Raw genomic sequence first — 1,153,433 nt, forward strand, 5'->3', positions numbered from 1 at the left:
ACCAGCGATGCCTTTGTCCTCTCGGATTCTGTTGCATCTACCCCGACGACCGCAGTTACCGAGCCAGACTTCAACATAAATCCAAGTCTCCCCGTGATTAAGCAGTAACAGCTCAGAAGTCTGCTTCGACAATACAAAGACTGCTTTTCGACGTCATCAAGGATTCGACAAACACCAGTCGCAAAGCATCGCATAATCACCGAAGAGAGGGCTCGACCACTACGCCAGAGCCCTTACCGAGTTTCGACGCGAGAACGCGAAGCTATAAGACAGCAAGTCGACGAAATGCTGCGCGACGACATCATCCAGCCGTCGAAAAGCCCGTGGGCGTCTCCAGTTGTTTTAGTGAAGAAAAAGGACGGAACCCTATGTTTCTGCGTCGATTATCGTCGACTGAACAAAATCACGAAGAAAGACATATACCCCCTCCCACGGATAGACGACGCATTAGATCGGCTCTGCAATGCTAAATACTTCTCATCGATGGACCTCAAGTCTGGCTACTGGCAAATAGAAGTCGACGAAACGGATCGCGAAAAGACCGCCTTCATCACGCCAGACGGCCTCTATGAATTCAAGGTTATGCCATTTGGACTGTGTTCGGCGCCGGCAACGTTCCAGCGCGTGATGGACACGGTTTTAGCAGGACTGAAGTGGCAGACCTGTCTTGTTTACTTGGATGACGTCGTCGTCTTCGCCGGAAATTTCGACGATCACCTTAAGCGGCTTGCGACAGTATTAGAGGCCATCAAGTCATCAGGGCTCACCCTGAAGCCGGAAAAGTGTCGCTTCGCTTACGATGAGCTTCTATTCCTAGGCCATGTCATCAGCAAATCTGGAGTACGCCCCGACCCGCAGAAGACAGCTGCCATCGCAAAGTTCCCGCAGCCAATCGACAAGAAGCCAGTGCGCAGATTCCTTGTCATGTGTGCCTACTATAGGCGCTTTGTCAAGGACTTTTCGTGCATCGCGGAGCCGCTAACACATCTAACGCAATCTGATGTCGAGTTCAATTGGGAAACGCCGCAGGCCGACGCATTTCAAGAACTGAAACGACGCATGCAGTCGCCGCCGGTACTTGCACATTTCGACGAGGACGCCGATACTGAAATCCACACTGACGCCAGTGGCCTAGGCCACGGCGCCGTCCTAGTCCAGAGGAAAGAAGGACTCGAACGGGTGATATCGTATGCTAGCCGGTCGCTGTCAAAAGCGGAAAGCGATTATTCTACGACTGAAAAGGAATGCCTCGCCATCATTTGGGCTACAGCTAAATTCCGCCCTTACCTCTATGGCAGGCCATTCAAAGTCGTCAGCGACCACCACGCGTTGTGTTGGCTAGCTAACTTAAAGGACCCTTCAGGACGGCTGGCGCAGTGGAGCCTCAGACTACAAGAATATGACGTAACGGTAGTATACAAGTCCGAAAGAAAACACTCCGACGCCGACTGCTTATCACGCGCCCCAATCGATCCCACGCCGCAAGACGACGTGGACGACGACGCCTTCCTTGGGATAATAAGCGCGGAAGACTTCACTAAACAGCAACGAGCAGACCCGGAGCTAAAAGGCCTCGTCGAGTATTTGAAAGGGAACACCGACGTTGTCCCTAGGGCATTTAAGCGCGTGTTGTCTTCGTTCACGCTACGAAACAACCTGCTCGTGAAGAAGAACTTCTCACCAGTCCACGCCAGCTACCTTCTTGCGGTGCCATCAGCGCTCCGTCCAGAAATACTGCACGCCCTACACGACGATCCAACCGCTGGCCAGCTCGGATTCTCCCGGACGCTGTCGAGGATACAGGAAAAGTATTACTGGCCGCGTCTGACCGCCGACGTTGCCCGTTACGTCAAGACATGCAGAGACTGTCAACGACGCAAGACACCACCGACAAGGCCAGCAGGATTACTACAGCCGATCGAACCTCCTCGTCGACCATTCCAGCAGATTGGGATGAATTTGTTGGGGCCGTTTCCGATGTCAACATCCAGGAATAAGTGGATCATCGTGGCGACGGACTATCTCACCCGCTTTGCTGAAACCAAAGCTCTACCAAAAGGCAGCGCAGCCGAAGTGGCGAAATTTTTCGTCGAGAACATCCTGCTGCGACATGGTGCCGCAGAAGTCCTCATCACCGACAGAGGAACGGCTTTTACAGCAGAGCTGGCCCAAGCCATTCTGCAGTACAGCCAGACAAGCCACAGGAGGACAACTGCCTACCATCCGCAGACGAATGGTCTCACGGAGCGCCTGAACAAGACCCTTGCTGACATGCTAGCAATGTACGTCGACGTCGAGCACAAGACGTGGGACGCGGTCCTGCCGTATGTCACCTTCGCCTACAACACGGCGGTGCAAGAAACAACACAGATCACGCCATTCAAGTTGGTTTACGGCAGGAACCCGACGACGACGTTCGACGCCATGCTGCCGCACGTCACTGACGAGGAGAATATTGACGTCGCTACCTATATCCAGCGCGCCGAAGAAGCCCGACAGCTCGCCCGCCTACGGATCAAGACCCAGCAGCGTACCGACAGCCGACACTACAACCTCCGACGACGTTTCGTCGAGTACCAGCCCGGCGACCGTGTTTGGGTATGGACCCCGATACGCCGGCGAGGACTCAGTGAGAAGCTGCTGCGACGCTATTTCGGACCCTACAAGGTCATCCGACGTATTGGCGCACTAGACTATGAGGTCGTGCCAGACGGCATTTCGCACTCACAGCGGCGCCGCGCACGATCTGAAGTGGTCCACGTGGTGCGCCTTAAACCATTTTACGGACGCTGATGAACTTCCTTAGTTTGTTGTTTTCTTTGCTACGAGTGCTTTTCTTTGTTACTTTCGTTTGTTTGCAGCATCGAGTCGATGCTTTTTAAGAGGGGGGTAATGACACGTCTACTTATCTTTATCGGGCAACCACGTTTCGCCGCTTAACTACTGTAATCGCAGAGCAAGGGACGCGCCTGCATGTATCCGACGTTTCTGGAAAGTTATCGACGCTTCTATCCGCGTGTCTGTTGTCGCCGAACCTTGTGTTATCAGATTTCATCGCGTGACACGAATGGTGTAGAACTTTGTGGAAGACACGCGGGTCCCATCAGTTAATCTTGAACATTCGACGACTGATCTATAAAAGCCGACGCGCTTGACCCGCTGATCAGTTTTTCGACGATCGCCGAGCGTGTTCGCCGCTATCGTTGTGCTATAAGTGTAGCCTGTTTTGTGGGCACAGGTTCGCCCAATAAAGGTTAGATTTGTCGTTCACAGTATTGCTACTGTGTTATTCAACGTCACCACCACGTGACAATATGAATAGGCCGCGTCGAAGTTGGGCCCGAGCTAAAGCTTCCTCTTAAGCTCACGAAGTTGATTTGCGCCAAGCTAACTTGCCCATACTTTCATAGTTACTTTATAAGAAGCCTACCGCACCACCAATATGCCGGCTGCTTCTAACTGCACCAAACAAAACTATTAAGCCAATACAAGCAATGGAGACATCATTTTATCATGTGAGTGTTCAGATTGGTAACCTTCGGATGCGGAATAAGTTGAGAAATTGTGTGCATGATTAACAAAGCTACGTTAATTATCTTGTCAGTAATTGATCTTACATGGCTAAAGAAAAATAAGCAGCTTGAAGCCTGTCCTCGAGATTATGCAGCCAAGCGAAGAAATTTCGATTAAACATGCTTCTGTAAGAGGCATGCGAACAAATATTTTCCAAGTAAATGCTCCTAGAAGGCGTAAGCGACGCAGAAAAAGAGCATATGTAAAGTTACAAAACAGCACTTCCAGACGGGAGAGAATGGAGGAACCACACACAAACTGCGCTAACTTCTAGCGCTGTTCTTTCTGGGATAATGAAGCAACTAGCCCGTCAGTAAACGTAAAGTAAACCTGACCGCACCTAGCCTTTTGGGATGCTGTCATCAATAGTACGGCCCCGTGAGCATGTTCTTTGTGGCCGGCCAGTCCGCTTTCGATTTAATGCGAAGCATATTACCAGAGCTCAACCCAGCTCCTCAGGCGCGGCGGTGTCGCCTTCAATACCACGTGACACTGTGACTTCACGACAGAGGAGAAACGGGGCTCCAACTCGCGCCGTCGCTCGCGGCACCGCCTTCAAGGCTGACCACGTGACACCGTGTCGTCACGACAGAGGAGAAACGGGGCTCCAACTCGCGCCGTCGCTCACGGCGTCGCGGCGGTATATAAGCAGCTGCGCTTGCCTCTGCTAGACACTCACGAGGTGAGATGCCTCCTGGAGACAGAGCTGCTCATTGGAATGAGAAGCGAAGGTTGCGGCGTGCTACAGAGACTGCTTCTAGGTCGCTTTGCTACGGCGCAGCGACTACGCGCCCCGCATCGGACGCGGTCAGCGTCGAGCAACGCAGCGTTCGGCGCGCCAACGAAATGTGCGCCTGAGCCGACGCCGACGACACCGGCTTTTCTGCTACACGAGCTCCTTAACGCTGTGGCGTTAAAATAAAGGCTAGTATGCTTCGCATCCTGGGCTTAACCTTAGCTAAGCCACAGCCAGTTTTTATGCGAAGCATATTACTAGAGCTCAACCCAGCTCCTCAAGCGCGGCGGTGTCGCCTTCAATACCACGTGACACCGTGACGTCACGACAGAGGAGAAACGGAGCTCCAACTCGCGCCGTCGCTCGCGGTGTCGCGGCGGTATAGATGGGCTGGGTGGGAATCGAACCAGGGTCTCCGGAGTGTGAGACTGAGACGCTACCACTGAGGCACGAGTACGATGCTTCAAAGCGGTACAAAAGCGCCTCTAGTGAATGCGGTGTTGCCTTAAAAACTAGCTGTTTCTAAGGCTCAGGCGTGCGTCGCTTGCTCAGGCGCACATTTCGTTGCCGCGCCGAACGCTGCGTTGTTCGACGCTCACCGCGTCCAATGCGGGGCGCGTAGTCGCTGCGCCGTAGCCCATTGTCTTACACCCCTTGGCGGGTCGACGGGAACGCTGTCGCGTTCCACTCTTGAAGGCGAAGCAGAGTAACGCATGAGTTGTTCCTTCGTCTAGCCGAACCAAATATAGCCAAGCAACAGCAGTTCACCAGGCTAAACAGTGGTTCAACAACTAAAATAAAGGCTAGTATGCTTCGCATCCTGGGCTTAACCTTAGCTAAGCCACAGCCATTTTTTATTCACGCTGTTGCTTCGGATGGAAGACGTTTAAATTCCTATTGTCAATATAGCAGTGAACGTGTGCAGCCGAAAGTTTGCTTGGTCGCAGAAGCGATGCTGACGCAATGATCGTGCAGATATAGCGCGTCGCTGGCATCCAGACAATACGCTACCGCCGAGTAAACGAAGATAACAAAAGTGAACAGCTTGGTAGGTTCTCACGGAGCCGTGCGGATGGTGACGGTGCCATCGTGACGAAATATGGGGCGGCAGTATTGACCGCTGAGGCATTTATTTGCGTTATTTCTTTATATATATATATATATATATATATATATATATATATATATATATATATATATATATATATATATATATATATATATATACATATATATACATATATATATATATATATATATATATATATATATATATATATATATATATATATGTGTGTGTGTGTGTGTGTGTGTGTGTGTGTGTGTGTGTGTGTGTGTGTGTGTGTGATGTATGTACAGCCAAGCCATTAAGAGGACGTTCTAACTCGGGCATTTAAATGCGGCCGCCATGGCCGGGATTCGATCTCGCGACCTCGTGCTCAGCACCCTAACGCTTTAGCCACTGAGCAACCACGGCGGGTCCCGATATATGCGAGAGCGATATGTACAAGCTATACAAGTCTTTTGGAGCCACCCTTCAACACAAGTTGTGGGGATGTGAAATAAATCAAGATAAAATGGCAATCTCCCTGAAAAGTCTACGGGCGTGGTGGTCGGTTGCGCTGCTCAGCTCAGAACTCCAAGACCAACTTCGAGCCATCCAGTGAGCCATGGAGGCCACACGGGACCAGCAGCTCCCAGTGGTCATCTAGGCAGCCCCAGGCTTGCGCCTCCCACTCACCGGATTCCAAATAATGTTATCTCACTCGCTCACTAACAAATGGTGAACGTTATCGCTTGGCGCAGGACGCGCCTGCATGAAGCGGAAGGTTCTCGAATATTATCGGTAGTTCATTCCGTTGTCTGTTGCCACTGGAACTTCTGTAACCTGATGGTGTGAGCGACGAGAATTGCGCAGTAGTTTCTGGAAAGTACTCGGACACCAGCGAATACGCTGTGCCTTCGACTAGTCATGTGTAAAAGCCGACGAGCTGGACCCGCTGGTCAGAAGTCGAAGGTCGTCGACGGCGTTCGCTATTATCGTTGTGCTTTGAGTGTCATTTCCTTTGTGGCCACAAATTCGCCCATTAAAATGTATCTTCCATAATTCAGCTTCGCTGTTGTGTTATTCACCGTCTCTACAACATGACATCTGGTGGAGGTGCTTGTTTCTTCATGTGTCGGAGGCGTCCACAAAGCCGTGATCCAAGCCTGAATTGTAAAAGCAACATTAACGCCGCCCCGGACAATCGAGCAAGCCGCAGACTACAAAAATGGTCTCCGGAGTACGAACTTCCTCCCGAGCAGAGTGAAAAAGATTAACACCAAATCAGCAGCAACGATGACACCACCAGCGTCACCATCAACCATTGTGCTTAAGGAACCCAGCGAGCCACCTTTCTTCCGTGGACCTTCATAGGGAGAACCGGACAGCGGGCTCGAGACGTTCGAGACAGCGTCAACTTACAACAAGTGGAACCCTGGAGTGAAGCTGCGTCACGTCTAGCTTTCATAGGAATACCGCCAGGGCAGGGCTCGAAAATTGAGAGTCCTCGTTAACCGCATGACACCTGTGCTGCAGCGAGTTCATTAAGATTTTCACCAGTGTCCTCAAGAGAGAAAGAGCCACACTTCTGCTGCAAGCCCGAGTACAACTTCCTAACGACAACATCGCTGCATTAAAGAGCATCAAGAGAGTAACGAGAGCATCGCTGCAGATCGCAGAAGAGATGATTCGCCTTTTCCGTCACGCCGACAAGGAATATCTGAGAAGAAACTGGCTCTTCTGATGCGCTGTACAAAGCAACAACTGATGCGCTACCCGCCCAAGCCCGTAGCACAATTTCCGTGACATGCCACGACGATCCACAAGACGCCGGAAATGCGGACCAGACAATTGAATCGCCGCTCCATACCAGACTGTGCGGAAATTCAAGCCCTCTGCTTCAACGTCTCGCGAGAGACAATAAGTTATGCGTGAAGAACTACGAAAGATGCTCCCTGCGAGTCAGCCCCAGGTGGATTCAGTTTCTGACATCGTCCGCCGAGAGCTGCATCTATCACTACGAGTTCCCGAACAACCGCCATCGACTGCCGTCATGTTACCCCTCCGGGCCCACACCACGGCACAGTAAAAGCAAAGCTCCGTCGTCCCCCGCCGCTGCCAGCATGTACACCCGTCCCCAGCGCAGCATTCCAAGGAAGACTAACGTTTGGCGTGCCCCCCACCACCACCCGCTCTTCCACCACTGCGAAGAAGCGGGCAACGTCTATTACCGGTGCCCATACCGCGAAATGTGAGTACGAGGGTTTCATCATCATCATCACCATCCCGGTTGCGCCCACTGCAGGGCAAAGGCCTCTTCCATACATCTCCAACTACCCCGGTCATGTACTAATTGTGGCCATGTTGTCCCTGCAAACTTCTTAATCTCATCCGCCCACTTAACTTTCTGCCGCCCCCTGCTACGCTTCCGTTCCCTTGGAATCCAGTCCGCAACCCTTAATGACCTTCGGTTATCTTCCCTCCTCATTACTTGTCCTGCCCATGCCCATTTCTTTTTCTTGATTTCAGCTAAGATGTCGTTAACTCGCATTTGTTCCCTCACCCAATCTGCTCTTTTCTTATCCCTTAGCGTTACACCTATCAATCTTCGTTCCATAGCTCGTTGCGTTGTCCTCAATTTAAGTAGAACCCTTTTCGTAAGCCTACAGGTTTCTCCCCGTACGTGAGTACCGGTAAGACACAGTCCTTATACACTTTTCTCTTGAGGGATAATGGCAACCTGCTGTTCATGACCTGAGAATGCCTGCCAAACGCACCCCAGCCCATTCTTAGTCTTCTGGTTATTTCAGTCTCATGAACCGGATCCGCGGTCACTACCTGTTATAAGTAGATGTAGTCCCTTACCACTTCCAGCGCCTCGCTACCTATCGTAAACTGCTGTTCTCTTCCGAGACTGTTAAGCATTACGTTAGTTTTCTGCAGATTAAGTTTTAGATCCACCCTTCTGCTTTGCCTCTACAGGTCAATGAGCATGCATTGCAATTGGTCCCCTGAGCTACTAACCAAGGCAATATCATCAGCGAATCGTAAGTTACTAAGGTATTCTCCATTAACTATTATCCCCAATTCTTCCCAATCCAGGTCTCTGAATACCTCCTGTAAACACGCTGTCTATAGCATTGGAGTGATCGTATCTGCCTGCCAAACGCCTTTCTTTATTGGGATTTTGTTGCTTTCTTTATGGAGGATTACGGTGGCTGTGGAGCCTCTATAGATATTTTTGAGTATTTTTACATACGGCTCGTCTACACCCTGATTCCGTAATGCCTCCATGACTGCTAAAGTTTCGATTGAATCAAACGCTTTCTCGTAATCAATGAAAGCAATTTGTAAGGGTTGGTTATATTCCGCACATTTCTCTATCACCTGATTGGTAGTATGAATATGGTATATTGTTGAGTAGCCTTTACGCAATCCTGCATGGTCCTTTGCTTGACAGAAGTCTAAGGTGTTCGTGATTCTATTCGTGATTACCTTAGTAAATGCTTTGTAGGTAACTTACAGTAAGCTGATCGGTCTATAATTTCTCAAATCTTCGGCGACCCCGTTCTTATGGATTAGGATTATGTTAGCGTTCTTCCAAAATTCCGGTACGCTCCAAGTCATGAGGCATTGCGCATGCATTGTGGCTAGTTTTTCTAGAACGATCTGCCCACCATCCTGCAACAAATCTGCTGTTACCTGATCCTCCCCAGCTGCCTTCCCCCTTTGCATAGCTCCCAAGGCTTTCTTTACTTCTTTACGAAGGTTTACGCGCACTATAATTCAATTAATATTTTATAGTAATCAAGCACACGTAACCAGCAAATTTATTGACGACAAAAGCTGTAAAAAGTGGCGCAGGAGCTTTATGAATTTCGTGGAAACTGCAGTGAAGCAACGCCTGCGCCCACGCTTGCGCCACGCAGCGTCTTGGTGAATGCACATGTTCAGGCACTGAAGGTTCAGTATTTGACTCATTGTAATCTAACAGCGCAGTGTGTGTTGGTAGTTCTTCCCTTGTGTTCTGTCTTGATGCGCTGTTTTTTCTCTCATCTCACAACGCCCGGCAAGATGGTGGCCGATAGATTGAGCCGGCACTGGTGTGTCTGGATAGCTATGACCATTTCACACGTTAAGGCGAGGAAGTCACAGGAGGAGCGCATTTTCAGCTTCTCACCGGGAGCGCCTTCTCCGGGCCCTAGAAATAATGAATCAGGGCGCTTCGCGAAAGAGGGTCCAAACCGCGAGCATTGAGGAATTGCCATCTCGCGCGCATGTGTAGCGTTCGCGCACTAGGGCACCTCCCTTCCCTCCATGGTGCACGTCGAACGACTTTCCTGTGCTGGTGTCGTCCCCGGAAAATGAGGGAAGATCATCTACAAAAATTTTGAAAAGTAATTGCTAGTAAAGACAAACTATGTGTAAAAGGCATGCAAAGGACGTGCCAGGCCAGTTCGTTACGTGAGCCTCATTCAGTGTTAATAAAGGTTCGGAGCAAAACAACGTAGAAGCAATTGATTCTTTTTGAGTAATTGTTAAACTCATTTCGTAGGGCAGCAATTAGATACTGTGCTCAATAGCGTTGTTGAATGAAGTAATTTAATTTGTAATCGGTTACTTTTTTTCAGTAACGTCAAGAAGTCTGGTTTACAGGGAGCTCGTACGCGAGCGGTCAGTTCCCATCGCACACGGGGTTGCTCGCCGTGCTCGCGCACGAGCTTTCCTTTTTGCTTTTTTTTTACACAATAATAGTTCCCGTGTACAACTCTGTACATACAACATTTGCTCCAGCTGGTGAAAGCCCAGGTGTGCTGCTAAACCATTACTTCCTCGCAAATAATATAACACATTAAAACGAAATAAATAACCAAATTGTATCCCGTTTGAAGTGATTGGCGTAATGCAAATTTTCGTTTCTGATGACAGAAAAATATTTATGGTAGTCAATGCGTTACAGAAACTATATAGGTGGCGTCATTGCCCAGGATACATGCACTTGCACTGCTTTGCATATTATATATATATATATGTACGCAATGCTCGATTCCAGAGTTTTGTGTGTGAAAGAAGAACAGATGGCCGAAATTGATCCTATGGGCGCCCCTATAGCATCTCTTGTGGCCCTAGGGTTGTATAGGGGCTAGTTAGCGCCCTGCACAGAAGTTAGTTGCAATCTCTTCGGTATCATCCGATAAAAGACGAAAATCATGATGCAAATAACAATACCTCCGAACTCATTCGACTTGGCTTAATTCTGGGCAAATTTTTGTATGATGAACTTGTGCAAAGACCAGCAAGAAGAACAGATGCTCTATATATAAAGTGTACGAAGGACGAATGCGTGGCTGACAATTGAGCTGTAAATATAGTACACGCGTAAGCTGGCGAGGTAAGAAGCATTGCATGCGCCAGCACGAAGCATTCGGCTGCGGACTGGAACTCACTCGTCACCGTCCTACAGAAATTCCTTAAAGCTAAGTAACCGCGCTCTGAGAAGCAATGGGTAAGGACTATTCGCACCGGAATTGTTGTCAGTCACGTCGTTAGCATAGAGGAGTGTGTAATTTGGGTGCCCAGCTAGAGTTGAGGTTGCTCTTAAGTTTTGTCGTATACTGGTATTGCGGGCAAACCATGCCACGCCGGTTGTCGGCACTCTTGCGCCGTTCAGTCGCGCTCATATGCGAGGGCTCACCATCTGGGCACGTTTGCGCAAGGCAGCAGTCACGAAGCATGCACCGCATGCGTCGGCGGGGCAACATCCCGCGCCTTTCCGTAGCGAAATGCATGTCCTGCAGCGACCAAGTGACACAGAATTAAGCGCTCTTTGCCGCCGGCTTCGTGTCGCTGCACGCATTTCCTGGGGCGTTCCTTGGCGCCGACATAGATCTCCATATGTGGTGGCTCGACGGTCTCTCGCCGCGGGAGCGGGCTTGCCGAGCAGTCAGACAGCAACCAAATCTGGGCAATTTGTCTTGCTCGAAAATCACTCCTCTATAGATTCGGATGGCGGCGGCCGAGGGAGGTCCGCCGATGTTCGTGGTCCCCGAGGATGCGCGCAAAGCAAGAACAAAAGGCGGAATCAAGAGAGCATTTCCAGGAGGGACTTGATCCCCAGCCGCCCTCTCTTTTCGTGGCGCGGGAGTCGTTTAAAAATGATGCTCTTTCATCCTCGCCTCCCATGCACAAATGCTGCCGGGAGAGGAGGAGGAGGCCGACAGCCGGCGAAGATGTAGCCCCCCTCGCGAAGCCTTCTTGCGCCGGCTTCTCTCGCTGCAGCGCCCAGGCAGCAGCCGCGCCGATTCTCAGGCGCGAGGTGGCGACAGATTGCGGTGAACTCTCCTCTGCGCACCGACTAAGCGCACGCCCTCCGATCGGGTTTCTTTGCTTTTTTTTTCCTCGGTTCATACTTTCTCGTGGAAAAGTCAGCTCGCCTATGTACGACGATACAAGACGCTTCGGTGCGACCTTTAACGGGAGAAGTTTGAATTTCGAGCAATTCTGCTTCGCATTCCAGCAGCTTCGCGTATTCTGCATGTGAACGCCCCTTGACGTCTTCGCCCCTTTTGCAGCTGCAATGCGTGCGCGTAAGAATTCTATGAAATAGTCTAATACAGTCGCTAGGAAATAAGATATCCTTTCATTTCGGGTTTACAATAAGCGCTTTCCTACAGGCTGCAGTGCCTAGAACTCAGTATGAACGAAGAGAAAGGGGGTTAAACGAGGGGCCCGATTTTTACTAGTCATATCATAAGCAGCCAACAAACAACGACACCAAGGACAACATAAGGGAAATCACTTCAACTTGATAAGTCAAATTAAGAAATGACAAATTGATGGCAATGAGAGTGGATGAAAAACAATTTGCCACAGATAGGTAACTTTCCCAAGTCTTCGCATTACGCATTATTAAAATATAAATACCCAAGAATGTAGACTGGCAATCGGCGCTGTGGTAGCTCAATCGCTTAGGGCATCGTAGGCGTAATGCGAAGACGTGGGATCATTCTCCACCTGCGGTAACTTGTTTTTTTTTTATCCACTTCCATTGCCATAAATTTATCATTTGTTTATTTCAATTATTAGGACAAGTAATCTCACATATGTTGCCCTTGGTGTCTGTTTGTTAGCTCGTTATGATAGAACTAAATATTTAATTTCGTTCCTCGATAGGGGGGCTGTTCCTCGATAGGGAGGCTGTTCGAAAATCCAAAGCATGCCATTTTAGCATCTTTCGGTGTCTGTTAGATCAATATTGTTACGGGGTCATACAACAGACGTTGTATGTTGTTGCAAAGTTACAGATTTACTAAGAAACACTGTAGTGAAGAATTCTAGATTCACTCGGAACACGTGGGGCTGTTTAGAGTGTATGCAGAATGAAAGTGCAGCGAATATTTTTCCATCCTGTGCCAATTGAAGTTTGGGCCTGCGATTCGAATGAAGCTGCTACCAGGTTCGTTCCAGCGATATCAGTGCGCCGCACGTTGTCAGGTATGGCGGCGGATAACGTTCAGTCTATTTCTTAGGGAGACTAGTTTCAGAATCTGGGTAAATACGAAGGTTCCAACGGAAAGCACAAGTGAATGAGCGTGGTATAAGAAAACTGGCCTTGGCCTGTTCACTCATAAACCGGCATGACAGGGACAACAAGGTCTGTAAAGCACGCGCTCTTTGTGTAATGCGCCATATAGTCGCTAACGAAGCATTATTCCGAGGGCTGTAGTAAAGCAAAAAACAATATATAAGGTTACTGTGCTCATGACTAAAAAGTGGCAACTCTTTAATTTATAGAAGCACGAAGGTGATGACTAGGCCACGTTTTTTAAGCGAAAGCAGGAGCCTGCTAGCAGCCAACATTCGTACAAACGCGTCACATGGTGTCCTACTCTTAAAAATCACTATTGAAATGTTGTTGGTCCATTGTTGATGACTTGCTGACTCAATATTTCTTCAACAATGGCGCAACAGTTATAGAAAGCTTGCAGTAATAACTCAACAATAAAGTTTTTGAGAAGTTTACAACAATAAAGGCATTGACTGAACGTTGACTGTTGAATAATACTGAGTAATATTGAGACTTATTCTACAATATTGAGTTTCAATATATATGAGAAAAAACACACAAACACATATACCTCTGCGTGTTTTGCTAATATATATTGTTTTACTGATCATTAACCACCACTAGATATATACAGATATATACCTTACTTGAACCATACATGCATCTCCCGAGTGGGCAGCGATGCAAGTGCCCCACCAGGTAGGTACACCTATGGGCCTATTTACCTGACTTGCCCCTCCATCACCTCTGAGAGGGTGTAAGTACCCCCTTCACTCAACTACCAGTTGGGTGCCCCCTTGTCCACCCAGTAGATAAGTCTGTGGATCAAATTACCTAAAACGCCCTGCACACACACACACACACACACACACACATATATATATATATATATATATATATATATATATATATATATATATATATATATATATTTGCGGCCATGGCGGCCGCATTGCGATGGGGGCGACATGCGAAAACAAACACCCGTGTACATAGATTTACGTGCGCGTTAAAGACCCACGGGTGGTCAAAATTTCCGGAGTCCTCCACTATGGTCTGCCTCATAATGAGAAAGTGGTTTTGGCACGTAAAACCCCATAACTTAATCTACACTTAAAGGATGGCGACAATGGCGAACACAATCGACGATCGTCAAAATCTAATCAGCGAGTCAAGTGCGTCGGCTTTTATACAGCAGTCGTCGAATGTTCCAGACTAATCGCTGAAACCAGCGTGTCTTCCACAAAGTTCTACACTATTCGCGTCACGCGATGAAATCAGATAACACAAGGCTCAGCGACAACAGACGGCGCATAGAATCATCGATAACATTCCAGAAACTTCCGATGCATGCAGTAGCGTCCCGCGCTGTGCGATGACATTTGTTAGGCGGCGAAGCGTGGCCACCCGATAAAGGTAGGCACGTACACGTGTCAATATATATATATATATATATATATATATATATTGCTCAGAGATTTATTAGCAACGGGCGCGAACGGGTAGCCGTCACAAGCGTTCGGCGAAAGACATCAACCACGAGCTCATGCCGGTAGCGATGGTGCTGTGGCGCAGGCGGCTACTCTTCTTCGTTACAATCGCCCTCCGCAGAAAAAGGCGCCATCCTGGCGGCTTAAGGCGAAGAGACTACTGTTGGGTCGTAGTACGGCTTAATGCGAGAGACGTGGACAAGTTTGCGGCCGCGATGGCGTAGGTCCGTCGATGGCGTGAGGAGCTCTACAATGTAATTGACGGAGGACGTTTGCTCGAGAACGCGGTAGGGTCCTAGGTACTTTGCGACAAGTTTTGAGGAGAGGCCGAGTGTAGTAGCGGGTACCCGAAGCCATACGAGAGAGCCAGGCAAAAAAGTTGGTGCAGAACGGCCGGCAGGTTGACGGGATTGCTGCTGCCACTGGTCCTCGGTGGAAAAAGAGCGGGCCAGCTGGCGGCATTCCTCGGGCATAACGAGCAGCTTCAGATAGCGGAGTACTTTCGGACGCGTCAGATGTATATGACAGAATGGTATCGAGAGTAGTAGAAGGTTCTCGTCGGTATAGGAGAAAGTAAGGGGAAAAACCAGTAGTTGCTTGGGTCGCAGTATTGTACGCATAAGTCACGAAAGGGAGAACTTGGTCCCAGTTTGAATGATCAGAGGCGACGTACATGGAGAGCATATTGACACGTGTACTTATCTTTATCGGGCGACCAGGTTTGGCCGCCTTACAAATGTTATCGTGCAGCGCAGGACGCGCCTGCGTGTAAAAGAAGTTTCTGGAAAGTTATCGATGCTTCTATCCGCTGTTTGTTGTCGCCGAACTTTGTGTTGTCTGATTTCATCGCTTGACACGAATGGTGTAGAACTTTGTAGAAGGCATGCGGGTCCCAACGATTAATCTGGAACATTCGATGACTGCTGTATAAAAGCCGACGCGCTTGACCCGCTGATCAGATTTTCGACGATCGCCGACTGTGTTTGTTTGTCTGTTCGTTTGTTTGTTTATTTATTTGTTTATTCAGACATACATTGCCTGGGTTCAAAGGACTAAAAGGCAGATGAGCTCTGCCTGACTAAGGTCCCTCCACCCATGCATTTGCTCAGAAGCAGTGAGAATAAAAAAAAGGAACAACAATGGCTTTGTACAATAAAGCGCCACAAAAAGATTTTCATGAACAGAGGTAATATCGTGATTAGGCATTTTAAATTGGGTAACGGAATCACACAATAATGCAACAGCAACAACCATAAGAAGCACAAACGCGTACATAAATGGCAACATATTAAAAAGTACAAAGTTTGTGCAAGCGTTATACAAAAATGTAACATAATTCCTAACAATGTATAACTGTTAGAAAACGCAGCAGAACACAGAGGTTATAGAGCAATAAAAAGGTTTTTTTTTTTTTAAACTCAAGAATTTATTTAGGACAGAGCACCAGACAGTAAGTAAATTTTAACATTTTTCTTTAAACTGTGGATAGAAGTACAGTTTTCAATAAGTTCGTGGATATGGCTATTGTTGCGGAGAAAGTTAGGTATAAGGTAGAGCAATGTTTGATTACCGTAAATGGTTCTAAATAACGGTATTCTAAATCGCTCGTGTCGGAGATCATAGGGAACATTAGTAGGGTAGCAATGAGCCATATAACTAGTCCATTTATTTCCAATTTCCTTGCGAATATACAAGGCGAGCTTCAGATTAAAAAGTTGGTTAACAGTAAGCAATTTAAGCTTGATAAAATATGGCGCAGTGTGTTCAGTTGGTTCCAGATTTTCTAGGCAGCGAACAGCTTTCTTTTGTATAATTTTTAACCTTTCAAGGTTCGTTCCTGAAATCGTACCCCATATTAAGAGACAGTAATTGAGATGGGAATGAACTAGTGAATAATATAACTGGAGCTTTAGCCAGTTTGGTACTAGAGACCTAAGTGTATATAAGACAGAAATTGATCTAGACATACTGGCATGTACTTTGTTGATTTGCGGTGTCCAACTGAGATTTTCATGAAAAAGTACACCTAAGAATTTAAACAATGGGACACGCTCGATGTCATTATTTTTAAATCTAACAGAAATGGTGTAATCTTCGCGTTTATTTCTGCCTATGAATAAAATATATTTACTTTTACTAACATTTAATTCTAGCTGGTTACACTCAAGCCAGTAAGAAAGCGATACCAACCATTCGTTCGCCGCGATTTCTAAATCTCTTAAGCGGCTTCCAGAGAAAAACGAGCTGGTATCATCCGCATACAGAACTATAGAGGAAGATTGTGGTACCGGCACGATATCATTTATGTAGATAGTAAAAAAGAGTGGACCGAGTATAGAACCTTGTGGTACACCGAATTTCAAAGGCTGTAGCTGAGATTCATACCCATGAAGAAACGTATACTGTAGCCTGTCTGTGAAGTAACTGCGCACTAATTGTAGAGCTACCCCTCGAATGCCGTAATGTGGTAATTTTTCGAACAGTATATTATGCTTGACCGAGTCAAATGCTTTTCGGAAGTCTAAAAAAATTCCCAGGGTGAACACCTTGCTATCAATATTCTTTGCTAATTTTTCTTTGATACTAAGTAAAGCTGTTTCAGTAGATTTTTTCTCGCGAAAGCCGAATTGTTCCTTGATAAGCAATTCATGTTCATCAAGAAACTTGGTTATTCTTGTTTTTATTATGTGCTCTAAAACCTTTGAGAATAAAGGTAACACCGAAATCGGTCGATAATTGTTAAGATTATTCAAAGGACCACCTTTGTGCAAGACCGCAACCCTAGCTATTTTCATATTAACTGGAAGAATGCCTGTTGATAATGCTCTGTTGCAAATATGCTGCAAAGGTGCTGATAAAAGGTTAGCAACGAAAATAATTGGAGTAGCTTTAATGTCGTCATTACCGGCAGCAGTATTTTTATTTAGCTTCTTAAGAAAAGAGTTTATCTCTAATTCACTGCAAGGAGACATAAATATAGAATTCGTAATGCAAGAGGATACATATTTCTGTGCATCTAGCTGAGTGCTGGAAGATGGATATGCGCCTGAAGATAAAAAGTGGGAATTGAATTTATCTGACAAAGTCTCTTTACTGTATTCGACACCATCAGTAATTAGTGTACCAGGGATGCTGTTTTGTTGTTGACCAATAAGCAATCGTAATGTGTTCCAAATTTTTTTAGGGTCATGAGAAACAGCAATAAACCTATTCTTGTAATATTCACATCGAGCTTTCTTGAGATCAGAGTTTAACTTGTTTCGAATTTTCTTATACTCAATTAGAAGAGAGATATCTTTTAGATTAATAAATTGACGGTACATCATATCACGGGCTTTTATTCTTTGAAGTAACTCTTTTGTTACCCATGGTTTTCTACATTTTTTATGTGCTTTTTTCGCATAACGCAAAGGAAAAGCTTCTTCATAGCAACATTTAACTTTTTGCAGAAAAATGTCGTATGAAATGCTTGCGTTTTCTTCCTCATAAACATCCGACCAGTCAACACACTCGATCATCGAGTGAAAAGCAGAGAGACTCATTTGATTAAAACTACGATAAGGTACTGGGGGAATGCGAGCAGGATGTATTTTGTTTTTTGGAACAGGAAAGATACAAAACTCAGGTAAGTGATCACTCAAATCGACTGAAAAAATGCCAGGTATAACATCACTTTCATCATGACTAACTACACACAGATCAATAAAAGTTTGTCTTAATCCTGTTATTCTTGTCGGCGAGCGTATAACATTTGTACAAGAGAATGACTCAATTATGTCTAAAAATTGTCCAGACGGTGAACTGTCTATTAGTAAGTCAATGTTAAAATCACCAACCAGGACAATGGGAAGCATTGCAGAGGACACATATTCAAAAACAGACGTAATATATTCAAAGAATGCTGTAGCTTCACCAGAAGGCGGGCGATAAATTGAAGCAATGACTGTTCCAGCACTCTTAACAACGATTGATTCATAATGCGCAGTAATACCAGAAAACTGCGACAAGACATCATAGGCAATGTCATCTTTAATATACAATGAAGTTCCTCCACCTCTACGACCTGATCTATAAACACCTTCAGACCTATAGCCGGAAAAGTGTACAACATCTTGAACATTCTGAAACCAAGTTTCCGTAAATGCTATAAAATTAAAATTGTAATCAAGGGATTCAAAAAATGCCTCTGTTTCAAGTTGCTTGTTCCTCAAGCTTCTTATATTTGCGTGGAAAACTGACATGTTATCGATTTTTCTGCGCAGGGTATGTACTAGGGATTTAAAAGAAGAAACATCGTGATACATAACCTTAGTGAAGTCAGTCATCGAAAGCAGAAATCACAACAACGAAAATTATAAGCAGTGCAATCTTGTGGCCGCTCAACGAATCCTATCAAGATCAGCTTCGCAATTGATGCGCACTGCCCGCTGGCCAGATGCCTTACGCATGAAAAGCTTTCCATCCTTTTGCCATGCGAACTCGTAGTGCATTTCCCGCGCCTTTGCCTTCATCATCCACAAAAGTTTCTTATTCTGCGGTGTCAAATTGTCTCTGAAATGTATCGCCAATTGAGCAGCTGTAAGTTCGTTTTTCTTTGCCATCCATTCATCGCGCATGACACGTGATGTGAAACGAACTAATATTACCGAGGCCTCGCCAGGCTTGGCAGGCAGCCTGTGTAAGGCCTCAAAGTCGGTACGGGTCAACTGAGGAAGGTGAAGTTTATTTGCCAGTTCATTCACCCTAGCGAACAGATTCTCGTTTTCAACATCTGGCAGTCCCTGAATTTCTAGGTTCTGTCTTCTACTGTACTGTTCGAGGGCGGCGACCTGTTTTTTTAATTCAGACACTTCCTGATTGTTGTGAGAGGATTCCACCACATCGATTCTTTTCCCAAGGCTTAGGATTTCTGCAGATTATTTTTTTAATTCTGCAAGTACCATGTCGTACTGTTCAGACAGATGCTCAATGGAGTGTTCCATTTTGTCGACCGTTTCCTTAATTGAAAAAAGAGCATCCACCCTACTCTGAATTACAGGTAACTCAGTCAATTTTCGATTAATTTCAATGAGCACCTTCTCCAGTGCTTTTTCATCCCGAAATTTACCACTTGCGCATTGAGTCCCACGGGCAGCTAAGACTAGACATGTTTGGCATTTCCATGCTCTTTTTGACGTATCATCTTTAGCTTTGAAGGCAGTTTTGCTTATGCCCGAGCATGTTCCCAAATGGTAACTGTAGTTACATTCAGAACACGTTGGATTCACACAATTATCTGGGAGCAGCTCATTACAGACCAAACACAACTCCGACATTTCGGTTCAAAAGAACAGAAGTTACAAAGCACTTGTAAAGGAAGTATACGCAGCAGTGGTGGTGGCAGAAGCAATATAGTACGTTAAAGTAGTCAGAAATTAAACCAACCTGCAAAAGCAGAGGATAGCGATCACTGTAGAGCCGTTCCGTCCGTTGCCACCACCACTGAGCAAATGGGCTCGTCGAAGGCTTGCCGTCGTCTTTAAGTCAGCACGGCGGTGACGTGGCTCATGACGTAGAGCTGTAGCTAACACGTGGTAGCGGCCGCTATCGGGAAGCTGCAGCAGGCAAGCGGTGATATTGAAGACAGTGAAGTGTTCCAACGCAGTAACTGCAAAAGCAGAGGATAGCGATCACTGCAGAGCCGTTCCGTCCGTTGCCACCACCACTGAGCAAATGTTCGCCGCTTTCGTTGTGCTATAAGTGTAGCCTGTTTTGTGGGCACAGGTTCGCCCAATAAAAGCTAGTTTTGTATTCCACCGTACTGCTTCTCTCTTCGCCGTCACTACCACGTGACATCTGGTGGAGGTGCTTTACGTCCATGTACCGGACGCCCCCGACAAGCCGTAATACAAGCCCGGACCGCAAAGACAACACCAGCGCCGTCCCGGAACATCGAGCAAGCCGCCGTCTTCAACAGCTGCCCCCGGAGCACGGACTTCTACCTGAGAAGACCAAGAAGATTGTGGACAAGGCAACCCCAATGGCAGCCCCAGCATCCCCCATCGTGCGGCAGCAGCCCAGGGAACCTCCGACGTTCCGCGGATCAACATTCGAGGACCCGGAAACCTGGCTCGAAACGTATGAGAGGGTCGCTAAGTTTAACAGTTGGGACAGTGACGACAAGCTGCGGCATGTCTATTTCGCATTGGAAGGCGCCGCCAAGACGTGGTTCGAGAATCGGGAAGCCACCTTAACGACGTGGGACCTTTTCCGAAGCGGCTTCTTGCACACGTTTACAAGCGTCGTGCGAAAAGAGCGAGCCCAAGCTCTACTAGAAACCAGAGTGCAGCTGCCAAACGAGACGATCGCGATCTTCACGGAGGAGATGGCTCGTCTTTTCCGGCACGCCGACCCGGAAATGTCGGAGGAGAAAAAAGTTCGCTTCCTGATGCGGGGCGTCAAGCAGGAACTTTTCGCCGTACTTATTCGTAACCCACCGAAGACTGTGGCTGAGTTTTCTGCAGAGGCATCGGTGATCGAGAAAACTCTGGAGATGCGCACCCGGCAATATAACCGCCAGGGGCACACGCCGCAGTATGCCATCCAAGGACTGGGTTCGGACGACCTTCAAGAGACCATCAGGGCCATTGTGCGCGAAGAACTGCGCAAGGTCCTGCCTTCGTCGCAGCCTCAAGTAGCTTACATCGCTGACATCGTGAAAGATGAGGTTCAGCGATCGCTTGGGGTTCCTGAGGTGCAACCTCAATTACCGCAGCCCCAGCCAGAAGCGATCACCTACGCCGCCGTCGGACGCCGTCAAGGTCCCCCTCCGCGACCACGCCAGGGCCCTGCAACGACGCAATTCCGTCGTCCGCCGCCGCCGCCGCCAGCACGCCCACCCGTCGCCCAGCGCACCTACGCGAGGAAGACGGACATTTGGCGAGCACCCGACCACCGCCCGCTCTGCTATCACTGCGGAGAAGCCGGACATGTGTACCGCCGATGCCCATACCGCGACTTGGGACTGAGAGGGTTGGCCGTGAATGCGCCGCGTCCACAGCTTGGCGAGCGCCCACGTGACATCGCCGATTACCTCGCCGCCACTCAGTGGAGCGCTCGACGACCGTCCCGTTCGCCATCACCAGGCCTCTACCTGTCGCCGCAGCGCCGACCATACACTGGCCCAGCCCGGAGCCGGTCAGCGAGCCCATATCCGGAAAAATAAAAGCAGCAACCGATGGAGGTGCGGTTTCTGTTCGTCGAACTGACGAAGATCTTACGCCGCCGACGAAGACGACGAAGAAACGATCTCGACGACATGACAACGACACGCCGCCGTCCAGACGAAGTCAGGAAGGCAAGACTACACAGACGAACGACGACTTGACGTCGCGACGTTCCAACTTCAGTTCAACACGACGCAGCCGTGATCCGACGCCACGACCTAACTGCAATGCCAGACAAAGAACCACCGACCTCGACGTGCTTCTCGACGGCCACGCAGTCACTGCCTTAGTCGACACAGGGGCCGATTACTCCGTAATGAGTGGACACATCGCCGCCTAGTTGAAGAAGGTTAAGACTGCATGGGAGGGCCCCCAAATTCGAACCGCTGGAGGACACCTCATTACACCGACTGGAATCTGCACGGCAAGAATTACCGTTCATGACCGGACTTACCCTGCCACCTTCGTTGTCCTCCAACAGTGTTCACGAGACGTCATTCTCGGCATGGACTTCTTGAATCAACATGGCGCAGTCATCGACCTGAAGTCGAAATCGATAACGCTGTCACAAGATCAAGCGATACCGCCGGAGAGCTGTCGTAGTCACCACGCCTTGAGTGTGCTTGAAGATGAAGTGAGCATCCCGCCGCGCTCCAGCATTATTATTTCCGTCGGCACGGAAACACCCGCTGACGTAAAAGGCGTCATCGAGGGCGACCAACATCTACTGCTCGACCGTGAAATTTGCGTCGCAAGAGGGATCGCTCGACTCCACAGAGGGCAAGTGGAAGTTATGCTAACCAACTTCAGCCAAGAGTTTAAGCACATCAACAAGGGCACGACGATCGCGTACATCGAGGAAATTTTGGAAACCAGTAATGCGTTTGTCCTCTCGGATTCCGCAGCATCTACCCCGACGACGACGGTTCCCGAACCAGACTACGACATTAATCCAAGTCTCCCCGTGATTAAGCAACAGCAGCTCAGAAGTCTGCTGCGACGATACAAAAGCTTGTTTTCGACGTCATCAAGGATTCGACAAACACCAGTCGCAAAGCATCGCATAATCACCGAAGAGAGGGCTCGACCGCTACGCCAGAGCCCTTACCGAGTTTCGACGCGAGAACGCGAAGCTATAAGACAGCAAGTCGACGAAATGCTGCGCGACGACATCATCCAGCCGTCGAAAAGCCCGTGGGCGTCTCCAGTTGTTTTAGTGAAGAAAAAGGACGGAACCCTACGTTTCTGCGTCGATTATCGTCGACTGAACAAAATCACGAAGAAAGACGTATACCCCCTCCCACGGATAGACGACGCATTAGATCGGCTCTGCAATGCTAAATACTTCTCATCGATGGACCTCAAGTCTGGCTACTGGCAAATAGAAGTCGACGAAAGGGATCGCGAAAAGACCGCCTTCATCACGCCAGACGGCCTCTATGAAATCAAGGTTATGCCATTTGGACTGTGCTCGGCGCCTGCAACGTTCCAGCGCGTGATGGACACGGTTTTAGCAGGACTGAAGTGGCAGACCTGTCTTGTTTACTTGGATGACGTCGTCGTCTTCGCCGGAAATTTCGACGATCACCTTAAGCGGCTTGCGACAGTGTTAGAAGCCATCAAGTCATCAGGGCTCACTCTGAAGCCGGAAAAGTGCCGTTTCGCTTACGGTGAGCTTTTGTTCCTAGGCCACGTGATCAGCATATCAGGAGTACGCCCTGACCCACAGAAGACAGCTGCCATCGCAATGTTCCCGCAGCCAACCGACAAGAAGGCAGTGCGCAGATTCCTTGGCATGTGTGCCTACTATAGGCGCTTTGTCAAGGACTTTTCACGCATCGCGGAGCCGCTAACACATCTAACCAAATGTGATGTCGCGTTCAAGTGGGAAACGCCGCTGGCCAAGGCGTTTCAAGAACTCAAACGACGCATGCAGCCGCCGCCGGTACTTGCACACTTCGACGAGGACGCCGATACAGAAATCCACACTGACGCCAGTAGCCTAGGCCTCGGTGCCGTCCTAGTCCAGAGGAAAGAAGGACTTGAAAGGGTGATATCGTATGCTAGCCGGTCGCTGTCAAAAGCGGAAAGCAACTATTCTACGACTGAAAAGGAATGCCTCGTCATCATTTGGGCTAAAGCTAAATTCCGCCCTTACCTCTATGGCAGGCCATTCAAAGTCGTCAGTGACCATCACGCATTGTGTTGGCTAGCTAACTTAAAGGACCCTTCAGGACGGCTGGCACGGTGGAGCCTCAGACTACAAGAATATGACGTCACGGTAGTATACAAGTCCGGAAGAAAACACTCCGACGCCGACTGCTTATCGCGCGCTCCCATCGATCCCCCGCCGCAAGACGACGAGGACGACGACGCCTTCCTTGGGATAATAAGCGCTGGAAGACTTCACTAAACAGCAACGAGCCGACCCGGAGCTGAAAGGCCTCGTCGAGTATTTGGAAGGGAACACCGACGTTGTCCCTAGGGCATTTAAGCGCGCGTTGTCTTCGTTCACGCTACAAAACAACCTGCTCGTGAAGAAGAACTTCTCACCAGTCCGCGCCAGCTACCTTCTTGTTGTACCGTCAGCGCTCCGTCCAGAAATACTGCACGCCCTACACGACGATCCAACCGCTGGGCACCTCGGATTCTCCCGGACGCTGTCGAGAATACAGGAAAGGTATTACTGGCCGCGTCTGACCGCCGACGTCGCCCGTTACGTCAAGACATGCCGAGACTGTCAACCACGCAAGACACCACCGACAAGGCCAGCAGGATTGCTACAGCCGATCGAACCTCCTCGCCAACCATTCCAGCAAATTGGGATGGATTTGTTGGGGCCATTTCCGATATCAACATCCGGGAATAAGTGGATCGTCGTGGCGACGGACTATCTCACCCGTTTTGCTGAAACTAAAGCTCTACCAAAAGGCAGCGCAGCCGAAGTGGCGAAATTTTTCGTGGAGAACATCCTGCTGCGACATGGTGCCCCAGAAGTCCTCATCCCCGACAGAGGAACAGCTTTTACAGCAGAGCTCACCCAAGCCATTCTGCAGTATAGCCAGACAAGCCACAGGAGGACAACTGCCTACCATCCGCAGACGAATGGTCTCACGGAGCGCCTCAACAAGACCCTCGCCGACATGCTAGCAATGTACGTCGACGTCGAACACAAGACGTGGGACGCCGTCCTGCCGTACGTAACCTTTGCGTACAACACGGTGGTGCAAGAAACAACACAGATCACGCCGTTTAAGCTGGTTTACGGCAGGAACCCGACGACGACGCTTGACGCCATGCTGCCGCACGTAGCTGACGAAGAGAATGTTGACATCGCTAGCTATCTCCAGCGCGCCGAAGAAGCCCGACAGCTCGCGCGCCTGCGAATCAAGAGCCAGCAGAGGACCGACAGCCGACACTACAACCTCCGACGACGCTTTGTTGAGTACCAGCCCGGCGACCATGTTTGGCTTTGGACACCGATACGCCGACGAGGACTCAGGGAGAAACTACTCCGACGCTATTTCGGACCCTACAAGTTCATCCGACGTATTGGCGCTCTGGACTATGAGGTCGTGCCAGACGGCATTTCGCATTCACAGCGGCGCCGCGCACGATCTGAAGTGGTCCACGTGGTGCGCCTTAAACCCTTTTACGGACGCTGACGAAATTCCTTATTTTTTGTTGTTGTTTTCTTTGCTACGGGTGTTTTTATTTCGCTTGTATGTAGCATCGGGTCGATGCTTTTTAAGAGGGGGGTAATGACACGTGTACTTATCTTTATCGGGTGACCAGGTTTGGCCGCCTTACAAATGTTATCGTGCAGCGCAGGAAGCGCCTGCATGTAAAAGAAGTTTCTGGAAAGTTATCGATCCTTCTATCCGCTGTTTGTTGTCGCCGAACTTTGTGTTATCCGATTTCATCGCTTGACACGAATGGTGTAGAACTTTGTAGAAGGCATGCGGGTCCCGACGATTAATCTGGAACATTCGATGACTGCTGTATAAAAGCCGACGCGCTTGACCCGCTGATCAGATTTTCGACAATCGCCGACTGTGTTCGCTGCTTTCGTTGTGCTATAAGTGTAGCCTGCTTTGTGGGCACAGGTTCGCCCAATAAAAGCTAGTTTTGTATTCCACCGTACTGCTTCTTTCTTCGCCGTCACTACCACGTGACAATATCGCCAAGAGTACGGTTGAAGCGCTTGGTCATGCCGTTAGTTTGCGAATGGTACGCTGTACTAGTGCGGTGAACGATTCGGCATTCGTCGAGTAGTGCCGTCAAAGCATCGGAAAGAAAGGCGCGGCCTCTATCGCTCAGAAGTTCGCGAGGGGCACAGTGGCGAAGAACGAAATGTCGTAACAGAAACGAGGCAACGTCGCGGGCGGTGGCAGTCGTCAGTGATCCACTGCAAGTGATCCACTGCAACAATAATCCAGCGGTTACCTGCTGGTGTGGAGGGTAGCGGTCCGTAGATGTCTATGCCAACACGATCAAAAGGCAGACGAGGGCAGGGAAGGGGTTGTGACGGGTAGACTTGTCCGGGAGGTAATTTTCGGCGTTGGCACTGAGCGCAGGAGCGAATGAACTTTCTGACGTAGTTATACATGCCGCGCCAATAAAATCGGATTCGTAGTCGAACATAGGTCTTGAAGAGGCCGGCATGTGCGCACTGAGGGTCTGCGTGGAAAGCGTCGCAGATAAGATCACGGAGATGGCGGGGTATCACGAGAAGCCACTTGCGACCGTCAGAGAGGTAATTACGACGATAAAGAAGGGCGTCGCGAATGCAGAAGTGGGTAGCCTGGCGGCGAAGAGCGCGAGATGGGGAAGAGGTGGGTGGATCAGAAAGGATGCTGATGCGAGCACTGATCCAGGGATCCTTGCGCTGCTCCGACGGCATGTTGCGCAGTGCATGAGATGGAACTTTGGGCTCAAGGGCGGATAGGCAAGCGCAATCAGCGGAGACTGGTGAGCGAGAAAGGGCGTCAGCGCCCGTGTGTTTGCGGCCGGAACGGTAGAGGACGCGGATGTCGTACTCCTGTAGCTTAAGGGCCCAGCGAGCAAGTCGGCCAGATGGGTCCTTAAGGGTAGACAGCCAACAAAGGGCGTGATGGTCAGTGACGACATCGAAAGGGTGACCATATAAATAAGGACGGAATTTTCCAAGGGCCCAAATAATGGCTAAACACTCTTTCTCTGTAACAGAGTAATTAGCCTCGGCCTTTGTCAGAGTTCGGCTCGCGTAGGCAACGACATATTCATCAACGCCCGCTTTTCGTTGTGCGAGTACGGCGCCAAGTCCGACGCCGTTGACATCGGTGTGGACCTCTGTGGGCGCTGCAGGATCGAAGTGGCGGAGGATAGGTGGCGAGGTTAGCAGGCGGCGTAATTTTGTGAAGGCGTCATCACAGGCGGGCGACCAAGCGGAAAGTTCTTTGTCGCCACTTAGGAGGGCTGTCAGGGGTGCATTTATGGAAGCGAAATTTCGAATGAAACATCCGAAGTGTGAGCATAAACCGAGGAAACTTTGAAGCTCCTTTAACGTCTTTGGTTGCGGAAAGTCGGTGACAGCGCGGAGCTTGGCTGGATCCGGAAGGACGCCGTCTCGTGATACAACATGGCCAAGAATAGTGAGCTTTCGGGCGCCGAAACGACATTTCTTTAAATTAAGTTGAAGTCCCGCGTCAGTAAGGCATTTGAGAACTTGCTCGAGACGGCTGAGGTCGGTTCGGAAATCAGCGTAAAAGACAACTACGTCATCCAGGTAGCATAAACATGTGTTCCATTTGAGGCCGCGTAAAATATTATCCATCATTCTCTCAAAAGTGGCTGGAGCATTGCACAGGCCGAAAGGCATTACGATGAATTCGTACAATCCGTCAGGTGTTACAAATGCTGTGTTAGGTCGATCAGATGGTGCCAAGGGGACTTGCCAGTATCCGGAACGTAAATCCAGCGAAGAAAAGTATTCAGCTCCCTGCAAACAGTCGAGGGCATCGTCAATGCGCGGTAACGGGTAAACGTCCTTGCGCGTTATCTTGTTCAGACGTCGGTAGTCGACGCAGAATCGAATAGAGCCATCCTTTTTCTTAACGAGGACGACCGGTGATGCCCAGGGACTGTTCGAAGACTGCACAACGCCACGCTTGAGCATGTCAGCAACCTGGTAGTCAATGACACGGCGCTCAGAGGCGGAAACTCGGTAAGGGCGCTGCCGTAAAGGTGCGTGACTGCCGGTATCTATTTGGTGAAAAACGATCGATGTGCGGCCCAAACCGGAAGCATGGCTGTCGAAAGAAGCGCTGAACCTCTGCAGGAGAGCAATAAGCTGGCTTCGTTCTGAAGATGACGTGCCATCGTCGATGGAGCAGTGGAAAGCGTCGAGGAGTGACTGATCAACCGTAGAGTCACAAGTAAGTGCGCTAAGGCCCGCAGAAGTAGAAACGGCAGGAGTGTCAAAGATGCAAAAGGTGTCGACCGGTTGAACAAGGCCTAGGCATTCACCATGAGATAAAGCTAAAGGGCAGGCTGTGGGATTGTCGACGACCATTTTCGTGACGCCTTTTCGAAGAGTAAGGAGAGCAAAGGGCAGCGGAGAACATCGGCGGCGAATGAACAGCTCAGAGGGCGTAAAGAGAACAGTGGCATCAGAAATAGCGGCGCACGACACAGGCACAAGCAGGGAAGAGCGTGGAGGGACGGAATTGTCTTCGGAAACAAACAGTTTAACACTGGAAGGGTCGTTTTCGATAGGCTCGACGTTGGGAAGTGCAGAACGTTTGAGTTCGGCGTGACAACAGTCAATAACGGCGTTATTATTTGCAAGGAAGTCCCAGCCTAATATGATGTCATGTGAACAAGTGGGCAGCACGACGAATTCGACGGTATACAGTAGACCTTGAATGAAGACGCGAGCAGTAGAGGCAGCGAGAGGCGTTATATTTTGAGCGTTCGCGGTTCGAAGGGAGAAGTCGGAGAGAGGCGTCAAAACCTTTCGTAGTGTGCGGCAGAGTTCGGAGGAAATTACGGATACGGCGGCTCCTGTATCTACAAGTGCAACGACGGCGATTCCTTCGACAGAGACTTCGATGACGTTGGCTGGAGAGGGACGAGGACTTCGGCATTGCGACGTGGACGCAGTTCGTGCCTCGGGAACTGCGGCGATCAGTTTTCCTGCTCGGTGGACACGGGACGACGCCGCATCGGAGAAAGCGAGCGACGACGGGGAGATGGTGAGCGGCGAGTAGAGGCGGTTGGGCGGTCAGGGGAAAAGGAAGAGGTAGGAAGGCTGGAAGGCGACGACGAAAACGGAGCGGGGAAAGGTAGCGCTCGCCGGATGTTCTGAAGAGGAAGCATGCCACGACGACAATGGCGCGCCACGTGACCAGCACCACCGCAAGCAAAACATATTGGGCGGTCATCGAAGGTGCGCCACTGGTGGGGGTAAGGTCCGAGTCGCGGTTGAGGATTCGGAAAATGCTGTCGGTCGTGAAGCGGCATAGATGGCGGCAAAAATGTCGGTGGTCGATGCATAGAGGGCGGCAGGGGCGCTTGTGGACTAGATCGGGAAACTGCTTCAGCGTAAGTGAGAGGAGCCGTGACTGGTGGCTGCTCAACGGCTGGAGGAATGGCTTGAGAGACTTGTTCTTGAATGAAGTCGCGGATCGTACGATGCAAAGCAGGGGGTGGTTCCTGGACAGAAGATATCAACGATAGCTGGCGGGCGACCTCTGCGCGAACGAATTCCTGGATTTTTACGAAGAGAGCAGCATGGTTGTCGTCGACTCCAAGGCTTGATAGAGAGTCGCCGGGCGGGGTGGGACGTCGGGTGTGAAGCCGTTGCCTGCGCAACTCATCGTAACTCTGGCACAATTCGATCACTTCAGCGACAGTGTGAGGACTCTTCGACAATAACATTTGAAATGCGTCGTCCTGAATACCCTTCATTATATGTTTGATCTTCTCCTCCTCTGACATCGACGCATTCACCCGTTTGCAAAGGTCGACAATGTCCTCAATGTAGCTGGTGAAGTTTTCTCCGGTCTCTTGGGATCGTGTGCGCAAACGTTGTTCTGCAGGAAGCTTTCTTACTACAGGCCGACCGAAAACTTGGGTAAAGTTGGTCTTGAAAACCAAGCACGAAGTGAGGTCGGCTTCATGGTTGAGAAACCATAGTTTCGCAACGTCCGTAAGATAAAATGCGACGTTTCTCAACTTGGTAACGTCGTCCCACTGGTTATGGGCACTCACTCGGTCATAAGACGAGATCCAATCTTCAACGTCTTTGTCATCTGTGCCGGAGAAGATAGGGGGATCTCGCTGACGCAAGGCACCGGCACAAACCAAAGGTGCCGGTGCTGTTGGAGGAGCTGGAGGAGTGCGTGCGTCGTCGGGCATGATGGGAGGTAGAGTGCGACTCCGAAGTTCCAGGGTGGTCGAAACCCAGCACCTCCACCACTTGCTAAGAGATTGATTAGCAACGGGCGCGAACGGGTAGCCATCACAAGCGTTCGGCGAAAGACAGCAACCACGAGCTCATGCCGGTAGCGATGGTGCTGTGGCGCAGGCGGCTACTCTTCTTCATTACTATATATATATATATATATATATATATATATATATATATATATATATATATATCACGCAATAAGCAAGGCATTTGACAGTGTCTGCAATGTCTTGTTGTTACCAAAGCTTTCTATGATGGGATTCCGTGGTTTGTTTCTGTCACTTCTCGATAATTTTCTCCGGGACCGGTTTCAGTATGTCTCAGTTCGAAACTTTCACAGCAGCCTTTCTCCAATCAAAGCCGGTGTTCCACAAGGTTCGGTATTAAGTGTGGTGTTCATCCAGGCAGGCAGGAACCAGGCGGTTGCAGGGACAGTACGCAAAGGGAATTGCTTTATTCCATTGACAATGTGAATGGCGAGCACCAGCACAGTTGGGCCGCCGACTGTGATAAGCTCTTATCAAAGGGGCGTGTCGCAGTAGCGCGCGTGTAGGTTATCGGTAGACGTGCAGCCACTACACTCCCCCGTTCTTATTGTAGTTCGGGCGCATGCACTGAAACAAAAAGTAGTTCATGGCACATAGCAGTCTGGAGGGCGCCTCTGCCTTGCAGGATAACGCCGCTCTGCCGTGGCTGGAAGAGAAGACGAAGCTGGCTGTACCGAGTCGGAGCTGGCGGGTCGCGGCTGCTCGCGGTCGTCTCGCTGTTCAGGGATGTACGGAAAGGCCATATCCCTGGCTTGAATTATGTGGTTCTGGTGGCGCTTCCAGGCAAACACACCTCGACCGGTTTCCACACGAACTCTGTATGAAACAAGTCCAGTCCGCCCTAACACAATCCCAGGCAACCACTTTGCACCGCGTCTGAAATTTCGCACAAGAACACTTTCACCCACAGCGAATCCACGTGCGCGCTGCTTGCGACGCACTGTCTGGACGAACTGCCACGTCGAAACCTTCTGCTGCAGCGAGGGCTTGACGGCATCTAGACGGGTGCGGAGTCTACGCTGTGGCAGGAGAGTGGCTGGCGCCTCGCCCGTGGTGGCATGTGGAGTGTTCCTGTAAGACAACAAAAACTCTCCCAATGTGGTGCTTAAGCTCGCGGCAGTACTTTTCCGCAGTGCCGCTTTCAAAGTTTGGACAAATCGTTCAGCTTGTCCATTACTGCTCGGATGATAGGCTGACGTCCTTACATGGCGCGTGCCAATGCTCTTAAGGTAGTTTGAAAACACAGCTGAGATGAACTGCGGTCCATTGTCAGATACCACAACTTCAGGGTAACCAAACCTGCAGAAGATTCCGTGGAGACGGTTTACTGTGTTTTCCGCGGACGTGTCTCGCATTTGGCACACCTCCGGCCACTTGGAGTGAGCGTCGACCACAACCAGGAACATGGCGCCCTTGAAAGGTCCTGCAAAATCGATATGCAGACGTTCCCATGGTCTGGTTGGCCATGCCCACGGGTGCAAAGGAGCCGGGCAAGGCATCGCGCGTTGAGTTAAACAGGGGTTGCAAGAACGCACTTGGGTCTCAATGTCGCGATCGATGCCTGGCCACCACACGTAACTACGTGCTAGTTCTTTCATCCGAACAATTCCAGGATGTCCCTGGTGCAATTCTTCGAGCATCTGCGACTGGTGTTTCCGAGGAATAACGACACGCATTCCGAGAAGAAGACACCCTAGCTGTGCAGAAAGTTCACAGCGTCTGTGAAAAAACGGCTTCATTTCTTCACTCACGATGGTCTCAGGCCAACCGTTCATTACGTGCTGCATGACTATCTTTAGAATTGGATCTCGGGCCGTTTCGCGTGCCACATCGCGACAGTTAATTGGCAAGGACTGCATGCGTAGGAGATAAAACTGGTCATCCGAGCATTCTTCACTTTCACTTGGCAGAGGCAATCGAGATAAGCAATCTGCTTCGGCGTTTTGACTCGATGGCTTATACTTCAAAGCAAAATTGTAAGCAGACAGAACTAAAGCCCAGCGTTGCAGTCTAGCTGCGGCAACAGTTGGTATTCCCGTCTTGGGACCGAAAATTGTCTGCAAGGGTTTGTGGTCAGTAACGAGAACAAATGAATGCCCGAAAAGATAGTAGTGGAAACGTTTGACGCCGAAAACTAGAGCGAGCGCCTCTTTTTCCAGTTGACTATAGTTGACCTCCGCTGAAGATAAGGTACGTGATGCGTACCCAACCGGATGGCACTGACCATTTGGCTCCACATGAGAGATGACAGCTCCTATACCGTATGCCGATGCATCACAGTTGCAGGGGCGCACTGGGGTCGTAGTGAGCGAGAACCGGTGGCTGCGACAGCAGCTGCTTGATATGCGAGAAGGCTGCTTCGCAGTCGTCACTCCAGGCCCAGGGAACATCGAGTCGCAGCAATCTGTTTAGGGGTAAAACGACGTTTGACAGGTTAGGAACAAACATGCCATAGTAGTTTATCAAGCCCAACAGTGAATGCAATTGTTGCTTGTCCGTGGGACGCGGAGCCTTTGCGATGACTTCTAGCTTGTCAGTTGCCGGTTCAATTCCGTGCGTGCTAATGACATGTCCCAAGTACTGCAACTTGTCTTTGAAAAACTCACATTTTTCTTTCTTTACCCGGATGCCTCTGTCTGATAACCGTCTCAATACCGCCTCCAAATTCTTTAGGTGCTCCTGTTCAGTCTTTCCGGTGACCATGATGTCATCGATGTAACAAGTAACTCCGTCAAGGCCCTTCAGAATATTATCCATGATCTTCTGAAAGATCGCCGGCGCTGAGGGATGCCAAAAGGCAAACGGTTAACAACATATAAGCCCTTGGACGTGTTCAAGGTCAGGTAGGCTTTGGATTCCTCGTCCATCTCGACTTGCTGATAAGCCCGACTTAAATCAATTTTGGAGAATTTCTGACCGCCAGCTAATGCTGCCGAAAGCTCATCCAGCTTTGGAAGCGGGTACGTTTCTACATCTAGGATTGGGTTCAGCGTGAGTTTGTAATCTCCACAGATTCTAATCGACCCGTGGCTCTTTACTACGGGAACAATTGGCGTAGCATACTTGCTACTGGCGACACGAGAAATGATTCTCAACTTCTCGAGCTCTTCCAATTCAGCCTCTACCCTTTTCACAAGAGCGAAAGGCACAGTCCATGCTTTTAGAAAACGAGGCACTTGGTCATCCTTAAACTTGAGGATTGCCTGCTCTCCTTGTATGCTCCCTAACTCATCCTTAAACAGGTCTTCGTTTTTTCGTAGCAGCGTTTCTAGTGCTGCAGGTGGGCTGCCTGACGCAGTGGACACCTTGCAAAGACCTCGAATGCCACCGCAGTCTAGCCTGATATGATGTAGCCAGTTGCGACCTAAGAGCGGTATGCCGCCTTGCGGAACAATGTAAAGCGGCAATCGTGCCTCTTGGTTATTGTGGCGGACCAGCACATCCATTACTCCTATAGGCTTTACAGTTTCCCCTGTGTACGTCTTCAGTTGCATCTTTGTTGGTTGCAAACGAACACCAGGAAAGTACACTTTAGCCTGATGGTGCGACATGACCGATACTGCTGCTCCAGTGTCGAGCTCGATGTTTACGGTAGTTCCTTCTACATTTACGCTTAACATTATGGGTGCCGTTCGTGACACGTCGACACTGTTGAGCTTAGTGAAGTCGTGCTGGGTCTTGCACTCAAGCGACTCAAGCGTGCGCATACACTGCTTCTGGTTTTTTGGTTCCGGTCTTGCTCTGCACATTCTGCGTATGTGCCCCTGCCGGTTACATTCGAAGCAAGTAGCTCGTACGTGCGGACACGCTTGCGCATCGTGCTTAAAAGAACCACAGTGATAACACTGCTGGGATTTGGCACGTTTACTCGCGTACTTATTCTTCTGCTTTCCGCTCTGCATTCGGTGAACTAGGCCACCGCTATCTGATAAATCACGGGCTGTCACTGCATTGTTCATTGCGGCCTCGGACGCCAGAACACGGTCAACTGCCTTCTGGAAAGTTAAGTGCTTGTCCTCGACGAACAGCTGTCTCTGAATATCTATTCGCCGCATGCCACACACAAACTTGTCGCGAAGCGCATCGTCGAGAAAAGAACCGAAATCGTAGGTTTGAGCTAGCCTGCGTATCTCTTCTACAAACTGAGCTATCGTCTGCGTTTCGCCCTGCACGGCGCGGTAAAACTTGGCTCTCTCGGCAATAACGGATGGCTTTGGCGACAGGTGTTTACTCAAAACTTCCCTCAACTCGCTTAACGACTTCGATGTTGGCGTATCGGGAGCAGTCAAAGATTTAACAGTTGGTAGGTTTTCGGACCGATGAGACTCACGAAAACGTCGACTTGAAGGTCGGCTGGAACCTTGTTTGCCCTCAGATACGATGAGAGTCGCTCGTCGTACGACGTCCAGTCACTGGTCGAGTTGTCAAAAGGTTCCATCTGTCCCAGCTGCGAGGCCATTTCGCAGTATTGTCGGTTCCGAAGAAGAGACTGTCAACTTAGCTGCAGGGTCCCGCTGTCGATGCGTTGATCCTCGTCGCCATTATGTGGTGTTCTTCCAGGCAGGCAGGAACCAGGCGGTTGTAGGGACAGTACGCAAATGGAATTGCTTTACTCCATTGACAAGGTGAATGGCGAGCACCAGCACAGCTGGGCCGCCGACTGTGATAAGCTGGGAAGAAGTGCGCCGGCTGCACTCGGCGCCGCGGTACATAAGCTCTTATCAAAGGGGCGTGTCACAGTAGCGCACATGTAGGTTACCGGTAGACGTGCAGCCACTACATTAGGCCCTCTCCTATTTAACATTTACGGTGATAATCTGTCTAAGGCAGTCCCCATTAAGATATTTCAATATGCAGAATACAATGTTAGTTTCTCATGCAAATCAATATTCTGATGCAGCTTCTCATTTACAAGAAGCAGGAAAGAAGGCGATGGACTGGTTCGCCTCAAATTTAATCTACATTAACGTATTAAAAACACAACTTGTCTGCTTTCGAAGTACATTAAAGAGAGTACACTTCACTAGAGAAGTAACGTTAGGTAATTCACATTGCAATCCATGTTCTTGCGCCCCTATCGACTAAACATCATCCGTAAAATATGTCGGTTTGCGTTTTGACAGCAATCTGTCAGGAATTCGCATGTTTCTTATGTCTGTCTTACTTTATATGTCTTACTTTATATGTCTTACTCTGCTTACTTTATAAAATCTGTCGCCTCATGCCCATATCAGTCAGGAAAACCACCGGGCATGCGTTGTGCTACAGTGTTGTCCGATACGGCATTACTGCCTACGGACATTGCATTCTTCGTTATAAAAAAAGAATTAACTCACTAATACACTCCCTTTTAAGAGTTATAGGTTATGAATCGTGTTTTGAAGGCAACACCGACATTTTTAAGGCATTCCCCATGGCAGATTTTTCTTCGGTTCTACTGCACACAATAGCCCTGAGACATTTCTGGGACAATCGTACCATATATATGTAAATCCCCGTAGCCTTATACCAAAATGGCGTTATCAAATACCTCCTTGTGCAACAAAATACGGCAAGAGAATGCGCGAATACTATGTTCCTGCGTTGTTTAATTGTTTACCCCGTAACGTGCTGCAGTCAACATCAAAATACAAGCTCAAGAAAGCACTTAAACGTGCGGATTTTAGCGGCTATAACATGTAAAGAAATAGACCTCACTTAACTCCTTCTGTATTACGCCTACAGTGTGGCTTTGATTAAAAATGTGATCAGAATTTGTTCCTGCACAGCTTTCATTGAAGCATTTGTGGTTTTGACTTATTTTGTTATTTATAATCACCTACACATTTTCTGCCGCGCAAAGTTATCATGCGGGATGGTGATACTTGTACAGTGCTCACGGAATGAAATAGGACACGGATTATTTGGTAGAACCCTACATATGTGCAAAGTACGCAAGAGCACCATGTCATGTCGCTAGGAATTTGATCGCCAAAGGTGAAGAGGACTCCGATGTAAGTGTACACGCCACAATTACGTCGATGTGACAAGAACTGCGGCCGGTTGAAACGAAAGTATGCACCTTACTTAGCCCTAAATTGACGCGTTTCATTCCGTGAGCACTGTACGTGCCAGATGTCTTCTCAAACCTATATATGTGCATTTACGTACAGTCGCCCAAATCTTTAACTGGTGTGCGGGAGCGGCGACTTTTCCGGGCGTCAGCGCCGTATGACGCGGCGAGGCTGGAAACAGCCTAGTAGACGATGGGCCCAGCTGAGCGCGCTTTGTCCGCATGCGCTTAGCCTCAGACTGTTTCCAGCCTCGCCCCGTCAAACGGCGCTGACGCACGGAAAAGTCGCCGCTCCCGCACTCCAGTTAAAGATTTGGGCGACTGTACACCTATTAAAAATGCGTACAATGGGATTATCAATGTATGTATATACATCTATCGCTTCCCTGTATTTCTTTTCTTTTTCTCTTTCTTTCTTGATATTGTAACAGTTTGTACGCTGCCTGTCACGCTGGGCCAGTCAAGCCCAATGTGGCTTTGGCAGGCCTGATGAATGTAGTAGGTTTTATAGAAATAATAAAACAGTGTATTATATATATATATATATATATATATATGGGGGGGGTGTAATAATACATATATATGCATGAGCTATGCAAACGGGGAAGGCAGCTGGAGTGGATCAGGTAGCAGCAGATTTGTTGAAAGATGTTGGGCAGATTGTTCTAGAAAATTTGGAACCCTGCATACGCAATGGCTCATGACTTCGAGCGTGCCGGAATGTTGGAACAACGCTAACATAATCCTAATCCATAAGAAAGGGGACGCCAAAGACTTGAAGAATTATAGACCGATCAGCATATTGTCCGTTACCTACAAAGTATTTACTAAGGAAATCGCAAATGGAATCAGGAACACCTTAGAATTCTGTCAACCAAAGAACCAGGCTGGATTCCGTAAAGGCTACTCAACAATAGACCATATTGTCACGTGGTGGTGATGTTAAAGAACACAGTAGTAATACTGTGAAAGACAAAACTAACTTTTATTGGGCGAACCTGTGCCCACAAAACAGGCTACATTTATAGCACAACGATAGCGGCGAACACGGTCGGCGATCGTCGAAAATCTGATCAGCGGTTCAAGCGTGTCGGCTTTTATACAGTACTCATCGAATTTTCCAGACTAATCGTCGGGACCCGCATGCTTTCTACAAAGCTCTACATCATTCGCGTCAAGTGATTAAATCAGATAACCCAAGGTTCGGCGACAACAGACTGCGGATAGAAGAATCGATAACTTTCCAGAAACTTCGGATACATGCAGGCGCGTCCCGTGCTGTGCGATAACATTTGTTAGGCGGCAAAACGTGTCGCCCGATAAAGACAAGTACACGTGTCAACACCCCCCCTCTTAAAAAGCATCGACCCGATGCTACATGCAAACGAAAAAAGAACACCCGTAGCAAGAAAAACAACAAAAATAAGGAATTTCGTCAGCGTCCGTAAAAGGGTTTACGGCGCACCACGTGGACCACTTCAGATCGTGCGCGGCGCCGCTGTGAATGCGAAATGCCTCTGGCACGACCTCATAGTCCAGAGCGCCAATACGTCGGAGGACCTTCTAGGGTCCGAAATAGCGTCGGACTAGTTTCTCACTGAGTCCGCGTCGGCATATCCGGGTCCATACCCAAACACGGTCGCCGGGCTGGTACTCGATGAAGCGTCGTCGGAGGTTGTAGTGTCGGCTGTCGGTCCTCTGCTGGTTCTTGATCCGCAGGCGGGCGAGCTGTCGGGCTTCTTCGGCGCGCTGGAGGTAGGTAGAGACGTCAAGGTTCTCCTCGTCAGTGACGTGCGGCAGCATGGCGTCGAGCGTCGTCGTCGGGTTCCTGCCGTAAACCAACTTAAATTGCGTGATCTGTGTTGTTTCTTGCACCGCCGTGTTGTAAGCGAATGTTACGTACGGCAGTACGGCATCCCAGGTCTTGTGTTCGACGTCGACGTACATCGCTAGCATGTCGGTGAGGGTCTTATTCAGCCGCTCCGTAAGCCCATTCGTCTGCGGATGGTAGGCCGTTGTCTGCCTGTGCCTTGTCTGACTGTATTTCAGAATGGCTTGGGGAAGCTCCGTTGTAAAGGCCGTTCCTCTGTCGGTGATGAGGACTTCTGGGGCGCCATGTCGCAGCAGGATGTTTTCGACAAAGACTTTCGCCACTTCGGCTGCGCTACCTTTCGGCAGTGCTTTAGTTTCAGCGAAGCGGGTGAGGTAGTCTGTCGCCACGACGATCCACTTATTTCCGGTTCTTGACGTCGGAAAGGGTCCCAGCAAGTCCATCCCGATCTGCTCGAATGCTCGGCAAGGAGGCTCGGTTGGCTGTAGTAATCCGGCTGGCCTTGTCGGTGGTGTCTTGCGTCGCTGACAGTCTCGGCATGTTCTGACATAACGGGCGACGTCGGTGGTCAGGCGTGGCCAATAATACTTTTCTTGTATCCTCGATAGTGTCCGGGAAAAACCGAGGTGTCCAGCGGTCGGATCGTCATGTAGGGCGTGCAATACTTCTGGACGAAGTCCTGACGGGACAACAAGAAGGTAGTTGGCACGGACTGGTGAAAGGTTCTTCTTCACGAGGAGATTGTTTTGAAGCGTGAAGGAAGATAATCCGTGCTTAAATGCCCTGGGGACAACGCCGGTGTGCCCTTCCAAATATTCCACCCGGCCTTTTAGCTCCGGGTCTGCCCGTTGCTGTTCAGCGAAGTCTTCCGCGCTTATCACGCCAAGGAAGGCGTCGTCATCTTCGTCATCTTGCGGCGGCGGGTCAATGGGGGCGCGTGATAGGCAATCGGCATCGGAGTGTTTTCGTCCGGACTTGTAGGTTACAGTGATGTCGTATTCTTGTAGTCTGAGGCTCCACCGCGCCAGTCGTCCTGAAGGATCCTTTATATTCGCTAGCCAACACAATGCGTGATGGTCACTGACGACTTTGAATGGCCTGCCTTAAAGATAAGGGTGAAATTTAGCTGTCGCCCAAACGATGGCGAGGCATTCTTTTTCGGTCGTAGAATAGTTGCCTTCGGTTTTTGACAGCGACCGGCTAGCGTAAGCTATCACCTGTTCGACTCCGTTTCTCCCCTGGACTAGAACGGCACCGAGGCCTAGGCTACTGGCGTCAGTATGGATTTCTGTATCGGCGTCCTCGTCGAAGTGCGCAAGTACTGGGGCGACTGCATGCGTTGAGTTCTTCAAATGCGTCAGCCTGCGGCATTTCCGCACTTGAACTCGACATCACATTTAGTTAGATGTGTCAGCGGCTCAGCAATGGGTGAAAAGTCCTTGACAAACCACCTGTAGTAGGCACACATGCCATGGAACCGACGCACTGCCTTCTTGTCGATGAGCTTTGGGAATTTTGCGATGGCAGCAGTCTTCTGCGGGTCACGGCGGACTCCAGACTTGGTGATGACGTGGCCTAGAAACAGAAGCTCATCGTAAGCGAAACGGCACTTCTCTGGCTTCAGAGTGAGCCCTGATGACTTGATGAACTCTGGTACTGTCGCAAGCCGCCTAAGGTGATTGTCGAAATTTCTGGCGAAGACGACGACGTCATCCAAGTAAACAAGACCCGTCAGCCACTTCAATCCTGCTAACACCGTGTCCATGACCCGCTGGAACGTTGCAGGCGCCGAGCACAGTCCGAATAGCATGACCTTGGACTCGTAGAGGCCGTCTGGCGTGATAAAGGCGGTCTTTTCGCGATCTCTCTCGTCGACTTCTATTTGCCATGAGCCAGACTTGAGAACCATCGACGAGAAGTATTGTGCGTTGCAGAGCAGATGTAATGCGTCGTCTATCTGTGGAACGGGGTATACGTCCTTCTTCGTGATCTTGTTAAGTCGACAATAATCGACGCAGAAACGTAGGGTTCAGTTCTTTTTCTTCAATACTACACGAGATGCCCACGGGCTTTTCGACGGCTGGATGATGTAGTTGCAATGCATTTTGTCGACTTGTTCTCTTATAGCTTCACGTTCTCACGTCGAAACTCGGTAAGGGCTCTCGCGGAGTGGTCGAGCGCACTCTTCGGTGATTATGCGATGCTTTGCGACCGGTGTTTGTCGAATTCTCGATGACGTCGAAAAGCAGCCTTTGTATCGTCGGAGCAGACTTGTGGTCGACGACGAACCTGCTGCTAGCCTGTCTGAGTAGCTCTGCCTACATTTATCGTTATTTTCGTTATTTTCTGGTAATATTACCGGTCAGAACGGTTCAAGACGTCTGTTGACTCGAAAAGGTACCTTCCGTATCGGAGACCGACGGGTGCTGCGCCACCCGCCGCCTCACAAGGTGCTAGAAGGAACCAAGCTGGCACTGACGAGCACCCCGCCATGACCTCCCTAGGGCTGACACCGGGTGAGAAACGCCAGCTGGTTTGTACAAGCCAGCCTGACTGCAAGTGACAAGACACTGGTGAATCTGAAGACGAGTCAACTATCATCGAGGACGACAACGTGGTGAACCCTTCAGGCCTAGACATGGACGAGGGTGGTTTCCGAATTGTGCTCCATTGTAAAGACAGGGTGGAGGGCATTCCAGTGTTAATCACTGCAACATCCGAAAGAGATTATTCAAGGCAAGTAAACCCTGTTGTCCTGTATTCTGAGCTTGAAACGATTCTCGGTGGAGCACCAGTGAAGGGCCACTTCACAGCACAGGGAGCGTTGCTCTTAGATGTAGCGACAAAAGGACAAGCCAACGTCCTTCTAGAGACCAAGAATATCGGCGGCATAGTCATAGCTACCCGTGTACCACACAGTTATATGAAAAACACGTGCATTGTTAGAGGAGTCCCTAAATGGTACTCTGATGAAGAGCTGCTCACCTACCTGAGACCCCAGGGAGTATTCCATGCAAGAAGAATGATCCATCGGGTCCAAACCTCGTCATCTGAATGGGAGTCAAGGCGCACTAACTCGGTGGTTCTCACATTTGCTCCAAATTCTTAACGCCCGGAGAAGATCAATTTTGGTTTCACCAGACACGAGCTTGTCGACTACGTGAAGACACCACCAGGCTGTTTAAGTCTCAGCGCTTCGGACATATCGCTAAGTACTGTCGTGGAGAACAGAGGTGCAAGCGCTGTGGGGGACCTCATGACATTAAGACGTGTGCAAGTAAAGACAACTTTGTGTGTGCAAATTGCGGCGGTGACCGATGTCCGGTGACCGAGGTGCAATTGCGACGGTCGATGTCCTACGCGGACAGCTGCTCAGCGAAGAAATAAGTTGTTTGTTCTGGGTCCAAAGGGTGCAAGCGCACCATCGAACACGAAGAAGATTTCCAGAGCACCACAACCAACTGATTTGGAAACAGAGTACGCATCTCATTTCCCGCGTCTCACACCGATAAACGAAGTTATTGAGCCAATGCAAACGGTCACAGCGGCTGAGAAACCTGTTCGAAAAGAGTCCGAAAAACGCACCTATGCGACCGCAGTAAACCGACGTCAAGTACCACTTGGTAACAGTCAGCAGGAAAACTGCCATCATGTGATACGCGCTTTGTTCACGGCACTACGTTCCCGCGTCGCGAAGATGCCTGCTAGTTCAACGAAGGATATGCTGGAAGCAGTGCTGGCTCTCGAGTCAGTAATAGTCTGCTCAACTTCCACATACCCTCAGTAGCATACTGGCAATTTCTCGCCCACTTGGTCCATTCCGTCGTCCAAAAGTGCCTTTAATAATGCAATGGAACTGCGCCGGTATTCTACAGCGTCTCTCTGAACTCAGCCTTTTCCTTCGAGACATACCTATACCAATTCTAGCCCTCTCGAAGGATGGTCTCCCAAATGGAAGGACGATGCCAGGGTACATCAGACATGGAAATCCGAGTATACCATCATTTGCAAATGGAAGTGCGATTATATACATCAGGCGAGAAATACCTCACTTCACCTTACCAGTGCAAGACCTTTGTTCTACTTTCTTGGAAGCCGCCGCTGTGCAAGTGTGCCTAGGAAAACGAAAACTCAGTGTGGTGTCGGTGTATATAAGTCCGCGCAGGAAGGTCTCCATGGAGGCGTTCATAAAGGACCTTTCCATTCGTTGCCTCTCTCCTATATTAATCTGTGGCGACTTTAACGCACATCATTCGCTTTGGGGAGATAAGTCTGCAGATTCCCAAGGCAAGGAACATGTCGCAGCGGCGGATGCTGCTGACTTATGTATCGCGAACGATGGCAAACCGACTTTCTTCAGACCACCAGATTCATGGAGTGCCATAGACCTCGTGATCCATTCTACAGACCTTGTCGTATCGTCAACAACGGTCCCAGACAGGATGGGCAGTGACCACTTTCCGATCTTCACCAACATCACCCAATTTCACACTGCTGGGCGACAATTCTGTGCTGTGACCCGCTTGGACACATACAAAGAAGGGTTGGATGAATCCCCTGGTGAGCTGTTCGCAGAAATGCCGCGGGGCAAAAGAGTGGCTACCTCAATGTTGAAACTGCCAGATCATTTTCCTACTCCTGATTTGAAACTAAAGAACCTCTGCGCAGCGCGTAGGAGAGCGGAGCGAAAACTAATGAGAAAACGGGAAATCCGTCTGCGAAAGCTGAATTCAACAGGATAAACGCTGTCGTCCGTCGTCACACGAAAAGGTTAAGGCGAGTTCAATGGGCTGCTTTCTGTGAGAGTTTATCGGCGTTTACTCCCATGACAAGGATATGGGGAGTAATGAATAGCCTATCCGGAAAGATTCGCCTACACAGGCCATTCGAAGCACTTGCTTTAAAGCAAGGAAATGATTTGCAAACCCTTGCAGAAGATTTTTCCGACGTATACACATCTGGCAGATCAGCAGGAGTATCGAACCCTCTGTTGTCTGAAGCATTCCATACCATGGATACGCCGTTCACCTTTCGTGAGTTGGATTTGGCGCTTAGCAAATTAAGAAGACGCTGTGCTGTGGGTCCCGATTCGATCAGCAATCAGATGCTGACAAATCTGCCATATGAACGAAAACGAGCCCTTCTCGACATATTTAATCACGTCTGGAGCACAGGAGAGATCCCAGAAGCGTGGAAGACAGCATGGGTGGTGCCCGTGCTCAAGTCCGGAAAGGATCCTGCAAGCCTCACCACATATCGGCCAGTATCGCTAACATCATGCGTATCAAAGTTGATGGAAAGACTAATATGTACGAGGTTAACATGGTATCTTGAGCAAGGAAATAGACTGCCATCATGTATGACCGGATTTCGTCCACAGTTGAGCGCCCAGGACAGTGTCTTGGATCTACTAAGCCATATCGAGCACCATCGCGTAGACGGCCTTTCCACACTCGCCATCTTTATTGACGTTGCCAAGGCATACGACTGTGTGCTTCATACAGGCATCATCAACGGACTTCAAGCCATGGGCGTCTCGGGAAAGACTCTTCGATTCGTCCACGAATTTCTCAGTGATCTATGTCTCCATGTTAAGCTCGGAGGTATAATGAGTGACAAGCGACGAATTTCCCGCGGCGTCCCACAAGGAAGTGTTCTATCTCCCTTGCTTTTTAACGTTGCCATGGCCAGCCTTCCAGATGCCCTGAAAGTAGGTCGGATGGCAGTTAAAATGTCCATCTACGCAGATGACATCTGCATTTGGATATCGGGGTACCAACACAAACGTTTGGCCCGGGTAGCCCAGGCCGCAATCTCCACTATCGGTCGCCACTTATCGACGCTTGGCCTATCTTTATCAGCAGGAAAATCTGCCTTCATGCTTTTCCCGGGAGTGAGATGCAAGTCAACACGTCTGATGCTGAATATCGGAGGGCATTCAATTCTTCGTGCAACTCATGTTCGATTCCTGGGCGTCACCATCGACAACAAGCTACTATGGCGTGGTGCGGCCGAAAGTGTTGTGGCTGCATCAGTTCAAAGAATCAACGCACTTCGTCGATTGGAAGGTGTACGTTGGGGAAACAATCCTACATTCATGCTTAAACTGAAAGCTGCACTGATAACAAGCCGCATTCTCTATCAGCTCCCTCTGATATCACTGTCATCGAGTCAATTCGAGCGCTTGGAGGCAGTGCACAGAAAGGGACTTCGCATGGCGATGGGAGTTCCAACGTCGGCTTCAAACAAGAAAGTCACTAATGAGGCAGAGTCTCTTCCACTCCGCCTCTTGGCATCTCAGGCCTTGCTGACGCAGCTATGAAGGCAGGGCGAGTCACGCGCAGGCACGGCGCTTCTCCGGCGACTAAGAGCAAGAACTCGCTCACATTTCCACGCGGCGCTGAACACCTTCCGATTTTTTAGGATTGGAATGGCCTAAACGAAGTCACCTTGACCCGCCATGGTCTTTTCCGAACGTTACCTGCAACCTCAATGTACCCCACCTACCGACGAAACGCACCATTTCAACTGCCAAAGCCAAGTTTATTGTGCTGGATCACTTGAGCACTGTGTTTCAAAATCTACAAGACTTAGTGTACAAAGACGGTTTGGTGTGCGCACAAACAGATAGGTGTGCAGCGGCATTCTGCATACCATTCCTTGATGTGTCATGATCTGGCCGACTTGATCACGTAGTTTCCTCTACAACAGTAGAAAGCGCCGCAATCACCATGGCTTTGCGGAAACTACGGGCCTTTTCTGCACGAGATGTCGTGGTGCTGACGGATTCCGAGTCAGTATTACAGAGATTACATCGCGGCCTACCTCTAGAGAAATTTACAAGGCAGTCTCTGGCACTGATTGACGACCTAACGAGCAAAAGATTTAACATAAGGTTTCAGTGGATTCCATCACACGTAGCAATTAATGGAAACGAGGAAGCTGACGCCCTTGCACGCCTAGCGCTGACGTGTGTCCCAAAAGTGAAAGCTCCCAAAGCTTTTCAAAACCTTAAGGGTGCAATCCGCCTTCACTTTAGAGAGATGCACAAGAATCCACACGAATCCTGTGGGACTCGTGGATTTACACGAAAACAAGCGACGCTATTATACCGCATCAGGACCGACTCCACGTACACCCCAGCTTGGTTATTCAAGACTGGGCTTCGCGCTTCCCCACTCTGTGTTTTCTGTGGTGACATTGGCGACATCGAACATTTCATTTGGCTATGCCCGCAGTTTGACACAGAAAGAAAAGCGATGGTCGACAAACTACGAAAAAGCGGTCTCACGCACAGGACTTTTCAAGACGTTGTTCTCCCCGGAGGGCCCACGGCATTCAGGAAGAGAGCGCAACGACTGCTGATAGCCTTCCTGCGAGACACGGGGCTCATCGACACCTGGTGACACACCCCTGATCTCAACTCGGAGGAGTATCAGGCGGAACAATTGCTGGCTATGTATGCCAGGCTAACCCCGCCTGCTTCAACAGCACCACCACCACCACCAGACTTCTGAGCTGTTGCTGCCTAATCATGGGGAGACTTGGATTTATGCCGAAGTCTGCTTCGGGAACTATGTTTGTCGGAGTAGATGTGGCAGAATCCGAGGGGACAAGCGCATTACTGGTTTCCAGAATTTCCTCGATGTACGCGATCGTTGTGCCCTTGTTGATGTGTTTGAACTCCTGGCTGAAGTTTGTCAGCAACACTTTAGTTTTTCCTCCGTGCAGTTGGGCGAGCCCTCTTGCGACGCAGATTTCACGGTCTAGCAATAGACGTTGGTCACCCTCGATGACGCCTTCTACGTCAGCAGGTGTTTTGGTCCCAACGGAAATGACAATGCTGGAGCGGGGCGGGATGCTGACTTGACTTTCAAGCCCGCTTACAGCGGGGTGACTACGAAAGCTCTCAGGCGGTATCGTACAATCTTCCGACAGCGTTATCGACTTTGACTTCACGTCGATGATTGCTCCGTGTTGGTTCAGGAAGTCCATGCCGAGAATAACATCTCGTGAACACTGTTGGAGGATAACAAAGGTGGCAAGGTAAGTCCGGTCATGAACGGTAATTCTTGCCGTGCAGATTCAAGTCGATGAGATGAGGTGCCCTCCAGCGGTCCGAATTTGAGGGCCTTCCCATGCAGTCTTCGCTTTCTTCAACTGGGCGGCGATGGGGCCACTCATGACGGAGTAATCGGCTCGGCTCCTGTGTCTACCAAGGCGGTGACTGCGTGGCCGTCGAGAAGCACGTCGAGGTCGGTGGTTCTTTGTCTTGCGTTACAGTTAGGTCTTGGCGGTGGATCACGGCTGCGTCTCGTTTACCTGTGGCTGGTACGTGGCGTCGTCAGGTCGTCTTTCGTCGGCGTATTCTTTGCTTCCAGACTTTGTCGATGCGGCGGCATGCCGTTATGTCACCGAGGTAGCTTCTTCGGCGTCTTGTCGGCGGCGGAGGATCTTCGTCAGTTCGACGAACAGCAACCGCACCTCCATCGGCTGCTGCTTTTAGTTTTCCGGATATGGGCTCGCAGAGCGGCCCCCGGCTGGGCCTGTGTATGGTGGGCGCCGCGGCGACAAGTAGCGGCCGGTTGACGCCGAACGGGACGGTCGTCAAGAGCTCCGCTGAGTGGTGGCGAGGTAGTCGGCGATATCGCGAGGTCGTTCGCCAATCTGTGGTTGCGGCGCGTTAACGGCGAAACCTCGCAGTTCCATCTCCAGGTATGGGCATCAGCGGTACATATGGCCGGCTTCTCCGCAGTGACAGCAGAGCGGGCGGTGGTCGGGTGCTCGCATAATGTCCGTCTTCCTCACGTAGGTGCGTTTGGCTACGGGTGGGCATGCGGGCAGCGGTGGCGGCTGACGACGGAATTGTGTCGTTGCAGGGCCTTGGCTTGGTCGCGCAGGCGGACCTTCACGGCGTGCGGCGGTGGCGTATGTCATCGCTTCTGGCTGGGGCTGCGGTACTTGTGGTTGCAGCTGAGAAACTCCAAGCAATCTGTGCACCTCTTCTTTCACGATGTCGGCGATCGAGGCCACTTGAGGCTGCAACGAAGGTAAGACCTTGCGCAGTTCGTCGCGCACAATGTCCCTGACGGTCTCGCGCAGATCGTCCGTCGTCAGTCATTGAATTCCTGCGTAGTTGGTGGAGTTTGTACAGTGGTTGAATTTCCGGTTCCGCATTTCGAGTGTCTTCTCGATGCTGGTGGCCTCGCGAAGGAACTGTTCTACGGTCTTCGGTGGGCTTCGTATTGTCACGTGGTATTGACGGTGAAGAAAGAACACAGTAGCAGTACTGTGAAAGACAAAACTAGCTTTTATTGGACGAACCTGTGCCCACAAAACAGGCTACACTTAAAGCACAACGATAGCGGCGAACACAGTCGGCGATCGTCGAAAATCTGATCAGCGGGTCAGCGCGTCGGCTTTTATAGAGCATTCGTCGAATGTTCCAGACTAATCGTTCGGACCCGCGTGCCTTCCACAAAGTTCTACACCATTCGCGTTACGCGATGAAATCATAACACCCTTCATAACAATCATAAATCCTCGCGGGATCGAATCCCGGCCACGGCGGCCGCATTTCGATGGGGGTGAAATGCGAAAACACCCGTGTGCTTAGATTTAGGTGCACGTTAAAGAACCCCAGGTGGTCAAAATTTCCGGAGTCCTCCACTACGGCGTGCCTCATAATCAGAAAGTGGTTTTGGCACGTAAAACCCCAAATATTATTAACAATCATAAATCAAAATCATAACACCCTTCATAGCAAGTCATAACACCCTTCAAGGGTGTTATGACTTGCAATTCTCACCATCAAGGGTGTAAATTATTTTACTGTGCAGAAGCATCGATAACTTTCCAGAAACATCGGATACATTCAGGCGCGTCCTCGCTGTGCGATTACAGTTGTTAAGCGGCGAAACGTGGTCGCCCGATAAAGATAAGTACACGTGTCAATACCCCCCTCTTAAAAAGCATCGACCCGATGCTACATACAAGCGAAAAAAAAACACCCGTAGCAAAGAAAACAACAACAAAAAATAGAGAATTTCGTCAGCGTCCGTAAAAGGGTTTAAGGCGCACCACGTGGACCACTTCAGATCATGCGCGGCGCCGCTGTGAATGCGAAATGCCGTCTGGCACGACCTCATAGTCCAGAGCGCGAATAGGTCGGATGACCTTGTAGGGTCCGAAATAGCGTCGGAGTAGTTTCTCACTCAGTCCTCGTCGGCGTATCGGTGCCGAAACCCAAACACGGTCGCCGGGCTGGTACTCAACAAAGCGTCGTCGGCGGTTGTAGCGTCGGCTGTCGGTCCTTTGTTGGTTCTTGATCCGTAGGCGGGCGAGCTGTCGGGCTTCTTCGGCGCGCTGGAGATAGCTAGCGACGACAACATTCTCTTCGTCAGTCACGTGGGGCAGCATGGCGTCGAGCGTCGTCATCGGGTTCCTGCCGTAAACCAGCTTAAACGGCGTGATCTGTGTTGTTTCTTGCACCGCCGTGTTGTAAGCGAATGTTACGTACGGCAGGACGGCATCCCAAGTCTTGTGTTCGACGTCGACGTACATCGAGGAAATTGTGGCAACCAGTAATGCGTTTGTCCTCTCGGATTCCGCCGCATCTACCCCGACGACCATAATTCCCGAACCAGACTACGACATTAATCCAAGTCTCCCAGTGATTAAGCAACAGCAGCTCAGAAGTCTGCTCCGACGATACAAAGGCTGCTATTCGACGACATCGAGGATTCGACAAACACCAGTCGCCAACCATCGCATAATCACCGAGGAGTACGCTCGACCACTCCGCCAAAGACCTTACCGAGTTTCGCCGCGAGAACGTGAAGCTATAAGAGAACAAGTCTACGAAATGCTGTGCGACGACATCATCCAGCCGTCGAAAAGCACGTGGGCATCCCCTGTTGTCCTGGTGAAGAAAAAGGACGGAACCCTACGTGTCTGCATCGATTATCGTCGTCTGAACAAGATCACGAAGAAGGACGTAATAATAATAATAATATTTGGGTTTTACGTGCCAAAACCACTTCCTGATTATGAGGCACGCCGTAGTGGAGGACTCCGGAAATTTTGACCACCTGGGGTTCTTTAACGTGCACCTAAATCTAAGCACGTGTACCCCCTTCCACGGATAGACGACGCATTGGATCGGCTCTGCAACGCTAAGTACTTCTCCTCGATGGACCTCAAGTCTGGCAATTGGCAAATAGAAGTCGACGAAAGAGATCGCGAAAAGACCGCCTTCATCACCCCAGACGGCCTCTACGAGTTCAAGGTTATGCCATTTGGACTGTGCTCGGCGCCTGCAACGTTCCAGCGCGTGATGGACACGGTTTTAGCGGGATTGAAATGGCAGACCTGTCTCGTTTACTTGGATGACGTCGTTGTATTCGCCAGAAATTTCGACGATCACCTTAGGCGGCTTGCCACAGTACTAGAGGCCATCAAGTCATCAGGGCTCACTCTGAAGCCAGAAAAATGCCGCTTCGCTTACGACAAGCTTCTGTTCCTAGGCCACGTCATCAGTAAATCCGGAGTGCGGCCCGACCCACAGAAAACAGCTGCCATCGCAAAGTTCCCGCAGTCCACCGACAAGAAGGCGGTGCGTAGATTCCTCGGCATGTGTGCCTACTACAGGCGCTTTGTCAAGGACTTTTCACTCATCGCCGAGCCGTTGACACGTCTAACTAAATGTGATGTTGAGTTCAAGTGGGAAACGCCGCAGGCCGGCGCATTTGAAGAACTCAAACGACGCATGCAGTCGCCGCCGGTACTTTCGCACTTCGACGAGTACGCCGATACAGAAATCCATACTGAAGCCAGTAGCCTAGGCCTCGGTGCCGTTCTAGTCCAGAGGAAAAACGGAGTCGAACAGGTGATATCTTACGCTAGCCGGTCGCTGTCAAAAGCGGAAGGCAACTATTCTACGACCGAAAAGGAATGCCTCGCCATCGTTTGGGCTACAGCTAAATTTCGCCCTTATCGTTATGGCAGGCCATTCAAAGTCGTCAGTGACCATCACGCGTTGTGTTGGCTAGCGAGTATAAAGGATCCTTCAGGACGACTGGCGCGGTGGAGCCTCAGACTACAAGAATACGACATCACTGTAACCTACAAGTCCGGACGAAAACATTCCGATGCCGATTGCCTATCACGCGCCCCCATTGACCCGCCGCCGCAAGATGACGAAGATGACGAGGCCTTCCTTGGCGTGATAAGCGCGGAAGACTTCGCTGAACAGCAACGGGCAGTCCCGGAGCTAAAAGGCCGAGTGGAATATTTGGAAGGGCACACCGGCGTTGTCCCCAGGGCATTTAAGCACGGATTATCTTCCTTCACGCTTCAAAACAATCTCCTCGTGAAGAAGAAATTTTCACCAGTCCGTGCCAACTACCTTCTTGTTGCCCCGTCAGGACTTCGTCCAGAAGTATTGCACACCCTACATGACGATCCGACCGCTGGACACCTCGGTTTTTCCCGGACACTATCGAGGATACAAGAAAAGTATTATTGGCCGCGCCTCACCGCCGATGTCGCCCGTTATGTCAGAACATGCCGAGACTGTCAGCGACGCAAGACACCACCGACAAGGCCAGCCGGATTACTACAGCCAACCGAGCCTCCTTGCCGAGCATTCGAGCAGATCGGGATGGACTTGCTGGGACCCTTTCCGGCGTCAACAACCGGAAATAAGTGGATCGTCGTGGCGACAGACTACCTCACCCGCTTCGCTGAAACTAAAGCACTGCCGAAAGGTAGCGCAGCCGAAGTGGCGAAATTCTTTGTCGAAAACATCCTGCTTCGACATGGCGTCCCAGAAGTCCTCATCACCGACAGAGGAACGGCCTTTACAGCGGAGCTCACCCAAGCCATTCTGAAATACAGTCAGACAAGGCACAGGAGGACCACGGCCTACCACCCGCAGACGAATGGTCTTACGGAGCGGCTGAATAAGACCCTCACCGACATGCTAGCGATGTACGTCGACGTCGACCACAAGACCTGGGATGCCGTCCTGCCGTACGTAACATTCGCTTACAACACGGCGGTGCAAGAAACAACACAGATCACGCCATTTAAGTTGGTTTACGGCAGGAACCCGATGACGACGCTCGACGCCATGCTGCCCCAAGTCACTGACGAAGAGAATGTTGACGTCGCTAGCTATCCCCAGTGCGCCGAAGAAGCCCAGCACGTCGACCCAGCACCTCCACCAGATGTCACGTGGTAGTGACGGTGAAGAAAGAACACATCAGCAGTACTGTGAAAGACAAAACTAGCTTTTATTGGGCGAACCTGTGCCCACAAAACAGGCTACACTTAAAGCACAACGATAGCGGCGAACACAGTCGGCGATCGTCGAAAATCTGATCAGAGGGTCAAGCGCGTCGGTTTTTATTGAGCAGTCGTCGAATGTTCCAGACTAATCGTTCGAACCCGCGTGCCTTCCACAAAGTTCTACACCATTCGCGTTACGCGATGAAATCAGATAACACAAGGTTCGGCGACAACAGACAGCCGAGTAGAAGCATCGATAACTTTCCAGAACCATCGGATACATTCAGGTGCGTCCCTCGCTGTGCGATTACAGTTGTTAAGCGGCGAAACGTGGTCGCCCGATAAAGATAAGTGCACGTGTCAGTATCATTGCGCCGAAAAGTTATTCCTTCACACCACGCATGAGTAGGCGGACTTTCTTCTCCTCGGGCATATGAGGGTCGGCGTGGCGGAACAGACGGTTCATTTCTTCCGTGAAGATGGCAACGTTCTCGTTAGGTAGCTGCACTCGGGCGCCCAGCATGCCTTCGGCCCTTGCGCACGACGCTCGTAAAGATGCGGTAGGAAGCCGCTACTGAACACGTCCCATGTTATGGTTGACTCCCGGTTCTCAAACCACGTTCTGGTGGTGTCTTCTAAGGCGAAGTACACATGCCGCAGCTTGTCGTCGTAGTCCCTGTTGTTGAAAGTCGCAATTCGTTCGTAGGTCTCCAGCCAGCATTCCGGGTCTTCAGTAGCTGCTCCGTGGAAGGTCGGTGGGTCCCGAGGTTGATGCAGGATAACGGGAGACGCTGGGGCAGCCATTGGGGTTGTCTTCGCCACGATCTCCTTTGTCGTCTCAGGTAGAAGTCCGTGCTCTGGGGGCAGTCCTTGCAGTCTGCGGCTAGCGCGCTGGTCTTGGGCGACGTTGGCTTTGTCCTCGGGCTTCGGGCTTAGATTGCGGCTTTGCGGGGGCGTTCGGTACATGAACGCACAAGCACCTCCACCAGATGTCACGTGGTAGTGACTGTGAAGAAAGCAGCCAAACTGAGAAAGACGAAACTAGCGTTTCATTGGGCGAACTTGTGCCCTCAAAAACAGGCTACACTCCAAGAACGGCGACAGTGGCGAACACAGTCGGCGATGGTCGATAATCTGATCAGCGGGTCAAGCGCGTCGGCTTTTTACATCAGTCGTCGAATGTGCCAAAGTAATCGCTGGGACCCGCGTGCCTTCCACAAAGCTTTACATTATTCGCCTCGTGCACACATGCGTTCAGATTACACAAGGTTCGGTCACAGACAGCGGATGGAAGCATCGATAACATTCCAGAAACTTCCAATACATGCAGGTGCGTCCTGCACTGTGCGATAACATTTGTTAGGCGGCAAAACGTGTCGCCCGATAAAGACAAACAAGTACACGTGCCTATATCTTGACGACATAGCCATATTTTCTGAGACATCACTAGACCGCATGTACCACTTGCGTGCAGTATTACGAACAATTCAGGATGCAGGCCTCACGGTAAACCCGGTAAAATGCAAATTCGCCTAGCTGCAGGTTAAGTATCTCAGACACGCAGTGGGATGAGGTGTACATGCTCCGGACCCTGAGAAAGTACGCGCAATCCAGCAGCTGAGACCGCCCAAGACAAAACGTGAACTGAGAAGTGTCCTCGGGCTTCTCAACTACTATCGAGACTATTGCCTAACTAGTGAAGAATCGCCGTGCAGGATTTGTTTTCGCATGTTCGGAGACAAGTGTTAAGTGTCGTTTTAAGGTAGCTCTAAAAGATGAATATTTTTGTCTTTAATGTCGAAATGTACCCGCCGTGGTTGCTCAGTGGCTATGGTGTTGGGCTGCTGAGCACGAGGTCGCGGGATCGAATCCCGACCACGGCGGCCGCATTTCGATGGAGGCAAAATGCGAAAACGCCCGTGTGCTTAGATTTAGGTGCACGTTAAAGAACCCCAGGTGGTCAAAATTTCCGGAGTCCTCCACTACGGCGTGCCTCATAATCAGAAAGTGGTTTTGGCACGTAAAACCCCAAATATTATTATTATTATGTCGAAATGTCTTGCGTGGCGTGTGAAATAGTCACTCATTTGCTGGTGCGACCGATTGAGCTGAGACTATAGCTGACACTAATCCTGTCGCTGCGGTTGAGTGTGCTCTGGGGGACCTCGGGGCGCACAAAGTGGGTCTCGCGTTTTGGAAGAATCACGGTGCGGACTGGTGACCGCGAGAGACACTATACCACAGGACAATTCGGACTCCATCCTGTTCATGTGCCTTGTGTTAGAGGAGTCAAACCTACGCGAACTTATTAATACTGTTGATACTGTTAAGTGTGTCATAATTGTTTTTGCGTTGGCAGGATGGCGAGACTTTTGTTTGCTAATGCGAGTGTGAAGTCTACTGGCATTACAAGCATAGTCATGTGTTTCTTTTGCATTATTACGCGAGGTTATCCTTTTGTGTGTGAAATGGAGATTGGTCCTGTGTGCGGGAAGGGCTTAATTTATTTTTGTGCGCGTTTTTTTATCATGTTACGTGGACATCGAGTGTCCAGTAGCACTCCTGAGGGGCGGAGAGTCACAGGTTAGGGAGTTGACCTTGCTCTTGTTTTGTGGCCCAGTTTAGGCGACTAAAGCAAAACGCAGGATGAGTTCACACCTGCTGCATCGGCCAATAACCGGAAACGAAGCACGCAGGTGGATTCCGCGAAGAGGGGACGCGAGAAACATCCACGGGTGGAGAGAAAACGGATTAGTGGCTGCGTCGTAGAAAAGGCACTAGATCTGCACCCTCGCTCGGAACAATAGGGTAGACGGCCTGAGCTGAAGGGGAGCGTTTGGGGAGACGGGCGTGAAGATCAAAGGTAGGAGGTGCTTGAGGTCACCGCCACCACTAATGCCCATGCGGTTCCCAAGTGTCCCGTCGACCGTCTCGGTCACAGAAATTGGGCGACGCGACACTGCCCAGCTGGTTTCATGTTTGGCATCCGCGTGCGCCTTTTTAGAATGCCAGTGAAAACGGCGGTAGCTTTACCACCACTTAGCCGGCTACGACAGAGGGATGCTTTTGTGTGCGATCCCCATCGGGTCCCAATTACGGTGTTAGGATTTCAATCGAACCGGCCCACAGCTGCATGGGAGACAGAGTTTTCTCAGTACTGGCATGGCAGCCCACTGTACGGCAGATATGCAGTTAATAAGCCGTGGTTTCGTTGAAACATTCTAGCATCTTGCATGGCGGCCGCTTGCAGGAGAAAAGGGGAGGACATCAGGGCCGATACTCGCAGCCCAACGTAGGGGAGAGGGAGACGACACGTGTATTCGCGAAATCCTATCCCCTAGCGTGCTGTAAAGAGTGCCACTGTTTCCACCAATGCCGTGGGCGGCACGAAGGTTGTTCTGCTATTGGTTACAATGATGTGAACTCGCATGTGTGATTGGCTGGTTTGCCACTACTTTGCGCAACTGAGGGCTTAAAAAGTCATGTTTGGTTGTGTGGAGAGGGCGGAGCTTCGGGCATGGACTCGGACAGATGCCTCGACGTTTGAATAAAGCCTCACTTTATCGGACAACGGCTCTTCCTTCGATCTGCCACCGGGCTCTCCAATCATCGAGGGGCGCCGGCTTCGGACCTTCAACACCTTCCCTTCTTAACTAGTGCTGAAGCTACCAGAGGACAAAGGGAATTGAAATTAACTGCCCTTTAATGTAAAACTATTGCAACATGTGTTTATTCTAACCTCCTGACGTCAGAGTTGCGTAACCACCGACGCAAGCATCTTGCGGTCACCCGAAGGTTTGTCTGAAAAGACCAATCAAATGCTCTCCTCGTTCATAGGAGGACGCTTTTGCTTGCTTCAAAGACAAATAACATTGCCTACACTAAGCAGCTTGTCTTATCAAATTGGCTGACAAGAGGCGAGGAGCCCGCTCAAGTGGAGAGAGATTTGATGGGGCCGAGCCACTGCACTGAAAATCGATAACCGGACCAAGAGGGTGGTGCGGCGTCTGCGATTGGTCCGCTTGCCCTTATTTAACTCGCGGTGACTGGTCGAAAATTGCAGCGGCATGCAACGGAAAGTTAAGAATGCCGTTAAAATGAATCCCCAGCAAAGAAGAGTTGGCAGAACGGGGTCTTAAACGTGCCGAAACTGCTCTACGACTTTACGCGGCCACGCAAAAAAGTTTATTATACGCAAATAAACCCAGGCTCTCCGGTAGGTGCGAGTAGCCAGCGCCCGGACGATCGGCGGCAACAATATTTTATTCCTTTACGAATGGGGCAGCCTGCGGCTATTCATAAGAAAACTTAATTTTGTTCGGCATAGTAATGCATCTTTATCTCGTAGACAGATTCAAAAGATTCAAAAGATTGGTGGCGCTGCCGTCACGAAGTTCCCGCACCAGCTTGCTGTGACGTCATGGATTTTGATGGCTCAGTGTAGTAATTTTTTTTTTTTACGAATGAAGGTGTTCTTCATTGTATTCTAAAAAAAAGTGAGGAAGTTGTACTGAACCAAGACAGCCCAAGGTTGTAAAAAACTTTAAATCCATGACGTGACGATGAGGTGTTAGCACGGAAATTTGGGAGCGATAGCCGGAAAATTGAATGGTGAGCTTCATTTTCTCCTACAATAAACTTACTAGCAAGAAATTAACAGAAGTGGATATTTAAAACGACGCTTTTTCATTCAAATTGTTCTAAGGTGTCATTAGTGTCCCCTTAGAAGGAATGCACTTGGCTGAAAAATAGGATAACAAGCATCACTGGTTCTCATCAGGGTAGCATTGCCAGTATAGCAGACAGCATGCACTGGCTGATCCGAGAGGGAGCCCTGCCGCCTCCCCCCCCCCCCCCCCATCTCTTCCCGATTTCCAATTGATTCAGAGCAGTGATACTGTTTCTGCACCTTAAAAAGACACAATGCCCAGGAGATTCCTGCTGCGCTGGCTACAGTACGTAGTGGCCGGCACTGCCCACCACCCAACTCAGTCTCAATCTTTTTGCGATTCGGCCCTTGTTATGCAGAAAGTCCGGATCACTGGTTCTCCAAGCAACTTTCTGACTGGATGCTGCTGTTTCTGGTTTGATGTCCGTATCAGTGCACTGCTGTATATCATAGGACGCTATTGTTTATTCTGCTAAAACTAGAAAGATGTGCACTCATGTTGACGCCTAATGCATACACCTAGTTTCTGAATGTCCCTCTTAACGCAGGCATATTGCCTGAAAAGACCCACTGTACGTTTACTTTGTTCACGAGTGACACTGCAAGCCACACCCAGTCCCGGTGCAGTTACAAAGTATCTCAGCTGAGTGCTTAAAGTCGTCAAATGTGCTACTGAAGGCACTGTGCACCGATTGATCACTGGATGAAATGCTTGCGGTGGCATTAACAGTGTTTATTTTTGCTTCCTATTATACATTTTCATGGCGTCTGCGTTTGATCACGGTGACACTAGAGAATGAATGGCCAAATGATTCACCTTTCGCGTTTCGGCTGTGGTGACCTCCCGCTTATTTTGAATCTGAAAACAGATGTCAGTAATAAAATGTGTACCTACGACGCGCCAAAAGCAAGAATCAGAAGAGCTACATGGACCATTAGGCTGACATAAATAAACGGACGTAAATGAGTGATTGAAAACATTAAATGCTTGCTGCTCTTGCCAATGGCGGTGTGAGGTGGGCAATAACTTATTTCTGATTCCTCTCCTTATTTTAAAATTTACTTCTGCTCATCTACTTAACTGCTTTGGTCACGCCTTAAAGGGAGCTTCTTCATATAAAGCCATTGTTGCATTTTTTACTGCCCGTCTTCCTGCTGCTACTGAAGTTTTGCTTACTCTGAAAGAAAGTATTTCATAGGACTGCTCCACCGACAAATCATTGTTCCAAGCTTCTGGCAAAGCGTGATTTAGCTTACAAGTATGCGCTCTTTTTTCATTCTGTTCTCCTTATAGTCTGCAACTTCAAAACAGAAATAGCCTTTTAACGTAATTATTTACTTCTACGGTCGCAAGCAGCTTTGCTAGTTTTTAAAGTTGATCTTGTCGATAAAGCATAAATTCCGTCTGGAAGCACAAGGGGACGAAGCGGCATATATGCCCAGGCATCTCGTTCTCTGCTGATTTTAGTGCGTTGTCAAATCAATCAACTACTTAGGTGCCAAAAGCTGGAATTTCACGTGATTACATAATTTTGAATGGTCTATGCCGGTAAAGTAGAACCTAGAATGGCATGGAATCTGGCTTTCCGTGAATGCGAAGAGCACCTGCGCAAATCTGTTTGCGCGAAGCACTCCATGGCGTCGAAGGGAGAACATGGAAAAAAGAAAGCGCGCGGCTGGTGGAAAACAATACACACGCGGTTGGCAAGGCGCGTAGTCCGATTGTTTGGCAGCATTCGGTGGAACCACCCCTCTTTTATCTCACCTATCATTTAGTACAGGTTGGATGATTTCACGTTGCATTTTTTTTTTGCGCTGATAATTAAGGCTAACAGATTCGGTGCTCGAACACCATACCAAAATTGTGGCCTACAACATGCCCTGCTTCAGCTGGCACCACATAGCTGCCTTATGTCGCCACAAGCGCAGTGTGAATGTAAATCAGGACAAAACCCCATGTTCAGTGCCACAAATCTGGCGCTGTACAAGCAATGCTCGCAACTGAAGGAAATTACTGGGAATGAAAACGAGCACAGAGGCACGAAAACACGGACAGGCGCTATACGCATTTTCGCGCTTTTCTTCACCGCGTCACAATGAACGCACACGGGAATTTAGAACACCTTTGTGTGGCTCAGTCGGACGCGACTATGGTGATCTTCGAGGCAACAAGAAGCCCATAAGAAGCGAGCAACGCGCAGAAATATTCCGAAGAAGTCACCACAAAGCACACAGAGAGCGCAGAAAATGCAAGAAGCTCTCAAACAAACCGCGCGTCCGAACTCCAGGAATGCGCCAAACATAGTTTCCACGTGGTCCCAACGAAAAATAGTGAATAATTTTGAAATGTAGCCCAAAAATAGCCAGACGGAAATTTTCCGTGAGTGAAATGTAGCCAAAAACATAGCCAAAACCTTTCATGATGTTTTCCAGCATGGAGGTGGAAAGAACTGAGGAGTGGCTGTGACGTCGCTCTTTCTGAAGTTAACGCTTTGCCAATACTAGCTGTAGACGGCAAACTAGAGGGCTAAGTGGACAGCAGCCAACTTAAGTCTCGTTCACGGTGGTCTCGTTCCAATTATCACGAAGACATCAAACTAGGTAGCTTCGCGAAGACAGCATTGAAGTCAAAAACTATTCAAGCTACTTTCCTGTCCAAAAAAGAAGGCGGCTTCGCAGCTGGCTTGGAAACTCGGCGGAAAAGTTGTCTGCGCACAAGAAAACGTAGACATGCTTTGCTATGCCCTTAAGAGGAAGCATTAGACAGTTTTAGTACAGCGTACGCTATTCCATTGCGGACGCTAAAAAATAGCGGGTCGTCACTGCGCATGCGCCGTACGCTATACGAAATAGCGGGCATAGCGGGCGTACGCAACGCAAACGAGATAGCGTTAGCGTTTTTGCGGGGTTTGCAGAGTTTGCGGGAAACATGGCGGCGATCCCGGCTGCCCGCTTCGAATCGAATTTGGCGTTGCTTTTGTAAAATGCACTTCGTTCGTAGCAAATGACTGTGTAAGCGGCTTTCGCTTAGTCTCAGGCCGCTTCGACACCAGAGTATTATGGATAACTTCGTGGTGTTTTCGAGATCGCTTCTCATTTCCAACAAGCCGAAGCCTAACGAAAGAAACGTTTGAGATGGTAGCGCCACCTATCGCTACAGGCGCGAAATAGCCGCAACGACGGAATATGGCCTCAGAGATCCGAAGATATGGTCGGCCAACTAAAATTGTGGAAAACGTGCGCCGCTTAGCGTACGCTATTTTATAGCGTATAGCGTACGCTATAGTTGCGTACGCTAAACTAAAACTGTCTATTAGCTCGGGCCCAACTCCGACGCGGCCTATTCAAATACATGTAAAACGCTAAAACGCTTTTATGAGATAACCCCTGCACCGATATTGATGAAATTTGTTGCATTTGAAAGACAAAGTTAAATTCTAGTGACTGTTGGAAGCGGAATTTCGATTGAGGGCTTGAATTTTCTCAAATCGATTTTCAAATATTTGACCGTTTGAAAAAAATAGAAGCACAAAGTTTACAAATTCATAGCTCTGCATCAAGAACTGATATCGTGGTTCTGTAAACGGCATCCATTAGATCATTCAAAGCGGACAAATTCAATGTGTCATTTTACATCTTACGTGAATTTGTCACGTTGGTAACAAAGGTTTCGCAAAAGTTGTATTTTCCTATGATTAAATTTTTTTTATATTCATGTCAAACATATCAATTTTGTCCGCTTTAGATGTACTATTAGATGCAATTAACAGAATTGTATTATCATTTTTAGTCGTTGAGTTGCAGAGTTGTAAACTTGATAGTTTCGTTTTCTGAAAATGTTTGATTTTCGCCAATTTTTAATAAAAAATTGACAACTTAACTAAAAAATTCGAAACCGACAGTCACGAGATTTTAAGTTTGTCTTTTAAATGCAACAAACCTCGTCAAATTTGGTGCAGTGGTTGCCGAGAAAAACGAATTCTCCTTTTACATGTATTTAGATAGGAGCACTCGAGCTAAAGCTTCCTCTTAATGTAAGTCACATTGTGTTCTTCATATGAAAAAATTTGTACTTTCTTCAACTTTCTTTTGTTTCCACGAGATGGCGTTACGTCACAGAAGCGTCTTCCAGACGCCTCGTAACACGTTCCATTACTTAGCATTAAAGCTTCTCCGGCTGTCTCCATAGCTGTCTACGTAGACAGTCTCCGATGTTGGCCAGAATTGGAACAGACCCTGAGTGAATCCGGAAGTTGGCATTGCTCCGCTGCTCTCCGTGGTAGCTCTGTGGCTATGGTGTTAGGCTGCTGAACGCGAGGTTGCGGGATCGAATCCCAGCCACGGCGGCCCCATTTCGATGGGGGCGAAAACACCCGTGTAGTTAGATTTAGGTGCACGTTAAAGAACCCTAGGTGGTCGGAATTCCTGGAGTCCTCCACTACGCCGTGCCCCTTAATCAGAAAGTGGTTATGGCACGTAAAACCCCATAATTTATTTTTTTAATTGCTCTGCCATCATGTCGGGTCAGTCCTGCTCTCTTGTTCACATTTCTCGCGAAACCACGCCGCTCTGCACGCAACCTGGCCGCTCGGACGCGCGCGCTTCGTAGCAATCCTAAACAAAAGGACGTAATCGCGATGTCTCATCGCATCACCGTTGCCGAAGTTATGTACAAAGAAGTTCATAATGAACTTCGCAAATTGCGCCGTGAGGTAGAATCCGCTGCAGTTTAGGAGCTTTTATGAAAATAAAAGATGTTTATCAGCCCAGCCAACTCAACGGTTCTCATAAACCGCAGGTGCCGGTCACTGGGCAGTTCTTGCGTGTTTTTAAAGATATATCACCTTTATCAGTCCCTTCTACATGATTTTCTCTGCTTGGACTTCCTCGGGCTCTCAGACGGACTTGCGAGCTAGACGTCTGGCGATATAGGTAATTTACACATTCTCACTGCACTGCAAGAATGCAGTGGAGACACGTACGACACACCGACCCATTTGCGATCCATTTGGATCGCAAATGGATCGTCAATGGATCGTGAAAGTGAATCTTTTGAATTTTTGGAAGGTCATATTCAGATACGTCTGCAATTATTTTTCTGTTTAGTGCCCACTTGCCGTGGTTGCTTAGTCGCGTTGGCACAGCGCCGCTAAGCACTAGGTCGCGGTATCAAACAAGTGCATTTTGGTGCAAGTGAAATGCAAGGCTGCCCGTGTACCTGCAACTCTAGGTGAACAAAATTAATCCGGAGTTCCCCCACTATGGCGTGCCTCCAAATAATATTGTCGTTCTGGCACGTAAATCCCCAGAAGTTATTTATTTAGTTTTTCTTTAGTTCTCCTTTAAGCTGTAGCATTCATTATCTCTACAAAAACTCATGCTCAATGTATTTTTCATAAACATTTCATAAACATAGTAGGTACAAGTGTTTACTTATAACTGTAATTAGCGGTAATGTGTGATGAACATTCTCAGAAGGGTTTGGGTGCGAGCTATAGTTAGTACGGATCATTCATGTTTAAAACAGCGCCAAAAAACCCGGACAAGGGAGGACACAGGACGAGCGCTGACTGCCAACACCTTTATTGGAGCCTGCGCACAATATATACAATTTGCAACAGCCATAAAGAGAGGGAAAGAACGAGGGGAGGGGAAGGCGAGTCATCGTCGGTCAACTACTGCCGCGCATGCGCCAATGACATTAAACAATATAAAAGAAACCATAACATGGTGGACACAGGCCAAACTGCTTAACTCCTAAGGAACTTAAGTTCTTTATCCTAAAGTGCTATGGAAGGGGCACTAACACAGGTGGCTCCTAACTGACACATTGAAAATGCCTCAAAGATTTCTCTGGCCATCTGATTGCTGTACCTTTCAACACACGTGTGTGGTGTTGTGCCATTACCACAAGCCCGGATTCCGAATCTGCAAGATGCGGAATCTATCCTGCGAGCGCCCTAATTCTCCCTTCACAAGTCAAGATGCTGAGCCGTCAGGCAGCGGTGTCCTGCTGCGGGAGAAGCCTCGGCGAGCCGCATGTTTGGACGTGTCAGCGTGTGCCAGACAGCCCGGCGCCGCACCTCCCTTTGCCTGGAGGTCACCGCGCGCGCGAACTTTGAACCGGGTGGCCAGCGCGGTCGCTGGTTGGACCCCTCGGACGACCGTCGTGTGCTGACTTTGTATTGGGCCGTTTGAGTGACAATGGTTCTCGGGGATTATAAAGCGGCGAGGAGGCCGCCTCGAAAACAGGATCCGCCGACCCACCGGGAGACAGTGTCGCTCCCGACTGGGGTGAGATGTGTCACGCGTTTTCGCCGGACGCCGTCGTGCGGGAACAGTCGCGTTTGTGTGAGCTCTCGGCCCCAGTGCCGATCCGATCTTGTCCTGTACAATGACCTGTATATAATGTATAAAATCCCTTTCGTTATTCTCATCGACGCCTGGCTCGGAGTCTTCGCTACCAACGCTCTGTCACGAAACGGGTGACGAGCGCTACGGGACCACAAAGTTGTAATCGTGGTGCAGCGGTGCAAGTTCGTAACACTGGTGGCACCGGTTGGGTGTCGTAACACTGGATGGCAGCTACGGGATTGACCGGCATCAGCTACCTCGGCGCGGTGAGTGCCTGAAGTTTACCTCAAACACCAGACTTTCTCTGACACAGGTTATAGTAGCTTAGGGAAGGATTTGGTGTTGCATTGTGATAACCTTGTGTGTTTCAAGCCTAGTAAGAGTGTTTTGAAAACCAGGGGATGCTGAGGGGGTAAAACAGGGCAGTGTGTGAAATACTTGCATATGTCTTACTAGTAGTGTTATAGTAGCGTACGGCAGGTATATTCAAAAAGGGTAAACAGCAGGAGGACAGTGTGAACGATGGAGAAGTACAAGGTGAAGGAACTTCTCGAAATTTGTGAGGAGTTGGGCATTGAGTTGGGCTCAACCAAAAGAAAGAATGCGATCCTTGAGGTCATGAGGACTGGGGACGTAGCGGCTGAGGAAGCCGCAGAGGCCTGGGCGGATATCAATGAACGTCGGGAAGGGGAGGAAAGGGAGAAGGAACGTTGCGAGCAGGAAAGGAGAGAACAGGAACGTCGCGAGGAGGAAAAGGAGGAAAGGAGAGAGCGTCGTGAGCACGAGCTTAAAATGAAAGAGTTGGAGGCCCGAAATAACTCGCCGGCGCCTAGTCTCACTTCTAATGTTCCAAGAATACGCGATCAACTTCCAGCCTTTGTCGTCGGAGAGGATATGGCCAAATACCTCGTGAAATTTGAGCACGTGTGCGAACGGAATAGCATTGAGCGATCCCTTTGGGCACAGAATCTGTTAGCGTTGCTTCCTGGGGAGGCATCAGACGTAATAACTTGCTTATCGAAAGAGGCGTTCGAGAGCTACAGTGATGTGAAGGAAGCGCTACTGCGGAAGTACAAATTGTCGCCCGAAGCTTTCCGGCAGAGGTTCCGGTATGCAAAAAAGGGCAAGGAGTCGAATGTTGACTTCGCGTTTCGTCTAAAAGCCGACCTGGTGGAATGGCTGAAGGGCGAAGAGGTTTACGACGACCGCGACAAAATTGTCGAATGCATCGCGTTGGAGCAGTTCTACCGTTGCATTGATGAGGATGTCCGGCTCTGGCTGCAAGATAGGCTAAAGGAGGTTAAGCTAAACAAGGCAGCAGAGTTAGCGGAAGAGTATTACACCCGTCGCAGCTTGCACAGCAAGGCAGTGCGCATAGAAAAAGCAGATAGAAGAGATGGGTTTTACGGGAAGCCCGACGAACGGAAGGAAATCACACGTCGCGAGTTTCGGGAAGACGAGTCCCTTCTCAAAGAAACTGTAAGGGAAGGACAGAATGCATCTCAGAATGATGACGATGGTTCGAAACAGCGAAACGAAATGACGCGTTCTTTTGAAAAACGGAAACCGTTAACCTGCTACAATTGCAAAAAGCAAGGGCACATCGCTGCAAGCTGCCCAGAGAGAATTGCTTTTGCAACGATACAGGAAACTCACAAGAACATACGTCTATTGGAGCCCTATGTGCAGGAAATTAAGGTAAACGGCAAGAAGTGCCGAGCACTGCGGGACTCTGCAGCAACTATGGACGTTGTTCACCCGTCTTTCGTCTCCTCGAGTGATTTTACGGGAGAGTGCGTTAGGATACGGCAAGTGGCCGAGAAGGAGAGTGTCTGTTTACCGATCGCAACGGTTATCATTGAAGGAGAATTTGGGAAACATAACACCGAAGCCGCTGTGTCAGCCGCCCTCCCGGAGCAATTTTCCTACCTCTTCTCAAATAGCTCGGAGCAGCTGCTGAGGGATCAGGGCAAATCATTCTTTGCCGACGTGGCGTACATGGCCCCCACGCGATCCAAAGCGCGCCCGCTGTCGAGGGAACTTGACTTAGCGTCGGTGAGCGAAAGGCGGTGCGGCACACGGACTGATCAAGGTAACTTGAGTGGCGAGCAGTCACGGGAGAGGCAGAGCTCGGAGGCTGGCCTAGACGAGCGGGTCCTGGAAGTGAGTGGGAGTGACGCGTGCAGTGCTAGCCGCGATATAGACGCGACGCCGCAATTAGGCGACGCGGGCTCCACACTCGCTCCGGTTTCCGCCAGCTGGCAGGAGCAGGCTGCAGTTGAAAGGGAAACTCGGATTCGCGAGCAACAGGAAGATTGTTCACTAGCCGATCTGAGGAAGAGCGTCAAACGGGGAGTGAAAAAAAAAGGAGGTTTCATTTGGCAAGGAATCTGGCTTATTGTACCGCCGCTACACGGATAAGCAGGGTCGCAAATATGAGCAGCTTCGGATTCCGCGAAAATATCGCCGGGAAAAATGAATGACCTCATTTGCTTCCTCAGAAGTATGTTTTCGGTCCAAGTGATTTCAAGGGGACCATTCTATTTGTAATTATTATTGCTGATTAATAATTGTTTCTATTTTGTTGTGTTGTTGATTTGAAAACTGATTGTTTGAGCCTTGTGTGCTAGATCGTACACCTGCCTCTTGTTGCAGCGGGAGCAAAAAGAGGGATAGCGATTTAGTTAGGTTGATTTGGATTATGGCCTTGTCTGGTGTTTGACGGGAGACAGAGGGCACTTGTTCGTGTTGGGTGTTGCCTTTTGCCGGTCGGTTTTGCAAGCTGCAGAACGACCAACCGGGACCAGTGGCGAGAAGCAAGGTCTTAGGAACGACCCGAGCGGAGCTGGTCAAGGTGCCTTGGCGACGACGCGGTGAGCAGAGCTCCTGTCCTGGCGAGTCGGACCTGGGCACGTGAAGTTACCTGGCGTCCCGACACTGGACGTGAACTTGGACGAGCCTGACGAACGTGCGCGCCCGGCATCCGAGCCACGTGGAGGCAGCTCGTCTTCCCGGCGCCTTATCTGAGGGCGGGGATGCTGTTGTGCCATTACCACAAGCCCGGATTCCGAATCTGCAAGATGCGGAATCTATCCTGCGAGCGCCCTAATTCTCCCTTCACAAGTCAAGATGCTGAGCCGTCAGGCAGCGGTGTCCTGCTGCGGGAGAAGCCTCGGCGAGCCGCATGTTTGGACGTGTCAGCGTGTGCCAGACAGCCCGGCGCCGCACCTCCCTTTGCCTGGAGGTCACCGCGCGCGCGAACTTTGAACCGGGTGGCCAGCGCGGTCGCTGGTTGGACCCCTCGGACGACCGTCGTGTGCTGACTTTGTATTGGGCCGTTTGAGTGACAATGGTTCTCGGGGATTATAAAGCGGCGAGGAGGCCGCCTCGAAAACAGGATCCGCCGACCCACCGGGAGACAGTGTCGCTCCCGACTGGGGTGAGATGTGTTACGCGTTTTCGCCGGACGCCGTCGTGCGGGAACAGTCGCGTTTGTGTGAGCTCTCGGCCCCAGTGCCGATCCGATCTTGTCCTGTACAATGACCTGTATATAATGTATAAAATCCCTTTCGTTATTCTCATCGACGCCTGGCTCGGAGTCTTCGCTACCAACGCTCTGTCACGAAACGGGTGACGAGCGCTACGGGACCACAAAGTCGTAATCGTGGTGCAGCGGTGCAAGTTCGTAACACTGGTGGCACCGGTTGGGTGTCGTAACAGTGGTTAAGGAGTGGAGTACAGCCACACTTAGCACAATGAACAGCCAGATTACTGCCAGTCTTAATCTTGGCACAGTGAGCATGCTCGCTCAAACGTTCATTGATACAGCGTCCTGTTTGCCCTATGTAAGTGCAGCCGCAAGAGGTGGAAATGGAATACACCACATTGGTACTGCAATGTGCAGGCTTGTCAACATGTTGCTTATTGCACGGTCCAGGTGTTCTCCGGCTTCCGTTTATTTTTTGCACATCCTTCCCAACTTGTTAGGCGCAGTGAACACGACCTTTATACCAGCCCGGCCTGCGGCTTTCTTGATGCGATGGGAATGTATTTACGGTATCGCAACAGTCTTGGTTGAGACATCACCCGCTTCACGCTGTTTCTTGGGGGAACGAGCCTCTTGCAATAAGACTTCCGCCAAGGATGACAGCAGTTGTTCAGGATAGCCACTTGTTTTAAGCCGCTGGACTTGATTGGAGAGGCTGCTGGACATCGAGTGCTGGCAAGAGCGAACGACCGCATTTCTAAGGGCCCCTAGGGCGATGGAGCGCTTCACCACTTTAGAATGGTTGGATGTGTAGGGGATAAGGTGTTTTTTGGAACGCGGGGCATACATCCAACACGTGTGCCCTTCCTGGAGGTGTAGTGCAAGGTCTAGGAAGCGGATTTGGCCTTGTTGGAACCCCACCGATGGCACCGGCTGTTGGAATCCCACCGATGGCACCGGCTGTTGGAACCTCAGTGCTGACACCCGTTATTGCAATCGGACCGCTGGCACCCGTTGTCGCAAATGGGTCGCAAGCCCCAAGGGTAGCGTTGGCCTGGCGGCCTGGGGCACACTGGAAGTATCCGAAGGTCCCGGCAAAGCATGAGTCGACTGCCAACAGAACAACTTGTTTATTCTAGCATCGCAAAAGAGCGGCCGGTCAGGTCGCCCGAAGTGGAGAGACGGGAGAGCACGCTTCTCGACTGAAGAATTCGGAGCCTCTCTCCTGGCGTCCGGGGGCAGCTGCTCTTATACTCTCGGAGTTGAGGGCAAGAAGGAAGGTCACGGGACGACACCACGTGACAGCGAGGCACGGACGGACTGAGATATGTAGAGACGAGTGTAGTGACGCATCAGCCGGGCCGGCGCCGGTCAGCCCTCCTCGCTTCACACTTGGGGAGCTCCTCTCCCCGGCTGCAGCGCTTTGACAAGCGTGGGCACACACACACACACGCACACACAAAGACACGTGGCACTGAACATGCCGGGACGCGCTCGGCGGGGATGCGTCGCGGCCGCTCCGAACGGGCCAAAATGTCCGCCGCTTTGAACGAAGCCCCGACGTCCGTTGCATCCGCGCGTCGTAGGCGAAACGTAACAGCCTTTTTTCGGTAATTCTCTTGTGAACGTCAAGCCTCGATCGATGCACTTGGATTTTTCACACTTTGTCGATCAGGGTTGTGGCTTCATTAGGGTGGGCAGATAGGATCACCAGAAAATCGTCGACGTAGCGAAACACCTTCTTAACAGGAATTGTTAAGAAGGTGGCCTTCCCCTCCCCTTCTTTCACTCTCTTTATGCCTGTTGTATATATTCGCGCAGGGTCCAATAAAGGTGTTGGCAGTCAGCGCTCGTCCTGTGTCCTCCCTTGCCCGTGTTTTTTGGCGCTGTTATAAATTTGGATGACCATTCTTAGGATGGTGGAACTAACAAGACAATCGTGGTACAGTGCTTGGGGGCACGATGAGGCGCGTTGATGAAATGACTCCCTCGAGGTCACTGACGTGGGCATCGACTGCAAGTTCATGGTGACAAGGGTTATGTGCTTCTCAAGGTTGTGCTTGTCCACAAACCTCTGATTCCGTTCCATGACCTTGTGCAGCCTGTGCTTTGTGAGTCAATTAATTTCATTGATGAGGTGGCGATTGGCACACTGTTGTTGTGGCTTATGTACACTTCATAAATCACAGTAGAATTTCGCATATATTACTTCTGGAGCCCAGCACGCGAATCTGATGTCCAGTGGTAACCTCATTAATACCGACAGTCATGTTCCTCTTCAAGCTGCCAATGTTTCTAAGCAGCAGCAGTTTCCCATGATGGCGTGAAAGAGGTTAATTGATGAGTAGCACATACTAAAGCTGGTCCCGCGGTTGACTATGAACCCATTTCCCTCAACATGGCAGCCCGATCTCTAACCATTAGACCATGCACTACCCATTGACACAAATTGGCGGGAATATAAAGAGAGACAATCGAAGGTATGAAGTACCCTAAGAACGCTAATCACAGTAAGTGATACTAGATGTTTTGGGTACCTCGGTGTACTTATTATTTTCCTTTGTGCAGGAAAAATTCTTGTTTTTTCTTAAGCACGTGGCATCCAAACAGCATAAGAAGCTATTAAGAAGTCAAGTAATATTAGCAGTCTAGATCTGCGACAGGCACAGTTGTTGTGATTTTCACTAGGGTTGTTGTGTAAATGTGCTTAAAGAGCTTAAAATTACCTTGCTAACATTTACTTAAATATGCAGGCTCACATAGGTTGGAGGAGCTTACCATGGCCTCCCATAGTGGACCAGGAATGCTTACAAGGCCCTTGCTTCAACGTATGTTCACAGAGCAGGAAATCATGGGCCATTTACTCATTTAAAATAACACAAAGGGGCAAAAAAGAGGCTCTTGACCCAACCAGGGTCAACAGTTTTGTAGGCAAGTATCGTACATGTTTTCCAATTGAATTATTACATTCGTATTTTGTATTTTCAATTAGTAATTTAACATCGGCATAACTATGGCTTTCAAGTAGCCTGAGTCTGCAAGTGTCCACTACAATAGCACACCGTTTGGAATGACTCTTCATCATCATCATCATCAGCCTGTTTTATGTCCACCACAGGATGAAGACCTCTCCCTGCGATCTCCAATTACCCCTGTTCTGCGCCAACCGATTCCAAATAGCGCCCGAGCATTTCCTATTTCATCGCTCGACCCAGTCTTCTGCCACCGTAGACTGCGTTTCCCTTCTCTTGGTACCCATTGTGTCACCTGAATGGTCCAACGGTTATATAACCGGCGCATTATATGACCTCCCGAGCTTCATTTTTTCTCTTGACGACTGTTCATATGAATTTAATTGCCTAATGCCTCTATATTCAAATGCTTCTAAATTTTAAAAGCTGTCTTCACTGCCCGAAGTTTTTGGTGGCTCCACCAAACAAAATGAGGCCTATTTATGCATTAGTGATGCTACTTAGCTGTCATTTCAATGAATAGATGTCCGTGAAGCACGCTACCAATCCAGTGCCATAGAGGACATGTTTAAGTAGCCTGAAAGTGTGATTATAATGCAGGAATTCTGAAGAAGCTATGCTAAAGTGCGGTTACTGCCCAACTCGAGGAACACCACTTCCACCAAATTTCATAAATCAAAACAGCTCTCCAATTTCTGTGGCAAAACAGTGGTTTTACCTATTTTAACAGACCACATTTGCATTAATGTTGCTCCTGTCTTGAAGGACGTCCATGTAATGCGAGACAGCAGCCTTTCAGCAGAGGGAACATGAGTTGCGTGGCATTTTTCTTTGGTTGCTTTAATCCAAGCAACAATATTTGACATTGTTGCCAGCATCACTGTCAAGAATGCTATGTTTCGCGAACGCTTATTCATTCTAAGCACCTAACCTATTTATTATTATGCGCTTTCTGACCTTGCATCCTAAGATGTGACAAAAAAAAGCATTTATGCCGCTTTTCTCTATATGGTTAAATAAATAGGGCAGCACTTAATAGGCCCTTGGCGACTACTGTATAAAGCTACTTACAGACCATGGGACATGTCCGCAACTCTCATTCTGAAATTGTTGGAAGTGTCTCCTGCTCCCTAACTTCACTCGCCTGCTTACAGGGCTATAAACCATTGCTAAATAGCCTATGGGCTTAAATAAGTTGTGTAACCGGAGTCAATAGTGACTAGTTTCTAGAGCTTTTGAACTTTTACCTTCAATCTACCGTCGTTAGTTTAGAAAATCAACAGTATGCACAACGCAAGGGTATTTGCATTGTATATTCGCTAGCTCCCATGCTATCAGCTATCTTCCTCGGCGCCTTTCACAAATGTGCAAATAGCATTCTGGTTCAGTCAAATGCTCCTACCATACTGAGGTACGTCAATGACTATGCGTTGGTTCTTAAGATGGTGCACAGGATCGAGGCTAGATGACACTGTGAAATCGGTAATTAACACTTTTACAAATGCATCGGGGGCTGTAAACTTCGCGTGCGAAAGGCCGAGTGATAATTGCATTCATTTGCTGGACTTTAATCTCCCTTTAATGAACACTCATGTTTGTTTGGAATACCAGCCAAAGTTGAACAAGCAGCTGACATCATATGACAGTTAGTAAAAACTGTCGCATGTAGAAACTGTCGTTAGTAAAAATAGGAGTTATAATGACTTGTCTAAAGGAAGCTCTAAATAAATACTGCGTCCGTAAAGTAGAAAGCAGCGTTAACAACCAGGTTACAAGGCTGTAAATAGCAATATGGGGGTCATCTAGCTGAACATTCGAAACGACACAAACGCCACCCGTTTCTTCATGACATCAAGTTTCTGGCGCGTTTCGGTGCTAGAGTAGAAAGTGAGATATTAGAATCGTTTTGCATTGCTGGGGCCGAGGGCACGTGCATTAGCTGCTCGTCAGTAGCTCTTGCTGAAAAAGATATTGCATTTCTGATGCGACAGAGAGATCTTGACGTCATGGTGGTACTATCGGTCTTTCTTTTTTCGTCTATATGAACCCTTTTTCTTCAAATAAAATTTAGCTGTACGTTATCGCCGGTCCATTGTACATGTTCCTCTTTTAGTCCGCGTCTTTGTAGCGCTGTTTTTTCTTCCAGCGTTTACCACTGATCTGTGGAATGGTGACCTTCAGCCTAAATTCTACGTTGGATAGCTTTTTTCAACTTCCTTCATCTGCTTCTGTTCGCTCTTGAGTTCCCTTTGTAGCTTTCCAACCCGCTTAGCTAGCTCATCCTTCTCCTGCTCTAGATAGTCTAACCACGACGCTAGCACGAACATCCTACAGGTAAAAACTATACCGTTCGCTTCTCGTACTGATTCAAACCGCGCTTCTTCCAACGCGTAAAGGCTGTTTCTCATGCTGCGACTGGAACGACGAAAATCGGTGCAGTCGCACGCGTCGCAATGCGATTTTCGAGGGCCCATTTTACATGATTGCGATTTCAACAATGCGACTGGTGCGACGCCCAGAGTTGCTTACTGCCAGATTTCGTGGCACACGCTGCATAGTTATTTTATTGTAATGAATAAAACGTTTACATTATAATTTTGTGGACGTTTTTTTATCAGGAGCAAGTAATATGCGTGTTTTATGATTCTAAAACGTGTTGAAGTTAAGATTTGCTTTGGAGTGCGCAACGGCGGTTTCTTAATTTCAGTGCGACATGGGCGCACGTAAACAGCTGTTCGCAGGTGGTTCAGCGCTGTGTGTTGTCTCCTTCTATGACTGCCTTCATCTGTCTCATCTGCTTTCTTCACTCATCTGCCTTCTACGAACAATCTACAAGATGGCCTATCGACAAGTTCATATAGCTATCCTCTCCACATATACAGTATTCGGAATTCGGCTACCACGAAGTCGTCGTGACAGCCCAACAAGATCCTCGCGCTACCCATGCTCGGTGTGAGCTTCTGGAGAAATAATGTGTGCATATTGCTCGTGATTGCGCATATGCGGTGCCTGCTGCTAGCCATATTCTTGCGCCAAACACTATAACAAGCTCCAACCCGAAAGCCCGCGTGTGCCCCTGAATTAGGCCGCAAATGATCTGTATGATTACTGGACGTGGAATGAAAATTGTGTTGTGAAATTCAACCTTAGCGCTAGCCTGGTTCATCCAACGCCGTGCGTGTGCTGTGAGTATATGCATGGGAGTCCTTTCTAGATATTCTAAAGCACAATAGCCCACGTATCAAATGTTTTGAGCACTTACCGTCACTTTTGTAGAAACCTGTACGTTGTAACATGGCATTCTAAACGACACGGTTCTCGTCCCCTTTGTTGTCCTGTGTCTCGCGCTGGTAGTATACTCGGAACTTCTAACAAAAACATATCAATACGCGCTATTCATAATGCAGGATCGTAGGCCCACGGCAGGCGCACTTGCCGTAGAATTTTTCCGCTTTCTGCTCAGCCTCGTGTGCCGCTCACGTTTAGCCTGTTTTGTGCAAATACATATTATTATAATATTAATGTTAATAAATATTCTAGTGTCTTCACTGTAATTTATAGCAATCATTCATATTTCTTAAGCTAGTCATGCATTTAACCTGTATTATATCAACATTGTTACGACATGCTTATGGGAGTCATTTCAAACTTGATTGCTTAGTCTGAGAAAGTACAAATGATAGTCTCAATGTTTATCCATTTGGTATTCAAAAACAGATTATATTGGCAGAATTTTTTGCCTGCTTGCATATCCTGCAATTCAATGTTCAGAGCTGGAAAAACTCATTCCTTTTGTTGCTGTCGAAAGGCTGCTTCGATGTCGATAGCAAGCAATAATTATTCATTTCGAAAGCGTTAAGCACTGACTTGATCTCTAGGCTTATCAATGCGTTTTTGTTCCACGAACGCAATTGAGTTTTCTTTCTCCCTCTCATTGACAGCCATGGAATGAAACTGTTCACTTTCATAAGTATCAGAATGCAAGCATTCTGAACTTTTTTCTGAGCATTCATCCACATCCTATAGTGTGCGTGTTTGTATCAAGTTCTGGTGTTGCAATCGCTGTGATGTACACATTTTTTAATTATATTGCGACAGTGCAATTTTGTGAACTTTGTTTTCAAATGTACAATATGTGGCCACGCAGTAACGACCACATCAATAAGCAAAAATAAAGAAACTGCACATTCAGTGTACGTGTTGGAATGTGTGCGAAGTGAAGTTTTTGTCAAGGCGTCAATTAAATTATGTTAAATAACTGCAGTATTATGCAATTGGTCCTAATTTCAACAATCCAACATTTCATTTTTCGCAAGGTTTATTCATGCGCCGAATAGGTCAAAACCTTGATATTATGTAATGTTTATGCACTACACTGTTCACTAACTATACCAAAATGCAAACAGCAGTTAATGTAGATGCACCCTGCGAGACGCCAACACTCTGACATTTGTTGAGGGAGGGATGATGCGAGGTGTATGCAGATAAATGAATGGCATGTGCTTATGTATTCATTTATTTAGATACCTCGCAGGCTACAAGCTTGGAGTATTAGGCGAGGAGATTTACAAAAGCAGTTGCAAAGGAAGAAGGGCACAACATTATACGGTACTGAACAATCAGTAAGAGAAAAAATTTACCGCCCGTGCACCCCGTACCGATAGTAAACAGGCGAAGCTGAAATGTGCTATTCCTTTGTTTATCACTGGTTCAATTCCTACGTTTTAATAAAGTTTTTCTCAATTATTGATTACGTCTGGGTTTCCCAATAACTTTGCGCTAACGTTTGGCTTGGGTTTTTCACATTGTTTATTTGAAATGCCACTCATCGCGCTTCGCATAATCACCATCATGGAGGGTGCAATGAGTGGTTCATTGTGTTAATCCAGTGGGTTCATCAAAGTCATTCAGAATTATGTTACGCGTTTGTGTTTCGTAATGCACTAATCATAGTATATATGACTCAGTTATGCACTGTAGTTAACAAGTGACACACCGGGGCTGAACATTTTATTTAATTAAATACAGGGACACATTTTTGAGCCTATTGCGAAGTCGGAGAGAGACTGCTGCACGTGCGCTCTGCTGCGACAGAGAAACGACGCCACTCTTGGTGTGGCCAATGGCCCACCCTTTTTTGCGAGATAATAATGACACCATGATCTTGTCTTAGCCTCGTCCCCCTCTGGGTCCCTTCCCTGCAATAATACGTAAATAAACGCATGTGTTTCAAATGCGCATGCATTTCTACGTCTACCCAACAAAAATTTTGTCCGTCCGTCCCATAAGACGAAAGCAATGGCTCATGCCCCCGCAGTAGGGTTTCTGCACCCTCTATTCCGTTGCCCCCTTCCGTTTAATGAGGGGTAAATAAAGTTTTTTTCATCATCATCATCTCATTGGACGACGATTGTTTCGCCTAGGCATATACAGTTTCGCTGTAAAAAGAATCAACCCCTTTTTCTAGAGACCAACACGATCATAACGCGCACTAAAAAATGAAAGCTTATTGCACATGCCGAGTAAATGCTATTTGACAAGTTTTAAATCGAAGTTACACAAAAAGGAGAAGCAAGAACTGATGTGTGCCCATACAGATCCCAACAGGAAACACATCCATCTCTGAAAGTTTACCATAGGCCATGCTGACACGAGATTCTCCTATAGTCTTTACACCTGCAGCATCCATAATTTCTCTAGGCAGGCTATCTGCACAGGATGCTAGCTTATTTCTGTACAATGCACCCTCGACATCGGAGCGTGCGTTGTACAGGAAGAAGCTAGCGTTCTGTGCAGATCGGTTGCCTAGAGAAATTGTGGAAGCTGTACATCTAAAAACGCTGGGAGAATCTTGTGTCAGCCTGGGGCCCCATAATGTAAAGCTATTCCAATATGCTTTTATTACAATCTCCTGACGTCAAATTTGCGTAACCGCCAACGCAAGCACCGGGCGGTCACTCGCAGGGTTGTCTGAAGAGACCAATCAAACGATCTCCTTGTTTATAGGAGGACATTTTTGTTTGCTTGAAAAACGAATAACTTCGCCTACACTGAGCGGCTTGTCTTATCAAATTGGCTGACAAGAGGCGAGGGGCACGCTCAAGTGGAGAGGGATTCATTAGGGCTGAGCCACTGCACTGAAAGTCGATAACCAGATGAAGAAGGTGGTGCCGGCGTCTGCGACTGGTTCGCTTTCCCTTGCTTAGCTTGCATTGGCTGGGCGAAAATCACGGCGACATGCAACGGAAGCTTAAGAATTACGCTAAAACGGATCCTCAGCAAAGAAGAGTTGGCAGAACGAGATCGTAAACGTGCCGAAAGCGCTCGAAAGCATTACACGGACACGCAAGAAGTTTTATTATACGCATATAAACCCATGCTCTCCGGCGAGTGCAAGTAACAAGCGCCTGAGCGATTGGCGGCAGCCATCTTTTATTCCCTTCGGAACGAGGTGTAGTGAACACCAAAATGCCGCGGATAAGCCGCGGTGCTGCCAGCGCGGAACAGAGCCGACTGCAGTCGACCGTAGCCAGCCGGCCACCGATAGAGGGCCGGCGCACAAAGAATAAAGATCAGTTAGCACCGAGACTCCAAGCCCCACGCCTCGTCTCTGCTTTCCTCGCGCGTGCCAATAATTGGTGACCCAGACATGATCGCCATGAATCAGCAAAGCAACGCCGACAGCCCCACGGTAGCCGTACTTGATGTCAAGCTACCTCCGTTTTGGACTGGCGACCCGGAACTTTGGTTCGTGCAAGTTGAGTCGCAGTTCGCTGCACGCCGCATCACTGCTGACAGCACCAAATACCACCACGTGGTGGGCAACCTCCCGCCTGCGACGGCCAGCGAGGTGCGGGACCTACTGCTAACGCCACCCGCAAAGAACGCCTACCAGACGCTAAAAGAGACATTGATTCGCCGTGTCACACCGACAGAGCCCGAGCGTCTCCAACAGCTACTGCGGGAGGCCGAACTTGGCGACCGCCGACCCAGCCAGTTGCTACGCCACATGCAACAACTGGCCGGCGACGCGACAGCAAGCGACAGTCGTTTGGTGCGGGAACTGTTCCTGCAAAGGCTTCCCACAAGTGTACGGATAGGCCTCACGGCGTCGGGCGAGACAGACCTTGCCAAGATGGCCGAGCTCGCCGACAAACTCATGGCTGTCGCCCTGCCCAGAGTCGCGTCGGTGCACGCAGACTCGCCAATTCCTTGCAAGAGATGCGAGAGGAAATTTCTCCCCTCGCAGACACCATCGCAGCGCTGCACTCGAGCGGAAACCTGCGACCACGACAGCGTACCGCATCACAACCACAACAACGTAGGGTGTGCTGGTACCACCGCAAATTCGGCAATGCTGCACGGAACTGTGTGTCGCCCTGTGAAAATTCGGGAAACGCCACGGGCCAGCACTGAGGGTGGCCAGTGCCCCCACCCCGCCGGACAGTCGCCCATCGGTTTTCTTCTTGACCGATAGGGAAAGAGGTGCTCGTTTCCTAGTTGACACAGGGGCGGAAGTTAGTGTTGGGCCGGCGTCGCCAGCCGACCGCAAACGACCGTGCGCAGCACCGTTGCAAGCTGTCAACAATACGACGATACCGACGTACGGGCAACGCTCCCTCTCGCTGGAGCTGGGCCTCAAGAGGACGTTTCGGTGGATTTTCGTCGTGGCTGACGTAAAATTTGCCATCCTGGGAGCGGTCTTTTTGCGCAACTTCGGAATGCTTGTCGATGTCTGCAACCGGCGTTTACAGGACCCCATGTCACAAGCAGAAGTGCGCGGGAAGCCATCCAGGCATCCACCCCTCAGCCCCACGTTCGTAGCACCGCCTGGCGCTACACGATTCACCGGCATCCTCGGCGATTTTCCCGAACTGACGCGGCCACGACAGGCCAGCGCGGCCGTCAAACACAATGTATGCCACCACATTCTCACCACAGGCCCAGCAGTATACGCACGCCCACGTCGCCTGTCCCCGCAAAAGCTGCAAGCAGCTCGACAGGAATTCGACCACATACTCGAGCTCGGCATAATCCGCCCGTCCGCTAGTCCGTGGGCGTCTCCACTGCACATGGTGCCGAAGTCTACACCAGGAGACTGGCGACCCTGCGGCGACTATCGAGCCCTCAATCAAGCAACCGTGCCCGACCGCTATCCGGTACCTCACATTCATGATGTCACGCCCAGCCTACATGTTGCGGTGATTTCCTCCAAGGTCGACTTCGTGCGGGCGTGCCATCAGATCCCCGTGGCTCCAGAGGATGTATCGAAGATGGCGATAACCACGCCCTTCGGCCTGTTCGAGTTCCTACGCATGTCGTTCGGCCTGCGAAACTCCGGACAGACATTCCAGCGTTTTATCAACGGCGTTTTGCATGGCCTCGACTTCTCCCATGCATAGCTCGACGACCTACTCATCGCAAGCACTTCACCGGACGAGCATGAGGCGCATCTGCGATCCGTGTTTCAGCGCCTGGCGGAGCATCGCATCCTGGTGAACACGGACAAGTGCGAGCTGGGTGCCGAGAAGCTGACTTTTCCTGGCCGTGTTGTTTCAAGCTCTGGCATTCAACCTCATCCAGACAAGGTTAAAGCTGTCGAGAAGTTTACACGACCCACCACTAAGCGCCAGCTCCGCGAGTTCCTTGGCCTTGTAAATTACTACCGACGTTTCGTACCTCGGTGCGCGGCCGTTCTACACCCTCTCCACCTCCTGCTGTCGACACACGAAGGTGCTGCTAGGGAGCTACTCTGGACGGACGACGCCGAAGCGGCTTTTCAAGAGATCAAGAGACACCTCGCCGAAGCCACACTTCTCGCCTACCCGCAACCGGGAGTCCCACAGTGCGTCATGGTCGACGCCTCGGACGCAGCTGTGGGTGCTGTCCTTCAACAACTCAACAAAGGAGTATGGCAACCGATCGCTTTCCTTTCTCGGAAATTGACACCCACCGAGCAGCGTTACAGCACTTTCGGACGCGAGCTGTTGGTCGTCTACGCACCAATCCGGCACTTTCGTCATTACTTAGAAGGGACGGAATTCTTTGTAATGGCTGATCACAAGCCTCTCATCTACGCCTTACGCTCCCTCAAATCTGATGGCGGCCCGCACACAGCCCGCGAGCTGCGGCAGATGTCCTACATATCGGAATTCACCACGGACATTCACCACATAAAAGGAGTAGACAACGCTGTCGCCGATGCTCTGTCGCGCAACCCAGTAAATGCCATTACTCACACGGGAATAGACCTCGCAAAAGTGGCGGCCGCTCAACGCGATGATAACGAACTGCGCCGTTTGCAGAAAACATCGACGTCACTCATCCTAGAGTGGTTTCCTTTGCCCGGAGCAGGAGACATTTGTTGCGATACATCTACAAGTAGCCCTCGACCATTCGTGCCTGCTTGCCTCCGTCGGGAGGTATACGCTTCGTTACACGAGCTTTCACACCCAGGAATCCGGGCGACCCAGAAGCTGCTCACGGCACGTTTCGTATGGCCTGGCATCAACCGCGATTCCCGGCAGTGGACTCGCGAGTGTCTTAGGTGTCAACGGTCCAAGGTTCAGCGCCACACGGTGACACCGTTTGAGACTTTTGCAGGGCCAGATGCTCGATTCGACCACATCCATATGGACATAGTCGGACCATTGACACCTTGCCAGGGCCGAACGTACTTGCTCATTTTGGTCGACCGTTTCACGCGGTGGGCAGAAGCTATCCCGATTCCCGACATGACAGCCCAAACTGTTGCTCGCGCTTTTGTTAACCACTATGTCGTTTTGCTGCACCTTCCTCCATTACAAAGGACAGAGGAAGCCAATTTGAGTCTGCGTTGTTCGCCAGTCTGACCAAACTCATCGGCGCCTCACGCATGAGGACTACGGCCTACCACCCGATGAGCAATGGAATGGTCGAGAGGTTTCACCGGCAGCTGAAAGCAGCACTTAAGGCAAGTGAACATGACTCTTGGGTGGAAGCATTGCCTATCGTGCTCTTGGGCATACGCACAGCGTGCAAGGCAGATATCGGCTGCAGCGCTGCGGAACTTGTCTACGGCACGACGCTACGTCTGCCCGGTTATTTCTTCGCATCTGGCCAACAGCAAGCTCGCATTTCCGCCAGCGACTACGCATCTCGCCTCCGTGACATCATGAACAAGCTTCGAGCTACACCTCCGCGACAGCCCACAGAGAGGAGGACACGCGTGAGCAACGAGCTTGAGTCATGTAGTCACGTCTTTCTGCTGAACGACGCTGTACGACGACCACTACAAGCACCGTACGATGGGCCATTCAAGGTTCTCCGTCGTGGGCGGAAGACGTTCACTATCGAAATGCGGGGGCGGCGGGAAGTTGTCTCGTTGGACAGACTTAAACCTGCGTACATGGAAACGCAGACCATGACACCCCCTTCCGCTCCGTCGCCTGGAACCCATACAAAAGTGCCTCGCCCCAGGGCAGCGGTTTCCACCAGGGCGGAAAACGCAGCCACGCCTGATACTCGCACCTACCACACGCGCAGTGGCAGACGTCTAAATGCGCCAAATCACCTCAACCTCTAATCACACGAGTGTTTTGTCGTGTTGGTTCCGTTCGTGTTCTCACTAGGGGGGGAGTGCTGTAGTGAACACAAAAATGCCGCGTATAAGCCGCGGTGCTGCCAGCGCGGAACAGAGTCGACCATAGCCAGCCGGCCGCCGATAGAGGGCCGGCGCACAAAGAATAAAGATCAGTTGGCACCGAGACTCCAAGCCCCACGCCTCGTTTCTGCTTTCCTCGCGCGTGCCAATAGGGGCAGCCTGCGACTATTCAGAAGAAAATTCAGTTTTGTTCCACATATTAATGCTCTTTAACGCGTACACGTCACTTTGACGCGGTGATTTTTCGGGGTTTTGTGACGTTGCGTGACAGGTAGGCGAAGTGGGTGCAGCCCGAAAACTTTTGACCAATAGCCGGGGGCTAATGGCGAAAAGGCGTCGAATCAGAAATAACTACTTCTTTTTTGGGTCAAATCTTGCATAATCAGTCTGTACACGCCATATGAGATGGGGAGCTGTCGCGGTTTTTGTGACATCGCGTGACAGACAGGTGAAGCGGAGGGTGGTCCAAAAAAGTTTTTGACCAATCGCGGAGGGCTGAGAACGGGATTGGAATAGAAAATTTCGGAATAGTTTTACGTTATAGCGCCTCTGGTGCTGAGTTGCTGCAGGAAATGAGAGCAGCCTTCAGTTCAACGAGAGTAAAGGGACAGTTGTAAGGTTCATCTGCTGCACATTTTCGTTCAAGGCGCTCTCGCTCTATGCGTTCCTTGAACTTTAGGAAAGTTGGCGCATAGTGTGATGCACTAGAAATATTGTGGGAATTTATAAGCTACATTCTGTCATCTGTACACGATCATCATCATATGGGGTTCATATGGGGTTCTTCTTCATCATCGCTTGTGGGGCTGGTTCTCGTGTGTGCTCCGTGCTGTGGGCGTGGTCGGTTCGCCTAATCTTTTGGCGCGGAATAAACGCCGTGATTACTGCTGCGTCACAAGTGGTGGAGTGTGCTCTTCGGTCCCCCGTCCTCTGACTCCCCTCTCAACCTCCTGGAGCTTCGATCGGGTCGCCGATTGTGCCAGCTGTCCGCCAGCATGTCGCAGGACGAGCCAACAGGCACTTCTACTTCCACCATCTCGGTCTCGGCTACCCCAGCCTCTCCGTATTGGGTTGTCAGTGGGCACCAGCGCGATCCGCATCTGTTTGCTGGACTTCGCGGCGAAGACGTCGAGGATTGGCTGGACGACTATGACCGAGTGAGTTCGGCTAACCGTTGGGACGATGCGTCCAAGCTACGTCACGTCGCCTTTTATCTGACAGGAGTAGCGAAGACTTGGTTTTTCAACCATGAGGTTGATTTCACGAACTGGGGCGCTTTCAAACAGCAGCTCCGCCAAATCTTAGGCACACCGGCTGTTCGTTCCGCCCTCGCAAAAAAGACGCTCGACACTCGCAAGCAACAGCCCGGTGAATCTTATACGTCGTACATCGAGGATGTGCTTGCTCTTTGTCGACGCGTGAACACGGCCATGACCGAATCAGACAGGGTTCGCCACATCCTCAAAGGCATCGGAGCTATTGCTTTCAATGCTTTAGCCATCCAGAACCCCGCTACCGTCACTGATATCGTCGCTACTTGCCAGCGCCTTGACGAACTCGAATCAGTACGGTTGCAGCCAGACACCACTACAAACACTACCACCGACGACCCTCCGTTAAGAGCGATGATACGCGCAATAATTCGAGAAGAGCTCCAGTATCTTGGCTTAGCCGCGGGACCTATGCCTTCTCCTGCCTCCGATACCAATCTGCGAGACGTCATCAAGGAGGAATTGGCATTCATGGCTGGTGCAGCGTACACGGACCCTCTAACCCCTAGGGCCCCATCAACGTACGCACAAGTAGCCGCAGCTACTCCAGTCATCGTCCCACCGATGCCTCCAAAACCAACACCGGCTCACATCGCTTCCATGACTACCAGCGCACCTACCCAAACCAGCTATCCGCAGTGGCGTCCTCCTCGTCCCATCTGCTACTACTGCGGCTACCGTGGCCACATAGCGCGTTTTTGCCGCAAGCGCCAGCAAGACGAGCGTCGCGGATATGATGTCTACGAACGGGATGACTTTTCGCCCGGAGCTACTTTCCATCGTCTAGGGAGCTTCCATGACCAACGCCGTCCTTATGGTCCACCGCGCGGACGCTCTCCATCGCCTACTGTAGCATCCGAGACGGCTTACCGTCCTGCGATACGCCGCTCGCCGTCACCCCTTCGCCGCTCTACGTCCCCACTGAGACCTGCTTCTCAATTTGCCGAGCGTCGTCCGGAAAACTGAATTATGCAGCTTTTGGAGGAAAAGCTGCATCGAACGACAGGACAGAAATTCCTCCATCGTGTCCGTACAATGTGATATTGGTTGTTGTAGAAGGTGTACAAGTAGAAGCTTTAATAGACACTTTATGACGCTTTATGACGCTTTATAGACGCTTTATGACCCCCTATGATGGACCTACGCTACTCGCTGCTCAAGGGGCCTCCATTCGACCTATCGCCTGGTGCACAGCTCGTATTTCCATCGATGGACTTCTACATCACGTACAATTTGCAGTGCTAAGTTCGTGTGCCCAGCAGCTCATATTGGGATGGGATTTTCTTTCTACGGCCTCCGCCTCCATCTGCTGTGGACAACGCGTTCTCCACATGACCGACACGACCTATTCACTTCATGCAGATGCCGCACCCCTTCACTTCCTTGCTGCAGAAGATACCGCGTTACCTCCTCGCCATCAAAGCATCGTTACTATCACGTCTGGTGTGATTGACTGCGGCGACGTGCTCGTATTGCCATCTACACGCTGTCTTGCAAGAGGGATAGCCTTTGCATCAGGGCTGGTTAGGTTTGATCATGGCTCTGCACTTCTCTACGCTACAAACCCGACATCCGAAAAGATTCTCATCCCTAAAGGCACTACATTGGCTTGCGCCACTGAATCGGAGTCTATATCTGTTGTTTCCTTTAAACCAGCTTCTTCTGAAGGTCCTTGTACCGGACGGGCCGCATCTCCTTCAGCCCTTGCAGCTGCCATCAGTTCCGACCTGACACCTTCGCAGTCACAACAATTGCTTGCTTTGCTCCAAAAACATGAAGCTTCCTTTGACGCGCATTCAACTTCGTTGGGAAAGACTTCGATTACGACGCATCGGATAGAGACAGATGGTACATCCATCGTGCGCCGTAGACCATATCGCGTATCGCTAGCCGAGAGGAAAGTCATTGACGAGAACGTCACCGACATGCTCCAACGAAACATAATACGCCCCTCTGCTAGCCCTTGGTCTTCCCCCGTTGTTTTGGTTCGGAAAAAAGACGGCTCTGATCGATTTTGTGTAGACTACCGAGCACTTAACAAGATTACGCGCAAGGATGTATACCCTATGCCGCGAATAGACGATGCCTTGGATTCCCTGCAGGGTGCCGAGTACTTCTCCAGCATCGATCTGCGTTCCGGCTACTGGCAGATACCTATGCATGAGGACGATAAGGAGAAAACAGCGTTTTCAACACCAGATGGGCTGTACGAGTTTAATGTCATGCCATTCGGCCTCTGCAATGCGCCCGCAACGTTCGAGCGCATGATTGACACCGTTCTTCGTGGCCTAAAGTGGAAGACTTGCCTGTGCTATCTGGACGATATTGTTGTTTTCTCGTCAACCTTCTCTCAGCACCTGCAACGTCTGGATGAAGTTCTCACGTGCCTTGCCAACGCTGGACTTCAGGTAAACACCAAGAAATGCCATTTTGCCAGCAAGACGATCAAAGTTCTAGGTCACATTGTGAGCAAAGATGGCATTCGTCCTGATCCTGACAAGGTTTCCGCAGTTCAGAACTTCCCTCGTCCCGAAAAGACCAAAGATTTGCGTAGTTTCTTAGGCCTCGCTTCCTATTTCCGGCGATTCATACGGGGCTTCGCCTCAATAGCGTCACCTCTGCACAAATTACTGGGTTCTAATGTTCCCTTTGTGTGGTCTCCCGAATGTGAATCTGCGTTCACCCATCTGAAGCGCGCTCTCACATCTGAACCGGTCCTACGCCATTTTGATGAAGCTGCTCCTACCCTCCTGCATACGGATGCTAGTGGTCACGGAATTGGTGGCATTCTCCTACAGCGAGACGACACTTTAGGTGAGAGGGTCGTCGCATACGCAAGTCGCGTTCTGACAAACGCCGAAAAGAATTACACCATCACGGAGCAGGAATGTCTAGCTATCATTTGGTCTGTGCAGAAGTTTCGACCTTATCTTCACGGCCGCCACTTTACGATCGTTACAGACCATCATGCATTATGCTGGCTTTCGACGCTGAAGAACTTGTCTGGACGACTTGGTCGGTGGATTCTTCGTTTGCAAGAATACGACTTTACCATTACCTACAAGTGCGGGAAAAAACACCAAGATGCAGACGCGCTTTCTCGCTGTCCGCTTCCTAAGACACCATGCAATGGAGCTCCAACTACCATCCGTGACAAGCTTTCGCTCGATCCCTCCTCAGATGCTTTCTTGTTGGCCACTGTTGACGAGATGCCTCCACACGACAACAAATCCTTCCAATTTCATCAACTTGCCGACTCTTACTGTCGGCGCATCATAGACCACCTTCAAGGAGCTTCGCGCCCGCCTAACGCCCGCCTTCGTCGGCAGCTGACGCAATTTAAGATTGAAAACCGCGTCCTATACCGTCATGTCTATCACCCTGACGATCAACGCTGGGTTCCTGTCCTGCCACGCTCTCTACGTGCTCATGTCCTGCAGGCTTCTCACGACGACATGACTGCTGGTCACCTTGGTTTCCAGAAAACCTATGACCGCATCAAAGGGCGCTTCTACTGGCCTGGATTGTCCGCCAGTGTAGCGAGGTATGTCGCTTCCTGCGCTCTATGTCAGCGTCGAAAGCTCCCTACATCAGCTCCAAGCGGACTACTGCAACCGGTTCCTTGTCCGTCGCAACCATTTGAGGTCGTTGGAGTTGACCTATATGGCCCTCTTCCTGTGACTCTCACCGGTAAACGATGGATTGTGACAGCCGTTGATCACTTGACACGCTACGCCAAAACAACTTGTGTGAGTTCTGCCTCGGCCTCTGAAGTTGCTGCATTCATACTTCAATCCTTAATACTGCGTCACGGTGCTCCTCGCGTCCTCCTGAGCGACCGTGGAAAAGCATTCCTCTCGCAACTACTAGATGAAGTACTCAGAGCCTCCGGAACCACCCACAAGACTACCTCCAGTTACCATCCGCAAACCAACGGCCTCACAGAGCGATTTCATCGCACGCTGTCTGACATGTTAGCCATGTACATTGACCCGGATCACAGAAACTGGGACGCAATTTTACCATTCGTTACCTTTGCATATAATACCGCCGTTCAACGCACGACCGGTTACTCGCCATACTACCTTGTCTATGGTCGTTCGCCCTCTACCTGTCTTGACGTCTCTTTCTTCGCGCCAACTGTCCATCAATGTCCTTCCTCCTGCGAAGAATATGTGTCCCGCATTCTGCGTTGTCGCCAGCTCGCCCGCCTCAACACCGAAGCACGGCAACAGGACCGCAAGCAGCATTACGACGCCTCTCATCGCGTCGTGTTCTTCCGCCCTGGCGTGGAAGTGCTTCTCCGGACACCAGTTCGTACTCCTGGCTTGTGTGACAAGTTTCAGCTTCGCTTCATCGGCCCCTACAGAGTCTTGGAGCAGACTTCTCCAGTGAACTATCGCGTGGAACCAGTTATTGTTCCAAATGACCACCGCTGCCGCGCCGCTGAGATTGTCCACGTTTCCCGTATGAAGCCTTTCACGAGACGTTCACCGCCCCTTTGAATTGCGGCCAGGATGGCCGCTCTCGCGCGAGGGGACATTAGTGTGGGAATTTATAAGCTACATTCTGTCATCTGTACACGATCATCATCATATGGGGTTCATATGGGGTTCTTTTTCATCATCGCTTGTGGGGCTGGTTCTCGTGTGTGCTCCGTGCTGTGGGCGTGGTCGGTTCGCCTAATCTTTTGACGCGGAATAAACGCCGTGATTACTGCTGCGTCACAATATTTCGAAAATGCTTGCCCAGGAAATACGCCTGATCTTTCATGGTGTCGCCTTGAGCGTTTACTAAAGGAAGCGGTTGTGTTTCCCTGCCCTTTAATCTGTTCACCCTGTTCCATACCTTACCCTCATCCTTGTAAGGATTGATACTACAAATGTACCTTTCCCAGCTTTCTCGCTTAGCACGTCGTCGTGTTCTCCTGCACTGTGATTTTGCCTTCTTGAAATTAATGAGGTTCTCCGCAGTTGGAGAGTCACGAAACAGGCTCCAAGCTTTATTTTGTTTTTTCCGTGCATCTTTGCATTCGTCATTCCACCAAGGCGAACAACGCTTATTAGCAAGTCCGTTAGTTTGTTTTATGCATTTTTCAGCGGCGTCAATAATAAAACCTGTTAAATATGCCACAACATCATCTATGTTTAAGGAGCTCAAATCATCGTCCGTATGCATGCAATCTCCTGACACAGTTCCCAATTCAACGAGTCGATTTTCCATCGGGGAATCTGTGGAGGGCATTCAGCGCGTTTTGTTAAATTTAAGAAAATAGGAAAGTGGTCACTTCCGTAGGGGTTTTCAGGAGCCTCCAATCAAGGTACGGCATTAGAGATGGAGAGGCTATTGTAAGGTCTATTGAAGAATATGATTTATGTGTAGTGCTATAAAAGGCGGGCTCTTTTTCATTCAGGAGAACTGCACCGGTACATAAACGAAAGTCTTCTATAGTACGCCCTCTTTCATCACAGCGCGAGTCGCCCCATAGCATATTATGGGCGTTCACATCGCCTGTTAAAATGAATGGTTCCGGAAGTTGATTGGCTAGCGTTTCAAGATCCCTTAGTTGCAAGCGATGTTCGGGTGGTATGTAGAGGGAACAGACCTGTCGTAACCAACCTGTCGAATAGAATCGCCCTAACCGCTACTGCCTCAAAATTAGCTTGAAGGTGGAGGTGTTGGCAAGCAACTGACCTCTGAGCTATAATAGCCACGCCACCAGGCGCGGCATGACCATCATCGCGATCTTTGCGGAATAATGTGTATTGTGTTAAGAAGTTTGTATTTGATGTTTTCAAGTGCGTTTCCTGAGCTCAGGACAGCCTAGGATTAAACTCTTGTATTCTTTCTTTGATGTCATCTACGTTGTTTAGAATGCCACGGGCATTCCATCAATAATTTGTACAGCCATTTTATTAGGATGGGAAATGTTCTGTGTTCAGGGGCGCTATAACGTAAAACTATTCCAAACTTTTCTATTCCAATTCTGCTATCAGCCCTCCACGATTGGTCAAAAACGTTTTTCGACCACCCCCACTTCAGCTGTCTGTCACACGACGTCACGAAAGCCGCGATACCTCCCCATCTGATATGATGTGTACACACTGATTATGCATGATTTGACAGAAAAACACAGCTATTTCTCATTCGACCCCTTTTCGCCATTAGCCTCGGCTATTGGTAAAAAGTTTTCGGGCTGCACCCACTTCACCTGCCTCTCACCCGACGTCACTAAACCGCAAGAACTCACCACGTAAAAGTGACGTGTACGCGATAAAGATGCATTAATATGCCGAACAAAACTGAATTTTCTTCGGAATAGCCGCAGGCTGCCCCGTTCCGAAAGGAATAGAAGATGTCTGCCGCCGATCGCTCAGATGCTGGCGACTCGCACCTGCCGGAGAGCAGGGGTGTATTTGCGTATAATAAAACTTCTTGCGTGGCCGTGTAACGTTTTTGAGCACTTTCGGCACGTTTACTCCCTCATTCTGCCAACACTTCTTTGCTGAGGGTCCGTTTGAGCGTCATTCTGGAGCTTCCGTTGCATGCCGCCGCGATTTTCGACCAGCCACCGCAACATAAAAGAAAGTCTTCTATAGTACGCCCTCTTGCATCACAGCGCGAGTCGCCCCATATCATATTATGGGCGTTCACATCGCCTGTTAAAATGAATGGTTCCGGAAGCTGATTGGCTAGCGTTTCAAGATCCCTTAGTTGCAAGCGATGTTCGGGTGGTATGTAGAGGGAACAGACCTGTCGTAACCAACCTGTCGAATAGAATCGCCCTAACCGCTACTGCCTCAAAATTAGCTTGAAACTGCTTCAAAATTAGCTTGAAGGGAAGGCCGACCGATCGTAGACGCCGGCACCACCTTCTTCATCTGGTTGTCGACTTTCAGTGCAGTGGCTCGGCTCCATCGAATCCCTCTCCACTTTAGCGCTCTCCTCGCCTCTTGTCAGCCAATTAGATACGACAAGCCGTTCAGTGTAGGCAATTTTATTCGTTTTTCAAGCAAACAAAAGTGACCGCCTATGAATGAGGAGAGCATTTGATTGGTCTGTTCACACAACCGACCGCCCGGTGCTTGCCTTGGTGCTTACGCAAATTTGACGTCAGGAGATTGGAACAGAAACATATTGGAATAGTTTTACGTTATAGGGCCCCAGGTGTGTAGTGGTGTACCTTAGGTAACAGGACCGTCGTCTAGCCCTGTTATGGGTTTTCTGTTTGCTTTGGCGAGCTCGAGAGAGCCACGCCGATTTTTTGGCACCAAACGTGGTGTGGTGTCCATTGCCTCCTGGGAAGCACTGGACGCCCGCGCGTGCGGGCTCCTAGTTTGTTTGTCAGACCTCGCCTGGCGAGGCGTGGTCTTGAGGCCCGACGGGGTAGCCGGCCTAAGTGTCTTGGTGGGTGCACGGCCGGTCTAGAGGGGTGCGCGCGCTTCTTCTCTTACGGCCTTCGCAATGGGGTCTGTTTCCGCCTCCCACCACACCGCCGCGGGGTCGCCACGGCCCCACTTCTCCTAAAACCCCTCAATCTCCCACAGTAGCGCCATTCGCTTCCCTCCTCTTCCGCTCGGCGCGGCCTCGACGGTGGCGCCGTCGGTGGTGGGCCTGCCGTAGCAGACGACGGCTAACACGCTACGTGAGGAAATCCGCAGAAAAGTTCGTTCGAGCCCTGTGGAGCACTTTTAACGCGATAGCGTTAAGCAGCTCGTGTCGCAGAAAAGCCGGTGTCGTCGGCGTCGGTGTCGGCGTCCGCGGCGTTGACCGTGAGCGATAAATCACGGCAGGCACTTCATAAATAAAAAGCAACTTCCAAGATGGGCTGGGTGGGAGTCGAACCAGGGTCTCCGGAGTGTGAGACGGAGACGCTACCACTCAGCCACGAGTTCGATGCTTCCAAGCGGTACAAAAGCGCCTCTAGTGAATGCGGTGTTGCCTTCGAAACGAGCCGTGGAAAGTTGTACTGCGGTGTATATCGGTAATTATGAACATGTAACTTACAGAAGTCGCAATTACACGAGTAGCGAAATGCGTTTCCGCTGCATTCCTTCTGCGCTTTCCGCACACGCAGAGCCATCTTGCGGCAAACACAGAAGACCCCCTCCTCTCCATGTAAGGCGCTGCCCCGACAGATGGCGCGCCACGCGCGCATTGGAGCTGTGCGAGGCGGGTCACGGACTCTCCCCTGACAACGCTTCGCCTTGCCCCTTCTGCAGAATCAAGCGTCCTTCCTTTCTTTAGATCACTATCTGTATATCTCTCTGCCCGTGCCGATCACGACGTTTGGCTGGCGTGCATCATTTCCCCCTCCGAGATACCGAGTTCTTTGGTTCGTTCCGCTTGCTCAGGCGCACGTTTCGTTGCTGCGCCGAACGCCGCGTTGCTCGACCATATGGCTCGACGCTCACCGCGTCCGATGCGGGGCGCCTCGTGATGGCTGCCCTGTAGCCCATTGTCTTACACCCCTTGGCGGGTCGACGGGAACGCTGTCGCGTTCCACTCTTGAAGGCGAAGCTTAAGCGTCCTCCAATTTTTTTCAATCGAGATCTTTCTTCCTTAGTCGGTAACTGGCCTTTAGAATTTTGTGTTGGAATTGCGGAAGAAATAGAGAAAAGGACCATTATTTAAGGCGTATTTAAGGCGTAAAGCACGCGACGTTGAGAGTTCGTGTTGCTGAAACACGACGCATGCAGGCGGTGTACTCAAACACGCGCGTAATTACCAAAGTTTCAGGTGTTGACTGCGTGAAAGTATGTGTACGTGGTTTCGTAGGTTAATATTCGTACCTGCAAGATACTTTTGTTCGGCCGGCGCGTGAAAGATTGCTGACCGCACACAGGCGGAATGGCTGTGTGCGGTCAGCAATGCCTGGCAACAGGGTCGTTTTTTCCATTGCGGGGTGCTTTGGAAATCGTGACGATATATTGTTTTTTTTTTACAAGTACTACTCCAGGAGGGCACATGTAATGGCTAACGGAGGCCTCTGAAGAGCACGTGACATTACAATAATGCAGGCGTCGCAGGGAGTGTTCGCATACAAAATTGCCTGTCCGCAATCTTATACCCCCTTGACATGCACAGGCTTCGGCGGGCCCCATCCAGCCCTGGTTCTAGCTTTGGTGTTCCCGTTGCCGCTTTGGTGCCCTGGAGGCGCCGTCAATAATACGAAATAATGACAAGGTATTACAACTAGTAAATAAAATTTATTGAAACACAATCGCGCCGAGGCGCCAACTTCTAAAGTAGCGCTAGCGCGCCCGCGCGAGTATTATGAAAGGCCAACAAGGAATTTACCGGCCCACGTACGACTCTACGATCAAAGTGCACGTTAAAAATCCCCAGGCCAGCTAGATAAAGTTATGCGGAGCCATCCACTACGACCTGCATCCTAGCTTTAGTCGCTTCGGAACGTTAAAAACGTTAATCACCACAAACCAAATCAATACATGCGGGCGTACATTCGAAGCTAAAAGACTGCATCGTAAGTCATATTTAGCCTTGCAAGAGCATCGAGAATGTGTTAAGTTCTGTTGGAGCTCAAAACACACCCTGAATAAAGTAGCTTTTATGTCACAGGCCAGCTGCAGATGCGTGCATTTCACCGCAAGACGAAACTACATGAAACAAAGAGAACACATACGAAAAAAAAATTCAAACAACGCGCTTAAAACCACGCAGAGCATGAGCACACACTTTTACGAAGCGTAAGGCGTGAACTAGGCTCCAAATAAGAGGTTGTGACTAGCCGTGCGTTCTTTGCTACTTCCTCGAAGTCAGCCCGCCCTATCCTGCGAATCCACACTTCTTTTTGCGTTGTGCCCGCCGGACGGCAAAGCAAAAAGCTTTTTGCCCTCACTGTGTCTGTTGCGGCAACCGAAGGCGCAGCAGCATGGCATCGCAATTAAGTTCTCGGCCCTACACATTCTATTACGCTAACGCACTCCGTCAGTCCGCCTGCCGTACTTTCGTCGCGCAGGCCCAACAATGGGGGTTTTAACCAGTGTGTATAATTATAAGTGACCTGAAGCGTTTATATGACAGATTCCTAAGAATTCCGAAGCGTATAAAATATAGCTCCTGAAATCTCGAGCGCTGTCGTTTTTGTTTTGCACGAAAGCGGATTTAGCATGAATTCATGACGCAGAACGGATTCAGAGAAACGAAAGCAAATTTATTCACAGCTAAATTCAAGGTGTCCAATGCGGTCGGCTCAGATCCATAACTTCAATATGTTCTACGTTCAGAACATATCAGTTAGCTGAAACACTCTACATATCTATAGCATCGCGACTGAAGCGCATCTATTCCAGATTCAGTCGGTTTAGTACATGAGCGATCAACAACTTCCCATCAAAGAAAATGGCATGAACAACGCTGTGGAAGTGAGAAGAGCGCCAAACAAAAAGAAAAGTTCACAGTCTGAAAAGCTTCCTGGATGGTTTATGCACATAATTAGCTGGCTTCTCGTTCCTGTCGGTGACTTTCTTGGTGTAGTTAACAAGAAATATTCTGAGAAATTTTTCAGATATCCAAGACGCAGACCTCATGGCATGGCTGTTGTCGGTTCCTTCTGAACAACTGAGCAAAGGCGAGTTTTCAAGCTGTGGCTGAATGAGGATTTGAAGTATTTTCAGAACATTTGTGCGTGGCAGGTGCAAGACAACTTTTTCAAAGAAATATACTACCTTGTCCAAGAGGGCAACAAACTCTGGTTTTGGGTAGTGCTGTCCACTGGAATCTTGGCCTTGCAGAAGAGTGTAGAGAGGACCAGTCCTCTGGCTAGTTTGAAGAAGGATATTGCAAGCGTCACATCCGAAGTCACTGATCAACTTGAGAATGTACCCAGCGACGTAAGTTAAACCGGAGTATGTGACAGAGGGCGATGAGGTGACAGAAGTTTCCTTGAAATGCTTCAGTTCTTCAAAGACTGCCTGCGGCAGAGTGGAAATCATTTCCTCGGCGTCGACGCATTGTGTCTTTACTCTGCTGCCAATTGAAAGACTCAGTCTTGGCAATGTGGTCAAGTGCCGCCATTACAGCTCTCGCATCCAACATGTCGTTCCGTCCGCACATTATTCTTAATTTTTCGACGAGGGCCTCAATGGGGTCAACTGTTGAGTTTCCTGGTGAGAATGGAGTTGACACCTCTCCGCAGGAGGAATTCTACCGTTTGTACAGTAGACTTTGTAGTGGACAGTAGAGCTTGGAAGGTCTCATCGGAGAAAGCGCTTTATTCTACTGCTTTGGAAGTCTGTTGTATGCCATCCATATAGGAGGTGAACTCACCGGTTAGCCACAGCAGGTGAGTGTCATCTGCTTTTGTAATGAGCATCTTGTTACCGCTTCCAGCATATGTCGTGTCATGAATATCGAACAACTGTTTGACTGTCTTCATGAAATTGACTGTGGAGCTAGCTTTTCTGAAAATGTAAAAGGCAGGGCCTCCTTTTGCGTTTTCTTGGAGGTGCTCTATTGCTGCTATTACCTGAGGCGAGAATATTTTCACAGCCCGCAGCACATTCATTTTTTCTAGATTCGTCGGGTAGACGTGTTTGCGGGTTAAGTTGCGTGCCAACTTGACAGTCATCCCCTTCTGGAGCTCGTAAAGCTTTTGTACAAATGCCCCGCAGATGACACCTGAACTGTCTGTCAGCTCGCGTTCAAGAAACTGGCTTCGGATGTTTTTTAGGACATGGCAGGGGTCGAAGCTTAAGAAAATTACTCGATGAGGATCCTGTGGGTGCTTCACTACTGTCGACAGGCAGCCATTGCCCACAAGTTTAAACATCGTGGTGTTTGAAGAATAACTGTTCGTCACAATGCGCACAACCAAAAAGCCACATGACTCGACTGCGGCTATCACTTCTTTAGTCCACGCATATAGGTCTCTCCCGCTGAGCTGCTTAGTAAAGTAGTACGAGCAGGGAATTCTGTAAGAACTGGAGATGCTATGAAGCACAAAACATAAGACTCTATTTGCGAGGATTTCCTTTGAACTGCAAGACGTGTCCCTATTAGGTTTGTCTCGGAAGCTGAACACTGCATCATTTTTTCTGTCATAAACGCATTTTGGCTTGATGCTGGTTTCGTCAATTATTAACGCAGCCATATTCTGCTTGGTACTCAGCAGTGAGGCTCCATACGTCAACCTTTCCCTCATTGCAGCACTCATCCCTGACGACGTTGGGCTGGGCCCCACGTAACGTTGAAGAGTGCATTTGGCTGGAAGTGTGAGCAGCTGAGACATCCGAGCGTGGTCGTATCCTTTAGGCGAAAGAAAGCGCCACACAACGCATTCCCTTATTACCTCTTCTGGATATGCTGGTCGCTTCTGCCCATAGCTGTCTATCTGATGTAAAAGAAAGGTGGCTTTTTTGTCCCCCTTTCCGGCATCGCCAACAATTATCTTAACTGACGCATCCCTTTAGTTCCCATGATAGAAGGCGACAATTCTTCTTTCGGCGTCAAGCTGTTGCTGTATCTTGCCGCATTTCAAGCGTCGGTAAGCAACCTGTTTCCGAAGCCTTCCAATCAGGGATACATACACGCTTGCTCGCTTTGCCTCATTAGTTATAGTCTGAGTAGAGATGCTAGAATTCTTAGCAGAATAGCCATCTGGCAGCTCGGAAATGTCCGTGCTTTCTTGCGATTCCGCTTTGCGCCATGCGGCTTTCGACCAGGTACACAGGTTCTATCTGCGGGTTTCTTGCGAGGCTTTTTCACACTGGGCACCAGGTAGCACGGGTACTCATCGAACACGGTTGGCACAGCACCGGGCAAAAGTTTTCTGATGCGGCACCCTGAAACGTAGTCACTCGCGAGGACATGCCGGCTGCAAACCGCACTCGATGCCGACTTGTCGTTGAAGACGAAATTTTCTCTGGAGATGTTTTTGAGCCACTTTGCAAACAGTTCTGAATCACTCGGGAATTGATGAAAAGAAACGCCCTGAGTCTTACCCAACTGCGACTTGCAAAGCGGTACGCAGCAGTACACCATCGCCGCGTTGGATGATCAACGGCGGGAAATAAACACTGTCGCACAGCAAATAACTTAATCCGTGGAAGAAACGGGTAGAAACGTGCACCAGCGCTCACAACACTAAAGGCCACGCTGTCTGCCGGCACACAGTGCGTTGAGAGCACTCCCCGTCCAAGAAAGAAATATGCGAGGCTCGGAAAAAAAAAAGCAAGCGCACACCAACAGTGACGTTTACGCTTCGCACATAAGAGGGAAGTCAAGTTGGCCGGCTTTTCTGCACTATGTTAAGATCGGCGAATTCGGAACTTTGGAGGATTCTTAGAAAACCATCGTAAAGGCGGATTAGTCGGAATTCGAGACATAATTCGACACGCAGCTGCGAGGAATGTCGTTCGCGGAAGCAGCGGTGACAATGGCGTCGTCAGGTAGCCAAGTCAGGAGACGTTACCCCCTATTCCAGACAATGTGGCGAGAAAAAGAAAGCCGTGAATATGGCGGCATTGAAAATTATGAATCCGCCGCGATGGCTCAGTGGTTGGAGTGCTAAGTTACTGAGCCATTTCTATGAAGGCGAAATTCTAGAGGCCCGTGTACTGTGCAGTGTCTGTGCACGTTGAAGAACGCCAGGTGGTCAAATTTCCAGAGCCTTTCACATTGCCGTCCCTCATAGCCCGAGTCGCTTTGGGACGTTAAACCCCCACAAACCATAAACCATTCCGTTAACCTTCGCATTAACTAAATTCTCTACCAGCACTTAACTTCGGCATGGACTACGAGTGAGACATGCAAGAGATTGACCGGAATACGACCTTCGGCATTTCAGACCGCAACATCTGTCATTTCCCTGTCATACCTTTCAGGAACGAGAGTGATTGGACCTTTGATGTTTCTATGGTTCGAATTTTTCTATGAAAACTCCGTTCACGTGTGAACTTATTGGCTGACATGTAGATAAATCATTTGCTTTTTGTTTTCTTTCGTTTCGATGAATCGTTGAACAAGAAGCAGCGGAAAAACAGCACGAAACCAGGCGATCACCGACCGCCCCCGCAGAAGCAGGCGGGCAGAGAGCGGTCCCTAGCAGTTAGAGTCACTGGAAAAAAATTCAGAGTACCGCATTCGTTTTCCCCGCGCCGCCGACGCGTTCATTGGCCCAACCATACCACGTGACTTTGGGGTGCCATATACCTTCCAAGCGCCGGGTGGGCCGGCTGAGTTAGAGCGCAGGCAGCGCAGGTTCCCTATACGTTTTTTTGTGTGTTCCGATTGTCACGCTCGCATTTGACTGCAAGGAAATCATGCCTGGCTGCTGCGCCTTCGGATGCAGCAACCGAACTGACTCTGGAAAGACTTTTTTCTAGATTCCGACCGGGAAAAAGGACCGAGAGCGTTACACAAAAAGGACCGAGAGCGGTTACACAGAATCGGCCTGTAGAACTTCAAGCCTACAAAAAACACCTGCGTGCATGTGCGACGTATAAGTACACCTTGTTTGTGCTTTTCGGCACTGTTTTAGAAGATATTTAAGTAAAGTGCACGCGGTGTTAGCGATGCTACGAAAATAGGAGTTCATTGCAGGGATCGTTGGTGTCTTGCACGCTTGATGCGGGTACACGTGTACGCGTGTGTTGCTCAACACACGCGGTTATTCCCTGCTCGTGGCACGCAAAGGCACACTTGTCGCGCCAGAATTCCGCGTCCTCACGTGCACCAGGTACTCGCATGATTTCTCCGCGTACGTGAGCGTGCTCACGCCTCGAGTCACTCGACCCGAATGGCACTTTCTCGCAGATTGTGATGATCGCAGCTAATAATAACATGGTCCATATGAGGCCCACGATACTTCCTTATTTTCACTTATCCTTTGCTCATTTATACATAAGCATTTCGAGCTTGAAACCAATGGCCAGGTGATATTCACAACACATGCCTCAAATTTTGAGCTTGTAAGCCGAGCACATGCAATGAACTGAAGTCAGCATACATATTATGCTTTATGTTGAAATGCTACGGTGCATACCCGAATAATGTTGTGCTTGATGCATAACAAGAAATACAAAACAGAACACCCAGTAGCTCTAGTTTCACTCTGTCACTATGCATGTTACATAAACCACTCTAAAAGCACAAGAATTTTATACAAAGCCTATGTAACTTAGAAAAAAAATTGGAGGACGCTTAAGCTTCGCCTTCAAGAGTGGGACGCGACAGCGTTCCCGTCGACCCGCCAAGGGGTATAAGACAATGCGCTACGGCACAGCAATCACTTACGATGCGCCCCGCATCGGACTTAGCGCCCACCTATCACGCGGTGAACGTCGAGCAACGCAGCGTTCGGCGCGACAACGAAACGTGCGCCTGAGCGAACGAAACGAACCAAAGAACTCGGTGTCTCGGAGGGGAAACGATCTACGCCAGCCAAACGTCGTGATCGGCACGGGCAGAGAGATAGATAGTAATCTAAACCGGGAGCCCGGCGAAGCGTCGTCAGGGGAGAGGGAGTCCCGCGACGCGCCTGGCAGCGGTCCCAATGCGCGCGCGGCGCGCCTCCTGTCGGGGCAGCGCCGTACATTGAGAGGAGGGGGTCTTCTGTGTTTGCCGCAAGATGGCTCTGCGTGTGCGGAAAGCGCAAAAGAAATGCAGCGGAAACGCACTTCGCAACTCGTGTAATTGTGACTTCTGTACGTTACATGTTCATAATTACCGATATACACCGCAGTATAACTTTCCACGGCTGGTTTCGAAGGCAACACCGCATTCACTAGAGGCGCGTTTGCACCGCTTGGAAGCATCGAACTCGTGGCTGAGTGGTAGCGTCTCCGTCTCACACTCCGGAGACCTGGGTTCGATTCCCGCCGGGCCAATCTTGGAAGTTGCTTTTTATTTATGAAGCGCCTGCCGTGATTTATCGCTCACGGTCAACGCCGCCGACGCCGACACCCGACGCCGACGACACCGGCTTTTCTGCGACACGAGCTCCTTAACGCTATCGCGTTAAAAAGTGCAGCGTCAATAGCGGGCGTTCCTGCTTTTTTTTCACAGGCAGCAAATATTGGCAGTAAGAAAACAGTCATAAATAGGTTGAGAAGGGTAGCCGCTCATGAACGCAGTACACAGCCGCTTTCATAAATCGCAATGTAGAAAACTCTCCCTCATTATCAGTGTACATAAGTACATATACGTTGCTGTAATTACGCAAATAGCTCATACTGGCCTTCCACAAGATTTAGTGTGCAAAATGGTTATCGAAGTCGGTTTTTACGCCTGCTGTGCACAGATCGGTCACGGCCAAACACCGGTGCGCACATGGCACTCGCAGTGTGTCGTGCGCATACGGCGCACGAAATCGCCCGGCAGAATCGAGAACGCGCGGTATCCATTTACAAACTAAATTAAATGTATCCGATTTAGCTTGTGAAATTATACAATTAACGTACGTGCCTGTGACACTGTCAGGTGTTGGTTTCGTCCTGCTTTGAAACATTCAATAGAAGCCGACGGCGGTCTACGATGTTCATGCCCAAAAGCACAAACTTGCCTCATTCCGGCTCGAAATGACGAGATGTTTCCTTCGTAGCTCGCTCCGCGGAAGGGGAAAAAACGCGTGCATAAGCTCCCGATAGCAGCGCTAAGCTGCTGCGCACAATCGTAGCACAGTTCCAGCAGTAAACACCATTGGCGTGCAAAACAGCCACCGGCTGCATTACTTCGCACAAAATAACTTTTTATTTTCGTTTCTAGCAACCATTATCTACGGGCACAAAGTATTTGTACTTCAGTAAACACTCAATCCGATGTGTCACCGAATATGAAGCTCTTCCAACACGGCGGCCTTCCCGGTTCCCAGCCCAGGTTTGGCTTTCGTGGTCGTAGCATTCCGTCGCAGCCGCGAGTCGCGGCGGAATCGTTGCACTTGTTGAAGCCTCATTGGGGAACTTGGTGCAATCCCATAGGATGGGCTTCAGGGTGGCCCTCTCCCGCTGGCACACGCGGCACACATCACTCACATATAATTTAGGGTATAGATGAGTCATTAACACTGGGGTGGGTAGAACCAGTTTGCAATTGTATGAACAGCACCGCCTCCGCTCGGCTCAGCCCCGGGTGCGGGGGTGGGAAAGTCCTTCGAGCCAGGCGGTGGAACTGTGTAAGTTCGTTGAAGGTCGTCATGCGGTCCTTGGCACTACACCACGTTGGACGGTCGGTTGCAGCGGCGCGGTTGGTTAGCGCCTGCGCCTTTGCGTGTGCCGTCTCGTTGTGTTTATCGTGCTTCTCGGACGCATCGTTGCCCGCGTGCGCCGGGAACCACTTGATTCTAACATACCGATTCTGTCGTTGCAGGTCAGCCGAGCACAGAACGCGCACAGCCTCACCACACACTTTGCCCTTTGCATAATTCCGCACTGCACTTCGGGAATCGACCAACACCGTCTGGCACCCGGGGTCAGCAATGGCCAGGGCAATGGCCAACTCCTCCGCCTGACACGCCTCGCGGACCCGTAAGCTCGCCGCTGCCCTCGTCGCGCCGGACGACGCCTCGATGACGGTAGCTGCGAACGCCGCGCAGTCTCCCTGGTATTCTGCCGCATCCACGAGCCTTGCGTGCTCGTCCTTGGCGTGAAAGTCGATGATTGCCTTGGCCCTCACCGCTCTTCTCTCCTTGTTATACTCCGGGTTCATGTTTCTCGGGCCGAGGTCCACACGAATCCGGCGCCGGGTTCCGTCCGGGACAGAAACGTCGCTACTCGCCGCTTTCGCTCCGGGCGTGAAGCCCAAGTATTGAAGGATGCGCCTGCCGGTTTCGGTCATGGAGAGCCACTCCAGCTGGGCGGTCCGCTGCGCTTCCGCAATTTCGTCGAGGGTATTGTGTACCCCCAGGCTCAGGAGCTCGTTGGTGTTCGTACACTCGAATAGTCCGAGCGCTGTCTTGTAAGCTCGGTGTATCAGGGCGTTGATTTTATTCCTTTCACATTGCATCCAGTTGTGGAAGGCTGCAACGTAGGTGACGTGGTTGATTACGAAGGAGTGCACAAGCCGAATCAAGCTTTCCTCCTTCATCCCGACCTTGCGGTTGGCAACCCGTCTGATGAGACGTATTGCGTTGGTAATCTTGGTTGTAAGGCGGGAAATAGTCTCGCCGTTGCCCCGTCGCTTGTCTATAATCATGCCGAGCACTCGGATTTTGTCGACCTCCGGGATCACGTGGCCATTCCTCGTCGCGATCTTGATGGCCTCGTAATCCCTCGCTTTGCTCTTCTTACGTCTGACGTATTTCGGTGGTAACACCAGCAGTTCTGACTTGCTCGGTGAGCAGATCAAACCGGAACCGTTCAGCTGGTCTTCGATCGCGTCTACGGCTTCTTGCAGCATGCTCTCAATGTGGCCATCGCTGCCTCCCGGAACCCACAGCATGATGTGATCGGCGTAGATGGTGTGCCGGACACCCTCGACGCGAGGGAGTCGCTTGGCCACCCCGATCATAACGAGGTTGAACAACAACGGCAAGATGACCGAGCCTTGGGGAGTCCCGACACTGCCGAGTCTCTTCTCTTGGAGCCGTAGATCGCCGGCGCAGAGCTCGGTAGTCCGCCCCGTCAGAAAGTCTTTGATATAATTGTAGGTTCTTGCGCCCATGTTGAGTCTGGACACCTGGGCTAGGATTGCAGAGTGCTTCACCTAGTCGAAGGCGCTCTGCAGGTCCAGCCCCAGAATGGCCTTGTTGTCTTTCGTTAGGGTGTCATCGTCAATTATATGTTTCTTCAACAGAATCATCGCACCTTGGCTGCCGAGGGAACGCCGAAACCCGATGATTGTCGTGGGGTATAGTGAATTTTCTTTACCTTCTCTTGTTACTTTCGTGGCACAGAGTGCCTCCAAGCTGGCGTAACCAGCTTACTTGGTAGAGAAAACTTTGCTTCAGCTGTCGCCGTTTCTCCTCTTCCATCAGAGATGGGACGCCATAGACGTTGAACTTGGAGAATAGACTTTATGTACACATTATATACATTGACAGCTATTTACAGTGGGTCCGACGTATCAACTCGACATAGCCGATAGTACATAGCACCGTTCGTACGTCAAGACCCTTGGGTTACACTGGGACCGGCGCCTTTACTCGGCAGAGCCGAAAGTGCAGAGCACCTTTCTTGCGCCCGGAACCCCTGTGAGAGGTCGGGAGCCAGGTTTTAAACCTTCGGTTGCCCCTCCCGAATCCCCTCACGGCAAATCACGACACCCCAGTGACCTGATTGGGTCAACTGGGCTGTCACTCATTGGGCACTCTCTCTCTCAGCCTCTCCCTGCGTTCCTCGGAACATTCAGATAGATAGAGGGAGAGAAAGTAACCACCAACAACAAATAAACAAATAACATCCCAACCGTTTCGCCTCCGCGACATACATGGAAAAGTCTCCCGACACCTTGAAAAACACTTACGGGGAAACGGCCATCTGCGTCGCCCCGTCCTCGCACTTTCACTAATCCCATCGCGCACTGCGTGCCGCAAAGGACACCCTTGCCGACGTGCGCCCGCCGATTCGCAATGCCGTCTTGTGCATTGTTCGTCTCGTCCGGCTGGCCCGCAAAGCTAAGTGCACCGTTGGATTTGTCTCGGTGGCGCCAGCCTACGTTTTAAGAGACTGCGCGTCGGGTCACCGATCCCTCGGGTTATAAGCTGCCGCTTTGTACCCCCCCGGCATGACCATTGATATCCTAACGACGCTTTGCCCGCACGCGTGACAGGTTAAAATGTCCCGACGCGTCGGCGCGGGCTATCTGCCGTCAAGGAGCGTCTCCCGACTCATTAACAAAGCGCCCGGCTGGCTTTACTCCCGGCTAAGCCCGAAAACGGCGACCTCCCCCAATTCTAGGAAGGGAAATGACCTCTCAGCGTCCACGCCGTTAGGCAACATCCTTTACAGGTATAGTCCCGACTCCTCCAGGTAATCCTGCCACCTACACATGAGGACGTGCTCCAACACCTTGCCCACGCAGGACGTGAGCGAGATGGGCCGGAGGTTGATCGTGTTCGGCGGCTTGCCTGGTTTGGGGATGAGTATGGTCTTGGCAGTCTTCCACTGCCGGGGCAGTGACCCCGCACTCCAGCACTTGTTGTAGTAACCAGTGAGGTTTTGGATGGCCACATCGCTGAGGTTCTTGAGCGCTCTGTTCGAGATATGATCCGGGCCAACCGCCGACTTGCTGTTTAGTTCGTGCAGGGCCGCTCGCACCTCCTCGACGCAGATCTCGCGGTCAAGCTTCTCGTTGGCTTGACCACCATACTCAGGATGCCTTTCCGTGGGTGTAACCGGAAGGTACTTGCTGTTTATGCGTGTGATTACTTCAGTTTCCCCGTTTTCCTTGACTGCTCTGTGAATGAACTTTGCGAGGCGGTCGCGTTGGTGGGATTTTGTTTTAGTCTCGTCGAGCAGATGCCGCATCAAGTTCCAGGTTTTGCCGCTATGCATCTGCCCGTCCGCAGCATTACACATTTCGTTCCATTGTTGCGTGCAGAGCAGCCGACAATGAACTTCGATGGCGCGATTCAGCTCCGCCACCTTCTTCCTTGGGCGCCGATTTATTCGTTGCTTCTTCCACCTGTTTAGGATCGATTGATTTGCTTCGAATAAGTGCGCCAGGCGGCTGTCAACCTTGTCGACCTGCTCATCCGTTTCTATGATTTTGGTCGCCTCCTTGACCTTCCCCGCGATGCGGGCTGACCATTCTTTTGTGTTCTCGATTGGAGAAAAACACCCATTGCTTCCGCGGCGAATGCGAAGACCGTAAGAAGGAAAGCGCGCGCTCCCCTAGAGACCGGCCGTGGTGGGTGGCGCAGGTTTGACTGCTTCCACCTTGGAGGCGGGGGATGCCACAGCCAACGACTCGCTGTGCGCTGGCCGGGCAGGTGGCACAGGCCGGTGCGGCGCTGCCCCGTGACGCGTCGCATCGGCGTACGTTGTCGTGTGGAATGGCGAGCACCTTTTTCGTGCCTCCTTGAAAGAGATGTTTTCGTGTACTTTTAGGGTGATTATTTCCTTTTCTTTTTTCCAGTTGGGACAAGATCGAGAGAATGCGGGATGTTCACCTTCACAGTTTACACAGTGAGGTGTTACTTCACATTTATCTGAGGCGTGGCCTTGGATTCTTCATTTCGCACACGTGAGTTTACCACGGCAGCTCTGCGATCCGTGGCCAAATCTTTGACATTGGTTATGATGCTTCTGTGTACATTTTAAAATATTTTATTTGGGCTTTCTGTCGGCTCTGCCCTTCAAGCCCTATGCGGCTTCGGCAGGCCTATTATGTATCAGTGTTGGCCGAATTCCTGTGTCAATAAAGTATTATTATTATTATTATTATTATTATTATTAGTAGTAGTAGTAGTAGTAGTAGTAGTAGTAGTAGTAGTAGTAGTAGTAGTAGTAGTAGTATTGCAAGAGTGATAGTGCGAAGCAGCAAGAACAGGGCACGCTAACTCCTATTTCAGAGGTCTATAGTGAGAATGCAGTGATTTATAAAGGTTACCAGAAAGTAGTACAGCAAGAAAGCATTATAAAATCCAGTGCTTGATGAAACAAAACTATCAAAAAGAGGAAAGAGAGAAAATACAAATAAATAGGTGGAAAAAATTGGAGGACGCTTAAGCTTCGCCTTCAAGAGTGGGACGCGACAGCGTTCCCGTCGACCCGCCAAGGGGTATAAGACAATGCGCTACGGCACAGCAATCACTTACGATGCGCCCCGCATCGGACTTAGCGCCCACCTATCACGCGGTGAACGTCGAGCAACGCAGCGTTCGGCGCGACAACGAAACGTGCGCCTGAGCGAACGAAACGAACCAAAGAACTCGGTGTCTCGGAGGGGAAACGATCTACGCCAGCCAAACGTCGTGATCGGCACGGGCAGAGAGATAGATAGTAATCTAAACCGGGAGCCCGGCGAAGCGTCGTCAGGGGAGAGGGAGTCCCGCGACGCGCCTGGCAGCGGTCCCAATGCGCGCGCGGCGCGCCTCCTGTCGGGGCAGCGCCGTACATTGAGAGGAGGGGGTCTTCTGTGTTTGCCGCAAGATGGCTCTGCGTGTGCGGAAAGCGCAAAAGAAATGCAGCGGAAACGCACTTCGCAACTCGTGTAATTGTGACTTCTGTACGTTACATGTTCATAATTACCGATATACACCGCAGTATAACTTTCCACGGCTGGTTTCGAAGGCAACACCGCATTCACTAGAGGCGCGTTTGCACCGCTTGGAAGCATCGAACTCGTGGCTGAGTGGTAGCGTCTCCGTCTCACACTCCGGAGACCTGGGTTCGATTCCCGCCGGGCCAATCTTGGAAGTTGCTTTTTATTTATGAAGCGCCTGCCGTGATTTATCGCTCACGGTCAACGCCGCCGACGCCGACACCCGACGCCGACGACACCGGCTTTTCTGCGACACGAGCTCCTTAACGCTATCGCGTTAAAAGCATTGTGATCACCAACTGCGCATACGACTGCTATCCAAGAAACAAGATTTTTTTTTTATTGCATGGAACTGGAAGGTCGTGCTTGCATGAGCAAGCTGTCAGTCTGTCTATTGAAAAAGAAGTGTTTCTTCAAAGGTGCTGGCATGCATGATTGGCGATTGTAGTGATTTGTTTTTTCCTGCACTTGGGGAATTTTTACCTGTGTTTTCTTTCTGTAACATCTTTATTTATGTTTGGTTACCTCAAGCACCAATTTTTACCTGGCCTTCTTGCTGTCTTTTCTTTTCTGCTAAACTGTACAAATTGCTTCATTTTCACAATAAATCTTAGCTAGAAGTCAGCCCTCATCTCTCTCTAGTGCCATCCTGTTGATACTGCTTCATGCTATGCGCCCTTGCAACATCTATGTGTGTGCGTGCGTGCGTGCGTGCGTGCGTGCGTGCGTGCGTGCGTGCGTGCGTGCGTGCGTGCGTGCGTGCGTGCGTGCGTGCGTGCACATAGATTTGGATGTCAACTCAGGGCCTTGGGTGGGGGCGTTGTTATCCTGTGCCACCGAAAAAAAATGCCGGAACTGGCCCACAGCAAGGTCGTCAGTTGCTATACATGCCGACTACGGCTCGGTGAGAAGATCAGCCCTCGATGCCTAACCGTTGACAGTAAGCAACGGCATCTACATAGCACGCTAGGCCTCATTTGAGCGCCATGGTCGCGGCTGGGCCGCCGGTTCCACAGAAGACCATCAGTCGGACAAAAGCTTTCAATGGTTCGTTGCTTGTCAAGGACGTCCCATCCCTCACAGAATGCCGGAACAGGGCCGTGACAATGTCATCAGCTGCTATCTACGATGACTCAGGAAGAGCAGTCCAGGATTCCAAACTGTTTATGATTAGCTGCACCATATGCAAAACAAGCAAGCGTTTTTGAAGCGAAACAATCACTGCTGCGCCAGCGCTCCCCCTGAAAACCATCGGTGGGACGAAAACTTTCAGTGATCCTTGCTTCTGGATGATGTCCCCTGCCCCCACAAAATGCCGGAACAGGGCGGCGACAAGGTCGTCAGCTGCTATCCATGGCAACTACGGCTCGGTTAGAAGATCACTCCTCGATGACAAACAGCTGGCGATTAGCGGCAGCATCTGCATACCAAGCTAGACCGTATTTACGCACCACGGTCATTGCTTCGCCGTCTGTTCCACAGAAGACCGTCGGTCAAACTAAAGCTTTCAAAGGCTCGTTGCTTGTCAAGGACGTCCCATCCCTCACAAAATGCTGAAACAGAGCCGCGACAATATCTTTAGCAGCTATCTATTGTACATGCTGCCATCTTGTGAACGTGGGGAGACAATTAGTTCCGCATAGTGCGCGTGGTCGGTGATCGGGCAGCGCGTGCTCTTCTTCTTGAGATAAAACACGTCTGAGAGATCATTAAACGTGTACGTATGTGACTCCTCGTCTGGCCGCTTCACTCTTCCTTCCTGGCTACAACATGGTGTCAGAAGAACAGATTCTACCAGCACACATCGGCTCCTTGTCCTCCATGCGAAGGACAATGCCAGCAACGAAACGCCGGTGAGCTGCTCCCTATACGAACATCTCGGTTTTCAAGCAACGCGACCCCTTAACGTTCGAGGCAATGCCGTCATTCGTACTTTAACCGCCGGACGCCTTCAACTTTTCGTCGCTGAACGAGTGGCCGAAGTGGAAAAAAATGTTTGAATGCTTCCGAACGTCTTCAGCTTTGTGCGTCAAGCCCGATAAGCATCAAGTAGACGCGCTACTCTACATTGTGGGCGAGTGAGCCAAGGAAATCTATGCCACTCTCGCTCTCTCTGAAGAGAACTCCAAGAAATTCGACGCAGTGGTAGAGCAGTTTTGACAAATACTTTATCCTGTGACACAACGTAACCTTTGGACGAGCCAGATTCAACACCAGAGTGCAACAAGACGGTGAGCCAGCCGAAGGTATCGTTACTGCACTTCACACACTTTCGAAAGACTCTGAGTTCAGCGCTCTTCGAGAAGAGTTCCTGCGTGACCGCCTCGTAGCTGGGATATAAGATAAGCAGATATCCGCCAAGCTACACCTCGACGCAGACCTCACTCTTCAGAGGGCTCTTGAGTCCGTCCGCCAGATCGAGAGCGTCCGTCAGCAACAAGTCGAACTCCGCCAGGAAGTGCCATGCGTGAACAAAGTTGTGTCCGCTCCCCAATCCACTTGGGGTACTGCAAAACAGGACAAAAGCGGCAGCTATTCACGTGGGGCAAACAAGCCATCTTCATCCTCCGATAAAAACAGCATGCAGAAACCATGCCGTTTGTGCAGTCAAGAGTGTCAATCCCGTACTCCGTGCCCAGCATACTCGGAAGTCTGCAGGAATTGCCGGAAAAGGGTCATTACGCCTTCGTATGCATGTCGCGGCGCCTCGGTTGAGTCTAAACGCAACAAGGGAATTTAGAAGCAGGATTCCTCGGAGTAATCAAGACGTCGGATGCTGGACCGTGGGAGGCAACAGTCATGGTTCAGGGTCAGCCAGTAGATTTGAAAATTGACACTGGCGTCGACCACACAGTCCTCCCGAAACAAGTATTGCAGACGCTCAAGGACAGACCTTTCCTCTGAGTTCCTCCTCGCCAGCTACATGGTCCAGATGGAATGCTTCTTCCATCCGCAGGAGCGGCTCGACTAGAGCTCATCTACCACGACCGTACGACAACTCAGGGTGTCTATGTCTTAGATGAGGTCCGCACTCCGTTCCTAGGCAAGCCAGCGATCAAATAACTCCGGATGTTGACATTTGTAAACGCCATTGCTGAGAAAGTGAATCCGAAAGAAGAATTTCAAGCGTTGTTCTAGGGACTCAACAAGCTGCACAAGGAACACCGAATTCAGCTGCAAGCAGGAGCGAAGCCTTTCGCGCTCAGCTCTCCTAGACGCATCCCAATTCCTTTATACGAAAGGACAAAGTCGGAACTGCAAAGAATGCAGAAACTCGGCTTCATATCACCTGTTGACGAGCCGACTGAGTGGTGTGCACCAATAGTAATCGTCCCAAAGCCCTCTGGCTACGTGAAATCTGCGTGGACTTCACAGAACTAACAGCTGCATTCTGAGGGAATGGCATCTTATCCCTTCCGTGGAGTACACTCTCGGACTTCTTCGTGGAGCTAAAGTGGTCTCCACACTGGACGCTAACTTTGGATTTTGGCAAATTGCACTTTGTGAAGGTTCTAATAACCTCACCATGTTCCTCTCACCCTTTGGACGCTTCTATTTCAACCGGTTACCGTTTGGAATTGCGTCAGCTTCTGAACACCTCCAGAAATAGGTGTCACGCATTTTACAAGACGTCAGTATGGTTGTCTGTCACATGGATGACATCCTTATCTAGTATTCGAATTAGAATGAGGACAATGAAACACTCAGAAATGTACTGCAGCTACTCGTCAAGGTTGGAGTGACATTCCGAGAGACCATTAAACGTGTGCGTATGTGGCTCTTCGTCTGGCCATCTCGCTCTTCCATCCAGGTTACAACATTATCCTTGATTACTTAGGCTTGTTTGGTAGATCAGTCCTCGATGTCAAACAGTTGACGATTAGCGGCAGCATCTGGATAGCAAGGTAGGGCGTATTTAAGCGCCATGGTGGCTGCTGCGCCGCCGGATCCACAGAAGGCCATCGGTCGAACTAAAGCTTTCAAAGGCTCATTGCTTGTCGAGGACGTCCCATCTCTCAGAAAATTCTCAAAGAGGGCCACGACGATATCATCAGTTGCTATGAATGGTGACTCAGGCTTGTTTGGAAGATCAGTCCTCAATCCCAAACAATTGACGATTATCCGTACTGTCTGCAAAGTAAGCCAGGCGTTTTTAAACGACACAGTTGCTGCAAGGCCACCGCTCCCACAGAAGACCATCGGTCAGACTAAAGCTTTTAACTTTACTTTAGCCTTGCCATCCAAGACCTTCGCTGTGTCTAAATCAATGCTGACTAAAATAAAATAAAATAAAGGGTCGTTGCTTATTGATGTCGTCCCATCCCTTAGAAAATGCAAGGGCGACGGTGTTGTCATCAGATGCTATCCATGATGACTCAGCTTGGCTGGAAGATCAGTCCTTGATCCCACAGTTGATTAGCGGCAGCATCTTCATAGCAAGCTAGGTCGTATTTAGGCGACATGGTCGCTGTTATGCTGCCGGTCTCACAGAGGACGATAGGTCGGACTGAAGCTCTCAAACGCTCTTTGATTGTCACCGATGTCCCTCCCCTAATAAAATGCTAGTACAAAGCCACGAGGATATCATTAGTTTCTTTCCAAGATTACTCAGGCTTGGTTTTTAAGATCAGTCCTTGATTCCAAACATTTGACAGTTAGATTCAGCATGTGCAATGCAAGACCGTTCTTAAGTGGCATGGTCGCTGCTGTCCGTTGCTTCCACTGAAGACCATAGGTAGGACGAAAGGTTATCAAGGATCCTTCCTTTTCAATGATGTACTTTACATCACAAAATGCACAATCAAGGCCATGCTTTTGTCATCAGCTCCTACTAATGGTGACTTAGGCTTGTTTGCACAATCAGTCCTCAATTCCAAACACTTGACGATTAGCGGCACCATCTCCAAAGCAAGGCAGGCCTTTTAAACGACAATGTCGCTGCAATGTTGCCATTCCCGCTGAAGACCATTTCTCCGACGAAAACTTTTAAAGGATCGTTGCTTGCCGATGATGTCGCTTCCCACAAAATATGCCACAACAAGGCCCGATCATATCAGCCGCTATCTGTGGTGAACCCAGCTAGGCTATAACAGCCTTCGATTATGAACAGTTGATTAGCGACACCATCAGAAAAACAAGTCAGGGCCTTTTAAGACGACATGGTCGCTGCTGCGCCCCCGCTCCCACTGAAGACCATCGGTCGCACGAAAGCTTTGAAGTGATCCTTGCTTCTCCATGATGTCCGCTCTCTCAAAACAATACCGGAACAGGGCCACGAGAAGGTCGTTAACTGCTATCCATGGTCACTACGGCTGGACTAGAAGATCAGTCCCCGATTACAAACAGTTGACGATTAGCGGCAGCATCTGCAAAGTAAGTCAGAGTGTTTTTTCATGCGACACGGTGGCTGGTGTGCTGCCGCTCCCACTGAAGACCATCAGTCATACGACAGATATTACAGGATCGTGGCTTGTCGATGACGTCTCTTCCCTCACAAAAATGCCGCAATTGGGCTACGACCATATCATCACCTGCTTTCCATCGTGACTCACGTTGAGCCAGAAGACCAGCCCTCGAATAAAAACACTTGATTAGCAGCACCATCGGCAAAGCAAGACAAGCGTTTTGAGCGACACAGCTCTCGCTGAAGGCCAACTGGATCCGTCCTGGGTCTGACAACCTGAATCAGTTTCAGGTTCTTTTTCGTATCTTCGGTGCCCCCGCTGCCGCGGACGGACGGACGGACGGACGGACGGACGGACGGACGGACGGACGGACGGACGGATGGATGGATGGACGGATGGATGGATGGATGGATGGATGGATGGATGGATGGATGGATGGATGGATGGATGGATGGATGGATGGATGGATGGATGGATGGATGGATGGATGGATGGACGGACGGACGGACGGACGGACGGACGGACGGACGGACGGACGGACGGACGGACGGACGGACGGACGGACGGACGGACGGACGGACGGATGGATGGATGGATGGATGGATGGATGGATGGATGGATGGATGGATGGATGGATGCTATGAGCATCCTCTTTGAAAAGGTGTGGGGTAGGGGTAGCGTCACCAAGCGCTTGTTCCTATTTTCCTAATATCCTACCTATCTTTTGGAGAAAAAAAACACTCACAAAGAATTCGGGCTTTCAACTTTCCGAACCACTACTGGGAACTTTGTTTTTGTACTCCTGCGTAGTTTGTGGTCTTCCTTCTTCTAACAAAACCTCCAATGGTCCCTTGCTAATCTCTACAGCGGACATGTTTACTTTGCCCCAGCTATCCCCGAACCCAACTGCGTCAAGGGGGCCAGAGCACCCTAAACCAACAGCTGGATAGAAATATTCACGTTGTAAAAAGCATGTTCCAACGTTCCCCTAGCTTACCGCAGCAAGCACACGCTTCTTTTTCCTTGGTGAGCTCGCTTTATAACTACATGTTCTACGGCATCCTGATTTCACTTCAAAAAGTAAGGAGCTTAATTCCCTTTGAGATATCTCCGCGCTCACCTCTTCGTGGATGATGATGCTGATTTATGAGCTATCCTTGGAAATGGGGCGGTGATAAAAAGTCACTTAGCCTGCTTGAGTTACTCAGGTACCCTACTTTTCATTGTAGCATTTGTATATACATCTTTAGTCTCCTTTCTCTTCCTAAAAACTTCTCTAGCTACCTCACACGGCAACCTATGGTTATAGCGAATTCAGTCGTATAAATCTTATCTCTGCTTTTTTTCACCAATAATATAAGCGTATCTTGTTTATCTTGGCTGACCGGTTCATGCTTCCGTCAACTTCATGAACAAGCGCTTCTGTAAGGCGTACGTTACCTACAGGTCCCACCGGGTGAATCTGTTCGCATTCTATTTGCATGTGCTCAGTGTTCTCGGAGTTTTTCTGCTGCATACACATGCCCCATCTTGTAGCGAATATTTGCTTCATTGTGTTTTGGTCCTTAGGCAACCAGCTCGAGCCTAATAGCAGGGCACTTCCCCTAGTGTTATAGTATAGACCTTCCCTTCTAATTTCATTCTTCTTCTTCCTGTAAATCTCCATGGTCTTCTTGTTTCCATTTTTTGCCTCTAATTCATTGTCTCTGTTTCACTTTCTTTCTGATTCCTAGTTCTTTATTTACATTTTCAATTACCCTGTACTTAGTTGCCAACATTCCTGACCTCTTTCTCCATTCTGCATCCGCACGTTTCAGTTAGACATATTTGAGCACTCTAGCCGCCCCTTATTTCGATTAATGTTTCTGAATATTTCTTCAAAACTAATTTTGCTCTAAGCTTCTGACTTCAAACGGGGCCGAACCCATGTCACCCTGCACTGCCCCATTTGTGGTTTTGCCGTAGGCTCACAAAGCCAACCGACGTACCGCTCTTTGGTTAACTTCCAGCCCAGACAAGATATTCGATTATAACCATAGAATAGGACTTACAAACTAAAGCAGGCAGTGATATCAGAATAAAAAAGGTTCAAAGCTAATGCACTTGCAGATGAAACAGTCAAAGAAGTTAAAAATGCGGAAAGAAGATTGTCCTCTTTGTCAATCAGTTTTTTATAACTACAGCAGAATACTTTACAGATAGAGGTATACAGAAGGAGGTCCCATAGTAAAAACTGAGTTGGGACCTCCTGTTTATGGTTAACACAAAAGTTCCATTAGCATTTACCATGTGAGCAAGGACTGGTGAAATGTTCACGTAGTGTTCGCACAGAAGTTTTAACTCAATATCTGATTTATGAAGTAAATTTAAAAGGATTGGACATGTGTATGGTATTTCTTGCACTGACCACCTTCCGCCGTTCTGTGTAACGAGTGGGATATGAATGCGTCTTTTATCGAGATTAGATAACTCACGAAAAGCTTTAACTTTTCTTTTGCCTCCCGTTTGAACGCCAGACTTGCCTTGCAACTATAAAGATTAAACACGCGCAATAAATTTCCTTTCAAAAATAAATCTGAAGTATGGGAATTATATATTAAAAAGAGCTTAAACTTCTTTTTAAGAATATGTATCCTTTCAAGATTTGTAGACGTCGTCGTACACCATAGCAATGAACAATGATACAATGAAAAAAAACAGAGTGCTTAGATTATGGCCTGAAAATCACGGGTTTTGTCTTGTTTGTATTTCTTTGTGCAATGCTTGCTCCTCACAATTCTTGGAAAGTTTCTATAACAACGTTGGCTTTAATCTGAAGGCTACCAGGTTCAGGTGACGCAAAGAATATGCTAGCTTCGTCAGCACACATTATGTGTTTCGCATCTCTATGGATATTTACTACGTCCTTTATATACACTACAAAACGAAACGGGTCAACAATACTGCCTTGAGGAACGCCTCTGCTGATGCGTTTTAATCTGAGTGGCAATTATTTATTTGGACGTATTGACATCGATTATCTGGGTGAAAGCTCATGCGGTTTAGACAGTGCCCTCGAATACTGTAAATTTCAAGCTTTTCAAGTTATATTGAACGATGGATGCAATCAAATGCTTTAGTGAAATTATTGTAAAGGCTGAGCATAAGGTCCTTGTTATCAAGCTGTGATAGACTGAATTCTTTTTCTTAAAGTAGGGCTAATTCTGTAGACAGGCGTTTCCTAAATCCAAATTGGGTTCTCGAGAAAATATTGTGTTTATTGAAAAAATTGGCCCCCTTGCATATGTATTAGTTTTGCGAACATTTTCGATAATACAGCTAATATGGAAATATGTCTACAATTTTTATGTGGTTTACGGCACCTTTCTTAACAGCACCGAAGCTCTTGCTATCTGCATCCTCCTAAGAAAGATATAGCTTTTGCCAAAGACTTGTTAAAAATATAGGCGCGTATGGACAAAGAATATCGAGCACATACTTGGACGAGCCTTCATGCCTTCAACATCGCAACTTGAGCAATTTTTAAGTGAAAGGAAAACTGACTGTACCTCAAGCTCCGTAAGTGGGTGAAAGAAAAGTGAAAATTTCTATTTTTATGTTTATTTATTAATTTCAATAACCTAACGGCCTGGAGGGCATTACATTGGGGAGGGGGGGGAGGTTATCATGCAATCATAAGGTACAACAAGGTTACAGACACCAAGGAAAATAACAAAATATAATAAGTAAAAATGTATCCCTATCTGGCATGAATTTCGAAATATCACCTGATACACAAGCATTACAATGGCTCACAAAATAGTCATTAAAAGTATTCGCCAGAGCACTGGCCGATATTTCGTTGCCACAGAGAAATAGCTTTTCTACGCGTGGCGATGATTTGCGGCGACTCAAGGCAGTATTTAGGACAGTATCACTGAACCTAGCTGCGGGCGAGCTATGGGACTGCCATTTTTGCCTCTCTTCGTGTTTCTGCAAGCAATCGTATTCATACTGCCCTGGCCACTCCACAGCCCTTTTCGGCGTGTAGTCGGTGCTGACTTGCACCCATATAACTTGCCCCACGATCAACGTTTACGTACGGTCACGCACCCCTGCGACCAGCACCTTATCAAGTGGAAGGTATTCCAACACCAGCCGCCGCACCTTCTGACGCAGCCTTTCGAAACACTCACCCGAGTTTCGCTGCTGTGTTTCGAGCCACTGTGTGCCGTATTGACAACAGCATCGTGGAAGCACTATATCAAGCTGAGCACACCTTTGTCAACCCTTACTGGGCCTAGTGGCAAGCAAATTACGGGGCTGTCCGATCCGCAACTCTTCGCGTTCATGCAGGTAAAAAACAACTGTTCACTATATGCGCCGCGAACACGTTACTACGCATTACTAGTGTTGCCAAGCCCACACTTTTGCTTCGCTATTGCATATGAATGTACTCATGTTTTACTATCGCTACTAATACTATCAGGAGATGTAGAAGAAATCCCGGGACCTAACACCCGCGCAGCCATTACGGAAACTTCCAATGATGTGATATCAGTTCTGTAAGAAATCTAATCACGCCAAATAGCTCTTCTTAACGAAATGAAATCCATTTGTTGTAATCTTTCGGAACACAATAAACGTTTTGTCGAGATCAATAAAAGGCTCACAAAAATTGAAGACGGTTGCTCGTCCATCACAACAATGAAAGCACAAGTGATTAGTGTCCAAGCCCTCTCGGAAGAGAGCGCGCCGAAAATCGCCAGCCCACGAAGACAGGGCACGCCGGTTGAGCCTCTTTGGCCTCGAAGGCTCGGGATACATGGGAGCAATCGCAAAGACTAGTAACTAAACTGTGCACTGAGAAGCTCGAGATTCACGTGCAGCCAGCAGATATTGAACGGGCGCGTTGGCTTCGGCCTTGCCAGCCAAATAAGAATACACCTATCGTTGTCAAATTGCACATTTCAAGCTTAAAGGGACCCTGAAACGATTTTGACGATTTTCTACAAACGTACTGAGTCGTTAGAGCAGGTCCTTCTGATTATTAATTGACACATCTAAGTGCTAAGCGTAAAGCGTGTAATTTATTATAAGGTTTTAAAATTGCACATCGCTGCCGATCGCAGCACCCTGCTCGGCGGAATTTTAAGCCGCCCCTACCCATATGACGGAAATCACCCATATGACGTCAGTGGGGTGAGCTATCCGATTGGCTGACCAGGCCGCGTGATTGATAATTTTTCCAACTTTATGGTGAACAAATAATCTTCGTAATAGTTGGAATGTTAGTTTATTTGTTTTTATAAAAAGAAAGCAACATAACGAGAATGCACAAGAACAATTTTTCAGTACACTTCAGCACTTCCGGCACACAGCAAGTGTCGTCTGCTTGCGTTACAACGAACTCCATTTTGACGAGAGCTCCGCGGTCAGAGTCGGTCGCAGTCTTTTCGCGAGCACTATGATTCGACTTTGTTGCCTTGTGGACTGCAAACCTAGCGACTTGCAATATGCAAGCTGCGACATCGTGTCCCTCTGCAAGGCAGTATACAAGCGAACTGGCTGCTGCGCATCGGACTGCCGGTATCCGATCGGCGTCAGGATTTGCGCGTTTGCGGCCGTCACTTTACACTGGAAGATTACTAACGCAAAAGCGTTTCGCGAGTCCGGTATTAGGGCAAACGCAAGCGCAAGGGTCTGGCCACTTGACTGTGCCGGGATGAGCCACGAGATGAGCAGAAGGGCAAATGTGAATGGTGTAAAGCCCCTCAATTTTTCAAAAGTAGCGCCATTCTTAGATCTTTCCGACACCCCGCTCACCCTGGCGCGTCCTCCTCCACGCCTCCTGTCTCCCCAGCCTCCTCCGCTCCCCCATTAGCCAATCTGTGTCACGTGAAAGGAGGCGCCGCACTTCTGTATATTTTTTTCTTTCCAGCGCGGAGCAGGCGCCGCGCTTTTGTATATTTTTTCTTTCCAGCGCGCGCCGACCTCCATTGTTGGGCCTGCGCTACGAAAGTACGGCAGGCAGACTGACGGAGTGCGTTAGCGTAATAGAACGTGCAGGGCCGGCAACATAATTGCGATGCCATGCTGCTGCGCCTTCGGTTGCCGCGACAGACACAGCGAGGGCAAAAAGTTTTTTTGCTTTGCCGTCCGGCGGGCGCTACGCAAAAAGAAGTGTGTAGTCGCAGGATCGGGCGGGCTGACTTCGAGGAAGTGGCAAAGAACGCACGGCTTAGTGAAGTAAGGGCCACGGCTACTCACAACCTCTTATTTTGAGCCTAGTTAACGCCTTCCGCTTCGAAAAAGTGTGTGTTCATGCTCTGCGTGGTTTTTAGCGCGTTGTTTGACTTTCTTTTTCGAATGTGCTCTCTTTGTTTCATGTAGTTTCGTCTTGCGGTGAAATGCACGCATCTACAGCTGGCTTGTAACATAAAAGCGACCTTATTCAGGTTGTGTTTTGAGCTCCACCAGAAGTTCGCACATTCTCGACGCTTTTGCAAGGCTCACTATGGCTTACGACGCAGTCTTAGCTTCCAATGTACGCCCGCATGTATTGATTTGGTTTGTGGTGAACCCGCCGTGGTTGCTCAGTGGCTATGGTGTTGGGCTGCTGAGCACGAGGTCGCGGGATCGAATCCCGGCCACGGCGGCCGCATTTCGATGGGGGCGAAATGCGAAAACACCCGTGTGCTTAGATTTAGGTGCACGTTAAAGAACCCCAGGTGGACAAAATTTCCGCAGTCCTCCACTACGGCGTGCCTCATAATCAGAAAGTGGTTTTGGCACGTAAAACCCCAAATATTATTGGTTTGTGGTGATTAATGTTTTTAACGTTCCGACGCGACTAAAGCTAAGAGGTCGTAGTGGATGGCTCCGGATAACTTTATCTAGCTCGCCTGGGGATGTTTAACGTGCACTTTGATCGTAGAGTCGTACGTGGGCCGGTAAATTCCTCTTTGGCGTTTCATAATACTCGCGCGCAAGCGCTGCTTTAGAAGTTGGCGCCTCGGCGCGATTGTATTTCTTCAATAAATTTTATTTACTAGTTGTAACAACTTGTCATTATTTCGTATTATTGACGGCGCCTCCAGGGCACCAAAGCGGCAACGGGAACACCAAAACTAGAACCAGGGCTGGATGGGGCTCGCCGAAGCCTGTGCATGCCAAGCGGGTATAAGATCGCGGCCAACCAATTTTGTATGCGAACACTCCCTGCGACGCCTGCATTAGTGTAATATTACGTGCTCTTCAGAGGCCTCCGTTAGCCATTACGTGTGCCCTCCTGGAGCAGTACTTGTAAACAAAAGACAATAGATCGTCACGATTACCAAAGCACACCGCAATGAAAAAAACGGCCCTGTTGCCAGGCATTGCTGACCGCACACAGCCGGAATCTCCCACGCGCCGACCGAACAAACGTGTCCTGCAGGTACGTGAATGAACCTACGAAACGACGTACACATACTTTCGAGCTGTCAACACCTGAAACTTTGGTAATTACGCGCGTGTTTGAGTACACCGCGTGCTTGCGTCGTGTTTCAGCAACACGAACTCTCAACGTCACGCGCTTTACGCCTTAAGTACTCCTTGAATAATGGTAATTTTCTCTATTTCTTCCGCAATTCCAAGACGAAATTCTAAAGGCCAGTTACCGACTGACGAAGAAAGATCTCGATTGAAGAAACTGCTCCGCAGGGCTCGAACGAACTTTTCTGCGGATTTCCTCCCGTAACGTGTTAGCCGTCGTCTGCTACAGCAGGCCCACCATCGGCGGCGCCACCATCGAGGCCGCGCCAAGCGGAGGAGGAGGGAAGCGAATGGCGGCCCTTTGGGAGATTGAGGGGCTTTAGAATGGTCTGCACGGTGCAGCCACCTGGTGGCACAGAGATCCACCATACACAGTAGCAGCAACGAAGTGTATTCTTCTTTGCTGCTGGTGTGTGTTTTTCATAGGAGTGTAATCATCAACACGTTGTTTTTATAAATGTTTAAAATGGTTTACACTTGGTTAGAGCAATATTAGCGCTTTGTTTGACTGGCTAAGCGCTGCGCCAGCAAGTGTCTGGACCGTGCAGACCGATCAGGCCGCTCACGTATGTCTACGCCAAAGTTCCTTCATCAGCTTGAGTTTATGCCTCCAGTCATTTGCCGATATGACCAGCTTGCCTGTGGTTACCGGACACGTTCGGCACTACGACAGAATGCTCGCAACGCACGCTGCTTCGATAGCTCTCGGTTGACGGCCAAGCGGCTAGCGGAGAGGTCTCGCGCGGGAGGGGGCGTGCTCCAGAACAACCGGAAGTGAACGATGTGACGTCGCATCGTGACGCTGAACCAGTGAAGGCGGAGCTTAGCGCCGCTCGCTCGGCGAGCGAGTTGAGGAGGAAAAGCATATCTAGGGAGGAGGGTAACTTGTAATCGCTTGTTGCTCCATTAATACGTAACGCTTCACTTAAATTGTGGTGCGAATGTTCTACTTAAGCTGCACCCTACGCGCCTACAAAATTTGTCCGAACCGTTTCAGGGGCCCTTTAAGGAAACTCTTCTATCAAGTGCCAGAAAACTGAAGGACTCTTCTTACAGCATTCGAAGGCCTGTACCAGCCGTCCCTGAAGGATTGGGTCACCCAGGTGAGGGAGGATGTAAAGGAGGCTACGAAGGAGATCACTACGGATTTGGAGGTGAATAGTGTTGATAGCAGGCTGGCCCATCTTACTGAAGTCAAGTGGCCTATGCTGGCTAGGTGGAAGAGGCAGCGGCTTAATCGCAGGCTGCGTAAAAATATTTCCGAGCTGGATAAGCTGATTGAGGAGCACTGTAAGCTTTTGTCTAGGCAACAGTGGGATGAGGTATGCAACTCGGTGCACGAGCAGGGGCGCAACGGGAGGTCGTGGGGCTTGCTTAAGTATTTGCTGAACGACTCCAATACGAGGGTTAGTCAGGGGCACATCCTTGCTAGAGCTGTACACGAAGCAGTGGGGTCTGCCTCGGAGGAAGAACTGGTTGAAAAGCTGGCCAACAAATACCTTCTTGTTGCGGACCCGGATGCTCTTTCTGACAGTGCAGGCCTACACGGGAGTGGACAACTTTTCCCTAGATGAGGACTTTTCTGTGGAAGAGGTACGCACGGTTTTGCATAATCTTAAGAGCAAGTCGGCTCCCGGACCGGACGGGATTTCGAACAAGCTTTTGAAGAATCTGGACTATAGGTCAATCAAGTACCTTACCGGTGAAGTTAACGGGGTGGTTCCGGAGCAGTGGAAGACAGCTCTCACGGTGCTGATTCTCAAGGCTGGCAAAGTCCCGAGCATTGATAACTTAAGGCCTATTTCGCTCACTTCGTGTGTGGGCAAGGTAGCCGAGCATGCGGTGCTTAATCGGCTTACAAGGTGCCTTGAAGAGAACCAGGGGTCGTATTCTGTAGCGGTTCCTTTGGGAACCGGTTCCTTTTGGCTGTGGCCATTGGTCGGCGCTTCGATGTCGTCATCCCTGGTGGGCGGGACGACAAATTTTCATGACGTCACGCAGGTTGCCAATCATCTGGAAAGGAACCGGTTCCCTGCTAGGAGCGGAACCGCGGAGAAGTGGTTCGTTTGAGAGTCGCGCGCGGGGGCGAGCATGATGTCGAGGGTTGCTAGGGCAACCGTGGCAGCCGGCTAATCTCGCGCCAGCTGACGAGCCGGCACCTAGACGAGACGAGACAGAGACGGCAATGGCGGCTCTTTTGGTTATGCTGCTGGCGAGTGCCGAAAGACAACGACGCGACGCGTTCGGCATGGCCGAAGAAGAGTTTCGAAGGCATTTTAGTCTCTCCAAAGACATAGTGCGACGTCTTTGCGATGAGAAGGACATCTCGGACCTCAAAGATTGCGTGGTGTGGACACTACGATGAAAGTGCTGTGCACGCTGCGGTTTTTTGCCACCGGGAGCTTTCAACAGTGCGTCGGGAATGAAGAAGCGATTGCACTGTCGTAGCCTTCGGTCAGCCGGATCATTACAGCCGTCGCCAAGGCCATTACGGTTGTGGGCAAGGAAAAAGGGTGGGTTAGATTCCCATGCACGGCGCAACAGAAAGCCGCCGTCAAGGAAGGCTTTCTTAGCCGTGGAAAAATTCCAGGAGTTCTAGGATGTGTGGACGGGAGTCTGATAGCCATCGTTCGCCCTAAGAAGCTCGGCCCCGGCGAAACGGAATCGTACTGGAGCCGTAAAGGGTATTACGCCCTCAACTGCATGGTCGTGAGTATTGTTCATTGACAAATATTTTCGATATGTGTTTGCGCGAGTGCACGTTGTAAAAAACTTCGTTTCGTTATTTTTCATCAATTGCCGGTAATACATGCGTTCCTATTAGAGAAAGTAGCGTTTGTGTTGTATGTGTAATGACGACTTTGATCTTTGCATAGAACACGGCCGCACTTTTCAGTGCTCTCCAATCACAGTTGAATAGCCTTTTCGATGCTACAATGTAAACACATTACGCGTGACTTAAACCGGAATAGACGCCGTAGCAGTGAAGGGAGTCTTCGTCTGCGAGCGATCCTAACAGAAGACGAGCCCTTGTGATTCTTATTCGATGTAAAACTAAAGCATTGTGGCCAACAGACTGTAAACGCGAAAAGGAGCATCCCATCAATGAAAATGGTGTGAGGGAGAATGAGAATGTGTGGACACCCATTTGCTCTAGCTGTCAATACGGCACATGCTGTTTCCGCGTTCTTTCGCTTGTAATAGGCACGTTGTCTGAAAAAAAAACAAAAAAAAAACACAGGTGGCACTCTTTAGCAGAATCTTATACAAAATGGACGGAAGAAACCAAAGGAATTATTTTGCACATTGTGTTGTTACCGTATGCCATACATGAGCATGTGAAGACATGCCAACATTGCATTTGTAGGTTAAGATGACATTGTTATCATGCTGATACTGCGTATGTTGATCAACTGCCTGCTGCGTATGTTGATATCTCCTTTTCTGTAATTGTGTTCACTGACTGAACAGTAACTGATTGGCAAGTAATGTTGTAAGCAAAAGGTTGTGCCAGATATTTGTTGCAGTGGCACTGACACCTTCTCTTTGCTTTCCCTTATGAGGTGTGCGACGCGAAGCTGAATATCCTGGAAATTGACCCACGGTTTCCGGGATCGTGCCACGATTCTTTCGTCTGGAGGCATTCTGCATTTCGCCGCCGCCTCACTCGTGGCCTGTTACTTCATGGAGAAGTCTTGCTTGGTAAGTGCACCTAAAGTAGCAGTGCTTCTTCCACATGTAAAACATACACAGTCAAATAGTTTTGCATCCTAGCAAGCTTTAAGAAAGCGTGATTTGCTAGAAATGTGTTGTGAATGCAGCAGTACCTAATGAACCTGCAGCGACTATCGAGAGAAACAAGTCTCTCTTAAAAGGCAGATATTTATACCAGCATGTATACAACAGCTGACATGTTATGCTGTTTATTTATTAATTTCAATACACTGAATGCCATGTGGAGCGCTACAGGCAGGGGTGGAATTCTACAGAACACGTCGAAATGGCAGTTTTCAAGTATAGTGGAAAAGGGTTGGTGACAATGAACTCGGGGACCTGGTCCCTGTCCTTGGAACAAAGGAATAAGCGTGTGCGTGAAACTTTCGGCATCGACGTTAGTGATCGGTGTAGTATATATTGTAGAATGGTGCAAGTTGCGCTACTTTGCTTTGCGTTGCAATGTGTGCGATTTTGTTTGTTACAGCGACATGTGGTGCTGGAGTGATTAGAAAGGATCAAACGGGTAGCTCGATTTTGGGTACCTTCATGAGAAGAGGTACGAAAGGTAGAGCAAGGATCCCAGATACTGGCAGCATATTCGAGAGTAGACCTTAGAAGTGTTTTATAAAATAACACTTCTGAAGAGAGAAGAGCTAATAAGTTTTAGTGAAAGATGTACATTTAGGGAGGGGCAAATGGGATGAACGGAGCAGAAAACCACGAGTATGAAATAAATATTACATGTCCAACTTAACCTGAGAATGAGATTTGCAGCCAAGACAACAGGTGAAATTGGGCTTTTCTTTAAAATGAGTTGAACTTTCTTTACAACTTTCCGGGAAGGTCAATGTTTGATAGATATTACAACAATAAATCCAAGACCCGCTCCCGTTGTAAAAGGGCCCTGGCGTAGACTGTGTTCTTGCATTGTGCCTTAATGTATCCATTTCGTTCACTGACATGCAACACTTTACAGGGGACTCTGGGTACCCGCTAGAGCCATGGATCATGACTCCTGTGCCTGGTCACCCAAATCGCCTCACGGCAGAGGCGCGCTATAATGAGCCACACGCATCAATGCGAAATGCCGTTGAGCGGTGCATAGGAGTCGTCAAGAGCCGCTTCCGATGCCTGCAGAGGTATCGGGTGCTCCACTACTCGCCTCGGAACGCAGCCACTATTGTTGCAGCTTGCGCAGCGCTGCATAACCTCTGCCTTGCAGCAGGCGTGCCTCTGCCAGATGACGACGGTGCACATGACGACAGCGCACAGGGGCCAGCCCAGGCACAAGTGCCGCTTCAAGTACAGGTGCCGCCGCAGGCGCACCCTGTACAGCCTTCTCGAGCTTTGTTTCAAAGAGGCCGTGCGGTGCGCGAATCCATAGTTGGTGTGTTTCGGCTGCCCAGAAATTTGCGCATTGCCTACCTGCAAAGTGTGCTCCGGCGCATTCGCTGGCAAATGAGGCGGAGACATGTGCTGGTGTAACATGTTTTATTTTTCTTTTCATGAAGTAAATAGGCCGTGCACTTCAACATAACACATTGCGTGTGCTCACATGTGGCTAATCGTAGTATGCTGCATACTGCGGTAGTGAAAAGCACATGATTTGTCTATGTTGAGCATGACAGATACACATGCAGTGACAAATAACCATGTGCCATTATGTTACTCCTTTGCGTTGTTCATTGTGCTTTTGAATATTGTCTCGCCAGGGAATTTTCTTTAAATAAAGGTTATTTCCAAGGTTAATGGCTACCAATCTTGCATTGTTGAATATTGCTTTGCGATGCCTATTTTACTGTGCAGTATGCATTGTTCCAAAGCTGAAGGTGTCTGTTCATGTGTGACACACAAGCACAGCACAAGTTACACAGCAACTGAAATGTCGTTCAGAGCAATCTGTATAGCACATATTGAAACGTATAGCAACAAGCGAGACATGCCAAGCACTTTTTGGAGCAGGATTTCTTTAAATAGCAGACACTCATGCTTCCTACTGCTTTGTTTAAACTCAAGAGTTGCTTCAACATTGCATTTCTTGCACGCATGATTTCACATAATGCTCGTAATTGCTGCTTAACAAGGTGCAACTACGCTATAACACAATATAAACAAAATCATGACAATGAAACATTTCTTTATTTTATTCATTGGGTACCTGCTTCGCCACTCAGGCATTACAACAGGGAGGGTACAACTCATATAAATGGACACTCAAAATTACATTCATAAAGCATGGAAGAAATCATCATTTGAACAAATACAGACAGTGTCAGGTGGTAGAGTATTTCAATCCCTTATAGTACGAACATAGAAAGAGTAGCGGAAAGCGTCGCTTTTAACCCTCTATTGCATGGCGTCCCATATTTGGCACATACCAGTTACCATTCTTTTTCGCGTGTGTGAGATTCCCAGTTGAGAATGTGATACCATCAGAGTAAATCTCATAGTTATGTGCACTTATTATGGGCAAATGCTGCCATCTCTTGAGCGATACGCAAAACAGAGGTGAAGTAGATTTTGGGATGCGACGTGAAACTCTGAGGGGGCAAACACGAGCAATTGTTTTTTTTTCTCTGAAAATTTCGACCGCAGAAACATAGAAAAATTATTTTGGCATATTTTTTGGTCTCGTCAATTCAAGGCAGTTACTAGTTTTCTCAATTTTGCCTGCAACTACAGCACAGAAACCGAAATCGGTGTGTGCCATATTTGGCACAGTATGAACTTGAAATACAAAATATGGTAACGTGCTGCCATCTGTTCAATAGCCCGAAGTTGCAGGTCACTCTATCACAAGATGTAATTTTGACGATCGGTACGGTAAGGGCGAATTGTCTACCAAACAGCCGCCTGAAAAGCGAAAAGGAACTGAAATGTAAAGGACGTGGTGCTTCAGAGGCACTCACAAGCGCGATAGATGACGTGGAGTTATCGTGTGTTCATTGATGCGATAACCGCGCCGTGACATTTCTGTCCAGCTTTGTTGGGAGAGATCCAGTCCAAAAGACTAAGCGCTGGTTTACCTCCGCCAAGGTGTTTCGCGAAATTGATTGCCCCAGCGTAGTAAAGGTCCATAACAGGCAGATGGGTGGTGTTGACCTGCTGCACTCACTGTTTGGACTTTACTGCATACATATCAGAGGTCGAAGAAATGGCACTTTCGAATTTTTACGCCTATGCTAGACTTATCGGTAGTAACAGCATGGGTATTGTACAGGAGGGTGCAGGAGCAGCTTAGGAGGAGACAAGTACTACCGCTGGCTCATTTAAAAGCAGAAATTGCAGAATGCCTTACCTCGCATAACAAGTGCCTACCCAACTAACGACCAGGAAGGACTTCTAGTCAGCACATCGAATTCCAGGTTCAAGTCAAAAAAGCACAGGGACCAGCGGCCGCAATGCCACCCAAAGACTACCGATCTGACCAAGTCGGCCACTGGCCAGAATTTGACGAGAAGAAACAAAGATGTAAGCGGCCACCTTGCACAAAAAAGTCGTTGGTAAGATAGAGGAAGTGCAACATTCATCTGTGCCTGAACGCAGCAAACAACTATTTCATTTCATTCTCCACATCGCACTAAAAAGACCACCGTCCGTGAAGCTTTGTTTTCCGCCTATGGCAGCAAGAGCGCTCAGCCATCTTCATGGTGTGCCATATTTGGCAGAAAGCTTTATCTTTATTATTACAGTCGTGTTTGTTCATTCAATCAATAATGAAAGCTGAAAAAATGACTTTTCATAATTCATGCAATAGAGGGTCAAAAGGAATCTCACATATTTTTAATTTGTGATCTCGCCTTTTAGAAACATGGGCGGCTGAAAATACAATTACCTGGCTATCCCCGTATTAGAGTGGTATATGTTATGAAGAAATTTTAATCTGAGGTTCCGGCGACGACGTTCAAGAAGATGCCAATTTAATGCTTTTTTGCTTTCTGTCATGCTAAGCATCCTGTCATAATTGCCAAGGACAAACCGAACTGCCCTGTTCTGCACTTTTTCTCCTTTATCTACAAGTTCTGTAGTATATGGATCCCAGCAAACACACGCATACTCTAGTGTACTGCGCACATGTGTGAAATACAGTTGCTCCCTAAGTTTCTGTGGCAAGCTACTAAAGTTACGTTTCAAGAAACCTAATGCTCCGACAGCCTTGTTCCTAACATGAGTAACGTGTCTGTTCCACCTTAGATCAGCAGAAAAAAATGCACCTAAGTATTTATTAGGCGTGTGCGAATATTCGAAATTTCGAATACGAATCGAATATTTTCCTTATTCGAAGCGTATTCGATTCGAGAAATGCATATTCGTAAATTCCCGAATATTCGAGGACGGCCGAATAATGGTCGAAACGGCGAATATTCGGACAGACTGTGAATAATTTAGCAATTAATGAATTATATGCTTGCTCCACATTCTCCTAAAAGCATGTTTATTCACTGAGAGCTTCACGTGATCCGCTCATTATCTGTATGCTCTGCATAAAGATGGCAAGTTGGGCCAGTTTGTTGGGTTTCATAGTAAGGTTCGTTACAGCGCAACACAAAACAAGGACAAAAGAGTACCAAACGACGACACAGCGTTACAGCACTGCGATCTTAAGTGCTGTAACGAACATTACTATGAATGTGTACGCTCTGTTCCAGTCTATCTGCATCAGGCCCGTGAGACATGATCAGTTTCAATTTTTTTTACCAAGCTATATTCCAGGGCTCTTTCATAACAATATATGATGTACTTTCGGGCTTTGTAAGTATGCGCAATAAAATATGCACCTAGAAAATGTTACCTGGACAAATGTTGCCACAGTGCATAGAGAGCCCTTACTTTCTGAACGTGTTGAGCAGTCAGTTTTCCTTCGCGATAATCTGTAACAAGCGTTTACCTGACAGAGCATTACCTGACATTACCTGAGTGCATTACCTATAATGAGTGCCTCTTTAACCTGAAGCAGCCTCGTAAAATGCAATATTATTTTGAAAAGGGTAATAAAGGTATTGTTACCTGGTTTTGCAATTTTTTAATGCTACACATATATTCGATATTCGATTCGATATTCGAAGATAGTTTTTCGCCTTATTCGTATTCGATTCGTATTCGAAAACTTCAATATTCGCACACCCCTAGTATTTATATTCTGGCACTTGTTCAAGAGTAGCATTATTTATAGTGTTACGATTGCTGTCATATGAGCGCTTCCCGGTAAGGGTGACGTGGACACTCTTTTGCTCATTCAGTGACATTTTCCATTTTTCACACCATGTGGCAATCAAATCCAAATCATGTTCTAGTGCTTGTTGGTCAGATTCGCTGTTGATGACCTTATATACTATACAGTCATCTGCAAACATTCTAAATATTTCTTTATTTATTTACGTGTACCTTACATGCCTTCGAGAAGGCATAGTGTAAGGGGGAAATACGGTAACATATTAGTATGGAATCGGGAAAGAAATAAACATCAGCATAATGAAAGGAGTGCACACAGAACATGGAAAATTAATACATTAGCAAATACAATATGTAGAGCAATAACAATAAATGGTAAACAACAAGATAATAGCATAATAACATTGTAAACGTTTTTACATGTTGTACAGTAGTAAGTATTGTAAAAAAATTGGGAGCGCTGAAATTCTTTAACTTGTAGAAAAAAATGCAAGTAAGTTACAAAAGACATGACGTGTTTAGACGGTTGAAACGGCATATTGATTGCTTAGCAGATTGCGAAATGCAGTGTGTTTAGATTGGCATGCAATGGTATCTGGTAGTGCATTCCATAAACGGACCGCACGGGGCAAAGTTGAAAAATTAAAAGCGTGTGTGTTACCATAAATTCGGGTGTAGCTGAACTGATTGTTCAGTCGTTGTGACGTCGAGGATGCTTCTTTCAGGTTTGATAAGGTTAGGCCAACTGTGTGAACAAACCTGTGAAATAATAATCGTATAGAAGATGATATATTGTTCGGCAAGTCGTTAATGTAAATTAAAAAGAGAAGAGGCCCAAGTACACTGCCTTGAGGTACACCGGAGGTGACGTCAGAGAGGCCAGAAGAAAAGTTAGCAACAACAGTGAACTGTTCGCGATTAGTAAGAAAATTACGAATCCATGATAGGGTTAGTGAGTTGAGTTTAATTGCTGAGGGCTTTGATATCAGGTGACTATGGGCTACACGATCGAATGCTTTCGAGAAATCCAAAAAGATGCAGTCAATTTGTTTATTACTGTTCATATGAAAGTGTAAGTCTGACGTGAATTCTAGTAGTTAGGTTTCGCAAGAAAATCCTTTTTGGAAACCATGCTGTAAATGATGATGTAATGCCCGAAGTGGTGCCATGAATGTGACTTCTGGGGTACCCCAGAAGTCACAGGTACGTATTCAGAGGAAAATCCGTTGAGAGCCACAGACATCTGTCTTGAGCGAAGATACTCGGCAATCCATGCGATAACCTTCTCATCCAATTTGTAAAGTCAAAGTTTAGCGATCAGTAGACTATGCGTAATGACGTCAAAAGCTTTTTTGAAATACAGAAATATACAATCAACAATTTGTTTCTTGTCGACTGCTGAGACTAGCTCATGAGTGAATGCAAGCAATTGTGCCGTACACGAAAAACCCTGCCGAAACCCATGCTGACTAGGATGAAGAAGGTTATTGTTATCAAGATGAGACATGATGCAGGTATACACATGTGCCATAACCTTACATACATAAAATGCTAGTTAAGGATACTGGTCCGTAATTCTCAACTCTGTTCCTCTGTCCACTCTTACGAATTGGCACCACTCGCGCTAGTTTCCAATCACCAGGAACAACGCTGTTATTTAAGAAATTTTGAAATAAGCGACAGAAGTACAAAGATGCTCGAGCAATTTATAAGGAATGAATTAGGGATATCATCCGGACCACACACTTTTGTTCGTTTCAAACTCTGTAATAATCGCTCGATGCTCGTCACACTAAATACAACCTCAGACATTTCGCCGGCTCCGACCGGAAAATCAACTCTATTAACCCCACTAATGTTTGAATGAGTAGACTGAAATACTGATGAAAGGTATTTAACAAAAATGTCGACCTTACTTGACGCAAGCGATAGTAAATAGCCTGACGATTTCCGCTCAAGCTCGGGCCATCTTCTGAGCGGCAACACTAGCGCGCGACCACACGTCAGCCATAACGGCGGTGACTGAGCGAATCGCGACAGCACGTCGACTTGGCGTTGACCTATTGAAACCCATGCGCCTGATGTTCACCTCTTCGTCGGGCTCAAAGAACGGCGGGCAGACTCCGATGGCGCTCGCCCACCCTCGCGGTCCGGGCAGGCTGCCTCCTCCGGTTCCTCTGTGATTAACACCTTTGTTAGAATATGGTGCGCAAAAGCTCCGTCAGCGAGTGAGCTTACCTGGCTGCATCACGGCGGGCGTTATACACGTCTTTCTTCCACACGCCGCGCCATTGGGCTGCAGTTTTCACTGCCGGGCCCTCACCATTCAGCAAGGCAGTCACTTGCTGCCTTGCGCGCCGCCGTCAGCTGTTGACCCAGCACACACGACGCCTTCGCAAGGTAGGGGTGCTCTTCAACAAATGACACGAGTATGTTGCCTCGCTGAAACATGAGGACCCAGCCGCCTAACCTTCCGCGAGGACATCGTTTTGGACCCGCGGCGCGCAAACTGGCAAGTCCAAAACGTAAACAAAGCGAGGCAACTTGTTTGCATAACGTATGGCACACCACCTAGCGAATAAATAAGAAAACAACACAAATAAACTTACAACTCCCAGTAGCGGTCTGCGCCGCAAGCTCACATTTATAACTGAAAATATATTTGCAAGTGTTTTATACAAACCAATGTTTTTTTATCAAACCACCAACATCCTTCAATTGCTATATCGTCCCCCAAGTACAAACAAAAATGATGACGTGATCGTCCGGCAGACCGCCGCTCGTTGATTGGTTCCTCTCACGCCGCCCCGTTCCACTCTTTCTCCGAGTTACGTAATCCAGACGTAACAGCCAAAAGGAACCGGTTCCCAAAGGAACCGCTACAGAATGCGGCCCCAGGTCTACCCCCACACTATGATTGGTTTTCGGGCCGGGCTGTCGACTCAAGACGCAATGAAGCTCATCAAGCATCAGATCATTGATGGAGATGGAAGGGGCGTTAAGGTCATCCTATGGCTGGACCTGGAGGAGGCTTTTGACAACGTTCGGCACTCTTATATTCTTAAGTCCATTTCGGATCTTGGCCTCCGCGCGCTTTCATGACTATGTCAGGTCCTTCCTGTTAGGCAGGAAGGCTACCTTGAGGGTTGCGGAGCTGGAGTCAAAGACGTTAATTCTTGAAGACAGGGGCACTCCTCAGGGGGCCGTCATCTGGCCCACATTGTTCAATCTGACCATGGTCGGATTTGCCAAGAAGCTCTTGAAGATTGAGGGGATTAGGCACACCATGTATGCAGATGACGTGACCATATAGTGTCCCGGTGGTAGTGAGGGCTATATCGAAAGTGTTCTGCAGGAGGCAGTAGATGTAATTGAGAATTATTTGGACACGACGGGGTTAAGGTGCTCCCCCTCCAAGTCGGAGCTGTTGCTGTACAGTCCCACTAGAAGGGGACTCAAGCCAAGGGGATGGATCCCCGTGGACCAGCTGAGCATTCAGCTTCGTACAAGAAATGGCGATATCATACCTAGGGTTGATAAGTTCAGGGTTCTGGGGATGATGATTGAGTCGAACGGCGCCAACACGCTGACGATCCAGAAGATCATTGCCAAGACAGAAAATGTGGTGCGCCTAGTGAAGAGGGTGGCCAACAGGCAGACGGGGTTCAAGGAGGATAGTCTGATTAGGCTTATGCACGCATTTGTATTTACTTGTGTGACGGCCATGTACAAGTGGAAACCATTGGAGAAGGAGAAGCTTGACACGCAGATTAAGAAGATCACGAAGAAATTGTTGGGAGTGTCAATGTGCACCAGCACCGACCGACTTCTCCAGCTGGGAATTCATAATACCTTGGATGACATAGCTGAGGCTCAGGAGAGGACGCAGATGGTGCGTCTCTCTACGAGTAGCACGGGTCGGCACATTCTGAGAGAGTTGGGTGTTCCTCAGGAGAAGATTTCGCAGCTTCATGTCGGGAATACGAGAGGCTGTCCGTTTTATGAGAACGCAGACACCCCATAAATGGACGATATTGTGCGATGCCAAATCAGCGCTACAGGCGCTAAAATACTTTTTTAAAGAAAGGACCATACTATCTGCTCGTGCTGGAAATCGTCGAACTTTATTACAGTGCCAAGTTAAGTGGCCACGTGATTACCTTTCAATGGATGCCTAGCCATTGTGGTGTCTTTGGTAATGAACTCACTGACAGTGAGGCAAGATCGGCCTCCTCTTCCTCTGATGAAGTACGGATTACCTACTCGCGACCTGACACCAACTCCATGATCAAGGCACTCATGCAGGACATTACAAAGGCTTACACAGCCCACTCTGATCATATTCACGGACGTCTACATACGATTGACCCAGACGGTAAATTCTGTTTGCCCCCGAAGCTTACACGGAGCAAAACATCATTGCTACACAGGGTTCGGCTTGGCGTTGCTTTCACCCGTCGCTACGCACACCTCATCGGCCAATCGAACAACCCTGATTGTGTACACTGCCAGATGCCCGAAACACTGCACCACGTACTGTGCGACTGCCCAGCATATATGCTGGAGCGAAGGACGTTAGACAGTTTCCTAGCCAGCGTTGGCAGACAACTACTGTCGGAGGAAGCTATCCTCGGCCCATGGTCCAACACTGCAATTTCAGTGCGTGCAACAAAAGTATTGTTGAAGTTCCTGCAGGACACCAAGCTCGACGAGCGGCTCTAGCGAGACAACTGTCTCATGTACATAAGCACTCACCACTTCTCTTATCATCATCATCCATCCCAATACTTTCACTCCCCTTCCCTCTTCCCCAGTGCAGAGTAGCAGACTAGAGCGCACTAGCTCAGGTCGACCTCACTGTCTTTCCTATCAATAAATTATATTCTTCTTCTTCGCAGGAACATGCATCCGGAGCAAAATGTTGGTAGAAGAAAGGCCAGGGGAGCTTGCCTGCTGAGACTCATTCGTGATGAGAATCAGAAGGTTGGCTTCGTCGATGCTTCTTTTAACGAGGAGAGGAAGGTGTTTACCATAAATGTCGTGGACAATGAGGGCAGTGTCGTTAACGCTGCTACCGTTCGAACTGATTGGCCAGATGTCGCGGAGCAAGTGGCTATTGCGCTCGCCCTGGTTGACAGGCGCAGGCCTTTTGCATATAGCGATTCAAAGTCGGCCGTCAGGGCCTTTCAGAAGGGCTCGGTGGCTAAGGTTGCTTTTAAAATTATGCAGACATGTGAGATCTCTCAACACTACTTATGTTGGTTCCCTGCTCACCTTGGGATGATCGAGGGAGCCCCTTCGAATCTCAATGAGTCCGCTCATGAGGCAGCGCGAGATCTTACCCTCCGCTCTGCCCCGCGCAAAGGCGTGGCGGTACTCCCCGAGAACAGAGACTCCCCTTCCACGTACAATGAAATCACGAAGTATTACCTTCTTAATCGCAGGGTTTACAGTTTGCCGCATCCTAAACTAAACAGGGCTCAGGCACTTACACTACGCTTACTACAGACTGGTACTTATCCTTGCCCACGGAGACTGAACATCTTTTATCCGGAGACGTATGCAGAGCCTTATTGCCGAGATTGTTGTGCTTTAGCCACGCTCAAACACATGTTCTGGTCTTGCGAAAGAATTGAAGACTCGGCGATCAAGGATGCGTCCAGGCGGGAGGCTGCACTTCGCAGCCCAGACCTGGATGAACAATTCTGGGCTGTCCAGCAGGCTCACGAAGTGGCCGTGAGGCTTAGCCTTCCGGTCCCAACGTGGTAGCAGCCCGCTTAGTGGTTACTTATCACTACTTGCAGGACCAAATAATGTTTTCCTTCCTTCCTTCCTTCCTTCCTTCCTTCCTTCCTTCCTTCCTTCCTTCCTTCCTTCCTTCCTTCCTTCCTTCCTTCCTTCCTTCCTTCCTTCCTTCATACAGCATTTGCGAATACTCTTCTCCGGCCACTCGGATATGGCCCGTAAGCAATTAGGCGTGCTCGCACGAGCACAGCGCAAACCCTTCAAGCTACGCTACAGCAAGCTAGGCTTTGGAACTTCAATGTTATTGTACGGCCACGCTTCTTGGAAAGTTATTGCTAGTCACCCGTAGCTAAAGGCCGTCCCTTCGTGCAAGAAAACAACGCTGTTCCTGTCCTTTACACTAATATTAGGAGTATTTTACCGGAGCTTGATGACATGCGTAACGTAATCGACACTACAGAAAGCAAAATAATTGCACTAACTGAAAGATGGTTGCATCCTTCCGCTCCAGACTTCGACATCTTTCGGCACGACTGCCTTAACAGGCAAGGTGAGGGCGCCCTAATTGCAACTCACCACAGCTTACGCTGCTATCAAACTGTTAACCATAGTGATCTAAAAATTATTTTCATACGTTCGCCAGTTTTCCATGCACCTCTGATTATCGCCACATGTTACCGACCTCCAGACGCTGACTCTTCTTTCGTCAACCAATTCCATAATGCGCTACATTCTCTGCTTGTATTGTACCCCCACTCAGCGTTACTCTTGTTCGGCGATTTCAATTTTTCCCTCAATAACGAGGAACTACCTCGCCCTGACGGCGTCGAAACGTTCCACAGAGAGCGATTTTATTGACACATGCCTCACCTTTAACTTATCTCAGCTTCTCATGAAGACTACAAGCGGGAGCACACGTTTACCCAGCATACTAGACCTCGTGCTCACAACCCATCCCGATCACGTAATACTTCACGGTGCATATTCTTTTGACCAGACACGCGTTAAAAAAGCAAAGACGTTAGCACTTTATGAGAAATGTGACTAAGGCGTCATTAACAAGGAATTAGACGACTTTTCTATAGATTTTACAATGACTTTTCTCAATGTTCATTCGAATCGAACTGGTTCAAAAACAAAATAAAATAATTTGTTGATTTATACGTCCCCGCCATCACCGCAACAGAAAGCCCAGCTTCACCGTGGTTCAATAACGCGTTAAGGCGACTAAGAAAGAAGAAGAAAGGACTTCCTTTCGGCAAAACAATCTAACATACTTTCAGCATGGAGTTGGTACATCATTGAAAAAAATTCGGCTCTCTTGCCGCCCAAACTAACGTTCCTTCCTATCATCCACATTACCGGCTATGCTAGGAAATAATAGTAAAAAATTCTGGCAAGTTATCAACTCTAAACCTTGTCCGCCTATATCAATCTGTGACAACCTCAACGTTCCTGTGCGAAACGAGGACGTCGCTGAAATACGAAGCTCTATCTTCTTTTCAACGTTTACTGAGGGGCCCGTAGGTGACCTCCCAGATCATGCCTACACTGCTTACCATGACATGCCTGGCATAAGATTTGAAGCTAACGGGATAATGAAATAATCGTGCGCCTGAAACTAACATCGTCAGCTGGAATCGATTGCATCAATGCAAAGATCCTAAAAAAATAAAATACATTTCCGGCGCTCTCTTATAGCACGTTTTCAGCAATACGTCATGACCGGAATTGTACCTCATGAGTGGAAGGTTGGCAAAATAATTCCTTTGCACAAAACAGCCCCAAATCATCGCGAAAGAAGTGTCGCCCCATATCGATTGGAAGGGTTGCTTTAAAAATATTAAAGCACATAATTTGTTCACAAATAAATTTCTAATTGTTGTATCGGCTGGCGCTCATCTTGATAAGAGCACTCTGCGAAGTGCGCATGCGCCACTAAGTGTTAAAAGCAGAGTGCCCCTTGCTAGCGCCTTTCTTGCCGAGCCTCAACCCACAAGCATGGGTTAATAAACGTCGTTCACCCGTAACTTGTCTGATCCTTTTGGCACGCCTGGCGCAAAACGTAACACGTGGCGACGAAGATGGGATTTTGAAGAGTTGCGCAGCGTCAAGGAAGGCAAGTGTTCTCGGCATTCAGCCTCTGTTCAGTATCGACAATTGAAGAGTGCTTCTTTTTCTTTTCTTCGCTGACTGATATCATGAACGAAGAAGCCAGTGCAGGTTCGACGCAGTTTTCTGCTCAACTGGGCCACATGGAACCATTCGACGTTTCCAGGAATGACTGGGCGTCACACGAAGAACGGCTGACGTCGTTCTTATCGTCAACCACGTTCCCGAAGGTGACAGAGTACATGCATTCCTGAACATCATAGGCCCCACGACCTACAGTCTTCTCAAATCGCTGGTTGCCCCGGAGCTGCCTTCAGTCAAGAGCTTCGAGCTACTAAAGAAGACGCTGGGGGACCATCTGTCGCCGAAACCATCGGTCATTGGCGAGCGAGCAAAGTTCCACAGGAGGCAGCAAGTCGAAGGCGACTCCATTTCTGATTACGTTGCCGAGCTACGGAAGCTAGCACGAACCTGTGATTTTGGAAGCGCGTTAGATGAATCCCTCCGGGATCGCTTCGTCTGCGGCTTGTTAAGAGAGGATATACAGCGAGTGCTGTTCACTGAGGATAGCAAGCTTACGTTTCAGAGAGCAGTAGAGTGCGCTATGACTATGGAGGCGGCAACGAAAAGCATTGCGGAAGCCCGTATAGGTGTCTACAGCCAACCCCATGCATAAGGTACAGGCGACTTTGAGTGTCCAGTCGCAGGCATGTTTTCGCTGTGGGTCGCCGAAACATTTCGGCAAAGCGTGTCCCCACGTAAATGACAAATGGTCCAAAAGGACTTCTTCTTGGGCAAGTTGGTGCTTAGAATTCCTATGTATACTTTGTGGCGCAAAATACATTTCTGGAAAAGGGACAGAAGAAAGGGAGACAGTGAAGCGCGTTTGTTCAGCCTGTCATTAAACAGTTGGTAGTTTGGCGCTTCACTGTCTCCCTTTCTTCTGTCCCTTTTCCAGAAATGTATTTTGCGCCACAAAGTATACATAGGAAATAAATGACAAATGCTATGAGTGCAACAAAAGGGGGCACTTGCAACGAGTTTGCCGTAGCATCTCCGGCACGTCGCATGGGAAACGCCCCATCAAGGACACTGTAAAAACATTATCGGTGGTATCCCGCTCGGAAGTGGCAGCCGTAAAGGGCGTATCTGCTCCCAGTATTCAGCCCATCATGGTACCGATGAAAGTAAATGATGTGACAGTCCCTATGGAGCTAGATACAGGTGCCGCCGCCACAGTCATGCCTTTCTAACAATACCGCCAATTTCTTTCATCAGCCAGGCTCAACCCAACAGAAGTGAAGCTCCGCACCTGTACAGGAGCCCTGGTGATCCCAAAAGGAGTCCTGCAAGTCAAGGTGCAGCACGGTGGCAACACGGCGAGCCTTCCTCTATACGTCGTCGACCAGGAAGGGCCGCCGTTGCTGGGTCGGGAATGGCTTCAGGCAATTAGCTGGAGTGGAGCAAAATCTGGAACGTCCACCATCTGCCAAGGTCAGAGCTGCCTTTTTCTTGTCGTTTAGAGGAAAGGCTGCACGCTTTGATCGCAAAGTACGACTCTCTATTTAAAGATGAGTTAGGCATGATTACAGAAGAAAGGGCCGAGCTGTATTTCAAGCCTAAGCGGGCACCGAAGTTTCTCAAAGCAAGAAACGTGCCGTTCGCACTGAAAAAGGCGGTTGAGCTGGAACTTTCAAAGATGGAAAAAATGGGCATCATAACGGCCGTTGCCACGTCAGATTACGCAACGCCAGTGGTACCCGTTATTAAGAAATACGGTGGCATATGCTTCTGTGGCGATTATAAGGTGACAGTGAATCCGTGCCTTGACGTCACACGTTACCCGTTGCCGAAGGTCGATGACTTATTCGCGGCTCTGTCTGGAGGCACACATTTTTCAAAGATCGATCTGAACCGCGCTTATCAGCAAGTGGTCATGTCTGATGCCTCAAAGCAATACCTAACCTTGAACACGCACAAGGGATTGTTTGTCGTCAACCGATTACATTTTGGAATCGCTTCCACGCCGGGGATTGTCCAAAAGATAATGGACGCGATGTTGAAGGACATCAAGGGTGTTTGCTGCTACCTAGATGATATTTTGGTAACTGGGAAAACACTAGAAGACCACTTAGCTAATCTCGAAGCGCTGCTGGAGCGGCTTCAAAGCCGAGGTGTCAGGGTAAAGAAAGAGAAGTGCTCGTTTTTTCAAAGCGAACTTCACTACCTTGGGCACAAAATCAGCGCTGAAGGCATTTTTCCATTATCAGATAAAGTTGACGCACTTCTCCAGGCACCAGAGCCGAAATCAAAGAAGCAGCTTCAGTCTTTGTTGGGCGTTGTCAACTATTACAGCAAGTTCGTGCCCAAGTTAGCAACGAACCCGCCGTGGTTGCTCAGTGGCTATGGTGTTAGGCTGCTGAGCACGAGGTCGCGGGATCGAATCCCGGCCACGGCGGCCGCATTTCGATGGGGGCGAAATGCGAAAACACCCGTGTACTTAGATTTAGGTGCACGTTAAAGAACCCCAGGTGGTCGAAATTTCCGGAGTCCTCCACTACGGCGTGCCTCATAATCAGAAAGTGGTTTTGGCACGTAAAACCCCATAATTTAATTTTTTTTTTAAGTTAGCAACGATAGCTCAACCATTTTTCAGACTTCTGCAAAAAAAAGGTAGCGTGGAACTGGGACGAGCATGCTAGAAAAGCGTTCAACCAAGTGAAAGCGCTATTGGCACAGCCACCTACGCTCGCACACACTGACCCTGAAAGACAACTTAGGCTGTCATGCGACGCGTCTCAGCATGGTGTAGGAGCAGTCCTATTTAATGTCTACGATGACGGAAGCGCACGGCCCATTGCTTACGCTTCACGAACGCTATATGAAGCGGAAAAGAAATACAGTCAACTGGAGAAAGAAGCGTTAGCCATCATTTTCGGTGTAAAGAAGTTCCACTTGTATCTTTATGGGCGCTCATTCACCTTGGTCACAGACCATAAGCCTCTTCGAACAATATTTGGCCTGACAACCGGTATTCCCACCATTGCGGCTGCTCGTTTGCAACGCTGGGCCGTTACGTTGGCAGCCTACTCGTACAATCTTATCTTCAAGAAATCTAGCGAGAACGCGGAAGCAGATTTCTGCTCGCGTCTGCCGCTGCCATATATTGAAGCGGAAACCAAAGAAACAGAAGAAACATTTTATTCGTTGCGATTGGACTCGTTGCCTGTTTCTAGTCGAGATATCGCGGCTGCCACATGTAAAGACCGAATTCTTTGTCAAGTGAAGGAATTCGCAAATGTGGGATGGCCCGCGCCGATCAAGGATGAACAGTTGAAGCCTTTTTTTCGCAGGTGCAACGAACTGACGGTGCATCAGGGATGCGTCATGCTGGGCGCAAGAGTAGTCGTGCCTGCAAAGCTGCAAGGGTTCGTTCTGGACGAACTCCATAACGGCCATCCCGGCATCGTGCGCAGCAAACAACTAGCACGCAGCTACGTTTGGTGGCCAACTCTTGAGGCGGACCTCGAACTTCGTATCAGAAGCTGCACTAGTTGTCAAGAGCATCGTAACGCTCCAATCAATGCACCTCTTCACCCGTGGTCATGGCCGACTTCACCGTGGCAGAGTGTTCACGTAGACTTTGCGGGACCTTTCCAGAATACCATGCTTTTAGTGGTGGTCGACGCACATTCTAAATGACCAGAAGTTTTCGAAATGAGATCGACAACTACAGAAAGCACGATTCGTTGTTTGACAGAGCTCTTCGCACGTTTTGGTTTCCCTGAAACAATTCTTTCAGATAATGGACCTCGGTTTGTTTCGCAGGAGTTCAAGCACTTCGTGCAGGCAATGGGAGCGCGGCACGTCCTCACGGCTCCCTACCACCCCAGCTCCAATGGGTTGGCAGAGCGTTTCATCCAGACCTTAAAGAATGCGCTGCGCAAAGACGGCACAGGAGGAACACTGGAGGTAAAGCTGCATAAATTTTCGCTGTCGTATCGCAACACGCCACATGCGACGACTCCTGAATCGCCAGTGGCATTGCTCCTAGGACGACGCTTACGCAGTCGGCTAGACCCCGTAAAGCCTTCCGTGGGGGAAAGAGTAGCACACAGACAGTGCACTCAGGCACTAAGTCGTCCGTGTCGCGAACGTCACTTCTTGGTAGGCGACAACGTGTTAGCACGTAATTATTCTGGCAAACCAAATATGGCTCCCGCTGTGATTGTTTCTCAAACAGGACCTGTCTCTTTCCAAGTACGTGCAACCACCCCGAGGGGCACCTTCACCTGGTGTCGTCCCCAGGATCAGCTGCTACAGAGGCCTGCAGAGGACGTAACCCCTAGGCATGGCACAGCTGGCGAATTTACGACCAGCGAGTTCCTGGTTTATCCTGAGACTGCCGGCGCACCAGTTCCTTCCAGTCCACAACCGCCCATCCGGTTGTGCAACAGGCATCACCCGCCGAGGCAAGGCATGCGGAATCGTCCCACACCGGATAGATTCTAAGCTGGACTCTGAGTAACTGTGTGCTCCATTAAAAAAGGGGAGGTGGTGTTGTATCGGCTGGCGCTCATCTTGATAAGAGCACTCTGCGAAGTGCGCATGCGCCACTAAGTGTTAAAAGCAGAGTGCCCCTTGCTAGCGGCCTCTTTCTTGCCGAGCCTCAACCCACAAGCATGGGTTAATAAACGTCGTTCACTCGGAACTTGTCTGATCCTTTCGACACGCCTGGCGCAAAACGTAACACTAATATCTGCACATTTTTTTCATCCCTGCCAACATGGATTTCTAAAAGATCGCTCATGCTCTACCCAACTAGCCCTATTCATTAGCGATGTCAGCTCTAGCCTAGACGTTAACGTGAGTGACCGTCGACGCACTCTTTTTAGATTTTGATAAAGCTTTTGGCACAGTTAGTCACCAACGCCTTCTACTTAAACTCTCGCATTTAAACCTTAACCCTGTTGTCCTAAGCTGGGTTTGTGACTTCCTTACAAATCGTGAACAGTTTGTGCCGACTAATAACTGTGCGTCTCGTAACGCACCGTATGTCACAGGCGGGCGCATGGCACGGCTCTGGGTACATTGCTTTTCCTAATTTATATAAATGATCTTCCCAATAACGTATCCTCTAACATTCGATCATTCACCGACGACTGTGCTGTCTACCGCAGCATCGAAAATAACCTTTACTCTACCAAGCTCCAGAATGTTCGCAGACAGCAATCCCGACCTCGAACGCGCTCCAGGTCCAATCCCAGGATGGGTTTGCTACAACGAGGCGGCAGCAGATCCCGGTTCAAGAGCAGAACCATGTGCGGCAGTCAGTCGAAAACACTGAGTCACATGAGCTCCAAGGAACAAAAGGTGACCTGGGCAGAACGCTGCATCCCGAAGTCACAGAGACAAAATGGCAAAACCAAACAACATATACATCCACCGCGAGACGCAGACATAAGCAAAAAGAGCACTGTACAGGCGCATGCTGCCCCAGTGCAGGAACTGCGCCCAGAGATACGCGAATTTTGCGCAGCTAAAATAGGAACAAACTCGAAACAAGTCACCAGCATAACAAAGTTCGTCCGGGCACCGAAAAATGCCGCCGCCACCTCAGCGCGCGTTCACTTCTTCGGTAGTAGAGAAGGTCGAGGAAATGAACACTGACACGCCGCCCGAGCCGAATCCGACAGCGCAACCACTAGAAGCGAGAGTAATGGCCTGCGAAAGAGGTATTCAGAACCATCCAAGAGCTACATCTGCAAATGAAGAAGGGTTTCGAAGAGCTCCTACATATACTAACGCAACTCCATGAAGTTTAAACTCTTCTGGGAAGCGATCAGCACCGAAAGAAGCCGCAAGTCTACCTACACAGAGAGGCAGCCCTTCAGAAAATGCTACTAGAAGATAAAAATGTCCTTAAAACGGAATGATCAAAGCGAAGGAATCACCGCTTGGCAGTAGAACTGTCGTGGCTTCACTCGCAATTGGACAACGCTTCTGCAGTACATTGCCGAACAGGATCCACCATCGGACGTAATAGTCTTACAAGAAACAGGAAAACCACGGAGAGTCACGCTATTTCTTAAGCCGGAGGACGTAAGCCTTTTTGTGATCGGCCTTTTGCCCCGCGACACCCTTCGGTCACGGTTCACATGATTATGGGGAACGGGCCGACGGCCCCATCAAAATGGTTCTCGACACGGATGAATTGTGAACAGCGCGCGAATACCTCCTTCAGGAGAGGTTCGCGCAATTAGCAATGATACGCCTGTCACCTGGCAGCAACACAAACTGGCGTGATCAAGCACGGGACGCGGTCAGTACGATGATCTGGCCATCGCACCTGTCAGAGTACGATCACCTGTCACGTCAGAGTACGATCGCCTTTCGATCACCTGTCGATCACCTGTACGATCACGTGTCAGAGTACAATCGGAGTCGGCGAAAAGGGGCAACCTACTTCTGGATTAGTGGAGCCTGATGTCATCGCCCTCCTGACGCCGGATTGGGGGAAGTGACTAAACAATGATCACGCAAGGCATAAAACTAGCTACGGATGGTGGGAGTGATCGGCGACAACAACTTCATCACCAACGTTTCTGTATTTCTTTGCATTTTCTTGTACTTATGTAAATATATACGTTTTTGTCTAGCGTCCTGAATATCGGGCCCAGCCTCACGTTCACTTACCCCTCCGAAAGGTTAGAGGATCCCACGTCTTCGAACCCCGAGTCGCAACATTGGTGGCAGTGGTGGGATGATCTGCGCAGTGCTTCGGCTTCGGCATAATGAGTACACGAACTTTTCTCGTTGTGAGTTGCCCGGCTTAACGTGGTTCTTCCTGGTAGCAAGGGTGTTAGAAGCCTTGTTGAAAGATATCTTGCTTCAACACTTATTTCCTTGAGAAACTTGTCGGCAAAAGAGAGGTAGTCATGGATTGGAGGAATTTGGCAGAACGGACCTGAACGCGATATGCGGGGAATTCGCAATTGATTGTGGGAAGCAGCTAAAGGAGGCGGAAGTCACCGAGGCGATAGCGATAAGCGGCAAAGATTAAGAGGAGATCGTGGAGGCTTGGGAGGATAGTCAGGGACAAAGGGAACGCAAACAAAAAAAGAAATAATACCAGAGAAAGCAAGATCACGATGAACGCGAGTACCAGAGAAAGCGAGAGAAGCATGAACGAGAGTACCAGAGAAGGCCACAGCAGGGTCAGTGCGAACGCGAAAGGGGAGAGTATGAGCGACAGCGACCGCACAGAATACGGATGGAAGAAATGGAAAGAGAATTCCAGTATCTAAGGGCGCTGCAGGCATGGTGTAGGCTGCACGTATTCGAGGACGGCGAAAACCATAGAAAGATTTCTTGAATACTTCGAGAAGGTTTGCGCAGAGGTGCAACTGGATCGTGACTGTTGTTGGGGCTACTTCCTTGTAATGTGTCCTGTTGCTTGGGTCGCCTTTCCGACAAAAACTTCTGGAATTACGATAAGGCCAAGAGTGCTTTATTCCGGCATTTTCGTATTCCTGCTAAGCGCGTGAGGGAAAGCTCTAATGACGAGTGCAAAATTTCTCCTTTCGAAGACACTGAGGTTGCGCCGGCAAACGATGAGCACGAAAAGTGCGAGGTGGCCTCAGAGACAGAGTGCTTGAAGAGTGAGGCCGTTGCCGGTCTACAGAGAGGGACCATTCCGGAGGGCCTCCCATGCGAGGGCGAAGCTTGTTCCAGTAACCATGAGACCGATAAGGAGGCGCTGGAGACCTTCCTCGTATCCGAGCATTTGGGTGACTTTCCGGAATTGTCTAGAATAGACCCAGATATGGTAGCAGCCGAGCCAATAGAAGACCTGACGTGGCAGAACGGAGAGGCAATCGCTCAGGGCTCCAGTATCGGTGACTGCACAATGTAGCCGTACACTTAAACCGAGATAGCGGCCATTCCGGAGAACCCTCCTTGCGGGGACGAGGCTTGTTCCAGCAACCCTATGAGGTTCAGTGTAAGGCTGGATACTTTCCTCGTGCCTCAGCATTTGAGTGACTCTCTGGCATTTTCAAAAATAAAGAGCGAAGTACAGGCAGTGGCGATACGGAAAGACGTTCCTTGTGGGGAGGAGGCTTCTTTCAGTAGCCCTAACAGTGTAAAGGAGGCGCTGAAAACCTTCCTTGTACCAACGCACTTGAGCGACGTCCCGGAATCACCAATTGGAGTGAATGCCATGGTGGTTAGGCAGGGCACGAACCCGACACTCGAGGGTTCTAGTGACATATTCGGTGACCACCTGGTAGCGCAAAATCGGTTCAGGTGGTGGAGGATGAAAAGAGCGAACTTTTCGGTGCATCGAAAACACGCGAAAGACGCCACATCGCCGTGCCTGAGACAGAGGAATAGGCCATCGCGCAGAACCAACAAGGATTCATTGCGGCGATTCAGGAAACGGAGGCGTCGCGAAAGGCTAATTAAGACGGGAGAGGGCGTGTCTGTGCGATTAAGGGTGCGGCTGAAAAATTCAACTGGGCTGAGACATGCTCGTCGGGACCGGGTTGGTCGAACGGCTACTGAGTTGCAATGCGCGGCGAGATCGAGAACAAAGGGAAAATTGGTATTCTTCCCACGTTTACGGCCTCACCCTCGGGAACGAGACAACAAGCCACGAGCACACGGAGTGGCAGGCGACGGCAGAGGGCAATGTAGGTCTTGCATCCCTCGTGTTCTGCGTGGCCCATAGGCTGTCAGTCGGCGGCCCAATCGAGCGCGCAATAAGAAAGAGTAAAAGAAAGGTAGAATTGACCGCTTGATATAGGTTTTTATTTTGTTGTTGTTGTTATTGTTGTTTCTCTTTGTAATAGCATGCGAGGCATTCTTTTGTTAGTTATTAGGAACGTATAAATTTTCCTTTTAGTAATTTCAGTCTAGTAAAGCACAATTTTTTCGAAGGGTCTTGCACGTAGATAGAGTGTAGCTTAGCTTCTTTAGGTTTTGAATAGCACAAATAAACAAATGTGCGCAAAAACTAACATGGGCAGAAGCATGTAGGATGTGTAAAGGAAGTAGTTTATTCAGTTTCCTTGTCGTGTGGTTCATATTATGTAAACAAAATGGGCAGATGTCTGAATGACAGACTGTATGAGCATCGGTATAAGTTGGAGAACCAGCTCTCTGGTCACATTAGTGCTCATTGTAAGGCTCACAAGTGCATTCCAGATTTTAATGGAACCTGTGTTTTGAACAGAGCTGATGATAAACTGAAAAGAGAGATATTGGAAGCTCTTGAGATCAAGGAGCGTGGTGATGCTTGTATCAGTGAACCCTCAGTTTCTCTATCGACAAAGGAACTGGCGTATCTTGGGAGCAGCGCGTTTCCCTTGTGCGATGCAGATGAAGACACTGTTTTTCTTGTTGTTTTGATTCTTCGCAGCAGCTATTTATTCATGTATCAAGAAATAAAAAGCTCAGTTGTTAGGGCGCCTACGTGGTTATGCCGTGTCGCCTTGCTTCGTCTGTTGTGTTACTTGGCGCCTTCGTCGTAATCTTTAAATAGCACTCTACGAATTAATTTAGCTTAAAGTAACGCGGTCGTCAGAGCCAAGTACGTTTCATTTTAGAAGCGCTGGTACTGGCACGTGGTACCGACCGAACGAGCAACTCGGTGCGCGGCACTGAACCCTTTCACCATCTCAATCACTCAGACGAATCCCGTGGTTCAAAAGGCCGCCTTTTTCTTCCGCTTTGGCGACTAGTGAATCACGAGCCACGTGGAAATTTTTGTTCGGAGGGGCAGAGTTGAGGACACGGGACATGTTGCCAGGGGAGGATCCCAGTTCTTCAAATTTCAGCCGCGCCGTACCGTGACCAAACTGACAGCGGTCTTGGGGCCGTTTTGATGGGGAAGAACAAAGGTGGCTCAAAGTAGCCGACTCATGAGCTATGTCGTTGGTTAGGTGTTTATGCCTCGATAGGGAACATATATATATATATATATATATATATATATATATATATATATATATATATATATTTTGTCCAAACGATCTCCATTTTTTTATCGTTTGTTCAGAGCTGCGTGAGTTGCGCCTTTGAGCCACGATAAAAACGCAATCGACCAAAACGTTAGGCACACTACCATTTAAACTTTGTTCAGGGTCTGAAATTTCATTTTCTAATTAATTTGTTTAGGTTCGTTTGAGCAGTGCTCCTCTATGGCTGCCTTTCTGGCATTGTTAGGAACGGCCTGCAGAGGTGCCGACATGCAAAGTTTTCTCAGCCAGCTGCAGCTGCGAGCGTGACGAGCTTCCCCGAAGAGACCATGGAAGCCTTCACCACCTGCCGCGGTGACTCGTTTCGTAGGGACGACGATGTGCCGCGTCAACACCCCCTCGGCGCCGCTATGACTAAACGCGATCGGCGGACCAACTTTTGTTAGTGAAATAGCCAACGCCTTCACGGTTCGACTGAAAAAAGGTGAATTCCTGGAGGGAGATGCTTTGCGGTGCCTTCTCATGAGCCTTTGAAGACGCCAGACAATGGACAGCCGAGGCGGCCGCTGTACGAGGTGAGCTCGGGGATCAAGAGGCGCCTGCTCGGCTCAAGCACCGTGACCACGAGAACCCACCCTCCTCGACGTAGTCAGCGGAGCCTGTGCGGAAGGTGTGTGTGTAAACCCCCCCCCACACACACACACAGGCGGGTCGGCTACGATGACTTTCAACGCTCCGAGTATGTCGCAGGTTGAACGGCCGTTTTCCCTTACCTAGGGATCTAGGGAGGACAGAGTGTTTATAAGCAGCTGTTGTGCGGCTACTGAATGTTCTTTCTCTCGCAGTCATGCTAGACTGATGAACTGCAACGTCCTTATGTAGATACTGTAAATAAACCCATATTCCTGAATTCCTAGTTCTCGATGAGAAGCAGTCCTTCCCTTCAACGACGACCTCAGCGTGGACAAGTTGGACGACAGCATGGGCCAGCTACCACCTATTTCATGCCCGACTCCAAACTTGACAGCGCTCACTGGTTCTGACCTCGGGATTAATTAAGGGAGAGGGGGATTACCTCGCATATCTCAGAGGGGGTTTGGGCGCTTGCCTTGTCGCTGCTCCGGGCGCTGTGCGGACTTGGTCACTAAAATGCCAGTTCCAAGCCTACGACCTGCAGCCAACCCTCCCTCCAAGATGGCCATTGAACATGATCTTCCCGGCGAGTCCGGGATTTCGAGCCGGAGCTGAGCCTGCGGAGTGGCCAAGGCTTCTTCAAGGGGCACCGATGATCTGCCCCCTTTCGAGCCCTCTTCCCGACGGTGGAAGGCTGTTGTGATCGGCCGTTCGCCCCGCGACAGCCTTTGGTCACGTTTCGGACGATTATGGGGAACGGGCGGACGGCCTCGTCAAAATGGTTACCCACATGGATGAATTATTACCAGCGCGGGAATACCTCGTTCAGGAGAGATTGGAGCAATTAGCAGTGATACGGCTGCCACCTGGTAGCAGCACCAACTGGCGCGACCAAGCCGGAGACGCGGTCAGTGGGATGATGCGGCCATCACCTGTCAGAGTAAGAGCGGAGCCTGTGAAAAGGGCAACCTACCTCCGGATTGGTACCTCCTGACACCGGATTGAAGGACTACACAATGATCACGCAAGGCATAAAAGGAGCTACAGACGGTGGGAGTAATCGGCGACTACAACTTCATCATCAACATTTCTGCATTTGTTTGGATTTTCTTGTACTTACGTATATATATACATATATATATATATATATATATATATATATATATATATATATATACGTGTTTGTCTAGCGTCCTGAATATCGGACGAAGCCTCATCTTCACTTACCCCTCCGAAAGGAAAGAGGATCAAACAGGCACGTACCCAGGGGGGGGCCCGGGGGGGCCCGGGCCCCCCCCCGAAATCAAGTGGCATACCCCCCCCCCCCCTCCCCAAACACGCCACCACTCCTCACACATTCCTAAAGCGCCGCCAGATCAATGTGGAGACTTGGCAGCTGTTCATCGGTCAGCATTATGCTGCCTTTTTCACTCCTTTTAGATGGTGGTAGTTATCGGCATCTCTTGTAATGTGAAGGACAGTTTTCTCATATTTTCTGCGCCGGCGCGATTAACTTGAGATGCATTCAGTTGTCACCATCTATTCAACCGTCACGCGCATAGCTGTTGCTTTTGTTAGTTCAACCTTCTTTGTCTAGCTGATCCTGGGACCAGGAGAGGGATGCGGCTGTTACTCAGCTGGTCTGTACTCTCATGGAACGAGTTGCGGCCGGAGAAAACGCCAATTCCCTTTAACTTATCCCTTTGCTTCATTGTTTCCTTGAGTTACGGCTCGCCGCGACGCTGGCAGATTCCCGGAATCATATAAACGTGATATGGGTTAGATAAGGTGGGAAATAAAATAATGTGAAAGAGCGTCCATCATGAAACCCTGCAATAACCCTTAAACCCATAAGCAAGATGGCTGTCGCCCGTTACCTCGTCTGTTTTTCCCTAATCGTATAGCACTTTTCGTGCAAAATTGGCAACTGGAAACAAAAATCGCAAGGAGTTGAGAAATTAAGCGATCTACTAAGGGAGAGAGCCAAGGCAACAACCAAACTGCAAGCAAAAGCGAATAATAAAAAAGTTAACCGTTGTTTATGAGAATATTTATGGATCAACATCTTTTTATTTAAAAAGGAAGTAGGGTAAACGCCGCCGGAAGTGGAGAACAATTACTTGTTTTGAATGACGCTTCTACAGTTATCGGTGGAACCGCCTCACGTAGCCACTTCTCTGCTGTGCTTATGTGGGTGTTTTTCTAACCTTTCGCGGTGAGCGCAGTAGGTCTAGAATCGCAGAGTCCTGCGCTCTACGCGGTTGTATGGGACTGGCGGCCGCACAGCGTTACGCTATTCGCGGAACTGTCAAAACTGATCAACAAGGCGAAAAAAACTGATATTCGAAACTATAACATGAGAAAGACTGAAGAAGCCGTAAGAAATGAACGCAGCCTGAAATCAGTTGAAAAGAAACCTGGCACAGGGCAAACCATGATGTATGCACTAAAAGATAAGAAGGATAATATCATCAGCAATCTCGAAGATATAGTAAAAGCAGGGGAAAAATTCTAAGCGGACCTGTATACAGTACCCAGAGGAGTCACGATACCTCACTTAGAAACAGTAGTGAACAGGATACAGAAACTCTCCTATAACTAGCGATGAGGTCAGAAGGGCGCTGCAAGACATGAAACGATGAAGAGCGGGAGGAGAAGGTGGAATAACAGTCCATTTAATCAAAGATGGAGGAGACATAATGCTCAGAAAACTGGCGGCTCTTTATACGAAGTGTCTATCGACTGCAAAGGTACGTCCCAAGAAACTGGAAGAATGCAGACATTATACTCATCCACAAAAGAGGAGACGTTAAAGAACTGAAAAATTATGGGACCATTAGCTTGCTCCCAGTATTTTATAAAATATTTACCAAAACAATATCCAATAGAATAAGGGCAACACTAGGTTTTGACAACCAAGGGAACAGGCTGACTTCAAGAAGAGATACACTACAATGGATCACATCCATGTCATCAATCAGGTTATCGCGAAATCTGCAGAGTACAATAAGCTTCTCTATGTGGCTTATATAGATTACGAAAAGGCATTTGATTCAGTAGAGATACCAGCAATCATAGAGGCACTACGTAATCAAGGAGTACAGAACGCTTACGTAAAAAGCTTGGAAAATATTGCTACATGCGTGTGGTATTTGTTTGTTTAAACGAGGCGCGTAGGCGCCATCACTCGAGAAAAGAGGAGGAAGAACGAACTGGGCTCGCGCTGTGAATCTAACCGGTCAGCGCTGCAACCGTTGTTGTAAATATATTCTGTAAATAGTTTCTCGTCTTACTGACTCGTCCTTCGCGTAAGAATATCTACAGAGGTTCTACAGCTACCTTAATTCTACACAAGAAAAGCAGGGAGATACCTATAGAGAAAGGGGTCAGACAAGGAGACACAATTTCTCCAAAGCTATTCACTGTGTGCTTAGAAGAATTCAAGCTATTAAACTGGAAAGGCTTGGGAGTAAAGATCGACGGCAGATATCTCAGCAACCTTCGGCTTGCCGATGGCATTGTTCTATTCAACAACAATGCAGACGAGTTACAACAAATGATTGGAGACCTAACACAGAGAGTGTAAGAGTGGGGTTGAATATTAATATGCAGAAGATGAAGATAATGATAAATAGCCGGGCAAAGAAACAAGAGATCAGGATCGCCAGTCGGCCACTAGAGACTGTGAAGGAATACGTTTACCTAGGTCAATTAATCACAGGGAACCCTGATCATGAGAAGGAAATTCACAGAAGAATAAAAATAGGTTGGATCGCATACGGCAGACATTGCCAGCTCCTGACTGGAAGCTTACCATTATTATTGAAAAGTAAGGTGTGCAATCAGTGCATTTTGCCAGTGCTGACATATGGGGCAGAGACTTGAGAGCAAGTTAAGTACCGCGCAAAGAGCGTTCGAACGAAGATTCCTAGGCATAACGTTAAGAGAGAAAAAGAGAGCGGTTTTGATCAGTGAGCGAACGGGTATAGACGATATTCTAATTGATATCAAGAGGGAAAAATGTAGCTGGGCAGGTCATGTAATGCGCTGGTTGGATAACCGTTGGACCATTAGAGTTACAGAATGGGTACCAAGAGAAGGGAAACGCAATCGAGGACGACAAAACATTAGGTGGAGCGATGAAATTAGGAAAACCGTGGGCGCTAGTCGGAATCGGTTGGCGCAGGACAGGGGTAATTGGAAATCGCATGGAGAGGCCTTCGTCCTGCAATGGACATAAAACAGGCTGATGATGATGATGATGATGATGATGATGATGATGATGATGATGATGGTGGTGATGATGATGATGGAGGTGGTGGGCCCCCCCCGAAAAAAAATCCTGGGTACGTGCCTGGGATCAAACGTCTTCGAACCCCGAGTCGCAACAGCCCACAGTCACGAGCAAACACCTCACCACAATAGACCAAACTTATGCGGACACGGAGTGAGTGAGTGAGTGAGTGAGTGAGTGAGTGAGTGAGTGAGTGAGTGAGTGAGTGAGTGAGTGAGTGAGTGAGTGAGTGAGTGAGTGAGTGAGTGAGTGAGTGAGTGAGTGAGCGAGCGAGCGAGCGAGCGAGCGAGTGAGTGAGTGAGTGAGTGAGTGAGTGAGTGAGTGAGTGAGTGAGTGAGTGAGTGAGTGAGTGAGTGAGTGAGTGAGTGAGTGAGTGAGTGAGTGAGTGAGTGAAAAACTTTATCAGCTCTAGATTCGCTGGTCTTCTGCGGTCTTCAGATGGAATCTTCCATCTTCTAGCACAACGGTCGGTTGCCCTTAGTCCAGGGCTCCGATGGATGCTGCTGCCAGTTGTGCTCGCCAAATCAGACCTTCTTGGTCGACCTGGCGATCACTGGAGAGCACTCCCTCCCAGTGCTCCGCACTAGGCTTTGGTATAACGGGTACCACGTCTATCTTCTGGCATACCCACGTTATGTGATGCAGCTTGGGTGTTTCGTGGCACCAGGGGTATTTGTCATTGCATTTTGTGGGATAAATTTTGCTGAGTACGTTTAGGTTCGGGTACAAGCCCGTTTGTAGCTGCCTCCACGCGACAGAGTCCTCTCTGCTAAGGGAGTTGTGCGGTGGTGGATACCGCTTTCTGCAGCCCTTGTAGTAATTTAGTATCGCCGAATAGTCTTGGGGTACAGGTTCGGTCTCCTCGAGGTCGCCTACGTTGGATGCTCGGTAATGAGAATTTTCCCCCACTCTTCTATCGATTGGATACCGTTCTCGGCGAGATTCCTATCGCATGCCTCTCGAAAAGCGCTCGAGTCCGTAATTTTTGCCGATCCCAGCTGACACCTTAGCCTGTCCGAAGTTACTTTCGTTTTGAGTATGTAGTGGTCCCTACCTAGGTTCTCTAACAGGTTCTCCCAAACTGCTTGTTCCGCTCCTCGTATGAACATGAGGTCGGGGCAGGTGTCGGTAATAACGCTGTTTTCGATTCTGGTTGGAGTGTCTGGGTCTGTGAGGAGGTTGCAGTCGGTGTTCTCTGCTGCCTCCGCTAGCGTTTTGCCTTTTGGGTTTGCTGTTTGGTATCCCCAGCTTTTGTCCATGGCGTTAAAGTCTTCTAGGATGATTAGCGTGCTGCCTTTCGCTAATTTGCGTGCGCCATGGAAAAGCTCGTGGAATTTTGCCTTCGTCTGTTTCGGGGGGCTGTATGCATTTACAATAAATATACTGCCCCTCTTTCTTTTCTTCTTTGGTATAATTTCTACAATCACTTGCTCTACGTCGGTGTCGGCTATCCTGTCGTGGCTTATGGCGATGAGTGCCTTGCTGACTAGGGTTGCCGTTCCTCCTTTCTCTTGAGTCTCGTAACACATGTAACCTGTGAGTGTTGGTGTCGTGCCCGTCTCTTGAAGCGATATGATGTCGGGCGGTGTTTGTCGTGTGTGAATGTATTGTTGGAGGAGGCCCTGCTTCTTACGGTAGCCTTTGCAGTTCCATTGCCATATATCTAAGGTTTCTTGCTTGCTTAAAATTGTACTGGCCCTGTTTAAGCCTCGGTGTTGTTTGCGGATGTGTCGGCGAGGGATGCCAGCGAGGGGCGGTGGTAGGCCTTCCCTCTAATTTTCTCGGTAAACTTCTGCTTGCGGATGCTGCTCCGGAGCTCTGTGACTTGTAATTGCACTTGCTTCATTTGTTGCTGCTGTTGCTGCATAATCTGCTGCATCATTTGCTGAATCTCGGCTTTAAATGTGGTGAAATCCTCGTTGCCTGCTTGCCATGGGGCTTGGGTTTGTACGCTCTGTGGCTGCGGAGGGCTGTTCGACCTAAGGTCTCGCACTGCCTTCGTTAGCTCTGCTATTTGGCGTTCTAGGTCTTTCTGCTTAGCGCTTGATAGCTCTAATTCGCGTCTCAGCGCTATTTTCTCCGCGTCCTCCTGCCTAGGCTGTTCGCGGTTGCTGTTTGTGTTGTTCTTTTCGTTAGCTACCCCACCCGAGTGCGGAGCAAACCAACGGTTTTCGGCTCCCCAGCTCACCTTGACGCCGCCGCTCTTTCGGGTAGGCTCCTTCTTCGTCTTCGTCTTCCTCTTCTGCTGCTGCTGCTGCTGCAGCTGGCTCCCTCCCTTAATGGCCAGGGGCGGCAGGGGCGGGAAGGACCGTGACCGGCTCCGTGAACGGCTCCGCGACGCCCGGGATCTCGAACGGCTTCGCGAAGTCTCCCCCTCCGAGCTGAACCATCTCGGCTTCTTGCCGCGGTCGTCCCGGCTGCGACGTCTGCTCTCGCGTCCGCCGCCGTTGTTGTCACCGTTGGCCTTGCCTCACAGGTCCCTGGCTTTCTTTAGTCGGTCTTGGCACTCCCACGATCCGGTAGTGTGGTTGCCTCCTCAGATCCGGCATCTCGGGGTACACTGGTGATCCTTTGGCGGGTTCTGCATCCCGCACTGTTTGCAAGCCTTGGCGTCCGGTGTGGGGCACACGTAAATCGATCACGTGTTCATGGAAATGGTACCGCAGTGCAGGGAGAGAGAGCGTAAACTTTAATTTCAAATCAGCAAGATTTGAGTCCGGCGTCTTTTAGTGGGTCTGGGCACCCGCCGCGGACGCGGTTCCGAGACCTTGTCTCGAAGCGGCTTCCTCGGCTCGCTGGACGGCCCAGAGTTGTTCTGTCAGGTCAGAGCTGAGCAGTGCGGTCATCCAGCGTGACTGGAGGCTGGCGGTGGAAGAGACGGAGGGGTCGGCACTGCCCGACTTGTTTGTTAGGTCCCGACACTCCCATAGCATGTGATTTAGTGTGGCAACCTCGCCACACGATGTGCATCTGTTTGTAGTGTACATGTCTGGATACATGGCGTGCATGAGTCTGGGGTTTCTGTAAGAGTCTGTTTGTAATTGTCTGAAGTGTACTGCTTGCGTCCTGTCTAACATAGCGTGAGGGAATGGGTATATGCGTCTTTGTAATTGGTAGTGTGCCGTGATGTCGTGAAAAGTGGTCATACGATCCTCCCATGCCCAGACGTTTGCAGTACCCCGCGGGGGCTCTTCCTCCGATGCTGCTCGGTGAGTCAGGCCTCGAGCAACGCCGTGAGCCGCTTCGTTGGGGGTGCTCATTCCAGTGTGTGCCGGGATCCACAGCAAATGCCTTCGGGTATCAATGTCGGCCTCTCCCTGGTGTATGGGATGTCGCTGGAGTATCTGATACGCCTCTTGCGAGATGCGCCCATTTGCAAAATTGCGAATTGCTGTTAGCGAGTCACAGATCACGTATGTAGCTTTTGTTTGTGTGAGGGCCAGTGCTATGGCCGCTTCCTCTGCCGCTTCGGCATGTGCCGTGTTCACGGTGACGCTCGTGAGGTGGTTGCCTCGGTGGCTAGTAACTGCTGCCACGAAACTCTTCCTGTCTCGATAGCGGGCTGCGTCGGTGAAGACCGCATCCTTGTCGTTAGAGTAACTTTTGTTCATTTGTTGTGCCCTGGCTTTACGCCTCCCCGTGTGGTGTTGGGGGTGCATGTTGCGAGGCAATGGGGGTACGTATAGTTGCTCGCGTATGGGTCTTGGAATGTCTAGCTACTTTGACGCCATGTTGCGAGTGGTATGTGATGCCGAGGTTTTCAAGCACGTGTCTGCCCGGGCGGGTCTTGGATAGGCGTTCAAGTTGGGACACTTGTTGCGCCTCCACGAGTTCTTCGAGCGTATTGTGTAGGCCTAGTTCTAAGAGCTTGGTGGTGCTGACTCCAGGCGCAAGTCCCAACGCACATTTGTACGCCTTGCGTATGAGCGCGTTGAGCTTGTTTTTTTCCGCAACCGTCCAGTTGTGAAACGCTGCCGTGTACCTTATCTGGGAAATGACGAAGGCTTGGATGAGTCGGATGACGCTGCCTTCGCGCATGCCCGCGTGTTTGTTGGTGATGCGTCGAATGAGCTGCATCGTGCTGGTGGCCTTTGCCGTTATCTTGCGAAGTGCTTCGCCATTGCCACCCTTATGCTCTATCATCATTCCTAGTACCCGGATTTTCTCTACTATCGGGATGGGTAGGCCATTTGATGCCGTTAATTGGATCTTTTGCTTTTCCTGGGGGGTGTAGCATTTAGGTGGGCGCCCCTTTCTGACTGGTCTATACAGCAGCAGTTCGGATTTTTCGGCCGAGCAGGCGAGTCCCGTGCCCACGAGGTAGTTTTCTACGCATTGGATGGCCTGTTGTAAACGTTGCTCGATCGCTCCGTCGCTGCCCGTTGTCGTCCAGATCGTAATATCATCCGCGTATAGCGTGTGATGCAGTCCTTCGATTTGAAACAGTTGGTCGGGCAACCCCAGCAGGACGAGGTTGAAGAGCATTGGCGAGATCACCGAGCCTTGCGGGGTGCCCGAGCTGCCGATGTTGATTTGCTCTGACTGTAGTTGCCCCACTCGCATGCGAGCGGTTCTTCCCGTGAGGAAGTCTCGGACGTAGTTGTACGTGCGCAGGCCGAGATTTAGATTGTCTATTTGTCGCAATATGGCATCGTGGCGAACGTTATCGAAGGCCCTCTTCAGGTCCAGCCCGAGGATGGCTTTCGTCGAACGCCCCGGATTGTCTATGATTTGGTGTTTTAGTTGCAGAAGGGCGTCTTGCGTGGAGAGATGTCTTCTGAACCCAATCATGGTGTGTGGAAATAAGTCGTTGTCCTCGAGGTAATCCGTGAGTCTATTGAGAAACGCGTGCTCCATTAACTTGCCCACGCAGGACGTGAGGGAGATGGGGCGCAGGTTTTCCAGCTGTAATTTCTTTCCGGGTTTCGGTATCAGTGTGATATTTGCTTCTTTCCATTGTCGGGGTAGCTTGCCGTGCGCCCAGCACTCATTAATGTATTTTGTTAGTTTCTCGATCGATCCGTAATCGAGATTGCGTAGTGCCCGATTGGGTATTCGATCGGGGCCAGGGGCCGACTTGGTGTTCAGCTTTACGAGGGCCGCCTGGATTTCGGCTACGGAGAATTCCTCGTCTAGGGTGGCGTTGCTTTCTCCTGAGTAGTCTGGATATATTTGCGGTGGCGTTTGGGATATGTAAAGGCGTTCCGTATCCCGTAGGAATTGTTCTTCCGTTCCCCCGTAAGCATGTATGATTTTGTATATGCCTTGCATGTGTGTGGTCTTGGTGTTGGCGGGATCGATCAGGTACCGCAGTATCTGCCACGTGCGACGCGTGGTGAGTTGACCATCCATCTCCGCACATTTCTCTTCCCATTGTTGATGTTGCAGGTTAAGCGCGTGCTTTTCTATTTCTTTGTTGAGCTGTGCTATCCGTTTACGCAGTTTCCTATTGTGTCTCTGTTGTTTCCATCGGTGCTGCAGGTTAGTTTTGGCTTCCCACATGTGCAACAACCGGGAGTCTATTGTCTCGAGCCCAGCTGTCGACGGGATCGTTTGCGTCATGCGCTCGATATCCCACCGCAGTTGGTCGGTCCACTGTTCTATATCTGTGATGTCTTCCATCTGTTGCTCATCACGATGTTTGCGTAGCCGATTCCAGTTGGTGATCTTCATTTGACGACCGGCATTGTGTTCCTGCGGACCGCCTTCTGCTTCTATGGAAATAATGTAGTGATCGCTCCCCAAGTCTTGCATGGTGTTTGTCCAAGTGACTCTGCGTGTGTTGCGCGTGAAAGTAAGGTCCGGCGTCGTGTCAGTGCTTACGCTGTTGCCCTGCCTTGTTGGTGCCGCGGGGTCGGTGACCAGCTCGAGTCCGGCGTATTGCGCCGTTGCCCATAGATGGGTGCCTTTGGGGTGATCGTGCTTGTAACCCCACGCCGTGTGCGCTGCGTTAAAGTCCCCCCCAATGAACAGCTGTTGCCCCTTGGCGATGTCGATTGCCCGTTTGAAGAGGACATGGAAGCGGTGCTGGCGGCATCTGGGACTGCTGTAGACGTTGAGTACGAAGATGCTATTGCGGGTCTTGCGTGGTGGAATTAATTCTACGAGAACGTTTTCGATGTCTCTGATTTTGGTATCGTGTTCGATAACTGTGTGCGCTCGCTTGACCAGTGTGGTGACGTTTGGTTTCTCCGCCTTGCCTGTTATAGACTGGTACCCCGCGAGTTTGGCGGGACCATTCGTTTCCTGCAGTATGATGACGTCTGGGCGTTCGGGGATCGTTTTCAGGTATTGTTGTAAGTGCGCTCGTTTGTTTTGGTAACTTCTGCAGTTCCACTGCCATATCGTGTGTTTTTGTTTCGATGAGTGTCGGGCCATGCCTATATCTTGTTACATGTGTTGCGCCGCTTCCCTATGCGACGGTACGATCGTGCTGTTTGCGGCTTCTAATCTCGACAGTCTGAGGTGAACACTCTCCAGGCTCCGCTGGATGGTACGCGTGATGGACGCGATGATAGTTTCCTCGAGATTGCTGAAGCGAGCCTCGAGTGCATCTATTCGCGCGTCGCGTATCGCTGCGCGCGTGCGTTTGGGTCGTGTTGCCTCTGTAAGGGTGGGAGTGGGTCTTCGTTTGGTATCGGGGAACTCGACCTCGTCGTCCTCTATGGGTTCCTCTTCTCTTCCCTGCGTGGCCTGAGTGGTCTGTGAGGGAGCGGGCCTGCGTTTAGTGTCGGGGTATACGACTTCGTCGTCGTCTATTGGTTGTTCTTGAGTCTCATGCATGGCCTCTGTATCGGTACCGCTCTTCACGGCATGCTGGAGTTGTTGTATGAGGTCGTCTTTTTCGCGAATCTGTGTCTGCATGTGTTCTATTTGCTTCTGCAGCGCTTGTATCGCCTGTGTTAATTTAGTTACCTCCGTCTCTGTTTTAGCGGGTGCTTTGTCGCCAGCCTTCGTGGTTGGTGCTCGTTTTCCCGTGACCGCATCTGCCCAGCTCACCTTCTCGGTGGTTTCGGTGTCTCTTGTTGAGGTCCTTCTGGGGGTGCGGCTGCGAGACCGGCGTTGCTGCTGCTGCTGCCGTGGGTTTGGGGTGCGGCTCCGGGACCGGGAGCGGCCTCGGCTGCGGGTCCTGGATCTCGAGCGTGGCTTGCCGGCGGGGCTGGTGGCTTTGGCGGCCGCCTCCGCTTCCTCGTTGGCCCTGTGTCGTTCCCATTGCCTCTTTGTCACGACGTAGGGGGTCTTGTACCTTGCGCGGCAGTTGCGATCCGCTGTCATGTGTGTTCCCCCGCACAGCTTGCAACGTGGGGAGCACTGGTGGTCGGGGCCTGGGTTGAGGGCGTCACAACCACGGCACACTTTGTCCTGAGGATTGGGGCACACGTCCATGCGGTGACCGAGTCTCCCGCAGCAGTGACACATGTCGACTTGCTTGCGATACAGGGTGCAGCGAAGTAGGGCGCCGCCGTACCTGACGTAGGAGGGCACTCGCGGTCCTTGAAAGGCCACTATGACCGTCTTGGTGTTACTGAGCCGTTTGGCTGCCAGGGCGTCGGGGTTGCGGGCGTGAACGATGTTGGTGTGAATGGACTTGGCGTCCTCCTCCAACGGGATTCCCCTGATGATTCCCTTCACCGTGTAGTCGGGGGCCGTCTCATAGGCACTGACCTCGTGGCGGCGATCACCGATGGTGATGGCTTCTAGTTGTCTGTACTTAGCGGCGTGAGTAGCGTGAGGTGTACTCACGACTATGATGTTTTGGCGGTTGTTGGTGCACACCGTGTCTTCCCCTGCTTCTTGCCCCGGTACGTTGGCCGCCCGGTAAATGGCCGACGCGAGGAGCACGGTTCCGGTGGCGGCAACGTCGAGGCCTCCTCTTGGTCGTATCACGACCTTGAAGTCACTTCGTGGGAGTAGTGGCATTTTACTGTTCCTGATGACTTGCTGCTTGACGTTACGCTGTCTTTGACGCGAACGCTGTCGGTCGCCGTTCGCTCCCTCGCCGGTGCGGGAGTGGGTTCCGTTCTGGGTGTTGCTTTGCGCGGCCTCGCGGTTGAATTGGGTCTTGTATCGAATGGTGCACCAACCGTTGCCTTGGAGAAACTCTTCAGGGGAGATGTCCTCCCCGTTCACTTGAACTTCCATCACCGCTCCGGCGAAGCGAGCTCCGGTGAGGGTTAGCGTGGAGCTGGTGAAAAGCCTCTGTGATTGGGAAGGAAGTCGTTTCCCACCTTGAATATGGTGCCAGTAGAATCTTGGTGACTTCCTGCACACGCTGGTGTTACATTCATGAGGTGAATGAGCGATAATCACAGCGAAATTCTTGGAAAACGGAGCCGACGTGAAGTGCGTTCGCTCCCTTCGGCGACTTCTTCTTCTTCCCCAGTGCAGGGAAAACACGAGTCTTTTTATGCTTTATACAGCGTGCCGAAGGATACGCTAGAAACTCTAGACAGCCTGGTGCAGCATGCGAGGCAAGCTGGCGGGACAAAACCACTTCCTCATACTTGGTGACTTCGTCGAGGCGCATGAGGCGTGAGTGTACGTCAGACACACTAAAAAGGAAACGACCTTGTACAATGTCATCAAAGTGACCGACTTAATGATAGTGACGAACCAGACATTTCCAACGAGCGTAGCCAACAGCCTGGCCTGCGATACCTGTCTTGATCCTTCGCTCGTGTTCCGACTTCACAACATCGAGTGGGAAAACACTAATGACACGCTAGAAAGCGACCACTCCATACTCGGCATTATGTCACACGTGGGAAAGCTTCCGTAGAAAAAACATACGCTCCACCAAAATCACGGACTGGGCTAATTTCCAGAACGAAACAGAAACGCAAGAAGCCCAAGCGATAAGAGATCTGGAGGGTCGTGTTAATGAACTGCATGAATCGGTGTCCAGGCACCCCAAAGAGGTTGCGCTAACCGCTGAAAATGCGTCAGTGGATCCAGGCCTCTTACACGTGTGGGACGCGTGCCACACTGCTGAGATGGTGAAGGCAGAGGCACAATTAACCGTAAGCTAAATTCCCATCGCGAAGCTAACGGACGAGGCAGAATGCTCCGCAGAGCCACTTTCACGACAGAACTCGGACCATTTCTGTAACAATCTACCCGCCTCCAAACGCAAGCCTCACGCGAGCGCAAGCCTCGATCCTGCGTCGAATCCAAACTAAATCGTTCCCCAGCCCACATTGGCTAGCCATAATTACCAACGGGCAATGGAACCCAATATGTCAAAATTGCACAAATCAAACATTGGCTACCCAAAATCACATTCTTTGGGGGTGCGAGGGCTTACCCCCTCCCAGGTCGCTCCTGCCAGCTCCCTCACAACAGACGTGGGAAGAGCTGCTCAGAACGCCGGACGTACAAAACAAAAAGCCCTCGTTGCCTGAGCCGAAAGGGTCGCTCCTCGTGAGGGGCCATCCTAGGACTCGGGCCTGCCAGAACATCACTGAGCAGAATTTCAATAAAGTTGTTACCACCACCTCCGCCAAGAAACGCTGGGCACTGCGAAGACGCGGGCCATACTCAAACATCTGCTACATCCGACGCAGAGCAAGAGAGAAAGCAAGCAGACGATGAGAAGAATACTATCCAATTGCGGAAGCACAGACAATCAGCTATTGGGCACCCTACATAGCAGATATGTTGAATTAAAGCAGCTAGCTGGGCGAGTTGACGAAGTAACATATTCCTAGGGGTGGGCAGTGCTGCCCGGACGAAGGACAAAGGAAGTAGACGATACGAGGGCAGATGAAGACTGGTTTACTTTTTAAATAAGTCATTAAATATACAGAGAACGGGATCATGTGATGAAGTGACGCGCGCAAGTGGTAAAAGGTGGCCACTCTATCCTGCCATTAAAAAACTTCCTTTCTTTATCATGCACAGAGATAGAAGTCTGGCTGACACATGCACCTGAGTTTACGTGCATAATGTAAGGTTCTAGAATCTCGCGGGTGATCGGATTTCCATTTTTATACAATATTTCAGGGTTTTTTTTCAAACATAGGGGTTCATGGGCAATTTCTACAGTGCGTGGCCAGAATCGAGCCTTCTTAATTCCTGATAGCACCTTGGAGCTCCTTGAGGCGGATGTTTAGGCAGCGTCCCGCCTGCCCAAAGCACTTTTTGCCGCACGCAAGTGGTATGACGTACACAATTCCCATTGAGCATGCCATTAGCTACCCCGTGTGCTTGATGCGGCAAATGGCCTTGGACGCCTGCTTAACTCTATTGACCCGATTGCATATTGACACAAACGATATTTAGCTGAAATGACGAGTTGAACACCACATTTCATGGCTGCCTTTCTTGAACCATGCCCCATCTCATGTACATAGGGTTTGACTGCATACTTTTTTCCCGTTTTGACCTGTTTTCGGGGTCATACCTTTTTTTCATTTTCTTCACTAGCCCTTCGCATATTGATACAACAATGAATTTGGGAAAACTGGTCTTCTCTAGACGATTTACCTGCTGCGAAAAGGTGAGATTATTGAGGTGGGGCATGACTTTCTAAATGCGGAACCTAAACATGTCCTAGCAATGCTTACTTTAACTAGTTTTTAGTGTACCCACGCGTAAGTTAAAATTAGTTCGTTTGTCATGGGGTTACGTTGCCAACAAACCTGTTGTGCTGTTAATCTTAAATGTAAATCCAAAAACTGAATTTCATTATTAGTCGGCAGCTGGAGAGTAAATCCGAAACCCATTCCTTCTTTATAAAGGGCAGCAAGAATACCGCCAATATTTTACAACTTGTTTGTGAGTGGATAATTATTAAGTAGTCATCAACAAACCTAAAACACGTAATCAGAGTTCCCGTCCAGACGCTCCCGAGTGCCTGGCCAACACTGCCGTGAAAGATCTCGCTATGAATTGGTGCGACCTGTGAGCCAATGCCGACCCCCTGCTTCTGAATCATAACTTCACTGTCCTAGATAAGGAACGTAGAGTTTAAATTGAAAAACCAAAAGCTCGAGAAATGACTAAACCGGGATGCCACTCTCATTCCTATACTTTAACTCATCGTTATCCGTTATGCAGTCTTTGTTTGCCTTCATCAGATAATTTTTGGAAGGAAATAATATCAATCTGTGACGTCAACGCTGAATGTTGTGCTTGCTGGATACACCCCTTGTACAAATCTGATGACTTCGGAGTGTTTTTTTTTTACTTTGAATGGGTCTTCTACTCTGATCCCTGTTAACTTCTGAAGATTACCGGGACTACGTGTTGCCAAGTGTTTCAGATGCAATTGTACGCAAAGGTTTCTTAGGTATATGGCTTTTTATTGTAAAGAAAACCTCAAGGTTCAAGTCCTGACTTTCGCTCACTGTACTAGATAGACGCCCGAGGTTCGTTAACACAGCTACCACAAAGCTATGGTCACTCTGGTGACGAATGACACAAAATGAAGGCCATCACTGTCATGACGTTGCGTGTCTTTATTTAATCAATATAGCAATAACCATATAAATCAATATAGTTGTCAATATAGTCATCCCAATACAGCTTCGCTCGTTATCCTTCTTCACAGAGTGGAAGGGCACTAAATTTTTTTTCTTCGAACGTCTCGGAGTCGGCGTGGCGGAAGAGGCGAGTCATCTCCGTGAAGATCACAATGTTCTCGTTCAGTACTTGTACTCGCTTTCTCATAACTTCGGCCCTTCCCTTGCGCATGACGCTCTTTAAGGTGCTTAAGAAGGTGCTGCGAAGAGGCCCCACGCTGTTAGGGCTTACTCACGAATCTCGAACCACGTCATGGCGGCGTCTTCCAAAGAGAAGTATACATGCCGCAGCTTCTCGTCGGAGTTCATGTCATTGAATGTAACAGCTATTTCGTATGTTCCCAGCCAGCGTTCAGGGTTTCAAATGATGATCCGCGGCCGGCCGGTAGCTCCCGGCGCCGTGGCAGCCTGATCATGGGGAGGCTAGGGCTGCTATTGTGAAAGTTGACTTCGCCTTCTACGGTTTTCTAGTGAAGAGGTCCATCCTCCGGCAGCAGTCCTTGCAGCCTGCGGTTAGCTCTCTGGTCCTTGGCGATGTTGGTGTTGCTCTTTGGCGACGTTGGTAGTTCGGGCTTGGAACACATCTTTTCGTGGCGTTCGGTACATGAACGCAGAAGAACCTACACCATACACGACGTTGTAGTGGCAGTGGTGAACACTGTAGCAAAAATGTGAATCCCGAAACTAACCTTTTATTGGGCGTATCTCTGCCCAAAAAAGCAAGTGATGCTCTAACCACAACGTTAGCGGCAAATACAGTCAGAATCTGAACTGTGGATCAAGCATGTCAACTTTCGTTGAACGAGACTCGTTTAGGTTCCGCCGTAATCACCGGTGCACGCAAGTCGTGGCGCGCATACAATCAGATGACTCGAGGCTCGGAGCAACAAACAGGACCAGCGATGACATTCGACAAACTTCAGATACAGAAAGGCGCGTCTTGGGCTTAGCGATAACATTGGATTACAAATAGGTTCGTAAAAGGCGCTCACCGTAAATATAAACAACTTATGCACGCGCCGATGTATAGAATATAAAGGGTGATCATTCTTAATTTCTATGGAGTTTTTAAAAATAGCCTGTTGCAGATAACATAAGTTTAGTCCTTGAGCTGGATTATTCAGGGGCCGACATTACTTGCACGAGAAGTCGAAACGCATATTCAACTAACTAGCATAAATCTTGCGAATCTGTGAATTTTGTGAATCTGCAGTAAGGTTATCCATGCAATAAAGGAAGTTCGTCTGAAGCAAGCTCTTTCCGTATGCATCTAGCAGTGACGTGTGAAGCACTGTGACCACTGCGATCCACAGCAATCGCAAGCGAACAGCCCTGGTGCTCAGCTTGCGTTTTGAAATGCCGAGCAGCACAGCGAGCGCGAGTGGCGCCGAAATCTCGCGGGCCGCGCGGTCTTCGGCCAGGCGGAAGGGAGAGCCGCCGTGCGCTCGGCTGAAACCCGAGAGAGGTCGGCTCGGGGCGCCGATTAATAATCCGCCGCCTCTTGTGTTTCAGCTGCCTGCGAATAGGGGCCATGACAGGTGCTCGCGACCATTATCGGCCTCGCCGACACAGCGGCGGAAAAATGACACGGTTCGAGCCGCGGAATGCGGCGCCCGCTGCGATCGGGCCCGAGATGGATGGGGGCTCATTACTTGGCCCGCGTGCCCGTGAAATGCGAAAAGTAGCACCCGCGCATTTCCCGCGCGCCGAGCAGAAACGGGGGCGCTCTCCCGACGCGGGAGAACAAGAAGGTTCGCCGGCTTTCCTTGAACAGCGAGCGCGCGCCTCTTCACCGATGCCTCACCACGCTTTCGCCAGATGAGGCAAGTGCCCTGCGAACGCACAAAAATGCTTTGGTCAATAATGTCGACTGCAACAAATTACTTATCTATTTAGCAAGAACACAAAACTTGTGAAGGGTAGAAATTCGGACTTGTTGGTACTACATACTGCGAGTGAACCGCAATAACCAAGAGCACGCAGGTACTATTCCATCGATCCCGTTCTTTTTTTCCCCCCTTTTATTGTGTCCATGGCTTTCAACCGAAATACATGCAACCATTGGAAGCGACCTCAAGAAGAAGATGATGAAAACAGAGGAGGGAACGGACAAAGGGAGGATAAAAAGTAAGTGACAAAGGTGATGTGCATCATATTTGTCTTGTGTTATTATGTACAGTATCACTGCACATTCCGGCGCAGCCGACAATGTGGGTGGCATTCTTCGCTGAAGACTGTGGTGGTCGTTTGGTTTTCAAGAAAAGCGAGGCCCAAGAGGAGTATGCCGTCAACCTTCCCGAAGAAAAACACATGTCAGTTCGTCGGCATTGTCTTGGCTGCAGCCTTCATTTCGAGCAAGAAACGTCTTGATGAAGAGTCAGCGAAAGTAAATCTACCAGCACTATTTTTCGGCGAACATGTATTGATGCGGCTTCAGACATGCCCTAGCATAAGGCGATCTCCATTTCATGTGCCGTCAGTTATTCTGCAGTCGTTGGAGGTACAGCAGCAGCAATTGTTGCAGCAAAACAAGCTTGATGAAACGCTAATGTCAGCAGTGAACCTTCGCGAGGACACCGTTTCGAAAGTGTACCACCTTCGATTGTCTGTGCTATTGTCTATTGTCTGTGCTCTTTAATGTTCCACCAACGAGAAGCGGGCGTGAAGCAATACGATGAAATTTTCTTACGTAGCTTAATTCATGCTGCAGACCGGCGACTGCTGTGGAAAGATTACGTGTTACTTTTAGAAATCTGTAGTGAAGGCAGCAGTTGAGCGAACTAAAATTACAATTGGTAACAGCCAACAAGAGCCATGGGTGCACCAGAGCAACTAAAATAAAAACGAAATTCCTGTAAAAGCTCTCTGCAACAAGAACAGAGCATCCGCGCAACGAACGCGCGCTCGCTAGCAGACGATGTACTTCAACATTGAAAACGCCGTGTTCTGTTATCCATGCCTCAAGTATACATGTCTGGAAAAATGGTGCAACCATAAACTTGCAGTTTAAGGAAACCACTAATTTAGGAGCGCACAATGAGCGATCAGCCTTGGCGCACGCAGCGAAAGTAGGTTGAATATTGGTTTGTGCCACGTACTAACTATGCGAAACGAAAGCTTTGACACGCTTCACCCCAATTATTAAATAACTTAATGAACGATAGTATTGATGTTTTTTTCTTGCAGTAACAAAAAGTTAATAAATTACTTTGGTGCCTATTAGCCTTTCATCTCTTTATAAGTAGGCTTATTTTTATTGAGTTATGTATTTTTCTATTGCTATCTGCTGTATGAACACTTGTATGAGAACGTTTTTTTGTTTTGTTTTGTTCTTTCTCTTTTACGCTCCCTTTTTGTCATGTGTTGGTTTCTGCTGCTGCTGTCACGAGAAGGTTTAAGGACTAGTCAAGTTGCTCTTTTGCAACTTTTTTTTTCCTTATATCCTCCATAAACCTGTATATTTATGGATATAAATTCATTCATTCATTCATTCATTCATTCATTCATTCATTCATTCATTCATTCATTCATTCATTCATTCATTCATAGGCGTCCGCCCCAATCCAGTTCGCTAGCAGCGCCCTCTCACATTTTTTCACATGCGGCGCCTCAACGGGAGTGCGCCTTCCGAACCACTCGAGCTCCTTCTACAGGCTTTTTTACTCAACTTAATCAGTGCCAGTAAATTTAATCCGAGTGCTAGTCAACTTGATCCCAGCGCCAGTCAACATAATCCAACTGCCAGTCATTTTAATCCGAGCACAATTCAATTTAATCCACGCACTACTGAATTCAATCCAAACGCCAGTAATTTTAATGCAACCACAAAACAATTCAAGAACCTTTGAATTTCAAAGCAACTGAAATTTTGTGAAAATATTAGGGATTAACACCTTGACAATTAAAGGGCGAGATGAGAGACCAATAGCTTTTCTACCACGTCACTAACGACAACTTTTGGAGGTCTTTTTCTTTTTTTTCATAAGAGCAACACAGATCACAATTCTCGCTAATAATTGAGAAGAAACGACGATATGAGATTGTTAAGAGAGTTAATAACACACATACGATTTGGTCATCGCAATTAAACGGAACTAAGAAAGTGATTTAATGATAATCACTATAGGCACTGGTATAAGCTTCGGCTATTTACAGCGATATCCGTAGTCTCCAATCAAACACCTCGTCATCGATATTACTAAAACACTCATGAAATAGTAAATAATTGCATATATTGCACCTTCCTTGTAGGGTCAAGTCACTAGTGAACACAAGCGAAATGCGATGTGTAGTTCACTGTTCTCGCTTTTTTGCGCACCATAACGTCATGCATATCAAATAAAATGTGATAAATCGAGTGATTTGGTTATGCGTATGAAATCGTATGTTGAATTCTCTGGTAACTATTATTACCCTGTTGTACTGTCACAGCGGCAGCTTTCATTCTTGAGTGTTGTCACTGCTACCTGTAATAAGCATTATTTGTTACCAATGATTACTGATAACGCCAAGTCATTAGGGATCATAAGTGATGCGCGCACTACGATGTTCTCCTACTTTTATGCGGAACAGCACCATGGATATCAAATGACATGTCATTCACATGGCGATTGAATAACTATAATATCGTAAGTATGAGATGCTAAGAATTACTCACTGCCGATGAGGAATCAATTTGTGTAGTGTGGCAGCCATAGCCATCATTCGTGTACGTCGTGAATAGTATCAGCACGGCAGCGGCAATGGCGCATAACCACGCATGGCTTGTCTTGCAGATTCTGCCGCTTATCGTCAGCAGTGCGGAGCCCAGTTCAGCGACGGTGGACGTCACCTGGATGAGCCGGTTGGATCAAGCAGCAGTGACATCGGCAACGGACAGCGGGCATATAAAGCCAACACTGCACTCGGCTACCTTCAGTGGGGACGGCAGCACGGCAGCGGCAATGGCGCATAACCACGCATGGCTTGTCTTTCAGGTTGGTTATTACTCTCATGTATCAAGACTATGGTCAAATTGCCTATGTCTATTGGTGCTGCCGCTCCCTGTGAAGTGTTTTGAAGTTTTGAGCATGTGGTGGTTGGGTCTGAAGGTCTTGCTTTCCGGGGACGTTGAAATGAACCCTGGCCCAACTGTGGAAGAAATGCTGAAACAAATTTTGGATAAGCAAATTCAAATGGACAACAGGCTCGCCAATTTGGAAGAGAGCCTAGTAAAAATTACGAGTCAATGTGCTCGGGTGGAAATTCTAGAAAGAACTATGGAAGACGTTAACCGAACAGTTCAGTATCAGCAACAGCGACTAACTGAATTAGAAGACCGGGCACGACGGAATAATCTTATTGTATTTGGTGTTCCCGAGACTGAAAACGAAACCCGTGAAGATATCGAGCAGCAAGTTGTTTAAAAAAAATATTTTTTCGAACAAACTTGGCGTTACGATTTCTTCAGTTGAAAGAATACACAGGCTTGCAAAAGAAAGAATCACGCAATAGACCTGTTATCCTAAAATTGTACGATTACAATGAAAAGGTGGCAATCTTTAAAAATTGCAAAAAACTCAAAGGAACCGAAATTAGTGTTTCTCACGACTATTCGCCGGAAAGAGTCGCAAAAAGAAGACTACTTTGGAAATCGGCTCAGACTGATAAACGCGATGGCGCAAAGGTCAGTCTTGTTCACGATAAGCTTTTCATCAATAGCATTGCTTACACGTGGGACTTTGAACAGAATGTGCGCATGAGACTGCGCAATGAACGACCCCTTGCCACCGAAAAAGTTGACTGACGCGCAAGGCACCCCGTAATAAGGTTACTGAACATTAATGCACGGAGCATAGTGAATAAGGCAGAACAGCTTGAATACTTGTCATTGTTTTACGACGCAGAGCTCATTGCCATAACAGAAACATGGTTGCACAGTGACATCAAGGACGATGAGGTATTTCCAAGCACTTACGATGTAATCCGCAAAGATAGAGGAACACGAGGCGGTGGCGTGGCCCTTCTAGTGAAGAAACCACTCAGATATGAAACTGTGCCATCCTTAAACGGGCATGAAAGTGTGTGGTGCAAACTATTTCTTGGCAATACCATTTTGCTAGTTGGCGTTATCTATAGAGCCCCCGGAAGCCCTGTTGAATTTTTGTATGCGCTTGACCAGCATTTAAATAACATAAGGAATGCCAGAAGTAGAATTATTTTAACAGGGGATTTTAATTTACCAGGTGTCGATTGGGATGCGAGAATTACGGGGCCAGTGGAAAAGCCTAGCACTGATATAATGTTCGAGATTATGCTTAAGCATAACTTTGTTCAGGTAGTTCATGAGCCGACCAGGACACAGGGGCAAAATCAATACGTTGGATTTGTTATTTTTGACTAACGGAATATTTAATTATAATGTCGACATTGAGGAAGGCATATCAGATCATAGAACAGTAGTAGCAACTTTAAGTATAGGAAACACGCAATTAGAAAAGAATCCCTCTGTATATGTGTAATTTTAATCGGGCTGACGACACGTCGGTTATCGACTACTTAGAACGAGCTCTTGATAATATACCGGTTGATAATGACATAAATAGGGCTTGGAGATACTTTGTATCAGCTGTTCGCGCCTGTTTAGAAAAATATGTGCCCAAGAATATCAAGCGCATAGGAAAACCCAGTCCATGGGTAACTGGAAACATTATTCATTTGAAGCGGCGACTGAATCGTGCACGTAGAAGGATGCCAAGGCGATGTGCAGAAATAGCCAGTCTCAGTAGACAAGTTAGAAAGGAATTAAAAGACGCAAAGGCGGCATTTTTTTCAACAACACTGGTGGATTACTTGCGAAACTCACCTCAAAAATTCTGGAATTACTTATCTGGTTCTACGTGCAACATTAATGAAATTAAGGTAGACGGAAATGTCTGCACTAAACCAGCTTTGATCGCACAGGCTTTTGACAGTATGTTTAACTCTGTGTTTACACCTGGCAGTAATAAGCACCCCATAAATGCGAGCGATGGTTTGTTGCTGTGTGAAGATAGAAATGAAATTGTACTCTCTCGAGAAGGCATTCTAGCATTGTTGCTAAAACTAGATACCAAAAAATCTTGTGGCCCCGATGAGATACCCAATGAGTTTTTAAGGCGTTATTGTGAATGGATATCGCATTTTTTTTTTAGAATTTTTGCAATATCATTCCGTATCGGAGGCGTGCCAGAAGATTGGCTCCTTGCACGCATCATACCTATATTTAAAGTGGGCAATAAGTTATTGACGGAAAACTACCGGCCTATTTCCATTACATGCTCCGCGTGTAAAATGTTGGAACACATAATATCGAAACATCTGGTTGAATATGTAGAAAATAACTTATTCTGCAGTAAGCAGCATGGCTTTCGCCAACGTCTGTCAATGGTGACGCAGCTTTTTGAGGTGTCTCATGCTTTCGGCGTCGCAATTAACAGCAACGAACAAATTGATGTTATAGCAATTGATTTTTCGAAGGCTTTTGACCGGGTGTGTCACATTAAACTTATTCAGAAATTGTATAAACTTGGAGTCAATACACAAATTGTGAAATGGATCCATGCGTACCTTACAAATAGAAAGCAATATGTTCAAATAGCAGGCGAAAGATCATCCTCATTACCTGTTTTATCCGGTGTACCACAGGGTTCGGTTTTAGGACCAATTCTGTTTCTGTTATATATCAATGACATTGCTAATGGCTTGCATCCTAACATTGAACTGCGTCTATTTGCGGATGATCGCCTGATTGAGAATGTTCAGGATCAAGTGTTGATGAACAAAAGCTTGCAAAGAATTTATGAATGGTGTGTTACGTGGGACATGAAAATTAATTTCGATATATCTGCTTACATGACTGTATCTAACAAGAAAACCCCGTTGCTTTTTTCTTACAAAATAAATAATAGCCCACTTCAACATGTTAAAGTAAAACTCTTGCTTGGGCTAGTTGGTTCATGCTTGAAGTAGTAAAGGCAAGGCGCAAAAGACCAGAACTTAGGGAGAAGAACACAAACGACAGGACCGGCGCCGGTCCTGTCGTTTGTGTTCTTCTCCCTAAGTCCTTGTCTTTTGCGCCTTGCCTTTACTACATCAACATGTTAGTAAGCTTAAGTATCTCGGGGTTACAATCACGCACAATTTGAATTGGAACGCACACATCGAAAAGGTATGTGGTTCTGCTCAACGCAAACTCGGTCTGTTAAAGCGAAAGTTGAAAGATGCTACACCCGAGGTAAAGCTCAAGGCGTACAAAACAGTAGTACGGCCAACACTGGAATACGCATGTATAGTCTGGGATCCGCACCAAGTGGGCTTGATAAATAAACTAGAACGAATTCAAAGACTAGCCGCGAGGTTTATCTTTAATGCTTATCAAAGGACGCAGTCTGTAACTGCGTTATTATGTCGTGCCGGTTTGCCCGAACTGGCAACGCGCAGAAAAATAGCCAGGTTGAAATGCTTGTAACAAATGTATAACAATAAATTCAATTTGGACTCCAGACTATACTTGCGTCCCCCTGGACGAGTGTCCCCACGTACAGGTCACCCTCATGTTGTAATGCCCTATGTGCCGCGTGTTGATGCTTTCAAATTTTCCTTTCTTGCGAAAACCATAGTTGATTGGAACAAACTTGACGCAGATGTATTTATTGAAACGCCCACAACTGAATCATTTGGGCGTAAACTGTCATGTGTTTGCTGAATGCATTGTTTGTTTATTGCGGAACTGGTGTTACGTGTTTGTGGAAAATTTTCCCCCCACCCTTGTAACAGCCCGCAAGGGCTAACGGTATTGGAAATAAAATAAAATAATAAATAAATGAAGGTGTAATTAAATGAGAGTTTTAATCACTCAGCATTGATAATTGACATCGCAATGATTCCTGCTGATAAGCTCAGTGCAGTATTCATATCCTTTTATGCTGCATAGCGTCATGGATGCCATATTAAAACTCTTTTAAACGACGATTTCATTATGATAGCTAAGAGATGCTAGGAAGTACTCACTAGTGATCACGGATCACATATTTCTGGATGACACTGGTAGCCATCATTCATGCACATCATCATTGGTATCTATCAAAATGTCATTAACGGGCTCCTAAAACGGTTCGGACAAATTTCGTAGACGCTTAGGGTACAGCTAAACTTAAATCATTCATACCACAGTTTGAGTGAAGCATCTAATATTAAGAGAGTTACGGACGATTACAAGGTATACCCTTCTCCACAGCCACGCATTTTCTCCTCAATACGTCCGCCGAGTGATCGGGGCTAAGCTCCGCCTTCACTGGCTCTGCGTCATGATGACACGTCGTCTTGTCTACGTAGGGTTCTCTAGGAGCGAGCGCGCGAAGCCTCTCCAACCTCTCCGGCAGCTGCTTGGCAGTGGACCCCAAACGAGAGCTATCGAAGCAGCGTGCGTTGCGAGCATTCTGTCGCAGTGCCGAACGCCAGTGGCGTAGCCAGAAATTTCATTCGGGGGGGCTCACGTTACAGCTCGGCGTCCATCTTATAGAACTTGTCGAGGAATCAAATACATGAATAATAACTGCATTGCAATTGCCAAAGATGCTGCAAACGAATTTTTGAACGCTACGCGCTGCAAGACATGTCAAATATGTATTTTTAAATAAAATAAGCTACTCGTATTTTCCAAAAGTTGTGCCCGAAATAACAGATATCAATGCTTCCATGTGTTTCGTTTATTTAGTAAGTAAAGAAAATATCATACGAACTCCAGAACTATATCAGTTCGAAACCAGCAAAGCAGTGCATGCCGCTGATATAAAAAAATGTAAAGGCCGTGAAACAAAGTAGTTGAAGACAAATATTTTAATGAAACCTTGTCATGCAAGAAACTTGTGCACATTTTTGTACATATGCAACAGCCGGGGAAATATCTCAGTGACGCAATGTATTGTGTATTGTATCGTGTATTGTGAGTAATTGCACCGAAATTATAGTCACAACAGAGACCACATATAAAAAGCAGGAGTTCTGCAAAATATACGAGAGCGAGCTAAATGAAAGTGAGCCACTGCGAATATATGACAAATGCGGCAGATTAATTAAATGTGGTCTCCGTGAGCATTGAGACATTTGTCCCACTGACTAAGGAGTCGCATGATTCCCATCTCAAAGCTCCTTGAGATGCTGCTTCAAGAAGTCTGTAACTGATTCCACGTCATCGTCCGACGCGAACCTGGTTCCCTTGAGCTGTTTCTTACCCGCCGTGGTTGCTCAGTGGCTATGGTGTTGGGCTGCTGAGCACGAGGTCGCGGGATCGAATCCCGGCCACGGCGGCCGCATTTCGATGGGGGCGAAATGCGAAAACACCCGTGTGCTTAGATTTAGGTGCACGTTAAAGAACCCCAGGTGGTCAAAATTTCCGGAGTCCTCCACTACGGCGTGCCTCATAATCAGAAAGTGGTTTTGGCACGTAAAACCCCAAATATTATTATTATTATTGAGCTGTTTCTTCAATTGCCCCAAATTGTGGAAGTCGCAAGGCGACAGGTCAGGGCTGTACGGCCGATGTTGCAGCGTTTCCCACTTGAACTTTGCCAGTTTTGTGTTAACCACATCGACGACGTAGGGTCTGGCATTGTCGTGGAGCAAGATGACCCCATTCGTCAATTTTCCACGTCGTTTGTTCTTGATTGCGACATAAAGCCGATCCGGCGTTTCACAATATCGGAAACGATTGACAGCCTTCCAAGTTTAACAAATTAGATCAGTAATGGCCCCTGGCGATGTAAAAAAAGTCAACACCCTTCCGGCAGAAATTACGGCCTTTGCTTTCTTTGGGGGCGGTGCATTCGAATGTTTCCACTGTAAACTGTTTCAGGCTCGTAGTGGTGGCACCATGATTTGTTCCCGTTTACAACTGCAGACAAGAAGTCGTCACCCTCGTTGTGATACCGGATCACATGAGTCAAGGCCGTGCTGAACCTCTCAGTCTGCTGGTGGTGGTTCAAAATCTTGGGCATCCATTGCGTACAAAAGAGCCGATAACCGAGATGTTCATGAATCACGGTGTGAACCGGATGGTGAGTGATGTTCACACGCTCTGCTAGTTCATCAATGCTTATCCTCCGTTCTTTTCTAATCAGCTCATCAACCTTTGCAGTTGCGTTGAAGGTGATTGCACGGTGACTTTGACCCGGTCTTGGATCGTCTTTACAACTTTCACGTCCTTCTTTGAACAGTTTGCTCCAAGACTTCACAGTGACCAATGAAATACAATTGTAATGAAGAAAGGAAGAGAATGACATACCGATCATCATCAAGAGTGGAGGGCACGAGACCGGCGCTCGAACACCACCATCTTGTTCTCCCTGCTCACTGTTCCGAGCTACCGCCCGTTTCTTGGACTCGTCCAATAAACTTCCTTATATTTGGTGGATCGTGCTGGGTACGCACATCGCCGGCACCCTGCAACTCCAATCCCGCACGTTGCACTCGACCATGCAAGCTGACGCAACCCAACAGCCGCCACCTCTCCCGGCCGCCGTTTGCTCCGGCCCGGTTCGCCAGCGATACCCCCCGGTATTTTCGGGTACGGAAGACCACGACGTCGAGGACGGGCTGTCGTCCTACGAGAAAGTTAGTGGACCCAACAAGTGGGATGACGCTGCTAAGTTGAGTACCGCGAACTTTTACTTGGCTGGTGTGGCGAAGCTGTACTATAGCAAAGCTTTCCTGTAGCCAAGCAAAGAGGTAATATTGCTCCAACCAAGTGTAAAATATTTTAAACATTTAAAAAAAAACATGTTAACTATTACGCTCCTGGTAAAAATTTATACAAGCAGAAAAGAATACACTTCGTTACTGCTACTGTGTTTGGTTGAGCTCTGTGCCACCAGGTGGCTAATTATCTGCACCATGCAGATAATTCACGTTTGCGCTTCTGCTCATCCCGTGAAACGGCACGGTCAAGCGACCAAGCCCTGTCCCCTCGCTTGGTAACTGGTAATGCAGGGTGATTAGTCATAAGCTCAGTTTGGTCCCAAGCAATATTGGCCGAGGGCCGACCCTGCTCGGTGGATCGCTGTTAGCCGATCATGTCGGCACGAAGAGCTTGGACCGTAAAAAGGCCGACCTATGTTGCCGAGCCCGTCGGCGCTGGCTCGGCCGCAAATGCTGGCACGGATGCGCAGGGCTGCATGATGCCGAGTGCAAGTTTTGGCTGGCCTGAGACGTCGGCTTCAAGCTGGCGGGACGCTGCTGTCCATTCATATAGGATGCCACCACCGCCTTTAATTAACACATTACATCAACCATGTAATGACATTAACCACACTTACATCCACAGGACACCCATTGTACTACGTATTGCTATATCCGCAACATCCAATAGATATGCATAAGTCTTATGCATAAAGAAAGAAAAGACAGTATTTGCGGTTTTGTATCGACCCCCTAATGCCAGCCACTCTGCTTTTTTTTAGTTTTTAGATAACCTTCTGTCATACGTAAATGAAAGCGGCTATCTGCTTATACTGGGCGGGGATTTCAACATTGACATGCTGACTAATTCAGCAACTACTGCGCAATTTTTATCTATCCTAGAGTGCAATGACTTCTGCAGCATCATCAGATCCCCGACACGTGTAACCGTCACTACATCATCATTACTAGACACTTTCATAATAAATTCGACTATCGATAGCACGACATCGGGAGTCATAAGTTATGATATCAGCGATCATATGCCTATATACCTTTTTCTAGAGCGTAAAGGCACCGTTAAAAGCACGTGCACTGAAAAGACAACGTACCGCAAGATATCGGCTCAAACACTAGATAAATTCAGAGAAGCAGTGCGCGAAATGAACTGGAGCGATATTTTTGCTATTGAAGGTGCCAACGAGTCATATGATAAGTTTATGAGCAAGCTCAAAACACTGTACTTCAAATCATTCCCGCTTGAAAACTATCGGAGTCGAAGAAAGTCGCGCAAGCCATGGATTTCGAAAGAAATCATTAGGCAAATCAACCAAAAATAAGCTTTATCAGTCGTTCATCAAGTCGAAGGACTTGTCAAAGTGGAAAGAATATAAACAGTTTCGGAATAAACTGAACAAAGAAAAAGAAAAGGCGCAAAATGACTACTACAGCCGTATATTTAATAATTATTGCATACGCAGAAGTGATAAAGTATGGAAAAAAATAAACGAAACACTAAATCGGAAGTCAGTGGATACACGAACAGATACGTTGAACATTGATGGCACTTATGTAGGTCGTACAGAACTTGCGAACCATTTCAACAATTTTTTTCTTAAAGTAGGGTGCGTAGATCACGACATTCAAGATACAATGCATGCAGAGTCATTAAGAGAATCTTTATTCCTAAGGCCTACTAGCATCCCTGAGGTGATTACAACATTTTCATCCCTGAAAAATAGCCACAGTCGAGACGTAGATGATTTAGAAATTAGGCCAATTGAGTACGTCATGGACTTACTTGCACCTGCAATAACGCACATTTTTAATATTTCCCTGTCAACCGGAGTTTTCCCGCGTAATATGCAGGTAGCGAGAGTAATCGTTGTTCACAAAGGAGGTGACAAAAATAATATTGGCAATTATCGGCCTATATCTATACTTCCTGTGCTATCAAAGGGACTCGAAAAAATTGTCAACTTTCGTATTGATAGTTTTTCGCGAAAACATAGCCTGCTCACCGACTATCAGCACGGGTTTAAGAAAAAGCGGTCTACGGAAACTGCTTTAAGCATACAGAAGGAGCTAATTCTAGAGAACATCAAAAAAAAATTTCTCACTTTAGGGTTATACTTAGACTTCAGCAAAGCCTTTGATAGGGTCAACCACAAATTGCTGCTGATAAAGCTGGAAAAATATGGCTTCCGAGGAATCACACTTGAACTTATCCGGTCTTATTTAGAAAGCCAACATCAGTTTGTTGAAATTAATGAGTACAGGTCGCAGACGAAACCTTTGACAGCGGGTGTGCCCCAAGGTAGCATCCTTGGCCCAATACTTTTCCTATATTACATTAATGATATTGTACAAGTGAGCGATATGTGTAAATTTGTCGTGTATGCAGATGATTGTTCTGTTTTCTTTACCGGTAAAGATTTAAAAGAAATAACGCCTATAGCAAGCTCCGTTTGTTATGGACTTCAAGCCTGGTCTAAGGCAAATGGCCTCATCCTCAAAGAAACCAAAACAAAATGCGTTATTTTTCATGCTCCGGGAAGTTCCACTACATTGCCAGATAGTATTGTGTTGGGTCCGTATAAAATTAACATTTCGTCATCCATAAAAACCCTAGGTGTAATATTCACAGCGCACATGTCCTGGAATGAACACGTTAGTCATGTTTGCTCAAAGGTACGAAAAGTTGTTGGTGTGTTAAATCGGAATCGAAGTGCACTACCCTTTAAAGTTAAGCGCCTTATTTATCATGCTCGTTTCCATTCACACGTCGGTTACTGTTCACTTATATGGGGTAACACTACAGCGCAAAATATTCAAATGCTGGAAATACTTCAAAAGAAAGCAATTCGGGCGATAGCGAACGTTTCTTTTTTCGAGCATACGCAAGAGCTTTTCCAACAAAACAGAATCATCAGAGCCCGTGACATATATAAATTCAAAACGTTACTAAGCTATAGAAATGCTGTGCTGGGAAAACTCGACTCATTCCTAACCCTGGCAACTCTACAACAAAATAGAAGTACATATTCATATCGTCACCAGGCACTATGGCACATTCCTTTCTCACGTACTAATTACGGCTGCCAACGCCTTAAACACACACTACCTTCCCTACTTAACTATTTCAACCAACAAAATGTTGATGTGCTATCTCTAAACAAAACTAAAATATTGGATTTGTTCTTATAGATGTGTATTGTTAACAGCTCTAACAGTTCCGCAAAACTTACCATGTACTTTCGTTGCGTTTATACGTTCACACTTGTAACTATTATTCCTACAATCCAGGTTTTCCGCGGTAGTGATTGCGCCCGGACCTCGTGGCAGGGTTTGGGTTGTAAACTGGATGCTGTAAAGAATGTCTTCGCGGAAAAAAAAAAATCGAGGATGTGACGACGCCCTGGGCTACGTTGCTGTGGTGTCTGTCACGAAAGCAACAGTCTATATGCAGATTATCTTTTTTTTCTGTTTTTTAACCTGGACGCACATATGTATTTGCAAGTATGTAAACTAATTTCGAAAAAAGAAAGAACATTTCCTGATGGTAACTTGTGTTTGTTGTACACTGCTGTGAAATTTGTTATATTTATTTATGTATGTGTATGTAATTATGTATATATATATCTATACATTGCTTTTGCATTCTTATGATATATGCGACGGAGTCTGTGTTAAATAATAAAACGCAAGATAACAGATTGTAATTGCATACTAGGAGTTATCTGACACTACTGTATTATAACTAGTTTCTATGTAATAACACGAAAATGTCTATGTATTTTTGTGTAAAAATACTCTTGTATCTACACTTCATGAGTGATTGTATTGCTACACCAGCCGCTACCGTGCCTATCTGGGAGACCGGAGCTTTGTCAAGCCGAAGAATTTTCGGCTTTTATTCCGGCTCTCCCTTTTTCACCTTGTATCGAGTGGTGAAAATAAAAATGATGATGATGATGATGATGATATCCACATTGACATCCATTGGATGTGCCTTGTACTATTTCTGGCTGTTTCTTTTAGTCGGCATGCGTGCATGCACTCGGCCTCTTTAATTTGTTGTCCCAGACTGCCCCAGATTACTTGAGACGCTATTACAGCCAGTGATTATTGGCGTACGCACCTTCTCGGACATTCCTGAACCCTTTGGGACAACAAATCAAAGTGCCACTATTACTAAGTGAAGAAACACTAAAGTTGTCACCACCATCATTTTATTGTGAAACCTCTTATTGGTGCCAACCGTTTGACAAGTACGTAATGATGTACGCAATATTTGCAGTTAAATACAATGGCAGACTGCAGCTATCGCTTGAAAATAAAGTGAACACTAAAAACAACATAATGCCATCTCTTGGTTTCTGAAAGGCACAATGAGCACTTAGCGCATGAACCAATACAAGAATATCACTTCTGCATAACAGCTAAGGATAAACATACTAAAGAATAAATAGGACAGTAAAAGCAACGCTTGAAAAAGGAACACTTCTCTCATAAAAAAACAAGTTGTTCTTAGGTGAGCAACAGCGCAGTGTTAGCTGCATTCTCTCAGGTAAAATAAAGCACAGAGGGCACATTGTCAGACTTAATTGAAAGACATATGGAAACATCTAAGCACTATTTGACTGGCCTTGTATTCAGCCAAAGAAAAAAAGAATAGAAACAACGTAGGGAAACATGAAGGAGAGCAACAGCTGAAGGCCCAAAACTGCAATATATGCTTAGCAAAACGATCTGAAAGCCATTGATACGTTAGCACAATGATAAATTGTGTAAGAGCAGAAGGCAACCCCCTGCAGCAAAAGGGCGCCAGATTACCTTATCCGTAAAGAAAAAATTCGGAACACAGCTGCGCATAAAAAACATGTTTTAACATATTATTGTCTCCAAGAAATGAAGAGTGTTATAACGAGGAAGTATCTTAATTTTAGCCTCATCTTCCTCGAATATGTAAGCATGCATCCCAAGTACAACCATGGTATGCTCTATAAGTTATGCGAGTAGAATAACTATACCATATTTCCATGCGAGCCAGACTACAGCCAATTCGTGTGTAGATTAATGGATCATAAGGAATGTCAATGTAATTGCAGTTGGTAGTTACCTGGTACCACAATAGTAAACCAAGTGCTGTGGCACCAGGCCACACCAAGCTGCTGAGAGTGCTAAGCCACTCGTAGTAGCATCAAATCCGCCCTTTCCTTTTAAACCGTCTGAATGTTTTCCGTACACTCAACCTGACACCAGGTAACAGGATTCTACATTTGTCAAACATTTGAAAACATACAGCACTACTTATAATGGAATCACGTGCCACGAAAGGCCAAAGCATTGATTTAGCTGATGCTGAAGGCGAGCTGCTACATCTACATCTACGTTATCTGGTTGGTGATCACCGGCCTCAACATAGCAGCAGTGGTTAATTGCATTGGCCCCCCGTAGAGCACTGCACGGGCCCGGGCCGTACGAAGCGCTTTCCGGCGGGCCCGCTCATGAAAAGGCCTAAGTCGGGCCTTCGAACCCACGCGAACATTATGCATTGCATGGTCTAAGGCATTTTGTGCAAAGCTGAAGTGACACGTGCAAAGAGCTGGCTCTTAGTATGCCTTAGTAAAGAAAACCGAAAAACAAATCAAGTTCTATTGTTTTTCTTTTCCAAAAACGAACATCATGGATGTTCCCACGGTAGGAACAAATTTTGGTCTTTTATTGTTTATACACTGCAGCTGATCAGACGCACTGGACGTGAGGTTGACACATACGGTACAATCTGTAAGTAAAGAAAGATTTTTGATGCTGCGCCAATACAGGTGTAGACCGCATTATGCAGGGTGTTTCACTTAACTTGGGCCAAACTTTAAAAATATCCAAATGCTTCGTAGCTCGACAGAACCAAGGTAATTTTATTTGCCGTCGCTTGCAGATACTCAGTTTATTTTTTGCAATATGCCTAATTAGATATTTAGTCTTAATTAATTAACCAAAGAACTAATCAATTTTAATTGCACAAAAAGAGTTAATGAGAAAATTCTAGAGCACCATGGGGAACTCCCGATACAGCTTTCTGTTGCTGAATACGTGGAACATAAAAATGTTTTTTTCGAACGTGAAAGAAGCTCGCGAATGCACGCAGTGCCTCGAGCGGCCAGTCGCGCGGCAATTTTGCGTGTATTCGCGAGCTTGCTTCACGCTCGAAAAAACACTTATATCGAGCACGTATTGAGCAACCGAAAGCTGTATCGGGAGCTTTTCGTGTTGCTCTACGGCTTTCTCGTTGACAGTTTTCATATAATTATAATAATTGAGAGGTTGATTCAATAATTAAGACAAGCTATCTAATACGACTAATACGACCCTGTATACGACTATTATTCTGGTCGAAGGGTCGATAAGGCGTGTATAAGCTTTAAATCTCCTTCAATGTGTCATATTATCTTTTGCTTCGGCAGTGAGGGAATTAAAGGGACATTCCTTGTCACAGACATCGTAAGGTCGGAGCTGTCGTGCTCGAGGCGCACACCTGAACCATCCCAAGGCGCGTGTGATTCGCACCATCCGTAAAATGAAGGCCTTGCCGCCTTGCAGCGACCACTGCAAGGTTTTGCTAACTCCTCACACGTGAGCAGCAATCACAGGCGCGGGAAGAAAGAAGCGCCTAAGAGACGGCCTCCGTTGCTACGCAACAGCCGGCTAGGCGGAGCATGCGCAGAGCGCGGCCCACCCATAAGGAACCTCCTGCGAGGAACTGCTTCGTGCGTAACGTGGGACCAACGTTGCCATTTACTGAAAAAGAGAGGCAAAAAAAAAAAGCTTTGGCTGTTCTGTGGTAGTCGTCAGAGCGCGCTCATGCTTATAATGTGTTGGTTACTGGCGGTATATAGTTCGTAATTTGTCTCCTGTGCACGTGGCACCATGAAGAATGCAGCTGTATTAAGAGAAAAGCTCGCTGTCCAGGTAGCTAAAGCTTGTCTCCAAGCAAGTTAAGAAAAGCCAGGTTTGGAAACATTTCCTGGAAGTCACTGACGTGCACACCCTATCACCAGTAGGGCATTTGCAGTGCAAAAGCTGCAGAGATTTCTACGCATATGATGGCGGGAAGACAGGAACGTCGCACCTGAACCGCCACAAGTGCAACGCTGCAGATGACACCGCTTCCATTAATTCGTTCTTCACCGAGAAGCAACCCCAGGTTTCATCTACCGTTAAGGGGAATCTAACGACTGCTTGCGCCAAGTGGTGCGCAAAAGATGTGCGGCCATTTGACGTTTGGGACAACGCATTCCTAAAAGTTGCCGACGAACTGATTGCTATCGGTGCCAAGTACGGGAGCATATCAGCGAAGACCGCGATTCCGCATCCTACGATGCGGAACCACGTGTCTCGCAGGGTGTCTGAAGTTGCAAACGAACTCCGAGAAGCGGTGATGCCTGAGATTCATTCAGCGATGAAGGAAGGTCGCTGCTCGATGACCCTTGACATGTGGACGGACGACTACAAGAAAGTAGTCTATTGCAACGGCGCATCACGTGAGTGTGAAATGGGAACTGAAGAGCCTCGCTTTGTTCACTAGCGACTTTTCCCCGGAGAGAAAAACGAGAGAGAACATCCGTAAGGAGGTTGTACGAAGGAGCGCTAAGTTGGGGATTGATGAAGGCATGTTAAGCAATGTGGTGTTCGTGACAGACCAGGATGCCAACATAATTAGCGCGCTGCATCCGTATGCCAGAATGAACTGCTGTGCTCACGTCTTGAACATCGTTCTTCGGAACGCGTTTGATGATGGGTACCTCGCTCAGGAACTGCCCGACCTTTTTGGAAAAACTGCAAGAAGTGAAGGCTGTTGTGACTTTTTTAAAACAGAGCGGACTGAGGAGCCAGCTACCACACGGTGTGCCTGGAGATATGCACGATGTCGAATTCGAAGCTCGCCATGATCAAGTCCGTGCTAACTCAGTACGATGCGATAGAGAACCTCCTGGATTCAAGGGGAAATCTACTCTTGGAAGACGTCAATAAGGTCTGGTTGACGGAGGTCATCGAATTCTTGGAGCCTTTCAAGGAGGCCATCTAAAAGCTTGAGCAGGACAAAGTTGTAACGCTGCCTCTTGTATTGATGTACAACACAAAACCGAAGAACCACCTTAGCTACTTCGACAAACTCGCCAGAAGTGTGCAAGCTCAAGTCGAAGACGCTAGAATTTCTTCAAATAAAAATGCCCATAGGAGAGCTTCGCAAAATTGCAAAGTTCTTGTGGCCGCCTTTGCGCCATCTCCGCGTGCTTGATGAGCAGGAGAGGAAAACTGTTCAGGACAGAGTACGCGAATTGTTGATTGATGTACATCTGCGTTTTCCACAAGGAAAAACGAGAACAGGCCAGCTGTATAATGGACCCCCAGCGAAGCGTACGTTCCTTGACGAATTTAAGGAGTGGCACGATGCTGCGGAAACTCAGCCAGCCGAGAGTGAGCTTGACAGTTGCCTTCGGGACAGTGACTCGTGTGACGACGTTGAGAAATCGCTTCAATGGTGGGAAGCCCAGTGTAGGAAATACCGAAGGATTCCATTTCTTGCAAAGAAAGCACTTTGCATCCATTCCACGAGCGCCAGTAGCGAACGCAGTTTTAGTGCAGCTGGGTGCGTACTCCAAGAGAGGAGCACCTGCTTCAAGCCGGCGAGCCTGGACAACCTGCTGTTTTTGCACAAGAACATGTAAGTTTTCGCCTTTTGCTGGCCTTTTCAGACTCCTATTCCTGTGGCATCGTTTTCGGGTACGGTCTTTTTGTGTCACTGGGTGTAACTTTATGCGTATTTTCTATCTTTATTTGATTAAAAAGGGAGAAACCTTTTATCTGGAATAGCTTCAAGTATGCTTCGGGACAGGTTGATTATATTATTATATTGTACATGGCAATCACGTTTCTGTGTCGACGTTAGAATATGAACGATTTATATTTCATCTGCTTTTACTGATAAAATATAAAAAATATAACATATGAAAAAGCTTTTTTATCTTGCTGCAGCAAATTATTCTTCAGGAGCCTCTTTTAAAAAATTGTGTAAATAATGTTTCCAACGCGAGTGTAGAAAAGAGCATCAGAGAAAATGTCGCGGGTTTCCTTCTATCCGCTTCTTCATTTTAGTTGTACATTCCTTTTAAATAAATTTTGTTGCTATGTTTTATTGTCACTATACGTTTGTTGTAATGACTTTTCATCTACCACATGTACATGCACCACATTTCATTTATATTCCTCGGCATTACGTGCCAAAACCACAATATGATTACGAGGCATGCCATAGTGGGGACCAGATTATTTCGAGCACCTGGATTTCTTTAATGCGCACCTAAATATAAATACACGGGTGTTCTTGCATTTCGCCAATATCGAAAAGCGGCCGCCAAGGCCGCGGGAATCGTACCCGCGTCCTAGGGCTTAACAGTGTAACAGCTTCACCGCTAAATTACCACTGCAGGTAAAGCAGCATTTCGATGCATGTACACACCGGATTTTTCGTCAGATCGCCCGCTACAAAGCGCAAGGCATCAATAATAAATCATCAATAATCATCAACAACAAATATCGTCTAGCGGGCCCGGGCCGGGCCTGGTCATGAACACACGCGCCTTGGCTCAATTTAGTAATGAACGCCCGGGCCAGGCCCGGGCTTGGAACCACGGTCCCGGGCCGGGTCCGGGCTTGGAACCATGGGCCCGGGCTGGGCTCGGTCATGTACGCCCCGGCCGGGCCCCGGCTTGGTATCACGGGCCTGGGCTGAGCTCGGGCTTCATAAAGAGGGCCAGGGCCGGGCCCGTGCAGTGCTCTAGGCCTCTGCAACAGCACTATCAAGGAAATGTGTTGGAGTGAGTGCTCATCTTAAGCTTGCCACTTCAAAGAGAACATTATTTTTGTGAGCTGAAGATAGGTTTAGCCTTGTAGCTATTACCACGACTAGAAGTTAGACGCCTACCAGTTTCAAAAGAGGAAGAAAATTTGTCGGCACTCCTAAAGGCACACAGTACGATGCTAGGCAGGGCTGGAGGGCGAATCGTACTCGGAAGACTACTCTCTTGATGGCTGGCTTGAGCATCCTAAACATAAAAAAATGACAGAACCTTTACACCTAGGCGAACTCATTGCTTATTACTTACCCCGCATTCAGATATTGACCCCTGCTTGAAGCACATGCTTGATTTTGTCACTATAATGACAGGCGTGAACCTGTCCAAGACACTCATTGGCTTTCCTTGGGCGCGTTCGCATCTCGACCAAATCAAGCATGGGCTTGAAGTTAAGGCACATTTCTGAATGAGGGGGTAAGATACACAAAGTAGCTGAAGACACCTAAAGTAACTGGATATCAGCTTCTCTGAATTCAGTGATTAGGTTAAAATCCCAGAGCAGAAATCCACACCTATGGCATCTCCTTTATCATGTGGGCATCTGCTTAAATACTACCAGTGACAATAAAATTTGCCCCTGCAAGCAGTAGAGCACAGCGAAGCTTTATGTAATATGCAAAGTGTGTAGTGTGTCAAGAACACGTAAAAGTACATGGATTGTGTCTACAAACAATACAAGCGCGTAATGCCGCACGCTATGCAAAGAAGCTACGTAAACGTACAGAGGAGCAACAAAGCGCGCAAAAAATCACGTGTAGCCCTTTTTACAAAAGGCCTCCACTGGCAGCCGAAACAAAAGCAATGCATGAACGGTGACTACCTCACAACGTCGAGCGCCACTATCGAAAACGTGTGCCAGAACCACGGAAATCATTGTGCCATTGTGCCCAAAACCTGCAGACAAACACGAGACAAAGGAAGACAGACAAGAAGGTCGCTTGTCTATCACTATTTGTTTCGGGTTGCAGTTCAGCTGTTCAGACTAGTTCAGTTTAATAATATTCCGAGAAGAAACACTGCCGACATGCCTTGAGGGTACTGCAGAAACCGTTGTGCGTTTGCTTTGTACATCAGCTCTTCCGACCCACGCTAAGCACTCGATACCGGCACAAAAGAAGTGCAAACACTAACCGCTGGCATAACTTGAAAAGCATGTACAGGGTGATCCTTTATTAAATGGAACACGCGAGCGCGTGGCCCGTGCTCTGCGGAGGTAGAGTTACTGTATGGCACATAATGAAGTGGCACTTGCAGGTGTGGCTGATATCCAGTGCCTGCTAATAGGTGTGTACGTTTCTACAGCAAATTTAATGGGGTACCAGAGTCGAAATACTAATGGTTGGTCAATGACTCACCAGTAATATTTAAGAATGCCTACACGTTGAGAGCTTTGGCACATAAGCAGGTATGCCTATTGTAAAACCCAGTACCCAGTGTCCAGTGCAGCGCCGGGTTATGGGCCCAGTGCCGCGCAGTGGATGCTGGGGCGCTGGGCAGGCGCGGCGTACTGGGAGGCGCTGGGTACTGGTGCGAAAAACAGCTCTAGCGCGTTAAATACGCGCTGCATGGACACCGATATACATTTTTTTTAGAACAGAAAGCCACAGAGAGTGTTTTGGTGCAATAAAAAAGAAAAAAAATACGTAAAAATATACAAGCTCCGACCAGGATTTGTTCGTCGGACCTACAAATCACAAGCCCGGTTACCACTACGCTACAACAGGAGCCGAACAACGGCGCATAATTTTCCACGTCAAGGACCGAGAAGCAGTTTTAGTTTCACAGAGATAAGTTTTGCTCAGTCATGGTAGATGTGCTATCGCCCAGCAACTAAAGCTCACGCTTGTACTAGTAAGAAAATTTTGCTGTCCATATTCAGTAGCATGCTCGGAAGAGCCACAACACCGATTTTCTCTTGCGATTGGCATTTTAACTTCGAAAAAAGTGCTAAATGAACCGCCGACCCGGGACGCTGTATGGGCTGTTACTACCGATTTAGATAGCCGTTTCTTGTTATTCACGCGAAGGATATGCAACGTTTTCTTAGTTCAGTGATGCCTTTCAGTTGGCACGTCTGTCTATTCATATATCTTCGTCAGAGAAGCGCCGGCTAGGGCTGTGAGCCTTCGGCGACAGCACATATATACCTGTGTTTATGACGTGTCACATCGGCGCTCATCGCTGCTTGTGCTAGCACTGTAAACATGAAAAAATTGTTTATTTAAGAACACTGATGCGAAAGCTGAAATATGGCGATTTACCCTTGTTAGACTTCTTGATTCCTGAGCCTAGACGCGCCGAGAGCGTGCAGACGGACTCGGCGGACACGCTTGGCGTAAGCTTCGGCGGGAACCGATCTCGGCGCCTTTTTCTTGACGATCTTATTCAGTCAGCTGTTTCGATGCACTTTGTTTGCGATTAGGCGGAAAAGCAGTCCACAAGCGATGCAAAAGCGTACACGGTCGGTCGACAATACGTTAGGCATGTCGCCTGAAAAAACAGAGTGCGGCTTCGCCGCATAGATTTGGTTGCTTCTCAGGCAAGATGGCGGACCTACGCTCAACTCTGCTACCTTTGCGGAGGCTGCTTAGAGCGCCAGCAAAGGGCAGCAAGGAGAAGCACATCTGATTGTGGCGTCATCTGTTGGCGGCTAGAATAACCAGGCATAGCCGATAGGCAGGTGCCTGCTAGAATTAGCCCTAGAAAAGCATTCTAGGGCTTCTTCCCTCGGAACTTTCTTCGCCCGTCCCTCCGTCCGTCCGTTTTTCTGTCTGTGAAGTGTGACACGATGCCCTGCATGCATATGTTTTCATGAGGTCCTACGGAAGTGTATATGAGAATGCCTTTTGACTACGTATGACTAATGAGATTTGTGATTTCTACTGTACGTAGTGAGCACAGTGAGAGGTATAAGTGTAAGTAAGGCTAATAAAGATTAATAAGATTAGTGACGATAACATTACGTAAGTGAACTAGCGATTAATTGAAGGTAATTAGGAATACTGAGCCAAGTTAAAATCACTTTGTTAATTTATTCCAATAATCAGAAGTTACTATGGTCCAATCAACGGAGCCCAATCAAGAATTAAGGGTACCTTGAGATTAGTTAGACTTAATTAAGTAATCTTAATTATTAATTTGATATAAACTTCTGCGGCATAACCTTAACTACGGTTTATTAATTCAATAATTAAGCAAACGTGGCAATTATAGAAATAAGTAAGCCTGAATAATAAATAACAAAATAATTACGTTTACATACCTAGGCTAAAGTTTCACTTGAGTGCACTTCTGCCCTGAACCACTCCGAATCAGGTAAGGTTTATTCATGCTATGGGGGGAGTGGGGAGCCAGGGCTCCGTATTGCGAAAAAGTACGCAGAAACTCTATTGGAGATGCCAAAGTGTGAATAAGCCTACCCCCAAATTTAGGTTGGCCCACGATCAAATTTAAATTTGACCCACTCCCACTACCGAATAAAAAGGAGCGCATATTCAGGATGGTTGACTGGGATGCCTTTAGTAAACGACGAGCGCAGAGAACCGAAGATGAGGGAAATCAGTTGACCTTGGAACAGTGGACTGGTCAGCTTAAAAGTGACGTCGAGGCGTCCACTAAAGAGGTTCAGGCCGATATTGACACCAAACACATGGATAGTCGCCTGGCGCATTTGTTGGAAGCGAAGCAGTCGATGTTAGCGAGGTGAATCGATGAATAGTGATGAATATGAATAGATGAGATGAAAGATTGAATAGAAGGCTTAGAAAGCGTATAGCAGTGGTTAAGCAGGAAATCGAAGACCATTGTCGGGTACTGTGCAAGTAACACTGGGATGAAGCCATCATCATCATCATCATCAGCCTGGTTACGCCCACTGCAGGGCAAAGGCCTCTCCCATATTTCTCCAACAACCCCGGTCATGTACTAATTGTGGCCATGCCGTCCCTGCAAATTTCTTAAACTCATCCGCCCACCTAACATTCTGCCGTCCCCTGCTACGCTTCCCTTCCCTTGGAATCCAGTCCGTAACCCTTAATGACCATCGGTTATCTTCCCTCCTCATTGCATGTCCTGTCCATGCCCATTTCTTTTTCTTGATTTCAACTAAGATGTCATTAACTCGCGTTTGTTCCCTCACCCAATCTGCTCTTTTCTTATCCCTTAACGTTGCACCTATCATTCTTCTTTCCATAGCTCGTTGCGTCGTCCTCAGTTTGAGTAGAACCCTTTTCGTAAGCCTCCAGGTTTCTGCCCCGTAGGTGAGTACTGGTAAGACACAGCTATTATACACTTTTCTTTTGAGGGATAATGGCAACCTCTGGGATGAAGCATGCGATTCTATTGATGGTGGCATTAAGAGGGGAGGCGCATGGAGTTTGCTCAGACATTTACTAGACGAGACAAACACTAAATCTAACCAAAGGACTGTGATAGGTAAGCTAGTCCATCAGGCGTGTCGGGACTCCACGGAGCAGCAGTTGCTGCAGGATTTGGCTGAGAGATAGCTTCCGCTGGAGACCTGGCACGATACACCTGAAGTGATCTTAGAATATAGTGGGGACGAAAATACAGTTATGGATGAGTAATTTACTGAAAGTGATATAAGGATGGCGCTGTAGAATCCTAATGGTCGATCGGCATCAGGGCCGGATGGCATTACGAATAAAATGTTAAGGAATTTAGACGACGGGTTAATTGAGTTCCTTGCGCGGGAGATCAATAGCCGATGGAATGAAGGATCTTTCCCGGAAGAGTGAAAACTTTCAACTGCTGTTCTGATATCCAAACAGGGGAAGTCGATAGGGCTTGAAAATCTCAGACCCATTTCCCTGACATCGTGTTTGGGGAAAGTCGCTGTGCATGTCATTTTAAATAGGCTGACGCGTTATGCTGAGGGCAATGGGGTCTTTCCGCGCTCGATCATAGGATTTCGGCCCGCCTCTCGACTCTGGATGCTATGATCAGGATTAAGCATCAGATCCTTGACCGGCGGACAAGGTATACTAAGGCACTAATTTGACTTCATATGGAAAAAGCTTTCGATAAAATCCGACATTCTTTCATTCTACGGGTGCTATCGCACTTGAATATGGGGCAGCGGATTTTCCATTTTGTCAAGGCTTTCCTTATGGATAGAAGGACATGTCTCAGGTTTGGGGAGATAAAGTCGGCAGTCTTTAAATTGGGTTGCTGTGGTACTCCGCAGGGATCCGTACTCTCGCCTTTGTTATTCACTCTGGCGATGTCGAAGTTGGCTAATACACTGCACACTGTCCAGGGTATTGGACATTCTATCTACGCGGATGACATTACTACATGAAGAGTCGGTGGTAATGATGGAGAACTTGAGGCTAGGCTGCAGAAGGTGCTAACGCTCACGGAAGAGTATTTGGGTCTTAGGGGGCTCAAGTGCTCCACTAAAATTCGGAGTTCTTGATCTTCAAATCTAAGAAGCTAGGTCGTAGGCCGAAGGTTTGGGTACCGGAAGTTGAGCCTTGCATTAGAATCTATACTAGGGAAGTGTCGTTGATACCCAAAGTTGAAGCAATCAGGGTCCTGGATTTTGTACTTGAAGCGAATGGATCGAATATTGGAACCATTCAGCGCATCACCAAGAAGGCGGAAGACGCCACAAGACTTATAAGACCATAAGAAAAGTTTTGGGCACATGTACATTCTTTCGCTTCGCCCAATGATTGTGTATATTGTTCTACTGAAAAAAATTACATTTCATGCGATAACATCCATTTTATGAATGGATGTTATAGATTTTATGAATGGATATATTCTATGAATAGATGGACATCGATCGATGTCCAGCAAAAGAATGGGACGTCTTATGGACATCCATTACATGTGAACTGGTGATACAGCGCGACATATTCGCACCAACTGCGTTGCATAGTCTACGTCAAAACCATAGAAGGGCACATACAATGCGAAAATTTTGGAGGGCCTACAATGCACGCCTAAACTACAAGCTTTATGGAGGTGCAATGTACGTCTGCAGTACTGTTTTTAGAGACGTTCTGTGGACATCCAACATTTTCTCCGCTGTACGTCTTATGAACGTACTAAATGGTTCTTCAATGGACATCCAAAACTTTGATGCCATTCTACGTGCCTTAGATTTTTGTGCCTTTAAAGGATGTCCATAGGACATCCCAATTTTCGCTGGATGTTTGGACCAATCCGGCACATTTATTGGATGTTTGTGGCTATCTGAGCAGTCGGCGCCCGAAAAGATTACGCCTGCCGACTTGTGCGCAACCGGGGAGCGAAGGCCGCAGCCGTCGGGCTTCTTGTGACGGCGCAGGAAATGAATGCTTCCAGCGTGCGGATCTCCTACGTCCGCCTCCACATCTACACATAAGTCGCGCGTGTTATTTACGCTATCAGAGCCTATCTATGTAGCGTTGTGGAAGGAAATCCCGTACGGCCGCGTTTCTAGAGCTTGTCTACGCTTTTCGATATGTTGAAATTTAATCGACATGTTAATGTTAATAGCGCGGCCTAAATTCGATGCCTTGCGGTATTTGTAGCTGCCATTAGCGTGCAAGAGTTCGCATGCCACTTAAGCGTGTGCAGGCGCGTTAAGAGACGGTGGGTGCATGGAGCGCCGATGTGTGCCTGCAGTGTCCGTAGCGTACTGTAAAGGGTGTCCCAGCTAATCTTAGCTAGAATTTTAAAAAATATGCAAGTGCTACGTAGGTGGAAAGAACAAAGGTAATGTTGTTTGCCGTCGCTTGGAGATATTTAAACTATTTTTTTTTTCGTTCCGCCTCATTGGATAATTAGTCTTAATTAATTTATCATCTTCTCAAATATTACAATTAGGTGAAAAGTGTCCATGACAAAATTGTAGAGCGACATGAAAAACTCCCGGTACCGCTTTCTGTTCCGTGCTACGCAATAGTGTTTCTCCGAGCGGGAAAAAAGCCCGCGAATACACGCTACGTGCCGCGAGTGGCCAGTCGCGCGGCAATATTGGGTGCGCACACTAATCTACCACTTTAGCCTGACTCAATATGTGCCTTTAAAGAAGAACGTACCATGAACAGGGTAAATAATAAATGCCTGGAATGTGTGTATTCGCTTTGATTTGATGCGTTCTTGCGTAAATGATTCATTTTAGGGAGACCTTGATTTATGCGTAAATATGGCCTCGCGAACTGTCATCTCTATCGGTCGTTGCGCGTGGCCATCAGTCATGTCACGTGTCGTGGACGCTTTCTTCTTTCCTGCATATTTCTCCTGATTGAGTGCGTCTGCTGCTTGTGTCGCGCAAAAGGCGCTGCTGAGCTCCGTGAACGGCTGACAAGAATGCCGAGCGGGCGGGAAAGCTCACTCTTGGAGCCTTTCCGTGGTACCCCTTCAAATGGCCACAATTATGATTATTTTTTTTTTCATTTTGAGAATTACAGCTTTGCTTCCAGTCTTTACCGTGCTACTGACTAGGCGAAATGAGACCTTCCCTCTACATTGTAAGCTCACAACAAGCACGTACATGTGCTGTGACGCCGCTCAGTGACACGTGACTTCGAGAGTTATTATTCAAGGCAACATCCGTCATTTGTATTATCTAGAACCCCTCCATACACGTTTTCGCTGACCAAGTACCGCCAACCTTCCCTCCTCCTTCGCGCTCCTCCCTCCGCAGCTTCTGGCGTCAAGCGGAACTTACGTAGTCACAACTTCTGGTTTTAGCGCGAAGCGACGTCACCGCTGTGCAGAAGACATGTGTCCCGTCGACCTGTGTGGCCCACCGTGTGTTAGCGGAGAGAATTTGGAGTGGCGCCCTCTCGCGAGTGACTCCGCTGCCGCGCGGGCTCGTTCCCTTCGTGTACGCTTGGGGTGTGGGTGGCTGGAGCCGTACTTGTTGAAGGATACGTCGGCTTCTTTCTGCCGCCATGCCTGAACGACAGTTCTTTCTCCTAAAGCGCGAGAGTCGATAAAGTTTCCGGCTTGGACATCTCAAACTATGTAGCGGTAAATGGGTCTACTGGTTTTACAATGCATATGTGCGCCGTGTTTGTCCATAGATTTTGTGTAACGACAATTGCTGCAAATTCAACACGCGAAGTTGTGTATGATGCTTCGCTAAACACTTAACATTCCGTTAGTATTTAGCTATGAGAGACATGGCATTTTACATGGGAGAAAAATCTTGGTAATTGGCGTCAGCATGTTATCCGTGTTCCAAAGACCCTGCCCAGCGAAACTGTCATCATGATTCTTATTACTCTGGTGAGTTCTAGTGAAATATGGCCATTTATTAATGCGTAAAAGAAAGAGTTAGGCGCGCATTTCTTATCAAAAAGTTTGCTGCTATTTTCACCCCTCTCTGAAACGCCTCCAAAAAACGAATTGCTCATGGCTGCTAACACTACGGCGCGTTATGTAGAGTATTTCCACAGTTGATTCACAAATGCCATAGTAGCAATCACCTGAGAGAAAGTTTCGTGCTTAAGATCGACAGCCAATCAATTGCAAGCGATGAAATGTTTCATGGTGACCCTTAGTGGCCCTTATCGATAATATGGCACACCCCTCACGCAACGGTAGGCACCGACTGTCGGTATGGCGAGGCACGCGTTATTCGTGAAACCCGTCAGTTCACTACAACTTCGAATTCAAACCATAAAACATTTTTACAGCGCCAATTGGAATGCCTAAAGTATTCTCGAGGTACTACAGCGCAGCTTAGGGTGCCTAAAAAAGTAAAATTCAAGGACCTTCTGCCTCACCGTGTCTCGATGCAGCGTTGTTTAGTTATACAAACGGAGAACTATTCACTTCGTCATACATAAAAGAGAACCTCGCAAACCTTCATAAAGAAAACACCACAAGCCTTACATATTTCACTTGATTTTTACCCTACACCAGGGAATTATGATATCTTCAATGTGTCCCACACTACTAATGATTGACGCTTCGACTTCTTTCTGGATGTAGTTATACGGTCGAAAAGGCATATTTCGCTAAAAAATTTGGGCTGAGCAGCCTGTGTCAGTTTGCCAAACGTGTATATTCGCTGTCATGTATATTCTGCAAGCAACAAGCACCAGTAAATTTCTCAAGTGAGTTGAACATGTACCACGGAAAAGGAAATATATATTGGTACATTTCTTTTCGTATTCTGCAAATAGCCGTAAGCCTTCATTAGCTTTACTTCAAATTACCGCGACTTAACATAAACACGTGAAGAACCGCCTAATTTTGAGAAACAGGTAAAGAAGCAAGTGGTACTTGTAGAATCTAAACTGCAGTGTTACTGAAGTCCGCGTGTTACTGCCGAGCGTTTCTGCGAAGAAATGCACAAATTCGATATTATACCCCGAACCACTCGTCATGAGCAAACCTGTTTTAGCAAATTAAAATCAAGGTAACTGTTGTAAAGGTCATATAAAGCCAGCGTTTGTGACATACATGTTGCATCGCGGCATGTATGGTATCAGAACTGGATTATTAATAAATGCTATCTATGTTTTTGCGGTTGTCGATCCGTTCATGAAAAACCCGCAATGGGCTGCTCTGCGCTCCTTCGTCTGGCACTGTAGCATTGCCTTTGAGAGCTGCATTGTCGTCTGAGAAATGAGCTCTTTGAATAAATTTTCGCGAATGAAGACGCCGTAAAAATGTATTTGATATTACCGCCATAAGTGTACAAGCCGAGAGAACGAAGGCGAACAAACGAAAACACCGCAGAATGCGCCCAGACTGTAGCAGACGACAGGCGCGAGTCCGCGCCCTGACGTCACGCGAGCGGCGCTCGCAGCGCCCCTGTAGTTAGTTCTCGGCAAAGTATCTATAAACGTTGGTTCTCGGGGCATCCTTTTCAGTTCACGGCCGGTCTCGGGGGGGAGACCGGCCGCGTTCAGTTCCGCATCTCCTCGCGGCACCCGCAGCGAGTATGCGGCCCGCCTCTGTACCCGCCACCGCGACGCTGCTGACGAAGTTTGCGCCGAGGAAGCGCGTCGTCTGCTACGGGCGCGTAGCGTTCCGTTGTGCTTTCGCACGCGCTTAACTGAAGGCATTGCTCACGCTTCACGGCGTCGTTATCTGACCTGTACACATTTTAAGAGTTAGCCCACGTATGCGTAAAAACGATCAGTGATTTAGAAAAAGGTGGGCATTGGCGATTACACTTCGTTTTCCTTAGAATAGTCGCTTTCGTGCGTGTGTATATCGCGCTTTTGGTTTTTAATGCGTTTTAAACGCTTTAAACCTGCTGTAGAAAACTACGCTGTCACATATATGGCGTATGAATCAACGTTTATTGGTCAAAACATCTATAAACAATGGTATAAATCGTGTGAATCTAATTGATTGTCTGTGACTCTCGGCGCTGGCGTTTCATACCTTCCGCATCTGAATGGCGAAATGAGGAGTTTACTTGGCTCTTGCGCTTGAAAGGTGACGCTACCTCTCCGTATCAATCACACTGATCTGGAGCAATCGTTATTCCTGTTTTCCGAACGCGAAATCGCGCAAGTCAGGATTTACAAAAATTGAAACAAAGATTGAACATTTCCCCCGATTTTATTAAGGACGAGATATACCTCCAGGATCGTATAGGGAGGTTCCATAAAGCGACTCCTTAGTTTTCAAGGCACATATAGAGGACTACCTGATAAATGGATATCATGCTGACATCTGGTACCTCTGGTACATAGCTGTAAAACAAGAACATTACAGAGTTCACACACGCTTTGCTTTTTTTATGTTCCCACCGAGCTCTATTGGCACTGTCGTTCTCCTGGCTCTTCTTCCGGGTAAAGGAGTTCATTCGTGTGACCAAATAGAAGTGTACAATCTGTGCTGTAAAATCACTGCTATGCTCTGGGCAACCGATACAGTTCCCTGTCTTGGCAATTAAGGGCATCTAAAACCCTCCAGAAAAGGTCCCAAAAGACTTCTTTTTTTGATGCTTGCACAACGGTCTATTCTGTGCTTTTCACGCAGCCTAACAGTTTCCTTGAAGGACAAACAAGGCTGGCAGTCACAAACTCGCGTTAAATCACAACCATTGCTTCAGGAGGTAGAGATTCTTGTGAAGCCATTGTCTCCCTTTTGCACTTCATGAAGGAGGTCATATTCATCATTTTATGTGATTTTAAGTGATTGCCATATCCATGGGCAACGTCAGCACCAGTTTTCCGCGGGCAGATACTACATAGCTCAAGTCTTTGCGAACTACGACACTCTTCAAAATTGTGTTTACCACTCCCTCCATTCCTGCCTCGTAAAAACCAATCTGTGATCGCTGTATATTTTTGTCTCCAAGAGCTTCCGATCTCCACTATCGAGGCAATTGAGCGCAAAGACGCGCTCTTCTCCATCAACTCATTAACATTCAAACAGCTGATTTGCACGGGCTCCGTTTGCTCTTGTACGGTGTCCTCTGCAGCGTCGCTCTGAGTTGCCCCTGCGTTTGTTGCGACACTTGCTCTCCTCTTCACAGATTTTCTCCGTTTACAATTTGAGGAAAAATGCTGCGGGAGATTGGGAAATATGGTAGGAACTGCATCAACGAGCTCCTGAGAAACCATACCCCGCGCTCAATTTCAATCACTTTTTCGCCGATTATGTTTATCATCATCATCACCATCAGCTTAGTCACTCCCACTGCAGGGCAAAGGCCTCTCCCATCATCATCATCATCATCAGCCTGGTTACGCCCACTGCAGGGCAAAAGCCTCTCCCATACTTCTCCAACTACCCCGATCATGTACTAATTGTGGCCATGCCGTCCCTGCAAACTTCTTAATCTCATCCGCCCACCTAACTTTCTGCCGCCCCCTGCTACGCTTCCCTTCCCTTGGAATCCAGTCCGTAACCCTTAATGACCATCGGTTATCTTCGCTCCTCATTACATCTCCTGCCTATGCCCATTTCTTTTTATTTAGTTCAACTAAGATGGCATTACCTCGCGATTGTTCCGTCACCCAATCTGCTCTTTTCTTATCCCTTAACATTACACCTATCATTCTTCTTTCCATAGCTCGTTGCGTCGTCCGCAATTTAAGTAGAACCCTTTTCGTAAGCCTCCAGGTTTCTGCTTCGTACGTGAGTACTGGTAAGACACAGCTATTACACACTTTTCTCTTGAGGGATAATGGCAGCCTGTTGTTCATGATCTGAGAATACCTGCCAAGCGCACCCCAGCCCATTCTTATTCTTCTCATTATTTCCGTCTCATGATCCCGATCCGCCGTCTCTACCTGCCCTAAGTAGATGTATTCCCTTACCACTTCCAGTGCCTCGAGCGCTACATATTATGCGAAGCATATTAACGTAGGTTTCGGGCCTTCGCGCGACGCCCGGCGGTGGCCACCATTGACCCTGAAGTGGGGTCACGTGACATGACGTCACGTGATGACGTCACACCGGCTGCAGATGGGGCCTCATATCGCGCCGTCGGTCGCCTCCCGGCGGTGGCCACCATTGACCCTGAAGTGAGATCACATGACGTGACGTCACGTGATGACGTCACACCGGTTGCAGATGGGGCCTCATATCGCGCCGTCGGACGTCGCCCGGCGGAGGCCTCCACGCTTCGGTTCACGCCGTCGCGCGCGACGCGGCGGCGGCGCCACCATCGCTGCATCACGTGATATGTGACGTCACGCCAGGGATGAAGCGGCGCGCGCCCGCCGTCGCGTCAAGCCTGTTTCACATGCAAGCGATTGAGCGAACAGCGGCGCGGCGCGGCGAAGCTTTTCGCGAGGTTTCATTTCACATGCATTGCCGCCGCACGTTTTCCGCCGCAGCGAAAAGCAATGTTGCTGGCAAAAAACACGGGACTTTCAGCCAGTTTCGGTAGTTTGCGACTACCAACATAAGCATTGCTTTGTCCCTGCCTCTCAAATTTTTATTTTATGAATACATATCATCCCCTTAGCAATTAAAAATTCGTTGAAAAGCTCTCTGGGCATGTTGCCCGTACCCCGTGTAGCGAGTAAATAAACATTGTCCTATGCGCAGGCTTTTCCGCACTACTCCTCCACTGGTCACGTATCGAGGCGGGCCGTTCGGAAGCGGTGCTGCCGCTCTGCCGCTGCGATGAAATTCCAACTTGCCCGAACCTCGACGCTCCCGCCGCTAGTGCCGCCGCCGCCGCTCGAAACAGATTTCTGCGGCGCGGCGGCAGGATTCGCGAGCATTTTCGCTTGCATGTGAAACAGGCTTTAGTCTCTGTGCCCGCAACCGCGCCAGCGTCTTTGCGCCGGGTGTGTATGCGGTCAAGATGCCTCCAAACGCTAAGGATAGGCTAAGGTTAAGCCCAGTGGATGCGAAGCATCAACTGGGCTTAACCTTGCTAAGCCTCCAATTTTTGTAAATTGCAGTTCTCTTCCGAGACTGTTGAACATTACTTTAGTTTTCTGCAGATTAATTTTTAGACCCACCCTTCTGCTTTGCCTCTCCAATTCAGTGAGCATGCATTGCAATTGGTCCCCTGAGTTACTAAGCAAGGCAATATCATCAGCCAATCGCAAGTTACTAAGGTATTCTCCATTAACTCTCATCCCCAATTCTTCCCAATCCAGGTCTCTGAATACCCCCTGTAAACACGCTGTGAACAGCATTGGAGAGATCGTATCTCCCTGCCTGACGCCTTTATTTATTGCGATTTTGTTGCTTTCTTTATGGAGGACTACGGTGGCTGTGGATGGATGGATGAAAAAAAATGGCTGTGGCTTAGGTAAGGTTAAGCCCAGGATGCGAAGCATACTAGCCTTTATTTTAGTTGTTGAACCACTGTTTAGCCTGGTGAACTGTTGTTGCTTGGCTATATTTGGTTCGGCTAGACGAAGAAACAACTCATGCGTTACTCTGCTTCGCCTTGGACGCCCCGCATTGGACGCGGTGAGCGTCGAACAACGCAGCGTTCGGCGCGGCAACGAAATGTGCGCCTGAGCAAGCGACGCACGCCTGAGCCTTAGAAACAGCTCGTTTCTAAGGCAACACCGCATTCACTAGAGGCGCTTTTGTACCGCTTTGAAGCATCGTACTCGTGGCTCAGTGGTAGCGTCTCCGTCTCACACTCCGGAGACCCTGGTTCGATTCCCACCCAGCCCATCTTGCAAGAGTTGAGCCAAAGCCACTTCTCCTCTGTCGTGACGTCACGGTGTCACGTGGTATTCAAGGCGACACCGCCGCGCCTGAGGAGCTGGGTTGAGCTCTCGTAATATGCTTCGCATAAAACTTGGTCCGGGCGCGCACGAGCGTGCAGCGGGCCGCTCCCACGTCGGAGGCCGAGCCTCTCCGCCGCGTCGCGGGCCCGTTGGACAGCCCATAACTGTTCTTCGAGGTTGGGGCCGCGTAGGACCGCATCCCAGCGTGAAGAAGTGTTGCTTTCATCGCCGCGTAACGCGGGACACCGCCACAGCATGTGAGGTAAGTTCGCTAAGTCATTGCATATAGTGCACATGCATTTGTTGTCTGAATTTAGGGGTACGTCTTGCCGAGATATTGACGACATTCAGATAAAGCCTGTAAAATGTGTTGCAGATATCATAGCGCCAACCATCACACATATTTTTAACCTTTGTTTAGCTACATCGATATTTCCAGAACAAATGCAGATTGCAAAAGTAACTGTTTTATTTAAAAAGGGAGATAGAAATGATTTCGGCAATTATAAACCTGTGTCCGTACTACCTGTCTTCTCCAAAGCACTAGAGAAAATTTTGCACTCTAGGTTTACTAAATTTTAGATAAATGCAATTTGTTAACACCATGTCAATTTGGATTCCGAAAAAACAAATCTACTGAACTGGCGCTTTTAGAACAAAAAGAGTATATTCTGACACAATTTGAAAACAGATCTTTTGTGATTGGAATGTTCGTCGACTTCTCTAAAGCGTTTGATCTTGTAAACTATGGTACCACGGAATCCGAGGACAGGCTGCAAAACTAATAAAATCTTACTTGCCTAAAAGGCAACAAACGATTAACATACATAATGCATATTCAGAAGTAAAACCTGTTTATTCTGGTGTCCCACAAGGCAGTATATAACCCAAATGCCAGATTCATAATATATGCAGATGATACAAGCATTTTTTCTCCGGAAATGACATTCACGAACTAATACAATCGTACAACACGACGATGATCTCGCTGGAAAAATGGTCCCAATCTAATCATATGCGTGTTAATGAGGGCAAGACAAAAGCCGTATTCTTCAGGACGAAAAATCAACTGGTTCCTCCTCACAAAAGTATCCTATTTAACTGCGAACGAATAGACATAGTTGACCATTTTAAATGTCTTGGTGTAGTATTTTCTTCAACTATGTCATGGACAGCACACGTGGACCAAGTTGTCAAGCAATTAACTGGAATAACTGGCGCAATTGGCTGCATTAGATACATTCTTCCTAAAACAATTAAACTGCTTCTCTACAACTCATTATTTTATTCTCACATTAACTATTGCGAGATGGTATGGGGCACTGCAACACCGTCCTGCCTACAGAAAATTTATATTTTGCAAAAAAAAGTTTCTTCGCAATGTCTTTAATGCAAATTACGGAACAACCACCAGACGCTTTTTTCTTGAAACTGGTGTAATCAAAATTTTTAATTTGTATCAGTATCGGCTCAGCGTTCGTTTTAAAATAGAAACAAGAAATAATATAAGTAACATTCGGCATCTAGCAAACTTATATACAAGAAAATAAAAAGAGTTACCCTTTCAGACACTCCGAAAACTGGTTGGTGCCAACAGCACGCATCAATGCCGGGAAAGAGCGCCTTCAACACACACTTCCTTCCCTACTCAACGCGTACGAATCTGCTAACATCAACTTGTTTACCTGTACCCAACGAGATATACGTGCCATATGCAATTCATATGCAAAGGAATGTGCCACTGAATAATCATTAGGTATAGTTAATGCTTAATAGAGGATGCATGTTTTCTTTGTTCTATATTTATTGTGTCCATTATTCTTTGTCATTTGTGCTGTTATTTGATTAATGTTATTTGACGATCATGTTAAGTGTAATCCTGCTTGTGACGAAGTAACTTGGTTTAGTCTTCGTATGTTCTTGCTATATTGTTGTTTTTTGTTTTCTTTATCATGAAGCCATCATGTCTGCGATGAGATTGCCTGTCGCTGCTGCTTTGTATTTCGGGGCTGCGGCCGAGTCAAGCTGTTTATGACAGCTTTTTCTGCAGCTCCCCCTGTCTGTATTTTTTTGAGGCAGAAATAAAATTATTGTTATTATTAAGAAGTAGGGCGTTTGGGTATGCCCCTGTCTGTAGAAGCCATAGTGCCAAAGCCTGAGGTCTATTGAGTTTGCAATGTGGGAGGGGGTAGATCCTCCGAGCCAAGTAAATGTGCTTAGTAATTTCGGTGTACGAGGAAGGAGAGTCCCGATTGTCAGTACCCCCAGCGTCACGCTGCCCGGTAGCTACGCGGTTGATGATCCCTCGCGCAGCTCCGTGTGCCGACTCATTGAGGTTGGGCGGGGACCCCTCGATCTGTCCCTTGTGGGCTGGAAACCACACGTGTGGTGGCTGTGGAGCCGCTATAAATATCTTTCAGTATTATTACGCACGGCTCGTCTACACCCTGATTCCGTAAGGCTCCATGACTGCTGAGGTTTCGACTGAATCAAACGCTTTCTCGTAAGCAATGAAAGCTATTGGCGGCGAGGAGTTACGGAGTCGCCACCTAGCGGAAGCGCCTCGCTGGCGTAGTATGAGGGATTACGCGGCGCGCTCCTCATAGGTTTCGCTGTCAGCGCTCACTGAAAACACCACGCGCGAGCTCTCCCGGACATTGCTGTAAGTACTTTCGAAACGGGAGAAGCTTTTTTAAAATAATCTTGGGCAAACTGAAAGCACACAATCGTTTACAGACGCTATCTATTTGCCGAATACGTACAGTGAACGCCACTGCGCGCGGTCGCCGCGATGGAGTCTCCCGAACCGGCTTCTTGCGTGAAAGGTAGGTAAACGCTGAGAGCAAAATATGCTCTCAGCGCAAATACGCTGAGCGAATAATGTAAATTATGTTCTTATAGTGTTTGTGTAACTAAATGGAGCGTAATAGAACGAAGCCTCAATGCAGCGATCACGCAGATTCGCAGCGGCCGACTGCGCGTCTGCATGCTTGTCCGCGCACTGTTTCGCTTTCTCCGCGCGCGCGTTTTCGCACCGTGCCATGAGCTTTAGGTCGCAGAATATGAGCATTTGACAGTATACAAGTTACCATTGTTGCGTGGCCGCTATCAGAGCTGTTCAAAGATAATTTCATTGTAGAGACTTCGACGCCTACAGGGACTGTGATGTGCCGTCGCGAGGATTTAATCTTTTTTTTCTTCTAAATTGTTTGACCTTTCAATATTATTTCTCGAGTTGCGTCGCACTGTATGTTTATCGGTGTTCTCAGCGTGCAATTGCCCGCTGCTCCTTTTTTGTAAACCAGTGCATTAATTCATAACGCAAACATGACCATATGCCATGCTTATTTATAAATGTGCTTCTTACCGCTGCCTTTCCACTCCACTGAACTTGCCAGTATCTATATCATCGACAAGTTCATAGACCGAACCGTCATGACATTAGTCGGGCAGCGGACTCGGGCGAGCGACTCAGTGCGCGTTTTCAGCTAGAACATCGCAGACCCGGCGACGCGTAGTAGAAATCTTCCTCGCGTCTGCGCTTACTGCATACCCGAGTTGTAGCCGATGACTGTTTGCCGGTTTTATGTTTCGCGAGCCAAGCTTCACGCAGCTTCTTGTCCTGCGGCTACGCGTAAATAAGGCTGACACCGGCCTCCGTTACGTGCGTCCGGCCCTGCGGCACAGAGCAGTAGCCTACCATGTTGCGCGCCTTCAAAGGCAGCCACTACCTATTGTAGTGCCTTCAAGCGTTGTAAAGGAGACACTCGAAGCGGGAAAATTTCTCCACTAAATGAGGACCGCAGCGTACGAGGGAATTTAAACTCGTTTTCAGCTCGCTTCGGCGCTCCCGAAGCAGCCGACGCGGCCGCTATGTCCACGTGATCCCTCCTAGCACGTCACACCGACGGTGGCGCCAGCTTTTCTAGTGGTGGAGCTCGAGGCCAATATATAAGGGTTGGTTGTATTCCGCGCATTTCTCTATCACCTGATCGATAGCGTGAATATGGTCTATCGTTGAATATCCTTTACGGATTCCTGCCTGGTCCTTTGGTTGACAGAAGTCTAAGGTGTTCCTGATTCTATTTGCGATGACATTAGTAAATATTTTGCAGGCAACGGGCAGTAAGCTGATCGGTCTATAATTTTTCAAGTCCTTGGCGTCCCCTTTCTGATGGATTAAGGTTATGTTAGCGTTTTTCCAAGATTCCGGTACGCTCGAAGTCACGAGGCATTGCATATACAGGGTGGCTAGTTTCTCTAGAACAATCTGCCCACCATCCTTCAAAAAATCTGCTGTTACCTGATCCTCCCCAGCTGCCTTCCCCCTTTGCATACCTCCCAAGGCTTTCTTTACACCTTCCGGCGTTACCTGTGGGATTTCGAATTCCTCTATACTATTCTCTCTTCCATTATCGTCGTGGGTGCCACTGGTACTGTATAAATCTTTACAGAACTCCCCAGCCACTAGAACTATCTCATCCATATTAGTAATGATATTGCCGGCTTTGTCTCTTAACGCATACCTCTGATTCTTGCCAATTCCTAGTTTCTTCTTCACTGCTTTTAGGCTTGCTCCGTTCCTGAGAGCATGTTCAATTCTAACCATATTATACTTCCTTATGTCAGCTGTCTTACGTTTGTTGATTAACTTCGAAAGTTCTGCCAGTTCTATTCTCGCTGTAGGGTTAGAGGCTTTCATACATTGGTGTTTCTTGATCAGATCTTTCGTCTCCTGCGATAGCTTACTGGTATCCTGTCTAATGGAGTTACCACCGACTTCCATTGCACTCCTTAATGATGCCCACAAGATTGTCGTTCATTGCTTCAACACTAAGGTCCTCTTCCCGAGTTAAAGCCGAATACCAGTTCTGTAGCTTGATCTGGAATTCCTCTATTTTCCCTCTTACTCATTGATTGGCTTCTTATGTACCAGTTTCTTCCGTTCCCTCCTCAGGTCTAGGCTAATTTGAGTTCTTACCATTCTATGGTCACTGCAGCGCACCTTGCTGAGCACGTCCACATGTTGTATGATGCCAGGGTTAGCGCAGAGTATGAGGTCTATTTCATTTCTAGTCTCGCCGTTCGGGCTCCTCCACGTCCACTTTCGGCTATGCCGCTTGCGGAAGAAGGTATTCATTATCCGCATATTATTCTGTTCCGCAAACTCTACTAATAACTCTCCCCTGCTATTCGTAGTGCCTATGCCATATTCCCCCACTGCCTTGTCTCCAGCCTGCTTCTTGCCTTCCTTGCCATTGAAGTCGCCCATCAGTATAGTGTATTTTGTTTCGACTTTACCCATCGCCGATTCCACGTTTTCATATAAGCTTTCGACTTGCTGTAGACCTGCACAACCTTCATTTTGTACCTCTTATTAGGTTCCCCAACAAGACCTGCCACCCTCTCGTTAATGCTATAGAATTCCTGTATGTTACCAGCTATGTTCTTATTAATCAGGAATCCGACTCCTAGTTCTCTTCTCTCCACTAAGCCCCTGTAACACAGGACGTGCCCGCTTTTTAGCACTGTATATGCTTCTTTTGGCCTCCTAACTTCACTGAGCCCTTTTATATCCCATTTACTACCCTCTAATTCCTCCAATAGCACTGCTAGACTTGCCTCACTAGATAATGTTCTAGCGTTAAGCGTTGCCAGGTTCATATTCCAATGGCGGCCTGTCCGGATCCAGGGATTCTTAGCACCCTCTGCTGCGTCGCAGGTCTGACCGCCGCCGTGGTCAGTTGCTTCGCAGCTGCTGGGGACTGAGGGCCGGGGTTTGAGTGTGGTGTTCATATAGGAGGTGGTGGTCAAGTACTGCACCAGGGTGGCCAAACCTGCTTTGGTGAGGGAGTGCTTTACCGGTTCTGGTCACCGGTATCAGGCCACACTCCAGGCCTGTTTATGCAATTATATCAACACGCAGATTTTTCCTTTTTTTTTAATCCGGTGGAAAATTGCGCAGCACGGACCACCACGGACCTCTTGCATGCAAGGTGGGAGTTCTATCTCTACGCCACCGCTGCAACTAGTGACTAATTCTTAACATCTCCTAATTATTAACCTTCACTCGCCGTTCGAATTATCCTTTGACATCGACATCCATGACACTATAGTCTTTACTAGCAAGAGAAACACTGAACTCAGTTTATCACTAGTGATAACTAATCCCTCTACATTATCAGGTGGCAATATCAGCAGAAAAATGCTTATTCAATAAGTTTCAGACACCAACAACTACGTGCACGATTGGTCGCTACGGCTGTCGCACCAAACAAAGTGATTTGTGATCACCAGTCACAAATTCCTAGCATTTCCTAGTTATTAAACAAATTGCTATTTGACTCGCTTTTAATTTAATACTCATGACTTTATGCTGTATGAAACTACAAAAACACCAAATCAAGCTTGTCACTAGTGATGAATAATCACCCTGCATTATCAATTACCATGGAAGCAGAAAGAATGCTCATTTAATTACATTTTGATAGATACCAGTGATGATTTGCATTAATGATGGCTACCAGTGCGATACAGAAATATCTGATCCGTGCTCACTAGTGACTACTTCCTAGCATCTCCTAGCTATCATAATATAATCGTAGTCTAAAAGAGTTTTCATGTCACTGACGCTATGCTGCGTGAAAGCTAAGAACACTGAACTGAGCTTATCAGCAAGGATCATTAACGACTCTGCAATATGAATTAGCAATGCTCACTAATTAAAACTCCCACTTATTTATACTATGAACAATGTGCACAAATGATTCCTATGACTGCCACACTACACAAAGTGATTCGCCGTCGCCAGTGACTCAATCTTCGCATCTCCTACTTATTAGATTATAGTTATTCTATAGCCATGTGAATGAAGTTTCATTTGATATCCATGGCACTACTCTGCATGAAAGTAGAACATTGCAGCGAGCGCATCACTTTTGATCTCTAATGACTTGGCGTTATCAGTAATCATTGGTAACAAATAATGCTTATTACAGGTAGCAGTGACAACACTCAAGAATGAAAGCTGCTGCTGTGACAGTGCAACAGGGTAATAATAGTTACCAGTGAATTCAACATACGATTTCATAGTAGGCAATGTTCAGTCACTCATTTGATTACATTTCATTTATTATGCATGACGTTATAGTGTGCAAAATAGTGAGAACACTGAACTGCACATAGTATTTCACTTGTGCTCACTAGTGACACGACCCTATCTAAGGTGTAATATGCAATTAATTTCCATTTCATGAGTATTTTAGCAATATCGATGATGATATGTTTGATTGGGGTTACGGATATTACTGTAAAATAGTAAATCATATTCACTAGTAGCGGAAGCCTACCAGTGCCTAGTGTATATCATTTATCATAGCTTTCACCTTGTTCTCGTTTTGCTCGTCTTGAATGTCCATCTCGTGCCTTCCCCGCGTTTTCAGTGTACATCATTGAATTACTCTCTCGTTTCGTTTGATAGCCATGACCAAATCGTATGCATAATTAACTCTCCTAACGATCTCATGCCGACATTTCTTCGCAATTAATAGCAAGAATTGTCATCTGCTGCGTTGCTCTTATGACAAAGACCTCCAAAAGTTGTTGTTAGTGATGTGGTAGAAAAGCTACTGGTCTCTCATCTCCTCCATTTATTTTCAAGGCATTACCCCCTAATTTTTACATAAAATTTCAGTTGTCTTGAAATTCAAAGGTTTTTGCTTTATGCTTGGATTAAATTGAGTTGCGCTCGGAATAAAATGTCGGGCAGTTGGATTATTTTGAATGGTGCTTGGATCAAATGGCAGGCACTTAGATTAAATTGAGCGAGAAAACCTGTAATATACTCTAATTGGGGGAATTTGTTCAGTCATTTCTTAATTTTTCACTGCTGAAGTACAACTTAGAACTAAATATGAACTAACATGTCACATTTTTCAGTGCATGAACAATTCCTAAAACATGACTAAAGCTGGTGAGGCTGTTGTGGTTAATCGGTTCTCGTTGCGTCCTGCATTGATGGAACGACAGAAACCCTGGGTATGCGCTGTCTGTAGGCAATAGTACGCCCAGTGTTTAGCAGTTGAAATGCAATACTTTGAGCGCATGGCTGCTGGTGCTTTTTGCAACAACTGTGAACGCTGGGGACACTGAACTGATGCATCATGGTATACAATGAAAACGAGAAGCTTTGTGGCTGCATTCCCACGAAACACGCAAGCAGCTATTTGATGTCTAAAAGATGTCTTCAACGGCTAATTCAAAAGCCTAGTAGCTGTCTTGATCAAGACATTTTGTAGCCATGGACGTCTAGAAGTACTTCAGTTAGCCCTGCTAACGTTACGCTAAAAGTTGGCTAATGGACAGCTTGACAAGAACAACTGAAGACTTTTATTAGACATTCCCTCAAATTTTTGCGGCAGCTCTTACAGTAACACGACGTTTGCCCACAGTTACAATTTATTTTAAACGAGGCATGGACATCAGAAAAAAAAAAGTTTATATTGTCGAATAGAGTGATGCAGAGGTATTTTTTCCAGATGTGAAACATGGGAATAGTGTAGTACAGCCTCATTGGTCAATTTGTGCTTTTTAATTAGACCAATCAATTGAATGCCACCTGTCAGAATTATTTTGCAAATCAAACAAGATCTGTATTGTATGCTGATATACTTCCAATGTTCACTCATTGACCTAAACAAGAACATCTCTGCGTAAAACACACCATTATTGACAAAACTTCGCCCTGCTGGGTCTCCACCAAATTGAAATAGTTTCTAGCAAAGAAAAATTTTCTCAGTGATGCTGCAGTTCAGGCAAAAATTATATCCTGGTTTCAGCTACAGGGGGCACAATAGCCTTACACCAGTATACGAAACAGAACACTGTGCTGCAATGAGTTAAGAAATAAAGGATAGTACACATCTAGAAAAACACTCTGCGAACCACTCTATCTAGTAATATAAATATATTTTTTCTGATGTCCATGCTTCATTTAAAAGTAAATTGTAACTTACTTTCCGGGTGCCTCTTGTAAGGTAACGCCAAATGCTTGCACAGCATCACGCAGAAATAATGGCCAGTTCTTCGGCATACCATCCATTAGTGAATTCCTTGTATGTTGCATGTTACAAGAGACTGAAAGATAAATCAATATGCTGTTATTTTTTTTTCATAAATTGTATGATGAGCTTTTCATGCATAAAAGGTGATTGCAAGCTAAAATGCAGCAAGGCATCAACTTCACACCATGTCACATACTCATACTTTATTACCTAATAGATTAGAAAAGATGCAGAAAGTGTAATTAAGAAGAGTGACAAATAGCAGCAAAGGTGATCATCGATAAATCTTGAAGATGATTGCCGCCGCTGCCAGAGTAGGCCAGCCTTCGTAGGAGAGCACTGGCTGCCCCCAAAAGCTTGCCGTCACAGGCCACCCGTGACGGTTCTTGTAGACATAGGAAAGCAATACCTGCACAGAACAGGAAAAAAAGGGCAAGGGAGGAAATGGGAATGTTGAAATTGGAACTTCAATTAGCAATATGTGCTACGTAAGAAGTTTGGCTCACATTAAAAATAAATTTAAGCATTCCTTTCTCTTAAATTACGGGTATCTTAAGGTATGTATGCGATGATGTTTAAAATGACTAGTATATTTCCTATCATGAGAAACCAACAAACACTGACACCAAGGACAACATAGGGGAAATTACTTGTGCTTAATAAATTAAATAAACGATAAATTAATGGAAATTAAAGTGGATGAAAAAACACCTTGCCGCAGGTGGGAACTGAACCCACAACGTTCGCATTTCGCGTGCTATGCTCTACCAATTGAGCTACAGCGGCGTCGTTTTCCCATCCACTTTCTTGGGTATTTATGTGTCCTAGTAGAACACTGGGAGTGTTAGCCAGCGCCCCAACTCAGAGGCCTTGTTCCTGGCACATAGTCATTAAGTTGCATAGCAGAGTCAAAGTCAGCCTTTAAATTATTGTATGGTGTTTTGTGGCTAAAAAGCCACTTATCAACCTGTCAAACAAGTCTGAGAAGCTTCCTGCAAAATATAATCAGTTTAAAACAGTAATTCACTCTGCAGGTAAATGATGTACTAACTTAATTAAGTTAAATAGCGTCTTATATCGTTGAACTAAAAGCAAGTTTGGCATTTTGCACTGCCTAGCTGTTGCCTGTCTTTCAAACTTAAACATGACACAGTACAGAGTAAGCAGGTAGCATGCAAAGGAGGACTGGTGATAAAGTAGTGTTCCAAAGTAACACTCCTAGCTGGATCAATCACTTTTGTTGATATATTTTCAAGTGACCCTAATTGGCTTCGGGCAATACCTCACACAAATGATGCAACACCTTGGATGATGCTTCATACAAAGTTGAAAGTATCTCATGATGTGATCAAACGATAACATTGCCCGCTGACTTGGAAGTGTTAACATGCTGTTTGCGTGAGAAAGTGCGAAGTGATTCGTATAGGTGGCAAATTATCAGTGTATCTATACTCTCAGGTAATTCTGAGCATCTATGCTGACTTGCAACTGAGAAGCTACCGCACACAAAAAGGTGTATTCAAGTAATGGTCCATGCAGAATAATTGCCCACCTAGTGAAGAGGCAAATGTGGCAGGCTAATGGGCCAGGGCAAATAGATTGATAAATTCTGATAACACATCCAATGATATTATTGAAATAGGTGATAAAAAACAGCACAGGTAAAATTGCAGTCATGACAAAATTTTAAAAGCACCTCTGCAAACTGCTGGAACCCTCAGCATCATGCCTGTTCTACACGCACATATGTTGCAGCGCAATCTATATCTCAGACGCAGGCGCATCCACAGATCACTTTGTGATCTCCTCACAATAAGGTTAAAAAACAGTCTGGCACAAGCTACTTGATGCGATTCATTTTGCAAGCACCAGCCAAGTGCTCATGGTGGTAGAACGAAATTGAAGTTTGTCCTTGTATGGAAGCCTTGGCCCATGTTTTATCAATTCTAGCGGCAAAGCACACCTTTTACAGCATACATAAATCTTAAATAAGACTGCTTGCTGATGCTGTACAGTAAGTTCCTGTAAAGAAACTAAATCACACAGAAAACATTTAGAATACCAAACTAATCAAATACTGGCTTGAATACATTTGTGCATTAGAGAAGCAAGATGTAATGTACACTGTTGTGGAAAATTTTTACTCATGTATGGAATACTTCTATGACACAGCAGAGTTAATTTGTGAGTTCTTACATAGCAATGACTACCTACAGGTAAATTTTGTAAGGCTTAGGGAAACTAATTATTAGTAGAACTGTGTATGTACACTGGCACTGAGAAATTGGTTATAATAGTGGCAGCTTATAATGGACCAGAGCTAAAAAATGGCCGTTGGTGAGACACCAACTAGCTATTTTACCACGAAGCGCTCCCTGGCCTTAACCCACATAAAAAGCACTGGGAGGACCAGAGAGGGTACAGTACATTGGCTTACACTGATCATGATGAAGTCCCGTCATCCAGCTAGCGCCAAGGTACAAGAAGGATTTCCAGCCGTCTATAGAGTGAAAGGGACAAAATAAGATAGCATCAAGTCAGTTGAAAGGCAGATTTGCAATTACACATAAGGTGACCCAGTCACAGTCATTCATTAAAAAATGCCAAGCTGTCGTGATTTCACTCCCAGATGAAGCACCTACTAGGTTAAACGTTTTGCTGCTTATTTAGAACAAAACAAGTGAAATTTGTACATCAGCAGACGATTTAATTTGGAATTGTATAGATGAAGTAAACATTGCAGTTATATTTTTTGTTTTGCTATAAAGTGGGATAGCTACAAACTGCATAGTCACTGACACACGCGCGCACACGTAAGTACAAAAGGACACAAAATAAGGCGAGTTCAGTCTGGTTCAGCATTACAGCCAGCGCGTCATCTTCGAATGCACTCCTTTCGGTTGGCTCGTGCTACGTTAACCACAGGCTAACAAGCAGGGCAAAGTTCTGACTGTTGTTGCGGAAGTCGTGGAGCGCGGTAGTGCTGAACGGCTGAACACAAGCAGAACCCTCGTATAAAAGTAATGACGAAAACTCGCAGGGCAGAAGAGCCCATATATCAAGAATTGCCGCGGGTAACACCTAAATATATTCACATTGTTGACGAAAAACGAAGCGCAATGTATTTCACTTACCGGAAAAAGTGTTATCCGAACGTGCGACGTACAAAGACGCACCGAGACACGAAGGCGGCGAACGCAGATCCCGCCATTGTGGTAGTAAGCCGTCGGCGAAAACACGCAATACAGCCGATGTCACGAAGCACTGATGCAAAACACACGGCAAACAGCATCAGCACAGCTAAATGACTCCAGCTAATATCCAGTATAAATGTACAGAACGGCTTGAACAACTGGCATAACGAACCCACGACCGAGACATTGCGGGCGGGAGTGGCCGTTTTTTTCAAACTTCCTGCCTCCCAGTGTTTCCAGCACAGAATGAGATGTTCGACAAATTTGGATTGTGCCGCCGAAGTGGTCGCAGCGCGGTGGCTCTGGGACACCGCTGTGCAACACCGGCATTTCGCTCCTGCTGCTGCGCGAGCATAGAATGGTTTCCAGGCGTCGTGTGCGCGCCCTGTATGGAAAACAATAACACGCCCTTGATTGTTGAAGTTCTGGTGTGAAATTATTTAATATTAAAGCCAATTAACTTATGTTGCTTCGAACGAGTTCGATTTGACTGAGGCGTCTTTTATTCGCTAACGTCGACGGCCGACGGTAACCGCACATTTAACTCGTCGTTTGGCATTTTATGCACTTTTAGACAAAAAGATCTAGAAAAGTTCTTGAGTTAGACATTCTGAATGCGTTTACCAAAACAGACTCTAGTGACACCCGTAGTGGGTTTTGCCGCAGATAGAATATATGCTAGCATATTCCAAGTGCTGAGGTTATGTTTAGAAGAAATTCTATTTTCAGTCTTATCATAGACCAAGACGTCTATAGCCGTTTGTAGCCATTTCAAGAAGTTTTTAAGAGGTTTTGTGTTTCGTGGGTTTGGTCCCACACCGATCACCAAGCGCTCACCCGTGGGCCAAAAACGGTGCAGCAGCCACATGCTCCGAGTATTGCATTTAAATCACTGGGCACTGTGCATTTCCAACACTGCTTTGCTTTTGTCCAGCTGTTATAACATTAATAAGGGAGCCGTTCATATCCAAGAACTTTTGTGTTCCATGTGAACTGCGTGTCTTTGCTTCCGCAGGTGCAATGGCTCCAGAGGCAAACACTGAGAATTGTAGCTGTCATGTTGCCATCCTCTCAGCGATTTCGTCTTTTTGTTTTACAGCATACTCATGCGACTGTTTGCTGTGGGTCGACGGCGAACGCACATGTAGTGGCGTGTTCAGACTTGCCATCTGCGCCAGCCTTACACCTGCACTAGATGCCAGTAGTGGCTCTCGTCAATTGCGCTAAGTTGTGTGAAATAGACTTAAGATTGGGCAAACCATCGCAAGGAAAAAAAGAATTACAATGGATGGAGAGCAAGCACTTGCACGACGCATGCAGTCAGCGAAGAAGCAGTGCAAGAAACAGAAAAGGGAGACGTGCATGTTGCTTTTTTTCCCAAAATGGTTGTGTGGCTTCGCACTAACTCACATGATTAAATTCACGACAATGTTAATGTGCACAGCGAAATACCATCTGAAAAATAGCTGCTGGACTTCCACACTTGCTCTGTTTGCGGGGGGATTTTGCATCACTATTTTCATTTGTTTTCTATTTTATATACTACATGATGCCATAAATGTGACCAGCCTCGTACAAGCGGTTACCTTTCTGAAGAGAAGACATAAGAAAATATGTTTGACGGTATGTCAGTCCTTATTTGCAGTGCGAAATCCCTAGGAGCACTGCGCGCGCCTTTTCCCTGTCATCTGCTTTGCATGCCGGTGCTCTTACTGCTGCCGTTTGTGGCACTGTTTGTAAGTGCACTGCTAGCACCCTACAACGGATGCCCAGCACTTGTGCTCGATGGCTCCAGTTGATAGGCACTGCCAGCACTGCTGCGTAGGAGTCTAAACTGATAGATAGATACGCTGAAAGTGCCTAAAGTTAGCAAAGAATGCTTCGGATTAAAATTAAGATTACAAAAAAAAATTCAGGTTCATTGATGAAGTCACAAGAAGTTCAGTACAAAAGATACATTCTATGGCTCGTCACTCTTGGAATACTATGCTTTCAGACAAGTGTAGAATAGAGACAGTTGCTTTCTGTTGCTTTCAAGACCAATGACTTTAAAAGCGAACTACAGCTGTGGTTCAGCATCCGCCCTTATGTTTTACCATGCCTCTCTTAAACATAACGCCTGCACCACATCTGCACCTCGGCATTCATTTCACATGTCATCCACCTTGTTCATGCACCACTTAACTAGAGCAGCACAATTTCTTAACTTCTCATACCCTGCCGTGAACTGGTTCACAGTGATGCAGGCGAAATGAATGGACTTGGAGCACAGCAGCATTGGCTGTTGTGTATCTGTGTCTGCGGCCGCTCTGTTGATCTCCATGACAGTGATGACGGTGTGCTTCAAAATTTTCAGTATTACAGTTGAACCCACGTACAACAACATTGAAGGGCCACGAAAATGCCATTGTTATAACTGGTTGCATGAAAAAAAAATCAAAACTATAAAGGCGGGAGGCTAGTTCTCCTCCCCACCACCTTCTTCCATCCGGCTTCTGATTGTGTTGACTCGTTTAACTGTTTAACTCTGCTTTCTATGCGCTCTAATCGAGTATTGTTAACAAGCCATGGCTGTCGGCGTTTAAGAATGACACTGCTATAACAACGGCAAAGACTACAGGTAACGGACGGCAAGTAAGATACGAGCTCTGCCGAGGCATCGCTTTGGTGGCCCCAAAAGGCACCTTTTAAAAAATGCGCGGAAGTTGCCACGGTAGCATCTCAGCTTGAGAAATCCAGAAGAAAAGCTGGAGCAAGCTCACCACAAGCATCTCGCCATGTACCCACGGGCTTGCACGGGAAAACCGCATGCCTCGCTTGCTTTACGCTGTGGGGATGCGCGACTCTCGCGCCTCCAGATGTTTTTCCCGCATAGCGCGTCTCCTGTAATCCGGCTTCGCCGCGTCGCCTGCGTGATGCTCGCGGCGGTCGATGTAGTTGGGGCGCAGTGCGAGAGATGGCGCGAGTGTTGCGCTGTTAACGCCGCCGACAGGCGAGGTTACTTGGGCGCCGAAAGGAAGGCGCTTGCGCTCTTTGGGGGTTCGGGAAGCAAGCGGGACGGACGTGCCGTGCCGCACGTGCGCCCACCCATGCTTCTGCGAGACCGCATCGCGTGGCCGCCTTCAAACGCACGACCGTTGGCGTGACCGAACACGCGAACGACCAGGCGTTGGGATCCAGCATGGGGCGAACATATTCGCTCGCTTCCGGTCGCGGTGAGTCGGACTTCTAGATTTGTCGCGCGCCCATCGGCATGTTTTGTGGATAGCAACTCGGCTAGCAGGCATTGATCTATGAAAGGTGCAATAAATGCCCTTGTGATTGTTTGCGCTACTGTGTTGTCGTTCCTTCGTCCCAAGAGCACGGAGGAGAACCCCACAACGCGAAGCTTGCGACATTCTTCTCCAAGGCATCCAGGTGCTCCATGTAGGGAAGTGGCAGGTCCCTTGCGAAAACAAGCCCATGAGGAACTGAATCATCTACAGGACCTCCCGTGGGGAGAAAGATCAGGCAGCCTGCCCTACTGCGTCAGCACTGCCGTCACTATCGCTATTCGATGCAAGCACGTTTGCGATGCTCACCTCATCGATTAGAAGCACTTCCGTTTCTAAATCTATAGCAATGAGTCTTCTTTTCACCAGCAACGTCATGCATTGCCGATGATGGGCGGGCGGATCAGCCATCTTCCATTTCGGCAACAAGTCAAATGAGGCTGAGAAACAATGTGGCCAGAAATGACTGATGCAGCGAACAGACAAGCAAGAGTGACTTAATCTGTTGAGAGAATTGCGCAGAATGAGGGCCATAGAACAAATAACCAAATGTGAGGGCCAAGTAAGCAATTTGGGAGCAGTGCTGGCAGTGTTGTCAGTACAGTTGGTGTGGTCCATTCGTGTTTCGAAGGGGTGGAAGGGCAATGAGAGAGATGTGCGCGAGGCTGGTGTGCATCTCTCATGGAGAGAAGTGCGCGGCGACAGTTGGGGTGGTGGGCGATCGTGCATGGGCTTGCATTTCACTTTTTTTTTTATTTTCAAGGATTTCACATTCCATTAACTTTTGGCACGGACACCCAGCAGCCAGGCTTCATCGTTATAACCGATAATATGGCATGGGGACATTATAGTAAGTGGGTTGTTTTCCCATAGAAAACATAGAAAAGTTGACAGTGCAGCAGCTTTTCATTGTTATAACTGATATAGTGTTAAAACCGGTGTTCTTATAAGTGGCTTCGACTGCACTACCAAGGTGGCATCAACAGAAGAAGGCTGTCGTTCTGAATTTGGCACATGCTTGGCACGATTTTATACTAACATGCCGCATTTGAGCAGGACGGAGCAAAAGACTATGCTTCGCTTAGTTTGGTGCCGCTGTTCCACCACTGCATTTCGCTGCAAGGAGTGGACTAAAATTTTGACAAGCTTTATTTCAACAAGTAGACACAATGTTTATTACTCAATGTTTGAAATTTGGGCACAAAGCATAACCTCAGAATTACGCTAAAGTGATAACAAGGCTGAGAAATCACAAGATCTGTTCCAAATCAGAGCAACAAAATTCCTGCTAGCACAAATCATTAACAGTGAGAACTTGATCACAAATTACAACAAATGTGTCACTCAAAGTGCACACAGCTAACAAAAAAGGACAGAAACAGTTTCTCCCCACTACATCACAAAACAAAGAAAAAGAATAAATCCTAGGTCTGTACAGAGCACACAAAAAACATGTGGATCACACTTTCGGCGCAAGTTCAAAGTGCACACACATGCTTGCTTCACAAAATGGTGGGAAGATTCAGGTCAAGGCTGCAGGGACACACACCACACAGCACTCATCAATAAATACAATCAAGTGTCACATAGTGTCTTTGGCAGACTAGAGGCGACGCACAGTCCCAGGGGGCCACACACCAGCGTCACTGCTCTGCGTTGATGGGCGACCCTGTGAACATGGTTGAGCAATTCTCTCAAGCATCCAGAAGTTGTGCCGATGACTTGTGGCAGGCTATGGTGCAGCCTGGCTGTGAAACCGTCACTCACAATGCATACACAAACAATGCACACAATGAAGGCTACTGCAAAATGCATTGTGCTACAGCATAACATCAAGTGCCACTGCATGCACCACCCCTCTGCAGAAAGAGTAAAGGCCAGCCAGCTGGAATTAACTGTGTTGCAGTAGGGAGGAGTACACCTCATGATGTTAAGCAGTGGTATCTTTTACACGCACCCTACTAAATATGACAACAAAGGAATGCCACTCGGTCGTCTTCCTAACACTTGTGTTTGCGTTCTGCATGCGAAAAACACATATGGCAATTAGGCAATCGCGAACACATCACCCAGCCTTAGGCAGGCCTCACAGTTTTCCGAGAGTACACAAAAAGGTGAAATTTTGGCAGCAACACTAGAGTCCATGGCACATTAAAAGTGCACCACTCGCCGAGGCTTAGCTGCTGGACTTGAGATCCAAATCTGCTACCTTGGCTTTACAACAAATGTCTTGATGCACTGGGCTGAATCAATCCACCTGTGTTGTGCTCACTGGCACAGCTAGAACCTCCACTGTATCGCCAGTTCCTTCGGTGCCAGCAGCTTCGGCGGACACGACAGGTGCCATGGTGACTTGCATTCCGTGGTACATGGACACTGGTATGGTCACCATACCGGATACTGGGAACGCTGCAAGAGGAAGCATTACTTGTAAGAGCAAAAACACATATGCCGACAATCCACTACAGGCAGTTATTAACCTTATCTCACATCAGCCAGTTCCATCCTGCAAATTTCCTAGTCTGTGCTTATGAGGTATAGTCGCCGACTGATTTTTCGGACTCCAAAAATTTTGACATGCTCGATTATTCCGTCTGCTTCGCGGCACCGCCATTCTCCCCATAGACCATGATGTATAACAACTGCCGAAAGTTTGGACACCTTGCAGCCTCTCGTCTGATTTTTCGGACACTCCTTGAGCCAACTCGATCGAGAGCACCATGCACCGACTCTGACTGGTGCATGGTTCGACTTGCTGAACACCATTTTTGTTTTGAACGGAACCTCCTTGCTGCCCCATGAAGTGGCGCTACTGCAAATCTGCGCTCATCATCATCGTTTCTGCCTGGTTCGTAGCTACAGCAGTTCCGGTCTCAGTTTAGTAAGCCATGTCAAGACAATCCAGCAGCTGATTCGTTTCTTCGTGCACGACGCTGCGAGTAGGCCACGTTTTTCGTTTGTGCGACTGCTGTCGGTCTGATGGCGTGGTGATGTTTGCTTTGTGTGCTGTGTCGAGGTTGCAGTGATGCAATGCAGCATACAGAAACATTGTGTCAAGTGTCTAATGGCGCCGACAGTGCCTGTGCAGACTGCGCTGGGGAATGCTGGCAAGTGGGTGCCAGGAGGCCTAGGATTTGTCGCCTTCCGATGTGCTCCCTAGTGACGGCGAAAATGTTCTGCTGAGACCTGCGCAGTGGTTGCATTGCGATTCCGGACACCATCTCATTTGACAATTTCACAGGTGCTGACACTGCTGTACTGACATGCGCAGAACTCGACGACGGCGAGATCATTCGTCAGGTTTCTGTTGCACCGCCGGACGATGACTCCCGAGTCGGAAGATGACGCATCATGTGCTACGCTGCTGCAGTGACTGTGTTTTCAGCTGCCTATAGTGACTGTACGACCCTCTCCGAGATTCAGGCTTATCTGATTGCGTGTAAACCAAAAAGCTTGCAACAGCGCATTCACGATTTCTTCAAGCCTACTGCAAAGCCCGAATAAGTGCGTGGAAATAAAGAATTTTCTTTTTCTTAATCTGCTTTCTCGGTCACCTGTTTATTCGGACATTTCCGCAGTCCCCGTGAGGTCCGAATAAACGGTGGATGACTGCAGTGCATAAGGGGACGCTAGCTTTTCAATGGAACTGGTACCTGTCCCATGTTTAGCCCCAAAAACTAATATTCCATTGTTCCCCGTTATTTTGTAAAGACCTGCTAAGTTCGTCCCTGTGCCACGTAGGCAACTTGCAATATTTTATTAACAAATTCAGTGCAGTGAGCATGATCTGCACAGGATAAAAGGCAGGGTCATGCCTTTTATTGCATGCATTATCATGCTCATATACTACCAGCACAGGATGGTGTAGAGTTTTCATAGATTTTCACTCAGTGCGCTTTTCAAAAAAACTTTTGATCTGTGTCAATCATGCTGTCCAAACTAAATGTCACCAAGAATTTCAAAAAGTGACAAAGTGCCTTAAGCAAAGAGCAATCACTGTACATCGATGGGTGTTGTTCATGCTAGTGAAGAGTATTTAATTCTTCATTTGCAAAATTATTTAATTAGGTGTAATTACCCAACTTTGGTTACCTTGCTTAAAATAATAAGGCACCAATGCAAGAAGTGTGCAGAATATGAAGTGGTGACAGATAACAGCATTTAGAGCAACCCAAGTCTTGCGTGGTGCCTTTTTGCCAACAAAATAGGAAAGTCCAAGAGAGCAACAACAATAACAAAAAAGAAGAAAATAAAAAAGAAAGAAAGAAAGAAAGAAAGGGAAAGTGCGCGACAACACGCACATGCACACCAGGGATGTCACTGCCCTTTCAAATAGCTCATCAAAGTGAAAATGAGTGCCCATGCTCTTTCCCCAATGTGTCAGAAGCTTTCAGCGCACATCTTTGGTCTCTATGAGATGTGAAGTCGGCAAGCGTAGAAAGGAAGGAAGGAATAACTTTATTGAAAGGGGTTGGGATGAAAAGTTATGAGCTCGATGGGTCCAAGTCCTGCCTGACGTGATCCAAAAGCGCAAGCTGCCCCTTCGGGTCAGAGCTGGTGAGTTGTGCCTCCCATTGCTCCAAAGTGTTCGGTAATTGGAATGTACCTAAAGAGGTATTTAAATTTGGCGGTCTATTTTGGCAGCCCCACGATATGTAAGCACACCGCAATGAAGAGTGCTTATGCTTATGCTCTCATTACGCTATCAGATAATGATGTTTATGTTTGAGACTGCTGCTATTGCTGGCATGCAGCCAGCCGCGTTGTCATGTGGCTTCTTTTAAAATCACGGGCTTTCTTTTTCGTCACAAAAATAAGAGTACATGACTTGGGTTGATTTAAAAGCTATTATACCAGTTATTTTTTGACATTCTTCACAACTTTTGCATTGACGTTTGATCAATCATTAAAGTTCATCGAAAGTCACATCCTTTGATGCTTGATCCTTTGAGATGCTTGATCACGTGCGCTGAGCCTATATGCCGCATTCTAAGAAGGCCAGCTTACCATCCTCCTGTTCACACTCGAAACTAATTAAGAGAGGCATAGCTATCACCTGTTCGAGGTCAGCCCTATTGAAGTCATGCCACCACAAGACAAAGTTTTCAGACCCAAGTAAATGAGTTGAAATGGGCAGGCTTTCCCTCAGCCGTTCTTCAGGTAAATCGCTGTTGTGGAAGCTGTGGCGCAGGAGCAGGCAACACCCCTAAACAGAGGCCCCTTACAAGGCCTGCCCTATGTGCACAAAATGGCACACAACCTGAAGAAGGTGGCGGCTAAACAGGGCATTCGGCTTGTGTTCTCAGCCCCCTGCAAGTTATCCCAACTATGTAGGCGCATGGCAGATGGTCCGCGCAAGTTTGCCTGTACCACTAGGCACGAGACCAGTACGTTCACTGTGCCACCAATGTGGTGCCCCAGTTTCTGCTGCGATGAGGCAGTGTTTATGTTGGCCAACCTGGCCAATGTATTAATGATATACTGCAGCAGCATTTCAGCTTCTTGAAGGGTAATAGTGGTGCCAATTTCGTCAGACAAACCAGGGAATGCAAAGGTTGCTACCCCAAATTCAATCAAGCCATCATTGTAGGAGAAATTATGGAAGCGGCACACATGCGCAGACTTGCCCTAGACACGTGTGTAAGTGAGCCTTTGGTGGCTCTCCTAAACAAAGAAAGCCTGTTTTTGATTAACTAGTGACAGTTGTTTTTTTTGCCCCTTGGCACTTTTCATAGTCATCTGGGGTGCTTTCTTCCATGTGTGTTTGATCTTGTTCCTCAGTATGTCAAGGCAGGCTACGCGCAGATGCTACCTTTTGCTGCTATGTGTTTCTTGGTAATAAACCTCAGTTGCTAGTTACTGCTCATCCTGTCCACCTCTTCAGGCCTTACGTTCCCCGTCTGAAGTCGCGGTTCTCGTCCTCTTTAAACATGTCGGACCAACGGGCCCAAAGTTCCCCCTTCTTGAACCTAATTTGTCAGTGCACAAGGCGAGAAAACAGCAAAATCACTGCAGTTCGCGGAGCCATATCTCGTCTTTCTGCCACCGAGTGCCGCCATCTTGGTATCGGTCAAAAGCTCAAAGTTCCGCCATTCTGCCTCCAAATTTTTCGGTTGTCACCATCTTGTAACAAATGCACACACACACACACACACACACACACACACACACACACACACACACACACACACACACACACACACACACACACACACGCACACACACACACACACACAAAGAAGAAGCGCAGGTCTGCTGGAGGTAATCATACAGGCCCTCCGATGAAAGCGGGCCTCCGATTGGCTGTCATGCTGAAAGGTGCCTTCTCCGTTGGTTGCTGCTGCAGCAGTGGGCAAGCTAGCTTGGCAACCACCAGTTGTCTGCTTCGCAAACCACGGCTGCATCTTTTCTTGACATGAAAAAGAATTCGTATGTCTGAGAGCTTCCAGGTTAGTGATGGATTGTCACTCGTTTGAGAAGAAATTTTTGACAAAGCACAGCTACGGAAAATGGAAGTGCGAGCCTCCTTGGGCGAGAAAAAGGTGGCGGCTACCACGAAAAGCGGAACTAAACGTGCATCACAGCACTGCCCCACATCACTCCGTTACTAACCTTACAGGAACATGTCCAGCTCAACACAATTGCAGAGCTAATTTTGCAATGTCAAAAAGCACGTGAAATAAAAAAGCAACTTGTTCCTGCTGTCGCTGCGTTGCATGCTCATTTTCAACGCGGCTCTCGGACTGACAATCAGCCCTATCCAATGCCTCCCTGGGAATTCACCAGCATCACAACTAATAAGCCAACGAAGTTACAACGCAGCGATACAAGAGGTATTATTGACGAACACAATATCGTCGATGCATCATGCACTAACATCTGCAAAGTCTATACGGATGCTGCCATTCTCCCAGACGGCGGAAGGACATCATTCCTGAGTACAACGGATAATTTCATCAGTGGCCACCAGCGCTATTTATCTACAGAAGCCAGCGCTCTAGTAATGGAACTTCAAGCCATCCACAACGCTGTGCAAGATGCGACATCTAAGCTGCCTACCATCAAGCAACTAGATATCTTCACTGGTTCTTTAGTGGCTATTCAGGAACTCAAGAAGGTTGATAAGGCAATGGAAATCTGCGAGACAATACACACTATGAATAGTAAAACAGCTACTTGCATCAAAGTACACTGGATTCAAGGCCATTCAGCGAACCCTCACAACATTGCTACTGACCAGCAGGCACACTGCGCTCCTAATCCTGATCCTCCACCTATTCCCCTCCCACCCCAACCCCGTAACTCGCTCCAAGCCTGTAAAAATTTTCTCCAGCAGGACACACGCGCTCTTAGCCCACCGTGTGTCTGCTCCCTCCCCCTTCACCTTACTAGGGCGGAGGAAGTTGTGCTTAGGAGGCTACGGGCCGGGGTGGCCCTTACACCGGCTGTTATCTCCAGGTGGTACTGGTCGCATTCACCACTGGGTGCTACGTGTCCATACTGCTCCGTTCCTGTGGTGGAAGCAGATGCATACCACCTAATATGAACATGTACGGGTTTACAATCGGAACGCTCGCGCCTCCTACTGCAAGCCGGCCTCCGCTACAGTGTGACAACCAGCTATGACCGCTGGATACATGACAACAGATTCCACAAAACACTGCTTCAATTCATACACAACACAGGCCTCACAGCACACATATAATACACATATACGCACCAAGAATTATGCCTTAAGGGCAAGTCTTCATTGCAATAAAAAAAAAATAAAAAAATAAAAATAAACGTGCTGGTAACGTGTCGTATTATCTTGCACCGTGTGACTCCAGCAATGAAGCTGACAATCGCCCTGTGCCATCAACACCGATAATGCAGTCGATGCAAGATGCGCCAACGGAGGCTCCCATGTCGGAGCGTATGGCCATGCGAATCAGTGGCTGAGACCGCATTGTTGGTGGTGACGCAGGTCGAAGGTCACTATCACCAGCAAAGACGGTGCACTTTGTTTCTGATGAATTGTGCAACATGGACACGCAGCCTGCAAGTGAGCCCCAACCGTCGACAAGCTACACTGAGATAACCGAAGATTCACCGGACGAATCGTCCCCCGAACAACACACCATTCAGACGCATCTTGAGCTGTGTTTCGTGTCAGTGGTGACGGCAGAAGCGCCAGCATGGAGCATTCGCAACTTCCTTTGTGCGATGTCTGCGATTGAATGGAAGTTAAATTTGAAAGACCAGTAAGACCAAGAACAAATTTTCAAAGCCCACCAAACGAAGATACAAAGGTGCAAGAAGATGCTCGACAACAATGATGCCTAATATTACAACCATAGTGCATTCTAATATGTTGCAACAGAACTGCTTGTTGGCCTAGTTGGTGCTCTCTAAAAGACACATTTTTTGCCACAAGTTAAAACACACACAAAAGGAAGACATATACGGGCGGCACTTCCAACTGGTTTAATTTGGGCTGTGACCCATGAATATATATACACATACATGCATGCGCAGGCTGTTCACAAATCTACGTTAACAATCTTATTTCCGATTTGTAGAGCACGATAGATGTATCACTACTGCAATGTGAACCTTTCTTTTTTTATATAATAAGCTTCCACTAGCTCACATGCTGTTTAATTTCTACTTCTGCCAAGAATCCTAATCTCAGAAAAACGTGGTTAATCTTAAATCTAAAAACTCCAGGGTGTTGAAGCACTACGATGATATTTTATTAATCATTTTTAGGGACAATGGCAAAGGGCTTTCGTTTACGCATGAAGTGCCACACCGTAACGCCCTGCAGTTTTTAGATTTGAGATTAACCTTTCATGACGGGCAAGCTTGCTGGCAATATTTCCTACGTGCCAAGAAAGGGTTGCTGCCGTATAATTCATGTCATTCCAAAATTGTCAAGCGTGGAATTGCTATGCTCTGCTTGGAGTCTGCCCTTAGAAAGTCGTGTACACACACAATGCAGCCCTCGTTCAATAATCAGATTAAGCGACTTAAAGCAGCACGGTTTCCTGACTTGTTGGTGACCTCAGTCACCGAAAGCCTTTTACGGAAGGTTAAAGTTACCAGCGTCACAAGGGAGGAAGAACGTGCCAGAACCGTAAGACCTGCAGTGCTTATATTCATAAGGTCGCCCATAACCTCAAGAAGGTGGCAGGCCGAAATGGCGTACCCATTGCCTTTTCTGCCCCCGTCAAACTGCGTCAACTGTATGATTGACAGCAGTCTCCAGTACAATCAGTGAGGCATTTTTTTTTTCTTTTGGTACAATTGACCATGTTACTGAATGAAGGCTACGAGTGTCAGCAGCCTTCCAAGTCATCTTTACTTGACAATGGCTGTAGAACTTAGGATCAGGGAGCCAGTGATAGATATGCAGCTGCTAGGTGCTTTACAGAATTGTACTTTTGTACGCTGCCTTGATCACTTCTGCAGCCAGGTGTCTGTGCAAGCCCAAGGGGCCTTGTGAACAGAGCTCATGATGAGGTTCTCTTTATGAAGGGGCCGTATGATAGATATTGTTACGAGCTATCGTGACAATATGATAATAGAGTGATCGCGCAATATGCTTAGTTGCAGATCTGAGGTGCCAATGTGCGAAGTGACTAGCCGCAGATACAAGGAGCTGGTGCTCGATGTGCTTAGTCGTGCAGTTTGAGGTGCCGACGTGCGAGGTACCTAGCTGTGCAGTCCGAGCTGCTGATGTGCGAAATGTCTAGCTGCGGGCTTGGAGTCGACCCTCGATCAGTTATTCGTGCAGTCCGAGGTGCCGACGCGCAAAATTTCTAGCCGCGGGCTCGAGGAGTTGACACTCGATGCGCTTATTCACGCACTCCGTGGTGCCGACGAGCGAAATGCCTAGACACGTGCTCGTGGAGTTGACATTCAATGTACTTGGTCGCGCAATCGGAGGCGCCGATGCACAAAATGCTAAGGTGAGGGTCCCAGAAGTCCGTGCACAATGTGCATGATCGCCGAGTCGGAGACTCCCTATGTGCCAGATGTTTAGCCGTGGGACCAAGGATTGCGTGTGTAATGTGCTTGGTCACGAATTCCGAAACACCGAGTGCTGAAAGGTTTAGTTAGCAACATGTCCGAGGATTCCATGCGTGAATCTTGGTCGCGAAGTCCTCATTGACAATGCTCGAAATCCTTGGCTGCGCGTCTCCACAAGCGTAGGCATCGGCCACGCTAATGTGATGTTCGCACAGCACCCATTTGGACACATTGAGATTACGGTGAGTGTAGACGTCCAGACTCGCTAGGTGCAAAAAGCCGAGTAGACGACGTGAGCGCCGGACCAATGGCGAACCTTGCTGGAGTGACGTGGCGGGCGCAGCCAATCCCAGACTCCGGCACGACCTTCAATCATTTGCTTTTTGTGTGCTTGTTTCCATATTGAGGAGATAGCTGAAGCGGCAAATTTGAAGACAGAGAAATGCACTTTCCAACGAGACCAAGATGATGGCGCTCGGTCACGCCGTTCCGGAGATATTGTGGCTTAAAAAACGCTGTTCTTTCTTGATTTCCGAGAGATTTTTCACCACCTTGGCTGACAAAACGAATTCTTTAGAGCACTTATGTGTGGTTTACAGTGATAATATTTGGGAATGAGATAGAAAAGGAGTTACAGAAACTGAAAATGTGATTTTCAAAAGATCGATCTTTTGGTCATATTTTGCTATGCGAAAGCCACGTCAACCCTTAACAAACCAAGGTCAAAACACGTTCTTTCAACGTTTATGATGCCGTTGCTTTCTTGTCAGGGCTTCGACACCACACCGCGATACAAACATCGGCCCAGCCACTGGCCCAACGCACTAGCGGCACTTCGGGCAACAGAACAAAGGCCGAGAGCTTTCTGTCGCACTGTCCCACTGCTAGTTATAGCAACTGCGCTTGGAGCGAAACCAAAGCTGCCAAAAAATACTTGAGGTCTAGTTCACAAGTCAACAGAATACCAATCCGTAGCCTGTACTTCCCATCATTCCCATGATAGTTGAACAATCGCAGTGCCAGATTTTCCTCTACTTATAGCAATATTAAACTCTATGGTTTCAGCAGATGGATGGATTTGTTAGGACCCCTTCCTACGTCAACATCTGGAAACAAGTGGATTGTCTACCTTACCACTACGTTACCACCGACTACCTTACTTGCTAAGCCGAAACGAAGACCCTACCCATAGGTAGCTCGGCAGAAGTAGCAAAATTTTTCGTCGACAACATCCTGCTACGACATGGTGCGCCAGAAGTCCTCATTACTGACAGAGGAACAGCTTCTACTGCTGAGCTTACTCAGGCCATCCTGCAGTATTATAGACAGGCAAGTCACACTGGAGGACCACTGCCTACCACCCACAGACGTATGGTCTAACGAAACTTCTGAACAAGATGCTTGCCGACATGTTAGCACTGTGCGCTGACGCCAAATACAAGACCGTGGGATGCCATCCTTCCGTATGTAATCTTCGTGGGTTGATAGTTTTCAAACTGACTCTTTACAGCGTTTTTTGTCACCCTCCTCCATGTTAAATGGAAAATAAGCTTCATTCATTCATTCACAACAAGGCAGTGCAAGAAACAACACAGATAATGCTGTTCAAGCTGGTTCACGGAAAGAACTCGACGACAACTTTCGATGCCGTGCTGCCGCACATCACTGATGAAGAGAATCTCGACATTCCCGCCTATCAACTCGCCCACTTGCGCATCAAGAACCAGCAGAGGATCGACAGCTGGCACTACAATCTTCGATGATGCTATGTGGAATACCAGCCTGGCGATTGTATTTGGGGTTGGACGACAATACGCCGACGAGGAGTTAGTGAGAAGCTTCTACACAACTATTTCGAATCCTACAAGATCATCTGACGCATTGACGCACTGGACTATGAGGTCATGCCAGACGGCATTTCACAATCCCAACAGCGCTGCTCATGACCTAAAATAGTCCATGTGCGCTTCAAGCCGTTCTACCAGCACTAACGAACTTTGGGACTCCGTTTCCTTGTTGATTTTTCTTTACTAAGTCTGCTTTTGCTTTTTCGCTCATCTATTATGTCTGTAGCATCAGGACAATGCTTTTTAAGAGGGGGGCATTGACACGTGTACTTGTTTATCTTTCTCGAGAGACCGCTTTTCACTGGCTAACAAATGTTAAACGCTATCGCTCAGCGCAGGAAGTGCCTGCGTATATCGGAAGTTTCTCTATGGTTCTATCTGTTGCCTGTTGTCACCGAACCTTGTGTAATCTCATTGTATGCACAAAGTGAACACATGGGCACTTGCGATTACCGTATTTACTCGAATCTAATGCACACCTTTTTTCCGGTAAACAGTTCCAAAAATTACGTGCGCATCAGAATCCAGTACAACCCTAAATCTGCGTTACCATATCGCCATCGGAGTTAGAAAAATGGCCTCCTCGTACGCGCTTCTAGCCTAGCTGTCGTAGCTTCCTCCATGTGCATACCTCCATTTTTTATGTGTAATTAGGCGCTGGTGTAATCTAGTCTACCACCTGTCTGCCTGTTTTCTGCATTTATTCAATCAGCATAGAAGCACCGACTGCGAAAGCATGCCTAGTCCACCATGATGCCGCATTTAAAAGGAAAGTTATCATGTGCGCTGGGACCGATGGAAATCGGGCCGCATCATGGGCATTCGGAGTTCCCGAAACTTGCGTGCGGGACTGGTGCAAACAGAAGGAGAATATTTTCGCCAGCAAAGCAACAAGGAAGGGTTTCAGTGGACCGAAGCAGGGCCGCTTCGCCGAAATAGAAGAGCTGCTCGCGGAATACGTGCAAGAGCAGCGCGCAGCACAGTGGCCTGTGACGACCAATCTGCTCAAAGTATGGGCGATGCAATCAGCCCTACAGAAAGGGCTAATGCAGAGTGACTCCAAAACGAGCAGGTGCTGGCTATCAAATTTTATGAAAAGAAAAGGCCTTTCTTTTCGCAGGTGGACAGGGATATGCCAAAAATTGCCCGAAGAATATGAAGAGAAATTGCAGTTTTCAGCGCTGCGTTTTGAATTTGCACCATAGAAATGGCTACCACTTCTGACAGATTGGAAATGCCGATCTGACGTCGCTCTACTTTGACATGCCTGCCACCACAACCGTTGAAAAGACGGGGGCGAAGCAAGTGCGCGTTTTGTCCTCTGGCTACAAAAAAATTAAGTCACTGCAATGCTTTGTTGCACTGCGGATGGGCACAAGCTGCCCTCGTATCTTATCTTCATACGGAAGTCACTCCCGAAAGGAATCGTGTTTCTGAGTGGCGTGATTGTGCGCACAAATGAAAATGACCACGGACTTGGTTGCTGGCTGGATTGATAACGTTTGGCGGGAGAGATTCGGCGACAGTTTGGGTCTGCGTGGGATGCTCCTGCTCGACGCGTTCAGGTGCCACCTTGACCAGTGCATCAAGGACAAGCTGGCTGCATGCAACGCCGACCTTGCCTTGATACCTAGCGGCATGACATTGCAGCTCCAGCCGCTCAATGTTTGTTTGAACAAGCCAATGAAAGGTAGAATTTGGGCACTCTACACCGAATTCACGCCCGCAATAAAATGAAATGTGCCTCGCTGCAGGACTTTGCTGGATGGGTGAAAAATGCATGGTGCACGATCCCATTTGCCATGGTCAACAAGGCCTTTAAAAAGTGTTGGATTTCGAATGCCATGAACGGCACTGAGGATGAAATGCTTTGGTCTGTTGATAGCGATAAGGAGTTGTCTGATAGCGACGACAAGTGAAATCTATTGCCCCACGCGACTCATACCAACGCAGTGAAAATCTTGATGGCAAAGTACGCTGTTTCCGTGTTTTTATTCATCGCAACTTTAGTGTACTGCGAATAAATCTGTTTTTTCCAAATGAGAGACAATAGTATTTCTATATGAAAGCACGAGAAGTGCGGTATTATACTATTTTTTTTTTCTTTTTGGTCATAGAAAATGGGTGTGCGTTACAATCTAGGTTATCATTTTTAAAAAATTTTTGGGTCGTGGAAAACTCGTGCGCGTTACAATTGAGGGAGCGTAAGAATTGAGTAAATATGGTACTCTAAAACCTTCTATAACTCATGTATACGAGCTGACGCGCTTGACCGACAGATCAAATTTCACCGATAGCCGATTGTGTTCACTGTTATCGCTGTGCTTTGAGAGTGAGTTGCTTTTGTGGAGATAGGTTTGCCCAATAAAAGTTAGTTTTGTCATTCACAGTTTTGCGACTGTTTTCTTCATCGTCACTACAATATTATGGTGAAGCGTACCAAGAGTGGAAATGTTTAAATGGTTACTGTCATGGGACATTCCTTAATTATACCTGCATGCACCCGCTGTCTCCTGTCACGGTTTGATCAACAATGGTACTGGCAGGCCGTTGTGGCTATTTTGGACGTGCCTGTGGCAGTTTAAGCCCTTAGGAGCAGTGAAAGGCATGCACTCATTTTTTTCGGACTACGGTATTTTGGGCCTTGATTGTATCTGTGTTTGATGTATCTGGGATAGACCATATTCATTCAATCAAAGTAATAGCATGAGAATTCTACACACAGCATAGCAGCATTCTCAGCTAACAAGAGATTCTCTGTGCTGCTCCATCTCAGAAATGTCCAGATGCAGGTCCGTATGTCACTGGAAATGGTCACATTTTTTCGCAGTAGCCCGACAGGAGGCTCTGGAGCGTTTGTTAAAAGAGGTGTAGACAACTCACCGCTCTGTGTGCCGTCCTCGCCTGTGAGGATAATCTGTCCATCGTGGTTGATGGTGGCCTCAGCCAGGGTGGCTACTGCCTGGGCAGCTGCCTCGCTGTTCAGCTCCATGTTCACTGCACTGATGGGCGTCACTGCCTGGCCACCCTCACCATCACCCGTCACTGCTGTGCCCATCTGCACCAGGGAGGGGTCGTCCATGCAATGGTCATTTGGGGCAGAAGTGCTCAGCAGCAGCAGGCTCGTACAAGATGATTTACAGTAAACCTTTGTTATAATGAAGTGAACGAGATGGCAAAAAATTTCAGTGTATACAGTAGTTCGATAAAAGCATTACTCCATAAAAGCTAAAAAAGAGTAGACTTGGAATAGCACAGTTTCACGGAAGTCTAATATGGGTGTCTTGCAGCGCATTTTCGATCGCGAACAAGTGAGATCGGGATTGAATTTCTTGGTCGCTATTGAGTCCTTCACACAAGCTGTGGGAGGGAACAAATAGGGTGCTGGCACACGCGACTTTGGGCATGCAGAAGGTGGTGTAGAGTAGCATTTGTCTGCTCCATTGCAGACTACTTCAGACTACTTCCACAGCGCTGCGGCCACCGCAACCACGCTGTCGATAATGTGCGGTTGCAGTATGGAGGAAAAACGTACGCTGCCAGAAAGCATTGCTCGCTCTCTTGTTGCTAATAAGCCCCCGAATAAAACTTAAGGCAGCGACATTCTCTTATCTTGCCGCCCAAGCCAGCTAGCAAGGTCCAGGCCCCGTCCGTCTCCATTGACGGTGCAGAGTCATGTCGTTGCGCTCGTGCCATTTTTACGGAAATTAGCATGCGAGCGTCCACATGCTGCTGGGTGCGCTTTTCGTTTTCTCATTTTTTTTTTTTGCTATGACTTGCGTCAGCGCCATGACAGTTGCTCTTGAATATGGTGCGCAACCCCCCAACTCTGCCATCACCGTGGCGTGCTGTGCAGCGTGATCACCACGATTGAAAAGAAGAAACTGAGAGGGCGAGCGGTAGGAGGCCAGTTCGTCCGAGGCAAGCTATTGTGAGTGCACATGTGACCCTCGCTCTTAGGCATAGGTTGGCAGTGTGGGAGAATACTCACTCAGCATAATCTTTCCCGGCACTGCACTCACTCGTGTTCATGCTCACCTCCACTCACGCTCACATACGCTCACTCACTCTCACTGGCGCTCACCTCCACTCACACTCACTGGCAATCACCTTTTCTCACTCACTGGCACTCTCGCACTCACTGGAACTCGCTTGCACTTGCCTCCACTTACACTCACTGGCACTCACACTCCTCTCCATTCAAAGGCTCTCACTTCACTCCTCTCCGCTCACACTCACCTCCACTCACTCACACCTCCACTCACACTCACTGGCACTCACTCGAACTCGCACTCACTTGCACTCTCCTCCACTCACACTCACTGGCTCTCACTCACACTCATCTCCACTCACACTCCCTGGCACTCACTCGAACTCATGCTCACTGCCACTAACACGAACTCCCCTCACTCACACTCACTGGCACTCACTCACGCTCATCTCCACTGCCTCTCACTCGCACTCATCTCGGCTCACACTCACTGGCTCACTCGCACTCATCTCCACTAACACTCACTGGCACTCACTCACACCTCCACTCACACTCACTGGTACTCACCATCACTAACACTCACATGCACTCGCCTCCACTCACACTCACCTCTACTCCCACTCACTGGCACTCACTCGAACTCATCTCCGCTCACACTCACTGGCTATCACTGGCACTCATCTCCACTCACACTCACTGGCGCTCACTCACACCTCCACTCACACTCACTGGCACTCACCGTCACTAACACTCATTTGCACTCACCTCCGCTCACACTCACTAGCACTCACTCACACCTCCACTCACCGTCACTAACACTCACTTGCACTCGCCTCTGCTCACACTCACTGGCTCTCACTCGCACTCATTTACACTCGCCTCCGCTCACACTCACTGGCACTCATCTCCACTCACACTCACTGGCACTCACTCACACCTCCACTCACACTCAACGTCACTAACACTCACTTGCACTCGCCTCCGCTCACACTACTGGCTCTCACTCGCACTCATCTCCACTCACACTCACTGACACTCACCGTCACTAACACTCACTTGCACTCGCCTCCGCTCACACTTACTGGCACTCATTTCCACTCATTCACACTCATTGGCACTCACTCGCGCTCATCTCCACTCACACTCACTGGCTCTCACTCACACTCATCTCCACTCCAACTCACTGGCTCTCACTCGCACTCATCCCCACTCACACTCACTGGCACTCACCGTCACTAACACTCACTTGCACTCGCCTCCGCTCACACTTACTGGCACTCATTTCCACTCATTCACACTCATTGGCACTCACTCGCGCTCATCTCCACTCACACTCACTGGCTCTCACTCACACTCATCTCCACTCCAACTCACTGGCTCTCACTCGCACTCATCCCCACTCACACTCACTGGCACTCACCGTCACTAACACTCACTTGCACTCGCCTCCGCTCACACTTACTGGCACTCATTTCCACTCATTCACACTCATTGGCACTCACTCGCGCTCATCTCCACTCACACTCACTGGCTCTCACTCACACTCATCTCCACTCCAACTCACTGGCTCTCACTCGCACTCATCCCCACTCACACTCACTGGCACTCACCGTCACTAACACTCACTTGTACTCGCCTCCGCTCACACTCACTGGCACTCACTCACACTTCCACTCACACTCACTGGCACTCACCGTCACTAACACTCACTGGCACTCACTCACACCTCCACTCACCGTCACTAATGCTCACTTGCACTCGCCTCCGCTCACACTCACTGGCTCTCACTAGCACTCATCTCCACTCACACTCACTGGCACTCACCGTCACTAACACTTACTTGCACTCACCTCCGCTCACACTCACTGGCTCTCATGCACTCATCACCGCTCACACTCAGTGGCACTCACTCGCACTCATCTCCACTCGCACTCATCTCCACTCACAGTCACTGGCTCTCATAAGTACACATGTTAATATATGTTGATTTCTACTTGAGGTTATGTTAACATGGGTTTCCCATCAGAGATTGCATGTTAAAGTGACACCTAAATATTTACCCTGATATACACAAGTAAGAGGTGTGTCTTATTGTACCTTCAAGGCCCGAAGGCATTGCAGAAGGGAGTGGAACGAAATACAGAGCATGTACAGATGACAGGTTATAATAATAAAGAGATTTTTAAATGCAGATTAACAAAGGTATTCTTTATTAGCAGTTCTAAACGCAGATGTATTAGTTACGTTAACAATTGAGGCCGGCACATGATTCCTTCATTGGTAGTTTTAGAATAAATGAATGAAAAGATAGGGTCATGCGACAATGTGGAATGCTCAATTTATGGTGATGGTCAGTACGAGATGATATGTATGCAGGTTCGGAGAAAAGTTCACTTTTTAATTCTGGATTGTAGTAAGTAATGTAATAATGTAAGTAAAATAAGATATCTATTTCTTTCTGCTTACTGTTAGCATTACTTTGGGCATTTGGAGTCATCTGCCACTCCTGACACCAAGAAGAGGTAGAATATTGTATATGGTGGTCATTATTGCAATTAATTTCGCAGTGCGAAAAACAATCGTCAGCGAATATATGGATGCATGTTACCATGTGTTAACCTTATGTTACCATGTGTTACCGATTTGTGTTGCGTTGCAACACAAAGAACCACCGACCTCGACGTGCTTCTCGACGGCCATGCAGTCACCGCCTTAGCAGACACAGGAGCCGATTACTCCGTCATGAGTGGACCCATCGCAGCCCAATTGAAGAAAGTTAAGACTGCATGGGAAGGCCCGTTAATTCGGACTACTGGAGGACACCCCATCATGCTGAGTGGAATCTGCACGGCAAGAATTACCATTCATGACCGGATTTACCCTGCCACCTTCGTTATCCTGCAACAGTGTTCACGAGACGTCATTCTCGGCATGGACTTCCTGAACCAACGCGGCGCAATCATCGACCTGAAGTCGAAGTCAATAACGCTGTCGGAAGATCAAGCGATACCGCCAGAGAGCCCTCGTAGTCACCACGCCTTGAGTGTGCTCGAAGATCAAGTGAGCATCCTGCCTCGCTCCAGCATTGTTATTTCGGTCGGCACTGAAATACCCGCTGACATAGAAGGCGTCATCGAAGGCGACCAATGTCTACTGCTCGACCGTGAAATTTGAGTGGCAAGAGGGATCGCTCGATTGCACGGAGGAAACACCAAAGTGTTGCTGACGAACTTCAGCCAGGAGTTCAAGCACATCAACAAGGGCATGACGATCGCATACATCGAGGAAATTCAGGAAACAAGCGATGCGTTTGTCCTCTCTGATTCTGTCGCATCTACCCCGACGACCGTAGTTCCCGAGCCAGACCTCAACATAAATCCAAGTCTCACCGTGATTAAGTAGCAACAGCTCAGAAGTCTGCTTCGCCGATACAAGGACTGCTTTTCGACGTCGTCGAGGATTCGACAAACACCAGTCGCAAAGCATCGCATAATAACCGAAGAGTGCGCTCGACCACTCCGCCAGAGCCCTTACCGAGTTTCGACGCGAGAACGAGAAGCTATAAGACAACAAGTCGACGAAATGCTGCGCGACGACATCATCCAGCCATCGAAAAGCCCGTGGGTGTATCCAGTTATTTTAGTGAAGAAAAAGGACGGAACCCTACGTTTCTGCGCCGATTATCGTCTACTGAACAAAATAACGAAGAAAGACGTATACCCCCTCCCACGGATAGACGACGCAATGGATCGGCTCTGCAATGCTAAATACTTCTCATCGATGGACCTCAAGTCTGGCTACTGGTAAACAGAAGTCAACGAAAGGGATCGCGAAAAGACCGCCTTCATCGCGCCAGACGGCCTCTATGAGTTCAAGGTTATCCTATTTGGACTGTGCTCGGTGCCTGCAACATTTCAGTGTGTGATGGACACGGTTTTAGCAGGATTGAAGTGGCAGAGCTGTCTTGTTTACTTGGATGACATCGTCGTTGTCTTCACCGGAAATTTTGACGATTACCTTAAGCAGCTTGCGACAGTATTAGAGGCCATCAAGTCATCAGGGCTCACTCTGAAGCTGGAAAAGTGTCGCTTCGCTTACGATGAGCTTCTATTCCTAGGCCATGTCATCAGCAAATCTGGAGTACGCCCTGACCCGCAGAAGACAGCTGCCATCGCAAAGTTCCTGCAGCCAATCGACAAGAAGGCAGTGCGCAGATTCCTTGGCATGTGTGCCTATTATATGCGCTTTGTCAAGGACGTTTCACGCATCGCGGAGCTGCTAACACATCTAACGAAATGTGATGTCGAGTTCAAGTGGGAAACGCCGCAGGCCGACGCATTTCAAGAACTTAGACGAAGCATGCAGTCGCCGCCGGTACTTGCGCACTTCGATAAGGACGCCGATACTGAAATCCACACTGACGCCTAGGCTTCGGTGCCGTCCTAGTCCAGAGGAAAGACGGACTTGAATGGGTGATATCTTATGCTAGCCGGTCGCTGTCAAAAGCGGAAGGCAATTATTCTATGACTGAAAAGGAATGCCTCGCCATCATTTGGGCTACAGCGAAATTCCGCCCTTACCTCTACGGCAGGCCATTCAAAGTCGTCAGCAACCATCAGGCGTTGTGTTGGCTTTGCTAACTTAAAGGACCCTTCAGGACGGCTGGCATGGTGGAGCCTCAGACTGCAAGAATATGACGTCACCGTAATATACAAGTCCGGAAAAAAACACTCTGACGCCGACTGCTTATCACGTGCCCCCATCGATTCCCTGCCACAAGACGACGAGGACGACGACGCCTTCCTTGGAATAATTAGCGCGGAAGACTTCACTAAACAGCAGAGCGCAGACCCTGAGCTAAAAGGCCTCGTCGAGTATTTGGAAGGGAACACCGACGTTGTCCCTAGAGCATTTAAGCACGGGTTGTCTTCGTTCACACTACAAAACAACCTGCTCGTGAAGCAGAACTTCTCACCAGTCCGCGCCAGCTACCACCTTGTTGTACCGTCAGCGCTGCGTCCAGAAGTACTGCACGCCCTACACGACGATCCAACCGCTGGGATCCTCAGATTCTCCCGGACGCTGTTGAGGATACAGGAAAGGTATCACTGGCCGCATCTGACCGCCGACGTCGCCCGTTACGTCAACACATGCCGAGACTGTCAGCGAGGCAAGACACCACCGACAAGGCCAGCAGGATTACTACAGCCAATCGAACCTCCTCGTCGACCATTCCAGCAGATTGGGATGGATTTGTTGGGGCCGTTTCCAACGTCAACATCTGGGAATAAGTGGACCATCGTGGCGACGAACTACCTCACCCGCTTTGCTGAAACTAAAGCTCTACCAAAAGGCAGCACAGCCAAAGTGGCGAAATTTTTCGTCGAGAACATCCTGCTGCGACATGGTGCCCCAGAAGTCCTCATCACTGACCGAGGAACGGCTTTTACAGCAGAGCTCAACCAAGCCATTCTGCAATGCAGCCAGACAAGCCACAGGAGGACAACTGCCTACCACCCGCAGACGAATGATCTCACGGAGCGCCTGAACAAGACCCTCGCCCATATGCTAGCGATGTACGTCGACGTCGAGCACAAGACGTGAGAGGCGGTCCTGCCGTATGTAACCTTCGCTTACAACACGGTGGTGCAAGAAACAACGCAGACCACGCCGTTTAAGCTGGCTTACGGCAGGAACCCCACGCCGACGCTCAACGCCATGCTGTGGCATGTCACTGACGAGGAGAATTTTGACGTCGCTACCTATCTCTAATGCGCCGAAGAGGCCTGACAGCTCGCCCGCCTATGGATCAAGAACCAGCAGCGTACCGACAGCCGACACTACAACCTCCGACGACGCTTCGTCGAGTACCAGCCTGGCGACCGTGTTTGGGTATGTACCCCGATACGCCGACGAGGACTGAGTGAGAAACTATTGCGACGCTATTTCGGACCCTTGTTGTGCCCGTACCACCAGCCCGGGAACCGAATCTACAAGACGGAGAATTTATCCTGCGAACGCCCTTTGGACAAACCCGGGGCTGCGCCGAAAGGCACAGCGCCCTAAACTCTCCCTTGACAAGTCAAGATGCTGAGCCGTCAGGCGAAGTCCTGAGGAGAAGCGTCGGCAAGTGACACGTCCAAACGTGCAACAAAGTGCTATATAGCCTGGCGCCGTATTTTCTTTTTCCTGGAGGTCACCGCGCACGGCAACTTTGAAACCGCTAGCGCGGTCGCTGGTTTGACCTCTCGGACGACCATCGAGTGCTGGCTTTGTATTGGGCCGTTTGAGTAACAATCGTTTCTCAGGGCTTTATAAGCCCCGACGCCGCCACCGGGAGAACCAGATCCACTGAACCACCGGGAGCCGAGTGCCTCTCTTGAGTGGAGTGAGATGTGTCACGCGTTGGAGTCTCACCGGACGTCGCCGAGCGGGAACAGTCGCGTTTGCTGTTAGCTCTCGGCCCCAGTGCCGATCTGATCTTGTCCTGTATGATGACCTGTATACAGTGTATAAGGTCCCTCTTGTTATTTTCACCGACGCCTGACTCGGAGTCTTCACTACCAACGCTCTGTCAAGAAACGGGTGACACCAGTGGCAAAGCATCGCATAATAACCGAAGAGTGCGCTCGACCACTCCGCCAGAGCCCTTACCGAGTTTATGATCATCGAGGAGGGAATGGCATGTAGACGAGACGATGTAAAACAAACTGGTTTAATACATCACTACGGGTGATGAGCGCAACGGGACCACCTCAGAGTCGCAACACGAGCTGGCAATGCTCTGTCACGCAACGGGTGACAAGCGCTACGGGACCACCTCAAAGTCGTAATACCCTACAAGGTCATCCAATGTATTGGTGCACTGGACTATGAGGTCGTGCCAGATGGCATTTCGCATTCACAGAGGCGCCGCGCAAGATGTGAAGTGGTCCACGTGGTGCGCCTTAAACCCTATTACAGGCGTTGACGAACTTCCTTATTTTGTTGTTTTCTTTGCTACAAGTGCTTTTCTTTATTACCTTCGTTTGTTTGCAGCATCGGGTCGATGCTTTTTAAGAGGGGGGTATTGACACGTGTACTTATCTTTATCGGGCGACCACGTTTCGCCACTTAACAACTGTAATCGTACAGTGAGGGACGCGCCTGCATGTATCCGACGTTTCTGGAAAGTTATCGATGCTTCTATGCGCTGTCTGTTGTCGCCGAACCTTGTGTTAGCTGATTTCATCGCGTGACGCGAATGGTGTAGAACTTTGTGGAAGGCACGCGGGTCCCAACGATTCGACTGGAACATTCGATGACTGCTATATAAAAGCCGACGCGCTGGACCCACTGATCAAATTTTCGCCGATCGCCGATCGGGTTCGCCGCTATTGTTGTGCTATAAGTGTAGCCTGTTTTTGTGGGCACAAGTTCGCCAAATAAAAGTTAGTTTTGTCCTTCACAGTATTGCTACTGCGTTCTTCAACGTCACCACCACGTGACAATATGCTGAGCACCAAAGCGACTCATCTTTCTAAGAAAACGCCTTCGTCTTGCACTAGCAGACACAAATCAGCTGGCCTTCAGAATGCTTGTTCGACCAGTGCTGTAGGACACACGTATCGTTTATTTACGTAAACAAAAGAACTAATAAGAGGGGATGCAGAAGAAAGGAATAAGGTTCATTTATAACAAATACAAGTTGACGGAGTCATTGACTTAATTATTAAAAAGAGCAGGTTTATTAAAATAGAAAAGTAGGGCAAAACTAGCACGACTGAAGTTTTTCTTTCAATTTATTCACAGTGACAAAACCATTGACACATCCGTACAAAGTTCTTTGAATTCCCCAAGTTTTCTGAGTATTTCCAGACTACTGAAAATCCCTGAGAATTCCTGGTTTTCTCAGTTTGTAGACACCCCGACAGATGTTAACCTGAAAATGAAATTGCGGGCCGGGGATTCGGCCCCAGTAACTATGGGTTGCGATACCAGCACGTTAGCCCATTCAGCCACTGTGTGTTTTTTTCTTTATTGCCGAATTCGGCCACTGTTGGGCCATGGTGCACACACGCTTTTAAAAGAGGTTTTATATGAAAAAGTTCGCACGCAGCATATGCACGTGCCTTCGATACTGTGTCCACTTCCTCTTCGATAGGGTCCCGCCAACAACAGCCTTCCATGATTTCCGATGCAAACGTAGCACGTTTTGCTATCGCATTCCACTCTTAAAGGGAACATTAAATGTCTTCAGTTGTGGTGCTAGCTGTGATATACTCACCCATGTGCACTCACGCTCACTCACTCACCTTCGCACTCACGTCTACTAACACTCACGAGCACTTACATTTATACTGTCATTCACACTCATATTCAGTCACCTCAGCCTACAAGGACTCACTCACATTCACACTCAGTCACACACACCTCCTCTCACCCACGTTCGCACTCACCTGCACTCATACTCATGTTCACACTCACCTCCACTCACTCAGGAACACCATATTCACACTCATTTCCACTCACACTCACAAGCACTCACTCATGTTCACACTCAGCTGCACTCGCACTTACTCACGTTCACATTCACCTGCACTCGCACTCACAGGCACTCACGTTCACACTCACCTCCACTCACATTCACCTACGCTCACAGTTACTGGCACTCACACTCACCTCTGCCGACACTCACTGGCACTCAGTTGCACTCAGTTGCACTCGCGCTCACCTCCACTCACGCTCACTGGCACTCACTCACATTTGCGCTCACCTCAGCTCGCACTCTCCTCTGCTCACGCTCTGGCACTCACTCGTACTCTCACTCACTCGCACTCACGCCTTTAAAATGAGGGTGAGTGAGTGCACTCATTAGTGAGTGTGCCAACCTATGCTCTAAGCGGAGCGGCTTATCAGTATGCTTCGAGCAATCCGGTTTAAAATGCAAGCATTTGGGTCGGAACTGGGGAAAATTTTGAATAACGTTATCATTTGAGTAAGGCGGCCTCATTATGATGAGCGTTTACTGTACGTTCAATCAATTACTAGCAATTAGTTACATTTTTTGGTAGTTTTGTATTCTAACAATTACTTTGATTGGTCAGTAACGCTCACTGTATTTCAACTACAGTGGAACCCCGATTATACGACTTTCTCGGGACCGCGAAAAGGCGTCGTAAAATACGAACATAAATTATACCTATAAGAAAATGTTGTGCGGGACGCGAGCGCCGCTGGAAATCAGCAGAAAGAAATGAGTGATACGTCTCCAAAAAACAAGCAATAACTGACTGTATTTTTTGTGTTCGTCCAGCATCTATGGCTCGGTTGCACACCCTCGCACTACTTCCCTTTCCCCGCACACTTCGCGATAATATTTTATCAAGTCAAAAAAGGGGAAAGGGTGCCTGGCTGCTGCTGTGCGACCGTGAGGCCGCCACAAATGCTACTTATTTCGCGCGACGGATTTACGAGAAACTTCAATGTAAACTACTAACATACTCAAATTACCACCCAAACCCAAATAACTAACCCAAATTAGCAAAAAAGTAAATACGATAAGAATTAATGCTGCAGTACAGGTACCAATCATGGTTTATTCAAACGAACCTTTACGGCACTCCACTGCTCACTGCCGCGATTCCTGCCAGCCGGCGCGAACTTTAAAAAAGTCGGTAAGTTTCTTTTGGACCTTGTTTGATCCGTGAACCAAGACCTTTCGCTCGAGTTGAGCAACGCCGAAAAGGAGGTTCTCTGCAGCGTTGCGTGAACAAATGAAGCTCCGGATGCTGTCTATGTGCCATAGCACCTCAGCAAACGTGGTAGACACAGGCATGGCATCTGTGGCGTCATCGATGTCCTCGTCCGATATCGCAGGCGGTGTGGGCACCAGGCAAAGCCTCCTCGACAGCGTCATCCAGCGACACCTCACTGCAGATCGCAACATTGTCGTCGGCCTCCACGTACTCGGCGAAGGTTGTGGTGAGGTTTAAACCCTTAAAATCGTCGACGGCGAAGCCTGCATCGGCCTCGAGCAGCATCGAGGTTGTTGTGTCCCCAGCAGAGGAGGCAGTTTTTCGCTCAAAGCCTCAGTGCTTGAACAAGTTAGCAATTGTGCTTCGCGACACTGCATTCTGCAAACTGGCAATAAAATGCATGGCATCGAGCACAGTGATCTTTTTTTCTCACTCGCTGCACTCCATAGCCGCCAGCCGACGCTGCAATAACCGTTTCCGGTACCAAGACGAGGCAGGGAAGAAAGCTGCGCCGGAGCGAACCAGTCGAGCGCTCCGCATGCGGAGCGAGGAAAGAGACCCTGTAGCAAGCATGTGATGCCCCCTCGGGCATAATCTTCGTTGGCCTGCCAGGCCTGGTGGCCTGCCAGCCTCTGTAGGCAACATTGGTTGCCGCACCGCAATAAAGACAGACGAGCACAGCTGCTCAGCGGTCAGTCCGTTCAGCACCACCACGCTGCGGAGCGTCCGTCTAACGGGGAGCGCCTCGAACCCTCCCTTGTTCACGAACCCTGGCGGATCGTGACAGACCCGCGACACTCTTTTGTCCGCCGTTCCGTCCCGTGCTACGCGAGGGTCATCGTATGACACGGGTCAGCCATGAAATTGCGTCGGATAACCGGGCTTTCTGATGCATTGCTTGTGGCAATGCATCAAAGTTGTGGCTAGCCAAGCTGGTGTAACCAAGCCACGCACACTCTGAAGTTCCAGCGATTGCCAAAGACTGCGAAAAATCAACCATTGCGTGTTCCAGTATGAAGCGCTTAAGTGGTGCTACTCTAATTTGGTCGTATACTCATATTTTTTTTTGCTAAAGGCGCTGAACGCAGATAAATATTTTATCTATAAACGAATAACCATTAAACACCGATACTGTGCAATTTTTTAAAAGATAAGTACCGCATTTATTTGAATGTAGGCCGATAGTTTTTCAAACAATCATATACCAAACTCTAGGGTGGGCTTAGATTCGCGGATTTTAAAAAATACGCCAGTTTGTAATTGAAAATGATAAATTTGGTGCATAGCTAGCTAACGCCATCTAGAAAAGTCAGTATTGCAGCTGCTATTAGCCACGCCAGTAGCCAACTGAAGCACACGAGCAACGTTGCCATTTTAACCTGTGTCGTATCAGCATGCGGCATGGCCCATAGCGTGGCATTATCATAATGGCAATACACAGGTGATGCCACTGTAGTGCCGCTTTCAAACTAAAATTTGTGCTAGCCACAGAGGCATAGTCAAACATTCAAGCCGGGCGGGAGAGATGGCGCGAGTGTGGTGCTGCTAACGCCGCTGACAGGCGGGGTTACTTGGGCAGCGAAAGAGAAGGCGCTTCCTCTTTGGGGTCACGACAGCAAGGAGTGCGGACGCGCCGTGCCGCGCGTATGCCGACCCATGCTTCTGCGAGACCGTCTCGCGTGGCTGCCTTCGAGCACGCCACCATTGGCGTGACGGTAGACGCAATCGACCAGGCATTGGAATCCAGCATGGCGCGAACATATTCGCTCGCTATCCGGTCGCGATGAGTCGGACTTCTAGATTTGTCGCGCGCCCATCAGCATGTTTTGTGGATAGCAACTCGGCTAGCAGGCACTGATCGATGAAAGGTGCAATAAATGCCCTTGTGACTGTTCGCACTACTGTGTTGTCCTTCCTTTGTCCCAAGAGTACGGGAGGAGAACCCCACACATTACAGCTTTACGTGGGCTAGCCGAGAACTGCGGGTTCAACGACAACCAGCTTCCTCTTGACGTAATGCTAAGGGACCGGTTGGTTTTTGGAATCTCCGACAGCATTGTGCAGCAACGTTTGTTGGCAGAGAAAGACCTAACTTTTAAGACTGCCTGCGATCTAGCAGTGACGGCAGAGGCTGCTGCAAAACATCAAATGGTTATGGGCGGCCTACGTCAGGACGTCCCAGATTTGACAGCCAAAGTAGACAGACAACATATGAAGCAGCTTAAGAATGGGCAAGATGTAAAAACTTCAAGCGAGCAGTTGAAACGGCATTGTTTTCGGTGTTTGGGCAACCACGCTGCATACCGTTGAAGGTTTAAAGCCGTAGTATGCTTTAACTGCTCTGTGAAAGGACACTTGACCAAAGCGTGCCGAAAGAAACAAAGAGGTCAGGTTAATCACCAGTTGGAAAATATGCCAAAGTCGGTACAAATTGACTATGATGATATGCTAAATATTAGTCAAGTGACTAACGGTTGCCCCAAGTTTATGGGGGCCGTAAGTATAGGCGGTGAAATAGTGCCCATGGAAGTCGACTCAGGAGCAGCTAGATCGATTATCAGTCAAAACACATTCAGCGGACTGAAAGTGGCAAGGCACATGAAGCTTGAAAAATCGGACACCAAGCTCGTAACTTGGACTAAGGAAGGATTGGACGTCGTCGGAAAAGCCACACTTCCGGTCAAATTCAAAGAACAAGACTTCCAGCTGCCGATACTCGTTGTACGAAACGAAGGTAGCACACTTTCGGGTCGCGATTGGTTCAAGGTCTTGAACATTAATGTCACTGGGCTTCACAGCATCGAACGAAACGCAGAAGCCCTTGTCAAAAAGTTTCCGGATGTTTTTGGCGAAACATTTCCAGGCGCTGCTCTGCCACCACTGCACATCGAGCTGAAGGAGGACGCCCAGCCCAAGTTTTTAAAATGCCGCAGCATTCCATTCGCACTCAAGGATGACGCCATCACAGAACTGGAAAAACTGGAACGTCAAGGTGTTCTGCAACCGACACAGTACTCACAATGGGCCACCCCTGTGGTCATCGTCCATAAAAAGGATGGGTCATTAAGAATATGCGGCGACTATCGAAGTACAGTAAACCAAGCGGTAAGTAACAACGTTTATCCTCTACTTACTAGCAAGTAACTTTTCACAAAGTTGGGGAAAGGCTGTATTTTTTCTAAAATTGACTTGACGCAAGCGTACCAGCAACTTGCAGTTGATGACGCTACAGCAGAAGTGCTCACGATAAATACAGTAAAGGGCCTGTACAAAGTGCGACATTTGCCGTTTGGTGTCTCGGTAGCACCCGGATTATTTCAAAGAGCAATTGATACAGTGCTTGCAGGTCTATGCCAGGTAGCGGCATACCTCGACAACATCCTTGTGGCCAGCGAAACAGCAGAGGAGCACCACGAAGTCCTCATGGAGGTTCTCAACCGACTGTCAAAAGCAGGACTGCGTATACAAGGCGACAAGTGTCAGTTTTTCAAAGAGAGCCTGGAGTACTTGGGACACCGGATAGACGCAACCGGCATCTACCCGTCAAAGGCTAAAGTCAAGGCGATTCACAAAGCACCTGCACCAAAGAACAAGAAGGAGTTCCAAGCTTTTCTAGGTATGGTGAATTTCTACAATCACTTCCTAAAGGGTTGGTCTGAAGTTGCATAAGTGCTCTACCGCCTACTGGGCAGCGACAGTACGTGGAAATGGGGTGAAGAGCAGCAACTAGCTTTCGAAAGACTAAAGACGTTGCTGACATCCGAGTCACTTTTAGTGCATTTCAACCCTGATGCACCCTTAATTCTGTCTTGTGATGCATCACCCGTGGGTGTAGGAGCTGTATTAGCGCCCCGCGATGCTCAAGGACTCGAGCAACCTGTTGCTTATGCGTCAAGAACACTCACTAAGGCGGAACGTAATTACGCCAAGATTGACCGCGAGGCTCTAGCTATTGTCTATGGCGTCCATCAATTTCATCAGTACCTCTGTGGGCGTGAATTTCGCATCTTGACAGGTCATAAGCCTCTACTCGGTATCTTTCAACGAGACAAGCAGATTCCCGCTGTTTTGTCACCGCCCATGTTGCGATGATCTTTGTTGTTATCTGCTTACGAATACAAACTGGAGTACAGAAGGACGCAAGATCATGCAAACGCCGACTGTCTAAGCAGGCTACCGATACCCGGTGACAGGAGGGACATCGAGCCTCCTGGCGACGTCCTTTTGTTGGAAGCAGTGGAGTACCCTCCTGTGAGCGCAGCAGACGTCGCATCAGCCACTATGCATGATCCTTGCCTGTCGTGGGTGAAAAAATGGGTTGCAGCTGGCTGGCCAAAACAAGGTGTGCCCCCAAAGTATGCTGCCTATCAGGTGAGGCGTGGAGAGCCGTCTTTCACTGTGACTGCCTTCTGTGGGGTAATGGGGTCATTCTGCCCAAACTGAGAGAAAATGTCTTCGCCATTCTGCATGCAAATCACCCTGGCATAACAGCTATGAAAGCTCTGGCAAGGTCATATGTGTGGTGGCCGAAGATCGATGCCCAGATGAAAGATTTCGTGCGTCATTGCAAACTCTGTCAAGAGAACAGGCAAAGCGAACCTAAAACACCTGGCATTTTTGGACGAAACCTGAAAGCCCGTGGAGCAGAATCCACACAGATTTTGCAGGGCCAGTTAAGGGCGTTTTCTTTCTTGTTGTCATGGCCGCGCTATCAAACTGGGCCGAGATCGAGATAATGCCATCGCTTCACTCCTCAGCTGTGATCGAAAAACTGCAAAGAATGTTTGCTCCATAAGGACTGCCGCAGTTAGTTGTTTCTGATAACGGCACAGCCTTCTCGAGCAACGAAATGCAATCTTTCTTGAACAAAAATGGCAAGCACTACATGTACACAGCGCCACACCATCCCGCAAGCAACGCAAGGGCTGAACGCATGGTTCGCGAGCTAAAGTGTGCGCTCCGAAAGCAGAGCCAGGGCACAGTGGCGTGTAAAGTGTCTCGTTTTTTATTCAAGCAGCACTCCACGCCCCACTCGAAAACCGGGAAGACGCCAGCACAACTAATGCTGGGCAGGAGCTTCCGCTCTGTCTTGTCGAGACTGCACCCTGATGCAAAAGGCCCTGGATGTACCAAGCTGCCATACTCGAGGGAGTTCTACAAGGTGACCCTGTGTATGTGCGGAACTTCTCTCGTGATCCGAAGTGGCTGGTAGCATGGATACTGGGTCACTTGGGCCACGTCATGTACAAAGTACAGACTTCCGATGGTTCAGTACACCGACGTCATCGCAACCACGTGCGGAGAGCATGGGATGCTGTACCGATAGTCTCTCACGCTAATCGCAGCTTCAAGCCTCCAGCGACTGAAACTGCAGCGCAGAGATCACCTAGTCCAGAAGTTCCGCAAGCATGCCGTAGGTATACTCGTGTACGTCGCCCAGTGCTTCGTTATGGCATTGACTACTAGGTGGGAAGGGATGTGATAACTGAGCGACGTAACTGAGTTGGCTTTTTTGTGCGCATGTCTTGCGTGTTTAAACCCATCGCACGTGTGCCGATAAGCGATGCACTGTGCCTATATAAACCCTTGTTTTTTGTGCAATAAAGGAATCTTGCAAAAGCTGCTGCTGCGTCCACATCGTTTATTACAGTTTCGATTTGTACAAGCCGTGCCGCACTGTCTGCGCACGCATGGACGTGCGGACGCGCGCAAGCTTGTGCTGATGCTGATCAGCTTGCACTTCCAAGCTGAAGTGGCAGGCGGCTTGTGTACATGGGAGCTAGCAGCCAGAAAACGTATACCATCGTCTGCAGCAGGAAATGGTGGCGCGTTTCTGTTTATCGCCTATTAAAAGCATGCAATATGCTTCTGACGGCACCACGTATGCGCTCTGAAACAGATAGATGAAGATGATACGGCGATAGCTGTGAATGCAGCGTGATATAACCCTAGAGAAGATTTGTTAGTACAGCAAAACCTTGCTAAAACACCGTACCCGCTTAAGGGGCGACGCAGGTATCTAAATCTCCAAAAATGCAAAAACAATGCAAATTTTCAGAAATTGCGATTTTGAAGTCATCATTGTCCAAAGTATTACCCCACAAACTATTATTGCTCAATTCCTTCTCAAACTATTAAAAGAACGGCAATTTGCAAGCGTCAGTAGGCCGGAATCGAAGGCCCAGCTCGAAAATTCGCCCTAATTTCAAGCCACCAAAGCTCCGAACGATGCAGGGCGATCACCGCTATCTTGGCCTCGTTCCTGCTGGTTTCCCGTACTTCATTTTGGCGCCTTTCAACACGACGAAGGCATTCTGTGAGCGATGGCATTGGCGACGTTTTCGAAGGGTGAAATTCGGAAAGAGCAACGCTGATTGGGCGAAGTGCGCGCTTCTCCGACGCACAGCTCTCCAATTGGCCCTGGCATGCGCCTGCTCTCCTTCCTGACCTGGCGCGGCCGCATGCTGATGGCGTGATGCCTTTGTGTTGTCTGCATGCGCCGGAGTCTTCTCTTTGCTGTGCAGTGTTTCGCGCCCCACAGCTTCTTTTCGCATCATTCATGTAAGCATTTTCATCGTTGATTCGCTCCCTATTAGCTTGCACTTTCGTAACGTTTATTAGCCAGGCTGCCATGCGTTCGTGCTTTTGTGCCATTATTCTGATGGGGCAGGACTCGCGTTTGAAATCAAGCATGGGGAAAATGGTCGGCAAAAGGAGACGTGCTCGGAACAAGAAAACTGCATCATCGAAAACAACTACGGCAACTTCGGTGTCATTGCAAGCCACAGTACCATCTATCGACGCCGGTGTGCCGGGCTCACCGGGAACAGCCACTTCGGTGTTATTGCAAGCCGCAATACCGCGGTCCGCCGGGGCTGCTGCGCTGAACTCATCCAGATCATCAAGTTTGGTGTTACCGCAAGCTGTCGTACCACGGATCGACGCCACTGTTCCAAGCTCCTCGAGAACTTCGGTGTTGCCGCAAGCCACGGCACTGCGGGTCGACGCGGCTGCTTCAAGCTCCTCGACACCGTCAACTTCGGCCTTGCTGGTGGGCGCAGCTGGACCAAGCTCGCGTGCACAGTGCATCGACACGTCATTTTACACGGAGGCTGAGTGTGCGGAGTGTGAAGAACGTGCAGACAACATGAAGTCTTCCTTGACAAAAAAGTGTGCAACTTCACATCGGCGCAGTGAGTGACGACGACGATCGCGGCACAGAGTACGTCATTGTGGACATGAATGTTTTGCATACGCTTTTCGGGTCCACAATGTGCAGCAAGTGTGGGATGGCTACGCTTGAGCTCAAAAAGTACAATGAGAAACAGTACGGCGTAGCGGTGAGGCTACTGCTCACGTGCTCAAGTTGCGATTTTGCGGAGCGGCACTTTTCGTCGCCACGAGTCACCGGAGCATCAAACATCATGCCCTTTGAGGTCAACCTCAGGGCAATGAAAGGCATACAAAGCATAGGAAAAGGAGTGACTGCCCTCGCAGACTTTTGTGCCACCCTGAACCTCTCCCACAAGACCTTCAGGGGACACATGGAAACCATGGTGCGAGCTTGCCAGACAGTAGCTACAGCCAGAGAGGCAGCAAGCGTGGAAGTAGTCAGAATCCTCTACAAGGACTTCCTCAACCCTTTAGGAAATGTGGACATCATTTTTGATGGCACCTGGAAAACCCCTGGCCACAAATTTAACATAGCTGTGGGGTGCATTATTGACCTTTACACTGGCCTGGTGCTGGACCATGTTGTCCTTTCTCAGTATTGCCCTGGCTGCGAAGGAGCACCTGGCCCTGATGATGATGGCTACGTTGACTGGGCTATGACCCACAAGTGTCAAAAAAACATTGACTGCAATGCTGGACGGATGGAGACGGAAGCAGCACTGATCCTGTTCAGGCAGTCCCTGCAGAAAAATGGGCTGCGCTACACAACGATTCTGTCTGATGGCAATAGCCGCACTTTTCATGCACTGACTCAAGACAGCATCTACGAATACTTGGACATTGAAAAAAAAAAAGAAAAATACTGTCTGAACCATGTCCATAAGCAAATGGGGACAGCCCTTCGCACCTTGGTGGAGAAGAAAAAAGCCCAAGGAGAGTCTCTTGGTGGGAAGGGGAGACTTGCCCAGGATAAAATAAAAAAAGATAAACTATTATATGGGTATGCTCTGAGGAGCCACAGGCATGACGTTCCTGCAATGCCAAAAGCAGTGCAGACCACACTGTGTTGCACATGACTTCAACGGGCGACTCCCCTGATCACAGTCATCGTCCTGAAGGTGATTCTGGTACTCCTGGTGCTTCTTCAACCGTGCCCTGGCCAACCAAGAGGAGTCACCACCGCATAAAGACCCTCTTCCAAGGTTTATTCGCAATGCACTAGAGCCAGTCTTTGCAAGGCTAGGTGACTAGGCCCTCTTACAGCGCTGCAGTGATGGCATGACACAAGATGCCATTCTCTGTGGTCTGGACCCAAAGCTCCAAAAACAGACACGACTCATTGCTGGCTGTGGAAAGGGGTGTTGCTGAAGCAGTGTCACGCTACAATTGGGGAACGACACAAACCAGCAAGGCGGTTGCAGTGCAGCTTGGCTACAGCCCTGGCGGCTCCCTCCTTCGAAGGAGCCTTGAAAAGGACAATCAGATGCTTTATAGGTCTTACAAAGGGGTCACGAAGAGACTGAAAAGATGAAGACGGGAATCGCCAAGAAGCACAAGCCTGACAGGACACAAGACTACTGCCCAGGTCTTGTGTGAACTGGTGAGAGCATTCAAAAACTTGAACGTGACTTTCTGGGCGTTTTTTTTCGTCAAGTGCCTTTGCCTTATGAAATGTTTGATAAAGTTTCCATGAATTGATTTTGGTAAATTTGGTGTTCTTATGCTCAGCAACACCCGGAAAACATGTTAGAGTTCCCAAAGGTTTCCCATTTGTTCAATAGACAAAAGAGCTAGTGGCAGTAAAACTTTAAATAAAATTTTCTCAGCTTTCTTTTTTTCGTCAAGTGTTTTTGCCTTACAAAAGTTTTGATGATGTTTACATAAACTGATTTCAGTGAACTGGGTATCATTTCTTTAGTAATATCTTGGCTATGTTCTAAAGCTTTCCATTTTTTCTTAAATGTGATGGATTATTAATTAGATCAAATGTAGGCTAATTACTGCCACATCGCTTTTTTTTCGAACTTTGCTATTTATTCATGATAATCACAATTACTTTATTGGTATTTGCTTAGCTTTAGGATATGCAGTGGGCCTTTGGAAATGTCTACACATTCCTAAAAACACTTCATTTTAATGAGAAATTATTAATAAGGTCCGTAAGAAATGACCTAATTAAGAGTATTGTATTCTGTCATATCTTTTCTTCCAAGAGAGATATCTTAAATCTAAACACATATTTGAAATCAGCATTCTACAACATATTTCCACACAAAATTTACACAACGTATGTCAAAAAAATAAAAAGAAAGTTTTCAGGACTCACATCTCCCTTTAAACAGTAGTTTCGTTTTAAAAGTAGTAAAGTCTAATCCCCAACTTAGCAGACACTGTACATAATGTGTTTTATATCCGCATAAGAATTCAGCGCTGGCATGTAACAGGGATCTACTGTTGACTACAGTGTGTGGCATTTGGAATGCGAAGAAGTTGCTCGGCAGCACTGCTACGCGATTCGACTTTTCGCCATCATTACCTCTGTTGTTGCCGAAGTGTTGCCTAATGACAGGGATGAGAATGACATGGAAAGTGACAGCACGGGCGAATACGTTAGTCTCATGAATGCAATCGTTGCGACGAGAACAGCACCCCATAATGAAAAAGGCGCCCCGCGAATTCTGCAGTGCTACTGTGCCTGTGCATGGACAGTATGCAACGCTACCGAGTGTTCGCCGAGCAGAGGGGGGCTGGCTCGCAGCTTCAGTAAGTTTAAGGGGGGACGTGGCTTTGAAAATTAACTTCCTTATTTCTTCATGGATTGTGATGAAAAATGGCAAAATGTTTAGAATGTCTCCTTGATGCTTCCATAAAAGTTTCAGAGTGATATCTTGAGAACATATTACAGTAAAAGCTCGTTAATTCGAACCGCAAGGGGACGCCATCTCAGTTCGAATTAAACGAAGTTCGAACTAACGAAAGCAATGAAGAAAAACAGGACACCGCGACCAGGAAGCAGCAGGGCATGGCGCCAGTTCAATTTAATGTTTGAAAAAATCCGTAGAGCCTTGTAGGACCTTGGAGCGCCAACTTTTACATGTTTCAAAGTTAACAGCCTTCATCTCCCCTGACACCGCACGAAACACAAGGTCGTACCTTTCACGGAAGGTCGGGGTACTTTGCCAGCCGCATCCTCTTCCTTTCCCTGGCAACTTCTGCCTCTAAGGCGCCTTCAATCGCCCTCTTATTTTTTATATAAGTGGACAGCGTGCTCTTCGGTATCCCATGCTTCTTGGCGATTTCTTGTTTCGACAAGACTCCAGCGTCCACTTCCCGTAAGATGTCGCATTTATCCTTCAGTGTTTTGGCGCAGTATTTACCGCGGGCGCACGCCATTCTGAAACCGCACGTCAGCACGGCGAAGCACACCACCGAGGCCTAACTTTTCAAGCGATCCGCACAACAAAGGTCGTAAGCGCGCCGAAAACCAGAAAACTCGAGGCTGCCGAAAGCGGCCGAGACCACCGCGAGTTCAGGACAAAGACGTTGACGAAGGCTCCTCCTATTCGTTCAATTCTCGAGCGCTAGCGGCGCTGCGATGTACTGGATTCGCTGTATTTTTTGTGCTGGTTGCGCCATCCATCGGTTAACAACTGCAGCTATACGACAAGATTCTTAGGCCTCTGAGATCGGCGGCTCAAAACCGGAAACCGCAGTTCTCGGAGGTAGAGAGAGGGCGTAGCTGTTGCCACAGCTGTCACCCCTTGCCCTCCAGCCTCTGCGCCGGGTGGGTTTTACCCGCTTTTTCCTTCTCTCCCCATTTTGGAGGCAACTCAGCCGCTGCAGCCTCGCGACAAGGCCTGCTCTGGCCATGTGCCAGGCGGCACGCCGCCCAGGCGCGGCGGCGCGTAGTTCGAATTAACCATGCAGAACCAACTCACGTCCGAATTAACGGGCTTTTTTATACATGGACTTCTATGGAGCTTGGCCGGACCAAATCGTACAGTTCGAACTATCCCGAAATTCGAATTACTGAAGTTCGAATTCACGAGCTTTTACTGTATTCAATTTTATTGAGCAGAAGTTTTCTCCCTCTTTCTTTCTGGAGAGCTTGGGGAACTTAAAACATGATAGAAGGCTTGTTAAGTATTGACTGCACAGCTAAATGCGTGCTGAAGGTCGTGACATTCTTGCATATTTTTTTTTCGCTACACAAATTTTTGGAGTGCCAGATTTTATGTTACCTTCACATCAAGCACACTTTTGGGGTAGACGAATACTCATATTGTAAACTTACAAAGGATCAAGATAAGAAAGCGAGAATGTCACGACCTGCACTGCAGCCCAAGGAATGTGAAAAAAAAAGAACGGAGTCAAAATATGTTAAACGGTAATGAAGAAATCAGCTCCAGAAACTGAGCAGAAAGGCAGAAAAACAGTTTTGAGAAAACGGCTCTCAAAGTTTGACCTTCTCTTCAGTTCTCTAAAAGGCGCCAAACTTGTAGTCTTTGGGGGTGTTTTGTGATGCGGGGCTTCTTGTACGTGTGGCCTCTGGTCTGGTGTGCTTCCCCCCCCCCCCTTCCCCTTTTTTCTTTTTATAGGGTATTCTTTGCTGCTGCTGCTCTACAAAGGTGGCTAGGTTTCAAACCAAGTGAGGTGCAGAACTCCTGTAGGCATGAATATACCGTTCCAGTGTACATTCAGGCAGCCTGTACCTGCAGGCTGCTTGATTGATAGCAATCTCCAGTACAATCAGTGAGGCTTTTTTCTTTTTGGTAGAATTGACCATGTTACTGAATGAAGGCTCTGAATGTCAGCAGCCTCCCAATTAAGGCATGTTTACTTGACAATGGCTGTAGAACTTAAGATCAGAGAGCCAGTGATAGATATGCAGCTGCTAGGTGCTTTCCAGAATTTTACTTTTGTATGATGCCTCGATTACTTCTGCAGCCAGGTGTCTGTGCCAGCCCAAGGGGCTTAGTGAACAGAGCTCATGATGAGGTTCTCTTTATGAAGGGGTGGCATGATAGATATTGTTATGAGCTATCGTGACAATATGATAACAGAGTGAACGCGCAATATGCTTGGTTGTGAGACCGAGGTGCTGACACGCGAAATGCCTAGTAGTTGGCTTGAGCAGTCTACACTCGACGCGCTTATCCGCGCAGTCGGAGGCGCCAATGCGCGAAATGCTTAGGTGAGGGTCCGAGAGGTCCACGCGCAATGTGCATGATCACCGAGTCGGAGACTCCCTATGCGCGAAATGTTTTGCCGCGTGTCCAAGGATTGCGTGCGTGATGTGCTTCATCACGAATTCCAAAACACCGGGTGCTGAAAGGCTTAGTCGCATGTCCGAGGATTTCGCGCGTGAATCTTGGTCGCGAAGTCCGCGTCGCCAATGCTCAGAATGCTTAGCCGCGATTCTGAAACGTCCACAAGCGTAGGGATCGGCCACGCTACTGTGATGTCCGCGTAGCGCTCTTTGACACGGCGAGATTATGGCGAGTGGAGAAGTCCAGACTTGCCAGGTGCAAAGAGCCGAGCAGACGACGCAAGCGCCAGACCAATGGTGAACTGCGCTGGAGTAACGTGGCGGGCGTGGCCAATCGTAGACTCTGGCACGACCTTCAATCATTTGCTTTTTGTGCGCTTCTTTCTGTATGGAGGAGATCGCTGAAGTGGCAAACTTGAAGATGAAGAGAAATGCGCTTTCCGACGAGACCAAGACGGCGGCGCTCAGTCCTGCCGTTCCGGAGATATTGCGACTTGAAAAACGCTGTTCTTTCTTGATTTCCGCGAGATTTTTAGCCACCTTGACTGATAAAATGAATTTTTTAGAGGACTTCTAAGTGGTTTACAGTGATGGTATTTGGGTATCAGATAGAAAAAGGGTTATAGAAACTGAAAATGTTACTTTCAAAAAATTGATTTTTTGGCAATTTTTCACGATGCGATAGCCACGTCCCCCCTTAAGGCTGCCGTCGTCGCTGCTAGGCTGCCGCGCCATCAAATGAAAATAACGGACGTTTGCCATGCGAAGTGAATAAATACTGCACGTTCTTGCCGTTTCGTCACACTCTCTCTCAGTTCCGCTTTTGACAGGTAAGTGGATGATCTCATGCTATTCTGGTTAAGCAGTACAGTCGAACCCGACTATATCGAACCCGTTTACATCGAATTATTCCATATATCGAACAATTTCTGGACACGGTATAGTTACAATGAGTATATATAGCAAAAATTACGCATACATCGAACAAAACTAGTAGCGACTCCCTATATATCGAACGTCAAGCGGCGAAAAGTGCCCCCGGAAGTTGGCTTTCCCTCGCGGTGAAGGGAAAACCCGGCGGCGCGGCTCCATCCAACCGCTCTCCCTACGTGACTGCGCTACCTCGGAGCCGCCGACACCACCCTACAAAAAAATGATCCTGGCCCGCCCGCCCGCAGCGCTTGCTCCGACAGCCAATCAGAGGCTCTTGTGCCCTCGTCGTGCAAGGTGGCGAAAGTGCTAGTTGTCTCGCTGCTTATCTGATTCATTGTGTGCGCGTTCTCCCGCAGTGTTGGCGTGATGAGGCGGCAGAATTCGCCTTTCATCGTGAAGCTCGAAATCATAAACCGGGTCGAACGCGGTGACAAGTCGGATGTCCCCGCAGCGTGCAAGATTTCGAGGAGCACTCTCAGCACGATCTTGAAGAATAAGGGGGAGATTAGGGCTAAAGCGGCTGAACTCACGACCCGGTGCCTGTGGCGCCCAACGCGTACGCGCGGCCGTGTACGAGTGGTTCATCCGAAATTGCTTAAGCCGTACCGACTTCCGCGTGCTCAGTGATGACCGTAAATTCTGATTAATGCGATGAAGCCGTTGTCGTTGTTGCCGAAGTTTGGAGCGAGGTGTCAGAATTTCCGGTAGCTGTTGACAAATCAACGGTGGACGAGTTTGTGAGCGCAAATGATGGTGTTGCGACCACAGTAGAGCCCGGAAACAAAGACTACATTGCCGGCATCGTGCCGAGCACAAGTGAAAATGGGCACAACGAGGAAAGCAACGACCGTCTTTGGCCCACATCCTCCGAAGCGATTGGTGCGCTCGCACTAGTCCGGTGCTTCTGCGCGAAGGCGGAATGTTGCGGCCTCAGCTGCTCCGACTCCTTAGACAACGTGGGGAAGTGCGTGCCTCGCACGCAGCGAAATTGCCCAAGCAGAAGAAAATGCAGGTCTATTTCGTGCGAAACGAAGCTAGTTTCATCAATAAAGTGATTTCATAAATGGTATGTGCTTTTATGACATCCAATTATTTAGCAGGCTTATATCGAATTATGCTCTATATCGAACTGATAGGCGTTTTTTTGCGAGTTCGATATAGCCGGGTTCAACTGTACTACCATTGAGTACATATTTTTTTGAGCTCTGGTCAACTAAGGTTTAATAAGGTTTCACTATACCGGAATAAGAAACTGAGTGCAAACTGGCGTGTTCACGTGAGGAAGGTGGGCAAGTATTGTGGTGAAGCTGATGTGGCAGGTGCCTTGTTTGCATGGGAGCTAGCGGCCGGAAAGTGTATACGATCACAGTCTGCAGCAGGGAATTGCAGTGCATTGGTGAGTTGTCAGGTTGTTGCTGCGAGTTGTCAGGTTGAAATGTTCGGCAACTGTTTTGGAAAGTTTCTTGATTGTATTGAAACCTTTATTTCCCTGATATTCTAATTTATAGTACAGTTGAATCTTGGTATGACGAGTCGCATACAACAAAAATACCTTTGGTATATTGAATTTTCATTACATACTGCTGTTGGCAATGAACATTTTAGCTTTACTTTGTTATGCCCTATACTTTATCCAGCTTCAACTGTGTATGATAAAAAGAAAGTACCTTCAGCCAGGCTTTCTATGGAAGCGGCAACTAACAAGGCAGATTACATTTGAATGGACATCTATGCCAACACACCCCGAGAAGCTCCTGGGCCCTCAGGCAGCCCCAACAGGGCCTCGTGTGCGTGCACCCACTGCTCAGCAGCCACTCACCGTGCTCACGGTGCGGACCTGCGCCTGCGTGCCATCTGGAAGCGTGAGCAGCGCACTTCCAGGGTCCACGTGGATGATGGAGACCGTGCCGTCAGGGTTGTTGATGGTCTGCACCATCGTGGGCGTGTAGTGCGCAAGTGGGCTGGTGTACAGAGTCTGCAACAGAACACAGCTGGGATAAGTGCACATTTTTGCCACAGTGCCTGTGGTTGCTCCGTGCTACTCTGCCAAACATCAAAATGAGGACTTGACTGCAAAATGACCCAAGGATAACCACGATGAAGAAGCACGAGTTCAGCCATGAAAGAAGCTGGAGTGAGGCCACCTGGGCTATAATCCTTGCGAACACTCGTCATTCCTTCACTGGCCACTGTTTCCCGAGAAGCACGTCATAGGCAGAAACTGGGAATGCCAAACGAGTCAGACAGCAATGTTGGTGGGCCTTGGTCAGACTGTGCCACAACACCTGGCTCAACAGAACAGCACACCAAACCTCCTACAGTCGATTTTCTTTAATTCGACCCTGACAAGATCAACGAAACTGATTAAATTACCCAGGGGGTCGAATTAACCAAGAGGCAGAAAAAGAAAAATGGAAAATGGACTGCTGATGCAGTTTGGCAGCATTTTCTCATTTTAACACACCCCCAAATTCAATGCGCAGCCACTTTATATGTGTACAAAGTAGAAAACTAACGTAGCAATGACATTTAGGTTCCTAAAACAAACAGAAACCTAATGCGTACCTAATTTTTTAGCAAGAAATATGCAGCAAGCCTGTGATTTTGGCATTAAGAAAAAGATGAAGATAGCGAACTTCATCTTTACAGGATATAAATTCCTTTACCCCTGATGTTCAACACCAGTGCATTCTGCGTTTGGCATCAGTCACAGCTGCCAATGTGCAGCGCGTGCAATTCTCCAAAAGAGGCAAAAAAAGAAAAGAAAAAAAAGGTGGCGCAATTTGTTGCTGCTAGCTCAGCATGTAAAATAACTTATCTCTTGAATGGTATTTTGTACTTGATGATGGGAAGTTGTGCATTGTCGCTACTCTCCGCTAGAGTGGTCTCAATAACTATCTCTGTTGCTATCTTGACGATGCTGGCTAAGCTGGCTCTGGCAATAGGCTGTTGCAAATGTGCGTTTCATACTGAATCCAATTGCACCGTGCAGGCAATTTTACATTTTTGTATGCCCTGGCATGCTTGGCCCTTAAAACACAAGCTCGTATCAGGCTGCATGTTGAAGAGCAGAACCACCTATCAACATAAACCCTTTGAGGGTAAATTTTTTTTCGCCACCCCCCAAGGTCGAAGTTTTTTTCTATTGCAGGGTGGCCATAATCTGACAAAAAAATATTTCCCATGGGTAAACATGCATTGTTCATTCACGAATACAGATGGCTTTCATAAATACTTATACTAAGAATAAAAGAGTAGATACATAAAAAGCTAATTAAATCACACCTCGGAAATCTCCACAGAGTCCCATGTATTGAAGCAGTTGTAATTTGTGCGCTAATTCGGTCCGCCATGAATCATTCAAACTGCGTGCCACCATGGCCAACTCGCAGTCTCTGTTGCATTTAGGCAACAGATGGCGAGACATACCCATCACCATCATCATCATGCGTTTTTAGGGAGCAGCACTTGCATTTATTCGCAAATGCTCCGAAACTAATGAATTGGTGGACTAATAGTGGACCTGTGTTTTTCCAGCAATCTTGTATTTATTGCATATAAAGTTTCGTTTTCCTGTTCTTATTTTTCCGAAAGACAGAAGCGTCTACCCAACTTTAAGGTAGGCCAATCTGTGCGACAGACGAAAGGACCGCGCATCACGTGATTCGATCACTGCTCCATGTCTAGCTGGCGTTGATGGTAAAGAGCAGGTCCTGTCCGTGCTGTTTCATTCAGGTTCAGCGTGATTTGCCACCTGTCAAAGATTCGTAATCTGGAGGGTAACGGAGAATTTGTGTATGCTCCCCCACTGCCCACCTCCTTCTTCTTCTTTCACCTGCCTTCCGAAAAAATGGAACCGAGTCGTGACCCTTTCTAATTATATTATGGGGTTTTATGTGCCAAAACCGCTTTCTGATTAGGAGGCACGCCGTAGTGGAGGACTCCGGAGATTTCGACCACCTGGGGTTCTTTTAACGTGCACCTAAAGTTAAATACACTGGTGCTTTTGCATTTCGCCCCCATCGAAATGTGGCCGCCGTGGCCGGAATTTGATCCTGCAACCTCGTGCTCAGCAGCCCAACACCATAGCCACTGAGCAACAACGGCGGGTTGTCGTGACCCTTTCGCGCCCGCCGTGTAAATATATACCTATTATTGTAACGCATCACTTGAAGCTACAAAAAGAGACCGATGTGCTTCTACGAACGGCGTCAAGAACGAGAGGCCATTGTAGGGTCTGTTGCAAAGATGGTGGCAGTAAACAAATAACTTTGCTGCCAATCTGTGCACTCGCTTTTGTTTGCAAAGCAGTTTGTTGGCTTTACGAATGTCACACAACTACTCCAAACAGATATGCGTCGATTCCGCACCGAACTGTAACTTTAATCGCCGCCACCAAATGAAGCAACGCTACTTGGCCCAATGGCCTAGGCAGTATAGCCACGACGAAAACTCGCTGCTGGCCAAATGTTCGTGGGGTTGGCTCATCAGGGAAAAGTTCGATTGATGGCTCTTGAAGCGGTGTGGAGTTCATTGCCGCATATCCGACACGGTCTGCATGGCTATCGGCGGGCTAATCGGGCCGACCTTCGCACATTACGAAATATGCGCTGCTTTTGCTGCTATTCTCTCTGTAATGTTAATTTTGGTTGGTTCTGTCGACCAGAACAAACCTTGCACTGACAGACGCGGCACCAGCTGATGTGGCGGTGCTTGGGCGCTGTGCACGTGATCGCACACACAATGACGAAGACTGCTACCATGTCAGCCAGGGCACGCTATGCTCTCGCTGTGCACTGGAAACAAAGTGAAATGCTCATTTGGGCAGCATCGAGCACGAGGGGCTCGACGGGGCACGTCATGCGTGGCACAGTGCTGGTCTCTCCCTCACGTGTGTCAGATATCCGAAAAATCAAACAGCAGACATTCGATTCGTGAGTCGAATCATTTGAATGTGCATTATTCGATTGGGTGACATTCGAGTATTTGCACACCCCCAATACCCACCCCGACTCTTCAAAGAGTTGGCCTCTTTAAGAGCAGAGTAACTGCTACAATGCTCGACAGTGACGGTCCCAAAGGAAGGGCAGACGAACCACCTTCTCGAGTGTCAGCTCAGTGGGGAGCGCGTTCAGCAGAAAGGAGCTGTCAGGGTCACAGATGGAGAATCCCTTTTGTAGGCAGGCATTCGGTGAGCTCCGGTAGCGCGGCCGCACCATACATGGATGCAGACGGTCTTGCTGTAAGTATGCAGTGCACAGAAGAAGCTGTTAGTGCTGTGCGACCGTTGGATTCCTACCCGCTAGGCTCTGACGACGTCCTGCTGAGATATGTTCGCGCAGAGAAGGATGCACACGAGTCCAACAAAATGGTGATTCCACGCATGCTGAGAGGAGCACTTTTATGCTATTTTCACAATATGTGCCTTACTGGGCATGTGAGTGTCCCCCAAGACTTACCTAAATACTGTATTTACTTGCATAATGATCGCACTCACGTACTGATTGCACCCCTGAATTTTGTCATCAAAATTTGATTTTTTTTTCCCTTTCCCGTTTAATGATCGCACCCCGAACTTGCGCCAGCGATATGTCATGTGCCAAGTCTAGCTAATGATGATCGCGCTTACAATCTGTCGAATGCTATGCAAACGACTCTTCCAAGACATACCAAGCGGTCTGCATGCACTGAACCTTCTTAAGCAGATGCCCCACTTCACTCCTTTCATCACGTTCCGTACTTCCATGAAAAAGAAGCTACAACCAAACTTACCTTGGCTTTATTACTTGTAGGCTTTATAATGGATGTGGTCAACAACAACAAAAAAGACGCCTTTCGTTTCTTCTTTTCTGCACTCGTGGGAATGCAACAAATCGCGAGTGGCAACGATAGTAGCCACGTTTACTCTGATACGTTAGAAGCGTACCCTGTTCATACACCGACGCTTGTAATACAGCCATGATATTTGCCCACCCATAGCAGAAGCGTGCTGTATTAAGATAGTAGTGAAGACAAATGCCACAGTTTCCGCAGTGTGCTCGCCATGGGTCCGTGGCAGCTAAGCACGCCCATCTCTGTTTCGGTCCCCTCAAAGCGGCCATGGCTACGCTATTGCAGCAAACTTGCCAATAGTAACATTATTATCGATTATTGATACGGAAGAAACTGTTTCAATGCAGGTAATGTACTCACGAGAAGAAAAAGAAACGCTTTCGACACGTTTGGCTTGCTCTGCCAGCCGTCATTTTTGTGTTGGTGTTCTGCACTGTTACAGCGGCAGCCGCCTATTTGTTGGCCTGTTGTCATCCCACAGCAAACGCGGGATGAAAAAAATGTTTTTGCGGGAAATTTAACCCACGTAATGATCGTACCCCTGAATTTGCACCAATTTTTTAAAGAATGCAATCACTATGTGAGTAAATATGGTAAGTTGTGCAGCTCTGCTACCTGGCCTAAAATGAAGCTGGGCGCAATGCACTACGCCTACAAGAGAAGGAGCCTGCTCTTGCCAATGCATGAAGCCGTGTGGTAGACCACCGCCCGGGCTGACCAACCGCCAAACACCTTGAAAAATTGTGGCATGTAACGTCGTGAGAATTTACCCTGCGACACTGAGTGGGACCCAATTCCTCCTCCTTGTCACAGACTATGTCAGCAAGTGGCTGGAACTGTCCCCCTTACGAAAGCTGTAGGCACGAGTAATCGTGGGGAAGCTGATCGAATGTGTTTAGACGATTTGGCTATCCTGAGAAGTTGATAGCCAGGAATGCATCCTGCTTCCCTGCCAAACTTTTTGCGGACTCTTGTGCAGCTCTTTGCATTGAGCACAGGAGAACAACAATGTACCACACACGGGTGAATGCATACAATGGTGTGCCACTGAATGTGTGAACCACAACATCACGCACGTGCTTGTTGCATTCGTGGAGATCCACGGCGACTGGCACACCTGCTTTCCGAAAATTGGGTTCGCTCTCGGGACGACAGTGAATCGCTCAACTGGGCTTACACTCGCCACCCTCAACCTTGGGAGGGAGCGCCATGATGCCTCTAAGGTGCAACGTTTGCTGTTGCTTGTTTGTTTTTCCACATTTCTTGCCGTGGACACTGCAACTGTCCCACTCGAGGCGGACACCAGAAGTATTGCAAAGCGCAAGTGCGTGTAAACAACACCTCCCGGAAAGTGAAAAGTGCAACTGTGTGGCATCTCCACGAGTACTGAGATCATGTTTCCTTGCGCACACAGCTAGCACAGCTGCAGAAAGAAGGGCGAAAAAAGGAACAAGTGCGCCTCCGCTGCTAGGTGACACTTGCCCAGGCGGCGCATGTGCTGACAAAATCAGATGTGTTGTCGCTTTCGCAATAAAAAAAATATTTAAAAAGAAAGAAAGAAAGAAACTTCTCCCTCGCATTGTTTTCATTGGGCGCCGACTCATGTTCATTGAACCCATGCCCGCGGCTTCTGTGTCCTGTCATCTGTTAGCCCACTGTATCGGCTGCCACGAAGGATACACGGAAATCTAAGATTTCGGAATATTAGCTAATTTGCAGTACTGAGGTGTTAACATGACACAGAAACTGAATAATGATTGTTAAAAAAGTTTGCTATACTGAAGTTTGTAGCACTAATATATTTTTACATTGAAACCGTAACAAGTCAGCAAGGGATTTCAGAAAAGTTTGTTAATCTGAAAAGTTTGTTAATGGGGGACACAGGGATCAGATCACGAAAGTCACGAAAAAACAAAAGAACTACTCTTGGCGCTAACGCATTTTGGTATCTGCAATGCCTAATCTACATTGTATCAAGATGGTTTGGCTGAAAATGCACTAAAAGTTCCAGAAAAAAATTAATTTGTCAGTGCGCAGGGCAAGAAAACAGCTTTAAATCGCGTAAACATACCGCAGTTTGCGGAGCCATATCTCATCTTTTGGCACAAACACAAAAGAAGCACGTGTCTGCTAAAGGTGGACACACGGGCCCTGCGATGAACAGTAGCCCCCGATTGGCTGCCGTGCTGAAAGGTGTCTCCCCGCTGGTTGATGCTGCAGCAGTGGGCCAGCCGGCAACCGCAGCGGACTGAAGTTGTCTGCTTCGTAAACCACACCGACGTTTTCATTTGACATGCAGTATTCGGATTTCTGAAAGCTCCCAGGTCAGTGATGGATCGTCACTCGTCCGAAAAGCACGCCTACGAAAAATGGAAGCACGAGCCTCCTACGGCGGAGGCCAACAGGAGAAGTGGAGCACCCAACTGAATATGCGGATAACGTGCCGCATTATCTTGCACCGTGTGACTCAAACAGCGAAGCCGGCAATCGCCCTGTGTCATCGACACCGATAACGTAGCCACCTGAAGACGTTTCAACGGAGGCTCTCGTACCTTTGCGTACGGCCGCATGAGTCAGCAGCCTAGATTGCAGCATTGAAGGCGACGCAGGTCGAAGGTATTTTTTTTTTTTTCTTCAACTATGAGGCTTTTCTTTCGAGAACCCGTATGGGTTTCCTTTGTAGCAATTGCTACGAACGGGTGGATGTCTGATTTTCCCTTTATTTAGGTCGAAGGTAACCATCGCTGCAGAGACAGTGTACTCTGTTTTCAATGCATCGTGCGGCACGGACACGCAGCCGGTAAGCGAGCCCCAACCGTCGAAGAGCAACAGTGTGATGACTGAAGGTTCACCAGACAAATCGTCGCCCAAACGTCGCACGATTCAGATGCACCTCGAGCCGCTTTTCGTGTCAACGGTGATGGAAAAAGCGCAGGCATGCTGCGTTCGCAACTCCCTTCTAGAGTCCGTAACTGAGCGGAAGTTCAATTTGATGGACCAGCAAGGCTTTGCTTTTTGAGGTAGAGACAGCAGTAAACGAAGCAGCTGTGAAATAAAATTCAGGAAGCCAAAGAGCCTACTTGGAAATGTGTGCCACCTTGGGTGTACATCCTAATGCCCTTGCTGTCCAGAGGGCTCAAGAAAAGGATCAAGAACGTCTGAAGAAGGCATGCAAAGTCCACCAAACAAAGAGGCAAATGTGTAAGAAGAAGCTCGACAGCAATGATGCAACATGTTACACCCTTGGTGCTTTCTAATAAATCTGCAATGCTTTTAAAACTTTACAGCCCATTTTCTCAATTGCATTTTCTTTTTTGTCGGTCACCTCACTTGTGGGAAACAGCACAACTATGCCTGGACCGATTTTGATCCAGTTTGTTTTGCTGTGATCCATAAGCTGTGCTGTACTTAAAGACCATATTGAAATGTTGAAATATGAAAATGAATATGAAATGAAATATCTACATGGCTCTATGAAATGAAGCACAGTCACGTGCATGTCATGTCGAGCAAAAAATTTCAGTGCACTAAAAAAAATACTGCTTTAGTGTAGATTAGACATTTGGGCAAACATGCGAAAAAATTCCCAGTTCCCTATTAATGGAAATCAAAGTGGATGAAAAAACAACTTGCCGCAGGTGGGGGCCGAACCAACAACCTTCGCATTTCGCGTGCGATGCTCTACCAATTGAGCTACTGCGGCACTGTTTTCCCATCCACTTTCTTGGGCATTTATGTGTCCTAGTAGAACCCTGGTAGTGTTAGCCAGCGCCACCACTCACATACCTTGGCGGCGGACGTGGAACGTCCTTCTTGCCGCACGCGTCACGAGGACGTGATCTTTTTTGGGCGAAGGCAACTGGTCAATAAACCCACACATGCTGGCCGATCAAAAATGCTGATCAAAACTGTTGCCAGATTTAAGACCTCGTGGCTTCTTATAATAAAATCTTATAATAATAAAAATCGGGACCCTCGGTTAACCCCCTCTCCTCGTTTTTTCCCAAGAAATGTCATTGTGCAGGCAAATGAGAACGGGTGGATGACGGGTGTGATGGTGGAAGAGTGGGTTAAGATTGTGTGGCGACGGCGTCCGGGACCCCTTTTGACAAGAACTCGCTCCTTGTCGTCTACAGAAATATTACATGGACTGGTTGACCGACAAAGACCACATGTTAACGGCAACGGGCCACATCAAACGTGCATCGCTATCGCAGCTGGCGGGCTGGGTAGCTGCAGCATGGGATGACGTCCCAGGTACTTTAATCGTGCGCGCCTTTAAAAAGTGCAGCATATCTAATGTGCTTGATGGTACCGAAGATAGTGCATTGTTCGAAGGTGACAGTGACAGAGAACACAGCGACGAGTCTAGCAGCGACAACGTCGTTGAATAAGCTCTGCACGTTCAGGTTCAATAAATGCTGTTTGCATTTTGTGAACGCTGTCCTCGCTTTTCTTGTCCAGCCTACATTCGAGGTAATATATATATTTTTTTTGTTGGCTTCGGACTTTAGGGGGTCGGCTTAGAATCGGGGTCGGCCTAGATTCGAGTAAATACGGTACGTTCCCGCTATGTACGTTTTCCCGGTGTCAAAGTTTGCGATCAAGAACACAGAAAATGACCAAATAGTGTTACGCTCATATTTTACCGATTCCCATGTTTTCGGGAAACTGTTTTTCGGCGTTACTCACCAGCTCAATTTCGTTTCGGCTTCCCGTCGCCGTCTTAAAACACCACGCAATAGGAAAACAACATGTGCCTCGGGCTGCCAAACCTCACCAGCCCGATGCATGTCGACGTCTCGTGCCGCAACGATCCGCGTGACGCTTTGCAATATGTAGATATCATATTTTTTCGTTGCTTCAGATTGTATACTTTCCCAGTTAGTACACTCTTTTTTGAATTTTTTTCCAAAACATATGAATGAGGTTCTACCGTGTATGGTGTATATTTGACAGTACAGTAAAACTGCGTCAGTTCAGATTTCACAGGACCAAAAAGAAGAAGAAAGAATGGCCAAACGAAGTGCTGGATGGCAACAAAACTGAAATACCTCAAGCCAGTGCGGCTAACCACACAGGCAATTGGTTACACTGCAGATGAGACTGCCCAAGGCAGTTGGACCTTGCCAAAATGAAGTCCTATACAATGCAGCAATGCCTTCCAATATTCATTATAAGCAGGCACGCTAATACTGCTGAAAAAAAAAAAGAAATATGCAGTCAAGTTCGACACAAAAACGCATAATGTCTCTAACGTGCCAGGAAGAGCTGTGGAGATTCCGACCGCAAGGTGGCGGCTTCGTGCCACTAATGCAGCAGGGAAATAAGTCGCACACAACGCATCCTTTGCACTGTTGTTGCCATGCAAAAGTGCCATCAGTGAGACCACACGGGATCGCCACGTTGGCTGCGGTCTAACCGAGACAGGCCGCAAGCGAAAACATGCATGCATTGTTTTGAGTGCATCAAATGCACGCAGGTTCAGAAAGTGCCATGGAGGAGAGCTTTCCTTTCCATTTGCTAAGTGCCATCGGCCCTCTGTCTAGTCCACTTGTGTAATCTCGCACTTCCTCACCAGTGACGTCCACAGGCATGGAGTTTCTCACCACATTATCCAGAGGAGGGGAAGACTGGCAGTAAAACACGTTGTGGGGCTAGTTGGTGCATAGCTTTCAATAGGTGAAGCGCCAATAGTGACGGCACACAAGAAGAAATACAGACAGGACAAGCGCCTTGTCCTGCCTGTATTTCTTCTTGTGTGCCCTCACTATTGGCGCTTCACTTATTGAAAGGATGACTGGCGCTGCACTACTGTTGCACATGTGAGAATGCCAGCACGTAGTGGCTTTAAACGGGAGTCGTCCTCGTGGAACCGGGACACCTTGAGAAAGCACCTGGCTATTACTATTTCGCCTGTAACACTCGTTCATTCGCTACTAAAACAGCATGCAAAGAGCATTGTTTTCCTAAATATTACACATAAACACTTCTTATTCAATCACGAGTAAAGTGAAACCTCGTTATTTCAGATTTCATAGGACCAAAAAGAAATGTCCTAATTAACCGAATGTCGAATTATCGAGGGTATCGAGAGAACAATAAACAAATGCTTATTACGTCAACACACTTTTATTTACTGAATGAATTAGCCAATCCTTTCTCTAATTTGCACAAGAGCAGTGCAGATCATCGTCCCGCGGCTGATTTGTAACGACCAAGGCCTTGCGACTTTCTTCACAGCGCAGCCACGGTGCCCGCCTTCATCCGAGACAGGCTTTCTACTACCGTGCGCATGTCCCGATTATTTATTAATCAGTGAGCTGGTCGCTGTCTACTGCGATATAGCCAGTGCTCTTCAAGCTGGAAAGCTTGTTAAAAACAAACTACCGTTTGCCGCAACTTCTGCGGACAAAACCGCGGCCACTATCTACACGACTGCGCAACTGTGCAATCATGAAGGCACACGGCCAACGCAGTGCTATGCGCAGCAGTAAACGCAAGAACAAAGGCTTTAGAGGCACGAATTGGCACCACGCATTCTGCTGTCGCTGTCATTCATGTATGATTTTCGCCAATGGCAATGCAAACTCTGCAGCTTTGCTTTGGTGCTCACTAACGACATTTTTGGTCTTTGGTGTCAGATATTTGCTGTGCACCGGCACTCACTGAGCTTCGAGAGTTGTCCGAATTAGCTGATGTGTGGCCAAATACATCCGTATTAAGGATAGTTCCACTGCATGAAATAAAGCATATGCCTGCCGGGACCGAAAGACAAGTCCGAATGATCCAATTTTCCGAATTAATGAGGGTCGAATAAACTAGGTGTTACTGTACTTGTGCTTGGCTGTACAACTATATGAAATGCAAGAAGTGCCAGCAGGCTGCTAAAGTTGGAGAACAGACGACAAGGCCTGTGCTCACTTTGCAACAGCTTGTTGTCTGTTCTTGTTAGTCAGCGCTTGCTTCTGCACTGGTGGTCAGTAAACTGTACCATGTTCTAGGCCAACCCACATTTTAGACAAAACACCCATCTCCCTGCCTTTCCCAAGGCAGCACAATGCCAATTAGCAAACTAGAGAAGACGGTGGCAGCAGATTTCCCTCCTCTGGGCAATACTGCGAGACACTGCATGTCTATGGGTACGAGCATACTGCTGGCGAGTTCCCTGTGGCGGCTTGTCACCAGCCACTACGCCAGCCATTGGCAAGTTCGTGTCCCAGCTGTACAGCCTAAACTGCTAGGCCTAACCAGTGTTGCTTGCACAGCAGTCGGCAGCCATAGCTGTGGTTTGGTGCTGAATCAATGTGGCAGCAACTTTGTTTACAGCTGCCATGTCTGCAGCATTGCGCAATTCAATGTCCTAAAGATTGTGCGGCACACTGTGCATCATCCAACATTTCGGTTGTAGTTATATATCGGTCCTGCCTTACATAGTGTAGACCAACTGCTTATAACGTAAGTCGTCGCGAATATCCGCACTACAATGGGTACCAAAACTATAGACAGTATGACCAAAACAACAATTTTCAACGCCTGCACATAAGCAAACCATGCAGACCGACCAGCCGCACGTGTCCGAGAATTGAAGCTTGAAACCGCGAGCTTTGCATGCAGTCAAATTTACGAACGTTGAAAAGTTAATGTCCAAGTACCCACAGTCTTTGCATGAAGCAGACAAAGTAATAATAATTTTTAGAAAACGACGACAGAAATTTCAGGCACAGTACAGTCTTTCATCATCTGATTTCTCCCACTGAACAGTGTCGAAGAAAACATGACGACTGCAGACCAATTTCCCGCCATTCGAGTGTTGCACGTGCCCTCACTTTCGTTGACAAGGTAGCTTCTCCACTTTTCATGTGCCATATAGCCACTGCAACGCACTTCGTTGACTCGGCATCAAACCCCAACTGTGGTCGCCAACAAGGCCCGCTGGTTAGGCCTAGCCGGCAGGGGTGTCCAGTGGTATGCAGACGCGGGAAGCTTGCCCTTGATATGTTCATACCCATAGACGATTACAAAGAGACTACGCATGCGATCATGCGCACAGGATGAACTGAAAGCAACACGTACGAAGCGGTGTTTGGTTCCTTGGGCAATCAGTAGCAGCAACTACTACGAATGCCTACCGAGTTTGTATGGGTGCACACTGGTATGAACGGTGGAAGTTCACCAGTGCACATAAAGCCTAATAGCTCCAAACTAAATTTGCAGAATGCCGCTTAAACTGACAGCGTCGCAGGCGCAATATCTGCATTTCACGACGTACATCGTGAAGGGTGCACATAAACTGAAACTGCGTTCAGTGCAAAGCACGCCATTCATAAGCAGTCGAGCAAAAGGCTTCTCCATCAACCTAGGCAACCACCATGCACTCGCATCATGCCGACGCAGCTTTTGTTTTTGTTCGTTCATTTGCTCCGCGTCTCATGCTCCTCGTCCACATTGCCCTCGTTTCTCTCCTCTCCCATCGGCGGGAGCACCTCGTTCAGAAGCGAGCACGCTACCGCGCTTGTCAGCGTGATTTGCCTGTGGAAGCTGCATTATAACCGGCATTTCGTCTCGCGCGGCTGCACTGTATGCGGTATGCGTAATGGTCTCGCATAATGGTCGCACTCACGCAATGATCGCACTCGCGTAATGATCGCACCCCTGAATTTTGTCGCCGAAATTCAGTTTTTTCTTCTTTTCTGTATAATGATCGCACCCTGAACTTGTCGCAACGATATCTCATGTGCCAAGTCTAGCTAATGATGATTGCGCTTACCATTTGTCGAATGGTGTCAATTGCTACGCGAACGACTCTTGAAGACATACCAAGTGGTCTGCGCGCACCAAACATTCTTAAGGGAGGACGCAGCCCTTGAAAACCGAAAAATCGCGAAAAAGTCAACTTTTGAAAAACCATATTTTTGGGTTCTATGTCTCGTAAACTACCTGTTCCGTAATTATCAGCACTTAATTCAGCCGTAAAGTACAAAAAATAACGCTACTTCTGAGGCCACCGCGGCCCAAGAAACATGTGCAAATGCCGAAATTAAGTCAAACTTCGCGCGCGCGCCATTCACGGCCCATACGGCCTGCCTGCGCCATCTTGGTGTCGTTTTGACCGTGGATTCTTTGTCTCTATTTTGCCGCCTTGCAGAATGCCATCGTCAAAGCGGTTGAAGCGCTGTTGGCGTTTTCCCGCGATGTGATGCGGAGCACTGATTGGCCGGAGCAGCGCGTTCAAATCTTGCGGGCTAAAGCGCGCCTGCCATTGGCTGCTGCGCGGGCGGCGGCGGCTGCTCAAATCCCGCGGGTTAAAGCATGCCTGCCATTGGCTGCCGCGCTCGCGTCGCTGTTGCCCCTTGCTCCGTCCGCCTCAACATGGGCTTGCGCGCTGCTCATTGCCTTGCGCTATCTTTTAGATTATTTGCTCAGCTTTTTTTTTTTTGTTTTTCGCTAGTTCTTCACTGCACGCCATGCCGGCAAAGCCCAAGACAGTGCAGATGTTCGGTGCACGGGAGCGCGATGTGGGTCTTGTACGAGCATCGAAATTCCGATCTTCCGCAGTGAGTGCCGACTGCGTAGACGCTTTTCAGCGGCGGAACTGTGCTTTCGACTGATGCCAGTCGAAAATCTGACACACTGAATGTGCCTGGAGCCGCAAGAGCTAATTAGAAGCTCCGCAGGAGCTTTCTAATAAAAAAACCCACGGGTTCAACTTTTAAGGTCTGTTTTCTCGGAATGGATTTTTTCGCTAGTAGTGGTGCTGGGGAAGGCGATATCTCAAGAACCGCTCTTCAGATTCGTATGCCGTTTTTTTTTTTTTAATTCTGTTCCTGAATGACTTGGCAGGGTATGACAGCTCTTTTTTTGAAAGCTGGTGGAGTTAAATTATAATAAGCAATTATTTTTCATGAATGTGGTCATTACTGGCTACATCAAATTCAAAGTTGTCTTAAAATTTTTCGGAGGGGAAATTAAGAAAAAGGGCTCTTTAGCCCCATGGGATATCTATCAAGGTATCGTCACAGTGAATTTCAGCTTCCTACGATGTCCTGGCATTTCTTTAGGCTCTTCCGCAGGCACATACATGAATCACCTAGTTAGACATCAATAACTCTGGAACTAATAAACATATCTTCATGAAACTTCGCAGTTCCTCGTAGTTCGGTAGTGTGAACATACCCTGAAAGTTTCATCTGGATATCTTAAAAAATAAGAAAGTTCGGTCTCCAGGGTAGCCTCCCCCCTTAAGCAGATGCCCCATTTTATTCCTTTCATCACTTTCCGCACTTTTATGGAAAAGAAAGCTACAACCAAACTTGCCTTGGCTTTATTACTTGTAGGCTTCATAATGGCTTTGGCCAACAACAATGACAGTGCCTCAGTGCTCCCTTCAGTTGATAGTTGCACAATGAATCCTTACCAACTAGCTCAGCTTTCCGTCTTTCTAAGACAAAAAAGGCGCCTTTCAATTCTTCTCGTCTGCACTCACGGGCACGAAAAAAATCGTGAGCGGCAACGATAGGGGCCACGTTTACACTGATGCGTTAGAAGTGTACCCTATTCATACGCCGGCACTTGTAACACAGCTAAGATATTCGCCCACCTTCAGCGGAAACGTGCCATATTTATTTATTTATTTCTTTTCACATACTGTCAATCCCTCATGGGATTATAACAGGAAGGGCAAGTACATATGGTAGTATTTGCGAACAAAGAATATAAATAGATTATATAATCATTCATAAGTGTGTTATTGCAAAGGTTTTTGTTTCACTAAACAAAAGAAATAAGTAGTTCATCACAAATGCAATATTTGGGTACAATATACTATAACAAGGAAGAATCTGAGAAAACAAGAACCCAAACAAGAAAAAAGAAAGAAAAAAAAACCTGAAAGCACATGTGATATACAGTACCTAATGAACATGACAAACAGGATGCAGTCATGCGTATGATGCATCATACAAAAGGAACACTCATAGATTAAAGTGTTAGGCTATGAAGATCGGTAACAAACCTGACTATGTGTCAGAGCTGTAAGGCAAGGAGGTGTTATTCCACTGTTCTTCCACTGAATTGTAGTGGAGACAAATGCTGCAGTTTCCGCAGTATGCATCTCTTTTTCTGTCCCCTCGGAGTGGATATGGCTATGTTATTGTCACGAACTTGCCAATATTAACAATATTACTCCTTATTGATACGGAAAAAACTGTTTCAATGTGCGTAATGTACTCACGAAAAGAAAAAAAATCGCGTTAGACGCGTTCGGCTTGCTCCGCCGGCAGCCATATTTGGTGTCTCGCACCAGTCCCGCACTATTACAGCGCAATTGTGCAGCGGCAGCTGCCTGCTTGACCTGTTGTCATCCCGCACCAAATGTGGAATGAAAAAAAATTTTTTTTTCACGGCGAATTTGCCCACATAATGATCGCACTCCTGATTTTTGTGTCAATTTTTTTTTACAAAAAAGTACAATCGTTATGTGAGTAAATACAGTATTTACGTTCCCCGTTGCATCTGAATTATCGGTTGTCAACTGTAGACACGAGTCAAAACTGCCCTAAAATAGGCCCTTACCGGATAATTCAAGTACAATATACCCCCCTCCCCCCCTCTTCACAGTGATTGTATGGTCTGCTTTGGCTGTGCTAGCGGACAGCGAATGAACTCGCTGTCCACAAACTGGAAACCCTCCACCTGCCAGTGGAAGAGTTTCAAGGGACAATGAATAAAAGCTCGCAATGAATGATAAAGCATTTACACAATTCTAATGCACAGCTTATTTTCCAAGAATACGGATATGAAAACTGCCTGCGCACTGCAATTTGATAGGAGACCCCATTCAGAACGTTGGCAACAGCCTACAGTCATGGCCATAATCATTGGCATGGCAAGCAGTGTGCAGGCTATACTCGCAGACAACCTTCTGCCGCTGTGAAGGGAAAGCCCCAGGGGCGGAGCTTCTGTACATATGTTACCGTGCCAAGTATTCCGGCAGTCTTTGACAGCGCTTTTCGTTGCTCGGAAGAGACGCTGAACCGAAGCAGATTTCCCGTGCAACGGTTTTGTGTTTGCCTAGAAGTGGAAGGGAAAAGCTGCAAAATAAGTAAGCTTTCACATTCAGTGGTGTGTTTTGTGTTACTGAACTGTTGAAAATAAGGTGTTTATGTTTTCTCTTCCCCAGCTTACACTAAAAGCATGAAAACGCGGGACTCTTTCCAGAAGTGCTTGCACTTGCCTCTACAGCTTTCACTTCACAGTCACAGAAAGTTGTCCGGAGTATAGCAACAAGCACAAAGATGGCGCTCTACTTTCATTGCAAAGACCTAATTGAAAGAGGTTATGTTAAGCTAGTGGAAACATAGTGGCGTCACATGCTTTCAGAGTCTTGTCTTGAGCACGTTGCAGGACACACCGGTGACGTGGCCAGACCCAGGTGGGTCATTCAAAAAAATGAGGCATACCACACAGAGGGTGAGGAAGAGCTCTTCATGAGTGATGACGGAGGACATTAAAAACAAATAGATGTCTACAATGTGCAGGTAAATCCTGCAGGTTTCGCAATTTTCCGATGGCCAGAATGAGAGGCAGGCTACATTTTTCTTGGTATAGAATTGGGTATGCATTAGATTTGGGTGCTCACTGTCTTCTACACTGAACACCCGAGAATCAGGTAACTACTGCCACTGCAGCCAACCTTTTTCTTGCCTCTTGTTTCATTTCACATACCTGAACATTTCCATTGTTGCTGTCAGACACTGTGCTCCACTGTACCTTGTCGATGCGCACGCTGGGTGCTGTCGACAGGGTGGCCTCGGTGACCGGCTGCTGCTGCTGGCTCAGCTGTGGTGGTGTCGGGCTCTTGCTGCCCTTGTCCTTGTCGTCCTCCTCAAAAGCCGGCAGCAGGTCCTCTCGGCCGTGGAAGCGGTAGCAGTTGATCACTATCTGGCGCAGGGCGTGCGTCCACGACACCTGCTGGCGGACATACACAACCCCGTCAAGGAAAAAAAATGTTTCTTTTTATCTCTCAATATGCGGCATGTCCCAGTTAACGTTATCCGAAGAAATTCAGGGTTGCTGTGGGAAGAGATAATTTCAGCTGCTCCGGAAGTCTCAAGGGGGGACGACGTGGCTTTCAAAATCAACTTCCTTATTTCTGCATGAATTCTGACAAAAAATTGGCAGAGGCAGTGGGAATGTTTCTGTGACGTTATCACAGAAATTTCTAGGTTGTATCTCTACAACTTCTTTATTTAGAAAGTCTTTCTCCTTTTGAGCTTGTCCCAAGCCTGAACGCCTTACAAAATGTGATAAACACTTATTCGAAGCACTGTGCAGTCCAAAACTAATGGTTGAGGGTGAGAGATTCCTAGATTTTGATGTTTATTGCATGATTTCTTTAGTTCTCGATTCTTCTGAGGTGACTGCACAACAGGCATTTAGAGTGTGAACAACGCACTGAATCAGTCATTCACAAAATGGTCACACAGGGAAAGCAAGAACGTCACGCCTTGAACTGCACTTCGAAAAAGACAAAAAGGGGGGAGGGGGGGGGGATTAGATGGACCTAGCAGTTGCAAACAAAGCAGCCAGACATGCTGAGCAGGAGAAAAAATGAGGGTGTAAGATAATGGATTTTAAAGTTGCACCTTCAATTTCAAGTTATCAAAAGGCACCAGGGCTGTAACCATTGATGTCCCATCAAATGCGGGGCTTCTAGTGTTTTACCTGTAGTCGGAAATGCTTCGCTTGACTTTTTTCCCCAAGACATCCTTGTCCACTGCTCGGTGAGGAGCATGTTGGCTTGGTTACAGATCAAATGTTGCACAATGTCCCACAAAAGCACACCAGAGATTGCAGAATGCAGTGGAAGGTTTGCTGAACATTGTGAGCATATCCAAATGCAACATTCTTGGTACCTCCTCCCCCCCCCCCTTCTCCCCAATTTTCACTTTTCACTTTTATTGACACCTTCACATCAAACACACACTTTCGGTGTGAACAAACTGAAATAACCAAGCCGAAAAAGTGAGAAAGTTCTGACTGCACTGCAGCTGAAGAAACTGTGACCAAGAAAAATAAATAAATAAAATAAAAGCCGGACTTTTGTGCACCATGTGCTTGGTCAAGGAGCCCGAGGAGCTGACGTGAAAAATGCTACGCTGCAGTTCTGACGAATCCGTGCACCATGTTCTCGATCGTCGAGTCCAGTGTGCCGAGGTAATGCTGAACTGTGGGTGCAAAGAGTACGCCCGTGATGTGCTTGGCCGCGGCACTGATGCCAGAAAGGCTTAGCCACGAGTGCAAAGAGTCATCATCATCATCATCATCATCATAAGCCTGGTTACGCCCACTGCAGGGCAAAGGCCTCTCCTATACTTCTCCAACTACCCCGGTCATGTACTGATTGTGGCCATGTTGACCCTAGACTTCTTGATCTCATACGCCCACCTAACTTTCTGCTGCCCTCTGCTAAGCTTCCCTCCCCTTGGAATCCATTCCGTAACTCTTAATGACCATGGGTTATCTTCCCTCCTCATTACGTGTCCTGCCCATGCCCATTTCTTTTTCTTGATTTCAACTAAGATATCATTAACTCCCGTTTGTTCCCTCACCCAATCTGCTCTTTTACTATCCCTTAACGTTACACCTATCATTCTTCTTTCCATAGCTCGTTGCGTCGTCCTCAATTTAAGTAGAACCCTTCTCGTAAACCTCCAGGTCTCGGCCCCGTACGTGAGTACTGGTAAGACACAGTTGTTATAAACTTTCCTCTTGAGGGATAATGGCAACCTGCTGTTCATGATCTGAGAATGCCTGTCAAACGCACCCCAGCCCATTCTTATTCTTCTGATTATTTCAGTCTCATGATTCGGACCCGCAGTCACTACCTGCCCTAAGTAGATGTATTCCCTTACCACTTCCAGTGCCTCGCTACCTATTCTAAATTGCTGTTCTCTTCCGAGACCGTTAAACATTACTTTAGTTTTCTGCAGATTAATTTTTAGACCCACTCCTCTGCTTTGCCTCTCCAGGTCAGTGAGCATGCATTGCAGTTGGTCCCCTGAGTTACTAAGCAAGGCAATATCGTCAGCGAATCGCAAGTTACTAAGGTATTCTCCATTAACTCTTATCCCCAATTCTTCCCAATCCAGGTCTCTGAATACCTCCTGTAAACATGCTGTGAATAGCATGGGAGAGATCGTATCTCCCTGCCTGACGCCTTTTTTTATTTTGGATTTTGTTGCTTTCTTTATGGAGGACTACGGTGGCTGTGGAGCCGCTATAGATATCTTTCAGTATTTTTACATACGACTCGCCTACACCCTGATTCCGTAATGCCTCCATGAATGCTGAGGTTTCGACTGAATCAAACGCTTTCTCGTAATCAATGAAAGCTATATATAAGGGTTGGTTATATTCCGCACATTTCTCTATCACCTGATTGATAGTGTAAGTATGGTCTATTGTTGAGTAGCCTTTACGGAATCCTGCCTGGTCCTTTAGTTGAAGAAAGTCTAAGGTGTTCCTGATTCTATTTGCAATTACCTTAGTAAATACTTTGCAGGCAACGGACAGTAAGCTGATCGGTCTATATATTTTTAAGTCTTGGGCATCCCCTTTCTTATGGATTAGGATTATGTTTGCGTTTTTCCAAGATTCCGGTACGTTCAAAGTTATGAGACATTGCGTATACAGGGTGGCCAGTTTCTCTAGAACAATCTACCCACCATACTTCAACAAATCTGCTGTTACCTGATCCTCCCCAGCTCCCTTGCCTCTTTCTATAGCTCCCAAGGCTTTCTTTACTTCTTCCGGCGTTACCTGTGGGATTTTGAATTCCTCTAGACTATTCTCTCTTCCACTATCGTTGTGGGTGCCACTGGTACTGTATAAATCTCTATAGAACTCCTCAGCCACTTGAACTATCTCATCCATATTAGTAATGACATTGCCGGCTTTGTCTCTTAACGCATACATCTGATTCTTGCCAATTCCTAGTTTCTTCTTCACTGCTTTTAGGATTACTCCGTTCCTGAGAGCATGTTTAATTCTATCCATATTATACTTCTTCATGTCAGCTGTCTTCCGCTTGTTGATTAAGTTTGAAAATTCTGCCAGCTCTATTCTAGCTGTAGGGTTAGAGGGTCTCATGCATTGGCGTTTCTTGATCAGATTTTTCATCTCCTGCGATAGCTTACTGCTATCCTGTCTAATGGAGTTGCCACCGACTTCTATTGCACACTCCTTAATGATGCCCATAAGATTGTCGTTCATTGCTTAACACTAAGGTCCTCTTCCTGTGTTAAAGCCGAATACCTTTTCTGTAGCTTGATCCGGAATTCCTCTATTTTCCCTCTTACTGCTAACTCATTGATCGGCTTCTTATGTACCAGTTTCTTCCATTCCCTCCTCAAGTCTAGGCTAATTCGAGTTCTTACCATCCTATCGTCACTGCAGCGCACCTTGCTGACCACGTCGACATCTTGTATGATGCCAGGGTTAGTGCAGAGTATGAAGTCTATTTCATTTCTAGTCTCGCCGTTCGGGCTCCTCCACGTCCACTTTCGGCTATCTCGCTTGCGGAAGAAGGTATTCATTATCCTCATATTATTCTGTTCCGCAAACTCTACTAATAACTCTCCCCTGCTATTCCTAGTGCCTATGCCATATTCCCCCACTGCCTTGTCTCCAGCCTGCTTCTTGCCTACCTTGGCATTAAAGTCGCCCATTAGTATAGTGTGTTTAGTTTTCACTCTACCCATCGCCGATTCCACGTCTTCATAGAAGCTTTCGACTTCCTGGTCATCATGACTGGATGTAGGGGCGTAGACCTGTACAACCTTCATTTTGTACCTCTTAAGTTTTACAACAAGACCTGCCACCCTCTCATTAATGCTATAGAATTCCAGTACGTTACCAGCTATATTCTTATTAATCAGGAATCAGACTCCTAGTTCTCGTCTCTCCGCTAAGCCCCGGTAGCACAGGACGTACCCGCTTTTTAGCACTGTATATGCTTCTTTTGGCCTCCTAACTTCACTGAGCACTATTATATCCCATTTACTGCCCTCTAATTCCTCCAATAGCACTGCTAGACTCGCCTCACTAGATAACGTTCCAGCGTTAAACGTTGCCAGCTTCATATTCCAATGGCGGCCTGACCGGAGCCAGGGATTCTTAGCACCTTCTGCTGCGTCGCAGGTCTGACCGCCACCGTGGTCAGTTGCTTCACAGCTACTGGGGACTGAGGGCTGGAGTTTGATTGGTGTGTTCATATAGGAGGTTGTGGCCTAGTACTGCACCAGGGTGGCCAATCCTGCTCTGGTGAGGGAGTGCATTACCGGTTCTGGTCACCAGGATCAGGCCACATTCCAGGCCTGTTAATGCAATTTTATCAACACGCGGATTTTTTTTTTTTTAATCAAGGAGTGCAAGGAGTACGTGTGTCGAGATGTGCATAGTAGTGGGTCCCGAGGATTGCATGCGTGACGTGCTTGTTTGCGAAGTCTGGATAAACCGATACTCGGAATGCTTAGCCGTGGCTCTGAAAGGTCCAGTTGTGGACAGATCGGCTGCACTTGTGCGATGTCCGCGTAGCACCCGTTTCGACACTCGTCGATATAACGAGGGTCGGGACGTTGAGAACTCGTGAGGTGCAAAGAGCGGATGACGCCCCTACGGAGCGAGTGCCATACCAATGGCAAACCACAGTGAAGATTTCCAATGGCGCCTCGATTCGCACTTCAGACCCCCGGAGTCACCGAGCAAGTCGCCATCGCCCTCGCCCTGCTAGACGGTCGTGGGTCTGAAATCTATAGCGATTCCAAAACGGCAGTTAGGGCTTTTCAGAAGGGTTGCATCGCCAAGGAAGCTGTTCTCAGCGGCTCGAGTCCATATGCTCTCACAAACTATTAAATTAACTGGTTTCCCGCTCACGTAGGGTCGGTCGAGGGTGCTCCCCCGAACCTCAATGAGTCTGCTTACGACCTCACCGACAGCACTTCCTCTATCAGCACTAACTTCCCTCCTCTCTATGGTCACAGGGACGCTCCCGCTACTCACAACGAGATTATTAAATATTTCTACATGTCCAGAAGGGTCTTCCCACCCCCTCCCCAAGTTGAACAGGGCGCAAGCCGTTTCGCTTAGGCTTCTACGGACCAGCACATATCCGTGTCTGTAAACTCTCCACGAGGCGTACCCCTACGTGTATCGTGACGACGCCTGCCCGTCCTGCGGCCAGACCTCCACTCTACCTCATATGCTCTGGGAGTGCGGGTCGACATACTCCAAGTTCATCAAAGAGGAGTGGGACTTGCTTCTGTGTAGCCCCGCTCTAGAAACGCAAATCCTGGCCGCCCGGCGTGCCCGCGACTGGGCCGGTGAAGTGGACTTGCCGGTGCCAACGTGGGAATAGCCGGGTGCGCGACGAGTTCGCGTCCTCGCCGAGCCTGCCATAAAGTTCGTTCGTTTGTTTGTTCGTTCGTTCGTTCGTACGTTCGCTCGCTCGCTCGCTCGCTCACTCACTCACTCACTCACTCACTGTAACATTCACGGTGCTGGTCGCACTCTCCGTTGCAATCTACAGATCAGATTGCCCCGCTTGCCACGATATCATTCTTTATTTTGCCACTCCCTGATTGGCTGCTTAGCGCTTAAAAGGCGCGTCGCCGACCGAATAAATGCGATTGTCTTCCTGGCACTGCGTTGGTCGTCTATTCCCTGGGCCGGTCGTCCTGCCGCCCTCGGCGTCTAGCCGTCGAATATGTAACAGCTGGTGGCAGCGGACTGCGGACAGCGGATGGAGCGCACGTCGGCGGTGGCCTTGGCGTCCGGTTCGGTGAGAGCACGGCTTGCTTGACTTCATTGGGAGCATTAGCGGCATTTTCTTGGTAGTGGAGGCTTTTTGACTTTGCTAAACATTAGTACGTGTAAGAGTAGCACTTTTTCTCAGCAGTCATGAACCTCGCATCGTTAACGAAACCCAACCAAGTGTTGCTAGCAGAAGAGTTAGGTATCCCTGTACTGAAGTCGATGCGTAAACCTGCAATAATTGAAGCAATATCCAAATGCGGAGCGAAAGACGACGAAGTCGAGGAATGTTGGAAGACAATTTCCCAACAGCTAAAAGAAAGAGAGATAGAACTGAAGTTAAAAGAAATGCAGCTGCATAGCCTTGAATGAACTGACAGTTTCGACATGCGCGGTTACATGCAACCTTTCAGGGCTGGTAGTGACATCACTTTGTACCTCGTCAACTTTGAGAGGACGTGTACTAGAGCAGCTCTTGCAGAAGAAACCTGGTCGCAACACCTCTTGACATTGCTTCCAAACGAAGCAGCGGACGTAATCGCGAGAATGCCAGAGGAAGATGCGCGCGACTACAGTAAAGTAAAGCTTCAGCTGAGGCGAAGGTACAGCTTGTCTACAGAAACCTTAAGGATGAAGTTTCGTAACACGAGGCGTAGTCAAGGGGAGTCATTCTCGGAATTCGCCTATAAATCGATGAGCTTATTGGAAGAATGGCTTAAAAGTGCCAACGTATACGAGAACAAGCAAAGTCTGATTGAAGTGTTCGCGCTAGAGCAATTCTACGCGTCTATTCTGGAGCAAATGCGCCTGTGGATTCAGGACAAGTCAAACGTACATACGTTGCAAATGGCAGCCACTTTGGCTGACGAATACTGTTCCCGCAGAATGCAAACTTCAGAAGTGCAAAAGAAACCGTCGGGAGCATTCAAGAAGTTTCAGAAAGCGGAGAGAGAAAGCAACCAAGGGAAATCTGAGAACGTTCCCGCCCAAGTGCATGCGGTCAACTCGAGTGAACCAAAAAGTTCCAAGTTCGAAGAAAAACGACCGTTAGTCTGTCACAAATGCCAACAGCCAGGCCATATCGCAGTCGGGTGCCGAAAAGCAGCCGTGTCCGTTAACTTGCTAACTGAAGAGAGCGACTTACTCTTGCCTTACACCTATGACATGACGGTGAATGGCGTCAGTTGCAAGGTTCTACGTGACACAGGAGCTACATTTGACATTGTCCACTTGTCGTTTGTTAAGCTCGAAGACTTTACCGGATCGTGTGTATGGGTGCGTCAGGCACTAGAGCCTGACACGAAGTGCTTGCCGGTAGCCAAAGTTGAAATGACGGGCGCCTTCGGCAAATTTCAAACTGAAGCCGCTGTTTCAGACAAGCTGCCGCAAAGAATCCCTTATATTTTTTCTAACAGATCAATGAGGGACTTGCAAAACGCCGGAATGGAACTAGTACATGCGAACCCTGTAATGGTCGTCACAAGGTCCCACACAAGAGCGCAAGCTACTAACGCTACTCGTGCCGCCAACATCCCACAGCAAGGTGATTCGTCACAAGCTGCCGCAACGAGCGAAGCCGTTCCAGCCGCACCATCCGTTGATAACACCCCGGTCGCTTCTGCGCCCGGAGACGAAACGATAAGCCCAGTCAGTGATAGCTTTCAACTTCTTGCGAAAGTAGACAAAAGCGTTCTGAAAACGGATCAAGCGAACGACGAGTCGCTGCAAACGTGCTGGGAAAGGTCAAGACGGCACCAAAAGGGAGCAGTATCGTTCACTGTAAAAGACAACCTCTTGTACCGAACATTCAAAAACAAGAAAGGCCGCTCTTTCGAACAGCTGGTAGTTCCCCAGAAGTATCGTGCTGCACTTCTCGATCTGGTGCATAGCTATAGCTGGGCTGGTCATTTAGGGATAAATAAAACTAAGAGCAGATTACTGAACGACTACTACTGGCCAATGTGCTTCAAGGAATCTGAGCAATGGGTACGTTCTTGCAATGTTTGCCAAAGGACCGGACGGCCAAACGAAAAATTCAAGGCGCCTTTGGTCCGAGTGCCTTTGATTGGCGAACCTTTTCGCAGATTGGTAGTGGACATCGTTGGTCCATTACCAGTCACATCGGCGGGCAACAAATACTTGCTAACACTCATTTGCCCTGCCACGAAGTTTCCGGAAGCAGTGGTGTTACCGGAATTAAGCTCCACAGCTGTAGTCAACGCGCTACTCGGCGTCTTTGCCAGAATCGGATTTCCCAGTGAAATCCAATGCGACCAAGGTTCTGTGTTTACAAGCGCGCTTACCACGACATTCTTGCAGAAATGTGGCATATCCATTCACCACAGCTCTGTCTACCACCCGCAAAGCAATTCAGTTGAAAAACTTCACTTGGTAATGAAGCGCATTCTGCGTGCGCTCTGCTTCGAGAAGGGCACCGACTGGGACACAGCTGTTCCCGCAATGCTCTTTGCTCTGCGCTCAGTCACTCACGAAGCAACTGGATTCACCCCGGCGGAACTTGTTTACGGTCAAGCGCTTCGCTCCCCGCTTACCTTGCTAAAGGAAAAGTGGGAAGACAAATTCGTGGACAAATCTGTTGTCGAGTACGTGCTCGCCTTGTTGAAACGCCTTTGTGAATCGCAAGAATTGGCGCAGATAACCATGGCAGAAGCGCAGCAACGCGCGAAGGTGTATTACGACAGATCTGCACGCACTCGAGCCTTCAAGGAAGGCGATAAAGTGCTAATTTTGAAGTCGTCGAAGGCAAACAAACTGAAAGTAGCATGGGATGGCCCGGTCACTGTTAAGCAACAGCTTTCAGACACCAATTACCTGGTAACGACGCCCGGTAAACGCAAGGATGTGACAATCTACCACTGCAATCTAATGAAGCCATTTATCGAACGTATGGAGACGCTGAGCATCGTCCTAAACGAACCAGAGGAAATAAATGTTCCAGTCCCTCAAGTACCGACCCCTTGCTCTTCCCCGTCAACAGAAGAAATACTCGAATCTGTCACTAAACAAGCTTCTTTAAAAATCGAGCAAAGAAAGGAGTTAAAAGAGCTTGTACACAACTTCAGCGATTTGTTCAGTCCCTATCCCGGTAGGACAAACCTTGTGGAACATGACATTGAGTTGACATCTGACCAACCCTTCCGTACAAGGATGCACAGATTTTCGCCCCGTCATGAGAAGCTGCTGAACGATTCCGTTCACAACATGTTGACACTGGGTTTAATTGTGCCAGGGGAAAGCGAATACGTGTCACCGATGTTTATCGTAGAAAGTCCGGGCAAGGAACCCAGACCCTGTATTGACTATCGTAAGCTAAATGCGATAACAAAAACGAAGACGTTTCCCATTCCTAATGTTGAAGCCTTGATCGAGAAAGCTTCCGCGGCACAGTACATTTCTACGTTAGATATGGTACGCGGCTTCTGGCAAGTGCCACTGACAGAGAACGCCAGTAAGCTCGCCGCTTTCATGACTTCGACAGGCACATATCGCCCTCTGGTGCTCACTTTCGGCCTCAAGAATGCACCGTTCGTATTTTCAAAACTAATGAATCAAGTGCTCACGGGCACCGAGTCTTTCGCTGCACCCTACCTCGATGACATCGCTGTTTTCTCGAGCACTTGGAAACAACATTTGGACCATCTGCAGCAGGTATTCCTTCGAATCTGCGAAGCAGGCTTGACTCTCAAACTGAGTAAATGCTGTCTTGCAAACACTGAAGTCCACTACTTGGGACACGTTGTTGGCCAAGGGAAGCGACGCCCTTCCGAATTAAAAGTTGAGGCCATCACTAGCTTTCCTTTGCCAAAATCAAAGAACAACTTGCGTTCCTTTTTGGGTTTAGCTGACTATTACAGAAGCTACATTCCGAACTTCGCACATATCGCTAGTCCTCTTACAGATGCTCTGCACAAGACCGAGCCTACTATTGTGCGTTGGAATACGGCGCGTAAGGACGCATTTGCTGCGATTAAAAAGATTCTTGTCAGCGCACCGGTTCTCGCGGCACCAGATTACTCTCTCCCTTTCTTAGTTCAGTGTGACGCCAGTGACCATGGAATGGGCGTTGTTTTAAGTCAAGTGAACGAAAAAGGTGAGGAGCACCCTGTTGTCTACGCAAGTCGAAAGCTAACGTCACGCGAGCAAGCCTACAGCACAACAGAAAAAGAATGCGCTTGCTTAGAGTGGGCCCTCGAAAAGCTCTCGTGTTACTTGAAAGGCTCTTCCTTTATTTTTGAAACTGATCATTCCCCCTTAGTGTGGTTAAACCAAATGTCAAACAAAAATGGTCGCTTGATGAGGTGGAGTCTAGCGCTCCAACAGTTCGATTTTCTAGTGCGGCACAAGAAAGGCAAACGCCATGCCAATGCTGACTGCCTTAGCCGCATTCCCTAGTTTCCTTTCTCTTTATTTTTTCTCGTGTGCATGCCAAGTAAATGCAAGTCTTTTTATTCTCGCGTTCCGTCTTCGCGTGTTCTGCTCCCAGTGGATTCAACTGCCGGGCTTTCATAAACAGGGGCGCGAGGTTACTTCTGACGTTGTTACTGCGTTTCTTCCGCTCTTCCGAATGCCTCTTAAGATCCTGTCGTACCGGCTGACGGATGAACCCTACCCCAGAGGTCTGCGGCCCCCTGTCGCTACGTGCTCGGCAGCCTTCCGGCACTCGGCGAGCAGTGCTAAATATGAGCGTCACCTCCTCCTGGACGTCTCAACCCCTCTATACGGGCCTGTTGTTCGAGCCTCAAGACGCTTGGTGCCTTCTCCACCATTGCTGCGGTGTCCAGCTCAACTTGCCCGCCTCTGCCGCCAAGCACCTCAACGCGCTTTTCCAAGCGCAAGGACAATATGATCTTGCGAACGCTTCAGTGCTGTGCTTGGACAAGCTAGTTGCCCTCCTGTACCCGCCTTCAGTTGTTCAAGAAGCGTCATCCTCTAGAACGCCTTCCGAAAAGGGTAGCTTTGGCCGAGCTGTAACATTCGCGGTGCTGGTCGCACTCCCCGTTGCAATCTACAGATCAGATTGCCAGGCTTGCCACGATATCGTTCTTTATTTTGCCACTCCCTGATTGGCTGCTTAGCGCTTAAAAAGCGCGTCGCTGACAGAATAAATGTGATTGTCTTCTTGGCGCTGCGTTGGTCGTCTATTCCCTGGGCCGGTCGTCCTGCCGCCCTCGGCGTCTAGCCGTCGAATACGTAACACCACCCACCCAAAGTGGTGAGTGAGTGAGTGAGTGAGTGAGGAAAGGGGCCTTTTAAAAATTGCGAAAAGACTGCCGTGGCAGCCTGTCAGCTTGAGACATCCAGAAGAAACGCTGAGGAGAGATCGCCACAAGCATCCTGCACGAGAAAAGCCACGTAGTGCAGCGGAAGGTTCCTCGCGAAAACGAAGCCCCAGAAGGACTGAATCATGCCGGGCCTCCTGTGAGGACAATGTTGAGGCAGCCTGCCCTACCACGTCATCGCTTCCGTCGTCACCGTCGCTATCCGATGCAAGCACGTTCGCGACAATCATCTCATCGGTTAGAAGCACTTAAGTTTCCAAACCTATAGCCGTGCGCTTTCTTTTCAGCGGCAATGGCATGCATTGCCGATGACCAGCAGGCAGATCAGCCATCTTCTGTTTCGGCAGCGAGTCAAGTGAAGTTGAGAAACCGCGTGGCCAGGAACGACTTCGACATAACTAACAAAAACGAAATTAAGCTGGTAGCAGATTTGCACTGAATGAGGAGCCAGCGAGCAACATGCGAGCAATCTGCTTGCGGCGTAGTTGGTGCGGTCAATTTGTGTTTTAGAGGGCGGGGCGGCATAGAGCTATGGGTGCAGCCCATTCGTGTTCGGAGGGGTCGAAGGGCGATGGGAGAGAACCGAAACTGGAAAATGAGCGCGCGGCGGTTGTTGGAGCAGCGGCCCATTGTGCAGCGGCTTGAATTTCTCATTTTCTCTCTTTTTTTTTTTCTTTTCGTGGATTTCGCATTTCACCATCTTTCGGCTCAGACACCTAGACGCCAGACTTCATTGTTATAACCGATAATGCCGCGTCGGGGCATTGTAATAAGCGGGTTAATTCACCATGGAAAAACATACAAAAGTCGACAGTGCAGCAGCTTCTCATGGTTATAGCTGATATATTGTTAAAACTAGTATTATAAGTGGGTTCGACTGCACAACAAATAGTTTTTTAGAGCATGTCTATGTAATTTCCAGTGATGTTTCAGAATCAGATAGAAAAAGAGTTAAAGGAACTGACAATGGGATTTTCAAAAATAGATTTCTTGGCCACTGTTCCACAATTCAAAAGCCGCAATTATGAGAAAATTTTCAAATGAGAAAATTATAATTCTAGGTGACATTTGATTCAACAGTAATGTATTTACATTCCTTCCAATTATGCAATAATTTTTCCAAGTTGAAATGAAGCAAGGTGTAATGAAGGCCTGCAAAGTATGAAACGAATCTACTTCTACTCATTTTCCACTGATCAAACTAAACATCGACTTCTTAACTGCTGTACATATTGCAATTTACACATTGGAGTCCCTGGCTCATCAAGGCAGCTTTACTCGGAATGAATTTCGAAGCTTGGACAAATTGAACACAAGCATCATCAAACTCGGCAGCAGTGAGGCTTGACTTGGCAGCAGCGAGGCAGCCAGGAAGGACACATCTTCAAATAGCATCTACTTTCGATTCCATGCAGATAGCCTGGTGTCAGCGCCGGCTGCTGGATCAACGCTGCCGATACCGCATCGTGGAACTTCGGCAAGCGCGTGAACAAAGCCACATGCCCTCAACGTCGGTATTGTTGGAAAGGGGTGTGTCGTGACATACTTCAGCTGCGCAGGCGCTGGAACTACTTGCGTGCTATAAAACTTGAGTGATTTCGCCCAGACTGACAACTTGGCAGCAGCGAGGCAACCAGGAAGGACACATCTTCAAATAGCATCTACAGTGAAATCTCGATATAACGAACTTCACGGGACCGCAAGAAAATGTTCGTTATTCTGAAAGGTCGTTATAGTGAAAGCCCAAAAATTAGCCATAACAATAGTATTTCAGTAACGCAAACGTCCTACCTTGGAAACGGCACCTCCTTGAACTCGTTTCTCACACAATGCACACGTGATCGTCAGACAACGCACATTTATTTGAAATAGCCCATGATCGTCTTCTGACGGGTGCAGCAGACTCTGCAGCATGAACGATTCCAGACCGTCCGCATTCTTATGCACGCCTTCGGTTGCTGTGCCGCTTTTGGCTATAAATATGCAGAGTTTTCGCAAGCAGTCCAACGCATCAGTGGCTGACGCGGACTCGTCCCGGTCTTCGGGTGCTGGCGTAACGTCATCGTCCATGGCGTCGCTGCATTCCTCATCTTGAGTCGCCGTGCCGTGGACACTCTGCAGTATGTCATCAGTGGTAAGCTCCGCTGAGGTCCACGTCGCCTCGACACACTGGACATAGTCGACAAATGTGACTGAAGGATCGACAGCTAGCTGCTCGGCCACCTTGCTCCAAAGCTTGCTCAAACTGTCCTCCACTGCCGATTCATCGGTTTTTGGTTGGCCATCTGTGATCATCAGGCCGGCCTTCTTCCAGCAGTTTTGGATGGAGGTGGACGTAACGCTCCACCAATGTGCCTGTCAGCATTTCCGCAGCCTGTCGGACATTGATGGCTGTCGAGTGCTGCAGACGCAGGTTAATGAGCAGCCGCTGAACAAGGTGCTTCTGGAAGTGCGACTTCACGCTCCTTATCATTTCTTGGTCCAGTCGCTGAAGTACTGATGTGCAGTTTGGCGGCAGGTACTCGAGACGCACATTCGTGAGCCGTATGTTGACAATGTGCGCCGAGCAATTGTCCACAATCATCAAAATGTGCCGCCCCTCCTTCCTCACCTTCTCGTTTACCGTCAGCAGCCACTCGGAAAAGAGCTCGCGGGTCGTCATCCAGGCATGCTAATTCGCCCTATACTGGCACGGCAGCAACACTACATTTTTCATGCAGCGTGGCTTCGAAAACCTCCCAATCACCAGAGGCTTCAACTTTTCAGTGCCATCTGCATTGCAGCAATACAGCACGGTGACGCGAAGCTTCGACTTTTTGCCGCCTCTGCACTGTTCTCCTTTAAAATGCATTGTCTTGTGCGGGAGCAGCTGATAGAAGCAGGCCGTCTCGTCTGCATTAAAAACACGAGCTGCTGCGTAAGACTGGCCATTTCGTGGAAGCTTTCCTCCCTCCATGTGGCTGCTGCTGCTTCATCTGCTGCCTTCTGCTCGCCAGACACAGACTGCCAGATTACGCCATTTTGTTGGCGAAAACGGTGGAGCGAGCCAGAAGACGCTTCGAAGCCGGTGACCTCAAGAATTGCAGCGAAGTGCCGCGCCTTCTCCTGCAGCATTGGGCCTGACATGGGCACATTTTGTGCTCTCACGTCTTTAAACCAAGTAAGCACTGCTGCGTCAATATTCTGGAAATCGCCGAGCCGCAGCCGCTTCCTTGATGGGGTAAGCTGAGATTCTTGTTGGTGCTTAAAGATTTTCTCTTTATCTTTGAGAATCGTGGCGATCATCGACCGTGCCACTCCATGTTCTTTAGCCATGACAGATTGCTTATTCCCATCTTCTATCTCGCGAAGAATGTCTACTTTCTCGCTCAAAGAAAACTGCTTTCGCTTCTTCACCTTGGTTAGAGTAGTTGAGCTCATGACAATGCGAACGCCGGCATGCACTTCTAACACAATTATATAACCAGAAGAAAAACAAGCTGGACAGGCCTGACGGGTGACAGCACGCGAACAACTGAGAAAACAAGCAAGAAAAACATGATGCGTCGTTGCCTCCACAACAGGAAAAAAAGAAAAGGCCCACTTCAGCGTTAATTACAACTTTTTTTTTCCTTCTGCCGCACCGTCTCAGATTTTACGAGCCCATGCTCCCCACCTCTCCACTCACAAAACCTGGTGCGTCGTTGCCTTTGCAATGGAGAAGGAAAAAAAAAAAGTCCCCGCCAGCATCTTTCTCCTCCCGCGCCATATCTCAGGTTTTTGCGGGAAGCAAGTTGCAAAGCGCCCTCTCTTTACGCTGCGTCGTCTGCTAGCTTAGAGCTCCGACTGCCGCGACGGACACACTGAAATCTAAGAATCCTTGCATTTCGGGATATGAGTTCGTAGTGCTGAGGTGTTGTTAAGATGACATGGAAATTAAATAACGATCGTTATTCTGAAATGATCGTTATTCTTAAGTTTGTAGTAGTGAAATATTTTTACATTGAAACTATAAGCACTCGGCATGGGATTTCTTAAAAGTTAGTTAATCTGAAATGTTCATTAATGAGCTGTTGGTTGCAATGGGGTTTGACGGTACTATCAATTCCACGCAGATAGCCAGGCGTCAGCGCCGGCTGCTGGATCAACGCTGCCGATACCGCATTGCGGAACTTCGGCAAGCGCGTGAACAAAGCCACGTGCCCTCTCCATCTGCATCATTGGAAAGGGGTGTGTCGTGACATACCTCAGCTGCGCAGGCGCTGGAACTACCTGCGTGCTATAAAACTTGAGAGATTTTGCCCGAACTGACCACTTGTCAGCAGCGAGGCAACCAGGAAGGACACATATTCAAATAGCGTCTACTTTCGATTCCACGCAGGTTGGTTGTTCTTCAACCTTATATTTTTCTCACTTGTGATTTTTTTTTCTTGCCTAGCTGCTGGCAACAAGTGTTATCTGTTTTTTGCTTTTTTGTGAAGTTGCATAATGTCACCTTGCATTGACAAGCTGAGAGAAGAGCTCAAGAAGGAACTTAAAGAATTCAAATCTAAACTTGAACGATATGTCAGAAAGGAATTAAGAGACTGAAAAAAACCTCAAGCACCTCTATGCGACGTGTGAACAGATAACGAAAAAAAATTACTGTTCTTGAAAGGGAGAACGAAATGTTAAGGAAGGCCAATGAATCGTTGATCAATAATTGCACATGTATGAAACCGGAGCTTAAGAAACACGATCTAAGAATGACTGCTAGTGAGCAGTATCCACGGAGGTGCAACATCGAGATTAAGGAAGTGAATGAAGAGGAAAATGAAGACCTCAAGAAAGTTCTATGCCAGATAGGAACACTTGTTAATGAGCCTGTGATCCCGGATGACATTGAAGTTGTGCATAAAGTGAAACCCCGAAATGACCAAGCTTGCCCTAGTATTATGGCTCAGTTTTCTCAGCGTTGATACACGATCGCGAACATAAGTGCCGCGTTTCAAAGCGCGCACATACAGTGCTGCGAGGTACAGTTATGTAAGTTGCTTATCATACAAATCCAGAGAAGGCCAGAGGGATTAGGTGTGCAATATTCAGAATATGGTTCGATGACTTTGCGATTGTAGCTCGATCAGGAATCGGTATGCACGCCCCATGCTAGTGTTGTCATAAAGATATTAGGCAGTTTTAGCACCACCGTGTGGTAAACATGATAACTGCAACCGTACGTCGAATATCACTAGGCAAGCCTATATTCAATTTCATACCTCAGGTGCAACGCTGTGGAAGCTATGCAAAAAGTCCGGTTACCAAAATTTATTACTGCGCGCGTTTCCGTCTATGGTTCGCAGCGTGCCAGCGGCGTTTGCTCGCGCGAGCATGCACGTGAAGCTGTCGCGACGGGCTGCAATTAAAGAATGCCGAAAAGAAAATTGATTTAAAAGAACGTGTTAGCAGCCGTATAAGTACACGGATTGTTTCTATGGGTAAATTCTTTTTTTTTTTTTTCCATTCAGAACTGAGCTTATATATGAAAAGTTTTCTCAAAAATCAGGTCAAGAAACGCCGAACTTTTTCTAAGCGCGAACGCAGCCACTGTAAGAAGTATCTCAAGCCTCCACAGCGTTGCACCTGATGTATGAAACGGAGTATAGCAACGCTAGCAACAATGCGTTTCCGCATTTGTCGTAAGGCTATCCGGCTATCACGGAAATGGTCCGAGCACAGCACAGTTGATTTCGTCGGCACGAACTTATCTCTCCTCACCGCACTGCGCTGCAAGCTTCTTGTCCTTCGGGAACCTGTGAAACACCACATCGTCTCACCCGCCTGTGTTCGCGCAGCCGAATGCTGCACAAAACGAGGGCATGTTGGGCGCCCCTGGCTGTAGGCACTCACGCAGCACAGAAGGAAAGAACAGTTTACGAAAATCGCAAAACAAACGTGAGCGGCGGTGGCGGCAAATCTCTCGTAGCGTCGTTCAGTAAAGCGCAGGACGGAAAGAGGCATGCCAGCGCATGCCAGCACGCCGGTCCGGCAGCTCGGTCCCCGCCAGTGACGTCACTCTCGCCGGTTCTCTCCTCTGGCAACCACCTCACCCAGCGCTCCGGGAAGCGATGGGGGCGTGTCCGCGGGGGTGATTTAGAAAGCGATTTCCGCCCCTTATATTAACAAAACGAAGAAAAAAATTTCGGAACCGTAAATTATTAGGTCTGTTCTTCCCAATCCCAGCGATTCATGGAAATTGAAAACCGTTTCAGTTTCCCTTTAAGAAAAAACATTGTTGGAGATACCTTTTTCGAAGAATTGGCCTGGACTTGACAGAACCTGCAATTCTTTCTTTCGGGGCGTCCACTTTGGGATTCAGCCACAGGGATGCATGCATCGCTGTCCAAACATTCCTTACAGAATCTAAACGAATGCCCTGGTAAATTCTATTTTTTTATTACTTTTAAATTGATCATTCCTCATTCAACAGCACCTTCCTGATGTTATTTTAGCCGGTAATTCAACTCTATTGAATGCTATTCGCATAGATATTAGGAAATTTATGCTCTATATTATTTTGGAATAATCCACCCATTTTGGCCAATCCCCCATTGTGGGTAGGAGTCACACGTGCCACAGGCTACAACAACAACAACAAAGGAACAAGAGATCAGGATCGCCAGTCGGCCACTAGAGACTGTGAAGGAGCACGTTTGCCTAGGTCAATTAATCGCAGGCAACCCTGATCATGAGAAGGAAATTCACAGAAGAATAAAAATAGGTTGGATCGCATACGGCATACATTGCCAGCTCCTGACTGGAAGCTTACCATTATTATTGAAAAGTAAGGTGTGCAATCAGTGCATTTTGCCAGTGCTGACATATGGGGCAGAGACTTGACAGCAAGTTAAGGACCGCGCAAGGAGCGATCGAACGAAGATTGCTAGGCATAACGTTAAGAGAGAGAAAGAGCGGTTTGGATCAGAGAGCGAATGGGTATAGACAATATTCTAATTTACATCAAGAGGAAAAAATGTAGCTGGGCAGGTCATGTATTGCGCCGGTTAGATAACCGTTGGACCATTAGAATGGTTACCAAGAGAAGGAAAAGGCAATCGAGGACGACAATAGACTAGACGGAGTGATGAAATTAGGAAATTCGCGGGCGCTAGTTGGAATCGGTTGGCGCAGGACAGGGGTAATTGGAGATCGCATTGCAGGGAGAGGCCTTCGTCCTGCAGTGGACATAAAACAGGCTGATGATGATTATGATGATGATGATGGAGGTGGTGGGCCCCCCCCTGAAAAAAAAATCCTGGGTACGTGCCTGACGGTCGGAGACTGTATATGTTAATGATGTCACTAACAGTAGCAAAAGACCATCTTATATAATCTATGCAGATGACACGACTCTTCTATTATGCGGGTACAACATTAAAAAACTTCAGTTAAACATCAATAATTTTCTCCAAGGCCTGCAAACATGGAGTAATATGAATTCATTAAAAATCAATACAAGCAAAACTAAAGCAATCCTTTTTACTACTAAACAGTTGCGAGTAGTTCTCACAGAAAATCTTATGCTTGAAAAAATACCTTCAGAAGTTGTTGACTCTTTCAAAACACTTGGTATATACCGTATTTACTCGCATAATGATCGCACTCGCGTAATGATCGCACCCCTGAATTTTGTTCAATGTTGTCAAAATTCGATTTTTTTTATTTCCCGTGTAATGATTGCACCCCGAACTTGCCGCAGCTATATGTTGTGTGCTAAGTCTAGCTAATACTGATCGCGCTTAACATCTGTCGAATGCTACACGAGCGACTCTTCAAGATAAACCAAGCAGTCTGCACACACCAAACGTTCTTAAGTAGATGCCTCATTTCATTTTCATTACTTTCATCACTTTCCGCACTTCCATGACTAAAAAAAGCTGCAACCAAACTTGCCTTTATTATGTGTAGGCTTTATAATGGTTGTGGTCAACAAAAACAAAAAAGGCGCCTTTCGATTTTTCTCATCTGCACTCGTGGGCAGGCAAGAAATTGTGAGCAGCAACGACAGTAGCCACGTTTACACTGATACGTTAAAAGTAACGCTTGTAACACAGCTAAGATATTCACCCACCTTTAGCGGAAACGTGCCGTATTAGGATAGTAGTGAAGGCAGATGCCGCAGTTTCCACAGCATGTCGGCCATGTGTATCTATGTCAATGGCAGTTGAGCGTGCCCATCTTTTCTGTCCCCTCAAAGTGGACATGACTAAGTTTGCTGCAAACTTGCCGATATTAACAATATTATTCATTACTGATACGGAAGAAACAGTTTCAATGCACGTAATGTGCTTACGAGAAGAAAACAAAAAAATCGCGTCTGGCGCACTCAGCTTGCTCTGCCGGCCGCCATTCTTGTTTTGGTGTCCCGCAGCAAAGGCAGGACGAAAAAAATCAGTTTTTTCTTTTCGTGGAAAATTTAACCCACGTAATGATCGCACCCCTGATTTTGTGTCAATTTTTCTGACAAAAAAGTGTGATCATTATGCGAGTAAATACGGTACTTCCACAAGCATACGTCCTGGGACACGCATATTAAACACATTATTACCAAACTTCTAAGGACTGTTGGCATTTTGGCTAAATTACATTTTTTTGTACCACCCAATATTAAATGACTGATTTACAACGCATTATTTGTGCCCAGCTTAAACTACTGCTTTCTTGTATGGGGCAAAACTATATCATCCAATTTACAAAAATTGTGTGTAGTTCAGAAAAAAGCCCTTAGACACGTAGCTGCAGTGCCCTTCAATGCACATACAAAACAGCTTTTTAAGCAGCTCAATGTAGTACCTGTTCGTAATTTATATTCATATAGTAAGGCCATACGATGTAAACATAGCATGAATACTAGTGAAGACATCATAACGCCGTTATAGCACTTGAAGACTAGGACACCTATATACAACACACGCACCAAAGAGTATTAAAATGTCCCGTTTTGTCGAACTAAATATGGAGAACAAATGCTTCAATACAGCACACCTGTACTTCTAAATTTTATTCATGCACGAGAGATCGATGTCGCAACTGTCAGCAAAAACACTAGAATAGCAGCTTGGGCTTGTTGGTTTTCCATCCTGCTGTTAACAGTGCAAAATGTAGACAAGTAGGTAGTTTCACATGATGTGCGATCACGTGACTGCGACACGTGTGGGCAATGGTTATAAGAAGCCGTGTTTCTTTCAAAATAAACGTTGAAAGTCAGCGCTTGTGGTGTCTTCTTGTCTTGTCTCTTGTCTACATTCTGCGCTGTTAACAGCAGGAGCGAAAACACACTGCGCTCGATTTTATGACGCATTCATATCATCTGTTCTACGTGGATGTGCTTGTCTGAAAACTAATATGCATTTTATTATGGGCATTTGATTTCATGCATACAACCCTGCGATTCTCTGTATTTTTTTTTCTTTTTTCCTACAGAGAATATGTGAAATAGTAGTCCGTGCCTGAAATTTTGATATTGAAATGTATGCTGTTCTTGTTTTTAACACTTCTTGTGCTCATATTATGTTTGAAATGGAAGTGTCACTGGTTTATCCTACTGTATGCCTTGTAAAGGGGGTCTGAACCTCTGTCAAGTGAATTCAGTTTCACTTTTTAGTTTGGGGTTTCCCCCTTCAATATCGAAATAAATTTAATTCAATTCAATTGAAACTTGCTACAATATATTCTGTCATTAATAAAGGGAAAACGAGACATCCAGGCAAACATAGCTAAGTGCTACAAAGAAAACCCATATGGGTTCCTCGAAAGGAAGCACTTCGACTTCACCTGCCATCTGCTAGCTGCCTGGTTAGCCCTGATGGTAGCGCGGTTGCCCGGGAAAGGTGGTGGTCCCGGGTTCGAGTCCCAGACCAGGATGAATTTTTCTTCACCTGCGAAACTTTTCTTTTGAGGAACCCGTGTGGGTTTCCTTTGTAGTACTTAGCCACGTTCACGTGGATGTCTCATTTTCCCTTTATTAATTACTTCCCTCCACTTTGTGGGCTTCTGCAGAACTATTACGTCAAAACACTCTGCCATTCCACTTCAGTTTTGAAAAACACACATTATTTAAATTGCAGTACAAAAATAACTCTTTGTGAACCACAGGGGCTTGGCCAACTAAATTTTGGCTGTATAATGTGCCTTTTTGACCGCCACAGACTTTTTTGCCCTTCCCAGTGATCTCGGGACTGCAGGACTCAGAGTTACCACTTATAGATAAGCCTATCCAAGAGTGTGCCTCCACTTGTGCTACCTTCTGTTTGTCCTCCTCGGAGCGTGCGTCGCTGCGGACATTGGCCCAGGGCAGGTCACTGGGCCACCAGAGGGGTCTGGTCGACTCCTTGCCCCAGCCTGGCTTGCCCCGCCCCGTGGAGTACTTGAGCATGAGGGGGATGAACGCTCGCAGCTGTGCCTGCACACACCACACACACCGGGCTATAACAGCGACCCACCACAGGTGCCTAGAATGCACCAATGAGAGCCCAGCACAGCAGCTGCTGCACTTGTTTCTTTCATTTCGGGGGGGCAGACAAGGCCAAAGGGCAGTTAAATTGTTTTGAGAGTTGCCCAAATCCCTGACACAATAATCACAAGCTGACAAATCTAAAAAAAAAAGAAAAGTAAAAAATATTCAGGTCATTTACTTGCCAAGATAGGAAAGGTTTCATGTTGGTAAACATCCTAACTTCAAAGTGCTGTTATTTAGATACAGTCGCCGACTGATTTTCCGGACTCCGAAAATTCGGACATGCTCGATTATTCGGTCTGCTTCGTGGCACCGCCATTCTCCCCATAGACCATAATGTATAACAACTGCTGAAAGTTCGGACAACTTGCAACCTCTCGTCTGATTTTTCGGACACTCCTTGAGCCAACTCGATCGATAGCACCATGCACCGACTCTGACCGGTGACTGCTTCGACTTACTGAATGCCATTTTTGTTTTCAACGGAGCCTCCTTGCTGCTCTACGAAGTGGCGCTACTGCAAATCCCCGCCCATCATCATTGTTTCTGCCCGGTTCGATAGAGTGGCTCAAGAGCAGTTCCGGTTACAGCTTAGTAAGCCATGTCAAGACCATCCAGCAGCTGATTTGTTTCTTTCTTCGTGCACGACGCTGCGAGTAGGCCACCTTTTTCGTTTGTGCGACTGGTGTCGGCGTGACGGCGTGGTGATGTTTGCTTTGCGTGCTGTGCCGAGGTTCCGGTTATCCAATGCGGCATACGGAAACATCGCATCAATTGTCTAATGGTGCCGACAGTGCCCGCGCAGACTGCGCTGGGGAATGCCAGCAAGCGGGTGCTGGGAGGCCTAGGATTTGTCACCTTCCGATGTGCTCCCTACTGACACGGAAAATGTTCTGCTGAGACCTGCGCAGTGGTTGCATGGCGATTCCGGACACTGTCTCATTTGACAGTTTCACAGGTGCCGATACTGCTGCACTGACATGTGCAGAACTTGACAATGGCAAGATCACTCGTCAGGTTTCTGCTGCACCGCCGGATGATGACTCTTGAGTCGGAAAGTCGGAAGATGACGCACCATGTGTTACGCTGCCGTCGCATGCGGAGCATGTACAAGCAGTGACTGTGCTTTCAGCCGCCTATAGTGACCGTACGACCCTCTCCGAGATTCAGGCTTATCTGATTGCGCGTAAACGGAACAGCGTGCAACGGCGCATTCACGATTTCTTCAAGCCTACTGCCGCGCCCAAATAAGTGCGTGGAAATAAAGGATTTCATTTTTTTTTATTCTGCTTTTTCGGACACCTGTTTATTTGGACATTTTTGCAGTCCCCGTGAGGTCCTAATAAACGGTCGGCGACTGCATTTCCATGCAAAAATGAAAGTTGTTTAACATTTTCATTTTTTTATTTTTACAATGCCAACAATGCAGAAAATTAATTCCCATACGTATGTTCACAGTTGTGATTCAGCCTACTTGCAATTTTTGGCCCAATGTGTCACATGTCTCAATGCTACGATGTGGAGGTGTCGCATGTGAGCTCGAGTGCATGATCCTGGCGGACCTCCGCCTGCCCGTGTCTTTTATTTTGTTGCAGATCAATGCTGTTTGTCTACGCACGAGCTTACTCTGTTTCATCGAGCAAGCGCACAGTTGAACTGGACAGGCACACTTGCTTATTTGTCTGCCGATAGCTCACGGACCTAGACACCACTTCTACAGCTCTCAGTCTTGCCCACGATCTCTGACCCATCAGTAATGGACCACTCAATAAGTGGCAAACTTCTCACGACAGCTTGCTGCCGTCCACCATCATGGCAGCAAGTGGCTAATTTTTATTTACAGCCACACTACTTTGGTATTGGTTTGATCTCACCAGCGCTGCTTCACCAGACATTGGTGATGAACGTTATGCTTTGACATCAAGTTGAAGCACCCTTATTTGCAGCAGCCCTACAGCTCTCAGAAAGCTAAGAAACCACATCACTAATGGAAGTGAGAATGTGGGGCACAGTCTGAACATCACTTAAGCAATATTCTTCTGACAATGTGCACGTGGGTCATGTCCTAAAAATAGAGTGAGACACCATACGTGTCTCTACACTGAACACGTCGAAGTAAACCAATGAAATACTCCCCGACACTGCGCCAGAAACGCTGTCAGCAGCAATCGCATGCTACGTTTGTCACACAGGAGAACACGATGTGGCTATGGTGCAGTTGCAGTGCCAACCGATGCTGGAATGAGATGTTGCCAGAGCAAAATGGGCGAAACATTACCATGGCCACGGTCCAGCCGTGACTTAGAAGCACTTTGCGCCGAGCCTCTGCTACTTCCCATCCTTTACTAGAAATGGCGGTAGTTGCCTGTTCGCTCTAAGGTAGCACATAGTCTGGCATTTCTAGCAAGCCAAACAGCAGCGGCCAGCGCAGTTGGATATGTTATGCCAGTGAGGCTAAGACCACTGAAATTTTGCCCTCTGTATAATTCGGTGCATTAACCTGGCCTACAACGTCCCGGCTATCAGTTGTGGCAGCGCACGGGCACCTGGAGCGCCAAGGCACAAGCTCAGCATGCTCACTTGAGTGAACCCAAACTGTAGACCGGCATGCTGCCAAGCTACAACGTTGTACCCTCCGGTCCAGCGGTCATGAAATAGTACATATTCTACTCCTGCGCCAGCCATGCGAAAACTCGTCGAATGCCGGCAGTCACTAGACTGTAGAGCCTCAAATTTACAGAAACATAGTATAACAACGCCGTGCTTGTCTGCATTTCACGGGACTATATTTAAGGTCTCCCTATCTATACTTGCACCTTTTGCTTGGTCACCCCAATTCGCTCTTCAGCTCTGAGCGGAGACAAAACGCATCAAGGCTCTGTTCATTAAATGTACACAGCCGAATAGAGGTAACTGGCCTGACCTTGAGAAGGCTCAAAAAATACAAAAGCGCTTCAAAAGTTGGGCTCATCATCCATCTTTTTTGCATATGTGTGCTGGGTGAGTTTACCTTTGGAAACGGTTAGCTTGTTGCTCTTGAAAAGTACTGCAATATATTTGACTGCATACGAGGCTTTTTTCTTAGTTATAACAATGCAAAATGTTTGGAATTACACTCGAACCCGACTATATCGAACCCGTTTACATCGAATTATTCTATATATCGAACAATTTCTGTACACGGTATAGTTATAATGAGCATATATAGCAAAAATTATGCTTACATTGAACAAAAATAGCAGTGACTCCCGATATATCGAACGTCAAGCAGCGGAAAAGTACCCCCAGAAGTTGGCTTTCCCTCGCGGTGGCAGGGAAACCCGGCAGTGCGGCTCCATCCAACCACTCTCCCTACCGTGACCGTGCTGCCTTGGACGAGCCATCGACATCCCCCTGTAAAAAAATTATCCTGGCCCGCCCGCAGCGCTTGCTCAGGCAGCCAATCAGAGGCTCTTGTGCTGTCTTCGTGCGAGATGGCAAAAGTGCGAGTTGTCTGGCTGCTTTTCCGGTTTATCGTGTTTGCACCTTGTGGGCCTTCTCCCGCAGTGTTGCCGTGATGAAGCGGCAGAATTCGCCTTTCGTCGCGAAGCTCGAAATCATAAATTGGGTCGAATGTGGTGAGAAGTCGGATGCCCCCGCAGCATGCAAGATTCCGAGGTGCACTCTAAGCACGATCTTGAAGAATAAGGGGGAGATTAGGGCTAAAGTGGCCAAACTCACGGCCCGGTCCCCATGGCGCCCAAAGCATATGCACGGCAATGTACGAGCGGTTCATCCGAAATTCATCTGGCTTCCACGTGCTTGGTGATGACTAAATTCTGATGACTGTGACGAAGCCATTGCCGGTGTTGCCAAATTTTAGAGCGAGCTGTCAGAATTTCCTAAAGCTGTTGACGAATCAACGGTCGACGAGTTTGTGAGTGCAAATGATGGTGTCGCGACCACGGGAGAGCCTGAAAACAAAGACTACATTGCCGACATCGTACCGACCACAAGTGAAAGTGGGCACAATGAGGAAAGCAACGACGGTCCTTTACCCACATCCTCTGAAGTGATTGGTGTGCTTGCACTAGTCCGATGCTTCTGCACGAATGCGGAAGGTTGCGGCCTCAGCTGCTCCGACTCCTTAGACAATGCGGAGAAGGGTGTGCGTTGCAGGCAGTGAAATTGCCTAAGAAGAAAATGCAGGACCATTTCACGCAAAACTAAGCTAGTTTCATCAATAAAGTGATTTTATAAATGATATGTGCTTTCATGACATTCAATTATTTAGCAGGCTTATATCGAATGATGCTTTATATCGAACTGATAGGCGTTTTTTTGCGAGTTTGATATAGCAGAGTTCGACTATAGTGGTTCCTCGGCTTTTTATTCTCCACTGAACTACAGGCCAATAATTTTGACCGGTATAGGGTGAGCAAAATTGCTGGCACAAAAAAATTGTGTTTCCAAACTCCAGCCTGCATCAGAGTGTGCATCTCTACTTGTATTTGTTAGTGTGCAACATCATTGGGCCATGAAAGTAATGGCTATTAAGTGGTAACCATTGTGGTTTACACCACCAGACCTTGAGACATAGAAGTGTGTTGAGTGCTTGTGTTTACTTTTCTAGATGGTGCACCATATTTATTACAAGATGATGCGCTTTTTAGAACCCTCAAATCTAAGGCGACCCTACAATTTGGCATATGATTATTTAAAAAAAGCTATCGGTACTAGTACTATCGGTAGCTAGTACGGTACTGGCGGTAAACCATAAAAAGAACTGCGTCATGTACTTTGCCTGTGCTGTGTGAGTGTGGTGTACAGGCTTTTGTGGAATGCAAACAAGGCCAACTGAGTTCATTACTGAATAATGGCATTGATTTTTAATGCCAGTATATATTTTAGGATACTTGAGCCACTTTCTGGCATCTATGCCTTTCTCTATCTATGCCTATAACCATTTTCCTGCCAACACTGGGTAGTCCACGGTCTAATGGGTAGAGCATTGGGCTGCCGTGCTGAAGAAACCAGGTTTGAATGCAACCGCTGGTCCGAGTGTGGGGCACTGGGTGAGTGCTGCTCCTTAATGAGCCCCTTTAGGACACCTACTTGGGTCAGTGGGTACACGCAACTGGGTAAAAAATAAATAAAAAAATGAAGAGTGGCACTTTTAAACGACAAAAAAAGATCCACAAAAATTTCCTTTATGGTGGCCGCAGACCCAACCCGCATCACATTCAGACATGCACCATGCAAGGCGGCGCTAGATGGTGCAGCCTGATGCACACCTCATACACGACGTGTTTCGGCAGTGGCATGATGGCGTGTCACCACACTGCTCCGATGCAAGTTGCACTAACCTTGACATTCCTAGCGAGTCGAGTTCTACCGTAATTTTTTTCACCTGAGTCATCTTCTCGACCGGCGTGGGAATGCCGTCGACAACGAGTGGAGGCAGCTCATGCAGCGTTGGGTCGTCCTGGGCTTGCGGTGGGGCCTGCTGCGCCAGCGCTGCCTCAAGCTCCCCAACCAGGACACCCCGACAAGCACGCACCACCGTCTCCAGCGGGTGGGCTCCAAACACCTGACAAGGAATCGTGCAGTTCAGGCAACTCCATTATACGGCATACGGCTAACTTCAATGTAACAAAGTACTGTAGGGGTGTGCAAATACCGAACAGTAGATTTGGAATCGAATACTGAATCAAATATCAGAATGCATGTACCAAAGTGCATGGCTTGCAGCAGATTGGGCCCTTGCTGCTACGTGCTCTCCATTCATGCCAGAGGAAAACACAAATCATACGAACGCAAGACGGAATTCTTTACAAAGTGAAAACTTACAAAAAAAAAAGAAGTGCAGCACATCCACTTTCAAACAGCTGGCTGCCGCTATGACCACTGTCGCCCATCTCCGTCCTACGGGAGGCACACGGGCAGCGCGCAGGACGTGTCAGTAATGCAGCATTTGCTGCCACTGTGCAAGCTACAGCATTACCTGCACTTCTCATCCTAAAAGAAAAAAAAAGAAACACCACTAATTGCCTATGTTGATGATGCAGTTAAAAAGTTGAGCCGCTGCCTCTACAACATTTCTCAAGCGGCACACTGGCAGTGTGGTGTGCAGGCTCAGCCTGTGGCTGGAGAACACCACAGACCTCGCAAAGGCATACCTCCGGTGGGCCTGCATCTCTGCAAATGCGGTGCTGCACGTAGTACTCGGGAGTCATTGGATAGCAGGGACGATGCAAGCTTTTAGTAGCTTGGGTATCTAGGAATCAAGGTGTACGGTATGGCCTATTCCTATTAAAAGGAACACCAAGTTAGTATGCCAGCACTGACTACATATCAGTCACATTTGAAGGTCTTCAAAATACTTTTTTAAAGCTCAAACGTGCCCTGAATACATTCGAGTGCTTTTTTTTTCCCTCTGAAGCTGAAGTAGTGAAGTTATGCTGTATTGAATACTGGTCAGTTTTGCAGTTTAATACCGTATTTACACGATTGTACGTCACCCCATTTTTTAAAAGTTGAGAATCTGAAGCGGGGGGGTCGACTTACAATCGAAACCAAAACATGGCACCGCCAAAAAAGGCGAGACCAACGGGAGCTACAACGTGGTTACAATTTTATGTTTGCTCTATGGCCTTACCCGTAGCTTTTCACTATCCCGCGTGTTTGTTCGCTTTTCGGAAGGGTTTTTCAACTTTTTTAATAAGAGTTTTACAGTGCACACAGCACTCATGGGAGGGTGTCGATAGTTGATGAAAGCGTTGATGAGAGCAAATGCTTTGTCTGTCTTCCACACAAACATTTCTCTGAAACTTCAGATTAGACAATGTGCATGATGCCAAGGCTGCTCCTCTCACATGTGGCGGATTACACCTAACACTGCTCCACCCTGCCTTCTCACATGTGCTTGATTACATTACCATGAGATTGTTGCCCTCACCCTTTCTCAGTGCTTGCGCAGGAAGACGGAGCACATCAATCCACCATCCTTCTCTGCTCACCATCCCACATGTTCAGCAGCAGCAGCAGCAGCAGCAGATGACCTCCGGCTGCTTGAATCTCAGAATCTTTGTCACTCTGTACACAGATGATATTGACACGTGTACTTATCTTTATCGGGTGACCACGTTTGGCCGCCGAACAAATGTTATCGTGCAGCGCAGGACGCGCCTGCATGTAAAAGAAGTTTCTGGAATGTTATCGATGGTTCCCTCCACTGTCTTTCACCGCAACTTGTGTAATCTGATTGCATGTATGCGCGACGCGAATAGTGTAGAACTTTGTGGAAGGCACGCGGGTCCCATTGCTTAATCTGGAACATTCCACGACTGATCTATAAAAGCCGACGTGCTTGACCCGCTGACCAGATTTTCGACGATCGCCGACCGTGTTCGCCGCTATCGTTGTGCTATAAGTGTAGCCTGTTTTGTGGGCACAGGTTCGCCCAATAAAAGTTAGTTTTATCATTCACAGTATTGCTACTGTGTTCTTAACGTCACCACCACGTGACATCTGGTGGAGGTGCTTTTGGTTCATGTACCGGACGCCCCCGACAAGCAGAGTTCCAAGCCTGGAACGCAAAGACAGCACCAACGTAGTCCCGGACCATCGAGCAAGCCGCCGTCTTCAACAACTGCCCCCGGAGCACGGACTTTTGCCTGAGACGACCAGAAAGATCGCCACAAAGTCCACCCCAATGGCAGCCCCAGCATCCCCCATCGTGCTGCAGCAGCCCAGGGAGCCTCCCACGTTCCGTGGTTCAACGTTCGAGGACCCGGAAAGCTGGCTTGAGACATACGAGAGGGTCGCTGCTTTTAACAAATGGAACAGCGACGACAAACTGCGACATGTCTTCTTCGCATTGGAAGACGCTGCCAGGACGTGGTTCGATAACCGAGAAGCCACCTTAACGACCTGGGAGCTGTTCCGAAGTGGCTTCCTGCAGACACTCGCAAGCGTCGTATGCCGAGAACGAGCCCAAGCGCTATTAGAAATCCGGGTGCAACTACCAAATGAGACCACAGCGATTTTTACCGAAGAAATGAGCCGCCTATTCCGCCACGCCGACCCGGAAATGTCCGAGGAGAAGAAAGTCCGCCTACTGATGTGGGGTGTAAAGGAGGAACTTTTCGCCGGCATGGTACGGAGCCCACCGCAGACCGTCGAGGAGTTTCTTCGCGAAGCCACCAGCATCGAGAAGACACTGGAAATGCGGAACCGGCAATTCAACCGCCGCTCTAACTCGACAAACTACGCCGGAGTTCAGTCACTGGCCACCGACGACCTGCGCGAGACTATGCGAGTGGTCGTGCGGGAGGAGCGGCAAAAGCTGTTCCCGTCATCACAGCCTCAAGTGGCGTCGATTGCCAACGCCGTACGTGAGGAGGTCTAACAACAACTTGGAGTAGCCCCTGAATTGCCGCAACCTCAGCCGCAAGCGATGACATACGCCGCTGTAGCCCGCCGTCACGTACCCCCTCCGCGTCCACGCCAGGGCCCAGTGACGACACAGTTCCGTCGTCCACCACCACCCCCGCTGCCAGCATGCCAAGCCGTCCCCTCACGCAGCGTTCCAAGGAAGACTGACGTTTGGCGCGCCCTTGACCACCGTCCGCTTTGCTATCACTGCGGAGAAGCCGGGCACATCTACCGCCGATGCCCATACCGGGATATGGGACTCCGAGGGTTCGTTGTTTACGCGCCGCGACCACAAATTGGCGAACAACCTCGCGATATCGCCGACTACCTCGCCGCCACTCAGTGGAACCCTCGACGACCATCCCGTTCGCCGTCACCAGGCTGCTACCTGTCACCGCAGCGCCGACCATACACCGGCCCAGCCCGGGGCCGCTCTGCGAGCCCATATCCGGAAAACTAAAAGCAGCAACCGATGGAGGTGCAGTTGCTGTTCGTCGAACTGACGAAGTTCCTCCGCCGCCGACGAAGAGACCATCTCGACGACATAATAACGACATGCCGCTGTCCCGACGAAGTCAGGAAGCCAAGACTACACCGACGAAAGACGACTTGACGACGCACCGTTCCAGCTTTAGTTCAACACGACGCAGCTGTGATCCGACGCCAAGACGTAACTGCAACGCCAGACAAAGAACCACCGACCTCGATGTGCTTCTCGACGGCCACGCAGTTACCGCCTTACTGGACACAGGGGCCGATTACTCCGTAATGAGTGGACACATCGCCGCCCATTTGAAGAAAGTTAAAACTGCATGGGAAGGCCCTCAAATTCGAACCACAGGAGGACACCTCATTACGCCGACTGGAGTCTGCAAGGCAAGAATTACCGTTCATGACCGGACTTACCCTGCCACCTTCGTTATCCTCCATCAGTGTTCACGAGACGTCACTCTCGGCATGGACTTCCTGAACCAATACGGCGCAATTATCGACCTGAAGTCGAAGTCAATAACGCTGTCGGAAGATGAAGCGATACCGCCGGAGAGCCCTCGTAGTCAACACGCCTTGAGGGTGCTCGAAGATCAAGTGAGCATCCCGCCTCGCTCCAGCATTGTCACTTCAGTCGGCACCGAAACACCCGCTGACGTAGAAGGCGTCATCGAAGGCGACCAACGTCTACTGCTCGACCGTGAAATTTGCGTCGCAAGAAGGATCGCTCGACTCCACGGAGGAAACACTAAAGTGTTACTGACAAACTTCAGCCAGGAGTTCAAGCACATCAACAAGGGCACGACGATCGCATACATCGAGAAAATTCAGGAAACCAGAGATGCGTTTGTCCTCTCAGATTCTGTCGCATGTACCCCGACGACCATAGTTCCCGAGCCAGACTTCGACATAAATCCAAGTCTCCCCGTGATTAAGAAGCAACAGCTCAGAAGTCTGCTTCGACGATACAAAGACTGCTTTTCGATGTCATCGAGGATTCGACAAACCCCAGTTGCAAAGCATCGCATAATAACCGAAGAGCGCGCTCGACCACTCCGCCAGAGCCCTTACAGAGTTTCGACGCGAGAATGCGAAGCTTTAAGACACCAAGTCGACGAAATGCTGCGCGACGACATCATCCAGCCGCCGAAAAGCCTGTGGGCCTCTCCAGTAGTTTTAGTTAAGAAAAAGGACGGAACCCTACGTTTCTGCGTTGATTATCGTCGATTGAACAAAATCACGAAGAAAGACGTATACCCCCAACCACGGATAGACGACGCATTGGATCGGCTCTGCAATGCTAAATACTTCTCATCGATGGACCACAAGTCTGGCTACTGGCAAATAGAAGTCGACGAAAGGGATCGCGAAAAGACCACCTTCATCACGCCAGACGGCCTCTACGAGTTCAAGGTTATGCCATTCAGACTGTGCTCGGCGCCTGCAACGTTCCAGCGCGTCATGGACACGGTATTAGCAGGATTGAAGTGGTAGACCTGTCTCGTTTACTTGGATGACGTCGTCGTCTTCGCCGGAAATTTTGACGATCACCTCAAGCGGCTTGTGACAGTACTAGAAGCCATCAAGTCGTCAGGGCTTACTCTGAAGCCGGAAAAATGCCGCTACCCTTACGATGAGCTTCTGTTCCTAGGCCACGTAATCAGCAAATCTGGTGTCCTTCCAGACCCGCAAATGACAGCTGCAATCACACAGTTCCCGCAACCCATCAACAAGAAGGCAGTGCGTAGATTCCTTGGCATGTGTGCCGACTACAGGCGCTTTGTCAAGGACTTTTCTTGCATCGCCGAGCTGTTGACACGTCTAACTAAATGTGATGTTGAGTTCAAGTGGGAAACGCCACAGGCTGACACATTTGAAGAACTCAAACGACGCATGCAGTCGCCGCCGGTACTTGCGCACTTCGACGAGTACGCCGATACAGAAATCCATACTGACGCCAGTAGCCTAGGCCTCGGTGCCGTTCTAGTCCAGAGGAGAAACGGAGTCGAACAGGTGATAGCTTACGCTAGCCGGTTGCTGTCAAAAGCGGAAGGCAACTATTCTACGACCAAAAAGGAATGCCTTGCCATCGTTTGGGCTACAGCTAAATTTCGCCCTTATCTTTATGGCAGGCCATTCAAAGTCGTCACTGACCATCACGCGTTGTGTTGGCTAGCCAATATAAAGGATCCTTCAGGACTACTAGCGCGATGGAGCCTCAGACTACAAGAATATGACATCACTGTCAACTACAAGTCCGGACAAAAACACACCGATGCCGATTGCCTATCACGCGCCCCCATTGACCCGCCGCCGCAAGACGACGAGAATGACGACGCCTTCCTTGGAATGATAAGCGCGGAAGACTTCGCTGCACAGCAACGGGCAGACGCGGAGCTAAAAGGCCTCGTTGAATATTTGGAAGGGCACACCGACGTTGTCCCCAGGGCATTTAAGCGCGGATTATCTTCCTTCCCGCTTCAAAACAATCTACTCGTGAAGAAGAACTTTTCACCAGTCCGCGCCAACTACCTTCTTGTTGTCCCGCCAGGACTTCGTCCAGAAGTATTGCACGCCCTACGTGACGATCCGACCGCTGGACACCTAGGATTTTCCCGGACACTATCGAGGATACAAGAAAAGTATTATTGGCCGCACCTGACCGCCGACGTCGCCCGTTATGTGAGAACATGCCTAGACTGTCAGCGACGCAAGACACCGCCGACAAGGCCAGCCAGATTACTACAGCCAATCGAGCCTCCTTGCCGGCCATTCCAGTAGATCGGGATGGACTTGCTGGGACCCTTTGCGACGTCAACAACCGGAAATAAGTGGATCGTCGTGGCCACGGACTACCTCACCCGCTTCGCTGAAACTAAAGCACTGCCGAAAGGTAGCGCAGCTGAAGTGGCGAAATTCTTTGTCGAAAACATCCTGCTGCGACATGGCGCCCCAGAAGTCCTCATCACTGACAGAGGAACGGCCTTTACAGCGGAGCTCACTCAAGCCATTCTGAACTACAGTCAGACAAGGCACAGGAGGACAACGGCCTACCACCCGCAGACGAATGGTCTTACGGAGCGGCTGAATAAGACCCTCGCCGACATGCTAGCGATGTACGTCGACGTCGAACACAAGACGTGGGATGCCGTCCTGCAGTACCTAACATTCGTTTACAACACGGCGGTGCAAGAAACAACACAGATCACGCCGTTCAAGTTGGTTTACGGTAGGAACCCGATGACGACGCTCGACGCCATGTTGCGGCATGTCACTGACGAAGAGAATCTTGACGTCGCTACCTATCTCCAGCACGCCGAAGAAGCCCGACAACTCGCCCGCCTACGGATCAAAAACCAGCAGCGTACCGACAGCCGACACTACAACCTCCAACGACGCTTCGTCGAGTACCAGCCCGGCGACCGTGTTTGGGTATGGACCCTGATACGCCGACGAGGACTGAGTGAGAAACTACTGCGACGTTATTTAAGACCCTACAAGGTCATCCGACGTATTGGCACACTGGACAATGAGGTCATGCCAGACTGCATTTCGCATTCACAGCGGCGCCGCGCACGACCTGAAGTGGTCCACGTGGTGCGTCTTAAACCGTTTTACAGACGCTAACGAACTTTCCTTATTTTGTTGTTTTCTTTGCTACGAGTGCTTATTTATTACTTTCGTTTGTTTGCAGCATCGGGTCGATGCTTTTTTTTAAAGAGGGGGGTAATGACACGTGTACTTATCTTTATCGGGCGACCACGTTTGGCCGCCTAACAAATGTTATCGTGCAGTGCAGGACGCGCCTGCATGTAAAAGAAGTTTCTGGAATGTTATCGATGGTTCCCTCCACTGTCTTTCACCGCAACTTGTGTAATCTGATTGCATGTATGCGCGACGCGAATAGTGTAGAACTTTGTGGAAGGCACGCGGGTCCCATCGCTTAATCTGGAACATTCCACGACTGATCTATAAAAGCCGACGTGCTTGACCCGCTGATCAGATTTTCGACGATCGCCGACCGTGTTCGCCACTATCGTTGTGCTATAAGTGTAGCCTGTTTTGTGGGCACAGGTTCGCCCAATAAAAGTTAGTTTTATCGTTCACAGTATTGCTACTGTGTTCTTAACGTCACCACCACATGACAATATCAACATGCGACGAGTGCGTTCGACGAAGGCAGAAAAAGGCCGACGAAGGCTGGTCCTCTGGCCGAAATGTCAGTAAAAGACGTATGCGATAACGTTCGTTTTTTTTTTAGTGCGCTCTCTCTCTCTCTCTCTCTCTCTCTCTCTATATATATATATATATATATATGAACACAGATGCGACTATATATGCGACTGGACACAGATGAAGAGCATCTGTGTCCAGATGAAGATCCCATGGACTCTTCTCCACCGTCTGCGAAGGTGCAAAAACTTGAACAGTGGGAAATATATATATATATATATATATTCCCACAGTTCAAGATTTATATATATATTCCCACTGTTCAAGTTTTTGCACCTTCGCAGACGGTGGAGAAGAGACCATGGGATCTTCATCTGGACACAGATGCTCTTTATCATTACTGGCACTGTCATCACCTTGGCACTCCGCATCGTCTAGCTAAAGATCCTCATCATCGCTGATGTCGCTATCGGCCTCACTGTTGAACACAAGTTCAAGAATTTCCTCTTGTGTCAAAGAATGTTTTTGCCACGACGCCACATTTTGCACGACACTGGGACGTGAGCTTTTTCCCTTCTAAAAAACAAAAATCAACCTCAAACAGTGGACAACTAGGTCCATATAGTGGAAAGCATATGAAGCAAAAGGAAAACACTTTGTTTTGTGCTGCCATCTACTGAATAAAGTCACAAGCAACCATTTCCTGAGTGGCCAGCGAATCGAGAGCCATAGCGACTTTGGTCTTTCACGTCCCAATGGATTAACTTGTTCTCAAGCTCCTCTGTCAGTCTCCAAGTTTCTGCAGCATATGTCAGCACTGGTAAAATGCACTGATTGTAGACCTTCCTTTTCAATGATAATGGTAAGCTTCCAGTCAGGAGCTGGCAATGTCTGCCGAATGCGATACAACCCATTTTTATTCTTCTGTGAATTTCCTTCTCATGATCAGGGATCCCTGTGATTATTTCACCTAGGTAAACATACTCCTTCACAGACTTTAGAGGGCGACTGGCGATCCTGAACTCTTGTTCCTTTGCCCAGCTCTTTATCATTATCTTTTGTCTCCTGCATATTAATCTTCAACCCCACTCTTACACTCTCTCTGTTCAGGTTCTCAATCATTTGTTGTAACTCATCTACATTGTTGCTGAATAGAGCAATGCCATCTGCAAACCGAAGGTTGCCGAGACATTTGCCGTCAATCTTTACTCCTAAGCCTTCCCAGTTTAATAGATGGAATACTTCTTCAAAGCATGCAGTGAATAGCATTGGAGAAATTGTGTCTCCCTGTCTGAGCCCTTTCTTTATAGGTATCTTCCTGCTTTTCTTGTGTAGAATTAAGGTAGCTGTAGAACCTCTGTAGATGTTCTCCAAAGTATTTACGTAAGCATTCTGTACTCCTTGATTACATAATGCCGCTATGACTGCTGGTATCTCTACTGAGTCAAATGCCTTTTCGTAATCTATGAATGCCATATAGAGGGTTATTGTACTCTGCGGGTTTCCCGATAACCTGATTGATGACATGGATATGAACCATTGTAGAGTATCCCTTCCTGAAGCTAGCCTGTTCCCTTAGTTAAGTAAGTCCAGTGTTGCCCTTATTCCATTGAAGATTATTTTGGTAAATATTTTGTATAATACCGGGAGTAAGCTAATGGGCCTGTAATTTTTCACTTTGACATCTCCCTTTTTGTGGATTAGTATAATGTTTGCATTCTTCTAGTTTTCTGGGACCCTTGCAGTCGATAGACACTTCGTATAAAGAGCCACCAGTTTTTAAGCATTACATCTCCTTTTCTTTGATTAAATCGACTGTTATTCCATCTTCTCCTGCCGCTCTTCCTCGTTTCATATCTTGCAAGGCCCTTCTGACCACATCGCTAGTTATAGGAGCAGTTCCTGTATCCTGTACATTACTGTTTCTAATTGAGGTATCCTGACTCCTCTGCGTACTGCACAGGTCAGTATAGAATTTCCCGCTGCTTTTACTATATCTTCGAGATTGCTGATGATATTACCCTGTTCATCTTTCAATGCATACATCTTGGTTTGTCCTATGCCAAGTTTCTTTCTCGCCGATTTCAGGCTGCGTCTAATTTTTATGGCTTCTTCAGTCTTTCTCATGTTATAATTTTGAATATCCCTTATTTTCGCCTTGTTGATCAGTTTTGGCAGTTTCGCGAATTCTATCCTATCTTTTGAGTTGGACACTTTTATTTTTTGTCGTTTCTTTATTAGGTCCTTTGTTACTTTGAGAGCTTGCCTACTGGTTGCCTTGGCGCCTTGCCTGCCACTTCAATTGCTGCCTCTGAAGCCAACCTAGTTACAGTTTCATTCATTAGCTCTATGTCATCATCTTTTCTCTAATCTAAGGCAGCATATTTGTTAGCAAGTACCAGCCTGAATTTCTCTGCTTTTACCCTTACTGCCTCTAGGTTGACCTGTTTCTTCTTGACCAGTTTAGCTCTTTCTCTCTTCAAATTGAGGTGAATCCTAGCTCTCACTAACCTATGATCACTGCACTTTACCCTACCTATCACTTCTACATCCTGCACAATGCTGGGATCAGCAAAAAGTATAAAGTGAATTTCATTTCTTGTTTCACCATTAGGGCTTTTCCAGGTCCACTTTCTGTTGCTACGCTTCCTGAAAAAGGTGTTCATTATTTGAAGTTTATTCCTTTCTGCAAATTCTACCAGCATCTCTCTTCTAGCATTCCTAGAATCGACGCCGTAGTTGCCAATTGCTTGTTCACCAGCCTGCTTTTTCCAAACTTTTGCATTGAAGTCGCCCATTACTACAGTATATTGAGTTTGAACTTTTCTCAACGCTAATTCAAAGTCTTCATAAAACTTATCTACTTCCTCACCATCGTGACTGGATGTTGGAGTGTAGGCTTATACCACCTTTAATCTACACCTCTTATTAAGTTTGATTACAATTACAGCTACCCTCTCATTAATGCTGTAGAATTCGTCAATGTTGCCCGCTATTCCTTATGGATTAGGAATCCTACCCCGTATTCCATCTTATCTAGGAGACCTCTATAGCAGAGGACATGTCCGTTATTCAGCAAGGTATAAGCCTCACCAGTTCTTTTAATCTCACAGAGGCCGATGATATCCCAAACAATGTCTGAAAAATCCTCAAAGAGGCCTGCTAAGCTAGCCTCACTCGGGAGGGTTCAGGTGTTAAACATTGCAAGGGTCAGTTTCCATTGGCGGCCTGTCAATATCCAAAGATTCTTAGCACTCTCTGCTGCGTTACAGGTCTGACCGCCACCTTGGTCAGGTGCTCTGGAGCTGCTGGGGACTGAGGGCCATTGGGTAATTGAGTTAGCCATTGGTAGAGGGCGGCTGAATACTGCACCAGGGAGGTCAATTGCTGATCTGGTGAGAGTCTCTAGTTGAAGCTTTGTAGGCCTTCCTAATTTGGTTGTACCTGGATTAGTATAGCCCCACTGGCTCTCAGCATCTTGTGCCAGCGACAGGCATCACTCCAAGCCTGCAGAAGTTGTGCACTGTAGAAGGTGAATTTCAAGCTCACCAGCATAGACAAAAAAAAAAAACATAGCGGGATTCCAACTTTTGACTATAGCAACTGAGCATTTCCCAAAGCTCAGTCAGATAATCCCGCAGGCAGGGATTATCGAGGGTGCTACATGCCTAAAAAATTCTTTGATTTGTCCGCAACAGAAGTGTTTTCCTGACCGCGATGGGTCACTCAATATAGTGTAATGTAGATTGAAGATGAAGTCTAACAAAATAGATGTTTCTCTTTAATGGCGGGCCAAAAGAAGAGCGTGCAGCTTATGTGCTTCGTCGTCTTTCATGGCGCCGGTCTTTGCGCGCGCCGTCCCGTGGTGTGGGAGCCCCAAATCATTGTGTCCATTGCCACCCCCCCATGCAAAAAGCAATAGTCTCGGTCACACGAAAAAGTTCTTTTAGCGACGACAAGAAATGGAGCTCCTCAGGTGCATCTCGGCATTCACGTATGCGCATAGTATGCTTTCATGCGCACTACATGAACAATTTCAGCGCGAGGACGACGACGGCGCGAACCGGGGTCAAAACTGCAGGGGATGACTTCGTAGGTCACGTCACTGAGGCGGCGCGTAACCTTGTAGGTGCCCAAATACCGGCGGAGCAATTTTTCCGAGAGTCCACGGCGACGGATGGGTGTCCAGACCAACACGAAGGCGGCGGTAATGTAATGGTATTGCGTCAACCCTGATCGTATCGAAGGGTGTCTGTATGCTGCTGGCTCCGGATACGATGCCGAGCAAGCTAGCGTGCTTCTTCGGCTCTTTGTACGAGCTCTTCTAAGTGTTCGCTGGTCGGGCTGTTATCAGCCAGAGGTAGCATGGTGTCAAGTGTTGATGTGATGTGGCGCCCTTATACAACTTCGAACAGCGTAAACTGTGTAGTCTCCTGTACAGCAGTGTTATAGGTGAAGGTCACATAGGGTAAAATCTCGTCCCACGTCTTGTGCTCTACGTCGATATACATGGAGAGCATATCAGCCAGCGTTCTGTTCAGACGTTCCGTTAATCCAATCGTTTGAGAGCGATACGCAGTGCTCTTGCAGTGAGAGCAATGCGTCAACTGGAGAATGTCCTGCATAAGTTCGGCTGTAAATGCTGTACCGCGGTCGGTGATGACAACAGATGGTGCACCATGTCGTAGGATGATGTGGCGTACAAAGAACTTGGCCACTTCATACCAGTTTGCTTGCGGAATAGCTTCGGTTTCGGCGTACCGGGTTAAGTAGTCGGTAGCGACGACTATCCATTTGTTACACGAAGAGGCCACTGGGAATGGCCCAATTAGATCCATTCCTATTTGTTGGAACGGTGCTTGAGGAGGGTCCACAGGGTGGAGAAAGCCAGCCGGTTTAACTGATGGTTTCTTGCAGCACTGACTATCGCGGCAGGTCTTCACGTACTGTTTCATAGAAGAATAAAACTCGGGCCCGTAGTACTTCTGTCGTATCTTTGCCAATGTCTTAGTGAATCCCAGGTGTCCCGAGCATGGCTCATCGTGGCAGGCTTGCAAAATGTCTTGGCGCAGCGCCAACGGCACGACAAGGAGGTACATATTGGGACCGCTTCCGCAGTTTTTCCTGAAAAGGACATTCTGCAAGAAGTACGATGATAAGCCACGCACGAACGAGCGGGGTAAAACACCTTCAACTCCCTGAAGGTGCTCGATCAGCGGCAGCAGCTCAGGGTCAGCGCTCTGGTGCTCAGCCATCTTTATGACGTTGATAATGCCGAAAAATGGCAAGTCATGGTCAGGGTCCGATGACGTCGTAGGGAGTGGTGCACGTGACGAACAGTCAGCGTCGCTGTGCTTCCTCCCAGATCGGTAGACAACTGTTATGTTGTACTCTTGTAGGTGCAGGCTCCAACGGGATAGTCTGCCTGAAAGATCCTTGAGGTTGGCAAGCCAGCACATGGCGTGGTTGATTGCTGACAGCCTTAAAGGGTCTACCATACAAGTAGGGTCAGAATTCACCAATTGCCTACACAACCGCTAAGCATTCTTTTTCAGTGGTTGAGTAGTTTTTCTCAGCCTTGGTGAGACTGCGGCTTGCATAAGCAATGGGGCGTTTCGCACCAGCTTGCCACTGCACAAGAACTGCGCCGAGACCAGAATTGCTGGCGTCAGTATGAATTTCAGTGTCAGCGTCTTCGTCGAAATGAGCAAGTATTGGAGCCTCTTGCAAACGCTTGCACAATTCATTGAATGACGGCTGCTGCTCATCCGCCCAAATCACACATCGTCGCGTGTAAGCCATGTCACAGGCTCAGCAATTCTTGAGAATCCCTCGACGAAGCGCCTATAATATGCGCACAAACCAAGGAAGTGTGCTGGACAGCCTCCTTGTCTGTGGGTGGCAAAAACTCTGCAACGGTAGCTAACTTGTCGGGGTCTGGTCAGACGCCTTTAGGACCAACGACATGGCCAAGAAATTTGAGCTCTTGGAACCCGAAGTAGCATTTTTCCGGCTTTATGGTTAGGCCGGCAGTATGGATCGCAACGAGGACAATCTCGAGTCGTGCGAGGTGCTCGTCAAACGTGCCTGAGAACACAACGGCATCGTCCAAGTATACGAGGCATATTTGCTATCTGAGTTCAGCAAGCACGGTATCCATCGTCCGCTGAAAGGTGGCAGGTGCGGAACAGAGACTGAAGGGGAGAACTTTAAACTCATAAAACCCGTCAGGTGTCACAAACACTGTTTTTCACGATCCTGTTTATCAACTTCGATTTGCCAATACCCTGATTTAAGATCCAACGAAGAAAAAAACTTGGCATGTTGTAGACGATCCAATGCGTCGTCGATGCGTGGCAATGGATAAACAATGCGCATGGTGACACAGTTCAACTTTCTGTATCTACACAGAAGCGTAGTGTGTTGTCTTTCTTTCTGACTAACACTACAGGGGAGGCCCACGGGCTTGTGGACGGCTGGATCATGTCATCTTGGAACATCTCTTTCACCTGATGCTTGATCGCTTCCACTGGAAACACTCTGTAAGGATGCTGACGAACAGGACGTGTGGACGCGTCCATAATAATGCGGTACTTTGTGATGAACGTGCGACGCACTTTGGATGATGTTGAAAAACAGTCCGCAAATTATTCGCGAGACTCAGTAGACGGTCTTTCTGATGGTCTGGCAGAGCGGCGTTAACGTGAATCCGTTCTTTTAGGGTGGGTAACTCAGATTGCTGAGACGATGCGGTTTCCAATGTGGCAATGTCGGTAACATCAGTGATTTCGCGAAGAAATGCGATTGTCGTTCCTCGCGGTACATGCCAATACTCATTGCTAAAGTTTGTTAGCAAACAACAGAACATTTGTTTCGCACCTGAAGAAGGCCTCTGGCTATACAAATGTGGTGCTCAAAAAGCAGGGGCATGTTTGCCTCAGCAATTCCTTCGGCAGTGTCCTCTATGTCGCATCGGACAAGGGTAAGCACGCTGCTCTTGGGTGGCAATGTGACGAGCTAAGGGCCCCGGGTGCCAGACGACCTAGCTACGCCACTGCCTGTATCAGGCAGGTGACAGTGACCGGGGGTCACGGAATCATGGGCCAAACGAGCTCCTGGTGTCCGCGAGGTAGGCTTCAATCTCTAGGGGGCGTTCACAATTGCGCGGGCACGGTGCATTCAGTGAAAATCCACGTAGCCCAGCTCGGCGGTAAGGACACGCCCTGTAGAGGTGATCAGCTTCACCACAATTAAAACACAAGGGCCTCCGGTTTGCAGTGTGCTATACGTCGGTCTTGCTGGGTGGTCGTGTTTCAGCCATGAATGGCGTGCGGCAAGTCCTGAAGTGGCCAGTTGCTTGTTCAACGGCACGCACACCATGAAAGTCCAGGACGTCGCACGCATCGTGAAAAGTCGGAGACTGGAGACAACAAACTTTGCACAGCTTTCGCATACGACATGAACAGGAGTCGCATACGTGAACAGGAGTCAGCTCGACCAGACTTCGTACTGGGCTTGTAGGTGACATTCGATCTGGGAGTGGCAGCATGTACCCTGCACCTCCACCAGAAAAATGTAATGTAGATTGGAGACAGAGTGTTACAAAGGAGACGTTTCTCTTTAATGGCGGGCCAGAAGAAGAGCGTGCAGCTTACGCACTTCATCGTCTTTCATGGCGCCGACCTTTGCGCACGTCGTTCTGCTGTGCGGGAGTCCCACATTATTGTGTCAACAGAGTGATTTCTAAGTAGCTCCGGTCTCGTAGCTCCGGAGTCGCATGTGCGCAGGTGACACGGTATAGTATTGCTCAATGGTTCTAACATCGTGGTTTCGGAGTCACCTGTACGCATGCGGCCATGAACGCAGCTCAGTAGGTCAGTAGGTACAATCGGCAGCGAGCTTTGGAAGTTATTGCAGCTCATTCCATAAATGTTACATGCCTAAAAACTTCCTTGATTTGTCCGCGATAGAAGTGTTTTCCTGATCACGATGGGTAACTCAATATAGAGCGATTTCTAAACGGTTCTGGCATCGTAGTTCCGGAGTTTCGGTCTCGTAGTTACAACATCGTGGTTTCGGAGTCACCCGTACACATGCAGCCATGAACACGGCTGGATATACGATACATTTTTGGTGAACTTGAACAATACTTAAATGTAGTGTGGAAAAAAAGAAGATGAGAAGAAATAAAAAACTTTCAGTGCTTACCGGGAATTCACTAGTAGCGTGTTCAAGGCGGTACACCAAACAACTCATGTCTCGACTGCCTGTCAAGTGCGTCGGAGAAGTCTTTCCAAATGAGACGAACCTGGTACTGATGCGCCTCGCAAGGCTGAAACGTCGGATTTGAGGAGGGTGCATTGACTGAGACTTTTGCTCAAAGGCAAATTCTCAGTGGCGAGACGGGTCACGAAACAATAGTTCTGAGTTACGCGTAAAATATGCAACCTTGCTCTATGGTTGGAAAGCGCTTATACAATGCCTCCTTTAAGCTACAGTGTAAGCTTCTGCTTCGCGCGGGAAACCTATTGACGTACCGTTTGCCGCCGAGCTTTCAATACTTGTAATTTAGCAGTTATGAATGCACGCTTCGTCGTCTTCTTAAGTACAAACGAAAAGCCGCAAAAACTAATGTAAGTGCGAATGTAAAGGAAATATACGGGTGCACACTAAGACCCTTTATTACATGATGAAGATCTGTATTGTGAACTTTGCTACTGTTGTCGCTACATTATTTTTCTTATGATGTGCGCGATACTGTAAGTCTTATCATATTTTCTTTTCGTTTCGTACGACAATTTCTTTCCTTTTTTTTTCTCTGCAGTACAGAGCCCATACTACTATTCGTGTTTCAAATAATAATTATGTGCACGATGCGCTCGCTTTCATAGCAGAAAGGGGCACCTTAGTGGGTACAATCGGCAGCGAGCTTCAAAAGTTATTGCAGCTCATTCTGTAAATGTTACATGTCTAAAAAAACTTCTTTTATTTGTCCGCTGTATCGTATCTGGCGCAGCGCTGGCTTCGCATCTATGGCACGTGTGACGTGACAGATATCGGTATCGCCCATGACACATTGTGAGGGAACACACCCTCTCCCACTTAGTGTATATATACACGGCTGTTGAATAAATGGGGACGCTTTCCGCTCCCCTTGCTTGGAGCCTCTGGTCATGTCTTGCCTGCGGCACCGCACGATACATGGTGTCAGAAGTGGGATCAACGCCGACGTCCAGTCTTGGTGAACCGAAGATTATACTACAAGACCAGCCCCATGGACTTCCTGAAGCCACCAGGCCCGCTGAGCTCGGCTGGTGAAATTGCCAAGAACTGGCAGGCATTCAAGCAAAGGTTCGAATTTTTCCTCGCCGCGTCAGAACAGCCAACCGGCAAGCCTCGAACGGAATCATGCAAGACAGCACTTCTGCTGAGCGTTGCAGGCGAGGAAGCCATCGAGATCTTCAACACGTTCAGCTTTGGCAAAGACGAGAGCAGGAATGACTACGCCACTGTCATTGCGAAGTTCGATGCATATTGTGCGGCTCAGCAGAACGAAGTCCATGAGCGCTACGTTTTCCGTACGCGAGTCCAGGCCCCTGGTGAGCTTTTCGAACCTTTCTTGCGAGACTTAAAGAACCAGGCACGAGCATGTAACTTTGGCTCCCAAATGGACGCAATGATTAGGGACCAAATTGTTTATGGAACTAACGACGAGAAACTTAGAGAAAGGTTGCTGCGGGACACTACGCTGAATTTAGTGAAGGCTGAGCAGGCTGCTAAAGAAGCGGAAGCGACGGCAGCGCAACAAAAAGCTTGGGCACGAGACGAAAGCCACATTGACGCGATGCGTAAGGAACACCCAAGTAAACAAAGTGAGTTGCCCAGGCATTACAAGTGTCCTAAGTGCGCACGTATGCACCCGCCACGAAGGTGTCCTGCATTCGGGAAAACATGTCGCAAATGTCAACGCCCCAACCATTTCGCTATCTGCTGCAGACGATTTGCCGATATAGGCGAACTTCAGGGCGGTGAAGATAACTTTGACATTCTGGACGTGTCAAGCTGCGCACCAAAGCAACACGACTGGACAGTTGTCGGCCAAATCAAGAACGTACCACTTGAATTCAAGGTCGACACAGGAGCGCAAGCAAATCTACTACCTTTCGGTTGCTACCGTAAAATTCGCCCGAAACCGCCCCTGAAACCAAGCAGCGCGGTGTTACGTTCGTATGGCGGAGGGGTTATCAAGCATGATGGCGTCATTCGTGCAGAATTAGCACTAGGTGACTGTTGCGCCGTCCTCGACTTCTTCGTGGTGTCCAAGGGGCATCAGGCCATCCTGGGCTTACAGGCTAGCGAAAATCTTGGACTTGTGTCACGCATACACGCAGTATCTCGAAACAGTTCCGAGGAAGTCGCAAGAAACTTTCGCCACTTGTTCACAGGAACCGGGTGCGTTGAAAGGGTCTATCGAATGGTTCTACGTGACGACGCCACGCCAATCGTCCAAGCAGCCCGACGAGTGCCGCTGGCCCTACAGGAACCCTTGCGAGAAGAACTGGGACGTATGGAGCGCGCGGGCATCATAACCAAAGTCACCGAGCCCACAGACTGGGTAAGCCCATTGGTCATTGTTAGAAAGAAGGACGGGAAAATTCGAGTATGTATCGACCCCAGGAGGATTAATCAATGCATCAAGAGAGAACATTACACAATGCCGCGAAGAGAGGACATAGAGGCAGAGTTAGCGGGCGCTACAGTTTTCACCCGTCTTGACGCGAACTCTGGTTTTCACCAAATTCCGTTGGACAACGAAACCTCCCGAATTTGCACCTTTGCAACGCCATTCGGGCGCTACAGATTTCTTCGCTTACCGTTTGGTATAGCATCGGCGCCTGAGGTATTTCAGAAAACGCTAAATGAAATTGTTGAAGGCCTTCTTGGGGTCAGAGTATACGTTGATGACGTACTGGTGTGGGGGTCGTCGAGACAGGAGCATGACAGGCGCCTGGAGTCGGTACTGCAAGCAGCAGAACGCGGCGGTCTGACATTTAATCCGAACAAATGTTCCATTGGTGTCGGTAATATCGAGTTTCTTGGTGACGTCATTGACCAGGAAGGCATCAAACCAAGCCCGTCACTGACAAAATCAATGATTCAAATTCCACCGCCGACCGACAAGCTCGCAGTACAGAGGATGCTAGGAACCGTGAATTATTTCAGCAAGTTTATGCCGTCACTGGCCCAAAGGACGACGCTCCTCAGAAATCTTATAAAGCAGAATACTGCGTTTGACTGGACGCCTAATCACGCTGAAGAGTGGAAGCAGCTTTGCGAAAGTTTAAGTAGAGCGCCTTTACTAGCCGTGTTCGATCGAACAAAAGCAACAAAGGTGTCATGTGATGCATCGCAAAACGGAATCGGCGCAGCGCTATTGCAGTGCCACCAGGATACATGGAAGCCAGTCGCGTATGCCTCGCGGGCACTTACAGAGTGCGAACAACGTTACTCGCAAATTGAAAAGGAGGCCCTGGCGTTGGCATATGGATGCGAGAAGTTTAACCATTTTGTCTACGGTCGGCCGTTTATTCTAGAAACTGATCACCATCCCTTGATCGCCATCTCGCAGAAGGCCATTGGCGACATGCCCCCGAGGTTGCAGCGTTTTTTCCTGCGCCTTCTTCGCTATGACGTAAAACTTCATTTCACACCAGGGAAGCAACTGCTTCTCGCTGACATGCTGTCACGTGCAACAACCGGACCCATCACGGGAAACGACGTCATCAACGACGACACTGAAGTGCACGCAGTAAGTGTTGTTTCTTCACTTGTCACCGATAACACCTGGAAGAGGTTGGCTACGGAAACTAGTCGGGATGAGGAATTAAAGCAAGTTCTTGTGGACTTGGCGGCAGGAAAAGCACTCCAAGGTCACTGGAAATCTTTTGAAGGAGAGCTTTCTCACGTGAACGGAGTCCTCTTAAAAGGGTGCAAAGTTGTAATTCCGGCTACGATGAGGAAAGAAACTTTGGAACGCATTCATCAAGGTCATCTGGGCATCAATAAATGCAAATCACGGGCCAGGCATCTTGTCTTCTGGCCAGGAATAAACCGTGACATAGAAACTTTCGCACAGGCGTGTTCCGCATGCAAAACGTACGCGTACAGGCAGCCCCAAGAGCCGTTACAGTTGCGCCGAGTACCTGATAAACCGTGGCATCGTGTCGGCATCGATATTTTTGAGCATGGTGGACGGTCATACCTGTGCGTCTACGACGCATTATCAAACTTTCCTGAAGTAGAGCTGCTAAAAGATACTACCGCGAAGACGGTCATTGAAGCAACAAGTGCAATTTTTGCTAGATACGGCATACCAGTTGAAGTTTGTTCGGATAATGGCCCACAATTTTCTAGCCACGCTTTTGCTGCGTTTGCCCGAAGGTACGACTTCATCCACACCACTTCCAGCCCTCGGTACCCCCAGTCCAACGGTCTGGCGGAAAAAGGCGTGCAAGTAGTTAAGAGGATTTTAAAGAAAAGCACTCAAATGAATCACGATTTTTGGCTTGGTCTTCTTGCCTACAGATCTACTCCAATGGAATCCGGGCCATCACCTGGCGAAGTACTTCAAGGAAGACGACTACGGACAACGTTGCCCGACGTCCGGCCCTGCCCAGGTCGCAGCGTACAGAAGCATCGTCAGACCGACCGTTGCAGCCGACGACTACCACCACTCAACCCCCGAGACACGGTACACATCAGAGAAGGGGAGTGGGCCACCAAAGGTCAAGTCGTTCAAGCTGCGACATATCCCCGGTCGTATAACATAATCACTGAGGATGGCAAATTCCTGCGGCGCAATCGGCGACATCTGCTGCCTACAAGAGAAGCTTTTCGACAAAGAGGCCTTTGTGACTCTGAGGAAGACCTCCGCCAAGGGGCTGACGGAAGACCTTCACCATGCAGCAGCAACACTGTCGCCGAGTCACCGGCCACAACTGGCCACATTCCCGCCTCATCCAACGCTCCTGCATGCTTGCAGCAGAACCAAGAACCTGCGTTCAGAAGGTCAACCCGAGAGCGAAGGCCCCCACAGAGGCTTACTTATAATCGAAGCTTTGTGCAAGTTCCCTAAATCGCGTTCTCAATATTCATTTCTACTAATGTGCTTTCCTGTGTTTTTTTTTTTTTTGCTCCTTTGAAAGAAAAGGGGATGTATCGTATCTGGCGCAGCGCTGGCTTCGCATCTATGGCACGTGTGACGTGACAGATATCGGTATCGCCCATGACACATTGTGAGGGAACACACCCTCTCCCACTTAGTGTATATATACACGGCTGTTGAATAAATGGGGACGCTTTCCGCTCCCCTTGCTTGGAGCCTCTGGTCATGTCTTGCCTGCGGCACCGCACGATACATCCGCGATAGAAGTATTTTCTTGATCGTGATGGGTTATTCAATATAGAGCGATTTCTAAACGGTTCCAGCATCGTAGTTCCGGAGTCGCACGTGCGCAGGTGACGCGGCATAATATTGCTCAACGGTTCCAACATTGTGGTTTCGGAGTCACCCATATGCATATGACCATGAACGTGGCTAGATATACGATACCATTTTTGGCAAACTTTAACATACTTAAGGGGAGGCGCAGCCCTCGAAAACCAAAAAACAGCGAAAAAGCCAATTCTTGAAAAACAATTTTTGGGTTGTATGTCTCATAAACTACCTGTTCTGTAATTATCAGCACCTTTCAACTGCAAGGTACAAAAAAAAAAAAGAAGGAACGCTACTTCTGAGGCCACCGTGGCCCAAAAAACATGTGCAAACATGTGCAAATGTGCAAACTGCATGCGCCATCTTGATGTCGTTTTGACCGTGAATCCTTTGTCTCTGTTTTTCCACTTTGCAAAATGGCATCGTCGGCGCCGTTGAGGCGTTATTCACGTTTTCCCGCGATGCGATGCGGAGCGCTGATTGGCCGGAGCAGTACGTTCAAATCCTGCAGGCTAAAGCGCGCCTGCCATTGGCTGCTGCAAGGGTGGCGGCGGCCGCTCCCTTTGATGCTGCGCCCACCGCGCTCGCATCATCGCCCCTTGCTCCGTCCGCTTCAACAACTCCGTCCGCTTTGTCCGCCGGCAAAGCCAAAGACAGTGCAGATGTTTGGTGCGTGGGAGCGCGATATGCGTCTTGTACGAGCATTGAACTCCCGATCTTCCTCAGCGAGTGCTGACAGCGTAAGCCCAAGACAGTGCAGATGTTTGGTGCGTCGGAGCGCGATATGCGTCTTGTACGAACATCGAACTTCCGATCTTTCTCAGCAAGTGCTGACAGTGTAGACACTTTTCAGCAGAGAAACTGTGCTGGTGGCTGTCGCCAGTCGAAAATCCGACACACTGAGTGTGCCTGGAACTGCAAGAGCCAATTAGAAGCTCTGCAGGAGCTTTCTAATAAAAAACACATGATTAACTTTAAGGCCTGTTTTCTCGGAACGGATTTTTTCGCTAGTAGTGGTGCTGGGGAAGACGATATCTCAAGAACCACTCTTCAGATTTATATGCTGTTTTTTTTTATTCTGTTCCTGAATGACTTAGCCAGGGGATAACAGGCTCCCTTTTTTGAAAGCTGAGCAGTAAATTTATAATAAGCAATTAATTTTTTATGAATGTGGTCATTACTGGCTACATCAAAATTCAAAGTTGTCTTAAAAGTTTTTGGAGAGGAAATTAAAGAAAAGGGCTCTGTAGCTCCCTAGGATATCTCTAAAGGGATCATCACAGTCAATTTCAGCTTCTTACTATGTCCTGGCATTTCTCCAGGCTCTTCCTCAGGCATATACGTGAACCACCTAGTTAGACCTCAATAACTCTGGAACTCATTAACACATCTTCACGAAACTTTGAAGTTCCTCATAAATCGGCGGTGTGAACATACCCTGAAAGTTTCATCCGGATATCCTAAAAAATAAAAAGTTCGGTCTCCAGGGTAGCGTCCCCCCTTAAATGCTGTGTGGGTCGTCAAACAATAGTTCTGAGTCGCGTGTAAAATATACGACTTTGGAAGTGTCCTTGCTCTATGGTTGGAAAGCGCTTATACGACGCCTCCTTTAAGCTACAGTGTAAACTTCTGCTTCGGGCGGGAAACCTGTTGACGTCCCATTTGCCGCCGAACTTGCATTACTTGTAATTTAGCAGTTGAGAATGAGCGCTCATCATCTTCTTGATTACAAACTAAAACCCGCAAAAACTAATAAGTGCGAATGTAGAGGCTGCATCAAGTGCCTTCAAACACCTGCCCTCAAATTATTAATGCTGCTTTCGATCTGTTAATAGGAAAAAATCAGCTTTCAACATGCCATGGGAGTCATGAAACGCTTTGCGGCAGGCAAAATTTGTTCAAACTTCCCCCATGCGCTGCAGCCGCAGTTGCCAGTAGGGCCGCTGCAATCTTGTGCTTTTGTAGCGGGTGTCTTTGATGTAATAGTTCCGACGTAATAGTTTGTGTGCATTTTGTGCCAATTAAATATGGCACCGTTTGAACAGAATGACCTCTCTTGCCGCTTTTCCAAAGGGTGACTTCGGGCCTCCGACTGAACGGTGCGTATGCGCACAAGACGAGCCCCACGTGTTGTGCCTCCCATTGGCTGGCACGACTGAAGTGGCCATTTTGTTTATTATTTTTGTTTTGCATATGCCGCTATCTTTGTCGTTGCTGCTGGTCGTCATTTGCTTTCATTTGCGTTCACCGTATTTTCGTCTTGTAGCATGTCAGGAGATACTCGCCTATAGAAGACGAGTCAAATTTATGGGAAAAAAATGAAGCATCAATGGAACGACAGGCTGAAGATCCCGGATGACGGCATGTTGCCAGAATGGACGGCATGTTGCCTGAATGGCCCGCACGAACGGAGTGGCCGCAACCACCCGTTGCATCCGAAGTGCTGCATTCTACTGACGTGGTTGCTTCTACTAGGCCTAGCTGCAAACTGATGTCATCAAATCGTTGGCTGGCACATCCAGTGGCATCCAAGACTACGTTGATACAGCATACTATTCAGTATTCGGCGGGCGAGTCGGCCAAGTGCGTGAGAAGTGCAGTGATCTTAAGACATTGAAGGAGTGTGGCATCACAGTGCGCAACGGAGCGGAAGTTCAAGCTGCTAGTCGCAAAATCATCGGAAGTCACGAAAGGCACATCTAGAAAGTAGTGCTACAAAAGCCACTTTCAAAACAGCACAAACCAGCAAAGGTCCCTGCAAGCAGCCATGGTACACTGTTGCATGACAATAATCAATTTAGGTCACTGAACGAATATTCCATGTGTGTTAGTGACTTGAATTAGTTGCAGGCCACTGGAATGAACACATAAAGTGGTAAATACAGTTTCTCATGCTGTTTGAGGACCAGGACATGCCTTTATGCCTTCCAACCACTCGGAATCAGCAAAAATCGACTGTCGCGGACAACATCAGTCCCTTTCCACGTAAGTATGAGGCTCGGAGCAGGAGCTATGGCGCTTGAAAGTAACCTGAGGCCTGACGAACCAACCGACTGAGCTATCTTTTCGGGCAACATCCAAGGGTCACGAGTTCAAATCACCTGTCCTGTTCCTTTTTTTCCCCTTTTTTCTTTTTTTTTCTTTCTTTTTAATGTATTTTCCTTTATTTTATGACTGTACGGGAACCCTCCTAAAAAAAAAAAATTATATACATCCTCAATTAGGTATGACGACACATGTGCAAGTCATAAATACCAGGTTCTCTAGCCGAGTGCCATCCGTGCGGTATAACCGAGCTCAGATTGGTCCACCTTGACTGATCAAATAGGGCACCACTGTAGGTTAAATGAGGCGTACAACTCCTGCGGGACCCGCCGTGGTTGCTCAGTGGCTATGGTGTTAGACTGCTGAGCATGAGGGCGCGGGATCGAATCCCGGCCACGGCGGCCGCATTTCGATGGGGGCGAAATGCGAAAACACCCTTGTACTTAGAATAAGGTGCATGTTAAAGAACCCCAGGTGGTCGAAATTTCCAGAGTCCCCCACTACGGCGTGCCTCATAATCAGAAAGTGGTTTTGTCACGTAAAACCCCATAATTAAATTTTCTAATTTAACTACTGCAAGGACGGTAGAGTATCCGTCTCCCGTGCAAGAGGACCGTGGTTCAAATCCCGGTGCCGTGCAATTCTCCACAGGAAAATACAAAAAAAAAAAACCGTGTGTTGAGAAAATTGCACAAACAGGCCTGGAGTGCGGCCTGATCCCGGCGACCAGAACCGGTAACGCACTCTCTCACCAGAGCAGGATTGGCCACCCTGGTGCAGTACTTGGCCACAACCTCCCATATGAATACAACAATCAAACCCCGGCCCTCAGTCCCCAGCAGCCGCGAAGCAACTGACCACGGCGGCGTTCAGATCTGTGACGCTGCAGAGGGTGCTAAGAATACCTGGCTCCGGACAGGCCGCCATTGGAATCTGAACCTGGCAACGTTTAACGTTAGAACGTTATCTAGTGAGGCGAGTCTAGCAGTGTTATTGGAGGAATTAGAGGGTAGTAAATGGGATATAATAGGGCTCAGTGAGGTTAGGAGGACAAAAGAAGTATATACAGTGCTAAAAAGCGGGCACGTACTGTGCTACCGGGGCTTAGTGGAGAGACGAGAACTAGGAGTCGGATTCCTGATTAATAAGGAAATAGCTGATTGAACATCTTGAAGGGGCAGCGCAATAAGACGATGACAGAAGGCAGGAAACACACAGGACAGCGCTGAACTCACAACTAACTTTATTCGAAGGCATACACACACTTATGTACACAACCCATCGCCACGTGCTCTCCTGTCCATGACGTCATTATCAGTGCGCAGGCAAAAAACACGAAACACCATTTAATCTAATGCTACGTTATGAAGCGGCTTAAAAGCCGCTTCATAACGTAGCATTAGATTCACTCAGGATTAGATACACTCAGGAGCGAAGCAAACTGATTTTTGATTGGAATGACCAAATGACATTGTTCAGTGACTCGATGGCATTCTGTGTTTTGCCTTGCTGGCACCTTTCAAGGAGTTCTCTTGCAGATGGATGCTTATATATAGGCAGGAGTGCAGCTCGAACATGCGCAGGAAGCTGCAGCTTGTATGCAGGGGCTGGTTGACCTGAGGCCACCGCAGAGTTAAACTTGCACCAAGGGTTCACACCAGTGGGACAGTGCTCGTGATGCGGCTCATCATCGGTCGATGTTATATGGTGAAAAGTAGCCATGATGGCCTTTTCCATAGCAGGCACATCATTTGGGCTACTTTTTATGGCTAAGCCATAATAATTTGTGAGTTTTTAAATTAAACCCTGCGTTACGCGGCCCTTTCCACTCATGCTGAGCTCACGGTCCTTGCGCTTGTTTTTCTCAACAAGGTTGTGCAAAGAGTTCCCATTCCTTTTTTTTTTTTTCACGTGATTCACACACTCTTCTTTGTGTATGGGTATGAAACCATACACCTTCTCTTCACTGAGGGCAATATAAGTGCGGCTATCCCCATCACAAAGGACATTTGTGTAACAGAGCTGGTGTTTCTGAAGAAAACACTGAAACATGGTTTTTGCCGCAATTATTTCTATTTGCCCTGCAGTTGCCTCAGTGTTTCTTTGGCACTGCGGTCGATGTTCTTCATGCCACTCTGAATAAATACTGCCTGCAGGCTTGGGGCCAAGAGAACATCCATGGCAATAATTGGAGAGGACACAGTGGTCCAAGACAAGGCCAGAATATAATTCAATAACACAGGCAACACCAATATGACTTGTGTGGCCCCTTGTCATCCAAGTGTCATCATAGATCACATCAATGTTGTCCGGGGCGCATCCAAGTTCCCTGTAGATCTCACGCACCTTCTGTGCACTTTTGAGCTCTATTGTCATGGCTGCTGAGGCAGTAGCAGGGTGACTATGCCTACGGTGCAGCCTTGCATAGGATTTGTGATGCAGTCCTCGATGGGAAATGTCCATGTAGGAGAAGACATCATTCAATGTGACTAGCTTTTTGCCTACTGACTGCACAGCTCTCAGTGCACGAACATTCACTTCAAAAGTGGTTGATCTTCTGGGTGCCAGCACATCTTGGGGACGACCACCTTTTGCTTATCACCCCACAGTCGTCACACAACAGCTCCATTTTAGTCGCAAGCCCAAGACATGGCCCAGTTTCAACACGAATTGGTCTTTTCTCGCACTGATTGCAGCTTGCTGCAGAGAGTAGCTCGTCTTAGAGTGCTTTATATGAAGTGAAAAATGACGACTCGGGAACCACATCGTCGGCGCACTCTCCTTCTTTCAAAAGCGGAAATTTCCTTTTTTTTGCAGAGGTAGATGACAGCACATTAAAAACATCCGCTCTTGTCTCTGCTCCTTTCACAATCTCTTCATTTGTGAGAATTGGAGCTGAAATCCGCAGCTGAATATTTGACGCGACGTCTGCTCTCGCCGATGTCACATTGCTGTCACAAGCAGACGCGGATGCGCCTTCACCACCGCACACGGGCGCGTTGTCACAACAGCCCACGGTCGCGTCGTCACCAGCGCACATGGTCGCGTTATCACCACAGCACGCGGTTGGGTCGTCAACACAGCCCACGGTCGCGTCGTCAGCACCGCACCCAGACGCGCTTTCCCGATCACCCACGTGCGCCGGTCATACCTCGTCGACACGGGCGGTGGCATCCGCTTCTGCGGGTAGTTTTTTCCTTCTGTTCCACGCCATTTGTCGTTTTCCGTACGCGTGGGCCTTTCGGAACTTGCTTAACAACTACCCTAACACGTGCTTTAGGGTAGTTCAGCTGCCACGATGGTCAAGCACAATGAACGGAACGCGCAAGGCACTGCTGCGCCAACGCGCGAGTATGTTTCACGGGCAATTCAAAAGTACAACAGCCAATAGGAGTTCTCCATAACTGAGGTTATTTAGCGCACGAAAAGGGACGAAAGACAGTGGCAAGACGCGGACACGACAGATAACGACAGACAGATGCCACTGTCTTTCGTCCCTTTTCGTGCGCTAAAAAACCTCAGTTAGGGAATACCAACACGCCCTGACCTACGCTCTTTCGAGTGCTCCATGCTCCCCATGTGACTACTGCGCCCAATCACAATGCCACTTTTACCTCTTTTTCAGTCACGTTTGCTGGTTTTATTTTTCAGTGTAGAAATAAGGCGCTGTGGCTATCTCGAGCTCCGATCTCTCCTCTTTACGATGATATCAAGATGGCAGCGCTGCATCATCGGATAGCCGAGCTATCCGCAGTGCGACGGCGCCTTCCGAAGCCCCATTTTTTCGCAATTTTTGATGATGGTGCTCTATTGAAGTGTTGTTACTTTTATTTCTACTGCATATTTTGCTATGATATTTGATCACGAGGTAAAAGAAGATCTGAGGATCTCGAAAAAATAAATAAATCAGAAAATCAAAAATTTTGACCATTTCAATTGGCACGTCCCCCCTTAAGGAATGCAATGAATCTGTGTGGCCAAGCTCACGAACTGCTGCTACATAAACACTGCCTGTTTTGCCAGCCCTTCATGATGCATGGCTTTCCTCAAGGATAAAAAAAAATAACGGATCTGCCAGCATGGTATTGCTAACCACAAAAGAAAGAACAACACCGGAACGTTGGTAAAAGTCATTACCACTCGTTACAGATGTGACAAAGGGAGTAGTGCCGCTTCCTGGCCCATTAAGTTTCTAACATGTTATCTTCACACATCCACCACGACCCGCATATAGACTTACAGCCACTCTATCACCAATGTATCAAAAATAGGTGACGGGTGCACATTTGAGTCAATGCACCAAAGTATGAGTCACGGCCACAACACCGACAACACACGACTGTTTGAAGCTGAACATTTCATGATGGTCTACACAGTAAGCGAGTGACTAGGAATAATGCGTCTTTCCTACAAGTTATTACAAAGTAGACAGCATCCCCCCCATGTCTTTACCGAGTCAGCAACTTGACAAGCCTCTCATTGATAGTGATCGTCAAATAAAGAATGAAAAGCAAAACACACTTACCATCATTCAATTCTTAAGTGAAAAGTTCAGACAGCTTGGAATACATTTCTAGCCTTACTTTTAGTAAAAGCACAGTATACACTGCTCGTGTCATTTGGACAAGGCGTAATGAGCTCCGATAGAGCTTGTGTGCCCTCCAACGCTGTGACAAAAGCTTTGTGTCATTCACCCACTCATCGTCAAAGAAACCCGTGGAAGCAGAGGTTCGATGAGCTGCACCAGCGTCATGCAAATCTATTATAAACAGGGTGGCAATGGAGGCAGCTGAGGTAAATGATGGATGCGTTACCACATGATAAAACATGACGGCACCAGCAGGATCATCGTGAAAAGTATCGAAAATACGCTGTTTATGGGGGGATGCGGCCCTCGAAAACTGAAAAATTGAAAAAAAAGTATATTAAAAAAAACAATAATTTTGGGTTGTATGTTTCATAAACTATCTGTTCTGTAATTATCAGCCCCTAATTCAACCTCAAGTAAAAAAAAAAACGCTACTTTTGAGGCCACCGCGGCTCACAAAACACGTGAAAATGCCGAAATGAAGTCAAACTTTGCGTGTGTGCCATTTCAGGCCCGTGCGGCCTGCCCGCGACATCTTGCTGTTGTTTTGACCGTGAATTCTTTGTCTCTGTTTTGCTGCCTTGCAAAATGCCATCGTCAGCACGGTTGAGGTGCTATTGGCGTTTTCCCACGATAGGATGTGGAGCGCTGATGGGCTGGAGCAACGCGTTCAAATCCCGTGGGCTAAAGCGCGCCTGCCATTGGCTACTGCGCGGGTGGCAGCGGCGGCTGCCACCCGCGCTTGCGTCGCTTTAATGCTGCGCCCACTGCGCTTGCGTCGTTGTTGCCCCTTGCTCCGTCCGCCTCAACAGACACCTGCCCGTGAGCTGCCCATCGCCTTGCGCTATTTTAGATTATTTTTCTCAGCTTTTTTTTTTTTCTCTAGTCCTTTGCTGCACGCGATGCTGGCAAAGCCCAAGACAGTGGAGATGTTTGGTGCGCGGAAGCGCGATATGCGTCTCGTACGAGCACCGAACTTCCAATTTTCCGCAGCTGGTGCCGACTGCCTAGATGCTTTCAGGGCGGAACTGTTCTGTCGGCTGTCGCCAGTCGAAAATCCGACAGACTGAGTGTGCCTGGAGCCGCAAGGGCTAATTAAAAGCTCCGCATGAGTTTTCTAATAAAAAAACAGATGTGTTCAACTTTAAGGCCTCTTTTCTCGGAAGGCGATATCTCAAGAACCACTCTTCAGCTTTGTGTGCCATTTTTTTGTGTTCCTGAATCACTTTGCCAGGGGGTAACAGGCTTCTTTCTTTGAAAGCTGGTGCAGTTAACTTATAATAAGCAATTCTGATGAATGTAGTCATTACTGGCTACATCGAATTCAAAGTTGTTTTAAAATTTTTTGAAGGGGAAATTAGAGAAAAGGGCTCTGTAGCCTCCTGGGATATCTCTCAAGGGATCATCACAGTGAATTTCAGCTTCCTACGATCTCCTGGCATTTCTCCAGGCTCTTCCTCAGGCATATACGTGAACCACCTAGTTAGACCTCAATAACTCTGGAACTCATAAACACATCTTCATGGAACTTTGCATTTCCTCATAGGTCGGTGGTGTGAACGTACCCTGAAAGTTTCATCCGGATATCTTAAAAAAATAAAAAAAGTTCTGTCTCCAGGGTAGCCTCCCCCCTTAAACAGCGGATGGTCATATCTCGGCAACGAGTAAACCAGACAGACCCTGTTAAGACTCCACAGTGGCTTCCAGCCTGCGGAACGTACGAGTCTATTCCCACTGACGTGTCCTTGCAAGTACGAATGAAACCCGTTCAGCACCGACTATGGGCCGGTGAAACGCAGTCTTTCATGCCACTCCGCGATAAGTGTTTTCGCGATGAACAAATGAACAAAGTGTGGTGGACAAAGTGTGGTGAACGATGAACAAAGTGTGGTGGTTTTACTACATGCAAATCGTAATGTAAAAATCTGTCCACGTGGGAGCTGGGATCAGATTCGTTTTTGCTGCTCACGGTACCTAAAAATGCCGTTTGTGGAAACATTGGCATTGACGTCCCACGCTTGGAGCCATTCAGTGAAAAGATAGAGTGCCATCCATGCTTTCTTGCGGAATGCGCACATCAGTCTGGGAGAGAGAGCGGGGGCTACAGGACACATTGTGCCCCCTTTCTTTGTCCGTGTCTTTCAGAGTAAAACAATCTTGAAATACATAACCAACTCGCCCAAATCACCAGTTAGACCGGGAGGCCTTTTGCGTTCTTGACGCAGCGTGGCAGCTCTCTTTACAATAATGAACGGCTGCAGGTGGTGTTCTTCACTGCACTGCAATCTTTCCCCTATCAGTATGATTCACCACATTATATGACTGTATTGCGGTGAAGCTTACTAATGCAACTTCGCTATTAGCGAGTGCGAATATCCTTGCTGCATGAGCTATCCATATTTTTTAGCGATGCACCTTGTTCATTTTTACTGCTGTCCTTCACATTCAATGTCTTGTTTGATAGCATCATCCAAGAGTGTATCGTTTCATTGGCATGAATATTTCCGATGAAGGAAGAAGTTGTCCTTGTCTATTACGAGAAGCACACTTGCAGGCGTGCATTGTTGAGGGGCACGGGTGCACTGTTGAGGGGGGAGGCTACACTTGAAGGACTACTTTTTTATTTGTGGACAGATCTAGACTAAATTTTCACACATTGTGTATTTTAATGCGCAGATTCTAAATATATAATAAATTTTTCCATAGGAAAAGTAGTTTCCGATATATACTGAAAGCACTGTATCCGCTGGGTCCTTTGATTGGAGGATAATTAGCATCTAAACAGAAAATCCTAACCCAGTAGTTTGAGTATAGACTATCTAGAATGTTCAGGGAGTGTCATAAGGTAATAATCTATGTTCTAGGCTAATCTGAGCAAGAGTTAGAGCTCATCAAAGTTGTGAGAAAAAATGCCACTTGACATGTCAAACATGAGACCCATCTCAAAAGCTTTTTGAGAAGAGTACTGCTTTGAAAAGGGGCATATTGCTTACTACATACATTTCTCTTTCTGGCAAAAAAAAAATTATGCTGATAGCTGAAATAGGACAGACGCTATTTTACCTTCAAAACTGGAAGTCTGTCAGAATTGTTGTTTTGAGAAATCAAGGAAAAACATTCTGCAACATCTTTATTGGGAACATACCAATAAAATTTCACGGAAATGCACCAGGGGCATAATCTAAAAACTAAACTAAACTAAAGCTCACCTGCCACCCGCCATATCCGAAGTAAACTGATTTCCTTTGCAAAACAGTTACCGGGCAAACCCCTGTTTCATTTTCGATACAACAAATTAGTTGTAAACAAGAAGCAGTACACGTACGATCCCATTACAGAAAGCGTGACCGAGTGCACGTCACAACACACGTGTACTAACACCGAACCGCGTACTGTGCCACCTAATCATCCATAGGGAAGCGCGAGGGGCAGTGGAAGTCACTTATATCTCGTGTCTGTCCTTTTCACTAACATTCGAAGCATCAAGAACAAACGCGACTCATTCACTTCCACAGTCGACACGTTTAACCCAGATATTATTGCACTTACCGAAACTTGGCTGCACCCACATATTCTTCTCTTTTCTGCCCATGGCTTCTCAGTTTATCGCTGCGATCGTACGTTACGTCAAGGTGGTGGTGTTCTTCTGGCAATTAATAAACACCTACACTCTCAACCCATTACTATTGCTACTAACTTGGAGACAAGTCTGGGCAATTATCGAAATAAACTACGTAAAAATTATAATGGGCGTATGTTATCGCGCTCCTACTGACGTTGCCTCCTTTGCTAACGAATTACAAGACACAATTAATATCGTCGTAACCCGCTATCCTTCCTTACCCTTGTTTCTACTGGGTGACTTCAACATTCCAAACATAGTCTGGCATAGTGAACCTATCGTGATACAACCATTCTCCGCGTTAGCAAGAGATTTTCTTGACTTGTGCGCACTGTTCTCTTTCAATCAACTGATAACCCAGTCCACCAGAATCACACAAGTCACTAACACCCTTGACCTTCTGTTACCAACACGACCCGATTTTATTTCGAACATTACTTACTTACCATCCTTAAGCGATCACTCCCTTATACATTTCAACATCAACATTTCACGTCCGAAATCAAAGAAAAGATCAAGACAATTCACGACTATAAGAAAGCTGACTTTTAATCAATTAACAACGAGCTCTGTATATTCCTTGATACTTTCCTGACTGATTTCGATAACCGCAGTGTTCAATTGAACTGGAATATGTTTTTTACTAAAATTCGTGAACTAACAAGAAAATTTATCCCTACCTACACTCTTTCCTGTAATGATAATGCTCCCTGGTACAACACCCACATTAAGCGCCTTTCAAAAAAAAGAAACATTCGTACAGACTAGCTAAAACAACTGGAAACGCTCAAAGATGGGCAGCTTACAAACGCGCTACATATAACTACATAACAGCGCTTAAACAAGCTAAAGATTACTTTTTAAATAACACATTGCCTTCCATGCTAACTACTGATACGAAAAAGTTCTGGCGCACTATTAACCCAAAACATGACGACGCCATAACCCTTGTTGATAGCACCGATACTGCAATTGCCCCTGCCGATTGCGCATCTGTATTAAATGACGTTTTTGCACGTAACTTTTCTAAACACGCTCATGTGACACGCCCAACTACACTATCTTACGACTACGCCGCAATGCACCCTTTAATAATCGAACCCGTTGGCATAGAAAAAATAATTGCCTCATTGAAACTCTCATCCGCTCCTGGCTGTGACTTAATTAACGCTAAGTTTCTAAAAAACACTAGCACATATTGTTCCATTATTCTTGCAAAGATTTTCCAGCAATCACTTGACAATGGTTCACTGCCTGCTGATTGGAAGGTGGGGAAGGTGATTCCACTCTACAAAACAGGTACTAAACATTCCCCACTGAACTATCGGCCGATTTCCTTAACCAGTATACCATGCAAAATTATCGAGCATGTTCTGTCTTCTCATATTGCCAACTTCTTAGAAGAAAACTCCTTTTTTTCTGAGTTTCAACACGGCTTCCGCAAAACATATTTATGTGACACCCAACTAGTATCATTCACGCATAAACTAAACCTATTGCTTGACCACTCTTCAGTTGCAGATCTAATTTTTTTTGGACTTCGCAAAAGCGTTCGATAAAGTGTGCCATAGCTTATTAATCTACAAACTGCAACAACTAAACCTTGAGCCTAAAATTCTGTACTGGCTTGAAGTTTTCCTCACTAACCGTTCACAGTTCGTTTCAGCTAACGAAGTAACATCTAATCTGAGTCCTATTTATTCAGGTGTACCACAAGGCTCCGTGCTTGGACCCCTCCTATTCCTCATATATATTAACGACTTACCTTCCTGTGTTTCATCTCAAATTCACCTATTTGCTGACGACTGCGTAATTTACACCGAAATAACTCGCGACGAGGATGTTACCAGGCTTCAAGCTGACCTTAACGCCATTTCTGCATGGTGCAATTCATGGTTAATGGAACTAAGTGTTAACGAGTGTAAATTCATGCGTGTATCTCGAACTACCAGTGAACCACCTGTGTACTCCCTTAATAACACTCCATTAGAATTGGTAACAACTTACAGGTACCTTGGCCTTCACATCACCTCTGATCTTACTTGGAATACCCACATCAGCCATATAATAAGTAACGCTAACAGAATGCTAGGTTACTTACGATGCAACTTTTCCAAAGCACCTTGTTCCTTAAAATTAATCCTCTATAAAACTCTAATACGACCTAAACTTGAGTACGCTGCTTCAATCTGGGATCCAGGTCAAGTAAACCTAATACACTCACTGGAAATGGTTCATAATAACTCTACTCGTTTCATTCTTTCTAACTATAATAGAACCGCGAGTATCAGTGCCATGAAATCTAGCCTTAACCTACCGTCCTTGTTATCACATCGAAAATTGTTCCATTTGTGCCTTTTTCATAAATTATTTCATCACCCACTGCTACGCAACAAACTTATTTCTCCACCTCCGTATGTATCCCCCAGACTAGACCACATTCATAAGGTTGACATTTCATTTTGCAGATCCAACGCTTTTTTGCAGTCATTTGTACCACGCACTTCCAATGAGTGGAATCACCTCCCCGCCTCGATAGCCACCATCGCAGATCACCAATTATTCAAGAATGTCATAGCTAGCACTGTATAACATGGAACCTTTTTTTTTTCATATTGTTCAACCTGTACTCACAAACGCCTTAGCTAACATTGTATATCTAGGTGCCATTTGTTAAATAGTTTTGTTTATACATATTTATATACATAATTTTCTGCACTAGTAACTCCTGTTTGTTGAATTTACCCATTTTTGCTAGTAACCACTCCCCTCTATAATGCCGTAATGGCCCTGAGGGTATGATAAATAAATAAATAAATAAATAAATAAATAAATAAATAAATAAATAAATAAATCTGGATGCATCCCATCTTTATGCCGCTTTTTGGCCAGCTTCCTTGTGCTCGAAGAGGCTTCTCGCTTCTTGCTGGAGTTAGCACTTTGGTGGCCATCTTTCTCCTTTGCTCACTGAGATGCAGTGCCAGGAATATTCATGTGTAGCTGCTGTACAATTGCAGTGGACGCAAGCAGGTTCCCAGTGTTGAAGCGTAGGACAGCTTCTGCAACAGCAGCTTGCACGGCAAAGAGATGCATGCTGTTCCTTTGAGACACTCCAAATCACTGATTGAAGCCTCTCAATCGAATTCTGTGTCTTGCCTCGCTGGCATCTCTAGAGCAGGGTGTTTTTCAGATAGCCGCGTATATACAGGCAGCATTGCTTCTGCCACATGTTCTGGCAAGTTGTAGTGGTGCCTGGGCTCTCCTATTTGCTCTCGGAGCATTCTGACGACAGAACGTTGTCAGAGCACTGCGAGAGCCTGTACTCCTTGGCAGGGACCTTGAAAGCATCACCGCTTTCTAGCTGCACCCATCACGCAGCACGAGTCCAAGGAACTCTTGTACGACGGATAAATCCACGATTGCAAACTCAGTTCCACTGTCGTTGATGTCCTCTCGCATGTCGACACCCAGCAGCTTGAACTTTCGCTCCATTGCAGACTACGACACCAGACACGTTTCCTGGCGATCGCTGCGCGCTCGCTACTTCAGTCGTGAAGGAAACAGTGCCTACACGATCTCTGCCAACACGCGTGGCGTGGGTGGATGAAGTGTTGACGCTACACATGCCGGTTTGCAGCTAGGAACTCGATCCGGTAGAATGTCCAGGCAGACCAGCAACCGGCAAATCCGGGAGTATGACAGGTATAGCCGCCTTCCGTCGCGCATTCTACCGCCGCTTGACTATGATCTATGAGACTATGATCTCCTCCAGCCATCCGGGCAGCAAAATGAACACCTTATCAGACGTCACGAAGCAAACGGCTGAACAAACGTAGACAACATAGATACTGGTGCGATGAAACCAGAGATAAACAAATGTAGCAAAACGCGAGAGCGGTCCAGCGCGCCAAACAGTGCCAGACCAATAGGAGCGAGGCGCGCAGGGGTGTGCGCACTTTGGCCTATCAGTGGCACGGACGCATCCTTCAGAAATGACGCAATAGCGTCGGTTTCGCTTCATCAACACCATTATGAGCTGGTGCAAAATGTGCACAAAGAAAACAGCTTCAAAACAAGTGCAAGATGGCGGCCACTGGCCACCGCGTTCGCAAATGGCAACGGCACGAAGTTCGAACATCCTTTACCAAATTTTGCTAATTTAGCGTTCACCCTGGTCCATTCAGGAGTGATACTTCATTATTTTTCGACTAAATTTACCTTCTAGATTTCACGGAGGGACTCTTGAATGTATAAACGTAGCGAAAATGCAATTTTCCGAAAATTACCTCTTTCGTGATTTTTTTGCTGTTTCAAGACCCGCGTCTCCCCTTAAAGGGACACTAAAGGTTACTATGAAGCCAAGTTAAAGTGATAAAGCAATGCTCTAGAACGTCTAAGGCGCCAATATAATTGCAAACAGAGCTTTAGTAACAGAAAAATTAAGGTAAATGCATGACACGATTTGAGACCCCCCAGCGACATTCCAGTACTAGCCCGATGACGAAGGCACTTCTCATCATGATTTATATCACTAGTACTCAACTACTCGTATGAAAAAGATTATTTGCTTAGATTATAAGATGGAAAAAAAATGGTACTAGTGTACTTCTATTCGATTCTAAGAAAAAATAACATTTTGACGTTACCCTTGAGTAGTATGGGGGGTCGAAAGGTTTTGTTTTCGCTCGACTCTGCACCGCGTGCGCTTTGGAGTTTCAGTTGTTTCGTTATAGTGTCGTGCTGCGCTGGTTCTGCTGGCTCGCGAAACTTGCATTTGGACCAAGCAGCGAGAACGCCACGTCCATATGATGTCGTGGGATGCGCGAACGGTCTGCGGAACTTGGCCAAGGGCAGTTGCAGCGGCGAATCCAACGTTACTTATCTCTGTGTGCCAACGAATGAACCTCTCCATTTGAAGTGGTTAAGTGCCGCACCTCTGCCACAGTGCGTTGGCAAAGAGCCGAAAATCGCATAATGTGCTCGCTGCACTTTCGTCCAGAGGATTACAAGTTCAACGCCGACTTACCGAAGTCGTATGGAGTGCTTTTCAAAGCAATGCTTTCCTGTAGCGCTGTTCCGTTGGTCTTGCCCACATTCTCCGAAGCGCAAGAACTGCAGGTCGAAGACAGGCCGCAGTGAATGCGGCATTTAGTTTTCATGAAGGAGAAGCTACAAATGTGCGAATATGTACATCCATTACATACAGTTGCAGTCATAGTAGTACGCAACGACGCCGGCAGCGCAAGCCCTCAGCAGCAGGTCACGTTCATCAGTGCTTAAATCGCTGAAGTCGAGCCCAGCATCGCGAGCCAATGTGTTGTTGTCAGGGTCGTCCATTACAATGAGCGTCGAAGTTGGCGTCATAAAATAAAGAACCAGCTTATCGTCGAGTGCTTTCCCTTGCGCTATCCACCATAGTTCCGCTTTCGCGCAGCTGTTGGCTCTGTCTTGGCTCTGTTTCTGGCTGCGCGTTTGCGTTTTGAGCAGAAAAGCCGTAGCGACGTCTGCGGGCGCCGTTTTACTCACCGACGGCGTAACGTCATTGTGAGACCAAGACGTCACCACTCCTCAATCGTAGGGCAGGCAACTTGAACTGCGCTAGAAGTATGCGTACGCTTCAGAACGCTTCTCTTAAAATAATTCTCTTCTTCGCATGAAACAAGAGTTTCGAGGTTTCTGGGATGGTATATATGCAGTCCATATTGACTTAAGGGGGGACAAGGCTAAAAAAGTTTTGCGGCGAAAAAATCTATTTTTTGAAAACGAAATTTTTTATATCTACAGCTAATATTCCTTTAATTCACCAAGTTTCAAATCTCAGGGAAGAGTATTTCGTGCGCAATATCAATTTATAACATCACTGTGAGCTGAATTCCGCGCAAAAACAGCCCTTTTTATCGCGGCGCGTAGCTCTTTTTCAATGCGCGCGATCGCAGCCATCTTGGTCTCGTTGGAAAGAGGAGCCTTCCTTCTTTAATTTCCCACCAAAAGTGACTCCGTCATTACGCCAGTGACGTTGAAATCTGGGGAGGAAGAAAAGCCTGAACGCGCGATTCGATTCGTTGACTAGCGCACGTGACCAAAAGCACGTGCTGTGGTTGGCTGCGCGAGGTTCCCATCGTCTACTCCACTCCGCAAGCGACGCGAAGACGCGTCTCGTAGGTTTGTGTGCACATGCCGAACGATGTCCGAACCACCGGGGAAGTTCGCCACGAGGCACAAGTTTGGCAAAAAGAAGAAGCAATCCGCTTATAACTTTCAAAAGCGCTCCATTCCTTCTGAAAGCATCGAGTAGCTCGCCGCCAACTGCAAATGATGCCGAAGCCGCGGACGATGCCGAAGTTGGCCTAGCCAGCTCACAAATGAGTGAAATTGTTAGTTACAGACAGCGGCTGCGTTCCACGTGACATTGCAATGTTGCAGCGTGTGGATTTGTTGCAGAGGGAGATGAATGCTCAAAAAAACTTCAAGTTCTCGTGTCAACGCCAGCAACAAAGCGGGTGTTGGATTTGCTCACTCGCGCCGACGGCGTTGCAGCCGTGCCAGTTGACGCTGAGGCAGGCTTCGCTTTCCTCAGTAGGACTCAGTGAACGCACTGATGTCGTTTGTCAAGTGCAAGGTGTGCGGCGGCAGCATCGCAGGAGGCAAAAGCGAACGGTAATCTGGCCACGCCATAAAGATCGTTATCACGTGCGCGTGTTGCGGCGATATCGCGTCGGCGTAGAGCTCAACCCGCGTGAACGACAACCTTGCCGCGCGCGCGATGCAAGCCACCGGGAATCGGCGAAAGGCGCTAAACGATGGTTTTGCCGCATTTGGGTGGCCGTGGTCAGAGCGACTACATTCCTGGTGGCTTTTAGCCACTTCCACTGCAAAATAATGCAAAATTATTTCTGTACTTTTGATTAACAGTGAATGTGTTCCTTTTTTCTCGTTTTCTCAAAACACCGACTTTTGACTTGTTGCTGATTTGCCGCGGTGATTTCTCTGCCTTCAAAGCAGATGGAGCCATAATTTTTGTTTTGGCTTGTAGCTGAGTGCGCAAAGTACACAGTGGTAGGGTCAGATTTTGGAATTTATGCTTTAAAAATTTTCAATTCTGCTGTAGATCAGGCAGTAGGGCAGCCACAATTTGAACAGTAAAGATTCAATTGCTATAAAATTACTGATATTTGATGTATCAAAATAGTCTACCTACCATTGTGTTTCTTATGTTTTCTAGTATGCAGCCTATATTCCAACATGAATTTCGTAGCGCATTTTTCCCCTATTGTTTCTGCAAATTATGAACAATGAATTTCATTTATCTTCAGAACTAAATGGCCAATTGGAAAAATAATTACATATTTGAAATCAGTACAAAAGTCTTAACAATTATAGAAAGTTTGATAAATATTGGAAAACATCATGAACTTTAGTTGAAAAACAGTGGGGAGACGCGGGTTTTGAAATGACAAAAAAATCGCAAAAGAGTAGATTTTCGGAAAGGTGCGTTTTCGCTGCCGCTATACATTCAAGAATCCCTCCGCGAAATCTAGAACCTAAATTTAATGGGAGAGTAATAAAAAAACACACTTAAACGGGCCAGGGTGGCCCCGGAATCAGCAAAAAATTGGCAAAAATGTTAGAACTTCGCGCCGTCGTCATTTGCGAACGCGTTGGCCGGCGGGCGCCATTATGAGCTTGTTTCGAAGCTGCTTTCTTTGTGCGTATTCTGCCGCGCTTCAAAATGGCGTAGGTGAGAAGGAACCGACGCTATCGCGTCATTTCTGAAGGATTCGCCCGTGCAGCTGATTGGCCAAAGCACGCACGCCCTCCGCGCGCCTCGCTCGTATTGGTCTGGCGCCGTTTGAGTGCCGATTCCTGAGTGCCCAACAGGCTGGTCGCTCCCGTGCACGCTGCATGTTTGTCTCTGTGGTTTTATCGCGCCGTTGTTCAGCCGCTCACTTCTCGACAACGTTCGATAAAGTGTCTTTTTCGCTGCCCGAATGACTGGAGGAGATCGTCGTCTGAAGACTACTACGCGTCAAGCGTTCGGCAAGCGCGAAGGCGGCTGTGGAATGCACGACAGAAGACGGAGAAGCCTGTCATGCATCCGGAGTTGCCGGCTGCTGGTCTGCCTAAAGATGCTGCCGGATCGAGTTCCGAGCTGCAACCCCGTACACGTCTAGCGTTGGCATCAACACTTTGTCCACCCACGCCTCGCGTGTTGGCGCAGACCGTGTAGATACCGTTTTCTTCACGACCGAAGAAAGAAGCAAGCGCGCAGCGATCGCCGAAAAGGCGAAAACGCGCCAGGCGACGCAGTCTGCAACGGAGCGAAAGTTTGAGCTGCTGGGTGTTGACACGAAAGAGGACGTCAGCGACAGAGGAACGGAACTTGCGATCGTGGATTTATCCCTGGTACAAGATTTTTTCGGACTTATACAGTGTCCCGTGTGCGGCAAGAAAATGCTGATGCTTTCGAAGGACCCCGCCAAAGAGTACGGGCTCTGTGCCAAGCTTGTGCTCGAGTGCTCCACGTGTGGCATGCGGAAGAGGATCGTCGGAGGATGAAAAGGACCGTCGGAGGCTTCACATGTCCAACAAGGATCGCACAAACACAAATGCTTTGACAAACAAGCTTGCAAAGAGGCACAAGCCAGCAACAGACTCTGCCGACAGTCCTGAGCTTTTATAGGTATAGGTGTGACCTGTGCTGAAAGCACAATTGTGAGAGTGTGCAAGAGATATAATTTTTTTTTTTGATTCTGGGGTTTTACGTTCCAAAACCATGATATGATTCTGGATCAATTTTGACCACTTGGGAAGCGCTACAACACAAGCACATAAACTTTTTTGCATATCGGTTCCATTGAAATGTGGTGACCACCACAGGGATTTGATACAAATTTTTTGTTGTAGCCATAAACTTTGTGGAAAGGACATATTTTGTTGTGGCCATAAAATCCGTGCAACTTTATTTGCATAGGGATGCCATTTGTGTGCCTTCTGTTCAACAAGGAACTAAAATAGGAATGTGAAGCTCGTGGTGCTAGCTTTCTGGCACTGCTTTCAATGATTATGCCTGGTGTTGCAACCAATATCTCAGCGTTATTATTGCACAATGGCCACATATATGTGATGAACTTGTTGCTGAAAGACAGGGCTACATGGTGATGCAATTTATATTGCCATATTGTTACACCATTCAAAGTTACAGTGAACTGAAAGTTCAAACTCATTTTCCCCAGCCAAATTTTTTTGGACACCACACACTGTCTTACGGGGGATTTTCATATGTCCTAAGTACCAGCAAAATGTTTGGTATTGATATATTTGTGTCGAATAGATCTAGCAGGTGATGCTATTTATTTATTTCTAAAGTTGCCGGCTAAATTTAAATTGCCACTAAATACAAATGAAAATTAGCAGAAATATTAAAATTATGTTTACATCTGTTTTTTTTTGCATTATAAGTGCACTGAAAACAATAAAAATAGCATCTCCGGCTAGAGCAACTTTCCGGCGTTCTGGCCGTATACTTCGTTTTTGCTTTTGACAAAGTTAAGTTGTTGAAAAGTCCCGTAAGAAATTGATTGAATTTCTGTATTAAAAACTTTGCTTCATTTGTTCTACGAAGATACACAAAATCTAATTGGATATTTGCAATCAGCAGAAAAAACTGAACAATACTGTTAAATATCATCCAGTTCACACTAAAATTAACAAAATTGGTTTTGGAACCCACGTCTCCCCTTAAGGGGAGATATGGCTTTGTATATCAACTTTCTTATTTCTTCATGGATTTTGATGAAAATTGGTACGAATGTTTAGAATGTCTTCCTGATGCTTCCGTATAAGTTTCAGAGCGATATCTTGAGAATAGTTTATTCAATTTTATTGAGCAGAATTTTTCTCCCTCTTACTTTCTAGAGAGCCTGGGGAACTTAAAAAGCATGATAGAAGGCTTGTTAAGTATTGACTGTACAGCTAAATGCGTGCTGAAGGTCGTGACATTCTTGCATATTTTTTTTTGCGCTACACAAATTTTTGGAGTGCCAGATTTTATGTTACCTTCACATCAAGCACACTTGCGGGGTAGACGAATAGCCATATTGTAAACTTACAAAGAGTCAAGATTAGAAAGCAAGAATGTCACGACCTGCACTGCAGCCCATAGAACGTGAAAAAAACAAAAAACGGAGTCAAAATATGTTAAACGGTAATGAAGAAATCAGCTCCAGAAACTGAGCAGAAAGGCAGAAAAACAGTTTTGAGAAAACGGCTCTCAAAGTTTGACCTTCTCTTCAGTTCTCTAAAAGGCGCCAAACTTGTAGTCTTTGGGGGTGTTTTGTGATGCGGGGCTTCTTGTACGTGTGGCCTCTGGTCTGGTGTGCTTCCCCCCCCCCCTTCCCCTTTTTTCTTTTTATAGGGTATTCTTTGCTGCTGCTGCTCTACAAAGGTGGCTAGGTTTCAAACCAAGTGAGGTGTAGAACTCCTGTAGGCATGAATATACCGTTCCAGTGTACATTCAGGCAGCCTGTACCTGCAGGCTGCTTGATTGATAGCAATCTCCAGTACAATCAGTGAGGCTTTTTTCTTTTTGGTAGAATTGACCATGTTACTGAATGAAGGCTCTGAATGTCAGCAGCCTCCCAATTAAGGCATGTTTACTTGACAATGGCTGTAGAACTTAGGATCAGAGAGCCAGTGATAGATATGCAGCTGCTAGGTGCTTTCCACAATTTTACTTTTGTATGATGCCTCGATCACTTCTGCAGCCAGGTGTCTGTGCCAGCCCAAGGGGCCTAGTGAACAGAGCTCATGATGAAGTTCTCTTTATGAAGGGGTGGTATGATAGATATTGTTACAAGCTATCGTGACAATATGATAACAGAGTGAACGCGCAATATGCTTGGTTGCGAGTCCGAGGTGCTGACACGCGAAATGCCTAGTAGTGCTTCAGAAGAACCTAGTAGTGGGCTCGAGCAGTCTACACTCGACGCGCTTATTCGCGCAGTCGGAGGCGCCGATGCGCGAAATGCTTAGGTGAGGGTCCGAGAGGTCCGCGTGCAATGTGCATGATCACCGAGTCGGAGACTCTTTATGCGCGAAATGTTTTGCCACATGTCCAAAGATTGCGCGCGCGATGTGCTTCGTCCCGAATTCCAAAACACCGGGTGCTGAAAGGCTTAGCCGCATGTCCGAGGATTCCGCGCATGAATCTTGGTCGCGAAGTCCGCGTCACCGATGCTCGGAATGCTTAGCTGCGAGTCTAAAACGTCCACAAGTGTAGGGATCAGCCGCGCTACTGCGATGTCCGCGTAGCGCTCGTTTTGACACGTCGAGATTACGGCGAGTGGAGACATCCAGACTTGCGAGGTGCAAAGAGCCGAGCAGACGACGCAAGCGCCGGACCAATGGCGAACCGCGCTGGAGTCACGTGGCGGGCGTGGCCAATCATAGACTCTGGCACGACCTTCAATCATTTGCTTTTTGTGCCCTTCTTTCTGTATGGAGGAGATCGCTGAAGTGGCAAATTTGAAGACGAAGAGAAATGTGCTCGTGCACATGTGCTTGGCACAGTGCTTCTTCCACAGAAAGTTCTGTGCATCAGCACAACTGGTCATTTCGTAGAGTACTGATCTCGGAGGCCACAACCAGAAACTTATTATTTGCATGGATGCACACAGGCTCTTCAAATTATCCGGTACAATGTCGATTTATGGAGCTTATTGTGCACTCCATAAATTGCATTCGTTCACTTGAAGTATATGCAAGCCACGCATAAGTGACATCATGATGTGAGAACATAGCAAAACATGCAGATTTTTAGCAGGGAAGCTCTGCTGCATCTCTCTGAGTCGCGCTAGTATGAGCGAGCGAACACCTTCAAAAACAGCAAGCGGGCGACCGTATAGTATGTGTTGTCACGCTCCCTACTTATCATTCTTTCTACTTTTTATGTGCACACAATACATGTGTTCCATAAAGCAGAGATAGACTAGGACTTTGCACATATGATTGTTCATTTAGAGAATTCATAGTTTCCTCGAGGAAACACCAATGCCAGTATACTGGCACCGTTGGCAGCTGAACGAGGTAGTTATTTAAGAAGCTGTAATATCGACGGAGACTTTGCTTGTTGCCTACTTGAGGTAAGAGGCAAATGGTGCATCTCAGAAGTTAAATAATGAGTCAGTATAACAATATGCAAAATACCCCCGTGTGCGCAGTCACATATTCACTTAAGTTGAAGGCTGCTAGTCGCACTAGTGAGTGCGACTGGCAGCCTTCAAGAATGGCAAGGTATCAATGTTGAAAGTGCATCGTGCTGTCGCTTCTCACTTTTTAAGTTTGCACTGTACGAAATGAAGACTAGCTCATTTCAAATCTGTATGGTCAAAACTCAATTCAAAAGCAGTTTTTTTTTTCATCCAAATGGCTTAATTAGCTTCAAGTCAGTCGATCAGGTTCATCTGCACTAACTCGTCAACTGTGATAAGGCTAACCTCGGCTGAGCATGATCGATATCGGCTCAAGCTGTTGGTGCGGCTAGTGAGGGTGAAGTTCGTGCAGCCAACAACGCAACACCACTTGCTGCCCCCTATCACTTGCCCGTCCGCACAGAACACAACTTCTCACAAATGCAACTTCTTGCACCAAACACTAGCCCGATCGCTGGCTCCTCGATGCCGTCGTCTGGAATTCATTCCCAGAATGCTTTGCACATGCCAACCCTCACATCATAACACAATGCTGCCATAGCTGAGGAGCAGGCAAATGAGGTGGTTTGAAAGAATTAATGAAATTTATTTGAAAAAAATCTGTCCAACTCTCAAACGCTTTCTTCAGGACATGATGGAAGTGTGCAGGGGAACGTAAGCAGCAAATTTTATCGACGTCCATCGACATCGAAAAATTGCTGGAGTTGCCTTTAAAAAAAGAGTGATGCACCAAGCATGGCAAAGAAAATGTACCAGCATGCCACAAGTGTGCCTTTCCTCCTCAGAGGCTCTGAAGAAGATTTTCAGGCACCATGCTACAAATCTGTCTCCGAGCAATGCACAAAACAGCCCCTCGCTGTGAGACACACCACCTGCCCAATTTAGTAGGGCCTGCGAACGCATTACCTGCCATTGGTACAGTGAAACCTCGTTAAACCCTCGCTGGCCAGAGTTCGAAAAAAGTACGTACTAAACAGTAGTACTGTTTAACAGAATAGCATGAGATCACCCACTTACCTGTCGAAAATGGAACTCGGAGAGAGTGCGATGAAAGGGGAAAAAAACATGCAGTATTTATTCACTTCGCGCGACAAAAGTGTTATTTTCGTTTGATGCCGCGGTGGCCCAGCACGACGACGACAGCGGCCTCAAACTTACTGAAGCTGCGTGCCAGCTTTTCAGCCAGCCCCCTCTTCTCGGCAAACGCTCGCATGGCAGATTCCTCGTTGGCGTTACATATTCTCCGTGCACGTGCGCAGTAGTGTTGCAGAAGTCCCGGGGGCGCCTTTTTCATTGCTGGATGCCGGAGTTTAGAATACTTTTCATTTGGAATAGAATAATGTTATCGCGCCCCTGTTCTCGTCGCAACGATCGCATTCATGAGGCTGACGTAACGCGCAGCTTGTGCCATTGTTGGGTTTGAATCGCCCATGCTGTCGCTTTCTGTGTCGTCCTCATCACTGTCGCTAGTCGACACTTCGGCAACAACACAGGCAATGACGACGAAAAGTCGAACCTCGTAGCCAACATGTCTTCGCGGTCGCAGCAGCGCTGCCAAGCAACTTCTTAGCATTCCAAATGCCACACACTGTAGCCAGCAGCAGATCCCTATTGCATGCCAGCGCTGACTTCTTCGTGTCACGTTCGACAGCACAGACGATGTCTAATTTTTCTTCTATGCTGAGCATCCGGCGTCTTTTTTATCCGAGCTTCGAAACGACATGGGTCCTCGCTTGCACAACACCATAATGCTCTCTGGCATGGCCATAGAGAAAGCACGGCGTCGAAATGATGTTGATGTGGCTTCGTGCAAACGCACAGGGCGCTTGGAGGCCATTGTTTCGATCTCTGAGGCTTGTTGTTCTGTTTGGCCGCCCGATGGAGACGGCTCACCGCCGTGTTTGCGCGACAAAAAGTTGAAACGCTACGTTTTGACCGCTGCGTACGCAATAAGCTGGTACGGTTTATGTGGATACAAAACACATTATGTTCGATGGCCGCTGAGTCAGGGATTTCACTTAACTGCTTTTAAAACGAAACTACTGTTTAAGCGGGTACGGTTTAACGAGGTTTTACTGTACAGTCGAACCCGGCTACATCGAACTCACAAAACAATGCCTATCAGTTCGATATAAGCCTGCTAAATAATTGCATGTCATAAAAGCACATACCGTTTATAAAATCACATTATTGAAGAAACTAGCTTAGTTTCGCATAAATTAGTCCTGCATTTTCTACTGCTTGGGCAATTTCGCTGCCTGCGACACACGCACTTATCCACATTGTCAAAAGAGTCGGATCAGCTGAAGCCGCAACCTTCCGCATTCGCGCAGAAGCACCGGACTAGTGCGAGCGCACCAATCACTTCGGAGGATGTGGGCAAAGGGCGGTAGTTGCTTTCCTCAATGTGCCTACTTTCATTTGTGCTCGGTACGATGTCGGCGATGTAGTCTTCGTTTCCGGGCTCTCCCGTGGTCGCGACACCATCATCTGCACTCACAAACTCGTCCACCGTTGAATCGAATGTCCCGGAAATTTTGACAGCTCGCTCCAAACTTCAGCAACACCGGCAACAGCTTCGTCGCATTTATTAAAATTTAGAGTCATCACCGAGCATGCGGAAACCGGAACGTATGAAGAACCCCTCGTACACGGCTGTGCATACGCGTCGGGACCGGGTTTGCGAGTCTGGCCACTTTAGCCCTAATCGTGCCGAGAGTGCTCCTCGGAATCTTGCACGCTGCGGGGACATCCAACTTCTCACTGCGTTCGACGCAATTTATGATTTCGAGCTTCACGACGAAAGGCGAATTCTGCCGCTTCATCACGGCAACACTGCGGGAGAAGGCCCACAAGGTGCAAACACGATAAACCGGAAAAGCAGCCAGACAACTCGCACTTTTGCCATCTCGCACGAAGACAGCACAAGAGCCTCTGATTGGCTGCCTGAGCAAGCGCTGAGGCGGGCCAGGATCATTTTTTGCTGGGGAGTGTCGATAGATAGTGATCTAAAGAAAGGAAGGACGCTTGATTCTGCAACCCGTGAGGGAGCACGGCGAAGCGTTGTCAGGGGAGAGGGAATGGGAAGTGAAAGATGATAGAGAAAGAGGGAGGATGTGGCCTAATAGACTCCACTATGCGCGACAGGGGGAGTGCCGACGGCTCGCCCGAACAGCCCGAGGCAGCGCAGTCACGGTAGGGAGAGTGGTTGGATGGAGCCGCGCCGCCGCATTTTCCCGCTACCGTGAGGGAAAGCCAACTTCTGGGGGCACTTTTCCGCCGCTTGACGTTCGATATATCGGGAGTCACTGCAATATTTGTTCGATGTGGGCGCAATTTTTGCTATATATACGCATTGTAACTGTACCGTGACCAGAAATTGTGCGATATATAGAATAATTCGATGTAAACGGGTTCGATATAGTCGGGTTCGACTGTACCAGTGAAGACTGTGTGGATGGGCTCAGCCACCCGAACAAAGTGGACAAAGACAATGCTCAACTAAGGTAAGCATGGCACGTACCTTGAAGTGGTTCTGGGGCTTCCCAGGGGTGACCGCCAACACCACCGCTTGCTGGCCAACACGCGTCGTGTATTCATCAATGGTTGCCTTCAGTTTCCTGCAGGTATTGCGAAACAACAACACATCCCACAGTTTCACCAGAAATGTGGATCACTGATGGCGATAGCAAAGAAACAACTGACAAAGTAACATCTGTAGTTTTATCGGAATCATGCTCACTCAGGCAAGCATGAACTGATCTCGCTGGATGACCACGAACTCGCTGCTATAACGCGAGTGAACACTTCCCACTGTGTCTCAGAAACTTGAGATTACGTGAGACACAGAAACATGCTTGCTAACAAGTTTTCTTGATTTGCTCTAACCGTATTTCGTTCTCTTTTACTTAGCAAACATTTGTCATGTACCGCTCATTCCTGTAATGCAATCAGACCTTGGAAGCGTGCTAAATAAATAAATGCACATCAAGAGAATAACTTTCACGTCTGCCTCTTTGCACTTGCTGCAGAGAAATCACTGTCAAGATGTAGCAAGCATCTCCCCTGGACCCCTCCCCCAGTGGTGCACGTGCCTGATCCCATCACACTGCATGTTCACTCAAGCAACAGGGATTGTCAGCTCTAGTTTTTCCCCAAGTGATGCGAGCAAGAAGTATGCTTGAAAAATAATTCTGATTTCAGGTGACGTTTTTATAGCTTTGTGCCAAATTTACTAGCCATGCAGGCTGAAAGTACAGGCTTGAAATGACTGAAAACTTTGTGTCACGACATTACTTCGTTATATGTGAAAAAAAAAAAATGTTGTTTTCAATGGAACTAAAATGGAGAAATGAAAAATGTTTGTTACAATGCAAATTTCATTAGATCCAAGGTTCTTTACATCGAGGTCTAACAGTATAATGATACATTATTGACATATGAACTTGTTTATCGTGTATATTGACACGTGTACTTATCTTTATCGGGCAACCACATTTCGCCACCTAACAAATGTAATCACGCAGCACGGGACGCACCTGCATGTATCCGAAGTTTCTGGAAAGTTATCGATGCTTCTATTCGGTTGTCTGTTGTCGCCGAACCTTGTGTTATCTGATTTCATCACATGACGCGAATGGTGTAGAACTTAATGGAAGGCACGCGGGTCCGAACGATTAGTCTGGAACATTCGACGACTGCTGTATAAAAGTCGACGCGCTTGACCCGCTGATCAGACTTTCGCCGATCGCCGACTGTGTTCGTCGCTCTCATAGTGCGTTAAGTGTAGCCTGTTTTGTGGGCACAGGTTCGCCCAATAAAAGCTAGTTTTTGCCTTTCACAGTGTCGTTACTGTGTTCTTTGACGTCACGACCACGTGACAATATCGTACTCGAATCTAATGCGCACTTTTTCACTCTGATAAAACGGGTCCAAAAATTATGTGCGCTTAAGAATCGAGTACGACCCTAAATCTGTGTTACCATATCGCCATCGGCATTTCAAAATGGCTGCCTCGTATGCGCTCCGAGCATCGTAGCTGCTGCAGCTTCCTCCATGTGCTGCAGTACGTGTGCTTAGGCAATGTTTCCATCGGCTTAGGTTAGTACACTGTCCATCTTCCAGTTTTCTGCATTTGCTGAATCAGCATAGAAGTGCCGACTGCAAAGATGTGTCGAGTTGGTCACAATGCCGCAATTAAAAGGAAAGCGATCTCATTTGCAGAGACAGATGGAAACCGGGCTGCATCGTGGGCGTTCGGAGTTCATGAAGCTGGCGTGCGGGACTGGCGCAAATAGGAGAGGCGTTCTACACCGGCAGCTGCTACGTATGGCGCGGCCACACAGCCCCTGTCTTGAAAGCGATCTGCGACGGAGAGAGTCTACGCATCTAGGCACACCACGCTGTGTTCTCGTCGCTTAGTTCGCGTTGAAGCAAGAGGTCGCATAAAGGTCAATTGGCTCACATCTGCTACCACACTTCCTCACTCGAGCGTTCTGATAAAGAGTTTCTGTGGCCGTCGAGTGAGACATGTTTGTGTTTGTTGTATTTCTGTATGAAAGAATGAGGTGTGTGGTACTGCAAATGATTTTTCTTTTTCTAGGTCATGACAAACGGGTGCACGTTACAATCGAGGAGGAAATAACTTTATTGTGTGCCCTGCGAGTTGGTGGGGAGGGCCAAAGGCCCCGCCTAGGTGGCGGCCAGGAGTTCTTGGGTCCTGGTCGCATTCTCGGCCCGCTGGACGGCCCATAATTGATCTTCGAGGGCGGGGCTGAGCAGCGCGGCTTCCCAGCGCGTGCGAAGGCTGCTGCTAGAGGCCGCGTATTCTTTATTGTTATTTAGCCCTCGGCATTCCCATAATATATGCTCCAGAGTGGCTCTGGATTCACATGTTTTGCATTTGTCCGTAGGATATACATCCGGATATATGATGTGCGACAGCGCAGGATTCAGATATGTACTAGTTTGTAACTGCCGCCATGCGACAGACTGCTTTTTTGTCAATTTTGCGTGAGGTCGCGGGAATATGTACCTCTGTAACCTATAATGTTTCGTAATGTCATTATATGTTGTCATTCTGTCCTCCCACTCCCACTCATTTACCGCACCGTCACGTCTGGAGGGTGTCGGGGCGTCACTTGCGACTGCGGCTCGGTCCGTAAGCCCTCGAGCCGCGTCATGTGCCGCCTCGTTGTTGCCGTCCTCCGCGAGGGTGTGAGCGGGTGTCGAGGTGATGTATATCTTTCTTTTGTAATTTTGCCCTCCTGCAAGAAGAATTTGTAGTGCCTCCGGGGAGATTCGGCCGTTGGCAGCAAAGTTTCTTATTGCCGTCTGAGAGTCGCTGACTATCACGGTTGCGTTAGTCTGAGCTGCTGCGAGCGCTATGGCTACTTCTTCAGCTATCTCGTTACTTGTGGTGCGTATTGTCGCGCATGTCTTGCACCGTTTATCGCTATCGATTACAGCTGCCGTAAATCCCCGTCTACGACTGTATTGAGCCGCGTCTACGAACACTGAGTCCTTGTCGCTGCCGAATTTCTTCTGTATTTGCTTCGCTCTGTTTTTTCTTCTGTCCTCATTGTGTTCTGGGTGCATCATTGTTCTGGGTACAATCGAGGGTGTTTTTTTTTTCCTTATTTTTTTGGTCAGGGAAAACGGGCACACGTTAGAATCGTGGGCGCATTAGAATCAAGTAAATACGGTATGCATTTTAGAAGCATGTCTTTTTTTTTTTTTGAGTGGAACAATTCCAGTTGTCGAGGCAATCGGCTGCTGCGCTTCGGTCATCTGGGCGGGGCTTTCCCTTTTTTTTATAAGTTGTACTCAACTATAGTCATCACCAACCTATCTGATTCATTACCTTGTGATGACAACGGCACTGACACTGGCCCCAATGATGAGCTGATGCCAACGTGGCAAACCCTTTTTAAGTTTGTAATCAAATTGCAATGTGCAAGCTATTTGCAAACCCATTTTCTTGGATAGAAGGTATACATTACAAGTGGGTAATTACACAATCAGTCATTGTGAGAAGCTGCTATGGGCAACCTGGACATTGGCATCTTCGTCAGAGATATGCTATCTCTCTCTCAACGAAAATGCCAATGTGCATAAACTGTCCCCAAGCACTGCGAAACCTGATGAGGAAGCCAGTAGTGTCCCAATTTGGGTCACTGTAAATGGGTCAGGTAAAATTTCGAGGTTTAAATTGATTCTCACCAGAATTATCTGATGAGGATCAATTTAAACATCAAAATAATCAGTTTCTACTCAAAGAAATGTATCTGGCACTGGTCAGAACCACCAGGTAACAGGAGTTGAATCGGAGGCGGTCTAACTGCGACTCTGCTATGCGTGCACACGTGCAGGAGGAGTGCCTCTGCTCTTGCTACCTTTGTAGCAATCATGATGCTCCGAGAAAGAAATGTTGAAATAGCTCACGGAAGGCTAGCTGGCTTAAAAGTGATCTCCGTTAAATTCTCATGGGAATCAAGGCAGTCTACTATATTTAGCTTTTAAAAAGATCCTGAACTACCCCTCGAGCTAGGCGAAAAAACTGTCTATAGATAGGTTATGCTGCTGTGAACATCTCAGCCAAATTTTGCAGTCGTGCATGGTGCATGGAGTTCACAAGTGGAGTGCGAAGTAACCTTTTTTTTTTTTGAAACACTTTTTTTCAAATGAGGCCTTCTCTTCCCCCGTTTCAAAGCTGCCAGCGGCTTGCATGTTCCATCATATGCAAGATTCCCATCGACACTGCCATTGGCTGACAGGTGACATCAATCAAGAAGGGTGTTGGGACCAGTGCGCTTTTTTTCTTACTGTTACTGCGCATATTTATTGACGCCATTTGCTAAATGGGCTAGAGTGAGTGAAAATCTGGGCTTTAAATTTTCATACGAATTACCACTACCAGAAAAAGCAGACTATCTCACCGCTCGGCTGCTTGCGTAGGATGCGAACTTTGGCCACACTGCTTATCAGTGTCATAGCCACTGGGTCTCACTAATTTCGATTAGTTTTGAACCCTCAACTAGCCTCAAGCCATGTGAAACTTAAGGTCAAAGCATATGTACATTTGCCAACTTGCACTCACTTCTGGCCGCTCCTGCCTAGACACCTAGGCAGACTTCACTTAGTATTGAGATTTTGACAAAACTTAAAAATTCACTATTTGGATGTGGCTACTACTTATCGGTCAAGCTGGTGCAGGACAAAGCCAGTCTGCACAATGTTGCAAGGCCAGACTGGAATACATGAGCTTGAGCACACTCTCCAGCCTCGTGAAATTTCCATTCCTAAGTTCCCCTGAAACGAATGATGTTGAGACAAAGCGCTACATTGCCTAAGTGAATATCTGTGGCCATTAACCGTGCAGCGTATCCTGCCTGCGCGAATTGTAAAAGCCATGGACAGCATCACTAGTTGGCACAGCGTGCCAGAAGATGCCGCTAGCTGCTTCACGTCTGCATCGCCCACAATCGAGCTATGCATGCTATGCTATGCAAGTGTCCATTTCTCAGTGAGCGCAGAAATGCACCACGAAAACAGCAGCGGACAGCCCAGTTGAAAGAAGATGGCTCCGATAAAGCGAAATGTTGTGTCGCTTGAGACGAAGCTACAAATTTCGCAATACTCAAAGCATGAGTTCTCGCAGGAGTGCTGCAATCATGATAGTTTCAACCAGGGGTCATGCCGATCAACGGAAAAGGTGGGCTTTGTGCGCCAGGATGAAGCCCCCCATGATAGTGGAACATGGTGGAAGCTGTTGACATTACAGAGCTCTAGCAGCATGTCGCTACTAACGATGAAACAGGTGGTGCTTCGATGGAGGAGTTTCTGAGTGCAGATAGTGCTGCCTCATTATGCAACGAAATCTCCAATAGGGTGATCATTGTCACAACAAATGGCAGTGTTGTACGACGAGGACGATGAGATTGACAATGACCAGTCTTTGACACAAACCCCGATATATACGCAAAGTGCATTGTCGTCGATAGAGTCACTCATTGATCTTATGTATGCTAAATTATTGCCACTAGTGTTTGCGCAGCAGCTGGACACCGCAGTTGTGAACCTGAAAGTCCCGCAAGAGCAAGTGCAGATTTCCGACTATTTAGGCACATTGCCGTGCAGTTTAGAGGTATAAATAAACATCTTATTTTTATAGTCTAATTTAGACAACATCTATTTTTTAGCGTAAGTGACAAATCTGGTTTTGGAGCTACAAAGGTATGTTCAGCAGCGTTTTTTTTTTTTTTTATTGCACTCAAGATACAGTCGAACCTGACTATGTCAAACCCGTTTACATTTCATTGTCCTATATATAGAACAATTTCAGAACACGGTATAGTTACGCGTATATATGGCAAAAATTACGCTTACATCGAAGAAAAAATTGGAGGACGCTTAAGCTTCGCCTTCAAGAGTGGAACGCGACAGCGTTCCCATCGACCCGCCAAGGGGTGTAAGACAATGCGCTACGGCGCAGGGATCACTTACGAGGCGGCCCGCATCGGACTTTGCGCCCACCTATCACACGGAGAGCGTCGAGCAACGCAGCGTTCGGCGCGGCAACGAAACGTGTGCCTGAGCAAACGGAACGAACCAAAGAACTCGGTGTCTCGGAGGGGGAAACGATCTATGCCAGCCAAACGTCGGGATCGGCACGGGCAGAGAGATAGATAGATAGTAATCTAAAGAAAGGAACGGCGCTTGATTCTGCAACCCGCGTGGGAGCACGGCGAAGCGTCGTCAGGGGAGAGGGAGTCGGGGGAGAGGGAACCGGACCGCGCACAGCCCCAATGCGCGTATGGCTCGCCACCTGTCGGGGCAGCGCCGTACATTGAGAGGAGGGGGTCTTCTGTGTTTGCCGCAAGATGGCTCTGCGTGTGCGGTAAGCGCAGAAGAAATGTAGCGGAAACGTACTTTGCTATCGTGTAAATGCGACTTCTGTAAGTTACAGGCTCATAATTACCGTTATACACCGCAGTATAACTTTCTACGGCACGTTTTTAAGGCAACACCGCGTTCACTAGACGTGCGTTTGTAGCGCTTTCAAGCATCGAACTCGTGGCTGAGTGGTAGCGTCTCCGTCTCACACTCCGGAGACCCTGGTTCGATTCCCACCCAGCCCATCCTGGAAGTTGCTTTTTATTTATGAAGTGCCTGCCGTGATTTATCGCTCACGGCCGACGCCGCGGACGCCGACAACACCGGCTTTTCTGCGACACGAGCTCTAAAATAGCAGCGACTCCCGAAATATCGAACTTCAAGCGGCGGAAAAGTCCCCTCAGAAGTTGGCTTTCCCTCTTGCAGGCGGACAAACCCGGCAGTGCGGCTCCATCCAACCGCTCTCCCTAACGTGACCGCGCTGCCTCGGGCGAGCCGTCAACACACCCCCCGTATCTTGGCCCGCCTGCAGCGCTTGCTCAGGCAGCCAATCAGAGGCTCTTGTGCCCTCGTCATGCGAGATTGTGCAAGTGCGAGTTTTCTCACTGCTTTTCTGATTCATTGTGTTTGCACCTTGTGGGCCTTCTCCCGCTGTGTTGCCGTGATGAAGCAGCAGAATTCGCCTTTCGCCGTGAAGCTCGAAATCATAAATTGGGTCGAACACAATGAGAAGTCTTATGTCATCGCAGTGTGCAAGATTCCGAGGAGCACTCTCAGCACCATCTTGAAGAATAAGGGGGAGATTAGGGATAAAGCGGCCAAACTCGCGACCCGGTGCCCATGGCACCCAGAGCATGCGCATGGCAATGTACGAGTGGTTCACCCGAAATTGCTTCAGACATACCGGCTTCCGCGTGCTCGGTGATGACTGTATATTTTGATGAATGCGACGAAGCCATTGCTGGTACAGTAAAACCTCGTTAAACCATACCCGCCTAAACAGTAGTTTCGTTTTAAAAGTAGTAAAGTCAAATCCCCGACTCAGCGGCCATTGAACATAATGTGTTTTGTATCCGCATAAACCGTGGCAGGTTATTGCGTATGCATCGGTTCAAACGTAGCGTTTCGACTTTTCGTCGCGCAAACACGGTGGTGCGTTGTCTCCATCGGGCGGCCCGGCAGAACAACAAGCCTCAGAGATCGGAACAACGGCCTCCAAGCGCCCTGTGCGTTTGTGCGTGAAGCCACATCAACATCAACATCATTTCAACGCGGTGCCAGAGAGCATTATGGCGTCTTACAAGCGAGGACTCGCGTCATTCCGAAGCTCAGATAAAAAAGACGCCGGGTGCTCAGCATAGAAGAAAAATTAGACATCGTCTGTGTTATCGAACATGACACGAAGAAGTCGGCGCTGGCACGCGACAAGGATCTGCTGTTGACAACAGTGTGTGGCATTTGGAATGCTAAGAAGTTGCTCGGCAGCGCTGCTGCAACCGCGAAGACATGTCGGCTACGAGGTTAGACTTTTCGCCATCGTTGCCTCTGTTATTGCCGAAGTGTCGTCTTGCGACAGGGATAAGGACGACACGGAAAGCGACAGCATGGGCGATTCAGGCCCAATAGTGGCGAAAGCTACACGTTATGTCAGCCTCATGAATGCAATCGTCGCGACGAGAACAGGGGCGCGATAAAATAACTCTATTCCAAACTAAAAGTGTGCCAAACGCCGGCACCCAGCAATGAAAATGTGCCCCTAGAACTTCTGCAGCACTACTGTGCATGTGCACGGAGAATATGCAACGCCAACGAGGAATCTGCCATGCGAGCGTTTGCCGAGAAGAGGGGCTGGCTGAAAAGCTGGCGCACAGCTTCAGTAAGTTTGAGGCCGCTGTCGTCGTGCTAGGCCACCGCGGCATCAAACGAAAATAACACTTCTGTCGCGCGAAGTGAATAAATACTGCATGTTTTTTTCCCCTTTCATCGCACTCTCTCTGAGTTCTGATTTCAACAGGTAAGTGGGCGATCTCATGCTATTTCGGTTAAACAGTACTACCGTTTAGTACGCACTTTTTCCGAGGTCCGGCCAACTACAGTTTAACAAGGTTTCACTGTATTGCCGAAGTTTGGAGCGAGCTGTCAGAATTTGCGGAAGCCATTGATGAATCAATGGTCGACAAGTTTGTGAGTGCAGATGACGGGAGAGCCCGGAAACAAAGACTACATTGCCGACGTTGTACCGAGCACAAGTGAAAGTGGGCACAATGAGGAAAGCAACGACGGCTCTTTGCCCACATTCTCTGAAGTGATTGGTGTGCTCGCACTAGTCCGGTGCTTTTGCACGAATGCGGAAGGTTGCGGCCTCAGCTGCTCCGACTCCTTAGACAATGTGGAGAAGTGCCTGCATCGCAGGCAGCGAAATTTCCCAAGCAGAATAAAATATTTCAAAGAAATATTTAATGGGAGACTAAGCTAGCTTCATCAATAAAGTGATCTTATATTGGCCTCGAGCGTCACCACTGGAAAAGCTGGCACCACCGTCGGCGTAACCTGCTATGAGGGATCACGTGGACATAGCGGCTGCGTCGGCTGCTTCGAGAGCGCCGAAGCGAGCTGAAAACAAGTTTAAATTACCTCGTACAGGGCGGTCCTCATTTAGTGGCGAGATTTTCCCTCTTCGAGTGTCTCCTTTACAACGCGTGAAATCACTACTATAGGTAGTGGCTGGCTTTGAAGGCGCGCAACATGGTACGCTACTGCTTGGTGCCGCAGTGCCGGACATATGCAACGAAGTCCTGCGTCAGCCTTATTCATATGTAGCCACAGGACAAGAAGCTGCGTCAAGCTTGGCTCGCGAAACATAAAACCGGCAAACAGTCAGTAGCTACAACTCGGGCATGCAGCAAGAACAGACGCGAGGAAGATTTCTGCTATGGAGCCGGGTCTGCGATGTTCGGAAAACGCACACTGAGACGCTCACCCGAGTCCGCTGCCCGACTAATGTCATGACAGTTTGGTCTATGAACTTGTCAATGCTATAGATAGTGGCAAGTTCACTGGAGTGGAAAGGGAGCGGTAAGAAGCATATTAAAAAAAAAAGCATGGCATATGGTCATGTTTGTGTTATGAATTAATGCACTGGATTACAAAAAAGAAGCAGCGAGAAATCGCACGCCGAGAACACCGATAAACATACAGTGCGACGCAGCTCGAGAAATAATATTGAAACGTCCAAGAATTTAGAAGAAAAAGAAGAATGAATCGTTCCGACAGCACATCACAGTAGGGGTCGAAGTCTCTACAATGAGATTATTTTTGAACAGCTCTGATAGCGCCCACGCAACAATGGTTGCTTGTATACTGTCAAATGCTCATATTCTGCGGCCTAAAGCTCATGGCACAGTGCGAAAACACGCACTCGGCGAAAGCGAAACAGTGCGTGGACAAGCATGCAGACATGCAGACAAGCATGCAGACAGTCGGTCGCTGCGAACCTGTGCGATCGCTGCATTGAGACTTCATTCTATTAAGCTCCATTTTGTTATACAAACAATATAAGAACACATTTCACATGTGTCCAAAGATTGCGCGCGCGATGTGCTTCGTCCCGAATTCCAAAACACCGGGTACTGAAAGGCTTAGCCGCATGTTCAAGGATTCCGCGCGTGAATCTTGGTTGCGAAGTCCGCGTCGCCGATGCTCGGAATGCTTAGTCGCGAGTCTGAAACGTCCACAAGGGCAGGGATCGGCCACGCTACTGTAATGTCCGCGTAGCACTCTTTGACACGTCGAGATTACGGCGAGTGGAGACATCAAACTCGCGAGGTGCAAAGAGCCGAGCAGACGATGCGAGCGCCGGACCAATGGCGAGCCGCGCTGGAGTCACGTGGCAGGCGTGGCCAATCGCAGACTCCGGCACGACCTTCAATCATTTGCTTTTTGTGCGCTTGTTCCTGTATGGAGGAGATCGCTGAAGCGGCAAATTTGAAGGCGGAGAAATGCGATTTCCAACGAGACCAAGATGGCGGCGCTCGGTTGCGCCGTTCCAGAGATATTGTGGGGTGAAAAACGCTGTTCTTTCTTGATTTCGGCGAGATTTTTTGCCACCTTGGCTGATAAAAAGAATTTTTTAGTAGAGCACTTCTAAGTAGTTTAGAGTGATGATATTTGGGTATCAGATAGAAAAGGGGTTATAGAAACTGAAAATGCAATTTAAAAAAATAAAATCTATTTTTTGGCCATTTTTTGCTATGTAAAACTCGCGTCCCCCCTTAAAGGGGGGCTGAAACGAATTCAAATTCAAATTCTTTATTTCTGCCTTGTACAAATACAGACAGCGGAGGTGCAGAAAAAGCTGTCAGAAACAGCTTGACAAGGCCGCAGCCCCCTTTCGCTTGGCAGTGGCTTCACAGCAAGGCTTTTAAAACAAAGGTAATTGCAGTTTAATAACACTTATACATAATAAACAAATACAAAAGAAAACATAACAAAATTATACAATATTTAGACAATACTCACCACAAAGAAAAACAGAACCTACATGGTAACATACATAGTAGGCAAAGCACTGTTTGACGCACTGAAAAGATCAAAATTATTATGTACATAAGCATTTAAGAGGGAAGGAAGAGTGAATTGTAGGCGTTCTCTACCGCAATTTATTCAAGGGGTTGGCACTACCCCATTATCCGTATGTCTTATCTTGTCGGTCGCTTCTCGGGTACGTAAATCAGCAAGGTAACCTATGTGGTTTACATTTCTCCGTGTTTCCAGTTTAAACCAAACACTTAAGCGGTATTTGTACAAGTTGTGGATCTTCAGCACACTACTTTGCAGAAAGAGATCCGCGCTCGGTGAGCCCCAGGGGACATTGTGAACATGACGAAGGAACTTCTGCAAAATGTAGATGCGCTGAAGACAGCTAATTGTGGCCGTGCAATAGTTTAAATAGAAGTAAAAAAGTGAAATGCAGAGGAGTAATTTTACTGGCCTTGGAAGAACGTATCTGAGCCGGCCTGCGATCCCAGTTATTTGAGCCAGTTTAGTTGTGATATGGTCCACGTGATTTTCCCAAGACATACAGGAGGAGAAATCTACTCCGAGACATTTAAATTGCTTAAATGGTTTTCCATTTCCATGAATTGCTGTGATTGGGAAGTACAGACCTAATAATTTACGGTTCTGAAATTTTTTTTCTTGGTTTTGTTAATATAAGGGGTGGAAATCGCTTTCTAAATCACCCCCGCGGACACGCCCCCATCGCTTCCCGGAGCGCCGGGTGAGGTGGTTGCCAGTGGAGAGAACCAGCAAGAGTGATGTCATTTGCGGGGACCGAGCTGCCGGGCCGGCGTGCTGGCATGTGCTGGCATGCCTCTTTCCATCCTGCGCTTTACTGAACGACGTTACGAGAGATTTGCCGCCACCGCTGCTCACGTTTGTTTTCTTTTGCAATTTTCATAAACTGTTCTTTCCTTATGTGCTGCGTGAGTGCCTACAGCCAGGGGCGCCCAACATGCCCTCGTTCTGTGCAGCATTCGGCTGCGCGAACACAGGCGGGTGAGACGATGTGGTGTTTCACAGGTTCCCGAAGGACAAGAAGCTTGCAGTGCAGTGGGTCCGTGCAGTGAGGAGAGAGAAGTTCGTGCCGATGAAATCAACTGTGCTGTGCTCGGACCATTTCCGTGATAGCCGGATAGCCTTACGACAAATGCGGAAACGCATTGTTGCTAGCGTTGCTATACTCCGTTTCATACATCAGGTGCAACGCTGTGGAGGCTTGAGATACTTCTTGCAGTGGCTGCGTTCACACTTACAAAAACTTTGGTGTTTCTTGACCCGATATTTTAGAAAATTTGTTATGTATAAGCTCAGTTCTGAATGAAAAAAAAAAAAAGAATTTACCCATAGAAACAATACGTGTACTTTATCATCATCATCATCAGCCTGGTTACGCCCACTGCAAGGCAAAGGCCTCTCCCATACTTCTCCAACAACCCCGGTCATGTACTAATTGTGGCCATGCCGTGCCTGCATACTTCTTAATCTCATCCGCCCACCTAACTTTCTGCCGCCCCCTGCAACGCTTCCCTTCCCTTGGGATCCAGTCCGTAACCCTTAATGACCATCGGTTATCCTCCCTTCTCATCACATGTCCTGCCCATGCCCATTTCTTTTTCTTGATTTCAACTAAGATGTCATTAACTCGCGTTTGTTCCCTCACCCAATCTGCTCTTTTCTTATCCCTTAACGTTACACCTATCATTCTTCTTTCCATACTCGTTGTGTCGTCCTCAATTTGAGTAGAACCCTTTTCGTAAGCCGCCACGTTTCTGCCCCGTAGGTGAGTACTGGTAAGACGCAGCTATTATACACTTTTCTCTTGAGGGATAATGGCAACCTGCTGTTCATGACCTGAGAATGCCTGCCAAACGCACCCCAGCCCATTCTTATTCTTCTGATTATTTCTGTCTCGTGATCCGGATCTGCAGTCACTACCTGCCCTAAGTAGATGTATTCCCTTACTACTTCCAGTGCCTCGCTGTCTATTGTAAATTGCTGTTCTCTTCCGAGACTGTTAAACATTACTTTAGTTTTCTGCAGATTAATTTTTTAAACCCACTCTTCTGCTTTGCCTCTCCAGGTCAGTGAGCATGCATTGCAAAAAAAAAAATAAAAAATCCGCGTGTTGGTAAAAATTGCACAAACAGGCCTGGAGTGTGGCCTGATCCCGGTGACCAGAACCGGTAACGCACTCCCTCACCAGAGCAGGATTGGCCACCCTGGTGCAGTACTTGGCCACAACCTCCTATATGAAAGCAACAATCCGTGTACTTATACGGCTGCTAACACGTTCTTTTAAATCAATTTTCTTTTCGGCATTCTTTAATTGCAGCTTGTCGCGGCAGCTTCACGTGCATGCTCGCGCGAGCAAACGCCGCTGGCACGCTGCGAAGCATAGACGGAAACGCGCGCAGTAATAAATTTTGGTGCGGACTTCGTGCGTAGCTTCCACAGCGACGCACCTGAGGTATGAAATGGAGTATAGGCTTGCCTAGTGACGTTCGAGGTACGGTTGCAGTTATCATGTTTACCACAACGCGGTGCTAAAACTGCCTAATATCTTTATGTCAACACTAGCATGGAGCACGCATACCGATTCTTGATCGAGCCACAATCGCAAAGTCGTCGAACCATACTATGAATATTGCACATATAATACCTCTGGCCATCTCTGGATGTGTATGATAAGCAACTTCCATGACTGTACCTCGCAGGATAATCAAAGCCACGCGCTAGAGCGACTTTTATATTCACATAAAGAGAAAGGGGGAACAGAAGAGTCCGTCCTGGCAGAAATCGCCAAACGTTACCTTCCGCTAGGCGACGCTTACCCCAACGATTACCCGAGCATAAAGTGCGAAACTACTCCCGAACTAGACGCTGCCTTCACGGAAGCAGAAATCCTAGAGGCGCTACACAACCTAAACAGAAGGTCGGCCTCAGGACCCGACGAGGTAACCAACTGAATGTTACGTAACTTAGACGACCAGGCCATTACACTACTCATTAAAGACATCAACCACGTGTGGGAAACAGGAGAGGTACCAACGCAATGGCGCACGGCCACGGTGGTCCTTATCCCAAAACCCGGCAAACCACTTAACCTCGACAATTTACGCCCTATCTCTCTTACTTCATGCGTGGGTAAAGTAGCCGAGCACGTCATTCAAAACTGAGTGTCACGCTACACTGAGGAACACGAACTCCTCCCACACAACAAGGTAGGGTTTCGACCCCACCTTTCCACGAAAGATGTCATGCTGCTCCTAAAAAGACAGGTCTTTGACGTTAAAACAAGAGACGTTCGAGGCATCCTCGCCCACGATCTCACGAAAGCATTCGACACCGTCTCGCACCGCTTCATATTGGAATCTGTGGCAGGCCTCGGCCAGAGATTTCAGGAGTATGTGCGCTCCTTCCTAAAAGACAGAGAAGCCCGACTGCGAGACTCACAACTTAAGTCGGACTGCTATACGCTGGGTTCCGTCGGAACACCGCAAGGCTCAGGCATCTCTCCATTACTATTTAACATAGCGATGAAGGGACTCGCAGACAAACTATGAGACATCCCGAACGTAAATTGTGCTCTATATGCAGATGACATCACCATCTGGAGCCCGGGAGGCTCCCTGGCAGACATGGAGCAGGCATTACACTCTGCCCTAGATGCCACGGAGGAGTACCTACTAGACACAGGAATGAAACTATCCTCCAAGAAATCGGAACTCTTACTATATCGCAAGTCTTGCCAAGGAGTCCGATACCTAACTCCTCTAGACGAACTTCCGATCGCACTACATACAAGAGACGGACAACAGATTCCGCGAGTCGACCACATACGCATTCTTGGGCTCCTAATCGAAGCCACCGGATGCCACGGACACACGATCAAACGCTTAACTGCCAAAACCGAAAACATGATCAGACTCATCCACAGAGTCTCAGGGCGCAGGAAGGGTCTCTGCGAAGATAACCTTCTGCGCGTATACCACGCGTTCCTTATGAGCCATATTAATTACGTCGCATCTGCCCACAATTGGACGAAAACAGAAAAGATGAAACTAAACACACTCATGCGCAAGAGCATCAAACAGGTCTTGGGCATTCCACAAAGGGCAAGTACAGCAAAGGTTGATCAGCTAGGCATGCACAACATCGACGAAGTGATCGAGGCTCAGACTATGGCGCAAATACTCCGCCTATCCTCGTCCAAAGCCGGTAGACTAATTCTAAGCGAAGCTAATGTCTCCCCATTTCCATATCTCGAGCACGCTGTTACCCTACCGAGTGAAATTAGAGACAACTACAGAGTCTCACCGTTTCCCAGAAATGTCCACCCACTATACAATGTGGGTAGGCGCCAGGCCCGCGCCCGCGTGATTCTCGACCGCACCGATGCGGATCGTGAAGCCACCGCATTTGTGGACGCGGCCCAGTACGGCAATACATCAACTTTCGCGATAGCAGTTGTGGACGGCAACGGAACGTTACGGTCATCGGCATCGGTTAAATCGACCACCAGCGCTAAAGCCGAACAGATAGCCGTAGCCATCGCCATGGCAGACTCCACATTTACCCATGTCCTCACGGATTCGCGTGCTGCAATTCGGGCTTACGAAAGCGGCAACGTATCGAAAGAGGTAGTGCGTATACTACTGGCAAGCTCAAAAGAGTGCAAACGATGCCTCTCCTGGTTCCCCGCTCACATGGGGAAAGACGTCCACCCGCAAAAACCCAACCTAGCTCGAGAACTTGCTTGCCGCGACGGTCCCATGGCCTCTGAGGGGCTGGACATTCAGTTTATTGACCCGCTACTCACTTACCAAGAAATCACCTCACACTATCGAAAAGGCAGAATGAAATACCTGCTCCAGCACGCCAAACTCGAGCACGCGCAGGCGGCCGCGTTTCGAATGCTGCAAACGGACTCGTATCCATCACGAGGCCTATTAAGCCACTACAATTGAGAAATCCCGGCAAATTGCCCAGAACCCTATTGCTCACTCTCGCACATGTTTTGGCAATGTACCGCGTTACCAGAGGGCCCTCTCTCCAGTGAGCCCGAATGGAAAGAAGCCCTCAAAAACCCGGACCTCAAACTCCAACTCAAGGCCATCCAGAGGGCCCAAGAACTGGTGAAGCATCACCACGTTCCCGTCTCGACTTGGGCGTCGCCTACGGTTTCGGCCCAAGTAGCTCCCCGTGTGCGGTCTCCAACAGCTTAGACCCCTCAGGACCTCAATAAAGTTCTTGACTGACTGACGTACCAGCTGAGATTTCCAACACGCGAGAAGGTGCACACATCGCTCTCGCTGTTGGCACACTCAACATCATCGTTGCCGCCGTTGCCACCATCGTTTTCCGTATCGGCTCTCGGTTCGAACATGTACGGCGAAAATACAAGCTGTCCTAGACAGCGAGAATGTTCCATAATGCTTACAACTCAGCTATGAAGTCAGAACAGAACAGCGTGCTACGCTCTGAAACGGCTGCGCCGACCGGCGACTGCCGCGAATGACGTCACAGCGGCCCCGACCAATCACGGGGAACAGCGGCGTTCACGCGATGCTATGAGGGGCTGGTGCGCGTTTTTTTGAAAAAAACAGCCGCTTGCGTTTGTTTCCGCCCCTTTTCAACCAGATATTCGTGTTCAGGGGACTCAAAACTGTAGAATGCCGCAGAGAACTCACCTTTTTCGAAAAGTGTTTCAGCTTCCCTTTAAGGATGTGTTATGCTCTTGCAAGCGCTTATTAACACACCTAGCTGTCTGGCCTATACATACTTTACAACATGCCAGCGAAATTGGGGTAACGTATATAGAGGCCAGACAGCTAGGTCTGTTAATAAGTGCCTGCAAGAACATAACACATCCTTAAGCAATTTGGCAGTTTACTACCGTGGCTGCGAGAAGTGCAAAAAAAGTGTGCCGCTGTTTGGCCGTGTGAATATTTTAGGGAATGGTAAGACTAGATGTGAATGGGAAATCTTGGAAGCTTTGGAATCTTGGAATCTTGGAAGCTTTGGAGTGTTCTCGAAGGGTATAGAAAAATTAATGCATGGTAGGGTACTGTCTTTCTTTGAAAAACATAACCTGCTCCTTGACTTTCAGCACGGGTTTCGAAAGAATCGATCCACTGAAACAGCATTACTGACTCAAAAAGAAATCATAATAGATATGTTTCAAAATAAGGAAATAGGTGCAGGCATATAGATAGATTTTACTAAGGCTTTTGACTTGATAAACCACAGAATTTTACTACATAAACTGGCAAGCTATGGTGTCCGAGGAAAAGCTCACGATCTTATGAAATCGTATTTGTCGAACAGAACACAATATGTTCACTTTAAAAATTTGTTGTCTTCAATACAAAATATTTATGCAGGAGTCCCCCAAGGAAGCATATTGGGACCGCTCTTATTTTTTATCTATATAAATGATATTGTGCAATGTGTAACTGATGGAAAGATTGTATCCTACGCTGATGACACTTCGGTGTTCATAACCGGGAGATCAGAAAATGACATTGAAGAGAAAGCAATCAAAACACTGAGTGCATTAAATACGTGGGCAAAATCAAATTGTTTGAAGATTAATTCTAAGAAGACAAAAATTATATTGTACTTTCCAAAAGGAAAGATAATTTCTAGGCCGTTGAACGTGTTCTTGAGCTCTTATACTGTTGAAATTGTAGATTCTGTTAAAATCCTTGGCGTTATATTTTCAAAGCATTTGACTTGGAATGATCATGTTGACTATATCAGATCAAAAGTGTCTTCAGCTGTCGGTGTCATGTTGCGGCTGCGCGGTATTCTTCCTGTGAAAGTTAGGCTATTGCTATACAACTCATTAGTTCTTTCTGTTTTGCAATATTGTTGTACCGTTTGGGGCACTACGGGTGTCACAAATTTATCCAAGCTTCACCTTCTTCAAAAAAGAGCTATAAGATGCATTGCTGGTGTTCCTTATTGTTCCCCCACACATGGCTTGTTTTTAAAATATGAAATCCTGCCAATCTATAGCTTATAGAATTATAGACATTTAATGATCTTTAAACGCTCTTCACACAGTGATGAACATTATATTAGTTATCTGGCAAAACTTGAGAAAAACACGCATATCCTGCAGACTAGACATAAAGAAATTTGGTTAGTGCCGACGCCTAGGGCATATTATACTGAGCAGTCTCTTTCTTATACTGTTCCAGCATTATTAAATAAATTAAACAAAGAATTGTTTGACCCTTTTCAGCATTCAAGTGATGTTATTAAGCGATTTTTTCTTAGCAAGATTACGTAATGTTGCACTCAGTTTAAACCTATACCTGTTATTATTTTTTTTTCGTTTCCCCATGACCAGTTATTTGTTTTTCTAATACCTATGTTTGTGCTGCAATGCATAGCGCTGCTTTTTACAAAGTGTTTTGTTATTTTGTTTCAGTGTTTATTTGGAAAATTGAAAATCTCTGCCTGTGTACTGTACTGCCAAGTTGATAAAGGGCGCAGGACCTCTGTCAAGCTTACGAGCTTTTAGTCCTGTCTCCTTCTCTGTCCAAGACAAAAATAAAGACTGAATTGAATTGAATTGGACATGAGAAGGAAAATTGTGTCAGTGATACATCTTTATGTTTAACCAACAAGGAACTCGCTTACCTATCAGGCAGGTAAAAGGTGATTAAAAAAACTGGCATTGATGCACAGGTCTTGGGAGCAGTACAAGTTGCGCATGGATCGCCTGTTTTCGTGCAGCAATGTACTTTTTGGGGCGATATCCATGCACATGTCTTGGGAGGAGTTGAAGATGCGCATGTGTAGGAGGTTGTGTGAGGCAATGTGAATTCCAATAAGGTAGCATTGAAAGTCCAGTGTCCGCCTGTGTCTAATGCCATTTACTTAGGTGTGCATCCTTTGTGCTTTGCACAAAGGATAGTCTCTGCCAGTCCTGGAATTGGTCTGTTTTCTTACGCTAATGAAAGATACCGAGAAAACACAGGTGACCCACCGTTTCCCTGAACCTAGTGAAATAACGCAGCATTACCCTCTGGTCCGACATAACGTCCAAATGTTAACCCTTGAACCAACCGTGAGTGGCATACCTGAGCAGGCGGGTCTGTTGGCGCTTGCGAATGGAAGGGTTCGTCTCAAAGGTGTGTGGCCGCTTGCGCTTCTTCCCTGTGGCTATGGCGGCAGCAGCAGCCACCCCAATGGGACCTGATGCAAGAATTGAAAGAAGTCACCACTGCACTGTGATTCGACCCGAATGGCTTTAATGTAGGGGTGTGCGAATATTCGAAATTTCGAATACGAATCGAATATTTTCCTTATTCGAAGCGTATTCGATTCGAGAAATGCATATTCGTAAGTTCCCGAATATTCGAGGACGGCCGAATAATGGTCGAAACGGCGAATATTCGGACAGACTGTGAATAATTTAGCAATTAACGAATTATATGCTTGCTCCACATTCTCCTAAGAACATGTTTATTCACTGAGAGCTTCACATGATCCGCTCATTATCTGTATGCTCTGCATCAAGATGGTAAGTTGGGCCAGTTGGTTGGGATTCATAGTAAGGTTCGTTACAGCGCAACACAAAAGAAGGTACCAATCGACGACACAGCGTTACACCACTGTGATCTTAAGTGCTGTAACGAACTTACTATGAATACGCACGCTCTGTCCCAGTCAATCTGCATCAGGCCGGTGAGACATGATCAGTTTCGATTTTTTTTTACCAAGCTTTATTCCAGGGCTCTTTCATAACAATATATGGTGTACTTTCGGGCTTTGTAAGTATGCGCAATAAAATATGCACCTAGAAAATGTTACCTGGACCAATGTTGTCACAGTGCATAGAGAGCCTTTACTTTCTGAACATGTTGAGCAGTCAATTTTCCTTCGCGATAATCTGCAACAAGCGTTTACTTGACAGAGCATTATCTGCAATTGCCTGAGTGCATTACCTAGAATGAGTGCCTCTTTAACCTGAAGCAGCCTCGTAAAATGCAATATTATTTTTAAAAGGGTAATAAAGCTATTGTTACCTCCGTTTTGCAATTTTTTAATACTACACATATATTCGATATTCGATTCGATATTCGAAGACAGTTTTTCGCCTTATTCGTATTCGATTCGTATTCGAAAATTTCAATATTCGCACACCCCTACTTTAATGCCATCCCTTATGCAGTGCAAGACGGAGGAACGTCACACCCCAAGTAAGTAATGGTGTGCAATTATTAGAAAATTTCAAATATTATTGTTCTTAATATTCGATTCGAAAATTAGCCATACGAAACAAATCGAATATATTGCTGGTTGTGCCGGAGCAAACATGGTTCTTGGTGTTTACTCCTATGATGCAACAAAGTGTGCCTTGTCTTGTGCTGAATTTTGCGATAACTTCACGATTCTGGCGAAATTTCGCTTGTAAAACACGCTTAGCCACTGGACGGCTAAGCATTGCAGGAAAGCCAGGCTCTCACTAGCAGGGGCCACAAGTTTGTGAACAGCGAGGATGCACTCTTTTGCAGGCCCCCTCCTCCCCCACCCCCAATTCTAAGCTTGTTGCTTGACAGGAAATGCGATGAGTGGTGACTGGCACAGGAAGTTTACAGGAAATCAATGGCATAAGTTGGCTAGAACAAACAACTAGAGGAAATTACTCAATTTTCCAAAGCTAACATGAGGCACATACATACTCTTTTAGTATAACAGATTACTGGTTTAATTTTTTTTACCAATGACAATGTAATATCAACGTTCCAACATGTTAAAATAAACAAATTCCCTAATAATTGCATGTGCATATTATTATTCGATATTCAATGCAAAGAATTTCTATTCAATTCGTATTAGAAAATTTTGATATTTGCACACCCCTACAAATAACATATTACTTTGACAAGAGGCAACAGGACCGTCTCTCTGAATCACGTTGACTTTATGATCTGCACGTAGTGCGTTAACGTCCTTGCAAGCTAGCGTTGTGATGAGACTTTCTAGCCTGCATGCGAGTGTCGATTGTCTGCTGTGGATGTGGTGTAGGTAGATGCGGCCTAGAAAGGAAGAGTCAATCGAACGCACTGACCTGCTGCTGCCAGCTGGGTGGTGACATCGTCGGCAACTGTCGAAGAGGACAGCAGGTCCGAGTCGTCGAAGGGGCTGTCGGGGCTCGAGGGCGGGTCACTGAGGTCGTCGGCTGACATCATCGAGTGACTCACCACAGCCACACTGAGCGACTGCGTCAGCTCCCCTCCATCTGCGTTCATCCTCTAGCTGGGGGCCGGTGGGAGGTGTTCGGCGACCACCTTGCCCGTCGGCTGCACCAGAGACATCTCCCGCTCAACTCTGCATCTGTTTTGCCACTCGTCGATTTCAGTTGCAAACAATATGGCACCATGGTGAGAGAAAATAATCAAGAGGTGAACTTGGTCAACCTGCCGAGAAAGCTCAGCAAAAACAGCCTGGTCGAACAATGCAGCTTACATCCGTGCTGTTGTATATCAACCGGTGGTCATCATGACAATCTGACAACTTGTTATACCCATTTACTAATACTCAGATACATGGGTACATATGAGGAAACTATTATCTCATGCAAAAGCATAAACATGACAGCCCTGGCGAAAGGGACAGAAATGTGGCAGCATGCATTTGGTCTGTGCTCCTATATTAATTGCCCGATGCCTTTCTCTTCAATAAACAGCAGCATTCATGACCAAAGCTGCATCGGTATTGTGCGGCCCAGCCCACTTTGTTCTTTTGGCGCGTTGCCACCATTTGGCCAAAATGAGTTGGCACATGGCAAAGCGTTATGCTTACGCTTCTGTGCATATTGGACTGCCTCCAGTAATGACTATCCAACCTCACCAATAACTCTCTAGGGCACGCAACAGGACACATCGTTCTGTCTTCCGTCCAGCATACACCCGCACCAATATGGCCCCAGCATGGCAACACATCACTCAGCCACTTTCTACAACTGCAATAGTTTTATGCCACCACATCTTATTTCTTTACTTAGACGATACAGACAGCTGCCTGTCGACAGCCGAAGCAGGAGTGGAACGTCTGGGAAGAGTAGCATTGACAGGCATCACTGAAACAATTGCATCCCTTCAAACACAACAGAAAGATGAATGTGCCAAAAACCAAAAAGCACATACTAAGTTAAAAGAGTCTAGTTTTTTAAAACAGTACATTGCTACAAAAAAAAGAAAAAGAAACAGGGCAGCAAGAAATTTTACTGTATAAACTTATACACTTGGCACAGATGATTACACAGCGAATAAAAGTGAGAAAACAATGGACCAGTTAGTGATCTCACGTAGGAGGAGCAGGTTCCATTCCATGGCTGTTCTAGGAAGCAATGAGCACACATCTGTGCATGGGTTCGTGACCCTAGTAGAGCACTTAACGGGCTGACTTTTTCGGCATGGGTGTGTGGCTGCAAGCTCGGCCCTGACCCATGACTGTAATGGGCATGGCCCGGACCCAAGAGAGAATGTAAGTGTAGCCGCTCTAAGAATGTGATTGCTACGGCATACTTGCCAACCTGTGAATATTAAAATTCATAAAAAACCCACAAACGCGATCCTAGAAATTTTTATGCATTTTTTACTCAAGGCACGCATCTTCTACAGGATACATGCACAATTTATCACAATTGTTTACCTTTAGATACAGCACACGTGCAGCAACAATCTTTGGAGCAGCAATAAAGTGACAAGTAGTTTTGCCAATGGTGTCTTTCGCAGCTACTTTGACGTTGCCAATTTTGCCTTGTATAGAAATTTTTGTCAATAAACCTGCACACAGCAAGTATTCTGGTGTCCATTGATCAGCAGAAGATATTCGGAAATAACTTTGGAGACAGACGAGTCAAAATTTTCACGAACATAACCTTTTGTAAAATTAGAAGCAATTTTCAGAAATTTTCAAAACAAGTCCGAATTTATAAACCCTACAAAAAAATTTGGGACAGTTGGCAGTTATGCTGTGGGGATGTATCCCAAGACATTCCACTAAAACTGCAGAGGCAATAAAACATCGCAAAAGCTTTTTCTGACAGATCTACCAAAGCTAACAACAGTACTGCTAACATAAAAAAGGCTGACAGAAGCCAAGGCTCGGTTAAAAATTTACGGCATTTTATTTAAAAGTCTTGTGTGCACTTTATGTTGTTAACACCGCTCGTTATAAGCACCTCTGAAAAGAACTGTCACTTTAGCCTGGAGGTGCGGCACTGACAGCGATGGCAAGTTGCAGTCCTGCGTCGATGCTGTTACTGCTCGACAGCGGCAATGCAAACACGCTCTTGGACATGGCTCTTATAGCAATAAAAATTTTAAAATTATACTGGGTGCAAAAGCAGCCAATATTTCAAGAGTGCACTTTTTAATTTAGGCCCGAAAATAATGACAGAGGGAAATGCACTGTAACACCCAACCCTCCCAAGCCCACAATAAAACACTTCTCATGCATAAACTGAAGGCCAACGAAGAACCCTGTGATTGCGGTTAAGGTAGAAGCCATCTATGTTACACTGCAGCAACCATAAAGCCACCATCAAAGTGTTGTCATAAATTAAAAGAGCTGAAATGACACAACTGCAATAAAATAATCCCATCAAGATTGATAAAACAGAGCAATACAAAAGGTGGTAACAGTTATGGCGTTTTTCACTGGTCGATTCGGAGCAGGATTTCTTGCTCCGCGGCAACGAATCCAAATTTCACTGGTCGATCTGGAGTGGGTTCACGCGTTCCACTGGTCGTTTCGGATCAACTCGCTCCGCCCCGGATCGCTCTCACTAGCTCCGCTGCCAAGGCGCGGATTTGTGCAGAAATAGCTCGCGTCACTTCCGTTTTCAAGCGAAATCGGTACCCTGTTGGTACGCACCAACATTCTTGTACACACAACATTGCTTTGCAAAATGGCTGCATTCGGTGCTGCTGCAGCACTTGCGTTTAGCGATGAGAGCTCGGATGACAGCGATTACGAAGTGACGTGGGTGCTGTACGAAGCCTTCTATGCACGTTGTCCATGCACAATACTTGCGGGCTCGAGATGGAAATGGCAGACTATGCGACTGCCGCGGTCAAATTACACACGGGGGACGGTGAGTTTGGTTGCCGTGGAAACGTAAGAGCAGAACTCGGGCATGGTTTCCGGAACCAGTTTGTGCGACATGTATGCAGACTTCCTATGTGTTCCCCCGCGGAGCGTTTTTGCGCTCCACTGGCCGATTCGGATTTGTCAAACCTGAGCGCTCGCTCGAGGATTTCGGCAGCCGTTCCAGATCGACCAGTGAAAAACGCCATTAGATTACAAGCAGAGTTGTTCTTCTTTATTACATTTCTGTAGAATTCTTGTTTTTTCACGAGAACAAAGTTTGTTTTTCTGTAAAAAAACAAAAAACAAGAAGAATTAGGCTAGTCTTACAATAAGACTGGGGCTAGTTCGTATCACAGCGTTCTGCTTACTGTGCTACACAAAGGACAAAAAAATGACAGGCTGAAGCAGGTGTGCGCAAACACACATGAACTTTGTCTTACAACTTATCTGACGATGATTGCCGATGGTAATGCGTTAGCACTGAATCAATATAGTGACATCATGTATTGGCACATTCTTAACGAGTTATGTACGAAGGGTGCACTGCAGAGGGATTCCCGTTTCACGCTCCCTAAGGACACCCGCCAAGATCTGGCACCACCCCCCCAGAGCCTGGGCGTGGCCTCCAAAACACATGGTGCGCATGTGAAAGCTGACAAACACATCATGCAGCAACCAGGTTCCTTTCTCGAGCTTCTTTCTGCACACACTGCGGACATTTATGTGCATGACCTCCAAAAGAGAACTGTGGCGCACCAGTGCTTGCGAACACTGAGAATTGCTCCCTCGTTTGCAAGAGGCACATAGTGACTCAAATTGGTGAGAAGTTGATTGAAGAGACGCACGTACCCAGTGCATTTGTGGCGCAGCTTGTTTATGTGTCTGGTTGCTGTCCTTGAGAAACCCTTGTGATGTGGACTCAATTCCGCTAATCATCAGAAAAAAACTTATGCAATCATTTACATTATTGTAGGGCAGCACGTTGCCAGTGGCACATACCTAGTCACTCAAGTTGGCGGCATTCATTGAAGAGCGGCACGCACCTACTGGGGCGTACCCAGTGGGCCAAGTATGTATCAAAGAGTTTCTTCGAACAGTGGTACTTATCCAGTCCCACATCTACAGTGACCCATGTTGGTGTGAAAGAGGTTTATTGAAGAGCAGCATATATGTACACAGTACCAGATACTGAGTGACCCAAGCAGGTCTGAGGGTATTTATTTTAGACCCCTTTCCTTCAGCACAGCAGCCCAATTCGCTAGCCATTCGACTACTGAATACCCAGTAACCCAGGTAGGTGGGAAAATGGTTATAGACATATAATTTTGTGCCGATACTTGCATGGGCTTTGATTTCAGAAAGCTCTTTTCCGCTGATGGCACTTTTCTTCAGCGCCTGTGTTTAAGGAGCTGGGGCTGCGGTTGGCATATGAAAATCCACGCCACCTGTGAACAGCGAAAGGTTTCACATGAAAAAATAGTATTGGTGAATCATGAGAGCTATAACCTAGCATATACGTGGCCATCACTCAGCTGGTGCATTCCTTTAACATCAACGGCCTATTGTTGGAACACATTGGTACGCAAGCATACGGCAGAGAGATGGAGCAAACGCGGGCTATCTGGGATGCCTTCGCCAGCTGCATAAAAAAGGATATGTCACCGCATATATGTGAGAGATGTGAAAAGGAATCCCACCAGCGAAAGATGAACCAGAAAAGGCACAGCAATGTGTGGTGCACAATGAAAGGACAGAGCATGTACAACTTCGTGGACTACAACTTGCACGGAACATGATGCAGATAACACACACATGTGAGAGTGCAGCACACTGTTCACAGCCGGAAAGAAGCCTTCATGGGACACACACACCCACACAAAAAACAAAAAAGTTGTTTGCCGCCGCTTGTATGGCACCGCCTCGCAAGGCGGAACAGTGCGTTAGAACCTTAGAAAGATAATGCTAGAAGTAATGATATCCGAAGGTGACCGTAGCCAGTTGGCTGAGCGAGGTGAAAGTCCACATGTGCCCCTGTTGCAATCTGTCAAGTCCCTAGAAAGAAGGTGGCGAGCGCTCATCGCCACTTTTTGTTGTCTGCTAGCCTGAGAACTTTCAGCAGCCAGACAAAAGCATCCTGGCTGGTTCTGGCAGCCTGCATGTTCATTTTACCCAGAGTAAAATTAACATGCAGTGGGCGAAGCAGCCCGAGAAAAACTAAGGTGCTCTGGCTGGCTTTGGAAGCCTGCGGGTAGCCAGAAGTGGAAAACCAAAGAGGCGCAATGATGCTGAGCGGTATCGAACCACGTCACAAGTGTTCTCAAGGACAGAAATCTGAAGCATTAGCAGGCTGTGCCACAAATGCACTGGGTACTTGCCGCTTTCAATGCCTTTCCCACCAATGCTTTAGCAAGCTGCGCCATGAATGAATGCACCTCTCCCCACTTGGGTCACTGAGTTATGCCTCTGAGTCTGTGGCAAACGAGGGGACAATTCTCAGCATTTGCAGGCAGTCTCACGTCCCACTTCTCATCTTAGAGGCCATGCGCAAACTTCTCAGCAGTGCCACTAGATGGTGCAGTGTGTCCAGAAAGAAGTGCGAAGAGCCCAGTTGCCACATGAAGAGTTTTTCAAAGTTCGCATGCATCGGCGTGCCAGGCATTTTAGAGGCCAAATGCAGGGTTTGTAAGAGCGGCATTAGATAGTGCTGAGCGTTCTTAGGCAAGCACAAAAGGAGAATCCCGCTGCAGTTCATGTCTCATAGATAACTTGTTTCGATGGTGGCAATACACTGTTGTTGCTACCCTCGAGAGTCATCGTAAGATGGATTCCGCTGCATTTGTATTGATTTTCTTCTTTACTGCGAAATTAAGTGGCACTGTGCACCTCTGCGCTGCTCTTCAACGAACCTCTTTGATGCCGACATAGGTCACCAAGGATGTGGGACTGGGTATGTCTCACCGAGTATGTCCCTTCTCCTCAGTGAACCTATTCACTTTGGTCACTGGGTATTTCCCAGTAGGCATGTGCCGCTCTTCAATGACAGTTTTTGACACCAACTTGGGTAACTAGGGATGTGCCACTGGCCATGTGCAGCTCTACAATGACAAAAAAGATTTATTTAATATCTCCGAAACTTGGCGGAATGAAATATGCGCTGTTGAAGACAGAGAGTAACATCAATTGGAAGCAGATTACAGATCGTTCAACTGATCAAGATGGCACTGGCATGAGCCGTTCGTGTCACACATTTTCAACCTATTCTTTCTTCTCAATTTTCAACACACTCCTGTGGCCACATTGCATGTGCGCTCGGCCCTGCTGGCTGTTCAACAGCAGTAACAGGAAGGACTGTGCAATACTGTCTTACCAGGAAATGCTTCAACGGAACAGCTGATCTTCCATGTTTTAGACGGCATGTTCACACCCAAAACGACAAGACGGACACACACAGGCGCTAACTTCCAAGTTGGAAGTTGGCGCTAACTTCCACTGTTAGAAGTTAGTGCCTGTGTGTGTCTGTTTTCTCTTCTATGTCCTTGTGCTATTTGCACTATACGAAAAAACTACACTGGAAGACAGCTCATTCGTTGGCACCCCACATGGACATTGTATCTACACTGGAGCTCTGAGATTGCACAAGTCATGCCCAGGAGCCACGCATTAGGTCATGCTTCACTCGCAGCGAGCAGTAATTGTGGCGTTTTTTTTTTTTTCCAGCATCGAAAACAGCTACTTCTGCCAGCTTTTTATTGCTTCCACTCACGGGGCTTTTCTATACTGCCATTATTGTCTTAAGCTAGGCTGCCAGAGTAACATCACCATAAGCTGAGAAGGCCTGGCAACCATGGCTTGCTGCTGCTATTTGGTGCCGCAGTTCTACAACATGGGAGAGCGAAATGTTGAATCATGAGGCAGCAACTCATGAGGCAGCCTCCAAGAAAATTCAAGTCGAGAGCTACTCCCGTTTTACTTGTACTTTGAGGTTTCTGCTACCGATGAAGTGGGTTTTGTGTGCGTTAATTATGATAATCCTTTCGCTCTTAGTTCTCGGACTTGCTGAAGAAGCGAAAATGGTGGCCTTGAGAGAGTGTTGCAGGGGTCCTCTAGGCATCAGCGATACAAGACAGCTTCAACCAATGGCGTGTTTTTCTATTAAGTAGCACAGCGCAAACTCTTGGTTAGCATTTTCAGAATAATTTTGCTTACTGCAAGAGAAGGCTGCTGTAATCTTTAAAGTGACCACATTTTCTGCAACTTAGGCATAACACATTTGTGCAAGGACAACTGGGACCAGTGAGGGACTCATTACAAGACTGCTGCTAAAACCATCTACTACAGCAAATCTGAGACCCACAAAGCTTACTTGCATCTTAAGCATCCTCCACATTTATCCTGATGAGAGAATGTGCATTGTCAACCAGAAAAAGCAGCAGGAGCTTTAATAAGCAGTTCGTGCTACAATATGTTAAAGGGACACTAAAGGTTACCAGAAAGTCAAGTTAAAGTGGTAGAGCAATGTTCTAGAACGTCTAAGGCGTCAATATAATCGCGAACAGAGCTTTAGTAACCGAGAAATTGAGGTAAATGCATGACACGATTTGAGACCCCCCAGCGACATTCCGGTACTAAACCGATGACGAAAGGTCTCCCCGTAATTTATGTTACTAATACTCCACTACTCGTATTAAAAATATCATTTCATTCGATTATAAGACGGAAGAAAATGCTACTTGTCTACGTCTACTCGATTCTAACAAAAAATAAGATTTTGACGTTACCCTTCAGTAGTATGGGTGGTCGAAAGGTTTCGTTTTCGCTCGACTCTGCGCGCATGACTCTGCGCCGCGCACGCTTTGGAGTTTCAGTACTTTCGTTATCGCGTCGTGCTGTGAGGGTTTTGCTGGCTCGCGAAACTTTCATTTGGAACAAGCAGCGAGAATGCCACGTCCATGTGATGTCGTGGGAAGCCCTCGTTGCTTTCCCGCTCCGGAGAGCCGGTGTCGAGGCCGCCGTCTTAGTACGCAACGACGCCGGCAGTGCGAGCCCCCAGCAGCAGGTCGCGCTCATCGGTGCTCAAATCGCTGAAGTTGAGCCCACCATCGCGAGCCAATCTGTCGGTGTCAGGATCCATTGCGACGAGCGTCGAAGTTTGCGTCATAAAATGAAGTACCAGCTTATGGGCGTCTTGCGCTGGAGCTTGAGGTATAGTAGCGGCGCCTGGTGGCGGTGCGGGAAACGACATCTGGGTCGGCTGTGGCGAAGCACGTTTCTAGGCCGAGTTTTGCGTCGATTCGCACTTTTTTATGCCCTGTTGCGAGTGCGGAAAGGCTCGTCACTTCTCACAGACCACGCCGACCACGCTGCGAGCTCGCCGCAGCCTATAGTTTAACGAAAACGGACTTTCCGTGTGCCGTGGGACGTAATGTGGGACGTAATTAGCTTCTCCTTCCGCTAGCCACCATACTCCCGCTTTCGCTCTGCTGTCGGCTCTGTCTTGGCTCTGTTTCTGGCCGCGCGTTTGCGTTTTGCGCAGAAAAGCCGTAGCGCTGTCTGCGGACGCCGTTATACTCACCGATGGCGCAACGTCACTATGAGACCATGATGTCAGTTCTCCTCGATCGGAGGGCGGGCGATTTGAACTGCGCTAGAGGTACGCGGACGCTTCAGAACGCATTTTCTCTTAAAATAAGTCTCTCCTTGCCACGAAACAAGCGTTTCGAGGTTTCTGTGATGGTATTTCAACAGTCCACGTTGACTTAATAGTAACCTTTAGTGTCCCTTTAACATGCATCATTTACAAATCTGTCAGAGAATATAATAATGCCGCGGTACGACATGGACAGCAGACAGGGAGACGTTCAAGAACAACAGGACAGCCTGTTCAAAAACAAACGGAACCGAGGCACATCTTCTTCGTCCTCACCTAATCTCAGCCACCCACTAGACGGAGTCCGTTAATGCCCCCATCGTCGTCTTCCAAGTAGAATACACGCGTCATTTGTCCCTCCCTAGAAGAGCATCGCCCCGATGCTAAACCACTAATGTCACTCGCGGAAGTAAGAGTCTCTGGCATAGTTATATGCTCTCATACGGCTTCATGCGGACAACGTGCACAAGTTCAGAACAATGCGTGCAGCGCCGCGTACAACTGGGACTATCGGGGACGACCTCGTACATGACATCACTGAGTCGGCACAATACTCGATATGGTCCGAAGTATCGTCTTAACAGCTTCTCGGAGAGGCCTTGTTTCCGTATGGGTGTCCAAACCCACACTCTGTCGCCGACGTCATAGATGACCATTCGACGGTTAAGATCATAGCGCCCTGCGTCGTAGTCTTGCTGCTGGCAGATCCACAAGCGTGCGAGCTGCCGAGCCTCTTCTGCGCGTTGCGTAAACACATCAGCGTCCGTATCAGTGTCGTCAAAGTGGTCATTGCATCCAACATCATTCGCTAATCCTGCCCATGAACAAGACTGAACGGAGTCATGTGCGTTGTCTTGCGCCTCTGGCAGTCGGGGTAAGTGCAAACGTGATGTTTCACGGTGGTGGCAAGTCTCGGCCAGTAGTATCTCTGCTGCACTTTGGCCAGCATTCTCGTGTAGCCTAAGTGACCAGAAGTCACCTCGTTGTGACAGGCTTCAAGTACTTCCGTACGAAGAGCTGCAGGAATGACGAGCAGACCCGGTCGAAGAAAAGTTTCGTTTGTAAAGTACTTTTGCCCGCAAGCAAAACGACAACACTCCTCTTGCAAAAACTCTAGGCGGTTTCGCAGACATGCCTTCCCGTTGTTGTTGCGCGATGGTGGATGTGTCCAGAACACAAAGAAATGCTGAGTCTTCTTCGGGTGGAGCAGACGACTCTGTTGGCGATCGAGACAGGCAGACAGCATCCGTATGTCATTTCCCCGACTTGTACTTGACAGTCATGTCAAACTCTTGCAACTGTAGGCTCCAATGCGCCAGTCGTCCCGAAGGATCTTTAAGGTTTGTCAACCTACACAGTAAATGGTGGTCGCTGATAACTGTGAAGTGGCGACCATACAAATATGGGCGAAATTTCATAACTGCCCATCCTACAGCGAGGCATTCTTTCTCAGTCGTGGAGTAATTAGCCTCTGTGCATGAGAGTGTTCTACTTCCATAGGCAAGTACTCTTTCTGTGCCCTCCTGCTGCTGCTTACGAACAGCTCCCAAGCCAACACTGCTTGCGTCAGTGTGGAGCAATGTAGGAGCGGTCTCATCAAAGTGAGCAAGCACTGGAGGTGTCTGGAGACGTTCCAGCAAGTGGTTGAATGCACCTTGCTCTTCGTCGCCCCATAATAAAGCAACGTCACCTCTCGTCAGGCGAGTTAACGGTGCCGCAATACGAGCAAAGTCTGCAATAAACAGGCGGTAATAGGCACAGAGGCTGAGGAAGCGCCTAACAGCCTTTTTGTTGGATGGTACGGGAAACTGTGCGATGGCAATTTTTTCGGGATCCGGGCGGACACCTGCGTGGCTGACGACGTGACCAAGAAACTGTAGTTCCACAAAGTCAAAGTGGCACTTCTCCGGTTTCAGGGTAAGGCCGGCGGACTGGATGGACTGCAGAACCGCTTTAAGCCGTTTGAGATGTTCCTCAACTGTTGCGGAGAACACGATGACGTCGTCAAGGTACACTAAGCAGGTTTTCCACTTCAGGCTTGAAAGCACAGTGTCCATGAGGCATTGGAACGTAGCAGGAGCTGATCACAAGCCGAAAGGCAAGACCTTAAACTCGTATAGGCCATCTGATGTCACAAAAGCAGTTTTTTCACGGTCTCTCAGGTCTACCTCGATTTGCCCATATCCGCTTTTTAAATCCATTGAGGAGAAGTAACGTGTGTGTCGAAGCCTGTCGAGTGAATCGTCTACACGGGGAAGCGGGTATACGTCTTTCTTCGTCACCTGATTTAGATTTCGGTAGTCCACACAGAAACGCAAGCTGCCGTCCGTTTTCTTGGCTAAAACTACAGGAGATGCCTAGGGACTCATTGATGGTTGGAACACGTCGTCATTAAGCATTTTTGTCACTTGCTGTTGTATGGCTTAATGCTCTCTGGGAGCAACACGATAAGAATTTTGGCGAATTATTCGGTGCTTTGTTAGAAGTGTCCGACCACCGCTGGACATAGACGCAAAGCAGTAGCTGAATTTGGCCAGTAGCGTAAGAAGCCGTTCTCGTTCATGTGGCGACAAAGCAGTGCTGACGTCAAGTACAGAAGCCGGGTCTTGTGTAGGCGTTCCTTCCGAGTAGTGAACCGCAGCCACGAACATCGGCAACACTGTCAAAATAAGCCACAGCCGTGCCCTTTGGCAGGCACCGTCGCTCTGTGCTAAAATTTGTTAGCAACACGTTCAAGCACCCTTCGGTGACACTTACGATTTCTCGTGCGGCCGAGATACCATCAGTGAACAACAATGTGGTTATTTGGTCGGCAACGCCTTCGCAATGAAATGGTACATCACATGCTACCGAAACAAGGGTACATGATCGAGGTGGGATGACAACGTCGCCTTCTGTTAGACGAAAGGAGTTGTGTTGCTGCATTAAGCAATAGACTAAACCAGGACTCTAATAAAATGTCACCATGCGATCCGGGATGTTAATCACGGCGCCATATTCTTTCAGAAAATCCATTCCAATAATCAAATCTTTACAGCACACAGGCAGAATGATGAAAGCGGCCACGAAAGAAGTATCCCCGATATTAATTCTTGAAGTACATCTTCCAGTGGGCATCAGTAATTGACTGCCTGCCTTCCTTATGTGAGGGCCCGTCCATTGTGTCTTCACTTTCTTAAGGCGGAGGATGAGTTCCTGACTCATTATAGAGAAGTCGGCACCAGTGTCGACTAATGCTGTCACTGGCTGTCCATCCACCAAAACATCAATGTCGGCACTCACAATTTCTTCGGTGTTTATCGGCTTCACAGCATTCTGCGGTGGGAGTGTTGGGGGCTTTTTATCGTCTTGCGGCGGGCCTGCAACCTTACCTCCAGAGGTCACCGCCTTCAGTTGCCCCGGCGTGCGCTGGGCGACCTTCTTCCTCGGAGGTCAGCAAAAGTACATCCATTAGGTGAAGCCATCTGACACGGAGGAGTTGGAGAAAACAACCGACAACCGAAATCGGACCTATCATTTGGCACGGATTCGTCATTCGGGTGCACTATTGGAGGTTCCCGAAAAGTAGCGTCGTCGCGGCATAGCATAGAATCGTCATTTGCACGTTGACCATAGGACCACGCACGATGAGGTCGAAATGACGTGTCGCAATGCCAGCAATTACGCGAAATATGGCCGGCGCTTCCGCAGTGAAAACAAAGTGGCCGCCTATTGATGGTGTGCCATACGACAGTTCTCCGAAACTGCGGCCGTCCCGTAGCGTCATTTTGCGGCGTTGACCAAGGGGTGGCGAACGATCGCTGCTGGTGTGACTGCAGCGGCATAACGGGTGCACGCCTCGAAGCATCCTCTTGGGGCGGCGACCAAGGAGCGGCTGTCGGAGGCTTGTGGTACGGTGGTGTGGTTGTGAAGGGTGGTCGACATCGGTCAGTGGCGGCGTAAGTCATGGGACGCTGGTGATCTTGAAGATCGGCTGCCGGGAATGGCTGCCTGATTTCGTCGCGCACCACTTCGGCAATTGATGCTACGGGTCTATTCAATGTCGGTGTCAGAATCTTTTGCACTTCCTCTCTGCAAGCTCTCTGTTCAATTCACGCAAGAAATTCTGATACTCGGCAGTCCCTGCGGCGACATTGATTGCAGTGCTGGTGGATAGTCGATTGTACTGCCTGCACTGTTGATGAAGGGCCCGCTCAATAGCCGTAGCCTCTTTGATAAAGTCAGCGACGGTGACTGGTGGATTCCGCACAAGCCCCGCGAACTCCTCTTTTACACCTCGCATGAAGTAGTGAAACTTCCTATCTTCGGTCATGTTCAGGTCAGCTCTACGAAAGAGGCGGGACATGTCTTTGGCGAACATTGTGACCGACTCATTAGGTAGTTGCACCCGTAGCTCCATCACCTGCTGGGCGCGGTTGCGTCGGTCGGCACTTGCAAAAGTATCCGTGATCTTCTGTCAAAATTCATTCCATGTTGTCAGGCTAGCTTCACGGTTCTCGTACCAAGTACGGCCACCGTCATCAAGGGCGAAATAGACGTGGGAAAGCTTTTGCTGCTCAGTCCACTGGTTAATCTGTGCGACGCGTTCATACTTGTCAAGCCAGTCTTCAATGTATTCGAAGACTGCACCGCGATAGCGATCGGGAACCAGTGGATGCAGAACGGTTACTTGTTGAGGACTGGGAAAGCAGCTGCTATGGGGTGCTTGCGGTGAGCTGGTTTCGGCCATTGCAAGATGTGTGCAACTGCTGGAGAGAAGTGGTTGAAGAGGGGAAAACTCCGGTGCAAGGCCTAGCAGTCCGCGACTAAAATGATGCACGGGTGTCGTATCTGGTGACAATGCCTCCGGGCTAGATGAATGACTCCCAAAAGGATTCCGGAGCATCAGGCGAACTCAGTACCCAGCGCCTTCACCAGTGTTGCGGTACGACGTGGACAGCAGAGAGGGAGACGTTCAAGAACAACAGGACAGCCTGTTCAAAAGCAAACGGAACCGAGGCACGTCTTCTTCGTCCTCACCTAATCTCAGCCACCCACTAGACGGAGTCTGTTAATACCCCATCGTCATTGTCTTCCAAGTAGAATACACGCGTCAATATCCTGTCTGTTCTTTAATGTAGTTTTGTCTACAATTTGCACAAATATTATTAACAGGGCATTAGTTTACAGGGTTCTAGTGTTATTGATGTGTCTGGTTAAAGTTTAGTTCCTAGACATATGTAAAGACTTGTGCAACAATTTATCCAACGGTAAATTATTAGATAAGTTTACTACTGCTATAATTAAAAGAGTTTCTGTTTACCTTAGCAAGGGACAATTTGTCAAAAACTGCTTCGCTCTAGAGCTCCCAAGCAATGAGTGTGGATAGTTGTCATTTTAATTTATGCAAACAATTAGACAAATGCAGTACCTAATGATGTTTCAATTAGACTTGCAGAGGTAGTCTACAAAATGATCATTCTTTACAGAAAGCTGTTTGAAGATTGTAGAAAGCAGCTAATGCAAGAAAAAACAATGTTTGTGCCTCCAAGCAAATAATTACAGTGTGCATTTTTTCAGCTTATCTAAAGTGGGCACCATAAATTCTCATGTAATGTCGACTACTGTCATCAATGTACGTATCGTTACGTGCAAAGATGCAGACGAGAAGCTATATAGTACAAGTCTCAGGAATGTAGCCAGGGGGAGGGGGCTTATGGGGCTTCAGTCCCTCGTTGAAATTTTTTTCGTGCTGTCATGCACCACCAACCAAAACAACCCACAACACTGGAAATCATTCTGGATTTTGCCTAGATTATCCTTTTCACACTCGAAAAGACATTTCAGAGCGAATATTGGGAAATCGGGCTGGATTTCGTGGCAACCCCAAACACCACCGGGAGTCACATAACGCAAGGAGCCCCATTCGAGCGCAAAGTTCCGAGGGCATTTTGATGGCGAGCAGGCTCGTCGCGGCATCATGCGAAGACAGCGGCATATACGGAGTGCATGGATGTCAATTCTGAAACTTTATGGTTATGATGTTCTCATGAAATTTTGATGAGAAAGGTGCATTGACATTTCCAAGGGTCCGAGGGTCCCACCACAGTTCTTTCACTTTGGGGCCCTCGTCTCTATATTTGTCATGTTGTAATTACTTCTTTTTTTGGAACCAATAAATCTGAAGCTGAATCAGTATCTATGAGAGCAGACACTGGAATGCTGTCGACTTGCACTTCAAGAAGGTTCATGTGAGTGGGCAGCGTCAGTAGAGGATGTGGCGGTGTAGGGAGCAATGTAGCGTCATATCGAGGCACTGCATCTAGTTTTCCGGCTGGGAGCGTCCGTAGGGAGTCATGGAATATGAACGATGGGGCTGAGGTGAGCGAGAGTGTCAGCGTTGGGGCGAAGACGACCATGAATTGAACTGGGGAGCTCTAGGTTGGGTGCAGGAGTTTCAGTAGCAGCCTTATTGGACCCTGCAGTACAGGGGCAAGGGCCGCATGGGCTAGAGTAGCCAGTATAGATGATCTGGGCCGGGGAACTCCAGCGACTGCGACAGTGGCAAAATATGTGCCCGATTCAACAACAGTGAAAACAGATGGGCCTGTCGTCAGCAGCGCGCCACTCAGATGGGTTATGAAAACGTGGTGGGTAACAAGATGTATGATGGGGGGAAGAACCTGGATGGGCATCATGGTGATGTGCCTGAGGAGATGGAGTGAAGACCCATGTTGGCGAAATGTTGGCAGAACTATGCCTAAATCAGGGAAACCGTGCCACAGGTGTGTTGGAGGAGCTGGATTCAAAGGCAGCCAGATAGGCAGCCTCAATTTCTCACCAGACAATCCGGGTAACATCACCAGTGTTATTGGAACAGGGAGAGTCAGCAGAGGGAGATGTTGCAGCGGTGTTTGGTAGACGGGCAAACTGTTGGTCGATATGTCCACTTATTGCGAGTTCCAGGCGGTGGCCCTGTTTGATAACTGTGTCCGTCATCGCCACAATGTTGAAGACGGGCAAGTTGGAGTCGTAATCAGTAATGCCTTCGTGAATGTAGGAAACCTTGTCTGTCTGTCATGTGCGTGTCAACTTTGTAGCAGAGTCAAGACGTCTTGAATGTACATGACATAAGGCTCCATGGACGTCTGCTGTGGTTGAATAATGCCTTCTTCGCGGCATGTTGGTGACCATAAACGTTGCTGAAAAAGTCACAGCTTTTGTTTAAGCATATCCCAACTGGTGAGGTCATCTTCGTGTGTCTGGAACTATACTCGAAGTACTCGAACTATACTCGAACTATACCGAGATAAAATACAGTCGCCAACTGATTTTTCGGACTCCAAAAATTCGGACATGCTCGATTATTCGGTCTGCTTCGCAGCACCGCCATTCTCCCCATAGACCATAATGTATAACAACTGCCGCAAGTTCGGACACCTTGCAACCTCTCGTCTGATTTTTCGGACACTCCTTGAGCCAACTCCATCGAGAGCGTTATGCACAGACTTTGACCCGTGCACGGTTTGACTTGCTGACTGCCATTTTTGTTTTGAACGGAGCCTCCTTGCTGCCCCACTACTGCAAGTGGCACTACTGCAAATCCACGCTCATCATCGTTTCTGCCTGGTTCGTAGCTACAGCAGTTCTGTTTGGTCTCAGCTTAGTAAGCCATGTCAAGACAATCCAGCAGCTTATTTGTTTCTTCGTGCACGACGCTGTGTTTTTCGTTTGTGCGACTGGTGTCGGCGTAATGATGTTTGCTTTGTGTGCTGTGTCGAGGTTGCAGCGATGCAACGTGGCATACGAAAACATCGCATCAAGTGTCTAATGGCGCCGACAGTGCCCGCGCTGACTGCGCTGGGGAATGCCAGCAAGCGGGTGCCGGGAGGCCTAGGATTTGTCGCCTTCCGATGTGCTCCCTACTGACGACGAATATGTTCTACCAGTGATGCTCGCTGCAATGTTCCTTCGCCGGATCACGGCTCAGAATAAACACACGTGGCACAAATGCCGCATCGTAAGCTCGCAGTAATATTTTTGGCATGATAGACCATCACAAAGAGTTCTGGAATTCACTCTGACTAGGGGCTGAAGCACACAGCTCACACGACCTCGCCCAGTTCGAAACGCGGGCGGCCATCTTCTCCGTCGGCGGGGTCACCGGCCGTCCGACTCATGACGTTAGTTCAGAGTGCGCGCCCATTGGTGGATGCTTGTGTGCCTCCGCCTCGAGGAGTAAACACCCCCTTTTTTTCTAAAGTTGTATCCAACTATAGTTGCTATGGCAACATCTTCAAAGGGTGACTTGTTATTTGTAACAATCCCAGCCAAGAGCTGAAGCACCACTCCATGCTGTGCAATCTACTGCATCAGCTTATTTTCCATCCGACTAGTACAAGCAAGAGACATTAGACAGCAATAGGCTACACTGTATGAAGTGGCTATAAACGTCTGTGAACATATAACAGCTCTCCTGGATTGCCATCTTGTATGCGTTCTAAAAGCAGACGTTCAGTTTCGTCGCACACGATTGTGCAAGGCCGCACCGACATTGCGGCCTAGGCGAATCTAGGGCAATCGCAAGAGGTGAAACCGAACATTGACTTTTCAAACGCGTACAAGATAGCAGCCCTGGTGTCCATAACCTCAGCTGGAAGTCAGTGCAGTGTTTGGCACTTGCTTGTCCCATTCCCTTCAAATATGAAAGCAACTTGAATGCATGCAAAGGCGCTTTGTGTTTGGTCTTTGTACAATGTAAACTGGCAGAAAGCCTGGAAAAAAAAACTGCATCTGCACAACAGCGAGCGTTCCCAGGCCCCAATATTTGTCAAAACTAACCTTTGGCCAAGACTTTGGCCATTCTAAGCTGCTGGTGATTTTCTTTCCGTTATGCCACTCCTACTTTGGCCAATGCTTTGGTCAGTGGGCACGTCAGCTGGCCGCCGGTGAACAGGATGTAAAATCCGTTCTTTTGTTTCACGCAGATTTTACTAGTCAGGACAACATGTTCGGCTGGCGCATCTGAAGCAACCTGGTTCGACTCAACGGCCTTTTTCTTGAGTGGAGAATGCGCAGAAGGACCAGATGATGCGTTTCAGTAGTACGCACATGAGCTCTTGGGAAGCTTCGTCAACTGGACTGGAGCGGCACCCACTTTGACTTCCTCGGACGATGCGCCTATAAGAAGCTCAGTACCCGAGTATCCCTTCAGTGGGCACGTCAGCTGGCCGCTGGTGAACAGGATGTCAAATCCGTTCTTATATTTCACGCAGGTGAGCAATAAGTACCCATCAATGAAATCTAGAGACCGATGCATAACCCAGCAGACGTGCCCATGTCGCGTTGTCTTTTAATGCTCTGTGGTGATGTGGAATCCAATCCAGGGACCGAAACAGAAAAGATGCGTGAACTTTTTGACGGACAAAGAGGGATGCATGAAGAACTAGAGAAGCTAGAGAATAGGCTCAACAATGTTGAAGAATCAGTGGCGATTCTTAATGTCCTCGGGGCCAAAATTGTGAAATTGGAATAAAATGTGGAGCAGTTAGACAAGAAATTAAATGAGCTTGAGGATAGGAGCAGGCGGAACCATCTTCTTGTGTTCGTCGTCTCGGAACCTGCTAGAGAAACGCCAGAATTACTTGCACAGGCAGTGGTCAATGGCTTATTCCAAGATACACTAGGAGTGAAGGTATCAGCCGTAGAGCATATTCATAGAATTGGTGAACAGCACACTAACAAATCACTCCCTGTAACCTAAGAAGTGATCGACCACCGTGACAAAGTTGCTGCCCGAAGAAACTGCTATAAATTGAGGGGATAAAGCGCCTCGATCTCGAAAGATTTCTCGGCTGCCACTATAGAAGTTCGAAAGTGTCTTTGGGATAGCACCACTGACATGCGGAACAAAGGTAAAACTGGTGTACAACAAAATAAGAATTGGCACTGAACTGTATGCTTGGGACAGAGCTAGGAAGACACGAGTATCGAGCAATCAGCACCGCGAAAACAAGCACTTGCATCGTCGGCGTTGCGTGGATACAGGGGATGGGGGGGACGGACGCAATGCAATAAAGGCGGAAAAACATATTCCGGTGTCTTAATCTAAATGCCCGAGTATAGTAAGGAAAACAGCTGATTTGGAAAGTATAGTTATTGCCCAAAAACCCCATGTAATAGTCATTACAAAAACCTGCCTGCATGGTGACATAAATGACTCGGAAGTCATGCCGCATGGCTATCATAAATACCGTAAGGACAGAGATTGCGGCGGCGGCAGCGCTATCTTGTACTTGGAGCCATTGTGCGTTAAAAGACTACCGGATATTGCTGACGTGGAATGCATTTTGGTGAAAATTTACTTTGATTAATTCCGTTTGGTAATTGCCGGATTTTACCACCCCTCTAACAGTGACAGTACATTTTTCGAAGTGCTCAACAGATTCTTGTGCAATAACCACACTTCTAATATTGTGCTTACTGGTGACTTTAAAGGGACAGTAAAGTGAAAAATGTAGGGTTATGCGAATATCGAAATTTTCGAATATGAATCGAATACGAATACGGCGAAAAACTGTCTTTGAATATCGAATATATGTGTAGTATTAAAAAATTGCAAAACGAGGTAACAATAGCTTTATTACCCTTTTAAAAATAATATTGCATTTTACGAGGCTGCTTCAGGTTAAAGAGGCACTCATTATAGGTAATGCACTCAGGTAATGTCAGGTAATGCTCTGTCAGGTAAACGCTTGTTACAGATTATCGTGAAGGAAAATTGACTGCTCAACATGTTCATAAAGTAAGGGCTTTCCATGCACTGTGCCAACATTTGTCTAGGTGACATTTTCTAGGTGCATATTTTATTGCGCATACTTACAAAGCCCGAAAGTACATCATATATTTTTATGAAAGAGCCCTGGAATAAAGCTTGGCAAAAAAAAACAATTGAAACTGATCATGTCTCACGGGCCTGATGCAGATAGACTGGAACAGAGCGTACACATTCATAGTAAGGTTCGTTACAGCACTTAAGATCACAGTGCTGTAACGCTGTGTCGTCGTTTTGTACCTTCTTTTGTCCCTGTTTTGTGTAGCGCTGTAACGAACCTTACTATGAATTCCAACAAACTGGTCCAACTTGCCATCTTGATGCAGAGCGTACAGATAATGAGCGGATCATGTGAAGCTCTCAGTGAATAAACATGTTTTTAGGAGAATGTGGAGCAAGCATATAATTCGTTAATTGCTAAATTATTCACAGTCTGTCCGAATATTCGCCGTTTCGACCATTATTCGACCGTCCTCGAATATTCGGGAATTTACGAATACGCATTTCTCGAATCGAATACGCTTCGAATAAGGAAAATATTCGATTCGTATTCGAAATTTCGAATATTCGCACACCCCTAGAAAAAGGATTTCTTCTGCAACAGTAAATTACCGTTCCACAACACCAAACATACCACTTTTACAACGATAAGATGTTTGTTAAGCCAGAAAAAGCGCAAGAACGAAATACGGGTGGCGACGCCTGCTTAAGTTCCCGCACCTGGGGGCTGTGACGTGTTGGATTTTGATGGCATCTTTCTAGGGCCTACTAATTACATATAGCGGTACAGATTGACTACATTGTGTTCTAAAGGAACCAAATATTAAACAGGGCAAGTTTCAGGAACCTTTATTCAGCCAACGCGGCCCAAATACGAAAACATACTTTGGAATCCCTGACGTCATGCTGACTTACCAGTGCGAAATTCAAATACTGATACTAGGAGCTTCATTTTCTCATCTAATAAACTATTTTTTTGAAATGACTGCCTGCAGGGTTCTCAAACAATGCTTCATTAGTCTAAACTGATTTATTGTTTCGCTTTAGTGTGTCTTTAAAACTCTGTCAGTAAACTGGGATGGTGACTTCCCTGAAGCACTTTCTAGTTGCACTGAGCCACTTACAGACATTGGTTGCATCGCTTAAAACAGCTAATAAAAGCACCTACGCGAATACAAGATGACAGCCAATCAATTCTGGATCTTTTTCTTGCAAGCGACAGTATACTTGGGGCGCTATAACGTAAAGCCGTTCCAAATTTTTCTACTCCAATTCTGCAATCAGCCTTCTGCTATTGGTCAAAAACATTTTCGAACCACCCACGCTTCGCCTGTCTGTCAAACGATGTCACGAAAACGGCGATAGCTCCCCATCTGATATGACGCATACACATTGATTATGCATGACAGGACCGAACAAAAGAAATATAGTTATTTCTGATTCGATGCTTTTTCGCCATTAGCCCTCGGCTATTGGTCAAAAGTTTTCGGGCTGCACCCACTTCACCTGCAAAACCATCACAAAATCGCAAAAGCTCACCGCGTCAAAGTGACGTGTACGAGTTAAAGATGCATTAATATGCCAAACAACTGGATTTTTTCCTGAATAGCCACAGGCTGCCCCATGGAATAAAACATGGCTACCGCCATTCACTCAGGCACTGACTACTCGCACGTGCCGAGGAGCATGGGTTTAGTTGCATACAATAAAGCTTTTTTGCTTGGCCGTGTAATGTTATCGAGAACTTTCGGCACGTTTACGACCTATGTCTGCCAAATCTTCTTTGGTGAGGGTACGTTTCAGCGGCATTCTTAACTTTCCGTTGCATGCCGCTGCGATTTTCGACCAGCCACGTCAATCTGAGTAAGGGAAAGCGGACCAATCGCAGACGCCAACAACACCCTCTTCATGCAACCGTCGATTTTCAGTGCACTAGATCAGCCCCATCGAATCCTTCTCCACTCGAGCGTGCTCCTCGCCTCTTGTCAGCCAATTAGATAAGACAAGCCACTCAGTGTAGGCAACGTTATTCGTTTTTAGAGCAAACGAAAGTGACCTAATATAAAGGAAGGCTTTTGAATGGTCTGTTCAGAAAACCCTGCGGGTCACTGCCCGATGCTTGCGTCGGCAGTTACACAAATTTGATGCAAGGGGATTGGAATAAACATATTGGAATAGTTTTACGTTACAGGGCCCTTGATCGTCACCTGAACGTTGATATATTCAAAAGAATCTTGGACCATAGGATGCTGTGCTTAAAAACCTAGAAGTAAAATTCCAATCGAGGTTGATAAAAGAGGAATGTATAGTTCCCGTGTTCTTGCAGGCTAGTAACGTCGACATATTGGATGCTTTAGCTAATTAATTTTCTTTCTTTACCTCCTTATATGAATGGGATGCATATTCTGTTGAATATATTGTGGGCATTTATAAGCTATACTTTGTCATCTGTACAAGATTATCAAGTGGGGTTCATATGGCGTTCTTCTTCATCATCGCTTGTGAGGCTCGCTCTGGTGCGATCCGTGCTTTTGGGCGTGGTCAGTTCGCCGCATCTCCGACGCTTAATAAACGTCGTGATAACTGCTGCATCACAAGTAGTGGAGTGTGCTTTTCGGTCCTCCGTCCTCTGACTCCCCGCTCAACCTCCTGGAGCTTCAATCAGGTCGCCGATTGTGCCAGCTGTCCGCCAGTATGTTGCAGGACGAGCCAACAGGCACTTCTACTTCAACCATCTTGGCATCAACTACCCCAGCCTCTCCGTATTGGATTGTCAGTGGGCACCAGCGCGATCCCCATCTATTTGCTGGACTTCGCGGTGAAGACGTCGAGGAGTGGCTGGACGACTACGACCGAGTGAGTTCGGCTAACCGTTGGGACGATGCGTCCAAGCTACGTCACATTTCATTTTATCTCACAGGAGCAGCGAAGACTTGGTTTTTCAACCACGAGGTTGATTTCACGAACTGGAGTGCTCTTAAACAGCAGCTCCGCCAAATCTTTGGCACACCAGCTGTTCGTTCCGCCCTCGTAAAAAAGACACTCGACACTCGCACGCAACAACTCGAGGAATCTTATATGTCGTACATCGAGGATGTGCTTGCTCTTTGTCGACGCGTGAACACGGCCATGACTGAATCAGACAGGGTTCGCCACATCCTCAAAGGTATCGAAGCTGTCGCTTTCAATGCCTTAGCCATTAAGAAACCCGCTACCGTCACTGATATAGTCGCTACTTGCCAGCACCTCGACGAACTCGAATGAGTACGGTTGCAGCCAGACACCACTGCAACTACTACCGCCGACGACCCCACGTTACAAGCAATGATCCGCACAATAATTCGTGAAGAGCTACAGTATCTTGGCTTCGCCGCAGGGCCTATGCCTTCTCATGTATCGGATACCAATCTGCGAGATGTTGTCAAGGAGGAATTGGCGTCGATGGCTGGTGCAGCGTACGGGGACCCTCTAACCCCTCGGGCCCCACCAACGTACGCACAAGTCACCGCAGTTACTCCAGTCATCGTTCCACCGATGCCTCGACACCAACACCGGCCCACATGGTTTCCATGACTACCAGCGCACCTACCCAAACCAGCTATCTGCAGTGGTGTCCTCCTCGTCCCATCTGCTACTACTGCAACTATCGTGGCCACATAGCACGCTTTTGGCGCAAGCGCCAGCAAGACGAGTGTCGCGGATATGACGCATACAAACGAGATGACTTTTCGTCCGGAGCTACATTCCAACGTCTAGGGAGCCTGCATGACCAACGCCGTCCTTATGCTCCACCGCGCGCCCGCTCTCAATCACCTATTGTAGCATCCAAGACGGTTCCGACGTATCGTCTTGCGAGACATCGCTTGCAGTCACCCCTTCGCCGCTCTACGTCCCCACTGAGACCTGCTTCTCGATTCACCGAGCGTCGTCCGGAAAACTGAATTATGCAGCTTTTGGAGGAAAAGCTGTATCGAACGACAGGACAGAAATTCCCCCATCACGTCCATGCAATATCATATTGGTTGTAGTAGAAGGTGTAAAAGTCGAAGCTTTGATAGACACTGGTGCTAGTGTTTCAGTTATTCACCGTGCATTGTGTTCGTGACTCCGGAAAGTTACGACCCCCTATGATGGACCTACACTACTAGCTGCTCAAGGGGCCGCCATTCGACCTACCGCCATGTGCACTGCTCGTATTTCCATCAACGGACTTCTGCATTACATGCAATTTGCAGTGCTAAGTTCGTGTGCCCAGCAGCTCATATTGGGATGGGATTTTCTCTCTGCGGCCTCCGCCTCCATCTGCTGCGGGCAACGCATTCTCCACATGACCGACACGACCTATTCACTTCATGCAGATGACGCACCACTTCACTTGCTTGCTGCAGAAGATACTGCGCTACCACCTCGCCATCAAAGCATTGTTACTATCACGCCTGATGTCATTGACCGTGGTGACATGCTCGTATTACCATCTGCACGCTGTCTCGCAAGAGGAATAGCCTTTGCATCAGGGCTGGTTCGGTTTGATCATGGCTCTGCACTTCTCTGCGCTACAAACCAGACATCCGAAAAGATTCTCATCCCTAAAGGCACTACATTGTCTTGCGCCACTGAATCAGAGTCTATCTCTGGTGTTTCCTTTAAAGCAGCTTCCTTTGAAGTTTCTTGTACTGGACAGGCTGCATCTCCTTCAGCACTTGCAGCTACCATCAGTTCCGACCCGACACCTTCGCAATCACAACAGTTGCTTGCTTTGCTGCAAAACGATGAAGCTTCGTTTGACGGGCACTCATCTTTGTGGGGAAAAACTTCGATTACGACACATCCGACAGAGACAGATGGCACATCCATCGTGTGCCGTAGACCGTATCGCGCATTGCAAGCCGATAGGAAAGTCATCAACAAGAATGTCACCGACGTGCTCCAACGGAACATAATACGCCCATCTGCTAGCCCTTTGTCATCCCCCGTTGTTTTGGTTCGTAAAAAAGACGGCTCTGTTCGATTTTGTGTTGACTACCAAGCACTTAACAAGATTACACGCAAGGATTTATACCCTATGCCGTGAATAGACGATGCCTTGGATTCCCTGCAGGGTGCCGAGTACTTCTCCAGTCTCAATCTGCGTTTCGGCTACTGGCAGATACCCATGCAAGAGGACAATAAAGAGAAAACAGCATTTTCAACACCAGATAGGCTCTACGAGTTTAATGTCATGCCTTTTGGCCTCTGCAATGCACCCGCAGCGTTCGAGCGCATGATTGACACCGTTCTTCGTGGCCTGAAGTGGAAGACTTGCTTGTGCTATCTGGACGATATTGTTGTTTTTTCGTCAACCTTTTCTTAGCACCTGAAACATCTGAAGTCCAGTGTTGGCCTTGCCAACACTGGACTTCAGCTAAACACCAAGAAATGCCGTTTTGTGAGCAAGACGATCAAGGTACTGGGTCACATTGTGAGCAAAGATGGCATTCGTCATGATCCTGACAAGGTTTCGGCAGTTCGGCACTTCCCTCGTCCCGAAAAGACCAAAGATTTGCGCAGTTTCCTAGGCCTCGCTTATTATTTTCGCTGATTCATACGAGGCTTCACCTCAACAGCATCACCTCTGCACAAATTACTGGGTTCTAATGTTTCCTTTGTGTGGTCTCTTGAATGTGAATCAGCGTTCGCCCATCTAAAGCGCGCTTTCACATCTGAACCAGTACTTCGCCATTTTGATGAAGATGCTCCTACCCTCCTGCATACGGATGCTAGTGGTCACAACATTGGTGGCATTCTCCTACAGCGAGACGACACTTTAGCTGAGAGGGTCGTCGCGTACGCAAGTCGTGTTCTCACAAACGGCGAAAAGAATTACACCGTGACGGAGCCTAGCAGGAATGCCTAGCTATCGTTTGGTCTGTGCAGAAGTTTCGACCTTATCTTCACGGCCGCCATTTCACCATCATTACAGACCATCATGCATTATGCTGGCTTTCAACGCTGAAGAACTTGTCTTGACAATTTGGTCGGTGGATCCTTCGTCTGCAAGAATACGACTTTGCTATTGCCTACAAGTGCGGAAAAAAAAACACCAGGATGCAGACGCGCTTTCTTGCTGTCTGCTTCCTATGACACCATGCAATGGACCTCCAACTCCCATCCGTGACAAGCTTTCGCACGACCCCTCTTCCCATGCTTTCTCGTTGGCCACTGTAGACGAGGTGCCTACACATGACAACAGATTATTCTAATTACATCAACTTGCCGACTCTTACTGTCGGCGCATCATAAACCATCTTAAAGGAGCTTCGCGCCCGCCTAACACCTGCCTTCGTCGACAGCACACGCAATTTAAGATTGACAACTGCGTCCTGTACCGTCATGTCTATCACCCTGACGGTCAACGCTGGGGTCCTGTCCTGCCACGCTCTCTACGTGCTCATGTCCTGCAGGCTTCTCACGACGACATGACTGCTGGTCACCTTGGTTTCCAGAAAACCTACGACTACATCAAAGGTCGCTTCTACTGGCCTGGCTTGTCCGCCAGTGTAGCGAGGTATGTCACTTCCTGTGCCCTATGTCAGCGTCAAAAGCTCTCTACATCAGCTCCAAGTGGACAACTGCAACCGGTTCCGTGTCCGTCGAAACCATTTGAAGTCGTTGGCACTGACCTGTATGGTCCTCTTCCTGACACTCACCGGTAAGCGATGGATTGTGACAGCCGTTGACCACTTGACACGTTACGCCAAAACAGCTTGTGCCAGGTCTGCCTCAGCGTGTGAAATTGCTGCATTCATACTTCAAGCCTTAATACTACATCACGGTGCTCCTCGCTTCCTCCTGAGCGACCAAGAAAAAGCATTCCTCTCGCAACTAGTAGATGAAGTACTCAGAGCCTGCGGAACCATCCGCAAACCAACAGCCTAACAGAGTGATTTCATCGCAGGCTGTCAGACATGCTAGCTATGTACATCGAAGCTGATCACAGAAACTGGGACGCAATTTTGCCATTCGTGACTTTTGCGTACAATACCGCCGTTCAACGCACGACCAGTTACTCACCATTTTACCATGTCTATGGTCGTTCGCCCTGTTCCTGTTTTGACGTCCCTTTCTTCGCGCCAACTGTCGATCGATGTCTATCCTCCTGCAAAGAATATGTGTCCCGCATTCTGCGTTGTCGCCAGCTCGCCCGCATCAAGACCGAAGCACGGCAACAGGACCGCAAGCAGCATTACGACGTCTCTTACTGCGTCATGTGCTTCTGCCCTGGGCGAGGAAGTGCTACTCGGGACACCAGTTCGTACTCCTGGCTTGTGTGACAAGTTTCAGCTTCGGTTCATCGGCCCCTACAAAGTCTTGGCGCAGAATTCTCCGGTTAACTATCGCGTGGCACCACTTATTGTTCCAAATGACCGCCGCTGCCACGCTGCTGAGGTTGTCCACGTTTCCCATATGAAGCCTTTCATGAGGCGTTCGCCGCCCCTTTGAATTGCGGCCAGGATGGCCGCTCTCACGCGAGGGGACATTAGTGTGGGCATTTATAAGCTATACTTTGTCATCTGTACATGATGATCATCATGTGGGGTTCATATGGCGTTCTTCTTCATCATCGCTTGTGGGGCTCGCTCTGGTGTGGTCCGTGCTTTTGGGCGTGGTCAGTTCACCACATCTCCGACGCTTAATAAATGTTGTGATGACTGCTGCATCACAATATGTGGTGTTAAGAATCTTGCATTAACCTGCGTAAAAAGCTTTGTTCCACACAAACGTAAACTACAGCGTCCACAATCCGTGGATGACAAAGGAGATTGCATGCCAGCGGCACAAACTAAGCAAAGTAAGGACACAGCTCAGATTGCATCCGTGTTCTGGTGGTTCAGATAAAATATCAGAACTATGCTAACTAAAGGATAGCCTTAAAAAGGCCAAAAATTCTTACAAAAGCATTCGCCTAAAATTTTTCTATCATCACCAAATAACTTTTGGCGACACATTTCACCAAAAAAGAAATCTGCCCCTGCTCTTTCTGTTAATGGTATCCCTGTGACAGATGACGCAGTGATTGCCGAAGCACTTAATACTTATTTTGACTCTGTACTTTCTGTCGATGATGGCCACATGCCAGAATTTCAGAAGTTTGATAACAAGAAGCTATTACTGATTTATGTATCTTAGAAGAAGGCCTACGTGCGCTGTTGTTAAAATTAGACATAAATAAATCACCAGGCATAGATGTTATACCTAATATCTTTGTAACATACTAAGCGGAATGGTGCTCAAAATATTTTTTATTATTTGAAATCACTGTTTAATGTGGAGCTTCCGAGCAACTAGAAGTATGTGAAAGTCACCCTAATTCTTAAAACAAGCGCACCTTCAGAGGCGTCATCATATAGACAGATTTTCTTATTATGGACATGTGCAAAGCTCTTGAAGCCCACAGTTTTTAAAAAATACACTGGAACCCTGATTATACGACTTTCTCGGGACCACAAGAAAGCGGCATAAAATGCGGGCATCATAAAATCCGAACATAAATTATGCCTATAAAAATACTACTTATTTTGTGCAACAGATTTACGAGAAACTTCAATGTAACCTCTAGCATACTCTGTAGGGCTCAGAAACCCAAATTAGCAAGAAAGTAAATGTGATAAGAATTAATGCTGCAGTATAGGTACCAATCATGGTTTATTCAAACGAACCTTTACGGCACTCCACTGCCCACTGCGGCAATTCCCGCCAGCCGGCGTGAACTTTAAAAAACAGTCGGCAAGTTTCTTTTGGACCTCGTTTGATCCGTGAACCAAGAGCTTTCGCTCGAGTTGGGCAACGTCCAAAAGGAGGTCCTCGGCGGCGGCGCGTGAACAGATGAAGTTCCCAGGGTGTCTACCAAGTTGACATTTTCAAATTCCCCGAGTTTTCCAGGTTTTCCCCGAGTGCCTTTACGAAATTCCCCGAGTGATGCAGAACTATGTTTTAGGTCAAGACGGGCTGAAACCATATCGCCTGATGCCATCACTCTAGTCAGCATATGAAAAGGAGATGCATACAGAAGCAAATATTTTCGAATTTGAGCTATTTCTATCAACTGATAGCAAGCTCAGTGGTAGGCCCAAACTTTGTCACAATTGAGATTCTCTCTCAACAGCTCGTAAGTCAACCTCAACTGTCCTGACATACTCTCAACCCGCGCATGACGCCTCAGTGTTGTTTCACTGCTTTAAAGAGTTTATCTTGGTTTGGATGAGGGACACCTGCATCTCGGCATCAGCGAACCCTTTGTTTCTTGAGCTCAAGCTCCTTCAAAACGGCGACAGCATCCTTCCTTTGCCGTTCATTCCTGAATGCATAGGTCCTTTCTGTTCTCGTCCTCCTTCCGACGCATCTTCACTTGACGAACCTTGGTCATTTGTACAGTGAACGTACAATTTTTAGTACTGCCTAGGGGCCACGAGAACATCCGAAAAATTGGACAGTTTGACAAAATGAACGCATCTTTGACAAGTGAACGCATCTTTTACTGCTCTTAAGGACTCAAATCACCACAAGCACATCCAAAAAAGCTCTGAATGCCTGCCAGTACACTTATTAGGCATATCGCTGCTCGTATTGTGACTAGAGATGGTGAGTGCATGCGTGTATAATTTAGGAATAAATACTGCGTCCAGTGACAATTGCCCCTTCCAACACTTCTATGCTTCACTGCAATACTTTCACTTCGGCTTTACTACGAAACATTACTGTATAAAGCCGAAGATAACTTTCAGAAACTGGCATTGTGCAACGTGCCGTGCTCACAGCTAATTTTCACTGACAGAAGCACCCATTCCCCGAGTTTTCCCTGAGTATTTCCAAATAATTTAAAATATCTGAGAATTCTTGGTTTTTCTGGTTGGTAGACGCCCTGTTTTCCATCCCTCCGAACACAAATGGCCTGCACTCATAGCTCTGTGCCACGCCACCCTCTGAAACATGAATAGACCACACACTTGACATCCTTCCGGATTCAGCCATTGAACGCGCTCATCGCCTAGGTCAATATTCGCCAGGAAAACAACGTCCGATCATTGTAAAATTTACTAAATTGAAGATAAAAGAGATAGTCCTCTCTGCCCGGAAAAAGCTGAAGGACAAAAACGTCACAGTTAATGAAGATTACTCACCTGCTACACGTCACGCTCGAAAGAAATTAACCGAGTTTGCCAAAAGTGCATCCGACGGAGGTCCGTATCAGCTCCGATACAACAAATTACTAATGAATAAGAAATAGTACATGTACGATCCCGAATCTAACTGCGTTAACGAGCATACGAAGCAACCGCCATCACATGATAGTCATCCTACTAACTCTGCTAAACAGCACGCGCAGAAACCGCCCTCAGCTGATAATCCCGCCAGTTCGGCTCACGGCAGTCCATAGGGACGCGCGAGGGGACGTGGACGCTCTTTTTCGCAGATATCCATTCTTTTTACTAACATCCGCAGTATCATCAGCAAACGTGACTGCCTTAACTCCGCCATCGACACCTGCAGCGCTGATATCATAACATTAACTGAAACCTGGTTACGTCCTGAAATTCGAGACCATGAACTTTTTCTTATTGCAAATAATTTCTCTATCTATCACTGCGATCGCATTGGGCGACAAGGAGGAGGCGTACTGCTCGCTATCACGAAAAATTTCGCTTCACAGTGCATCCACGTCAACACCCCTTTAGAAACTGTCTGGGCATGCGTCACCCTAAATCATAAAAAAGTTATTATTGGGGTCTGTTATCGGCCCTCTACCTATACACAGAACTTCGTAAATGAATTACACGATGTTGTTAACATTGTTTCATCCCGTTACCCAAACTGCCCATTACTTTTGCTTGGTGATTTTAATATGCCAAACATAACCTGGTCTAACACTGTCCCCACGATACACCCACCTTCCACGCTAGCTAAAGAATTTTTAGAAATGTGCTCCGTTTTTTCTCTCGAACAGCTTGTAACTGAACCGACTAGGACCACAGACTCTGCTGCTAATACCCTTGACCTTGTTCTCGCTTCACAGCCCGACCTAGTTTCCAACATCACTCACGTTCCAGGAATGAGCGACCACTCTTTACTCTTTTTTCACTTAAATCTCGCACAACCTAAACATACCAAAAGGACTGTAACCATCCGTAATTACAATAAAGCAGATTTTGACGTGATTAGTAGAGAATTATGTTCATTCCTTGATGTTTTCCTCCAGGATTTCGAAAGCCGTACAGTAGAAACTAACTGGGCAATCTTTGCAGAAAAAGTTACTTACCTAACCAACAAGTACATTCCCATTCGCATCATAACTAGCAAGTCGGACGCTCCCTGGTATAATGTTCATATAAGACGGTTATCAAATAAAAAGAGTTGATTGTACAGGTCGGCAAAGTTTTCCTCGAGTGAAGCTCGTTGGAGTGCCTACCGATTGGCTTCAAGCGAATATGTATCAGCGCTAAGAAACGCCAGAAACAATTTTTTATGTCACACGCTGCCTTCCATGTTAACAAATGATACCAAGAAATTCTGGCGCGTTATTAACCAAAAAGATGATGACACCATAACTCTTGTAGATAACTCTGGGAATGCCATACCCTGTGATCATATCGCATCTGTCCTCAATGAAACATTTATCCAAAACTTTTCTGTAACCTGTAATGTTTCCCCACCCACTGCACCTAATTGTTATGATTACCAGGCTATGTTTCCAATTACAATTGAACCCTGTGGCATCGAAACCGTGATTAAATCGTTGCGTCTCTCCTCTGCTCCTGGCCATGACCTAATTTCCGTGAAATTTTTGCACAGCACTGTTGTTTATTCATCTATTTTACTAGCAAAACTTTTTCAACAGTCGCTTGACACAGGATACCTGCCCCTTGATTGGAAAGTCGGTAAGGTGATTCCACTTTATAAATCAGGTGACAAGCATTCTCCTCTCAATTATCGGCCTATTTCACTAACCAGTATCCCATGCAAAATATTAGAACATATCCTATATTCACAGCTTGCTAACTTTCTTGAATCAAATTCATTTTTTTCAAGTTCACAGCATGGCTTTCGAAAAACATACTCTTGTGAAACGCAGCTGGCTCCCTTCATACATAAACTACACCTAATTCTTGATTCTCGTTCAATGGCGGATTGCATTTTCCCAGACTACTCCAAAGCTTTCGATAAAGTGTCTCCCAAACTGCTACTTCACAAACTACAGCTCATGAACATCGACCCCAAACTTCTTGCTTGGATTGAGTGTTTCCTTAAAAACCGTTCACAATACGTGTCAGCTAATAATCTTAACTCTCACTCAAACCCTGTCCATTATGGCGTCCCACAAGGCTCCGTTCTCGGGCCTCTTCTTTTTCTAATCTACATCAACGACTTGCCTTCTTCTGTTTCCTCTCATATCCATTTATTTGCGGATGACTGCGTAATCTTCAGAGAAATAACAAGCAGTGACGATGTAACCGCTCTTCAGACTGACCTGAACGCTATTTCATTGTGGTGTAAAACCTGGCTAATGGAACTTAACATCACAAAATGTAAATCTCTTCATGTATGAAGAACTTGCAACAGTATCCCCACTTATTCTTTAGATCATGTCCTCTTAGAATCGGTAGGCTCATACAAGTACCTTGGTGTACACATCACCTCCACTCTCACTTGGTCTGCACATATCACATACATAATTAACAATGCTAATCGTATGCTTGGTTACATCCGCCGCAACTTTTCTAAAGCGCCCTCATCCCTCAAACTGCTGTTGTACAAAACGTTAATACGTCCGAAACTAGAGTACGCCGCATCCATCTGGGACCCTTATCATGAAAACCTAATACATTCACTAGAAATGGTCCAAAATAACTCAGTTCGCTTCATTCTTTCTAACTATAACAGGACCGCTAGCATATCTTCAATGAAATCAAGCCTTAATCTACCATCCCTAGCCTCACGTCGCAAAGCGTTTCGTATCTGTCTGTTCCATAAGATGTTTCATCATCCACACCTGCGTAGCGAATTAATCCCTCCTCCACGTCACCTATCATCTCGATTAGATCATGCCTACAAGGTCGGTGTCCCATTTTGTAGAACTAATGCTTTCTTCCAGTCATTTATACCTCGTACAGCAGCTGAGTGGAATCACCTTCCCGCACTGACAGCCAAGATGAGAGCAAAGATTACCAGCTTTTCAAGAACGCCTAAGCTAATATTGTATGAGTAGATACACTTGTTAACTTTTATTGCAATACTCCTATTCCTTGTATCACATTTCCAATTTTTTATTGTTTTGTATGCCTGTAACCACTCCCCTCTCCAATGCCAATGACCCTGAGGGTACATGAAATAAATAAATAAATAAAATAGCACTGACAATGCTATCGGCACTGTTCCCACATTGCTTGCTGGGCCCTCACAGTTGGTTCTTTATTCTATGGCCAATGTCTTTCTCTATGCTATGGCCCTCATTCTGCACAATTCTGCCAACGAAATAGGTCGCTCGTGCTTGTTTTTGTTCATTGAAGAAGAAGAAGAAGAAGTTTATTTTTACCACATAAGTACACTGATATATACAAAGTGGTAGGGATGGCAGGATAAAAGCTGCATAACGGCAGCTTGACTAGTCCCACCTCCCCATGAACAACAGGCAGCAACATGGCAAGATATTCGTAGTACATTCTTGTGGCAAGGTCAACATATAGATATTCACAGATGCATATATATATACACACATTTATACATATATATATACACACACACATGCATATACGCATACATGCATGCATGAAAACCAGAAATGACAACTTAGAAATAGCAAAGAAATACTTTTCAACTGACAAACCAAAAGGTTAATTATTCACAGAAATTTTTGCAGTAATGTGCTCTTGGATGTATGGCGTATGTTTACATCATTTAGACTATATTTGTTAAGTGTAGAGGGAAGACAGTAGGAGAGTGCTTGAAGGCCATAGTTAGTCCGAGGGTGCGGGACTTCCCACTGTTCCGTATATCGATTTAGGCGAAAAGAAGGATTCCGCGGCAAGTTCGCGATGTTTATGATATGATTAGTACCCTTAATCATGTCACGTTTAAAAGAACACATAAGTTGATACTCATAAAGGCGGTCTACACGTAAAATCTTGAACTTCCGGAATATGTCACGCGTATGTCCATTGTAAGGCAAGTCTGAAATAGCACGTAAGGCATTCTTTTGAACTGAAACTAAATTTCCTAATGATTTCTTAGTACTATTTGAACAGACCAGGTTACAATAGCGCAGGTGAGAAGCAAATAGTGTGTTATAAACCATAAGTTTCTGTGGTATTGGTAGTAGCCTCTGGCATCTGCGCAATATACCTAACGCTTTACTAAGTTTATTTCGTAAGTAATCGGTGTGGTGGTCCCATAGCATCAATTCATGGAAGATAACACCCAATGTTTTTGCTGTAGCGGAAAGTTCTATTTTTGTGTCATTGAGTGTGAGGCATTGGGTGAGATCACAAGGCGTGGACTTCGCTCTAAAGAGGACCGCTTTTGTCTTGGAGCAGTTTAACTGGAGATAATTTTTTACAGACCAGTTATATATCTTGTGAAGTATTTCATTTGCAAAATTGATGAGTTGATCCTCCTTAGTTCCTGAGAAGAATAAACTAGGATCATCTGCGTAAATAATATAGGTAATCGAAACATCAATATTAACAATGTCATTTATGTAAATGATAAATAAAAGTGGTCCCAATATGCTACCTTGAGGCACACCTTGCTTAATAAGTTTAAACAAAGATAGTTTTCTATTTATTGATACGCATTGCTTTCTATTGGTTATGTAACTTCTAATTAAATCTAAAACTATTCCGCGTGTACCATAACAATTCAATTTTTGTAATAGTGTTCCATGGTTAATTCTGTCAAAAGCTTTTGAGAAATCTAGGAATACTCCCAATGTTAGTTTCCTCGCCTCTATATTTTTCAAAATTAGTTCCTTTTGTTTAAGAAGAGCAGTTTCAGTCGAGCAGCCTGACCTGAAGCCATATTGACATGGTGTTAAAACAGAATACTTGTTAAAAAAGGCAGTCATCCTAAGGAGAATAATTTTTTCTAAACCTTTTGAAAACAGTGGAAGAATTGAGATTGGTCTATAGTTACTTAAGTTTTCCCTTTCTCCGCCTTTGTAAACCACAGCTACCCTTGCGATTTTCATCTGTTGAGGAAAAATGCCAGAGGTTAAGGAGATGTTGTAAATGTGAGTGAGGCAAGGGGTGAGCAGGTCAATAATGAAAAGAATTGGTTGTATTTTTAATCCATGCACATCCTCACTTTTAGATCGCCTAAAATTTTTGAACACATTTAAAACCTCAGTGTCATCAGTCTCATCAATATACAAAGAATGTGTAAGGGGACTGGGCAAATAAATCAAGGCATCTTGATTATAAGTGCTTTCAACTAGAGAAGCAAAGTAATCATTAAATTTATTGGCGAGTGCTTCATCTTTAAGAACCTCATTACCAACCTTGAGCTCTTTAATAGTACTGGCGGGTCGCCTTGATGATATAACAGAATTCAGCTTATTCCAAGTCTGTTTTGCATCAACGATACCATCGAACATGGAGTAGTAATAGTCGCATTTAGCTTGTTTTTGCAGCTTAGTCAGGTTATTTCGATATTTCTTGAACTGCTTTAAATCATCTGGGTCATGGCTATTCAAAAACACATGGTACAGCCTATTCTTTTCATTTATCATTTTGATTAGCTTCGAGGAGATCCATGGCTTGCGAGCGTGTTTAGGTTTTTTTAAGTGCCTGTAAGGAAAGTGTTTTTGGTATGCTGTGCACACGATCTTAATGAAGCGGTCATAGGCGCTATCAGGTGATGAAGAGGAGAGTATGTCATCCCAGCTCAACGAGCTTATTTCGTCACGAAAGCAAGAAAGAGATTGTGAATTAATGTCTTGGAAATAAATGTCTGATTTCACCGGGTGCCTCTGTTTAATTTCAACAGCGTTGAAGTTGTTCCTGGCCACATTGTTTCTCAGCTTCGTTTGACTTGCTGCTGAAATGAAAGATGGCTGACCCGCCTGTTGATCATTGGCAATGTAAGACGTTGCTGGTGAAAAGAAAGCGCACTGCTATAGATTTAGAAACGAAATGCTTTTAACCAATGAGGTGATCGTGGCGAACATGCTTGCATCGGATAGCGACAGTGACTGCCACAATGGCAGCACTGATGCGGTAGGGCAAGCAGCCTTAACATTGTCCTTGTGGGAGGTCCAATAGATGATTCAGTCTTTGATGGGCTTGTTTTCACAAAAGACCTTCCGCTTCACTGCATGGAGCACCTGGATGTCTTGGAGAAGGATGTCGGCAAGCTTCACATAAAGCAAGCAAGGCGGATGGACATGCAGTTTTCTCGTGCAAGCCAGTGGGAAGTACATGGGAAGATGCTTGTGGTGACCACGTCCCAGCATTTCCTCTGGATTTCTCAAGCCGAGATGCTGCCGTGGCAACCTTCCCGCATTTTTTAAGAGGCGCCTTTTGGGTCCACCAAAGCAATGCCTCAGCGGAGCTCGTATGTCACTTTGTGCATTTTACCCCTGAGGTTGGTTGTGATTTTCTTTTGAACACGAATGTAACAGCTGATTTTTTATTTATTTTATTTAGAATAGTGTAAACCCTTCCGGGCTGTTACAGGGTGGGAACAAACAAAACAAGTTCAGAGGAGCAGTTTAAAAATGCACATAATGCAAGGCTCGAATAGCAGTACATAAACAATTACCATTGAAATGACATGTATACAACGAAGCATGATTTTTATTTAACACGTTTCCAATTTGTGCACGAAATTCTTTGTTGATGTAGTGTCAACAAATAATTTCGGGTGAAGGTTATTCCAATCTCTTATTGTTTTGGGGAGGAATGAATATTTAGAAACATCAACTCTTGGTGTGTAGGCCATAACTACATATGGGTGATTAATACGAGGTGATGGTCTTCCAGGAGGTAGCAGGTATAAGCCAGGATCGAGATTCAATTTGCTGTTATATAGTTGATACAAAAACTTTAATCGGGCTATTTTTCTTCTGGTGCGAAAACGCCCAAAAAATCTGCCAGTTGAAAAAAAATAAATGCATGTCATTTACTGCCCTTAGGGGGCTCAAACCACCACAGGCATATTCAAAAACGTCCTGAAGGCCTTTCGGTACACGTATTAGGCATATCGGTGCTCACACTGTGACAGGAAATGCGAAAGAATGCATGTATAATTAAGGAATACATACTGTGTCCCATGGCAATAGCTCCTCCACGCTTGTTATGCATCACTGCAATACTTTTTCGTATGCTTCACCAAGTAATATTTCAGTACAGAGGCCAAGCTGACTTTTGGGAACCAGCATTATGCAATGCACCATGCTTTCCAAACTTCTGAGCCAATTGCGAAGACCACAAAGGCAGAGTCCGTGCAATTGCTGACAGCAACAAATTCTTTCAATAAAAGATATAGCACCCAATGGCAAGAAGCTTCATAGTGAACGTCATAATGCTCTATGCGCATAGAGCATGATGCTCTATGCGCTGTAGCACCTCGTCGAAACAGCTATGCCTAGCGTTGCTGCAGTGGTGGCTACAGCTGCCAGCGGATATGCGTGCAAGAGCGCTGGATCGAGGTGGCGACATAATTAAAATGGCAGTGGTGGTGGCTTTGATTAATGCTGTTTTGGACCTGTGGTCACCCCAAAACGTCCGGAAAATCGGACGGTGAAGAATTCTTGCGTCCGAAATTTTAGACGTTCTGATACATTGACTCTATGTCGTACGTGGTGATGCCGCGAAGCTGTCCAAATTATCGGAAATTTGGAAAGTAGGTCATTGACTGTACACTGGCAATTCCTCCAGGCGACAACAGGGCATCAAAGACGATTCATTACGATTCCTGTCTGTTGCTCGAGCCAGCATAACCGCGACTTTTGACCCTTTCAATAAAATTACAGCTAACTTTCCCTGATAGAGGCACAAATTCCTCTAGTTTTTCCTGAGTTCTTCCAGACTCCTCAAAATCCCCGAGAATTCCCGGTATTCTCGGTTGGTAGACAACATGGTTCCGAACGCGTCTATGCGCTGTAGCACCTCGGCAAATGTGGTAGGCACAGGGCACGGCATCTATGGTGTCGTCGTCGTCCTCGTCCGATGCCGCAGTGGTGTCGGCACTAGGCAAAGCCTCCTCAATGGCGTCATTCAGCAACACCTCGCCGCAGATCGCAACGTTGTTGTCGGCCTCCACGTACTCAGCGAAGGTTGTGGCGAGGTTTAAACCCTCGAAATTGTCGTCGGCGAAGCCTGCATCGGACTCAAGCAGCATCGAGGTTGTTGCATCCCCAGCAGAGGAGGCAGTCTCTCGCTTAACGCCACAGTGCTTGAACGAGTTAGCGATTGTGCTTCGCGATACTGCAATCCACGATCTGGCAATAAAATGCATGGCGTCGAGCACAGTGATCTTTTCCAACTCGCTGCGCTCTAGAGCCGCCAGCCGACGCTGCACTAACCGCTTCCGGTACCCTTGCTTGACGCACTTACCGGCACCCAGCAGCTGCAGCTGGCTTGTGCAGTTGGGCGAAAAAAAAAAAAAAAAACCTTTATGTTCCTCGGGCTGGACGTATCGGGTGGGTGGCACGATGCATTGTCCACGAAAAGCAATATTTTTCTCGCCTTAGCACCCATTTTGTTATCCAGCTGCTGCAAAAGATTGCTGAAGACGCCTTTTTGTTGTTGTAGCTGCACTAGAGCATCTTCAGTTCTTAAAGCACTGTGGCTTTGCAAACTTTCCAACAACGAGCACGGGCAGCCTCTCGGAACTGTCCTCATTAGCACAGAATAGTGCCATCACACGCTCTTTACTACGCTTGTCATCATGACAGCTGTCACGCTTACACGCAAGGGTTTGCTCGGGCTGCATATGGTAAAAAATACCGCTCTCATGGGCATTGAAAATGTCGCAGGGCTTGTATGCAGCAATCATCTCTGGCAGCGACTCCATCCACTCGTTCGCCGTCGAAACGTCCACAGAAGTGCTTTGTCTGCAGGAGTGGCTGTATACAATCCTGTTGTTTTTTTTTAAAGTGATCCAGCCACCCGTTCAATGCCCCGACACAATGGCACAAGGCCCGCCTTTTCTTTTAGAATAGTGCCATTAACGTTGATCGCAGAGCTCCATGCTTGATGCAGCCACTTGAGTATTTTTTTCTAACTTCTCATGCTGTCCTTTTTTTGCCACTTTCTGCTTGAGCCCAAACTTGTTGGCATTCTGCGATATCACCGCTTTGTTTGCCAGGATCGTCTTAAGCAAAGATTCAGGTATCTTAAGGTCCCGGGCAATGCTGGCTTTCGTGGCTCCATGCAGCTTTTCCGCTTCCTCGATAATATTCAGCTTATCACCGGGCGACAGAACTGTCCGCTTTCGAGACATCGTGCGTCGCATTGCTCCACACAACTCAAAACTTCCGCTGAACACTGGTCGCTAGGATCACGATGAAGAACACGTGCGATAAACCTAGGTCTCTCAGTGCTACTTTGTGGGTGATCTGCTGCTGAGAAACTGGAAGGAGAGAAGCACTTCCCCAACACGACGAGGCGACGCCACCGAGGAGAGAGGGAGAAAGTGATTGTGGAAAAGAAAAGGTGTTATTTCAGCACAGCGAGTGTTGCAGGATGCTGCTGGTGGGGGAAAGAGAAACGAACGATGAGACGAGGCAGGGAAGCAAGCTGCACCAGAGCAAACCTGTCGAGCGGTGTCAAGCACTCTGCATGCGGAGAGACGGAGCGAGGAAAGAGACCCGCAGCAGTTTTGTTTTTTTTCCGGCCGCCGTTCCGTCCCACGCTTCACGAGGGTCGTCATATAACGCGGGTCAGGTGTAAAATCGCATCGGATAACCGGGGTTTTTAATGCATTGCTTCTGTGAGAACTTCGCCAAGACTGCGCTAATCCGTTGTGAAACCCAGGTCGTCGCAAAAGCATGGGACGTGTAACCGGGGTTCCACTGTATCTACTTTTTTTAAAAATGAAAGCCTAATGGGTTCCTTCAAACATGGTTTTCGCCATGGTTATTCAACAATAACTCAGCTCATCGAGATTATCTATGATGTAGCAGCTTCCCTAGACAGACATAACCAGATTGACATTATATTTATAGACTTTGAAAAGGCATTCGACCGTGTTTCTCATCGAAAAATATTATTGAAGCTAAAACCAGCACTAAAAAACACCATCTTACTAGCTTGGATAGAAGCCTACCTATCATCCAGACGTCAAGACATGTCCATTGATGGCGTAAATTCACGTGCCATTTCAGTACTTTCATGCATTCCACAAGGATCTGTCCTTGGTCCTCTCTCTTTCCTCGTGTATATTAATGACATTGTTCAGAACACTCCAGTCAAGATACAGCTCTTTGCCAATGATTGCCAATGAAGTCATGTCCATTGATGGCGTAAATTCACGTGCCATTTCAGTACTTTCATGCATTCCACAAGGCTCTGCCCTTGGTCCTCTCTTTTTCCTCATGTATATTAATGACATTGTTCAGAACACTCCAGTCAAGATACGGCTCTTTGCCAATGATTGCATTATATATCAGGAAATTACTTCACCTAAGGACCAGATTTTACTAAGCTCATCTCTGGATCGAATACATACATGGGGTTCAGAGTGGCAGATGACCATTATCAAAAATAACACCGTCACAATAACTATTACTCGCAAAAAGTATTCCATAAATTTCCCATACAGCTTTGATAATCAACCTTTAACAGCAGTAATCAAGTATAAGTATTTGAGAGTTGTCATTTCTAACAATTTTAGATGGAACGGGCACACTGACTATATCCAAAATAAGGTGATGAAAAAATTTGGATACTTAAGGAGGTGTTTGGGGAAGTCAACACAAGAAATTAAGCTTCTAGTGCAGAAAACCATTATTCGGCCACTACTAGAATACTCCACAGCTGCATGGGATCCATACACATTTCAATACTGGAAATATAATAGAGGAAATCAGCTGGTTTATTTATAACAAATACAGTTGGCAAGCATCACCTACAGCTCTCTTAGAAAATGTTAACCTTAAAGAACTAGAAATTAGGCAACACCGCGATAGAATGAAACTTTATCTTCTTTACCACAGACAATTAGGTATTGTGAAGGATACATATTTAGGCGATGTAAACCAACGGCCCACTTGCTCCTATCACACTGAAAAAGTAACTAAGCTTTCATGCAACACTAACTTGTTCCGATACTCCTTTTCCCCAAGTGTAACCAATTGCAATTCAATTCCAGCAGCTGTAGTCGAATGCCTGACAGTATCATCTTATTTACATACTTTAGATTCTATAACACACAACTCTGATATACTACAGTAGCCTTGATGTCACTTTTTGAGTCTTTCTGTATATACAGTTTTTTTTTTTAACTTTGCCATACATTGTTCCAACTAAGCTTGTTGCAATCTTCCAATTAAATTAAGGGGTTTTACATGCCCAAACCACTTTCTGATTTTGAGGCACGCCGTAGTGGAGGACTCCGGAAATTTCGACCACCCGGGGTTCTTTAATGTGCAGCTAAATCTAAGTACACGGGTGTTTTCGCATTTCGCCCCCATCGAAATGCGGCCGCCGTGGCCGGGATTTGATCCTGCGACCTCGTGCTTGGCAGCCCAACACGCAATCTTCCAATTCATAATGTTCATTGCTGTATCTCTTTGTGTTTATTGTATGTCTGTCGTATGTATGAAAACAACTGTAACCCACTACTGCCTAAGGTCTGAACCTAGACTGGCAGTACTGTTACAAATAAATAAATAAGTTGGCCTAGAGTATGGGTAAGTCTGCACATGAAGTAAGACATAATGGGAAATTTTGCCTAGTAACTATCAGCCACAATTGTCCATATGAAGCCAAAAGTCCCGTTTTACATAAGCCAAGTTGCACCTATCACCAAAGAGTATGTCACGGATGACAAAGGCACATTTCAAATGACCTCTATAAGACTTCAGCTCGGGCCACGTAAGCAAGCCTTTAGAATTGGCAAAGTCTGGGGATGAGGATGCTTCCCCAGCAAACAACTTCTTAATAAGCCCTATCAATTCAGCCAGACAGTTAAATTGTCTGGCTGAATTTACAGTGCTCATTAAGAGTCAGCCAAGCCAGTACTCCTTTTTTTCAGCTGTTCCTTTACTGGTCAACCAAATCGGACGTTTAAGCGTTTCCTTTAAAAAAGCTATCGCTCTGCAGAAATCAGTTTCTTCATTCTGGGCTGTAAGTTGTAGCCTATTTGGCATTGTAAAACAGAATACTGGTCATAAACATGCCATGTTTAACACCAAGAGTGAGTAAAGAAGATTAATAGCCAATAAACATTTCCTTTATACCTTCCTACCACAAATAGTTAAAGCTATGGTTTGAAAAAAATTCAGGTGAAAAATGCACTCACAATATAAATAAACAAGGATAATTACAAGAAAAATAAATAAGTATTCGAAGTGCTTCCACTTTCAATGCCTTCGCCTTTTATTAGCAACACATGCCTGACCAGTCTGTCCAACAGAGGGGCGTAACAAACTTTTTTTATGCATCTTCAACATCACCGTGCCAACTGTACTTAATTCATTTCATCATCAGCCTATGTCCACTGCAAGACGAAGACTCCTCCAAGCAATCTTCAATTAACCCTGTCTTGTGCTAGCTGATCCCCCCAGTCTGTAAACTTCCCCACTTCATCACACTGCCACTGTCCTTGACTATGCTTCCCTTTTCTTGGTTGTGTCCATTCTATGATCCTTATGGTGGAACTGGTTATGCATTACATGTCCTGCCCACCTTTGTGCATTTCATATTAAACGTCAACTAGAATATTGACTACTCCCGTCAACTCCACACCGCTCTTTTCCTGCCTTTTAACTTCGTCCAACATTTTTCGTTCGATCACTTGTTCTGCAGTCAACCTCCACATTTCCCCCCATATGCTAGTGCATGTAGAGTGCAATGATTGTATACTTTTCAAGGACAGCGGTGGTAGCATGCTGGTCATGATTCGGCAATGCCTGCCACGTGTGCTCCAGCCCATTGTCACAGGGTACTTGCCTACGTAAACATACTCTTGCAAAGATTCTAGAGGCTCGCTATAAATCATGAATTCTACGTTTCTTGCAAGGTTGTTGAATATTACGTTTGTCTGCTGCATATCAGCCTTCAACCGTACTCTTACACTTTGTCAGCTAAAGTCCTCAACCACTGGATGCAAGTACCACCAACAGTGCTGAGCAGGACGATGTTATCTGCAAACCACAGGTTGCAGATGACAACCCCTGTGGATCCCCACCCCTAGCCATTTTTAATCTAATGGCTAGAGTGTTTCCTCTAAGCATGCTGTGAACAGCATTGCAGAGATTGTCTCTTAGCCTGGCCCCTTTCTTGATTGGTATTTTGCCGCTTTACTTGTTTAGAATTAAAGATACTGCGGAATCTTTATAGACATTTGCCGATGTTCATGTGTGCTTCCGGTACTCCACGACTGCCGATATCTCTACTGAATGAAATGCCTTTTTATAGTCTGTGAAAGCCATATACAGTGGTGATCCAGCCAGTTGAGCATTTGGAGCAATTTTTGGAGCACGAAAAATGTTCTGGAGCAGTTTAGCAGCCAACCAGCATTTTGGAGCAGTTCCAGAGCAGAAAAATTTGTCTTTTATGGAAAATTTTGAGTAGTACTGCAGTAATCTGTAGCGATTGGGCAAAGCTTGTTATTATTGTGCGATCAGTAAGTGCTGCTCAAAATAGTGAAGAAAGACATAAAGCCAACAGCTACCAATTAAGTTTCTCTTCCCACAGACGGTATGCAATGCACAGTATGTTGCAAAAATTTTTATTTGGCTAGGCAAGAAACTTAATTTAGTAAAGAATTAAATAAAATTTGACAACGAACATGAGAACAAACATATGTGCCTGGGGTGCAAGAGAGACATAAAATTACAAATGAGCTAGAACAATTTGCACCATCAGGCACAAGACAAAAAGTAATGGCAAATGTCTTGTGTGCATTCCAAATGACAGATGTGCTTCGATATGCTCTACTGCACAAAACAAAATGTGTATTACGCCCAATAACAATGCTAGAACCTTAACAAGAGACTACGAGTCTATGAACAGCACTAAGATAAGATGCCTCCGTACGGTGTGGCGCAAAGATGGTTATGGCAGTTGAGAACAACGTTCATACCATCCCCTATACTCGCTTTCGTTGCGAGGTGGTTTGTCGGCTATCTGTGCATTTTGTGGCCTCTGCGAATTATAAATAGATACAAGTCGATTTGGTGTAAGACCATAAGTTTTGTTGCCGATACCTGATCGACCTCTTGAAGCACTACCTCTTACTGCCCCCAAGGGCTCAAATTTCTGCAGGCATGTTCTAAATAGGTCTCGAGGCATGCCAGTACCATTATTAGGTGTATCAGTGCTCGTACTACGACAGTAGATGGCTGGTGCACGCATGTATAATTAAGGAATGCGCACTGTCTCCCGTGACAACTGCCTCTTCCCACTCTTGGTGTGCTTCACCGCTATACTTTGCACATGCTTCACTGCGTAACACTGCTATATTGAGGCAAAGCTAACTTTCGGGAACCATCATTGTGCAATGCGCCGTGCATTCCGAGCTTCGAAGCCAATGGCGAAGATTACAAAGGCGGAGTCATCCATTGATAACAGCGGCGAATTGATTGAAAGAAAAATATGGCACGCAACAGCAGGAAGCTTGGTAGCGAACGTCGAAGTAGCTAGGCCTAGCTAGCACTGCCTTGGTGGTGGCTATGCTGCCAGCAGATCTGCGTGCGAGAATGCGTTTTGAGCGACTAGATAAAATGGTGGCAGTGATGGCTTCGATCAATGGTGTTTCAGACCTGCAGTCATGGCAAAAAGTGCAGAAAATCGGACAGCAAAGGGTTTTTGAATCTGAAATTTTAGATGTTCTTATACAATGACTCTATGGAAACCGTGGAGGTGCCGCGAAGGTGTCCGAATTGACGGGCATGTCTGAAAAATCGGCCGTCCTGAAAGTCGATCGTTGACTGTAGTTGCATAACCCTACTGAAAACATTGCATTGCCATGAAACACAAAAATACCACACTTTTGCGCAGTTGGGCCAAATGGCACTTGAGTGGGCATAGTCAGGAGCAGTTGGACAACCACTGCATATAGAAAGGTTGGTTGTATTCCGCAGATTTCTCAATTACCTTATTGACAACATGGACATCATCCATTGTAGAATACCCCTTCTTGAGTGAGTGAGTAAACTTTATTGCAGGTCCGGCGAGGACGCGAACTCGTCGCGCACCCGGCTAGTCCCACGTCGGGACTGGCAGGTCTAGCCCACCGGCCCGGGCATGCTGGACAGCCAGGATTTGCTTTCCTAGAGCGGGGCTACGCAGAAGCGAGTCCCACTCCTCCTTGATGAACTTGGGGTATGTCGACCCGCATTCTTGAAGCCAGCCTGTTCTCTTGGCCGGCTGAACTCACGTGTTGCCCTGACATCACTAAAAATTACCTTGCTGAATATTTTATACAATATTAAAAGCAAGTGAAATGGCACATAATTCTTCAATTCTTTAATGGCTACCTTGTTATGAATTAGAATAATGTTGCCATTCTTCCAACTCTCTGGTGCACTTGAAGTCGTGAGGCAGTGCGCATATATGGTCGCAAGCCTTTCAATGTCCCATGCATCTTTCATGAAATCGAACGTTATTCCACCTTCTCCTGCCGCTTTTTCTCAGAGACATGTCTTACAATGTCCACCTAACCTAATCGCTAGTTATAAATGGAGCTTCTGCGTCCTGTTCGTCACTACTTCTAATCAAGGTTGTGTGGCTGTTCTGGGTACTGCAGAGGTCAGTATAGAATTCTTCTACTGCTTTTACTATACCATCAAAACTGCTAGTAACATTACGCTGCTTATCTTTCACTGCACACATCTTGCTCTCTCAAATGTCAACTTTCTATCTTACATCCCAGTCAGATGGGCAGTGACACTTCGAGCGAGTGTACTGCTAGTGCCACTTGCAGGCTGTCAGAGAGAAAGACTCCCCAGACAGAGTTCGTCAGAGACACTCCCCAGCGAGCGTCTTTGAGGAACTCACTTCGCTGCGTTGACATGTGTGGCCTCAATAACAATGAGTCAAGAATAAATAAATTCTCACAGCGGAGTTGGCACTAATTTAAAGCACGGTGAACATGTGTTACAATTAGACTTATATTCTATAATGGGTTGGTGCGACAAGTGGCTTGCGGAACTAAACATGAATAGATGCAAATTAAAACATGTTTCTCGAACAAACAAATGTTACCAAGTTTATAAACTTAAAAGTACTATGCTTGAACAAGTTTCATGTTATGGATATCTCAGAATCAATATAACGTCTGATCTAACAGGGAAAACTCATGTTACTGTAATAAAGCAAATTGAATGCTAGGATACTAACGTCGAAATGTCTGTAAGTCTCCAACAGAACTAAAATTGCTTCTTTATAAAACCCTTGTGTGCCCCAAATTAGAATATGCCACAGCTGTTTGGCATCTTGGACATGATTAATGCACTTGAACCGATTCAGAATGACGCAACTCGCTTCACACTAGCCAATTACTTTCGCACATCCAGTGTGACAGCAATGAAATCCTGTTTATCATTGTCTCATTTATCAAAAAAGTTTTCACCTATGCTTAATTCCCGAAGTCTACCATCATCTACATGCCGAGCTCATCCCTGCACCTACGTACCTTTCATTGCGAGTAGACCCTATAGTAAAGTTCAGTGTACATTCTCTCACACAAACCCATTTCTGCACTCTTTCATACCTAACACCTCGTGATGGCAACCACATTCCCGCCAATATTGTTTCCATGACAGATCATGCTTTGTTCTGACAACCTTTATTTGCATTTTTTTCACTGTAACTAACTGTGCCATATAGCGAGTCATTTTGTTTGTGCCACGCGGTTTTTGTTTTATCGTTCGTTGTAGTATTCTGCCTTACCGTTTCTTCTGCGTAACTTTGTATGACTTACTGTTCCTTTGTAACCACTCCCCTCTCTACAATGCATTTGCATTTGAGAGTATTTGGAATAAACAAATAAATTAATAATTCTAAGACCACTTCGTTGTGATTTCAAATGTTGAGAGTGTGTGCGACATCAGTCAAGCCAGAAAAAGCTTGAAACCTTCCTTTTCGAGGGATTGTGCCATTCTGACTCTGGATATGTTCCTTCCTTGGATAGGCTCAAAACAAATAGACATGCTAATGGGATTACAGTATTTCCATTTTAGATGGGGGAGGTTCTTGTACATAAGCATCTTCGTGTAATGAAAAAGTAACCGTTTCTAAAACTAAAAATGCTGAGAATCATATAAACCCCTATAACTTCACAGATCATCGCTGCTATCAAAGTGTCGTTACATTTGCTCGTATGACTTGGGTATTAGCCATTTAACACTGCCTCCATTTTCTTACTGTTTACTCGAGCTTTCCAGTGTTATACTTTCAAATGCCATCTTTCTTCTTGCAGTTGATCTTTTACAGATTTACAATTTAGCAGGTTCATTCTTATCTGTGGAGTTAGACATTTTCATGCTCTGTAATTTCCTTATTAGGGCCTTTGTTGCTTAGGAGAATGCGGCCTGTGAAATTATCTGAGCTATAGTTCACTTAATTACTTCTATACTATCCTCAGACTTGTTTGTGAGCCTGAATTCACTCAGAGGTAGGCACTTGACTCATCTTTCTCTGAGAGTAATCCTGAACCTCACTAACTTGTAATCACTTCTGCACAACTAGGCTGAGCTTGGCAGACAGCATGAAACTTATTCCTTCTCCGTTAGGGCTTTTCCAAGTCCACTTCCTGTTAATGCCCTTCCAAAAAAAAAGTATTCATTTATTGGAGCATATTCAATGTCCTGATAACTACATCTTCATTATCACTGCACAAGGTCGGAGCATAGCCTTAGTGCTGCCTTTAATATCTATCTCAACTTTATTACATTTGTTTACTGTAAAATTATTTGAACAAGTATATTCTCTTTGGCAAGTTTTTAGCAATGGTTTTAGGCACCAAAAATGACGTGGACAACAGTATAAAAGACACGGACAGGCATACTAAAACCATTTCTAAAAGCAATGTACCAACAAGCCCGGCAGCAGACGTTACTAAACAAACTTTGTCAGGTATGTATAAAATTTATATCTTCAATCAAACATGGAATACATTCACACCACCATATGAAATACTATTTTTTCAAAGGATACAAATATGGAACTCGTAAAGAACTGACACTTGGAAAACCTGGAGTCAATGACATGCTGCAATACATTAGATTGTGTTATCTATGAAGTATTGTGTTCCTTGTGGTACATATGCATGGCAAGAGTGATGCCAAATTTTTCTTGATCAATGTTATTTGCGCACCACTTGGAACGATGGCTGGCGGACGACAGACACAAGTGTAAACTTTCAAATGGTTTTAACACATTGACCTTCAATTGTAACCAACTAGCCCAAACCAGTGCCCTTGTAAGATACATTTTTCTGTCGTGGGCACAGGAGGGCACATCACTTGGCACATGGTGGCAAGAAGGTATAGACCTTTTACAGCACCATACCCATATTTGCTCACATGACAGCGCCTTCTGGTCAGCACTTGCTTGCTAGCTTGCAATGGTCATGGTGGCACTAGGTACGGATCAGACAGCTGTTATTCCGGCCACCATGGTGAGAAGTGTGTGTGTGGACGACACAAGGCTGCAGCCAAAGCTGCAGAGGCAGTGTAAATAAGCCTTTAATTTACCCACTTTGTCTTCACTGCAATTTTACTGTGTGCTAGCTTACCGGCTGAAGGTGACGAATGCAGCAACCTGAAGTTTGCTTTAACCCTTTACATTCTAGCCTTTACAGCGGTATATCTGTAGGGCTGTTACAGCTGTACGCCTGCTGTCGTCGTTGCCTTTGTGCACAACAATTTCGTTCGGTAATAGGTGTGTGCACATGCAGAAGAAGCCTGTTTGCTACATGCTCCAGCCATGGTGGTTAGTTCTGACCATGTAAGTGCTGTTGCCAGCGCTCATCAGACAATTTGGGAATGGCTTTCTGATTAATTACAGCTCAGATTAAAATATTTGCGGACATGTGGACAAAATATATTGCAAGTGGACGACAAATCACTCACCCGCTGTTTTATCCCAAATGCAGCGAGAAAGCTTGTGGCGCCCAGCTATTACTCCACATTTGACTTCACTGTTATGGACTCACTTGCACTGCTTATCGAAGTTCAACATCATGTGACATTTTGTGGTCCCAGTGGTGGCAATAAGATTGTTTTCACTGCAAGTAGTGTTAGTCTCGCCGTCACTGCCGGCAATTCACTATCCAACACTGACAGTAAATGTGCTCGCCATGCGGGAAGGTGTGCATGGTGAACAGTTGTAAATACAGGCACTCCTGGTACGGTTGAGCTGCATAAAGCCAAGCTAAAGGTGCAGTATGGTTTTGCTTAAGTGGACGCGATCCACGCGTGGTGCAGTTATGCTACATCTACAGTCTGGTGAACGGTCGTAAATACAAGCACTCCTGGTATGGTTGAGGTGTATAAAACCAAGGTAAAGGTGCGGTATGGTTTTGTCCAGGCATGGCACAGTTATGCTACATCTACAGTCTAGTGTAGCCAGCGCAGGAATCAAACATGCCCATTCGCATGCCAGAGCAGCTGGAATAGGGTGCCTGGTGCACTAGCTTGGCTGACCAGTAGCATGCTGTTCGAGTTCACTGAAGCGAGCGTGTTGCATTTGCACCTTCGACAAACAAAGTCAGCTAGTGCTGCGGCAATAACTGATTGTCACACTGCTGTGGCTCATGTTTATTTTATTTAGCCCATGCTGTCAATACAACTTGGGGATTGTTACAGGAGTGGGCTCACATACGAGAGGTATACGAGAGTCAGCTCAAGCGCAGGGCTGATAAGTAGCTGAGGCTTGGCAAGGATAGAGGGGCTCGATGCTATGTGTGCATAAACTCACGGCCAGACAGGCTGGGTACGGGCCGGACTGCGGCCGTAATAAAGCTTCACCCATTTCACTCTGGTGCCATAGCATTCCTGCATGGTTTACTGTGGCATCCACAACATGCCCACCATGTCGTGTTCTCCTTTGTGATATATGCGACATGCAGTTGCTGCTCGTTTTTGCCGCTGTGTCAGAAAAGATTTCGTTCGTCTACTTCGATGCATCCAATGTAGAGACGCATGAAATATCTTGAAGATGGTGCACTACCAGAGATGATTGCTCATGAATATCACCCTTGAAATTAATTTACCTTTGGTTTTCGTGTGCCATCGCGGCATATGGTACTTATAGTCACGCAGAGAAAACATTTGCCAAGCAAATCTTGATAATGTTAAGAACAGCCCGCTGAGGTGCAAGTTTTGCCAGCCAGTTGCGACAGCGGCGTCAACTTTTTTTGGAAAGTCACTGTTACGCTCTAGCCAAACGGCGTTACTAAGTCTACTGTGCCCGCATTGCAATGCGCCACGTCCGCCACTCTGCGTCGCGGGATTGATGAGTTCAACGAACAAGGCTTTGTGACTAAACATGCCACTGCCAGCCCAGTCGGGCGCGAGCGGGGGAGTTGCCGAGGGAACGTCTACGGAGTCCCCTTCCCACGCACCTTTCAAGATGCAGGACAATGGACAACCGGCGGCTGCGCTGCGGGGGTCAGCTCGACGAATAAAATTCGCCTTTCCTGACGTAAGTCCCGAGCTCTGCAAAGACCATCTGACGTCGGTGGGGGCCGTGATGAACCTGTGCGGAAGTGTGTGTGTGTGTCCCTCTGGCAGAGAGGCGACTAGTTTACGATGACTGGTCGAATGTTTCCCTCACCTTGGGATCGAGTGTTTATAAACCGCTGTTGTGCGGCTGCTCAGTGTACTTTCTCTCGTGGTCATGTTAGACTGATGTACTTACTCTCGCAGTCATGCTAGACTTATGTACTTTCTCTCGCAGTCATGCTAGACTGATGAACTGCAACGTCCTTATGTAGATACTGTAAATAAACCCATATTCCTCGTTCTTGATGGGAGCAGTCCTTCACTTCAACAACGTCCTCAGCGTGGATAAGTTGGACGACGGCATGGGCCAGCTACCATCTAATTCAGGCCCGACTCCAATCTTGATAACAGGTTACGAGCGGTAGGATTGACCTCCCAAGCCTTACAATGAGTAAGTGACTGGTCCTGAAATGTAGCTTGTGCAGCTGCGTTAACTGCAGTTTACATGCTTTGTGCGAGTTGGCTGGTCCGCATCGCACTTGCCTGCTGTACCGTGGTGCACCTTTCGCTCTGAAAGCTGGGACAGAAAAGATTACTCAAATTACACTAAGCAACAAAAAACGACACAGACGTAAGAGCAGACGACACACCACCTTGCGCCTGGTGTGTCGTCTTCTCTTACGTCCGTGTCATTTTTCGTTGCACAATATCATTTGAGTAATGGATTACTAACTTGTCCAGAATGCTGCTCTCATACAGAAAAGATGTACTCAGCCTTCCTCTACTCAGCGTTGTGGACTGAACAGCCATTTTTCTCATGCTTGAGTACATATTTGAGCACCTGATGGCCAGATAACGCATTGGCATTCTTGCAACAGGGAGAACACATGTCGAGAGAGGTGCTCGTCAACTCGCAAATGAGCGAGCAAAGCGCCTAGCTGCCTAGGTGCAACATGGCTCAACTGAGGGACCAACAGTTGCGTACAGTTCAATATCCACCCCATCCGTGTCGCTACCATTCTGCCGCCAGGTGCATGCTTCGTCTGCATAGGCACTATTTAGCTGCTAATAACAAAATTAGGCAATTACCAGTCCTGCGGCTTTGCCAAGATTACTTTGAGAGTATAGGCTAGGCATTTATGGTCAATTTACCACAAGTGAAATTTCTTTGCAGTTGGCCTTCAAGTGATGCCTGGCCTCTCGGCGAAACGTTGCTGGAGGGAAGATTCATGCTTGCTTGCTTGCTCTCAATTCAGAAGACATTCAATGGCGACAGGCACATGGCAACCACTAGTACACTGTGCACTTAATGCTTGCTGTAAAAGGTCTACACTGACAGGTCACCTGCTACCTGGAGCAGAAGCAGCTTATTTGAAACTACTAGACTATACAAGTGTCACGGATGAGTGAAAGTCGGGCACTGTCAAGGGGGCCTCTTTGAATTGGTGCCTGCTGAACGTCTCTGTTGAAACGTATATCTGCGATAGACTTTCGTGCTGTACGCAAGCTCAGATCCCAACTGGTGCATGTTGGCAACCATGAATTCAAAGTTTTAGTCGCTCTTCCTCACATTGTACAAATCAGTGTAATGTTTAATGTCACTTCGAATGCTCTGTCCACGCAACACAGCCTAATGCATCCGCTGTAAACTGCTAAAAAGCCAGTGATTTCATTATTTCCACTTTTAACATCAGTTTACCACTACAAAATTGTTTCCAATTTTTGGCATATGCATTGTGGCACATAGCTGCATATGCATCTAGACAGGCTGATCTTTACACTTCGATCAAGCGTAAAAAAAATAATAATTAATGAATCGACGTAAAAGTGTCGAGAGGATCGGGTCAGATGTGATCGAAGCTGAAATATGAATCGCAGCAGCACGAGTGGTCTCTTAAAGAAAGAAATGAAAATGTGCCGCGGGTACCAATAAAAATGCCGCCCTCTTTTCGCTCGCCAAAGCCCGCGTCATCTCGGGCACATACAGTGATCCTCTCGCCGGTGGATGCTGCCCCGCAACGCAGCGTTCCTCCGCTTCCGAGCATCCTCCGATGCGTTTGTCGAGACTCGGAATCGCTCTAGCGGAAAAACAGTCGGGCATAGCCGTTCTTGAGAGCGCTAACAGTGAGCAGACACCAATGCCGACGGAAATCGCGCGCTACACGAAGCGTCTCGCCACGGGGCGGGCCAGGCGGAGAACCAGCGACTGAGCAGGTGCTGCGGCTGCGCACTTTCAGCCAAAGGCGTCCCTCCTCCTCGACCTGCCAGCCACGCGGCAGCGCCGGGCAGTAGCAGTGCGACCGCGCCGAGCGCCCACACACGAACAGCGTCGAGACCACGGGTCGAGACCACGCGCCCCTACCTGACACAGGCGGCGAAAAAGCTGAGGTAAGTCACGACCGTCATGACTGCACTTGGTCCGCGCTCGGTGCCGCCATGCTGCTACCCGCTGAGCGACGCAGCGGTCCCTGCCCCGATGCGCCCGACCGACGCAATAGACGCTCGCGTCCGACAGGGGTATCATTTCCGATCGAGACTTCTCGACTAATGTACTGATGAACGTTCGTCATTTTTGGAGCTCTACACCGACAGACTGCTGGTGAAATACGCATCTGAGCGAGTTCTGAAGCGACAACAAAACAAAATATACAAAGAAAAAGTACAGGCGGCCATTTTGCGGCTGCGCGGTGCGAGTGTCCCGAGGCGGAGTGAGCCCCTTTTTCGGCAACGGATTGCGAGCTCCCGGATGGGCCTAGCACTGCGCGGTAGGTGCGCAGTGTGCGTTAAAGGGTTAATTAATGCTGCTTTCGCGTACGCTCGCGTTTACTTACCGCTCAGAGGTGCTCCTGCCTTTCGAGAATTGGCCGAAAACCATGCGCAAGAGTCGATTAAAATGACGCCGAACTGAGCAAGACGGCAGCGGAACAGGAAGTGACGCGGGCAGTCGTCATCGACTGCTTCTGTGGTCCCGCGGTAAGCTCGTGTGCCGGCGTTGCTTCAGATTGCTCCGCTTTCTTTTTTCGTCGTTTTTTTTACCCTTGTTGCTAGGGTCGTGCGAATGGGCATACATTTCAGTACCATTATCGACGTCTGATGCTCTTATGGTGCTTATATTTTGGACCCCCCCCCTCTCCCCTGTGTTTCGCCTGTAGATCTGCTGCTTCCCAGAGTTTGGATCGATTCTCGGCCTAGAGACTGAAAACCGATCTGCGCGCCGCTCTTGGCACATTTCGAGAGCCGTTGTGTTTGCTTGCTTGGTTCACCGGACTGTCTAAGGACTCTCAAGTTCAAATGCGGTGGCTATATCGTCGAGACTAATACTACGCGTTACCTCGCCGGGCTACATCATACCGAAGAACAGCAACGGTGAGACTGCCATGGCATTCAGTCAGCTGTCGGCGGCTGTTAGTGTTTCGTCTGCTACTGCCCGTCTTCTGCGAGCGTGTGTTGGCGCCTCGGCTGTGGTTGTGCCCGCGCGTTCATGCTTTTACAAGAGGAGCCGTAAAGGTAGCGACGACTATGAGCGGCCGCCGCCACAAGTCGACTACAGGACGCTGTTCCGGAATGGCTACAAGTTGCTGAAAGAAGACGCGCGTCAGTTTAGCGACGAGGTGGTCGAGGCGCTGCGCGGCGACCCCGCAATTTACGAACACGGCGACTGCGAAGTCTTCTGGAAGTTTGACGCCAAGACCATCGACGAGTGGACGGTGACCACCGACAGGGACAACAACGAGGGCTTCTCGCGCGCCGAGTTGGCGCCGGGACCTGCCGGCGCCGGCGTCTTCTCGGGCTACCTCGACACCCGGGTGCCAAAGGACGGCAAGGTGGCCGAGACCGGCTACTGCAACATCCGCTCGCCCCGGGCGAGGCGGCCGTTCGGCATGCCCGCCGCCTACGAGTGGTCGGCGTTCACGCACCTGGAGCTACGCATTCGCGGCGACGGGCGCACCTACATGCTCAACCTGGGTGCCGACCAGTACTTCGACGTGACGTGGAACGTGCTCTACCAGTTCCCGCTGTACACCCGCGGCGGACCCTACTGGCAGCTGGCGCGCGTGCCTTTCTCCAAGTTCTTTCTGAGCAACAAGGGCCGCGTGCAGGACAAGCAGGGCGCCGTCGACCTGACCGGCATCAAGCACCTGGGCATCACGCTGGCCGACGGCATCCCGGGCCCGTTCCGGCTCGAGATCGACCACGTCGGCGGCTACGTGGACGGCTCGCACAGCGAGGAGTTCGCCTACGAGATGTACGAGGTGCCCTTGGGCTATGGGCTCGGCGGCTGACGTGGTGGTACTGTGGAAGTGTGTTGGCTAGGCTTGTGCAGGAGTAAACGTGTTTTTTGAGGAGAGGCCACGCAAGAATACTCGACGTGCTCAGCCCAAGCAGTACACAGCTGTACTGAACTTTAGCAGCAATACATTTGGTTCGTGCACGATCCCCTGTGAGTGTCTTTCCTGTTTGGAAAGTGGCAACACGTGTGTTGGTTCCATCAACGTTTCTGCAGCTTCGTACTGATTCAGCAGGAAGACATTGGGCAGTGCATAGAAACTTTTAGGGATTAGAGTGGGCGCAGATTGTGCATTACGCGAGTAAACGCCCTTGACGTTTTTAAAGGGCTATTTAAAGTGGTATTTGACGTTTTCCACTTTGATTTACCTTCTTAACATTACCATATCCTTTAAATTTAATTGGCACAGTGAGGATGTAAAGTGGGTCATAGTCTAAGCTTGGTAAAACTGTCAATTTAGAAGTTATGGGTGATGCATATCTCCTGGGCTAGGATAGCCAACTCTCGAGTGGACAACGCGACTGGCGACCCTGTTAGTGCTGCCTGTCTGTATGTGCAACAAAGATGTCTGCTAATGTGGACGATTGGGGCCTACAGCAGAGCGAGAACAGCAAAAATGAAACCACCTATAATGTGTTTATGACAATGTGTCAAAACACAGAAAAGGATGTGCAAATGGAATTATAAAAACAAGTTTTTCTGTTGTTCAAGAATTGGGACATGCAGCATTTACTCAAAAGTTAGGGTGGTTGACAACTCTACCCAGGGCACCTTATAGTATGGGTTAGGGCAGCCAGTTGCCGTTTTTTGTTTTATTGCAAGCTACCATTATAAGCTAGAAATGTGCCTGGCCAAGCCGCTTTCCAGGGCCAAACGGTAGGAAGGAGAGGGCACACTGTCTTGAAGTGAGACAAGAGTATAAAAAAAACGTTTGTGCAGGCTCTTGCTTTACATGTATTTTGCTCCCACAGGAAAAAACAAATTACGTATAAAGCCAAAAGACAATAGATGGAATTTATTGACAGGAAAGACAGAAAGGTCAACCTGAGCTAGTGCGCACTAGTTTGCTACTCTGCACTGGGGAAGAGGGCCGTGAAAGTACCTGGGTGACTACGAGAGAAGTGGGGAGTGCTTGTGTACGTTAGACAGTGGCCCTACAAAAGGCGCTCGTCTGTCCTGCAGAAACTTCAACAGTGCTTCAGTTGCCCACATTGAAGTTGCAGTGTCAGGCCATGGGCAGAGGATAGCGTCCTCCGACAGTGGTTGCCTGCCAACGCTGGCTAGGGAACTTTCCAACGTCCTTTGCTCCAGAATATACACTGTGCAATTGCACAATATGTGTTCTAGCATTTCAGGTGTTTGGCAGTGTTCACAATCAGGGCTGTTCGACTGGCCGATGAGGTGTGCATAGCAGTGGGTGAGAGCAACGCCCAGACGAATACTTTGTAGCAATGACGTTTTGCTCTGCGTAACCATCGGGGGCAAACAGAATTTACCATCTGGATTGATCATATGTAGGCATCTGGATATTGTCATCGTGGGCTCCGTATGTTTTTGTAAGGTCTTGCATGAGTGCCTTGCTCATAGAGTTGGTGTCAGGTCGCCACTAGGCAATCTGTCCTTCATCGAGAAAGAGAACGCCAATCTTGCTTCTCTGTCAGCGAGTTCATTGACAAGCTCACAACAATGACTAGGCACCCATTGAAACCTCATCACGTGGCTACCTAACTCGGCACTCTGATGAAGTTCAGTGATTTCCTGCATAAGGGAAATCAATTATTGTTTTTAAGAAATGTAGATAAAAAGAATGTGGAGACATCTTCCAAATCTACATCTTCCACATTGCATGTGCAGCATAGGTAGGCACAATAAGTGGACACCATTCACGCTTCTACTCGCGCTTGCATTTCGTGTTCCTTCACACTTGCCAGCACCCACCTACTCCACCCTCGCTGTCACTAGACTGCACACTCATTCCGTGTCCAGTCATTCACTGACACACTGTCTCCAAATTAGTGTGCAGCGTTATACCTTAAATGGACACTAAAGCCAAATGTTAAGTGAAGCTAAAGTGATAGATTAATGCTCAAGAATGTCTAAAGCATCAATATTATCGCAAACAAAGCTGTAGTTATTGAAGTAAATGCACGACATGACTTGCGACACGCCCGGGACATTCAACTATTAGCCAGATGATGTAGGCAGTTATAATTATGTCACTACTACTCAACTGCTCGTATAAATAGAATATTCTATTGCATTACAAAACTGAATAAAATGCTGCCTGTCAATTTCTGGTTAATTTTTAGAAAAGACGAGCTCATTGGCGTTACTCTTGATGTGGGTGGTCGGAAGTTTTCGGTTTCGCTCGACTCGCGCTTTCACGGTTCAGTAATTTCATTATCGCCTTGTCCTGCGCTGCTGTTGCTGGCTCACGAAACTAGCACAAACTGCAAGTAGCAGAGAATTCCATGTCCATTTGATGTCATGGGAAGCCCGAGTGGTCCACGCCACTTGACCAAACCAGCTGCAGCAGCGAATTCAATGCTCTGCCATGGCTCAGTCTCTCCATGGCCGCACATTTGGGTTTTGCACCAAAAGCAGTAGCGCTGTCTGTCGAGTGCCATTTTACTCACTGTCGGCAGTAAACGGCGATGATGGCACGTGCAACATCACTACTGCCTGGTCGGGGGCAGGCGATTTGAATTGCGCTTAAGGTGTGCAGACCCTTCAGACGTGATTTTCTCTTAAATGAAGTCTTTCCTTGGCACAAAACAAGCGCTGCGAAGTTTCTGGAATGGTATTTGAACAGTTCATGTTGATTTAATATTTGCTTTTGATGTCCCTTTAGTAGAATGTGTTGCACGACTAGTTCGTTTGTACTTGCAGGTTTAACAAGTGCACACCTTAGATAAGACAAAAGAAGGTAGATGCGAGACGAGCGCAAGTTAACGCTTGTGTCTACTTCGCCTAAGCTACTGTGCGCTTTTTAAACCTGCAAGTGTGGAACGAATACGAGTGCCTTGTTACCAGGTCTGACCTGGAAAGCCAGTGCCACTCCTGGCAGCAGTGTGCAGGTGCGATGTAATACAGGAACTTACCAGATCAACTCGCCAATAAACCCGCTTGTGCTACCTGAAGGCATCGTAGTTTCTAAGACATTTGCTATGCAATGAACGAGAAGGGGAACCGAGGGGCCCGACTTTTGTTACTTACAATAATATGAAGCCAACAAAGAAAGCATAGGGAAAATTATTTGTAGGTTTTAACTAAGTGCAGGAAAAACGAGTGTGCATAGAAAAACCTTGGTTTTCTTTGAACGTGCTGTTACTTGCTTTCCTTGCTTGGTGCATCTACTGGTGAGCTTTCCGATTTCAACTGCTTACAGCCCGTACTGAAACTGATGAGCTTTTTCAGTCATTCTGCTAACACGCTGAAGCAACATGGGATAGTCGGTTAGGACTAATTTTCAATCTAACGTAGCATAAACTCAACAGAGACCCAGTGCTTTTATTAAGCAAATGTATATAAAGAACCGAATGTCCAACAAAAACGCAAAATCCAAACATGCGCAGAATACGAAACAAGCTGCAGTGATGTGGTGAAAAGAAAACCGGCAATTTTTCTCGTAAGCATTACATTGCAAACTGTTTGGAATTAGTGGTTCCTCGGCTTGTTATTCTCCACTGAGCTACAAGCGAATAACTTTTATATTTGCTGAGCAAAATTGCTAGCACAGAAAAATTGTGTTTCGAAACTGCTGCCTGCATCAGAGAGTGTGCATCTCTACTTGTATTGGTTAGTCTGCCACATCATTGGGCCATGAAAGTAACGGCTAATAAGTGGTAACCATCGTGGTTCACACCACCAGCCCCTCAGACATTCCAAGTGTGTTGGGTGCTTGTGGTGCTCTCTCACCCATGTCATTATAAAAGTGAGTCTCTTCGCCGCATTCTCTGATTTGCGACACACGTCGTCCCATCTGGCCTGCCACTTGCGGTTTGCCTCTCGGGCGCAATCTTCGGTGGTGCTTGCCATGCATCACCATCGTTTAAGTTAGCGCCATTGCACTTTGTATGTGAGCTGCTCTTCGGGAGTGGTAAGCACGCGTGGCCTCCTCATCGTAATGCATACTCTGTTATACCCAACTAGGTTTCTCCGAGGCAGCCAATGACAGTTTTAGACATGCTGTTCTGTATTTTGGATGCGTGATCTCAAAGAGCGTCAGCACTGTGCGCTTCACTTTGCCAAGTGCTTGCACCCTTTGCCTTACGGGGGTATTGGTGCTTATGCGAGTACGAGCCATTAATGATGATAGTTTTTGTGTGTGGTGCCCTACCCTATACAGCTCCACTGCAAAAGCAAAAAATTGTTTGCTTTCGCAATGTTGTCATCAGCACCACTGTAAGCAGCGTGGTCGTGACAGCACTCTCAGTAACACACTATTGATAATTGTTAAGTAAATGAAACATTGTAATCTCAGAAGACAGAAAAATCCTTTTATCAACGCACTGCTGTTCTGCACAAGACAATTGTGTGTAGCTGCACCTGCTATGCATGGCCTCCGAAATAACAGCAGCGTGCAGCATAACGTAGCCCACCATCACGAAATGTCCACAACGAGTCCTTTTGCTGTCGTGACGTGCACTTTTGGGTGGGGCTTTGCCCTCCTGTTTTCTCCGCTGTGTAGCTTCCACACCGCACTAGTGGAGGCAGAGAGAAAGCCAGATATTGGTGAGATAACTCAACTTATAACTAGAGAATTCGAAAAAATTTTGCAGCACATTGATGGGATGACATGCTTCAATAGTATGGCAATTCTATCATTACTTTGAGAAGTGTTTCAGGGCCCCTTCAAGTGGGCATTGAACAAAAGAAAATAGTGCAGTGCCACTACAAAGGCTCTTGGCAGTTTCAATTATATACCCAAGTGCCACCAAATGTCTTGACTATACCTGCCGTGTAGCAATTTTATTTCTGCTATGAAAAGCAGGCAACTCTTCATGGATGAACTGCTGGCTGCATGGCACAGTAAGGGTTTTATGCTGCTGTGTCTAAGTAGTTTGTATCTTTAGCGATTTTGTGCATCTTAAAGGGCTCCTCACCAGGCCACATAGCAAATTTTGGTTATACGCTGGAAGTTATGTGCCCTCTGAGAAGTGTTCTACCACAACAATATTTCAGATTAATTTCTTAATAGCAGGGATAGAAATATTTAAAGTGGAGCGAACTTGTGATTTCAGAAGGCGAGCATCACCGCCAACAGACACTGCTCCACTTGGTCCGTCTACTCTCTGCAAGCAAAATTCCTTCCCTGCGTTGTCCCATACCGGAGCCAGAGGATCGTGTGACGAATACGTCACACGGTCTACTCTCCGCAAGCAAAATTCCTTCCCTGCGTTGTCCCATACCGGAGCCAGAGGATCGTGTGACGAATACGTCACACGATCGTCGCAGCTTGTCAATACTGCCACAGCCTTCCTCTTATTTTTTTTTTTTGTCTCGCATTTTTGCTTCGTAGCGCACTTCCGGTGACAGTCTTGCACAAAAGCTATTGCATTTGTCCCATGTGCTGCGGACAGTTTTGTGCGCTCTACACGAGAACACATGACCAGTGCAACAATCATGAGCAATGAGGCAGGTGTGAGTGCATGATCGTGCACTGGTACCTGGTTGAAAAGGGCATATAGTTTCGTTATCTGCACACACAACTGCATGATGTGGGAACAAGCAGATGACACAAAAGTACATTTCTCTTGCTATGGTACGAATTGAACCAAAAGCACGCAGACATTTGATTTGTATGTCTTATTATTTTTCTAAACTTTAATTCATCTATTGAAGCAACAGAATAAACAAATAACTGATGTTGCCTTGAATAATTTTCGAAGTCGCATGTCGCCATGAGCTACGTCGCAACACTGCCATGTAAGCAGAGGCACTTGTTCAATATACGTCTACTCTCACTGGCTGGGAGCGCAACACCCACAACGAGAAGGGCGTTTCGTTTGAAATTTAAGCTCTTTCTATGGCACGTAGGGATGTAATACTTAGCAGACATAATCATTAGCATGCATTGTATGTGTTGCATTTGTCAAGACAAAATGGCCAGACCTGGTGAGGCGCCCTTTAAAGAGTAAAAAGCTAGTGGCTACACAATTCAAGACTTGAAGATCGAGGTGCCTTGAAGAATAATTTGACAGTGGAAAATTCGGAGAGCAGTTCAACATCTCGTGCATGCATACCTATAACGCAGACTTGCAATGTAATTTCTTAAGCCTTATCATGCTTCAATGACATATCAGTTGTTTTTGAACATACACAGGCGGAACATATTTTCTTGTGTCGCAGTATGCATGGTCACACATGAAAAGAGGTCCTTTGAGTCTCGCCAATGCAGTTAGTCAGGAAAATGTAGGCCGATTTTGCCACTTGTGTCTGGCATTAATTATTTACAGTAGTCATGATCTTGTTCTTTCTGTGGTAATGCAAAGTAGTGCATGCTGTTCTGGTCAGGGTAGCCATTGAAGGTTATTATGCCAAGTCTAATCTCACAGTAGACAGTGAGATGCATAGACTTAGTGAAAAATTTGAGAACAAACTGAGCTTTAGTGATCCTTTGATCTCACATTCTGAAAGAATCATCATTGGTCATGTTTGTTTGCACCATAAATGCTTCAGTGGTGCTAGATTCATTCTTATCCCAAGCATAAGCAGTCTTTTTATGAATGTTTGAAGAAATGCCAAATGAAGTTACACTAATGAAAGAATACGGTCTAACCTTGATGTAATGAACCTAGATTCAGTGAAATTTAGGATGTAATGAACTATTTTCATTTCTCGATCTTAGCTTCATAGTAAACCGTGTATTTTTTTGCAAGTTAAAGTAATTTCATCGCACAGTTTCAGTTTAGCAAAGTTTTCGGTCGTTTCACTTGAAGCCTGTATGGCTGGTAAATGTAGCAGACGAGCATAAAAATGTCAGCCGAGGCAGAAGTTATTTGCAAGCCTCCTTTTGCATGAAAATTTGTACTGGCAATGATGCCGTTGAAGCAACCGTGCCGGGGTGCGGCAATTGGGAAACTGCTGTGCCACTTGTTACATTGTTGGCCAACTTTCTCAGAGAGCTGCAATTTCCTTCAGCTTCGACGTAAAGGGTGAGGTGAACGCATGGTATCAACATGCACTAGGGAGGCTTTGTGATAGATCTGAGAACCGAGATCTGTTCACATTTGCCTGAGCGCATGTGACACCGATGAAGCTACGAACATCACTTCGTCTAGATTTTGCTATACCGTCATCAATGTTCCACCTTTCTGGCAAAACTGCATTATATTTATTGCGATTATATGGACACACCAGCAAATTTCCGCTGTCTTCATCTCCATGATGTTCCGTACAAAGCCCAAGTGCGATAAGATAGTAGCCGTACACCTTGTGCTATAGGCACGAGGGAAGGCATGCAAGGGTGAGCAGAGAAAGATGGTGGCTTGGTGTAGCGTCGTCATCTTGCGCTCACTAGGAAGTGCGTGCCAACTGTTTTGCAGGCGCAAAGCAAAGAGGAGCAGGGACATGTGTGCTGGGAGATGGGGGAGGTCAGAGTAGCGTGCGTCTTGGAAGTAATCTGCGTTGGATTCGAAGGCTAGCCGACCAGGAAAAGCTTGGTGTGCACTGTGTTGTTGTATGCCGAGTTCATGTTGAACCGACAGGCAGCACGAATGCGAATTCGCTCACTGTTGCTGTTGCTCTTCATCATGCCAGTGTCCCAAGCACGAGTATCTGTGGTCATTGATTGAGATGTATTAAAGGGCAACTCCGGCGTTTTCTTAACCATGTTAGGATATTGTCATCTTCAAAAGGCATTGACAGTACTGTCACTGGCAGGGTGGTTCAGTTTGCTTAGAAATTCATCAATAATCTTAAATAAGCAATAAATGAGATACTAAAATCGATACGGGTAGCTGCTTCACGTGACATCACGATGAGTCACTGACATCTGATCCTACACCACCATAATGTAAACACGCAGAATGCATGCTAAAAATGCAAAACAGGTGGTGCTAACGCCAAAGAAGCGGAGCAGATATCTGCTGACGACAAAGGGAACTTTGACAGACTTTCCGAATTAGACGGCGGCGATTTAAGCGACGATATGAGTGACAGTGGCAGTGTAGTCTCTGTCATAAACGCAGGGTGGCCAGTAAATAATCATGAGTTGGGAATGCAATCAATCTTTAAAATTAATTTTCAGGAAAACTAAATGACTTGCAGCCATTTAGTTAGGCACTGATAATCGGAGTTAAAAAAGAACACATATTCAACATTTTATTAAGATCAGTGGACATCGAAAATTGCCAGAGTTGCTCGTTTATGCTTACTTCTGCACATGTGACACCGTGCTTGCCTATTTAGTTGGTTGGTTTATGTTCACAGCACTTTATACAGCCGATGAAATTGCCGACCTTACTGCGTATAGCTGTCTAATGATTTGCTGTTGCAATCAATGCTTTGCCTTTCACGCTGAAGTGCGCCTTTTTGCGAATATTGTCATCTTTGTACGCTTTTATTTTTAAAATGTGGGTGTCATCTGATTATGGCTCCAGGTACTGAGCGCTGTCAGCCATGGCATCCAAAATGTACGTCGCTGCGCAATGCGAAACACGCAAATCTCAGGTGCCATCAGCCATGCCGATGCACTGCTCCTGGTGCGACTGCATGCACCGGCGCTCATGACCGCGCTTTTATAGCCCAACCTTTTTGTGATTTGTTGAAGTGCCTACTGCGAAGGCATTATCTATCAGGAATGTTCTGGAAATCTGTGAAATAATTATTACTGCTGAGACTTCAAAAACAACTGAACAAAATTCACGATTTAACCAAATTTTTTGTGCTCTGAGTACAACTTGCGTGATAGCAAGGTTCGACTGTATTTGCGTTGATTCAGGAGAAAAAGTGAGGCATAAATTTAGCATTTTTTTATTTTGTTGCAGAAAAAATCAGCATTTTAAAACTGCATCTGAAGGTACACATGGTGCCATGCTTTCTCTGCTTAGCAAACAGTTTTGTAACTGCGCAAACAAACAACCACAGAGAGAGAACACACAAGGACAGATGCAGAGAATAAAACAAATGTTCTATGCCAATGGAAAAGGCAAGGCCAATGTCGCCATTCGACTGCATGAACTTAGTAACAGCTTCCAAGTTTTTTGTTTCAAATGGGTCGCTCACTTCAAGGTACGACAAACACTTCTGCAAAAATCTGCTTACATCGTACTGCCAAGTTCCTCTTTCACTCACGATGGACTGGAAGAGCATATCCTCTTTGTGCGTCTTGGCCGTAAAAAACGTGATCCGTCTGTCCTTGTGCGCTCTCTTTGTGGTCGTTTGTTCGCGCAGTTATGAAACTGTTTGCTAATATGCACCAACTCGCCCAACAAGTTTTCCTCTGCTTCAAATGCCATGAATGATTTCACTGGTGGTGCTCTACAATGGATGCACAGTGCCTGTAGGTACGATTTCTGGTAAGGCCAGTCTAATGTGCAGCTTAATGACTGATGCTGTGGCAGCTCTCAGTCTTGCCGATATTTTGTAATGCCAGTGCCTGGAATAATGTAACTTGTAGAATCCTTGCCGTTTTTCAAAGTTATCTTGGATCATAACGAAGAACCACGTGCGACCAAAGGCCGAGGCTGAAGCAGTAAAACTGAGGCAAACAAATGGCAAGCACTCTGCTGTCCTGCTATAAAAGATCTTGAAAGACCAAATGTACTGCAACAACCCTTATTGAGGGAGCTGAAACAAATTGAGAAAGTGGTTTGATTCTTGCTGAATGTTGCCAGTTTGAGTTTCCAGTGGCAGCCTATCTGAATGCAGAAAACATTGCGATGCATCAGGTCTGCAAAACCTTGTAGCTCCATCACTGAGTGTGGCCGGCTGCGCAGGAGCAGCAGTAGTGGCTATTATGTCTGGAAAAGTAGTAACGGGTGCTTGCAGAGGGTGGTGTATTAAGATTAGGCCTATAGTAATTGATGCAAGTGGCTGGAGATGGCCTTCACTGGACATAAAATATGCCAACAGGAGGGTAATAAAGTTAATGTGAGCTACACCTGTATGGGGCTGATGCTGTGTAGTCTGTGATTGCACCACCCATTCAGTATGACTGCTGAAATTTTAAGAAAATGAAACACTGTTGGCACTCATTTATTATGTCCCTCACAGAGTAATGAATATCTAGACTTTTTTTTTTTTCTGTGGGCATTACAGCCTTGAGTTGAAGGGGTAACCATTTTATTTTTTCTCGGTTCAGTAAAAATTTTCCACAGTGTTCACAGTTGGATTTCATAAACTAGGATTTGCTCGCATGACGTTAGACAACTGAGCGAGCACATTGCCTTCTCGAAGCTTGTTTGCGATGAACAGTCGTCAGAGTCGAACAGTGGACACTGCTGGCACCAACAGGCAGGACTAGATGGGGCACCCTGGCCCTCGCAGGAGGATCACAGCACACACTAAGCTTGGCACATCTGGAGCACACCACTGTTGTGCAACGCCTTGGCCGACTGTCTGGCTGGAAACCACTACAAAACCACCTTGTCTATTCTGTGGTCTGCACTGAAGTATACGCAGTGGGTGCGTGCATCGACATAAGAACAACTTGCTAGTTTTCACGAGTGCACGGAAGACGAGTGCAGCGTATCTACACAATGCCTGCATCGAGTGGCTTTTCGAGATGTTGGCCCCACCACCTGTTGCATGGCAGTGCTGTCAAGCTGGTTGTCCCTGGAACTCGCAAGGCACACAAGCGCTGGTCTTCGAAATGAGCAGGTTTCAGACAAACTGCTTCTTCCGACGTTCTTTTCTCCTAGGTATACCTGCAGTGTTAAGTAGAAAAGGCACTGTTACATCTAAAGAGACCTTCCTTTCTCTACTGCATAGCAGCTTCCATGCAAAATTCTTGCACATGAAAGTGCAAGTGTTACACTGGCTTGCAGAGATCAACACTTTTGGTACCAAAACTTAAATTAGTGCCGTCATTACCGCTCACCCGAAATTATGCAGAGCATTGAAAATGTCCAAACATCCAGGTGCGACAGCAGAACATGGTGTATCATCATCGTGTCAACACCATAAGGTGCATCATAGTTTTCTCAGGTGCTATTTAGAGACTGTTATTTAACAAGTTAGAGGTGATTACCACCAGGTACTTGCAGAAGTGTCGGTGATCTTTTTTTGTTGTACAGACTGCTAATTCATAGCCAATTGAGCCAAAGTGAAGTTTCATTGCTGCATTTGTTTCTCTTTAACTTCTCTGTGGGCCGTATTTGATAAAATGGGCTTGCCAATCTTGCAACTGTGACATTTTACACATAACATAGACATGTGCTGTGCATAAAAATAACTTGAGTGATCCTTAGTAATTGTTATAACCAAGTTGAATCTGAGACTAAAATATGTTCACTATATTTTGGTGGGCCTAAGCAGCCAGCTTGGCCAGACAGGAGATGGCTCATTGCTGGCCAATTGGTGTCCAGCTGTGCTGAAGCATGGTGCACGAACAATGCTTAGTTACAGGAAGCCTTCCAAAGCAATGCGATGGCAGTGATATAATTCAGGCGAATAATGCATGCTGACTGTAGCTGCTGGCCAAATCAGGTGCTCTTGTTCAGGGTGTGAGAATTTCGCAACTGTAGTACACATTTTGAGCTGCAAGCAAAGCAAAGAAATATTTGCTTCACTGTAAGATATTGCATCATATCTTGCATTCTCAGTTTCTTTATAGGCAAAGGAAACCCACTTATATGAAGCATGGTAACACAAGATTTAGTTTAATTAATTGTATCTTTTCATGATTGTGCCACATCCAAATGCAGCTGTATTTTTTTTTTTTCACTCGTAAGCAGCTACACATTTCTTGCAGGTGCTGCCATTGAGTGCAAAATAATTTATTTGGAAAGGCTAATGCACGGTATGAAGACAAAGCTCTCTGGTTTTGTTGAAAAAAAATTATTATTTTCGTTATGAGCTCCACCAGAATTATCAGGTGAAGTCGAGTTTGCAAGATCCCATATGTGTCATTTAGCTGTATTTCATGCAGCTAATTTTCCTTGTTGTATTCACACATTGCTTGCCTTCAACCTAGAACTGAAACTTTGTGGAAACTTGCAATCAAAACTAATGAATTTCCAAGATACAACCTTTCTGGTAATGTCTTTGTTTGTAAACAACAATTTACCACCACCTGGCCTACAGATGTGCAATAATTAACACGTGTGAGGTCACACTCTACTGTGAAATAGCAAAGCGTTTTGGCAAAATGCGTTCCTCGCATACCGTGCTTTGGGCAAACCCCGGGTGGTCAAAGTTATGCAGACCTGACCTGCCCTGCAGTTTTCCCATGTCGAAATTCACATTCTGACATTGTGAATATTGGAAGTACATAGAATACAAGCTCCTGGGAAAAGATGCCTTTTGTGTATTGACGTGATCAGCCACCCTCCAGGGTATGTCATCACGTTTCGAATATTTTTCAAGCCCCTTGTATGTTTAAATTTTTAGCACCCCCAGACACTGACACTGTATTGCAGAAGGAATTCTAAGTCTTTCCTAGTTTCAAAAAGTTTCATAGGTAGCTTTAACTGCTAGCAAGTATTTCTGTATCGTGCCTGAAAAAACTTCTTTGCTTCCTTCAAAACTTTCAGTACTCTCTTATTGGCTAACAGTGATGAGTTTTGCATGAAGAATCATTATTAATTAGTTTATGCACTCCTTTCTTACATATTAGGCTGTAAAATGGAGGTGGATGATCGTGATGAACTTTGAATATCATGATGTTTCATTTGAATGGTTACTGTATAAAGTGGGACATCTTTTTTTTTTTTATGTAATGCTCTTGCATTATTCATATGTCACGAGTGCTCCATTGCCTAGCTTGCTTAATTGGTCACTGCATTAGTGTCACTTCTTTTCACATTTGTCCACTCCATTCACATGACAGTAATAACAATATGTAGGCAATTTGTTATCAATAAAATGTGGTATTTTCAATTTTTTGTTGCTTAGCATGGTACTATTAGGACCTGTAAATTAAGAGGCAGCCATAAACTAATTGAACAATTTTTAGATATAAATAAGTTTTCTTGAAAAGTGGTGACAGCACATTCACTAAGCAGGAGTTATTTTCACTTACGCACCTTCGGTTTCCAGCTAATATAACAGTTAAATAACACCTGTGACTAATGCTGACAATGTAAGCACGTTTGCGTTCGAGACGAAATGTTTCTGAAACATTGTCTTTTCTCATGTTAACAAGTCTAAACTTGCATAGTTTTGCTGACTGCAGTTCACCTCAATGGCGTACATTTGAACGACTTGAACACGTACTAGCACAACACTTTCAGATTGCCATTGTTTTGTGTAAATGACAGTGTAAGCCCTTTGAACCTGAGAATAGTGATATCCATTTCTGTGGGCCAGTTTTGTTTGCGACTACAGTCTCGAGAGGTGCATGACAGACTGGCTTGCTCTGTTCCTGCGGCTGCTGCCATACATAAGCGCAAACAGATGTGCATTCCGGTTTGCTCTATAGGCAACTTCATTATTGCTGCACAACGTCAACACTTTTGTGTCGTGATGTCACAAAAATGCAGAGGACGTCAGGTTTGGCATTTCAAGGTGGCCTCGTTTTAGTGTCTTAGTGGCTTTTCCCAACCTGCCGAGTGCTGCACTGTGGGCAGCTGCACTTCCGGATTTCAAGGCACGTGTTTCTGTAATTATGTGTGTACTGCAGTGAAGATATCGCACATTAGATATCGAACATTAGTACTGAGACTTGGGCTAGTTGGTACACAGCTATGATGATGCAATGGCACGAAAGAAGCAAGGACGCACGGAATGTGCACCACAAATGCAACCTGGAAACTGCGCACTGTGGGGCGGGCCTTGTGCACGTGGTATGAACTTGGTTGAAAATTTATGCTTGTGGTGAAAATTCTGTCTGTCTTTATGTCCTCATTTTCATTGCACCATGTATTATGACCATTCCATTACCGCTTCACCAGCAGAGAGGCGTGTTTTAATTGATCACTTAGAGGCGAATAAAAAAAGGAGTGGGCCTAGCAGTGGAAGATTCTGCTCTGGCTTTGATTGAGATTGCATCGGTGAAAAAAATCGAGCCTTCTGCCACTGCTGCTATTCATGCTGCTTTTTTTTTTAGCATCCAACAGGGGTCACGTATGTTTATAAACACATGTGCATGCCTGTCCGCTGCATTTGAGAGAACTGATAAACGCACCAGGCCTTGGGAGAATTTAAAGGGCAGCCTTTGAAATACTGGACAGCTGCGCCTTGTCACTGTGCGAGCATCTGAGGGAGAGAGTGTACCTACGCCTGGCGCACCTGCGGCCAAAGAACCCTTCGTCGCAGAGACACCGGTTGTGGCGGATGCAAACGCCATGAACACAGCGCCGCTGGCAGTGCTCTGCAAAGAGGAATGCAGGGGTTCAGCACACAGCTTGTTCTGCACGGAATCGCCTATGGCAGTACTGTCTACAGAGTTGACGCACTGTGGACACATACTGGACACATACTATAAAAAATATCTATTTCTGAAAGGTTAATCAGAGTAGTTCTTGTTTTAGGTGAGGCCGAATCCCTGGGCGCCGGCCGTGCGCTTCCCAGAGGCAATGGAAAGATGCAGTGGCTCCGCGGATGGTGAAATTGTATTTCACATTTTTACACGCATTCGCTGGTTGCTGCCGAGAAAGTAAGTGTCGGAGAAAGCGAGAGACAATCAGTGACATAACAAAAGTTTATAGCACTGGAGATTCATTCGTAGTTCTTTATTCTGGGTTGCTCTTTTGAACTTGCGTCACACCGTTTGTGCCTCGGAACCAATTATGGCTCATCTCATTGGACACGGCGCCTGAGTGGTGCTCTAACTCGTTCTTTGTGCATGTGAAAAATATGTGTGGGACATGCATTATTACCACGACTTTAGCTGACCTTGAACCTACGCTGGGGCTCATTCCTGGGGCAAGGTAATGCCAGAAGTTCAAGCGCATGGGATACACTATGTCGAATGCTACAAGTTCTGAAGGTGCTCTCCAGGAGAGTGAAGTTCGCTCTGATCTGAGTGAGCTGGAAGTTGAGGATAAAATCGTAAATTAGTTGCTGGCTGCCATAGGGGTGAGTCCTTTAAAAAGAAAGCATGGACGAAAACGCTCGACAGACCTCTGCAAAAAGAAGATGAAACAGCTCCAGAGAAGTGCCATAAAAGTCTACATTCATACCTAGGTCTTCCACGGCCATTAACATCTGCTGAAGATTAAAACGACAAGTTTTCAGTGGGTGACTACATAACTCTAATGAAATAGCTGAAAGAAAAAAGTGAGAATGAAGGAGGATGACTGGGAAAATACAGATTTTGACAGTAGCTCCCATTTCACGGTCACGTGAAAAAGTTATGAAGTACTTAGGAGCAACAGGCATGCAAATCTACTCGTATTGGAGCAAAGGATGGCATTTTTGATACGCCCTCAAAAAAAAAAAAAAAAAAAACACTGTGCCCCATCAGTGAATAAGTCATATCTTCAGTAAAGAAATTTTATGAGGACAGCTCAGTTAAATATTGTCAATTGAGGAAAACAACGCTGTCTGCAGTGAATTTGTGAGAACTTCACGAGAAGTGGAAAAAAAATTGCAGTTTTAGCTGCGTATTCTCTTCATTCACAGCTTTGCCCCTGCCACACTGCATCTCAGCCAGAGGTAGTTAGACCCACACTTTCTGCTTGTATGGCGCATTAGAACTTGATGCTCAACACCGCAGGTTTCATGCAAACAACACAAGAATTGTCATCAACGATTGTTATGCCAGATGGAAAGGAGGACTGCATGCACGGCTGCTGTTGCGTGAGCAGCGATGCCCTTCGGAGGATGCTGGAGAGCACACCACCAGCCAGTTGGTACTTCCATGTTCAGCATTGGATCAGTGGTGTCCGCTGCAGACATGAAACAGCAATCTTAAGTGGCACTGAATCTTGTGAGAAGTGTTTAGGCATGTCACAAGAGCTCAAATTGCACCACTTTGTGAGCAAGCAGCAAGAAAAATATTGGAGAGCTGAAAAGAAATGGTGACGAGTTGATTCTTCAATTGGACTTTACAGAGAGTTATAGCTTCCTCATGCAAGATGCTCCCCAATCCTATAGCTGGGTAAATACACAAGCTACATTACATCCCTTCATTGCATGCCATTGGTCCAAAGAAATTGGTGCCCTCTGTCCAAAATCACTTGCAATTTCAGACTGTGTTGGGCGTACCATAGCTGCAGTGGCTACTTTTCAAGATCAAGTGTTGCAAGTACTAAAAGATGAATTTGCTCATTTGAAAAAAAAAAAAATCACAATTTCTTTGACGCTGCATCGTCACAGTACAAAAACAATAACAATTTTGTAAATTTGTGCTAGCATGAAAACGACTTTAGTTCCAGAGCGGGACCCTTTCTTGTAATGTGTCCTGGCAGGAGCACATTCGATGGCAGCCTGTCTTCAGCAGAGGGCACCTGAACAGCTTTTTGCACGGTCACAAAAAATATAGGATATATCTGTGATTCGGGTGCCAGAGCGAAGAGTTGAAGAAAAAGAAAGGATGCTCAGCAGGGTTGGAGTCCATGATATCCCTGAAAGGTATGCGCAACTTTTGCCACTTCATGCCATCATTGCTGATGACTCCAACACTGGGCTCACCTCCTATTCAGCCACACAGGCACTAAAGACTTCCCCCTCCTGAAAGCACCAAACCTGGTCCCACAACCTAACTTCTACTGCACCTGTTATAGCTGCACGAACGTATTGATGTGGAAACTGCAGCTCCTAGCACCAATCGACAGCCCTTGATGCCCTTCTGAAATGCCATGCCAGCCAGTCACACTGTTTCCAAGCTGCCAGCCACATGAGAACAGCACACAATCTTACCACCCGCGCCGCCGCTGCAGTTGCCCCATTGAAGCTTGCAGCACAGTGAAGCGTGCAACATAGGGACGTGGCGTGCAACATAAAAAATGTTTTCTCGCCTAAAACTCTGATTGAACATTCAGAGATATCTTTTGTACACCCTTCCAAATTGTTTCAAGCATGCATTTTTACTTGGACCACATCATCAAGCTACATGTGCCTGAACATGAGGAATTTTGCACACATATCGTTGTTTGTCCCTGTAACACTTCAAAGCTACTCTCCCATCGGCTTGAATACTTTTCTGACACATTTACTGCCATTTATCCAGCCACGTGATGCAATTGTGTTGTCTGTAAAACTTGTCTAAATTGGCACAGAATCATCATATTGCTTCACCCCAAAACACATCATGGGACAAAGTAGCGGGTTGCCAAAGGGAGAGAATAGGAAAGTGCAATTCCTTTTCAAGCAACCAGCAGATTTTTAAGGCTTTTTATGATATAACCAATAAATATTGGGCCCTTCGGTTTTCTTTGTTCTCGTCCATGTGGTATTGTACTTTGCGGTGTTCTTGTGCAACCTAGGTTTTGCCCGCCATAGCAACATTCAAATCGCTGTAAGAGACAAGCAAAAACAGTTTACGAGGGCAAATCATGCACCAAAATGATTGGCCACAATGTTTTGGAGCATGACCAGAGATGCAATGTCTTGTGTGGAATATTATGTATCACAAATCTCAAATCCTCACAAGGTGTAACTAATAAATAAACTTGAATAACTTCAGAACAAAAACGCCAGTTTCATGGCAAAAAATTACTCTTAAACATCCAGTGTAAGTGAAATAGATGTCCCTAGGATTGTCTTCTCTGAAATCGCATAGACTGCTATCACTTTTGTCTCTTTTTCACAATGTTTATCATAGCAGCTCCCAGTTACCATCTCTTACCATACCTGCCCATCGAGTGTTTTCTGTCTGGACCACGAATTCAAAATAGAACCGTTCATTGCAAGAACTAACCAGCTTCTACATTCACCTCTTGTCATCGCTATCAATCGCTGCAATAACCTACTTGGAGACATTGCTGGTATCACCGATGATGACGTGCTCACTTGCAAATTAAAGAGTCGTCTTGGGGTGCGAACGCTTATATTGTCACGTGGTAGTGACGGCGAAGAAAGAAGCAGTACGGTGGAATACAAAACTAGCTTTTATTGGGCGAACCTGTGCCCACAAAACAGGCTACACTTATAGCACAACGAAAGCGGCGAACACAGTCGGCGATCGTCGAAAATCTGATCAGCGGGTCAAGCGCGTCGGCTTTTATAGAGCAGTCGTCGAATGTTCCAGACTAATCGTTCGGACCCGCGTGCCTTCCACAAAGTTCTACACCATTCGCGTCAGGCGATTACATCAGATAACATAACGTTCGGCGACAACAGCCAGCGGATAGAAGCATCGATACCTTTCCAGAAGAAAACTCGTGAAGAAGAACTTCTCGCCAGTCCGCGCCAATTACCTTCTTGTTGTCCCGTCAGGACTTCGTCCAGAAGTATTGCATGCCCTACATGACGATCCGACCGCTGGACACCTCGGATTTTCCCGGACACTATCGAGGATACAAGAAAAGTATTATTGGCCGCGCCTGATCGCCGACGTCGCCCGTTATGTCAGAACATGCCGAGACTGTCAGCGACGCAAGACACCGCCGACAAGGCCAGCCGGATTACTACAGCCAATCGAGCCTCCTTGCCGACCATTCCAGCAGATCGGGATGGACTTGCTGGGACCCTTTCCGACGTCAATAACCGGAAATAAGTGGATCGTCGTGGCGACGGACTACCTCACCCGCTTCGCTGAAACAAAAGCACTGCCGAAAGGTAGCGCAGCCGAAGTGGCGAAATTCTTTGTCGAAAACATCCTGCTGCGACATGGCGCCCCAGAAGTCCTCATCACCGACCGAGGAACGGCCTTTACAGCGGAGCTCACCCAAGCCATTCTGAAATACAGTCAGACAAGGCACAGGAGGACAACGGCTTACCACCCGCAGACGAATGGTCTTACGGAGCGGCTGAATAAGACCCTCGCCGACATGCTAGCGATGTACGTCGACGTCGAACACAAGACCTGGGATGCCGTCCTGCCGTACGTAACATTCGCTTATAACACGGCGGTGCAAGAAACAACACAGATCACGCCGTTCAAGCTGGTTTACGGCAGGAATCCGACGACGACGCTCGACGCCATGCTGCCGCACGTCACTGACGAGGAAAATGTTGACGTCGCTAGCTATCTCCAGCGCGCCGAAGAAGCCCGACAGCTCGCCCGCCTGCGGATCAAGAACCAGCAGAGGACCGACAGCCGACACTACAACCTCCGACGACGCTCCGTCGAGTACCAGCCCGGTGACCGTGTTTGGGTTTGGACCCCTATACGCCGGCGAGGACTGAGCGAGAAGCTTTTGCGTCGCTATTTCGGACCGTACAAGATCATCCGACGTATTGGTGCACTGGACTACGAGGTCGTGCCAGACGGCATTTCGCTGTCACAGCGGCGCCGCTCACGACCTGAAATTGTGCACGTTGTGCGGTTAAAGCCATACCACCAGCGTTGACGAACTTTGGGACTTCGCGTAACTGACCTTTGGACTTTGTTTCTTTTCGTTGTGTTGTTACTTGTGTTTAATAAGTGTCCTTTTGCGTTTCGCTCTCTTTGTAGCATCGGGACGATGCTTTTTAAGAGGGGGGTATTGACACGTGTATTTATATTTATCGGGCGACCAGGTTTCGCCGCCTAACAAATCTTATCGCACAGCGCGGGACGCGCTTGCATGTATCCGAAGTTTCTGGAAAGGTATCGATGCTTCTATCCGCTGGCTGTTGTCTTTGCGGTCCGGGCTTGTATTACGGCTTGTCGGGGGCGTCCGGTACATGGACGTAAAGCACCTCCACCAGATGTCACGTGGTAGTGACGGCGAAGAAAGAAGCAGTACGGTGGAATACAAAACTAGCTTTTATTGGGCGAACCTGTGCCCACAAAACAGGCTACACTTATAGCACAACGAAAGCGGCGAACACAGTCGGCGATCGTCGAAAATCTGATCAGCGGGTCAAGCGCGTCGGCTTTTATAGAGCAGTCGTCGAATGTTCCAGACTAATCGTTCGGACCCGCGTGCCTTCCACAAAGTTCTACACCATTCGCGTCAGGCGATTACATCAGATAACATAACGTTCGGCGACAACAGCCAGCGGATAGAAGCATCGATACCTTTCCAGAAACTTCGGATACATGCAAGCGCGTCCCGCGCTGTGCGATAAGATTTGTTAGGCGGCGAAACCTGGTCGCCCGATAAATATAAATACACGTGTCAATATGTATGCGTGTCATATTTTACATACATAGTTATATTAATATGTGAAATTCTGCATCCTGCTTGTATTGCCTACACTGTTCACTGTGTATCCTTTGACATGGATGATCAGGCCAGCTAGCTGATTCAGTGTTCTGTTTTCTCTTTTACTTAGAGCAGTTTGGCTTTCAATAGTTTGTATGCGTTCCTGTTAGAATTTCTTTTTATTTGTCTATACCTTGCCTTGTGTATTGATTTCATGTATGCGAACTGCATCCCCCCCCCCCCTCACCTCCCTGATGTGATGCCCTCGGGGTACATGAATAAATATATGGCTTATCAGAAGAAGCTAAACGAGATTTTATATTGGCCTTGAAGTCTGCGAATGCCAGCTGACTCGGCATGCCGGGCCTGTCAACACCACAATCATTGCATCACTGCTCTTATGAAAAAAGAAAGACGCAAACAGCAGTCGCTGTGCTAAGCAGCTCCACTGCAATGTATTATCGTGAGCAATATTAGCGGGAACACGCGAACACATGGCAAATAGCCTCAAAACCGAGTTAGCGATACTTGGATGGTGCTGTTGAAAACAGAGGGGAAAGTGGGACACTCTTCCGCTAATTGTGCACTCCCACCGTGTCTGTGTATGTCGAAAACGGCAGCTTACGGCATGTCATTGGCCGCCAATAGCCAATACGTTACGTGCGCAGTAACTTACAGTGAGTCATTTTGTTTTTCAGTCGTGCTTTGTTATTGTTATTTTTTTTTAAGAGTGCAGCTCTTGGGCGCCTATTCCTGCATTTAGCATGAAGTATCTTCAGGTATACCCCCATAGGACCTCGTGTATATCTTGTGGAGCGAATTGTGCCATGTGTTACAGGCAGATGGACAGGTTTCCCAGAGCTCTCGAATGCTTATGCTTCAAAACAGTGCTGCTGTTGGTCCTGCTTTGGTGCACAAAGTTATCAGTAACCGCAAAATCAAACAGCTTTATCAATGTGCACTGGCTATGCAAACTTCTGCACTTTGTATAAAGAGATGCATGGTGCCAACATTTATTAGGACAGCGTCCTCCTCTCCACTTTGTTTCCCATGGTGGCTGCCCATAGCAGAGTTCGAGGCTATCTGACACGTGCTCCTGTGTGCCAGCTCATATTGCTCGCAATAGTACCCCTTCACATGGCCTAGCAGCAATGGTTATACAACCGAAGGAATGTTTACATATAAGCATTGCTCAAGATCAGTCTTCAGTTGAACACCGCTGCTCACTAACAGTTGTCACTTTGTGTCCCTGCAAGCGGCCAAATTCATTCAAAGTGGCAGTTCTGGTTATTGGTGACATAGTGGAATTCACTGGCCTGCCAGATGCGCAAGTTAGAAACAACTCCTCCAGAGATGTACACTTTAACAGTGGGACCAATAGGAGGTGTTGTGTAAGGACTTTGGCTTGAACAGAGGCATACGATGTGTGTACACTTCAAGTATGTTGGAGCTCGGATGCAAGCATTGAGGCTAGCGACCACAGAACAAAGAAAAACTAGGAGGAAGTGTGACTTAATACAATTGAAGCCAGAACACTATTGCCCAGCACATGATCATATTGCAGTAGGTTCTAGAGTACAAAGCCATCTCAATGTGCACTCTTTGGAGAAAACAACAGATGCAGCAGTAACGTGCGGCTGCTGCACTTGCACATTGCAATGAAAAAAAGCGAGAAGCCGCCAAAGTTGCATTGGGAGAAAATCTGCACCGAATGGTTATCAAAGTAAGCAAACCAGTATGTATCAGTTAAAACCTACTCATGGAGAAATGAGCGACAATAAAATGGAAAGGGCTGGCTTCGTGGCTTGCAAAGGCCGGCTGTGTCACACAATGCTCGCTCTTGGTTTTTTTTTTTTTTTTTCAATGCCACCTACACTGTACTGTTGTACATCTTGGAAGCTGGCCCTTCTGCACACCCTGCTTGATGGTCTAGCATACTTGCGCATTGCACTATACATTCCAGCCTTAATTTCAAGGAAAAAATAGATTTAGCATGTTTAGTAAGATTTCAAAATAGCTCCTTTTCTTTCTTTTTTGTTTGCAGGCAATGCAATCGGTGATGGCGTGTCACAGCCACAGATTTATTGGTTGGGACCCAACTAATGTCAATCTAAGATAATTAAATCAATTGAGCATTGCTTAGGTAAATTTAGTTGTATAAAATGGTTTTGAGAATAAGTTTTGAGAAGTATGCAATTTATTGAGTGGTGTGCCTTTTTTTAAATCTGTTTCACTGACCTAGTAGCATTTATGCTACCTTGGGCCAGGAATCACTGGATGGGAAAAGATGACAACGTGTGCTGTTACTCTCCATTTTTGTACTTTAAATAAAGCAGGAGCTCTATATTTTTAGACTATTTTTCATATGACCCATTAAAATAATTTCGTAAGGCACAGTAAAGGCACGTTCACACCGAAGGCGGAGCGGACAAGCGGATCTGGCAAAGTGGCCGCGGATTTTTCGCGTTGTGGAAAATGCCCGGCCGCTTGGCCGGAACGCGCCCGGATCGATTTCTTCTGTGCGGGCAAGTTGGCTGCTTTGGCTGCAGCTAATCAGAACCCGACACTGAGGAAGCGATGGTGAAAGAATGTAAACGAATGTCTTTCTCTGGGCTTTTCGCTTCTGTTGAAAGGCGTCAAAATGGCAAATTGGGTCAGTTGGTTGGGATTCGTAGTAAAGTTTGTTACAGCGCAACACAAGAACAAAAGAAGGTATAAAACGACGACATGGCGCCGTGTCGTCGCTTTATATACCTTCTTTTGTCCTTGTCTTGTGTTGCACTCTAAGAAAACTTGAAAAGCGACTAGACAAGGGGCGAGTAAAATGCCAACGATCTCTTCTTCGTCTGGGCTCATCATTTTGCAGAAGTAGATAGCAGACGGGAGCGCGCCAACCCACGATGAAAAAAATATAGAAAGTGTGCGTACAAACCCAAAGTGCCGCGAGATGGCGGCACGTCCCTGAAATTTCTAAAGAAATTGCGAGGTGCCCCGCCTTCCCTACGACGCGGGCCACCAGGCAAGCCGTCCGTTCTGAACAGGTGCGCGTGCTCACCGCCTCGCCGCGTTGAAAATCCGCTTGGCCGCTTAGACGCTCCGCTTTCAGTGTGAATGTGCCTTAAGGTTGTCAAGCAATTTTTTTTTTTTTACGAGGTTGGAGAATATGTCAATGAAGAAAAGGAGTGTTGCTCAGTTGGCTCTTGGAGGGGTTAACCACAAAAGAAGGAATTTTATATTTCCTGGTGAGACCCATTAAATCCATTTTTTTGAACTCTGAAGAGTTCAAGGCACACCACATTTGTTTACTGCAAATGCAGTACAGTGGGAGCATCCGGTTCAAAGCTCTGGTGTTGCAAGGTGCCGTGACTCTAAGAACCTGCATATAATACAGACCTGAATATGACACCAGGTGAAATTTTTTGAGCGAGGAAATCGAAAAAAAAATTTATCTGTGTATAATACGATCGAGGAAAACTCTGCAAAAGCAGTTACTTAGAGCACCCTTTGATCACTGTCGTCCTCGTTTGCGCTTTCTTCAGACAGTTCCTAGTTTGACAAATGTTCCCATCTTCTGCACCACTAATGCGTGTTTGCTATGCCGTGCTTCTTCCAAGCACGACGCACAAGGTCCTCTGGGAGGCTCGCCAATGCGTTCGTAATCCACTTGCACAGCATGGCTGGCGACACCCGTTTCGGCTGGCTGGTCGACGTCACTTTGAGCTCACCAAAGTGCATCCATTCTGCGTAGCATCACTTGAGTGTGTCCTTGAAGGCTTGTGATAACTTGTAAATGGCTTGATAAGTGTGAATGGCTTGGCACGAAGGTGTTGGTTGCGAACATTATGCAGCACTAACAAAACCAAAACTTTGAGCAGTTTTTATTCATGGTATATCCCAATAGCTAGCTAACTGCTTAGTACACCAAAAACATTACACATTTATGCGAATCACCAAGAAAGCTGTACTGCTGATAATCTCCATTGATGAACTTATTGTCACATATTTGTGGCGACAAAGAACAGCAAACTGCCGAAAGTGCGAGTTAAATCTAACTCGCTATTTGACGTGCTCAAGTAGCAATAATAGCAGTGGTCGTCAAATCTAATCTCATTGGTCAAGTTAGTCCACTATTTATAGGTGTCTAACTGTTCATTCCCGATTAGTCGCTGGTGTTTGCGTACATTCAAGTATACAATGCTACAACTTGCGACGTGCGTGCAATCTGATCAGATCCTTCACAATAAACAATCGAGAAATATCTCGTGCCAAGCGACGACCTGATAACTATTGGCAGCACAAACTGGTAAAAAGTGAAATGATGTATGGCACAAGCGTATTTAGGAATGGCTTAGCCAATGATGGCCCAACGATGATGGCAGCTAGTCCAGGAAGGGGTGATCATGGTCATCATTGTTCGGTGGTTGAGCAGATGCAGCCTAACCTTATAGCTTTATTGGCTTATGCAACCTCAGCACATGAGCACACTTGTAGCACACCATGGTCAGTTTGCACTAACGGCATGTGGCAACTCTGAGCTCGGCCACTGGTCAGTATTGCAAGACTTCCTTTTGTGTATCTTGACATTGCGTATCTTCCTTTTTGTGAATTCATGCATTTCATAATCAGTGGTGATTGTTTTTGAAGCACAATCTGCTGTGGCATTCAAGTGAAGTAGGCTAAGCCTACCGGTGCCCTCAGCACCAAGCTGCTCGCAAGGTTGTTCCAAAAAGTTGCCGTGCAGGAAGTTTGTCCCTGTCGTGTTCATTCCTGAAAGGCTAGTGTATTTCATGCTTTCTGCGAGTGGCCGGGAAAGCTTGCTCGTAGTGCACCGTCGCATGCATACTTCACCCCTGCAAAAGTACATACTTCAACTAGCGAAAAAATTATCCAAAATGTTATTTGTTGTAGCCGATAGTCTGTCATAGCTACATTTGTTAAATGTAAAATTTCTACTAGGCAGAGCAAACTAAAGTATGGTCTATCAGATCCAAAAGTATGTTGTAGGTGGCTCTGTTGTAACAGGCTCATGGACTTGCATTTTCACTCAGGCAAATTGATTGGCAAAAGGCTGAACTGTGGTGTTACACAGAATAAATATTTAGAACTGAGGTTAAACAGCGCAGACGAAACAATGACATGAAAGAAATACCACGGACAACCACCCCCTGCCCAATGGAAATTTATTTGAAATTCTCCAGCCATATTATACCTTTCCGAGTATGGACCGTTTTTTCGTAGGCGCCGCCATATTGTGAACGCAGTGGCGCCGCCTATGAGCAGCGCCATACTGGCTTGGGTGAAAGCGGTCTTTTGCGTGACAGGTATAGACCGTTTTTTTATAGGCGCCGCCATATTGTGAACGCAGTGGCGCCGCCTATGAGCAGCGCCATACTGGCTTGGGTGAAAGCGGTCTTTTGCATGGCAGGTATACGCTCGGCGGCAGGTTCTGGCGTCTGTTTTCGCGGTCGTGCGGTGTGTTTAGTATGACGTGCGTCTTCTACGTGGTAAACGGTTCTGTGAGACGTGCTCTGAAGTGGTTTAAGGCGTCATGGCCGGAATTTCTGCTGGCGTTGAGGTGGACGGAGCACGCAGCGCGATGCGTGCGCACATGCATATTCGTGCCTACAATCAGCCTCGGAGATCACTTGTGTATTTCTGAATGTTCCAATCACTAATGTGACCTTATTGCAGTATTATCCTCTATTTCTGAGCTGCAATTTAGGAGCCACGAAACATATGCGACGATCGTAACAGCGTGGGTACCGTTCTGCTACGATAGGAGCTGTGATGTTATACTTTGACAAGCGTTCAAACTGTTCGCTGCAGGTTACATTGCGTGACTACTTGGTTCGATGGATGAGGTTTCCGCCCCTGAATAAAATAGTTTTGGCAAGTGATAGCGGCATACCTTACTGTCTGAATTACGCTTGTCCAGCAAAAGGACTGTTTACGAACTGCGCGAGCGCCCTAAGCAGTGGTGGGTGCTGGATTATATATATCTTTGTTCTATATGCACCGCATGGTCCAAGCATACCGCATCAGCGGTTATATATTTATAAACGTTGTGCGGCGTGACCATGCGAGGCCCTATTGCGGCGTTAGCCCGTTTTCTCTTGCTTTTTCGAGAAAGAGGATGATAATCGAATTTCTTTTTCAGTTGTGTTCGTTCGGTTTTCTACGACGCACACACACGTATTACGGAAATTTTGTCCTCAAAAATAGGCATCGCATTCTTTTTTATGCGATCCCTCATATATTATGGCTGTATGCAGGCAAAAAAGGCAATGCTGAAGCGCACCGCTTACATATGTGCCGTGCTGGTTCACCCACCGCAGTATTTGCCGTTTTGAGCAGCGCCATCGGCCTCATGCAGGAAGGCTACCGTAGACATATAATAATTTGAAGCCTACTAGACTGGAAATGCGCGAGAACGATGCCGGTGCATCACAAATATTTGTTTGCGCCTTCCGCTTAGATGTTTCGTGGTATCCTTAGGTTGGCCGTGCACGAGCATACGCTCTTATGCTTTATGTTTTACTCCCTACGTGAAGCGATCAGATATTGAGCAGATTTACCATTTCATGCTGCTAATACAGAGACACCAGTTTTCTTTGTTGAATTAAAACTGAGAAAAGCAAGATAGTTCACAACACATACACACACCGCGACTGATAATGTGTGTACACCGCGGCTGATAAAACGCGTCACATTTTTGCGCCCCCAAAAGATATTTCCGCCTACTGTAGTTACCGATGCACCGAAAGGCTTCCCTGACGACCTTATATGAACGGACATGGCGTAAATTTCCCAAAGTACCATCTAAAACATCTCAAAATCGTTCCAGCATGCGACAGCAATACTTTCAAGCAACGCCGCGCCAGATCGCCCAAGCCAGAGAGGAGGAAAGACTCTCTGCACGCCCTATCCTCCTCGCCCGATGAAACGGTCTATAGGCACATGTGCACCAGTCATATATACATCAGCAAAATCACTTTGTGATTTTGCACAAGTTGTCACACAATCTGAGAAAAGTTTCCAACAGGCATAATGTTAATTTGCTTTTCAGTGCCCCATGCAAGGTTTCCTCAGTATGCACTCGAATGAAAATGCTCGAAAGCCCCTGCGCACCACCAATCATAAATCACTGGCTGCACATGCAATGTTATCAGATACTGCTGGGCTGTGGAAAAACTTATACAGGACAAATGGGACGGTTTTTCACTGAAAGAGCTTGTCAGCACTACAATAACGGCTATGGAAGTCATTTAGCGGGACATTGTAACAAGTGTGTATGTACTCCCATATCTTAAAAGACAGAATTCATAGGGCAAGGAAAAGGTAAGGGAAAGATAAATAATAGAGGCATATCATATTCGAAAGGAAGAAGATAAATGTCTATAGCTCTATTGCATAAAAGACTATGATGTTGCTGATTTTGCTGATGTATATATGACTGGTGTATGCATGTCTATACTGGGGAATGTATAAAATGGCTAGAGAACTTAAATAAATTTCCAGTTAGCAGTCAGCGCTTGTTTATGGCATTTGTTTCTCCGTGTCTTTGTTTTATTTGCACTGTTCAATCTCTGTTATTAATATGAACCAACTAGCCCTTATCAAGATGTTAAGAATGTGGTGGGGCGCGGCCAGTAGTACTACTCCTCTTGTATCCTGTGAGCGTACGGAAAAATCCGAGGTGCCCTGCTGTGTGATCATCATGCAAGGTGTGCAGGATTTCTAGCTGCAATGCTGTGGGCACAACGAGAAGGTAGTTTGCATGGACTGGGGAATTCTTCTTTATGAGGACTCCCTTGCTTAAATGCCCTAGGGACAATGTTGGTGTTGCCTTCCGAATACTCCACAAGGCCTTTTAGCTATGGGTCTGCTCGTTATTGTTCAGCAAACTCTTCCGCGCTTATTGTTCCTAGGAAGGCGTCATCTTCGTCGTCTTGTGGTGGCGGGTCAATGGGGGCACTTGATAGGCAGTCGGCATCGTAGTGCTTGCATCCAGACTTGTAGACGACAGTGAGGTCAAATTCATGGAGTCTGAGACTCCAACATATAAGATGTCCTGAATGGTCCTTTAAGCTGCTCTGCCATCTGAGCTAACCATCTGCTAGCCGCCTGGTTAGCTGAGATGGTAGAGCGGCTGCCCCGGAAAGGCGGTGGTTCGGGGTTCGAGTCCCAGACGAGGACGAATTTTTCTTCAACTGCAAAGCTTTTCTTTCGAGAACCCGTATGGGTTTTCTTTGTAGCAATTTGCTACGTTTGGGTGGATGTCTTATTTCCCCTTTATTAAATACATGATGACGTTGAAAAGCAGTCTTTGTATTGTCGTAGCATACTTTTAAGCTGTTGCTGCTTACTCACGGGAAGACTTGGATTTATGTCAAAGACTGGTTTGGTATGGTCGTCGCGGTCGATGCGACGGAATCCAATAGGACAAATGCATTGCTGGTTTCAACAATTTCCTTAATGTATGCGATCATCGCGCCCTTGTTGATGCACTTGAACAAGTTTGTCAGCGTCACTTTTGCTTTCCCTCCATGCATTCGAGCAATCCCTCTTGCGTCGCTAATTTCACGGTCGAGCAGTAGGCGTTGGTCGCCCTCGATGACGCCTTCTATGTTTGCAGGTGTTTTGGTGCCGACAGAAATGACAATGCTGGAGTGAGGTGGGATGCTGATTTGGTTTTCAAGTACTCCTAAGGCATGCTGACTCTAAGTTCTCTCCGGTGGTATCACTTGGTCTGTGGACAGTGTTATCGACTTCAACTTTAGGTCAATGACTAAGCTGTGTTGATTCAGAAAGTCCATGCTGAGAATTAAATTGCATGAGCGCTCTTGAAGGATAACGAGGGTCACAGTGTAAGTCCAGTCTTGTACTGTGCAGATTCCGGATGGCATTATATGGTGTCCTCTAATTGTTCGGATATGAGGGCCGTCTCTTGTAGTTTCGACTTTCTTCATCTTGGCGGCAAAGTGTCCAGTGGTGGCGGAGTAGTCGGCTCCTGTGTCTACTACAACAGTGACATTGTGGCCATCGAAAGGCACACTAAGGTTGGTGGTTCTTCGTTTTGCATTGCAATTGGGTCATGGAATTGCACCACAGCTGCACCATGTTGTTCTTTAGCTGGTATGTCTTGTCGTCAGGTCGGTCTTATTTTTTTTGCGTATCCTGGGCTTCGAGGCTTCATCGGGATGGCGGCCCGTCATTCCTACGTCATCCAGATATATATTGAAGGGTCATCAGTGGCGCCGGAGGATCTTCTGTATTTCAACTTACAGCAACCGCACCTCCATTGGTAGCTGCTTTTAGTTTGCCGGATATGGGCTTACGGACCAGCCATGGGCTGGTCCTGCGTAGGGTCGGTGCTGCGGCGACACACAGTGTCCTGGTGACGGCGAACGTCACGAACGTTGGGGTCTCCACTGTGTTGTGGCAATGTAGTCGGCGATATCACGAAGCCTTTCGCCAAGCTGTGGACACAGCACACTGATGGCAAAGCCTCGCAGTCCCATGTCGTGGTATGTACACCGGTGGTAGACGTGACCCGCTTCTCCGCAGTGGTAGCAGAGCGGGCGGCGGTCTGAAAAGCACTATACATCTGTCTTTATTGGGTAGCTGCGCAGGTCGATCAGAGAGCAAACTGGCAGCAAGGAACGATGCAACTTTAACGGGCCCTGGCGCTGGCTCAGAGGGGGAGCGGGACGGCAGGCTGCGGCAGCGTAGGTCATCGCTTTCGCCTGACGCCACAACCATTCGGGGACTGCAAGTGACTGCTGCATCTCTCAGAAGATGTCAGTTTTGAATGCTACTTGGGGGCTGTCTAGAAGGAAACATCCCGTGCTATTCTTCACATACGACGGTTCTTCTGGTCTCTCGGAGCTCATCGGAGCCTAGTGCTTGAATTTCACACTTCGGCGAAAGTACTTGGCGGTTGCGCATTTTTTTCAGAGAGTTGCGGATCACTCTGGCGAAAAGTTCTTACTTTACACCTTGCATCAGGCAGCGTCCTTTTTCTCCTCAGACACTTCCGCGTTGGAAAAGACAGGTCAACTCTTCTGTGAAGATGGCAATGGTCTCATTGGGCAGTTGCCCTCGGGTTTCCAGCAGAGCTTGTGCTCACTCTTTGCACAGGACTGTAGGAAGTTGCAGCGAAAGAAGTCCCACGTTGTTAAGGTGGTTTCACGATTTTCAAACCACATCCTGGCAGTGTCTTCCAATGAGAAGAAAACATGGCGCAGCTTGTCGTCGCTGTTCCACTTGTTAAATGTAGCGACCTTTTGACACGTTTCCAGCCAGTTTTCCGCGTCCTTGAATGATGATCACCCGCCGTGGTTGCTCAGCTGCTGCTCGAGCACGAGGTCGCAGGATCGAATCCCGGCCACGGCGGCCACATTTCGATGGGGGCGAAATGCGAAAACACTTGTGTACTTAGATTTAGGTGCACGTTAAAGAACCCCAGATGGTCGAAATTTCCAGAGTCCTCCACTACAGCGTGCCTCGTAATCAAAAAGTGGTTTTGGCATGTAAAACCCCATAATTTTTTTTATGATCATCCGCGGGAAGTTGGCGGCTCCCTGGGCTGTTGCAGCACGATGGGCGACGCTGGGGCTACCATTGTGGTTGTTGACTTGGTCATGATCTTTCCAGTCATCTCGGGTAGAAGTGCATGCTCTGGGGGCAGGTTTTGTAGCCTGCGGCTATCTCGATGGTTGGGGGCGACACTAATGTTGTCTTCGGTGTGTGAGGTTGATGGGGGCGTGCAGTGCATGAATGCAAAAGCACCTTCACCAGATATTACGTTGTAGTGACGAGGAAGAAAACAATCATAAAACTGGGAATGACTTAAATAACTTTTTATTTGGGTGAACCTGTGCCCACGAAAGCAAGTTGCACCCAAAGCACAATGATAGCAGGGAACACAGTCGGCGATCGGCGAAATCTGATCAGCGGGTCAAGGGCTTCGGCCTTTATACGTGAGTCATCGAAGGTTCCAGAGTAATCGCTAGTGCCTGCGTGTCTTTCAGAAAGTTCTACACAATTGATGTCGCGCATACAAACAGATTATACAAGGTTCAGTGACAAGAGACAACAGATAGAACCATCAATAACATTCGAGAAACTTCTGATACACTGAAGAAGGCCTGATACAGGTGGGCGCATCCCACGTGGGGCTACATTTGTTCGACGGTGAGAACCGGTCACCCGAATAAAATAAACAAATACAAGCGTCGATATATTGCCGCAAAAATGAAATCTGCGACACTCAGATTATGTTGCGATGTTTGGACTATTTTGGTTGGACCTTAGATAAAATAGAGGATTACAGCCTGCACTGTCTGTCTGGTACTCACCCCTTTGCACTGCCGCAGTGCTGTCGATGCGATGAGCACACTGCGGGCCAACAAAGCTCCTCGTACACCGACACTGGTTGACGCCAACACAGCGGCCGCCGTTGAGGCACGGGATGGAGCACTTGCCTGCATTGGCATTGTTTTCAAGCTCAGCCTCCTTTCATACTTAACTTGATCAGGCTAGTTGGTACGAATCCATGGCGGCAGGTAGTGCAAAATTAATGGGCACACAGGAACCACAACACACAAAGCATACATCACACGCCTCTAGCACCGTTGTAACCCGCCATGGTTGCTTAGTGGCTACAGTGTTGGGTTGCTAAGCACGAGGTCGCGGGATCGAATCTCGGCCACGGCACCCACATTTCGATGGGGGCAAAGTACGAAAACACCATTGTACTTATATTTAGGTGCATGTTAAAGAACCCCAGATGGTCCCGGAGTCCCCCACTACGGCGTGCCTCATAATTAGATCGTGGTCTTGGCACATAAAGGCACGCAAAACCCCATAAGTTAATTTTCATTTAGCACCGTTGTACCTAAAAAAACTCTCCTGTCTTTGTGGCAGTACGAAGCCTTACGAAGCCAAAATCCACTATCTGGTTATGAGGCACACAGCACCAACAAACTCTGGAAGAATTTTGTCCACCTGGGGTTCTTTAACATGCCTCCGCATCTAAGTGCATGAGCGTTCTAGCAGTTCGCCTACGTCCAAATGCGGTCAGCTCAGAAAAATGTCACCACATAAAAAAAAAAAATTGCATACACAAAATGACACGATAACACAAGCACTGTGTTATAGCTTGTGTTATGTCATTTTGTTCATGTGTTTTTTTCTGTGGATCCATTTCTAATCTGAATCTCGAGATCAGAAGCGCAACAGCGTAGTCACTAAGCTACCTGATGGTAGTTTGTAGATTTTTAAAAAATTAAGCAATGAAATAAAATATCTCTGCTGCTTAAAATTAAGGCATTACTTAAGGAGTGCACTTGAGAGAACACCTGTTAAAATATTAAGGTGTTTATAAGGTGCCTCAAGGAATTGCCCTAACTACTTAACCAAATTCTGTTTGGAACAATGAGGCGTAGCTGTGAAATTTACTACGAAACAAATATAATAAACCAAGTGACTATTTGCAATCTCTTTCTAAGGTGGCGGTCACACTATGACAAAAAATTATATGTGTATTAGAAGTGAGGGATGGATCCAGGGTAGCCTTCAGAGAAGGACCTTATCAAAGCCTACAGAGGCAGTGAAACTCATGAAACCAAGGTGGCTTGCTCGAGGTGCCTTGCCGCTGGGTCATCATGGAAAGCATGCAGCACCTCTGGCTGCAGTGGTGAAGGCACATCAAGAAGCTTTTCTTTACAAGGGATGTTGTTTGCAAAGAAAACGAAGACAATGCACGCATAAATGCCCTAGGGACAACAAAGTCGGCCTTGTCTTGCAGCTATTCGACAATCCTGCTGCACAAATGTCTGCGCTCATTGTTCCCAGGAAGGTGTCCTCATCTTGTCTTGCGGCAGCATGTCAGTAGGGGCAGTTTTTCAAGGGCACAAGCAGTCAGGATCAGAGTGTTTTCGTTTCAACTTGCAGATTACTGTGGCCTCAAATTCCTGCGTAGATTCTCAGGCTCTATGATGCGACACAGCTTGGAGGGTCCTTCATTCTAGCCAACACAAGGCATGGTGGTCGCTTACGATTTTGAGCAGCCTACTTTATAGCTAAGGCTGAAATTTCGCCATAGCCCAAATGATTGCATAGCACTTTTTCCTTTTAAAAATACGGCTTCTGCTTTCAATAACAACCAGCTAGCTTGAACTAAAATGTGCCACGCCATCTTTCATTAGATTTAGTTCGTGTTCCCTGGCTTGTTCATTTATGTAGTGTCTAGTCTGTCCTATATAGGACAGACTGACTGGCGCACTGCAAGGCCTGCATGTGCAAACCACGTTTTTCTGAGATTAAGATTCTTGGCAGAAGTACATTTCAAACATGTGAGCTAATGGAAGCTTACTATATAAAAAAGAAAGGTACAAATTGCATTAGCGATACATCTATCGTGCTCTATAAATCGGAAACTAGATTGTTTGACAGCTGGGTAACGTAGATTTGTGAACAACCAACGCATGCGTGTATGTGTATATATATTCATGCGTCACAGCCCAAATTAAATCAGTTGGAAGTGCAGCCCGTGTTGTCTTTATGCGTCTTCCTTTTGTGTGTGTTTAATTGCAGCAAAAACATGTCTTTTAGCAAGCACCAACTAGGCCAACAAGCAGTTCTGTAGTTTGAACTCATTTCAGCAGTCCATCATTTCTCTGGAATAGCACGATGCCGAGGCCTGTGCTACTTTCTTTTGTGTGGACTTCTGTAGCAGTCGTCGTCAAAGTGTGCAAGTACTGGTGGTGACTGCGGGCATTGTTTAATGTCTTGAGAAGGGGACTTCGACCTAAGGTGTTTTTTATTTGAATTTGACGTCTCATTTCATGAGACGCTCCGCTTTTGCTTTCGATTCATAGGACGCTGTGCTTTCGGTGTGTATGTGTGAAAGAAAGCGTGCGAGGGTGAGCGGCGATCACGGCTGAATCTTGCACATGCAAGGAAAGGAAGTCGGGAGGAAGCACGCTGTCTTCCGTCGCACGCAAGGATCCGGGGGAAGGTAGGGAGGGGGGCCGCACTCTTCTCGGCCGCCCGGGCCACTGCATCTTGATCTGCGACGGATACAGAGTCCAGCTGTGAGCTGTGTTTCTGCGGCTTGGTTTGCGTTGATGCGAGACACAGCATGAAGATCAATTGGCTCACTGCTGCTGCTGCGTTTCCTCACAGCGGCGTTTTGACCACGAGTTTCTGCAGTCATCGAGTGAGATATCTTCATGTTTGCTTGTGCACGCATGACGCCATGCTTGTTAATTTAGTTGGTGTGGCTACGTTTGCAAGTTTATATGGCCACTAAAACTACTATCCTTACTTCACATAGCTAGCTGCACACTAAACAATCGATGCTTCGCCTTTTGGGTGAAACTGCAACTTTTATGGTTTTGCCCTGAATACAGCGAAACAACAGCTTTTCACTTACCCGCCTCTCATATGTAGGCGGCATCACCTCTGCATGAGCACTGGAGAAAGAGCCAGTGCTCGCCTGTTCCTGGCAAAACTTGTGGTAGTTAGCCTCATCAGTCCAGCATGAATGGAAAAATGAAGGCTGTATAGCTGTTATGCCTTGATTAGTACCATTTTTCGAAGATTTCTGGTTTAAGAAACGTTTAGATTTTTTTTTACTCATAAATGCAGTGTCGAAGTGTAATTTTGCAACCAATGTATTGAGGACTACCGTATTTGCACAATTCTACCACGCCCCTGATTATAACGCACAGTTGTATTGCTGCACAAATATCCAAAAAATAACTTGGTGCTGATTCTGCAGTGCACATCAAATAATGAAACCCGAGTCGTCGCGTACCGTGTTGCAACAATTTTATGGAACAGAAAAAGGCACACAGGCAGGCACGTGCACAGCTGAATCTTAGCGGCTAGTCACTGTCGAAGTTCGACGACACTTCCATTTCGCTGTCTACCGACCACAGAAAGTCATCTTCAGTTCCATGTAATGCATTATAAATGCCACACATATAGCAAACTGGAAAATGGCAACCACAAACCAAGGATTAAATAACGTCTGTTCCATGCCAGCGTGGCTAGCTGCCTTGCATTTACCTTTAATTTTTTAAGAATTGCTTTCGTTTTTCATTAAGAGTAAAATTAGCTACAATTGTAACGCGCATGCAAATTTGAACGCATTCTTTATTTAATAAAGTTGCTCGTTGGAATCGTGCAAGCGCAGTAATAAGTTTTAAATAAAAATGTGTTTTTTTATCCACATCATACCTTGAAAATGACAGGTTACGTAATTTGTGAAACCAGTCACCTATTAGAAAACCTGAGCGGGTGCCTAGACAAACAGGAGTGAAGATCAGGAAACTAGCGGACATATTTGGCTGGCATGTCTTCAAGAACAGGCTGATTAGTTTCCTTCTGTTGTACTGTCATAGTATGACTGCAACACCTGGGCAATGCAGTGAAACAGCTGACTGCCTTGCATCACACGTTACTGTGAAACCAGTCAAGTCCTCGAAATTGGCTTTGCCTTGTCCATACACTGACACCCGTTGTTGTCATCAACAAAAAACGATTTTTGCCGTCATCCGGCCTCCTCATCATCTCCAGCTTCACCGTTGCCACAGGTTGAAGAAAAGGAAAAGTTATGCACAGTTGTGATTCTAACCCATGTTACTGCAGCAGTGAGTATTTGGGAGTCACAATGCAACAACAGTGCTGGGCAATTACTTCAAGGTTTTGTGCTCCACACACTCTGTGCATATATTTCAGAGGCTGAAAAGGCAGTATTGTAGTGGACAAGGTGGCATTATGTGCATACGGCAGCAGTGGCGGCTTCCTAGGCACACGCTGATCCACTTCTTCTGTGTCTTGCAGTTTCACTGGGCAGCTAGATATACTGCAGATCCGCATACACGTGCCCTCGTCATCGACTACCCGAAAGGAAGCAAGCGCAATCTACGAAAGCACCTCGAGGCGACTGGCTCCGGGACCACGTGATTTCCGGGACCACCTGACAATCTGGACATATAAAGCCTGCCATCTTACCGGGGATCGCATACGGCAGCAGTGGCGGCTTCCTAGGCACACGCTGATCCACTTCTTCTGTGTCTTGCAGTTTCACTGGGCAGCTAGATATACTGCAGATCCGCATACACGTGCCCTCGTCATCGACTACCCGAAAGGAAGCAAGCGCAATCTACGAAAGCACCTCGAGGCGACTGGCTCCGGGACCACGTGATTTCCGGGACCACCTGACAATCTGGACATATAAAGCCTGCCATCTTACCGGGGATCGCATACGGCAGCAGTGGCGGCTTCCTAGGCACACGCTGATCCACTTCTTCTGTGTCTTGCAGGTTAGTGGCGCACTCAGCGCATTTCAGAACACAAATTGTAGCTTTTAGCTGCCACTGCTGCCCAATCTTGAGTGTACGTGGTCTTTGTGTTACGACTATAGTGTATAATATGAACAAGGAAGTTTCAAGAATGCTACATGATTTCAAAGATGAAATTAGAAATGAGTGGAAACAAATGAAAGAAGCGCTAGAACGAAGCATCCGATCCGAAGAGAGAAACTTGCGGACTGAAATTGATGAAATGAAGAAGAGCATGGATTTCTTCAGCAAGAGCCTTGATGATACAAATGAAAAATTGATGGCAACTCTAAGTAAAAATAATGAGCTGAAGAAAGAAAACGAACTACTACAACATAAAGTTTCTACGCTGGAGAAGGACTTGGCAGATTGCCAGTCGGGCCTCTTGCAGTCCGAGCAGTACTCGCGTAATCGAAATCTTGAAATTAAAGGAATAGTCGAGAAACCAAACGAAAATCTGGTTGAAGTGCTAAAAAAAATTGGTGAGGTGGTTGGTGAACCTATAGCACGCGAGGACATCGATGTTTGTCACAGAATTCATACAAAGAAGGAAAATCAGACAAACATAATTGTTCAGTTTCAACGCCGTGACAAACGCGACGAAGTGCTTCAGAAGTCACGCAAGAAAAGGCTAACAAATGCATCCCTCGGCTTGCCCACTGAATCTCCTGTGTTTGTAAATGAACACCTTTGTCCCGAAGTGAAGAAAATGTTAGGGATGGCAATAGCACGCAAACGTGAACACAGCTGGAAATTTGTGTGGACGAAGAATGGCGTTATTCTTGCACGTCGCACAGAGACTTCACCTGTCATTCGCATCAGGCGTGAAAGCGACCTGAGCAAAATCACAAGCGTTTAACAAACATAAGCTTTGACACATTCGTACCTCCAGTAGAGATGGCGTCCTCAGACTGTGTGATTCCCGAGGAAATCGTTAAGAGGCACAAAATTAGCAGCGAAGCAAAGATGCTAACATTCATGCATCTAAACGTAAGGTCACTGCTGAACAAAAAAGATGAAGTCACTGTACTAATCGAATCATGTAAGGTAAAATTTGACGTACTGATGTTTACCGAAACTTGGTACAATGATGACTCGGAACATTATATACCTCAAGGATACGAGCATTTCTTCGTGAACCGCAGGGGAAGCAGAGGTGGCGGCGTTGCAATGCTAGTTTCTCTAACAGGGTATGACATTCTTAGAGAATATAGCACAGCTACAGAACATTATGAAGCCTTATGCATAAAGAAAGAAAAGACAGTATTTGCGGTTTTGTATCGACCCCCTAATGCCAGCCACTCTGCTTTTTTTGAGTTTTTAGATAACCTTCTGTCATACGTAAATGAAAGCGGCTATCTGCTTATACTGGGCGGGGATTTCAACATTGACATGCTGACTAATTCAGCAACTACTGTGCAATTTTTATCTATCCTAGAGTGCAATGACTTCTGCAGCATCATCAGATCCCCGACACGTGTAACCGTCACTACATCATCATTACTAGACACTTTCATAATAAATTCGACTATCGATAGCACGACATCGGGAGTCATAAGTTATGATATCAGCGATCATATGCCTATATTCCTTTTTCTAGAGCGTAAAGGCACCGTTAAAAGCACGTGCACTGAAAAGACAACGTACCGCAAGATATCGGCGCAAACACTAGATAAATTCAGAGAAGCAGTGCGCGAAATGAACTGGAGCGATATTTTTGCTATTGAAGGTGCCAACGAGTCATATGATAAGTTTATGAGCAAACTCAAAACGCTGTACTTCAAATCATTCCCGCTTGAAAACTATCGGAGTCGAAGAAAGTCGCGCAAGCCATGGATTTCGAAAGAAATCATTAGGCAAATCAACCAAAAAAATAAGCTTTATCAGTCTTTCATCAAGTCGAAGGACTTGTCAAAATGGAAAGAATATAAACAGTTTCGGAATAAACTGAACAAAGAAAAAGAAAAGGCGAAAAATGACTACTACAGCCGTATATTTAATAATGATTGCATGCGCAGAAGTGATAAAGTATGGAAAAAAATAAACGAAACACTAAATCGGAAGTCAGTCGATACACGAACAGATACGTTGAACATTGATGGCACTTATGTAGGTGGCACAGAACTTGCGAACCATTTCAACAATTTTTTTCTTAAAGTAGGGTGCGTAGATCACGACATTCAAGATACAACGCATGCAGAGTCATTAAGAGAATCTTTATTCCTAAGGCCTACTAGCATCCCTGAGGTGATTACAACATTTTCATCCCTGAAAAATAGCCACAGTCGAGACGTAGATGATTTAGAAATTAGGCCAATTAAGTACGTCATGGACTTACTTGCACCTGCAATAACGCACATTTTTAATATTTCACTGTCAACCGGAGTTTTCCCGCGTAATATGCAGGTAGCGAGAGTAATCGTTGTTCACAAAGGAGGTGACAAAAATAATATTGGCAATTATCGGCCTGTATCTATACTTCCTGTGCTATCAAAGGGACTCGAAAAAATTGTCAACTTTCGTATTGATAGTTTTTCGCGAAAACATAGCCTGCTCACCGACTGTCAGCACGGGTTTAAGAAAAAGCGGTCTACGGAAACTGCTTTAAGCATACAGAAGGAGCTAATTCTAGAGAACATCGAAAAAAAATTTCTGACTTTAGGGTTATACTTAGACTTCAGCAAAGCCTTTGATAGGGTCAACCACAAATTGCTGCTGATAAAGCTGGAAAAATATGGCTTCCGAGGAATCACACTTGAACTTATCCGGTCTTATTTAGAAAGCCGACATCAGTTTGTTGAAATTAATGAGTACAGGTCGCAGACGAAACCTTTGACAGCGGGTGTGCCCCAAGGTAGCATCCTTGGCCCAATACTTTTCCTATATTACATTAATGATATTGTACAAGTGAGCGATATGTGTAAATTTGTCGTGTATGCAGATGATTGTTCTGTTTTCTTTACCGGTAAAGATTTAAAAGAAATAACGCCTATAGCAAGCTCCGTTTGTTATGGACTTCAAGCCTGGTCTAAGGCAAATGGCCTCATCCTCAATGAAACCAAAACAAAATGTGTTATTTTTCATGCTCCGGGAAGTTCCACTACATTGCCAGATAGTATTGTGTTGGGTCCGTATAAAATTAACATTTCGTCATCCATAAAAACCCTAGGTGTAATATTCACAGCGCATATGTCCTGGAATGAACACGTCAGTCATGTTTGCTCAAAGGTACGAAAAGTTGTTGGTGTGTTAAATCGGAATCGAAGTGCACTACCCTTTAAAGTTAAACGCCTTATTTATCATGCTCTTTTCCATTCACACGTCAGTTACTGTTCACTTATATGGGGTAACACTACAGCGCAAAATACTCAAATGCTCGAAATACTTCAAAAGAAAGCAATTCGGGCGATAGCGAACGTTTCTTTTTTCGAGCATACGCAAGAGCTTTTCCAACAAAACAGAATCATCAGAGCCCGTGACATATACAAATTCAAAACGTTACTAAGCTATAGAAATGCTGTGCTGGGAAAACTGGACTCATTCCTACCCCTGGCAACTCTACAACAAAATAGAAGTACATATTCATATCGTCACCAGGCACTATGGCACATTCCTTTCTCACGTACTAATTATGGCTGCCAACGCCTTAAACACACACTACCTTCCCTACTTAACTATTTCAACCAACAAAATGTTGATGTGCTATCTCTAAACAAAACTAAAATATTGGATTTGTTCTTATAGATGTGTATTCTTAACAGCTCTAACAGTTCCGCAAAACTTACCATGTACTTTCGTTGCGTTTATACGTTCACACTTGTAACTATTATTCCTACAATCCAGGTTTTCCGCGGTAGTGATTGCGCCCGGACCTCGTGGCAGGGTTTGGGTTGTAAACTGGATGCTGTAAAGAATGTCTTCGCGGAAAAAAAAAAATCGAGGATGTGACGACGCCCTGGGCTACGTTGCCGTGGTGTCTGTCACGAAAGCAGCAGTCTATATGCAGATTATCTTTTTTTTTTGTTTTTTAACCTGGACGCACATATGTATTTGCAAGTATGTAAACTAATTTCGAAAAAAGAAAGAACATTTCCTGATGGTAACTTGTGTTTGTTGTACACTGCTGTGAAATTTGTTATATTTATTTATGTATGTGTATGTAATTATGTATATATATATGTATACATTGTTTTTGCCTTCTTATGATATATGCGACGGAGTCTGTGTTAAGTAATAAAACGCAAGATAACAGATTGTAATTGTATACTAGGAGTTATCTGACACTACTGTATTATAACTAGTTTCTATGTAATAACACGAAAATGTCTATGTATTTCTGTGTAAAAATAGTCTTGTATCTACACTTCATGAGTGATTGTATTGCTACACGAGCCGCTACCGTGCCTATCTGGGAGACCGGAGCTTTGTCAAGCCGAAGAATTTTCGGCTTTTATTCCGGCTCTCCCTTTTTTCACCTTGTATCGAGTGGTGAAAATAAAAATGATGATGATGATGATGATCTCCTAGAAGTTGTTCTTGACAAAAAAGTGGTATGCTGATACGAAACTACGTTTCTCTGCTCACAAAAACAGCACCGGCAGCACAAAAGGGGCATACATGACAACGATGATGATCAGCCTCAAACATGACACGTGCCCACAATAGTGCATGCACCAAGAATCAGGCAGTTGGTGGAAAACAACAAAGAATGCCTTGATGGCATCAGTGCCAACAACAATGTTGCGGTGATATCACCATATAGTTTACACAGTAGCCGGCAGGGTTCACAGCTGCCAATTGCCCCACGCATCAAATGTATGTGGAAAAAGATCACTCAGTTCTTGTAGGTGGCACTGCATCATTTCACTCGTGACATCGGTTGTAGTACACACCTTGCCTTCAAAGTTGATTAATCCCCATGTGAGGCCTTCAAAACTACTCTGGGAGCCTTAAAAGCACACAGCAACTTCCTCATCCTCGGTGGCATAATCACTGATTTACACAAACAATTTTAAGACATGATGAAAGTAAACAATATTTCATGGCCATCTCAAATGCCACACTATAGAAATGTTGGCCAGGTAGGTGCTTGGATGTTGTCCTGCTGTATAATGAAAACAAGATACGACTGTTTTCCAGAAGTTCTTTAAGCTTTAATTGGCCACAATGCAACCTCATCATAATAATACACAAAAGAAAGGAAAGTGTCACATGTCGCATATCAAAGTGTCACGGAATGCAGTGTCACTGTATCAAATCCTGGCTATGGTGGCCGCATTTTGATGGGGGCGAAATGCGAAAACACCCCTGTACTTAGATTTAGGGGCACGTTAAGGAACCCCAGGTGGTCCAAATTATTCCGGAGTCCCCCACTATGGCGTGCCTCATAATGAGATTGTGGTTTTGGCTTGTAAAACCCCATAATTAAACAAGCATGATACAGTAAGAGTGCCTGAGTCAAATGTATTCAAACATTAAATGCTTAGGAGCCCAACACCATAACCTCTAAGCAACCACAGTGGGTCACCCTGGATTTGTAAATTTCGCCTCATACTAGGGCAGCTCAGCCCCAGTCGTTGTGTGTGCCATGTCTCTCCTCTGTTCTTCGTCTTTTGATTGGTTTATATCTCATGAATATATACCAACTGACCCAGATCGCAATTCCTCGACAAAAACTGGCTGACAAACACAAACAAAAAACTTAAAATAATGGCAATAACTATAAAACTATAAAATAACTATAACAATAGTGCAAGACCAACAGTCTAAAGAATACCTCTATCTGTTCATTTAATACCATGGAGGAACATTGCATGCGCTGGCGGCCTTCCTGTGCTCACTACATCCATGTGAGACCTGGGAGGATGAGTGGCCTAAAGCTTGAAGCATGGCCCTCACTCCTACGACTATCTCATCCACAAGTGCACCTTCAAAATGTGCTGACTCACTGTATTCACAACGGGGACCATAGTATCCACGCCGGCAAGAGCAGGTATCCTTCTGGATGCACTTTCCCCCGTTCAGGCACTTTTCTGCACAGATGCCTAGCAGGTGGAAAGAAGAACAAGAGTAAGAAACGTGATATCGCGTAGCAACCGAAACCTTCTCAAGGAGCGTTTGGGGATGCACTTGAACCATGTTACAGTAACTAACATGCTTATGTGCTAAAGATAATTCAATATATCTAGTAATTTGACTCACCCATAACGAACTTTAACATTTTTTTGCTGCATTTGTCATATGCGATTTTTTACCTTGAGTGGAGAAAATAAGCAAAGAAAGAAGCCTTTTCTTTTTTTCTGAAACAGAACTATGCATATCAAGCAGTAATTATTGCCTGTGCCATGAACGGTTTTTTTCTTCAGTTTATCGGAGGCGAAGGGAAAAGTGCCCCAGTATGCCTTCATTGAGCCTTTTTGAGAAGGAATTATTTTCAAACAACTGTCTTGATCTTCTATTGTTCCGCATAGCAATGATCATATATGCTGCATATTTTTTATTTATTTAGTTGTTTCCTTGTATGGTCTTTTCATTGTGTTATGGTAGGCTGCTCTTAAAAGCAAACAATTTGCACGAATAAACTTGAGTTCGTACTTGGCGTCATTGTCCGGCAAACTCGTCATGAGTTTACTCACTCAAATCAACCCGTCAGTCTGAGTGAGCCACTCGGGCTGAGCAGCACTTTGGTGGGCTTGAGTCGAAGTGATCTTGGCTAAGAACTCTGGTGAGTACCAAGTCGATGTTGTTGACGAAACACATGTACTAACTCCTATCTCATTCCATTCAGTATTTCTGTCTGGACAAATATATGTTGTTGTTTTTTCTGTATTTTTTTGTGTCTGTTCATTATGTCAGTGATTGTTCATTGTATTTTTTTTCATTTTTGCTTGTTAAATGAACGGTTTACTGTGTGAGAGCATTCTTATTAGTGTATCATTTTTTGTAACAACTCGTATGACTGTATGTCAACATTTTCCAACATTGCCCCCCCCCCCTCACCACTGTTATGTAATACCCCTCAAGGGGCCTTTAAGGGTATAATGAATGATGATGATTATAATGACGATAAGTGAGCTTGGCCGAGTATAATTTTGGTGAGTTTGAGTCCAAGTGATCCTTAAGCAAAATATGTAATTTGTGAGTGAGTCGAAGAGAGTTCTGATTATTTTTCCGACCTATGCTTAACGTACATCCAGCGTTCCTGTCCTTATCATTTTAATGCGATTGTTAAGGACCCTATGTCGCAGAAAATCTGGCATTGACATCCAGTGTCAGCCGTGGTTTCAGCAAAAATCATTCTGAAGCATGCAAACCAAACGACGCATACCTAACCACGCAGACCCTCTGTCTAGCGCGAAGAAGTTACTGAACAATTTGAATTTCTCAAAGTAAGATACATCAGAAAAATCGTAAAATATGACTTACACACAACCTACAGATATGATAGCGCCAGATTGTAATTTGAATATACAAGAAAACATAATTCTGTTACGTGGAAACTGAAACACAAATCCCTTTTCCAGCGCTTCTACCATTCATAGACCAGCCACGGCATCTGAGATTTTGAACGTGCCAGGTTTCTTGCAACACCTTCAGATGGTGCTCGCCTCCACCACGTCGCGGCCCACGCAAGAGGCAGCATTTCTACCAGAAAGCTTGCCTTTGTGCATATATCATTCGCCGCCAGCGTTCCGCGGTGAACATTGCAGTTACATATGTTGCCGTTGCTGAGTATCGTTAGAAGCAGTCGGGGATCTTTGAATGCTATTGCATTCCAAAGGCGAAGCTTAAGCGCCCTCCAAATTTTTGTACTGCTTGTTTCCCTGGGCGATCAGCTAGCTCGTAACAAGAATCTGCTTGCACCGCCACTCATAAAATAAGAGCATGCGCTTACTTTAGCCACAATTGCAGCAACGCATAGATGAAAAGGTCCAGAAAAATTAGCCAGCTTAAACTGGAAACCAATGTATTTTCTTTACTTTTCTTGGAGTTAAATAAATCATTACATTCTCGTTCAGTTCCATTTCATGAGAAATAAATGGCTTTGTTCGCTGTTCAATTTCTACCCACCCTGCCACTAGACATCTCCCACCGAGGCACAGGCAACGAGTGTATCACTTGCCTGCTGAGAAAGCCATAGACGAGGAAACATCGAGGCAGCACTAAAGTTTATATTCTCACGACCACAGAGGCATTACGTTTGGCGTAGCGTGAAATATGCATTGCAGGCATGACTGCTCCGGTATACATGAGAATAAGCTCGTGATCCTTTCATTGATTCCACTTGATGCTTAACTGCCCGGTGTCGGGCAGCCAAAGTGTTGCGAATGGCAGTGGAACCTGGTCGCGTGGTCAGGAATTTTGACAGCGAGGTGAAGTTGTTTTTGCTCTGCCTGAGCGTTTGTTTTGGCCTCCTGGCCTATTTACGCTGTATCTGGTATTTGACATGCAACTTGCTCATTTTAATGTTTGACTTTTACTGTTTATGTCTGCCTGTATGGCCTCACTTTAGCCTGCACTAGCCCACAAACGAATTGCATAGCAATACTACAAGCAACATTTCCCTATTTAGTGATGGAGGGGACTGTTGTCATCAAAAGGTGCCACAGTGTTGTGATCTCTGGCCCCATCTTTACCTTGGAGCTTTATGTGTACGTATTTTGATGTGCATCTCGCATGAATAGTCGCAAAGCCCGTAGCATGCGGGCGACACGTCTCCTTGCTGCTGCTGTATTGCAAGAAGCGAAATATTTTGCACACAGAAAGGGAGAGCCAGCTGACTGCAATGCACGCATGTTATTTCAAAAAGGGAACATCACACCCGCGTGGCTGTGCTCGGCATGTCTCCTGGCGGCAGGGGAAAGTTTATTATGTTTATTATTTTTTAAAATTTAGTGCTTGAAAATCATGGCGAGTTCTAGTCATTTTGAACTCGGCATGATTTCAATCAGGCAAAAATTCATACAACACTCAGAAGCAACAATCACTCGCCAGCAGCTGTTGTCACTTGCTCCTTTTCTTAGTGACATTTTCTTGTGCCACTTTGACAAACGCAGTTCAAGTTGTGTCAGTGACATTCCAGCTGTTAGGGTATATGTACCTCTTTATCGACAATTTTCTATGTTAGTCAACGAGAAGCTACATGGCGTCACATCTGATGTGTTGACAATTTTTAATCAACAACATGCGGCTTCTTGCCACTGTTGCCAGGCATAGTGCACCTAAACACAATCAGCACCACGTGGGGGCACTGCACTTTGGCTATTCTAACATGGTAACAACCTTCAGATTTGAGATGATGCAGTTGAGAATAGCATAAAATTTCTACAAGTCAAAGTTTCTGTTAGTCCGGAGCCTGCATTTACTAGGCCTACAATTACTGATGTAAAAAAGGCCTTTTACTGTACGGAAGCGCCCAGTCCAAGATATTCATTACTGCCTGCCTGCCAAAACGGCAACCATTCAGAAAACATGCATGGCCGCTTGAGAGCTTAGCTTACCCGCATCGGCAAAGATGGATACCCTTGATTTCCAGCATTTGTGAACCCACTTTGAAGACGGCGGCGATGCATCAAGCAGGGAATTCAGACCCGTGCATGTGGTCTTGCACATTCACACATTGTCTTGTCACATTAAGATAGCCTCCTGTCATAATATTAGCATTGTCATGTCTGCACCTTGTAAAGTCAAACATTTGTGCCAAACATTTTTAGCTGTTTTCTATGCCTGGCACTTAATTGATGTAATTTACTGCTGGAACACCCAGTTTGCATTTGTGATGTAAAACGCACTGTATAATGGCGTTATGGCCAACAGTAAATAAGTGTCTGCTTAAAGAGGCCCTGCAATGTGACCGGGAAAACTTGTTGAGCAGCACTCATGGCATCGCCTTGATGCAACTATTTTATGTAGCAGGACATGACATGTTAGACTTCTATTGGTTAAAAATGTAATATGTGTATTTGCGATGTTGTGATTACTGCGAGAAAAGCTATCACATTATGTTTTCCAACAATTTTAGGCATTGCAAAGCTACAAGTGAGGTTTTACAACCATCACAATGACACATCACATGCTGAGCACTTTGGTAAGGCAGCGGCTGCCGCACAGGAGCTTTTGTAACCATAACAGTGACACCATGCTTATGCCACTGAACACTGTTGCCAGGCAGAGCAGGCTCGGCAACCACGTGGGTGGCATCGTGTAACGTCATGGCATAGTGTATCTTAAAGCAGCAAAAATTAAAGTGGATGGTAGCTGCACTGATAAATTCAGTTTGTGTAGGTCAATTTTCATCCATTTGCAAAAATGTTGCTCCGCATGGGCAGGCAAGAATATTTCTAACCACGTAACCTTGACCACAAACTTGTTCTCATTCACCATCTTCCCCTTTACCACCAGCGAACCCTGCAAACACCTCTACCCTGCCAGAGTCTGTTGTGTTGTAGTACATGGGTGTAGGGCGACCATGAGAGCCTGGAATTTTCGCAGTAACTTTTGAAAAGCTTCCTCCCCGGAAGGGGAGCAGGGGGTGAACTTATAGGGACAAATGCTGTCCGTGAGCGAGAGTGTGTGGTTAGAAAACAGCAGGTGGCACTCACTATATTGCGACTCGTCAATTCCTTTTGCTGTGTATTCGGTGACATGCTGAGAATACATCAAGAGCAAATATGGTGACCCCAAAACAGCATTGCAGGGCCCCTTTAGACTCAAACGTTTATGCCATGATGAGAAAAAGAAGGCACGCGATACATATCGCAACAGGTTTACAGAGTGCGTGTTAAGGATAGTGTATCCTTAAAGGGTCACTAAAGGGAAATACTAAGTCAACGTGGATTGTTAAATACCATTCCAGAAACGTCTGAATGCTTGTTTTAGGCCAAGAAAAGATTTAGTTTACAGGAAAATTGCAGCTGAAGGGCCCAAATACCTTTTACAAAATTCAAATCTCCCGCCACCTGACCGGGGGAAGGGGGTTGTTTATCGGTTGTTTAAAATTATTGATGAATTTTTAAGCAAACTGAACCACCCTACCGGTGACAGGACTCTCTACACCATTTGAAAATGACAATATCCTAATATGGTAAAAAAAAACAACGCTGGAGTTGCTCTAAAGAGAAAGTTTTAGCGTGGGAGCTCCTATCTAAAAAATTCATGGGAGAGGATAAATTGTTTTCCTCGGCACCCACTGCACCAAATTTCATGAAATTTGTTGCATTTAAAAGAAAAAGTTAAAATCTAGTGACTGCTGCTTGCAAATTTTCAATATAGGTTGTCAATTTTTAAGCAAAAATTGCCAACAAATTTTTTATTTTCTGAGCACGAAACTGTCGTGTTTATAATTCTGTAAATGGCACCTAATAGCAGATCTAATGCAGAGAAAATTTATATATTATGCATGACTCTCAACAAGACCACCAATGTGTGAGCAGAACTTTTGCGAAACCCTCGTAAACAATAACAAGTATATATATTGACTTAAGGTTTGTCCACTTTGAATGTTCTAATGGATGCAGTTTACAGAACTGCGATATCTGTTCTAGGTGCAGGGCTACAAATTTGTAAACTTCGTGCTTATATATTTTTTTATACATACCAATTTTGGAAAAATTGATCAAAATTTTCAGGCCCTAAATCGAAATTTTGCTTGCACCAGTGACTAGAATTTAACTTTCTCACTCAAATTCAACACATTTCATTAAAATCAGCCCAGTGGTTACCTCAAAAAGTATTCCTGCATTTTACATGTATTTGAATAGGCGGCATCGAAGTTGGGTCCAAGCTAAAGCTTCCTCTTAAAGAGCCCCTCACTTGCTCTGGCCATTTTGAGCTGACAAGCACAGAGCATACAATGTGCGATAACGATTGTGTCTGCAAAGTATTACAGCGCTACACGCCGTGGAGAGAGAGAGAGAGAAACTATAGAAAAACAATTTTGAGCTTCCGTGGTTCGGGCCTCACTGTCCAGGATTCCACTGGCGTGAGCGGCTCGCTGGTCTTGGTCCAGGAGAGCTAGTTGGCTATCCTGATCGTCATCCGCAAGCCACGCTTCCCACTGCCTGTTTGTGTCCTGTGTTTTTGGTTGCGTGGAGTTTAACGCATCACGGAAAAACCTGATATTTCAAACTGAGAGGCGTTTTCTCTTCTCGCGGCAGCCGGGCTCCAAGGCGGAGCATGACGTACAAGTGCTAGTGCACCTACGTACACGTGTTTGCACTGTGAAATCGCTCGTGGTGACACATGACTTCGAGAATTATTCGATGCAACATCGCTTATTTGTTTAATATTTTGCTTGAATAGACGAATTAAAGCTTAGAGAAATAATAAAACACACAAACTGAATATCTGCGTGTTTTTGTTTTACTTTGCACCACAGCGAAAGAGATGTACTTCCGTTTCGTCTGCTTGTTCCCACGTCGTGCAGTCACCCGCACAGACACTGAAGCTGTCATTTTCTACTGTGTTACAGCGCAGGATCATGCTCTGTGATCCGCTTGTGTCTGCCTCAGTATTCGTGTAGGACTGACTTATACCACTAGTCAGGTGTCCTCGTGCACAGCGCATAAAATTGTGCGCTGCACGAAGCGAGACAATGACAACAGCTTGCACGCGATGCTGTCAGTGGAAGTGTGCCGTGCCACAAAAAAGCTCGGAGAAAAAAAAATGAAGCCGGGGCCTGTGACGTATGTGTCGCACGATCCTCGAGCTCCGATATGGGAGAACGCAGGGAAGGAATTTCGCTTGCGCAGGCTGGACGGGGCAACTGGAGAGAGCGTCTATGTTTGCGGTGAAGCTCGCCTCCTGAAACCGGCTTCGCGGCACTGAAATATTTCTATCTCTGCTATTAATGAGCTGATTTGAAAAATTTTTGCGGTAGAACGCTCCCTAGAGGACACATAACAACTTCCAGTATATAATCAAAATTTGCTATGGGGCCTGGTGGGGGCCCCCTTTAACAGCTTGTTCATTAGGGCTGTTTAGTACATCTTGTGGAATAGCAGAATTTTGAAAAATGAGACACAGAACAAAGAAAGAAATGCTGGCTTTTCCGTAATCGAGAGTAGATGTAAGCATTAAGTGACAACCAGCAAAGCAGATTGATTGGAGATGACACTAGCCACAACCTTAACACGTTTAATGCATGTTCGCAATAGCATACCCCGCCGCACCATATTGCATCTGTGCACTGGCCTATATGGACGCTGTCCAGCTAGAAGAAGAAAACCGGTTGAAGGCCGCACGACAAGCAGCAAAAGGGAGACGCCAGGGAGACAGAGCGCACTGCCTAGCTAGAAGAAGAATGACTTGAATTATAGGGTTTTACGTGCCAAAAGCACGATTTGCTAATGAGGCACACTGATGTGCAGGACTTCGGATTAATTTTGACCACCAGGGGCCTTTAATGTGCCCGCACAGGACATCGTCGCTTTTGCATTTCGCCTCCATCGAAATGCGGCTGCCACAGCCGGGATTTGATACCGCGACCTCGTGCTTAGCAGCACAACACCACAGCCGCTGTAGGGGTTGGTGGACGGACTTCGGGATGAAAAACCAAAACTTGGGAGGGATTTATTCTACATTATGTACAGGGAGGTGAGCGACAAGCAACTGTCGTACGGTCATTACGGGCCGGCAGCAACTCGCACGCTGCGGCCCGCGGCAAGAAGTTCGAGAGAGGTGAATCAGGGAATCAGGGAATCTCCCAGACTCCTCAGGTCTTTCTGGAAGGCTTCTTATAAACCCTTCGAGCACTGTAAGTCACGTCATGTTTGACCAATGGGAGAGTCCGCTCCGATGACGCCACTTTCAGCCAATGGTAGGCGCCCGTGTCGCGGTGTCACACCTGGCGGCTCTCTGCGGTCTTGCCTCGCAGACTGGCAATGCACTTCTAACGAGGAGAAGGGGAGGGCTGCTCATGCTCCATTGTCCGAGGCCCACCTGCTAATCCCGGCAGCGCACGAACTTGTTGGCACGTGAACTTGTTGCCTTAAACTTGTTTGCTCGGCCGCTCCTCTGGAATGTGCTTTCCTGCTTCGGCATTCCTCAATTAGCTGTGCTGCGACTCGAAGTGGTTTGGGGAACTCGAAGTAATCGCAGGAAACAGCTCCATATCTAACAGCTCGTCCTCGCCCCGGTTGTTCTGAATGGCCGGTGAACTCAATTCGCTGGCCATGAGGAACGCTGAAAGAAGCTGCAGGGTACTGGGGTCGAGCCTCGTTTGACAACCCTCGGGATCCTGGGCCCTGGAGAACATACGTCAAACAAACCAAACAACACAGCGCTGCACCACGCGTAAGCGCAGGCTCTTCACCCCTGACTCGCCAGGCTATTACTGAGTCAAAATCAACCCTGATCATTTAGTTCCCCAATTTTGACAAAACAGTTGTAACCACCCTTCCAAACAGCCATCCATTTCTCCTCGAATGCCGACAAGACCAGAGTACTATTGTTGTTGCAAAACAAAAAGGTCGTCGACGATGCAAACAACAAATGAAAACAGCCGAACATAACTTATGTGGCCTAACTACACGAACAGCATGTTTCCAATCTATCGCAGTGGCGTACTTATCGCACGTAATGGTGCCACTGAACAATCTGGTCAACCTCACAAGTACGTAATCACAATCGCACTAGCCTTGTGGTCACTATCCAGAACGCATACTTGTGTCGTAGGCAAACTCTTCATTACGCTTACTCACGTTTCTTCCTTTAGTCCCTCTAGGACACGTGACTTAAACGAACAATTAAACTCGCGGGACTTACACACTCCGCAGAACCCTTAAAATAATGCGTCTTTTAATAGCTCGTTCCACGCGTACTTATCAGAGAAGTCAGAATACGGCTGCCCTCCACACACACTAGCAACCCAGTCATAAATCTGCTTCCTTCCGTCCACACAGGACACGCGCTAAAGGAACTAAGAACGCCTCTCAGTGCAACTCATGCACTCACTGAAAATCTACGCGCTTAACCTTAGAAAGTTCAACACTTAAAAAGAAAGAAGGTTAAATAAAACACACGCGCGTTACGATAGGCCTCTCAACAATAACCTTGACCCTCAGGTTACTCACACACACACAAAAAAAGCCTATCTACTTATTAATGAGCATCTTGCGAGACTACATGTTTACTTAAAACGCATCTTTCAAATCTCGAGCTTCTCAAACGAAAACACAAACAAAGCTCATACCTTTACATATTGAAAGAAATCCTAGTCTCAAATCGCGAAAAACTTTCCGATGCTCAAAATAAAAAAAACAAGACACTCCATTTCTACGGAAGGGCTCTTCGCCTCCCTTTCCAAACGCATATGTCTGACTCATACTCTGAGCCGTCCTCGCGGTGGTCGCGGCTTGAAAGCTACTCTGGCTGCCGAGAGACAACAAAAGGGCTGACTAACTATCAGCTCCCCCAAGACGTTACGGTCTCCTGCCAATTTGCGTCCTCGCGCCCCGCTTTCAACACAAACTCGATTGACCGCGTCGCTACTCCCCACCTGGTCTCGTCCTGCCACCTTGCGTTTCTTCGAACTGCACGCTGAGCTATGAAAAGAACTACGGAACGACGAGGAGTTTAACAGCCTCGTGCCCTCTGTCCGCGTCCGTGCAGAACATTCTTCGCGGTCCCCCTTTGACCAGTGGCTCGAACGTTCTGGATGCGTCAACATCGTCCTAGACGACCGCACCTTCTTCCTCGTGCCCTGCCCTTTTGGGTTTCTCGCCATTTTTGGCGGCGCTACATTAATTACCGACTTTCGGTCTTTACCGCGCTTTCTCTTTGCAATCGCCTTCATGTCGCCTTCTCGTGCCTCGTGCTGGCCGGTACACATTTCGTCGGCCCGGATCGGTCTCTTACCCGCACAGTCTGAGTGATTCTCACTTAAATCAACACTCTCTCTGCCTCGACTGGCGGACAGCTCAACCGACTCTGGCACAATGCAGCAGGCTTTACTCGAGTAAGACAACTCGCACTCTTGCGAACTGCCCTCTACTACATTGCCCAGCTCACGCTGTGCATCGGCACACAGCCCGTCGGTATCGATCGCTGTCTCACGCGCACAGTCCGAATGATTAACTGAATCATCCCTATCTAGGCCATCTAGACTGGCGGAGAGCCGCACCGATCCCTGAACAATGCAGTTGTTCTCTCGTGGACTACGGAGCTCGCCATCCCGAGAACTACTCTCAACTGCATCGTCCAGCTCGCACTTCACTTCTGCACGCAGATCTGGCTCTACATGGGTGCTCGCGTCTGTCGCGTCAACAGTACCCTTTTCCTCGCTAGCAACCTCGCTAACCTTACTAGCGACGCACACACGCGGTAACTGTGCCAATTTGTTCGCAGCTGGCCTAGCTGTCTCCACAGTCATCTGTTGGCACAGCACCTCGTCGCTCTCACTCTGGCCTTTAACGGCCTCTATTGCCACTAAGGCATCGTTAGCAGCTAGCCTTTTCCCTTTACTTATGAATCTGCAGCTAATCTCACAGGCACTACTCTTCTCGTCGGCTTCTGGCGAAAATCCGCTCGATGCTGCCTCATTCTTTCGCTCTGTACTACGTACAGAATTCTCAGACAGCCGTTGTCTCTGTGCCAATAACTGATCACAATGCTGTATCTCTTTGATCAGTGCTGCCTTCTCTCTCTCATACTTTTGCTCAAACTCTCGCTTACGTTCCTGATACTCCCGTTCGCGTTCATTCTCACGTCCGTGACGCTCACACCTAAGAGTAAGTTCTTGAAGCTCCTGCTTCCGTTCATTCTCGCGTTGTTCACGCTTAAGCTCACTCCTAAGTTCACGACGCTCCCGCAAACGTACACGACGCGCACGCTCCCGTGGCTCCTGTATCACCTCCCAAGCAAGCTCAATGCTTTTCTCGTCATTGCCACTATCTTGAATCGCCTTTATGATAGCTGGCGTTTTCATCCGTTCGTCCGCCTCAACTCCCAAATCGTCGCACACCAACAACAAGTCTAACCTCGTCAACCGTCTAAGATCCATGGCAGCTGCCCCGACAGGTGGTTAAAACTGTTTTCCTTAATTAATTTGTGCAAACACACAATGCAACAAACTCCCGATTCCCAGAACTATCAAAATTGAACACACAACCTTTGAGTCTGGCGAATCATAAGGAAAAAAACCACGCGCTCACTTACGGTTGCAGCACCCTGCCATCCGGTTCATCCGTCCGCTGTTCCCGGTTCCTCCGGACTCCCTGGGTCGAAGGCTCGCTCCTTCTTCGCTACTCCCAGTTTCTTCGGACCTCTTTCGACGAAGGCTCTCTCTTCTTCGCTCTTCCCGGTTCCTTGGGATCTTTCTCGACGAAAGTTGATCTGTAGCGCTGCCACCAGCTGATGCATTCGGAGGCGATCCTACCGCTGCCAACCAGATGTAGGGGTTGAGGGACGGACTCCGGGATGAAAAACCAAAACTTGGGAGGGATTTATTCTACATTATGTACAGGGAGGTGAGCGACAAGTAACTGTCGTACGGTCATTACGGGCCGGCAGCAACTCGGACGCTGCGGCCCGCGGCAAGAAGTTCGAGAGAGGTGAATCAGGGAATCAGGGAATCTCCCAGACTCCTCAGGTCTTTCTGGAAGGCTTCTTATAAACCCTTCGAGCACTGTAAGTCACGTCATGTTTGACCAATGGGAGAGTCCGCTCCGATGACGCCACTTTCAGCCAATGGTAGGCGCCCGTGTCGCGGTGTCACACCTGGCGGCTCTCTGCGGTCTTGCCTCGCAGACTGGCAATGCACTTCTAACGAGGAGAAGGGGAGGGCTGCTCATGCTCCATTGTCCGAGGCCCACCTGCTAATCCCGGCGGCGCACGAACTTGTTGGCACGTGAACTTGTTGCCTTAAACTTGTTTGCTCGGCCGCTCCTCTGGAATGTGCTTTCCTGCTTCGGCATTCCTCAATTAGCTGTGCTGCGACTCGAAGTGGTTTGGGGAACTCAAAGTAATCGCAGGAAACAGCTCCATATCTAACACCGCTAAGCCACCGCGGCAGGTAGAAGCAGCTGAAGGAGGCATCCCGCAGCATGGCGCCATGTTGATGCAACGCAAAACCCACGCCACGGGACACACAGACCGCCGGCGTTCAGCGCCAAAGGAGGACAATGAAGCGTAAGGTGCCCTGTATCTGTCTTTTGAATGTTGCTATTGGAAATGACAAAACTTCAGCGTACTAGAAGTTGAAGCTTGAGTGATATTGTTAAAAAATAGAAGGAAGATCTCGGAAGCAATATTTTTTGGAACTTGTTTGTGCAGCAGCTAGTGTATGTAATGCAGTCCTGTACAAAGGGCTGCGAGCCAAAACGACTGCTTTTTCTTAAGTTTTGACCGCTTGCCCGGATGTTCTCGCTTGAGTGCCCGGATAATGGCTCTGGCTTTTAGCTCAAAGTCACTTGAAGGTCGACGACAATGGGAGCCAAAAGCATTTCATCCTTAACTGTCCCTACCACAGGGAAAATACGTGTTTTTTTGTAGGTTATGCCAAACTTCTTTTTTTCTGAAGGAACTACTGCACTCAACATTTCATCGAATACATAAACAAAAACCAGAATGAATGCACTTTTCATGCATAAAGGTTTTATTAATGAGATGTCATACAAAAGATATAAATTGCCAGAATCAAGATTGTAGAATAAAACTGCACAGAGTTTGTAAAGACATGCTTGTATCTACTAAGAAATAAATGTAACAAAAATTATGAGCTAACAAAATGTATTGCCGTTTAATAGGCACTATCTGCGAAAAAATTCAAAATTTTTCATTTAACAGATATTTCACTACAAAAATGTAAGTGCGAGCACTATAGTTCGACATGCCGGGCTGCGGCTGCCGATGTTTTGGGATGACTTGTGTCGTTGTTGCTCTCAAAGTCTGACAAAAAGGCAGCATCCTCAGACTCATTCCATCACTAACATAAGCTGCAGATGCAGCAGAGTCGCGAGATCTGCGATGTTTCGAAGCGTGGTCCCGGAGGTGGCCAGTTTGCTTTCTACTTTGACTATGGCGATATTAAGAAGTGCATTCAAAAATTAACGCCTGGTAGGGAAAAAGCGAACTGCTTAGAAAACAAAAATTCAGTTCTTCTCCTTCACGTCCTATGGCACAGAGTGTCTGTGAGCAGCGTGAAAGGTCTCGAAAGCAGCATTTCAAACCATCGATAGTGGGTGGCCATTTTCGCTTTGTGCTTTGGCGATCGCGGAAACTTCGGAGCGCGTTCAAATATCGCTGCCTGGGGGGTAAAAAATGAACTGTTTAGAAAACGAAAAAAAAAATTGTTCTCCTCCTTCACGTCTGATAGTGCACTGTGTCTATGAGTGGTGCGGAAGGTCTCAAAAGTGGCATTTCAAACCATATTTAGTGGGCTAACGATGCCCAATGGGCGCGGCACGGAAAGAGTTAATAGGCACAGGACAGGGCGCTCAAAATTCCACTCTTTTTCATCCCACTTAGTTGTGGAATAGGGTACATCGGGTCATTACTTTAATGCAAGAAATACAGGCATTATCAAAAGTTTAACCAAAGCTAGTTTATCCGCAGAGGTAAAAATAAGATGGGGAGCAAGATAATAGAGGCCTATGGCATCAAGCGAATTGGTGATGCTTATGTTAGCATGCCGTCTATGTCCCTTGTTCTTGGGAAACTGCTTTTTCTGGCAAGCACTAGAGCTGATTGTATCTTTTGATCAGCCTGCACGGTTGATCGCTGATCGTTCTCACTTTCTTATTATTATTGCCTTTGTAGTATGTTCACCATGACTTCAATGTGCACAAAATTCTTGTCCTGAATAAACTCGGTTTGTGCCCATCCTGTTGCATGCGTTCTTTGTTCGCATCTATTTTATGCCATTCATTTCCTAAAGCGAAGTTTCAAAAACACCTGATGTCTGTTGATGAATGCTTAGTTGCTTTAAAGGTGCAAAAAAGAGTAACTCTAACTAGGTCTACATTTGGTAAAGTGTTTTTTTTTCTTGTCAAAGTCATGTTTTCTACATTTGTTCTGGGAAAAAAAATTGCTAATACCAAGCTTGGCTGTTGTTGAATTTTCGTTGAAACGCAAAAAGCAGTGCATTAGTCTGACCTTACGAATTTTAAAGCATTTTCTCGCATTTGGTTCATTTTGGCACAGGCAGAGTTCTTCAAACTGGCCAAGTGATCCTCTTTGAAATGCAATCTAGCCCTTTTTTACTGATATACAATTAACGACACCTTCCACGGTGTCGAAACCTATGATCTCACGTCAAAGTAACGCAGTGATTTCAGCGAGGTGTTGCCACTGGTCTTGTTACGATAGCAATAACTTTTACACAGGTGCATAGTTTACTACTACAGCTGAATATTCCTGTTTACCTTCACACACATTGTTTTTCATTTTACTGCACAAGCTCGGCACACTGTGCAATGCTGAAGAGGTCATTGCACACCAAATTACTTTTCTGTATTGAGAATTCCAATGCATAGCTGGTGGTGTTCATGTACTGAAAGTGTAGTAGATTGTGTAGGTGCTGTATTTGAATGTGTTTTAGCATCGCTGACGGAGACATTATGTTCGCAGGTTGGCCATGCTGATGTCAAGCCGTCGGGCGATGAAATCAGCCGTACGGTTCGTGTCTTCACTGGCAGATGGCGATGCATTGGCGAGGCTGCGGCGGCGGCGGCATCTCTACGACCGCATCCTACGTGTGGACCATGCCGGCGAGCTGGGCGCTGACCGCATCTATGCCGGTCAAGTGAGTCTTGAGACCTGGCACTGCACCATCATGCATATGCTGCAGGTGCTGCATTTTCCCACAGATGTGCGTGCTGGGCCGCGACCCCGTGGTGCGCAACATGTGGGAGCAGGAGAAGGAGCACCTGCATGCCTTTGAGCGCCTCTTGCCACTGCACCGGGCACGACCCAGTGCACTACGGCCCCTGTGGGACTCTGCTGGATTCGCACTTGGCTTCGGTAAGCTGCACCACAGCACACATTAGGTTAGCAATTTGTTACAGAAGTAGCTTAAAAAGTTGGCCCTCCATTTGACTACAACCCACATAAACTGCATCTTTTGATGACACGACCCACCTAATCCATGCAGTTTGTGATGTGCAGGGTCCACTTTTCATTGTGGTGCACATGCGGGGTACAGCAATTGTAACACTGTTTTTGGTTGGTGAATGCTTCTAGGGAGCATGATCTTGGTTCCAAACCTGTTCTCGCATAAGGTGTTTTCAGTCGTGAGAGTGCTGCATCCTTTTTGTTCTTTGCTTGTGCCCTTGTTCCTTTTGTTGCATCATTTGTAGGGAATCTGTTCCAACTTGCCCTGCTTCCAGTCATTCTTATGTATTCTAGCAGTGCAAGCAGAAACACAAAAAATTGCATACAGCAATAACGTCCTTCTTGTTTTTTGTTTTTTTTATAAAACCACCTGCGCTCATACTCTTTGCCAAAATGCATCACAAGCACATGCACAAGCATATTAAAACATATTGCAAGCAAATTATTCGCATCTAATCTTCTTCATCTGTACATATCATCGATTCATGCCATCATCATATCTGTACATATTGTTACGCGAAGGACGAGTCAGTAAGACAAGCTACTATTTACAGGTTATATTTACAACAATTCACAGCGCGAGCCCAGTTTGTTCTTCCTCCTCTTTTATCGAGTGATGGTGCCCACACGCCTCGTTTAAACAATCAAATACCACGTGCATGTAGCATAATCCCCTGGCGGCAGAAGCGACGTCCCAGAGCGTCTAAATGTCTTCACTAAGAGGGTGATACTGCTTCAGTCGTGTAACCTGCATGATATCACTGGACTGGGAAGCAGATGGGGCGTCAGGGGCGATCTCGTAGGTGACGGGAGTCATGGCATGAAGCACTCTGTATGGGTCTGTGTAACGAGACAGTAGTTTTTCTTACAGGCCGACCTGACGCGACGGAGACCATAGAAGCACCAAAGAACCAGCTGGGAAGTGCACATCTCGGTGTTTCTGGTTGTACAAACGCCTTTGGCTCTCTTGGGATTTCAGAAGGCCGTCGCGGGCAATTTCCCTTGCGTGGACACAGAGGGCGATGGCGTCAAGTGCATATTCACTGGTTGGTGCCGCGTGAAAAGGGAGGGTTGTGTCGAGGGGCAGTGCTGGTTCTCGGTCGAACAGAAGGAAGAATGGGGAATAACCGGCTGTGTCGTGGCACGAGGAATAAGCAAATGTGACAAACGGTAGAGCGAGGTTCCCATCAGTGTGGTCTGAAGACATATTTTGTGAGCATGTTTGTGAGAGTGCGATGGAGACGCTCTGTGAGGCCATTTGTTTGCGGATGGTATGACGTGGATAGTTTGTGCCTCATGGCACAGGACTGCAGGATGTCTGCGACAACTTTTGATAGGAATCTCCCACCACGATCTATGAAAAGTTGTCGCGGAGCTCCATGTAATAAAATCACGCGTAGAAGAAAATCGGCGACATCTGTGGCGCAGCTTGTAGAAGCACTCGGGTGATGGTGTAGTGCGTGGCGTAATCCGTGGCCACAGCAATCCACCTGTTTCCGGAGGTAGAAAGAGGAAAAGGGCCAAGTAAATCCAAACGTACCTGAAAGAATGGTTCTGTGGGAATGTCGAATGGTTGAAGGTACCCAGCAGGGAGCGTCGATGGTGTCTTGCGTCGCTGGTATTTCTCACACGCAGCTACATATCTTCGAATGGAGCGAGCAAGCCCTGGCCAAAAGAAGCGTCGGCGGATCCAGTCATAGGTACGTAACTCACCTAGGTGGCCGGCAGTGAGGAGGTCGTGAAGTTCGTGGAGAACAGTCGAGTGAAGGTGTTTAGGGATCACACTGAGATTATCACAAGCAGGGCCATCGGGGTGAATGTTGTGGCGGTAGAATACGGCATCTTGAAGTGTGAATAAGCGAAGATAACTGTCGGCAAGGGACAATTCCAGTCAATGATGATACGCAAGGACAGGTCACGGCGCTGCTCGTCGATGACATGGAGCAGTGGAAAAACAGAGAGAACACAGGCGTCAGTGTCAGTATCAGATGTAGAGGTCGCGTCTTCGACTGAATACCGAGAAAGGCAATCTGTGTCCTGGTGTTGGCGCCCCGACTTGTAAGTCATTGTGTAGGGATACTTTTGTAGTCGGAGGGCCCAACGACCGAGCCGGCCAGTAGGATCCTTGAGCGACGAAAGCCAACAGAGCGCATGACGGTCTGTAATTACTGAGAAGGGCTTGCCATATAAATATGGGCGAAACTTTGAAACAGCCCAGACGACAGCAAGACATTCACGCTTGGTAATCGAATAGTTGCGCTCTGCAGTTGTCAGGAGCCGGCTAGCGTAGGCTATAATGCAGTCGTGTCCGTGTTGGCGTTGCGTCAATGCGGCGTCGATTCCATAACCACTGGCATCGGTTCGGACCTCTGTAGCTGCGGATGGGTCAAAGTGGGCCAAGACCAGTGGACTGGTGAGAATCATGATAAGGCGTGAAAATGCGGAAGCCTGAGGGTAACCCCACGTAAAAGGCACGTCTTTCTTCAGAAGTTCAGCGAGTCGTCGAGCGATTGCTGCAAAATCTTTCATGAACCGTCGGAAATAAGAACACAGCCCTACAAAACTCTGGACGTCTTTGACAGACTGAGTTATAGGAAAAGCCGTTAGTGCTCGAACCTTCGCTGGGTCAGGTTGTACTCCGGAAGCATCGACGAGATGGCCTAGCACTGTAATCTGTCGGCGCCCGAAGTGGCACTTCGATGAGTTTAATTGGAGCCCAGCCTTGCAGAAGACGTCAAGGATAGCTGCGACGTGCTCAAGGTGCGTCTCAAATGTACAGGAAAGCACAAGGACGTCGTCGAGGTAACAAAGGCAAGCTGACCATGTGAAACCTTGAAGCAGTGAGTTGACTATCCGTTCAAATGTGGCAGGGGCATTGCATAAATCGAACGGCATAACCTTGAATTGGTAGAGGCCATCGGGAGTGACGAAGGCAGTCTGTTTTTGGTCTTGCTCATCGACGGAAATCTCCCAATAACCAGATCGAAGGTCGGTGGATGAAAAGTATTTGGCACCGTGAAGACAATCAAGAGCATCATCGATTCATGGTAAAGGGTAAATGTCCTTTTCAGTTATTCTATTTAGGTGGCGGTAATCACACAGGAATGCCACGTGCCATCTTTCTTTTTGACGAGCACGACCGGCGACGCCCAAGAACTCGACGAAGGCTCAACAATGCCTCTGTCTGGCGAGCACCTTGTTTACTTCCTGCTGAATAACTTGCCGCTCGGCCGTGGACACGCGATACGGTCGGTGGTGAATGGGAACAGCATCACCAGTGTTTATCCGATGCTTAACAAGGGACGTCTGATCAAGTGGTCAATTGTCAGTGTGAAATATGTCGCGGTAGGAAAACAAAAGGCGATATAGGGCGGCTGCTTGGTCAGGTGCGAGGTCCAGAGCTACCATGGGACGTAATGGGGTGTCCAGATTCAAGGCATCCTGCGGGTAATCAGGAGGATCTGGAGATGCGTCGGCTGTAAAAGCAGTGACGTGGTCGTCTGTCACTAACGTAGCATGGCCACCGCAATGCCTTCAGTTAACACTTGCTTCATCAAGCCAAAATTGATAACGGGGAGACACATCCGATTAGTGGCAAGGGTTAAGATGGAGTGTGGCACAGAGATGTCGCACGCCAGGAGGACATCATAAATAGGTGCAATGACATAATCGCCATCAGGCACTGATGCTGTTGAAGCCAATTCAACAAAGGTTAGGGCTTTTGGAGGTAAGCGAACAAACGCTGTAGTCCAGAGGGTGTTTGGTTATTCGCGGCGATCGCCTGAAAGAAGAGGAAGCTCGAGGCACAGCGTAACGGTGGAACAGATGATGAGGGCAGAATGTGTTGTCAGAAAGTCGAGCCCGAAGATTAGGTCATGAGGGCAACTGGTCAGTATGGTCAGTACGGTGAACAAGACTGGTACTTGGCGGCCAGCAATTCCTATGTGAGCAGTGCACATACCAATGGCAACAGTGGCGCCATTGGCGACGTGTACTGCTCGAGTGATGGTAGGCGTAAGAACTTTTTTGAGGCGACGAGGTTAGAGCTCATTATGGATACTTGGGCTCCATTATCAATTAGCGCCGTCAACGGAACACCATCTACGTCTACTTCAGTTAGGTTCGTGTTGATGAGGAGCGTCAACGGAAGATTTGGACAGGACGAATGTGATGCAGCACTACCACCAAGAGGTGCATGGCCTAGTTTTCTGTCCGTTGGTTTGGCGAAGAAAAGCAACGAGGTTGGATTGACGGGGAGCGACGGCGTTGGAGTGACGGGGAGCGACGCCGTTGAGGTGATGGCGATCGCACGGATGAGCGACTGTCAGAGGCATCAGAAGAAGGGTACAGATGGTGAGGTGAATAATGGCAAGCGTCGGCGTATGGGCAAGGAGCATGGAATGAACTCCAGTACTGCGGCATCCAGGTGGTACAGCAGTGGCGGGATATATGACCAACGTGGTGGCAGTGGAAGCAGATGGAGTTGTCGTCTGGGGTTCGCCATTCAGCAGGATTGCGTGGTCTGAGAGCGAAATAGGCTACCCAAGCACCGCGAGCGGCGCCACTGCTCCTGACGGGTAGCGCCATCTGTGGCAGAAAAAGTCGAAACTGGGAATATCCACTGCGCATTTCTGCTGCGCCGCGCTGCAGCCACTCGCTTTTTGTGCACGTGCAGGGCCCTCTCCTCGTTTTGCATGTGCGGCGCGTCACAATGTATCGCCTTCAGTGCGGCTTCAAAAAGATCGGCCAGCTATTTTAGGAAAGCCAACTTGTTAAAAGGAGAAAAGCTCGTCAGTCACGTAAACTCTGTGGAGCAGACAATCAACGGCAACGAGGCACAGCTCAATGCAAAATGTATTTCCCAAGTGAGCGACAACATCGTGTACGACGTCTACCTCGAGGGGAGGGTCATTCTGTCATATGTTAAAAATACTGATTGTCTATACACACTGCGAAATGAAGCCGCACACTCTCGATGTTTTTCGTTGTCGAATATGAAGCGTATGCTTTAGTTGTTTTGATATGGCAGCCTTACAGTTGTTGTCGTCTACTGTCGGGGTCGAACGTTTGCGGCGTGCTAAAAAAAATAATTGTACGGCCATGGCATCCCACTGAAAAGCCTGGGAAGATACAACACTTGTGCTTCACCCGTTGGAGGATCACCCACTGACTTGGTGGCGAGGCAGCTGAAATTTAAGCACTGCGAAGCTAGTTGAACTGATCACCTCGTTGATTTCGCCGGTCGCGTCATGCCTGCACTCGAGTTTTGTGAAAGTATCGGCTTTACAGGCGCATAAAACCTGCTGCGCGAACGCGGTTCAGTGTGAGTGATGCAGAATTAAAGGTGCGATATGGTATCGTGCGCGTGATGCGCTCGCGTAATTAGCGCGCTAGTGAACGCACACTCGAAACAATGTGGTGAATGTTTATATTAGTAAACGTAAGCATATCATGTTGCCTTTATTTTCGCTTTATAGGGCAACGGTGCAAACTTGGAGTTAGCTTTGGAAATGCCCACCACGCCATGTTGCTGAATATTTGTAGAGGCAAGTTTGGAAGGCAGCTGCATTTGAAAAGTAGCGGCAAATGGCTTCACTGTCTCACCCTTATTTTCATTCTTCCATAGCTGCAGTGGTCGTGCCATGTAAAGACGAATTCTTGCTTTCGAGAAGGAGATGCACTTGCAAAGCTGGCATTACGGCAAAGTGCAAGCACGCAGCTGCGGTGTGCATTTACCTCAACAATAAAGAAGTAAATTCATGCATCAGCGAGCCACAGAAATGGGGCAAGCCAAGCGGAAAGCCAAAGAGACGCCTGGAACAAGATGTCTCGGACCTTTTCCCTAATGAGTTAGAAAAACATTCATGCTGTAGAATGCACTGCTTCAGTGAAGTAACTGTGCCAGTACTGAAGGTACGAGGATTAGGGGCTCGTTACGACACACCCGCCCACGACAGCAGTACTTCGGACCGCGCTTTCGCTTCGGTGGGGCCGCTTTTGCCATTGTGGAAAGTCAACTTCGCGCAAGAAGCCTTTTGACAACGTTCCCAGCTGGCGGCGCGACGCGCCAGTGCCCCGGCTTGACTGAATAGCGCGGGCGCGCACGTGCAGTGGCCGCCTGCAAACTGGTTGCGCCTGGCGGCGCGGGCGCTGTCTATACCCAGTTTTGCACTGATCGCTCGCTGGGGCGGCAGTGCGCGCTGTCGTCGCGCACCCAAACTTGAGCTTGGGTTCCCTATACTGGTCATGACAGGTTGTGGACATGACAATGGGTGCTGAATCAGGTCGGGAGACAGAGCAGGCGGTAGGGATGCCAAGGTTTGCAATTTCAAGGTTTGCAACGTTTTTGAAAGAATTGTTCCACGTATTGTAATCGCTGACTAGATGGTAGTTATCGAGCCAGTCTTCGACGTCTTCCCCGTGTAAGCCAGCAAATACTTGTGGGTCACACTAACGGCTGTTGATTGTCCAGACGGAAGAAGACTGGGTAGAGACGGCAGCGTTAGTTGTACAGGGTGGGTCTTGACTGGTCATTGTAACACGATGGGGTGATGCGACGACCGGAGCGGAGCTCCAGGGAGAAATGGTGAGAGGACTAAGGAGCAGCCTCCACCACTTGTAAGAAACTTGTTTATTCTCGAAGATTACGTGCTATAACAACAAATAAGTCATGGCTCTGATGATGATATGCACAGATACGATGATGACATGAATTGATGATGATATGTACAGACGAGGAAGTGAGATACGAATACTTTGCTCGCAATATGAGCAATAAAAAAATGTGAAATGCACTATACACAATGGTTATCAAGAGTCAAGCTCAGCACACATTCAGAAAATCCTTGACCTGGCTGCAGATGGTTTGATAATACAGGCTACACTATAGTGTCTGCACAGCTCAGCCTCAATTGTTATTCAGCTCCCTGTGAAACAAGGAGCTAAATTTTATGCACTTACACTGAGCTCGACGCTTCATAAGCATTGCTTGCAGTGTATTTTCTAAGTTCTGTTATTGCTGATATGTATTTATACTATGCATGCGATATGCTTGGAGGATGGTTTATGGACCAGAATTGTGACACAGCAAAAGGACAAGGGAACTGACACATTGTTTCTCTCGTCCTTTTCCTGCGCCTCAGTCCAGGTGATAGATCAACTAGCTCAGCAACGTTTTTTATTGGTAGATGGTACACGTGCGTCTGGTTTTTGTAAGTAAACTGTTGTCGGAAGTGCATATGCTTGCGCTACTAGAATATTCCTTATTACGATCCCATACCAAAAAGCCCACATTGCAGCCCCCATTCTTGTTTGGTGTTGCTGCACTGAGAAGTGTCACGATCCCGTTAAGTGTAATTTTTCACAGATTTTCGAGGGAAATGCCAATAAACGCTGACAACACAGGCATTTCTTTTACCTAAGTTACCGCCCGTGTGGCTTTCAGTGCGCGACTTTCTGTGTGGGGTTTTTTTGTCACAAATATTTCGGCAAACACCAAACATGCCCAGCAGTTCTAACTCAAACCACTTGTCGGGCCATCACTTAAATGCTCTATAATGAAACAGATGTAATGGACATCTTAAGGAAAGTGTTGAAATTTTGTTCTGTCAAGGCGATGTAGTTGCTGCTACGGTGTCAACATCCGTTCTCCTTCATCACCATTCCGTGCTGGGTGTGGCTATTTCATGTTTTAGCAGGTCCTGTGCGCCACATTACATTGGTACAGACAGCGGTAAATTAAAGTCCGCCTTGTCCTGGCTTGACTACTGATGCCTCATCTCGTTACAATGATCAACGAATTGGATGCATCTGTAATGAGGCCGCACTTAACCTCGGTACAATGGACCAGAATGTACAATGGACCACGGTACAATGTTTACCATGGCTCTGTGAATAATTGTTCGAGACCACTTGGTGAATTACACCTTGGCCTCTTGCGATAGACAGTGAGAGCAGGACAATACACAACAGCATTTTTAGCGCATTATGCGTGATGCTTGGTCGGGCTCCTGTACGACTTGCTCGAATCGAGGCATTTTTGTTTAGGCTTGCAGTTGATCAGACCTGTTTAGCAGCTCATGTGTGTATGCAAGGGCATCGAGTAAGGACAGAATGTGTGCAGCTTCGGCACTGCTTGGCCATCGCGGTGCCATGGCTTGCACGGTGGCGGTGGAGTCGGTCATCACGGAGCACTACGACAACCAAATCCGCGAACTGCTGGCCGATGCTGGCGAGGATCATACCGAACTGCTGGACTTGCTGCGCCGGTGCCGAGACGACGAGCAGGCACACCACGACACGGGTCTTGAACACGGTGCCGAAGGGACACCACTATATACTCTGCTCACAGCTGCCATCAAGGCCGGCTGCCGTGGCGCCATTTGGGTTGCCGAAAGGGTCTGAGTGATCAGACATCTGGTGGGCACAGTGCAAGGCAGACCCACACGGGTACATAAATAAAACAACTGTGAGAATACATGTGGTGCAACGAGTACAAACATTTGTACAAGTCTGTAATTTAAAGCAGATGAAAGGCTAAAACCATGCAGGCCTTTTGCTGGCTCTGTCTAATTCTGGGGCGTTCATGGTGAAGGAATTTTTTTGCTTCAGAAATACCGAGTTATAGCCGCAAGGGGCTCTGACTAATGCTGTCAGGGCTTGGATGTGTGATAAAATTAATGGCCTGAGGACAGCCACCAGCTAAGCTCAGTTTGGCACGCGGCATGCACTGGTGGCTTGGTTGTTTCATTTCCCTTGTTGCAAATTAAAATGAAATCGTTGTCTTTCTGCAGATGAGCGAAGGCAAAGCTTCTCTGCTATGCATGCTCCCCTGGGATTTATTGTCAGCGTCATGTGCCTGCTACTAAGAGACCAATTCCCCCATGTTCCCCAATTTTTATTGATAAATCCACAGATGACACTTTTCAAATTAAGACTCCAACATGTGCAATAGTAGTGATTAAATTTATAATGGGACATCTCAGTTGGTCATTGAAGTAAATTCATATTGGAAGCAGAAAAAGTGACATTGTCAAAAGGGTGGCCGACATTTGGACTTCCAGCATTGGTTGAACGTCAATCATTTTGATAGCAACAAGCTTGGTCACCATTCTGTTTCTTATAGAGTGTGAGATTCACGAGCCCCTGATTTACCTCTTCTAATGTTATTGTTAAAGGGCCCCTCACTAGGGCCCATTGCAAATTTTAGTTATACACGGAAAAACTTAAAATGTCATGTAGGGACCGTTCTAAAAATTTTTTTCAAATTGGTTTGTTATTGAATGAGATTAAACTGAATGCCGTGTTACTGTACTGCCAGGAGGTGAGTAGCTGCCAACACAGATGACGCAGTTACGGTAATCGAAAGTGAGAGAGAGCAAATAGGATGCAAAAAAATGGAAACAAAAAGATCCTGGAGATTTACAAGAATGGGAAGAAAGAAATTGTAAGGGAAAATTTGTATGATAACACAATGGGCAGTGCTTTGCTATTTAAGGCTCAAGCTGGTTGCCTAAGAGCAAAAACATGCCAGAGCAGATATTTACTACAAGATGAGGCATGTGTATGCTACAACAAAAACCTGGAGACCACTCCGGATTTTGATACTGTACACTTGATACACTGATACCTTTACGTATTGTACACCTCCCAGAAGCACTTGAATTTAAAGAGGATGGAAGCATCAACCAGTCAGCCGTAGAGATAAGCAAGAGATACTTAGAGTATTGGTGGAGAAAAAGCAGGGAAGAGATTGATACGACTGGATCTGTTGCAGGCATAGATAACACGGCACGAGATAGAGAAGTTTTGAGGAAGAGAGAAAAGGTTAAAAAGATGTATACAAAAATGCATCTAGAATGAAAAACATGTATAGCATACCCAAGTAACTCCAGCCGACAAGGTGACCATTTGCCACTGCCATGTTTCAGAGAGTATGCCAATAAATTATCATCATCACATACCCTATGTTTCGTGTAGTGTCTGCAAGTGACGTTTCTTCACCTCCTTGTCCCCAACTGGAGCCACAAGACCAGGTCGGGTTCACGTGACGAGCCCCGCCTCCAATTATTTTGTTCTCTGCCTTTTCTGCTGAGCGGCACATTTCCGGTGGCAGCATTGTGCGTACTGCACTGGACGATTTCTTGAAGCTACGAGTCATATTGAGCAATGTTGCTAGGACTGCGATATACATCATAACAAGTTTACATTGACTCTCTGGTTTGAAGTGGTGCTTCTCCACGGACACGCTGGCTTTGGTTCGAAACTTCTAGTGTTCTTGGGGGGAGAGGTGGGGGGCGCAGCACTGTAATACTTTGCAGACATCATTGCATGAGCCTGCGCTTGTCTATTTAGAATGGCCCAATTTGGTGAACCTGCTCCCAGCAAGAGAAGCACAGTCACATGCGCAAATGCCTCTTTGCAGTGCGTGTTTCTTCACTCCAATGACTAATAAAATGCGGAATGCGCGATACCACAAACAAGGGAGAGAAGTCGTGCAGATTTTACGCGCTGTGGGAATCTGTGTAAGGAAAGTTTTCTGTGCTGTTTGCTTTGATTGACAATAATGAGCAGTGATGTAGATGGCGAACGCTTAATTTCTTCAGCATTTAGTGCCATATGAGAGTGGGGAGTTGATGTTAAACATTAGCTTGCATACACCACTGCTGTTTGTCTGCATAGTACACTGAACACACAGCAAGAGGTGTTTGCTTGAGGCATTGTTGTGTGCCACTGCTCATCACCTCCAAGAAGCTTAGCATTGCCTCACACAGCACATTGCAGTGTTGCACAAGTGTTAAACTTCAACTGAATAATGGGGCTGTGTGTGGCCAAAACCACTATCAGATTATGAGGCACCGCTCACGGACTAGTTAGTACATATTCTTGAATAGTTTGTGCAGCACAACAAAAACAGGGAAGGAACACTGAAACAACACTTCCGTTCAGGCTACTGTAAGAGGGATCACCAAATGCGGGTGACTTTAAATGATGTTGCACGTAGACGTTGACCTGGTGCTGCCAGGTGCCCTTCTCTGAAGTGATCACCCCGAGAGGACAGTGCATTTTGGCTGACAAAGACATCCAAGCACAAATTATCTGCCTTTTATATGGCTTTCCTCAGACTATCATGCTTTCTTTTTTTGGAATCGGTGAGGTTAAAGAGACACTAAAGGCAAATATTATTCAAGGTAGTTTGTTAAAGTGCTATTCCAAAACCTCGCAGCCCTTGTTTCGTGCCAGGAAAAGACTTGGTTTAAGATAAAATCATGTCTAAAGGGTGCGGATACCTTTACTGCAATTCAAGTCGCCCGCGCCCGAGCACGGAAGTGGTGACGTTGCAACACAATCTCTGCCCTTTACAACCCTCTGTGAGTACAATGTCGCCCGACAGATCGCGCTACGTTTTTTTTTTGCAAGATCGCAAACGCATCGCTATAGAGTAACCGAGCCAAGACAGGACTCGCCGATGCAGCTGCTTTTATCTGTGACATCACACAAACGTGGAAATCTCTGCTACGTGCACTTGTTGGACCAAATCCAGTGCAGCACTGTGCAATAACGAAACTACTGAAATAGGACGGCACGAGCAGTGCAGAGTTGAGCAAAAACGAAACCTTTTGACCACCCGTGTCGTTGTAAAGGGTCAATGAGTTATTTTTTCCAAGTGTCAAATATAACTGGACAAATAGCATTTTTCTTCCGTCTTATAATGCAATGCAATTATCTTTTTCAGAATCAGAATCAGAATCGGTTTTTATTGAGATCATTAGAATGATTACAAGTTGTTAATATTCAGGAGGAGGTCCCGGAGTCAAAGACTGCAATGGGACCTCCTTTACAAAGTAAACTTAATAAAACAAAAGTACAGCAGTTTTCAACACATTGTTAAAAAATTACAGGTTTTAGTATGAATACCATGATTGAAGAATTACATATGCATAAATGTCATGAAAAAAAGCTCTGTAACACAATCTCGTTGACAACTGATGAAGTAACTGCGTAGATGACGTGACGAACATAGTAGAATTTGTTAACTCTAATGTATATGTGATACAAGAACAGAAACCTAACGGTATGGCAATGAAAATGAAATGAAGGGACCCTGAAAGAAATGTTATGAGTATGGACTAGGCATCAGTATTCGACATAATGTAATCTTTTAGTTGTTTCTTGAATTCGTGAATTTTAAGTGTTTTTATGTAAATTGGTAGTGTGTTCCAAAATGCGATAGATGAAAAATAGACGCTCTGTTTGCCATAATTAGTATGGATTTTAGGTAAAATGAAGTTCCTATTTATTGCAAACCTGGTAATATTAGTATTTAATAGAGAAGACTGTGGTAACAAGCTATCGCGTCGTGTGTAATTGATTTGGCGGAACAAAAAGGTACCTAGATTATATTTAACGAGTTGTGTGACTGTAAGAATGTGATTAGTTCGTAAAAGATATGAGGCGCTGTTATTATATGGGCTAAACGTAATTATCCTAATAGCCTGATTCTGTAGAATTTGCAATGAGTTTAAATGGGTTACGTAAGTGTTTCCCCAGCAAGTAACGCAGTAAATGATGTGGGAATGAATAAATGAAAAGTATAATGATAGTAATATTTGATGGTCAAATATGTTTCGTGCTTTTAGAAGTACCCTAATCCCGTAGGCAATCTTCTGTTTTAGTTTGGTTATGTGTTCAGTAAATTTAAGATGTTTGTCTACTTCTATACCAAGATAATTGCATGAAAAACTTGCAGTGATAGGACTTCCGCCTAATAAGATAGGAGGAATGGAGTGAAGTGTTCGTTGGTGGGAAGTGAATACAACAAATTTTGTTTTAGACGGGTTTATCTGTAGCTGGTTAGTTTGGCACCACTCCATCAGGCTGTGTAAGTCGCTATTAAGGTTAGATACTAAGGTTGTAATACATTTATTGGAATTAATAATAGTAGTATCATCTGCATAAAGTATACATTTCGAAAAGTACAGGCAGTTAGGCAGATCATTCACGTATAATAAAAACAAAAGCGGACCCAATATGGAACCCTGGGGCACACCAATATTAGTGAACATGGTTTTAGAATGAACGGCTGAAATGGTTACTACTTGCATTCTGTCTGTTAGGTAATCTTGTAGTAACAAGAGCGCTGGGCCGGTGATTCCCAATGATTCAAGCTTACGAAATAAGATGCGGTGATTTATTTTCTCAAACGCTTTGCTTAAATCTACAAACACTGACGCTGCATAATTCCCTTCATCGATAGCTAGTTTTAGTTGATCGGTTAGAGCAATGAGATCCAGTTCGGTCGAGTAACCCGAGCGAAAGCCGTATTGGAATGGTGAGAGAATGTTAAATTTTGTAAGGTAATTAGTTAAACGTTTTTCTATTACCTTTTCGATTACCTTACTAAAGAATGGTAATACACAGATGGGGCGATAATTGGAAATTAAAGAGCGGTCACCTTTCTTAAAAATTGGGGTGATCTTGCCTTGTTTTAGCTCTTGCGGGAAACTGCCTGATTTAAACATGACGTTGATTATGTCTGCAAGGACATCACTTATTAGGGGTGCAATTAATTTTATATGGGAAGGATGTAATTTATCGATGCCGGCGCCGGTTATTTTCATGTTGTTTATAATGTTTAGAACTTCCTGAGATGTAGTTGGAAATAAAAAGAAAGAATGTGGCAGGCGCTGGGGCACGGGATTGTCATGCGCAGGTGGCTGTAGCTCGCTGCTAAAGAAGAAATCAGCAAACGCATCAGCTATTTCTTTGGCGGTCTTGTATACCCTACCCTGATATGCAATTTCTGTTATAGCTTCGCGATTATTTGCCCTGTTTAAGAAGGAGTTAACAATTTCCCATTTCTTTTTTACGTTTTTATCGCATTCGAAAATTTTCCTTTCGTACCATGTTTTTCTAGCTTTTTTCAATGTGGCAGAAAGTTGGTTAGAAAACTTTTTGTACCGGATTGCTAAATTCTTGTTAAATGGTTGTCGTTTGGTTTTCTTATAAAGATTATCCTTTTTGCGCATTAAAGCTAAGAGCTTATCTGTTATCCATGGATTTTGAGGGGACGCGTACTTCTTGCATTTAACTTGAACGGAATGACGATCAACACATGACTTAAGCATAGAGATAAACAGTGCAAATGCTTTTTGTGGATCATTTGTAGAAAAGATGGGGGACCAGTCAAGGTTTGACACGGCGTCAAGGAATGATTGTTTGTCTAATATAAACTTCGTGTACGTGATTTTTTCGGAGCCATGAGTGAAGTGAAAATTTAGAAATATAGGATAGTGATCAGTTATGTCGGTCATCATAACACCTGCGTCTGGTGGATATGCTAAATTTGATAATGCATGGTCAATTAATGTACCTATGGGGTGGTTAGCACATCGTGTCGGTATCTTAATTAAACATTCATAACCAAAGCTGTTAAAACAATCAGAATAATGTAAAGCATTAGTAGACGTACTATCAGCGAGGTTAATGTTGATGTCACCTATAATTATTACATTTTTGTTTTCATCTGCTAGTAGTCCCATGACTTTATGGAGAGCAGTACAGAAGTCTATTGCTGATGACGAGGGTGAACGATATATGCAACCAATTATTAGGTTTTTGTTGTCTATGTTGAGGAAGTCATTTTTAAGTTCAATCCAAACGTCTTCGCAATTAGTTACATTAAGTTTAAGATCGTTTCTTCGGTTGTAAGTAATATCTGAATAGATGTACAGCGCTGCGCCGCCATGGTATTATGAGAAGATGAGTATTATGAGAAGATGAGTACTAGTGATAGAAATAAAATGAGGAGTGCCTTCGTCATTGGGCTAGTACTTAAATGCCCCTGGTGAGTCGCAAATCTTGTATTCATCTCAATTTCTCTATTATTAAACCTTTGTTCACGATAATATTGACTCCATAGGCATCCTTGAGCATTAATCTATCACTTTAGCTTCCCTTAAAGGGGCTGACAACTGGCCAGAATGTGTTGAAACATTGACGAAAATGAAATGACCATGATTAATAGTGATAGATTCCAACACCCTGTTCGCGATTTGAGTAGGAATCGTGATTCTAAGTTGGCAAAGAAAGTCTCAAAAACCAGCAAGTGGCGAGACGTGGCAGTACTTGGTACTCCAGATATATTCTGTGGGATAACTGTACGTAAGTCAACTGTTCTTAAGTACAGCTTAAATGTTGCTTAAAATTGCAGTTGGTATATTATTAGCCTGTCGCCCATTATTCTATGCTTCGGAAAGCAAAAACGCATGCGTGGCTACGGCAACACGCTGAATGGTGTATCACGTGGAAAGGCATTCTTTTGCTTTCGATCCGATTGGTTTCGATTTGAGTGGTTAAATAGCATAGCAGTTGCACAGGAAACCATGAAAACACAGAAATTATCGTAGAAATCGGTTAGCAATCCGGAAAACCTGAATCGCAGTGACATCGACTTGATAGACAAAATCACACTTCGTTACTGCACGGCCACACTTGTTGTCTGCCTCCTACTAATGCCAGAGTATAATTGCTATTGTGTTCACCTATCACCATTTTCAGCATGCTTCCAGTGAACGACCATCTTCACTGCAGATAGAAAAATTCTGGATAAAAAATGTTCCACGGCGTTTTCCGCATTAGCACTTCATGATTAGACACTCTGACCAGTAAGCTTTCCATTGCACACACACAAAAAAAAATGGGTACCATGAAAATTGGTTGGAAGTTCCTTTAATATTTGCCTTGAGTGTCCCCAAAATTGGAAAGGGACACAAGGGCCAGAGGAGGAGCACGCGCCGGGGAATTTACGGAGAAACATGCGTCGGCGTGTGGAGGGGGGAGTGGAGAAGGAGGGTAGGTTTGGCGCACTGGGTTTGCCACGTCCTACACACTCTGAAGTTACAGCGATCGCCACAGAGGGCAAAAAATCAACCGCGGTGCATTCCAGCATGAAATGCATAAGTGGAGCTACTGCAATCTGGTTGTATACTTTGTATTTTTTCTCCCAGGGGCGCTCAACGCAGCTAAATATTTTATCTATATATGCACATATATAACCGACAAACGTAGTTAACATGTCATTTCTTTTTGCAAAATACGCAGACCATTGTTTTTATTGGACTTCCATTACTAACGTATGTGCTTTATTAAAGGTTTTCAGACTTCACAGACGTGATAAGCAGCAGCCCACTGGTATCAATTGCAGTCCAGGCCGTTTATTCAGATTGTACGGCGGTAATACTTGCGAATGACATGGTCGTTTCCTTTGAGCAGCATCACTCAGGTTAGTTTAATTAGATAGCAATAATATCTCATCCAGTTTATGCGTCCCACATTCGATAGCCACCACAATGCGTTTTTTTTTACGCTTGGTTTGCCATGCAGCATAACGTCATAATGGAGCTAAATATAAACATGCGGGCCCATTTCATAGAGCTACTACAACAATCACTTATAATATGTATTGTCCATAGTCCACATTTCATAGTCTTCTGCTTGATCACTGTTCAATTTGACACTTTTGAGCACACTATCGCGAATTGTCTTTGTCCACGGGCACGTCCAGAGTAGATGGCGGGCATCCACTGCAAACGCAGGAGTGGAGCACTTTGGGCACTGGACACTGGCTTCGTATGAGTGACCCCAAGTGATGGCTGGTGTAAGCACTGCCCCGGCCCAAAGTCTACGGAGAGAGACTTCCTCAATCCGAGAAAGATTGTGGGGAGAGGAGCAGGCACGCGTGTGCCATGAGAGGGAGAGGTGTTGAGAAAGAGTGAGCCCACAAGGTCATTGCTCTGCTCATGACCTGCACCCTGTCGTCAGTGATGTTGACACGTGTAAAATTATCAGTATCTGGTCACAAATACGCAACATTTTCATTACTTGTTCAAGATTCTTGACTGTGCCGAGGCTGTCAGTATAGATGTGGGTTTCGTTGATGTTATGCAAGTTGGCAAGGGTTTCTATCTCATCGTGTATAGCTTTCAGTTCAAATAGGGGTCTGAAAAGTCCGTTGCATAGCTGCGAGTGGCTTAGATCTCGGGATATGTAGGACTTTAAAAGGCTATTTGTTCTCCTTTTGAGTTAACCGCCACATACCATACAGCATTCCGTAGGAAATAAGGATAGTATCTTTATCAGCCGTATAAACTTACAAACATAAAACTATGGGGTTTTACATGCCAAAATAACTTTCTGATTATGATGCACGCTGTTGTGCAGGACTACGCAAATTTCAACCTCCTGGGGCTCTTTAACGTGCACCTAAACCAAAGTACATAGGTGTTCTTGCATTTTGCCCCCATCAAAATGCGGCCACCGTGGCCGGGATTCGATCCCGTGACCTCTTGCTTAGCAGCCCAACATGGGGAGGGGGGGACAGAGCCCCCACTGCAATGCCAAAGCCTATCCCCTCACCCCCCCCCCACACACACACACCTGAAATGTCATTATCAGAGTTTTGTCACCCACATCATTTGATGTCTCCTGACTTGCCACAACCTTTTGACTTAAAATTTTATTGTGGCTAATTATGCGGGAAGTTACTGCAAGGAACACACGAGACGAAAAAGACAACACGAAACGGTGGCTAATAGCTTACCGCATCAGTGTCGATGCAGATGTGCACAGCTTTTAATTCACACTTTTGCTTTATTTCTGCAAATCCTGACCATAAGAGGACAAGCACATTAGGAGCACTAGCGGCCAGCTGCCTCATTCGTATTTCCTCAGTTCCACATTGTTCTAAATTTACACTGTAAACACCATGCACATATATTATATATTTAAGTATGCACACAGGACAAAAAGTATTCTATTTTTTGAAAGAGAAGAAGGTAGCCAATTAAAAATTATTTCTAGAGCTGTGGGTAGCCTATGCCTAGAGAATTAATATGTTGCAGTATGTTCATCTTCAAATTGCTTTGCGTGCTTTTTTGACCCTGAAAAGAACCTGCAGACTTCAGTGACCCCTTTGGCAGAGTCTTTTATCAACACGGCATCTGAAATGCACATGAATAATATGTGTCCCAGTATTGTTCTCTTTCCAGTCAGCAATGCTAATGACTCATGAAATAAACAGACGTTTTATGAAAATTTACAACATCTTATTAAGGATGGGAACATCGTCACTTGCACGCACAGGTCATAAATATGTATAGGGTGTCCCAATTAACTATGACACACGGAGATTAAGAAAAAAAAGCAATTGTGTTACTTGAAGAAAACCTAGAGCATATTGTTTCCGGTAAAGTGGAATAGCTTCCAGTATTCTTTTCATTACTGAGATTTAATTAGGTAATTGTAATTATTTATGTAGCACAGGACGTACTATTCTAATTATCAAAAGTGCCAATGACGCATTTGTAGGTACAGCGAAGGGACATCTAACTGTTGTATTTTCAGCGATGTACTAATTGTGCATTAATATTTTTTTAGTGACAAATAAACCATGCAAAATATGAAAAATACCATGTGACTGCGCTCCCACCCGCATGTAAGGCTGCGCCCTCGAACAGGCTCCTTCTGAGTAAGCCAGAACAAAATGAAGGAAATAAAGAAAAACACCATGATCAAGCTAGTTCCTGATCTGCCACGCCGAGGCTGAAGTAACATGTCTCATTTGGTGTTGGAAACAAACGGTGAGAGCTGTTGTCTTTGCGTAGATAAATTGCACGGATGGTTCTTTCTCCTTTTTTTTCTTTCTTTCTTTTTTTGGCACAAAAGCTATCACCACTAAAGCGAACTGACAACGTCAATCCAAATGTTTAAATGTGCGTTTGGTTTCGTCCCAGTCGCCATGTCTTTCTCTATTGAACAAAGGGAAATATGATCCTTGCCTTGGGAGCTGCAAATGGCAACAAGAGGAAGGCCGCAACTATATATATATATATATATATATATATATATATATATATATATATATATATATATTAGTCATGGAAGTGTGCGGGTAGATGAAACGCATTGACGCATTGACTATCGTAAGGAATGATAAAAACTTAAGACAAACCGGCAGCTTCCAGAAACAGCAGCGGACGACTCCATTTTTGAATCTTAGCATATATACATGCGGATGTTCTAGCGTTTATGGCCTCAAATCCTCATGCTAGCGTGCGGGACGTGGCTGCCCAGGTACTGTTAGATATGGGACCTTTCCCTGAGCCTCCTTCGAGTTCACCAGACCACATCGAATCGCATCACACTTAATTAAGGAGCGCAGAAGCACATCTACTACGTTCCCGAGGCGTAGCATGCCCAAACAAGTTGGCGTCCCCCACCTCGTGCGCCTTTATGTGGAGCTATTGTACCATTGTTTGACTCTTCCTGAACATGTAGCGGGAGCCTGGCACAGTTCTAGGTAACCAGGGTCCTGAGGAAAGCTGCTTTGCAGCTCTGAAAGGTCGCTCGAAGACAACCCGTCTCCCCCCATCCGCCTATTGTGACGGCGCTTGCAAGCCGCGATACCAGCAAACTATCGCAGGAGACGAAAGATCTGATTAAGAAACGCCAATGTATGAAAGCATCTAACTCTACCGCTAGAATAGAACTGGCAGAACTTTCGAAGTTAATCAACAAGCGTAAGACAGCTGACATAAGGAAGTATAATATGGATAGAATTGAGCATGCTCTCAGGAACGGAGGAAGCCTAAAAACAGTGAAGAAGAAACTAGGAATTGGCAAGAATCAGATGTATGCGTTAAGAGACAAAGCCGGCAATATCATTACTAATATGGATAAGATAGTTCAAGTGGCTGAGGAGTTCTATAGAGATTTATACAGTACCAGTGACACCCACGACGATAATGGAAGAGAAAATAGTCTAGACGAATTCGAAATCCCAAAGGTAACGCCGGAAGAAGTAGAGAAAGCCTTGGGAGATATGCAAAGGGGGAAGGCAGCTGGGGAGGATCAGGTAACAGCAGACTTGTTGAAGGATGGTGGAGAAATTGTTCTAGAGAAACTGGCCACCCTGTATACGCAATGCCTTATGACCTCGAGCGTACCGGAATCTTGGAAGAACGCTAGCATAATCCTAATCCATAAGAAAGGGGACGCCAAAGACTTGAAAAATTATAGACCAATCAGCTTACTGTCCGTTGCCTACAAACTATTTACTAAGGTAATCGCAAATAGAATCAGGAGCACCTTAGACTTCTGTCAAGCAAAGGACCAGGCAGGATTCCGTAAAGGCTACTCAACAATAGATCATATTCACACTATCAATCAGGTGATAGAGAAATGTGCGGAATATAACCAACCCTTATATATAGCTTTCATTGATTACGAGAAAGCGTTTGACTCTGTCGAAACCTCAGCAGTCATGGAGGCATTACGGAATCATGGTGTAGACGAGCCGTATGTAAAAATACTGAAAGATATCTATAGCGGCTCCACAGCCACCGTAGTCCTCCATAAAGCAAGCAACAAAATCCCAATAAAGAAAGGCGTCAGGCAGGGAGATACGATATCTCCAATGCTATTCACAGCGTGTTTACAGGAGGTATTCAGAGACCTGGATTGGGAAGAATTGGGGATAAAAGTTAACGGAGAATACCTTAGTAACTTGCGATTCGCTGATGATATTGCCTTGCTTAGTAACTCAGGGGACCAATTACAATGCATGCTCACTGACCTGGAGAGGCAAAGCAGAAGAGTGGGTCTAAAAATTAATCTGCAGAAAACTAAAGTAATGCTTAACAGTCTCGGAAGAGAACAGCAATTTACAATAGGCAGCGAGGCACTGGAAGTCGTAAGGGAATACATCTACTTAGGGCAGGTAGTGACGGCGGATCCGGATCATGAGACGGAAATAATCAGAAGAATAAGAATGGGTTGGGGTGCATTTGGCAGGCATTCTGAGATAATGAACAGCAGGTTGCCATTATCCCTCAAGAGAAAAGTATATAATAGCTGTGTCTTACCAGTACTCACCTACGGGGCAGAAACCTGGAGGCTTACGAAAAGGGTTCTACTCAAATTGAGGACGACGCAACGAGCTATGGAAAGAAGAATGATAGGTGTAACGTTAAGGGATAAGAAAAGAGCAGATTGGGTGAGGGAACAAACGCGAGTTAATGACATCTTAGTTGAAATCAAGAAAAAGAAATGGGCATGGGCAGGACATGTAATGAGGAGGGAAGATAACCGATGGTCATTAAGGGTTACGGACTGGATCCCAAGGGAAGGGAAGCGTAGCAGGGGGCGGCAGAAAGTTAGGTGGGCGGATGAGATTAAGAAGTTTGCAGGCACGACATGGCCACAATTAGTACATGACCGGGGTTGTTGGCGAAGTATGGGAGAGGCCTTTGCCCTGCAGTGGGCGTAACCAGGCTGATGATGATGATGATGATGATTGCAAGCCGCGAGGCAACGACGGCCGTACTGCACCGTGAAGCCATGGGAGCAATCCCTCCCCCACCCGTCCACCTTTGTGACAGCAGTTGCAGACCAGGATGGCCATACCGCAGACAATTGGAGCCCAAGGAGCGACCCTCTGTGCCGGGTGTGACTTGCATTCGCTCGGGCGCCTACCCTACCATTGGCTGAAAATGACGCCGCGTGAGTGGGCTCGCCGATTGGCCGAACGTGACATGACTTCGAGACACCGAAGGGGTTAAAAGCCAGAGACCGGGAGCTGCAAGAGAGCATTCCTTCATTCATCTCTTTCGAGCTTCTTGCCATGGACCGCAGCGTCCGAGTTGCTGCCGGCCCGTAATGACTTTATCACTTAATTTATTTGTACTCTCACTGTAAATAAACCTCCAGTTTTCATCTCAAAGTCTTCCTCAACCTTGGCCAACTCCCGCACCCAATGGCAAGGTCCAATATCTGGGTGACAGCAATTGGGATTGTCCTGCAGATACAACAATTGGTGGCAGCGCTACGGATGAACCTTTGTCCAAAGAAATCCTGAGGAACTGGGAACAGCGAAGAAGAGAAAGCCTTCGTCGAAAGATGTCCTAAAGGACTGGGAACAACAAAGAAGAAAGGCCTTCGACCCAGAGAGTCTTGAGGAACCCGGAACAGCGAAGAAGAGCCTTCATCCAAAGAATTCCTAAGGAACTGGGAACAACGAAGAAGAAAAAGCCTTCGACCCAGAGAGTCCTGAGGAACCCAGAACAGCGAAAAAGAGCCTTCGTCCAAAGGAGTCCCGAGGAACTTGGAACAGCGAAGAAGATACAGCCTTTGTCCAAAGTAGTCCTGAGGAACTGGGAACAGCAAAAAAGAGCGAGCCTTCGACCCAGAGAGTGCTGAGGAACTGGGAACAGCGGACCAATGAACCAGATGGCAGCGTGCTGCAACCCTGCTGGTTTGCAGGCGCGTGGTTTTTTTTTCCCTTTTGATTCGCCAGACTTCAAATGTTGTGTTTATTTTGATAGTTCTAGGAATCAAGAATTTCTGGCATACTGTGTGTTTGCACAAATTAATTAAGGAAAACAGTTCTAGCCACCAGTTGGGGCAGCTGCCATGGATCTTAGAAGGTTGAGGAGGTTAGACTTGTTATTGGTGTACGACGATTTGGAAGTTGAGGCAGACGAACAGATGAAAAAGCCAGGTATCATAAAGGCGATCCAAGATAGTGGCAATGATGATGAAAGCATTGAGATTGCTTGGGAGGTGGTACAAGAAACACGTAAGCGTGAGCATCAAGAATGTGAGCAAAGGTACAAATTAAATTATGGGGTTTTACGCGCCAAAACCACTTTCTGATTATGAGGCACACTGTAGTGGAAGACTCCGGAAATTTCGACCACCTCGGGTTCTTTGACGTGCACCTAAATCTAAGTACACGGGTGTGTTCGCATTTCGCCCGCATCGAAATGCGGCCGCCATGGCCGGGATTCGATCCCGCGACCTCGTGCTCGGCAGCCCAACACCATAGCCACTGAGCAACCACAGCGGGTTGAGCAAAAGTACGAGAAAGAGGAGGCAGCATTGGAAAAACAGATACAATATTTTCAGCAGCTAAAGGCACAAAGACAATGGCTGTCTCAAAATTCTATACGTAATACAGAGCAAAAGAATGAGGAAATATCTTAGAACGACAGAAAGCTGAGCTAGTTGGTAAGGATTCATTATGCAAACTAGAAGTGAGGCGTGCAGACAGGACACAAGAGTAGAGAAGTGGACAACACGAACGCCGACTATCAACTGAAGGGAGCACTGAGGCGAAAAATGAATGAAGACACAAAACTCATCTGCGCATGCTCAGGAATGGTAACACCACGTGTCAATCGGGTACACGTGCTGGTCTACGTGAGAGATAACTGTTAAGACACTTAATCTCTTCCTTATGTAAAATGTCGCACAGTGTCGCCTAATGTCGCACAGGCTTAAAAAAGTTGCTAGTAGATATGATGTTAATGTTGCTTTCACTGCTCCCAGTAAGCTAGGTAAGATATGCGCTGCCGTACAGAATAAAAAGGAGCGGGTTAAAGGTAAAAAACGAACAGATATTTGTCCAGTGAAGCACAATAAGAACAACAGTTTTACAGAATGTCGTATGGGTGTGGTATATCAAATTCCCCTTAGCTGTGGCCAGTTCTACGTAGGGCAAACGGGACGGTGTATCAATCAGAGGCTAATGGAGCATAAAAGGTCGTTAACCGGTGGATCGCCTTCTAATCTTTCGCTACATTGCCGAGATTGTAACTGCAAGCCAAAGTTAGATGAATGCGCGATACTGTACAGGCATAAGAATGAAGATACGCGTCTTATGGTAGAGGCATGGCATATCTATAATGGTGGAAGTGCGTGCGTGAGTCAGCCTTCGATTACTTTGCATAAGGAAGAGATTAAGTGTCTTAACAGTTATCTCTCACGTAGACCAGCACGTGTACCCGATTGACACGTGGTGTTACCATTCCTGAGCATGCGCAGATGAGTTTTGTGTCTTCTTTCATTTTTCGCCTCAGTGCTCCCTTCAGTTGATAGTCGGCGTTCGTGTTGTCCACTTCTCTACTCTTGTGTCCTGTCTGCACGCCTCACTTCTAGTTTGCATAAGGAGGAAATATCTAGCGGATTTTCGCCAAAAGCCGACGAAAGAAATAGTGCCTGTGAGATTAGCGGCACATTCATAGGTGAACGAAAAGGGCTAGCTGCTAACGATGCCTTAGTGGCAACAGAGGCCGTTAAAGGCCGTAGTGAGAGCGACGAGGTGTTGTGTCAACAGAGGACTGTATAGACAGCTAGGCCAGCTGTGAATGAATTGGCACAGTCACTGTGCCTGCGCGTCGCAGGTAATGTTAACGAGGTAGTTAAAGTACAGAGTAATGCTGACCCGACAGACACGATCACCCATGTCAAGGCAGATCTGCGTGCTGAAGGGAAGTGCCAGCTGGATGATGCAGTTGAGGGCAGTACGCAGGATTGTGAGCCACGTAGCTCAAGGTAAGACAACTGCATGGTTCAGGGATCGGTGCAACTGTCCGCCAGTCAAGGTAGCCGAGAGAAGGGTGATTTAGTAATGAAACATTCGGACTGTGCGCGTGAGACAGCGATCGAGGTCGACGAATTGTGTGCCGATGCACAGCGTGAGCGGGGCGGTGCAGTGGAAGGCAATTCGCAGGAGTGCGAGTTACCTAGCTCGAGTAAAGACTGCTGCATTGTTCCAGAGTTGGTTAAGCTGTCCGCCAGTTGAGGCAAGGAGAGAGTAGATTTAAAGGAAAATCACCCAGACTGTGTGGGTAGGAGACCGATCCGGGCCAACAAGATGTGTACCGGCCAGCACGAGGCGCCAGAAGACGGCATGAAAGTGAGTGCAACGAAAAAGTGCCGTAAAGATCAGAATGCAGTGAGTAGTGTAGCGCATCAAAGACGTTCGAGCCACCGGTCAAAAAGAGACTGAGAAGCATGTTCTGCATGGACGTGGACAAAGGGCACGGGGCAGTTATGTACCTCGTCGTTCCATCGTTCTTTTCGGAGTGCAGCATGTAGTGCGAAGGAGCGCAAGGTGGCAAGATGAGACAAGGTGACAGGGAGTCGCGACGCGGTCAGTCGAGTTCGTGATGTAAGCGTGGCACCAGGACGCAAATTGGCAGGAGACTAACGTCTTGAAAGAGCTGATAGTATGTAAGTCCTTTTGTTGTTCCTGGGTAGCCAGAATAGCTTTCGAACCGCGACCATCTTGAGTACGGCTCAAAAGTATGAGTCAGTTGTAAACGTTTGAAACGGGAGGCCAAGAGAGCTTCTGTAGAAGGAAAACGTGTTCTTTTGTTTTGTTTTTGAGCATTTTGAAACTTTTCGTGATTTCTTTCGTGATTTCTTTCGTGATTTCTTTCGAGAATTTCTTTGAATAAGTAAGGTATGAGTTTTTTTTATGTTTTCGTTTGAAAAGCTCCGAGGTATGAAAGAGGTGTTTTATGCAAACATTTAGTCTCGCGAGGTATTAATTAATGAGTAGATAAGCTTTCTTTATTTTTTGTGTGAGTAACCTGAAGGTAAAGGTTACATCGTTGAGAGGCCTATGGTAACGCGTGTGTGTATTATTTAACCTTCCCTTTTTTTTATACGTGTCTTCTTGAATTTTCTAAGGTTAAACGCGTATATTTTCACTTAGCGCATCATTTGCACTGAGAAGCATTCTTAGTTTCCATTAGCGCATGCCCTGTGCGGACGGAAGGAAGGAGAATGTTTATGGCTGGGTCGCTCCTGTGTGTTGAGGACGGCCGCATTCTGACTTCTCTAGTTAGCGTGCATGGAACTAGTTATTAGAAGACGCATTATTTTAAGAGTTCTTCGGAGTGCGTAAGTTACGCAAGTTTAGTTCGTTTAAGGTACATGTCCTGTATGGACAAGAGGAACAAACGTGAGTAAGCGTGATGAAACGTTTGCCTAAGACACAAGTGCGCATTCTGAATAGTGACCACAAAGCTAGAGCGCTTGTGATTACATACTTGTGGAGTTGACCGGACTGATCAGTGGCACCAATACGTGCGATAAGTAGGCCACTGCGATAAGGTAAGAACAGGCTGTTTGTCTGTTAGGCCCCATAAGTTATCTTCGGCTATCTTCATTAATTGTTTAACTTTCTCCCCTTTGTTTTGCAACAACAGTGTCACTCTGGCCTTGTCAGCATTCGAGGAGATATAGCTAGCAGTTTAGAAAGGTGGTTGGAACTGCTTTATCAAAATTGGGGAAAGAAAAGATCAGGGTTCATTTTGACTTAGTAATAGCCTGGCAAGTCAAGGGTGAAGAGCCTGCGCTTACACGTGGTGCAGCACTATGTTGTTTTGTTTGTTTGACGTATGTTCTCCAGGGCCCAGGATCCCGAAGTTCGTCACACGAGGCTCGACACCAGTACCCTACATGTTCTTTCAGCGTTCCTCATGGCCAGCGAATTGATTTCACAGGCCATTCCAAACTTCTGGGGCGAGGAGGAGCTGTTAGATATGGGACCTTTCCCTGAGCCTCCTTCGAGTTCACCAGACCACATCGACTCACGTCGCATCCAATTAAGGAGCACAGAAGCACATCCACCGCGTTCCTGAGGTGCAGCACGACCAAGGAAGTTGGCGTCCCCCACTTCGTGTGCCTTTATGTGGAGCTATTGTACCACTGCTTGACGCTTCCTGAACATGTAGCGGGAGCCTGGCACGGTTCCAGGTAACCTGGGTTCCGAGGAAAGCTGCTTTGCAGCTCTGAAAGGTCGCTCGAAAACAACCCGTCTCCCCCACCTGCCTAGGCAACGATGGCCGTAATGCACCGTGAAGCCCTGGGAGCAATCCCCCGTCCGCCTTTGTGACGGCACTTGCAGACGAGGGAGGCAATACCGCAGAGAAGTAATCCCTCGGACAATTGGAGCCCAAGGAGCGACCCTCTGCGCCGGGTGTGACTTACATTCGCACGGGCGCCTACCATTGGCCGAAAATTGGCCGCGTGAGCGGGCTCGCCGATCGGCCAAAAATGATGCCACCTGAGCGGGCTCGCCGACTGGCCGAACGTGACGTGACTTCGAGACACCGAAGGGTGTGTGTATGTGTAGTATGTGTAGACGTCCTGTTTGCCATTTCCGCTCGTTTAAATGTGGTTATTTACTTTCTTGAACGCATCGGTCTTGCCTTTTCTCAACACGTGGGTCGCTTCACGCTCTGTTTATTTCGCTTTTATTTTATGCCACGACCCTCTTTTTGCAGCACGTATACGCTCTCATGAAAATTAAAACCCTCACTGTAATTTCACTTTGGTCCGATGCAAGTTTCTGGCGCGAGATATAGCTGCGCGCGCACTCTGTCGATGCGGTGCGAGCAAAGCCGGGATTTTGAAACCTGCTATGCCTATTACATTGCTTTTTGCGTTTCGTGCATGGTCAGCATGGCCCTTCGGCTGCGTTATCAATGTGATCAGTCAGCCTTAAGAGACTGAATGATATAGAGAGGCAGGAATAGCTAGTTGCAAAGCAGCGAAAACTGCTGTTGGTGCTGCTTCCGTACCATTATCAAGGGGATGTGCTGCCTCTTCGGGTTTGCAACAGCCAATGCAGTTGCTTTCAGTCAGCTTATTCGAGCGCGCTGCAGGTAGAAGCACAGTCGCATGGTATTTTTCATTTTTCGTGGGGTTTCTTCACCAGTCGAAAAAAAATTGTACACAATTCGTACGTCACTGAGGACACCGCAGTTAGATGCCATTTGGGAGTGCCTACAGATGCCTCTTTGGCACTTTCAAAACTAGGACAGTGTGTCTCAAGTTAGATAATAATCATGCTTACCTAATTAAACCTCAGTAATGATAAAATTACTGACGGCTTCTCCACTGTAATGGAAACAATATTCACTAGGTTTTTTTCGAGTAACACAACTGCTATTTTTTAAAGTCTTGGTGCATGATAGTTGGGGCACCCTATATAATTCATTCAGTAACCGAAATGAGGACAAGCTGGATTCACTTGAAATCATAAACAACAGCAGTCATGCACAGGAGCGCTTATACTTGGACTCACAGTAAAAGAAAAAAAAAGACAGACAGAAACTGCAGTTTTGCCAGAAAGACGAAGCAGTATTAGTGATGGCAAAGTATAAAACAATCTCACGAAGAAACATTATACCATTGAGAGGTGCCATATTCTTGCTGGTGGGAGAGCATTCAGGCTGTGATATTGAACTGTCTTCTACTATGAGGTCCTGCATATACTCCTATAAGGTTGTCACTTCAGTGAACAATTCTTTGAGGTCACACAACGTTTCTTCAAGTGTAACTGCTCTTCAATGTTATATATAAATATATATATATATATATATGGCGATAATTGACGTTTTGGCGGAGTCTGGCCGAAACGTCAATAAATTGCGTTATGCATGCGTCTACTTCACTATATATTTGCCTGGGTCCAGAAACGGGTTTTTCTGGCACGCACGCACGCACACACACACACACACACACACACACACACACACACACACACACACACACACACACACACACACACACACACACACACACACACACACACACACATGCATACAAGACGAAGAGTTTCGTGCCAGACCCGAAAGTAGAACGTTCCAAAAAGGAAAAAAGAGGTATGCTTTTTTCTTTTTCGAATGTTGTGTGTGTGTGTGTGTGTGTTCGCGATGCAGAACAGGACGTGCAGACAAGAGACAATGACAAAGAAGTGTTGGTTTTGCTGGGGCACTCCGGCTGCTATGCTTTAGAATTAGTTGGTGCCTTCAGCATTCGCTTTGCATAACCAGCACTCATGCTTGTGTCCGCCCCGCAACATTGTGGTGGAGGTGCGGGATAGCAATACGGAGCTCCGCAGTAGTTGCCGCGTGAGCCCTGACACGATGATCGACAGCCAAAGCACCACAATGACCGACCGCCCACCTCCTTTGCCACAGGTTCTGACCTCCATCGTGTTGACCCAGCCGCGAGACCCAGGTACCATCAGTGACGTCGATGGTATGGATGTTGAAGATTGGATTTCTTCGTATGAGTGTGTAACTGAAAATAATCGGTGGGACCCATCGCTAATGCTTGCGAATGTGATATTCTACCTCCAAGACGCAGCGCTAACATTATACGAGACCCACGAACATGACATAATGAGTTAGGAAATCTGCAAACAGAAGCTTTTAGACCTCTTTGGAAAGCCTTTTGGCCATCAGCTAGTAGCGACGAAGGACCCATCGACCCGTGCTCAAACGCCAAGGGAATTTTACGTGGCATATATTCAAGATGTCCTTGCACTGTGCCGTAAAGCTGACAAGGACATGAATGAGACCGACAAGATTGGCCACGTCCTGAAGGGCATAGCAGATGACACACCTGCTTTATCCAAGCATTCAACGTGCTTATCTGCAAGAACTATGACTACGTGGACATGATCAGCAAAGAGTTCCGCAATTTCAAACTGATTATGAGTTGCCACATTACGCAGCAGTTCAACAGGCTACGCAATACAGTTTCGATGCCTTCAATTGAAGAAAAGCCATGTGCACCTGACTGTACAATAAAATTTGACGTGGTTAATTCGTCGCGAGCTCAAACCCATGTCTCCCGCCGTTCCTCGTCAGCATAGCCCAGACAATGCATGTTCTGTCTCGCATATACAGGCCGTTGTCAGACAAGAGATGGCAAATTTAGGCCTCCCGTTCCTGCCCTATTCGTGATGCCGCTGTCAGTCAGGACCGGCGCCGCCCAACCACTGTGCTCCGTTTTCAGCAGTTCCAACTCGCCATCGTAACGCGGCCGACTGGAGAACACCGGCTGATTTGTTTCAATTGCTCGCATGTTATACATATCGCTCGTCATTGCCGCAGTCATTGCTCATCGCCCCCTAGGTGGAGCTTCCCATCCGACCGTCCTGATCAAAATGCTCCCCGTTTCTCTGTGCGTCCTTCATCTACGAATACCAACAACGTACCTACGACCTTCTGAACCAGCCGGTCGGCATTGCCCTTATAAGTCGTCGGTCTTGTTCACCGCAGGCCCGCCACTCTTCTTCTCTTCGTGCCACAGGAAAACCAGTCAGTGCAGCTCCCGGATGTGACGCTTTATCAACGACCCGGCCTACAAATCCTCTGATATCGCATTGCCTACCCTTGGAAGTATATTAGACGTTGAGGTGGACGGAGTCCCAGTCAAGTCATTGCGATATGGACGGAGTCCTAGTTTGGTCATTGCGATATACCGCTTCGCAGTATATCGCGATGACCGAACTAATCAACGGGGAGGCAGCGTACTCCTTGCCATTTCCAAAGACATACCGTCATCATGCATCTACACTAATAGCGTCTTGGAAACTGTCTGGGCATCAGTTACTCTTGACCATCAGAAAATAATATCCGGCGTATGCTATCGTCCTCCTTCTTCTCTACACTCGTTTATTAACGACCTTCATGACGAACTTAACATAATACACACCAGATTTCCATCGGCTTCCTTGTTTTTACTAGGTGATATTAACTTTCCACATATTTCTTGGGTTACCCAGCCTCCCACCCTATCTCCATTTTCATCCGATGCCAGCGATTTTCTTGATTTATGCTCTGTTTTTTCACTTACCCAATTAGTCACTAACGCTACCAGAATCTCTGTCAACACAGCGAACACTTTAGATTTGATCCTAACCAATCGAGCCGACTTTGCTTCAGCCATCACCTATTTACCTAACATAAGTGATCACTCTTTGCTCATTTTCAACATTAACACTGCCTGTCCTAAACCTGCAAGAAAGAAAAAGACCATACTAGATTATATTAGAGCAGGCTTTGATGCCATTAACAATGAATTATCCATTTTTACTCAAAACTTCTTCAGAAACTTTAACGAACGCTCTGTGCAAGCTAACTGGGATATGTTCACGGCCAAAGTTCACGAACTAACTCAGAAATATGTTCCAAGACGCACCATCACTTCTAATCCTCAAGCCCCATTGTATACCGCCCATATAAGACGCCTATCTAACAGAAAAAAGCGCCGTTATCGTACAGCCAGGCTATCACAATGTAATTCACACTGGGACGCATACAAGACTGCCGCTAATGCGTATGTAACTGCGCTTAAGCAAGCAAAACATAACTTCCTCTCTAACACTTTACCATCGATGCTATATACCAACATTAAAAAATTTTGGCGCGTCATCAACCCACATACCGAAGAATCTATTAACTGACGCGTCAGGTGACCCTATTCCGGCTCATTTATGTGCATCAGAGCTTAGCGAAACCTTTGTTCTCAACTTCTCGCGCACATCAAACACCAAACATCCCGTTCCACTCCGGTATAATTTCCCAACTATGCCTCAAATTTTCATCGATTCATCTGGCGTTGATAAACTTATTGATGCCCTAAAATTTCATTCATCGCCCGGTTTTGACTGCATTCATGCTAAATTTTTTTTAAAATACAGTTGTCTACAGTTCCTTAATACTAACAAAGTTATTTCAGCAGACTCTCGATAGTCCCACTCTGCCAACACAATGGAAAGTCGGGAAGGTGGTTCCATTATTCAAGTCAGGAAATAGAACATCCCCTATAAATCATCGCCCCATCTTGCTCACTAGTACTTGTTGCAAACTATTGGAACATGTAATGTTCACTAACCTTGTGAACTTTCTCGAGTCTAATTCATTTTTTACACCCACACAGCATGGCTTTCGTAGGACATTTTCTTGCGAAACACAACTTGCTAGTTTCACTATCAAACTTCACCATATTTTAGATCACGCATCAGAAGCTGACTGCATTTTCCTAGATTACTCGAAAGCATTCGACAAGGTATGTCACCGCTTATTATTTTTAAAGCTAACCCAACTAAATGTCGACTACAATGTTCTGAAATGGATTGAATACTTTCTTCTTAACCGATCACAGTTTGTTTACGCTAATAATTTTAACTCACCTTTCAGCGAAGTTTACTCGGGCGTGCCACAAGGGTCAGTGCTTGGACCCCCTTTTATTTGGCGTCCCTCATAGCCCGAGTCGCTTTGGGACGTTAAACCCCCATAAACCACCCCTTTTATTTCTTATTTACATCAATGATCTCCCTTCCATTGTATCATCTAACATTCTTTTGTTTGCTGATGACTGTGTTGTTTTCCGCGAAATAAAATCCCCCGACGATGCTAACAGTCTTCAGCGTGACATCTCTAACATTTCTCTTTGGAGTAATGAATGGCCTATGAAACTTAATACTAATAAGTGCAAAATTATGCGATTGTCAAGAATGCTAACTCTCCGCCTGTATACTAGCTAAATAATGTTGCGTTAGAAGCGGTTACTTCATATAAATACCTGGGTGTTCATATTTCTACTCACCTTAACTGGACGCGCCACATTGAATACATTACTAACAAAGCTAACCGCATGTTGGGCTACGTGCACCGTAAATTTTCCAAAACTCCATCTTCTTTGAAATTACTGCTTTATCAAACACTATTAGGTTCTAATTTGGAATATGCCGCCGCGATATGGGATCCGCATCATGAAAAACTGATAACTTTACTTGAGCTGGTTCAAAATAACGCTGCTCGTTTTATCCTGTCCAAATTTAACCATACCGCAAGTGGAACAAGCATGAAAGCTAATCTTTCTGTACTTCTTCTAGCATCCCACCGGCAGACAATTCGTTTGAGCCTTTTTTCATAAACTATACCATCACCCCATGCTACGCGATTCCCTCATTTCGTCCCCCAGATACGTGTCAAATCGCATTGACCATCGTCACAAAGTTGGCATTGAAACACGTAACACTAAAACTGCATTTCAGTCTTTCTTGCCTCACACATCACACGAATGGAACCGCCTTTCCGCAGATATAGTCGACATTATTGATAACCAGCATTTTCGTTCTGCTCCAGCTAACATTGTATAACAGGAAGATGATAATACTTGTTCTGTAATATGCATTGTATTTATTTATGTATTTCTGTTTTGTAACCACTCCCCTCTTTGATGCCTTTGGCTCTGAGGGTTCAATAAATAAAAAATGAAATGAAAGGTCTCTCATCGACACCGGTGCGCAGATGTCCGTAATGAGTGCCGCCCTCCGCAAAACACTCGGAAAGGCCCTCGCGCCTGTCATACCGTGCACAGTACGTGTTCGTGACGGCAGTACGCCAGCGGTTGTCGGCATGTGTACCGCAAGAGTAACGATTGCCGGCCATCGTACCACTGTCTTATTTATTGTTTTAGAGCGCTGTCCGCACAACCTGATTTTGGGGCTGGACTTTCGACCCATTCTACCCGAATAGACTGCGCTACAGGTGTAGTGCAGCTGGACCTTCTTTCTGACAGCTACTATGTTTCTGATGCATATCATCCATCCTTGTGTTCTGCTGAATTCGCCCGGTTGCTGCATCAAGCTGCTACTACTTTACCTTTTAACGCTCGACCACATATTCCTGATAGCGACTACATCGCCTCTCCGTTTGTCAACGTTAATCTACTGCATGGCGTCGCACTCCCAAGTACCGTTGTCACCATCGCCGATAATTCTACTTGGCTTCCCGTTCTCAACTTTGTTTCTGTAGCACATCTTCCCTTATGGTAACATGACAGTGGCATGGGTGCCACCTGTACACGAGTAATAGATATCTCCACTCGGGCCCCACTTTTAGCACCTCTATCAGCCGTACCGTCGCATGTTCCCGTTTGGCTTCGTCACCCTACCACGATGTATATAAAATGATCGCTGCTGACCTCTCTCGAGCTCGAACTGAAGACCATAGGCGCATTCTGTTTAGTTACCCCACTATTTCTTATTTCGATGATGCCCGTTCGGCCAGACAGCCATAGTCACCCCCTGCATTAACACCGACGACGCAAGTCCTGTCCATCACCGCCCCTATCGCGAGTCTTTAGCAGAGTGCAGCACCATTCAAACCGAAGTTGCAAAGACAGTGAAGAAGAGCATCATCGAGCCTTCTGCTAGCCCATGGGCCTCACCAGTAGTTCTGGTCAAGAAAAAAGACAACACGTGGAGATTTTGAGTTGATTATCGCCATCTGAACAAGATCACCAGAAAGGATGTGTATCTATTGCCTTGTATTGATGATGCACTTGACTGTCTACATGGCGCAAAATATTTTTCATCGATTGACCTCCGCTCAGGCTACTGGCAGATCGCTGTTCATGAGAAGGATCGTGAGAAGACAGCCTTTATTATGCCTGATGGACTTCTTCAATTCTGAGTCATGCCCTTCGGGCTTTACAATGCCCCAGTGACGTTCGAGAGAATGATGGACACCCTTCTCCGAGGCTTGAACTGGACCATATATCTCTGTTATCTCGACGACATAATCATTTTTGCTCCAACCTTTCAAACCGACATTGAGTGTCTCGCGACTGTTCTTGTTGTGTTTCACGCTGTGAAACTTCAGCTCAACTCGTCGAAGTGTCACTTTGGTTGTCGTGAAATAACCATTTTCGGGCACCTTGTAAACGCCAATGGAATTCAGCCTGACCTGTCCAAAGTTCTGAGCCATGCAAGACTTTCCTGTGCCATGCTCAGTTATAGACGGTCGTAGCTTCATAGGCTTATGCTCGTACTTTCGTCGCTTTGTTCAAAATTTTGCTGACATTGCGCGCCCTCTCACTGAGCTTTTAAAGTACAACGTCGCTTTCGTGTGGGGACAGCAGCAGGCCGAAGCCTTCACAGCACTCGTCAGACTCTTGACGAGCTCCCCAATTTTAGCCCATTTTGACCCTTCACCACCCACTGAAATTCGTACAGAAGCTAGTGGTAATGGCATTGGCGCTGTTCTTGCCCAGCTGCAGCGGGGTCAAGAATGCGTTATTACGCAAGCCGTCTTCTGTCCATGGCCGAGCGCAACTATTCCATCATAGTGTCTCGAGCCGGCTCGAGACACTGCTGGTTCATTGGCTGCATCGCTCCTCGGAGATACCGTCTAAAGGTCGGTTCCATTGTTCCTGTTTGCAATCTTCTCTATTCAGGCTCTCCTTAAAGGCATCGTGCCTTCTCTAGATGTGACAGCTGGGCAAAAGAGGCCTTTAATTTGTTTTTGTGGCCCTTCGTAGCGGCTGGCGGTTCGGCCCGTGGCTCATACCCACTAGCGGGGCTGACACGAAGGTGCCAGGCGTGGGATTATCGCCCGAAAATAGCACCGACACGTCGTCCACAGGCGACTCGACGCAGTCGGATGTTTATGTATTTGACGCGCATGGAGATCGCCTAATCACAGATCTCCATATCGGTTCGCAGGAGGCCGGGGCTCCTGCGGAAGTGGGGCGCGGGCCAGTAGCTGGCTCTGGCGGGTTGCAGGGCGCGGCGGCGCTTAGTTCAGAGCACGGCTTGGTCGATGCCGCGCTCACTGCTGCCTACCACCGCGCGGTGGGATTTCAACAGGAAATCACAGACGTCCTGTTTGACTCTAATTGTAAAGTGACCAACTGGCACAGGTCGCACATCCTGGGCCTGCTGAGGCAGTTGATGCAAGAATGCTCCGATATGCGAGCAGTGGCGGCGCGGCCGCGCTGATGAGCTCAGCGACCAGCTGGACCAGATGTGCGGTGCGGCCCGGTGATGTGCCCGGAGGCTGCCTCCCTTGTGACGCCGGGGCTGACTTATGCGGCGGCTGCCCGGACCGGTGTGCTCACTAGTGCTCTAGCGACCGGTGCAGGCGCGTCAGGCCTCGTCCGTGTGGGGCCGGCGTCTGTCCCGGCGATCGTTTCTGAGATGGTTCCATCCGAAGCTCCAGCAACCAAACGTGAGCATGCTCACATGTTTTTAACACCGCTGGTGCCGCCGCCCACTGCTGCGCAGGACGTACTCCGTCTACTTAAAAGCAAAGTTGACCCTGTTCAGGCGAACCTAACTGATTTGACGCTCCGCGGAACACCTCATGGAGTCACGGTATTGTCAGACGACCTTGCTACCATGCAGCGTCTACAACAGGCTATAGAGAGTAACACCATAACCAAAATGGCTATGCCTGTTCGCCTGATTAATCGACGTAAGCCACAAGTAAAACTTACAGGGGTCGACTCTGGAGTTGCGGCGAACGCGCTTATTGATCAAATTAACCTGCGCAACACAGACCTTAACCTTGACCCATCGTCATGTGACGTGCGGGTCTCGTTCTGTAAGCGTTCGGGGAATTTCTCCCACATAATCGCGGTAGATCCACCGGCGTTACGGACGCTAATGAGCCGCGGGCGTGTCGCTGTAGGATGGACTTCTGCGAGCGTGGTGGAAGACCTTGACGTGCCTACGTGCACCTTTTGTTCCACCTACGGTCACCCCCGGCGCGCATGTTCCGTCCGTTCACAGCCTGAGCGCGCGGTATGCACGTGATACGCGGGGCCGCAGCTCGGCGAGCGGGGCACCATTCGCTTGGGGGATGCGGCCGTCTGCTGCAGCGAGTGTAAGCGCGCGGGACGACCGAGTGCTCACCCTGCGGGCTGCCAGGCCTGCCCCATTCTACAGGGCAGGATAGCCCGCACCGACTATGGATAGCCGAGCTTGCTCCGTCTCTGCGTCCCAGTTCGGCGGTCCCCTGTCGCTCGCGGTCGCCGATGGCGCTTGCAGCTGCGCGCCCTGTTGGAGCGTGCAGCCTTCGGCGTGCCGAGCTGGCGGGGGATCGCCGTGCGGCTTTCGACTGCCTTCCTTGCTTCTTCCTATGCTTTTCCATCTCCTTGATCACAGTCTCTTTCTTTGGAGCCTCTTTATATTTTCCTTTTTCCAGTTCACCGTGTCTGCGATCGTGCTGCTGCCTGCGTGGGTGGGGGCAGGTCCTGTGATGCGCTTGGCGTCCGTCTCTATGCGGTGACATTGGGCCACCGTGTCCTGGCGTCATCGGCGTGAGCTGGCCTTTGGTTGCGCGTACGATATGTGGACTGGACTTATGTATTGGACATGGCTGGTCTACATCCGTTCAAATTAATTCAGGCTAACCTTGCCAGCAGCCGTGACGCCACAAAGGTTTTAATTCACCGCATGCTCGAGCAGAACATATCGTTTGCTATGATATCCGACCCGCACACGCGCAATCACAAAGTGACCACTGTGCCCCACGCACTCCACACTTTCCATGCCAACGAACATCCACGTGTGGTCCTGCTCGCAAGGGCTCCGTGCCTCCAGTATTTCCCATTTACGTATCGCAATTGGTTGTGGCGGTACATTGCGAGGGTGCGGGCGTTTCTTTTGTGGTCGTTGCTGTGTATACACCGCCCCATCGTCCCCTTGGGCCCATACTAGACGAACTTGCAACCAAGTATTCATGCGATATCCATCCTCCAGTTTTGTCTTGGGCGGGGATTTCAACGCGAAGCACGCGCTAAGGGCCGGGACCCGTCTCAGGGAATGAGCGCGGAGCGCAGCTTGTTCAATTTGCGTGCGGTAAAAACCCAATCTCCCCGACTCCCTCCCAACATTTGAAACGCCCTATGCCCGCTCGTGCATAGACGTGACCCTGACGTCTATCTCAATTGTAGGCGGTGCATACCGTTGGTCCGTCTTGGACGAGGACACCTTATCGGACCACCGATACGAGTACCTGGTTCCGTCATATATGTCGCTGCCGCTTCTCGTCGGCTTGGATGCTCGACGCCGCGGTTGAGCGTTTCTATAGCACATATAACACCTTATGCACGCCCGCAAGCCACGGCCCCGTAATGAGGGCGCCAAGACGTGGTGGACGCCTCGACTGCGGAACGGTCGCGAGTGCGCGCGATGCGCAGGCGTTATCAGCGCGTACGTGACCCCGCCTAGCGCGAGGTGCTTCGTTTACAGTACGCACAGGCATTCGCGGTATTAGCCCCGAGAATTAGGAGTGGCGCCCTCTCGCGAGTGACGTCACGGCCAGGACGCCGCTCGCTCCGGCTCGCTCGGCTGCCGCGCGCGCTCGTTCCCTTCGTGTATGCTTGGGGCATGGGTGGCTCGAGCCGTACGTATTGAAGAATACGTCGGCTTCTTTCAGCTGCCATACCTCAACCACAGTTTCTTCTTCAAAAGCGTGTGAGTCGAGAAACTTTGCGGCTTGGATATCGCAAGCTAAGTAGCGTTAAAGGGGTCTACTAGGTTTTGCAATGCATATATGCGCCGTGTCTATCGGTAAATTTTGACTAAAAAAAGAATATCTGCAAATTCAACGCACGAAGTTGTGTATGATGCTTCGCTAAACATTTAACATTCATTTGGTATTTAGCTATGAGAGGCATTGCATTTTACGTGGAAGAAAAATTTGGTAATTGGCGTCAACATTTTATCTGATTTTAGAAAGACACTGCCCAGCGAAGCTCTCATCATGATTCCTATTACTCTGGTGTGTTGTTCTATTCAAATATGGCCATTCATTAATGCGTAAAAAAATAGTTAGGCGCGCATTTCTTATGGAAAAGTTTGCTGCTACTTTCATCCCCCTCTGAAACAGGCCTCCAAAAAAACGAATTGCTCATGGCTGCTAACATGACGGCGCGTCATGTAGAGTATTTACATAGTTAATTCACAAACACCATAGTAGCAATCGCCTGAGAGAAAAGTTTCGTTGTTAAGATCGAGAGCCACTCAATTGAAAGTGATGAAATGTTTCATAGTGGCCCTCAGTAGCCTTTATCGACAATATCACACCCCTGATCACGTAACAGTAGCAATCGACTGTCCGTATGGCGAGGCACGCTATGTTCGCGAAACCCATCAGTTCACTACAACTTCGAATTAAAACCATAAAGCATGTTTTTTTACAGCGCCAACTGGAATGGCTAAAGTATTCTCGAGATATACTACACCGCAGCTTAGATTTCCTATATACAAAAGGAAAATTCAAGCACCTTCTGTCTCACCATGTCTCGATCCAGCGTTATTCAATTATACAAACGGATAACTATTCGCTTCTTCGGTACATAAAAGAGAACCTTGCAGGCAAATTAAGTTTGCTCCAATCCAATCGGAAACATTCATAAAGAAAGCACCACAAGCCTTGCATATACTTTCACTTGATTTCTGACCCTCCACCGGGGGAATTTCGATATCTTCAATATGTCCCATACTACTAATCATTGACGCTTCGACTTCTTTCTGGCTGCAGCGATGCGGTCCAGCAGGCATACTTCACTAAAAAAATTGGGCCGAGCAGCCTGTGTCAGTTCGCCAAACAGATTCGTCATGTATATTCCTCAAGCAGCAAGCACCAGTAAATTTCTCAAGTAAGTTTGATTTGATTTAATAATTTCCATTTACACACACACATGTACAGAGGAGTGGTAAGTGGAGGTGGATGAGGGAAAAAAGTCGCACAGACGCGGCTTGAGGTAACCTCACCTCCTTAGGTACAATATGGCTGCATGGGGTAACACATCAAGCGCCATATAAATTACATTTATATAGTGGCCATAAAACATTGCAGTTATACAATATATGAAAGAACAGTGAAATATTTCCACAATAACAATGCAAAACACACTGCGGCATTGAAATAAATAAATGATATACACTTGGTAATATAGACAAAAAAGAGGAACATAACTTACATTATTAATCATTAACAAACGCGCCCTAAAGAGGTGAGTTGAACGTGTAACACGGAAAAGGAAATATATATTGGTACATTCCTATTTGTACTCTGTAAATAGCTGCAAGTCTTCATTAACTTTACTTCAAATTTCCGCCGCTTAAAAAAAATAAACACGTGAAGAACCGCCTAATGTTGACAGGCCGTTAAAGAAGCAAGTGAGGCGTGTAGAATCTAAGCTCCAGTATTAGTTAAGTCCCCGTGCTACTGCCGAGCGTTTCTGTGAGGAAATGCAAAAATTCGATATTATACCATGAACTACTCGTCGTGAGCAAACCTGTTTTAGCGGAATAAAATCAACGTAACTGCTGTAGAAGTCATATATAGCCAGCTTTATGACATACTTGTTGCACCGCGGCAGGTATGGTATCATAACTGGATTCCTATAGGCTATGCTTTTGCGATTGTCTATCCGCGTATGAAAAACCCGCAATGGGCTGGTCTGCGTCGCTTCGGCTGGCACTGTAGCGTTGCCTTCGAGAGCTGCATTGTTGTCTAAGAAATTAGCTCTTTGAATAAATGTTCGCAAAGGAAGACGTCGTAAAAATATATTTGAGACGACCACCATAAGTATACAAGCAGAGAGAACGAGGGCGAACAAACGAAAACACCGCAGAAAGCGCCCGGACAACGCCCGAACTGTAGCAGACGACAGGCGCGAGTCCGTGCCCTGACGTCACGCGAGCGGCGCTCGCAGCGCCGCTCGTGTTCGTTCTCGGGGCTCACGGAGGAAGGAAACTAAGGAGAGGCCCTACCCCCTCCGCGCGCTAGGAGAAAAGTGTGGCGGAAATGACGTATAGGTTCTCATTCTTTTTGCTGCTTTTTTATTTTTTTTTTTGCTGCATGGCCACGCCTTTTGGGCCACAATGGCGGCGTTGTTCTGATTTTTTGAGCGCTCACACGTGTTGCTCTGGTAGGTTTCGTGCCGTTGCAAAGGCGCTGTGTGGGCGGGTTTGCGTTAGTCACCGTGTCTTGTTGCGCTGTGTTACCTGCACCGTGCTCTGCCGGATGTTGCGCGAGCGTGCGCGAAACCACGCGCAGCGCGGCGTGGTTTCGCGCAAGATATAAACAAGAGAGGAGGGTGGCACAAAAGGCGGAGCATCGCCATGAGCAACGCCAACTTCCGGCTTCACTTTTGCTTCACAAAGAGTGACGTCAGGGCCTCTCCTTAGTTTCCTTCCTCCGTGTCGGGGCTAATAGACGAGGCAACCTAAAGTTTGCCCGCGCGGCACCAGCGCCGAATGCTCCCCTAGCGGACCGATGGAAGTTTCGAGGGTCGTCGCTGCGCAAGCGCGCGCCCGTGTTCTGTACGGCGGGAGCGCTCGTGCACGTGGTTTTTGCGATGCCGAGTGCGACCTCACCAGCCAGGAAAGGCGGCACGCAATACTGATGTGTTGTTGATTGCCACAGCAGCCTCGAAAACACGAAAGGTCGTACGCCTCCCGTGAAGTTCTACAGATTTCCGGGGAAGTGGTACGAGAAGGGCAGACGACAAGCATGGATAACTGCAGTGCGCCGAGTCAAGTAAGTCTCATACTTTCGCATTCGCGTGTAATATCTTGAAAGCGGAATAGTCATATGCCTGTTTTTAGTGCACGGCCGTTTGTTTAGTCGTGTCGCGTTGTTGAATTGTGGTGGCATCCGTCGTTTGCTAGCGGTAAATGCATGCGTGTTGCGCTGCTAAGCTCTACGACGCGTGCTCGATTCCCAGCCACGGCGGCCGCATTTCGGTAGGGGCAAAATGCAAGAACACCCTTGTTACCGTGTGCTTTGATTGAGCATATTACGAGAGCTCAACCAAACCATAGAGAAAGGGATTGAACAAGAGCGGACACTCGGCGAAAATTGGAAACAGGAAACACGTCACGCTATACTTTTAACATCGACGAATTGGGGCCGCGAGCATCGGGAAAAAGAAGAATGTGAAATGAGATTAACAGAAATTGTTCTATTTCTTATATTCTTGCGGCTTACTTCCGTTGCCTAGCGACAGGCGAACCGGCGAATGACGAGCCAGATGTTTGCGTCATTCGTCAGACCAATGGTCAGACACGCCGCCGAAGCGAGAGTGAGCGGCCGCGCATGTGAGCGTTGGACTGTTCGGGCGCCTGTCTGCCTGTTTTTCTATTTTGGTATTTAGCCTGGTTTGGTGGCCTCCCGGCGAATTATTGCGTTCATTCGGAACTTCGACAAGGCAGCACTGCACTATTGGACTACGGCAAGGTGAGAAACTTTGTTCGACAGTCTGCGACGCACTTCAAGCAATTAGGCTTACTGCCCGGCAACTAGGCTAGACTTGTGACGCAGTTAACGAAAAACAGCGTGGCCGTCGTGGAGCGGTTAATTTGAATTAAAAAATCGCACTGGGAGATGTTTGCGACACTTCCTATAAGCCCCAATATTGTTATTAACTAATTTCGGTAGTTCTTGGGCACGCTAGTCGCACAGGGTGCTGTGACGCAGTTTCGCGTGTACTGAATTTTACTGTGACAAGTTTTGGCGCTTTCTCTGACTGCCAACATTATTGAAACTAATTTCATAGCTTTTTGGGCTACCTTTCGAGCGCAGTGGGCGCGCCTGGCGCTGTGACTCGGTTAGCGAAAATCAGCTCGGCCGTGGTGCGCGGTTTCGCGCTTTAATGCAGTGACAAGTTCATGGCGCTTTTCTTTCTCTGACGCCCAACATTGTTGAAAATTATTTTCGATACTTTTATGTTACGAGGCCCGCTCGTCGCGCCTGTTGTGACGCAGCGAAAAGCAGCTCGGCCGTGGTGACAGTTTGGCGCGTACTGAATCTTATTCCGACAAATTTGTCGCAATTTTTATGTCCCCGCAACAATTTAAGCCGTCTTTCAGTACCCACGCTTGTCGAAAACGCGACGAGCAATCGTCAAGACTGATAACACGGGAGTGCGTTGCTTGCGCTTGCAGAACGCACAAGAGATAAGCCAAGGAGCTCAAACGCCAGGAACTAGTAACTCGAAAATTCTGTCTTCTGAACGGCACCCACGCATTTTGTCTTGAGTGCGAGTAGAAGGAATTCTGCGAGCGTCCAGCATGCTCTGATTGAGAGCCTGTGTTGTGGCCACCTCTGTGTATTCGTAGCGTACTATCGCGTCGGTTGTAGCCAAGTTCGCGAAACGCGCCGTTGCCCGCGCATTCGTGCTATTAAAGTGCAGGAAAGAAGTACTGGGAAGAGGGGAATGCTTGGAATTAGAATGTTTGTGGTATGTACGGTATTGCTTGGGATGAGTCGGGTACTTTCTACGCCGTGTGTGTAAATACGAACTGCTTTTGTTCGTAATGCCGCCCACTCACCACTTTCGCACGCTTCGTCTCTACAGGCATTATTCTTAGATGTTAATACCAAAATAACGCTTGTAATTTTTCAGCTCACACCGTCTGGTGGAGCTTCCTGCGGAAACTACTGCTGCTTACCTGGTGCCACAACGCTGGACGAATGCACAAAAGCCCGCGACGAGCATTTACAAAGAATAAAATAAACGTTAATTTTTCCACATTTCTCAAGGTGTCTTGCGTCTTTATGAAATTGCACGTGTCACATATTTAATGGAGGCTCGTGAAGATCGTTCGCAATCAATTTTACTTAACAAAATAATTTGCAAATTAATATTTATTAAATAAAAAATATGTAAATAAATATTTGCTGCAAAAGCAAAAAACAAACAAAAGAAAACGGAGCCGGCGTGACGCGCACCAGCTAGAATTCAAAACGCGCGCGCACAAAACCGAGCTTCAGGTTTTAACATCCACGGCTTGGTGCGCTGCAGTCGATTCGGCCGCTGGGCTCTATGGGAGTGTCCGCTCTTGTTGTAATCCATTCTCTATGGCTCGACCCAGCTCCTCAAGCGCGGCGGTGTCGCCATAGAGTTTCTCACTACATTACCTAGAGGGAAATCTGGCGCTGCTGCGCTGTGGTATGCATGGGAATGCCGGTATATTGTGGATTCGGATTGGCATCGTTCTCGTAGAGACAGGACACCTTGATACAGTGCTCTAGAATATACCGTTCCGTCTGTCACAATGATTCATTTTCTACTAAAACAGCACGTGAAAAGCTGTTTTAGTTTTATTATTGCGGGAGAACATGTTTTGTTTAACTATGAGAACTTGTCATTGTGTGTACGACTACATGTTACGTAAAAGGTATCAGCGGGCCGCTAAAGTTGGAGGACAGACGACAAGGTTCGCGCTCGCTTTGAAACAGTTGGGCGTCTGTTGCTTTTCTTTGCTCGGTCATGCATTGTGGGTGAGTAAAGATGTAATATGCATGAATGGAATCATTTTATGAAGATTTTACTTTGAGAACGCGTTATTTGCGTAGCCATATCCACGTTTTAGACGAAGCGTCTTACAACACCAGCCAACACGAGCCTCGCAGACACATATACCGTCATTCCCATGACGGCACGGTGCCCCCTTAAGAAACTCCCATAGACGGTGGCGCCAGATTACCCTCTAGGTGTTATAGTGAGAAACTCTATGGGTGTCGCCTTCAATACCACGTGACGCCGTGACGTCACGACAGAGGAGAAACGGGGCTCCAACTCGCGGCGGTATATAAGCAGCTGCGCTTGCCTCTGCTAGACACTCACGAGGTGAGATGCCTCCTGGAGACATCTGGAGTTGCTCGTTGGAATGAGAAGCGAAGGTTGCGGCGTGCTACAGAGACTGATTTTCCAGGTGGATTTGGCTCAACTCTTGCAAGATGGGCTGGGTGGGAATCGAACCAGGGTCTCCGGAGTGTGAGACGGAGACGCTACCACTGAGCCACGAGTACGATGCTTCAAAGCGGTACAAAAGCGCCTCTAGTGAATGCGGTGTTGCCTTAGAAACGAGCTGTTTCTAAGGCTCAGGCGTGCGTCGCTTGCTAAGGCGCACATTTCGTTGCCGCGCCGAACGCTGCGTTGCTTGACGCTCACCGCGTCCAATGCGGGGCGCGTAGTCGCTGCGCCGTAGCCCATTGTCTTACACCCCTTGGCGGGTCGACGGGAACGCTGTCGCGTTCCACTCTTGAAAGCGAAGCAGAGTAACGCATGAGTTGTTTCTTCGTCTAGCCGAACCAAATATAGCCAAGCAACAGCAGTTCACCAGGCTAAACAGTGGTTCAACAACTAAAATAAAGGCTAGTATGCTTCGCATCCTGGGCTTAACCTTAGCTAAGCCACAGCCATTTTTTTGTGCACGTTAATGAACCGCCAGAGGTTAAAATTATTCCTGAGACTCCGCATTACAGCGGGCCTCATAATGATTTCGTGGTTTTGGCATGGTTTTGGCACTTAGAACCCCCGAATTTATTTGATTGCACTGTGCCTTCCCTCGCGATCGGCATGGACGAGCTCAAGAGAATAATTTCCCTTTTCCAAACGCTGCAACTTAAATTACTAGTTGTGCAGGTAACGAAAGGGGCCGCGCGCTACTTTTGTGTGGTAGCAGACCGTATTTAATGCAAGCCGCGGTCGTCGCGTGCGTCGGGAAACGGCAGATCGGAAAGCAGCCGCTCGAGACGTGCGCGTTATGTTTGCTGTTTACCCATGCTTTCTAAGTATCTAAGTGTGCAAGTATCATAACTTGTAGTGGTACCACTCTTGTAGAATAATATATGCACACAATCACAGGAACGTTACCTTTGCGAACATATAATTGGGAGTAATTTAATCCTCACAACAAATAGGCACACATACTGTTTCATTCATATGCGATGCAGATGGAAGCGGCGCCAAACAGACCAATGGCAATCACAACAGTCTTCTCAGCAGTCGGCACCACCGGGACTGCTCTCAGGAATAATTTTAACCTCTGGGGGTTCTTTAACGTGCACAAAAATCAAAGCACACGGTAACAAGGGTGTTCTTGCATTTTGCCCCTTTCGAAATGCGGCCGCCGTGGCTGGGAATCGAGCACGCGTCGTAGAGCTTAGCGGCGCAACACGCATGCATTCACCGCTAACAAACGGCGAATGCCACCACAATTCAACAACGCGACACGACTAAACAAACGGCCGTGCGCTAAAAACAGGCATATGACTATTCCGCTTTCAAGATATTACACGCGAATGCGAAAGTATGAGACTTACTTGACTCGGCCGCGCACTGCAGTTATCCATGCTTGTCGTCTGTCCTTCTCGTACCACTTCCCAGGAAATCTGTAGAACTTCACGGGCGGCGTAGGACCTTTCGTGTTTGCGAGGCTGCTGTGGCAATCGACAACACATCAGTATTGTATGCCACCTTTCCTGGCTGATGAGGTCGCACTCGGCATCGCAAAAACCACGCGCACGAGCGCTCCCGCCGTACAGAACACGGGCGCGCGCCAGCGCATCGACGACCCTCGAAACTTCCGTCGGTCCGCTAGGGGAGCGTTCGGCGCTGGTGCCGCGCGGGCAAACTTTAGGTTGCCTCGTCTATAGACCTTTGCACTGAGGCTTCCATGGGCGCCACCATATTTGGACTACTGGCGCCGCCTAGCGTCTGCTTGGCGGCGACGCCATACTGGACTGTCGTCGCTCAGCTTCAGCCGGCTCAGCGCTGCTCTTGCTCTCAACAAACAGATCTAAAAACGTTGGTTGCTATCTACATCTCTGTTGCTCCGTATCTTGGGCCTTCACAGAGTCGTCTTGCCACTTTCGTGCTATTTTCGCCAGTGTCGAGAGGCCTCGGCTACACATCGAGACGGAAACTTTCCCGCTGGCAGCGACTGTACGACTGCACGCGACTGTCGGATGGCGCCGGGAAGCGTCAGCTCAGCGCTGCAGCTGCTTTCACCTATGATTCTCCGTGTCTTAAGTCTCCTCAGCGTCGTTTTGGACCTTTAGTGCAAGTATCACCAGTGTTAAGCGGTGTCTCTTTACGCATTAAGGCGAATACTTTCCTGTTTTGAGCGCCCGTGGCTCCGAATCAGTCCGTGCGATTGCGGAATGGCGTCGACGTCAGCCACTGTCGGCTTGCCGCCTTGCGCAAACAAGGCCAAAACTTGACCTTGTTGGCTCATATTTGCAAATTTATGGCCCATCTAAACATTAGGCGCTGACGATGGAGACACACGCAGCGCGTCTTACCTTCCTCGCGTATCCGAGCTGAAGCATCGGCTCTGGATTCTCTGATGTCCGCTTCCCGTCGATAAAATGAATCGAGCACACGCGCGACGACTCCGTAGGGACGAATCCCTTAAGCGGGAGACACACGGTCCGATCCGGCGGTCGACGCGCCAGAACGGCAGCCGGAATCAAGGTGTTTTGCCGTGCCGAAGCGCCGGATCGGAAGTCCGGCGTGCGACAAACCGGGCAGATTTTCATCGTCCGACGCGTCCGACAACCGCACCGTCGTTTTTTACTTGCCTGCTGCAGTTTGTTTCCGACACTAAATAGTTACCAATTTAGTAAAATTATCTCGAACGTGTGCCTGTTATGCGCCTAGTACACTAGCACCTAGCTATCGGCGAGATCGGGAGCCGCGACGCGAGGGCATTTCGCGGGCAGGCAGCACACACCGACCGTCTGGGCGAGGCTGCTCGCTTCGCTTGCACGTTTGCCCTTCGCAACGACGGCGTCGAGTAAACCAATTGTATTTAATTACGGGCAACCTAAGTGTGCAGTGTTAATTGTTTTGGCAAAAATAAGCGCTCTTTGACGAGCTCGCGTTGGATTGCAAGCGCCGTCGGCCGCAGCGTCCGCCTAGCTAGGCCTACCGGCCCTATCACTTGCTGTTGGCGGAGCCGTCAGTGGACAACGCGCCGTCGTGAAGGGTTCCGTCACTCGCAGGGGCATAATTTTATTGGCAGCGTTCGCGTAAAGCGAAGCAGTGTTGTGCGGAGTTGTTTATATTGCGTTTCTCGACGGGGTATGAAGTGAAGCTGGGGGGCTGTATCTGGGCGGAGCTCGATCTTTCGGATGCACGCACCGTGTGCCCCGAATCGTCGTATGCCGCATGCCGGAGCATGCGGCTCCGCACGTCCGATCGGACGCCGTATCGTACTGTGTGTCTCCTGCTTTACGATTTACAGCGCTAATCCAGCGATGCTTCAGTACCGCGTTGGCAGAAAACCGATACAACAGGTACACGTTGCAGCCGCAGTCCTCTTGCAGAACATTGTGCGTGCTGCACTGCGCTTCTTCTTGTTGTTCGAACAACCGTACACAGCGCAGTGTTGCCCGGACGTTCGCATAGCCTGTGCGGATAAGCTTAATATCGCGAAAACGTCGTGCAGTCAATGCGGGAACTGCGCGCGTGACAGTCCAGCAAGAGAGGGCAACTATGAGACGCTAGCTACTCTCGCTACCGGTGGCCTGATATCCGTTTCCGACTCTCTGGTTCGAGGCTTCCGGTGCAAAGGTCTATATAAGCGCAGCCTCCGTTGCGCGAAAGACGCCGCCGACCGAGCATTGTGCTCGGACATCACGTCGCGCAACCTCTTCGGCCGGCCTTTGCAGTCGGCGTTTTATAGACGTCAGACTCTGGAGTTTTGCAAGACGCGTAGCGCCACCTGCCGATGCGAAGAGGCAGTAATTGAGTAGTGCGAAGCCCGACTCCCTTGCTAAATTGCCTATGCAGCTAGCGACTGCGAAACAACGATTTGACTAGATTTTGGTCCATATTGCGAGTGTTTTGCGCATTTAACACCCAGACGGAGAGCTATGAATTTCTACGCTAGTCGGACGCGCCGCCGAAGTGCCATAAAGCGCTTGCTGGCTCACTCTTCAGACTGATGGCGGAAACGACGGCAACCGCGATAGCTCCGTGCGCTACGAAGAAACGCCGCAATCGACGCTGCTGTTGTGTTGTAAATTGCCATGAACGTGAAGGACTGAATAACAACGTTCACATTTACCGATTTCCATCGCAATCGTATGAAGGGGAAAGGCGAGAGCGCTGGATACGGGCCGTTCAACCTGTTGGGTAATGGAATTACTTGCATTCCCCACAACACAGCGGCTCGCATGAGAAAGTGCGACAATTTTGTTCTGTAATTGTGTTGCGTAGCCCTGACGGAGGACCGTGGTAACCAAGTGAAAACTCAAGAATCTGCAGCCGTTACATCGTTGGTAACAGAAAAAAAAACAACGTTGCGAACGATCCTGCTTATGTGCCATCGATATCTCCACCTTTTAACAGACGTCCGCCTCCGCTTGACTCAACAAGTGGAACGGAGAGATTTGGCAGGTCAGCTTAACCAAACATTTTGGTTCGTTTATGAATTCAAAATCCTGTTCTAGAGCATTGTTGTATCGCGAGCTCATTTCTGCTTTCGGTATTTTGTATGTCCTGCGCCGATACAACAAGCACGCTTCGCAATTTGCTCAGCCTGCTGGACTGCGTTTTTCAAATGTGAGCAATAAAGTTGTTGTAGGAGCACCGGATGACTAATTGTGAAGTAACGCACGTGTGTACAAAAAAATCGCGTTTATTTACATTTATTTATGCGCGCTTGTTGCTCGAAGCGTCTGCGAAAATTTCAAATTAAGGTGCTGAGCGATGCTGTAGCTTCTGCGAGAAAGAAAGATACAGCGCGTAGGCCCTGTAGGAAGCTTACTTTCTTTATGATCGCACGCTGTTTGCTGCCTTGGAAAACGTTTTCTGTTTGCTGCCCTGGAAATAGCTATGAAAGGATTTACTCTCTGTAAATGATTGCGAGACAAAACATTACTATAAAATACATAAAAATATAGGAGATACTTAAGTCTTGTGTTCAGGACATATTCACTATGAACCAATTTGAAATGCTTAGATTTTTATGCTGATATGCCTATAGACAAACCTGATGCTCTCTGTACTTGCGAGTTGCAGCACGCACTTGATACTTTATTTGATATTGTACACGCACTTTCGCCCTGCTGAGCTTCCTTTCGGAAGCGTCGATGGGCGGAAGAAGCTTTCCAGGTCCTTGATTTTTAGGAAACCGTGCCTCAACACAAACGAAAGAGAGGGGTCCATTGTGGTATATGCACCTTCGCTTGCGTACAGCTCTCCTTGCACACGGCCGGTCTCTAGGGGAGCGCGCGCTTTCCTTAATTCTTACGGCCTTCGCATTCGCCGCGGAAGCAATGGGAGTTTTTCTCCAAGAGTTACGCCTTTTGCCGCCGCCAGGGGCGCGACGACCCTACCGCTCTTAAGGTCCCTCTATAATTTCCATGGTAGCGACCATAGAGTTTCTCACTACATTACCTAGCGGGAAATCTGACGCTGCTGCGCTGTGGTATGCATGGGAATGCCGGTATATTGTGGATTCGGATTGGCATCGTTGTCGTAGAGACAGGGCACCTTGAAGACGCGCTTGGCAAGTACCGTTCCGTCTGTCACAATGATTCGTTTTCTACTAGAACAGCACATGAAAAGCTGTTTTAGCTTTATTATTACGCGAAAACATGTTTTCTTTAACTATGAGAACTTGTTATTGTGTGTACGACTACGTGTTACGTAAAAAGTATCAGCGGGCCGCTAAAGTTGGAGGACAGACGACAAGGTTCGCGCTCGCTTTGAAACAGTTGGTCGTCTGTTCTTGCTTTTCTTCGCTTGGTCATGCATCGTGGGTGAGTAAAGATGTAATATGCGTGAATGGAAACATTTTATGAAGATTTCACTTTGAGAACGCGTTATTTGCGTAGCCATATCCACGTTTTAGACGAAGCCTCTTACAACACCAGCCAACACGAGCCTCGCAGACACATATACCGTCATTCCCATGACGGCACGGTGCCCCCTTAAGAAACTCCCATAGACGGTGGCGCCAGATTACCCTCTAGGTGTTATTAGCCCCGAGAAAGAGGAATGGCGCCCTCTGGCGAGTGACGTCACGGCCAGGACGCCGCTCGCTCCGGCTCGCTCGGCTGCCGCGCGCGCTCGTTCCCTTCGTGTATGCTTGGGGTATAGGTGGCTCGAGCCGTACGTATTGAAGAATAAGTCGGCTTCTTTCAGCTGCAATACCTTAACCACAGTTTCTTCTTCAAAAGCGTGTGAGTCGAGAAACTTTGCGACTTGGATATCGCAAGCTAAGTAGCGTTAAAGGGGTCTACAAGGTTTTGCAATGCATATATGCGCCGTGTCTATCGGTAAATTTTGACTAAAAAGAGAATATCTGCAAATTCAACGCGCGAAGTTGTGTATGATGCTTCGCTAAACACTTAACATTCCTTTAGTATTTAGCTATGAGAGGTATTGCATTTTACGTGGAAGAAAAATTTGGTAATTGGCGTCAACATGTTATCCGATATTAGAAAGACACTGCCCAGCGAAGCTGTCATCATGATTCCTATTACTCTGTTGTGTTGTTCTATTCAAATATGGCCATTCATTAATGCGTAAAAGAATAGTTAGGCGCGCATTTCTTATGAAAATGTTTGCTGCTACTTTCATCCCCCTCTGAAACATGCCTCCAAAAAACGAATTGCTCATGGCTGCTAACACGACGGCGTGTCATGTAGAGTATTTACATATTTAATTCACAAACACCATAGTAGCAATCACCTGAGAGAAAAGTTTCGTTGTTTAGATCGACAGCCACTCATTTGAAAGTGATGAAATGTATCATAGTGGCCCTCAGTAGCCTTTATCGACAATATGGCCCACCCCTGATCACGTAACGGTAGCAATCGACTGTCCGTATGGCGAGGCACGCTATGTTCGCGAAACCCATCAGTTCACTTCAACTTCGAATTAAAACCATAAAGCATTTTTTTACAGTGCCAACTGGAATGGCTAAAGTATTCTCGAGCTACTACTACGCAGCTTAGATTGCCTACAAAAAGAAAATTCAAGCACCTTTTGTCTCACCATGTCTCGATCCAGCATTATTTAATTATACAAACGGATAACTATTCGCTTCGTCGGTACTTAAAAGAGAACCTTGCAGGCTAATTTAAGTTTGCTCCAATCCAATCGCAAACATTCATAAAGAAAGCACCACAAGCCTTGCATATACTTTCACTTGATTTCTGACCCTCCACAGGGGGAATTTCGATATCTTCAATATGTCCCATACTACTAGTCATTGACGCTTCGACTGCTTTCTGGCTACAGCTATGTGGTCCAGCAGGCATACTTCACTAAAAAAAATGGGCCGAGCAGCCTGTGTCAGTTTGCCAAACAGATTCGTCATGTATATTCCTTAAGCAACAAGCACCAGTAAATTTCTCAAGTGAGTTTGATGTGATTTGATTTATTAATTTCCGTTTACACACACACATGTACAGAGGAGTGGTAAATGGAGGTGGATGAGGGAAAAAAGCCGCACAGACGCGGCTTGAGGTAATCTCACCCTCTTAGGTACAATATGGCTGCATGGGGTAACACATCAAGCGCCATATAAATTACATCTATATAGTGGCCATAAAACATTGCAGTTATACAATATATGAAAGCACAGTGAAATATTTCCACGATAACAATGCAAAACACACTGCGGCATTGAAATAAATAAATGATATTCACTTGGTAACATAGACAAAAAAAGAGGAACATAACATGCATTATTAATCATTAACAAACGCGCTCTAAAGAGGTGAGTTGAACGTGTAGCACGGAAAAGGGAATATATATTGGTACATTCCTATTTGTACTCTGTAAATAGCTGTAAGCCTTCATTAACTTTACTTCAAATTTCCGCTGCTTAAAAAAAATAAACACGTGAAGAACCGCCTAATGTTGACAAGCAGTTAAAGAAGCAAGTGAGGCGTGTAGAATCTAAGCTCCAGTATTAGTTAAGTCACCGTGCTACTGCCGAGCGTTTCTGTGAGGAAATGCAAAAATTCGATATTATACCATGAACTACTCGTCGTGAGCAAACCTGTTTTAGCGGAATAAAATCAACGTAACTGCTGTAGTAGTCATATATAGCCAGCTTTGTGACATACTTGTTGCACCGCGGCAGGTATGGTATCATAACTGGATTCCTATAGGCTATGCTTTTGCGATTGTCTATCCGCGTATGAAAAACCCGCAATGGGCTGGTCTGCGTCGCTTCGGCTGGCACTGTAGCCTTGCCTTCGAGAGCTGCATTGTTGTCTAAGAAATTAGCTCTTTGAATAAATGTTCGCAAAGGAAGACGTCATAAAAATATATTTGAGACGACCACCATAAGTATACAAGCAGAGAGAACGAGGGCGAACAAACGAAAACACCGCAGAAAGCGCCCGGACAACGCCCGAACTGTAGCAGACGACAGGCGCGAGTCCGTGCCCTGACGTCACGCGAGCGGCGCTCGCAGCGCCGCTCGTGTTCGTTCTCGGGGCTCACGGAGGAAGGAAACTAAGGAGAGGCCCTACCCCCTCCGCGCGCTAGGAGAAAAGTGTGGCGGAAATGACGTATAGGTTCTCATTCTTTTTGCTGCTTTTTTATTTTTTTTTTTTGCTGCATGGCCACGCCTTTTGGGCCACAATGGCGGCGTTGTTCTGATTTTTTGAGCGCTCACACGTGTTGCTCTGGTAGGTTTCGTGCCGTTGCAAAGGCGCTGTGTGGGCGGGTTTGCGTTAGTCACCGTGTCTTGTTGCGCTGTGTTACCTGCACCGTGCTCTGCCGGATGTTGCGCGAGCGTGCGCGAAACCACGCGCAGCGCGGCGTGGTTTCGCGCAAGATATAAACAAGAGAGGAGGGTGGCACAAAAGGCGGAGCATCGCCATGAGCAACGCCAACTTCCGGCTTCACTTTTGCTTCACAAAGAGTGACGTCAGGGCCTCTCCTTAGTTTCCTTCCTCCGTGTCGGGGCTAATAGACGAGGCAACCTAAAGTTTGCCCGCGCGGCACCAGCGCCGAATGCTCCCCTAGCGGACCGATGGAAGTTTCGAGGGTCGTCGCTGCGCAAGCGCGCGCCCGTGTTCTGTACGGCGGGAGCGCTCGTGCACGTGGTTTTTGCGATGCCGAGTGCGACCTCACCAGCCAGGAAAGGCGGCACGCAATACTGATGTGTTGTTGATTGCCACAGCAGCCTCGAAAACACGAAAGGTCGTACGCCTCCCGTGAAGTTCTACAGATTTCCGGGGAAGTGGTACGAGAAGGGCAGACGACAAGCATGGATAACTGCAGTGCGCCGAGTCAAGTAAGTCTCATACTTTCGCATTCGCGTGTAATATCTTGAAAGCGGAATAGTCATATGCCTGTTTTTAGTGCACGGCCGTTTGTTTAGTCGTGTCGCGTTGTTGAATTGTGGTGGCATCCGTCGTTTGCTAGCGGTAAATGCATGCGTGTTGCGCTGCTAAGCTCTACGACGCGTGCTCGATTCCCAGCCACGGCGGCCGCATTTCGGTAGGGGCAAAATGCAAGAACACCCTTGTTACCGTGTGCTTTGATTGAGCATATTACGAGAGCTCAACCAAACCATAGAGAAAGGGATTGAACAAGAGCGGACACTCGGCGAAAATTGGAAACAGGAAACACGTCACGCTATACTTTTAACATCGACGAATTGGGGCCGCGAGCATCGGGAAAAAGAAGAATGTGAAATGAGATTAACAGAAATTGTTCTATTTCTTATATTCTTGCGGCTTACTTCCGTTGCCTAGCGACAGGCGAACCGGCGAATGACGAGCCAGATGTTTGCGTCATTCGTCAGACCAATGGTCAGACACGCCGCCGAAGCGAGAGTGAGCGGCCGCGCATGTGAGCGTTGGACTGTTCGGGCGCCTGTCTGCCTGTTTTTCTATTTTGGTATTTAGCCTGGTTTGGTGGCCTCCCGGCGAATTATTGCGTTCATTCGGAACTTCGACAAGGCAGCACTGCACTATTGGACTACGGCAAGGTGAGAAACTTTGTTCGACAGTCTGCGACGCACTTCAAGCAATTAGGCTTACTGCCCGGCAACTAGGCTAGACTTGTGACGCAGTTAACGAAAAACAGCGTGGCCGTCGTGGAGCGGTTAATTTGAATTAAAAAATCGCACTGGGAGATGTTTGCGACACTTCCTATAAGCCCCAATATTGTTATTAACTAATTTCGGTAGTTCTTGGGCACGCTAGTCGCACAGGGTGCTGTGACGCAGTTTCGCGTGTACTGAATTTTACTGTGACAAGTTTTGGCGCTTTCTCTGACTGCCAACATTATTGAAACTAATTTCATAGCTTTTTGGGCTACCTTTCGAGCGCAGTGGGCGCGCCTGGCGCTGTGACTCGGTTAGCGAAAATCAGCTCGGCCGTGGTGCGCGGTTTCGCGCTTTAATGCAGTGACAAGTTCATGGCGCTTTTCTTTCTCTGACGCCCAACATTGTTGAAAATTATTTTCGATACTTTTATGTTACGAGGCCCGCTCGTCGCGCCTGTTGTGACGCAGCGAAAAGCAGCTCGGCCGTGGTGACAGTTTGGCGCGTACTGAATCTTATTCCGACAAATTTGTCGCAATTTTTATGTCCCCGCAACAATTTAAGCCGTCTTTCAGTACCCACGCTTGTCGAAAACGCGACGAGCAATCGTCAAGACTGATAACACGGGAGTGCGTTGCTTGCGCTTGCAGAACGCACAAGAGATAAGCCAAGGAGCTCAAACGCCAGGAACTAGTAACTCGAAAATTCTGTCTTCTGAACGGCACCCACGCATTTTGTCTTGAGTGCGAGTAGAAGGAATTCTGCGAGCGTCCAGCATGCTCTGATTGAGAGCCTGTGTTGTGGCCACCTCTGTGTATTCGTAGCGTACTATCGCGTCGGTTGTAGCCAAGTTCGCGAAACGCGCCGTTGCCCGCGCATTCGTGCTATTAAAGTGCAGGAAAGAAGTACTGGGAAGAGGGGAATGCTTGGAATTAGAATGTTTGTGGTATGTACGGTATTGCTTGGGATGAGTCGGGTACTTTCTACGCCGTGTGTGTAAATACGAACTGCTTTTGTTCGTAATGCCGCCCACTCACCACTTTCGCACGCTTCGTCTCTACAGGCATTATTCTTAGATGTTAATACCAAAATAACGCTTGTAATTTTTCAGCTCACACCGTCTGGTGGAGCTTCCTGCGGAAACTACTGCTGCTTACCTGGTGCCACAACGCTGGACGAATGCACAAAAGCCCGCGACGAGCATTTACAAAGAATAAAATAAACGTTAATTTTTCCACATTTCTCAAGGTGTCTTGCGTCTTTATGAAATTGCACGTGTCACATATTTAATGGAGGCTCGTGAAGATCGTTCGCAATCAATTTTACTTAACAAAATAATTTGCAAATTAATATTTATTAAATAAAAAATATGTAAATAAATATTTGCTGCAAAAGCAAAAAACAAACAAAAGAAAACGGAGCCGGCGTGACGCGCACCAGCTAGAATTCAAAACGCGCGCGCACAAAACCGAGCTTCAGGTTTTAACATCCACGGCTTGGTGCGCTGCAGTCGATTCGGCCGCTGGGCTCTATGGGAGTGTCCGCTCTTGTTGTAATCCATTCTCTATGGCTCGACCCAGCTCCTCAAGCGCGGCGGTGTCGCCATAGAGTTTCTCACTACATTACCTAGAGGGAAATCTGGCGCTGCTGCGCTGTGGTATGCATGGGAATGCCGGTATATTGTGGATTCGGATTGGCATCGTTCTCGTAGAGACAGGACACCTTGATACAGTGCTCTAGAATATACCGTTCCGTCTGTCACAATGATTCATTTTCTACTAAAACAGCGCGTGAAAAGCTGTTTTAGTTTTATTATTGCGGGAGAACATGTTTTGTTTAACTATGAGAACTTGTCATTGTGTGTACGACTACATGTTACGTAAAAGGTATCAGCGGGCCGCTAAAGTTGGAGGACAGACGACAAGGTTCGCGCTCGCTTTGAAACAGTTGGGCGTCTGTTGCTTTTCTTTGCTCGGTCATGCATTGTGGGTGAGTAAAGATGTAATATGCATGAATGGAATCATTTTATGAAGATTTTACTTTGAGAACGCGTTATTTGCGTAGCCATATCCACGTTTTAGACGAAGCGTCTTACAACACCAGCCAACACGAGCCTCGCAGACACATATACCGTCATTCCCATGACGGCACGGTGCCCCCTTAAGAAACTCCCATAGACGGTGGCGCCAGATTACCCTCTAGGTGTTATAGTGAGAAACTCTATGGGTGTCGCCTTCAATACCACGTGACGCCGTGACGTCACGACAGAGGAGAAACGGGGCTCCAACTCGCGGCGTCGCGGCGGTATATAAGCAGCTGCGCTTGCCTCTGCTAGACACTCACGAGGTGAGATGCCTCCTGGAGACATCTGGAGTTGCTCGTTGGAATGAGAAGCGAAGGTTGCGGCGTGCTACAGAGACTGATTTTCCAGGTGGATTTGGCTCAACTCTTGCAAGATGGGCTGGGTGGGAATCGAACCAGGGTCTCCGGAGTGTGAGACGGAGACGCTACCACTGAGCCACGAGTACGATGCTTCAAAGCGGTACAAAAGCGCCTCTAGTGAATGCGGTGTTGCCTTAGAAACGAGCTGTTTCTAAGGCTCAGGCGTGCGTCGCTTGCTAAGGCGCACATTTCGTTGCCGCGCCGAACGCTGCGTTGCTTGACGCTCACCGCGTCCAATGCGGGGCGCGTAGTCGCTGCGCCGTAGCCCATTGTCTTACACCCCTTGGCGGGTCGACGGGAACGCTGTCGCGTTCCACTCTTGAAAGCGAAGCAGAGTAACGCATGAGTTGTTTCTTCGTCTAGCCGAACCAAATATAGCCAAGCAACAGCAGTTCACCAGGCTAAACAGTGGTTCAACAACTAAAATAAAGGCTAGTATGCTTCGCATCCTGGGCTTAACCTTAGCTAAGCCACAGCCATTTTTTTGTGCACGTTAATGAACCGCCAGAGGTTAAAATTATTCCTGAGACTCCGCATTACAGCGGGCCTCATAATGATTTCGTGGTTTTGGCATGGTTTTGGCACTTAGAACCCCCGAATTTATTTGATTGCACTGTGCCTTCCCTCGCGATCGGCATGGACGAGCTCAAGAGAATAATTTCCCTTTTCCAAACGCTGCAACTTAAATTACTAGTTGTGCAGGTAACGAAAGGGGCCGCGCGCTACTTTTGTGTGGTAGCAGACCGTATTTAATGCAAGCCGCGGTCGTCGCGTGCGTCGGGAAACGGCAGATCGGAAAGCAGCCGCTCGAGACGTGCGCGTTATGTTTGCTGTTTACCCATGCTTTCTAAGTATCTAAGTGTGCAAGTATCATAACTTGTAGTGGTACCACTCTTGTAGAATAATATATGCACACAATCACAGGAACGTTACCTTTGCGAACATATAATTGGGAGTAATTTAATCCTCACAACAAATAGGCACACATACTGTTTCATTCATATGCGATGCAGATGGAAGCGGCGCCAAACAGACCAATGGCAATCACAACAGTCTTCTCAGCAGTCGGCACCACCGGGACTGCTCTCAGGAATAATTTTAACCTCTGGGGGTTCTTTAACGTGCACAAAAATCAAAGCACACGGTAACAAGGGTGTTCTTGCATTTTGCCCCTTTCGAAATGCGGCCGCCGTGGCTGGGAATCGAGCACGCGTCGTAGAGCTTAGCGGCGCAACACGCATGCATTCACCGCTAACAAACGGCGAATGCCACCACAATTCAACAACGCGACACGACTAAACAAACGGCCGTGCGCTAAAAACAGGCATATGACTATTCCGCTTTCAAGATATTACACGCGAATGCGAAAGTATGAGACTTACTTGACTCGGCCGCGCACTGCAGTTATCCATGCTTGTCGTCTGTCCTTCTCGTACCACTTCCCAGGAAATCTGTAGAACTTCACGGGCGGCGTAGGACCTTTCGTGTTTGCGAGGCTGCTGTGGCAATCGACAACACATCAGTATTGTATGCCACCTTTCCTGGCTGATGAGGTCGCACTCGGCATCGCAAAAACCACGCGCACGAGCGCTCCCGCCGTACAGAACACGGGCGCGCGCCAGCGCATCGACGACCCTCGAAACTTCCGTCGGTCCGCTAGGGGAGCGTTCGGCGCTGGTGCCGCGCGGGCAAACTTTAGGTTGCCTCGTCTATAGACCTTTGCACTGAGGCTTCCATGGGCGCCACCATATTTGGACTACTGGCGCCGCCTAGCGTCTGCTTGGCGGCGACGCCATACTGGACTGTCGTCGCTCAGCTTCAGCCGGCTCAGCGCTGCTCTTGCTCTCAACAAACAGATCTAAAAACGTTGGTTGCTATCTACATCTCTGTTGCTCCGTATCTTGGGCCTTCACAGAGTCGTCTTGCCACTTTCGTGCTATTTTCGCCAGTGTCGAGAGGCCTCGGCTACACATCGAGACGGAAACTTTCCCGCTGGCAGCGACTGTACGACTGCACGCGACTGTCGGATGGCGCCGGGAAGCGTCAGCTCAGCGCTGCAGCTGCTTTCACCTATGATTCTCCGTGTCTTAAGTCTCCTCAGCGTCGTTTTGGACCTTTAGTGCAAGTATCACCAGTGTTAAGCGGTGTCTCTTTACGCATTAAGGCGAATACTTTCCTGTTTTGAGCGCCCGTGGCTCCGAATCAGTCCGTGCGATTGCGGAATGGCGTCGACGTCAGCCACTGTCGGCTTGCCGCCTTGCGCAAACAAGGCCAAAACTTGACCTTGTTGGCTCATATTTGCAAATTTATGGCCCATCTAAACATTAGGCGCTGACGATGGAGACACACGCAGCGCGTCTTACCTTCCTCGCGTATCCGAGCTGAAGCATCGGCTCTGGATTCTCTGATGTCCGCTTCCCGTCGATAAAATGAATCGAGCACACGCGCGACGACTCCGTAGGGACGAATCCCTTAAGCGGGAGACACACGGTCCGATCCGGCGGTCGACGCGCCAGAACGGCAGCCGGAATCAAGGTGTTTTGCCGTGCCGAAGCGCCGGATCGGAAGTCCGGCGTGCGACAAACCGGGCAGATTTTCATCGTCCGACGCGTCCGACAACCGCACCGTCGTTTTTTACTTGCCTGCTGCAGTTTGTTTCCGACACTAAATAGTTACCAATTTAGTAAAATTATCTCGAACGTGTGCCTGTTATGCGCCTAGTACACTAGCACCTAGCTATCGGCGAGATCGGGAGCCGCGACGCGAGGGCATTTCGCGGGCAGGCAGCACACACCGACCGTCTGGGCGAGGCTGCTCGCTTCGCTTGCACGTTTGCCCTTCGCAACGACGGCGTCGAGTAAACCAATTGTATTTAATTACGGGCAACCTAAGTGTGCAGTGTTAATTGTTTTGGCAAAAATAAGCGCTCTTTGACGAGCTCGCGTTGGATTGCAAGCGCCGTCGGCCGCAGCGTCCGCCTAGCTAGGCCTACCGGCCCTATCACTTGCTGTTGGCGGAGCCGTCAGTGGACAACGCGCCGTCGTGAAGGGTTCCGTCACTCGCAGGGGCATAATTTTATTGGCAGCGTTCGCGTAAAGCGAAGCAGTGTTGTGCGGAGTTGTTTATATTGCGTTTCTCGACGGGGTATGAAGTGAAGCTGGGGGGCTGTATCTGGGCGGAGCTCGATCTTTCGGATGCACGCACCGTGTGCCCCGAATCGTCGTATGCCGCATGCCGGAGCATGCGGCTCCGCACGTCCGATCGGACGCCGTATCGTACTGTGTGTCTCCTGCTTTACGATTTACAGCGCTAATCCAGCGATGCTTCAGTACCGCGTTGGCAGAAAACCGATACAACAGGTACACGTTGCAGCCGCAGTCCTCTTGCAGAACATTGTGCGTGCTGCACTGCGCTTCTTCTTGTTGTTCGAACAACCGTACACAGCGCAGTGTTGCCCGGACGTTCGCATAGCCTGTGCGGATAAGCTTAATATCGCGAAAACGTCGTGCAGTCAATGCGGGAACTGCGCGCGTGACAGTCCAGCAAGAGAGGGCAACTATGAGACGCTAGCTACTCTCGCTACCGGTGGCCTGATATCCGTTTCCGACTCTCTGGTTCGAGGCTTCCGGTGCAAAGGTCTATATAAGCGCAGCCTCCGTTGCGCGAAAGACGCCGCCGACCGAGCATTGTGCTCGGACATCACGTCGCGCAACCTCTTCGGCCGGCCTTTGCAGTCGGCGTTTTATAGACGTCAGACTCTGGAGTTTTGCAAGACGCGTAGCGCCACCTGCCGATGCGAAGAGGCAGTAATTGAGTAGTGCGAAGCCCGACTCCCTTGCTAAATTGCCTATGCAGCTAGCGACTGCGAAACAACGATTTGACTAGATTTTGGTCCATATTGCGAGTGTTTTGCGCATTTAACACCCAGACGGAGAGCTATGAATTTCTACGCTAGTCGGACGCGCCGCCGAAGTGCCATAAAGCGCTTGCTGGCTCACTCTTCAGACTGATGGCGGAAACGACGGCAACCGCGATAGCTCCGTGCGCTACGAAGAAACGCCGCAATCGACGCTGCTGTTGTGTTGTAAATTGCCATGAACGTGAAGGACTGAATAACAACGTTCACATTTACCGATTTCCATCGCAATCGTATGAAGGGGAAAGGCGAGAGCGCTGGATACGGGCCGTTCAACCTGTTGGGTAATGGAATTACTTGCATTCCCCACAACACAGCGGCTCGCATGAGAAAGTGCGACAATTTTGTTCTGTAATTGTGTTGCGTAGCCCTGACGGAGGACCGTGGTAACCAAGTGAAAACTCAAGAATCTGCAGCCGTTACATCGTTGGTAACAGAAAAAAAAACAACGTTGCGAACGATCCTGCTTATGTGCCATCGATATCTCCACCTTTTAACAGACGTCCGCCTCCGCTTGACTCAACAAGTGGAACGGAGAGATTTGGCAGGTCAGCTTAACCAAACATTTTGGTTCGTTTATGAATTCAAAATCCTGTTCTAGAGCATTGTTGTATCGCGAGCTCATTTCTGCTTTCGGTATTTTGTATGTCCTGCGCCGATACAACAAGCACGCTTCGCAATTTGCTCAGCCTGCTGGACTGCGTTTTTCAAATGTGAGCAATAAAGTTGTTGTAGGAGCACCGGATGACTAATTGTGAAGTAACGCACGTGTGTACAAAAAAATCGCGTTTATTTACATTTATTTATGCGCGCTTGTTGCTCGAAGCGTCTGCGAAAATTTCAAATTAAGGTGCTGAGCGATGCTGTAGCTTCTGCGAGAAAGAAAGATACAGCGCGTAGGCCCTGTAGGAAGCTTACTTTCTTTATGATCGCACGCTGTTTGCTGCCTTGGAAAACGTTTTCTGTTTGCTGCCCTGGAAATAGCTATGAAAGGATTTACTCTCTGTAAATGATTGCGAGACAAAACATTACTATAAAATACATAAAAATATAGGAGATACTTAAGTCTTGTGTTCAGGACATATTCACTATGAACCAATTTGAAATGCTTAGATTTTTATGCTGATATGCCTATAGACAAACCTGATGCTCTCTGTACTTGCGAGTTGCAGCACGCACTTGATACTTTATTTGATATTGTACACGCACTTTCGCCCTGCTGAGCTTCCTTTCGGAAGCGTCGATGGGCGGAAGAAGCTTTCCAGGTCCTTGATTTTTAGGAAACCGTGCCTCAACACAAACGAAAGAGAGGGGTCCATTGTGGTATATGCACCTTCGCTTGCGTACAGCTCTCCTTGCACACGGCCGGTCTCTAGGGGAGCGCGCGCTTTCCTTAATTCTTACGGCCTTCGCATTCGCCGCGGAAGCAATGGGAGTTTTTCTCCAAGAGTTACGCCTTTTGCCGCCGCCAGGGGCGCGACGACCCTACCGCTCTTAAGGTCCCTCTATAATTTCCATGGTAGCGACCATAGAGTTTCTCACTACATTACCTAGCGGGAAATCTGACGCTGCTGCGCTGTGGTATGCATGGGAATGCCGGTATATTGTGGATTCGGATTGGCATCGTTGTCGTAGAGACAGGGCACCTTGAAGACGCGCTTGGCAAGTACCGTTCCGTCTGTCACAATGATTCGTTTTCTACTAGAACAGCACATGAAAAGCTGTTTTAGCTTTATTATTACGCGAAAACATGTTTTCTTTAACTATGAGAACTTGTTATTGTGTGTACGACTACGTGTTACGTAAAAAGTATCAGCGGGCCGCTAAAGTTGGAGGACAGACGACAAGGTTCGCGCTCGCTTTGAAACAGTTGGTCGTCTGTTCTTGCTTTTCTTCGCTTGGTCATGCATCGTGGGTGAGTAAAGATGTAATATGCGTGAATGGAAACATTTTATGAAGATTTCACTTTGAGAACGCGTTATTTGCGTAGCCATATCCACGTTTTAGACGAAGCCTCTTACAACACCAGCCAACACGAGCCTCGCAGACACATATACCGTCATTCCCATGACGGCACGGTGCCCCCTTAAGAAACTCCCATAGACGGTGGCGCCAGATTACCCTCTAGGTGTTATTAGCCCCGAGAAAGAGGAATGGCGCCCTCTGGCGAGTGACGTCACGGCCAGGACGCCGCTCGCTCCGGCTCGCTCGGCTGCCGCGCGCGCTCGTTCCCTTCGTGTATGCTTGGGGTATAGGTGGCTCGAGCCGTACGTATTGAAGAATAAGTCGGCTTCTTTCAGCTGCAATACCTTAACCACAGTTTCTTCTTCAAAAGCGTGTGAGTCGAGAAACTTTGCGACTTGGATATCGCAAGCTAAGTAGCGTTAAAGGGGTCTACAAGGTTTTGCAATGCATATATGCGCCGTGTCTATCGGTAAATTTTGACTAAAAAGAGAATATCTGCAAATTCAACGCGCGAAGTTGTGTATGATGCTTCGCTAAACACTTAACATTCCTTTAGTATTTAGCTATGAGAGGTATTGCATTTTACGTGGAAGAAAAATTTGGTAATTGGCGTCAACATGTTATCCGATATTAGAAAGACACTGCCCAGCGAAGCTGTCATCATGATTCCTATTACTCTGTTGTGTTGTTCTATTCAAATATGGCCATTCATTAATGCGTAAAAGAATAGTTAGGCGCGCATTTCTTATGAAAATGTTTGCTGCTACTTTCATCCCCCTCTGAAACATGCCTCCAAAAAACGAATTGCTCATGGCTGCTAACACGACGGCGTGTCATGTAGAGTATTTACATATTTAATTCACAAACACCATAGTAGCAATCACCTGAGAGAAAAGTTTCGTTGTTTAGATCGACAGCCACTCATTTGAAAGTGATGAAATGTATCATAGTGGCCCTCAGTAGCCTTTATCGACAATATGGCCCACCCCTGATCACGTAACGGTAGCAATCGACTGTCCGTATGGCGAGGCACGCTATGTTCGCGAAACCCATCAGTTCACTTCAACTTCGAATTAAAACCATAAAGCATTTTTTTACAGTGCCAACTGGAATGGCTAAAGTATTCTCGAGCTACTACTACGCAGCTTAGATTGCCTACAAAAAGAAAATTCAAGCACCTTTTGTCTCACCATGTCTCGATCCAGCATTATTTAATTATACAAACGGATAACTATTCGCTTCGTCGGTACTTAAAAGAGAACCTTGCAGGCTAATTTAAGTTTGCTCCAATCCAATCGCAAACATTCATAAAGAAAGCACCACAAGCCTTGCATATACTTTCACTTGATTTCTGACCCTCCACAGGGGGAATTTCGATATCTTCAATATGTCCCATACTACTAGTCATTGACGCTTCGACTGCTTTCTGGCTACAGCTATGTGGTCCAGCAGGCATACTTCACTAAAAAAAATGGGCCGAGCAGCCTGTGTCAGTTTGCCAAACAGATTCGTCATGTATATTCCTTAAGCAACAAGCACCAGTAAATTTCTCAAGTGAGTTTGATGTGATTTGATTTATTAATTTCCGTTTACACACACACATGTACAGAGGAGTGGTAAATGGAGGTGGATGAGGGAAAAAAGCCGCACAGACGCGGCTTGAGGTAATCTCACCCTCTTAGGTACAATATGGCTGCATGGGGTAACACATCAAGCGCCATATAAATTACATCTATATAGTGGCCATAAAACATTGCAGTTATACAATATATGAAAGCACAGTGAAATATTTCCACGATAACAATGCAAAACACACTGCGGCATTGAAATAAATAAATGATATTCACTTGGTAACATAGACAAAAAAAGAGGAACATAACATGCATTATTAATCATTAACAAACGCGCTCTAAAGAGGTGAGTTGAACGTGTAGCACGGAAAAGGGAATATATATTGGTACATTCCTATTTGTACTCTGTAAATAGCTGTAAGCCTTCATTAACTTTACTTCAAATTTCCGCTGCTTAAAAAAAATAAACACGTGAAGAACCGCCTAATGTTGACAAGCAGTTAAAGAAGCAAGTGAGGCGTGTAGAATCTAAGCTCCAGTATTAGTTAAGTCACCGTGCTACTGCCGAGCGTTTCTGTGAGGAAATGCAAAAATTCGATATTATACCATGAACTACTCGTCGTGAGCAAACCTGTTTTAGCGGAATAAAATCAACGTAACTGCTGTAGTAGTCATATATAGCCAGCTTTGTGACATACTTGTTGCACCGCGGCAGGTATGGTATCATAACTGGATTCCTATAGGCTATGCTTTTGCGATTGTCTATCCGCGTATGAAAAACCCGCAATGGGCTGGTCTGCGTCGCTTCGGCTGGCACTGTAGCCTTGCCTTCGAGAGCTGCATTGTTGTCTAAGAAATTAGCTCTTTGAATAAATGTTCGCAAAGGAAGACGTCATAAAAATATATTTGAGACGACCACCATAAGTATACAAGCAGAGAGAACGAGGGCGAACAAACGAAAACACCGCAGAAAGCGCCCGGACAACGCCCGAACTGTAGCAGACGACAGGCACGAGTCCGTGCCCTGACGTCACGCGAGCGGCGCTCGCAGCGCCGCTCGTGTTCGTTCTCGGGGCTCACGGAGGAAGGAAACTAAGGAGAGGCCCTACCCCCTCCGCGCGCTAGGAGAAAAGTGTGGCGGAAATGACGTATAGGTTCTCATTCTTTTTGCTGCTTTTTTATTTTTTTTTTTTGCTGCATGGCCACGCCTTTTGGGCCACAATGGCGGCGTTGTTCTGATTTTTTGAGCGCTCACACGTGTTGCTCTGGTAGGTTTCGTGCCGTTGCAAAGGCGCTGTGTGGGCGGGTTTGCGTTAGTCACCGTGTCTTGTTGCGCTGTGTTACCTGCACCGTGCTCTGCCGGATGTTGCGCGAGCGTGCGCGAAACCACGCGCAGCGCGGCGTGGTTTCGCGCAAGATATAAACAAGAGAGGAGGGTGGCACAAAAGGCGGAGCATCGCCATGAGCAACGCCAACTTCCGGCTTCACTTTTGCTTCACAAAGAGTGACGTCAGGGCCTCTCCTTAGTTTCCTTCCTCCGTGTCGGGGCTAATAGACGAGGCAACCTAAAGTTTGCCCGCGCGGCACCAGCGCCGAATGCTCCCCTAGCGGACCGATGGAAGTTTCGAGGGTCGTCGCTGCGCAAGCGCGCGCCCGTGTTCTGTACGGCGGGAGCGCTCGTGCACGTGGTTTTTGCGATGCCGAGTGCGACCTCACCAGCCAGGAAAGGCGGCACGCAATACTGATGTGTTGTTGATTGCCACAGCAGCCTCGAAAACACGAAAGGTCGTACGCCTCCCGTGAAGTTCTACAGATTTCCGGGGAAGTGGTACGAGAAGGGCAGACGACAAGCATGGATAACTGCAGTGCGCCGAGTCAAGTAAGTCTCATACTTTCGCATTCGCGTGTAATATCTTGAAAGCGGAATAGTCATATGCCTGTTTTTAGTGCACGGCCGTTTGTTTAGTCGTGTCGCGTTGTTGAATTGTGGTGGCATCCGTCGTTTGCTAGCGGTAAATGCATGCGTGTTGCGCTGCTAAGCTCTACGACGCGTGCTCGATTCCCAGCCACGGCGGCCGCATTTCGGTAGGGGCAAAATGCAAGAACACCCTTGTTACCGTGTGCTTTGATTGAGCATATTACGAGAGCTCAACCAAACCATAGAGAAAGGGATTGAACAAGAGCGGACACTCGGCGAAAATTGGAAACAGGAAACACGTCACGCTATACTTTTAACATCGACGAATTGGGGCCGCGAGCATCGGGAAAAAGAAGAATGTGAAATGAGATTAACAGAAATTGTTCTATTTCTTATATTCTTGCGGCTTACTTCCGTTGCCTAGCGACAGGCGAACCGGCGAATGACGAGCCAGATGTTTGCGTCATTCGTCAGACCAATGGTCAGACACGCCGCCGAAGCGAGAGTGAGCGGCCGCGCATGTGAGCGTTGGACTGTTCGGGCGCCTGTCTGCCTGTTTTTCTATTTTGGTATTTAGCCTGGTTTGGTGGCCTCCCGGCGAATTATTGCGTTCATTCGGAACTTCGACAAGGCAGCACTGCACTATTGGACTACGGCAAGGTGAGAAACTTTGTTCGACAGTCTGCGACGCACTTCAAGCAATTAGGCTTACTGCCCGGCAACTAGGCTAGACTTGTGACGCAGTTAACGAAAAACAGCGTGGCCGTCGTGGAGCGGTTAATTTGAATTAAAAAATCGCACTGGGAGATGTTTGCGACACTTCCTATAAGCCCCAATATTGTTATTAACTAATTTCGGTAGTTCTTGGGCACGCTAGTCGCACAGGGTGCTGTGACGCAGTTTCGCGTGTACTGAATTTTACTGTGACAAGTTTTGGCGCTTTCTCTGACTGCCAACATTATTGAAACTAATTTCATAGCTTTTTGGGCTACCTTTCGAGCGCAGTGGGCGCGCCTGGCGCTGTGACTCGGTTAGCGAAAATCAGCTCGGCCGTGGTGCGCGGTTTCGCGCTTTAATGCAGTGACAAGTTCATGGCGCTTTTCTTTCTCTGACGCCCAACATTGTTGAAAATTATTTTCGATACTTTTATGTTACGAGGCCCGCTCGTCGCGCCTGTTGTGACGCAGCGAAAAGCAGCTCGGCCGTGGTGACAGTTTGGCGCGTACTGAATCTTATTCCGACAAATTTGTCGCAATTTTTATGTCCCCGCAACAATTTAAGCCGTCTTTCAGTACCCACGCTTGTCGAAAACGCGACGAGCAATCGTCAAGACTGATAACACGGGAGTGCGTTGCTTGCGCTTGCAGAACGCACAAGAGATAAGCCAAGGAGCTCAAACGCCAGGAACTAGTAACTCGAAAATTCTGTCTTCTGAACGGCACCCACGCATTTTGTCTTGAGTGCGAGTAGAAGGAATTCTGCGAGCGTCCAGCATGCTCTGATTGAGAGCCTGTGTTGTGGCCACCTCTGTGTATTCGTAGCGTACTATCGCGTCGGTTGTAGCCAAGTTCGCGAAACGCGCCGTTGCCCGCGCATTCGTGCTATTAAAGTGCAGGAAAGAAGTACTGGGAAGAGGGGAATGCTTGGAATTAGAATGTTTGTGGTATGTACGGTATTGCTTGGGATGAGTCGGGTACTTTCTACGCCGTGTGTGTAAATACGAACTGCTTTTGTTCGTAATGCCGCCCACTCACCACTTTCGCACGCTTCGTCTCTACAGGCATTATTCTTAGATGTTAATACCAAAATAACGCTTGTAATTTTTCAGCTCACACCGTCTGGTGGAGCTTCCTGCGGAAACTACTGCTGCTTACCTGGTGCCACAACGCTGGACGAATGCACAAAAGCCCGCGACGAGCATTTACAAAGAATAAAATAAACGTTAATTTTTCCACATTTCTCAAGGTGTCTTGCGTCTTTATGAAATTGCACGTGTCACATATTTAATGGAGGCTCGTGAAGATCGTTCGCAATCAATTTTACTTAACAAAATAATTTGCAAATTAATATTTATTAAATAAAAAATATGTAAATAAATATTTGCTGCAAAAGCAAAAAACAAACAAAAGAAAACGGAGCCGGCGTGACGCGCACCAGCTAGAATTCAAAACGCGCGCGCACAAAACCGAGCTTCAGGTTTTAACATCCACGGCTTGGTGCGCTGCAGTCGATTCGGCCGCTGGGCTCTATGGGAGTGTCCGCTCTTGTTGTAATCCATTCTCTATGGCTCGACCCAGCTCCTCAAGCGCGGCGGTGTCGCCATAGAGTTTCTCACTACATTACCTAGAGGGAAATCTGGCGCTGCTGCGCTGTGGTATGCATGGGAATGCCGGTATATTGTGGATTCGGATTGGCATCGTTCTCGTAGAGACAGGACACCTTGATACAGTGCTCTAGAATATACCGTTCCGTCTGTCACAATGATTCATTTTCTACTAAAACAGCGCGTGAAAAGCTGTTTTAGTTTTATTATTGCGGGAGAACATGTTTTGTTTAACTATGAGAACTTGTCATTGTGTGTACGACTACATGTTACGTAAAAGGTATCAGCGGGCCGCTAAAGTTGGAGGACAGACGACAAGGTTCGCGCTCGCTTTGAAACAGTTGGGCGTCTGTTGCTTTTCTTTGCTCGGTCATGCATTGTGGGTGAGTAAAGATGTAATATGCATGAATGGAATCATTTTATGAAGATTTTACTTTGAGAACGCGTTATTTGCGTAGCCATATCCACGTTTTAGACGAAGCGTCTTACAACACCAGCCAACACGAGCCTCGCAGACACATATACCGTCATTCCCATGACGGCACGGTGCCCCCTTAAGAAACTCCCATAGACGGTGGCGCCAGATTACCCTCTAGGTGTTATAGTGAGAAACTCTATGGGTGTCGCCTTCAATACCACGTGACGCCGTGACGTCACGACAGAGGAGAAACGGGGCTCCAACTCGCGGCGTCGCGGCGGTATATAAGCAGCTGCGCTTGCCTCTGCTAGACACTCACGAGGTGAGATGCCTCCTGGAGACATCTGGAGTTGCTCGTTGGAATGAGAAGCGAAGGTTGCGGCGTGCTACAGAGACTGATTTTCCAGGTGGATTTGGCTCAATTCTTGCAAGATGGGCTGGGTGGGAATCGAACCAGGGTCTCCGGAGTGTGAGACGGAGACGCTACCACTGAGCCACGAGTACGATGCTTCAAAGCGGTACAAAAGCGCCTCTAGTGAATGCGGTGTTGCCTTAGAAACGAGCTGTTTCTAAGGCTCAGGCGTGCGTCGCTTGCTAAGGCGCACATTTCGTTGCCGCGCCGAACGCTGCGTTGCTTGACGCTCACCGCGTCCAATGCGGGGCGCGTAGTCGCTGCGCCGTAGCCCATTGTCTTACACCCCTTGGCGGGTCGACGGGAACGCTGTCGCGTTCCACTCTTGAAAGCGAAGCAGAGTAACGCATGAGTTGTTTCTTCGTCTAGCCGAACCAAATATAGCCAAGCAACAGCAGTTCACCAGGCTAAACAGTGGTTCAACAACTAAAATAAAGGCTAGTATGCTTCGCATCCTGGGCTTAACCTTAGCTAAGCCACAGCCATTTTTTTGTGCACGTTAATGAACCGCCAGAGGTTAAAATTATTCCTGAGACTCCGCATTACAGCGGGCCTCATAATGATTTCGTGGTTTTGGCATGGTTTTGGCACTTAGAACCCCCGAATTTATTTGATTGCACTGTGCCTTCCCTCGCGATCGGCATGGACGAGCTCAAGAGAATAATTTCCCTTTTCCAAACGCTGCAACTTAAATTACTAGTTGTGCAGGTAACGAAAGGGGCCGCGCGCTACTTTTGTGTGGTAGCAGACCGTATTTAATGCAAGCCGCGGTCGTCGCGTGCGTCGGGAAACGGCAGATCGGAAAGCAGCCGCTCGAGACGTGCGCGTTATGTTTGCTGTTTACCCATGCTTTCTAAGTATCTAAGTGTGCAAGTATCATAACTTGTAGTGGTACCACTCTTGTAGAATAATATATGCACACAATCACAGGAACGTTACCTTTGCGAACATATAATTGGGAGTAATTTAATCCTCACAACAAATAGGCACACATACTGTTTCATTCATATGCGATGCAGATGGAAGCGGCGCCAAACAGACCAATGGCAATCACAACAGTCTTCTCAGCAGTCGGCACCACCGGGACTGCTCTCAGGAATAATTTTAACCTCTGGGGGTTCTTTAACGTGCACAAAAATCAAAGCACACGGTAACAAGGGTGTTCTTGCATTTTGCCCCTTTCGAAATGCGGCCGCCGTGGCTGGGAATCGAGCACGCGTCGTAGAGCTTAGCGGCGCAACACGCATGCATTCACCGCTAACAAACGGCGAATGCCACCACAATTCAACAACGCGACACGACTAAACAAACGGCCGTGCGCTAAAAACAGGCATATGACTATTCCGCTTTCAAGATATTACACGCGAATGCGAAAGTATGAGACTTACTTGACTCGGCCGCGCACTGCAGTTATCCATGCTTGTCGTCTGTCCTTCTCGTACCACTTCCCAGGAAATCTGTAGAACTTCACGGGCGGCGTAGGACCTTTCGTGTTTGCGAGGCTGCTGTGGCAATCGACAACACATCAGTATTGTATGCCACCTTTCCTGGCTGATGAGGTCGCACTCGGCATCGCAAAAACCACGCGCACGAGCGCTCCCGCCGTACAGAACACGGGCGCGCGCCAGCGCATCGACGACCCTCGAAACTTCCGTCGGTCCGCTAGGGGAGCGTTCGGCGCTGGTGCCGCGCGGGCAAACTTTAGGTTGCCTCGTCTATAGACCTTTGCACTGAGGCTTCCATGGGCGCCACCATATTTGGACTACTGGCGCCGCCTAGCGTCTGCTTGGCGGCGACGCCATACTGGACTGTCGTCGCTCAGCTTCAGCCGGCTCAGCGCTGCTCTTGCTCTCAACAAACAGATCTAAAAACGTTGGTTGCTATCTACATCTCTGTTGCTCCGTATCTTGGGCCTTCACAGAGTCGTCTTGCCACTTTCGTGCTATTTTCGCCAGTGTCGAGAGGCCTCGGCTACACATCGAGACGGAAACTTTCCCGCTGGCAGCGGCTGTACGACTGCACGCGACTGTCGGATGGCGCCGGGAAGCGTCAGCTCAGCGCTGCAGCTGCTTTCACCTATGATTCTCCGTGTCTTAAGTCTCCTCAGCGTCGTTTTGGACCTTTAGTGCAAGTATCACCAGTGTTAAGCGGTGTCTCTTTACGCATTAAGGCGAATACTTTCCTGTTTTGAGCGCCCGTGGCTCCGAATCAGTCCGTGCGATTGCGGAATGGCGTCGACGTCAGCCACTGTCGGCTTGCCGCCTTGCGCAAACAAGGCCAAAACTTGACCTTGTTGGCTCATATTTGCAAATTTATGGCCCATCTAAACATTAGGCGCTGACGATGGAGACACACGCAGCGCGTCTTACCTTCCTCGCGTATCCGAGCTGAAGCATCGGCTCTGGATTCTCTGATGTCCGCTTCCCGTCGATAAAATGAATCGAGCACACGCGCGACGACTCCGTAGGGACGAATCCCTTAAGCGGGAGACACACGGTCCGATCCGGCGGTCGACGCGCCAGAACGGCAGCCGGAATCAAGGTGTTTTGCCGTGCCGAAGCGCCGGATCGGAAGTCCGGCGTGCGACAAACCGGGCAGATTTTCATCGTCCGACGCGTCCGACAACCGCACCGTCGTTTTTTACTTGCCTGCTGCAGTTTGTTTCCGACACTAAATAGTTACCAATTTAGTAAAATTATCTCGAACGTGTGCCTGTTATGCGCCTAGTACACTAGCACCTAGCTATCGGCGAGATCGGGAGCCGCGACGCGAGGGCATTTCGCGGGCAGGCAGCACACACCGACCGTCTGGGCGAGGCTGCTCGCTTCGCTTGCACGTTTGCCCTTCGCAACGACGGCGTCGAGTAAACCAATTGTATTTAATTACGGGCAACCTAAGTGTGCAGTGTTAATTGTTTTGGCAAAAATAAGCGCTCTTTGACGAGCTCGCGTTGGATTGCAAGCGCCGTCGGCCGCAGCGTCCGCCTAGCTAGGCCTACCGGCCCTATCACTTGCTGTTGGCGGAGCCGTCAGTGGACAACGCGCCGTCGTGAAGGGTTCCGTCACTCGCAGGGGCATAATTTTATTGGCAGCGTTCGCGTAAAGCGAAGCAGTGTTGTGCGGAGTTGTTTATATTGCGTTTCTCGACGGGGTATGAAGTGAAGCTGGGGGGCTGTATCTGGGCGGAGCTCGATCTTTCGGATGCACGCACCGTGTGCCCCGAATCGTCGTATGCCGCATGCCGGAGCATGCGGCTCCGCACGTCCGATCGGACGCCGTATCGTACTGTGTGTCTCCTGCTTTACGATTTACAGCGCTAATCCAGCGATGCTTCAGTACCGCGTTGGCAGAAAACCGATACAACAGGTACACGTTGCAGCCGCAGTCCTCTTGCAGAACATTGTGCGTGCTGCACTGCGCTTCTTCTTGTTGTTCGAACAACCGTACACAGCGCAGTGTTGCCCGGACGTTCGCATAGCCTGTGCGGATAAGCTTAATATCGCGAAAACGTCGTGCAGTCAATGCGGGAACTGCGCGCGTGACAGTCCAGCAAGAGAGGGCAACTATGAGACGCTAGCTACTCTCGCTACCGGTGGCCTGATATCCGTTTCCGACTCTCTGGTTCGAGGCTTCCGGTGCAAAGGTCTATATAAGCGCAGCCTCCGTTGCGCGAAAGACGCCGCCGACCGAGCATTGTGCTCGGACATCACGTCGCGCAACCTCTTCGGCCGGCCTTTGCAGTCGGCGTTTTATAGACGTCAGACTCTGGAGTTTTGCAAGACGCGTAGCGCCACCTGCCGATGCGAAGAGGCAGTAATTGAGTAGTGCGAAGCCCGACTCCCTTGCTAAATTGCCTATGCAGCTAGCGACTGCGAAACAACGATTTGACTAGATTTTGGTCCATATTGCGAGTGTTTTGCGCATTTAACACCCAGACGGAGAGCTATGAATTTCTACGCTAGTCGGACGCGCCGCCGAAGTGCCATAAAGCGCTTGCTGGCTCACTCTTCAGACTGATGGCGGAAACGACGGCAACCGCGATAGCTCCGTGCGCTACGAAGAAACGCCGCAATCGACGCTGCTGTTGTGTTGTAAATTGCCATGAACGTGAAGGACTGAATAACAACGTTCACATTTACCGATTTCCATCGCAATCGTATGAAGGGGAAAGGCGAGAGCGCTGGATACGGGCCGTTCAACCTGTTGGGTAATGGAATTACTTGCATTCCCCACAACACAGCGGCTCGCATGAGAAAGTGCGACAATTTTGTTCTGTAATTGTGTTGCGTAGCCCTGACAGAGGACCGTGGTAACCAAGTGAAAACTCAAGAATCTGCAGCCGTTACATCGTTGGTAACAGAAAAAAAAACAACGTTGCGAACGATCCTGCTTATGTGCCATCGATATCTCCACCTTTTAACAGACGTCCGCCTCCGCTTGACTCAACAAGTGGAACGGAGAGATTTGGCAGGTCAGCTTAACCAAACATTTTGGTTCGTTTATGAATTCAAAATCCTGTTCTAGAGCATTGTTGTATCGCGAGCTCATTTCTGCTTTCGGTATTTTGTATGTCCTGCGCCGATACAACAAGCACGCTTCGCAATTTGCTCAGCCTGCTGGACTGCGTTTTTCAAATGTGAGCAATAAAGTTGTTGTAGGAGCACCGGATGACTAATTGTGAAGTAACGCACGTGTGTACAAAAAAATCGCGTTTATTTACATTTATTTATGCGCGCTTGTTGCTCGAAGCGTCTGCGAAAATTTCAAATTAAGGTGCTGAGCGATGCTGTAGCTTCTGCGAGAAAGAAAGATACAGCGCGTAGGCCCTGTAGGAAGCTTACTTTCTTTATGATCGCACGCTGTTTGCTGCCTTGGAAAACGTTTTCTGTTTGCTGCCCTGGAAATAGCTATGAAAGGATTTACTCTCTGTAAATGATTGCGAGACAAAACATTACTATAAAATACATAAAAATATAGGAGATACTTAAGTCTTGTGTTCAGGACATATTCACTATGAACCAATTTGAAATGCTTAGATTTTTATGCTGATATGCCTATAGACAAACCTGATGCTCTCTGTACTTGCGAGTTGCAGCACGCACTTGATACTTTATTTGATATTGTACACGCACTTTCGCCCTGCTGAGCTTCCTTTCGGAAGCGTCGATGGGCGGAAGAAGCTTTCCAGGTCCTTGATTTTTAGGAAACCGTGCCTCAACACAAACGAAAGAGAGGGGTCCATTGTGGTATATGCACCTTCGCTTGCGTACAGCTCTCCTTGCACACGGCCGGTCTCTAGGGGAGCGCGCGCTTTCCTTAATTCTTACGGCCTTCGCATTCGCCGCGGAAGCAATGGGAGTTTTTCTCCAAGAGTTACGCCTTTTGCCGCCGCCAGGGGCGCGACGACCCTACCGCTCTTAAGGTCCCTCTATAATTTCCATGGTAGCGACCATAGAGTTTCTCACTACATTACCTAGCGGGAAATCTGACGCTGCTGCGCTGTGGTATGCATGGGAATGCCGGTATATTGTGGATTCGGATTGGCATCGTTGTCGTAGAGACAGGGCACCTTGAAGACGCGCTTGGCAAGTACCGTTCCGTCTGTCACAATGATTCGTTTTCTACTAGAACAGCACATGAAAAGCTGTTTTAGCTTTATTATTACGCGAAAACATGTTTTCTTTAACTATGAGAACTTGTTATTGTGTGTACGACTACGTGTTACGTAAAAAGTATCAGCGGGCCGCTAAAGTTGGAGGACAGACGACAAGGTTCGCGCTCGCTTTGAAACAGTTGGTCGTCTGTTCTTGCTTTTCTTCGCTTGGTCATGCATCGTGGGTGAGTAAAGATGTAATATGCGTGAATGGAAACATTTTATGAAGATTTCACTTTGAGAACGCGTTATTTGCGTAGCCATATCCACGTTTTAGACGAAGCCTCTTACAACACCAGCCAACACGAGCCTCGCAGACACATATACCGTCATTCCCATGACGGCACGGTGCCCCCTTAAGAAACTCCCATAGACGGTGGCGCCAGATTACCCTCTAGGTGTTATTAGCCCCGAGAAAGAGGAATGGCGCCCTCTGGCGAGTGACGTCACGGCCAGGACGCCGCTCGCTCCGGCTCGCTCGGCTGCCGCGCGCGCTCGTTCCCTTCGTGTATGCTTGGGGTATAGGTGGCTCGAGCCGTACGTATTGAAGAATAAGTCGGCTTCTTTCAGCTGCAATACCTTAACCACAGTTTCTTCTTCAAAAGCGTGTGAGTCGAGAAACTTTGCGACTTGGATATCGCAAGCTAAGTAGCGTTAAAGGGGTCTACAAGGTTTTGCAATGCATATATGCGCCGTGTCTATCGGTAAATTTTGACTAAAAAGAGAATATCTGCAAATTCAACGCGCGAAGTTGTGTATGATGCTTCGCTAAACACTTAACATTCCTTTAGTATTTAGCTATGAGAGGTATTGCATTTTACGTGGAAGAAAAATTTGGTAATTGGCGTCAACATGTTATCCGATATTAGAAAGACACTGCCCAGCGAAGCTGTCATCATGATTCCTATTACTCTGTTGTGTTGTTCTATTCAAATATGGCCATTCATTAATGCGTAAAAGAATAGTTAGGCGCGCATTTCTTATGAAAATGTTTGCTGCTACTTTCATCCCCCTCTGAAACATGCCTCCAAAAAACGAATTGCTCATGGCTGCTAACACGACGGCGTGTCATGTAGAGTATTTACATATTTAATTCACAAACACCATAGTAGCAATCACCTGAGAGAAAAGTTTCGTTGTTTAGATCGACAGCCACTCATTTGAAAGTGATGAAATGTATCATAGTGGCCCTCAGTAGCCTTTATCGACAATATGGCCCACCCCTGATCACGTAACGGTAGCAATCGACTGTCCGTATGGCGAGGCACGCTATGTTCGCGAAACCCATCAGTTCACTTCAACTTCGAATTAAAACCATAAAGCATTTTTTTACAGTGCCAACTGGAATGGCTAAAGTATTCTCGAGCTACTACTACGCAGCTTAGATTGCCTACAAAAAGAAAATTCAAGCACCTTTTGTCTCACCATGTCTCGATCCAGCATTATTTAATTATACAAACGGATAACTATTCGCTTCGTCGGTACTTAAAAGAGAACCTTGCAGGCTAATTTAAGTTTGCTCCAATCCAATCGCAAACATTCATAAAGAAAGCACCACAAGCCTTGCATATACTTTCACTTGATTTCTGACCCTCCACAGGGGGAATTTCGATATCTTCAATATGTCCCATACTACTAGTCATTGACGCTTCGACTGCTTTCTGGCTACAGCTATGTGGTCCAGCAGGCATACTTCACTAAAAAAAATGGGCCGAGCAGCCTGTGTCAGTTTGCCAAACAGATTCGTCATGTATATTCCTTAAGCAACAAGCACCAGTAAATTTCTCAAGTGAGTTTGATGTGATTTGATTTATTAATTTCCGTTTACACACACACATGTACAGAGGAGTGGTAAATGGAGGTGGATGAGGGAAAAAAGCCGCACAGACGCGGCTTGAGGTAATCTCACCCTCTTAGGTACAATATGGCTGCATGGGGTAACACATCAAGCGCCATATAAATTACATCTATATAGTGGCCATAAAACATTGCAGTTATACAATATATGAAAGCACAGTGAAATATTTCCACGATAACAATGCAAAACACACTGCGGCATTGAAATAAATAAATGATATTCACTTGGTAACATAGACAAAAAAAGAGGAACATAACATGCATTATTAATCATTAACAAACGCGCTCTAAAGAGGTGAGTTGAACGTGTAGCACGGAAAAGGGAATATATATTGGTACATTCCTATTTGTACTCTGTAAATAGCTGTAAGCCTTCATTAACTTTACTTCAAATTTCCGCTGCTTAAAAAAAATAAACACGTGAAGAACCGCCTAATGTTGACAAGCAGTTAAAGAAGCAAGTGAGGCGTGTAGAATCTAAGCTCCAGTATTAGTTAAGTCACCGTGCTACTGCCGAGCGTTTCTGTGAGGAAATGCAAAAATTCGATATTATACCATGAACTACTCGTCGTGAGCAAACCTGTTTTAGCGGAATAAAATCAACGTAACTGCTGTAGTAGTCATATATAGCCAGCTTTGTGACATACTTGTTGCACCGCGGCAGGTATGGTATCATAACTGGATTCCTATAGGCTATGCTTTTGCGATTGTCTATCCGCGTATGAAAAACCCGCAATGGGCTGGTCTGCGTCGCTTCGGCTGGCACTGTAGCCTTGCCTTCGAGAGCTGCATTGTTGTCTAAGAAATTAGCTCTTTGAATAAATGTTCGCAAAGGAAGACGTCATAAAAATATATTTGAGACGACCACCATAAGTATACAAGCAGAGAGAACGAGGGCGAACAAACGAAAACACCGCAGAAAGCGCCCGTACAACGCACGAACTGTAGCAGACGACAGGCGCGAGTCCCCTCCCTGACGTCACGCGAGCGGCGCTCGCAGCGCCGCTCGTGTTCGTTCTCGGGGCTAATAGTGAGAAACTCTATGGTAGCGACATCTGCCGCGCGCGCCACCTAGGAAGTTCCTGTAGCAGACGGCGCCCACGCTAAACTACGGCGCCGCGGCATTCGTGAGGTGAAAAAATATCTGCATACGCGCGGAAATAAAACCTACTGGTGCCTGACTGTGGAGAAAAACGAAAGAAGGACTCGAACTGCTAAATTTAGTCCTTTAATTTCAAATGAGTGCTCCAAGAAAATAGCTCAGGAGAGCGTAATGAGGGCTTGATCGCCTCGATTCCGCGTGTTTACAGTTCGTTCGTTTGCACTCAATCACCGCGCGAGCCTTGGTGATTGCTTACGCCTAATTTCGTATGCTCTGTCAAATCTTTTGCATGTAAGTGTGCTGCGTACACATAGCGGTTGCATTGAACGAAGAAGTCGTGTAAAAATGAAGGCCGACAGTCGCTTGGACCGGAAAACTTTCGACATAACGTCGCTCAAACGTGCGATTCTCAAAGCGCGCGACCCTTACGGCAACTAAACAACATCCTGTGTGTTTGTGGAAACGAGTGCGCCAACAGTCTTCTTGTCGCTGAGTGTGTCTGTCGTGTAGCGATTACACGACGACTGCTGTGTCTCGTGGTTCAATGCTACGAGCCAGTGCAACTGTCGTGACATGATGAAGAGGTGGTATGGATCGTGTCAGTGTGTCTCCTCGATCGTGTTCGGGCTGCCAGCGCGATCTGACCTCGCGGCACACCAACATCGAGCGTAGTGTGTGCGCGTGTGTGAATGTAGTTGACTGTTCTCGTGAACCGTGCGACGTCGCCGCGTAAACTCGAATCATGACGCGCATTGTTGTGTTTATCCTTTTTCGCCTCCGTGCACCGCTAAATCCCCGTAAGAATTAGAGGGCCCTTATACGAAACGCACGCGGATTGACCCAGCTATTACTGCACTGTGTTTTGCTGGCAATCCGGGTATCGCTTGTGGCGTTTTTCTTATGTTCATTTGCAGTTGTGTGTTTTTCATCAGTAAAATGGCATTGCCGATTACTGAAACATCTTCGAGTGTAAGGGAAACTTGGAAGGAACGAGCTCGCAGCTGTATGTAATGTACTTTGATATACTGTATTACGCTTTATTATTTGACGGCCAGTAGCTGTGGCTATGCAGTATTCGTTTATAAAAACAGAGTAATGCAGGCACTTAGCAATATATTTATTCACATATGCGATGCACAAAATACGATTAGGATATTGGAAATTACATTTTGGACATGTTGTAAAGCGCAGCTTAGAACACGCGCACAAACAGAGGAAAGTGTAAAAGTAGAATTCGCTGCTGAATTTTATTTTTTATCCCACGTAACGCAATGTGGATATTTGTCAGCGAGTTAATGCGTTTCTGCCCCACTATTTACTTGCATGCTAGGTCTTACTGCACTTGCTAAGTCAACGGGCTCGTAATGTACTAAAATCAGTAATCTCCACAAACTTCGGCCGTCAGAATTCATGCGCGCGAATGAAATAATACTGCAGCTCTGCACACACAGGTGTATACTTTCTCTCGTACCTTCGTATCGCTCTACGTTAGTTTCCTCGCATAGTCGTGCAGTTACCGACGGTTCAGTCTTTCCGTCCATTTCTATGCAACCAGAATTACCTTCTGGTTAGGTTTTGTTTGCTGCGCGGGATGCAAAATAACTTCTTGTCGTCCTCCGTCTGATCTCGGCACCCAACCGCACAGCAACAAGGCATTTCGGACCTCCCGGAACGAAATTATTGCAGCGATGTGCAAAGCACAACAGGCGAAACGCGCGCTCTTCGCCCGCCGCGCAGGAACTTTCATGGCGGCAAAGGGGCGGAGCAAGGTCACATGTCACCGATCAGCCTATCGGAGGCGTTGTCGGCTGGATCAAAGCCTGGCGGTACTTCTAAATGATTGAGGGATTTTAACCGCTCTCTGCGCGCATGCTTCTGCGGCGGCGGGCGGTGAACGCCTGGTTTCGTGCTGCTTTTCGGCTGCTTCTTGTTCAACGATTCATCGAAACGAAAGAAAACAAAAAGTAAATGATTTATCTACATGTCAGCCAATAAGTGCGCACGTGAACGGAGTTTTCATAGAAAAATTCGAACCATAGAAACATCAAAGGTCCAATCACTCTCGTTCCTGAAAGGTATGACAGGGAAATGACAGGGAAATGACAGATGTTGCGGTGTGAAATGCCAAAGTTCGTATTTCGGTCAATTTCTTGCATGTCTCATAGTCCATGCCGAAGTTAAGTGCTGGTAGAGAATTTAGTTAATGCGAAGGTTAACGGAATGGTTTATGGTTTATGGGGGTTTAACGTCCCAAAGCGACTCGGGCTATGAGGGACGCCAATGTGAAGGGCTCTGGAAATTTCGACCACCTGGCGTTCTTCAACGTGCACAGACACTGCACAGTACACGGGCGTCTAGAATTTCGCCTTCATAGAAATGGCTCAGTAACCTAGCACTCCAACCACTGAGCCATCGCGGCGGATTCATAATTTTCAATGCCGCCATATTCATGGCTTTCTTTTTCTCGCCACATTGTCTGGAATAGGGGCTATCGTCTCCTGACTCGGCTACCTGACGACGCCATTGTCGCCGCTGCTTTCGCGAACGGCATTCCTCGCAGCTGCGTGTCGAATTTTGTCTCGCATTCCGACACATCCGCCTTTACGTTGGATTTCAAAGAATTCTCCCAAGGTCCGAATTCGCCGATCTTAACAATGTGCAGAAAAGCCTGCCAACTTCCCTCTTATGTGCGAAGCGCAAACTACACTGTTGGTCTGCGCTTGCTTTTCTTTTTCCGAGCCTCGCATATTTCTTTCTTGGACGGGGAGTGCTCTCATCGCACTGTGTGCCGGCAGACAGCGTGGCCTTTAGTGTTGTGAGCGCTGGTGCACGTTTCTACCCGTTTCTTCCACGGATTAAGTTATTTGCCGTGCGACAGTGTTTATTTCCCGCCGTTGATCATCCAACGCGGTGATGGTGTACTGCTGCGTAGCGCTTTGCAAGTCGCAGTTGGGTAAGACTCAGGGCGTTTCTTTTCATTAATTCCCGAGTGATTCGGAACTGTTTGCAAAGTGGCTCAAAAACATCTCCAGAGAAAATTTCGTCTTCAACGACAAGTCGGCATCGAGTGTGGTTTGCAGCCGGCATTTCCTCGCGAGTGACTACGTTTCAGGGTGCCGCATCAGAAAACTTTTGCCTGGTGCTGTGCCAACCGTGTTCGATGAGTACCCGTGCTACCTGGCGCCCAGTGAACCGTGAACTTTTCTTCTTTTTGTTTGACACTCTTCTCACTTCCACAGCGTTGTTCATGCCATTTTCTTTGATGGGAAGTTGATCACTCATGTACTAAACCGACTGAATCTGCAATAGATGAGCGTCAGTCGCGATGCGATAGATATGTGGAGTGTTTCAGCCAACTGATATGTTCTGAACGTAAAACATATTGAAGTTATGGATCTGAGCGCACCGCATTGGACACCTTGAATTTAGCTGTGAATAAATTTGTTTTCGTTTCTCTGAATCCGTCCAGCGTCATGAATTCATGCTAAATCCGCTTTCGTGCAAAACAAAAACGGCAGCGCTTGAGATTTCAGGAGCTATATTTTATACGCTTCGGAATTCTTAGGAATCTGTCATATAAACGCTTCAGGTCGCCTATAATTCTACACACTGGTTAAAACTCGTCAGTAGTCAAACTGAAGAGGCTGATAGATTTGTTTCTCTCCAAATTTAACGGGTATAGAACGTGTTGACGTGCGTGTACCAAAGCCTCATGCGACCATGCAGTCATACTTAAGAAGAGCACGCGATGGCGCGCGGTAGTTATTCTGTTGTTTATAACTCTGAGCTGTCAAATCGAAGAGGCTGAATGCGCGGTCTTTGCATAATGCATAGGGGTGAAATATCAGGACCTGACAGTTACCACTCACGCGTGACGGACTTGGAGCGGGCGCGCGTTCTTCCGCGTGAACGGCAGGCGCAGCGGCGGAGCAGTGGGGCAGTGGCGACTCCACCGCGGTGCGGTGGGAGGCGGAAACAGACCCCATTGCGAAGGCCGTAAGAATAGGGTGCCTCGATGCGCGAGGGCGCGCGCGCATCGAGGCACCCTACGTAAGAAGAGAAGCGCGCGCACCCCTCGAGACCGGCCGTGCCTTGCACTACTCAGTTCGCGCCAAGGCTGCGATGGGGGCGCTGGTGACGGGTTTTTCCGCAGCGCCGCCTGGGCAGAGTCTGAGGTCTATAACCAGCATTCCCCCGCTCGAGACCTCGGACGGCGACCACCTCGATCCAGCAGCGCTTTCGTTGCGCGCGCACGTTGCGGTTGACAGCGACCACCATAGCCGCATTCGCGTGATCACGGGCTCTCCTTATCCAGAGGTCATCTTCTCACCCTACCGGAGATCGAGCACGCCCTACTTCTGGGCAACCTGCGTGCGGCGCCGGGGCTAGATGGGATGACGGGCATGTTTGTGCAAAATCTCACATCCACCCTCACTTCTTCTTACACATCTTCAACGCCGCCCTTCGATAAGGACACTTTCTCTCTAACTAGAAGACGGGTCGCATAATTTTTATTCTCAAACATGGCTACCCCCCCCTCCCCCCATCTTCCGTCAGCCTATCGTTCGCTAGTAATGAATTCACTTTTCGGTAAAATTCTGGAACGCCTGCTTAATTCTCGCCTCTATTATTTTCTTCATTCTCGTCACCTCATCCACGATAACAAATTTGGCTTTACGCATGCCCGGAGTGCCCCGCTGGCCCTATACGCCCTAAAGCACCGGCTCAGAGCACTTCAGGCTTCCAAGATGTCCGCAGTGTTAATTTCATTGGATTTTACGGGCGCATTTGACAGTGGGCTTCTTCGATTTTCCACTTCTGGCTACCCGCGGGCTGCCAGAACCTGCCAGAGCGTCTTCGTTTTTCTCGGGTTGTTCCGCCCACCGCGCGACGCACTTTCGCCGGGCGGAATTCGTTTTGCTCGGGATGGACGGTTCTGGCTACCGCGGGCTGCCAGATCCTGCCAGGACGATTTTGGCCTAGCTGCTCTCTGGAAGTTCTCTGGCTAGCAGACGACTAAAAGAGGCGATGGGCGCTCGCCGCCATCTTTGCTGGGACTTCACGGATTGCAACGCGGGCGCTTGAGCACTTACATTTACCTTGCTCAGCCAACTGTCTACGGTCATCTTCGGATTTCCTTACTTCTAGCGTTATCGTTTTAGGTGCGAACGCTCCGTTCCGCATCGCGAGGCGGTGTGATACAAGCCGTGGTGAACCGTTTGAAGCGTGTGTGTGTGTGTGTGTGGGTCCCCTGATTGCTTCTTCGCGGCGAACAGAGCGCCGCGCTCCCATGCGTGCATGTTAACTGCATCGTGTTCCACGCAAGTTGTGGACGCTCATTCACACATTGCGGTACATTTTCGGTTCGTCTTTCACTGGTGGCGTTCCTTTTCACACATCTAGCTCGCGTATGTATATCGCTCCTTTCTCTGCAGTTAGCGAAGGCTTTGCAGCTAGCCCGTGTTCGCTCCGTCTCTCCGTCGTATGCTTAGGTGGCAGCTCGAAACCGATATGTGTTCGAACTGCAGGCTGTTGATATAAGAATACACTGATTGCATTCGGTACATTAGACACACGTACTACATTGGGTTATTGCTCTCATGATTGCGACCAATGTTTTTCGTGTGAAACGTTTCGCTGGTCACAGGCGACGTGCATTGTCATACGCCAGCCGCGTCCCCAGCTCCTTTGGGTCAAAATGAGAAGCACCATCAGCCGCAACAAACTGAAATCGAAGCCCAAGCAGGTCGGCGCGAAATTTTATGCGTATGAGACGCACCCGGTAACCTGCTTTTTGATGTCTTGTGATGACACAACGCTAACTCATCAATGTCGCCGGTGGTCGACGTGATCGCTGCGAGCAGGGATCCTCCAGCTATCGCTTTCGAGTATACAATCACGATTTCGCGTCTTGTCATCCGCCGCGTCGGAGGCCATCTGTTGCGCTGCGCAAGGCGAGGTTGGCAAAGTACGCATCCTGCGCCGAGTCGCGCGAAAGTGATCGTATCCCTGAATGCAACTATACATTTTCAAGCTGGCAACGCATAAATGGGCCGACTACGCCGAGCGCGCGCCGGCCTCGCCGGGCGCTGCCATGCTGGTAGCATGTTTACATTTGGCCAGCTGTACCGGCGTTCGATTTTGCAAACTTCGGGCAGGTTCGGGTTGTCTTGGGATCCCAGCCCACGTGACTTCCTGTCAGTACGGGAACTAGCTAGCTGCCATCTGGCTGCCAGCGGGCTGCCAGAACTCCGAAAATCGAAGAGGCCCAGTGTCTGGCACGATGCCGTGTTGTTTTTTCTGCGCAAGCACCGTTGCCCGACGAACTTGTATCGCCTCCTCGAGTCATTTCTTACCGATCGGACGGTCGTCCTCCAGAGTAAGACTAGGAACATCTCGGCTCGCCCTTCCATCGGTAGTCCGCAGGGATCGCCTCTTGGCCCTCTGCTGTGGAATTTGATAATCCATTCCTTACTAAGTCTCCCACTACCAGAGGGCGTGCATATACAGGCTTACGCTGATGACACCATCGTATTACTCTCTGGTTCGTCGCGACTGCAATTGCAGGGTATAGCAGAATCTGTCTTAACCTTGATTTGCGATTGGGCCAGGCAAAACAAGGTCAAAATCAGCCAATCAAAATTTTTTTTGTCTTTTTCAAAACGGGCACATTGGTACATCTAAGCGCCGTACGTCTATTCGACTGGATGGCGCTTTTCTAAAACATCAGGATCACATTAAACTCCTCGGCGTTGTCTTCGATGACAAACTGAACTTTCACGCCCACGTTTATTTTCTTAAGACTAAAGCCGAGATATTGGTTACTCGATTGCTAAATTTCATTCGCATGCATTTTATGCTGCGCCCAGTACTTCTACGTCGTTTATATAGAGAGGTTCTGCTGCCTGCGATTGCATACGCGTCGCCGGTATGTGGCCGCCTTTCCCGACGACGCATCTCCAGACGCGCGTCCTGTCGGTGCAACGGTCGTTGTTGATCGCGTTAACAGGCGCATACCACACAACCAGGACTTCCGCCCTTCAGATATTGGCCCACTGTCCGTCTCTTACGGTAGATTTAGAACGCCTGAACGCGGAGTTCTCCTTGTTTACGCTCCGTCAGATCACCCACTACGGGTCTGACACGTTTCACCCAAGCGACATTGACTTTCCATTTAATCGATGGTCCCACCACCCGCGCGACACATGTTACATGTTCACGCGCCTCACCCCAGCAGACGCTGCTCGAATCGCTGCCTGCTCAGCTTTCCATGCATGTAATGACGGCGCGTTCACGAGTGTCTTGGCGGGGGCGGCATTTGTTGCGTTTAACCCTAACGGACGCTTGACAGCTGTACGAAAATTCAGGGTAATCAACGCCACAAGCGCGTATAGCGTCGAGGCTGTCGCCTTCGCCGCTCGGGTACATAGCTTCGCTGCCAGCGAGAGCTCCCGTCCATACCTACACGGACGGCCTCTTTCTGCTGTCCGCAATATCGCATCTTCGCGACACAGACTTCCGAGTATGGAGGTGCAAACAAGCGCTCACCTTGCTCGCTGGAGACGGCCGGCGGACATACCTGCACCACGTCCCTGGGCACAGGGGCGTTGTGGGGCAGACGCCGCTGCAGCGTCGGCGGCTCGAACGGGCCTCCTCCGCACTGCAGCGGCGTCCATCAAAACGGTACGCGCGCGCTTTCATCGCATCGCGCGAAACCAGTGGAGTGGCTATTGGCAGCAAGAGGGTTCCAACACACACCTCTACCACTGGGTTCCAAGTGTACACACTCTATACTCGATTGGTTTCCGCCAAATGAACTTCTTATTTACCGGGCACGGACATCATACCTGCACGAGTTTAACCTCCGCGCTTGTGGCGCTGTGTGCGATGACGTGTCGCACCACCTGCCCCCCACACTGCGCACGTCGTTCGAGAACTGTGACGAAGCCCACGTGCAGTCATTCACTCCGTACAAATACGCTGGTCTTCTCAATTCTAGACGCTCGCGGGCCTTACTTCTGCGACTAGCGCGACTTGCCGTCCTTTCTGTATCCCCTTCCTCTCCTCCTTCCCGCGTTCCCGACGCCTCATAACTAGACTATATCATTCTATATTCTCTTCATTCTTTTAATTCATGTTACTTTCGCATGTTTGCTTGTGCCAAATGCACTGCTTTAGCCTACCATTGGCGGGGCTTCCCCGTGTCAGCTGGCCCTAGCTGCATGCGTCATCATTAATTTTGCTCACTTCCATATTTCTACCTTCCGCGGCTACGCCCTATCTCCTTCCCTGCCTGCGTGGCCATCTCTTGCTCCTTGTATGCTCTCTGGCCATTCTCATTATATGTCCTTAGCCATATGTGCAGACAATGGCATCGGCTCCACCTGCCTGGCCATCTTTCTTGGACGCCTGGGGCAGGCACGTACCCAGGGGGGGGCCCGGGGGGGCCCGGGCCCCCCCCGAAATCAAGTGGCATACCCCCCCCCCCCCCCTCACGCCACCACTCCTCACACATTCCTAAAGCGCCACCAGATCAATGTTGAGACTTGGCAGCTATTAATTGGTCAGCATTATGCTGCCTTTTTCACTCCTTTAAATGGCGGTAGTTATCGGCATCTCTTGTAATGTGAAGGACAGTTTTCTCATAGATTCCGCACCCGTGCGATTAACTCGACATGCGTTCAGTTGTCACCATCTATTCAACCGTCACGCGCATAGCTGTTGCTTTTGTTAGTTCAACCTTCTTTGTTTAGGCTGATCCTGGGACCAGGAAAGGGATGCGGCTGTTACTGAGCTGGTTTGTACTCTCGTGGAACGAGTTGCGGCCGGAGAAAACGCCAATTGCGTTTAACGTTTCCCTTTGCTTCATTATTTCCTTGAGTTACGGCTCGCCGCGACGCTGGCAGATGCCCGGAACTATATACACGTGCTATATGGGTTAGATAAGATGGGAAATGAAATAATGTGAAAGAGCGTCCATTATGAAACCCTGCAATAACCCTTAAACCCATAAGCAAGATGACTGTCACCCGTTACCTTGTCAGTTTTTCCCTAATTGTATAGCACTTTTCGTGCAAAATTGGCAACTGGAAACAAAAATCGCAAGGAGTTGAGAAATGAAGCGATCTACTAAGGGGAGAGCCAAGGCAACAACCAAACTGCAAGGAAAAGCGAATAATAAAAAAGGTAACCGTTGTTTATGAGAATATTTATGGATCAACATCTTTTTATTTAAAAAGGAAGTAGAGAAAACGCTGCCGGAAGAGGAGAACAATTACTTGTTTTGAGTGACGCTTCTACAGTTATCGGTCGAACCACCTCACGTAGCCACTTCTCTGCTGTGCTTATGTGGGTGTTTTTCTAACCTTTCGCGGTGAGCGCAGTACATCTAGAATCGCAGAGTCCTGCGCTCTACGCGGTTGTGTGGGACTGGCGGCCGCACAGCATTACGCAATTCGCGGAGCTGTCAAAACTGATCAACAAGGCGAAAATAACTGATATTCGAAACTATAACATGATAAAGACTGAAGAAGCCGTAAAAAATGAACGCAGCCTGAAATCAGTAAAAAAGAAACCTGGCTTGGGACAAACCATGATGTATACACTAAAGGATAATATCATCAGCAATCTCGAAGATATAGTAAAAGCAGCGGAAAAATTCTAAGCTGACCTGTATACAGTACTAAGAGGAGTCACGATACCTCACTAAGAAACAGTAATGAACAGGATACAGAAACTCTCCTATAACTAGCGATGAGGTCAGAAGGGCCCTGCAAGAAATGAAACGATGAAGAGCGGGAGGAGAAGGTGGAATAACAGTCGATTTAATCAAAGATGGAGGAGGCATAATGCTTGGAAAACTGGGGGCTCTTTATACGAAGTGTCTATCGACTGCAAGGGTCCCAGAAAACTGGAAGAATGCGGACATTATACTAATCCAAAAAAAGGAGGCGTTAAAGAATTGAAAAATTATAGGACCATTAGCTTGCTCCCAGTATTATGTAGAATATTTACCAAAATAAACTCCTATAGAATAAGGGCTGGATTTGTCAACCAAGGGAACAGGCTGGCTTCAGGAAGAGATACATTGCAATGGATCACATCCATATCATCATTCAGGTTATCGCGAAATCCGCAGAGTAAAATAAGCCTCTCTACATGGCTTATATAGATTACGAAAAGGCATTTGATTCAGTAGAGATACCAGCAGTCATAGAGGCACTACGTAATCAAGGAGTACAGAACGCTCACGTAAAAAGCTTGGAAAATATTGCTACATGCGTGTGGTATTTGTTTGTTTTAACGAGACGCGTGGGCGCCATCACTCCAGAAAAGAGGAGGAAGAACGAACTGGGCTCGCGCTGTGAATCTAACCGGTGAGCGCGCTGCAACCGTTGTTGTAAATATAAAGTGTAAGTAGTTTCTCGTCTTACTGACTTTCCCTTCGCGTAAGAATATCTACAGAGGTTTTACAGCTACCCTAATTCTACATAAGAAAAACAGGGAGATACCTATAGAGAAAGGGGTCATACAGGGAGACACAATTTCTCCAAAGCTGTTCACTGCGTGTTTAGAAGAATTCAAGCTATTAAAGTGGAAAGGCTTAGGAGTAAAGATCGACGGCAAATATCTCAGCAACTTTCGGTTTGCCGATGACATTGTTCTATTCAGCAACAGTGCAGACGAGTTACAACAAATGATTGGATACCTTAACTGAGAGAGTGTCAGAGAGGCGTTGAATATTAATATGCAGAAAGTGAAGATAATGATAAATAGTCGGGTAAAGGAACAACACATCAGGTTCGCCAATCGGCCACTAGAGACTGTGAAGGAGTTCGTTTGCCTAGGTCAATTAATCACAGGGTTCCCTGATCATGAGAAGGAAATTCACAGAAGAATAATAATAGGTTGGATCGCATACGGCAGACATTGCCAGCTCCTGACTGGAAGCTTACCATTATTATTGAAAAGTAAGATGTGCACTCAGTGCATTTTGCCAGTGCTGACATATGGGGCAGAGACTTGAGATCAAGTTAAGAACCGTGGAAAGAGCGATCGAACGAAGATTGCTAGGCATAACGTAAAGAGAGAGAAAGAGAGCGGTTTGGATCAGAGAGCGAACGGGTACAGACAATATTCTAATTGACATCAAGAGGAAAAAATGTAGCTGGGCAGGTCGTGTAATGCGCCGGTTAGATAACCGTTCGACCATTAGGGTTACAGAATGGGTACCAAGAGAAGGGAAGCGCAATGGAAGACGGCAGAAAAATATAGATGGTGCGATGAAATTAGGAAATTCGCGGGTGCTAGTTGGAATCGGTTGGCGGCAGGACAGGGGAAATTGGAGATCGCAGGGAGAGGCCTTCGTCCTGCAGTGGACATAAACGAGGATGATGATGATGATGATGATGATGATGATGATGATGATGATGGAGGTTGAGGTGGTGGGCCTCCCCCGAAAAAAAATCCTGGGTACGTGCCTGGCCTGGGGTGATCTTCAGCTCTGCTGACATCAACTGCATACCTTTGGCTTACCCGAGCCAAGGCATTGGATCCACCAGCCTGGCCACTTCTTGACACCTGGTGTTGCAGTCTTGCTGCATCAACTGCCTACCACTTGGCGTCATCGACATCACCACAGCATGAGCATCAAGTTTCAAAGAGAACTCTACGTCTCTGACTTGACTGGGGTGCAGCCCAGGCCATTGTCTTCACCTGCTAGGCCTTCTGATCCCGAGGCCTAGAGTGGCCGTCTTGCTGGGTCATGCTAGGACCAACTGGCTACCCCTGGCCTACCACGAGGAGCGACCGCTAAGACCTGCAGCATCTACGACCAGCCATGTAGGCTACACTGGCCTACCATGGGAAAGGCATACGGAAGAGCACTTTGCCCACTCGACATGCTTTCAATCAATACAATTCGCCCGTGCTGCGGATGGCAGCCGGAGCGGTGGTTGGGGATGCTTTGCTGGACCTTCATTAGGAGCACATTATACAAAACGCGCTTAAATACTTGTCCTATTCATGATACTCACATTTTTTCTTTTCGTAACTTATACAGGCTTGCCTCCGATTTTTTATTGAACTAATTGGCTTTTATATAAATTTTATTCGGGATGGCATAGGCTTCCCCAGTTCATTTATTTTTGATTGGTTTACGCCTGCTATACCCAACTGGTGGTGCGGGCTTCCCCACTTTATTTATTTTTACCTTTTGGGGACACACAAAGCCATCATAGAGCGAGAGTGCTAGCGCTGATTCGGGCGATAGCGAAGTTTCGCCCATACCTATTTGGTCGCCATTTCCGTGTAATTACCGAACACCACGCGCATCTGCTGGCTCTCCTCGTTGAAGGACCCCACAGGGCAGCTTCGGCGTTGGGCATTGCACTTGCAAGAGTACACTTTCTCTGTAGTGTACAAATCCGGTTGTTTACATCAGGATGCCGACTGCTTGTCCCGCCACCCTGTTGACCCACTGGAAGCCACAGACGTCAATCCGACACCAGCGTTATGTCCATCTCAGCCTTTCTCAACATTGGCGATGAACAGCGCCGTGATCCTTTTCTGTGAACCATCATGGGCCGTTTAACCTCGCCAACTCCTGATCCTTCCCCGAGTCTCTTCTGTATTTCCGACGGAGTCCTGTACCAACGCAAATTGCGCCCTAATGGTGCTGACCTACCGCTCGCCGTACCGGGGCACTTTCAACGCATTGTGCTTCAACAAAACCATGACGCACCCATCGCTGGGCATTTTGGTGTTACTCGCACTTTTGACCGAGGCTGGCACCGTTTCTTCTGGTCCGACCTCTTCCGCTCTGTGCGCCGGTATGTGTCTGCTTGCGACCTGTGCCAACGCTGGAAACCCACTCCCATGGCTCCAGCTGGGCTTTTACAACCCATCGATATTCCCACAGAGCCTTTCTTTCGCGTGGGACTCAACCTACCTGGCCCTTTCCCTTTTTCAACTAAACCACAAATGGACTGCCCGTTGCAACCGATTACGCCACGCGCTTCGCCATTACGGGAGCTCTGCTTACAAGTTGTGCGACTGACGTCGCGGATTTCCTCCTACACAACGTCATCCTGCACCATCGTGCTCCATGTCAGCTTCTCACGGATCGCAGATGTTACTTCTTGTCAAAGGTCATAGATGATATCCTCCACCTATGCTCTACTGAGCATCAAATAGCCACTGCTTACCATCAACAGAATAACGGTCTCACAGACCGACTTAATAGAACACTTACCGACAACGTAGCTATGTACGTTTCTCCAGACCACTAGACTGGGACGTCGCTCTGCCACATGTCACGCTTTGCGGAAAGGTTGACATCCGGGAAACTTGGTACATAGTTGGAGGGATTGCAATGAATTGTTTGTGCAGTATGTACTCGAAAAAAGCTGTCACCACGCTATTAAAAGTGGCTTTGATATACAATTCCAACGTTTGGAAGCCACAGGGTTCCCGCAGCCCCTTTTGAAAGAGGTAGCTGAATCGCTGCTTCAGAGGCTTAAGAAAGAACGTATGAAGCTGGGAGATGTTGGGGCAACGGAACGTATAGGAAACTCGGAAGTCATGCCGAATGTGCATAAATTGAGCCACAACATCAAAAAGGTTGCGGCCAAGCAGGTAGTAAGTTCAGTGTTTTCTGCTCCTTGCAAGCTTTCGGGTCTGTGCTCGCGCATTTCTCGAGGCAGGGCAAGGAAGCACGTTTGCACAACGCAGCACGAAAACCTTGTCACGGCATGTGTCACACGGGTGGTGTTTAAGTTCCCACTCACATGCGATGAGTTTACATAGGCAAAACCGGTCTATGTATTATTGACCGGCTGCGTGAGCACCACTCCTTCCTGGGGTCCGATGACGGTGCAAACTTGCCTCGTTATTGCAATCAATGTGTCTGTTACCCATTGTTCAGCAATGTGATGATTCTCGGTAGAGGCAAGGGCAAAGAGCGAGAAATCTTGGAAATGTACTACATCAGGATATTAGGCGACGACTGTATCACTTCAACCTCGGTGCGCTTACCTGAAAAATAATTTGCTTTTTATAGGTCGGTCACGATAGATGTTATGTCTTTTCAATGCTCTGTGATTAGTGATGCTGCTGTTGCGCATGCTCTGCTGTCCTTGCTGGGACTATGCCGTTTCTAATAAAGCTCATTTTGATAGTCCAGTCGTTGTGGTGTGAATACCTCTTCTTGTCCTTTGTCTTTTGTGACTGCTTTTTTCCTTGAACCATATGTCATCTTCGCGTACAATGCGCCCCACCATGACACTGCAGGTTACTCGCCGTTTTATCTACTGTTTGGCCGTGATCCCGTACTTCCACAGGTCATACAGCCACACACTAGTTATGCCTGCGAGGGGATTTCTATGGCTGCACAGGCCCGTCAGATTGCCCGCGCTCACTTCACCGATTCCCAGGCTTCCTAGAAGTCCTACTAGAAAACGCACCATAGGGACTTGCAATATACACCTGGCTCCCTCGTGCTCCTGTGGTCACCACGTCGTCGTGTGGGCCTATAAGAAACATTTCTGTCGCGGTATTCGAGTCCCTACCGAATTCTGCGGCAGCTTTTGGATGTGGCATACAACATCGCTCCCGAAGAGCCAGTCCCATCGTGCGTGCAGCAAAGAACCAATTTTGTTCATGCCTCCCGTTTAAAGCTCTAGGTGTGTGCCTTTGCCGGGCCATAATCGCTCACACCGAATTGGCGCTCCAACCGCGGCAGCATGGTGTCGCGATGCAGAACAGGACGTGCAGACAAGAGACGACGATGAAGTGTTGTTGCTGGGGCACTTCGGCCGCATATGTATATACATAGTAAACTTTCCGCCTATAATTATAATTGTAAGCATAAGTAACAAAGGGAAGCATGCGGTCCCCCCAAAAAATTAAATTATGGGGTTTTACGTTCCAAAACCACTTTCTGATTATGAGGCACGCCGTAGTGGAGGACTCCGGAAATTTCGGCCACCTAGGGTTCTTTAACGTGCGCCTAAATCTAAGCACACGGGTGTTTTCGCCCCCATCGAAATGCGGCCGCCGTGGCCGGGATTCGATCCCGCGACCTCGTGCTCAGCAGTCCAACACCATAGCCACTGAGCAACAACGGCGGGTGATGCGGTCCCACTTAGTGTAGTTAGCGTAAACGTAGATGGCGAGCATGCCGCCGAGAGTACGATTAAAACGTTCGGGCATACCATTGGTTTGCGAATGATAGACACCTGTAGTCCTATGGACGATGTTGCATTCGCGAAGGAGGGCTTCTACAGCTTTGGAGTGGAATGAACGATGACGGTCACTCAGTAGCTCGCAAGGCATACCGTGTTGAAGAACAAGGTTGCGAAAGATGAACAAGCTGACTTCACATGCTGTGGCCGCTGGGAGCGCTGAAGCTTCATCATAGCGCTTGATGTGGTCTACAGCAACGATGACCCAGCGGTTGCCGTCTGGGGTGTATGGTAGAGGGGCGCACAATCAATGCCAATACGGTCGAAAGGCCGGGAGGGACAAGGCAATAGTTGGAGCGGCCCTGTTATCTTGTGAGATGGGCTCTTGCAGCGTTGGCACTTGGAGCATGAGTGGACGTACTGCCGAACCAAGCGGTACATTTCTCGCCAGCCGTAGGGGTGAATACGCCTTTAGTCCGCCAGCATGGGCGCATTGCAGATCCGCGTAAGAAGAGGCACAGATGTCGGAACGCAGATGGGGAGGAATCACTAGCAACCATTTACAGCTATCAGGTAGGTAGTTGCGACAGTACAGAAGCCCTTTGCGGATGGCGAAGTGGCCAGCAGTGCGCCGAAGTGAGCGGTAGGTGGTGTGTGGTGACAATTGAGATGAATACTCTAGAAGGAAGGCTATCCAAGGATCCCGGAGTTGCTTTGCTGGCATGTCGGCGAATGTAAGAGACGAATAATCGTAGCTGCAGACAGACGGAACAGAGCACTCATCGGGCAGTGGTGGGCACGAAAGAGCGTCAGTATCCGAATGCTCACGGCCTGACCGGTAGAAAACACGGATGTCATAGTCCTGTGGACGAAGTGCCCAACGAGCTAGGCTACCAGATGGGTCTGTCAATGACAACAACCAGCACAAGGCCTGGTGACCAGTCACGACGTCGAACGCACGGCCATATACGTAAGGTCGAATTTTGGTTATTGCCCAAACGATTGCAAGACATTCTTTTTTGAGTGACCGAATAGTTTGTTTTCACTTTGGTGCGAGAGCGGCTGGCGTAATAGACGACCTACTCTTTGAAGCCCGCCTTACGCTAGGCAAGATTAGCGCGGAGGCCTGCTGCACTTGCGTCCGTGTGGATTTCTGTAGGAGCGTCCGGGTCAAAGTAGCGTAGAATAGGCGGGGATATTAAAAGACGTAATGTGGTGAATGCGTCTTCACAAGCAGTAGACTATGCCGAGATGTCTTGGCTGTTGGCAAGCAGCTGCGTTAAGGGGGCGATTATGGACGCAAACTTACGCACGAATCTGCGAAATTGCGAACGCAGGCCTATAAAACTACGGAGTTCTTTTAGCGAATACAGCCTGGGGAACTCGGCGACGGCGCGGAGCTTTGCAGGGTCGGGAAGGACACCATCCTTGCTGACAACATGGTTTAAGATAGTAAGCCGCCGGGTAGCCAAGTAGCACTTTTTCAAATTAAGCTGCAGTCCAGTGTCTGAAAAGCAGGTCAGGACGCTTGCGAGGCGGGTCAGATGGGAGCCAAAGTCATTCGAAAAGACTGCGACGTCTTCCACGTAGCGAAGACACGGGTGCCATTTCAGGTCTTTAAGAATGTTGTCCATGTGACGTTCAAAGGTGGCAGGCACATTACAGAGGCCGAACGACATCATACTAAACTCATATAGACTGTTTAGGGTTACAAACGCAGTCTTGGGATGGTCAGTTTCATTCATAAGGACCTGCCAGTACCCAGATAAGAGGTCCAAATAGGAAAAGAACTCTGCTTCTTGCAAGCAGTCGAGAGCGTCGTCGATTCTGGGCAGCGAATAAACCTCTTTTCGCGTGATCTTGTTAAGGCGTCAATAAGCAACGCGAAATCTGATGCTACCGTCTCTTTTCTTCAGCAGCACAACTAACTAGGGAGGCCCAAGTGCTGTGTGAGGGCTGAATAACGCCACAATGAAGCGTGTCGTTGACTTGTTCGTCCATGACAAGGTGTTCAGCGTGAGAAACTCGGTATGGACGCTGGTGCATGCATGGGTGCCGGTGTGGTGAACGATGGCGGATGTGCGGCTCAAGGAATATTGCTTATGGTCGAACATGGGAAAGCGGTCGAGGAGCTCCTAGATTTGGGTACTCTGGGCAGGCGGGAGTTTGGAATCAATTGACGGAAGAAAGGATTACGAGGGAAGGCCTCGTAAGAAGGAGGAATCGGCGGTGGTAACAGGAGCAATGCTGTCGACGAGAATATTTAATGTGTTGTCAGGCAGTTGAGTAGAGTAGACGGAATCAATATCGTCAAGCCGGCCTATGGATTCACCAGGAAATAAGGTGGCTGCGGAAGAAAACTGATCCGTGACATAAATGGCGCTGCACTAGTTTTCGATTGCGAGAACTGCAAAAAAGAGGAGGAAGTTTTTGCGAGTGGTGGAGGCTTCGGAGGGTGAAAATAGGGCGGTGGAAGATGGAGCACAGCCTCAACAAAGTGGCACAAAAACAGAAGAAAAAGAAGGTATGTTAGTGTCTGCGTCGACAACTCAAGTTTGGCTCGCGCACAGTCAATAACGGCATTGTTAGTAGCAAGAAAGTCACAACCCAGAATAACGTTGTGCAAACATGGTGAAAAAATGACAAATTCGACTACGTACGAAATGTCTTGAATGGCAAGGTGGGTTGCGCATACCACTGAAGGTTGAATGTTGTGCGTGGCTGCGGCACGCAGGGAGATGTCGGAAAGTGAAATCATGATGTTTTACTCCGGTAGTAATTATATGGATAGGTGCATTTCTGCCGTTGCCGTGAGGTTCCGTATGAGTGAAAGCTTGTGAGAGTAAGCCGGCAAGCGCGGTTCAATCCCGCGTGCCCTCTCCTGTGGTGCGCGGCGCAGAATAGTCAGGCGAGGGAGGAGGGGCGTTCTTCTCCGGCGGCTGCTAGGGTGCCTCGATGTCCTCGCCCGCCGCTCCGTACAGAGTGGAGACAACCGCGGCGTCTACTACAGCGTTGGCCACGCGAATCGCGGACGCCGCAGTAGATGACTTTGGCGGATGCCGTAGGGATACGTTGCCGGCGCTCGTATGTCTTTCTTTCTCTATTGATTTATTTAAGAAAATATTCAGATTGCCTTAGGGGGCACTGCTAAAGGCAGACGTTTGCCTGACTGGGCCGTGCCACCCGTACAGTGGCAGCAATATGGCAATACCAGATACCTAGATACTACAGTTAGCATTCGGTTTTCTATGTTGCCAAGGATTTGTTCTTTTATTTCAAGTAAAGTGGTTTCTGAAGATTTACTCCTGCAGAAAGTGACCTGCGACGTGGCCAAAGTATGCGCCCAAGCCGGCCTCATCTTCAAAGCGATCTGCGGTGTTTGCAGAGTGCGCGTAGTGCCGGTAGCTTCGTATGCACTGTGCTTTCTATGTTTCCTTCGCGTTGAAGCAAGAGATGCACGAAAGTCAATTTGCTTGCTGCTGCCGCGATTCCTGACTGCAGAATTTTGACAGCAAGTTTCCGTTCTCATCAAGCGAAATGTATGTTTACCTGTGCGCGCATGACGCCGTGCTGGTTAATTCAGTTAAAACACGTAAGAAAGCTAATTGGTGAGCTAATCCATGATAGAATGCGTAAGTGCACCTGAACAAGGATGTAGAAAGAAACACAGAAAGCCAAGCCATAAAAAGTTGCATTATGTGCCTCGCTATATCACTTATTAGCAACATTGGTTTTCAGTTGTTTCAACTGGGCATTTTTTTTATTTACTGTCCCCCAGGTTGCAGAAAAGTGCCTGTTACTGCACAAAAGTTGGGCACATATTGGACACCGTGATTATTGTCTTTAGATTAGTTCTGGCTTAGCTTTTTTCCACCTATTTGTGCGCTGCTTGTCAGTACTATAGACTTTTTCTTCAGCATAATAATGCTGACTTTAAGAAACTCAGTTGGTCAGTTTTGCAGTGCAAAATGTAAAGATTTTATAGAAAGAATAAGTGGCTGAAATTTTATACTATAAAATCAATTGCATAACTGCTATGTTTAGCTTGACATCATATTTTTATGATTTTAGCACTACAAACCATGAGAAACTTTTGGAATCTAAAGAAAACCTGTTTACAAAGCTGTATCAAACAGTTGTACCCAAGCACACTACTTTAAAAAAATTACCTGCAATTGCTACCTAACATGAAAAAAAAAGCTTGTGATGTAATACGAAAATATTCTGCAAGAAATAAGCCATTGCTAGCTATAAAACACTTGTAGTAAAATCTTAGTTCATTGTGCACTCATACACACTGTCCTAAAGGGGCACGAAATGATAGCATCAGGGTAATTTAGGCTTCTGCTTGTTGCACATTAGGGATGTGTGATGTGTTCCTGAGCTTCAGTTGGAAATATTTGCATTTGCAGCTTTCTTGTATAGCCTTCATATCCTGTTCTCTTAGTTTAGCATTATGCAAAGTAGTCTATATAGCCGATTGCACACATTTCGTGTGTAACACTCGTGAAACTGTTTGCTTTTAGACATCCTGTTCATTTGAGAAATTAGTGTTCTTATTGGATTTTGTGTTTCATGAATAAATCTGAGTTTCATTTCTTATATTTACTTCATAAATTAGGAATAATGTATGCACGTTGACCAAACCCAAGAGCATGGTGCATGCATCGTGTCCCTCACAGCCCAATAAATTATCTTTCAGGACACACATATATACCCCAGAAAGAAAACCTAAATATATATACGATTCCAGCTATCGTAAACAAGTTTGCTAGCCTTCGCACTGCATGCATATATATCATTCCAGTTTCTTTGAATGGGTTAATAAACTGAAAGTATGATTTCCCAGTTCGGTACGTTGTAGTTTATTCCTATTGGTAGTTAAGTTAGACTCAGTTGGGAATGTAAGGTGGGCATAGCTGGTTCTAACTGGCAAGGCCGATTGGACTTGGTTGCATACCTGACTCAGTTGTAACCAATTGGAGGTAATGATTTCCCAATTGGGCCCAGTTGATTCCAATTGGCAAGTCCATTAGGACTCAATTGGTTTCACTTTGACTCAGTTATAACCAGTTGGAACTAGGGACTTTCCTATTGGCACCTCCAATTGGTTTCTCCTCTGACCCAATCGTAAGGAATGGCAAGTAGGCATTTCCCAATTGGTTCCTATTGGTTCCAGTTGGTTACTGTTGGAAAAGCCAATTGGAGTCAATAGTTTTTTTGTTTTTTTTTTGCTGGCAGCGCTGTGTCTGTTTCTTTCTACGGCCTCGTTGAGTCACGCTTACATATTCTATCATAGTTTAGTTAGTAACTGCATGTTTACAAGTTTATACGGCCTATAAAACTACTATCCTTACTTTGTACAGCTGTCTACTAATTTACTATCGCAATCGGTGCTTCGCCTTTCGGAAGGAAATGCGATTTTTTTTTTAACTTGCGGCACAGTTCCCCGCTAAGAAAAGACACAGCAGCTTCGCTATCGACGAGTGCTTGCGCAGAATACTCACAGTTATTTATTTCGCAAGTATAAATCGAGGCCTTGATGCTGTCGACGTAAGCGCAGTTCCTGCCTGCGGAACAGCGGTGTCTAGTTTTCTGCTTGAACGGGGGGGGGGGGGGCGACGAACCATACAGGGGAAAGTGAACGCTGAAGTGGTGAGGGCGACCGACGTGTGTCGTGTCTCTGTTTACGCCTAAGCCCAGCGCTCGACCGCTGCGCCACCATGTGCCGCCCGCACGTACCACGTTTCTAAGTACTTTTTCACGGTAGATCCACGGTACGCGCCCTACATCCTTCTAGGTATTTGTTGGTTTTGCGTCCCTGGCTGTGCCTGGGCGCGCAGTCTGTCGGGGCAGCCCCGCATTCGCAGAGCTTAGGCGGTATAGGTAAGTTTTAACTTTAAATGCGCAAGCATTTGTATGCTTGCCCAATGAGAAGTCTGTCCCGTAATAAGATTACCGCTTTCGATATAGCGGCCGCAGAAGCAAGCGAATTTGCCTTTGCGCTACTTCCCGCTTAATTCAACGCCAACAAAGCCACTAAAACACAGCGCTGACGGTGCTCTCAGCAAACGCATCGCTCTGCCACTTTCGCAGGTCGCTTTCAAGTTACGGGCGCGAGTCTCTTCAACACTAAGTGGCGAGAACACAGCGCGCGAAGCAATCGGCACTCTTTGTGGGCATCGCAGATGGCTTTTAAGTTGCGGCCCGCGAGGCAGTGCCATAAGAAGCCGCCGCCCGAGTACGCTTACGGATCAATAGCGGTTCGACGCGAATGGATGAGGCGCTAAAGAGCGATAATGGCTTATAATGATCGGAACGTCATCGGCGCACCTGGCGCGTCCAGCTGCAATACTTTGCTTGCGTCATCAATGCTCCTTTCACCGCCATCAGCACCAGTTCGTGTCACCACTGCGCTAGCGTTAGTACCGGCCTAATCAAGTTATATAACACTGCTAATGACACCGGAGGAGTTTCTGCATGATTTTTTTTTTGTTCCTGGAAGTTTCGCGATAGTTTGTTTAATTAGGACTTTCAGACTGACTCCAACCAAATAACTGAATTTTATTAGCCCTACGTTTCGGAGCCCATTCGGCTTCTTCAGGGGATTTTCTTCGGGATTGGCGGTGTGCAGCTTTTACAGGGTCTTTTGTGTGTCGGGTTAATAAAATTCAGTTATTTGGTTGGAGTCAGTCTCAAACTCCTAATCAATTTCCTAACAAGACAGGCAGTCCTGTTGAAATTTTAACTTCTAGTTTGCTTAATATGCGTCGTGTATGGTGCCTGCACCTTGCTATAGTTTCAGCTGGAAGAGAGATAGTCATGTCAAGAAGGACGTTTGATTGCAGCAATGATGCGACTTGTGAAGCGAGAAACCCTCCATGCCCCACGATTATGCCACCTTTTGTAGACCGAAGCGCCTTGCACACCACGACGAACTTCTTATCACATCCCTTTATCCTCTCATCCAGGCTGAAAATATTTCGTCCAGTGTTACTTCAGCTTCCGCACACAACTGTTATTTCGAAATAGCCTAGGCGGAGTTTTTTGAAAAACCTATTTTCCCTTAACGACAGCTGGGCGAGCAGATTGTGCGCCCAGGCATAACATCTCCTTAGTCCCACCAAGTACCTACGAGGATCTAGGGCGCTCGCCGTGGTACTTTAGTGGTAAAAACGTGGTACCGACGTGTGTAGTGAAACGTCGATTCGGTGAGCAGGTGTTCATCGTTGAGTGCGAAGAGATCGGGTGCGATGGCTCAGGACGTAAGCAGCCTTGATTTTCTGCACTCACGCTAGTACGGAAGTCACGACAAAGACAGAAACATGCGACAAGGCCAGGTAGACAACAGAAGTAGCTGATAGGCCTGCAGTCCGGGGGTGCGCCAAGTATGAGGGGACGGCGGTGCGGGAAGGCGAAAAGGTGGCGGGTTCGGGCGGACAGGCCCGAACCCGCCACCTTTGCACTTCTGCACTGCATGTGCGCCTGACAGGCGCACATGCAGTGCAGAAGGCATTTGCTGGTCAACAAGAGTCCATGCTGAGAGGCATTGCTGGTGAGTGCCTGCTTTTGACCTCAGCATAGGTCAGAGGAGCGGAAACAGGTGGATGCTGGTAGGAGATTGGTAGCGCCTCAGAAATTTGCTCCTCTATGGCTTGCCGTAGCATCGGAGCAAGCGCCTGCGTAGAGTCCGAGACGCAGGAAACGAGGGACAATTGTCGTGCCACTTCGTCTCGGACAAACTGTTGTATTGGCTGCATTTTTATTGTGGTGTCAGTAGAAACAGCGCCTGCAGGTAATGCAGACATGGTGGCAGGTGCGGATTATCCAGGGTTCAAAGGGTTCGAACGAACCGGGCCATCCAGGCTTAGGGGGCCCCCGAGGGCTTGACCGCCGAGGTGAACGTGATGCTTACTTGTACTCTGATGTCGGCAAGAAAGGACCAATTTTCGGAGCCAGATGGGTTCAGTTCATGGAACAAGGCATATGCGAAGTCAAAAGACACACGAGGAAAGTGAGTGTCATAGACAATGCGTGCTTGACCTGTGCAAGCGACATTCTCTTAGAACCTCAATCATTCGATACCTTGAAGAGCACTACTAGGAAAGGGTAACTTATTGGAGAAATGTCCTTCAGCGTGTAGTCGCTGTTGTAATGCTTCTGGCAGAACGAGGGCTCTCTCCAGGGGATCTAACGATTTAATCGGATCTCCCCAAAATGGCAACTTCCTTCGGTATCTTGAACTGATCGCCAAGTTTTCTTCTTTCCTTGCTGCCCATATAAATAACTTGGAAAACTCTGGACGTGGCAAGACATCCTACCTCACCTCAACCATTGTGGAAGAGTTAATAGAAGCTCTTGAAACTGAAGTCCGAAAAAAAAATTGCTTGCGAGATTGCATGTGCCAAGCACTTCACTCTTTCGGTTGATTCTACACCTGATTCGATTCACAGGGATCAACTTACAGTGGTCATTCGCTAACGATGAGCCTGAAGAACATTTTCCCGAGTTTTTACCCACAACCAGTCAATAAAGGGAAGATCTCGCAAAGCCAATGCTTGACTTATTAAAAAATCTTGGGGGTTAACTTCCAAGACTGTCGTAGCCAGTCACACGACAACACGAGCAATGTGGTGGGCAAATACTCCGGCATGCAGACTCATTTGGAAAAAAATCAGAAGATCATGAATAACGAGCAGAAACAAAGCAAGAGGCAAATTCTTTGCTGAAGGCAATGACAAAGTTTGGAAACCATGCTGACGACCGAGTTTTGGGGTAGAGTTTGCAGCGGTTCAACTCCACCAGGAAGGTATTTCAGTCCAACACTGTCATTGAATGCTGCCGTAAGCCTTATAAAATCGTTCTGTGATTATGTATCCGCCTTAAGGGAGAGGTTCGATAAAATTGAAAAGCATGCGAAGGAAGCGCCGGACAATGCTTTGTATAAAGCAAGCACGTAGAGAAAGCGAAAACGATCGACACGATATGACAGCACTGAAGGCACGAGGACGTCAGAGCCACAAGATACTTCAGTTAGGTTCCGCTGTGAAACTTTCGTCATGATTGACACTCTCCTGCACGCTTTCACAGCTCATGCAACTTGAGCACTTACGCTGAACTCTGCTCGCAGTTTGCTGTTATTACAGATTGTAACTGCTTTTCCCCAGCGCAGAGGAACCTCCAGGTAATGGACCTCGTGAAGAAGTATCCTTCTGTTCTGGCTGGCACATTTCCCGATGAGCTTGAACAGTTTATTTCATTTGTGAGCAACGAAGCTTAAACTTCTAATTCATGAAACGTTTCAAGGTTCATTCCCAGGTGTTCATGTTGCTGTTAGAATTTTTTTGTGCTTGATGGTCACAAATTGCACTGGCGAATGATCATTCAGCAAGCTGAAATTGACCAAGAACAGGCTTCGATCAACGATGACTCAGCGCCTCAGTGATTTGTCGCTGCTGAGCGTGGAGACCGGTCAATGTTGAATCGTTCTTTTCTTAGAAGATGAATAAAAAGAGATAACATGTTAATACGTATACATGCCCCATTTCAAGGTTGAATTTCTGCGAAACGTATAAGCTATTTTCTACACTGCTGAATTAGAAAATTTTTGTAAAAATGGAAATTTATTCCGCAATTTAATGGCAGTAAAGGCGTGTTCAATATGAATGTGTTTCCTTCTCTTATAGATGTGGGTACTACCTGCAAAAATGTAAGTTTATTGCCTATTTAAAAGCAAATGACCTGTACATAAATGGAATTATGTATGATTGTTTATTCGAGAGTGCTATTAAAAACATTTACCCTTCTTTCAGTATGAACCAACCAGGCCGACAAACCTTAATGCTATGTCTCTTCGTCTCCTAGTAAAGTTCAATTCTGATGACAACTTCTCCTCGTGCTCTGCGAGAGAGTAGACGCCCAGGCGATGTTCATGAACACCCCGGAGAGTCTTCGAGTAAATAGGACATGTGTTCTTTGTAGCGAATTCTAAAAAGCGTCTAGTCTCAAAGATGACGAGAGGGCAAGGTGGTAGGGGGAAAGGGAGTAGGAGGGCCCCCCCTTGTTTGTCTTTTTTCAACCGGGCCTTCAGCACTGTAAATCCGGCCCTGCGTGTCGGCCGTGTCAGAGGTCGGGAGGCATGTACAGATGCACTGTTTCTGTAACTCGTAGCTCTGGCAGTACTGAACGACTCGGCAGTACAAACGAAGTTTGAAGATTTTTGGCAATGAGCATTTGAAGGTATCGTCCTCGATCCTCTTCATGATGTGTCTGATTTTACCAGCTTCGGACACAGCAGGGCTGATGCTATGGCAGAGGTCGACAATATCCTCAGTGCAGGACGTGAAGCTCTCGCCGAATCGGTGGGTGAGACCGCGTGAGTGCTGTTCTGCGCGGAGCTCGAGTGTAGCGGGTTGGCCCAAGACTTCCGCCAAGCTCGTTTTAAAGGATGACCAGTCGGCAATATCAGCTTCGTGGTTGTGGAACTACAGGTAAGCCACACCCGCCAGGTAAAAGTTGACGTTGCTGAGTTTGTCGCCGTCATCCCACTTATTGTGGATGACGGCGTCATCCCCGCTCATACGAAGTGAGCCAGTCCTCGACGTCGTGCGTCGGTGCCGTCGAAAAGGACACGGTCTCGCTGCAGTCCCGAGCAGGCGACCACCGGTGGTGTGGGAGCACTTTGCTGTGGCACGTCGGCAGGCATTGCCGAGGCTGAGGGCTGAGTCCGGGTACGGAGTTCCAGGATGAAAAATGGAACCAGCACGTTCCATCAATCTATAGCACGCGTTTAGGGTTAGATGCGCTTGGTATTTTATATTATTATTATTATCAATATTAAATACCGAAACATACAAACAAACAAACGATACAGGAAGGGAGGAAACTGACAACTGCCACCGAGAGGGGCACGCCTGCCTACTCTGTCGGGAGGAGGGACTGAAAAGAGGAGAAGAGAATAGGAAACAAAGAAAGAGGAAATAAAATAGCAAATAAACAAATGGCAGAGACACGTGCACGGACAAAATAAAGTAGGATCACGGAAAAAAATGTCTATAAACTGGAGGCCAAATCAGTTTTCTGCATGAAAGTTAGCAAGGCTCTATGGGCCTGGTCGGGTTGAGCAGCACTCCCTCTCGGAAACAGGCACTCATCAAAGGTCATACACTTACGTCTAATTAGTCCATATTCCTTAATTAGCAGTGCATGTTGTGTGACGAATGCGGGACATTCCAATATAAGGTACTCGAGTGTCTCACAGGAGCTACAGGACGTGCACGATGGACTGTCCACAGATCCTTGACGATACAAGCGTTCGCGCACCAACACATTTCATTCATTCCCAAAACTTTATTAGAGTCCTGAAGCCCGGTCTTTTCAGACCGAGGCGGGCCGCGTCCACGTCGGCACCGTCAGGCCGGGCCTTATGGCGTCATCGTGGACACTCTGGACAGCCCGTAGTTGACCTTGATATGAAGAGCTTGGAGCCAACTCTTATGCTATCTTCGACTGGTCGTTTCTGAGCGCTCTGGAGCGCTCTCGCAAGCGGTGCAGTCTTCGGCTGGTTGAAAGAGGGTGCGCGCCCTGCGTTCGGCTGGTTCTTACTGCTGCTGTCACGGCTTCTTGCCTGAAAGACTCCACAGAAAGAAACTTGCGGTGCGCTCTGAGGTCCAAATCGCGCACTTATCCAACAACGTTATCGCTAGCTTTTTGATACGCCAAAACGCCAAGCGGCGGCATGGAGAGGGGCAGGGGTGCCCCCATACTCTGGAACAGCTGTAAACGCGAGCGCATGCAAAGCCACGTGACCTCATGGCCAGAACCAATTGAGTATAAGGTAGTCCTACGGGGCCTAAGCCGTCCTCCTCGCCCTCTTTTTTCCTCTCGTGTGGAATCATACACGAAAAGCAATCAATATCACAGAACATCTATATAAACTTAGAGAAGGGAAACTATACCGTCCACAGTGCGACGGAAATAAGAGTAGCAGTAGCGTTGCGAACTAAAGTGTGCGACCGAGAGATGGCACTAGTAAAGTCAAAACTAATATCATCATTACTACGTAGTGAGCAATGCAATTCAGCTAGGGTCACCTAATGTGGCCGCTACGGTAGCGGCTGGTGGTGCTCGTCGCGCTTCTCGCGCGCTGGTTTTGGGCGTTTGATTACCGCTTTCGAGGCAGTATTCGTGTGTAGGGCAGTCTAACATGACTACAGATATGTTTATTTTGTCGCCAGGTGACCGAGAGGTTTTAACTGGCAAAAAATGAACACTTGAAAGTAGGATTACATCGTTTATTGTCATGGTGAATGAAGCAGTACATGCCACAATTTTCGTACAGGTCAGGTGGAGTTAATGCTGTGAGTCACCGAGTTTACAACATACAGAAACACAGATAGTGCAGAATACGCACCATACACAGCGGTGGCGGGGCCAAGACAACGTTTATTGCTTTGATGCGTGTTAATATAGGCGTATTCATATAGGAGGTATACGCCATGAGGAGGGAAGATAACCGATGGTCATTAAGGGTTAAAGACTGGATTCCAAGAGAAGGGAAGCGTTGCAGGGGGCGGCAGAAAGTTAGGTGGGCGGATGAGATTAAGAAGTTTGCAGGGACAATATGGCCACAATTAGCACATGACCGGGGTGGTTGGAGAAGTATGGAAGAGGCCTTTGCCCTGCAGTGGGCGTAGCTAGGCTGATGATGAGGATAATGAATATAGGCGTTGGGCGAGATTATAAGAGAGGCAGTGCGATTAGGAGGAGGAACAGAGGCGATAACTGCTGCTGTATGCTGGCGTGACGTCATTCCTATGTAGCATCTCGTTCACCCTACGGTACATAGCGGTCTGGGGATTTTTGTGTCCGGCCTGACCGGCACAGCGCTGGCGTCGGGGTGTCGGGGCAGCCTCGCGTATTCCTGGCCCCTGCCTTCGTGTCCCACCTACTTGGAGGCTGGCGGTTCCTTCTTAGCGCTCAGAGTCACAGGCTCCGTCGTCCAGGTCATGCTCCCCCACTCGTGGCTTGATCTGGTTGCTGTGTTGACGAATGTTCTCCCCCTTGGACCACCGGCGTTCACCATGCGAGTGCTGTCCGACGATGTGATTCGGGCTGGGATCCATGGTTCGCCTTGCCCGAAGTTCTTCACCCAGACAGGTTCCCCCGACTGCAACACACCAGGAATGGGGCGGTCAACTGGAGACTGCGGGGTGAGAGGCCCCGGTGGTGCCACTGCGTTGTCCATTCTGCAACGGAGCTCGTAGCCCATAAGGAGTTCCGCTGGGGTACCGCCCCTGGCCTGCGCGAATCCTTGCCAAACGTGTTTTCAAAGACCCATGGACATTCTTCTTCAAAAACTCTAACAGTTCGCACAGCGCGTTCCGCGAGCTCTCTGGACTACGGATGATACGGTGCTGCCCGGAGATGTCTTATGTTATTCAGCTTCATAAGTTCCCGAAATTGAGCACTTGTAAATCGCGGACCATTATCAGATACAAGTGTCCGAGGCAATCCGAACGTGCCGAACAAGGTGCGCATGGCTTCTATGTTGGCACGGGTTCTGGTGCTTTTCAGGGGTACTGCTTCGATCCATTTACTGTGCGAATCCGCAACGATCAGTAGCATGTGCCCATCGATTGGCCCTGCAAAATCAGTATGCAGCCTGGACCAACGCTCGCCCGTTTCTGGCCATGCGACCGGGGGTTTCTTGGGGGGCAGAGGCGCTAGCCGAACGGCATCGTTTCAGTAGGCGAGTTCAGCAAGCTGGTGAATCAGTGAATGAGTACATCACTGCATTGCGGGACCTTTCTGCTACATGCTCTTTTCCTGTCGAAGAAGATTCGCAGCGTGACCAGTTCGTTGCTGGTATTTCGTCTCGGAGCTTGCGCGAGCGTCTTCTGCTTGAAGGATCGTCTCTCTCGTTCGCTAGAGCAGTACTACTGGCAAGGCAGTTTGAGCAGGCGTACAATGATCTGCAAGAATTTCCTGCTGTAGATGTTGGACGCATAAATACTCGTGGAAATACGCCTACGCGTACACCAGAATCCGACGAGAGCTCGAAGCGGTCGCACAACCGCCAGTCTCATTGTTACCGCTGCGGTTCATCCCAGCACAATGCAGCATCAGTTCGCTGTCCAGCCAAAAGCAAGCGCTGTCACCATTGCGGTGTCATGGGTCATTTCCGCTCTGTTTACCAGAAACGAGGCTCCGCTCCGGTGCGTGAGGTAGACAGCCAAGACTCTCCGAGCGAGGAAGTTTTGAGCATTCTGGCTGTGACGACGGCCGCTCGTTCCGCTGTTCACGTCACAGTTTCGATTGGCCGTGCGGACATAACTTTCCTTGTAGATTCTGGGTCGTCAGTTTCCATTGTTGCACACGATCTTTTAGGCAGTATTTGGAAGGCCAAGTACTTTTGGCCCCGACTGTTCGGTTACTGGACTATTCAAAACAGCCAATTCTGGTTCGTGGCTGTTTCTTCGCTGACGTTACGTACAAAGCCAGCACAACAAGCCTTCTTTTCTACGTCGTAGAACAAGGCACCTCACTCTTGGGTATCGATGCCATCAAGGCCCTCGGTCTACAGATTGATGGGTCATCTCTGCAATGCCTTGAAACGACGCTAACTTCTAATTCTCGAAGGGGACAGCGCCCTGACCCGACGAAAGCCGTGCAGGTCCCAAAGGAATTAGTCGGCATTAGTCGGCATTAGTCGGCATTAGTCGGAATCTCCCAAAGGAATTAGTCGGCGAGTTTGGATCTCTTTTCAATCCAGGCCTTGGCCTCGCGAAAGGTTTTGTGCATCACGTCAAAACGCGATCCACGGTGCAGCCAGTGCAATCCAAAGTTCGGCACCTTCCGCTCTCGCTACGACCATTGGTCTCGGAAGAGATCCATCGGTTGGAAAATCTGGACGCGATAGAGAGGGTGGAGTCGTCTGAATGGGTGTCACCCATTGTGGTCGTTAAGAAGAAAGAGGGAGGTATTCGCCTCTGTGTAGACCTTCGACAAGCAAACAAAGCTGTCGTAATAGAGAGCTTTCCCCTTCCTCATACAGAAGAGCTATTGCATAGTTTAGTGGGGGCTACCAAATTTTCTAAGCTAGACCTCGCATCAGCTTACCACCAGGTCATGCTTCACCCTGCGAGTCGGGATTTGACCGCATTTCTAACTCAAGAAGGCCTCTTTCGTTTTAAACGAGTGCGCTTCGGACTGGCTTCCGCGCCTTCTGCATTTCAGAGTATGATGTCCAAAGTCCTGCAAGGATGTAAGGGCGTGCTCTTCTATGTAGATGACATTATAGTCTTCGGGCGGGGCCGGCAGGAGCACATAGATAACCTTGCAGCAGTACTTCAACGCATTAAAGAGGCAGGACTCAAACTGAACAGCAAATGTATCTTCGATACGCAGGAACTTTCATTTTTGGGTCACAGGATCACAACAAGTGGTATTTTTCCGCTGGAGGAGAAGGTTGCTTCCATCAAGGATACACCGGCACTCACCAATACAGCCAGTCTTCGATCGTTCCTGGGACTGGTCGAATACTACTCTAGGTTCGTTCCCAACTTTGCCGATATGGTTGAACCGATGCGCGTTCTGCTTCGAAAGGGGCAACCATTTGTTTGGTCTGGCGAGGTAGACTCCAGTTTTCGAAAGATCAAAGAGGCACTTGCGTCCAACATAGTCCTGCGGATGTTCGATGCATCTCTTCCAGTTGTTGTTTCCACTGACGCTTCTGACTGTGGGCTTGGAGCGGTTCTCCAACAGGTGGAGGGAGAGAAACTACACACTGTCGCCTTTGCTTCTCGAGCGCTTTCATCTGCAGAGAGGAGATATTCAGTAGGAGAACGCGAAGCGCTTGCGTGTGTTTGGGCGTGCGAGAAGTGGCATGTTTACTTGTGGGGACGCCATTTCACGTTGCTTACTGACCATCAAGCCTTGGTCGCATTGCTGTCTACTCAAGGGCCAGGAAGGCGTCCTTTGCGGATAGCACGGTGGGCGGAGCGCCTACTGCAGTACATCTATACAGTAAAGTACCGGAAGGGTTCGCAAAATCGAGTAGCAGATGCGCTCTCTCGTCTCCCTGCGTCACCTCCTCAGGAAGAAGAGACTTTACCAGATAAAACTGTATCAGTTGCCCTTATATCTTCTTGCGTTACCAGGGAAGAGTTTGAACAGGCCCAGTCGGAAGACAGCACACTGCAACGAACCAAGGCCTACATTGAATCCTCCTGGCCTGCGCAAAAATCTCTGCCGGGTGAGCTTCAACCTTTCCTCAAACTTCGCGATGAACTGTCAGTGGTGGACAATTTGATTTTGCGTGGCGAACGCCTTGTGGTTCCCGCATCACTTACAGCGCGGATAATTACCGCTGCTCATGAGGCTCACCCTGGAATTGTACGAACGAAAGCACGTCTGCGAGAAAAATTTTGGTGGCCAGCCATGGACAGGCAAGTCGAGCTAGCTATTCAAACGTGTAGTATATGCCAGGCAGCAGACAAGAGCACGAAGGTTATGGCTGCACCATTGGACCGGGTTCAATGGCTGCACCATTGAACCCGGTCCCCTTACCAAAGGAACCGTGGCTAAAGCTGAGCATGGACATTGTTGGCCCATTTGAGAGAGCACCACACGATTGTCGATATGCGATCACGCTGGTCGACTACTTTTCTAAGTGGCCCGAAGTATACTTTTGCAACCAAGTCACAACACGCGCAGTAACAGGCTTCTTGGTGTCAGTGTTCGCACGTGAAGGTTACCCAGAGGAAATTGTTTGCGATAACGGGCCACAGTTTGCATCTCGAGAGTTCCAAGCTTTTCTGCAGGATCGCGGCATCCGCTTGCGGCATTCGTCCGTATACTACCCGCAAGCAAACGGACAGGTAGAAGGGTTCAACAGAGTTTTTAAAAGCTTTGTTCAAGTGGCTACACTCGAGCAGCGTCCCTTACGCCAAACGGTAACAGAATACTTGGGCATTTACCGTTGTACGCCGCATGCCACAACTGCAGTTGTTCCTGCACTTCTCCTGCATGGACGTCTGCCAAGGATTCGGCTCGATGTCGTTGGGTATCCGTCAGCAATATTTGCAACCGACCCTACTTCAGAGCTCCACCGCCTACGCGAGCGGGTGAAGCAAAAGCAGCAATCCAGTAAACTATACACAAACGCTCGCAGGGCCGCAAGGGAAACCAAAGTGAATGTTGGTGACCTTGTACGAGTACGCAGACAAACAACTGCTTTTGAAGGTGACGTGGCTTTGAGCCGCCCAAGAAAAGTGATAAGAAAGCAGGTCTTTCCAACTTGATGATGGAAAAACGTGGAACGCTTCAAAGTTGTCAAGGATGCCATGAGCTTCTGCATCTATCTGTGGGTGGGGGGAAAGGAGTGATACAAATAACACCGCTAGGGAAAGCAGCTCACCGCCTACCTTGGAGAGACCCGTTTCAGAAGCGCCAACTGGAACTTCAGCTGTGGCTGCTGCGAAGCAGCCGCCTATGCCACCAGTGACCGGCTGTGAGCCGGAAGAGACTTCGCCTGCCGTCAGTGGTTTCTGAGAAGCATCGGGACCTCAGCGTAGGGCACAGCCGTCAAGGAATAGACGACCTCCAGACCGCTATGGACACTAAGTACAGAAAGACACGTTTTGCAGTGAACATGAACCTGTCACAATCTGCACGAGGGTTGAGTTTGCTGACGTTGCGAAATATGGACATAAATGGAGTTGTATCTTGTTTTCCTCTTTTTGTTTTATATTTTTGTATTAAGTGCATAAGACAAGCACATTGTTGTTACTGTAAATATAATTCTGTAAAAGAGCACTAACGTACTACCACTACTAAATCACTAACCCATGTAGCTGTCTTTTTTTTTATATAAGAAAGGGAATATGTTGTATATGTGGTTTCGGTTCCGGTTTGGGGATCACCTGCCGCCAGAGGCACCAGTGTCGCTATGTGTGTATATATGACTGTATGTGGCAATAAACCGGGGATTGTTTGGTTGCTAGCAGTTCGTGTGCTTGGGCGGCACCCGCCGCTACAACACCTATCCGCACCCATTTTTGCACGTTTGCTAAGTCCTGATAGTCCGAGGTGAGAGCGGCCAGATGTTTCGTCGACATAACACAGTCATTGTGGTTTTCCGCGAGCAAGGCATACTCGCCATCCCCGGTTTCTTCCTGGGTGTCTGGCTGAGACGTTGCGGACGTCGGGAGTCGGCTGAGGGCATCTGCTGGAACGTTGTCCTTTCCCAGACGGTGTTTGATGACGTAGTCGTATGCACTCAGCTGTAAGGCCCATCGCTGGATTCGGGCAGCGGCCATTACTGGTACAGCCTTATCTGGATGAAAAAGTCCCACAAGCGGCTCATGGTCAGTTAACAGTGTGATTGGCTTACCGAGCAGGCATTGTCCGAATTTCGAGGCTCCAAAAACTAGAGCCAGAGTTTCGCGTTCCAGCTGTGAGTAATTTTGCTCGGCTTGCGTCAGTACCCGAGAACGAAAGCCTATCCCCGACATCGTGAAAAAGTGCTGCACTGATCCCTTCCGGGGAGACTACGCATTCCAGGACAACAGCCTTGCGTGGGTCAAAATGCGCCAGGAAATCAGCGGACTCGAGGAGGTACTTCACCTTACTGAACGCCCCTTGTTGACTGGGACTTCACTTCCATTTAGCTTCCTTGCGGTGCAGTTGATACAGTGGCGCCATGGCCGTAGACGCATTGGGAAGAAACTTGTGGTGGTATGTGACCATGCCCAAATACGAACTCATTTGTGCGATGTTCCCAGGAACTTGCATCCGAAGAATGGCATCTACGTTTGCCGATTTTGGTTGACGTCCCTGAGCACCAATTCGATGTCCCAGGAAATCCACCTGTGCTCGACAGAACTTGCACTTGTGCGGCTTTAAGCGCACGTCATTTTCCCGAAACCGCTGCAATACTTCGTGCAGTGTGGTGCAGTCATTTTGCTTCTCTGCGATGATGACGTCGTCTAAGTAGATCTGAACCCCAGGAAGTCCTTAAAAGATGGTCTCCATGCGGCGTTGGAACACTACCGGCGCGGAAGCCACTCCAAATGAAAAATGAGTAAAGCTAAACAGTCCCCGATGCGTGTTTATGGCCGTAAATAGCATACCTTCCTCGTCCAACGGTAGCTGATTGTAAGCCTCCCACAAATCCATCGTCGAGAAAACTTTACCGCCGTTCAACGCTGCTAGGATGTCTTCCACCCGGTGCAACAAATATTGCTCAGTGTGAGAAGCTTTGTTTACCCCGCGAGTTCAAAATCGCCGCAGAGGCGAATGCGGCCGTTACGCTTTACTACCGGCACCACCGGTGCGGCCACCTAGAACGAGGCACAGGGACAATAATGCCCGCGGCTTAAAGGCACTCAAGTTCAGCGCCTACACTTGCACGAAAGGCTTACGGAACTTCGCGTGCTTTCCAGAATTTCGGTACCACATTGTCCCGCATCTCAAAGTGCACCGGCGGACCCCTGATGAGACCTAGGTCTGGCGCGAACACGTCAGCGAATTTTGTTACCAAGCGGTGCACGTTAACATCGTTCGTCGCATTCGCTTACCTGATCACATTCATTACTGGCGCCTCGAGCATGTTGAACGCCTGGATCAGGTCGCGTCCGCACAAGTTGGGGCCGGGGCAACCAAGAACTGTAAGGAATCCGTCCGTCGACCGGTTTCTGCACTAAACTATGAGTTCTCCACGAACGGGAAGCCTTCCGAGGAAGCAAGTCTGTTTCAATGGCGAGCCACGCAGCTTGGACCACACTTTTGTTTTGCTCATAGATGGGCGACGTGATGCCCGACACCGGTGACCGTGTATCGACCTGCATGTGCACTGGAACGCCCCCACAATTTAATGTGCGCACAATGGGTTGCGTGAAGCCGACGTGGCTGACATGACTGTACGCGGCTTCCAACGCAAATATACCGTCTGTGCCCAGAGATGTGCTCTCTTCCCGAGACGATAGGGTATTCACCTGACGCGACAGCCCTGGTGGCCCTTCAATGAACTCTCTCGACGGAAATAGGCTTAGGCGATATGGGCCCGCTGTTGGCACTGGAAGCACGTTGCCGATAGGAACCAGCAATCCTCTGGTTCGTGCTTTTTTGCTCCGCAGCGCTTGCACAAAATAATCCGTGGCCGGTTTCTTGGGCAGTACGTAAGACTGTCCTCCCACCGCATGTGGCTTCCTTCAGCGGCGTGGCTCATTATATGCTGCGCGCTCGCTTATGCCATTTTTGCTGATCGCACGATTTCTTCTGCTTTACTCCTTCGTCAGCTGTGGCTTCGCAAGCAACTGTCGACGCACTCCTGCGCTTTGCAGCCCACAGACGAGGCGATCTCACAGCATTCGTTCCAATGTTGCGCCAAAAGTGCATGTGTCCGCTATCCAACGAGTGCCAACTATGAAATCTTTGACAGGTTCACATGGCAACTGGCCGCGTGTAAAGAACTTGTAAGACTGCGCTATCTCGTTTAGTTGCCGCGAAAAGTGCTGCTATATAACAAAGCTATCATTTCCCTCGAAACGCAGAACCTCCTAAAAACTTCTTGAAACGGCTACAAACGGCTACAGATGATAAGACTGAAAATAGAATTTCTTCTAAACATAACCTCAGCACTTGGAATATGCTAGTATATATTCTATCTGCGGCAAAACCCACTACTGGTATCACTAGAGTCTATTTTGGTAAACACATTCAGAACGTCTAACTCAAGAACTTTTTTAGATTTTTTTTGTCTAAAAGTGCATAAAATGCCAAACGACGTGTTAAAAGTGCGGTTACCGTCGGCTGTCGGCGTTAGGGAATAAAAGACGCCACAGAAAAATCGAACTCGTTGGAAGCAACATAACAAGTTAGCTTTATAATGTTAAAGAATTCGCACCAGAACGTCAACAATCAAGGGCCTGTTATTGTTTTCCATACGGGGCGCGCACACGACGCCTGGAAACCGTTCTATGCTCGCGTAGGTACTGACAGTAGCAAGAGCGAAACGCCGGTGTTGCAGTGACCACACGGTGTCACAGAGCAATGCACAGAGCCACTGCGCCGCGATCACTTCGGCGGCAGTCAAGTAGGCAAGTTCCAAATTAGTCAGACATCTCATTCCGTGCTGAAAACACTGGGAGGCAGGAAGTTTCAAAAACTGCCACTGCCGCCTGCATTGTCTCGGTCGTGGATTCGTTATGCCAGTTTAAAAAAATTATGGGGTTTTACGTGCCAAAACCACTTTCTGATTATGAGGCACGCCGTAGTGGGGGACTCCAGAAATTTCGACCACCTGGGGTTCTTTAACGTGCACCTAAATCTAAATACACAGGTGTTTTCGCATTTCGCCCCCATCGAAATGCAGCCGCCGTGGCCGGGATTCGATCCCGCGACCTCGTGCTCAGCAGCCTAACACCATAGCCACTGAGCGACCACGGCGGGTGTTATGCCAGTTGTGCGTCATTCCAAGCCGTTCTATACATTTATACTGGATATTAACTGGAGTCGTTTAGGTGTGCTGATGCTGTTTGCCGTGTGTTTTGCATCAGTGCTTCATGACATCGGCTGTGTTGCGTGTTTTCGCCGACGACTTACTACCACAATGGCGGGATCTGCGTTCGCCGCCTTCATGTCACGGTGCGTCTTTGTACGTCGCACGTTCGGATAACACTTTTTCTGGTAAGTGAAACACATTGCACTTCGTTTTTCGTCAACAATGCGAATATTTTTAGGTGTTACGCGCGACAATTCTTGATGGATGGACTCTTCCGCCCTGCGGGTTTTCGTAATCTTTACTTTTATACGAGGGTTCTGCTTGTCAGCAGCTGAGCACTACCGCGCTCCACGACTTCCGCAACACCAGTCAGAACTTTGCCCTGCTTGTTAGTGTTTGTGGTTAACGTAGCACGAATCAACCGAAGGGAGTGCATTCGAAGACGACGCGCTGGCTGTAATCCTGAATCAGACTGAACTCGCCCTATTTTGTGTCCTTTTGTTCTTGCATGGGTTACAGTGTTGCGAGCGCGCGTGTGTCAGTGACTATGCAGCTTGTAGCGTTCCCACTTTATGGCAAAAGAAAAATATAGCTGCAATGTTTACTTCGTGTATACAATTCCAAATGAAATCCTCTGCTGATGTACAAATTTCACTTGTGTTTTGTTCTAAATAAGCAGCAAAACTTTTAGCCTAGTAGGTGCTTCATCTGGGAGTGCAATCACGACTGCTTGGCATTTATTAATGGATGACTGTGACTGGGTCACCTCATTTGTAATTGTAAATCCGCCTTTCAACTGACTTGATGCTTTCTTATTTTGTTCCTTTCACTCAGTAGACGGCTGGACATCCTTCTTGTACCTTGGCGCTAGCTGAATGACGGGATCTTATCATGACCAGTGTAAGCCTACAAACTGTATACTCTCTGGGGCTCTCAGTGGTTTGTATATGCGTTAAGGCCAGGCAGCGCTTCGTGGTAAAATAGCTAGTTGGTGTGTCATAAACGGGCATTTTTTTGCACTGGTCCCTTATAAGCTGCCACTATTGTAACCGATTTCTCAGTGCCAGTGTACATACACACTTCTACTAATAATTAGTTTCCCTAAGCCTTACAAAATTTACCTGTAGGCAGTCACTGCTATGGAAGAACTCACAAATGAACTCCGTTGCGGCATACGAGTATTCCATACATGAGCAAAAATTTGCTACAACAGTGTACATTACACCTTGCTTCCCTAATGCACAAATGTATCCAAGCCACTATGTGATCAGTTCTGCATTCTAAATGTTTTCTGTATGATTAAGTTTCTTTACAGAAATTTACTGTACAGCATCAGCAAGCAGTCTAATTTAAGATTTATGTGTGCTGTAAAGGGTATGCTTTGCCGCTACAATTAATGTGCGTGTAGAACAGGCGTGATGCTGATGGTTCCAGCAGTTTGCAGAGGTGCTTTTAAAATTTTGTCATAACTATAATTTTACCTGTGCTGTTTTTTGTGATCTATTTTATTAATATAATTGGAGGTGTTATTACAATTTAGCAATTTATTTGCCCTGGCCGATTAGCCTGCCACATTTGACTTTTCACTAGGTGGGCAATTATTCAGCATGGACCATTACTTGAATAAACCTTTTTGTGTGCAGTGGCTTCTCAAATGCGGGTCAACGTAGATGCTCAGAATTACCTGTGCATATAGATGCACTGATGAATTTGCTACTATACGAATCACTTTGCACTTTCTCGCGCAAACAGTATGTTAACACTTCCACGACAGTGGACAATGTTATCGTTTGATCACATGATGAGATACTTTCAATGTTGTTTGACGCATCATCCAAGATGATGCATCATTTGTGTGAGGGATTGCCCTAAGCCAATTAGAGTCCCATGAAGATATGTCAAGAAAAGTGATTGATCCAGCTAGGAGTGATGCTTTGGAACACTACTTTATCACCAGTCCTCCTTTGCAAGCTACCTGCTTACTCTGTACTGTGTCATGTTTAAGTTTGAAAAAAAAAAGGCAACAGCTAGGCAGTGCAAAATGCCAAACTTGCTTTTAGTTTACCAATATAAACGCTATTTAACTTTTTAATTAAGATAGTACATCATTTACCCGAAGAGCGTATTACTGTTTTAAACTGATTATATTTTGCAGGAAGCTTCTCAGACTTAATTTTGTTTGACAAGTTTATAAGTGGCTTTTTAGCCACAAGACACCATATATTAATTTCAAGGCTGACTTTGTCTGACTTTGCTCTGCAATTTAATAACTACAATCCATGAAATGTACTAGTAGTAGCTTTAAAGATCACATGCATACCTTAGGATACCCGTAATTTAAGAGAAAGGATTGCTTGAATTTTTTTTAATGTGAGCCAAACTTCTTACATAGTACATATTGCTAATTGAAGTTTATATTTCAACATTCCCATTTCTTCCCTCGCCTTTCTCCCTCTTCTGTACAGGTATTGCTTCCCTATGTCTACAAGAACCTTCACGTGTGGCCTGTGACAGCAAGCTTTTGTGGGCAGCCAGTGCTCTCCTATGAAGGCTGGCCTGCTCTGGCAGCGGCAGCAATCATCTTCAAGATTTATCCATTCTCGCTTTTGGTGCTATTTGTCAATCTTGTTAATTGTATTTTCTGCATCTTTTCTAATTTATTAACTAATAAAGTATGACTGTGTGACATGGCGTGAAGTAGATGTCTTGCTGCATTTTTGCTTGCAATCATCTTTTATGCATGAAAAAAACTCATAGTACAGTGTATGAAATGATAACAGCATATTATCATTTATCTTTCAGTTCCGGTAACATGCAACGTGCAAGGCATTCGCTAAAGGTTGGTGTATCGAAGAATTGGCCAATATTTATGTGTGATGCTGTACAAGCATGTGGCGTTACCTTACAAGGGGCACCCACAAATTTTAAATGAAGCATGGACATCATAAAAAAATACATTTATATTGCCAGTTAGAGTGGTTCGCAGAGTGTTTTTCCAGATGTGTACTATCCTTTCTTTCTTAACAATTCATTGCAGTACAGCGTTCTGTTTCGTATACTGATGTCAGGCTATTGTGCCCCCTGTCGCTGAAACCATGTAATTTTTACCTGAACTGCAGCATCACTGACAAAATGTTTCCCTGCTAGAAATTATTTCAATTTGGTGGATACCCTGCAGGGCGAAGTTTTGTCAATAATGACATGTTTCATGCAGAGGTGTTCTTGTTTAGGTCAATGGGCATGATATCAATGGGCAGTACATTGGCTTGATATCAGCATACAATACAGATCCTGTTTTATTTGCAACATAATTTTGACAGGCGACATTCAATTGACTGGTCTAAGTAAAAAACACTAATTGACCAATGAGGCTGTACTACACTGTTCCCATGGTTCACACCTAGAAAAACTACCCGTGCCTCACTCTATCCGACAATATAAACTTTTTTTTCTTATGTCCGTGCCTCATTTAAAATAAATTGTTACTGTGGGCAAACCTCGTATTACTGTAACAGCTGCCGCAAAAATTTGAGAGTATGTCTAAACGAAGTCTTCAGTTGTCCTTGTCAAGCTGTCCATTAGGCAACTTTTAGCGTAATGTTAGCAGGGCTTACTGAAGTACTTTTAGACGTCCATGGCTACAAAATGGCTTGATCAAGACAGCCAATAGACTTTTGAATTAGCCGTTCAAGACATCTTTTAGACATCAAATGCGTGTTATGTGGGTTGGGCGTAAGAAACTTCGTTCACCTTGTCTGGCGCGCATCGACCACTAAGTACATCCACAGTGTGGGTCGTCAGTGCTGCAACCAACAGGGCCCGCTTATTGTCGTCCATGACACAACTGGCTTCAAAGAAGGCCTCCAGTCGAACTTGGTAAGCTGGCCACATGTCGCTCGTGTCGTCAAACTGCGGCGGGCTGGCATATCCTCCCACGGTGGCGAAGGCCGTGGCGTACTAAGAGGGTGGCCCGTTGTCATTCCATCTTCGTCGCCACTGAAGAATACACGCCACACAAAGTGGTGGCTGGGCCAAGACAACGTTTATTGCTTTGATGCGTGTTAATATAGGCGTTGTGCGAGACGGTTAGAGAGGGAGCGTGAGGAGGAGAGACAGCGGCGATAACTGCTGCCGTATGCTGGCGTGACCTCATCCCGATGTAGCAGATAGCCATCTATTTAAAGGGCCCCTGAAACGGTTCGGACAAATTTTGTAGACGCGTAGGGTACAGTTGAAGGTAATCATTCGCATCACAATTTGTTTAAAGCGTCTCATATTAAAAGAGCTACGGACGATTACAAGTTACCCTCCTGTATTGTCATGCATTTTCTCTGCAACTCGTTCACCGAGTGATCGGGGCTAAGCTCTGCCTTCACTGGATCTGCGTCATGATGGCACGTCGTGTCGTCGACTTCCGGTTCTCTAGGAGCGAGCGCGCGATGTTGTATATCCTCCACTCTGGAGCCAAAGCACCGCCGCACTGGGGCCGCCGACCATGTGGCGAGGGGGAGCCCCCCACCTAAAACTTCACTGCTGAAGTCGCTGTGGCAGAAGCGCTGGACACATGACACCCCTCAAACTGCGTGCAAATTGCTGGCGGGCTCGTTCTACGAACAGCGACGGGCGATTCGGTGGTGCCTTTCAGGTTTGGAGTGGATTGCTTGCACGTGCGGGGTGCAAGAAAGCCTGTTCGGCACAGTGTATCTTTCCCTTTCTACTCTCTCCCCTTTTCCGTACCTTCTAGTCAAAAATAAATGAGTCTTCTTGATGCGCTCGAGGCGAACGGACGTCTGCCATTTAACCATAAGTAAAAAATTATCCGTCTCTTCCACATTTTGGTGCCGAAACCCGGGAATAGGGACGTCAAAAGATGAATATCGACAGAATCAGCTACGAAGGGCCGTGGCGCGAACATTTACAACCAAGCTGCTCAACGAAATATCCACCATGGACGGCAGCGCATCAATCGGTGAGCTGGAAGAAAAGATAAACCTTCTTTCTCTGAAAGAGGACTCACTGAAAGAGCTAGATCGGGAGATAGAAAAAGGCATTGAAGATGAAGCTTTCGAAGAGGAAGTTGCATGCTCCGAAATATACAGAGAAAAGATTAGCGTAGTGAAAACAAAGGTACAACGCATGCTACGCGGCTTTAGCTGCAAAAATGCTTCATCAGATTGCACACTAAACTCCTCAGATTAAAGAGAATCTAGCGCTAACAATTCACAAATACGCCCTACCGTAAGGCTACCAAAGCTCGAAATAAACAAATACAACGGAGAGCTTTGAGAGTGGCAAGGGTTCTGGAGTCAGTTTGAGTCGACTATCAATGCTAACGAGAACCTCTCAAACATAGACAAATTCAAGTACCTCAACAGCTACTTGACAGGAAAGGCGGCGGCTGCGGTAACAGGACTTGACTTGTCGGAAGGCAACTACGATGTTGCCCTTTCGCTATTAAAGGAGAGGTTTGGCAGAAAGGAAGTAATTATAGAAGACCACATGTCACGGCTACTTAACATCAAGCCATTGCGAGACTCACGGAATCTCGGTCAACTGCGCAGCCTCGTCGACGAAGTAGAGACAGGTGTACGTAGCCTCACTTCTTCAGGCGTGAGTGTCGGCACTTATGGAACTTTGTTACTGACCGTTACAAAGAAAGCGGTGCCTGCTGACCTTCATCTGGAATACCAACGAAAAAACGAGGCTACAAAAGAGGGAAGTGAGCTGGAGGTGCTCCTGCGTTTTTTGAGAAAAGAGGTTGCGACACGGGAGATAACACAGCAGGCCGAAGCACCGAGAGAGAACAGTGCTGAATTGATAAAAGAAAGGTGCTACAGCAACATTAAAGCGGCGGACATGCCTACTGCAGCGGCACTGCACACCACGATCAAGGCCAGCACATGATTTTTATTTTGTAATTTGAATGGCCATGAGACTGGCAACTGTAACGCAAAAAGGTCTGCGGTGGATAAGAGAGAAGTGCTGAAGCGTGACAATCGGTGTTTCCGTTGCACAACAAGGGGGCACGCGGCAAGAGAATGCCGTAAATGTAAGTGGCTCAGGTGTGCGCATAACAACCGCAGACACTTAGCGACAATGTGCGAACCTGTCTTTAGAAGACACCGCAACACTGATGAAGGGGATGCATCTTCATCACGGGTGATTGAGCAAGCCACGGTGTTGAAGTCCTCATTAGGCAAGGGAGATAACTTGGTGTGCACTGGAGAGCAGCAGTTTCTCCTACAGACAGCGTGAGCTTGGACAGAGGGTCCACATGAACGTAGACTTGTCAGGCATCTCCTCGATGGTGGCAGTCAGCGAACCTTCATGCACCTCAACCTATCTGAAAAGCTACAGTTAAAGGTTCTTGAGGAAGAGCAGCTTAATATATTTGCCGTTGGTGACCAATCAGCCATAAGACGCACAAAAACGCGTTGTGTGGAATTGTGGCTCAGAAGCCAGTACGACGGAAAAGGGGTGCGAGTGGAAGCGCTGGAGGTTCCTTGCATCTCTGCAGATATCATGGCTACTCTATCAAATTTTGTTCTACTTCAACTTTCAAGATTTCACTTCCAAGTCGCAGACGCCTTGCAGGGCGGCGAAAGTGAAAATATTGACCTTTTGCTAGGCGCTGATCATTACTGGGAAATTGTCATGGAATCCGCTAAGCGTCTCAGCTCCAAATTGATGGCAGTGGAGACTATTCAAATAAATAGTCCAGGGCCAGGTCGGCACAAGGAAGTCAACAGGATTCTACTCCTCTGCTGCTGGCGTGATGCGGATAGGAGTGAGTGAACAAATTGACAAGGAAATATGAGCACAGCTAAAGTCTTTCTGGGAGCTCGAGCACATCAGTATCAAGGAACATGAGCCATTTCGTCACCAGGACGCGGTCCGTCAGCACTATAAGGAAACCGTCAACTGTGAGAATGGCCGCCATAAGGTTTAGTTCCCTTGGAATTCGATAGTTTACGAGCTTGGCAACAACTACGATTGCGCAGCAAGACGTCTTAAAGCACAGACAACGCGCCTCTGGAAAGGAGAGTCGTTAATTAGGGAATACGACGCCTGCATAAGAGACTACGTAGAAAAGGGCTATGCAGAGCCAGCCAGCAAGGATTACGGCACATCGGAAGGTCTGGTGTACTATATGCCACATCAAGCAGTTTTTCATCACGAAAGCCGGACGACAAAACTGAGGGTAGTATTCGATGCATCATCAGGTGCCGAAAATAGCCTCTCCCTGGACAATGCTTTGGAAAGTGGCCCAAACCTAAACCCAGAACTCATTCATCTGCTGATCGATTTCCGCACTTACAGCATTGCCATCGTTGCGGATATTGAAAAGGCCTTTCTCCAACTATCCCTTTCAGAGGGCGATCGGAACGCTGTGCAGTTCTTTTGGTACGCTATGACGCCAAAGAAAGAGGAACTTCCAGCTGTGGTGACCTGTCGGATGACTCGCGTGCCGTTCGGTGTCACGTCGAACTCATTTCTCTTGGTTGCAACGTTGCGACTTCATCTTGAAGGCCTGCCGGAACAGTATGCCGAGACTGCAGGTGTTCTGCGCAAGCATCTTTACGTGGACGACCTCGTAACTTGGGTTGACAGCCTTGCAAAGGTAAAGACTTTTGCTAGGAATCAAAAGATATATTGTCTCAAGCAGGGATGCGGTTACACAAGTGGATGTCGAACGACCGCGATTTCGTCAACTTCTTAGATATTGGCAACGCGGAAAGAACGCACGCTGACGTTGGACATGCTGCAGCTACAAAGGTATTGGGAGTTAGTTGAAATGCTCAGGCTGACGACATTGAATACAACCTAACTTCACTCATCGACTTCCTCTCCGCAAGAGCCGACAACAAGATATTTCTGCTGCAGGTCTCGGCAAGAATTTTCGATCCTTTTGGATTTATTGCTCCCACAAAATTATGCGTAAAGGTAATGTTCCAGAAATTGTGGGAGTTGGGAATTGGTTGGGACGATTCCTTGCGTGAAACATTGCAGCCCGAGTGGGATTGCTGGTGTAAGGAGCTTCCATGCATTGAAGGAGTGTCTATTTCAAGATTGATAGCGAAAGACTTTAGAAACGATGATACGGAAAAAGTGGTGCATATTTTCAGTGACGCAAGCCCGAAGGCCTGTGGTGCTGTCGCATGTATCGTGACCAAGTCTCCGTCCGAACTAAGAAATGTAAGCTTGGTCATGGCCAAATCGAGAGTGGCCCCTTTGAAACGCCTCTCGCTACCCCGATTGGAGCTGATGGGAGCCCTTGTTGGCGCGCTACTATGCCACTACGTTACCAAGGCCTTGGATCTGAAGAACGCTGCTACCATCCCGTGGACTGATTCTACAGTAGCTATGTAGTGGATCAAGGGAAACATGCAGACCCTTCGTAGCAAATCAAGTCTCAGAGTTACAAGCACTGACAGATCCCAAGGATTGGAAATACTGCCCAGGTTCAGACAACCCCACTGACCTAATCACCGGCGGCATTCTACCATCAGCCCTGTGGGAAAGCGAATTGTGGTGGAGAGGACTGCATTGGCTTCAGGGGGATTAATAATAATATTTGGGGTTTTACGTGCCAAAACCACTTTCTGATTATGAGGCACGCCGTAGTGGAGGACTCCGGAAATTTTGACCACCTGGGGTTCTTTAACGTGCACCTAAATCTAAGCACACGGGTGTTTTCGCATTTCGCCCCCATCGAAATGCGGCCGCCGTGGCCGGGATTCGATCCCGCGACCTCGTGCTCAGCAGCCCAACACCATAGCCACTGAGCAACCACGGCGGGTCCTCTTCAGGGGGATGACGCGCATTGGCCAACGATAAGTGAGCCGAGCTCGAAGGCTGGGGAGTGCCAAATGGAAGAGCGAAAGATGACTGTGATGTCAATAGTATCATCATCATCCATGGCAATTCTCAATGTTGAGAATTATAGTTCATTCTGCAGAGTCGTGCGAGTAACCGCGCGGGTCCGGCCACTTTGTCGACAACTGCCACAACAAAAAAGGAAAGACGATCGGCCCATTACGAGCTGAAGAAGTAATCGGCGCTGAAAGATACTGGTTGGCTAAAGCTCAAGGATATGCGTTCAGCGACGACATTTCAAACCTGAAGAATCGAAAACCGCTGCACAAGAGCTCTCCTGTTTTGCCTTTCAATGCGTACTTCGACAAAGAGGGCCTCACGCGAGTTGGTAGACGCTTGCAATTTAGTGATAACAACGAAGAGACTAAGCATCCCATCGTTCTTCCTGGCAATTACCCTTTCACGTCACTGCTCATGTGGAAGGAACACTTGAGAACGCTGCACACGGGCGTACGCGATACTCTAGCACAGCTGCGAGAATCGTATTATCAAGCAGTTATCAAGCAGCAGAAGTTATCAAGCAGTGCTTCATCTTTCACAAACAAAGTTGCCCTCCTGCTACGGAACCAGTAGCATCACTTCCAGCTGACATAGTGACAAAAGTAAACCCGTTCGGCATTGTTGGCATCGATTTTGCAGGGCCCTTGATTTGTCGGCCCTTGATTGACGCGACAGCAAAATATGCTACATTGCTATTTTCACCTGTGCTGTGACATGTGCCGTTCACGTTGAGCTCGTCAGCGAGCTGTCGGCTACAGCCTTCCTCTTGGCTTTTAAACGCTTTGTGACACGCCGTGGAATCTGCTTGCCAGTGTATTCGGACAACGCGTTCACATTCAAGCGTGCAGCCAGGAATCTAAAGGCCATGTTCATGCTGTTGCAAGTCGAGGAATTGCAGTCATACTTGACCGGAAACCAAATCAGATAGAAGTTTATTGTTGAACGGGCAGCTTGGTGGGACAGATTCTGGGAGCGGATGGTGCGATCTGTGAAAGTAGCATTGCGAAAGGTGTTAGGTCGGAGCAGCTCGAGTCTTGAAGAACTGACCACCGTTCTTTATGAGGTGGAGGCCGTGATCAACTCACGAACTTTGACTTTAATATATGATGATGCTCGAGAGCCAGAACCACTGTCACCGGCGCACTTCCTCGTCGGAAGAAAGTTGACGACCCTTCCTCCACACCTGCTGCCGGAGGAAATTCCTGGCGGTGGCATGCATCTCTGACGACGCTGGAAGTACCGGACTGCCATGGCCGATGGTTTCTTGAGACGGTGGTGGAAAGAGTACTTATTGGAGCTCAGATGGGCACATATATGTGCCCAGCAACGACATCAAGTGATCTAAAGAAAGACGCTTTGGTGCTCTTGAGGGAAGACCGCTTGAAACGCCACATGTGGAAGACCGCTAGAATTAAGGAAACATTTAAGGGGAGAGACGGCAGGGTGCGGTCCTGCAAATTGGTATTAAGTGGGGGAACAGAGGGGAAGCGACCGATCCAGCTGCTGTATGCCTTAGATATTGCGGAGCAATAAGCTCAATAATTGTTCGCTCATTCGGGGAAGGTTGTTGTATATCCTCCATTCTGGTGCCAAAGCATCCCCGCGCTGGGGGCCGCCGATAATGTGGCGAGGATTCCTTCACCTAAAGCTTCACTGCTGAGCTCGCTCTGGCAGAAGCGCAAGACACTTGACACCCCTCAAACTGCGTGTAAATTATTGGCGGGCGCGTTCTACGAACAGCGACGGGCGGTGCGGTGGTGCCTTTCAGGTTTGCAGGGGCTTGCTTGCACGTGCGGGGTGCAAGAAAGCCTGTTTTGCACAGTGTATTGTGACTTTCCCTTTCTCTCTCCCCTTTCTCGTACCTTCTCATCAAAAATAAACGAGCCTTCTTGATGCGCTCGAAGCGAACGGATGTCTGTCATTTTTCCATAAGTTTAAAGTTCTCCGTCTCTTATTCCACAACACGCGAAGCCTCTCCAAACTCTCCGCGCGCTGCTTTGCAATCGACCCCAAGCGAGAACTAGCGAAGCAGCGTGCGTTGCGAGCATTCTGTCTCAGCGCCGAACGTGTTTGGTATTCCAGTAACCACAGGCGAGCTGCGCGTTTCGAAGGATGGCCGGAGGCAGAAACTCACGCTCATGAAGGAACTTTAGCGTAGACGTGCGTGAGCGACCTGATCGGTCTGCACGGTCTAGCCACCTGATGGCGCAGAGCTTAACCAGCCAATCAAAGCGCTAATATTGCTCTAACCAAGTGTAAAACATTTTAAACATTTACAAAAACAACGTGTTAACGATTACACTCCTGCAAAAAATTTACACCAGGAGCAAGGAAGAGTACATTTACTGTGTGTGGTTGAGCTCTGTGCCACCAGGTGGCTGCACCGTGCAGACCACATTGGCGTTTTTGCTCATCCCGTGAAACGGCACGGTCAAACGGCCGGGCCCTGTCCCCTTGTTCTTGCGTTTACCCGAATACCGGACTCGCAAAATGTTATAATCCTCCGGTATAAAGTGACGCTCGCAAACGCGCAAATCCTGGCGCCGATCGGATAGCGGCAGTCCGATGCGCTGCAGCCAGTCGGCTCATCTGCTGCCTTGCAGAGGGACACGATGTCGCAGCTTGACATATTGCCAGGAGTACGTCTGCAGCCCACAACGCAACAAAGTCGAATCATGGCGCTCGCGAAAAGAGTGAGTGCGGAGCTCTCGTCCAAATGGAACACATTGTGACACAAGCATACGACGCTAGTTGTGTGCCGGAAGTGCATAGGTGTAGTGAGAAATTGTTCTTGTGCATTATTTCTGTTACTTTCTTTTTGTAGAAACAAATTAACTAACGTTCCAAGTATTACGAACATCTGTGGCTTTATTCCTCACCACTGACCCTCACCACTGCTTAGGTCACCGGACCATCTTTCGAATTAATTCTTTCTCGCTCTCTCTGTAGCTCAATGCTCATCGATTAAAGAACGCCATGGTCCCATAGGCTCCTTTCTGGGTTCCCTTTTCTGAAGCCGACTTGTTCAATTGTTTGTTGCCAACTTGTGCAATTCTTGCATAATGTTCTGCATGTCTATTCGGGACATACCTTATACTCAGTCTAGGGCCAAGCTTAATCGCCACATGCCGAACAGCGCATGCCCAGATGCATATAGTCGGTGCCCAACGTTGGCTGTTTGGGCTTGAACCATGATCGAATTGCGATGCACAGGTGCAGGATATTCCCGACACTTATGCAAGTGCACCATGGTAAACAAGCAAAAGACCTTCCACTGGATGGACCTGCCACAGTGAGGAGAACTGCTATGTGGCTTCTTAAAAAACGAAAAATAACTAAACGATCTTGGCGTAAAGTTAGGACTTGCATTAGCAACTCGCACATGGGCTGACGTCACCGCCGCTGCTTCAGGTGCACTTTGACCAAGTTGCGCTTGCGAGGCGCAATACATATCACACCTTCTGAAAGCTTTTGTGTTTGCTGCTGCGTGGTCTCAGGCGCTGGTGCTTCAAATTGGACATGCAATGCCGCTGCGGCGACCGCAGGCGGAAAATCTGTGTTCCCTGCTCGCCTCCCCACAAGGGAGAGACTGGCCAGTAGCGATGCGAACCTGTTTATGCGGAGAGACAAGTCAACTTCTATCTACCGTTGCGTCTATAGATACCCCAACGGCTATAAGAACACTGGCCGGAAGCTGGAGAAAGTGCAAGTTGATCGATTTCCATGGAAATCGTACGAGTCTCATTGCAGCCGTTCGACTTAGCAAACGAGTCATCGCACGCTTTATTCTGATTGCCGTCCACGATATTATTACGACATAGCCTTGTTTCCGCTTATCATTGTCACTCGGTGAACTCACCGGAACCCGAGCCACTCAATGCACGGACAAACAGCTCAGTTCTCTGCCTTCGCTTACGCGCCCTGATCCGGAGTTCGGTTTTCAGCTGGGCCAGTATCCACAAAAACCTTCTTAGAGGAACACAGTTTCACCCGGAAGGCGAAGCGCCGATCGCGATAGTAAATTAGCAGACAGCCATACCAGGTAAAGATAGTACTTTCATCAGCCGTATCAACGTGTAAACATTCCCTTGTTATTTAAATTGCACAGCAAACACGAACACATTACACTCGATGATCGCGGACAGTCGCTGTCAAAACGCTGGCGTGAGGAAACGCGGCAGTAGCAGCGAGTCAAGTGACCTTTGTGCTGTATATCAATTTTTAATTTTCATTTCTTTTATTTCTTTAAAGGGACAATGACGGCAAATATTAAGCCAAGCTAAAGTGATAGATTAGTGCTCCAGAATCTTTAAGGCGCCAATATTATCACAAATAGAACCGTATTAATTGAGCAATTGAGGCAAGTGGAGCACATGATTAGAGACTCCCTAGGAGATGGAATCACTTGACCGACGACCAAAGCACTCCTCCATTAAATTCCGTCCCTAGTACTCAACCACTGGTGGCAAAAAGACATCATTGTGTTGTATTATAAGACGAAATAAAATGCCACTCGTCCAATTCTATTTCACCACTAGAAAAAAGAACTCATTGAAATTACCCTCCACAACGACGCGAGCGGTCGAAACATTTCGTTTTCGCTCGCCTCCGCGTCGCCCACGCTTTTGCGTTTTTGTAGTTTCGTTATCACGTTATACTGCGCTGGTTTTGCTGGCTCGCGAAACTCGCACAAACTGCAAGTAGCAGAGAATTTACCTTCCATGTGAAGTCGCGGGATGCCCGAGCGGTCTACGCCACATGACCAAAAAGCAGCTGCAGCGGTGAAGCTACTGCTCTGAATGGATGGATGGATGGATGGATGGATGGATGGATGGATGGATGGATGGATGGATGGATGGATGGATGATATCAGTGTCCCCTTTGGAACGGGGTGGTGGGTTGCGCCACCATGCTCTTGTTATTATATTGCCTGACGTCCTACCTATGGTAAAAAAGATAAAGAAAACACCATGAATTCCCATAACCAAATTTTCTGAACCCCAATGGTGAACTTTGTTTTTGTACGCCTCCGTTGTTTGTCGTTGCCCCACTTTTCTTCCACCAATCTTCCAATCGCCGCTTATTATTCTCTATAGCGGCCATTTTTACTTTCCCCTTGCTCTCGCCCAACCTTCAAGGCTTCAAGGAGGCCAGAGATGCCTAAATTGACCGCTGGGCAGATATCTTCGCATTCTAATAAAAGATGCTTCATCTCTTCCCCAGCTTTGACGCAGCAAGCACATGCTTCTTCTTCCTTGTTGTATCTCGCTTTACAAATGCGTGTTCTAATGCAACCTGATCTCACTTCGAAAGAAGTTACGATCATGAATTGTTTCTTTGCTGATTTCGCTTTTCCCTCAAGTAGTTACTCATGGCCGGTTTCTTTTCCATTGCCGCCACCCATAAGGTCATCTCAGCGCCTCTGTGACTTGGCTCGGTGCCGCCGACTGTGAGGCGCCGTTTTATTCACCAACGGCAACAAAGGGCGGTGATGGCGTATGGAACATCGCCACTCCCCCGACTGAATGACGGGAGATTTGAATTGCAGTATTCGGATTCTTCAGATGCACTTTTCTCGTAAACTAAGTTTTTTCTTGGCGCAAAACAAGCGTTGCGAGGTTTCTGGAATGATATTTAAAGAGTCACATCAACTTAGTATTTGCCTTTAGCGTCCTTTTAAAGACCCCGTAGTAGTGGTATAACATTAGGGGTGGGGATAATATATACAGTTTCCCGCGTAATTTGAGTCAAACATTAAAGATATGCAAATGCTACGTAGCTGGACAGAACCAAGGTAATCTTGTTCGCCGTCACATGTAGATACTCAGATTATTTTTTGTATTCCCCATAATTGGATAAGTAATCCTAATTACACAACTTAAATATTAATTGGAGAGCGACAAGGAAAACTACCGTTTCAGCTCTCTGTTGCTCGATACGTCTAAAAAAAGTGTTTTTTCCAAGCGTGAAAGAAGCCCGCGAGTCCAGGCAAAGTGCCTCGAACGGCCAGGCGCACGGCAATTTTACGTGTATTCGCGGGCTTCTTTCACGCTCGGGAGAACACTTTTAGGTAGCACGTATTTAGCAACAGAAAGCTGCATCGGTAGTTTTTCATGTGGCTCTACAATTTCTTCATTGACACTTTCAATCTAATTAAATTAATTAGGAAATTGAATAATTTATTACGACTAATTATCTAATTAGGCGGGATGCAAACCATAATCTGAGTATTTCCAAGCGACGCCAAACAATGTAGCTGCGAGTAGAGCGAGTGTCGTGCATTCTTGTGTCTCCGCGTTGTCACCGCACTGCTTCACCCACACTTGATCGGTCACAATTCGGAGTCCAACTTTGCACATCACTGCTCAATTTAGTGGCCTTTTGATCAGCAGGGCTGGGCGAAATGCGAGGGGTGCTGGAAAACGAACGTGCAATAAGATCAAGTGTAATGCTTGCACATTCTTCAGTTGTAATTTAAACACCGTGTTGTAAATAATCTGCTCCTTTTTGCAAGTTCAACGAGTGATAGAGAAGCAAATTGTGCAATTGAAGCAGTAGGATAGTAATAAGGTAACTTTCTTCTAAGGGCATGAGTGCGAAGGAGACTAAAGGTGAATTACATAATAACGTGTGTGAGGAAAGTATTTCACCAGCGCAACAAGGTGTTGTCTTCAGGAGAGGCAAAAGATCGACTCAAGACAAAGCGCGTTCAGGCCGGTGTATTAATCCACCAGCACGCTGATTCTGTGCAGTCGAGGGTCTGACGAAAATTATCTTAGCGAGGGAAGGTCATCGAAAGCATGCAATCGCCAATTTTTAAAATAAATTAAATTTATATTGACCTTCCGACACGCATACTGATTCCTCGATAACAAAACAGTACGCGCAGGAACAGTGATTACATACGCACTTGACAAAGCGCTTTCGAATACGTATATACCCTATTGCAAAACCCAGTGCCACTGGGACCCAGTGCGCCTGATTATGGGCCCAGTGCAGCGCGCTGGATGCTGGGGCGCTGGGATCGCGCAGCGTGCTGGGAGGCACTGGCTACTCGCGCGAAAAACAGCTCTAGCGCGTTAAATATGCGATGCCTGGACGCCGTATATATATTTTTGAATATAGAAAGCAACAAGGCGCGTTTTAGTGCAATAAAAAAAAGAAGAAAAACGCAAAAAAAAAACCGCCACGACCAGGATTCGACCGTCCGACCTACAGATCCGAAGCCCGACACCTTACCACTACGCCACGCCAGCAGACGGAAACACGAGCGTAATTTACCATGTCGAAGCCGAGAAGCAGTTTGTTTCGCAAAGCTACGTCTTGTACAGGCATGGTTGATGCGCTATCGCCCAGCAACTAAAACTCACGCCTGCACCAGAAAGAAAAGGTTGTTGTCCGTATTCAGCAGTATGCTTGGAAGTGCCAGAACATCGATTTTCACTTGCGATCGCTATTTTAACTTCGAAAAAAGTCCTAAATGAACCGCCGACCCGGGACGGTGTATGGGCTGTTTCTGCCGATTTCAATAGCCGTTTCTTGTTCTTCACGCAAAGGATGTGCAACGTTTCCTTAGTTCAGTGATGCCTTTCAGTCAACACGCCTGTCTAGTCATATATCTTCGTCAGAGAAGCGCAGGCTAGTGCTGGGAGCCTTCGGCGATAGCGCTTATACCTGTGTTTATGACGCGTCACATCAGCGGTCATCGCTTCTTGTGCTGACACTGTACACATGAAAAAATTGTTTATTTAAGAACACCGATGCGAAAGCTTAAATATAGAGTGATTTATTTTTGTTATATTTCTTGATACCTGAGCCTAGACGCGCCGATAGCGTGAGGACGGACTCGGCTGATACGCTAGGCCTAAGCTTCGGTGGGGACCGATCTCGGCGCGGGTAGCTAGCGAAAGCTAAGAAGTGCGTATTTTAGCCTCAAAACTTTTTTCAGTACAATAGGGAAAGTGGAAGCGCACGAATCACTTCAGCTTTGTTATCGGTGCGATAATATCATTCAGCGATAAGCTTCGAACTCGGGGTCCGTCGCGCGTCTGAACGACTTCTGCATTTCATGTCCACTCCACAACACTGCGACAATTCCCAGTCATACGTTACGTGCGAACTACTTAAAAACGCGGCGTCCTCCGCGTTTACGTGGTTTCGTTCAAGAATTTAGCTATCCGCCAAGTCCAAAGGGAAAATAAAAAAAGCGAAAGTGATTTTCAGTTTCAAGTGCGCATGAATAAACATGGGCAGCTCACGCACCGTTATTCCAAGCTGGGACACGAAATAGGGTTTTATAACCCCAAGATATAGCGTTATTTGGGACAAGAGACTAGTATCAAGCGATAAAATTGTACAAATTAGGTATTAAATATTCAGCAGCGCTCGTCCATGCGTATGGAACCAGCGCGGCACAAACACAACCAGCGCAGTTTCCAGTGCGAACCAGCGCACTGCAGCGAGAACCAGCGCCTGTACAGCACAAACCAGTGCGCCCCAGCGTCATGGCAGTGGAACCAGCGTCTCTTCCAGTGTGACCCAGCTCTTATCCAGCGTTCTCACTGGTGTCCCAGTGAGTCCCAGCGAGTGCCAGCGTACCCAGTGCGACCCAGCGTCAAAAAGCGCGCTGGTTTCACGCTGGAAGACGCTGGGAGACGCTGGTTTTTGCAATAGGGTATCGGGGCCCTTTGTTCTACGCACGTCGTCTTTAAACGTGCACTGCTTTTATATGCACTTAGTTCTACAATCTGCGTACGCGTTTTCTTGCACAACTGTGCCGGATTTAACCCCGACCATATGAGCTTTCGTCAAAGATTTCAGCGTGTTTTGGATGCGGTGGGTATCATCCATGTCACTTATGTTTAAGCGAGGGCCCATAGCAATGCCGCCATGTTTAGGATAGATTGAACGCAGCTAGACAGGGAAAAAAAACTAGCTAAATACATCCTTTTTCTTCAGGAATATCTCAGGGTGCTTAACACCACGCAGAAATTCAACCTGCTACGCTCAGAAGTGATAGACCATCCCTCCAGTTCTCAGGACATAGTCGCGTCAAACATTTATGTGTTCGCAGAACAGAAAATAAACACGAGAAGAACGCGCAACCAATGTCCCCAATGCAACCAATGTCCCCAATGCTGTTCGAGCAGGACCGTTGTCAGAAGTCTGTTTAACTGCGGAGAGAATGGATTCAATAAAGTGCCAATCTGACTTACCTTCCATGTTAGGCTTTGTATCCTTCCTCGCACCTTCCTCAAAAGCTGAGTAGGATCGGTGGCTACGTATCCTTGAGCAATATTTCGCAAGTACCTGCCCTCAGCACATTGCCTAATGACTAGATGGTTCGTAAATCCCGATATTCAAGGACAGAAAAGAAATTGCATGTAAGTCTAAATTATAGGCCAATAGTTTAATACCAACATCTAAGGTTCTTAAAGCACACTGTTTGTAAACAATTGCAGCAGTCTTTCTTCAGTAGCAAAATCCTTTGCGAGCAGTAGCAGTGGCTTCGCCAATATCTGTCGACAGCCAAGCAATTGATTACTTTTGTAGGATATCGGGCATGAAGGAATAAATAGACGCTATACTTTTAGATTTCAATGCCCTTAATTAAATAATTAAGGTAACTTACGCAGAAAATTAAAAAGCCATTCTAGGTGATGACAGGTCGGGCATTGTTGCGGTTATCGTAAGTGCTTTGCAACTATTCATAGCAACGCATCAGCCGTTCACGAAGATAAAGTGTTTCAACACGGTCAGTACATAGTGCGTCTGATGTGCTTGAAACCAGCGAAACATATTTCACGACCATCGCACACATGCGCCGCCCATCAGTTGGCAGGGGGCGTCGAAGAATGTCCGTGCCTTTCCGGATACCCAACCGCCGGCGCACAAGAACAGACGCTTGTCTCGTCCATGCCTTCTGCTACCAACATATTCGCGCCGTTTCCCTGCAGTCACGTAACATAGCATAAGAAAAAAAAATACCCAGAAGCTGCTCTCTGAGTATGCGTGAGCATTGTGCCACGAGCGCATCTGCACGCACTCCGGTGTCAATGTCACCCGAACATGATCCGGCCAGGACAGCGCTGCGGCGACACCAACTGCTGCCGACGGCGGTGCAAGGTAAGACGCAAGCAACCTATCGCAGGTGCGCTGACGACGTTCCGATCATTTTAAGCCGTTATCGCTCTTGAGCGCCTTATATCCATCCGCGTCGAATCATTGTGAACCGTGATGAAAGGCACTGCGACGGCGCCTGGCACGGCCGCCGCCCTGTCTTGAAAGCGGTCTGCGACCGAGCGCGCCGACTGCTCGTGTGCTGCGTGTTCTCGCCGCCAGAGTTCGCGTGGAAGCGAGGGGCAGCACGAAGGTGAATTCACTCGCTCGGTGATTCACTCGCTAGCTTTAATGCCACCGTCTTACGGTATGGACGGACAGTTTTCTCGTTGGATGAGCATAGAAATTGCTTACGCAACTAAAATTAACAAAGCATTTAAGACGCAAGCTTAAACTGACCCGTTGAGACACAACAATAACAGTAAATGAGATTGTTGTAGTACGTCCAACGCTGACAGCGAGGTGTGGAACCCGTATGCCAAGGACTTAGCCACAAGAACAGACACCGTTGCTTTTCCATTTATTTCAGGCACAACTTCGTAACACCACCATATGATAAAGGAATCCAGAACGATTAATTCTGTTGAGTGCATTTTAGTGAACCATTTAGTTGTCGCAAACATGAAGAAACGGAGCATTTTCTCCGCAATAGACATAGCGCGTAGTTGAATTCACAAACATTTGATTCAAATACTTTCTTTTAGTCGATGGCGCATGAATATAACCGTCGTCCTTCTCACGCTCTCTTGTTCTAGGCTGCTTGTAAGAATAGCATTGCTATTGAGTTATTCTGTTCAAACGCTGTTCTATTTCTACCGTATTACTATAGTTAAGTACTCATTTACCTTATCGATGTACTAATCTGTTAGTGTATCTCTTGTGTTAGCGTAGCGTTTTCTCATTGTTACGGTATTTATCACTCACTTGTAGGCATAATAAATGAACTACAATTTAGTGACTCAAGCAGTGCTCGCCGCCGCGCTTGGCTTGTAGAACACGTTCAGCGTGCCACGCTCTGTGCGCTGTTTTGTGGGTGCTGTGACCGCCGCATTTGAACCAGATCATCCCGGCAGACATTGATGCCAAAGAAAGCATCAGGTCAAATGAACCGTTGTTTTAAGTTGTGCACATTTCAATGAAAGTCATTTGCACGAATGGAGGAACTTTTTATTGTTCTCCGAATGCGCAACTTGTCCCACGCATGTGGCTCTCTACAAATACGGTGTCTGTGCGTGCGTGCCATATCCCTGGCAGCCACTCACCGCCACGGCGGCGGTTGATCCTTTCAACCACTTGTGTGACATAGTGTGCGTGAATTGTAACAGGCAACAACATGGCAACAAACTCTCTTATGCGACCTCGTGGCATCAGCCGCTATATTCGAGACCCTCGCTGTGCAATTATAACATGAAGCCAACAGACAATGACGCCAAAGTTGGGATCCTATAGCGCGGTAAACCTTTCGGTCCAGTTTCATTGCCTTTATTATTACTAAATAATAATTGATAAACCAACAGTTAATCTTTCTTGTGCTTCTCTTGTCTCCATTGTATGTTGGCCTCAACTGGTTGCTTTGCTAACAAAAAATGAGGCTCCTGGTTGGCCTTTTCACTCACCGCATTTGAAAGCTTATCACTGACCGCTTACTTGGTCTCGTAAGTGCGGTGTGCAGTCAAACCTAAGCCTGAGACTTGCCACTGCACCCAACACCGCAGTCAAGAAAAGGCACTCACCTCCTTCGCAGTGCGGTCCCTGGTATCCGACGGCGCAGTCGCAGACGCCTGGGGCCACGCACGTTCCTCCGTTCATGCACTGTGGATAGCACAGCGCTGCTGGGCAGGCCACGACCGAGGTCAGAGCTGAAGGCGTGTGCCTCCTCCTACGACACTACGGCTGCTACGGCTTTGTTCGGTGCACATTTACCCGTCCCTGCATTAGCTGCGGCGCTACTACACCGATCGGTTTTTCCAAAAATAAGAATTGCGCAAATGTTCGCGCACATTAGGCGCACGAAAACAACGGAGTGTCCTCCACTCGAACCGGGGTACAAGCGTATTCTACGATAGCGGCGCGCCACAACACGTAACTCGGTCAAGTCCAAAGTAGTCGCTAAGAGGCGGGCACAGCGAGAAGCCAGTCAGTGAGCTCCGGCAATTGAGGCGTCGAAAGACAGACGCCGCAGTTGCCTGCGGATTTCGGGAATGCGAGTGGCTGCGCGCAATGTCACCCTCCACGGCTATTAGCGATGACCAAACCTCGCCGAGCAAAATGCCTTCACGTCCATGGCATGTTTCACCAACTGAACAAACGCAGCTTGAGTACGGTTTTTTTTTCCGACATAGGGCACGACAACGCAGACACGGGCACCAGTGTTACAACGCGATGGACTCTGAGAACAAGTTTCATTAACGTGAACTCGAGCGATAACCTTTAGCTCAATACACTACGTCCCTTGCATAAAGCAGTGATTGTTAATTGAGATTATAAAGTGGTAGGGGTATAGATTTATGGTAGGGATTTAGATTTATGAGTGAAAAAAAAACGGATGAAAGCAAAGGTAAGGACGAGTTGACTGTCAGGCAATGGGCTATGAAAAAGGACCTTCACGAATAGGAGATAATAAAGTCCACAGTCATCTGGCAATACTGGTCCCGTCTTCCGTGCAAGACTGCTGCACGTTAAGAGCGATCATCGCCGTGCGGATATTGAAGTAGAACGGTCATGTTCAGCGTCAGGCGGTAGTCAACAGCAAACATTACTGTACCGTTCCGAATGGACTAAACGACGCCAACGGCATTTTGGCTCCTTGGGTGTCCGTCCAGACGACAGACAGCCGCCTCTTTAAAGCTAGAGCCTACGGCTGGACTCCTTTTCTCGAAGCTCCTTCTGCCGAGACTTTTTTTTCATCTCACCTAAACTAAGAGCTATAGAAATGAGAACGACACGAAGCTGAACTAGTTGGTACGGACTCGTGTTAGGATAAAGTTGGGCGCCCAGACACGGACATAAGAAGAGGGAAATGTGTTGCCCCTCCTCTTGCACCGTGTCTTCTTTTTTAAAAACATGAAACCATAAATAATTGCTCATTTGCGCTTGAATTTGCACTGCTTGGGCATATTATTTCTATCACTTATTCCCTCGCTCTCACTGCTGAATAAAACAGTCATAGCTCATTACCTGTGTTGTTTTGGATGTCTTGTTTCACTTTTAGCAGCGTACGACAATGAAGGTGTACAGGGGTGGGGTAGGCGGGGGGGGGGGCACTACTTAACGAAAGCTATGCGAGCAGTTTTGTCTCGCCCTCCTGTGATGGCGGATGGTGCCTTTAGTCCACGTAGAACGATGGTGCTCGATATGTCGAAAAAAAAAAGACGACAGTGAGAATAACAGACACGGTAAATTGGATGCAAAGGTAGAAATTAGGGGAAGAAAGCTCCATAGAGTTGGACAATTGCGTAAAATAAGAAAACAGGGAAGACGATTTGCTCATGAAGATCATGACGCTCTTTTTGGCGGCACTGTTGAGCAGACGTCAAAGAACGGGTCAGTTGTCGGCATTTTTCGGCGTACTCAGCGACCGCAGAAACAGGTGAGCATTCAGCAGGGTCCAGTCGGTGTGGGAGAACCGTATCAATCAATGGTGCTGGAGGGATGGGGGCCGTAAAGCAGAAAGAATGGTGAAAACCCGGTAGTGGCTTGAGAGGCAGTGCTATTGCGCGTATGTGATAAATGGAAGTACAAGATCCGAGTTGGAGTGTTCAGACGCAACATACATTATTAGCATGTCACCAACAGTTCTGTTGGATCGTTCTGTTAATCTATGGACGATAAGCAGTAGTAGTGCGGTGAATAATTTGGCGTTCACATAGGAGTGACTGCAGGACGTCCGAGAGCAATACGCGACCCCGATCGCTCAGCAGTTCACGAGGTGCGCCAAGGCGGAGAACGAAGTTGTTCAGAATGAACGAGGCGACGTCTTTTGCTGATGCGGTAGCCAAGCCGGCGGCTCCACCATATCGTGTCAAATGATATACGGCGACAACAATCCATCGGTTGCCAGCGCCAGTAGATGAAAGAGGCCCATTAATCAATGCCGACACGTTCAAATGGCTGACCTGGGCAGGGAAGTGGTTGGAGAGGTGCGGTGGAGAGATGCGGGACACATTTGCGTCGCTGGCAGGCAAAACAGGAGCATACATATTTCTGGACGAAGTTGTACTGTACATCCCTCGCCAATAATATCGTAGGCGAAGCCATGTGTAGGTTTTTGACACTCCGCCTTGACCACACTGCGGGTCAGAGTGAAAAGCGGAGCATAAACCTTGTCGAAGGTGGCGGAGCACCACAAAGAGCCTTGTGCGGCCGTAATTCTGGTAGTTGCGGTGGTGTAAAAGTACGTCGCGGATGGTGAAATGCTCTGCCTGTCGACGTAACGGTCGAGGTGCCGAAGCTGCCGGAGGATTTGACAAAAAGTCGAACATCATGGCGATCCATGGATCTTTTCGTTGCTCCGAGGCCATGTCCAGGATATCAAGTGGTGAGATATCATGCCTGTAGGTAGAAGTACTGCTGTCTGAAGTAACTGGGAAGCGTGGGAGGGCATCGGTGTCAGAGTGCCTACGTCCAGAGCGATAGACGACATGGATATCATATTCCTGGATTTGGAGGGCCCACCGAGCGAGGCGGCCCGACGGGTCTTTGAGGTTAGACAACCAGCAAAGAGCGTGATTATCCGTCACCACCTCAAAGGGTCAACCGTAGAGATATGGGCGAAATTTCTGAAGAGTCCATACGATAGCCAGACACTCTTTTTCTGTTACTGAGTAATTGGCCTCAGGTTTCGTGAGGGCACGACTGGCATAGGCAACTACGTATTCGGCATTAGTGTTTTGTTGTGCGAGCACGGCACCAAGGCCGACACCACTTGCGTCAGTGTGAAGTTCTGTAGGTGCGCTTGCATCGAAATGGCGCATGATTGGCGGAGACGTGAGTAGCCGACGAAGAGTCGTAAATGCATCATCAGAGGCTTCCGACCAAGCAGAAAGTTCACTGTCACCTTGGAGAAGTTGGTTTAGTGGTGCGATCACAGTAGCGAAATTGCGACCGAAACGTCGAAAATTAGAGCATAGACCAATGAAGCTGTGCAGTGCTTTCAAGTTAGTCGACTTCGGAAATTCGGATACGGCGCGAGGTTTAGCAGGATGAAGAATGCATACTTTGCAGATAACGTGGTTTAATATAGTAAGCTTTCGAGCTGCAGATAGGCAATTTTCAAGCTGGAGACCAGCATTCCAGAGATAGGTGAGCACTCGGTGTAAACGGCGAAGATGAGACGGAAAATCAGGGGAGAAGACGACAACGTCGTCGAGGTAGCAGAGGCAAGTATGCCACTTCAGGTTGCGTAGGATGTCGTCCATCATTCGTTCGAAGGTGGCGGGCGCGTTGCACAGAGCGGACGGCATCACAGTGAATTCATACAAGCCATCTGGTGTTACAAACGCGGTTTTCGAACAGTCAGCGTCAGCCATGGCCACCTGGCAGTAGCCAGAGCGGAGATCCAAGGAGGAAAAAAACTCCGCTCCTTTCAAACAGTCAAGTGCGTCGTCAATACGTGGCAACGGGTATACATCCTTTCGGGTAATCTTGTTAAGCCTTCGATAATCAACGCAAAATCGTATGACGCCGTCTTTTTTTTAACTAGGACTACTGGTGATGCCCAGGGACTACTAGAAGGCTGGATGACACCGCATTTGAGGATATCGTTCACCTGCTGAATGATAACACATCTTTCAGTCGCTGATACTCGGTAGGGACGCTGTCGAATGGGTGCATAGCTCCCAGTGTCGATAGTGTGCGAAACAGTCGTTGTGCAGCCAAGTGATGTTGCTTGGCAGACAAAAGACGAAGAGAAGCCTTGGAGCAAGCGAAGAAGTTCGTCGCGCTGCGTCGTCGTAAGGTCTCTGGCAACAGCTGGAGTAAGAGAACGTGGCAATGACTGAAGAGGCGATGCCTCGAGGGCGGCGAGTGGAGTCGTCCATCGTGTCAAATATTGAAGATGAGGCCACTGGCTCTGCTCTGCCAAGGCTTACACGACGGCGTAAAGTAACTCGCTCGGCCGATGGGTTTGACACGCACACCAGAGAGGCGCCAGTTTTGAATTCGAGGACGGCGAACAGCAGTGGTAGTAAACGGCGGCGAACTAAGAGTTCAGAGGGAGAGAAGAGTGCTGTGCCATCCTCTACAGAGTCAGAAGAGATACTGACAAGAGCGGAAGACCAGGCAAATATAACGGTGTCTTCTGAAACAGCGATTTTGCGACAAGGGTCTTTGTGTGTGTGTGTTACCCGCCGTGGTTGCTCAGTGGCTATGGTGTTGGGCTGCTGAGCACGAGGTCGCGGGATCCCATCCCAGCCGCGGCGGCCGCATTTTGATGGGGGCGAAATACGAAAACACCCGTGTGCTTAGATTTAGGTGCACGTTAAAGAACCTCAGGTGGTCGAAATTTCCGGAGTCCTCCGCTACGGCGTGCCTCATAATCAGAAAGTGGTTTTGGCACGTTAAAACCCCATAATTTTTTTTAAGGGTCCTTGTGGTCAGTGATAAGATCGGTCGAAAAGTGAAACAGCTCGATTTCGGCGCGGGCGCAGTCAATGATCGCATGATGTGTGGAGAGAAAGTCCCAACCTAATATGATGTCGTGTGAACATGATGGCAACACGATAAATTTATGATATTGACACGTATACTTATCTTTATCGGGCAACCACGTTTCGCAGCCTAACAAAAGTAATCGCACAGCGTGGGACGCGCCTGTATGTATCCGAAGTTTCTGGAACGTTATCGATGCTTCTATCTGCTGTCTGTTGTCGCTGAACGTTATGTTTTCTGATTTCATCACCTGACGCGAATGGTGTAGAACTTTGTGGAAGGCACGCGGGTCCGAACGATTAGTCTGGAACATTCGATGACTGCTCTATAAAAGCTGACGCGCTTGACCCGCTGATCGGATTTTCGACGATCGCCGACTGTGTTCGCCGCTATCGTTGTGCTTTAAGTGTAGCCTGTTTTGTGGGCACAGGTTCGCCCAATAAAAGCTAGTTTTGTCTTTCACAGTACTGCTACTGTGTTCTTTCTTCACCGTCACTACCACGTGACATCTGGTAGAGGTGCTAGTGCGTTCATGTACCGAACGCCCCCGCAAAGCCGCGATCCAAGCCCGAAGCCCGAGGACAAAACCGACACCGCCCAAGACCAGCGTGCTAGCCGCAGACTGCAAGGACTGCCCCCAGAGCACGGACTTCTACCTGAGGCGACAAAGAAGATCGCGGTCAAGACAACCTCAATGGCTGCCCCAGCGTCTCCCGTTATCCTACAACAACCCCGGGACCCACCGACCTTCCATGGAGCAGCGACTGAAGACCCGGAATCCTGGCTGGAGACATACGAGCGAATCGCGACATTCAACAACTGGGACTCCGACGACAAGCTGCGGCATGTCTACTTCGCCTTTGAAGACACCGCCAGAACGTGGTTTGAGAACAGGGAGTCGACCTTGACTACGTGGGACCTGTTCCGTAGCGGCTTCCTGCGCACCTTTACAAGCATCGTGCGCAAGGAAAGGGCTGTAGCTATGCTGGACGCCGGAGTTCAGCTACCTAACGAGAACGCTGCCATCTTTACGGAAGAAATGAGCCGTTTGTTCCGCCACGCCGACCCGGATATGGCCGAGGAAAAGAAAGTTCGCCTACTCATGCGTGGTGTGAAGGAGGAACTTTTTGCCGGGATGGTACGAAGCCCACCGAAGACCGTCGACGAGTTTCTTCGCGAGGCCAGCAGCATCGAGAACACACTCGAGATGCGAAACCGGCAATTCGACCACCGCACGAACGCGACAAACTACGCCGGACTTCAGTCACTGGCCACCGACGACTTACGCCAGACTATCCGAGCTCTCGTGCGGGAGGAGCTACAAAAGCTGTTCCGATCATCACAGCCTCAAGTGGCTTCGATTGCCGATGCCGTGCGTGAGGAACTCCAACAACAACTTGGAGTAGCCCCTGAATCGCCGCAGCCCGAGCCGCAAGCAATGACCTACGCCGCCGTCGCACGCCGTCAAGGCCCCCCTCCGCGACCGCGCCAGGGCCCTGTCACGCCGCAGTTTCGTCGTCCGCCGCCGCCAGCACGACCACCCGTCGCCCAGCGCACCTACCCGAGGAAGACAGACGTTTGGCGCGCTCCTGACCACCGCCCGCTCTGCTACCACTGCGGGGAAGCCGGCCATGTGTACCGCCGATGCCCATACCGGGAGATGGGACTGCGAGGTTTCGCCGTTAACTCGCCGCGGCCACAGATTGGCGAACGACCTCGCGATATCGCCGACTACCACGCCGCCACTCAGTGGAGCCATCGACGAGCTTCCCGTTCGCCGTCACCAGGCCGCTACCTGTCGCCGCAGCGCCGACCATACACTGGCCCAGCCCGCGGCCGGTCCGTCAGCCCATATCCGGAAAACTAAAAGCAGCAACCGATGGAGGTGCGGTTGCTGTTCGTCGAACTGACGAAGATCCTCCGCCGCCGACGAAGACGACGAAGCAACCATCTCGAAGACCTAATGACGACACGCCGCCGTCCCGACGAAGTCAGGAAGTCAAGACTACACCGACGAAAGACGACTTCACGACGCGACGTTCAAGCTTCAGTTTAACAAGACGCAGCCGTGATCCGACGCCAAGACCCAACTGCAACGCCAGACAAAGAAGAACCGACCTCGACGTGCTTCTGGACGGACACGCGGTTACCGCCTTAGTGGACACAGGGGCTGATTACTCCGTCATGAGTAGACACATCGCCGCCCAGTTGAAAAGGTTAAGACTGCATGGGAAGGCCCTCAAATTCGCACCGCAGGAGGACACCTCATCACGCCGACTGGAATCTGCACGGCAAGAATAACCATTCATGACTGGACTTACTCTGCCACCTTCGTTATCCTCCAACAGTGTTCACGAGACGTCATTCTCGGTATGGACTTCCTGAACCAACACGGCGCAATCATTGACCTGAAGTCACAGTCAATAACGCTGTCGGAAGATAAAGCGATACCGCCGGAGAGCCCTCGTAGTCACCATGCCTTGAGTGTGCTCGAAGATCAAGTGAGCATCCCGCCTCACTCCAGCATTGTTATTTTGGTCGGCACCGAAACACCCGCTGACGTAGAAGGCGTCATCGAAGGCGACCAACGTCTTCTGCTCGACCATGAAATTTGCGTCGCAAGAGGGATCGCTCGACTGCACGGAGGAAACACGAAAGTGTCGCTGACAACCTTCAGCAAGGAGTTCAAGCACATCAACAAGGGCACGACCATCGCATACATCGAGGAAATTGTGGAAACCAGCGATGCCTTTGTCCTCTCGGATTCTGTCGCATCTACCCCGACGACTGTAGTTCCCGAGCCAGACTTCGACATAAGTCCAAGTCTCCCCGTGATTAAGCAGCAACAGCTCAGAAGTCTGCTTCGACGATACAAAGGCTGCTTTTCGACGTCATCGAGGATTCGACAAACACCAGTCGCAAAGCATCGCATAATAACCGAAGAATGCGCTCGACCACTACGCCAGAGCCCTTACCGAGTTTCGACGCGGGAACGTGAAGCTATAAGAGAACAAGTCGACGAAATGCTGCGCGACGACATCATCCAGCCGTCGAAAAGCCCGTGGGCATCCCCTGTTGTCCTGGTAAAGAAAAAGGACGGAACCCTACGTTTCTGTGTCGATTATCGTCGACTGAACAAGATCACGAAGGATGTATACCCCCTCACACGGATAGACGACGCATTGGATCGGCTCTGCAACGCTAAATACTTCTCGTCGATGGACCTCAAGTCTGGCTATTGGCAAATAGAAGTCGACGAAAGAGATCGCGAAAAGACCGCCTTCATCACCCCAGACGGCCTCTACGAGTTCAAGGTTATGCCATTTGGACTGTGCTCGGCGCCTGCAACGTTCCAGCGCGTCATGGGCACGGTTTTAGCAGGATTGAAGTGGCAGACCTGTCTCGTTTACTTGGATGACGTCGTTGTCTTCGCCGAAAATTTCAACGATCACCTTAGGCGGCTTGCAACAGTACTCGAGGCCATCAAGTCATCAGGGCTCACTCTGAAGCCAGAAAAGTGCCGCTTCGCCTACGATGAGCTTCTGTTCCTAGGCCACGTCATCAGCAAGTCTGGAGTCCGCCCCGACCCGCAGAAGACAGCTGCCATCGTAAAGTTCCCGCAGCGCACTGACAAGAAGGCAGTGCGTAGATTTCTTGGCATGTGTGCCTACTACAGGCGATTTGTCAAGGACTTTTCACGCATCGCTGAGCCGCTGACACAGCTAACTAAATGTGACATTGAGTTCAAGTGGGAAACGCCGCAGGCCGACGCATTTCAAGAACTCAAACGACGCATGCAGTCGCCGCCCGTACTTGCGCGCTTCGACGAGCACGCCGATACCGAAATTCACACTGACGCCAGTAGCCTAGGCCTCGGTGCCGTCCTAGTCCAGAGAAAAGATGGACATGAACACGTGATAGCTTACGCTAGCCGGTCGTTGTCAGAAGCGGAAGGCAATTATTCCACAACGGAAAAGGAATGCCTCGCCATCGTTTGGGCTACAGCGAAATTTCGTCCCTACCTATATGGCAGGCCATTCAGAGTGGTCAGCGACCATCACGCGTTGTGTTGGCTAGCTAACTTAAAGGACCCTTCAGGACGGCTGGCACGGTGGAGCCTCAGACTACAAGAATACGACATTACCCTCGCCGACATGCTAGCGATGTACGTCGACGTTGAGCACAAGACGTGGGACGTGGTCCTGCCGTATGTAACCTTCGCTTACAACACGGCGGTGCAAGAAACAACACAGATCACGCCGTTTAAGCTGGTTTACGGCAGGAACCCGACGACGACGCTCGACGCCATGCTGCCCCACGTCATTGACGAAGAGAATGTTGACGTCGCTAGCTATCTCCAGCGCGCCGAAGAAGCCCGACAGCTCGCCCGCCTGCGGATCAAGGACCAACAGAGGACCGACAGCCGATACTACAACCTCCGACGACGCTTCGTCGAGTACCAGCCCGGCGACCGTGTTTGGGTATGGACCCCGATACGCCGACGAGGAGTCAGTGAGAAACTACTCCGACGCTATTTCGGACCCTACAAGGTCATCCGACGCATTGGCGCTCTGGACTATGAGGTCGTGCCAGACGGCATTTCGCATTCACAGCGGCGCCGCGCACGATCTGAAGTGGTCCACGTGGTGCGCCTTAAACCCTTTTACGGACGCTGACAAACTTCGCCATTTTTGTTCTTTTCTTGGCTACGAGTGCTTTTGTTTATTACCTTCGTGTCTTTGCAGCATCGGGTCGATGCTTTTTAAGAGGGGGGTATTGACACGTATACTTATCTTTATCGGGCAACCACGTTTCGCAGCCTAACAAAAGTAATCGCACAGCGTGGGACGCGCCTGTATGTATCCGAAGTTTCTGTAACGTTATCGATGCTTCTATCTGCTGTCTGTTGTCGCTGAACGTTATGTTATCTGATTTCATCACCTGACGCGAATGGTGTAGAACTTTGTGGAAGGCACGCGGGTCCGAACGATTAGTCTGGAACATTCGATGACTGCTCTATAAAAGCTGACGCGCTTGACCCGCTGATCAGATTTTCGACGATCGCCGACTGTGTTCGCCGCTACCGTTGTGCTTTAAGTGTAGCCTGTTTCGTGTGCACAGGTTCGCCCAATAAAAGCTAGTTTTGTCTTTCACAGTACTGCTACTGTGTTCTTTCTTCACCGTCACTACCACGTGACAATATAAAGGAGCTCCTGAATGACGACACGAGCGATGCAGGCGCCGGATGGCTCGACGTGCTGCGCGTTGGCAGTGCGTAGGGACAGTCCAGAAAGCACCGTCGTCACCTTTCCTATCTTGCGACGAAAACGGGCATCTATCGCTGAAAGTGCAGCGCTCGTGTCGACAAGAGCTAGGGTCAATGTTCCTTCTATCGCGACTTTAATAACATTTTTCGGGGAAGTGTGAGGCCGTATACATTTCACTGACGCCGCAGTTCTCGCCTCCTGAAGTGCGGTTTTTTGTTTTCCTGGCGCAGAGGCTCCACGGACGGTGCATGGGTGAAAGGGAGCGGCGGCGAGGAGAAGGTGAACGGCGAGCGGAGAATGCGGTTTCGACCACAGGAGGAGATTCAAAGGTGTCTGAATAGTTGCCGCGTTGTTGGAAACGTGGCGCACATGGACGCACATTGGTGGGGACGTTCGGTGTAAGCAGGCGACAGTGACGTGCCACGTGTCCAGCACGGCCACAATAAAAAACAAATCGAACGATTGTCTTCCGTGCGCCAATCGTCTTGAGGTCGTGCATAGTTCACCAGTGGTGTAGGGGATACGGGTAGGTGGGCAAAGGGGACCGTAGGTCTGCGGTGCAGGCGTCGTCGCGACTTCGGCGTACGTCGGAGGAGCGGCACTCGGAGCCTGCTGGAGAGAAGGCGAAATGTGGTCGGCTACCTGCTCCTAGATGACAGATTGGAGAGCGGGCGCCAAAGGAGAACTCGACTGACCGTGTGTAAGTGGAGTCAGAGAAAGCTGACGAGCCACCTGTTCACGGACGAATTTCTTGATCGGTACCAGCAGCGAAGTTTTATCCGGAGCAACAGCCAAGCTCGACATTCAAGTGGCCTGAGGAGGAGATTAACGGGTGGATATGCGTTGTTTGCGTAGTTCGTCGAAGCTTTGACAGAGACTCACGAGTTGAGAGACTTTCGACGGATTTTTCGCCACCAGCACCTGGAAGGTGTCGTTTTCAATGGCTTTTAAGATATGGCGGATCTTCTCGGCATCAGCCATTGTGACGTCAACGCGGTTACAGAGGTCGACAACATCTTTCCCCTGATAATAGTCGATGATGCAAGAAAGCAGTGGTCCTGCTTGCTCGGAAGAAGCTGGCTGAGTTGACTAAGGCGAAATTGGAACGAAGCCGCTGTCATAGGGAAAGTAGACATAAAGGGTATTGTAACCGAGCTGAAACAGAAATTTGCGCTGTTTTTTTTCCAACAGCTGGGATTAATTTCCAAGTTCAAAGCGCAAATACTAAAAAAAAAACGGACAGCAATCCGCACTGTTGCGCAGGGGGGGCGCCCGAATACCTCCGTCACGTTAGTCTTGAAGGCCGTCCACGTCGTGAGAACACGTTGGTGGTTGCGGTGCCACACGCTGGCGACACCGCTGAAATTCATCAACACGTAATTCAGTATTTTTGGTGTTGTTCCAGTGATTGTGGGTGCTGACCCGGTCGTAGCCGGCGAGCCAGTCTTCTACGTAATGGTCTACGGTACCGCTCAAAATTGGTGGGCGCGTTGACGCAACGGGCCGGAGCAGACCACGGTAGTCACCGGGGCAACGGGTTGTGCTTGTGCTGGTCCTTCTCCTGGCATAATGAAGACGCGCTACATGGTCCGATTGCAGTGTTCTAGAATTCCGATTGCACCCAGCAGCTCCACCAATTGTAAAAGAGGTTTATTCAGGTCGTACAGGAGCAGCGACAAACGCAGCACCAGCAGGTAGGGCACAGCCAGAGAGCCAACTAGGTACGAACCACGCGACGGGGGAAGAGGGGGGGGGGGTGGCTTTTCAGCCTGCCCATTTTTTCCGTAGCAAAGCAAATATTCGCAACAGACAGCTTCAGAAAAATATGGAGACGACTGGGCACATTGCAATGCAGTGCGAATCTAGTCAGACTCTTAAGGAACATACACCTTCCAGAAGCCTTGGTGTTCAGAGCAGGTGGGAACATTAACTGGTCATAGCTGGTGACGAGCAAAGATATCGGCAAAACAATTTACTGGTTTTCCCGTAATCGAGAGTACATGTAAGCACGAAATGGCAAGCAGCAAAGCAGATTGGGTGGCAGTGATACTGGCCACAATCATAAAATGTGTGCAGTGAATGTTCGCAACGGCTCATCCCACCACACCACACCACACCGCAACATGCCATAATGTGCAGTGATCCATGCGGAAGCTGCCCAGCTAGAAAAAAAAAAAAAACTGGCTGAAAGAGCCACGACAGGCAGCGCAAGAAGCCAGGCAGACAGAGCGCATGCACAGCTTGAAGAAAAGCGCCGCAAGGAGGCGCGACCAAACGTATCAGCAAATCTAGATTCTTTCTCGGTGATCTCGACGTAAAAGGTCAGGTGTTAGGCCGCCACTAAGCAAAGTGTTGGCTTCACGGAGCATTGACTTGCCAAGGCTGGCTGCGTGACGCAATGCTCTCTCCTAACTTTTACAGCGAAGCTGTATACCTCTACCGTCCAAGGCAATTTTGGTGTCGTTGGCGTGGTAAGCAAGAACTCCCCATACGTGGGCCGATCCCGGAGATAGTGCAATGCCGGGCCGCCCCACGGCGGACATGAAGCAGGCGTTAACCACTGTGGTTAACGCCTGTATAAATTTCTATAGAACTCCTCAGCCACTTGAACTATCTCATGCATATTAGTAATGACATTGCCGGCTTTGTCTCTTAACGCATACATCTGATTCTTGCCTATTCCAAGTTTCTTCTTCTCTGCTTTTAGGCGTCTCCCGTACCTGTGGCCCGGTTCCGAAGATAGTGCAATAGCAGCCCAACCCGCGGAGGAGGTGAAGCAGGCGTTAAGCACTTCCCATTGGTGGCCCGTAGGTGGCCAACTTCTTAATCTCATCCACCCACTTCACTTTCTGCTGCCCCCTGCTACGCTTCCCTTCCCTTAGAATCCAGTCCGTAACTCTTAATGACCATCGGTTATCATCCATCTTGATTACATATCCTGCCCAATCCCATTTCTTTTTCTTGATTGCTACTAAGATGTAATTAACTCACGTTTGATCCCTCACCCAATCTGCTCTTTTCTTATCCCTTAACGTTACACCCATCATCCTTTTTTCCACAGATCGTTGCGTCGTCCTCAATTTCAGTAGAACCCTTTTCGACAGCCTCCGGATTTCTGCCCCGTACGTGAGTACTGGTAAGAGACAGCTGTAAAGGGCCGTTTATAGTCCGACGTTATCGGCGCGCGGGCGAGCGTCGTTCGCGGTCAGTCACACTACGTCGGTTGCGCTGCGCCAGCCGAGATGCCATCCCGTCTATGGGCAACCAGCGCTGAAGCTTCGCGTGCCGACAGCAGCGCCGTAACACACAGCCTAGCGAGCGGTAGACACAGTTTCCAGTAGCACACGCAGTGATTTCGTGTCAGCAAATTCACCGATTGTCTTGAGTCACACTTTTTACGGCTCCTCAAACGGCAGGGAACCGACGTGCTAGGACGTAGCAGCGCATGCGCTCTACTCAACGCGCATGGCCATGGACAGAACTTGGCTGGCCGCATCGCGCTAGGCAAACATTGATACAGGCGCACGTTTCTTATCGTTAAATATGTCGTGCCATCTTCGTAGCCTCCCTATCGGACGGTTTCAGCATATTTTAGTAACGCATGAAAACTGTCGTAGCGCCTCCTGGCCAGCGCTGGTTCCCCATACTTCAACGCGCGCGCCGTAGGCTGCTATCTTCGGAGCATGCGCAGAAGGTTCGCCAAGTCGCGCGCCGTCCGCAAAACCCGTCTGCGGAGTTGTGTCGGCGCCTTTTTCTTCGCGCGCAATGCATTGTGGTGCGAGAGTTCCGCTGACTTCGACGCGCGAATGACTCAGGAGCCATATCGGTGCCGGGCCCGTCGGGGTGCGTTGGAAGCCGCCGGTTACGTTAGCTGCGCCGGTGCGCCCGACTATAGAGGGGTCGTTTTCGCCGACGTGACGTAGCGTGCGCGCGCGCGGGCGTTACGTCGGACTATAAACGGCCCTTTATACACATTTCTCTTGAGGAATAATGACAACCTGCTGTTCATGATCTGAGAATGCCTGCCAAACGCACCCAAGCCCATTCTTATTCATCTGATTATTTCGGTCTCATGATCCGGATCCGCAGTCACTACCTGTCCTAACTAGATGTATTCCCTTACCACTTTTAGTGCCTCGCTACCTGTCGTAAAGTGCTCTTCTCTCCCGAGAATGGTAAACATTACTTTAGTTTTCTGCAGATTAATTTAGACCCACCCTTCTGCTTTGCCTCTCTAGGTCAGTTAGCACGCATTGCAATTGGTCCCCTGAGCTATTAAGCAAGGCAATGTCATCAGCGAATCGCAAGTTACTAGGGTATTCTCCATTAACTCTTATCCCCAATTCTTCCCAATCCAGCTCTCTGAATACCTCTTGTAAACACGCTGTGAATAGCAATGGAGAGATCGTATCTCCCTGCCTTGCGCCCTTCTTTATTGGGATTTCGTTGCTTTCTCTAGGGAGGACTACGGTTGCTGTGAAGCCGCTAGAGACATCTATCAGTATTTTTGCACACCGCTCGTCTACACCCTGTTTCCTTAATGCCTCCATGACTACTGAGGTTTCGACTAAATCAAACGCGTTCTCGTAATCAATGAAAGCTATATATAAGGGTTGGTTATATTCCGCACATTTCTCTATCACCTGATTGATAGTGTGAATATGGTCTATTGTTGAGTAACCTTTTCGGAATCCTGCCTGGTCCTTGGTTTGACAGAAGTCTGAGGTGTTCCTGATTGTATTTGCAATTGCCTTAGTAAATATTTTGTAGGCAACGGATACTAAGCTGACTGGTCTATAATTTTTCAAGTCTTTGGCGTCCCCTTTCTTATGGATTAGGATTATGTTAGCGTTCTTCCAAGATTCCGGTACGCTCGAAGTCATGAGGCATTGCGTATACGGGGTGTCCAGTTTTTCTAGAACAATCTGCCCACCATTCTTCAACAAATCTGCTGTTACCTGATCCTCCCCAGCTGCCTTCCCCCTTTGCATAGCTCACAAGGCTTTCTTTAGTTCTTCCGGAGTTACTTGTGGGATGTCAAATTCCTCTAGACTATTCTCTCTTCCATTATCGTCGTGGGTGCCACTGGTAATGTATAAATCTCTATAGAACTCCTCAGCCACTTGAACTATCTCATGCATATTAGTAATGGCATTGCCGGCTTCGTCTCTTAACGCATACATCTACTTGTATGCGTTAGAGGTACGGTAGAGGTACGGTAGAGGTAGAGGACAGTAGAGGTTGAGGCATTCTTGCCTATTCGAAGTTTCTTCTTTACTGCTTTTAGGCGTCTCCCGTTCCTGAGAGTATGTTCAATTCTATCCATATTATACTTCCTTATTTCAGCTGTCTTACACTTCTTGATTAACTTGGAAGGTTCTGCCAGTTCTATTCTAGCTGTAGGGTTAGAGGCTTTTATACATTGTTATACACTGTAGGCGTTTATACATTGGCGTTTCTTGATCAGATCTTTTGTCTCCTGCGATAGCTTACTGGCATCCTGTCTAACGGAGTTACCACTGACTTCTATTGCACACTCCTTAATGATGCCCATAAGATTGTCGTTCATATCTTCAACACTAAAGTCATCTTCCTGAGTTAAATTGCGAATACCTGCTTTGTAGCTTGATACGGAATTGCTCTATTTTCCCTCTTACCGCTAACTCATCGATCGACTTCTCATGTACCAGTTTCTTCCGTTCCCTCCTCAAGTCTAGGATAATTCGAGTTCTTACCATCCTATGGTCACTGCAGCGCACCTTGCCGAGCACGTCTGCATATTGTATTATATCAGGGTTAGCGCAGAGTGTAAGGTCTATTTCATTTCTAGTCTCGCCATTCGGGCTCCTCCACGTCCACTTTCGTCTATTCCGTTTGTGGAAGAAGGTATTCATTATCCGCATAGTAGTCTGTTCTGCAAACTCTACTAATAACTCTCCCCTACTATTTTTTAGAGCCTATGCCATATTCCCCCACTGCCTTGTCTCCAGCCTGCTTCTTGTCTACCCTGGCATTGAAATCGCCCATCAGTATAGTGTGTTTTGTTTTGACTTGACCCATCGCTGATTCTATGTCTTCATAGAAGCTTTCTACTTCCTGGTCATCATGAGTGGATGTAAGGGCGTAGACCTGTACGACCTTCAATTTGTATTTCTTGTTAAGTTTTACAAGAAGGCCTGCCATCCTCTCGTTAAGGCTATAGAATTCCTGTATGCTACCAGCTGCATCCTAAATAATCAGGAATCCGACTCTTGGTTCTCGTCTCTCCGCTAAGCCCCGGTACCATAGGACGCGCCCGCTTTTGAGGACTGTATATGCTTCTTTTGTCCTCCTGTCTCCACTGAGCCGTATTATATCCCATTTACTGCTCTCTAATTCCTCCATTAGCACTGCTAGACTCGCCTCACTTGATAACGTTCAAGTGTTAAACGTTGCTAGCTTCAGATTCCAATGGCGGCCTGTCCAGAACCAGGGATTCTTAGCACCCACTGCTGCGTCGCAGGCCTGACCGCCGCCGTGGTCAGTTGCTTCGCAGCTGCTGGGGACTGAGGCTGGGGTTTGATTGTTGTATTCATATAGGAGGTTGGGGCCAAGTACTGCACCAGGGTGGCCAATCCCGCCCTGGTGAGGCAGTGCGTTCCCGGTGAGGCAGTGCGTTACAGGTATTGATAAATACGCGGATTTTTTTATCCGGTGGAAAATTGCGTGGCACCGGGATTCGAACCACGGTCCTCTTGCACGCGAGGCGGATGCTCTACCTCTACGCCACCACTGCACAATGTCATCATCATCCTTTTAAAAAAATTAAATTATGGGCTTTTAGCTGCCAAAATCACTTTCTGGTTATGAGGCATGCCGTAGCGGAGTGCTCCAGAAGTTTCGACCACCTTGGGTTCTTTAACGTGTGCACCTGAATTTTAGTACACGGGTGTTTTCGCCCCCATCGAAATGTGGCAGCCGTGGCCGGGATTCGATCCCGCCACCTCGTGCTTAGCAGCCCATTACCATAGCCACTGAGCAACCACCGCGGGTATGATCATCATCGGATGGAAATCATACCGTGCTACTAGAGGACAGTACAATGAATTTGCAGAGACTTGCGAATACGTGTAAAAATGAAGCGACTTATTTAAGCGCATTTTAGATTAGAGAAAGGGGAAATGCAATCGCGAGTGATCGCTAATGAAGCGGAATTTGATCCAGTAGTCATGCCGTAACTGTGCAATCACGAAGTAGAGGAGGCATGCGTGAATCTCTTCGCGAATTTCTACAACGATTCCACAGCTACCCTTGTTCTCCAAAAGCAGAAAATTACCTGCCAAGAAGAGGGTGAGGCCGAGACATAATCTCTCCGATGCTTTTCACTGCATGGTTAGATGAACTATTCGAGCTTTTAAATTGGGAAGGATTAGGCGTGAGGATAAATGCTGAATATCTCAATATCCTTCCGTTTGCAGATGTCCTTGACCTGTTCCACGACACTGGGGACGAGTTACAACAAACAATTGAGGACCTCAACCGAGAAAGTGTAAGAGTAGAGTTGCACATTATTACGCAGAAGACAGATGTAGTGTTCAACAGCCTGGTTAGGCAACAAAAGTTCATGGTCGCCGGTCTGGCAGTAGAGATTGTGAAGGAGGACGTTTATCAAAGTAAATAACTTAAAGGGGAATCTGATCATGGGAAGGAGTAATTGATTGTGATTGCTTTATTTGCTTCGTCACAGTACAGTGTAAGAAGTGGCGGAGGGAAACGCCGCTCGAATGGCTGTTTGAGGGATTCTTCACCCCCTTTGTCAAGAACGGCAGCAGCTGAAGACAGCACAATATCAATGCACTCTGGTTAGGCATTTTCTAAATATACATCAAGCCTATAAAAAATTTAAAAACATAGCTTATACATCAAGAAAGCCGCTGTCCTCTCTTACACTTAAATAAAGCACCACCTAGTTTATGCAAGGAATCGTTAAGTCTGCTGTAGCTAAATAAATTACTATATAGTTGATCGAACAAGAAACAGCCACTAATTATGCTACACTTAAATGAAACACATCTGTTCCTTTGTTATACGAATGATTTCGAATTCGTGGAAGAGCACAGCAAAGCGTTGGAAAGCCAAATCAGAACGAAAATAAGGAACTTTTCACATTTCCGCTTCTAATATTTCGCAGGCCTTTTTCTTTACTGAAATACTCGCCATCTTCAAGAACAAACAATATGAGCACTTAGAGCTCAGACAGTGCTCTCGTAGTAGTCTCGTAAATTTAGAAAAGAGTAGAAATGTGTTCTAGTGCATACAGCATCAAATCCTGACTCGGAGCTTAGTACTCTCGTTCAAAAGAAAAGTGTACAATCATTGCATCGAACCAGTGCAAACATATCGGGCAGTAAGTTGGAGTTTAACAAAGACGTTTGAGAACAAGTGAACGACCGCAGAAGGGGCGATAGAACAAAAAAAATTTAGGCGTAACGATAAGAAGAGGAAGACAGCGGCGTGGATCAGAGGACAAACGGGTATGGCCGATATTCTAGTCGGCGTCAAGAGAAACAATTCAGTGCCATTCTGTGAAAGTGGATGAACAGCGGAGCTGTGTATAACTATAACGAAAATAAAATAAAAGAACAAAAGAATATTGCACAAGCATGCCCTTTTTTATGTTTACTCCTATTACCATTGATCTCGTGACCACAGCTTGCTTTATGCTCGTTATGATAGGCGGCCATGGACTCTGTGATGACTTCCCACTTCGACATGCGTCACCAGCTTGGCCCGAGCGCGAACACACTCGTCGTCGGACCCGAGCTGCACGTCGACTGCTTCGCGTACACCTGCCGCACCCTGAGCACCGGTGCTGAACGCGTCCTTGTTGGAGCAGAAGAGTCGCACAGCAACGGGTGCAGCGACCGAGGCTCGATCGGCGAACCGGTTGGTGGTGCCCTCCTGCGCCCCGCCCTTTTGACGCGCAGGCTGTCGCAACGGGAAGTATAGGAGAGATGATGCCGCCACCCGCGGGCTGAACACCTTGTTGTGACCGCACTCGCCCAAACCGGAGGCAGTGGTCGCAGGACGCCGAGCGGCTCGTCGTACTTGTGCATGATCTGTGCGCCGTCCGCCTATAGATTTATGTCCCCTACAGGCTCATACCCTCTTATGCAATGTTTCATACCCCCGTAAACGCGGCCCACGTAATGATATTTTTTGCACACGCACGTGACGAAACGCTGGGAACTTGCCTAAGACAGCTCCGCTGTGAAAAATGTAGCTGGGCATGCCGTGTAATGCATACGGCAGATAACAGGTGCACTGTTAGAGCTATAGAGTGGGTGCCAAAATAGGGAAGTGCAGCCGACGATGGAAGAAAATTAGGTGAGGTGATGAAAATTAAGAAATTCGCACATGCAAATTGCAGCCAGTTAGTCCAAGACAGGGGTAATTGGGGATCGCTGGGAGAGGCCTTCATCCTGCAGTGGATATAAAAATAGGCTGATGATGATGATCGCTAATGAAAAGAAGAGTAATAATGTGGTATAATTTCAGCAGTAAATTGCACGCATGGTCAAGCAAAATAGTTACCTCGGTGTATGCATAAACAAAGAATGACTTACTCAAGCACCCACCAAGATAACTTGAGGATGAAGAAAAAGCGGAATGCAACAATAAAATAACCTATAGTATTTTGGGGGCACAATAAATATGAGGTGGTGCGTGGTGGCAGCCCTGACGTTCAAAAATGCCCATTCTGTGCTTAAAAGCAAACACTTTCTCAGGGCTGGAAGTTAACAAAAGTTTATTCTGCCGATTGGCATCGGCCGCCCACGGCAAAACCACAGAAGAGGCAGTGCACGTTGACATTGGTTGGGCCTCTTTCGAATTCAGAGAAGCGGTCAGCAAAATTAGTTTCGATGTAAGACCAAGGAACATGGATTAAAAAAGATGGGCGGCAAAAGTGCACAGGTACATGCACATGAAAAACGTAGACACAGAATGGAGGAAGAGCCCAAGAGAGTTGGCAACCAAGTACTTAATAGACAATCAGGAGTCAAGACGAAAGTGAGTGAAACAGAGAAGCTAAGTTGGAAGCACAAGTTGGAAGCAAAATTGACCATGGACATTTACAAGTACAAGAAAGAAATAAGGAGATAAACTTTATAAGGCAATAGCGAGGACAGTGCCTAGCTTTTTAAGGCCTGAGCTCGTACCTGAGGACAAAAAAAACATATGGTAGCAAATATGCGCAAGAACATGAGGCATGCATATGTTGCAGCCAAAATCCGGAGAACACTCAGCACATCTGAATGGAATGCGAAGGCACTCACGCAGGGAGGGGTCTTTCTCAAAAGAAAACTGAAACTTTGTGGAACACCCCGACTCTCTCCAACTGCCGTCTACGCCGGCTGGATCCTACACTGAAGATGCAGATTCTATCGGACTTCTCTCGCCGTGATGCAATTTTACTGTGCCGCCTCTGGTGAGGGGTGGCTTTTACGAAAGCCCACTCATTGCTGAAAGGGAAGCTGAAGAGTCTGTCCAATTCAATCAGACGCTCATATACGGATGCGGGAACATTATAAACCACGCACGTAAAATTTTGGGCGGGAATTTTCATTTAGGAATGAGGTAATCGCCGGTTAAAATTGCGCAGTCGCTGCGCCCCCCGTCGAGCGCCGCGCGCTGCTGCTGACGCTAACGATGCGAGCGGAGACCGGAAACCGCGCCGTAGTGACGTCAGCACTGGTATCCCGCTCCTTCGCAGTCTCCGCGACCGTGCCCGACCGCGCTTGTTTCTGCGTGCGTGCCGCCCTAAACTACCTCGCTCGAGCCTGCATTTCTTTGTTTGTGTGTATGTAGAGTGGTAGTTGACGTGCGCAGTATCAATTGAAGTGGTGGGCCGATCATGCTGGCGTTTTGTGCAGCCTACCGTTGCACGTAGACCTGCGGCCGCGACGATGTTCCATGACTCCCCGCAAGACAAAAAGCTAAGTGGGAGGTTGCTGTGAATCGAAAGAATTTCAAGCGCTCAAGAACAACAGTGCTGTGCTCTAACCACTTCCGTGACGACGATTACTACCAGAGTTTATCAATAAGGCGTGAATGAGTGAGAGTACAACTTTCTGCTAGCCGGCTTTCTAAACGCAGCGCGAAAAGATCGGGGCAACGAACGCACAATGGTGGGACGGGTGCGGGCGGACGGATGGTAACTGGTCTAGGAAGACCTTATGAATACACGAACTCGTCCAAACCTGGATTTTGATTTATTGCTAGCTCTTCGTGTTAGTACGCTGAACGGAAGGTACATGTTCATCTCCCAACCTTGACGCAGGTTTAGTCGCAAACCACCGTTAAGTTTCTATTCGCACGTGTGTTGTGAAACAGTCAACATGCAGCTACCATAATGCAGTGCAAGTGTAAAGTTTTCATGTGTTTGAAAGCCGTCGCACGCCAGGACGCTGCGCTCCCCCTCGCGCACAGAGAGAAAAAGGCATTCTGACGTAGCCGACGGAATTCACCACCTTTACGGCTCCGATTACGATTAACGTGCGGATGGCGCGCTGATGAAGGCCACTACACGTGCTACAAGAGCCGGAAAGCTTTTCCCGCATGTAAACCGTCTGTGTAGATTGCCGACAGCTTTGGGGCAGTGCACAAATGCCGACGATCGCATCCCTCCTTACGTTCCACGAGGAGGCATGCAGGAACATAACAGTGCAGTTGTTTGCCCGGAAACGAACTCACTGGATCGCTGAATACAGCTTTGCAAAAAACATACTCACCAAAGAACATTTCTAACACGAGGAGATGCTAACACTTCGCTTTCGTTCGCGTCGAAAGTACTGCTTGCTACCAGCATCTTTTGGTTCTTGGAGAGGCCGGCTGCGTATACATGTAGGGAGCAACGCCGAACTCTTCAGAGAAACGCAAACTCTCGAAATTTACCATTACCGTCTCACAAAACCACAGCGCCAAACCACCTTGCATCGTACTTCATGTGTGGCGGCAGAGGCCGGTCCGGACGTATACCAATGTTGACGTCACGAGGCACCCGACCAATCACAGGCGGAAACGAGGCGCGCGAGCTGCCCGAGTGTTCTGCTGCACTTTTCGTCGAAATAAAACCTGTTTGCGCTTTCTTTCGCTCAATTGCGATGCGATATGCGGATTCGGAGGGTTGAAAACCATTACGTACAGCTCTTCACTCATTCTTTCGGGAAAACTCTTTAGCTTCCCTTCAATGGAATGTCCGACCCACCGATCTGCGACACATGCAACTGTGAATAGATGATCGAGCACGTGCTGTATCTTTGCAATCTTTATGACATCGAACGCAACGTTCCTCGGAGGGTGTTGGATCGATTAGACAGAAAGCAATTTTCAGACACTCAGGTTCTCGGACCATGGCGCCATGCGTCGCAAGCTTACAAAGCGACGCGGCCACTGCTGCAATTTATGAAATTGACTGGCCTCAGTGACCGATTGTAGGCATGAAATGATGGACAACGGCGAGAGTACCTTCTTCCTTCCGTCTCTTTTCTTTCTTTTCATCCCTTAAACCCCTTCCCCCATGTATGGTAGCAAACCGGACGTGCGCCTGGTTGACCTCCTTAGATTTCCTTCCTTCTTTTCCTCATCTTCCCCCTTCAAGCAGGGAAACCCGTAGGTGATGTGCACCGACAAGAAGCGCTGGGATTTAAAGGAAGCATAAACCGGTCAGCAGTCGAGATAAGCAAGAGACGTTTAGTATCAGTGGAAAATAAAAGAAGGAAAGGAATTGATAGCTGCGGAGTCATTTCATGCATCTACGTAACTGCGCATAATAAAGAAATAGAGTTTCAAATGAAGAGATAAGTCACAGTGGGATAGGCTGCAATGGATGTTCATAATACTGTCACGTGGTGGTGACGTTAAGAACACAGTAGCAATACTGTGAAAAACAAAACTAACTTTTATTGCGCGAACCTGTGCCCACAAAACAGGCTACACTTATAGCACAAAGATAGCGGCGAACACGGTCGGCGATCGTCGAAAATCTGATCAGCGGGTCAAGCGCGTCGGCTTTTATAGATCAGTCGTGGAATGTTCAAGATTAACCGATGGGACCCGCGTGCCTTCCACAAAGTTCTACACTATTCGCGTCGCGCATACATGCAATCAGATTACACAAGTTGCGGTGAAAGACAGTGAAGGGAATCATCGATAACATTCCAGAAACTTCTTTTACATGCAGGCGCGTCCTGCGCTGCACGATAACATTTGTTAGGCGGCCAAACGTGGTCGCCCGATAAAGATAAGTACACGTGTCATTACCCCCCTCTTAAAAAGCATCGACCCGATGCTGCATACAAGTGAAAGTAATAAAGGAAAACACCCGTAGCAAAGGAAACAAAAATAAGGAAGTTTGTCAGCGTCCGTAAAAGGGTTTCAGACGCACCACGTGGACCACTTCAGGTCGTGCGCGTCGCCGCTGTGAATGCGAAATGCCGTCTGGCACGACCTCATAGTTTAGTGCGCCAATACGTCGGATGACCTTGTAGGGTCCGAAATAGCGTCGCAGTAGTTTCTCACTCAGTCCTCGTCGGCGTATCGGGGTCCATACCCAAACACGGTCGCCGGGCTGGTACTCGACGAAGCGTCGTCGGAGGTTGTAGTGTCGGCTGTCAGTACGCTGCTGGTTTTTGATCCGTAGGCGGGCGAGTTGTCGGGCTTCTTCAGCGCGCTGGAGATAGGTAGCGACGTCAAGTTTCTCCTCATCATTGATGTTCGGCAGCATGGCGTCGAGTGTCGTCGACGGGTTCCTGCCATAAACCAACTTGAACGGCGTGATCTGTGTTGTTTCTTGCACCGCCGTGTTGTAAGCGAATGTTACGTACGGCAGGACGGCATCCCACGTCTTGTGTTCGACGTCGACGTATATCACTAGCATGTCGGCAAGGGTCTTATTCAGCCGCTCCGTAAGACCATTCGTCTGCGGGTGGTAGGCCGTTGCCCTCCCGTGCCTTGTCTGACTGTATTTCAGAATGGCTTGGGTGAGCTCCGCTGTAAAGGCCGTTCCTCTGTCGGTGATGAGGACTTCTGGGGCGCCATGTCGAAGCAGGATGTTTTCGACAAAGAATTTCGCCACTTCGGCTGCGCTACCTTTCGGCAGTGCTTTAGTTTCAGCGAAGCGGGTGAGGTAGTCCGTCGCCATGACAATCCATTTATTTCCGGTTGTTGACGTCGGAAAGGGTCCCAGCAAGTCCATCCCGATCTGCTGGAATGGTCGGCAAGGAGGCTCGATTGGCTGTAGTAATCCGGCTGGCCTTGTAGGCGGTGTCTTGCGTCGCTGACAGTCTCGGCATGTTCTGACATAACGGGCGACGTCGGCGGTCAGGTGCGGCCAATAATACTTTTCTTGTATCCTCGATAGTATCCGGGAAAATCCTAGGTGTCCAGCGGTCGGATCGTCATGAAGGGCGTGCAATAATTCTGGACGAAGTCCTGACGGGATAACAAGAAGGTAGTTGGCGCGGACTGGTGAAACGTTCTTCTTCACGAGTAGATTGTTTTGAAGCGTGAAGGAAGATAATCAGCGCTTAAATGCCCTGGGGACAACGTCGGTGTGCCCTTCCAAATATTCGACGAGGCCTTTTAGCTCCGCGTCTGCCCGTTGCTGTGCAGCGAAGTCTTCCGCGCTTATCATTCCAAGGAAGGCGTCGTCATTCTCGTCGTCTTGCGGCGCAGGGTCAATGGGGGCGCGTGATAGGCAATCAGCATCGGAGTGTTTTCGTCCCGACTTGTAGGTGACAGTGATGTCGTATTCTTGTAGTCTGAGGCTCCACCGCGCTAGTCATCCTGAAGGATACTTTATATTCGGTAGCCAACACAACGCGTGATGGTCACTGACGACTTTGAATGGCCTGCCATAAAGATAAGGGCGAAATTTAGCTGTAGCCCAAACGATGGCGAGGCATTCCTTTTCGGTCGTAGAATAGTTGCCTTCCGCTTTTGACAGCGACCGGCTAGCGTAAGCTATCACCTGTTCGACTCCGTTTCTCCTCTGGACTAGAACGGCACCGAGGCCTAGGCTACTGGCGTCAGTATGGATTTCTGTATCGGCGTACTCGTCGAAGTGCGCAAGTACAGGCGGCGACTGCATGCGTCGTTTGAGTTCTTCAAATGCGTCGGCCTGCGGCGTTTCCCATTTGAACTCAACATCACATTTAGTCAGACGTGTCAACGGCTCGGCGATGCGTGAAAAGTCCTTGACAAAGCGCCTATAGTAGGCACACATGCCAAGGAATCTACGCACTGCCTTCTTGTTGATGGGTTGCGGGAACTGTGCGATTGCAGCTGTCTTTTGCGGGTCTGGACGGACACCAGATTTGCTGATTACGTGGCCTAGGAACAGAAGCTCATCGTAAGCGAAGCGGCATTTTTCCGGCTTCAGAGTAAGCCCTGACGACTTGATGGCTTCCAGTACTGTCGCAAGCCGCTTGAGGTGATCGTTGAAATTTCCGGCGAAGACGACGACGTCATCCAAGTAAACGAAACAGGTCTGCCACTTCAATCCTGCTAATACCGTGTCCATGACGCGCTGGAACGTTGCAGGCGCCGAGCACAGTCCAAATGGCATAACCTTGAACTCGTAGAGGCCGTCTGGCGTGATGAAGGCGGTCTTTTCGCGATCCCTTTCGTCGACTTCTATTTGCCAGTAGCCAGACCTGAGATCCATCGATGAGAAGTATTTAGCATTGCAGAGCCGATCCAATGCGTCGTCTATCCGTGGGAGGGGGTATACGTCTTTCTTCGTGATTTTGTTCAATCGACGATAATCGACGCAGGAACGTAGGGTTTCGTCCTTTTTCTTAACTAAAACTACTGGAGACACCCACGGGCTTTTCGACGGCTGGATGATGTCGTCGCGCAGCATTTCGTCGACTTGTTGTCTTATAGCTTCGCGTTCTCGCGTCGAAACTCTGTAAGGGCTCTGGCGGAGTGGTCGAGCGCACTCTTCGGTTATTATGCGATGCTTTGCGACTGGGGTTTGTCGAATCCTCGATGACGTCGAAAAGCAGTCTTTGTATCGTCGAAGCAGACTTCTGAGCTGTTGCTTCTTAATCACGGGGAGACTTGGATTTATGTCGAAGTCTGGCTCGGGAACTACCGTCATCGGGGTAGATACGACAGAATCCCAGAGGACAAACCCATCGCTGGTTTCCTGAATTTCCTCGATGTATGGTATCGTCGTGCCCTTGTTGATGTGCTTGAACTCCTGGCTGAAGTTTGTCAGCAGCACCTTCGTGTTTCCTCCGTGCAGTCGAGCGATCCCTATTGCGACGCAAATTTCACGGTCGAGCAGTAGACGTTGGTGGCCTTCGATGACGCCTTCTACGTCAGCGGGTGTGTCAGTGCAAAGCGAAGTGACAATGCTGGAGCGAGGCGGTATGCTCACTTGATCTTCGAGCACACTCAAGGCGTGGTGACTACGACGGCTCTCCGGCGGTATCGCTTGATCTTCCGACAGCATTATTGACTTCGACTTCAGGTCGATGATTGCGCCGTGTTGGTTCAGGAAGTCCATGCCGAGAATGACGTCTCGTGAACACTGTTGGAGGATAACGAAGGCAGCAGGGTCAGTCCGGTCATGAAAGGTAATTCTTGCCGTGCAGACTCCGGTCGGCGTAATGAGGTGTCCTCCAGTGGTTCGAATTTGAGGGCCTTCCCATGCAGTTTTAACTTTCTTCAAATGGGCGGCGATGTGTCCACTCATTACGGAGTAATCAGCCCCTGTGTCCAGTAAGGCGGTAACTGCGTGGCCGTCGAGAACCACGTCAAGGTCGGTGGTTCGTTGTCTGGCGTCGCAGTTACGTCTTGGCGTTGGATCACGGCTGCGTCGTGTTGAACTAGAGCTGCAACGGTGCGTCGTCAAGTCGTCTTTCGTCGGTGTAGTCTTGGCTTCCTGACTTCGTCGGGACGGCGGCGTGTCGTTATTATGTCGTCGAGATGGTCTCTTCGTCGTCTTCGTCGGCGGCGGAGGATCTTCGTCAGTTCGACGAACAGCAACCGCACCTCCATCGGCTGCTGCTTTTAGTTTTCCGGATATGGGCTCGCAGAGCGGCCCCGGGCTGGGCCGGTGTATGGTCGGCGCTGCGGTGACAGGTAGCGGCCTGGTGACGGCGAACGGGATGGTCGTCGAGGGTTCCACTGAGTGACGGCGAAGTAGTCGGCGATATCGCGAGGTCGTTCGCCAATTTGTGGTCGCGGCGCGTTAACGGCGAACCCTCGGAGTCCCATATCCCGGTATAGACATCGGCGGTAGATCTGCCCGGCTTCTCCGCAGTGATAGCAAAGCGGACGGTGGTCAGGGGCGCGCCAAACGTCAGTCTTCCTTGGAACGCCGCGTGAGGGGACGGCGTGGCGTGCTGGCGGCGGGGGTGGTGGTGGACGACGGAACTGTGTCGTCACTGGGCCCTGGCGTGGACGCGGAGGGGGTACGTGACGGCGGGCTACAGCGGCGTATGTCTTCGCTTGCGGCTGAGGTTGCGGCAATTCAGTGGCTACTCCGAGTTGTTGTTGGACCTCGTCACGTACGGCGTTGGCAGTCGACGCCACTTGAGGCTGTGATGACGGGAACAGCTTTTGCAGCTCCTCCCGCACGACCGCTCAGATAGTCTCGCGCAGGTCGTCGGTGGCCAGTGACTGAACTCCGGCGTAGTTTGTCGAGTTAGAGCGGCGGTTGAATTGCCGGTTCCGCATTTCCACTGTCTTCTCGATGCTGGTGGCCTCGCGAAGAAACTCCTCAACGGTCTGTGGTGGGCTCCGTACCACTCTGGCGAAAAGTTCTTCCTTTACACCACGCATCAGTACGCGGACTTTCTTCTCCTTGGACATTTCCGGGTCAGCGTGGCGGAATATGCGGCTCATTTCTGCGGTAAAAATCGCTGTGGTCTCATTTGGTAGTTGCACCCGGGTTTGTAATAGCGCTTGGGCTCTTTCTCGGCGTACGACGCTTGGGAATGTCTGCAGGAAGCCGCTTCGGAACAGCTCCCAGGTCGTTAAGGTGGCTTCTTGGTTCTCGAACCACGTCCTGGCAGCGTCTTCCAATGCGAAGAAGACATGTCGCAGTTTGTCGTCGCTGTTCCAGTTTTTAAAAGCAGCGACCCTCTCGTATGTCTCAAGCCAGCTTTCCGGGTCCTCGAAAGTTGAACCACGGAACGTCGGAGGCTCCCTGGGCTGCTGCAGCACGATGGGGGATGCTGGGGCTGCCATTGGGGTGGACTTGGTGGCGATCTTCCTGGTCGTCTCAGGCAAAAGTCCGTGCTCCGGGGGCAGTTGTTGAAGACGGCGGCTTGATCGATGGTCCGGGACTACGTTGGTGTTGTCTTTGCGTTCCGGGCTTGGATCTCGGCTTGTTGGGGGCGTCCGGTACATGAACCAAAAGCACCTCCACCAGATGTCACGTGGTGGTGACGTTAAGAACACAGTAGCAGTACTGTGAAAGACAAAACTAACTTTTATTGGCACCCGCCGTGGTTGCTCAGTGGCTATGGTGTTGGGCTGCTGAGCACGAGGTCGCGGGATCGAATCCCGGCCACGGCGGCCGCATTTCGATGGGGGCGAAATGCGAAAACACCCGTGTGCTTAGATTTAGGTGCACGTTAAAGAACCCCAGGTGGTCAAAATTTCCGGAGTCCTCCACTACGGCGTGCCTCATAATCAGAAAGTGGTTTTGGCACGTAAAACCCCAAATATTATTATTAATTAACTTTTATTGGGCGAACCTGTGCCCACAAAACAGGCTACACTTATAGCACAACGATAGCGGCGAACACGGTCGGCGATCGTCGAAAATCTGATCAGCGGGTCAAGCGCGTCGGCTTTTATAGATCATTCATGGAATGTTCCAGATTAACCGATGAGACCCGCGTACCTTTCACAAAGTTCTACACTATTCGCGTCGCGCATACATACAATCAGATTACACAAGTAGCGGTGAAAGACAGTGGAGGGAACCATCGATAACATTCCAGAAACTTCTTTTACATGCAGGCGCGTCCTGCGCTGCACGATAACATTTGTTACTATTCGCGTCGCGCATACATGCAATCAGATTACACAAGTAGCGGTGAAAGACAGTGGAGGGAACCATCGATAACATTCCAGAAACTTCTTTTACATGCAGGCGCGTCCTGCGCTGCACGATAACATTTGTTAGGCGGCCAAACGTGGTCGCCCGATAAAGATAAGTACACGTGTCAATACCTGATTAGCTCAAGCAGTCTAAGTCCTCGCCAGCCCGTTTCGAAGGGGATGCCAATATAAATTTTTATCACTATCTTCAATAAGCGCCGTTGCTTGCCGCCTGTGCCCTCTCGCAACGGCTACATTTCCAGCGCGATGTTTTCAGCTGCGGGTAACGAGTACTTCTTGCGACACGCCACATTGAAGCCGGCACAGTTCGGATGATCGGCGCAAACAGTTTCAGCTGTCCGAACGTCGGCAAGAGTATTTGGTGCTAAGTAAGGGCATTTCAAAGGGGGGAGGAGAGGTGATGAGGTGAAATAGAGAAATACGGGCACATCTTGTCGCCAGGACGTTAGTTAGCTGCAGAAAATGCATCGCGGAGTGAGCAAGTCGGCGTTCTTGTCAATCTTCCATCGAGGACAAAACCTAGCGGCCATTACGCAAGCGTTGCAAAGAGCTCGTCCGTGGCATGCTCAAGAAAAGTTCAAAATGAGTTTGAAAGTCAAACGGGCTTCTACACTCTGCCCTTTGTACGTAGGATAACATAGTCGTGCTTTCTAGCTAGCGCTGTGTTATTCCATGAAAGAAGAAAAGAGGCAGCACTGCCTACAGTGAACGGCGTATTCTTGCGAAGGATCGAACAATGCGATTCTAAATTGCTTACTGTTATGGAAACACTCGCTCTGCGAAATACTTGGTGTAGCGATTTTGGCAAGTGGGCGCTCGTTCCTATTTAGACACAACTTCTTATCATCTAGGACAATGCAGGGGTAATTGGAGATTGCTGGGAGAGGCCTCCTTCTAGCAGTAGACATAAGTATAAGCTCATAATAATCATGATGATACGGCGCAGCTTATCGTCCGCCAATCGCGTTGAAATTTTGCACTGAAAAAAAAAAAAACAGTTGACAGTATTTTCGCTTACATGTACGGCCACTGGTAGGTGGGTACGGTGGGTCCGAGCTGCTTGCAATCGTCGCACTTGCATCATTGTTGCAAGCTGGTGAACGGTAAAATTTCAGTGGGGTGCAACCGTTCGTTGATAATTTTAGTAGTCATGTTGTTATTAAGTACCTTCTCTTAGGCGCGCATATCGTGACAGCACTGACACCAATCATCGTTTGCCATTCATGTGTTGACTTATTCGTTATCACAAACATAGTGCAGCCGTCCGCCTGCGAAGCCACCGAAGGGCCGCAAGCTATTCGAGCGTTGCTATTTCGAGCGTTGCCCCTTCCCTTGTTTACATTTCTGCTGTGTCATGTGTAAATCTCAGCCGCTGTCAAAGAAAGGAAACTTACTCTGTGATACTTAGCTTATTTTCACGGTGATTTTGGCTAGCCACGAGTAAGCAAAAACAATGCGCACGCACATCTTCGTAATGCCGGTAGGGGGCAGCGAGTATAACGCACGCGGGAGGCGAGCGAGCCACTTGCCTGTCTTGCAGTAGCGGCCCATGTATCGCTTCGGACACTCGCAGATCTTCGCGGCGTTGCAGCGACCTCCGTTGGCGCATTTGCGGTCACATTCGGGGTCTGGACCTGCAGCACAATTTTCATATCAGTTGCGTGTACAATGTAGTCGTGTTATGTTACGTTAACAAACGCGACAAGGCGTGAGGTGTGTGTGTGTGTGTGTGTGTGTGTGTGTGTGCGTGTGTGTGCGTGTGTGCGTGTGTGCGTGTGTGTGTGTGTGTGTGTGTGTGTGTGTGTGTGTGTGTGTGTGTGTGTGTGTGTGTGTGTGTGTGTGTGTGTGTGTGTGTGTGTGTGTGTGTGTGTACTGTAAACTAAGGAGCAGTGGGGCTGTGGCTTTGAGAGAGAGAACGACGTCGAGAGAGACAAACCTTGTTTCGGTGCTTGATCGACTGTGTTACCTCTCGCTGCTCTATCATTTTAGTCGCGAACGCCTACTGTCCGTGCGCCCACCTCGCCAATATTTCCATCAGTCTCCATCCGCTGTTCTCAAACCATGGCGCACCCATGACAACCGGCCTATCTGTTATTCGTGCGGCCTACCTGGGCATAGTAGCACGGTTTTGCCGCCGGCGCGGATGGTATCCTTCGGAATCTCCGAGGGAACAAGGCAACGGTTTAGATTCTCCGACCCGTTTCAATCCTGCCGCTCACCCTATCGAAACCTCGCCTCCTGCTTCCCGAACCTTCAATACCCGTCGGTCTCCGTCTCCCCGTCGGCGTTCTCTGTCGCCGCTTATCCGTCGCCCTGAAGCTATCCGAGAGGAAAACTAAGGACTGCAGTTCCGGAGGCAAGAACTGCGATCTCAACGAACTCCTTAAGACCTCATTTATTTCCCGAGAAAGTCCTTGAAGTTTATGCAGAAGACTTTGCCGTTCATGCGCTTGTAGACACGGGAGCAGCAATATCAGCTATTTCGGACCAGCTTCGTCTTAACCTTAGAAAAGTCGCGACGCCATATTCTGCCATTTGATTACTTACAGCAAGCGCTGCGCCCATTGAACCCTTAGGGAAGTGTACCGTGCGTGTTGTTATAAGCAGCACTTTATACCATGTTGAGTTCACTGTTCTGCCTCGCTGCTCCCATGCCATGATTTTAGGAAGGGAATTTCTGTCCTCTCATCATGCCGTTATAGATTGTGCCCGTGCTGAACTCGCGCTGTCGCCATTCGGCCACACCGTTTTTGAAGATAATGATGACACTTCCGGTTGTGTGTTCGTCACCTCCGACACCGAGATTCCTCCATACTCTGCCGCATTTGTACCCGTTTCCTGCGTTGGGTTTTCCGACTCCACAGTTCTTTTCACGCCGTCTAAGCTTGTTGCTCGCCGTCATCCGTCCTTGCTTCCTTTTGTCCTTCTTGCGATTCGTCAAGGTTCCAGCGCACTTCATGTATCGAACCTGTTTTCTTGCCCTGCTAGGCTGCTCCACAATGAGTGTCTTGGTTATGCTGACGAAATCGAACCAAGCATCCTTTTCGATGTGCCTGATGACCCGGCTTCTCCTTCAGTTGACGCTCTGGCCCTTCAAGTTTCTCCTCCCACGCGGCCGTGTGACCCAACATTTTCCCGGTGTATTGATCCCAAACTCACTCCAGGTAAGCACGCCCAGATCGCCGATCTCTTTGACTGCTTTCGCACGTCATTCGACCTACAACAATCTCGCTTAGGCCGTACTTCCACTGTTATCCATCACATCGACACCGGCAACCATGCGCCTTTATGCCACAGGCCGTATCGTGTATCCGCCACGGAGCGTAGCGTCTTTGCTGAGCAAGTTGGAGACATGCTACAACGCGGCGTCATTCAACCTTCGCACAGTCCCTGGGCTTCTCCTGTAGTGCTGGTCAAAAAGAAAGATGGCACAATTCGCTTTTGCGTGAACTACCGGCGACATAATAAGATCACCCGCAAGGACGTTTATCGACTACCCCGTATGGACGACGCGCTAGACTGCCTCCAAGGCGCCGAATTCTTCTCATCTTTAGACTTACGATCCGGGTACTGGCAAGTGCCAGTTGCCGAGTCAGACCGTCCAAAAACGGCCTTCATCACACCTGACGGTTTATTTGAATTCACCGTGATGCCATTTGGCCTGTGTAACGCGCCTGCCACATTTGAAAGAATGATGGACAACATCTTGCGCGGCCTCAAATGGCAGATATACCAGTGTTATCTGGACGACATCGTCATCTTTTCACCGGACTTTGCTTCCCACTTACTCGACTTGAACGCGCCCTCAAGTGCATCGCCGATGCTGGCCTCCAGCTTAACTTGAAGTGTCGCTTCGCTGCCCGGTAGCTGGTCATCCTCGGCCATGTCGTGTCGAATGAAGGTGTACTCCCTGATCCGGCGAAACTGTAAGCTGTTGCCCAGTTTCCGGACGAATGACCTTGAAAGAACTGCGCAGCTTCATTGGGTTAGCGTCATACTTCCGCCGCTTCATCCTCAATTTCGCCACTATAATAACACCTTTAACGCATTTTCTTCGTGGTGGCCACAACCTTTCGACCTGGTCACCAGATTGCGATGCCGCATTCACAAAGCTGCGTCGTCTCTTGACGTCACCACCAATCCTGTGCCATTTCGGCCCAAGCGCTCCAACTGAAATACATACGGATGCCAGTGGCGTCGGCCTTGGTGACGTTCTCGCTCAGAGAAAGGCTGGCTTCGATGAGTACGTCGTCGCCTTCGCCAGTCGTGCACTCACTAAACCCGAATCAAACTATTCGGTAACAGAAAAGGAATCCCTGGCTATAATTTGGGCCATAACCAAATTTCGTCCGTATCTCTATGCACGCCCATTTAACATGATAAATGATCACGACTCGCTGTGCTGGTTGTCGTCCTTAAAAGAACCATCCGGTCGTCTGCTCGATGGGCCTCTCGACTGCAGGAGTACGACATCCGAGTGCTGTACCATTCTGGCCGAAAACTCTCGGATGCGGATGCCCTGTCTCGTTCGCCACTAACAGACGAGGTTAGCTCCCCGAAGGCCTCCGAGTCCGAGTCTTCCCTTGCTGCCACGGACATTCCTTTGTAGCAGAAGGCCCATGGATCGTGTCCATGCTCAGTTTCTTGTCCACCCTATCAATCTACCAATCGTGCATTACGTCGCCAAGCACACCACTTTTTCATTCGCGACGGGCTCTTGTACCGTCGTAACTACCTCACGGACGGCCGCAAATGGTCATCCCTCGGCAAGTGCGTTCGGATATTTCTGTAGCGTTCCACGACGATCCCCAGTGCGCGCATGCAGGTGTACTCAAGACATACGCGCGCCTTCGTTACTACTGGCGGGGGATCTATCGATTCATCCGTCATTATGTCCGCTCCTCCCTCGTTTGCCAACGCCGCAAAGATCCACCTCGCCGTGCAACCGCCCCATTGCAGCCGTTGCCTTGCCCAGCACGATCGAGTAGGCATCGGCATTTATGGACCTCTGCCAACCACATCAGACGGCAATCGCTGGGTAATCGTGGCCATCGACCATCTTACGCGCTATGCGGAAACTTCCCCTTTGCCCAGTACTTCTGCACGTGACGTCGCCTGGTGTCTCCCGCGCCACATCATCCTTCGCTACGGAGCCCCCAGGGAATTACTTAGTGACAGAGGCCGCGTTTTCCTCACCGACGTCATCGAGGCTCTCCTCAAAGAATGCCGCGTCATTCATCGCACCACTATTCCATATCCTCCGCAGACAAATGGCATGACCGAGCGCTTTAATCGCACTCTTGGTGGCATGCTGGCCATGTACGTTGCATCCGACCAAAGCAAATGGAACCATGTCCTACCGTTTCTGATCTACGCTTATAGTACCACCATGCAGACTGCCACGGGGATTTTCGCCTTTCTTTCTCCTGTACGGACGCGAACCTGTTTTCATAATCGATACTATCCTGCCGTACCGCCCTGACACCACGGAGACCACTACCTTATCCCAAGCTGTTGCTCACGCAGAAGAGTGTCGCAAGCTGTCCCGTATGTTTACGGCAGAAGACCAGCAACGCCAGAAGCACCATCGAGAAACTTCCCATGCCCCTGTATCCTATGCTCCTGGCTCGCTAGTGTGGCTTTGGGTTCCAGTCCCTACTGTCACCGAAACTCGCGTCGAAGTACCAGGGCCCATACCGCGTGATCAACCAAACGTCTCCAGTCAACTATATCGTGGAACCCCTCGAGATACCTTTGAATCGTCGCCGTGGAGGACGTGAAATTGTCCATGTCCAGCGTCTAAAGCCGTACTATGACCCGCCTGTGTTGTTCTACCCGTAGGTCGCCGGGACGGCTCCTTTTACCGCGAGGGAGATAACTGTACTGTAAACTAAAGAGCAGTGGGGCTGTGGCTTTCAGAGAGAGAACGACGACGTGAGAGACAAACCTTGTTTCGGAGCTCGATCGGCTGTACTACCTCTCGCTGCTCTATCATTCTAGTCGTGAACGCCTACTGCTCAATGTGCTTCACGACAGTATGTTGTATGTATGTATGTATGTATGTATGTATGTATGTATGTATGTATGTATGTATGTATGTATGTATGTATGTATGTATGTATGTATGTATGTATGTATGTATGTATGTATGTATGTATGTATGTATGTATGTATGTATGTATGTATGTATGTATGTATGCTGTGCAAAACAGGTCATATATGTATATATATATATATATATATATATATATATATATATATATATATATATATATATATATATATATATATATATATATAACAGAGGTTAAACGATATTGCGCGACAAAAAGCGACACGGACGTGAGAGAAGACGACACACGTCTTGTCTCACGTCCTTGTCGTTTTTTTGTCGTGCAATATCATTTAAGTAATGGATTACCAACTTGCCCGGAATGCTGCTCTAATAACAAAGGTATTTCATAGGACAGGCGCTAGAGTCTTGAAGTACCCTTAAGGAAGGACATAAGAGGTATCAAGTATAGTTTGTCCGTACTAAATGGAAACTACAAAAATTGAAAGCATCAGTCAAGTGCGACGAAAAAAAAAACGAATAGTAACGGTCACATTGCTTCGAACGAAACATTGCGCCTAGCGTGCCCAAGTGAAGTACCAAAATGTAAGACTCAAGCAATATGAGCAACACTCGAGGTGTCTGAACGTGGAGGTCCAACGCGTGCCACATACTCTTGAGACAAGTGTTTAAGAGCTAGCGCAATTCGAGTCGTATTATTTGAGTGAAATTGAGGCATGCGATCGCGTTCAAACCGCGAACACTGATACCGCGTGATACAGTTCGCACGCAGCGCTGAGCGCAACTTGTTTCCTCCGCGTAGTTTCTTTTGAAACAGCTGGCAAGAAAGTTCGGGGGCTGAGGTCAAATGAGTGCTTGTGCCCCGCCATGAAGCGTCTGTCCGGCGGGGATGACGCCAGAAGGAAGGGTTGCGAGCGTGCATGAACCAGAAACGAGAAAGGGAAACATTTCTGCGGAAGTCAGACGGCAGCTATGCTGTGAGACTTATCAAGTGTGGATGTCTTACCACTGTTCAAGCCTCCCGAGCAGTTTAGTTTGAGCGTGCGACCACAATTTTCAATCCGTATGCAATGGGTCCTATACTGCTTATTCCGTATGCTGCAATGGCATGCTTTCAACCTGGTGCTCGCTCTCAGCTAAACAAGCAAGGAGACATGGAAACGTGTTTTACAAAGCATTGGCGCACTTTTCAATGTTATGACGGTGACTGAAACATGCTATTATGATCTATCCATATATTTCGTGCATCCTGTCGCTCATGCTTCTCTCTTAGTTGTCCAGGTAATCGGATTGATGGCGTAGCACTTGTTGAAAAGATATTGTCGGTGATCTTATCGAAGCGTTGAGGGGAATCACTGGCGATTATAAAATACTGACCATTCGTAGTTGTAAAAGTGCATTCGCGATTTTACACCAACTTCCCTAGGGTGACTTTAGGGCATTTGATTGCTCTCCTAAAAAACTGGTCTTTTCTTTTTTTGTGGGTACGGCGTACGCTCCTCAGCGAAACTTTGACGCATTCCTGGGTGTTGACTTGAGTGTCATATTCTCCCAAAGAAATGACGCCGCGGACTCCCTTTTCGTCGTGGGGTCGACGCGGGCGAGTCGGGTGGAAGCGCGTGACCGCGGCGCCTCGTGCAGCCGACGCGCCGTGTCTCGCATTCGTCTCGCGCTTGTCTGTGCTGTCCATCGGCTCATTACATTTGGTGTGTTTTCGCGAGCACGTCTGATCGCTTAAACTCTGGCCCCTATTGGATCAAGTCGGCTTGCCCGATTGTTGCGAGTAGTGGGGAAGCCTGCGTCTCCTCCGGCGGGTTCCTTGCATGCTGTGGAAACCAATTTAAGGAAGGGGTTTCGGGGACACCAGGCTAGTCAGGAAGGCCGTCCAAGACCGGTATGACATCGCTTTGCATGTATTAGGTGTACAGTATAAATTTAGAGTAATGCCAAGTTAATAAACCTAGTTTTCGAACGACACCTGCGCACCTGCACTTGCCTCTGTCGGAGCTCCCTTCGTCTCTGTGCTGATGTGTCCCAACGCTAACAGCTGCGTCACTTCGCTACATCCAAGCAACATGGGCCCAAGAGCGACGGCATTATTTCATCAGAGGAAATGAGGCTTATGATGTCATTAACAAACCAACGCGAATAAACTGTAAGAGCGCTTCTTTATTGGATGTGTTTCTTTATTCAAAATATACATTTCATTGCTGCTGTGTGTTGTGAAAAGTGCTCTTCAGGACGCCGATATTTTGCCCCTGCCTCGCAGGAAAACAAAATTGAACCTCACAGTCGGCGGCCACTTACGGTTGTCGGCGCACTGCTTCTGTAGGCGCAGCCGAAGCGGCGTGCCGCTCAAGTAGCGCCCCTTCTCGTTCTCGATGCGAAGCCCGATCCCGAACGACGCCGTTCCGGTGACGTTGCCCCAGCACGGCAGGAACACTTGGAACACTGCAAACCATGGTGAACATTGTTTGTGGCCACAACACATTCGCGCGTACGTAAGATAAATGGCACACAGTCGGAAAATATGCACGGGATAGTGAAGATAACTGTATAGAAAAACACAAGTACTTTGTCTTAAGCCGGACTGCGGCGTGCAATAAACCGTTGAATGTGCGTTGAAATATTATTAGGACCCGTGCGTGGCACTTGCCGCAAATCGTAGCGTATAATTTATATATTTATTCAGATCCAGCTTTCAGGATGGATGGATGGATGGATGGATGGATGGATGCTCTTTGGAACGGGGTAGTGGGTTGCGCCACAAATCTCTCGTTATTCTACTGCCTAATCTGCTACCAATGCTTAAAAAAATAAGCAATAAAAGCAACAAGAGGAAAGGAAAGAGAACCACGAATAATTCATATCGCTAAACTTTCTGAATCCCTATTAGAAACTTTGTTTTTGTACGCCTCTATTTGTCGTTTCCCTACTTTTCTTCCACCGATCTTCCTACCGCCTTTTACTAATTTCTGCTGGGGATATGCTTATTTTTCTTCTGCTCTCGCTGAAACCAAGGGCTTCAAGGAGGCCAGTGATATCTAAACTGACCGCTGGGCAGATATTTTCATATTCCAACAAAACATCGTCCATCGTTTTCCTTGCTTTACCGCAGAGAGCACATGCTTCTCCTTCCTTGTTGTATCTCCCTTTATAAGTGCGCGTTCTAAGGTGTCCTGAGCTCGCTTCAAAAAGTAATGAGCGTCCGCTTGAGTTATCATAAATTGTTTATCTCCTGATTTCATTTTGGCCCCGGAAGTAATTAGAAACCGCAGGTTTCTTTTCCATTGCCGCCACCCATGAGATTATCTCAGCCTCTCTGAATTTCCACTTGACGTTCTTTCTTGCCATGCTGTTCACCATACAGGCCGCATACTTGCTGGTACGCTCCAAAATTGTTTTCCTCCACTCCGAATCAATGTTTTTCCTGCATAAATACCTCAACGCTCTCCCTGCCTATTTAGTTTCTTCCATATTCCTCAGTCGTTCTTCATAATCAATTTTACTGCGAGCTTCCTTCACTTCAAAACTAGTCCAGCCCATATCCCCCTGCACAGATTCATTTGTAGTCTTCCCGTGAGCGCCCAATGCAAGGCGTCCCACTGACCACTGGTTGCCATCGAGTCCTGATTGTACCTCTGATTTCAAGAAAACAACCGCATTTCCAAAATTAGGTCCTGGAGCCATTACACCTTTCCACACACCCCGGAGCACCTCGTACCTTTTGTATCCCCATAGCGCTCTGTGCTTCATTGTGGCCGCATTACTCCTCCCCTTTGCTGTTATTGTTCTTTCCTGTATTTCCATATACCTATTGCCATCGTTTATCCATGTACCAAGGTATTTATATTATTTTACCGGAGGTGTTTCCTAGCTCTGTGTTGCCGCTGTCTGTACACTGTTTTGATTGAATACCCTAACAATTGATTTTCTCAAGCTAAATTTCAAACCTAAATTGTTGCCTTCCTGCCCACAGATATTAGCCAGACGTTGCAAATCACTTTGCTTGTTAGCTAGCAACACAATGTCGCCCGCATAATATAAGCCTGGGAGCTGCTGCTCTATTTCTGTATCCGCCTGTTTGTATGAGAGATTTAACCCGATATTACTTCCTTCTAGCGCCCTCTCCATCCTCACCATGTACAGCATAAACAGAAGCGGGGATAAAGGGCACCCCTGCCTCTAGCCCTTGTTAATATTGTCACGTGGTAGTGACGGTGAAGAAAGAACACAGTAGCAGTACTGTGAAAAACAAAACTAGCTTTTATTGGGCGAACCTGTGCCCACAAAACAGGATACACTTAAAGCACAACGATAGCGGCGAACACAGTCGGCGATCGTCGAAAATCTGATCAGCGAGTCAAGCGCGTCGGCTTTTATAGATCAGTCGTCGAATGTTCCAGATTAACTGATGGGACCCGCGTGTCTTCCACAAAGTTCTACACCATTCGTGTCACGCGATGAAATCTGATAGCACAAGGTTCGGCGACAACAGACACGCGGATAGAAGCGTCGATAACTTTCCAGAAACGTCGGATACATGCAGGCGCGTCCCTCGCTCTGCGATTACAGTTGTTAAGCGGCGAAACGTGGTTGCCCGATAAACATAAGTACACGTGTCATTACCCCCCTCTTAAAAAGCATCGACCCGATGCTTCAAACAAACGAAAGTAACAAAGAAAAGCACTCGTAGCAAAGAAAACAATAAACTAAGGAAGTTCAGCAGCGTCCGTAAAATGGTTTAAGGCGCACCACGTGGACCACTTCAGATCGTGCGCGGCGCCGCTGTGAGTGCGAAATGCCGTCTGGCACGACCTCATAGTCTAGTGCGCCAATACGTCGGATGACCTTGTAGGGTCCGAAATAGCGTCGCAGCAGCTTCTCACTGAGTCCTCGCCGGCGTATAGGGGTCCATACCCAAACACGGTCGCCGGGCTGGTACTCAACAAAGCGTCGTCGGAGGTTGTAATGTCGGCTGTCGGTACGCTGCTGGGTCTTGATCCGTAGGCGGGCGAGCTGTCGGGCTTCTTCGGCGCGCTGGAGATAGGTAGCGACGTCAAGGTTCTCCTCGTCAGTGACGTGCGGCAGCATGGCGTCGAGCGTCGTCGTCGGGTTCCTGCCGTAAACCAGCTTAAACGGCGTGATCTTTGTTGTTTCTTGCACCGCCGTGTTGTACGCAAAGGTTACGTACGGCAGGACCGCGTCCCACGTCTTGTGTTCGACGTCGACGTACATCGCTAGCATGTCGGCGAGGGTCTTATTCAGCCGCTCCGTAAGGCCATTCGTCTGCGGGTGGTAGGCCGTGGTCCTCCTGTGCCTTGTCTGACTGTATTTCAGAATGGCTTGGGTGAGCTCCGCTGTAAAGGCCGTTCCTCTGTCGGTGATGAGGACTTCTGGGGCGCCATGTCGAAGCAGGATGTTTTCGACAAAAAATTTCGCCACTTCGGCTGCGCTACCTTTCGGCAGTGCTTTAGTTTCAGCGAAGCGGGTGAGGTAGTCTGTCGCCACGACGATCCACTTATTTCCGGTTGTTGACGTCGGAAAGGGTCCCAGCAAGTCCATCCCGATCTGCTGGAATGGTCGGCAAGGAGGCTCGATTGGCTGTAGTAATCCGGCTGGCCTTGTCGGCGGTGTCTTACGTCGCTGACAGTCTCGGCATGTTCTGACATAATGGGCGACGTCGGCGGTCAGGCGCGGCCAATAATACTTTTGTTGTATCCTCGAGAGTGTCCGGGAAAAACCGAGGTGTCCAGCGGTCGGATCGTCATGTAGGGCGTGCAATACTTCTGGACGAAGTCCTGACGGGACAACAAGAAGGTAGTTGGCGCGGACTGGTGAAAAGTTCTTCTTCACGAGGAGATTGTTTTGAAGCGTGAAGGAAGATAGTCCGCGCTTAAATGCCCTGGGGACAACGTCGGTGTGCCCTTCCAAATATTCCACCAGGCCTTTTAGCTCCGGGTCTGCTCGTTGCTGCTCAGCGAAGTCTTCTGCGCTTATCATGCCAAGGAAGGCGTCGTCATCTTCGTCATCCTGCGGCGGCGGGTCAATAGGGGCACGTGATAGGCAATCGGCATCGGAGTGTTTTCGTCCGGACTTGTAGGTTACAGTGATGTCGTATTCTTGTAGTCTGAGGCTCCACCGCGCCAGTCGTCCTGAAGGATCCTTTATACTCGCTAGCCAACACAAAGCGTGATGGTCACTGACGACTTTGAATGGCCTGCCATAAAGATAAGGGCGAAATTTAGCTGTAGCCCAAACGATGGCGAGGCATTCCTTTTCGGTCGTAGAATAGTTGCCTTCCGCTTTTGACAGCGACCGGCTAGCGTAAGATATCACCTGTTCGACTCCGTTTTTCCTCTGGACTAGAACGGCACCGAGGCCTAGGCTACTGGCGTCAGTATGGATTTCTGTATCGGCGTGCTCGTCGAAGTGCGCAAGTACCGGCGGCGACTGCATGCGTCGTTTGAGTTCTTCAAATGCGTCGGCCTGCGGCGTTTCCCACTTGAACTCAACATCACATTTAGTTAGACGTGTCAACGGCTCGGCGATGCGTGAAAAGTCCTTAACAAAGCGCCTGTAGTAGGCACACATGCCAAGGAATCTACGCACTGCCTTCTTGTCGGTGGGCTGCGGGAACTTTGCGATGGCAGCTGTTTTCTGCGGGTCGGGGCGTACTCCGGATTTACTGATGACGTGGCCTAGGAACAGAAGCTCGTCGTAAGCGAAGCGGCATTTTTCTGGCTTCAGAGTGAGCCCTGATGACTTGATGGCCTCTAGTACTGTGGCAAGCCGCCTAAGGTGATCGTCGAAATTTCCGGCGAATACAACGACGTCATCCAAGTAAACGAGACAGGTCTGCCATTTCAATCCCACTAAAACCGTGTCCATCACGCGCTGGAACGTTGCAGGCGCCGAGCACAGTCCAAATGGCATAACCTTGAACTCGTAGAGGCCGTCTGGGATGATGAAGGCGGTCTTTTCGCGATCTCTTTCGTCGACTTCTATTTGCCAATAGCCAGACTTGAGGTCCATCGAGGAGAAGTACTTAGCGTTGCAAAGCCGATCCAATGCGTCGTCTATCCGTGGAAGGGGGTATACGTCCTTCTTCGTGATCTTGTTCAGACGACGATAATCGACGCAGAAACGTAGGGTTCCGTCCTTTTTCTTCACCAGGACAACAGGGGACGCCTACGGGCTTTGCGACGGCTGGATGATGTCGTCGCGCAGCATTTCGTCGACTAGTTCTCTTATAGCTTCGCGTTCTCGCGGCGAAACTCGGTAAGGGCTTTGGCGGAGTGGTCGAGCGTACTCCTCGGTGATTATGCGATGCTTGGCGACTGGTGTTTGTCGAATCCTCGATGTCGTCGAAAAGCAGTCTTTGTATCGTCGGAGCAGACTTCTGAGCTGCTGTTGCTTAATCGCTGGGAGACTTGGATTAATGTCGTAGTCTGGTTCGGGAACCGTGGTCGTCGGGGTAGATGTGGCGGAATCCGAGAGGACAAACGCATTACTGGTTTCCACAATTTCCTCGATGTACGCGATCGTCGTGCCCTTGTTGATGTGCTTGAACTCCGGGCTGAAGTTTGTCAGCAACACTTCAGTTTTCCCTCCATGCAGTCGAGCGATCCCTCTTGCGACGCAAATTTCACGGTCTAGCAGGAGGCGTTGGTCGCCTTCGATGACACCTTCTACGTCAGCGGGTATTTCGGTGCCGACCGAAATAATAATGCTGGAGCGGGGCGGGATGCTCACTTGGTCTTCGAGCACACTCAAGGCGTGGTGACTATGAGGGCTCTCCGGCGGTATCGCTTTATCTTCCGACAGCGTTATTGACTTCGACTTCAGGTCGATGACTGCGCCGTGTTGGTTCAGGAAGTCCATACCGAGAATGACGTCTCGAGAACACTGTTGGAGGATAACGAAGGTGGCAGGGTAAGTCCGGTCATGAATGGTTATCCTTGCCGTGCAGATTCCAGTCGGCGTAATCAGATGTCCTCCAGCGGTGCGAATTTGAGGGCCTTCCCATGCAGTCTTAACCTTCTTCAACTGGGCGGCGATGTGTCCACTCATGACGGAGTAATCAGCACCGGTGTCCACTAAGGCGGTAACTGCGTGGCCGTCGAGAAGCACGTCGAGGTCGGTGGTTCTTTGTCTGGCGTTGCAGTTAGGTCTTGGCGTCGGATCACGGCTGCGTCGTGTTGAACTGAAACTGGAACGTCGCGTCGTCAAGTCGTCTTTCATCGGTGTAGTCTTGGCTTGCTGACTTCGTCGGGACGGCGGCGTGTCGTCATTAGGTCGTCGGGATGGTTTCTTCATCGACTTCGTCGGCGGCGGAGGATCTTCGTCAGTTCGACGAACAGCAACCGCACCTCCATCGGTTGCTGCTTTTAGTTTTCCGGATATGGGCTCGCAGAGCGGCCCCGAGCTGGACCAGTGTACGGTCGGCGCTGCGGTGACAGGTAGCGGCCTGGTGACAGTGAACGGGATGGCCGTCGAGGGCTCCACTGAGTAGCGGCGAGGTAATCGGCGATGTCACGTGGGCGCTCGCCAAGCTGTGGACGCGGCGCGTTGACGGCGAAACCTCGCAGTCCCATCTCCCGGTACGGACATCGTCGGTAGACGTGACCCGCTTCTCCGCAGTGGTAGCAGAGCGGGCGGTGGTCAGGAGCACGCCAAATGTCCGTCTTCCTCGCGTAGGTGCGCTGGGCGACGGGTGGTCGTGCTGGCGGCGGCGGCGGCGGACGACGAAACTGCGGCGTGACAGGGCCCTGGCGCGGTCGCGGAGGGGGTCCTTGACGGCGTGCGACGGCGGCGTAGGTCATCGCTTGCGGCTCACGCTGCGGCGATTCAGGGGCTACTCCAAGTTGTTGTTGGAGCTCCTCACGAACGGCGTCGGCAATCGAAGTCACTTGAGGCTGTGATGATGGGAACAGCTTTTGTAGCTCCTCCCGCACGACAGCTCGGATAGTCTCGCGTAGGTCGTCGGCGGCCAGTGACTGAACTCTGGCGTAGTTTGTCGAGGTCGTGCGGCGGTCGAATTGCCGGTTTCGCATCTCGAGTGTCTTCTCGATGCTGGTGGCCTCGCGAAGAAACTCGTCGACGGTCTTCGGTGGGCTTCGTACCATTCCGGCAAAAAGTTCCTCCTTCACACCACGCATGAGAAGGCGGACTTTCTTCTCTTCGGGCATATCCGGGTCGGCGTGGCGGAAGAGACGTTTCATTTCTTCCGTGAAGATAGCAACGTTCTCGTTCGGTAGCTGCACTCGGGCGTCCAGCATGGCTTCGGCCCTTTCCTTGCGCACGACGCTTGTAAAGGTGCGCAGGAAGCCGCTACGGAAGAGGTCCCATGTCGTTAAGGTCGACTCCCGGTTCTCAAACCACGTTCTGGCGGCGTCTTCTAAGGCGAAGTAGACATGCCGCAGCTTGTCGTCGGAGTCCCAGTTGTTGAATGTCGCGATTCGCTCGTAGGTCTCCAGCCAGGATTCCGGGTCTTCAGTCGCTGCTCCATGGAAGGTCGGTGGGTCCCGGGGTTGTTGTAAGATAACGGGGGACGCTGGGGCAGCCATTGAGGTTGTCTTGACCACGACCTTCTTTGTCGCCTCAGGTAGAAGTCCGTGCTCTGGGGGCAGTCCTTGCAGTCTGCGGCTAGCACGCTGGTCTTGGGCGGTGTCGGTTTTGTCCTCGGGCTTCGGGCTTGGATCGCGGCTTTGCGGGGGCGTTCGGTACATGAACGCACTAGCACCTCCACCAGATGTCACGTGGTAGTGACGGTGAAGAAAGAACACAGTAGCAGTACTGTGAAAAACAAAACTAGCTTTTATTGGGCGAACCTGTGCCCACAAAACAGGATACACTTAAAGCACAACGATAGCGGCGAACACAGTCGGCGATCGTCGAAAATCTGATCAGCGAGTCAAGCGCGTCGGCTTTTATAGATCAGTCGTCGAATGTTCCAGATTAACTGATGGGACCCGCGTGTCTTCCACAAAGTTCTACACCATTCGTGTCACGCGATGAAATCTGATAGCACAAGGTTCGGCGACAACAGACACGCGGATAGAAGCGTCGATAACTTTCCAGAAACGTCGGATACATGCAGGCGCGTCCCTCGCTCTGCGATTACAGTTGTTAAGCGGCGAAACGTGGTTGCCCGATAAACATAAGTACACGTGTCAATATGAACTTTCTCCTCGCTCCTCATCCCTTCCCATTCAACGCAAATGGTATTTTCTAGGTAAATCTCTCTCAAAAGCTGTAGACAATCGTCAGCTAAGCCTTCCCGTTCCAGAATATCCCACAAAATCTTGCGGTCTACGTTGTTATAGGCTCCTGTAATGCCTAAAAAAGCCATATATAATGGTCTTCTTTCTGCTTTTGATCATTCAATACACTGAGTAAGAACAAATACGTTATCATCTAAACGCCTACCAATTCTGAAGCCATTCTGAAGTTCTCCCAAAATGCCATTATTCTCTGCCTATTGTTGCAGCTTTAATCTGATTGCCTGCATTGCTAACCTGTATATTACCGATGTAATGTTGAACGGTCTATACGAGTGAATTCTGTCTTTCTCTCCCTCACCTTTATAAATTGAATTCATTCTACTTTGTCGCCAACTGTCTGGTATTCTATCTCTTCAGGTATTTTTCACTGTTTTCACCAGAGCTTCCTAAGTTTTTGGTACTAGTTCATTATTCAGCCTAACGGGAACCTCATCTAGCCCTGTGGTTGTGCGCTTAGGAATTTTCTCTACGGCTTTCTTTCAGTAGAAATTTGTGAGCACCAGCTCCTTTTCCACCTGGTTCTCTTGCATGCTATTTTTTCTTCTTCAAATACAACCTCGTCATTGCCTTGGAAAGATTCGCCTGTTATTTTTCGGGTGTAATTTAATGCCGCTTCCCCTTGCAGCTTGTTTCCACCTTCGTCTGGGATATGTTGTTGTATTGTTGTTGACATCCAGCCTAATAATTTTATATGGTTCCAAAATATTCTAGGTGCGGCCTTCTTTTTCTCACGTGTTTCTGACAACTAACGTTCACTTTCACCTTTTATCTTGGCTTGCGCCAGTATTTAAACCATGGACTTTTTCTCTCGGTATATTTCCCATCCTGCGGCAACTGCGCCTTTTTGCCTGCCTGTGCTCTCGGGATGCTTTCTGTCGTTCAGCGATCGCTTCTCGTATCTGCCTGTTCTATCAGCTTTTCGGTTTCTTTTTTTTTCTTTTCCAACTAACATGTTTCTCTTTTCATATTTCTGTTGTTAATACGCTTAGAAGCTCACTCTCATTCCTCGACTTTAGTGAATACATTGTCATTTGTTCAACGCTTAACTTTGGGCTGGCCACTTTCCACTCCTTGCTCCCTTTCCTAACTACACAGATAATTTTCAAAATTATGCGTTTATGGTTACTCCGTATGCTGCTAACCCTACGTCGTGAATGACCATTTCTCTCAACTTATCGTGATTTCTTTCTGTCATCAGACAGTAATCAATGGTCGAGTGCCGGTTTCCCACTTCCCACGTGATCTGCCCTTCACACGTACGCCCTGTATTCACGATAACGAGGTTATGTTGCTCACAAAGATCTAGCATCGACTTCCCGTTCTTGTCGGTATAGTCATCTAGATCCTGTATGTGAGCATTCATGTCACTAATAGGATAATTTCGGCATCATACTCGGAACTCTTAACATCAGCACTTATGCATTCCACTAAGTGTTGATTCTTCTCTGTGGAATTATTTTCTATCCACAAATACGTTACGCCCAGCAAAGATTTTTCTCCTTATAGTGCCTGATAACCAAAGTTGCTCTTGACATTTTGAATTTACTCTTTTCCATATGACCCTCTGATGGACGACCATTCCGACTCTCCCTCCCTCTCTTTCCGACTTCCTTCTGTTGCACCCTTCACAAACATACTTCTCAATTACTGGCGGCTCTTCCGTGTCTCTAAGGTGTGTTTTTGCAACCCCATACAGCCCTATTTGTTCTCTCCTCAATTTCTGCCCACTTTTCCGTTCTTCTGCCTTCCTGCATGTTGATGTAGGCTATTGCAAGGCGAGCTCTCTTCCTTGTTTTCCTCCTTTTTCTATTATTGATGGCGATGCTGTTGTAAGGTACCCCTAGGGGACCTTCTTCTTTACTACCTACTCTGGCCTCCTGAGCGCCCGTGGGCCTCTTAAAAAGTAACAGCGGGACCAGCAAGTCACCAGCTAACTTCCTGTCCAAGTCTGTAATTGAAGTGTATCTCGCATCGTTCAAAACCATCACACCTTCTCACTTCCCTGTTTACTTCGACAACCTCGAATCCTTTCTCTCAGCTCATTTTACATATCGCCTCATTAGCAGCCACTACGGCTCTTTGTACGTGACGGTCGTGTACAGGCACCTCCGGCACCGTGGACACCATGATCACATCACCGTGCACACCCCTGAGGGGACAGCTCGCGCAAGCCGTCTACTCCCTTCGCCAAGCGCTTTGCTAGTCATGTCTCTTTCGTGCTTAGGACGTCATTTAGTCCACCTGCTGCTATGACAAGGTTGCGCACGTGGGCATTTTCCGCGATCTTTGCCTTTGATCGTTCCATGACAGAGCCGAGTGTTCGCCTTGGAAATGTCCTTGCCGCCACTCTTTTATCGCCTTCCACGCTCTCCAGAATTGCCTCTGAGCCCCTAGAGAGGTTTTAGTCGCCGGCAATAATCACCATTTCACTTTCTCCTACCTCTCCCTGCTTCCCTTTGTCCTTTTCCACGTGGTTCGTACTTGACAAGAGGCACTGACCCTTGCGATCTTGCTTTCTTCGCGTGGCGGCCTCGAGGTAGGTGCCGCTCCTTCCAGCTACCCCTTCACCACGTTGCGCACCTTCCATGGATGGATGGAAGGTAGGAGCATCCCTTTGAAACGGGGTGATGGCAGTTGCCACCATGCTCAGCTTTTTATTTTTGTTTAACTGTGTTGTAAGTTATTAAAATTCGCCATTTTCTTTAAATACTTCTTCCTACACTTTTAATCTTATGTCACCTTTCTGCTTTTGAGCCAACAATCTTCCAATCGCTTTTTGCTAATTTCCACCGCATATTTATTTGCAAGACTATTGTTATCTCTAAACCCTAGGGCCTCAGGAAGCGTGACCGTGCCCGCATCGACATCGGGATGAATACCATCATATTTTTGTATGAGGTGTTCTATTGTTTCTACAGATTTACCACACAGTACATGTGTCTTTTTCATCGTTAAATTTTCTTTTATAGCTGCGCGTTCTAAGACAACCTGACCTAGCTTCAAAGAGCAGGGCACTGCCTCTTGAGTTTTCATAAAACGTTTCCTTCCTGATCTGCTGTTCCAGTATCGCTATAGTTCAAAACTATGCTTCCTTTCCACGGAATTTATCAGTTTTTACCTTCCGCGTTCCTAACCTGTCGGTTAATGCTCTCTCTTTCACCGTCCTCGTGTCTAGCACACTTACTGGTTAGCTTCCTAGTTCTTTTCCGCTATTGTGAGTCAATGTTCTTTCTGTATAGGTATTTAAATAACTTAGCTGCCCACCTGTTATCGTCCAATTTCCTCAGGCCTTTTTTGTATAGGATTTTACTCTGAGCTTCCCGTGCTTCGATCGATGCCCAGTCCATACCCCCCTGTGCTGCCTCGTTTGTGGTTTTCCCGAGGGCACCTGGTGCTAATCTTCCAACAGCTTTCTGATTTACTTTACTTACTTTCTGATTACTTTTTACTTTCTGATTTACTTCTGCCCTTAAGCACAGGTCCACATTCCCGAAAGTAAGCCCCGGCACCATTACTCCCTTCCAAATACCTCTCAGTACGTCATACCTGTTGTACCCACACAATGCCCTGAGTTTCATTATCTCGGCATCTTTTCGCCTTTTTTCTATGAGAGACAGTTTGTGCTTTTCCGTGTACATCTGCCCTTTGTTTATCCATACCCCGAGATATTGGTATTCGGCCACTCGGGGTATTTCATGGCCTTGTATTGTAAACTCCTGATCAGTTGTATCATTGAAAAACATCCCACCGGACTTAGCTGCACTAAAACTGAAACCTAAACTGTCTCCTTCGTCCCCACAGTAATTAACCAGAGTTTGCAAATCTTCCTGGCTACTTGCTAACAGTACAATATCGTCCACATACATTAAACCCGGTAGTCGTTGCTCAACAACCTTTTCGCCCAATCTGTACGACAGATTATACCCTAGATTGCTTCCTTGTAACCTTCTTTCCATGCTTATCATATAAAGCATGAACAGCAGCGGTGATAGAGGACAACCTTGCCTTAATCCTTTGTGAACCTCGACAGTTGTCGTACTCTTGATTCCTTCCCATGTTATTTCAACATTATTTTCTCGATATAGTTCCTGTAGAAAATCAATTACCTCATTACCGATACCTTCAGCTTTTAATATGTTCCACAGGAGTTCCCTGTTCACATTGTCGTATGCACCACTTATGTCCAGGAAGGCTAAATACAGAGGTCTATTTTCCGCCTTAGCTATTTCTATGCACTGGGTAAGCACGAACAAGCTATCATCTAAGCGCCTGCCACTTCTGAACCCGTTCTGAAGTTCTCCAAGTATTCTATTACTTTCTACCCACGACTGCATTTTTAATTTCACCGCCTGCATCGCCAGCCTATATATAACTGATGTTATCGTAATTGGTGGGAAAGATTTTATGTTCTTCTTATCACCTTTCCCTTTATAAATCAAATTCATTTTACTCTGTTTCCTGCTGTGCGGAATTTGCTTATTTGTTATGACTGCCTCTAATGCTTTTATCAGCGTTTGCTTGCTTCTTGGGCCAAGTTCATTAATTAACTTGATTGGAATTTCGTCTATCCCCGCGGACGTGCATTTTGGAACATTTGCTTCCGCCTTTTTCCAGTTAAGATTGGTCAGTTCTACGCTGTTTTCTATTATGTTATGCTGTGTTGCTCCCCCATTTGGGGCGATTACCCTATCGTCTTTCCTAAATGACTCAGCTATAGCTGAACCAATGTAGTTCACAGCGTCATCTTCCTCTAAACATTTTTCTTCGGCATCGTGAATCTGTTCCTGCTTTCTGTGATTCGCTTTACCCAGCCAGCTTATATGGTTCTAGAATTTTCTTGACTCCCCTTTAGTTGCATCGCGAATTGCAGCCAGCCAGCGATCAGAGGACTGCTTTATTTTAGCTTGGACGAGGACCTGCACTGGTTTCTTTTGTCGATAAGATTCCCATTTCTGGCATATTTCCTCATCAGATAACGGCGCCCTCTTTTCTTCTCTGTGTTCCCGTGATGCCAATCGCCGTTGTTCGATGGCCTCTCTAATTTCCTCATTCTACCAACTTCGTGGCTTCCTCTTTCCTCTCCAGCGTATTATTCCTTTTACTTTTTTTCATTTTTGTACTAAGGAGTAATTCTAACTGATTATAATCCCACTTTTCCATACATGTTTCTCTATTTCTTCCTCTATGCCAGCCGCTATTTGCGCTATTTCTTCGTCATTTATTTTGCGTACTCTTTTTGACTTCCCTGCATTTCTCTTTTGAGCAAGGCTTCCAGTTATAAACTAATACGCTTATGATCACTTCGGACGCCATACTTCCCCTCTTTGTCTATTTCCATTATTGCGAGGTTGCTATACATCCCCTGCGACATTGGGCAGTAGTCAATTGTCGTTTGCCTGTTAAGGGATTCCCACGTGATTTGTCCCTCACACTTAGTTTCTTTATTTACTATAACTAGGTTGTGTCGCTCACAGAAGTCTACCATCAACTTCCGGTTACAATCTGTGCATCTATCCAGATCCTCGAAGTGGCCGTTCATGTCACACAGCAGAATAATATCGGCACCTTCTCTAAACTGCTTTATATCGTCATCGAGACACTTCACTAGATCCTTGTTCTCTTGCCTGCATTTGTCCCCTGTCCCTAAATAAACTACTCCTAGCCATGTCTTTTTACCGGCAATTGTACCTGATACCCAGATATGTTATTTGGAAGTTGACTTTATTCTTTGCCTATTTGTTCCTTGATGTATCAGCATACCTACTCCTCCTCCCTTCCTTTCCGTTATTGTTCTGTTGCTCCCTTCCCAGACGTAGCCTTCAATAAACGGTGGGTCTTCTAGATCCCTGAGATGTGTTTCGCATAGCGCGTATACACCTACTTCATCGTCCTTTAACTGCTGTTCTATTTCTAACCACTTCGCTCTCTTTCTACCGGCTTGCATGCTTATGTACCTGATCCTGGTGTTAAATTTCTTTTTGTAGCTTCCTTCCTGGACCTCCTTGTGGCCATTTTATTGGTGTCAGCCCCTATTGTTGCACTTTCTACATTGTTGCTACCTACCCCTACGCCCTCTGCCACAGTGGACCCCCTGAAAAAAGCCACTGCCCGGCGTGCCAGGCGCCAGCCGATCTCGGCTCCTAGCCTTCAATTGAAGTGGATGCCATCTCGTGTAAAGCCACCGCCAAAGCCTGCTCTATGCATTTCTCTGTTTGTATGCCACTTCAAAGCCTTTCTCCTGGCTTAGCTTTCTTATCGCCCGATTAACAGCCACAACATACTTAGTAATTTCTCCGTTCCATCCTTGCACCTCCGGCACTGTGCACACTACGATCTCGAATTGCTCTGCTATCGCCTTTAAATCGTCAACTCCCTCCGCTAATATTTCCACTACTTTTGCGGCTTCACCATTCAGGACATCATTTAACCCCGCCATCCAGCAGTTCTCGGCGGCTCTTGAAAGACAAAGGCCGAGCGAAACCGACGGAACGTTGCCCCTCAGGGCGACCGACTTCGGGAGTTACACGCGCTGGAGTTGAGTAGACAACACCCGCTGAGAAGACGTCAGGGCCCGCGTCGCGGCGCCGCATAGTCATGGTGTCGTTCTGCAGGCGACTAAATAAACTTGTTTCTCTCTCTATGTAGCCCCGCATCTACCACTACCAAACTGCGCTCTGGAACGTTCTTAGAAAGTTCGCTTTTTGTCTCTCTCAGTACTGCATCCATTGTCCTGCCTGGGAACGCCCAGACTGCTACCCGCTTATCACGCTTTACACGCTCCATTATAGTTCTTTTGCACCTACGCATATCTGAGTAACCACCGATAAGCGCTCCTTCCTAATTACCAGATTACGCTGCCTCTTATCATTGACTGTGACCTCATTCCTTGGGGTTAGCTTGCTCCCCTCCTCTTCATCGCATCCAGACTTCCTAGTTGCCACGTGTGCGAAGCTATTCCTGTCTGAACCTGCCTGACCTTCTTTCATATCGCTGTCCATGCCAGTGCAGGCGTCATCTACGTGGCTGGCGCTGGAGAATCTGCCAATGTGACTTCGCATGGCGGTGTCAGCCATTTTTTCGGACAACAATACACTAAGCTGCTCTTAGAGATTGCTCTTCTCTGCTCTGTCTACCTGTAGCTCCTTTTCTAGAGCATCCACACGTAACGTTAGGCTGGTCGCTTCGTCAGCCCTGTCCAGGCATGCACTCAATATGCAGCATTTGCACATAAAATCCGTGCCTTCAGCCTCCTCTACAGATTCGAACCGTGTTTACTTCCAATTCACCGATGCCTCACACTCCTTGTATTTAACCTTCAGTTGCTTGACCATCTTAGCAGCACTCTATTATCGCTACCACAAAAGCTAGAAAAAAAAACACTTGCAACCACGTGCTCAAATAAAATTCTGCCTACCGCAAAAAGCCGATCACCTAGAAAAAAGATACTAGCTACCTGTCTAAACTAGTTAACTCATAAATGAGCCCTGCCAATCATAGCTGCCGGCCGGAAAAGACCCGGCCGTTAGGTCACGGACCTGTTTTTCGCGAGCACTTCACCTGACTAGCATCTGAAAAGTAGCCTAAATCTAAATCCTCAAAATGTTGTTGCGTGTGGAAAGACGCAGACAGAAGAGGCTATTTACAGGCTATTTACACTAGAGCCAGGCAGCCAGGCCAACCCTCGCTCGCGCCAAGCGCACCGACCAACTTCATCGTCGTTCTCGCGGCGGCTCGTTTCTTGAGCTTCGCTCGATGATATCGTAAGACTACCCCCCCCCCCCCCCCCCCCGGCGGTAAAAGCACCGTCACGGTGCTGTTAAATATCCAAGGTGCGGGGAGAGTTGTAGGGCTTGAGTCGGGCGACGTGGACACTGTCCCTGGTTGTCACAGCGGAGGACGTAGTGGGCGTGGCTAGAACGATTTCGTAGGTGACATCGGTCACTTTGCGGAGCACGCGATATGGACCTGTCCAACAAGAAAGGAGTTTTTCCCATAGGCCAACTTTACGCGAAGGTGACCAAAGCAACACGAGGCTGCCGGGCACAAGATGGACATCGTGGTGACGGAGGTCGTAGCGTTGCTTCTGCTTGTCTTGAGACACTTGTATACGAGCGCGCGCAAGTTGGCCAGCGTGGTCAGCATGAGCGATTGCATCACGGGCATAATGGCTAGTTGAAGCTGTGGCGGATGGAAGCACAGTGTCCAGTGGTAGCATTGGTTCGCGGCCATACAAGAGGTAAAACGGAGAAAAGCCAGCAGTTTCAAGACGGAAAGAGTTGTATGCAAAGGTAATGTAAGGTAGAGCCAGGTCCCCGTCACGGTGGTCGTCGGAAACGTATTTGGATAGCATGTCTGTAAGGGTGCGGTTCAAGCGCTCAGTGAGGCCGTTCGTTTGGGGAAGGTAGGAGGTGGTAAACTTATGCCGTATTGAGCAGGCAAGCATGAATGTCGTCGATGACTGGTCAAAAACGTACGGCCACGGTCTGTTAGCAATTGACGCGGAGCACCATGCATCAAAAGAATATCATGTAGAAGGAAGTCCGCAACATCAGCTGCGCAATTGGTCGGAAGAGCGAGGGTTACGGCGTAGCGGGTCGCGTAGTTGCAACCCACTTGTTCCCTGATGTAGATTCCGCAAATGGGCCAAGAAGGTCTAAGCCGACACGATGAAAGGGCTCGGCAGGGATGTCGAGTGGCTGCAGGTAACCAGCGGGGAGCTGGGAAGGCTTCTTGCGTCGTTGGCAGACTTCACAAGCGGCGACGTAACGTCGTACGGAACGGGCAAGACCCGGCCAAAAAAGAAGGTGACGTACACGGTCATAGGTCCGAGATACGCCGAGATGTCCTGCCGTTGGTGCGCCGTGGAGCTCTTATATAACGGTGGAGCGGAGGTGTTCAGGTATTACAAGTCGGAACTCAGAGCCGTCCGGATGAAGGTTACGACGGTACAGAGCACCGTCGCGGAGGACGATGAGGTGTAGAGTAGCATCGGCCGGAGAGTGCTCAAAACGGTCGATGAGTGCTCTAATGTAGGCGTCACGGCGTTGCTCGCCGGCGAAATGAAGCAGCTGTGATACAGAGAACATGCAAGCACTGACAATAGAGAGTTTTAGAATAGGTGCCCCAAACGTTTTGGGGTCCCAAAGAAATAGCGTCGAAGCCACTGCGCATGCGCGAGACGCAAACTGTGTTTGGGTTTTGCGTTGGGAACGCTATCTCACCGATTTAGCGGGAGCTCAAATAGCGTTCCCAAAAGCTTTGCGTCAACAAACATGGCGGCACCCGTCGAAGCGACGGCTCTAACCTAGCACCAAACTGGGTTCGATTCGCGGTAACGCGTGAAGTTCGCAAGCTAGGAGAAGTGACTGCAGTTATCGCTTTCTCTCAACTAGCGTGGGTTATGAAGATTGATTCATTAGACGCCGCTGATTCCGAATTCGAGTGTGGATTTTATGGCTCGCAGGCCTAACACGGCTAAGCTTGGCTGGTGAAGGCACGTAAAGTTGGTTTTATTGCTCAAAACTAAGCACAACTAATTGTTTGCTGCTTGAAGAATAATCTCTAAATTGTAATTAAACGCGAATACACGCAAGTCAAATCAAAATTTCTATTCATATTATAAAATGTTATATTTTATTTTATTATTTTTAATCGTTTTTCTTAGACGCCGTAGTGGCGCTGTCAGCGCAAGACGCTATCCGCAAACGCAAAGCCCTATTCTAAAGCTCTTCACTCCTGCGTGCCCCAACGCGAACACCCGCAAAGCTCTTTGGGGCCCCAAAATATTGGGGCCCCTATTCTAAAACTCTCTAATATTAGAGGAGTCAGAGTCGTCAACAGGGCAACGCGACAATCTGTCAGCGTCTTGGTGGAGGCGGCCAGACTTGTGCACCACGGAATATGAAAATTCTTGTAGCCTCAAAGCCCATCGACCAAGCCGGCCTGTAGGATCTTTTAGCGAAGAGAGCCAGCAGAGAGCATGATGGTCAGTGACTACGAAGGGCGACCGTAAAGGTAAGGAGGGGACTTCGCAACCGCCCAAACAACAGCAAGGCATTCTCGCTCCGTAATCGCATAGTCGCGCTCCGATAGTGTGAGGAGGCGGCTTGCATAAGCAATAACGCGATCCTGGCTACGCTGACGCTGGGCTAAGACGGCACCTACGCCATGACCGCTGGCATCTGTACGCAATTCTGTAGGGGCATCAGGGTCGAAGTGGGCGAGAATGGGTGGTGAAATTAGAAGAGTGACGAGACGAGAGAAGATGGCGGCCTCTCCAGTGCCCCACGAGAATCGTACGCCTTTCTTCAAAAGATTATTTGGGGGTCTAGCAATTGTCTCAAAATCTGGAACAAAACGACGAAAGTACGAGCATAGCCTTACAATACTTCGAATGTCTGCGGCTGTCTTCGGAACCAGAAACTCTCTGACAGCGCGAGTTTTGTCGGGATCAGGCTGTACTCCGGAAGCGTCAACGAGATGGCCCAGAATAGCAATTTGCCGGTGGCCAAAACGAAATATGGACGAGTTAAGTTTCAGCTTCGCCTTTCGAAATACATAAAGTATAGTTGTGAGACGTTCAAGGTGAGTGTCTAACGTTGGCGAGAAGACGATGACGTCGTCGAGGTAGCAGAGGCATGTGGACCATTTGAAATCTTGGAGCAAGGAGTACATCATACGCTCGAACGTGGCAGGGGCGTTGCATAATCTAAACGGCATTACTTTAAATTGGTATAGGCCATCAGGTGTGATGAACGCGGTTTTCGCTCTGTCCATATCGTCAACAGCAATCTGCCAGTATCCAGAACGAAGATCAATGGAAGAGAAATAGCTGGAACCGTGCAGGCAGTCAAGGGCGTCGTCTATACGCGGGAGCGGGTAGACGTCCTTCTTAGTAGTGTTGTTCAGATGGCGAGAGTCTACACAGAAGTGCCACGTGCCGTCCTTCTTCTTAACCATCACCCCAGGTGACGTTCAGAGACTCGATGAAGGCTCAATGATGTTTTTATCGAGTATTTTGTTCACTTCATCTTGAATTACTCGGCGCTCCGACACAGAAACTTGATATGGTCGTCGGTGAATAGGCGTAGCATCGCCAGTAAGAATCCGATGCTTGACCGCGAGCGTCTGGCCTAAAGGGCGATCGTCGATGTAGAAAATATCTTGGTAGGACGATAATACTTGGCAAAGCTCTTCAGCCTGCGCCGAGGACAGGTCCGTCGCAACCATTTCCTTTATTTTGGGATAGGCACCCGAGGCTGGCGCGAGGGGCCTACTAAGCTCGCGAGAACCATCGGTCGAAAACGCTGCCACGTATTGGTCGCCGAGACAATCAACGGTGGCAAGGCAAATAGTACCTTGCGGTAGAATTCACTTTGCCAATCTAAAGTTACAGACAGGCATGCGAGTGCGGTGCTCAGTAATATTAAGTATACTGTGAGGCACTGTAACGTCATACCTTATTGGAATGTCGGGCAGAGGAGTGACGAGGTACTCGCCATTAGGAACTGGTGGGAAAGACAACAGTTCAATGTAGGCTATTGACTTTGGCTGCAGGCGAAGAAAGCCGGTGGGACGTAAGCGGCAGTGGGGTGCGTCAGAAGGTTCTGCGGGCATCGGCAACTCAAGGCGAAGGGTACTGGAAGAGCAGTCAATAAGAGCAGAATGTGCGGAGAGAAAATTGAGGCTGAGAATGAGGTCGTGGGGGCAATGAGCAATTACGGTGAAGAGGACAGGGGTGTGGCGGCCGGCGATGCTGACGCGTGCCGTACACATGCCGATGATAAGCACAGTACCGCCATCCACAACGCGGACGACGCGTGCCGACGCTGGGGTGAGGAGCTTGTTCAGTCACCGTCGGAAGGCAGCACTCATAACAGAAAGATGTGCTCCTGTGTCGATGAGTGCCGCGACAGGATAGCCGTCAACGTCAACGTCAAGAAGGTTTCGGTTCGTGGGTAACGTTAGCAGAGGATTTGAGGGCAGGGTCGACAACGCAGCTTCACCTCCAGAAGCTGCAGTGCCTAGTTTTCCGGCTGGATCCGGGAGTTGATATGCGGCGAAGAGAAGCGACGGGGTTGGGGCGAACGAGACTGATGGCGTCGAGGTGAGGGCGAGCGGCTGTACCGAGGGTTTGGAGCAGGAGCATTAGCGGCAGTGGATTCATGGCGGGTGGTATAGGGAACGGAAGGTCCAAAGGTGCGGGAATAAGCGGCGGTGTATGTCCAAGGGAGTGGTGGCCATCGGTTGCGGCAGTGGCGAGCGACGTGGCCGATGCGACAGCAGTGGAAGCAGATCGGCCGGTCATCAGGCGTACGCCAATCGGACGGGTTGCGGCGAGATGTGGCCATAAAGGGCTCCCAAGGACGAAGAGGGCCGCTAGAGAACTGGGGAACGCTGGGTCGAGACGTGGAACACACGGAGTTCAGACCCGTGTTCTCAAATTCCTGACGAACGACGGCCTGGATCATCGCAATAGTGGTTGCTGGCGGATCGGGAGGCGTCGTGGAGAAAGCTGGCGAACAGGCGGCCTCGAGTTCGCGGCGAACAACACGGGTTACGTCGTCACAGGTGGCGGTCTGATGTGGCCGACCCTCACATGTCGACGTAGCAGCAGTGTTGGGTAGGCGCGCAATATGGTGTGAGATACGGCGGCTCTTGGCCTGTTCAAGGCGACGGCATTCTTTTATAATGGCGTCGATAGTCGACACGTTGCCAAAAACAAGCAAATTGAAAGCGTCGTCGGCGAAGCCTTTTAGCACATGTGCGGCTTTATCTGCTTCGGACATATGATCGTCAGCTTTACGGCATAGAGCCAAAACATCGAGGATGTAGGAAACGTAGAGCTCCGTAGATGACTGAACACGAGACGCAAGAGCCTTTCTCGCGGCAGCCTTGCGCCCAATGGGGTCGCCGAACAGTTCCCGTAGCAATTCTCTTTGAAATTGTCCCAACTGGTTATCTCGTCGTCATGCGTTTGGTGCCACACACGTGGGGTGCCGCCGAGATAAAATATGACATTGGCGCGCATTATCGTTGGGTCCCACCTGTTATTAGCACTGGCGTGTTCATAGAGTTTGATCCAGTCGTCAACATCCTGGCCCTTCAGGCCAGAGAACACACCTGGGTCGCGATGTGGGGCGACCGTGACGATTGGAGCAGTGGGACAAGCCGAAGCCGTTGCAGAGGTGGGCGCGCCACCGGGAGGCATGGTGACAAGCTCGTTGTGCCGACCACTTCTGAGTTCCGTGGTGAGGACGGGGATCGCTGACCTCTACCAGAATGTTGCATGTGGAAGGACACAGACAGAAGAGGAAAATTAAATTATGGGGTGTTACGTGCCAAAACCACTTCTGATTATGAGGCACGCCGTAGTGGAGGGCTCCGGAAATTCCGACCACCTGGGGTTCTTTAACCTGCTCCTAAATCTAAGCACACGGGTGTTTTCGCATTTCGCCCCCATCGAAATGCGGCCGCCGTGGCCGGGATTCGATCCCGCGACCTCGTGCTCAGCAGCCCAACACCATAGCCACTGAGCAACCACGGCGGGTAGAAGAGGCTATTTACAGGCTATTTACACTGGAGCAAGGCAGCCAGGCCGACACTCGCTCGCGCCAAGCGCTCCGACCGACTTCGTCTTCGTTCTCGCGGCGGCTCGTTTCTTGAGCATCGCTCGATGATATCGTAATTATATTAGAGGAAAGAACTCATCTATTTGTCGTAGTCACGGCGCTCTCGCAGTGGTCCATCCGTCCATTCCCGTAATCCGAAGATCACCGAAACAAGCGTCCACACCGTACTTCCACGTACTTTGCTGGCACTCTTTCTACTGTCAAGTCTGGGGACTGCGTTCCATTGTCACGACCATTCTCGTTCACAATGGCGGCCCTGTTCAGGTTTTCCTCGGCTGGTTGAATTTTTTTTCCGCTACCTCCCTGCATCCCACTCCATATTTATCTCGTTTTTGAGCTCTTCGACCTCTTTGACAAGCTAATCCTGGAAAGCCTCTATTTTCTTCAGCCTGGCATCGACATCACAATGTGAGTGGATTGACCCGTTTACCTCTCCACTCTCATTCGGCCCCTCATCTGTACTGAGCGGCCCCCCGTACACTGCACGCTTCCCCGGCTTTCTTGCCATGTATGCATAGTGTTTTCTAAGACAAATACTATAATACTATAATAATGCAGAGCATGTGCCTTCTAGCAAAAACCGATACGCACATATAAATCCTTAAAATGCCACAAAGTATTTTTTATCAATGTTTAAAAAGCAATCAATGCCGCATAGACTTAAGGTATGCCACGTTTTCGCACGTGTTCTAGCACGGGGCCACGCTCTTGCTTTCCTACCAAAGCAATATTCCCGATAACAAAACACACAAGTAAAGCCCTGATAGCTATTAGTCTTGCCACGTCCAAACTAATATTTAAAAGCTATAAAGGCAATCTCCCACCCAGTTGTACGTGTTGAAGCACGTGGCGCGAAACGACGCTCTGACTATCCCGCAAAACCAAATATACACGAAAAAAGAAAGAGCGAAAAAAAGGAAGCTATCCAATCATTATTTAAAGGCTAAAAAAATCAGCAAATCTAAAACAGAATCGAGCTCGAAGCATGCACAAAAAAAGAACTTGATTTCGTCGCCGCCATGGAGCCCTGGAAAAACAAGTCCATCCGCCACAATATCTCCCGCAGAAACTAGATGGATGGATGAATGGATAGATGGATGTTATGAGCGGTCCCTTTGGAACGGGGCGGTGGGGTGAGCCACTAAGCTCTTGGTGCTGTGCTGCCTAATGTCCTACCTAGGCTACAAAAGAAAGAAAAAGAAAAAAAAAACACGATGAGCTCCCACAATTAAATTTTATGACCCCCTATTGTGAACTTTGCTTTTGTGTGTCTCCGTTTTTTGTCGTGTCCCTACTTTTCTTCTACCAATCTTCCAGTCGCCTTTAACTAGGCTGCTATCTTTTACACGTTCGAAAAGCCGACGTTCGATTTCGCCTCACATGATTGGACTAGATTGGCCTAGGCCACGATATCGGCGCAGCCTGGACAATCGCGCGAGGCGAAATCGAGCGTCGGCTTTTTGAACGTGTGCAAGATAGCGGCCCTAGTCTCTATTGCGGAAATGTTTACTTTTCCCCTGCTCTCGCTGAACCCAAGGGCTTCAAGGAGGCCAGTGGTGCCTAAATTGACTGCTAGGCAGATGCCTTCACATTCTAATAAAACATTCTCCATCGTTTACTTAGCTTTACCGCAGCAAGCACATGCTTCGGAGGTCATTTAACCCACCTGCTACTATGACAAAATAGTGCACGTGGGCATCTTACAGTGGATAATCAGCGCTGCTTGCGGCAACTGCTGGGCTCCCTCGTTTTGAATGGGACGGGCTCATTTTTCGGCGATATAAAATCACAGCGGCGCAAATTCCACAAAGCCCGTAAAAAGGCACGCTCTAGGAGCTGTATCGCACTTCATAAATGCACCAGTGTTAACATCGGGGCTTCAAATTCTGTTGCCATGACGTGTAAAGTTTGAAGGATGGGAACCTATGGAAACTACCGAAATGACGCCTCGTTTTCCAGGACAAAAATGGGCCGTTTAAAAAAAGTTGGACGGAAACGTTCAAATCGCCCGCAGATGCAAGTAGTACGGACACACAGCTTTCACTGCAGCCTGTCATCACGTAATGAAAAGCACGTTCCAAAATGGCGTTTTGTACAACACAGTCGCGTCTTTGACCGTCGTTTCTTGATAATACCCATCGTTGCTTACAGCGATTGGTCGACGCCGTGGCCGAGTTGTCTAACCGGTCGTGCCACTAGTCGAGAAAGGGAATCTTATCGAGTTGCGAGAAGCCGCGGGGGCCGATTTTAGTAAATCCCAGCCATAAGAAACTAATAGATAACGAAGCCAAAGAAAGCGCGCGATAGGCTATTTGTAATATAACGGAGCATTTGGTATGAGCACGCAACTACTAAAGACAAACGCAACAAGTTAACCAACAATGGCGGAACCACCGCAAAGCTTGCACCGACGAATCGTCGTGTTTCTGAGTGAGCAGCGCACTCTGCTTCTGCGAGAAGCGCCGGTCTTCTTTATTACATGTACTTCTCTTCCGGAAAAGAGCCATTCTGGCGACTTATGGGCAGAACACGACTGCAGAGTCATAGTAATGCTTTAGCCGGTCTATATGAGCACGCCCTCAATGTCGTTTACCAGAAGCAGGCTCAAGCGGCTCGACGACGTAGCTCACGTGCGAAATTTGCTCGACCACACGGTGCGGGTCTTGGCACTTGGAAGTTTCACCGACTGACCGGAGCCAACTGTGAGTCGGCGGTATACGACGCTGGAAGCTCCGAAACGCCATCGATGTCTCGATGGCGTTTTTGGCGCTGCTGATTGCCTGTCGGTCAATCTGGCGACATTCTTCAGCGTGTTTAGCAGCTTGGGAAACTGTCAGCCACTCACTTACATCTAGGAGCGCCTAGCGCACAGGAGAGCTCGTGTCTATATAGCAGGAAGAGAGAATGCAGTCGCGGTCTTCGTACCAGTAATGTCGAAGTAAGTCACAAAGAGAAGGACAGGGTTCTAGTCAGAGTGATTGGAAGTGATGTACATACATTGCCAGCATATAGCCCAATTTTCGGTTAAATCCTTCTGTTATATCATTCGTTTGAGGATGACAGGCGTGGTGGTCTGGTGAACGACGCTGCATTCTTCTAGAATTGTTCCGACGACGTCCGACAGCAATACACGTCCTCGGTTGCTAAGCAACTCACGTGGTGTGCCGTGCCGTAGAATCACGTGGTGTGAAATGAAAGAGGCAACGTCACTCGCCGATGCAGGTGGCAATGGTGAAGTCGCTGCCTAGCGCATGAGATGATCGATGGCAATAATTATCCTTCGGTTGCCAGCAGGAGTGATGGGAAAGGTAGCGCACAAATCAACGCCGACGCGTTCGAAGGGGCGGGCAGGCAACGGCTGTAACGGAGCGGCAAAAGGGGGATTTCAGCTTTGACAAGCGACGCAAGAACGCCAGTAGTAGCGGAGGCGGTTGTGAACACTCCGGCATGTGCGTACTGTGGGTCAGGCGGAAGGCGGCGCATATGCCTTTTGCGTCCTTCGGAAACAGAGTTGCGATGGTAGAGCAAACCGTCGCGAAGAATGAAATGGTAAGCTTGACGGCGCATCTCACGAGTGACGGCAGGGATTTTAAGAGAAAGAGAGCGTAAGAGAGAGAGAGAGACGATGACAAATAAACTATGTACACTATAGAGCGGCCTTAAAGTTTATCGTGAAGCCCTACAGAGCACAGGAATCTTAACAGCACAATTCAGGCCTTCTGCGCGGATGTTTTTTTGGACAACTGGCCTAGAGCTTTCAGTTCTGATAGTGCACGACTGCCCAATTTGGTCCATTACTCTGCACATCACATGGCTCTAGACACGATGACTCAGGCACACGCAGGTAACACTTATGAACACATTAAACCCAGCGGCAGGTCAGTGGATCTGAGGCAAGTGAGGACAGTTTAGAGGTGTTGTGGATGCGCCCCAAAGTCGCGTGAAAAGATCCCAATATATTGTTCAGGTAGCAGAGGCATAGTGGCTGACACACGATATAGCCGCTGACGCGTATGAGCGTGGAGACCAGTGGGCCTCTTCGATTATCAGTTCCTGACAATCCCGGACTTCTTGGGACTGCTGTCCCGCATTAGATTTTCTCGAACATCTTCGGTAGCTCTGCCCATCAGTCCGAGATTTGCAAGAATCGCGTTCATTTTTCACGAACCGGAAGTCGCGGATTAACGCAGACTCTCGGAGCTGTCAGCTGATTATTGCTTGCGCAAGCGCAAGCAGCTAGCAGGCGACGGCTGTCTTTTAACGAAGCGCACGGCGTTTGACGCCATGTTGTGAATGATGCCGTATGCTTCTGCGTATTTGCGTGTTGCAGACGGCAAATACGATGCACTCAGAAATCACTTACGTTACATCGGTGCTTTGTGTGCCATCATGCGAGTTTTTCCCGAGTGGTCTAATTGTTGCAGCTTTAGCCTTCGCATTTTTAAATATAGAAGCACAGCCATCAGCAGTACATGCTTGCTTTTCTTGACGTGTTGCGCAAAATCTGTCATATTCATTGCTATATGCCTAGTAAACAAGTAGATTTCGCTTTTCAGCTTAATGAAACTATTGTGCGAGGAAGCATATCGTATTGCATGTGGCTATTTCAAGCCAGTAGGTATACAATTTGAGCTTAGCCGATTGCTGTTGAGGTATATGCTGATCCCTTCTGTTGCAAAGCTCGATCGAGCGTTTGCTTGTTGATGGGCAGGATTAGTAGAAGGGGCACACGCGCTCTGTCCTACACACGCGTCGGGCCTTTATATAATAGCCATCTCACGTGCTTTGAGGATATCGGCGGGTGCTTTCTGCATAAACAGTGGTACGATCGAGCGCGCTTTTCTTTATGTCCGTATGAGAATTCCGCTTAAGTTTCGCTGGCGATTAGCTTGCGTAAGCACAGCGGTTAAGGGACACGAAGAGCGGGAGCGCGACGCGTTTTGCGGACAAGTTTATGCGTCGGGGCTACGATTGCACTATGGAAGCTTTACGGCTGTGTCGGCGACGTGGTCTCTGAGACTGCACCAATTCGGAGGCCACGCAAATGCATTCGCTGGGTAGGGGTTGTCTACAAGTAGCTGAGCAGACGATGGCACAGCACTTTCGAACGAAACCTCGGGCAATCCCCGACTGCGGGATCGAGTTATTGTGATGCACTCTTCTGTCAGGGCTAGTCAGACCGGAAGTCGCAGACAGTCTGCAGATAGTCCGAGACAACATAATCGAAGAGGCCCAGTGTCAATTTGGTCAGCGACCGTGGAATTACGGCCCAAGTGATCATCTGGGCGCGCTGCTACTTCGTAAGAAGAGCATGGGCGCATCGAAAAAGGGCCTCTGTAAAGGAAGGTCGAGAATGTCAATTGACGTCAATGACGTCAATTGCAAAAGAAGTCGGGTGGTCAGGAAAGCAATTTCCAGAGATTGGATCAAGTTCGTCAACACTACGAAGCCAGTCGTCGAGCAGCAAAGTGGAAGGACATGAGAACCGATGGGTGTATGTATGAAAACATACATGCCCCTGGTAGGATATTGAATTGTCAGTACGGCAAAATGAGCTAGGAATCACTCGGGACAAAGAGTGGCTTCAGAATGAGTAACAGTTGAGTCAGCAGGGACGTCACAGGAAAGCGGCACGAGAGCGGATGAGAAAGGAGGAACCGGCGAGTCGACAAAAGCAGTGACGTAACGGCATGAACTCGACTTTAGCGCGGGTAGTTGATGACGGCTTGGCGGGTGCAGAGGCAACCCCAGCCAAGTATAACGTCGCGGGAGCATTTCGGCAGAACAACAAGCTGGACGTTGCAGTGGCTGTCCTGAAGGACGAACCACGCTATGCACGCCGCCAGAGGTCGTTGCCCGCTAGCAGTGCTCAAGACAAAGGGCGCCGTAACGTTTCGCAATTGACGGCGGAGTTGTTCACTCATAACAGACACTGCATCTCCCGTGTCGGCAACAGCTAGGGCGGGGACACCTTCGACAGGAACGGCAACGACATTACGGCGGGAAAGCTAGACCTTGAAAAGTCCGCGTACGGCGCAGTTCTTGCCCCCGGAACTGCGGCTCCCAGTTTTCCTGTGGGACAGGTTGAGGCCGTCGCAGAATTGGCAAAAGGGAACGGAGACGGGCTGAAGGCAACCGGCGTCTATGGAAGTGTCGGTGTGGCAAAGAGAAGGCGTTCACAGGCGGGCGAGAACACGCATTATGCGGCGTCGGTGCAAAATCACAGGTGTTTGGGCGCATGTCGTTACGTGACAGAAAGCCATTCCGGTGGCAAAACCATGCTACGTGGCCAGGGAAACTGCACGAGAAGCATATCGGGCGGTTGTCTGCAGTGCGCCACGGGTTTTGAAAACGTGATGTTGGTCCGGAGAATGCACGGGCAGCCTGAAGCACCAGTTGAGGGCACGCAGGAGTTCGCGATGGTCGAGGCTTAGGCCACGGCTTAGGCGGAGCAGCCACCAGTAACGCAGGGGCCGCGGGTAACGCCTGCGCTTGAACGACGCGTCGGATCGAGGTGGGGCAGGATCAAGAAGGGACAGGTAGCGCGCAACCTCCTCGAGCACAAACTGCTTTATCTCGCCAAGTAACGAAGAGTGATCCCCCGCAAGACCAGCAGGAGTGCATGAAGAATTTGTTTCCTCGCATTAGCAGTTACGGTGGGTCAGCTCGCGTTGCCTTCACAGCTTGTCATAGCTTTGACATAGTTGAATGAAATCGGCTACCGTTTTTGGGCTCGCGGCATCAAGCATCTAGAATGCATTATAGTAAGATCTCAGATAAGTCAGCGCTTGTCTGTGGTATTTGTTTCCTCGTGTCCTTTTTTTATCCGCGCTGTTCAACCTCAGTTCTGGAATGCATCGTCAATGACACCTTTCAGAATGTGTTTGATTTTGTCGACCTCCGAGATGGATGGGCTGACACGTTGCCAAGGTCGAGGACATCCTCAATTTCGCTGATGGAGGTCTTTACACCTTACTGAGCTCGTCCTCGCAAGAGCTGTTCGGCACGCAACTTGCCAACGGCTGGGTGGCCGAAGAGTTTTGCTGGTTGACCTGGTGGCATAGCAGTCTCGTACTTACAAAACCAGAGATTGACGACGTCAGTCCAAGAAAAGAGGAGATTGTTCAGCTTCTTTGTGTGGTCGCAGTTGTTCTTGCTTACCAGGTTGTATGTCACCAGTCGACTTCCTAGTGGTCGGTACCGCTGAAGAAAACAGGGCCGCATTGCCGAAGAAAGGTGAAGCAACAGACAACAGTCGGAAGCTGGTAAACAGCCTGCCGCCTTTCATCCGTCGCCCGAACAGAAATTGAAGGCAAGGTACGGCTGCGCAGTTCCAGGGTTGGATCGATCCCGCAACCTCGGCTAAATATATTGGAGCGTTTCGTATAAGTCCTCTTCTTAACTGCTAAAGACAGACGCAGCAAGTTAAGGACCAATGGCGGATCCGGAGCAAAGCTTGGACTGCCTTATTCATTCTGCGTGAGCAGCGCATTCTGCTTCTGCAAGTAATGCCGGTCTCCTTCATTAGAATAATTTTAACTGAATTGTAGTGAAGAGAGAAAGGAACGTTTATTGATCGAAACAGTGTCGCGAGCGAGGTTTAGTATCACCCTGAGCAATGGGCGTTTTTAAGACGAAATCCTTTCTAGGCCCATGGTGAAGTTTGTGTCAGCAGACCTGACCACCGGAGTGTCCACCGAAGCGTCATCACGCCATATGAAGACAGATTCAAAAATGAAAAAGTGATTGATAGTGACAGTTAGTGAATGATAACGTTATAATAGAGATTGTTAGAGGTTAGTAATGACTACTAATGACTACAAAATGACCAATATGTCTAACGACGGATTGTAATGACCGTAATTGATTACAAAGGACTAAAAATGCTTATTAGTGAGCAGTAGCACACGTTAAAGCGAGACGCAGCATGAAGGTCAATTCGCTCGCTGATGCTGCCGCGCCATGACTTGTAATGACTAGTAATGACTATGAAATGACCAATACGTCTAACGACAACTTTTAATGACCACAATTGATTACGAATGACCAAATATGCTTAGTAATGAGCAGTAATGACTAACAATGAGTGAAACGACTTGTAATGACTACTAATGACCAATATGTTTAACGACAAATCGTAACGACTACAATTGATTACAAATGACTAAATATGCTTACTAATGAGGAGAATGATAAAAGGAGGAAGAGTAGGCTTTCGCCATTCACCTTTTAAGAGAGATCTTAAGAGACCTTGTAATTTTTGGTGTTTGAGCCACACAAAGTTAAGCGAAAAGTAAATCGAAGGCCGGTGCTGGCGTGCTGGCGTTAGCAGATCTAACCAGCACTTGTTCCATTGACGCTAACTGTCAGGTCGTGATAAGCCCAAAGATAGCATAATAGACCTCATACTCTGCGCTAACCCTGGCATCATACAAGATGTGGACGTGCTCGGCAAGGTGCGCTGCAGTGACCACAGGATGGTAAGAACTCGAATTAGCCTAGACCTGAGGAGGGAACGGAAGAAACTGGTACATAAGAAGCCTATCAACGAGTTAGCGGTAAGAGGGAAAATAGAGGAATTCCAGATCAAGCTTCAGAACAGGTATTCGGCTTTCACTCAGGAAGAGGATTTTAGTGTTGAAGCAATGAACGACAATCTTGTGGACATCATTAAGGAGTGTGCAATGGAAGTCGGTGGTAACTCCGTTAGGCAGGATACCAGTAAACTATCGCAGGAGACGAAAGATCTGATCAAGAAACGCCAATGTATGAAAGCCTCTAACCCTACAGCTAGAATAGAACTGGCAGAACTTTCGAAGTTAATCAACAAGCGTAAGACAGCTGACATAAGGAAGTATAATATGGATAGAATTGAACATGCTCTCAAGAACGGAGGAAGCCTAAAAACAGTGAAGAAGAAACTAGGAATTGGCAAGAATCAGATGTATGCGTTAAGAGACAAAGCCGGCAATATCATTACTAATATGGATGAGATAGTACAAGTGGCTGAGGAGTTCTATAGAGATTTATACAGTACCAGTGCCACCCACGATGATAATGGAAGAGAAAATAGTGTAGAGGAATTCGAAATCCCACAGGTAACGCCGGAAGAAGTAAAGAAAGCCTTGGGAGATATGCAAAGGGGGAAGGCAGCTGGGGAGGATCAGGTAACAGCAGATTTATTGAAGGATGGTGGGCAGATTGTTCTAGAGAAACTGGCCACCCTGTATACGCAATGCCTCATAACGTCGAGCGTACCGGAATCTTGGAAAAACGCTAACATAATCCTAATCCATAAGAAAGGGGACGCCAAAGACTTGAAAAATTATAGACCGATCAGCTTACTGTCCGTTGCCTACAAACTATTTACTAAGGTAATCGCAAATAGAATCAGGAACACTTTAGACTTCTGTCAAGCAAAGGACCAGGCAGGATTCCGTAAAGGCTACTCAACAATAGACCATATTCACACTATCAATCAAGTGATAGAGAAATGTGCAGAATATAACCAACCCTTATATATAGCTTTCATTGATTACGAGAAAGCGTTTGATTCAGTCGAAACCTCAGCAGTCATGGAGGCGTTACGGAATCAGGGTGTAGATGAGCCATATGTAAAAATACTGGAAGATATCAATAGCGGCTCCACAGCCACCGTAGTCCTCCATAAAACAAGCAACAAAATCCCAATAAAGAAAGGCGTCAGGCAGGGAGATACGATATCTCCAATGCTATTCACAGCGTGTTTACAGGAGGTATTCAGAGACCTGGATTGGGAAGAATTGGGGATAACAGTTAATGGAGAATACCTTAGTAACTTGCGATTCGCTGATGATATTGCCTTGCTTAGTAACTCAGGGGACCAATTGGAATGCATGCTCACTGACCTGGAGAGACAAAGCAGAAGAGTGGGTCTAAAAATTATTCTGCAGAAAACTAAAGTAATGCTTAACAGTCTCGGAAGAGAACAGCAATTTAGAATAGGCAGTGAGGCACTGGAAGTCGTAAGGGAATGCATCTACTTAGGGCAGGTAGTGACGGCGGATCCGGATCATGAGACGGAAATAATCAGAAGAATAAGAATGGGCTGGGGTGCGTTTGGCAGGCATTCCCAAATCATGAACAGCAGGTTGCCATTATCCCTCAAGAGAAAAGTATATAATAGCTGTGTCTTACCAGTACTCACCTACGGGGCAGAAACCTGGAGGCTTACGAAAAGGGTTCTACTCAAATTGAGGACGACACAACGAGCTATAGAAAGAAGAATGATAGCTGTAACGTTAAGGGATAAGAAAAGAGCAGATTGGGTGAGGGAACAAACGCGAGTTAATGACATCTTAGTTGAAATCAAGAAAAAGAAATGGGCATGGGCAGGACATGTAATGAGGAGGTAAGATAACCGATGGTCATTAAGGTTTACGGACTGGATCCCAAGGGAAGGGAAGCGTAGCAGGGGGCGGCAGAAAGTTAGGTGGGCGGATGAGATTAATAAGTTTGCAGGCACGGCATGGCCACAATTAGTACATGACCGGAGGAGGAGGAGGAGTCGATTTTAATGAAGAGAAAGGAGGAGAGGTCGGCCTGGAGAGCGTGTCTCTAGCCTGCTACTCCTCACTGGGGAATGGGGAAGTGGGAAATACAGGGAAAGGTAGGTGGCGGATGATTATGATATGGTACAATGAGATACTATATACACGTTGTCCAATATGCGGATGCGCACTGGAGACGCACTACACTATGAGTAATCTTGTCCTTGCAAAAAGTAATCTTGCCACAAAAAGTTTTTGCGCAAACACATTTCGCACTGACTACACGTCACACACAGCTTTCGCACAGCGTCTAGAGGCGATCGTCTAAACCAGTCTCACTTAAAAAGTTAAAAAGTGCTTTTATGGCACGTCGGGCACAGTCAACACTCCTCCACGCGCCCAAAAGCTTTTCTTCTGAAAAGGGGCGGGAGTCCAAGCTGTCAACAGTAGATTTGAGTTTTCTTCGTTCGGTCGCATATTGAGGGCACACGCAAAGTACGTGAGCTATTGTCTCGAGCGTGTGACAGACGCTACATTCAGGGTCCCGTGCTTGTCCAATCTTGTGAAGGTATCGGTGGGTGTATGCCACACCCAGCCGTAATCGATGAATGAGTGTTTCCTGGCTTCTCCGCAACCGAAGTGGAAGCCGGAATTGTAATCCAGCGTCAAGTTTATATAGGCGCTCTTGTCGATGTTCGGGGTTGTCCCAATGTCGTGCTGTAGAAGTTTGAATGGTGGTATGGAGCAAGGTGTTAATGTCATACCGGGAAAAATGAATTTTTACAATGGTTCCGTCAGTGTGCGCCTTTTTTGCTTCCGCGTCAGCCTGTTCATTTCCAGCTATTCCACAATGGCCAGGAATCCACTGCAGCACGATGGTGTGCCCGGAATGAGACGCCTCAGCAAGCAGAGACATGATGTCATAAACGAGAGGACTATATGCGGTTGTGTCATTCATATAATTGCTGATGAGTTGCAGTGCTCGTTTTGAATCACAGAACACTGTCCACTTCTCGAGACTCTGTTGCAGTATGCAGCGAACTGCTTCTCGAATTCCGGTCAACTCAGCTGCTGTAGATGACGTCCTGTGTCCTGTCTTGAACCGTTGTGCGATCCCCATTCCTGGCACCGTGTAGGCAGCCGCGGAAGAGGTCTGTGTCACGGAACCATCTGTAAAAACATGTTCATAATGTCCATACATGTAAGCAATGTATGATAGCGCGAAATGCTTGAGACCAGCAAGCGGCATTTTCGACTTCTTCGTTATTCCAGGGATTGAGAGTCTCACCATTGGCTTTGCCATCGTCCAGGGTGGAACTTTGGGTATGTCATACGGTTCGAAGTCCGACGGCAATAAGTCTTGCTGCGACAACACGGCTTCTGAGTAAGCGGACACAGGCCGTACCCTCGTGATGTTCGCGAGTGGATGATTCCTGTGTCTAGTCAGTAGCCTTAGATGCACTCGCAATGGCTCATGTTGCAGATAAACTCGAGCTGGGCACGCACGTGCCTCTGCAATAGTGCCCCAAGTAGACGCACATCGTGGTAGACCTAGGCAAATTCTCAGTGCGCGAGCCTGAGCACTTTCAAGCGTGCGTATAGCAGTTGTACTTAGCCGAGAAAGTACAGGCGCACTGTAGCGGAAGTACCCAACAAAACGTGCCTGGTAGAGCTGCAGAAGAGATGACTTGGATGGCCCCCATGAATTTCCAGACATATGTCGAATGATCTGAGTAAAGCTGTCCAGCTTTCTTCTTAATCCAGAGAGGTGCTTCGACCAAGATAAATCACGGTCGATGGTGACTCCGAGAAACTTGATGTGGGTTACTGAAGGTATAATCTTCCCATTAATCATGACGGGGTAGCAGGCCATTGACTTCCGTGTAAATGCCATGGTTACACTTTTTTCCGGTGACAGCTGCAGTCCGCGACTGTTTAGGTATGTCGACGTTATTGACACCGCGCGCTGCAGCTTCGTTTGCACTTGCAAGCGCGTTAAGCTCGTGGTCCATATACAGATGTCGTCTGCGTACACAGAGACCGAGACGGTGCGTGCGTGTTCTTTGACCAGTCCAATGAGAACGATATTAAATAAAGTTGGGCTCAATACACCTCCTTGAGGCACTCCACGATAGACGGGGTGGTTCATTGTTTCGCCGTCTGGAGTTGACATGAATATTGTTCTCCCTTGAAGATAGCTGGCTATCCACTGATGCATACGTCCCCCGACGCCACATTCTTCTAGGGCATTTAAAATTGCATCATGTAGAACGTTGTCAAAAGCACCCTTGATGTCTAGAAAGACAGCAGCCGTTAATCGACGGCGACGTTTCTGATGTTGAACAGTTGTTACTAGGTCGACGACGCTGTCGATTGACGACCTACCCTTTCGGAAGCCTGTCATTGCGTCTGGATATATATTACGTTTCTCCAAAAACCACTCCAGGCGCGTCAAAACCATGCGTTCCATGGTTTTACCTATGCAACTGGCAAGCGCCACAGGTCTGTAGGAAAGCATAGCATGGCGTGTCTTGCCTGGTTTCAGTAATGCCACAATTCTGCTTGTCTTCCAATGTGCAGGCACAGTTCCCGAGGACCAAGAGAGATTATATGACCGGAGTTGTTGGAGAAGCATGGGAGAGGCCTTTGCCCTGCAGTGGGCGCAAGCAGGCTGATGATGATGATGATGATGAATTATGCCATGCCTGGGAAGCAATTTCTACACCTGGTGAAAAAAATAATTTCGAAATTATGGGGGGTGGACAGTGGATGCTAAGGAAAATCTCAGATGCTGTGTTTGTGTCCAAGGTATGGTACGGTATGAATTACCAGCGGCACACAAAAAGGACAACTCATCGAATACAGGCATCGGGTAACAACAGGTATTTCCGACTTTACCATGCTTGAATACCTCAATGAGAAAGAGCAAACCAACAAGCACCTAGACAGTGTAGAGTTGCAGCCTGCAGCCCAAATTATTTGCCTCAAGAGCTCAAAACTCGGTCCCAAGACTCGGGCTCATATGCCAGCTAGCATATGAGATGCAAGGACGACTACCCCTCCCTTCAGAAACAACCTTGGGAGCACCTGAACTTGAAACACAACAGGCCCATACCGTGAAATATGGGGGCAAACAATTAGGCCAGGAGACTATCCTACAGCTAAACACACTGAGGAGGTTGCTAATCATGAATATGGAAGCAAACATCAGGCACACACAGTACACTGATGTGGCAATAGCAGTGTAACACTATTCTGACACTACATAAAACTGAACCCCATATAAGTGAGTACCATTCCAGGTCATCCTACACCTAGAAATGCTGAACTGAAAGCAATCAAAGCAGCACTTGTAGTGCAGATTATATCCTGCACAACAACCTTCATGGTTTCACCAGAAGCTGTCTGGGCCTGCACATCACACAAGATTGTCAGGAAAATCAGGAGATTGACACGCGACTTGCAAGCACATGGCCAGAAATTAAAAAACAGGATACATAGCCATGTAGATATTCCAGGACACAAGCGGGCTTATTAGCCCGACATAATAACTGAAAACTGGATGAGTTGGAGAGTATTCATTATTAACTAAAGTGCATCAGATAGACAACAGACAAGAACGAAGCGCTCTGTGTGGTCACTTCGTTCTTGTCCATCGTATTCCTGTTGCCCTATAGATATTGAATTCATAAGGCTGCACAGGAGAAGAATGATACATCTGCCCAAGGGCCCGATTTGACATTCAAATCCAGGCGTGCACACACACACACACACACACACACACACACACACACACACACACACACACACACACACACACACACACACACACACACACACACACACACACACACACACACACACACAAATGTTGCAAGAATGTGTACCATGAAGCAGTATCAACAGGATGACACTAGAGATGGATGAGGACTAACTTTACAATGAGGTTCATTAGTAAAAATGTGGCGAGTTATACAAACTGCCAGAAAAACGACAATGAGCAAAACGAGAACAAGGTCAAAGCAGGAGCCAAAGTTTCGACAAGTGGACTTGTCTTCTTCAAGGTCCACTTGTGAAAAAGTTGGCTTGTACTTTCACCTTGTTCTCGTGTTGCTCATCGTCTTGAATTTTCATCTCCCGCCTTCCCCATGTTTTCCCCAGAAAAAGAAAGACATCTTTGAAGGCTAGATAAAAATTGGTGCTTGATGCAGCCAAACAAATAAAAATGCTACAGAAAGAAAATACGGAAAAATTCCAAGTGCAAGAAAAAAATCTTTGCAATTGCCTATCCTGCATGCTAGCACCTTTCAAGAAACACTGTTGTTATTCCAATACACAGAATAACAGCTTGCTTATGCAAGCACATTTTTACAGTTCCATGCCATTGGAAAAATATGAGTTTCTTGGAAGGTAGCCACATGCACACTTGGTGATCACAATGTTTTTTCCCCTGGACTTGTATATCTATATGTATTTTCTCCCTTTCCGGCTTTAATGTTTGGTTTCATCAAGCACTAGTCTTTATCAGGTTTTATTGCTGTAATACTTTCCGGTAACCTTTATAGATCACTGCATCTTCACAATGAACCTTTTAATTAGAAGTTAGCGTACCCTGTTCTTACTGCTTCACGCTATACATTCTTGCTACATTGGCCAAATAAAAGATTTTATAAGGTACTCAGAAGCATCATCAGGGCCATTGAAGTGACTTGTTGCAGTATAAGAAAGATAATGAATAGCCTGGCGGCAAATGGCACGAGAGAACACATAGGACGAACAAGAAAACCGAGATGATCTAACAACCAAAGTTTAATGTACACACGGAGTAAATGCTCGCTGACAAGCAATAGACCGAACATACACAAAAAGGAGAAGCAAAAAGTCATGTGCGTTTCCTGACAGGAAATGCACCCATTTCTAACGGACGCCGTGCTGACAAGATTTTCCCAGCATTTTTAGATCTACAGCTTCCGTAATTTCTCTAGGCAGCCGATCTGTACAGAATGCTAGCTTCTTCCTCTACCATGCACGCTCAGATGTGGAGAGTGCGTTGTAGAGGAACAAGCTAGCGTTCTGTGGAGATCGGCTGCCTAGAGAAATTATGGATGCAGTAGATGTAGACACTGGGAGAATCTTGTCAGCATGGTCTCTGTTACACTTTCAGAGATGGATGCGTTTTCTGTTGGGATCTGTATGGACACAGATCAGTTTTTGCTTCTGCTTTTTGTGTGTCTTCGATTTATTGCTTGTCAAGCAGCATTTACTCAGCACGTTCAATAAACTTTCGTTTGTTCGTACGCCTTGGTCTCTAGCAGAAAGTTGTTCATTCTTTTTACAGTGAAGCTGTATATGCCTAGGCAAAACACTCATGGTCCAATCCCAAGAACCGTAGAGCCATTGTTTAGGGGGGTGGTGAGCCATTGCATTCGTCTTGCATGATGGATAGAGGAATTTCTTGTTGGGTAGACATAGAAATGCTTATGCATTTCAAACATACATTTATGTGCGTATTATTGCAGGGAAGGAAGGGAAACAGAGGGGACACAACGTTTTTATTCCCCCTCGCATAATACTCCAACGTTGCAGCCTGCGAGGTATATAAATAAATAAGTACATGAGCACGTCCCTCATTCATCTCCATACACCTCGCATCATTCCTTGCTCAACAAACGTCACTGTGTTGATGTCTCGCAGAGTGCATCTACATTAACTTCCGTTTGCGTTCCGGTATAGTTTGTGAACAGTGTAATGCATTAAGATTACATGACATTAAGGTTGTGACCTATCCAGTGCATAAGCAAACCTTGCGAAAAATGACATGTTGGATTGTTGAAAATAAGACTTTGTATATATCGCAGTTACTTTAACAGCATTTAATTGACCAGTTGACAAAAACTTCACTTCGCATAGACTCCAACACGTACGATTTCAACACGTACACTGAACCTGCAGTTCTTTTTTTCCTTATTAATGTGGTCGTAACTGCATGGCCACATTATAGATTTGAAAACCAAGTTAAATAAATTCGTTCGTTGCAATAAAACAATATGCGTAGATCACTGCGATTGCAACACCAGAACATGATACAAACATGCACACTATAGGTTGGAGACAAATGCTCAGGACCAACTCCAGAATGTTTGCATCCTGATACTTATGAAAGTGAACAGATTCATTCCATGGCTCTCAATGAGAGGGAGAAAAAAAAACGTAATTGTGTTGGTGGAACCAAGACGCATTGATAAGCTTAGAGATATAGTCATTGCTTAGCACTTTCGAAATGAATAATTACAGCTTAATTGCTATCGACATTGAAGCAGCCTTTCGACAGCAAGGACTCCGTTTTTCAGCTCTGAACATTGAATGGCAAGAAATGCAGTCAGGCGTAAAATTCTGCCAATATAATCTGTTTAGGAATACCAAATTGGAATAAACATTGAGACGCATTGGTACTCTCACTGGCTGAGCAATCTAGTTTGAAATGACTCCCATAAGCATGTCGTAACACTGTTGATCTAATACAGGTTAAATGCATGAGTAGCTTAAGAAATCTGGACGATTGCTGTAAATTACAGTGAAGAAAATATAATATTTAATAACATTAGGATTATAATAATAATAATATTTATTTTCGCAAAACAGGCTAACCGGGAGCGGCGTGCGAGGCTGAGCAGAAAGCTGAAAAATTCTACGGCGAGTGCGCCTGCCGTGGGCCTACGATCTTGCGCGACACACAGGACAACAAAGTGGACGAGAAGCGTGTCTATTAGAATGCTATGCACAACGTACAGGTATCTACAAAAGTGACGGTAACTGCTGAAAACATTTGATGCGTCGTCTTTTGCGACTTTGCAAATATTTAGAGAGGACTCCCATATATATATTCACAGCACAGCCACGGCGATGGACGAACCAGGCTAGCGGTAAAGTTGAATTTCACAACACAATTTTCATTCCAGGTCCAGTAATCACACGGACCATTTGCGGCTTCGTTCAGAGGCACACGCGGGCTTTCGGGTCGGTGCTTGTTGTTGCGTTTGGCGCCAGAATATGGCTAAGAGCAGGCACCGCATATGCGCAATGACGGGCAATATACACGCATCATTTCTCCTGAAGCTGACGCCGACCACGGGTAGCGCGAAGATCTTGTTGGGCTGACAAGAGGACTTCGTGGCAGCCGAATTCCGAATACTGCATACGCGGTGGGGGTAGCTATATGAACTTGTCGATATGTCATCTTGGAGACTGTTGTAGCGCAGGCAGAACAAAACGGTCATAGAAGGCAGATGAGACAACACATAGCGCTGAACTACCTGCGAACAGCTGTTTACGTGCGCCATGTCGCACTGAACAACAGAAACCACCGTCGCGCACTCCAAGACAAATCCTAACGAACGTTTTTAAATTAGTAAACGTGCATATTATTAGCTTCTAATCAAGAAAAGTCAATAATATAATAACGTAAACGTTTCATCCATTACAATAAAAGAATTATGCAGCATGTGCCACGAAACGTGGCAGTAAGCAACCCTGGGCGTCGCACCAGTCACATTGTTGAAATCGCAATCACGTGAAATGGAGCCTCTAAAAATCGCATTGCGACGCGTGCGACTGCACCGATTTTCGTCGTTCGAGTCGAAGCATGTGAAACAGCCTTAGCGCGCTACCGGAGGAAAGCCGCGGAAAAGTTCGTTCGAGCCCTGCGGATCAGTTTTTGAGGCGAGATTTTACTTCGTCAGTCGGTAACTGGTCTTAAAGGGACCCTGAAACGATTTTGGCGATTTTCTACAAACGTACTGAGTCGTTAGAGTAGGTTCTTCTGATCATTAATTGATGCATCTAAGTGCTCTGCGTAAAGCGTGTAATTTATTATAAGGTTTTAAAAATACACATCGCTGCCGATCGCAGCGCACTGCTCGGCGGAATTTTAAGCCGCCCCTACCCATATGATGCAAATAACCCATATTACGTCACATGGGCGAGCTATCTGATTGGCTGACCAGGGCGCGTGGTCGATAATTTTTCCAACTTTATGGTGAACAAATGATGCTCGTAATAGTTGGAATGTTAGTTACTTTGTTTTTGTAAAAAGAAAATAACTTAAAGAGAATACACAAGAATAGTTTTTTAGTACACTTCAGCACTTCCGGCACACAGCAAGTGTCGTCTGCTTGTGTTACAACGTACTCCATTTTGACGAGAGCTCCGCGGTCAGAGTCGGTCTCAGTCTTTTCGCGACCACTATGATTCGACTTTGTTGCCTTGTGGACTGCAAACCTAGCGACCTGCAAACCGCGAGTCCAGTATTAGGGCAAACGCAAGCGCAAGGGGACAGGGTCTGGCCGCTTGACTGTGCCGGGATGAGCCACGAGATGAGCAGAAGGGCAAATGTGAACGGTCTGCACGGTGCAGCCACCTGGTGGCACAGAGCTCAACCATACACAGTAGCAGCAACGAAGTGTATTCTTTGCTTCTGGTGTGTATTTTTCGCAGGGGTGTAATCATCAACACGTTGAGTTATAAATGTTTAAAATGCTTTACACTTGGTTAGAGCAATATTAGCGCTTTGTTTGACTGGTTAAGCGCTGCGCCAGCAAGTGTCTGGACCGTGTAGACCGATCAGGCTGCTCACGTACGTCTACGCTAAAGTTCCTTCATCAGCTTAAGTTTATGCCTCCAGTCATTTGCCGAAATGACCAGCTTGCCTGTTTTTAGCGGAGTACCGGACACGTTCGGCGCTACGACAGAATGCTCGCAACGCACGCTGCTTCGATAGCTCTCGGTCGACGGCCAAGCGGCTAGCGGAGAGGTCTCGCGCGGGAGGGGGCGTGCTCCTAAACAACCGGAAGTGAGCGATGTGACGTCGCATCGTGACGCTGAACCAGTGAAGGCGGAGCTTAGCGCCGCTCGCTCGGCGAGCGAGTTGAGGAGGAAAAGCATAGCTAGGGAGGAGGATAACTTCTAATCGCTTGCAGCTCCATTAATACGTAACGCTTCACTTAAATTGTGGTGCGAATGTTCTACTTAAGCTGTACCCTACGCGCCTACAAAATTTGTCCGAACCGTTTCAGGGGCCCTTTCATAATGTCGGGTTGGAAATGCAAAAAAAAATTGAGAAAATGACCATTATTTAAGACGTAAAGCGTCCGGACGTTGAGAGTTCATGTTTATGAAACACGACGCATGTACAAGGTGTACTCAAACACACGCGTGATTACATCCGTTTCAGGTTTTGACTGCGTGAAAATATGTGTACGTGGTTTCGTAAGTTCATTTACGTACCTGCCGGATACTTTTGTTCGGCCGGCGCGTGAGGTTCCAATTGTCTGGGGCCAGCAACAGGGCCGCTTCTGCCCCGCGCCTTTTACAGATGTGTGTAGCTCATGCACGGGTTGTGGCGGCCATGAGCAACGTTTTCACACGCAAACAGTATTGATAATTTGAATAACGTACAAGCACATGAAATCGTTTTTTATTTATTTAAATATCACACTGCAAGTGGTTGGAATTTGAAAGCAAGAACGAACTTGTTGGGACAACTACACAGATGTTCCGAAAATAATTATCCCCCCCCCCCCCTCGCCAGTAATACTTTTGTTGAAGTGCATATTTTATATCTGTATACTACGTGCGCCTGTTGTATTCTGTCGCGTTGTAACTTTTCGCAAGGAAGCAGTGTTGATGTAACCGGAACACTCAAGGCACACAAGACACAAAAATAATTTATTGCTGGCTTTTACGTGCAACACCACGATCTGATTATGGGCACACCGTAGTGAGAGACTCCGAATTAATTTCGCCCAGCTGAGGTTCCTTAACGTGCCGCCTGTGGGCGGGACGCTGGCGTCCTTGCATATCACCTCCATTGAAATGCGGCCGCCGCGCCCGCGATTTTATCCCGCGACATCCCGCCATCAATCCGCCTCCGCAACTTTCGTCGCACTGGGCCAACAATGGCGGTCGGAGTGCGCTGGAAAGAAAAAAAATATACAGAAGCCTGACGCCTGCTTCCACGTGACACAGATTGGCCAATGGGGGAGTGGAGGAGGTTGAGGCGACAAAAGGCGTGGAGGAGGAAACACCGGGGAGACCGACAGCGGCAGAGAACATCGAAGCATGGCGCTATAGACGAGGCAACCTAAAGTTTGCCCGCGCGGCACTAGCGCCGAATGCTCCCCTAGCGGACCGATGGAAGTTCCGAGGGTCGTCGCTGCGCTGGCGCGCGCCCGTGTTCTGTACGGCGGGAGCGCTCGTGCGCGTGGTTTTTGCGATGCCGAGTGCGACCTCATCAGCCAGGAAAGGTGGCACGCAATACTGATGTGTTGTCGACTGCCACAGCAGCCTCGAAAACACGAAAGGTCCTACGCCGCCCGTGAAGTTCTACAGATTTCCTGGGAAGTGGTACGAGAAGGACAGACGACAAGCATGGATAACTGCAGTGCGCGGCCGAGTCAAGTAAGTCTCATACTTTCGCATTCGCGTGTAATATCTTGAAAGCGGAATAGTCATATGCCTGTTTTTAGTGCACGGCCGTTTGTTTAGTCGTGTCGCGTTGATGAATTGTGGTGGCATCCGCCGTTTGTTAGCGGTAAATGCATGCGTGTTGCGCCGCTAAGCTCTACGACACGTGCTCGATTCCCAGCCACGGCGGCCGCATTTCGAAAGGGGCAAAATGCAAGAACACCATTGTTACCGTGTGCTTTGATTTTTGTGCACGTTAAAGAACCCCCAGAGGTTAAAATTATTCCTGAGACTCCCCATTACAGCGGGCCTCAGAATGATTTCGTGGTTTTGGCATGGTTTTGGCACTTAGAACCCCCAAATTTATTTGATTGCACTGTGCTTTCCCTCGCGATCGGCATGGACGAGCTCAAGAGAATAATTTCCCTTTTCCAAACGCTGCAACTTAAATTACTAGTTGTGCAGGTAACGAAAGGGGCCGCGCGCTACTTTTGTGTGGTAGCAGACCGTATTTAATGCAAGCCGCGGTCGTCGCGTGCGTCGGGAAGCGGCAGATCGGAAAGCAGCCGCTCGAGACGTGCGCGTTATGTTTGCTGTTTGCCCATGCTTTCTAAGTATCTAAGTGTGCAAGTATCATAACTTGTAGTGGTACCACTCTTGTAGAATAATATATGCACACAATCACAGGAACGTTACCTTTGCGAACATATTATTGGGAGTAATTTCATCCCCACAACAAATAGGCACACATACTGTTTCATTCATATGCGATGCAGATGGAAGCGGCGCCAAACAGACCAATGGCAATCACAACAGTCTTCTCAACAGCCAGGACCACCGGGACATGTGCTTTCATACTGCAGGGACGCAGCTCTTGAGCAGCGGTAAGACACGCGTGAAACAGACTCCAGAACATGTCTTTGTGAAGTGACGGAACCGTCAAGAAGCAGCCCAATGGATCTGCAGGCATCGAGTAGTATGACAACAGAAGTTGCTGCTGCCAGTGTGACTTATGTTGTAATTGAAATAAAAGTGGCTAAATTTCTGAACATGGTGCGTACCTCTAACTCGACGTCGTCTACGATCTTGTCGGACACCTGTGACACGCACTTGGCTTTCACTCTCACATCACCATCCACAATTTGTTCAACGCCGTACACGTTCGGAAGCAGACGCTCCCCTATCGTGAGGTTGCCGCCACGAAAAAGAGCTGTCGGCGTTGGCAACCTTCTTGAAACCACACGGCAATCTTTGCATCGCTGTTGCGCAAGCAGGCGATATGCCGCCGTCGAAAACGGAGCGCCGTGAGAACGAGCAGCGAAGAAAAGCGCGGACGGCACAACGTAAACGAAGCGGAGACTACGCCACGACGCGACCGCGCTGCTTGGCGTTTCCACATTGGGGCGCTGTCAGGAGAGGCGCAGCAGTGACTCTAAGGCGCAGTAGCGCCGCCTGGCCATGGTTTTCTCGTCTATTTTTGAAAAATTGAGGGGCTTTACGTGCAGCACGCGCTCCCGTGTTTACGCTAGGCGTTCTCACGACTGTACCTAGATGACGCTTATATGGACACGTTTTTCGAAACCGGTACATGTTCCGCAAATCCCAACTTTCACCATTTGTACTTGTTTGCTGCCGTGCACAATATGCGTTTCCTGCATCTCGTCTGCCCGTGATCTCCTGTGGCACCCCGCTATGCTTCACGAATTGTGTTTGGCACAACGTTTGACTTGTAATGCAGGTGTTATTATGGTTCCGCACGCTGCTACGTTCTAAGCACAGCTCGCGTAACATGGGTACACACTACGGGACTTTTAGAGCGAATGGGACAGTCCACTGTAGATCGACGGTAAACCCTTGATCGGTAGGTCTGCTATCATCCAACTCTATTTTCTAATTTGTTATAGCGCAGGCGAAACGACGCAAACATAGAAGATACATGCGACAACACGCAGCGCTGCGTGTTGTCTGATGTACCTTCTATGTCTATGTCGTCGTGCCTGGGCTACAACGATTTAAAATATGAAGTCCATATAGCTCATATTGACGCGAAATAAGTTTGCACGTGATGACACGGGATCCTTAAGGCGAGAACGACGAAGTTCGTGAATGCGCGCGCGCTCTCCGAGGACCAGCCATCGCTAAAGGCAGACGTTTTTTGCCAATGTGTCAGTGGTAAAATGCTTTAGTTGTAATAGCTAGGTGACATTTCTGGTGGACGTGCGGGATACGGTCAATGTTAATATCTCCGGAGCATAGCCAAGACCTAAGCGCGGCGAGTAGTTCAGCCGAGCTTACCCCTGTGCACGTACGTGCCAGCCAACGTCTTCAGGGACTCCAGCCACAGCACGGACAGCTACCCGAACGAACTAGAATGACGAACCAACCACCTCCTGCCACTCCTGCAGCATCGCACGTTGTCGTCAATCACATCCGGTTGCTGAATCTGTGCCACGGAAGTGCTTCAGAGGACACCGACGACTGGCTTGACCATTTTGACCGGGTTGCTAACCTCAACGACTGGAATCACGAGCGTAAGCTACGCTACGTGTACTTCGCGCTCGAGGATTCCGCGAAAACATGGTTTGAGAACCACAAGGCGACACTGACGTCATGGGAATTTCGTAGGCCGTTCCTCAATGCCTTCGCCAGGGGAGACAGGAAGTAGAGGGCGGAGTTAGCGTTGGAGGCAAGAATTCAAGGCCCGAATGAGCGAGTGACAGTGTACGTAGAAGACATGAATCGGCTTTTCAGACGTGCGGACCCTTCTATGACTGAAACAAAGAAGGTTCGCCATCTCATGCGCGCCGTCAATGAGGAAATCTTTGCTGGCCTCATTCGAAATCCGCCGACGACACTTGCAGAGTTCCATGACGAAGCCACTACTATGGAAAAGGCCCTTCAACAGCGGGCCAGGCAAAACAACTGCGACGCCATGATTTCAAGGGAGCTCTTTGCCGTTACCCTCGGTAACGACGTTGGCGTCTTGCGAGAACTCATCAGGGCTGTCGTCAAGGAGGAACTGCAGAAGATGCCGACGACCACTGCCCCTGTGGGACAACTTTCCATTGTGGAAATGGTGCGCGCCGAGGTCCGACAGGCCATCCATATTCCTGGACAGTACGAGGCACCACAGCAGGGACCGCGCGCCGAAATGAGTTACGCTGAAGCAGTACGCCGTCCGCCAGCCTCAAGTGCATGCAGCATGGTACACCTCACTCAACAAATGGACGTAAGCTTCAGGCCGCCTCGCAGCCCACCGCACACAAGCCCCTTTGTTTTCATTGTGGCGAAGCCGGACACATCTACAGAATGTGTCCTTATCATCATGTGGGGCGCCGTGGATTCTCGCCGAATGCACCTCGTCCACGACCTGGTGAACGGCCGCCGGAAATAGAGAGTTTCCTCGCGAATGGTCGCAATGTTGATCAGCGATGGCAGGAGCACCGTTCGTCGTCTCTTGCTCGTAACAGGTCACCATCACCAAGCCAAGCCTTTACTCGCGGCGCTCTGAGACGCCTAGCCCGGCGGGTCGGGAAAACTGAGTTCAGCAACCTCCGGAGGTGAGGCCGCTGACGACGACCATACGCAAGATCCTCCATTACGACGACAACAACGAAAACAGAACGACGCAGACGTACAGATGGAGTCAAACACCTTACGAGAGGTAGTAACGTCGAACGTTCCCCTCACCATAGACGACGAAGAAATAACGGCGGTAATTGACACTGGAGCGGACACCTCGGTGATGAGCATGGACCTTGCCTGCAAGCTGAAGAAAGTTTCTACCGAGTGTACTGGGTCGCAGATTCGCACTGCAGGAGGCCATCTGCTAACCCCGGTAGGAAGATGCACAGCGCGGGTGAGCATTCGTGGGTTTATGCACCTCGGAGATTTCGTTATCCTCCCAAGCTGTTCGAGGGACCTAATTCTGGAAATGGACTTTCTGCAGGCTAATGGAGCTGTGATTAACTTACAAAAGTCGCGGGTGACGTTTTCGACGGCGCAGGCCTTAGCAGGAAGCAGCACTGACGACACGTATGTCAACGTCTTGAGGATTGTTGACGAGAACATCACGGTGCCGCCAAGGAGCAGCGTTGTTACCCTCGTCACCTGCGACGCATTCGACGGCTATGAGGGTATTGCCGAAGCAAATATCCCGCTGCTGCTCGACAGACACATCTCCATCGCCCGGGGCCTTGTTGGAATACAGCATAAGTGCTCGCAAGTTTTGTTGACAAACTTCAGCAATGACTATCAGCACGTCCCTCAAGGTACAGCTGTGGCATTCCTGAACGACATTGCTGACTTCTCGGACATCGGAACGTTACAAGTGACTTAACCGGATGCAACAACTCACGCCAGCCTGAATACCCGCGTCCACATTATTGCTGACTTAGCAGATGTACAGAAGGATCAGCTGCTGGGCCTACTGACAGAATTCTCCTGCTGTTTTTCCACGGAACACAAAGTCCAGCGTACTCCCGTTACGCAACACCGGATCGTTACAGAGGAGTCGGCGCGGCCTGTTCGTCAGCATCCGCATCGCGTGTCACCTATTGAGCGGGAGGCGATGAAGCGTCAAGTTCAAGAAATGCTAAATGATGACGTCATCCAGCCGTCGAGAAGGCCGTGGGCATCGCCTGTCGTACTAGCAAAAAGAAAAAACAACACACTCCGCTTCTGCGTTGCCTACAGACGGCTTAACCGAGTCACCAAACGCGACGCTTATCCCCTGCCACGGATCGATGACGCTTTGGACCGTCTGCGTCATGCTCAGTTCTTTACTTCGTTAGACCTAAAGTGAGGCTACTGGCAAATCGAAGTGGACGAGCATGACCGTGAAAAAACCGCCTTCATGACTCCCGATGGGCTGTACGAATTTAAAGTGCTGCCTTTCGGTCTCTGTTCCGCTCCTGCTGCGTTCCAACGAATGATGGACACTATACTCATTGGAATAAAGTGGCAGACGTGTCTAGTGTACCTAGACGACGTTGGTGTGTTTTCCAGCACGTTCGATGAACATCTCGCCCGGCTACTTAGTGTCCTTACCGCAATATACGCAAGGCCAACCTCACCATCAAGCCTGAAAAATGTTACTTTGGCTTCCAGGAACTCAAGTTTCTAGGCCACGTGGTCAGCTCCCAAGGAGTACGACCAGACCAAGAAAACCTCGCTGCCGTTGCCGAGTTTCCTCGTCCTAAAAACAAAAAGGCTGTTCAGCGGTTCCTGGGCCTCTGCGCTTACTACCGTCATTTCGTTGAAGGCTTCTCAAGGATTGCAGAACCGTTCACGAGACTGACGCGACAAGATGTGCCCTTTGCGTGGACGGAAGACAAAGAGCATGCCTTCACCGAATTGCGTGAATGAACGCCTTCAATCTGCTCCAGTGCTGGCACATTTTGATGACACCGCGGCAACTCAAGATGTAATAGCTGGACCGACGCCAGCAACGTAGGACTCGGAGCCATTCTGGTTCAATGGCAAGATGGCGCAGAACGTGTAATTGCGTACGCGAGTCATAGTCGGACAAAAGCAGAAGCTAATTATTCAACGACCGAAAAAGAATGCTTAGCAGTCGTGTGGGCCATCAGCAAGTTCCGACCCTACTTATACGGCCGGTCATTTCGAGCGATCAGCGATCACCACTCGCTCTGCTGGCTTGCCAATCTACGAGACCCGTTAGGTCGCCTCGCTCGTTGGAGCCTCCGCCTCAGGAATACGACGTAACTGTTGTCTACAGATCCGGCCATAAGCATAGCGACGCTGACTGCTTGTCACATTTGCCTATTCCCTTGACATCCTCCGACTTGGAGCTAGATTTGCCGTTTCTTGGCGTCGTCGACGTGGTGCGGATGGCTGACTATCAACGTGCAGACTCTGAGCTGCTTCCAATGATCCGGTATCTCGAGGGAGCTGACGTTGTTGTCCCACGCCCACTTCACGAGGATCGACGTCGTACTGCTCCGAAACGATGTCCTGTACAAGAAAAATTTCGAGAACAGCCAGGAAACGTTCCTTCTCGTAGTTCCGACGGCACTGCGCGAGGAAGTTTTACAGGCGTGTCACGACGATGCCTGTGCCGGCCACATAGGCTTCGCGAGGACATTAGCGCGCATACGGCAAAAATACTATTGGCCACACCCATTTTCGTCGGTGCAGTGCTATGTGCGAACGTGCCGTGACTGTCAGAGGCGTAAAGTTCCACCCGTCAAGCCTACCGGTCTCCTTCAGCCTTTGAATCCGCCTCCGGCGCCGTTCCAGCAAGTGGGAATGGACCTTCTTGGGCCGTTCCCCACGTTATCCTCACAAAATAAGTAGATAATCGTGGCAACTGACTATTTAACTCGCTATGCGGAGAGGAAAGCTGTGCCGCGAGGAACTGCTGCTGAAGTCGCCAGCTTCTTCGTCCACAACATCGTGCTTCGCCACGGTGCACCCGCTGTACTCATTACTGACCGCGGTGCAGCGTTTACAGCGGAGTTATTGCGACAAGTCGTCACACTGACGCACACCGACCACCGAAAGACCACAGCCTATCATCCCAAAACTAAAGGCTTAACAGAGCGCCTAAACAGAACATTAGCCGACATGGTCTCCATGTACATTGATGTGGAACACAAAACATGGGATGAAATTTTGCCATACGTCACGTTTGTTTACAATACCGCTGTGCAGGAGACCACCGAGTTTACACCATTCGAGCTTGTTTACGGACGGCGCGTTACAACCCCCTTATACGCCATGCTCTCGGTAGACCACGGAACCACAAGGAATGACACCACTGAAGATTTCGTCGAGAAAGCCGAGGAAGCTCGCCAGCTTGCTCGGAATCGCATCCGCACCCAGCAGAATACCGACGCCTACCGTTACAACCGGACCCGACAGAATGTCCAGTACTTACCAGGCGACCGCTTGTGGGTGTGGATACCTATCCGACACCGTGGGCTCTCAGAGAAATTGTTGCGCCGCTATTTCGGCCCCTATGAAGTTGTACGCCGCCTCAGTCATGTGAACTACCAGGTGGTGCCTCAAAGCTCTGATCCTGGTTCGAACCGACGCCGTCCCCGTGCTGAAGTCGTCCACGTAGTACGAATGAAGCCGTACTACGCACGCGAGGGATAAGCAACCCTCGCAAGCCGCTTCAGCATTGTGTACATTCCTGTATGTTTTTTTTTCTGTGATTTCATGTTGGCACTCTTGCCCATAGTGGGCGCCCGCGGCCCTTGAAGCGACCGGGCCGGTCGCTTTTGAGAGGGGATCAATGACGCGAAATAAGTTTGCACGTGATGACACGCGACCCTTAAGGCGAGAACAATGAAGTTGCGGTTGCGCGCGCGCTCTGCGAGGACCAGCCATCGCTAAAGGCAGACGTTTTTTTTTTGTCAATCTGTCGGTGGTACTGTTTTAGTTGTAATAGCTGGGTGATAATATATAGCAATGGAACCTACATCGTGGAGCTCCATTTGCGCCCCTCAGCGGCGAAGTCGCTGAGGGGCGCTAATGGAGGGGAATGACAGCGCTCTTCGGAACACTGCTTGATCCCGCTTGACTTATTGTGCAGGTTCGTTTTCATAATTCGTATTCAAGATTTCGTAGTAGCTGCTACAATGTCGTCATGGTGCCCTACCTTCGGGCATGTATTGAGATAATAGCCGATTGTTGGTCTGCTCTGTTACTGATATTGTGCCGAGATGTGGAGAGTATTTCTGGTCCTAATAAGCTGAAGGAAGCCAAACCCACACTATCATCACGTGCCCAAGTCGATGAAGCAGATAAGCGACCACGGTTCAATCTCGCGAGCGATGCATGGACGAAAGCGGGGAGGCAGAGCGGGAGCCAGGGCTTCGAATACACCAACAAGTGCATACCAAGGTCCATCTAAACAGGCCGTGAAGCTTGGAACGAAAAGTGTGCCAGAACCCATCGCCAAAGATATCAGTTAGTAGCGCACGGTTGAAGCGAAACGCCGAAACCACGATGTTAGAACCATTGACAAACACTATGTCGTGCCACCTACCGCGATCAGCAAAACCCGTATACCGCGGGTTTCAAGCATGTTTTCAGGCATTTCAGATATACGAAATAGACTTAGACTGAGGCTACTGACATGACTTGCGCTGACTTTCTAGTTAGAGCCCCCCCCCCCCCTCCCCCCCCTCAAAAAAAATTGTCTAGCAAAAGGAATAAAAATGACGAGAAGGTTGCAACAGTTGCAAAGTTCACATACAGATTTTCATCAAGTAAAAAAAGGTCATAGTTTGCGTCCATTTGTTTCTTCCACATTGCAGTTATATTCGTTTTTGCGGGTTTCCGTTTGTGCTCCTGTAGATCACGAGCATGTATTCGCAACTGCTAAATCGCAAGTATTGCAAGTGCAGCGCCAATAGTAACGCCCATAGCTTTCCCTCGCGAAGTGTACAAACAATTTCTAACTGCTCGCAGACGCAGACGCTGTAGCTTAAAGGGACACTAAAGTGAAAAATGATTTCTTCTGCATCAGTAAATTACCGTTCTACAACCCAACTCTTACAACGATAAGACCATTCGTAAGCCAGAAAAAGCGCAAGAACGAAATACGGGTGGCGACGCCTACTTCAGTTCCCGCCCCTGGCGGCTGTGTCGTCTTAGATTTTGATGGCAGCTTCTAGGGCCTACTAACTAAATATAGCGGTACAGATTGACTACATTGTGTTCTAAAGGAACCGAATATTAAACATGGCAAGTTTTGGGAACCTTTATTCAGCCAACGCGGCTCAAATATGAAAGAATATTTGGGAATTCCTGACGTCACGCTGACGTACCGGCACTGGGGTTTCGGCGCAAAATTCAAATACTGATACTTGGATCATAATTTTCTCATCTAAAAATTAAACTATTTTTTTGAATGACTGCCTGCAAGGTTCTCGAACAATGCTTCATTAGTCTAAACTGAACTATTGTTTCGCTTTAGTGTCCCTTTAAAGGAGACGTCGCGAAGCGAATAGATCAGATTAGCTCAAAGCTGAGGCGCGTGGATGGTGCTTGTGTGTCTTATTATAAAGCGACGTATTTACCAGGCTCCCTTTCACGTCCACTTGAACTACTGTGCTTCAATATGGGGAAACACTGCATTAGTGAACTTGAATAAGCTAAAAATACTTCAGAAAAGAGCGATTAGGACAGTAGACGAGATACCATAGCTTGAACACACAGAGCAACTTCTTATTAAGCATAAAATTGTTATGGCGGACGACATATACAAATGCTTGTTGCTACAATCCTCTATTAGTGCAAATCGCGGGAAGCTTCACACATTTCTGAAACTTGCAAACCTCGAACATACTCAAAGTATTTACTTCCGTTGATATAAACCCCTTGGCTTACATCGTAGCTTGATGGATCGAGCTATTCGCCGCATCCGTAGATCGCGGCCCCAATCTATCACGATGAAGGCCCGAGACTGGACGGCAAGCGATCGCTAAGTGCAGACTACCATCATCGCTATCGCAAGGTCATCCTGCCAGCGTTCGTGCGTGCTAGCTCATCTTTTAAGCCCGTACAAGGTCTAGAACGGTGCGCGCCAGAGTTAATGAAATCTACGTAACTCGAAAGCGACAGAAGTACGCAGCACGCATTCTCTTTGCTTCCGGCTTTTGCGCACGTAGAATGCGAGCCGTTCATAAGCGTTCGACAAGACAGGAAACGGGTTCCGAAAAAAAAAATCAAACTGCTCGACGTACAGCGGCGTGTATCCAACAAAAATCTAAAACGCATCATAGAAGACAGGCCGAAAGATTTGTAGCAAAATATTCTCTGTTTGCAGGGAGCGTGAGGCTTACAAGTCCTAACGACGTATCCAAGTATATAATTTCTTTAACGACATGGCCGTGAGGCAAGCAAGAATAGCCTACAGCATCCAAAGACGAAGCGGCTCCCCACGACGAGAAATACCACGACCGAACGTTGTTCGTGTCGAGAAATTCTACAACTGTTACGCCCGCAACTCGGACCGCACAAAACTCGAACGGACAACACGTACTTGGCGCCAACGCGGCGGTGTGAGATCGTGCGCTCCCACGTGACCACAGTGGGCCTATAGTGACAGTGGGCCTATAGTGACCCGGCGGCTGCCTTAGGACGAGCGCAGACGAGGCGGCATTCTTCAAATCACGCGTGTTGTGCGATGAAGAAGGGAAGTGCCAGCTCATTTTTAATGCTTTGGCGTCTTACCTTTTGCCTTGCGCGGTACTTTTCCTTTCGTCTCAATAGATATCACAGGGTCCTTCAGAATCGACCCATCCAAGGACTCCAAGATGTCGAAGTCGTAGTAGTAGTGCTGCATGGCAGAAATAAAAGCGCACTGTTTAGCACCGCAAATGCACTCTCTCTTTATTCCGGCGGCGCTGTAGGTGTGAAGTTAATGTAAAGCACAAGTTTTCTGAGTACACTGCTATGACAGCACAAACGTGAATAAAATATGGTTTCTGGTTCATCTTCCGGGTGAACGATAATAGATCATAAACGCCGAACGACAGCACATTACACTTCTATAGACAGTTGACCTGAAACCATCATGAACAATGTAAGACTATGTAACGCTAGAAAAGAGGAATGAATGAATGAAACCACGCTTATTCCACAATAAAATGTGCTGAAGATCCAGGTCAATTGCCATGCCTGACGGATGCACGTACACCCTTGCAATTTTGTAGCGATAGCAATTCTGTGCATACTGCACGGTACTACACCGCCGTCGTCCTCATCGGCGTGCGCAGCGAGTGTCCGCGATCATCGATTCACATGTTTGCCTGTGCGCTTGTTAATTTCATTAGCGAACGAATGCTTACAGCAGTGAGTGTACCGGGAGGGCCGACATTCTAGTGGACGTTAGGAGAAAAAAAAACTGACACGCCGTCCAGGCCTTGCGAATGTTCAGAGCTGTTGCAAAAGCATTACACCAGCTGATGGGAGTACGAAAAGTTTCCTTACGTTAGAGTAATGGTAGTCGATAATCGCTGTGTGGTCACTGGGGTAGACCGTGATGGGTTCCGCGACAATTTTCGCTACATTCTTGGCGAACACCAAATCCAAACACGATCTGTACCCCGTAGTTGGTTGATTGGCGCCGTTGTTGCATGCGAGTCCAACGTTATCCTTGATGAACTCCCAAAGCACTACGTATCAATGCGTCTGATGATCCAGTAGGGTCCGAAATAGCGGTGTAAAAGCTTCTTTATGTCCTTGTCGGCGTTGTCATCATCATCACAGTAATAATAATAATAATAATAATAATAATAATAATAATAATAATAATAATAATAATAATAATCCCGGTTACGCCCACTGCAGGGCGAAGGCCTCTACCATACTTCTCCACTACCCCGGTCATGTACTAATTGTGGCCATGTTGTCCCTGCAAACATCACCTAACTCTCTGCCGCCCCCTGCTACGCTTCCCTTCCCTTAGAATCCAGTCCGTAACCATTCATGACCATCGGTTATCTTCCATCCTCATTACATATCCTGCCCATGCCCATTTCTTTTTCTTGATTTCAAATGAGATGTAATTAACTCGCCTTTGATCCCTCACCCAATCTGCTCTTTTTTTATCCCTTAACGTTACACCCATCATCGTTTTTTCCATAGATCGGTGCGTCGTCCTCAATTTCAGTTGAACCCTTTTCGACAGCCTCCGGATTTCTGCCCCGTACGTGAGTACTGGTAGAGACAGCTGCTATACACATTTCTCTTGAGGAATAATGACAACTTGATGTTCATAATCTGAGAATGCCTGCCAAACGCACCCAGCCCATTTTTATTCATCTGATTATTTCGGTCTCATGATCCGGATCCGCAGTCACTACCTGTCCTAACTAGATGTATTCCCTTACCACTTTTAGTGCCTCGCTACCTGTCGTAAACTGCTGTTCTCTCCCGAGATTGTTAAACATTACTCTAGCTTTCTGCAGATTAATTTTTTGACCCACTCTTCTCCTTTGCCTCTCCAGGTCAGGGAGCATGCATTGCAATTGCTCCCCTGAGTTACTAAGTCGGGCATTATCATCTAGCGAATCGCAAGTTACTATGGTATTCTCCATTAACTCTTATCCCCAATTCTTCCCAATCCAGGTCTCTGAATACCACCTGTAGTCACGCTGTGAATAGCATTGGAGAGATCGTATCTCCCTGCCTGACACCTTTCTTTATTGGGATTTTGTTGCTTGCTTTATGGAGGACTACGGTGGCTGTGGAGCCGCTATAGATATATTCCAGTATTTTTACATACGGCTCGTCTACACGCCGATTCCATATTGCCTCCATGAGTGCTGAGGTTTCCACTGAATCAAACGGTTTCTCGTAATCACTGAAAGCTAGTGACCGCAGGTTGGTTATATTCCGCACATTTTTCTGTATCACTTGATTGATAGTGTGAATATGGTTTATTGTTGAGTAACCTTTACGGAATCCTGCCTGGTCATTTGGTTGGCAGAAGTCTAAGGTGTTCCTGATTCTATTTGCGATTTCCTTAGTAAATACTTTGTAGGCAACGGACAGTAAGCTGATCGATCTATAATTTTTCAAGTCTTTGGCGCCCCTTTCTTATGGATTAGGATTATGTTAGCGGTCTTCCAAGATTCCGGTACCCTCGAAGTCATGAAGCGTTGCGCATACAGAGTGGCCAGTTTTTCTAGAACAACCTACCCGCCAACCTTCACCAAATCTGCTGTTACCTGACCCTCCCCAGCTGCCTTCCCCCTTTGCATAGCTTCCAAGGCTTTCTTTACTTCTTCCGGCGTTACTTGTGGGATTTCAAATTCCTCTAGAACAATTTCTCTCCCATTATCGTCGTGGGTCCCACTGGTACTGTAAGGTCTCTATAAAACTCTTCAGCCACTTGGACTATCTCAATCCATATTATTAATGATATTGCCGGCTTTGTTTCTCAACAGATACATCTGATTCTTGCCAATTCCTAGTTTCTTTTTCACTGCTTTTAGGCTTCCTCCGTTCCTGACAGCATGTTAAATTCTATACATAATTTACTTCCTTATGTCAGCTCTCTTACGCTTGTTGATTAACTTCGAAAGTTCTGCCATTTCAATTCTAGCTGTAGGGTTAGAGGCGTTCATACATTGGCGTTTCTTGATGAGATCTTTCATCTCCTCCGTAGCTTACTGGAATCCTGTCTAACGGAGTTACCGCCGACTTCTATTCCACACTCTTTAATGACGTCCATAAGATTATCGTTCATATCTTCAACACTAATGTCCTCATCCTGAGTTAAAGCCGAATACCTGTTCTGTAGCTTGATGCGGGATTCATCTATTTTCCCTCTTACCGCTAACTCATTGATCTGCCTCTTAGGTACCAGTTTCTTTCGTTCCCTCCTCAAGTCTAAGCTAATTCGAATTCTTACCATCCTATGGTAACTGCGGCGCACCTTGCCGAGCACGTTCACATATTGTATCTAGCCAGGGTTAGCGCAGAGTATAAAGCCTATTTCATTTCTAATCTCGCCATTCGGGCTCCTTCATGTCCACTTTCGGTTATCACGCATGCGGAAGAAGGTATTCATTATCCGCGTATTATTTTGTTCTGCAAATTCTACTAATAACTCTCCCCTGCTATTCCTAAAGCCTATGCCATATTACTCCACTAACTTGTCTCCAGCCTGCTTCTTGCCTACCCTGGCATTGAAGTCGCCCAGCAGTATAGTGTACTTTGTTTTGACTTTACCTATCGCCGATTCCACGTCTTCATAGAGGCTTTCGAATTCCTGGGCATCATGACTGGATGTACGGGCGTAGGCCTGTATCAGAAAAAGACCTGCCACCCTCTCGTTAATGCTGTAGAATTCCTGTATGTTACCAGCCCTATACTTATTAATCAGGAATCCGGCTCGTAGTTCTCGTCTCTCCGCTAAGCCCCGGTAGCACAGGACATGCCCACTTTTTAGCACTGTATATGCCTCTTTTGTCCTTCTTTCACTGAGCCCAATTATATCTCATTTACTGCTCTCCAATTCCTCCCATAGCACTGCTAGACTCGCCTCACTAGATAACGTTCTAGCGTTAAACGTTGCCAGGTTCACATTCCAATGGCGGCCTGTCCGGAACCAGGGATTCTCAGCACCCTCTGCTGTGTCGCAGGTCTGACCACCGCGGTGGTCAGTTGCTTCGTAGCTGCTGGGGACTGAGGGGCCGGGGTTTGATTGTTGTATTAATATACGAGGTTGTTGCCAAGTAGTGCACCCGGGTGGCCAATCCTGCTGTGGTGAGGTAACGCGATACCGGTTCTGGTCACCGGGATCAGGCCGCACTCCAGGCCTTATTGTGCAATTTTATCAACACGTGGATTTTTTTTTAACCGGTGGATAATGGCGCGGCACCGGGATTTGAACCACGGTGCTCTTGCACGCGAGGCGGATGCTCTGCCCCTACGCCACCGCTGCACTTTGCCGGCGTATCAGGGTCCAAACCCAAACACGCTCGCCGAGCTGGTACTCGAAGTAGTGTCTTCGAGGCTTGTAGTGTCGGCTGTCGTTCCTCCGCTGGTTCTTGATCCGCAAGCGGGCGAGCTGCCGGGCTTCTTCGGCACGCTGGAGATAAGCGGCGACGTGGACACTTTCTTCGTCGGTGACGTGTGGCAACATGGCGTAGAGAGTAGCCGTAGGGTTCCTGCCCTAAACTGGCTTCAACAGCGTGATCTGTGTCTTTCTTGAACTGCCGTGTTGTCAGTGAAGATTACGTACGGCAGGACCGCATCTCACGTCTTGTGTTCGGTGTCAACGTGCATGGCTAGAATGTCGGCGAGGTTCTTATTCAGGCGCTGCGTGTAAGACCATTCGTCTGCGAGTGGTAGGCCGTTGTCCTCCTGTCGCTTGTCTGGCTGTATTGTAGAATGGCTTGGGTGAGCTCTTCTGTGAACGCCGTTTCCCTGTCGGTGATGCGGGCTTCTGGGGCGCCATGTCGCAGCAGAATGTCCTCGACGAAGAATTTCGCCCCATCGGCTGCACTTCAGCTTTCGTTTCAGCCAAGCGGGCGAGGTAGTCCGTCGACACGGCGATCCACTTATTTCCGTACGTTGACGTCGGCAAGGGTGCCAACAAGTTCATCCTAATTTGCTTAAATGGTTGGCAAGGAGGCTCGATTGGCTGTAGTAATCCCGCTGGCCTTGTTGGTGGTGTCTTGCGTTGCTGACAGTCTCGGCATGTCTTGTAACGGGCGACATCGGCAGTGAGGCGCGGTCAGTAATACCTTTCCTGCATCCTCGACAGCGTCCGGGAGAATTCGTGGTGTCCAGCACTCGGATCGTCATGTACGACGTGCAGTACTTCTGGACGCAGCGCTGACGGTACAACAAGAAGGTAGCTGGCGCGGACTGGTGAGAAGTTCTTCTTCACGAGCAGGTTGTTTTGAAACGAAAAGGAAGGCAATTCTCGCCTCAATACCCTAGGGGCAACGTCGGTATTCCATTCCAAATTCTCGACGAGGCCTTTTAGCTCCGGGTCTGCTCGTTGCTGTTCAGCGAAATCTTCCGCGCTTATTATTCCAAGGAAGGCGTCGTCATCTTCGCCGTCTTGCGGCGGCGGTTCAATGGGGACGCGTGATAGGCAATCATCATCAAAGTGTTTTCGCCCGGACTTGTAGAGAGACACAGAGAGAGAGAGAGAGAGAGAGAGAGGGCTCTTTATTAGAAAAACAGAGAATTTTGCCGGCACGTATATAACCGCTGGCATGCTACTCTGTATAGGGATGGGGAATGGGATTAAAAGATTCCAGAAGAGAGATTGAGAAAAAGAGGATAAAAATAAATATGAAATGTCCGAGTGGACGTGATACTAATATTTACAGGTGACATGGTGGGTAAATCTAGGCTTTTGTATAGGAAGTGTGCAATTTTTAAAGCTTTCCTATTAGACCAATTTTTGTCATGTATTTGAACAATAAATCCAAAACCCGTCGCTGTTTTGAAGGGCCGGGCATTGGAACTAAGATACTCGGTAACGTTAACGGTTCGTGGCAAATCATATCCAGTTGGTGCTAAAAAAATTGTCTCTGGTTGCGGTACGCGAGGCATTCTAGTAATATGTGCTTAATTGTCTCTAATTGCGACAGTTATCACAGTATGGGTTAGTGGTAAGTACTATGCGGTACAGAAAATTGTTCGTGTATGCCACGTTCAGTTGAAGACGATGGCACAATGTCTCTAAGTGTCGAGGAAGTGGTCGTGGAATTTTCGGTCTCATTTCTGAGTCAATGTAACGCAGGGAGTTATCTTGGTGAAGCGGCAGATTCAAGATTGTGCCTGTTCCACATACTTTGTAGGGCTGCTCTTGTGTCTGTGAAAATCACCCATGTCTTTGGCGGCTGCTGTCGAAGTACATAAACAAGGGCCTCCTAATGCCATATAGCTCCGCTGAAGTAGATGATGTCGCTCGCTCAAGACGAAACGAGAATCGTTGCCATGTAGAGGGAACAAAAAGTCCGCATGATGAACGATGTGGAGTTGTAGAGTCATCTGTGAAAATGTGCGTTGCGGCTGCGTATTCTTTGTGCATATATTCCAAAGCTATCTGATAAGTAGCTGCTTGAGGGATTTTCTTTTTCGCACTGATTCTAGGTTTATATGGGACGATTTTCAGTGGGGGCAGTGTCCATGGTAAAATGTTTCGCGGCATAATTTGTGACGCCTGACCAGGAATCGAAATAGATATGCTTCCGACGGCCTGCCCAAAGCTAGATGTAGCCCGGGTTCTGGAGTTATCCTTTAAAAAGTGAGTCTTCTTATGAATGACGTGGTGGAAGTGTATCCGAAGCGTCTCCTGCGAAGATAGCACTTCCAGAGGCAGGCATCCAGCTTCTGCTACAGTTACTGAGCGGGACGACCCCTTCGGAAGGCCAAGACATACGCGAAGGCAGTTGTTTCGTGCTGCCTCGAGTTTTCTCTTGCTTGTGGGAGACATTTTGTGCAGGATCGGGAGGTAAAGTCGTAGTGTTCCGTCCACGTAGGCCTTATGGAGAAGCACCATTGATCGACAGTTGCTGCTCCACTGTGATCCGGCTAAAAATCGGAATACATGCGACGCCGAGGAAATCTTCTCACTCAGTTTTTTCACTTGAGGCGACCATGTGAGGTTCCTATCGATCGTCACTCCAAGAAACTTTTGTGTCTTGACGTATGGAAGGGCACGACCACCCTGCACTAGTGGGTGTTTTTCCATACACCTCCTCGTGAAAGCCATGGCAACGCTTTTGTCGGGGGACAATTTCAGACCCCTTGGATTTAGGTAGGCCGATATATTTGCTAGCGCTCTCTGGAGGCGTTGTTGGGTGGTACTGCGGGAACGCGCCGCACTCCAAATGCAGATGTTGTCCGCATAAAGCGTGATTTTGACGCTAGGGGGCAGGTTTCTTCTAAGGTGGATGAGGACTAAATTAAATAATACCGGGCTTAACACAGCTCCTTGTGGCACTCCCTTCTCGACGGCATAAAGCGCCTTGGGGCCATCCGGGGTACACATGAAAAGTTGGCGTCCTTGAAGATAGTCTTTAATCCATGCGTAAAGCCGTCCTCCAAGACCAAGGGTTTCCAAAGCGTCAAGTATTGCTTTATGATAGACCGAAGCATATGCTGCCTTAATGTCTAAAAATAATGCAGTAGGTATGTTTCCAGAGACCAATTCCTCTTCAATTGATGAGACCGAGGCAATGACATTATCATTGCGGACCTATTTTGCCGGAAGCCATTCATTTCCTCCGGGTAAACTTTTGCAGTTTCCAGGAACCAATTTAGTCGTTTGTAGATGATTTTTTCGAATAGCTTCCCTACGCAGCTAAGCAGAGATATGGGTCTGAAGGAGGCGTAATTTGTTGGCTGGTTCGCTGGCTTCAATATAGGAATGACTTTCGCAATCTTCCATTCCGTAGGAACCTCCCCAGTTATCCCATGAGGCGTTGTAGTACTCCAGAAGGCGTAGGCGAGATGTGTGGCATAGATTTGCGAGCACTTCATAACTCACGCCGTCATGGCCAGGTAATGATCACTTGTTTACGTCGCCGATTGCTGCCGTGAGCTCTTCGATGGTGAATGGTAATTCTAAGTCAGGAAGGGTAACTCGAGGTGGACTAGGCTGACGACTTGCAATTTGCCGCAAAGGTTGTGCCCCGTTGGAAAGGAGCCTGCAGTACTGCTCTGCCACCTCTTTCAGGGATGCGCGCTCATGTAATGAGAGGGCGATAAAAGGATAAAGCTGTTGCGGCTATTTGCGAGTGCCTCTGACGACTCGCCAGAATTTTCTCAGCCGTTGTTGTATGTCCAGTGTCCCACATTAGTCCTTCCACCTTTTTCGGTCCAGTTTGGTGAGGTAACGTCGTATATGTCATGACTGCTTTAGGCTTGTAGCGCAGCTCAGAAAGAGCAAATAAGGAAGGAGGTAGGGCTAATCAAAAGGAACGGAAAACAGAGTGAGCGGTAACTTCCAACTGATGGTTTATTTCGTGACACAAGACTACTTATACACTCGGCAAACCATGTGACATCAAAAGATTACAAAGAACCAAGCAACAAAACCGATAGTAACCAAGTGGCAACATTATCAGATAGCCTGTGGCTGCAGTCGGAGATACGCCAATTCATTGCTTGACAATGATAATGAGGGTGAGCTTACACATGCATGGCCCAGACCAATGATAGCCTTTGCTTCGATGATTTCTCTTGTGAGCTGATTACGACTATGACCTAGAATGACGCATTCCTCTAAGACAGGTTCGCAACCATAGGTTTTGCACGTTTCTTGCACGTTTTTCTTGCACGTTTTACACGTTTTTCCTCTTTCCTGTGATAAGAACCACAAAAATAAGTTCGTTAATTGCGCACATTGTGTTGTTTATTGTTTTGCACTCAAGTGTGGAAAACGTTACGTTGGTCAAACTGGCCGATGTCTGAATGAAAGGTTGGGTAGGCGACCAGGCGACCGCTGGGTAGACAGACGTCTACCCAGCGGTCGATTTAGGCACCACTGGCCTCCTTGAAGCAAGAATAAGTACAGCGCGAAAGACAAGGACTGCGAAGACGACATACACAGTGTTGTGTATGTCGTCTTCGCAGTCCTTGTCTTTCGCGCTGTGCGTTATTTTTGATCATGAATTACCAACTAGCTCAAGCAACCACCCCAGTTCACTCCTTGAAGCCCTTGGGTTCAGCGGGAGCAGTGGAAGAATAAACATGTCCGCAATAGGCATTAGTAAGGGGCGATTAGAGGATTGGAGGAAGAACAGCAGGAAAACGACAAAAAACGGAGACGTGCACAGTTCGCAATAAGGGATCGGAAAATTTGGGTGTGGTAGTTCATAGTGCTTTTTTTGCCTTTTTTATTTTTTAACCTAGGTAGGACATTAGGCAGTATAATAGCAAGAGCTTGGTGGCGCAGCCCACCGCCCCATTCGAAAGGGGACGCTTATAACATCTATCCATCCATCCAGCATAGGCAGCGGTACAAGGGAGATAGAGAAGTCTTGAGGAAGCAAAAGAAGCTTAAGGAGTTGTGTAAATAGTCCTAGAATGAAAACCATGCATGCCATACTTGAATAAAGGAAGCGGGTCAGGTAACTTTGTCAGCACCCCTGTGTTAGCTTCGACGGGGCGGCCAGACGGGAGACCTACGGCGTGAGGCCTAACGGCTGGGCGCGAAGCGTCGCAAGAGAAGAGCCAGACTGCTCGGGTCAGCGACCAGACAAAGAATGCGTTTAAGCCGGTGGTGAGGGAAAAGGAAATACATCAGGGCACATCTACAGCGTTAGGCGCGGGGTGGCACCAGCTGTCACAACCATTCGAAATCGAAACTGGATACGGAAACAAGATATTGTATCACTTCACCCTTGAAAGAAAATGCTCCACTCGCTCACCTCGCATAAGAAGGAAGAGACATGACTTACAGGAGAATACAGAAGTGTAAGCAGTTATACAATTTAAATTTAAATTTCAATCAGAATTTATTATTACACGTTGGGTCGCATTACAATTATTTCGTATGCAGAAGGACTAAGGTTTGACTTATGACCATGTATCATCTATACATTTTCGTTGGCGTTGGCCAAACGGAAAAATAAATGCAGTGGAAATGTGGCACACTACATGCTACGTGTTATTATATTGAAATGAGTTGGGACAAGAGATCACATGTAAGCACCGTAACACAAGTGTTTGGTTATGACATCTTTATAGAATAGAAAAATCAGGTACATATACCTATAAGACTTTTTTTTCTAAGCAGACATCTTCGGCTTTCCCATTTTTTAAAGAAAGAAGCATACAACATAAACACATTGAAAACGAACACAAGTTCATGAACACAATCGCATTGAAGTTCGGAAAGTACCCGCTTTGGGAGGGCAACGAAGAGATGCCTACTTGGACTTCCACGTCATGCATGATAATTAGAGTTTAATGAGTACAAAAAACTCAGATGAACCCCCTTGTATAACACGGATAGTTCGCTCATTCGCTCTCAGCCTTAGTCGAGACAGTTCTGTGTCCGTCATAGATTAAAGAATGCAGGTAGTGCACGTTTTACTCTAAGAGAAATGCAAGGAGTACCCCCCCCCCCCCTTCTGTGAAGATACTAGAGCACTCAAGTAACATGGAAAAGTTTTTTGGCATAAAGAGATTCGTATGATGGTCATTACCGTAGTGAACTTGACGATGTGCGTACTGCACGGTTACGCTACAGTAAATGTAAGGTATCCCCTATACCATTACGAACTGGAAGAAAAGGTGGGAAATCATCTTGAAGGGATGGGTAGGCACTGGAAAGGCTCCTCTCAGTTAAGTTTTCAAAAAAAAAAAAAATCTTGTCGTGAAGGGCATTTCACAAGCTTGGACGCATTCCAACGTTTGCCATTTTCAAGCTTGAAAGTATTGCGACCTACTGTACGGCAAATCTTATATGAACCTGAATATTTAGGATCAGACTTTCTTCAGTTGCGTACTCGGACAATGTCTCCTGGACGACACTGATAAATTTGCTGCTCCACGACGGTCCACGTACGTCTGAATATTTTTGGCGTAACAGCCGAATTCGCATGCAACCACTTCCTTAATAGTCTGGAAGCAGTATTCAGTATCCTCACCCTAGAGAAAAGGTTGTTCTAGCTTCAGTTGTTTTCTAAGTGGCTCTAAGTTGTTTTCTAAGTGTTTTCTAAGAGTACTGCGGCATATATATTGCATAATATCCCGTAAGGCCCAGAAATGAACGCTGAGCCTTTTTGTCACTTGGATGTGGTGCCTCAACAATTGCCTCGACTTTTTCCATCGCCGAAATGCCATTTGTACTCAACCTATGTCCAAGAGTTAGCTCTGGGACGGTGTATACGCACTTTGCATTTAGCTCTACGCCAGTAGCCGAGATTGTGGTAAGCACAGTTTGCAGATTTTTATCATGCTCACCTAATGTACGGCCCCAAATCAAGACAATCTAGATAGCACAAGGTGCCTGGGCAGTTTCTTAAAACAGATGACACGATCTGCTGCAAATCGGATAGCGCAGATGCTAAACTGAAACACACACGCTTGAAGCGAAAGAGACCGCCGTGAGTGATTAACGAAGTAATCTGACGGCTTTTCTCAGTCAATAAAACCTGATGATAAGCGGACTGTAAGTCGCACTTACTGAAGACAGTAGCATCAGCGAGTAGAAGCAACAGTTTGTCAGCCCTCGGTAGTGCAAAGGTGTCGATGCCTTGTTGGGTTCTCTAAGATCGAGGCAAAGTCGAATGGAATTCTTTTTCTCCCGAACCACGACAAGCGGAGAAATCCACTCGGACGCTGAGACTCGTTCGATGATTTCAGCTGATTCCAGCCGTTGCAGTTCAGCGGAGACTTGCTCACGGAGAACCAAGGGGACACAGTTTCGCTGAGACTGATTGCACTGAAGCTTGAACGCACATCGTGGATGAAGCCCTTTACAAGACCCAAATGTCGTGAGTACAGATGGGCGAACTCTGCTGGAGCGTTGTGCGGTAGAGACGAAAGCTGAGCGTTTGCGTCGGCTGGAGCTCCTAACAGTTGTTGACATTTGAGCGAAGACCCTTGGATTTCAATGCCCAAAGCTTGAAAGGCGTCTAGGCCAAGAAGTGCCTTGGTTCGTGACATGAAATGTCACTGCTGCAGACGTGTTCCGGTACTTAATAAACACAGAGAAATGTCCTGAATGCAATATTTGCTGCTGCGAATAATTCGTGAGTCGAATACTCGAAAGAGACAAGGGAAAACCCTTGAAAGCGGCGTAAATTGTTGCCGGACGGGAATTCAGTGCTTCAATTGTAAGCACAGACAAGACTGAAGTGGCTGATTCTGTATCAGGGGTAGAGGAAACAAGCTTAGCTCGAGCAGGGGACTCTCGATGCGTTCGTTTCCTCGAACGGCAAACTGTAATGTCCCACTTTTCCGCACGCACGGCAGGTAACGTGCTTGGCCGGACAGTGTGGATCGGATGCGATGTGGTGAGTTGAACCACATTGGCAGCAATGGACTGTGATGTCTCGACTGGCTTCACAGAGTTCGGGCCTGGGGTCATGTCGGCCGGCCTCCCCAGGTCGCGACTTTCCGCCATGCCGTCGGGCGCCATCTCGCACCCGCCGGGTCGAGGAAGAAGAGTGGCGGGGTCCGCCATCTTGCGCGTCCGGGCGAGGAAGGTGATGGCTGGCGACGTCATCTTGGCGCTGCGTCGAGACGCGATGGACAGACGAGTTGTTGAAAACTTGAACTTCTTTGTGAACTTGTTCTACGCTTTGACCGATTTCCTCGACTTTCTTGGGCGTGAGGGACGATCCTTCACGGAGCATCCTTTCTCGTATTCTTGCTGACGCGGCGCCTTGCAAGATTTGGTCGCGAAGGGCCTCCTCGTGCCAAGCGCCCAACGCACAAGCAGGCGCTAGACTTTGTAAGGTGGTGTCGAAGTACTGGAAGGTTTCACCAGGTCGTTGCTTTCTGTCCCTGGAGATAATGCGATGCACCAGGGGATTGGTGCTTTCTTCATAATGTCAGTCGAAAATGCGAAGAATGTCTTTGAACGTGGTAGATGTCAGGTCCGTTTGCGACGCGATGTCGTAGAGACCCTGCCCCTCCAAGCCTAAGTTACTTAGTAAAATGGCTTTCTTCCTGTCGTCTTGTAGTGCCTCGCCTCCGGTCGCCTGGAGAAACGTGCAAGAAGAACGTTTCCACATAAGCCACGGTACCGCAGGAGTACCGGGTAGGGCAAGGAAAGGCGGCATGGGTGTGCGAACGCCATGCTGGGCACCGAGAGCGAAGGCGGGGAAGTTGAGGTGGACGACCAGCCGTCTTGCAGTCTTGCATGCCAGTCTTGCATGCCGGAAACCGTAGAGGCGCAGGAATAGGACGTAGGCAAGTCGCAAGGAGCAAGCAGGAGAAACGGTTTACGTAGTCGCCGGTTTGTACTTGAATGGCGACGGAAGGCGCTGCGCAGCGGACATTGCACAAGGGGAACGCTGGCAGCGTGCGGGCAGGAACCGGCGTCCGCAGCAGCAAAACGGCATGGGAGCTTTGATCCTCGCGTACACCCGGACGTGGCACAGGCACAACGCTAGCGGCGTCCGGGCAGGATCCGGTATTCGTAGCAGCAGAACAAGTTCATCCTCGTCGTCAGTTTGTAGTAGCTTCGACAGGGCGGCCGGACGCGGGACCTACGACATGAGGCCCAACAGCCTAGCGCGAAGCGCCGCAACAGAAGAACCGGAATACTCGAGTTGTGGACCAGACAAAGTTTCAAAGTTTCAAAGAATCCGCTTATTCCGGTGAGGGGAAAGGAAATACATCAGGGCACACTTACAGCGTTAGGCGCGTAGTGGCGCCAGCGGCCATAACCATTCGAAACCGAAACTGGATACCGACACAGGATATCACATCACCTCTCCCTTGAGAGAAAATGCGCCACTTGCTCTCCTAGCAACAAAAGCAAAAGCACAGGCCTTTGACTTTTTTCAACTAGGTATCGTATTTGCTATGTGTTGCTATAGTTATGCCATATGAACAGCTAAATCACCCTTCCTCGGAAGGTTACAAGGGTAATGTGTGCATCTTGCTACTGCATGTATTTATCGCTTTAAATTTTTCGCGGAAAAATAAATATAAAAAAAAGACTGCTTTAATACGTGTAGCCAGTCGTTTGTCGTACGTAAAGCAGAGTCGGTCTAACTGGAACTTTTACATGCCTTCAAGAATGTAAAATGCTACATTTTAAACTGCAGCAGTAGTCGAGTCTGTCAAAATTGAACTCCGTTGCGCACCTCATAAATGACAATAAGTTCATGCATTTTAGTAAGCTTAGATGCAGGGGCAGTGAACTTTCTTGTTATTATTGAAATGTGGGTAATCTTGCCATAACAAGCTTTGTCGCCCTTTCTTATAGGCACATCCAGTCATATCAGTTGAACGGGAGGGCCATATTTTCATCCCTACTGAGCATCATGTTTGCAGATATGATCCTCAAATTATGGCTTGAGAAGAAGCACAACCGGAGATGGTGCGGGGGGCACACTGCGCACGTGCTCAGGATGTGTCACAAGTGATATTAGCGACACACCAGACTAATGACAAACTTATGACATCTGACAATCACCAGTATTGTATTTATTAGTAGGAGTATAGCAACATTAGTGCTGAACTAGCATGCACTGTTGGTAGTAGTAGTAGTAGTAAACGACTTTATTGGGGTTTGGAGGAGCTAGGCGTGGACCTGCTAGGTAGGTCCCCACCCAGCCGTTGGCTAGTCCCACGTCTGAACAGAGAGGTCATGCCTCTGCTCGTTCACGGGCCCTCTGGACAGCCAGGAGCTGTATGTCTTGTTTCGGGTCTTTGTTGAACTTCGTCCAGTCTTCTTCTTGGTTCCTGTAACACAGGGCACTGCCAAGCATGTGACTTTATGAGCTAAATTCAGTGCCACAATCTGGGCAGAGTGGATGAATGTCCAGGTGGAACATGTTCAGAAAGCCCTCCAGAGGGGGTATACGACCCCGGCTGGAGCATGCGGAGCGTGCGAGCTTGTGGCCTGTTGAGCGTATGATGGGGGAAAGGAAAGCTCTGCCTATTGCCTCTGTAATGAGATGTGATTTCATGAAAAGTAACTAGAGGATCACTGTGGACGAGCTCTCCCGAACTCACCCGAGACACCATCCCATAGCGACATTTATGAAACCTCGCGCACGGTCGTGGGCTATCTCACTGGGGTTCAGGTGACCCGGTAATACGTCTGGTCCCATGTGAGCTGGGTACCAGACTATGTGGTGAACAATGTCAGAGGGGTGCTTGCCGTTCAGAATCCTGGGTGCTTCTTTGGCTATCAATCCCGATGGAACGCTCTAACGGCTGCTCGGGAGTCCGTGTACACCTTAGTGCGTTTTGTATCAAGTAATGCGAGAGCTATAGCTGCCTGTTCCACCACATCGACCGAGGAGGTCTTCAGCGAGGCTGCCGAGAGGAGTTCTCCACTGTCATTGACTATTGCTACGGAGAACAGAAGGGGTGAGATAACTGCCCCTTGGGGAGTACCTCTTTTTCCGAGTGTGAAATATTCCGAGATTGATTGCTTCAACTTTATGGCCACCGTCCTGCTCTCGAGGAAGGATGCAACGAAGGAGAAGAATTTAACTCCTAAGCTCAAGGCCGATGTCTCCAGAAGGATATAGTCATGTGCAATTGTATCGAATGCCTTGAATAGATGCAGTGCGAGAACCCCTTTTACATCTTTGCTTTGAGAGTCGATTATCTGTGTTTTGAGCATGAGCATGACATTCTGCGTTGAAATAAAGGGCCTGAAACCAACTATATTATACGGGAATAGTTCGTTGCGCTCGATATGTCTCGATATCCTGTTATGCACTGCATGTTCCGCTAATTTGCTAATGCAAGAAGTAAGGGATATAGGACGGAGGTTCTCCAAGCTGGGTGATTTACCTTGCTTGGGGATTAAGACCACTGTGGCTTTCTTCCAACTCTCCGGTACAACGACCTCCTCCCATACCTCATTTATCTCCTTCACTAAAGGTTGAACTGCTTTGTCGTCCAAATTTCTTAAGAGCCGGTTTGTAACTCCGCCGGCGCCTGGGGCAGAGCTTCCGTTTAAATTATGCAGCACTTCCCTGATAGCTTCCGAGAAGGGGACGTCCAGATCTGGGGCAGGCGCGCCCTCATACTGAGGGAGGGGAGAATTTGGGCTTTGGCCAATTGGAAGGTATTTGTTCGCTAGTTTCCGAAATATGGAGGCTTCTGGGATGCCTTCCATTTTTTCCTCATTAATTAATCAGTCTATGACTAGTCTCTGATTACATTTGGATTGTCCATCGTCTAAAAGATGTTTGAAGAGGGTCCATTTGCCTCCTTTGCGCATTTTTTCCAGCCGCTGCCGAGCAGGCGTCTCTCCATTGCTGTTTATTAAGTACGGAGCAATGCTCCTCAACGAGTTTATTGAGCTCCGCGATCTTTTTCCGTAGCCTGCGATTGAGTCTTTGTGTCTTCCATCTCTCAAAGACAGAGCGTTTGGCTTCCAGGCGGTGCACTAACCTTGCATCCATCCCTGGAGCACCAAAATCTGTAACTATTTCTTTGGTGGACTTCTCGACATCCATCTGGATCTGTACAAACAGTTCACTGAAGGTGTCGTATACTGCCTCAACTTCACCCCTTATTTTCTTAAAGACGTTCCAGTCTGTGTATATATAGGTTTTGGGAGGAGATGCTATTATTTCCATCCTGATTTCTATTATGTAGTGGTCGCTCTCGAAGTTCTCCTGTAAGTTGGACCACTTAACCACCACATTTCTAGTGAAGCTGAGATCAGGCATCATGTCTCTGGCGACCGACTTTCCCGACCTCGTGGGGAAACGTGGGTCCGACACCAGAGTTAGGCTTAGGTCTGTACTCTCTACTCGCTGCAACTAGGTTGGCCCTTTTCTTTGTTCGTGTTCATCGTCATCATAATCATCATAATAATCATCATCATCAGCCTCGTTACGCCCACTGCAGGGCAAAGGCCACTCCCATACTGCTCCTACAAGCCCGGTCATGTACTAATTGTGGCCATGTCGTCCCTGCAAACTTCGTAATCTCCTCCGCCCACCTAACTTTCTGCCGCCCCCTGCTACGCTTCCCTTCCCTTGGAATCCAGTCCGTAACCCTTAATGACTATCAGTTATCTTCCCTCCTCATTACATCTCCTGCCCACGCCCAATTCTTTTTCTTGATTTCAACTAAGATGTCATTAAGTCGCGTTTGTTGCCTCACCCAATCTGCTCTTTTCTTATCCCTTATCGTTACACCCATCATTCTTCTTTCCATAGCTCGTTTGTTCGTGTTACATAACCCCAAGCCGTGTGGGGAGCGTTGAAATCTTCTGCAACTAGTAAGGGCTGCGATTTCGCAGTGGTTGCGACCCTATTTAGTAGTAAGCGGAGATTATGCTTATAAGTGGAAGGAGTGCTGTACAAATTGAGAATGAAAATGCTACGTCGGGTTTTTCCGTGGCGGATGATTTCAATTAACTGTGCCTCAAAACCGCATTTCTTATGTGAGTTACAAATTTTGACTTCGTGTTACTGAACAAAAGTGTCTTTCCTGACGAATGTGGCGATACCTCTGCCATTTTCTGTTTTAGAGCGCAGCTCTTTGGCGTCCGTTCCTGGGTTTCGCGTCGTCGTCGGCGTTGTCGTCGTCGGCGTCGGCCTCGTAACCAGCTCGCCGACGAATCTGCTGCTCCGCCGCCGCGCATGCGCGCTGTCGGCTCTCCGGGCGAGGGAGGATGATGGAAGGGAGGAGGAGAGATTGTGGAGGAGGGCTGGCTACACAAATGGCTCTTTGGCGTCCGTTCCTGGGTTTCGCGTCGTCGTCTGCCTCGTAACCAGCTCGCCGACGAATCTGCTCCGCCGCCGCGCATGCGCGCTGTCGGCTCTCCGGGCGAGGGAGGATGATGGAAGGGAGGAGGAGAGATTGTGGAGGAGGGCTGGCTACACAAATGGCTCTTTGGCGTCCGTTCCTGGGTTTCGCGTCGTCGTCGGCGTTATCGTCGGCCTCGTAACCAGCTCCGCCCCCCTTTCATCCCCCCAGCGCTAGCAGCGACCGACTGATACCGCTTTCGTGAGTCCGCTACCGCACTCACGAAAGACGTCGTGCACTTCCTGCAACTCGCATTAACCGTCCATCGATCCACACCGATGTTAGTAGTGGGGGACTTTAACGTTGACATAAAGACAAACAGCAATTTCCTAACACTTATGCGGGAGAACATCCCGTTCCTCTCGCTCGTAACGCGTCCCACGGCTGTGACAACCTCGCGAGGCACTTGTATAGATCTCGTCTTTGAGAATCAAGCATTGGTGTACCAAGTCGAACATATATCAGTCTATTTCTCCGACCACAAAGCTTCCTTCATGACTGTCAAGAACTGTTAGTGGAGTCTTTGTTAAAGGAATACGTGTGAAAAATAAAAAAAAAATTCTGTGATAGCGCATACATGTGTTGCTCGATTTCTTTGCCTCAATCTATCAAAAAGGTGAAACAGCTTATTTGCTGCGCTCAAATTTCGCATTAGGAAGTAACGTAATCGTCGGTAATCTTTTTTTACCTAACCGAACGGTAGCCGGATAAATTTACCTTCGCAACAAGTGTTTTTTGGAAGAGCAGGACGTGCGGCATTAACGTTTGTGCTTTGATGAGCTGCAATAGGGCAGCCTTGCGCCTTAACAACCTGGCGCAATTCCACTGCCAGATAATTGTTTCCGGTTAGTCCCACCACTTTGATTTTTATTGAACTAGCCTAGCCTGCAGGGAACTCGTGCTATCGTAATCCTGCTGTACTTTCTTGACTTTTGCAATGGTGCCAGTGGTGATGGTTTTGGTTTTGCTAGAGTCTATCATTATCATTTTAGACTCGAGGATGCGAACTCTACGTGACAGGTGTGAGATGTTACCGTCCATATGCTCGACAGTGCTAGATTGAATGGCTAAGGCCTCTCTCATGTGCGTGAGCGATTCCTTCAAAAGAATCTTCAAAGGAATTGGCTTCAAAGACGCGAGAATGTTTGGCTCTGGGACTCGTCAGTTTGCATGGGCGCGCTTTCCGTGGTCGGGCGGGGGGGGGGGGGGGGGGGGAGGGGATAGCTTTGCGCTTATTCGACTCTTCTGCTTCAACAGGGAAGGCAGGGTGTCTACCAAGCGGCCAAACAGGGAATTCTCAGGGAATTTGAATAGTCTGGCAATACTCAGGGAAAGCAGAGGGAATTTGTGCTTCTATCAGGGAAAATTAGCTGTAACCTTATTGAAAGGGAATAAAATTTGTGTTAATGCTGGCTCCAGTAACAGAGGAATCGCAACGAATCGTCATTGACGCTGTGTCATCGGCAGGACGTATTGCCAGAGTAGTTGACAACCGATTTTCCGGACGCCCGATTTTTCGGACATGCCCGATAATTCGCACGGCTTTGCGGCACCACTACGTAATCCATATAGTCAATGTATACTGCACTGACTGCAGGTCTGAAATGGCATTAATCAGAGCCACCGCCACCGCCATTTTGATTACCTCGCCGCCTCGAACCGCCGCTTTCGCACGCAGATCCGCTGGCAGCCGTAGCCACTACCGCGGCAACGTTAGGCCTAGGTGCTTCTACGTTCGCGATTAAGCTTCTTGTCATGCGGTGCCATGTTTTTCATTGAAAGAAATCGCCGCTGTCAGCAATGGCACCGACTCCGCCTTTGTAATCCTCGCGATTGACTTCGAAGCTCGCAGAGCACAGCGCGTTGCGTAATGTCCGTCTTCAAAAGTTAACTTCGCCTCAGTACAGCTGTGTTACGCCAAGAAGCATAACAAGTCTGGGAAGAGGCAATTGTTACGGAACACAGTATGTATTCCTTAATTATACACGCGTGTATCCACGTCTCCTGTCACAGTACGAGCACCGATATGCTTAATAAGTGTGCTGGCAGGCCTTAACAGCTTTTTCGGACGTGCCTGTGGCATTTTAGCCCTTAAGGGCAATTCAAGACATGAATTACTTTTTCACGGACTGCCCGATTTTTCCGATGCTATTGCGATTCCGAGGGAGTCCGAAAATCGAACGTTGACGGTACAACTGACAAAGAGGATGCTTCAAATGATCCATGGGGTGAACGCATGGCAGAAGGAGGATGAGCACAGGAAGGACCGACGTACTGAGGAATTAACAGGAAAGGAAGCGTGCCACAGCGTTTTGAAGGAGCTTGAGCTAAAAAAAAATGGCTGTGGCTTAGCTAAGGTTAAGCCCAGGATGCGAAGCATACTAGCCTTTATTTTAGTTGTTGAACCACTGTTTAGCCTGGTGAACTGCTGTTGCTTGGCTATATTTGGTTCGGCTAGACGAAGAAACAACTCATGCGTTACTCTGCTTCGCCTTCAAGAGTGGAACGCGACAGCGTTCCCGTCGACCCGCCAAGGGGGGTAAGACAATGGGCTACGGCGCAGCGACTACGCGCCCCGCATTGGACGCGGTGAGCGTCAAGCAACGCAGCGTTCGGCGCGGCAACGAAATGTGCGCCTGAGCAAGCGACGCACGCCTGAGCCTTAGAAACAGCTCGTTTCTAAGGCAACACCGCATTCACTAGAGGCGCTTTTGTACCGCTTTGAAGCATCGTACTCGTGGCTCAGTGGTAGCGTCTCCGTCTCACACTCCGGAGACCCTGGTTCGATTCCCACCCAGCCCATCTTGCAAGAGTTGAGCCAAAGCCACCTGGAAAATCAGTCTCTGTAGCACGCCGCAACCTTCGCTTCTCATTCCAACGAGCAGCTCTGTCTCCAGGAGGCATCTCACCTCGTGAGTGTCTAGCAGAGGCAAGCGCAGCTGCTTATATACCGCCGCGACGCCGCGAGCGACGGCGCGAGTTGGAGCCCCGTTTCTCCTCTGTCGTGACGTCACGGTGTCACGTGGTATTGAAGGCGACACCGCCGCGCCTGAGGAGCTGGGCTGAGCTCTCGTTATATGCTTCGCATAAAACAGTGTTCGCTGACGCCGAGATGCAGGTGTCCCTCATCCTAACAAAAATAAACTCTTTAAAGCAGTGAAACCCAACACTGCGATGCTGTGTACGGGCTGAGAGTATGTCAGGACAGTTGAGGTTTGACTTCCCAGCTGCTGAGAGAGAATCTTAGTTGTGATAAAGTTCAGGCCTCATACCGATAGGCTTGCTATCAGTTGATAGAAATAACTCACATTCAGAAATATGTACTTATGTATGCATCTCCTTTTCATTCCTATTTCAAAATGTTCGACTCAATTTGGAATGGGTTTTACCATTTCTTCACTGTGAATTTTACTAACACGTTTCTTCTGTTTTCTTTTTAAATAAAACAGGTATTACTCCTTACTATTCAAACTGGATTAAGTCATTTTTTTTTTCAACATGCCTACAAGAGAGTGACAGCATCGGGCAACATGATGTCAGCCTGTCTTGACGTAAAACAAAGTTCTGGCTCATTCAGGGAATTTCGCAAAGCTGTCAGGGAAACCTGGAAAACTCAGGGAAGTTGGAAATGTTAACTTGGTAGACACCCTGTGATGGCTAAGGCTACTTCCCGGGGTTCACGCGAGTTACGGAAGAGATAGAACTCAGACCTCAGCGTTCGTTGTGCCCCTTTTAGCTCTGGATTTTCTTTCTTCAGCATTAAAATCTCAGATTGCTCTCTGGTATGCTCCGGCGAGATGCCCTGTGTTAACTTTTGACCCCTTGGGATCCTGGCCTTGGTTCCTGGAACATTGGTTCCTGGATTCGGACCCTGGAGCCCGATCGTCCTCTCGAACGGGAGCGTCTGCTGCTATTGTCGCGCCCTCTGGAGCGAGAGCGCGATCTGCTGCCGGGGCGCCCTCTGGAATGGGAGCGCGAGAGCCGTCTTGATGCCGACTACAGTGTTCTAGAAGGAGGTAGTGCGCTCACATGGTGGCGGCGCTTGATGCACTTCGTGTCGCCGCCGACAGGTGGCGCGGTTCGCAGCGTCACCTGAAACTCGCTGCCATGTCGGAGTAGAACAGGTACCGCGCATTTCTGCAGTTCCCGAAAGAAATGCAACACTCACGATATGCAATGAGCGATACTTGTTCTGGTGCGTCTTATCAGTGTACAGAGAAAAGAATTACCGCCGCTGTGGCTGATCTACGGAGCGTAGGCGATGTCTTGTACCGGAAGCGCGGATGAACGCGCCTGGCTAATAACGCATATACAGGGCGCGAAGCAACGGACGATCCTCTTTTATTTCCTGCTATTAAAATGTGCAATGTGGTTTCGCTAATGCAGCAGTCATATTGGACAGAATTTTAGCATTGCCTTTTTTTTTTTTCGTAATCGCTGGCCTGCAGCGGGAATGCGCGCTACAAAGCAATTTTTTTTCCACGACACTTAACATTAGATAATCGCTTTTTCGAGTGAAGCTCATGATTTATATGCATGACATCGTGCGCACTGTTAACACGACACAGCATATGGAAAGGAAATATAAAATCCAGGTACATTTATGCAATGTTTATTTACAAAGAAACGAGGAAGGAATGTGGACCAGAAAAATCAGGCTCAAGAAGGCTGAACGTTTATAAGTGGAGATGTTTACAAATCGATATAAACATGCACCTGCAGACTCTCCTCAGGAAGTTTTCACGATCTTCCTGTGCATGACTGTTTTCCTTCTCTCGTGTTTTTCCGAGTTAATGCCCTTTGTAAAAAAATGGAGCCGCGTTGTAATATAAAAGCTTATTAGATTCTTGGTGAGTTCGGCTGAATGCTCACTGCAACCAATTTTGTGCGAGCACTTTGCTTTCAGCAGACTAAGCACCTCCAAGATGCTATCAGCATGTAGTTGTTTTTTGCTGAAGCATTCAGTAAACATGTCTTCAAGCATTTTTACAAACGAAAAAAAATTACCGACGATTACGTTACTTCCTAATGCGAAATTTGAGCGCAGCAAATAAGCTGTTTCACCTTTTTGATAGATTGAGGCAAAGAAATCGAGCAACACATGTATGCGCTATCACAGAATTTTTTTTTTATTTTTCACACGTATTCCTTTAACAAAGACCACTAACAGTTCTTGACAGTCATGAAGGAAGCTTTGTGGTCGGAGAAATAGACTGATATATGTTCGACTTGGTACACCAATGCTTGATTCTCAAAGACGAGATCTATACAAGTGCCTCGCGAGGTTGTCACAGCCGTGGGACGCGTTACGAGCGAGAGGAACGGGATGTTCTCCCGCATAAGTGTTAGGAAATTGCTGTTTGTCTTTATGTCAACGTTAAAGTCCCCCACTACTAACATCGGTGTGGATCGATGGACGGTTAATGCGAGTTGCAGGAAGTGCACGACGTCTTTCGTGAGTGCGGTAGCGGACTCACGAAAGCGGTATCAGTCGGTCGCTGCTAGCGCTGGGGGGATGAAAGGGGGGCGGAGCTGGTTACGAGGCCGACGATAACGCCGACGACGACGCGAAACCCAGGAACGGACGCCAAAGAGCCATTTGTGTAGCCAGCCCTCCTCCACAATCTCTCCTCCTCCCTTCCATCATCCTCCCTCGCCCGGAGAGCCGACAGCGCGCATGCGCGGCGGCGGAGCAGATTCGTCGGCGAGCTGGTTACGAGGCAGACGACGACGCGAAACCCAGGAACGGACGCCAAAGAGCCATTTGTGTAGCCAGCCCTCCTCCACAATCTCTCCTCCTCCCTTCCATCATCCTCCCTCGCCCGGAGAGCCGACAGCGCGCATGCGCGGCGGCGGAGCAGCAGATTCGTCGGCGAGCTGGTTACGAGGCCGACGCCGACGACGACAACGCCGACGACGACGCGAAACCCAGGAACGGACGCCAAAGAGCTGCGCTCTAAAAAGTGTTCCACGTGGGTAGAGAAGCCCGCCTATATATCCCTGTGCAGTGTCAACGCAGTAAGCCCAGGATTCTCGTCTTCGGACGACACGGTTAGCGCATTCATGCAATCCTGGCAGTTGGTTTTCATTACGCACTTTCGTGCGACATATCCGAGAGTCGCTCCTCTCTATGTGCTGGTCGTGATCGACCAAAGACAACACTACTTCGGCTCCTGGTAAATTCCCCGATACAATGAGAGCATCTACCTGGTCCCACAAGTTGTTGCTGGGAGAGCAACTTGCGCTGCTATGCTGTGTGTTTAGCAAGGCAGCTACCGCACATGGATCCGCATTACCATATCTCACGGTTTTCATTAAACTGTAAAAAGACATGCAGTTCATCGTAATGAGAAATTGGGTGGGCGTCGGATGATCATTACAGCCCGAGGCTTGTCTGACAATCCCAAACAAATTCTCAATCGGGTCCTGACTAAGCCGGGATGTCATAAAATACGAATAACCTACATTTGTAAGGTACGAAAGAAGCTCAAGAGTGCTAGAGATTGTGACACGCAGCCCAGTCGCTGTCACAATCCAGTCCAGTCAGCCCAGTCACATACTGCACATTAAGCCAAGCACCAAGCACAGCACAGGCACAGAGAGATATTGCCACGCATACAACGCCGGCGGTATTTGCAGTCGAAAGCCGACATCGCCGAACCAACCGAGCTGTACCGAGCGCACCAGCGCAACCGCAACACGAGGCAAGAGAAGTTTTTCAGGTGAAACATGCGTCAGCGCCCCTGGCGGGCATGCGGGAAGTCGATGCTGGGTGCGCCGCGGCGGAGCGGCGCAGGGATACGACAGTGAGCGCACTGCCCCCTTCTAGAACACTGTAATGCCGACCAATATGTTGCGGCGGGGGAGTGGAAGGCTTTCTCTCCCGCCATTGCTTCTCCGCACGGAGGAAGGAAACTAAGGAGAGGCCCTGACGTCACTCTTTGTGAAGCAAAAGTGAAGCCGGAATTTGGCGTTGCTCATGGCGATGCTCCGCCTTTTGTGCCACCCTCCTCTCTTGTTTACATCTTTCGCGAAACCACGCCGCGCTGCGCGTGGTTTCGCGCGCCGAGCGCTCGCGCTCGCGCAACATCCGGCAGAGCACAGTGCAGGTAACACAGCGCAACAAGACACGGTGACTAACGCAAACCCGCCCACACAGCGCCTTTGCCACGGCACGAAACCTACCAGAGCAACACGTGTGAGCGCTCAAACAACGCCGCCATTGTGGCCCAAAAGGCGTGGCCATACAGCAAAAAAAATAAAAAAGCAGCAAAAAATGAGAACCTACCACGTCATTTCCGCCACATTTTTCTCCTAGCGCGCGGAGGGGGTAGGGCCTCTCCTTAGTTTCCTTCCTCCGTGCTTCTCCGCCTCTAGCTGTGTCGAAGTCACGTGGTCCTGCCGCCAGCTGCGCGTGCTGTGCGCGCCTGCGGCGCCGCCGTCTTTAGCCTGTTTCACATGATGCGACTGCAACGACGAAAATCGGTGCTGTCGCACGCGTCGCAATGCGATTTTTTGAGGGCTCATTTCACATGATTGCGATTTCAACACTGCGACTGGTGCGACGCCCAGGGTTGCTTAGTGCCAGGTTTCGTGGCACACGCTGCATAATTCTTTTATTGTAGTGAATAAAACGTTTACACAATAATATTATTTACTTCTCTTGATTAAAAGCAAATAATATGTACGTTTACTAATTTAAAAACGTTAGTTAAGATTTGTTTTGGAGTGCGCGACGGCGGTTTCTGTAGTTCAGTGCGGCATCGCGCCCGTAAACAGCTGTTCGCAGGTGGTTCAGCGATTCTTTATTCTATGGTTCAGCGCTGTGTGTTCTCTTATCTACCTTCTATGGCCGTTTCGTTCTGCCTGCGCTACAACAATCTACAAGATGACCTATCGACAAGTTCATATAGCTACCCTCACCGTATATGCAGTGTTCGGAATTCGGCTGCCACGAAGTTGTCGTGTCAGCCCAACAAGGTCTTCGCGCTACCCGTGCTCGGCGTCAGCTTCTGGAGAAACGATGCGTGTATATTGCCCGTCATTGCGTATATGTGGTGCCTGCTCCTAGCCATATTCTTACGCCAAACGCAACAAGAAGCACCAACCCGAACGCCCGCGTGCGCCCCTGAACGAAGCCTCAAACGATCTGTGTGGTTACGACGTGGAATGAAAATTGTGTTGTGAAATTCAACTTTAGCGCTAGGTTGGTTCATCCATCGCCGTGCCTGCGCTGCGAATATATATATGGGAGCCCTCTCTAAATATTTCTAAAGGCGCAAAAGCCCACGCATCAAATGTTTCGAGCAGTTACCGTCGCTTCTGTAGAACCCTGTACGTTGTAACATAGCATTCTAAAGGACACGCTTCTCGTCCACTTTGTTGTCCTGTGTCTCGCGCTGGTAGTATACTCGGAACTTCTAACAAGAAGACCATATCAATACGCGCTATTCATAATGCAGGATCGTAGGCCCACGGCAGGCACACTTGCCGTAGAATTTTTCAGCTTTCTGCTGAGCCTCGCACGCCTCTCACGGTTAGCCTGTTTTGTGGAAATAAATATTATTATTATATTATTAATGTTATTAGATATTATAGTTTCTTCACTGTAATTTATAGCAATCATCCAGATTTCTTAAGCTAGTCATGCATTTAACCTGTATTAGATCAACATTGTTACGACATGCTTATGGGAGTCATTTCAAACTAGATTGCTCAGCCAGAGAAAGTACAAATGCAAGCCTCAATGTTTATTTCAATTTGGTATTCCTAAACAGATTATATTGGCAAAAATTTATGCCTGCTTGCATTTCCTGCAATTCAATGTTCAGAGCTGGAAAAACTGATTCCTTTTCTTGCTGTCAAATGGCTGCGTCAATGTCGATAGCAAGCTATAATTATTCATTTCGAAAGTGTTAAGCAATGACTATATGTCTAAGCTTACGAATGCGTTTTTGTTCCACGTACGCAATTAAGTTTTCTCTCTCCCTCTCATTGACAGCCATGGAATGAAACCGTTCACTTTCATAAGTATCAGGATGCAAACATTCTGGAGTTTGTCCTGAGCATTTGTCTGCATCCTATAGTGTGCATGGTTGTATCAAGTCCTCGTGTTACAATCGCAGTGATCTATACATATTGTTATATTGCAACAAACAAATTTATTTCACTTTGTTTTCAAATCTACAATGTGGCCATGCAGAAACGACTGCATTAATAAGCAAAAAAGAAAACTGCAGAGTCAGTGTACGTGTTGGAATCTATGCGAAGTGAAGTTTTTGTGAATTAAACGGTGTTAAATAACTGCAATATATACATGACATAAAAACTGTTTACAGTGCAAACACAAGCAACCACAAAGTATAAGGGACAGGTCACAAGCGCTGTGTCCTGTCCCTTATACTTTGTGGTTGCTTGTGTTTGCGCTGTAAACAGTTTTTATGTCACGTATGCACCAACTCACCCAGAAAGAAGTTTTAATGATGCAATATATACAATTTCTCTTATTTGCAACAATCCAACATGTCATCTTTTGCACGGTTTGCTTATGCACCACATAGGTCACAACCTTAATGTCATGTAATCTTTATGCATTACACTGTTCACAAACCATACCGAAATGCAAACGGCAGTTAATGTAGATGCATGCTGCGAGACATCAACGTAGTGACGTTTGTTGAGCAAGGAATGGTGCGAGGTGTATGCTGATGAATGAATGACGTGCTTATGTACTTATTTATTTATATACCTCGCAGGCTGCAAGGTTGGAGTATTAGGCAAGGGGAAATAAAAAAGTTGTTACAAAAGGAAGAAGGGCACAACATTAAGAAAAAAACCAGCAAAAAAAGCAGTACCAATACATTGCACCAATTAGCCCAACGTGTTTTACTGGCACAACATTATACAATACTTAACAAACAATAACAGAAAAAGTTACTGCCCATGCACCCTGTACAGACAGTAAACCAGCGAAGCTGAAATGTGCAGCCCCGGTGTTTATCACTGGGTTAATTGCAATGGTTTATTCAAGTCTTTCTATATTATTGGTTATCTCTGTGTTTTTAATGAGGTTATGCACATGTTTGGCTTGAGTTTATCACATTGTTTATTTGGAATGCCACACATTGCACTTCGCAAAATCACCATCATGGAAAGTGCAATGAGTAGTTCATTGTGTTAATCCAGCGGGTCCATCAAACTCTTTCTGAATTATGTTACGCACTTGTGTTTTGCAATGTGTTAATCATAATGTGTATGACTCAGTTATGCACTATAGTTACGAAGTGACACACCGGGGCTGCACATTTCATTTAATTAAATACAGGGACACATTTTCGAACCTATTGGGAAGTCGGAGAGAGACTGCTGCACGCGCGCTCTGCTGCTAGAGAGAAACGACGTCACTATCAGTCTAGCCAATGGCCCACCACACCTTTGCTGTGAGATAATAATGACATCATGATCTTGTCTTAACCAAGACGAATGCAATGGCTCACACCCCCTTAAACAATGGCTCATACCACTACACTTGGGTTTTTGGGATCGGACCATGAGTGTTTCGCCTAGGCATACACAGCTTCACTGTAAAAAGAATGAACACCTTTCTGCTAGAGACCAAGACAATCATGAGGTGTATTAACAAATGAAAGTTTATTGAACATGACGAGTAAATGCTGTTCGACAAGCAATAAATCGAATTTACACAAAAAGCAGAAGCAAGATCTGCTGTGTGTCCATACAGATCCCAACAGGAAATGCATCCATCTCTGAAAGTGTAACAGCGGCCATGCTGACACAAGATTCTCGCAGTGTATTTGCATCTACAGCATCCATAATTTCTCTAGGCAGCCGATCTCCACAGAATGCTACCTTCTTCCTCTACAATGCACTCTCCACATTTGAGCGTGCATTGTAGAGGAAGAAGCTAGCATTCTGTGCAGATCGGCTGCATAGAGAAATTACGGAAGCTGTAGATCTAAAAATGCTGGGTTAATCTTGTCATTACGGCCTCCGTTAGAAATGGATGCATTTGTCAGGAAACACACATGAATTTTTGCTTCTCCTTTTTGTGTATGTTCAGTCTATTGCTTGTCAGCGAGCATTTACTCGGTGTGTACATTAAACTTTTGATTGTTAGATCATCTCGGTTTTCTTGTTTGTCCTATGTGTTCTCTGGTGCCATTTGCAGCCAGGCTATTTTTTTTTCGTTAAACTGCAACAAGTCACTTTAATGGCCCTGGTGATACCTTATAAAATCTTTTATTTGGCCAATGTAGCAAGAATGTACAGTGTGAAGCAGTAAGAACACGGTACGCTAATTTCTAATTAAAAGGTTTATTGTGAAAATGCAGTGATCTATAAAGGTTACCACAAAGTAGTACAGCAATAAAACCTGATAAAGACTAGTGCTTGATGAAACCAAACATAAAAGCAGGAAAGGGAGAAAATACATATAGATATACAAGTACAGGGAAAAAAAACGTGATCACCAAGTGTGCATGTGGCTACCTTCCAGGAAATTCATTTTGTTCCCAATGGCATGGAACTGGAAGAATGTGCTTGCATAAGCAAGCTGTCAGTCTGTCTATTGGAATAACAACAGTGTTTCTTGAAAGGTGCTGGCATGCAGGATTGGCAATTGTAATGATTTCTTCCTGCACTTGGAATTTTTCTCTATTTTCTTTCTGTAGCATTTTTATTTATCTTTGGCTGCATCAAGCACCAATTTTTATCTATCCTTCAAAGATGTCTTTCTTTTTCTGGGGAAAACTCGGGGAAGGCAGGAGATGGAAATTCAAGACGATGAGCAACATGAGAACAAGGTGAAAGTAGGAGCCAACGTTTCCACACGTGGACCTTGAAGAAGACAAGTCCATTTGTCGAAACGTTGGTTCCTGCTTTCACCTCGTTCTTGTTTTGCACATCGTCCTTTGTTTTTCTGGTAATTTATATAACTCACCACATTTTTGCAATGTGAAAGTTAGTCCTCATCCATATCTAGTGACAACCTGTTAATACTGCTTCATGTTATGCATTCTTGCAACATTTGTGTGTGTGTGTGTGTGTGTGCGTGCGCATGCATGGATTTGGATGTGAGATCGGGCCCTTGGGCAGAGGTATCATTCTTCTCCTGTGCAGCCTTATGAATTCATTAACTATAGTGCAACAGAAATGCGATGTACAGGAACGAAGAGAACACCAAGAGCGCTTTGTTCTTGTCTGTTGTCTATCTGTTGCACTTTAGTTAATAATGAATACACACAAACTCATCTAGTTTTCAGTTATGTCAGGCTTATAAGCCCGCTTGTGTCCTGGAAAATCTGCATGGCTATGTACCCTGTAATTTAATTTCTGGCCATGTCCTGACATGGCCAGAAATTAATCTCCTGATTTTCCTGACAATCTTGTGTGATGTGCAGGCCCAGACAGTTTCTGGTGAATCCATGCAGGGTGTTGTGCAGGGTGTAATCTGCACTACAAGTGCTGCTTTGATTGCTTTCAGTTCAGCTTTTATAGGTGTAGGATGACCTGGAATGGTACTCACTTATATGGGGTTTAGTTTTATGTAGTGTCATACTGCTGTTACACTGCTATTGCCAGATCAGTGTACTATATGTGCCTTATGTTTGCTTGCATCTTCATGATTAGCAACATCCTCTATGTGTTTGGCAGTTGCATATAGTCTCCTGGCCTAATTGTTTGCCCCCGTATTCCACGGTATGGGCCTGTTGTGTTTCTGAAGGGAGGGGTAGTCGTCTTTGCATCTCATAAGCTAGCTGGCATAGTATCTTGGGACGAGGTTCTGAGCTCTTGAGACAAAGAATTTGTGCTGCAGGCTGCAACTCTACTCTGTCTAGGTGCTTTCTCATAGAGGTCTTCAAGCATGGTACAGTTGGAAAGACCTGTTATTACTGCCCGATGCCTGTATTCGATAAGTTGTCTTTTTTGTGTGCTGCTGGTAATTCATACCGTACCATACCTTGGACACAAGCACAGCATCTGCCACAGCATCTGCGATTTTCTATAGTATCCACTCGTCCACCCCCATTATTTCGAGATTATTCTTTTCACCAGGTGTGGAAGTTGCGTCCAGGCATTGTATAATCGTTTCACCCACTTGCTGGCTCTGCTGTCATGGGCTTACACTAGCTGAGGATTTGTGAAACTTGACTTGCGGGCATATTTGTCCAGCTATGTGGATCACGATGTGCAATCTGGGGTAGTTCTTGATTCTAGTCTTTTTTGTTTTTCCGACGTCGATATGAGCTGACTTATCAGAAAGCGAGAGACCAGAGTAGCCAAGAAAGTCTGCAGTGTTGTCGAGGGCTTGTTGCATCATTCTTGATTTCTGTATAAGATAGCTTTCCCATAGACTGTAATACACCATAGGCTGTAGTGTTTCTTGTAGTATGCCCGTGTTGTTGGTGTGTGTGGGCCAAATGTACCTCCAACTCTCACCTGGAATTTTCTGTCTTTCAGAAAGTTACTGTTTAAGTGCCCTACCAGAAATGTTTTTGCTCATCGTTCCTCTTATTAGAGCAGCATGAGGTACTGCTGTTAAAAGCCTCTTCACTCTCTTCATTCTTTCATAAGCGGTATTATACAATGTCCTGCAGTCAAGTTTCTGCTGCTTATGGCCCACTCATATCTGCCAGAAGGGACAACTCTTGAAAAAGGTTTTCTTTGTGCTATGTGTGCGACGTAGTATGAGCATTCATACCTTGACATTTATACATCTGTAGAACCAGCTTCCTGATAGAGTACTTGCTATACCTGATCATGCTTGTTTGTGCAATGCTGTTGAACAATACATATTGATGCAATGAATATTTACACACTGGAATTATCACGAAAGATGGTTGTTTTACAATTTTGCCCTTTGCTTTCTTTTGGTGTTAGATTTTGCATAAGCATGCCCCCCCCCCTATGCAATAGTATATTGAAGTGTAAGGGTTCAATAAAAGGTTATGCACTAAATCTAAGTGCAAGAGCTTTCTTTCTCACCTATGACTCCCATCGAAATGCGACTTCCATGGCTGGCAAATCAATCCCTCGCCTTGTGTTAGCAGCAGAATGCTATAGCCACAGTGGGGCAGGTGAACAAATTGAAGAACAATATTTCTGTCTATAATATTTTTTGCCTGTATGCAAATAAAGTTTGGAATAAATTTATCATTGCAAGAAAGCCCAGTTTGTGGTCTTTTATTGAATAAACCACATAGTGTGTATAGTTGAAATGCAGAAATTCGTTCTAAAATCCTCAGGTGATATATGTTCTTGCAAGTAGCATGGTATTTCATTACTTATAAAGATAGTAATCGCAGCGGATATCGTTATATGGGTTTACACACTAATATATGTGATCACAAACTTATTAGAAACTTGCTAGAAACATGTAAGGCAGGAATGTTTCTGCACACTTGATCAGCTGTGAACGTGCAAGAACTGCTTGTACTGGCTGACTTCACTGCACAGTTTGGATTTACTTTTCTTCAGCGTGTCGATTTATACTGTTTTCTCCCCACAAGAACAGGCCGTTTGCCTGCTTTTCGCATTGTTGCACGAGTTCTACATAATTGTGCAGGAGGGTACGTTGTCACTGTGCCACTATAGCAAGCAATTTACTTAATCTACTAGCTGTACAGTTAATTACCTTGCAGAGCAAGTGTTCATACAGATGCATTAAGGATACAAAGTCCGCAACACAGTCAATGTTTATTGGTTTCTGTGCAAGAAAAAAAAAACTTCTCCAGAGAAGAGGTGCAACTTAACGTGCATGTAATATTTTATTCAAGCCACGGATTCAATGCTATCATAGCAAATTCATTACGATAGCCTACGCTTTTGCTCTGTCAAATTTAATAAGAGGCAAGATAAGCTTTCAAGATGCATCGGGAAATTCGTGCTTGAAAACCGACAAGAAAATGCGACTGAACGGTACCGCGTTCAGCGCAACGTTGAAACTTCGGGTACTTTGCTGTATTGTCATTTGCCCTTGCCGAGGTTGAAATAATTCAAGCTGTTCCGTAAGCGCGATTTTTGCATGCTACTCAACAAAACATTGTAGCGACCTCGTCGTCTGCTGGGGATCGAACACCTCCTAGCACTGACAACTCGCAAAGGCGTACGAAGCAAACGTGAAAATGCACTTCATTTGCTGTGCAGAGTGTCAACAAGCGCATAGAAATCGGAGAATGCAATCTGCGGTACAATTTTTTTATTGTCCCTTCGCGTACGTACCGAATTCGACGATCCACGTCTCCGCGCATGTCGATCGAGACGCCATTTTCCAAAACAAACCAGCGAAATAGCTCCTTTGGCAGCTCTCCGCACAATTTCGACGGAAAATCGCAGCGATAGGTGCGACGGTGCGACTGTGCGACCAACCGGTTGGTCGCAGCCGAAAATCGGGGGGTCGGCACTGCGACTGCGATTTTCATCGCAAACGACGGAAATCGCACTTCCGGTGCGACGAAAATCGCATCATGTGAAACAGGCTTTTGGCGCACGACGCATGGCACCTGGAAGCGCTGTTTGCACTTGCGGTCTGCGGTTTGGTGTGCGAAATCACAACTGGCGCACTTGGGATCACATTGATGATCCTCTGATGGTGTGAGCATGCCACATCCGCGACATTTTTTCTGATCTTCGCCGTTCGGGCAAACGTCGGCCCTGTGGCCCAATTCTCTACACGCATAACAAACATCTACTTGCCTGCGATACAAGGAACAAGGGCAGCGAACACCATTACACACGACGTTTGGGGGGACCTTGTGTCCGTCGAACACGATCACTGTTCGTCTCGATTCTTCGAACCCTCAGAGCGCCTGGGTTTTTGCGGTTGACTATCATCTCGGTCAGTTCTGCGTCACTGATATTCAGGATGATTTCGCGGATCACTCCTTTACACGTGTCGCCCGACGGAGCCACTTAGGCCGCCACTTCTGTGACGATATTTACCATACAAACCTGTTGAACCTTGGCGTAGGCGCGCGCTTTCGCCTCGAACGGCGGGGCAGCCACGAGATTGTTCTGGAAGGGGTTCGTGCACAACGTGTCGTCGAACACCTGCTCCGCTGTGAAGGAAGCCGCCTTGGCGAGCGCACGATTGAAGATAACAAGGTTCGTCTTCTTAACATCCGACCCTCCACGAGGCCGTGTAATGATCCTAAAGTGACCCCTAGGAGTTTCGCGATTTTGGAAGCTTCCACGACTCCTCTCAATGCATTCTGCGGTGCGGCAGTGCGGGCGCCGCCATTAGCGCTTTCTTTCGCTGACGTGGGCGCGTTAGGACCACACCACTCGGCAAGTTTCTTCTTGCTCACGACTTTGACCCAGCCTGAGCACTCCGCTTCCTCCGGATTGATTTCCCTGCCTTCTACAACCGAGGTATTAGGGTTGGAAGCCACTTTCTAGCTCGACGACGCTTTGGGCCTAGGCTCGCCGCCTGCCCGACCACCTCATATGGTTTGGCACGTTAGGCGTAGCTGCGCGCCAACGTGGCGTGCAGTGGAGACGTCTCGGGAAAGTCGGAAAGATTCACCCAGCGGTAAGATTTCGGTAGCCGCTTGTTCCTTGGAGCAAACCGAGTCGATTGACGCACAGTTCCTGTGGGTTGAGGCAAGAAATCTGGTCCAAAACGTTTGTGGAAACGGGAGCCCACGTGCTCGCACATGTGCGTTCAAAATCGTCGTCTTGTTCAAGTCGAACTGTGGGTTATTTCCTTTTTCTTTAAATCTAAAAAATTGAAGTTGGTATAGCATGTACTGTTGCAGTCATTTAGATGTTTCGCATGCATTTCAGTCGGAAGATTAAAAGCTACGACTTTCTTTTAGTGCCATGACCTTGACTGTCTTGATGTTGTTTTACACCATGTCCTCGTGTTGACTTTTGCACATATTTTTCAGGCACCCGCTTTATATAATGCAAGAACGCAGCTGCAAGAACATAAGGATGTCAAAGAGCCAGCCCAGGGCGGCTTCACATCGTGCAGAGGAGCGCACGTCAAAGAATTAAAATACATTGACATGCAATTTGGACAACAAAACTAGAATGTGGGTATATTGGGTGTACCATTTGACTAAATGTCAACAAAATCAATATACAGTATGTCACACCAAGGTGAAAATTCTCACGTGCTCTAGGTAGTCATCTTAACATGGTGTACTTATCTAATGTCTCTGATGGAAAAGTCAAAATCAAGTATGCTCTCTGGAGACAAACACGTAGGAGCAAGTGTAATTGAAAAGTTCGAAATTTGTTAAAAAAAGCCCATTAGTTTTGAAAGAAGTGACAGCTTTTTGTCTTGGCTCTCAACAGATATATCCATGTGATAAAAAACAGTGGTAAAATGAAATTGCATATTTGCTTTGTGACATGATACATACTTGCAATGAGCACAGCACCTGTGTTTACTATAGAAAGCAACACTTTACGCTTGGTTAGGTGCTTACATACATTTAACAGCTTTAATAGCTTACGTTTATCAGCACGTGAATGCCAGGGTGCAAATAGAAACCACTGTGGTTCTGTATTTTATTTGACAACACGAAGCAAATAGATTTGCCTGTCTGCCCTTTTATCTACTTTTTAGACCTCATTTTAGATGTATGGCTTCCTTTTAGGTTACAAAAAGGGGAAGCACTGGGGGAAGATAATCCCATGTTTAAGAAGTCATCATCGTTTACGTGCATACTCATGAAACCAGTTCATTGGAACCACTCGTGCCTCCCGAAGCGAAAGCAAGGAGCAATTAAGGCCTCTAACTGTGTACGCCGTGGCGCACACCTTACGTCTTAGAAGCCGGAGAGTAACATGGAATTGAAAATTATTTTAAAAATGTAAAATTGTGGTTTCTCCTACCGTGAAATAGTCATATGATAGCTTCTGGCAGGTATTCGATATTTTGATTAGGGTGAGACAATCAACTTGCCAACCAAGTATGCAGTGGAGGTAGAGATAAGTTCAAGGCAAAGCACTGAGAGCAATTAACTGAGTCACAACATGTTCATCAATTGGCGGATGCGAACACATAGTGTTAAGCAAAAGCCCCTTAGTTTCATGACTTGTGCAGACATCATTTATATAAGGCAAAAAAAAAATTAAAGGATTGTTGTACATTTTAAATTTCCGGACTTCAAGAGTGCACAGTAAGGCGATGAATTAACCTTCCCAGACACACATGTACTTGTTTTGAGATGAATATTCTCTGAAGTGCAATAATTTTTCCTGCTTTAGCGCACGTGAACCACTTCAGTAGGAAAAAAGCTTTGGTTTCAGGTAGTTGGTTCATTGTGCAAGTATATGCATCATCATCATCAGCATCAGCCTGGTTACGCCCACTGCAGGGCAAAGGCCTCTCACATACATCTCCAACTATCCCGGTCAAGCACTATTTGAGGCCATGTCGTCCCTGCAAACATCTTACTCTCATCCGCCCACCCAACTTTCTGCCGCCCCCTGCTACGTTTCCCTTCCCTTGGAATCCAGTCCGTAACCCTTAGAGACCATCGGTTTTCTTCCCTCCTCATTACATGTCCTGCCCATGCCCATTTCTTTTGCTTGATTTCAACTAAGATGTCATTAACTCACGTTTGTTCCCTCACCCAATCTGCTCTTTTCTTATCCCTTAACGTTACACCCATCATTTTTCTTTCCATAGCTCATTGCGTCATCCTCAAATTAAGTAGAACCCTTTTCGTAAGCGTCCAGGTTTCTCCCCGTAGGTGAGTACTGGTAAGACACAGCTACTATACACTTTTCTCTTGAGGGACAATGGCAACCTGCTGTTCATGATCTGGGAATGCCTGCCAAACTCACCCAAGCCCATTCTCATTCTTCTGATTATTTCAGTCTCATGATCCGGATCGGCGGTCACTACCTGCCCTAAGTAGATGTACTCTCTTACAACTTCCAGTGCCTCGCTACCTATCGTAAAATGGTATTCCCTTCCGAGACTGTTAAACATTACTTCAGTTTTCTGCAGATTAATTTTTAGACCCACTCTTCTCCCTTGCCTCTCCAGGTCAGTGGGCATGCATTGCAATTGGTCCCCTGACTTACTAAGCAACACAGTATCATCTAGCGAATCGCAAGTTACTAATGTATTCTCCAATAATTCTTATCCCCAATTCTTCCCAATCCCGGTCTCTGAATACCTCCTGTAAACACGCTGTGATTAGCATTGGAGAGATGGTATCTCCCTGCCTGACGCCTTTCTTTAATGGTATTTTGTTGCTTTCTTTATGGAGGACTACGGCGGCTGTTGAGCCGCTATAGATATGTTTCAGTATTTTGACATACGGCTCGTCTACACCACTTCCTTAATGCCTGCATGACTGCTGATGTTTCGACTAAATCAAACGCTTTCTCGTAATCAATGAAAGCTATATAAGGGTTGGTTATATTCTGCACAATTCTCTATCACCTCATTGATAGTGTGAATATGGTCCATTGTTGAGTAGCCTTTACGGAATAGATATCTTTCAGTATTTTTGCATACGGCTCGTCTAGTATATGCACAGTCGCATGCAAAAATCCACGTGCATGGAACGGATATGTGAAACAGGATAGTGCCATTCTCAATTTATGTTTTGCGCCCTTGTTTGTCTTTTTCGTGCACTTCCCTACCGGTGCTTATGCTTATCTGGTCTTTGATGCATCATATTCATCACATCTGACTTTTAGTTCACATGTGAAGCCATGCTATACTTTAGTTAGATTGCGTAATCAACTAGCCACAATAATTGATCATGTAATTATGCAAGCTGCTGCTCAGAAGTATAGCATTCTTACCGTAATGGGAATGAAAAGCTACCATATTTGAAAAAATTTGATGCGCAATATTTTATACCCAATGTTCCTTGCAGTTTTATACTCAGTTGCTGCACTCTAGATAATATTGTAAATTTAATTTAGAAATACGTACTAATACTACATACTAATACATACTAATACATAGATACTTTTAGACGTACTTAGAAACAATAGGGTACAGCCCACACATGAATAAATTTATGTGAAATATAAGCAAAGCTAGCTAGACCTGCGGTCTCACATGAGAACATACAACATTTCTAAATGCACTGCATTCTAGGTCAGGAACAACCACACGCTGCACAGGGTGTTATCAAATGAGCTGCTGTCTGGAATATGACATACAAAATAAGTTTCTTGCACAATTTATCTACATTACCAATCCCACGCTTAGCAGCTCATCTGGTAACCTCTGCCATATAAGTGCACTCGTTTTGTGTCAGAAGTGCGTTTGCTGGCCAGTAATGTGGCGCATATTTCTCTTCAATCGTAGTCTCAATACGTTGTAAGTTTGCACATGTTGGTTCTATGTTGAACTTTCCAGTGTATACTTTATTTTTGAAAAGAAGGAGACAATGGAAATTAAAGAATATTTCTACACTGTAATAATGATGAAACTTTAGAGAATATACTGATGTGTTATTACAAGATGTCTTCTAAAGTTCATGGACATCATTGTAATTTCATTTTATGTGTTTGTCAGTGTGCATCTCAAATTATTATTCAGTTTGTCTTGTGACTGATGAATAAAGATTTTGACCTTTTAAGAGAGAAAATGTTTCATTTGATTAACTCAGCGACTACAGATTACATCTCATTCACCAAGCATAGTGCAGAAGCTGCTTATGAAGGAATAAAATATTCCCCAAATGTAAGTATTGCGAATCCCTTCTAACGTGATCATGGATCTACATCTTGCTTTCACACTATTGGGAAGAGTACTAGCACTCTGTTCTGCAGGAGTAGAAACACTGAACTTGCATGAGTACAAGTACTCGGTTTGGAGGATAAAGAGCACTCGGTCTGGTGGAGTACTATTACCCCTGTGGGGAGAGTATGGGCACGGCGGAAGAGTACTAGCACTCCCTTGCGGTGGAGTAACAAAACTATGTCAGGAGGAATCGTCCTACTCTCTCTCAAAGAGTATCGATCAACTCTCGAAAAGATTGAAATATGGGACAAGCAGATACTCCGTCAAATAGAGTGCCCGGAACTCTCTTTGTTTTTAGTGTGCAGATGACACAGGTATCAGAGCGGCGGAGAAAAGTGCGATGTCGATATCAGACGGCGCAACAATTTTAGGAGAATGGTGGTAGTCAGGGTCAAAGCATGGCACTGATAACACAAGTTCGGCATGCGCGCAGTCGACAAGAGCTTGATTGACTGATAGAAAATTTCATCCAATAATAGCATTGTGCGAGGAACGAGATATGACGACAAATTCGATAACATGCATAACGCTTTGAATGACGACCCGGGCTGTGCACGATGCTGAAGGCTGAATGCGATGCGAAGTTGCCGTATGCAGTGAGAGTGGTCATTTAGTTCAAATTGCGGCAAAGCACCTCACTAATAATAGGAACGGCGGCTCCGGTGTCGGTAAGTGCATGTTCGGTGACGCCGTCTACGGTCAGTTGAATTTCCTTCGCCGGGGAAGAATGAGGCCTAGAAATGTTCGACGTAAACACAGTTCTTGCCTCTAGAAATGAGCCTGTTAGTTTTCCTCTCCGGATGGGCTGGGTCGGCGAACCATTGGGGAAATGGATCGGAGACGTGGGGAAGGCGACCGGCGTGAATCGAAGGGGTGGCGATTGTAAGGAGTTCGGAGGAAGGTTAGATGAGTCATGACGCGGAAGCCGAGCAGGCATGTAGCTTGGCGCTATGAAGTAAACGGAGGCTGTGACGGCGGCAAAATCGTGCTACGTGGCCCAGAAAATGGCATGAATAGCGTATCGGCCGGTTATCAGGTGCCGCCACGGGTTGAGAACAGGGGCTCCAGCAGCCGAGTAAGGGACGAAAACCGGACGCGAAGGTGGCGGCGGCACAGGGAAGGTGCCGGTGGCCCGGTAGGCGTCAGGAGCCGGAGGAGCGTATAGCCGGGCGACAGCGTCAGCGTAAGTTCGCGGTCCAGCAACAGGCTGCGGAGGAGGGGTAGGTGGCAGCGCCGCGTCCACTTGCCTCTAAGTTACATGACGAAGCGATGGAGCCAACGTCGTGTACGGCTCGGGCGCGCTAGTCGTCAGAGAGAGCGTGCGACTTCCTGGCGGATGAACTCTTTATCGCCGGCTTTAGAGCAGAGATGTCGGCAGCGTAGAGGCCGAAATCCAAGGGAGCTGGATTCGCGGTGTCCTGCTGAGCGGCGCGTGTTGAGGCACGCTGCTTGCGCAGCTCGTCGTACTGCTGACAGAGCCGATAGACCTTGGCAATCGTCTCTTCGCCACGAGCATCTGGAAGGCATGGTCATCGATGCCTTTCGTGGCATGCTTGATCTTGTCAGCTTCGTTCATAGATGAGTTGACACGCTCAATGTAACTGGTGAAGTTATCCTCCTCGCATTGAGCTCGACCACGCAAGCGCTACTCATCGCGAAGCCGGCGAACGGCGGGATGGCCGAAGACCTCTGACAAAGTTGTCGTGAAAGCTGACCAGTTGGTAAGATTGATTCGTGATTGCGGAACCATAGGTTTGCTACGTCAGTCAAGTAAAATATAACATTAATTAGCTTGGTGCGGTCGTCCCACTGAATCTAAGTTCTTGCACGGTCATATTCGGCGAGGCAGTCTTCCACGTCGTGGTCATCTGTGTCGCTAAATATAGCAGGATCACGCTGCCGGATGACGCCAGAGCAGACGATGGCCGAGGGCACGGGAGCAGCAGCCTGGGACAGTTCCGCATCATCCCTTTCAGTAGCTGGTGGTAACTGGTAACAGAAACTGGCGGTAGCATTTCAGTAACTGCGGAGTTGCAGACTGTCGAAGGAAAACCCAGCACCTCCACCAAATACGAAGGCGTAGTCGCCTAGCAGCGCTGGTTCTAGGTTTGTAGCGGCTGCTATAGCGATTTGGGCAAGCAAGCGCTTCTCGTCGTCTTCTTTTTCACCAGCCTCATGCCTACTACCCAGTGCCATAAGTACACTCTCTCTCTCTCTCTATATATATATATATATATATATATATACATATATATATATATATATATATATATATATATATATATATATATATATATATATTATTTATTTCAACATACTGTCAACCCTTTGACAGGGTTATTACAGGAGTGGGGTACAGAAAGAAACAGTAATAATAGTAATTGTCAGGGTAGGTATTCTAAACAAGCACAAATAAGAATGAAAAATATACATACAAAAGTAAGTATGAATACGGGCATTGACAAGCATGCTAATAGAAAAAATAAAACAGCTAGTCATCTAGAGAGTACAAATAAATGACATCAGGTTGATGAGTACGTATTAAGCGAGTCATGTAACATCTCAAGGAAATCTTCCATTCTTTGCTGTTCGACTATAAGTCGGTCAATGGTATTCCATTCCCCAATGGATCTAGGGAGAAAGGAGTAGTAGAATGTATTGTTGTTGCACGCATATTATTGTAGTGTGAGATCATGTGTGCGACGTAGTTGCCTTGTTTGTTTACTTTCAACGTATGTTGTGTGGTCTATCTTAAAATAGTTGTGCAGTAGCATATATAAGAACTTCTGGCGGTGGATTTTAGCACCACTTTGGAGTGAGGGCAAACCTGCACTGCGTAGCAATTCTGTCGGGGAATCAAGGCGTCGATAGCGGTTAAAAATAAATCTAATCGCTTTGCGCTGCACATTTTCAAGCATGCCGATGCCGCTACTTGTGAAAGGGAACCAGATTATATTGGCGTATTCTAGAATCGGTCGGACAAGTGTTGTTTACGCTAAAAGCTTAGTGTCACGGTCAGCGTGCCGCAGCGTCCGCTTAAGGAAAAACAATTTTTTTCATTGCTTTCGCGGTTATAGCTTCCGTGTGAGCTGCCCAGCTGAGATCAGAAGTTATTATTATACCAAGATATTTGTACTGGGTTACATTTCGGAGTGCGACATTATTAAAACCATAAGAGAATGCTAGGCTTGTTTTCTTTTTTGTTATTGTCATTGCAACTGTTTTGTCTGTATTAATTACCATTTGCCAGTTAGAGCACCAACTTACTACTTCATTCAGGGCAATGTTCAGCTCATTTTGGTCACTGTAGCTCTTGACCTCTTTATATATTTATATATATATATATATTGTCACGTGGTTGTGACGTTAAGAACACAGTAGAAATACTGTGAAAGACAAAACTAACTTTTATTGGGCGAACCTGTGCCCACAAAACAGGCTACACTTATAGCACAACGACAGCGGCGAACACGGTCGGCGATCGGCGAAAATCTGATCAGCGGGTAAAGCGCGTCGGCTTTTATAGATCAGCCATCGAATGTTCCAGATTAACCGATGGGACCCGCGTGTCTTCCACAAAGTTCTACACTATTCGCGTCACGCGATAAAATCAGATAACACAAAGTTCGGCGACAACAGACAGCGGATAGAAGCATCGAAAACTTTCCAGAAACTTCTTTTACATGCAGGCGCGTCCTGCGCTGCACGATAACATTTGTTAGGCGGCCAAACGTGGTCGCCCGATAAAGACAAGTACACGCGTCAATATATATATATATATATATATATATATATATATATATATATATATATATATATATATATATGCGTAATTTTTCCAAGCCATCCCTATTGCAAAACCCAGCGCCACTGGGACCCAGTGCGCCTGATTATGGGTCCAGTGCAGCGCGCTGGATGCTGGGGCGCTGGGATCGCGCAGCGTGCTGGGAGGCACTGGCTACTCGCGCGAAAAACAGCTCTAGCGCGTTAAATATGCGATGCCTGGACGCCGTATATACATTTTTGAATATAGAAAGCAACAAGGAGAGTTTTAGTGCAATAAAAAAAGAAAGAAAACGCCAAAAATAAAACCGCTACTACAAGGATTCGACCGTCCGACCTCCAGATCCGAAGCCCGACACCTTACCACTACGCCACGCCAGCAGACGGGAACACGAGCGTAATTTACCATGTCAAAGCCGAGAAGCAGTTTGTTTCGCAAAGCTACGTCTTGTACAGGCATGGTTGATGCGCTATCGCCCAGCAACTAAAACTCACGCCTGTACCAGAAAGAAAACGTTGCTGTCCGTATTCAGCAGTATGCTTGGAAGTGCCAGAACATCGATTTTCACTTGCGATCGCTATTTTAACTTCGAAAAAAGTCCTAAATGAACCGCCTACCCGGGACGGTGTATGGGCTGTTTCTGCCGATTTCGATAGCCGTTTCTTGTTCTTCACGCAAAGGATGTGCAACGTTTCCTTAGTTCAGTGATGCCTTTCATTCAACACGCCTGTCTAGTCATATATCTTCGTCAGAGAAGCGCAGGCTAGTGCTGGGAGCCTTCGGCGATAGCGCATATACCTGTGTTTATGACGTGTCACATCAGCGGTCATCGCTTCTTGTGCTGACACTGTACACATGAAAAAATTGTTTATTTAAGAACACCGATGCGAAAGCTTAAATATAGAGTGATTTATCCTTGTTATATTTCTTGATACCTGAGCCTAGACGCGCCGATAGCGTGAGGACGGACTCGGCTGATACGCTAGGCCTAAGCTTCGGTGGGGACCGATCTCGGCGCGGGTAGCTAGCGAAAGCTAAGTGCGTATTTTAGCCTCAAAACTTTTTTCAGTACAATAGGGAAAGTGGAAGCGCACGAATCACTTCAGCTTTGTTATCGGTGCGATAATATCATTCAGCGATAAGCTTCGAACTCGGGGTCCGTCGCGCGTCTGAACGACTTCTGCATTTCATGTCCACTCCACAACACTGCAACAATTCCCAGTCATACGTTACGTGCGAACTACTTAAAAACACGGCGTCCTCTGCGTTTACGTGGTTTCGTTCAAGAATTTAGCTATCCGCCAAGTCCAAAGGGAAAATAAAAAAAGCGAAAGTGATTTTCAGTTTCAAGTGCGCATGAATAAACATGGGCAGCTAACGCACCGTTATTCCAAGCTGGGACACGAAATAGGGTTTTATAACCCCAAGATATAGCGTTATTTGGGACAAGAGACTAGTATCAAGCGATAAAATTGTATAAATTAAGTATTAAATATTCAGCAGCGCTCGTCCATGCGCATGGAACCAGCGCGGCACAAACACAACCAGCGCAGTTTCCAGTGCGAACCAGCGCACTGCAGCGAGAACCAGCGCCTGTACAGTACAAACCAGTGCGCCCCAGCGTCATGGCAGTGGAACCAGCGTCTCTTCCAGTGTGACCCAGCTCTTATCCAGCGTTCTCACTGGTGTCCCAGTGAATCCCAGCGAGTGCCAGCGTACCCAGTGCGACCCAGCGCCAAAAAGCGCGCTGGTTTCACGCTGGAAGACGCTGGGAGACGCTGGTTTTTGCAATAGGGATTGGAGAACGCAAAGTATAAATTTCTCCAAACTAGTGGCCTTGTACACAATATGGAGAAATTTGTGACGGAGTTCTTTATTTCCAGGGATTGCAGTGCATTATTCTACCGCCGGAAAGCGCTATAAAAACGTCGTACGCATGTCTTGCCGCATTGCTTTAAGAACGGAATGTGACAACAAGTATAAATAGCCACAGAAAAAGAGACACGCTAAGTGTCACATGCGGGCGAATTTTTAAAATGCGTGCTTTGTTGTAGAAAGTAAAAAAGTGCTAACAGCAGTCAAAGATGGTGAAATGAAGTAATTGCAAGAGGACGATTCAGGACATCTGCAACGCCGCTCCTAAATTTTTATCTAGATCATTCATCATCCACCATGACATCTGCGCCGCTGACCTCCCTGTGGCCGCTGTGCCAACTTTTACGGCCGAGCTTCGTACACCCACATTGTGAATATTCAAAGTGCGCGCAATACAACCGCGCGTAAAAAGAGCGGGATTGAAACTCATTATAATCCTTCAAAATCGGTCAAGCATGCATTTATTCCATCTTTTTCTATTTTTTCGCTGCGCAATGCCAGCCGCGAAAAGAAGGCACCCCTCGAGCTCAGCATACTAACCGTGGATAACGCTGGCGGTTCAGCAAGTGCATCGTAGGCTGAGAAAACTTCGCTACCTGCTTACTTTGCGAATTTTCGCTGTGCTTGGTTGTGATGGACTTTCGAATCGGGAATATCTACTGTGGTGTACTGGGCGTATTACACCAGGTATGTTTTTTTAAAGCGAAGCTTTCTGTTTCTCTGATTCGTCTGTAAGCACCGAAAACACATTGCAGGAAAGCCAACTTACACATGTGCGTAGAACACTACAGTTTATTTTTATTTTTTTTATTTAGATGTACCTTACAGGCCCCAAGGGGAGCATTGAGTAAGGAGGGCGTCATTGTACAAATGAAAAGAGAAAACAGATACATGAGCGCTAAAAAAATGTGATAGCTAAAGATATTTATAATGATCACGTGCTTGCAAAACAGCGTTAGAAATAAAAACGCTAAATCAATACAAAGAGTTGTTGGGAAAGGAATTAAAAGTACAGTTCACGGTAACATAAAAAGCGACATATCACTCGCGCAAAATAACGTATATAGCGCGAGCACATAAAACAAACAAAATTGAAAAAAAAACGACATTCGCAGTACCGCGCCAGAGTCTACTGGCCGGCCGGTCAGTGCCGCGACGAGTACAGCAAGAGTAGCGCATGCGCACAAAGTTCACTGGAAGCGCAAGCTGCGTCAGCTAGGCATGACACCACTCCTGTCCCGATTAACTGAGCTTTCCTGTTCATAGGAGGCAGCATGTGTGCGTGAACACGGGCTCATCTTCAGATCTGGGGGAAGAAAGCCCCTTTCTTAAAAAGAAAGATGGTTGAATGCGACACTACCCAGACAAAGTGTATATATCTGCATTGCATAACGTGCGTCACGCAACTCCCTAGAGCAACTTTCAGCGTATAACCAAAATTTGCTATGGGGCCCGGTGAGGGGCCTTAAAGCCACATAGTACGCCGATCCTCGTAAGCGGTGACTTTAACATCTATGTGGCGAAAGAGCACGGCAAATGGATGGAGAGTTTCATGCTAGATCGCTACTTGTTGAAACTGAAGAGCCTGCAGAGACCCACGACGCAACGCCGTTCCTGCATTGATCTCACGTTTGCAAGCAGGCTATGTCACGTTACGATGGGAGAGCCTCTGACCGTCTACCACAGCGATCACAGAGACTGTGGGAGTGTAGAGTCGTCCGTGAAATTGTGAGTGTGTGCATGTAATCAACGACTACACGAGCTAAAGTAAAGGCTATGCAATTTAACGAAATCTTTCTTCATTCAAGTTGAACGTTCAAAAAGTACAATCCTATGGAAGCAATCAAATCACATATGCATAGTACCGGGTCGTTCGCATTCTTGGGTTCGTTGCGTGGTCGTTGGCTTTGCACTTTGATTTTGAACAGTTTGCATTGGGGGAAAGCTTCGCGTTCAACTATCTTCTTTAAAGAAAGGGGCGTTGATTTTTTTCTAGAGTTAAGAAAACTTAAAAAAAAAGATCCTGTTGCATATAGTAGAGAAATAGAGTCAGCTGAACTACTCGAAAAGGCGGCTACAATTACAGTGTGAATCAAAGTTCATAATTGTCTAAGAAAATTACACTGCTCAACGTTTTAACTAATTACTTTAGCTCAGGTATTGCAATGTTGCAATGTAATTCGTTTTAAGCGAATGTGCCTAGTGAAATCAAAGGCTTTAAAGTGTATTGCAACCCGTCAGCTAAAGTAATTAGTTAAAAAGGTGAGTATTGACATTTTTTTAGTTAGAGAGTTATGGATTTTGATTTAAACTGTAGTAATGTCCGCCTTTCCGAGTAATTGAGCTATATGAGCGGTCTTGAGCGTTTCTGAAAAATGGGAGGCGATAACCATATCATTTGACTCATAACCTACGCTGGTGAAGTTGCTTACTGTTGTTATCGGTTCGACTTGGTTTGTAACACCAGCCTTACAATTGATACAGTTCATTACTGTGAATCGGACGACACGCAAGCATCCTGTGCAGAAATGACTGTTGATCAGCCATTGATATATTGTTGGGGAATTGTTGAAACAACGGACTTCAACCAATTTTCAAAAGCAATTGAGTTCGCTCAACACTTGCACAACAATATTACCGTTGAGTGTTCTCAATAAACAATTTATTGGGTAATTTGTGTTGATTTTTGTAGTTGTTTTTTTGTTGTGTAGCAGTTGAGTCCAGTATCAATATTTAGGATTCGCATATGAAGACATTGCAAAAATTTTATGCGAAGCGCTCCAACCTCATTGCTGTCGCTTTGCGGCAGGTAGGTTCTTCTTTCGCCTCGTTTTCATCGAAAGAAAAAAATATGTGACCGATGGGGTGGCATTGAACGTCGGCCGTCGAGCCCGGTACTCTAACCATTAGGCCACGAACGCGCGCATGCTCCTCTCGTTCGAAAGCTAGTAAGTTCTGAAATGCTTGACGCGTGCGCAGCGTGCCACTTCCTCGTGCTGTCGCTAAAGCTGGCGCTTTCAAGCGGCTATCTCCGGGACCGCCCCACTTTCGTAGCCGTTTTCTCTCTCTAAAAACTGCAGCGTTAGACTAGCTTCATGACCGCCCACGTTCATAACGATTTATTTCTTCGCCGGTGTACAAATGTCATCGTCGTTTTAACATACACTAGATGACATAGCAATTGGTACGATCCAAAATGAGCACGTTTCGGGAAGCAGAAGAATGCGAAGTTCACTCGCAAACACGGTGACTACGCGCATGTGGAATTCCCCAAAAGTAGACACGGCGGCAGCGCGGCCAGCGATAAGACATGCGCCGACACGCGACGACGCTACCTTCGAGCATCCGAAGCGCTGTGGGAACCGTAGAATGCAAGCGGCGCACATGCTGCAAACATACACGTGAGAGATCTTCGAATTTCCTGCGACGCACCCTCTGTCCGGAAAGTAAATATAGCTATTTTTATCCAGCGGCCGTGGTACTAGAGACAAAACAACGAACACGCCTTGAGATCGCAGCGCGCAGCCACTGTAACCATTGACTTCAAAGAGCTTCTGATTCAGAAACAGCCGCAACAGTATCGCAGCTAATCGCTGTATCTGCGGCTGCTCCCGACTCTCACCTTGCAAGAAGCACGCGATTTATTTGAGCCTCGCCAAACTGTCGTCCTCTCCCAAGCCTGCAGGACAGGTCCCATATGTTCAGTTAAATAGAAGAACACTAAAAGGAAATGAAAGAAATACAGGTAACGGACTCTTATCACACCTTACTTGTCACCTCGTCATCTGCAAAGGTGCTATAAACTATTACAGTAGCGTTACTTTTGTAAAAATAATAAAATTTGTAGTAATATTTATTTCTAGGTGGCGCCACCAACGTCAAGGCAGCGTTCGGGTGTGTGCGTGTGCGCACGCGGTTGCAATCGTTGTAGCTTCGTTTTGAGCACACTTTTGCAACATTACACATCGTCACAGCTAGTTTCGTAGCCGCATATATTGGTCGTGGTATTTGTTGTTTACGCTAGAAATTAGGTTGTTCTTAAAGCTTTATGAAGGTTAGTGGATGACAAATTATTACTAATTAATTAGTCATTTTCCCGTGAGGTTATTTTGTGTTTGAAATGTTTTTATAACTCCATACGATAGTGAAGCTGTGAACGGCTTTCTGACTCAGTTAGCTGGTTGCCGTTGTGTGGTGGTTCACGTTTCGTGCTTTTCGATGAAAGTATTTTTCTTTTCGGACATCATGACGCACATTTTAGTGAAATGCTTTAACGACGGTAAGTGGGACGTTTATCCGTTAAAGTCGTTGGCTGACTCAGCTACTAGTCATCGACTGATGTGCGAGCCTCGCTGTTTGAATGAGTTGCGCGGCAGAGGTCATGGCGCCCGTTGGAGAGAAGGCACCCCGAGAGAGTCGCAGCCGAACTTCTGCACATAGGTAAGTAATCTCGTTTTCTTGGGCACGTAGCCTTTTTTTCTATTTTGACATTGGCAAGCGTGAGATGTTAAGCACACCGTTCACTTTCTTCAAGCAAACCGCATGCCCCGGTGCAAATGCGCGCGATACTAACGCTCGCTGCCGCCGTCACTTCGTTTGAAACAATAGTAGGCGAAGATGCAGCGGCGCCCCACGTGCGTAAAATTGCATTGCTCCATTTGTTCCTGCCTAATGACCTTTCCTTAATTTGTATGAGAGAACAAGAACATAACGATCAGCTTCTCTGAGCAGTGATAATTTTGTACAGTGGCCACGCCATCTTTCATAGGCGCTCACGTTGTTACGGATTTTGCACCGCTGCACCACTATTACGACTTTGTGGTCCCGTAGCGCTCGTCACCCGTTTCGTGACAGAGCGTTGGTAGCGAAGACTCCGAGCCTGGCGTCGATGAGAATAACAAAAGGGACTTTATACATTATATACAGGTTATCATACAGGACATGAACGGGTCGGCACTGGGGCCGAGTGCTCACAACAAACGCGACTGTTCTCGCACGGCGACGTCCGGCGAAAACGCGTGACACATCTCACCCCAGTCGGGAGCGACACTGTCTCCCGGTGGGTCGGCGGATCCTGTTTTTCAGGCAGCGCGTCGCTGCTTTTATAATCCCCGAGGAACCATTGTCACTCAAACGGCCCAATACAAAGTCAGCACACGACGGTCGTCCGAGGGGTCCAACCAGCGACCGCGCTGGCCACCCGGTTCAAAGTTCGCGCGCGCGGAGACCTCCATGCAAAAGGAGGTGCGGCGCCGGGCTGTCTGGCACACGCTGACACGTCCGAACACGCTGCTCGCCGAGGCTTCTCCCGCAGGACACCGCTGCCTGACGGCTCAGCATCTTGCCTTTTTAAGGGAGAATTTGGGCGCTCGCAGGATAAATTCTGCATCTTGCAGATTCGGAATCCGGGCTTGTGGTAATGGCACAACAGCATCCCTGCCCTCAGATAAGGCGCCGGGAAGACGAGCTGCCTCCACGTGGCTCGGATGCCAGGCGCGCACGTTCGTCAGGCTCGTCCAAGTTCACGTCCAGTGTCGGGACGCCAGGTAACTTCACGTGCCCAGGTCCGACTCGCCAGGACAGGAGCTCTGCTCACCGCGTCGTCGCCAAGGCACCTTGACCAGCTCCGCTCGGGTCGTTCCTAAGACCTTGCTTCTCGCCACTGGTCCCGCTTGGTCGTTCTGCAGCTTGCAAAACCGACCAGCAAAAGGCAACACCCAACACGAACAAGTGCCCTCTGTCTCCCGTCAAACACCAGACAAGGCCATAATCCAAATCAACCTAACTAAATCGCTATCCCCTTTTGCTCCCGCTTCAACAAGAGGCAGGTGTACGATCTAGCACACAAGGCTCAAACAATCAGTTTTCAAATTAACAACACACAAAATAGAAACAATTATTAATCAGCAATAATAATTACAAATGGAATGGTCCCCTTAGAATCACTTGGACCGAAAACATACCACTGAGGAAGCAAATGAGGTCATTCATTTTTCCCGGCGATATTTTCGCGGAATCCGAAGCTGCTTATATTTGCGACCCTGCTTATCCGTGTAGCGGCGGTGCAATAAGCCAGATTCTTTGCCAAATGAAGCCCTCTTTTTTTTCACTCCCCGTTTGACGCTCTTCCTCAGATCGGCTAATGAACAGTCTTCCTGTTGCTCGCGAATCAGACTTTCTCTTTCAACTGCAGCCTGCTCCTGCCGGCTGGCGGAAACCGGAGCGAGTGCGGAGCCCGCGTCGCCTAATAGCGGCGTCGCGTCTATATCGCGGCTAGCACTGCACGTGTCACTCCCACTCACTTCCAGGACCCGCTCGCCTAGGCCAGCCTCCGAGCTCTGCCTCTCCCGTGACTGCTCGCCACTCAAGTTACCTTGATCGGTCCCTGTGCCGCACCGCTGTTCGCTCACCGACGCTAAGTCAAGTTCCCTCGACAGCGGGCGCGCTTTGGATCGCGTGAGGGCCATGTATGCCACGTCGGCAAAGAATGATTTGCCCTGATCCCTCAGCAGCTGCTCCGAGTTATTTGAGAAGAGGTAGGAAAAGTGCTCCGGGAGGGCGGCAGACACAGCGGCCTCTGTGTTAAGTTTCCCAAACTCTCCTTCAATGACAACCGTTGCGATCGGTAAACAGACACTCCTCTCCTCGGCCACTTGCCGTATCCTAGCGCACTCTCCCGTAAAATCATTCGAGGAGACGAAAGACGGGTGAATAACGTCCATAGTTGCTGCAGAGTCCCGAAGTGCACGGCACTTCATACCGTTTACCTTAATTTCCTGCACATAGGGCTCCAATAGACGTATGTTTTTGTGAGTTTCCTGTATTGTTGCAAAAGCAATTTTCTCTGGGCAGCTCGCAGCGATGCGCCCTTGCTTTTTGCAATTGTAGCAGGTTAACGGTTTCCGTTTTTCAAAAAAACGCGTCGTATCGTTTCGCTGTTTGGGACCATCGCTATCATTCTGAGATGCATAATGTCCATCCCTTACAGTTTCTTTGGGAAGGGACTCGTCTTCCCGAAACTCGCGACGCGTGATTTCCTTCCGTTCGTCGGGCTTCCCGTAAAACCCATCTCTTCTATCTGCTTTTTCTATGCGCACTGCCTTGCTGTGCAAGCTGCGGCGGGTGTAATACTCTTCCGCCAACTCTGCTGCCTTGTATAGCGTAACCTCCTTTAGCCTATCTTGCAGCCAGAGCCTGACATCCTCATCAATGCAACGGTAGAACTGCTCCAACGCGATGCATTCGACGATTTTGTCGCGGTCGTCGTAAACCTCTTCGCCCTTCAGCCATTCCACCAGGTCGGCTTTTAGACGAAACGCGAAGTCAACATTCGACTCCTTACCCTTTTTTGCATACCGGAACCTCTGCCGGAAAGCTTCGGGCAACAATTTGTACTTCCGCAGTAGCGCTTCCTTCACATCACTGTAGCTCTCAAACGCCTCTTTCGATAAGCAAGTTATTACGTCTGATGCCTCCCCAGGAAGCAACGCTAACAGATTCTGTGCCCAGAGGGATCGCTCAATGCTATTCCGTTCGCACACGTGCTCAAATTTCACGAGGTATTTGGCCATATCCTCTCCGACGACAAAGGGTGGAAGTTGATCGCGTATTCTTGGACCGTTAGAAGTGAGACTAGGCGCTGGCGAGTTATTTCGGGTCTCCAACTCTTTCATTTTAAGCTCGTGCTCACGAATCTCTCTCCTTTCCTCCACGCAACGTTCCTTCTCCCTCTTTTCCTCCTCGCGACGTTCCTTTTCTTTCCTTTCCTCCTCGCAACGTTCCTTCTCCCTCTTTGCCTTCTCGCGACGTTCATTGATATCCGCCCAGGCCTCTGCGGCTTCCTCAGCCGTTACGTCCCCAGTCCTCATGACCTCAAGGATCGCATTCTTTCTTTTGGTTGAGCCAACTCAATGCCCAACTCCTCACAAATTTCGAGAAGTTCCTTCACCTTGTACTTGTCCATCGTTAACACTGTCCTCCTGCTGTTTACCCTTTTTGAATATACCTGCCGTACGCTACTATAATGCTACTAGTAAGACATATGCAAGTATTTCACACACTGCCCTGTTTACCCCCTCAGCATCCCCTGGTTTCCAAAACACTCTTACTAGGCTTGAAACACTCAAGGTTATCACAATGCAACACCAAATCCTTCCCTAAGCTACTATAACCTGTGTCAGAGAAAGTCTGGTGTTTGAGGTAAACTTCAGGCACTCACCGCGCCGAGGTAGCTGATGCCGGTCAATCCCACCGCTGCCACCAGTGTTACGGATTTTGCACCGCTGCACCACTATTACGACTTTGTGGTCCCGTAGCGCTCGTCACCCGTTTCGTGACAGAGCGTTGGTAGCGAAGACTCCGAGCCTGGCGTCGATGAGAATAACAAAAGGGACTTTATACATTATATACAGGTTATCATACAGGACATGAACGGGTCGGCACTGGGGCCGAGTGCTCACAACAAACGCGACTGTTCTCGCACGGCGACGTCCGGCGAAAACGCGTGACACATCTCACCCCAGTCGGGAGCGACACTGTCTCCCGGTGGGTCGGCGGATCCTGTTTTTCAGGCAGCGCGTCGCTGCTTTTATAATCCCCGAGGAACCATTGTCACTCAAACGGCCCAATACAAAGTCAGCACACGACGGTCGTCCGAGCGGTCCAACCAGCGACCGCGCTGGCCACCCGGTTCAAAGTTCGCGCGCGCGGAGACCTCCATGCAAAAGGAGGTGCGGCGCCGGGCTGTCTGGCACACGCTGACACGTCCGAACACGCTGCTCGCCGAGGCTTCTCCCGCAGGACACCGCTGCCTGACGGCTCAGCATCTTGCCTTTTTAAGGGAGAATTTGGGCGCTCGCAGGATAAATTCTGCATCTTGCAGATTCGGAATCCGGGCTTGTGGTAATGGCACAACAACGTGGGCCGTCTAAGCGCTTGTTATCGCGTTCCGATGCGTGAGAGGCGTTGCCTTTCAAGGTATTTAGGCAGACACAACGAGCTTAGGAGAACCGCGACAAATAATTGTGCAGGAGGTGTGCAGCTGTGCTACGTTTGTACCACACTCGTACCGGAAGGCGGTGTTGCACGCCACGCTTACGCATTTCGTAATTATGGCGGCCGCCATGGCAATTTGGGGCTCGAGGTCATGGATGCGATCACTGCATCGGCCGCATTCCAAAGGAGCGGAATGCAAAAAGGCTCGTGCATTGTACATTGTATGCAGGTAAAAATTTCCTGGAAGTCAAAATTAATACGGAGTCCCCAACTACGACCTGCCTCATAATCAGAGCGTTGGTTTCGCACGTAAGACATCATAATAATGTTTTTTTTTTAAATACGTAGTCGCTCATCGTGTACCATACGGTTAGTGTGATCACTTTCTGTGCCGTAGCGGTTAAGCGCGCCTCAATTTAGGTTGCGCCTAACGATGCGGCGCACCGCAAAATATATTTCGCCTCTGTGGGATTTGCGGAGAACGGCCAACCGATAAGTCGCAGCTTCCGCGCGGTGACTGTTCACGGATACACAGCGCAAATGAACAGAGGTGTGGTGACGACGTCGGCAAAGAACGCCGACGGGCTCGCCTTAGCGCCTATCACTGCCAAAACTACCGCAGTAAGCGTCTTTATCTAGCGCGGCGCGTTTCTGTTGAAGGCGTACTGTACAATTTTAATTGGCGATAACCGAAACATGCCACCGTTCTCTGCTGCCTCCTTGAGCTGGGCCGATCCGAATGTGCGTTGCTTGCAGAAGCGAACGGAGCGCCACTCGGCGCGTTGTCATCTCGAGCATCGTTTTCGCGGTGAAGAATGACGCGTGCATGAAGCTAGCTCACTGCGCAGACGCTACCGCGCAAAACGCGCAAGGGCGGGTACGCGACATCCTGCACACAAGTCGCGTGGGATGATCGGAGACACGCCGGAGCGGCTAGCTTCAAAGGAGCGGTATATGTTCTCACTCGTACGGGCACGCTCGCGCTCGCATCGCTCTCGGCGTATCTTTAGGTCATTCCTGCTGCTGGACTTCTACCCAAAGATTCCATATCTGCTTGGTATCGGCTATGCACTGTCGCGTGGTCTTTGGTTCTGCGAGAGAGCAGGGAATATTTCTCCCCGCTGCGAAACATCGCTGTGCGTGTCTTAGTTAACATTTACCGTTTCTTGCTTTTCTAGACAGCACTCGTAAAGAGCCGTAAATTTTTACTTGCCAGTATAGTGTGTACTTCTATTTCTTGCGTAGTTATTTGCAGTGTGTGGCAAATTCTGAGTCCGCGCAATCTCATTTTCTGTCCGCATTCCCTTCTCGCAGTTACACATGCAGCAAATGCCCAGATGCTAAACTGTTCTACGTCACGAGCAGCTTGGCGTCGTGCAAGAGACGCCCGTTGATATGTGGCTGAGTCACTAGTAAGCTCGCGTCTCTGTTGCCACTCTCCATCAAGTGGAATTTTTAACTATTTTTTGTGCTGCCCTGTTGTGTACTATCTGCCGCATGGACGCTGTGAAGGCTTATTTTCGGTTTGCTCTGGCTTTTAGTAGTGAAGGACGGGCTACCTTTTGAGTGAGGTATTTCCTTTTGCTTGCGAGAATGTTTAGCAGCCTAACCAAGTGATACGTGCGTACTGGAAACAGCAACGCGAACAGGGGCGGACGACGGACGACGAAATACGTAGGTGCACACACGAGCGCTAGTTCAACTAAGTTTATTTTTGAAGACAGGGGTATTAAAACGCTGGTCAACTTGACAAAGGTAAAGAGCCGTGCATGCGTGGCAGAAACAGCCACGAGCGACAAGAAAAAAAATATGAAAAAGCTATCTCATGTAGAATAAACGTGCGTGAAAAACGATAACTATCAGACAAATCTTTCGGAAAAGCGAAATATTTGTCCGATGAGTGATACTACCCAACGACAAATACTCTTGAGAACTGTCTTTCCCACTAAGGGCAACAGATAACTTGGTTATGCATTTGTTTCGTTTGTGATCAATAAATATTGCTTCTGGAACTCCTCTGGTGTTGAGGTATAGAGCAGAAAGAACGGTTGTTTCATCACAAAGACCAGAACACAAGAGGACTTATGGAAGAATTATTTACTGATCACAAAGAAAAACTCATAAGCAACGTTTTTGTGACCCTTAGTGGGAAAGAGTTGCTGGAGTATTTCACGTTAATATCACATACAGGACAAACCTTTCAGTTTTCATGTGTGTTTTTGACGCACATGTTTGTTCTACAGGACATTTACTTCGGTCCTTTTTTGTCCTGCCCGGCTGTTTCTGCTGCACATCCATGGTTTTTTCTTTGTGAAGTTGGCCAATGTGTTTAAAATCTTTGTCTTCACGAATAAACTTTTAGTTGAGTCAGCGTTCATGTGTGTTCCTACCTTAATTCATCCTTCTCGTCTCTGTTTGGGTGGTTGTCAAATATAAATGTACACCGAATTGGCGAAGTCTCCATAGAATTGATACATGAAATATTTGCGCTGTTTATTTCAGGAAGAACGCTATAGGGTCTTATCTTCTCTGTTTTTAACACTGATGTAAATTTTTCTAGGTAAACTTCAAGGAGTCCCCTAAGGAAGCCAATACGAGTGATCGTAACTTCATTTGTGTGAGATTTATGAATTTCATCCATTCAAGGCATAACATGTCACAAGCCTGTAGGTGTGTAAGAATTCGTGTGTTTTAAACATACTAAGCTCTAGTTTTCGATTCTCATGACGCTACTTTGTACTGTGCTGCGTTCTCCAGGCGCAGGAACCTTCTTTTATGCCGTCAGTGCATGGGCTCTTTTTGTATATATTGGAGAAAAAATTGTCTTGAGCTTAAATATGCATGTATGTCACTTGTAATTTCTTTTCAACACGGGTGCTGTATCTCCCTCCGTTTTTGTTACTGCTTTGTCCCAATTTTCTTGCAACTTTTATGTATTTTATGCAATAAAATTCTGGTAGCATTTTAATAACATTTTACCTGCGCAATTAAGGTCATTGGTGTTTCGTATACGCATTTATTAGCATTTTTCTCCGTATCACCAATCTGGCTGGCCAGTCATTGTAACCGTTTCCCATCCTTTATGACGATTTCTGGGGTACTTGATATTGCAAGTGCAGGTGACCGTCTCTGTGGCTCTTTGGAATTGTGTTAGCCGTGTGTTACTACCAATTTGCTGTGCTAAATAATTCTGTTTTCTCTTATCGTTCAAGGTATTAGCCTTGCCTTATCTCTTTATGACTGAGGTACCACTTAGTTGCTGGGTATAGTGTAAAAAGTCCCAAAAAGTGCTCTAATTAGCTTTGTGCAAGTCCAGAAAAATTAACTGAAAATGAGCTCACTAAATTGAAGAAATACCACCAACAAACTCTTCTCTACCTCAATTTAAGATATACAAATGGTGTGTACTGCTCTTGCAAACCTGGCTCGTCAGAAACATGATTCAGGTGTTCACCATGCCAGACAACTTTCTAAATGATGTCTCACCAATTAATAGCTAAGTTGAGTGATGTTATTTTAAAAAGTAATTGGGCAACCTGAAAATATATGCATCTCGAAGACAAAAAGCTCAGACAAGTCTACTTTGGTACTTCATTAAATTGTAATCGCGGTGAAAGACGTATGCTAAGGCTTGTATATATTTACGTGAAGTCATTTGTTTCAAGTCTGTTATTTTGCCCTCTCACAATCAGCCATAACTGTTCCTGTGATAGGTTAGTGCGCGAAACATTTTAATGTAACGTACTCAGATGTTTTGTGTGTGTTCACACGCAAGCAGCTACAAGTGTTCATGTGTTCAAAGTTGGTTGTTAAAAGGGTATGCTTAAGCCCTGCCTTTTGAGTCGCTTTGCCTTCTAGTCATAAACTTAAGTCGCCAGGGAAGACCACAATGATCGTTTTGATTTAATGCATATGTATAGGTCTTTTCAGATGTATTTACACTGTTAAGAGTGCTGTAGGTACTAGCCTATGTCTCCAGCTTCGATGTAGTAGTGCCTCATATACTGTAATTGTGTTTCATGGGCACGCATCTTTAGCGTAAATAAAGGTACTTAAATTGATCAGTCTCTCCTTTGCTTTTGTTTGGGAAAGTTATGAGCAGGCACCGGGGCATGCGAATGTGAATAGCAAAGCAATTTCAATATATGAATAAAAATCCACTAGCCCAACGAAATGCAAATGATATTTCAATGGCCACTTCTAAAATCTCTATGCCATCTCAACTGGGCCACAGCGTAGTTTTCAGTGCTGTGACAACAATAACTCAACAACAGGTCAACAAAACTACCACAACGTCCGTTCAATGCATTATCAATGAAAACTCAACAACCATTTAACAAAATGAACACAAGCCGTCTAAGCGCAATGAAATTTCAATGGTAACTTCACAATTATTCAACATTGAGACACCCAACGGTGTTCCAATTAAATTTCATTGACCAATATTCAAAACCACTCAACAATCAGCCCAACAATTCTCCAACAAAATTTACACAATTCCTCAATGAAAAACTCAGCATTGACCAATAATAATTCAATGCATTCTCAATAATTTTTTTGTACGGGATTCTCTTCCTTCTCAGACTTTGAGTATTAAACGCGTTTAAATGAAGTGACCAAGGCTCCCGCATGCAATCCGAAGCGTCTAATACTTATTAGAAAGACTTTCTTGGTCGGCGTCCTTCCTTTCCTTCCTCACATCAATGTACTACTCGACCATACGCGATGTAACATTTTGGCAGCGCCTAGGGTATGTAGGCAACAATTTTGTTACAGGCCATTCCTGTACATTGGAGAAGGTCGTCACCGAGTTGACAAAGGTCGCAAAGCAACTATAGTCGTCTGCACTCTATCCCTCAACGTTGAGAAAATATTTCCCATATTTTCGCCCACTCTACCGTGGTCCCAATTTGGTGCAAATGTGGGGCACTCCGGACAGGCCGCCATTAGAATATGAACCTGGCAACTTTTAAAGCTAGAACGTTATCTAGTGAGGCGAGTCTAGCACTGCTAGTGAAGGAATTAGAGGGCAGTAAATGGGATATAATAGGGCCCAGTGAAGTTAGGAGGCCAAATGAAGCATATGCTGTGCTAAAAAGCGGGCGCGTCCTGTGCTACCGGGGCTTAGCGGAAAGACGAGAACTAGGAGTCGGATTCCTGATTAATAAGGATGCAGTTGGTAACATACAGGAATTCTATAGCATTAACGAGAAGGTGGCAGGTCTTGTTGTGAAACTTAAGAAGTACAAAATGAAGGCTGTACAGGTCTACGCCCCTACATCCAGTCATGATGACCAGGAAGTCAAAAGCTTCTGTGAAGCCGTGGAATCGGCGATGGGTAAACTCAGCACAAAATACACTATACTGCTGGGCGACTTCAATGCTAGGGTAGGCAAGAAGCAGGCTGGAGACAAGGCAGTGGAGGAATATGGCATAGGTACTAGGAATAGCAGGGGAAAGTTGTTAATAAAGTTTGCAGAACGGAATAATATGCGGATAACCAATACCTTCCTCCGCAAGCGGGATAGCCGAAAGTGGACGTGGAGGAGCCCGAATGGCGAAACTTGAAATGAAATAGACTTCATACTCTGCGCTAACCCTGGCATCATACAAGATGCGGGCGTGCGCAGCAAGGTGCGCTGCAGTGACCATAGGATGGTAAGAACTCGAATTAGCCTAGACTTGAGGATTGAACGGAAGAAACTGGTACATAAGAAGCCGATCAAAAAGTGAGCGGTAAGAGGGAAGAGGACTCAGGAAGAGGACCTTAGTGTTGAAGCAATGAAAGACAGTCTTGTGGGCATCATTAAGGAGCGTGCAATGGAAGTGGGTGGTAACTCCGTTAGACAGCATACCAGTAAGCTATCGCAGGAGACGAAAGATCTGATCAAGAAACGCCAATGTATGAAAGCCTCTAACCCTACCGCTAGAATAGAACTGGCAGAACTTTCGAAGTTAATCAACAAGCGTAAGACAGCTGACATAAGGACGTATAATATGGATAGAATTGAACAAGCTCTCTGGAACGGAGTAAGCCTAAAAGCAGTGAATAAGAAACTAGGAATTGGCAAGAATCAGATGTATGCGTTGAGAGACAAAGCCGGCAATATCATTACTAATATGGATGAGATAGGTCAAGTGGCTGAGGAGTTTTATAGAGATTTATACAGTACCAGTGGCACCCACGACGATAATGGAAGAGAGAATAGTCTAGAGGAATTCGAAATCCCACAGGTAACGCCGGCAGAAGTAAAGAAAGCATTGGGAGCTACGCAAAGGGGGAAGGCAGGTGGGGAAGATCAGGTAACAGCAGATTTGTTGAAGGATGGTGGGCAGATTGTTCTAGAGAAACTGGCCACCCTGTATACGCAATGCCTCATGACCTCGAGCCTACCGGAATCTTGGAAGAACGCTAACATAATCTTAATCCATAAGAAAGGGGACGCCAAAAACTTGAAAAATTATAGACCGATCAGCTTACTGTTAGTTGCCTACAAACTATTTACTAAGGTAATCGCACATAGAATCAGGAACACCTTTGACTTCTGTCAAGCAAAGACCCGGCAGGATTCCGCAAAGGCTACTCAACAATAGACCATATTCACACTATCAATCAGGTGATAGAGAAATCTGCGGAATATAACCAAGCCTTATATGTAGCTTTCATTGATTACGAGAAAGCGTTTGGTTATGTGGAAACCTCAGCAGTGATGAAGCCATTACAGAATCAGGGTGCAGACGAGCCGTATGTAAAAATACTGAAAAATATATATAGCGGCTCCACAGCCACCGTAGACCTCCATAAAGAAAGCAACAAAATCCCAATAAAGACAGGCGTGAGGCAGGGAGATACGATCTCTCCAATGCTATTCACTGCGTGTTTACAGGAGGTATTCAGAGCCCTGGATTGAGAAGAATTGGGGATAAAAGTTAATGGAGAATGCCTTAGTAACTTGCGATTCGCTGATGATATTGCCTTGCTTAGTAGCTCAGGGGACCAATTGCAATGCATGCTCACTGACCTGGAGAGGCAAAGCAGAAGAGTGGGTCTAAAAATGAATCTGCAGAAAACTAAAGTAATGTTTAAAAGTCTCGGAAGAGAACAGCAATTTACAATAGGCTGCGAGGCACTGGAAGTCGTAAGGGAACACATCTACTTAGGGCAGGTAGTGACGGCAGATGCGGATCATGAGACGGAAATAATCAGAGGAATAAGAATGGGCTGGGGTGTGTTTGGCAGGCATTCTCAGATCATGAACAGCAGGTTGCCATTATCCCTCAAGAGAAAAGTGTACAATAGCTGTGTCTTACCAGTACTCGCCTACGGGGCAGAAACCTGGACGCTTACGAAAAGGGTTCTACTCAAATTGAAGACGACGCAACGAGCTATGGAAAGAAGAATGATGTGTGTAATGTTAAGCGATAAGAAAAGAGCAGATTGGGTAAGGGAACAAACGCGTGTTAATGACATCTTAGTTGAAATCAAGAAAAAGAAATTGGCATGGGCAGGGCAGGTAATGAGGAGGGAAGATAACCGATGGTCATTAAGGGTTACGGACTGGATTCCAAGGGAAGCGAAGCGTAGCAGGGGGCGGCAGAAAGTAGAGTGGGCCGATGAGATTAAGAAGTTTGCAGAGACTACGTGGCCACAATGAGTACATGATCGGGGTTGTTAGAGAAGTTGTGGGAGAGGCCTTTGCACAGCAGTGGGCCTAACCCGGCTGATGATGATGATGGTGGGGCACTGTAGATGTGATGGTGAAGTTGGTATAGAACATTGGTAGTAGTAGAGGTTTGGTAGCATCGTAGTTAGCATCGCGATGGTAGAGAATATCATCACGGAGCAGGAACAGGTTGAGGAACGAGTACAAGACACTAGAATTTTGTGTTCAAGGGGTTTCAGGTGTAGAGTGATCACTAGTTCATCTTACCTCTTCTACACCCTTAAATATGGTTTTTAGTAGCAAGCAAAACAGGAGGAACACATCCTCAACACAACATTGCTAGGAACACATTTGCAAACGCGTTAATGTGTACAAGCACAGAAAAAAGCACTGAGTATTCTGAAATGAATGCACGTTTATTTGAAAAAATGGTGCAATCCCCCACACCTTTGCAATGCCGATTTGCTTTTTTCCAGCGTCCACTTGAGAAAGAATATTCACCTTTTTAGCAAAGAGAATCGCCTCCGCTTTTTTTTCGTGCTGCTTCCAGAGCTCATTCCGAATGTAAAAAGGAACGTTTAACGTTTAAAGCGAGCAAAACAGCCCTCCGAAAACGTGCCGAGGTACCCGGTTGACGGAACAAAGACGGCGAGGGCCGGCGAAGCGTGATTGCAAGCGCAGGCGATGCCCATAGGGCAAACGTGCGTTCATTAAAGGGTAGGAGAATAGAGAATTATAGGCTGGCGTACTGATGATGATGGTAGTGGCACATACGGAGGATTTGTCGTCGTTCGTGCCGTTGCGAGCACATTTTTGCGCTCTGGATTCGTTATTGTGAAGTGTTATTAAGATTTGATGACGATGAACTTCGGTGCGTCATTCTGAAAAATTTTGTATTCTGAAATTCATTGTAGTGAAAGATTTTTACATTCAATCAATGGGCACTTGGTGGGGGATTTCCGAAATGCTCGGTAATTTGAAAAACTCGGTAATGTGAGGTTCGCTCTAACGGGATTTCACTGTATTTCTCCCCTTAGTTGCTGTAAAGAGTACCATTATTGAAAGCGATTGCATAATTATAGAAATTACATGACCTCTCCAAGTTATTCACTTTTCGCTTCTAGCCAGTGATCATGGTATTGTCTAATGACGAATAATGTCATAAGAAAAGCACATTTAGGCTCATTGAAGCCCGCGATTTTGTCTTTTATCGCCGATAACATTTATAAGAGGAAGCACAAAGAAATGTAGTGTAGAGGCGTAATTGTGCCAACAATTACTCCTCTAATTACACTATTTGCAGCTTACGTCTCACATGTACGTGTCAAATTTGTACGTGCTGGTCAAAGTAACTTGATTGAAGTGTTTTACTTGGCCTGTGGAACAGCATGGGCAGTCATAAATCTTTTACTGGTAAATGATGCAGCTGAGCAGATTTTCACTGTCGTTTATATGAACAGCAAACGAGTTGAATCTCTTTTTTGTGGGAAGTTTCTTCGCCAAACTCGCCAACATATTTGTGCGATCATAAAATTATTGCTTACGCTTAACCCAAACTCGCTGCATCGTTTTCTTGCACGTTCTTTCTTAACTGACCATGCTCTGATTTATTAAATTCAGGTTGCCCGATTTTGACAGGTTCCGTGTCAATGTCAACAAAGTTGGCGTAATTACCCCGCAAGAAACGCAGTTACTGCTGCTACAACTAGCATGACTTCCAATACAGTCCTTCTCGGGAACGACCAGCTAAAGATCCTTGACTTTCGTTGGTATATCGAAAACACCACAGTACAGTGATTTCTTCGGCTCTGAAATAATTTGCTGCGACAGTAGCATATCTTCCAACGAAGACGGATTTCTTGTTTTTATTCGCTTGCCTTTTTATTAAATACTTCGGTTCACGTGCTAGGGAGGAAAAGCCAAGAAGCCAGAGGTTTCGGGTACAGTGTTCTACGTTTTCAGTTATCATTTGCCAGAAATTTGACGTACTTTTTCAGTTTCTATTTTCACCTTAATTCTCGGTGACCTTCAGTAAATTGATTATTAATGATAAATTTTCACCTATCAGTGGATAATCTTTCAGCTCCAGGTTACCGCTCTTTCTTTTTCGGCGACATGTTTTGTTGATGCGCCAACATCCTGTATAATTGCAGATATTGATCTTCAACGTTTTACTTGTAACCGATACGCGGAATAGCAAAATTTTCGAGAAGCAGCCTAGCATATGCACAACGCCATATGGCGAGGTTACTATGCAGTAACTAGGGGAAGGGCATTCGGCATTTAAATAAAACAGAAACAGGTTGTACTTATAACACTGAACTGCTGCACAGCTCCAACAAATATTGCCCAATAAGATGTAAAGGTAGCTTAACAAGAGTTACTGCTGGGCTAGTTGCTTCATGGTATATAGTAAAATAAAAGAGTGCAAAAAAAGACACGGATAGGACTCAACAGCACAAGCGCTCGATGAGCGCGTGTGTTGCTCAGTCTTGTCCATTTCCTTTGTTGCGCTCTTTTATTTTACAATATGTCCTGGTTGGTACGATCCTGAATTAATGCCAGTTAATTTGTCCAGCTCATCCACACCCTTTCCTGCTGCAAGGAATCTGAAAACAACCGTGCCAAAATTCATTTGATTTCCACTGCGCAAAACATGCGCTCATTCATTTTTCTAAAAGGGAGTTAGGTAAAAAGAGACACAACTAATGACGACAATATGCGATTCTAACGCAAATATTGGAATTTGTGTGAATCGAAGCTTGAGTGAAATGGTTAATTAAATTCTATTCATTAAATGCAATGCCCACAATTGTCTGTTTTTATCTTGTGCAACCTTCAACCTCAAGGAATGTTGTCACAACCTGGATTTCATGCAATGCTTCCGTGTGTGCATTACTTGAATGAGTAAAGGCAAGTCGCAAAAGACCAGGACTGAAGAAGGACACAAACGACAGGACCGGCGCCTACTCCAAACTGGCAAGCTGAGGCGGCGATCAGGTTGACGCACAAAATGGCAGGATCGGTGCGAAAGCTTTAGTGAAAAAAAGGGTCCAATGCAGAAGAAATATGCTCAAGTAAAACTCTTGCTTGGGCTAGTTGGTTCATGTTTGAATGAGTAAAGACAAGGCGCAAACGACCAGGACTGAAGAAGGACAAACGACAGGACCGGCGCCTACTCCAAACTGGCAAGCTGAGGCGGCGATCAGGTTGACGCACAAAATGGCAGGATCGGTGCGAAAGCTTTGTTGAAAGAAAGAGCCCAGTGTAGAAGAAATATGCTCAAGTAAAACTCTTGCTTGGGCTAGTTGGTTCATGTTTGAATGAGTAAAGACAAGGCGCAAACGACCAGGACTGAAGAAGGACACAAACGACAGGACCGGCGCCTACTCGAGACTTGCAAGCTGAGACGGCGATCAGGTTGACGCACACAATGGCAGGATTGGTGCAAAAGCTTTAGTGAAAGAAAAAGCTAAATGTAGAAGAAATATGCTCAAGTAAAACTCTTGTTTGGGCTAGTTCGTTCATGTTTGAATGAGTAAAGACAAGGCGCAAACGACCAGGACTGAAGAAGGACAAACGACAGGCCCGGCGCCTACTCCAAACTGGCAAGCTGAGGCGGCGATCAGGTTGACCCACAAAATGGCAGGATCGGTGCGAAAGCTTTAGTGAAAAAAAGGGTCCAATGTAGAAGAAATATGCTCAAGTAAAACTCTTGCTTGGGCTAGTTGGTTCATGTTTGAATGAGTAAAGACAAGGCGCAAACGACCAGGACTGAAGAAGGACAAACGACAGGACCGGCGCCTACTCCAAACTGGCAAGCTGAGGCGGCGATCAGGTTGACGCACAAAATGGCAGGATCGGTGCGAAAGCTTTGTTGAAAGAAAGGGTCCAATGTAGAAGAAATATGCTCAAGTAAAACTCTTGCTTGGGCTAGTTGGTTCATGTTTGAATGAGTAAAGACAAGGCGCAAACGACCAGGACTGAAGAAGGACACAAACGACAGGACCGGCGCCTACTCGAGACTGGCAAGCTGAGGCGGCGATCAGGTTGACGCACACAATGGCAGGATTGGTGCAAAATCTTTAGTGAAAGAAAAAGCTAAATGTAGAAGAAATATGCTCAAGTAAAACTCTTGTTTGGGCTAGTTGGTTCATGTTTGAATGAGTAAAGACAAGGCGCAAACGACCAGGACTGAAGAAGGACAAACGACAGGCCCGGCGCCTACTCCAAACTGGCAAGCTGAGGCGGCGATCAGGTTGACGCACACAATGGCAGGATCGGTGCGAAAGCTTTAGTGAAAAAAAGGGTCCAATGTAGAAGAAATATGCTCAAGTAAAACTCTTGCTTGGGCTAGTTGGTTCATGTTTGAATGAGTAAAGACAAGGCGCAAACGACCAGGACTGAAGAAGGACAAACGACAGGACCGGCGCCTACTACAAACTGGCAAGCTGAGGCGGCGATCAGGTTGACGCACAAAATGGCAGGATCGGTGCGAAAGCTTTAGTGAAAAAAAGGGTCCAATGTAGAAGAAATATGCTCAAGTAAAACTCTTGCTTGGGCTAGTTGGTTCATGTTTGAATGAGTAAAGACAAGGCGCAAACGACCAGGACTGAAGAAGGACAAACGACAGGACCGGCGCCTACTCCAGACTGGCAAGCTGAGGCGGCGATCAGGTTGACGCACAAAATGGCAGGATCGGTGCGAAAGCTTTGTTGAAAGAAGGAGCCCAGTGTAGAAGAAATATGCTCAAGTAAAACTCTTGCTTGGGCTAGTTGGTTCATGTTTGAATGAGTAAAAACAAGGCGCAAACGACCAGGACTGAAGAAGGACACAAACGACAGGACCGGCGCCTACTCGAGACTGGCAAGCTGAGACGGCGATCAGGTTGACGCCCACAATGGCAGGATTGGTGCAAAAGCTTTAGTGAAAGAAAAAGCTAAATGTAGAAGAAATATGCTCAAGTAAAACTCTTGTTTGGGCTAGTTGGTTCATGTTTGAATGAGTAAAGACAAGGCGCAAACGACCAGGACTGAAGAAGGACAAACGACAGGACCGGCGCCTACTCCAGACTGGCAAGCTGAGGCGGCGATCAGGTTGACGCACAAAATGGCAGGATCGGTGCGAAAGCTTTGTTGAAAGAAAGAGCCCAGTGTAGAAGAAATATGCTCAAGTAAAACTCTTGCTTGGGCTAGTTCGTTCATGTTTGAATGAGTAAAGACAAGGCGCAAACGACCAGGACTGAAGAAGGACACAAACGACAGGACCGGCGCCTACTCGAGACTGGCAAGCTGAGACGGCGATCAGGTTGACGCACACAATGGCAGGATTGGTGCAAAAGCTTTAGTGAAAGAAAAAGCTAAATGTAGAAGAAATATGCTCAAGTAAAACTCTTGTTTGGGCTAGTTGGTTCATGCTTGAATGAGTAAAGACAAGGCGCAAAAGACCAGGACTGAAGAAGGACACGAACGAGAGGAGGCGCCGGTCCTGTCGCTTGTGTCCTTCTTCAGTCGTGGTCTTTTGCGCCTTACCTTTACTCATTCAAGCAAGAACCAACTACCTCAAGCAAGAGTTTTACGTATGCATTTCACCGGTCACTAGCTGTGCTAAAATGCGGACATGCACCCAAGTCATTCCCGAAGATCGGCCAACCATGGGCGCATAACCGTGCAGTGGCACACACCCAGCGGCCAAACAGTGGGGTAGCCCCAATGTAAGAAATTACAGAAATTCAAATCAACCGTAAAATATCATATGCCAATCCATTAAGAGGACTGTGCGTTTTCAAGAGGCCTAGGGCTTACATTATAAGCACGTATGTCTCGATATATGGTTTACTCGAAACGGAGGTGGCCTTTACTGGCAGTGCATTGTTTATAAAGACTCTGCAGCGTTCGGCAAGGCACCGACACACCCAGCACCCGCTGGAAAAGCTGGAGTGGGAGAGAGTTCGATCAGGCAAAAGAATCTGGGCATGAGAATTATTAATTACGTTGGCTGAAGGCTGAAGCATGACGTTTTTTGCGTGTGAGGTGCGAATGCTCTATCTCGTTCATGGTGATGCATGTCGTTAAGGCGAAATTCTTGCACAGGCTTTAATTCTCTCACACTCCCAAAATGTAGGTAGGCTAATTTTATTTATCTCCAATTTATATAGAGATTGATTGAACTTTACGCTTACAACTGTTTGGCTGATGGCCTGTAATAATTTATTTTTGTTTGGTGTAGTCCTATCGTTTTATTTCCTGAAAATAAGGTATTCTTGGTATTGGCACGCATTGGAAAATCTTGATACCACATGCTTCTTTTATTTCCTTGTGTGTCATGGTGGCGGGTGCCTTGTGTTCTCTGTAATAAGTTGCGAGAACTGAAAAACGGTCATACTTTCTTTTCATTATTCAGTAACCTGCCGCGTGTATCGTCAGTGTGATGCCCTTTCGTCGATACGCGGGGCCCGCCATTATTGGCAGGGACACGCATGATCTCGAAATACAGCATCCTTATGCCATTTCTTAAAAAAAGAAATCAGTATTTCTGTAAATGAGCGGTCAAGTCGCCGAGGATGAAGCTATTCTACTTTAAAGTTAGGCTTGACCGTTTTTCGTTTAAACATAGGAAACAAGTAAAAGCCTCACAACGGTATATCTAATCTTTGTCCAGCGTTTCAGTATTAATCGAAAAGAATGAAAGAAAGTTTACAATAAAGCTAATGCGAGGATCTGCATGCAGCCGCATGCCTACATTTGCTCCGATGAGAGTAGCCTGACCAAGTTGCGGTCATTTGTCAGCTAGAGGCTCCCCATACAAAAATTTTTAGTAACATTTTGTAAACCGTCTTTAGACAAACGTTACTAAAACCTATCGACATTCTATAAAACGTCTTTAGACTCCGTAACAACTTCCTACTAACATCCCACCGACTATTGGCCACCGATATTGAATTGAAAGTATAGATATAAAATGTCGATAGAATTCTTACCGACTGCTTATTATCATATGTCGGTAGAATGTCAACTACAACTTGCTAGTAACATCCTGTCGACTATTCACCACAGGTAGTCAACAGGATGTTACTAACAATGTGTTAGGATGTACAAAGGTGGTAAATAAAGAGTCGCTTTAAAGTTTTTAGGAAGTTGATAAAAATTTGATTCAGAGATAATTACTTTTGCAGTACATATTACAAGAATAACCTTTTATTATCTCTAAATAAAATTTTTATGTACTTCCTGAAAACTGTAAAGCGACTATTTATTAACCACCTTTATACATCCTAACGACTTGCTAATACCATCCTGTCAACGGTTGGCCACAGATATGTTGCAAGCATTTACATTTGTTTTATTATCCCCTGAATAAAATTTTTTATGTACTTCCTAAAAACCTGTTTGCAACTGTCCAAGAGCTCCTTGCCAGACTTCAATGAGCATATAATGATGTTCTGAGTAACGCACATTTGTTGCCATTTTTTATATATATATATACATACCAGTCAACTGACTGCAGTAATTATTTAGTATATATATAGCATCCAAGCTTTAATGCAAGCTACTGAATGTCCCTAATAATTCAGCATGCTTTACCCTGACATTTGCCAAGAAACTTTAGAATGCTGGCCATTGCAAGGTATATAGGGACTTAGACTACTTACAGGAATTGTTTCCCTCATAGAAGCTGGCACTAAACAAAGGCAGGTGTCACACATTGATAATTGCTAGTAGTAGCATGCAACAGAAGAAGACATGTTCACATGTGTGCTCGAACAAAGCCATTTAATAGCCCCTGGCTAACAATGATGACAGGGAATTCTTCAGCTGCCCTGGCAGCACAGTAAAGTGTTGAGTTGTGTAATCTAGAAAAGAGAAAAAGTATATTGTTGTTACTGCGAGTATATTGGTTTTGTTACTGTGACATTGCAACAGACCATACATACATCTGTTTATGAGAAAGTAAGTGCACAAGATGCAAGCTTTCAACCCTGTGAGCTCGAATCGTCTCCACCTGTTTGGTGCAAAGTCCTTCGAAAGTACACGAAATGGCTGAATTAGTGCATTAGAAATGGGAGCGCGACATATGTGCGCAACACTAACAGATGCAAGTCACATAAGCTCTATCATACCAATTGTCATATACAAACAAAAGCTGCAAATCAACTTAAGTTTAATGAACTTCCACATTCTTATCCTGACCAGTACATGGAAGTTTCATGCGTGTGAATTATCTTAGGAAAGGCAAGGTGCCAGTCGCAACTGTGTCGCAGCGTTGCTTGGGCACAGGTACACAGACGAGTTGACTTAAGAGAAAGCTTTAGCTCGGGTGCCCTTATGTAAAAGGAGAATTCATTTTTCTCGGCAACCACTACACCAAATTTAACGAGGTTTGTTTCATTGAAAAGAAAAACTTAAAATCTAGAGATTGTTCATTTCGAATTTTTAATTTAGGCTGTCCAAATTTTATTAAAGATGGGCAAAAATCCCGAATGTTCAGAAAACAAAACTCAAGTTCACAACTCTAACTCAGCAATGAAAAATGACACCACAATTCTGTGAATTGCATCTAATGGTACATCTAAAGCGGACAAAATCGATGTTACACATGAATCTCAAAAATTTAGTAATGTGGAAATACAGCTTTTGTAGAGCCCTTGTACACAATGTAAGAAATTCACGTATATATTGATGTATCAAATTTGTCTGCTTTGAATGATATAATGGATTCCGTTTACAAAACTGCGATATCTGTTCTTGATGCAACGCTATAAATTTGCAAACTTCGTGCTTCCAAATTTTTTTTCAAACTCACATTTTTGGAACAGTATTCTGGCCCTAAACCAAGTTCCACTTCCCGCAATCACTAGAATTTAACTTTCTCTATCAAAAGCAACAACTTTAATCAGAATCGGTCCAGGCGTTACATCACAAAAACGTTTTGGAGTTTTACATGTATTTGAATAGGCCGTGTCAGAGTTGGGGTCGAACTAAAGCTTCCTCTTAATTGAACAGCACTTAAGGACCACGATATGATACAAGCAACATGTGAGCAGTTGAACAGGCATTATGAATGTTCTACAGCAAGATTATAAAATGCTTTTGCTGTGCAGGCAGACATTGTCAATATGAGCTTGCTACTAAACAGCTTAGCTTTAGTGCAGTCATATGACCAAGGCCTCTATCACAAATGAGTTTTCTAGTAATGTTGGCAAAGATTGTATTATATTATGCTGTTATAATCAGGCTAATAGCTATTTTACCATGAAAGGATGCACTACCCTAACATAGTGCTTAAATTGTCATGAAAAAAGTTTTGTTGAAAACTGCACAAAAAATATTAAGATGCTTCTTTTTCACACACGTACCCAGTATCGCCTTCACTTTTTTGGGGTCCAGTGGCTCCTTTTGCGGAAGACCCTTGTGGGCGTTTGAGGTCCGCCCAAAGAGGGACCTCCCTTCGAGCTCTTCTTTGGTAAACAAAGCTTTCAGGAGGCCCCTTGCGAACCGCGAGCCTGAGTTGTTGGCGTCTAGGCGCAGCCTCTTCAGGAGCCCTTCCTCCACACAAACTCCATCCCCGATGTCTACCTGTGAAGGAATAGAACAGGCGCAGATTCATTTTATAAACTTTTGATCAAGGAATGATTAGGAAATAGAGGAAGATTTGCGAAAATAGCGGCAGCTGTCTTGCCGATTCAGTTTAAAGGGCCCCCGCCAGGTCTGGCCATTTTGAGCTAAGAGCAGAGCATACAATGCATGTTAACAATCGTGTTTACAAAGAATTACATTGCTATGTGCCACGGAAAGGTCTGAAATTTCAATCCGAACACCTTTTTCCTTTTCCCTCGCGGCAACTGCACTCCAACCCGGGCAGTGACGTACTGTGTGCCTGCACCTACGTACTGGTGTTTGCAGCACGACGTCGCTCATGTCACTATGCGATTTAGAAAATTATTAATCTGTGTGATTTGCGTGAATTGAGAGATAACAAAACACAAACGGAATGTCTGCGTGTTTTTTGTTTTACTTCGCACCAAAGCAAGAGAGATGTAGTTAGTTCCACTTCGTCTGCTTGTTTCTACGATTGTGCAGTCACATGTGCAGGTACCAAAACTATGTCACTTTCTATGGTGTTCCAGCGCATGATCATGCTCTGCAGTCGGCTTGTTCTGACTCAGTATTTGTATAGCACTGAATTATACCGCTAGTCATGTGTCGTTATGCACAGCGCACAAAACGATAACAGCTCCCACACAACGCCGCCAGCGGAAATGCACAGTGCCAAGAAAAGAAAAAAAAGAGGAGAAAAAAATGAAGGCGGGGCCCGTGACGTGTATGTCACAGAATCCTCGACGTTCGGCATGCGAGAATGCAGGGAAGGAATTTTGCTAGATGGGGCAAGTGTGAGAGGGTCTCGCTATGCAGTGCAGCTTGCCTCCTGAAATCATGGGTTCGCGGCAGTGAACTACCGTATTTACTCGCATAATGATAGCACTCGCGTAATGATCGCACCCCTAAATTTTGTCGTCAAAATTCGTTTTTTTTATGTCCCGTGTAATGATCGCACCCCGAACTTGCCGCAGCGATATGTAGTGTGCTAAGTCTAGCTAACAATGATCGCGCTTACCGTCTGTCGAATGCTACGCGAACGACTCTTCAAGACACGCCAAGCGGCCTGCACGCACCAAACATTGTTAAGTAGATGCCCGATTTCATTACTTTCATCACTTTCCGCACTTCCATGACAAAAAGAGGTACAACCAAGCTTGCCTTTATTATGGGTTGCTTTATAATGGTTCATGTCAACAAAAACAATAAAGGCTTATTTCGATTCTTTTCATCTGCACTCGAGAGCACGTAACAAATCGCGCGCGCGCGGCAATGATAGTAGCCACGTTTATTCCGATACGTTAAAAGCGTACCCTATTCATACGCCGACGCTTGTAACACAGCTAAGATATTCGCCCACCCTTAGTGGAAACGTGTCGTATTAGGATAGTAGTGAAGACAAATGCCGCAGTTTCCGCAGCACGTCGGCCATGAATTTCTATGTCACTGCCAGCTAAGCGGGCCCACCTGTTTCTGTCCCCTCAAAGTGGACATGGCTACATTATTGCCGCAAACTTGCCGATATTAACAATATTATTCATCACTGATACGGAAGAAACTGTTTCAATGCTCGTAATGTACTCGCGAGAAGAAAAAGAAATCGCGTTCGGCTTGCTCCGCCGGCCGCCATTTTTGTTTTGGTGTCCTGCACCCGCTAGCCCGCAGCAAATGCGGGACGAAAAAAGATTTATTTGTTTTCCGCGGGAAATTTAACCCGCATAATGATCGCACCCCTGAATTTGCGTCAATTTTTCCGACAAAAAAGTGCGATCATTATGCGAGTAAATACGGTATTTCTATCTCGGTTATCCATGAGCAGATCTGAAAAATTATTGTGGCAGAACACTCTCTAGAGGACACGTATAACAAATTTGCTATGGGGCCTGTTGAGGGGCCCTTTAAGGAACAAAGCAGCCTTACGTGAAACACATGAAAACTTTACACTTGCACTGCATTATGGTAGCTGCATGTTGGCTGTTTCACAACACATGTGCGAATAGAAAATTAACAGCGGTTTGCGACAAACCCTGCGTCAAGGGTGGGAGATGAACATGTACATTCCGTTCAGCGTGCTAACACGAAGATGCAAGCAATAAATCAAAATCCAGGTTTGGACGAGTTCGTGTATTCGTAAGGTCTTCCAAGACCAGTTACCATCCGTCTGCCCGCAGCCATCCCACCTTTGTGCGTTTGTTGCCATGACCTTTTCGCGCTGCATTTAGAAAGCCTGCTAGCAGAAAGTCGTACTCGCACTCATAAACTCTGGTAGTAATCGTCGTCACGGAAATTGTTAGAGCTCAGCACTGTTGTTTTTGACTGCTTGAAATTCTTTCGATTCACAGCAAGCTCCCACTTAGCTGCAAGCTTCTTGTCTTGCGGGAAGTAATGAAACATCGTCACGGCTGCTGGTGTTCGTGCAACCATAGGCTGCACAGGATGCCAGCATGATCGGCCCACCACTTCAATTGATGTTGCGCACGTCAACTACCACTCTACATACACAAACGAATGAATGCAGGCTCAAGTGAGGCAGATTATGACGGCACACAAGCAGACACAAGCGCGGTCAGGCATGGTTGCGGAGACTGCGAAGGAGTGAAACACCAATGCTGATGTCACTATGTCACGGTTTCCGGTCTCCGCTCGCATCGTCAGCAGCAGCGGCACTCGACGAGGGGCGGAGCGACAGCGCAATTTTAATCGGCGACTACGTTGTTCTTACGTGAAAAATCCCGCCCAAAATTTTATATGCATGGCTTATAAGGTTCCCACATCCACATACGAGCGTCTTATTGAATTCAACACTCTTCAGCTTCCTTTTAATTCCATTTTGCCACTGCATTGAGCCATCCAAGTGCAATGGTGAAAGTGAGCTCGGTTGATTAGTGCAATTATCGTGTCTCACCTGTCCTCTGATGTCAGCCACTGCTTTAGACAGCGATTCTGAAAGAACATCCTAAATAATACTTGCTTTGTTAAAAGCTAGAATGGCTTTCAAAGTACTGTCCATAATGTCATTCTTCCACCACAATTACACCTGTTAGAAATATTTATCTGCCAATATAACACAAAATTGCTTACTTTTGGGGCTGCTGTGATGCCAACAGGCTCAGCAGGAACGCTAGCATTGTCCAGCATGTGCTTCAACCGTTTGACCATTCTTGAGGCATCTTCAAAAAAAAAAAAAGTAAAGTAATATGAAGAGAGTGTCATAGCAAAGGCACTTCGGGTAGCTGTACAGTTGGGACACTTCTGCCATTTACTACAGTGTGCCATAGCAGCTCGACTTTAAATCATATAAAAAGCTTTAGAGGAAACATAAGCCCTAACGAGATGCAAAACTGCAAATTAAGGGGTACTGACACAGAGAAATCTGCCCGATTTCTCCAAGGAGCATGCATCACATGATGACTGTGTTGCACTGTCACGATGCATCGTGAATGACGGAGACACGTGTGCTGTGGGGCATCAACTCAGTCCCAAAAAAGACCAACTGCTCAGTGGACGACAATGTGTCAATCGGTACTAGTGCAGTACATATTAGCTAGCATTTGTGAAGCTTATACCTGGCAAGGACAGCTTTTAAGCATGCCAAACAAATGCTTCGACAAAAATAAGATGGTGGCTTTCGTAGTGCACCTGAACAGCCTAGGGTTTGTATTCCTTAGAAGCAAAGAAACATTTGTCACTACTGAAACACATACGAACAGACACACACACACAAAAAAAATACTGTGTTGGGGTATCCTGGAAAGACAAGAAGAGAGCGAGTCACACAGATGCATATGGGAGCACTCTAGTAAACAACGCTTGGGAAATTTCCACATGTTCATCTATACAGGGTGTACAAACTATCATGAACCAAGGTTTAAAAATATGCAAATACCATGTAGCTGGACAGAACCAAGGTAACGTTTGCCATGACTGGAGGTACTCGCATATTTTCTTGCATTCTACCTAATTACATAATTAGTCTTAATTAACTTCTGAAATATAATTAGATGAAAAGTAGCAATGAGAAAATTGTAGGGCAACATGAAAAACTCCCGATTAAGCTTTCCGTCACTCAATACACGCTACATTAATGTGTTTTTCCGAGCGTGAAAGAAGCCCGTGAACACACTCAAAATTACCAAGCAATTGGCCACTCAAGGAACTTTGCACCTATTTGCGGGCTTTGCCCACGCTCGGGAAAACATTTTTATATAGCAGGTATTGGGCAAATGAAAGCTGTATCGAGAGTTTTTCATGTTGCTCTACAATTTTCTCATTGACACTTTTCATTGAATTATAACATTTGAAAAGTTGATTAAGACTAATTATGTAATTGGGCGGAATGCAAAAGAGTCCAAATATCTCGAAGCGATTGGAAACAAAATTGCATTGGTTGTGTCCCGCTACGTGGCATTTGCATATTTTAAAATCTTAGTGCATGCTAGTTGGGACACCCCGTATACATCATTGTACATCCACCTGTTGTGGCCTTTCTATCTTACTGCCGAGATTGGAATATTGAGATAGACTGAAAATGTAATAAGGTTCGTAACTTATTACATGCCCAGCATTTGTGATATTGGGAGAGGAACTGGAGGAATTGCAGAGATCCGAAAACTCAGCCCCGATTTAAAAGCTTACACTGGTTTAACCGACTGCAGGACTTCCTTACAAAAGTAGGTCTTGCTACATTTCTCAGTAAATGTGCACTCACCAATGCACTGCCGTGCTTGAGCTAGTTCCGCCTTGAGCTCCCGAACCTCTTTTTGCAGGCTTTCAACCGTTTCTTCCAAGGTTTCAATTTGGTCTAGATGGTCGCAGGTTCGCTGCAAGCATACAGAACATAAATTTTCCAGGCAAAGCTCTGCTAGAGAGTCTAATCTTGTGACTTGCAATGTATTTTGATTATAATATTACACATATACCAAGAATCGGTATGCTCAATTTGCCAACACGAGTACATATCAGGATTTTCTAAAGTATGGTGTTTGGTCATTGAAACTGTGCAACATATTCCCATTCACAAAGCCACGATGTTCATGTGGGCAGCCTCACATTTTATGAAAACAACCAAACATATGTTGTACAGCAAAAGCAAAACAGCGATGAGACAAAGTATGCACTCCGTGAATAATGAGGCTGCAGACATTACCTCCACACCCTCTTGAACTACATCATGTAGTATCATGGATAACTGAAACACAAACAGCGGAGTGTGTGCCTGAAGCATAATTGAACGTATAGTGCGTGCCGTCAGACAGCCATCCTTCTGATGATGCACAAGCATGTAATTTCCATGCAGGGTGCAGAGCTGCTCATCCTGTTGCAGTGGATAGGGCGAGGAAAGAAGCATAGAAGAATATAGGCCCAGCGACATTACTGCATAGGGCGAGCAGACTCGCATTCTGTGTGAAAGCCATTTGCCAAGTGCATGTACACAAGGATTACTGGCCAACGGCACATGCTGTACCGCCAGTGATGCTTCAGGCATGCTTTCCACTGTGTTTCAATTCTCCACAATAATACATGCAAGAGTGGGGCAGCTGAAACAGATAATGTTTGGGAGGAAGTTCTGGACCAAAAAGATTTAGGCCTTGGAGTGGAATATATCCAATTTGGAGGAAGCCATCAGAATGAAGGACAATTTTGGAGTGGCTAATTTCAAATTTGGAGCACAACATTTCAATCTGGAGCAGCTCAATTAAGTAGCAATGGCAAATATCCCACGTGCACTTCCTTCTTTTTGGATGGACTCTCCAGCACTCTTCTTGAAAACTGCCTTACAGTCATAGATCCAACATCAAGAGTACAAAAGACTGCCATGTTTCACTTTCTAGTGTCTACCACATACAGTGCTGTCCCAATGATTACAGCTCCCATATTTCGAACCAAAGGATAACTCCAAGACCATTTAGGATGGCATTGCAGCAGTAGACATTTAAATGGAGAAAAACTCACTATTCCAACGCATAAAGGTTACTTCTAGCACTACTTCAGTTCGTCTCACATTGCTCATCATGTCTCATGCCTGAAGACAAACTAAAACTCCAGTTGACAGCTACAACACAAGAGAGTACGCATTTGGGCTGGTTGGTTCACGATTACGAGCAATAAAAACAGCGCTAAAGGACGGGACGAGTTGTCCGTGTCCTTTCACTCGTCCCGTCGTTTAGCGCTGTTTTTATTGCTAGCTACAACACAGGCAGCTTTCCTGGCACATGTTAGAGGAATTCTTGCATACCGCGTATTGGTAGGAACCACGTGATGCCGGTGTGTTAGCAAACCTGCAGCTCCATTCGCGTTTAGTTAGACAAGCTGCTTCCCACACTGCAGGCATTCCTTTGATAATTTGAACCATGATTTGTTACAAATGCTTTGTAAACCAAAGTGTTTCTGACCATTCGTAACGGTTTTGCGAATTAACAAGCTTGCTGCTCCACCATGAAACAGTTGACTAATATTGCTTTGCCATTCACTCCGTGAATGTCCGGGCATGCTTGCCACCATAATGAATCCCTTTATTGGCATTGCCAACGTGTTTGTTACTAATCCCGTCAAACAGAATTATTCATGGTATATTATCAGCCTAATCAGGTTTGCAGTGTCAGTACTTTTGTGTATATCACTCTTGATCAGCAAAAACATGGCCATGCACACCACTTCTCTACGTTTTAGTTTCCACATTAAATATTTTCTCTAGTCTTTATAACATCATGTGGCCAAGATGCATGGGCAATTCAAATAACATGAAACTGAATGAACGTAGACTGAAATATGGCATCTGCTATGGTCCCTAGAATATTGGTTAGTCTGCCATCCACGCGCCGCATTGTATGGAGGGGGCAGGACACTTCTTGAATGAAAGTGCAGAGGGTGCTGCGATCGGTTTTACTGCTACGCTGGTGTCTGCTTGGCTGCCTGCATCATGGCCTGCATGAACCGTGGTGGGTGGGTGCAGGTGGGTTTACATGTTCTGCGTCTCCAGTTTTTCACGGTCTTTCAATAATCAAAGGACAGCACAGAAAGAAAAGCTAGAACATTTGAAAATGCGATGAAAATAATTCCATTTTGCATTGCATCACCTCGAGCATGCACGCTCAGCGGCCTTGTAATTGTCTTTTTTCCCCTATAATTTCTTATTCACGAACCTCTTGCGATTCCCTCGGATGTTGTGTGCTATAATTTGTTTACACAGTTTCCTAAAGGTTCCTCATTTTTCGCTTGACAATTTGTTTTGACTGTGCGCTTGATTACTTGCACGGGATTACCACGCAGTGGAATGTGCTTCCACAATTTCATCCATTGTCGAAACATATTCGGATGTTCTCCCTGACCATGCACAATATCAACTTGACATGTTGCGTCATTTCCTTACATGACATCAGCAGTGCATGCTTCGCGTTTTTTTTTTTTGTTTAATTTGATCTATTATTATGTGTTGATATTTCTCCTTGCTGCTCTTGCTCACCCTTAACTGGAACTAAGTGCTTTCTTTTCCTCTTGTATATGTTTTGAACGGGCATGGGTTTGATTTTGATTTTTACCCTCGACTATGCCACATCGCACATGTGTGCCTCATGTGGGTTATTAATGCGGAAGTATTATACAGTGAAAGCTCGTTAATTCGAACTTCAATAATTCGAATTTATGGATAATTCGAACTGTACGATTTGGTCCGGCCAAGCTCCACAGAAGTCTATATATAAAAAAGTCCGTTAATTCGAACGCGAGAAGGTTCCCTCACGGATAATTCGAACTACGCTCGCCTGGCACACGGCCAGAGAAACACGCCTACTGCCTACACACAAGGCTGTATTGCCTCCGAAACGGAGAGAACGGCGAGAGAAGGCAAAAATCGGAAAAAAATCTAACCTGCGCGCAGTCAGCCAGAAGGCAGCGGCGGCTGCCGCCTCTCCGTTCTACGTAACCTCCGAGACTTCTTGCCCGTTGCGAATCTCGGAGGCTTTACAAATATTATACAGCTACTAATGTCGCGCGGAGATGGCACGGCAAGCCCCAAAACACGGCGAATCAAGTACGTCGCAGCAGTGCTTGCAATCAAGAACCAACGAATCAGGGCCTTCTCCACTTTCACATGTTCAGCGTCTTTTGTCTCGGCAGTCTTCATCGTTTGTGCACCTCTGTTTTCAGATTAGGAGGTATCAGCCGTCGCGATTCATTGTGATGGTGTTAAGCCTCGGCTAACGTTCGTTTTGGTGGACATCGGTGGTGGGGCACAGTCGGACCCAGAGCTTCGACTTGAAGATGGCGTGTGCCCGCGGCAAACACCATCACTTTCTGACATGCCCTACTGCTTCCAAATCGCAGTGTACTGTTGCGCACCTTCACTTTCGTTAGTTCGAACTTTCGTTAACTCGAACTGAAGTGGCTTCCCCTTGCGGTTCGAATTAACGAGCTTTTACTGTATAGATCAAGAGGCGGAAAATCCCATGTTGTCGGCGTTGACGTGACTCCAATGGTCCAAAAAGTGAGCTACTCGAGGCACTTGATAACATCCATTAAATGTTAATTAAGGCAGGTTTAATTAAGCTAGAGTTCATTACAGCACACACACCCACACTATCGGTAGGAGTCGAACGCATGGCCATTGGTGTTAAGGTGAAATTGAATAAAGTACAGCAAATTAAGATGGAGTTTATTAAGGATTTCGAACTCACGACCTTTGGTAATAATTAGGGCAAAGTTAATTAAGACACTGGTGCCCACGGCCATTGGTGTTAATTAAGGTGAAGTTAAGACGACTGAAAGTGCATAGGCACTGCGAGGTGGTCGCAATGCTTTGGCATTAGGATAACTAAGGGCCCCTTCATATTTATTGTTTCACTTTTAACCACTGCAGGCTTGGCTGCCAAAGTGCAGCAGTATTGCATGAATAAATAAATCTAGTGCTCAAGCTATTCCAGGCTGTGCAATCAGTTGTGTTCCAAAAAGTTGTATCCCCCCCTTCCACTAATTTACACAGCTAAAACCTCTCATCAAACCCGTAACAAATACTGCCCTAAAGCAGCACAAATATTCGGCAACAGAAAATAATTTTGAAAAAATAAACGACTAAACTATATGCCAAACGTGTGCGCGCGCTTCGCCAACACGCAGCGAGGTGGCCGAGCGCCACGTTGCAGCATGAGGACTGCTAGCAGCGCCGCTGCCACCGTCATTCGAAAACAGTCCTCATTCCCATCAGCGGACGGCAGACTAGCCAATATTCTAGGGACCATACGTGTGTATTATTGTGGTGTTCCTTGCAGAGGAGGTGCAGTCTATTAGAAGGCTGTGCATTCAAATTTTACTACATTTACTCGCGCTGCTGTAAGCAAAACACCCACACACAAATAAACATATTGCATCAACAGTAGACACATGACAAGTCATTTAAAAGAACTAAGATATCTTCCGATGGCATGGGTGACCAAACCAAAGTTCATTTTTTCTACCGTTACTAGTGGTGGAAATGATTGCGCACATCTCAAGGGCTACGGATGAAGGTATGCCATTCATAAGTCAACGACAAAACACAACACAGGAGCGCCAATATGGGTGCTACTGCACATGAATTCAGCAGAACAAAGGCTAGAATGGCACAATACCCAACAGTTGCGATTCTCGATATCCTAAATATGAAGTTACAAAACTCAGGTTATAAATCTAGCCACCACTTTCCTCTCAAGTTTGCATAAACACGAATCATTGGTGGTCGCACTTAGTGTTTTGGAGCAACTTTGGCACAATCCAAAGCATCTTTTTTATGGTTTAAGTGCAGCAAGTAGCAAATGTAGCAATTGGTCACTATCGTTGCGACTGCACTACCCCTGTACATGCGAAGGGTAGCACAAGTGCATTTGCAGTGTTTCTTCAACTATGCCACACCTTCAAAGCGATTTTTAGTCTACTTTTTCTGCTTGAGAAAATGCATGTATAGCAGCACTTGTCACGAGCTTTCCCATGACAAAGACACGTGGCAGATGAGTGGGTCATTTTGGAGTGGTTAGCAGCTGGCAGCAGTCACTATTTAGGGATTGAAGCCTTGAATATCAATAAAGAACACCAATGGTATGATATAGCTGCAGACGAAAAAGTGAATTTAGTGGTTCCAAGAGCCGAGTTTCATACACAGTAGGACTTTGCTTTAAAAAAGCATGTAGGTGTGTCAACGATCACATATTTTGCTCAACATAACCTAATGTGGCAAGGAATGAAAAGTTATGAATGAAATAGTTTTAGGGAAACGTAAACAGCCATCAGGTAAAAAATGGGACGTATTCAATTAAAAAGGAAAGACAATGCCGGTACCCTGAATTACACTTGAAGAGAGCAAGCAAACAGATCACCTGCAAGCTTGTTAGTGTACATGTTACAAAGACATGGAAGCTCAGTTACTTGGAAATTTCTTATTTAAAGTAAGAACTGGCATTTACCTTCACACCAGTGGCTGTACTGCCAGACTCGGCAGACTCTAGTGCCAGCCTATTCCGTCTCCTCTCCATCGAGGCCTGATTCCCTGTAAGCATGCAAGCACAGAACAATGCAAGTTGCAATGCTAGTGGATGGTTTGCTGGTGCACAAAAACAAATGCCCTCCTTTGGCAAATTTTAAATACTATTGTGTCTAGCTGACAATTTCTAGACTATTGCGTGCATTTACTTCATAAGAATCCGTGCACATTTTACACAGTAAGCTGCATATAACAGGCAGGTCTTTAATGATGCATGTTAAAATGTGCTGGCACCAATTACAACAAAAAGCATCTACACTGATCTGGGCAATCGTTGCTACTGGCAGCATAAGACAAATGCTACAAACGTTCAAGATTTCGAAACTGTAGTAGCCTTGTAGACAAACAAATAGATAATGTTGTAAGGTAGCTACACAAAAATAATTCCTGTGCCTGTAGTAATAATATTCCTGTAATATGCGATGTTAAGTACAGCCTCCCTGATTTTTAATAATATAGCGCGAGCGTCGACTGAACTGCTGGTGAGCGCTTTAAAACGGCGATAAGCGTGCAAAAAGAGCGTGCAACAAGGCGAGTGCAACAAGGCAACAAGGCTCGTGCGCGAACTCTCGCCTTGTTGCACGCTTATCGCCGTTATAAGCAGTTATAAGCAGTTCAGTCGACGCTCGCGCTATATTATTAAAAATCAGGGAGGCTGTACATTGGTGGCAGGAAGGCAAAAATTATTGCATAAGATTTGCTCAAGAACTCAACTGTACATGGGGAGAGAGTTACCATTTTATAGACTTTCGCCACTTCATGGGAAATATAGGTAAAAATATGTGTTCTGGCCCACCACTCAGCTTGCCTATTCACCTAACACGTGCAAACCGGAACTGACCACACGTAACCCTTGAACGTGCTAGCTAACTGCTAGAAAGTGCTACAGCTCTCATCAGCATGGCTTTAAAAAAAAAGAAAGAAAAAAGAAAAACCCATTAGAAGATTACATTTACGCAATGGTTAACGGCTGCGAAGGGGCCTAGTGGCCGCAAAACTTTGTGAAACACGGGAGATGCGAAGACTGACCTACTGCGCAAGATACGCGGACAAAGAAACAAAATGGCAGGACGCGACACCGATTGCAAAATTCTTCACAATGCCAATCGCCACGTGCGCAACAATTAAAATCGACAATAAAGACAATAAAGAACATACGGGCACATAAACGGCAAAATTTTCCAAGCACAGAATTCTCCAGCAGTGAAAGAGAAATAATTTCAAGATTTCCTCGCACCTAGCCTGCACTGTGGTAGGTGCACACATCTCACCACACGTTTTAGTTCTACTGAAATTCGCTTTCCGCGGCTATAATGTTCTACGGCTTTTTGTAGTTCAACTTACCGATGGCTAGAATCCTGGCTGGTGCTGGTGGTTCTCCTGGCTTCCACACAACGTCAACGACCACCCCCTGAAACTTTTCGAGTGCACTTGCCGGGTCACGGAGAAGCTCCATCCCGATGGCGACATCGGCAATTCGCTTCACCGGGTACACGTCCCACGTGTCCTCGGACTCCCATTTTACGAGGACGTGCTTCATGGTGCCGTGAATTGTCAAATTCACTAAACTATGCGGGCACAGATTGAAGATCATGCTGGTGGCGTCCATCATTTATACAATTTCGTTAAAAAAGACTGGATTGGATTGGATAAATCTAAATTTCAAACGACCAGCGGCAGCGTAGAACCGTGATAATTCGACATTATTTTTTATATTCAACTAAAACAACCAAAACTGTCTCTGAAGATTGCAATGTGGACATCATTTATGTCTTACACAATATTTTTTTGCTCAGCCATCGCTGAAAAGGTAGAAACAAAGTAGAAAGTAAAGATATTTTCAGCAAGCACGCTTTTATTAGCCAAGCATAGCCAAGCAAGCACTATTCAAAACACCTGTACAGTGTACTAGAAAGGAGCAGTGGGTCCAGTGAACGACTTCGCAAACGCCAATGGGGATTTAAAGAACACTGCAGTCGTGACGGCGCTGCCGTTGCCTTATGGTGAAGCTGCTGTGGTTTCGGCAGCGCCCATTGGCTGAGACGAGCTTACGGGCCATGTCACGGGCTAAGAGCTGTCGTCTGCTCGACGCACCGTCACTGTTGCGTCCTCATCATTTTCGTCGCTCTTCCTCCGTTTTATTGGCCATATTTTGGTGGGGAATAAAATCGCTGTTTCAGCCACCGCGTGTTAAAACTATGTGCAGCAGATTGAAACGCCTGTCAAAGCTCCATGCAGCTGCGGGTCCCCGGCGCGCGGGGCCGCGCATTCAGGTGAAGGCGATGGTGACGCCACTAACTTTTTCAATAAAAAAAAAGCCTCAGCGGGGATGCCGCACCTGATCTACTCCGCCTTCTGATACGTACGCTCTGTACCATGTGCAAGCGTTGGATACATTAGGCTTGTGCAGGAGGTAGAGGTGCCTGCCGTGCTAGAATTCAGTGTTTTGCGGAAGTATCTCCAGAGATGCCTAAAAGAAAGAGATACAAGCAGTATCTATATGATGCTGTAGTAGGCGTGCCGGCCCGCACGAAATGTAGAAGGAAAGCTGCTGAATCGTCAAGCCAGGTTGTCCCCGACGAAGTCAGCAGTGGTACTGATAGTTCTGAGAGCGACGAGAACACGCTGGGTCACTTACACCAAGAAGCGGCACTCGCTTCTGTAACATCAGCAGCCAGTCCACTCAACCGGTCGAACTCTTACGAAGACGGCTTGCACGAACGCAGCCTAAACAGCGATATGTGTTCAGAGAGCGACGACGGTGACGTTGCAAGCACGGAACCACAGGGCTGCAGTTACGGGGACGGCTCATCGACTGATGACGAGGACAGCGACGAAAGTACGGACGGATCTCAAGAGGAAGAAAGTGAACTGGTTAGTATCTAAGCAAATTCAAGTTTAAGTGTACCGCCACATGTTCCTACTGCCTTTGTCTGAGTGTGCCACGTCACTCACATAACGCTATTTGAAAGTGAACAACCTACTTGACAACGCACAGCACTGAAGTCTGCGCGATCATGTAATCGAGCGTATATATGTCAATGGTCGTGTCCTATAACAGTAGCATCGAGCTACACGCCGCAGAATTGATTGGCTGTGGCGCCTGTTGTGAATGTCGGCGAACCGAAAAGAATATTAGTACAAACGGTATAATTAATATTGCTATGTCTTAAGCACCAAAAACAGTGCCTAGAAAGCGCCGATTCATTTTATTGCACGCCTGAGTAAGAAAATTGTAGCTTCCTAATGTATATGACCTGTGTGTGAAGTTTCCTATTTTTGTGTAAAAATTGCAAAACGCGAGAAGCGTGTGCCATTGTTGCCCTAATAGGTTGTCACCTTCGGTGCTTCTGTCTAGTATTCAAAAAGATAGAGCAATATTAATATTATATGGATGACCATGCCTTCTTAGAAGAAGCGAACAGACAGTGACACAAAGGAAAGAACAGCGGAAATTCTGTATTCTGTATTCTGTGGAAAGAGAGAAATAAAGATTATTATTATTATATATATTATAAATTATTTGTAGTTTTAATTGAAGTGGAACAAATTTTAACAAAGTTGTATAAATGGAAATGAAACTGGATAAAAAGAGCACTGGCTACAGGTGGAATACAAGCCTTTGTCTTGACGTTTCACATGCGCTGCTCTAATTGAGTTACCGCGGTGCTGTTTGTGCATCGACTTTCTTGTGTATTTATGCATTTGTATGTGTCCATGTCAAAGTTTCAGATCAGGCATTGTTGTTGAGACACCCCACCCGAATGTCATCATCATATTCAATGTTGTGCACCTCCATGCATAGGTGGGCATACTCACTCACTAGTGCAATTTTTTGTTACAAATGTAGGCAGTGCGAAAAGTTGTTCTAGCTGTGGTGGTGTTGCACCTTAGTTATGAAACAGAATATGGCAGAGGCTTGAAGTTTTCCTTTGTGTGGTAGTAGCAAATTAGACATGTTAGACCAAATTTGAAGGATGATTTTATGCATCATGTCTGCAAAAAGAATAAAACAGTATTGAAAAGTTGTGTGAATGATTTTCCAATGAAAGCACTGCCTAGACACCATTGTCCAACCGGAAATGCTGCTGATTAAGAAAGCAGTCTTTATATGTTGATCTAAGAAAGAAAAAGTAATCATCTAAACGGTGACACAAACTTATTGCTAATTTTTACACATAATTGGTCATTCTGGCTGTAGGGAGAGGATGTCACTTTTGTTTACATATACATTTCGCACTCACAATTTCCTACAACATTAAATCCATAACTGTAAAGCTTTGCAAAAGGTAACCTGCACTGCAAGCAAGTCATTAATATGAGCATAATTTTGATACTGCTGTTGTATATGGGTATGTGGCAAAATCAGTTGTCACTACAATATATATAGTATATTTTTTTATTTTCCCAGGATGTGCCTCTCTATCCGGAAGCAAGAATATCAAAAGGTCAATCTCTCATTATGGTGATGGCCCACAGCCTGCGGCACCATTCGTCCAAGGAGGCAACGGAGAGCCTTCTAAAAATTATCGATGCCCACTTGCCAGAAGGTGCAACTTTCCCAAAGACAAAGTATCTTTTCTTCAAAAACTTCTCCTCTGTGCTTGAATGTGAACGTACAACACATGTTTGTTGTCCAGAATGTAGCGAGTATCTTGTTTCATTACCATGTGCTACTGCTGATATAAGGTGCTCGCAGTGCACTACTAAGCACAGAATTTCTAGTCTTGTAGAGTCGGGCTCATTTTTCCTTACTCTTAATCTCGATGCCCAGATCAAAGAGCTGTTATTAAGTGGCAAGCTTCCACAAAAGCGAAAGGCTCCTTCGTATGATGTTGAAGACATCACACAGAGCATGGGTTACACCACTTTGCCCATGACAGATGAAGACATATCTTTTACATGGAACACAGATGGTGTGCCCCTTTTCAAGTCATCTGGTCAAAGTGTGTGGCCCCTGCTACTGCAAGTCAATGAACTTCCCTTCAAAGAAAGGGTCCAGAAGCTCCTGCTTTTTGGCCTGTGGTTTGGCTCTGGCAAACCAAATATGAACACATTTTTAAAACCATATGTTGACACAATGAACCGCCTCTCTTCTGAAGGAATTCCTTGGACAACTAAGACAGGCATGGCTAAGACATGCCGTGCATACCCAGGCCCATGCACTGTTGACACTGTTGCACGTTGTCTTGTCATGAACATGACACAGTTCAATGGTGCTCATGGCTGTGCATGGTGTGAGCATAGTGGAGAGGTCATTACCAAGGGTAAAGGGCACACACGAGTTTATCCCATTGAAGAGGCTGCACCGAGGCTAAGAACACAAAAGAGCTTTGAAAGGCATGTTGAACAGGCACATCGAAGGGGGGAGCCATCTTGTGGCATCAAGGGTGCAAGTGTTTTGTTTTTCATGGCATTTTTGAAATTTCCATGTTCATTCGTAGTAGACTACATGCATGCAGTCTGCAATGGATTTGTTAGGACTACAACTTTCATGTGGTTTAGCCACAAAAGACAAGCAGAATTTAGTCTTGGATCCCATCTCAGAGCAATTGATGAAAGATTAAGTCAGCAGATGCCCATCTGGGAAACCACTAGGCTGCCACGTTCGCTTCTAGAAATGAAGTTCTGGAAGGCCTCTGAATGGCGGGACTGGCTTCTTTTTTTTTCTCCAATCGTCCTTAAGGGTTTCCTACCAAGAAAGTACTACAATAACTGGACAATGTTTGTGGCACTGATGCACTTCTGTTTGCAACCATCCATTCCGATGGACAGAATTGCAGAAGTGAAGAAGCTGCTTGTACGCTTCTTAAAGGATTATCAAGAACTGTATGGAAGAGAGTGCATGTCTTATAATGCACACATTCTAGTTCATATGGTAGACAATGTCAGCCAGTGGGGGCCTTTGTGGGGCTTCTCAGCATACCCTTTCGAATCGATGAATGGGAGGCTACTCCGCCTTGTAAACGGCACAAGGTACGCCCATGCACAAATTGTTGACAAGTTTTCTATCTTGATGTCCCTTCCTCAAGTTGTCTCCAAGAATAACAAGTGGCAAAGTGCTGACCTGCGGTCACTTGTTAGGTCACTCGTTAAAGGCTACAACCTCAAAAAGAACTGCACAAAAAAGGGAGCTGTAGTGCTGTATGGAAAAGGGAGCCAGGAAGGAAGCACTGTCATGTATAAGAAAGCAGCAGTTGGTGCATTCACTTACTGTGTAGCTACACAGGACAAGTCGAGACGGAGAAATTCTTTTGTTGTTTCTAGCGCAGGTGTCTTTGGACAGGTTGTGAATATTTTCACAAATCATAATGAGCAGCCGCGTTCCCGTGTCTTATTCAAGATAAAGAAATTGCATGTTGTCGACATTTTTCTTTCCTGTTTGGTTGACTGTCAATCAGTCTATTTTGTCTCTGTTGAGGAAACAAATGAAAATGCCATAGTAAGTGCATTTGACATCAAAAAGTGCATGGTTCTTTGCTCCTCAGGAAAAACAGTCTTGTCTGCAGTCCACGAGGAGTATGTGTTAGAATCAAATTGAAATGTGTCAGTCTGCTTACATTGACTGCTTTTATGCAGGTTAATTGTTGTAATTATTTTTTATTGTATGTAGTTTCCATTCACTAATGGTCTGAACAAACTGCTTGTAAATTTAGCACATATAGGCAACTCCCTTAAGACGAACATTCATAAGCCAAATGTTGAGATATACTAAGCAAGTGCTTAGTTGGTTTCCCATATAGATACCATGCAAAAATTGTTTAACATGAATATCTCATTTGGTTAAGCCGAACTTCCATAGCCATAAGAAATACGAATAAGAAATAAGAATAAGAAATACAAAAATAGATTCAAAAATAGCATGTGCTCGGTTATAATTTCATTGATGCAATCAATTATGCAGTATGCATAAACAATAATGTAAAAAGTCAGTTCGTAGCAGCGAAGAATTCATTGTAGGTAAGGAAATCATAATGAGGCAACAACACAGGTATATTACCTCTCTCCCAATAGTAAAATCTTTAAATGCTGATAAGGCTGGTAAACAGTTAAATTTCTCTAAGTGGAAATTGTTTTCTGGACAGGCATTTAATATACATGGTATAACAACTAAGTTTTTGAAAGCTGTTATTTATTTGCCTTATCAAACTCGTGTGTACACAAAAAATCGTAGAATGTGCGCCTTTTTGTTCTAGTGTCTGTGTTTGCATACCTGTGTATCCAACCATTAATCCCTGCTAACTTGCTCAGCTTGTTGTTCATAAATTCCTTTATCTGTCGAAATGCAGGTGGACCTGCCACATTGGCATGTCCATCCTGTCATCTTATGGCTTCCCTGCCAATCCTCAGTCCCTGCCAGGATTTGACGTGATTAGCATTCTTTCAGCAATTCTCGCATTCTTCAGTACATACCTAACCTCTCCCACACCATTTTGGGCCACATCGTTTGTGCCTGAGTAGACAACCTTAGCCACTGGGTATGTGCACTTGTGCATGTGGCATTCTTTGCCAGTACTCCAGACTGGCTATGCGGCACGTGGTAGGTGCCCGGATAGACGAGCAAGAGGCAAGAAGTGAAAAAGTTAACATGAAAAGCCACTGAGTGTGCAGAACGTGAACAGAATGGGACCAGTGTGTGCATTGAGCAGGGAGCGTTGAGCCACAGAGAAGGGAATAATTTGGCAGCATGGCACGTCACTACATTGCTCGAATGCTAATTGCATAAATATAGAATAATATAGATGGGTTCTAGGCGATTTTTTTCTTGTGTATATAGGTATCAGAAGACATTTCATGTGGCATAAAACTGCTTCTTTATCATTGCTTTCCCCAAATTCAGAATGTGTAAACTGTTCATAAACTCCTTTGTCCATTTAACTGCAGACAGAGTAGCTTCACTGGCTCCCTATGACTGCCAAGACAGTGACAAAGCGCCAAAACATGTGCTTCATTTGCTTTCAGCAGCTTAACTTACAAGTTTTGTGTGTTTCAATTGGTAATGACTTCTTCATAGATGACACAATGGGTACACAATCTTGTTTGCCCCAGTTGCTTCATGAGAAGCAGGGAGTTCACTGAAAATGCAAAGTGAATATACTCGGGAAAAGCAAAGGCTGCGTAATGGTGGATAAGTAATCTCAGGAGTGGCAGTGTGAGGGTTAAGAAGCTGTTAGAAATTATGTGAATGATGATCTAATTTTTTTCTCCACACTTAGCTTCTTTTACAATCATGTAATAGTACTTCTGAGGAGAAAATTAAGCTTGTTATGCATAGTTATGACATCATTAACAACTATCTTGTGCAACTCTAATTTGGATATCTATGGCACATCTCAAGAAAAATTTCATCTTGCACAATAAAATATCTGAGTGCCACTTACTTGTGTAGTGCCTTAAAAGTGTAGTGTTTAGTGCCCTCTGAGTGTCTACACAATAATTGTTCATGTAGGCTGTAGTGATCAAACAAGGTCGCAAGATGGGTTTAACATTTGTGTAGTGTTTAAAGCCAGGATTTTCTTGGTTCTGTGTTGTAGCTGTAAGCACAACTTCTGTTATGAAGTTTGCAAGCATCCCTAATTACTGCAGGCATCACTTATTAGTATTACCAATGCTTGTCGTATAGCCAGATTTCCTGCCAAAGCTTATTTTGGGCACCTCTAGTCTCTATCAGTGCCAATCAGTATGTGATGCACCTTGTATGTTGTATGTGCATTTGGAATGTCAACACAGGTTAACATGTAAGGTGTTATTGTACTAGTCAAGTCATCTGCTATTGAAACCATGAAACATTGCAGTGGTCATTATATATGTTGTTATGTTCTCAGTGGTCATTATATATATTGTTATATGTTCTCCTACATGCTCTGTATATAATGTAGCATTATTTGAGATTTTAAATTATTTTTCTTGAAGTAGTTTTTAGTGTTTGTTACTTTGCACACTTTATGCAATGGGTGCGTGTGTTTTGTTTTGAAGGGTATCCATTGGATGTATAGCAATGAGAATGAACAAAGTGGATCTTAAGCTTCCAGTATTGTCTTTGGCTGTAATCATATTTTTGTTGCTATTATTTGTTTATTTAAATGATGTCCACGGTGTTTAGGTGTCCTATGTAATGTCAAACTGCTCTTGCGGAAATTACTGCTCCTGTGTGGCGACATTGAAACGAATCCAGGACCTACCCTAGACCAAACCGCAAGCTCTTTAAAGGAAATCGCTGTGGATATTAAACTCTTCAAGGAAAAGCGACTTGCTGACATAAATAAATAACTAGATGCCTTAACAAGACTCGAAGAGAGAGTTGGCTTGTGTCAAGAGGAAATCGTCAACATGAAGCGCACATATGAAAGCTTGGAAAGGAAAGTCGACGACCTAGAAAATCGTATTTAGGCAATCGAATTTAATTCTTTATGGCGTGCCCGAAATTGACGGAGAGACAAGTGAAATTCTCGAACAGGCAGTGAACAAAACTGTTCTTCAGAACACTCCTGGCTTAAACCTGGTCACTATTGAATGTGTACATCATCTAGGAAGAGCAGAACAGTACAAGAATAGGCCTGCTAGATTTCAGGCAGAAATCCGCCATACTTAAAAGAGGTTATAAAGTGAAAAACACCAACTCCTCAATCGGAGAAGATTTTTCACCCAGAATCAGAGACATTAGAAGGAAGTTGTGGAATGGCGCCAAAGAAAACCACGAGAAGAACGATGAAGTATCACTAGCATTTGATAAACTGTTCACTAACTATCGAGCCTACGTTTGGGACGATGAAAAGAGCGAAAAAGCTCCTCTCCAAAGAAAAAAAGGACGAGGTACCACTAAGGCTGCAAACTCGCCAAACTCGTCAACAAGTAAAATTAAAGCCCTAACCGTTTTAAATGTTAACGCGAGTAGCATTCTGAACAAAATAGAAGCTCTGGAAAATCTCCTACTGGAACATCATCCTGTAATATTAGGGGTTATGGAAACATGGCTTTCTCCTGAAGATTTGATTATGAGCTTGTTCCTGCCAGTTATGTCATTATTCGCAAAGTCCAACCTTCCCGTGGTGGTGGCTTTGCTTTACTCATTAAAAAATGCCTTTCACATGTATGCCTTCCCATTGTGACAGATGAAGAGGCGGCTTTCTGCCGGCTTCTTTGCAATGGCACCCCCATATTTGTTGGATGCATTTACCGAAGCCCGTTGGTTAAGAGTGCACCACCACAATTCAATACTTCATGCAATATCACATACGCAGCTCTCATGTCCTACTAATGGGAGACTAACATTCCAGGCATTGATTGGACTACACTTAACCACACATGGTTGCTGCGGATGCACTGATAGGCATAATATTGAACTTTAACCTTCGTCAAATTGTATCATCTCCAACGTGCACTCATAATACAACTAAAAATATACTTGACTTGATACTTAGTAATCAGCACTTTCCAAGAGACCAGGTTCGAACTGATGTAGTTGAGAGCATATCTGACCATAGCATACCTATCTGCTTGCTGCCGCTCGGCTTTCGCTTTGCAGATCAACAGTGTGGATCAACTTTAATCGATTTTATAAAGGCAGGCAATAACAGTGTGCTAACCTATCTCGCACATGGGTTTGAATTTTTTTCGCAGCTAGCTTCCGACGCAGCCAGTGATACTAATCTACTATGGCTCAGGTTGAAATCTGCTCTTATCCACTGTATTACTAACTTCATACCAATAAAACTGAAGAAATCAACAGTGAACAATCCTTGGATAACACGTGAAGTGATTCAGGCAAAGCGAAGAATAAAAAGGCTGCGCAGGATGGTGAAAAACACAAAATGTGAGCCTTCCATTCGGCACAAACTACACTGCGCAAAAGCAGAGTTCAGACAGAACACAAGAAATGCCAAACAATACTACTTCAGCGTCACTATTCCTAGTTTTATTAAAAGCAATCTGAACAGGTTTTGGAGGCACCTTCGCACTAACAATTCCATGGCTTTGCACATGGGTCCCCAGGAAAGAGAGGAAAAAGCTCTTGCATACAATTTTTTCAGCTCAGTTTTCACCACAGATAACAGTATCATCCCTCCCATTTTATCTTTTGATCCATCAAGCATCGATTGCCTTGAAGTCACAGATGCAGGAATACTCAACCCACTGCTTAACTTCGATCCTAAAATATCCAGTGGCCCAGACGATATTCCAAACGAGTTCCTTAGAAAATATGTCGAATGGTGTAGTAAGTACCTTGGGCTAATTTTCTGCAAATCACTTACTTTGTCTCAACTACCAGACGACTGTAAAATTGCAAAACTAATACCCATTCACAAATCTGGAGATAAATCTTCAGTACCAAATTACCGTCCAATATCTCTTACTAGCACTTCGTGTAAGTTATTCGAACACATTATCCTAAAACACATAACCATTTTTCTTGAGAAACTAAATTTCTTGTCCCCTAATCAGCATGGTTACCGTAGTGGTTTGTCCACTATTACTCAGATAACCGAGGTAATTCATGTCTTCACATTTAACATCAATAATCATGGCCAAATGGACATGATTTTACTTGATTTATCAAAGGCCTTTGATTGTGTATGTCACTGTAAATTAATCACAAAACTAAGAAGTGTAATCGGAGAGGGATCCGTTCTTTCATGGGTAAAAGATTTTTTTAACAAACCGATCACAGTTCTTGTTTTTCGAAGTCGTTAAATCAGAAACAGTCCCTGTAACTTACGGAGTTTCTCAAGGTTCTGTCCTGGGACGACATTATTTTTAATCTTTATAAATGACAATACATCAAACATTGACTGTAGTATCAAACTCTTCGCAGACTGCATTATTTGTAAGGAAATTCACAGCATCATAGACCACCTTAATCTCAATGCATCCCTCGATAAAATAGTAGACTAGTGCGCTAAATGGCAAATGTCCATTAATGTAAAAAAATCCGTAACCATTGCAGTACCATGTAAACAGAACCCATCCCAATTCACTTACACTATTAATGGTAAACCACTAGCAAATGTGGAACATAAGAATTTAGGCGTTACGTTGAAGTCTGACCTCAAATGGGATACACACATTGCCAACATTATGGCAGCCACACTAAGCGAGCTGTTCTATGCAAAAAAGATTAATATGGCACCCACGTCTGCAAAGCTACTAGCACATACTACATTCGTTAGACCAGTGTTAGAATATGCTAACACAGTTTGGTTCCCTCATTCCCTAACTATTATAACAAAATTTGAGTCAGTACAGCACAAAGCCATAAGATTTGCGTATAACAAGTACAAACTCACAGACCCTCCCACTAACCTTTTAGCTTCTTCTGCTATTAGGACTCTATCAACATGGGCAAAGCAGGCACGTCTCAAGTTTTTGTACCAACTACTGCATGACATCTGTAAGATGTGCCTATGTATATCGCATTTTCACAGTCGCGCCCGACTCGTCATTAGCATAAATACACATTAACTGAATATTCTTCCAACAATGACTCGTTTGGGTAATCGTTTTTTCCACTTACGGTACGCAAATGGAATCGGTTAAATCCCGATGTCACAAAAGCAGAAACAATGTCAGCTTTCACTGCAAAGTTAGAGCATACAACTAACTCTAGTACCATCGCCATTGCCGCTCAGCCTATCTCATTTGAACATGAGTTCCCTTTTCTTAGATTCCTGCACTTTTACATTGTACTTCCTTTACGAATATTTGCTGGTGATGGCCGATGAAATGTGTACCGGTTGTCTTGGTGTAAGAGATTGGTTATGCTATTGCACATAATTTTGTTCTTGTACTATCACTTGCTTTTTTATTCCATTCCCATTTTGTAACAGATTGCAATCCTGTGCCTGGTTGTGCTTCGCTTTCTTATTTTCAATATTATTTTGTGGTGTTTGCACATTGCGCATTGTCGGTATGGCGTTGATTCTCTTTGCTTGGCAAATTGGTTGTAAACCATCCTCGTGGTTGCGCTTCATTTTTTGTGCGCAGCATGCATGTTTTCGAAATGTCAGTTTGAATTTGTGGGTGATCTTTGCCTTATTTGCTCCGTATAGAAGCTTGCTTTTTTCTCTTTTTCTCAAATATATTGTATTAATTTTTTTTTTTCAGAATGTGCTTGGTTGTGCACTGTTAAACTTTATTACAATGTTGATATTTTTGCTTGAAAAACTGCTTAGACCACATTTATTCCTTTAATGCTAATATGGTGGATGTGCTTCGATATTTCCTTGTCGATTCTTTTTTTGTTTTTGTTTTTTCTTCTAAAGATGATTATCTTCGTAAAGCCCACCTGCTTTACTCTCAACTAAGTGGCAGTATTGAAAATGCATAAATCAAATAAAAATGTTCATATGTGCATAGCTCTGTTTCTTCTGCAAAAGTGCACAAGTCATATCTCTTTTAGTGAATGTGTGCCAAATATATTAATGCATGATGTAACCGTGCAAACGACAACGGGCGAAGAAGGAAACACTGGACAATCGCAGAATTTTTTTGTTTCGCGCTTGTCCAGTGCGTCTTCTTCTTTGTCTGTTGTTGTTTGTGCGGTTACATCATGCATTCAGATATCAACCACCAACTAGCCTGCTTTTCTCTGTTACATGTGCTAAATATATTGGTGCATTTCAGCCTAAAATGGTTTAGTGCACCAATTCTTTTGTAGCAGGTTTCTTATTGTGTCTCTCAGCTCTTTTAGACACATTATAATTGCGTGTCTTACTGTACATGTCATTTCTTTTTCTCAAGAAAATGTACAAGCATTTCATGACTCAATCCTTTTGATTAAACCATATTTATCAGTTAACAGACTATGTTATGGTGTGTCAACCATCTTGTTGTTGCATTTATATCTCTTATTTCTCTTTCCTGCTGATTCGACAGAATTATATTTATTTAGTGTGCACACTGCATTCTTTTGTTTCTAGAAGTATACATATTCTGTGGCTTATAAATACAGATTCTTGGGCTGCCTGTGCAACAAATAAAATAACACCACACTTGATGAAACCTTTGACTTCAGAGTTCTTTTGTTTCTTTGACTGGTGCTACTCAGCACCTGGCAAGTTTTTCAGTGGACATTTCTTTCTGCATAAAAGGTGGTAAGTTGTTGCTGGTTCCTCCCATTTCAGCGTTTTAGACTAGTTCCCAAGTTCCTTTGTCTTTCATAGTGTGTATGTACAGACATGCTACACTGGTCATCCCCACAACTGCCCATTCTATACTCAGTCCCCCGCCGTTCTTTTTCTCTTGTTGGCTCAGTGGACATTTCATGGTGCATAGAAACTGCTTCTACACTGTCAGTTTCTTCCGATTGATAATTCATCTTGTCCATAAATTCCTTCACCTGGCAAAGTAAGGACAGACCTGCCACTCAATTTGTGGCTGCCCTGCTGTGACAGAGTGGCAGAGCACTGAGACACTCTCTGCCCCGGCAGTCAGGAATTGCACAGATTTTGTATGCATAGATGACCTCATGGATGGAACAATTTGTATGCAATGCCATTGCTTACATGAGTTGTTTCTAGAGAGGCAGGGAGTGTGCTGAAAACATAAAATGATTATACTTGGGACTGGCAGGGGCTGTGTGAGGGTAGGTGCCTGAGTTATGTGTGGCGTGGCAGTCAAAGGGTTAAAATATAGATGTGTCCGTATGAGGGGCAGTCAAAGATTTGCAATTCAATTATGACGAAGAGTCGGACACTCGCTTCCCTTGTCCTTTGGTCAGCCCATCTATTCAGCCAAACATAGTCACAATATAAAGACATTTTGTTCCGTCATTCTTCCGCATCAGCCGGTTAAACTGGTATCCTAGCTTTCAGAATTTTAAAGTTGTATGCCACAGCGTGTTGAGGTCTTTGTGCAAAGACAGCAAATTCATAAATAAATGTGGGGTAAAATAGTAAATGTGTATGACAAAAAATATTCTTTTGCTAAATTAAATTCCTGGTGCAACAAGTTTGAATGCATGCAGCACAGGGGGACCCAAGGTCAGGATACCCCTTATAGTAGCACAGTAACACGAGAATATTATGCCAGGGTACCGAGAAAGCTTGCAGCCAAAAGACTATACGGATTGACAAGAGATACCCTTGTTTAAAACACCTCTTTTCACTAGCACTTCATGATGCTCTGTGAAGTGACCTGCCGTGCCAATAAAATGACTTCAACTCTTTTTAAAAGTAATCTTTCTGCTGAAGTTTTCTAAGATCAGTAGAGAAAAAAATTTTTGCTTCTTATGCAAGAATTGTAGCAGTAGCAGAAGCATTTCTGTGACAATAGAAAATTAGATAATTAACTAATGACCATAATTCAGATTTCCTTAATAAAAGTGGTTGCAGCTGCAGAATCGTACCTGGCCAAAGTGCAACAATTTAATTAATTTCTGTGCCAATTTTCAGAACTATATCCAAAATATCTGAGGAGAGATGCGTCACTCTTCCAATTATCGCATATCATCATGTATGCATGAACTGTAACCTTAATTAGGCTGCAACAATTATTTTGTCATGAATCCCCAATGGCTCATAAGAACAGGAATGAGTATCTCTACATTAATTTAGATGCAACAGAAAATTTAACCTTGTTTTCTGCATATATTAAATATAGAATGCTTAATTTGTACCACATGCATACTTTACTCGAAAGCTGAAGGAAGGAGAAGAAGCTCCAGATATACATATAATGTAGATATACTACTTGAAAATCCATTTGTGTGCCTTCTTAGAAGCAATTTTTTCCTATGAACATTCTACTATCATCTGTTACTAGGAAGTTGATTAAATATATATATATATATATATATATATATATATATATATATATATATATATATATATATATATATATATATATCTGTACTGTGAAAAAAGAATTTCTTAAAGCAGCCAGTCTTTGCATATTCATTTACAGTTCAGATTATGTTATCTGTTCATTTTTCACTAAGTTATTTTTAACAACTTTCTAGTAACCAGTGTAACTAGAAAGTTGATTGAAAATTGAGGAAATTTACACCTGTGCATGAAACAAGAATGTCTTGCACCAGCCATGTTCACAGAATAATTATAACCTTATTTAATAATATTCATGCATGTTTTGTAACTTGGGTTATGTACTTTAAGAACATAATTATTTTTATTGACTTCCTATTGAATGGTGTTTCTAAAGAGTTAAAATAGTGCGTCTTAACTTTCTAGTAACTTTCTTTTTACATACTGAAGTTAGAAAAAAAGTAATCAACTTTCTTTTGACAAACGTTACTAAAAAGTAAAAGTCAACAGGATGTTACTAAAGTTGATAGGAAGTTGATAAAAGTTCTAAAGAAAGTAAGGAAGCATTTTTGTATGGGTCAAACAGTCTTTACCTTTTCTTTGGTTTCTGCGCCCGTTTCATCTGCGTATGTGAGGAAAACGAGAAGTGAGAAGGCAGGTATATCGAAGGCGGTAGCGTAATGCTTGGCCTGCCCAACTCCCAAATGCACAACGTTGCAGTTATATGGGCTTCAATCCCGGTGGCCGTGGTCGTGAAGAAAGCCCTCTGTGCTCTCTGGTGATGGTGACGCTCAGAATGAGGCGGCGTCCTGACGACAACGGTCGTCGTCAGAGTAACAGAATGAGCTGGCGTGCAAGGCCAACCAACTGCTCAGCACTTCACTGCTGCCAGAGGAAAACACTACAACGGCCAGTGAGCCTGATCCAGCATGGTCAACCGATGTGTTTCTCACTGCTAACCCAGAGTGCGATACGCAAAAAAGAAAAGCTCGCTCTTACGGCTACCTGACATCAACACAATTATGAAAACATAAAGCTATAAATCTGCGTGTACGTAACAGTTTTCTGGCCTCTGTCTGCTTTTTGCTGTGGGTATAAGTCGTTTAGATAAAAAGGGAGAGTGAAATTTTTAGCTGAAGTTGGACACAAACGGTATCCGTTGATATAATGGCCCTACACTGCCGATGACCTTGCCCAACGTGCAAATAAAAAAAATCGCTTCTTTCGAATCTTCCAATGCACTTGGCATTTTTGTTTTATAGCGAAGAGGGCTGCTTTACGGCATAGAAAACAATAGAAATTAACAATTTATAAATAAGAATCCAGCCCCCCCCCCCCCCTACATCACACAGAAAGTCCAAAAGGTTCACGGCACAATGTATCTTGCACTACAGATTCCCTGTCTACCACGTGTTCCAGTTTCTGCTCTGGTAAAGAATGAGTCTGCGAACAACTGTAACATCGCCAACGTTACACTGGAAGGACTGGCGTTGAAGCTGGTACAAAGCGCACTGCTATTTTCTGCATATGATGCATGCTGGAATTCAAGCAAGAACCTTGAGCAATCTGACGGTTATTATAAGCCTTTAGATATACCCTTATAATTGGCGTGCTGAAATCAGTATTTTGCCGGTGACCAACGTTACTCTTTCAAATCACATAAGAGTATATAAGTTTGGGAGATTTTAATAATGTCTTGCAAACTTACTGCGTATGAGCTGTATGTTATTGCTTCACTGTACTGAAAAAGTCATTATTGCTCAGACGAGAGGCTTCTGCAAGAATGACACACAAGTAAAACATCCGGCAATCCCTAAGTTACACTCGAGTGATTTACATCGGTAAAAAAACAAAAAAAAAGGAATAACAGACGCGTTACTTGGACCTGTAGTGCTCATCTGTTTCTACGTTTGAAAGTCAGGTGCTTACCTTTTTCTACAATATCTAAAAGTGTAGTTGTCGGCGATAGAGAGGTGCTCAACGACAAAAACACAAAGAAGTCATGTACTGCATTGCTTCCATGTAGGGGTCAAGAACATATTGTCACGCGGTAGTTTCTGGGTTGATCTGTGGTTTCTTGCGCCGCCGTGTTGTAAGCAAAGGTTACGTACGGCAGGACCGCGTCCCACGTATTGTGCTCGACATCGACGTACATTGCCAGCATGTCGGCGAGGGGCGAGAGGTTCAGGGGCTCCATGAGACCATTCGTCTGCGGGTGGTAGGTAGTTGGCCTAAAGAACACAGTAGCAGTACTGTGAAAGACAAAACGAGCTTTTATTGGGCGTACATGTGCCCACAAAGACAGGCTACACTCAAAGCACAATTGCGGCGAACACAGTCGGCGATCGTCGAAAATCTGATCAGCCGATCAAGCGCGTCGGCTTTTATAGATCAGTCGTCGAATGTTCCAGAGTAATCGCTGGGACCCGCATGCCTTCCACAAAGTTCTACGCCATTCGCGTCACGCATACATGCAATCAGATTGCACAAGGTTCGGCGACAACAAATGGAATGGAACATTCCAGAAACTTCTTTTACATGCAAGCGCGTCCTGCGCTGTGCGATAACATTTGTTAGGTGGTGAGAAGTGGTCGCACGATAAAGATAAAGAAGTACACGTGTCATTACCCCCCTCTTAAAAAGCATCGTCCCGATGCTACAAATGTAAGAGAGCGAAACAGAAAAGGACACTTATTAAACAAAAGTGACAAAACAACGAAAAGAAACAAATTACAAACGTGAGTTACGCGAAGCCCCAAAGTTCTTTAACCCTGGCAGTACGGCTTGAGTCGCACAACGTGGACTATTTCGGGTCGTGAGCGGCGCCGCTGTGACAGCGAAATGCCGTGTGGCACGACCTCATAGTCCAGTGTGCCAATACGTCGGATAATCTTGTATGGTCCGAAATAGCGACGCAAAAGCTTCTCGTTCAGTCTTCGTCGGCGTATAGGGGTCCAAACCCAAACACGGTCACCGGGCTGGCACTCGACGAAGCGTCGTCGGAGGTTGCAGTGTCGGCTGTCGGTGCTCTGCTTGTTCTTGATCCGCAGGCGGGCTAGCTGTAAGGCTTCTTCGGCGCGCTGGAGATAGGTAGCGACGTCAAGATTCTCCTCGTCAGTTACGTACGGCAGCGTGGCCTCGAGCGTCGTCATCGGGTTCCTGCCGTAAACCAGCCTGAACGGCGTGATCTTTGTTGTTTCTTGCACCGCCGTTTTGTAAGCAAAGGTTACGTACGGCAGGACCGCGTCCCACGTATTGTGCTCGACGTCGACGTACATTGCCAGCATGTCGGCGAGGGTTTTGTTCAGGGGCTCCATGAGACAATTCGTCTGCGGGTCGTAGGTAGTTGGCCTCTTGTGGCTTGTACGGCTGTACTGCAGAATGGCTTGGGTGAGCTCTGCTGTAAACGCTGTTCCTCTGTCGCTGATGAGGATTTCTGGGGCACCATGTCGCAGCAGAATGTTCTCGGTGAAAAATTTCGCCGCTTCGGCTGCGCTGCCTTTCGGTAGAGCTTTAGTTTCAGTGAAGCGGGTGAGATACTCCGTCGCCACGACGATCCACTTAAATCCGGATGTTGACGCCGGGAACGGTCCAGTTAATTTCGTTTCCCTTTGTCCTCTCGTAGCTTCAACGCTAGTCAAGGAGGGAAGGTGTTGAAGGTTCGAAGTCGGCGCCCCTCGATGATTCGAGTGCACGGTGGCAGCGCGAAGGAAGAGCCGTTGTCCGACGAAGTAACGTTTTATTCAAACGCCGAAGTGTCTGTCCGAGTCCAAGTCCGAAGCTCCGCTCTCCCTTCACACAACCAAACATGACTTTTTAAGCCCTCAGTTTTACAAAGGATTCGCAAACCAGCCAATCACACATGCGAGTTCACATCATTGTAACCAATAGCACAACCACCTTCGTGCCGCACACGGCATTGGTAGAAACAGTGGCACTCTTTACAACACGCCAGGGGACAGGATTTCTCAGACACGTGCCACCTCCCTCTCCCCTACGTTGGGCTGCGAGTATCGGCGCCTGATGTCTTCCCTCTTTTCACCTGCAAACGGCCGCCATGCAAGCTGCCGACAATGTTCCGTGAAATCACGGATTTTTGACTGCATATCCGCCGGACAGCGGACTACCCTGCCAGTACTGAGAAATCTGTCTCCCGTGCAGCTGTGTGCCGGTTCGCTTGAAATACGAATACCATAATTGGGACCCGAAGGCAATCGCACACAAAAGCATTCATCGGCCATGGCCGGCTAAGTGGTTTAAAGCTACCGCCATCTTCACGGGCATTCTTAGCAGGCGCACGCGCATGCCAAACATCAAACCGGCTGGGCAGCGTCGCGTCGCCCAATTTCCGTGACCGAGACCGTCGACGGGACATTTGAGAAGTGCATGGGCATTAGCGGTGGCGGTGACCTCAAGCACCCCCCAACTTTCATCTTCACGCTTTAGTATTGCCCACGTCCCCTCTTTACGGAACCCACATGCGTGGCTCATTTCCGGTTATTGGCCGATACAGCAGGTGTGAGCTCGTCCTGCGCTTTGTTGTAGTCGCCTAAACCGGGCCACAAAACTATAGCAAGGTCAAGTCCCTAATCTCAAACTGACTGGTCCCAACAAAACCATCTCGATCTGCTGAAATGGTCGGCAAGGAGGTTTGATCGGCTGTAGTAATCCTGCTGGCCTTATCGGTGGTGTCTTGCGTAAGTGAAAGTGTCGGCATGTCTTGACATAACGGGCGACGTCGGCGGTCAGACACGGCCAGTAATACCTTTCCTGTATCCTCGACAGCGTTTGAGAGAATCCGAGGTGCCCAGCGGTTGGATCGTCATGTAGGGGCGTGCAGTACTTCTGGACGTAGCACTGACGGAACAAGAAGGTAGCTGGCGCGGACTGGTGAGAAGTTCTTTACGAGCAGGTTGTTTTGTAATGTGAACGAAGACAATCCGCGCTTAAATGCCCAAGGTACTACGTCGGTGTTCCCTTTCAAATACACGACGAGGCATTTTAGCTCCGGGTCTGCTCGTTGATGTTTAGTCAAGTCTTCTGCGCTTATTATTCCGAGAAAGGCATCGTCATACTCGTCGTCTTCCGGCGGGAAATCGATGGGGGCGCGTGATAGGCAGTCGGCGTCTGAGTGTTTTCGTCCGGACTTGTAGATTACCGTGACGTCATATTGTTGAAGTCTGAGGCTCCACCTTGCGAGCCGTCCTGAAGGGTCCTTTAAGTTAGCCAGCCAACATAACGCGTGATGGTCGCTGACGACTTTGAATGGCCTGCCATATAGGTAAGGGCAGAATTTTGCTGTAGCCCAAATGATGGCGAGGCATTCCTTTTCAGTCGTAGAATAATTGCCTTGCGCTTTTGACAGCGACCGGCTAGGATAAGATATAACCCGTTCATGTCCGTCTTTCTTCTGGACTAGGACGGCACCGAGGCCTAGGCTACTGGCGTCAGGGTGGATTTCGGTATCGGCGTCTTCGTCGAAATGTGCAAGTACCATTGTGACTGCATGCATCGTTTTAGTTCTTGAAATGCTTCGGCCTGCGGCGTTTGCCACTTGAACTCGACATCAGATTTGGTTAGGTGCGTTAGCGGCTCAGCGATGCATGAAAATTCCTTGACAAAGCACCTATAGCAGGCAGAAATGCCAAGCAATCTACGCACTGACTTCTTGTCGATGGGCTGCGGGAACTTTGCGATGGCAGCTGTCTTCTGCGGGTCGGCGCGGACTCCAGACTTGCTGATGACGTGGCCTAGGAACAGAAGCTCATCGTAAGCGAAGCGGCAATTTTCTGGCTTCAGATTGAGCCCTGATGATTTGATGGCCTCTAGTACTGTCGTAGGCCGCCTAAGGTGATCGCCGAAATTTCCGGCGAAGATGACGACGTCATTCAAGTAAACAAGACAGGTCTGCCACTTCAATCCTGCTAACACCATGTCCATGACGCGCTGGAACGTTGCAGGCGCCGAGCACAATCCGAATGGCATGACCTTGAACTCGTAGAAGCCGTCTGGCGTGATGAAGGCAGTCTTTCCGCGATCTAGGCAGAAAGCTGAGCAAGTTGGTGTGTCATCATTATTCAAAAGACTAGCGCAAAATAGCAGGGACAAAGACAGAGAAGACAGAGAAGAGAAGAGAGAGAATCTCTCTCGTCGACTTCTATTTGCCAGTAGCCAGACTTTAGGTCCATCGACGAGAAGTATTTAGCGTTGCAGAGCCGATCCAATGCGTCGTCTATCCGTGGAAGGGGATATACGTCTTTCTTTGTGATCTTGTTCAGTCGACGATAATCGACGCAGAATTGTAGGGTTCCGTCCTTTTTCTTCCCCAGGACAACAGCAGATGCCCACGGGCTTTTCGACGGCTGGATGATGTTGTCGTGGAGCATTTCGTCGACTTGTTGCCTAATAGCGTCACGTTCTCGCGTCGAAACTCGGTAAGGGCTCTGGCGGAGTGGTTGAGCGCACCCTTCGGTTATTATGCGATGCTTTGCAACTGGTGTTTGTCGAATCCTCCATGACGTCGAAAAGCAGTCCTTGTGTCGTCGGAGAAGACTTCTCAGCTGCCGCTTCTTGATCATGGGGAGACTTGGATTTACGTCGAAGTCTGGTTCGGGAACTATGGTCTTTGGGGTAGATGCGGCAGAACCGGAGAGAACAAACGCATTACTGGTTTACAGAGTTTCCTCGATGTACGCGATCGTAGTGCCCTTGTTGATGTGTTTGAACTCCTGGCTGAAATTTGTCAGCAGCACGTTAGTTTTTCCTTCGTGCAGTCGAGCGATCCCTCTTGCGAAGCAAATTTTACGGTCTAGTAGTCGTCATTGGTCCCCCTCGATGACGCCTTTTACGTCGGCAGGTGTTTTGGTGCCGACGGGTAATGACAATGCTGGAGCGAGGCGGGATGCTGACTTGACTTTCGAGCACGGTTAAGGCATGGTGACTACGAGAGCTCTCCGATGGTATCGCTCAATCTTCCGACAGCGTTATCGACTTCGACTTGAGGTCGATGATTGCGCCGTGTTGGTCCAGTAAGTCCATGCCGAGAATGAAGCCTCGTGAACACTGCTGGAGGATAACGAAGGTGGCAGCGTAAGTCCGGTCATAAATGGTAATTCTTGCCGTGCAGATTCCAGTCGGCGTAATGAGGTGTCCTCCAGCGGTCCGAACTTGAGGGCCCTCCCATGTAGTCTAGTCTTAACCTTCTTCAACTTGGCGGCGATGTGTCCACTGATGAGGGAGTAATCGGCCCCTGTGTCGACGAATGCCTGTTTCACATGATGCGATTTTCGTCGCACCGGAAGTGCGATTTCCGTCGTTTGCGATGAAAATCGCAGTCGCAGTGCCGACCCCCCGATTTTCGGCTGCGACCAACCGGTTGGTCGCACAGTCGCACCGTCGCACCGATCGCTGCGATTTTCCGTCGAAATTGCGCGGAGAGCTGCCACAGGAGCTATTTCGCTGGTTTGTTTTGGAAAATGGCGTCTCGATCGACAAGTGCAATACGCGGAGACGTGGATCGTCGAATTCGGTACGTACGCGAAGGGAGAATAAAAAACTTGTACCGCAGATTGCATTCTCCGATTTCTATGCGTTTGTTGACACTCTGCACAGCAAATGAAGTGCATTTTCACGTTTGCTTCGTACGCCTTTGCGAGTTGTCAGTGCTAGGAGGTGTTCGATCCCCAGCAGACGACGAGGTCGCTACAATGTTTTGAGTAGCATGCAAAAATCGCGCTTACGGAGCAGCTGGAATTATTTCAACCTCGGCAAGGGCAAATGACAAGACAGCAAAGTTCCCGAAGTTTCAACGTTGCGCTGAACGCGGTACCGTTCAGTTGCATTTTCTTGTCGGTTTTCAAGCACGAATTTCCCGATGCATCTTGAAAGCTTATCTTGCCTCTTATTAAATCTGACAGAGCAAAAGTGTAGGCTATCGTAATGAATTTGCTACGATGGCATTAAATCCGTGGCTTGAATAAAATATTACATGCACGTTTAGTTGCACCTCTTCTCTGGAGAATTTTTTTTTCTTGCACAGAAACCAATAAACATTGACTATGTTGCGGACTTTGTATCCTTACTGCATCTGTATGAACACTTGCTCTGCAAGGTAACTAACTGCACAGCTAGTAGATTAAGTAAATACAGTGACAACGTACCCTCCTGCACAATTATGTAGAACTCGTGCAACAATGCGAAAAGCAGGCAAACGCCCTGTTCTTGTGTGGATAAAACAGTATAAATCGACGCGCTGAAGAAAAGTAAATCCAAACTGTGCAGTGAAGTCAGCCAGTACAAGCAGTTCTTGCACGTTCACAGCTGATCAAGTGTGCAGAAACATTCATGCCTTACATGTTTCTAGCAAGTTTCTAATAAGTTTGTGATCACATATATTAGTGTGTAAACCCATATAACGATATCCGCTGCGATTACTATCTTTATAAGTAATGAAATACCATGCTACTTGCAAGAACATATATCACCTGAGGATTTTAGAACAAATTTCTGCATTTCAACTATACACAATATGTGGTTTATTCAATAAAACAACACAAACTGGGCTTTTTTGCAATGACAAACTTATTCCAAACTTTACTTACATACAGGCAAGAAAAAAAATTATAGACAGAAATATTGTTCTTCAATTTGTTCACCTGCCACTGTGGCTATAGCATTCTGCTGCTAACACAAGGCGAGGGATTGAATTGCCAGCAATGGAAGTCGCATTTCGATGGGAGTCATAGGTGCGAAAAAAAGCTCTTGCACTTAGATTTAGTTCATCACCTTTTATTGAACCCTTACACTTCAAAATGCTATTGCACGGGGGGCATGCTTATGCAAAATCTAACACCAATAGAAAGCAAAGCGCAGAATTGTAAAACAACCATCTTTCGTGATAATTCAAGTGTGTAAATATTCATTGCATCAATATGTGTTGTTCAACAGCACTGCACAAGTAAGCATGATCAGGTATAGCAAGTACTCTGTCAAGAAGCTGGTTCTACAGATGTATAAATGTCAAGGCATGAATGCTCATACTACGTCGCACACATAGCACAAAGAAAACCTTTTTCAAGAGTTGTCTCTTCTGGCAGATATGAGTGGGCCATAAGCAGCAGAAACCTTATTGCAGGACATTGTGTAATACCGCTTATGAAAAAATGAACAGAGTGAAGAGGCTTTTAACCCTTTATTGACGAGTGTTGCCTACAGGCAACACACCAAAAAAGAATTTTTCTCTTGTCGAGTTTAAGTATCGAGTACGAAGTTTCTAGCTAAATGTCTTCGGCCAACACTGAATGACAAGCAGCAAGCGTCATTTGTTGGTTTAGAGCAGGAACACTGGACGAGGAACAAGAAGTTTGGCACGCGACTCACTGTCTTGTGCAAGCAAGTTCAGAGGAGACAGGCCAATGCAACGTATGCAGCTGCATTGGTGTCGCACATCTGATGTAAAGCAAATGAAATGGGCACCTCTGGTTCACATATGATAAGAGCTGTCTATACAAATTGAAAATAAAGCTAGGTGGCTTCAATGGGGTGAAGCCCACTTCCTGTTTCCTGCCTGGGGTTTTCCCTCTATTGCTGAAAAATTTCTGCAAAATATTTTTTCTTTTTGTTGATTATGCTTACTCTTGACGTGTTTTGCATATTTAGATAGACAAATAAACACGTTTTCTCGGTATTTATATGTCTCATCATTAAAGGGTTAACAGCAGTACCTCATGCTGCTCTAATAAGAGGAACGATGTGCAAAAACATTTCTGGTAGAACACTTAAACTAACCTTCTGAAACACAGAAAATTCCAGGTGAGAGTTGGAGGTACGTTTAGCCCACACACACCAACAATACGGGCATACTACAAGAAACACTACAGCCTATGGTGTATTACACTCTGTGGGAAAGCTATCTTATACAGAAATAAAAAATGATGCAACAAGCCCTCGACAACACTGCAGACTTTCTTGGCTAGTCTGGCCTCTCGCTTTCTGATAAGTCAGCTCATATCGACGTCAGAAAAAAAGAAAGACTAGAATCAAGAACTACCCCAGATTGCACATTGTGATCCACATAGCTGGACAAATATGCCCGCAAGTCAACATCCACAAATCCTCAGCTAGTGTAAGCCCATGACGGCAGAGCCAGCATGTGGGTGAAACAATTATGCAATGCCTGGACGCAACTTCCACACCTGGTGAAAAGAATAATCTCGAAATAACGGGGGTGGGCGAGCGGATACTATAGAAAATCGCAGATGCTGTGCTTGTGTCCAAGGTATGGTACGGTATGAATTACCAACAGCACACAAAAAAGACAACTCATCGAATACAGGCATCGGGTAGTAATAACAGGTCTTTCCAACTGTACCATGCTTGAAGACCTCTATGAGAAAGAGCTAACGAACAAGCACCTAGACAGAGTAGAGTTGCACCCTGCAGCACAAATTCTTTGTCTCAAGAGCTCAGAACCTCATCGCAAGATACTATGCCAGCTAGCATATGAGATGCAAAGACGACTACCCCTCCCTTAAGAAACACAACCTCGGGAGTACATGAACTTGAAACACAACAGGCCCATACCATGGAATATGGGGGCAAACAATTAGGCCAGGAGACTATATGCAACTGCCAAACACACAGAGGAGGTTGCTAGTCATGAAGATACAAGCAAACATAAGGCACATATAGTACACTGATCTGGCAATAGCAGTGTAACAGTAGTATGACACTACATAATACTAAACCCCATATAATTGAGTACCATTTTAGGTCATCCTACACCTAGAAAAGCTGAACGGAAAGCAATCAAAGCAGCACTTGTAATGCAGATTACACCCTGCACAACACCCTGCATGGATTCACCAGAAACTGTCTGGGCCTGCCCATCACACAAGATTGTCAGGAAAATCAGGAGATTAACAAGCGACTTGCCAGCACATGGCCAGAAATTAAATTACAGGATACATAGCCATGCAGATATTCCAGGACACAAGCGGGCTTATAAGCCTGACATAATAACTGAAAACTAGATGAGTTTGTGTGTATTCATTATTAACTAAAGTGCAACAGATAGACAACACACAAGAACGAAGTGCTCTGTGTGTTCACTTCGTTCACTTCCTGTCCATCGCATTTCTGTTGCAGTATAGTTAATGAATTCATAAGGCTGCACAGGAGAAGAATGATACCTCTGCCCAAGGGCCCGATCTCGCATCCAAATCCACACGTGTGCACACATACACACACAAATGTTGCAAGAGTGCATAGCATGAAGCAGTATCAACAGGATGACACTAGATATGGATGAAGACTAACTTTCAACTGAGGTTCATTTGTAAAAATGTGGCGAGTTGTAAAAGGGCGATGAGCAAAACGAGAACAAGGTGAAAGCAGGAGCCAACGTTTTGACAAGTGGACTTGTCTTCTTCAAAGTCCACGTGTGGAAACGTTGGCTCCTACTTTCACCTTTTTCTCATGTTGCTCATCGTCTTGAATTTCCATCTCCTGCCTTCCCCGAGTTTTCCCCAGAAAAAGAAAGACATCATTGAAGGATAGATAAAAATTGGTGCTTGATGCAGCCAAACATAAATAAATATGCTACAGAAAGAAAATAGAGAAAAATTCCAAGTGCAGGAAAAAATAATTACAATTGCCAATCCTGCATGCCAGCACCTTTCAAGAAACACTGTTGTTATTCCAATAGACAGACTGACAGTTTGCTTATGCAATGCAAGCACATTCTTCCAGTTCCATGCCATTGGGGAAAAAATGAGTTTCCTGGAAGGTAGCCACTTCCACACTTGGTGATCACTGTTTTTTTTCCCTGGACTTGTATATCTATATGTATTTTCCCCCTTTCCTGCTTTTATGTTTGGTTTCATCAAGCACTAGTCTTTATCAGGTTTTATTGCTGTACTACTTTGTGGTAACCTTTATAGATCACTGCATTTTCACAATAAACCTTTTAATTAGAAGTTAGCATACCCTGTTCTTGCTGCTTCACACTGTAAATTCTTGCTACATTGGCCAAATAAAAGATTTTATAAGGTATCATGAGGGCTATTAAAGTGACTTGCTGCAGTCTAAAAAAAAAAAACGAATAGCCTGGCTGCAAATGGCACCAAAGAACACATAGGACAAACAAGAAAACCGTGATGATCTAACAATCAAAAGTTTAATGTACACACCGAGTAAATGCTCGCTGACAAGCAATAGACTGAACATACACAAAAAGGAGAAGCAAAAATTCATGTGCATTTCCTGACGGGAAATGCATCCATTTCTAACGGAGGCCGTGATGACAAGATTAACCCAGCATTTTTAGATCTACAGCTTCCGTAATTTCTCTAGGCAGCCGATCTGCACAGAATGCTAGCTTCTTCCTCTACGATGCACGCTCAGATGTGGAGAGTGCATTGTAGAGGAAGAAGCTAGCATTCTGTGGAGATCGGCTGCCTAGAGAAATTATGGATGCTGTAGATGCAAATACACTGGGAGAATCTTGTGTCAGCATGGCTGCTGTTACACTTTCAGAGATGGATGCGTTTCCTGTTGGGATCTGTATAGACACGCATCAGATCTTGCTTCTGCTTTTTGTGTAAATTCGATTTATTGCTTGTCGACCAGCATTTACTCGGCATGGTCAATAAACTTTCATCTGTTAGTACACCTCATGAGATTATCTTGGTATCTAGCAGAAAGGTGTTCATTCTTTTTAGAGTGAAGCTGTATATGCCTAGGCGAAACACTCATGGTCCGATCACAAGAACCCTAGCGTAGGGGTATGAGCCATTGTTTCGGGGGTTGTGAGCCATTGTTCGTCTTACATGAGGGACGGAGACATTTCTTGTTGGGTAGACATAGAAATACTTATGCATTTAACACATAAACATTTATCTACGCATTATTGCAAGGAAGGGACACAGAGTGGGACGGGGTTAAGACAAGATCATGATGTCATAATTATCTTGCAGCAAAGGTGTGGCGGGCCATTGGCTACACCGATAGTGACGTCATTTCTCTCTAGCAGCAGAGCGCGCGTGCAGAAGTCTCTCTCAGACTTCCCTATAGGTTCAAAAACGTGTCCCTGTATTTAATTAAATGAAATGTGCAGCCCCGGTGTGTCACTTGGTAACTAAAGTGCATAACTGAGTCATAAACATTATGATTAACGCATTACAAAACACAAATGCGTAACATTATTCAGAAAGACTTCGACGGACCACCTGGATTAACACAATGAACCGCTGCTCATTGCACTTTCGAAGATGGTGATCTTGCAAAGTGCAATGTGCGGCATTCCAAATAAACAATGTGATAAACCCAAGCCAAACAAGTGCATAACCTCATTAAGAAACACAGACATAACCAATAATATAGAAAGACTTGAATAAGCCATTGGAATTAACCCAGTGATAAAAACCGGGACTGCACATTTCAGCTTCGCTGGTTTACCGTCTGTACAGGGTGCATGGGCAGTAACTTTTTCTGTTATTGTTTGTTAAGTATTGTATAATGTTGTGCCAGTAAAACATGTTGGACTAGTTGGTGCAATGTAGTGGTACTGCTTTTTTGCTGGTTTTTTTTCTTAATGTTGTGCCCTTCTTCCTTTTGTAACAACTTTTTTATTCCCCCTTGCATAATACTCCAACCTTGCAGCCTGCGAGGTATATAAATAAATAAGTACATAAGTACGTCATTCATTCATCTGCATACACCTCGCACCATTCCTTGCTCAACAAACGTCACTGTGTTGATGTCTCGCAGCGTGCATCTACATTAACTGCCGTTTGCGTTTCGGTATGGTTTGTGAACAGTGTAATGCATAAAGATTACATGACATGCATTAAGGTTGTGACCTATGTGGTGCATAAGCAAACCTTGCAAAAGATGACATGTTGGATTGTTGGAAATAAGACAAATTGTATATATTGCAGTTACTTTAACAGCATTTAATTGACCACTTGACAGAATCTTCACTTCGCATAGATTCCAACACGTACACTGAATCTGCAGTTTTCTTTTTTGCTTATTAATGCAGTCGTTACTGCATGGCCACATGGTAGATTTGAAAACAAAGTTAAATAAATTAGTTTGTTGCAATATAACAATATGTGTAGATCACTGCGATTGTAACACGAGAACTTAATACAAACATGCACACTATAGGATGCAGACAAATGCTCAGGACAATCTCCAGAATGTTTGCATCCTGATACTTATGAAAGTGAACGGTTTCATTCCATGGCTGTCAATGAGAGGGAGAGAGAAAACTTAATTGTGTTCGTGGAACAAAAACGCATTGATAAGCTTAGACATATAGTCATTGCTTAACACTTTCGAAACGAATAATTATAGCTTGCTATCAACATTGAAGCAGCCATTCGACAGCAAGAAAAGGAATCAGTTTTTCCAGCTCTGAACATTGAATTGCAGGAAATGCAAGCAGGCATAAAATTCTGCCAATATAATGTTTAGGAATACCAAATTGGAATAAACATTGAGGCTTGCAATTGTACTTTCTCTGGCTGAGCAATCGAGTTTGAAATGACTCCCATAAGCATGTCGTAACAATGTTGATCTAATACAGGTTAAATGCATGACTAGCTTAAGAAATCTGGATGATTGCGATAAATTACAGTGAAGAAACTCTAATATCTAATAACAATAATAATATAATAATAACATTTATTTCCACAAAACAGGCTAACCGTGAGAGGCGTGCGAGGCTGAGCAGAAAGCTGAAAAATTCTACGGCAAGTGCGCCTGCCGTGGGCCTACGATCCTGCATTATGAATAGCGCGTATTGATATGGTCTTCTTGTTAGAAGTTCCGAGTATACTACCAGCGCGAGACACGGGACAACAAAGTGGACGAGAACCGTGTCTTTTAGAATGCTATGTTACAACGTACAGGTTTCTACAAAAGTGACGGTAACTGCTCGAAACATTTGATGCGTCGGCTTTTGCGCCTTTAGAAATATTGGGAGGGGGCTCCCATATTTATATTCGCAGCGCAAGCACGGCGATGGACGAACCAGGCTAGCGCTAAGGTTGAATTTCACAACACAATTTTCATTCCACGTCGTAATCACACAGATCGTTTGAGGCTTCGTTCAGGGGCACACGCGGGCGTTCGGGTTGGTGCTTCTTGTTGCGTTTGGCGTCAGAACATGGCTAGGAGCAGGCACCACATATGCGCAATGACAGGCAATATACACGCAACATTTCTCTAGACGCTGACGCCGAGCACGGGTAGCACGAGGATCTTGTTGGGCTGACACGACAACTTCGTGGCAGCCGAATTCCGAATACTGCATATACGGTGAGGGTAGCTATATGAACTTGTCGATAGGTCATCTTGCAGATTGTTGTAGCACAGGCAGAACGAAACGGTCATAGAAGGTAGATAAGACAACACACATCGCTGAACCACCTGCGAACAGCTGTTTACGTGCGCGATGTCGCACTGAACTACAGAAACCGCCGTCGCGCACCCCAAGACAAATCTTAACTAACGTTTTTAAATGAGTAAACGTACATATTATTTGCTTATAATCAAGAGAAGTCAATAATATTATAATGTAAACGTTTTATTCACTACAATAAAAGAATTATGCCGCGTGTGGCACGAAACCTGGCACTAAGCAACCCTGGGCGTCGCACCAGTCGCACTGTTGAAATCGCAATCATGTGAAATGAGCCCTCTAAAAATCGCATTGCGACGCGTGCGACAGCACCGATTTTCGTCGTTGCAGTCGCAGCATGTGAAACAGCCTTAAGGCGGCGACGGCCTGGCCGTCGAGAAGCACGTCGAGGTCGGTGGTTCTTTGTGTTGCGTTACAGTTAGGTCTTGGTGTCGGATCACGACTCTGTCGAGTTGACCTGTGGCTGGTATGGGACGTCCTCAGGTCGTCTTTCGACGTCGTATTCATTGCTTCCACACTTCGTCGGGACGGCGGCGTGTCGTTACGTCGTCGAGGTAGTTTCTTCGGCGTCTTCGCCGGCGGTGGAGGATCTTTGTCAGTTCGACAAACAACCGCATCTTCATCGGTTGATGCGTTTAGTTTTCCGCATATGGGCTCGCTGACCGTCCCTGGGCTGGGCCACTTTATGGACGGCGCTGCGGCGACAGGTAGCGGCCTTGTGACGGCAAACGGGACGGTCGTCGAGGGCTCCACTGAGTATCGGCAAAGTAGTCGGCAATGTCACGAGGGCGTTCATCTTCCCTCGGGCGCTGTGTGTTGACGGCGAAGCCTCGCAATCCCAGGTCGCGGTATGGGCATCGGCGGTACACATTGCCGGCTTCGGCGCAGTGGTAGTAGAGCGGGCGGTGGTCGGAGGCGCGCCAAATGTCCGTCTTCCTCGCGTACGTGCGCTGTGCGACGGGTGGCCGTGCTGGCGGCAGGGGCGGCGTACGACGGAATTGCGGCGTTACAGGGCCCTGGTGCGGTCGCGGAGGGGGACCTTGACGGCGGGCGACAGCGGCGTAGGTCATCGCTTCTGGCTAGGAATGCGGTAATTGTGGTTGCATCTCGGGAACTACCAGCGATCACCGAACCTCATCTTTCACGATGTCAGCGATCGAAGCTACTTGAGGCTGCGACGAAGGCAAGACCTTGCGCAGTTCTTCGCGCACAATGGCCCTGATGGTCTCTTGGAGATCGACGGAGCCCAGCGCTTCGATAGCGCACTGAGGCGTGAGTACTTGGCGGTTATAAAGCCTAGTGCGCATTTCTAAATTTTTCTCAATCGTCATAGCCTCTGTCAGGAACTCAGCTACAGTCGTCGGTGGGTTTCGGATTAATCCGGCGAAAAGTTCTTGCTTTACGCCTCGCATCAAGAAACGTACTTTTTCCTCTTCGGACATTTCCGGGTCGGCGTGCCGGAAAAGACGGGTCATCTCTTCTGTGAAGATCGCGATGGTCTTATTGGGTAGTTAGCCTCGGGTTTCCAGCAGTACTTCGGCCCTTTCTTTTCGGACAACGCTCGTGAACGTCCTCAGGAAGTTACTGCGGAACAGGTGGCACGTTGCAAGGGTGGACTCCCGGTTCTCAAACCAAGTCCTCGCGGCATCTTCCAATTAGAAGTACACAATTCGTAGCTTAACCTCAGATGTCCAGTTGTTAAAGCTCGAGATCCTTTCGAATGTTTCGAGCCAGGTTTCCGGATCCTCCGACTTAGCTAGACGGAAGGTAGGGGGCTCTCTGGGTTTTAAGTACCACGGGTGACTGTGGGGCTGCCATTTTGGTTGTCTTGGCCGCAATCTTTTTGGTCTTCTCAGGTAGAAGTCCGTGCTCCGGGGGCAGCTGTTGTAGACGACGGCTTGCTCGATGGTCCGGGACTACGTTGGGGCTCTCTTTGCGGTCCCGGCTTAGATCACGGCTTGTCGGGGGCGTCCGGTACATGGACGAAAAGCACCTCCACCAGAAGTCACGCGGTATTGACGCTAAAGAACACAGTAGCAGTACTGTGAAAGACAAAACTAGCTTTTACTGGGCGAACCTGTGCCCACAAAGACAAGCTACACTTAAAGCACAACGATATCGGCGAACACAGTCGGCGATCGTTAAGTTGCGGGAAACCATCGATAGCATTCCAGGAACTTCTTTTACATGCAGGCGCGTCCAGCGCTGTGCGATAACATTTGTTAGGTGGTGAGAAGTGGTCGCCCGATAAAGATAAAGAAGTACACCTGTCAATATAGTAAGGCTCCACGCTCACAGCACGAACGTAGATGCAGGGCGCCACTAGGTCAACTGACAAACACAACTGGTTCTGGTGATGAGCAGGCAATCCAGGCGTAGTCGCCACAGAAATTTTTGGTCCTGCTGTTAAGCGGATAACTGGGTACGAGTGAGTTCGCTTGTGTGATAAGTCAGGCCACATCACCACAACCATCAGCTCCTCAGAGGTCGCGTCTAAAGCCGAAAGTATATTCAGAGGAAATAGAGCATGCTCCTGTCGACAAAAGAAGTGATGAATAAGAAGTGGTGTCGTAGAGCGAGGAGTTGCACGCGAATCTCAACAAAGGGCCACGTTCTTATTCCGGCGATCAGCGGAAATGTACATCGAGAGCAAGTGGGCTAACGTCTAATTGATACTTCATTAGCGTCGTTGCGTATTTGTGTTGCGTCTAGGACGAGCGAGTACGTCAGCGATGACACTGGAGAGAAAGCGGTGAGATAAGCCCACAAAAAGTACTTGAATATTGCCATAATGCCAAGTGTGGGAGAAGGCGTGCGACATTAGTTGCTCAGGTGGCCAGGAAGGCTTGAATGGTAGCTTACCGTTGGGCGTATTAGATAACCACAGTGATATACACAAATTTTGCGAAAGTAAACCGAGGTAAAGGGCCAAGTGAGCGGAAAAATAGATAAATGAAAGAACTCGTATTATATAAGAAGAGACTGAAGAAGACAGTCAATTTAGATGGATGACTTTTCCAGCTCTGGTAGAGTTAATATGTGGCGAGATAACGACGCACAAAATGGTTTGTACCAATTGAAATTAGTCAGCCCAGACATAGTTATGTGGCATGCCATGGTTGCCTGCCTGCCGCCAGGGCATCGTGGAGTGGCGCATGACTGTTTAAATTCAGTGGTCGAGAATAACAACCAACACACGAGATACATCAGAGGACGTTTCTAGGGTTCAAAGTAAGTTCCTGAAAAAAGAAAGAAAGCTTGCGAATAGATGAATTGGAAGACAGAATAGCACGGCCCTTATAAACCTTGTTCGGGATAACATCAGCGTTTTATTCAGAGTTTATTTCTGAGAAAATGCGTTCAACTTATATTTATTTGCATCACAATGGCGGGCGTAATCAGGCAAAAATTGACAGAATTTTATGAGAGGGTGCCTGAGTACTCTGTGTAGATTATGTACGACAGTGATAGCAAGAATACAACATTCTTAAACGAATAATGACAAGCTCACTTATCAGTACAGTGTAGTAAAAGGGAAGCGCCTGTACGGTATACCTGAGCAGGACGCCAATAATGAACAGGCTGAAATAAAACACAGTCTTGCATGTGTGTAGCAAACTTGATAGGCCATTGGCGTCTTTACAAAAAGGCAAGGTTACTCCTGAAAGCAGAAAACCTAGTGGCCCAGTCGGCCAAGTTGGCTCTCACAGTGATGAAATTCTTCAAAGTACGCTATGAAAGCACCACGTCACGCGACTGTACTCCAAGAGATGGAGACAATTGTTTTAAACTGAATTTACGTATATGCTTAAGATCGCGCTCACAAATGGAATAGATTCATTCCAAGTGCGAAAAGCGGCTGCCGTGTCCACGGTGAAGTTCATTTAAACGGTTTCAATCCCACGGCCATTGCATCATTGCGGACTTCCGTGGTATCGTAGTCGTCAAAATGGGCTACAAGTGATAGTGAATTCACGAGGCTGATGTACGGCAAGAAGGCAGAAGCTTGCAGAAGGCCTCACGTAAATAAAATGACTTTTTGAGCAGCATGGTCAGGTAGCGTGCTATGTTTACGAAGTATTTCGAAAATCCCCCATAATATGAACAGAGGCGGACGAAAAGTATGCAGTAACTCCACTGAAGTTGTCTAAGTATGTCTAAACATACCCACAAATTCCACTTAGCAGAACCCCAAATATCAAGTTGGCCCACCCTCAATTTTGAAATTTCATGTTTGCTGACCTCCAAATTTCATGTTGGCCCACCACCAAATTTGAAGTTGACCACCTCCAAATTTGAAGATGGCCCACCCCCAAATTTCTGTTGGCCCACCTCGACATTTCAGTTGGCCCACCCCCTAAATTCATTTGACCCAACCCTAGTATAGGCTCTCCCATGCAGTTTCTATTTTCTAAATCGGATCACATAGGCGTTTTCTCTGATGAATTCTTTTGGTTTCAATTGTTCCTTATCGCTTATAATGCAGCCGAATCATCTATACACTATTATAACATTTAAATGTCTTAATTTCGCAAATTACGCATTTTTGCGCAAATACAAGGCATTACCCTTTAGTATAGTTTGCTGGGCCAGTTTGTGCATGGGGAACCTAAAGTGGTATCCAGAAAGTACGGATGCGAGCACTAGTAAGTAGAGACGGACAGGACAACGCTGGACCAAGACTTACAAGTTGAAACTGCTATGGCACTAACACAAATGCTGGCGGGATCCGTAGAACAGCAAACATGTACAAAGGAGCCCAAGTAAAAGAAAAGCAGTTTTGTAGAGTACTTTGCTGGGCCAGTTGGTGCATGGTGAACCTAAAGTGGTATCCAGAAAGTACGGATGCGAGCACAAGTAAGTAGAGACGGACAGGACAACGCTGGACCGACACTTACAAGTTGAAACTGCTATGGCACTAACACAAATGCTGACGGGATCCGTAGAACAGGAAACATGTACAAAGGAGCCCAAGGTAGAAGAAAAGCAGTTTAGTAGAGTAGTTTGCTGGGCCAGTTGGTGCATGGTGAACGTAAAATGGTTTCCAGTCAGTACGCACGCGAGCACAAGTAAGTAGAAACGGAGAGGACAACGCTGGACCAAGACTTACAGGTTGAAACTGCTATGGAACTACGTGTTTCCTGTACTACGTGTTTTCTGTTCTACGGATCCCGCCAGCATTTGTGTTAGTGCCATAGCAGTTTCAACTTGTAAGTGTCGGTCCAGCGTTGTCCTGTTCTTTTCTACTTACTTGTGCTCGCGTGCGTACTTGCTGGAAACCATTTTGCGTTCATTAAGGCATTACACATTTCGCGTGACGTATTTTGCTGGGGTACTCGCCAAAGAATGCTTAAAAATTAAAATTCGGGCATCTTGGGAAAGGTGAAACCACTCGAAACACCAGGACAGCACTAACTTAAACATGAAAGATAATTTAACGATAAAAAACCATAACGCTCACAGGATGGCCAAATTTTGAGACGAACAAATTGGCTGCAGGATCAGTTAAATTGATACCTTATGGGGCGAAATAAGGCGATAATTGTGAGCAAGTGTTGAAGAGAGGTCCAGTAGGTCCTGTGGCCTACGCCAGCGCCCACGAACTGTCGGGCGACTGCACATGTAAGCGAGATGCCCGGTCGTCAGTCGTTACAGGATAAGTAGGTCTGGAATTCGAGACGTGGACTTCACATTAAATACAATGCACACTGCAATGTAATTCTTCGACGGCTGGTGCAGATTCTCGCGCAATGAGGATGGGAACAAATTCTCTCATGTGCCGACTGTCACTTTCCTCGAACTGCCAACATTTCTTGATGGTGTTCTTGACAGTCAAACAACTTTTGAATACAAGTAACAGTCAAGAGTTGTACGCGAGGTCTTCGCGTATGTGGGCAGCTATTTTGGTGTTCGATATCTTCTAGTCTACATTGAGGCCATATTAAAAAGGCGGAACGGCAACATGGTAGGCAATATGGAGAACAGACAAATACCGCGTGTATAACTGCGCAATAACCTAAAACAGCGGTCTTCTTTCACGCACCTGGATAACCGTGACAGGACTGTACTTTGAACACTAACGACTACTCCTATATATGTCATGCCCAAAGGTGTACCTGGACCGGTGGCCCGTAAGTATGACGTAATATTGTGAGCAGCTTCGGCCAAAGCACGCTAACGGTCGACGACACACAGACAGTTTGCACAAAAAGACAGAGAACCTTTTAAAGAAAGGCATCGATTTTAGTCGGCGTATAGACATCCCAGCAGAACTTTTTGTTGGGCTAGTTGGTGCATGTTACTGAAGTACTAAAGCGCCAAACAGACGACACAAGAAGAGACACGGACGAGCGCTAAAGCGCTCGTCCGTGTATAGACAGTATCGACATCGCTGACAAGCTACTTAGCGTGGGAAAGGGAATTGTGGAGAAAAAAGCAGGAGACAGGCGTAAAAAAAAGGGCTTTTGGGTCGTGCCTTTTGCCCGAAGGTGCAAAGGCAACCTTTTCAAGCGTCCGTCTTAATACTTCAGGACATCTTTTCTCAATTTGCAGCTGCTGCGGTAGTACTGCGGTAGCCCATAAGTGCGAATAAATAAATTGCCTGGGAAATGATTGGCGGCACGTTTACGATACCGATAGGTCAAAATCAAAAGCCGTCCCCGACGGCGTCTCCCGTACGCGCTGTGCGAGGTTCCAACGGTCAGAATGTGTTCCGACAGAGGAAACATTGCCGCGAATTGTGCTCCCGAAGATTACGCTAGCCCGTTTACTCCGTAGCATCAAAAAAGAACACCTGGCTGTACTTCAGGAAGCCTCTGAAAAGGCCAGATTAATCATCGCTTGGTTTGCGTCGTCGCGACTAAACGTTCCCAGTATGATAAGTCATGCGCAGGAACGCCTTTTACTTTTTTATTTTTGTTTCGTTCAGGTCCGGACTACGTCCCCGCCGGTACTTTAGATATCCTTCGTATATGTTCAGAATCATTTGTACTGATGACTCCTGGACCTCTGGTCGATCGTTGTACTTGGAAGGAAAAATAAATTGCACTCAAAAAATTGCACTCAAAGTTATACAATTCCAGGAACTGTTTCATCTTAGCACTGTTAGGGCTATGTTTTCCTCAATAGTTATTCAAGGCCAATATGTGGTGATCTTGCACGAACCAGGTATCAATGTTAACCGTAAATTTCTGAGGCTGCGAGATAACGATCGGAGGTCTTTCTATGTTACTGCCCTCCTTCTCGTGTAGATAGAAAACCAACCCCGAGTGTTGCTTTATTGCACCTTGCTGGGGCAGAGAGACATTGTCCAGGCTGTGCTCAACACCCTTGCGTTGTCGTGCCACTTGACATGCTGGCTGTTGCTGTGTGCGATGCATCGCAATGATGTGCACACATTATTTTTTCTTTTATTTTAAGTATCCGCTCTCCTGTTTCCTTTCATTCCCATTATACCCTTTCTCCAGCACCGATTATGTCGCTTGTATTTACACTGGCTAACCTGCCCGTCTTCCTACCTTTTTTCCTCCTTCCACCGAAGCACGTGTCAGCACTATGAAACTGATCTGATCTGAAAGGCGTGAAGACGACAATCTAGTTAAGCTAGTCTAGTGAAACGCAACATTGCTAACATGCGCCTGCTGAATGTTTTCAGCAAATCCTGTCCGCATCGAGATGCGGCGAGTTTTCTTGAGCAGATTGAACGCAGGTTGGCTACCCCCAACTTGTGCTATTTGCTGTAGCAGAAAAATCCCGAAGTTGCGAACCCGCGAACTGGCCCAAAAGTCACCTCGTGAAAAAGATATCGTAGCCATCATACGTTACATACACTGCATGTCGCATAATCTGAAGAAGATTGCCAAGGGAGCTAACGTAAAGCTGAGTTTTCTGCTCTGTGCAAGCTTTTAGGGCTCTGCAGAATGACGAACCCTTTTTTTTTCTTCTTTGCAAGGCAGCGGCCTGATTCACAAATCACGAAAATAAATACGTCTCTTGCCAGGCAGGAGTCGCTTACGAAATTCGTTTTTAGTGTGGTAGAAAGTACGAGGGCCAAACCAAGCGATGCCTGAATGATAGGCCGAGGCAACGTCGAAAGAATGTTAGAATTTGGAGAAGGGGCCACCTGGCAATTGATTGTAGGGATCACTAATGTAAGCCAAATTTTCATATTTAACAGGGATAGGCGGGCTAGTTGGTGGTCGATATTGGAATGCATCATGTAATCGCGCAAACAACAAAGGACAAAGAAGAAAACACACAGGACAGGCGCGGAACTTCAACTGAGATTGACTTCGGAAATTCCCACATTTATACACGCATCATAATCACACTTGCTAATCATCAGACAACCCTCACTCGGCGTTGGCATGCGGGCGTGAGTGGCATAAATTTGCATGTGTGTATTTGAACTCTTTATCACTCAGTGGCACTGAAGAGCTGCTTACGCATTTGCCAGATTGCATTTTTACACAGTAAGCTTCATAGATTAGATAGAGGTATCAACCTCGATAAAAAAAAGGTATTTTAAACTACTAGTCTGCTCATTCGAAGCTTGTAAAAAGGAGAATTGAGAAAAACTGCTTGCGTGCTGCTCTTGATAAGTCCTGCCAGAATGAAATGCAGCATAGCTTGTTCTTACAGTTGCAAAGACTGCACGGCGCAGGATTTCCGTATGAGTTGCCCACCTCGGTGCTAGAAACCCTTGACAAGGAAGCGCGGGGCCCCTCTGAGCTCCTCCCAAGCGTAGAGCTGCAACGCCGTGGACCTGTTGCCATCTCGTACTACCACCAAATCTCTCACCGCCTCAAAAAGGTGGCTGAAAAATGTGAAGCACCGGTGGTTTTCACGGCGCCCAAGTAACTGGCGGGCATGTGCAACATGGTGCAGGGAAAGAAAAAAAGAAATGAATGTGGTATCAAGCACGTTGACAGGTTCGTCCCATGCAGAATAGGGGTAGTGCACCAGATACGCCTCTATGTGGCAACAGCTACATAGGGCAGAGGGACGGTGTCTAAACGTCAGACTGCAGGAGCACCGCGCAGGGGGTAGAAGGATTGGTGGGGTGGCAAACTGGCTGATCGTTTTCGCCACTGTCGTAATTGCACGCCTAGGTTCCGCGACACTAAAGTCTTGAAGATGTTTGCGTCACAACTAAGCCGAGAAATCTATGAAGCTTACGGTGTCAAAATGCAATCTGGCAGCTGCGTAAGCAGCTCTTCAGTGTCACTGAGTGGGAGAGAGTTCAAATATACACATGCAAATTTATGCCACTCACGCCCGCATGCCAACGTCGAGTGATGGTTGCCTGATGATTAGCAAGTGCGATTATGATGCGTGTATAAATGTGGGATTTCCCGAAGTAAATCTCAGTTGAAGTTCCGCGCCTGTCCTGTGTGTTTCCTTCTTTGTCCTTTGTTGTTTGCGTGGTTACATGCTGCATTCCAAATTTTCATGCCTGCCTGGAGCAGTGACAAATGGGTTAGATTCATAATTGAGGCCAAAAGGATCACTGAGGCAGGCGATAGGGGCGTGAGTCTTGCATCAATGCCATTACCGCGAAAAGAACTGCTTGACCTGCACGCGAATGTGCACAGACGAACTGTTATAACAGTCCTTTTATAAAATAGAACATTTTTTTTCTGATTAAACATTGTTGGAAGTAAATGTGTCTGCATCGTTCTCTCCTTGTTCTACGTCGTCTACATGCCTTTCACATCAGATCATGTTCGACCAACACATCCAACTATCCATCCTAACATTATTAATCTAGGTGTCAATGGTTTACTACAGAAAGCAGAGCATTCTATATCACACACTTCACGTGTGCATAACTCATAAGATTGTGAACAACATGCAAATGTGCCCGACCTTTCAAGTTACAGCACCGTATTTGAAATATCACTGACATTATTAGCACCAAAGTCCATCTCAACTGAACCTGAATACAATGAGCGCATATGTAATGCAAAGTATTCAAGCCACGACAATAAAAATACGTAATGCTCTCAGCATGCAACTAATACGAGCAAAATACACTCATTTGCATTCTCCACGTTCCGCACAAACACGCTTCGCATATATTTGTAGTCTTTCAAATCAACTCAATATGCTTGGGCTTATGGTTTGTTAAGAGTCATGTTTCTTCAAACTTGTAGGTAATGACTAATTGGGCCACACTGTCAGCTGGCAGTCGGTAGTACTCGGTTATGTACCTTACACATACTGCCATTCAGCTGCACTAGCTTTCATTTACACTCGCCTAAGCTAACTCATTGACTTCCAACTTTTGTGAAATCTGCAGAAATGAGTGAGCGGGGTCTTCAGTGTGTATCTACCTGTAGTGACCGTACAGCCCGTCCAAGCGCTTCAATGTCATCCGCGTGTCAGCAGTATTGCACACCTGTCTCTTTCTGCGCTCCACCCCGCTTTTGTGCTGGCAAAAAATCAGGGCTTTTTTCCTGTGCTTCAACACAAGCATATGACCTTTGCACACTGCAATGAACAGCCATTCTGGGCTTGATTTTCGCGCACCGGTGCTGCCGTCCACTCTATAGTTGCACTGGAGAGCCAGCGGTTCTGCTTTTTTGAGTGGCGTTATTATTAGTGTCCACCTCTCCTGCTTTAATAACGTATATAAAAAAGTACAGTTGAACGAGCATAAAAAAAATCGCAGAAATTTGATAATTTGAGAAACAAAAGCGCATAAGAAAGGTCTTATAAGGCCTATTTTGGGGATAGTGGGTACCTTACAGTTCATAATCAACACTACATATCAATCACTACACATATTTAACATGTCCAACTTGTTGATATGGTTTTTGGTCCTTCCTTGTTTTTTTAGCAATGCAGCGCTGCTTTCTAACAACATAATGAAACGACGCAAGTACTGAAATTTACCGATTTTTGAGTCTGAAATAAAATCTGGAACTACTTGGTCAACGTGAGATATCGCACCGTCGAAATTTGCCAGTGGCATAAAACTTCGCCCCTTCAACAAGTAACTAGTGTGCTACTCTTCTCCAAGAGCTAATGTGGCAAATTCTGATTCTAGCGCAAACAGACACTTCGGTGCTGCTTCGTCGTCGAAGTTAATATTTTCGAGTCACGCAATCTTGGAGCTAAATTGAACTTTTAATTCAAGTGAACTCGACGCATTGAACGGGAAAGACAGAACCTCACGCAAATCCACACATTACACAGAGGAGAGTGCCTAACACACAAGAAAACTGTTCAAAATAATACCGTCGTTCGCCATACTTAAATTACAGAATGTAATAAATTCATTTCGCCAATTCCATGGAGCGGGATAAAGAAACTAAAGGTTTCATGGTTAGAAGGCTACACGTGATTAATAGCGGCATGACAAAACGCACGCTGTTATGGAAATCCGCGCACGAAGTTTTGACGAAAGGACACCTGGCTACGCCAGAAAAATATTGCCAGCAATAATGCAATTTTCAGGGTGTCTACCAAGCTGGAATTTTCAAATTCCCCGAGTTTTCCACGTTTTTCCTGAGTGCCTTTGCAAAATTTATTGAGTAACACAGAACGTTGTTTTACGTCATGACGGGCTGACACCATATCGCCAAATGCTGTCACTCTCTAGCAAGCATGTTAAAAAACGACTTGATTCCGTTTGAATAGTAAGGAGTAGTGTATATTTTATTCAAAAAGAAAATAGGAAGGAGGGGCGTGTTATTAAAATGCACAGCGAATAATACATCTTCGAAAAATATAGTAGAACTCATTGCTAATCGAGTCGAACACTTTCAACTACATATAAAAAAGCACATGCATACAGAAACATATATTTCAGTATATGAGCTACGTCTATCAATTGACAGCGAGCTCAATGGTACGAGACCCGCACTTTGCCACAAGTGAAATTGACTCTCAGCAGCTGGAAAGTCAATCTCAACTGTCCTGACATATTCTCAGCCTGCGCATAACCCCTCAGCCTTCTGTTTCACTGTTTTAAAGAGTTTATTTTGGTTTGTATGAGGGACCCGTGCATCTCGGCATCAGCCAACACTGCTTTTTGAGCTCAAGCTGCTTCACAGAAGTGGGGGCACACTCCCTGTTCATTCCTCAATGTGTCGGTCCTTTTTGTTCTCGTCGTCCTGCTGCCGCGCGTTCAAGAACAAATCCATCGGAACTGAGCACAACCGCGAGGCAGAAATAATCAGGTAGTGGCGGCACCAAGGAAATTTACTGAGTCCGAAATGTGACAAGCCGCTGCTCCAAAATATTTGCCAAATAAAGAAAGAAGGAAAATATATACAGAGGTTCTACAGCTACCTTAATTCTAAACAAGAAAAGGAAGAAAATGCCTATAAAGAAAGAGGTTAGACAGGGAAACACAATCTCTCCAATGCTATTCACTGCGTGCTTGGAAGAAATATTCAAGGTAGTAAACTGGGAAGGCTTAGAAGTAGGGGTCGACGGCGAATATCTCAGCAACCTTCGGTTTGCCGACGATATTGTTCTACTCACCGACAATGCAGACGAGTTACAACAAATGATTGAGAACCTTAACCCAGAGTATGTAAGAACGGGATTGAAGATTAATATACACAAAACAAAGATAATCATGAATAGCCGGGCAAGGGAACATGAGTTCAGGATCGTCAGTCAGCCAATAGAGTCTATGAAAGAGCACGTTTACCTAGGTCAATTAATCACAGGGAACCCTGATCATGAGAACGAAATTCATAGAAGAATAAAAATGGGTTGGATCGCATACAGCAGACATTGTCAGCTCCTGACTTGAAGCTTACCATTATCATTGAAAAGGAAGGTGTACAGTCAGTGCATTTTACCAGTGCTAACATATGGGGCAGAGACTTGTAGACTGACAAAGAAGCTTGAGAACAAGTTAAGGACCGCGCAAAAAGCGATGGAACGATGATTACTAGGCATAGCGTTAAGAGAGAGAAATATAGCGGTTTGGATCAGAGAGCAAACGGGTATAGAAGACGATATTCCAATTGACATCAAGAGGAAAAAATGGCATTGGGTAGGTCATATAATGCGCCGGTTAGATAATCGTTGGACCATTAGGGTTACAGAATGAGTAGCAAGAGAAGGGAAACGCAGTCGACGGCGGCAGAAGACTAGGTCGAGCGGTGAAATAGGAAATTATCGGGCGCTAGTTGGAATCGGTTGGCACAGGACAGGGGTAGTTGGAGATCACAGGGAGAGGCCATCATCCTGCAGTGGAAATGGAACAGGCTGATGGTGATGATGAAAGAACGAGGAGCAAAAACACACTAATCCTGATTCAATTCATCAGCGGAAAGATTGGATAATTTAGAATACATATTTAGCCTCGTGTGTTTGAACATTGCTTAATCGGCATCCAAAGCGCTTTTGCATGTTCTCTGAAGCTGTGACCGAAGCTTCCTGTCGTCCACCCAGTCAACATTATGCTATTTCCAGAAACAGAGGTTTGCTAAGTCGCAGCGGCGTTGTTTACACCTACTGTAAATGCGGAGGCAACGGAGGCAGATGAGGTAAGCAATGGACGAGTTACCACATGATCAAACATGGCAGCGCCCACGGGATCACCGCGAGAAGGGTCAATAAACGTTGTGTTTGCTGTGGGCCGCATACAGGCGTAATCAGCTGGTCAGCCGCGTATTGTCTCGCATGATCTCGCTTGAAAGCACGCTTACATGCACTGGTTTGGGCTGGCAGAGAACATATCGCTTATACGGAGGACATTATGCAGGACTTGACTAAGAGTGTAGCAATCATCACGTGCTTCGCCGCATTCACCTCCTAATCTAACTGAACCTTCGGCACCCATTTCTTTTAACACAATGTCCACCTTGCTTGCCTAGCTATGTGCTGCACCCCCCCCCCCCGAAAAACAATATCCCGTGGAAGCACTCCAACTAGGTCAATAGTCGGACGTAGCTATTTTGTCTGGGTCTTTTGGCTCAATCAAGATATTCCAAATAACGAAATTCTTCATACTCGTGGGTCTATTACAATTTATCGACAGGATAAGGTTGGGAAAGAGATTTTTGTGAAAGCTCCGTTGCACTCATACAATATCGCAACAGCGGTCATAAAATACTTCGTACTAATGTGCCGGTGCTGTCAGGAAATGATACATTCCTCATTCCTTACCGACCACCTGAGTGCGAACGTGCCTTTCTTCATGGATTCCACTCTATGCTAAATTATTTAAATACCGGGTTTCCTCTCGCTAATTTCTTTCTCTGCGGAGACTTCAATCTTCCTGATATAGATTGCGTCAACCTGACACGACCATCTAAAGATTTCATTGAACTCCCTCTTCAATCTGACACATAGTATTAACACCCCGACTGGCGGAGCCAATATCCTCGATCTTCGCATCACAACCCGATCTCATTCAGCCACCTGCGTGTACAGACGGCTTCAGTGACCACCGTACCTTAAATCTGTTGATTCTGATTGCTAAGCATCAACCCCAAAATAAGCTTATATGAGACTATTAAAAAAGCAACCTTTAGGCAATCAATTCTGGACAAGAAAAATTTATCCAGTTCCTTCTCAACAAGCGCTTAATCAAAAAGTGTTGAACAAAACTGGTCAGTATGTAAGCAGAAGATATTAAGATTAATCGATGAATGCGTTTCCATCATGCCTATTCGTTGTGACACCGGTCATCTTTGGTATATTATTCATCTTGGAAAGCTTTGGAAAAAGAAAAAGCGTTGTCACCGGTTATCGAAAAACGACACCTCCGCAATAAATTGAAAGCAATATTTCACTTGCCTCAGAGAACACACCAGTTTGCTGAAAAAAAGCTAAAAATAAGTATTATTGCGAGGATCTACTAAACACTATCCGAGATCAGCCGAAAATGTTTAAGAATATCATAAATCCAAAGAATTCATCGCATAACACTTCACTGATAAACCAATATGGCTAACGAGTACCGCTTCAGCAACGTTCTGACCAAATGAGCTTCTATTTTTCCCCAGTTTTTACTAAGGAACCAACTGACAATACTCTCTTTTCGCCTAGAGATACCTTTCCCCAGATGCCACCGGTTACAGTGACCACTGAGGGAATCCTGGGAGTTATTAAGCAACTATAATTACTAGCGCCCCCATGCCTAACATCCCTACAGAAATGCTGAAATCCACTGGTGTTGTAAGAGACTACATATTGTGCATTACATTTGCTCAGCCGCTTTAGGAAGGCTGGATACCAGACGACTGGAAGAAAGCCAAGGTAACGCCAGTATTCAAATTGGGTGAACGTTGTAACCCATCAATTTACCGTCCTATTTCGCTTCGATGCATTGCCTGCAAAATTCTCGAGCACATTATTTAATCTCACGTTGCCGATCACCGTGAAAGTAATCGTTTCTACTTTAAAGTCAACGTGGCTTCTCACTAGGTTTGTCTTACGAGACTCAGATTTTCGAATTCGTCACTGACCTCCAATTGAACATGGACTCCTTGTTCCAAACTGACGTCATATGTATAGATTTCTCAAATAGCCTTTGACCGCGTTCAACACAAACGCCCATTAAACAAACTCTGCTGTGTCAATCTTGACCAATTAACCCTCTCGTGGATAAAATCCTTTTTATCCGATCGTTCAGAGTTCACAGTGATCGGTGACCATCACTCCGCTGTGGCTCCCGGAAATTCGGGACTCCCTCAGGGATGAGTGCTTGGCTCTCTACCCTTTTTAATTGACGTAAATAACTGGCCATCGGGAATTTCGCCATCCATTCGACTATTCTCTGGCGACTGTGCCTTGTACCGCCACATAACCATCAGTAAAGACCACCAACTACTGCAAAACGATCTTTGCTTGATAGAAAACTGGTGCTCGCGCTGGATGATGCAGACTAATGCTTCTAAATGTAAAGTTATGCGAGTATTTCACAAGCACTCTAACACGGACACTACTCACTAAACTCTACCAACCTAATACGTGGAGACAAACACAAGCACCTTGATACCAAACCAGTAGCAACTTAACGTGGTCCGAACACATTACTCAGCTTGTCAGTAATGCATCAAAGAAACTGGGTATATGAGAAGAACGTTGTTTTTATGCTCACCCTCAGTCCGCGAAAGAGCATACGTAACCTTCCTTAGCACCAAATTCGAATACTAGTCATCCATTTGGAGCCTTCATCACAGCTACCTAAATAAACTACTGAAAACAGTACAAAATCATGCTGCTCACTTCATAACGTTTAACTGCAACTACCATTCGAGTATCGATATTAGGGAGTACCTCGAACTGCAATCTCTAAACATGAGACGCCAACTATCTCGATTCTGCTTGTTTCATAAATTGTATTATGGCTTTCCTAACTTCCATTTATTCTACCTCCTGCCCGCTATCCACATCGGCTATTCAAGTCTATGAGCATCCAACAACCTTTCGGTAGAACCACCACATTTAACAAATATATTCTTCCTGTAGCCATTGAGGAATCGAATAACTTATCCGAATCAATCGTTTCAGAGCGTGACCCACTAAATCTCAAGCAACAGGAAACCATTCTTGCTCGGAACCACGTTAATACTCCGCCCATGCATCTGAACCCTTTTATATGCGTGTATGTGACGTTTATGTATGTTTATAATTACTGTCACTTGTTAAGCGTTTAGGTAATAAGTATGTTACTTTTCGAGCGTTCTGTGCACATACATTTCCTGTGACATCACTTCCACGCAAACTGTCATTTCGCTTCACGCTGATCATCCTTTTGGTTGTCCGTACTGATGTTCCCCCTCCCCCCCTGTATGTAATGCCCCTCAAGGGGCCTTTAAGAGTCTAATAAATGATGAATTAACAAGCATGGTGTTACGCGCACAGAAGCAAACGCAAACACCTCTCACTCGATGAGCGCGGACAATCGCTGTCAAAGCGCTGGTGTGAGAAAGAGCGGCAGCAGCGAGCGATTGACGTTCGTGTTGCCTCTCGCTTCAAAGTGAACGAGAACGCAGCGCACACGAAGCTACGATCCCTCGGCGCACCAAGACTCGGTACTCATCGCAGATCGCTTCCAAGGCCCGCGCTCAGCCACGCCGTACGCAGCAGCCGCCACAGTAGAATGCCTCCCCCCGAGCGCACGGTGGAAGACGGCGTGCTTCCTCCCCGCCTTCCTCCCATGCGCCCGCGGGATCGAGCCACCGTCATCAGCTCCACTTCGCGCTTACGGCGCGCAACCACGCTCTAATCGCACTTGGACCGGAAAATCACGGTGACAGCGGAAACGCGCTTAAAGTGTCCACGTAGTTGTTATCGTAATAAAAACAAAAAAGATCACCGTAGGGTGTTCTTTATCGTGTGTGTAGGTGCAAGGTACTTCCCGCATTGGTGGCTTCTGCATTTGAAAGCCTCCGCAACGCGTTTGGAGTGCTTCAATCCTTCCGCGACTGCGCGCGCCATCTAGCAGCGTACGTGGCTGAGTCAAACGTCCGTGGCCGGAAAGCCAGGGCTGTTGCAGTGAGGATCTACCTTGTTCTCACCGGCCTTCCAGGTGAAGTTGACCGACTGCACTCCCGAGGGAATCACGGGCAGGTATTTCTCGAAGTTCGGGTCAAGGATATAAGGAAGCACCACGCCGTCCAGTATGGCGAAGATCTCCATAGGGAACCCTGCGCGACACCGACATTGGGACACTTTTTAAACTACCAAGTACAAGTTTGTTGTGCGTTCATCAAAAACTTCGCGCACGATGCACGCCACACCAGTGCCATAACTCCAGTAGCCCTTTGAAGCTCTTCTGCATTATGTGCTTGAAATTAAAGAGGATTACGTAGACGACCAGGAAGAAGCGCGTCCGGTGCGCTATAGTTTCTCATAATCGCAACAGAGTACTCTATGAAATCACAGCAACATATACTGCGATATCGGAAGACATCTATTACCTCAGCGTTTTATTCTGAAAGGCCCCACAAACGACGACGACGCTGCGATAAGTATATGCAAAGTAGATAAAGGGGGAATAATGTCACGTAGTAGTGACGGTGAAAAAAAGCAGCGAAACTGTGAGTAGCTTAACTAACGGATCCTATGCCCACAAAAGCAAGTTGCTCTCAAAGCACAACAATAGCGGCGAACACAGTCAGTGATCGTCGAATTCTGATCTGCGGGGCAAGCACAAGGCTTTATATGCATGAGTCATCGAAGGTTCCAGAATAATCGCTGGTGCCCCCCCCCCCGTATTCCACTAAGTACCACACAGTTCGCGTCGCGCCCACAATCAGATTACACAATGTTCGGTGACAGCAGACAAGGGCTAGAACCATCGATAACATTCGAGAAACTTCCGTTACATGCAGGCGCGTCCTGCGCAGAGCAATAACGTTTTCACTTGGGCGATGAAAAAGCGGTCAACCAAGAAAGATGAAGAACACGTGTGAATGCCCCCCCCCCCTCCCCCTATTAAGGGACATTAAAGCGAAACCATAAATCATTTTATGCTAAGAAAACTTTGTTCGAGACTCCTGCAGGCAGTCATTTCAAGATAATAGTTTGATTATTAGATGACAAAATGAAGGTCGAAGTATCAGTATTTGAATATCGCGCCGAAACCCCAATGCCGGTCCGTCAGTCTGACGTTAGGGATTCCAAAGTATGTTTTCGCTTTTGGGCCGCGTTGGCTGAGTAAAGGTTCCTGAAACTTGCCATGTTTAACACTCGGTTCCTTTAGAACACAATGTAGTCAGTCTGTGACGCTATATAATTAAATAAGTCATAGAAGGGGTCGTCAGAATCCATGACGTCACAGCGAGCAGGTGCGGGAACTTGAAGGAGGCGTCGCCACGTGTCTTTCGTTCTTGCGCTTTCTCTGGCTTACCAAGCGTCTTACCGTGGTAAGAGTGGTGTTGCTGGCGTCGTAGAAACGTAATTTACTGATGCAGACGAAATCATTTTTCTCTTTAGTGTCCCTTTAAACACAGCAACGTCCCAATGCCACAAACAGGAGGGCGAAAAAAGAAAGAAACACGCATAGTAAAGAAAAAGTAAAAAAAAACATAGCCCGAAGTCTGTCAACGCTGGTAGAACGGCTTAAGCCGCACAACATGAACTATGTCAGGTCGTGAGCGGAGCCGCTGTGATAGCGCAATTCCGTCTGGCACGACCTCGTAGTCCAGTGTGCATATTTGTCGGATGATCTTGTAGGGTCCAAAGTAGCGCACCAGAAGGTTCCCTCCAAGACTTCATCCGCGTATTGGGGTTTAAACACGGTCACCGGGCTGGTACTCCACATGTCGCCGTCGGAGATTGTAGCGCTGGCTGTCGGTCCCCTGCTGATTATTGATGTGCAGGCGGGCGAGCTGTAGGGCTCCTTCGGCGTGCTGGAGATAGGTGGCGACGTCGAGATTTCCTTCGTTGGGGACATGCGGCAGCATGTCATCGAAGTCATCATCGGGTTCCCTCCATAAACCAGCTTGAATGGCGTGATCTGCATTGTTTCTTGCCCGGCCGGGTTATAAGCAAAGGTTACGTACGGAAGGACGGCAACCCACGTCTTGTCTTCAACGTCGACGCACGTACACTGCAAGACGAGCGTCTTGTTTAGCCTCTCCCTAAGACGAATCCTCTGCGGGTGATAGGCAGTTGTCCTCATGTGGCTTGTCCAGCTATGATGCAGAATCGCTTGCGTGTGCTCCGCTCTAAAAGCTGTTTCTCAGTTGATGATCAGAACTTTCGGGCCACCATGTCGTAGCAGTATATTCTCGACAAAGAATTTCGCTTCTTCGGCCGCATTACCTTTAGGCATGGACTAGGAAAAGAACAGCGCCAACTAAGACAAGCACGAGCGGGAGACCCGCACAGGACAAGCGCCACACTAAACGCAACGTTGCGCAACTTGCATGGCGTGAGACCGGGCGGCAGAACATTCGTCACGGAAATAATGCCTCTACTGCAAGAAGTGTGAACTACGGTTCCGAGAGATAAAGATTCTTTAGATCTTAAAGGGGCGTTCGATAACGTCAAGCACACAGCAATCTTACAGAGGCTAAACGCGCTGAGCTGTAGGGCCAAGACCTACTCCTATATCAGAGATTTCCTCTCAGATCGAAAAGCCATCCTAAAGGTCGGGGTCAAAGCCACAAACCCCTTCCTACTGGGCGGGCGCGGCACATCACAGGGCGCAGTGTTATCCCCTCTCCTTTTCACTATCGCCCTAATAGGCCTACCGCCGCTCCTCGATAACATCCTAGGGATCTGGCATGGCCTATATGCCGACGGCAATACCATCTGGTCATCCACAGGGTCCGTAGGGGAAATGGTGAACCGCTTGCAGGAAGCGGCAGACGTGGTGAGCAACTATGCTAAGTCGTGCGGGCTCAGCTGCGCCCCTCAAAAGTCGGAGCTACTCCTGGTCTCCCTGCGAAAGAAGCACGCATCCGACTCGTCCACTATCAACATACAACTGGAGGGACACACCATCATTCCGTCTCAGAGTGTAAAGATATTGGGAATGGTTTTCCAGTCGGATCGCCCAATACAATATTAATTCAGAAGCTTAAGAACACAGCAGCCCAAGTTACCGACATGATCCGGCGAATAACAACCAAAACAAGAGGCATGGGGGAGGCGGACACGCTTCGGCTTGTCCAAGCCTTCGTCGTGTCTCGATTAACTTACGCTATTCCGTACGCACTACTCAACGCGACGGAACTCAAGAATATGAACGCAAGGATCAGAAAGACATATAAGCAGGCGATGGGCCTGCCAATAAGTACGTCCACAGAACGCCTACTACGACTAGGCGTGCACAACACGGCCGAGGAGCTGATCGAGGCACATTTATCCAGTCAGCGAACAAGACTGGCGGTTGCGGAAGTAGGGAGGTTCATTCTCTTACGCCTGGGGCTTTCTGCCCCTCTGAGCCATCCGCCACGTCAGACTGTGAGCTTACCCCATGCCATCCGGAGCAACATCACCGTACGTCCTCTACCTCGCAACATCCATCCAGTGCACCACGCAGAGCGAAGGGAGGCCCGGGCCCTGGCCATACACAAACGATACGAGACTTTATCCTCTACAGCCTACACGGACGCAGGCTCTTACCCCAGACGCGCAGCCACAACAGCCACCGTAGTCGTCAACAAAGAACATCGGATCGAGCAGCATTTCGCTCACACGAAACAATCCCCTCCAAGCCGAGGAAGCGGCCATAGCACTCGCGCTCTCCCAAACAGAGGTTGAAGTCATAGTGACCGACTCCCAACAGGCGTTACACAACTTTGTTAGCGGCAGAATTCATACCACCACGCTCCAGATCATCAATCAAAAGCCACCAACGAGATCAGTCATGATCATCTGGGCGCCAGCTCATCACGCCATTCCTGGCAACGAGGTCTCCAACCACGTGGCTCGAGATCTGACCCACCGAGCCGACGCCGAGGAATCTGAACCCGAGTGCATGCACCCTTTAATCTCGTACCAAGACATCACACAACACTACAAGCTAACCCGCAGAGCATATGCACCCCCACACAAGTTACTACCTAGAGAGCAGGAGCGATTTCTCCAAGCTCTACACGTTAAAAAATTCCCCCACCCAACCAGAAATCGCCTTATAGCCTCCACACTATTCTCTCCGCACTGCAGCTTCTGCGCAGAGCCCGGGTCCTTCAGGCACATAGTAGGGGGTTGCAGAGCGGCACCATTAAATCCTTCGAACCCTTACCCCACTAACGAGCTTTGGGAGAGAGCCTTGGCCAGCTCCGACCTCGAGGATCAGCAAAGGCTGATTGCGAGGGCCCAGCACGCGGCCCGAGCTCAAGGCATCTTGGAATGAGGACTCCTCTCAGAACGACCGAAAGCTGAGCTAGTTGGTAAGAATTCATTGTGCGAAATAGAAATGAGGCGTGCCGACTCTACTCTTGTGTCCTGTCTGCACGCCTCACATCTATTTTGCATAAAGGACGCCTCTCCAAAGCTGCATTCCCCCAATAAAAATTTTTATTCTCTCTCTCTCTTGGTAGAAGCAGAGATACAAAGGCAAGTGAGGTTTTGGAAACATTCATTTAAAGAAGAGAGTGAAAAACTGTGTTAGTGGTACTTCTGTTACCCTCTTTAAAAGCGAAATCTGATATCTTGAACAGTTTGGCGGATGATGCATAGCGGTCCTGTACGCATGTCTGTGATTTTCCTTATATTGGCTGTTTTTTTTTCAGTGAATAAAGATACATAAAGTTGGCGCTCCTTTGTCGGTCGCCCGCTCGTGAGTGCTGTGAGTGGTGGCGCTGTTCTTTTCCTAGTTCAAGTATGTACCATCTAGCCCAAGTAAAGGTTGTTCTGTACCGTTAGGCAGGGCTTTTGTTTCGGTGTAGTCATAAGGTAGTAGGTAGCCATGACGATCTACTTATTTCCGGATGTTGACATCGGAAATGGCCCTATAATAACCCATTCCGATTTGTTCGAACGGTTGGCAAGGAGGCTCGATTGGCTGTAGCAGTCCAGCTGGCCTTGTTGAGAGCGTCTTGTGCCGCGGAAAGTCTCAGCATGTCTCAATGTATCGGACTGCGTCGCCGGCGACACACGGCCAGTAGTACTTCTCCGGTATCCTTGCGAGCGGATGGGAAAATCCAAGTTGCCCGGCTGTCAGATTATTATGCACGGCGTGTAGGATTTCTAGCCGCAATGATGCGGGCTCACCGAGAAGGTAGTTTGCGCGGACTAGAGAGAACCTCTTTGCGAGTATGCTAGGAAGACGAAGACAACCCTGACCTAAATCTCCCAGGGACAACGTCAGTGATGCCTTTCAAATATTCTACGAGGCTTTTGAGCTCCGGGTCTACTTATTGTTATTGAGCGAAGTCTCCTGCGCTTATTGTTCCCAGGAAGGTGTCATCTTCGTCGTCTTGCAGTGATAGGCAGTCGGCATCAGAGTGCTTGCATCCGGGCTTGTAGACGACGTTGATGTTTAATTCCTGGAGTCTGATACTCGAACGTGCGAGGCGTTGAAGGGTCCTTTAGATAGGCTAGCCAACACAAGGTATGGTGGTCATTTACGACTTCGAAGGACCTGCCGAGGAATTTCATGGTAGCCTATACGATGACAAGGCGTTCTTTCTCTGTCGTAGAATAATTTGCTTGCGCTTTGGACAGCGACCGACTAGCGTAAGTAATGACCCTTTCAAATCCGTCTTTCCACTGTACCAGGACAGCGCCGAGGCCTACGCTACTTGTGCCGGTGTGGAGTTCGGTATCCGCGTCTTCATCGAATGAGCGAGTACTGGTGGCGACTGCAGGCTGAATTTAAGCTCTTCGAATGCTTCTATTTGAGCTGTTTTCCGCTTAAATTCGACGTCTGATTTCGTGAGAAAGGTTAATGGCTAAGTGACGCACGAGAAGTTCTTGACGAAACGCCTCTAATGGCCACACAAGCCAAGAAATCTTCGCATTCCTTTCTTGTGGGTGGGCTGTAGAAATTTAGCGATGGAAGATGTCTTCTGCAGATCAGGGTGGACTCCAGATTTGTTCACGACGTGGCCGAAGAACAGAAGCTGTTCAGCAAGCCACGCGGCTTGCTTTTTACAGCTTTCCTGTCACCGGCGGTAGGCGGTGCTGCTGCCGTGGCGGTGTTCCTTATCGACCAGCCAGTGCAGCACGCAGCCGTGCTTCGCCGGGGTGGAAGATGACGAGGCGGAGGTTGCACAGAAATGTTGCGGAGAGCGCGTCGGCAAATCACCCCACTCCCGCGGAGTTGAAAAGCCCTCAGGGGTTGTAAAAATCCGTGAAGGGTACTGGACGTCCATAACGTGTAGTGACTGGAGCGGGCTGCGGTGTCGGGGGTTGTGGGTGAACGCCGGAGTGTGCGCTGGGGTTTACTGGTTCATCGGAAGTACTGTATGGTGGCTTCAGCAGGTCATTACAAACGGTGACGTCGTTCCCGTTCACGTGCAGGGTGACGTTTTTGTCATCGCGATAGACAACCCGGTAGGGTCCGCTGTAAGGCGGCTGGAAAGTCATACGGACAGTGTCGCCGCGAAGGAGAGCGTGTGTGCATGTTGCCAGGTCCTTAAAAATGAAAGGCATAGGCTTGCAGTAATGCGCTGCAGGTCACGGGCTGAGGGCGGCGATGGTGCGTTTGAGTCGGCCGACAGATTGGGTAGGATCTGGCGTGGCGGTGTTGGATGGTAGTGGAGCAAGAAATTCTAGGAGAAGGAGTGGTTGCCCGTAGACGAGCTGTGCGGGTGTAGCCTGAATGTCCCGCTTGAAGGTGGCGCGAAGGCCTTGGACGACGGCTGGGATAGCCTCGAGCCAGGCCAAGTCCATGTGACACATAATGGCTGTTTTGAATTGTCGGCCGAAGCGCTCGATCATCCTAGTAGCACAAGGGTGATATCTGGTGGTCGTCAAGCCGCTCAAACCCGATGATAAGCCCGAAGAGCCCGAAAAGTTGCGATCAAAACTGTCGTCCTTGATCGGTTGTGACGCAGCGAGGGGAGCCGAAGCGAGAGATCCAGCCGCTAAAGAAGGCCGAGGCGCCGTCTTCCGCGGTGATTCTCTCGAGGGGCCATGCCTCAGGCCAGCGAGTTGATCGGTCAATGGCGGTGAGGCAGTAGCGATAAGATCCGGCTGGGGGGAACGGCCCTATAATGACGTGCACAAGCTGAAACCGACCAGATGGCTGAGGGAATGCTCCGAGCGACGAAGACACGTGCCTGGTGACTTTGGCTCGTTGAATGCCATTCAGTCATGTTGGGTTGCCAGTCAGAGCCAATGTCAGTGTTGACCAGGTGCAGCAGTCACGCTGCATGGAGGGTCATACCTAGCGCTCAGCCGCAAGGCGTGTAGAGGCGCGGATGTCGGGATGGCTCAGGTTCTGCAACTGGTTAAAGAGGCCACGGCGATGGCACGGGGCACATAGAGCCTGGCTTGTCCTGTGGACATGTCGCAGTCAGTGGCTTCATCATCATCATCAGCCTGGTTACGCCCACTGCAGTGCAAAGGCCTCTCCCATATTTCTCCAACAACCCCGGTCATGTACTAATTGTGGCCATGCCGTCCCTGCAAACTTCTTAATCTATCCGCCCACCTAACTTTCTGCCGCCCCCTGCTACGCTTCCCTTCCCTTGGGATCCAATCCGTAACCCTTAATTACCATCGCTTATCTTCCCTCCTCATTACATGTCCTGCCCATGCCCATTTCTTTTTCTTGATTTCAACTAAGATGTCATTAACTCGCGTTTGTTCCCTCGCCCAATCTGCTCTTTTCTTATCCCTTAACGTTACACCTATCATTCTTCTTTCCATAGGTCGTTGCGTCGTCCTCAATTTGAGTAGAACCCTTTTCGTAAGCCTCCAGGTTTCTGCCCCGTAGGTGAGTACTGGTAAGACACAGCTATTATACACTTTTTCTCTTGAGGGATAATGGCAACCTGCTGTTCATGATCTGAGAATGTCTGCCAAACGCACCCCAGCCCATTCTTATTCTTCTGATTATTTCTGTCTCATGATCCGGATCCGCAGTCACTACCTGCCCTAAGTAGATGTATTCCCTTACGACTTCCAGTGCCTCGCTGCCTATTGTAAACTGCTGTTCTCTTCCGAGACTGTTAAACATTACTTTAGTTTTCTGCAGATTAATTTTTAGACCCACTCCTCTGCTTTGCCTCTCCAGGTCAGTGAGCATGCATTGCAGTTGGTCCCCTGAGTTACTAAGCAAGGCAATATCGTCAGCGAATCGCAAGTTACTAAGGTATTCTCCATTAACTTTTATCCCCATTTCTTCCCAATCCAGGTCTCTGAATACCTCCTGTAAACACGCTGTGAATAGCATTGGAGAGATCGTATCTCCCTGCCTGACGCCTTTCTTTATTGGGATTTTGTTGCTTTCTTTATGGAGGACTACGGAGGCTGTGGAGCCGCTACAGATATTTTTCAGTATTTTTACATATGGCTCGTCTACACCCTGATTCCGTAATGCCTCCATGACTGCTGAGGTTTCGACAGAATCAAATGCTTTCTCGTAATCAATGAAAGCTATATATAAGGGTTGGTTATATTCCGCACATTTTTCTATCACCTGATTGATAGTGTGAATATGATCTATTGTTGAGTAGCCTTTACAGAATCCTGCCTGGTCCTTTGCTTGACAGAAGTCTAAGGTGTTCCTGATTCTATTTGCGATTACCGTAGTAAATAGTTTCTAGGCAACGGACAGTAAGCTGATCGGTCTATAATTTTTTAAGTCTTTGGCCTCCCCTTTCTTATGGATTAGGATTATGTTAGCGTTTTACCAAGATTCCGGTACGCTCGACGTTATGAGGCATTGCGTATACAGGGTGGCCAGTTTCTCTAGAACAGTCTGCCCACCATCCTTCAGTAAATCTGCTGTTACCTGATCCTCCCCAGCTGCCTTCCCCCTTTGCATATCTCCCGAGGCTTTCTTTACTTGGGAGATATGCAAAGAGCGTATGCAGTCAGTGCAGTCAGTGGCCTAGCCAGAAATTTCGTTCGGGGGGGGGGGGGGGGGGGGCTCACATTGCAGCTAGGCCTCCTCCTTAAGAAGCTTTAGCTCGGGTGCTCATCTAAATACATGTAAATACGTTTTTCTCGGCAACCACTACACCAAATTTGACCAGGCATTTAAAATAAACACTTAAATTCTACTCACTTTTCGTTTCGATATTTAATTTAGGTTGTCAGTTTTTTGTTAAACATTGGAAAAAATCACTAATTTTGTGAAAACGAAACTATCAAGTTTAACACTCTAACTCATCAATGAAAAATACCATCGCAATTCTATCAATTACATATAATAGTACATCTACAGCGGACAAAATTGATATGTCACACATGAATCTCAACATATTTAGTATTATGGAAATACGGCTTTTGCATAACCCTTGTACACCACGTAACTAGTTTACGTAAGATACAAATTGACATATCAAATTTGTCCGCTTTGACTGTTACAATACATGCCGTTTACAGAACCGCCATATCTGTTCTTGATGCAGAGCTATTAGCTTTAAACGTCGTGCTTCTATTTTCTTTTTCGAACTTTCGAATTTTTCAAGATATTTGAACAAAATTCAGACCCTAAATCGTAATTCCGCTTCCAACAGACACTATAGTTTAACTTTCTCTCTTAAGTGCAACAAATTTCAAGAAAAGCGATCGAGGAGTTATCTTAGAAAAGTGTTTCTGCATTTTACATGCACCTGAATAGACCGCGTCGGAGTTAGGCCCGAGCTAAAGCTTCCTCTTAAACAATTTGTCGAGGTTTCAAATAGATCAATAATAACTGCATTGCCATTGCCAAAGAAGCTGCAAACGAATTCTTGAACGCTACACACTGTCAAAACAAGTAAAATATGTATGTTTTCATAAAATATTGTACTCGTATGCGCCGAAAATTGTGCCCAGAATACCTGATGTCAACGCTTCCTTGTTTTTTGCCTATCTAATAAATAAAGAACATATCACACGGACTTCAGAACTATACCAGTTCGAAACGAGCAAAGCAGTGCATGCCGCTGATATGAAGAATGTAAAGGCCATGAAATGAACAAGTTGAGGACAAATGTGTTAATGAATCTTTGTCATTGAAAAACCTTGTTTACATTCTTGTACACATGCAACTGCCAGTGAAAAATCTCAATCACGCTGTCAATTGTTCCAATATATTACGCAGGAGCAGCTGTCACCAGTTGTGTATCGTGAGTAATTACATCGAAATTATAGTCGCAACAGAGAGCACGTATAAAAAGCAGGAGTTCTGCTAAATATACGAGGGCGAGTGAAATGAAATTGAGCCAGTGGGAATACATGACAAACAGGGCACTTCATTTGAAAGTAGTCTTCATGAGCATTTAGACATTTCTCCCCTTGACTAGCGAGTGGCGTGATTCCCGTCTCATAAAGCTCCTTGGGTTGCTGCTTCAAAAAGCCTGCAACTGACTCTTTCACATCATAGTCCGACACGAATCTGGTTCCCTTGAGCTTTTTTTTCAGCAGCCCCAACATGTGCAAGTCGCAAGGCGACAGGTCTGAGCTGTGTGGCGGATGTTGCAGCGTTTCCCACTTGAACTTTGCCAGTTTTATCTTAACCACATCAGCGACGTGGGGACGGGCATTGTCGTGGAACAAGATGACCACATTCGTAAATTTTCCACATCGTTTGTTCTTGATTGAAACTCGCAGCCGATCCGGCGTTTCACAATAACGGAAATATTTGAGTCTCTCAAAATTTAGCAAATTTTATCAGAACACTTAACAACTTTCCGCGGTAATGACGGCCTTTGCGTTCTCTGGCGGTGGTGAATTCGAATGTTTGCACTGTAAGCTTTGCCGTCGTGTTTCAGGCTCGTAGTAGTGGCACCATGGTTTGTCCCCGATCACAGTTGCAGACAAGAAGTCGTCACCCTCATTGTGATACCGGATCAGATGAGTCAAGGCAGCGCCGAACTGCTCCGTCTTCTGGCGGTGGTTCAAAATCTTGGGCATGCATTGCGCACAGAAGAGCCGATAACCGAGACGTTCATGAATTATGGCGTGAACCGAACCGTGACTGATGTCCACACGCTCTGTCAGTTCATCGATGCTTATTCTCCGTTCTTGTCTCATCAGACCATCAAGCTTTGGAATTTTGTTGGTGGTGATTGCACGATGGTTTTGGCCCGGTCTTGGATCGTCTTTGCAACTTTCACGTCCTTCTTTGAACCGTTTACTCTAACGCTTCACAGTGGCCAATGAAATGAAATGTTCAACGAGCCCAGCAGCCATACGGCGACTAATTTCTTTTTGGGAAACACTTTCAGCTGTCAAAAACCTCACGGCACTACGCTGCTGAACTTCTGGAGCATCCATTACGTCACGCAACCATGTCCAACCCAGTGCATGAGAGCATTAAAGAACATTTATCCTCACACCTGCGTGTCACTTTTTTAAATGAGAGATGCCTGTGTGCTAGGAGCATGCCTAGCAGATAATGAACCGAACCATTATTGCGCGGGGTGGTAGGTTAACTTTCATTTCACTCGCCCTCGTACATTATAAATGCGAATATATAATTGAATATATATACAAATGCGAAGATACAGCTTGATGAAGGGCAAAAAAGTGTCACTAGAAACAAAGTTCACTGCACGTATACACAAAACCTGGCAACAATAAATCTAAGTATGCGCATAAGTATCCAATAAATCTACCTAAGGGAAAGTCACTGTATCAAATGCGTCAGACAAGGCAAATGAACATGTTGCGCAATCACAGATTCACAGAATTCTAGATCCCGCTCCCATTCTATCCACTCTCCCCGATGTATCGCGCGCGACGGAAAGCGGCGCGCTTGCTCCTAGCTTTTCTCCTTTGCGCATACAAAACTTAGTCACCATTCGACCCCCCCCCCCCTCAAAGTCAAAGTAGAAAAAATAAATAGGAGCCTGGTTACCTTGGCTGGCTTTAGTGTCTTGACATGGATGCTTTGGCGTAGGTGAAAAAAAATGTTGGTATTTTTTTGTGACATGACGCCACGAATGAACCACCACAACGCTTCGTCTCATCGGACCTCGCTGCGTGCTTTGTCAGTTTGATTGATTGATTTATCGATTGATTCTTTATTGGTTTATCTTGCCTGATAGTGTGTTGATTAGGCTTGTATCTTTGTATGTTCCGATGTAAGACTTTAGAAAAGTGAATGTGCCTTTGGCGTTAAATGTTTAAAACTACATTAAACCCACAATGTTCCGCAGTTGAAAATCTAAAGGACGACTTTGGAAATGTCAATGCACCTTTCGCATGAAAAGTTTATAAGAATTCATGCCCATAAAGTTTCGGAATTGACATCCATGCGCTCCGTAGATTTCGCGACCTCCGCGACATGCCGCGGTGAGCCAGCCCGTTCGCCATCAAAACCCCCTTGAAATTTGGTGCTCGGATGGGGCTCCTTGCGTTATGTGACTCCCGGTGCATAGGCGTTGCCGCGAAATCCAGCCCGTGTTCGAATGTTCGCGGTGAAATGTCTTTTCAAGGGTGAAAAGGACATTCTAGACCAAAATACAGAATGATTTCTGGCGCCGGAGGTTGCTTTGGTCGGCCGTGCATGGACAGCACGAAAAAATTTCGGGGGGGGGGGGCGTGAAGCCCCATAAGCCCCCCCCCCCCTGGCTACGCACCTGAACGAGACCGAGGCCAAGGTGCTTTCGCTTTGTGCGGACAATCTGGAAATAGAAATTAACCCCTCCCCTATAAAGAGGGCGCACAGTATTGGCAGACAGGTAGTTCACAAAAAAGGCCTATAATTGGGTAGTTCACTGCTTTCAAAGATAAGCACGGGGTCTTGACCGCTGCCTCTAAGCTTAAGGCAACTAACTTTTCAATCAGCGAACATTATTCTAAACATGTTTGTCAGGCAAGAAATTATCTGCATACATATGCACGGAAACGAAAAAAGAAGTACACGCTCAAGTATAACAAGCTGGTGATGGGTGGAAAAACATGTATAGTTTTGACGGCTCTAGTGGTTCTGTTCAAGAATGTCTGCAATAGCAAACAACACAGCCCTCTTCCCGATTTACTAAAAATAGACGTGAACGACTTCCTTTTATTGCCGTACACTGCCGAAGCCTAAAGTATAAAACTGATGATTTTGCAGGCCTTCTATCGATATCAGAACCTGACATTGTTATCGCCACTGAATCCTGGTTAGACCCTGACATTGCAGACTCTGAGGTTTTTCCATCAGACTATGTCGCATATAAAAAGAACCGAAATGCGCGGGGATGAGGTGGTGTTTGTTCGAGTTCGGGACACAATTGAAAGTGTACCATTACTTCAAGCTGACGATACGCCAGAATATGTATGGTGCAGGCTATGCTTCTCAGATGGAAACACCCTTATTGTCCGTTCTTTCTACAGACCACCTAATATGAACACTGTTGAACCATTTTTATCAGCTTTTCAAAGTCACTCTCAGCCCGGTCGTGTAAAACGGTAATCCTTGTTGGTGATTTTAACATGCCAGATGTTGAATGGTGTGGTCTATGTCCTGTTGTTAGGATCGGCCTGCAGGGGTACTGCTCTTCAAAACTATCTCAGCCCACTGCACGTGCTTCGATCGACCCGCGGTGGTGGCGCCCTTCAGAGAACCAGCAAGGACGACAGCGCAAACCGACCATGAACTTCCTTCGGAGAACTGGAGACTACCGGAGCGTTAATCCACCATGCGCCTCGTTCGCAGAATCGGCGACGACAGCAGGGCTGGCCACGTTTGGCGCGCAACGTATTGTTGGTTGATTTGCCAGGTCTTCATGGCCTCTCTGCAGCAAGAAGAGCTTCCCTAACAAAAGGGTGTTTTGCGATACGTGGGCCCCAAGATTCGTCACAGGCTGCTGACACTCGTGGCGAATACAGGAGAAAGCCAGCTCTGGAATTTAGAGGCACCGGCTGGGGTCAGGCGTGACCACCTGGCTACGAGGAAGCGCTCAACTCGAGTTCTGCGAAGCCCGCCTGGCCTTGGTGGGGGCAGTGAAAGTTGTGCGTACGTGTGTGTGTAAGCCCTCCCGCTCAAAGGCGGCTCGGCTACGCTGGCTGGTCGAACATTTTTCGCTCACCTAGGGATCTAGGGAACACGGAGTGTTTATAAGCAGCTGTTTGTCGCTGCTAGTATGTGCTCGTCATCGTGCTCTGTGATCGTGCTCGTGAGCTGCGTGCTCGTCATCGTGCTCGACCAGCAGTGTGCTGGGTGTATTTGGAGCTTCGTGCTCGCATGCTGTATGCTTCGTCTTGCGTGCTCCATTTGGGAGCCACGCTAGACTGTCAAATGTATCTCATGTTTAAAGTGTAAATACTGTAAATAAACCCTGTACGACTAGTTCCTCCCAAGGTCCTCTCTACGACCTTCAACCCTTAGAAATGGTGGCAGCGGCGAGATCGTTCGACAACTCTTAGAACTAAATGGCAGCGGTGAGATCGGCCGACGACTCGTAGACAGCAACGGCAGCTCACGGACTTTGGCACATGGTGATCGACCGGTATCCCGATCAAGTTGGAGGCGACTTGGGATTGACCACCTCTTGCAACTGACTGGATACGGCGGAGGACTGGTGATATGGTGCTCCTTCAGTGGGTAAGCGTTTGGTTTTTTTTTGGCTGTAAGATTTACCAGGCTTCAATTTCTCTGTGCTTGTGGATTTGATTCGCTGGGGATATTTTACTTGTATTTTGATTTGCGTGGGTGTCGCAGCAAGTATTGTGTGACAGCAGAGCCAAAGCTTAAAGTAGCGGCCATGGTCGTATTGTGTTTGACGAGAGCGGACCTGTTGTTCTTGTGTGAAGAGGTCGAGGTAAACGTAGACGAGGACTTGACGGAGTCAGAGATTCGTAAAACCATTTTGCAAAGTGGCAATGATTTGAAACTCATCGAAAAACTAGGTAAACGAATTATAAACAAAATACGGGAACACGAATCAATTAGGCAAGAACGCCAAGAGCGCGAGCGAGAACGCCAAGAGCGTGAGCAAAAACGGCAAGAGCTTGAAAAAGTAAAGGCAGCAGTGAAGAAACAGATACAAGATTTGCAGCCGTTAAACGCACGAAGTCAACAGCGGCTTGAGAAATGTGAAGGCTGGACGCAGCGAAAGTGGGAGGAAGCCGATAACAGATTTCAGTCGAAAGCCGAGGAAAGTAGTAGTACCTGTGAGATTAGCAGCACGTTCATAGGTGAACTCGAAGTGCTAGCAGCTAACCATGCCTTAGTGGCAACAGAGGCCGTTAAAGGCCGTAATGAGAGCGACGAGGTGCTGTCCCAACAGAACACTGTAAAGACAGCTAGGGCAGCTGTGAGTGAATTGGCACAGTCACCGCGAGTGTGCGTCGCATCTAACGTTAACGAGGTCGTTAGCGAGGTACAGAGTACTGCTGACCCGACAGACGCGAGCACCCATGTCGAGTAAGATCTGCGTGGCAAAGGGAAGTGCCAGCTGGACGATGCAGTTGAGGGCAGTTCGCAGGATTGCGAGCTCCGTAGCTCAAGGGAAAACCACTGCATTGTTCAGGGATCGGTGCAGCTCTCCGCCAGTCTAGGTAGCCAAGAGAGGGATGATTTAGTCATGAATCATTTGGACTGAGCGCGTGATACAGTGATCGAGATCGGCGAGCTGTGTGCCGATGCACAGCGTGAGCTGGGCAATGCAGTAGAGGGCAGTTCGAAAGAGTGAGGGCCAAACAATGAAACCCTCCTTTCCTCAGTAAGGAAGCCTTCATTGCGGTGAGGCCACCTTATGTCACTTTGAAAGCTTCCTAACTGAGGCGCCCTCGGTGAAGGCTTCCTTGGTACTTCCTCAGCATAAGCAGCCAAACAATGAAATCTTCCTTTACCTCACTAAGGAAGCCTTCATTGCGGTGAGGCTACCTTATGTCACTCTGAAAGCTTCCTTACTGAGGGGCCCTCGGTGAAGGCTTCCTTGGTGCTTCCTCAGCGTAAGGTAGCTCCAAAGCTACCTTCATGCGTCCTTACGCCGCTCCTGGCCCTGAACGAGCGCTTCACCTCACTGCTTAGCCACGTGGCATTCGCTTGCGCATGCGCACTGTCGCCCACCTGCAGAGAAGCGCGAACACGGTACGTCTTGCCAGGCATGTTAGTTTCAGTCACGCGTGCGGCATGAAAGCATTGCTAGGCGTTGCTAGGCGTTGCAAGACGCCGGCGTGCCAGCGTTGCTGGAGCACATCAAGTTTTGCACTGTAATGCTCAACTTTTTTTTAACTTTAGTAAACAAAACTAGAAGAAAGCGTCCACGTTTCTCTATATTAGCTATTCAATTTAAAGATTGTGCGACGATACAACAGTTTTAATAGAATAATGGTGCTCGCGGAAAGATTTGAAGAAATAATCTCGAACCCAGGCACGCGGCAACCGCTCCTTAGGTGAGGACGGGTGAAGGGAGCTTTCAGAGTACGCTTGCATCCTCCATCGGTCCTTCGCTGTAAGAAGGCCTCACGTAAGGTTAGGAAGCGCTCGAAGGAAAGGAACGTTTTATTGTTTGGGCCAAGCTACCTTCATGGGTCCTTACGCCGCTCCTGGCCCTGAACGAGCGCTTCTCCTCACTGCTTAACCACGTGACGTTTGCTTGCGCATGCGCGCTGTCGCCCACCTTCGGAGAAGTGCGAGCACGGTACGTTTCGCCAGGCACGTTCGTTTCAGTCACGCGTGCGGCATGGAAGCGTTGCTAGGCGTTGCACGACGCCGGCGTGCCAGTGTTGCTGGAGCACATCAAGTTTTGCACTGTAATGCGCTACTTCTTTAGGTTTAGTAAACAAAATTAGAAAAAAGCGTCCACGCTTCTCTATATTAGCTCATCAACTTAAAGATTGTGCGACGATACAATCTTTTTTATTGAATAGTGGTGTTCGGGTGTTCGCCTAAAGCTTTTAAGAGATAATCTCGAACCCAGGCGTGGCGGCAACCGCTCCTTACGTGAGGACGGGTGAAGGGAGCTTTCAGAGTACGCTTGCTTCCTCCATCGGTCCTTCGCTGTAAGGAGGCCTCACGTAAGGTTAGGAAGCGCTCGAAGGAAAGGAACGTTTCATTGTTTGGGCCTGAGAGTTGCATAGCTCGAGTCAAGACTGCTGCATTGTTCTAGAGTCGGTTGAGCTGTCCGCCAGTCGAGGCAGAGAGAGAGAGAGTAGATGTAAAGGAAAATCACTCAGACTGTGCGGATAGGAGAGCGATCCGGGCCGACGAGATGTGTACCGGCCAGCACGAGGCGCGAGAAGGCGACATGAAAGCGAGTTCAAAGAGAAAGCGCCGCAGAAAGAAGCGCTGTAAAGATCGGAATGCGGTGGCTAATGTAGCGCAGCCAAAGACGGCGAAAGACGCAAAAAGCCAGGGCACCAGGAAAAGAAAGGTGCGGTCGTCGTTGACGACGCTGGCGCATCAAACACGTTCGAGTCACCGGTCTAAAAGAGACCGAGCAGCATGTTCTGCGCGGACGCTGACAAAGAGCACGGGGCAGTTACATTCCTCGCCGTTCCGTCGTTCTTTCCGCAGTGCAGCATGTAGTGCGAAGGAGCGCAAGGTGACAAGACGAGACGAGGTGGTAGGGATTGGCGACGCAGTCAGTCCAGTTCGTGATCAAAGCGTGGCCCCAGGCGGCACATTGGCACGAGACTATAACGTCTTGAAGGAGCTGATAGTGTGTCAGCCCTTTTGTTGTTCCTCGGTAGCCAGAGTAGCTTTCGAACCACGACCACCTCGAGTACGGCTCAAAAGTATGAGTCAGACGTAAACGTTTGGAACAGGAGGCCAACGGAGCTTCCGTAGAAGTGAAAGGTGTTGTTTTGTTTTATTTTTGAGCATTTTCAAAATTTTCGTGATTTGAAGCTAGTGTTTCTTTCAATAAGTAAGGTATGAGATTTATGTTTTGTTCGAGAAGCTCCAAGATTTGAAAGATGCGTTTTAAGTGAAACTTTAGTTTGCGAGGTGTTCGTTAATGTGTACATAGGCTTTCTTTTTTTTGTGTGTGTGTGAGTAACCTGAGTGTCAAGGTTATCGGTGAGAGGCCTATGGTAACGCGCATGTGTATTAGTTAACCTTCATTTTTTTATGTGTTGAATTGTCTAAGGTTAAGCGCGTAGATTTTCAGTTGTTTCATCATTTGCACTGAGAAGCGTTCGTTGTTCCATTAGCCCGTGTCCTGTGCGGACGGAAGGAAGCAGGAGGTTTATGACTGGGTTTCTCGTGTGTGTTTAAGGCGGCCGTGTTCAGACTTCTCTAGTGAGCGTGCGTGGAACTAGTTGTTAGAAGACGCATTTTTAAAGGGTTCTGCAGAGTGCGTAATACGCATGTTTTGTTGTTCGTTTAAGGTACGTGTCCTGTATGGACTAAAGGAACAAAGGTGACTAAGCGTGATGAAATGCTTACGTGCAACGCAAGTACGCGTTCTGAATAAAGACCCCAAAGCTTGCGCGATTGTGATTACGTACCTGTGGAGTTGACGAGACTGTTCATTGGCGCCAATATCTGCGATAAGTACGCCACTGCGATAGGGTAAGGACAGGCTGTTTGTGAAGTTAGGCTGCTTAGGTTATGTTCGGGTATTGGTGGTTGTGAGCCCTCGGTTTAGTTGATGTGTGGTGCGCGATATGGTGCGGTGATTGGGACGGTCAGGAGCAGGCGACGCTGAGTGCACGCGCGCCGAGGTGGAAGAAGGAAAACAACGACGCCGAAGAGCGTCCGGCACGAGAACGCGCGGCGCATGAAACAACAAAAAGAAAAGCAACCAATCAGAAAAGACCACGGGGCGTCATGCAGCCAATCCGAGAATGCCAAACCGGCCACACCAGAAGAAAAAGCGTGGTGCGCAAGCGAGACGGGGAGGACACGCAGGGAGACGCCGGAGAGACGCCAGGAGAGTCCCAGGAAGCGACGGCAGGAGGAGGTCAACCACCGGAGTGGGCGTTGAAGACGGGCCGTCGGGTTCCGGACCCGAGCCCACCAGGACTTCACCCGACCGTGGCCTCCTGCCAACCTGTTCCTGTGCGTCGCCCGTCTACCTGAGCGTGCCGTCAGCTCCTCAAGGCCGGTGAGCTTCTGCGTCAGTGGGCAGGACGAGAACAGTCGGGCTACGGGCCCGAGTTCTACGCCAGCTGCCCGGCCAGAACGCCACCCCGTCTGTCGTGCCGCCTGCTGCCCGAGGCCGGCGTTCGAGCTTCTGTGCCCGTGGGCAGGGCAAGAGCAGTCGGGCTACGGGCCCGAGCTCTACATCCAGCTGCCCGGCCAGAACGCCGCCGCCGTCTACACCTGCCACCAAGCCGCCCGCTTTACCCCGCCTAGCCAGAGCTGGCGCGCTCCGGTCGCCCGGTCGGTCAGCTTACGCCGCGACCTTTGGTGAGACCGGCGCCACTCCTTTCGCCAGCTTGTCGCCGCGTCACCGCGTCGAGACTGTTACGCGTGCCCGCCCTCTTGGCAAGCCCGGACTTTATTTATTTATTTCAAAATACTGCAGGCAGCAATGCTGCCCTAGCAGGAGAGGGTTACATCAAGTGCAATGACAAAGATTTCACAAAGGAATCTACATTGGCACAATCAACAACAGACGCTGGCAGACAATTCCACTCTTCAATTGTGAGCGGAAAAAAAGACTTCTGAAACATTTTCGTCCTCGCAAAGTACGGGCGGATAACATTCGAGTGATTAATTCTAGAAGATCTGTGTTGTGAGCGGGAAAGATAAGTTTCGCGCGGGAGACCGATTTTGTTTTGATATATCAAATAAAGCATCTTTAGTCTCGCAATCTTTCGGCGTACACAGAGGGGTTCCAGATTCAGTCGCTGCAACATGTCAGTAACAGATGATGTAGATCGATAGTCAGACACAATAAATCGAGCAACTCGCACACTCGTTAACCTCATGCGGCTAAGCCCTAGGTGTGTTCCTTGCCGCAATGTCTGCTTGAGTGTTTATTTTTAGGCATGCTTTCTATTTCCTTCTGTTTACTTGATGCCTCTTTTTAGTTTGATTAAAAGTCTTTGTGTGTGTGTTCAAACCAACGGCTTTGTCCTCAATTGGGTTCTTGGAGGCTCCGCCTAAGAGAACCAACCGAACCATTGAGTACACGAACCTTTGCCCCCATAAGTGGGTCATCACAGTACGCCACTGCGATAGGGTAAGGAGAGGCTGTTCGTGAAGTTAGGCTGCTTAAGTTATGTTCGGGTATTGGTGTTTGAGAGCCTTCGGTTTAGTTGTGCGTAAACCTTTACTCTTGTGCGGCGCGACGGTCAGGTTTAGTTGAACTGAGGGGGAACGTGAACGCGGGGTTGGCCGGCACGAAATTTTTGGGCAAAATTGGGGGATTCCGAGTTCAGTGACTTGCATTTAAATTTTGATAGGAAACCTGGTGGGTTAACAGCTGATTCCGGGCATTTGCACGCTGAGTGGTATTGTGTTGCCGGGATCGACCCTTCTGTGCTGGTTGTTGTGAGATGGTTGAAGGCATTCCAAGGGTTGCATTCCAAGGGGTTGAAGAGCGCAGATCCATAGTCTTGCTCGCCAGCCATTCGCTTCCTGCCCAGCGGTTCTCAGCACTGTCCAGGCGAGATTTTGCGGGCCATGGAGGAGCTGTTAGGATCGGCCTGCAGGGGTACTGCTCTTCAAAACTATCTCAGCCCGCTGCACGTGCTTTGATCGACCGGCGGTGGTGGCACCCTTCAGAGAACCAGCGAGGACGACAGCGCTAACCGACCATGAACTTCCTTCGGAGAACTGGAGACTACGGCAGCGTTAATGCACCATGCGGCTCGTTCGGAGAACCGGCGACGGCAGCAGGGCTGGCCACGTTTGGCACCCAACGTATTGTTGGTTGATTTGCCGGGTCTTCATGGTCTCTCTGCAGCAAGAAGAGCTGCCCTAACAAAAGGGTGCTTTGCGGTATATGGGCCCCAGGATTCGTCACAGTCTGCTGACACTTGTGGCGACTACAGGAGAAAGCCAGCTCTGGAATTTGGAGGCGCCGGCTGGGGTCAGGCGTGACCACCTGCCTACGAGGAAGCGCTCAACTCGAGTTCTGCGAAGCCCATCTGGCCTCGGTGGTGGCAGTGAAAGCTGTGCGTAAGTGTGTGTGTGTAAGCCTTTCCGCTCAGACAGCTCGGCTACACTGGCTGGTCGAACGTTTTTCCCTCACCTAGGGATCTAGGGAACACGGAGTGTTTATAAGCAGCTGTTTGTCGCTGCTAGTGTGTGCTCATCATCATGCTCTGTGATCGTGCTGGTGAGCTGCGTGCTCGTCATCGTGCTTGACCAGCAGTGTGCTGGGTGTATTTGGAGCTTCGTGCTCGCATGCTGTATGCTTCGTCTTGCGTGCTCCATTTGGGAGTCACGCTAGACTGTCAAATGTATCTCATGTTTAAAGTGTAAATACTGTAAATAAACCCTGTACGACTAGTTCCTCCCAAGGTCCTCTCTATGACCTTCAACCCTTACAAATGGTGGCAGCGGCGAGATCATCCTCAACTCTGAAAGTGTGCAGAATAATAGGTCATTGCTTTAGTCTGCAGTTTGCGCGCTAATAATGACCTATGGGCTCTTCCACTTCGTTGATTTTCCTACTCGTTTTCGATGTACAGGCGCAAATGTGTTAGACTTGGTATTTAGTAATCAGAGAGATATCATAGGCTTCATTGCACGAGTACCAGTGATTAGTGACCATGAAGTAGTTGCAGGCGCTATTCGTTGCAGAAATATAGAATTTACCAAAATGCGGCCGAAAAAAGTATTTTTCTGAAAGGGGTAATTATGAGGCTATTTCGAATTACTTAAATGATTTCCTGCCTATATTTGCGCATTAGCGTTCATTCAGTAGCATCGACAGTCTGTGGGTCATATTCAGGGATAAACTTCTTTCATTGACCTCAGATTCTGTTCCATCTAATGTGGTTTCGGTAAGCGCTGCAAAGATAAACCTTGGATTAAAAAGGCTTTGCTTTCATCAATTCAGAAAAAATCGCAAACTTACAAAATATATTGCAAAACAAGAAACCCGAACTTGTACACAAAGCTAAGGGATATCAGCACAAAACTTCACAGCGAATTGAAGGTTGCGAAGAATGCATATCTGCAAGCTTTAACAAATAAACTCAAAACGAATCCCAGAGAGGTCTGGCGGTATATCAAGTGCAACAAGAACAATGACACTGGCATCCCGGCCATCGCAAATGATGATAACCTAATTAAGGAAGACAAAACAAAAGCAGAAGCTTTTAACAAATATTTTCATTCAGTTTTTACGAAGCCATGTAGCATTGCTATTTCTGACACATCGACACAATTACTGCAAATGGAAAACATTACCCTGAACAAGGAAGAATTGGAGGCTTTGTTGTTCAGCCCACGGACCAGATGGAATTTCTAATCATGTTTTGAAACACTGTTCAAGACAGATAGCGCCTTTTTTAGTAATATTATTCAAGAAGTCACTAGATATTGAAAAGCTGCCCGAAGATTGGACGAAATGCAACGTGACTCCGATATTCAAAACGGGCGATCGTACACACGTAGGCAATTACAGCCCGGTATCTTTAACTTCCGTTTGCTGTAAGACGCTTGAACATTTCTTGTACTCTAATCTGATGAAGCATTTTCAAGCAAACAACTTTTTCGCCTCGGCTCAGCATGGGTTCCGCTCTGGTTTTTCATGCATAACACAACTAACCGAATTCACGCATGACATTGCACTCAGCCTGGACCACGGTGAAAAAATAGATGCACTCTTTCTTGATCTGCGGAAAGCATTTGATGTCGTCCCGCACAATCTGCTTTGCTTCAAATTATCATTCCTAGGCATTCCTGAACACATTCAGGGCTGGATAAGGGATTATTTAAACCTGCGCAAACAGCAAGTTGTTATTAATGGGGTGACATCAGATCCAATGCACGTGCTATCGGGAGTGCCTCAGGGTTCCCTGCTTGGACCACTTTTGTTCCTTTTTTATATTGCTACGGGATAGTATTTCCCATGACGAAGAGCAGAGCAGTAAGAAGACGACGACGACGATTGGAAGCTAGCGCGGGCTGTTGCCTCTTGGCCAACTGCGCCGTATTGCTTTCTAAATATACTTGTAAATAGCTTTTCATCGGTGTCTACCTACGTAACATATCTGGTGGAGGTGGACGTTCCCTGTACCTCGTCACGGAGCTTCGCAGTGGACGGTACGTCGAGCCTTCCTTCATGGCTCCCGGCGACGACAACTCGACTCCGCCGGCTCCGACACCTGCTGCCACTTCGACGGCCTACATCACCCTCCCCGCTCCCCGTGATCGGGGCGTATTCTCGGCAAAAGATGGGGAAGACGTCGAGGACTGGATCAGCCTGTACGAACACGTCAGCCGCAATAACCGGTGGGACCCTACTATCATGCTCGCCAACGTAGTCTTTTAACTCGGTGGCAAACCTCGAGTTTGGTATCGGACGCACGAAGATGAGCTGACCAGTTGGGATTTGCTTAAGCAAAAGCTTCGAGACTTGTTCGGCATCCCCTACGGTCACCACCTTGCCGCGCAGAAGGCGCTTTCCGGTCGTGTGCAGACGTCAACGGAGCCCTACGTCACGTACATTCAGGACGTCTTGGCTCTGTGCCACAAAGTTGACGCACACATGACTGAGTCTGACAAGGTCTACCACATCCTCAAAGGCATTGCCGATCACGCCTTCAACTTGCTCGTATTTAACAACGTGGCGACGGTGGATGCAGTAATAAAAGAGTGCCGCCGCCTGGAACTCGCTAAAAGCCGACGTATCGATCAACAGTTTGCCCGTCTGCCCAACACCCCAGCGACATCTTCCTGTGCCGACGCTCCTCGTCCCAACAACACTGCCGATGTTACCAGGATTGTCTGGCGTGAGATCGAGGCCGCCTATCCGGCTGCCTTCGACTCCAGCCCCTCCAATGCACCTGCAGTCACTGTTTCCCTAATCCAGGCAGTTGTCCGCCAGGAGTTCGCAGACATGGGTATTCACACCATCTGTTCGGCCCATCGCCCTGATACCCACCCGGCTTCTTCGATTCCACCCCGTCCCGCACATTCTTACTGACTACGTTTCCGCAACCCCTCTGAATGGCGCACTGCAGACAAGCCAATTTGTTTTCACTGCCATCGAATTGGGCACATTTCTCGGCACTGTCGCAGTCGCTGGAGTTCCCTGAACCAGTCTACATATACTGCCTACTCTCGCCCCCCAGGTGGCCTTTCTCGTCCCTATGCTGCCCGCTCAGATAATGGCGCCAGCGATTCCCCTGCGCCGAACCGCCCCTATTCTCGTTCGCCTTCGCCCCAACGACGAAAATCTCGCTCCCCCCAGCCCCGTCGCTCCTATTCGCCGACCCCCTTCGGACGCGGCTCCCAGCCGGAAAACTAGACGATGTAGCGCCTCGAGGCGACGCTGCATTTGCATTGCTCCCTACGCCGCCAAATCCTCTCCTGGCGTTGCCCACTCATCTGTACCTTCTTAACGTGCAAGTCGACGGTGTTTCTGTATCTGCCCTCATTGACACTGGGGCGCATTTGTCCGCAATGAGCGCTGCCCTGCGTAACCGGCTGAGGAAAATAATCACGCCCGCCACGACGCCCGTTGTCCGTGTCGCCGATGGTGGAACAGCCCCTGTAATTGGTATGTGTGCCGCCCGCGTCTCCTTTGCCGATCGCTCCACTACCGTGCTATTCACAGTCATCGCTCACTGTCCCCACAACATCATCATCGGCTTAGACTTCCTCTCCGCACATTCTGCTCTCATCGATTGCTCCGCCAGTACACTCTGCCTCGACCTGCCTGTTCTGGATCCCGCTGAACAACACCCTACTCACCTCAGTTCCGTCGACTTCGTTCGCTTGCCACCTTCGGCACTGACCTACGTTGACCTAGTGTGATCCCCACCAGTCCCCGACGGTCACTACACCGCGGCTCCTATGCAAGACGTCCTCCTTACACACGGGATCACGGTACCTCATACAGTTTTATCTATAACGGCGAATTGCGTCTGCCTGCCAGTGGTCAACTTTGGCTTGACGACACAAGTGCTGCCACGCGGGATGTCTCTGGCCCAGCTTTGCTCATTCAAGGATCACTCAGTAGCATCCATTGCAGTACACGACTCTTCATCCGATACTCCTCTACCATCGCAGTGGGCAAATTGTACCATCGCTGACTTTGAAAAAATGATTGCGCCCGACTTGCCATCCGAGCACGCTCGTGAACTCTACCGCGTTCTGTTTTCCTACAACGATATTTTTGACTTTAACGATCGACCTTTGGCCCAAACAGCAGCTGCTAAACATCGCATTAATACCGGCGATGCCCCTCCTATTCATCGCCGCCCGTATCGAGTATCACCGGCTGAGCGTCAAGTTATTCACACCGAAGTTCGCAAAATGCTTGCCAAGAACATTATTGAACCGTCATGTAGTCCATCGGCGTCACCTGTTGTGCTGGTAAAAAAGAAGGATGGCTCATGGCGCTTTTGCGTGGATTATCGGCACCTTACCAGGGTTACCAAAAAGGACGTGTATCCCCTACTTCGGATTGATGTCGCCCTTGACTGCCTCCACGGTGCTCGCTATTTCTCCTCTATTGACCTTCGCTCCGGCTATTGGCAGATTGCCGTGGACGATCTCGACCGCGAGAAGACTGCCTTTATAACACCCGACGGTCTTTATCAAGTCAAAGTGATGCCGTTCGGTCTATGTAACGCTCCTGCCACTTTTGAACGCATGATGGACTCTCTTCTTCACGGTTTCAAATGGTCCACGTGCCTCTGCTACTTGGACGACGTTATAGTATTCTCCCCAACGTTCGCTACGCACCTCGAGCGCCTCTCAGCAGTCCTGGACGTTTTTCGGCGAGCCGGTCTCCAACTCAGCGCATCGAAGTGCCAATTCGGTCGTCGCCAGATTACCGTCCTTGGACATGTCGTTGACGCGAACGGAGTGCAACCGGACCCAGGCAAGATCCATGCTGTTACGCACTTCCCTGTTCCAAAGTGTGTCAAGGATGTGCGCAGCTTCATCGGCCTTTGCTTGTACTTCCGCCGTTTCGTGGAAAATTTCGCGGCCATAGCACGACCACTAACCGAGGTATTGAAAAAAGACGCCCCTTTCCATTGGGGCAATAACGAGGCCTCTGCATTCTCGCTTTTAATCGACCTTCTCACAACGCCTCCCGTTCTGGCCCATTTCGATCCTTCTGCGCCTACCGATGTCCGTACTGATGCCAGCGGTCACGGAATTGGCGCAGTACTGGCACAATGCCAGCGTGGCCACGACCGTGTTATCGCTTACGCCAGCAGGCTCCACTCGGCCGCGGAGCGCAGCTATTCCATCACTGAGCGTGAGTGTCTGGCCCTAGTTTGGGTGGTTGCGAAGTTCCACCCATACTTATATGGCCGACCCTCTTCCGTTATCACAGACCATCACGCGCTTTGCTGGTTATGCTCATTGAAAGACCCTACAGGAAAACTTGGTCGCTGGGCCTTACGCCTCCAAGAATATTCGTTTTCTGTCACCAACAAATCTGGCCGACTACACAAGGACGCTGACTGCCTGTCTCGCTACCCGGTAGACGAGCTTGACGACGCCGACAGTAGTACCGCCGACGGCATTTTCTCTGTGTCTGCCTTCACTAATATCGCCGACGAGCAGTACCGAGACCTATCGCTGCGAGTACTCATCGAGCGTCTGCGCTCTACACCTGCCGACGCATCCGTTCGCCGATATGTCCTCCAGGGCGGCATTCTGTACCGAAGGAACTTCCTCCCTGGTGGCCCTGATCTTCTTCTTGTCGTGCCAAAACATCTACGACAGACTGTGCTCTTTGAGATGCATGACGCACCCACTGCAGGACATCTTGGGGTAACCCGCACGTACGACCGCGTCCGCCGCCGCTTCTATTGGCCTGGTCTCGGTCGCTCCGTCCGACGCTATGTTGCTGCCTGTGATACCTGCCAGAGTCGGAAAACACCTCAGATGCTGCCTTCCGGTCATCTCCAGCCGATCACCGTCCCTGTGGAACCGTTCTTTAGTGTTGGATTAGACCTCCTCAGTCCCTTTCCCACGTCATCCTCTCGGAACAAATGGGTAGCCGTCGCAACTGATTACGCCACCCGATAAGCTATCACGCGGGCTCTCCCTACCAGTTGCGCCACTGACGTCGCGGACTTTCTCTTGCGTGACATTATCTTAGTGCATGGCACCCCGCGACAGCTGCTTACTGACCGTGGTCGTAACTTCCTCTCGGAAGTTATCGCCGACATTGTGCGTTACTGCTCTATTCAACACAAGCTGACTACCTCATACCATCCTCAAACCAATGGCCTGACAGAGCGGTTAAACCGTACTCTTACCGACATGGTACCCAAGTATGTTTCGAAGGACCACCACGACTGGGACGTTGCCCTTCCTTATGTCACATTTGCTTAATTCTTCCCGGCACGACACCGCCGCATTTTCTCCATTTTATCTACTGTACGGTCGCGAACCTACCTTGCCCCTTGACACGGTACTTCCTCCTGCTGCGACCTCAACAGCCGAGTATGCGCGCGACGCCATCGCCCTCGCCGACCATGCACGCCAGCTTGCCCGTGCTCGACTGACGGACTCGCAAACCACGCAATAGCGTCAGTACAACGCCCGCCACCATGACGTACAGTTTTCGCCTGGTACACTCGTGCTCCTGTGGTCGCCCTCTCGTCACGTGGGACTTTCAGAAAAGCTCCTTTCGCGATACACAGGACCCTACCGCGTGCTGCCCCAGGTGACGCCTGTGACGTACGAAATTGCTCCTGTCAGCTCAACCTCGTCGTCTACTCTGGCATCTAGTGATGTCGTGCACGTCAGTAGGCTCAAGACCTACTACACTGCTTCAGAGTGAGGCCTTTAGTCGCTCCGGGACGGCGCTTTTGCCGCAGGGGGTAGTGCTACGGGATAGTATTTCCCATGACGAAGAGCAGAGCAGTAAGAAGACGACGACGACGATTGGAAGCTAGCGCGGGCTGTTGCCTCTTGGCCAACTGCGCCGTATTGCTTTGTAAACATATTTGTAAATAGCTTTTCGTCGGTGTCTGCCTACGTAACAATAATAATGATTTAGTAGTAGGTCTTAAATCAATCATTAGACTGTATGCCGACGACTGTGTCATGTATCGCACAGTGAAATGGCGTGCCGATATGTCGTGTCTTACAGGACTACCTTGAATAAGTGTATCTGGTGCTACCGGTGGCAAATGACTGTGAGTACCGATAAATGGTACCATGAGCAGTTTACAAAGAAAATGAAAAAAATCCCCAATTTCTATTGCGTAAATAATATTGCACTCAATACCACTGAGCATGTTAAATACCTCAGAGTTACATGCTCTGAAACACTTGACTGGACTAATCATGTTAACTCAATTAGTGCGAAAGCTTACCGTCGGCTTCACTTTTTCCGACGAAATTGTAAGCGTTCTCCTTCATCACTGAAAGCAACCTTGTATCTAACAAACTTCAGGCCTATTCTAGAATATGCATCCGTTACCTGGGATCCGTAGACTAAAAACTTCACAGACAAAATAGAACGCGTCCAGAAGCAAGCAGCACGATTCGTAACAGAGAATTATAATTTTACTATGAGAGGATCCGGAATACGGTAAGGGTTGGGTTGGAAAACTCTCTCGACGCAGGAAAATCCTAAGATTGAAATTCCTTCACAATACATTATCATCATCATCATCAGCCTGGTTACGCCCACTGCAGGGCAAAGGCCTCTCCAATACTTCTCCAACAACCCCGGTCATGTACAAATTGTGGCCATGCCGTCCCTGCAAACTTCTTAATCTCACCCGCCCACCTAACTTTCTGCCGCCCCCTGCTACGCTTCCCTTCCCTTGGGATCCAGTCCATAACCCTTAATGACCACCGGTTATCTTCCCTCCTCATTACATGTCCTGCCCATGCCCATTTCTTTTTCTTGATTTCAACTAAGATGCCATTAACTCGTGTTTGTTCCCTCACCCAATCTGCTCTTTTCTTATCCCTTAACGTTACACCTATCATTCTTCTTTCCATAGCTCGTTGCGTCGTCTTCGATTTGAGTAGAACCCTTTTCGTAAGCCTCCAGGTTTCTGCCCCGTAGGCGAGTACTGGTAAGACACAGCTATTGTACACTTTTCTCTTGAGGGATAATGGCAACCTGCTGTTCATGATCTGAGAATGCCTGCCAAACGCACCCCAGCCCATTCTTATTCCTCTGATTATTTCCGTCTCATGATCCGGATCTGCCGTCACTACCTGCCCTAAGTAGATGTATTCCCTTACGACTTCCAGTGCCTCGCAGCCTATTGTAAATTGCTGTTCTCTTCCGAGACTTTTAAACATTACTTTAGTTTTCTGCAGATTCATTTTTAGACCCACTCTTCTGCTTTGCCTCTCCAGGTCAGTGAGCATGCATTGCAATTGGTCCCCTGAGCTACTAAGCAAGGCAATATCATCAGCGAATCGCAAGTTACTAAGGTATTCTCCAATTACTTTTATCCCCTATTCTTCCCAATCCAGGTCTCTGAATACCTCCTGTAAACACGCTGTGAATAGCATTGGAGAGATCGTATCTCCCTGCCTGACGCCTTTCTTTATTGGCATTTTGTTGCTGTCTTTATGGAGGACTACGGTGGCTGTGGAGCCGCTATAGATATCTTTCAGTATTTTTACATGCGGCTCGTCTACACCCTGATTCCGTAATGCCTCCATGACTGCTGAGGTTTCGACAGAATCAAACGCTTTTTCGTAATCAATGAAAGCTATATATAAGGGTTGGTTATATTCCGCACATTTCTCTATCACCTGATTGATAGTGTGAATATGATCTATTGTTGAGAAGCCTTTACGGAATCCTGCCTGGTCCTTTGCTTGACAGAAGTCTAAGGTGTTGCTGATTCTATTTGCGATTACCTTAGTAAATAGTTTGTAGGCAACGGACAGTAAGCTGATCGGTCTATAATTTTTCAAGTCTTTGGCGTCCTCTTTCTTATGGATAAGGATTAGGATTAGGATTAGGTACATCTGACATCAAATTTATCTTGGAACCAGCTTATCACCTATATTACTGGAAAAGCGAACTGCATGCTCGGTTACATAAAAAGAAACTTTTCTAATGCACCCATTTCAGTCAAACTCAGTCTTTATAAAGCACTAGTTTGTTCAAAGCTTGAATAAGCGCGTCGATATGGGACCCCGAAGCTAAGTCACTCATATCTGTGTTGGACGCTATTCAGAACCGTGCCGCTCCTTTTATCCTCCACAACTATGACCACACATCAAGTGTCGCACTAATCAAAAACACTTTGTCACTACGATTACTTTCACTGCTCAGAAAAATTTCATGACTCTGTCTTTTTTTTTCAGATCTACAATCTGAATCCTGTTTTGAAAAACGCTTTGCTCCGTTTCATCGCGCATTGACCATCCACACAAAGTTGGCGTTCCACCTTGTCACACTACCGCTCGCTTAAATTCTTTCATTCCAACTACGTCATCCGAGTGGAATCACTTGCCAGCAGATGAGGCACTTGCATTTCTACATTTCTGCAAGATCTGCATTTCTTGTTCATGACATGTGTGCCCTTCGTTTTGTGGTCCCTCATGAACTCTGTGTTGCAGATTTCTAGTTTTCCTTGTTAGTTCTTGTTTACTTTCTCGTTATTTAGCTTTCCATGGATGTGCAAAATTGCTGAAATCTGTAAATCCGTGAAGTCGGTAAAACCCAGTGCAGTGAGCTATGTAATGTTATGTATGCAATGCTATGCTATAATGCAATGATATGTAATGCTGTGACCAATGAATGTATTTTCATTTCTTGTTATTGTATGTCTTGTTCCACTCTCCTCAGTAATGTTCGCAGGGCCATGAGGGTATTTGAAATAAATAAATACATAATTAAATCAGCTTGTTTTCACACGCTCACTTTCGGTGATGGTTTTAGTTTGGCCATCTTTCATGAGCGTCAGCACTCAAGGCATGCACAACATGGTTGGGCAAAAGCGAGAAAGAGGCGTATTGACTCTCGCGAGCCGAGTCTCGAAATCTCGCAAAAGTGGAACTGTCGCTGAAAGTGGCAGCACAAGAACACCGCCGCTGGTGGAGCGCTGAGATGATAAAGCAAGTACTAAGCAACCCCGGTTCGTCCGGTCTCGTCATTAAAGTATCTGGTTACATGTACGTGGTTACTCAAAAATGGAACTGGATTGCAGTGATCGTAACTGAGTAAAAAGAGCAATCGAGCAATTTGTTAATTACCAAAAATGTATTCGATTACAGGCAAATATTTACATGTAATTCATTACGTACGTAACCAGCCGAACATGTTGCCGCACCGGGCCATCAGCAAAACAGGGCCAGTTCGTTTACCAGTAGCGGCGCTGCGGCGAACAGCGCCTGCTTTGCCTCCACTGTATTTATACATTTGTTTACTTACATGAAAATTGACAAACACAATGTCCTACATTTCAGACATTCAACGAATGGGTACAGAAAAAGAAGTAATAAAAAAAAACATCCATAAATCACACGGTTAGACAGTCCCTTCGCAAACTCGGGAAGTCATATAACTTCCGCAGTGAAACATCTAGGTTGGTGCACATTTCAACAGTAAACGGAAAAAGGTGAGAAGCTGAAATAAATCAGGTGCCACCTGAAAAGAATGCTAAGCGCGTCCGTTGTACGGGCAAAAGAGGTGGAGTGGCTGACAAATGCAACATGAACTTCAATCCTAATTCAACGGCGTGTGACTTTGCGCAGCACGACAACTCGTTCGCAGGTGCGTGAGTGAGCCAGTCGTTCACGTCATAAGGTGCACTGGCGTGCAACGAAGGCGAGAAGTTACGATCATACCGGCTAAAGATGAAGTACAGAGCCTTCATTTGGACAGGCTTGTGACCCCAGATATGTGGAATGTATACAATTAAGTGAGCGAACAACTAACACGCATTTAAGGACGGATCTCGCAAGGTATTTATAGTCTGAAAGTTTACAATTCTTAGTTGCGCCTTTTACAGTTCTCTTTAGGCAACCGCAGTTTTCTAAGGGAAGCGCTGTCTAAGGTGTGTGCAGAGAGCCATGTGTGAAAGTCAATAGTTGCTTTTTAGTTGTAAACGACACCGTTACTCTTTTGTTAAACTTAATTTCCATCTGCTTCGTCTCGCTCCGCTCATACAGATATGAAAACACATTTATATTTAGCCATTAGTGTGGGCCGGAGTCTGACTGTATAGTGATCTAAGTAACGCTTGCAACTTCATTATATAAATAATGAATGAAAGAGGCTCAAGCACAGAGCCTTGGAGCGCACTAGAACAAAAATCGACGGGAGATGAACGCCGGAGATCGAGTTTCACAATCCGAGACCGAAGGTGCAATGATGGTGTCCAACCTGGCAATTCTTTTCCATATGTGTACCACAGAGAACAGCATCTAATTTTAGAAGTTGGCTATGACACACCGTGTCAAACGCCTTCCACTAGTCATTAAATACCACATCGGCGTGCTAGAGTTCTAAGTACTGACGCAATGCCATGCGTACATTCCAATAAATGCGTAACTGTAGGACAGGCTCGGAAACAGTGCTCCTGTTGCGAAAAATATGATCATCACTGAGGAACTTGGTAATGCTATCACTTTCAACAGTAAAAATGATACATTAGGTAAGCGCCCATAAAGCCCCTTTGCTGAATTATTCCGGCATCCGAGAAGGCTTCGTCTCAGCGATGTCTTTGTCCTTCGGTTGGTGGCAGCTTTGGTCCACGCAGAGCACGAAGCACCACGGCCAGCATCGCAGCTCTCGAAGCATGCGCATGCTCCTTTTGTGCCAATGGTGCGACTTTGAGACGATCGGCGCGTGCGTTTGGTTGCGTGAGCAACAAGCAAACAAAGTCGCTCATCACAGGGATCCAATTTGTTCCACTCTTCCCTCGTGGTAGCCAACGTGTGACATAGGAGCTGACATATGGCCGAGTTGGCGTGGAATATTGCACGGAGGTAAACAGAGTACGCAAACACTAGCGCTGAACTAATTTTTTTCAAGACGTAGCAAAATATACATCTACGATTACCACAGAAAATCGATAACAGCAAACGTAACACGAACAGTAGTAGCAGCTTTACGATTGAAACACCGCTTCCAGCTGCAAATACAATCAATACGCAATTGATGGAATGCATGTACACGGTCGTCCACTTCCAATTTGAACACGGCTCCGGGCGGCCGGCGAGGCCGGCGCTCCGCGGAGCGCCGCTCGCGGGCGCCGGGGTAACTAACGCGCCGGCGCACTGGCAGCCACAAGCGTGGCCGCAGCCGCCAGCGCACACTAGTGCAGACGCGCTGTAGCAGACGACGCGGCTCCGGACATGGTTTTGGCTGCCAGTGCGCCGGCGCGTTAGTTACCCCGGCGCCCGCGAGCGGCGCTCCGCGGAGCGCCGGCCTCGCCGGCCGCCCGGAGCCGTGTTCAAATTGGAAGTGGACGACCGTGTACATTTTGTCTTCTAGATGTGACATTCTTCAATGATCAAGCGAGTTACATCATCTTTATATCATGCGGTGATGTAGTGCCACTATTGGCAACCGCAGGGTCCGTTACTTGTGCTGGCAACATTGTCCAATAAACGAAAACACCCCCGACATCCGGGTTTACGGCGGCTTGTTCGCTTGGTGCTGCGATCACGCGTTCTTCACTTGTGGCATCGAATGTAAGTGTTTTGTCGAAATCGAAAGGGTGCGTACTGCCAATTACGTTATCACAGAGAAAGAAATTCAACAAGACACTCGACGAAAAGTGGCAACAAGAAACACGTCACGCCTAGTGTTAATCCAATCCGTTACTTGACGCGAGCATCGGAAAAAAAAGGATGTGAAATTAACATACCGACAACGTTTTATTTTTTTGTTCTTTCCCGCTAAAACTAAAACGCTTAGCGTACAAATGAACTTATACTCTGCGACTTATCTTTCTTGCGTCGCCTAGCAACAAGCTCACGCTGGCGCGCCAAATGCACGCGCGAGACACGCCCGCGAGGCCGGCTGCGCACGCGACGCCCGCCCGTTCCTTCTGCACCACTGCGCCGTTGGCAAGGTGAGCACATTTTGGTCGGCGATCCATTTCAGGCAATTTCGCCTTTTAAGGCACGGAACCGAGACTTGTGACGTAGTTAGCGACAAACGGCTCGGCCTTCCTGGCGTAGTTTAGTTGAGTTAATGACTCCTACTGGGAGATGTTTGCGACGCTTTCTATGAGCCACAATATTATGATAACTTATTTCGAGAGTTCTCAGGCACGCTCACCGCACCCGGCCTTGTGATGCAATTTCGCGCGTACCGAATCTTGCCGGGACATGTTTTGGCGCATTCTCTAACACACAACATTATTGTAACTAATTTCGTTACTTTTTTGAGACACTGTTGAGGCACGCTCGCCGCGCCTGTCTTGACGCAGCGAAATGCAGCTCGGCCGTGGTGACAAAGCTAGTTTGACGTGTACTGAATCTTAGCGGGAGAAGGTTGTGATGCTTTCTATGGCCGCGCAACATATACCTTCTTTCGGTACTCACGCTAGTCGAAAACGCCACGAGTGTTTGCCAAGAGGGACAACACGGGAGTGTGTTCCTTGCGCAGGCAGAACGCGCAAGAGATAACGCCGAGGAGCTGAAACACCAGGAACTTGGAAGTCGAAAATTCGCTCTTCTGGACGACTGCAAGCAAGCTGCGCAGCGAAGCACTTGAATTCTGCGAGCGCCCAGCATGGTCTGGTTGGGAGCCTGCGCTGTGGCCACCTCTGCGTATACGTAGCCTACTATCGCGTCGGCTTAGGCCAAGTTGTTTTGGAAATGCGCAGACACCCCACCGTTCGTGCGGGAAATATTGCCCGGGAATCCCCCATTCCCGGGGGAATGCTAGGAAATCACATGTTTTCTTCATAATTTATAGTACGGCTTGGGATGAGTCGGGTATTTTCAACGCCACATAGGTAAAAACGAATTGCTTTTGTTTGTAATGTAGCGCATTCACCACTTTCGCATGTTTCCGTTATACATGTCGTATTCCTATAAGGGCTAAATATCAAAACGATACATGCTTGTAATTTACTTTTGTCAGCTTATGCCGTCCAGTGGAGCTTGGTACGCGAACTATACTGCTGCTCACCTGGTGCCACAACATTGGATGAACGCACAAAACGCCCGGAACGAGCATTTATATAGAGCGAAATAAACACTTATTGATTTCACGAGGCGTTTTGCGCCTAGTTTATGTCATTGCACGTGGCACAGACTCGATGAAAGCTTGTAAAGATCGTTCACAATCATTTTAATTAAATAAACGATTCCGCAAGAAGACCGCGCGCGATTGAGAAGCAAAAGAATAAAAAAAGAGGCGCCGAGTAGCGCAGCCGGCCTAGCGAGTGCCAGCTAGCGTTCCAAACGCGTGCGCCCAAAACCGAAACAAGGAAGAAGTTAATCCCATCCGTTTGGTGCGCTACAGTCAATTCGGCCGCTGGGCTCTACGGGAGTGCCCACCCCTGTTGAATGTCTTTCTCTGTGACATTGTTTTGATCGGTCTGAAAGATAACTCACCGACTAAACCGCTGTAATGGTCGCGCTGTGCGTGCCAATGTCCGGCCTGCCGAGCGAGCCGCATCAAACTTTTCTATGACAAAGAGCCTTTCGATCGAGCCAGAGGTTTAAACAAGGGAAGTGTTCGTGGCCCCCGACAGCTGCCAGCAGTTGTTCGCGGCGTCGATCCGCAGGTATACGATGCTCGACTGTTTACGATCTGCACTGATGCTCGAGGTTGCGAACGTAGTTCCCGCGCGGGCGCCCCTCGCGGCGGCGAGCGCGGAACCGGCAGGATACGACCGGCCCGCTTGCGTTCGAAAACCTGTATGTGCGCTGTTTTAACGCGATAGCGTTAAGGAGCTCGTGTCGCAGAAAAGCCGGTGTCGTCGGCGTCGGCGTCCGCGGCGTTGACCGTGAGCGATAACTCACGGCAGGCACTTCATAAATAAAAAGCAACTTCCAAGATGGGCTGGGTGGGAATCGAACCAGGGTCTCCGGAGTGTGAGACGGAGACACTACCACTCAGCCACAAGTTCGATGCTTGAAAGCGGTACAAACGCGCGTCTAGTGAACGCGGTGTTGCCTTAAAAGCGTGCCGTAGAAAGTTGTACTGCGGTGTATATCGGTAATTATGAGCCTGTAACTTACAGAAGTCGCATTTACACGATAGAAGCACGTTTTCGCTACATTTCTTCTGCGCTTACCGCACACGCAGAGCCATCTTGCGGCAAACACAGAAGACCCCCTCCTCTCAATGTACGGCGCTGCCCCGACAGGTGGCGCGCCATACGCGCATTGGGGCTGTGCGCGGTCCGGTTCCCTCTCCCCCGACCCCCTCTCCCCTGACGACGCTTCGCCGTGCTCCCACGCGGGTTGCAGAATCAAGCGCCGTTCCTTTCTTTAGATTACTATCTATCTATCTCTCTGCCCGTGCCGATCACGACGTTTGGCTGGCGTAGATCGTTTCCCCCTCCGAGACACCGAGTTCTTTGGTTCGTTCCGTTTGCTCAGGCGCACGTTTCGTTGCCGCGCCGAACGCTGCGTTGCTCGACGCTCTCCGTGTGATAGGTGGGTGCAAAGTCCGATGCGGGGCGCCTCGTAAGTGATCCCTGCGCCGTAGCGCATTGTCTTACACCCCTTGGCGGGTCGATGGGAACGCTGTTGCGTTCCACTCTTGAAGGCGAAGCTTAAGCGTCCTTCAATTTTTTTGCGCGTAGTTGTTGCCTTTTCTTAGCAATGCCGAAGTGCAACCCGAGCTGTTGAGTAGTGGGCTGCAACAGCACGTACATCAACTCACGAGGAACAAAGTTTTACATGCTTCCAAGCCGACCGTATGCAGCAGAACGGCGTCAACACTGGATAGCGCTCGTCCGACCGCATAAGCTGTTTTATGTTCCGGCGTTATGCCAAGTGCGTTATAACGCTGAATTCTTTGCTTTTACAGCAATGATGGCAGCAACGGCACACCTGCTGTCAGTGGCGTAGCTAGGTCGTCTGGCATCCGGGGCCCATAGGTCTGCTGTCCCCCCCCCCCACGGTTTATTCGAGGAAGGCGAGGATATCAACAATTTCCGTGTGTCTCCAGACGTATATGACACCCCCCCCCCCACCCCACTGGCCCCTTGCACCCGGAGCCCACGAACCCCCCCCCCCCCCTTTGCTACGCCACTGCCTGCAGTGCGTACCAGGATATGTAGCAAACAAAGTAGTTTGTTCCCACACTGTACCGCAGTAAAGTTGTGGAACTCTTTCCCAATCCTCTCCCATTCAAACAGCGCTAGGGCTTGCTGAGAGATTTGAGTAGGGGTTGCAGTCGGCTGAGCTGGCATACACCATTCTGCGCTGAGCATATCAACAAAGGGGCAGTTGAGATCACCAAAATTTTTGACAACGTGGTTTATTGGAACCTCCTTTGCACGCACTGAAAAATCGCAACATAAAAGTATCGCACTTCCAGTAACTTGAGCGAAAATATTTTCCCAGCGTAGTCTAACACAACTGGTAAGTTCATCCCCTTTTTTTGTGTTTAGGGAGAGCAACGTTAGAATACCTCTGGTAGGTCTTACTAGTCGTTCGTACACCCCACGTTCTGGGATGAGATGTTTTGGATTCGCATTTGCCGTCCTGTATGTACAAGGAAACTACCGCGGCTTCCTTGCACTTCCCTGCGATGCCAGCACGGCAATCGCAGCTCCCCGCTAGGATTTGTCTGCTGTCGCCGATCTTCGAGAATCAATGTCCCCTTTAATTTCATGCGTCCACACCGTAGATAACGAAGTAACTTACGCTGAGTTTCACGCATCTCGCTGGTCCATTACTTTTCGTTTGCGGAATAAACCTAGCCGTCACTTCCGATCAGTGCGAGTTGAACACTTCCGTCACGTCGTCGCCCCACTTCAAATAGACGATTTCCTTTGTCTAAATTCTTTTCACGAAAAAGCTATGAAGATCTTGTAATTCCCGAAACCCGGTTAAAATTAATATCGGCACGCTGTTTCGCGCCATGGCTACCGTTTGACAGCACGCCAAACACGCAGCGCGGGCTGCTGACGCCGTGAGTAATCCTACCACATACGCGCAACTATTCGTCAGATGGCGCTAGCGGTCGGAAAGACAGGGCGCCGCCTAGCACTTGCAACGCGCCCATAGCAGCTCACAATATATAGGCAGTCTTTCTTGCTTTCAGAAGCTCAATACGGATATTCTGCACTGAGACTACAAATTATGCCGATCCCACGCACTGTGGTAATCGATGTGAGCGAAGCTTTCCGTGCTGGATGCTTTGATTGACGATAATTAGCGGTGATGTCGATGGCTAAAGCTTAATTTCTTCAACATTTAGGCTAAAACGAGAGTGGTGAGCTGATGTTAAACGTTACCTTGCCGAGAAGATTGAGCGTTGTCATTGCCTCACATGGCACATCGGCATTCTGGCAGACGTACTAAACTGGAATTGGATTCTTAGCTGCACATGCCAAAACCACACTCGGATTATGAGGCACGCCGTAGTGACGGACTCCGGACCAATTTTGACAACGTGATGTCTTTAGCGTGTCCCAAAATCGAAGCGCACGTGCGTTTTCCATTTCACCCCCATCGAAATGCGGCTGCCGCGATTGGGATCAAATCCGCGACCTTTAGCAGTGCCATAGCCGCAAAGCTGACGCGGCGGCCACAGAAGTGTTGATTTGACGGTCGATCGCTTCCGTAGGGACCCTGCGGTGCGTTATAATTAATGCGGCTCTGTTTCATCGCGCCCTGCATAAGTTGCCCGCTTGACAGATTTGCATGGCGTTTGTTCTTCAGAAATAGCATCAACGTACTGTGCCGTACCTTGAACATAAGCGTATCCTGTGTCACCGCAACCGCTGTCGTATAGTAGTGGGGTTTTGTTGCCTTCTCACGTCACCTCTCTCTCTCTTATATGGGAACTACCTCTTCTACTCTCTACAGTTCCATCTGTGTCCCCTCTGGCCTCGCACGTTAGTAGAAAGGGAAGCGCTGCAGTTTCTGCAATGCTTGTGAGGGGAGTCACCGGTAATTACAGCTGTCAAAGTGGCTAATGTGGCGACGGCCAGGGAGCTGCAGAGGGGGTATTGTGCACATTCGACGCGGTGGGATAAAAACTAGTTTCTGCCGTCGCCTTTCCTGTCAACGGGCAATGTTAACCAGAACGCGGTTATTGTTTTTTTAGTCATTGTTGAGCAGATGGCCCGCAGAGAACAGGGGGTGTTCCAAGATGGTTTTGTTTATGCAAAACTATTTACGCGTTGAATTATTAAAAAGCCCGTCCATAAGAAATAAAATGGTTCAGCCTTAGGATTGAGAACCAATTTCGGGTGAATGATGAAAGGGAGCATGGCTTATACTGAAAAGTCAGTGCTACCCTCTTCAGCGTAGCTTCCTTACCTTGATTTATCGTCGGCGCCAAAGAGTTTGCCGTTCATGCGACCACAATGGTTCTTCAACAAAATGTTAGCACTGCACCATAACAGATATCTCATAACTTCACTGGTGTCCCCTTCATCGCATTCAGGACACATGTATTTATTCCAGTATAGATTAGGCACTATATAAACAAATAATTTCGCTTTCCAGGCATTATTGCATACGGTACCGCAGTCCACATACAACAGCTCAAATGAGTTTAGTGATTGAGATACAAAACATTCGTGCAACTATTCCGTAGAATTCCAGCTTTTCTCTTCTTTGCCTCAGTATTGGCACCCAATATTCTGTCATTGATCTTGCGGAAACATGAAGGCATGATTTTTCGGCACGATTTGTAATTGCTCCAGCAATTAAGCACGCAGCACTTATTAGGCATATCCTGGCATGAACGTAATCCACATTCCGTGGCAATGAAGCTTTGCCGGACACACAACCGCAATCGCAGAACAAGCGCAGAGACAACACGCCCGGTTCACGTCCACAGAAAAAAGCGTGCTCGGAAGCATGTCGCATCATACCAGGACTGTTCTAACTCCGCAGCCATCCAAGGAGCGGCAGGGTTCCCGGAACTAATCGAATTGTTATCCCCGTCGTCACCCACTCGGTCTTCCGCGTCTCATTTTCAACACAGTTGCGCCGCTCGTAGGTTCGTAGCACGCTGTACGGAACTCCTATGTGGGCCTCTTTTGCGTAAAGTTGCTCATGGGAAGGCCTTAAGTTCTCTAGAGGGTGTTGCCCTGACGCGGTGTGCGCGACAGAAGCAGCCCACGGCAGCAGCAGCAGCAGTGGGAAAATCGAAGGAAGAGGAAAAGAAAGCTTCGCTTTAAAACTGCAACGTACCTGGTCACCGTGTCTCCGGATAGAAACAAAGGAGAGTTCCGTTCGTTAGTCGGGGCTGCACCTTTTTTTTTTCATAGTTAGCCGATACGTGTAATAAGGTCATCTGCGTCCGATGACGAGTGCTTGTTCATGCTCGCAGTACGCAGTGTTCGAGGTAGGGCTCGGGCTTGCGAACACAGCAAACATATGACGCCCGTAGAAGTTCTCAAACCCTAGTGAAACGCGATAAATGAATACTAACCAGTCACACCAAGTGCTTCTTACTGCAAGTTGTGTCAACTGTACAGAAAGTTACACAGTTTTCTAAGGAAATGTTTATAGATGGCCATCATGTGCGTGGCCTCATAATCAGAAGGTGGTTTTGGCACAACCCCCTCCCCATCATGTGTGTGCGCACTATGTGTGTTTTTGTGCGCCTGTCTCTTTTCAGAAGCTCATTTCATGTGTTGAGAATGTGCCCGTGTGCGAAATTTCTCCGAAGCTCGGCGGTGCGAAGCTCTACGTTCAAGTTTTCCCGAATCTCAGCGCTGCGCTTGCTCGTGCGAATCCGGGCTAATGCCGTTCCTTCTCGTAACCAGCCGAGCTTGTGGCGTTTGCCATACCGTAATTGGACGCGGACATTTAATGCGTTTAGTGTTTTTTGTTAGCTTCAGCCGTACTGAGTCTGTCTGTCTGTCTGTCTTCATACGCCGACTCAGTGGCCCGAGGGATCGACCAGCTTTGGTCCTCAAGAATGCGTCGTCATATCACCGTGCTCGTTGCACCGTCGCCATTCTAACTTCGTCATCCAACTCTCGTCACTCCGTCGTACAGTCTTCGGGCATTCGCTATCGTCATCCTATCTTCGCCATCTGACTCTCGTAATGAAGTCATCGTCACCCCATCCTCGTCACACTGTCGCCATGCTGTCTTTTGCAATCGGCGTCACTTGAGTAATGCCATCGCATTGTCCTCATGGCGTGGTCATCATACCACCTTCATCATTCTGTCGACTTAAGCCCCCCTTCGTCATTCTATAGTAAATCGCGATCACCATGTCGCCGTTGTCACGCAATCGTGACAATCACTCTGCCTCCGTCAAACAATCGCTCTCATGTATCCGTTGTTGTCGTCATGCGATTGTCGTTACCTCAGTGTCCGCGTGTCGTCAACGCACTGTCGTGGTTATCCCATCGTCATCATTTAACAATTGTCATCTCATTGAGGCATGACATCGTCTTCATAGCGGCTTTGCAATTCCTTTGACGTCCTTCCATCGGCGTCACTGCGTGGGCGTCATAATGTCCTCGTGAATCCGCCAAGCTTATGATCGAGTGACCTTGGCCAGTGATCACATAAAGCCAACAGTCAATGAAACCAAGCAAAGCATAGGGGAAATTAGCCGTAGTTGAAACTAAAATGTAGAAAATAATGATTAACAAATGTAAAAAATGATTACAAATATCGAGCACCTCGTTTCCACTTCTTTCGTTTATTCATAGCGAGGGTCTCGCATGTGGCAGCCTTGATGTCATTAGGTAGCATGCGAGGGTTTATTAAAGAATTGAAAAATTCTAGGCCCATTAGCTTGCTCCCAGCACTACATCGAATATTCACCAAAACAATCTCCAATAGAATAAGGGCAACACTGGAGTTTAGTCAACCTAGGGAACAGGCTGGCTCAGGAAGGGATATTCTCCAATGGATCACATCCATGTCATTAATCAGGTAATCGAGAAATTCGCAGAGTACAATCAGCCTCTCTATATGGCTTTCATAGATTACGAAAAAGCATTTCATTCCGTAGACATACCAGCAGTCATTGAAGCATTATGTAATCACGGACTACAGACCGCTTACGTAACTATCTTGGAAAAAATCTAGAGAGATTCCACAGCTACCTTAATTCTCCACAAGAAAAGTACGAAGATACCTATAAAGGGGTCAGACAAGGAGGCACAATATCTTCAATGCTATTCACTGCGTGCTTGAGAGAAGTATATATTCAAGCTGTTAAACTGGGAAGGCTTAGGAGTAAGGATCGACGGCGAATACCTCAGCAACCTTCGGTGTGCCGATGACATTATTCTATCCAGGAACAATGCAAACGAGTTACAAGAAATGATGGAGGACCTTAACAGAGAGAGCATAAGAGTGGGGTTGAAGATTATTATGCAGAAGAAAAAGATAAATATCATTAGCCGGGTAAGGAAACAAGAGTTCAGGATCGCCAGTCACCCTCCAGAGTCTGTAAAGGAGTACGTTTACCTAGGTCAATTACTCACATGGGACCCTTATCATGAGAAGGAAATATACAGAACCATAAAAATGGGTTGGATCGCATACGGTAAACATTGTCAGCCCCTGACTGGAAGCTCACTATTATCATTGAAAAGGAAGGTGTACAATGACTGCATTTCACCAGTGCTGACATCTCGAGTTGAGGCTTGGACACGGACAAAAAAGCTTGAGAATAAGTTAAAGACCGCGCAAAGAACGATGGAACGAAGAATGCTAGGCATAACTTTAAGAGACCGAAATAGAGCGGTTTGGATCAGTGAGCGAACGGGTATAGCCGATATCTTCTGTTGTTTCCGTTGTTTATCTCGCGTTCTTGTTCGCTTATCTCCGTTTTGTCCCGCGCTCTGGTAGCAATGACAGGCAAGCAAGAGTTATCTAAACTTTTTGAAGAACTTAAACGCGAGTTGAAGAATGAATTTAGAGAACTGCGCGAATGCCTGGAAAGAGACTTAAGGAAAGAAATTAGAGAAATGAAAGGATTCTTGGAATTTGCGAACAAGAACTATGAGGAAATGAAAAGATCTGTGAGTGAGCTGAAAAATGAAAACTCTGATCTAAGGAACACAGTGGAGGGTCTGGAAAAGGACCGAGATGCCCTGCTCGCAAAACTCAAGGATCATGAAGTAAGGCTCATGCAAAATGACCAGCATACCAGGTGTTTCAACATAGAAATCAAAGGTGTAACAACGAAGCCAAAAGAAAACACCCTGGATATAACCAGAAAACTTGCAGGTACACTCGATGTACCTCTCGAGGATTCTGATGTTGAAGTTTGCCACCGAGTTAGGACAAGCGGTAACGCTAATTGCCCTAATATTGTGGTGCAGTTCAGACACAGGGCCAAGCGCGATTCTTTCCTAGAGAAGGCAAGGAAAAAGCAGCTGACAACAGAAGACATTCAGCTGGAGCCCAGCACTCCGATTTATATCAATGAACACTTATCTCCTCCCATGAAACGCTTGTTTGGAGCGGTGAACAGTAAAAAGAAAGAACTCGGCTGGAAATATGCCTGGTATCGTAATGGCAAGATTTTTGCCCGGAAATCAGACGGCAGCCCCATTGTCCCCATTTGCCATCTTGATGACTTGCAGAAGATGACGTAGGAACAACAGTTGGGTCCATTTTTTTTTTCTGGTAGCTTCTTATCTAAAATATGGGTTATGTACCATCCGAGGTAAAGGATCTTATATCAGATAAGCAACCAGCAATGACATTTTTTCATCAAAATGTTCGATCGCTCGCAAATAAGACTGATGAACTTACCATGTTAATACACAGCTTCGGAATACCGATTACTGTCGTAATGTTAACCGAAACGTGGTTAACGCCCACATCACAATTGTTCCAGCTATCTGGTTATCAGTCGTTCTTCTGTAGTCGACAGGATAAGCGAGGGGGCGGTGTAGCGCTTTTGCTCGAAGATAATATTTTTGCTTTTGCTGAACTTCACTGGTATAACTACCGATTATGAGGTACTGACACTACAAAGCCATACAAACTTGTTCTCTGTTGTGTACAGACCACCATCAGGTGATGCGACCCGGTTTCTTGCTTTCGTTGAAAAGCTTTTCAGTTATGCAACAGAAGAAAAATTGAATCTTGTTTTAGGTGGTGACGTCAATATAAACATGCTGTCATCTTCTCCGCTGCAAAATGATTTCCAGACTCTAATTACAACTTGCGGTTTTTCAAATACAATTTCTACAGCAACACGCATCACTGTTGACAGCGCCTCCTTATTAGATGTGTTCATATCAAATATAAATATTCATTCATTAGAGGCCGACGTTCTGTACACTGATATCAGTGACCATCTAGGCATTATTCTGCTTGTGAGTAAAATCAATCGTGTGACTCAAAAAACTAAGGAACCAGTCTATATTCAGTCAATTACGCCATCTAATCTGGAGGCTTTTCGCCATGCCATTGCTCAGCAAACTTGGGACAGTGTTTATTGTGCACAAGACAGCGACTCTGCATATTCCGCTTTTATTAATATTTTTAAACCGTTGTATGATACGCATTTCCCACGCAAAAAAAATTACGAGGCCACCTAAAGCGCGGAAACCTTGGCTGACCCCTGAGCTTCTTGACATGATTAATCAAAAACATGTTTTATATGCCAAATTTGTGAAATCTAGGGATGAAGCCTTGCTTAAGGCGTTTAAGAAATACAGAAACAGTTTAACAAATAAACTTAGAACTGCCAAAGATGCTTATTTTTTAGGAATATTTAGTGACCCTGCTAATCAACGAAGTGATGTACTTTGGCGCAAATTGAATGCCTTGTTACAGCCTAACTCTTACTCAGCTATTCCTGATATATTGGAACATGATGGACAACAAATTTCTGGAGACGCAGTACCAAATGCATTTAATGAAGTCTTTACTCTAGCACCGCAACAGGACCTAGAACAAAGCCTAACTAACCACGCTCAGTTTCTACCAGTAAACAGGAATGGAGCATCGCTTTTCCTTGCTCCAACTACTTCTCCTGAAGTTTTTTCGTCTATTAGAGCTACAAGCAACAGCAAGTCACTAGACGGCGACGGTATCCAGATTCGCCCTATAAAGTATGTGCTCGATATTATAAGCCCTATTCTAGCCCATGTTTATAACTTAATATTATCAACAGGTGCCTTTCCTAAGAAAATGCAAATTACCCGCGTTGTTCCCGTTTTCAAACGCGGTGATAAAACATGCATTAAATAATTATCGGCCTCTATCAATAATTCCAGTATTTTCTAAGGGTATTGAGAAAATAATGCATGCGCGATTACTCTCATTCTTTAACCGTCACCATTTGATTGCAGACTTTCAAGATGGTTTTAGAAAGCACCGCTCTACGGAAACAGCCCTCCTGAGCCAAAAAGAAATAATTTTAGATGCACTCAGCCGGAAGCATATGGCACTAGGCATATACATAGATTTCTCTAAGGCTTTTGATTTAATTAATCATTCCATCCTTCTTAACAAATTAGAAATGTATGGTGTACGTGGAACCGCCCACTCGCTTATGACATCTTATCTGTCCCACAGATCACAGTTCGTAGATGCTAGTAACACAATATCTTCAAGGAAGCCAGTTATCACTGGTGTGCCGCAAGGCAGCATTTTGGGCCCACTTTTATTTTTGATTTATATAAACGACATTGTACGCTGTACAGATAACGCTACATTCGTTTCGTATGCCGACGACACAACCGTTTTTATTACAGGCAACGTGGAAACAGATATAGAAATAAAGGCTAATAAGACGCTGTCTGACTTAGAGCGGTGGTCCGTGATAAACTGCTTAAAAATCAACCCTAAGAAAACAAAAGTTATCTTGTACGCGCCTAGAGGAAAGTTGTTGACAACTAATATGAATTTGTGTCTGGGCAGTGAGCAGTTAGAGATAGTGGATTGCGTTAATATCCTTGGGGTGCGTTTTACAAAGCACCTAACCTGGAATGAGCATGTTGATCATCTGCAATCTAAATTGTCATCTGCCATTGGTGTTATTGCTCGTCTGCGTCGCTTACTCCCGACCAAGGTAAAAATTATGCTGTACAATGCTCTGGTGGTATCTGTCATGCAGTACTGCGTCATGGTGTGGGGTACAACTGGTGTGACAAACTTGCACAAACTACATTTGCTACAAAAAAGAGTTGTGCGTTACATAGCTGATGTCCATTATACGCACTCCACAAAACCACTTTTTTCTAAATATGAAATTCTTCCTGTATTTTGTTTTTACAATTATAGGTTGATGTTGTGCTACAAAGATTTCGTAAAATTTGGCATTGATGATACAATTCATCTGGCAAAACTTCGGGAAAATACAAATATTCTACAGACCCGACATAAAGAAATGTGGTTCGTACCTACCCCAAGAACCTCTTATGATGAGCAATCTTTATCCCATACATTACCTTCGTTTTTAAACCTATTAGACCGACAAAATTTTGATCCCTCCAGAAACCGAAACTCTCGCATTAAACGTTTTTGTCAACTTATTTATTTGCAAGACTAGACATTGCCTTCTCCCAATTTTGTTTTCCACTGTTATTTATGAGTGTTGATTATTTCTTGCCGTCTTTTTTCACTCTGTATTACCCGTTACATTGTGATGTTTTTTTTCATTTCTTGTGTATGACTGGCTGTCATCTTGCTGTTATGCCAACTTACAAGGGGTCGGGACCTCGTCAAGCTGTCCAAGCTTTTAGTCCTGTACTCCTCCTTCTTTAAGGAAATAAAATGATTGATTGATTGATTGATTCTAACTGACATAAAGAGAAAGGAAAAATGGAGCTGGGCAAGTCACGTAATGCGCAGGTTAGATAACCGGTGGACCAGGGTTACAGAATGGGTGGCAAGAGAAGGGAAGCGCAGTCGAGGACGGCAGAAGACCAGGTGAGGCGATGAAATTAGGAAATTCGCCGGCGCTAGTTGAATTCGGTCGGCAGCGGACAGGGGTAACTGAAGATCACCGGCCTTCGTCCTGCAGTGGACATAAAGTAGGTTGATGATGATGATGATGATTTCCTTTAGCCACGCGCTACGCGACGCCATCGGGCAGAAAAACATGTTCCACATCCACCACTGCTCTGAGTGGCGCTAGCTAACAATCCCAAGGCTAGATCTTGTAAACATAAATATTACGTTAGTGGATGGATTGATAGTTGTCACACTAGCACAATCGGTACAGTGAAACGCAGGCGTAATGCGGAGTTTGTGGGTTGGGCTCCCACCACCGACAGCTAATCCTTTCGTCCACATTCATTTCCTTTTTCTTCATAATTTTGTGTATGAAAATTTTAAAGCGCAGCTAATTTTCCCGATGCCTTCCTCGGCCTCATTGCCTATTGGCTTTATATGATTAAATAAATCGAGCCCTCGGTTTCTCCCTTGGCCAGCGATTGCCATAGCAAAGAGAGACATTACCGGAGCATGTCCCATACAGCCGAAGCAACAGAAGTGTCAGAATGACCACTACAGTTGTAAAATAAACATCACTTGAGAAATACAATGTGTCGCAGCATTGCTCGAATGCTAATCAGATTACTACCGACAGTCATCGTGATATGAGCGTTGCCGTAATATTATTCTATTGAAGAGGTGGAAGAGGATCCCCGTGACCAGAACCGGTAACGCACTCCCTCACCAGCACAGGATTGGCCACTCTGGTGCAGTACTTGGCCACAACCTCCTTTATGAATACAACAATCAAACCCCAGCCTCAGTCCCCAGCAGCTGCGAAGCAATTGACCACGGTGACCGTCAGGCCTGCGACGCAGCAATGGGTGCTAAGAATCCCTGGTACTGGACAGGCCGCCATTGGAATCTGAAGCTGGCAACGTTTAACGCTAGAACGTTATCTAGTGAGACGAGTCTAGCAGTGCTATTGGAGGAATTAGAGGGCAGTAAATGGGATATAACGGGGCTCAGTGAAGTTAGGATGACAAAAGAAGCATAAACAGTGCTAAAAAGTGGGCACGTCGTGTGCTACCGGGGCGTACTGGAGAGAAGATAACTAGGAGTCGGATTCCTGATTAATAAGAATATAGCTGGTAACATACAGGAATTCTATAGCATTAACGAGAGGGTGGCACGTCTTGTTGTGAAACCTAAAAAGAGGTACAAAATGAAGATCGTACAGGTCTACGCCCCTACATCCAGTCATGATGACCAGGAAGTCGAAAGCTTCTATGAAGACGTGAAATCGGCGATGGGTAGAGTGAAAACAAAATACACTATAGTGATAGGCGACTTCAATGCCAGGGTAGTCAAGAAGCAGGCTGGAGAAAAGTCAGTGGGGGAAAATGGCATAGGTTCTAGGAATAGCAGGGGAGAGTTATTAGTAGAGCTTGCAGAACAGAAGAATATGCGGATAATGAATACCTTCTTCCGCAAGCTGGATAAGGGAAAGTGGACGTGGAGGAGCCCGAATGGCGAGACTAGAAATGAAATAGACTTCATACACTGCGCTAACACTGACATCATACAAGCTGTGGATATGCTGGGCAAGGTGTGCTGCCATGACCATAGCATGGTAAGAACTCGAATTAGCCTAGACCTGAGGAGGGACCGGAAGAGACTGAAGAAGTCGATGAATGAGTTAGCGGTAGGAGGGAAAGTAGAGGAATTCCGGATCAAGCTGCAGAACAGGTATTTGGCTATAACTCAGGAAGAGGACCTTAGTGTGAAAGCCATGAACGACAATCTTGTGGACATCATTAAGGAGTGTGCAATAGAAGTCGGTGGTAACTCCGTTAGATACCGGTAAGCTATCGCAGGAGACGAAAGATCTGATTAAGAAACGCCAATGTATGAAAGCTTCTAACCCTACAGCTAGAACAGTACTGGCAGAACTTTCCAAGTTAGTCAACAAGCGTAAGACAGCTGACATAAGGAAGTATAATATGGATAGAGTTGAACATGGTCTCAGGAACGGAGGAAGCCTAAAAACAGTGAAGAAATTAGGAATAGACAATAATGAGATGTATGCGTTTACAGACAAAGTCGGCAATATCATAGCTAATATGGATGAGCCATATCATGAGATGCCAACAAACACTGACACCAAGGACACCATAGGGGAAATTACTTGTGCTTAATAAATGAAATAATATAACGATAAATTAATGGAAATTTGAGTGGATGAAAAAACAACTTGCCGCAGGTGGGAATCGAACCCACAACCTTCGCATTTCGCGTGCGATGCTCTACCAATTGAGCTACCGCGCCGTTGTTTCCCCGTGCACTTTCTTGGGTATTTATGTGTCCTAGTAGACCCCTGGGAGTGTTAGCCAGCGTCACCACTCAAAGACCTTGGCAGCGGACGTGGAACGTCCTTTTTGCCGCAGGCGTTACGAGAACGTGATCTTTTTGGGTGAAGGCAACTGGTCAATAACCCCACGTATGCTACCTTAAGCCATCAACGTTGCCGAATTCGAGACCTTCGTTATGTAATGACGAAAGGGGGTTAACCGAGGGGCCCGGTTTTTATAAGTCATATCATGAGAAGCCAACAAACACTGACACCAAGGATAACATAGGGGAAATTACTTGTGCTTAATAAATGAAATAATGTAACGATAAATTATTGGAAATTAAAGTGGATGAAAAAACAACATGCCGCAGGTGGGAACCCAACCCACAACCTTCGCATTTCGTCAGTGTTTGTTGGCTTCTCACGATATGACTTATAAAAATCGGGCCCCTCGGTTAATCCCCTTTCTACTCGTTTAATATGGATGAGATAGTTCAAGTGGCTGAGGATTTGTATAGATATTTGTACATTACCAGTGCCCCCCCCCCCCCCCCCGACGGTAATGGAAGAGAGAATAGCCTAGAGGAATTTGAAATCCAACAAGTACCACCGGAAGAAGTAAAGAAAGCCTTGGGAGCTATGCAAAGGAGGAAGGCAGCTGGGGAGGATCAGGTAACAGCAGATTTGTTGAAGGATGGTGGGCAGATTTTTCTACAAGAATTGGCCACCCTGTATACGCAATGCCTCATGACCTCCAGCGTACCGGAATCTTGGAAGAACGCTAACATAAACCTAATCTATAAAAAAGGGGATGCCTAAGACTTGAAAAATTATAGACCGATCAGCCTACTGACCGTTGCCTACAAAGTATTTACTAAGGTAATCGCAAATAGAATTAGGAACACTTGAGACTTCTGTCAACCAAAGGACCAGGCAGGATTTCGTAAAGGCTACTCAACAACAGACAATATTCACACTATCAATGAGGTGATAGAGGAATGTGCGGTATATAACCAACCCTTATATATAGCTTTCATTGATTACGAGGACGCGTTTGATTCAGTGGAAAGCTCAGCAGTCAGGGGGGAAGAAGAAGACGACGGTGCGAGCGGTCGCATGTTGCCTCGGCTCCTGCATTTTTCCTTTTTGTGCCTACCCAATCGTTTCAAGAGCCTGATTTCCTGCCTGGACCTATGTGAGTGTTATCGGCACTTCTTGACAGTTCCTTTAGCAACTCCGACGTCCCTTACGCGAGCCGCAGCCCTTTTTAGGGCTCTCGGCTGACCGTCTCGCTGCTGGGCCTAGCTCCGCCTAGCATGGGCGCAGGAACGGAGCGCGATAGCGCGCGCACCTGGCGCGAGATCCACGATAACCTCTCGAAACAGCGTCAGCATCATTCGCCACCAGCATACCCCGCAGTGGCTCATAGGACTCAATCAAGAGCAGAACCGAAGCCCCCGCCGCTGCCGCGCAGCGATTATAAAATCATCCAAAGAGTTCGTGGGGGCCTCAACTGCGCTGGAATCCATGCATGGATCCTCAGACAAGTCATCCTCAAGGCTGCGGGGCTCCCCATCACCGACCGCACCAGTTCTGACCAAATTCGTGTCAACACCATCAACAATACCGTTCTAATCAGCACACCGGACATGGAACGTGCAGATCTCTACCACAACATCCAGAGTCTGCAATTCAATGGTAACCCTTACGAAGTCGCCACACATGTGGCTGATCCCATCGATACCTGCAGAGGATGCATTCACTTGCCCCCAGATTACTCAGAAGATGACATCGCCTCAACCCTCCGCAGATGCAACCCAACATTGATTATTGGGGGTGCACGACGCCTGGGCAATACTGAAACCATCATGGTTATATTCCAAGGCAAAATCATCCCTTTCTACGTCAACTACGACGGCTGTTCACTTCGATGCCGCCCCTTCAGGCAGAAGGTAGAAGCCTGCACCCGATGCCGCGGGATTGGTCATCGCCAGGACGTCTGCACTAGTGCCACCGACACACTCTGCCCCAAGTGTGGAATGAAAGACGCACCTATGGACCATGAATGTGACCCGATATGTGTTGTGTGCAGCGGAAACCATCAAACCGGCTCCTCACTGTGCAAACAAAGGTTCAAACCACGCCCTACACGTCCCAGGCATAAACAAGACACTTCAACCACCAACCGAACTCCCAGTCTCGACCGCACTCGTGACTCAAGCCGGCGAAGAAGTCGCAGCAAAAGCAAGGCCGCGGGCCTGGCTACGCAACCCAAGACGTCGCCTGGCCTGCTCTATCATCAAGCCCTACTCTCGCCAACTCCTCCCGCAACCCACCCCAGGTAAGCTGGGCTAAGGTAGCCTCTTCCAGCTGCTCCTCAAACCAGACTGCTAATAATGAATCCCTCCTTGAAGTAAATACAATTCTAAAAGCCGAAATTCAAAGACTTAAATTAGAACTCCAATCTCGTCACCCCTCTACTTCAACCTTTGAAGCCCCTCTCTCTAACACGACCCTTTCGACTGATCATCCATCAGTCCTACCTGAAACCTCTTCCCACCGCCCCCATGGACACTAGCCCTTCCACTGAACGGGAACCGCTTCACCCTCCCCCGAGCAAACGTAAAACTCCGAGCACTCCGCGATCAGAGGACACCCTGGACGAGACAATCTTAAATTATAACGACAGGCTAACCGCTTTGGAGACTAAATTCCATAATATACTCACTGCAATTGAAAAAATCAATACAGATTACACATCCAGGAATGAAAAGATCGACAAATTTATTGAATTCGTACAAGCACACATCCAACAAACTACAAGTTGGATAGCTGGAGTCACCGCGAATCACCCTAACATAGTTGCACCTGCTCGATCCGCCTCCCCACTAGCTCCGCTTAACAATGGCCAATAACCCGACCCGTTCCGAGTTTGAAGTGTGGCAGTGGAACTGTAGGGGGTTTCGAAAAAAGAAAGCACACCTCCAGCAGTTTCTAGCCTCCTCTTCTAATCTCCCAGCTGTCATTGCGCTTCAGGAAACTCACGGACTAATCAGCTTTCCAGGTTATAATGTTTATCAGAACAATAAGGTCTCCCGGCCCCATACGGCTATTCTTATGCAAAAGCACCTCACTGCTAATCACTTCCAATTCGACAGCGTCGATATAGAGCACGATTTTCTAGAAATTATTCCTCGCAAAAATAATGCACCTGGCCTTTACATTCTCAATATCTATAGTCGTCCACAAGACAAACATCACCGCTTTGACTCCCTTTTCGCTCAAGCTATTGCCGCTACCAACCACCACCCCCTCCTAATCCTTGGAGATTTCAACGCACCCAACCATTTGTGGGGTCACTCCGTTTCAACTCCTAAGGGCAGAGCCCTATGGATCCACATACAAGACCACAGACTCACATTACATAACGACATCGATGCACCAACCAGGCTAGGCGATAGCGTAGCTAAGGACGCCTCCCCCGATCTTACGCTTACACACAGAATCCAACACGTCACATGGCACAACTCACAAGTTAACCTCGGTAGCGACCATTATATCATTACCATCCCACTACAATTCAAACACAAACCCTTTGCACCCAAACGCCTCAGCCTTACCAATTGGGACAATTTTCGAGAGGCCCGCCAGATATCAGCTCCCACAAACATTCAAGACATTTCAGAATGGGTTCAGCAACTACACTCAGACGCCCAGACGCACACTACCACTCTGCCCCCCGAAACCGCTCTCACTACGGTTGATTCCAAGCTTCTACACATGTGGGAAGCCAAAGAGTCTCTTTTCAAACGGTGGAAGAGGCAACGGTTCAACCGAAAATTAAGACTCAGAATTGCCAAATTAGACCTTCAGATCCAGGAGTACGCCACACAACTGGCCTGCCAGCAGTGGGGCCAGGTATGTGAAAGCATGCATGACAACCTCGATAACAAGCGCACATGGCAACTCTTGCGACACTTATTAGACCCTACCACATCACGCACACGCCGCAACCATAGCATAAACAAACTGCTACATGCACACAAAAACAATCTCAATGGATTCTTCGACGACCTCCGCCATAAACATCTGCCCCCCGCTCAGAAGTATGACATGCCAAAATATACTGGCGAACCCAACGAGCTGTTTAGCGCCGCTATCACGGAAGCAGAGGTTCGCCATGCCCTCGCCACCCTGCGCACAATGTCAGCACCAGGCCCCGACCTTATTAACAATAAAATACTCCGCAATCTAGACGACAACTCTGTCACAGCCATCACGGCGTACTTCAATCACTGCTTTGACACAGGCACCCTCCCTAGTTCGTGGAAAGATGCCAGGGTAATTTTTATCCCAAAGCCAAACAAACCACTCAACATTTCTAATCTCAGGCCTATATCACTAACCTCTTGTCTAGGTAAAACACTCGAACACGTCATCCTCAACCGACTTAGTAAATACATGGACGACAACAATCTTTATCCATCAGAAATGGTTGGTTTTCGAAAATCTCTCTCATGCCAAGATATCATGCTTCGAATGAAGCATGACATCATTACACCTAATAGCAGTCTAGATACGCAAGCAATTCTCAGTCTGGACCTCCATGGAGCTTTCAATAACGTTTCACATTCCGCCATCCTCCGAGAGCTTAATCTCATTGGGGTTGGCGGAAAGACATATGACTACATATGTACCTTCCTATCCAACCGTACCGCAACGATACACATAGGCACAGAGCAATCCCTTTCATAAGCTTTAGGTAGCTACGGCACGCCCCAAGGCTCAGTGCTGTCCCCTTTTCTTTTTAATCTTTCTATGATGCCGATGGCGCAAGCATTGCGGTCTATTCCCGATCTCAAGTTTTCACTCTACGCCGATGACATCACTCTTTGGATGACTGGCGGTTCCGATGGAGAAATTCAAGACACTCTACAGGCCGCAGCAGACGCCGTCGTGGCTCATGCCGGGGCTATGAATCTCACATGCTCCCCTCAAAAATCTGAGCTGCTACTTCTGCCATCCCACCGGGGGTCCGGAAAACACATGTCTAGTATAGAGGTCTTCCTAAACCACATCCCCGTTACTAGAGTGGACAGGCTCCGGGTGCTCGGCTTACACATTCAAAGCAACCGGCTCAACACATATACTCTACATACACTCCACACTACAGTCGATCACACCCTGCGCCTTCTTGGGCGAGTCTCCAATAGACATGGCGGACTAAAGGAGGCCGAACTTCTCCGCTTGATTCAGGCCTTCGTTATCAGTAAGATTACATTCGCAACACCATATCTACATTTCCTTAAATTAGAATCAGATAAGATCGACACTCTTTTACGCAAAATATATAAATTCGCTCTGGGAGTCCCCATACGTACCTCCACTGATAGGCTAATGCTTACTGGAACTTTCAACACACTTACTGAACTCACAGAAGCCCACCTCACATCCCAATATAGCAGACTTTCTAACACCGCAACAGGTCGACACATTCTACAAACCCTTTCTATCACTCCGGCACCCATCATCAAGACTAAATACACCATTCCACATCACATACACGAGAACCTCTGCATCCCCCCACTTCCTAAAAACATGCACCCTGTGCATCACAAACAGCGCAGGAGGCAACGAGCAAAGGCTCTCCAAAAACAATTTTCCACCTCTAAAGACGTGCTCTATGTTGATGCCGCCGAATATGGGAGCAGAAATCATTACGCAATATCAGTCATTAACTCTCACGGCCAGGTCGCTGCGGCCGCTTCCATTCCTGGCTCTTCCTCGGAGGAGGCGGAGGAAGCGGCCATAGCCCTGGCCCTCACAATTCCAAATTCATCAGTTATTGGTAGCGACTCCAAAGCAGCCATACATAACTTCGGAGGGGTAGGGTCTCTAAGCCAGCCCTTTCTCTCCTCTTGGCCCATCCTTTCCATCAAACCGTGGCATTAATCTGGACTCCCGCGCATGCGGGCCTTGCCGGAAACGAGGCGGCTCATGCCAGTGCCCGAGGATTTACTGTCCGGGCTCAGGCATCAGATGTGTCGGACCTCGCCACGGAGGAGGCACCGTTTACAGCGCGGGATCGACTTATTACTTACCACGACATCTGCACCCACTACCGATTAGACCGCTTAACCTTTCCGCCACTCATGGGCAAATCCCCGCGTAGGTGTGAAGTTCTGTGGCGACAGCTGCAGACTCGCACCTTTCCGTCCCCTTACCTCCTCCACCGCATTCATCCCGCCATTTACCTTTCTCCCTCTTGTAAATTCTGTCTCTCTCCCAAAGCAGACTTAAACCACATCATGTGGGGCTGCCCTAAGCACGCCCTTCCGCCTTTCCTCAAGCAATTAATATGTAGTGAGGAGCAGTGGAAGGCTGCCTTGCGCAGCTCCAGGCCCGATCTTCAGGAGGCCATCCTGGAGTGGGCTGAGAGGATAAAGGAGGCCTACTTCAAGTAGTTCCTCCCCCACCCTCTATTCCATTGCCCCCTTCACTTTAAAGAGGGATAAATAAAGTTTTTCATCATCATCATCATCATCATCAGCAGTCATGAAGGCATTACGGAATCAGGGTGTAGACGAGCCGTATGTAAAAATACTGAAAGATATCTGTAGCGGCTCCACAGCCACCGTAGTCCTCCATAAAGAAAGCAACAAAATCCCAATAAAGAAAGGCGTCAGGCAGGGAGATACGATCTCTCCAATGCTATTCACAGCGTGTTTACAGGAGGTATTCAGAGACCTGGATTCGGAAGAATTGGGGATAGGAGTTAATGGAGAATACCTTAGTAACTTGCGATTCGCTGATGATATTGGCTTGCTTAGTAACTCAGGGGACCAACTGCAATGCATGCTCACTGGCCTGGAGAGGCAAAGCCGAAGGGTGGGTCTAAAAATTAATCTGCAGAAAAGTAATGTTTAACAGTCTATGAAGAGAACAGCAGTTTAAGATAGATATCGAGGCACTGAAAGTGGTAAGGGAATACATCTATTTAGGGCAGGTAGAGACCGCGGATCCGGTTCATGAGACAAATAATCAAAAGAATAATGTGCTGGGATGCGTTTGGCGGGCATTCTCAGATCACGAACAGCAAGTTGCCATTATCCCTCAAGAGAAAAGTGTATAACAGCTGTGTCTTAGCAGTACCCACGTACGGGGCAGAAACCTTGAGGCTCACGAAAAGGGTTCTACTTAATTTCATGGCAGCTGAACGATCGCAGTGCCGGAGTTAGTTTTTTAATTAGTAATTGTAGTTTCTTTTTCTGGTAGAAAACTTCATTTCGTGCAGGGCATAGCTTGCTACCGTCACTCTTTCTTCGCCCATTGCAGGGAAGCCAACCGGTCTCAGAATATTCAGGACGACGCAGCGAGCTATGGAAAGAAAGATGATGGGTGTAATGTTAAGGGATAAGAAAATAGCAGATTGGGTGAAGGAACATGACATCTTAGTTGAAATTACACCTTAGTTGAAATCAAGAAAAAGAAATGGGCATGGGCAGGACATGTAATGAGGAGGGGAGATAACCGATGGTCATTAAGGGTAACGGACTGGATTCCAAGGGATGCGTAGCAGCGGGCGGCAGACATTTAGGCGGGCGGATGAGATTAAGAAGTTTGCTGGTGCAACATGGCCACCATTAGTGCATGACCGGGGTAGTTGGAGAAGTATGGTATAGGCCTTTGCCCTGCAGTGGGCGTAACCAGGCTAGTGATGATGAAGAGGTGCAAAAAATTACCGACGATTACGTTACTTCCTAATGCGAAATTTGAGCGCAGCAAATAAGCTGTTTCACCTTTTCGATAGATTGAGGCAAAGAAATCGAGCAACACATGTATGCGCTATCACAGAATTTTTTTTTTCACACGTATTCCTTTAACAAAGACTCCACTAACAGTTCTTGACAGTCATGAAGGAAGCTTTGTGGTCGGAGAAATAGACTGATATATGTTCGACTTGGTACACCAATGCTTGATTCTCAAAGACGAGATCTATACAAGTGCCTCGCGAGGTTGTCACAGCCGTGGGACGCGTTACGAGCGAGAGGAACGGGATGTTCTCCCGCATAAGTGTTAGGAAATTGCTGTTTGTCTTTATGTCAACATTAAAGTCCCCCACTACTAACATCGGTGTGGATCGATGGACGGTTAATGCGAGTTGCAGGAATTGCACGACGTCTTTCGTGAGTGCGGTAGCGGACTCACGAAAGCGGTATCAGTCGGTCGCTGCTAGCGCTGGGGGGATGAAAGGGGGGCGGAGCTGGTTACGAGGCCGACGATAACGCCGACGACGACGCGAAACCCAGGAACGGACGCCAAAGAGCCATTTGTGTAGCCAGCCCTCCTCCACAGTCTCTCCTCCTCCCTTCCATCATCCTCCCTCGCCCGGAGAGCCGACAGCGCGCATGCGCGGCGGCGGAGCAGATTCGTCGGCGAGCTGGTTACGAGGCCGACGACAACGCCGACGACGACGCGAAACCCAGGAACGGACGCCAAAGAGCTGCGCTCTAAAAGAGGCGAGACAGCAATATTCTTCCGCATTAAACAGCCGCAACAGCCTCCAGGAACAGGGAAAGTACTTGGGCCATGGACCCGAGACGGTTCTTTGAGAAAGTGGCCGCTTCCTAACACCTCACTGGCGAGCGCAACGCCTACGTGAAAAGCGTCTCCGGCCCCGTGCAGTTCTTGCAGACTCACGGCCGATAGGACGGCGAAGTCCTATCGAATGCTACACAAAGTCATAGTCGCTGTGGAAGGTTGCGGGATTTTTCTAGATTTCAGACGCGGAATTGTATACATGGAGTCGGCGATGACGCAGAACTAGCCTGATCCAGTAATTTACTGTTCGCCACGCGCATGATATACAGCAACGTAGGGTTAGCATGTGCTCTCAAAACAGGGTCGAAATATGTGGAGGCAAATTTGTAAAGGGCGAGCCCTCCTGCGGGCGAAAGCGTTAAGAAATGCACGTGGCGGAGGTGCCAGCCGGTTTACGTTACGTATGCCGAACTGGCTCGATTTATGGGCCTACAATTTGAAATACCAAAGGACTGAGATTTGTGGTGGAGGACTCCACTAGAAACCTTTCTTATTGGCACCGCAACTAGCGAAGGCGCACAGCGACTCATGCGAATGCTTTCGCTTCGAGCCCGACCGCTCGCTCGGTGTCAATCACGGTTGACGTGCGCCGGCCCACTCGACAATCGTTCCGGCTGCAACGAGCCACCATCACGAACAGGGTCTCGGCGAGGGGGCTTTGCTCGCACAGCTAGCGGCCGCGCAGAAACCAACAAAAAGGTAACCGAGAAGGCAACCAAGGCGAGACTTGGAAAAGCGGCTGCGCGTTTCGGAAAGAAATGAAGAAAACAATTAGCAGCGCGGGTAGACGGGCACCCATCGCGCGCTCGGGTGCCGCGGAGGGAGGCGATGAAGGAGGCGCGGAAAAGGCCCACAGCCGCCAGGCGTCGTCTGGGCGGTGCGAAGCGCACGATAAATCACTGCGCCTGCCTTTCTCGCTTGTTTACTCGTTCCGCCCAGACGCCCGGGAGGTACGCCGGCACGGGAGCGGACGTGTGTGCACGTTTGTGCGCGGAGCACTGCTGAAAGAGGGGGCCGGTTGTCCTTTCGTGTTTTCATGACGCCAGGGACTTGCTGCAGTTTATTGTACCCAATAACAGTAACCGCGTTCATTCTTCCTGAAAGCGACGATGATCGCGGAAAACTCGGCCGCATATTTTTTGGTAACCCAGGTATCTCTTCTCACAGCGAAACAAGCCCGTTAGGGCACCGTGCTGGACGGACGATGAATGATTCTCGTGTATCGGTAGTCGCTGCAGCTTGCCCTGTTGTGTGCGGTAGGAGAGCATGGTTCACTTCGTGTGTCTGCGGCATGGCCGTGTATCCTACGACATACCACAGACTTTCGACCAGACTTCGGTCAATAGAAATGTTTCCTAATACCCTGATGTTACAGACATCGTTATCATAACTGCAGGCTGTTTAAACTGTACTTTGGATATTTTCTGACAGTGCTGGGATGCAGATCTCATTTTACATAGTCTCTGAGGGATCTAAAAACTAGACGTGCTTGAAAGTGCAACCTATACATGATGCTCCAACCATGAGTAATTTTAATAGAAAGGCTATGCAAATGTTTGTTTATGCTTATGTGCTTTGACGGACACAATTTCCACGAAGCAGGAGTGTGCCCAAGCATACAATTACCGAAATTCCAGTCAATAACATTTTTCATTTTCGCGATTGTCGTATACGTTCACGTTAGGACTTTCAGTACAGTGTAAGGAAGAAAGGATAAACAGGACACAGCGCTGACTCGCGGCCTCTCTTCCTTCAATCAACAGCAAGCCGAATATAGATACGAAACTTGAAGAGAATGTTGTCCACATACATTTTATTTTACACTAGTCCGAAGCGTCCGAGTTACGATGAAGCTGAGAAGAAAGGGGGTTAACCGAGGGTCCGGACATTTATTAATCATATCATGAGAAGCCAACAAACAAAGACACCAAGAAAAACATAAGGAAAATTACTTGTACTTACTATTCGAAAAAAAGAAATGATAAGTTAATGGCTGTGAAAATAGATGAAGAAAGTATCGCGTGCAGCGCCGGTACTGCCAGCACAAGTAAGCAAGCCCGCGCGTTGATGCTGTACAGCTGGGCGGACAGCAGTTTCCGAGGCTTTCCTCGTTCGCGCTTTGTCAATAGGTCGACCGTGCGGGAGAATACACACACTCGTTCACTTTTCCAGGCCCCGCACTCACTCACGTTCACCTCCACTCACACTCAGAACAACCCGCTCACGCTCGCACTCACCCCCACTCACACTCACTGGCACTAACTCGCACTCGCAATGACGTCCATTCACACTCACTGTCACTCGCACTCACCTCCACTCACAATCAGAGGCACTCACTTGTACTCGCACTCACTGGTTATCACTGATACTCGCGCTCACTTGCGCTCACACTCACAGGCACTCTCTTGCGCTCGCACTCACCCCGACTCACACTCACTGGCACCCACTTGAACTCGCACTAACCTCCACTCACACTTACTGGCACTCACCTCCGCTCACGCTCACTAGCGCTCACTCGCACTCACCTCCGCTCACAGTCACTGGCCCTCACTCGCAATCGCCTCCACTCACACTCACTGGCAATCATTCGCACTCATCTCCTCTCACACTCACCTCCACTCACACTCACACACTCACTGGCCCTCACTCGCACTCACCTCCGTTTACACTCACTGGCACTGACGTCCACTCACTAGCACTAACTCGCACTCACGCCTCTTAAATGAGTGCGAGTCAATGTAAGTGAGTGCACTCATGAGAGGGGTGTGCTGCCCTCTACCGCTCACAATTCGTGTATATTCAGATGGAAGCTTCCAATTTAGCACCTATTACATCTGCAGTGCTACAAAGGAGTGTTTCGGGCCCAGTTTTACTTTTAATATACATAAACGATTTGTTTTCCCGATTACACGGTAACATCCGTCTATTCGCTGACGCTTGTTTTTCATACCGCGAAATTAATTGCAATGATGATTACCATATACAAAATTCTACCTTTTCTTGGTGTCAGGAGTAGCAGGTGACAATAAATACCCAAACATCAGTAACGCTAAGAGTAGGTAGAAACAGATATCTGATTTTACTTACACTATTAATGACACACCTCACACTTGTGTATCTCAAAGTAAAAATTTAGGTGTCACTTTAACGCGCGTTCCCAGATGGGAAACCCATGTTAACAACCTAACCTCAAGTGGAAATCAATGTATATGCTTAGCACTAAAGCGACTCATCTTTCCGGGAAGACGACTTCGTCTTGCGCCTGCAGATACAAATCTACTGGCCTATACAAAATTCTTCTTCGGCCACTGCTGGAGCACGCCTGTATTGTTTGATATACGTATACAAAAGAACTCATAAGAGGGAGTGCAGAGGAAGCAATAAGGTTCATTTGTAATAAATGCAAGTTGCCGCATTAATCGACTGAGTTATTGAAGAGAGCCAGTTTATTCACACTGCAAAGTAGGGCAGAACTAGCTAGACTAAAGTTTTTGTTTCAATTTATTCATGGTGACAAAACGATAGACACATCCTTACGAAGATCTTTGAATCGTCCTAGGTTATCACGCCACAAGCACTCTAGAAGACCTAATGAATACACCTTTACCTCAAATTCCTTTAAATATTCATATTTCCTTAAAGCAATTAGCGAACGGAATGAACTTAGTTCTGCCATTACTAACGCTTTATATTTATATAACTTGACGATTTCGCTCTGCCGCCAACTTTAACAGCATTCGCTCGGAGCTTGCCCCTCGTTGATCACCGAGGAGGGAAGGGACCGCGCATCCTGCCATCGGGGAAAGAAAAGAAAAAAATAACTGCACCCGGACACTGGCGCCGCGTTGGAACTCCGCCGGTATGCCGAGCGCACCTCGACCTTAAAACAGAAAGCGGCCAGGGCTCCGTGCACCGTGAACCACGTAGATGCCCTCGTGCATTGATAGCTAGCAAATTTAACGATAAGCCCCACGTTACACTTGGGTGACACGATAAAGGAGCCCGTTGCTGACAAAGTCGCAGGGTTGGCAATATCTCGCCGGTGGTGGAAGCGCCTGTCTGACTTCCAGGTACTCGTTTAAGGCGCGGTAACACTGACGCCAACCATTCTGCATAGTGTCTCGCTGAGACCATTTAATCGTCAGAGGCCGACGGGCGCGAGTTGTCGTCGCGCGACGGGCGTATTTGTCGAAAACACCGAAAAAAAATCGGCGAGCGAACCGTGATAGCTCGACCGAATCCTGCGCGATCGGCGGTCGAACCGGCAACGCGATAATCGCAGCGCCTTGAGTCGAAACCCGCCTTCGAGTTGAAATGGCCAAGCTTCAGTTCTCTTCAGTTCTTCAGTGCACATGAAGGTTAAGCCAATGTTGACCCTGTTGAGCGATGGTTACGTTAGGCCTGGCCCCATCGAGATCGTGCACCCGTTACCGATGGGGCTGAACTTCAATATGAGCAGTTACAACGAACGAAACTGTCTTATAGTTCAGTTGTGGCAGTATAGTGATTAGATATAAACTATTGCTCCCTGGCACGGCTCGTCCACAATAAGCGGCAAGTGGCGACACAGCGCTTTGCCAACATGTGTATGGAGGTCACCGTTCCCAAAGGCATTCGCTAAGTAGATGGGTGTGTCTGTACGTATTGTGAAGTTGACACATTTTTTTTTTTAATTCCAGAGAAAAACTGTTTACCTACGAGTCAAACGGCAAACACCAGAGAGTGCCTTCAGTACAGCAGCATAAACCTCCTTGCTCAGTTACCGACGGTGTCAGCGATGGTATCCGCCTTATCGCGAGAGAAGTACATGGCCTACAAGTGAGTGCTCATGCCGAGCACAGTTTTCTCTAATGATACTTCATGGCATGCGCAAACTGTAAGCATGATGAAATTAAACGAAAACATGAATTAGTAATAACAGCCTGTAATATAGGAGACTGGACCACAGTCGCAGTTGTTTAAGTGACTCGGCCGCTCATATTGGCTGGCCTCCGGGTCGAAGAACGCGGCCCATATGCGCAGATATGTATATTTTGCTACGTCTTGACGTTATTTCATATCAGTGAGGCGCCGTTTCCGCGATATCCGAAGCTAACAAGCATCTATGGCTGTAGGTGGTGATGTGAACAAATGCACCGCTTTCGCAAATACGACGCGCTGGGCTGCATTCGAAGACTTTTTGGATACGCGAAATGCCCAATGAACGCGTAAACTGAATACAAAAAGCGAGGTGCAGGAGCACGCATCAGCGACACCAAACACCAAGGTAGCCTCGTTGGCAGACGGAACTCGGCGTGCCTCAGCCCACTCAGGCCTGATATCATCACTACATGACTTCCTACGTGACTACATGAGAGGCTACATGACTTCCAGGAGCGACATGCTGCCCTGGAGAAGCCATTATTAATCCATTGCGATCCACAAAACCGGCAACCGACGCACACTCAACATAGACGCACGTACAAAGCAACCGGCGAAAGGCCCGGCACCCTTCCAAAGCGTTTCCAGCAGCGTGCGCCAGAAGGCGGTAGAGAGACGGATTCAGGTACGAAGACGAAGCAATTATTGGAGAAGAAACATTCAAGAGGAATTTTTTCTGTGAAATGGTGGACACTATAAAGATGTCAATCGAATAACGCTTCACGCAGGTGAAGCAGCACGTGAACTTAACAAAACTTCCAGAAAGAACGGTGCCTACTAGGCTGTGCAGCGACCTTTATCATGCTCTCAGGGACAAGGAAAGTGCAGACATAAATCATAAAGACCTTTGCGACAAACTTCTGTACCTAAGGCTGCCTCCTGATTGCAGCACTCCTGTTAACGTCCTTCAGTTCATCTTAAATCACAACCTCCAGGATAACTCCCCAAACACATGGGTGGAACTTAAGCTACTCTTTACAGTGCCCGTTACAGTGGCTACAGCGGAGACAAGTTCCTCTAACTTAAAACTGATAAAGGCTTATGAAAGATCATCTACGGCAGATGAAAGACTGCCATCTTTTGGAATTCTAAGTCCAATTCCATCTAAGTCCATTGAAAACAAAGTTGCATCTGCCATGAACGCAGCCGAAGCCGTAGCTCAATTCGCAATGTTAAAGGCCCGCAAGGTTTCGTTATAATATTTTGAGTTGTGTTTTCCTTTGACTTGCTTTCTGTGTTTAACAGTCATATTACAGAACAGCATAGAAATCACGTCATTGTTTGAAAGACTTTAGAATCTTCAATATTTATGCTTGCAAGCTTGTATGTGTACAAGCGACGACCTGCTTCACCGACGCAATTACACCTCTGACGGCCGCCAGTGGTTATTAGTTGTACCTCGAAGCCTGCGTTCTGAAATCTGCGCATCGTTTTACCCTGATCCACAGTGTGCTCACTCGGGAATTTTCAAAACCTACCAGCGCCTCCGACGACGCTACTACTGGCGAGGAATGTACAACTACATTCAAAAGTTCGTTCGCTCATGCCCCAACTGCCAGCGCCGAAAATCGTCACCCAACCACTCGCCAGCTGGTCTGCAGTCTACCCTGCCCTACCCGGACGTTCGGGCGCGTTGGCATTGATTTGTATGGGCCACTTCCCCTGACGTCGGCTGGTAACCGCTGGGCCATTGTGGCAGTAGATCACCTTACACGATCCGCTGGAACCGCCGCTCTCCCAGCAGCTACAGCGCGCGATGTTGCATCATTCCTGCTTCACCGATTCATCCTCCGGCATGGTCCACCTCAAGAACTGCTCAGTGATCGCGGATGCGTCTTCCTGTCGGAAGTAGTTCAAGCGATTCTCAAAGTGCCACGTTGTTCATCGTACGACTACGGCGTACCACCCTCAAAACGAATGGCCTCACAGAACGCTTCAACCGTACGCTCGGCGACATGCTTTCAATGTACGTTGCCTCCGACCACACGAACTGGGACGCCATTCTGCCATTCGTCACCTACGCGTATAATACCACTGCGCAGAGCACCACTGGATTTTCACCCTATTTCTTGCTGTATGGTCGACACCCTTCGCACACCATCGACACCATTCTACCGTACCGGCCGGATGCATCCGAATGCGTGCCTATTTCTGCCACGGTCAGACATGCAGAAGAGTGCCGCGACCTCGCACGGGCCTTTACTTCCGCTCATCAAGGGCGCCAGATCGAGGAGCACTCGCGGTGACGCCACTGCCACGGTCACCTTCGATCCGGGAGCGCTCGTGTGGCGCTCAGTTCCTTTAACTGCCCCTGGCCTCTCATCGAAACTGGTCCCTAAGTATGAAGGCCCTTATCGTGTTCTCGAACGCGCATCTCCTGTGAGCTATGTCATCGAACCAGTTGAGCCATCGTCAGACATGCGCCGCCATGGACGAGACATTGTCCATGTCGACCGTTTAAAGCGTTACTACGACCCGCTCATCGTCACGAGCTGTTAGGTCGCCGGACGGCTCCCTTCTCGCTCCCGGGCGGTGATTGTAGCGAAGAGAGACGCTAGTGGGTTCAGCGCTACTGGCTATAAACGCTAGTGGGTTGAGCGCTCCTGCTCAGCAACGGCTCTCGTGCTGGGAAGCTGTGACTGCCCTGCCCGCCGACGTTGCGCTGGTCCGAGCTCTGCCAAATAAACACCTTTAGAATTAGTATACTTTGTGACTTGCACTTTTATAGAATTTTTATGCTCGCGGTTCTCTTGACAACATATTTTTGTTTTCACGGATAAGATCTAAATCGCTATCTTGCTCTTTTTGTAAAAGATTACTTCCACAATTATATGTTTGGAAAGCACCTTATATTTCTTGTATTCATTGTACCAGGCGCATTATAATATAAAGACGCATGGACTGATAGGTTCATCAAATCACTGAAGTTGATATGTTCATTCTCACATCTGATACCTCTCTTCCTGGCTCGCAAAGTTGTAAGTGCTTGAAGGAGAATGCGCAGTACGACGCTAAAAATGATCCAGCATAAACTGCATTATGCTGTGTCGTCTAATATTATGTGTGTGTGTTTTGCCGGTAGGCTGTTCCATGGGCTTTGGAGCAATACAATGGCAACAACAGACTCAACTAGATAAGTAGACAGCTCACTCTATGCCTGCGCTTGTTACTGAATGGATGCTTTATCGGTCCCTTCATTACAGAGCTCCTATTGCTGCTATTTGAGAGTAGCTATTGTACTACTTGTGTCGTTTTAACGCCCATCCTATATGTGCCTCGAGCACTGGCTGGTTCCTTATAAAGGTTTAAATCAGACATTGAATATTTTCGCTTCGCTTGTGCGCGTTAGCTTCTTGAAAAACTGCAGTTCTCTGGCATTTCGGTTAATGCAACTGAACCTATTTTTTCACTGGTAAGCCTCTCGCCGCATGTGCATTTTAAACCGTGTTATCTGCTTGTAATGTACATGGTCTGTTACCTACCGGGACGTTTGGCGGCGTCATGGTGACAACTTCTGGCTGGCGCTAATGATTCGCCGTCTCCGCTCAGGCTTTAGCCAACGATATTCATAGCTCGCGTTAAAGAACTGTCAAATACAATTTTGTTTTACGATTAGACATACGCCCAAAATGAACGAAAAGGAATCAATCGCGAACAGGTAACTATAAAGAATGAGTTTGACGGCTGGGGGCACCTTGGCAGGAGTTCGCATAGGGCGCCGAATGATGTAAGGCCGGCCCTGGGGCCAAGAACTTGTGGCAGAAGCCGCGCTTTCGTAATGGCGTCCAGAGCCAAGCAAGGCCACCAGGATCGAAACGTGAGTGTAGGTGGCGGCCGTCGTACTGGATCTTTGACCAGTCCTGCGAAGCCAGGGTGCGTAGCCGAGCAAGGCGATGCGCTTCTACTCGACAGAGGATCTTGGCAATAGAGTCATTGTCATGAGAGAAGTAAGGAAGCATGGTGTCAAGCGTGTAGCGAGGCGGCCGAGCATGAAGAATGACGGCCAGTAACCGGCAGTTTCGTGTCTTGCGGTGTTGAATGTAATGATCACAAAAGGCAGGGGCGCTATAACGTAAAGCTATTCCAAACTTTTCTATTCCAAACTTTTCCATTCCAATACTGCAACCAGCGTAAAAAAAATTTCGAGTCACTACTCACTGCGCCTGTCTGTCACGCAACGTCATGAAAACCGCGAGAACGTCCCATCTGATATTATATGTGCACACTGATTATGCATGGTTAGGCCGAAGGAAAGAAAAATAATAAGTCGTCATTCGACGCCTTTTTCGCAATCAACGAAAAAGGCGTTGTTTGACCAATTGCTGTTGCTTGACCAACTGCTATAGGTCACCCGTTTTTGGGCTACGCCCACTGTACCTGTCTGTCATGCGACGTCACAAAACTACGAAAACTCACCACGTCAAAGTGACGTGTACGCGTCAAAAAGGCATTAATATGCCGAACAATATTTTAAGCTTTTTCTGAATAGCCGGACACTGCCCCGTTCCGAAAGGAATAGAAGATGGCTGTCCGCCGATCGCTGTGGCACTGGCTGCTCGGAGCTGCCGGGAAGCACGGATTTATAAGATTTTTGTGGCAGTATAGCGTTATCGAGACCTTTTGGCAGGTATACGACATAGCTCTGCCAACTCTAGTTTGTTGAGGATCCGTTGCAACGGCATTTTTTACCTTCTGTTGCACGCCGCCGCGATTTTCGACCAGCCACTGCAAGTAAGGGGAATCGCAGACGCTGGCCCTTCTCAACCGGCTATCTACTTTGGCTACGCTGGCTCGGCCTCATCGGACCTCTCCCTTTGAGCGTGCTTCTCGCCTCTTCGCAGCGAATTAGACAAGAAAAACTGCTCAATGTAGGCAATGAATGGGATTTGCGGCCATAAGCAGCATGTACGAAGTTGTGCCTTTTCCTGCCATAGGTTGATTTGTGCTTGCCGCCGGGTGCTGCCTGGCCGCCCATCATCACTCACTGAAGCTCTGCATCGTCTGAAGAATATCTTAGTACGGCAGCGAACTTCACTGCGTCTGCGTCGGCAGTATCGGCAGTAGCACCACCTGGACTATAAAACCACCAGCACTGCATCAACTGGTTGGTATTTGCGGCTACAAGCAGCATGTACAAAGTTGTGCGTCTTCCTGTCATATTTGAATGCAATACTTTTGAGTTGTTCGATTAGCCCTAGGTGATTTCTTTGGCTGTTGATCCCCCGTGTATGTGCCTTTTTTGATGTACGAATGGGTGTGGATCTGTGCACATACCGCGCAAGTATTGGTTTATTTGCACGCCACAAGCCCAGTCACAGTAGGGTTGAACTTTTCCACGACAGCTCGTGCTTCCTTCGCGCGCTTTGCCCCGGATTCTCGTTAACCTTGCTCTGCTCATGCTTCGAGCTGGTGACGTGGACAGCAACCCCAGGCTCAGGATTGAGGACGTGCTGACGTTTCTGAAGGAGCTCGAGAAGAAATGTCCTCCGATCTAAAACAAGTTAACCAACAAACTGCAGTTTTAAATACCCGGGTGACCGCTATTGAAAAAAAAAGAAATAATTAGTGCACCGGAAATGAAAAAGCACTTTGACGCCTTCTGGAATTCTGTTCAGCAAGTTAAGACGAACAAATCTAAAGCAAATGAAGAACTCGACGATGTTGTGGACGACATAAGTAACACAATGAGGCGCAAAACCCTTATAATCAAGGGCATACCTGAAGAGGGTCATGAAGGATATATCGAATCCGAAGCGATTGTGAAGGAATTTTGTTCCGCTCACTTGAAGGTTGGTGACATTGAACGTGACCATCGTCTTGGTCAGCGCCGTCAGCTTTCGCCGTTCTATTATAATATTCCTCACGTTAAATCTAACAGTAGTGCTACAAAATGCCCACAAACTGAAAAACCTCAAATCCCCTAAAGTGTGGATAGAGAAATACTTTTCACTACGCGACTTTGCTAAGAGCAATCGTGAAGAAAACGAACGTTTTTCTATTCTTTTTACGTCTCTACATTGCAAAGGCTCTGTTTAGCGGCATGACTCAGTCACTAAAACATTGTACAGGTTGCTGCAAGGAACCAACTTTCCAGTAATTGAACAAGAACAACTGAGAGGCGTAAGGTTACGTTCATGCATGGAGTCTCGTTGCTCTTAGCAAATTTGCGCAGGATTTATTACAAGATTGACGCACTAAAAACGCTAATGCATTCTTGCACCACATATATAGTAATAGGTACCGAAACGTGGCTTTCCAGTGGCGTCGCAAACAGCAAACTTGCACTTTATCCATCTTTCTTAAATCTTTCGAGAGGACCGGGAAGGCTTTCGAGGAGGCGTAGTTGTTATGGCCATTAAATATGACAATCAACCGTCTCTAGCGATAGTCGACTCTCCCCTTGAAATAGTCTGGCTCTCTTCACGCATTGGACATGCGCAATGTGTCATTGGTGTATGCTATCGTCCACCTGATAGCCGCTTGGAATTCGTTCATTTTTTTCAATGATGCTGCACAACAGGTCGTATCCCGGTTCCCAAAATGCATATTGATATCAGGGGCTGAATTTAATTACCCAGGTGTCGAGTGGTCGACGCCATCCTTGAAGGCAAATAGCAACAGATCTGAATGCCTTCATTCTCTACAAACCTTGCACTTTCATCATTTAACTCAAGTCGTGCACGAACCAACTCGGGGTGACCACATACCAGATATTATTTTAACAAATCATCCAGACTTGGCTGCGCCACATGTACTAGAACCATTAAGGGATCAGAGTGGTGCAATGTTACTTTGCACTGAAACCTGCCGAGAAATATATGGCGAAACAATGCATTCTCAACTACGCACGCGCCGACACTGCCAAAATGACTGGTATGTTAGCCTCATTTACAGCCGACTTCGCAAACAATTTTCGAAACAGAACGGTAAATGATAACTGGAGCTGGTTCCGCGATAAACTCAAAGAAGTTGAAACTACATGTATAGCAAGAATGACCATCAGCTCAAGGCAGAACGATCCGTGGTTTAACCGCGATGTGAAAAAGATCATAAACAAGAAAGAAAGAACGTTCAGAAAAGCTGCCCGAATAAATGCTCCAGAAGACTGGCAAAATTACAAAACCATAGCGCGCTGTACAGAAACTACAATTCTCGAAGCTAAAAACAAGTTCTTTAATTGCACCCTTCCCATTATGATAAAAAATGATGCGAAAAAGTTTTGGCATGTACTTAACCGAAAACCAAAACACACTGCTCCCTTACTAATTTCCGAAAGCGGAGCAGTGCTTAACACAAGACATAGCACAGAGCTATTTAGCCAATGCTTCTCTGCAGTTTTTACTAGGGAACTGCCACTTGATAACACTCACATACTTGAACAACCATCTATTCGATTCCCTTTTCCATCCATCATAATATGGGAACATGGTGTCTCTCATGCCATTGACAGGCTTCCTCATAAAACCAGCCCAGGTCTTGACGGTATAAGTGCTAAACTTCTAACATTAACCTCGTACTACTCTTCAGTTTTGTTATCTCTAATATTTCAGCAGTCACTAGATACGGGGTGCTCACCGGAAGATTGGAAATAAGCATTAGTGATACCAGTTCTTAAATCTGGTCGCACAGCAGACCCTAATAATTACAGACCTATATCATTGACATTTATTTGTTGCAAATTACTGGAACGCATCCTATACTCTCACGTTATAGCCTATTTAAGAATAATAACCTGCTCCTCAATAGCCAACATGACTTTCGCGAAAATCGCTCACGTCAGACGCAACTATATGAACTTGTAACAAAAATTCACATTTCTTTACACAAATTGATTAGTACAGACGCCATTTTTACAGATTTTTCTAAAGCTTTCGACGGGGTACTTCATATTCGACTAAAACTGAAAGTTAGAAATCTACAGCTTGACTACAACACGGCACGATGGAATGAGGAGTTCTTAACGAACAGATTTCAAGTAATCAGTCCAAACAATTGCTTTTCTAACTGCACTCATGTCAGTTCGGGAGTTTCTCAAGGGTACGTCCTTCGTCTGCTGCTGTTCTTAATATGCATCAATGACATCGCAACTTATATTACATCACAAATACGTCTATTTGCAGATGATTGCGTCTTGTACAATGAAATAACCTGCTCTGCCGACACCTCTGTGCTGCAGTCTGGTTTAACAAAACTGACTGGTGCGACACATGGCAGATGGAAATTAACATAGCCAAAATTAAACACGTAAAATTTGCTTCGACTACTCGACTCACCTCTGACCAGTATACAATACGCGGTGTTACTGTTTACTCAGTATCTTCAATAAGTACTTGGGAGTTCTGTTTATCTCTAATTTAAGCTGGAATGCTCATATTGAACACATTACCTCAAAAGCATGTACGAAACTTGGTTACCTGAAACGGCGTTTACACCTTGCGAACACAGACAGCAGACTTCGCGCATACAGTTCTCTTATCAGGCCCTCTTTAGAATATGCATCCATAATTTAGGACACCCAGCATTCTAATCTCACGAATCTACTCGAATCAGTCCAAAATAAAGCTGCGCGGTTTATCTTATCTTCATACTCTCGATATAGAAGTGTGCCCGTCTTAAAGAAATCACTCAATCTCCGTGCTCTTGACATGCGCAGGAAATTACCACGGTTGTCGTTCTTCCATAGCCTTTACCATAGCAACATTGCATTCGCTCGAGCCCATATTCTTCCCGCTCCACACATCTCGACCCGCGCAGACCATGTTCATAAAGTAAAACCTATATTTGCGAGGACTAACGTTTACCGAAATTCGCCACTAGCTCACGATCATGAGCTAGGGCTTCGCATGAGAAGTTGCTGTCACGAGAAGAGCTTGAAGACCATAACTGCGAACAGAAGCTTGCTTCCAGTGTCGATTGGAATGTCCACGGTGGCTACTCGCAGCACGCTGCGCTCAGTGAAGGCCACGCAGATGACGCTCCTTCCATCGTTGAATGACATTGACGATGATTGATTGACATGCCCTTTGGAACGGTCTCGGTGACAAATAGCCATCTAGCCTGCTTTAGTTGCTCAGGTATATGCTACACATGGTTTCCATTCTAGCATTTTTATATGCATCTCATTAATCGCTCTTCTCGTCCTGAAAGCTTCTACATCTACCTATGTCTGTAACGGACCCGGTCGTACCAATATCTTCCCCGATTTTTTTCTAGCCAAGCGTCTCTTGCTTCTCTCGACTGCTGACCGGTTGATGCTTCCGTCCACTTTAAGTTCAAGCGCTTCTGGAAGGTGTGCGTTATCTACAGGTCTCACTGGGTAAATACTTTTTTGTCCTTATAAACTACCTCGAGCCTCAAAAAGCGAGGCACTGCCCTTTGTGTTATCGTAGAGATTTTAGCTTGTTCCGATTTTCGTAAATCTCCATGGTCTTTCTTGTTTCCATTCTTTTCATCCAATTCATTGTCTCTTATTGTCTTACTTTCTTCTTGATGACCCATGTTCGTCCATTTACACTTTCAGTTACGCGGTATTTCGTTGCCAACTTTCTTGACCTCTTGGTTTTAACCGCGCAAAACGTAGACGGGACACCACACGAGACAGCAGAGCACTTGTGGTGTCTCGTCGCATGTCCCGTCTACATTTTGCTCAGTTAACACCAAGATGGAAAACCAACAAGCCCAAGCTGCTATTTCTTGACCTCTTCCTCCATTCTTGCGCTCAGGCTTTTCAGGTACAGATACTTGTGCACTTGTGCAAGTTTGCTCTGCACTTCTCTCACTTCAACGGAGGCCCAACCCATATCACCCTGCACTGCCTCATTTGTGGTTTTTCCGTGAGGTCCCATAGCCAGCACCGACAAAATATCCGATTCTAAGCATGAAATGGCACCTGAGAACGTTAGCGCTGGCACCATATCTCCTTTCCAGGTTCCACGCATCACGTCATATGTATCGCGGCCCCAAATTGCTCTATCTTACGTTATCGCTGCATTGTGCTTCCCCTTTATTTTCAGATAATCTTAGTGGGCAGTTGAGTAAGTGTTTCCTGCCTTTATGTATTTGCCGAAATAATTATATTGCTTGGCTATGGGTTGACATCACATAATTACTCATCTCTCCGTTGAAGATCATAGTTCCCAATTTATTTGTGCAAAACTCAAGGCCTAGATTTGTGGCTGTGTTGCGACACATATTCACAAGTTTCTGTAAATCTCTCGCATTGTCTGCTAGTAGCACAATGCCGTCTACATATGTCAATCTAGGGACTTTCGTTTGCACCATTTCTCTATTGGGCATGCATGATAAATCAAAACCTAATCCATAGTTTTAAATGCGTCTTTCTATGCCCTTAACATAAAGCGTGAACGATAGTGCAGACAAAGGACATCCTTGCTTCAGTCCTTGGTGAATTTGCACCACTTATTACATCTTCAGTTTACCGGTCTCTATATATCTCCCTCAGCAGCCCCATGAATTCCTCATCAACATATGCCTTCATGCTTGAGAATATCCCACAACAATTCCCTGTCTACGTTGTTGTAGGCTCCCATATATAGAAATGCGATCCATAAAGGTCTATCCTGTGCTACTAACATTTCTATGAACTTATTGTCCTCCTGCGTCTGCCTAGTCTGAACCCATTCTGTTGTTCCCGCAGTACGTCATTTTTTCCCACCCACTTCGACAGTTCCAATGTTATGGCTTGCATTGTCATTGTATATATGACCGGCGTTACTGTAACTGGCCTGTACAAGCTCTTCGTATCCTTATCACATTCACCTTCGTAGATGAGGTTCATCTTCTTTTAAAAACATCCAACCGGAATTTCTTTTTTAATCATTTCCTGAATGGCATGATTCTGCAGTGCCTTGCTCTTTGGACCGAGGCTTTTGGTTAGCTGTATTGGGATTTCATCGGGTGCCGCAGCGGCTTTATTAGGGACATTTTGTGATTTTTTCAGTATATGTTTTCTACGCTAAATTTTATTTCCCATCTGCTTCGGCGTGAACTACGCTTTCTTTTCTGCCGAAGCTATCACTCATAACGTCTCTGTACCCCAGCGCATCGTCTCCTTGGAAGATCTTACTGTCTTCACCCTTTATAGCCGTTTGAGAGTTGGAGCTCTGAATGCTCTTACATGCTTCCAGAATCGTTTTGGTGCACCTTTGTCTCTTTTGCGAATGTTCTGCACCCAACGTGTGCACTGAACTGTCTCTTACGCGAGTTAACTCGCCCCTTTTTCTTTTCTCGGTATTTGTTCCATCTAAGAAGCACCTCTTTATCGTGTAATTCAAGCTGCTTGCCTTCTAGATGATCTCTATACGCCTGCTTACATTCTCTATAGCTTGCTTTATTTCCTTGTTACACCCCTTACGTGGTTTCCTCTTTCCAATTCAACAATTTTTTTGCCGCGCATGTATTATCTCCTGCTGGATAACGTCTACCAGTTCCTCATATTCGCAGACTGTTGTACGAAGCACCCCCATTTTCCTCTCTATCTTTGTAATTCGCTTTTCATTCACTTTTAGAAGTCCTGATACTATCGGTTCCTGTTTTGCGTTAGTATCTCTCCTAAACATTAAGGGTATATGTTTATGCTCGCTACCCACGGTACTTTTTCCATGTTCATGAATCATCACTTGGCCTATTCGTTCGTAGACCGTTCCTGAGACTAAGCTGTAATAGATGCATGACTGCCTACTTCCGCATTCCCATGTTACCTGTCCATGACACTTATAAGCCCTGTTAAATACTATGAGGTTATATTAATCGCACAGATTAAGCACTAGACAAACATAGTAATCAGCATATTCGTCTAGATCCTCCATTTGCGCATTCATATTTCCCACTTCTGTCAACTAGCCCGATTTGTTGAACTCATTAATATCGCTTCTAAGGCAATCAATCAATTCTTCCTTTTCATCTCTACTAACACTTCTTGTCCATAGTTAAGCTAGTTCCAGCTACGTCTTTTTGCCTTGCCATGCGCCTCTAATCCACAAATACTCCTTACATGTCTTTTTTACCCTTTGCCAATTCATGCCTCGCCTAATTAGCTAGCCTCCGCCTCTGCTTGACACAGTCATTCTGTTGCACCCGTCCCATGAAAATATTTTGAATAACAGGCGGCTGCTCCAAATCTCTACGATGCGTTTCGGTAAAGACGTAGACACTAATAGCTTCGCATTCAGCTACGTTTGAATTTCCAGTCATTTTTTTTGCCCTGCTTGAGGCCACACAGCATGTTTACGTGACATATTTTACCGTCTCTTTTCTTATCCTTTGCGCCTCTTCTCTTGAGTCCTTTTAGTCTTATTCTGCCCTTTGCTTGGTGTGTCGCTACATTCGATACTTAATCTTTCCCGATTGCCTGAGGCCCATCTAAACATGCTGCCTCGAATCAAAGTCCAACGGGTGTTGCTACACTATCGCTAAAATGTATCCCGTCACGCAGAAAGGCACCTTCTCGACCTGCTCGGTGCACTTCGCGGTTGATGTCAATGACTGTAAAACTCATGGCCTTAGCAAGCGTGCAAACTTATCTCTTTAATGCAAGCACTGCCCTTTCGATAGCATAACCCTGCCTTTCAAGCCCTGGCACCGTGCACTCTGACAGCTGTCTTTCCTTTGAAACATTGCGCAGGTCGGTAACCCCTTTGGCTATTTGCTTCGCGATCCCTGTTCCCCGTCCTTGTAGTACGTCAATAACTCCGACTAGATGCCTCTCCTCCGTTGTGTCCCATAAACCCTCTGAACACAATTAAAGCTAGCGACGTACTTTTATCGTGCCGCCGCAGCTGCGGCGAGGAACATGCGGCGAGGGAGTGAGAGGAGGAGACCTGCGTCTCCCAATTGACTGAACGCCGTCACGAGGCACTTTTCGCGTCCTCTTGACCATTTTTTGTCTCTTTTTTCCGCGCTTCGGTGCAGTCGACGCCATGAAAGTACGCCGTCGACTTCCTGCGTCGAGGCGTTCGCAAGAGATTTGGTCAAGTTTCTTGACTACGGGTGTCCTTGATAAACTCTTGTTTTTGTTTCGTTTTGTTATCGATTGGTTTCAAGTGTAGTGAAGGTGCAAAAGTGTACAAACAGGGCTTTTATTTTTGTTCACCGGCTACAGAACTCAGGGATGGTTAAGCTTAGGCACGGGTAGACTTGTACGAGCGTTGCTTTGTTTTTCAGATATTTTGTCTCCTGATTGCGCTGCCGTCAACCAGCGCTTCTGCGTCAACAAGTGCGTGAAGCTATGGAGTGCGTAGGCTGCTGTCATATATAGTGCTAAAACGTAGCGCGCGTTTTTTTACTACTGAAAGTGCGTAGCTTTGTCAGTCCATGCCTATTTAGGCGTTGCAAATACATTTTGCGTTTGCGCGCACAAGCTCTCTTGACGACTGTAAGCCATTTTGATATTTGTCCTGTTATAGCTGGAAAGGTATACGCTGGGATTTTGAACGGGGCTTCGCGCACTCTCGTGTACGCGTTTACGGGAATGCGCGAGTTTTGGGCACCCTGAACCTGCGCTGCACCGGTGAACAACATGCAAGCATTGTTCCGTTCTCTGTGCGACTCCGCGATCCAAAGAGTTCGTCGTGCGCGTTGTTATTTATATGTTGCACATAAAATGTACATGTTGTACATTTCCGCCTCCATACTGTTCGGTACAAACGTCGCCCACGCTTTTGTGTTCGTCCTCCCCGTGAACGGAAGGCAGTGCGCATGACGCCACAGCGAAAAAAAACCTGGGACGCGTAGCACGTGTCCTGGTGAAAGCGATCATTTGAACATGTGCCGCGCGTGTCAGCTTTGTAACAATTGTTTCTTTTCCCGACGCTTTCGCGTTCGAACAGCCCGCGTATGTATATACGTTCAAATGTCTTCCGATTCAATACCTGTCCATAGTCTGCGCTCGCGTTTGATTTGAGTTTATTTGCAACAATGTTGCAAGAGACCAGGAATAAAAGCTGATCAACCAGCTCGAGAAGACCTAGCCACCCTACACCGCCGTCGGCATAACGGTAGTTGCAACAGAAAAAAAAATACAATGCAGCGTACATGGGTGACGTAAACGCAATGCATAATTGCTTATGGCACATGTCAGAAACTTACACAAACACTATTTCGATAAGCAGCAAAATGAAATAAACAATCAGCAAGAATTTCGCAAAAAAGTATATGAGTTTATGGTAAATATTTTATTTCGAGTAATACTCTCCGTGGTTCTTTATTTGAGATTTGTGGGATGTCAAAGACCTGCTTTCTACTAATTGCATTTAGCAATGTAGACAGCAAGATCTGTAGCTTGTGCTTCTCATAATTTGTGTGAATTTTTTTTGCCATTGTTACTGTTTGCATGTAGTATATTTTGTTATGTTGGCTTCTAGTCCAGCTAATGTTGCTAGCGCATTATATTGTTGACCTTACCAAGTTTATACTGGCGACACAAATTATAAGTGTACACGCGCCGGCAAAAGTGCTATACTCCACGCAGCGGGAGCCGGAGCAACGGCAAACTGCATCGCAACGCCATCTGCAGGCGGCATCTGGGAAGACAGCCAATGGGCGCCCTTTCATATCTGCAGGCATGTCGCTTGACTCGTGTACATGGCGTCGCGATGCAGCGTGCCGCTGCTTCGGCTCCCGCTGCGTGAAGTACACCACTTTTGTCGGCGCCTGTACATAGCATTGACCTTAATACTATGTTTTAAGAAAGGTCTGGGGTGTGAAAATGGTATGAATGCTTGCATATTAATCTAACCGCACATTTTTACAACGTTGCAAGCTTGTTATTTTCGTTCGTGGTTGTGTCCCAAACCAGCAACCCATACGCAATTACTGGTAAAAAGAGTTATAAAGAAGCATGCTAACAGGTACAGGGCACTCAAAAGAAATGCGGCGTATCCCACCAATCATTGATACAACTAAATCATACGGTTTACGTGTTCTAGCACGTCATGTGTTCACTAAAGCAGACTCCCAGGGTTTTTATTGATGTTACTAGCACACTTAATCGTCACTTAATTGGAGCAATCTGAACAGTATCGTTTCGAGGTCGAAATAAGAACATCTTAGTTTTAACAATGGTAACTTTAACTGGTTTTGAGTAGCCAGTCATTTATTTGAGATAGCGCTTCGTTACCTGCATTTGCTAAGTCTGAGCCTGAATCTCCCGCAACAAGTAAACTGGTAGCATCTGTGTATATTATAAATTTTGCTGCATTATCAGTGGCTGGGATCTCATTATTATATAGTAAAAATAAAAAGGGTCCTAGAATACTTTCCTGGGGAACACATTTTACCGGTTTCTCAGCTCATCTTTCTCCGGCGACCATTAGATACTGAGTTCTATGTTGCAACTTCATTCTCAGAAACCGGTGTAAGAAATAGTGTTGAGTGCGAGAATTTGTAGTTAAAATCTGCATAAATGCTAGAAGATTGACCGAGAGAAAGAAACAATCATTCAATATGTTCGCCAATTCGCTACCTGGTAATTCTACGCCATCTTGCAAAATCTTAATCATTTGTACTGGCAATTCTCCTAGCATTGAATTAATCTTCCAAACGTTAGCAGTAGGTCCTGCAGATGAATTAAATTGGATGAATACATATTAGTTCTTAGCTCTCCGTAGTTCTTTTGTAACGGAGTTTCTATATTTCTTAAACTTTTACAGTGTTTCAGGCGTTGAAGTTTTGATGAATGTTTTATAGAACAGGCCACGTTATGCTAATTTGGTGGAGCAATTCCCTTGTAATCCATGGTTTCCTGCATTTTTTTAATGTATCGCTGTCTTTAAAAGAAACGAAGAATGATAGGTTCCAGGAATACATTAAGAGATATATGCAGTGTCAGGGTTACAGTCTTCTAACATAATACCAAGGTTAATACGTAGAAGCTGTTCTCTGAAGGACGACAGTGATTAAGCAGTAATAAGCCAATAAAAAGTTCTTTTGTTTTGGGGGGGGGGGAGGAGTGGGGCACACAGATAGGTTCAATGTGTGACTCACAGAAATCAATATGGGCGAGTGATCGCTGATGGCACGAATGGTACCGGAGTTTATTGCCCGTAGTTCTACATTCGTTACGAACATATCTATAAGGGTCCTAGATGTATTAGCGAAACTTGTTGGTGTCATTGTAACATTGTTACACGAATACATACTCAGAATAGGCATAAATTTCTCCGTCGGATCATTTACATCGAACATGTTTAAGTTAAAGTCAGCACCTAGAATCAAATCGTATCGGTTAGCGTTCACAAACTAAAAACGATTCTAAAAACGAAAAAAATTCAGAACATTCACTACCAGGGGGACGATAGGATACCGACAAAATTTGAGCGCATTGAGCGCAATACTTCACTGTGAGCAGTTCATAATTGGGAGTTCCAAAACAAAAGCCTGAAAGCAGTTCAGAGTCCAATACATCTGGAACTGGCATAGATACACCACTTCCATATTTTTCAGAATGATTCATATAATCGACTTGTACATAGGAAGAGTGTAAACTTCATGCTCTGAATCAAACCACGTCTCTGACAGCATGACTACGTTGAAAAGCTCTTGAACCTCGACAAAAAAAAAGTCGTTTCTCAGGCTTGTTACTGCCTGATTGAAGTTTGGAATGTATACAGTTTAAGCAGCGTTGACCATCCTTCACAAGAAAACTGCTCAACTCAGATGAGCTTATCGGTTCGAAGAAGGTATTTCGTAAGTGAAGAATATTGCAAAATGCAGGCTGTTATTTTACGTGTCGCGGTTATCGTGCAGCGAATCAATGTCAAACTATGGCTCGGTCATGCGCAGTACAACGAACAAAAATTTTTCCGTTTGCATGCCATGCGATGTTCACTGCCCAGGCGCTGACATGGCGCAAAAGTTCACGACATTGTTTGGTCATGTTTTCAACAATTTGGACATTTGATTTAAGAGCCCGCAGGTCTTGCTTAGCCACGTGTCACGAGCAGACTACCTTACAATGCATGCGATAATTCCAGGTGCTTCGTGTTGCAGCGCAAAAGGCGAACATTTGTGAGGTACTCATCGATGAAAACCATTTCTTTGTGTATTTTTCGTTCTTGCAAACACTTTTACAAATGGAGTACAGGTTCCACTGCGAAGTTTGCGCTTGAGAGCTCGCAGCACCAGTTTGCCATAAAGGTGTACGACAACCTTCACTGCATACAGAGATGACAGCGTCATAACGAAACGACAATAGTTGGGACGCTCCGCGTTGATCGCGCGCATTTCTAGTGACGCTCGCATTACTCAGGCGAATATGTCACGCGTCTAACGTTCGGCCATCGTGGTACTAAGATATCATTAAATTATTAAGCTGCCCAAGCTGGACACATGGCAGCCGATCGGGCACACGCGAACACACACGTACACACTTTCGACCAGCGCGAACACATCCGAGTTGTTGAATCAGTCGGGTACACATAGTGCTGCACATACACAAACGCATCGCCTTTCGCGTGTACCGACGAAAGCTTCGCCGCAGCTTAAAGAAAAATGGGTCAAAGTTTAGCTTGTAAGAATCCTATTGCTTCGGTCATGCGTTGTCTTGTTTACAAAGAAAGCCTCTTGGTTTTTTTTTTGTAATTCTGCCGCAGGGGTCTTATTCTGAAAACCCCAGAAATGCCGTAGAATGAAACTTTAACGGCACACTAAAGGCGAATCCTAAACAGACGTGTACTGTTTAAATATCATTCCAGAAACCTCTCAACGCTTGTTTTGTGCCAAGACAAGAGTTCGTTCAGGAGAAAACTGAATCTGAAGGGTCCGAATACCTTTGTCCAAAATTCAAATCTCCAGCCACCCAATCGGTGGGGGGGGGGGGGGTGACGTTGCATGCGCCATCCCCACGCTTTGCTGCCGTCAGTGAGTAAAACGGCGCCCGACAAACGTGGGCACTGAGCCAAGACAGAGTGGTGGATTCGCCGCTGCAGCTCCTTTTTCGTCAGGTGGATAGACCGTTCGGGCATCGCGCAACATCACATGCAAGTTGAATTGTGTGCTGCTACTTCCAGTTTGTGCGAGTTTCGCGAGCCAGCAACACCAGCGCAGCACTACGCGATAACTACTGAAACGCGAAAGCGTGGGCGGTGCAGAGTTGAGCGAAAAGGAAACCTTTGGACCGCCCGTGTCGTTGTGAAGCGAAATTCAATGAAATAAAACTGAAGAAGCAGAATTCCTTTGGTCCTAAAGTACAATCATCATCATCCTGGTTACGCCCAATGCAGGGCAAAGGCCTCTCCCATACTTCCTCAACTACCCCGGTCATGTACTAATTTTGGCCATGTTCCCCTGCAAACTTCTTGATCTCATCCGCCCATCTAACTTTCTGCCGCCCCCTGATACGCTTCCCTTCCATTGGAATCCAGTCCGTAACCCTTAATGACCATCGGTTATCTTTCCTCATTATATGTCCTGCCCATGCCCATTTTTTTTCTTGATTTCAACTAAGATGTCATTTACTCGCGTTTGTTCCCTCACCCAATCTGCTCTTTTCTTATCCCTTAACGTTACACCCATCATTCTTCTTTCCATAGCTCGTTGCGTCTTCCTCAATTTAAGTAGAACCCTTTTCCTAAGCCTCCAGGTTTCTGCCCCGAAGGTGAGTACTGGTAAGACACAGTTGTTATACACTATTCTCTTGAGGGATAATGGCAACCTGCTGTTCACGATCTGAGAATGCCTGCCAAACGCACCCCAGCCCATTCTTATTCGTCTGATTATTTCAGTCTCTTGATCCGGATCCGTGGTCACTACCTGTCCTAAGTAGACGTATTCCCTTACCACTTCCAGTGTCTCGCTACCTCTTGGAAACTTCTGTTCTCTTCCGAGACTGTTAAACATTACTTTAGTTTTCTGCAGATTAATTTTTTGACCCACCCGTCTGCTTTGCCTCTCCAGGTCAGTGAGCATGCATTGCAATTGGTCCCCTGAGTTACTAAGCAAGGCACTATCATCAGCGAATCGCAAGTTACTAAGGTATTCTCCATTAACTCTTATCCCCAATTCTTCACAATCCAGGTCTCTGAATACCTCCAGTAAACACGCTGTGCATAGCATTGTAGGGATCGTAACTTCCTGCCTGACGCCTTTCTTTATTGGGATTTGTTGCTTTCTTAATGGAGGACTAGGGTGGCTGTGGAGCCGCTATAGATATCTTTCAGTATTTTTACATAAGGCTCATCTACACCCTAATTCCGTAATGCCTCCATGACTGCTGAGGTTTCGACTGAATCAAACGCTTCGTCGTAATCAATGAAAGCTATATATAAGGGTTGGTTATATTCCGCACATTTCTCTATCACCTCATTGATGGTGTGAATCACAAGCCCATTGTTGGCTTGGGCAGGCTCGTATTTGTATGTAATTTTCGAAATAAATAAATCATTTATATATATATATATATATATATATATATATATATATATATATATATATATATATATATGGTCTATTGTTGAGTAGCCTTTACGGAATCCTGCCTGGTCCTTTGGTTGACAGAAGTCTAAGGTGTTCCTGATTCTTTTTGCGATTACCTTAGTAAATACTTTGTACGCAGCGTACAGTAAGCTGATCGGTCAATAATTTTTGAGGACTTTGGCATCCCCTTTCTTATGGATTAGGATTATGCTAGCGTTCTTCCAAAATTCCGGTACGCTGGAGGTCATGAGGCATTTCGTATACAAGGTGGTCAGTTTTTCAAGAATAATCTGCTCCCCATCCTTCAACAAATCTGCTGTTACCAGATTCTCCCCAGCTGCCTTACGCTTAGCATAGCTCCCAAGGCTTTCTTTACTTCTTTTTCAATTTCCTCTAGACTATTCTTTTTCCCATTATCGTCGTGGGTGCCACTGGTACTGTATAAATCTCTGTAGAACTCCTCAGCCACTTGAACTATCTCATCCATATTAGTAATGCTGTTGCCGGCTTTGTCTCTTAATGCATACATCTCATTGTTGCCTCTTCCTAGTTTCTTCTCCACTGCTTTTAGGCTTCCTCCGTTCCTGGGAGCATGTTCAATTCTATCCATATTATACTTCCTTATGTCAGCTGTCTTACGCTTGGTGATTAACGTAGAAACTTCTGCCAGTTCTATTCTAGCTGCAGGTTTAGAGGCTTTCATACATTGGCGTTTCTAGATCAGATCTTTCGTCTCCTGTGATAGCTTATTGGCGTCTTCTCTAACGGAGATACCACCGACTTCTATTGTACACTCCTCAATGATGCCCACAAGATTGTCGTTCATATCTTCAACACTAAGCTCCACTTCCTGAGTTAAAGCCGAATACCTGTTCTGTAGCTTGATCCGGAATTTCTCTATTTTCCCTCTTACTGCTAACTCAGTGATTCGCTTCTTATGTACCACTTTCCTCTGTTCCCTCCTCAGGTCTAGGCTAATTCGAGGTCTTACCATCTTATGGTCACTGCAGCGCACCTTTCCGAGCACGTCCACATCTTGTATGATGCCTGGGTTAGCGCACAGTATAAAGTCTATTTCATTTCTAGTCTCTCCATTCGGGCTCCTCCACGTCTACTTTCGGCTGTCCCGCTTGCGGAAGATGGTATTGATTATCCGCATATTATTCTATTCTGCAAACTCTACTAATAACTCTCCCCTGCTGTTCCGGGAGCCTATGTCATATTCTCCCACTGACTTGTCTCCAGCCTGCTTCTTGCCTACCCTGGCATTGAAGTCGCCCATCAGTGTAGTGTGCTTTGTTTTTACTTTACCTATCGCCGATTCCACGTCTTCATAGAAGCTTTCGACTTCCTGGTCATCATTATTGGATGTAGGGGCGTAGAACTGTACAACCTTCAGTTTGTACTTCTTACTAAGTTTCACAACAAGACCAGCCACCCTCCCGTTGATGCTATAGAATTCCTGTATGTTGTTACCAGCTATATCATTATTAATCAGGAATCCGACTCCTAGTTCTCTTCTCTCCGCTAAGCCCCGGTGGCACAGGACGTGCCCGCTTTTTAGCACTGTGTATGCTTCTTTTGTCCTCCTAACTCCACTGAGCCCTATTATATCGCATTTACAGCCCTCTAATTCCTCCAATAGCACTGCTAGACTCCCTCACTAGATAACGTTCTAGCGTTAAACGTTGCCAGGTACAGATTCCGAGTGAGAAGATTTCCTCGGCGTCGCACGTATTCCGATTTCTAGCCGGATCACAGTGGGGCAGCACCCGTCGATCAATGGTGCTCCTCCATAAGGCCTACGTCGATGGAACACTCCGATAGTACCTCCCGATCCTGCACAAAATATCTCCCACAAGCAAGAGAAAACTCGAGGCAGCACGAAACAACTGCCTTCGCGTATGTCTTGGCCTTCCGAAGGGGTCGTCCCGCTCAGGGACTGTAGCAGAAGCTGGATGCCTGCCTCTGGAAGTGCTATGTTCGCAGGAGACACTTCGGATACACCTCCGCCACGTCATTCATACGAAGAATCACTTTTTAAAGGATATTTCCAGAACCCGTGCTACATCTAGCTTTGGGCAGGCCGTCGGAAGCATATCTATTTCGATTCCTGTTCAGGCGTCACAAATTATGCCGCGAAACATTTCACCATGGACACTGTCCCCACTGGAAATCGTGCCATAGATACCTGGAATCAGTGCGAAAAAGAAAATGCTTCAAGCAGCGACTTATCAGATAGCTTTAGAATATATGCACAAAGAATACGCAGCCGCAACGCACATTTTCACAGATGGCTCTACAACTCCCCATCGTTCATCATGCGGACTTTTTGTTCCCTCTACAGGACAACGATTCTCGTTTCGTCTTGAGCGAGCGACATCATCTACCTCAGCGGAGCTATATGGCATTAACGAGGCCCTTGTGTATATACTTCGACAGCAGCCGCCAAAGACATGGGTGATATTCACAGACTCAAAAGCAGCCCTACAAAGTATATGGAACAGGCACAAGCGTTGCAATAATCAACCAGCAGCATTTGACATTGCTTATCTTCACCACAGGGCTAAGATTGCTGGGCATTGCATAAAGTTCCAGTGGATACCTGGCCATGCCGGCATTTCGGGAAATGAAAGAGCGGACGAAGCTGCCAGAAATGGACTCCAATACCGCAAGTTCAGAACATATTTTACAAAAGCCGACGCTTCAACCATGGCAAAAAAATATGCCTATCAAGAAAAAAACCGCATCTTGAATCTGCCGCTTCACCAAGATAACTTCCTACGTTACACTGACCCAGAAATGAGACCGAAAATTCCACGACCACTTCCTCGACACTTAGAGACATTGTACCATCGTCTTCGACTGAACGTGGCATATACGAACACTTATCTGTACCGCATAGGACTTACCACTAACCCATACTGTGATAACTGTCGCAACTTAGAGACAATTGAGCACATATTACTAGAATGCCCCGCGTACCGCGACGAGAGACAATTTTTTGAGCACCAAATGGACATGATTCGCCACGCACCGTTAACATTACCGAGCATCTTAGGTCCAATGCCCGGCCCTTCAAAACAGCGACGGGTTTTGGATTTATTGTTCAAATACCTGACAGAAATTGGTCAAATAGGAAAACTTTAAAAATTGCATCCTTCCTATACAAAAGCCTAAATTAACCCGCCATGTCACGTGTAAAAATTAGTATCAGGTCCACTCGGACATTTCGTATTTATTTTTATCCTTTTTTTTCTCCCACTCTCCTCTGGAATCTTTTAATCCCATTTCCCATCCCTATACAGAGTAGCATGCCAGCGGTTATATACGCGCCGGCAAAATTCTCTGGTCTTCTAATAAAGAGCCCTCTCTCTCTCTGCAACGAGTGGTTGAGTACTACCAGCAAGGGATTTAACTGTGGAGGGCTTTCGTCATCGGGCAAGTACTTGAATGTTCCAGGGAAGTCTCTAATCATGTCCTGCATTTCCCTGCGCGATAATATTAACGCCTTAGAAATTCTCGAGTTATCTAGCACTTTAGCTTTACTTAGTATTTGCCTTTGGTGTTCCCCTAAGCAAGCCCTCTTTTCGGGACTAACGTGAATCATCGTGCTATAGCCCTCTTGAGGGATTTGCATTTGGAGTCATTATGTGCGAAGCAGTGGCGCAGCTTGAAATCTTGTTCGGAGAAGGGGGGGGGGGGGGGGGGGGCTCACGATGCAGCTCGGCCACCTCCATATAGAATTTATCGAGGGATCAAATACATGAATAATAACTGTATTGTCATTGTCAAAGATGCTGCAAACGAATTCTTGAACGCTACGCACTGTCAAGACAAGTGAAGTATGTATTTTTTCATAAAAGAATATACTCTTATGTCCCGAAAATTGTGCCTCGAATAACTGATATATATGATTAGATGTTTTTGTCTATTTAATCAGTAAATAAAATATCACGCCAACTTTAGAAATATATCAGTTCGAAACCAGCAAAGCATGCATGCCGGTGATATGAAAAAAATTGTAAAGGCCACGAAATGAACAAGTTGAGGACAAATATGTTAATGAAACTTTTTCAGTCAAGAACCTTGTTTACGCTTTTGTACTTATGCGAAGGCCTGCGAAGAATCTTAATGACGCTGTCATTTGTTCTAATGTATTGCGCAGGAGCAGTTGTCACCGGTCGTGTGTTGTAATGGCACCGAAATTATAGTCGCAACACAGAGCACATATAAAAAGCAGGAGTTCTGCATAATATACGAGGGCGAGTCAAATGAAAGTGATGCGAGTATATGACAAACGGGGTACTTTATTTAAAAGTAGTGTCCATTAGCATTTAGAGATTTGTCCCGCTGACTAACGAGTCACGTGATTCTCGTCTCATAAAGCTCCTTGTGTTCTTGAAAAAGCCCGCAACTGACTCCTTCACGTCATCGTCGGACACGAGTCTAGTTCCCTTGAGCTGTTTTTTCAAGTGCCCCAAAATGTGGAAGTCGCAAGGCGACATGTTTGGGCAGTATGGCGGATGTTGCAGCGTTTCCCGCTTGAGCTTTGCCAATTTTATGTTAACCACATCAACGACGTTTGAGACGGGCATTGTCGTGGAGCAAGATGACCTCAACCGTCAATTTTCTACGTCGTTTGTTATTGATTGCGACACGCGGCCGATCCGGCGTTTCACAATATCGGAAATGATTGATAGTCTCTCCAGGTTTAGCAAATTCGATCAGTAATGGCCCCTGACGATCTGAAAAAAATCAACACCTCTCCGGCCGAAATAACAGCCTTTGCTTTCTTTAGGGGTGGTCAATTCTAATGTTTCCACTGTAAGATTCGCCGTCATGTTTCAGGCTCGTAGTAGTGGCACCACGATTCATTCCTGGTCACAAGTGCCGACAAGAAGTCGTCACCCTGATTGTGATACCGGATCAGATGAGTCAAGGCAGCGCCGAACTTCTCCGTCTTCTGGCAGCAGTTCAAAATTTTCGGCAACCATTCCCCTCACATGCGCCGATAACCGAGATGTTCACGAATTGTGAACATCTGTGTGAATGTTGTGAACCGAAGCGTGACTGATGTTCACATGCCCTGCCTGTTCATAGATGAATATCCTCTTGCCATGCTTAATCAGCTCATCAACATTTGCAATTACGTTGGGGGTGATTGCACAGTGTCTTTAACCGGGTCTTGGATCGTCTTTGCAACTATCACTTCCTTCTTTCAGCCATTTCCTCCAACGCTTCACTGTGGCCAATGGAATGCGACATGGAATGCGGCCAATGGAATGGAGGCATTTTTGGAAATGTCTTCAGCTGTGAAATTGTCACGAGACCGCGCTGTTCTACTTTTGGAGCGTCCATTACGTCACGCAACCATATTCAACCCAGTGTATGATAGCAATAACGAACATTTATTCTCACACCTGCGGGTCCCTTTCGTAAATGATAGATGCCTGTGTGCTACCCGCATGCCTCACGGATAACCATTATGAGCGGCGTTGGTTGGCTCAGTTTCATTTCACTCGTCCTCGTACATTAGAAATGCGAAGATACAATGGGATATACAAATGCGAAGATACAGCTTGATAAAGGGCAAAAAAAGTGCCACTAGAAACAAAGTTTGCTGCACGTATACACACAAAACCTCCCAAGATAGTTAAATATAAGTATCCAGTAAATCTACGCATCTAAGAAAAACTCACTGTATATAATGCGCCAAACAAGGCAAAGAAACATGTTGCGCAATCGCAGATCCAGAGATCACAATATCCTAACGCCCTCCACCCCTCCCTCCACTCCCCCTGATGTATCACGCGCAATGGAAGGCGGCGCGCTTCTTCCCCGCTTTCCTCCGTTGCCCACACAATACTGAACCACCACCATCGGCTCACCAATGCCTCCCACCCCATGTTTTCATTCGCACATACAGCATGCGGCGTGCGGTCACCAGGTTATGTCCCTTGTACTTTATACGGAACAAGAGGGCGACGGCAGGAATGCGCCTGCAGTGTCCAAATAATTGCTATCGCAAAATTATAATACGAGTATCCGGCAAATGAAGCGTCCCGGAGCCCATTGCTTTCCGCAAATGTAGAACCAACAAACTCGAACTTTCACCATGCGCCAATGCGCTGCAACGTATTTTTTATTTACTTAAAGAAGGGAATTGCGCTAAAAAAGACACGGACGAGTAAGGACATGGACGGGCGCAATTCTTTAGCGCCCGTCCCTTCTTTAGTATGTACGCAATTCCCTTCTTAAGTATGTACGCAATTCCCTTCTTTAAGTATGTACGACCGACTCGCCCAACAACGTGCTCTCCTGTATTTTTTTTTTTTTTTGCGCGGCGGGGGAACTAAAATGAAGAAACGCAAGGGAAAGCATGTTGGTCACAATCGAATGCTTACTTTGGGCACCTAATGTGGTTACCCAAGGAATATCGAAGAAAACGTGAGACACTTGGTCCACAGAGAACCATACGCATGTTGCTCGGTATCCTACACTGGCGAGACAAGACTTTCCTGAGAGGTTGCGCTCAAGCGAACGCGTTGCAGTCGGTCGAGTCCCCACAGTGATGGCGGCGAGCGACTATTATTTCTTTTACTCGTCTGCTAGCCAAAAAGCGTCCAAAACTCTGCCAGGCTAAAATACACTTGGCTACAGAAAAACGAACAAGCATTGAACGTGCCACGCGGTGGTCGGGGCAACACGAGAAAAACGCATGCACTTTGGCCGGCGCCAGCAGCCCGCGGGTAGTGAGAACAATAAAATTGCAGAGGCACAATGTGTCGTCGCAAATAAAAGTCAAAGTTGAAAAATAGGTCAGAACTTCGTTGCTTTTGCTAGCTTCAGTGTCGTGACGTTGATGGTTTGGCGGAGGTGAATGAAAATGTTGATGTTCTTTTCTGTGACATGACGGCACAAATTAACCGCCACAACGCTTCGTCTCATTGAGCTCGCTGCGTGCTTTGTCAACTTGTCTGATAGTGTGTTGATTTGGCATGTCTCATTGTATGTTCTGATGTACTTTAAAGAAGTCAATGCACCTTTGGCATGAAATGTTTATAACAACATTAAACGCAGTCTCACGTAATTGAAAAATCTAAAGAACGACTTTGTTTAATCAGCTCATCAAGCTTTGCAATTATGCGCAAAGATTGGAATTATGTCAGTGCATCTTTGGAATCAAAAATTTATGAGAACTTGATGCCTATAAAGTCTGGGAATTTAAATACATGCGCTCCGTATATTCCGCGGCCTCAACGAGATGCCGCGGCGAGCCCGCACACCATCAAAATGTCCTTGAAACTTTGTGCTCGTATGGGGCTCCTAGAATTATGTAACTACCGGCGCATGGTCGAGGCCTCGAAATCCAGCCCGAGTTCGGAATGGGTGTGCTGAAATGTCCTTTTATGTCTTTTTTAGCCTGAGAAATACATACTAGGCGAAATTTAGATTGATTTCTGGCGCCGGGGATTGTTTTGGTCGGTGGTGCATGGACAGCACGAAAAAATTTCGGGGGGGGGGGCACTGAAGCCCCATAAGCCCCCCCCCCCTCTTGGCTACGCCCCTGGTGCGAAGGTAGAGAGGGACAAGAACAGCACTCTTGCAAGGTATTTTCACGGCTAAGACCCATAAGCCAAACGTTCCTATCTGATCCATAGTGTCCGAGAAAAATACTTGGCAGCACGAAATGTCGAAATGGCTTCAGCATCATAGGTCGCCTCTAAAACACGATGACCCCTCTTTTTTTCCCAGTTCTGATGCGTGGGTCTCTCTTTTCTAACAAGCGTTATCCTGGGCATGTCACTGGTTTTAACACTGATGTACATGATTTGTGCTACTCCTGGCCTCATACCTCGTAACAAATTGTAGTATGTCAAGCAATGCATTATTGTAGATAATGATGAACAATCGTTTTTCAGTAAGTCTCTTCTTTCTGTCAAAAGCTTCATGGAAATTTTATCATTAGTTTTAACTTAACGTACGTATGTTGGGACAGAATTTTTATTTTTTACACAAATCAGAAGTATCTATCGGTTCTTGTGTTGCGCCTGTTCTCAGTAACGTATTTGTGGTTTATGAATTCAAAAAAAACTTCGGTGACCTGGTCGTTAGGGTTGTGCGATGTGCTGATTTTCTTGTCATTGTAAATACATTTGACGTGCAAAGAAGAGTCGTCGATGTGTTAAATGTGTTCAGGGAATGCGTTGAAGGCCTCAGATTCATCTGTGAACTGCCTGTTGAAAAAGAGCTACAATATCTAGACTTTAGAGTGGTATTTTCTGCAGCAGACCACGTTTGCTGGCATTATTCTCCTAGGGCAGCGAAGCCTTTACTTAGATTTTCCTCTGATCACTCGAAAGTAGTAAAAAATGACATTCGTGTTTTATGCATACACTCTATGTTTAAATTGTGCCCCCAGAGGATGCAGCTTACTTTTGAGAGGCAAGTATCCAGACTAAAATGAGCAGGGTTCCCTACCGGTAATATCACAGGGGCTCTTGAAAAAGTGGCAGAATCAGTTAAAGGCAATACTAAAGAGCAGCAGTTGACATTGATCCTAAGAACAGAAAGAATGTATTGTCGCTTCCTTATGTGCATAGGCTAGCACGCGAGTTAAATAACGTGGCAATCAGATATGACGTTCATATTCCTTTTAGTGCCGGCCACAAGCTTGGTCAGATATATCCAGCCGTCCACAAAAATATGAATGGAGTGACGTGTGAAAAACGTACAGGATGCACTGTCAAGCATAAGAACTAGTGTGGATTGCAAAATTAAAGCTCTCTACAGAATACTGTGCTCTTGTGAAAACACCGGTCAAACTAGTCGTTGTTTAAACATTAGGATCCAGGAGCATGCGCTCCACGTAAAGAATGGCACTGGTTTGAAGCTGTTGTAAACCCATGCTTGACGAAACTGAGATTTTGCACCCGCGAAGTGCTCAAACAACAAAAGAAATATTTTTTTACGTGGTTTTGCAAGGCAGCAAATGCATCAGTCAACCTTCGATAGCCTTTTTTCACAGGCGGGAGTGCCTGCGAGTCAGCTCTTGATTATCCAGCCATGGGTTTGCCACGTATTTGCTTCTTTCCTTCCCGCGGCGCACGCGTGAGAGGGTTTTCCTTTCTTCGTGGTTGTCTGCTTATTCTGTTTCGTTGCAAATAAAATGCTAGCTTCCAGGCAGCGCACTTGTCTGTCGCTTTTTTGCTCGTCCACGTCTTTTTCGCACTGGTTACTTCTTTAAAGTTGCAACCACACCAACTCGCCTCGTTCTTAGTTTTGACGCTGCTGTTGACGGTTAATGCAGCAGGTATAAATACCTTGTGGACAATTCCATAAAGATCGAAGATCAGCATGGGCTTCACATGGCCAGGAACAGGACGTGTCTTTTTCCAGCGGGGTGAATTGGCCGACTTCCACAGCGACGATTGCTGTTTGGTGACAGAATAAACGTAAGCCCGTGTTTCATCACGGGTTTCAGCACTGAAGGTGAATCAGGGGTCCCCTCTGACTTATCGCGTCTGTTCCGTACAGAGAGAAAGACTGTGGAACTTGTGTTTGTCGGTGAGCAGTCTTGGCAAAAATACGGCAGAAATGCATCTCATGTTAAAAGCGTTCCAACAAAATTGGCTGAAACGTGCCGTATGATTATCCTGCCATATCGTAGACATAGTAAGCCTGCGATTAGCAAGGATAACTGTCCTTATCCGATGGCGTGCAGTTCTGGTCATCGTCGTCAACAAACGTCTTTTTGAAGAAGTTATGTCACGCCGCGCTTTCAATCAACTCGAAAGCTTCCTGTAACATAGGATGCGTTCTTGCCATACATTTTAACAAAATTTTATGCAGATTATATGCTTACGAAAGTCCGTCTTATTTGTTGAAAAAAAATGTGGCGAATCAGTAAATCATAGCGTTGCAAAATCAGACTCAGCAAAACACTTCCATTCAGCTGCACGCTTGTCAGCGCGAACACTGCACATCTGGCGACGGAAAGGTGTACTACACTCGGCGCATGCTTTTTACATTTCATTTGAGTAGCCCCTCGTGCACTAATTCTCGTACAGCATTGCCTGCCCACGACTGCGTTGTTTTGCCCACACGCATTCTCTAATTTGTTTCTGTCCGCGACCACGACCCTTCACTGTGCGTCACGCCGGTCTTACGCAGAGCCGGGCCACACAGCCTGTGTGAACATCGCCGGCGGCCTTTCGAGTCGACTGCGAGACGCCGTGTTCGAAGGTATTGTCTGCTGGCTCGCGCTGTGCTCAGTCAGCGCGGAAGGTGCTTTCATTCACGCCCCAGTGTGAACTGGCCTTAAGAGCGGAGGCATGTCTCTTACGAACCTATATAGCTCGCCTTGCTTGGTAATATGGAAACGTATCGCAGTGCCGTTCGAACATTCTGTGTAAATGTACGGCCGTTCCTAGTGAAGTGCTTCAAAGTAGTCTGTATGTTGTGGTGAAAAATACAACTCCTACACTTTGTTTTTATTCGGGAGCATTTACTACAAGGCATATGGAATACAAAAGAGTGAAATATAAACTTCCAACTGTGCGCCGTGCAACAATGATAGGCAAACTTGCTGCCTAGCACCCCACAGCTATTACACTCAGCATATTGAAAGCGATCCAGCTCGTGTATAGCATAGATGCTATCGGCATGCATTTAATTGAGGAAAAAATTTATCCCAAGAAAATTGAACTTAGGTAAACAGAGAATGTGCCTCTACTTTGCAGGCTATCGACCGCTCAAGATCTGGAGCGCGTATTCACGTGCAGAGAGTTTATGAAATGGAAGAGAGAACAATAACAGAAATGTATTTTGTGTATATTCGCTCCGTCGGGTCTATATGCTGAAGAAATTTTTCTCACGCGACATTCAGCTTAGTAAAAAGGCGAAACTACCACCTCCAACGCCTCTGTAGTGAAGCAACGTCCACATTGTGTTAGGGGCGAAATGATATCGGGTGACCCAACTGATACGGAATTTAAGCTTTCTTTTATCTTTTATAAAGCCAAGTTTTCTATCCAGATGAAACTGTGTTGGTGGAGACCACTAAAATAAAAGCACCCAGTATGTTTATTTTCTTCTAATTTGCAGGAGTTATTTCAGTAGATATTAATTACGTTTGTGGTCACAATCTCAATACAAGGTCTCAGCTCATTTGAAAATATGACAGTGCAATGTTTGCGACGCGTTACTTGAACACATTTTCTCATATTTGAAAAAAACCTACGGATTACGCAAGTGGTGGGGCGCAGCGCCTTTTTCAAGGTTTCGCGGGCTTTCTTTTAGGCAGAGACAAATGTGAACCGCAACGCGTCTCAATATAACTTGGAGTGATGTTGCCCTCTACAGTCATTGTACTGACGTTATAGCCTGAAAGTTATAATAAAAATTCTATTTAGTTCGCACTACGTACTTAACGTGAAACTAAAGTACTGAAAACTTCAGCAAGTTGTTAACAATATATAGTTGGCCGCACCATCGCACGAGGCTTAGCTGTTTCTAAAGAAGCACAAGGAGATATATTATGTGAGCCGTATTAGTAAATTATCCTTCAACAATGCTAAAAATGCATTTGAATTGCAAACACGTTCGTGTATTTATGTTCAGGTGGACGTCAATGAACCACTGGCGGTCAAGATTAATCCGGAGTTTCCCACTACGGTGGGCCTCCTAATCAGATTGTTGTTTCGGCACGTAAAGTCCTGGAACTTATTCTTGCCTTCTGTCGTGGTCGTCGTGAGATAGCGCAAAGGGCGCGTGCACACACCATTACTGGCTTGCAGGGAAAAGAAAGACGTTAAGGGAAGCGTACGTCCTCCACGAGCACGTTTTATTGTTTTCTTCTTGTCTTTGTAAAATATTTCTCTAACGCCATTTCATTCACCGCAGTTGTCTCGATCTGCCATCAAGAAAGGAAGAAAGTTACATCGCGGTAGCATTTGCAAAATACAAGGATATTAGCGAGTGGGAGCAATAAAAAATTAAACACTATGTTTTGTCAGTGTAACAGGCAGTAAACAACGTGTAAAAGCTGGATAAAAATGGTGCAACTTTCCTGAAACACACCTCGAGCGGGACAAGTTTACACTGAAGCTCCACTACATTAGCCTTTGCAAGCGCGCACAATCCATCTGCGCAGGCCGCCACTGGGGTGCACGGCCGTTCGACGAGTCTCGCACCCACCGCCGGTGTTGAAAGCCTTTGGGCACGCAACGGTAGCCGCAATGCGGGGCTCGCACGTGGCAATACACTGTGCCCGCGTCGGGGAAAGCGCTTCGTCACGGCGGGCCAACAACGAGCGTGCACAATCGGAAAGAGTCGGGCGAATGCAAACGCTCACCGCTGAACTCCCGCACTTGTTTCTCGTCGATCCACAGGGAGAAGTCGTCGTTCCTAGGCTTCACGCGTCCCGCGTCGGCGGCGACCAGCAGCAGCAGCAGCAGCAGCAGCACGGCCATGCTGAGCGGCGGCCGACCCCGACGAGCTCCCCCGCGAGACTGGCCCTTCCCCCGCGACCGGCTCCGGGTGTCTCCCTCTCCCGGCCATTTCCGTCTGGACGCGGGTGGGAGCGGCCCACGGAGCGGACGTGCGCCACCGAGTGACGAACGACGCGGTGCCGAACGTCGGACAGCTCTTGTTTGGACACTGGCTGGTGTGGCGAAACAAATCGGCTTTTCACGCACGCGGGAACAGCGCGGCTGGGAACAGACGTGGCTTCACCGCGAAAGTTCTGCGAATGCCTGAACACGCTCGGACTCGAACTAGGAAAGTACAGCGCCCACTAAAGGCAATTTCACATGGCGTGATTGGGGCGAAAAAAATCGTCCTGCCGCGCACGTCGCCGAGCGAATTTCGCCGACAGCTTTCACGTGCGACAGCGCGATTTCCGTCGTAGCGATGCGCTCACGATGCGCTCGCAGTATCCTTGCCTTCATCGTTAAATAAAAACAATAAGGAAACTCGTTAAACATTCCAATTTTCCTATTATTACTCGATGATAGAATAAGTACACCATTTTTTTCACGTTTAAAAGCGTTGAGACTTCGCGACAGCTTCCAGGTGCGGTGAGTGAGACGCTGCACAACACCGCAAGTATGAGCGTGCGGCTTGTGCGCCGTCGGTGGGGTGGTTCTGTTTAGTACACTCTAGTTTCGTAGTTACTATGGAAGTCACAACTTCTTTCCTGCATGAGTGTATGCTTTTACAGAAGAACAAGCTACTATCGAGTGTGCACGTATGAGGAACTAGCACAATTTGTAGCGAATAAGAGGTTTACGACGGTGGTGATCGAGTGGGTACGTGCCTCATGTTGAAGCGGCGTCCTTCCGCCGACCAGGATAGCATGCAGCTTCACCTTTTAACCGAATAGTGTAAGTGGAAGAAAACAAAAATGTTTTGAAGCTTCTAAGCCCTAGACACTGGTGGGTACGCCCTATTAATATACAATAAAACTGGCAGAGCTACCAACGCGTGAGAAAACAGGAAAGCGCCTATCTTTGCGGCGCGTTGTTTCGTCACACACATTGCCCCTCTCAAATCGCGCTGGTCGCTGCAACTCAGTCACGGCGCGACCAACTTGTTGGAACCAGTCGCGGAGAGGACACGACGTCGCGACAGTCGCTGAGCGACGGAATTCGCTGTATCACTGACTGAAAATCACGCCACGTGAAACAGCCTTAAGACGATCACGAGTGGGACAACGACACAGGACAAGCGTCTTAGTTGGCGCTGTTCTTTCCTAGTATGCACCGTCTAGACCAAACGAATGTTGTTCTCAACTTTGGGACTCGCGCAAAAATCGTTTTTGGGCAAAAGAAGCATTCGCTCCTAGCCCCACTTTCTGTACGAGCAGTGTAATTTTTCGTCTTTGCAAAACCTGTTCGAAATTAGCATGCGAAACATGCGAATTCGCATGCAAACGATGATTTCCAAGAAGAAGGCTACATTGCGTACTGGAGTGTTCCTGTGGTTCTGGATCACATAAAGAGTCCCCATTCGCCGACTAGAAGGTTACTCCCATACGGATGTTTCCACAAGACAATGCCATCATGAAGCGTGAACTAATAAGCACCTCGCTGGGCCGGCGCCCTTCTTCGCACCATGGCCTGGTGTTCTCCAAGAAGGGAGATATAACTTGATGTATAAAGTTCAGATCGCTAGCATCACTTGAAACCCAACGGACGAGGAAACGAAGTCGTGCATAACGAGCAGGCCTTTTAACCTTTCTGGATAAAGAAACGCTTTCATACACCAGCCTAAATGGTTCAAAATAGAAAGCTCACGGCATTACATCGTCTTTCATTTTTTTTTCTTTTTGCGTCGTTCCCGTCTCTCTTTCTGCTCTCGCTTAGGTCCCCTTGACTTTTCTCACAATTCATGACCTCGGGCAGGTAATTACGTTCACATTTATTGCTGCATGAGCGCACTGACATTCTATACTATCATCATCAACCTATTTTGTGTCCAGTGCAGTACGAAGACCCCTCCCAGCGATCTCCAATTACCCCTGTCGTCCGACAACCGATTGCAGCTAGCGCCTGGGAATTTCCTAATTTCATCGCTCCACCTAGTCTTCTGCCGTCCTCGACTGCGCTTCCCTTCTCTTTCCACCGATTCTGCAAGCGTAGCGGTACACCGGTTATCTAACCTACGCATTGCATGAGCTGCACCATCAGCGGACGCTACGCACGGATCATGCGTCTCTGAAAGTGTTCTGCTTTCGGACGTGCAAAACATCCCGACCTTACTTGGAACAGCAGTACACCGCTCTCTGAAATATCATAAAGCTTTTCCCTTCTAAAACTGTCTTTTTGTTTAATTGTTCTTTTCAATAAAGTTCAAAAGCAAGGTTCCCGTGCATTGCGCCTGTCCAGTATTTAGTTCCGGCGTATCGGACTTGGAGTCAAAAATAATTTTTTTTTTGTTGCCGGTCCCAACCATGCTGCCGCAAAACTCACCGCTAGCGGACAACCATGTAAAAATGTACGGAAAGGTTTTGCGGGATGTTGTATAAAACCGCCACAAAACAGGCGACCCTAGTTTCCGGCCGCAGGGCGGACAGCCTAAACTCGGGGCTGTTCCGCTGCAGGTCCCGAGCTGGGGTGCGATCGGAGATGGTTGTTCGGCGCGTTCGTTCGGTTACCGGCGCGCCCGATTGGCCTACTCCGCGCCGACGTGGCCAGCCGCGGGGCGAGGCTACGTTTTTGGTGACGTCAAAATGACGACACGCTCCTTTCAATCATCCTCCCACAGAGCATTTCGTCTATAGGCGCCGAACGCGACGGGAGTTGAGAAATTTGGAGCGATCATCGCTCGTTACGAGACCGGCTTCGCATGGCGCGTCTGGTGGATTGGATTAGATCCAAATGGCGGCTTCGGCAGCTTCGGCAAAAGGGTTCCTACGCCACGAACACCATGATCGTAAGTATTGTTCTGCATTGTATCCTTAGTCATATTTTTTTTCGTTTGTGTCGCAGTAATTTACCATTTCACTCGGACTGTTGCAACAGAATCTAGTCGGAGCGATATTCGCGATCTATCCACAACGGGAATTGATTCGTTTTAAGGATACATCGCGATGGAACAGTGATGAAATGCTGTGGTGCGGGACACACTGCGGTTCAGCGGTCTCCACAGCGCATGAGATTGACGTTGCTCGATCGCGGAGTATCCCGGAAGCTTGATTCACGATGTCGATGGATTCAAAACATCGCTCCTGCTGGATTATGCCGTAGTACTCACTGTTCATTGCTGCGGTCCTGCGTCCTCGTTCAATGTGCACGCGTTTAATCATGGGCGCTACATGTTGCAATACATGTGCCATTTAATAGCACTAAAGGAGTTCTTCTATTCCGGTTTTGTGCCTGCATTTTTTCATGTTGGGTGGTGTTGTGGAACATTAGCTGAAACATATAACAGTAATGTGGGTAAACGCGGGGGTGCCAGCAAGTTGTGACGTTCCGAGCAGTTAACAGGTGGGCTAGCCTTTGACAGTGCCCTGACGAAAAGAAGTAAAACTCTTGCTTGGGCTAGTTGGTTCATGCTTGGATTAGTAAAGGCAAGGCGCAGGAGACCGGGACTCAAGAAGAGTACTATCCTTTGCGCTCTTCTTCTTGAGTCCCGGTCTCCTGCGCCTTGCCTTTACTAATCCAAGACGAAAACAAGTGCGCGTGTTGAAACTTTAACTACGAGTCCTTCCATGTCCGAAATTTGTTCATATCAGTATTTGAACAGTCTGTGACAGTGTGCGGATATTCAGTTAGGTTCATATAACAAAGTGCTTTAAAGGACTTGTATGACAACTGTTTGCACTAATTTTTAATCTGCAGACTTGCAGTGCAGACCTCTGGATCGAAGACATCAACCCTTGCCTCAGGGGTCCTGTCATGATTCATGGGTGTGGCGTAGAAACCATCTCCGTGCATACCGTGAAGCAGAACTGAGCCCTAGTGAATGTTTGCTGGGTAAGTGCTGGAAATGTGCGCCACAATGAAGTAGATATCGCTAAAACTGTCACACTGCCCTTGCGCAAGAGACTCCGGCTACCCTTGGAGCCGTGGCTCTTGACACCAGTGCCGGGGCATCCAGCTGGCAGCACCCCTGAAGGCCTCTACAACAAGGAGCAGCACACCGCCATGCGCAATGTCGTGGAGAAGTGCATCGGGGTCCTAAAGAGCAGGTTCCGATGCTTGCAGCGTTACCGCGCCCTGCTCTACAACCCCGATCGAGCGGCGACCATCATTGCCGCTTGTACAGCTGCTGACAACATTGCCTTGGCGGCACGTGAGCCTGCCCCGGAAGAGGACAATGACGACAGTGACGTGCCTCCAGCTGTCCAGGAGACTGTAGATCTGGCCGACCCGCCAGCACCACCACCGCGGGAGCTGTACCTGAGGGGCCAGCAGCAGCGCAACCGCGTGGTGAACCTTCTTCAAGGACCACGGGGCGTTCATTTTGATCACCTCCGGAGGGTACGCCGCCGCTTGCGGCGAGCTCGTCGGCAACGGTCAATACAATGCTGCAACTGTTTGGTACACTAATTTTTAAAATTTTTTTCACAGGTGGGAAAAGAAAGTGAAACGAACGCTGTCTGTATGCCAAAGTTTACAAGCACTATTGGTGTGGGCTCATTAGCCAATGTGAATTTATTAGTCAACGACAAGCAATACAATGCGATGTTCCCTCCCCGGAGTATCACGCTGCGACTCAGTTTGTTTTGTTCTCCAGTCTGATGCAGTATTTTTGGCACAATAACATCTTGTGCATTAGGTACCCATCTCACCGAAACCATGTTCTTTCAATGAATCACCCTATGGCTGCACAAGCTTCTGCACAATGCCATCCTGATAAACTGTGCATATTATTTATGCATGGCAAAAACTGTGTACAAGAAAGAAGCATACCACAAGTGCATATGCCATGTGCTTCATTCTTGTCCTTCTCTTTAGCACACAATAACTTCCTATCCTTTCTATGAAGTATGTTGGCGAACACTTATGCACACGCAGTGGCTTAACTGTGAATGGGACACGGTGTCAGAGTTTGTCACCGAGCCAAAGTGACCACCTCACAAACTGGCGGGCAGTGCGAAAAAGCCTGTTTGAATCGGGGCTGGAACGCGGGCAAGTGGGAATACTGAATCATGCTTTAAAAAAATTAAATGCACAACATGAGCGCCATCTTAGAACTGAAATTGTATCGGAACTGCGCAGTATAATATAGTTGAGTAAAAGAAAATTGCCCTTACTGTAAGGTAAAAAGAAAGAAGAGAGTCATTTTCGAATATACGTAGAGACATTAAGAGGTGCCTGCCTCTCCTCTGCACAGACATACACACATAGCACAACAAAGTCGCAGCAATACACAAAAACAAACTCGCACAAGTATTTAAGAAGTCGCGACACAAAACCTATTGCACAGTCCAAGTTCTCAAGTGCCCTCATGTAGAACGCGATGTTTTTTGAAAGTATACAAAAAAGGCGACCTTTGTTGCTTGTTTAAACATATACACAATAACCTTTGCTGCAGATTTAAAACTATACACAAGGACCTTTGCTGCAGATTTAAAACTATACACAACAACCTTTGCTGCAGATTTAAAACTATACACAACAAGCTGTGCTGCAGATTTAAAACTATACACAACCTTCGCTGAAGATAAAAAAAAAAGATGCACTACAGACCTAAAAAAAACTGCAACAGCCCTTGCTGCAGATAAAAAAAACTGCAACAGCCTTTGCTGCAGGTAAAAGAAAAACTGCAACAGCCTTTGGTGCAGGTAAACGAAAAACTGCAACAGCCTTTGCTGCAGGTAAAAAAAGAAAACTGCAACAACCTTTGCTGCAGGTAAAAAAAAAACTGCAACAGCCTTTGCTGCAGGTAAAAAAAAAACTGCAACAGCCTTTGCTGCAGGTAAAACAAGATTACACAATGTGATAAATTATTCTGCAGGCCGCTGCAGTGCCGCAGCAATGGCCCGCGAAAGTACCGCCACGCTGCGCAGCTTCTGCAACGCCTGGCCCTGTTGCTGCAGGATGGTCTCCAGGGCTGAAGCCTGCCGGTCTGCAGCCTCCCTGTGCAGCCTGGCCTCGGTGGCCAGTTGTTCCAGGGCGACGGCCTGGCGCGTGGCTGCATCCCGGAACTCGGCAATCAGCTGGGAACGAAGAAATACGTCGCCAATGTCACCTCAAAATTCTTCGCTACCGACACTTTGCTGGGAGCTTCTGTTTATGGATAGTCTCAGCGTGCACAACACTTTCTCTCCGCTGAAAATCCACTGGCCCAGCGGCATCTGTCAATGGTGCCGAGTTCAGCACACAGCCAATTCCCGTTGTTTGGACAGACCATACTGGTGCCGGAATTCATTTTCTGTCACCTCCTCGAACGCATCTCACACCTCCAAGAAGAAGAAACCAAACAGCCCTTCTCAGGGCACGCACCAGTTTGCCTGGCGGGCGGTTTCGCAGTATCAGCGATTCTCTGTCCTATATATATCGTGCTCCAGCATGCAAAACATACCTCAATGAATGATTGATGAAGGCGTGCAGATGTGGCATTATAAGTGCATAAATGTACATTTGTGCTTGGTGACTATGCTGATAATTTAATTCCTTACATACTTAGGTTTTCTTTTCTGTAGGGCTGTGCAAATAGTAAATGCTTGGTACGAATTAATTTTGAAGAAAATACCCAATAGAAAGACACTGCATCGAATATTGTAAAATAGGAAATATTCTTCCGTAAATTCCCTTAATTTAAATTTGCGCACATTCGCCATAAAGTTTTTGTTAAATTTCAAGGCAGAATAGCTGTTCATTGCACTTCAATGTTATTGAGAAAAAATTCTCGGTTACATCCATTTCCATCCTATCTCTATTTGAGATATATCTCCAGTGCACAGAAATATTATCCACGAACCGTGTTGGTTTGCTGCTGCTGCTCACTGCTCCGGGTGTGCAGCTCCACTAGACGTGGGAGTGCCTCACGGGCACTCGCCGGCGGCACTCGGTGGCGCCTTTTGCGTTGTGGTGCTGAAAGCATGCAAGTTATGCTATTTTTGACAGCAGTAGCCTATGTAACTCATGTTTAAAAGGACTGACTTGATAAGAAGCTTCACATGCCAATGGGCGATTCCATTAAACTGTTAATATTGGTACAGCTAACAGGACAAGGTGACTCCAACATACGAGCTGGGGCACTCACGCACTCCTGGGCCGCATCCCGGTCGGCTACACCATTGGCACCGCGTGCAACGCTCTGAAAAGCCCGTTCAAGTAAGACACTGCTTTAAGGACACCGAGTGCAATAAACGAAAAAAGAAATGCGAAGTGCGCAAATTCACCTGCAAGCCGCTGGTACCGGGCGTCTCGCCAACCGAAACTGTAGACTGGGCGGGCAATGACTGCATGGGCTGAAGGGGCTGGAAGTCCCCAGCGAGAGCTCGCTCCTGCAGGCTTTCATCAAGGGGGACCAAGTGTAAGCATGTGTTAAGAATGTGCCACATAACTTCTCTGCGCGCATAACGATGTCTGTACCAACAGCTACTAATCATATCTGATGCGGATTAATGTAGCGAGTGTGCACGTAATGGGGGCAGTGGCGCAGTTAGATTTTTTTTCGAGGGGTGTTTGGAAACATGGCATCCTTGCACATAAAGACCTTTGAGAACGGGGGTGGGGGGCGTTGTAACATTCGCGGTGCTGGTCGCACTCTCCGTTGCAATCTACAGATCAGATTGCCCCGCTTGCCACGATATCTTTCTTTATTTTTGCCACTCCTCGATTGGCTGCTTAGCGCTTAAAAAGCGCGTCGCCGACCGAATAAATGTGATCGTCTTCCTGGCGCTGCGTCGGTCGTCTTTTCCCTGGGCCGGTCGACCTGCCGCCCTCGGCGTCTCGCCGTCGAATACGCAACAGCTGGTGGCAGCGGTGGGATACGAGCGGGTTCGGTGTGCCAGCCACTGTCTATGCCCCTCAGTCGATGGTCTCGAGTCGAGTTTCGAGCACGTAGGTTCCTCTAATATGCCTCAAAATCTAAGTTCACGGGCGTCCTTTCAGGACTGCAGATTCGACTGTCTCCGACAAAGTTCTAAGCAACACCGCCCTAGCATGCCAACTACCGTTGGGGCCGGGTGACCCGTTCCTAAACGTTTGTAGGCAAATGAACCCGCTTTTTATGGTCCGACGCGACACGCAAGCGGATATTTTCGACGCCTAATGTGAGCTACACACCGTGTCACGACAAACGACACACCGTAATACGCATTCTGTCACCGTAGGGCGCGTCGCATTGAACCTCGCTTGCCGAATTTCTGATGGTCACAAAGTGCTAGTTCACAACACTTAGCCGATAACAGTATTCTATGCCAGTGCTTACCGCCTCCGAACGCTCGTACAAAGCGGTTCGCCCACCATCCACCCGCGCGGTTCCGGTTAGCTGCAGGATGCGGTCGCCTCCGGTTCCCCTGTAAATAACAAACCGAGCGTATAAGATGACCGGCTGAAACAACTCCGCGCACACTCACCTTTGCTGCTGCCTGACAAGGGCTAGCGCCTGGTTTACGTAGAAGCGCTGCTTCCGCCAGAAGGGCTGCCACTGCTGCATGGCCTTGCGTGCAGGGCCTTCGGCTTCCAGCAGCGCCTTCAGCTGGACCCACAGCGCCTCCTTGTCGGCCATTGTGAGGGATGGCCCTAGTGGGTACGATGGCGTCACGAGGGCGGGGTTCTCCTCCATAAAAGACAGGAGGAGCTCCCTCTGACACGCCGAGACCCGAGGGCCGAGCGACACGTTTCTATGCGACGACATTTCGAAAAGTGCGCCTAGTAGACCGCTCTTTTTTTATGCGAAGCATATTACGAGAGCACAACCCAGCTTCTCAGGCGCGGCGGTGTTGCCTTCAATGACCTTTGACCCCATGCCATACCACGTGACACCGTGACGTCACGACAGAGGAGAAACGGGGCTCCAACTCGCGCCGTCGCTCGCGGCGTCGCGGCAGTATATAAGCAGCTGCGCTTGCCTCTGCTAGACATTTTCTAGGTGGCTTTGATCGGACGCGGTGAGCGTCGAGCAACGCAGCGTTTGGCGCGATATCGACATTTCTAGGTGGCTTTGGCTCAACTCTTGCAAGATGGGCTGGGTGGGAATCGAACCAGGGTCTCCGGAGTGTGAGACGGAGACGCTACCACTGAGCCACGAGTACGATGCTTCAAAGCGGTACAAAAGCGCCTCTAGTGAATGCGGTGTTGCCTTAGAAACGAGCTGTTTCTAAGGCTCAGGCGTGCGTCGCTTGCTCAGGCGCACATTTCGTTGCCGTGCCGAACGCTGCGTTGCTCGACGCTCACCGCGTCCAATGCGGGGCGCGTAGTCGCTGCGCCGTAGCCCATTGTCTTACACCCCTTGGCGGGTCGACGGGAACGCTGTCGCGTTCCACTCTTGAAGGCGAAGCAGAGTAACGCATGAGTTGTTTCTTCGTCTAGCCGAACCAAATATAGCCAAGCAACAGCAGTTCACCAGGCTAAACAGTGGTTCAACAACTAAAATAAAGGCTAGTATGCTTCGCATCCTGGGCTTAACCTTAGCTAAGCCACAGCCATTTTTTTTTTGCGCTGTGCGTAACACCACCTAGCGACCTTGCAGAAAAACTGATTATAAAAAATTGCAATAGTCGTACACATTACTATTTGGGAACGTGCTTAACTTTGAGAATAAAAAATACTTTTTTTTTCATATAAACATTTGATTCATGATCTTGGCTACTAGCGCGAAGAGAACACGCACACAGAAAGGAACAGACAGGACGAGCGCTCGTCCTGCTTCCGTGTAGGTGCCGCGGCGTACGTCTTTGCGCGCCAATGAGCAGCCAGCGTTGAGAGTTGCGGCCGCAAGGTTACTGCGAATACGAGTGCAGGCTGTGAAAAAGCGCAGGTTGGACAGCGACCCATCGAGGGATTGTTAGAACTGCGCGCTAAATCACGACAAACGGTGGCCCTGTTTCGTGCGAATCCAACCATGCGCAACGCACGCTTCTCACAACTCTCCGCATATCTGAATCTTATGCTCGAATTATTTATGAAAAGACCCCTACAGGTACCCACACATTATATACCTCTATACAGCAACAGCCAAACTATGTTCAAAGGTTAGAAGGACGCTTTACTGCAGAGTAGTTTGCTGGGCCAGTTGGTGCATGGTGAACGTATAATGGTTTCCAGCAAGTATGGACGCGACACAAGAAGTATAAACAAACAGGACAACGCTGTTTAAGTTCATTGTGAAAACATTCCACAAATCTCCGCCACGCATGCGCATACAACCAAGAACAATAACAAGGCGTTGTCCTGTCTGCTTCTACTTCTTGTGCTCGCGTCCGTACTTGCTGGAAACCATTATACGCTTTACTGTACTTGCGCGACAAGTGCAGGTTCGTGTTATCCCCAAGGCCGATCCAAATAGGTCGCGAAGCTTCGGCCGAAAAGCGGTTCAGTACAGATTGTCACTGACATCAGCATGGGGGGTTATAGGAGCAGCGATTGAAGCGCGACTATGTTTGGAGGGAACAAACATTGGGAAAGAAAAACGCGTTTTTTAATTCAAAAGAGACACAGTTAGATTCATTCAACGAAAATAAAATTCCAAGACAATTTTATACATTCTTGAGGAGTTAAGAAAATAAAAGTTTAATTTTATTATTATTAATAAATGCATTTCTTTTAAGCGCCCATCGCTACAGGGAGCGTTGACGCCACTATCACTCGCAATGCAATGCACGTCTTGAAATGGGCAGAACGGCCCACTCGTATCACCTGTTGAAATACGCCCCCCTCACAGTTTGTGCTTTCTTGCTTGTCAAAGTTTGTCTGATTTTGGTGACGCGGGTACCTTCATTGCTTCTTAATCTGTTCAGTCAAATGTAGTGAGTTACGACCGCCAGATAATTGTGTAGTTGTTTTCGTGCGACCGCGCTGGCCGATGGGCTTGGCATCCAACAATAGGATCAGCACTCTACACCTAAAGCTTTCGTCGGCTTTCAAAGAAAGTACGTTCTGTGCAGGGATGCGATTTCGACAACCGTACGGCTGGCCTTTTCCTGCATCGCTTTCCACGCTGAAAGCTCGAAACGCCCATCAAGTCGAATGGCAGGGCATTTGAATATATAGCTCCAAAGGAAGAACAAAACAAATTTCGCGCCTTCGAAAACAAAATGACGTCACTTTTGCTTTTAACGGACATGGCATCACATTATTTTTTCTTCCGCCGGAAGTGTTCCCACCACATACAGATGGCGCTAAGCCCCATGGACCGCCGATGGACCGCCAGGTTTTGAACGTATAGGCTCCTATGGAAGCTTCGCTACCAGGTACATTTACCTTGTTATCCCTTTCAGTCACGAATTATGATATTCCGCAGGTGAAATTTTTAAAACTTGCAGCTATATATATACTGATGCTTTAGGAGCCCAGATCGTAGAAAAAAAAATTCACCTCCCTAGGGCCATTATTATTCTAAATCGGTCGCGTCCTCATTGGGGACATCGTGACTCAATAATAACTTTTATTTAACAAGTGCGCTATGGCAGTTTACAAAAAGAATAGACCTTATTTATTCAAGCTTGTGCGAGTAACGCATCAACGGGTTCGCAGGTTGTGATATTCGAAGAAACAGTCCCTCTCAGCTGCGATGTACAGGAAAACATTTCAGGCAGTGGCCACAACCTTTTTGTACCTGCACTGCTATGGAAATGGCGACTGGACTTGCTGATGCTAGCGGTCCTTCGCATCGTACCTCACACAATCGCAGCATGTTTAGAGCAAGGACGGTGACCTGAAATTCGCCTTTGAGGAATGACCTTAAAACAAACAATGCTAATTGCACCACAGGCAAAATCCTCCGATACAAAAAAGGCCTCAGCAAATTAGTGAACAGCCATACGAATGAAGGATAGTAGTTTTATCAGCAGTAGAAACTTGTAAACATATGCATACTAACTAAATTAACAAGCATGGTGTCAGGCGCGCACGAGCACACATAATGACACTGCACTCGATCACCGCGGCAACTGGCTGTCAAGCGTTGGCGTTAGGAAACGCGGCGGCAGCAGTGGTGGTGGTGAAAACGTTTATTTCCTCTGAAAAGAGGGAGTTACATGGAGGGTGCTCTGGAGTCAGGCTTAGTGCCTTTCCCCTCACAAACACTAGGTGGAGTCCCTAGTACGGGACCCCAGTGGCTTCCGCTGCCGCCATAGCTCGTTCGACCATCGCCTTTTGGGCTTTCAGGTCGCAACAGGCGAGTAGGGTCGCCTCCCAGTCCTCCCGGGTGGGGTTTGGGTGTGGAGTAAAAGCAGGGTTGGAAAGGCACGCCCACACCATGTGGTAGAGGTCCGAGGACCTCTCCCCACAGTGCGGGCATTCCCCGGAGAAGGCAGGGTCAAAGTGCTTTAGCGAGGCCGGGCACATCATGGTGTTCGTGACAAGGCGGAGGAACAGGCGTTCCTCCGCTCTCGTTAATCCTTTACACGGGTAGGGGTACAGTTTATGTCTATCTTTGTATAATTGTGTTATTTCCTTGTAAGTGTAGGTCGGCGTGGCTTCCGCTGCTTCTTCAGAGGTGGCGGGGGACGAGGTTGCCCGGTTAGAGAGCGCGCGGGCGGCTGCATCTGCTGCCTCGTTTCCTCCTAGCCCCGAGTGGGCCGGAGCCCAGACTATGAAGCGGTGGGATGGACCTCCTACGTACGAGCTATTTTGCAGTAGCCGGTAGGCCAGGTACGGGACCCAGCCCTGTTGGACGTTCCGACACGCCCCTCGCGAGTCGGTTATGATTGTCTTGGAATCGGAGTGTGTTGCCGCTAAAGCGATGGCGACTTCCTCTGCTTGAGTGACGCTTCGGGCTCTGAAGGTGAGCCCGTTCACCGTTTTGGACTCGTGGATCACTGCCGCCGTGTACCACCCGCCATGGTGCGGGCCGGATGCGTCCACGTAGTATACCCCGGGTTTCCTTCCGTAGTGGTGAGCTAAGGCCTCTGCCCTGGCCCTGCGTCTACCCTCGTGGTCGTCCCTGGACATCTTAATTGGGAGTGGTCTTACGTGCAGGGCGTAACGCCATTCCTGAGAGAGTCTTACTCTCTCCTCGGTTAGAGTCGTGTGTTCTATGTGCAGACGGGCCAAAAGGCGGCGTCCTGACGGCGTCTGCGATAATCACGTGTATTGACCTGTGAGGTGGGCTTCTCTAAGTTCATCGAAGGAGTTCGTCATACCCAGACCTTGGAGTCTCAGTTTAGACGTGGTTATCGGGAGGTCGAGGGCCTTCTTCGCCATTTTGCGTATTATCACCTCGATGATGTTCTGGTCGTGTTTGTTGAGGCGGAGATAGGGGGTCGAGTACAGGATTCTGCTTGTTACAAAGGCATTGGCCAGCCGCAAGGCGTCTTTGCTTCGCAGTCCCCCTTTCTTGTTCGAGACTCTGCGGACCATTCGGCCCACCTGATCTCCCACCTTCTTTAGTTTGTCGAGCGTGGTCGTCGCCAGCCGACGCTGGTGGATGAAAAGACCTAGGACTCTAATTTCTTTTCTTTCGGGTATCGGTTCCGATCCAAGTCTCAATTCTATCTTGTTTGTGCATTTTTTGTTGGGGCGAATGTGCACGAATTCGGATTTTTGAGGGGAGCAATGAAGGCCACATCTTTTCGCGTACTCGTTCGCCGCGGTGGCCGCCTCCTGCAGGCTGGCCTCCATTTCACCGAGAGAGCCCTGCGTGGCCCAAATGGAGATGTCGTCCGCGTACAGCGCGTGTTGCACACCCGGGACTTTCTCCAAGTGGACCGGCAGGTTCTTCATTGCCAAGTTGAAAAGCAAGGGGGATAGCACCGCTCCCTGTGGCGTCCCTCTCGTGCCTAATAGAAAGGGGCCGTGTTCCGCGTTCTGGATCCTCACGTAGGCCTGTCTGTCCGTGAGGAAGCGTTTTATATACTCGAAAGCGTTCCTGCCGCATCCCGTCTCTGATAGGTGTGTGAGGATCGCCTCGTGTGTCACATTATCGAAGGCTCCCTTCAGATCTAGGGCCAGCACTATCTTATCCCCGTTCGGATGTTCGATCGGGTTTAGTACCTCCCTGCTGAGCTGCAGCAGGATGTCCTGAGGCGATTTATTTGGTCTGAAGCCGTACATCGAGTCGGCGAAGACTCGCTTGTTTTCTAGGTACTCAGATAGTCTGTCTCTGACCATAGCTTCCATCAGTTTGCTCACGCACGAGGTGAGAGAAATAGGTCTTAGGTTATCCGTATCTATGGCCTTGCCCGCCTTGGGGATGAAAGTTATCAGCGCCGTCTTCCACTCCGTGGGAAATGGAGCTTCGCCCACCCAAATCGAATTAAAGTGTTCTAGGAGGGATTCGTATGTGCGGTCCGGCAGATTGGCTAGGAGTTTTACCGAGATCCCGTCCCTTCCTGGCGCGGTCCCGCGTTTCATCCTCGCTAGAGCGGCCTTGAGTTCGTATATTTTGAAAGGTTCGTCCAGCTCAGCATTTTGGACTCCATTGTATCTGTAAGCGTCTCCCCTTGGATCTTGGGTTGTGGTCAGATACTGGTCCCGAAGCTTCAGTGCAAGCTGGGCCGTATTTCCTTGAAATGCATGTACCGCTCTCTGCAGGTGCTTGTGCGTCTCGGTGCGCGTCTGGTTGGGATCTATGAGTGCCCGGAAGAGGCGCCATGTGTTCTTGCTAGACATCTGCCCAGCGGCCGCGTTGCACCTATCTACCCAGTTCGCGTCCGCGAGTTGCGCCGCGTACTCCGCCGCTTCTTTAGTGATTGCCGCGATGCGAGCTCTTAGCTTTCGGTTATGCTTCTGTCTACGCCATCTTTTGACCATGCTGCGTCTGGCTGCCCAGAGGTGGAGGAGGTGGGTGTCCACGTCCGTCACCGCCTCTGAGAGCTTTACCGGCGTTTCCGTCGAACGCAGGTGGATCAGCAGCTGTTTTGTCCAGGCTTGATATCCCTGCTCCTGGATGGAGCTTACCTCGTATTCCTTTCTAAATTTCGTCCAGTCCGGCAGCATAGTGTGCCCCGTAGGCCTGGTAAGGGGTTTCGTACGGATCGTTATGGTGATCAGGCAGTGGTCACTACCGAGAGTTTCCTCTGTATTCGTCCACTCCACTTGCCTCGCGTTTTTCGTGAAGGTTAAGTCGGGACACGTGTCCCTCTGCACCGAGTTCCCTATCCGCGTGGGGCACGCCGGGTCAGTGTGTAGGGTTAGACCTAACGCGGACGCCGCCTCCGCTAGCTTCCGTCCTCGTATGTCTTCTCGATGATAGCCCCATGAGGGACTCTGCGCGTTGAAATCTCCCATTACTAGTAACGGGTCTCGTCCTGCTTCCCTGATAGCTCTGCTCAGGAGTGTGGAGAAGGTTACGTTTTTTGCTTTAGGTGGGCAGTACACGTTCAGGATGTGTAGCGGCGAATCCTCCTTTTTCAGTGGCAGAAGAGTCACCATCACGTGCGAAAAGCTGGTTTGTAATTCCAGATCTACCAAATTTGCAGTGTAGTTTTTGTGCACAAAGATGCACGTTAGGTGGTCGAGTTGGAACGTTTTGTAGTTTGTGAGGCTCACGTTCCCGCCAGGTTCCTGTACGGCCACCACTGCCGGAGTATGCTCGTACGTAGACAGGTGCATCCTAAGATCCGCTCTCTTAGTCCTCGATTTCAAGCCTCGACTATTCCACTGCGTTAATGTTATGGGACTCTTTTTAGTTTGTCTCGCCATGTTGTATCTGGAGATTGTTGTTATTCTGGGGGGGAAATTGTTCCTGGTGGTCTTCCTCCTCGTCCTCGCTTATCACCCTACGCATCCTGTATGTTCGGGGAGTCTGGAGTCTCCTCGTGTTAGCGTATTTGCGAACCGTCATCGCTTTCGCTATCTGTTGTGAGACTATGGTGGGAATGGATTCCTGGACCCTTCTCATCATAGCTTCTAGTTTATTTTCAAGACTAGGTTCTGTGTCGCTTTCCATCGCCTCCTCTTGCTGAGGTGGCTGGGGTTTAGCTAGCGCACTTTCTAGTTTGCTCGTTAGCACCGCGATCTGCGCTTTTAGGGCTGCTATCTGGTTTCGTAACTCGGTTTCTACTGGGTTGGGTGTGGGTGGAGAGGAAGGTTTGGGAGGAGGAGGAGGAGAGGCGGTCCCACTCACCTGCCGCATCCCGTTCTGGACTATGCTGGCCCAGGTCTTCTTTTGCTTGGGTTGATCAGAAGTCGACTCCCTGCTAGGTGGAGGGGGAGGGAGATTCCCGCTTCCTCCCTTCTTCTTCTTCTTGTTTTTTTTCTTCTTTTTCCTCCTCCTTTTCTCGTGATTGCTGGGTTGTTGCTGCGCGTTCGTGCGAAATTTCGCCGTGCAGTCTCTGGAGTTCGTGGCGTGTTCGCCGCCACACACCGAACATTTTGGGTTGCACAGGTGAGGGGACCGCACTCCCTCCACAAACGGGGCTAGCGTTCCGCAGAGTCCGCAGTTTTCTTGTCTCGGTGTCGGGCAGGTATCTGGCCTATGCCCCACTGTGCCGCACAAGTTACACGCTGGTATGGTGCGGCGGTACCTTGCTACCGGTATGACTTGCGCGTTGTACAGTACAGCTCTGGGCTTGTACTTGCCTTCGAAGGTGATTCTGGCTTTGTTAGAAGTTCCGAACTTTCGGATCTCCAGGATGGTGCTTTCTCCGTGAAAGCTTTTCACCTTCCCTCGCAGGGACTCGGTGGTTTCCAGATTGGCCACTGTGATGACTCCGTGAATCACGTTGTCTTCGCTCTGTTTTACGTGCCCGTGCAAATGGAGGTCTGCTCCTTCTTGGATTTTTATCGCAAAGTCCCCGACCAGTTTGTCTGCCGCGTGGATGCTCGACGTGCCCACGATGATCAGGTTTTGGTCCGGGGATATTGTGAAGTAAAAGTTGTCCGCTTCGGCCTCCCCGACTCGCTGTCGTAGGGCTAGGCCTAGCTCACCGTGTTGTAAGTTCTTCAAGCTTGTCGCCGTTAATGGTTTGATGATTAGCACCACATCGTCTGGTCTAAATCTGCAGAGAAACTTGGGTTTCCATGCAGCTTTGACTTGCCTTGGGCCTCCGGCTGCGCGCTCATCGGGTGCCTTGTCGGGTTGCGCATGGTGGCCTCCGTGAGCTGACGTGGCCTTCCCTTGTGCGCAGGCTTGGAGTTTCTGGGCTCTTGTTTCAAAGGCCCGGATCACATTAGCGTTGCAGGCTTGGTCCCGACTGGTCTGCGGCACAGTTGTCCATGCCATGCCTTCCGGGTCGTAGCCGCGTTGCTGGTTTGCGCTTGCCATGTTGGCTTGGAGCGGCCTCCCCGCCGCCGAACGCCGGCGTTCAGCCTTGAGGCTGCGTCGCGGCGCTATGGCGGATGGGAGGAAAAACGCTTAAAAAGGTCAACAAATCGGCCCACCGGATTGGGAGTGGTCTCCCTGCGTGCCGGCTGACTTGCTGGTTCTGTCAAGTCCAAAATTGTCGGGATAAAACGCGTTGGGCCGCCGCCACGGTCGAAAATCGCCGGAGCCGATGTCCCATGCGTCCGCTCGCTACGCGCGCTGGTAGCGTCCCTCGCGGCAGCAGTGAACAAAGTGGCGTTCGTGCGGTCTATTTCTTCAACGTGAAGTGAACGCCGAGAACGCACAAAGCTACGAGCCTTCGACTCTGCCCCCAACGCAGATCACTCTCAAGACACGGCACCCACATACGCGCAGTTGGCGCCAGAGCAGCGCGCGCCGGCCCTCCCGGTGTCTCGCAGCGCTGGGGGCGCGCTTTCTTTTCGGGTGAGATTGAGCGGCAATAGGCGCGCGTCGACACCCTCCAACTGGATCCGGAGTCTCACGGCGGAAATGCGCTTGCAGTGCCCATGCAATTCCCGGGTCAGCTTCGCCCGAGCGTTTACCCGGCATCAAAATCGTCCGCACAACAACTCGAGGACGCGACATATAGCCAAGACCGACGTCGTTCGCTCGATGGCCCGTAAACGTGCACGCTCACCATCTTCACTATCAAACAGTGTAGTGCGGCCATGTTTCATACCACCAGATTTAAAAATTTCCGCCACTCAGAATTAAAATTGTTATAGCGTGATGTCGCCTATCACAGCGCAGCCAGTGCGCGCATTCCTTTTGCACGGATCTCGTGATCCCTTGTCTATATAAGTGCACTGTGAAATAAGTGGTCATCCTTTTGCTTGTTGGAATGCTGCCTGTCCGCTTTATTGCACTGGTGACGGGGATGGGATGTGCCCGCTTCTACTAGCTCAAGCTCAGTACGGAAGCAGTGTCATAGATGATCGGCAGTCGACAGGCACGCAAAGGAAAGCGGCGCTAGCCATGGCCCGGTACGGATGAAATCGTCGGCACCACAGCAACGAGTCAACGCAGTCATCGGCAGGGCGAACGGATAAGTACACAGTCACTTCACTGCAAATGGCGCGACTAGGGATGCTAGACGAGTACAACGAGAAGGATCAGAATTTTTGATCCTATTAAGAACTCTTTGATCATTTCGTCACAGCAAACGATATCAAAGAGGAAAAGAAGCTGGCGGTATTCTTGAGCGTGATAGGACCACGAACTTACGAGGTGCTCAAAAGTTTGGTAGTACCCGCCATTCCTGGGGACAAATCCTTTCAAGAGGTGACAGTGCTGTTGAAGAAGCACTATAGCCCAAGCTGGTCGGTCATCGCCGAACGTTGCAAATTAACAGGCGAGCACAACAGGAACAAGAAAGCGCCGAGGACTCCATAGTGACATTAAAGCATTTAGCAGGGAAGTGCGATTTCGGTCTGTTCGTGCAAGACTCGCTGCGAGACAGATTAGTGGCAGGCATAAGACGCGAAGAAACGCAGCTCGCCTTGTTTGCTGAAGAAAATTTAACCTTTGATAAGGCGTGCAAGATACCCTTGGACCGGGAGCAGGCTGCGCGACAAACAGCGTTACTGCATTCAAAAGGCAAGGAAGCCGTGCTGCATGCCATGGCGATAAGTGGACAGGCAACTGTAAAGAAGTCTTCGGCAGTTCAAGGACGTCAAGCGAGTCTGCGAAAGATGTGGCAAGGCGCATGCCGCTAGTGTTTGCTGGTATAAGAATGTGCAGTGTCACAGCTGTTCACAAATTGGCCATTTACAGACGATGTGTCCCAGTAAACGCGGTGAACTAACGACTGCGAACGTGGTGAACTGCTCAAATAGTCACTCTGAATTAGAGGTGTACCATGTTATTAATAAAGTCCATTCTGGATACGAAGTGCAAGTAAAGGTAGCAGGGAAATATATCTGCATGCAGATGGATACGGGAGCTGCTGTAACCCTAATTCCGGATAGTGTTAGGCTGAACGCATTTCCTCATGTCAAGTGCGAGCCATCGCGAGTCACCCTAAGAACATACACTGGGGAACCCGTTCCATTGAAGTGGCAGTGCAACGTTCTCGTTACGAACGGAAACCAGTGTCTGCGACTGTCACTTGTCATTGTCAAAGGTCAGTGCAAACAGCTCCCACTGCCGATCGGGCGAAATTGGCTCGATAGGCTATAGGGCTTGACTGGAAAAGTCTGTTGTGTGTAAATGGAAGCGACGCTAGCAAAGTGGCAGCAGTGAAACAAGTTCCTAGGTCTGTTTTCTAAGCAACACGGAGTAGTGAAGAACTACGAAGCAAGGATAGTTCTAAATCGGAACTGTAGTGCCAGTCTTTGGCAATCAAAGCGATTGGGCAACGCCAGTGGTTGGGATTAAGAAAAAAAAAAGGCTCGCTGAGATTGTGCGGGGACTACAACGTGCCCATTAATCCCGTGATAAAGACCGACCGCTACTCATTGCCTCGACCAGAAGACTTGTACTCTGCCATAGGAAGTGGCAAGGTGTTTTGTGTGTTGCATCTTTCAGCCGCGTGTCAGCAGATTCCGCTTACTACCGAGTCCCGACCACTGCTAACCATTAATACGCACATGGGAGTTTTCGAGTTCCAGTGCTTACCATTTGGTATAGCCAGTGCGCCAGCTATTTTTCAGTCATTCATGGATGAGGTGCTCAAAGGCATACCACACGTGGGATGTTGCACAGATGACGTCATTGTCGGGAAAAAATCCCACCAACTGCCAAAAGACACTGGAACTAGTCTTGCGGCGGCTTAATGATAACAACGTGATCCTGAAAGAGGAAAAGTGTCTTCTTTTTCAGAACACTGGGACTTATCTAGGCCACACTATGTGCGCTGATGGCATCTACAAGGTAAATATACCTGGTAGCGAAGCTTCCATAGGAGCCCATACGTTCAAAACATGGCGGTCCAACGCCGGTTCATGGGTACAGTGTACTAGAATAGGTGCAGTGTGTTCAGGAAGCGCTCACCGCTGAGGCGCTTCATGTAGACAGCACGAGATGGCGCTGTAGGAACATGGGCTGTAAGGAACGTACGGCGCAGTGCCAGCGCTGCACGCTGATATTTTGATAATCGTTTTCTGTTGCAATCAAATCGACGTGCAAATGCTCGGCGGCTGTTAGGATGCATCCCCGAAACTCGCTACATATAAGAGATGATAGGTATGTGCACTCCTAGCGCATCTCAACGCCCATTAGACGCATTTATTAACCTGACAGCAAAGGTTTTGCAGACACAGAAGTAATGGCGTAAAGCCGTTAAATTTGTTTTGAGCCACGTTGCCACGTAACCAGAAATTATTCGAACAGAAAAGTCGGCTGCAAATAACGCCGTAGTAAAGGACATCGAATGATTTAAACCAGCTCGCATTCCAGGTGCACACATTTTCTTTTGCGGTTCACATTCATAAAAAAGCGGCCGCGGCATCCGCGACCCAACGTCAAGCGCTTAGTTCTTCAGCCGCTGTTGTAGAAGAGAAGGCAAAACAACATGTACGTACATAGCCCAAAGCCAAAGAGCTTCCCTGCTTGGCATTTACCTTCTTTCGCGATAAACATTTGTCCCTCGTTCTGTTTCACGAACCCCCTGCAACTACATAAGTTTATTCGTGATTTTTTTTTATTTACATCATGAAGTATTCCTGAACGTCAGGCTCATGTGCGAGTATGAGACACACCGACATCCTACATTTCTATGGAAGGAATAAAACAGGTAGGAAAGGCGCTAAGTAAAAGGCATCTCTGCAAAACTACACACAGTATGCCAAAACACAGAAAAACAGTGCAAGTACATTCCTACCCAAACAATGGAGACATACAGCGGAATTAATATGCGCATATAAATTACTTCATTCATTTTTAATTATATTAACAAAATTAGCTTTTTGAATGCACCAGAAAAAGTTGTGCATTCAGATGAAAAAGACAAAGAAGGGTCAGCATACATATGTTGCACCAGCCTGCTAAGAACAGTATCGCTAACTTTAAAGTGCAATTTCTTTTTTCGTCATGCTTCTCTTCACTGATTAACACTTTTTACGTAAAAGTGCAGCCTTGTTAGGACATAAAAACGCACAACTGCTGATGTGAAATCATCAGCATGTATGTTGCAGCATATATGGCATAGCTAAATTTAAAGCTTTCACTAGAATCATGACATCAGCTATGCTGTCGCTGCAAAGCTCCTCTTTGCGGAAGAAGGTTGTGAATATATTCCCTCAAGTTTCTTTAGTGCTTCGAAAAGCAACTTGGACGGATACAGCAATCCTCCCCTGTCACAAATTTCGTGAATTTTGAGACTGCTACTGACACTAGAGTTCTGCAAAAGAATAGAGCGGCAGTCCTCACATTTCTTGCGAGCAAAAAATTTCTTCGCGACATACCCTGCCATGTATAACGGATGAGGCGGTCACCGCTCCTTTCCTCCACATAAGCCCGGTGCTGTGCCGGAGTATTGTTTAGCCTTTGCTCTAGCAGCGTAAGATTTCCAGCTTCAACGAACGCAACAATTGTGGCGCAACGTCCCCTTCCTTGTCAGAATTATCAAGTGAGTGAAGTAGCGATACCAAATGTTTGCTGACCTTTGTGTTCCCTGTTTGCATTGCCTTCGCCAAGATATAAAAAGGCAATTCACAACAATTAAAAATTGAGGCGGCGTTGGGTGATCGTTGGATCCGCACGACTACTCCCCCCTCACAAGAAGTTCTCCAACTTTTATTGGCTTAGTCTAGATGTCAATAGGTATGTAATAGTATTCTAACAGAGCCAAAGTGCTGCACAATGTCGCACGGAGCTCATCTGCCGTCGACTGGCTCAAGCCGCAAAGTCCTTTTGCAATGGAAAGCATATTTAACGCCAGCGAACAGGGACAGAAGGAAGACGACACCAGAATGCGCTAACTTCAACAACTTGATTTTCAGGAAACGCCCACATATTGAACCCATGCACAGTTAAATAGGCGGGTGTTTCCTGACAATCAAGTTAAAGTTAGCGCATTGTGGTGTCGTCTCCCTTCTGTCCTTGTTCGCTGGCGCTAAATATGCTTTCCAAGTCAGTCTACCAACACGCCCAGCAATCATTTGCAATCAAGCAATCATTTTGCATGTGACTCCCAACGAGACAGTGAACTCGAGAAATTCCTTCAGAGCCCTTCAGAGCAAGCACATATATGGCAAGCACGCTGCAACTGGCCGCAACACCACAGAACGCAACACACGGAGAACGCGTCCGTACAGCCCGTGCGACTGCAGCGCCGCCGCATACATCCGGGACCTGTCTACGCTCCCGGCTTCAAAGCGATGCGTGGCGCGCTGCGCCGTCTGAACACACTGCCCCTATCTAGTACACTGTATCATAAAGCCCCTCAATTTTCCAAAAGTAGCGCCATTCTTAGATCTTTCCGCCACCCCGCTCACCCAGGCGCTTCCTCCTCCACTCCTCCTGTCGCCCCAGCCTCCTCCGCCCCCCATTGGCCAATCTGTGTCACGTGAAAGCAGGCCCCGCGCTTTTGTATATTTTTTCTTTCCGGCGCAGAGCAGGCGCCGCGCTTTTGTATATCTTTTCTTTCCAGCGCGCTGCGACCCCCATTCTTGGGCCTGCGCGACGAAAGTACGGCAGGCGGTTTGAAGGAGCGCGGTAGTTTTATGCAATGTGTTAGGGCCGAGTGCTTAATTGCGATGCCGTGCTGCTGCGCCTACGGTTGCCACAACAGACCCAGTGACGGCAAAAAGCTTTTTGCTTTACCATCCGCCGGGCGCAACGTAAAACGAAGAAAAGTGTGGATTCACAAGATCGGGCGGGCTGACTTCGAGCAAGTGGCAAAGAACACGCGGCTTTGTGAAGTAAGTGCCACGGCTCCTCCAACCTCTTCTTTTCACGCCCGTGTCAAAACGGGCCCGTGTAGAGTGCATTTGGGGCGCGTTAACCCCAGCTGGAAAAAAAATTAATCCGGAGCCCCCATTATGGCGTGCCTTATGAGATCGTGGTGTTGGGATGTAAAACCCAAGAATCAACTTTTTTTCTGTCTTGTGTGCCTTGACTGTTCCAGTTAACGCAACACTGCTTCCTTGTGAAAACTTACAACGCAAAAGAATACAGACGCACGTAGTATACAGAGATAAAATTAGCACTTCAACAAAAGTGTTGCTGGTGCCAATGAGGGGAGAGGGATAGTTATTCTCTGAACCTCTTTCCAGTTGTCCCATCAAGTTCCTTCTTTTTTTTTTCTATGAAATTCTAACCATTTGCACTGTAATAAATAACGATTTCATATGCTGGTACGTTGTTCAAATTATCTATACCGCCTATGTGTGAAAACGCTGCTCATGGCCACCACAACCTGTGCATGAGCTACGTACAGCCTCCCTGATTTTTAATAATATAGCGCGAGCGTCGACTGAACTGCTTATAACTGCTTATAACGGCGATAAGCGTGCAACAAGGCGAGAGTTCGCGCACGAGCCTTGTTGCCTTGTTGCACTCGCCTTGTTGCACGCTCTTTTTGCACGCTTATCGCCGTTTTAAAGCGCTCACCAGCAGTTCAGTCGACGCTCGCGCTATATTATTAAAAATCAGGGAGGCTGTACATCTGTAAAAGGCGCGGAACAGAAACGGCCCCGCTGCCAGGCATTGCTGACCGCAGACAGTCGGAATCTCTCACGCGCCGGCCGAACAAAAGCATCCTGCACGTACGTAAATTAACCTACGAAACCACGTGCACATATTTTCACGCTGTCAAAACCTGAAACTCTGGTAATTACTCGCGTGTCTGAGCACACCGCGTGCTTGTGTCGTGTTTTTGACTACTTTTGACTGAACAGATTAAGAAGCAATGAAACTACCCGCGTCACCAAATTCAGACAAACTTCGACAAGCAAGAAAGCACAAATTGTAAGGAGGGCGTATTTCAACAGGTGATACGAGTGCGCCTTTCTGCCCATTTCAAGACGTGCATTGCACTGCGAGTGATAGTGGCGCCAACGCCTCCTGTAGCGATGGGCGCTGAAAAGAAATGAATTTATTAATAATAATAAAATTAAACGTATTTTCTTAACTCATCACGAATATATAAAGTTGACTTGGAATTTTATTTTCGTTGAATGCATCTAACTGTGTCTCGTTTGAATTAAAAAAACGCGTTTTTCTTTCCCAATGTTTGTTCCCTCCAAACACAGTCGCGCTTCAATCGCTGCTCCCATAACCCCCAATGCTGATGTCGGTGACAATCTGTACGGAACCGCTTTTCGCCCGAAGCTTCGCGACCTATTTGAATCGACCTTGGTATCTATCCCACGGAAGAAAAGATAAGGGCGGTCACGGAAGTGCCGGAGCCCACTTGCCAAACGAAGCTAAAGGCTTATCTAGGCATGTTAAACTTTTACGCAAAGTTTTTAAGCAACACTGCCTGCGTGGCGGAACCATTGCATCGTCTGTTGCGCAATAGCGAAAATTGGTTTTGGACACGGGAGTGTAGCGAAGCTATTGCTGCTACGAAGGAGGACGACGACGAAGAAGTGCTCGTCCTTAGTCAGAGATCGGCTCCGTGACGGCTAGCCAATTACGCAGTGCTAATTACCTCGAACCAATGTTTTGCTTGCACCAATGTGTCCGTGAAGGCGAGCGGCATCGACCGATACCAGCTGACCCCAGAGGTGCGTTTTTCTTTGCCACATTTCATGACTACTTCTACTGCCGCCGTGCGAAGTATTGCTAGGCTTAAGCGTGTTCCGCGGACACTAGGCCCAACACCGTCACACCGCAGCGGCCTGCCGCCGGCGGCTGCCGCTCGTCAGCTCCGAGATAAAGGCGCCCTCTCAAACAATGATCGTGGACAATGACATGTGCATTCAAGTTCAAGGAAAAAAGATGTCATCCGAAGAATGCCACAGCGACGCCGGATGGACGCTCGCGGGGGAACGCATGTCGAGGCTGCCCAGACCGCCGCCAGCGGCAAGGCCGACGGACGCGGCGGGAGTCAAACAAGCACGGGGTCGAAAGTCTGCAAGAACGTCAGAGCCTCGGTCATCAAGGCAGCACGCATGCCAGCCATGCCACCAGAAGAAAGCAAGATAGTTGTCAGACCCAGAGGGGGACTGAACATCGTCAAGACCGGCACCACTACCGTCGCTGCCGCCATACTCGCTGCGGCCAAGATCACGAGCCAGGAAAGCGTCGCGGACGCCATCTGCCCCAACACGCAACAGAACATCATGGTCGTCAGTACACCGAACGAAGACAACGCGGCAAGGTACGTTAAAATCCAGGAAATATCTATGAAGGCAAACCCTATGAGCTCAGCGCATATCGCACGGCACCTCACGACACCGTAAAGGGCGTCATCAGAGGCATCCCCATCGACACGAGTGCCGACGAGCTAGATAGAAACATCGTCAACGAGAGGAACCCACTAGCAGTGGCCGCAAAAAGGATTGGAAGCACGACCACTGCGATTGTGGTGTTCCAGGGACCCAAGGTACCGAACTGCGTCAGAAACGGAGTCACGACTGGCACCGTGTCGCCTCTACAAGAAACAGATCGACGTCTGCCAGCAGTCCTGCCGAGTGGGACACCGCAAGGACGTGTGCCCAACCCCCACAATCAAGACATTCCTGGCCTGCAAACTCGTGAACCCTGCAGAAGACCATCGCTGTACCCCAATATGTAAGTTGTGCGGAGACGAATACCCGACCGGAGACGGAACGTGCAAGACGAAATACAAGATCCCCTACGTAGTGCGCCATCGACAATGGGAGTGCCACAGGCCGAACGCCAGCTGCTGTCGGAGAGGGATTTCCCGCCACTCAACAAGCCGCCAGATGCGCGAAAGTCAAGGACCCCATCGGAAAACCGCGCGCCCAAATCCAGAGATAGCAGCTGCTGCAAGAGAAGCCTCAGCAGGAAAACGTCACCATCACGTGATCGAGTGAGCTGGGTCGACGCAGCGAAAGGAAACAATATAAGGAACGCGCAGAAAGTCACCAAAACCATGAAGAAAGAAGATATGAACAAGGTGCGGGAGGCAAATGAGATCCTAAGACAAGAAAACGCGGCGTTGCGAGCGACCATCAACAGCCTCACGAAAGAGATCGCCGAGATCCGTCAGTTGCTGCTATGCAACAACGAGCCTCTACAGAGACCCAAGCACAAGCAAGACCGAGGAAATGAAAACGAACATCCAGGAGAAAGCCATAGAGGAACCGGCACCGAAGAAGTGAGCCATCGAGGCCACGTGCCCGATAACAGAAAACGATCGCGTCGACAAACCCGAAGCGAAATTCGAAGCGACTTTCAGAAAACTCGAACAGCTAATCACGAAGAACATCGCAGCAGTGACAGCATTGAAACATACAATGGAGACCTACCAAGCCGAGAACACGAACAGATTCGCCTACATCGAAAGGACCTTACAGCCGTTGGTAAGCCGCCCGACGTTTGCGCCCCTCTTCGCGCAGCATCCACCCAACCAGGGAGCCCCGTACACGCCAACGCAATCATGGCCTCCAACGCAACACCAGCAGCAGCAGGTGTAACCGCGTGGCAGTGGAACTTTCGCGGCTTCGGAAGGAAGAAGGCAGTCATCCAACAGCACATCGTACATGCCGTGTGCAAGCCAGACGTTGTACTACTACAAGAAACACTAACTGACGCACCGTCCCTCCCCGGCTACAGAGTGCACAAGGGACCGCCCGATGGCAGAGGCCTGTGCACCCTGGTCAGGAAGGGACTCACGTTCGTCGAACACGAGCTGCAAAGAAATGCCGAGATCGAGCACACACTCACCGAAATCATCCCGGGCAAGAAGAGAAAAGGAAGCACATTTCTGCTCAACGTCTACAGCAACCCATCGCAGAGAAAACAGATTCAAGACATTACTGCACAAGCCAGCACCGCAGCGGGCCGCAACACGCTGATCGCGTGCGGAGACTTCAACGCGATGAACCCTGCCTGGGGCTACAACAAGTACACAGCAAAGGGCTGCGACCTGTACCAAGACGCCACGGAACTCGACTTCACTCTCATCACGGACCCTACACATCCGACGAGAATCGGTAACTCCGTGTCCCGGGACACCACTCCGGACCTCACGTTCGTCAAGAACGACATCCGGGGCGCGATCACCTGGAGAAACACGGGGACCGACCTAGGCAGCGACCACACCATCGTGGAAATCGGCATACCGGAACACAACGACACCAGCATCAAAACACACAGATGAATAGACTGGGATGCCTTTCGAGACGCCAGAAGAGCGACGGTGACGACGAGATCGAAGACATCGACTCGTGGATGGCCGAAATCACCAAGAGCGTACGCAACGCGACCAAAAAAATTTAAACGGGCGCGGAGATCGACAAAGTAGACAGCCGGCTTGCGCATCTCATCGAAGCCAAACAGTCGATACTCAATCGGTGGAAAAAACAACGGCTTAACCGCAGACTGAGAAAGAAGGTGGCAGAGCTGAACCGAGCGATCGAGGATCATTGCCGCGCTCTCTGCACGCAACAGGGAACGAGATCGCGCAACGCGGCAGACGGGCAGTTGTACAGCGGGAAGACACGGAACCTGCTGCGGCACCTGCTCGACGAAACCAAGACATCGGGCATCATACATCGGGCAGTCTCAGCACAAGGTGCTGGAGCACGTCCTGCTCAACAGGTGGCAAGACTACCTGGAACGAGAAGGGCTGTACCCGGCCATGTTGATCGGCTTCAGACAGCACCTGAGTACGTAGGACGCGATGCTGCAGCTCAAATACCAAATCATCGATGATGGCGGCAGTGCCCGCGACAACAAAGCAATCCTGGGCTCGACCTGCAGAGCGCCTTCGATAAGGTGAAACACTCGGCGATTCTGTCCCTAGTTCCAAGCTCAACATGGGCGAAAGATCCTACAACTACATCAAGGACTTCCTCACGGACAGGACCATGGAGCTAGGAGCAGGCGACCTACAGACGCAAGAGAAGAAGCTCGGGAGTACCAGCACACCGCAGGGATCGGTCATTTCGCCGATGCTGTTCAACCTGGTAATGATCGGAGTGGCCGAAAAGCTCGGGCACATCGGAGACATCAGGCACGCTATCTACGCGGACGATATCACGTTATGGGTGACCGGTGGCAGTGGCGCACACATCGAGGGCGCGCTGCAAGCCACCGTCGACGCAATAGAAGATCAGCTGGAAGGCACCGGATTGAGATGTTCACCGAGCAAATCGGTGCTTCTCATGCTCCTACCTACCAAAAACAGTATAGGCAAGACCAGAGAACACGAAAACGAAAAAATCAGAATCCTCACCAAATCCGGCAACGTGATCCCCGAGGTCGGCAAAATTAGGATCCTAGGCATGGTCATCGAAAAGCACAGAAGAAAAGGCGAAACCATCACCTGTCTCAAGACAAAAGCAGCCAACGTGATTCGACTCCTCAAACGAGTCACTTCCCGAAAGGCTGGCATGAGAAAGGAGAACCTAATTAGGCTCGTCCAATCGTTCATCAGCCACGTCGCATACGTTGCAGCCTACCACAGATGGCTGCAACACGAACGAAACAAAATCAATGGGCTCATCAGAAGAGCGTACCAGACGGCGCTGGGCCTGTTCGAGTCCATGAGCACGACCTGCTTGTTACAACTCGAGATACACAATACGCTTGACGAAATAGTCGAAGCGCAACGGACCTCTCATCTGGAGTGGCTGTCCATGACCATAGCCGGGAGGAAGATACTGGACGATCTGGGAATTAGACGCTCGAATGAGGTGGAGATGAAGCTCCCCGTCCCCGAAGAGGTCCGACGCCAGACAAAAATCGACCCCATACCGAAGAACATGAATCCCGAGTTCAACAACGGAAGAAGAGCGGTGAGGGCCAAGGCTCTCATCGACTAGCATGCCAACGGCGAACACAGGTGGTACGTGAACGCGCTCGAATACCAACGGAACGCCTTCGCAGCGGTCGTCATAGAGGCGTCAACCGGCGCCATGAGGACGGCAGCGAGCTTGAGAAGCGCCGCAGCGGAACAAGCGGAGGAGGTAGCCATCGCCCTGGCCATCGCCGACGCATACTGCCACACGGTGCTGAGTGACTCAAGACAGGCGGTGCGAAACTTCGCCAAAGGCCAAATCTGCAGGGAGGCTGAGCGCGTACTGCGAGCGGTCGAACTAGTAGAATGAAAAGTACGACTCAAGTGGTTCCCGGCGCACGCGGGCGACGCGTCGGAACGCAATGAGGACCATAATGAGATGGCACACGCAGCGTCGTGAGCGCTAACCAACCGCGCCCCGGCGACAGACCGTCCGACGTGGTTCGGAACCAAGGACGGCATGACGGATTACAATGAAATCACGAAGGCCTACCGCCTGGCTCGCAGAACTCTCCCACTCCCGCACCCGTGACTGAGCCGAGCGGAGGCGGTAGTACTGAGACAGCTCCAGACCGGATCGCTACCGAGCCCGAGACTGATGAATCGCATGTACCCCGAGACATATCCGACAGATATTTGCGGAGTGTGCAGCAGGGAGACCGCAGAACACACGCGCATGCTGTGGGACTGCGTTAAATATCCAGAAGAAGCAAAATCAAGAATGCTTCCACCACGGCTCCAGGCAGCCGCGAAGAGCTACGACCGATACGATCAGCTCTGGGCCGTCCAGCAGGTCCTCGAGGCACTCGAAAGGCACGGACCCAACGAGCCGGCAACGGCGAGCGCAGACCTGCACCGAGTAACGGCGACTTCGAGGATGACGTAGGCCCTCGTCGGGGCGCGTGAGAGCCCAATTCCAGGCATAAATAAAGTTGGCTCCAATCCAATCCAATCTGCTACGAAGCAGTTGCTTGCCAAGAGTTCTGTGCTCTCTTTTTACGACGTAGAGAAACCAATTGCTCTGTCGTCTGATGCTTCGTCGTATAGGTTGGGTGCTGTTCTTTTTCATGAGACTGCTGAGGGACAAGAGAGGCCAGTAACGTTTGCGTCTAGGACACTTACATCACCTGAGAAGAACTATGCTCAGGGTGAGCGGGAAGCATTAGCACTGATGTTTGGGTTTTGGATTGTAAAACTTTATTTGTCCAACAGATGTACACTCTAAAAACTAGGAAGGGTATCGCAGGAGTGAAACGGCCGGTGCACTCTTCAAAGCGTCGTTGTACTCTCGCAAAATGTCGAGGAGAGTGAAATGCATTGTTCACTCTCTCACCAAGAAGAGAGTAAAATGTGCTTTTCACTCTCCCCTTCAGAGAGAGAGTAGAATGCCCGTTTTACTCTTGCGACAATAGAGAACAATATATTTCGCTAGAATAGCAGCTTGGGCTTGTTGGTTTTCCATCCTGCTAGTAACAGCGGAAAATGTAGACAAGGGACGAGACAAGAAGACACCACAAGCGCTGGAAATGTATTTCGCTAGAATAGCAGCTTGGCCTTGTTGGTTTTCCATCCTGCTAGTAACAGCGCAAAATGTAGAGAAGGGACGAGACAAGAAGACACCACAAACGCTTGTGGTGTCTTCTTGTCTCGTCCCTTGTCTACATTTTGCGCTGTTACTAGCAGAATAGAGAACAAAACGTAGCGTAATCTTCTGCTTCAACTGTAGGTGGCTGGCCCCGAACATGGCAATGTTTCATTCATGCACGCTGAGCAAAGAACACATCGTTTCGCTTCTAAGACAACAGGCCGCCGCAGTTCAAATGGAACGCGTAGCGAGCGGTCTACTTTTTCACTCGGATTTGCTCCACCGCGCGCGCGCGCGCGCGCTCAAGATCGCGGAACAACACAGCACCGGAGAAAGGTGATCCGCAGCAAAGGAGCTGCGATTGCCAGCCAAGAGAGATTGCGTGGCAGCCATCTCGCGTCGCCACGAAAACACGACAGTCGTTCGTCATGCCTTGGATATAACAGCAAATCCTCCACGGTAAGTGAATTCTAACTTAGGTGCACATTCTCCGCATATGTCATGCTATCGCCAGGAAGTCGTCGTTGCGTTAGCCGACGCGATTGACAAAGGACTAGGCATACGCGCTGTGTCTCTCGATGTAAATCGAAAAAGTCAGTCGTCGCGATAACTGCATGTGATTTTATCACTTTGCCGTTGTCCGTAAGAGCTTTAAAAATCGCAAACGCTGCCAGAACTATGGTATGTTCAATAAGACACCAGGCGAGAGGACGCTTAGAATTGTTCTTTCACCAGCCCGTGATTCCGAGCCTATGCGGAGCGTGATTAGCGTGCGTTTTGTGTGTTTGAATTTATTCAGTTTGGCAGTCTACTGTGTACGGACCGCTGTTGAACTAAGGAATCACATAACAGAAGGCGTCATTTTGCTGGCAGCATGCTTTTTTATCAGTAAACCGCGCGCTTGACGTTGTCTCGCGCAGGGGGAATCTGCGACCACTGAAGTTACGTGCAGCACCAGCGCTAGTTAGAAACTTTGCCGCAGGCATTCAGCTGCATGCTGCAAGAGGTCAGTTGGGCACGTTATCTTGAACTTACTGAAAACACATGAGGAACCCATTTTTTATGCTGAAAAAAGTATAAACCCCATATAAGCGATCTTGCGCGCGGCAGCTACAAGCGACGCGATGGAGATGGCTGTCGCGTTCGCTCGTCGCCTACAAGTCGTACTCCGTGCGAGCGACGATATTGAGCGACGCCTCCCCGGTGTTGCCGGCATGAGGGCTGCATTCATGTGTGACGCGTGCTTTAGTAATTTACGTTCATGTATTTTACGATAAAAAGTAGCATAAAATATTTCCGGAGGTATTGCCGTAGGTTCTCATCCTTGCACGTACAAAAATTGAATCATTTGCTCGTTCCGCGCGACAATCGGTAGTATTTGAGCGATGCACATCCAGTTCCGGCTTCGCGCTATTGGCTAGTCGCTCATAGCACTTTCTGGCGACGAGCGATGATTTATAGATTTCCAGAACCGAGCCATCTGTTCAAGCGACGGCCCGTTTTGTCGCTCGAAGCCGTCGCTCGTCGCCGTCGCGCACTAAATCGCTCTCACAGTGTTTATCCCTAAGACTGAGCTGTTTTTGCTCATGTATTGAAATGGTGTGATTATTGGTGGGTCTGGTTTTGTCTCCTGTTGCGGTTATCGTGCACGGTGCGAAACTGAAAGGATGCTTATGTCTACGAACTCGGTGAATTGTCGAGCAGCTAGTTATGCATCGGCATCGAATATAACGGCTGCTGTATGGAATTACAATTGCAAGGGCGCTTTGCATATGCTTATTGTTTTGGACATGCCTGTGCATTTGCTAATATGAGTTGGCGTGTCAGAGTTATGTCATTTGAATAGCTAAATCAGCCTTCCTCTGGGAGTTACAAGCGTAATGTGTGCATTTTGCTATTGCATGGCAGATCAAAATGTGTTTATCGCTTGAAGATTTTTAGTATAGAAATAAAATATCAAAATAAAATGTTGCTTTAATTCCGTGTTACCAGTCTGTCGTACACAGAACAATAGGTTGGTGTAATAAACTAATAACTGCGGTTTAACTGCAACTTTTACATGCCTTCAAGAATCTAAAATGCTAGATTTCAAACTCCAGCAGTAGTAGGCTCTGTCAAAAATGAACTCCACTGCGCACCTCGTACATGAAAATAAGTTCACGCCTTTTAGTAAGCTTAGATGCAGGCCGCAGTGAACTTTCTTGTTAGTATTGAAATGTGGGTAAGCTTGCCATAACAAGCCTTGTTGCCCTTTTTTATAGGCACATCCATATATCCATTGAACTGAAAAACAATATTTTCATCCCTACTGAGCATCATGTTTGCAGCTATAATGCTCAAATTATGGCTTCAGCAGTGGCACAACCAGGGATGGTGCGGGGGGCACACTGGGCACGTGCTCAGGATGTCACAAGTGGTGTTTGTGATACACCAGACTCATGACAGATTTATGATGTCTGAAAATGACCAATATTCTATTCATAAGCAGGAGTATTGTAACATTCGTGCTGAACGAGGATGAACTGTCCGTTATTTCTTTTTTGTGTAAATCTAAAATTGAAGTTAATTTAGCAGTTGACTGTTGCAGTCATTTGGATGTTTTGCATGCATTTCACTAAGAAGACTAAGAGCTAAGACTTTCTTTTATTGCCATGGCCTTGACTGTCCTGATGTTGTTTTGCACCATGCCCTTGTGCTGACTTTTGCATACGATATTTTTCAGGCAGCCGCTTTATAGAACACAAGAAGGCAGCTGCAAGGACACGAGGATGTGAAAGAGACAGTGCAGCGTGACTTCACGTAGTGCAGAGGAGCCAATGCCAAAAAATCTAAATACGTTGGCATGTAATTTGGACAAGAAAACTAGTATGTGGGTATATTGGGTGTACCATTTGACCAAATGTAAACAAAATCAAGATACAGTATGTTACACCAAGATGAAAATTCTCACGTGCTCCAGACAGTTATCTTAACATGGTATACTTATGTAATGTCTCCGATTGGAAAGTCAAATCAAGTATGCTCTCTGGAGACAAACACATAGCAGCAAGTGTCATTGAAAAGTTAGGGATGTGTTTTAAAAAAGCTGATTAGTTCTGAGAAGTGACTGCTTTTTGTCTTGCCTCTCAACAGATTGGTCCATGTGATCAAAAAATAGTTGTACAATGAAATTGCATATTTGCTTAGTGACATGATACATGCTTGCAATGAGCACGGTGCCTGTGTTTACTATAAAAAGCAACAGCCCATGCTTGGTTAGGTTAGGCCCACTACAACATACAGGCATGGGTGATTGGCGCTTTTTTTTATTTCTGTGTCGTGAGGTTTATTAACGTGCGTATAGGTGCAATGGCACGCAGTATGGCTAGTACAAAAGGGGGGGGGGCAGATATATGTAGCTCACTGTACACGACACAGGGCAAAAGAAATCCGTGTTCAGCAACTATGTTAAATGCCATGTGCGTAAATTTTACAACGCTACTCATTCGAAGGGCGCACAGGTGCATATTGAATAAAAGGTTTCTAGGGTACATAATTTAGTGCGTAATTTACACTAATTTTGCTCTAACCACAAGACATAATAATTTGAATATACTGCACGGAAAAACCTAGAGCGAATTAAATTGTGTGTCAGCTTCGTGTGTATGCATATAGTCTTTCCTATGCATTAGGTTTTTCGCGGAATGCATTACTAGTTGACAGCCTATCTTATTATGTGTACTCTGTTTACATTACAGTTGTTTATTAGTTTACTCATAGTTTTGCAACTTATGAAATGCCGGTGTATATATATTATCAACATTTGACATAACCCTGTATGTTTTGTAGGGACAACCCAGGACGTGCATTTCTCAGCACCCCGTCAACTGCCAGAAGTGACTCGAACACAGGCCACCAGTAAGTGGACATCAGTTGCAATTTCACATTATGCAGTCGGCCGCTGCCTTGTACTGAGGCTTTTTTTTAATGAGATGGTGGTGTCGTTTTAATGTACATTTTGACCACAAAGGTGCGATCATGTCTCACAACGGCATATATAGTTGCTATTTTCTGCGAGGGACGTGTTCTCATGTTCGTGAAATATTTGTGTTTGCCAGTATTGTCGCCCAACGAGTCAGATATAAACACTGTAACTCGAAGGAAAACTTTGCAGCAGGAAGAAAGGTTGCCATTCCAGGTAAACATGTCTTTTTCTCACAAGTTATTTAACCAAACTGTGGATGCGTGAAATTCGTGACTTATGAATAGATTTTAATTCATCCTTTCGTAATGCTTCTAAAAGAGACTAGAAATAGCGTGTGACTACCTCTCCAATCAGCAGATCATACACTTAGTCATAAGTGGTAGTTCCGTGCAGTCTCGCACTCTATATAACCTTTTCTTTCAGCAGCATTGGAACTGGCGGCTGCGTTTTCAGAAGGTGGTGTGCACTTGGCACTGTATATGTATGTGTGAATTCGGTTTTCTTTGTATGTGTCGGCTCACTGACACAAGCAGTGCAGGAATCAGTTGTACCATGAGGCTGACGACGCCTTCTGCTGCTAGAAATGCGGCACTTCATATTTTATAGTACTGCATGACATTTAAATCAAAGATTGCACATCAAATGATCAAGAAAACTAACCGCTGTTATAGCGGTTTTCCTCAAAGAAAGCTTGTCCTTTGCGGGCTGTGTTAATCTGAGCTCTCCACCGATGTTTCAATAGTATTATCCCTTAGTGAGTGAGAGATTGGGGGCATTAAATCGTGTTAGTTTTTAAATGGTGTCCTAATTATGTGTATTTGTTCCAACAAAGTTGTCTAGATTACTTTATTGTGTAGTGTAAAGCTTATGAAACCATCAGCAACTAGTGAGTTGCTAATATGCATATGCATTTGTCACTACACAGGTGGCACTCGGCTGTACCACTGCAGTGCTGCGGAAATTGCCAGCACCAGCGGCTTTGCAACAGCTGTTTCACAGCATGTCAGTATGTGCTGATATATAGTTATGTTGGGATGGGTTAGTAATATGGACCACTGCTACTCTGTATTGTGACAGATCCATGTGATAAGTGATGTAATGGGCTCAGCGAAAACCTGTGAATGTTTTACTATGGTACATAAAAAGGCTCTCCTTTTCGTCACTGGAGCAGGGGAGAAGAGCATGCAGGCACTCCTGAATGTACATATATTTCAAAACATGAGAGACGTGTATATATATATATATATATATATATATATATATATATATATATATATATATATATATATATATATATATATATATATATATATATATACAAACACATACAATCAAACTAAAGGCAGAGACATTCCATCTTTCATTTTGAATTGACTTGTACAGCGCAAAAATACAAAACAGACCACAGAGAAGCCCGCATGTTAACAGGTTTGATACACACAATAATTCAACAGATTTGATACTTCAGGTGTGCTATTTTACGCAAGGGGGAAGGGAAAGGGGAGAAAACCAGAAAAAAGAGTGGAGTGGAAAAGAAAGGAATTGTGCCAAAAAGCATGAGAAACATCGTGCAGCCAGGATCGCCAGCAGGACATTTAAAAAGCACTCTGATAAAATTACGTACAGGGCAACCTTACGTATTGTTTGTTTCAATCAACTCAGATCACATGCAGCCATTACTGCAATCAAGTTGTTTCCTTATGTCATGAGGGAATGATGTGGGCCCAAAAAACTGTTTAGAGCTGAAGGATTATGTTCCATGCTAGCCTCATTACCTGCTTTTTATCATAATGTTATCAGCTGCTTATGTTAGGGACAAAAAGTAAGAGTACGAGCTTTTTCCCGATTCGCCATTCCGCAGAACATGTCTTTATGACTAATGTACATGCAGATGATCCATAGATGAAAAATATTCAGTAGTAGAATCTCATTACAAGATACACTTGGTTGTAAGAGACATCTGAAAATGGTTTGGTTGGTTTTCCAATGCTTGCCACTTTAACAACACTGTACACAAAAGACACCTTTGTTACCAACGACTTTTTAAGTATTCACTACTTCGAAGGGACACAACCCAGACACATTCACTTCAGGCACCTTGTGTGCTCTGAAGGGCGTAAAGATCACGCAATCCTCACACAAGTCAATTGCGCATGTCTCTTAAGCATGAACTAGAAAAGGAGGGCAACAAGGACAGTGCAGGGCAGAAAGTGTCGACAGTTGAAGCTGACGAGCGTCTAAGAGCACCCCAAAGGCACTGCGAGCAACAAGGCTTGCAAAGTAAAGTGTAACTTCCAGAAGTTAGGAAGCAAGCTAACACAATCTACAGTCACTAAAACGCTGTGAATGTTTTCTTTAAAGGGCCCCTAAACCACCCAGGTTGAAATTTAGTTGCGGTGTTGCAGTTGTACATGTTAAGGCAACGAACACGTAGCCACGAGAATTTTTCGAAACTGTGCAGTAATAGTGGAGCTACGTGTTTGATTATCGAAAAGTAGTCCCCGCTCATTTTACTCTTTCATCTGGTACACGCCATCTGGACAGTATCGTCTTTTCCTCGCCTAGTACATCTCCAAATATTACGGTACAGACCATCACTAACGTGCTCTGTTGCTGCCACGCAGGCCCGTCGTCCTGCGAGGGGTGGCGCTAATGACCTCGCCAATACAATGGAACTGTATCGTGACTCTAGTTGAAGAGCCTCATAGGGAGACCCTTCTGTTGGCGTTTCTGTTCTTTGCCCCCATTGGCTGCCCACAATGGCATCGCGAGCAACGCGATGAGGAAGAAGGAGTGTGTATTTGCATGCAGGCCTTGCCGGCAGTCGTACACTTTCGTTCGACCACTCGTCAGCACCGGAAACTGGTGACATCATCAGAGACAGCCTGGTGATGTCAGGACAAACTGGGGGGTGCAGGATAGGTCCAGAGAGGCGCACGGGGTCGTTTTCTTCATATTGTGGTGCTCCCACAGGTGCTACACACTGTGGCGTTTGGCATCGTCAATTGTGACGGCATTCTGATTTTGATGCGCGTGTTTACTTGAAATGTTCAAAAAATGTCGAGAAGTGGTTTAGGGGCCCTTTAAGCCACCCTGAGCAATTATTCCTTCAGATATATCTAAACATACTTTAGTGATGATGCATAATAAAGTGATCTAGTCTGGCTCCTCAGTGTTTCAAAATTTTGGGTTTCAAGAGACATGTTTCCCATGCCTCTTGAGTATCTCTTCTAATGAGGCTTAACTGTAATGTACACACACAATTGTGTAACTCCTCCTGCAAGTACTATTCATTAAGCCTGGTCACTGATGTTGAAAGCTTGTAGTTAAGTTTTGATGTCCATACTGTTTAGAGCTATGTTTATTAATTCAGGCTGTTCTTATTGATTCTTCGATGCAGGAGACAATGCCTACGAAATTATTGGCCCTGATGACGAGAGCCCTCAAGGGGCAAACGACATCTCTGTTGCAGAAGTTAGCCCGATACCACCTGAAGTTACCATGACAGGTGGCACGGCAGCAATAGATACAGAGACGGCCATGTCTACTGCAGCTGCAACAGTGTACGAGGCAAGCAGCAGTGTGTCAGCATCAGCAGCAGTGTCAGAAGGAACCGCACCAGGCCTGGTAGAGCAACGTGTGTGTTATCACTGTGACTTTTTTGTAGTGCATACAACTCATTTGCTCAACATACAAAAGCTTTTCACCACGACTGTGAGCCAGTGTTCTTGTGCAGCAAGTGCAAGACTAAGTTAAGTGTTATAACACAGTACAAGCATCACTTTAAGATATGCAAACATATTACAGTTGTTGCCTCTCCATCCAGCCCACATAGCGACAACAATGTGGAACACATGGTGGGACACACCTCTTCCCCATTAAAAGATAGTAGAGACTGTGAGTGTTGTTGCTAGATTACCTGGTCTTTGTAGGCAACTAGAAGGACAACACAGGTGTCATAAGATTGTTGTTTATGTTGTTGTTGAAGAGGTAAAATAGAAGTTTGATGCAGCTCAAGTGCCAACTGATATTGAGCAAATCAAACACAACCACCTGAGAAAGCAACACTATAGAAATTTGGGTATCTATGTGCCGCCAACTCTGGTAAGGATGGCATAGGACAGAAGTGTGATGAAAATCACGCAGACACTGCTGTTCCAGCACTGGTCACAGTGAGCAGTGACTTGTAGGGCAAGAGAGTAAACTGAAACGAACATTATGGCATAGTGTCATGCTCCCATGTGACCACTTTCCATGTTATTTTGCATGATACAGCTCAACCTTCAGAAACGAGACTGCAACTTGTCTGTAAAAAGCTTTCACAAAAAACTATTCATAACACTATTAACACAGCAGTATCTCTTTTTGTGGGTTCGAGGTTCCCGGGTGTCCATTAATGCAAAAATTGTGGAAAAAAAGAACATGTGTCGTACTTACACCTTTTTAACAAGTACGAGGGGGACAGAACTTTTCTAGTCATGCATCTTCATCATACTATCAAGTTTTTAAATGCCTTTTATAATTATTATTACCAGTTATACTTGAGTGCATTGTATGCATTTAGCAGGTGTAAAATCAGGTCAGTTGGATCAGATGCCTTATCTGCAAGGGCCCTGTGTTCAAGAAATGTGAATTAAAATAGGTACGTTAGAGACGCAGTCTTTCAGCACTTTATTGCGTGTGGTTTAAGCATTGCTCAATACTTTTGTGGATGGCAGTTTCAACCGGCACAGCACTGCGATTTGTCACGGTCACATGTCTTCAAAGCGGTGTTTATCATTTGTGTTGACCTGTTTGTGTGTTCATAGAGCAAGTTTTTAATTTATTTTTTTCCGCATTCTTGTGCTTGCACTAAGCTTGTATAAGGCAGTTACAAAATGGGCGTCACTATAACGAACTGTTCTGTTGAGCTTACACTTGCAAATAATAGTGTTCAGATGGCCGCACTTCTATGTAGGTGCACCGATAGCTTTGTGTATGTTCTCATGTTTGTATAAAGCTTATATAAGCTAGTTACAAAAAGTATGTCACTAAGCATTGTGATATTCTTCAAAGAACTGCTTGGTTGGTTTTACACTTGCAAATTAGTATTGAGGCGGTGGTATTTCCATGTAGGCCCACTTCTAGCTTTCTGTGTGCTCACGTGTTTGTATTAAGCTTTTACAAGGGAGTTACAGCATGTACGTCACTAAGCGCTGTGATATTTTTAAAGAACTGCTTTGTTGGTTTTACACCTGTGAGTAATAGTACTCGGGTAGCACTAGTCATGTGTAGGTACACAGGGACCATTTGTATACATTATGCTCATGTAAAGCAGTTACAAACTGTATGTCACTAATCACTGTTATATTTGTTGAAGAATTGCTGTGATGGTTTTACACATGTGAATAATAGTGGTCAGGACAGAGTACTCGCGATGTATAGTTGAATTTACACAGCGCCGAGACATGGGCTGTATACGTACCAAAAGAAATGTATGTCATTATATTGTGATCATTACTGTTTGGATTTTATTAAACTCTAATAACGTTTTTTCTTGTATCTATTGAGGTATGGCAATTTGTCATGCAACCAAACTGAGGACCTGAGCTTGTGCATGCAAATAAACCGCTTATTTAAGAGTATACTGCTCATATTCTGCGAAACAAGTTTAACAAATCTTGTACTACAATGCTGGAAAAATGTCAGAGCTGACAGGGATGTACAGAAAGAGTTCTGCACTGGCTAAAGGACTGCCCCACACTGGAGTTGGTAATAATGCGTTTATTGGAGTAGAACAGTAAGTGCACTTCTATAAAAAATGTGACAGTCAATGCAGAAACATAAGGTAGACGAGCAGATGTGGCACATTTTTTTTTCAGGGCCCTCCATGCCTACTACTGCATTTCTAGTCTTCCTGTGCTCTTTGTATAAGCCCCTGTTCAGCCAAGGTTTTTACTCCATGACAGTTGTTCTACTGGGTTCGTAGCAATATTGAAGAAAAAAATGCAATGGTTTTCAAGAACTTTCGACGCCCCGACACAGTAACTTCAAGGACCTAGTGCAATTTTTTAGTAGTTTGGACAGGCAATAACTTGTTCAACAAAATCGTTAACTTTAATGCAAACAAAAGAATACAAAACAAATCGCATTTCACTGATTTCAAACATTTGAAAGACTGCTAATTTGCCTTTCACCGCCCATCACTAAACGCACACAAGGAAGCATTTCAAGAAATTGCTCAAAGTTTTTCTGCAATAGCACAATTAACTACTTGGACCTGCAACATTTGCAGTTTTTGAATACTGTTTGGTTTGACAGTGTATGTGATATCATCTGTTGCCTCAGCTTTTCACCACCAAATAAGCAATAGTCATTTGTAAATTCCTTTTATTGTGTCTGTAGCTCTCGATTTACTCGTCACGGCTTTTCTTTGAATGCCTCAAATGTTGAGCTTCCTGCTTCTGCTCCTCCAATTACATTTGTCGCCGGTTCCATGTGCCTAAAACTGGTATCTGCAGCTCCTTTGTAATTTCAGCTTTAAGGATGTCGCTTTCCTTCTATTACCTCCACAGACAATTCTATGTGACATGCGAAGAGTGTCACACAAAGGGGGAAAAAAAACGCTTGGCAATGTCTGCTAAGTCTAGCCAAGTGTACAAATTTAAGGACTTTCCAGTACTTCTAAACATTCCAGGGTTTTCAATGCCTTGACTATGGCATTTTAGAAATAAGGGGTTTTCAAGGATCGCTACAAACCCTGAATTCTAGCACCTAAATAATTTTGCAAGCTTATTTTGGCATGGAGTTCGGAAATTCATGCTTTTTAGCTAACGCTGCACTATCTCTGTGCATTGAAGCCACGAGAGCGCAACCATATTGGAGTAAAGAAAAATACTGAAAGCATTTAATACCACTCTTTTTCTATGGAGCTTCGTATTGCCTAGTTAAGTTTGCGAATGTGCCTGGTTTTGGTGGGCGTTTCTTCGACATTTTCTGTGAGAAGTAGATGACTAACCCCCGTATTCAGAAATGTATCTTAATACAAAGCTCATGCTTCACTTTATATAAACGACACCTGGTGCGAACGTCCCCTAGACGCTCACTGCCTTTCTTTTGGTGCGTTCACGACTTGCGTCATTTAGATCAAGTCAAGCATGGGCTTCAAGTTATGATGCATTTCTGAATACGGGGGTAAGCGTGCGCAATTCCCGGCAATGCATTGTGCCATTGACACTGAGAGGAAACGGGGAAAACAAAGTTAACGCCCTATGCTCCTAAACTTTCGCGTACCTGTGGTATGCGTGTATCGTCGAAGAAGAAACAGCGCAAACACCAGGACGAAAAAAATCATCAACCACACCAGCGCGTCGTGGTGTGGTCCATGTTTTTGCGTCATCCTTGTGTTGCGCTGTTTCTTCTAAAATGCTCAACCAACTAGCCGGCAAGTCCATCCTGTGCATATATATAGAACACACGTATGAATGTAGATGGTCTTCGAAGCTTTTAGAACGAGCACTGCCCCAGGATACGAGCAGTGCACGCGTAAAAAGTGGTCACATTAGTCATTTACACATGCGTGCCAATGCATGTGACGCGGCTATCGGCATAAGCAGTCTCCAAATGCTGGAATGCATGCTCTTCAAAACGCTAACGATCCGCTGCTAATGCAGGACAACAGCTCACAACGGACTGAACCAAACTCTAAACTAATGCACTTGAAAAGAACGCCTGCACGGCAGCGTGAGGCACGTCGAAATGCCTGGTACTGGCGTCGCAGTTGACCACATACGAATGGAACCGGCGGAAAAAATAAACAGAAATGCTCACCAGTATACGCGCGACTTAAATTCACATAAGTGGATGGTTGGCACGATACTTTGTATCCGCGTATTTTCGGAGAACATATAATGCATGGACTGGAAAAGCACTCGATCGTGCGCTGAATGGCACATTTGTTATTTTCCTGGGGTGACGACAAGCCGTGAATAGTTCTCACGTCATCGTCTACGTTGTATTCCTTCGTTAGTCGTAGCAAGGAATGGAAATGATGCAAACGCAAACGTATTTCGGTACACAACAGCACAGCACACTGCAGAGAAACTCAAGCCACCGCAGCCGATTCCTCAAATACATTTGTTATATATATATATCACCTCTAAAAGAGCACGATTAAGTGTGGTGGTTCTGTGGTGTAATGGTTAGGATGTGTGCTTCAAACTGTACAAATGCGAGTGTACGCGGGTTCGAATCCACGTGATGTATAGAGCAATGTGGTTCTTCATAAGTATGTGATGCCCTTGACTATCACGTTCTAATTATATCATATGACTCCTGAGTGTGAAATTTGCGGAGATATTTGCGGATGAAATCTCCGTTAGCTTTTTTTTCTCCGCAGTGGCGTTCGGGACGCATACGCATAGGCCGATTCCGAGCAGTCACGCCTCATGGTAGGCAGCAAATAGCCAGGAAAATGACTTTAAAATCCTGCATAACTTTGCTCACGCCTATTCTGAAGGCCGCTTGGAATTGGACCACTGACTCTGAGGAGCCGCCTTGGGAAGGTATATCAGCGGCCCTAATTTGATCTGATTTCCTGCCTGCAAGCGTGGCCAGGACTTCGCTACGAGGGTATTGGGAAGAGTACTAGCACTCTGTTTGGAGGAGTGCCATTACCCCTGCGGTGAGAGTATTAGCACTCTGCGGAAGAGTACTAGCACTCCCTGTGGGAAGAGTATTATCACTCTGCGGAAGAGTACTAGCAATCCCTTGCGGTGGAGTAACAAAACTCTGTGAACAGGAGTTGACCTACTCTCTCTCAAAGAGGGTCGATCTACTCTCGAAAAGAGAGTGAAATATGGGACAAGCCGCTACTCCCTCAAAGAGAGTGCCCGGCACTCCCTTTGTTTTTAGAGTGTAGGGAAGGCTTCAAGCATTCCCACCTAGACGACGAGCAGGAGTCCATGGACCCTAGCGGCGGTTTCGGTCAGTCGGACTGTCTTCAGTCGAATCTCCGGATCGGAGCTGAGTAATAAGGTCTGCCTTTGTTCTAAAGACTTTATTCTTCCCTCAGAGGGAGCTCCCTGTGGGCATTCCCGCAGAATGTGATTAAGATTAGCCCTGGCTTTACATAGCTTACACTGGCTGGAGTACTGACCGGGTAGTAGAGCTGCACGACACCGGGCTTGCAAACGAGTTGGTTTGCAGGCGACGCCAAGTGGAGGCCTGGCTCTTGTTTAAGGATATATCAGCAGGAGGATATTTAACTCGCCCTAGTCTGTAGTGTTGTGTGATCTCTCTATAACACACTAAGCGGTCCCGCCCCGTGAAGCCTTCGGCTAGCCCACCAGCTCGGAATGTAAGGGCTCGAGCTAATTCATGGGCCGCCTCGTTCCCAGCGAGGGAGGCGTGCGCAGGCGCCCAGATTCTTTCAGTTTTCCTGCTATCTCTGCAGGTCTGCAGGATTCTGTTTGCCTCGGGAGAAATTCTGCCTCTGGCAAAGTTCATCACCGCAACCTTAGAGTCGCTGAGTATAATTTTGGCTGAAGTACTTGCAATTGCAAGTGCTATGGCAGATTCTTCACCAATCTGAGAGCAATCCGTTGGAACTGTGCCTCTGGCTATCAATCTAGTTTCAGCGCTCGCTACAGCTAGGGCCATGCGGCCGTTGCCATAGTTTGTAGCATCAACGTAGAGCACGTCGTTCGAGTTTTTGAAACGCTTCTCAAGAGCCTCGGCCCGTTTTTCTCTGCGTTCCTTGTGATGGATTGGGTGCATGTGTTGAGGTAGTGGTGGGATTATTAGTCGGTTCCGCACGCTTCGCGGCAGGTCGACTTCCTGCCTCTCATAGTTTATGCCTAGCCTAGCTGGGAGTTTCCTGCCCGTAGGGCTTCCCGCAAGTCTCTCATACTGCGAGATCCTCACTGCTTCAATAATCTCCTCAAGAGTGTTGTGGAGTCCTAGAGCTAAAAGCTTTTCATTTGCAGTGAGAATGGGAAGCCCCAGCGCCTGTTTTATACTTTTACGTATGGTGCTCTCAATCTTCTCGAATGATCTAAAACTGTGGAAGGGAGCAACATAAGCTTTTCTACCCATAACAAAGGCCTGGACTAGCTTAACTAGATTCGCTTATCTCATCCCGGACCGCCTGTTGGCAATGCTGCGGATCAGCCTCATGGTATGCAGTGCGCAGCCGTGTAGTTTCCTTATTGTTTCGCCATTAAAGCTGTTGGCCTGAATCAAAAGTCCCAGAACTCTGATTTTGTCAACTTTTGGAATGGGGATCCCCCCAGCTGTGAGGGAGATTTGCGGTTCCTCGTTACTGGCCCTGCCTTTCGGCTGGTATAGAAGCAGTTCCGATTTTGCTGTGAACATTTAAGTCCCCTAGGTCCGACGTAATCTTCAACTGCCTGGATAGCCCTTTGGAGGGTCTCCTCTATTTGGGCATCGCTGCCCCTAGCTATCCACAACGTGATGTCATCAGCGTACATGCTGTGGTTTAGTCCTTCAATAGCCTCCAGTCTTTCAGGGAGTTTGACCATGGCCACATTGAAAAGAAAGGGCGAGAGCACAGAGCCCTGCGTTTTAACCCTGTTTGGGTTAAAAAAGAATTCACCGCAATTGTATGGAAGAGTCTACTTGTTTACACAGACCATCAGCCACTGCTCGGAATATTAGGACAAGACAAATCTGTGCCTACACTTGCTGCAGCTTGAATGCAAAGATGGGCAATTACGTTGGCAGCATACAGGTGTAAACTGAGATACCGGAAAGGAAGAAACGTTCAAGTGGCTGATGCTCTGTCCAGGCTACCAGGGCCTATTGTAGCGGCCGACGAGCCTCCCGAGTGTCTCTTGCTCTTTGACAGCATGCCACTAAAATTGGATGACGTGGCTAAAGTTACCAGACGTGATCCCACCTTGTCTCGCGTGACGCACTTCATTCTAAATGGCCAGCCGTCGAAGCGCTTGGAAGAGTTGAGACCATTTTATTGACACCGCGATGAGCTCTCAGTAGAGCAAGAATGCATAACATGGGTATCAAGGGTGATTGTGTCCGCTGCCGTAGTGGTGATGCGAGCAAAAGACTGACGCCACTCCGATGTAGCCACGAACCGAAAAAACCCCGTGTTTATTAGCCAGCCGCTTTTTATCCCTTTTCCTCAATGTCGTCACAGTCTGCGCACATGAGTGCTTGGTCAGATCAGAGATAACCGATAACACTAAATTCCCCCCCCCCCCTTTTTTTCGAACATATAGAAAACAAATGAACCAGAAAACAGCCAAACAGTATGAAACATACAATTAGGATGAGTATACAGCACCAAATTGCAGTATGCAGCTCTGAAGTATAGCCTTATCGCTGTGGCGGCCTTATTTCTCGACCATAGCTTGTCATATAACCACCACCGGGTCTCCCGTCCTCATATCTTAAATCTTGAAATACATGGCGTCTCTGAGTCCGTCGATGAGGACCTACTAGAAAAGATAAACGAAGTGGCTACCAAACTGAATGTACTGCATGTAACAAGGAAGGATATAGCTGCCGTGCATAGGCTGCCAGCGAAGGCCGACAAAACGCCAGCTATTATCACTCGCTTTTTGAGGCAAGAGGACCGTGACACTTGGCTGGCAAACAGACATTTGCTGCAAAAAGAGAAAAGCTTGTTTATCTGCGAAAATATCACGCGGCTCTCCCGCACATTGCTAACCTCGACAAAAGAATGGGCAAAAAAGAATGGCTACGCATACGTTTGGCATGCTAACGGAAAAGTTCTGCTGCGGAAGCAGACCGGCGACCCCGCTTTCGTCATTCGCAGTGAGCAAGATTTTATCAACTTGCAGTAACGTGCTCTTGTAGCACCCACGATGTGGGCGTTCTTTGTGTTCTTTAGTGCAAGATGATGCACTCATGTTTTGACCTTCCTTGTGAACCTGCTTTCTTAAAAAAAGACACACTTTCTTTGTTTCATCTTAACGCTAGGAGCTTAAAAACTAAACTTGATGAGGTAGACTTATTCCTAAATGACCTTAACTATTCTTTTGACATTCTTTGTTTCACTGAAACGTGGTTTTCCTCTGATGATGAGTGTGCTTTTCTTGATGGTTACGACTGCATATCCGTATGTCGCGCTTTCAAACGTGGTGGTGGTAGTGCGATGTATATTCGCTCACACTTCAAGTACAATGCACTCACAGAATATAATATTATAAATGAAAACATTGAATGTGTCGTTGTACAACTTTATGACATCCTGCTAGGAGTGTTTTATCGCCCGCCATCTGGATCGTTGAACCATTTCTTGAACTGTATGGAAGAACTGTTTGAACTAAGTCTTGAGTTAAAACTACAGTGTGCTTTTGTTGGCGATTTTAATCTCAATGTTTCATCAGATACCTCCGGCTATTCGCGCCTACAAGAGCTGTTTGTGTCATACGCGTGCTGTAACTTAATAGATATGCCAACTAGGATTACTCCTACCTCTCGAAGTATTTTAGACCTTTGCATTACAAGCTTTCCGCCTGACGTTGTCAAATCGGGTGTATTGAAGTGCGATTTAAGTGACCATTTGCAAATCTACTGCATTTTACCCCACAAAAGGCCTAATTCAAATAAGCAACCAGTTTTTATCCGCCATTACTCTGAAAAAAATATCAGCAAATTCAAATATCTTCTCTCAAATCAAAGGTGGGACTCCATTTTAATGGAAACAGATGCAAATAAAGCGTACGAGGCTTTTCTTTCCTGCTTTATGGCTGCATACGAGAAGTGTTTTCCCCTCGAGCCATGGGTAAAACGAAAAAAGATAAGGAAGCCTTGGATCACTCATGAACTGCATATGAGAATCAAACAAAAAAACAGGCTGTTTGAAAAATTCCTGAATACCAAGCATGAAAATTACTTTACACTGTTTAAAAAAGTTCGAAACAAATTAAATGCAGATATTAGAAAATCAAGATTTGAATACTACATAACAAAGTTTGCAGACATTACGGGTAACTCACGGCTAATGTGGCAAACCGTGAGGGAGGTACTCTCGAAAAATTTCCAGCACAAAAAGGTTCCGTATCAAAACGACGCTATGACTGACAACGAAGTCGCAAATTTATTTAATGACCATTTCATTGCAGTCGGATCATGCGATGGGAATTCAGTTGATTCACCGTGCGAGCAGTTCATTGCATCAAACGCTGCAAACACATTGTTTTTAGCACCCACTGACGAACGTGATGTGCTAGATATTATTCTGACACTAAAAAATGGCTGTGCTCCCGGAGCAGATGAAATTAAACCGAAACCTCTAAAGGCTGTAGGTGAAATAATCAGTTGTCCGCTCTCTCACATTTGCAACATTATTTTATCTACAGGCGTTTTTCCGCAGAAAATGGAACTGGCCAAAGTGACTGTTGTGCACAAGGGTGGCCCAGCGAACGAACTAACAAATTATAGACCTATATCAGTACTACCAGTATTTGCAAAGGTAGCCGAACAGGTTATAAACAAAAGATTCGTCCGTTTTCTCACCGCGCAAAATATTATAGCCGATGAGCAATTTGGCTTTAGGAAAGATAGATCAGCCGAAACCGCACTCCTCGGGATAAAGGAAAAAATTCTAAACAATATTGAAGAAAAGGCACACACCCTGGGAATTTTCCTCGACTTCAGAAAGGCATTCGACTGTGTTCAGCACGATGTTCTAATAAGAAAGCTTTCACTTTACGGATTCCGTGGCGTGTCGTTGACCTTAATTGAGAGCTATTTAACGTCAAGAGAGCAATTTACTGTCATAAATGCTGCAGCCTCACACGTAAAAACAATAAAATATGGTGTGCCTCAGGGATCTATTCTCGGACCTGTACTCTTTATTTTATACCTGAATGATATTGTGAATATACCAGGCAGCGAAAACCTAGTGTTGTACGCTGATGACACTAATGTCTTTTTCTCAGGTATTGACCCCTACGCGCTCGAAAGAAAGGCTAACTATTGGTTGACCGGCTTGAGTACATGGTTAAAACTAAACAAGATGCAATTAAATGCTAGTAAGACCAAATACATTCTCTTCAGAGCAAAAGGTGTAAAAGCTCCTGACAACCTAAACTTAAACTTTGAAAACACTCAGCTGAAACAGTGCTCGCAAATTCGTTTTCTAGGTGTTCTGTTTCAAGAAAATCTCTCTTGGAATTCGCATGTTGATCAGCTTCGAAGTGATCTTTGTCGGGCGGTTGGCATTTTAAACAAATTGAGATATCTCCCGGCGTCCATAAAGCGGCAAATATACTATTCATTAATACATTCCCGTTTAAGCTACTGTTCCCTTGTATGGTTAACGACGACACAAACAAATCGAGATTCCCTCTTTGCAATTCAAAAGCGGGCGTTACGAGCTATTGGGAAAATACAGTTATTGCGCAGCTGCTGGCCCTTGTTTAGGTCTTATGGAATACTAGAAATAAGTAAACTGCACACATACAAATTATGTCTGGAAATATTACGCCAGTACAAACTAGACAAAATAGCCTTCGAAACCACCTATCACACTAAACTTAGCACATACGAACTTAGGAAACAATGTATGGAAACACCTCGTGTACGCACTAATTACGGTTTTCAGAGGTTAGGATGGCAAATTCCTGACTTAATTAATCAATACCCTATTATTCTGGATACTGTACGCAGCACTCCCTCTATACGTAAATACAAAATGTTAATTAAAGCAATGCTCATAAATGAACCTTAAAGGTGAAAACTGAACGTATACCTATCACTAGTGTGTTTTGTAAATACTGCTATGGTCGAATTGTGCTTTGAAGTATGCTGTTTTGTTTTTCCGCCGAAAGCCTGTGTTTTGTAAGGATGTCTTATGCATTGTGTAAAAAATATTGAATGTGTGTTCTATTATGTAATGCTCTTTCTTGATTTTTGTAGCCTGTGGTGCCGCCTGTCATCCGGGTGGCGTGGCCTCGTCAGGCAAAGTATGCCTTTTGCCACGTCACCCTGGACAACCTTTTCGTTTGTCTTAAATAAATTCTGAATGAATGAATGAATATGAGGCAGCAGCCGGGATTGAATTAAGCGCATAAGGCTCTGCCGCGGCCTTGTGTTCCTCGGATGCAGCGTCCGGAGTCACTGGACAGTCATAGGACGGGTCATGCGCGCTGGTTCGCTCGCTATACCGGACCAACGGGCGTCTGTTTCTCTCCAGTTCAACCCCGTCGTCTGTCCGCACCCGATGAGACCGAGTCCGCATGGATGGACTCAACACTTTTACTGGAATTTTTCGGTCTTTTATCCATACCCGGTTTCCTGCGGCGAGTAGCGGTAGCTGCGTTACCGCATGGCGACGGTCGTAGTCGAGTTTTTGCTTAATCCGTACTGTCTTGTCTTTGTATCGGGGGCTCCTGAGACCACTCGTCATTGATGGTACTAGCTTTTTCGGGTGTACGGGAAGCGTAGAGCGCTACCGTCGGCCCATCAATAGCTGGGCTAGGCTTGTACCCAAAGGACCTGGGCAGTCCCTATAAGCTATGAGGGCCAGGTAAGGTTCAACCGATTTTTGCAACATCCGATTTACCGTCTGCACCGTACGTTCGGCCGCTCCATTTGACTTTGGGTACCTGGGGCTGGACGTGACGTGATGGAAGCCATAACTTGTCGCAAACAATGCAAATTCTGCAGAAGCGAATTGCGGACCGTTGTCTGTTACGACAAGTTCTGGAATCCCGTGCCTAGCAAATACACTCTTGATTTGCTCAATAACCGCCGCCGAGCTCGTGCAAGATAAAAGGGGCAAGCTTTGGATAGCGCGAAAAATAGTGTTTTTCTTGCGCGAATTTAGTGTTTTTATTGCGCGAAAGCCCCGTGCACTTCGCGGCAATCTAGCTCCCCTATCCCTACATCCGCTTCCGCCCAAGGTGCCCGAGAAAGGGTGTCGGCGGTGACAATCTGCTTTCCTGGGACATAGAAGACCAAAAAGCGATATCGCATGAGCCTCAATCAGAATCTGTATTTTAGGGGGAAGCACATCAAGGGGCGACTGACCGAGTAACGATACGAGTGGTTTGTGGTCGGTCTCAAATTGAAATTCCTGCCCTGTCAAAAACGCTTACGACCTTTCTGTCGCCCACGTCAGCGCAAGCGCTTCCTTCTCTATCTACGCGTACCGTTGTTCTGTAGGTGCTAATGAACGAGAGTGATATGCAACCAGCCGCCTTTCCCCATATGATTGCACTTGCATGAGCACACAGCCGAAACTGAATTATGACGCGTCGGCGGACACAATAGTGCGCAGCTTGGGGTGAAATATTGCGACGCATTAAGCCGAGGTAATCAATTCTTTCAGAGACTGGAAGGATTTCTGCTGGGGCAGGCCCCAGTGCCACTCACGGCCTTTCAAGAGAAGACTACGGAGCGGTACTCACATGTCGGCAAGGTTGTTCACAAACCTTGCCAGATAGTTTAGCATGCCCAAAAACCTGCGGACATCAGCAACATTTGATGGCGTAGCCATTTCGTTTATGGCTCGAAATTTCTTGGGATCTGGCGTGATTCTCGACGCATCGACCACGTAGCCTAAAACGCTACTCTGCTGACACAAAAAGAACATTTTGCCCGATTGAGTGTTACCCCCGCTACAACCAATCTCTTGAGCATGTCGTGCAGCCGTTCATCATGTTCGTGAATCGTAGATCCGTAAACCAGAACGTCGTCTATCAGGTTCACTACTCCTTGAAGGCCATCTAAGATTTCCGCCATTCGCTGTTTGAAGTATCCCGGGGCCGATGTGATACCGAACGGCAATCGCTGGAAGCAGTACCTACCAAAGGGGGTGATAAATGTTGGTAATTCTTGACCTTCTTTCGCGAATTTAACCTGGTGAAATCCTGAATTGGCATATAATTTCGAAAAGTATGTGGCTCCCGCCAATTGCCCAAGTGCGTCGTCTACGGTTGGCAAGACAAAGCGTTCACGTAGGACGCTCTTGTGCAGCTGGGTTAGATCCACACATATTCGAACTTCCCCACTTGGTTTGACTACTGCCACCATTCCTGCACACCAGGTAGTCGGGCCATCTAACTTACGTATGACTTCACTTTTGACCATTTTGGCCAACTCTCGTTTGATGGGGTACTTTAACGGGACTGGTACAGGACGCGGCGCGAAGTCTGCAAAAGGGACCGCGCCCTGTTTCATGCGAATGGTGTATTCGCCTGAGATCATGCCCACTCCAGAGAAGAGCTGCGGATACATGTGCTCGTACTGTTTATCGTCAACCACATCAAGAAATTTGACTACACCAAGTGCTTCAATGGCTGGGAGCGCTAATACGACACACTGCAGTGACTCTACAATGTACAGTGTTTGTCGCGTTGTTTTGCCTTTCCAAAAATATCTGCTGAAAACCAACCAGTCACTTCGAGGCGCTGATTTGCAGCGCTTCTCAACACCGCATGTGACCTGTTTATACGAGGCGGTACACCGGGAAAATCAGGCGGAACAACAGTGACTTCTGCTCCGGACTCAATTTTTGCACTTACGCGTACGCCATTGATAGACACTTCCGTGTATCTGGCATTTGAGCCGTTGAGTGTCCCAACAAAAAAGTTTTGTCCGTCGCCTTCTAGCATAGACACGCCCACCTGGTTTTTTTCTGTTCTCTTGTGACACACCGCGGCGAAATGTCCATTGATTTCACAGTGGTCACACCACGCTGAACGTGCAGGGCACCGGGATCATGGGTGGCTCAACCGTCCGCAGAACTGGCACCCTTGCGTTCGCCGCTGTGCTGTGGCACCAGGCTCCCAGTTGCTGTACGGCTTACTCGTTGTTCCTCGGACCATGTCAAGTTCACCTGTATTCGCATCGGTCGTGACGGCCCATAGTTCCAGTTGCTGTCGGTGAACTGTTTCCTTGAGCCTGGCCCTCGCCAGAGCGGTCGCTAGCGTAAGGGTGGCATCCATCTGAAGCACTTCCGACAGCTGCGCGTCCTCAATGCTGACCACAAATATGTCGCGGATCATTCGATCCCGGAATTCTCCAAATTCACAGCGGCCGGCAAGTTAGTGTAGGGCTGTCATAAAGTTGTCCGCACTTTCTCCGGGTCCTTGCGTTCGGTGATGGAAATTTGCGCTTTCATAGACTATATTGTTCGTGGCCACAAAATGGGCGTCAAAGTTTTTCTTCACTTACTCGTAGCTTCGAGACTCCTCTTCAGTAAGGCGAAATGTCTGAAAACTTTTTCTGGCCTGCCTGCCCATGGTGTACAAAAGCGTTCGCACCTGGGCCTCCTCCGTTCTGTCGTTGAGCCCTAACGCGTAGCGGTAGTCATCGAATGACATAATCCATTCTGGCCATTGGGAAGTCCGGTCGAAGTTGAAGGGCTGCCGGTGGCGGGGCTGCCGGTGGCGGAGCCGTCATCGCGCAGATCTAACGCCGGGTGAGCGCCGCAACGGCAAGGATGGGGGGCTCGATCCCCCTTCTGACACCATGTCGTGTCCGCTGCCGGAGCGGTGATGCGAGCAAAAGACTGACGCCACTCCCATGTAGCCACGAACCCCCCAAAACCCCGTATTTATTAGCCAGCCACTTTTTATTCCTTTTCCTCAATGACGTCACAGACTGTGCACACGAGTGCTTGGTCAGATCAGAGATAACCGATAACACTACAGTGATCATACCTGATAAGCTTCGGCTAATGGTCTTGCATCAACTGCATGAGGACCACCCGAGAGCTAGCCGCATGAAAGCGCTAGCAAGAAGCTTTGTGTGGTGGCCGGGTCTCGACCTTTCGATTGAGAGCTACGTTCGACCGTGTCGGGTGTGTTAGGCCGTTCAGAACGCGGCTTCACCGGTTCCTTTGCAGCCTTGGAATTATGCCACAAAACCCTGGCAACGCGCACACGTCGACTATGCTGTAAAAGACTGCCAGGCGTTGTTAGTCCTCGTCAACGTGTTCTCAAAATGGATCGAGGTCTGGCCTGCGTCATCCACTACTGCTAACAAAATCATTGAGAATTTACGTAGTGTGTTTGCCGCTTACGGTATGCCAGAGGTACTTGTGAGTGATAATAGACCACAATTCATTTCTGATGAGTTCTGAACGTTGTTGAGTGTGAACGGTGTAAGGCATGTTAAGACGCCGCCGTATCATGCGGCTTCTAACGGAGCGGCCGAGCGTTCAGTGCAGACAACAAGCCCTATTGAAGCAGGTCTTAGATGATGAACTTAGCTACGAGAAGCATTCCTTCCTGGAGTGTTCGGACAGCTGTCTTATGAGTTATCGGAATACTCCAGACAGTACTACTGGCCAGACCCCGGCGGAAATGTTTTTGAAAAGACAGCCACGGGCGAAGATCTCTCTGCTAAAACCATATTTTACGCGCTCCATGCGGGAGCAACAGCAGCGCATGAAAGACAACAATGATGTGTCGCGTGGGGTTCCTCGATGTTTTGCTGTGGGGGACGCTGTGTGAGTGAAAATTGTGCGAGGTGAAAGAGTGTCGTGAGACGATGGTATCGTGACGCAGGTTGTTAGTCCCGTTACTTATGTGGTGAAAGTATCGCAGGCGGTGCGATTTACGCATGCGGACCACATCAGGGCCCGCTACGCAAGCCCGGCTTCCTCAAGCTTCTCGCCAGTACAAACTGCTCCTACAGCCTCGGAAGACGCAGCTCATCCATCTGTTCCGATGTCTAGTGAGCCAGTCGCTATGCCATTTCTGGCGGTTCCAGGCGCGACAGAGGGTTTCTTGGATTTTCCACTTCTGGCTGCCCGCGGGCTGCCAGAGCCAGCCAGAGCGTCTTCGTTTGTCTCGGGTTGCTCCGCCCACCGCACTACGCACTTCCGCCAGACGTTCGTTTGCTCGGGCTGGACGGTTCTGGTTACCCGCGGGCTGCCAAACCTGCCAGGACGATTTTGGTCTGGCTGCTCTCTCGCAGTTTTCTGGCTAGCGGACGACTAAAAGAGGCGATGGGAGCTCGCCGCCATCTTTGTGGGGACCTGACGGATCGCAGCGCAGGCGCTAAGGGCCTTTTTACCTCGCTCAGCCAGCTGGCTGCGGTCACCTTCGGTTGTTATAACGTTCTAATGCATCGTACCGCCTTGCGAGGCGGTACGAGGAAGCAACGGTACGAGGAAGCAATGGAAGTTGTGTGTGTGCACTTGTGTGTGTGTGTGTGTGTCTACCGTAAAGCGTCTATCCGTGCAGCGCGCCGCGCTCACATGTGTGCATGTTACCTTCGCCGTGTTCCACGCAGATTGTAGACGTTCATTCCCGCACATTGCGGTGCCGCAAATTTACCAACATCCTGTTTTTCCGCGTCTTGTCAAAGTGTATGATGAGAGACCGCGAACATCGTTAACGCCGGTGAGCGACGCGGTCGCTGCCAGCTTTCGGAGATATGATCATTTTCACGTGTAGAGTTTTCTCACTGCGCGCGTATCGTCGCTATCTTCTAAACTGTGTTCCGACTTGTGAGATGGTGCGATAGGCGAGGCGGTAAACTTTTAACTTGCTAGTCAGCGCTTGTCTCCTTTGGTTTTCGCGTCCTGCGTATACGTACATCTGATTTGTGTCTCGCAGGTTGCAGCTAGGTGCTTCTACATTGCGGCGCCTTTTGCGGTTTCTGTGGTGATATCTCTTCCTTATGAGGCTGTGGCCTAGTCAAGCTGTTCTAAAAAACAGCTTTTTGTCACAGTCCTTCTTTCTGTATCATTGACAGAATGAAAATAAAGATTGATTGTTTCTAATGGGTGGTATCCTCCTCTCTTTTTTTCTATAATTACCGAAGACGTCGCGGTTGCAGCTCCCGATTCCATGCTCACTTCGCTCCGTTGCAGGATGTCTCTACGAGTGCTCCTCGGAGACGAAGAAACGGAAATTTTCCCGGCCCTCAATGATGACGGACTTCCTATCACAGAAAACGGCAACCCAGTCTACATTACCGCAGGTACAGTAAACTATTCCTATCATGATCACGAAATTACTATTTGTGTAGCTTCTCATGCAATCTTAGCGTAGCGTGGTTTTGTTGTTGCAGAAGACGTGCAAGTTCGAGTTCTTTCTGAAGCGACAGAAGATGCAGTCCCATGTCCCTCAAAGGAGAGGGCAGAGGTGATGTGGCCCGAGGCCAAAGTTTTGTTCCTTATTGAAATGTACAAGAGCTATCAATCCGATTTAAGAAATAGGAAGAAATCTAAACGACAGGTGTGGGAAATGCAGGCGGACGCAATTAATCAGAGGTTGAATTGCGAAATGGTTTTTTCGCAAATAGAAAATAAGTGGAGAACGCTAGAAAAAAAGTACAGGCTAGTGAAACAACATAACAGCATGTCTGGCAGTGACCGGAGGACCTGCGACTTTGAAGAATGAGAAAAAATTTTTAAACCCTTCCCTGCATGTTAGCTCCACTTATTTGACATAATGCTCTCGCATGGCTGAGTGTTCGAGCTATATATTCTGCATGGTTAAAACACTTTTTCTCTGTGTTCTTTTGTAGTCACTTAATTGATGCTCAAAAATAGAAACTACTTCATAAATCAGCAAATCGACCGGATTTCAGCTTAATTCCAATGAGTCCACCATTGCATAGCCGTCAACTTATCATTTATGAAGGTACATGCTGAAAAGCAGTCTGCCAATTAAAAGCTTGCGCAAAAGTAGCCTTGATTTCGGTTTTTCAGGCAGCTGGCTGAGGTCTTCGAGACTATGCACTCGTTTAATCCTGTCTACGTCGCGGCGGCAGGACGTCGACGAGGATTGAGGCAAGTTGCAATTCATTTTTTTTCTTATGGAAATACATTGTGTGCATACCATCAATAATCACCTAACTTCCACACCTAAATAGCACCTATTCCTTATTGTAATTAAGTGATGAGGTAATGAGTAATATTATTACTGCTTGCTAGTTGTTCAGTGTCGAATGCTCTTTATCTTGTAAAACAGTTGAACTTGGGACAGAATATTTTGCCAACAATGCCCAGTCAGCTGTCTCAAGCCCCCAGTCGCCAGCTGTCGAGGGTCCCTAGGCAACGACAAGTAGGGGCAGCATATCAGGAGACGTGATGGAGCTGGACCCAGACTGTCCATCACCAATGCCCAGTCCAGCACAACAGCCCAGTCCTGCCCAGCGACCACCACAGGGCCCTTCAGGAAGACGACCTCGACAAGATCCAAACCGGGTGCTTATAGAAGGGTTTCTAAATTATCTAAAGCAGTCGGAAGAAAACAGAGAACGGTGCCACAATGAGTGCATGAGGCTTGATCTGGAGGCCCTGGCTATCTTGAAGCCGGTGGCAGATGTTGTTGTGCAGCAGCAGCCTGCTCCTGATGATAGCTAGCTTTTTCATAACATTTAAATTATAATTTATTTTATTTATGTCATCTTGTTTTCATTCATATAATTTTTTTCAATTTGTTACATATATTGTTCTTTTGTCTAGCCTTTCCTTAATACTTAAATTATAACGTTCATTTTAATTCTTTTATTGCACCTTTTCAATCATATAAATTGTTTTTTTTTCATGCATTATATATTGTTCCTTTGCACCCTTCATTTGTTGTGTTGCCTAGCTTCTCCTTCATATTTCAATTATAATGTTCATTTTATTTGTTGAATTGTGCTTTTTTTATATCAACTGTTCCTTTTCACTTGTTATATATCCTTTTGTGCCATTTAACTGTGGTGTTGTACCTTTGTTATCTGTGAATTATTCTATTTGTGCGAGTTAAATTTATCCAAGGAATAAACATTTCATTGAAATAAAAATCTTGGGTCATTGATTTTCCAAATCCTGGCCATTATGCAACAAGTTTACATGTTGCAGTGTGGCCTAGCATGTATCATCATCAGCCTAGTTACGCCCACTGCAGGGCAAAGGCCTCTCCCATACTTCTACAACTACCCCGGTCATGTACTAACTGTGGCCATGTTGTCCCTGCAAACGTCTTAATGTCATCCGCTCACCTAACTTTGTGCCGCCCCCTGCTACGCTTCCCTTCCCTTGGAATCCAGTCCGTAACCCTTAGTGACCATCGGTTATCATCCCTCCTCATTAGATGTCCGGCCCATGCCCATTTCTTTTTATTGATTTCAACTAAGATGTCGTTTACCCGCGTTTGTTGCCTAACCCCATCTGCTCTTTTCTTATCCCTTAACGTTACACCCATCATTCTGCTTTCCATAGCTCGTTGCGTCGTCCTCAATTTCAGCAGAACCCTTTTCGTAAGCCTCCAGGTTTCTGCCCCGTAGATGAGTACTGGTAAGACACAGCTATTATACACTTTTCTCTTGAGGGATAATGGCAACCTGCTGTTCATGATCTGAGAATGGCTGCCAAACGCACCCCAGCCCATTCTTATTCTTCTGATTATTTCTGTCTCATGATCTGGATCCGCAGTCACTACCTGCCCTAACTAGATGTGTTCCCTTACCACTTCCAGTGCTTCGCTACCTATCGTAAACTGCTGTTCTCTTCCGAGACTGTTAAACATTACTTTAGTTTTCTGCAGATTAATTTTCAGACCCACCCTTCTGCTTTGCCTCTCCAGGTCAGTGAGCATGCATTGCAATTGGTCTCCTGAGTTACTAAGCAGCGCAATATCATCAGCGAATCGCAAGTTGCTAAGGTGTTCTCCATGAACTTTTATACCCATTTCTTCCCAATCCAGATCTCTGAATACCTCCTGCAAACACGCTGTGAATAGCATTGGAGAGATCGTATCTCCCTGCCTGACGCCTTTCTTTACTGGGATTTTGTTGCTTTCTTTATGGAGGATTACGGTGACTGTGGAGCCGCTATAGATATCTTTCAGTATTTTTACATACGGCTCGTCTACACCCTGATTCCGTAATGCCTCCATGACTGCTGAGGTTTCGACAGAATCAAATGCTTTCTCGTAATCAATGAAAGCTGTATATAAGGGTTGGTTATATCCTGCACATTTCTCTACCACCTGATTGACAGTGTGAATATGGTCTGTTGTTGAGTAGATTTTATGGAATCCTGCCTGGTCCTTTGGTTGACAGAAGTCTAAGGTGTTCCTGATTCTATTTGTGATTACCGTAGTAAATGTTTTGTAGGCGACCGACAGTAAGCTGATCGGTCTATAATTTTTCAAGTCTTTGGCGTCACCTTTCTTATGGATTAGGATGTTGTGTTCATATATTCATAGCATGTATAGTGTGGGCTAAATAAATTTAGAGCCCCTAATTTTTTATTGAAATTTTGGCAATATTGATCTAGCCTGGTAGGATTTTGAATAAAGAAACAATATGCATGCAGTGAGGCAATTGTTCGGAAACTTGTAGTAAGAAAATACACTAGCCAAATATGTAGTAGTCCCAACACGTGCTGTAAGCACGTATGTATGCATCGCAAAGAATACATGAGGAACAAGTGCAAAGCACATTTATTGTAGTTACTGAGCATCATCAATACAGGCCTGGTTCAGAAGAGCCATGAAGGTTATTTTTATCATTAAGAGAATAAAAGCTGACTGCCTTTCATATTTCTACTACTGCATTTCAAAAAGGGAACATCACATGCATGTACTCCAAGATGTGGCATGTAGTAAACAACCCCAGGTTGCAGGCATAATGTGGGCTCGGATGAAAAGTTAATCAAATTGTAAATTAGTTATCAAAGCGGCGCACAAATTGTGTAACACAATGGGGCAGTAATCACATGAAAATACTAGAATGTATACAAACAATTAAAGAATCTTAATTAGTTGCATATATCAAAAGAGCAATATCTCTTGAGGATGAAGTGAACAAGCAACAAAAAGTACATACACAAGTGCGCTCGACATTACAAAAGTAAGCACACAATGAAGAAACGAAGCTGGAAGTACATATGATTAAATGTCTGCACAATTGCAAGATACGTGAATATTAAAGAACTAGTGCAGGTATATAAAACAGGAGCATATATGAAAATTAAATTGGTTTCGATTGATCAATGCGTGAGAATAAAAGCAAAGTAAAAAGAAAAAAAAGAGGCACGCAAGTGGACGGATACTGAAAAAACGAAACGTATATGTGTGTGTGCCATGCGTACAGTAAGAGAATATATATCACAGTCAAGCCACAAATGTAAATAACCTTTGCGAACGAACTCTTATCACGAACCCTCATACAGTAGGTCGTGATTGAGAGGCTCTGGGCGATGCTGTCGCGGAAGGCTGCTGCCGACAGGGCTGGTGCGTCATCGCCTTCGGCGGGTTCAGCAGACGAGACATCGGGAGCGCTGTCGCTCGCGTCGAGGTCCTCCACGACGTCGCCGCATCATCGAGCTTTGTTGTGCAGCACACAGGCTGCCTGCTTTATGCTGCCGACATCAATATATAGCAGCCGCTGGAACCGCGCTTTGAGGATTCCGAAGGCCCCCTCAATTACCACTCGCTGCTGTGCGCGTAGTTGAAGGCACTCATCCATGGCTCACCGTAGTCTGGCGGTAGGGTGGCAGCAACCACGTCGTCAAAGGATATGCAGCGTCCCCCAAGTCTCCTGCGGCGGTTAATGTATGGTGATAAAATAATTGAAACACACACAGACTGAATATGACACGAAAATATATACAGCTATATCAAACCTTCGAGCTTCTACGCATCATCAGGGTATTCATTACTTGCCTGGGAGCATACATGCATTTTCTGACCCCTTGCGTGCTATACTTAATTTAATTTTGCATTATAATAAATATGTATTAGTGGTACGAAATGAGGTGATTTCATACCTTCGAAATTGGCCGGTGCTTCATCGTACACGAAGCTGTCCCGGAGAACACGAGCATCGTGGGCGCTCCTGGGCATTCGGATGAACACATCGATGAACAGCATATCTGTATTTCAGACCCCCTGAAGAATGATCTAGGGGAATTTCTCCCTGTTGTAATAACTTTGCTCAGACTCCGACGGCCTGGAAATGCGGACGTAACATCCATCGATGGCAACGATAACGTCCGGGAGTCCCGACCTGCGACGAACCAACCCCAAGAACGCCCGCTTGCTCCGCTCCTTTTGGTCGCGGTCAGGCCAGCAGACTTCTCTCGCACTTATGGAGAAGATGAAGTCCAAGACACGGTTAAGTGCGGCGTGGACGGTTGATTCGCTGACATCGAACTTGTCGGCAATGTGATACATACTTTGTTGCGTGCCTGTGTACGTTAGCGCAATAAGAACCGTTTTCTCGGCCGAAATTCGGGGACGTCCTCGGGTACCTTCTGGGTAGTAGCTCGACGCCTCGAACTCCTCGACCAGGGCTCCACATGTGCTGCTTGAGAGCCGGAACAACTTCTTCAACTCAAATTCCAGGTACGTTGGCACAACATTTCCAACGTACAAAGGCACCCTGTGCCGATCCTGTCTTTGCAGCTTCGTTAAATGGTGAACTAATGCGAGCTCATCACCGATGAAATCTTCGTCGGCGTTGTCATTACGGGATGATCTCGCGAAAAGCAGGCTGAACAGCGATGTAGCCACTCGAAGGAGTTCTTCGGCAATCATGTTTACACGCGGAGAACGCGCAAGCGAGCAGACGACACCGAGTTTCGGCGCTTTCTCTGACGCCAGACATTATTGTAACTAATTTCACTACTTTTAGGGGTACTTTTCAAGCACAGTGGCCGCGCTCGGCGTAGTGGCACATTTAGCGAAAAGCAGCTCGGCTGTGTGCCGCAGTTAGTTTCACGTGTAGTGGATCTCACCGGGACAAGTTCCGGCGCTTTCTCTGACGCCAGACAATATTGTGACGAACTTCACTACTTTTTGGGGTACTTTTCAAGCAAAGTGGCCGCGCTCGGCGTAGTGGCACATTTAGCGAAAAGCAGCTCGGCTGTGTGCCGCAGTTAGTTTCACGTGTAGTGAATCTCACCGGGACAAGTTCCGGCGCTTTCTCTGACGCCAGACAATATTGTGACGAACTTCACTACTTTTTGGGGTACTTTTCAAGCAAAGTGGCCGCGCTCGGCGTAGTGGCACATTTAGCGAAAAGCAGCTCGGCTGTGTGCCGCAGTTAGTTTCACGTGTAGTGAATCTCACCGGGACAAGTTTCGGCGCTTTCTCTGACGCCAGACAATATTGTGACGAACTTCACTGCTTTTTGGGTACTTTTCAAGCAAAGTGGCCGCGCTCGGCGTAGTGGCACATTTAGCGAAAAGCAGCTCGGCTGTGTGCCGCAGTTAGTTTCACGTGTAGTGAATCTCACCGGGACAAGTTTCGGCGCTTTCTCTGACGCCAGACAATATTGTGACGAACTTCACTGCTTTTTGGGGTACTTTTCAAGCACACTGGCCGCGCTCGGCGTAGTGGCACATTTAGCGAAAAGCAGCTCGGCTGTGTGCCGCAGTTAGTTTCTCGTGTAGTGAATCTCACCGGGACAAGTTTCGGCGCTTTCTCTGACGCCTGACAATATTGTGACGAACTTCACTACTTTTTGGGGTACTTTTCAAGCACAGTGGCCGCGCTCGGCGTAGTGGCACATTTAGCGAAAAGCAGCTCGGCTGTGTGCCGCAGTTAGTTTCACGTGTAGTGAATCTCACCGGGACAAGTTTCGGCGCTTTCTCTGACGCCTGACAATATTGTGACGAACTTCACTGCTTTTTGGGGTACTTTTCAAGCACAGTGGCCGCGCTCGGCGTAGTGGCACATTTAGCGAAAAGCAGCTCGGCTGTGTGCCGCAGTTAGTTTCACGTGTAGTGAATCTCACCGGGACAAGTTTCGGCGCTTTCTCTGACGCCTGACAATATTGTGACGAACTTCACTACTTTTTGGGGTACTTTTCAAGCACAGTGGCCGCGCTCGGCGTAGTGGCACATTTAGCGAAAAGCAGCTCGGCTGTGTGCCGCAGTTAGTTTCACGTGTAGTGAATCTCACCGGGACAAGTTTCGGCGCTTTCTCTGACGCCAGACAATATTGTGACGAACTTCACTGCTTTTTGGGGTACTTTTCAAGCACAGTGGCCGCGCTCGGCGTAGTGGCACATTTAGCGAAAAGCAGCTCGGCTGTGTGCCGCAGTTAGTTTCACGTGTAGTGAATCTCACCGGGACAAGTTTCGGCGCTTTCTCTGACGCCTGACAATATTGTGACGAACTTCACTACTTTTTGGGGTACTTTTCAAGCACAGTGGCCGCGCTCGGCGTAGTGGCACATTTAGCGAAAAGCAGCTCGGCTGTGTGCCGCAGTTAGTTTCACGTGTAGTGAATCTCACCGGGACAAGTTTCGGCGCTTTCTCTGACGCCAGACAATATTGTGACGAACTTCACTGCTTTTTGGGGTACTTTTCAAGCAAAGTGGCCGCGCTCGGCGTAGTGGCACATTTAGCGAAAAGCAGCTCGGCTGTGTGCCGCAGTTAGTTTCACGTGTAGTGAATCTCACCGGGACAAGTTTCGGCGCTTTCTCTGACGCCAGACAATATTGTGACGAACTTCACTGCTTTTTGGGGTACTTTTCAAGCACAGTGGCCGCGCTCGGCGTAGTGGCACATTTAGCGAAAAGCAGCTCGGCTGTGTGCCGCGGTTAGTTTCACGTGTAGTGAATCTCACCGGGACAAGATTTGGCGCTTTCTCTGACGCCAGACAATATTGTGACGAACTTCACTACTTTTTGGGGTACTTTTCAAGCACAGTGGCCGCGCTCGGCGTAGTGGCACATTTAGCGAAAAGCAGCTCGGCTGTGTGCCGCGGTTAGTTTCACGTGTAGTGAATCTCACCGGGACAAGTTTCGGCGCTTTCTCTGACGCCAGACAATATTGTGACGAACTTCACTACTTTTTGGGGTACTTTTCAAGCACAGTGGCCGCGCTCGGCGTAGTGGCACATTTAGCGAAAAGCAGCTCGGCTGTGTGCCGCAGTTAGTTTCACGTGTAGTGAATCTCACCGGGACAAGTTTCGGCACTTTCTCTGACGCCAGACAATATTGTGACGAACTTCACTGCTTTTTGGGGTACTTTTCAAGCAAAGTGGCCGCGCTCGGCGTAGTGGCACATTTAGCGAAAAGCAGCTCGGCTGTGTGCCGCAGTTAGTTTCACGTGTAGTGAATCTCACCGGGACAAGTTTCGGCGCTTTCTCTGACGCCAGACAATATTGTGACGAACTTCACTGCTTTTTGGGGTACTTTTCAAGCACAGTGGCCGCGCTCGGCGTAGTGGCACATTTAGCGAAAAGCAGCTCGGCTGTGTGCCGCGGTTAGTTTCACGTGTAGTGAATCTCACCGGGACAAGATTTGGCGCTTTCTCTGACGCCAGACAATATTGTAAGTAATGTTGAATTCCAATGGCGGAGTCGGAGCAAGTTTTTCTGCTCGTTTCGGAGCAAGTTTGTTCCAATGACAGAGTGAGAGCAGGAGTAAGGTGTTCCAATGAGAGAGTCGGAGTGGATACAGAGCGGGAGTCACTGCGTGGAGCAGAAAAAGATGCTCCGCCAAAATCGGCGGAGTGTACCGGAACTCTGCGTGACGTATTTCCTTTACCGCGTTTGTCTGCTGGGAGGCGCCACCGGTCACGACTCGCGAGTTGTGTTGGTAATGGCGGACGACATGAGCGGCTCGGCTGGTTCGGCAAAGCGTGCGGCAATGCTTCTGCTACTCGAAAGCGACAGCTCGGAGTCGGAAAGCTCAAGTTCCGACACGAGCGATTGCTCGGATAGTGACAACGACGCGGAAACTGCCGCTTACGAGCGGGAATTCGACAGGATGTTCCGAATTCCCGCAAAGAGGCCTAAAGGAGTCGGCTTCATCGAGGACGTCGTGCGGCAGTACTCGGACGATGAGGTAAGGAAAGAAAAAGGAAAGCAGCATACTCAAGGTTTAACACGTTGTGGTGCTTTCGTTTCTGTTTCTTTTTTTGTGCAGTTCCGAAGGCACTTCAGGCTATCTCGACCTGTGGCGGAAAAGTTGATCGCCGACTTTGCCGCGTCGTCAATGTGCCCTTCGGGTACACATGGAGGGGTTCCAGCGAAATCTGCGGAAACGCATATCTTGTCTTTTATCTGGTTAGTTCTCGCCGTTTTTTCTATGCACCTGCCAAATTAACAACGATAAATGAAACGCGAAAGAGTCGGATGCCTGCATAAAAACGCATTTGACTACGAGCTCGTTGCTTGCAATGCACTGTAGTCTGAAGCTCCTTTTTCGGATGCGTGTAATCCCACTGCGCAGGTACGCGGCCAACAAAACCTGCATGAGAAACGTGGCCAGCCGGTTCGACTTGTCGGAAAGCTCCGTTTACCGAATCCTTCATAGAGTAGCCGACTTCCTCCTGACTCTGGGACAGTCGTTGATAAAATTTCCGGCTGACCTGGAGAACCTCACCAAAAGTTTTGAGAAGGTTTGTTTTGATTTTCTTTACCTATAAGAAGCACTGAATATCGGCCAGCCAAGTTTTATTGATATTGCAACATCACTGTGCACGTTTTGTTTGCTATTTCAAGCTCTATAATGCTGGACCTTCATGAAACCATGATAGCTTGTGATGATAACACTCAGAATTTGTACCAGTGGTGGTCGAAACATTTAAGCTAAAAGTTTCTCTTGGGATCACAGCCAATTCCTTGCTTAGGAATGATGCTGCATGCTTTGTCATCACCCACAATAGTAGATGTCTGTTCAGATTTCCGGGCGTACGATGCGATATAGACCATGTCTGCTTTGGCAAGCAAATTCTCATTACGTGCTTCAAATCGATTAAGGGAAGATACATGGGGTTTGCTTTATTTTCTCTCCCATTTTGCTATAGCAAAAAGAGAAGTGGATAGTAAAAAAAAAAACATGTAATATGTTGTGTGCACGGCAGTGTATGCTGCCCTCAGTACTTCTCAGTTTCATTTGGTTTGTATTTTGTTTCTTTAACTTAAAATAAATGGTGCTGTGCCATGAAGGGTATGCTGTTAACGTCAGTTAATGGGTATGAGCACCAGTATTTTCCCTTAAAACTCCTTGCAAATGCTCATTTTATGTTCAGACATGGATGATATCGCTCAATACAAGTGTATGACTTGCTTGCAGGTGTCTGGAATGCCTGATGTTGTTGGCTGCATCGATGGGTCATACATCAAGATACAGTGCCCGGAGAAGAAGGTTGCTTCGACATATTGCGACAGGCACCATTACCTTTCGCTCATACTACAGGCCGTCTGCGATGACAAAAGGCGCTTCCTGGACACGTTCATTGGAAGTTCAAGCAAAATGCACGATTCGCATGTGTTCAGCTTGTCGCCACTTTCAATGAAAATCTCTGCAGTCTGTCAGGGGTCTTACCATCTTTTAGGGGACGCAGCGTATTCACTGCGGGAACACCTGTTGACACCCTACAGGGATTACGGTGCTTTAACAACGCAGCAAAAGCACTTTAATTATAAGTTTTCAGCTACAAGAGTTTTCATTGAAAATGCATTTAGCACCCTAAAAAAGCGCTTCAGACAGCTAATGTATCTTGAGCTCCGCACTATTCCCTGGCTCAATAAGTTTATCATAAGCTGCTGCGTTCTGCACAACTTGTGCATCGAGTATGGTGATGTAGAGCCAGATGATGATGATAATGAACAAGTACCCAGTGACGTTCAGTGGCAGAATTGCAGTGATAATCATATTGAGAAATCCGGTGAAGAGCGAGCACTGCGCAGGCTTGGAGAAATTAAGCGCACGAAAGTCTTGGCAAAGCTCCTGCAAACTTCTTAATCGCATCCACCCACCTAACTTTCTGCTGCCCCCTGCTATGTTTCCCTTGGAATCCAGTCCGTAACCCTTAATGCCCATCGGTTATCTTCCCTCTTCATTACATGTCCTGCCCATGCCCATTTCTTTTTCTTGATTTCAACTAAGATGTTATTAACTTGCATTTGTTCCCTCACCCAATCTGCTCTTTTCTTATCCCTTAACGTTATCCCCATCATTCTTCTTTCCATAGCTCGTTGCGTCGTCCTCAATTTAAATAGAACCCTTTACGTAAGCCTCCAGGTTTCTGCCCCGTACATGAGTAGTGGTAAGACACAGCTGTTATACACTTTTCTCTTGGGGGATAATGGCAACCTGCTGTTCATGATCTGAGAATGCCTGCCAAACGCACCCCAGCCATTCTTATTCTTCTGATTATTTCAGTGTCATGATCCGGATCTGCGATCACTACTTACCCTAAGTAGATGTATTCCCTTACCACTTCCGATGCCTCGCTACCTATTGTAAATTGCTGTTCCCTTCCAAGACTGTTACACATTACTTTAGTTTTCTGCAGATTAATCTTTAGACCCACTCTTCCGCTTTGCGCCTTCAAGTCAGTGAACATGCATTACAATTGGTCCCCTGAGTTACTAAACAAGGCAATATCATCAGCGAATCGCAAGTTGCTAAAGTATTTTCCATTAACTCTAATCCCCAATTCTTCCCAATCCAGGTCTCTGAATACCTCCTGTGAGCACGCTGTCAATAGCATTGGAAATATCGTATTGCCTTTATTGGGATTTTGTTGCTTTCTTTATGGAGGACTACAGTGGCTGTGGAGCTGCCATAGATATCTTTCAGTACTTTTACATACAGCTCGATTACACCCCGATTCCATAATGCCTCCATGACTGCTGAGGTTTCGACTGAATCAAACGCTATCTCTTAATTAATGAAAGCTACATATAAGGGTTGGTTATATTCCGCACATTTTTCTATCACCTGACTGATAGTGTGAATACGGTCTATTGTTGAGTAGCCTGGTCGAAATAAAGTCCATGCAGTAGTTGGGGGCTGCGGTGTGTGTACTAACGTGCGGCCCTCTTTAAATACACAAACACATGTTTGGCACTGTACATTTTTATTTAAACAAGCCGATATTCTCGGACACCGAAATTTTTTTATTCTTCAAGGCCAAGAGCACGGCTTAGAAGCCTAATTTTTTCTGAATGTTGTTTTGCTTTTTCTTGCCGAATACTTTCCTTGTATTATTGCCTTTCTTTGTGGCACCTCTCTCTTTCTTGTTACCGTGCAGCTCGTCTTTTTTCTTTTTCTTCTTGAATTTTGCTCATTTCATCGAAGAATACCTTCATCTCCAGCATTCTCGAACGAGAGGGCTTCGGCCTTTTGGGCATAGGCTTCTTTGTCGATGCTTGGCTCGGCGCCAGGCTTCCAGACTCCTGGCTTTCCGATGCTTGGCTGGTCGACGCTGGGCTGTCGGATGCTTGGCTGGTCGACGCTGGGCTGGCGGATGCCTGGCTGGCCGACGCTGGGTTGGCGGATGACTGGCTGGCCGACGCCTGGCTGGCTGGCCTCTTCACAGCAACAACGCCAGAGCTGTCCCTCAGCTCTTCGGGCTCGAGGCTGTCGTCCAGCCAGCGTATTCTGGCTACTTCATCCTCAAAGGGCACTTCACACGGGGAATTCCCAGATTTGTTGTTGTGCGCTGTTGCTCTTCTTTTTCTGCGCATGACGGTTTTGTAGCGGCTGCAGCACTGCTCAACGGTTTTCGGAACTCCGAGCGCCTCTGTATGTTGGCTGCAATTCGGCTGAACATAAGCTTTTTATTTTTGAATTTTTTCAACGGCCCAACCTCAGCAAAGTATTGCTCATAATAATCAAATAGGAGCTTGGTTTCCCCGGCTGTCCATTCACAGCCTGTACCTGCAAACAAAAAGTGCATGAGGTAGTTGTAGAGGTGTTACAGCTGCATTAAGCTATTGTATTTTCTGGTTTGATTTGTGTAGTGCCCGTGTTTGCAGCTATCTTCTGAAGCTTATTTTATGATTTCTCCATCCTGTATTGGCCTTTGGGTTAACAGTATCAATAAATGAACGATATGTCATTATAAATGGACTCACTGGGCTGCAATTTGGCTGAACATTAGCTGCTTATTTTTGGATTTTTTTCAACTGTCCAATCTCGGCAAGGTACTGCTCATAATAATCAAATAGCAGCTTTGTTTCTCCGGCTGTCCATTCACAGCCTGTACCTGCAAACAAAAACTGCGTGGGGTAGTTGTAGAGGTGTTCCAGCTGCATTAAGCAATTGTATTTGCTGGTTTGATTTGTGTAGTGCTCGTGTTTGGAGCGATCTTTTGAAGCTCATTTTATGATTTCTCCATCTTTTATCGGCCTTTGGGCTAACAGTATCAATAAATAAATATGTCATTATAAATGTACTCACTGCGTTGGTCATTCTTGCGGCTCTGTTCCGGCACTGTTGATGGAAAAACCAAATGCAACATTATTCATTGCCCTGGATTCATAAAGGTGGCATATATGAAGCGACATAACCATTACGAAGTTGTACTCTGTGACATGTTGCAGTACATTGAACCACCACGTGCATTTCATGCAACTACGTAAGCAATTAAGCCATGTCACACTTCCTAACACAGCTTAACAAAATACCTCGCTGTTTGCTGCGCTACCTTATCTCAACACGAAATTTTGAATAATAGCGTAATATAAACATGCAAGGTGCCACACAAGTTCAATATTTGCTCAACACAAGGTGCACATTCTTGATTACATTACACACGCTTAGCATGATGCAACGTCCCTGATCAGGTGGCTGTTAATCAAAATTACTGTACGGTCCTTCTGGCCTGAAATCGACAGTGACGCTTGAAAAGCAATTTGTAGATTTCTGTGGCACTGAGACTGATTCGAAAATTGGGTGCACTTACCGTCCTGACCTACATAACAACACAACTCCATTCGGCAGCAGAATGCACTCACACTGATACCTCCGCTAAAATTTAGTGGGAGACAAATTCTCAGGCACGTGACACTGCTTTATTGCTTCTTCGCGACATATAAAGCTAGACAACTACTTCTGCACCACGACGGACACACAGGAAAATGCACAATACAATGACGGATGCGATGCGTTTGAGTGAAACGAACACATCAGCAGTGAAGCAACTACGCAACTGAAATGTAGCGTCAACAGACAATTGCTCCACGCAACACGTGCGTTGCATTGAACTTACAGCACAGTGTTCAAAGTTGCGAAGACACCTACCATGTTTGTCCGTATCCTGTGTGCTCACCAGAGGAAGCAAAAGCCACTGCACGCTTGCCGAGATATCCATTCCGCACTTTTGAAAACACAACAGGGGAACGGCGCTGAAGAGACAAGTGACTGGCGCGGCGGTGCTGGGAGCAAACAGCGGAAGGAAAGGACAACACGCAAGGCATGCTGGGTAACTCGGCGATAGAAGTTCCGCTTCCGCCTTGCTCCGGCGGCGCAGGTTGTGTTCCACTCGCGGATTTGGAGCCGCTGCTCTACGCCAGAGTCGAGTGCTCGCTCGCGGAGTCCGTCGGCTGCTCCGACTCCGCCATTGGAATTCAACATAATTTCAGTAATTATTGGGGTACTTTTCAAGCAAAGTGGCCGCGCTCGGCGTAGTGGCACATTTAGCGAAAAGCAGCTCGGCTGTGTGCCGCAGTTAGTTTCGCGTGTACTGGATCTTACCGAGACAAGTTTTGGCGCTTTCTCTGACGCCAGACATTATTGTATCTATCTTCACTACTTTTTGGGGTACTTTTCAAGCAAAGTGGCCGCGCTCGGCGTAGTGGCACATTTAGCGAAAAGCAGCTCGGCTGTGTGCCGCAGTTAGTTTCACGTGTAGTGAATCTCACCGGGACAAGTTTCGGCGCTTTCTCTGACGCCAGACAATATTGTAACGAACTTCACTACTTTTTGGGGTACTTTTCAAGCAATGTGGCCGCGCTCGGCGTAGTGGCACATTTAGCGAAAAGCAGCTCGGCTGTGTGCCGCAGTTAGTTTCGCATGTACTGGCCACAAACTGAAAGATTCCGGAGTGTCAATATCTGAAGACTACTCACAGGCAACTGCAAAAATAAGGAAACTGCTTTGGCAATCCTATAAGAGCGAAAAACGCCCCGGTGATAAAATAAAGCTCGTCTACAACAAACTGCATGTAAATGGTAACATTTATGCGTGGGACGAGCAGAACAACTGCAGGGTATTGCTGCGCAAAGCAGCCCACACGTCCCAAGATTGACGAACAGATACCACCGCACGCGTTGTGGAAAAATCACTTCGACTAATATGTTTGAATGCGCAAAGTTTGTGCAACAAGCAAGACCGGCTCGAACAGTTATTACTCTTCTATGATCCACACGTGGCGATTATATCTGAAACTTGGCTTCATGCCGACATGCCTGATAGCTGCGCCGTACCGCCTTCATACACATGCTACAGAAAGGACCGCACCACGAGGGGCGGCGGAATTGCGATTCTCGTTAAGGCTGCATTGTCTTCTGTCCTTTTGCCCGATGTTTCCACCTTTCATGAAAGCGTTTCCTGTAGGCTGATGTTCTCGGGTAACCAAATAACTATTGTTGGTATCTATAGGCCTCCTGGGGCGGGACCAGTATATCTGCTGGAATTATATGATTACCTAGAAAAGTACTTACATCCGAATATTATAATTGCAGGTGACTTTAATCTTCCCCACATTGATTGGGGCACCATGAAGTTTAGTCCCCCCGATGCGCATAGTTCAGAAGTATTACTTGATATATTGTTAGCGTATAATCTAGTCCAGACTGTACACTCTCCTACACGCGTAACTAGTTCAGCTTCCTCAATTCTAGACCTGATTTTATGTTCCGCAGGCATAAAAAATTGCATTACTGAAGTTTACGAGGGCATTTCTGGTCACAAACTGGTCTACTTTAACTGCATGCTCCCTCGCCAACTGGGAACGTCCACGCCAAAATTACAAACTGTAAAGCATTTTGACGCAGCAGACAACGCACGCATTATGCATTTTCTGCAAGATGCTCTCTTATCGTTTTGTGAAGACGACGTAAATGCGTTGTGGGCGAGGTTTAAATACCTCTGCGATTACTGCATAAGAAACTTTGTACCGGAAAAAGTAAAGAAACTAGGGAGAACAAACCCTCGGTTAACCCGAGAACTAATACAAATAAAACGGAAGATCAAGCGTTGCAGGAAGAAAAAGAATAAAAATGCGTCACTAATTACAGAATTAAGCGCCTCCCTCAAGCTCAGACTGCAAAAAGCAAGAGACAGGTATTTTTTGGAGACACTTGGTCGTTTTGCAACGGAAAATCCTCGAAAATTCTGGCAGTACCTCTCGAATAAGGACAATAAAAAGTTAGACCAAGTAACGGTCGATGGGGAAGTTGTCACGGACAAAAAGGAAATGGCAGACAGGTTCAACCTCCATTTCCAAAGCGTATTTTCCAGACCTGATGCAAGGATTGATAACACGTCCGTTAGTGATGGCGCAAGCACCATTACCATCTCTTTGGAAGGTGTTACCGAACTTCTATTGCGATTGGATCCAAAAAAATCAGCCGGCCCTGATAACATTCCCGCAGCATTCTTAAAAAGGTATGCAGAAATTCTGGCCAGATTTCTTGTCGTAATCTTTCAAAAATCTGTAGAGTCAGGCGCCGTACCCCATGACTGGCGTGTTGCGCGTGTTGTACCCGTATTAAAGAAAGGAAATCCATCGGAAATCAATAATTACCGCCCTATATCTCTCACCTCTATTCCTTGCAAACTAATAGAGCATATTATACTCAAATACCTTAACAGCTTTTTAGACACGAATAAAATAATTAGCAACAGACAACATGGCTTCAGGCAACGTTTTTTCACTACTACACAACTAATCGATACCGTACATAATCTAACAAAAACTCTCGACAGTGGTGGTCAGGTAGATATAATTTTTATGGATTTCTCCAAGGCGTTTGATAGGGTTCCTCACTCCAAATTAATAACCAAAATGAAAGAAATGGGTATCCCTTCCTGTATCATCGCTTGGGTTATGTCATATTTACAAAATAGAAAACAATATGTGGAAATTGAAGGCAACTGCTCCCGCTTTTTAGATGTTCACTCGGGTGTTCCTCAGGGCTCAGTCTTGGGGCCTGTTTTATTTAATATATATATTAACGACCTGTTAGGTATTCTGGAACTAAGCACGTCGGCCAGGTTATTCGCCGATGACTGCATTATCTTCAAAAGCATTCATTCTGTATCCGATCAACTTGTCCTAAGTTCGAACTTACAGCTCCTTGCAGACTGGTGTAACAAGTGGGATATGACAATTAATTATGATAAAACCGTTTATTTATGTGCTACGAATAAGATCAACAAAATGAAATTTACGTGTGGCATTGGGGACAACATAATTAGTCAAGTGGAAGAATACAGATACTTGGGCGTGATTTTAACATCTGATCTTAAATGGTCATCCCATATCTCCAACATCTGCTCCTCTGCAAGGAAAAAGCTAGGTTTCTTGAAATATGAATTAGGCAATTCTTCAAGCGTACTTAGACTTCAAGCTTACAAATCAATTGTTAGACCTACTCTTGAATACGCCAGCATAGTATGGGACCCACACACCACAATCAACATAGATAACCTAGAAAAAATCCAGAGATTAGCAGTAAGGTTTATATATAACCGCTATAAGCGAAGGGACTCTCCGTCCGCCATGTTACATCAGGCAGCCCTTGAGCCATTGGCCGAAAGAAGAAAGGCTGCCCGGCTGCGCTTTTTTCACTCTTTGTATTTTCAAAAACTAGGCATTCAGCCACAGGATTACTTCGAAAGGGACACAACCAGACCCTCACAACATAAACATAGCCATAACATCAAGCCAATATTTGCCCGCACGAATTTCTTCAAACATTCATTTTTCCCTAAAACAATATTCGACTGGAATTCCCTGCCTCATGACTCACCTCTCCTTTCTTCAACTTCTTGAGAGCCTGTATATAAGTATCTATGTATATGGCTAGAAATGATGATTACTTATTAACTGTGCGTAGTGTGCTTTTTGTCTATGTACCTGTGTTTGGGGCACGCACTCTCACAAATTGTATTTGCTTTGTAACCCTGTTTAGTTTTGTTATTATATTTTCTGGATGTACATCATAACTTTCCCATTGTTGCTGATCCTAAGGCATAGTGCTTACTAACAAATGTATGTACCCTCTCCTGCTTGGACCGATCCGGTCTGCAGTATTTTGTAAATAAATAAATAAATAAATCTTACCGGGACAAGGTTTGGCGCTTTCTCTGACGCCAGACAATATTGTAACTAACTTCACTACTTTTTGGGGTACTTTTCAAGCAAAGTGGCCGCGCTCGGCGTAGTGGCACAAATAGCGAAAAGCAGCTCGGCTGTGTGCCGCAGTTAGTTTCACGTGTAGTGAATCTCACCGGGACAAGTTTCGGCGCTTTCTCTGACGCCAGACAATATTGTAACGAACTTCACTACTTTTTGGGGTACTTTTCAAGCAATGTGGCCGCGCTCGGCGTAGTGGCACATTTAGCGAAAAGCAGCTCGGCCGTGTGCCGTGGTTAGTTTCGCATGTACTGAATCTTACCAGGACAAGGTTTGGTGCTTTCTCTGACGCCAGACAATATTGTAACTAACTTCACTACTTTTTGGGGTACTTTTCAAGCAAAGTGGCCGCGCTCGGCGTAGTGGCACATTTAGCGAAAAGCAGCTCGGCTGTGTGCCGCAGTTAGTTTCACGTGTAGTGAATCTCACCGGGACAAGATTTGGCGGTTTCTCTGACGTCAGACAATATTGTAACTAACTTTACTTCTTGGGGTACTTTTCAAGCAAAGTGGCCGCGCTCGGCGTAGTGGCACATTTAGCGAAAAGCAGCTCGGCTGTGTGCCGCGGTTAGTTTCACGTGTAGTGAATCTCACCGGGACAAGTTTCGGCGCTTTCTCTGATGCCAGACAATATTGTAACTAACTTCACTATCTTTTGGGGGTACTTTTCAGGCAAAGTGGCCGCGCTCGGCGTATTGGCACATTTAGCGAAAAGCAGCTCGGCTGTCCGCCGCGGTTAGTTTCGCATGTACTGAATCTCACCGGTACAAGTTCTGGCGCTTTCTCTGACCCTAGACAATATTGTAACTAATTTCACAACTTTTTGAGCCACTTTTCGAGCACAGTGGCCGCACTCGGCGCAGTGATGTTATGGAAAAGGAGCTCGGCTGTGTGCCGCAGTTAGTTTCACGTTTACTGAATCTCACCGGGACAAGTTTTGGCGCTTTGTCTAGACATTATTGTAACTAATTTCTTTAAATTGTAACTTTTCAAGCACAGTGGCCGCGCTCGGCGTAGTGGCACAGTTAGCGAAAAGCAGCTCGGCTGTGTGCCGCAGTTAGTTTTGCGTGTACTGGATCTTACCGGGACAAGTTCCGGCGCTTTCTGACGCCGGACAATATTGTACCTTATTTCAGTACTTTTTGGGGTACTTTTCAAGCACAGTGGCCGCGCTCGGACTAGTGGCACTGTTAGCGAAAAGCAGCTCGGCTGTGTGCCGCAGTTAGTTTCGCGTGTACTGGATCTTACCGGGACAAGTTCTGACGCTTTCTCTGACGCCAGACATTGTTGTAACTAATTTCACTACTTTTTGGGGTACGTTTCGAGCACAGTGGCCGCGCTCGGCGCAGTACACAGTTAGCGAAAAGCAGCTCCGCTGTGTGCGGCAGTTAGTTTCGCGTGTGCTGAATCTCACTGGTAGAAGTTCGCGACGCATTCTCTGACCCAAAAAAGTATTGTAATTTATTTGGTAACATTTTCGGTTATCTTTAGGTATGCTCGCCGCACCTGGGGTTGTGAAGCTTTTAGCAAAAAAGCAAGCCGGCCATAGTGAGTTAGTTTTGCGCGTACTGAATTTTAGCGGGACAAGTTTGCGACGCATTTTATAGCCCTGCAACAACATATACCTTATTTCGGTACTCACACTTGTCGAAAACGCGACGAGCGATTGCCGAGGGTGATAACACGGGTGTGCTGCATTAGCCGGCAGGACGCGTAAAAGGTAACATGAAATGAAATGAAATGAAAGTTTATTTTCCATCTTGTAAGGTACAGATCTTGTAAGATACAGGTGGAGGGGTGGAGGAAAAAAAGCTGTCCATTGAACAGCTTGACAAGTCCCCCATCCCTCATTTGGGCAGAGGCAGCATCACATTCTTTCATTCAAATATACGCATTTACACCGTACATACATAATTTTGCACATCATATACATTACTCAAGAAGTCACGAAGATCATCAAAGAAAAATATACATATAATGGTCATAGAAGTATTACAAATCAATCGCGTACATCAGCCGGAGCTCATTGAGAGAGGAAGAGAACAGATTGAAACCAACCGAATTGTAATAGTTTAGGAGTGTGGGTAATGTATACCTCAGACACTGTTTCCCATAGTTTGACCGTGGTGTCGGTACTGCCCAGTCTTCGAAGTGTCTTGTGCTATATAGTGGTGGTCTAGTTTGCAATTGGGCGAGTTTATGTAGATTAAAAATATTCTTATAGACTTCTGCCTTATAGACACGACTTAATCGATATTTGTACAAATTTGTACGCTGGAATTACTCCGGTGTTCATGAAGAAAGTTATTGTTGATGCAGTGTAGGGAGCATTATATGTATGTCGGAGATATTTTTTCTGTACTAAGTAAATATGCTCTAGATTGCTGGTTGTCGTGTTTCCCCACACTAACTGACAATAGTTCAAGTGTGAATAAAAAACGGAATTATATAGCAAGAGTTTGATGTGCGTAGGAAGAATGTACCTTAATCGGCCTATTACACCTGTTATTTGGTTCAGTTTGATTACAACATTTTTGACATGATTATCCCAAGACATGTTCGCGGAAAAGACGACACCCAGACATTTGAAATTTTCGACTATTTGAATACTGCGCGAGTTTAATTTAATATCTTGATGCAGAGGTATATGTTTATTTTTCGGCTTAAATATAACTGCTTTCGTTTTGCTCTCATTTACCTTCATTAGATTAGGTTTCGACCATTCCTCTAAGGATTTCATTGTACTGTTACATTGTTTAATGAGAGTATGGATGTCATTCCCTGCGAAAAAAATACTGGTGTCATCTGCATAGATGATAAATCTTGCCTGAGGGTTTATGTTGACGATATCGTTAATATAAATATTAAAAAGTATAGGGCCTAAAATACTTCCCTGGGGCACTCCGCTATGGACAGACCTGGCTTTTGAAGTAAAAGTATCTATTTTAACAACTTGGGCTCTGTTGGAAAGGTAGGATTTTATAAGAGATAGTGATTGTCCTCGTATCCCATAATTCTGTAATTTCTCCAGCAAAATATTATGGTCAACTAAATCAAATGCTTTTGAAAAGTCTACGAAAATACCAACAACTACTGCTCTGTTCTCGAACTCTGTTAGTATATATTCTTTCTGTTCTAGTAATGCTAACTCGACTGATTTGTTCTTACGGAAACCGTATTGATGTGGTGTTAACAAGTTATATTTTTCAATGAAGTTTGTCATCCTAGGACACAAAGTTTTTTCGAACACTTTTGAAAACACGGGTAGAATGGATACCGGCCTGTAATTTCCCAGATCATTACGATCTCCTTTTTTATAAATAACAGTAACCTTTGCAAACTGCATTTTCGCCGGAAAAATTGCTGATTGCAAGCACGTGTTAAAAATGTGAGCGAGTACTGGGGCAATAGTGTCAACCACGTGTTTAATAGGGCCAACTTGAAGACCGTCTATGTCACAACTGGTGCTGTTGTTCAAGGCTTTTATAACGGACGTAACTTCATTCAGTGTTACAGGATGAAGGTACATTGTGTTGTCATTATGAGCGCATACGTAGTTACTAGCTTGAGAGAATGGAGACCGAGTGTTACCGATACTTGTGAAGAAATCATTAAATGCATCAGCGAGCTTGACACCGGATAAATCTTTGCCATTAATGTGTAATTTCGTTAAAGGCTTGTGTGAGTGATTTCGATCTAGGAGAGTGTTCAACCTCGACCATAGCAAACTATGTTGACGACACTCAATGTCCAGCAAAGATGAATAGTATGCTGTGCGTGCGTGTCGCAATTTTTTTGTTAGCCTATTGCGATACTTTTTGAATGCGACAAAGTAATCGGTTGCTCGTGTCTGAAGGAAATGTTGATATAACTTGTCCCTAATTTTCATTTCATTGCGTAATTCAGGATTAATCCATGGTTTCCGCGTTTTCTTACTTTTTCTACGTGTTCTGAAAGGGAAGCTATTGTGGTATAGTTGGGTTAGTATATCTAAGAACTTGTCGTAAGCCTCATTGGCATCTGTAAGGTTAGTTATAGTGTCCCATTTTGTTGACATCAGGGCGTCGCGAAAAGACTTGAGCGTTTCATCTGTAATTAGCTGGTACAATACTGGTGGCAGCTTTTTTCCTTTTGACCCGCTTAATTCTATACACAGAAACACCGGCAGATGATCACTGATTGAACACGATAAAGCTCCAGATTTAACGTTTGATTGCATGGAATTAGTAATAAATAAATCAAGGGTTGACTCGCCTTCCGGTGTAATCCTAGTTGGCACATTAATTAAGTTGGCAAAACCATTTGATACTATAACCATGTTGAAAGCGTTTGAAAAATAACTGTTTGTACTCATGTCAATGTTAAAATCTCCACTGGCTATTATTGTCTTAGAATTATGATTATGAGCCACAAATGCTAGAAATTGGTCATAAAACTCTAGGAACGCTGATATATCACCGGACGGTGGCCGATAACACACTGAAAATACATGCTTATCTGTGCACAGTGACAACAGTTCATAGTCTGGAGACATTACGGTATAAGGTTCAATGATTTCACATTCAGCATCACTCATAATGAGCAGCGCCACTCCACCCCCTCTCGAGTGTGACCTGTTTAAATAATAGGTGTTATAATTAGGCAACCTAAAAACATCACAGTCATTAGTACTCCATGTCTCGGTTAACATGATAACCGAAAATTCATAAGAAAATCTGGTGAACAGCTCCTCCAAACATGGCACCTTATTTCTCACAGATCGTGTATTCAGATGGATACATTTGATGCAGGGTGCAGAAAATGCTGCGACAATTTCATCTACATCATTAGGCAAGTGAAACTTCATCTCCTCTTGCATCCTTCCTTTATCACACAAATAAAAGAAAAAACAAAAAAAAACTATCGATTATAGCTCTTCCAGTTCGCCCCTATCCTTAATGTGAAGGGCATGAGCTCCCTCGGTCTTTCGAACAAGCACCTTGCCGTTAACGTACCAAGCAAACTTATACCCTTTCTCTTTTGCCACTTCTTTTGCGGATCGTAGAAGCTCCCTGTTTTGCCGAGTCAAATTTTCTTGAAAGAAAATTCGCGGTTTTTCATCCCGCAGGCAGTTCTTTTTTTTAAGCCATGCATCTCTGGTCTCCTGCCTTGTGAAACGAACGATTATTCCCGGCACGTAGTCTCTCCTCGCGGGCAGCCGATGCACGGATACAACGTCAGCCTCTATAAGTTGAGGTATTTGTAGCTTTTCAGCAACCTCATTGAGAGAAGACATCAAGTTTTCATTCTCCTTAACAGGGAGTCCATGGACTTCTAAGTTCAGCCGCCTACTCCGGAACTCTAGGTCATTCACCTGCTCTTGAAGACTGGATTCTGCGGACGCATGCAACTTTTCTTTTTCTTCCAGTTCTGTCACTTTTCTTCTTAGATCTTTAATTTCATTGTCCTGCTTAGAGATCTTTTCTCGAAATTCATCAAATTTTTGTGACAGAAACTGAACTGCCTGTTCCATGCTGTTCACCTTATCTACCAAGGTCGGCAGGCCCTCGAGTTTCTCGTTGATTGAAGTAAGAGCCAGGCTTATGGCAACGTCATCCTCACTGCGACTAGCCCGCAAGCCAGCGCTTTTGCACGTCGCGCATTTCCAGGCCTTTTTTGCCGCCTCAGATTTTGATTTGTAGGACTTTTCTTGCAAACCAGCACACTTCCCGAAATGATACATGTACGAACACTCACTGCATTTCACAGACCCTTCGTCCTGTACAGCTAGCTGACACGTTAAGCAAATCTCAGACATAGCGTAAAAATAGAAGGCAAAAATAAATGAAAGCAAGGAAAAACCAGCAAGCAGGAATTACAGTAAACCAGTCATTGGTTAGCACAACTGTACGATTCTACAACAGTGGCAGCAGTGGCAGAAGCGACAGCATAAATGAAAACCGCAGGATTTCAAAAGAAAGCTGAGAATTACTAACCTGCAACAGCAGAGTACGACGGTTAGACGCGTTCCCAGATGCTGCCGCCACTGCCAAATGACCGCCGACTGGGAAACACCCCACTATATTAGGCTGCGATGCGTCGAACGGCGCTTGCGCAGAGATTGTCCGCACGGTCGCCAACCCAGAAGCAGAGCGGAGCCGAGCCGTCGTATTTCCTCGTAGAAACACTGATGATACGAACGGCCGCACGTAAGGCAGTTGATCCAGGGATGCTCCAGTGGGATCAAAACAGCTTGGCTTTGATGCAGCAACTGCAACAGCAGAGTACGACGGTTAGACGCGTTCCCAGATGCTGCCGCCACTGCCAAAATTTCAGCAACATGGAGGAGAAGCAACATGGAGGAGCAGCTCAAGAACATGACATTTATATGTATTCTGAGTGACTGAAAACAGGCTTTGCACCCACGAATCTGCCTTGAGTGCGACTAGAAGGCATTCTGCGAGCATGTACCATGGTCTGGCTGAGCCTGGGTTGTAACCACCTTTGAGTGCTTGGCGTACCATCGCATCGACTGAGGCCAAGTGGTTTTGGTAACGCGTAGTCACCCGTGTATTTGTGCACCTAAAGAGCAGGAAATAATGCCCGGGAAGGGAGCGGTGCTTGAAAATCGGATGTTTTGTTCAGATTTTATGGCATTGTTTGGGAGAGTTTTTTCTGCGAAATGTACGTAAAAGTGAATTTATCTGTAATGCCGCTGATTCACCACTTACGCACGTTTCGCCTCTACACGCAATACTCCTGTTAGGTCAATGTACCAAAATGATACATGGTTGTAATTTACTTTCTTTCAGCTGATGGCATTCGGTGAAGTTTCGTATGACAACGACTGCTGCTTACCTGGTGCCCCAACCTCGGAAGAATGTAGGAGCCCGGAACGAGTATTTATATAGAGCAAAATAAACATTTCATCATTTCAGATGACGTCTTGCGTTTTGTTTATGAATTTGTACCTGCCGGATTCGGCGGAGTCTTGTAATGGTTGTTCGCAATAAGTTTTGCTATATAATGAAAGGATTCCATGCCAAGGCCACGCACGGTTCAGCAGAAGGAAAAAAAAAAACGAAGCGCACAACAGCGGAGCCGGTGCGGCGTGTACCAACTGGTGTTCAATACGCAAATCCACGATACTAAAACCGGAAGAAGTTAATTCCATCCGCTTGGTGCGCTAAAGTCTATTCGGCCGCTGGGCTCTATGGGAGTGTCCGCTTTTGTTGAAATTTCTTTCTCTATGATGACGTCGGCAAAGAACACAGCCGCTGACGGGCTCGCCTTATCGCCTATCACCGCCAAACTACCGCTTTAAGCATCTTTATTAAGCGCGGCGGGTTGCCGTTGAAGGCGTACTGTACAATTTTAATAGGCGATAGCTGAAACATGCCGCCGTTCTATGCTGCCTCTTTGAGTTGGACTGATCCGAATGTGCGTTGCTTGCAGATGCGAAAGGAACGCCAATCAGCGCGTTGTCGCCTCGAGCTAAGCGTAGCACTCGAGCACCGTTTGCGCGGCGAATTATGACGCGTGCATGAAGCTAGCTCACTGCGCAGACGCTACCGTGTAAAACGCGCAAGGGCGGTTACGCGAAATTCTGCACTCAAATCGCGCGGGATGATCGGAGCCACGCCGGAGCGGCTAGCTTCAAAGGAGCGGTACATGTTCTCACTCGTACGGGCACGCTCGCGCTCGCATCGCTCTCGGCGTATCTTTAGGTCATTCCTGCTGCTGCACTTCTACCCAAAGATTCCATATCTGCTTGGTATCGGCTATGCACTGTCGCGTGGTCTTTGGTTCTGCGATAGAGCCGGCAATATTTTTTCCCGCTGTGAAACATCGCTGTGCGTGTTTTAGCTAACATTTACCGTAGCAACCCATTTCTTCCTTTTTTCGATGGCACTCGTAACGAGCCGGAAATTTTTACTTGCCAGTATAGTGCGTACTTCTATTTCGTGCATAGTTATGTGCAGTGTGTGGCAGATTCTTAATGCGCGTAATCTCATTTTCTGTCCGCATTCCCTTCTCACAGGTTACGCATGCAGCAAATTCCCAGGTTCTAAAGTGTTCTACGTCAAGAGCAACTTGGCGTCGTGCTAGAGACACCCGTTGATATGTGGCTGATTCACTAGTAAGCTCGCGTCTCTGTTGCCACTCTCCATCCAGTGGGATTTTCAACTATTTTTTGTGCTGCTCTGTGGTAATAGCTGCCGCATGGATGCTGTGAAGGCTTACTTTCGATTTGCTCTGGCACTTAGTAGTAAAGGATGGGCTACCTTTTGAGGGGAGGCATTTACTTTTGTTTGTGAGGATGTTTACCAGCCTAACCAAGTGATACGTGCGTACTGTAAACAGCAGCACGAACAGTGGAGGACGACCAAATAGGTAGGAGCACGCACAAGCACAAGCTCAACTAAAAGTGTACTTTTGATGACAGATGTATTAAAGACACTGGCCAACTTGACAAAGGTAAAAAGCCGTGCATACGTGGCAGAAAGAGTCACATGCGACAAGAAAAAAAATGTGAAAAAGCCATGTCATGTAGAATAAACGTGCGTGAAAAACGAGAACTATCGGACAAATCTTTCGAAAAAGCGAAAGATTTGTCCGATGAGTGATACTACCCAACGAGAAATACTCTTTCGAGAATTGCAACTTTTTCCCACTAAGGGCATGAGGTAACTTGGTTACGCATTTGTTTCGTTTGGGATCAATAAATATTGCTTCTGGAACTCCTCTGGTATTGCGGTATAGAGCAGAAAGAGCGATTGTTTCATCACAAAGATCCGAACACAAGATGACTTATGGAAGCATTATTTATTGATCACGAAGAAAAATTCATAAGCAAGATTTCTGTGACCCTTAGTTGGAAAGAGTTGCTGCAGTACTTCTCGTTAATATCACTTACAGGACAAACCTTTCAGTTTTCATGTCTTTGTTAGTGTTTGACGCACATGTTTGTTCTACAGGGCATGTCTTTCGGTCCTTTTTTGTTGTGCCGGGCTGTTTCTGCACCACATCCATGGCTTTTTCTTTGTGAAGTTGGCCAATCCGTATAAAATCTGTGTCTTCACGAATAAACTTCTAGTTGAGTCAGCGTTGATTTTTTTTCCTACCTTAATTCTTCCTTCTCGTCTCTGTTTGGGTGGTTGTCAAATATAAATGTACACCGAATTGGCGAAGTTTCCAGAGAATTGATATATGAAGTTATTTGCGCTGTTTATTTCAGCAAGAACGCTATAGCGTCTTATCTTCTCTTTGTTTTTAAAACTGATGTACATTTTCTTGATCAACTTCAAGGAGTCCTCTGAGGAAGCCAATAAGAGTGATGGTAACTTCCTTTGTGTGTAAGATTTATGAATTTCATGCATTCAAGGCATGACATGTCACATGCCTGTTTGTAGGTATGCAAGCATTCGTAGTTTATAAACGCACTAAGCTCTACTTTTTGGTTCTCATGACGCTGCTTTGTACTTTGCTGCATTCTCCAGGCACAGGAACTTTTTTATGTGGTAAGTGCGTGTGTTCTTTTTGTATATACTAGAAAAAAATTGTCGTGAGCTTAAATAAGCATGTATGTCACTTGTAATTTTTTTCAACTCGAGTGGTGTATCTCCCTCCGTCTTTGTTACTGCTTTGTCCCAATTTTTACGCAACTTCTTGTATTTCGTGCAATAAAATTCTGGTAGCATTTTAATAGCATTTTACGGGCGCAATTGAGGTCATTGGTGTTTCGTATACGCACTTACTTGCGTTTTTCACTGTCTCACCAATTTGGCTGTCCAGGCGTTGGGACCTTTTCTCATCCATTATGACTATTTCTGGGGTACTTGATACTGGAAGTACAGGTGACCATTTATTTGGCTCTTTGGAATTGTGTTAGACGTGTGTTACTACCTATTTTCTGTGCTAAATAACTTTTTCTCCTATCGTTTAAGGTATTAGCCTTGCATTATCTCTTTATTGACTGAGGTACCACTTAGTTGCTGCGTATAGGAAAAAAAGCCCCCAAAAGTGCAGAAAATTTACCTAACAATGAGCTCACTAATTTGAGGAAATGCCACCAACAAACTCCTCTGTACCCCAAATTAACATAATCAAATGGTGTACTGTTTGTTCTTGACTTGTGCCAGGGAGGTAAGCTGCATTCATTACACAAAAGTGTTACAAGTTTATTTCTGAAGAAAGCAAAGCTGGCTCGTCAGGAACATATGATTCAGGTGTTCACCATGCCTGAAAACTTTCTAAATGATGTCTCGTAAATTAGTAGCTAAGTTGAGTGATGTTACATCATGAAATAATTGGCCAACATGTAAGTATATACATCTGGAAGACAAAAAACTCAGTCAAATCTACATTGGTACTTAATTAAATTTTAATCGCGGTGAAAGACGTGTGCTAAAGCTTGTATATATTTACTTGAAGTCATTCGTTTCAAGTCTGTTATTTTACCTTCTCAGAGTCAGCCGTAGCTCTTCCTGTGATTTGTTAGTGTGCGAAACATTTTAATGTAATATATTCAAATGTGTTTTCACAATCAAGTGGCTTCAAGTCTTCATGTGTTCAAAGTTCGTTGTTACCAGGGTATTCTTAAGCCCTGCCTTTTGAGTCGCTTTGCCTTCTAGTCATAAACTTAAGTCGAAAATGAAAACCGCAATGATCGTTTTGATTGAATTCACTTGTATAGGTTTTTTCAGATGTATTTACACTGCTAGAGTGTAGTAGGTACTAGCCTATGTCTCCAGGTTCAATGTAGTGGTGCCTTATTTAATTTAATAATGTTTCATGTGCACGCATCTTTAGGGTAAATAAAGGTACTTCAAATTGATCAGTCTCTCCTTTGCTTTTGTTTGCGTTTGGGAAAGTTATGAGCAGGCACCGGGGCATGCAAGTGTGAACAGCAAAGCAATTTCTATACATTGTAACGGATATGAAAGGCGCGGACAAGAAGAGAGAAGACGAAGAGAACGAAGGGTTTGAGAGGCCGGGTTGCGCTACGATCACGCTAGGATCATCATCTATCGCCTGTACATCAAACCATTCCTTTGCAACTCTTCGTAACAGCTGTGGTGGAAGGTGCGGGGTAATCGACACCCGAAGACGCAGGCTGAAGCAGAAGTTCTTCGACGGAGCCGTCGCCTTGCTGGACTCCCACCGAATCTACCGGAGTTGTATATGTCCCACGACGCAGACGAACAACGGCGCATTCCAACAGCTACGCCGACAAGCTCCGTTCTACAACAGAGAGATGCGCATCCCTTCGCCGGAAGATCGGATGAAGACGTCGAGGAATGGCTCATCCATTATCACCGGGTGAGTGCCGCCAACGAGTGGAACAGTGCTTCTCCGCTTTCGAACGTCGTGTTCTTTCTAACGGATACTGCATTGTTGTGGTTCGACAATCACGAGTAAACGTTTACAACATGGGGAAGATTTGTTTCCGAAATCAAAGGGCGATTCGGCGACTCCGCGGCGAAAAAGAAAAGGGCAGAACAAATGCTACTGCAACGTGCGCAAATGCCAGGCGAAACCTGCATGACCTACATTGAGGCGGTAATAAAACTGTATAGGATGGTGGACTCTGGAATGTCTGAGGAATACAAAGTCAGGCACATCCTGAAAGGAATTGCCGAAGACGTTTATAATTTCCTCATCGCACAGGACAACCTGGCTTCCGTCGCTGACATCATTCGGCACTCTCGTACTTTCGAGCAACTGAAGACGAGGCGCATCACACCAAAGTTTGGCAGGCTAGCCAACGGGACGACAGTTGCAAGTGTGGACAGCAACCAGCCCCTCGATCTGGCATCAACGATATGACAAAAAGTTCGGGAAGAGCTCAGCCTGCACGCGCAAGTGACACACCCAGGCACTCATAGCTTCCGCCTACCACCATATTTCGAGCCAAACGTGGCATCGTTCTCCCCGTATCCTGCGGCGAGGGACACTGAGGATTATGAACTCACGCTCCAACAGCAGCCACGTCTCTACGGCAGAAACCCTACTTACGACGCTCGGCCACAACGAGAGCAGCCGCGTTTTTACACCTGAGGCCCTGTGACTTCTGTCAGGCCGCGACAAGAACAGCACCGACCCTACTACCGCGACGTGACTTATGAACCACATAACGGATTTCAGCGAGCAGCAGAGACACGTTATCCACATGACAACGAACTTTTGCGCCGCCCGCAGCTGCCTAGCATTCGTTTCGAGAAAGATGCTGTGAACCGCGACCCTCCCGTGTGCTACAACGGCGGTTCTACAGGCCATATAGCTCGGTATTGTCGCCAAGGTCGTCAATCACGAAGGACACCACCGATGTCCCCGCCACCCAGAACCCGTACCTCATATGACTTGCGGACGACCGATTTGCTTCCAAGGGATCACTTATCACACGCGACCAGACGCAGCGATTCGCCAGCTTCTGAGCGGAGTTTGACGCCACCAAGTAACCGTCCCCGTCGCTCTCCGTCCCCTCGGCGCCGTTCTTCGTCACCGCCGCCGGGAAACTAGCATCCGCGGCCAATGGAGGTGTGGTCGCCGGACGGTCTTTGCAAGAAATACCTCTGCCTGTTGTGATGTTCAAAAACGAAGTGAATGTCTCGATTGACGGAATACCGACCATGGCGTTAGTTGATACTGGGGCGACTGTGTCTGTGATGAGCCTCGCTTTCAAAAACCGTCTAGGCCGCAATGTTACGTTTCCTTGGAACAACGGTATTAGCTTTCGTGGAGTAGGCGGTGAGTGGCTTCAACCCTTTGGTGTTTGTGCTGTGAATGTTTTGTTGACTGGGAAAGTGTTTGTGTCGGAATTCCTTGTTCTTTCTCGTTGTTCGCACGATGTTATTCTTGGTGTAGATTTTCATGAACAGTGCGGCGCTTCCGTGAACTGTGGTTGTGGCGAAATATCATTGAACAAGTTATTTATATCAGCACAGTCCGAACAAAGCTCGGGTGATGAAGACAGGGACACAGACACTCTCAGTGTTCTTGATGAAGTGATTGCACCATCGTGGTGCCTGACGCCCGTTCGTGCTTCTGCAATTACTGTTGAGGCTGATTGTGCAGACCTTGTAGTTAGGCCTCTCCACATAAACTGTGCTAAAAAGATATACCTGTGCCCTGCTCTGTCGTGTGCATGACGAAAGGAGTCGCCACATTGTGGGCGCTGAACTGTACCGCCAGGCCGCTTTTTCAATATATTTAATTTCAATATATTGCAACGGATATGAAAGGCGCGGACAAGAAGAGAGAAGAGAAGACGAAGAGAACGAAGAGCTTAAGAGGCCGGGCTGCACTACGATCACGCTACGATCACCTTCCATCACCTGTAAATAAAACCATTTCTTCGCAAATCTACGTAACAATATGAATAAATATCCACTAGCCCAACGAAACGTCAATCACACTTCAATGACGACTACTGAAATCTCAGTGCCATCTCAACTGGCCCACAATATACTTTTCAGTGCTTTGGCAATAACTCAACAACAGGTCAACAGAACTACCACAACGTCAGTTCAATGCAGAATCAATGGTAACCCAACAACCATTCAACAAAACAAACACAACGAACCGTCTAAGCGCAATGGACTTACAATCGTAACTTAACAATGATTCAACATTGAGATGCCCAATGATGTTCCAATTAAATTTCAGTGGCCAATATTCAAAAGCCGTCAACACTCAACCCAACAATTCTGCAACAAACTCGCATCAATTCCTCAATGAAAAATTCAACATTGACCAAAGATATTTCAATGCCTTCTCAATAATTTTCTTTGTACGAGTGTGAGCACAGCTTTCTGTGCTCTCTGCATGGTGACGGCGAAACTCAGAATGAGGCGGCAGTCTGGCGACAGCGGTCGCCATCAATGTAATAGAATGAGCAGGAGTGCAAGGTCACATCTAAAGCTGAAAGTATATTAAGACAAAATACAGTATGCTCCTGTCAACAAAAAAAAAACTGATGAGTAACGAGCGGTGTTCTTGAGCGAAGTTGTAGAGCAATAATGTTACCAAAGACAGGACCACGCTCCTATACCGGTACTCAGCGGAAATATACACCGAAGGCATGTCAACTAGTGTGTAATCGATACTTCATTGGGCCGTTGCGTGTTTCTGTTGTGTCTGGCAGGAGCGAGTAGTGAAAGAGATGATACTGGAGAAGAGGTGGTGAGCGAAGTCCGCGAAAAGTACTTGAGGATAGCCATGTTGTACGTCCATCGCGTGTTGAAAGCCTACGACATAATTTGCTCAGGTCGCCAGAAAGACTTGAGTGGTAGGATACCGCTGGGCATATTTGGTAACCACAGCGATAGACAAACACTTTGCGGAACAGAGCAAAGGGACGTAGTGAGTTAGCCGGCTTTTTCGAGCTCTAGAATAGTTTGAAAATGAATGTGGCAAAGTAAGATGAACAATATAGCCCAAATGAATCAGCGTGGTCATACTTGCGCGACACGCCGTGGTGGCCTGCCACAAGGACATCATGAAGTTGCAGCGACGACAGCTTTCAGTGGGTGCTTGAGAATAAAAACGAGCACATCAGAGACATCCGATACACGTTTCTACGGTACAAGAGCACATGCCCCCCAAAAGAAACAAACGCGAGAACAAGCTTGCGCATAGGCGCATTATAAGATCGATCAGTACGGCGCTTGGTGACCTTGTTCAGGATGACGTCAGCGTTTCATACAGCGTCTATTTCAAAGAAAATTTCTTGAAGTTACCTTTATTTGCATCACAATGGCAGGCGTAATCAGGCAAACATTGACAGCATTTCATTGGAGGGTGCCTGACTACTCTGTGGAGATTACGTACGACAATGACAACAAACAACATAGAAAGCTTTGTTTGCATCGATTCGCACATACGTGGGATCCGCATAATTCTTTAGACTATCAATTTATGCTTAAGAATATGCTTACGAATGGCGCTCATTAATGCAATATTTGCATTCACAATGAGCAAAAGCAAAAGCAAAAGAATTTATTTAAAAGGATGTAATGCCAAGGCCATTATATTGTTGCCAACATCCATGGCATTGTAGTCTGTCGAAATAGGATACAACTGACAAGAAACTCAGGAGGTTGAACGGCAAGAAGGCAGAAGCTTGCACAGAACTTCAAGGAAGTAAACTGCCTTTTTGAGCAGCGTGCTCAGGAGGCCGTGCAATGGTTTCAACATCTATTAAAATCCTCCAAAATATTGCTGCAAAACCGACCCGACGCAACAATCCTCTTCTGACCTTGCCCACACATCGGAACCACATTAAAGTGAACGTGGATGGTGTACCTGCTACGGCTCTGATTGACACTGGCGCGCACGTATCTGTGATGAATGCTCAGCTTCGGAATCGTCTCAAGAAAGTCCTCACTCCTGCTCCATCGCCTGTGGTCTAAGTCGCCGACGGCGGAACACCAGCCGTTATTGGCATGTGTCCGGCTCGCGGGAGTGTCGCCGGACATCATACTTCTGTTTTATTTTATGTTCTAGAGCACTGCTCTCACGACCTCATCCTGGGCCTTGACTTTCTGACTACACACTCCGCTTTGATAGACTGTTATGCTAGTGTTGTGCAGTTCGCTGTACCTGCTGCTACAGACCCTCCTGATAGTGCTCCGATACGGCTGTTCCACAGAGCATATTCGCCTCCCTTACAGTGTCGTTACCTACATAGGTGTCCCCCCCGTTCCACCTGTACCACATGGTGACTACATCACATCCCCTAATCCGGATGTCCTGCTCTCGCATAACGTCGCTTTTCCTCACACCGTCATTACCATCTAGGACAACACGTCCTGCCTTCCGCTTGCGAACTTTGGACTCTGTACACAAGTACTCCCGCGCGGAATATCCCTGGCCCAAATAACGCCAGCCAGAGTCTACCACATTTCGGCTTTAACTTGTGACAGCTCCTCGTGTTCAACTGTTGTTTCGCCCCCTGTTCCCTCAGACTTGAATGCCCTAACAAAAATGATTGCTCCCGAGCTTCCGCCCCAGCGTGCTCAAGAACCACGTTGCCTCCTTGCCTCATACTGGGACATATTCGACATTTTGCTGGAGGTTGCGGGATCACTATCAAGACGGATTTACGCATCGGACGCTCCTTGGCTGCATCTACAATGGCAGCTCAAGGCGAGGATGCTTCGGGCACGCCGGCACCCACGCGCACCAGCATTCTATCACAACCCCGCGACCCAGGAACCTTTTCTGGCACCGATGACACTCATGTTGAAGACTGGCTTCAACTATATGAGCGAGTGAGCGCCATCAACCACTGGGAACACGCCATCATGCTCTATAATGTGATATTTTACCTCGTGGGCACGGCATGCGTCTGGTTTCAGACCCACGAGGAGGAACTTACCGGCTAGGACCTTTGTAAACAGACGCTCAAAGATTTGTTTGGCAAGCCTGTTGGACGTCAGCGCGCCACCCAAAAAGACCTCGCTTCTCGTGTCCAGACGTGTACTGAATCCTACCTCACTTACATCCAGGACGTGCTCGCTCTGTGCCGCAAAGTGGATCTGAAGATGTCCGCAGCTGATAAGGTTGCACATGTAATTAAGGGCATAGCAGATGATGCCTTCCATCTCCTTGTCTTCAAGAATTCTTCCACCATGCAAGCCGTCATTACCGAATGCCGGAGGTTTGAAGAAGCCAAGAGTCGCCGCATTGCACAGCCATTTCCCCGCCTTCCCAACACGGCTGCTACGTCCACCTGCAAAGACCTCCACAGCCTGCCCACACCCAATCGCTCTGATGACATCCTCCATGTCATCCGACGTGAAATAGAAGCCGCCTCTCCTGTCGCGACAATTACCAGGCGACCATCTCATTGATACAGCCCGTCTTGCGCCAAGAATTGGACAACGTTGGCATGACCAACGTCTGCTCAGTTAATCGGCCTGACTACATTCCGTTCAGCAGTTTCATACGCACGTGCAATATGAATGCCCCAACGTGGTATCGCAACCCGGCCGAATGGCCTACTCCAGACGACAGGCCTATATGCTTCACTTGTGGCCGTATGAGCCATATTTCACGTCACTGCCAGTCTTCGTAGAATTCGACCCCCTGGTCCTGCCACCCATTCCACGGCCCTCATGCTGCTCCTCGGTTCGCACCGCAAACGCAGCCAGCAAGTTCTGGCGACACTTCTCTTCTTACCCGCTCTAGCCGCTCTCCTTTGCCACGTCGCCGCTTCTCCCGATTGCCCCCATCTCTCCGATCACCGTCCCCTAGTTCCTTCCGTCAACAGAGGCCGACAAAAATGCGGGCATTTCGGGAAAGGTGAAACCGCTGGAAATCTCAGGACACTATTAGCCTAAATATAAAATATGACTCAAAAATAAGAAACCATAACGTTGACAGGGTGGCCGAATTTTGGCAAAAATAAATTGGCTGTTGAAGCAGTTCAGCTGAAACTCGATGGTGCGAAATAAGTGCTGAAGAGAGGTCATGTACGTAGGTCCTGTGGCCAATGCCAGCGCCCGACAGCTGTCGGGCGACTGCACGTATAAGCGAGATGCCTGTTCGTTAGTCGTTACAGTGTGATTCTGGTCTGAAATATCGCACGCGGCAGCCGTAATATTAAATACAGTGTACCCTACGGTGTCATTCTTCAACGGCTGATACCGATTGCGGCGCCGTGGGGATGGGAACAAATTGTCTCACGTGCCCGATGTCACCTTTCTCGAACTGCCAACATTCCTTGCCCTCCGTAGTTGCTTAGTTTTTGTTGGGTTCGGCTGCTAATCACGAGGTCTCGTGATCGAATCCCAGCCACAGCAGCCGTATTTCGATGGGTGTGAAATACGAAAACACCCGTGTACTTAGGGTTAGGTGCACGTTGAAGATCCTCGAGTGGTCTAAGTTATTCCGGAATCCCCCACTACGGCGTGCCTCATAATGAGATCGTGGTTCTGGCACGTAAAACCCCATAATGTGTTATGTAACTTTAGTTAAGGATGTCCTTGGCAATCGCACATTTCTTGAATGCAAGTAAGTGTCAGGAGTTCCGCGCGAGGTCTTTGAGTTTGTGCGTAGCCTTTATAAAATTGGATACCGGCTAGTCTACATTGCGGCTATATTATAAAGGCGGAACTGCAACATGGTATAGAATATGGAGGACATACAAATCCTGCATATATTACTGCACAACATTATTAAATAGCAGTCTTCCTTCACGCACGTGCACAACCGTCATTGGAGACTACTTTTGAAAACTGACTGCAAGTATTGTATGTGTCACACCCAATGGGTGTGCCTGGCCTGGTGGCCAGTAAATGCGGCGTAATATTGCAAGCAGCTTCGGCAATAGCATGCTAACGGACGATGACAGAGAGACAGTTTGCTCAATTCTTGTGTCGTGACTTTTGCGTCAAGGTGCAAAATCAAATTATTGTTACGGGGTTAAAAACAGTCAGACATATATTTACAAGATATTTACAATAACTGTAGCAGCTGACAACATGAAAGACAGCGCGCGAAGTCCAGAGCGTCATCTTCTTCCGACCAGGAATAAAACATCTTTTTCTTCAGCGTGTCACATGACCCCCGGCGGCTGAAGCACCGGCTCGGTGTTGGTTAGGAGGCGGGCGAATGATACCACTTAAGACCACTTGACCACTTGACGCAATACACGGTAAGGGCCAGAGTAGCGTAAAAGTAACTTCTCCGAGAGGCCAACGCGTACCGACGGCGACCAAAGGAAAACCAGGGCGCCCGGTGTGTAATGAACGTCACGATGGGGGGCGTCATATAAGCGCCGCAGATTGTCCTGCGACTCCACAAGTGGACGCCAGGCAATATGGCGCACTTCTTGTGCTTTGAGTATGGCTTCATGGGCGTACTTGGATGTGGAATTGAGAATAGGATGCAGGACGGTGTCGAAAGGTAGCGTAGGGTCGCGCCCAAACAAGAGGAAGAATGGAGAAGCCTCCGGTATCATGGCGAGACGAATTATAGGTGAAAGTAACGAACGGCTGCGCAACGTCCCAGTCGCGATAGTTAGCGGAGACATACATGGACACCATGTCAGTAAGGGTGCGGTTAAGGCGCTTGGTTAGACCGTTCGTTCGTGGATGGTAAGCAATAGCAAGTTTGTGTTTAGTCACGCATGAATGTAGAATGTCATTTACAACTTTAGAAAGAAAGTAACGGCCTCGGTCGGTGAGGAGCTGTCGAGGGGCGCCGGGGTGAAGGATGACATTCTCTAGGAGGAACTGGGCGACATCAGTTTCACAGCTTGTCCGAAGAGCCCGTGTGATTGCATATCGGGTGGCGTAGTCTTTTGCTACACCAATCCACTTGTTTCCCGAAGCAGACTTAGGAAAAGGGCCTAAAAGTTCAACGCCTACACGGAAGAATGGTTCTGATGGTATGTCAAGTGGTTGAAGGCGACCAGCAGGGAGTGTGGTCGGCTATTCTTATCACTTAGTTGCGTGGTCGAGGAAGAGGGTGTCCCGCGACCGTTCTATGCGAAAGCTTGATGTAAGCGTTAGTTGCAGAAAGTGTAGTGTCAGTGCCAGTATATGTTGTAGTAGCTCATAAGAGTCTCAGCCCGGTAAATGTTTCACTTGGCAGGAGGCGGAGACTCCGTGCATCGTCTACTTATGTATGCGTTTATTCCATAATGCAATAACCTCAGTGCACTTTCTATATCAAGCAGGTCCGCTTACGTATTGGTAAACGAGGTGTGAGCTGAACGTTCTTGATTTATTGCTGCAGAATATTTCCTGTAACGTCAAGGCACTTTTAAAATTACAACAATCACGTCGGTTCGGAATTATATATCTGAAATTTTTATTTGCCAGCCATTGCTCATCTCATTCAAGAGTGTTCGTAATAATTTTCGGCCTGATGAAATTGGTACATACATAGCAGAAAAGATTGCATACCTGAATTTTATTGGTACTCCTGTGTTGACCACTTCAGCTTGAAAGAAGAGGAAGAAGGCATCAGTCCGGGTGAGATCATTATTTCATTTCTTACTGGATATTCAATGTTTTTTTTAATAGTTTTGTAGTAGTGGCTGTGCAGGTGCCCCACCGTGCCCTGTACAGTGGGAATTTCTCTTTTAGTGGGAAGTGCCGGAAACGTTATTAGTACTCATGCCGATTGCAAGCGTCCGTGTTGCAAGGATTGCTGACATTGCACAGTGCACTGTAAATCAACCCAAATTCTTAAAGGTAACCGTACGAGCCATTTGTGGCTCACCTTTGTTTCGCACATACAGAGCCTAACTCTGATGCGAAGACACTCTCAGCGCCACGAGAGGATGGGTTACGGAGTGCCTAATTTCGATTGTATGCCGCAGAATGTCACACGATTATAGGTGTAAATATCATTGCGACAGCCAGTATGCGGACAGAAGGAGGCACGTGTGCACCGCCTTTATATGGTTGTCCATTTATCAATTGTGTACGCATGGCTCGAGAATTACCAATCCATGCAAGTTCAGTAAGTTGCTTACGTTCAGTGCCGGACGCACGAAGAGCTCACCTAGCTGCGGGGAAAGAACCTGGGTAGGTCATATCCCTAATGCTCATGGGGACAATTTTTCTGCTTTTACGAGCGCCTCCTGGATGTAGCCGCAAACTCATAACGATTGGTAAGTGCTTCAAAGGAACTTCAGCTTGGCCCAGGTGGTGTTTGCTGCACATCATATTGACCGCAAATAAAGACGGCGACAGCAGGAGAGATCGCATAAACAACACGGGTGGTACTTTCAACTGTTTTATTCCCGGCAGCCCGTAGGCATATATAGACATAGAGAACATGCGCAGATCGCAGCAAAGAAGAACACTCATCAGCCTAGCGTAACAACCAATTATCAAACAAATCTATTTCCAATTGAAACAGCGTAATGAAGGTGTCACTAACACGTGTTGTTTATGTGTTCTCTCCCGCTGTCCCCGTCTTTATTTGCGGACAATATGATATGATTGGTAAGTGGTTTATTTATGAAACTTTAGGTTTCACTGCATCCTTCCAACTATTTATTTGCACTGTCAGTACTAAACAAGAAGGTAGTGTTGTTTTATCAGGTTTCACAACAAAACACCGCAGCTAACACTGGACATAACGCAAAACGTATTGAGGGGTTCGTTTAGGAGCGTTACATATGATCAAGGACACAAACAGGCCAAATGATTGGTCTCACACACCATTACCTAAGCGCAGCCGCCCGCTGCGCTACCAATTCGATCATCGGCTAATATCCAGTAACCCAGGTAAGCGGCAATGCGGTTATGTAAAAACATACGTAAATAGTCAGACTGGGTGGGGGCTGGTTGATCATCTACAATTAGAGCTGCGTACACTACGCATGGCACAGAAGCTGAGAGGACACACACTGTGCTACGAACAACGGTACCAGTACGACAATAGGCACCAGTTTTTTTCCAATCATGAATTCCATGTATTTATTTAATTTGTTTCTTTCTGCAGAGTAACAGAAACAGGAGCAAAATGATTAGCAGCCTTTTCTCCAAGTACAGTGCGGCACGCAGGCCAGCATGCACGCTTCGAGAGAAACAAAAAATGCACTCGTGAACATATTTGCACACAGGGGAAAAACTGCTTAAGGAGAATAAATATTTTTGGAAGATTATACTTTTTTCACAAACGTGAAAATTATAAAGTGCACTTCGCAATATGTGTGACCCTAATTACAGATACACATACGTTTGCAATACACATGTACTGTGAAACCACTTGTGTCAAGTTATAGTTACTTGACATATGTAACTTGAGCAAAAAGGAAATATTCGTGAAGCACGCGAGATAATAAAGAAGGTATTTGTAAGGATGGTGTCGCGTAATGCTTTCGAATGGAAACATAAGCGTATTTAAAAAGATGCAAGAAAATACAATGGTATTGTCTATGAAAGCCATTTTAAACCTTCATTTTGAGGTGGTGCTTTTCAGAAGCAGTCGAATTTATTCAGCAAAGTAGCCACCTGATTTGTAGTGTTCTGCATTCCATACATAGTTCATATCTTCGGAGTCCACCTAACATGGGTGCGGAAAGGATAAAGAGAACGTTGAGAACCTTGCAAGCAAAAAAGCGTATTGCATTTTATATACTGGAACAATTTGAAATAGTATACTTGATTGGCTTTTAACATATGTTGCTTTAGAAAAACTGGTTTTGTCCGCAGCTGATGTAAGGGGTATTGGACCTGGAAGACCATCTCACCGCTGGCCACGATTTATTGGATCTTGCCGTTGAATTGGCCGACGTTCAGAAGGATATTGAGATGAAACAGAAGTTTTATTTAAATTATTTGCAGTAAAACATGAAGTAGTTAACAGTCATAAAGTAATTGATGGCCGGCAGCAAATCGGACGCTGCGGCCCGTGGCAAGAAGCCCGAAACAGATGAATGAAGGAAAGCTCTTCTTTGCTCCATGTCTCTGGCTTTTAACCCCTTCGGTATCTCGAGGTCACGTCATTTTCGGCCAATCGTCGTGCCCGCTCAGTTGTCGTCATTTTCGGCCAATGATAGGCGCCCATGCAAGTGCAGTCACATTCGGCTCAGGGGGTCGCTCCAAGTGCTCCACTGTTCGAGGGATGACTTGCCACCGGTATTGCCTCCAGCTCTGCAAATGCCGTCACAATCGGCAGATGGTGTGGTTCCGAGGGCTTCACGGTGACTTACAGCCGCCTCGGTGTTGCATCCCCATCTGAAAGCGCTCAGCTAGAGGAGACAGGTTGTTTACGAGTGAACTTTCAGGGCTACAAAGCAGCTCTCCCCGGAACCAGGATCATCTACCTGGAACCGTGCCAAGCTCCCGCTGCACTTCCGGGAAGAGTTAAGCAGTGGGACAATAGCGCTACGTGCGGCGCACGAAGTGGGTGTCGCCAACTTGTCTGGACGTGCGACGCCTCGGCTTGGAGTCGCCCACTTGTCTGAAAGATCCGGGAATGTATTAGACGCGCTTCCGTGCACCCTAATTGGGTGGGATGGCGATGCGATGTGGTCTCGTGAATTCGAGTGATGCCAGGAAAAGCACCCGTGTCTAGCACTTCCTCCTCGCCCTGGAAGCTCGGAATGGCCGGTGAACTCAATTCGCTGGCCATGAGGAATGCTGATTGAAGATGTAGGGTACTGGTGACGAGCCTAGGGTGACGAATTTGGGGATCCTGGGCCCTCGAGAACGTACGTCAAACAAAAGAAACAACATAGTGCTGCACCATGTGCAAGCGCAGTATCTTCACCCCTGACCAGCCAGGCTATTACTACGTCAAAATGAACCCTTTTTTTTCCCAATTTTGATATAGCAGTTCCAACCACCTTTCTAAACAGCTTTCGATATCTCCCCGAATGCCGACAAGGCCAGAGTGATACTGTCGTTGCAAAAGAAACGGGAGAAAGTTCAACAATTACCTAAAACAACTTGTATCACTATACACAGGCAAAGTGTTGAAGCTGCAAGCATGACTTCCAGCCCATAATAACACTTCCTACCTCGTTAGTGAAAGGGAGGAATGTAATAAGTCGGTTTACCCAAACAATGGGCTCAAACCATCCGCGTTCCCATTTAACTTGCTTTTTTTTTGTAACGGACGGTGAAGTTATATTCCTGGAGAATTAGACTCCATCAGAGCAATCGTCCGTTTATAGGGGACATGTGTCTGAGACAGGTCAGAGGACAGTGGTCGGTCTCGAAAGGGAATTTCGGTCCGTACAGATAACAAGATAATTTCTGGACTGCCCAAACGAAGCAGGCGCATTCTTTTTCGGAAGCGTAGTACGCCTCTTCTATCCGCGTTAATTTTAGGCTAGCATACAGTATCGGATGCTCCTCCGCGTCTTCACCCACCTGGTGGAGGACGACTCCCAAACCTTTGTCACTAGCGTCGCACTGCACGATAAATTCCTTAGAATAATCGGGGGTCCGGAGCACTGGTCCTGAGCTCAGAACCTTTTTTCAGGTGCCTAAATGCGGTTTCTTTAGCCTCATTCCACTGAACTTTTTCGGGCTCTCCCTTTTGGAGGGTGTCTGTCATGGGGCTTGCTACCTGTGAGAAATTTGGAATGTACCGCTGGTAATCTCCGACGAGCCTCAGAAAGGCTCTGACATCCGTCTTAGTTCGCGGCTCAGGAAAGTTATTGATAGGCCCTATCTTTAGTTCGGAGGGCCGCCGCGTTCCTTGTCCTATGATTTGCCCTAGGTAGGTAACTTGCGAGCACACGAAGTTGCACTTTTCGACCTTTTACCGTGAGACCCGCGTCTCGTAGACGTGCCAGTACGTTCCTTAAGTGCTCTATGCGATCGTCCCAGCTGTTCGAAAAGATGGCCACATAATCTAAGTACGGGATCGCGTAATCTTGTAGGGCTTTCAAAACAATGTCCATCAGATTGGGAAAGCTAAACGACGCGTTCTTATGCCCGAAACTTAACATTAGTTGTCGGAATGTTCCAAGCGGGGAAGTGAATGCTGCTTAGCGACTTGAGCTTTCTGGCATGGTCACCTGCGAGTGCCACCTAACTAAGTCGATTGTTGAAATGTACTGGGCTCCGCCCACCCATTTAGCTCGTTCTTCTGTGTTAGGTATAGGGAAGAGTTGGTCCCTCGTAATCGCATTCATTTTCCTATAGGCCACACATGGAAGCGGCTCTTTACCGCTCACCTCTACGAAAATCATCCAGGAAGTATAAACACCGTCTGCTGGCTCAATGATTCCCAACTCAAGCATTCGTTTGATCTCTACTTCCATTATTTCTCGCTGACGAGGTGAGAACCGGTACGGTTTGGATTGGACGGGCTCTTCTGATGTCTACTCAATCTCGTGAGTAATGAGTGTCGTTCTCCCCGGCCGGGTACTGAAGCATTGGCGAAATTCCTCAAAGAGTTTCCGGAGGTCGCTCACTTGATCGGCCTCGAGAGCCAGTCGGTTTACAGACAGATTCACATTGTCCTGTATGGAGCGTTCCGCATCTGTTACTCTCACTAAAACTGGAAATTCTGCCGCTACTTCTTCGGACGCGTTTACCACCTTGTTTGCGACCTCTTCCCTTCCACAATAAGGTTTCATTAAATTGCAGTGGTAAACGGTAAATGATTCCTTTATTCTTTTTTCCGGGAACTTCTAGGGTGTAGTTAGTGTCCGATATCTTCTGGGTAACTTTACGGGTCTGTCCCGCTGTACCTGAAGTTTGTTTTATCGTGAAGGCCTTAGAATCATGACCCTGTCGCCACCTTGAATGTTCGCCTACGCGCATTCCTGTCACAGTACGCCTTCGCGGTTTCCTGGGCCTATTTAGGTTTTTTCAACCAGTTCTCGCGAGACACTTAAGCGATCCAGTAATTTTAAAACTTAAATCACCACCGTATGGCTTTCACCAGTTCATTCCCACATTACTCTTAACATTCTGAGAGGGGAACGGATCGTCCGACCGTACACCAGCTGGGAAGGAGTAAACCCTGCTGCCTTATGTGGGACCATTCTGAACGCGAACAGGGTTGTAAACAGTCCTCCGAGTATGCTTTGTGTTCATGGCACAATACACGTAACACTCTCTTAAGCACCGACTGCATATTCTCAACGCTGTTTGATTGTGGATGGTACACGGAGCTGTGTATCAGCCGCACACCACGCCTTTCTAGGAACGTCGTAGATAAAGCACTTGAAAATACCGGCCCCTGGTCAGCCTGCATCTCTGCAGTAAATCCGATTCGCGAAAACGTGGACAACAAAGCGTCGAGTATCTCGGTGGAGCTCAGTTCCTTCAAAGGAATCGCTTCAGGAAACTTTGTCGCGGGACAAAACTTGGTTAAAAGTTACTTGCACCCTGCTCGGCTCAGCGGCGAAGGCTTGACTGTGTCGATAACCAGCCGACGGAATGGCTCCGTGATTAAGGGAACCAACATTAAAGGTGCCTTGCGTTTATCTGCCGGCTTCCCAACTCGCTGACACGCGTTACCGGACCTTACATAATTTTCCACATCCCTAAAGCATCCTGGCCAGTAATATTCTAACAAGAGCCTCTCCTTCGTTTTGTTGATTCCTAGATAGCCCGACCAGCCATTTCCGTTACACAAAGTCAGGAGATCCACCCGATACTTCTCCGGAACGATTAACTGATCGACGATACGGCCCCTTTCGGTGGTGTATATACTGTAGTCCTCCCTTTTCGTGGATGGTCACGTGACCCCTAACTATACCCTCCTTTGCGTTGTAGTGTAAGCGTGTCAGAGTCTATTCCCTATGTTGTTCCGCGCTGAGCGACTCCCTGTCCACGCGGAGAAGCCTGTTAAAACCCTCAGAGGCTGGTGAAAGTACAGAGCTGGTCACTTTCTATTTCAATTATTTCTACTGACGACCTTTGTTCACGAGGGTTGCAATGTGGGCTTGTTGGTAATGCATCTTGAAGGGGTGTACGGTAGCGCGATTAAACGACGGGACGATAGAAGACACACAGGTACGCACACAGCGCTGTGTGTGTCCCGGTTTGTCTTCTTTTGTCCAGTCTTTTAATCGCGCTACCGTACACCCCTTCAAGACCTTTCTTCGCTACGCGAGTTTTCTACGGGGATCATTTTAGTTGGCACCTCTGCTTTCACACTGTTTTCTTTTTCCTCCGTTGTCCGAGGTTCTACCAGGTTCTACTAGGGAATGCGCTTCCTCGTGTTCAGCCACCTCTGCGCTGGGGTCCTTGGTAAGCTGAGCGGCGGTTTGGCGTGCCCGCGAGCGGGTTAATGCCTGCACCCTTCCTTCTCCTGACCACGCTCCCATAACAAACGCTCCGAATGGTTTGAAAAGAGATTCCGGTAGTCCATCGGTAGTGCCTTCGAAACGCCTGCCTCTGTCTCTAGTTCTCCAAAAGGACCGGAAATTATCACTCATGCTATTGGCAGACACGCGGTGTGTTCCTCTAGCACTGACTTGATCCAAGTTACCTTCCCTGTATAGTCCTCGGCGTTTACAAAAGAAGGGTGAACCAGGTCTATGGTTTCTCCACTGTCCCTTAGTACCTTACAGCTTTTTCCACTAATCCGTAGCCGCTGGAGATATGGACAGAGAAGCTCCAAGCTTTCGTCACTTCCGTCCGCGTAGGAAAGCACTACCGGCTTTTTTTGCAATCAAAATTTGTGATTTGAAGGAGAGATCTTCAAAGGAGCACGTTCGACTGCCAGATCACTCCTTTGAACGCGTGAGTGTTATGCTCTTGCTGTATGGGTTCCAACGCACCCGTGCACGCGAGCAGAGAGTATCTTTTTTTCATTCATAAATTAGAACGTATGCTAAAGGAATTAACGAGAGTCCGGGGCGGCTGACGTGCCTCCGGGATATACCGTGAGTGCGCGGGAAGCGCGAATACATGTTCTGTACTCCAAAATTGAGACGCTGGCCTCTGCTTGCTCCTCCCTCCGCGTGCGCCTCAAGGGGCGAGCGGAAAGCTAATAAATCCAGTTTCCTCCACCCTGCCACTGAAATGGTCATTCTGAGTGACCCATTGCCCCTTCTGGGAATCCTCACGTGTGGACATGATGTCGTTTGTCGCTTAAATGTTAAAAAACTGGACCACAAGGAGGCTCCTTAACTCGGCTCCCTAAACTTAAGCCCAGGGGCGCACTTCCTTTGCGAGTCCCACGCATATATTGACAGGTGCACTTGCCTATCTTTATCGGGCGACCACGTTTCGCCGCGTAAGAAATGTTATCGCCCAGCGCGGGATGCGCCTGCATGTATCGAAAGTTTCTGGAATGTTATCGATGCTTCTATCCACTGTCTGTTGTCGCCGAACCTTGTGTTATCTGATTTCAAGGCATGACGCGAATGGTGTAGACCATTGTGGAAGACACGCGGGTCCCAGTGATTAGTCTGGAACATTCGACGACTGGTGTAAAAAAGCCGACGCGCTCGACCAGCTGATTAGATTTTCGACGATCGCCGAGTATGTTCGCCGCTATCGTTGTGCTTTTGAGGGCACAAGTTCGCCCAGTAAAACGCGAGTTTCTATAATCACAATTTTGCGGCCTTCTTGACCGTCACTACAACGTGTAAATATTCTTTTTGGTACTACTATGTTTTTTTTTTTCTCGCACCGTAGCTGGACTACAGAGTTGCCGGAACGGGCCGTGCCTTGTATATGTGTACTGTGACACTGTGTTACTTTCTACAAGTTGCCGCTCTTCTGTCATCATTCTGGGCCCCTTCTCTATTGTGCCCGATTCAGCTTGCCCTCTCTCCCGCTACAAAGGGAGCACGTGCATTGGTGCTGCGCAGTGACCGTTTTCTCCCTGCTTGCCTCGTGTGTCAACGGGCACCTAGCTGCCGCTACTCCCCGCCCGCTTCCACTCTCCGACTTATGCCTCCCTCCTTCTGTGTGCTTTCTCTTTTTCTTCTTTGCACGAGGTCACGGGATCGAATGCCGGCCACGGCGGCCGCATTTCGATGGGGGCGAAATGCGAAAACACCCATGTATTTAGATTTAGGTGCACGTTAAAGAACCCCAGGTGGCCGAAATTTCCGGAGTCCTCCACGACAGCGTGCCTCCTAATCAGAAAGTGCTTTTGTCGCGTAAAACCTAATAATTTATTTTTTCTCTTTTCATCTTTCTTTCTTTTCGTTTCTTCTTTTTTCTTTTTTCACTCACCTCCTTGTTCTACATGCATGGCCCTCCGCCTTCCTCTTGCCCTGCATCGTTGCGAATAAGGCAGCTGTAAGACTGCCAAAGTGCCGAGACAAAGTCTATCATTATCACAACTGTCAGTTTCGGTTTGATTTATCTGAAAAGGACCTGGCACCCGGTCTGGTGTCTACAACTGCCATTTTCTCATTCGACGTGCAGAAACTGTCGAAATTACTTACTTGTTTTGTTTGCCTTGTAGCACCGCTCTAGGTTATATATATATATATATATATATATATATATATATATTATTGTGACAATATTATACTTATAAAAAAGATTGCTGCAGCTGGAAATATATGGTGCTTTCATATACTTTTTACACAACAAGCAGAACTGATATTGGACGATAATTGCACATTTCTTTCTGCTTGCCTTCTTTACAGATAGGACATACCCGAGCAATTTTCAAGTTATCTTTTAAGATTGCAGGTGCAGGTGCAGATTTTCCTCCGTCATATCCCACAATTGTTCGTGATTCTCGTAATTTCTTAAATTTTCTGACATGTCACAGGGTTTAACAGAATGGTGTTGGGAATGCTATAGTTATTTAACCGACTAGGCCCATCTCCATCAGAGGCATCATGGGAATCACATCTAGTTGCTGCGCTGTAGCCACTGAGGAGGACACCCGTGTCTGCCTCCACAGTGCTTATACCGTTTTCTAACCCAACAGTCCTCTAACCTCGCCGCAGATATTCATTGCGTCATTGCTTATTCGGCCGAAAACATCTTCGCAAATAATTCATTTTGTGTATTTCAACTCGCGACGAAGCTGATTTCTAAACTTGTTCAACTCGAATAATGTATCGATATCACGTGATTTTATAAATACGTAGTCTTCGTTATTCTTTTTGTGTAAAGAATTCGTAATCCATGGTATCCTTATTTTATTACTTCGAACATTTTAACACTTCCGGGAAAGAGAGATCATAACGTTTTGTTTTTTAGTTTTGCGATCAATAGGTTATTGGCATGTTTGAGTCAACTTCTTCAAATATGAATTCCCAGCTTTCCTCAGTAACTCGGTGACAAAATAGTTCCGACGTGCTCGCGTTGATTTTCAGAAGGAATACCTGTTTTCTTTATTATCCAGAAGGGGCGAGACGAACGAAAAGCGTCAAACGCGGGCAGGTGTTCGCTTATCTCTAGTGAAAGTAAGCACGATTGCGAGCGCGTATTCGCGATACAGTTCTCGAGCAATGTTGCTGTTTCAGCCGTCATTCGTGTTGCATCCGTCATAACGTTTTTCAAGAGAAATAATTAACGAGCTACATTACCTGTCTAGCTGGGGCGTCCAACGAAAGCATGCCTATGTTGACGTCAGGCATTATCGCGAAAGGTAATCCAGAGCGACATGACTAACTATTGACTCCAAAAATCCATGCTTGCTACGCGAGGGTGGCTTGTAAACCATGGAAACTAATGCCATCTGAAGGCCTATCCCGAGACATTCTGTGTTGTCATTTACTAGGGAAAATTCGGGAGCGACTTCATGGTTGAGTAATTCGTTAACATAAATACAAAAATTCCACCTCCTGTACTCTGGGTACACACTAGACCATTATAAATGCAATCTTTATAGAGAGAGGGGCTCTTACCTAACGTTAGCCACGTTTATGAGAACAAAAGTATGTCAAAACTGAAAGAAAGCTGACTGGAAATCTCAGTGCCATTCCACTCTGAGAAGAAGGATGAACGGAGAAACTGTATATGTGGGATCCTTAATGGTGATCTGCACCTTTGCTGTGGGTCGGCCTGGCATTGCACTATCCTCGGTATTGGACCATGTGTGCGAAGTTCTTGATGCCTGTTTCACCTCCGCCGCGGGTTGCCGCTGTATTGCACTATCTTCGGGATAGGCCCACGTATGGGGTGTGCGATAACGTCTGCTTCTCTTCTAACTCGGTTCGGCCCTGCATTGCACCATCTTAGGGATTTTTTTCTACATGCGGACATGATTGTGGGGAAAGTAGTCCTTAATAGCTTCGCTGTAAAAGTCAACTCTTCTTTTTAGTTTCGTATGCTACGTGTGTTTAGGTCAACTAACGTTAGGCACGTATGTGCGTCGTGTAATAATTCGTCGTGTAATGTATTTAAAGAATGAACGTCACACTAACACTCGTCATCGATTTAGACAGCAATACTACAGCGTCATTACTGGCAGCATTGCTGGCTTGATTTACTCTGCCTCCACGCTCATCTTATCTAGATGAGAAACATTGGTTATTTTCTGCACCTGCAAGCTTTCATTTCCGCGAGCGGACACCTTTCCGCCTGTTGTCCAAGCAAACTTCCAGCGCGCTTCCTTTTTACGTTGTATTGCGGCCCCAAGAACTTGTTTACCTTATCTCGTCAATTGTTCCTTGATGTATGCACTAGCCAGGTCCTCTGGCTAGCTAGTAGTTTACTGTCAGTTTTGATTTTCTTTGCTAGGCTCAACAAGGCATTCCTCTTCGTTCTTCGTAGATATCAAACAATTACGTTCCTTCCGTCATGTCGAGTAGTGGAAACTCTATGACTTATATCGATCTCAGAAACCTCTTCGGAAAAATGGTAACGCATCAAAACATTGGGAAGCAGCTTGCCTACTAAAAGCTGAGTCTTATTATGCTAGTCTTTGGTCGCAAACACGGCTCTAGTTTTCAACCGCTTTACAACATTGCATGAATCTTTATACCAGGCAAACACACGCGGCATTGACAGTGCTATTGTTCTACCAGCCTTAGGCTACCTCAGCCTTTTCTGCGGGCTATGTATGTATCATGCATGTATGTATCATCACGTTGTAGTGACGCTAAATGCTACAGTCAAAATACTGTGAATAACTAATTTGTATTAGGCGAATCTGTGCCCACAAAAGCAAGTAGTGCTCGAAGCACGAGAGTAGCGGCAAGCGCTGTCGGCGAAAGCCGAATCTTATCGGCGGGTCAGAGGTATCAGCTTTTACGCATGACTTTTCAAACGTTCCAGCGTTATCGCTGGTGGCCATAGAGTTTCATATCATAATTACAAAAGGAAACTCTGGCGCAGCTGTCTACGGGAGGTGCTATCAGGGCGATTCAGTGAGCATGGAAATTATGGGAATTAGATGGATTTGCTCCACTTCGTCCTTGCGGCTACAAACGGCTCCATGACTTTGTAAATTCGACATTTTGACAAAGTACTGCGTAAGAAATAATTCGTCATCATCATATTTATGTCCACTGCAGGACGAAGGCCTCTCGCTGCGACCTACAATTACCCTTGTACTGCGCCAAACGATTCCAACTTGCTCCTACAAATTTCCCAGTTTCATCACCCCACTAATTTTATGCCGTCCTCGACTGATCTTCCTTTCTCTTGGCACCCATTCTGTAACTCTAATGGCCCACTGATAATGTAACATTAGATTACAGGGTTTTGCGTTTTTACCTGTGCACTGATAATCATGCCATCTATTGTAGAGCACGTGGGGATGGGTTGTATGACATAAGTTTGTGTATGCCTTCTAATAAAATTAATTCTGAATTCAGCGCTGTCCTGTGTGTTTCCTCCTTTTCATATTCGTCGTCTTGCGCTGCCACCTCAAGATGTTCAATCAGTACGAACTCGTCCAAATATCGATTCTTCTACACTTGGTTATCCATCCAACGCATAACGTGGCCTGCCGAGCTTCATTTCTTTCTCTTAACGTCAATTAAAATATCGGATGCCCTCGTTGGCTCTGTGATCCACAGCGCCCTCTTCCTGTCTCTGAACGTTGCTCCTAACATTTTTCGTAATAAATACCTAAGTAGATATTACAAAATTTCCAGATGGCAGAATTAAAGCATGGGACCTCAAGCACGGAAGCCCGATATTGAAACCATTACGCCACGGACGCATATCAACAAGCGGCATAGAATGCCCTTAGGAGTGCTTTGCTTGTTCGTCTAAAGATAGTAAGATTTCGACCATGGAACGCAGAAAAATTCAAGGGACAGTTAATGATTGCTGCGTGGATGAATGCCAAAGCATTGCGATCACGTGACAGGAGTGGCCACGTCCGCAGATAGGAGACGACCTTCGCGCGGAGTGGTGTGACTTGAGCGGCACGTCAATAGAAGCGCCACGACGTCACGTGACCAACGGTGTTCGTCACAAGGTGCGCACAGTGCAAGGTCATGGGTTCAACTCCCTGCAAAAGCTATGCGTTGGCGGGCGTTAAATAATTCTAACTTAATTATCTGTACAATGGCGAGTTGAGTTGAAATGTAAAGGATTTCATGACTTTGACCAGGGTAACGGCGGATTTTTTACCTCATGAGGTATATAATGCGTTCGCATTATAATCACCTATGATGATGCACTTCCTTTTCACCAGCAGCGGTTTCGTGTAGCAGAAACAACGCGATACAATTATGGCACAAGTAATGGAAGGGGTTGATCATGGCGTTATCCAACTTTCATGCACTCCGTGGTCACCCCCGTTCGCTTTCATCAAGAAGGACGGCGCGCTTCATTTTCTGTTAATTACTGAAAGCTCAAGAACATCAGAAAAAAGTTGCAGTTTAGCCCGAAAGACTAAGCATCAGTTATGACAGCAAATTAGTAGACAACTATACAAAATAATGATAGTAGATTTATCAGCCGTGTACACATGGATACATTTGCGTACTAACTGAATTAACAAGCATGGTGTCCCCACGCAATGGCAAATATGAACGCATCCCACTTGAGGACCACGGGCACTCGCTGTCGAAACGCTCGCGTGAGCAAGCGCGGCAGCAACAACCAGCAAAGTGGCCTTCGTGCTGCCTATCGCTTCAACGCAAACAGCGGCGCCGTCACTCAGCGCGCCATCTGATGATCGCTTTCAATTTGTGGCGCGCGAACTCGCGCCGCCGCGCAAAGTAGGTACAGTTGCTGGCTGAGCGGAAGCCGCCCTCACTTCCTTGCCGCGATGGCTTTCCACTTTCCTCTCTTTCGCGGGCGAGGTTGAGCCGCCATCGTTAGTTCCCCTTGTCGCGAAATACGCACTTTTGGGAGCCCAACGCCGCCTCACGTCCCATCCCCCCACGGCTTTTCGCGCTATGGAAGACGGTGCGTTTGCTCTCAGATTTACTTTCACGTGTGCCAGCCGCCATCGTCGGGTCCCCTCGCGTGCTTTTTTTTTCATTTTACTTTTAAGACCCCAATCGAGTTATTGCAAAAGGGGTGGCTAACATGTATATGCATGAAAAGGCAGGTTTTACGGTGAAATACGACTTTGAACAGTTTCCGCAAACTCTGATTATCGTAATGGCAGTGGCATCGAAGGGTAGGTCGTTCTAGACTGGTAGCGGGAGAAAAAAAAATGAAGCTTGAAATGTGACAGTTCATGTGCGAGAAATGCAACTTGGAAGTTATTGGCTCGTGTGCTGTGAGATGCGTGAAGATGATTAGATACAGGTGCCCAAGAAAGCGTACAGGAGCGCTATAACGTAAAACTATTCAAAACTTTTCTATTCCAATTCTGCAATCAGCCCTCCATGATTGGTAAAAACTCTTTTTGGGCAAGCCACACTTCACCTGTCTGTCATGCGACGTTACGAAAACCGCGATAGCTCACCAACTGATATGACGTGTACACAATGAATATGCATGATTTGATCGTATAAACGAAAAATAGTTATTCCTGATTCGACGCCTTCTTGCCATGAGCCCTCGGCTATTGGTCAAAAGTTTTCAGGCTGCACTCACGTCACATGCCTGTCACGCGACGTCACAAAACCGGAAAAACTCACCACGTCAAAGTGTCGTGTAGGTGGTAAAGGTGCATTAATATGCTGAACAAAATTGAATATTCTTCTGAATAGCCGCTGGCAGCCCTGATCCGAAAGGAATAAAAGATGGCTGCCGCTGATCGCTCAGGCACTGGCTACTCGTACCTGTCAGAGAGCATGGCATTATTTGCGCATAATAAAAGATTTTGTGTGGCCGTGTAATGCTTTCGAGCACTTTCGGAACGTTTACGAACGCGTTCTGCCAACTATTCTTTGGTGAGGATCTGTTTTAGTGTCATGCTTAGGCTTGCGTTGCATGCCACCGCAATTTTCGACCAGCCACCGCCAGCTGAGTAAGGGGAAGCGGACCAATCGCAGATGCCGGCACCACCCCTTTCATCCGATTATCGATATTGATGCAGTGTCTCGGCCTTATCGAATCCCTCTCCACTTGAGCGTGCTCCTCGCCTGTTGCCAGCCAATTAGATTAGACAAGGCGCTCAGTGTAGGCAATGTTATTCGTTTTTGAAGCAAACAAAAGTCACCTCTTATGAACAAGGAGAGCGTTTGATTGGTCTGTTCAGACAACCCTGCGGCTGAACGCCCGATGCTTGCGTCGGCGGTTACGCAAATTTGACGTCAGCAGGTTTGAATAAAACCATATTGGAATAGTTTTACATTCTAGGGCCCTAGGTTTCCAAGAATGCAAACGGATAGCACATGCGCTGGCCGATCTGCATCTCAAGGCGCTAGCAGCGAAAAGAAAATCTGCGGTGTCTATCGATGTGCTTTTCAATCCTGCCTGGTTCACGGCTCAGGCGAAGACGCGCTAGTTTCAGCGGTAGAAGCTAGCGAACATTTATGCGCTTGCAGAAACCGTTTATGTTCGTGCCGTTGGCGGAAACACTCTACCTACCGTGTCATTATGCGGTGATCCTTCGACTCAAAAAATAGAGATAAAGAAAGTGCGTAAATCGATTGCCAAAGGAACAAATAGCGGACAATAGACAATTTTAGTGGGGCGTGCGCAGCAGCTCTGCGTAAGCAGGAAGCCCCCGTACGTGACAGTGCGCATGCGCAAGACGAAGGAGCACGCATGGTTTCATGCGTGCGTCCTCAGCTTTTCAAAAGCAGCATAGCGTCCCCTGCCGGCTCAACTGGATTTGCGGGACCTTCTCGCGTGCCCAGAGCAGCGCATTTTTCGATATGGCTCTTGCCGAAGATATGACTGCGGCTTGTGGTTTGACTTCTGACATCGCAGGGAGAACCTTGCAAAGGGCAAACTAATAAGCGAAAGTGCAAAATAAAGATTTCTAGTACCGTTTCTTGAGTTACCTCTGGAAAAATTATAGAGAAACATATATTTGTGGCACAATCAGAGTTCTTTTGGATGCATAGCTTACTTCTCTACCAATGTAGGTGCCAAAACCGACTCGTGTTGTTACTTGGGAAGTTGCGTAACGATACGTGGTCACCAGTCCCGTACAAAGACGTAGAGCGCAGGACGCTGTGGTTCTGGACGTATTGCGCCCACCGCGGAAGGATAGAAAAACACCCGCACAAGCACAGCAGGGAAGCGGCTACGTCGGGCGGCTCGATCGATAAATGTGGAAGCGTATTCAAAACGCTCGGAATTATTTTGCGCTACCGGCGGCGTTTTCACCACTTCCTTTTTTAAATAAAAAGGTGTTGATCCATAAATATTTGCACAAACAATTTTGGCTTTTCCTCCCTGTTTGGCTGTTGCCGTGGCTCTCTCCCTTAGTTAGATCGCGTAATTTCTCAACTGCTTGCGACTCTTGTCTCCAGTTGCCAATTTTGTACGAGAAGTGCTGTACAATTAGGGAAAAGCCAGACGAGGTAACGGGTGACAATCATATTGCTCATGGGCTTAACGGTTATTGAAGGGTCTGATGATGAATAAGTTTCGCATTATTTTATTTTCCACCTTATCGAAGCCATATCGCGAGTTCCGAGGATCGTCGCGCAAGCCGTTACACGAGGAAGTAATGAAGCAAAAGGAAAAGTTAAACGCAACTGGCGTTTTCTCCGGCCACAAATATGACCACAACTGTGTTGGGCATTATCAATAAAATAAAATATAATTAAAACAATTCACTATGCCCTGCCTGTTGCAATAGATGGTGACAACTTACCTGATCTTGAGTTAATTGCGCCGGCACTGAATCGATAGGAAAACTGGCCTCCACACCGCAGGAGACGGCGATAACTACCGCCATCCAAAAAGATGGAAAACAATTGACAACCATTCCCCTCTGTGAAGATGGAATGACAGCGAAAGCTGACGACAGTCAAAGCTCTCAAACGAAAACCAAACAATACCTTGATTTGGGAGAGTTGGTTCATCTTGACAGTTTTCATTAAAAAATCTCTAAAGACCAAGCCGAAGTCGAAGGAACACATACGACAGGACTGGCGCTACGACAACATTCTTGATTGACAGGTGCATATGGCAATAAGGTTGTTGCAGGTGATGGCAGGGTCGATTGTAGCCGGCGATGAGAGTACAGAGCCCAGTGTAGAATAAGTTTGTTGCAACAATACTTTCATTTGGGTGAGTTTGTTCATCTTGAAAGTTTTCATAAAAAAAGCGCTAAAGACGAAGACGAAGTCGGCTACAATCGACCCTGCCATCAACAGCATCAACCTTATTGCCATATGCACCTGTCAATCAAGAATGTTGTCATAGCGCCATTCCTGTCGTATGTGTTCCTTCAACTTCATCTTCGTCTTTAGTGCTTTTTTTATGAAAACTGTTTAAAGCAAGCGCTCTCACCTCCGCCGCGGGTCCGCCTGAAGATAGAGCAATATCGGGCCGACCCGCGGCAGAGGTGAAGCCGGCGTTCAGCATCCCCCATACGTGGGCGCTCCCGAAGATAGTGCAATTCCGGGCCCACTCGCGGCGGAGGAGAAAGGTCGCGCTTCGCCACGTACGCACAACCTCGCGCGCTGTGAGCGTTGGTGGTTGGTTGTGTGCGCCCAGCTAAAGCTGTCCAAGAACAGGTGCCTTGTGTTTATGAAGCAAGCAGCTCTTGCGAGCGCCGCTTGCACACTGGTACATAGTTGTGGCAAACACAGCAACCTCCACCAGCGTATACCGCGTGGGAAGAAGCGCTCCTTCGGCCAGAGTCGCGGATGAGGCAGCGGTCAAAAATATATAGCATGAACACCGCAAATTACGTTCGCGCATGCCATGTAATACGCACCGCTGCGTTAGTACACGGATACGTGGTTCCGGCACCGCTCGCACGCTCCGTTTACTTTCTTGGGCACCTGTACAATTGCGGCTGAGCGGAGACCATCTGCAGCAAAGGAAATAGCAGGAATTAAGCGATGAACACACATGTTGCCACCACGGCCAAGTGAAGGCAGTCAGCACAAAAAAGCTCCTTTTCTATCCTGGGGTAGGCGACGTCGTGTTCCTGCTGCAGTTATCAAGCGCCGCCGATGTGCAAGTCTCATTTCGAGTTTAAGGGCCGGGTCCGGTGGGACGTTGCGCTTCCCATTGCCTCTCCAGACCCGTATGATCTCCGATTTCCCTTACCGGCACTGCAGCCCGCGGCTGGCACGTATGTATCGATTTGGCAAGCTGCTGCTTGTATCCGGGCTTAGTATTCACGTAGCGACCCGGTGAGACACCGGATTGCAATGTCATTCGCGCATAGGCCTTGCTTATGACACTTGATGGCTTGTAGTTTCTATTGAATACCTATCATGGCTTCATTAAATAGAGTTCGTGAGGTAACGAAGTCCACGGCAATAGCTACGCCTCATGGGCTTCCTGTAGAATAAGGTAGACCGCAGGGAAAGTCTGGTCATGAAATATGACCCTTGCCATGCAGATTTGGGTCGGCATTATCAGGTGTCCTCCAAGTTTTCGAATTTCAGGGTTTTCCCGAGCAGTCTACACTTTTCTCAAGTTGGCTGACGGTCCAGTGACGACAGGGTAGGCGGCTCCTGTGTCGACCAGAGCGGTGTCGTTTTGGTGAAGGTCGGTGGTTCTTGGCTTTGTATTGCAGTTAGGCTGTAGCATCGGATCACGGCCGCATCGCGTTATCCCGCTGCTGTCAAGCCATGTTCTCGTGCTTTCGAAAAGCGGTGGCTGCTTGGCTTCGACTCGTCGTCTGGATGGCGCCGTTTCATTGCGGCGTCGTTGTCGCCTGCGGCTGTGGAGGTTCTTCGGCATTTGGCCTACAGCAACTGCACCTCCACTGGCTGCTGCTTTTATTTGCTCGGGCAAGGGCTAGTAGACAGGCGGCCATGGCTTGGGCCAGTGTGAGGTAGGCTCTCTGGTGCGAGATAACGGCCTTGCGATGGAGATCGGGAAGGCTGTCAGAGTCTCCACTTAGTTTATTTTATTTATTTATTTATTTATTTATTTATTTATTTATTTATTTATTTATTAATTTATTTATACATACGGCAGGCTCTTTACGGGGCTATTGCAGGAGTGCGTTAGACCAAAATAAGTCATGCAAAAAACAAGTGAACCATAACATATTAAAAATGCACAAGAAGTAAGGCAGACGACACAAATGAAACTCAAAATAACAGCAACACTGAGAGTCAGTACAAAAACGAGAGTGAGTCAATACACTGTAACAACAAGAAAATACATTAAATCAGGTGTAGTTAACTTTTAACAGGACCTCGTTTAATGGCAGTGACCTAATTGTTCAGGGAATTAAGTTCCAGAATTCAATAATACGTGGGAAAAATATGTATTAAAATTTATTAGATCGAGCAAAGTAAGCCTCAATATTAAGGCTATGGTGACTCCTGCTTGACCGAGGAATGTCTGAACGAATACATATCGGATGTGAGACAATATAAGAAAAAAAAAAGATCAGTTGCCGCGATGTAGGCGGTGATGTCACGTGGTCGCTGGTGTAGATATGGTTGCCACCCGTAATCTGCGGTAGCCCATCTCATGGTATGAGCATCGACGGTGCATGTGGCCGGTAGATGGGCGGTGGTCCTAAGTGTGCCAGACGTTTGTCTTGGTAGGAAAACTGCGCTGGGCGACGGGCGGGCGCAGTGGTGGTGGAGGCCACGACGGACTTGCAGCTTCGCCGAGCCATGGCACGGAGCGGGGCACTAATGGCGGCCGATGGCGGCGTATGTTGACGCTTAAGCCTGGGGCGGTACTTTCTGGGGCGGTACATGCTTTCTTAGATATTCCGCCATCGCTGCGCTTGCGTCATACAGTCGTAGTCATGCCACCATGCTCGTAGATGAATTTGGCAAGCGAGTGCCGCAGCAAAGTGATAGGATAGCGAACTATGTAGCATTATAGCCGAAGGAACAACAGTGCCAGAATAATTACACGTGTTAAGTAAGCATTACTTCACGAATACCGTCGGTCACTGCATTACTCTAATGCCAGTCATCGGGAGATGAGTTCTGCAGTAATATCTTAGTACTACATTGACTGTGGAATACTAGCGTTTACACATACAATCATTTGCGGAGGGATAACAAATTGTGAATAAATTATACCTAGCAGTCAATCCAAGGTTGGTCGACAATATGCCCTAAATCCTGAATGTCGTGGAGTTTCCGCCGTCCTTCCCAACAAAATCCGCATGCTTATGAATACCGCTGAATGTTCTGCGGGTCATAGGAGGGGTATTACAGCCAATAATACTGCTGCGGAACAGACGCCACAGTATGGCTGCACTGAGGAGAAAGAAGACGACGTGTGTGCCGGCTTGAAATAGCGTCGCCATTTTGGCCTCCGTTAGCTTCCTTGTAAATAAATTGTAAATAGCATTCAGCTTCAGCTACACGTAAAATTTATTTGGTGGAGATGGACGTTCCCGTATACGCGTCATGGAGCTTTGCAGCGGTCGCAACGGTGACAATGCAACTTCGGCTCCTGCTGGCGGCACTTCATCTACGCAAGCGTCTCCGCCTACAGCCCCGACCTACGTCACCGTTTCCCCACCTCAGGATTCTGGTGTTTTCAACGGGGTCAGCAGTCCTGATGTTGACGATTGGCTCCGCTTATACGAACGTGTCAGCACCAGTCACAGGTGGGATCCGACTATTATGCTTGCCATCGTTCTTTTCTACCTCGACGGAGCTCCACTGGCGTGGTTCCAGACTCACGAAGAGGAGATTTCGAGCTGGGAGCTCTTCAAAGACAAGCTCCGCGACCTTTTTGGCAATCCGTTTGGTCGACAAGTCAATGCCAAGAAAGCCCTTGCCACACGTGTACAGACGTCGACCGAGTCCTACGTGTCGTACATTCTCGACGTCTTGAACCTTTGTGCCAAGGCTGACCCGAACATGTCTGAGGACGATAAGGTTAATCACGTCCTCAAAGGCATTGCTGACGATGCCTTCAATTTATTGGTGTTTACGCACGTCAGCAGCATCGATACCATCGTCAAGGAGTGCCGCCGTCTCGAGCATGCTAAACGCCGCCAGGTATCCCAGCACATCACGCGACTTCCCAACACAGCCGCTACGTTATCCTGTGACGATCTCTTCCGCCAGCCATCGCCATGTGACAACTTCACCCGCTTCATTCGTCGTCAGGTCGAAGTGCCACAACCGGCGACCCCTTCATTCCCGTTACCTGATCATTCTCCGGTGACAATCTCCTCGATCCAGGCCGTCGTCCGTCAAAAGTTGTCCAAAGTCGGCCTGCAATCAATTCGTTGCGTACGCTCAGAACCTCTTTCTCCACGCCCGTCCCCACCCCGCTCTTCTTACTCCTTTTATGGACAGCGCAACCCCTCCGAATGGCGAAGCGCGGAAGACAAGCCGATCTGTTTTAACTGCCGCGCATTAGACATGTCGCTCGCCACTGCCGCAGCCGCTGGACTTCTCCGACGCGTTATTCTCCTGATTATCACCCTCGCCCCTCTAGCACGTCCTTTTCCTTCGTTCCGGCTAGGCCCGCCCCATCATTTGACCCTGCGATATCTTTGACACGACCCCGCTACTCCCGTTCGCCTTCTTCCTCCCGCCTCCAATCTCGCTCGCCCCCGTCATGCCGTGCTCCTTCTCCGACCTACTCGCCGCACCCCCTACCGGAAAACTAGACAGTGCAGCCTCTGGAGATGAAGGTGCAATGACGACATTGGCACGAATTCCTCGCTTCACTTACCAACGAACAAGAATCTTTTGGACGTTCTCGTCGACAATGTTCCTGTGTGCGCGTTGATTGACACCGGGGCGCATGTGTCAATTATGAATGCTGCTCTTCGCCGTCGGCTGCAGAAAGTTTTGACGCCTGCCCCGCACCGAGTTGTACAAGTCGCCGACGGAGGGACTGTCGCTATTGTTGGCATGTGTTCTGCCCGACTCACCATTGCTGAGAGACACACCATCTTTCTCTTCACCGTCATCGAGCATGGCCCTCACGAAATCATTCTCGGTCTGGATTTTGTTGCCAATCATTCTGCCCTCATTTACTGTTCAGCCGGCTCGCTTCGCCTTGACTTGCCTCTTCTTGCCGACCCTGTGGACCCGCCTCCAAGCCATTTGAGCTGCATAGATTTTATTCGCCTACCGCCTCACTCTGTGACACACGTTGACTTGTCCTCACCAGCTGTACCTGACAGCAATTACGTGGCCGCACCAATTTCGGCCGTTATGCTTACACATGGTGTTAACGTGCCGCACACTGTGCTGCTGCCTGTACCTGTACCTGCCTTCTCCTGGTCAATTTCGCGCTACCCGCGCAAGTTCTGCCTCAGGGGATCTCCTTGGCTATAATTAGCGCTTTGCAGCATGATTGTGCCGAGCCATTCACAGTGGAAGATCGTTACAGCTCAGCCCATACTGTGACGTCATCGCACGGTACTGACGTCGACATTGAGACGATGGTTTCCACTGACCTTACACCTGTTCAAGCTGAAGCTCTTTGCCGCGTTCTTGAAGGCTATCGCGAGATTTTTTGCTTTGACAATCGACTCTTAGGTAAAACGTCCGTCGTGACCCATCGCATAAATACTGGCGATGCGAACCCTATTCACCGACATCCATATCGTGTTACTGTGTCGGAACGAGCTGTTGTCCAACAGGAAGTGAAAACGATGCTTGCAAAGGACATTATTGAGCCTTCTTGTAGTTCTTGGGCGTCTCCCGTCGTACTTGTCAAGAAGAAGGATGGAACGTGGCGCTTTTGCGTAGATTATCGCCACCTAAAAATAACAAAAAAAGGACGTGTACCCTTTGCCACGTATTGATGACGCTCTAGAGTGCCTGTACATGCCACCTATTTTTCTTCCATCGACTTACGGTCTGGCTACTGGCAGATACCTGTCGACGACATGGACCGAGAGAAGACTGCAGTTGTTACCCCTCACGACCTTTATCAGTTCAAGGTGGTGCCTTTCGGTTTCTGTAACGCGCCCGCCACCTTCGAACGAATGACGGACTCTTTGATTCAGGGGTTGAAGTGATCCACCTGTTTGTGCTATATCTGGACGACGTCATCGTTTATTCGCCCACTTTTCACACGCATCTAGACCGTCTTTCAGCGATTCTTGACGTGTTCCGCTGCACCGCTTTCCAGTTGAACTGATCAAAATGTCACTTCGCTCGCCGTTAAATCGCCGTCCTTGGACACCTCGTGGACGCCAAAGGCGTGCAACCCGATCTGGACAAAATTCGCACCGTTACGAATTTTCCTGTTCAGAAGTATACCAAAGACGTTTGTAGTTTCGTAGGGCTGTGCTCTTATTTCCGATGCTTTGTGAAGGATTTTGCGACCATCGCACGTCCGCTTACCAACCTCTTGAAGAAAGACGCCCCTTTTTGTTTTGGTCATGACCATGCCGCATCTTTTTCGCAGCTGACTACTCTCCTTACCACGCCTCCCATTTTGGCCCACTTTGACCCGTCTTCCTCAATGGAAGTTCGAACTGATGCCAGTGGTCACGGCATAGGAGCAGTGTTAGCACAACGCCAGCGTGGACATAATCGCGTTATAGCCTACGCCAGCCGACTTCTATCACCCGCCGAGCGCAATTATTCAATCACAGAGCACGAGTGTCTCGCTCTTGTGTGGGCTGTTGCGAAGTTTCATCCATACTTGTACGGACGCCCCTTCTGTGTCATCACTGATCACCACGCTCTCTGCTGGCTATCCTCGCTTAAGGACCCCACGGGACGACTCGCTCGCTGGGCATTAGACCTGCAAGAATCTACCTTCTCCGTGGAATATAAGACGGGACGCTTGCACCAGGATGCCGATTGTTTGTCCCGCTACCCCGTCGACGAACCGGCTGATGCGGACGCCATCGCTTGCGTTTTCTCTGTGTCTCAGTTGCTTCAAATCGGCAACGAGCAACGCCGCGATTCTTCATTACGAGCCCTCATTGACCATCTGGATTCAACTCCTGCGTCGTCTCTCTCCGGATGTTTCTTCTTAAGGAGGGGACATTATACCACCGCAATTTTGATCCACATGGCCTTGACCTTCCGCTCGTCATTTCATCGCACCTGCGTTCGACTGTCCTCTAGCAACTTCACGAGGCTCCCTTGGCTGGACACTTGGGCGTCTCCCGCACACACGACCGTGTACGCCGTCGATTCTTTTGGCTGGGTCTTGCCCGCTCCGTGCGGCGCTACGTTGCCGCTTGTGAGCCCTGTCAGCGCCGGGAGAAGCCCTCCACACCTCCAGCTGGATGTCTTCAGCCGATCGATATTCCACCCGAACCCTTTTTCCGTGTTGGTCTAGACCTTCTTGGACCATTTCCTCTGTCGGGCTCCGGAAATAAATGGGTCACCGTCGCTACTGATTATGGTACGCGGTACGCAATCACCAGAGCCCTCCCGACAAGTTGTGCTACTGACGTTGCTGACTTTCCTCTGTATGACATCTTTTTAGTGCATGGTGCTCCGCGCCAATTACTCTCTGACCGTGGCCGCACCTTTCTCTCGGCAGTTGCGAGGACACCCTCCGCTCCTGCTCGACAAAGCACAAGTTCAGCACGTCCTACCACCCACAGACCAACGGCCTCACGGAGCGTCTAAACCGGACCATCACCGACATGCTTTCGAAGTACGTTTCCACCGACTACCACGACTGCAATCTTAACTTACCATATGTGACGTTTGCGTACAATTCATCGCATCACGACACCGCCGGCTATTCACCATCCTATCACCTATATGGCCGAGAACCCGCGTTGCCCTTGGACACTTTGCTGCCCTCGGCCACACCTTCAGCCACAGAATACGCCCGCGAAGCGATCGCACATGCCGACGACGCGTGCCAGCTCGCCCGCAACCGTCTCGAGGCCTCACAGGAGCATCAGAGACGCCTCTATGATTGCCACCATCGCGACGTGCACTTTTCTCCGGGTTCTCTGGTGCTTCTCTGGTCACCCATTCGACGTGTGGGCCTTTCCGAAAAGCTGTCGTCGCGCCACACTGGCCCTTACCATGTGGTGCGACAAGTGACCGACGTCACCTATAAAATCATCCCCGCCGACCTCTCAGCGTCATCATCAGCTGCAAGTGACATCGTTCACGTGGCGAGACTAAAACCATACCACACACCTTTAACCTCGGATGCGTAGATTAAGCACCGGGACGGTGCTTCTCCGGCGGGGGTGATGCTACGGAACAGCCGCCACAGTGTGGCTGCACTGTTGAGAAAGAAGACGACGTGTGTGCCGGCTTGATATAGCATCGCCATTTTGGCCTCCGTTAGCTTCCTTGTAAATAAATTGCATCTCATGTTTACCAACATCTAGAGTCGAACAACTTCTTTTGTCATAATCAACATGGTTTCAGGAGAGGTTTGTCGTGCGAAACGCAACTGCTTGAATTTACAACAGATTTACATTTTAACACGGACTCAAGCCTTCAAACTGACAGCATCTTTCTAGATTTTTCTAAAGCTTTTGACCGCGTAGCTCATTGTCGCCTGTTTTTGAAGTTATCATCGTTAAAACTTGATTCACTAACTCTATCCTGGCTTCAAAATGTTCTTTCTAACAGACAGCAGTTTACTTTCGCTAACAGCTTCTCCTCACCCCTTTCAGATGTTTCATCCGGTGTACCACAAGGAAGCGTTCTTGGTCCCCTACTCTTTCTGATATACATTAATGACATACCCAATAACTTATCATCATGCATGCGCATTTTCGCTGACGACTGCATTATCGATCGTTCTATTAACGCCTCCGATGACCACCTGACCCTCCAAAATGACCTTAACCAAATTATTAATTGGTGTGACACCTGGCTAATTACTTTAAATTCATCAAAATGTAAAGTGATGTCCTTCAGAAGAGTTAAGTGCTGGGCTAATTGGTGATCTTGCATACTGAAAAGATTTTTCGCCAAAAAACAACACACACAAGAAAGACGACGACACCATGGGCGCTACTTCAACTGTTTAATGAGGGTGAAAGCATTCGACATATGTAGCCCTCCACAACACCGCGCGTGCGTACAAGGCAACATGGAATACAAGGTTTTATCAGAGTAGGCGCGATAGAAACTTCAGCTCAGCATCGTAAAGAAAAACCGACGTATCACTAACACAGTTCGGACCCGCTTTCTTGATGTAGAAGGCTTCCAATGCTTCACGTGATGTTTGATGCTTGCCTCTACCCAAAATCCTCGCATCATGGAACCGTGGAAAACAATGGGTGCAAGCCCTGCAGTGATCCACAAGTCGCTCACCTTCATTATGTCCTTCACCCGCGAATGCGCTAACTTGGACTATTCTTACTGTATTAAAAATGTCCCATTATCTCGGACCTCATCATTTAAATATCTAGGCGTAAATCTTTCAACAAACCTCTCCTGGACTTCTCACATTACCACCATCTGCGCCAGTGCTTCTCGATCACTGGGTTACCTGCGACGTAACCTTCGGAACTCGCCTCCACTTATCCGCAAACTGGCAGTTCAAACATTTATTCGCCCTCGACTTGAGTTCGTCGCTCCAGTCTGATCTCCCCACCAAAATTACTTAATTACCATGTTGGAATCAATCCAAAGTAGAGCCGGAGGTTTCATTTCCCGAAATTACGACTACCGTTCTAGCGCAACTCAAATAAAGATTCACGTTTCACTTGAGCTGCTAAGTAATCGTCGCGACATAGCCCTTTTGTCATTATTTCATAAATACGCCCACCACACTAACAAACGTTACCTACACCTAGAAACGTCATCGCACACGTCGCAGATTATACAATCATCATAGCTTCACGCGCATCTATGGCGAAACAGAGGGATTTAACTGGTCGGCAATCCCACGCGCCATTCGGCTCTGGAACAACCTTCCCGACAACATAGTTGCGGAAACTGGCCGCGAAAAATTCAAGCACTCACTGAACTCGCTTAACCCTTGTTAACCATTAATATCACACTCACTGTTCTGTGTTATTTTTTCTACCTTTTTCTTGCTATGTTATACGTTTGTAACAAACTTATAAGTTCCTTTTTATAGTACTCATATGCAGCTTTATGTAGCTAATGTTTTTTTTATTGTTATTGTATGTACTTGATTGGTATTATTGTTATTGTACGTACTTGATTGTATGGCCCCCTTACTCAATCCCCATGTAGGGGCCTTGCAAGGTATTTTACAAATAAAATAAAAATAAATAAAATAAATTGTATATAGCATTTAGCTTCAGCTACACGTGACAATACTATTGCAGCACAGTGATTCGGCTCGTTTGATTATGTTTATTGTCATAAAATGTTGGTTTTAAAATATCCCGAAAGTCTCAAGTAGCCGACTTGAAAATTTTCTCGCTGAAACCCTTCAAAAGTTCCCAATTCGATGCAGCGCAACCAAATCGTAGAAGCCCGGCCACCATAGTTACCAGCGCGGAACAAGTTGCCTGACAAATTTCGAGACCATTTACTTGCCTACCGCCGAATCAAATTAGCTAAAGGAAGCACGCAGGTGCCCTGTGTGTTTCATTCCTGCCGTCAGCCCCTGCTGCACAAACATGGACAACTAGTTTCCAGCTTTCGCGTACGCGCCCTTGGTCGAAAACAATAAATAGTCCGTGATAGTTAAAAAAACAGTTCGGCAGCAAGTTGCACTCCTGTAACACCCGAAGGTGAAGTCCTTCTGCACACGTGGTACTGCATTAAGGAATGTGATCGCAGGGGTCTGACTTCTTGCGAGGCATAACGAGCCATAGGGTGAAGTAAGCATGGGGCGCTGTAGGTCGACCCCTTAACGACACATGCGAGCACCTAATGCACTACCTAAATGTCATTTCGTTCGTTAATCGTTCTGTCTGTCTTTCTTTCTTTCTTTCTTTCTTTCTTTCTTTCTTTCTTTCTTTCTTTCTTTCTTTCTTTCTTTCTTTCTTTCTTTCTTTCTTTCTTTCTTTCTTTCGTTCGTTCTTTTTTGTCCTTTCTTTCGTTCCTTTTTTGTTATTTCCTCCTTTCGTTCTTTCTTTTATGCCTTACCTTCATTCATATTCAGCCATTGCATCTTTGCTTGCTTACGGGGGTATGAGCCATTCCTCATAATAACGTTTGTTTCACTGCCCGGTGTGGGTGATGATGGTGATGTCGCCAGCGACAACAACGCCAACATCACCCACACCGGGGCAGGAGGGACGCACGGACAATTGTGTCCCCCCAACACCTCTGCATAACAATCATGGCTGTGTCCCGCAAGTCCGACAACAGACGCATAGTCTGGCAGTGGAATTGCAGGGGCTTCAAAAACAAAAAAGCAACGATGGTACAATACATGAAAACGCTTGCCAATAACAAACTTCCTGTCGTGATTGCCTTGCAAGAACCTTTCGACCGGGCCCAGCTTCCGGGTTATGTGACGTGCCATCCCCCCTACGAATCCATGGGAAGGGACGTCAGGGTGTGCACCCTGGTTAAACGCGGGACGGCCTTCATCGAACACGAACTCGTGCTCCACGAAGAGTCGGACATAGACCATGTACTGATCGAAGTCGTGCCGAGTATTGGATGTAGGAAAACCGGCCTTTTCGTGCTCAACGTATATAGCTCCCTCTCGCAAAGATACCGCACTCACACTTTCGACGCCCTCTTTCGCGAAGCGATGGCCAAGGCCGCCTCCAGTCACTTGCTAGTATGCGGAGACTTCAATGTGCCGCACACGCAGTGGGGATACGGAGCCGACTCGCCGAAAGGGAAGAGGCTAGCCGGACTGATGGACGAGCTCGGCCTGACTGTACTCAACGAACCTGCTTCGCACACCAGGATCGGACAGGGGGTGTGCCGCGACACGTCCCCCGACCTCTCCGTCTGGTCAGCCGCGGGCGTGGTCACTTGGTCGAACTCCTTAGGGGACCTGGGGAGTGACCACAGGATCCTGTGCGTGACTGTGGGAGAGAATGAAAACGAGGAGGGCGTCTGCCGAAAGGCGAGAATCGTAGACTGGGACAGATTCCGGAAAAATAGAGAGCAAGACAAGAAGGAGGGCCCAATCGAAGACATCAGCGAATGGTGCAGAGTACTACTCGCGGACGTAGAGAAAGCCACCGATGAGATCGAATGGACGGACTGGCGACAAGAACCACCCAAAGAAGAGGCAGACAGATCCCGCGGAGCCGTGGGCGAAGGCGCTCCCCAACCATCCAGAGTGGACAGCCGGCTGGCACATCTTGTTGCGGCCAAGAAATCCATGCAACGGAGAGCGAGTAGGCAAAAACTCAACAGGAAGATACGCAAGAAGATCGCCGAAATAAACCGGGAGATCGAGACGCATTGCACCCACCTGTGCGAGCAAGAATGGCAAGAGCTGTGCGACACGATGAACGGGAACATGAGCGTTGGACGCACCTGGAAGATTCTCAGGCACCTGCTCGACCCGGCAAGCACCAGAACGGCGACCCGTACAGAGATGGCCAAGCTGCGACACAAGTACAAGGACGACCCAGAGGCCTTCGCGGAAGAGATCGTGCAGACGCACCTCGCACGCCCGGAAGGGCAGAGTCACCCAGAGTACTGCGGGGCTCCCAACGAGGAGCTGGACGCGGACTTTTCCGTGCAGGAAATTAGAACGGTCCTCCAGCTACTGAAGACCAACTCGGCGCCCGGTCCTGACAGGATCACCAACAAAATCCTGAGGAACCTGAACGACGACGCCATCACGAAGCTCTGCGAGTACATCAACGCGTGCTGGAAGGAGGGCCGAATTGCGCAAGAGTGGAAGACCGCGGACGTTATACTGATACCAAAGCCGGGCAAACCGCTGGAGGTCCGAAACATGAGGCCGATCTCCCTCACGTCCTGCGTCGGGAAAGTGATAGAGCATGCCTGCCTTAACAGAGTGACGACGCTGCTCGAGAAACAGGACGCCTTCGGCACCCACATCATCGGTTTCCGGAAGGGCCTTTCAACGCAGGACGTCATGCTGCAGATCAAGGAACAGGTCGTAAACGCTCCGAGCACGCACGTGCGCGCCCTACTCGGGCTAGACCTCAAGAGCGCCTTCGACACTGTGAAGCACATGGCCATACTGGGCAAGATCAGCCGACTCGATCTCGGGGCGAGGCTCCACCGATATGTCAGCAGCTTCCTGAATGGGCGTGAGGCGACAGTCAAGATCGACGGGGCCCCACCACGAACGGTCCGAATGGGTGGTGCGGGAATGCCGGAGGGCTCCGTACTCTCCCCCATGCTTTTCAACCTCGTCATGATCGGCCTGCCGGAGCGTCTTGAGGCGATAGAGGGCATCAATCATACCATATACGCAGATGACGTGACGGTGTGGACCACGGAGAACACGAGCGTCGGCGAAATGCAAGACCGACTGCAGCGGGGCCGTCCGGGAGGTGGAGCGGCACCTCGAAGACACGGGACTCGTCTGCTCACCCGACAAGTCGGAGATCCTGCTCCACAGGCCGCGCAAGAAAGGACCCTTTCCGCAGGCCGTGCTAGATGCTCGTCGTTTGGGCGTCCGCGTCACGACGAGGGAGGGGACCCGAATACCGACGGTGTCCAAGTTGCGAGTGCTCGGCCTGTGGCTGGAAGAGAACGGTGCCAACCGCGAGCTGGTTGCCCGACTGCAGAAGAAAATGGCCGCCGCCACACACCTCGTGCGGCGGGTCGCGAACAAGAAAAAAGGAATGAAGAAACACAACGGTACGAGTCTGATACAGGCGTACACGCTGAGCCACATAGCGTACGTCGCCGCATACGCCGACTGGAACAGGAGCGAAACCGACAAGCTGAACGTGGCGATCCGCAGGGCGTTCAAGACCGCCCTGGGAGTACCCCATACACGCCAACCCACAGGCTCCTCGAGTTGGGCGTACGCAACACGCTCGAGGAGATCGCCGAGGCGCAGAGAATCGCGCAGCTGGAGAGGCTGTCGAGCACCGTAACGGGAAGACGAATCCTGGACTTGCTCGGGATTCGATATCACGAGGTGCGTGGACTGAAAGAATCACTGCTACCGGAAGTAAGGGACGCCATACAGACGGAAAACATGCCGAAGAATATGCATCCGCTGCATGATGTGCAAAGACGTATACGCAGGGCGGTAGCAATCCTCGAGAAGCATGGAAGACAAGAAGGCGTCCTCTTCGTCGATGCAGCGGTGCGGAGGATAACCTGATTATCAGCGACTCCAAATCAGCGATTCGGAATTACATCAAAGGTTGGGTGTCCGCGGATGTGGCGCGCATGCTCAACGCTCGGGCCGGGGACTTCGGATCCGGCACCATTACAAACAAGTCCCTCAAGTGGTTCCCCGGGCACGTCGGGGACCTTGTCAGTAACAGCAACAATGACACCAACATTGCTAACGGCCGAAGACGCAACGACACTCCACCCAACCACATCGAGCGCGCCCACCTCGTCGCGAGGCAGCTTACCGCCGCGACGTGGTCACCCAGAGGGCAGCCGCTGCCGTTGTGCGGGACCCCAGCGGAGGAGTGACGGCGACGGCGGCTGCCACACCGCCTGGCGCGGCCGCTGTCGTTACCAATACAACACAAATCGCGGCGGACGGAGCTGGGGATCACGCGGACGGCGACTGCGATGTCAGGGAGTTTCCGGCAACGTACAGAGAGGTGATCGGTCACTATCGGAAAGAAAGAAGAAAATATCCACAACCCCACGGGCGTCTAGACAGGTCCCAGGCGGTCGACCTGAGATGGTTGCAGACGGGCACTTTCACCAATCCCTACCACCTGCACCGCCTGTGGCCCGCGCTGCACCCGTCGCCCGGCTGCCCGTGGTGCGAGCATGAACGGGCTGATATGGCCCATGTGCTTTGGGAATGCCAACGCCACGTGGGACAAGGACAAAGAGGAAGGGGGAATACAACAGCGGAACCCTCTGAAGCGGGGCGCCTCGCTGAGAGATGGCAAGCCGCCCTCCTCAGCGAGGCACCCGAAGACCAGGAGTGGGCCGTCCAGCGGGCCAGGGCCGTTGCCGAGGATCTCGAAAGATCTCCCTCGGGCGATGGACCACTGGCAGCCTAGCCCCGGGCACCAACATCAACAACTGCTGGGCAACTAAAGTCTATTCCTATCCACTGCACTAGACGCCACTATTAGAGGGTATGAGCTATTGCGACGAGCCAGCTGCAACGCTTGTGAGACGCAACCTCACCGTGGCGCAACGCGAGCTCAAGAACGTTAGAATACCGCACGTACTGATCGAGCTTATTTCGACGAAAGGGCGCGGCCTCTTTGTATTGAAGGTGTGCAGTAGACCCAAAGGAAAGCACCGCTTTAGCACGTTACTGCGAAAGGCGAGCGAGTCAGCCGTCGACGGGCCCTTAAAGGGAAGCTGAAACGGTTTTCAATTTCCATGAATTGCTGGGATTGGGAAGAACAGACCTAATAATTTACGGTTCCGAAATTTTTTTCTTCGTTTTGTTAATATAATGGGCGGAAATCGCTTTCTAAATCACCCCCGCGGACACGCCCCCATCGCTTCCCGGAGCGCCGGGTGAGGCGGTTGCCAGAGGAGAGAACCGGCGAGAGTGACGTCACTAGCGGGGACCGAGCTGCCGGACCGGCATGCTGTCATGCGCTGGCATGCCTCTTTCCGTCCTGCGCTTTACTGAACGACGCTACGAGAGATTTGCCGCCGCCACCGCTCACGTTTGTTTTGCGATTTTCGTAAACTGTTCGTTCCTTCTGTGCTGCGTGAGTGCCTACAGCCAAGGGCGCCCAACATGCCCTCATTCTGTGCAGCATTCGGCTGCGCGAACACACGCGGGCGAGACGATGTGGTGTTTCACAGGTTCCCGAAGGACAAGAAGCTTGCAGCGCATTGCGTTGAGGAGAGATATAAGTTCGTGCCGACGAAATCAACTGTGCTGTGCTCGGACCATTTCCGCGATAGCCGAATAGCCTTACGACAAATGCGGAAACGCGTTGTTGCTAGCGTTGCTATACTCCGTTTCATACATCAGGTGCAACGCTGTGGAGGCTTGAGATACTTCTTGCAGTGGCTGCGTTCGCACTTAGAAAAAGTTCGGTGTTTCTTGACCCGATTTTTGAGAAAACGTTTCATATATAAGCTCAGTTTTGAATGAAAAAAAAAGAATTTACCCATAGAAACAATCCGTGTACTTATACGGCTGCTAACGCGCTCTTTTAAATCAATTTTCTTTTCGGCATTCTTTAATTGCAGCCCATCGCGGCAGCTTCACGTGCATGCTCGCGCGAGCAAACGCCACTGGCACGCTGCGAACCATAAACGGAAACGCGCGCAGTAATAAATTTTGGTAACCGGACCTCGTGCGTAGCTTCCACAGCGTTGCACCTGAGGTATGAATTGGAGTATGGGCTTGCCTAGTGACATTCGACGTACGGTTGCAGTTATCCTGTTTACCGCACGGCGGTGCTAAAACTGCCTAATATCTTTGTCAACACTAGCATGGAGCACGCATACCGATTCTTGATCGAGCCACAATCACTAAGTCGTCGAACCATATTCTGAATATTGCACATATAATCCCCCTGACCATCTCGATCTGGATGTGTATGATAAGCAATTGCCATGACTGCACTGCTGCGAGGTACATGTACCTCGCAGCACTGCATGTGCGCGCTTTGAAACGCGGCACTTATGTTCGCGATCGTGTATCAACGCTTAGAAAACCACGGGACTTTAGACAAGCAGAGGCAAGGTGCTTGACATCGCGGAATTGTACCCGTGCTTACAATCTAATGAGAAGTTAGTGCTTCGGCATTCTTCCAGCAGCAAGTTCCCAGTGACACTTTAGCGCATTTTTTCTCCCGTCATTGGAACGTGCAGCTACGTGAAAAAAAAAAGCATACGTAACAGCTAAGATTTCCAACGCGCGAGAAGGTGCACACATCGCTCTCGCTTTTGGCACACTCAACATCGTCGTTGCCGCCGTTGCCGCCATCGTTTTCCGTATCGGCTGTCGGTTCGAACATGTACGGCGAAAATACAAGCTGTCCGAGACAGCGAGAACGTTCCATAATGCTTACAATTCAGCTATGAAGCCAGAACATAACAGCGTGCTACGCTCCGAAACGGCGGCGCCGACCGGCGACTGCCGCCATTGACGTCAGAGCGGCTCCGACCAATCACGGGCAACAGCGGCGTTCGCGCGTTACCCTGAGGCGCTGGTGCGCGTTTCCTTGAAAAAACAGCCGCTTGCGCTTGTTTCCGCCCTTTTTGAACGAGATATTCGTGTTCAGGGGACTCAAAACTGTAGAATGCCGCAGAGAACTCATTTTTTTCGAAAAGTGTTTCAGCTTCCCTTTAATCATCGCGGGTGATTTCAACGCGCCTCACGCTGCGTGGGGGTACAAGACGCCGAAGGGTAAGCGCCTGTGGGAAGATGCACAGAATGAGGGGCTGGAGCTCGTTACGGGCCCTTCCGCGCCCACACGCAAGGGCAGCAGCTTCTGTGCGGACACTTCGCCCGACCTCACGTTTACGAAGAACGTCGCTGGCGCGCGGTGGCATAACACGCAGGAGGACTTGGTTAGCAATCACTCGGTGATCGAGTTCCAGGCCGACGTGGGACCGCACTACTATCACCACGGTCATTGGGACGGCACCAAGGGCAACCACTATCGGCTGGTAGAATGGGATGCTTTTCGCAAAGCCCGGAAAGAGCATAATTGCGGCAGCGAGGCGATCGACGATATAGAGAGCTGGACTGTGACGCTCAGGAGGGATGTTGAAGCGGCAACGCGGGAACTACCGCAGGAAGCACACCTAGAGGTGATAGATAGTAAACTCCTAGAAATGTGGGAAGCCAAGCGCAGCCTGCAAGACAGGTGGAAGCATCCACGACACAATCGAACTCTACGCAGACGCATACCACGGCTAAACGGAGACATAGAAGACCGCGCATTGCAGGTATGCAAAACGCAATGGGAGGAAACGTGCAACGGTATGGAGAACCAGCTAGGAATGGCCAAGACATGGCACCTCCTTCGGCATCTCTTGGATCCTGAGGAGACCGAATCAGCGCATGCGCATAATTTCAACAAGCTAGTACACGATTACGAAGGCACGTCCGCGGACTTTCTAGAAGCCATGTGAACCGGTTACGTCAAGGCAATTAGTCCCGTCGCGCATCCGGCGTACGCGGGGGAGAGTAACACGCAGCTAGATGAGGACTTTAGTGTAGCAGAGGTGAGGGCAGTACTGCACAAACTCAACAGAAAATCGGCGTCGGGCCCGGATGGTGTAACCAATAAGATGCTCCGCAACTTGGACGACGAGTCGATAGAACGGCTGACGGATTACATTAACGTGTGCTGGAATACCGGCGCGATACCGAGCTCGTGGAAAACAGCGCGCATAATTATGATCCCCAAACCGGGCAAACGGGTACAGATCGACAATCTTCGACCAATATCCCTGACGTCCTGCGTCGGCAAGGTCATGGAACACGCGGTTCTCACTCGCCTTACCAACTACCTCGAGGACCGAGACATGGTGCCGCACACGATGCTGGGGTTCCGTCGTGGCCTTTCTACGCACGACGTCATGATTCAACTCAAACACAACATCGTAGACAATCCCACGCGATCCACAAAAGCAATACTCGGTCTTGACCTCAACAAGGCGTTCCACAACGTAAAACGCGCAGTGATAGTTGAAATACATACGATCATTGGGACAGGGCGAGAGAACGTACGACTACGTACGGGACTTCCTTACCGGTCGCCATGCCCGCATAGTGATCGGCGGATTGGAATCGCAAGACATAGGCATAGGTTGCACGGGCACCCCGCAGAGCTCCGTCATCTCGCCCATGCTCTTGAACGTAGTGCTTCTCGGGTTACCCTAGCAAGTGGCAAAGATACAAGGCCTCCACCACAGCTTGTACGCCGAGGACATCACGTTCTGGGTTGCTGAGGGAAATGACGGCCACGCAAAGCAAACCTTCCCATATAAAAATGTTTCCTTAATTTCTTCAGAACTTTTATGAACTTCCTATCAACTTTAGTAACATCCTATTGACTTTTACATTTTAGTAGCGTTTGTCAAAAGAAAGTTACTAGAACGTTAAGACACACTATTTTAACTTTTTAGAAACACCATTCAATAGGAAGTCAACAAAAATAATTATGTTCTTAATATACATAACCGAAGTTACAAAACATGCATGAATATTATTAAATAAGGCTATAATTATTCAGTGAACATGGCTGGTGCAAGACAGTCTTGTTTCATGCACAGGTGTAAATTTCCTCAATTTTCAATCAACTTACAAGTAACACGGGTTACTAGAAAGTTGTTAAAAATGATTTCGTGAAAAATGTACAGATAACATCATCTGAACTATAAATAAATATGCAAAGACTGGCTGCATTAAAAAAGTTTTTTTTTGCACAGTAACTGTTTTACAAATTTTTAATCAACTTCCTAGTAACAGATGGTAGTAGAATGTTCATAGAAAAAATTGCCTCTAATACTGGGCGCTAAGAGGAAATATGGTCTCACCAATTCAAGATGAGGGCACGTATTCTGGAAAACACGACAGCTAGCGCCATGGGAAGCATGCATATGAGCGGTGATCATGAATTTGTGCTCAGTAGGTGTCAAAGAAGCCCGTAGGCCATGCACCATTGCAAGCAGACGGAGCTGTACGGACGGCGCGCTGATTGGCTCGTGTTCGCCAACTAAAGCGGGAGACGCACGGTCCGATGCGGTGTCCGATCCGGCGTCCGACGCGCCGAAACGGCAGCCCGAATCGAGGTGTTTTGCCGGGCCGAAGCACCGGATCGCACGTCCGGCGTGCGGCAAACCGAGCAGACTTTCATCGACCGACGCGTCCTGCAACTGCACGGTCGTCTGGCCGCAGTTAATAATGCCAGCGCGGCTGGCATGTGACGTTCTCTGACGTTCCCGCCACGGAGGCGGCGCTCGCTGGCCGCAGTGTTCTTTTTTCTTGCCTGCTGCAGTTTGTTTCCAACATGAAATAGTTACCAGTTCAGTAAAATTATCTCGAACGTGTGCCTGTTATGCAAACCAGCGCGTAGTACACTGGCGAGATCGGGAGTCGCGACGCGCGTGCATTTCGCGGGCAGACATCACACACCGACCGTCTGAGTGAGGCCGCTCGCTTCACTTGCACGTTTGCCCTTCGCAACGACTGCGTCGAGAAAACCAATTGTATTTAATTACGGCCGACGTAAGTGTACAGTGTTAATTGTTTTGTCAGAAATAAGCACCCTTCGACGTGCTCGGGCTGTATCGCAAGTGCCGTCGGGCGCAGCGTCCGTCTAGCTATGCCTACCGGCCCTATCGCTGACTTTGGCGGAGCCGTCAGTGGACAACGCGCCGTCTTAGAGAAAGGGATAGAACAAGAGCGGACACTCGGCGAAAATGGCAAACAGGAAACACGTTACGCTATAGTATTAACATCGACGAATTGGGGCCGCGAGCATCGAAAGAAAGAAGAATGTGAAGTGAGATTACCAGAAATTGTTTTATTTTTTTATTCTTTCCCGGAAAAAAATTAAGAACATATCTGCGTATAAATTAAATTAAACCTTGCGGCTTACTTCCGCTGCTTAGCGACAGGCCAACCGGCGAATGACGAGCCAGATGGTTGCGTCATTCGTCAGCCACACCGCCGAAGCGAGAGAGACCGGCCGCGCATCTGGGCGTTGGACTGTTCGGGCACCCGTCTGCCTGATTTCTATTTAGACGGGTTTGGTGGCCTTTCGGCGAATTATTGCGTTCATTCGGAACTTCCACATGGCAGCACTGCACTATTGGACTACGGCAAGGTGAGAAACATTGTTCGACAGTCTGCGACAACCTTCAAGCAATTAGGCTTACTGCCCGGCACCTAGGCTAGACTTGTGACACAGTTAACAAAAAACAGCGTGGCCATCGTGGAGCAGTTAATTTGAATTAAAGAATCGTACTGGGAGATGTTTGCGACGCGTCCTAAAATCCCCAATATTATTTTACCTAATTTCGGTAGTTTTTGGGCACGCTAGTCACACAGGGTGCTGTGACGCAGTTTCGCGTGTACTGAATTTTACTGCGACAAGTTTTGGCGCCTTCTCTGACTGCCAACATTATTGAAACTAATTTTATTACTTTTCGGGCCACCTTTCGAGCACCGTGGGCGCGCCTGGCGCTGTGACTCGGTTAGCGAAATTCAGCACGGCCGTGGCGCGCGGTTTCGCGCTTTAATGCATGCACTGACAAGTTCATGGCGCTTTTCTTCCTCTGACGCCCAACATTGTTCAAAATTATTTTCGATACTTTTATGTTATGAGGCCCGCTCACGGCGCCTGTTGTGACGCAGCGAAAAGCAGCTCGGCCATGGTTACAGTTAGTTTGGCGCGTACTGAATCTTACTGCGACAAGTTTGTGGCAATTTTTATGTCCCCGCAACAATTTAAGCCGTCTTTCAGTACCCACGCTTGTCGAAAACGCGACGAGCAATCGTCAAGACTGATAACACGGGAGTGCGTTGCTTGCGCTTGCAGAACGCACAAGAGATAAGCCAAGGAGCTCAAACGCCGGGAACTAGTAACTCGAAAATTCTGTCTTCTGAACGGCACCCACGCATTTTGTCTTGAGTGCGAGTAGAAGGAATTCTGCGAGCATCCAGCATGCTCTAGTTGAGAGCCTGTGTTGTGGCCACCTCTGTGTATTCGTAGCGTACTATCGCGTCGGTTGTAGCCGAGTTCGCGAAACGCGCCATTGCCCGCGCATTCGTGCTATTAAAGTGCAGGAAATAAGTATTGGGAAGAGGGGAATGCTTGGAATTAGAATGTTTGTGGTATGTACGGTATTGCTTGGGATGAGTCGGGTATTTTCTACGCCGTGTGTGTAAATACGAACTGCTTTTGTTTGTAATGCCACCCACTCACCACTTTCGCACGCTTCGCCTCTACAGGCATTATTCGTACATGTTAATACCAAAATAACGCTTGTAATTTTTTCAGCTCACGTCGCCTGGTGGAGCTTCCTACGGAAACTACTGCTGCTTACCTGGTGCCACAACGCTGGATGAATGCACAAAAAGCCCGCGACGAGCATTTACAAAGAATAAAATAAACGTTAATTTTGCCTCATTTCACAAGGTGTCTTGCGTCTTTTTGCACGTGCCACATATTCAATGGAGCCATGTGAAGGTCGTTCGCAATAAATTTTACTTAATGAAATGATTTGCATATAAATATTTCATAAATAAAAAATAAATATATAAATAAATATTTGCTGCAAAAGGAAAAAAAAAAAAAGAACGGAGCCGGCGTTACGCGCACCAGCTAGTATTCAAAAGGCGCGCGCACAAAACCGACACCCAAACTGTGCTTCAGGATTTAATATCCACGGCTTGGTGCGCTGCAGTCAATTCGGCCGCTGAGCTCTATGGGAGTGTCCGCTCTTGTTGTAATCCATTCTCTATGGCGCCGTCGTGCAGTCTTCTGTCACTTGCAGGGGCATAATCTTATCGACAGTGTTCACGTAAAGCGAAGGAGTGTTGTGCCGAGTTGTTTATATTGCGTTTCTCGACGTGGATATGAACTCAAGCTGGGGAGCTGGATCTGGGCGGAGCTCACGCGCCGCTCAATTTTTCGGCTGCACGCCATGTGCACGCACCGTGTGCCCCAAATCGTCGTATCCCGCTTGCCGGAGCATGCAGCGCCGCACGTCGGATCGGACGCCGAATCGTACCGCGTGTCTGTATAGCTCGCTCATGGTTCGGCTTAAGTCCCAGCATATGCTTTATAAATAAGGAAGCCTACCTAGGCACTGTAATCCCAACGATTGAGGCCTAAATGCCTGTCCTCCTCCCAGCTACGGCTTCCTTTGAGTGACAATGTCCTTTCTCGAAGGCCGTGCTTTCGCAAACTGCATGCACCTGAAGCAATTGCGAATCTTGAAGGCAACATCCGCTTTTTTTATTATATATACATTTCCTTAAACTTCGTATCACAAAGTACAAAGTACACACTTTTGGACCCAACAAACCTATTAAAGGACCCTACGAAATGTTAGGAAAAAACACGCAATTTTTTCATTTAAGATACGTTTTTCTAAAAACCACAGAGTGGCGCTACTGCAGTATTTGTTTGGTCGAGATACCACGTTGGTTGTAGTGAATGCTCCTTGCAGTAAGGCAGTATTTGAGTTATGTTTTGGAAGTGCCTAGACAGAATGTGCTCCTTGTCGTGCGCAGTAACCGTCCCAAACCCTCCGGACTCGTGTAACGCCATTAGTTCACCGTGTGTTTCGAGTGATCCACCATTGTCGACAGTGAGTGCCCTAGTTCAGCGCCCGTCCGAGCTGCCTTTGTTCTGCCGAGCTGCATGTCCGCGCTTTTGTGAAAAGTCTGGTACTGGGGCTTCGAATTGTAGTGTATGGAATACTGTTGAAGGTTGTGCTTTTGTGGAGCTGGAGTTCATCGGAAGTTCTACAGCGCTTGCGCCAGAGAAACGTCGGTGCCTTTGTACCTGTTAGACGAAGGAGCATCTGCCAAGTCTTGAAAGGTAACCAAGTTTGGCGCTTGCACGCATTCTTGAAGCTTATGATTTACGTAATCAGCGTTGTGTAACTAGCTAGAGCAAAGCGCTTTCCTATCGTATGTTAGCCATGTTGCTGTGCACATTTAGCAAGCAATTTCACGAAAGCTTCCTGTGATGTTACAGCGTACCTGCATTCTGCTACCCGTCTTGATTGGTATGCCTGAATGGGCACACAATTATGAAAACACTGAAAGTTGGTGTTAGTTCGGTAGTTTCCTGGGAAGAAGTTATTCGCTATATAGGCATTCCCGCAAGTACAGTACATGTGTAATGTATACGTCAATGTATCATGGGCTTCGCGCGTTGGCACACGATTGCTATGTTTGACGCTTAAGCAGATGGAAGCTTGTATGAAGATTTTTGTATGTATAGAGTTCGGTTTGGAGGTCCGTGTCGCGAGAACCTGTGTGTATTGTTTATGTTCTTGAGTGTCTTCGCGTATTTGTCTTCTATGTTACAGAGCGGATATAGTCCGATATCACAATAACGAAGTTTGTTTTTGATCTAGACATTTCAATTGGACGCCGGCCTTTAAGAAATACAGACAAACCAAATCTTAATAACGAGATGTCAGATCTTGCAATCGCAGGTTGTCAGCTCTTGCAATCGCTAACGGCCGGCCGTTCCAGTACGTAGCACGGGCCGGGGCGTCGGTCAGACTACTAACGAACAGCGAAAAGGAATAGCATCGCTACAAAATCGCGGTCTAGCTTTACGAAAGGTTTTCATGTGCTCGATATTTTTTTTAATCCAATGCTCTATTTTTTACTACATATTTGAGTTTTGTTGCTGATTGCCCTGGTTGTCTGTTGTTGCTGCTAATTTCGTTCCTTCCTGAAATTTCACCTGTTACCAAATAGCAGTGTAACGTCCCGAGATACAACAAAGAGAAATTTGTACAACCAGGCGCAAATTCATGCAGCTGGCTGTGTGTGGCACCATTTGCAATTCTACATGACTCTGGTAAATGACAAATTTTCAGGTTCACAGCACAATAAATTAAACATTTCTTTTCAAGGCTATGCGGACTCTGGAGGCATGCCTACATCCTGCAGGAACCTGCTACGCTGCTAGAAATTGGACAGCACGACGATAAAGCACGTGATCGGTGTGCTTTCACAAAGGTGTTTACAAACCTGGCGCTACCTTTCGAGTTGTAGGATACAATTATGTAATATGCATTCCATTTACTGCATTGCCATGTTCAGTATTTCTATTGGCTGATCACGAATTTTATGTTTTGGTGGAGTGCCTTCAGTTTAATGAGCTTACCAAAAGTAGCCTCCTCTGAGTTAAATATAATTGGCGGCTTGAGCAATTACGCGTGATATACTCCATATAGACTCTATATTAATCTAGCCAAATTGCCTTTATAAGAAGCATGAATTGAGGTTTCTTGCTCTGAATAATGTGCTCTAGAGCATCTAGAAAAATGTGTTCTACCTTATAAAAACGCGGTTTAGGCAAAAGTGCCTTAAGCAGTGCTTTCGCACAAAAGTTGATCATCAAGACTTTCACGGAAGCCTATGTGGTCGGTATGAAACATGACAAAGAAAGACGTGGACCAACCAAATACAACATTAAAGCAATACATTTAGGCTTCCATATGTAAGCCTTGTTTACAATGGGGCAAAAAAAGTAGAAGTGCATATATAAGTACGTTTAACCATTGGACGGGGGAGGGCGCCTGGGTTTCAGATGAGCGTGTGTCCTGTTGATTGCATCTCTAGCGAATCCGGGTACAGGGATGGCTTCCAATTTCTTTCCTGGTCGATTATGCTAGAATTCATCCAGTCACTATTGTGTTTAGTCATTGCTGCATGCTCTGCCAAAGCATTTGATGCCCTTCTTTTCTTATCCACATCGTTCTGATCTTGGCGTAGCCATTGTTTAAAGTAGCCCATTGCCCAAGTGTAGATAACATTCACGTACACGTTATGTTTCAACGGACAGAATTCACGTCAGTGAAATTTTTGATACAGTTTGTTATCAGGATGGCTGTCTCGTTGGTTTAGCATGGCTTGTCACTTCGATTGCTCTCTTGTTTGATTGGCTGTATGTCAGGTTCTTATGGATTTGATTTTGTGCACAATGAAATGTTATAAACACACCTTGCATATACATGAAAAAAAGGTTTACAACAGAGATAACATATATGCAAGGGCACATATATGTGTTAATAAAATACTCGAGCCTCTTTCTGCCTACAGAAAAAGATGTCTCCTCGAGGGCATGGCTGCTTGTACTAATGAACCTGCAAGCGAAGGTTTTGTCTAATCACTATTTTTGATATCTAAATGCTTATGTGGCATGTAGAAACTGCTTGCATCAATTTCTCATTGGAATGAGCTCTCTAAAATTTAATTTTCAGTTATAATTACAGTAAAAAAACTCCTTTCACCTGTCTTCCAGTCACTAAAATTCTATGCTTCTAACTTGACCAATGTTTTATAAAATTAGTTTGATGAGGCGCAATGTACAGGGCTTTCTAAATTAAAGGTTTCAGTACCTATTAAAAACTATGCTAAGTATGAAAATGCTGCTTGTGTATGTGGTTTATTCACTCTGTCAGACAAAATCTTCACACCCAAGTGCAGTCAGTAAATTGAAAATTGCATGTCTGCAAGGGGAAGTCAGAATTGTATTTGAGGACATTTGCATCTTGTTTGAAGTTCTCGAGCACTTGTGCCTCACTAATCGAGCACAGCTTGGCCCAATACTCAATCAGGCTTGAAGTTTTCAATTTCTGCTAATCGCTAGAACAGCACCAGATGTCACTCTGTGCTAAGGGGTGGCACACATTTGCTTACATCTAGGCAGATGCATGTCTTTCTTTCGCATTGAAGTTCCCAATACTTTCTAGTCTTACGTGAAAGTACACAGCTCAGTATATAGCATGTATGGTATACGCAAGTCTCCTTTGTTCTTTAAACCGAATCAACAAGAAGCAGCTACTTTCGTTTTTCCAAACCTTACCCTATTTCCTAACCATTCCTTGATCAGGCGTGTATAAAATGAATCTGCTTGTTGTATTGTTTCACAGGTAGACATTGGTGGCGGTGTATATGTTGAAAAGGGCCTGCTGAAAAGGCTGCGCCTGGATGCTAACAACTCAGGCTTTCACTTCGCGGAGGGCCTCTTTAAAGCTCCTTTTTTCTAAAGAAGAGGTTGAAGGGAGGTCCTTCTTTGGGCGGCTGTCAAATGCCTTCCACAGAAGGATCCGTCGGATTCCAAGAAGGTCGACGCCATACTAGGTACGTGTGTCACAAAGAAGCATCTTAATATTCTTTGTGCAATTTTCAACAAAACTCCTTTTATGGCAATTTCATTGCTATCTTAGGGTATACGCCTTTCTTCCCTGCTAAAATAGCTATTAACCTGATTATAATAGCATATTATATTGCAAGCTTTGCCACCATAACTAGAAAATTGTCATTACTGTTGGTACATGTATTTTTGTGATAGAGGCCCTGGTCATATGAATGCACTGATAATATACTATCCTGTCTTGTGGAAAGCTAACATGTTTAGTAACAAGCTCACTTTGACAATGTCTGCCTGCACAGCAAAGACATTTTCTAATCTTGCTGTAGAACGTCCATAACGCCTGTTAAACTCCTTACATGTTGCTTGTATCATCTCGTGGTTCTTAAGTGTTACAAAAAAGTTAACTCGTCTATGTACCTGTGCCTAAGCAAAGCTGCAGCACAGTTCTGACTGGCACCTTGCCTTTCCTAAGATAATTCCCACATGAAACTTCCATGTACTGGTCACAATGCGAATATCGATGTTCATTAAACTGAAGTTGATTTACAGCTTTTGTTTGTAAATGACAATTGGTATGACAGAGCTTATGTGTCGTGCATTTGTTGGTGGTACGCACATCCATCACGCTCCCAGCTCTAATGCACTAATTCAGCCATTTCATGCATTTTAGGACTTCGCATAAAACAGGTGGAGATGTTTAGAGCTCACAAGGTTGAAAACTTCTGTCTTGTGCACTTCCTTTTTAAGAAACAGATGCATGGTGTGTTGCAATGTCACTGTAGCAAAACTGATATATTGCTTTTTTTTCTGCTCTTTTCTAGACTACACAACGCAACATTTCAACGTACTTCCACGGCTCGTCCTCGTCCTCTTTACTAGCCCGGGGATATTAAATGAATGTGTTCAAGCACAAATGTAAACCTGTCCTCTTCTGTTGCATCCCACACCTAGCCACTTGGCAACCACTATTCGCCACAGACAGATAGTTGACAGGAAGTTACTAGCAAGTCGTTAGGGTATATAAAGGTAGTTAATAAATAGTCGCTGCACAGTTTTTAGGAAGTAAATTAAAATTTTATTCAGCGATAATGAAAGCTTATTCTTGCAATATGCAATTGCAAAAGTAATTATCTCTGAATAAACTCTTATGCACTTCCTAAAAACTGTGAAGCGACTATTTATTAACCACCTTTATACATCCTAACATTTCTTAGTAACAACCTGTCAGCTATCTGTCTGTGGCGAATAGTCGACAGGACGTTACTAGCAAGTTGTTAGGATGTATAAAGCTGGTCAATAAATAGTCGCTTCACAGTTGACACTTTCTACCGACATAAGATAATAAGCAGTCGGTAGGAATTCTATCGACATTTTATATCTATACTTTCAATTCACTATCGGTGCCCAATAGTCGGTAGGAGGTTGCTAGGAAGTTGTTACGGTGTCTAAAGACTGTTTATAGAATTTCGGTAGGTTCTAGTAACATTTGTCTAAAGACGGTTTATAAAATGTTACTAAAATTTTTGTAAGGGTTACAGGTGGGTGTCCACGCGGTGCAGGAGTGTCTGCACGACACGGGCCTTGGATGCTCCGCGGGCAAATCGGAGCTCCTGCTTTACAGACCCACGCGCAGGGGCCGCAAACCAAAGAACGCCGATTCCGCAGCCGGGCGCGCAGATAGAGACATTAGAGTACTCACATCGGACGGCATCGTTATCCCGCATGTTCACAACATTAGGGTACTGGGCTTGCGCACCTGTCGGCCAATAGCCACAACGGCGGAACCGTACGCAGACTAGAGCGTGTGGTAGATGAAACGATCTGGTTGCTGAAACGTATCACGAACAGACATAGTGGAATGAAAGAAAGGTATACGATCCGCCTGGTACAGGCATTCATAGCCAGTCACATAAAGTACGTCGCCTCCTACCTCAAGTGGCAGGTGGCCGAACGGACGAAACTAGACCGCCTCATTCGCAAGGCGTAAAAACGTGCCATAGGATTGGCGATAAATACCAGCACGAATAAATTTGTCAAACTTGGTTTACACAATGCTCTAGACGAGATGATAGAAGGGCACAACGTCGCGCAGTACGAGCGTTTGGCAAAAAGAAGAACCCGATGACACATCCTCGAGGCGCTGGGCATCAGCTGCCACACGCAGCAGGGCGAAAAGGTCGCGATACCCACACCGATGCGCGAGAGCATCGTCGTTTCGCCGTTGCCCAAGAACGTGCACCCGACGCATCACTTTGGCCGGCGCAACAGGCGCGCGCGAGACTTGCAAAAGAAATACGGCAGCAACAAAGGAACTGTTTACGTAGATGCGGCCCGTTACTTGCGGCGACGTGGTTTTGCGGTCGCAATCACGGACCACAGCGGCACTTGCGTCGCGAGCGCGACGATACGCACGGAAGAGACGGAGGCAGCCGAGGAAGCCGCGATAGCCCTCTCCGTAGCCATCACGGACGCCGAGAGGGACTCGCAGGCAGCGATACGCAACTACGCTAGCTGCCGGATCTCCCGGGAAGCGACCCGCATTCTCCAAATTCAACAGGGCAATATTTGCCGCGAAAACGACAGTTTCCTCTTATGAAACCCCGCCCACACGGACCCTCCGCTCCCGGGAAAGGAGACGGCCCACGCCACGGCTCGAGGACTTACATGCTGAGCCGTGGCGCCAACCAGCCATTCCGGCGTCTCGTCCACCGCGAGAGCAATCCGGGAGTGGACGTGGGGGGATCGCATGACCACTTTCAGAGACATCACGCAACACTACAGGTTGAACAGATGTAAATACCCACCACCGCACGCCAAACTTAACTAGAAACGGGTGGTTGCCTGGAGGCAATTGCACACACACACATATCCGAACCCGGCGATCCGTCACCTCTGCTACCCGGACATTTATCCGTCCGACGACTGTAAAGCGTGCGGAGCCAGAGTGGCGCCGCAGCACATGCTGCGGCCATGCGCCAGCAGTGAGCAGCAGGAGTCCCCGACGAACGGGGTAGAAATGGCAGTCTCGAACCGAGGGGCGCGTTGGGAGGCGGCCCTGCTCAGCCACGACCTCGCCGATCAACTGTGGGCCGTCCGGCAAGCTGAGGAAGCCGCCCGAGCCCAAGGACTCGAGGCCGTCACCTAGGCTGGGGGGTGCTTATGGCCCCAGCCCGCCCAAATCGCCGCACATTTCCAAAAAAGTTTTCACTCACTCACTAATAAAATTAGGTTCCGATGTAGTCTACTTATTTCGTTGCGCTTGTGAGGTCGCATCTTCGTGGCTTCTTTTGTTCAATAAAGCAGACGGCCATCGTATAATAACCAGTTGTTTGGCATTTCATGCACTTGTAGAGAAGCGATCTAGAATTTTTCGTTATTTAGACACCCTGAATAAATTAACCAAAATTAATTCTGATGAAACGCGCAGTGGGTTGTCGCCGCGAATAAATGTATACCAGTGTATTTCTGGTGGCTACGGTGCGTTTCGAAGCACGTGGACTTTCAGTATCACCGTATACCGAGACTAGCCGTTTGTAGTCGTTCCGACAGTTTTTTAGAGGTTCTGCATATATTTCTCCCGACATAACACCATCGCAAGAGAATTCCACAAATTCATCCCCACGACATGCCTTCCCATGACGGACAATGGTATTAGCTGTCGCTCTTGTGCAATTTGTGGTACCTACTCTCAAATACGAGATGCACCAAAAAGGGTATGGAATGTGTTTAGAATTCACAGTGGATTGTATTCGATTTTTCCTGCGATTCTTTCTGGATAAATTTGACGCAATTGCGCAGATTGGATGAGGAGCCATATCTCTGGTTGTACGCTCTGTACAAATCTCGGCACTTATTGTCTAGTCGAAACCTGAAGCACTACTGCAGCAGCCCTAAATACGCAGACGCATCAACGGTTCTGACCGTTTTTTGTATAGGTTCTGACCTATACAAAACACTGATACGTCCTAAGCTTGAATTTGCCTCTTCTGCCTTGTACCCTGGCTTAGATTACTTAACAAATGCAATAGAATCTATACAAAATCGTAGCGCACGTTTCATTCTTACTAACTATTCTTGGACATCAAGCGTAACATCTATGAAGGCTAATTTAAACCTCCCTCTCCACTCATCCCGTAGGAATTTAGCACGGTTATCACTGCTGCACAAAATTTATTACTATATTCTGGAAATAAAAAGTGAACTTTTGTCTTAACCTGCATACATACCATCTCGTACTGACCATCACCATAAACTTAACGTTCCACATTGACGCACGAACCTAAATTTTCATTCATTTATTCCTAAAACTACCTATGAATGGAATCATCTGCCGGCCTCAATTGTTGACATAACCGATACATCTGCTTTTATAACTATTATTGAAGAATACTTTTGTTAATCCGTACCTTCTATATTTTAAATTTTTTTCAATTGTTATTATACCCTGTCATCTGTACATGTTCTGTATTTTGTACCGCTCTTTCTGTAACGCCTTCGGGCCTTGAATGTACAATAAACAAATAAATACATAAATATTAGGCTAGACAGAGAATAGTGACTGGCTGCTGGTGGCCTTTCTGGAGAGGGGTTAAAATATAAAGCACAAGGATGGGATACGGCAATGTGGAATGTAGTGCAGACTATTCGTATGTTAGTTGAAAATAAGCCCATCTTTAACTCCACTTCATTCAGCATTGCCCTAAACAGGAATGTGCAATAGGTCGTTGGCGTATGGTTACATAGAAAGGACACCAATTACGACTCATTTACATTTCCTAAGCATCGACTTGAACTTGCAAACATTGGCAGCAAAATGAGAATATTGACGTATTTCGCAGTTGCAGCCGATGCGACCTAGCCTGGTGTCCGAAGTGAATCGGGAACAGGGGCCTCTAGGGGATCTCGGATCCTCGCCCGGGGGTTCTTCCGCCAAGGGCCACCTGAAGCAAGGCGTGTCCAGTAACTCTGCTGATGGGGTAAGTAGACGCGATTTCTTTTTGGGCGTAACAGCAGCACTACGGTGATCACTAGGGCGCACACATATAAGGTCTTTCGTGCGATGTATCCGCACTTTGCTCTCACGAAGATGATTTCTTCTGTGGCGCATATACGAAGCACGATCGCTCATTGCGCGAGCCCGCCTACGCTTTGCCTTTTCACAATCCCAGACCAGGGTAAAGATTTTGTGGTAAACTGCGGAGTTCTCCTTCCGCATTATTTTGACGCAATGACGTAAATTGGATGAGGAGCCATATCTCTGGTTGTACGTTCTGTAATAAGCTTGGTACATACTGACAGGTCGAAACCTGACGCACTACTGCAATTGCCCTAAATACGCGGACGCGCATGAACGGTTTTCACAGCTTCGGCTTGACATTGTTCTCAGAAGCTGGCGTCTGGATGGGATCCCAAAGCTCGCACTTGTTTGCACCTTTCTCAACTCCTCAATGCACATTTTATAACCACTCTATCTTTAGTGACCGACTCGGATCACTTGGGGGAATCTGAATGAAAATGGAGCCACAAAGCAATTAAACCATATTTTAAATGAAATGGCGTAATCTGGTACGTACCATCATGGGCTAAAAATTGCTACTGAAACTTTACTTCGTAAAGTGGGAAAATACAATGAATTGGGAAATTACAGACAAATATCCTTCCTATGACTTTTCTTTAAAGATGCTCAAAGACTCTTGGGCACAAGCTTTACTAAATTTCTATGAGCCAAAACTGCATCATAGAACATCAACGTCAACTTCGAGAGGGCGACTCGACACAAAGTGCACTAATGGGACTTAAAGATCAAATCATCAAAAATATTCAGAAAGAGTTATATACAGCTGGAATTTACGTTTTGAAAAGGCATTTGATTCCATCAAACAGAATATTTGGTTTCGTAAGATCGAAGCGTATGGCTTTAGAGGAAAAGCAGAGAGCCTTATCCGTATAGACAACTTTCTGTAGCATCACGGCCGAGGCTACTGACTACGCACTTATTTTACTGCGCCTCAACATGCAGTTTCCTAATGATAACATCTGTAGACTTTTCAGGGTAAATGAAAATTTACCCGTCGGTCGGTGTTTTTGCATGCAATTTATTAAATTGTTAATTAATAAATATGTTGTGGAGTGGAAGGAATTCTGTTTCATGCTCTTTAAGGTTTGGTGGTTTTGCGCAGTCCGTAGCTCTTTTCTATCACCTTCAAATAAAGGTGGCGTACTCCGGTTGCAGCACGTCAACGTCACCTACGGAGCTAAGTCCGCTGCGTCTCGTGACACAGACAGACAGAAAAACTTTATTCATAGCATGTGAGTTTGGACTCCTCTGGGTCCCTGGACCACCGCACAGTCCCGCACTACGTCGAAACGTTCATGCTCCATTTGTTCATGACGTCGGCAGCCCGAGCCACCGCAGTAGCCTGCGATGTCGGGTCCGTAGACGAGAGCAGGACCTCCCAGTCCTCCCAGCTGGAGATGTCGGGCTGTCCCTGTGGGGGAAGATCGGCAGGGCAGCCAGAAAGGATGTGGGAGATTGTGGCGTGAGGGTCTCCACATAGGGAGCATGTAGGGGAGATGCCACAGTAGTGGGATAGCAGCTGAGGGGATGGGAGAGAGCGGGTCTGGAGGCGTCTCCAGAGGATCTGTTGGGAGTGCGTCAGGGAGGGGTGGGGAGGAGGGTAAGTCCAACGGCCCAAAACGGGGTATTTGAGTGAGCTCCGCAAACCTGTGTACCCGCTCTCTCGAGAAACCCGGATCGAGGCTGTCCTGAGCCCGGCAAATTAAACCTCGGTCCAATTTGTCGGCAGCCTCGTTTCCGGGGTTCCCAGAGTGAGCCGGCACCCACCGGAGCTCAACCGTATACGTGGTAAATTCTGGGTGGGGATGTTCAACAAGTTCCAGGCAGGGTTGTGAATTCTGCCTCTGGAAAAGTTGGAAAAAGCAGTCTTTGAATCGCTAAAGATGTATTCGGCACCCGAAAGGGCAAGGGCTAAGACGATGGCGGTCTCCTCTGCTTCCTCAGGTGTAGAGCCCGAGGGAAGATGGTGTGTTAGGGGACGGGGTAAGGTTGGGTTGTAAGCAACTGCTACAGCTTCATGCGTTGTACATGCGGCATCCACCCAGATGGCTTTCTCGACTTGTCCGTAATACTTGTGGAGGCACTTGCGCGAGCTACGCGGCGAGAGATGTGATATTGGGGATGGACGTTTCGAGGAAGGGGTTTCACTACAAGGGGTGTATGAATGTGTCGAGGAATGGCTATAAGGGTTGACTGATTAGCGGGTATGTTGATGCGAAGGGGCGCTCGTGGCTAGTCTTACATACTGCGTCTGAAGGTGCGCCTGAACTAGTTCAGGAAGCGTGTTATGCATGCCTAGTGCAAGGAACAAGGCCGATTCAAATAGGTCGCGAAGCTTCGGGCGAAAAGCGGTTCAGTACAGATTGTCACCGACATCAGCATGGGGGGTTATGGGAGCAGCGATCGAAGCGCGACTATGTTTGGAGGGAACAAACATTTGGAAAGAAAAACGCCTTTTTTAATTCAAACGAGACACAGTTAGATTCATTCAACGAAAATAAAATTCCTAGTCAATTTTATATATTCGTGATGAGTTAAAAAAATACGTTTAATTTTATTATTATTATTAAATGCATTTTTTTCAGCGCCCATCGCTACAGGGGGCGTTGACGCCACTATCACTCGCAGTGCAATGCACGTCTTGAAATGGGCAGAAAGGCGCACTCGTATCACCTGCTGAAATACGCCCCCCTCACAATTTGTGCTTTCTTGCTGGTCGAAGTTTGTCTGAATTTGGTGACGCGGGTAGCTTCATTGCTTCTTAATCTGTTCAGTCAAAAGTAGTGAGTTGCGACCGCCAGATAATTGTGTAGTTGTTTTCGTGCGACTGCGCTGGCCGACGGACTTGGCATCCGACAATAGGATCAGCACTCTACACCTAAAGCTTTCGTCGGCTTCCAAAGAAAGTATGTTCTGCGCAGGGATGCGATTTCGACAACCGCACGGCTGGCCTTTTCCTGCATCGCTTTCCACGCTGAAAGCTCGAAACGCCCATCAAGTCGAATGGCGGGGCATTTGAATATATAGCTCCAAAGGAAGAACAACAAAACAAATTTCGCGCCTTCGAAAAAAAATGACGTCACTTCTGCTTTTAACGGACATGGCGTCACGTTATTTTTTCTTCCGCCGGAAGTGTTCCCACCACATACAGATGGCGCTAAGCCCCATGAACCGGCGATGGACCGCCATGTTTTGAACGTATGGGCTCCTATGGAAGCTTCGCTACCAGGTACATTTACCTTGCAAGGAATTTGGCTGTGCTAGTACTGCGAGACCGGTTGAGGGCTGCCTTAGTTGCAAGGCGGATCATGGCGTTCACGCGCTCTGTTTCCGTGCAGTTCAGCTTGAGATATGGAGTGGCGTACAGAATGCGGCTAAGCGTAAAAGCATGTGCAACTTTCATGTTGTCTGCTTCGTCTAAACCCTTGTGCAGGGAAGATACGCGGCGTAGAAGCTGCAACACTGATTGCTTGGAGGCCTTGAGTGTTTTAAGAGTATGGTCATTGCATCCGGAATCCTGCAGGTAGAGGCCAAGGATGCGCAGGGTGGGAGTGATGGGGATAGGGGATCCTTGTAAAGTGATTTGGATGGGTGAGTTGGCGGCAGATTTTGGTCGAATTAGGAGGAGCGCGGACTTAGAGGGGGAACATTCGAGTCGGATAGATGATACGTGAGCGGAGATCGTGTCGACTGCTAATTGTAGAGTTTCCTCAATTTCCCCGTCTGAGCCATGAGTGGTCCATGCGATAACATCATCAGCATACAGTGTATGTTTTAGGTGTGGGATGAGAATGAGCTTGTGGGCTAAGGGGATGAGAGCAATGTCATTTAAAAGGGGGGAGAGGACCGCGCCTTGCGGGGTTCCAAATTCACCGAGCGTATAAGAGGATGTGCTGAGCTGATCAACGTGCAAGGAGGCAGTGCGGCCAGAGAGGAAGGCGCGAACGTAGTTGTAGGTCTTAGGGCCTACCTGTAGTTCCTGCAGTTGCCGTAAGATGGCAGCGTGTCGAATTCTGTCGAATGCCTGTCGAATGTCGAATGTCGAAGAGAAATGGGGTGGATGTTCTCGAGGGTGATGGGCTTGTGGGGTTTTGGGATAAATATAATTTTTCCATGCTTCCAGGAGGCAGGGAGGGTACATGCCTCCCAGCACTCGTTAAAGTAGGTAACGAGGTGGGATATGGAGGCATCATCAAGATTTCGGATGGCAGCATTCGTAATTTGATCTTTCCCGGGTGTGGTATTGCGCAATTTCAATAGGGCTGCGCGAAATTCAGATTCTGTAATAGGAACGTCAAGCTGTGTTTGGGGTGAGCCCGTGTACTCGGGATGTTTGCAAGGAGGACCTGGGGTGGTATAGGTGCATTTCACCTGCGCGAGGAAGGCGTCGGTGTCCTGCCGATGATTATGAGTGAAGCGGTGAATGCGAAGACACCTCTGAGCTTTAGATTACGTGGGATCGAGCATGTGGCGTAGCAGGTGCCAAGCGCGGGTTGTGGAGAGATTGCCTCGCAGGCCGTCACAAACCTGAGCCCAATTTGCTTTACAAAGAGTAGAGCTATGGTGTTCTATTTGGCATTGAAGCTGGGTGAATTTGAGTTTGAGTTTTCTGTTGTGCTTTTGAGTTCTCCACCTTCGCGTTATGTTCTCTTGAGCTTCAAGAAGGTGGGCGAGCTTACTGTCGATAGCGGGGGTGTCTGGCGTAGTATCGAGCGTTTGAGTATGTTGGCGAATGTCTTTCTGTAACTGAGTAATCCAGGTGTCTAGGTTGAAGGGGCCCTGTGCTCGCTGCGCTTGCCTAAATTTACGGAGCTGATCCCAATTAGTGTGCCTGGGGTAAATTTACGCTGAGGTCGGTGATAGTTCACCGCTATGCGAATCAGGTGGTGGTCGCTGCCTAGTGTGGCTTGCGTTCTTTCCTATTGTAGGTGAGCCAAGTTTCTACCAAGCGTGAGGTCTGGGCTAGTATCGGCATTAACACTGTTACCAACCCGCGTAGGTAGACTAAAATCATTGAGGATGGTCAGGTGAAGTAATAGTGTATTATTGTATAAAACTGTGGCTCTGTGGTTGGTGCGTCGATAGCCCCAGTCCACGTGAGCGCAGCTAAAGTCGCCGGCAACCAGTAGGGGGTTTGATCCGGCCATTTGGGTTACGGATTTGAGGAGTGGAGCAAGTAGGTGAATCGGCTGTCGTGGGAGAAGATAGCAGTTAAGCATGAACACGGGAGATTGTGTAAGGGTGTGGGGTAAACTTTCGATGAAGGTGTGAGCAATAGGGGAGGTAACGTCGTGCTCCGCGTAATGCAAGGTGTTACAGACGTATGTAACCACCTGAGGAAGATCAGTGGAGTCAGAGGGGATTACAGCGTATCGTGGCAGTTGCCTGCAAACATTGGCATCCTGGATAACGATAATGTCTGGTGGGTACAAAGCGTTGGCGATAATCTGCTGCAGAGGGTCGCGCTTTCGCCGAAAGCCCCTGCAATTCTATTGAATAATTTGTAAGGAATTATGGTGCCTCCGAGGAGCCATGTTGAAGGGTGGCGGGGCGAAGGAGGAGTGCAGAAGGTGGGACTGCGGGAGGAGAGGCCGCTGAGAGTCCAGATATAAGGTTAACTAAACGCTTCTCAACCTTGGCCATGATGCTAGATATGGCCCTATCTATTATACCGGTAATGGTAGCTTCAATCATAGTCTGGCACTGTGCAGTGACCTGCGCACTAATGCGCTCTGTGAACCTGGATTCTAGGTTTTGGGCGAGGTCCTGAAATTTGGCTTCCAGGTCTATAGGTTGGACTGGGCTCTCATCAGGCCTCCTTTTTTTCTGAGGAGGTTGGTCGGACGGTTTGGATGAGGAAGATGGGGATGGTGGAGTGGGGGGTAGAGCAGAGGTGGAGGTAGAGAGGGCTTCATTGAGCTGCCTTACCTCATCCCGCAGAGCCTTCCCGTCCGAGTCCTGGGAGGTCATGATGTTCGTCTTGTCAAACTTGGAAGCCCATGTAGAGGTACACGGGAAGGTCGTGTTAAGCGCGGGAAAGTCCTTCTTGGTAGGGAAATTCTGGGGCGGTAGGCTAAGTCGCATGGTGGCGGCATTTCTTGCCTTGTACGAGCCGGTGCCCGTGAGGTGCTGCCCCCCACAGAGAATGCAGATCGGGATGCAGGAGGGAACATCTTGCGGCTCATGCTTGTCTCCGCACCGTGGGCAGAGACCACTCTTGGGGTGGGGCACACGTCGTGTCTGTGGCCCGGTCGACGACAGTTTGTGCACGCATCTGGACTTCCCTTGTACGTCGTGCATCTATGCACTACACTCATGTAGCGTATGGTGTGAGGGACTGGGCCATGCGCAAATGTGATCAATATGGAGAGGTTCCTACCCATTCTGCGGGCTGCGATGATATGAGCTTCTGGGTTGCGAGTCTGGAGGTCTTGTAGCATCTCTTCCGGTGTTTCGGCCCAGTAGGCTTGCGAGATGACTCCACGCGCAGCAGCGGGTGGCGGTGCGATGTAGGCGGTGACGGGGTAACTGGTTTCTTGAAGGACCACTTCCTTGAGTTGGACGAGGTGAAGGGCCGTTGACTCGTGAAGTGTAGCGACCGTGAAGGTGTTATTCGTCGGGTGAATCCGGAGGTGAAACTCTCCTAGTTCCCGGTCAGCGGCGGTGACTCACAGAGCTTTCATCAGTGGCTGCGCCATGGCTCCGTTCAAAGCGCGACCTCCTCTTGATCGGAAGACTACCCTTATAGTGCCGGGAGGGAGTGAAGCAAGTTGCTCACTTCGCAATGCGATTGCGTGCGTCACGCGCAGCTGTTGTTGTTGAGCACGGTATGTCGGCTTGAAGGTCGCAGGGGCAGCGTCGGCCGGAGCACCGACGGCGGGCGCGGCAGGCTTATCTCGAACAGGGGCTGCATGAGGAGCCACAACCAGCGTTTCCGGGCTTGGTTTGCCTCCCTTGTACGCGCGGAGTATCGTGGTCCACTCACTAGGTCTGAACGTTGCCGCGTCGAGGTCTTCGCCCTGCGATTGCACCTCCATGGGTGTTGGGGGTGGGTGCGCTACCAGTGGTTAGCGAGGCAAGACCAAGTGCGGCGGCTGGCCAGGAGCAGACTTTCCGACATCGATACGGTCCAAAAAAGTTCGGATGCAGGTTTAGCGTTCGGCAGCGGCGCAAACGGAGGAGATTCGTGCGTATTCCGTGGTGACTGGCACACACAGCGCACGGCACCTCGGGAGGCCCGGGCAGGGGCGACGGGCAAAGCTCGCGCCTCGGGAGGCCCGGGCAGGGGGCGACGGGGAAAGCTCACGTCGGATCGGTTCGGAGTGTGCGCCGACGCCACGTACGTTCTCTTCGGGCAGATTTCGGAGTCCGGAGAGCGCCGACGGCACGTCCGCTCACTTCGGGTGGCTGTGGTCGAGTCACGTCTCGCGAGTCCACCAGCTTTGCAGCCGTACCAAGAGTTCTCAAACCAAAAGGTCTCCGTACAGGCCGAAATACAAGCGCACAACGCTTACGCTCCAGCAATGAAAATTGGAGGACGCTTAAGCTTCGCCTTCAAGAGTGGAACGCGACAGCGTTCCCGTCGACCCGCCAAGGGGTGTAAGACAATGGGCTACAGGGCAGCCATCACTTACGAGGCACCCCGCATCGGACGCGGTGAGCGTCGAGCCATATGGTCGAGCAACGCGGCGTTCGGCGCAGCAACGAAACGTACGCCTGAGCAAGCGGAACGAACCGAAGAACTCGGTATCTCGGAGGGGGAAATGATGCACGCCAGCCAAACGTCGGGATCGGCACGGGCAGAGAGATAGACAGATAGCGATCTAAAGAAAGGAAGGACGCTTGATTCTACAGAGGGAGCAAGGCGAAGCGTTGTCAGGGGAGAGAGAGTCCGGGCAACGACCCCCCTCGCACCGGTCCTTCCACAGCTCCAATGCGCGCGTGGCGCGCCATCTGTCGAGGCAGCGCCCTACATGGAGAGGAGGGGGTCTTCTGTGTTTGCCGCAAGATGGCTCTGCGTGTGCGGAAAGCGCAGAAGAAATGCAGCGGAAACGCACTTCGCTACTCGTGTAATTGCGACTTCTGTAAGTTACATGTTCATAATTACCTATATACACTGCAGTATAACTTTCCACGGCTCTTTTCGAAGGCAACACCGCATTCACTAGAGGCGCGTTTGTACCGCTTGGAAACATCAAACTCGTGGCTGAGTGGTAGCGTCTCCGCCTCACACTCCGGAGACCCTGGTTCGATTCCCACCCAGCCCATCTTGGAAGTTGCTTTTTATTTATGAAGTGCCTGCCGTTATTTGTCGCTCACGGTCAACGCCGCGGACGCCGACACCCGACGCCGACGACACCGGCTTTTCTGCGACACGAGCTCCTTAACGCTATTGCGTTAAAAAGCGAGCCGCAGCTGTCTGTGAGAGCGGCATGCCGGAAAGTCAGTGAACTCACTGGTGCTAGCGAATGCAGTGTCTTTCTGATTAAGTTTGACGTAAACACTGACACCCTGAAGTCACCGAAGCTGAAGCGCGTGCGTCTCCCAGCCATAAGTTCCCGTGTGAAAACCGCGTGGACCAGAGTACAATTTCATGAGAGGTTTTCCCTCGCAGCTCAACGAAGTGCATGAGTACAATCTGTATGTAGGTAATTCACAGGTTAGATAACCGTTGGACTACTAAGGGTAATGAATGGGTACCAAGAGAATGGAAATGTATTCAAGGACGGCAAATAACTAGGGGGTGGGGGCGATGAAACTAGGAAATTCGCGGGCGCTAGCTGGAATCGGTTGGCGCCGGGCAGAGTTATTGGAGACCGCAGGCAGAGTACTCTTCCTCTTTCAGTGAACATAAAATAGGCTGCTGCTGATTATGATGACATTCTGCGAAACAAAATTTCGACAGCTCCAAAACTTGTTCAAGATGTGGCCAGTGACAGGGACATGAACATGCCTAAAATCAATGTGCGAACGATGCAAGGGCTTCTTAATGATATCGGCTTTTGTTTTTGGAAATGGAACAGAAATTGTGCGCTCTTCGAAAGAAACGATGTCATCAGGTGGCGACGGCAGTACCTGCGTACCCGCCGAGAATTTCGCACTCAGAAACGGTACGTACGAGAGTCGCTCAATTTTATAACCGTTATAGCGTGTAGATAATAAGTAAACTTTTTGTTGACCCAGCAACCTATACGATGAGAACATTGCTCTTCAAACGCAACAGACGCAACGCGCATTTCTCTAATTAAGTGTAATCATAAAGGACGCGCCATCCCAACCAGCCCAATACTCCTCAGGGAGGACGCAGTAGCGTCCAGCTTTTCGGTGCTCGCGATCGCAACAAACACACGCGTTGTTGAATGCAGCTTTGTCCATGCATTATATCAACGAAACGCACATTAAAGTGGAAATTACAAACGCAGCTGCTTTTTGCAGCCTCACGTCGTGTATCATCGCATTAAAATGCTAGCAATGTCGCTGACGGCACTCTCCTGGCCATCGTTTTACAGCGAAGCGGTGTAGGGCTATTTCTCGCAGGATCGTGTCCGTTCATTAACACACAACTATAAAAGAGCAAGATAAGCTCCAGCGTCTCTTCTTCCGCAGTGGCTCGTAGGCGCCCCTCGCCGCCACAGCGCGAACGCAATCGTGCAACTGCTCCCGCGTTGATCGTTGTCAGTTATTAAATGCATAATTAGTTCATCAATGAATTATGAGGTACTTTTGTCGTTGTCAATACATAAATAAATAAGTATTAACTTAATAATCCCTTAATTCTCAATATATAAACGCAAAGGCTTAATCAATTTTACAGCAAATTACACGGAAGATGTTAAGGGTAGTTCCCCAAGGACCCTGCCCGTGTGTAGACACAAAACATCCCATACGTGGGCTGATCCAGATGACAATAGAATACCGGGCTGACCTTCGGCCGACGTGAAGCTGGCGTGAGCACTACTCATATGTGAGCTGATCCCTAAGATAGTGCAATGCCGAACCGATCCCGAAGGTAGTGCAGTGCCCGGCCGACCCACGGCGCAGGCGATGCAGGCAATAAGCACTCCCCATACGTGGTCCGAACCCGAACATTGTGCAATGCCGGGCCAACTCGCGGCGCTGGAGGCGCAGGCGTTCAGCATTCCTCATACGTTGCCCGATCGCGAAGATAGCGCAATGGCGGCTGACCCGCGGCGGAGGTGATGTAAACATGAAGCACTCCCCAAACGTGTGCTCCTCCCGAAAATAGTGCAATACCGAGCCGAACCGCGGTGGAGGTGACAGGCGTGAAGCACACCGCATAAATGAGCCGATCCCGAAGATGAGCAATGCGGGGTAAATCCCGAAGAATGTGCAATGGTGGGCAGACCCGCGGTGGAGGCGAAGCAGGCGTGAAGCATTCACCATACGTGGGGCGATGCCAAAGCTAGTGCAATGCAGACCGACCCGCCGCGGAAGGGAAGCAGGCATGAAGCGCTTCCAATACTCGGCCGATACCGAAAATAGTGCAATGCCGGCCGATCCGCGGTGAAGGTGAAGCAGGCGTGAAACACTCCCCGTACGTGGGCCCATCCCGAAAACAGTGCAATACCGAGCCTACCCGCGGCGGAGGTGACGCACGGATGAAGCCCTCCACATACGTGGGGTGATACCGAAGATAATGCAAAGCCTGGCCGACCGGCGGCGGAGGTGACGGAGGCGTGAAGCACTCCCCATACGTGGGCCGATCCTGGAGATAATGAAGTATGGAGCCGACCCGTGGTGGAGGTGAAACTGGTGTTAGCCACTCGACATACGTGGGCCGCTCCCAACGATAGTGGAGGTGGAGTAACACAGAGAGACCCACATACACAGCTTCGCTGGTCATCCTTTTTCGCATAGTGTAATGCCCCAACCACTGGCACGCGCTGGAAAGCTTCGGCGCGCGCCGAAGGGTCAAATGCGTCAACGCGTCGGTCGCAAACGCGCTGAAGCGGAACGTCGCGCAGCGATTATGCCTTCTGCCGATGCTTGAAGTTTGCCGACGCGCGGCGAAGCTGCGCCGGCGTGCACCAATGAGAGGCTGCGACGAGTCGCAGGCGTCAACCAATCGGAGGCTGCGGAGACTCCGCTACTAGGCCTGACATGGCCGCCCGTATACCTGCCCGTACGAAGGCGACGGCACCAACGATCGTCCGAGTTCCTTGGGCGTACGACGCGCGCGACAGTGTTCCTGAAAAACAGTGTTGTAATAGTATGCCGACGACGACACGACCGACGACCGTGGGTTGTGGCAGTGCGACGTGGATCCGAAGCGACTTCGAACGACGCCGACTAATCCAACCTGCCCACTGGGTTCCGCCGGGCTCAGTGCGATCGTCTGCTAAAACAGCCAACCGAATCACGATTACCACAACGTCCGTGCTTGTTGTGTGTGCATTTTGTTGTGCTCAAAACGAATGGAAACATGTTTATGAGTTCCGAAGTCTGGATAATCAGCACTCGCCTATCGCCGATGTTGTTTACGTTACGCGTAGGCCTAGCGGGTCCATCGAGTTCGTAACTGGCGAGTGAACGAACTCACCTGAGAAACTCTGTCGAAGGAAATGAATTTTCAGGTCCGTTTGGTGCTGCACTGATTTAAAATATGGCACTCTTGACTTCGTGTGACCTGTGATGTGGTGAATGAACCGCGTGGAAGTTGGGTTGGTCAACCGCGGCGTGTTTCGTGTGGTGTCGGTTGACTCAAGTTTAACGGGCAAGCTCTGCGCTGTTTCCAGTGGTAAAGATAACTTCCGCCGAACTACTGGAAGTACTTACATAATCATCCGTGCCGCCTGTTTCAGCTGACACTGCGCTCTTCTATTCGGCATGTGAATCCAGTTCAGTACAAGTTCACTGTACTCCTTTCTTTCTAGTGCGTCCGTCTTTTGGGCTAGTTGGGCATAAATCGCTCGTGTAGCAATCAAGAACACTGACGCACTGAAGCATACGTGACAACACAGTCATGTTTGAGTCAGTGTGGCGTTATAGTTGAGCACTGCAAAAAGAAATGATCTGTTTGCAACATGTGCCCTGTGTGCAGTGCATAGCAGGACCTGCATCATGCAAGACCTATGCATGTAGCAGCGTATATCACGATTGCTTCGATGCCCGCTTCAGAATCAGCAAGTACTGAGTCAATGAAACTGTAATTGATTTTTTATCTCACTTTTTGCTTATGAAAAGTGTAGATGGTGTGAGTGCATTGTGGGGAAGGTGAAAAGGTGTCATCAGTGTTTTGTGCAGTCAGTATGCTTAAACTGCTGGAATCCCTTCAGCCTCTACTAAAATGTTTCTTGCTACGATACTGTAGATTGCAGTCAGGACAAAGATCTACTCAAAACCAAGTTACTAATGCATCTGCTCAGAATGTGTTTGATTAACAAGTTAACGCTTCCACAACAACAATATGCCGATGCACAGCATGTGTGCTTACAATAAATACATTCCGTAAAGGTGAACGACTTGGCCTACAATATCAAACTTTGTAGTAGCACCGTAAAAAGTGCTGCCATGCATATCAGCCAGAACGAAACTGCTGCACGTCCAACCTTCATCCTTGGAGGCACTTCTATAAAGACTGTTCGGGCCCTTCCCATTCTGGGTGTAGCATTTAGCTGTTCTCTCAACTTTTCCGGATATGTCACCAGCACTGTATGTAAGCACCGGCCCTTTCTTGGGTTTGTGTCCCGTGTCTCCCTTCCCTGATGACCTAAGGTTTTCCGAGCACTCTACACTTCTATCATTCTGTCACGACTTGAGTACTGCTCATCAGTTTAGTTCCCGCACCAAACTCGCGATGCTAACAAACTTAAGCGTGTTCAGCGCCGGACAATAGGCACCCTTTACTCCCGTCTTTTCGGTTGTCACAAGCTCATGCCAGCCTTCGAGGATTGCCTCAAACCCCTCAAGTAGCACACCCTGCAATACCAACGCAACATTGCACTAGTCTATACTGCAGGGTGTTTGATGTCTCTCTGGACAGCACTAATCTTTCTTCAGTTCGTCTGAACAAGTGGTCAGCACAGCCCGAGCCCTCATCACGCCTCTATGGCCCGACACCACAACTCCATGATTATATCTGGCATGCAGAGCTTTCTCTCCACCCCCCTGGCGATTTGGATTCTCCTTCCTTGGAACCAGACTTCATTGGCACTCCTGTGTGTTGTACTCCTGTCAAATGTGTGCGTGTGTGCCGTGCTGTGTTATTGAGCAAGTGTGTGTGCACATGGAGGGGAAGGAAGTCTCTTCTGCATCCTGCAAATTACTGCTTTAGATGGCTGGTTATCAGATGCTCTAACATATAGGCATCAGCCTTCTTTTTAGTCTAGTGTGCCAAGTTACCACTAAGATTATTATTATTATTATTATTATTATTATTATTATTATTATTAGAATCATCACTTTGACCAGATTGATTGTGTTGAAGCCAGCGTGACAAATATTTCAAAATATTTCTGGGGCTTTGTGGGCTCTCTCTTCTAAAAGGAGTGCCAAAGATGTACGTCTTCTTCATGAAAATAGTGGTGTTGTCTTGAACACTGCTGATGCCTTTGCAGAACATTTCTGTTTGCTATATGGTGTGAAATATGCTTCAAGTAACCTTCCTTTTCAGTCTGGCGCAGTGTATGCTAACAGTCAATGAAAACCTCGTTTCCAAGTATATGAAGTGCCTTAAACTTTGCCTTAAACTTTCCCTTTCTTGTGGTGTTGATGGTATTTCCTCCACAGAGCTTAACTCTTTGAGACACCGTCTACACAATTGGGCACAGCAGGAGCGTGCATCAATAGCAAAAGCACTGATGAAAGTAATGGTATTTAAAATGTGTTTCATACATTTGAAACACTTATTATTGGAACTGTACTGCAATTTTGAATAATGTGCACAATGTTTTAACAAAATGAGTGGGAAGGTAGACGGCTGGGTGTTGTTACTCTGTGTCAGTATGTTGTATGTAGCGGGTTCACTTCTTTCATTGTTTTTTACAATGTCGTGCACCAGGCATAATTGTCAAGTGGCTGGATAAGTGCTTCTCAAGCTTTTCAAAACACGAAATAGTACATGTTTTCATATTTTGTGTTCCTGTAGTGAGTTTTCGCATGGAGTCGAAATTTTGTAAACTTGACAAAACTCGCTAAACAATTGAAAATTCTTAACATTTGCTGCAGCTGTACACTTTCTACGATTCTGACGATGCAAGAGATGTGGTGAAAGCAACTTTTCAATCAATGGCATAAAGTGGTGTCTGAAAGGGTTAAGACGTATGGAAGCATACTTGTTCCTCGTTCTCACAAGCATCTTCAATAGTTCCCTAAAGTCTAGTACCTTTTCTAGCACTCGAAAGGTAGCATGAACATTGCCCATGCAATAATCAGGTGCTAAATGTGAAGTTACTAACTGCCGACCTATATCTATCCTCTTCAGTGCGTCAGGTGTTTGAATCTATATGGGATTCCTCGCTTTCTGTTAGTGCTAAGAGCATTTTAATAAATGAACAGCATGACTTTGTGTGCCGACATTTCAGACGGTCAACAGTGTTCACCACTGCATCGACTTCCAAAAAGACATTTTTTCACTCTCAAACTGGTGCAGAAGCAATAAGTACTCTTAAATGCTTCCAACACTATGGCATTAAGTTATATGCACAAAACGCACCATGTGAAATTTTGATACACCCTACGTGATGCTCCACTTCTTAGGGTCGATGAAATGAAAGATCTTGGTGTGTACTTCGACAAAATGCTAAGCTTCTCTTCACATAGATAATTACACAAGATGCCCTTTACGCTCTTGGAATTGCATGATTTCCACTCACCTGTTGTGTTTCTGAAATTCTCCTGTGTGCCTCCAACTACTAGAGTATGCTTCTGTAGGAGTGGGGTGCAATGAGCAAATCTAATTCTGACCTCATTGAACGCATCCAGAATAAATTGATATCTATCTTAAAGCACCACTTTTGCCATTCTGGCGACCACAGTTGAGCCTTCTCAAGTATACTTCAACTCGCACCTCTAGATTCAAGTCTTAATAAATCACACCTTTTGTTCCTGTATAAGTTGGTCCATGACATTATACATTCCTTAAAGCTTCTTGATCATATACATTTGTTTGTGCCGCAATAGTATACCAGGTAGCATTCCACATTCGTTGCCTGGGCTTGTTACAAGATTGTGCTAATAAGACTCGACTCCAAAACATACTTCAGAGTTCATTTCCTGTGTTTTGTGTATCTGTAGATAATCATGTAGGATTAACTCCCTTTTACTTTTCCGCGTTTCCTTTTTTTCCTATTTGTTTCTCTATCTTCTATTTTTTGTCTACTACATTCATGTTTTCTGTACATTTTGTCTCACATAGTGCTCGTTAACTGCACCTGTACAAAGGCTCTCTAGCTGTTCCTGGGCACTACAATAAAAATTTGAATGATTGATTATTATCGTAGTATAAAATTGTGCTGTTTAAGTATGTACTAGTATAATATTTCAGTGCAGTAGGTTTTGTGCAATTAAAAAAAGGGCATGAATTAAGAAGAGAGAGAGAAAATGATAAATGAAAGGTAGGGAGGTTAACCAGGACTGAGCCCGTTTGGCTACCCTACACTGGGGAAAGGGAAAGGAGGACGGAAAGATTAAAAGAAAAGAAAGTCCACTGGGGATATCAGTCGGTCACTCAGTTTGGATCACAGACGCTGACTCAATCCGATGTCTTGCAAATATCGCAGCAGCGCTTTTGTGGCCTTCTGTAGCTGCGACATGCGAGGGCATGGTCCCAAGATCTAGTTCAAGGTGAACGGCTTTCCATCTAGCTGATTGAGAGCTGTGCAGAGGTCTTGCCTTTCATCTTCAAAAGATGGGCAGTAGCACAGTAGGTGTTCTATGGTTTCCTCGACACTGCAGGCATTGCACTCGGCGCTATCAGCCATTCCAATCAAAAATGCATATGCATTGGTGAATGCGACGCCCAAGCGTAAGCGGCACAGCACTGTTTCCTCATTTTGCGGAAGACCTGGTAACAGCCGCAGTTGCATAGAGGGATCGGGGGAATGCAATCGATGTTGAGTGAATTCAGGTGTGTGCCACTTTTCCACTGTCAAAAGAGAGCGCTAGCTTGCCTAAGTGTTGGGCTGCGTCGGTCCACGATAAAGGTATAGAAATAAGGGTTGCTCCTTCGTGGGCTTTCCTAGCACCTTCGTCAGCGAGGTCGTTGCCGGAGATACCGCAATCACCACTGAAACACGACGTCGTGTCCTTTCATGATCATGTGATGGTGCATTTCTCGTATCTTCGACGCGAGTTGTTCACATGACCCGCGACGAAGAGATGACAGAAGACATTGTAAGGCCGCCTTTGAATTGCAGAATATTGCCCACCGATTAGCCAGCTGGTCATTAATATAATCAACGGCACCTCGGAGGGCAACAAGCTCCGAACCGGTCGATCTTGTCAAGTAAGAAATCTTGTATTGGATGCTTAGTGATCGTGATGGTCTAACCACTGCGCTGGTGGAGCTGGTCTGAGTAGAAGAACCATCCGTATATATGTGGACTCGATCAAAGTAGAAAGTGTGCAAACAATCCAGAGCTGCTTGCTTCAAGGCCAAGGTAGGCAGGACGGTCTTCTTTCTTATCCCTGGAACCGTAAGACGCACTTGAGGTTGTTTTAAACACCACAAAGCTGAGGTTGAATATGCTGAGGGTGTGAAGCCCGATGGTAAGGAGGCACGACGGATGCTGACCTTGTTGGAGAAGGACGGCTGTGGTCGTCGTTCTGGCATGAATTAAGAAAGTGCAATAATATGCTATGTGCCTGATCATATGCATTGTGCTATTAATTTCTTCTGAGTTTTAATAATGGCTGGCTACTGTATGTAGTGTTGTGCAATAAAATAATATGCCACAGCAATTATTGCGTGCCTTGCAGAACAAATTGAATATATATTTCTCAGTCAAAACATCATGGCAGGCTGAAAACAATAAACTGCAATTTTTCTTTTTGTGGTGACAAAGTGTGTAAATTGTGAAAATAACCTGTTTATATATTTTGTGATACTATGCAAATGAGCTGCTCCCATACATTCGAATAAGTGCTTCAATAGTATGACTTGGCAAAGGGCAACGAAAGACTCCTATCAAAACCCTCTAATTCTCAAGCTTGTATTATCTGACGGTATGTCATTTCATTAATGTAAAGAAAGGCAAACTTGATATGTGGAAACCAGTTACAATATAACATGGCCCTTGCACTGTGAAAATGTTTTGTAGCAATACACTCAACGTGAAGGCCTCCGGATGCGGTGTTGATGCATCAAAACAACCTAGCATAATGGAGGTGCTCCATGGGCTAGATTTGGCAGAATCAAGAATTGGGGGGAGACAAGATACGAATTACATACATTTTAGCTATTCTAGTTTTTCTTTTTTTTTGTGAGTGCTACAGGTGATTCAATTTCGCTTTGCTGATTTTCTCAGAACCCACTTTTTCACGTTTCTCTCGTGCACCAACAAGCATAATTATATTGACACGGATGCTTTATCTGTATCCGGTTACCGTATTTCACCGGCTAAAAAATGTTAAACGTTATCGCTCAGTGCAGGATGCGCCTGAACGTATCGCAAGTTTCGCGAATGCTATCGATGGTTCTGTCTGTTGTCGACGAACATTGCTAATCTGATTGCATACGCGACACGAATTGTGTTGTAGTTTCTGGAAGGCGCGCGGGCACCAGCGAATAGGCTGTAACTTTCGACGACTGACGTATGCAAACCGACGCGCTTGACCCGCAGATGAGATTTTCTACGATTGCCGACATTGCTCGCCGCTATCGTTGCGATTGAGCCGGCACTATTTATTTACCGTCACTACTACGTGGCAATATTTCCAACACAGATTTTTTTCAGTTATACATTGCACGCCTAATTCTCACATAGTTGGCTGTGCAATAAGCTACCAAAAAATGAAATGGTACAACAGTTTTTGATATATGGCATCGTCGTGCAGGTGTTTGCTAAGCGATCTTGCAGACAGACGACGCGCGTGCGCTGATGTCGATATTTTGTACACTATTGTTACTTCAAAAATAAAAACAAACTTGCGGCAGGTGTATATTCGTTATTCAAACGTGTTTTTGTATATCTAAAAGCACATACAGATCACTAACTTATTGTTTCAAGCTTAGTTTACAGCAGGCTGTTTTAGGCCGAACTTTGACGGATGAAAACGGAATAGTCCAGCAACAGTGCGCCGCAGCCGAGGAGCGAGCTTCGGCGCGCGTCTCCAGTGGTTGCGCGCCCTTTCCCTCCAGCCGAAGCGAAGCGACGCGTTCGCTTGCCAGCGCGCGCCGAAGCTTTCAGCGCGTGCCAGTGGTTGGGGCATAAGGGCACTGAGCTTATTATGATGCTTTACCAAGGTATGGCTTGGTTGTTGAGTAGCATGAACAAAGGGCCCGTGCTCATTGTTTGATCATCATAGCTCAACAGGGCCCACTGTCTAGTTTCTTCTCCTATCTTGCAAAAGTGCGGTGTTTGTAGCTGATGACATTCTTGAAATAAATTTTATTGTTTGCTCTTGCAGACCTATAGGCTACGTTAAAGAAACTTGTGCCATTGCCGGCCACACAAAAGAAAAAGTATGGGAGGGTGTGCACGTCACCACACGGGAAAATGCTTTTCGGCAAGGTTTGACAACAGCGCTTCGCGCATCAAAACACAAACAATGGTGGGTGGCTGATCCTGTCGCACGCCTTTACCAATGATGGTTTCTTATATGCTGTGTGCCTCGTTTTCCGCGCAGCGATAGTAATTGCTGACTAGCACAAGAAAATGGATGGGCGGCGCTTCGGGAAGTGGTTCACTCAACAGGTTTTGCCTAACATCAAACCACCCAGTGTCATAGTAATGGACACTGCCCATTACTATAGGCTTCAGCTTGAGAAAATTTCATGGTCGTTAATACGATAGACGGAGAAGGACATGGCATTTTCCCAGGACGAATGAAAGACTAAATTATTGGAGCTAGTAAACCAAGACAGAAAGATGTCTTCCGCCTATTGCGTGCATTTCGTTGCTAAGGCTGCCGGTCACGACGTCGTGAGCATTCCTCCTTATTATTGCGAGTTTATTCCTGTCTAATATGGAGCCAGGTGAAAGGTTACGTCGCTGCTAAAAATAAACATTCACCTTTCCTGGTGTCGAAAACTGGCTGCATAAAAGCATAAATCTTGTGACAGTGTGCAAGTGACTTCGGGCATGTGCCCACGTTAATAAAATCGACGAGGAGTCCTCGTAACGTGACGGCCTCATGAACGCAAGCCTCGACCAGTTTCTAATTTCAGACGGATGGGTTTCAAGCATCGAGAGTGATGCGAGTGAGTGACCTTGGTGGTGGGGAAGAGCACACCTGAATGTGAACACAGTCCCAAAAGCCACCGCCACTAGAAACTGTTCAACGTAAGGCTGTTAATTTTATTCACAGCAAATATAAGCGCACCGATTCCCGTCCTAACATGTTAGTTGGTTCTTGTCTTCAGACATTAAATGATACAGCGAGGCAGACCCAATTTAGATTGAAGCAGGGTTTGGGTACGGGCTAGTTGGTATTCCATTGTTTCAACCATCTCTTACAGCGCGTACATAGACAGGGACCAAAAGAACGACGAAGACAAGCGGTTGTGTTCGTCGCTTTCTTTACTTCTTCCGGCGTTACTTGTGGGATGCCCAATTACCCAAGACTATTGCCGCTTCCATCAGCGTCGTGCGTGCCACTCGTACTAAATAACTTTAGAACTCCCCAGCCACTTGAACTATCTTATGCATATTAGCAAGAATATTTCCGGCTTTGTCTCTTGACGCATAAATCTGATTCTTGCCTATTCCTAGTTTCTCTTTCACTGCTTTTAGGCTTCCTCAGTTTCTGAGAGCATGCTCAATTCTATCCATATTACACTTCCTTATATCAGCTATCTTACGCTTGCTGATTAACTTGCAAAGTTCTCCCATTTATATTCTACCTGTAGGGTTAGAGGCTTTCACACATTGGCGTTTCTTATTCAGATCTTTCGCCTCCTGCGATGGCCTACCGGGATCCTGTCTAACGAAGTTACTACCGACTTCTATTGCGCGCTCTTTATTGATCCCCATAAGATTGCCGTTCATTGCTTCAACACTAAGGTCCTCTTCCTGAGTTAAAGCCGAATACCTGATCTGTAGCTTGATCCGGAATTCCTCCATTTTTCGCTCTTTCTGCTAACTCATTGATCGGCTTCTTATGTGCCAGTTCCTTCCGTTCCCTCCTCAAGTCTAGGCTAATTCGATATCTTACCATCCTATGGTCACGGCAGCGCACCTTACCAAGCACGTCCGCATCTTGTATGATGCCAAGCTTAGCGCAGAGTATAATGTTTATTTCATTTCTAGTCAAGCTATTCGGGCACCTCCGCGTCCACTTTTGGTTATGCCGCTTGCGGAAGAAGGTACTCATTATCCGCCAATAATTCCGCTCTGGAAACTCTACTCTACCCTACTATTCCTAGAACCTACGTCCTATTCCCCCACTGACTTGTCTCCAGGCTGCTTCTTGCCTACCCTGGTACTGAAGTCGCCCATCAGGATAGTGTATTTTTGTTCTGACTTTACCCATTGCCGATGCCCCGTCTTCATAGAAGCTTTCAACTTCCTGGCCATCATCACTGGATGTAGGCGCGTAGACCTGTACGACCTTCAATTTGTACCTCTTATTTAAGTTTCTCAACAACACCTGCCACCCTCTCGTTAATGCTATACAATTCCTGTATGTTACCAGCTATATCCTTATTAATCAGGAATTCGACTCCTAGTTCCCATCTCTGCGCTAAACCGCGGTAGCACAGGACGTGCCCACTTTTTAGCACTGTATACGCTTCCTTTGTCCCGCTATCCTCACTGAGCACTATTATATCCCATTTAATGCCCGCTAATTACTAGCACTGCTACATTCGCCTTCAATGCTTACGCTAGTCAATTTAATTCATGGAGGGAAAACAGGCAGATTGAATTTAAAATGACTACCGTTACAGTTTCAGTTAAATTGCAGTTACCGGAAGGCGACAACACTGATTCTGTTGGCCGCTTCTGATTGTCAAATATGAATGGCTGCGGCATCTATCGTGGAAATATATGTCACATAGTGGCCAAACTTCGTGATGTGGAACGTTAAGTTTATTAGGACGTGACTAATTTACACATTTATAGACTGAATGAACGTCGAAAGCGCATCCAGTGACCATATTATTGAACTACTTAGCACTTGTGAATATAATTCTTCTTAGCTGTCACAGATCATCGGCTCTGACTGATGGCATTGTGGCACTAATTTATTCTAGTCTGCAAGCACATTCCGCAGACGCGTCGAAAGTAATCCGCCGGGCATGAAAAGCCCGAAGCGTCAATGGCGTCTGGCAGATAGCTCTCGCTCTCACTCTTCAAATAGGAAAAGGCTAATTTAAGCTTACTAACTAAAAAAGTTCTTTCATTTCTTCTTGAGGTATTACAAAATAAAAAACAAAGAAAAAAAACCGGCTTTCCATTGACACGTTGCTCAAAAGATAAGCAACCAAAATTTTTATACGGCAAACTCAGCGCGGCTCTTTTATATGTCTGCACCTACATAACTTAATTCATCATTACGTAGGAACCTTGCGTTGCTGACAGGCTTCGCAAGCATGGATATACTTGAGGACAAAGCTGTATATACTGCGCCAATAGAAGTGTTGGTGCAACCTTGTGTAAGTTTTCACTATGCCTGATGGTGAACTCTGTGGGTCCGCATGAAAAGTAGCGCAGATGTCGGAGCGTATGTGACGAGGTATGAGGAGAAGCCATTTGCGACCATCCGGTATATAGTTGCAGCGGTAGAGCAGGTTGTCTCGCACAGTAAAATGAGAAGCTTGACGGCGCAGGGCGCAGGAGGGCGTGATGGTGCTAGAATCTGACGAAAGGTTGAGCAGAAAATCAATCCACGGATCCTTCCGTTGCTCCGAATGAATGGACTCTGTGTTGAGCGCTGAGATAGCGGTGTACTACTGTACCGAGATATGCTGTATCACGGGACAGTGGAAGCGAGAAAGGGCGTCCGTGTTGGAGTGCTTGCGGCCAGGCTTGTGCACTACGTCGATATCATACTCATGCAGCCGCAGGCCCTAGCGACCAAGGCAGCCCGAGGGGTCTTTAAAAGTTGACAACCAGCAAAGAGCGTGGTGGTGGGTGGCAACGTAAAAGGGTCGCCTATAAAGGTAGGCCAGGAACTTCCCAAGGGCCCAGACTATAAACAGGCACTATTTCTCAGTGTTACTTAGTCATCAACCTTTGTGAGGGGTTCAGCTCGCGTAGGCGACAACGTACTCGTTGTGCCAGGCTTGCTTTGGGCGAGCACCGAACCAAGGCCCGCGTCGCTTGCATCTGTGTGTACCTCCATAGGTGCCCGGGATTGCAGTGCCGGGGTATGGGAGGAGAGGAATTGGCGTAGTGTCTGGAATGCGCAATCACATTCAGGAGACCAGCTGAACATGTCGGTGCCAACGAAGAGAAGGCGCGACAAAGGAGTGATAACGGTCGCGAAATTGCGCACAAAGCGACGAAAACAAGAACAAAGGCCTATGAAGCTCTGGAGGTTTTTCAGCGACGTTGGCTTAGGGGATTCGGCGACAGCGCGAAGTTTCGCAGGATCACGGAGGATGCCGTCTTTGGATACAACATGGCCCAAAATTGTAAAGGTGCGAGATGGAAAGCGACATTTTTTTATATCCAACTGAAGACCAGCCTTTATAGACCAGAATACGCTAGCCTCGCACCCACACTAATCGAACGCATACTCTCGCACCCGGATTGCCCGGTCGACCAGCGCCATATTGTTCTGGGCTGCCAAAGTGTATTCGCCGCCGACCGGTAGACATGGCTAGCGCTAGCTCTAGGGCTCCAAAGTGCGGAAATGTGCCCGTTCACGCGACTCCAAAGTACAAGAAGTCAACTGGGGATCGTTGCGTCGTGTTTGGGTGCCAAAATAACCAGCGGAAAAGGAGCAGGTTGCTTAGCGCTGTTTGCGAAGAGCGCAATACACGTAGGGGATCATGCCGGTGTGGTGTTTTCAGCCTGCACCGATTTCCATCCGCAACGAAGAATGACAAGCTGCGCCACCGGTGGATAGCTGCAGTGAATAGGAAGAACTACCAACCCAGTGAAAATGCACGAGTGAGTATTCGATCTGTGTTTATTTTGGTACCTCGTTCAACTTTGCGCTCTACGAACGTAATATGTGTAACACGCAGGTTTGCTCTGAGCACTTTCTGGACAAGCCCACAGAGCAGAATCCCGCGCCGGTGCTTCGCTTTGGCTATAGCAAGAAGGCAAGCCTTTTTCGTGTTTTCATTCAGGCAGAGCTCCCGACGGTTGAGCGGAACAGTTCAGTTTGCGGTTAGCGATCCTTGCAGCTGGTGCACGGCACGACCATTAAGCGTGAACGACAAATTGTAGGCGATAGTATGTTGCCCTGGTGGTGAGCGTTATTGCTAATGAAAGTAAACCGAAGTCTGCTCGTCACGTAGCATGCGTCCACAAAAACGTAAACGACGACTGCTCGTCGCCGAAGGCGTTCTTGCAGCGCGCCTGTCTTTACGAGCTGGTGTTTCAGGTGTCATTCGTAACGAATTCATTTGAGCCTCCTGAGCTCTAAACTGCGTGCGGGCTGTTATGCATGGCAAAGCGCAAAATTTTTCCGTTCATAAGGCGAGGAAAATAAAGTGCTCAATTATTGTTGTATTTTGTAACAAAATTTTGCTCGTTGTCACCAGTTTTTTTACTGTTTTCTTTTCTGAGGGAGCGCTAACAATCCGATATGGCCTCGCACAAGCGAAACAGGTCTGATACCAGAAACAGGTCTGATACCAGGTAGCTGCAGTTGGTGGGGCTAATTTTTTGGAATGCAGGTGCGGTTGTTGTCTTGTAACAAAGGCTTCCCTGATGATGCAGCTTTAAGTAGGGATGGTAATTTTATGTGCCCTGTCATGGTTTGTGCAACTGTACAACACCTGCATCCGTCATGCTCACCCTGTTATATGGGCTTTGACTGCACCTGTTGTTGAACATTATAACTACTGTAGTTCCTCATTTTCCAATGAGTGCAGGTTTAGCATCATATGCTGCTTGTTCGAGTGCTGTAGGCTTGTGTTCTGAATGTTGTACTCTTAAGTGGTTGCACGATACAATTTGGTTGGTGCATTATCTATTTCATTTTGAGAGAACTACAGCCCTTTTTACTATAACATCCATTTTGTTTTCAATGTGCAGGTGGTGAAGGCAGGCGTCTGCTAATCAGGCAGTCAAACGACCTCGCCAGTTGATTGTCAAACGCGGCCAACCCAGTAGTGACCATGACAAGCAAGACCAAACTGAAAGTGCAGAGGACAATGTTCTGCGTGCTTTAATAATATATGGCACCAACACAGTGCTGTAAAATCCTTCACAGGTTACGTGCTTACGTGGTTACCCGATGTATTCGCTTCTGCAGTCTGCACAGCACTCAGTGTGGCTATTGCAGACTTGCATGAGGTCTTGAAGTTTGATTGAATCGAGACAGTGAAAATGACAGGCTAGAAAAAACGCTAAACACGCCTTCCGCCGAGCTAAAGAGCCCAAGTTTCGCTTTCGCGCCGGGTCGCATCTCCCGGCGTGGCAGCCAAGGCGTGCTACTTCGCGGCGCTTGGGATAGATGGCGCGACCGGCGCTCATCAATATGGCGGCGCGCTTTGAATTCACGGTGTTCTGGTGTACAAGACATGTCAAAACTTGGCGGAGACGAGAGAGGTGCGCCGAGAAATCTGAAGAAAACACGACGATGTCGTCAAGGTAGCATAGGCATATATTAAATTTGAGACCACGAAGTATGGGCAGAGAGCAGGGCTGCATGTACGCGTGAATCATGCGCTCGAAAGTTGCGGGTGCATTGCGGAGTCCGAATAGTATGACATTGAAGTCGCATAGCCCATCAGGGTTGAGAAATGCTGCTTTAGGACGATAGCATGCAGCCATGGCAACTTCGCAGTAACTAGATCTCAGGTCCAATGACGAGAAGTACTCGACGCCTTGCAAACAATCGAGTGCATCGTCAATTCGGGATAAGCGGTGGATGTCCTTCCATATAACTTTGTTGAAACGGCGGTAATCGACACAGTATCGAAGACAACCGTCCCTTTTACGCACTAGCACAATTGGGAAAGACCATGAATTCTGGGATGGCTGAATGACGCCAAGCTCGAGCATGTAATTCACTTGGTCGTTGACAGCACGGCGCTATGCGTCTGACACGCGATAAGGGCGTTATCTTAGGGGAGGCTGGGATCCGATGTCGACGTGGTAGGAAACACTGCCCGTACGACCCAAGGCATGTTCCGTACAGTCGAAGAGCGGGAAGTATCTAGGATGGACAGCAGTTAGTCGCAATATTCGAGGAAAAGGTTGGCGTGAATGCACGAATCAACGACCTTGGTGGCCGATTGGGAGCTCTTCGGAAATAGTGTCATCGCGCCGAGCAAAATTCCAGAAAAGGAGAGCGCCACGTCCAAAGAATCCGATATGTCAATAGGCTCGACACAGCCGAGGCACTCGCCGCGAAGGAGAGTGAGCGGGTATGCGAACGAGTTGTGCATAAGCATAATTGTTGTACCAGCGTTTGCGTCAAGAATGGCGAATGGAAGCGGTAGAGGTTTGTGGTCAAGAAAAGCAGATAAAGTTGTGAAGAGCAGCTGGGCGTCGGGCGCCGATTGAGAAAACAAACGGGCCGTTGTTCAGGTGCTTGGTGGCTGATGAGTATCTGCGGCATATAAGTATAAAGCCTATTTGTTATTTTATTTCAGAGTATAAACTGCATTTCCTTTCTAGTCTCGCCATTCGGGTTCCTCCATATCCACTTTTGGCTATCGCACTTGCGGAAGAGGGTATTCATTATCTACATATTATTCTTCTCTGCAAACTCTACTAATAACTTTCCACTGCTATTCCTAGGGCCTATTCCATATTCCCCCACTCACTTTTCTCCAGCCTGCTTCTTGCCTACCCTGGCACTGAAGTCGTCCATCAATATAGCGTATTTAGTTTTGACTTTACCCATCGCCGATTTCACGTCTTCAACCGCCGTGGTTGCTCAGTGGCTGTGGTGTTAGGCTGCTGAGCACGAGGTCGCGGGATCGAACCCCGGCCACGGCGGCCGCATTTCGAAGGGGGCGAAATGCGAAAACACCCGTGTACTTAGATTTAGCTGCACGTTAAAGAAGCCCAGGTGGTCGAAATTTCCGGAGTCCCCCACTACGGCGTGCCTCATAATCAGAAAGTGGTCTTGGCACGTAAAACCCCGTAATTTAATTTTTAATTTCACGTCTACATGGAAGCTTTCGACTTCCTGGTCATCATGACTGGATGTAGGAGCGTAGACCTGTAGGAACTTCAATTTGTACCTCATTAAGTTTCACAACACGACCTTCCACCCTCTCGTTAATGCTATAGAATTCCTGGATGTTACCAGCTATATCCTTATTAATCAGGAATCCGACTCCTAGTTGTCGTCTCTCAGCTAAGCCCCGGTAGCACAGGACGTGTCCGCTTTTTAGCACTGTATATGCTTCTTTCGTCCTCCTAACTTCACTGAGCCCTATTATATCTTATTTACTGCCCTGTAATTCCTCCAATAGCACTGCTAGACTCGACTCACTAGATAACGTCCTAGCGTTAAACGTTGCCAGGTTCAGATTTCAATGACGGCCTGTCCGGAGCCAAGGATTCCTAGCACCCTCTGCTACGTCGCAGGTCTGAACGCCGCCATGGTCAGTTGCTTCGCAGCTGCTAGGGACTGAGGGCCGAGATTGGATTGTTGTATTCATATAGAAGGTTGTGGCCAAGTACTGCACCAGGGTGGCCAATCCTCGTCTGGTGAGGGTTTGCGTTACCGGTTCTGGTCACCGGCATCAGGCCGCACTCCAGGTCAGTTTATGCAATTTTATCAACAGGCGGATTTTTTTTTATCCTGTGGAAAATTGCGCGGCGCCGGGATTCAATCCAAGGTCCTCTTGCACGGCAGGCGGATGTTCTACCTCTACGCCACCGGTGCCCCCTACTAAGACAACTGGTACAGAAATTCGGCGAGGGGTTCAAATCACAATCCGGGTGGGCTGCAGGTACGCGTGGATCAGCAATGACATCCGGACGCAGCAGGTGGCGGCAACAAAAGGGCCCCACGTGTCCCGTGAGACCGTAGAAGAAGCATATGGGCCGACTGTCCCGTGAGCGCTATGGATCTTGTGGCCTGAAGTACTCAGGGGGCTTTTGAAGCACAGGGAGAAATGCTGGGCGTGGTGGTGGCGTCGGGTAGGGAGTCGTAGTTGGTCGACAACGCGATACGACTTCAGCGTGTGCTAGCAATGCGGCAACCGGAGCGTACTGGTGGGCTGGCGGAAAAGCCTCTGCAACCTGCTCGCGGATGGTCTGGTGCACAGCCGAGGACAAAGGTTGGACAGACTTCTGGATGAGAGGGAGAAGCGAGAGCTGGTGGGCCACCTCTTCACGAATGAATGCTTTGACTTGAGGCAGCAGAAATCCGTAATCAGTCTGCTCGGGAGTAGTCCCTAAACTGGAAAACGAGGCCACGTGAGGAACAGTTTGATGGGCGAGCGCTCGTTGCAAGCGTAGTTCGTCGAAGCTTTGGCGGTAGGGGACTACGGCTGCAACGGTAGTAGGATTCTTAGCCAGAAGCATTTGAAAAGCGTTGTCTTCAATGCCCTTGAGGATTTGTTTGATCTTTTCCTCAGTCATGGTTCGGCTCACTCGGTTCCAGAGATCGATAACCTCCTCGATATAACTAGTGAAATTCTCCCCCGGCTGTTGCGCTCGTTGGCGGAGGCGTTGGTCGGTGCAAAGTTGTAACACGGCCGGACGAAGGCAGTCTTAAAGTGATTGCAGGACGCAATATTGGCCGCATGGTTTCGGAGCCAGAGGTTGGCGACATCCGCAAGATAAAAAAATAACGTTGGTGAGTTTCGTGGGATCGTCCCATTTGTTGTGGTTGCTCACCCATTCGTACGACGAAAGCCAGTCATCCGTGTCAGTTTCAGCGGTGCCAGTGAACACAGCGGAATCTCGTTGACGAACGACACCACAGGTGATTGGGCGAATTGACGAAGGGGGTCGCTCACAAGCGTCGTTTGACACGGTCGTGGTGGTAGCGGCGGGCAGAGCGCGGCTCCGTAGTACCAGGGCGAGGCGTTACGTTAGCCCGTACCTCCACAAAATGCTACGAGGTTTATTTACTATTAGCGAGAACTGAAGTCACGTCGGGTCCAGAGCGGAGAGCAGCCAAGCTATTCCAGCCGAGCACGAGCATGAACAGCGATACCGAGCCTTCTGTCTCTGTCTCTCGCACTTCACCATGTGGCCGCAGTAACGCTTGCGCTATCATCTTCCTTACAATGGTCATAAATTTCAAAGCAATGTATGCTTTTCTAAGTGCAGAAGACTCTGCTGACACGCACAATCGCTGCTAATTAAAGCGGTTTCGCCGTCGAAACCGTGCCAAGCGTCTGAACGCGCTGGCCTGCATGTCAGAAATGCTTAAGCGCGTTGTATGCTGCTTGTTGGTGCATACGATCGTGTTGCGTGAGCCGATGTAAAAGACGACGACGGACAAAGACAAACACAAACACAGTACACCACTTCCCGCAATGTTTGATCACGAAGAAACGTCACTAATTTGTACACAGGGCCCTATCACACTTTATCTGTACGCATTCGCGTTCACGTAAAGCAACTCTTCTTGCGATAATGAGATTTATGCCACACTCACACACCTATCCCTTGCCTCAATGATGCTTTTGTCTTCAATAACTAATCTAACCCATTTGCCACGCCTTTTGGCCACCACAGCGCAAACGTGAGAAAATTTGGCTTACATTTGCAACCCCGACAAATAATTCCCAGGTGGCCCTCTGTCCCATTCCTAACACTGTATTTGTCTTGTCTCAGGCTATCATTCAGACATTCTCCGTTTAGTCCGATGTATTTACTACCATATGGCAAAGGAATTTCATAAACGAATCCTGCCTGACAATCGACGTATTTATTTCCGTTGTTTCTGACATGGACAGGTGCCTTGCGGCGAAAAGGTTGGTCCTGCAGAGCCTACAAAGCTTGCATGGGGCGGAAAATACCACCTTCAGCTCACTCGGCAATCTTGTTCTAACTGTGTAACATGTGCTGTATGTATTGTTTGACGGTTATCTTCACCAGGTGGCTCCTGGACCAGTTGACGGGTTCGCCACTTCTTCAGGATTTTTGTAGCGTGAGCGACACTGGCCGAGGTTGCGGAGTTTCTCGTGGCTCCTGGAGACCCGTGCTGCGCACGCGCTAGGAACAGTGACATCACTCGACGCACAGCTGGCGCGCGGAGCGCATACCGGCACAGCTGGTGCCTGTCTGCGCATTCCAGAGGAGGGACGTCATAGCTACGGCAGACGCACTGGCGCCAGCCCGTGCCCAGCTGTGCGCCTGCGTTGCGCAGTAGCCAAGTCTGACGCTGCGCCGGAGCCGCTTCTTAGCACCTCTCATTTTGTGCGCATGCGCAGAGGTATCAGTGGGGGTTTACATATAGCTGGGCGTTTGCCAGTGTGGTATAGCCATGGAGGAGGAGAACGAAATTGCTGCTCAGCGGCGCAGAAGAGCGGAGAAGCTTAACTCATTGGATCCCGAAGTGGTTGCCTGGCAATTAGTTGTTGAGCGCAGGAAGAACGAACAGAAGAAGGCTAAACGTGCTGCGGAGACACCGGAGCAAAGGGAGGAACGTCTAGCTAAGCGGCATCGTCAGGAGGCTGAGCGACGTGCCTCAACTCACGCTACGTATATCCTGGCATATCCGAGCGGAGCCACTGCTAATTTTTTGTACAACGGAAACTAGAACAAGTTGTAGGTAGCCTGAAGTTTTGCCCAATGGGTGCCGTATTCCATTCCAATTGCAGGCCGGGGAATCAGAACTTGCCGCAAATAAACTTTTGCCAACCAACTTGCCGCCTCGCTACTAGATCGGGAGACGTACGCAGGATTTCATTTTCTTCGGCGGAGGGGGGGGGGGAGGGAGGCGAGCTTAAAAAAAATGAGAGTGCGAGGGACATCACAAAAGGAGAACGACAGCAAGGAGCGCAAAATACAATAGGACAAACATAGCTTGAACAAGGAATCGACCAAATACAAATCTTTTAAAATGTAACTTCGGGACACCATCGGCATTCCTTACATGATGTGCAAGTTTTGTTTTTGTTTATCTTTAGAAGTATTTCGCAACGCTTGATTGACGTGGTGCGGACAGACCTCGAAGTCACGTAGGCTTGGTGCCTGGCCTGGGGCAGTAAAGTGCGTTGCATCTGCATTCCAATCCACTTGTTCGAATGTATGTGATGCGAAGCTTTCCTGAAGTAGTCAATAAAACGTTTTAATCTTGCCCCTTTCACTCCTTCGTCTTTGGCGAAATAGGAACTGGCGCGCGCATGTGCTCTTGTGCGCCCTTTCTACGCAATGCGACAAACAAGTCGCATAACTCCAAGGATATTGCGATCATCGACATTGCCTACACACTGTTTTATTCACCGGTCAAGTTATCTAGAATATGTAATCGTGTTAGAACCAAGGCAAGATGTCAACAACGCTTGTAGGGAAGGCCAATACAGCATTGCGAGGGTTTTGTCCTTCCTCTCGTCCTTGGCTCTTAGGCTCACTTACACGCTCGCTAGGGGCGTTAGGCATGCGCATTCCTTTGTTCCATGCAAATTAGGTGTTGTTTAACGGCTGCCGTTATCTTGTCCGAAATTTTACGTTTGCCATAGTGGCAGCCGCATTAATGTCGGATCACAAGAACACAAGTATGCCCTCATGAGTTACGAATCATGGCGAAAATTGCGGCTGCGTGCTCATTTTCGGTAAGCCCACCATTCTCGCTCGAAGACATATTCAGCATAACCATGAGATTATTCAAGCGCTTCACATTTGTCAACTTCAGTATGGCTGCAGACGACGAATGTCGATGGCACTAACACGTGAAGAAATAGAATGTCGCTCGCATTCATGCGGCTGCTGGTCCTGGTGTTCTTGCGGCTGTGTGAGAACATGTCTTTTATGTCTTGCTATTGCTCTTCCAATTTATTATCATTCTGCCTGGGCATCTACGTTCTTTGTCCATGAGGTGGCGCATATGACAGGTTTGTATTGTGCTGATATTAAGGGTTTCGGGATTGGTGCGAAATTATCCTGTTAGGTGACGTGGATGCCCACATGCAGGATCCAGACGCTTATACAGACAACAACGGGAACTTAATGCAAATATATGTGAGCAACCTTATTTTATCCCATGGGAAGTTGGATATCACCAATCGATCATTGATTACTGTCTGATGACAGACGGTATTTATGATGAGCACGGAGGAGTTATCACTGACGAGGAATGATATAGCAACTTAGAGAGTCACCATAAACGTATCATTTTGAAAATGCAATATGTAAGCGCATGCTGCGAGGAATGGCCGTTCCAAATTTGAACACAGAACAAATAACAAATATAGCAACAGGAATCGAGAAAGAACTTGGCAAATCGTCATGCAACGAGTGAGAAAGCATAAAGTCAGAAAAGGCGGTGGCGCAAAACACACCAGGATGGAGACGAGATGACAAGGATGAGCTCTTAACTTCCAACAGCATTATTGTGAATGTTTCACGAATGTATACGTGCTGTACGAGCAAGGGGTATCATATGCGGGTGCCTAACTATCCCAGCTTTTTGTCTGAAAGCGTTATCTGAAGGAGCGAAAACTCCTTCAGATGATGCTATTTCTGCAACTTTTCAATATTACCGTGTCGTTCTTGTGCTGCCGCTTTTTTAAATAGGTACCGACACGCCCAATTCGCCACATTAATCAAGAATATGTTGAGCTTCCAAGTGCGATGTCGAGAGAAGTAAGCAAAGAGGAGCGATACGTTAGAATGGCAAAACGAAACGGAAATACTGGTGGAACAGGGAGATGCGGAAAGCGATAGACGAACGACATAATGCACCACGAGAACATAGAAGGGCAAGAAAAGCGCAATTGCCGCAGGTTGAAATGGATAGAAAATAGGAAGTATAGTGGGAGAAATAATCTTTCGTTCAAATATTGGTTGACACAAAGATAAAAGGTGCAAGTGAATGTTGGTTGTCAGTAATAGGTGACAAAAAGAATGCCGGACCTTGAATATTTTGGAACCACATAAACTTATTAGGCAGATACTCTGGCACACCGCAACGACATATCCTAGACGAAGATGTAAACAATTCGGAAGAGCATGCAGCATTAAATTACATCCGAAAAATAGTAGCCGAATCATTCCAAGGCAATGACAAGTTTGTTTTGAACAAAAAGAAGAGCCTGAACGAGAACCACATGGCAAAGAAGCTGGTGCTGATAGATTTCAGCTGGAGCAAAGCCGAAGAGAAAATTGCTAAGCGCACGGCCACAGGGCTCGACGAAGTTACCGTTAGGCTGATTAATGAACTGTGACATAAATGTAAGGAAGCTCTTGTGAAAGCAGTGGGAAGGACTTTAAAAGTTAGACCAATACCTTATACATGACGACAAAGTAGAATGAACTTAACTATAAAGGTAAGAAGAAGTAATTACATGGGCTCTTTAGATTTATCTTAAGAGGTAAACGACGAATGCCTACTCTTCCTCCTCTTATCAGTCGCCTCTTTCTCTTAGCATCTTCTCTTCCTCTTCTTCATGTTAGTCATTACTGCTCTCAACTAATCATTTTCAGTAATTTGTAATCATTTGTGGTTATTATAAGCCGTCTTTAGACATCTTGGTCATAACATAGTCATTAGAAGTCATTACAAGCTATTTCACTCATTATTAGTCATTACTAGTCATTACTAAGCATCTTCAGTCATTTTAATGAATTTCTACTTAAATTGAGGACGACACAACGAGCTACGGAAAGAAGAATGATGGGTGTAACGTTAAGAGATAAGAAAAGAGCAGATTGAGTGAGGGAACAAACGCTACATAATGACATCTTAGTTGAAATTAAGAAAAAGAAATGGGCATGGACAGGACATGTATTGAGGACGGAAAATAACCGATGGTCATTGAGGGTTACGGACTGCATGCTAAGAGAAGGGAAGCTGAACAGAGGGCGGCAGAAAGTTAGGTGGGTGGATGAGATTAAGAAATTTGCAGGGACAACATGGCCACAATTAGCACATGACCAGGGTAGTTGGAGTAGTATGGAATAGGCCTTTGCCCGGCAGTGGGCGTAACCAGGCTGATGAATGAATTGTGGTCGTCGCAAGTCGTTGTTAGACATATTTCGTTTTATTCACATAACCTAAGGGCCATTTGCGGGCATTACATAGGGGGTTAAAAAACCCAATAAAGTAATCATATTGCATGAGACAGTGAAAAATCAGAAAGCATAAACAAACATGCACTCAGGAAAACATGGAACATATCTGGATAAAAGAAATGTTTGAGCACCCACACACGTGGACCAGAATGCTCTAGACAATGTAAAAAAGAATACACTTCTGATAATAATCTTTTAAGGACCGGCATACACATTAAATTGGTATATAGCGTCGTGCAGGTGGGCCACGAGTTCAAATAACTGTGACTCAGAGGAACGGCCACGCAAGAAACCGTGTTGGTTTCCAAAAAAAGTTCTGCGGATGGAGTTACTTCATTGTTGCTGATGATATGATGTGTTCCAGAATTTTGCAAGGTATAAGAGTTAATGAGATGGGCCTGCAATTTGAAAGGACAGACGAATCTCTAGAATTGAATATAGGAATAATGCGTGCGATTTTCCAAGCGTCAGGCACAATTCCTGTATCAATGGATTGCTGAAAAATTGGGACGAATATGCAAGCAATCACTGGTTTCATTATTTTAGCAGTTTTGGACATATGTCATGGGGTCCAGGGGCTGAATTACTCGGCAAACGATCAATAGCTTGCTCAATGCCTTCCTGCGTAATTAGGATGTCATTCATATCCGCCTCTGTACTAATAGCATTAAAAGCGGTGGAAAGTGGTGTTTCGTTAGTAAGCACGGAATTAAAATTAGGTTCAATTCGGTGGCAACCAAACAGCGGCAGTATAAAATCACCGTCTTTTACTATTGTTATCAGATTAGATGAAGGAGGCTTAGGATTGACTACTTTCCATAACTATTGAGCATTGGTTTTAAGCAAAGTTGAGATGTCATGATTAAAAAAATTATCTTTGGCTCTCTCAATTTCTGCTTGGCATATTCTAGACTGTGCACGGTTGTTATTCCAATCACCCTCAGATGCCGAACGTTTTGCCTTAGTGTAAAGGTGCCTTTTCTTCCCTATGCAACGTTTAACGTTGGAAGGGAAGCATAGGCTCTGTGATGACGTTGTGAGCGTTATTTTAGGATTGTGTCTTTCTTTAAATTTTTGTCAGTTCAGCGCTTAGTAGATTCCAGTTGTCATTTGAACAGCGGCTTGATATTGATTCAAGGAACTGATCACTGAACAATGATAGTTCACTAACCAATCCTTCAATATTCGCCCGTGCGTAATTGTAAATAGCTTTCCTGGGAATTTCCGGCTTCTTCTTTTCTAATGTGTATTCGCAGTGAAGAGCATTGTGGTCGCTGACACATTCGAAAACACGCACTGTCATTGTTTCAGGTTGCGTTGTCAAGACAAGATCTAGGACCGACTCGCCACGTGTCGGAGCAGAAATAATCGGCGACAAAGTGAACTGATAAATCAAACAAAGGAATTCTTTACATTTATTTTTCCTTGCAGTGCCTTCGGTTGTGTACGTCCGCCAATTTATACCTGGGTAGTTGAAATCGCCGGCAAGAATTGTTTCTTAGGTCGGATATTTGTCATGTATAAAACTCAGTGATTCATTCAGGTCCCTAAGAAACTCAGCAGGTGATTCCGGTGGACGGTAGCAAGCACCGATGACGCAGGCAATAAAATTACTTGGAGGGCTATGTAGCAAGGTTGCTTGGAAAGTAGTTTTCACAGCAATTAAATTCCACCACCACGTGAGGTGCACCTGCCTTTCCTAAACACAGAAAAGTTACGAAACAAACAAAGTTCGCTATTGTCAATATCAGGGTGGAGCCACGTTTCAGTTCCCAGCACTATATCCGCTTCACAAAATTCAATGAATGCGTTGAGAGTATCTTGCTTGCCAAGCAAACTCCGAAAACTACACACGATGAATGAATTTTTTTTTCCATCTGCACCATGTTTTATGCGTCTTTTTGAACTAGCATCCGCCTCGTGTCCTTGAAGAAGAACTACTTGTTGGGTTGCAGCATCGAAGGCATATGTTTTTCCATTGAAAACAAGTTTATCGAACAGCAGTTTGTACTTTTCATAGTCGGACTGCCGCTGACTGCGTGCAATATCTCTGAGTTATTTCCTAATCAGTTGAATTCGAGGTGAGAAGTCTTCCTTGATCCAGACACGAGGCGAATCCAAGTCCTTTAATTTAAAGGCATTTTTCAGAACAGTGCTCTTATCCTTAAAGTTCAGTAACTTCACATTAATAGGGCGCACGTACTCGGCTTTTTTTTCCGGCCCACTCGGTGAGCGCGTTCGATTTCACCTGTTTGGACAGCATGCTTTTTTGACCCAAACTCGCTTACGAATTTCTCTGTCTCTTTCCATTTCTCAGCTTCCTGTTCAGGGATGCCTTTAAAGATGAGATGGTTTCGCCATATTCGGTTGTTCAAATCATCAACGACTATGCTTGCATGTTGAGCCTGTTTCTTTTCAATAGCTTTCAGCTGAGCATGCGATTCTTCAAGTGTGGCATTTACACTGGTGACGTCGTCGTGCAAGTTATCCACGACCTCAAATCTGTCTTCTATTTTGGAAAGCCGGCTTTTGATCTCCGTTACGTTCGTTTGAATATCCTTAATCTTACTAGACATGTCCTTGTAGAATTTTTCATTCGAGAGTGCTAGTTCTTTAACAAGAGTAATCATTTGGTCAGACTTGTCCGGGCCTGGGTTCGTCTCGACGTCTCCAGCGCAAATGAGTAAGGCGCCAGCATCCAGTAAACGCACTTTTTTGCATCCACAAGGATGAATGATTCTCGTTACATTTACTATGCACAACAAAACGACTGATTCTGGCACGGTACGTGAACAAGTCGGTTCCCATACTGGAACAAAAACACTACTTGAACAAAAACACTATTTGGGATTTTCAGCCAATGGACAGTACCAACAATGAAACCAAATGTCAGATTTTAACACTCACCTACAAAACACAGAGCGTTCCGTCAGCACACAGTACAGGGCTGCAAATTCTACATGATCATGGGTGCGGTGGCTATTTATAGGTGCCTCAGAGGGTGCTCCCGTCGATGACATGCAGCTTGTTATGTAGTCGCGCCAGTCACCGGAAAGGTGGCTGATCAAGGCACGAGGTCTCCGAATCCGCTGTCCGGTGATCCGCTATCAGCCTTGTCTGTCTGTGGCAAGCTGATCAGCGTGGCAGGCAGTCGCTGGCCGGGGGTGTTCTTTTGACGTGGGTGCCTTGAGTTTGCCTACAAAACACAAAGCGTTCCGTCAGCACACAGTACACCGCTGCAAATCCTGGTAATATCGTACTCAGTTACATTACAAGTACTTTCAGTCATTATTAGTCATTACTGATCATTACTAAGCATCTTTATTCATTTCTAATGAATTTCTACTTAAATTGAGGACGAAGCAATGAGCTATAGAAAGAACAAATATGGGTGTATCGTTAAGGGATAAGAAAAGAGCCGATTGGGTGAGGGAACAAACGCAAGTTAATGACATCTTAGTAGAAATTAAGAAAAAGAAATGGGCATGGGCAGGACATGTAATAAGGAGGGAAGATAACCGATGGTCATTAAAGGTTACGGACTGAATTCCAAGGGAAGGGAAGCGCAACAGGGGGCGGCAGAAAGTTAGGTGGGCGGATGAGATTAAGAAGGTTGCAGGGACAACATGGCCACAATTAGCACATGACCTCGGTAGTTGGAGAAGAATGGGAGAGGCCTTTGCCCTGAAGTGGGCGTAACCAGGCTGATGATGAATGAATTGTGGCCGTCGCAAGTTGGCGCTAGACATATTGGGCATTTCGTACTCATTACTAGTCATTACATATGATTTCAGTCATTATTAGTCATTAGTGCTCACCGCTAAGCACTTTTAGTCATTTGTAATCAATTGCGGTCATTACATGAATACTTTGTTTAGCGCAAAACGACAGACACAAGAAAGACGACCAGGACAAGACGCTACTCTCCACTGACATCCTTTTATTGCATCACTCCTTTATAGACCGCTGTAGGGGTTGGAGGACGGACTTCGGGATGAAAACCAAACTTGGGAGTATTTATTTTACATTATATACAGAGACGTGAGAGTCAATTAACAGTCGTACAGTGATTACGGGCCGGCAGCAACTCGGACGCTGCGGCCCTCGGCAAGAAGTTCGAGAGAGGTGAATCAGGGAATCAGGGAATGCTCTGGTCTCTCTGGAATCCTTCTTTTAAACCCTTCGAGGACTGGAAGTCGCGTCATGTTTGGCCAATGGGAGAGTCCGCTCAGATGACGCCATTTTCAGCCAATGGTAGTCGCCCGTGCGATGGTGTCATACCCGGCGAAGAGAGTCGGCGCTTGGTCCTCCTCTCTTGATCACTTGATCCCCCTGCGATCTTGCCTCGCAGACTGGCAATGCGCTCCTTCCAAGGAGGAGAGGGGGAGGGGGGTGTTCATGCTCCATTGTCCTAGGACCCACCTGCTCCCGGTGCTACAGCCGCGCAGCGGTAGCAAATGTCTTCTTCAAAGGCGAAGGGGGATGATTGGGCTCCATTGTCCGAGGCCCCCTTCTAATCCCGGCAGCGTACGAACTTGTTTGCAAGTGTCCTGCCTCAGGAATGTGGCACCCCTGCTTCTGCATTCCTCAATTAGCTGTGCTGCGATTCGAAGTGGTTTGGGGAACTCGAAGTAGCCTCAGGAAACGGCGCCATATCTAACACCGCTCAAACCAGAAGAACATGTGCAGTGAGCACCATGCGGTGGAGCCAACATCAGATCCCGAGTGGTCTATAAAGGAGTGACGCAATAAAATGATGTCAGTTGAGAGTAGCGCCTTGTCCTGGGGGGGGGGTGCAGTCGTCTGTCTGGTGTCTGTCGTTTTGCGCTAAACAAAGTATTCATGGATTCGGACCAACTAGCCCGCCAACGCATTGTGCTGTGGTCATTACAAGCCGTCGTTAGACATGTTGGTCATATCATAGTCAATACTAGTCATTACAAGTGATTACCGTCATTCTAAGTCATTACTGCTCACTAGTAAGCATATGTAGTCATTTGTAATCAATTGCGGTCATTACAAGCTGTCTGTCACATATAAGAGGGAAGATAAAATAAAATGGTAGACGAAGAAAGGTTTCAAGAAGACGACGAGAAGGGCGTTAAGAATGACGTTGATTAACCTAGGACGAAAGAAGACAAAGAAGAAGTTCTCATTGAGGTGACAAGAGATGATTGGTGGAGAAGTATCCGGTGAGATGGAAAGCGATGATTGGTGGAGAAGAGAAGAAGACGAAGAGAAGGATTACGTGGACTAACAAGAAGGCTATAAAAGAGCGAGGACGGGCGAGACAGGGGAAGAAGAAAGCAGCGGAGACTCGGCGGGTGAGGGACGGTTCGACCGGAAGAGAGTGACGCCGGCTACTGCTCCGACGTGCTCGCGTTCTACGGCTTTGCACCGCAGACTTCCTGCCGTTCCTGAGCCCGTTCCGGGGAGTCCACGGAGGACGCTACCACCTGCTACGGCCAGGGGTGTCTGTACCGCTGTTGCCACCCTTCCGGGTGCTGCCCCAACGCCAACATCATCGGCCACACCTCCACGGGCGCTTGGACCGGGAGCGTGTATGACGCAACCAACGACGCCTCCAGCGACGCCAGCCCTCGAACGTCGAACGCCACTCCGACGCCGGCTACGGGACCCACACCACGCCACATCCGCACCGAACCAGACATGAGCACGAACGCCAACCACTCTCAATAGAACGCTAGTGGCACTGTTACCGGTTGGTGTGTACTGATAGTTTTTGTATCTTGTGTGTTAGTTTGGTTAAGTTTGTGTGCTGCTGTTCGTGCCGCGTGGGTGGTATTAAATGTGCATCTGTGTGGGTACACCTGTCGCCTAGTCTATTCTTTCGGCCAGAGTGTTCTCCGGAGGAGAGATCCGTGACAAAGACAAGTGGCAAGCCTGCCAGGATTCATTTCCTTGCTTCTTTTTTATTTTTCTCGGGTCTTTCCGATCTCTCGATGGCTGAAAGTATGGATTTGGCAAAAACGCTAGAACTTGCGCTCAAGCTAGGGCTAAGCAAGGAAGAGGCGATGCGTCTCTGTGACGAGGAGAAAGAAGAGGCCAAAAGACAGAGAGAGGAAAGGGCGCAAGCACGCGCGGATGCTCGCGAAGTAGCTCGCGAGGCAGAAGAACAGGAGAAAAGAAGGATAGAACGAGAGAAGGAGTTCATTTTGTGGAAACAGGCGCATATCGCAGGAGGCTATGAGGGGATCACGGACGATGGTCAGCGTTCGTTAGCTGGTACCGAATCTCCTAGACCGGCCCGAGTTTGTCCAGGAAAGTTGATGGCTCCCTTTGATGACAAAAGAGATGACTTGGACGCGTATCTGCAACGATTCGAGCGGATAGCTTTGGGGCAAGGCTGGGAGCGTAGTGAATGGGCCACGGCATTGAGTATGTGCTTAGTCGGGGAGGTGCTGAATGTGTTTGGAAGGATACCGGCTGCTGAGTCCATGGACTGCGAGAAGGTTAAGAAGGCACTCCTTCAAAGATTCAGGCTTACGGCAGAAGGTTTTCGGCAGAGATTTCACACCGCGAAACCTGAGGATTCTGAAACTGCTAGGCAGTTTGCCTGCAGGCTGACCAACTATTTCGATAGGTGGATCGATATGTCCAACACGGAAAAGAGTTTTGAAGGGGTGCGTGACAAGCTGGTCAGAGTAATTTTTAGCATGTTGCAGCTCAAAGCTGTCACTATTCTTGAAAGAAAGGAGAGAGAGAGAGAAACTTTATTGTACTTGTAAAAATTTGAAGGAGGGGTGGTCAGAGCCTCTCAGTCCGGGGCCCCACTGGCCTCTGCCGCCTGCCTGACCTGGCTAATTAAGGACTTTTGTCCTGCCAGGTCGGAGCGGGCGAGCTGTGCCGCCCACTGCTCCATTGTCCTACTGGTGTTTGGCCTATGAGGGTGCTTAGTGCACTCCCAGGTTATGTGCATTAGGGTAGGTATGCCACCGCACCAAGGACAGTTGGCCCTATAACGAGTGGGATACATGGCGTTTAGCAATTTTAAATGGGGGAACACCCCGGTCTGTATTTTACGCCAATCGGCGGCCTCTTCCCCGTTAAGTTGTGGGTGAGGCGGCGGGTATTTTCTTCGGACTCCACGCTGATGAGCAAGGATGTCTTTGGCATTTAAATTAGTGGTATTTTGTGAGGGGTAGTGCGGGTGGTTGGGGTCAGAAGAGGACGCCGTCGCTCGGTTAGTGAAACCTCGAGCTAACGCGTTAGCCTATTCGTTCCCCTGTACCCCCGCGTGGCCCAGGCACCAGAGTAGGCGATGATGGTGGGTGAAGGATTTGGGGATTATCGCGAGGCTAGCCGCAGTCACGTGCCCCTTGAGAAACATGCGACATGTCTCCTGGGAGTCCGTGACCATGACCGAGTCCCTTTGCGAACGCTCCGCGTGAGCGAGTGCGATCGCCACTGCTAATATTTCAGCCGAGGTAGGGGATCCCGCCGTGGCCGACGCGGTAATATGCTGTTGGCTGATAGCGTTCACGACTGCCAGGGCGTACCTCCTTTGGTAGCGCTACCCGGTCGCCTCTACAGACAGAGCTGCGTCCGTGTAGTACGTGTTGTACTTATGGTTATTAGAGTAGGCTGATTGAATGTGTTGTGCACGTGCTTTGCGCCTTTCTTTGTTGTACTCTGGATGCATATTCTTTGGAATTGGGGCTACTGTAATTTTGGATCTCATCGAAGGAGGGAGAGGTACGGCCTGCTCTGTGAGATAAATGGGGTATGCTGGGATATTGAGTCTAGCCAATATTGCCCTACCCGTTTTTGTGAAGCTGAGGCGCTCCCTCTGTCGAATCAGGGTGGCTTGCCTCAGTTCGTCGAAAGTATTGTGCACTCCCAAAGCTAACATGCGCTCCGTTGAAGTACATTTAGGCAGGCCCAGAGGAGCTTTGAAAGCGGTTCGGATTATTGTGTCAGCCTGCTTTTCCTCCTCCCTGTTCAGGATTTGGTACGGTAAGCCATAGGTTATTCGATTAACCACTAAGGCCTGTACGAGCCTTAGGGTATCGTCTTCTCGCATTCCCGCTTTTCGATACGTCACGCGACGTATCATTTGGGCTATGTTGGCTGTGGATTTGAGGAAGGAAGTTGTGTTCATTGGAAGAGTTTGTCGACACTGCAGACCAATTCCTCGAGGCTCAGGGGCTGAGGAATATGAGTAAGGGTAGGGAGGAGACACAGAAGGTCCCAGAGACAGATGCGGCAAAACCAAGAACATATGGCGGTGCATCTAAGGCGCCAGTAAGGTGTTTTCTCTGTGGCAACGTGGGACACCGTGCAGCTGACTGTCGGACCAGTAACGTTGCTCAAAAGACACAGGCTGTGTGTCACAGCTGTAAGAGGAGAGGACACACTGTGGATGAGTGTCGGTATAAAACGCAAGACCAAGCTGCATGCGTTGTCGACTATCGGGCAGAACTTGTCACACCATCTGAAGTTCCACAGCTGAAAGCAGAACAAACGCCACTGGGAAATGAGGTGGTGAGTGGATCACCCAAGTCAAAAGCAGCAATGCCGGTGTTGGTTGGGCAAATAGGGGACCGTCCTGTATTGGTGCTCAGAGACAGCGGAGCCAACACAGTTTTGGTTCGGAGAAGCCTGGTGAAGGACGAGGATCTTACAGGGGAAACGTCAGCCGTCACTCTTGTGGATAGCACAGTAAGGTACCTTCCTGAAGCCAGGATTCTAGTGTCCATGCCATATTATACCGGACAGGTAGTGGCAAAATGCGTAGAGCATCCCATCTACGACCTCATCTTGGGAAACATTACGGGTGCAAGAAGTGTCGAGGACCCCGATCCCGAGTGGAGGATGCTCGACGTTGAAGAACACCCAAAGCAGGAAAGGCCCACGACAGCTCAGGCGGGTGATGGGGCAGTCAGTTTCTCGTCGGCATTGGAGACAAGAGCTCAAGCGACAGCCAGAGCAACGCAGCGTCCGCTCTGCACGCCTGTTACGATGTGCCTGAACATAACACCGGGTGAAATTGCAACTAGGCAAAGAGAAGACCCAAGCATAAAAACCTGCTTTGAAAAAATCGGGGAAAAAGTGGAACGGGAGAGGAGCCGTACGTCATTCAAATATCTAGTGATAAATGGTCTTCTGCACAGGGAATGCACATTTAGCTCAGGAAGGCGGGTCCAGCAGCTGGTTCTACCGAAAGATATGAGAGAGACAGTGTTACGCTTAGGACATGACGCCATTATGGTGGGACACCAGGGCGTCCAAAAGACGGTGTCAAGAATCACCGAGGAGTTCTTCTGGCCAGGCGTCCAGAGTGATGTGAAACGCTTTGTTCGCTCATGTGACGTGTGCCAACGCACAGTTCCGAAGGGTAGAGTTGGTCCCGTACCTCTGGGCAAGATGCCAGCCATCGACCTGCCATTTCAAAGAGTGGCCGTTGACATTGTAGGGCCAATCTCTACAGTATCCGCCAGAGGCAACAGATATGTGCTTACCCTGGTTGATATCGCCACTCGTTATCCTGACGCCGTTCCATTGAAAACTATTGACATTATCCAAGTGGCGGAGGGTCTTGTGGAGATGTTCTCGCGTTATGTGTTCCCGAGGGAAATTTTGAGTGACCGGGGCGCGAACTTCACGTCGGAGCTGATGAAGGAGGTCAACCGCCTTTTGTCAGTAAGGCAGTTACTGACAACGACTTACCATCCCATGTGTAATGGCCTTGTAGAGCGGTTGAACGGTACCCTCAAAAGTATGATTAAGAAAATGTACCAGGAAAGGCCTCAGCATTCGGATAGATATCTCCCAGCTCTGTTGTTCGCGTACCGCGAAGTGCCACAAATGAGTCTTGGTTTCTCACCCTTCGAGATGTTGTATGGGAGAACCGTTAGAGGTCCACTTACAATACTCAAGGAGCTGTGGGCCAATAAAGCGATCGCGTCAGATCTCAAGACAACATACACATATGTTCTTGAGTTGAGGGAGAAGTTGGAGGAGACATGTAGGTTTGCACATCAAACCTTGGAAAGGGCGCGCGAACGCTATAAGGGCTACTATGACAAGAAAGCCACGCACAGAAATCTGAAGCCGGGCGACAGGGTTCTCATCCTGCTACCCATGGATCATAATAAGCTACTGATGCAGTGGAAGGGTCCTTACCTTGTGACACAGAAGAAATGCGACATGGATTATGAGTTATTGATAAATAACACCAAGAAGGTTTTCCATGCAAACATGTTGAAAAAGTACGAAGAAAGAGTGCCCGTACGGTGCACCGCCGGGGTACCATGTGCGGTAGTGGCAGAGGAGATAGATGATGTTGCCGAGGTACCCACGTGCAGTCGAAAGAAAACTGTAGGATGGGATAAGGTGATAATTAACCCCGATTTTAATGAAGACAGAAGGTCACAGATAAAGGCCCTACTTAAATCCAAGGGAGATGTGCTTTCGGATGTGCCGGGAAAAAGGGATGTCATAAGTTGCAAACTAGATCTCTCTTCAGATAGACCAATCAGCGTGAAGCAATATCCACTACCTCTAGTAGTTCAAGAGTCCATTGAAAATGAGGTGCGGGATATGTTGGAGCTTGGTGTGATTGAGAGGTCGTGGTCAGCATACAGTGCGCCTCTCGTGGCTGTCAAAAAACCCGATGGTACTAACCGACTGTGTGTAGATTTTCGTCGGCTAAATGCCGTCATAGTACCCGATGCCGAACCTATACCAAGAGCGGACGTGGTGTTCGCTAAGGTCGCTCACAAAAGGTTTTTCTCAAAATTTGACTTAGCTAAAGGGTATTGGCAAATACCAATGGAAGGTTCGTCTAGAGAGAAGACTGCCTTTTCTTGCTCGGCAGGTTTATTCCAGTTTAAATTCATGCCGTTCGGTTTAAAGACAGCGTCCGCAATATTCACAAAGCTGATGAGGAAGGTGTTAGAGGGGCTTCAAAATGCAGAACATTATATTGACGACATCCTTGTGGCAACAGATACGTGGGAAGGGCATATAAATACGCTGGAAAAATTATTTGATAGAATTCAACAAGCCAGGTTAACCATAAAACCGGCAAAATGTGAGGTCGGCTTTGAAGCCATTTCTTTCCTCGGACACAAGCTGGGGATGGGCCGCATAGCGACAAAGGATGACATCCTGGTCAAAATACAGCAAGCCCAGACACCGACGACCAAGAAAGAAGTACAGTCGTTCCTGGGTTTAACAGGTTACTACAGGGACTTTATTCCCGATTATGCCCACATAGCCGATCCGCTTGTGGAACTTAATAAGAAGGGGGCAAGCAATAAATTGAATTGGACTGCTGAACATGAAAACGCTTTTGTGATGTTAAAATGGCATATGGCAAAACCGCCCGTTCTGCTTGCTCCGAATTTGGATAAGGAGTTTGTGCTGCGCACTGATGCATCTGACGGAGCTTTAGGAGCCGTACTCTTGCAAGAAGAAAATCATGTGCTGCATCCGGTATTTTTTGCAAGTAAGCGACTGTCGGCTTCTGGACGCAATTCCACTGTTGAGAAGGAATGCTTAGCAGTGGTGTGGGCGGTAAAGAAGTTTCACATTTATCTTTATGGAAGACATTTCCGAATTCAAACGGATCATCAGCCGCTTGAATACTTAACCAAGGCCAAGATGAACAATAGTAAAGTTATGAGATGGAGTTTGGCCCTCCAAGAATAGTCATTTCAGGTGGTATATATTAAAGGCAGGGATAACGTTGGAGCGGACTTCATGAGTAGAGCCAACTGAACAGCTCTAGGTATCTGTGGGAGGTATCTTGTTGTTGCTGCTGTGGTATGTATCTCAGGGATGCATCGTGTTGTTGGTGTTGTGGTAATTATGTGAATATACAAAGGAGTGTGTTTTGGACATTAACATGTTTATTAAGGACACCATGTGGACAATTGCCTTGTTCTGAAAACGCAGTTAAGTTGTGGACATTAACATGTTTAGAACAACGCATGGACAACGGCAGTGATCTGTTAGTGGTGTGCTTTTGGTGTGTGCTCGTCATCTGCGTTGTGCTGTGTGGTGTGCTGGGGCCAGAATCGCCACAGAAGATAGTCGGCTGGCTGGATGGCTTGAAGAGGAGGACGACTTGAGCAGTTTTTCAGGGAAACACTCTTGAGAGAGGGGGCCCTTGTCACATATAAGAGGGAAGATAAAATAAAATGGTAGAGGAAGAAAGGTTTCAAGAAGACGACGAGGAGGGCGTTAAGAATGACGTGGATTAACCGAGGACGAAAGAAGACAAAGAAGAACTTCTCAGTGAGGCGACAAGAGATGATTGGTGGAGAAGTATCCGGTGAGATGGAAAGCGATGACTGGTGGAGAAGAGAAGAAGACGAAGAGAAGGATTGCGTGGACTAACAAGAAGGCTATAAAAGGGCGAGGAAGGGCGAGACACAGGGGGAAAGAAGAAAGCAGCGGAGACTCGGCGAGTGAGGGACGGTTCGACCGGAAGAGAGCGACGCCGGCTACTGCTCCGGCGTGCTCGTGTTCTACGGCTTTGCACTGCAGACTTCCTGCCGTTCCTGAGACCGTTCCGGGGAGTCCACGGAGGACGCCACCACCTGCTACGGCCAGGGGTGTCTATACCGCTGTTGCCACCCTTCCGGGTGCTGCCCCAACGCCAACATCATCGGCCACACCTCCACGGCTGCATGGACCGGGAGCGTGTACGACGCAACCAACGACGCCTCCAGCGACGCCAGCCCTCGAACGTCGAACGCCACTCCGACGCCGGCTACGGGACCCACACCACGCCACATCCGCGCCGAACCAGACATGAGCACGAACGCCAACCACTCTCAATAGAACGCTAGTGGCACTGTTACCGGTTCGTGTGTACTGATAGTTTTTGTATCTTGTGTGTTAGTTTGGTTAAGTTTGTGCGCTGCTGTTCGTGCCGCGTGGGTGGTATTAAATGTGCATCTGTGTGGGTACACCTGTCGCCTAGTCCATTCTTTCGGCCAGAGTGTTCTCCGGAGGAGATCCGTGACACTGTCGTTAGACATATAGGTATTTCGTAGCCATTAGCAGTCATTACAAGTCATTAGCAGTCAATTTAGTCATTACTTCCCATTACTAGACATTTGTAGTAATTTCTAGACAAGACAAGCCATCGTTAGACATATTCGTCGTCTCGGTGCCATTAGTAGTCATTAATTATATGCCGTTAGTGGTAATTGTTATTCATTACTAGTCATTAATAACCTTTACCAATCTCTATTGTAACGTTATCATTCACTAGCTGTCACTATGAATAATTTTTCATCCTTTAATCTGTCTTTAATCTGTCTTGATATGGCATGATGACGCTTCGGCGAACACTCCGGCGGTCAGGTCTGCTGACACAAACTGCACCATGAACCTAGGAAGGCCTTCGCATTAAAAACTTCACAGACGAATATACATTACCGAAGCGAAATTTGAGCGTGACTGTATGCGTGCTTTAATTTGGCGATATATTTGCTAGTGCGGACATTCTGTGTCGTGCGACGCATTGTAAAGGGAGCGAAATATACAGGGAGTGAAGTATATAAATATACGACTGTATATTTGTCGTTAAACTTCTGATGCTAAGCGGTGACGTAGAACAAAACCGCGGTCCTCCGCAGCCTGACCTTAGCAAATCGCACAAAGAACTGCTTTTTGCCATTACTGCCTTGTCAAAACAATTTGACAAGCGTCATACGGAAGCAATGGAATCTTTGGCCGAGCTAAAGGAAAAGCAAGGGGCACTTACGCGATTAAACAACTTAGAGATGCCATAGACAAAACTACCTTCAAAGTTGATAAGTTATGGAAATGGAGCCTGACGGCTGAAAAGAGGCTTACCAAAGTAGAAGCGCAAGGCGAGGACGACGAATACTTACCCTCAGAAGCAGAAAGCGTCAGATCACTCCTTGGCGCGTCGGGGGGTTCTACGAAGCGTACTCTAGCGGGTAGCAGTAAGGCGGGTTCTATAAGCAATGGCTAGCAGGGGGAGCTTTACCGTGTGGCAATGGATAAACCGAAAATTATTATGCTGCAGGAAACCTTGGCGGATGACATTAGCCTCTCCGGATACAAAGCGACATGCAAGGGCAAAGAGCCGGGTAGGGGGCTAGCCACGCTCGTAGATAAGAAAATACCTTACATAGAACATGATTTGCACCTTGAACTAAACAAATTAGAATACTTACTTGTGGAAATAATTCTGAAAAGGAATAGAAGCAAACCGCAAAGCCTCTTTTGTCTTAATGTTTATCTTAATGTCTTAATGTTTATCTTAATGTTATCTTTTGTCTTAATGTTTATAGCAGCCCTAGCGACATGAAACAGAGTTTCAGGGCACTTCTTAATAAGACTATGGCTATTACTAAGCACGCTTCACTGATTATTGGAGGAGATTTCAACGCCCCACATCAAACCTGGGGATATCGCTGGAATACTAAGAAAGGGGATGGACTCTGGCACCTAGCTACAGATCTTAATCTCTCCCTCATCACAAACCCAGCTTATCCCACTAGGTGTGGTACATCTACATGCAGGGACTCCACTCCAGACCTTACTTTTGTATCAAATTTAGCGAACGCTGGCTAAATTGACCAATATTGACCTGGGTAGTGATCATTACATATTGCAAATACTATTGGAAACACCAAGTAATGAGATAAAGCATTTTAACTACATTTACTGGGATCTTTTTCGGAAAGCAAGGAAAAGCAGAGCTGAGACAGAGACAGGAGAAAAGAAAACACTCCAAACTTGGACCACTTAGCTCAGGGAAGATGTAAAGGCGGCAACGAAGGATATTGCCACAGAGGAGCATATCGAAATCATGGACAGTAGGCTGGCGCACTTGATTGAAGCCAAACAATCTAGGTTAAAAAGATGGAAAACGCAACGTCTAAACAGGAGACTCAGGAAGCGCATATCATTGTTGAATAGGGAGATTGAAGAACACTCCAGAAATTTACAGAAACAACAATGGGATGAGCTTTGCAATTCCATAGATGGTCGAATCAGACGTGGTGGAAATTGGAATTTACTTAGACATTTGCTTCATGAGAACGACACGAAATCTAATAGGAGAACAGCAGTAGCACGACTCGTCCATCGTGAGAGTCAGGACACAACGGAGGAGGCCATTCTGGATCGGCTTGCAGCTAAGTATTTACCGCTTAAGGATAGCAATGAGAGTACAGACCCGCCTGAATATACAGGGGAAGACTGTGAGCCTATGGATCAAGACTTCACAGAAAGCGAAGTTCGCGCAGCCCTGTACGACCTCAACAGTAGATCTGCTGCCGGTCCAGATGGCATTTCCAATAGGCTGTTGAAAAATTTGGACGATGAATCTATAACATATTTAACAGAGTATTTCAACGAACTCTGGAAAAATGGTGATTATCCAAAGGAATGGAGAATTGCTGACACAATTCTCATTCCCAAACCAGGCAAGCAACTAAATCTAGATAACCTAAGACCCATATCGTTAACATCATGTCTGGGCAAAACCATGGAGCATGTCATACTCAATAGACTTACTAAGTATGTAGAAAACAGAAATCTTCTTCCGCATAACCTGATCGGTTTCCGTCCTGCACTTTCGACTCAAGATGCAATGCTTTTAATCAAACATCACCTTATTCTTGCTAACCCGCTGCATACGAGAGCTCTTCTATGCCTAGATGTAGAAAAGGCCTTTGATCACATCAAGCACAGGGCCATATTGGATATCCTCTCGGAGATGGGATTGGGTAAACGATTGCACAATATAGTTAAAGCCTTTCTCGGTGGCCGGTCTGCTTGTCTCAGGTTAGGCGAACTCCAATCGACAACTCTGGAACTTGGGAATCGTGGGACACCACAAGGGTCCGTCCTATCTCCCATGTTATTTAATTTGGCAATGTCAAAAGTGGCTCGACGTCTCGCGCAGATTGAGGGTATCCACTTTGCTATATATGCAGATGATGTAACAATCTGGAGTGCCGAAGGTAATATGGGACAAACAGAGACCAAACTACAGGAAAGCATTTATGTGGTGGAAACAACACTTGCGGGTATGGGACTGAACTGCTCTGCTAAGAAATCTGAACTATTGGTACTACGGAGCAGTTAGCGTGGGCGCAAACCGAATGGATATATCCCAGAGGAAGAACCCCGCATTGACATATACGCGAAGAATGGAGAACCAATCAGGCAGGTGGAGACTATTAGAGTGCTAGGACTTCTCCTGCAAGCGAATGGATCTAATTGCAGGATGATACAACACATCTCTAACAAGTCAGAAGAAGTCATTAGGCTTCTGCGTAGTGTTACCAACAAGCATAAGGGGCTAGCAGAACACAGTGCCATAAGATTGGTACATGCATTCGCCTTTTGCCACTTCTCGTACGTGGCTGGCATGCTACAGTGGACACAGGCTGATAAGAACAAGCTAAACGCTTTAATCAGACGACTTATAAAGACTGCACTAGGACTTGCCATCAGCACGGCTAACGATAGCTTATTGCGCCTAGGGCTGCATAACACACTAGAAGAGATGGCTGAGGCTCAGCAGGTGGCCCACCAGGAGAGACTAATGGGGACACGACCTGGGAGGGCGCTACTTGAAGAAATTGGCGAGGAAATTAACAACCACACCAACGAAGGAGAATTATTCACACAATTGCAAGCGGGACTACGAGAAACAATAAAGACGACCCCGTTCCCTAGGAACATGCACCCGACACATAACCTCGAGAGACGAAAGGCAAGGGCGAAGGCACTCCTTCAAGACATAGATCAACATAAGCAGCAGGCGGTGTTCGTTGACGCTGCCTGGGTTAAAAATAAAGATGCGTATACCTCCGTTGTTGTAAACACTCAAGGTAACATACGGGATGCCATCACCGTCTATACCAAGGACCCAACAGTAGCAGAACAAGTTGCAATCGCCTTAGCCATTCGGGCTAATCGGTGGACACATATTTACAGCGACTCTAGAACAGCCATACGCAACTTTACCAACGGATATGTGACACGGATAGCAACAAAATTACTAGAGAAGGTCAACAGTGAGAGGATTGAAATCCGCTGGTTTCCTGCACATCTGGGGGTAGTGGACGGAGCTCGGAGAAACCTCAATGAGGTGGCAAATGTAGCAGCACGAGGACTTTCTAGCCGTGCTCTTCAAGACCGAGCAACTTACACTTCACCCGGGGGACACAGGGATCGATTATTAACATATAACGAAATCACGAAGCATTATTATTTAAGCAGAAGGGAATACCCATTGCCACACGGTAAGCTTTGCAGAGCCCAAGCGGTCACATTACGTTTGCTACAGACTAGAACATACCCAAGTCCATATTTTATTAACAGGATCTATCCCGAGAGGGAAACTCAAATCAACTGTAATAAGTGCAATGGCATCATTACTCTTAACCACATGCTTTGGCAGTGCCCCGCGGTCTTCACAGACTGTGACAAGGAAGAAGAATGATGGCGGCAAATGCTACACAGCGAATCACTCTCTGACCAATTACGGGCAGTCCAGAAGGCCCGCGATGTGGCTGAAGGGCTCGGCCTGACAGTCCCAACGTGGGAGCGGCCCGCGTCAACCTATGGTTGACCTTCAGGACCAAATAAAGTTCATACCATACCGTATTTACGCAAAAAGTCTCAGATCTTACAGAAAGATTCGTAACTTTAGAATCTGTTGTTGAATCTATTGAATATGCGTCGGCGCCAACTGAAATTAACCGTCTCGTTCATGAAACTAAAGGTGCTTAACTCCACTCAAGGCTCGTCAAATCGGAAGATTGGTCTCGAATGGACGATTTATCATTTTGTGGCATATCTGACAATGCTGACGAGACGTGGACACAGTCCGAAGACTGTAATAAAGATATGCTGTCGCGTCATCTAAGCTTGAAGGTTACCGATAATATGATCGATAGACCGCACAGGCTGTGTTCCTTTGTGCAACTCAAGACAGGCCCAGTTATCGTTAAGTTTGCGTCCTTTAAAACCAAAGAGTTAGTTCTTTCTCAGAAAGTTAAGCTGAAAACAGCTGGCATCTCTGTAGGCGAAGACTTCTGCAGATCAACACGCTTGTCACGAAAAAAACTAATTGAATACGGAAAACCTAGCGGCCAACTTTTTTCACTACGCTTTAACAAACTTACCATCAAGAAAAAGTGCTACATCTACTGCGCATCCACTGATAATGTTTGTGAAGTTGACTCCCCTCGTGAGTCACATGGTAATCGCAACCCACCTGTAAGCAATACCGGCAATTCGTCTGCGTAGCTATCTTCCCGCCACGCAAATGATGTGTCTCTTCTTTGTAGCAATGCGCGTAGTGTGCTCAACAAGCGAGTGGCACTCTCGGCTCATATTGATTGATGTTCCGCTGATATCGTTATTCTATCCGAAACATGGCTTTCTGCAAAAGTTCAAAGCAGTGAAATCTTTGACAGTGAAAAGAAATACGCTATTTATCGATATGACTGCGATGTTCGTATCGGTGGGGGTGTCTTGATCGCTGTTAATGAAGAGTTTCCTTCTTCAAGTGCCCCAGTCGTGTCAGCTTTAGAAGTGGTGTTCGTGCGTATTACCATTGACAGCAGGGATTGCATTTTTGGCGTATGGTACAGACCCCCAACTGCACCCGTTCTTTCTGTGATGAACTTCATGACGTCCTAAATACTATAGTTACGCGATACCCCACATTGCCTTTTTTTCTGTTGGGAGATTTCAACCTTCCAAACATCTCATGGCACAGTGGCACCACTACTATCACAAAAAATTCTTCGGAATGCGCACAGTTTCTTGGTGTTCCGACTTCAACCTCGCACAACTTGTTGATGAACCTACTCGTACTACTCCAAGTTCCGCTAATATTCTTGATCTCATTTTTACTACTACACCAGATCTGGTTTCCAAACTTACTTACATCCCTGGTTTAAGTGACGACTTGATTATTCATTTAACTTTGCGTGCTCGTGTTTCTACTAAAAAGAGCTTTAAGGTTGTTCGCGATTACAAGCACGCCGTTAGGGCTTCTATCACGGCAGAAATCGGATCATTCACAGCTGGTTACATCCCCGGTTTTTACGAACGCTCAGTTGAGGATAACAGGCAACTTTTCAAAATTAAACTATCTTTAATTGACAGATATCTACCTCAACGAAAGATACCCTCAAACACTTGATCGCCATGGTTCAACAGCTCTCTTAAACGCCTGCGCAACAAAAAGAAACGGTTATTCCACCGGGCCAAGCAATCAAATCTCCCCGCTCATTGGTCAACGTGCCGTCAAGTGGACACTGAGTACATCCAAATGACTTGTAACGCTAAAACTGCCTTCTTGAATGTTACACTGCCCTCGTTTCTTCAAACGAGTCCGCGCAAGTTTTGGAGTGTTGTTAATGGCACTAAAGGAAACATTATACAGTTAACTTACCCTGATGGTGTTTTGCATGAGGCGTTTGCCTCTTTCCTCAATGCCAATATCATCGTCAATTTACCGAGTGCACCAAATTCAAACTTCCCTGTGATGGATCCCACAATAATTGACTGGGTTGGTATTAGACGGCTAGTCAATAGTCTGCAGATTTCGTCTGCCAGTGGGCCTGATACTATTAAGTCAAAAATATTGAAATGCCCTGAGGTGTTTTCATCTGTTATTCTTTCTAAAATTTTTGCTCAGTCGTTGCAGTATTCTTCGCTCCCGCGTGACTGGAAGAAAGGAAAGGTGGTTCCAGTCCCAAAGTCAGGCAACGCGCATGCTCCCGAGAACTACCGTCCCATTTCATTGACAAGCATCCCATGCAAACTTTTGGAACATACTTACTCTCACCTTGTTGAATTTTGGGAAACCAATTCATTCTCTAATTCCTGTCAACATGGCTTCAGAAAAATGTAGTCGTATGAAACCCGACTAGCTTGCTTTACTAATTATCTTTTTGCTGCATCTGACAATAACTTTGACGTTTACTGTATTTTCTTGGACTATGCTAAGGCCTTTGATACCGTAACGCACGATCTACTAAACCTTAAACTCGATCAGCTTAACAGTGATCCTTTAGTATTAGCCTGGAATAAGGACTTTCTTTACAATCCAACTGAGTACGTAACTGCCAATAACGCTTCCTCTGCTTTTTCATCGGGTACATCAGGGGTCCCGCAGGGATCCGTCCACCGGCCTCTCCTCTTTCTAATTAATATTAACGATCTCCCTTACTGCGTGAAATCGTCTTCAATTAACCTATTTGCTTATGACTGCGTAACATATCGTAAGATTAGTGACCCTGCCGATTCCACTAAACTACAAGAAGATCTTCACAATTTATCTATATGGTGCAATGCGTGAAACATTAAACTAAACATAAATGAATGTAAATTTATGCGCATATCACGCCACTCTAACAATACTGACACACGCATGTATCTTCTGAATAGCGCTCCTCTCTGTCAAGTTAATGTTTACAAGTATTTCGACCTTTACATCACTCACGATCTATCATGGCACAAGCATGTTAAATTTATAACCTCTAACGCTATTCGCACGCTAGGCTATCTAGGCAGAAACTTTTACGGCCATCCTGCATCTTTAAAGCTGACGCTCTACAAAACACTTGTTCCAATAAAATTAGAATATGCCTCGGCCATCTGGGATCCCCCTCAAGTATCACTAACCCTCTCCCTCGACGCCATTCGGAACCATGCGTCCCGCTTTATTCTATCTAATTACTCTCGTCGTGCTAGCGTAACACTCATGAAGTGAACACACATGCAATTCTCTGTATTTTTACTAATGAATAAATAAATTGTGAAATTGTGAAATTGTGAAATTGTGAAGCTAACCCTTACCATACCGGAACTTTCATTACGTCGTGCATATAGCCGCCTCTGCCTTTTCCACAAGATTTACCACGACCCGGTATTAAAAGAAAAACTTCTTACTCCTTCTTCCTACTTTTCATACCACAGCGATCACCTTCATAAAGCTTTCGTGCCACCTTGTCGCACGAACGCGTACTATTGCTCTTTTTTACCTCGCACCTGCAATGACTGGAACCACCTCCCCGCATCGGTGGCTACTATTATAGACTCATCGAGGTTCAAACCTGCTGTTCACCATACCATGTAACAAATATTTTATTCAATGATCTGTATTTTCCTTTCTGTGTATATGTGCCACTCTTTTCTGTAGCGCCTACGGGCGTTGAAAGTATTTAACATAAAATAAATAAATAAATAAATAAATAAATAAAGTGTGGTGGGACTGCCTCGCTAATCGGCAGATCGTGAGAGGCAGCGTGTGGGGGACGCGTGTGCGCGATTCACAGCGGCCAGCTCATGCAGCGCTTTATTACCATGCACATGACGCGCGCTATCCCGGCGCCCTATCTTAGCCATTGTCGCCGCACAGTCCCTTCATTTATTTATTTATTTATTCGGTATACCTACATCGCCTGTACGGCATTATCGTAGGGGGGTTAAAATACAGGTGGTCACAATGGAAACATATTCAGCAACGTCAAAAGAATACATCAGTAAATACAACATAGTTTAAGCACTGAAATTCGCAAAAGCGGAATAGAAACTAACAAAGTACAAAACAAAGTGAGTGACAAAGTAACTAACTAACAAAACAGAAAAAAAAGTTGCGTATGTGCAGAAATGAATAACAGAACAATCAAAGAATATGGCTCTCAGTAGCATTTTCAAAACTAGAAGCTGCCGTAACTTCATTAGGGAGCTCATTCCAATCGCTAATCGTGTTAGGAAAAAATGAATACTGAAACACATTGGTACGGCGCTGATAAGCTCTAATTTTGTTAGCGTGGTCTCTCCTAGATGAAACGTAATGCGGCTCCTTGATGAACAGTGTTTTGTCGATAACAGTTTTACTTTTATATATATTATGAAGGAATTTCAATGTTAGGATTTTTTTGCGTGAAGAAAGAGTTTTCCAACCCAACCCTTCCCGTATTCTGGATTCTCTGGTAGTAAAAATATAATTTCCTGTTACGAAGCGTGCTGCTTGCTTTTGGACGCGTTCTATTTTTTCGGTGAGGTTTTTAGTGTATGGATCCCTGATAAAGCATGCATATTCTAGAATAGGCCTGATGTTTGTTAAATACAAAAAAATGATGGGGTTTTACGTGCCAAAACCACTTTCTGATTGTGAGGCACGCCGTAGTGGAGGACTCCGGAAATTTCGACCACCTGGGGTTCTTTAACGTGCACCTAAATCTAAGTACACGGGTGTTTCCGCATTTCGCCCCCATCGAAATGCGGCCACTGTGGCCGGGATTCGATCCCGCGACCTCGTACTCAGCAGCCCAACACCATAGCCACTGAGCAACCACGGCGGGTTTGTTAAATACAAGGTTGCCTTCAGTGATGAAGGAGAATGCTTAAAATTTCGTCGGAAATAGTGAAGAATACGGTGAGCTTTCGCGCTAATTAAGTTAACATGCTTAGTCCAGTCAAGCGTTTCAGAAAACGTAACTCCGAGGTACTGAACATCATTAGCGGTACTGAGTGCAATATTATTTACGCAATAGGAACTGGGGATTTTTTCTTTTTCTTTGTAAACTGCGCATTTACCAGTATTCAGAGTCATCTGCCACCGCTTGCACCAAATAGATACTTTTTCGAGGTCGTCCTGTAAGACAGACATATCGGCATAACATTTCACTGCACGATACATGACGCAGTCGTCGGCATACAGTCTAACTGTTGATTTAAGGCCTACTACAAAATCATTAATATAAACTAGGAACAAAAGAGGCCCAAGCACAGAGCCTTGAGGCACTCCCGATAGCACGTGCATTGGAGCCGAGTTTACCCCATTAAGAACAACTTGCTGTTTGCGCAGGTGTAAATAATCCTTTACCCAGCCAAAAATATGTTCAGGAAGGCCTAGGAATGATAATTTTAAGTAAAGTAGATTGTGCGGGACGACATCAAATGCTTTCCGCAGATCAAGAAAGAGTGCATCTATCTTTTCACCATGGTCCAGGCCGAGTGCAATGTCATGAGTGAATTCGGCTAGTTGTGTGACGCACGAAAAACCAGAGCGGAACCCATGCTGAGCCGAAGTGAAAAAGTTCTTTGTTTGAAAATGTTTCATCAGATTAGAGTACAGGACATGTTCGAGAGTCTTACAGCAAACCGAAGTTAAAGATATCGGCCTGTAATTGCCTACGTGTGTACGATCGTCCTCTTTAAATATAGGAGTCACGTTAGCTGTCTTCCAATCTTCGGGCAGTTTTTGATTATCTAGTGACTTGTTAAATAATATTACTAAGAAAGGCGCTATCTGTCTCGAACATTGTTTAAAAACATGATTAGAAATTCCATCGGGGCCATGAGCTGAATGCAGGTTTAGGTTAAACAACAAAGCCTCCACTCCTTCCTTGCTCACGGTTCGGTTCTCTCACCCACCCTGTTCAACGTGGCGATGGCAAAGCTACCAGCGCTCCTCGACAAACTTCCGAACGTGCAGCACGCCCTGTACGCCGATGATATTACAATCTGGGTGACCACAGGGTCAGACGGCGCCATTCAAGATGCACTACAGGAAGCCGTAAATATAGTTCAAGGGTATGCGACAGCCGGAGGACTCACATGCGCAGCTGAGAAGTCGGAGCTCCTGCTTGTATTCAAAAAACGGAACAAGGCCGATATTCCACCAGCCATCACATTGCATCTCAATGGCAACGTTATTCGAAGGGTAGACAGACTACGTGTACTAGGACTTCACATACAACACAACAGGAAGGCCACACATACCCTACACGTGCTCCGCCAGCAAGTTACCCAAATAACGCACATGATAAAGCGCATTACAAACCGCCGACAAGGACTGAAAGAAAAAGGCCTACTCCGAATCGTGCAAGCCCTCATAATTAGCCGATTAACCTACCACCTCCCCTATCATAATCTGACTCAGACTGAGATGCACCAGATGGACACCCTCCTCCGTACGGCACTAAAGGCAGCGCTGGGACTACCCCAACATGCGTCTACGCAGCTACTACTACGACTGGGGGTGCACAACACCATCCGCGAACTAGTTGAAGCTCATTTTAACAGCCAATTACAACGTCTGCAACGAACAATGCAAGGGTGCCACATTCTATCCCGGCTAGGATACCAAATACCAAGAAAATTACAACAGGAAAACCGCAAACTCCTTCCGCTTAGCATTCGCAACAAAATTCACGTGGCCCCAATTCCCCGGAATATGCACCCTGACCGTTGTAAAGGTCGGCGAAAGGCAAGAGCACAAGCCCTGGCTCACCTATTTGTCGATGACAAATCAAACACTCCAGTCCTATACACCGACGTGGCCCGCTACTCACAAAAACGTGCCCTATGTCTAGTCGTACTAGACAGTGCAGACATTCTGAGAGCTTCGGCCACGCTCAGCACTGTGGACAGTGGCACGGCGGAAGAGGCTGCTATTGCCCTAGCCATCGTACACGCTTCAACTATGCCGGCGCCGGATGGACCTATCACAGTGGTCACTGATTCTCAGACCACCTGCAGGACTTTGGCACAAGGGAGGGTGACACCCTACACAGACCGCATCCTTACATCATTACACTCCTCAGCGTTACACAGGGTGCGTATCGTCTGGACACCTGGACACGCCTCTCTCCATGGTAATGAACGCGCTAATGCGGTAGCCCGAGAGCTCGCTAACCGGGTGCCATTGGAAGAGCTGTCCAACCCAGACGACGCACCGACAGAACCACTGAACTGCACTGAAACTCTACAATATTACAGAGATACCAGGAGCCACTACCCTCCACCACATAATTCCCTTAATCGAGAAGATGCCGTCGCGTGGCGACAGCTGCAAACTAATTGATTTCCCTGCCTCGTTTATCTTCACCTCTTCCACCCCACACAATATCCCTCATACTGTGCCTATTGTGGAGCAAAGCCCACAGTATATCATTGCACCTGGGAGTGCCCACACCCTCCGGGCTACTCCCCTATTCCTTCACCTTCCCCTTCCTCCTGGGAGACTGCGCTGACCAGCTCAGACTCGCAAGAGCAGCGACGGCTGATCTGGCGGGCACGTGGAGTGGCGCGAGCCAATGGAGCCCTGAACTAAGGGCTCCACACTGCGAGGAAGTCGCCTGAATTCATGGTAAATAAATGTTTTCTCTCTCTCTCTCTCTCTCTCTCTCTCATGGTAACGTTTTCCATTTCCGGTAATTGTATCGGTGTGTAAGAAATAGCAATGCTACATGGCTTTGTAAAAACTGAATGAAAATACTTGTTGAATACTTCTGCTTTTTTTTGTCCTCTTTAATTAGGTTACCATCATTTGTGATGGCCGGGATGCCAGTGTTATCCTTCTTGTTGCTCTTGATATACCGCCAGACCTCTTTGGGATTTGTCTTTAGTTTATGGGCTAAGGCTTGTAGATATGCATCCTTCGCAACCTTCAATTCGCTTTTAAGTTTTGTGCTGGTATCCCTTAGCTTTTTGTACATGCTTGGGTTTTTAGTTATGCAATATATTTTGTAAGTTTGGGATTTTTTCTGAATTGATGAACGTAAATCCTTATTAATCCAGGGTTTATCCTTGCGGCGCTTAGTCAAAACCACCTTAGACGGAACGAAATCTGAGGTCAATGAAAGCAGTTTATCCCTGAATATGACCCACAGGCTGTCGATGCTACTAAATGAACTGTAATGCGCAAATATAGGCAGGAAATCATTTAACTCATTAGAAATAGCCTCGTAATTACCCCTTTCATAAAAGAATACCTTTTTCGGCCGCATTTTGGTAAATTCTATTTTTCTGCAACGAATAGCACCTGCAACTACTTCATGATCACTAATCCCTGGTACTGATGCAATGAAGTCTATGATATCTTTATGGTTACTAAAGACCAAGTCTAACACATTTCCGTCTGTACATCCAAAACGAGTAGGAAAATAAACGAACTGGAAGAGCCCATAGGTCACTATTAGTTCGCAAAATGCAGACTGATGCAATGACCTATTATTCTGTACAGGACATAGGTCACGAAATACAACATCTGGCATGTTAAAATCACCACCAAGAATTATCGTTTCAGATGACAGGACTGAGAGTGACCCTGAAAGGCTGATAAATGGTTCAACACTGTTCAAATTAGGTGGTCTGTAGAAAGAACCGACAATAAGGGCATTTCCATCTGAAAAGCATAGTCTGCACCATACAGACTCTGAGGTATCATCAGCTAGAAGAAATGGTGCACTTTCAATTGTGTCCCGAACTAGAACAAACACCCCGCCTCCCCGCGCATTTCGTTCCTTTCTATATGCAGCATAGTCTGATGGAAATGCCTCAGAATCCGCAATGTCAGAGTCTAGCCAGGATTCGGTGGCGATAACAATGTCAGGCTTTGATATCGATAGAAGGCCTGCAAAATTATTAGTTTTATTCTTCAGGCTTCGACAGTTTACAACAATAAAAGAAAGTTATTCGGGTCTATTTCTAGTAAATCGGGAAGAAGGCTGTGTTGTTTGCTATTGCGTACACTCTCGAACAGAACCACTAGAGCCATCAAAAATATGTGTTTTCCCACCCATCACCAGCTTGTTATACCTAAGCGTGTACTTCGTTTTCCGTTCCCGTGCATATGCGAGCAGAGAATTTCTTGCCTGACGAACATGTTTAGAATAATCTTCGCTTATTGAAAAGTTAGTTCCCTTAAGCTTGGAGGCAGCAGTCAAGACCCTTTGCTTATCTTTCAAAGCAGTGAACTTCACAATTACAGGCCTTTTTTGTTAACTGCGTGTCTGCCAATTCTGTGCGCCCTCTCTATGGCGGAGGGGTTAATTTCTAGTTCGAGATTGTCTGCACAAAGCGAAATCACCTTGGACTGGGACTCGTTCCATGTTTCTTTTTCGGTGTCATCCAAACCAAAGAAAAGTAAATTATTTCTTCGCGACCTGTTTTCAATATCGTCTTGTTTTGCCAATACATTGCGCACGGTATCAGCCAGATTAGTGTTGTGTGCCCGCAAACCTTCCTTTCCATTGCCCTCGGTCAGAGCTTCAACCTGTTTTGTCATCTGCTCAAGTTCGTCATGCAGTGTTTTCTGCTGCGACCTCAAAACTTCAAGCGCCACGAGTATCTTCCCTTGGCCCTCTAGTAGTTTTGGTAGGCATTCTATTGCCTTTAATAGTTCATGTTCCGCGTTTTCCGAAAAAGGGCCGTGATTTTTCTCAACATCTCCGGCCATGAGTAAAAGCGCTTTCATCAAAGAAAATGTTGAACACACAGCACACCACACATCAGTCACGAGCCCAACAAGCCCCCCCAGGTGACGTGTAGGGTTCCGGTACCGACATTGACATTCCGCAAACTGATCTATAATGGTAAAATTCACCAACCTGCAGAAACAGGAGCCTTAAGTGCGTGGTCCTCATGTCGGCACCGGAACCCAGTTGAGCAGAGCGTGGTAGCTGTTTAAATAGTCTGGCATCACGTGACGGGCCTTCCGGATATGTGGCCGCGAAGCCACTCTGAATCCAATGCGTAGTGGTCAAGTCGAGATATGGCCATGCAGCCACATCACTCGCTACTGCTGAGCACGTGCTGTCATCGCCGTTTCCCTTCCAAAGCAATGATGCCAGGTAAGCTGCGCACGCCATCGCCTCGTCTTCTCGCAGTGGTTGCAGATCAGCCGATGCATCTGATGTTGCCCCTGTGTATTTCCAAGCGATGTGCATTTCGTTGTCCTTGCTGGCTCCCTAGAATTTCCATGACGAAAAGCCGGCGCCGCGGACCACTCCAAGTGCCTGAAAGAGCTGCAGAAACAGGAGCCTTAAGTGCGTGGTCCTCATGTCGGCACCGGAACCCGGTACTACGCTTTCCTTCGCACGCTCTGGTTCTACCAACCAGGAGAGACTCTTTGTCGTGGCGAAATAGTGCCACCCGTGTCAACGGCGACAACACTCAAGGGAGAGTCATATCGAGCCTTGCGCACTTACGCTATAAAAAAGCCGTATACCATTTGGGGCTTCTCTTGTCCCTCAACAATAATCGTCATCCGTTTATAGGCGTCTACTTTTGCAGATCTTTTATCACATGAACAGAAAAAACGATCTATTCCTTGGTAAATTGTCATGTTTAGAAGAACGTGTTCCCTCAGGTTTCACAAGAAACACAGAACCCTGGACAGTGCACCGTTTTAGAACAAATTGCAGCTCACAAGTGCTAAAAAACAACTTCCCAAGGCTTTTAAATGCTTACAACAAATCTTGAATTGATATGTGTGCCCTTACCCCATCAGAATTTTCTCGACTCAGTCAGCAGGACTAATATTCATGCTTATACGGTCAGCTATTTCAGAAGTGCAGGTTGGTTGCAGCTTCCTGCTTCCGTTTATATTACATATGTGTGTATATATATTTTTTTCCTTTTTTCTTTTATGATGTGTGAAATGTTGTATAAAACTGAAAAAACGGTAAAGCTTGCATAACTGTGTGTTTTTGTAGTGTCAAAAACACGCGGCCGCTCCGCACTGCCCATGTCTTGTGATCATAGGGGGCAGTGTGTATTTTCAAGCTGCACTAGCAGCTTTTCTTCCCTGTCTCCCCCAATATGTTGGAAATAAAGATATATTCAGTTCAATTCACCTGCCTTGCTTGCGTTTCCTCTCTTGAAAACTCGGCGCTCGCTACTTCCATGTCGAGAATGCAGTGTCAAGCTGATAACGCTCAAGCCCTTCGGGACTAGGAAGTGCCCGGCTCGCGGCGTTAAGGCAAATGCGCGCAAGAGAAATGACGATTATTGTTTTGATACAAAATACAACCAAAAGGGCGTAAACTTTTTTTCTGTGTACACAAATGTACACGCTTTGGGGTGCATATTTGCCACATTATAATCGTCATCTGTCTTGCTTCCATTTCCTTTCTAGAAAACGCTGCGCTTGCAACTTTGCCGTCGAGAATGCCCTGTCATGCTGATAACGCGCATGTCGTTCATGACTTGGAATTACACTCGTTAGCAAAATTACACCCTTTGGGTCGTACCTTGCCACACAACAATAATCGTTATCTGTCTTGTCCGCATTTCCTTCCTTTAACGCTCCGAGCCCGGTAGCGTATTTACAATTGCTAGAAGGTAGAACGGGCCGTGGCACTTGCTCAGAGGCCGCAAGTTTTCTCGCACGCACGGGTAAGAGCGGGTGCCAGAGAGGTAATGTGGGGACTTTTGCTACTTAAATATATGCCTCTGCTGAGGCACTACGGTGGAGTTTCATAGCGCGTGTTGTATGCGTTTGCCGATAGGCGTGCCGGCAGAAGTTGCAGGGCGCGGTAGTGCTGAGCTTAGCGTCGCAAGTTGGTCGCTGGACGTAATTATATTTATTTAGTTGTGTGTTTTTTTACTAATTGAAACAACGTGTCATTATTTAGCATTAGTTGCGGCGTCTCCAGGACACCAAAGTGGCAACGGGGACGCAAAGGTAGAACTCGGACTGGTCGTGGGTTGGGGCTCGCAGAGGCTTGCACGTGCCAGGGGTGTGTAAGATCGGCTGTCCACTATCGCATAAGCCATTTTTTATGCGAACACCCCCGGCACGCTTCAGCCTCCGCTCCCCCAACCCACGGGCCGCTCTACTTCCAGCTTTGATACCCTCGCTACCCCTTACGTGTGCCGGAGATCCTGCGCCGCCTGCTTTATTATAACCTTAAGTGCTCTCCTGAGGCCTGTGTTTGCCGGTAACATGGGCGCTCCTGGGGCAGTGCTTGTTAAAAATCCAATCTATCGTCATGACGAAAAAAGTGACCCGCGACTTATATAACACCAGTCAGAACATGGCCCCTTCACACACAGCGATCACCAAATGGGGCGTCCGTGCCCACTGCCCCACCGCGTGGGCAGCCAGCAGCAGAGCGTAAACAAACTCGACCACACGCCGCAATGCCGACATGTTTACGGGACAAACGCATGCAACGCGCTGAGAAACCTCCTCCGTAGTGCCTAGGCAGATTCACACATTCAAGGAGCAAAGGCCCCTCCGATTTTCTCTCTCGCACTCGCTCATGCTCGCGCTCGCGCAGAAACGTCGTATGCCGCGAGAAACGCCCCGCCCCGCTGTACCTTTAGCAATTGTGAACATACAGCCCGGTACTTCCATGTCACGAAAGGGATGCGCGTTATCTGCATGACAGGCAATTATCGACAGGAAACTTGCGAGCACCGCGTTTTCAAGTATGAAACGCAAGCAAGGCAAATGACGATTATAGTTGTCTGGCAAATACACACGTGAAGAGGTGTACATTTGTCTAAGAGTGTACCGGGCTTGCAGCGTTGAAGAAAGCAAATGCGGACGAGACAGCAGACGATTATTGATGTGTGGCAAGGTACGGCCCGAAGCGTAAAATTTTGTTGAAGAGTGTACTCGTAGCTTCTCGCCATCGCCCCGTGCAGGAGCGCTCATTCCCATCAAACACGCTGGTACCATGGAGGGACCTGAGCAACTGACGCAGCGTATAAATGTAGCCCTCACCACTTCACGCCACCCTGTCCCTTTCCGAAGCATAGGTGAGATCGCCCATGCGGCTGCAGGTGTCGTGACCACCGGCAACTCAGCGAATGCGCAGGCCGTCTCCCCTCTCTTCATCGTCCACTTTCTGCCTCATCCTTCTACTGCTGCCTCCGCTTCTTCCACTTTTCTCCTCGCGCGCTCTTCTTTCACCAACCACTGTACTCCACGTGCGCTGTGCTCATTTCTCGATTACGAGGTATAACAAGGCTGAGGCAAGCCGACACTCAACACGGAAGCGGGCGCCTAAAGTGCCTGCCACTGACATGCGTCGGCACGTTCCGGTACGCACCAATGCGTCGAATGCGTTAAAAGCGTCAGTAACGCAGAGGGTGATGAATCACACCGCGCGGAGATTTTCGCGACTAGCGATGCTAGAATGCCAGCGACGCGTCGCTAGCATCGACCAATCAGAGGCGGCGATGCGTATGACTGCCAATTTGAAGACGCCGACACCAATGATGATACGAGTTCGTTGGACGCACAAAGTATGCGACAATGTTCCTGAAAGACAATGTTGTGATACTAGGCCGGCAACGACACGACCGACGACTGTGGGTGGTGACAGTGTGACGGGAATTTGTGCGGAGTTCGAACGATGCTGGCAAGCCCAACCTTCTGTCTGTCATTACACCGATCTAAATGCGATCGTCTGTTGAAACATCACACCGATTCATGATAGTACCATGTATCATGATATTCATGATACATGATAGTCTGTGCTTGTTGTATGTATATTTAGAAGTGTTCGAAACGAATGGAAGCATGCTTTCGAAGTCTGAGGTCTGGATAACCACACTGGCCTAACACCGATGTTGTTTACATTACGCGTAGGCCTTGTACGTTCGTCGAAACTGGCCGTTGAACGAGCCCAACTGAAACTCTTTGAAATTAATTTTCAGTTACGTTTGCCGCTCATGTGATTTGAAATATGGCACTCGTGGCTTCGCGTGCCATATTTGTGTATGCTGTGGTGAATGAACCGTGTGAAACTTCGGGTGGGGAACAGCGGCGTCTTTCGTGTTTGAATTATGTAGTCTCGGGCGACTAAAGTTTCACTGGCGAGCTCTGCGCTGCTTCTACCGGAATAGATAACTTTCTAAAGCGAAAGACACTGGTAGACGAACATTGGGAAGTACATCTTCCGCCATACTGTCCGTTTCAGCTGAGAGTGCGTTCTTCGAGTCGGCATGTGTAATTCACTTCAGTAGAAGTTCACAGTGCTCCTTCATTCACTTCTTCCTAATGCAGGCGTCTTATGGTCTAGTTGAGGATAAATCACTTGTGCAGCACTCACCAAAGCTGACGCACTGAAGGAAACGCGATACAGTGCTGTCGTGTTCGAGTGTGTGTGTTTGTAGTGGAGCACTGCAAAAAGAAATGATCTGTTTGGAATATGTGCATCATGTGTAATACATAGGATGACCTGCATCATGCAAGACGTATGCATGCAGCCGCGTATACCAGGCTTGCTTCAATGGCTGCTTGAGAAGCAGCCCTTACTGAGTCAATGAAACTAATTTGCTTTTGATATCTTTTTTGTCTTTGAGAAAAGCAGATGGTGTGAGTGCATTACGAGGAAGGGCAAAAATGTTCATCGCTGTGATACTACAAACTGTAGTCAGGAAAAAGATTAACGGAGAACCAAGTTTTAATGCTTCTTCCAAAACTGTTTAAATAACAAGTTAACATTTCCGCTGCAACATTAGGCCGATATCCAGCGTATGCGCTTGAAATAAATATGTTCTAGACTAGACAACTAGACCAGCAATAGCAAACTTTGTATTAGCACTGAAGGAAAGGGTGCCACTGGTATAAGCCAGAGCGAAACTGCTACGTGTTCAGCGTACTTCCTCGGAGCCACCACTACCAGGACCGTCCGGACCCTTCCGATTCTGGGTGTAACAGTCAGCCCTTCTCTCGGCTTTCGCGCACACGTGACCTGTATCTAACGCACTGCATCCAAGGCTCGTCGCATTCTGGGCTTTGTGTCCCGTGTCTCCCTTCCCTGTGGACCTGAGACTTTCAGAGCATTCTACCCTCCTCTCATTCTGCCACGGTTTGAGTACTACTCATCACTATGGCCCCCGTAGCAAACTTGCCTCGTTGACAAACTTGAGGTTGTTCACCGCCACGCTACACGCACCTTCCCATCCCGTCTTTTCGGTCGTCGCAAGCTCATGCGAGCCTACGAGGATCGCCTCAAAGCCCTCAAGTAGCTCACCCTGCAATACCAGCGTACCATTGCACTAGTCCCTCTGCTCTTCAAGCTGCTCGTTGCCGCTCTGAACAGCATTAATCTTTCTTCTTCAGTCCGTCTGAACAAGTGGTCAGGACAGCCTGAGCCCCATGACGTCTGTGCGGCCCGACACCGCAACTCCATGCTTATGTTTGGCATAGAGGGCGTCTCTCCAGCTCCCGGGCCTCTCAGACTCCACTTCCTTTCATGTTGAGTGAATCGGCATTCCTGCGCTTCACGCACCCACCGACTGCCTTGTTACATGCTCAGCGAGTGAGCAAGCGTGTGTATTTGTGTGTGTGTGTGTGTGTGTGTGTGTAAGAGAGACAGACAGCGTGTCTTCTACACCCTGCGAGTTCGAACTTTAGATGGCTGGCTATCACACGCTCTAGAGTACAAGCATCAGCATATTTTGTTAGCCTTGCGAACTGTCTCCTGTGCCGTCTTACCTCTAAGATTATTATTATTATTATTATTATTATTATTATTATTATTATTATTATTATTATTATTATTATTACTAGAAGAAGAAGAAGACGAACAAGAAGATGAAGAAGCAGAAGAAGATCCCTATGACCACATTGAATGTGTTCATGCCAGCATGACAAGTAATACAAAATGAGCGCCGCAGATGCATGCCTTCATGATGAAAATGGTGATCTTGTATCGAGCAATGCTGATGCCTTTAAAGAACATTTGTTTTCCTTGTAAACATGTAAACGATGCTTCAAGTAGCCTTCCTTCTCAGCCTCGCATAGTGTGTACGCTATGAAAAAATGAAGTCCTTTTTTCCTGTGTATGAATATGAAACGCCTCAAAGCTTCCCTTTCTTGTACTGCTGGTGGCGTTCCTCCCGCCCTGCTTGACACGTTTGGAAGCGTACTTGTCCCTGTTCTTACAAGCTTATTCAATTGTTCCTTAAAGTTTAGAACAGCTTCTAACACTTGGAAAGTACCGTGCATTCTACCCGGGCTGCGTCAAAAGTGTTCGAATTGGTATTGCATTCCCTGCTTTCTGTTAGTGCTAAAGACATTTTAGTCGATGAACAGCATAGCTTTGTATGCCGACGACTTAACGCTATTCAAGATTGTGAACATAGTTCACAAATGCACTGACCTCCAAAATAAAATGGTGAAGTGCGAGATCGTATTCCTTCATAAGGTAGTCTTGAATGCTTCCAAAGCTGTGGTACATACGCTGAAAACACACCATGTGCAATCTTAATACACACTTCGGAATGCCCTACTGTACAGGGTCGATGAACGCTCTTGGGGTCTATTTCGACAACACGCTAAGCTTCTCATCATGCGTTCAATATGCGCAGCATGTCCTTCACGCTCTTGCAATTGTATGTCGTATAGTACATGATTTTCACTCCCCTGTTCTGTTTCTGAGATTGCATTCATCTATGTGCCTTCCACTACTAGAGTATGCCTCTGTAGATTAAGGTACAATGTGCAATTCTGACCTTATTGAACGCGTCCAGAATAAATAGATATCTTCAATTACCACTTTTGCCATTCTCGCTTCCACACTTCAGCCGCCTCAAAAATACTTCAACTAATCCATGTTCACTCAAGACATTAAATGAGGCCTTTTGTTCCTGTATAAAGTAATTTATGACGTTATAGATTCCGCAAACCTTCTTTATCATCTGCAATTTTTCGTGCCGCTGCAGAAAACAAGCAACATGGTGTATCATCTCCCTCGCCTTGTTACATTAAAAACATCCCTATACATAGCTTGACTCCGAAAAACATGTAATAATGATTGGTATTATAAATATATATTGCAGAGTTCACTTCTTGTGTTTTGTATTTATGTAGATAATCGTGCTGCATGATTAACTCGCTTTTAGTCTTCAATTCCTCATTTACTTTTTGCCTATTTGTCTCATTATCTTGCAATGCTTTGTCCACCACATTTGTGTTCTCTGTACATTTTGTCTCGCATATTGTTTTTCAGGCTCACCAGTGCAAAGGCTGTCTAGCTGTTCCTAGGCATTATCATAAACATTTAATTGGTTATTATTATTATTATTATTAGTGTAGTAAAAAGCAGTGTTTCTTTTAATATGTACAAGTAGATTATTTCAGTGCAATAGCTTTCATGTAATATTGTTAGTGTAAACTTTTTTTACAGCATCAATTAAGAAAGTGCAATAAAAGGCTATAAGCGTGATCATATGCAATGTGCTATTACTTGCTTTTGATATTTAATAACCGTTGGGTACCGTGTCCCGTGTTGTGCAATAAAACAATGACACATCCATTATTGCGTGCCTCACAGGAGAAATTGAATATCTTTCTCAGTCAAAACATCATATGAGGCCGAAAACAAAAAAACAGGTAATCTTTTTAATTTGTGTCTGTTGACTTGAAGTGACTAAATTGTGAAAGGAACCTGCTTATATACCTTTTTTATTATTTCGCAAATCTGCTGCCCCTGTACCATTTGAATAATGCTTCAATAGTACGACTTCGCAAAGGGCAACGAAAGACACCTAATAATACTCTCCCATCGTCAAGTATGTAGTATCTGACGGCATGTCATTTCATTAATGTCGCGAGAGACAGACTTCACATGTTGAAACCTGTTACAGTAGAATGTGACCTTTGCACAGTGAAATGTTTTCTTGCTGTACACTCAATGCCGCCCAATGTGAAGGCCTTCCGATGCGGTTCTGATGCTTCAAAAGAACATAGAAGAATAAATGAGGTGCTCCATAGCCAAGAAAATATAGAAACAAGAATCGGGAGGAGGCAAGCTACGAATATGGTAGATAATAGCTGTTTTGGAAGTTTTTCTCTAATTTTATTTTGTCGGCGCTGCTGGTGTTTCGATTCTTTTTTGCCATTTTCTCAGAACAGACTTGTCGTGTTTCATACACGGGCAAGCATAATTATATTTTAATAAAGATTTTTCAATTATAAGTTGCACACGTAATACTTACTTAGTTGGCTGCGGAATGAGGACAGAAAATGAAATTGTACGACATTGTTTTATATGTTATGGCACCGTCGAGCAGGTGCTAGAAAACGATGCTGTAGACAGACGATGGCACAGGCAGCGGGCGCAAGCACTGATGTCGACTTCAAGGGTAAAAAGAAATGATTGCGGCAGAAACCGTTTCTTATGTCCAAAGAGCGTACGGATCACCAGCCTATTCTTTCAAGCTCAGTTTACAACAGGCTCTCTTACGTCGCACTTGAATGGCTGAAAACAAAATGCTGATGCAGCAGTGTGCCACAGCCGAGGAGCGAGGCGCAAGAGCTTGTGTCCCGTGGGTCCTTTTCCTCCAAACGAAATGACGCGTTGTCTTTCCAAGGCGCGCCGCAGTGTGCCGACGCTTGCCAGTGCTTGGACCTTAAGAGCTGCGCTCTACAGTATAGAATTTGTTCCTATAGGCTGTTGAACATTACAACGCTATCATAGAGGTAATCAGTGAGGCCTGTCGAATTGCAACTGCAATCATATGGCAGAGAATAATGGCATATTGGGAGAACTTCGAATGGTTTCCGAATCAGCACGTGTCTGGGTGATAATTTATTTGTTCTTATTCAGTGTATTCAAGTAGCCAGAGAAGAAAGGAGACTGCTATACGTGGCCTTTCTAGATATTACAGGAGAATATTGCTATGGAATAGTATTACCAATGACGAAGAGGCGAGCAGTAAGCAGACGACGACGATTGGAGGCTAGCGCGGGCTGTTGCCTCTTGGCCAAGTGCGGCGTAATACGTTGTAAATATACTTGTATATAGCTTTTCATCTGCGTCTTCTTACGTAACATATCTGGTGGAGGTGTTCTCACAGTCATTGCCCACTGTCCCCAAGACATCATCCTCGGCTTAGACTTCCTCTCCGCACATTCTGCTCTCATCGATTGTTCCGCCAGTACTCTCCGCCTTGACCTGCCTCTTCTGGATCCCGCTGAACCACACCCCAGTCGCCTCAGTACCGCCGACTTCGTTCGCTTGCCACCTTCTGCACTGACTTACGTTGACCTAGTGTCATCCCCACCAGTGCCCGACGGTCACTATATCGCGGCTCCTATGCAAGACGTCCTCCTTACACACGGGATCACGGTACCTCATACCGTTTTATCTATTACGGCGAATTGCGTCTGCCTGCCAGTGGTCAATTTTGGCTTGACGACACAAGTGCTGCCATGCGGGATGTCTCTGGCCCAGCTTTGCTCATTCGAGGATCACTCAATGGCATCTATTGAGGTAGACGACAATTCAGCCGATCCTCCTCTACCATCGCAGTCGACAACTTGTACCATCGCCGACTTACAGAAAATGATTGCGCCCGACATGTTGTCCGAGCATGCTCTTGAGCTCTACCGTGTCCTGTTTTCCTACAACGATATTTTTGACATTAACGATCATCCTTTGGCCCAAACTACCACTGTTAAACATCGCATTAATACTGGCGATGCCCCTCCTATTCATCGCCGCCCGTATCGAGTGTCACCGGCTGAGCGTCAAGTTATTCACGCAGATGTTCGCAAAATGCTTGCCAAGAACATTATAGAACCGCCATGTAGTCCGTGGGCGTCACCCGTTGTACTGGTAAAAAAGAAGGATGGCTCATGGCACTTTTGCGTGGATTATCGGCACCTTGAGAGGGTTACAAAAAAGGACGTGTATCCCCTACCTCGGATCGATGACACCCTTGACTGCCTCCATGGTGCTCGCTACTTCTCCTCTATTGACCTCCACTCGGGCTACTGGCAGATTGCCGTGGATGATCTCGACCGCGAGAAGACTGCCTTTGTAACTCCGGATGGTCTTTATCGATTCAAAGTGATGCCTTTCCGTCTATGTAACTCTCCTGCCACTTTTGAACGCATGATGGACTCCCTTCTTCACGGTTTCAAATGGTCCACATGCCCGTGCTACTTGGAGGACGTTATAGCATTCTCCCCAACGTTCGCTACGCACATCGAGCGCCTCTCGGCAGTCCTGGACGTTTTTCGTCGTGCCGGTCTGCAACTGAACGCATCGAAGTGCGCATTCGGCCATCGCCAGATTACCGTCCTTGGGCATCTCATTGACGCGAACGGAGTGCAACCGGACCCAGGCAAGATCCATGCTGTTACGCACTTCCCTGTTCCGAAGTGTGTCAAGGATGTGCACAGCTTCATCGGCCTTTGTTCCTACACTGTAAAAAAAATTTTCCTTACTTTACAGAACATTTGCTGGTAATTTGTGACCGAACACTCTTCCGTAAATTAAGAACGGTCATTTCCGTAGAACGGCAACTGTAAAAGAGAGACCGTAATACAAGATACGAGTGCTTCTGTATCTAGAAAATGGAAGACTCTGTATTCTGAATCTGTACTATGACCGTTAAAGTACGGTGCTTCTCGTATTCAGAAACGGAACGTAAATTAAGAACGGTCATTTCCGTAGAACGGACAACTGTAAAAGAGAGACCGTAATACAAGATACGAGTGCTTCAGTATCTAGAAAACGGAAGACTCTGTATTCTGAATCTGTACTATGACCGTTGAAGTACGGTGCTTCTCGTATTCAGAAAATGGAACACACTGCATGCTGAATCTGTACTATAACCGTTAAAATACAGGTGCTTGCCGTATTCAGAAAACGAGAGACTCCGTATGCTAAATCTGTACTATATCCGTTAAAGTACAGGTGCTTCCCGTATTTCATCTTGCAGAGCATATCCATTATTCGAAGAATGTGCCATCGGGGACAAAATTGCCCAGGACGTGCGAGAGTCGACCGAATTTTATTGGAGTGCTATTTGCTGGGATCAGCCGTGCCACCATCTGCGTTGAGAATGTGCATTCGTGACCCACTGTTTTCAGCGGTCTTGAGCAGAAATGCAATTTGGTCATCACTCGCACTTCCAGGGTGCTTTTGTCCACATGCAAATGTCATGAAGGCAGCTCATAGTCAAAGCAGCAGATCACCATTGAGAAAATTGTCTTGCCAACACACTGACATGGCTGCAGAGATGAAACACTTTGCACTTTGTGATATGAATGCACTGCATAGCATATATACAAAAAGCTGCAACATTTCAGTCCTCAAGTTCTTAGACCACAGAAGCAACTTTATTTTCTTCAATCACTCGTCTCGCACTTCTTCCTGGTGAAAGTTGTTCTTGACTCCAAACGCTTGCAAGGATAAACTTGCTGCTGTTAGGAGAAACAAATAGTATTCGTGAATATCCTTCTTAAAGAAAGCGGCAAAAAAGTATAATCACAGAACACGACAAAGCAGTAACTTCGGTGTTAGAAATACATGTAAGTAGATCAACATTGTTGGAACAAGGGATGTTGCTGTAGCCAACATTTCGACATAGGTGCTTGTCATTAGGGTAGCAAATGTTTTCCTTGGCTGTGTTGTTTTGGATTTTGCATATCTCACTGGCCCTGTTACGTTTCGCTTACGACGCGCGATATGGCCGGCGCGGATGCAACGGACGTCGGGGCTTCGTTCAAAGCGGCGGACATTTTGGCCCGTTCGGAGCGGCCGCGACGCATCCCCGCCGAGCGCGTCCCGGCATGTTCAGTGCCACGTGTCTTTGTGTGTGCGTGTGTGTGTGTGTGCCCACGCTTGTCAAAGCGCGGCAGCCGGGGAGAGGAGCTCCCCCAGTGTGAAGCGAGGAGGTCTGACCGGCGCCGGCCCGGCTGATGCGTCACCTCCTTGTCCCAACGTGACTCTCAGTCCGTCCGTCGCCGCTGTCACGTGGTGTCGTCCCGTGACCTTCCTTCTTGCCCGCGACGCCAAGAGTATAAGAGCAGCTGCCCCCGGACGCCAGGAGAGAGGCTCCGATTTCTTCTGTTGAGTAACGTGCTCTCCCGTCTCTCTACTTCGGTCGACATGACCGCCCGCTCTTTGCGATGCTAGAATAAACAAGTTGTTCTGTTAGCAGTCGCCTCATGCTTTGCTGGGACCTTCGGATGCTTCCAGTGTGCCCCAGGCCGCCAGGCCAACGCTACCCTTGGGGCTTGCGACCCATTTGCAACAACGGGCGCCAACGGTCCGGTTGCAACAACGGGTGTCAGCACTGAGGTTCCGACAGCTGGTGGCAGCGCTGAGATTCCAACAGCCGGTGCCATCGGTGCGGATCAAACATCTGGTTGCCAGCGGTGAGATCGCGACAACGGAGGCCAGCAGCGAAGATATGCGGTTGACTGTATGCTGAGCAGCACAACGACCATGCGGGAGCAGTGCAACGAGCCCTGTGTGATGACTGGTTGCCTGCAGCGGAACGACTGCGCTGAATTCTTGGCTGCGTGGTTTGGTGAGTGCGGGACTTTCTTCTTCTGAGTTTTGCCAGGCTTTTGTTAGTGTCAGAAACAGAGCTGGTAATTGTGGTTGTCGTTGCTGCCGGGTTAGTTGCGGCAAGACAATAGTAGGCAGTAGAGAAAGCAGCATTCAGAGCAGCCATGGATTTGAAGTCGTTGCGCAAACCGAAATTGTTGGAGCTTGCAAGAGAGTTGGGTCTGGATGTCTCAGACAAACTCAGAAAACCAGAACTGCTAAGGGCTATTCTTGAGTTAGGAGCAGAGGATGACGAGCTGTCGGAATGCCTTGAGACCATTGAGGAGAGGGAGACGGCAAAAAGACAGGAACGCGAACTTAAAGAACAGCAACAGCAACAGCGAGAGAAACAAGAGAAAGATGAGCGTGAACGTAAAGAACAGATAGAACGAGAGCAACGGGAGAAAAAAGAAGAGCGCGACCGTCAACACGCTTTAGAAATGAAGCGTCTCGAGGTAGAGATGGAACGCGCTAGTAATGGAAGTCAGGCACACGGTGCAGGAGAACGGGTATTGTTCAAAATGACTGACCTAATGCGGCCGTTTAAGCTTGGAGAGGACATTGGTTTGTTCCTGGTTAACTTTGAGCGAACGTGCGAGAAGCAGGGGTTCTCTCGGGAAACGTGGCCACAGCGCTTGCTCACTTTGTTACCCGGCGAGGCGGCCGACGTAGTCGCTCGCTTGGAGAGAGTGGAGGCAGAGGATTTCGACAAAGTGAAATCGAGTCTGCTAAAAAAGTACAGGCTGTCAGCGGAGGCGTTCCGTCGGAAGTTTCGAGAAAATGAGAAAGGCAAAAGTGAGTCGTATACAGAGTTTGCCTACAGGCTTATGTCAAACATGCAGGAGTTGCTCAAAGAAGAGAAAGCGTTTGGTGACCACGAGAAAGTTCTGCAGTGTTTCGGGCTGGAACAGTTTTATAGTCGGTTACCTGAGAACGTGCGGTACTGGGTCTTGGACAGGCCAGACGTTAGTACGGTGGCTAGAGCTGCTGAGCTAGCCGAAGAGTTTGTGACGCGTCGGGCTCGCGGAGCTAAGGACGGTCAAAAGGGTGAATTTGGCTCCAAGTTTGAGAGGCCGAAGTTCACGCCCATGAGAGCAAAGGGGGACACACGTAGTGCGGATGCGAGTGAAAGCAGTCCGACCGAACGTAAGGAGACGGCGGCAACCAAAGCCGAACGCAGAAAGCGGTTCCAGACGAGGCAAGCGCGCGTTTGTTATACGTGTCAGAAGCCGGGTAATTTTTCGGCGCAGTGTCCAGAAACAAAAACAAAAGTCGTATTTTTGTCGTTATGCAGCACTGACGAGAACATGAAGCTTCTCGAGCCTTACATGCGAGACCTCCTCGTGAATGGGAAAGAGTGCCGAGTGCTTCGCGATTCCGCAGCTACGATGGATGTAGTTCACCCCTCTTACGTAGAACCCGATATGTTCACGGGCGAGTGCGCATGGATCAAGCAAGCCGTGGAAGCTCACAGCGTGTGTCTGCCCGTAGCAAAAGTGCTTATTGAAGGACCTTTCGGAGCACTTGAGACGGAGGTGGCAGTGTCATCTATGCTGCCCCCCCAGTACCCGTACCTATTTTCGAACAGGTCCGATCACCTCCTGCGCGAGAAGGGGCTTTTGTTTGGTGAGGCTAGCGTTCAGGCCTTAACCAGATCGAAGGTTCGGGAGCTCGCTGCAAAGGCGGTAGTTGCGGGGCCGACGTTGTCGAACGATGAGAAAGGGTCAGAGGCGCAGCAAGCTGATATTCAGAGCACGCCCGAACTGAATAAAATTGAGCCTGTAGCGTTAAAGGCACCAGATACTGGAGAGGAAATGCCCGACACGGGAAAGTTAGAAGAGCTATCTGAAGATTTGCTCACCGCGCCTACGTCAGACGGACTTGATAGGTTGCTAAAAGTCAGCCGGGCGGCTTTGATAGCCGAGCAAAAGAAGGATGGCAGTCTAGAAAACATACGCTGCATTGTCAAGGAAGGTGTCGCCAAGAAAAATGCTCGCTTTGTGGAAAGAGGTGGGGTCCTGTACCGGAAGTATCTAGACTGCAGGGGAGTGGAGTTCGATCAGCTGATCGTGCCTCAGTGCTACCGTCAGGATCTGTTGCGCTTGTCTCATGGGGGTTCGTGGTCCGGACACCTAGGAGTTAAGAAAACTAAGGACCGTCTCTTGCAAGAGTACTATTGGCCAGGGTGTTTTCGGGACGCAGACCACTTTGTGAAGACATGCGACACCTGTCAGCGGGTGGGCAAACCAGGGGACAAATCGAGGGCGCCGTTGAAGTTGGTACCTATCATTACGGAGCCTTTTAGACGGCTCGTTATTGATACAGTGGGACCTCTGCCGCCAACAGCCACGGAGTACAGACACATTTTGACTGTGATCTGCCCAGCGACAAAGTTCCCTGAAGCAGTGCCGCTTAAAGAACTCAGCTCAGTTGAGATAGTCAATGCACTGCTGTCCATATTTGCGCGAGTTGGTTTTCCTGCGGAAATCCAATCAGATCAGGGCACAGTGTTTACTAGCGCTTTGACTACAAGTTTTCTTGAAAGGTGTAGGGTAAAGCTGTTACACAGCTCAGTGTACCACCCACAGTCGAATTCCCTTGAGAAGCTCCTCTCCGTCATGAAGCGCGTGTTGAGAGCATTGTGGTTTGAACAACAAACTGACTGGGAGCTGTTTCTGCCTGGGGTGATGTTTGCATTAGGGACCGCGCCGCATGCCGCTACGGGGTGTTCGCCAGTTGAGCTCGTGTACGGTCGCTCGCTGCGATCTCCGCTTCGCATGCTTCGAAACGGATCACTGCCCTCTCCAATGGCTGCAGACTATCTCTTTCACAAATGGCCGCCTCCTGCGCTGGAGCCTCGCTTTGCAACAATATTCCTTTGAGGTGCGTTACAAAAAGGGGAGTCTCAACGGTAACGCCGATGGCTTAAGTCGAAGCCCCTAACGTGGGAATCAGCCTCAAAATTGTTTGTTATTGATGTTTTTCTTCCTGAGGCAGGATTTTTAACATATTGCTTTTGTGTAGTGTTTCAAAGTGATGATGTGCTTTCTAGTGCAATTTTCCGATTTGTGGACGCGTTCTGAGTGCTGCTATAGACTACTGTAAGGAACTGGGCAGTAGTATAAAAGGGGAAAGAGCCTGGCATGGCTTAGTGAGGGTTGTGCCGTGCTTGCTGACTGAGCGGCTGAGTTTCGGCGTAGTTCTAACGCTTGCTGGGAACGAGAGAAAAATGGCAACTCTCCCGAAGTCACTTTGCAGTGTCCTGTGTGAACCTGAACGTGAGAATGAGGCCTTCTCGGTGCGCTGCGCTCAAGAAACGCCGAGGGACGACGGACTTCGGTTATGAGCATCATCGAGCGACATCCCTCCGGACAGCGGATGCAGTCCCCTGACTATCGGGATCTCCCTCCCCCGGCGGGGCGGTCTGTTACGTTTCGCCTACGACGCGCGATATGGCCGGCGCGGATGCAACGGACGTCGGGGCTTCGTTCAAAGCGGCGGACATTTTGGCCCGTTCGGAGCGACCGCGACGCATCCCCGCCGAGCGCATCCCGGCATGTTCAGTGCCACGTGTCTTTGTGTGTGCGTGTGCGTGTGTGTGTGTGTGTGCCCACGCTTGTCAAAGCGCGGCAGCCGGGGAGAGGAGCTCCCCCAGTGTGAAGCGAGGAGGTCTGACCGACGCCGGCCCGGCTGATGCGTCACCTCCTTGTCCCAACGTGTCTCTCAGTCCGTCCGTCGCTGCTGTCACGTGGTGTCGTCCCGTGACCTTCCTTCTTGCCCGCGACGCCAAGAGTATAAGAGCAGCTGCCCCCGGACGCCAGGAGAGAGGCTCCGATTTCTTCTGTTGAGTAACGTGCTCTCCCGTCTCTCTACTTCGGTCGACCTGACCGCCCGCTCTTTGCGATGCTAGAATAAACAAGTTGTTCTGTTAGCAGTCGCCTCATGCTTTGCTGGGACCTTCGGATGCTTCCAGTGTGCCCCAGGCCGCCAGGCCAACGCTACCCTTGGGGCTTGCGACCCATTTGCAACAACGGGCGCCAACGGTCCGGTTGCAACAACGGGTGTCAGCACTGAGGTTCCGACAGCTGGTGGCAGCGCTGAGATTCCAACAGCCGGTGCCATCGGTGCGGATCAAACAGCCCCTAGCCTCATTGGGGGAGAAGTAACTGGTGCATATAATAGGTCAAGAGAAGCCAAAGCGTTAAAATAAAGGAAGGAAGGGTGTGCTTAGCAGTGGTGATTGTGATGGAGCGGTTATAAGCGATGCTGTCAGTGCTTGCCAAGAGTAGGGGTGACCAAAACAGAAAACGATGTACCCATGTGAGCAGTCATTAATCCAGTAGACCTAATCTTTCCAGAAGACAAAATAGGTATCAAGATAAACAGTTTGCACTTTTGGAAAAGGAAAACGAAGAATTAAGGAAAATAAATTTTGTATCAAGATGCATCTGGTTAAGATCACTGCAAGAGATCTTAACCAGATCAATATATATTTGGTTGAAAGCCGATGAAAAGATGTATTAACCAAATATTAAAAAATAGGGACATTAAAATTAAACTGGGTATGACCATAAAACAGTAAAGAACAGCCTGTGGGAAAAAAATGGGATAGATAATATAACCAGGTGCAAGATTGCAAAACGTCGAGCGCTGTTTATATTCATGCTGCTGTGGACAGCTTCAAGTTTCTGTCTTCCTGTGGAACCTTTGTCTTACTTGAACAAGGAAATGGGTCATTTTTAGACAAGCCAGTTCAAATGCATTTCAAAGTTTCAGCAGTGTTATATAGAAGAAAATATTATGGCCAGTTCTGGGTGTGCTTTCATTCACCATTTATTTCCACCGGTGTAAGTTCAAAATTTAATGGTCTAAATGGACCTTAGCTCTTGGCAAACCATTAGCTGGTCTTTTTTTCAACACAGATGCCTGCACATTATATGTGTTGGCAGGAATGCTAGCGAACTACATTATACTTGTTGCCACAACCAAAGTGAAACTTGGTAACAGTGATTGAAAAACCAGCATTCCACAATATTGATTCAAGTCGTCTGGAAAAGTTGCTTAAGTTAACGTACACCCCCTACCCCACCAGACACAATTATTCAGCACACTGACTCTCATGGTGTCAACCATGCTATTACAAGACTAGGCATCAAGTGAGGAGAATTAGGGGATAAGAGGGCACAATGCTTTTTGTTAGAACATCAAATGTGCTTTACATAAATGCTACATTCCAACTAACAAAGAAGCAACCAGTTTGTGAGATAGTGACCAATGCATACAAAAGCTAATGACATTCTGTGCAGCAGAATCTTTACGATGAGGTGTTATGCGCACAAGTGCACTCTTTCACACAAAATGACATCCTGCAGTCAAACCTTGTGCTAACATTAGAGGTTGAAAAACACCGTAGTGGAAAGCAAAGAGTGCTAAATGTGTTGAAAATTACTAAAAATTATTCGATTATTCATTATCCTTACTGTTCGTTAAAGATTCACAGATTGTTCCCTACGGGTGCTGTAAACAGGCACCCTGCTTTTACAGTGGTAGCAACAATGATCTGTGGCACAGACAAGAATAAATGCTCATGAAGTTTGTGCAAGAGTATACCCTACAAATTGCACCCCATTTCACATTCCAATATGGTAGAAGAGGAAGACGAAAAAAACTACTTTCTGGTGGAGGATGCATACCCTAGAATAGAAGAAACAAGTGTACCCTAACCATTGCTGCTGCCGATGCCTGTGCACTAGCAGTTACATATAATATAGCAGTTACAATTGTTTTTCCACAAGCACTGCAAGCTGCGGCCAGTTTACCAGTACACAGCTGTAATAAATTTAGGGCAAGCTAAAGCTCTCTAATGGATTTATCTCATATGACACAATTGGAATGCAATATTCTGCAAATAAGTGAAGCGCGATGTGCCATCCCATACAATGAAACACCTTTGAAGAATCTGAATCACCACCTGCACTCTTAGGCAAAGTTACACCCTTTGGAGTGTCCCTTCTGCCACACAACAATAATCGTTATCTGCCTTGATGCGTTTCCTTTCTTGAAAACGCCACGCCCGCTACTTTGCTGTCGGGAATGCTATCATGCTGATAACGCGCATGCCGTTCGTTACTGCAAAGCACAGGGCTCGCAGCGTTAAAGAAAGGAAATGCATAAAGGCAGATGACAATTATCGTTGTGTGGAAGAAGGGGCACTTCAAAGGGTGTAGCTCTGCCTAAGAGTGTGGGCCGTGACGAGGGAAAAGAGTGTGTTCTGTGTAAAGTAGTGCACCTGTATAACCTAAAGCTTTGGAGAATGCATTTAGTATGAACTGGGAAGGTTCCTAATTTTAATTGCACACAGTAAAAACCTCCATGCAGTTTTGCAAAATGCAAACCCCTAACTTTTTATTGTTCAAACGTAATGACACGTAGGGCCATAACATGTACATTATGGGTTTCGTTCCCAAACAATCAAAGTGAATAGCACCAACCTAAGTGTTATGTGCCTTGTTGTTAGTGTCGAATGCTGCGATCGGCAGAGAAACAGATTTCTGGAGCAACATAAAGTATTAGGTACTGTGATCTCAGTTCTTTCACTGCTGTTTAAGCATTATCGGGTCTTAAAGTAAGAAAAACGAGGAATAAATACATGCATATTTTACGTCACAACCCGCATAAGTATTTAGTAGTCTGGATTATAAAGGATTCCAGATTTACAACGCAGGACAGATTTTATTCCACTGAAAGAATGGCATCATGCTAATGATTCTGCATTTGGTGCTATATTTATTTGTATTTAGTTCAGTTGGAATGTGTGTGTATCGTCAGCGATATCGCTTGACATGTTTTAGATTGACTGTTTTCTAAATTTAGGCAAATTCGTATTTGCAAATAACCTTGTATGACACCAAGAACTTGCTTAGCAGGAGTATTTCTAACATTTGCAAGATATGAGGCTCTTGAATGCATATCTAAGCCTGGAGTACACGCCGCCCCCTAATCTCATCAGCAAGTTTCTGGAATTCATCTACGAGGTTTCTTATGATGAATGTAAAGTTGCTTGAACGGGAGAAATAGGGAACTTATAACAGGTGAATTATGCAGCATAAGAATGATGTCAGCAAGAAGCAAGCATCAAGAAGCACTGTCACTCAATGTGCATAGACTATCAAACACAAGAATTATTTGGGATGATTTAAAATTCTGGCATTTGAACGAAATGTCTTTTAATGTATATATAAACTCTGATTATTCACTCTACTACCACTACCTTCATTAGAAACATTCATAATCGTTATCCTATCATGCCACATCATCCTAGCTAATATTCAAGCCTTCATAAGCTGCTTTTTTTACTGCTAATTCTCTGTGGGAAAGAGGTGTCCGTATGAAGACCATTACCCGTTTTTTGATAAATGAAAAGGGAAAAACTTCACACCAAAAATGCATTGAGCTTGAGCAAGTTCTGTGTTTGATGCTGTTGATTCTTTTTTCCCTTTGCCATCATTCACCCACCTGGTTAGCTAAGTAGACAGAAAAGCTGCAGGAGAAAGGTGGGGGTGCCAAACCAGACTTGTGCCCCAGGGGACCTTTTCACGGTCACTGGAGGAACTGCCTGTGGCCTCGGCATCTTCCTTGAGGGCCATGGCCATGTCTAAGAAACCTTGTCTCCACAGGCTGCACAAAGAAAGATAATTTGCTGAGCTAAGTCTTTTTCTTAAAAGAACCCATTTAAGTTGCATTCATGGCTTTGCACCACAAAACTGACACATGACTGGCCACTCAAGACACTTTATGTGTATTCGCAGGCTTATTCCTTGGAAAAACACTTATGTAGCACACAATGAGTAACAGTAACAAAAAAGTGTATCAGGAGGCTTTCATATTGCTCTACAACTTTTGATTGACACATTTCATTTAATTATTTGAGATATTTAATAACTAATTAAGAATTATGTAATTAGGCAGAATGCACAAAATAATCAGAGTATCTTCAAGCGATGGCAAACATTACCTTCATTTTGTCTAGTTACATCGCATTTACATATTTCTAAATCTTGGTGCATGATAGTTAAGCCACCCTGTAGATCAAAAAACAATATTAAAATTTTCATAATCATCTCTTGCGTGTTATTGATGGCCATGGCTGCTTCAAGTTATTCTTTCAGTATGGTACAAGCAGTTTTGAAGTGAAATTGTTTTGCATCGAGGGCATGCAATCTAGACAATCAAGCAAAAAGTCAAGTTGTGTTCACTATTCAGATGTTTAACTAAGAAGCTGCAGGAAAAGGAAACAGGACACAACACCTAATAAACAATGCAAAATTTGAAAATTTAAATTGAACAAGAAACCAGTTTTTGAAAACACAGAAAAAAAGCCAGCAGCTTGCATTGAATACACCCTTGCTATGTACTCCAAGTGAAGTTGTTACCGCAATGCTTGGGCACCATATGAACGTAACAATCAACAACTTCGAGCAGAATATTAACACCACTAAATGAACTGGCCTTTGAAGATTCTTGATCTGAAATCCTCAACGACTTGTTCTGGCGTTTAATCTGTCAAGCTCAATCTGTATTCTCAAAAGCTGGCTCTCGGCCATAATTTCTCTAAATGCAACATCAGCTTAAATCTCAAGATAGGGTTGACCTGTAAATAAAGTGGATAATGCATGGCAAACATCATGAACTCTCTTACGTGTTAACCAGAGGGTTCACTCATGCAGCCACGAAATTGTGATGCAGACACGATATATTGAAGCTGGTTTTGTGAAATGTTTCATGCTTCCAAGGCTTCTTCAGTTGTGAAAGCTGTCTCCACTAGCTAAATAAGCGATGAGAATAAAAAAAGAACTTCAACATGCTCGCAATACGTTGGCCATTTGCAAGTAAACAGCAGCCTTTTTGGGTGCCCAGGTTGCCTGGTGCAAATCTATTATGCCACAGTACTTGCGTTACCCAGTACCAGCCACTTTAAAATGCAATGTGTTCAGAGCCCTTTCCCTCTCTTTTTCTGCTTTGGAAACAGTTTAACATGTGTTCAGTAAGCGTCGAGAAAGGGGACAGAAAACACTGTGCACCACTGATTTCTAACATGTTTCGCTGGATGCAGCACACCGCACCGGATGCAGGTGTAGCCAGTGGAAATGCTATGTCATGCAGTCGCTTGTCCTGGAAGCAGGGCATATGGTGGACTAACTAGTGCGTGTGATCAGATAATATTGCTGCCGTAAAACTTTTCTTCGTGGTTTTTCACATTTTAGGAGGTCTCTACATGTCTGGCAAGCGCTTTTATGACAATCTGAACCCGTATACGATAGTGTTCTCTTACATCAAGTTTTTTCTGATTTACCAGTGTTTCCGTTGCACGCCACTTATGTTAGCGACACTGTAGACACTACAATGGAAAAATTCTGGACACCTCGAAACACTGCTTGGGTAGTTTATGGCACATCAGGCAGGCATGTTAGGAGAAGAAATGCCACAAACCCATGCAACAAAGTGGTGCCGCAAAGTTGTGAAGCACCAACTTCCGGGACAAGGCCGGCTTTAGTCGAGGGCGCTCGATGTGCTGTTCATCCCCTGTAGTAGAGATCAGTGGCGTGGACCCTTTTATACTGGCTGTCTTTTCTGGTCGGAACCTTGGCAACAGCTTCCACCCTACTTTTTTTGAACCTGCAACATGTGCACAGAAAGTCACATCACTGTGCGTTGATTGTAGGGCTTTATTGTGCCACAAATTCTATCAAATCATTAACAAATACAGTTCGCACATTTTTACTACTGTATATAGACAGTCTAGTTGCTATACACGCGAAACATTACCATTCCTCTGACAAAATGCAACAATAGAAGGGTACACTGTAAAGCTACACTAAAATTTAAATTGATGTTGCACCGTATGAGCATACACTATGCTTACTGTATGCTCTAGCCCTGTGTCAAGTAAAAGGTAATTGTCAATAATTTATGGTGTATTTCTGCTTATTCTGGGTCGTCAAACTGTACAATCAGTTTACACAAAGTTTACACATTGTTGGCTTTCGATTGCCTATGTGATCCGTTTCTTACTTATGCATGCAGTAATCCCACTGTAATAAGGAAAAAGAGAATAGGAAATGCCGTGATAATCTTCTACAATTGATGAGGGCAGGAGCAATGGCCAATAGCATGTGGTTGAAGCTACATAAATACTCAGTTTTCACACAGCTTAATTATTCAGCAAGTAATAAAGAGCTATCCTGTGCACCTCTGCATGACCAATAAAATCTGACTACTTGACACTGCACTAAGGCTGCCGCTTGGTACTGTGCGGCAGTTCAGCTTTGGTTTTCCGATATACAGAACTGTTTAGGTACCAGTAGTTTACTTTGCGATAAAATGGAGCTTGGAGCACTGGTCATTTGCACATAAATAATGCGACAGCAAATATAACAAAAGGGTAGGAATATGGGTCTCTTGGAAAATGTACATACACATTATGATTATTATGTGATGTGATGCCACAATGAAACAGAAAGCAACGCATAGAAGTGGACGGCGCTTCCATGCCACCAAGGTTATTGGACAGACAGTACTTAAGAAGTGCCCGCAACACAATGTGTTGGCGGGCTA

General features: G+C 47.4%; 6 protein-coding genes, 10 long non-coding RNA genes, 1 other non-coding gene and 2 pseudogenes across 38 annotated transcripts in view; 12 read left to right on the forward strand and 7 right to left on the reverse strand.

Annotated features, from left to right (window-relative positions):
- Positions 1-118,309: 118,309 nt before the first annotated feature.
- Positions 118,310-120,527, forward strand: LOC135902281 (uncharacterized). Its single transcript, XR_010564471.2, has 3 exons — positions 118,310-118,476; positions 119,331-119,469; positions 120,461-120,527. It is a non-coding gene; the product is annotated as an uncharacterized lncRNA (long non-coding RNA).
- Positions 120,528-149,122: 28,595 nt separating this feature from the next.
- On the reverse strand, positions 149,123-149,969 carry LOC139047102 (serine/arginine-rich splicing factor 4-like). The gene is made up of 2 exons (XM_070521063.1): positions 149,934-149,969; positions 149,123-149,884 (listed from the first exon to the last, which is right to left on the reverse strand). The coding sequence occupies exons 1-2, from the start codon at positions 149,967-149,969 to the stop codon at positions 149,123-149,125; spliced, it is 798 nt and encodes a 265-aa protein (XP_070377164.1).
- A 10,463-nt stretch (positions 149,970-160,432) lies between these two features.
- Positions 160,433-169,987, forward strand: LOC135902282 (uncharacterized). The gene is made up of 3 exons (XR_010564472.1): positions 160,433-161,069; positions 163,718-163,918; positions 169,861-169,987. It is a non-coding gene; the product is annotated as an uncharacterized lncRNA (long non-coding RNA).
- Positions 169,988-203,944: 33,957 nt separating this feature from the next.
- LOC135902283 (uncharacterized) lies at positions 203,945-207,116 on the reverse strand. Its single transcript, XR_010564473.2, has 3 exons — positions 206,891-207,116; positions 206,194-206,256; positions 203,945-204,165 (listed from the first exon to the last, which is right to left on the reverse strand). It is a non-coding gene; the product is annotated as an uncharacterized lncRNA (long non-coding RNA).
- A 4,237-nt stretch (positions 207,117-211,353) lies between these two features.
- Positions 211,354-417,505, reverse strand: LOC135902242 (DNA-binding protein P3A2-like). Of its 6 annotated transcripts, XM_065432214.1 has the most exons (11): positions 417,365-417,453; positions 370,115-370,303; positions 364,180-364,411; positions 362,186-362,300; positions 343,162-343,258; positions 294,992-295,171; positions 289,390-289,548; positions 267,745-267,990; positions 251,006-251,161; positions 224,967-225,141; positions 211,354-212,631 (listed from the first exon to the last, which is right to left on the reverse strand). In XM_065432214.1, exons 3-11 carry the CDS (start codon positions 364,358-364,360, stop codon positions 212,471-212,473), a joined length of 1,470 nt encoding a protein of 489 aa, XP_065288286.1. In that variant the 5' UTR covers positions 364,361-364,411; positions 370,115-370,303; positions 417,365-417,453; the 3' UTR covers positions 211,354-212,470. The 6 variants fall into 6 exon arrangements, with proteins under 6 accessions (XP_065288286.1, XP_065288288.1, XP_065288289.1 ...); XM_065432216.1 differs by lacking the exon at positions 370,115-370,303 and having other exon boundaries at positions 267,745-267,987; positions 417,365-417,505; XM_065432217.1 differs by lacking the exon at positions 370,115-370,303 and having other exon boundaries at positions 267,790-267,990; positions 417,365-417,505.
- Positions 416,547-418,968, forward strand: CIA30 (complex I intermediate-associated protein 30). Of its 2 annotated transcripts, none has more exons than XM_065432231.2 (2): positions 416,547-416,921; positions 417,686-418,968. In XM_065432231.2, exon 2 carries the CDS (start codon positions 417,911-417,913, stop codon positions 418,814-418,816), a length of 906 nt encoding a protein of 301 aa, XP_065288303.1. In that variant the 5' UTR covers positions 416,547-416,921; positions 417,686-417,910; the 3' UTR covers positions 418,817-418,968. The 2 variants fall into 2 exon arrangements, with proteins under 2 accessions (XP_065288303.1, XP_065288304.1); XM_065432232.2 differs by lacking the exon at positions 416,547-416,921 and adding an exon at positions 417,378-417,506.
- Positions 418,969-419,922: 954 nt separating this feature from the next.
- shf (WNT inhibitory factor 1) lies at positions 419,923-926,721 on the reverse strand. Of its 16 annotated transcripts, none has more exons than XM_065432219.1 (11): positions 926,586-926,721; positions 831,876-832,015; positions 702,326-702,431; positions 649,517-649,660; positions 642,666-642,770; positions 611,830-611,925; positions 461,467-461,562; positions 450,524-450,649; positions 434,716-434,816; positions 433,205-433,297; positions 419,923-429,692 (listed from the first exon to the last, which is right to left on the reverse strand). In XM_065432219.1, exons 1-11 carry the CDS (start codon positions 926,701-926,703, stop codon positions 429,486-429,488), a joined length of 1,332 nt encoding a protein of 443 aa, XP_065288291.1. In that variant the 5' UTR covers positions 926,704-926,721; the 3' UTR covers positions 419,923-429,485. The 16 variants fall into 16 exon arrangements, 14 of the variants coding, with proteins under 14 accessions (XP_065288291.1, XP_065288294.1, XP_065288292.1 ...); XM_065432222.1 differs by lacking the exon at positions 926,586-926,721 and adding an exon at positions 923,554-923,681; XM_065432225.1 differs by having other exon boundaries at positions 429,500-429,692; positions 433,216-433,297.
- On the forward strand, positions 517,267-519,558 carry LOC135902284 (uncharacterized). Its single transcript, XR_010564474.2, has 2 exons — positions 517,267-518,259; positions 519,428-519,558. It is a non-coding gene; the product is annotated as an uncharacterized lncRNA (long non-coding RNA).
- Positions 529,798-532,080, forward strand: LOC139047124 (uncharacterized). Its single transcript, XR_011507051.1, has 2 exons — positions 529,798-530,780; positions 531,949-532,080. It is a non-coding gene; the product is annotated as an uncharacterized lncRNA (long non-coding RNA).
- Positions 542,379-544,609, forward strand: LOC135902285 (uncharacterized). Its single transcript, XR_010564475.2, has 2 exons — positions 542,379-543,309; positions 544,478-544,609. It is a non-coding gene; the product is annotated as an uncharacterized lncRNA (long non-coding RNA).
- On the reverse strand, positions 582,567-596,779 carry LOC135902254 (uncharacterized; annotated as a pseudogene).
- On the reverse strand, positions 881,178-881,250 carry TRNAS-CGA (transfer RNA serine (anticodon CGA)). Its single transcript has one exon. It is a non-coding gene; the product is annotated as a tRNA-Ser (tRNA).
- LOC135902247 (uncharacterized) lies at positions 924,247-927,221 on the forward strand. Its single transcript, XR_010564461.1, has 2 exons — positions 924,247-924,475; positions 926,623-927,221. It is a non-coding gene; the product is annotated as an uncharacterized lncRNA (long non-coding RNA).
- A 3,659-nt stretch (positions 927,222-930,880) lies between these two features.
- On the forward strand, positions 930,881-933,334 carry LOC135902286 (uncharacterized). Its single transcript, XR_010564476.1, has 2 exons — positions 930,881-931,275; positions 932,696-933,334. It is a non-coding gene; the product is annotated as an uncharacterized lncRNA (long non-coding RNA).
- A 10,917-nt stretch (positions 933,335-944,251) lies between these two features.
- Positions 944,252-945,834, forward strand: LOC135902287 (uncharacterized; annotated as a pseudogene).
- A 14,264-nt stretch (positions 945,835-960,098) lies between these two features.
- Positions 960,099-962,548, forward strand: LOC139047125 (uncharacterized). Its single transcript, XR_011507052.1, has 3 exons — positions 960,099-960,444; positions 961,408-961,476; positions 962,469-962,548. It is a non-coding gene; the product is annotated as an uncharacterized lncRNA (long non-coding RNA).
- Positions 962,549-991,044: 28,496 nt separating this feature from the next.
- On the forward strand, positions 991,045-993,928 carry LOC135902265 (putative nuclease HARBI1). The gene is made up of 5 exons (XM_065432251.2): positions 991,045-991,290; positions 991,372-991,511; positions 991,678-991,846; positions 992,524-993,063; positions 993,908-993,928. Exons 1-5 carry the CDS (start codon positions 991,045-991,047, stop codon positions 993,926-993,928), a joined length of 1,116 nt encoding a protein of 371 aa, XP_065288323.2.
- Positions 993,929-1,020,552: 26,624 nt separating this feature from the next.
- LOC135902292 (chitinase-3-like protein 1) overlaps positions 1,020,553-1,153,433 on the forward strand; it is an 830,286-nt gene continuing 697,405 nt past the window's right edge. The window contains exons 1-2 of the mRNA XM_065432259.1: positions 1,020,553-1,020,566; positions 1,069,038-1,069,175. Of these exons, the coding sequence (XP_065288331.1) occupies positions 1,069,047-1,069,175 (129 nt within the window). The 5' untranslated portion in view covers positions 1,020,553-1,020,566; positions 1,069,038-1,069,046. The remainder of the gene's footprint in view (positions 1,020,567-1,069,037; positions 1,069,176-1,153,433) is intronic.
- Positions 1,141,620-1,153,433, reverse strand: part of LOC135902288 (uncharacterized) — a 13,691-nt gene continuing 1,877 nt past the window's right edge. Inside the window, exons 2-4 of the long non-coding RNA XR_010564477.2 lie at positions 1,152,309-1,152,494; positions 1,150,335-1,150,496; positions 1,141,620-1,141,687 (exon numbers count right to left, since the gene is read on the reverse strand). This is a non-coding gene — a long non-coding RNA (uncharacterized lncRNA). The remainder of the gene's footprint in view (positions 1,141,688-1,150,334; positions 1,150,497-1,152,308; positions 1,152,495-1,153,433) is intronic.

This window comes from Dermacentor albipictus, chromosome 6 (genome assembly GCF_038994185.2).
Source record: "Dermacentor albipictus isolate Rhodes 1998 colony chromosome 6, USDA_Dalb.pri_finalv2, whole genome shotgun sequence".
NCBI classification, from domain to species: domain Eukaryota; kingdom Metazoa; phylum Arthropoda; class Arachnida; order Ixodida; family Ixodidae; genus Dermacentor; species Dermacentor albipictus.

Coding starts and splice junctions, on each gene's coding strand:
- LOC139047102 (XM_070521063.1), bottom strand. CDS start 149,969: ATGCCGGATCTGAGGAGGCAACCACACTACCGGATC. Junction 149,885..149,933: donor GGCAACCACACTACCGGATC/GTGGGAGTGCCA, acceptor CTGTGAGGCAAG/GCCAACGGTGACAACAACGG.
- LOC135902242 (XM_065432213.1), bottom strand. CDS start 364,360: ATGAACGCAGATGGAGGGGAGCTGACGCAGTCGCTCAGTGTGGCTGTG. Junction 251,162..267,744: donor GCAACAATGGAAATGTTCAG/GTATGTGAAATG, acceptor GTTCTGTTGCAG/ACTCTGTACACCAGCCCACT. Junction 225,142..251,005: donor AGGTCCGCACCGTGAGCACG/GTGAGTGGCTGC, acceptor TCCCTGGTGCAG/ATGGGCACAGCAGTGACGGG.
- CIA30 (XM_065432231.2), top strand. CDS start 417,911: ATGGCATTCAGTCAGCTGTCGGCGGCTGTTAGTGTTTCGTCTGCTACT.
- shf (XM_065432219.1), bottom strand. CDS start 926,703: ATGGCCGTGCTGCTGCTGCTGCTGCTGCTGCTGGTCGCCGCCGACGCG. Junction 832,016..926,585: donor ACAAGTGCGGGAGTTCAGCG/GTGAGCGTTTGC, acceptor GGTGTCGCGCAG/GGTTCCCTATGGAGATCTTC. Junction 461,563..611,829: donor GGGACCGCACTGCGAAGGAG/GTGAGTGCCTTT, acceptor TCCACCTGCTAG/GCATCTGTGCAGAAAAGTGC.
- LOC135902265 (XM_065432251.2), top strand. CDS start 991,045: ATGGCGGACGACATGAGCGGCTCGGCTGGTTCGGCAAAGCGTGCGGCA. Junction 991,291..991,371: donor GGCAGTACTCGGACGATGAG/GTAAGGAAAGAA, acceptor TTTTTTGTGCAG/TTCCGAAGGCACTTCAGGCT. Junction 991,847..992,523: donor TCACCAAAAGTTTTGAGAAG/GTTTGTTTTGAT, acceptor ACTTGCTTGCAG/GTGTCTGGAATGCCTGATGT.